This window comes from Rhipicephalus sanguineus, chromosome 3, assembly GCF_013339695.2.
Source record: "Rhipicephalus sanguineus isolate Rsan-2018 chromosome 3, BIME_Rsan_1.4, whole genome shotgun sequence".
In the NCBI taxonomy this organism is placed as follows: domain Eukaryota; kingdom Metazoa; phylum Arthropoda; class Arachnida; order Ixodida; family Ixodidae; genus Rhipicephalus; species Rhipicephalus sanguineus.
The window spans coordinates 195,393,514-196,546,946 of NC_051178.1; the positions used below are offsets into that span (position 1 = coordinate 195,393,514).

General features: G+C 46.1%; 27 protein-coding genes across 45 annotated transcripts; 17 read left to right on the forward strand and 10 right to left on the reverse strand.

The window, feature by feature from the left end:
* The first annotated feature begins 64,548 nt into the window (after positions 1-64,548).
* Positions 64,549-94,195, forward strand: LOC119387978 (ATP-dependent RNA helicase DDX42). The gene is made up of 19 exons (XM_037655572.2): positions 64,549-64,649; positions 64,790-65,118; positions 65,636-65,795; positions 67,788-67,870; positions 68,049-68,202; positions 68,513-68,773; positions 70,027-70,134; positions 72,891-72,959; positions 73,394-73,522; positions 74,009-74,108; positions 74,595-74,642; positions 76,475-76,672; positions 77,448-77,528; positions 78,000-78,101; positions 83,531-83,632; positions 84,619-84,743; positions 86,079-86,195; positions 92,346-92,555; positions 93,558-94,195. The coding sequence occupies exons 2-19, from the start codon at positions 64,883-64,885 to the stop codon at positions 93,885-93,887; spliced, it is 2,613 nt and encodes an 870-aa protein (XP_037511500.1). The 5' UTR covers positions 64,549-64,649; positions 64,790-64,882; the 3' UTR covers positions 93,888-94,195.
* Positions 94,196-97,126: 2,931 nt separating this feature from the next.
* LOC119387979 (glutamyl-tRNA(Gln) amidotransferase subunit A, mitochondrial) lies at positions 97,127-98,810 on the forward strand. Its single transcript, XM_037655573.2, has one exon. The coding sequence runs from the start codon at positions 97,182-97,184 to the stop codon at positions 98,715-98,717; it is 1,536 nt and encodes a 511-aa protein (XP_037511501.1). The 5' UTR covers positions 97,127-97,181; the 3' UTR covers positions 98,718-98,810.
* Positions 98,811-102,875: 4,065 nt separating this feature from the next.
* LOC119386227 (phosphate-regulating neutral endopeptidase PHEX) lies at positions 102,876-107,455 on the reverse strand. The gene is made up of 3 exons (XM_037653559.1): positions 107,251-107,455; positions 106,632-106,696; positions 102,876-104,936 (listed from the first exon to the last, which is right to left on the reverse strand). The coding sequence occupies exons 1-3, from the start codon at positions 107,453-107,455 to the stop codon at positions 102,876-102,878; spliced, it is 2,331 nt and encodes a 776-aa protein (XP_037509487.1).
* A 10,585-nt stretch (positions 107,456-118,040) lies between these two features.
* LOC119387980 (integrin alpha-11) lies at positions 118,041-174,999 on the forward strand. 2 transcript variants are annotated; one of them, XM_037655574.2, is made up of 27 exons: positions 118,041-118,566; positions 129,864-129,997; positions 131,197-131,303; positions 133,541-133,661; positions 136,239-136,345; positions 137,623-137,668; positions 137,940-138,023; positions 138,202-138,290; positions 139,294-139,368; positions 140,156-140,299; positions 146,154-146,256; positions 146,858-146,952; positions 149,854-149,956; positions 150,405-150,450; positions 150,612-150,772; positions 151,629-151,789; positions 152,574-152,705; positions 152,843-152,922; positions 153,399-153,621; positions 157,015-157,169; positions 158,232-158,301; positions 158,803-158,910; positions 164,405-164,638; positions 168,031-168,153; positions 168,284-168,382; positions 169,331-169,453; positions 173,248-174,999. In XM_037655574.2, exons 1-27 carry the CDS (start codon positions 118,385-118,387, stop codon positions 173,458-173,460), a joined length of 3,318 nt encoding a protein of 1,105 aa, XP_037511502.1. In that variant the 5' UTR covers positions 118,041-118,384; the 3' UTR covers positions 173,461-174,999. The 2 variants fall into 2 exon arrangements, with proteins under 2 accessions (XP_037511502.1, XP_037511503.1); XM_037655575.2 differs by having other exon boundaries at positions 118,042-118,566; positions 136,275-136,345.
* A 3,846-nt stretch (positions 175,000-178,845) lies between these two features.
* On the reverse strand, positions 178,846-259,004 carry LOC119387982 (integrin alpha-9). Its single transcript, XM_037655576.2, has 27 exons — positions 258,458-259,004; positions 212,901-213,031; positions 211,395-211,510; positions 210,412-210,535; positions 209,241-209,329; positions 206,858-206,903; positions 205,328-205,435; positions 205,107-205,198; positions 203,114-203,185; positions 202,131-202,277; positions 201,562-201,667; positions 199,059-199,150; positions 197,871-197,961; positions 197,607-197,652; positions 197,310-197,467; positions 196,171-196,331; positions 194,717-194,860; positions 193,858-193,937; positions 191,718-191,925; positions 190,782-190,936; positions 190,545-190,614; positions 190,064-190,171; positions 188,846-189,022; positions 187,573-187,695; positions 186,596-186,697; positions 185,958-186,080; positions 178,846-184,121 (listed from the first exon to the last, which is right to left on the reverse strand). Exons 1-27 carry the CDS (start codon positions 258,691-258,693, stop codon positions 183,957-183,959), a joined length of 3,270 nt encoding a protein of 1,089 aa, XP_037511504.1. The 5' UTR covers positions 258,694-259,004; the 3' UTR covers positions 178,846-183,956.
* Positions 259,005-268,124: 9,120 nt separating this feature from the next.
* LOC119387983 (histidine protein methyltransferase 1 homolog) lies at positions 268,125-277,031 on the reverse strand. Its single transcript, XM_037655577.2, has 7 exons — positions 276,652-277,031; positions 276,439-276,586; positions 276,274-276,362; positions 275,798-275,869; positions 272,998-273,125; positions 270,510-270,608; positions 268,125-268,332 (listed from the first exon to the last, which is right to left on the reverse strand). Exons 1-7 carry the CDS (start codon positions 276,793-276,795, stop codon positions 268,170-268,172), a joined length of 843 nt encoding a protein of 280 aa, XP_037511505.1. The 5' UTR covers positions 276,796-277,031; the 3' UTR covers positions 268,125-268,169.
* Positions 277,032-277,658: 627 nt separating this feature from the next.
* On the forward strand, positions 277,659-281,840 carry LOC119387984 ((3R)-3-hydroxyacyl-CoA dehydrogenase). Its single transcript, XM_037655579.2, has 3 exons — positions 277,659-278,088; positions 280,337-280,530; positions 281,394-281,840. The coding sequence occupies exons 1-3, from the start codon at positions 277,941-277,943 to the stop codon at positions 281,802-281,804; spliced, it is 753 nt and encodes a 250-aa protein (XP_037511507.1). The 5' UTR covers positions 277,659-277,940; the 3' UTR covers positions 281,805-281,840.
* Positions 281,841-284,619: 2,779 nt separating this feature from the next.
* Positions 284,620-453,905, forward strand: LOC119387985 (estradiol 17-beta-dehydrogenase 8). 2 transcript variants are annotated; one of them, XM_049413784.1, is made up of 4 exons: positions 284,620-285,024; positions 286,398-286,591; positions 289,398-289,814; positions 453,895-453,905. In XM_049413784.1, exons 1-3 carry the CDS (start codon positions 284,862-284,864, stop codon positions 289,797-289,799), a joined length of 759 nt encoding a protein of 252 aa, XP_049269741.1. In that variant the 5' UTR covers positions 284,620-284,861; the 3' UTR covers positions 289,800-289,814; positions 453,895-453,905. The 2 variants fall into 2 exon arrangements, with proteins under 2 accessions (XP_049269741.1, XP_037511508.1); XM_037655580.2 differs by lacking the exon at positions 453,895-453,905 and having other exon boundaries at positions 289,398-292,167.
* Positions 308,519-310,651, reverse strand: LOC119386228 (ice-structuring glycoprotein). Its single transcript, XM_037653560.1, has one exon. It carries the CDS (start codon positions 310,649-310,651, stop codon positions 308,519-308,521), a length of 2,133 nt encoding a protein of 710 aa, XP_037509488.1.
* On the forward strand, positions 321,552-327,008 carry LOC119387986 ((3R)-3-hydroxyacyl-CoA dehydrogenase). The gene is given in 4 exon segments (XM_037655581.2): positions 321,552-321,647; positions 324,463-324,676; positions 325,514-325,710; positions 326,403-327,008. Coding segments are annotated over 4 exon segments (819 nt in total). The 5' UTR covers positions 321,552-321,644; the 3' UTR covers positions 326,808-327,008.
* Positions 338,259-351,549, forward strand: LOC119387987 ((3R)-3-hydroxyacyl-CoA dehydrogenase). Its single transcript, XM_037655582.2, has 5 exons — positions 338,259-338,416; positions 340,700-340,893; positions 341,800-342,199; positions 349,867-350,063; positions 351,119-351,549. The coding sequence occupies exons 1-5, from the start codon at positions 338,266-338,268 to the stop codon at positions 351,518-351,520; spliced, it is 1,344 nt and encodes a 447-aa protein (XP_037511510.2). The 5' UTR covers positions 338,259-338,265; the 3' UTR covers positions 351,521-351,549.
* Positions 354,004-363,604, forward strand: LOC119386230 (estradiol 17-beta-dehydrogenase 8). Its single transcript, XM_037653562.2, has 4 exons — positions 354,004-354,073; positions 360,082-360,268; positions 360,970-361,163; positions 363,179-363,604. The coding sequence occupies exons 2-4, from the start codon at positions 360,118-360,120 to the stop codon at positions 363,578-363,580; spliced, it is 747 nt and encodes a 248-aa protein (XP_037509490.2). The 5' UTR covers positions 354,004-354,073; positions 360,082-360,117; the 3' UTR covers positions 363,581-363,604.
* Positions 367,448-371,042, forward strand: LOC119387988 (estradiol 17-beta-dehydrogenase 8). The gene is made up of 3 exons (XM_037655583.2): positions 367,448-367,669; positions 368,837-369,030; positions 370,625-371,042. The coding sequence occupies exons 1-3, from the start codon at positions 367,519-367,521 to the stop codon at positions 371,024-371,026; spliced, it is 747 nt and encodes a 248-aa protein (XP_037511511.1). The 5' UTR covers positions 367,448-367,518; the 3' UTR covers positions 371,027-371,042.
* On the forward strand, positions 379,870-417,273 carry LOC119387989 (histone acetyltransferase KAT2A). The gene is made up of 20 exons (XM_037655584.2): positions 379,870-380,132; positions 380,246-380,443; positions 381,587-381,710; positions 382,592-382,737; positions 383,758-383,847; positions 383,957-384,147; positions 385,733-385,924; positions 386,650-386,759; positions 389,520-389,681; positions 390,276-390,335; positions 391,996-392,069; positions 392,450-392,658; positions 398,113-398,239; positions 404,329-404,439; positions 405,656-405,799; positions 406,610-406,724; positions 410,117-410,147; positions 414,133-414,202; positions 414,321-414,405; positions 416,087-417,273. The coding sequence occupies exons 2-20, from the start codon at positions 380,261-380,263 to the stop codon at positions 416,278-416,280; spliced, it is 2,418 nt and encodes an 805-aa protein (XP_037511512.1). The 5' UTR covers positions 379,870-380,132; positions 380,246-380,260; the 3' UTR covers positions 416,281-417,273.
* LOC119387990 (RING finger protein nhl-1-like) lies at positions 419,736-544,315 on the forward strand. Its single transcript, XM_049413778.1, is given in 8 exon segments — positions 419,736-419,928; positions 518,361-520,471; positions 524,878-524,944; positions 524,947-525,675; positions 525,677-526,324; positions 539,086-539,367; positions 540,795-541,237; positions 542,954-544,315. Coding segments are annotated over 6 exon segments (4,134 nt in total). The 5' UTR covers positions 419,736-419,928; positions 518,361-518,495; the 3' UTR covers positions 541,227-541,237; positions 542,954-544,315.
* A 10,471-nt stretch (positions 544,316-554,786) lies between these two features.
* On the reverse strand, positions 554,787-821,601 carry LOC119386231 (corticotropin-releasing factor receptor 1). Its single transcript, XM_049413785.1, has 11 exons — positions 821,230-821,601; positions 713,642-713,833; positions 648,455-648,540; positions 644,368-644,474; positions 625,108-625,237; positions 603,749-603,905; positions 599,347-599,477; positions 578,363-578,448; positions 575,144-575,279; positions 564,579-564,620; positions 554,787-558,769 (listed from the first exon to the last, which is right to left on the reverse strand). The coding sequence occupies exons 1-11, from the start codon at positions 821,342-821,344 to the stop codon at positions 558,482-558,484; spliced, it is 1,470 nt and encodes a 489-aa protein (XP_049269742.1). The 5' UTR covers positions 821,345-821,601; the 3' UTR covers positions 554,787-558,481.
* A 32,568-nt stretch (positions 821,602-854,169) lies between these two features.
* LOC119387993 (TM2 domain-containing protein 3) lies at positions 854,170-870,685 on the forward strand. 3 transcript variants are annotated; one of them, XR_007415492.1, is made up of 8 exons: positions 854,170-854,286; positions 854,445-854,592; positions 854,671-854,845; positions 855,538-855,700; positions 858,006-858,081; positions 861,522-862,593; positions 868,572-868,779; positions 868,845-870,685. XR_007415492.1 is itself a non-coding variant. In XM_049413783.1 (6 exons), the coding sequence occupies exons 1-6, from the start codon at positions 854,178-854,180 to the stop codon at positions 861,688-861,690; spliced, it is 840 nt and encodes a 279-aa protein (XP_049269740.1). In that variant the 5' UTR covers positions 854,170-854,177; the 3' UTR covers positions 861,691-862,726. The 3 variants fall into 3 exon arrangements, 1 of the variants encoding a protein (XP_049269740.1); XR_007415493.1 differs by having other exon boundaries at positions 868,575-868,779; XM_049413783.1 differs by lacking the exons at positions 868,572-868,779; positions 868,845-870,685 and having other exon boundaries at positions 861,522-862,726.
* Positions 870,686-871,099: 414 nt separating this feature from the next.
* Positions 871,100-876,669, reverse strand: LOC119387994 (tRNA modification GTPase GTPBP3, mitochondrial). Its single transcript, XM_037655588.2, has 8 exons — positions 876,355-876,669; positions 874,974-875,109; positions 874,740-874,893; positions 874,053-874,125; positions 873,850-873,993; positions 872,946-873,111; positions 871,883-872,170; positions 871,100-871,404 (listed from the first exon to the last, which is right to left on the reverse strand). Exons 1-8 carry the CDS (start codon positions 876,647-876,649, stop codon positions 871,173-871,175), a joined length of 1,488 nt encoding a protein of 495 aa, XP_037511516.1. The 5' UTR covers positions 876,650-876,669; the 3' UTR covers positions 871,100-871,172.
* Positions 876,670-876,912: 243 nt separating this feature from the next.
* Positions 876,913-911,759, forward strand: LOC119387995 (myelin expression factor 2). Of its 5 annotated transcripts, none has more exons than XM_037655590.2 (12): positions 876,913-877,101; positions 879,404-879,597; positions 886,205-886,265; positions 886,760-886,853; positions 887,111-887,335; positions 892,866-893,019; positions 895,425-895,526; positions 901,822-901,881; positions 902,839-903,263; positions 904,324-904,375; positions 906,260-906,343; positions 910,676-911,759. In XM_037655590.2, the coding sequence occupies exons 1-12, from the start codon at positions 877,067-877,069 to the stop codon at positions 910,729-910,731; spliced, it is 1,542 nt and encodes a 513-aa protein (XP_037511518.1). In that variant the 5' UTR covers positions 876,913-877,066; the 3' UTR covers positions 910,732-911,759. The 5 variants fall into 5 exon arrangements, 4 of the variants coding, with proteins under 4 accessions (XP_037511518.1, XP_037511520.1, XP_037511517.1 ...); XM_037655592.2 differs by having other exon boundaries at positions 879,407-879,597; XR_005182600.2 differs by lacking the exon at positions 876,913-877,101 and adding an exon at positions 877,495-877,589 and having other exon boundaries at positions 906,208-906,343.
* Positions 911,760-915,293: 3,534 nt separating this feature from the next.
* LOC119387997 (eukaryotic translation initiation factor 1) lies at positions 915,294-916,973 on the reverse strand. The gene is made up of 3 exons (XM_037655594.2): positions 916,680-916,973; positions 915,700-915,857; positions 915,294-915,612 (listed from the first exon to the last, which is right to left on the reverse strand). The coding sequence occupies exons 1-3, from the start codon at positions 916,711-916,713 to the stop codon at positions 915,466-915,468; spliced, it is 339 nt and encodes a 112-aa protein (XP_037511522.1). The 5' UTR covers positions 916,714-916,973; the 3' UTR covers positions 915,294-915,465.
* A 643-nt stretch (positions 916,974-917,616) lies between these two features.
* On the forward strand, positions 917,617-1,004,762 carry LOC119387998 (la-related protein 4B). 11 transcript variants are annotated; one of them, XM_037655598.2, is made up of 17 exons: positions 917,617-917,939; positions 923,556-923,628; positions 935,481-935,531; positions 948,959-949,052; positions 973,007-973,181; positions 973,582-973,718; positions 974,741-974,844; positions 974,923-975,090; positions 977,931-978,206; positions 978,373-978,507; positions 979,059-979,489; positions 982,561-982,609; positions 982,705-982,803; positions 992,169-992,578; positions 993,696-993,885; positions 998,196-998,343; positions 1,001,867-1,004,762. In XM_037655598.2, the coding sequence occupies exons 2-17, from the start codon at positions 923,575-923,577 to the stop codon at positions 1,002,016-1,002,018; spliced, it is 2,673 nt and encodes an 890-aa protein (XP_037511526.1). In that variant the 5' UTR covers positions 917,617-917,939; positions 923,556-923,574; the 3' UTR covers positions 1,002,019-1,004,762. The 11 variants fall into 11 exon arrangements, with proteins under 11 accessions (XP_037511526.1, XP_037511527.1, XP_037511528.1 ...); XM_037655599.2 differs by having other exon boundaries at positions 948,962-949,052; XM_037655600.2 differs by lacking the exon at positions 935,481-935,531 and having other exon boundaries at positions 917,618-917,939.
* A 4,425-nt stretch (positions 1,004,763-1,009,187) lies between these two features.
* On the reverse strand, positions 1,009,188-1,011,920 carry LOC119388001 (NADH dehydrogenase [ubiquinone] 1 beta subcomplex subunit 3). The gene is made up of 2 exons (XM_037655605.2): positions 1,011,662-1,011,920; positions 1,009,188-1,009,440 (listed from the first exon to the last, which is right to left on the reverse strand). The coding sequence occupies exons 1-2, from the start codon at positions 1,011,811-1,011,813 to the stop codon at positions 1,009,248-1,009,250; spliced, it is 345 nt and encodes a 114-aa protein (XP_037511533.1). The 5' UTR covers positions 1,011,814-1,011,920; the 3' UTR covers positions 1,009,188-1,009,247.
* A 163-nt stretch (positions 1,011,921-1,012,083) lies between these two features.
* Positions 1,012,084-1,027,732, forward strand: LOC119388000 (maspardin). The gene is made up of 8 exons (XM_037655604.2): positions 1,012,084-1,012,302; positions 1,012,584-1,012,671; positions 1,016,711-1,016,872; positions 1,017,674-1,017,900; positions 1,019,615-1,019,723; positions 1,021,605-1,021,712; positions 1,024,541-1,024,681; positions 1,027,496-1,027,732. The coding sequence occupies exons 1-8, from the start codon at positions 1,012,286-1,012,288 to the stop codon at positions 1,027,580-1,027,582; spliced, it is 939 nt and encodes a 312-aa protein (XP_037511532.1). The 5' UTR covers positions 1,012,084-1,012,285; the 3' UTR covers positions 1,027,583-1,027,732.
* Positions 1,027,733-1,034,095: 6,363 nt separating this feature from the next.
* Positions 1,034,096-1,041,785, forward strand: LOC119388003 (translation elongation factor 2). The gene is made up of 9 exons (XM_037655606.2): positions 1,034,096-1,034,293; positions 1,035,709-1,035,923; positions 1,036,291-1,036,484; positions 1,036,688-1,036,896; positions 1,037,331-1,037,661; positions 1,037,984-1,038,335; positions 1,039,338-1,039,848; positions 1,040,464-1,040,989; positions 1,041,369-1,041,785. The coding sequence occupies exons 1-9, from the start codon at positions 1,034,291-1,034,293 to the stop codon at positions 1,041,560-1,041,562; spliced, it is 2,535 nt and encodes an 844-aa protein (XP_037511534.1). The 5' UTR covers positions 1,034,096-1,034,290; the 3' UTR covers positions 1,041,563-1,041,785.
* A 261-nt stretch (positions 1,041,786-1,042,046) lies between these two features.
* Positions 1,042,047-1,063,050, forward strand: LOC119388004 (protein lin-10-like). The gene is given in 11 exon segments (XM_037655607.2): positions 1,042,047-1,042,291; positions 1,042,947-1,043,821; positions 1,043,823-1,043,956; positions 1,046,271-1,046,311; positions 1,047,775-1,047,851; positions 1,047,942-1,047,984; positions 1,051,340-1,051,482; positions 1,052,634-1,052,720; positions 1,053,190-1,053,393; positions 1,059,800-1,060,417; positions 1,061,672-1,063,050. Coding segments are annotated over 10 exon segments (2,271 nt in total). The 5' UTR covers positions 1,042,047-1,042,291; positions 1,042,947-1,042,969; the 3' UTR covers positions 1,061,744-1,063,050.
* Positions 1,063,051-1,076,484: 13,434 nt separating this feature from the next.
* LOC119388005 (alpha- and gamma-adaptin-binding protein p34) lies at positions 1,076,485-1,091,488 on the reverse strand. Its single transcript, XM_037655608.2, has 9 exons — positions 1,091,254-1,091,488; positions 1,090,968-1,091,155; positions 1,089,271-1,089,370; positions 1,086,469-1,086,558; positions 1,084,609-1,084,677; positions 1,083,367-1,083,435; positions 1,082,008-1,082,103; positions 1,079,501-1,079,550; positions 1,076,485-1,076,623 (listed from the first exon to the last, which is right to left on the reverse strand). Exons 1-9 carry the CDS (start codon positions 1,091,321-1,091,323, stop codon positions 1,076,540-1,076,542), a joined length of 816 nt encoding a protein of 271 aa, XP_037511536.1. The 5' UTR covers positions 1,091,324-1,091,488; the 3' UTR covers positions 1,076,485-1,076,539.
* A 15,903-nt stretch (positions 1,091,489-1,107,391) lies between these two features.
* On the reverse strand, positions 1,107,392-1,123,284 carry LOC119386232 (homeobox protein orthopedia B-like). The gene is made up of 4 exons (XM_037653564.2): positions 1,123,088-1,123,284; positions 1,121,571-1,121,816; positions 1,108,463-1,108,738; positions 1,107,392-1,107,509 (listed from the first exon to the last, which is right to left on the reverse strand). Exons 1-4 carry the CDS (start codon positions 1,123,148-1,123,150, stop codon positions 1,107,417-1,107,419), a joined length of 678 nt encoding a protein of 225 aa, XP_037509492.1. The 5' UTR covers positions 1,123,151-1,123,284; the 3' UTR covers positions 1,107,392-1,107,416.
* Positions 1,123,285-1,153,433: the final 30,149 nt, after the last annotated feature.

Below are 1,153,433 nucleotides of genomic sequence, written 5' to 3' on the forward strand. Positions count from 1 at the left end.
CGACGAGTGAACACTGGGGGGCGAGAGTACGAGGAGGATAGGTAGGACGCTATCATGGTTCGCTTCACCTAAGCTGTAGTCCCCGGCCAAAGATGGCTGCCCCATACAAGTGCTGAAAATTTAGTTTTTCATAGTTGGTAAATTGCTGAGCGCGTGTACACATACGTTCGAGTGATACAGTTGTGCCCGCTTGTCACGAAGCACAAATTCTTCGATATCATGTATAACCACCCGTCTCACTTTCGACGGGACTCGAGCTGATAACTGCGGCATATTCTGGGCCCATGGCCAAGCCCCACCTAGCTGTGCGTTACGGGCAGCAAAAGCACTGTTGACGTTCGTGCGGGCCACAAGCCTTCACGATACTTTGTAAACAGTGTAATCTCTCTCTCTCTCTCTCTCTCTCTCTATATATATATATATATATATATATATATATATATATATATATATATATATATATATATATATATATATATATATATATATATATATATATATATATATGTGTGTGTGTGTGTGTGTGTGTGTGTGTGTGTGTGTCTGTGTGTGTGGCTGTACGTGTTGTTAAGTGTTTATCAGGGTATATATCATTATAATCTCCCAGCACCTGGAGTAGCAGGACAGGCGAATAGCCAGGCTGACATTTCCAGCAGTGCGTTAAAGAAGTCCTCTCTCTCCTGGAACACGCACAGCACCCAAAGTATCCGACTAGTAGTCTTTATGTCGATGACACGCGCGTCGCTGATAAAATAATGAGTGCGCACACTGTTTTGCAACATCCGTCGCTCCCGCCTGAGCAGTCTGACACGTCGTTATCTCATGCCTCGGCGCCTCCTTCAATGTGACACCTGGCGTAGGTCCTGTAGAAATGCTGGGGCGTGTTTACGGCAGGCGTGTTTTTTCCGGTCTCAGTCGGCGCTCGCTTACACCGAAGCGTAATATTCCGAGCAACTCGACGATGCATCAGTCGCACTTTATGTTGCATCTTTTCCTTATTGTATGCGTTTTCCCCCGTTCAACGACAATGCATACGTTATACCGAAGCTTCCATCGACAATTCTACCAGAAGCTCGCGGCTCCGAGCATCGAGACTTCGAGAAAAGCCGCGCCAAATCCGGTGCACTCAGCATTTTGGCGAGATAACGTTTTCTGAATGCCTCCGTTGTTTCCTGCCGCCACCGCATTGTGGCTTGCGCCGCTCAAATATCGGGATTTCACCTGTCCCGACAGAACGGATTTTCACTTCAGCCGCTGAAAAATGAACGAAGAAAACGTACTGCCGCCAGATATCCTCTACGTGCGTATGTATACATATATTGTCACACTTATGACGAGAACCTTGTGCTGTTCTGCACGTTGGGCTGGTTAGGCCAAGAAGCGGCTCAGAGCGAACTTCTTTGTCCTCTTCTACCCGTTGGTGCTCACACAACCATGCGGCAATATTCCGTGTATGCGTCATTTTGATGCTCACGCAAGTACACACACACACTCACGTGGTGCACGTCTTGGTGCTTGCACGCGTTGACATGTGGTGTGCGTGTGTATTTATGTACGTATATGTTTGTGGCACGTGTCTCTGTGTCTTTCTGTCTTTCAGAGTGTTCCCACTTACTACAATGTGTCTGTGTGCGTTTTCGTTTATTATTCGCGTGTTTTTCGGGAAAGTTCGCAGTACGTCATGATATCAAGCAGACATGCATACAAAGGGGGGCGGGGTGAGGGGGAGCGGCAAGATTGTTTGGCACATGCAAGAAAAAAAAAAGCCGATATCCTTTGCCGAAAAAAAAAAGGGCGAAAGAGGCGTTCGGAAGTACTATTGTGAGCGCTATGCGAACAGGCAGCTCAGCGCATGCGTTACTCTCAGTCCCCTGCATTTTTCATGCCATGAAGTTTCAGGAAACGGTACGGAAACAGGCTGCCAGCGAGAGCGTTTCGTCTAGAGTTTGCTAGTGAAGCCCTGTGCACCCTTCGCGACCGCGAGCCATCACACTGACGGTGGCCGGGCTTACGCGAGCCTTCGGCAGCCGATGCGCTGCGCCAAGCGCAAATATCGGGGCGACGGGCGAGCGAAAGCGCGTTTGCGAAGGAAGCGAAATATAAATAAGTGAACTATATCGCGGAAGCTTTTATCCGTCGACCGAGGCGAATTGAGATGATCAACAATAGAAAGGGAGAAGAGAAGGACGACGGGAAGAAAGAAAAAAATGAATGAGCAAATTTGAACGAAAAAAAAAAAACATGAAGGAGAAGCGCTGGCAACGCTTTTATTTATATACCTTTTACTTCGGTTTTCCATGATCTCGAGAAATAAGCCATCAAAGTGGCACGATGGGCCAGAGTACGCAGCCCGGCGTGCCCTGCACTTCGCGGTTCAGATTCTGCGTGCTCCCCGTCCTTATTGTGTTTGCTTCTTCGCGCTTGCACACATATCGGGCTCCTTAAACGCCTTTTCCTTTGTTTGCCTTCGCGTTCCGCTTTCTTTTGTGTGCGTCTCTTTGCCGCTACTTTATCTTCGAATTCCACGGGCTAATACGCTCCTCGAAACCACCGCCGCGCTGGAAATGGGTATTATCTCACTTTCGACCGTATATACGGTGCCTTTATTCTGAACGTTTTCGTTCGAGCCGAAGAGGTTCGCTGAAGAGCGCGGATAAAGGCTTCGCGCCATTGGAGGAACGAGTACTGTCAGAGGAAAACAGGTAGCATCTCTCGAGATAAGAGAGTGTTCGCTTGTTTCGTTACTGTTTTGTGGAGTTTTGTGCGCTGCGTGCCAGTGAGAGCGATTACAGCTTTAGCTTCCCGCCCTTCGCAGAGACTCGCGATTTGTGGCGAGCATTCCTCGCGATCGCCGATGGAGCCACTGTCGTTCATGAGAAAAAAAAACAAACAAGAAAAGTGCCCCGAATGAGGATTGCTAACACTCAACGTCATTTCAACAGGCGGGCGTCATAGTTTTTGCAGTTAAAGAGGCACTGAAATGGAAGATCATTTTTGTTAGTAATACTATTATTGAGTTATTCTTTCAGAGTACCAAGGGCACCACTCTGGCACGCGAGAATACGCTTGGTAAGCGAGGAAAGTAACGCCATGACATGACCAAGGAGGCTTTTCTTTTCCTGTTCTCGTTTTAAATCGTCTTGGGTGTGACGGTCGAGAGCCTGTATAACCAAGAGGACGCGGAGGAGCGCGCTACGATGTTGAACCTTTCCATGTTTTTGTCACTGCGGAAATGTCATCCTCCTCGTGTTACGTCACTTCTTCTAGCACAAAGGCGTCGCTTTATTTCGCTGGAGATGTAGGATGTACACGCCTCTTCTTGTAAATATTGCTCCGCAACGAAGGCCAATCTCAGTCATATCATGTGGGGCTGCCCTAAGCACCCCCCTCCCCCGTCCCTCCGAAACATATTAAATATTGAGGAGCAGTGGGAGGCTGCCTTGCGCAGCTCGAAATCCGACGTCCAGGAGGCCATCCTGGGTTGGGCAGAGAGGGTTGCGGAGGACTACCGTGTGTAGCAACCTCCCCCTATCTCTATCCCTTTGCCTCTTTCCTTTCAAAAGGAGAAATAAAGTTTTTACCTACCTACACGACAGTCGAACAGCGCATGCGTTAGATGAATACTAAAGCGTTACAAAACACGGCCCTTACCACATGCAAATGATGTCAAGGGGTCTAAAGGCTAAAATCAAATATAATTGAACCCAAGCGTCGTCACAGCTTATCGCGATAGTTTCTGGAGACTCTACCCACCGCGGTAGTCTGGTGGTCACGGCGCTCGACTGCTGACCCGAAGGTCGCGGGATTGAATCCCGGCCGCGGCGGCCGCATTTCGATGGAGGCGAAATGCTGGAGGCCCGGGTGCTTAGATTTAGGTGCACGTTAAACAACACCAGATGGTTCCGGAGCCCTTCAGTGCGGCGTCCCTCATAATCATATCGTGGTTTTGGGACGTAAAATACCAGCAATTATTATTACTAGTTTCCGGAGACTCCCAACTATACATCCAATTGTGCGTTTCAAAGTGAGAAATACTTGGTCATGCGAAACCCCTTCTTAGCTGGCTCATCGTATATTCGGCTATATTTGGCGATAAGCGACCACTTATTATCAGCACATCGAGACGAACTCGAGGCCAACGTACCCAAACTTGCGCAAGTGTTGGCGCCTTTGCACGAATCCACAAACAATCCTGTATTGTTACAGACTTCAGCTTCCCTTTTGCAGGAGAAGCATACGGGAATAGCAAGGTTAGACTGTCTTAATTTGTAGTTTGCATAATCACATATCTCACATAAAAAGAAAATGCGCAGCTGCAATGTTGACCGTACGTTGCCACAAAATGCGATTGCACGCGAAGGTAGTCCCAGAAATTGATCGTGACGTCACCATTCGTGATTTTCACTTGCTTTCCTGCGCTAGGATATAAGGCACCTGTTTGCGAAACGGCTTGACGTTGGAATGCGAATCGTTACCCCAGAACATCAATTCTCCCCTTTTGAAGGCATCATCTCCAACATGGCAGTGCGAGACCTGCCTTGCTGGCAGTGATCGGGAGAGCCAGCTGGCTCTGTTCGACCAAGCCCAGCGAGCCGCAAAGGTCAGAGGAGCCCTGCACTGAGGACCCCACCCACTTGCCCAGAAACCTTACAATAAATAAAAGTCTTCACTACTACTGGCTGTTTGAGAAGTGTTATGCATCAATCTAAAGCTGTGCACAACAGCTTCGACTGTCGCCGTGTTCAACTTTGTCAGCCACGAACTGGGATTACAAACTCGACAACCCTGCCAAAGGACACACAGGACGTCATCTCAGAGCGGGACTACCTGATAAATGCAGGACGAGGAGGATGAAAGGAAAAAAAAAAGCAGAGTTCAACCAGACGCGTCCGGTTTGCTCTACCCTACTCTGTGAGATGGGGATTAAGGGGTGAAAAAAAGTTGGAGGGAAGCAACGCGTTGTGTCCTACACGCAGGCCAACTTCATCAACGGCTGTCGACTGTAGGTCTTGGCCGCGCTCTTAACGCGCCTATTTTAACCTACAGTGTCCCACCGTTGCTTTAACTGAAGTTTGTTTTTGTTACGTTTTGCTGCCAGAAACGCTTCTCTCCAATATTGTTGTTTTTCCAATGCTAACTCTGGACTTATAAGCAAAGACAAGAGCGCCACGCACCCCGCTTCTTCTGAATTCACGTTTGCACAGCTGGATCTGCTTCACGTCAAAGCTACGACGTTCGGAAAGCTTTGACAAGCACCGGAGCTGTTTGCAAACTTCCACCGCCCCCCCTCCCTTCTTCCGCACTCTTTGCTTCTTGCCGCCTCGTTGTTTTCGCTCGATCGCTGAGTCGGCGCGGTTCTTATCCAAGCACGTTTTGTATTTTTCTCTTCCGCCTCGCCAAACACGTCAGAGTGTAGAAGAGCAGCTGTTCTCGAGTTGGCTCCAAACACTGGATGCGTCTGCTATATGTATATGCGCTTCGCACGCGGTATAAGAGCTGTTCCAGAAACAACGACTGAGTCAGCGCGTTCGGCATGGGCTGTTTATGCAAACACGTGTTGTACGGCACGTGACGACCAGCGAAATGCGTGTACCATGTACGTAGCACGAGAATCAGGAGCTGAAGAGAGAGAGACATAAATGGTTCATTTCGTTTTGGAATGTACAAGAAGCAAGAAAAAAAGATTAAGGCAGCTTCGCACTAGTGGTGACAAGCCTGAAGGAAGTGCGGAGCCGGGCGGCCTTCTTTGTTTCTCTTTATTTTTCTCTTTCCTTTTAGCTCTCGCTCTTTCATTTTCCTTCCTCTCTCAGTTTTTCTATGTATATTTTGTGTGTGTGTTTATTTCTATCTCTTTCTTTCTCTCTCTCTCTCGACCTATTTCTTTCTCTTCCTATTTTTATTTCTTCTCTCTCTCTCTCCTCCTTTCTTTCTGTGCTATGCTTTACCCTCCCCCATTATCTCCTCCTCACTCTCACTTCCCTTTCTTATCCCCTTATCCCTTCCCTTTCCCTTCCCTTTCTTATCCCCTTATCCCTTCCCTTTCCCTTCCCTTTCTTATCCCCTTTCCCTTCCCTTTCTTATCCCCTTATCCCTTCCCTTTCCCTTTCCTTTCTTATCCCCTTATCCCTTCCCTTTCCCTTCCCTTTCTTATCTCCGACGCTCGCCTTCTAATTGTGGGTACGCGGGTTCGAATGCCGCCTCGCGAAGAATTTTTCCGTTTATCTTTCTACATATCATGGTTTTGGGACGTTAAACCCCCGCAATTATTACTCTTTATCCTTTCTTCTCTCTCTATGTACTCGTTCTCTCGCCCATCAGAGCTACTGCATTCCACGTTGGTCAAATCGGCGCACATGTGCTGGCAGCGAAGCAGAAGAGGACGAAGAGAGCGCGTGCGCTGGTTCATGATGGTGACCATTTCTGTTCACGCGTCACGGAGCAATGCACGGCTTAAACAGATCCGCTGTTAACACTTAAAACTCACAGGGACCTTTATGCATTCGCCTAAGACGACTCAAAGGTGACGGCCATCTTTTTCTTGCCAGTCGATGTATTGCTGCTCCCCCGCGACCCTCTGAAAGCTCTCTGCACACCACTTGGTTCTCCACTGCCCCCGTGATCGGCCCACCTTTGCCCAAGTGGCGACATAATGCAATGACGTCATCACGTGACGTCATTAGGACATGATGACGTCACACCATTTGACATATGTGACGTCATGATGACGTCAATTTGGTGACGCGCCATCACGTGGTAATGATTTTTCCCATCACTCCTGTTGACGCGTTTTTGCGTTTGACGAGACATCTAAGGCTTTTGCCTTAAAAGCGGACTTATTTATGTAAGACTCCTGTATCAGCCAAACTTTAGTCCTTGGCCATTCATACACCGTCACTCTTCCTCGCAACAAACCTTGTAGTGTAGAGACGTTAAATCTCGAATTTTAAAAAAAAACGCCAGTTGCGCGTGATCAAGCACGAAGTTTGAGCAAACTAGCGATAAATTTTGTCCCACCGGCCATAGCATACATAAACCAGAAAAGTTACGCATAGTGAGACAGGCTGCGTCGCTCAGGAAGCCAGAATTTATTTTCCGTGACAAGGTATGCTGAAACCGCCGCCTTGCCTGCTTCAACCGCAAAAGACGTTGTCTCGTTTATTCTACACAACTTCATTCTTCGCCATGGCGCACCTCGTGAACTCCGGAGTGATCGGGGACGTGTATTCTTCTCGGACGTGCTTCAATCACTCCTATCTGAATGCCAAATTATTCACCGCTCTACTAGCGCTTATCACCCACAGACCAATGGCTTAACTGAACGATACCTGAATCGTTATCATCAGAACACATCCGCTCACAATACTCGAATCGCCTAAGTAGCGTACAATGTAATGACATGAACTTGCTAACGTTATTAATAACTAGACTGCGAAAGTCGTTTTACAATAATTCTAATTAAAACGGTTTTGTTCATTGACTCATAAGCTATCCGATCACTTTTCAATTCGACTCTGGCACTGTTCGATCTGGGTTTGATTCGATCCCAGAAGTTGCTCCTGGCATATACCTAAAGTTTAACAAAATTTAAAATGTGTAAGCGTATGTGTCGCTCAATGCGTCATCATTCGCACAGCACGAGAAGGGCGAACAAGACGTGCACCACGATGCGGTGTAAGATGCAAGCCATTTGCATGTGAGTCATCAGGCGCATGACACCGGAGGCACTGTGAAACGCGTGGGTCCGACTACCCTGATGTCTGCATTGTCAATAAAAAAGTTCACCGAGATGCACGCCGTGAAAACCTTCGGACAGCAAAGCTGTAAGCGCACAAGTGTGTGTGATTGGCTAGCGATAGATCACGTGCACTATCATCATCATTTAGCATCATCATCGTTACCATTGAGCGTTATCGAATCATATTTATCAGTTTATTCATTTCTTCATTCACTGCCCCCCACCCCCCGCTGGTCAAGTGACCTGCGTGACTACTACTACTACTACTACTGCTACTACTACTACTACTACTGCTACTGCTACTGCTACTACTACGACGCCGCGGCGGTCGCATTTCGATGGAGGCGAAATGGTAGAGGCCCGTGTACTTATATTTAGGTGCACGTTAAAGAACACCAGATGGTCGAAATTTCCGGAGCCCTCCACTACGGCGTCTCTCATAATCATATCTTGGTTTTGGGACGTTAAACCCCAGATATTATTATTATGCTACTACTACGACAACGACGATGACGATGACGGCGGCACAGGGCAGCAGGGGCGTAGTCAGAAATTTTTTTCGGGGGGGGGGGGGGTTCAACCATACTTTATGTATGTTCGTGCGTGCGTTTGTATGTGTGCGTGTATATATGCGCAAGCAAAACTGAAAAATTTCGGGGGGGGGGGGGTTTGAACCCCCCCCCCAACGCCCCCCCCCCCCTTGGCTACGCCCCTGCAGGGCAGACTAAGAGGGCTTCGGTGTAAAGTACATAGTGGTATGATATGAAATTACGGTCGTGTTAAAGTCGTTTCAGGACCTGTGACGTTATATGGCTCTCGGGTGAGTGTTTCTTCGCTACGAAGTAAAGACAGGTGAACGAGGAAGGTTCAACCTTTCCGAAGGAGGCCGTTGTTGCTCCCGTGTCAACACAGCGTCTCCTCCTTCTTCGTCAGTTGGCTCTTCGAGGCTTCGCTTTCGGAGCGGAACGAGTTCTATTGCCTTTCACGGCGACGAGGGGCGTCTTTGATTAGTTTTCAACCGTCCCCGTGCCTTGCCGTTCACCGCAGGCAATTTTCAACCTCTAGACTGCAGTACTTTTCCGGCTCTTCTCAGAATTGTCTGGCTGTAGTGTTAGCTATTCTTTCTCAGGAGCGAAAACATTGTTCTTTGCAACGCATACTCTAAATGCTTAACCTCGCGGTAGTAACGAAGCTCCCGTCGTTGTTATTTTGTAGTAACGAAGAAGAATTCCTCTTTGAAACACGGCTAACAAGCTTAATCATAGTTATCACGCCTTTCCGCTCTAGCAAGGAATGTCAGTGTGGCACTGCCTAATTAGCGTTCCACCAGGCGTCTAAGAATACAATGTTCTGTCTAGCAGTAGATGTTATAGCGCTATATATGACAGTGGAGATAAAAAAATAGAGCGAGAAAATAAACAAAGATATTGCAGTGGTTGGGAGGGAAACAGCGCAGAAAACTGACGAGGACGATGATCAGCACACAAAGTAGACAACCACAGCGCTGTCTGCATTGCATGCCTCTTTTAGTTCCCGTCAGTCTTCCGTGTTGTTGCCCTCCGCTATGTTCAGTCAACAAGCCCGACTGGTTACACCGACAGTGGTGCAGCTAAAGAGAGCGCACGTAAGTTGGTTCTGGAACCACATCATACGGCGCTTCCGTATGTGCGCTTCCGCTTCCTCTGCTGATACGGAGGTGGCGCGCGCGCATATTACCGCTCTTGTGCGCTCTGTGGTGCATAAAATGGTCTGAATGAAATGAACAGCACACATCAACCTAAATTTGTTTACCTTTTCTTAAATTCGAAGCATTTCTTGGCGAACCACAGGCACTTTGAGCGTTTCTATCTATCTATCTATCTATCTATCTATCTATCTATCTATCTATCTATCTATCTATCTATCTATCTATCTATCTATCTATCTATCTATCTATCTATCTATCTATCTATCTATCTATCTATCTATCTATCTATCTATCTATCTATCTATCTATCTATCTATCTATCTATCTATCTATCTATCTATATATCTATCTATCTATCTATCTATCTATCTATCTATGTAGCCGCCTATGTCTGGGCGCTGTCGTGGTCGTCTCCTCAGCTTGGTATACACAAAAAAATTTGCAGTGGCTTAGCTCGGCTATGCCAGGATATACCTAGCGTTAGCCAAAGGTTCAGATGATTATTCTGAGCTTTCCAGATTTCCGCAGCACGTTTAGCTTTCCGCAGCACGTTTAGCGTTCCTCTCTTCATTCTTCTTACGATGAAGCGCTAATTGCCAGGCAAGTACTTCCGGATCCGATGACATAAGCTTCTCGGCTCTTCTGCGCCGTTGAGCAGCATTTGCGCTCTCCTTCTCCATGGCGTTACCCACCTGCAAACGCCAGTCAGAGGCGCTATCAAGCGGCACCAGCGCACTGTCAGACGGCGACTGCACAGCGAAGGCGAATACACCATCTCCCGTTAAAGAGGACCATGAGTAGATGCGAAGCCAGAGCACTTGCACGATCGCGTTCCGTTGGCGTTCGTTGGGCATGCTACCGAGCTCGCGTCGTGGAACGCGAAGAGTGACGCTACGGGCGTCGTATCTTCCATCTAGCCTGGCTGTTAATTCCCACAGGGCGAGCGGGGAACGCGGTCGACAGGCGGGCGAGAGGGGGCAGCGTAGGAGAGGAGAGAGAAGGGGAGGGGACGCGCATGCGCTCGAGCTCATCGCGGCGTTGCGCAGGAGAGAATTTCAGCATGTCTAACCCGCGTTTCAGAGGAAGAGTGGAACGGCGGAGGGGAGAGGGGAAGTGGAGAGGGTAATGGGAGAGGGAGGGGAGAGAGGAAATGACAGGGGGAATGGTGAGGGGGAGTGGAGAGGAGGTGTGTGGAGAGGGTATGCGCATGCGCAGTAAGGGTGGTCACGCCGCACTCCACCACCGGATTGAGCTCCGCCTTAAGATACTTCGCATCTAATATCTGCGCGCCACCATGGCTACGACGTCACCCCTCTCGAATGCGCAGAGCAGCAGCGGCGAGTCGCGCGAGCATGCGCAGCACGGCTCATGATGACCCCCGCGAAACCTGCTATGGCTAGGCAAGTGTAGCTAACGCTACAAAAATGGCATAGAAGGACACGAGTGTATGTCGAACCTGATTCACAGGTCATGGCATGAATAACGTGACTCGCCTGTCGCGTACGTCGTGAACCCTTTCCACCACACTCACGATAGAGTGGCACATACCTGCATAATATGGCCCGTGGTATACGGGTATGCGCCACAGGTGACTGACAGTCTATGCCCGTATTCACGAACGAAACTTATCCTTAACTTATGACTTATGGCGCAGGTTTTCATTTGGAATGGCTGGCAGCGCGCGTCCGTAGAGCTGCTGCGGGCGCCCAACCTATTGACAGCCTGCGCCTGGAGAACTGCTGCGGGCGCCCAACCACATCTATTGGCAGCCTGCGTCTGCAGAACAGCCGTGGACGCCCAAATAAACTGTGTAACCGGTGTAACGGAGCAAGTGAAAGACGCTCACCTGTCAAATTTCTTTTATTATTATTGGTTCCTTCCACATGGTAACACTCCCCTTATTAGAGAAAAGGGAACGCACATGGGTGCTCTGAAAATAAAAGAAGTTAGCAAAATGCACCAAAAGCTGAAAAGCAGAAAATGAATCCAAGGAGCGAAATGCACGTAAGGTGACAAAAGAACTGCTCGTTTTGCACGTGTTATCTCACCACAGTAACACACTTGTAGACGACAAAATAACCGCGAGTTGTGACGGCCACGTTATAGTGACGGCCGCTGAGCAGCGGCTACGGCGGCTGCTTGTTGAAAACACTGACCTCCATTGGTTGAAAACCGACGAAGGCTGAAAAACCGACAAAAGCGAGAAATCTTTATTTCGCCTTTTAAGAAATGTACCATGGTAAATACTAGAACATTTACGGCCAGTGTTCCGCGAAAGTTACACTCATTTATTTGTGCTTTATTTAATGAAAAAAGGTATGAAAGCTTCTATAGCCTCGTTCCCAGGAGACTTACTTACCCAGAAAAGTGGTACTTTCATAAGAGAGCTTTAAGTGCAGTTTTTGAAACTTTCCCTGAACTTATCTCGAACTTATACCTTTCTCGTACTTTAATTCATAAGTCAACTTTTCGCGAAACTTAAGTTTTGTTCTTGAATACGGGCCAAGAATACGGTGAACCTCGAGCATAACAGCTCTGTTGTAAAAACTGTTGGCGCGTATGTGCCACAGAAATTGAGCGAGCTCCGTTACTCACCACTTGTCAACTAATGAAGTTCAATAAGGTTGAGAGCTGGGCTAGTTGGTGACTGATCATTATACCTATATGGTTAGGTAGCGCACTTTGGACGGGACAAAAGCAACAGGAAGGACACGACACTCGCTACACTCGTTCTTTTGTCCCTGTCCAAAGTAACCATATTGGTATAATGACTTGTCAACTAAAATTACACCATTTCCCGCTAAAGGGGACCATGAGGCGATGCGAAGCCGGAGCACTTGCACGATCGCGTTCCGTTGGCGTTCGTTTGGCATGCTACCGACCTCGCGTCGTGGAACGCGAAGAGGAACGCTACGCGCGTCTTGTCTTCCCTCTAGCCTGACCGTTAATTCCCACAGGGCGAGCGGGGAACGCGGTCGACAGGCGTGCGAGAGGGAGGCAGCGTAGGAGAGGAGAGAGAGAGTGGGGGAGGGGACGCGCATGCGCTGGTACTCATCGCGGCGTTGCGCAGGAGAGAATTTCGGCATGTCTATCCGTCTAGCCCGCGTTTCAGAGGAAGAGTGGAAAGTGGGAAGGGAGAGGGGTATGGGAGAGGGGGAGGGGAGAGGGAAAGTGGAGAGGGGGAGTGGATAGGGGAAAGGACAGGAGGAATGGCGAGGAGGAGTGGAGAGGAGGTGTGTGGAGAGGGTATGCGCAGTAAGGGTGGTCACGCCGCACACCACCACCACCGGATTGAACTCCGCCATAAGATACTTCGCATCTAAAAACGAGGAAGCCGTCCGCGGGCGAGAACGCATGTGCCACCGAAATTGGTCGAATCCTACCGCGCCGGAGAAATGTGTTCCGGGAGCAAAGCAGAAGAGGAAGCAGAGGACGACAATGAAGAAAATTTTCTATCTACGGCACACGGGCAACCTTGAGCATAACAGCTGTGCTGTAAAAGAGCTTATGCATGCCTGATGTCGGGGCAACTCCAGCTGTGGTTGCAGTGTTCGCTATCCGCTTTCACACCAATGTAATATACATTGACTCCGCAAGCTATGGCCATGCGTTGTTCGAATACGCCGAATACCGCTACTTATGATACGCACATCATTGCACCGTAGCGTGCACGTTGTTGCGACAATATTCGCGAGATATATTCTCGCCCCAATTTACTTTTGATGTCTTTGCGCTTAATCATTCACAATGCGAAGAACATCCATATATTATAAATTATCTGAGAGCCAGCGGAAAATTAGAGAAGGTTAGACGTATATATAGAGAAGACGACGTGCTCGGCTTGTCTTACCTTTTCTTGAAAAAACAAAGAAGGGCTAAAACCGAGTCGACGAAAGAAAAATAGGAGCCAACACGATCGCTTCCTGACAACTCTCTCATGTCCTTGTAATTTCCATGAATTACCAAGTAGACCAGCAATCCATCCTCTGTCTGCGCCCCCTTTGAGACTTGTCCGCTGACACAACATGTTTCCCAAGTTCTAATACCAGTTAACAAGCTCCAGCATACAGCTGCCCTCCATTAACTATGATCTTTATTTTTTATTCCCTTCCAGCACACTGTGGAATGACCAATGGATCCTACTCGACCAAGCTCGGCGTGCCGCAATCGCCAGTGGGTCCCTGGACTGAGGGACCAACCCGTTCCACCTAGATGTCATCACCAATAAAATATTTTATACCACTACTGCAGTCTTTTGTATTACATCGCCAGCAAATCCACGATATCGCAGCTTTGTCGCGAGAGCTGCAACTGACGCAAGCCGTGAAAATGTCGCGGCAGTCGGAATGCAGATGCACACAATGGACGGCAAGTCCTCGTCGCTATAAGAGCCCGAAGCCACGCGGTAAGCCATGTTGGAGACAACGATGTGTTTGTCCGTCTTGGCGGTACAGTGGTTACGGTGCTTGGCCGCTGACCCGATGGTCGCGGGTTCGATCCCGGTCGGGTCGGTCGCATTTCGGTGTAGGCGAAATGCTAGAGGCCCGTGTAGAGTGCGGTGTCAGTGCACGTTAAAGAATACCAAATGGTCCAAATTTCCGGAGCCCTCCACTACGGCGTGCCTCGTAATCATATCGTAGTTTTGGCACGTGAAACACCACACATTATTATTACAACGATGTGTTCGCATACGTATAGCCCTCATATTGTGCGTAATGAGCGAGATGATTAACCTAAACTTCCGACGTATTTCAGTAGCATTATTCTTGGTAAATTACTGAACACTGCAAGAAGCGTAACTGCGGACCCTTGCTTGCTGATTGTGCAGCGTTAGGCTGATAGGTAGAACAACGCCAGCGTGAGATCCTCGAAGCATTTCCGTGTTACAAAAGAAGGAGATAACTGTATCAACGTGCCGTCACTATCATTACACCAAAAAATGAAATCTTGTACCTATGCAGCATGCCACAGAATAGAATTTTATATCGCGTATCCCTACCTCTTAATTGTAATTCAGAGCTTTCGCGTATCGAAACTGCGATGTGGTTTTGAGGCGCGACGTAGTGGGGCACTGTGGATTGATTATGACCACCTAGGGTTCCTTAGCGGGCACCTAAATAAAAATGCCCGCGTGTTCTGGCATTTCGCCCCAATCGAAATGCAGCCGCCGTGGCCGGGAATAGAACCCGAGTCGATGAGCTAAGCAGTCGCTGCTTTTTTTTTTTTTTTTTAGTGGTTGTTCTCTAGTGAGTATTGATATGAAAACTCAATAAAAATTCGTTGTTAGTCAGCGCCTCTATTTGTTTCTCGCTTACTAGCGTTGTTATTTTCTTCGAGTTCGTTAGCGTACTTAGATTTATGCTCACAAAATCTATCCGGACCCAGCCACTGCTGGCGTGTCTCATAAGAGGATCGTGGCAGGTACAAGATTCATAATTTAATTAATTCGGAACGTGTGGCAACGCTCGTGGCCAGAGCGCCATCGCAAATGCGAAGGCGGCCTTGAAGCAATACATTCCACAATGTATTCTCTTTCTCAGATATCAGAAGCACACGTTTTGCGCGTAAGTGCTGATAATAGAGGTAACGTACAGATTGTATTTTTAAAATCATGCGTTAATGTAGCGTTTTCGCGAACGTTCGCGTTTTAAATCGCCAAAACGTAGGCGACAGCGCTAACTGCGCAGTTGCTGTCAAAGAATACGGGAGCGGCTGCTAGGACATTCCATTCTCGGCAGCAGCCTGCTGGCGGAACCTTTTTTATTTAGATTTTCTTTTCTGCATCGCCAGTCGCGCTGATCGCGGTGATAACAACCCCATCGTGGCGGCGTGCGACCCAGTGACGTAAGACGAGATTAACCAATGCGCGAATAACGAAAAATTTCTGGGCATGTTGACGCATGCGCCAAGCAGCATCGGATCGAGATCGTCGTGGTCAGGGAGCGTCTTTTCGGGCTTCAGGACCGCCATTTCGCTTTGTTCTCTCGACGTTTGTGTTTGCTGTGTCTTCTCTGCTGTGCTCTGTGTCGCACTGCTGTCGTACTCATGCACTGACAGGCTGCGCTTGACGAGATGCGTCTTCTATACGAACTCTAGAACTGGCTTCAACCTCCGGACGTTGAAAATATGAGGAACGTTTCGAGAAACTTGCGTGATGGGCAAGTCGACACCGCCGCGGATTCTCTGTTCCGCTTTCTACAAGAGACTGCTTACTGCTCGACAGGTGCAAGGCTGGCTACCTACTCGATACGGACATTTTATTTCTGCCCTCAAGTTCCTCCTGCACGACAGTTCTCGCCCCCCATGCGAGCTCCTGGAATACGTGCGACACTTAGCGAATTCCTCCAAATCTCGGCTCGTTAAACGACGTTACCATAGGCCTAACGCTAATGGCTCTCCGGTGAAGCCGGAGTGCGCGAACTTAAGTTGCAAGTCATGCCTGCCGTGGACTCTTTTTTTCGTTGTGCGCGTTCACCAACCGTCGGCGTCGCCTGGACAAAGGACTCAAATTCATGGTGGACTACTCTCAGAGGACCAGTGGAGCCATCCCTCTTCACGGAGTGCTTGGTCATCGGTCAACAAGTAAGACAGGGAGTCCCCGAGCTCGCGAGGGTGGTACGCAGCTTAGAGTATCTGTCAGCTGAATTTCTCGAGTCGGCACTCGTTAGGCGTCTTGGTTACGCTCGAAAAAATTGCGTGAGGTTAGTTGCGTTGCAAAATTAAGCCCAGCTCTTTTTCTGGGCGTGCTGCGGCCACATATCGGGTGTTCGCCGTGACGGAATTTGAGAGGACTGGCCGCGTCGCTCGTGTGGCGATGCATATAGCTTCAGGCATAGCTCACAGTTAGGCAGGGTAGCTGACACTAGGCAGGGTAGCTTGATAGCAGTCCTCTTTCAATTTCGTCAGGGACATTCACCTGTTCCGAATGACGTTGCGACCTCGACCACTATTTCGTGACGAGGTGGTTCGCGTGCGATAGTCCTAGTAAGCGAAATGTGGTTTTGAGGAAGCAAACTGCATGCGGAATTGCCTCGTTAGCTCGTTAGCTTTGTTAGTGCTGCACGTCTTCGGGCTGCAGGTCAGCGCTTCCTGCTGCAGCCAATGTGAGTGGTGCTGCACTTCATATGCGTGTGTGGGCAGTCTGTTTGCCCATTACTGTGGTACCACTTCGTTGTACGCGCCGTCCGCTTTGGTCGAGTTCTTGGAACACGGCCCGCGTACGCGTGCGAACGTCGTTCACGGTGAGTACACCAGTTTTTCCTACGTTCGTATTTTCTAAAGAAAGTTTGTTAAACGTTTCAGATGCCTTGTCCCTGCGGGCTCCCATACGTCGACGTCTGACCACGGCAATCATCCGAGCACTATCACGTGAATCCATCGTTGCGGCAAGTTTCGTCGTAACATTGCAAGTGAGATCACAGTGGCATTCCAGGCTGGCGAGGTTGGAGTCAGTTTTGGCGTCTATTCAGAGCCCCCAATTTTGTTGGACGGCTGTTGCAGCCATATCGCGTCTTCTCCGTGACTTAATCGAAGAGGACGGGATGTGGGTTGGGGGCGCGCCGCATAGCTACAGGCTTAGCGAATACTGTAGGCAGGATATGACAAGTGTCCTCTTTCTATTTCGTCAGGGACATTGCACCCGTTCCGAATGACTTTGTGAAGCGACCACTATTTCGTGTCGAGTAGCCCGCGCACGATAGTGCGCTCGAGCGAAATGTGCTTTCGCGGAAGCAAGCAGCATTCGGAATTGCCTCGCCAGCTCGCCAGCATTAAATAAAGTGCTGGATAACGTATACGGTTGCCCTAAAGCCTGATTTCATGGCAGTTATTGCTGCGCTTCCTGTTTTCTGCGTTTCTCGGAATCCATTTTATTCACGGTGCTATGCTTACCATGCAGTTTTGAGGTTTACTTCCAGGCTTTCTTTATAGGAGTCTCGCCGACTTTCTACGTGTCCATGTGTGAAGTGCAGCACACTACATGGTAAGCAGACATGTCTTTTTCATTTCCATTGTTTAACAAGCTGCTTTTGCGCATATTCAAATACACCAAGGCCTGCAGGTGCCTCATTCCTGAACGAGCTGTGCATCGAAGACTCTCCAGCCCGAGTCCACGGTGGAGATTGCTTTGAACACTCGTCCTGTGGCTGTGTCGGCAGCACTTCCATATTCAATCGCCGATTCTCCTGCCTGCAGGAGGGACTTCAATAAGCGCCATACTACTCTTCGTAAACATCATGTAAGCACAACTCGTACTACAGCTGTACTTACACGTACTCAACGATTCCGTCGTTTATCGTTGATGATTACCTGTGTCTGTCTCCGACTGCTGCTCGTGACAAGGGCCCGTAGCCGGCTACGGGCCCTTGTCACGGGTAGCAGTCGTTAACACATACGTTCCTGAGGTCCCATGGGCATCACTCGTCGCATGACCAAACTTATTGCCACCCTTGCACTGATTTGCTGATGGCGTCATCCAAGGAGACTGCACACTGCTGCTACTATTGGAATTTTGTTGGTAGGTGTCACATTCACTCACTGCGGCTGTGTTTACCTGTGCTTGACAATTCTTCCGTGTGTTGTTGCAGCCTCCCCGCGTCTGTCTTCCATCGTTACCCGTGACAAGGACATGGAGCTGGCTCCTGCAGATCTCTTCTAACGCCTACGTCGCTGACGTCCCCTTGGGCATCACTCGTCGCATTGCCCAACGTACTGCCCCCTTTTCACTGCTTCGCTGATCGCGTCACCAGGCCAGACGACACATTGCTGCTGCTCTTGGAAATCGGTTGGTAGGTGTCATATTCACATAACTATTACTGCGGTTTTGTTAACTTGTGCTTAATGATTCTGTCGTGCTTCTTTGCAGCTTTCCCACGTCTGTCTTCCATCACTACCCGTGTCAAGGACATGGAGCTGCCTCCTGCAGATTGGCTCCTGACGTCCCCGTGGTCATGGCCGAACTTATTGCAACCTTTCCACTGTTTCGCTGGTGGCGTCATCCATGCGGACGGGACATTGCTGCTACCTTTGCAAAAGGTGGAAAAAGCCTTTATTTTTATCGTCCTACGCCATTGAGACGCGAGCCTCGTAACTTTGCCCTCCTCCTTGCCTTGGAGTCCACATACAGCAGCCAATGTCGATGAAATTCAAGTGCGAAGACTAGCAGCTCCGTTTGTACATACATATTTAATGTAAACGCCTTGATTCCACAGTCTATGCTCTCATTGCCAAATGTTGAGCGTTTGTCGGACTGTTGTTGCAAGGCTGCCAGGTTAAATTCTTTGATTTAATTCATTTTTCAAAATTAGGCACTCGTCCGGAGGATTGTACCATTAACTAGGGCCATGGAGGAAGGAAAACTAAGGAGAGGCCCTCGCTATCCGAGCTGCAGCGCAAAAAGTGTGGCGGAAGTCACGTGGTTTTTTTTCGCAACGGCTGCTGGGATTCCACGGGCACGCCGCCGGCTCGTGTACTCTGCTCCACCACCACGGAGCCTGCCACAGAGTTGCGAATATGCATTTTTATGCGATCGTTTCGTTTTGCGGATGACGCACGGTTTTGGAAGCCTACAGTGAGCGTCGGTTTTCACGATTGCGTGTTCAGTTCATTCAGCATGCAGACGCAAGTGGTTGTTTTCGAAGCCCGCTACAGCTTCTCCGCAAAGGCTTCGCGCCGCAGCTTCCTTGTTAGCCTTTGGCACCGTGCTGTTGTGTCCCTTAGCGGTGAAATGCTACATTTCCGAGAAAAACGAAACGACACCTCTTAATGTGGGAGACGGCGGTCACCCGTTCCCGCGCACGACGGTGAAAATGATTGGAAATCATTGGCCCGGAGCGCTCCGCGAAGGTTCCAGCGTCAAGGGTAAAAAAGACGTGCCTGACCCAATATTGTTTCACTCAGTCAGGTGGTTTGTAAAGCAACTTGGAGCGCTCAGATTTTTTACCTTTTGTGCGCGGTAAGTTTATGTGCGCCAAAGTTATCTTCTATGCGGTCGTAGACGACCTACCCGTGCCACTGTAGGCTCGAGTGCCACGACGTTCGTGCAAACGTTAAGACACACACAGGCCGGGGATAATCTGGAGGCGCCGCATGCCCCTACGTAAGAAGACCAATTCAGATGTTGCTGTTAGATTACGTCGCGTAGAGTTACTGTATATGCTACCTTTAGGTAGCATATAGTGACTCTAAAATGTCGCGTGCCTTGAACTTACCGTTTCTCCTGGAAAAAAAAAGCGATCGAGCTGTCAGCGGCGACCATCCTGCCGAATTGCACCATTGCTTTCTTGCATTCAGCTGAATAAACATGAAGCACAAAGTTGGAAATTTATTGGAAAATCTCCAGGGCGCAGTTATTGCGGTCTCTCACCGGGGCAGGGACGGCATCCTCGTGGAGGCGAACTACCAGCGGCGACGCCCGATTGAAGTGTTCAAGTGCAAAGTGTTTTGAGCACACACAAGCAGACTTCGCCGGTTCCCAGTCGCGTTGACCGGGTCTTATGGCTTCGATCTATAGCCTCCGACGACGGGGATCTTTGGGAAAGCTGTTTGAAAGCATGCAACAATACATACGCGCATTCGCATACATTAATAACAAATGGACAAACAGCCACGAATGAATTGAAACACCGCGCAACCACGACGTGCACAAAGAAGACGAAAAGACAAACACCAGCGCAATGATCGTGTCGTCTGCGTCGTCGTTGCGCTGTGTTTTAATAGTCAAGGAGAGTCACCAACTGGCCAGCTTTCCATTCCTCTACAGCACGTTCTACAGCCATGAATAAACCAGAGGAACACTACGCTCACGCATGCAGTATCGTGCATTATATTCTGAGAGCTAGCGCATGCGTTTACTTTCGATCATGCGTCAAATACAAGGCAAATGCAATACGCTTACGCGTGGAAGGTGACGCCCGGTTCCTTTCTTATCGCGCGCGAGCGGCACCCGGGCACACTGCAAGAAGGCATTGCCGCTCCTTTGTTCTTCCTTCGATACAATCACATGCTTCGTTCTTCGGCTCGTCTGTCAGCTGACGGCGCCCCGACGCTCTGCAGGCGCGACGTGATAGTCTGCTAGCCGCTAACGACGCATGCGTCAGCGAGTTAGCGTGCCCAACCTTGCAAGAAGGAGCCTTCTCTACCCTTCCCTACTTCCGGCTTCAAGAAATGTGACGTAACTGCCTCTCCTTATTTTATTCCTTCCTCCATGACTAGGGCGTTCCGCCATGACCACAGTCCGAGCGTTAAACCTACCTTTGTACACACAACTCTGTGTGTGTGTGGGGGGGGGGGGGGGTTGTGTGCGTGTGTGTGGGTGGGTCTGTGTGCGTGTTTGGCAAACTGTGTCCACAGAATTCAACACCCCTCAGTCCTGCTACTTAGCCATTCCACCTAAATTCATTCCGTGTATTGTTTATTACAGGTCTTTATTTTGCTAATGGAATTAGATATGTGCTGTACTATCTGACTGTGTGTATGAATTCTATGTACAGCCGTGGGCAGTATGACGTAAAATAATGAAACTGCGTTTTACACGTCATTAAACCGCATTTTGTGTATGTTCGTGCGCGTGTTTGCAAGTGCGCAGGTATGCATACGGATGCAAAATTTTAATTCCGGTAGGTGATCACAAAGACAGTAAAAAAGCGAATACCCCCCCTCCCTCCCCCTAAAAAAAGAGAAAACCGACCAGCGACTGCAAAATCTTACAAACGACTCGGTGAAAAAAAGCCTAAATCCGCTTCTTATAAGCGGAACTGGGAACTCTGACAGGGTATGTAGCTGGTGCCGACGTTTCGACACGTGAACTTGTCTGTCTATTTGCCGCCTTGACGAGGCCACGTCACCTTGCAGAAACGTTGTGTCCAGCGACATTCCCTGTTAAGACACTTCTTCTTTTTCATCTGTATACAGGAATCAGAGTGCTGCTATGTTTTCGGATTCTTCGAAATATACTAACACGGATCTTGTATGTCGTTTCAGGCTCCCGTATGTCATGTTCTGGCTTGTGGCGCGCCACAGAAGATTGGTCCCGCCCACTCCCGACATCGGTAACATGCGTGCCATCACCTCAAGAGCGACTACGTCCAGCCTGACGTTCTACCGGGGACTCTGGACCAGGGAAGTCTTCGTACGTTCCTAAGACTTTGTTGGTGTCCTGCGCTGCCTTCGCTGCGTGTGGGTGTTCTCCCGAAAGACTGCAGTCGCCTTCGCTCGATCATCTACCGAATATTGTGCTGCACTTCTTTCTGCGGTAGCCCATGCAGGGAAGAATGTCCATAGTTCAGCGTAGCAAGCTGCTTTACGTTGAGAGTTGCGTTTTGCTTCAGCTCATAGACGGTGCATCTAGCCGAAAAGTAAAAAAAAAATTCAGCAAGTTACGAACTCCACAACCCTGTCATAAGCACCTGTCAATCATGAGCTGATCTGTTAATGTTTGGCGGAGAGAGTAAGGACATTTATTTGCATTGTGCGCTTTTGTAGCAGTACATTAATGGTGCTAGTGCTTGTTCGCACGCAGCACTTTAGTTTTCTCGCATCGACCAAGTTCGCAGCTAATTTCTGGTAACCTTGTTCCTGTGAATAGATCGAACTTACGTTTCACTGCAGTTCGTTCCACATTGTGATTTTCATACTTGGTGCCCCTGGTAACGACCATAACTCGTTTATAGTTCAGTGGCAAATCGTGGAGAATCCTCGATAACTAGTATTGACTTTGTAGATAGAGCGCCGAAGTGATTGCTCGCTACCGCTAACAATTGAAGCACCTGTTTGGCTTTAGCCCTAAGGTTGATCTCGGGTTGCTTTCATTGAACTGATTTGTTCAAAATTCTTCGTAGATTTCCATCGGTAGAAGCCCGTTTGGCTTTGTCCCGAGGGCTTATCTCGAGGTGCTACATTCATTGAATAAATTTGCACTGAATTCATGCATCGGTAAAAGCCAGTTTGGCTTTTTCCTGGGGTTTGAACTCGGGGTGTTTCATTCACTGAACTAATTTGCACATAATTCGTCGTGTCGTATCAGTTGAAGTCAGTTTGGCTTCCTCCCGAGGTTTGAACTCGGGGTGTTTCATTCACTGAACTAATTGGCACATAACTCGTCGTGTCTTATCGGTAGAAGCCAGTTTGGCTTTTTCCCGAGGTTTGAACTCGGGGTGTTTCATTAACTGAACTAATTTGCACATAACTCGTCGTGTCGTGTCGGTAGAAGCCAGTTTGGCTTTTTCCCGAGGTTTGAACTCGGGGTGTTTCATTGACTGAACTAATTTGCACATAATTCGTCATGTCGTATCGATTGAAGCCAGTTTGGCTTTTTCCAGAGGTTTGAACTCGGGGTGTTTCATTCACTGAAATCATTTGCACATAATTCGTCTTGTCCTATTGGTAGAAGCCAGTCTGGCTTTTTCCCGAGGTTTGAACTTGGGGTGTTTCATTCACTGAAATAATTTGCACATAATTCGTCTTGTCCTATTGGTAGAAGCCAGTTTGGCTTTTTCCCGAGGTTTGAACTCAGTGTTTCATTCACTGAACTAATTTGAACTGATTTGCACATAATTCGTCGTGTCGTATCGGTTGAAGCCAGTTTGGCTTCCTCCCGAGGTTTGAACTCGGGGTGTTTCATTGACTGAACTAATTGGCACAACTTGTCGTGTCTTATCGGTAGAAGCCAGTTTGGCTTTTTCCCGAGGTTTGAACTCGGGGTGTTTCATTCACTGAACTAATTTGCAAATAACTCGTCGTGTACTATCGGTAGAAGCCAGTTTGGCTTTTTCCCGAGGACTCGGGGTGTTTAATTCACTGAACCAATTTGCACATAATTCGTCTTGTCCTATTGGTAGAAGCCAGTTTGGCTTTTTCCCGAGGACTCGGGGTGTTTCATTCACTGAACCGATTTGCACATAATTCGTAGTGTCATGTATCGGTAGAAGCCAGTCTGGCGTTTTCCCGAGGTTCGAACTCGGGGTGTTTCATTCACTGAAATAATTTGCACATAATTCTTCGGAGAATCATCATCTCTGCACTCATTTCACAAAATTGTTCTCTCTCCCTCTCTCTAATAATTCGTCGTGTCGTATCGGTAGAAACCAGTTTGACTTTTTCCCGAGGTTTGAACTCGGGGTGTTTCATTCATTGATCTAATTTGCTCAAAATTCGCCATGTCGTACGGTTGAAGCCAGTTCCATTTTCTTCCCGAGGTTTTAACGCGGGGAGTTTCATTCGTTGAACTTCTGTGCACACAATTCGTCGTATCGGCAGAAGCCCGTTTGGCTATTTCCCGAGCTTTGAACTCGGAGTGGTTATTTCAACCATTGAACTGATTTATTATAAAATGTCATTGTATGAAAACGTTCGAAGCACCTACTTGGGTTTGGGTTAAGTTTCCTACAGTACGGTTCTTTCGTTCATTTAAGGAAATTGTTCTAAAACCATTTTCTTGTCACAAACAAGGGTTTCATACAAGTTCTCTCCCACAATTTCTGACTGTCCGCAAACACGTTGATATTTCAAGTGGCAAGTCGTGACGACTCTCCGTGAAGCTCCCACATTTCTCTGCGGGTCACAGCGGTGGCATGGCGCCCCGAGTGATCGCTACTTTTGATTGGCATCCGCTTTTGGAATCTGTTAAAGAACTTGTTTATTCGGCTTTGACCGGTGGGCTGATCTCGGGATGTTTGCTTGACCCATTGATCGCATTTGTTGTATAATCATCCTTGTATGGGAAAGGTTGAAGTGCTCGTTTGGAATTACCTTTGGCTTAATCTCGGGGATGTTTCATTCATGCAATCATTCTCTTGTTGGAAGCGAGGGTTGGTCTCTGTTTCTTTTCATGTCGCTTATCACAAATTTAGAACCTCAACACACCACTGCAATAGTGCACAGTGTAAATAAGCGGAAAAGGGGTGGGTGCTCACCTTCGCCAAGAAGCTTTCTGGCCTTCACAAAGACACCCATTTTTTACATTCGCAGTCGTACCCTTTTGTGTGTGTGTGTTTTTTTTTTATTGATATGATATATAAGGAGATGTTGGCGCACAATTATGGCGCCGGCTACTCCTTAGCCCTTGAGTGAAACTTGAACACATATCTTAAAGTAAAACATACAAGGCAGTTCATGTAAAATAGAACCTTTCCCGTCATAGCACTCATGATCAGTCATTGCCATGATTTTAATGTTTATACACCACGTGGTTTTAGCGACAATATTTAGGTCATTTTACAGCCATGCTACATCTAGTGCCAGCAATTCATCCAGCTATTGGCAACTCATTATCACTTGTAGGCGCTCTTTGGCCATCTCTGGTCCTTGAGCGCCACTAGCCCCCGTTAATCATCATTCTTTACATTAACAATAAAGCTAGTTCGTGGTGCAAACCACCGTGCTCGTAATTTATCCGGTGTACCAGTTCATCCAGTGTGCACAAGGATCCACTTTGAAGTGCCGTGCTGTCCTTGCTGTGTATTTTCTCTTTACATCTACACTGTTTGTTACTGTTAAATACATGAACTGCTAAAGGCAACGTCGTTGGACCATAGAACCTCCGTCAGACATGGGTCAGCATAGTATTGTTTTGTCAAGGTGAGGCAGCGTGGATCTTGACTTAGTGTAGCTCGTTGTGTCAGCTGTTTGTACATCGGACTATTCCTCCGCCGAGGCTGTCTGTTAATCACCTCCATTGTCCCAAGAGTGCCACGGTTGATTCAGCCATTTATACCTTTTTTTAGATTTATATTCATTGCGTGGACTGCAGTAGCCGATAATGTTTTCATGACTAAGCTCAAATATATATTCGCACGTTGCTTGAAAAGTGAATAAAAATGTTGTCAACATTGTCCTTGGTAAATATTTGGTCTGCTCTTTCCTGCGCACATCCATTTTCTTTCACCTTGGCGTATATTTTCAACCACAAACACAATGGTACGTATACTTATTTGTTCTTACGTTCTTATCATGGGCACGGGGTATACTTATGTAATAAACCTTTTTTTTTGCTCTACAGACCTAGTAATTCATACCGATATATATCTAGAGAAGAGCGGATATAGTGATAGATTGGATGGAGGGAAATTTGCCTCGCTAGATAAATACGTACAGATAAGAGCTCAACATACAGAGATCGCAACATGGATATTAATCTGCTTGATAAGTTAAGGAAACCTGTCTTCTCTAGAAAGTAATCCACAAAGCTCGAGCATCGCTATTGCTCTCAGTCATCAAGCGCTGGGAGTCTGCATTACTCGGCTCGGACCTGGAGCACCAACTCTGGGCCATCCAGCGAGCCGAGGAAGCCGCCAAGGGCCGGCAACCCTTGACCGAAGCCTAGGCGGGGTCCAGGTCCATCCGACCAATTTTCAGGGCACACAAAGTTATTCGATCTGATATAATCAACCGCTTGTACTGCAGATGTTGTATGCAGCTGCCTACGCCTGGGTGCTCCCGTTATTGCCTCCTTAACTTAGTGTAGGCCAAAATTGACATGGGAGGGTAAGACGGTTTGACGAATATCACTGTCTGGTCATGACATGAATAACGTGAAAACTATGTCGCGTACGTCGTCAAACCCTTTCGTCCAGACACGTGTGGCACATGCCCGAATACCACGGGACGTGGTATACGGGTATGCGCCACAGGTGATTCAGCCAAGACAGTTGATATCTAGTCAGGAACGGCGAGAACAGATATTGGTCATTTAAATGCGAAAGCGTCAAGGAAAACCGAAATCGACAACGTTGACCTGACGAATGCAAAGAAAACAATAATGAGGATCCCTGCAGGAATCGAACCTAAGCAGTCTGCGTGGCAGTCACGTATTCTACCACAGAGCCATACCAGGTCTAGAAACTGTTTTGGAAAAAGAACCTATGCAGGCGTAATGACGGTGCAACGTCACTTGTGGTTGTAGTGCGGACTAATTTGATAACAAAGTAGTAAACAGTACATATGTACTCCTATGATACAGGTGTCATGTCGGGTGAACGTCAATCGTGGTTCCAGTGTTGGCTCATTTGTATTCCTATGATTCAGCAAGCTATATTCAAGCGTTGCTCGACCCCGGAGGAATATACGCTAACGAAAGTTACGTATGATATTCACATAATCGCACCGTAGCGTGCACTTCGTTTCGACAACACAGACGTCTGTGCTCTAACGTGAGTGCTGATACTACGTCATGTAGACCATAAGGTACCATAAGGTACCATAAGGTACTAAAGAGGTGCCTCAGAATAATGGAATACAATTTCTAGACATTTCCTTAACGTTCCAGAAGAACCACGTGTGCTGGCAGTATTCTCCTAGATCTTCCAAACCGCTGTTAAATTTTTCGTCGAAGCACTCCAAGGTTGTAAAAAACGGCATCGCCATGTCTTGCCTTAAAGGGACACTAAAGGCAAATATTAAGTCGACGTTGATTGTTGAAATAGCGGTCCAGAAACCTCGTAGCGCTGCTTTTGTGCCAAGGAAGTGCTTATTTTGAAATAAAATCACGTTTTTAGTGGTCCGCATCGCGTTAGCGCGCTTCAAATCTCCCGCCTGAAAATACGACTCTCATACGTCACTGCTACCATGCCCAAAGTTGCCCGCTTTTACTGCGCGGCCGCCGACACTAGTAGCAGCCGAGCGGAAGTAGCGGGACTCACAGTAGCAACAACGGCGCTGCGGCAAAGACTTGCTCGGATGGGCACATTCAAAGCCGTCACCAAGTTGCGGTTGGTCTCGTAATCCTCAGTACGAAAGTGCAGCGAGCACACACGCAGAGGTTTTGACTGTTTAGCACACTGGCGCAATGGCATGTCACTAAGCCACTTCGAGCGTAAGGGTTCATTCCGCGGCACAAGACACACCGGTTTCCTTGCTGCAGCACTGGCGTTGTGCACCATTCGGGCATCCGGCAATATCACACGCATGCGGCATTTTGTCGAACTTTCTGTCAGAGCGACCTTCACGAGCGCGCAAAACACGCACGGCAGTACGCGATCCCGAAACTACCACTGAGACGGGCGAGGCGCAGTTCGGCGAAAACGGAACCTTTGAACCACGCGCGCCGTTCCCCATGGCAACGCCACGGAGGTTTTGTTTTCCATGAATCAAGCGGAAACGAACAAACAGCATTTTATTACGTCTTTTGATGCTCGGAATGTTCTTTTTTCACTGCTGCTAGTTTGATTACTAGTGATTTATTGCAGGCCGACTTCCCTACGTCATCGGGATCACTTCGAAAATGTCCCACTCGTGGCGCTCGTCATGTGATACATTTAGCTTAATTGCTCGGTAAGTAGGGCACTGCTGGTGATAATATTGCCGTTTTAGAAGTTGTCATACATTGGGCTTTCACTCTGACATAAATTGTTATTTGCCTTTAGTGTCCCTTTAAGTCAGCCCTCACCAAGTCATGTGAGCACAAAATGAGTGATAGCTTTAGCGCACAGGTTACGCGTCTTTTAGATGTACGGTATCCTCGTGATGCAGTGGCCACGGTCGCTGAGCGTTTAAAGAAGTCTATTGTGTTAAGTCCGAGCATGGTTGCAGAAAGCGATAGGAAGAAACGTGTCGTAGGTATTCCGTACATCCATTGCATATCTCACAGGCTAAAGAAAGTAGGAAGTAGATACGGCGTTAATGTTGTTTTCACGGCTGCCAATAAGCTAGGTAAGATTTGTGCCGCTGTGCAGAGGAAGAATGAGCGAGTAAAAGACAAGAAGCGGACCGATAATTGTTTCGTAAAACACACCAACAAATTCACTGATTGCCGTACGAGTGTGGTGTATAAGGTCCCTTTCAGCTGCGGCCGCTTCTACGTAGGACAGACGGGCAGATGCATTAACCAGAGATTGTTGGAACATAAGAGATCGCTAACAGGAGGCTCACCTTCTAATCTATCTTTACATTGTCGAGATTGTAAGTGCACGCCAAAATTCGATGAATGCGCAGTGTTGTACCGGCATAGAAATGAAGAAACGCGCCTGATGATTGAAGCATGGCATATCGAGAATAGTGGTAGCGCATGCGTGGGCCAACCGTCGATTAACTTGCATAAAGATGAACTCAAATGCCTTAACAGTTATCTTCTACGTAGACCGCCACGCGTGCCGGATTGATAGGTTCGCCGGTTGCATGGGCATGCGCAGATAAGTTTTCGTGCCTTCTTTCTTTTCAGCCGTTGTGCGTCTCTTCAGTTGTTAGTCGGCGTTTGTGGTGTCCTGATCTCTTTCTTGTGTCCGTGTTTGCATGCCCTGTCTCTTTTTAGAATGAATACGTACCAACTAGCTCAGCTCTGTTATTCTAAGCACCATTTAAACGTCAGCGTAATCGGCGTGCCTGGTAAGTCCACGGTTTGCAGACAACTCTTCCATTTACAAGGACACGTCGATCCACCTCGTAACGCTTGGCTGAAAGCCAAAGAATGCAGCATAGAACTACTGGCTGCCTGCTTCGCATGAAACCGATTCCCACAAAGCGTAGGATCTGCCAAATTGTTTTTTTTTTTTTGGACTCTGACAAGTGCCGACAGTATTCCTTCGGTCTCATCCGTGTACCGTGGAGGCACGACGCCTGTAACGCCACGGGTGGTGATTTTCATCACACCAGCATCCTGGGGTGCCTTCGCCTTCTGATGTTCGCCTTCAACCAGAACAGGCTTCTTTTTTCTCTATTTTTCTGTGGTCATCCTGCTGAGGTTCTGGGGGTTACTAATTAGAGTACTTTACCTCTCCGAGGTTTATGCATCTTGCTTCTCAAGAATGCGCTGCCTACATCATACAACCCGCGTTCATTCAAGATAAGCCGCTATAGATGTATCTTCATCCTTCGGCTTAAGTCTCACGGCGGCATTGCGCTTTTCTGAGCATGAAGGCGCTGTTCGGCTTTGTGTACTGATAAAGCCACACAACGCTCAGAAGTGCTCATTAATTCAGAATTTATGCAGAAATGACTGCGTCTATTTCATCGACGCAATTACTGAATACATCTACCGCGCATACTCGGCCCCTTCTGCTGATAGAGCTTTTCCGGCAACACGCGCGTATGATCGCCCTGAGACTTACGAACGCGGAAACGTTCTGAAAACAGTGCGGTAGCGCATTTCGCGGTTTCGGGGAGACGTAATGAAACCGCGCGCATGCGATTTCTGTCCCACTTCTGAGGTGTCACCGAAGCGGGCGGGTTTGAAAGTAATCCCGATACAGTGGACGTTGCACCTTCGGCCCAGAGACCATATCTTGGAGAGGATTATTGGTACTCGCGGCTTTGAAAACCGGCGATCGATCTTGTTCCAGATTATTATACGGTATGCGCGCCCCCGTATACACAAGGCCCTCATGCCTGGATATACCATTACCGGGAGCTTGCACACGGAAGTCTCGCGCTATGCTGTACTCTAAGCCCCCACTACGCGATCGTCCAAAGCTCGGCTTAATTTGTGAATGGAAACCACGGATGGTGCGCATTAAATGCTACTGAATGTGTTGTACCTGCGCGTGCAGATCGGCGTATTTGCGTTCCCCGAAAGCTGTCTCTTGACAAAATTATTCTCGCCATATATCCGGTTTCTAGTCTATAGCTCTGGCACTGCATTTGCGCTCTCGTAAAACATGTTCGTTGTTCTGAAACAGCAGGCTACGAGCATCGCCAGGCAGCATTCATTACATGGAGTATCTATCTATCTATCTATCTATCTATCTATCTATCTATCTATCTATCTATCTATCTATCTATCTATCTATCTATCTATCTATCTATCTATCTATCTATCTATCTATCTGTCTGTCTGTCTGTCTGTCTGTCTGTCTGTCTGTCTGTCTGTCTGTCTGTCTGTCTGTCTGTCTGTCTGTCTGTCTATCTATCTATCTATCTATCTATCTATCTATCTATCTATCTATCTATCTATCTATCTATCTATCTATCTATCTATCTATCTATCTATCTATCTATCTATCTATCTATCTATCTATCTATCTATCTATCTATCTATCTATCTATCTGTCTGTCTGTCTGTCTGTCTGTCTGTCTGTCTGTCTGTCTGTCTGTCTGTCTGTCTGTCTGTCTGTCTGTCTGTCTGTCTGTCTGTCTGTCTATCTATCTATCTATCTATCTATCTATCTATCTATCTATCTATCTATCTATCTATCTATCTATCTATCTATCTATCTATCTATCTATCTATCTATCTATCTATCTGTCTATCTGTCTATCTGTCTGTCTGTCTGTCTGTCTGTCTGTCTGTCTGTCTGTCTATCTATCTATCTATCTATCTATCTATCTATCTATCTATCTGTCTGTCTGTCTGTCTGTCTGTCTGTCTGTCTGTCTGTTTCTTTCTCTCTCTCTCTTTGCCACACACGCACACTGTCGCTCGCATCAACGTCCCCCTTTCCTCTTAAGTTCAGTATAAGCCGCATTGGTATACAATCGTTCGCGCTTGCAACACTATACCTCGATGTGCGCATTTCTAATCACGCGCTAATTCCAGCGTGAAAATGCTTGAAGCTTAGCTCAGCAGTAAACAAGGACACATGAAGAGACACCAAACGGACGCAAACTCACATGCCCCGTTTGTCGTCGCCTCTTCTTGTGCTTTAGTTTCCTGATGAGCTATCCTGCAAGTTGTTCCATGGCCACGATGACAAATCAAGAAACGGCGAATGCCAAACTTGAAATGTGAATAATCGCTGCTGTCTCAGCTCGTAAGGCGGCAGTTTCCAGTTCAAAACGTCCGACTTCAAGCCAACCGCTTTCGTGTGTGTCGAGTGATTTCCTCGAATTGTTCTCGGCCTATACAAATATATCCCGACAAACACTGAAGTTATATGAAGGCGGGTTTGTTTGTCAGGGCATACACTGGTAGACTTCACATCATCGTCCATCTATGGATGGCTTATGTACACCCGTTAAATTCTAATATTTAATCAGTCGAGGAATAAACAGTCAATCGCTTTTAATTATAGTGTTTGGTTTGGATACCCCTCTGCGCAGTGTAGTGAAAGCTACAACCCACGTTCTCAACGGTGCGTGAAGAATTTGCTGCGTATAACCACGGTTCTTATTTGCTGCTCTTTCCTGTCGTTTCTTTTATTAATTTCTGTTGACATCACTCCTCCTTAAGAGCGATTTATTAATGTTGTTATTGTATGTAGTAATATCTCGCACCCGCGAGCGCCCCCATTATTCATTGCCTCCAGAGCCAATTCTGCTCTTTGCGCTCGTAATTCATCCATATCCTATATATCCGTACAGGTAAAAAAAAAAGCAGAAGTCAGGGGGTAGATGGAAGCTTGCCATGAAAAATTCGTAAACAGGTTTGTGCGCTGGAGCCGATGTTTCGACAAGCGGACTTGTCTTGAGTTGCAGCCTTGACGAAGACAAGTTCGCTTGTCGGAACGTCGGCTGCAGCACACAGACCCTGTTTACGAATTTTTCAAGTACGTACAGCTGCATCTTTCATATCGTAACCAGCTAAGAGGCCTTCTTTTTTTCGCCTTTTTACTGCGACCAGCATTTATGAAATGGGAAACGGTATCAACTTGCCTGCGCGCCCGTCCCACCGTAACACTTGCTACCTGCGACACCGAGGAAAGGCTCCCGAAGTTGACGTCCTCGCTTCAACGAGCATTGCTGTGTAATTCGTTTCCGCTGCATTATGAGTTGTTATGACACGTTGTGCAGTGAAGACAAATTGAAGCGAGGAGCCGCCAAAGTGTTGTGCGTTCGATGCTCCAAAGAGCTTCACCACAATGCAAATGTGTATTGCGGTGCAAGAGTGCACACATTGTGTAGCTCTGTGGCGCATACTGACATGGCCGAAACACTAGCGCGCCGAGCACACGACGCAGTGTATTGCGGTGAAGCATATTAATATTAAATGCGAAGCATTTCTTAGCGAACCTCTGGCACTTTGAGCGTTTCTATCTACGTATCTATCTATCTATCTATCTATCTATCTATCTATCTATCTATCTATCTATCTATCTATCTATCTATCTATCTATCTATCTATCTATCTATCTATCTATCTAGACGCCTACGTCTGGGTGCTCTCATGATCGCCTCCTTAACTTGGTGTAGACCAAAATTTGCATGGGAGAGTAAGAGGATTTGACGAATATGATTGCCGGGTCATGACATGAATAACGTTAAAATCCTGTCGCGTACGTCGTCAAACCCTTTCCACTAGACACGTGTGGCACATACCCGTTTACCATGGGCCGCAGTGTACGGTTATGCGCCACAGGTGAGTGACAGTTTATATCTACCCAGGAACGGCGAGAACAGACATTGGTTACTTAAATGCTAAAGCGTTAAGGAAAACCAACATCGGCAGCATTGACTCAACGAATAGAAAGAATGAAAATTAGGATCCCAGCAGGAATCGAACCCAAGCATTCTGCGTGGCTATCACGTATTCTACCACTGAGCCACGCCAGGTCTATAAACTGGTTTGAAAAAACAGCCTACACTCTAAATATTTTCACGCGTAGTAAGCGTGAAACGCGCCCCTCGACCTCCTAAAATTCATTTTATGTACCACGTGACTCAAAATACGCGTTGTTTTCCTCCACCCAAGCGTGACGCCCGTCGAGGACACGCACATTCGCTGTATTTTACGCGTGATGCGGGATTCTACGCGTGAGAACCGGAAAACTCACGCTGAGGAAAAGTTTGCGACGCCGATCGCGCTTCTCCTCATCACGCATATATATATCCTGATACAATCGCCAAGACAGCCGGGCGACGTCGCCGTTACTCGCCTCTGATTTGCTGCTGCGATTTGCGCCTGCTTTCATTTATTTTTGTTTTTCACGCGAATGCCTTGAAAGGTGGCGCTTGCTTCGATATATGCTTTTGGCGGGAAAACGGGGTTAGAGTCGTTGGAGTCATTGACTTAGCAAGCTCTTTGTGCATCGTCTCTGCCTGCCCTTCGAGCGTGTACTGTGCGGAGGGTTCGCTTTGTGGTGCTGAAAAGTGATGAAGTCATGAGTAACTTGACATCGATTGACCTGCGTGGTGTGCCGCGCGGTAGATGCAAGAACACCGAATGCGACTGCCCGGAGTTCTCGCGCGACACGGCGCCACTCACTGCGAACTCTGCTATTCCGGCCGGATGGTGTGCTACTGCGGGCACTCGCCTGCCATTCACGGCCGCTTGGAATACCTGGGTAAGCAAATATTTCGAAATGTGTTTGCTCATTATATATTTTACAACTATTTTCGCAACAGTGACGTTTGTTCCTATTGACCTCTGAACTTGACATTAGTATCAGGCCAAGTTCTCTGTGTACAGTATGACGGACAGAAACGCGAAAATTTAGGGTTATGTAATTCACGTACTTTCATTTTGAACATCTCCATTTCGTGTCATAGCGGCGTAGTTTTGGCTCGAACACTTACATCAGAGCCAACATTAACTTTAGATGCCGGATTCGTAGCGACGTGACGTGGTTATCTTGAGTAATTGCTCATGAAAGTATTTGTAGTAAAGAAAGTGATGTCGCATTCAGTCCGAGAGTTTCTGTTTCACTCGGGTCGTGCGATCGACCGGGAAGGATGACAAGAAAGAAGGAAGGAGTGTTGCTCTCGGTGCCGTGGCTGTGAGCCGTTTCTCCTTCGCCGTCGGATATCCACCGGTCCCCGCGTCTATCGCTCGTTAGCTTTGGCCATAGCTTTGGCTAGTCGGCGCCAAATTTCGTGGCCGCGTCGCGGTTCGCGGCGGTGGCCATTTTCGGGCCAGGAGGCGGAACGCCGGTAAAGGGGCCGCCTGGCGCCTCATGCGGTGAATAAACAGCGCCTGCTTCCTCCGTCCTCAGCAGAGCGCCTCGAAAATGACCAAAAATATATTGTATGCCGTAAATTCATGTAGTCGATGAGTACATTACGAAGCGTTAAAATTGTGCCATATGCCGAAAAACAAGCGCGTTAAGGCCACAGTAAAATTGTGTTTTTGCTGCACATCAAGGCTGAAGTTCGCTTTTTTATGTGAGTGCGCAACGCATGAGTCCTTATATATTATTTGAAGCCGCTATTACCAAGAGACCGCTCTGGTTACAGGCGAACTATTTATGCCGCAACCTCGCCTTTTATAGTAAGATACGATTGCGTCACCTTCAGGAATTTCAGGCTACTGGGTGAAGTCGCACTTGTGTGCATGTAATAGGGAGTTTTCGAATAGTGGCCCCAAACGTTCGGGGCCCCAAGGCCTCTTGCGTGGGCTCGCTTTGGGTCAAGCCGGAGTTATAAAGTTTTCGTATAGGGTCTGCGGCGATTTGGGCACTCCCTCTATTCTCGGTCACTGTGGTCTTGGCCGAGAGCCGTCGATTCGAAGTGAGTGCCGTCATGTTTGTTTGACGCAAAGCTTTTGGGGCAGGCTTTGGGGTTCCCGCTAAATTGGCGAAATAGCGTGCCCAACGCAAAACCCGAAGCTGTTCCGGTCTCGCGCATGCGCAGCGGCCTTGGCGTTATTTCTTTGGGGCCCCTATTCGAAAACTCCCTAATATTTGCGTTACCGTAAGGTAGCATAAACAGTTTACCTTACGGTCCACTACGTGGAGCCAGTGCCTCGGCGGTCGGTAATGCTAGCTGTCGCGGCAGCAAGAAGGGAGCTCTGTGGCAGTCATGTTGTGATCTTATAGCAAAATTATACGGAATTACAGAAAAGCTGTTTTTGTAAGCGCCTCAGGTAGAGCATACGTGTCAAAACAGTCAATTCGAGCTTGCACCTTTTACTGTAAAAGCCCAAAATTGTCGCGAGTACAAAAAATGAAGTGCTTCGTATGGTACTCAGTGGTGTAACTAATAGCGGATCTTTTGAATGCCGTTTCTGAAATTCGCAGTGAATTGTGGTCAGTATACGATCCCCAGGTTAACGGTTTTCTTTCTAATGGATGAATATGTCTGAGATACCACGCTGAGTGCACGTGTTCACAGTCGAGTTGAGTTCTACTTTCACAAACACTATAATTGCGGAAGAGTGCTTAGCTCACCCGGCTGCCAACCGACAAGACAGCGGTTCGATTCCCACCGCGGGCACAAATCTTTTTTTTTTTCCTGCAGCTGTTCCTCTCTATGGACGAACGGTTGCACCACAATGTTCCTTCTTTGGGGCTTACAGTTGCGTCATACGGGATGTCAAACATACGGTTAACCTCTCTGCATTTAGTCTCGAGAAGGACTAACGGTTCTGCCAACGCAGTTCGTTTGTCAAGGGAACAACTTTTCATTGAAAAGCTCGCAAGATCTTTTGGAGTGTACGGGGTTCAGAAAGAGACACTCGTCTTACTTCCGCAATTATATTTATCGCTGTGAAATTTATATTTGTTGATCTGTGCAGACAATAGATGAAGAAGGACATTCTGAAAGCGGAATAGATGCACCCCGCGTGAAGGCACTTTTAAAAGCATCCTTTATCCTGGGGACCACGTCACCAGTGGCGGTATTACCGGCTTATCTCCTAAACGAAGAACTGGTAAGACAGTCCTGTACCTTCTTATGTCCCTCTTTATTTCTTCAGATTGCCATATTTCAGAAGATTTTATTGGCGCCCAGTGTAATCTGGAGCACTCACGTTTTTTTTTTTTTTTTTTTTATTCGTGCTCAAACAGATTGCCGGTGTACGAACTATACTTGACTTTACGACATCAAAACCCCTTTGTACTGTTCTTGCTGACCCCCAATGCCACTATAATTAAATCAACAAAGAGCCACGAAGTTTTGCTGATTGTGCGCTGTATTCTGACTCCACTTTTTCTCTTTCAGCTTGCCTTTGAAAGTGAACTGATATTTTTAAGCACTATGGAGGAGAATGTCAAGAGCCTCAGCAAAATTCTGCCTGCAGTGGCGACAGTGTCATCCTTAGCGGACCCATCGTACACAGAGGTGGATGCGTACCTGAGGCCAAGGCTCGCGAAAATGGCCCTAATTTCAGCGGTGAGTAAAATGGTTTTTTAAGAGCCAAAGTTTCAGAAGCAATTCATAACGTCATCATTCTTCTGACACTATACTCAGTTTTCAGCAGTGTATCAGAAGATTTAACGCCGCAGTCGCAATGTGAGCTTTGTCGACAAAATCATTTTCATGAATTTGTAGTTCTGTAGCAAGTGAAATTGGACAACGCTTCATTCCATCAGGTACCAATTTAATTTCTCCTTTTTATCTTTGCCAGGTTTCACCCGTAGACATTATTGGCCCGTGCATTGTGTGGGGCGACGTGAAGGAGCTTGTATGCGGCAAAGAGCCCAGCGAAACCATGAAGCTACAGCCGAACACGTCGCTGGAAAAAGCACTGGTGCTTTGTTTGTGTGTGTACTACGTCATGGACCTTGCGTATCCGGCTGCTTTTGGCCAGTTGCTTGGCTTCGTTCAAGCAGTCGTTAAACGTGCCGGCATCGACGAAATTCCATGGGCGCAGAAAAGGCTACGGTATTTGTTCACGAAACTACACTTCGTTTGAGTTAAGTACACATCAAAGTTTATGTGCTGCTTAAAGAGGCATCCAAAATTCATCTAGCGCCTATTTTACAGTTCCTGTGTGTTTTTTTCTTGGATTGCTCTTCCATAAAAAGAAGCGTTTTTGTAAGTTATGGTCAATAAAAGTTTTACTCAAATTTAAATTCTTGTAAATATTTCGTTCTAATTAACCCCTTATCTTTGATTCAAAATGTAAAGTGTCAGAGCACTCCGCGCAAAATTCCTCACTCAAATTTCTGGACTACCGTATATATAAGTAATCGCCTCGAAATAATGCATGCACATCAGAGGCTTAATTGTAGGATTCGCCAGATGCACCTGTGGAAGATGCTTTATGAAAGTTTGAGACAATCGAGAACGCCTTCATTCTGCTAACACTACAAAATTCTGAACGGTGTATAACGAAGATCTAATGCCGCAATCGCGGTGTGAGGCTTGTCGATCCGTGACGGGAGGCCTTCCTAATGCTTAGTTAAGGTGTAAGAGAGGATTTTTATTTACTTGATGCGGGATTCTCCTGCTCTATAAAATGTGTTTCTGACTGTCAGAAAGTGTTTAAAAATAAATTTGAGAGAAGATAATATTTGTTGTGCTGTATTTGTTGATGCTTGGCGGCTCTTTGGCGGGTATATATGCTGGTTGCCCGGCATTAAATGGCTAATTACAAAAATCAAGTTTCAATTTTCATATTGGGCACAAGAACATTCTATTGGCTCTGCAGAACACGAGCTTGCTAGCTGCTCCGTAAATACAGACCGCACTGCCGATGTTGAGCTGTACGTATATATGTGCCGTTGGGTACAACATGGAAAGAGTAGCCAGTGAAATAATGAAAGCTTGTCTCTTATTTCTAGCCTACTCCCTGTACTATAAACCGAAATCCATATTTATGTTTCAGCCAGCAAGCTCATTTTACCCTCTCGCAGTGTCGCGTTCTACAGTTTGCACATGTGCAAGATGAAAAGGGAAAATTAATTTTTGTAATGCGCTAAATAATGCCAGGCATCAGTATGTATACTCTTCAAGAAGCCGCCAAGCCCATACAGCACAACAAATATTATCTTCTTTCAGCTTTCTTTTTGGATGATTTCTGACAGTCAGAAAGGCATTTCAAGGAGCGGGAGAACGCCGCATTAAGTGAGTAAAACTCCTCTCTAACACCTTCTCTAAGCGTTAAAAAGGTTGGCAGTCACGGTTGGCAAGCGTGGTGCGCTTAGCGTGAAAGCGCGCCACGCTTAGTACAAGCGTGCAAAAAATCGCCCCCACTCACGCTTTGCAAGCGTTATGCATCCCGCAAGTCACGCTCAGGAAGCGTGATTTTTTCAGCGTGAAAGCACACCACGCATAGAACAAGCGTGCAAAAACACGCCCCCCTCTCACGCTTGCTACGCGTGAAAATATTTAGAGTGTACGCAGGCGTAATATCGGTGCAACGTCAATTGTGGTTGTGCTGCTGGCTATTTAATTTTACAAGAAAGCAATAAACGCTACATGATACTCCTACGATATGTACTCCTACGATACAGGCGTCATATCAGATTAACGTCTGTAGTTCCAGTGTCTGCTCCGCTTTTATAGCAGTCTAATGAACATTACGTTTGTATTTCTATGATTCAGCAAGCTATATTGAAGCATTGCTCGACCCCGGAGGAATACATTAACGTTACATATGACATCCACATCAACGCACCGTAATGTGCACTTCGTCCACCAGAACGATGCAGTGTCCTCTTCATTTCTTACGAGGCTGGGCGATGGCCTCGCGCTGACCGAGGATGATGCCAGATTGATTGACAGCCGCTTTGTAGACTAGGCTACGTAGGCCACATACGCCCAGGTAGTCTACAAATACGACAAACACCATCCACTGATGTTGGTCTTGTTAAGCTGTTTATTGGACGGCACTCGGCGACAATGCACTATGGCGACAGTCAAGGCAAAAGCACGGGCTCCGAGCGCGAGAGGCGTTTAGAAGAGGACGACCCACTAGGAGCCGCTGGAGAGCGCAACCGTTGAACAGTACCAATTGCTTCGCCACAACTACCCCGGGTACGAAAAGGGAGCCGTCCGGCGACCTAACAGCTCGTTACTATGAGTGGGTCATAGTAGGCCTTGAGGCGCTCCACGTTGACTATGTCGCGCCCTCGACGGCGCATGTCTAAAGCTGGTTCGATGGGTTCGATCAGGTAGTTGACCGGGGATGTGCGCTCGACGACCCGGTAGGGTCCTTCGTATTTCGGCAGTAGTTTTGAAGAGAGGCCGGTTGCAGTGGTAGGGACCGAGAGCCATACGAGCGCTCCGGGGAGGAACGTGGACTCAGAAGTGGTGGTGCCACCGCGAAGGCTCTCCTGCCGCTCTTGTTCGTGCGTTGTAAAGGCCTTTGCAAGCTCGCGACACTCTTCAGCAAGCCTGGCTGTGTCAGAAATAGGCGCACAATCAGATGGATCCGGCTTGTAGGGTAGTATCGTGTCAATGGTGTGCAACGGGTGCCTTCCGTACAACAGGAAGAAGGGTGAAAAACCAGTAGTGCTCTGAGGGGCGGTATTATAGGCGTAGGTGACGAAGGGCAGAATGGCATCCCAATTTGTGTGATCGGCGGCGACGTACATTGAGAGCATGTCGCCGAGCGTGCGGTTGAAGCGTTCGGTTAGGCCATTCGTCTGCGGGTGGTAAGCAGTAGTTTTGCGATGAACAGCATGGCACTCTTTGAGAATGGCTTCGACGACTTCCGACAAGAAGACACGGCCTCGATCGCTGAGAAGCTCCTGGGGTGGACCGTGACGCAGCATGAATCGGTGTAGCAGGAAGGAGGCAACATCACGCGCTGTAGCCGCTGGGAGGGCAGCGGTTTCGGCGTATCGCGTTAGATGGTCAACGGCGACGATTGCCCAACGGTTACCAGCCGACGTCAGAGGAAGTGGTCCGTACAAATCGATGCCCACGCGCCCAAACGGACGGTTAGGGCAAGGTAATGGTTGTAGACCGACTGGTGACACGTGCGTTGAAGGTTTTCGGCGTTGGCAACCGAGGCAGGAGCGGACGAACTTCTGCACGTAGCGGTACATCCCTCGCCAGAAGTATCGTTGTCGAATGCGGTGGTAAGTTTTGGATACCCCAGAGTGCGCGCATTGCGGATCAGAGTGGAAGGACTCGCATATTTCAGCACGCAGACTTCGGGGTATCACAAGAAGCCACTGGCGGCCGTCGGCGTTGTAATTGCGTCGGTGCAGTAGGTCGTCACGAATGGCGAAATGGTGGGCTTGACGACGCAACGCGCGAGTGGTTGGTGTTGTCGACGGATCAGTGAGCAAGTCTATTAGCGAAGCGATCCATTTATCCTTGCGCTGCTCGGTAGCGATGGTGTGAACATCGATAGAAGAAACAGCAGTGTGAGATACTGAGCAGGAGGCATTGTCGTCAGGCAAGGGGGAGCGCGAGAGGGCGTCGGCGTCAGCATGCTGGCGTCCGTTGCGGTACAGCACGCGGATGTCGTAGTCTTGCAGGCGAAGTGCCCAGCGGGCGAGACGGCCCGAGGGATCCTTCAATGACGACAGCCAACATAGTGCGTGGTGATCGGTGACGACATCAAATGGGCGACCATACAAATAAGGTCGAAATTTTGTAAGGGCCCAGATGATCGCCAGGCACTCTTTTTCCGTGACAGTGCAATTGGTCTCGGCTCTAGTAAGCGTACGACTTGCGTAGGCGACGACATATTCGGGGAACCCTGGTTTGCGTTGCGCAAGAACAGCACCGAGGCCTACACCGCTGGCGTCCGTGTGTACCTCGGTTGGGGCCGTAGGGTCGTAGTGGCGTAGTATGGGAGGAGACGTCAACAAACGACGGAGCTGTGCGAACGCGTCGTCGCATTCGGACGACCACGAATGTAGGGGCCCGTTACTTCCAAGGAGCTTCGTCAGCGGCGATATGATGGTGGCAAAGTTGCGTATGAAACGTCGAAAATAGGAGCACAGTCCTACGAAACTGCGCAGTTCTTTGACGGACGTAGGTTTGGGAAATTCGGCCACGGCTCGAAGCTTGGCCGGATCGGGAAGGATTCCGTCCTTAGACACGACGTAGCCTAGGATTGTCAGCTGCCGTGCTGCAAATCGGCACTTCTTCAGGTTCAGTTGGAGGCCGGCGTTGGTCAAACGCGTCAAGACATGCCGCAGACGTTGAAGATGCGTGGAGAAGTCCGGAGCGAAAACGACGACGTCGTCCAGGTAACACAAGCACGTGTGCCATTTCAAGTTGCGCAGAACGGTGTCCATCATGCGCTCGAAGGTCGCGGGCGCATTGCACAGACCAAACGGCATGACGTTGAACTCGTACAAGCCGTCGGGCGTGACAAAGGCTGTCTTCGGTCGAGCGTCATCAGCCATGGGTACTTGCCAGTACCCCGAGCGCAAATCGAGAGATGAAAAGTATTCTGCTCCTTGGAGGCTGTCAATCGCGTCGTCGATTCGCGGCAGCGGATAAACATCCTTCCGAGTGATCTTGTTGAGCCTTCGGTAGTCCACACAGAAGCGCACAGAACCGTCCTTCTTGGCAATGAGAACAACAGGAGACGCCCACGGGCTGTCCGAGGGTCGAATAACGTCGTGTCGAAGCATATCGTCGACTTGCTCATTAATTACCCGACGTTCTGTGGGAGACACGCGATATGGACGTTGCCGCAGTGGTGGTACCACCACTTCTGCGAGAGGTACTGGGATCGATACCCAGCACCTCCACCAATTTGTTAAGCTGTTTATTGGACGGCACTCGGCGACAATGCACTATGGCGACAGTCAAGGCAAAAGCACGGGATCCGAGCGCGAGAGGCGTTTAGAAGAGGACGACCCACTAGGAGCCGCTGGAGAGCGCAACCGTTGAAGAGTACCAATTGCTTCGCCATAGTCTATGTATCACTATCCAGGCCTACCAGCCTCGGCGGCCTATACCTCACCCACGCGAAGGGTGGCTTCAGGTTCCGAGATGTCGCCGGTTCTGTCGACAGACAGTTTGTCGACGAAATGACCGAGGCATCCACAAATTCCAACAGCTCTACTATACCACATACTTCACTACACATGGACCCCTCGTCACCACGATCACGACCGGATCCTATAACAAGTCATGACCAGCTGCTGGTGCTCACTGATCACGGTGATGATGCCCTTGTTCAAGAACTGTCAAGAACTTCTTGCACACATGCACACGGGTTCGTGAAACGTGCGTGCGTTCTCGGGACACGTATAAGCACTACATATCAGCTTACCGCTTCTGGTTTTGGTAATACCCACGTTTCCATTGGCAGCGTTACCCAACCGTAAACAATTGGTTATACAGTGAACTCTCAATTGAGTGAACTTCAAGGGACCCAAGGAAATAGTTCACTTAACTGAAAGTTCACTAAACTGAATATTCACTAGAATATGGAACAGCATTGGGCACAGCAGACATTAGATTCAAAAGTGTGAAATGCAATTTATTTTGAAAAGAAATCTGTAATTTTCATTTGGACTGGTGCCCTTAGAGCGCAAGAAGAGAAAGTTTCCAGAGAGTCTACGTTTCTGTGCACTGCCTCTGGCACAGCTTGTTGCTGAGACACGAAGTCTCGCAACTTTCTAGCATACTCTACCGTCTTGGCTAGAGTTACAGGATTTGAACCGGCCTCAGCCGTTACGACTTCCTCGTCGCACTCTTCTTCTTCTGGTTGATGTTACAAAAGCGCACGGCGCGTGAAATGCGCTGTTGTTTCCCGAAATGAAGATGGCCGCACAGTACTGATGATGCCGATGAGACAGACAAAAAAAGAAGGGGCGAACTGATGCGCACGTGGCTCGTTTTCGTCACCCGCACGGCCGCTTTGCCTCGGCGGCGCTGCATGCCCAAGCGATGTCGCGCCGCCGCCGATGGATGGGCGATTTAGTGGCGGCTCGCATCGGCTATGCCAGTGCTGCAGTGCACAAAACTTCGTTGAATTGATTTAAAAAATGAGCCTGGGTCCGCGGATCAAGTTCGTTCAACTGAAAAATTCACTATTCTGAAATTCGTTTAACTGAAAGATTTTTGCATAGAATGCATAAGAAAATCGCCGGGGATTTTCTAAAAGTTCGTTATTCTGAAATATTCGTTAAACCGACGTTCGTACAAGTGAGAGTTTACTGTACAACGCATATGCGGCTCTTCAACATATATATATATATATATATATATATATATATATATATATATATATATATATATATATATATATATATATATATATATGTGTGTGTGTGTGTGTGTGTGTGTGTGTGTGTGTGTGTGTGTGTGTGTGTGTGTGTGTGTGTGTGTGTGTGTGTGTAAAATTTATACAAATCTTTAGCGTCATTTTGTAACGTGTCGTTAATTAAGTAAAAAAAGTTACGCCACAGTCACCTACCCGCCGCATGCTTCGCATAACATCGACTTCCACGGTTCGTGGGATCTGCCGAATTTTTGTAAGGAACTAAACGTCGTACAGTGAAGCGCACTGAAAGAGCAAAGGATGACACGTAGGGTTACGTTGGGTCCTTTCGTCGTCGAGGCAGGAGAGGGGGACGGTGAGTGAGAGATACAAGGCCACCTTCTCGATATGAATACGTGCGCCATGCACCGAGCACCAGGTTAGGGCGCCTCTCCCCGCATTAGAAAAACCTGGGAGTACCCGGAGGCACTGGGAATGGAACCCAGTGTTTCCTGCAGTGGAGGCGAATGCTCTACCACCGAACTACCGCTGCGGTTATCCTCCCTGTGTTTCACCACTCACTCTCTCTCTCATCGGCACTCCAAATCTCATTTACATAAATATGTGCATAGCGCAGCGCGAAGTATACCCGAGTGAATGTTTTTGACGATAAAGGAAATTAAGGTACACGGCTTTCCATCACACCGCATTAAACGGCCGACGAGAAAAAGCAGCGAAAGCGGTGCCCTGCCGCGGCGGGGCTGTTAATCATTCCCGATTTCCTTTCGGCTTCGGGAAGGACCACTTAGGGCGGCTATTCATCAGGCCCTCCATACGACGGGCCGAAGCCACCCGATTGTCGGTTTTGTATAACGTGGTAGCCGCGATAAGGCTAGTCCAATTATTCGCGCACTCGCTGAAATATTCCGTCAGGCCTCGCTAATTACCAAATACGGCAAAGCCAACTGTTTCTTGTGCTGCGATTACTTTTAGCGCGTTTCTTTTCTATTTATGTCTAGAGTTTACGAGTATAGTTCGGAATTCCGCAAATTGTTCTCTACGTGGTCCCTATTCTCTCGTCCTGCCAGCGCGGTAATTTGTTCGCAGCGTTCGACATAGCTCGGCTTACGTGGTGCACAATAATCGATCACACTCATTAGATTACGGAGAAAACTTCGTTCAAGCTTTTTAAAAAAAGAAAACTTTTGGCACGACATTACAGAAAGTGTGACGTGTCGTAACTTTCGTAGTTGTCGGTACTTCGGTCAAGTAACTACAGCGTTAACCATTAACTTCGTATTTTTATTCGTGGAACGTTCTTAGAAAGAGAAAAAGCGAGAAAGAGCGAGAGAGATGGATAAAAGTGAAAGCCTAACATAAAGGGGAAATTAGGTTTGCTACCCTACATTTGCGAGCGGGGTAGGGGAAACTCGACGGTTGAGGGAGATGGAGAGAGCGTAGACACACGAACACAGCACGTTATCAGCACTTCACACTATCACAGCAAATAATCGTATGCTCAGTGAACACCAGCTGGGGCTGCAGGCACTCATTCTTGTTTAAATTGTGCTTATAAACTGAATCGCAACAGTGCTTTACGATGTTACGATGGTTTATAAGGTCGGTATTCAAAAGCCCTTTGCTGTATTCATAATCTGTGGCCAAAACGAGCTAGCGTGCACGCGAATGATCATCTCACCATACCCTAGAGGGGAGAGCCATGCGAAACTTCTTCATGCATATCAGGAACAAAAACAAAATGCACGCGGGAACAGGGGCTGCTATAGGGTATCCGCACCAAGGGAATGAGTGCACCTCTCCCCACCCCCCTTCCCTTGGCTAATGGTCCACCTGCATCTCCACAACCTTCTCAGTCTTAGCAAGATATAGAGAATGTGAGTAGGGCAGAGTAACGTGATCGACTGAGAAAACGTCCGGTTTAACTATACTGCCCAAGAAAACGAAGATAGGAAGGATTCTCGCAGTAAATATTTCACAAACGATCTGCCGAGCGTATCGTTGTCGACTCATTTCCTGTCTTACTAGCTCTCGATCCGTGGTTCCATTTTTCGATCTTTGGACAGACGAGAATACAACATTAAAAAAGAAATACAAACGAAGCGAGCGTGATCAGCAGAACTTTTAACCGCGCACGTCAAAGAACTCGGAAGAGAAGACAAACTTTCTTCAAATTTGTACGATGTGCCAACTGTTCTCCCCTTTTTTTTTTCTTTCCGCGAAGCGCACGCGCCATCCGCTGTGATCTATCGCGTTAAAAATAGTTAGTCTCAAACAATACCTGGTGAAGTTTCAGACTACTTAATCTGACGGCAGGAATTCATCTAATGGAGTCCCTCGGGCTCCACGTCTTGGCGTGTATACGCTCAAATCATTTTATTGCCGTAAGTAGCTTCACAGCAACCGCTCAGGAGCTTCGGTTCTCACTACACGTGCTTATATTCGTAACCTAATACCCCTCAGTAGGGCCCGTCATGACAGACTTCGAACTATATTTAGCTGCGAAATGGGTTACTTGCTTTTAGCTCTTCAAGCTAATGACTACGTCGTGTAAAGCTTCTCTATTTTCGTTTTTTCATGCCTGCCGGTCAAATTGTGTAGTTAAGCTTCCATTTTAGCAAGAGCTTATTATCTACGAATGGAAGAGCTGGCACATTTGTTCAACTTTTATATTAGCCGTGGCGGGCTCTATAAAGCTCCTCTTGAAGACGGCTGGGCTCTTGGACCGCTTTTAAGTACGCTGTGAATGCTGTTGTGTGTGCGTGCGCGTAACTTCTCAATCTCTCTTTTTTCTTCTTTTTTTTTATGGTGAACTGGATACGGCATTGAATATTGTGTGTGCAGTGTCAGCGTTCGGCACGTGGCAAATTAAGTCCTTCTTCCCAGCGGTTACTGTGTTTTTATGGCTGTTTCTGGGACGCTAATAAATTTGTTATCATAAAGCTATTGATCATATACATCCGTGCGTTCTTCATCATTATCAATCACCACCTCAAAATCAAAGCACTACCACCTCTCCATGCAGGATTCAGGAACACATGAATTTGCGCCTGGCTGGCGAGGCTTTTAGTAAGACAAAACTACATGCACTATAATGCTCTTGAAGAGGTCCCATCCGCTTCCTTCCCTCTGCCTGCTTTGTTTCTTTTTTTTATTTTTTATTTTCATTTTTATTTTTATTATTATTATTTTTTTTTGCTTGAAACGTTCTTTGAGAACCTCCACACAGGACCTCGCAAAACGTCGCTAGGTCTCGCCATATTATCAGTTCACCGTTTGAAAAAAAAAAAGTAAATCAAATACTAGAATGGGTGTATACGTATACGCAGCTCCAGCTAATCATTTCGATACGGGTGCTCGTTGCTGACTCTGTTCTCTGGGGAACTTCGCAGTAAAACAAAGAAAACGGTCGCTGAATAGAATCATTGCAACAATTAAGTGTGGTAAGCACAATTGTTTTAATAAAGCAAGCCCTTGTATGACTCATTTACCGTTGCGTATAGTGCGTCTGCTTGGTCGGTCTTTCAGCACTCAAGGGCCAGTATTACGCCATCCCTAGAAGTGGCCCACTTTTGAGGCCAAGTGCATCAAATAACCATTCCGCGACCCGATCAAAGAGATTTAAGAGCGCCTTTGGACTCTATAAAGGTCAGTCCACACGTGCGACCACACATCTCTGTTCTGTTCTGTTCTGTTCTGTTCTGGTCTGCTCTGCTCTGCTCTGCTCTGCTCTGTTCTGGTCTTGTCTGGTCTGGTCTGGTCTGGTCTGGTCTGGTCTGGTCTGGTCTGGTCTGGTCTGGTCCTGTCCGGTCTGTACTAACTGGCTTGCTGTGGAGAGGCTGAGGTTTTTATCGCCTCGGCTACACCAAATCTGTAAGTATTGCGGGCAAAAATAAAATGGTTACCCAAGAACAAAAATGAACAAGTAAAGAAAATACATATAGCAGACTGAAACAAATAAGTAAAATAATATGGCAATGGACAGTTCGCTTAGAGGAGTTCTCGTTGCACTAGAACGTTCCCACGTGACTGTAGAAAGCTAACGCCAAAAGTTTCACTCCGTCTACTTACTAAACAATTTCACCACAGACACTTGCACCCCGCTAACTGAGCACGTGTCGTTGCCTCAAGCTACCTTTTTATAAACCTGGTACCCCGTACACAGGCTCAAAATTAATAAAATTATTCTTCTTCTACCTACAACGATTGGCGCAAATGCCTCGCACCCGTAAATTTCGCAAAATTTCGTCCGCCTTTCAGGTGCTGCTTTCTTAAAATGCATTATAAATTAAATTTTTTTTCTGCGACATACGTATCGCTCTATTATGACGAGCTGAAGCGATCATTTTATTGCCCAATACTGGCACCAGCAACAGCGACCTTAAGATATTATCGAAAAAAAATTAACTTGAGAATTGATCGGTTTCAGATGCGCATTATACAAGCCCATCCGGTGGAAAGTACGCCAGAGTTTTCCATATATTTAGCCCCTGGGTTTCCTTAGCGAGTTCAACCGCATCAGTGATTTAGCTAATCAATCACAACATGACACTCGCGGTTCTCGAGTATTTGCGTAATTGTCTAAGAACTTCTACAACGAATTTCCTAGAAAAGCGATTCGTTGGGACCTAGAACATGTCTCCCTATTGCCTCCGTTGCTTGCACAATCGTGAAAGCGCTGTGAGAAGCTCGACGGCTTCGGATGTCCTGGCCACGGTGCTCCTGGCTTTCTATAGTGGGGTCACACTGGACGACCTGTGCGAAAACTGATCAGTCTCAAAGCTGCAACGCCCACTTAAGTGTGACAGCTGAGCTTCTGAAGTATGTTTAATTATATTCACGTGCCAGAAATATACTTGGGCAAAGAGGTGTAGTTTTCCCAACTTTCCGGGAGAGAAAGTACACCTCTTAGCTACCCGTACATGCGCACACACTTGCCACAAATATATATTTTACAAAGAGAAGTAAATGTAAACAACAACAACAAAAAGACGTTGGTCTGTAGGTGGCTGTGGTAGGATTTTGCAATTCATGCACTTTTAACGCTCTGTATAGATCAGTAATGCGACGCTGTCATTCTCTCATTGTGCACTAATCAAAAAGTGGTCTTTTTTTTTCTTTTTTTCTGTATTGATGATTGGTTAATATGATGAGTAGTCATAGTATCTGTACATAGCGCCCACCTGCTATGGTCTCAGTAGAGACTGGCAGTATTGTAAGTCAATAAATCAATGTAAACAACAACACAAAGACGTTGGTCTGTAGGTGGTTGTGGTATGATTTTGCCATTCATGCACTTTTAACGCTTTGTATAGATCAGTAATGCGACGCTGTCATTCTCTTATTGTGCACTAATCAAAAAATGGTCTCCCAAGTCGAGAAAACGAAATCTGGGGTTTTGCGTGCCATAACCACAACCTTATTACGATGGACACCGCGTCACGAGACTCCGGAAAAATTGATGGCGTGGGGTTTTTGACATGAGCTTAGATCTAAGAACATTGGTGTTTTTGTTTTGTTTTGTTTTGTTTTGTTTTGTTTTGTTTTGTTTTGTTTTGTTTTGTTTTGTTTTGTTCTGTTCTGTTCTGTTTTCACACGGATGCACCTAAATCTAAGTACACGGCCCCCATGGAAATGCGACCACTGTGGGCGGGAATAGCTCGAGAAAAGGAGTCGCGACCTTATGGTTAACAACCAAACGACGAACTGAAGCGGGTCTTTATCAAATGCGCATAGTATAAATATATATTCGAGTCAAGTTTCACCGGCCATCGTCCGTGAAAGGACAAATTTCCTTTAGTGCACAAAACGAACAATGAAAGAAAGAAACTACGCGTTAACTATATTTTATCAGATCAAATCTTTCTTCATGTTACTTTATCAGCCACACTTCAGTGGGATCACGTCGTAAGGTCAAAAACGTACGAAAGAAAGAAGAGCACGAATTGGTCGCTGCTACACATTGGTATAAGAACTAGCGCTCCAACGACATTCCGTGAGCTTTCTAAAAACTTCGCATCAATGTCGTTCCTTCTCTAAGGTCATTTACATCACGGCACCGTGCAAGCCAGAATCACTCCTTTCGCGTGGAAGACTAATATATCTCACGTTTTGATCTCGAAACTATCTTTGTTCCTTTTCAACCAATCCTCGCTCAGGACTTCAGTCTGATGCCGGACACTATTCTCTGTCTAAATAACCTTTTCCATGCAAGTCATTCCTCTTTCAGTTGGGATTATCAAGGCACCTTAACCTAAACGGAATGCACGTAAGCTAATTACTGCTCTTCCAACTTGTGAAGCCTTCCATAGAAGAACCTCTCTGAGTTACTTTATGACCGGTGTTTTGTTTTGTTTGTCTATAGCTAGCGTTTAAAGGCTTCGCTTACTTCTTTTGCTACAGGGAATGTAGAAATGTGGTGTCGCAACGACCTGCTAAAGGTCGGGTTGTTGACTCGGTGGTTTAAAGTCTTCACGCGATGTCATAAATACCGTCTATCGCTCTCGTCCCCGTCAGATGATGCGGGTCACGTGAGGTCATTTATACATTGGATAGGACGATGCTTTCTTGCAGAAAACACTACTTAAATTAGACATCTCCTATCACGGCGATTAAAGCGAAACTTGGACGGCATTGCTACGTAATGAACGGCAGCCTGACTTTGGTTCCAGATGAAATATGTGAAGCGATACGGTCCAAGTCAGTATTTTTCGGAGCTTGAAGTTCAAAGATTACATAAGCAGCTTCGCCTCGCTATCCATTCTGGAGCACTCATTCAATCATCTAAATCCCAGCCCGTAGTTAGTTGCCTTCTAATTGGTTTGCCCTTCAGCTGCTGTGTAAGGCGGATAAGCTCAGGATAAGAAGAATCCCCGAGGGCTTAAACGTGAATAAGAGATAGGACGGTCAGAATTTGTTTTGATCTCCGCTGTACTACAGCGTCTGTCTTTATCTTGGATCGCACGTTTTTCGATATAGTCGGTCAGCGCCCTCGCACAAGAATCAACGCAATAATTCATGAAGCTCATGCATAGGTATATACATAATGCATCCATTCTTACACGCAGGCGTGTATTCATAGAGTTGTCACAGAAGAATGCGTTCCGAAATGTAGGGACAAATGTATGCGCGTCCGCATATAACGGACCGTATGCAGACATGCATATATTATAAACAGGGATGACGTCTGACTGAGTCTGGATATATGCTTTCAGTTTCCCAAGGCTTACACCAATCAACTTCCTGCAATATTTCTCTATTCCATTGCGCGGGATGTTGTTGCTGCTCTTGTCATATAGAATGCATATACGTGATGTTGCCAGCGTCGTTGTTTGAACTCGCCGACTTCGCTCTTCTCTATTATTTTTTTTTATTTTTACTGAAAAAGGCCATCATCCGTGATCCGCATGAGACACGCGAACAACGAGATGAAATATAGAGACGCGAAAACAATAGCAGGAACCTCGTAAAGGGAATATTCAAAAGCGAAACAAAGGTCAATGGTGGCCTGCGCTTCGCTAACAGAAAGCCTCCGCGGGAGACGGCTTTTGCGACTATGCCCGCTCGCATCTGACTTCGCCCCGCTATTTTGTTTCGCCTCGCCTAGTTCGGGAAGGCAACTGCCATGAGTAAAGCAACCTGTTATACTAACGGGGCTCGTATCTTGGATATTAACGAGAATAGCATCTTTGGCATCATCAGAGAAGCTTTATTTCCAGATGATAACTTTCGTCGCAAAGCAGGCATGCAGGACGCTCAAGAGCCTCAATTTAAGAATGCTGTAGTGCTATCAAGAGCTCCTACAGATCTAAGTTGGGGCTTAAACTTTTTACTAAGCAAGAAGAAACAGAGCACACGATCCGTAATCTCAAACGAATGTTTTTCGCGCATTTGGAAAGTCATCGCAGGTCAGTTATTTCCGAATTTGATATGACATCTTCCTTGACACTATTGGCTATTGAAGGACTTCGTCGATCTGTTTTTAAACAACCAACCTACTACATGAGATTGATCTCAAAACGCTTTGCTCATGCTTCAGCCGCTAAAGGCGGCTCTGACACCTCTTGAGCAGAAATAATTTTCCACTATAGCTTCATCACTTTGTACACGGAACACCTGAAAGCGGTCCTGGTGGTGAGCTTTCTTTGAGAGAGAGAGAGAGGGGGGGGGTGAAAGAAGAGAACGGTAGTATGGTTAACCAGATCAAATATTTGGTTCCTACACTAGGAAGGGTAGGAAGTGTCTAGAAAGATAAGAGGGAATGCAAGAGACAGGTAGAAACATAGTGCATGCTCACAATCACTACTGTACAGCGCATGATTTCACTTGTCAGGGATACGGTCGTTTATGTGGAAGTCGGAGAGGCGCTATTGGAGACTTCTTGCGTTCCGCTGTGCGAACGATTACGCACTTCAACTTGCTCTCCAAATTCGTGCATCCTGTTTTAATTGAGCCAATCTTGGGTCCGAGGGTATTGCTAAGGTTCCCTTCCAGGAGGAAGACAGGTAGCCCATTCAATCCACTTGAGAGTGCGCACCGTTGAAGGTGTTGCTCACAGTAGTAGTGAACGTGTCACATATCAACGCGATAGCGTTAAAGAGCTCGTTTCGCAGAAATTCCTGTGTCGGCGTCGGCGTCGGCGTCGTTGGTTGTGAGCGAAAAATCATCTTGTCCGTGACCGAAAAATCGAGGAAGATGCAAATAAAATAAATAATAAAAATCTTCGGTTAGAGCGAGAATCGATCCCAGGCCTTCTGCGCGGTAAGCAGGTGTTCTGCCACGGAGCCACGCCATTGCTTGAAACTGCTTCAGAAAAAACGCTCTATGAATGTCATGTAGTGAAAGGAGTATCCTTGTCGCATGTAGGTAATATTGCGTGGCAGAAGCGTAGAATCGCGCCAGGCGTCAAAACATGGGAATTGCGCAACGAGTGGGTGTTTTAAAGGTTCACCCATTACAAAGCGGTCAGGGATACTTAATCATCAGCAGCAGCAAAAGCATCAACACCGTGAACAGCTCCGTAGGTTCGCGTGTTGCCTTACGGACGCGTAGTGGACCTTTCGCCGATTCGCAAAAGGAAGAATTATGACGTAGTGAGCACTTAACAACTGTACTTACCGTAGGCATTCTTGGCTATTTTGAAACGGCCAATGTGACGCGCACAGCCGTTCGTTTCCTTACTGCACGGTTGAGGCATGCACCGAGAGCGTCCTCCAATTTTGTATTGTATTGTATTGTATTCTATTGTACTGTATTGTAGTGTAGTGTAGTGTATTGTATTATACTGTATTGTATTGTATCGTGTCGTACCGCATCGCATCGTGTCGCATCGTACTGTACCATATCGTATCGTATTGTATTGTACTGTATCGTAACGTTTCGTATCGTATCGCATCGCATTGTATCGCATCGTATTGTATCGTATCGTACTGTATCATATCGTATCGTATCGCATTGTACTGTATCTCATATTGTATCGTATCGTATTGTATTGTACTGGGTTGTATATTATTGTATTGTAACCATGCGGTATGTTTATGTACATACTGCATTTGGTATACAGTTTCGCGCAGTGGTGCGTTGGTGCACAGTGGCACTCTGCTGCTTGGCAAGAGGTTGCGGATTCAATTCCTGACCTTGGTAGCTGCATTCCAGCACGAGTACAATGCAAAAGTTTTTTTTTGTCTGCCTATATTCAGTTGCACGTTGAACAGCCCCGCTTGTCTGAATTAACCGGGGGCCCTCGATCACCATCTCATCGCTCATAACCATGAATGTTCTTCGGTCATTAAAGTATGACCAGTCAATGATATCAGGCTCAGCTAGGTGCTCCGTGTTTCCATCCTGTAAATTCTACACGAAGAGTCATTGTAAAACAATTATTCGATATCATGTTGATCTCATATTCCACACAATAATTAGCTACAAGAATTTAAAAATCCCACTCATTCGGAAAATGTAGCGTATGGCGTGAGCCATTTATAGCTTCGTTCAGTGCTGGGCAGTATCGAAGATACATGTATCTTTGATACTACCTTAGATACTCTATGGGTATCTTGTATCTGTATCGCGATACGTCTCGAAAGACGAGTATCTGTATCTGTATTTCCGATACATTCGATAATGTATCGTGTATCTTAAGGTACAAGATACTTCTATCGCAACACAACCATACGAAACAATAATCGCTGGCCAAGCTCCGCTTCTCAAGCTGGTACTGGTGCCACTAAGCCATCTGAATAAGTCTCAGGGCAGTCACGCAATTTTATTTTTCCGCTAGAGTCCTCCAGTGAGGGCAGAAGATGAGGAAGACAAGCGCGCGGACGTCTACGCCCAGCCCACGTACCTTTTGTTTTCTCGATTTCTTTTCTTATTTGCGCCAATGCCGCGACACTTGCTCTTAGCCACTGTCCTGCGTCGCGTACTCCACTGCGTGCAGCGTGTATCGTGCGAATATTGATGTTGCTACAGTGTCGTTATATAAGATTCTCTTGCTTCTTGCGTCTTGCTCCGTAACAAAATGTGATGAGTGCAAGAAGGAGTTGCTTTGTGTCTCGTGGATTTTACATATCAGCGATTTGAAGGATCTCGTGGATGTAAGTTTGACTTGCATGCAATGAATTACCTTATATGCGAATAAGATTGTAACAACTTTAGCACCACTGGTACTGATGCTAGATCTAATAGAGCAAGCGTTTATCTAACAGAAAAGATCTTAGCGTACCGTATTTTTCACTTCTTGCTATATTTATTCAAAGAATTTGTGAAATCATAAATTGATTATTTGTACAAGTGCTTTCTTAGCAGCCATTTTGCATCCCACACATTACCTAGGTATCTGTACTCTTTTTCCGGTCTGGTCACTGCAGTATGTCTTTTGTAACGCGCTCCCAAAATAAGATCTCTGCTTTATTCTTCTGTCTGCTTTTTAACTGTCTGCTACTGTTTACACATTTACACGTTGCGACGGCGATTTTGAAAACAAATATATAATTATGTGGGCGTCACTTGAGCTACAGTACAAAACATTCTGCTTACCGCGTAGGAAAATAGCGAAATTGAGTTTGCACTGTAATAATGGAAATCATTGGAGCCATCTTAAAGATGTTAGGAAGGGGATTCGAGAAACGTTATTTTATAGAATACTCCATTTGACTCATGAGCGTCCCAACGAGCCGTTTCAGGCAATTTTCCACAGGCACTGAATTTTCGATTGTCTCAACAGGTAAGTTGACGATACTTCATGCTCATAGCATTTAAGGGCGCCGTCTGTATTGTGTTTCTTTTCTCATTCATTGTGAACGTTTGATACAGAACCACCTCTTTATTAGATGCGAAGCAGCTCTTTGACTAGCCTGTGTAACGCTGTCCCTCCGTCCACACGAACGCGAGGCAACGCGCTTCCCTCGGCGCAGGTGTTGGAGCGGTGCCAAGTAGGTCACGCCGCAGCTGGGCGTTGACGTCACGCTCCCTTCGCACGCTTCTCTCGCAGGTGCGCGCGTACGTCACTCTCTCCCTCACCCGCCTGAGCGCCCGCAGCTGCCGGCTCCAACGCCCGCTCGCTTCCCGTGTCTGCGTTTCAAACAAACGTTTACACCAGTAAACGCAACACCGAGTTTCGCTTCAAACGAATCTTCCAGCGCGCATCACAGTACCCGCGTTAGCGCCGTTCAACCCGTGACGCCACCCGTGCGCAACGCTGCTGCTTCGCATCCCATCAGGGTTCCCTTCGGGGAGATGGTCCAATTTTTTACTTATATTTGTTTTCCACTTTTAGTCCTTCCTAAATGTTTTTCGTATTATTAATCGCCACCGAATGGGAGCTATAAGTGGCAATAGTGCGAATAGCGGCGGTGTCCTGCGACGCTTTGTGCAACTATACAATACGTCTGAGACGTTTCTGTGTTGCACATGTTCTCTCGTTGAAGAAAAATTGCTAAAATATTGCACGTTAATGAGTATATCAACAAAGAATCCTTTACGCCAGCAGATAAGTAGAATATGAAAATTAATTGCAGTTTTACGTCATCTACGTATACACCAGGGGTCTCAAACTCCGCTTATAGCCAGCGGGCCCCGGTCGCAAAATATAATTCCAGGGGCCGGGACAGTGAAGATGGTGGGAGAGAGTTTGAACAAAATGACGTTGCTATTCGAAAGGAAGCCTTTCCTATGTCTCATATATAGGTCATTTCTGAAGGGGATTTGGGGTCAGGATTCGAGAAACATCGATATCGATGTACACAACGAGTGAATTCTGGACGCGGATTCTGAAATATGGAGTTTTTGTTCCACGGTTATGTTTCAGCACATGGTGACCACATGTTCCTCACGAAAGGAATGCTTGAGACCTGTCATGTCTGTGTAGATCACGAACGTACTTATTTAGAAAATAAAAAAACGCCAGGCCTGCGCGGATAGCGCAGCACAGTCACAGCGAAAGCTGAAAGAGCGGCATTTCTAGAGTCCGTTATAAACTCTCTTGTGGCTACTAACACAAGTACACTAGCAACGTCCCCACTAAGCCACAACTCATAATTTTTGGGAAGTTGGGAAGCACCCACCAAGACATTATTCGTCATTCTGCGGAGAAGCGAGGTAGCATATGTAAAGCACTCTGTGCACTTTGTTGATGCGATGGTTGATGAAAATGAAGAATTATGGCTGAGCCCTTTGTAATGGGTTGGAAGCTTTAAAAAAACACACTAGTTTCGTAATTCGCATTGTGTGATGCCCAGTCGTTAATGAACTCTCCCACCACGCTTTATAACATACATTAACGAGAGAAAGATTCAGAGAGAGGGAATTAACTTTATTGAGATCTTGAGGAAATGGATCATGGGAGCCTTATATGTGCTCCCTTGGCAACCAAACAGAAGTGCACTTGCGAGGAACCCACTACGCTATAAATCATGATAATTTTTTGAAGAAGGGAAGCAGCCACTATGCAATTTTTCGTCATTCTGCGGAGAACCGTGGTACCCGCTAAATACCTGTAAGACATTATGTGCCCTTTGTTGATGTTGTGGCTGATGACGATGAATAATTAATGGTAGATTCCTTTGTAATGGGTTGGAAGCATTCAATAACCCTCTCGTTGCGCAATTCGCGTTGTGTGACGCCTGGTTACAGAATTCGCGTTGTGTGACTCCTGGTTGTTATTTTACTCTTCTACCACACTACATTACATATGTTAATGGGGTTTCTTCCCGACATGAAGCCTGTAAAGGCTCTTTTTGCAACGCATTTTCAAGCACCGGCAGGGCTCCGCGGTAGAACATTGAGTTCCCACACAGAGGGCCTAGGTTCGAACCTCGTTCCGTCCCGGATATTTTTTCTTACTTCGGTTTTTTTTTTTTTTTTTCTTATTTCGAGCGATAGCGGTTACGGACACCGACGGTGGCGGCGGCGGACAACTACGGCGCCAAAAACGGCCCTTGTTGCGATCTCATAACAGCTTTCGCTGTAAAACAAATGGGACGAAGATGGTCATGTGTGCGGGCTGGGCCGCTAGCGAAAGGTCTCAAACCCCTAGAATACACCATGCCCCCTCCCCCCCCCCCCAAAAAAAAATGTCGCTGCTGTACACTTGTCCGGATATATGGTATTGCGCAAACGGTCTTTTCCGGACAAGGTAAAAGTCAACACCGGTATTTGCATCGTCGTGCGAAGGCTTCTTATTGAAGTTATTGTGATTACATGGCAACCCGCTAGCTGGCCGGCAAGCTGAGCAGCGACTCCCATCAACTGCAAAAATGACAAGCAAGAACAGCTGTCGGCGAGGTGTATAAAGAATTGTCCTGTGAAGGAGCTAAAACAAAGCCGAATAAGTTGTTTTGGAAGGAAACTAATGTACCTTGAACAGGAAGGACAAAACTTTTGAGATACTAACAGACATTTCGTTCAAGTGGGACAAAATAGGTCACAGTTAAGAAATTTTCAAGAAGACATTTTCGTACATAGGCGTTTGCTGCTACTTTATATGGATCTATAAAAATTATACCATCTCCCGCTAAAGAGGACCATGAGGCGATGCGCAGCAGCGTTTCGGCATGAATAGACCTCGTTTCAGAGGAGGAGTGGAAAGGGGGAGAGTGGAAGAGGGGAGAGGAAAGGGGGAGTGGAGAGGAGGTGCGTGGAGAGGGTTTGCGAATGCGCAGTAAGGGTGGTCACGCCGCGCACCACCACCACCACCGGATTGAACTCCGCCATAAGATGCTTCGCATCTAATAACATATCTGAGAATGTATCGAAGTATCGTAAGATACAATTGTCAAGTATCGTATCGGATACAATAATTGCGGCAGTATCTTGTACCTGTATCGCCAATACTTCTTGCCTGAGTATCTTGTATTGTATCGCGATACAGTTTCAAAGTATCTTTGCCCAGCCCTGGCTTTGTTCATCTCATGATTCTATGTTCTCCATTTGTATTAGCACGTCTCAAGCTAATTAAGGATCGCACTTTCAAGTAACTCGACGTCGTCAAGTACTGAACTGCTGCTCTTCGGAAACGACAAGTTCCTGTAAACTAGAGATAACAATGGCTATTATACGGAAATGAAGGTTTTTCTGATCTTTGCACATACCCTTTGTTAGGATACGTCTTAACTCCAAGCTGCTCCTCTGCCATCGTCATTGTAAGTCAGATCTCACACAGTCGTTTGATCTCATTAGCAAATCTAATTTAATCGATGGCTTCATTGCGCCCTGAAGACAAGCTTAAGTCAGAAAAGACACTATTTTCGGAATTTTCACACGTATCAACCGAAAGATTTATGCAAACACTCGAATGGGACGAAGCCTGCTTCCGCCGAAGACGGCGCATGCATTCCTTAAGAGGGCAGCTTGTCTTATCAATTTCTCGCAGACAGTCGGTTCGCGGAAGTTGCATTGTGATGCCACTTAAACCCGAAGCAATGCTTTCAGCGTTAACGCCTCGTGGAGATAATATCGTCCTCATTCTAAATGCTCCATCGCGTCTTTGAGACTTCGCACGCGTTTATGGCTGATAGTTTAATTTGATGACTCTATACACGCATTTTTTTTGTGCGTGTGTACGAGCGCTTTGTGCTTTAAGAAAAAATGTTACTCATCACGCCTCACGCTAAAGACTGCGCGAAAGATTTCACAATGCCAAGAATACGAGATGACGAATATAAAACGTGTGCATGTGACTTTCTCGGGGACACAAAATTACCGCGTTAACTTTCATGAATTGCAACACTGTAGATCTCTAACTATATATATATATATGTGTGTGATTCTAAACGAGACCACTTTACTGTCCACAGATTTGATTTGATTTTGTATGTCGTGGGGATTTACTTTTCACTACTGACAGGCTTTCATATAGTGAGCGCGTTTTAGTGTCACCTGTTTACTTTCGTTTTTTTTTTCTCTCTTTTTTACTTGATTCAGTCTTTTTCGCCATTTTCTCTCAATTTTGCTACGGGCTCCTCTTCCGATCACCTTTGTATAGTCAGTACCGTAGACTTACGATAAAATTTTGAATTGTTTACCACAAAAATGCCACTACTGCAGATGACAGATATGGCGTGAAACACAAACTTTTTAGATGCATGCTATATATGTAAATGGGGCTGCTGTCCGTTGTTAGGTTGTGTTGTATGATCGTCTTTTGGTTTTCATTGAGGTTGTGTCAAACAGAAAAAACGAGCCCTTAGATTCTCTTCTGTCGTTCACTAGATGCTATGTAGTCTGCGTATGTTACGAAAGCGCCCGTACTTACGTTCGTCCAATTTTATTTGAAAAACTGAACATATCTGCATGCATCTCCAAGAAGTTCATGTACTCGTATTTATTGTTTATTCGCAACCTTGTATGTACGTGTGTGTTCGTGGCAGTGGTGGAATGAGGGGGGTTTTTTCGAGGACTACCACCTCCCCTCCCTGCCCCATAACGTCGACTTCCCTCCCCTCCTTCCCTCATAACTACCCGCTGTCCTTTTCACAGAGGAGATGGCTTGAGGTCGAATTTTTCCTATTGACTCTAGAAATGTCTTGCAATCATTCATTCATTCCTAAAACTCAAGGAGCGCAAACCACATTCTCTGTGGGTCTGCCTTCAATTTCACTGAAGCAGCTTTAGGCGGAAAAGAAAACATGCCAGTTTCGCCTTGCACGGGTTGAATTTCAACGTAGCTTTTTGGGCTAGTTGGTTATTTGCATCAGAATGGGGCATAGCGCTGACACACACCTGTTGTCTCTTCCTCGTCCGTGTGTGTTAGCGCTATGCCCCAATCTGAATTTCAACCCCTTTCCTTTCACTAAGGTCTGGGCTTGTTGGTGCAACGTGACAAAAGATAAATAAATGCGCAGAAGACGAGGACAGAGGTTTGACACACACGAGCGCTGACTTACAAAAATGTTTTATTTGGAACCAAGCAACCACATATATGGCAAACACGTCGTGACACATCACGCGTGGACCGTCCGCACGAAATTCCTACCACGACGCAAAGAAACCTACCCCTTTCATAGAAAGAGCAACCGACGATTTTGACACACAGGCGTAGCCTAACCTGTAATAGCTCAATCAATTCCGCCTCAATAATCACGCGGGTTAACTGATTTCCACTTCTGCTCCCTACTGGACACGCGTTGTAAACCGCATCACACGTGGTCATATTAGTACAACATCCACATGCAGGGTGCATCTAAGTGTGCATGTTTCTTGCGTAGTAATATAGGAATTTTGTGCGGACAGCGCACACGTGATGTGTGACGTTGTTTTTTTTTTTTTGCCATATATGTGGTTGCTTGGTTCCAAATAAGCTACCCGCCACAGTGGTCTAGTGGTTAAGGTACTCTACTGCTGACCCGCAGGTCACGGGATCGAATCCCGGCCGTGGTGGCCGCATTTTCGACGGAGGCGAAAATGCTGGAGGTCCTTGTACTTAAATTTAGGTGAACGTTAGAGAACCCCAGGTTTCCGGAGCCCTCAACTGCGGCGTCTCTCATAATCATAGCGTGATTTTAGGACTATAAAGCCCAACAATTATTATCATAAGTTCCAAATAAATGTTGCAAGTCAGCGCTCGTATGCACCAAGTATCTTCTCTGTCCTCATCTTCTGCGCCTTTACCCTGTGCCCTCTCCCTGCGCTTTTGATTATTGTAACGGAGCGCTTCTGAAACGCGCAGTTGTCTGCACATTCGCAAACATCCGGAAATAGCGCATTTCTTCTGAACAATTTTGCTTCTAAGAAAATCTAAATTAGAGCAGTGTAGATGGTATCGGCGAACTAAGGCTTACTGTTTCACATGAAAGTTTGTTTGGATTCACTTATAATCGGGATAGATGGCACGGAGATAGAAAGTTAATTCCAAACAAGCTATTGCTTCCTCTTTACCATTTATTAGGTTCCGAGAGGAAGTGTAGGCTTGACGTCGCTCCTTTTCCCTGAAATCCGATAACCTTGTCAAAATTTCAACCATCCCCCCCCCAGCAGAAATCCTGGGCGCGCTACTGGTTCGCACTGTCCGACTACATCTCGTGCTTATCGGTACATTTTGCGATTACATTTTGCTTGCCATGAGACGAGGAGTATCCGGTGTCACGTAAAGATGCCAACATCTTTTATATTGCCGCTGTAAAATGTAAATATTGCTATATGGAGAAATAAAGAGGAGGAAGCAGGAAGGTTAACCCGAAGAAAAATTTTCTGATTTGCTATACATTACGCCGCTAAAAGCGTTACGGAAAAAGAAAACACCAAAATAGAAAGAAGATAAGGGAGAAAGATCAGCCCTGAGAGTGTACGTTAGCGATTGCCGCTCTCGACAACGGAAGTGACATGTGGGAGATGCGTCTTTGTTTAGCGTGTTTTCCACGTATCTGACGCCTCCGCTAAAAAAAAGAACGAAAAGAGGAAAGGAAAAGAAGAAAGAGAAAAATGTTTTCAAGGTTTTCTGCTACGCTGTGAGCAGCGATGCTCAACACTTTCAAAACTGATAATGATCATTCGCGTTCACAAATATTCAAAATAAAAATTGACGGGAGAATGGCCCCACCGGAAGCATAATTAGTACACAAGGCGCCATAGGCGCGCGAGGCGCCAATTCCCCCCCATACCTTCACTCAGTCCGATCTTTCACGTCATTTTAATGCACATTTCTTTAATATCTATCAATTGCTCGTTTTTTTGTTTTTTTAGCGTTCAAATTCACCATGATTCATTATTTTCCATATTATTTCTCCGGCTTCTGTGTTGTTTTCTTAGTGTTATTTCTCTTTCATACTTCGCCGAGCGCCTGGAAAGCGAACTGAGCTTGGGTCTTTCATGCCTTTTCTACAGGCTCCTCTTACTACACGAAGCCGGATGGGGGAGGTTAACCCACTGACCCACTTCGCTATTTCGCAGAGATATGGCCCCGATCCGCATTTACATTTCCGGACATCAATGCAGGCTTCACTTCTTGAGGTCAAAATTGGTGCAACTCTGCCGATAGAGATAAGTCGCAGTGTCATCTATACCGCTTCCCGCGAAGCCGCGCGAAATAATGGAATATTATCTGCGTTCGCTCGACGACGAATTTTTCAGGGTCACGAGCTTGAAGAGTTTGGTCGAACTCTCATCTAAGCGTGATTGGTAATTGACGAAGCCTTTTTGAGACGCGCGGTATCTGATAGGCGGCTTTCTAAGTTTGGCCGGATCTGAGTTAATTTCCCCAGCTTCTTTATGGCTTCGCGAGCATTGACGGTGAATGAGAGACCTTGATGACGATGATCGGACAAACTTTATATGAGATGCTGCTCGGTTCGCAGAAATCCACGCTGGCCCGGTATCTCGGTGACCTCCCCGAAGCCAATAAAGTGCTATAAGTGAAAAAAAAAAAAAAGAGTCGTCTCCTAGCTCTTTCATTTCAATACTGTTTCGTAGAAAAGCTTATTTGCAAGGTCGCCCATTGCTCCACGAGACACGCATCTTAATTTTGATCGCCGTGTCTCGTGCAGATTCGTCGAAAGTTTTTTTTTTTTTTTTCCCCTCGTGAAATGACGATTATGTCTCCGCACTGCGGATAAAAAGCTGACGTATATAGGATCACAAAAATCGAGAAAGCTAAAGATGCATATCATCGCGATCGAGGTAGTCGTTTTTCGTTTTTCTGTGCGCTAAGCATTAAATCGAGATATTTTTATAGCCCCGTCACGGTGGTCTAGTGGTTATGGAGCTCGACTGCTGAACCGAAGGTCACGGGATCGAATCCCGGCCGCGGCGGCTGCATTTTCGATGGAGGCGAAAATGTTTGAGGCCCGTGTACTTAGATTTAAGTGCACGTTAGAGAACCCCAGGGGGTCGTAATTTCCGGAGCCCTCCACTATGGCGTCTCTTATAATCATATTGTGGTTTTGGGACGTTAAACCCCAGATATTATTAGAGATATTCTTATAATATCAGCATTATTTGATTTCGTAGCTATAAACTACAGTACAGATTCCAGCCACTGTAAAACTGGGTTACCGCAGAAGCTGCAGCTGCTGTGTGCCCTATATGAACGCTTACAGCAGTCACGAACATATTTGCAGTTATACGGCGTTGAAATGTGTATTATCTATAGAGGAAAAGAAGATCATCTTGGGTAAATTCAGCGCCTTCTTAAAATAGTAAAGACGGTAAAAAGGGGCGCAGGACACGAGCTGAACCTCAGTTATGGCTTGTAAAAAAATCTTCGCTGATAAATATGCCTCATCATGCCTCATGAGACGCGAAAAGTGACCGCCAAGGTCAACATAAATGGTTGAAAAAAATCAAACAAAGCAAAAAATTACCGCAGCTTGCACTAAGTCGCGCATGGCTGGGTCACGGCAGAGCTGGTGGGCACCTAGCTGGTCTTGGCTTGGCTAGGCTTTTACCCTCTCACCTCTCTCTTTCCCACCCTTTGCTATACTATGCTATACATATGGCTATCCTTGCTGTCTTTTTCTTCTATCTTTTTTTTTTTTTGTGTGTGTCTCTGTGTCTTTCTATCTCCCTCTCTCTGTCTATTTCTTTCTCTGTCTTTCTATTTCTTTCTCTCTTTCTTCCCTTTCTTTCTCTCTTTTTTCTCTTTCCTTCTATGTCTTTCTCTCTTATTCTCTCTCTCTTTACTCGTTCTCTTGCCCATCATAGTTATTGAATCGCACCAGGGGCGTAGCCAAGGGGGGGTTGAGGGGGTTCAACTCCACCCCCCCCCCCCGAAAATTTTCAATTTCGCTTGCGTATATATACACTCACACGTACATACGCATGCACGAACATACATAAAGTATGGTTGAACCTTCCCCCGCCCCCCCCCCCCCCGACCGAAAAACGTTTCTGGCTACGCCCCTGAATCCCAAGCTGGACAAATCGGCGCAGGTGTTCTGGGAGCGAAGCAGAAGATAGTGCGTGCCGGTTCTTGATGATGATAATTTCCTATCTACGGCGCACGGCAAACCTCGAGCATAACAGCTCTGCTGTAAAAAGCAACCGGCGCGCTTCGTGGCTTCATGCGTCATACAACAACACGCCTAACATCCACTAAAGCGCTACAAAGTGAAGTGATTGAGAGTAATTATCAAGTAAAAGCGATCGAAAGTAATTAGGAAGTAATGGAGGGCAATAAAAATGGCTTGACATTAATTAAGAAGTAATTAAAAGTAACTGGAAATAATTTAGAGTAATTGAGAGCATTCAAGGTAATTGCGAGTAATTGAAAATGTCGTCGAAAAATACAGACGCTAAAATAGTGCACGCCTAACAGCTTTCGCCGTCAAGTCGTCTTAGCATGCGATAAGGGACCTCACGAATTTTTGTGAAAAAATATAAGTGGAGGCCAAAAATAAGATTTCTGCCGTGGCATGCATTGTCCTCATCCATTGAAGCGCTGCACTTAACCAAAGATGAATACCCATGAATACGTTTCAACGCACTCACTTTTCTATCCTATCATTAGCTATGGTATGGTTCAGGGGTTGCGCTCCAGAACCATACCATGGCTAACTAAGCAAATTTGCTCTAACATTGCAGAACAATGCATGATGAGAAAAGCGGCTATTTTGTGAAATATCAGGTTACACTGCTTTTGGACGGTTAGTAATCTAAATGTACGCATATTAGTGACTGTGTTTGTCACAGAAAGCGAGATACTCTAGTTAACCAGCGTTAACATCAATGCCAGCCTTATTTATTTTTTGTTTCGGACTCTCCAATCAACGCTGGCTGTGTCGCCAAACACTATCTCAGAGGGAGAAGAATGGGGGGGGGGGGGGGGAGACAACGCGCACTAGAATTATTCTAGTATACACTATAACTACGCCTATGGCCGAAACCATCCGAGTTCAAAAAAAAAAAAATGCAAGCGGGTGCAACAGTCCTATCGGCATCGCAGCAAGTCTGGCTGACCGATTCAATCCAACTCGAACCAAAACAATCCGTAAACTTTTCGGCGTTGGGAGCTGTTGAAACTCGAGAGTAGTACACTGTACTCGAGAGGTTTGCCGACAGTTTTCGATGTCTGGGCAAGATTCGCATTTTTGCTTTTGATATCACTTCGCATGATGCGGAATAACTCTACGACATTGTAGGTAATACATTACGCTATTTTGCTGTGAGCAGCTTGTTCCCCCGCGTGCTAAAACGAAAACACAGGGGCAGATGTTTGTCATTTGTGTTTTGGTCACGTACTACTTCTCTTGCTAGCCGCTGGCTTTGTTCTCACTCCCAGGTGACGTACCTTTCCTGCAGTCCTCATAGCTGGGAAACTAAAATCTTGATATAATCGACTGCTCGTGGTCTTCGGCTGCGTCAACTGAGCAGCATGTTCCACAAAGGCGGCGAAGGGCGCCCTAGAGGTTTTGGCTTCGGAAGCTTCGAGGTTTCTTCAAAGAAATCCGATTCGCAGCTTGGTCGCAGTGCTTTGCAACCAGAAACGACACCTGTTCCCGCCTTACCGGTTGTAAATCGACGTGGCTACACTGGCTTGAGCACCATAACACAAAACGCTTTGGACATCAACTATGGAAACCTTCGCAAGCGGCCTAAGACCGAAGATGAGTAAGTGTTCATCTCATGCTGGCGCTTTAGAGAAGTGCTTTATCGATCATCTGCTTTTAAGATTAACTCGATTGTTTCTTTATGCTGTAGAAATATGTTGATATAGTACGCAGATTTTGACATCCGGGAGCGCGCCACAAAAACGTTTAAATTTAGCTATGCGTAAGCTAGATTGTCAGAAAACTGCAGGCAATAAGTTGCAATGGGTCTTAGTGTGTAGCGGCCATGTTGGTCACCTGATCTAACATGTGAGTTGTGGGTTCATGTCGAAGCTACTCATTTTGTGCTGCCATTTGTTCGACTTGTCTATCTTAACGTAACTAGCTAGTAAGAGGTGAAATATATATGTGTACGCTCGGTATCTTGATTATACGCATCATCTACGGTCCGTCATCCACTTTTACTCATCAAAGCAGACCACCACCACAAACGCAGCATTAAGAGTGATAGAAATGTTCGGGCCTGGTTTTGTTTATTTGGTTGTCTTCAGTGACTAAAGATGCGTCTATTCTTTCAGGTACTTTGAACAGGATGATGAGGATGGGCGTGGAGGGCAGTTGGCATACATACCTGCCCCGGGAAGTCCTTCGTGGGATGAGCAGCAGCATCGAGAGAAACAACAGAATTCCTCTGATAGTGAAGAAGACCCTCTAGACGCCTACATGGCTGATATTCAGGTGAGCGCTGTAAATGTATTTTCTGAAATCAAACTAACTCTGTGTTTAAACAGTGCCTTTTTCTTTGGTTGTAGAACTTGTAAATACCCCAAGCCAGGCTAACCAAGCTTGGACACCCGGGTATTATTATATGTCAATGTCATGACTAAGTCCTTTAAGAAGTGTATTACGGGAAAAAGGCCCAATATAACTGAGAAGAGTTTCTCTGCACTGTAGACAGCAGAAACAAAGTTTCACATTGGACTTGTTGGCACGTCATATGAGAATACTTTGGTGTGGCGTAAGTGCATGTGTTCGCATTGCATTCATGTCCTGTAATGGGTGGGCTATTTCAAAACCTTCTTATACAGTGAGAACAGCAATATGAAGGGCCGAACCATGTCAAATGATAGCATGATTGAATGCGGTATCGAAGAGTTCAGTAATAGCAAGCCTAACTTACATAGCCGACCGCTACATATTCCCTGTGAATAAACTCTGCTACATCCCCTGCTAATAAACCTGTTAACATTACATTTAAGATGACCTGTGGTTCGTGGAAATGAGATTTGAGAAAATTGTCTGTGTAGTGACTTTCACTTGGCCAGTTTATACTGGACTTAGAAGAGCAAATTTATTTTGGCATATGTAAGTGTCATTTTGGTGCCCTGTTTGACAAGAAGTGAATTTATCTTTTGGAATTGATGGCAATGTCAATTTGTAAACTAGCCAGCGCATTTTATACTTACTTGAAGCAAAATGTAACCAAAGTGACAAAATGGTGTTGATGCAGTCAGCTGTCATGAGTGAAGAACAGGCGACGTTATGTCCAACACCGAAGATGCACTGCTTGTTTGGAAGTCTTCACAGTGGCAAGGTGTTGGCACCTAAAACACGGCAATAATTTTCTTGGCAAAGGAGTAATGACTGTTTTCATAAGCTAGGACGCTTAGAGCATTTTAATTTGCACACGAACTACTGCTTTCAGTGCTAGCATGAACTGCCCACTAAGTAAAATTTTATTTATAAATTCAAAGCACAGCCATTGAGGCTACACACTTTGACGCAGCGAACTCAGTTTGACAATTCCACTTGTAGGCTAGTGCATTTTACATCAAATGTAGTTAAATCTTTCTGTGTGACTGCTTGCAGATGACACGGCACTGCGCACTTGCTTACAGCAACATTAAATTTGGTTGTCTGATGGTTACATAAGATTAGTGTGTAACATCTAGCCTCCAACTTTATTATGCTGACTGTGATCATTGGTGCAGCTGTTGAACATACAATTTTAATAACATACTTGAAGGTTTAAAAAAGTTGTGTGTGGACTTTTGTTGGCGTTCTTCATTTGGTTAAATGATAGTTTACTACTTCACACAGTTGAGTAACACAGCCAGAAATAACTTTCAGGATGACAGTTGTAAAGGATAATCAAAGTCCATCTTCACTACACCTCATGCTGCTGTCTATGTTGGCATATGCCACAAACTGCAGGCACTGACCAACCAGAGTTGCTAGAACCATGTTTGAATCTCTCAGAGTGTGGTGTTGGGGCTGTGTTATCTTATCTGTGAATGTGTGGAAGACTCTTCTTTCTTCACAAAGTCTTCACTAGTTATCTGCAGCCTGTTTCATTTTAGATTGCGCAAAAGCACACCAAATCATTTTGCGTGCAGATCTGTTCACATAAGAACCCGTGACTCCTCTGTTACTCTTTTACTTCATTAAAAAAAATCATATTTCCAAGTTCAGAGCTTCATTGCCTGTCGGTTGATTGTATGTAATGTCTTCATTTGGGTAACTATTCAGTAAACTTTATGTGAGTGCTTATTAAGGTGCCATGCCACTGGATGTCTTATTATAAATGAAAATGAAAGTGAGCGCATATAGCAAGGACTCAGCAGATTATTCATGTCTTTTCAGGCTGTTGGGTTCTTAGATTGCCCAAAATGTTGAGGATAGTTTGGTGCAGGCTGTGACAATCGCTCCTCGGGTGTTTTCCATTCACAGAAAAAGCTGGAAAAAGATAAACCTTCCATTTCCAAGAATAGCAAGATGCCCGAGAAGGAAACCAAATCAAAGGATGAACTGAAGTAAGCATCATTGGATCTGTTGCATGCCCTCCCCCCCTTTTAATAATTTTTAATAAGTCAGGCTAATAATTAGAGCTTGATTTCTTATGTTATGAAGACGAAATATGGCCATGTGTGTTCCTGTAGTGCAGTTCTCTTCTAACAAGTTTTCATTTATTCTTGCCATTTTTTTCTTTAGGGGCGTTCGTGATGATATAGAGAATGAAGACGATGAAGAATCCTATTATCGTTACATTGAAGAGAACCCTAACGCAGGAGCAGACAAAGATGACAGTGACGTTGAGCTGGAATATGATGAGGATGGCAATCCGATTGCCCCAGTCAAGTCAAAGGTACAGCTTCCTGAAGCCACATGCATTAATTCTAATGTAATGCAGCTGATGCTGCACTTCTTTGCCTTGAGTAGTTCTTATCTTATTGAGTCAATTTTAAGTCTGATGTGCAGTTTTCTGAAACTTTTTCTCTTTTTCTTACTCTCATGATTCTTGTATTTACATAAAAGCTTACCAGTAATCTTTAGTAACCCTCATCTGGACCAGTATTTGTAACAACAGTGACAAAAAAAAGTAATTAACCAGCATTCACTTTGTATGCAGACAGTTTGCTCTTTCTAAGGTGCACATTTTCTTTTTCCGTCATCAGTACATCGATCCACTGCCACCTATAGACCACTCAACCATTGAGTACAAGGAATTCACCAAGAACTTCTATGTGGAGCATGAAGAAATAGCTGCACTCAGTGATGCCGAGGTGGATCAGTTGCGTGCTACATTGGGTGTCAAAGTGACAGGAGCTATTCCACCAAAACCTGTGACAAGCTTCGGCCATCTGGGATTTGACGAATCGATGCTCAAGGCTATTCGCAAAGCAGAGTACACACAACCCTCGCCCATTCAAGCGCAGGTATGCTGTCGTATAGCAGCACCATATTTATGCATCGTTGCCGTTGTGTGGTTTTAATGAAACGCCTTCACTAGAACCCCTGGAAATGTGCATGCTTATTTTTCAGTGAGTTACTAATCTTTGTCTATTCATACCAGGGCACGGCTGGAGTCACATTAACGGAAAACATTCCATGTGAAGTGCTTGACTTCAAAGAGCATTACATAGCTTTTTAGAGGTAGCAGACGCCATCAAGCACATGTATTGGAGGTTGTTAGAAAATGCCATTATCAGGGGTAGAATGCTACCTTCTGCTTTTGTGCTAGTAATTGTAAGAGAAAAACACTGAAATTTTTATTTCACTATGACCTTAACTTGAACCTCTTATTTTTCTGCAGTCTCGAGGTTGTTAATATGATGGAGATTATTTTGCTTGCTTTTAGAAATATTTAATAAAGTTTAGATGTAGGGTTGTGTCTGTGCACATTATTCAGCAAACTTATATTCCTTTCCTAGCACAATTAATTGCATTTCCACTAAATTTGTTTAGAGCGATGTTAAAGCAGCAGCACATATTTCTTTTTTTTAAAGCAGTTGCATAAGTTTAAATGAAAGAAGGGGGGAATTTCAGGGGCTTGTTTCTTTGTTTGACACAACCTTAATAAAAACCAGCGTCTCTCATAATGATATTGTCGTTTTGGGACGTTAAACCCCGGATATTATTATTATTAATAAAAGCCAGCAGATAATGAAGCCAAGCAAGATATAAGGCACGTTAATTGTACTGTTTAAAGTCTATTGTAGTAATTGTGATATAGCTGTGAAGAAAGTACTAAAGTGGACGAAAAGACAACTTGCAGCTGCCAGGGACCAAACCTGCAACCTTTGGATACCGAGCCCGATGTTCTACCATTTGAGCACCAATTGCACGTTCGGTCCTTGCTGATGGCAAGTTGTCTTTTTGTCCACTTTATTTTCTTCACATCTATATCAGAATTACTACAGTGCACTTAAAACAGTGCAATTAACGTCCCCTATACTTTCTTTGTCTTCATTATCTGCTGGTTTTCATTAAGGTTGCATAAGTTTAGTTGTTTGTACTAATGGGCACTTGTGGGGATGATGAATATTAGCGGATTTTATTATGTGCATAAGAAAGACAATTTGCTGTTCTTCTGATGCTTCTGTTGAAGTAATGCTTTAAGGTTTTCAGCATATGATTCTTAGTAATGATTGGCTCTCCAATGGCGACCAAATGATTGCACTTATTATAGGGAGTCCCAGTGGCACTGAGCGGCAGAGACATGATTGGCATTGCCAAGACTGGCTCAGGAAAGACTGCCGCCTTCATCTGGCCCCTCTTGACACACATCATGGATCAGGTGGGTGATGCTTGGTAGGGATATGCAGGTGAAAAAAACTTTTGCATGAATTTAACTGACTTAACGTCGTAAATACCAAGGGACAGCGGAGCTGAGGGGAAGCCTCAGCGATGGAGGGCAAAGTAATGCAAAGCTAAGACGTCATCGCTGACATCACACCACCTGCGTTCGGCGTGGCTGCACATTGCCTTCTCCCACGCCTGACTCCACCCTACCACCTGTACCACTGCTCATCATCTCCACTCACCCTCTGCTCCTTTCCGCTGGACCGCCTGCGACTTCCAACTCGCCTCCCTCCTCAAATTGCCTCCGCTAAACTATGCTGTATGCTTCCCCCCCTTTCCCTGATCCTCTTCCTCACATCATTCCTCCTCATCCTCCTCACCCTCACATCCTTTTCCCACTCCTTGCTATACTATCTATACTATACTGCACATGGCTATGCTTTACCCTCTCCCCTCCTTTCTCTCTCGTTTTCCTCCTCACCCTCGCACCACTCCTCGCTCTTGTTCCCTTTACCACCCTCTTGCTATAGGTGGCTGGGCCAAGCTTTACCCTCTCCCGTACTCCTCACATCACTCCTCACCCTCACTTCCCTTTCCCACCCCTTGCTATACTATACATGGCTGTGCTATGATTTATCATCTCTCCCTTTCCCTCCTCACCCTCACTTCTCTTTCCCACCTCCATTCCATACCATACATGGCTACGCTATGGAAGTGTGAACTGTTGGGCTAGTTGGTGAGACGTGTGATTTTGAAGAGCGAAAACTTGATGAAAACATCGACGAAAGCGAGTACAGGCAGGAAAGACGCTCATTGAGCGTTTTTCCTGTTTGTACTCTTTTTCATCGATGTAGTTTCATTGGTAAGCTTTTGCCCTTCAAAACCACACATGGCTATGCTATGCTTCCACTTCGCTTTGCCCAGCTGCTCCGAGTTTTGAGTGGTCACTGGCCACGGCTGGAACTCAAGCTTAAACAGCTCCGCTGTAAAAAATCACGAGGTTAAGTGATTGCATGGCACCATTTTGCTACACCTCTTTCTGATTCTTCTACTGGCCATTCTATTGAAGCCTGGTAGTTTGCAAACCCAGTGTGCTGTATATGTCATGAAAGGCTGGTGCAAGTTTGATTGAAAGTAGACAGAGATAAAAATGAGGGGGAAAAAACAAAAAAACAGTTATGACATAGTTAGGCATAAGCTATAATACAATATGGAATAGCATTAAAAACTTGTATAACCTGTTGTTTCTTTTTTGCAAGCCACATAACCGACACGCTACATTTTGTTATTTTGTTTATGGATGTGGGCAGTGCACAAAGTAGCTCTAACATTCATGATATGACATCCTGCTTACTATGTGCGATGATTTCATGTGGGAGGTTCGGAGACCTCGTTCCAGTTTCTCTTACAGTGTTTAAAAATTTATACTCCCTTGTAGTTTACCACTATATGAATGTCAACCATTTCAGCCGTTGTACTTGACTGGCGTGCTGTTTGCCTTTATAGATGACGTCATGCCGCTTTAGATGCAGGCCTGAAAGTTATCTAGGCATTGTTGTATTATAACATCATTACCGCAGACTAGTATCTTGTCTAAGTGATATGGGCAGGTTTTTTCATTGTACCAATACTTGTGTGTGTTTCAGATTTAAGCATTGAGTTACAAAGGCTGTTCACAGCTGAAAGCACGCTCTACAATGTCACTGATGCTTTGTTTGAAATCTGCACACACAAATAAGAAAAAACTTGGAGCACGCTTGAGCTTCACCTTCAAGAGTAGAATGGGATACCGTAATCGGGCCCCGTGTGCGTCGCCTTCTCAATTGCTAGCCTGGCTTCGATTCTCGGTACATGCCTCAATTGTACCTTAAGGAAACGAACGACTGTGCGCATAACATTAGCCATTTCAAACTATCCTAGAATGCTTAATGCAAGTACAGTTGCTAAGTGCCCACTACGCCATAATTTTTCTTTTTGCGAATCAGTGAAGGGCCCACGATGCGTCTGTGAGGCAACACGCGAACCTACGCAGCTGCTCACTTCATTTATGGTTTTGCAGCTGATGATAATTAAATATGTCTGAGTGCTTTGTAATGGGTGAGCCTTTAAAATACCAACTCGTTACACAATTCACATGTTTTGACGCCAGGCGCGATTCTACGCTTCTGCCATGCAATATTACATGCGTTAAGTAGACTCCTTCCACTACATGACATTCATATAGTGTTTTTTTTTTCCCGAAGCTGTTTCAAGCAATAGCGTGGCTCTGCGGTAGAACACCTGCTTGCCACGCAGATGGCCTGGGCTTGATTCTCACGTGAACCGAAGATTTTTTATTTATTTTATTTGCACCTTTCTCGATTTTTCAGTCACGGACACAATGATGATTTTTCAACCACAACCAGCGACGCCGACACCGGAATTTATACGAAACGAGCTCTTTAACGCTATTGCATTAATAATAAAGCACAGAACATTCATATGCTGTATCATCTTAAGAGTGACACCCTCAGATGTTTAGCTTTTTTATTTTTTTACATTGAATACCATTTTTGTTTTACCATTGAAAAACAGTTTTTAGCTACTGTCAATTAAGTACTTTTCTTGTTTGGAATGTCAGTGCTGAAAATGGGAGAGGGGGTGCCTGAACTGGATACTCCATATTAGGGAATCTTGGAGGTATGCATAATTTATATGAATAACATAAACCTCTCGGTGCATATCCGGCCATTTGTTTCTCTTTCTAAACAGAGAGAGCTCGCACCAGGGGAAGGTCCTATTGGCCTGATTTTGGCACCAACCAGGGAGCTCGCTCAACAGGTGAGGATTTTTTTTTTTTTTTTTTTCAGAATGTGTGAGTACAGTATGAAAACAGTGGGATAGCAGCAAACTATGGACAAGATGATGAACGTGAGTGACGTCCATAGCTTCCATAGTCATTTGTCATTCGTTCATATATCTTCAGTACGTGTATAACAAATTATTGCGTATGTGTATACACGGCCGTCCTGCATTGAAGATTCTCATACACTGTGAGCACGTTACTGCAGACATGGACAAAAAGGACACTGCACAAATGTCAACTTCAAGAATGCATTTAGTATAAAACCAGTATCCGTATATAATACATAAAGGACGCAATATAATTGAGGTTTCACACTGTAAGCCTCTGCAAGTGTCCGACATATCAAGTGCGAACCTCTCTTTGGGAACCTTTGACTCATTTGACCTGCTTGTATGTTTCGCACTTGCAGATCTATCTCGAAGCCAAGCGCTTCGGCAAGGTGTATGGTGTAGCTGCTGCCTGCTGTTTTGGTGGTGGCAGTAAGTGGGAGCAGTCCAAGGCACTCCAGGAAGGAGCCGAGATTGTCGTCGCCACCCCTGTAAGCCTCTTGATCTTGTTCTGCACTTCCTCGGTTTTTGTCTTTTTTTCGTACCATGCAAGAAATATTTAGAGAAGGAGGAGGAGAGATTAGTTGTCGGTGTTAGTGCTGCTCAGCAAGTAGATACTTCGCATAAAGTGGAGAAAAAATGGCATGGAGTAGGAAGTAGCACCATGTGGATACGAAGTCGTTGGTGGCATATACCAGATGCCTGAAGAATTGGGCTCCATAGTCGCTGCAACTGCAGTGATGGGACAGTCACACTGTTCCCCATAAGCCAAAACCAGTTGGTAGCACACTTTGAGTTGCGTGATGGTTATCTGACAATTTACCTGTGCCAGAGTTTTGAACACTCATGTAGCATTTATGTTCACACTGATCCAGGTGTCACTTCACCATTACATGTACAACACTGTTTGTTCTGTATACAGTTTCTTGTCTATTTAGCTGGTGACACGAGTTCATGGGAGCCTTTTTCCATTACAGGGTCGCATGATTGACATGATCAAAATGAAAGCCACTAACCTGGAGCGTGTTACATTTTTGGTGCTGGATGAAGCGGATCGCATGTTCGACATGGGCTTTGGTCAGTGGCTGAATATAATAGCTTAAGTTTCTTAAACAAGAGAGTCAGAAAACAAGCAGGCAACAAGGCGTTTAATGGTATCCTCAGCTACTCATTCTTAAGTACTGTTGGACACTCTTCTCACACTGCTATGGCCTTGTTTCTGTTTTTCTTGTACTGTTCTCGCAGATGTGAAAATTTAACCTGTGCATTTTAAGTGTCTTCTTTTCCTCTATATTTCCTGTTTAAGCATTTCCATTAGTGATATGCTGTCCAAAAGTATTGCTATCAGAGTATACTGATACTGTAGGTTACTGTCATACTGCTTACTGTGGGTTAGCACCAGCTGTTGTAAGGGGGTGCTTGCAAAGAAAATTTTTTGTGTTGCACTTGTATGCAGCTTTTGTTGCTGGTTGTTAGCGTTTTGCCCATGCGATGATCACAGCATACACTTGCAATTTTTTTCCCGCCATCTTGTGAACTGTGCCGCCTGTGAATTCCTTGCAGAACCCCAGGTGCGGTCCATCTGTGACCATGTTCGCCCTGACAGGCAGAGTGAGTAGCCTTGCCTTGTCTTTGGACTTTTACTGTCAACGCTACAGAGGCTCGTTAATATCTTTAAAGCATACAAAAGTTCGGCAAGTCTGATGACATCAAGGCATTCGGTGCTATCTAGAGATTGTGGCAAAACTATCATAAAGTGGACGTGATAGTAAATGTTCATTGGACGACTAGTGAAAATGTCAAGTTGAAGTGCAAAAGGTAGGTGGTAGACACTCAATAAACTTTTTAGAAAGGTGCCTCTTGAAATTGATGTTTTGCCGCTCATGAAAAAAGATTTCATAGCCCTATGCATTGCAGTGTGGAATGCCTTTGGCTTCTGTTGACGTACGATCATTCTAGAATGAGCGACAATGCATGAGTCGGGCTCGAAGCACTCTCTTAGTAAAGGTGGCTGTGTTACCATAGAAACCTTGAGACAAGAGTTTAACCAGATTTCACCAATCCAGTCATGCACATACTCCATGTTTTTCGTTGTCTGTATTTATTGCGAAGGGACTAGCACACCAAGAGGCAGGATGTTCTTAGATCTTGGCACAATGTGCTTTGTCATGACTGCACCACATCCCTAGCTTCATACCAATCCTTTGTAATTGACAGTGGCATTTAAGCAAGATAATGAGTGACTGTCATGATGGTTGCTAATGCCACAGAATGTGCCTTAGGTGGTTTATTGTTCTATTAAGAAAGACAACAGAAAGTACAGTAAAAACTAGTTAATTTGGATTTCACGGGACCGGAAAAACTGTCCAAATTAACTGAATGCTGAATTATCAAAAGTATCAAGAAAACAATTTCCAAATGTCTATTTCATCAATGCACGTTCATTTTCTTGAGGAATACGTGAATCCAGTAATTATTCTGCATAACTGCAGTGCAAAAGCCGCAATTTTCATCATTTGCGACTTCGTTCATGATGTGAACGCAACTCAAGATCCTGTGTCTTAAGCCAAAATGTGCTCTCAACCCATTCCTTATTACATACCAACAACGTGAATGTGGATGGCAACCACGCCTTTCTGAAAGCCCTCAGCCATTTCTGCTGGCCGCGAACGCCGTTCTCGCTGCTTTGCGCTCATATTTGCGGCGCTTCATGCTTGGCGCGCTCCGAGGATCGTCCGAATTAACCGGGTTGCGTCCAAATATGACTGAATTAATGAGCGTTTGATGCCATTGAACATAGTACATGCTGGCCGGGACCAGAGAACACATCCGAATTATCCGATTTTCTAAACTAACGAATGTCGAATTAACGATCTTTCATTGTACAAGGACATGCTCATTGCTAGAATGAAACCCTTTCCACTTTCTTTTTTTTTTTTCATGGTATTATCTTTGTACATTTTTTGTTGGTTATGGCGTTCTCAGTTTCTCATGTGTGTTTATATCATTTGTCATCTCGATTGTTTATGTTGATTGTCAAGAGATGCGGCAACCTACGTAGGCCTTCAATGTGCCGTGTTTGAAGTTTCACACTACATTTCCACATGATTCTTTGTTGCAGTTAGAAATGAATGAAATGATGTGGCTTTCTTTTTTCATTTTATTCAGTCTTGAAATAATATTTCCTCTTGCCATTAAATAGTGCAGCAGTGCAGCATCCATCAGTCCTAAAAGCGATACTGTGTAATATCACCTTGGCACATTCAGTAGCCATTACTACTACTTAGGTCCTATGCTGAGACAGACTGCCATGGTGACCAGCTGTCCTTCAAATGAAGGGCCCAATGTTTGCAGTTCACTTAATTTACATTCACTTATCTCTTGGCGTGCACGAGTGAACCACTGAATGTAAAGCAAGCCACCTTTCTTTTCTGTATGTGTAGCCCTCATGTTCAGCGCTACATTCAAGCGCAAAGTGGAGCGGCTGGCTCGCGATGTGCTTACGGACCCTATCAAGGTGGTTCAGGGTGATGTGGGAGAAGCTAACGAAGATGTGACACAAATTGTACTCGTGATGCCCAGCATCCCACCGACATCCAAATGGAACTGGCTCACTACACACTTGGTGGAATTCACCTCAGGTGAGAATAAATCTTACCTTGCTGTCCATGAACTTTTTGTTGCCTATATTGGTAAGCTTACTTCACATAACTAAGTGAAAAAGTTTTTTTTTAACTGTAGAGCTTCGGTGTTCATGGTCTTTACAGCTTCTGACATAATGCCGCTTGAGTCCTCATTCAGTGTACTTAGGTTGTGATGAAGTGTACAAACTTCTACAGAGTGTGGTATTTATTAAAGTTTGTTAAAATATCATAGACACTGCCCTGCTTTTACTGTGAAATGTGAACACTTGCAAATAAGTCTTGTTAATGAATGAATTGCAAGTGTTACTCCTAATCTCACTAGTGACCTCCCAAGTTCCCTGCAAGTAACTTATTTCTTGTTTTTCTTGTAGCATTTCTCAATAGCATATGCAAAGTCAGATGAACTCAAAATCAAGTTTTTATGCAAAATCTTGTCATCAGCAACAGTGTACCTATGCTTTGGGATGGTGTGTTTAATTTTGTGTGCCTTCTCTGGTGCTTTTCTTCGTTCTGATGCATTTTTTACGTGTACATATAGACAAGTATGAAAGGGGCATTACATTTGGGGATACGGTCCGTGCTTTCGTGCCGGAACAAGGAAAGTATTGCAGTTTGCAGATCAATATGAGAGAGATCTCCGCTTTTAAAATCATGCATCAGAAATGAATAGATGTTTCCTTTGATGTTGGATTCCCTTGTCTGTGCATGCCTTCATTGTAATTTTTTCCTTTTTCTTCATCCTCCTCCTTTTTTTACTTGGACTCTGGCATAGTGGGCAGTGTTCTCATCTTCGTCACCAAGAAGGCTAATGCAGAGGAGCTGGCAAACAATCTAAAAGCCCATGACCACAATGGTAAGTGCTGTTGATAACCAAGCTGTCAGCTTTCTTCCAGGAACCTTGGGTTTCATACATCACTGGTTTCTGCATGAAACAACAGATGAAGTACAAGTGGAAGTGGTAGAAATGTATTACTACCAACTACACCAAAACCAGGCACTGTTGAGGTTGGGATATATTTGGCAACATGCTTGTTGGCCAGTTAAAAAAAAAAAGACAAAAAATTTTATGAGGTTGTTCTTCGTCTGCTTTTTGTGCGTGCTTGTTTCCGTGTGTAAACCACATACTGTTGCAGAAAACAAGATTAGTTGAGCATTTTGCTGATTTTATAAGTTAAGTTGGCCCTTCAGTACTTCCACGCTTTTCATAGTTCCAACTTCCTTCCAGGCTATACAGCAACTCTTCTTTGTGTATTCGTAAGAACGTGAATGTGGCATCGAACTGCTCTCAGAATTCAGAGACTCATTTCTTTTTTCTGCGTTTCAGTCGGTCTTTTACATGGAGACATGGAGCAGAATGACAGAACAAAAGTGATTGCTTCTTTCAAGAAAAAGGATTTCCCTATTCTCGTGGCCACAGACGTTGCTGGTAAGTTATAACATTGTGGTGGAAACTCAATCTGCCCTGCACTGGATTGAGGGCAGCTTTCATACCCCGGTCACACTGGCAAGTTTAGTGTCATTTTGAGCGAGTGCACTTACGCCCCCAGAATGGCACTTTGGCAGTGCGCTGCTACACGAGAAAGGGAAGTGCACTTTGGAAATGATTGTAATGGTGATGGGTACTTAAGTAGCACAACAGGTATTTGTTATTTCAGGCAATGTTTCTTAAGTAATACTGTGTTACAGCTATAACCAGCCCTTAAAATATACGTACAAACGCGGCGGCTGCAGCCATTGCACGGCATGCGCTGGGCATGCCCCTGGCGGTCGGGGCTGTAAACTGCCCGAGAACGAGAATAGCAAAGTAGTGTCTTGTATTATAGTATGTTTTAATGCATAAAAATATTCCTAATGAAGAAAAGGATAGTTCAAAAATGCTATGAACTCGGCTTCGGATAATAATTTATTTATTTTCGAGCCACTGCTATCGAGGCTAGACACTCCGTCTCGGCGAAGTGAGTTTGGCGAACGCACTCGCCGGCAAGTGCGCTTCGCAGCGAGTGTCACTAAACGTTCCCGTGTGACAGCGTGCGAATGGCACTAGCGGCAAAGTGCACTCCCTCAAAGTGCACTTAAGTTGCCTCGTGTGACAGGGGTATCAGTCTTCATTGCTCGCATGAACATTGTGTGCATGCACGCTAGCGTTCTTCCTTACCAGCTTCACGCAGATTCTTACAACACAGCACTCTGAATGGAGAGACCTTAAGGGGCAATGACACAAAAGTTTTGGATTGGCTTTTTTTTTCTGCAATATGTTGCTGGGGCCCTATGGGTTATAACATCGAACGTTGCTTGCTGCAGCACGTGACAAATTATTAATCCTTTCATTGCCGGGTTTTTTTGTCACTGCTGCAGACCAGTGTTGCCATCCAATTTTAGGAAATTACCCTGCATCACAGTCAGAATTACCCTACTTTACCCTACGCAATTTTTTTATTACTTTAGATTTTGCCATATGCCTAAAATAATGCAGTTAAATAATAATGAACTACTGACTATACTTCACTGTACCACATGTAGATGTGTGGTGGCACTGAAGTCGGTAGCAACTTTAGTGGTTTAAAAATTGGCTTTGGAGAGAGGCTAAGGAACATGAAAGTGAGCAAATGGGAAGACAAATCGTTCTTGTTGTTGAATGGAAAGAGTGTTCAGTCACATTTGAGAAAAGGAACTAGGAGACTCATCAGCAAGTATATGGCTGGCGGCATATAAGCGATATGGCAACAAAGAGCGTTAAGAAAAAAGTCAGACAAGCGGAAAATATTTATTGAATATCAGCGATGGAAAGAAAACCGGCTCTGAGTAACTACCGAAAGGGTAAAGACGAAGCAAATATGTATGCATTTTATGATAATTCAAGGGGAAGCGATTTGCTGTTTGAAGCAAGGTTGTGTTGTCTGAGAATGCATAGTTATAAAGAGAGATTCAGTAAAGAAGAAGAAATACAGTAAAACCTCAGAGATACGATCACGGCTCATACGAATTTCGGGGTGATATGAATTTTTCTGTGGCCCCGGCCAAGGCCCGTTAGCCTGCAATGTATTGGAGTATGGTTGTTGTGAACCGGTTTGCACTCGGCGACGTTTGATACGAACGTACGCTGGCGCACAGGTACGAACAGGTGCGGCCCGCGCTGTCGCGGAAGACGCGGTAGTCACGCGCGGGCGCGGACATGCACGCGGCGTGACCATCAGTGGTGCGCCATTGCCTCCGAGATAGCGCGTGCGAATTTTGAAGGCGTTTATGCGCCTTAGCGTTTAGATTACAGATGACGTTGACGTCGCGCTTTTTTTTTTCGTCGCGTTGACACGTGCTCCAGTGCTCGAGGCAGCAGTGTCTTTGTACTGTGTTAACACGTGCCTGCCACGTTGATGCAAGAAGACTGAAACTTGGGCTGCGGGTCCGTCATGAAGTCCCATGAAACGTGGACGAAGACCCCAAGAGACGAAGCGGACGGTCTGGCGAAGGAGCTTGGCCTCTATCTATCGTGTGCAAAGCTTCCTAAGTCACTTGTGCCGCAGTACTCTGTTGTCATGCAGAAAAGCGTGGGGCCACAAGCGGTCATGGGGCACAACACATCTGGTTCATTAATTACACACACGCGCATGCACCGTATATTTACGAGTACAAGTATGATCGTTGACGTCTAAAAACTTTACTGGCAATCATTCAGAGCTGTTCATGATGTCGCTGCGGCCCTTAGACACACTAAATCAAAACGTATGCCAACTTTCTTTTGTCGCGTAAGAAATTGCCATAATTTCTGGTGATATGAATTTCGGATGATACGAATATTTTTCGTAACCCCGCGAGATTCGTATCACCGAGGTTTTACTGTATGTACAGTACGGTGCACTGTTAAAGGGAACACTCGAACGAGCAACTTTCATTTTGTTGGCCCCCTAACGCTAGTGGATGTGGAAAGATTGCTCGTGCACGTTACTAGTCTATCATAAGGGTTCGGAACTGTCAACCACCAGTAGTGTTATGCAAATCTAAGCCACTATGCTTCTGTAGGAGAGCGAAATCCGGATATACCCGAAACGCAAGTGTTCCCTTTAACAGTCTGTACATCCTATGTGGAAGCTAAGGAAACGACGGAGCATGTGCTAATTAAATGTAAAGATATCCACCCGGGTGTATGTTTGGACACAACTCTGCATGGAGCCTTGGCTTTTAGAGACAACATTCGAAAGATAAACAGGTCAGCGATAGAAATATTTACAAGAGGATTGGTGGCCAAAAAGTAGGCAGACAGCGAGAAATAGCAGGAAAACTAAGGTTAATCTTCGGTCAGGCGCGGAAAGTTGCACTGTGAATTTAAAGGGGTTTTTAGAGGAAGACAACCTTAATTCACCTAGAATAGACTCGGCTGGGACGGTCTTGGCGTCCATCCATACACTGTCATCGAAAACAACTTGCATACATTCACCTAAGCTGGCTAGAAGGCGAAAGCTATCTTCTTTTTCTTTTGCTCCCCAGTAGATTGTAGGGTGATTCCACGTAAGATCAAACAATCGATGGCTGGTCGACCTCTTAAGTTTATTTCAAAATTTTATATATTATTGCCTGATGAGTGGAACGAAGACATCCGCAATTTGTCTTGCCGCCAAACATTTTTTCGCAGCACAGGGAATCAATAATGACGAAGAGGTAGTGGAGCGCTCATCCACTCTGCTGTTCTGGCCAACTTTCGTTATGAATTGCACAAAATATATATAAAAGTTAGGTAGCTGAAATTTCTTTAACTAAGTATGTGCATGTTCTTGCTTCTGCTCAGGTATTTTTAGTTTTTATGTATAGTGTAGATGTTTTTATAAAACACCTCAAAATTGGCACAGGAAACATTATTTTCTTTACTTTGAAGGTCTTTATCTCAAGAAAGCCTTGTAGCAGACCGACAAAAATTCTGCATTACGTTCTTCGCACACTTATCTACCTAATTGCCGAATCATATATTTATATAACTTTTCAATAAAGAGATATGATCAGGCTAAGTTCAAGAAAACACTGAACAATGGAAACTTCTGAGGACAATTTAAAAAAAAAAACATTTTTTATACTTCTTAAACTTTGTCCACTTATTCTCCTCCACATCAGCTTCCACAATCATTGAAAACATATTGCATAACTTCTTTGCACTAATAGTTACGGCCCCTCCAATGAGACCCTTAGGCAAGGCTTAGCGCACCATGCAGGTCTGAAGGTCCGATGCTTCCATGCTTAAGAAATAAGCTTCTTAATCTAATTTTTTGCTAGTGTGGATGGCAGGAGACTGAGGAGTTGACAGCGTTCCCGGGGTCCCGTCGTTGCTGCATGAACTTGCGGAAAGTTCTCGGTCCAATGCGCTCAGAACCAGCACTTTCCTTCGGCTGAATTTCCCGATGCATCACCTTAACTTTACGCCGACGGTCACTTTTAGTGTTTGATGAGGCATCTAAGGCATTCACCTTAACTGGATCTGATCGCTATCGCAAAACTTCAAAGCCCCTCCACGCAGCAAACGAATAGGAGACGGCGGAGAGGGAAAAAACCATTCATGGCAAAAAAAATGCAATGCTAGCGCTGCAGGGTTGTGTGACGTATTTTCTTTCATCTCTGCCCTATGCTGGTGACATGTGAATTGAAAGAGTTCCAATTTTATTCAAATAAAGATGTAGTTTTTGGACCTTTTTAGGAATGTCACCGTCGGAGATGTCGCGTTGATTGTCTACATTTTTCACTGATCGATCACGAGCGGAAAGTGGAAATTACCCTGCACCTGATAGGAAAATCATATTATCACCTTACTACCCAACGCTGCCTGAAAAATTCTGAAAATACCCTACAATAAGGTAATTAGTTACCCTACGGTTGGCAACACTGCTGCAGACTCCATGCCGGCTTTTTTTTTTCTGCACATTATGCAGAAATCTTCTGTTAGCAATGCAGTAGAATGCTGTTAAGGACATATAAACATTTTTATAGGGGAATATCTCATCAAAATAAAAGTAGCACTTATTAGAAGCAATGAATTAATCAACGAAAAAAAAATTTAATAAATAAAACCATTTAATTCACAGTCACTGAGACACTAATTATTCATTTTGTTCAGAGGCAGAATTAGGCAAGAGCTCCTGAATTTCTTCTTCTGTCAGATAGCGCGCACATGGCACGCTGGCTCGATGATGAGACGCGGGCAAAGAAACGCGAGCGATGGTGTAGCTAATGGTGATGAGACGCGAGAGATGGTGCAACTAACACCATCTAGCATGTGAAACGGCACACAAAACTGTGACGCACTTCCACACAGCCTGCATCGTCTGCTGGCGTTCTTTCCCCGGCCACATGTTCAGCACCCCCCAAGCTATATTTGCTGTTGAGATTTGATGGATGATATGTGCATATTCAAGAGAATCGATCCCACAGGCTGTCTCAGTCGTGAAATTTTTTGTCAGTACCCCTTTAAACATTTAGCTTAAACTTTCTACTTTGCTTACAAGCCAAATTTTGTGGTTTTGTCAGACAGCAGCAACAACCTCGAACGTTAACATCAGTGATGGGATGCTCAATGAAAGACATCTGTGTCTTTCACATTAACACTTCTGTTACCCAGTTGTACTTGCCACTGTGTCAATTTGTATGTGTATTATTTACACCGTTAGCAAAAGCGCCATGGAAGCGTTATTGCAAATAAAGCCTGCTCTGGGTCTGCCTTTTATGCATGCCTGGTGATTTTTTTTTTGTGACTTAAGCCAGGCTTGAAGAGCATTAGCCACCTGAGTAGTAGTTTTTATCCTACAGGCATTGCAAGCTGGTGCTAAATTTTATTGGAAGTGTATTTCTTCAAGGTGCCATTTCCTTTGTCTTGTGCAGCACGTGGTCTGGACATCCCCCACGTAAAGACTGTCGTGAACTATGACATTGCTCGTGACATTGACACCCACACACACAGGGTTGGCAGGACTGGCCGTGCAGGTGACAACATTATATATTTGTGATTCAATTATATTCTCATTATACTGCACTTTCTGGCATCTGTTTACTGCATCTGCCTACCTATGCAGATCTGTTATCATATCAATTTGGGGCATATGGGTAGGTAACTGTTTGGTAGGTGGTAGGTAATTGTTTGAGCACTGGGTTGCAGTGCTGAGGAAACTGGGTTCGAAACCAGCCATCAAACCAGCTTGGTTCACTGGATATATGCCATTCTTTGGTGGCAAAAAATGTACAATTTTTATGGCGCTGGCCAGATTCGAAACTGTGGCATATAATCGGATGCACTTTTGGGCTTCTATATGTTCAAGCTTAAAGGGGCCCTGCAACACTTATTCAGCATGGTCAGAAAATGCTGCCGATCAGTAGTCGAGGCTCCTGAGAGCATGCGAGCCAATCATTACAGTGCAGCACACGGCCTGAAATATACAATTAATTCTCAGTCAGCTAGAAATCATTCCCTCTTCTTTCTACAAATGATGCCATACACCGAAATGACCGTGCCATATACCCAAATTCACGGTTATTGGCTAATTTGAGCATCGTGAGCTGCATAGTTACTGGGAGGCCGCCACGTGCCCACGCTCGCGTTCGTGATCACACTGAAAGTAAGGCGTGCGTTCAAAGATAAAGGAAGAAAAAGTGCTCAAGGTCATGACGCGTGCGTGACGTTTATTCTTTCCCCCATGACATCCCTCCCTGCTTAGCTTCCAGCGCTCTCGTCGAGAAGAGAGAAAGCAATTAAATTACAGCATGTGACAAATCTCTAACTCCGCTTGTAGTTGATGGATTCAAAAAATTTTTTGCGGCGGTTGATTCGTGAGGCAATAAGCTCTTCCAATGAAGCCATTCAGTGATTACTTCAAAAGTGTTGCAGGGCCTCTTTAAAGAGCTTTTTGATAGCATTATAAAGCTCTTCTCTGCATGTTCTGAACACTGTTCGTTGTCGTGTTCTTTCACCTTAGGTGAGAAGGGTGTGGCGTACACACTGATCACGGACAAGGAGAAGGAATTTGCTGGCCACCTTGTGCGTAACTTGGAAGGGGCTAGCCAACACGTGCCTCAAGAACTGATGGACCTTGCCATGCAGGTGAGAGCTGACAACAGTGACAGCCTTGCACACTTCATAACTGTTAACACCTTAATAACTAAACTTCCATGGCCCTTACTGTGGCTGTGCAAGCATCGAGAAAACAGAGTGAGAGATTTTGTACTAGGAAATGAGGGTAAAAGGAACTACAAGCAGCAAACGCAGTTAACTTTATCTGGCCAGTTTTCGGAATTTCGTAATGTGTTGTTTCAAAGAAAACTTGTCGCTAATGTGATATATACTGAGGAGCTTGTCATATTATAACATACATGTGTTTTCTTATGTCTCATAGTGATATTCAGACGGGTACCTCTAGTCGCATACAGGATGCCTAAGGGAGAAAAAGCCAGGTTGCAATGTCGCGTGCTATTGTTTGACAAGAACTCAAAGGAACATTGCCATAAATCTTAGAAAACTGCAATTCAGTTGTCTTCAGTGGGGTTCATCTCCATTTCTTGGTGGCATTGTCCAGAACTTGTGAATTAGGAAACAACTGCGATTCCATTCACTTGCAAAACTTTACAGGGCTGAAGTTAGGGGTGTGATTATTATGAGTAGTGAACCAAAAACACTAATTTTGAAGAGCATAGTTTGGGGTGCAATTGTTATGCATGTTCATCATGCACATAAATATACCACAATTCTTTTGTCAGAGCAAGACATCTGCTGCGTCTTTTCCTTGCCAACCGAGTAAAATGGGCTGATTGTAGAGAAATTACGATATTGCACTGTTGTGAAGCTGATGTAAAAAAAAAATTGGCTTATCCCAAAGATGGCATAATCCATAAACGCGTGGGTTACTTGTTGAGAGTCTCAAATCTTTCCAGCCAGGCAAGTAAACGCTTTTCTGCAAATCACGGTGCAGATTGAAGATAAACAGTCTCATAGCAATAATTAACTGCTTACAAAAGCTTCACTTTCATTAAATAATTCATTTATAGATTAATTACTATAAAATTTAGTAAAAAATAAGCTAGAGCTGTGAGACTAAAGGTATTCTGAATTGCCTGATGAATGCATCATGCTTGTGAGACGCATTCAACCAGTCAGAATAAACAATACGAATTTTACATTAGCATAATTTAGAAAATGAGCACTGTTACACACTAGATAGGAAGTAAGGTTTACTAATTGGATTGGATAAGCAGTTTTTATCTACTACTGCACACCTCACCAAATTGAATAACAGTCACGCGACCTCCAGTTGCGTTTAGAGGTACTCTTAGTATTTGCTTTGTACTGTGGATTCACCGGTAGGAGTTATTTCCAAGTAATAAGCTTTGTATGCATAGAGCACTAATTTCTGCAGTGTAATAATAATTGTTTTTCTTACAGAGCCAATGGTTCAAGAAATCGCGCTTCAAACAAGGCAGTGGCAAGAGACTCAACGTGGGAGGCCATGGACTTGGTTTCAGAATAAGGGAGCGGCCAGGCCTCGGCTGCTCTGATAGTGTGAGTGTGCTTAGCACTGAGACAGATGGCTCTATTCTTTTAATTCCAGTGTAAGCTGTTATGAGCTCACAACAGCAGCCGATTTTGGTGGCATAGTTGTTTGCTGCTGCCACCGGCGGCGCTGGCGTCTATCACAACTATCACGCACACTAAAAAAAAAAGACTGGGTTCGAGCCAGATTTGAACTCTGCTCTCTGCATGGCAAGCAAGGGTTCTACCACAGAGCCATGCCAATGCTTAAAACTTTTTCAAAAAAAGACCTTATATGAGCTTCATGCGCAGTGAGGAAACGCGTTAACAGGTGCAGTATTGCGTGGTAGAAGAGGAGAACTGCACCAGGCATCACACCATGTGAATGGCATAACGAATGGGTGGTTTAAAGCTTCCCACCCATTACAAAGGGCTCCAGGGGGACGGGCTGGTCTCAAATGCAGCCCCACGAAGAAAATTTATTTTGTTTTATTCATTTAATTATTTATGGTGATAGTTGTGTTACGTGACAGAGGGATGGACAGGCAGTTTTCTCATTGAGTCAGCATAGAAATGCTTACACATTTAAAATTTTTATGTAGAACCAACCAAGGCATGAATATTTCACTATGTGTCATGTAATTTTTCTTAACTCTAGGAATATTTAGCTATAGTTCTTTAATTAAATATTGCCAAGTATTCTTGCAACAATCTCTTGATTTGAAAATTTTGATTTAAAACTTTTTGCCGGAGATGTCGCTTCCTATTCAAATTTTTTTATTTTGTTGTTTACGATTTTTTTATGGACCAACTTTTTATGTATCATATTAAAGGGGCACTGACCCAAATTTCATGGCTGAGAAGATAGCCTGCAGGATCTATTCCCGTGGAAATCGTGTCTCATCTTCCAGATGTCAGCAGTGAATACAGGGTGATTTTTTTTAGAGAATACAAATTTTTTATAAAAATCCTGTGACTGTAAGACTCCTGTCATTTTCTCGCACGAACTCTATGTCGAGGCAGAAATACATTGCCGCAGATGAAATGACGCTGTTGCGACTAATTAACAAACACTCGTCAGTTAGCATTAAAATTATTGACTTGAGGGCAGTTGTTTATATTAGAAAGTTGTAGTCCATGACAATTTATTGTGATTCGAGATATTCATCATCGAATTTTAAGGGCGATATCAAAACTGATTTCGCCCAGTGCGCACAACATGCGACAACTGTGTTACGTCAGACCGGAACTACCCGTGACAAGAAAGTGATGAATTTTTAATCAAGGTGCATCATGGATGTATCTTGCGGAGATAGGTTTGCGAGAAGCTTACCCTACGAGGCGACCAGAAAGGGACTCGACGTTCTCCACTGCCGCAGCGCACAAAGATGCTACGGCCGGGTTCGTCAACTCTCCAACGTGGCACAGAAAAGGCACCCGAGGCACGTTGTCAACAAACATGGGTTTATCAACCCAAAATGCAGCACAGTGCAACAATCACGGGCTTGCAGGCCATATAGGGAAACTCCACAAGACCGGTCGAGGGCGCTTGCCAACGGCACTACAACTGTCACACAAAGGGCAGCAGTCGAGCGCACGGATGAGCAGCCGCCTGCCAGAGCAGTGCGTCAACCTCTCATGCAGGCCTTAGAGCATCTCACACGGCAAGCCAGCGCCAGACAGAAGCAAGCTCGTGGGAGAGGGGGTTGTCACTGGTGGCCAAAGAGGACAGGTCAAGCGCAGTGACGTGTTCTAGCACAGTGTGTGGTGAGTGTTGTCCGAACATGTCCGGGCGCATGTCTCCGTGCAGAGAAGACTGACTTGCACCATGGCTACCGTGGTCGCAGCCACGGTAGCCATGCAGCCGTTCAACAGCGGTTCCTGACGCTCTAGCCACGTGTGGCTGGCACAAGCACTAGCTGGGAAACGAGGCACCAGAGGGGAGGGTGCTCTCGATTCCCACAATCTGTTCGTGAAAAGCGGCCAGTCATCGCACTTGTGCCAGTGGATTGCCTTACCTTTGCGTTTGTTGTTCGGTGCTTGTCTGTTTCTCTCAAGCTGTGTACAAGAAAACTGTAATATCAATCTTTTCTTTCTCTGTGAAGCATAAAACTCGGAGCCAGCCCCTGCGGGGCTTCTTCTTGCAGCAGGTAGAATAGTTTTTCACGCCTGTTTATAGTTTAAGAAAGAAAGAGATAAGCATCACACATGGCACCCAAAGAATAAGTTGTCTACTTGCATATTTCAGAACACTTGCTGATTTCCTGACCAGATTCTGCTTTGGCTCGCCTTGATTCAGATTTCGTCACTTCCTCATCACGTGTAGTTCCAGTCTTGCGTGACAGAGAGGCCGCGCTTCCTGTGTGCCAGGCGCCGGCAGTTTCGATATTGCCCTTAAAATTCGATGATGAATATCTTGAATTACGTGCAACTTTTGTTACTTTTAAAAAATGGGTATGCCATAAATTGGCATGCAATACAACCTTGTAATATAAATGACTGCCCTGAAGTGAATAATGAAAGAGTTAATTATTGAGTCTGTCAATTTGTCGCATCAGTGTCATATTAGTTGCGGCAAAGCATTTCTGCCTCGACATAGAGTTCGTGTGCGAAAATGGCAGGAGCCTGACTGTCATAGAGATTTTATAAAAAAACTTGTGGGGTCTGAGCGATATTACCGCCGCCGCCCTCGGAACACACAGACACAGTTCACGCGGTCGGGCAACAAACACGCAGGTTTATTAACACTTCTTTACATTATATAGCGAGCTCGCCAGCCGAATTAGTGAACACGTAACACGCTAACAATGAATAATGGGGAACAACACGCACATTCAAGGGAATGTAAGACATGCAGTACAATATAACATAAGATATACATAAGACATAAAATAAGACAACATAATACAATACAAATGCGGCGGCGCAGATGCACGACTCACCACGAGGGCCCGAGGGCAGCGAGCCGCGGTACCGTCCCCGGACCCACCGCGATGAGACGTCCATCCGCGCGCGCTGCCACGCCCCAAAAGAGAGATTCACTCCTGTTTCTATGCGCCGGCCTAAATTCGCGGCGGCGATGCCGGCGCCACCGCGCTAAACTCGGGTTACAGCGCCGGCGCATTCCTGACCTTGGACGAACGTGTTCACTTACGCCAAGCACGTGCGTTCCAAACACAGCGGCCGCGCCCAAGTTACGGCAATCGCCTTTACAGTGTGATATAGCACCCCCACATCCCCCCAACCTTAAATCAAACACATATCCCGGGAAAAGACTTAAAAAACAAAACAGCTACACAAGCTCTACAAAAGAACAAGTGGCGTAACAGTCCTAAAGAATGCCCGCGCACCGCGACACAGCCGCTGGTCGACACCGCTGCACTGGCTTGACCTCAGTCCCGGAACCGCAAAGGCAACGTGGCCGTCGGCACGAGAGAACATCGCTCGCGCAGACACGTCTTCTGGTTGCGGGCAGCACTCAACGAGGGCGCCGATTTGAAGGCAGCCGCGCAGGTCACGGAATGTCAGCCATCGGTGAAGACGATGTGCAGCACACAGTCAGCCGTGGGTTACAACTCCCACTACGTACACGTTCGAAAGAACGGTGCAGTCCGGCTAGCAATGACATCGGCGGTGACTGAGACGACAAATGCAAGTGAACGGTTGCATTTCTTAGTTCAATCGTGCCACGCAAGCTAAAATAAGGGAAGCTGAGTGCAGCAACTCGACGCCACGATCCGACGGGTTGTGTCTCACATGCAACAGGCAGCTAAGCAGAGCCTTAGACCTAACGACTCGCTCGACACAACCGGCATCCAAAACAAGCATTCGCACAGGCGCAGAAGAGGCAGCCGCGAGGAGACATCAGCTCTGTGAGGTGGCCCTAAGCGCTCGATGCACACAACAGCTTACCGAGCGATCGGCGCCCACCGTGCCGGACGATGTCACGACGCCCCGGCGTCGAGCCGCAATGCAAGCAGCAACGACACCCGTGACCCCTGGCCACCCGGCTACACAAGCCGCGACTCCCAGAGTCATAGAGACAGAAGAAAACTATTTACAGAAAAAAAAAACTCGGACCACCTACGAGGCTTCTGTACTCACTCGCTTCGGGCTTGCCTACCATCCACGTTTCCTGTGCTTCGCTCTCCCAGGATGCGGACCATGTGACTCTCGTACCGACACTCAACGACCTTCTTAAAAATAAAAATGAACCGCCTGCGAACAGATAAAACTTAGCGTGCCGACAAATTAAGTTCCTACACGCCACAGCAACCAATCTCATCGCTCTCAGAAAAGCACGCCACCGACGCTGGCGATGAAAATCCCCCCTTAGGCTTACTTTAACCCGGCTACACAAATGCTGCTCCGAACCGCGAAAACTGTCGTCCGATGCTCCAAGAGCGCCACGTTGGGCAGCCAGTGTGGGGTCTGAGCGATATTACCGCCGCCGCCCTCGGAACACACGGACACAGTTCACGCGGTCGGGCAACAAACACGCAGGTTTATTAACACTTCATTACATTATATAGCGAGCTCGCCGGCCGAATTAGTGAACACGTAACACGTAACACGCTAACAATGAATAATGGGGAACAACACGCACATTCAAGGGAATGTAAGACATGCAGTACAATATAACATAAGATATACATAAGACATAAAATAAGACAACATAATACAATACAAATGCGGCGCCGCAGATGCACGACTCATCACGAGGGCCCGAGGGCAGCGAGCCGCGGTACCGTCCCCGGACCCACCGCGATGAGACGTCCATCCGCGCGCGCTGCCACGCCCCAAAAGAGAGATTCACTCCTGTTTCTATGCGCCGGCCTAAATTCGCGGCGGCGATGCCGGCGCCACCGCGCTAAACTCGGGTTACAGCGCCGGCGCATTCCTGACCTTGGACGAACGTGTTTACTTACGCCAAGCACGTGCGTTCCAAACACAGCGGCCGCGTCCAAGTTACGGCAATCGCCTTTACAGTGTGATATAGCACCCCCACAAACTGTATTGTCTAAAAAAAAGACACCTTGTATAACTTTGAAGCTAATTTACAAAATTTTGAAGTTCGCGAGCGCAATCCAGCACTACACACCACACCTCACGACGTTGACATCATTTAGGCTGACCTGAAGGTGAGCCCCAACTTCTGCAACGTCGCCACTACAGTCGAGCTGGTACATCTAGTAATGATGAGGTCATAGTCGCCATTGCCCTTTTGCCACCTTTGTGCCAGCGGATGCTCGCAAGTTTGTGCCTGCGGCAGACTTATAGAAAGTGTGTAAGCCTCAAGAAAGTCATTGCCACCAGACAACAACGATGATGATGACAGCACCGACATCGCGCAGCACATGCAGCGGGCTGAAAGAACGCAAGCAGACAATGCAGGCAGTGTGGAAGTGCATCACTGTTCGGTGTGCTCACATAGTCGAGTTTGTTTACCGTGTTTCACATGCTGAATGGCGCTAGTTGCACCTGGCGGCCTGTCGTTCTGGGGGTTCTCCCAAACTAAAACTGAGACTGGTCAGTAATAAACAGACTGTAATTAATTATCTGTCACACACTGCAGCAAACGATGTGCCGTGCATGCTATGACTAATAGGGCCCCAACAACATATAAACACCGTTTTTGAAATAAACACCGTTTGAATGTACATTTATTTACCTTTTATTTGGATATTTACTCAGCACTGTAAGCTCAGTAGCTGTTGCACATGGAATTCCTAACTCAAACATGAAAAAAATGGCCACTTTCTCAATGATAAGGAAAAAGTTGAAGCCATGTATAAAAAGAAATGCTTCATGCCAACTACTGCTAAACGTTGATAAGTGTGCCTGGTCTTTGTTCTTTTTTTTTTTTTTTCACCACTAGAATACCTGAGCAATTTGCACGCGATAGAATTAACCCTTTGCAGTCCGGAACTTTTACCCACTTTTCAGCCGTTCTGGTCCGAAAATATTTTGCCAGTTTCGAGCACTGCAAAAGAAAAACGAGTGTGCAAGAAAAATTCTTCAGGTGTTTATCTTTGTTTTTGATATTGTGCCTAAGTCTTTCAGCAATATTTGGGCAGCATGTGATACCCGACAACGGACCGCAAAGGGTTAAGTTATAGATTGTGAATTCAGCCTTTTCCTTTTCAGCCTCTGTGTAAAACTGCCAATTCTATTTCGCAGAGTGGTGGTTCCCAGAGGCATGCTCCTGCGGCTGGACCCATGTCTGGGATGGGCAGCTATACCGCTAGCGTGCTCTCGGGGCCGAGGTTTGTGGCTGCTTCTGGAAATAAGGCAGATGCCGGAAGCAACATAGCCTCTCCTGCCTCCACACCTCGCCTTGGAGCAGGTCCTCAGACAGACAGGCTGTCGTCCATGCGGGCAGCTTTCCAGGTGAGTGTATCTGTCTCCTACTTTGCTTTTATTACGAGGCATTAAAATGCCACAACGCACATACAGTTCATGTTAAAAGACTGGGCGTGCAAACACTGACGGAAGAGAGAAGTCAAGACACCACAAACACTTTGACTCCGTGTTTCTTGTGTACGTGTTTGCACGCCCATTAACATGAATACGTACCAACTAGCTCAGCTCTCTGTTCTAAACACATACAGTGCTCTATGAACTGCACAATCGCTGCAGTTCATAATGTAGCAGAGGAAGGATAGCTTCTTATCACAGTCTTCACTTTTTACTTACTTTTTTCTCACTGCAAAGTAGGTGTGTTCATAACACTGATTCAGTCAAGATTTCACGCAGAAGGTAAATTAAATAGCCGAGTTCTTTCATGCCGGCACGGTACAGAGCCAACATAATTTGTTAAGGTCTGTAACGCTTAGAGAAACTGATTTTCATTTTCAGTCTAACTTTCATTCCACAGCCACAGTTGAATTTTCTCACTCTTTGTACAACTGGCAGCAAAAGTTTACGGGACATGGGCCCCATATCAAATGCCAATTTGTGCTCTATTAGTGCGTGACTCTTCTGATCTGGTAGCTTTTGCGCAGATCGCAAGAACTGCTACGGGCTGGAACATTTACCCTATTACCCTAATAATTGGAGCTCCAAATTGTAATCTCTTTTTAAGTAGTACTATACTAGTGCTTAGCAGTGTTTGCACCAGTTTATAATAAACTTTTTAACCATAAGCAAGACTTAGGTTGGCGCAGCCAAAATAGTTACTGCATGGGCCATACATTTGTAGATCCAGTGTAAGTACAGGACTCTTGATGGAGCAAAACATATCTACATTTCATCAGACAATTTACCCTATCAATCGCCTGTTGTTATGCCTGTCCATGTTGTCAAACCCAGAAATTTTACGTACAGACTACCGTATTTCTTGCCTCCTGATGAAGCTGAATTCAGTAACGCTTTGTGCATTCTGTTTTGCAGGCTCAGTACAAGTCTCAGTTCACAGCAGCTACGGACACTTCATGGAAGCTCGGGCTGCCGCGTTCACCACCCCGTCGACCACCCTCACCGCCGCGACACACAGCGTTCACCCCTGTTCCATTTGCAGTACCTGCTCCTGTGCAGTTCACATCACCAACCCTCAGTACAGATGCACGTCGAGATTCGCAAGGGAACGATTCCAGCAGTCGTTCAGCTTCTCAGGACAGTTCAAGCCAGAACAGATCTTTCAGCTCCAACTCTGGGCAGCAGCCGAGTGGCACATCTAAAGAGGAAAGGCGGAGAAACAGAAAGTCACGCTGGGATTGTTAGCTTGATGCATTTTTTAATGGGTATGATGTACTACTTCGAAGACCATTTTAATTAAAAACCCTACCGCATGTATTCCTTGATAGTTACTGTTCACGCATGCCTGATATACAGAGACAGGAAAGCAGAAGCCAAGGACTGCATTGCTGTTATGGGTTTTCACTCTTCAGTGTGGCTCAACTTGGCTCCAACATGTCGCATTTCTAGTGTCATAACTTCATGTTACCTTTTTTTTTTGTAGATTCTCTCATCGTGCATTGATCAGTTGTTGCTTTACCCCAAAAATAAATATCTTTCAAAAACATGAAGCTGCTTGCTCAGAAGTTTCATTATTTCTTGTTTCTGCCTCAATGTTCATGAACCAACTAGCCCACCTAAGAACCATCGTTCATTGTTTCCTCTTTATGCTGAGTATTGGTAGAAAAAATCACAAGCAATTTAGCCCGGTCGCATCTTGAGGTGAATAAAGCTTCCACAATACATAGGTATACTGGGTCGAAGTGCTGGTCAAAAACTTATGACGGCGACTCAGATACCTATAATTTCATGTGCGTTTTGTATTGTACAGCTCAGTGTTGCACTTGTAGACATCTACTTATAGTTGTGCTCGTAGCCTGAAACATGGAGTTTCAATTCATCTGTGTTTTTGTGTCTTGGCAGTGCATACAAGTATGGTGGGTTCCCATAAGTTTTCTTAGGAGCTAAGGTACAGTGAAAGCACATTTAAATATTATAATTTTCTTACCAAAAGCTGTTTGTTTTAAGCAATGTACTAACATGAAAGCAAACTGAACTAATGCAGGAGTCCAATAGGAGATCCAGAGTAGCTCACAAGCTCTGCTACAGAGCGTGTAATCTGGTAGAGAGCACTTGTTCTAAATCTGTGCATGGAACACTTGCTCCTGCAAGAGCAGTGACGGGTGCGCAACTGCACACAGAAGCATCAGCATTCCTGATGCTAAAACGACGCTTGTCTAGGCATTTTCATGTTTTGGACACATAAATGTGACTATTGGTTGTTCCTCTGTGTACCAGCATCTTGTCACATTCCTGTGGCATGATTGTATGCCGAACTTTGGTACATACCAGCCTTACATAAGACTTCTTGGAAAGTTTGTGCTGATTGAGATAGGGAGGTATGTTTTACCATTCTGTGTAAGCAGCAGCCTCCATTACAATGCTCGCAACTTCGAAGTTCTCAGTTTGGTGAAAGGACCAGACTTTCAAACAGTGGTTTGAAAGCGCTGAATGCTTTCATCATATAATCTTAGTCTTTGCACTTTGCTTGAACCTGACGTTCCTTTGCCAGTCTTGTGTTGCTCAAGAAAAACTATTGCAATAGTATAGCGTGAATCTTTCTTTCTTGAGCAGCTAGCAGAAAAAAGAGTCGATTGCATGCTGCCTGTTCTTGTTTAATTTGTGTATACTTCTGCTAAACACAATCCAAAGGTGTGGGAGGAATTGCATAATGCCGGCTTCCAATGAATTCCACCGATTCCTGTTGCTTAACGAAGCGATTTCAGCATGAGATCCGTCCTTGATCTGTCGTTCGAACGCACACTCTGAAAAGCATGGTACATTTTGTCCAAATGCATGTACAGCATATATATATATATATATACAGCATATGTTTCAAATTGCAGAAGCAGTTTTAGCATCTTACACTGTGGGTGACAGTAGTGACTTGATAAGGAAGGGGCATGCCTATTTTTAGTTAGAAATTTATTTGTGTATGAGTGTAGCCCTTTGCAACACGCATTATGATTGGCTGTCTATAAATGCATGAAATTTACATAATTTGATGCCATGGTTCTGGAGACCAATTTTAAAGCAAGCAGGAGTGTTAGAATGTCTATTTTGCAGCAGTTAATTGTAATTACAGCATAAATATCTGATTATTGTACAATCAGTCATGCTGTATTTCTTAGTAAACCGAATTCAGTGACCCACTCAAATTACATGCGATAGTTATCTGCCGGCAGCTAGCATACATAAATAGGTGAAAAAATGTTTCGAGCTAAAAAGGTGAAAAAATGTTCCGAAATTCCTGCCGAAACGCCCCACATCCAACATCTTGTTAAGCACGGTATTGCCTTCACCAGAGTGGTCGTGCATAGCAAAATATTTCACCGAGAAGTGATATAAAGGAACTTTAGTTAACAAGAATGCTTAATTTAGCATTATCTCAGTCTTTGTGCTCTCTTCGTTGCCAATAGTGAACAGAAATTAACTTAATAAACTTAAGTCCCGTCTCCAAATGAGGATGCTGTGTCATGAAAGGACTGTTTTGTGCTTCTCTTTCCAGGTTTCTTTTTTTTTTTTTTAATTTCGAGAGTTTGCCCAACGGCATCCAGAGTTCGATATATACATGGAGGCCGGTTTCTGCTATGCACCTCGACAGTGCTCTATGGTGGGGCCCATAGAGCCACAAATTATAGTCCGGTGTTCTCGTCGGATGAAGGCCCACTGTTCTCAGGTAGCGCCGTCGTGTTTTAATATGCCGATGTCGGCAAAATGTGGAGCCTCAATTTTTTTTTTTTTTTTTTTTTGGAATCACAGGCTAGGCTACTGTCATAAAAGTGAGTGTGGCATCGTGAAAGCTCCATGTTTTATCGTTGGCGGTTCTTGCGTCGCCGGCACGTGGCTAACGTGGCGGCACCCCGTGGGCGGCCGCGGCTTCCAAGGTCGAATGCAGCTGGTCCGCCGTTCATTATTGCTCCAGCCTGCTGCTGTGCTGGAGCTTGTTTACCGAAAGGGTTATCTGTTCGGACAAACACGGCGTCGTCTCTGACACGAAATTGTAAAATTCATGCCGTACGCAGTGGAATCAATAACACTTGTTCCTTGGTTTATGTGTTCACAGGACCCTCGACAACAAATCAGCAGCGTTTCTTTTTTTATTATATCTTTTACTATGTTCAAGAAGTGTTTCGTGGCTGCAAAAACGCGAAAATTGACCTGGAACTCAAGCGATAGCTTTCGGTAATAGCATCTAAGTATTTACATTCGCGAGATGTGGCGTAAGTGATCACATCCACGAAAATGATCGCCCGAGAATTGCGCATCGCTACAGCAATGTGGCCATGTTTATCAGCATTGGTTATTTTCATACTTCATGGTGATAAGCGTAGTCTAAGCAAAACACATAACCGCCGATTCTTCAGTTTCGGTTTCCGTTTTCTTGTGGCGCTTCCTGTTTGACAGGAATAGGTGGCGCGAGCGTTGCATTCAACATCCGCTGCTGCACATGGAAGGAGGTAGCGTTGAGGACTTTCGCTCGTTATTTGTGCGTTTATAATGCTTTCTCTAACCATAAGAGAGCTTGCAGCTCATTTTAGAAGCAAGAGATATTCTCCTTTGGAAGTATGTTCAGCCTGTTTAAGAGATATCAAACAAACCAGCTGTCTAAACGCGTTTGTAACGGTGTTGTCAGAGCAGGCACAAGAGCAAGCGAAGGAAAGCCACGAGCGGTTGGCCAAAGATGCACCGTTGGGGCCTTTGGACGGCGTTCCGATTGCTGTGAAAGATAATTTCTGCATATCTGGTGTAAGAACGACATGTGGATCGCGAATGCTCGCCGATTTTTACCCACCTTACACAGCGACTGTCGTCGAGAAGCTTCGAAAACAAGGCGCGGTCATCCTTGGCAAGACGAACATGGACGAGTTCGGAATGGGCTCCGGTGCCACCGATTCCACTTTTGGACCGTCCAGAAATCCGTGGAAGTATCTGGGTAAGGACGCGACGGACGAGTGGCATATTGCTGGTGGAAGTTCCGGTGGCAGTGCCGTCTCAGTGGCGACTGGTTGTGCTTTCGGTGCTTTGGGCTCCGACACAGGTGGCTCCACGCGAAACCCAGCATCACGGTGCGGCGTCGTCGGTCTTAAACCTACGTACGGAGCACTTTCTCGGCACGGGCTCATCCCGCTAACAAACTCCATGGACGTTCCCGGCATATTAGCGAAAACGGTCGACGATGCCGCCTTGTTGTTTAACGTTATGGCTAATGTCGACGAAAACGACTCCACGAGTGTGTCTCTTCCCGAGCACGCGCGGAATCTGGAGTTGGACGATGAGCCCTCGCTTGCCGGCATTCGTGTTGGCGTTCCGAGGGAGTACCACTGTCCTGGTATGGCACCTGAAGTAGTAGACACCTGGCGCTACGTGGCCGATAAGTTAGACTCCCTGGGCGCCATCGTATCCTCAGTGTCATTACCTCACTCGCAGTATTCAACGGAGTGTTATTCGGTACTCAACTGTTGTGAGGTGGCATCGAACTTCGCTCGCTACGACGGTCTCGAGTACGGGCACCGCGCTGACAGCGACTCTTCGACGGAAGCCCTGTACGCATCTTCGAGACACGAAGGGTTTAACGAAGTCGTTAGAGGACGAATATTGGCTGGAAACTTTTTTCTGCTGCGCAAAAACTATGACAAGTACTTTATGAAGGCTCTTCAAGTGCGCCGTTTAATATGCGACGACTTCAACAGGGTGTTCGAATCGGGTGTACAATTGATTTTGACGCCAGTAACTCTCACCGAAGCGCCAAAGTATTCAGACTGGGCGCTTAAGGATAACAGGGAGAGGGTGTCTGTTGAAGACTTTTGCACCCAACCAGTCAATATGGCTGGGCTTCCTGCGGTCAGCCTGCCCTGTCGTCTCTCGCATAATGGTCTCCCATTGAGTCTGCAGCTCGTTGCCCCTAGGTTCGCAGAACGGGACCTGCTGTCTGTTGCAAAGAGGCTAGAGCTAGAGCTTCAGTTTCCACGGCTGGACGTGCATCTACACTCGTGCAGCCAGAGTAGGAACGCTGTATTCACTTCAATTTCGTGATTGAAACTTTTCTTATGTAGCTATATTCTGTGAATTTTAGAGAAACGATTGCTGGAGGTGTCATAGTGACACCAATAAAGATGCAGTCCATACTCATCATTGTTTTCTACTGTCTCCTGTGTCATGAATTTCCATGTGTTACGTGATGCACAAGGCCGTTGGCTAATTACAAGAGGATCATTGGCACAGCCAGTTTGGGGGGGGGGGGGGTCAAAACCCCCACAATTTTTCAATTTTGCATGTGTATATACGCGCACACATACAAACACACGCACGAACTTAAAGTATGGTTGAACACACCCCCAAAAAAGTTTTCTGGCTACGTCTCTGGAGAGGATGCTTTAGCATTTGATGCACCTTTACAATTATATTAAACTTGTACAATTACAATTATTGTATCGTACAATTACAGTTATATTGAACTACACTTTTGTTAGAAATCTATGTGGAAGAGTTCAAACTTGTGAGTTGTGTAAAGCCTTACCGAATTGGTAAAATTAATATTTAGGCACCTCTCAGACAGCTACAGACAGCTGTGTCATGACAGACCATCAAATTTTCGCACATGTGCACGGTTTGCTTTCTAGTCAATGTCATGACTGCTAGTGAAAATTGGCCTATGTGAGCATACCACTGGATCTAACTGCATACGTTAACTGAATTTCTGTATCAGATCTTACACTTGCTTTCATTTGCCCATATGTATCCCTCTAGTTCTTATACAAAAAATGCTGCAGTGCGTTATAGGTCATTCATCTATGTGAAGTTGTAATGTGCTGCTTTGTGTGTAACTATGGTTTGTCAGCTCATGCATCCACTTTCTGAAATGTTGCTCATTACTGCTGCTAGACCATCGGTTAACATTTTTTTCGCTTCATGCTACCAACACCTGTAGTTTTAATAGCCTTAACCAGCAAGGCCTGTTCTTTCTTTTTTTCATATTTAGGAGAGGGACGCAGCATAACCAACCACTAATGATGCAACATGCACAGTTCTATGGAGGGATGTCGAACCCTCCTCCCCCCCCCCCCCCGCCTTTTATTTTTAAAGGTCGTGTGCGCAGTGTCATGCAGCATACAGATCACGATAAACTTACAGTACAGTCCATATTCTCATCTGTGAGTGCGTCGTTGGAACATTCACTGGAACCATGGGTGTCGGCAGGGGGATGCTAAAAAAGCATTTGCCACCCCCCATGTCCGCACCAGCTCTACCCCGCTGCCCAAACCTGCCGCGATGCAACAAGTGTTTGCCCCCCCCCCTCCCTCCCTTGGACAAATTCCTGCTGACACCCATGACTGGAACGTGAATTTGTTGTCGTTGTTGTTATTATTATTATTATTATTATTATTATTATTATTATTATTATTATTATTATTATTATTATTATTATTATTATTATTATTATTATTATTATTATTATTATTATTATTATTATTATTATTATTATTATCTGCTCAATAGATATTGTTATGTAGCCGTAAATGGCCAAACGTCTTCTTTGTATAAAGTGACTAGTGGGGTCCCTCAAGGGTCGGTATTAGGCCCACTCCTATTTTTAATTTACGTTAATGATGTTTCTTTTGCCATTCGTAATTCTTCTTTCCTCTTGTATGCCGATGACATCAAGATTTTTAAGGAAATTCATTCAGTTAACGACTGTCGCTTGCTGCAGTCAGACTTGCGCTCTTTTTCCGAATGGTGCAACGGTAATAACCTTTCTCTGAATACCTCGAAGACAAAATTCATGTCTATCACTCGCAAAACATCTAGCGTGTCATTCAAATACTCTGTCAATTCTGTGCCCTTATGCAAGGTTTATGAAATCAGTGATCTTGGTGTTGTTGTTGACAGCGCGTTAAACTTTTCTTCTCACGTTAAGCGTGCTGCTATGCGGGGCCTTCGTTCTCTCGGATGTGTTTGTAGAATATCTCGAGAATTCAGGTCTCCCATGGCCCTACACAAATTGTACACGGCAATATGTCTTCCGCAACTTGAGTATGCGTCCGTGATATGGAATGGCATTGCTCAATCCAGCGGTAACACCATTGAACGAGTCCAGAAAAAATTCCTCAGCATATATAACCATCGCTTTGCTAAAAGTGACTCTGGATCTCGTTCAAATACTGCTGAATTAATATCACTGCCATCACTTCACTGCCGACGAAATCGCTCTGATCTCTTATTTCTTTACAAGCTAGTCCACGGTATCATATCCTGCCCTGTACTTCTCAATTTTGTAAATTTTCGAATTCCGCGTAAGTTAACCAGAAAGCAGACCGTTTCATGTACCCGCCTGCTTCTTCCAACACTCTACCGTTCACAGAATACAAAGTCTCTATAATGTTAATTTTCTTGGTCTTGACGTTTTTCATAGCCCACAATCATTGTTTTTATCCGAGCTTTGCACTGTTTTGACATAGTGTGGCACAATGTACAAAGTCTTCCCTTCTCAGTCTTTCCACATAGTTGTATATATGCAATCTAATTTTTTATTCCCCGTCAATATTTCTCGTGTTGTCTTATTTTACTCCTCCCCTTTTGTGTTCATTTCTCCTTGTCTACGTGTTTTTGCTCTTTTTATTTCTGAAAACTGTCTGTATTGTATTGTTTATTTGTATTGTTTTTTTTGCGTGCGCCAGCACAAAGACCTTACGGTTGTTCCTGGGCACGTTAAATAAATGATTGATTGATTGAGCATATGCTCTGGGAATGCGAGGCTAAAGCCAAACGTATTAATCCCGATGCTCTCTCGGCGAGGTGGGAAGCCGCTCTGCGCAGCTCCAAGCTCGCCGACCAACTCTGGGCAGTCCAGCAGGCCCGTGAAGCGGCGGAGAGGCAAGGCCTTCACGTCCCGACATGGGAGACCTGAGCCCGGGCCGTTAATCTGCCGGACAAACAATTAAGTTCTTTCATCCATTGATTGATTGATTGATTGATTGATTGATTGATTGATTGATTGATTGATTGATTGATTGATTGATTGATTGATTGATTGATTGATTATCCGGAGGTCTGCGTGCCCAAACTTCTAGCTCACAAAAAAGTAAGACCGCAGTAGCAGTCTTACACAAGTTATTCTGAAAATATGGTTCAGACCCACTTGACAGGTTTGGCCAAGAATAGAACTAATTAAAATTATTCTATGTAAGGAAGCCTGTCGCATACTGGAGGGCAAAAGCATCACCACCCACACTCTCACGTGGTTCCCCGCTCACATGGGATCCATCAGGGGAGGCCCCACAAACCTGAACGTGCTGGCCCACTCCAAGGCGCGAGGTCTCGCTTTCCGCGACCACGGAGAACTCCCTCGCCGGCCCTCAGTTGTGGAGAACAGAGATCATCCGACCACTTACAACGAAATTACGCAGCACTTCTATCTCGGCAAAAGAGACTTTCCCCTTCCTAACAAGAAATTAAATCGAGCGCAGGCATTGATTCTCAGGTTACTGCAGACGGGTTCGTATCCCAGCCCGGCTTTATTACATAAAATTTATCCCGACATTTATCCCAATAGCTCCTGCAGGCACTGCAAAGAATTCGCTAGCCTATACCACATGCTGTGGCGTTGCCCCTCGTTACACGGCACGGACCAATCCAATGAAGACAAGTGGCTATCCGCTATGAAGAGCCCCGATGTCGGGTCACAATTATGGGCTGTCCAGAGGGCCCACGATGCGGCGGTCGGGCTTGGCCATGACTGTCCCAACGTGGGAGCGGCCCGCTGCGCGTTGAGTATAGTGCACCTCAGGACTTACAAAAGTTTCTCATCCATCCATCCATCCATCCATGTAAACTATCACTACTGAGAAATCTAGGATTAGTGGAAATAAATTTACCATAATCATTTTCGAGGTCTTCATCATTACAAAATTGCTTCCCTCTTCCCCCAGATTGTACAAGTAGAAGAATTGGAGAAGCGCTAATATGCTTCGCCGGGGAGTGCTTGCGAATTATATCCGTTTGCTGTTTACTGCAGTATTTGCCTGAGAAAAAGAAAGTATAACGCAATACAAAAAAATCGCAAGCCCATAACAATTTATTGAAGTAGTAATCTACCTAGGTACCTTCATAAATGCGCACGATATAAGCGAAAAACATCATGTTTGCTTCGGTGCGAAGGTGCCACGTGGCATACAAAGTAATATACGCATCGTATTAGTCGAAGTAGGAGCATTTCGTTTTAGGGTTCATCCTCGAATTTGGCGGACATTTGAAGGCCGCCGCGAAAGGAGCAAAGTTCCTCAATGCCTTGTTGCAGTCCGCGCGAAAGCGTCTCAACGTGTTCGGTAAGTTGCACATCGTGAAGCAGGCCGTGACGAAGAACACTCGTTCGGCGCTCCACTGCCTGGAAATCGCCGCGCCGTCGGTGGATGACGCCAGGAAAGCTGCGTGCGCAACTTCCAGAGCGGGAATCTCGGGAAAGACCGCATCGAACTCGGGTCGCAGACACGACGCCTTATCGGCCGAGGCTTCCTTCCAAATCTCCGTAGGCCACGTGTCGAGAAACTTACCGTCGCGGTCGAACGCAGGCGCGTCAAAAGCCTTGACCATTTCTCGCGCGAACGTGAAGCCAATGCCGCCGTATAAAGCGGCTCTACTGCCCGCAGCCTGGTACCAAGGGGAGAAGAGAGCCGACGCTGACACCCGAACCACGTTCGACAAGGGGTCGTACTCGAAGTGCGGAAAGGCGTACGACCGTGGAGAGTCGTTGCTGCGCTTGTAGGTGGGACTTCTGCGCATCTGACGCCACTTCGTGACCGATCTGATCCAATGCTGCGTAAATGTTGCGTTCTTGTAGAACCAGGAGTCGAAAGTCTTGGAGAGAACATCGTCGTCCAGAGGCTCGTTCGGCGGCCAGATGATAGCTCGCTGATTCCTCAGCTTGTTGGCAACCATTTCCACCGACCCATTGTCGGCCCACAAGACTCCGTTCACTTTCGCGATGGCAGCTTCAGTGATGTTCGTCAGCTGCTCGTCCAGAAACGCCCTCGCCGAGGCGTCAAACTGCGGCAGCAGTGCTACGGCCGTGACAAGCCAGCGATACGCTCTTTCGATTTGGGTGGAGCAGAAGTTGCTCCCCTCCATCTGGGCCCGTCTCTCGCTGCCGTACTTAGCCAAGAGCAACTCGGTGCCGGCGAGCGGAGCGATTAGCTGTACGAGTTCCCACGAGACGTGGTCGAGAAGTTGCTCGCGGCTGAAGTTGGCAAACATCCTGTCCACGACAGCGAGAAGTTCTGCATCCATGGCCGTCACGCCGTCCGACGATACGAACTTTCCGTGGCCGACCAAGTTATCGTTTAGGGCGTCAGTCCATTGACGGACAGAAATATGAGTTGTGTAACTGCGGATGTCTCCGAGTAAAGTGTGCGTAGGATGCTTTAACTCGCCGTTTTCAACGTGGATGAAGTCCCTGTAGATCGTTTTTTGCATTCTGCTGATGTTCAGAATGGCACCGAGGGGTCGCATCGTTTCATCGGACGCAAATGCTCGGTGAAAACCGGACCAATACTCTACGAACTTGTCCGTGTGCAAGATGCCTGCCACGTTATGCCATCGCGCACTAAGGACCATTGCCGGCTGCAGGAGCAGGTTTCTTCTATCCGCAATGTCGGTGGTGTGTCGCGACAAATCGACTCGGAACCAGATATCGATGTCCCAGTTGAACACCAGATCGAGCATGACGCCCAACGGTTCGACTCCTGGCAAAGGTGGCTCTGGCCAGGGAATCTTGAGGTCCCGCATGAATTCTCGAATCTCGGAAACTTCTCTTCTGGCCTCTTCCGTGGTCCGCTTCTTCATGCAAGAGTCGAAGAGTATCGCTAATCGTTTCGCGATGGGCAAGCTGTTCGCGCCTTCATCGAGTCGCTGTCGAAACTCCCGAATCCAGTAATGATCGGCATGACACATCATGGCCGAGCCGGCCCATGCACCTTCGATTTTTGGCGTCCAACGCGTACAGGCGTACGCCTCGAAATCGTCGCACGGATCGACGCTATCGTTCACCCAGGCGGCGATGGTGTCGGCTTGGTCGCGGCAACTCGGCGTGACACATGGCCTGCTGCCTCTCAATGCACTGGTGATCGCCGAGCGCGGCATTAGGTAGAGGAGGAGCGCGCACGTGATCGCCATGATGGCCGCAGCTTCGGCTGCGACCCACTTGCACGTGGTCTTACTCCGCCTTCGAACGCCACGTCGTCCCTGCAGTACTGATGAATCCTGAAACGCAAAGCACCGGCTTTTATAAGTCATGAGTGCGAAAGACTGCTGCCTAAACTATACTTGGAAACTCTGTCCAAGTGCACCCACTAAAAAAGTTCTTATCCGCAGCTGCCAGCCATGCGTGTTCGAAGTCGTTCGTTTTATTAGCAAACACGGCCAACCGATGATAAACAGCATACTTACGAAGGAAAATACGTGCCAATGGCCACAACCGTATTCGCAAAAAGCTTTTATGCTGGAATTACTCGTTATTAAACATTGAAGTCAGCCCAGCTGTTCGATATAAGCAGCGGAGGTGACGGGCTAATGGCAGATAGCACTTACGAACGACAAGCTTTGCGATTTCAGTACTTGAAAAACATACAGACTTTCTTATTTGTATATCCAAGATGGCCGTGCGCACGTCTTTATATGTGATATATACGGGCGATTTCGCCGATTATCCTGTTCCTATCTTCCATCTGTGCCCTGTCATATAGTTCGAAGACAGCTTCTGGAAGTGCCGTGCTAGAATATGCAGGAGCCGCGCTCCGCTAACCAGGGGGCGCAGCCAGGGGGTTGGAATCTTTCAAAATTTCAAGTGTATATACACACGCATACATACAAACGCACGCACGAACATACATAAAGTATGGTTGAAACCTCCCCCCCCCTCCCCCCGAAAAGAAATTCTGGCATCCTTACTGCCGCTAACCAAGTATAGTAACTCTTATAAATGCGCATACGAATTCTTATTTTAACGTATGTCAGCCTGTCGTGTATTTACTTTAATAACAGGCACACTCTACTTGTCGTCCTTGTTCAAACAAAAATACAAACCGGAGCCATATAAACAGTGGCGATATGGCAATGGCCATAAACGTCGCTTTAAGTACGCATCTATGATTACGTTTCGACTATATAGTGCTCTTGTAAATTTTCTATCGACCAATATGTCGTATGTTTTAGGACATAAGACAATGAGTTCTCTACAATTGAGTGCGAAAATCAGAGCCCATATCACGAAAAAGGTTTTACGCTAAAACTGTTCGAAAGCCGGGATCCACACACTCCACATGTTCGTCATGTGATGATGATCACCATGTGACGACGTCGCTCAATGACGGCGTCATTAGTTCACAGAACGCCGACATTTGTGACGTTATCATGACGTCATCGCGTGATGTCGCTTGTCAAAGGTGAGTCGATCCCGGAGGCACTGCAAAACAACGTGAAGTGCAGAAAGTGTCCGATCCTGGAGGCAGTACATAATCACGCTATAGGTGCAGAAAGTTAGCATAGGAGGAGGGGGTATCGATACATTCGATTGAGAAGAAAAATAAGATGACTTTCGCCTTCGAGTCGTCTTAGGCAAATGCATAAGGGACTGAGTGACTTTTGTTATATCATCAGCTGCTTATGACATACCGCTAAACTATAAATGTCGAACGTGCAAACCTTCATCGCGGTCACGGTTGTTTGTCGTCGAGACAGTTGCGAAGAGAATTCGCTGGGTGACATAGCTGCCGAACCACTTCGCTGCATCGCACCCAAGTTCATCCCGGTCAGGCTCCTCCTCCCGAGCGGAGTTCTACCTCTGGTTTCACGAGAGGTCTGCAAGTGCGGCTTGGTCATCGACTGGATAGTATTGACCGGTCGAGTGGAGACGCTGGTTCCACTGCAGTCTGCTAACGAGCTGCCCCCTGCGCTCACTTTGATACCCGAAGCGCGTGGATGGATCGGGCCAGACCCGAGGTTGTCGGCTGCAATATTTGATCCTGCGAGAGTAACACAAAAGTGAGAGAACAGTTTGCGCGCATCGCCCCTGACATCTCCCACATTTCCTCAACGTATATAAACCTTGTGCATGACACATAGATACTTTTTTAAAAGGCGAAAGCCTTAGATGCCTAACCAAAGGCGAAAATTGACCGTCGGCGTCAACCGTCGTCTCGCGGCGTCGGCAACATCACGAGCGATGTAAAAAAAACACCATCACGTCAGGACGTCATCATGACGTCACATAACGCTAAAATTTGTGACGTCACATAACGTGACATTACATGATGTCATCGCATGTCGTCTCTCGGTCGAAGGTGGGCCGGTCATGGAGGCAGTGCAAAACCAGGTGAATTGCAGAAATCTTGCAACGTCTCCGATCGTGGAAGCAGTGCAAAACCGCGTTAGGTGCAGAAAGCTTTCGGAGCGCAGTAAGAAAAAGATGGCTTTCGCCTTCTAGTCGTCTTAGGCGAATTCATGAGAAACCCTGCTAGTTTTGTTCATACAACCCCCTATTCGCAATAACAGCGTCGTTGCAGGATGGTACGCTCACCAGAATCGGAGCCTTCCGCTAGACTGGCTTTGGCCAGCCTCTGCTGCGACGCCTTCTTACGGGAGCTAGTGCTGCGAGGCTCCTTGGACTCGGTTCCCGCACTGCTGTCATCGCTTAGGCTCACCGAGGCACCCTTCGATTTCGGTGTGCGAGACCTGGCCTTGAGAGAAGGCGATGGCTTGGCGCCCCTGCTTTGCTCGTCCATCCTCCTTGTATTCGGTAGTCTTCCTCAACTATCGAAGCGGCTCGTGGTTAAGAAAGGGCACGCGCCCCGCGTCCTCTTCTTTCTGCGTTGCGTGCGCTTGAGGCTAACTTCGATATTATCGTCAATTTCGTTATTATTATTATTATTATTATTATTATTATTATTATTATTAAATGCCAAGCATTTCTTAGCGAACCCAATCCACTTTGAGCGTTTCTATCTACGTATCTGTCTGTCTATCTCACCTCCTTAGCTGGGTGTAGATCAGAATTGGCATTAGAGGGTAAGAGGGTTTGACGAATGTGACTGTCTGGTAACGGCATGAATAACGTGAAGATCCTGTCGCGTACGTCGTCAAACCCTTTCCTCCAAGCACATGTGGCACATACTCGTATACCACGGGACACGGTATAAGCGGGTATGCGCCACAGGTGATTGACAGTTTATATCTTCCCAGGAACGGCGAGAACATACTTTTTGTGATTTAAATGCGAGAGCGTACAGAAAAACCGACATCGATAGCGTTGACCCGTCGAATGCGAAGAATAAAAGTCATGATTTCAGCAGGAATCGAACCCAAGCATTCTGCGTGGCAGTCGGATATTCTACCACAAAGCCACGCCACGTCTTGAAACTGCTTCTGAAAGAGACCCTATGCAGGCGTAATGTCGGTGCAATGTCAATTGTGGTTGCAGTGCTGGCTATATAATTTTATAACAAAGTAATAAAAACGCCAGGCCTGCGCGGAAAGCGCAGCACAGTTGCAGCGAAAGCTGGAAGAGCGGCATTTCTAGAGCCCGTTATAAACTCTATTGTGGCTACTAATACAAGTACACTATCAGCGAACCCACTACGCCACAAATCATAATTTTTGTGACGTTGGGAAGCACCCACCACAACATTGCTCGTCATTCTGCGGAGAAGCGAGGCACCATCTCTAAGGCATCATGTGCAGTTTCTTGATGCGACGGCTGATGACGATGAAGAATTATGACTGAGCTTTTGTAATGGGTTGGAAGCTTTGGTGGACCCACTACTTACGTAATCCGCATTGTGTGACGCCCGGTCGTTATTTCACTCTCCCACCACACTTTATAACATACGTTAACGTGAGAAAGAGAAAGAGAGAGGGAATTAACTTTATTGGGACCCTGAGGAAGAGAGATAAACATTTTAATGAAGCTGGAGATGTTTGCCTGGCTGTTCGCCTGACATGCTACTTCAGGTGCTGGGTGACTATTATGATATATACAGTGATAAACGCATGACACATACAGCCACACAAATTTATGAAGTTTCGTTCAGGCTCGTGGGCCGCAAGAACGTCAACAGCGCTTTCGTGGCACGTAGCGCACAGGTGCTGCTTTGCCATGGGCCCAGAACATGTCGCAACTCCGATCACGAGCCCCGTTGAAGATGCAAGGCCGCCTTCAGAAACTGTCTCTCTGATGCGTATCGCTTGTATTCACAAAGAACATGATGCAGATCTTCTTGGACGTTACATTGGACGCACATTGGTGAGTCCGACAGCTTAATCTTGCTCCTGAAGTAGTTGGTGTATGCGACGCTTAGTCTGATGCGGTGGAAGCATATGGATCACAGGAGCCTTATGGGCTTCCTTGGCAACCAACAGAAGTGCACTTGCGAGGAACGCACTATGCTATAAATCATCATAATTTTTGTGAAGTTGGGAAGTAGCCACTATGCAATTTTTCGTAATTCTGCGGAGAACCGTGATACCCACTAAACACCTGTAAATCATTACGTGCACTTTGTTGATGCTGTAGCTGATGACGATGAAGAATTATGGCAGGGCCCTTTGTAATGGGTTGGAAGCATTCAACAACCCACTCGTTGCGCAATTCGCATTGTGTGACGCTTGGTTGTTATTTTACTCTTCTACCACACTAGATTACATATGTTAATGCGGTTTCTTCCGTATATGAAGCCTGTATATAGGGTCTTTTCGCAAGGAAGTTTCAAGCACCGGCATGGCTCTGAGGTAGAATACTGGGCTCCCACGCAGAGGGCTCAGGTTCGAACCTCGTTCCATCCGGGATATTTTTTCTTATTTCGCGTGATAGTGGTTACGGACACCGTCGGCGGCGGCGGACTGCTACGGCGCCAAAAATGGCGCCGTAGTTATATGTTTTACAGCTTTCGCTGTAAAACATTATATATGTTCTCCTATATGTATATGATACCGGCGTCGTGCCGGGTAAACGTCAGTTGTGGTTCCAGTGTTGGCTCCGCTTTTGTAGAAGTCATTACATTTTTATTTTTATGATTCAGCAAGCTATATTCAAGCGTTGCCCGACCCCGGAGGAATACGCTAACGAAAATTACGTACGATATTCACATCATCGCACCATAAAGTGCACTTCGTTTCGATAATACTGACGTCTGTGCTCTAATGTGAGCGCTGACGTTACGTCAGACCATAACTTACCCTTTAAACGCCAGTGTAGTGGACGTGCCTGAAGCCACGATGTGCACTCAACTACTACGCTTACGAAAACACGCCGATCCACCTCGTAACGCTTGGCTTAAAGCCATAAAATGCAGCATAGACAACTACTTGCTCGTTGCTTCGCATGAAACCGATTCCCACAAGGCGTGGGATCTGCGGAATATATTATTATTATTATTATTATTATTATTATTATTATTATTATTATTATTATTATTATTATATTGTTCTCCATCCAGCGAGTGGAAGGAAGAGTTCAGCTTTTTTCGAACTCTCTCTAAACGCCTATATAAACGGGATCATAGTTCGTACATTCAATTCTTAGAAAAAAGCGCCTCTGACAGGCCGGCTGAGTTTTGGAAGTATGTACGTAAACGGTCTAGCAAAAGCGGAGAGTCCTTCAGACTACTGGACTCAAATGGGGTAGAAGTGCATGCCGTCGCTGACTGTTTTGCCACACATTTCTCATCCGTTTATAAGGCCTCAGACTCCAGCACTGATATCAGACAACAGCCCAAGGCAGTTAGCTCATCCAGTGCTTTGTCGCTGGATGAAAATCTTATCAGCGAATGCATTAAGCGCTTAAAACCATCCTTATCATGTGGCCCAGATGGCATCCCCTCCGCCATACTAAAAGCATATGGTACTATATTTGTCGCAGTACTGACTACGATATTTAATAACTGCCTGGACACTTCCACATTTCCTAGCATGTGGAAAACTGCTCGTGTTTTCCCAGTATTTAAGTCGGGCTCTAAGACAGATGTTTCTAATTATCGCCCGATTTCTCTACTATGTGCCACATCAAAGATCTTCGAACTGGCTCTTCACAAAATATTGTCTTTTAGTGTGAAAAACGCACTGATTCCAAATCAACGTGGTTTTCTTGCTGGCCGCTCAACTACCACAAATCTTGCTAGTTTCATGACGCAGATCTCCACACCTATTTCTCAGAGAGGACAGGTTGACGTAATCTACTGTGACCTGAGCAAGGCTTTTGACGTAGTCAGCCACACACTGATTATGGTTAAACTTGCGAACTTTGACGTTGACTTGTCGATTGTGAATCTCTTGCACAGCTATCTGCTCAATAGATCTTGTTATGTTGCCGTAAATGGCCAAACCTCTTCTTTGTATAAAGTGACTAGTGGGGTCCCTCAAGGGTCGGTATTAGGCCCACTCCTATTTTTAATTTACGTTAATGATGTTTCTTTTGCCATTCGTAATTCTTCTTTCCTCTTGTATGCCGATGACATCAAGATATTTAAGGAAATTCATTCAGTTAACGACTGTCGCTTGTTGCAGTCAGATTTGTGTTCTTTTTCCGAATGGTGCAACGGCAATAACCTTTCTCTAAATACCTCAAAGACAAAATTCATGTCTATCACTCGCAAAACATCTAGCGTGTCATTTCAATACTTTGTCAATTCTGTGCCGTTATGCAAGGTTTATGAAATCAGTGATCTTGGTGTTGTTGTTGACAGCGCGTTAAACTTTTCTTCTCACGTTAAGCGTGCTGCTATGCGGGGCCTTCGTTCTCTCGGATGTGTTTGTAGAATATCTCGAGAATTCAGGTCTCCCGTGGCCCTACACAAATTGTACACGGCAATATGTCTTCCGCAACTTGAGTATGCGTCCGTGATATGGAATGGCATTGCTCAATCCAGCGGTAACACCATTGAACGAGTCCAGAAAAAATTCCTCAGCATATATAACCATCGCTTTGCTAAAAATGACTCTGGATCTCGTTCAAATACTGCTAAGTCATTATCACTGCCATCACTTCACTGCCGACGAAATCGTTCTGATCTCTTAATTCTCTACAAGCTAGTCCACGGTTTCATATCCTGCCCTGTACTTCTCAATTGTGTTAATTTTCGAATTCCGCGTAAGTTAACCAGAGAGAACAGACCGTTTCATGTACCCGCCTGCTTCTTCCAACACTCTACCGTTCACAGAATACAAAGTCTTTATAATATTAATTTTCTTGATCTTGACGTTTTTCATAGTCACAATCACTGTTTTTATCCGAGCTTTGCACTGTTTTGACATAGTATGGCACAGTGTACAAAGTCTTCCCTTCTCCGTCTTTCCGCATAGTTGTATATGTGCAATCTAATTTTTTATTCCCCTTCAATATTTCTAATATTGTCTTATTTTACTCCTCCCCTTTAGTGTTCATTTCTCTTTGTCTACGTGTTTTTGCTCTTTTTATTTCTGAAGACTGTCTGTATTGTATTGTTTATTTTTATTGATTTTATTTTTGCGTGCGCCTGCACAAAGACCTCACGGTTGTTCCTGGGCACGTTAAATAATTGATTGATTGATTGATTGATTGATTGATTGATTGATTGATTGATTGATTGATTGATTGATTGATTGATTGATTGATTGATTGATTGATTGATTGATTGATTGATTGATTGATTGATTGATTGATTGATTGATTGATTGATTATTACGTAAGAACTCCTAGGCGACTTCCCTAGAGAGAGAGAGAGAGAAAGAAAGATCTTTACCCGCGTGCCCCTGTCACCGATGCCTCTGCTTCTGACCGAACTCACCCGGAAACGAGCACCTGATAATTTCACTTGGGCGGAATGTTACCGGCCAGCTTTTAAGACGCTCCGACATCGCCTCATCGCATGCATCACTCATGGCCATAAATGAAACTTGGTCAGTGGTAAAATTGAGACTTGAAGCTGCCATCATCCAGAGCGATTTACTGGTTGAGCACCGCACGCTGCGCACACAAAGACAGCGCGGGCTCATTGGCAATTCAACATGACGTAAGGCAGTGCTCACTGCATATGTTCGCGCAGGAACTTCGCTATTTAATATCGAGGTTATCTTGTGACTCCGAGAGGCAAATAAAAGGCAGTCGTTCCGTCTAATATGCACTAAAATCCATCATACACTTTTTTTTATTTTTTGACCGCGTTCCGGTTCCGCTATATTTACGGCGTGCGACTTCTTGTTTGGTAGCCTATGACACTTACGGTAAAACAATACCTGTGGAAGGTCTCACTAGCTTCAAAACCCAGTAATGCAACGCAAATTTTATGTGTAACGAAATATAAAAAAGGAAGACAGTCGTACTCCTAATTGCTGTAAGTTGTGTAACTGTACAAAGAACAAAGGCATCTTCCAAAAGCCCCTTGGCTCAATTCTGGTTCAATCGAAGCTACAGCGCACAAATAAAATAATGATAATAAAGAGCTCCAGTATATTCAAAACGTTAGAGGACCAGGCAAACGGAGCTGTTCGGGCTCAATTCGGATTCCTAATCTGCATATCATGTATACACAAATAATTCTCGTCTTTGCGTGAGTTTTCTTTTATCCTTATTCGTATACCTTTCCCGTGGAACGCACTCGCAGACGGGGACACGTTGCTTTTAGCAGTAGGATACTATAGATATTTCCATTTACATAATTATAGCCCAGAGCTACTCGTAGTGAGCGGAACTTATTTTATGCGTTTCTTTTTTTTTTTCAAACCAAGGGAAAAAACAGCTACAAAAGCAATGGGACACAACTACTGCGAGCGGCATAGGAAGAGCTACTCGGGGCCATCGGATACCGTATATAGATTATGTTGATAAAATGCAAAACGACATTTAAAACTACCAAGCAACGGAGAGGCCATGCCGGCTATGCGCATGTTTCCATCGGCGGTGCGCTAACAACAGATGGCTGCTGCTTCTTTCTTTTGCGTCAATGCATATAGCAGGCTATAATTATGTATCAAAGTTAGGCCTACATACGATAGCGTGTCAGACTTGCACAGAATACACTCCTTGGATCGTGTGAATGCACTCTGAGCTTGAACTATTCCGAAAAGTAGATATCAAGCAATCGTTATATATAAGATAATATATTATATAAACGTTCTTATTGCCACTGTCCGGCCGCCTTTTATTATGAATAAATGTTAGTTACCGCGAATGCAAGATAAACGGAAGGGGGGAGGGTAGCGTAAGACCATTTTGTGAATAATAGTCCAGTCTCAAAGGCTACACTTCTTTCGTTTATTGCCTACATTTTTTAAAAACATTTTGAAGAATTCTTACCCGTGTTCTACAAAACGTAATAAATTTATTCGCATTTAACGTTCTTGGCACCACCTACGAAGTAAGGTCGTGTCACCTTAAGGTAAAAGAAAAAAAACTTGTGACCCCCATTTCGTTCCCACCCAGCTTGATGTATAATTTCACCTTCCTTCACCAATCTTCAGTCCTCATAAATTATTATTGATTAATAATAAAAGTTGCTAATTAATGATCATTTGACTGCTTCTTCATGTTACTCAATTAACGCTTCCGGGATCTATGTGCTCGCGCCGCCTATCTGTAGGCGAAATAACTTACGTTTTATTAAGTACGTTGATTAGTTTCTCCCTGACCCTCCTCGCACACATCAGCGACAAGTACGATCGAATATCATCCACACATTCAAACATTTGCCTCTTATTCGTTGCGTATACGCTGTACGTCGCATTGCTCCCTCTGCTCCAGGCGCAGCTATTGTCAAGCATCGCTGCGCGGTTCTGAGTCATTCGCACTCACGTGCGCACCGGCCTGGAAAACTGCGACGAAAAATGCACGCGCGCGTCACTGCGACAACAGACTGGATTGAGGTTTTCAGCATTTCGCTGCTTCCGTACTTCTGACGGGGCGACGCGTTGGCATTGTTTGCTGCTGCAGCAGGTCTGTCCTTCGCATTCCGTCAAACTCCGTCAGGCTCCGCTTTCTTTCTTTCTTTCTTTCTTTCTTTCTTTCTTTCTTTCTTTCTTTCTTTCTTTCTTTCTTTCTTTCTTTCTTTCTTTCTTTCTTTCTTTCTTTCTTTCTCTCTTTCTTTCTTTCCTTCTTTCTTTCTTTCTTTCTTTCTTTAAAGAGATTGAGGCACAACAATGCTCTTTCAATACTGAGTGTCACTGAACAACATCCTGAATAACAGTCAAGAGAACTGTTATATGCACAGTCAACTGTATAGTGTCAACGTCTTAACTTCGATAACGAGGTCTTTCAGGAGGTATTGCCATGTATGCTGGTGAGAGCCGGCTATTCTCGCCTATATATTACTGAAGATCACACCGTGTCGGAGTAGACTAAAAAACGCCCTGCTCAAACTTGTAACATATTTGGAGCAGAGTTATTGATGCTGACGTTGACTGTAGGATTTGTTTGGTCGGTATAGTCTTAGCTGTTTAGATAACTGGTGTTATGCGTGGCGACTGTCTGAAGAGACATCACTGCCCCATGCAATTCCTGCAAAATTTGAATGTCAATTAATGAATGCTTATAAGGGTACTTGCTTGGACGTCAGTTGGTGTCTATTCATTGCCACGCTAATGCGCACCGCTTAGAAGACGAAGACTGAACCACACGAACACAAGCGCTTGTGTTCGTGTGGTTCAGTCTTTGTCTTCTAAGCGGTGCGCAATAACGTAACAATAATGAATGCTGTGCTTCGTTAAATGAGCACACCCACAGGCATGCTCACGATGGAGGCAGGGAACCCCCACCCCCACCCCCACCCCCACCCCTTTCCCCCCGGGGCATGCTCACGAGGCAAGCTCACGATGGCGGCAGGGGGAACCCCCGCCCCCCCTGCCCCATTGTAACAGAGTTGTACGCAACGCGTTACAAGTAATCGATTTCTTGTAATCAATTACGTTTTCTTGTAACTTTGTAATATAATCGATTACTTTTTCGAAACTGTAACGTTCTAGGTAATTCAATTACATTTTCTTGTAATTGATTACCTGTAATCAATTACTTGTTTTCTTCCAAAATCAAGTTTTGTTACCAGTCTTCAACGGCAGTTCTCGTCCCGAAAAATATGCGCCGCTCTCTAGGGACCCCCCATCCTATAAGACGGGAAGTCCCAACAAAGCCCATTTTTTCACCTTTTCCTTGGCGTTACCTGCAACGGCTTTCCCGAGCGCCAGCAACAGCGAAGCGCGACGCTTCCTAGAGGACATGGACAGTATAGTATGGAAGCATTGCGCAACTACGAGCTGGCGTGCAAGGTGCTCCTACGTTATAATACCGCCCTTCCCTCCAGCGCATGCATTGAGAGAGTGTTCAGTGTACAGCAACTGACCTCTTAAAGGGGTAACGCGGAAGAATCAGCAACTACAACGTTGAAAAACAACTCCCGTTGAAAGTTAACGACGTATAAGACTATATCACGGAAGTCGCAGTAAGCCTCCCAGCCTCCACGCAAGCTTCCAGCCTTCTCTCTACCATGCAAGCCACAGTAGTTCGTTGTAGTTTGAGTAAACCTGCGCTATTGTGTGTTACGGCAATAAAATTTTCAAGGAAAGTAGCGCAAGATTAATCGATTACATTTCTTTAATTGCTCAGCTACTTTGCTGGGGCTGTAATTGACCACTGTGATCAATTACATTTTGAAAAAAAAGAGTCATTGTAATTGTATTCGATTACTTATTTTCTGCAACGTGTACAAGTCTGCCCCCCTATCACCCCCCACCCCTCCGATCTCCTATGCGTGTGTGGGGGGTGGGGGGGGGGGGGGCAGCTCAATTCGTTTACTCAGTTACGGCCACGAAGGTTCTTGACGATAATGGCGGCCGAAAACCCCTGATGATGCATTCCAAGAACTGCTTACTTCCCATCTTGAAGAAAGCCAGGGTGCCCATTATGAGAAGCACGTCATCTCTTCATTTTATTTTGGGACGTTAAATCCCAGATAGCATCATCATCATCATCATCTCTTCATTTTCATTTTTTTCTTCAATCGTGAAGCATGTTGTCCTTTGGACTCGACCAACATGGGGAACCTTGCGCACGCCTATGAGCACACCTATTGCCGCACCACAGTCTCTCACAAAGCAGCACTGTTACTGTTAACTACACAATATGTAACGCGTAATTTAATAAACAAGCACATGCGTCAGGTTTAGTCGTCAGGTTCAGTCGTCAAAGCACACGGAGAAGCAGGAAAATTCCCAGTACATGTGTTTGGTCAACTTCATATCGTCGAAAGATGTCACATTGCCGTCAAAATGCACGTGACACTTCGGCTAACGACAGCGATCTGATCGCAGTAAGATTCGATGTCGTTCGCAAGATTTACCCTGTTAACATCCTCCAGTATTTTTTTTTTCTTTTTTTGTTTTCTCGTCGGCTGAATACTAAGTCTATTACACGTAATCCAGCAAACGTGCGTCAGGCAGCGAGACTAAGACAGAAAGCGAAAGTAATCGATTCGTTTCGCTTGCGCAATGCACATGCAACGGCCGCCTCTCAAGGCACGCGCCTAGTTCATTAGATATCTTCGTATACCCGTTGAACCAGCTCCTGTATAATGTCTCGCAAATTACAAGGAAAACACGATTACACTGGTATAAGATGCGAAAGCCGCAGACGACGGCCAGCACAGTTGCGCAACGGGCGGAGAGGCGCCAAGCTCATTCACTCCTGCGGGCGGAGTCGCGAACAACTCATTTCCAATCCCGTTGCCGCCTCGATAGGCCCCTGAGTAAGAACCGGCGTGTGGGCGCCTTGGATGACGTCACATCGGGTTAAGCGATGAGCCGTCGCGGCACACTTTACTGCCGGCCGCCGGGAAAGCCCGTCTTAAATCTGTGGGGACACTCGGTGTACCAGGAGACGGCGGAGTAAACACTGGTCCCTCCGCTCTTTACTCGTTCAGGTGTAAGTAGCACAGACTCGCGTGGCAAGGCGGGGACCGGCACGGCTTCGCGCTTGCTCGCACCTGTTTGAATCAGCGGTGGCTTTCGCCTCCTCGGTACCCTCCCCCAAGGACACCGGTCGTACGCCGGCGTGGCCGTCACCGGGAAGTTGACTCAAGCTACCCGATTCCGTGGTACGCGGCGGCACAATTGAGACGCGTGCGTGACTTCGGCGCGCCTGAAACGCGAGCAGCGCATTTGAAGAATGTCCAGCGAGCCGCAAATGAGACGACGAGCGACTCCCTTACATCAGAGCTGCCAGAGCTGCCGGTGCGACAGCGCTTTGCATTTGCAGTGATCGCGCGTCGCGCAGTGAAACTAGAGGGGAGAAAGAGAGTCGCGTGCGGGGCGTCGTCTCAGTGCAGTGGTGTTGGGGCTGTCACACACGGCTTCAGCGACGACGCGACGAGCTTTGCGGTTTTCCGAGGCGCCCCGAGTGGCGCGCACGTGCGCGACAGGGGAAGGAACGTATCACCGCTGCTGCCACCGCCACTCCGTCGCCGGATGCCGGCGAGCGACGGATGTTTGCCCCAAGGAAGCGCGTTTTATTATCGCGCCCTTTGTTTCTTTTATTCGCGAAGCGATCGGCAGTCGAGTAACAGCGGGGGGTTGCCGCCGCACGACGCCGAGGTGGTCCGACGTTGAGAGCGGCGCATCGTGTCTGGAGCCACCGCGGTTTCACAGCCGGAGCTGGCACTTCTGGCCCACGAGAGGCAACGATCCAACTAACTCCGATCATGGCGGGATATTCTACGTCACCGGCTCTATTCCCGTTGTTCCTGGTGTTCCTCTGGATGATGAGGACGCCCGCGTTCAACCTGGACACTCAATATCCTGTGGTGCTACCCGGACCAGGACCTGCGGGAAGTCACTTTGGATACTCCGTGGCTTTGCATGAGGGCGGCAAGCTTGGAATGCAGTGAGTACATGCGCCAGTAGAAAGTACTTTATCGGGCCTTCACAGTTGTATAAGCATGTATGCCACTGCATGTATGCATTGGAGCATGCATTGGAGCATTGCATGTATGCATTGCTGATGAATAGTTCACAGGGCAACGTCAGCAATGCTGTCAGCACAGTTTGAAGGGCGCTGTGCATGTTTTGCCGAGAAACATGCTCGAAAAGACGTCGGAACACTTTAGTTATTGAAACTTTTCTGCGGTTTACTTCACTTTGAGTTTTGTCGACGCAACCTTTCTTCTAAGGTTGACTTTCGTACTTGCCGAATTAAGTTTAGTTATTGTAACCGCGGTTAATTTTTTAATGCTTTCAGTCTGCGCCACTTGTGAAGAGAACCGGTATTAGGCTAACATCAAACTGGTCGTCGTTTTACATACTTGAAGTTATAAGAATCACGTTCGTAGATTGAAACTTCTGTACGCATATACATTTATTCCCCAATTAACTTGAGACCAAATGCGCTGCTAAACTGCAAGGGTTGTGAAGAAATTCACAGTAGCTTCTGGCATAAACGTACATGTTTCGACGATGGTTGTATTGTTTCGGAGTCGATGTCATCTGAAGCACACGATACACCTATTTGTGCTGTGCACTAAGAGATATAAACAAAAACTTTATTTCAGAATTTATGAAAGCATTGATAAGCGAACATAGTGTTGTGCAGCTGCATGGTAAGTCCTAGAACTCCCAGTTGTTCCTTTTGTACCAAGCCGCTCGCGGTGCCTGTGTTAAGCTGCGATCAGAAACAATTGTGATGAAAGCTTATTGCTTTGTTGGTTCAAAACTGTTTAATACACGTGCATTAGGCCATTGTACTATTCGTTAATCAAAGAAGGACATTATTTATTGGTTTCTGCGTACTGGCCCTGCATGCCTTTCTTTCTCTCCCCTCCCTCCCCCTACCAAGCACACATAATCACCGCTTATACAACTTCATCTCCTGTGTACCCGGGCGGAAATATGATAGTGCTCTTCCGAAGAGTTGAGCGCTGGTTTATTCTGTACGGCAGTTTAAAGAGGCAGTGGCGCAAAATAACATCGTACAACAATACAGATTCACAGAGGACGTTCTTATCAGCGACCGAGACCGCTTCCTTACATCGTTCTGGTCGGAAGCTCGAAGTCCACGCCATGTTTCATTTCCCTTTTTATTTCTTTCAGGACGTTCCTCTAGAGGATTGCATAATACTTGGGTTCAGAAATTATAAACATGCATTAAACAGAATGTTGAATATCATTTGATACTCTGTGCAGAACTTACCAAGGCCCCCGGCAGTATTCACAAAAAGTCCGCTACTCATTTATTATGACCGCTGAAAGCGAGATGATCGTGGTCGCCACTTCAAGAAAAGCTTCTGGGAATACCGGCTCAGAACGTGAAAAGGGTGATACTGTGGCAATCTTAGTGTTCTAAGAATTGAAAAAAAAAACTACAAAGGAAACAATATAGTAACGACGCGGGGTTGAGAAACTCGCGTCCCGTGCGATGAGATATGCAGGTTGATAGGGTGAAGCAAGGCGTGTGATTAAGCTCAGGATGCGACATTTTATTTAAAGAAGCAGAAAGCGTTCCCCCGGAGACGAGAAGGGAGATGCGATAAGTTAGGATTTGATTTCACGGAAGAAACACATGCCATATGAATGTCAGGAGTGAATGAACTTGGTTCATTGCGATGTCCTCATGGGTATAGTATAGTATAGTATAGTATAGTATAGTATAGTATAGTATAGTATAGTACAGTACAGTACAGTACAGTACAGTACAGTACAGTACAGTACAGTACAGTACAGTACAGTACAGTACAGTACAGTACGTTACAGCGTTCCGCTGCTGAACCCGACGTCATGGGGTTGATTCCCGCCCATAGTAGCCGCGTTCTGGTGCAGATAGGACGCAAGAACACAACCGCTACGAATGCACAACTGCTCTTGTGAATAGCACAGAGACCATCAAGTATGCAGATAACGTAAAACGTTATTACGCGATTGAGGTGATACTGCGAACAGAATGAACAGAGCAGGTTGTTGACAAATGGGCTGATAACTAATTATTAACTAACGTCGATCGAGAGCTGTTTATTTGAAAAGTGCTTAGTAGTAGATCGCTTTTTCACAAACCAAGCTGTGTAACAATTACAACTTTAAATACGTTGTTAACATGCTTGATCGAAAAGTTTCATTGCCAGTCTAATGACATATGGGTTCAGAAGTCATGTCACCACTAGGCCAAACTCGCTCGCTCGCTCGCTCGCTCGCTCACTCACTCACTCACTCACTCACTCACTCACTCACTCACTCACTCACTCACTCACTCACTCACTCACTCACTCACTCACTCACTCACTCACTCACTCAATCAATCAATCAATCAATCAATCAATCAATCAATCAATCAATCAATCAATCAATCAATCAATCAATCAATTAGTCAATCAGTCTAGCCAAGTAAAGCACTGAATACATAAAAGAAAGCATACATACTGTCATAAGGTGTTATTTGAACAATCGAACAACTAACAGATAAAAGCTGGATTGGCTGGAAAACGGTGGTAGGGGGGGAGGGGGCGTTGAAAGAGGACTGCCTTTCAGCTAAGTGCCGGTCAAGTTCAAGTGAAGGTTACGCGCAAGGGCAGCTGGGTTTCTAGAGAGATGCGCTTACGACACTTTCTGCCGGCGAAGTGAATGAAGCTGTATAAGCGTATGGAAGTTGAGAAGACTGTAGGAGGCCGCAGGAAAGGAGCCAGGAAAGTTTGGACATCAGAGTAAAGTGCTTCTCCTATGTGCTGGCTAGAAGGCGTTAGCAAGGGGACAAGTCCGATTTCATGTATCCGGGGTACGCGAAACGGGAAAATGCTTATATTAGGCAACCGCTGGACCTACATAAACAAAATGTGTGGCATTCAGAAAAAAAAAAGAAAGAAAGTGACAGTGTGCCGACTGTTCGAAGCATATTAGTTTATTTGGGTTTTCAGATTGCAGCAAATATTGCCAAACATTCTGAAATTTTAAGAAGTTTAAAAGCATCATTTATATCATACACACATTTATACAGGATTCTAGTTTTGGACTGGGGCGAGGGCGACGTGTGTTACCAAATCGTGGGGAGTTGCCCACTATTAGCCGGGTAATTCTTAGTCCCTCTAAGTGCGCGCAAGTTCCGATATTTTCCCGCCTATAAGTTGTAAGGTACAATGTATAGGGAGAGGTCTCTCTCTCTTTCTCTTGGCATCATGGGAAATATTGAGGGAGTTGGAGGGGATGGTATAAAGCTCCAGTACAAAGCACTGTCCTGTCGTACTGCTAGTAATTGTAAACATATGTCGCGATTCTGTAAAGTGCACGTACCATAGCTTCAAAGATATTTAACTAAAACAAAATAAAGTGGAGCTTGCTGATAGATAATCACACCAGAAAAAAATATGTATATGGGCGTACAGCTACAGACACAAGAGGAGACGAACTGTGGAAATTTGCTGTTTGATTTTAGTTTACTGCGTTCTCATATAGGTAATGCATCAACGACTAGCTCCCTCTCACATCACCTCTTCATTTTCAATCCTGCTCATAAAATGTTTCCCACCCCATTCACCAGAACAGCCATGAAACAATGGTCAGTCTGATATATGGGTCATTCCATATCAAGTGGACTCGGTGGATTTTTGACCATCTACGATGATGCTGAAAAAAATCGTGCTAGTATATGTGAGTGTGAGAACCAGTTATTGAGGCGTTATATTTCGGGAAAAAATGTAGTGTCGCCTAGCGAGCGCTTCGAACTTTGCGAATGGAAGTAAAGTAATTTATACAAAGTTACTGGTTTAAGCCATTACTACGCAAGAATTTTTTTCTCAATCTGAAGGCGCTGATCTTTCATGACTATCACTCACAGCGGCAAGAGAGTGCTAGCAACTCTCTTTGCGAGAGTAAACGCTTGTCCCATATTTCACTCCATTTTCAGGAGTGCTGGGAACTCTCTGCTGCACAGAGTAGGCATGCTCTCTCGACAGAGTTCTGGTACTCTGGCTGAACCAGAGTGAACAAGCTCCCTCGCCAGAGTAAAGTCACGCTTTTGAAATGGAGTACATAGACTCTCGGCTGGAATTGCGCTACTCCCTCGCAGAGATTTACAATGCTGGTTGGGCTAGAGTGCATGAACTCCCTCCAAGAGTAGAATCGCTCTTGCTGCTAGGACTAACGTTTAAAAAAAAGGGAAAAAAAAGAAATCCTTCGTACGTTTTCTACAATGTAACAGTGAACCTGGCTGAAATGCCTCAAACTTACCTCTAACATACACAGAACTCACACCCGCACACTCATTCATACACAACACAGCAACACTGAACATATGCACTACTGGCGCTGCACACAACCATACACCCGGTAACCGGTATATATATCCATGATGTCTGGCCCCCCTTCCAGTGCCAGTGGCAAAAGCTCTGCTGTGCGTATTTACACAGCAAATGTACATGGAACACGTGTAAATATCTAATGATCTATTGTGATACTGTTGGCACATCGATCTTTTACTATAAAACAGCATAATATTCAACACTGTTTTCATTCGTAAATTCCAAATATCAGCTGGGACTCTATGATATCGGCTCAATACCGTACAGCCGCTCATGCCCAAATCTGAGAGTTGTAGTCACGCGCTTACAAATACACTTGCGGCGATCTTTTACCAGGGATGGCTGATGAATACTTTACGACGTTACGATCTGGCGTCCGCTCGGACATGCGGTGCCGCGGCAGGCGCGGCACGTACGCCAGAAAATCAACGACGGTCAACATCACCACAATGCAAGCGCATCTCTGGCGATTCTCGCACTTTCGCTCAACCTCGGTTGCATTTTAATGCATTCAAAGCTTTCGACGATAAAATGCGCATTCTTCAACCTTCGTCAGCCACTTGCGCCGAGATCGGTCGCACTCAATATGACCCGTACGACTCCCAGCGAAGGTAGGCCTAGCGCACCTGCCGAGTCCGTGTGTACATGCTGTCGGCACTTCTGGGTTTAAGGATACGCAATTCCGACGTGTAAAAATGAGTGTACAGTAGAGCTTTAGTATCGGTTAACCTGAATGAACCATTTTTTCTTGCGTGCGGTGTTCGTAAAAGAAGCGATGGGCATCGTTACGACGCCGCTTTCAGCAAACGCACCCCGGCAGCCACCGAAAGCCGCCGGGCGCACTCGCCGGCACTTCGCAGACACAGACTTGTCAATTAGTACGCCTTGTTGAACTAACATGATGGCATACTTTCTTGCACGTTCAATTTGGTGTTTGGCGATCGGTTATGTATGTAGTTGCACCTATCGATTCAGATGCAAATCAGTACATTGACACGGGCGCTGTGCGGGTGTATCGTCGATAGCGCGAGAAAATACAGGTTATTGAATGTCATTCGTGGTCATCAGCTGTTTTGTGTGTTATGAAGACGCGAATTTTATTTGAAAAGGAAGATCGCGTCTATCTTCAGTATGCGACCCGTAAAGATGAAGTCGAGCGGTGAACTCTGTCTTGACTAGTCTTTTTACGGCAAGAGTGCTGCGTTGGGGCGTGGCGTAGTGGTAGAGACCTCGGCCTGAGAACCTTATGGTGGCAGGTTCGATTCCTCCTGCCGGACGTTTTTTTTTTTTTTTTTTCTCACGACTCTTCTTTTATTGCAATAATGCTTTAGTGTCTACCTTATTCCAGTGGCAATTAGTTTGTGTCGTAAACTAAGTTGGCGATGCGTTAGAATTTTCCGATGTTCGAGGCTTCGAAGCATGCCTCTGTTGGCGTTTCAGAAACCAAAGGTTTACGATCACAAACACTTTCTTTTGTTATTACTGAAAGCTATCCTATTAACTTGTGCTTGTGTCGTCCGTTTCTCCCTTTGTCCACGTTTTTCGCGCAGTTTTTACAGAATGCATTACCAACTCGCCCAACAGTCTGTTCTCCTATTAACTTGCACAATAAAGTGACATCTGTGGCGTCTACGCTCGGAGGATTATGGTTAAGAGACAGTTATATATCGCTGTGCGGCGTCGGCCAGAAGCTAGCGCTAGTTTGTACTCCGTCTGCTTAGGAGGGAGTTCCCGACCCTGTTCACGCTACGTCGGGGCGGGAGTTCCGTGGATTGGGAACTCTATCTGAGTAGCAGAGAGTTCGCGGTCTCTTTTACTCTGCCTTCAAGGAAAGAGCAAGTTCCGCGGCTAACTCTCCACTACTCCCCCACGGCGTTAAAGAACTCTGGCGAGAGTAACACAGTCGCTCTACCCTCGCAGTACTCCCTCTACATCTGTGAGTGATATGATAGTTTATTCATATTTGTTTTAACTTTCACTATTTTTGGCCTTGACGAAAAATGGCAGAATGCTGCAAGTTTAGCGTTTTTTAGAAAAAAACACATATATTTCTCGCGAGTAATATATTCGCATTTTGGGCTTCATACGTTCATATAATAAATGATAAAAATACCGCGGGAGTGAATGAAGCAGAAACATTGCCACAATATTGTGAAAAAGTTGGAAAAAATAGCATTTTGACCTATTTTGCGGTTTCATTTTCGCAATGTAGCGGTCCAAGTAAAAATATGGCTTATGCATCGTTGTGTAGTATGTTTTGTTGGTATAATATACAGAAAGTTTGAATAGAGTTATTTTTGTTTTAAGCGAGAAAAGAATTTTCGAAGTGAACAACAAGGTTTTGCGAAGTTTGCCTTTGCCTTGCCTTCATTGCTTAGAACGTTAGCGCAGGATTTCAGTGGGTGCCTTTTCGCAGCATCTAATGTAAGTCATATAACTCCTTGTTAGTTATTTAGGTAATACTGCTGTATACAACGTCAAAAATGCCAATTGTGCTAAAACGAAGGAACGGTATCTTTCCCATTGGACGATCAAAGGGCAGGTAATATACAACCGTTTCATAGTCCAAAGGGTCAGAATTATAATGCAGTCTACGGCCTGCAGGACAATTTTAGGGCATCTTGTTTGACTTCTGATAATTAAGTTACATGAACTTACGTAATAATCAACGCCATAATTAAACTATAGTTTGTTAAGTACGCAAGAAAACACCACATTCATGAACTATAGAGCGAAGATCGACCGTCAAGCAGTTTGTTCGCTGGAGTGGAGCTTGACATTTACTCAGCGTATCACATCCGGTCGTTTCACGTACTTTGACAGCTGACCTTGGGGCTGCATGAAATCGCTCGCCGAATCGCGGATGGGCTCTTATATAGGACAGGCAGCCATGACTCAACGACTGGAGCTCGTATCAGTAACGTTCGCTTATCTGAATGTCGTTGCTTCGTCAGATTCCCATTTATACACTGGGATGCAATTCTACGGAGTCAAAGCTTAGCCGCTACTGCCTAAATGCGACAATAATTGTGTTGGTTCCATAAAAGTAAGCTGAAATTGAATAAAGGTGGGACATTCGCTATGATCAATCTAGAGTTGTATGATCATTCTTTTTCGCATTTAACAGCCGAAGTGGCTTAGTGGTTATGGTGCTCGGCTTCTGACCGGAAAGACGCGGGTTCGATCGCGGCCGCGGCGTACTCATTCCGATGGAGGCGAAATGCCAGAGGTCCACGTACTGTGCGATGTCAATGCACTGTAAAGAACCCCAGATGGTCTAAATTGCCCGAAGAGCTCCACTACGACGTCACTCGTAGCCTGAGTCGCTGTGAGACGTTAAACCCCATTAACCAACCAATGTTTTTCAGCTTCAGTGTATATATATCTGGTATGGTTTTATAAACGCGGATAACGAGGCGGACGCCACCTTTTGAAGTCAACCGTGCGTTAATTCTTTTTTTTTTTCAGAAAGGCAACTCACACATTAATGACGCTGCTGTAGTGACTATAACGACTGCGTTGACTATAATGGGAGACGGAAAGAGCGGTCACACTTGACAAATCGAATACGAAATGAAGTTGCTGCATTCGGTGTATGAGAGAGAGAGAGAGAGAGAGAGAGAGAGAAAGAAAGGGAAAGGGGAAGACAGGAACATTATGGCATTAACCAAGCACGTGCCCGGTTGGCTACGCTATGCAATGGTGAAAAACACGTAGACAGTATAGACAAGAAAGAAATTAAAAAGAAGCAAAACAGAGAAATAAGACACACAGAATACCCGCTAACAGTTAACAAGCGTTCGTAACGTACAGTAGATTCTAAGAGGCACAATATGGTCTTTGTGGCCGTATTCGGCTTACAAGTCTGCATAGGGTATAGGACATCTTGTGGAGAAACTTGACTGCCGCCCTTCAGTGTTGCTTAAGCGTGTGGGCTAGGCGAAAAAGGAGGGATGGGGGAAGGGGGCGTATAGGAGGTGAACGGGTTGTCCGTCATGTTGGGCTAACGGGCGTTGACTGAGAGTTCAGTTACAGCTTCTAAACACATCACGACGCGCGTTTGACCTAATGACAGCTTGAGATACATCGCTTCAGTGTGAGCAGCGGCAGGCCGCCCTTTCAGTGTACGTTTACTCCGCGCTTGCCTGATAAGGATGTGTGAAAGAAGTGCGGCTCGGAAGGAGCAAAAGGGGAGAGTGTGTGGGGGTTGGTGTCGTCTTTGGTTGATACCAGCGCACAGAGTTGAGCACGGGCCCGCCCTGAATGCAGAGGCGAGGCCCCACGCAAGAAACGTTCGCGCACCCGAGTCGGTTAGTCGTCGCCGTCGTCCTGCTGTCTGACGCCTCCGCCCTGCGTGTATCATACACGCAGTGAGCACGGAAAGGAAGCGCCCCACCCTGGGCCGCGATTTCAAAAGCCGTGCGAGCTACAGCGACACACGCTACATCGGCGGGGAAGGAGAGTCGTGTTTGCTTCTAACCTCCTCCTTTTTTTTTTTTTTTTTTACCGGATTTCAGAGCGGAAGGCCGTTTTCCAGCCCTCATGAATCCTCAGCGGATGTAACTGCGGCAACGTACGGTTGCTGTTGTGGGTCGGCGGCTTTCGTCGTGGACGGAACGTCTCGCAGTACTTCCTTAATGGCAGGGAGTTGATAACTAAACTGTAGTACACTTGGAAAACCAGCGCGAACACGACGGAGACACAAGAAGACAAGACACTCGTCCTGCGTCCTTCTCGTCTTGTTTCTTCGTCGTGTTCGCGCTAGTTTTCCAAGTATGCATCGTTTCCGACTCGCTCACCTCTCTACCCTATACCGCTACAGTTTACTTGTACATCGTCGTCATAATAATAATCATCATCAGCTGATTATGCCCACTGTAGGACAAAGGCGTCTCCCACGTGTCGCCAATCGATGCGGTCCTGTGCTTGCTCCGGCCACTTTATCCCCGCAAACTTCTTAATCTCATCTGCCCACTTATAGCTCCCTGCCTCCCCATCGCCCACTTGCCTTCTTTCGTAACCCAGTCTGCTACTCTCAATGACCAGCGGTTATCCTGCCTTCACGCTACATGCCCGTTTCTTCTTCTTGAATTCGGCTTGTACATCGCATCCCCACAATTCCGGGATTTGACTGATTCGTGCGGCTTTAACATCATACACTGTTAAATGACCGAGTCCACTTGTCATAGCGTTGACTCCAGCCACCTTCCCTGTTCAACGAAGCAGAGTAGATGGCTGTCTGCAGCCATCTACTCTGTTTACCTTTTATTTTTGTTCGCTCTGTTGCCCATTACACAACAGCCGCTGTGCACATGCTCATTATCACTATATTTTGCTCGTTCGGCAGCCTGAAGTAAATAATCGCATGCTCGTACGCTATAGTGCATGCATCAGTGAAAGTCTCCCAAGCGTAACACTGTTACATTATTCCCTCTAAGGCCAGCCTTAAATTTCTTGGAAGCAAATGAGTCATCACCCATGCCCTATTTCTGCACATAAAAGGTCATTAAGGCACACTTAAACAGAGCGCCCAAGGGTTCGGACGACGGTCTCTACAGCGTGTTCGCGAACGCGCCCTGTCGAAAATGAATAACGATATTTTAAAGAAAGGTGATTTGCGTTGAGCCGTACACATTGGGCTCGAGGGCGTGCACAGAACGGGCAGAAACGAGGGCAGGGATGGCGCTTTCCACTGGGGCAGGAAACCAAGCCGCCCACTAAGTAAAACATAAGAGTAAGAGTTTGCAACGCGCCCTGAACATATACTGCATAACTGCTTTAGGCTCAGCCTCGAGAATAACGCGGGCCACTGACGAAGTCAGTCATGCATGCGCTCTCGCAAAAGAAGGTGCCTGAAAGTGCAACGCACCTCCGTCTCGGAGCCGAGGAGCGATTTCGACAACCGCACTGCTCGCCTCAAAAATCGATGCGCTTGTGCCAGGACACCATAGCGGCAAAAGTTAAGCTCCTCTTCCCACCTCTTTCGCATGCCCGCTGAGCGCGGTCGGTTTCCTTGACACTAAGAATTTATTCTGTATACGGTGTGTACACGTCGACTACGCTGTCACACCCTTCCTTTTATATGAGATCCATCGTTTCCTGTGTAAGTGGATGTGTTCCACATATATCATGGAGAAATTAGAACACTGTGACTCTATAGTATACATATGGTGTCCTCGGCTATATAGTGTCCTCCGCGATCGGCTTCGAAATGTGTCAGCGTTGCTATCGTGCGCGCCAAAGTTCACTCAGGCGTTCTATTCTCGACATTGTGAAATTTAAGCAAATTGTCAAGGTCTGCAATGGCGGCGTTTTGAGCTATAATCATAGAGACCGTAGCTTCCGTGTGGGCCAATAAACGATAACAAGATGAAGAATTCGACAATGTAGCGGCATTTGACCATGTAGACCAAGTTACTCTTCGACTTCGCAACGACCTACGCTGGATGCCCATCGCAGAGGCTCATCCGAAAATGGATGTGGTGATCACGTGTCATTATGAGTGTCGTCTCTTTTCCATTAGAACGATGAGGCCGTAAACTTACACCTGGTCTGCCTGTTGCTTCACAGCAGTATGCACACAACGTTTTCGTTCGTTCGTTCGTTCGTTCGTTCGTTCGTTCGTTCGTTCGTTCGTTCGTTTGTTTGTTTGTTTGTTTGTTTGTTTGTTTGTTTGTTTGTTTGTTTGTTTGTTTGTTGCATTTTTGTCTTCCGCGTTTTTCTACTCTCTTTGATTTGAACCTTATTTTTACCTCTCACAGACCGCAAATAAGCCATGAGCATTTTGCTGATTGTTTTCAAGTTAAGAAAGAGGATTGTACTGCCATTGTTTCTTGCCTTTTTTGTTGTAATACCAAATTGCTTATTGTGCCCTTGAAACTAAGTGTGCACTGCGGTTGCGCAGGGCCCTCGTCGGTGCCATCCGGGCAAACTCGTCGCACCCAAAGTGGCAGGGAATTTACGAACCCGGCGTGCTGTATCGCTGTCCGCTGCTCGAGGAAGGCCGGCCCTGCGTCGAGCTCGTTGTCGACGCTACGGGTGAGGGTGCATGGCACTGTACACGCTGCGGCAGCAGGAAACCTAGTACATGAATGCGTGCCTGTCGGCAGCTGAGCAGGAACTGGGTATACATCGCATCACGGGACCATTAACCGGGTGTTTGCGTTCATATGTGATATAACGCAAACCTGCCTTGCTCTACTTATCCCTGCTTAAGCGTGGCATGTAATTTTGATCATGATGAATTGTGAGCTCTCCAAAGTGCTTTCTGAAACTTTGACCTTGTGATGTTAGCACAAAATTTTCATCATTTGACTCATTGCAGTTGTATTGCAGTACGCATTTATATTTTTTTACGTACTGTACCGATTTTTGTTTATTTCTGCAAACAAGAAAGCAAGTATTCGTTTGTATTCACTTTAGTGCCGTCCCACCGCCAACCCTATGTAGTGCCTTTCGGTTTTTTAGGATTATCCAAATAAATACTGACATTCTGAAAACAGAGAGAGAAAAGACTCTGTATGTGTGTGTGTGTGTGTGTGTGTGTGTGTGTGTGTGTGTGTGTGTGTGTGTGTGTGTGTGTGTGTGTGTGTGTGTGTGTGTGTGTGTGTGTGTGTGTGTGTGTGTGTGTGTGTGTGTGTGTGTGTGTGTGTGTGTGTGTGTGTGTGTGTGTGTGTGTGTGTGTGTGCGTGCGCGCGTGCGCGTGCGTGTGTGTGTGTGTGTGCGTGCGTGCGTGCGTGCGTGCACGCCTGATTTGCTGCCACTACAGCAGGGACTAGTGGGCAGAAAACGAAGAGTTAAAGGAAATAGAGAATAGGTGATGTTCGCGCACATAAAAACAGTGTTCATCGGGCAATCACGGACGTTAACAGGCATCCGTTGTCTTGACAAAGTGCAGCAGTGCCCTTACGGCCCACAGCGCAGATGATGGTCAAGGTCATGGTCCCAGGTAGATAACAATGCTGTGAGGACGCTGTACGCGCGGGACCCACAACACGTGGCATGCTGCATGTGTACACGTCTGGTCTCAAATCTCACTGACGGTCTCTTGTGCAAAACAACGCGTTTGATTCATTTCATTAAGCAAGACTACGTAAAACAGCGCACTGTGCAGAGCGATACTCGAGTTCGTCGTGATAATAAAACAGCAAAGCGAGCGCTCTGCAACGGTTTTCGAGGGCTTAAGCACACCACCGCCTTCATTCGTGGTCAAATAATCAAGCTACGAATCGTTTCAGGTAACGAACTCCACGATGATCACATCGAAACTATGCGCTACCATGACCTGAAGGACAACATGACCCTAGGCATGTCCCTCGACGTTTCACCCGACGGGAGCGTTGTGGTAAGTGTTTTCAGAGCAGATCTTTTATGTTTCACGATTATATAATAATTGTTGGAGTTTAGCGTCCCAAAATCATGATATGATTATGAGGCACGCCGTACTGGAGGGCTGCGGAAGTTTCGACCACCTGGGGTTCTTTAACGTGCGCATAAATCTAAGTACACGGGCCTCAAGCATTTTCGCCTTCATCGAAAATGCGGCCGCCGCGGCCGGGATTCGATCCCTTCATTTCACGATTCAAACGCTTGTGAAGTCAAATGAAGTCTACGTTTGGTAGACCTCATTTGACCTCACTCCTTCTCCCGTTCTTAATTTATTCTTTAAGGGGAACAGGTCAGCATAGGCGTGCGCAGCGGTCTCCATCGGGGAAGGAAGGGGGGGGGGGGGATTTCACTGCAGCGCTTCTCCCTTCCTCTTCCCGACCCCCTCCCACTGAGGCCCTTACGATCAGAACGCAATGCAACGGCGAGGTATTAGCCACCACCCCCTCGCCCACTTGCGCACGCCTATGCACGTCAGTTAAGGTCAACTTACCGGAGAGGAGAGATTAGGGCGGTGATCGAGGACGATTCTGTTGCATGCGCTTCGACACGAGGTGCCAGGCAATGTCAAGATGATGCATCAGCATAAACAACCCGAGAAATCTTTACTGGTTTCGTATATGCGCACGTTTGCAAATCACTTCGACAAAAACGAGAAGGAGGTCGAGGTTACGAGAAGTCGAGGGAGATCTCGACCAGTCGGGTTCTTGCTGTCACTTGAGCAACGGCCTCTGCGGTGGATGAACTGGTCAAACTTAATTATGGCAACGAATGATCGTGTCTCCGGCAGTCTTTTTTTGTTTCTGCACATCTTGTCGGAACTCCGTACCCCCTTCTTATTACAAAGTCACGCTTTATTTGTGTTATAAAAACAACTACGCTCTCTCTTAATTGCTGCATAGTCTTCATTCCTGCATGTTATAGGCTGCTATATGAAAACTCTGTCGTTATGGGTGCAACTACAGTACATTGCAGACACTAGCGTAGCCAGGGTGTGGGACAACCGTTCCCCTCCCCCCCCCTCCTTGAAAAAAATTTCTTGCTACGTCACTGATTGCAGAGTATGGTCTTCAGTAACGTATTACGTTTAAACGTCAACGAAATTAATGAACCGACATCCAACCGGATATGTTCAGAGGCATTCAGCAGTTACGGCGCAAAACGTTAATATCCAAGGCCAAAACGCACTTTTCAGGCGACACATCAAGTAACGGAAGTGCGTCAAGCGTGTTGTGCGACGCAAAGTAAACCGGAATCGGCGCATCCTTTAGGTTCTCCACTGTGCTCGAACAGCCCTGCGTTATCTGAGACCTTAACGACGAGGTATCCTGCGGAGAACGGAAAGCCCGTGAACTTACACGTTTGGAGTCACGAATACATTGTCGTCAATAGCCTCGGGAATATCCCGAACTGAAGACAGGCTTCCGCTGTGATATTTTAGATTTCGTCGGAAGCCGGGCGAACTTGCAACGAATGATCGTAATATCAACGTACTTCGCTGTGGAGGGGAAAATTTCAAGCTTTCTGAAGCATTGGACTGTTGGGAATGTTTGTACATGTGTTTGTACGTTTCCTTTGCATGTGTACATGTGTCAATGTGACATATACAAACACATGTTTGTATCTATGTCATTTTCAAGTTTTTGAAATATGCGTGGATGAATTTATGGCGGAACATTGTATTGCTCTTTCCGTGTTGCTTATAACAATAATAATAGTAGTTTTCCTGGCAATGATAAAGGAATCTGCGGGTAAAACCTGCACGTCATTATAAACACCACATCTCGTGCTTAGCGCGTAGAAATTGCTACACACATAACTTGCCCTGCGGGCGTTTGTTCTTGTTTTTTTTTTTTCACAACTGAAAGCTAAAATTGCGTATAGTCTCGAACAACATTTAACTTTCGATCCAAAGCGTCGCCAGCGATGTTGCCTAACAAAGCGTAACCAAATGCTAAATGCAATTAACCATGGCTGCGACACAAGCATCAAACGCACATTTATCTTATTCTTTTCTTTCTTTAGCTTTATTTTTGTCCGCGTCTTCATACGGAGACTGCCCTGACTTGAAGGACACTTTAAATCAAATGTGTTTCTATTGCTTCTGAAGTTTATTCCGTGACGTTTGTTAGTGCAATGTATACAACGAACGCATTTGCAAGACATGAAAGAAATTTGTTCCGTCTTCCTTTTCAGGCCTGTGCACCCCTGTGGAAAAACAAGAAGTGGTCCGGAGTCTACCTAGCTAATGGCGCATGTTACGTGCTCGATCGAAACCTCAGGCAACCTAAGAAACTAGTCCCTCTAGTCAAAAGAAGTGAGTATTCTTTTTTTCATGCTAGCTGCACGTTTTCAATGATATTGGAACTGGCTGCATGCACATCGTCTTTCGGATGTGATTCGGCCGATCTTTTCTCCATACACGTTTGGTCTTCCTGGCTTCCATAGGCCTCTACTAAGAAGTAAGGCAGAAACTCTTTACTGGGGAGTTGTCGTATAGTGCGGAGCATTCTTATAAGAGCTGCTTATTTCGCTTACTAGGTCTATTTTGGCTAGAAGCAACAATGTAAATACGGATGCGATAGCATACAGTGATAATGAGAGACACCTCCAATAATATACCGCGTACGCAGTGACGCTCTCCCAATGAGCACGTTTTGCCACGAGTGGCATGTTTGATAGCATTAAAGACAGTACAAGAGCTGTGTTGTTTTAGCGCTTCCTACAGCGCATAACTTGCCCGCTAAAGAGCCCGTTCTAACTGCGCATCTGCAAAGGCTGTCAGCTTTTGCAACTTTTTTGTTTATATATTTAGTTTTTGCATTTTTGCATGCCCTACACGCTCGAGCGGTCGCCTGCGCCATCGCCTCCTCGACCAGTGTAGTCTGTCTGTTGTAGTTTTGATTTATTTATTTTTTGTTAGCATAGCCCGCTCACGAGCTCGCTTTCGTTCTAACTGCGAAACCGCAAGCAGCTGTCTGTTGTTGCAGATTTTATTTTTTCTCGCATTTTATTTTTTCTCACTTTTTCTCACTTTTATTTTTGCCCGCGCTGCGCCAGCTGCCATGGACTCCTTGTGGCTGTATGTTGTTGCGGCTTTACTATTCGCATAACTTGGCCGTGCAAGCGCTTTGTTTTAGCTCCAATGGCTCTTCAATGGGTATTCTCAGTTGCGGTAGATTCGTCGCTGTTTTTTTTCTTTTTTTGCATGACGTATACGCGCCACCGATTTTCTGCGCGTCAATAGCTCCCCCGTAGGATCTGTCTGTCGCAGCTTTTTTTTTTTTTTTTTTGCGCATAACATGCCCGCGCTTTTGCATTGCGGGTTTTTCACTACACGACCCAGCACGAATGGATCAGAACTCGGTCGCATACCTCGACAAAGATTGCTTCTTATTAGAACAGACGAATAAGAAAGGAGCCTATCACATCCAATAATATGCCTAAGTTCTGCGTGATTCATCTGTCTCTCTGCGTATCATTTTACTTGCATGCAAAACACGAATGCATGCTCGCATGTTCTTGTAAGAGATGCATTGAACAGGTCTGCCCAGAACATGGCATGCACGAATGTGCTTAGAGAGCGGAAAGAATCTGAGAACTATCCGTGGCCCGTCGCATGACGGTCAGCGGTCTGTTCTGTTGGTGTTCAGATTATATCACAGCTCCCCTTCCCCATCCACTTATTGAATACCACTACGTTGCTTTCGGGAACACCGATAACTTTCGCGAAATGCCCGTTTCTCTTTTTGCCAAAAAAAAAAAAAAACAGTGCGTGTAACAAAGAACTTACTTCTGCGCACGTATATACTACGCATGTAGCGCCTGGCGTCTTAATTTCCGTTAACGAGCGCCAACTGAATGTGCCTGAGACCTCTGCATGCTGCATGCCTGTACTTTTGTGTAAGCAAGTCACGCCGACATATCCCTGCGTCCTGTTGCTAATATAGGCTTAAGGCCACTTGATAAGGCCCGGCGCCCATTCGACAGGGTCGCCGCCTTGTGCGAAAGCAGGTCACGCCGACACGTATACATACGGCGCCCTGTTACTAATAAAGCCTGCCCTCCGTTGAATGCGCCTGCGACGAGCATTTGCCGCAGACATTTACGTCCCTCCGTTCCTAGAATGCCTGTCGGCCATTCGCTGTATACCACTGCACGGTTGCATGCCGAGTACGAACGTTAAATGCCTACGTGGCGCGCGTTCTTACTCGCTTGTTCTTCTCTCGTTCGCTGCATGGTGTGGCTTCAGCGAGCTGTTTCAATTATGTCACCGGCATCCAAACTACAGCTGTACTCGCTGTTTGCCCATGCATTGAAGATCTTGCAAAAAATCATGACACTTGATCGCGGAGGCAAATATACCGTGGCTGAGGCCTTAAAAAAAAAAAAAAAGATCCCGCTCTTTTCTCAGATAACAATGCAAGGTAGCAACAGGGAACATTCCGAGGGCAACAACGCTGCAATAGGACCGCTGAGAGATGAAACAACACGGCGCTTCTGTTGCTTCGTCTTTCAGCGGTCCGGTTGGCTGGGTTGTTTTTCTCGGTGCCTTGCTCAACCAACTGGCTCAACATCGCACACTGGTGCATTAACAAGAGATGATGCATCAGCATTTCGGTCAGGGTAAAACGTTGTCTAGCGTTAATCTTTCTTTAATACGTCAGATGCACCTATCTTGGTATCTTTAATATGCAGAAAAGCGATTTCGCAAGCTGCAAGTATATGCTATCTCGAGCATCGGGCGACGAAAGTGCTTGAAATAGATATAATTAATCAAGATAAGCTTAGCGCGAAAGACGTGCAGGGGGTGCAGTGAATGCCCCGAGCGTGGCGTATTCTAGCGAGCGGAGTGGTGGTGGTAGTCGGTGTGTCGGCGTGACTTGTGTCCCAGATGACCAACTAGACCAAAACCAAAGTACCTCAACAGCCCAGCAGTCGGTGAACTACGACTACTACTACTACGCTGCGGAGCTGGGATTCTCGGCGGCCTTCACGGAGGTGAGAGCGCGAATATTTCTTTCTTTCTTTCTTTCTTTCTTTCTTTCTTTCTTTCTTTCTTTCTTTCTTTCTTTCTTTCTTTCTTTCTTCCTTTCTTTCTTTCTTTCTTTCTTTCTTTCTTTCTTTCTTTCTTTCTTTCTTTCTTTGGATAAGCTGCATCTCATTGCACATAAATATGTCGTAGCGTATGCAGCATTTTGACGCAAAAAATATGGAATTCTCATATTCATGATGATTAGTGGGTTTTATTGGCGCAAGAGCCATGTGTGGCCAAAGAGCATTCTCATAAGACATGCTTAAATGTGTGTTAGCCAGATTTTGTCAGAAAGCTTGCCAAATCTAATGATTTCGCTGAAGTCGACCTTATAGCAACCTCTGAGGCGCGATTTCATAATGTCATGTATACGTCCAATTGCGCTGGATTCGTAATTATCCGTCGCTATGTGATAACAGTCCGCATGAATGATGCTCAATTTTCTACATTGTAAACTCACTCAGGTTTTGTAACTTCAAGTCGCATTAGCCAGAGCGAATTTACATAAATACTTAACATTTCTTCAGACGGATCAGGTTCTGTCATTCCCCCAACGCGCTGCATATCTGAGTCAAGATGTGCGTCGTGGCAGGCCCGTAGCCATGGGGCGGGGAGGACGGGGGGGCTAGGGGCCCGGATTCCGCCCGAAATTTTGGTGAAGTACGTGTTTCCACCAAAAATAAATAATGAAAACAGGTGTTTTTCTCAAATACTCAAGGTTTTCAGCAAGTGCCCCCACCCCCCACCCCCGAAAAAATTCCTGGCTATGCGCCTGCGTCATGGTGCCAATTAAACTTACGACTGCAATCGAGGTCCGCCGTACGTACCAGAATGTGGCGCTTAAAGAACAAATATCGAAGGGATTGCTACGCAATCAGCCTAGCGTTATATCCCTAATTCATTAGATGCAGCCTACTTGCGTTCTGCCCCTAAGCTGGTTGGTAAAAGCGATGTTCATCTTCCGCACGTAGATCATGGAAAATGTCGGTTTGAAATTACTTTAATTTTCTGGTTAGCAAGATCCTTTTATCGGCCATCATAATACATTAATTAATGAGCGTTGTCATTTGTATGACAACATATAAACTAAAGTGGACATTCGTTCGTTCCCGGATACATGTGCAACTGCATGCTGACTTAACCATGAGAGTACGGTGTTGTAGCGCTCCGCCTTTGTTTTCTCGCATCCCTCGTGAGCTTGGTGTTTATTTTATTGTCGTTGTTCTGCTTATTCCTCTGCCAGGACGGCAGGCTAGTCCTCGGAATACCAGGCTTCTACAACTGGGAAGGTGCGTCGAATACCTTTTTTTTTTGACAGAATCAGGGCAGATAGAAAAATGCAAATAGAAAAAAAGTCAAGGGCCGTATTTTGGAAGGGTTGTTTTTTTTTTCGCCACTGTGGTTGTGTGAAATTTATAGTGCATATAGTGGCGGCTAATGAAGCTGGTGTACAAAAACAACTATAAATTCCTTACAGAATGCCACCACACAAATTGACTTTCTTTTTCCCCCTTGGCAGTGAAACCATGTGCAATATATGTCTGATGTTCTTTCGTGCAGGTTCAATAACGCGCTACAACCAAAACCATGAACTCACGAGCCATCACATGCTTCTGGGTAGAAAAGAAAAAGATTCGTACAAAGGTATCCTAAAAATCTCCTTCAGTTCACTCCTTTTTTTCGCGCATAATAGATATGACAACTATTTCAACATTTTAATCGTTACAATGGTTGCATCATGCGTTATAAGAAAGGCGAAAGACTTTTATTAAATTCATAGTGTGTACGGGACATGACACGTTTACGTTCTCTCTGTACGCAGGCTACTCCGTCACAACGGGAAGGTTGTTCCACGGGCGCGAACTGACCGTCGCAGCTGGGTCACCGCGAGGCGCCGACTACAAAGGACAGGTGAGCACAGAACCCGTGCGGTGGCGAGAGGTTCGCGAACACGCGCGGAGGGAATAAGTCACACGGTCCAAAGACGACGCCAAGGCGAAAGTCATCCCCCCGAAAGCTTTCTGCAACCAACGTGGTTTTGCAGTGCCTTCGGAATCGGACCACCTTTGACCAAGCGACGATGACGTCATCATGTGACGACACAGATTTCGGCGACCTGTGACGTCATGATGCCGCCATAGGGTGACGTCATCACATGATGACGGTTTTTTTTTTTTTCATCGCTCGTGTTGACGCCGACGGACACTTTTCGCGTTTGATGAGACATCTGAGGCTTTCGCCTTAAAAAATGCAAACGTCATCCAAATGACAGTATATCTCTGAGAATTAGGTGCGTTTAGGGGAGGTCTTACTCGCTAAATAAGAACGCGCAAATCGGTGACGCGCGCGAACTCCCAGGAAGAGCTTTCACGGGCAGCAATGCATCCACAATGATAAGTACTGCACGCAGTATGAATCTCCCGAGCGTTGCTCGCGTGAACTTGCAAGCACCACGCGACTTCATAAAATGCCAGGTTTACGAGCATACCGGCAAAGCACGTACACGGAAACTGCGACTCGATTACGCGAGGGATAAAGGTCTGGGTAAAGGAAATCTGCGCACAGTTTGTAGTTGCATTTTATCCACGTGCAACCTTCAAGTTGTTCCTCGCCTTAGCTTTCAGTTTCATGTGAAACCAGATTTACAGTTTCCACTCCAAACATGCATGCTGCCCGCTCGGTTGCCTGGTTGTTTTCTTTGCTTTCTTTTGTACATGCTACTTCCAATGCACGCTAACGAAACAGCTTTACTGTTTAATGCACTCGCTTCATCTCAGGGAATTCTTAACTAATAATTAAGTCTTTTTACCAGATAGGTTGTGCATGGGTGTATCGGACACCCAAAATGTGCTCGTCCGTCTTGCTTTTGTGAATATACTCGCGCGTACAAAGAGCACGGTTTTCGATTTGGCAGGTGTTCCTCTTTGGTATCGATGGTCCGGGCAATGACAGGGGTGTCGTGATCAGGAGCCTCCTTTCCGGATCTCAGGTGAGCTTCTTCATCGCACCCACGACTTACCAACGCTGCGGGATGAAGTGCACGTCCGCAACAGGGTGTGCGTGCGTGCGCGCGCGCGCGCGCTTGTGTGTGTGCGTGTGTGTGCGTCTGTGTGTGCGCGTGAGTGCGTGTGCGTCTGTGTGTGTGCGTGCGTGTGTGTGTGCGTGCGTGCGTGCGTGTGTGTGTGTGCGTGTGTTTTAGCAGTGGTGGTTAGGGCACTACAGTACCGTCATAGTACGCACTGTAAGGTCTGCATTAGCCGACTCTCATCGTCTCATCACGTTACCGTGCGCAACGAGCAACCGACGCAGCGAAAGCGTTTTCGGGTCACGGTACAAGTTAACTCGAAACTGAAAACCGTAGCGTAAACAGTACCGTCACAATTTCTTGTGTCACCTAGCAGATGCAACAAATTTTATCGCGCCAGCGCGTACTGCAGCAGCTCTGCTGGAATGAATACTCCACTGAGTGTAAACTGTGTATTGCTTGCTATGTGGCGGGGAGGAGGCTGGCTGCCTTTCTGTTTCGGCACCGGCATTCGCTCGCTGGCGCGTTGCTTCCTTCCCAAGCACGGATACAGCCCAATTCTGCCTAGATTTCGATGTCCGAAAACATTACAGTACAGCTTTTTCGGCGCTTCTGTTGTCCAGGTTTTCTGTGCGTTTCCCAAACTAAATTATTTGTTCGTGCTTCTGTTGTTGTTCACGAGGATGATTATGACAGTGATGATCTGATTACCATAACACCGTGGCTTGCTTGTCTCTCCCTGCATGCATAGATGTGCGAGTATTTCGGTTCTTCGCTGTTGGCCACCGATCTGGATGGCGACGGCATTGACGATCTGCTCGTGGGCGCTCCCATGCACAGCATACCGGACGGGCAGGACGAAGGGCGCGTCTACGTTTATCGAAGCAACGGTGTGGTAAGTGTGGCCAGGAGTCGGGTTATATTACGCAAGACAAGATGTCATTAAAGGGACTCGAACATAGTAGCTATTTTATTCAAATCATTAGGTGACAGCGGCTCAATCGCCGTTTCGATTAGTCCACTCAATGCTGGACCTCGATTTTTTTTCTTCCAATTTGATGTTTTCAAGGTACACCGTCAATTTTGTATATGTGTTAGTTTGGCATCCATTCGACAATCTCTTCTGTGATCCTTGCGGTCGTCGGGCGCCGCCCATATTGCTAGGGACAACGCAGTCAACTGAGAACGTTCACACGTACTGCAGCTCGTTACGTCTCACAAGAAGTCTAGTCTCCGATTGTGTAACTTAATGCATTACCAAGTGCGCAGCAGGCTTTCGCCTTCGAGTGTTACAGGGAGTGTTACATGGTGCCGAACTTTTCTTACCTTCTGATGTAAGATTAGTTACCGTTCGTTAATTGAAGGAATACTGAAAGTAAAGTAGAACTACCGTCATCCTCCTACCTTAGTCCACTTTAGCACAGTACACCTCCAATACAGATCTCAGATTATGTCTGTCCTACGCCACCAGAGCCAGTCCATTACCTGAAAATGTCCTCTGCAGCCGCTGCCGTTCCCAAATGCGCTTTCGTTTCCTATACGCCAATTTTACCAGGCTAATAGACCGCCGTTTCATAACGTTTTTCCACCACCACCATCCTGCGGATTACTTTACCTGCCCTACCCCACTGATTCCTTAACTTCACTGCTGTCATGTTTATACTTACCTATATCCCTCTCTCAAGTTTACTTTTCTGTCTCCCCTCCCCCAGTGCAGGGTAGCAAACTGGACATTTATTTTCCGGTCAACCTCCCCGGATTTCCGTATCACATGTCCCTCTCTCTTTCTCTATCCATAATGCTCTGTCGTATCTGTGTTGGGTAGGACAGACGTAGGACACTATTTTCAAGTTTCTTCTCAGTGTTGAAGTTGTAGGGAAAGCGACGTGATGGCAGCCTAAGAGGCCGTGCCGTCGTCGCTATTTATTTGAGACCGGGCGAAGGCGAGAGGCCAAAGCGAAGTGTCCAGCGCGACCAAGGCCAAAGCGTTCCCTTCCTTGCTCAGGGCTCCCGCGTCTCGAGCCACGCGGGAGTGCGCAGTGTTCCAAATTTTCATCACAGCGCACCCCCTCCCCCCAACCCCACCCGTTGGTCGAGTCCACTGGACAACATGCTTCACAATAGATGAAAAAAGAAAAGAAAATGAAGCGGTGACGTGCTTTTCACAATGGCCTTCAGTTCAGTTCAGTTTATTTTCCTTAAAGGCCCCATTTATAGGGATGTTACATAAGGGATAGGGTACATCATGCAATTGGTAATTCCAAATAAAAACCAATGGAACTTTGAAAAAAAGAGGGAAAAAATGTCAATACACTGTGCAAAAGAAAACACGCGTTAAATAAGGAGTTTGTACAAGAAAGGTTCATTAATGTAGCAACAATAGAAGAAACAACAGCATGTGGCAATTCAACGCATTAACTACTGAACCCTCACAGCAAAGTTCACAGCTTGTAAGACGGGAGTCGTCTACACACTTCCACTTGCTTGTGGCAAGGTGTATATTGGCCAGACGGGCAGATGCGTCAATGAAAGGCTCAGGGAGCATCGCACGGCTGTTCGATCGCTTGCAGGGGGTGGTTTATTGGCGATGCACTGCAAGAAGTGCGAGGGTTGTACCCCAGCATATGACGCCACTTCTGTGATGTACGTTGGCGGGGAACAGAGAAAGAGGGAAATAGTAGAGGCTGTCGAAATTCACAAGGCGGGTGACACATGTGTCAGCACTCCGTCCATCGCGTTGTCGAAAAGAGAACTGGACTTCTGTGTAAGAAGAAACCACGTGCGAACTGGCGGTATCGATAGGCGGCGGAGAATTTCTTTTCTTTTTGCTAGGTGGATAAACTTTGTCTGTGACGTGGCACCTGCGCGTGCGCAAAGAAATGTATTGTGTCCTTCATGTCGATTTAAAAATCAGTTGAAGTCCAGCGGTGGTCCTGTCTCCTTCTATGTCGTCCTTTGTGTGTGTTCGCTAGCAATATGGAAGCATATAACTACTGAACATCTTGGACAAAAATAACACTGTACAAATAAATAAAACAATAACAAACAATGAGCACTGTAGAAATAAATACACGCGTTAAGTGATGAATTTGTACAATCAGTGCCAATTAATTTGGCAAATCAGAAGACACAGCAGCATTGAACATATGATGGTTATTTGTAGATACAACATGGTGGGGAAGGGCATTCCAATGTCACACTGTTCGAGAGAAAAATGAAGCAGAGAAAGTAGTCGTGTGTGAACGCGGTTTGAAAACTTGTAGGGGGTGACCAGTGCGCTGCGATATTCTTGCTGGTGGGGTGATGTATGGCATGCGGTTAAGTGAACTGTAGAAAAACTTATGAAAAAAAACGCCAGGCCTGCGCGGAAAGCGCAGCACAGTCACAGCGAAAGCTGGAAGAGCGGCATTTCTATAGTCCGTTATAAACTCTCTTGTGGCTACTAATACAAGTACATTAGCAACGTACCCATACGACACAAATCACAATTTTTGGAAAGTTGGGAAGCACCCACCACGACATTATTCGTTATTCTGCGGAGAAGCGAGGTACCATCTGTGAGGCATTATGTGCACTTTGTTATTGCGGTGGTTGATGACGATGAAAAATTATGGCTGATCCCTTTGTAATGGGTTGGAAGCTTTAAACGACCCACTAGTTACGTAATTCATATTGTGTGACGCCCGGTCGTTATTTAACTGTCCCTCCACACTTTATAACATACGTTAACCGGAGAAACGGAGAGCGAGAGAGAGAAGGAATTAACTTAATTAGAGCCTGAGGAAATGGATCAAGGGAGTCTGATGAGCTTCCTTGGCAACCAATAGAAGCGCACTTGCCAGGAACCCACTACGCTATAAATCATCATAATTTTTTTGAAGTAGGGAAGCAGCCACTATGCAATTTTTCGTCATTCTGGCAACCTTCTACAACCAATACAAGTGCACTTGCGAGGAACCCACTACGCTATAAATCATTGTAATTTTACTGACACCACGAGGAAATGGATCCTGCGCTTATGGGCTTCCTTGGCAACCAATACAAGTGCACTTGCGAGGAACCCACTACGCTATAAATCATTGTAATTTTTGAGAAGTAGGGCAGCAGGCACTGTGCCATTTTTCGTCATTCTACGGAAATTCCTGCTAAACGCATGTAAGGCATTATGCGCACTTTGTTGATGCTGTGCCTGTTGACGATGAAGAATTATGGCACAGCCCTTTCTAATGGGTTGGAAGCATTCAACAACTCCTCGTTGCGCAATTCGCATTGTGTGACGCCTGGTTACAGAATTCGCGTTGTGCGACGCTTGGTGCTTATTTTACTCTTCTACCACGCTATATTGCATATGCTCATGTGGTTCCTTCCCGACATGAAGCCTGTATAGGACATTTTTGCAAAGCAGTTTCAAGCACCGGCATGGCTCAGAGGTTGAATACTGGGCTCCCACGCAGAGGGCCCAGGTTCGAACCTCGTTCCATCCCGGAATTTTTTTCTTATTTCGTTTTTTTTTTTCGAGCGATACTGGTTACGGACACCGGCGGCGGCGGCGGCGGACAACTACGGCGCCAAAAACGGCCTGTGAAATGATCTCATAACAGCTTTCGCTGTAAAAGACCAAGGATGGCTATCGTACGACGGTGCAAGAGTGAATGTAACTTAGATTTTTTACAGCGAAAGCTGTTATGAGATCATTTCACCGGCCGTTTTTGGCACCGTAGTTGTCCGCCGCCGCCGCCGCCGCCACCGCCGCCGCCGCCGGTGTCCGTAACCAGTATCGCTCGAAATAAGAAAAAAAATGAAATAAGAAAAAAATTTCAGGATGGAACGAGGTTCGAACCCGTGCCCTCTGCGTGCGAGCCCAGTATTGAACCTCTGAGCCATGCCGGTGCTTGAAACTGCTTTGCAAAAAGGTCCTATACAGGCTTCATGTCGGGAAGGAACCACATTAGCATATGCAATATAGCGTGGTAGAAGAGTAAAATGAGCACCAAGCGTCGCACAACGCGAATTCTGTAACCAGGCGTCACACAATGCGAATTGCGCAACGTGTGGGTTGTTGAATGCTTCCAACCCATTACAAAGGGCTCTGCCATAATTCTTCATCGTCATCACGCACAGCATCAACAAAGTGCGCATAATGCCTTACATGCGTTTAGCAGGTACCAACGCTCTCCGTAAATGACGAAAAGTGGCACAGTGCCTGGTGCCCTACTTCTCAAAAATTACAATTATTTATAGCGTAGTGGGTTCCTCGCAAGTGCACTTGTATTGGTTGCCAAGGAAGCCCATAAGCGCATGATCCATTTCCTCGGGGTCTCAGTAAAGTTCTTCGCCCCCCCCCCCCGTCTCTCTCCCACGTCAGCGTATGTTATACAGCATGGCGGGAGAGGGAAATAGCGACCGGGCGTCACCCAATGCAAATTACATAACTGGTGAGCCGTTTAAAGATTCCAACCCATTACAAAGGGCTGATCCATAATTCTTCATCGTCATCAGTCGTCGCGTCAACAAAGTGCACATAATGCCTTAAAGACGTGTAGCGGGTGCCTCGCTTCTTTGCAGAATGAAGAATAATGGCTTAGTAGGGGCTTCCCAACTTCACAAAAATTGCGATTTATGGCGTAGTGGGTACCTTTCTAGTGTACTTGTATTGTAGCACCAAGAGAGCTTAACGGGCTCTAGAAACGCCGCTCTTCCAGCTTTCGCTGTGACTGTGCTGCGGTTTAAGCGCAGGCCTGGCGGTTTTTTTTTTTTTTTTTTTTTTTTTAAAGGCGGATATACTTGAATAGCATGAATGAATGTATCTTGCTACGCTATTTTGAAAATACTCAAGTGCGTTGATGAGGCATTTTTGATATGAGTCCCAGATTGGTGAAGTATATTCAACTTTAGGCCTGCTTAGTGATATGTACGCTAGTGTAGTCTCACGTCCTGTTGGGCATGACGTAAGTGGCGCCTCAAAAAAAAATCACACCATCTCCCGCTAAAGGGGACCATGAGGCGATGTGAAGCAGCGTTTCGGCATGTCGAGTCCGCGTTTCAGAGGGGGAGTGGAGAGGCGAAGTGGAGAGGGAGAGTGGGAGAAAGATAAAGGGGGCGGGGGAGAGGGGAGTGGAGAGGAGGTGTGTGGAGATGGTTTGCGCATGCGCAGTAAGGGTGGTCACGGCGTACACCACCACCATCAACCCCACCCCCACCACCGGTTTGAACTCCGCCATGAGATGCTTCGCATCTTAAAGCCGAGTGATTGGTTCGCCGATGATAGTACGCTGTTGATATGTGTTCCCCAGTTAACATCAAAAGAAATTAAGACTCCTAAGTACTTGAATGATGGGACTGTTTCGACGGCATCCATTCATGGCATCCTTTGGTCCCTGGCTCTCCCGAAGTAAAGATGGGAAGTAAACAGTTCTTGCAGTGCAACGTCAGGGTCCTTGGGCCGTCACTATCGTCAAAAACCTGCGTGGCTATAACTGAGTAAACGTATAGGGCAGACATTGCGCCCTCCGCCCCCTCTTAAATGACTAGGAGGATGGGGGGGGGGGGCTGAATGCTATAAAGCACTGCTGCTACTTTTGCTGTAAAGGAAAAGTAACGGCATTTTTGAAAAGTAATTGTAGTCTACACTGAAGCTATTTAAGGAGCAAGATGGTCGTTGAAGTGCCATGTTCGCGTCAGTATAATCGGAAAACATGGTCTGAAAGCGGGACTACATTGACCGCCCGTGGTTTGGTTCCTCTTCGAAGGGACTGTATGCTTCCGGCTATTTGGAGGGACTCCGAGCAACGGCCGCCCGCTTCGGGACCAGCATCACCAAAGTTGGCGACCTCAATATGGACGGAATACAAGGTGGGTCGACGAAGAGCTACATTACGATGCGCACGATATATCTTTATAAAACAGCGAGTCCAACTACTAAAATTTCGCGATATCGTTTCGAATTCGCGTCTTGTCAGTTCTGATTGAATCACTGAAATCATACAGCCTGTAGCTGATTGGCGTAAACCGCAAACGTGGCACAATCCAACCAGAACAGCACTGCGGCATCGGTCGCACAATCTTTCAGTGTGTAGCTTGGACGCATTATGAGAACGTTGTGAGAACGTTATGGTCCTTGTAGAAAGAGGCAATGCCGTTGTAGTGATATCTGGTTGTTTTTTATTCGCTTGCATTTCGCCAATATTTCGAAAGTCCAGGGGAAGAGCGAGCCACGCCGACTTAGCCAACACTTTGGCGCCGAGCGGAAACGGGTATAGCAAATGCGTAAAGCAAGTTGATATCATGAAGGAAGCGGTGATCGCATGCGCGTGACCTTTCTTCGCGGCTGTCTCTGCAGGCGCGAGTGTTTCGTAGCGCGCGCGTGATTCACGGATTCCGGTATATAGTATATTGGCATCGCGAGATGTGTCACCGAGGGGTACTAACCTCTTTTTATCGCTCATGCCTGCAGACGTGGCTGTAGGCGCGCCCTACGAGAACGACGTGGGAGCCGTGTACATTTACCATGGCTCGCCCACGCTCGGCGACAGGACCGTCTACGCACAGGTGAGCTAAGAAGCAAGTGCGCATCATCGACGAGTGACTCCGTATACGGTACACACCTTGCAAACGTTCCCATCGAAATTCAATAGACTCTGAAAAACCTGTATACGTGTTCTAGCTACAGAAAGACGATGTATTCACAAGATGTAAATTCACAGCGATCCGAGCATATTGCATAGTCATTTCGGAAGTGAAAACGCAGACAATGAAGGAACACCAAATAGAAAAACTATATATGTTTAGAACACCAAGAAAAGCTTTGAAAACTCTATTTTCCTTAATTAGGTGATAATGCGTTGATTGTTAGAAAAAATATTCATGGTTGCTTGAGCTTCACGCCGAAGCACCAGCACACTATGTCAGTGTTACATCACGGATTTGAAGGTCTTTTTAATTTAAGTAATTGCGTCATATTTTCTTGCTTTTTTTTTTGGGGGGGGGGGGGGTACAACTTTATTGACAGCTCTCGATTTCAGCCAGGACAACATTTTTGTCCATTTTTACCAATAAGCAATGAACCTAGTAGACTCGAATGAACCTAGCAGACTCCAATTTCCTTAACATTTCTTTGGCGTCTCCTAGCGCTAGTATTTTTTTCTATTACCGGAAGACTGGAATATACTGCATGAAATTTCGCCGCTCGGAAAGACAACACAGAAGAAAGACACGGATCACGACGACATGGGCGGAATATAGAATCTCACTTGGCCCTGTAGTGCTTGCTTTTTTTTTGTTTATTTTGTCGTTGTGTATGCACAAACCACGTTGAGCGCTCGTATTTTATCAGTGCCACCCGTAGTTTGCGTAACTGGTGGCGCGCTATCCACGGCAATTATTACATCACTGCGGATGTAAATGGCCTCACGCGTCACTGAGCAGCATATCTGCGCACTTAGCTCGACGGACACAGGTAGTGACCATGAAAAAAAGAAATTAAAATGAAGTTTCCTTTTCTCTTATCGCAAAAACATATATGCAACCTTGGCGAGCGTATATAAGAGAGACTTTGGGATAAAGTACGCTCGTTAAACATGCGGACACAGAGGACGAACAATCGCGCGCGGCTCTTGCCGGTACCGCATAGTTTGCGCGGTGATTGCGTTTAAACGTGGACAGGAGGTATAGCAAAACCGCAGTGCTGTGTTGTTCGATATATACGCAGTTTATATGCGTGTCCCATCCGCTATGAATGAATGAATGGATTCATTCATTCATTCATTCATTCATTCATTCATTCATTCATTCATTCATTCACTGTCAATAAGTCGGGTGACAAGTGAAAGAAGTACCGAAATGAACGTATTGAAAAGATTAATGGAGGGCTCGCATGGTTAGATATCTCACATAATCGGTGCTTGTTGTCCACTTTTATGCTACATATGTGTTTTTGGTATTGGTATAGCTTATAACGTTCTAATTAACCAACTAAATGTATAATTAATTAATTAATTAGTACCCCTCCGAAACGTAAAAAAATAAAAGCAGCGACGGATAAAAAGAGAGACAAGACACCACTTATACATGGTGAGCGCTATCACCAAATGACTGAAGCAGTATACAAATGCCATCTTGTATGAATGTTTGAATTGGCGCAAACTATCCACGGACTTTTTTCCTGTTACTATGTCATTCTACTCGCTAATTACGACAACTTTCCCGGGAGAAAATATGGCACAGTCTATAAATCGAATTACCTTCGCTCGCAGCAACCGTATTACTTGCACCGTTACTATCCGTGGCGTTCACGCGCACTGGGAAACGAATACGTGGATTGTATTGATAGGTCGGCAAACTCACTCATGAGTCGACTCACTCAGACTCAGTTCGGGCCGTGAGTCTGAGTCTGAGTCTTAGTGAGTCCGGGTTAGTAATATTTGGTGAGTTTGAGTCTGAGTGAGTCCGGTTGAGGAAAATTTGACGAACCGGAGTGAGTCCGGTTCAGGAAAATATTGGTCAGTCAGAGTCCGAGTGAGCCCTAAGCGCAAAATATATTTCTTGAGTGAGTCTGAGTAAGCTCCACCTGTTATTGCCGACCTATGGTCCTATCTACTCATCACCAGCATTACTATTTGTCTTATATCGGCTTAAGTTTATACTCAAACCTATTCACACATATCTCAACGCACAAGCGTTCATGCGCCACCTCAATATTTGTTGATCAGAGGCGTGAATCAGGAGAGGGGGAGGGGGGTTGCCTTGACCTCCCCCCGCAAACTTTTTCACGGGAAGTTCTTGAAAAAAAATACCTCGTGTGAGTCGCGTATTTCATAGAAATGTCCTTACTGGGTTGAAGTAACTCGTATTTGAAGGTACAAGATCACAAGGCATATCGTAGAGCACCGATTATGTGAGGTATTGTCTCTAAAGAGCATTGACACCATGATACAGAAAGCAAATTTTAGGCTAACGGACTCATGAGTCGACTCACTCATGCTCACTTAGACTCAGATCAAGCCGTGAGTCTGAGATTGAGTGAGTCCGGTTGAGTAATATGCTGGTGAGTTTGAGTCCGAGTGAGTCCGCTTCAGAAAAAGTTTAGTGAGTCTGGGTCCGAGTGAGTCCAGATGAGGAACATTTTGGTGAGTCTGAGTGCGAGTGAGCCCTCAGAGCAACATATATTTCTTGAGTGAGTCTGAGAGAGCTCCAATTATTTTACCGACCTATGATTGTCTTATTACTTAGGCGCTCGTTATTTCTTTAATTTACCCTGACGTTTGTATTGCTTGTCTACCGCATATACAATGAAAACGAGCAATGATATGCAATTTTGGCAAGGATCGTGGCTCTAAGTATGTCTGAGTACATGAAGCTCTGGTGGTTTCAGGTCTGAATGTGAAACTTCGCCGTTACCTTGAAAGAACAATTTTTCCGCCTCATTCTTTTGTTTCCGTTCTGCGTGCACAGAGGATAGACGCGAGCACCGTGTCGGCACGCATCGGGAAGCCCTTGAAAGGGTTCGGCATCAGCATCTCCAAGGGAATGGACGTCGACTCGAACCACTACTATGGTAAGTGACCTCCCGAGACTTTTTGCGCACCGTATATATATAGGGTATGTTGTAGCGATGATTTCAAGCATCTTTGCGGCCTCTTTAATATATGCAATCCTCACTTCTGTGGAAAGCGGCAAACGTTTGTTGACGCCCGTATCTTAATCGTCATTGTAGTTATTCTGAGTTTCAGAAAAAAAGCTCACAGGGTCCCTTATGCAATCGCCTAAGACGACTCGAAGGCGAAAGCCATCTTTTTTTTCTACTCAGTCGATGTATTGATCCTCCCCCGGTGTTGCATGAGTTCCCGGTGTTGCATAATTCCCGGTGTTGCATAATTCCCGGTGTTGCCTGAGTTCCTTCACTTGGATAACTTGAAAGATTAAGTTGTTGAACTGACTAGTTGCCAACTAGTCCAGCAGTCAGCCTGCCAACTTATCTTTGCGTTCGCTTTCATCTTCCACAGACGTTCTCGTCGGGTCTTACGTGACGGACAACGCCGTACTCTTTAGGTGAGTGCACAGTTCTCGTAGTTGACGACATCACGTTAACAAGCAAAAGAGTATCTCTTCATTGCTCACCTATAACATGATAGAGGCTTCCTATTTATTGGTACACAGAAAGTGCGTTTCTTTTTTTTTTTGTTTTGTTCAAATGATAATTTTGTTTTCAGATCCCGTCCGGTTGCGCAGTTGAGAGGTGTCATCAGGCCCGAGGTCGGAATGATCACCTCCGACATGAACAAATGCGAAGTCTCCGACAAATCGAAATTCGCGTGCTTCAAGCTCACGACCTGCATCGAATACTCCGGAAAATTTGTCCCCAATACGACAGGCGAGTATATAATCTTCAGCATCTTGATTACACTATAGGCACATTCGAGCTTCCATTATGTATTTAAGTAGCTTCAAAACACTTAAGGATAATCCTTCTATGCGTATATGGTCTACTGCTTCAAAGCAATGCGGTTAACACGATCTTGAAATCCCACCAAGTGCACATGCAGCAGCGAAAGAAAAGACAATCCGATTACTGTATAGCAGTGGCTTAGGTTGGAGTGTGGTGTTTATTGTCGATTTAGGCTACGCGTCGTCGCAGCTCTGCTGCTAATGTGTCGCACTGCTAATCCCGAGGACATGGGTTCCTTTCCTTGGTACGGCGGCCGCAATTTCAGTGAAGGCAAAAGACAAGAACACCCGTATACTTTCACTTAGATGCACATTAAAGAATGCCAGGTAATCAAAATTATGTCGAAGTGCACCACCACGGCGTGCCTCATAATCATGTGGTTGTGGCATGTGAAAAGCACATAATTTAATAGAAAAACGTCGTGCGTATACGAGAAAAGTACGGAGACGCATGCGCGCTTGGCGGTCTTTCCTAAATCAGCTGCATGAAAACAAAACAAGGGACCGCAAGAGTGGTGGATCAAAGAGACTACACGCGTAACAGTATAATATCGTGGAGCACTTGTTTCATAGAAATGACTAAAGGGTAAAATTTTAAAGCACCAATAAGGATTACAAAGTATATGGCACGTCGTGATAATTGTATATAGTAAGATAGACTACAAAGGGAAGGCTAACCATAGAAGCACCTGGTGTTAATATTACTGTGACGATAGCGCGGACACGTGACCTTGATAGATATTGCTTTCAATTCTGGCTTGGTTTATTTTGCTCTCTCGCAGACGTGGAGACAGAGTTGACGCTGGACGTGAACCGCAAGGCAGATAACCGTCCCGCGCGGGGATTCATGTTCCGCGACCAAAACCGAGTCGACAATTACAGCTCGCTTGTAAAAGCGAGGAGAGGGCACACGACGTGCGAAAGCCGCCTCGTCTACCTAGATGTAAGTTTCGCTTTCCGCATACAGACATGACAAAGTGTATCTGCCAGGCCCGTAGCCGGGGGGGGGGGGGGGGGGGCGCCTTCTCCCCCGCCCGAAATTTTGATGACACATGGTGTTTTATCGAAAATAAATAATGAAAATAGGCAATTTCTCAAATAGTCAAGGTTTCCAGCAAGTGCCCCCCCCCCCCCCGAAAAAAATTCCTCGCTACGGGCCTGGCAAAGGCACAGTATGAATTCGAACCAAAGGTAATCATTCGGCAGATACCTGCCTCGTTGGGGGTCACAGAAACTTAAAGGAAACAGAGAAAACTCCAACCAAGGTTTATTTTAAAATACCCGACGTTTCTAAGCTTGACCGCCATATTCTTCAAGGGTGAGAAGGTCCGAGGTGTACAGCGCTTCTTGGCGTATACGTGCGAGATTTACCGTTACTTGTCGTGAGCCTGTTGTATGTGCTAGTATTCCAGAAGGAGCAGCCGTCGGCTTCTCCTGGAATCCTGGCACATTCAAGAGACAGCGGAAAACATCAACCCTTTCACTAGGACACTGCCGAGGCTTACGACAAGTCTCGACAAACCTCGCACGTACGTCAAGAAGGCATATGTAAGCGCTGTACCACTCGGGCCTTCTCACCCCTGAGGAAGAAGCCGGTCGGGCTTCGAAACGTCGGGCATTTTAAAATAAATCTTGGTCTGAGTCTTCTCTCTTTCCTTAAGTACGGATTCGGGACGACTTGCACCTGACGTCATGATTCGTTTGAATTCTTTTTCGTGGTTTCACAGGAGACCTTCGTCGATCCTCTGATACCGTTCGCCGTGCGGATGGAGTACCGGCTGCGAGACACCAGTGACCAGCGCTGGTGCCCCACTTGCCCGGTTCCCGACACGGGGTTCCCGCTTGCTCTCACGAAAGCGGTTAGTCCTCGGTCCTTTCATTCCTTTCATTCCTTTCCACCTTGGCAAAACGACGCAATCAGACAAACGAACGGACTCAACACTTTGCATCGTATACCTTTTCAAAATCGTGCTGTTGTCGCGTCTTTTCCTCACAGATTCCATACCAGCATGGCTGCGGTTCGGATGATGTTTGTCGGGCGGACCTGAAACTCGACGTTAACATCATCAGCTACGAGTAAGTACCGTTGAATCGTGAAAGCAGGGGGAGATTGAAGGCTGATGTATAAGATGTTTAACGTGCACTTATAACCATAATGCTAAGAGTGTGATTGTCGTTTTCCCTTCACCAGCAGCAGCGTTTTGGATACATTAAAGAAAGTATATGCAATATCTCGGAGTAGTTTTGTTTGTTTGCTTTTCTTTCGCGCCACTCGGTATCATCAAACTTCAAAAGTGTTCCGCTGCTTAGATATGACTTCTCTTAATTTTTGTCTCTTGCGTCTCTTGGCAATCATCGGTGTAATTCACACCGTTCCTTTTCACTGGGGGACAATTGTTTCAGGGACGTGGGAGCTGTCCGGCGTTTTCCCGCCTTTTCGCCGGTTTCCTAAAGTTTGCTTTCTCTTCGTGCAAATAAACTTGTCGTGTCGTAGGCATATCGCTGCTGCTTAAGTGACCGCACGTTTCCTTTTACCGCTTTCCCCCGCGCAGTGGATCCCCGCTAGTGGTCGGCGAGCGCCGGGATCTCTCGGTGTCACTATTCGTCGAAAACGCTGGCGCCACGGACCCTGCATACCTGGCTCGCGTGCTGGTTACCCTGCCAGACCGCGTGCGAGTGGTCAACAAGGATCACTGCAGTGTCCAGCAGGACCCGGCTCACGGCCGGTCGCTCATCGTATGCGACGCTGGGAACCCGCTGCGACCTTCGAGAAACGTAAGTATTGCAGACACACAAGAACTCGCAAGGTCCCTTATGCATTCGCCTAAGACAACTCGAGGGCGAAAGCCACCTTCTTCTTTTCCTTCTCAGTCTATGTATTGATCCTCCCCCGCGCCCCTCTGAAAGCTTTCTGCGCTTAACGTGGTTTTGCACTGCCTCCAGGATCAGAGGCATTGTGAGCTTTCTGCACTTCACCTGGTTTTGCACAGCTTCCGGGATCGGCCCACGTTTTACCAAGAGACGGTGTCATGTGATGGCGTCATCATGTGACGTCACGTTATGTGATGTCATGATGACGTCAGAAACTTTGGCAATCTGTAATGCCATGATGACGTCATTAATTAATGATTAGTTTTTGCATCACTCGTGTTCATGCCGACACCGCGGGACGCCGACAGTCAATTTTCGCGTTTGATGAGGCACCTGAGGCTTTCGCATTAATACAATATAGGAAAGGTGTCCCCGCAGCCACACGGCTCGGAGGGCCTATTAAGTTCCTGTAACCACCATCGATTAAACTTTGACGTATTTTCCACGTTGCCTCTTTGTCGGTGGATCCTTTTTACGTTAGGTATTGTGTCATCGCGGTCAAGATACCTTCCACGTGGTTAGTGGCAAACCCTTTGACACATATCTGGGGCAGGAAAACAACATGGTTCACCAGCGGTAGCTAGAGTACGAAATTGGTAAGCCGACACGGTATAAGTGGTGTGATGTTTAATTGGTATAGCATGACGCGCTCTTTCGTAAGACGCTAGTATGATGCGCCGCGAGATATGTTTCGTAAGATTGCGTTGCTTGAAATTTCGGGATAAATCTTAGGATTCGCGATGGTGATGCTTTGCCAATGTGCGACGTGGAAGTGTGTCGCACGCACGTCTTCCTACCCGTTTTTGCACCGTTATTGAATGCTTACATTTGTTGAAAAGCTGCCATATCTTTCAACTTCACTGCCGTTGATTAAGCTTGGCCTACTGCCAATTTACTGGTGAAGGGTATATCTTACTCCACTGCACTTTTCTGCGCGTTTAAGTTGTGGAGACAATATAAACTAATATCTTGCGACAGTTCTATTGGGTGTGTCCAGATAAGATCGAACACGAGGTCCCGGTCACCATTCCCGATTGTGATGAAATTTACTGTAGGTCTAGGCATTACACCCAGAACAATGGTTTCGCAGTTAGTTTTGCGAAAAAAAATTTTGTTCGCCTGAAAAAAATATATAAATTTTGGCCACAAAAAACGCTTTTCCGCCAATTTCGCGATTTCTGAATTTTGAGCGCACCTAGGAAAAAATCGGTGCACTTCTTCGTCACAATATTTATTCCCCTTAAAGAACAAGTGAAATACAATCTTATGAGTCTATTATTTCCCTTGCTTGTCGAGGCACTTTTGAAGAAAAAAATCACAAACTTGTCAAATCGCACAAAATACCTCCATTTCAGGAATTTATTGCTGCAAGCAAGTTCAAGTGAGGGAGAGTTTTCTTTGCATATTATGACATTTGTTGGCACTTAACGGCCTTTACATTTCACAGTGATGCATTCCTTCTCTCGTTTGTCCTCTGAGCGTAGTTTGGCGAGCAAGCGGAGCTCATCCGCAGTCGAAGCGGTTCTCATGTAATGTGAGTGCCCGCAGCATCGAGCGGCCGCTGCTGCGGGTTTGTCAAGCGGCTGATCCCAAGACAAAGCTTGCTTAACCATGACACCGGGCTGCGCATTTGTTGGTGTGGTGCTGCTGATCTGTGATTATGTCTCGTACAAGTATTTTTAGCAACTTATATCCGAGTTTCAGCCCGTAAGGAACGACGCGGCCGCTAGGCTGGCATGGTGACATTTGACGCACTATAACTTGTTAGCAACCAAAATAATGCAACGTTTTTTTCTGCACAATGGTAGATGACGTCCTTGACTTCCATCAGAGGGATTTTTAAAAAAATTAAAAATGGCCTTTTTGAGAAAATCATTTTCAAAGTTCGGCGTTTTTGGTAAATTACTTACGTTTCAGCCCAATAGACCCTTTTCATAATTGTAAAGCTAGCTTTCCTGCCATGCAGTTTGCCCAACTAATGGCGGCTAGTCACTTACTGCGAACAGCGTGTTCACGCGCATTTTGCTTACGCTATGACGTGGAAAATGTAGACTCGGCTCTCTTGACATAAATACGCATAATAGACAAGCCTCAGCACGTGCGACTAGGACCTCGTCTCCACTCTAAGGAAGAGAGATGCCGCCATTAGTTGTTCAAATATGTAGCGCAGAGAAGCGCACTTGCGGATTATGAAAAGGGTCTATTATCGAGTGAAACCGAGCGCGATAAAACCACGCGAATTATTTTAAAAGAGAGCGAAAGTATCAAAGTTAATATGTACCCATTTTCATTAAGCTCACTTTAACTTGCTTGCAGCAATAAATTCCTGAAATAGAGGTATTTTGTGCGATTTGCCAAGTTTGTGATTTTTTTCTTCAAAAGTGCTTCGACAAGGAAGGGAAATAATAGACTCATAAGATTGTATTTCACTTGTTCTTTAACGGGAATAAATATTGTGACGAAGAAGTGCACCGTTTTTTTCCTAGGTGCGCTCAAAATACAGAAATCGCGAAATTGGCGGAAAAGCGTTTTTTGTGGCCAAAATTTATATATATTTTTTTCAGGCGAACAAAATTTTTTTTCGCAAAACTAACTCCGAAACCATTGTTCTGGGTGTAATGCCTAGACCTACAGTAAATTTCATCACAATCGGGAATGGCGACCGGGACCTCGTGTTCGATCTTATCTGGACACACCCTATTCCTCTAAGTTACGCTTGTGTGGTCTGGGGCCATACGCGGAGACATCTTGCTAAACTTCACAGGCCATTGAACATGATTTCTAGCATCAACAGTTGGAGTGTGCAGCTATCCCGCATTAAGCATATAACGTGCAAAAAAAAAAAAGTCCATTAGGCCATTCTTTTTTCAGAATTTCATGAAACTGAATCGCAAGGAGGGCCGTATTAGCGTAATCGTGTGGCAAGGTTCTCAAGCCAGTGGCGTAGCCAGGGGGTGGCACACCGGGCCCGTGCCCCTCCCCCCCTCCCCCCCCCCCGAAATTTTTTTTGCCATGGCATACGCAGCACAAGATGACAGTAACACTTTGACTTGGGCAAGTTGGTACATACTCGGATACATACAGCGCGACTTGGACGATGTGTCTCCTGTCTTCGTCCAAGTCGCGCTACAAGATGACACTCGACCGCATCTGCCTGCCCGGCCCCCACTTCAGATCAACGAGGTGCCCCCCCCTTAAAAAATTTCTGGCTACACCCCTGTCTCAAGCTGAAATGCGAACCTACTGCTAGTTTAGCTATGCGTTTTCTGTTTATGTACGTACGTACACTTTCTTCAGGCGTTCTTCCTTCTGAAACTGGACATGAGCCAAGTCCAGGACACATTCAACATGACCGCTGAAGCTACGTCGACCAGTGAGGAAGCAACGCCGAACGACAACAAGGTCGTGATCACGTTGCCCTTCGTACACCAGGCAGACATCTCCATGCTTGGGTGAGTCGGCTATATAGCGAGCAAGTTGCTTTCATGTCAGTTAATACAGCTAGTCCAACGTGGGGCGCTCGGTGAAGCTGCTAAGACGTCTTCAAGACGTCCTGCACTCGACGTCTACATGATGTGTAATTCAATATATTTAGTGGATGCTTAGTTTGACATACGACCTCCGTTAACAATTTAGAAGATATTGCACCCGTGACATGTGCTGTTGCGGGGTCGCGAGCCACGACACCTGTCAATTTGCACCGCACTAAAGCTGACAAGCGCTCGCAGCGTGCCTGCTTATTTTATGTTATCAGACAAGTTCTACGCCGAAACCTACCACAGTGCGCTTCGGTGTTCCATGCAGGACATAACAAAGGTGCTTTGGGAAAATGACATCGGGAACATCACATTTCGTCGTGAGCTTGGACATGGATACTGATTCGTATATCAAGATTAGTTCTCCCTAGTGATTCCTACTAGTTGTACGCGCTCCGAACGCCAGGTGGCTTTATCCAGCAGTTGAGACATGTAGCCGAGATAATTAAAGGGTTATTTACCTGATTATTTGCGCTGATGTTCAAATGTATATGTTAGAATTACCGGTTTAAGATTTTCATGACATTCTTGCTGGAAACCTTGATACACGCACAACAGTGTGTAGACATGTTTGGCATAAATTTGATTTGTCTGATCATTATGCCTATATGGTTAGGTAGCGCACTTTCGACGGGGACAAAAGAAACAGAAAGGACACGACACTTTCTTTTGTCCCCGTCGAAAGTGCGCTACCTATTCATATAGGCATAATGATCAGTCACCAACTAGCCCAACTCTCAACCTTATTGAACTTGATTTGTCTGTTTGTTGATTTGCTCTTGCAAAGAAATAATACTGTCTAAAACACAAGTTGTAAACCATACCGTCATGCTGCAACAATACAACGTAAGCAAACAAAAATAATTCATCCCTCTTATGTAGTATCATCTCAGATCTCAATATTTTTGTACAATATGAAGCGCTATCTCAGATCGGCAGTTTGAACTGCTAAAACGAATTTGCGTTGCATGTTTACAGGAAAGCCAAGCCCGAAGTGGTCACTTTCAATGCAGCGACAAAGAACATTCAACTCGAACATGGATTTGTCGTAAGTGTCTTTTGGATTATTTTGAGTACGAGTTAAGCTTATGAAATTTAGCGTCTTGTGCTGCTTGCTCAAGTAGCTGTGAAATGAAAAAAAAAATATACTCATTTCAATTATAGTCATAAATCTGAGTGAAATCTCGTGCGAACGTGACAAACGAAAAGCCGGCGTGAACGTTTATATATATATATATATATATATATATATATATATGTATATATATATATATATATATATATATATATATATATATATATATATATATATATATATATATATATAATAAATAAATAATAATATATATATATATATATATATATATATATATATATATATATATATATATATATATATGTATATATATATATATATATATATACACGGGACATGACGGCGACGGCAAAAATCCGCAGAGAGTGTCAATATAATCGCAATAAAAAAATACTGACGCAGAAATCTGACCGATTCTAATGGGTTTTTTTTTGTTTGTTTTTTTTTTTGCAGCTCGCCAAGCTGTACGCCAGCCCAATACAGCAAGTTCAGCTGTCTGTCCGTGTGCCCTACGTTTTCAGCGAGACGGAGAAACCCATCGCCTACGTCCGACAAATTAGGGTATTTAGAACTATCTTATTTTGATATATGCCATGAATTCTCGCATATACATGGCCAATTCGGCTGAATTTCGTACAAATTGATATTTCGGAACGGTTGTATAGCAAAACAATAGAGCAATCTGCACACAATGTGACTAAGCAACACTTAATAAGGCAACACTTAAATGTAAATTAGAGAAGCTATACTGAAGTTTTAAAATTCAGGGAAAGGAAGCTCTCATTATGTGTTGCACTCTACGATGCATTGTGTTAAAGAGTCGATCTATTCAATCTATCATTCCTTCATACAACAGCAGAGAAAACCTTGGTAACGACAGGTCCAACCTTGTCGATGTTCTTTTTAATGCAATTAACAAATTTAAATTTTGCTCACTCTTTCTCTTATTTTTGGTACCTTAAGCGTGCACGAGCTTTATCATGATCTAATAATGCTTGAGCTTCTAACAAGTCTGTGCGTATATGAAAGATGCAGCCGTTCCTAAATGGTTGCTGCACAGTCCAGTGAGGTACAAATGCTTAATTCAACTCAACTTCGCGCATTGCCCAGAAGGCGTGGCAGCTTACAAGCTTGAAATCCGCACAGAGTTTTACCTTACTGGAAAGCAGCAGTTTAGTAAGCTATAAAGAAAACTAAAGAAACAAAGGCCACTGGGGACGTATACGCCCCCTTATCTGCATCTCAAGAATTCCGCCCCAGATTTTCTATGTCTGTTTAGGGCTAGTTAGCATGTATATTTGTATATCACTGCCTAATAATTTCAATAGAAAGTAAGCAAATACTCAGCCTGGAAGAATTTTGAAATTTTTCATGGGCCAAGAACTGGCCTAAATAAGATCAAAAAGGGGAAAAAAAATGACCCGAGAAAACCACCGCGTAATGCCTGACGTTTATGTTACAGATATCTTTGGGTAAACATCACCCTCTTAACGCGATAGCTGCCTCATGAAAATAAGCCCGGCGTTTTGTGCCCAGTCATCCAATGTTGTGAAGGTTTGGTCTTTGCTCCTTATCATTAGTGATGGACGCCATCGCGACAACCGATGTAGGCTTGCAAATGACGAGATTGTACTGCTGCGTTCCGGCACGCAGGTTCGATTATCGGCCACACCAGTCGCATTTCGGTGAGGACGTATCGCAAGAACCCCCCACTACGGCGCGCCTCATAATCACATCGCGGTTCTAGCATCTAAAACCATGGAATTTGATTTCTAACAGCAAAGCTGTTCTTAGTGGAGGCGTCCCCATCCGTCGATGGCGTAGCGCTAGTCACATTGCCTTGCGGCAGGCCCGTAGCCAGGGGACGGGGGGGTCTAGGGGTTTGCCCCCCCCCCCCCCCCACCCCGAAATTTTGGTGAAGTAGGTGTTTTTACCAAAAATAAATAATAAAAGTAGGAGTTTTTCTCAAAAAGTCAAGGTTTTCAGCAGGTGCCCCCCCCCCAAGAGAAATTCCTGGCTACGGGCCTGCCTTGCGGTGCAGTGAAAGTGGGACTCGGTAGAAGGGGAAGGGCTGCACCACGCCGAGATAGTTGAGGGCAAGGCTCAGCGGAAAGGTGCACCAATGAGAGGCGCGCAAAGATGGGCGAGGATGAGGCTAGGTGGAAAGGTTGAACCAATGAGAGGCGCGTTAATAGGTGGCGTGTCGAGGCTCGGCGGAAGAGGTGAACCAATGAGAGGTGCGTAAAGATGTGTGGGGGTGTCTGACGAAGGGGGGCTTCAGCTTCGCTGTTTCGACAGTGTTCGCGAAGTGCAGCTGGCTGCATTTTTTAAAACATTATAACGACGAGGAAAAGCAAGCACACCTTCATAGGCGTATCTACCGGGGGGGCAAGGGGGGCGCTGGCCCCCCCACTCCCAGAAGTCGGGGGGGCTGAGCCCCCCCACTTTTGTGAGCGTTCACTGCCGGCAGCGCAGCGGCAAACCAACTATGACGAACTTTTCGTTCGACACAACTGTCAAAAAATTAGATTATGAGATTTAGAAGTATCCCCAGCTTCTGCAGTGAAGATCGTCTTCCGTGCCTCACCACGACGCACCGTAGATTCTGTGCAACGCTTTGATACCTTGCGCTCTTGCATTGCGGAGGGGGCTACAGCTGAGCAGGGGCTCGCAGGCGTCAGAGTCTTCCGTCCTTTATTTATTCTGTTCTACCTGAAATCAAATTTGCATCACCGCCGACGCAAGCTAGGGCGGGAACCAGCAGCATTTATGAAGATTTCAGTCAATAAATGTTACTGCAGTTCACATGAAATGCATCTGTTTTTTCTTCGAAAACGTACAGCATTGCCTGCCATATCCCCTTGGCGGAAGTGAGTCGATGAGCGCGCAGATGCGCGAGTGTTACTTGGGCAGAGCTGACGCGGAGCGGCGGTGGATGAAGATTCCGCCTGTGTTTCCGAATTAATAATATTCGCCTGTCTGATCGTACCGTAGCTTCCAACAACCTTAGTAGCTTAGATTTGGGCGATAAAAAAAACGCATCCTCAGCAAAATGAGTTTACAGAGTGATGCCGTATGCGCTCACGAACGGTTCAACACCGGTATACAAGCCCTGCAATTATTTATTTCGCGCAAATAAATCCATTCTCGCCGCCTGCTACGACTATAGCCTCTGCTAAACCATCGTCGCGATGTCATCTTCACTTTCGTTCGGAACAAGACGAAATAAATCAAGTTTTGCTCGACATATTAACACTTACTATGACTGCCGGTTGGGGATGTTGGTAACGGTTAATCATGAAAGAAGCGCAATAAGCACGAAGACTCAGAAAAGAGACTAGACGGAGCGCTTCTTTTCCTTTTTTTATCACATGAATGCACGTCACCACAAACCTCTTATTATCAGAAACAGCGTCAATCAGCTAAATACCGCTATGATAACCGATGGCATACAGCAGGTAAGCACGTGTTAACCACCAAAAAAAAAAAAAACAAGAAAAGAAATGACCGAGTCATGTTACGTCCAAGAAGGCAAATTCAGAATCTGTTAGCAGAGTAGGCGCCTGGCTGGCGCACTTATCGCCTCCTTTCTCAATTCGAAACGCTTCAATTATTTCTCTTGTTGTTCGCTTCTTGTGCTTGTCGATTATTTCTGTGTCACAAACTTGTCGATTATTTCCGTTTCTGCGCTCCGTCTTGTGTCCTTTCTGAGTCTTCGTGCTTATTGCACTTTTATCATCATGAATATAAACACTAATGCGCGGTTTAGTGCGTACTAGTAATTCTGACGTCGCCAGTTTCGCGGTTTTGTGGCGTTGCGTGACAGGCAAGCTATTTTAGCGCCGACCAACGATGAATACCCAAGAGCGAAGAAGTAATGGCGAGGAAAGGCAGTATCAGAAATAATTCTACCAAACAATACGTGGGGAGTCATTTAGAGATGGGACGTTTTACCGCCTTTGGCTGCATCGCGTTACGAACAGGCGCTGTGGGCATGACGCAGAAGACACAGACCGATCATAAACAGCTATTGCCTTATACGAGACAGAAAAAGAAAGAACGGACAGCTTTGTTGTTATGCCAGTCCAGATCTAGTCGATGCAAGTGTGAGGTTCTGACGCTTGCATAGCCATGTTTACTGAGAGGAAGAGTTGTAAGGGCACACTTGCCCTCCTTGCCCCCGCTCTCAGAAATAAAAGGTCAAAGTGTGACGCCGAAGGTACCATTCGTTGACCTTTATAATCTTTTAGTTCCCATTCAATACTTTTTCAGTAAAATGATATAGACGAAGCTTGCTCGTCTTGCTCATGAGGTTAATTACAAAACTCAATGTCACAAAGTGGCACACGGCCTATTTTTAGACTTCTCCAAAGCCGTTCACTTCGTCAACCACAACGTTTTGTTAAGAATGTTGGAATTTTATGGTAATGGATGCATAGCAAGTTTCTGAACCTTATCGTATTTACAACGTGGAACTCAGATTGTAATATTTGCAGGTGAATTCTCAGATGCAGTACCTCACAGGGAAGCGCTTTGTGACCTTTCCGTTTACACTCACTGTTTACCATGTCCTAAACATTGATAGCAAAGCTAGATTTGTAATCTATGCAGATGGCGCGACTTTATCTTTTCTCAGAAATTAAGGTTCAGGGCTAGTATCACGGGTTAACACACCCAAACTGGTTATAATCTGCCTTGACGAACACATGATATGTGATAAACACATCACGAGTATGATGAGTAAACTCTGTAAAAGAATTGTTATTTTACGCAAAAAAATTTTCTGTGCCCTACATCAGTCGGCGCGCTTCTGCACAAGGCACGTTTTTACAAAATAAATGTTTCGCATTGCTCGTTCGAGCAATAACCGCCAATAAAAATATTACCAAGTGGCGCTGTTTCAAAACCGCATAGTTTATGCAATATGAAATGCGTCGTACATACCCTTTTCAGTGGCCTTTTTTATAATAAACCCTGCACCATTTAGGTTAATGCCATGTACACTGATAATGTTCCAGAAAATACAAAGTTGGGCTAGTTGATAATATTACTGAATATATTAACAATAATTATAACATGGCAGAATCACTAGCTGGACTGAAAGCAAACAAAACAAAATGTACAGGCAAACCTCTAGAATGGCAAGTAAAGTATGTAAGTACTAATTGAGGAAAACCTAGGCTGCAGTTTTTGCTACCTCTGTTACTAAACACAATTAAATGTAACAACTTATTGATAGAAAAGAAATGTCACCAATTTATCTACGAAATGTACTACTGCGAGCGACACAAGTAACATATGCCCATATGTAACCATTCTTGCAGCGACTTTAAAATGCGTTGCTGGGCTAGCTGGTGCATGGATAAATTCTAGGAAAGCGGCGCATCAAAAGACAAGTAGAAGAGAGGACGATCAAGTGCACTTGTTGCCCGATCTCCCGTGCTAGTCTTTTCCTGCGCTTCTCTCCATGTATTTATCACTTTTTGAAAATTCTTAATAGTTAATGTTTAAACAGTCATGGCTGCAAATACTAAATACTGCTTATATTTGCTTATAAGACGCAAAGGAACACAATCACAAGAAAGGACATGGGACAGAGCGCCCACCGTGTCCTTTCTTGTGATCGTACACCAACTCGCCCAACAAAAATTTCTCTAAAAAATACTCCTTACTTGTATGATACGGATGTGTATGCTTGTTCTGAGGCATTACATGTAAAATGTATTGTCCTTTTTTATCATGTTGCTGCCGTCTGCATATATATAAATGTGTGTGTGTGTGTGTGTGTGTGTGTGTGTGTGTGTGTGTGTGTGTGTGTGTGTGTGTGTGTGTGTGTGTGTGTGTGTGTGTGTGTGTGTGTGTGTGTGTGTGTGTGTGTGTGTGTGTGTGTGTGTGTGTGTGTGTGTGTGCGCGCTTCGAGGGCCCCCCCCCCCCCCACTCGTGAACAAGTTGGTACGCCACTGCACACCTTTGAAAGAATGTTGCAATTTCGAATAGATATATACTAATTGTAACATATGTGTGATTGCGCAAGTTCATTTCTTCTGGCGTGCAGGTGTTGCAGGGCGATTTGTTCGTTCCTGGTAGTTGCCGCAACATGGAGGGAGTGGTCAAGAGCATCGAAGGCCAAGACCAGGCCGGACGGAACAGCGACGAAGATTCGCGGCCCGACGTGCTCGGCACGCGGAATGGCGGCCTGGGTGGCCGGGTCCAGCGGTCGGTACCAGAGCACGAACCACCGCGCTCCGAGAGACTCACCGCTCTGCTCTACCAGAACGTGCCACCTCTGGTGAGGATCGTAGACTATATTACGGGTGGGTTTCGGTGCCGTCATATGGGGCTGTTAACCTTGCCGCTCTGTATCTTTAACAACTAAACGGACAGTGATACGGTGGACGTATGCACGTGAAAACATTTGGGTTTGGGGCTTTCGTCGTTTTCGAACCTTATCAATTCACGTCGCGATATGCAAGAATAAAGAAAACGTTCGTCTAACAGCCCAAGGCGGCAGCGCCCATTTACCTTACGTAAAATCGTCGATAGTTTAGCTAGGCACGGGCAAAATGGGCCTGCTGGCCTATTTAAGTCATTTCTAGATTGCAGGCTACCTGCAATATTGTTGAGCGCTAGATAGCACACGACACGAATGAATTTTTTTTTGTATTTTGATGTTTATCAAAACTGCTTTAGTTGTAAGCGAAGTTCTATACGTGGCGTGCGCAAGGATGCTTCATTCCTGCATGTGAGCCATGTACAGTGCACTCTATATGCGTAAATCTTATTTTTTTTTTCTTGTTGCAACCACCGTTGTGATGACGTATACGTGTAGGATGGCCAGGACACTCTCAAGCTGTTTAATCAGTTTTTCTTCCCTGGGATGTTATCCTGGTCACTGTCAAATTCCACCATCTTGTCAAATTTCGTAATGGCGGCATTTTAAGCCATTCGGAGGGGCCGTAGCAGCCCTCCGAGCCAATCAGACTTGACGAATGGCGCAATTCGACAACATGGCGTAATTTTACAATGTCCAGAATAGCATCCCCGGTCTCTCGCAACATTGTTTATATAATTGCAAATAACGTCAATTCAACTTAACGTTGGACACGGAACGAGCGGCCTTTGTCATTCATGCACCGACTAGGCCCTGAAAAAGTCATTTTAAGAACACATTCATGTCGACATACTCGCTGTCAACCCAAGGAGCTAGTACAAGCGTCGCCCACAAAACGTGAAAACGCTCTGCACCTGTTATCATGCGCTTGCAGGATCAAAAAGCTTATCTCCGACATGACCTCATAGAAATAATCGCCGTGTCCCGCCGTTTTGTTGTCATACCTGCGTGTTTTACTGTGCGGCCCTGTACACGATGTCATGCCAACTAGCCCACCAGTCTGTCCGTTTCAACATGAAGTGCTGGCGCAAACGCTGGCGTTAGAAGGCGGTGTATTTCGCGTTGCATCCTTCGCTTGTCACCGTATGCATACAACCTCAACTTTGTTAAAGGGGTCATGAACCACTTTTCCAAGTAATGATCTAAAGGCCTCAGTATCGGAGTGTACTGCCTCCCGAATCGATTGCCACAAAAATTTCTCGAATCCGTCAAGAATCAGCGGAGTTACGGGGGTTTGGCGCACGCTCCCAGCGCTTTCTCTCTTTTCTCGTGCCGACGAGCGCACTGGAAGCTAGACAGGGAGGGATGGCATGGGGGAAAGAAGTTACGCCAGCGCGCGTCATGAAACGCGATCGCTCTCCCGCTGTGATTCGCTTGCGCGAGTGCGGCTACCGTGTACTGAGGAGTGCGGCGCCGGCAAGTGGCGGCACCCCGCGGCAAGAAGCGCATCTGATCCGAACGCCGCTCTCGATTTACGTCGGCTATCGGCCAATAAGCATGCTATGTCTCTTGCGACGTACAGCGGACAGACGCCCCGCCCACCGACGAGAGTGAGAACCGGCCTCTGTTTGAAAAGAGGGTGCCTGGGGAAACGGCAACTTCGCGCTCCGCTTGTGGCCATTACGCGGCGCGCATGACTGTAATATTTGGCAGAGCAGTTCATAGCCGTGTCAGCTTTCCGCAGGATGTGTTTTTTCAATCAGCCCAAGGGGTGCTTCATGACCCCTTTAACTCCCACCGCACAGGGGCGTAGGCAGAAATTTTTTTCGGGGGGGGGGGGCACCTCCTTGTCATTTTCTGTTCTGTATGCTATGGCAAAAAAAAAATTTCGGGGGGGGGGGGGGGGCACGGGCCCGGTGTGCCCTAACGTGGCTACGCCCCTGCCACCGCATAGCAAAACGATATTATTGTTATGGCGATAGCAACTAACTGGACACCTCAGGCGCATTTTTGAAGTTACCCTGAGGTTCCGTATTAAGTCCAAATCGATAACATCGCCCAGCGCGTCGTATGTTCTGTGTGCGAGTGAAAGCGTGCGAGGGCTTGCCGACGATCGCTGCTCAAGAGGAGAGGAAACGTGCGGCCGTCTCCGGCGCGCGAAAGGTGCATGGAAGGGTCGTGGAGGGGGTTGGGGGTGCTTCGCTCTTTGCGGCGAAACTGCGACATTTATGTTGTTTATAGCTTACAGGGGAAATTAAGCAATGCAGTAACTGGAAAATGAAACTCTGGCCTTTAACGGATTTCAACAGCGAGGCTGTTAAAGCTCGCAGAAAAACGTCCCTGCTCCGCAAAAAAAACTATCATCGTCATGAATGGGTATGTGCCACAGAATTTGGGCAGATCCCACTAATCACCGCTCCAGCGCGGCCTGTAATAACCCTGATGGGTGAGAGAACGAGTATATAGAGAGAAAGAAAGAAAGAAAGAAAGAAAGAAAGAAAGAAAAAGAAAGAAGAAAGAAAGAAAGAAAGAAAGAAAGAAAGAAAGAAAGAAAGAAAGAAAGAAAGAAAGAAAAGAAAAGAGAAAGAGAGATCAGCGAGAGACAGAGAAAATAAGATATCGCGTCGCCTAGCGACCAGATACCGCACCACCTGGCCAAGCCGCGCATGCGCAGTAGCTAAGCCACGTACGCCCATTGACGGAGACATCGCGCGCAACCTCCGCTCTAGTGCATAGCCTGGCTGCACCCGATCGTGCCGGGACAGTCATGGGGCGTTCTAAGAAAGTGCGTACTCCTGAGGAGGAAGCCGCGCATCTCGAAGCTATAGACGTGTTGGTCGACGGGGAGTATACGAGCGGCGACGGGCCCGTGCTTCACTGTGCCAAGCATTGCGCGACTTGGTGCGAACTTCCCGCAATTTTTTTTTTTTCGTGAAAATGTTTAAATGTTTCTCCTGCAGTTATTCGACGGTGCTTCTATACAGAGCTTCAGTTTTTTGTGTGTATTTAATAAGATACAATAAATTGACCAGTATCAAAATTTACTTTAGTTGGGCTGTTGGTGAGCTGCAGCTGAATAAAGCAGCTCCTTAATTATTTAATTCTAAATAAATAAAGAAGTTAGTCAGTGACATATTCTTTACTACAGCGTTTGCTTCTTCGAATGTCGCATAAATTTCGAGGATCCACCACTGCTATATAAAGAACACAGCCAGTAAAATTCTGAATTTCTCAAAATCTGAAGTTCCAACCATTTGACATATTCTTCAAGCAGAAACCCACGCTTTTTTATGTAGTATGCATGTGTGAAGCATCCTGCACGGTTGAACATTAAATTTCTGTCTTTGCAGAACTGCAAGACTTCACTGTGTCACGAAGTAAGATGCAACTTCGGGCCGTTTCTGAACAGGCAAAAGATTGCTCAGATCATACTGACCGTCGTGGTCAACATGGAAGAGTTCATAAGACAAGCTGTAAGTACCAGGAGTTTACGTCACGTGCCTCGCCTGCAATATGCGAAAAATATCACCGTTTGCTATTGCCTGCTGGTGATTTTCCCATGCGCTACTAATTAGGCACGCTCCTTTCATTTGCCACTTAAAGGGCTCCTGGTACGCGTTCAGCGTTGGCTCTGAAGGTTACCTGAAGATTCTGGACAACACCACGTTCCTGACTGACCCGCAATCCCGCAAGGAGATTCGTGTAAGACACAATGTTTGCTATACCGCGATTATTAATTTCATTTCACGCATGTCTGCAGGCAAACATAATGGCAGCTTCCAGCGTTTTAATACTTATCACTGCTATACTTTCTTCGTCAGCCTGTATTTCAAGTTATGAATCGATTTGATCAATTGTTTGATCTGGTGAAGGTCAAGGTCATGCTTCTGAGGTAATGTTACATTCGTTGAGCCGCTCGGTAAAGAGGAAAGCATCGATAAACTGGTGGATGGGCAATCATGCTACTTTCGCGTTTGGAATGTCGTCGAAAGCCAGTCGGCGCGCATGCGCATTTGATCACAGAGTGAATCGACATCAGCACTTGCATATCGTTGGTGATAGAGTTACTGTACACCGGGTAGCACATACAGTAATTCTAGTAAATGAAGCAACCTGCTGACATTTTGCGCGAACGGTGTGGTCGACTCGATTATAAGCAGAAATGTGGTCCACCGTGCCACACCGGGAATTTCGCTAGTGATGTAGTGGCTAGCTGTACTGGTTATTGCAGTTACGCAGCAGCTACCGAGTTAGCTTCACACTCTAAGAACAAAAAGAGTATGTATTACTCTTTGTGGAGAGTCCTGACTTGACACGAGGGACACGTTAACTCCCTTTTGGGTCCCACGACTCTCCGACGAGAGTGTAACGATCTTCAAAGAGAGCTCACGTGTCTCTTTAAAGAGAGTCATATACGTGGCAAGTCAGGACTCACAAATAAGAGTCAAATAACTCTTCTTTATTTTTTTCTGAGAGTACATGGTTAAAAGTCCGCAGCCCAGGCTGTAACCGCTAGTTTGGGTGCTGCCCGCGGCACGATTTTTCGCGCGTGCAGAAATGTTACCGCGTTACAGGCCTTTTGAGTGGTTTAAGTAGCAGTTAGCTGAAAAAAAAAATGTCACTCACACTTTCTTCCTTCATTTGTCTCAGGTGGCAACTGTCTTCCAGAAGGAAGGTCCTCCACCAGCGCAGAAGGTGGCCACTTGGATCATCGCAGCAAGCGCCTTCTCTGGCCTCATCCTCTTCTCACTGATTATCGCTGGATTAGTTCACGTATGTACACACCTTAAATAAATATAGCAATCTGAATGTGCTGAACGAGTAACCACGCAGTTAAGTCGTAGCTGTATGGATAAATTTCACTACAAGAGACCGAATAACGGCTGAGTTTGTGAGTCCAAAGGACGACATTTATTTCTTTTAAATTAATCGTGTTTGAACGTAAGACAAAGTTCTCAATTTTCTTATTCTTCTGGTTAATACAGGCGCTAAACACATGCAACCGAAAACTTCCCGAGGTTCCTAAAGCCGATCTTGCCGTACGGTAATGTAATGCAGTAACGCATACTAAATGTTCAGCTAATATGATGCCCAATTACGGCGTCAGACGCTTACATTGCCGCGGCCATGTCGTAATCAGCTGTGGCGACTTTTATTTATTTTTTTTATTTATGAGTACCTTACAGCGCCCTCGTGGGGCATTGTGTAAGGGGGGCAATACAGCGTGTACAAAAAAGATATAAATATACATAGGTGAAGTACAGATTATTACAGATGTAACTGAACACACGAACATAGTAATGCAAAATATACTAAAACAGCGAAATGTAGTGTCTAAAGGCGTTACACAAAAGATAATATAAAGTAACTATTTAAACACGAACAGTTTAACAAGATATGATAACTGCCGAAAGAGTTTTTCGCAAATAACTGAATACAGAAAATAAAATAAAAACAGGGGGAAAAAAAGAAAAAGAAAACGTACCGGTTACAGCATTGCAACGCCATACATCAAATTTCGATGCATAAATATTTTTTAAGGTTGTTTAAAAACTTTGCGTGATCTCGCTGTGATGCGAGATCATCTGGTAGGTCATTCCACAATCGAATCGCTCGTGGAAGAGCCGAAAGGTTGAACGCGTCAGTTTCACCGTACATGCGTGATAAGCTATGGTTGTTATGTAATCGGCGTGAAGTTCGATGAGCTAGATTAAGGTGAACAGATGGCATCATGCTAGTGTGGATGAGTTTGTGGAATAGTGATAAAAGGGAAATGTCACGGCGGATTTTTAGTGGCTCGAGTGCAAGGCCTTGTTTAATCTGTGTTATGCTAGATGGGTAGCTGTAATTACGCGTAATGAATCGACTGGCTCGGTTCTGGATAGATTCTAACATATTAATTAGGTATTGTTGATGCGGTGACCAAATGGAGGAGGCGTACTCTAGCTGCGGACGGATTAAAGCAAGATACGCGAGTTTCCGTACATCGGAAGGAGAACTGTATAAATTACGGCGTAGAAAACCTAATGATTTTGATGCGTTAGCACAGATGGAAGTGATATGTGTGGACCAGGAAAGATTTGGAGTTAGGTTTATGCCTAAGTACTTATAATGCTGAGCGCGTTCCACAATGCTGTTACCAATTATGTATAGGCCACTAAAGTTATGATGTTTTCGACTAAAAGTGATTAGTTTGCACTTGGAAACGTTTAATGTCATCTGCCAGGTATTGCGCACCACTCACCAATACGCTCAAGGTCTTGTTGAAGGGCAAGATGATCACTACTGCTGCGGATGGGACGGTAAATAATGCTGTCATCGGCGAATATGCGCATACAAGATGATAAACTGTCCGGCAGGTCATTAATGTAGATGAGGAAAAGTAAGGGGCCGAGAACACTTCCTTGCGGAACACCAGAGGAAACGTAACAAAGTGATGAAGAGGAATTGTTTGCGATAGTGAATTGCTGCCGGTTTGTTAGGAAGTTGCGGAGCCATGTTAGCGTAAGCGAATCTAGTTTTAGCGATGATAGTTTTAAAATCAAGCGGCAGTGAGCAACACGATCGAAAGCCTTTGCAAAGTCAAGGAATATGCAGTCTGTCTGTAGATTATTGTTCATGTTAGAATGTAAGTCGGTAGTAAATTCGAAAAGTTGAGTCTCACAAGAAAGACCCTTTCGAAACCCATGCTGGTTAGAAAAGAAGAATTTGTTAGATTCTAAATGAGTGTAAATGTTAGAAGCTAAGATATGCTCAAGCATCTTACAAGAGATGCATGTTAAGGAAATGGGTCGATAATTACCAGGTGAACTTTTACTCCCACTTTTATGGACTGGCACTACTTTGGCTATCTTCCAGTCGGTAGGCAACAATCCTGTAGTTAGTGACTGCCGAAAAATGTGGAATAGAATTATACTAGAGACTGATATAGTGTTCCTTAAAATTTTAGAATTTATATCGTCAATACCAGAAGACGAAGACAGTTTCAGATTTTCTATGATTTTAGAGATACCTTCAATTGTAATATCGATGGGTGCCATGTATGAGTAGTCCCGTTCGAGAATTTCGGGAAGATGGTCGTTTTCACTAGTAAAGACAGATGAAAAGAATGAGTTAAAAATATATGGACAATCAGTGTCGGCAAGAGGAGTGTTATTTTCATCATGCAAAGAAATGAAGTTATCGTCGCAGTCAGGATTTATTACTTTCCAGAACTTCTTCGGATTAGATTTAAGGAGTGATGGTAAGTCCTGGGAATAGTATTTATTTTTGGCAGTTGCTATTTCGTGGCAATATGTTTCTAGGCATTCTTCGTACCTATCCCAAGAAGACGGCGAACGTGAATTTTTCGCTGACCTATAGAGCCGCTTCTTTCTGTTTTTGAGTCTGCGCAGAGACTTGTTGAACCATGGATTCGTTTTATCGTTAGTAATCGTTATCAAAGGCACGTGTTTTTCTATTAGCGCCGAAATCTTATTTCTGAAAAGAACCCAGTTTTCTTCTACTGAGCGACTGTAAAAAGAGGGTAGTAACACGTTATCAGAAAAGGAAGCAAGTTCCATGTTAATGGCATGGTAGTTGGCTTTATTGTAATCCCTAATTTTCTTAGTTTCTGTTCCTGCAAAAGGCGGCTGGATAGCAAGAGCTACTTGTAGTAATTTGTGATCACTAAATCCATTCAAATAGTCAATGTGGCTAATTGTTTCAGGTGCAGTTGTCAGAATGAGGTCTAGCGTATTCGAACCGCGTGTTGGGTGAGTAATAACCTGAGCAAAATTAAAGTCTAAAGTTAAGTTAATGAAGTCAGCTGAGTGTTTACAAGAAGACGACAACTGCTCCCAGTCAATAAAGGGTAGATTAAAATCGCCGAAGAGATATACAGTGCGAGCCTGGCAAACTTCGATGGCAGTACTAATGCTGCTGCGCAACTCATCTAAGAAGGAATGATGACAATCAGGAGCACGATAACAGCTGCCGAGCAACACTTTTCTGGAATGAATAGTGCAACCTACCCAGACAATTTCAATCTTAGAATTTGAAGTGATGGCGTATGACGTGATGGATCTTTTAATGGCCAGAAGAACACCACCACCCCTTCTGTCAACACGATCACATCGATAGATGTTATATCTGTTGGTACAAGAAAAAATTTCACTGTCATTGATGTCAGCGTTCAGCCACGTCTCGGTGAAGACAAGAATATCAGAAAGGCTATCATCGATGTAAGATGAGACCGTGTCACGTTTGGAAAGGATACTTCTAATATTAGTGAATGATACTGTTAGTGATAGAGGAGTGCAAGGCTGATGCCGCTTTTGCTGCCTAGATGTTCGTGTGTTTACTTCTAGCTATGCCTGTAAACCTATGGTTGTCAGCGTGCTCGCAGTGTGATCAGAGAAGTTACGTGCACGTGTGTATCTATAATCTCATCAGGGTCGACGAAATGATGATTTAAGGTCACTACAGCCCCGTTCTTATTTTTATTTTATTTTACTTTTAGCGTTATACATCGCTTTTTGCCAGCAATTAAATGCTTAAGGTATTCCGCACATCTTGTCTTTCGGCAGTTGGGCTTCTTCCGTCGGCGACAGCGAGAAGCACTGGAGAAGCTACTACAGGAGGAGAACGACAACGAGTGGAACGAGTTCACCGTCACGAAAGCCGACGTGGAAGCCGAGAAGGAGTTCTTCCGCAAGAGCATGATGATGGGTGCTGTCGACCTGAAAATGCTTCAGGAACAGCTAGAAGGCAGCAGTGAAGATGTCAAGGAACTAGGCTGAACAACTGCTCGAAAAGGGGAACGTCGGGGCCTTGAATATTTTCAGCACGTTACGTATTACTTATGCCGAAAAGTGAAGTGCAAAGTGTGGAATCTGAACTCTTCGTCGTTCATCGGCAACGGCGCCGTAACAGCTTGCTTCTCTCTTTTGAGACTTCTTTGTGAGCCACACTGGAGACTGCACCTTACCTCGGTGATGCCTTACCTGTACGATACGTGCTAGCAACGTTGTGTTGTTACAACTTTTATTGTTGTTGTGTGGTCATACTTTACGATAGCAAGAACATGCCATAAAGTATTTAGCATATAGGTCGCAGAGTGCGTGACATCTTACGGATTTTTTGTATCAAGCACCAGATTAACTGTACAGATGCGAGTTCAGCAGCACGAATGAGTAAAAGGCACATTGCAGTATATGAGCTTGCAGATTGAACAGTGTCTTCCATTACGCAACATAGCACAAAGTGATTATTGCTGACATGTCATGTGTTGCCTCAAGCCTGTGGATCCACAATATACAAGAATGTGTTCATAACACGCGTGCCGCCAGAAGTCGAATCTTTGTAGAAATCTTTTCAGAAATGGCTTGAAACCGCTATTCAACGTGTTTGTAAACGCTACAATAACTTTACGCGGCCTTTGGCTTAACTCTTTGCCGGTGCGCCATCATGTGGCTTTCACTTAGATGTTGCAATAGTACGAGCATGGTGCAAAATGAGACTTGGTGGGGCACTAGCATGTATACACACTTTGTAGGGCTCAGCCTTGTTATACCAGTGCAATGACATATTAGTAAACTTTCTGCAGAGTTATTCACATAGTTTAGCTATATACGCCGAGCTTACTATCACATATATAGAAGGCACAACGCAAAACGCCACAGCCAAAACCTTTTTGTGCCTGTCAGCAGCGATTGCACCTGTCCACAAGCGCTTTAGTAAGAAGCACTCCAAGACTTTGGCTAACATGTCTCCTCTTCTTTTGCCTGAAATTGGCATGCTTGTGCACATATGCAGTAGCTAAGAGAGATGGGAACATGCTATGCATGCTAAAGAAGGTCAAAATATTTTTCAAGACAATTCCTGGAATTTTCTTTTTGCTTTTATTTCATGTGTCCCATGTGGGAAATTATTCCGATTCATATTTTTTTTAAGTCATTCTCTTTAGTGTTTTATACTGAAAGTAATATTTCAATTTATATCCTAAATTCGTACCACTTGTGTGTGCGTATGTTTTTAACCCTAACGAAGAAGCTGTTGTGCATGGTAGCTGAGCAATGGCGAAATTGTCTTGCTTTTGGAAACCAACATGCCGTGCCTATTTTCATCATTGTGTGGTGAATTATGAAGTAAAATAAATTAACTTACGAGGTTTCATCAATATCAAAACAATAACTCATCAACAGAGCCCTCACATACTGCAGTTCATTACTTGCGAATTCGAGTGTATGACAACTAGGACAAGACAGTGTTTTCATATAGTAATTTCATAATAAATCCTTGGGGTTCTTATTATTATTATACGCTTGGCGTTCCACAATTAATGAGTTTATGATTGCACTTGCTGAGATAGTACACGATGGATGATGATTGATGATGCTGCATATTGTTGTCTATATTACTGCAATGGTCTCATTTTTCCAAGGATTTATTTAATTATAGTAATACTTATTCATATGATATATATCTTTAAAAGACCATGCTCACGTACACTGCATGTACTGGTCACAACAATTGAACTGGACTTGCTCATTCTAAATGCAGAGCCTAGTTGGATATGACCTGCTGTTACCAGTCCTGCCATAATTCTACACTATCAGTAGTTTAATTAGCAATGGGGAAAACCCAAGATACGTTGTCCTTGAATGCCTACCATTGATTCACACAACACTGATAGAAATATTTCATTCGGGGAAAAAAAAGTATAATTTATGGCAGAATATTTCATGTCTCATATAGCGCAAACCAAACCTCACCATAACAGATTCACATGAATTAATATGTGCTTAGTGCCAATTTAGTCACAAGTGAAGACATCGTCATATCGCCTTTTGCGGCAAGACACAGTGAAAGCAGTAGAGCTATTTACAGTTTTAAGACATCACGGGTGTTTGTAGTTATTTCTTTCCTTCCAAAAGTGTCTATTTAACACCAAGAGATGCTTTTAAAATATCCATACTCCAAGCTACACACCGTTAGCAACCCTTGGGAGCATTCCACGCTTTGTTTTCCATTGACACTGCGAATTTCAATCAGTGGTAGTCATAATGGATCCTTATGCTTTCACATTTTCTTCCAACTAATGCAATGACATGCTGACCATGTTTGCACTGTATCTGTGATGAGTGCGCGCATTTTTATTCAAGAGGAATGCCTTCTTTTTTTTATTGGTGACTTCGTGGTTCGTATATCAGAATTTTTTTTCAACAATGTCAACATGTTATGTGTCTGTTCTGTGATGTCTTGTGACCTTATTTATGCTGTTCATGTATTGAGTCATTCATGTCTAGAAAGCAATCGTTTAGACCACCAATGTGGACATTGCATTGTATTTTGCATTATGATTATAGATATTTATCGCCTTGTTCTAGTGCTACCTTCACGTGACCCACAGCATGTATGTCGAGTCCACGTTATGACTGATCGTGTGATATAAGTTACAGTGGAACGATGGGAACTTGAGATTACCCTGGATTACTCAAGCAGTTTTGATTTGCCACTGGTTAATACACTCATGATGCTATGTTAACAACAACTGTTCAATGGATGGAACATTTCAAACTCATGTTGCTCGAAAGGGTGGATCAACTGACATGTAAATAAAGTTACAAATTGCTTCATTAAACCTCCTACGTTTTGCAACACTTGCTTCTTCAGGAAAAAGGACTGAGGCACGTGGCGACACAAATTCCAGTTTAACCTAAAGTGAATTTCGAATAAGAGTGATGAATCGTAACTAACAAGATTTCCGAAAGCTATAGGCTTACTATGTTGGTCGGAAATGCACCCACAATCAGTTTTGTTATAATGGGATGAAACTTTCACACATTGGTAAATACAACCTACAAGTACGCATCTTCGGCCGTCGCTCAGGTAGAAATTGCGTACTGTTATCCGCCGGGTGCGGTCACGCGCGCCCTGTCTTGACAGGGATCAGCAGGCGGCTCATACCTTTGCATATACGTGCTCTCCCCGCTATGCGTTGACGAGAAAGACAGCAGGAAGGTCGCTTCGCTCGCTGCAGCGGCCGTGCTTCCTTTCGCCGGCGTTTTGTTTAGTAAAGGTCTCAACAGGCGCTGTCTAAACACACAGCGGAAAAACGCGCGCGGCGCGGCGCCGGCGGCAAGAAACGAGCCTCCAAAGCTGCCGCACGGCAGGATTTTCGTGCCGCGAGAGAAATGGTTCCGTGCGCCATTTTTTGCGGCAAACCGCGCGGCGCTTTCTGAGGAGGCCAATCAGAGCGGCTCTCACGCCCTTTTAATGACAAACGCGCTCGGTGTAAAACTGAAGGAGGGGGGGGGGGACCCGTTAGGACGCTGATTGATGGGGGTACTCGTTTAGCGCTGGCTTGGCTTGCTCGGGAGGCCGACATAATCATCTCCAGTTTGCTGTAAATTGGCCTGACCCCCCAAAAATGCACGTTTCAGTAGTCGTCACAGGCGTGCGCAGGCGGGGGGGGGGGCGCTAATATGAAACTTTGCCCCCACCTCTCTAATGTGGAACCCTGCACACGCTTATCCCAACACCCTCTCAGTTGTACCAACGCATCCTCTGGTTGGACCGACGATCATGTGACCAGAGGGAAAGGAGGAGCTTTGTGAGATGTGAAAGGAAAGGACGTTACGTGAATGACCGCGAAGCGGAGATGTGACAGTAGAGGGTACGAGAGTTGCGGCCGCGGTGGAACGCTACCAGCGCGTCGTGCATGTCATGCGCAGTGGCAGCGACTGTAACGCTGCTTGCGTTCCAGCGCAGCCGTGTTTGTAATTACGCGTTTTGCGCGAGTGTGTGGGTGGATTGGGCCACGGCCGCACTGGAACGCTACCGTAGCCGGCCATGGATGAGCATGTCGTTCTGCGGAATCCACATGGCTTAAACCTGAAGAACAAAGAAACCCTTAGCGAAAACTTTGCCGAAACTAAGTGCTAAATGTAATGCCTGACGAAAGGGGCGACAGCTTTGCTGTCCGACGGTTTTCACGACATGGAACTGCCTGGAATTTTTCTTTTTAATGAGCGTCCATTAGCGGCTTAACAATCACAAACGGTGGAATCGACGACGTTTTCGGAGTAGGCTGGTGCGAACTGCGGAGTGCGGGGTAGGCCACGGTAACTGGCGCACTAACACTGCTAGCGAGCAGTGTTAGTGCACCAGTTACCGTGGCATACTTTCTTCTTTTATATTTGCGCTTTTTCTGTGTGGACCTCGGAGGCGAGGAGGGCTCGACAGAAAAATGCATGAGAAAATGCGATACATTGGGCTTTCGAATGAAATAAAGATGGCGGCGGGAAAGACGAGACGCACCTCCGTGAACACCGCTCTGCCCCCCACTATCCCCCAATGACTCGCAAGGCCCGCACATTTCTGCAAGCAATGCACACTAGAATCGTTCACTGAGAAAGGCAGACGCAAACGCTGCTGCGTTTATTATCGCCGATTATTAGTGTGCAGTACGCCAGGGGCGTAGCCAGGAATTTTTTTCGGGGGGGGGGGGTTCAACCATACTTTATGTATGTTCGTGCGTGCGTTTGTATGTGTGCGTGTTATATACGCAAGCAAAACTGAAAAATTTCGGGGGGGGGGGTTTGAACCCCCCAACCCCCCCCCCCCCCCCTTGGCTACGCCCCTGCAGTACGCTTCCAACCGCACTACTGCACGGGTACCGTATAAAAGTTAGCTTATCGCGATAGGGTTGGCAGCCATAGCTGCGAATGCGATGTGTGTAACGGCCGGCGCGGTGGTTAGCTACTGCAGGTAGAGAGCGCGCAAGCGTTTTCTCGTGATGCCTGCTAAGTGCTCCAACTCGTTCGGCACTAATTCAATGTCAAGGCTTCTGTGCGATATTCATCTGGCCTTTGATTTCTCCATTGAGGCCTTTGTGCAAGTTAGGAGTGTCTCATGACTTCGAAATACTACAGTCATCATTTTCACATCTTTGATTCTCTCTATTCCAAGACTAGCTCTGTCTGTCTTCCTGTTCGATCATGACAACCACTTGGCTTGGCCCCCACCAACGTTTTGTTTTTTTACATATGTTATTTACAGACCAACCTTATTTTTTAAAACTTAACTTCCTACAACGGTAAAGTTACCTCACTGTAATAAACCCAACTCTAAAAGCAAATTAAGTTTATTAATACGGTGCAGTCAAAAGAAACATCACAAAATTTTCTTAATAAAACAGTAGACTTTATTCTGGCTCTTTAATACTCCTACAAAAGAGATGTGTGAATATAAAAACACTGTAGAAAGACCTAACAGAAATATTTTCGTGTTGAACTTTTCTATGTGATATCTACGCATGAAGGTGAATTTAAGAAGCATAATACAGCACTCTCAAGGCAGTATGGTCTGGTTGTAATGAGAATGTAATCGATACATGATGAGCAATGAACACAAGAAACACTCTGAAAAATCACATGAATCATCATAAATAGCATGATTAACCACCCTGTACACTTGTCCCCACATAGCATGATCTAGAAATTTTAAATCGCACCACAGCAGCATGATGGCTACATGCATGGCCTTGTATACACACACAATTACACAATATGAGGCATAATTCGCCGATACAGTAGACCCTTTATCCAAGAATTTAAAGAGAAAACAGCAATCACAAAATGCAGACAGCAATACCTCTACCTACTTCTACATGAGCTATTAAAACAAGGAAAAGGAACAACATTAGCCTCTAAAACCTCCTGAGATACATAAATTGATCTCTGAAGGCGAAAATTCAAGACAAAACTTGGTCATCTGTCTCAAAAGCTTACTAAAGCCCTAAAGATTTTATGAAAACAACTACCGATACCACACGGGTCTTTTCCACTACTACGGTTTACAAAGAATCAAACCACATTACTATCAGCACAAAAAAGTTTGTGGCTGTTGAAAAATTACAATTACTATTTTAAAAAGATAAAACATGAGGGGGAGTTGGACACAGGCACAGCCATGTTCATACTTCTGCCAGACGCAGTCTACAGGTTTGCGTGACAGTGAAGTGAAATCAGCATAAGCAACATTTAATTACTAATTCTTGAGTGAATACTGTAGCTGCAGAAATGGAGCCCCTGATAGATGCACACTAATCATATCCATTGCTCTAAGAAAAAAAGACGAAGTTTTTATCCTTCATTTAACATGACAATTGAAATGGAATACTGGATAGTCACTGAAAATTGTGCACCTTGACACAATGCCTTTATAACCTTTTTGCTACTGATCTCCTTTTACTCATATCTGAAAACTGTTGGCCTGCCTGATATTTGCATATAAAATTCTGACTCCTTTGTGGAACATCCGTTCACCCTCAAATCAAATCAAATAAAAATTTGATTTGATCTGATTTGATTTGATCCGTTCACCCTATACATTCCGCACCTAATAATTTCTTATGATCATATAGGGAAATGCACAAGCTTTTATATGAAATCCCACACATTCATATGGCACTAGCGTGGATGAGTTTTTTGGGACTCATTAACATTAATGTACAGCCTACAGAGTACCCAGTGCACAACCTTACACGTTTGCTTGTGTGACGATGTCTAACTTTAATACGGCTCACTTCTCTCATCACTACTATTTGCTACAGTAAACCAACAGTGTTCAGACCATGATTACTGCTGCCATAGCAACATTGTCAATCAGACGTACAGTCAGTTTAAAAAGTTTATGGAATGTGAGATATAAGAAAGTGTTGCATATTTTCACAGCCCGAGTGCACAGCTTGCTATTTGACTTCTAACTTGATCAAATATAAATCTGAACAACACAGTATTCTATGGTTTTTCTGGCTACATTCACAAACTGCTCAGAAATGTGATGTTTTTTTTTTTTTTCAGATTCCACAGTCCCTAAATTTTTGATACCAGCTGTACTTAAAGCCACTTCTAAAATAGCCACTTCTTTCCTTCCTAACAATGAAAAAAATGTATTACCAGAAGCAGGTTTCTCTATGCTAACCTCTTACAGCAGTGGAAGGTAATGTCAGTGTCTTAATGAACTATGCATAGAAGCACAGAGGATTGCATATGTGGATAGCCATGTAAAATATTGCATTGATGTGTGAAGTAGCGCATCATTAAGTGATCACATTCTGGGTTTTCGGGATACTTTTGCATGACGTAGTGCCTGACACACAGGATAACACACAAAGAACAGGAATTCAGCCTAGTAGCATAACTGATTAGCCTTCATTAAAAGCAACATTACCAAAAGAATATGTTCTCAGATTCAGCATCTACGTATCTTATCCTAAAGCTTATAGAACATGCTTACATTTTGAAAGGACTTCAAAACAGTCATTGGTGAAAGCAGTGGGCATCAGACGTCATGTAATAAGGAAGCTACAGTGAGTATGGCAGCTAAGTTACACTAGGAGAAGAGCCTGCCCTGACCTAAATAGATGCAATTTTGCTCTTAGAAGTGCCACTGTTGAACATATCAGGTTATATATAGCACAATAATTATGTAAGTCATGCCCTTCTTACATATAATGCACTCTTTGTTTCTACTATTGCAACAGTGACCAACACTTAACCATGAAGAACTCTAAAAGAGCTTTCACTAAGTATTTTTCAAATTAAGCCTATCTCTTAAAGGGGCCCTGCAACACTTTTCAGCATGGTCAAAAAACACTGCCGTTCGGTAGTCGAGGCTTCTGAGTACACACTAGCCAAACATTATAGCGCAGAACGCGGCCTGGAATTTTCAATTTATTTTCAGTCAGCTAGAAATTATTCCCTCTTCTTTCTACAAATGGTGCAATATACCCAAATGACCGCGCCATATACCCAAATTCACGGCCATTGGCTGATTTAAGCATCATGTGCTGCATAGTTACAGAGGCCACCGCGGGAGGATGCCACGTGCCAGCGCACGCGCTCGCGATCACACCGAAAGTAAGCCGCGCGTTCAAAAAAAGAAAAAAAAAGCTCAAGGTCATGATGCACGTTTGACGTAATTTGTTTCCCCTGTGACATCCCTCCCTGCTTAGCTCCCAGTGTGCTCGTCAGGACAAGAGAAGAAAAAAAGCAATTACAGCATGCGACAAATCTCTGTAACTCCGCTCGTACTTGACGGATTCTAAAAATTTTTGCAATGGTCGATTCGTGAGCCAATAAGCTGCTTTATTAAAGCTATTCGATGGTTACTTGAAAAAGTGCTTCTGGACCCCTTTACAATGTCTGGAGTGCACCAACATGGCTGTGGCATTGTTAATCACCCATAAGGTTTCTTTTTTCTTTTGTATTATTTACAACACCTTCTTCTAAACCATCTATATATATCTTTTTATCCGCTTAAATGTAGAAGGACACAAGACTGAATAAAAATATTCATCCAAAGCTTTATCAAATGACAAAGCATGGCGCCCTTTTCAAGGAACTTATTTCACAGCAATGATGGATGGACACAAAAACGTGGCAGCTCCAAGTATGCTTGCCACGTTAACATAGTGTTTTTAAGAAACAGCGTCATAATTTTCATGATAAAAATATTCTGTAAAATATTAGCCAAAACATGCAGTTCACTGTGTGTGAAGGCTATTCCGCAGGTTGAAGTAAACAAAAAGAATACAATGATAGAAACCAGGGCAGGAATAAGAAGTTTCTTTCAAAGAAACACAAGTTTTTCATTACAGTAATCTGCCATGACAAGTTTTGCATATGTTAACAGCTCTGCATGGATATACACAACAGCAGGTCAGCAGAAAACAAGATAAATCAGCTCTGTAATTTGTAAAATGGAACTGTTTAAAAAAAATTGTCAGCCAATATCCCAAATACGGCCAGAATCTACGAGCACTTGTGCTCGTCAAGAAGCTTTCCATAAGGCACAAACATGGCATCAGCTATTTAAGTAGAGATCACAGGATATCATCACATCACTCACAGGCCACCTTTACAACCATACACAACCTTATTCTAGCAATAAGCCGTAGCTTTGCATACAGTCAATGCTTCAGCTCAATGTCGGCAGTGATAGACTTCATTCTAAAAGAAACTGCTGAAGCGATACCCACATCATGAAACTATGCTAATCGATGATGCAACACAGGTGTGCCTCTATTTAAGACAATGCTGATCAAAAGCCTTGGATGCACTTATGCTAGACCACACAGAACCAGACTTGGCACTTCATGTATCCATACATTATGTACACTGCACTGCAAGTAAACCTACTGAAGTAGTTTTGTCATTGAAACAAAATAAAAATGTCCCCATTAAACAACAGAAATACCTAAAAACAACAACATACAACCGTCTTTCTCATAGAACAAGAAGTGGAAATACAACTTAAGTACAATCCCTGCAAAACGAAGCTATACAATGTACTACGTAAACCATGTCTTGACGCATATCTGTGACCATGAGCGGCTACGTGCACAAAGTACTTCGTTGCATCCATATTCATCTAAGAAAGTTAGGCATTATAACCAACTGCAGCAACTATGGATGGATGGCAGAACTACACAGCGGCAGATTTAGGGCATCAGCCAGCTCACGGATTTTTGTTCAACTATTCTACAAGCAAGGGTTAAAAAGTATGCACAGACCAGCAGTGCACCTACGCTCTTCTTTGAATTTCTACCTCTTCATAAAGGTCACATAAGATGTATATCTGGACACACGTAGACTTAATTATAAAATGTTCTATAAAATATTAAAATGCCCTGAGCCACCCTGATAAAATTTTATCTTTCGCTGCTCCAATTACCTTGCCACTCAATACCAAAGGGCCTCCAGATGCTATCTTCAGTCTCTATAATGATGTGACAACAGGAGGACTCGGCAGTGTTTCAAGTACTCTGGAGCACTCCACAACTGTTGCCTTATAATCAAAACAGCGTGTACATTCTCAACCAACACCAACACGAAGAGCTAAGAAGTTGTTCAAAGCATAGCCCTTTGTGTTGTATCTTTACTCCTTTGTTACTAATTTTTCATCATCTCCAGCCTTCCACAACCAACAAAACCCTAAGATAACCATGTACAACTACCTGGAATGTTAGAAGTGTTCTATTGCTGTAGATTCCAAGGGCCCTAATTTTATGCATAGTAGTCAGCTTCGCCCAAGATCCTATAACAGGCCTGTACAATGTGCCAAGGGCAATCTGTCAGTGCAGAGACACAAAACAGTGCCTTTCAAGGCGGATAACAAGGCAATATATCAAAAGTGAAGTGCCCCAGGCAACACGACGACAATGTGACTAGCGCAGATGCAATGCTTGAGCATGCTTAGGATTGGCAGGCCACCAGATCGGCTCGCCTCAGGGGTTCTCCGAGCTGAGAAGGCTCCTCCTGACTTCTGGATCATCTGAAGGTATGCTGGGCAGAGCCTCTGTTGTGGGTGAATTTGGTGCGCTGCTGGCTGCTAAGGACTCCCGTTTTGAGCGCTCCAAATCTTCCTTGGCTTGTCTCTTGAAGAATCCCCACTGCAGAAAAAGTTACATGCATAGAAAAGAAAGTTAATGCGAGGCTGCTAGTGACATCCCACAGTGGCCACAACAATATTTCGTCACACTGACTTCATACAGGCGAGTGAAGTCAATACATAGTTCCTGTCATCAAACAAGGAAAGCGTCATGTAAAGAGAAATTAGCACTATAAAATGGACAGGCCTTTATTTCCTCGTTTTTGTTATTGATTAGCCCACACAATCCATAGCTTTCGCTAGTGATGAGATGAAGTACAGATAGGCATTCCAGTGTACTTTGGCTGAGTGATTTCCTCACAGGGTCACCACAGAAGCAAAAGGTTGAATGATACATTGAAAAAGGTGTTAAGTACACTCATTGAATTGAAGAAAACAAAGATTCAAAAAAGCCAAAGGATACTTATTTTCCTTTTCCTTATTATTCAGGTGCTCTGCACCCAACATAACTTATTAAACGATACGACAAATGTCACTAAACCAGAGGCACACTAGCAATACTTGTACCATACTGTTACATGAGCAACAGTGGCATAATCATCACGGAAGGTGTGACCTCAGTTCCATGTCACTGGTAGCAAAAAGCATCCATAATTGTCCTTACATTTTATTCAAAAATTTAGTTTTCAGGCACTGTGGAAATCGGTTTAGACAAAATATTCACTGGAATTAGATAGGAAATGCTGTTCTTGTTTAATGACCACTCATAAGTACATATAGACCACATGATGAAGTTGGGCAGGTTTCCACTAGAATTAGCCTCACTCACTGTAAACTTATACTGCTCCAACAACTGCCGGTTACTAATGATCAAGACCTTCTGTTCCCCTGTCTCTTCTGACAAAAAAAATGCCACTAGGTGACAAATCAAGGCAGGAAATGTCACTCAAATCCCGCGCTAAAAGTGGTTCAAATCCAGCGCTAATGTCATTCTTGTGTAGCGATTGGCGTAGTTCTAAATCCTGTACTAATGCTCCAGTACTGTGGAACCTGAGAAAGTGCTTATCACGGGCACCCAGCGATTCCAGTTCCTAGAGTTCCCACTGCTCCATTTAGCAAACCATCGATGACGTCAGACTCAGTGTTTAAGGTAAGCATGTAGGGTTTCTCCGGCCAAGTAGAATATTGTTAGGGAGATTTGCAAACTCAGTGTGCGACATGTGTGCTACCTTTTTGCTGCGCTTTAACGACCTCCTGCTCGTTATGGCAGTTGAGATATGTGTTGTCTGCAGCGAGTTCCGTCAGGTTGTTTCCCCCTTCAGATGCAGCGACGAAGGCGCTGGTGGGAGGAGCAATCGCGCGTTTCCAAGGCAGTGGCACCCTCTCTTGCGCAGCACCGGTATCAGCCGCATGTTTTCGAAGCGTTTTTAGCGATTTTAAGTTAATTATTGCAATTACTTCTTGGTTATTTCTGTTAATCATATTGTTTTAGACCTTGTTAGTTCATTTTAACCAGATTTTGAGCACTTCTAGCTTTGTTTTAGGCCTGTATTAACCACCTGATTTTGAGCATGATCACGCCAGGTGAGATCTACGAATGGATGACAAGTCGGGCCCCTAAAGTGCTACGCACTTAAAAACACTCTGCACTGGGCAGAATGGGGAACACGTCCTCCAGAAGTAGCCTCATTGCACAATACCGTTTCATGACAGAGGTCGATGCTGTGACAGTGACACGATGAAGCGTATTACAACTCTGTGAACCTGGCCTAACGCTTTTATCACTCAAACAAACAATTTAACAAGTCGCGTGAACATCGAGATAGGCGTGGCTTTTGAGAAACTTTCTACGTACTTTATTTTGTGTTTGCAAGAGACGAAAATGGCATTTACTGACCTTGTAGAGAACAAGAATGATGACCAAGAGCACAAGCAAGCCGCCCAGAACTATGAGAAGATAGATCCACCATGCCAAGGAGGGTGTTGCAGGTGGGCCTTCTTTGACGAGCGAGGTGACAATCTGCACAAACAATAATTAGAAAAAAAAAGCCACAAGCAGTTAGCCGGCAGCAGTTATAACAAGGGGTACGTAAAGACTAAGTTCTTTAGCACTGGATCTGCGTGATGTTATAGACACATAACCTAAGCTCATAAATTAAAGCTATACTGTAGTGCGCCAGCCGGTATAGCCACCACTGAAACACTGTTGCGTTATTTTCATCGCCCTTCAATCAATTAAGCCAAGTAGTGTTGAGAAAAGACACAACTTTAATTAAAACTCCCAGCAGTCTCCATGTCATTCAGTAGCATTACTGAATATTATACTATAGGCTGTTCTTTTTAAGATATAGTAGAACACTAATTAGATGCAAAAAAAAAAAAGACTAATTTTTAGAGTGCGAAGACTTTCATGCATGATACTATGAAAGAAGTTTTCACATCTACACAAATCATGTGGCAACAGTCATCGGAAAGAGATGTCCTAAATGTCTCACACAAGTTTTTGTGTTGGATGACAGTGAATGTTTAGCATACCATTGCCTGCTTGGGTTGCTGCTTGACGTAGTGTGTAAACTCCGTTTCATCCAAGATTGTGAGGGAACCTTCTGAGATGATGTCTACAGTGTCTGGTATTCCCTGTTATAAGTATGAACAAAGGAAAAAGAAAAAAATGAAATATAACAGTTAAAGCCGCTCTAAACAGGTTGATTTGAAGAGTAAAAGAATTAAGCCACAAGTCAATTTTCAATGCAATTTAGTCTGCAACATATATAAAATGTTGTGGGCCAGATGAAACCAAGGAAATCTGGTAAAGATGCATGGTACTTATACTATATGGCTGCTGTTCTTCAAATCCAAATAAACATAATTTATGCAACGATAGTAACACGCTAAAAAAATCCCTAGCAGCGTCTCATCAAGATCAACTGAACCACCATTAATCACCTTGATTTATATAGGCTGTTTCAAAAAATATGTCCGAAAGTCTCCCTGAAAACTTAATTTCATGTAATACATTCATACTGCAAAGTAATCCTTCCTCGTAGTCAGCTCTAGGAGCTTGCATCAAGCATCTAGTTGCAAATTTCGTCATTTGAAATCAAATGCTTGCGACGCATTCATCTGGTCCATTTAGAACTCCACACTGCAGCCCAGTATTTTCAAAGGTGCTCTCTCTTGCAAACATGACTGCAATCTAAAAATTACAGTTGCATCACTCTTCTGATTGCCCTATTAGAATCAGTAGACATTGTTTTTCTGGCTGCAATCTAAACAGAACAGGGATCAGTAACATGGCAAAAAGAGTTGGCACACGGTAGTAAACTGCTAAAATGTACCACAGGAAGCCCAGAAATTTCAATCTTGCTCTTGCAGTTTTTGTTTTAGCGGACGTGGTCAGCATTAGTAAGGCAGATAATTAATACATGCACACACACGTGTGCATACGCAAAGTTATCCCGTGAAAGACATGAGACAACAAGACGAGGACGAAACAGTCTAGTGATACTAACCACTTGCTCCATGATAAGGGTGACATTGATGATCATGTTAAGCTCGATTTTAGCCACCTTGTTCTTGTCAGCAAATGGGCCCATCTGGCAGGTGAAGCTCATGCACTCGGCACCTGAGCAGTCCTGCAAGAAAGTGCGAAGCCACCTGACTCGACTGTTTTCTATACAAATCATGGACAGCAAACAGCTGCCAGTGTTGCTTCTTTTATCTCCTTATTGGTTTAAAGCTACCCAATTCACTTTGGCACAAAGCATAAATTCATAGAGGACTGCACTGCACTTCCTTATCTTCAGTAAAGAAGCAAGCCCTTTGTGAACATGATGAAAAATAAGGTGAAGGAGGCAGGGTTCCGAGGCAATCAGAACATATCGCTCTGAGTGCAACAACATTTTGTGCTACAGATGCAGTCATTTTGTGCTACAGATGCAGTCATGCGCAAACCAAACAGTCATTCTGATGACTGTTTGGTTTGCGCATGCTTTATTGTGCAGGTGGTACCCAATGCTGGTCACGTGATATATACATACAAATTTCGTATTTGTTCAATAAAAAACAGATGAAAGTTAAAACCAGTCCTGTGTTCCCGTCACATCTTCGTTTTTTTTCTTTTGCCGTTTTCTTTCATTCTCAAGTTATGAACCGACTTGCCCGACAAAATAATTGACTCAGTGTAATAGTTGCTATGATAGTGAAGTGATCTTACCCTGAACCACTGAAATATGTAAATACATTGTGTAAACATTATCGTTCCAACAGAAATACCATTAATGGCACTGTAGCTACTCGCCACAGTTGTCCAGTGGCTATGGTGCTCGACTGCTGACCTGAAGGTCACGGGATGGAATCCTGGCCACAGCAGCCGCATTTCGTTGGGAGGCAAAATGCTTGAGGCCCGTGTGCTTAGATTTAGGTGCACATTAAAGAACCCCATGTGGTCGAAACTCATAATCATGTCGTAGTTTTGGGATGTAAAACCCCAACAATTACTAATGGCACTGCAGCTGTCTAAGTGAATGCATGAATGCAGTCTGAAAATGACGCTCGAGTTTATTTAGTTGCATTACGCTTTAATGGTTCTGTAGGCCTGTGTTCACTGAATGCAATGTTCCTGATGGTAATACTAATAATTATATCTGGGGTTTAACGTCCCAAAGCCATGTTCCTGATGGTGATCTACGAGACATTTTATAAGTGAACCTCATTAAAATACTCCGACATGAGACCCCAAGATATGAAATTGCCTTAAAAATAGGCTCAACATAATATGCTCACCAGCGTCAGTGATTTGATTTGGGCTGCAGGAAAGTGGCCCTCTAGAATTGCAAGAGGGTTTGCTTCCCTGCGCTGCCTTGTGATAGGTGGAGATGTGGTTGATGAAGAGCGTTTGCGTAGGCTTGCAACTGAGCTGTTGCAGCTGCCACCAACTTTAGTTCGACTCCCGTCATCAGCCTAGAATAAAGTAGAACACACACCGAACTCAACTGGCAGGTCATGTCAAATGAAATGGTGACGTGCAACAGTCATGACACATTTGGGATGACAACCTCTTGAAAATGGTACTTGCACATTTTCAAATATTGGGGAGGTGCAAAACTATTAACTGCACTATTGCATCTCTATGCAACTCCTCACCTTTTACTCCACTTCCATCTATGCAGAATGTGTACAGCACTGATAAGCCTATCGTTTACAATAAATGCAAACAAATGCTTCAGTTATGCTGGCTTTATTACTGGCTGTGTGTTCACTTTACAGGAATACTGACACAAAATTATGAAGGCAAGATAACTTGTGAGATAGCTTTGTGTGGACACGCACACATCATCTACAAAATCTCGGCTAATATAGCCGAGAACATAATTAAAATCGATTTTCTAGTGTGCGCCACTCAACTGCATGCAAAACAGAGCACCTTGTGACATCAACATCAACTTGGTTTGCATGTAAACCAACAACCACCAAAGTCATGAGTATGTGCTGGCTGCTGAGCTCCATGTGTGTGCTCTCTCCCAAAGTTACTGAGGTGCTCACGTGCATGCGATGCTGTGCACAGCTCATGTGGCGGGTGCATCACTGTTTTGTATCCTGAAATGGCCAGCTGTATTTAATGTCGGATCCTGCCTCCCTTGGCGCTCTCTGAAACCAAAACTGCGACTGGGCGCTATAAGAACATCTCCAAATAATTAATCGCATGCTCGGGCAAACTAGGTTTATAGCCATGATAACTGGATCGATAGCCGATTTTCGCAACACAAAAAACAAGATGTGAAATTTTTGTGTCAGCACACCTTTAAAAGAAGGCTGCAGCATACTGGCCAGCTCCTTTATAGCACACTATACTCAGCTACCACAATACTACAACATTTATCATCATGCAAGGCATTGCTTTGCAAACAAAGCTAGTACACAATTAAACATGAATGTAACAAACAATTAGGACACATAGTGACCAACAGCTATTTCACAGGTAGGCAAGCATGTAATACTTACTATCACACTCAGAAGGGTCATAAAATTGGCCTTATGCCCCACAATCCTGAGCGGCACAGATATCGTAACAGCAACTTTGTTAATGGGGCTGTCGTAGTACTTCACCATCTATAGGGAGAAAAAAATCAAACGTGAGTAAATATATGCGCTTCCAAAAATAAACAGCCACCACAAAGTTAAGTCTTAGGAGTGACACTTGTGCAGTTAAATCAGATGCTAGTTTGTGGTGACACAGTAAAGGAAATAAGCTAACGTATTCAATTAAGGCAGCCACATTGTAGCATAAACAAGTACAAATAACAAGATAGCTGTAGGTTCGCTTAATTTTTCCGAAAGATGATGTTAATTTAAATATTAATAAACCTTACAAGGTAGAGAGACAGTGATTGTCTATCTGAAGAGGTTAGCCTTCGTACAATCAAGCTTTACATTGTAACAATGGGTTTCACTGTTATGAGAAAGTTGATATTCATTTACTCACCGTAAAAGTGTGAACCACAGGAACAATATCTGTAGACTTGTTGTAGATTAGCTGGCTTATAGATGCAGACCTGCACATAATCACAATGTATCAATGACATTGTAAAGCAAAGCATTGAAGAATATTAGATAGGTATGGTGATACGGACTCATTTAGGCACTTCGTGTACATACATTTGAGAATAAAAGTAATACATACTGTGGTAAATTTAAAGGAGAGAAAAAGTTCTAAACTAACCCCTGAAGTGCTATGTCAGCATGGTGGATGAGTGGCAAGGCAATAAGAACATGGTCGTTGCTGCGGTCGACATCCAAACTGAGTGTTCTTGCAAAGACTTTGACCTCAAGTTTCTTCTTGAGCTTTGTAAGGCCCAGCTTCACAGCAAGCTTCGTCTGAAAACCGACAGGTGAACATAACCATCAATATTTTTATCAATAAATTCATGGGTTCTTCTAGAAATGGCAACCTTCAGGTTTTGTTATCGTTGTACAGGACAGGCTCTACACTACCACCAATCTACACAGTAACCCTATGTGTTCTCTCATCACCTAGACAGCTGCTGCATGTCAGCCGTTAACAAGTATAAGTTCTTTATATTCAATAACAATATATAATCCTGGAAATCATGTTCCCAGGAGGATCCCTTTTTTGTTCCTGAACAGCATCTACTAGTAAGACCATATGTTTTATTTTCTGCTCTACTACTGTATTAAACTTACTAAGTTTTATTGCATGTTGTTTTTAGGCATAGTGTGCTGTTAGTGTGGTCGATGACATGCAACCTTGCATGCTCAAGGGAAGCTTACCAAAACTCATGCATCCACAAATGTACTGAGTCTTCCCCCGCTCGCACCCTCCCTGACCCCCTTTTTTGATGGACACTATCAAAACCTCTAAAGAAGCATTGCTATTAGGCTTTATTTCCACGCATAGTATAAAACGGTAAACCTCTCCCACTATGCGATGTGATGCAGATAGGATGTCACCAATGGATTAGGAAGCAAACTGCATTTTTTGGCACTAAGGTCCTCTTTTGCCACCGTGTTGCATCTGACTAGACCACATAATTCTATTTCATGTTATCTAGTAATGCTTTCGTATCAGTGAAACATAGATTTGCGAAAATGTCAAGACAAGAAATATAGTCTTTTGATTCTCAATACACATGCTTACCTCCACATTACTGTTCAGAGGATTTCCGATGTCACATGTCAGGGTTGAGCTGTTCTTTTTCTCACAACTGCCAATGTTCACGATGTCCACATTTTCAGGAAGGTTAATTTCAACTTCGGCGAGGTAGGCCGGCTCTTCCTCACGGTTTTTCACGGTGACATTGAGCGTGACAGTGCTGTCTTTGCCTACGACCAATGGCGAGTTGTTCCTGTAAGAAGAATAAATGTTCTAAAGAATCTGTATACAGCCAAACAATAAAGCCTTGGTTGGACCTCAACCAATCAAATCAACCTTGGACATAAATGGTTTAAACACAAAGCTGCACAACATTTCACCATAGTTTCTACCATGGCCTTTCAGACTTTTAACATGTTTATAAGCCTATCTGAGGGTTTTACCACAAAACAAGCTTTATAACAAGATCTCTGCCAATGCTTCTGCTATCTGCCATAAAAGTTGTCTAAATGTTTCTAAGCTCCAAGTCTAATAGCAGAAATAAACAAAATTGTAGTGCAGAGCTATTTCTTTTAAATAGTTGATATCATCAACATTACGTTAGATTATAGCTGTCACGTTTTATGCAGTATCATTGTAAAAGTGGCCCAAATAGGATACTTAAAGGAACCTCCAAGGTGATAGTACTTGTAAGCATAGGTCGGCAAGAAATGTGGAACTCACTCAGACTCACTCACGAAACATATCTTACCCTTAGAGCCCACTCGGACTCAGACTCACCAAACGTTTCCTCATCCGGACTCACTCGAACTCAGACTCACTATAATTTTTCTCAACCGGACTCACTCGGACTCAGACTCACCAAAATATAATTCATTCAAACTCACTCAGACTCAGACTGACGGCTCGATCTAAGTCTGAGTGAGTCTGAGTGAGTCTGAGTGAGTCGACTCATGAGTCCGCTAGCCTTTTTCTACCATAATGTCAATGCTCTTTAACGCCAATATCTCGCATAATCGGTGCGCTACTTAGCACCTTTTGATCTCGTACCTTCAAATACGAGTTATCTGACTTTGTAGTTCAATAAGGACCGTTTTATTGAAAGAGATGACTCACATGAGATATTTTTATCAGAAACTTCCCATGAAGAAGTTTGCGGGGGGAGGTCAAGGCACCTCCTCCCCCTCTCCCTCCTCATCTCACGCCTCTGATCAATAAATATTGAGCTGACGTATGAACGGTAGCGCGTTGACGTATGCGGGACTACACGGGAGTATAAATGTGAGCCGACATAAGGCTGATAGTAATGCTGAAGTTGAGTAGACAGGACCATAGGTCGGCAAAAAATGTGAAGCTCACTCAGGCTCACTCATGCAATATATTTTGCCCTTAAGGCTCACTCGGACTCAGACTCACCAAAATTTTCCTCAACCGGACTCACTGGGACTCAGACCCACCAAAATTTTTCCTAACCGAACTCACTCGGACTCAGACTCACGAAAACTTAACTCACCCGGACTCACTCAGACTCAGACTCACGTCTCGATATGAGTCTGAGTGAGTCTGAGTGAGCGACTCATGAGTGAGTTTGCCGACCTATGCTTGTAAGTGATCTTAATGAATATGAATTCATCTGATTATAAATTTATTGGTTTGTTTTGTAAACAATGCAACAATAATACTATGAAGTAGAAGTGCTTGCTAACCATAAGAAACACAAGAGGCACCACTTATAGAAGGGCAGTGGTGAATTTGTGCCCCTAACTCCCATAGGAAAAAAATGAAAATCAAAGGTCCACTTTAAAATTTCACACCTAAACCACACCACGAATACATCAGTGTGACATCAGAGATATCGAAATACATATTTTATCGTATTTAGCCAGTCGTAGCTATGCAAGAGTCCACAAAACTAGCCAAGTTCAGTCCATGGTTACTTTAGAATATAATGTCCATTTTCACTAATCGAAAATTAAATGAACACAAGCATTCACTGCTGAAACACACGACATCACGGCAAACTGGTGCAGGAACATTAGTGTGAGCTCACCAAGAGTCTTTTGCGTTTGTACCTTTTCTGGCTCACTCTCTTCCCATGGTAAGAGTAGCTTTGTTAGTATTGCAGAAGACTAATTTGCTAATAAAGTGCCCCTTATTTTTCCGTTAGCATAATTATAAGACTCACTCGTGTCCTTCAATGCTAGCCTTCAGCTCCAAGTCGGCGTTGCACACGTTGTCGGCACCACATGCCACTTGGAAAGCAGTCTGAAAATTTCAAAAGGGTTTACCATTGTTCATCATGTCCCAATTAAGCACAAGCACAACACTAAAGCATATTTCGGAAATATTCAATAAAACAAATTCAATCATGAAATGAAATGCTGAACTAATTTGCCAAATTCAATGTTTCTGTGCTTCAAACAGCAGTGTAATTTCGCCTTCTACTGCTATCTGCCAGCCACCTCGTTAGCTTAGAGGACAAAGAGGACCACCGCAAAAAGGCGCTTGTCTCAGTTAATCACCAGACAAGTACAAATTGCCAACCACAATGCCATTTATTTGGGAAACCCATTTGCATTTTATCTGTATCATTATATTCATAATATACTTCCCATAATGGGTAATTCTTTTCCATTCAGTAAGCTCTCTCCACCTTTCGAATTTTTGCAGAATTCCATTGCTCTAATCAGAAAGCTTGTGCCAGAGATGGCAGTGAAGCATGGTTATAAGTTTCAAAACACAGATCACATCTTAAAACATACACTTCCATAAGTCAGCAATAATAAATGTGTTACAGCAAGACAATTTCAGCTATAGCAGTGTGATGTACATCTGTAAATTACTTTTCAAATTATAATTTCATTTTTCACATTACATCACTGCAATACAACCTTCATAATGCGGTACAAATAATCATCTCAAGATAACAACTGCATACTGCACTAAATGACTATGGTGATGAAATGGCTACGACTCTGCATAGCTTTGTTGCCCTTTGATATACCGACATCTTGCTAGAGGCAAAGAGTTCAAAACTGACTTACCCGATTAGTGACGACTTTAACTGTACTTTGGTCCAAGATGGGACACTCCTTACAAAAGGAATCGCGCTTCCCCCTCTTCAGATTATCCGCCAAGTCGAACGACAAACGAAACTCAAATGGTGTCACTAAATCAGTGACGTTCCCCTGCCCGGAGAAAGGAAAAACAGAAAATTGCAAGTGACATTTCTGCCTGAAGTGTAAGGCACTTTCAACAATGACAAAGCTCATGAAAAAGAAAGCATGCCATAGCACTGATACGTTCACTGTTGTATTCAATTACTATTCTGTTACCAACACGGAATGAGAACAGCTTTAATTATTGTATCACATCCACTTACAGTATAAATTTTCCGAAAATGTGGTAAGGCAATCAATTTCTGACCTACAAAGCAAGAAAAATGTCAAAACGACACACATGTCACCTGCCTTCTCTATGTGGTATGCTTCTGCTATCTCACGGGCCACCCTGTCCCTGTATATTGATACTAACTTGGTGTTTGAAGGCCCCAGAGCACAACTGCACTCTTTACAATGTAAATACAAATGTGATCATGGCTGACCCTTCAAGGAAGCCCTATATTCCTTCTGACGAACATGCTTGCACCATGCTGCGTGGCCAGTATAGTGCTGCAAGATGGTAAGTTGGGCCAGTTGGATTACGTTCATAATTGAAAATTTGTTGAAGCGCACCAAAAAACAGACGGACAGCCTCTCCTTGTCCTTGTCAGCCTCTTCTGTCCGTCTGTTTTTTGGTGCACTTCAACAAATTTTCAATCAATATAGTGCTCATCACGAGAGGGGAATTTTCCAAACAATTCTCTCATTATGTGGGTCAAATTTGTCATGGTGCTTTATGACACACCCTCATTGTTCCTGTGCAGCATCCTCAGCCTTACTTGCCTAGCTTGGAAACTGATTACCTCGTCACTTATCTTTAAAAAAATTACAATTTCATTTTTTGTCACATGTACCTTTTTGTGTGTATTTATGCATGTGCTTTCCATAACTAAAATACAGCACTCATTCATCGTATTTTTATTTTCATCCAGCATATTTTTGTCCTGCCATTTCACGTACCTTGCATTAGGCTGCCACCCTAGGCACTGTATTATACTGGCTTTAGCTATCAGCAGTACTTCATATTGCATGTATTTCATGTTTATATTATCTACAAAAATGTCTCCAGGTCAAGAAGATTTAATAGTCTGTTGCAGCATCTAAGCAGTAAGCATCTAAGCAATAAGAAATGTAACACTGCCGACTCAAGTCATAACCACAAAAGCAAATTGACAAAACTTTTAATAAACACCTGAAATTCTGTCACATCAACCAAATTGACCTGAAACAACACACAATTGGTTTCTATGACATATGCAATGGGAAACTGGCAATACCACATAGCCTTACGGCCTGCAATCTTTGCATAGATTAAGTGTGGTTACACAAACACTTACGTCTATAAGGGCCACCTCTGAGAAGCAGTTTTCAACACCCATCCGTATAGTCTTTTCAGCTGAGACACTTGCAGCAATTATTCCATTAGGCAGCTCAAAGCCACCCCTCGGTGACTGTTTATCTGCCCTCTTGCTGTCGATTTCCAACTCGTAGAAAAACCCTGTGCAGCACAAAGTTCAATTTATGAATAAATGACATGACAATTTACAATATGTGCTGTCCTGAACATCAAATCACAGTTTTCATAGAAAAGCTGATTTTAGACACTGAAGTATTTTGTGCTCTAATGCAATACAAAGCTGTAAATACGTTATAAAAGTTATTATTGTTCTACTATAGTCGGATACAACTTAAGAAATCCGGAGAGGCACCGACAAGACGACCGAAGTGCAGCAGCCGATTGCCTATGCGACTATAGAGAAATAGTCCTGCTCATGCACACGCTGATGTTCTCCAAAGGCGAAGCCACTGGCCGTCCAGCTCGTGACGTCAGTCCGGAGTGCACGCCCATTGATGCAGGCTTGTGTGCATCTGTTTTTGAGGAGGAAATGCCATGGACTTCTAATGTTGTATCCAAGTGTAGTCATGAATAGATGTCACTGAGAGACACAAAAGCCTCAAGTAAAATTTTATTCTGGGTTCTCTGTCGGATGCAAACACTTTACCCAGGTTTATAAGAACAGCACTATCCTTTTCGCAAGCATTGGACTTGGCTTCAGAGATGCTGCAACTTGGTCGATCCCAATACTATATATGGTGTCATATTTCTTTATCTTCAAAATCATCAATCTGTCCATCTCTTATACACCTCAGCAGGCTCGGGCATGCAAGCTACTGCTCAGGATGACCCTCCATCCTGAGCAAAAAATTATTGCCCTAAGCGAGCCAAAATTAACAGTGCAAAGAAGCACTTTTTCAGTACCACAAAATAAAACTAGATGAAATGTTATATAAGCAATAAGGCTATTGCTTATATAACATTTCTATTTACGCAATTCTATTTCTATATAAGCAATTCTATTTATGTAACGTTTGGTCCTACTGTGATTCAGCAACTAACAAAAACAAAAAAAAAGTTTTAAGCACCTCAGTACATACGAGCTCATACATATGGTCAGTGCATGAATTCAAAACTGACCTAGTTCTTCGTTGAGAAATTTTCCAGAGTAGGTCATGCAGGCCAACACTTCAATGCAGTAATAGTAGACGTTGTTCCTGTTGCATTTTGGGGTTTTGCTGGACATCCGCCCTGTGGGTATTTCAATCCAGGCCTTTGCATATGCAATAGGAGAAGCCCTGAAAGAGTGAGATGTTAACATTGTACTTAGTGCATTCTGTGAGCCTATCAAGAGATCCTTTAGGTGCAATTCACTGCCACTTAAGATATCAGCATTATAAGGAGACTAATATGCACTCTTGTACATTACAGACATACCTAAAGAGGTAAGCCATGTCTGACTTGTAAGCTCCTATCATGATATCTGTAATAAAAGAAGCAATCAGTTTAACCACATTCAAATCATAGACAAACCTGTTTTAAGCTAAGGGTTAAAATGAAACAATGCCTGTCAAATAAAATTTGCAACAGAAACAACGATGACTGCATAAAAAGCAGCAAAAGCTCCTGCAATACAATGCCAGTTTCGCCGTAGTAGTGCAGTTATAACCTACACACTTCCAGCGTATATAACATGCTTACCTGGGTATTCATTGTCATCAATATCCAATGCCTTGGAAATGCTGATCCCAAAACCCTGTGGTTGAGATATCTGCGACCTGGCCTCAATGCGCTATCAAACGAGAAACGAGAGAAATCAACAAAGTGCTGATGAACAGATGCTTGCAAGCAATCAGGTTGGTGCTAAAGCAATATATATATATATATATATATATATATATATATATATATATATATATATATATATATATATATATATATATATATATATATATATATATATATATATATAAACTAGAAAGATTAAGCAAAGCTGATTTCACTCAGCCTGTGCTACACAAAGTTGCGCAGAAGCCACTAAAAGCAGTAAATTGTGATGACCGAGCAAGCGATAAAATAAAGGAACGTGTTAAAAAGCCCACTGTCATCCCCACATACACAAAATGTCCCAGGCCTAATAACCTTACAAATAAGTATCACGTCGGGGTAGTATTTTCGACCCCAAACAAATTAAACACGTTATGTTGCCGAATTGACAGAGAACTGTCTCAAAACACAAAAGGTCCAAAACGACGAGGATGCGGCATGAACCACAAGCCATCCTATGTAGAGTGTGCAACAGGTGTTGTATACTTAATACCGTTGTATTGTGGTCAAATCTACATAGGTCAGACAGGAAGATGTGTTAATACTAGGTTGCAAGAGCACAGAAGATCATTAGAACAAAAATACTGTTCACACGTGTTGCAACATTGTAGAACGTGCGGTTGCATTCCCATTTTTTGTGATGCAACTATTTTATCGAAACACTCTGATCAAACTACCAGAGAACTGATAGAGCCCTTTCACATTAGGAGCTGTGGGGATAAATGTGTAAGCACCACTTCCATCACATTAACAGAACTTAGAATTTTCATATGTCATCAGCACTCTGAGGCTGTGACCTTAGACACTTGTTTTCTAGCCCCTTGTCTATCTTCTCATATTTTGCTTTTTGACTCTGCCCTGGGCGAGAGTAGCCAGATCATGTGACAGTTGTGATTGTAGTTGCGAGTCAGTGCCTGTGTTGTTTGCGTCTTTCTTCTAGTGTCCGTGTTCGTGTGCGCACTTTATCCTGTCAAAATGAACAAGTACCAACTAGCCCAATTAGCCATGCTACTGAAAACAAATGTTGCACATATAATAAAGAGGGCCTATGCATCATCTTACCTGGCTATAAGTGGTTTTTAGACCATTCTTCCCACCATTATATATGTACACAGCACCATGGTCATTTTCATATGGAGCACCAATAGCTACATCTGAAAAAACAATTATTGCACCTCATTTTATTGGTTATAGGTACTGCTGTTAATGTCACCAAATTAAGTAAACATTGCAAGAAGCAAACATGGACTCCACATTATCAAAAACAATTCCAGCCTCTATGTAGGGACACGTCATTCTGATACTCTTAGTTTATTACCCACTACCAAAGTGGACTAATATCGAAATATTGATTATCGAGATAAGACTGAGGGAACGTCTATACCAAGTTTATGCTCCCAATTACTGTGCCAGGGTAGTCATACAATGCAGCCTCTTTCATTTGCGTTGGAAAATACTCAGTACCAATCAGGCACAACTTTCTTCAACAGACCCCAGACGAGTAGAGGAGTGAACATGGCAGCACAATACCTGGTAATATTTTTCCAGATTAGTGTGCCACTAAATTGCAACCCCAATCATAATAATGACATGTCTACATCAATACAGTAAAATCTCGTTAATTCGACCCCCGTTAATTCGGAATTTCGGTTAATTCGGACGCGGCGTCTGGTCCCGGCCAAAATGTGCATTGTTCTATGGCTGAGAACTCTCATTAATTCGGACAGATTCGACCGCGCTTCGGTTAATTCGAACTCCCGACCGAGGTCGGGTCGAGACGGGGAAGCAGCAGCGGATACCGCCACGGCCGCGGTTCGGATATAATTCGGATTCGCAGCCGAAATCGACGGCGCATCTGAACAATTTCGAGATCGGATCATGGCCTCCGAGATTTAAAACGAGGTAACGAGATCAGATTATGGCCTCCGAGATTTAAAACGAGCTTTGCATCTCGGAGGCACATACACAATGAAAGGCAGTGCATCGCTACTGTCATCAGCAACAGGCAACATGGCGACGGTCCGTCCGCGTTATCAACGCTACAGTTACGGTCCCTAGAATATCGGACCGTACTAGCCACTGTATCAACGCGATCAGCCAGCCATGAGTGGTGGATGATAAGAATAGCATAGAATATGGCATAAGGCGTCGTTCCGCGATAGCACCCCTGGTGTTCCGCAACGTGCGCGGTGAAGCGTTGTGCAGGCCTGGCGTTCCGGACTTTCCGCACTCCTTTCTACGTACGAGCCGTGCAACATTTTCAACACTGACGAGACAGCGCCTGAAAAGACGATCGTGTTTAAGGGGGACCCGTGCGTCGGCGGGAAACGGAGAAAAGAGCGGGTGACGGTTCTTCTGGCTACGAGCATGACCGGCACAGAGTAGTTGCCGCTGCTGGTGATAGGAAAGGCTGCGAAGCCAAGATGTTTGAAGAACATTAAGCAGCTGCCTGTCGACTACCGCTTTAATAGAAAGGCTTGGATGACCTGGCTGCGTCAGCTAGACCGCCGCTTTGCGGCACAGTGTGCGCGGACCTTCAGGAACTTAGCAAAATTGTGATTTCCTTGCACGTTGCCTCCGAGAAGCAAACCGCGATCACCGACTTCTTTAAGAAATAAAAGTCTGGTGGTGGCGGAAACATTTTTCTAGTGTTTTGATCGTACTCGCGATAATTCGAACCCTCGGTTAATTCGGACATTCTCTCTAGTCCCGTGAAGTCCGAATTAACGGGGTTTTACTGTATATGCCTCCTAGCTTCTGGTTCTACACAGCTGGTCCTGTGAGTAAATATTTGCCACAACAGCTATGCATCAAAACAAATGAATTTTATTGCCTAATATATAATGATTGAATTTTTATTATGTTTGTTACATAAGGAGCCACAATTTGCTGAATGTTGCAAGGAGATTATTGGTGCATTCAACTTTTTACAGAAATCACTACAAATCAGAAAATAAAAAAGCATCACACTCACAACTCTGCAATGAAAACAGACATCAAATTATTTTTAAAACTGCATCATACAGATCATCCAATTTTACAAAGCTACAAACTAACATGCCAAATTTGTCCACTTGAAATGTTTGCTGGATAAACTTTGCATTATCTAATTATCCGCTCTTAATGCAAAGTTATAGAGTTGGAAACTTGATCCTTCTGTATTCTTCAAATTTTCTGTTTCAGTGGAATGTTTCTTCTTTGTTTTGCACATGTGATACCCTAAATCAATATTCTGCTTCCAAAAGCCAATATCTTTATTAAATGCAGAAAATCTTCTTGTAATCGGTTTAGCACTTGCCTTACATGAGCATATCAGCATTTTGCAAGTGTTCTTACAAGTTCTCGCAGTCTTTCAGAAGTGTACTGGGTTCTCTCACAATCACTTAGGAATGTTTAAGCATGTCAGGGAGTTGGGTATCATCATTATTCTGTGTGCAGTAATTAAGGGAATGAAAAAGCCATCATGGTTGGCGATTTTTTCATGATTGTATTCAACCTTCATCACCATTTATCACTTGTGAGAGTAACATTGAAGCTATCGTAAGAATGAGGATAAGCCTATTACCTGGATATCCATCGAGGTTGAGGTCACCTATGTTGACGATAGTAATACCAAATCGAGCTCCAGGCACAGATGAACCCATGAGTTGACCATGTTGCAGGGACAGACTCTGAAGTTGTATAGAGACGAAGTACGTAATGGAATTCATTTTGATGCAAGATTGTGCATATGATTTGGTTCTGGCTGAAATATATATGTGTTCCAAACAACCTTTTTGTTTAGTTGTTACATGATATACGACACTGACATACCTTCGCAGAAAGGACTCAGGTGCAATTTCTACCAAGATGCATAAGTCACTCATTTATGCATCAATCACTCACTGTTGTGAGTGAGTGACGCAAAAGTCACTAACTCACAACAACTCGCTTAAATGTCAGCTTAAATGATCATTCGCTTCAGCCAGCCTAACCTTGCTAGGGGCTTGGGTGGTCACACAATGAATTCACGGCATTACATACTATATGTTTGATGTTGGAATAACTGAGCATCAGGTATGATTCCTAGTAAGTAGATCACTTTTGAAACAAGAAAAGGTAACACATAAATATCTAGTGTTCTCACATACTTACCGCTCCATTGCTAATGTAGACATATGCCTTTCCCTCATCCCCAGTAGTTTCTTTAAGAGAGTAGAAGGGAGCACCAACAATCAAGTCGGAGTAGTTGTCATTGTTTAAGTCAATTCCCAGCACTGCAGCACCAAAGTATGAGCCCATCTGAAAAAGAGAAAAGATGCATTTGTCACATTTGTGCATAGCTTGAATCTTAAGTATATACCAGTGGACTACTTGACCGGTCAAAAATATAAACGCATTCACAAACCAGTGTACTCTAACTAAATGCCTTCACCTGGATGATAATTTGCACTTTCCTCTCGGTAACCTTACTGCAACACACTTGTTCTGACCCACACTCAAGGAGCAAACACAAGGAACACAAGCACTTGACGAACATATTTCCATGTAATAGCAGATGTTCAAGCAGCCCTGAATGCTTCCCCATTCCCTTAAGCATTGCAAACAGACTGTGCATAGTTAAAATGGCAGGAGAAAAATTCACTGTGTGGTTCTTATTGGAACACTCACTGCAGAAAAATGAAGTGACTTGCAGGCATACTGTTTTTGTCATATGTTTCCAAGCTGCATAACTACGTCAAAACAATGCTTGTAAAATAACTTTCCTTGACCTCTGACATCATAGTTGTTGTCCCTACAACACATGAAGCCGCGTGATCCCCAGAGGCTGCCATTTTGGTATACCACTGGCATTATTGTTTCCCACCAGAGAAGTGCAATGTTTTATTAATGAGCTATGATGCATCACAAAAACTGACGTTGTTCTGCCGTATACTATAACCCTTTCAGCACTAAGGTCATGTGTGTGCTCAAGCAAACCCCAAACACTCAATGCAGGCTCTGACCAAGAAATTATATTTTTACAGGGCTTATGTGGCGAGAACATAAGATAGTTATGCAAACTTGCTTTCAAAAAGAAATTCCTCTCTTTAATCTTGTAGCAAAAAGCATGTGACAATATGTCAACAAAAACTGACCTGTTCACCTTCTTTCTTCATCTGCACGCGAAGGCTATTTGACGATGCGGTTTCTTGGGTGAAGAAATACACCTGAAGGAAAGAAAACGGGCCAGAATGAAATGCATAGTTTATACAAAGTTTATAGATTGCAAACGTTACGTAATTCATGAAAGACTCACAAATGTAATGTTGAGGTGGCCGTGACAGGAAGCATTTAGAATGACAGAAATTTTCTTGCATGCAATGAGCTACGTATTACACACACATGTAGCAATGCACACCACTATGTAACTTCTAAGCTTCGATCTTATCTGATATGCAGTGCAAGATGGCAGCTCAAGGTTTAACCACGGACAAGTTGCATATATTTGCAGCCAAAGAGACTGCTGTAAAGTATTATGGAGAAAAGTGCGTATACTGTAGCTAAGGATTAAACCTTGACAAGTTCCATATTATTAGCAACCAAAAAGGTTGCTGTTAAGCATTATGGAGAAAAGTGTGTATACTGTAGTTAGGAAGAACAGGCATGCAGGCTAAAAAGCCAGCTACTAGTCACTTCGTCATTTTGAACTAGGATAACATTTAGGAAAAAATGTTTCACATCCAAGCCATGTCTTCGGAATTTTAGTTCCACTCCATATCCAAGCACAATGCAAGTAAATGAAACTTTTTTCATTGAAATGCTTAGCCCCAATCGTCATTAGAGAGCTTTAAAATTGGGTAACCACACCTCGGATTTTTTGAGTATGCACATTACTTCCAAAAAATAGGGGCCAAAGTGCTGACCATGCATTAACCCAAAGAGTGGCTTGCATCTGAGTGACTTGCATTTCAGTGGCTTGAATTATGCACACTAATGACCACCCAAGGCAAAACTCTGTGTACCCAATTCTAAAACTCTCCAATTTTTGCCTTCCAAGAAAATTCAAGTGGACCCTCTTGCAATTGTGCTAATGAAGCTGTGAGTGAGGACAGTTACCGCCTGTGCCTCAACTGAAACTTACAGCACCAAGTATAATTATTGACACAAAGCTCAATGAATTAGTGCTCTACAGATTGTATATGTGACAGCTGGTATATTACATAAAACAAGCTTAGTCTAAAGTGCAAAAAAAAAAAAAAAACGTGGAGGATGCTTGCGCTTCACCTTCAAGAGCAGAACACAATAGCGTAATTGGGCCCTGTGCGCATCGCCTTCTCAACTGATAGCCTAGCTTCGGTTCTCGGAAAACGCCTCAACCATGCCGCAAGAAAACAAACATCTATGCGCGTAACATTGACCGTTTCAAACTATTCTAGAATGTCTACTGCAAGTAAAGCTGCGCAGTGCCCACTACGTCATAATTCTTCCTTTTGCGATTCAGCGAAGGGCCCATTATGCGTTCATAAGGCAACACGCGAACCAATACAGCTGCTCACTTTTGTTGATGCTTTTGCTGATGATGATTATTGAATATGTCTGAGCACTTTGTAATGGGTAGGCCTTTAAAACACCCACTTCTTGCGCAATTCACATGCTATGACGCCTGGTGCGATGCTACGCTTCTGCCACGCAATATTACATGCGTTAAGGAGACTCCTCCCACTACATGACATTCATATAGAGTTTTTTTTTCCAAAGCAACTTCAAGCAATGGCGTGGCTCTGTGGTAGAACACCTGCTTGCCATGCATTAAATTGCACTGTAGGTTTAATGTCTCAAGTGCTACTATACAATGAAAGGAGAAAAAAAAATGGGGGCAGACTAACTTCAGACAACTGTGGTTGTTTTATGTGCAGTCATAGGTTGTGGAATGCAAGTAATTTTTGCATTCCACAACCACTGGAACGCAGACACCACAGCCAGGAATCTGCAACCTTACTTTTAGCAGCAGAATTTAAATGGTGTCCCTCTAAGACCACACTTGGCTCCTCACATTTTTCCATTTTCTTAGCCATGCATCACATTCTGTCACTTTTTTTTTTAATGCCTCATGTCTTGTGGCACATTTATTGTTTTAACTGCACTCACAGCTCCTTTACGGTCCTCGGTTTCTCTTGGAGCTCCAGCGACCATAGAAGGGCCCATGCTTTCAAAGAAGCGGCCTGACGTTACACTGTAACCTGAAACAACAGCAGGTGTGCAATTCAGTGACTTGGAGAAGCAAACCCAACAGCAAAGGCGCAAGATGCCAAATGTTACTGATCATGCGAAACTATAGCTCGTTTCCCCAAGAAATTGTCGGTACTCACCGATGTATTGTTGAATTCTCGGAATCTTGCCAGCATCCAAAAGGCCCCGGACTTTGAGATTCAAGGTCTCAGATGTATCATTAGGTATCGTGTATTTGATGACTGAGCCTACAGGTTGCACAAGGGAACACAAATGTATAAGTTCCTTTGAAGACATCGACAGAACACGTTGCACAAATGCCTTGGTATGACTGTGCATACTGTGCTTCTGTTGTCTGGTTATGTCCCACTTTCTTAATGCATTTTCAAGCTAATCACATAATAATTGTGGTGCCTTTCTTCTCTTTGTGTATGTTATTAGCACACTGACTTCTTACGATGCAATCAAACTGCCTAGCTTACCGTTTTTCCACGTAATCAAGTATTAACTAGGTCAGTCATCTACACTTTTACAAATGCTAGCCCCCAAAATGGAAAAGTAGGTGTACTGAAACTTAAAAATTTAATGTTAAAAATTAATTGTTTATTGGTACTTAGTAATGTGCACTTTGCCTACTCTGCTCATCACACGGGGAAAAGAAAGAAAAAATAAACAACTTCTTAATGTAGACTTTATCCCTACTAAACACTATACTTAAAGGGGCCCTGCAACACTTTTTCAGCTCGGTCAGAAAATGCTGCCGAACAGCAGTCGAGGCTCCCGAGAACATGCGAGTCAAACATTATAACGCAGCACGCGGCCTGGAATTTACAATAAATTCTCAAAGTCAGCTAAAAATCGCTTCCTTTTCTCTCGACAAATGATGTTATACGTACTCAAAATCAATGCGTCATTGATACAAGTTTTACGCCATTGGCTGATTTGCACACGGCACGCTCAGTAGTTGCTGCGGCCGCCGCAGGAAGGCTGCCACTTGCCCATGTGCGCGATTGCACTGAAAGTACGCGGCGCGTTCGAAGTAAAAAAAGAAAAGGTGCTCAAGGTCACAAGGCACTCGTGTTGTACCTTCTTCTCCTGTGCCATCCCTCCCTGCTTAGCTTCCAGCGCTTTCGTCGGGACAAAAGAAGAGAGAAAGCAATTACAGCGTGCGACAAATCTTTCCAACTCCGCTGGTACTGGACGAATACCAAAAAATTTTTTGCGGCAGTCGATTTGTGAGGCAATAAGCTCCTCTAATGAAGCCATTCTATGGCTACTCGGAAAAGTGTTGCAGGGCCCCTTTAAAGTAAGCTAACCAAATTAAACTTGTTGGTATCACTATTAAATATAAATGAAATACATTACTGGTGCTTGACTTTCTAGTGTATCCGAACGAATCACTAGCAGTTTTACCACAAACAGGCCAAGCTGTACTCAAAAACTAATTCCACTTGATTTCTTTCTGAAGATTTGCATATCATAAGAACATACAACAGGCATAAAAAAAAAGCATAGCCTAAAAAGGGAGAATATGGTACAAACATTTTTTTTTTGTGGTAAGCACATAATAAAGCTCCAGGATGAATCATATATGTAGGACGTTAAAACTGACTTATTGATTCAAATGTGCAGCAGGAAAGCATACTGTGAGAAGCCAGTAAGAACTTTACCTGTCCAGTCAATGAGTCCTGGGGCACCTACAAGGAGTTCATTACTCTGCAGTAAGAAAGAGCAAACAATGAGTCAGGTCACAAACAGTCACAGATTGATTATTACAAAACTTATAACAGTAGATATAGCTGGTATTGTAGCTCATTTTCTTGAAATGGAGCCTAAGATAGTCTGCAGAGACACTTTTGAGTTGCCATACAATTCACCTAGTCAGAGAAATGTGAAATAATCATAGATCTATGACACCATCATGGGCGTCCGGAGGGGGGAGCCGGGGGGGGGGGGCCTCTGGAAATTCGGATAACATTTTTCATTGCAGCAGCAGTAAGCTACACAGCTCGATTAGCACACTCAGGTCCCACATATCCACACGAAATGGCCAGCCAACTTTTCATGTTACACACTATTGAATAATCTTGCTGGCCATGACACGGCAGTGAAAGAAAGGCAGCCTGTGCTGGACACAGCCCCCCTCTTGCGGAGGCACCCCCCTTGCAAAATGTTCTGCTGACGCCCTTGGACACCATGCAGCAATACCTATAGCATGGGATTGCAGCATTAGGTGTATAGTGTACTAGAATGTCCTAGTGGTGAGGAAGAGGGAGGGACTATGGAAAATTCAATTCAACTGAATCAAACACAAGTAGCTGCTTTTAGTGGCGCTGCTGCTTCTTTTTCTAGCTGCCGGAGCACGATCAGACTGGCTCATACCTGCTCTGCAGCTGCTTCTTGCTGTGTGTGTTTGCCAAGTTGTGCAACCCTCAACACAGTCATTCTTATGAAAAACTGTGGAGTATTTTGAAGTAAATATCCCAGTTCATCTACTATAGCATAGGATGTACAATTTGATCAGCAATACCGACAATACGATGCCAAAAAGAAAGATGAACTCGTGTTGCTACACTCCGAGTTGCCGTTGCTGTTATCCCAGCACTCTGAAACTGCAGTTGTTCACCGCGCCACAACAGTATATTACATGTTTCAATTGTTGTCCAGGCAAGACAGCAATGCAGAGCTCACCGCCCTGATCATTATACAACCACTGAACTTGCTTGTGACAGGTTTCAAGATACATTAAACTATGTTAGTGCACCTAGATATCTGTGATGTAAGACATTTTTCATTTTTACTGCAGTAAGATTTTTACTACAGTAGCTAGCATACGACATTGTTGATACTAAGGCAGGGGTTTCAAATACATGGCCCATACGGCCCGGCCCGCACACTTTTCGCTGGCGGCCCGGCCCGCACATGACTGCCTTTGTCCCATATATATGTTTTTTTTTAAGCATGTTAATGAGCTACGCAGGCATGACTGGTGAAAAGAAGTTTTTCTCGTCAGGCACCCCCTGCGGTCACCATGTGTTGATACATAACTATGAAACAAAACTCTATATTTCAAAATTGGCGTCAAGATTTTAGCCATTTTGGAGATCGGTATTGATATGTTGTTGGAATCCTGGCGCCAAATCCACTTCAAAAATGACCAATATATGAGATATGGGAAAGGGCTTTTTTCAAATGGCAACGTTAGATGACATTTTGCAAATCACATGTGCCCCCGCCCTCCCCTTCCCCTCCTACCTTCCTTCCTCACTGTCCTGGCCCTTGCGGGACTAAATTTTCGTGACTGCGGCCCCCTAGCTGAGGCAAGTTTGAGACCCCTGTACTAAGGTATCAAGTTAGTCCTCATGGGCATTCTGACACCCTACTTTGTTAAACACAATCCTCTTCTGTAATAATTAATACATTTTCTGCGTAAAGAATGCATAGAGCATGGATTGTCTCGAAAGCAGATGTTATAGCAGCAGCCAGGCTGCTAGAAAAGGTCACAGCGGAGACAGCTGGTGACATCAAAAAAAAATTATAATAATAATAATAAATAAATAAAAAAAACAGGGGGTGCATGTGCCCTTTTCCATTCATGTCACTAGGACATAACTTCAGTACATTATATAATTATGGGTGACATGAGAGTGCTTAACGAGAGAACCATATACTGTTACAGCTTTTAAAACAGCCAGTTCATTTGGTCTAGAATTTGAAAACAATATAAAAGGTTACATACACTCAGACCTCATTATAACGAAGTCACATCTGCCACGAAAATAACTTCGTTATATCCGAAAATTCGTTATAAACGTTTATTTTTAGCACTGTATATGACAAGACTATTCTTCATTTACTTCGTTATAACCGATAATTCGTTATATCCGTGTTCACTACATCGAGGTTTGAGTGTACAATATTGACCTTATATATTGCCCTTACTTCATTTCTGGGCAGCATTTTATTGCAGCCAGTGAAGGCTCGAAATTTTCCAGTAACTTGGGATTTTTACTTCATCACAAGTCATCATGGTATATAACAAATGATACTTACAGTGGAGACGTCTGCTGAAAATCCAAACTCTGCTACGGCATAGTAGTAGCCATCTGGTTGGTCAGCGTTTGGTGGCACAACTTGTTGTACTGCAAGTTCAGATTCAGAAAAGGATAACATGAAATGAAGTAAATATTGGCCGCATACCATGGTCTACGTATGCTAGCCAACCAAGTGGCAATAAGGAACGAATTACAAACACCAATACCAGAGACCTAAACCTTGAACACAGATGACACGATTGTCAGTTTATAAAAATAAAGTGCTTACTGATACTTGGATTCTATAATATTGAATTGGTGGTTCCTAAGGCAACATAAAATCAGTGCAATGCCAAAATTAAAATTGTATTGCATCAAGCTTGGTTAATTTGTTCACAACCTAATCTCCTAAGGAGTCCGGTACCCATACGTTTTAATTAGCCATGACCTTGATTATATTGATCTAAAATAGATTCAAGCTTGACTGGTCAGAACACGTACTGACCATTCTTGCCGTGCTTATAAACTGAAAAATTCATGCCCTCTAAATGAACTGAACAGTTTTTTTTTCATCTTTAAATTGTTTATTTTGTATTATCAAATCAGTATATAACTAGCTTTTTATCACTTTTTTGCTACCTTAGACAGCCACTACATGTTTGGACAATTCCTCAGCCTTTTCGTTTATCTGAGTCCACATATAATTTGACCGGTTCTATGGATTTCGTCCAGGTCAAATTAATGGATGTTAACCACAGCCATAAAAGTGATTTCACCTACGTAGGCAGTACTTTTTTATCTTGAGACGGTAATACTGCGATTGGAAGTGAACTACTGGACTGGAAGAATGCCTGATGCTGAAAATAAAATTTTTTAACGTTCACCACAGAAGTTCATTGGGTGTCTGGCAAAAAATGTCCCATCGGAGTCATGTTTATTCCTTCTGCTTCCATTTTATCTATGCTGCTCAATGATACTCTTATTTTTTGTCATTATATCTCACAGATGCTATAGGTAAACCTAAAATAAAAATAACGACCCAACATTCGTGGGCTCAATTTTGTTTATTAACGAGGAACATTTCCATCAATGGCATTGCCCCATTATTACACTTTGTTGCGTACAAAACAGACCACCCTTCCTTCATTATGATGTATCAGTTACAGACATAGTAACAAGAGGTCACTTACTTCTTCTGAGAAGTGGACGCAGTGCATCACTGTGGGCCAGGTCATGGTCGAGGACATAGCAGATTCCATTAAGCATGTACATTGTCTTCTTATATAGCTGATTTTTCCACTTTGGGGCACATACCTAAAGGAAAAAAATGAAAGATCTTGTAGCACCAAAATTGTTCAGTACAATTTCATGTGGTAAAACGTAACTTATGCTGTATGCTCCTTTTGTTCAATGTTGCTTTCTTAGTCTCTTTTACGCTTAAAAAAATTTTAAAAATCATAATCTTTCTCATACAAACAAACTTAAGTGTACCTGAAAAAGGTAACATAGGTTATGGGGGTGCTATCACCCCCTGTAAAGGCGACTGCCGTAACTTGGGCGCGGCCGCTGTGTTTGCAACACACGTGCTTGGCACGTAAACAGAGACTATCGGCCAAGGTCAGGGATGCGCTGGCTGTAACTTGAGTTTAGCGCGGTGGCGCCGGCAGTGCCGCCACGGAGAAGTGAGGCCGGTGCATAGAAAACAGCAACGAGTCTCTTTTGGGGTGTGGCGGCATGCGTGGATGGACGTCTGCCACGGTGGGTCCGGGGGGGATGATACCGCGGCTCGCTTCCCTCGGGCCCTCGTGGTGAGTCGTGCATCGGCGGTGCCGCATTCGTGGTGTATTGTATTGTATGTCTTATGTTGTCTTATGTTATGGTGTATTGTATGTCTTATGTTGTCTTGAGTGTGTTTTATGTTTTCCCAGTATTCATTGTCAGCGTATAAGGTTTAGCGTGTTGCTAGTTTATAGGATTCGGCCGGCGAGCTCGCCGTATGTAAAGAAGTGTTTAATAAACGTCCACGTTTGTTGCACGACCGCGTGAACTAGATCCGTGTGTTCCGAGAGCGGCGGTTTTATCGCTCAGACCCCACAAGGTGCAACAGTAACTGAAGTCTCGTATAAAATCTTTACACAGTAAATGTGAGCAAAAAACTCAAAACAAAACTCACAATAACTCTGCCATCAGGTCCAGGCTGAACAAGCATCGACATCCCAAGGTGCATGTTGTCATGGAGGTCATGAAAGGGTTCTCCATCAGCTTCATTCTCAGCATCTTCCCCTTTGTCTGTTGCGACAAAAACATATGCACATGTTCGATTCAATACGCACCGATTCTTATGTCAAGCATAAAGTTACCCGAATGCCAAAAGTTACTGAGTCAGTTTCTTCATGAACACTACGCCTTTTCTGAGAACAGCATTCTGTCATTCAGCAATCTGCCATTTGCCAAGTTGGATATTGCTTGCAAGCTTTACGAGGTTTAAATATTGAGATACAATGAAGTTCCCATAGTTAGCAAGGTTTTGACGTAGTGGTAGCAGCAGGATATTATTTGTGGCATAACAAACCTACAAGCATATTGAGGCACAGTGACATGATGCACATTCAGCTCACGTAAAACCATTGGTTGACATATCAAACAATGGCACTAACTAGCACATTGCCAGTGTTCACTTGCCAGGCTCAAAAATATTGTCTGGCTGGCCTACCATTGTGTTATGCTGATGACAACCGCTGTTGTCACCAACATCAGTTTGTTGTCATAAGACCACATCATCATACAAAGTGCACTGTACTGTGGAGTGATGAAAAGTATGACTTTGTCCACAACAGCTGGGATTCAAACTTATGTTGCTGCAGGGATGCACAGTTGAGAGCCAGATGCACTGGGCAAGTTTTGTGTTCAGCTCAAACTCTTGACAGTGGTGGTGGTGTGGCGTGTATTTCAGAAGCCACAAGTAGCAATATTGTAGAGGACAAGGATGACAGTGTATTATAGCACGCGATTCTCCATGAATGTGCTAGATTCTAGTCATGCTATAATCACATTTATGAAAGTGGGGTTAGTGGCACAAACAAGGCATACATGACAATGGTGTTGATGAGCCTCAAACATGGCACACACTTGCAATGACAACTGTGTCAAGAATCAGGTTTTAGGTAAAAAAAACAATGTCAAAAGCAATGATGGCATCACTGCCGTCCACAATGTTGCAACTGTAATGCGCAGGTGAAAAAAAGTTTTTGCTCAAGTCTTGTAAGTGGCACTGCAACGCATTTCACTGGTAGCTTCAGCTTTAAATGAAGCAACAAGCCTTCAACACAGCATCATTCGTGACCTACAAATTGATTTACACAAAAATTTATTTGCAAGAATGGTGAAAAGAAACTTTCTTTCAAATTTTTCATCAGGAAATTTTTTTTCAATCTTGATTTCTACTTCACGTATTTCTTTCGTTAGTGTTCATTTCGCCTTGCAGTGTTGCTTTTACCATGACATACACATGCAGTGCATAAAATAATGCATGTACACACATGGAGATCTCCACAGAAGCAGTAAAGGTGTTGGCATGCTACAACTGAGGCTACAACTACAATTGAGGCTACAATTGAGGCCACCAGGCCACTAAGTGAAGGTGACGTACTATATGAATTATAAATGTCTGTTTGCTCACCTGAAGTGTCAACGCGCACTTCGGTGCACTGGTTCCTTTCTATTTGTGGTCTGCACTTGAACAGGGCACCAGGCTGGTGAACATCATCTCCCAAAGTGGTTGAGTTGCCTTTAATAGCTGACACCAGGGCTCTGTAAGTAAGGAGAAAGTTTTTCACTGAGGATATGTGTAGCTTATTCAAGCAATACTGGTATCATGTTGTTCTCTCGACTGCACGCATGATTCGAGAAGGACTAAGCCTAACTGGAGCAGTATAGTGTGCAGCTCAAAGGGATAATAACGTTGTCTAAAAACTCCATTTTCATTAACTTCACCGTAACGTGACTTATGAGGACAAAATAAAGATAAAACTCCCATGTTTTAAGCTTTTTGCCAAAACTCATGCACCTTCCAAATTTTGTTCATAACAGTGCATGAATTTACTTTGTGTGCCTCACTGAATGCACAGTTTAGTCTCGCATAACCCCCACCCCTCCAAGCCATATGGGAAACCTGCAACTCTAAATACATAAATGATATAGTTGAAATGAAAACAGTTTCAGAACAATATTATATATATTCAATAAGCATGTATCAATACAGATTTACATACAGACTTTTAATGTAACATGGAAAACTAAATCAATATTATACTTAAGCTGCAGTGAAAATAACTTATGAAAACTGGCATAAATAACAAGCATCAAGTATGAGTAATAATTAATTACTGTGCACTTTGAATGCATCACGGAAGATAGTGAAATCAATCCTATAAACTTATATTTTCAATGTTTTGTCAGATCTATATTCCCAAAATGGACTATGACCGATCACACAGTGTTGTGTAGAGCGCTGTGTTCAACTAAATCAGAACGTTAAAGAATGATTTGAGGTGTGCGTGGTGGCGTCAAGAGGCATTTGTTATGGAAGGGGTGGTAGGAACAAGGGGGCACTAGCCCTTTTTTCCCTCTCCCCTTGTAGCCCTGTAAGTGTTATTACACTGCTGTAAAGCATGTGCAAATACAGTTCCAAATGTTAACCACAACAATGACAGACTTATTTTCTGCACGTCCCTGAATGTGCATAATTAGTGTTTGCAACCCCTCCCCCCCCCCCTTCCCCATTGGTGCCCTCTCGAGCAAACGCACAGGTCGCCCACCCCTAAAGCCAGCCCTGCCTGGAAGCATTCAAAGCATGCGACATTAAAACAAAGAAAGGAACGCAAGACAAATTATCATCGTTGTGCGGCAACAATATATGTCCCAAGTCAAGCAACTATTTTTTTTTAGCATAACTGTAGTAACTACCAGTCTTGCGATCAACAATCTTGACGTAAAGGACGTAAAGATTACCAACTTTGAAACTCCGTTCCCTCAGTCATAGCATAGAGCAGCAGGTATAAAATAGTGTACTAAAAATAATTATTCCAGAAATTTCAGTTCACTATAGAAGCAAGTGCTCAAGTGCTTGTATCACTTATCCTTACCTAAATCAGGGTGTCGGAACGAAATGTTTTTCGTTTCGGTTTTAGTTTCGTTCCACCGCAAAAAGTTCCGTTCCGTTTCTGTTCCGGAACGAAAAAGAAATGTTCCGTAACGGTTCGTAACGTTTTTTTTTTTTTTTATGGAAGAATTTGAAGCTAAAGTAATCATAAAAAAAAAAGCATTTGATTTGTGATGTAGTTATTTGCCTTCCTCCTAAGAAAGCGGGACAAGGGTAAAACACGTTCTTCAGACGAGCGGAAGTAACTGTACGACGAATTCCTACCAACTAGCACAAACCAGTATATCCTTCAAAGTCATGGTATTTATTTTTTTCCAAATTCAATCCCGATTTTTAATGGGCTCAGTGCTTTGTGTCAAGGGAGTGAGCACGATCTCAGAAGCAGCACGTCACTGAGTGCACTCTGTGATGTGCGAGACAGCTGTTTTGATAAAAAGATTGCCAAGCCTGCGCGGAATGCGCAGCACAGCCACAGCGAAAGCTGGAAGAGCGGACTTTGTAGAGCCCGTTGTACAGTCTCTTGGGGCAGCTGATACTACACATGCAGGGTACCCACTACGCCATAAATCATCGTAATTTTTCTGAAGTACCGAAGTTCCCACTTTGTCATTTTTCGTGATTCTTCAGAGAATCGTGGTAGCCGCTACACATCTGTAAGGCATTATGTGCGCTTTGTGCTGTGGCTGATGACGATGAATTATGGTTGGGCACTTTGCAGTGGGTGGGAAGCATTAAACCACACACTCTTTGCGGAATTAGCATTGTGTGATGGCTGGTTGTCGTTTTACTCTTCTGCCACGCTGTATTACATATGTTAACACAATTCCTTGCCCGACATGACGCCCGTATAGAGTATTTTTGCGAAGGAGTTATAAGCACCAGCGTGGCACTGTGGTGGAAGACTCGATTGCCACGCAGGGGGCGCGGGTTAAAATCCCATCCGATCCTATAAATTTGTTTCTCATTTTATTTTTTCTTACTTCACGCGATAGTGGTCACGGACACGAGCGGCGGCGGACAACTATGGTGCCAAAATCAGCTATTGTGATCTCATAAGAGCCTTCGCTGTAACAAACTTCAGCGCCGACAATGCCCTCTCCACTTTGGCCTGCGTGACAGGCCCTCAAAAGTCCACTTGCATTAATATAAACATCTCTGGTTGCCACTGTTTTCGTTTTTCGCACAAATTCAACATATCTTTGCTTTGGAATTGCTGCCTGAGGTACGCGTTAATACTGTACCCTGAGATATGCTCACATTGCATGAGCTCAGTTGTTCCGGAGTGCGAAGTTTTCTCGTGAACCGAAAAACGATTGAAAAAATCTCGGTTTCACTCCGGAACGAAATAATACATAAAGATTCGGTTACGTTTTCGTTCCGGTCAAAAATATCGCTTTTTTCGTTTTTCGTTTTCGGTTTTCGTTCCGTTCCGACACCCTGACCTAAATTAACTTCATTCTGTAAGTTTCGTTTAATTTATACTTCCGTAGTCTCTTCACATCAACGAATAACATGAAATATATCAAGATGAAAAGACGAAGATTACAAATAAACAAACATTTAAAGAAAAAGAATGCATAATATGGTAAATCAGAAATTCCTCCTCTTCATCGGTGCAGAGCAACATCAGTGTACTGCGCACTGCATTTTCTCCTCAAAAGCGGACGCACACAAGCGTGCACCAATGGGCGCGCGCTCCAGACTGACGTCATGAGCCGTAGTATCACTGACCCCTCCTTCGGAGAACATTACCGAGTGTATGGCCCGGACTATTTCTTTAGTCGCGGAGGCGATCGGCTGCAGCGCTTCAGCTGTCTGGGCTGGGCCTCTCCGGACTTCTTATGCGTGCAATTTTACGGAAGAATGTAGCAAAATAAAGCCTAATCTGAATTGCATTTATGTTTACCTCATCTAAGGTTTAATTAAGTTATCCCCATGTATGCTTCGGCCACGCCTTTGCGGCTTTCTACGGCATCCTCAGGATACCAACAGTTCCCGTAACGTGTGCACTTGCCGCGTCTGGCAATACGGCAGAAATTAAGCCGAGGTAAGCGTCTTCACACCGGCACGTGCGGCTCACGTATTCCGCTGGACTGTTCATGAAGACCGTCGCAGACCCGCCGCCTAGAAGCAGCCCGTACTTCCGCCGTGGACTCAAATCTTCAGCATCAGCACATCCGCAGCGCAGCGTGCGCTTGAAAGCACAGTAGCTGCGACGCGATTTCTGGGCCCGCCGGCGGGCCGGCCGGTGTTGAACGCGCTGGCGTCGGGGTTTCTTCAGCATGAGGAAGGATAGGTACGAGTCTGCGGCGGCAAACTGTTCATATTAGAAGTACTTGTTGCTGGGCTAGTTGGTTCATCACAATGAGGAAAAATCCAGACGCCTAAATCACCGCAAGAAGAACGAAGAAGCACAGGGAAAGAGCGTCACTCGCAACTGATTTATTTTCAGAAGAAATGCAAAAAAATATATATGCCGCACGGCATCAGCTAATCACTACACATCAAAAAACATGACGTCAATGGAAAGGCATATCTAATCAAGCAACTACGAGCAAAATTGGAACTCAGACATGCGCAAAACCACTGACGTGTCACTTACACACAAGTCGCCCTTTCGTCTTTATCCAAAAAGCTTCCATTAATTCCCAGGCCTGAGCATCTGAGCTTTTGGCAAGAACAGAAACGCTTGAAAACCATAGATTTTCTGCGTTTCTTCTGAGAATAAATCAGTTGCGAGTGACGCTCTTTACCTGTGCTTCTTCGTTCTTCTTGCGGTGTTTTAGGCGTCTAGATTTTCCCTAAAAAAACTGTTTATAGTTAAGGCAGAGCGTAGGTTTTGTATTACGTGCGTTCTTGTTGCAGAACGCGTACCGACTTTATGCGCCCATTGGCTGGACGCCCGGATGCATCACCCCTAGACCAGTGTCGGAGTTCTGCCACCGGATGAAAGAAGATTATTGTTAAGTACAGGAACATCATAGACGGGGCGAACGGGTAGCGCTGATTACACACGAAGCGCTGCATAAGCCATACACGAACGAAGCAATATTTATCGTCTATCCAGGGGCCTAGTCTCAAGGGCTCGCCGATTCGTGGCGGCATCGCGCGCAACTCCACATCCACCGGTCGGACGTAAGCCAGTTCGGAAGCGATATCCTTCCGCATCTCTCGGGGAAGCGAACGTGGAAAGACCTACCCCATTGTTCGCCAGTAATCCTTGCGTGATCCGTCTCATTCAACCGAGCGGCCGCGCACGAGGACACGGCGACGAACAATGGACGAGGCACGCATCCTGTTCTACTTCGCTGCACGTATATAGTTTCCCCTGCTTGATTAAATGGGTTTCTCAACCCAAACAAGCAAACAAGGATATTTGGATGTCTTCCGCCTTAAAACGCTTTAGAATCTATATTGACGCGATGTCTCGGCTTTGCACGTTTCAACGCAATAACGATACAGTGTTTGGTACCTCGGCTATCCCTCGAAGAAGCATGCGACCAAGTATCGCCTAGGTCTTACACGACCGCCTCACATCTCTGCAGAAATGTGATTGTAAACTGTGTAAATTCTGAGGGAGCAGCCACGCATGTGCCGTAGCTGCCTAAGGCCTACTTTCCGTTCTGTGTATATCAGCCTGTGCAGCGTTCCAAAAGATAGCAGAAACCACGAGACCTTTTGCAGAGAAACTAAGGAGAAAAGCCACGCAACTTTATTAGGTTCTCCACAAGCTATAAGGAGAACAAAAAGCACAAAAAAGCCCCCTCCCTTCTCTACGCACACATCAACACTAAAATTATGCATTCTTAGAACATTTACAATCTCGTGGGAGCGGCCCGCGGCGTTGCTCTAAGAGTAGCGTTTCTCAGGACCCAATAAAGTTCTATGTCTGTCTGTCTGTCAGAACAAGGGGGGAGGGGGGGTTCACTTCCTTGATCCGAAGTGGGGGCCAGCAAGTGTGGTCGAGTGTCGTTTAGTGGTCTTCATGGCATGACAGAAAGAAATTTCGGGAGGGGCACGTGCCCGGTGTGCCACCTCCTTGATACACCCCTGGTTCTCGCAGAAACTTCTGGCATTTATAAAGGCGCATGGGCAATCGTGCAGCGTCACACATTTTATGCAAATCGTAACAGCGCTCCTGGGAGAATTCCATAGCTAGCGTGGCCTAAAATATATCTTGATCACTGTAGTATTCAACCAATGATAGCATCCGCAGTGAGCCCGTGGCCGCGTGGCGCTCAGACTCTGGAAAACGAAACTGGGTGTAAGGCCATTTTCCGGCGCTCTGGGACGAACGTGATCAGAACTGTGGTCGGGATGATCGCGTCCAGTCACGTCTTCATCTCCGTACGGACAAGTGCGAGACTCGAATTCCTGCCCAGCGTAGTCACCATCGCCGCACGGCCGGACGGCGTGCGCGTCGCAGCCGGCCATGATTCACGCCAAGACATCGCCCACGAGGAAAGGCGGAGGACACACGACGGAGTAGCGGACGTGCGCCACGCTACAGGGCAGGCCGACGAGCTGCCCTCGCCGCGAATGAGGTCACCGCGCTCGACCGCACCGCTGGACAAGAGAAGCGAGCAGAAGAAAAAAAAATTAGGCCCGCCCGGTCAAGTTTTTTACCTCGAAGACGCACCACCGCCTGTCACGCATCGTTCACGACTTTTGGGCAGCCATCTGCTTTCTCTCTCTCCATCTGAGAGGCCTTACCTGGCCTTACAATTCCTTCCGCGATGTTTGCTCGGGGTTGTGCAATCCCGCCGCTCGGCTCCTACACCGATAAAAGTGCGCCCGGCCGCTGCAGCTGACCGCAGCGAGATTGCTTTTGTATCGGCCACAACCTCCTACGTACCGGCCCTCCTCAAACTACTTACGATGCAACATCACGCTGGCATACCGCCTTTTCAGACGAGCCAGAATGCCTGCGCTATCAGTTTTCATATATATTTAACTTCTTGGGGCATTTGTTGGGTAGGCAACTAAATGGCAGCCGAGCGCTTCCGTTACCGGCATCGTATGCAATAAGTGACCAGACACGGGGAAATGCCGAAAGTGAAACAAATAGAAAGAGGAATGGCTTGCCCCGATACACCTCCCCGCGGTGCCACCCATGTGATGGCCACCCAGAAATAAGTAGGTGCCTCCGCTCTACCCGGCCGGAAACGTCGGTCGATCGTTAGTTCGACTAAGCTCCCGGTATTTCACCTGACCACGGAAATGCCAGACGCACTTCAAAAACCGATGAAGCTGCACAGCGAAGTTAGTCATGGCCGAAGGAGAACTTGCGACTTGCTTGATGACACGTTTACTCGCTCGTTCGCAAAGGCGCCCCCTCAATATTCATAATATCGACATTCTCTATTTCTTCGATTACAAATAAAATAAATGCAAGCCGCCTGGGAGTGAATATAAAACATGTACTATTTAAGCTTTATATATGCAAATCGCAGGTCGAATCCAACGTAAGGGACAAAGCAGCATATTTCCACGTCATCTTACCAAGCATCAAAAAGGTTATATTACCGCATTACAGGGAGCGAGCGGATGGGGATGGGGGTAGGGGGCAGATAAATGAGAAACTAGTGAAAACAACGGCTTTTCTAGGGAATTACGAACGTACTTCCAATAAAAGCTTCGGCTGTGAGTCAGCGCTCGTCCTATATGTCGTCTACGTTTGCATACCTTTTTAGACTGTCAACAATAACGCATCAACGCGCCGAACCACTGATCCTGCAGTTTGAAAAAAGTTACAGGAGAGTACTGAGTTCCGCAATATGAAGGCTATTGCAGGGCCCTTACGCGATTTTTTCCTTCTTCACAACTTATCCAGTACACAGGCCGAAGATCCGCGTAGATAACCTCCGCGCATTCTGCCGGTCGCATCGTGAAGTGGACGAGCTTATCGAACGTCAACTTGACGTATCGCTGCGCTGAAAATGACCTCCATGTAGAGCTGAGGACTTCGTCCGAGCACGCACCGTATCACGGCAAGTGTGAGCGCGGCTGAAGGGAGCAGTCGTAGGATTCCTGCGCGCTATCTTCACAATCGCTGGCTCTGTCAAGCCGCCTGAGGAACGAGGATAAAGAAGGACGAAAGAAGTCGACGATGGTTTTATCACTGCCACGGCGCCAAGGGAATGACACGGAGCCAAGACAAGGAACTTTCACAAACGGCCATGGCTGCATGGTGGCACCCGTCCGCGCTCCTCTGTGTGCTGATCCATCTTGGAATATCTTGAATCTCTGGGCAAGAGCTTCGCCCGATTTAGTCACGCCGCAAGGAGAGCTACAGCTGCGAAAGGCAGCCAAGCGTGGTCGTATCACCCCGTCTCGAGTTATTAGAGAGGAAATGGAACAGAGTAATAATAATTGCTGGGGCTGTACGTCCCAAAACCAAGATATGATTATGAGAGAGATGCCGTAGTGGAGGGCTCCGGAAATTTCGAGCACGGGGTTCTTTAACGTGCACCTAAATCTAAACACACGGGCCTCTAGCATTTCCCCTCCATCGAAATGCCGTCGTTTCGACCGGGATTCGATCCCGCGACCTTCGGGTCAGCAGTCAAGCACCATGAGACATAGTGCTAAAGCTGCTTCCCTCGCAGAAATAACAGCACCGCCATTAAAGCATGAAGAATTTCACAACGCAAGTTTACTTATGTTTCAACATAGAAACCCCTTAGCGCATCACGATTTATTTTAACCAACTACTTCTTCCGAGCAGTAAGTGTCGCTCTAATGAAATCCCATTTTTATTTGCCTAACCCGCCAGACACTTCGCCGGAGAAGGTCTCGCGTTTGTGTACTTGGTAAAATCTATCGTAACGATCACACTTAAAGCGACTCTAATTTTGTCGCCACCAATGTATATTTCTTCTAGAAACAATGGTGAGTTCGAAATTGGTGAGTTTAAAATTGGCGTGTCATGTTGCCGCACATTCCTTCAAAAACACCTACAGGAGTTAGTTACCTTCCCGCTTTCATCATGGATACCACGCAATTTAAGGAAGCCCTTGCTTAGAATTTATTGTAAAATGTACTTTGTGTGTGTTTCCGACCACCCCGTTCCTTTTCGTAATGTCCAGCCCTGAGAGTAAATAAACGAAATTAAATATTTCCTATACCGAAGCAATGCCATTGTTGTATTTTGGAATAGCGTTCTGCACGCTACAGCAAATGTACGAGGTGTTGTTACAGTTAGCAGACTGCTTGATACGCGAATAGGTATTGAAGCTTATGCGGAATTATGTAACATTACGCGTCGTCCTTAACATTGTATATACTATTTTATTCATATGTCCTCTCTAAAAATCGATTGTCATTGTTACATTATTTGATTTTTTTTCCTCTATCTGCATAACCTTGGCTGGTTCCTAGTAACACATAATAAGAATTGCTGGGGTTTAACGTCCCAAAACCACGATATGATTATGAGGGTCGCCGTAGTGTAAGGCTCCGGAAATTTCGACCATGTCGGGGTTCTTTAACGTGCACCTAAATCTAAGTACACAGGCGTCAAGCATTTTCGCCTCCATCAAAAATGCGGCCGCCGCGGACGGGATTCGATACCGCGACCTTCGGGTCAGCAGTCCAACGCCATAACCACTGGAGCACCGTGGCGGGTTGTTCCTAGCAATACAAATGTAACATTCCCCCCACCCCCCTCCACATCACGCAATTTTCCCACGTCGAAATCAGTGAGGTCCCAGGTTCCTTTTTAAGTTCTCGGGCTTTGCGGGTCAGAACGACGACCTCATCACGAGGCACGTTTCTGCATTTCGCGCACATCTGAATGCGTTGGGTATACTATACAGCTAGCACTCCTAACGACCAAGCATGGGTCATGAAGAGTAAAATGAAGTTAATTTTGGCACATTACGTGCCGGCACCAGAACATATAAGGCATGTCGCGGTCAGGGGCGTAGCCAGAAATTTTTTTCGGGGGGGGGGGGTTCAGCCATACTTTTTGTATGTTCGTGCGTGCGTTTGTATGTGTACACTGTCAATTTTTATGAAAGGGAACACGCGAGCGCGTGGCCCGCGAGCTCCGGCGGCTGCTTGCAGCGCCTTCAGGCGTGCGCGAGAGCAACCACGGTTTCTTTTCGCGTCATCTAGTGGCGAATAAAACAACCAGTCATGGGTAATATGCAACCAGGTGCAAGATTGCAACCCCCTCCCCCTTCAAGGCGATTGCGCAAGAGGCCGGGCCAGCGGCGTGTCGTCTGCTGCTTGTAAACTGCGTTTGGCACGCGGGCGCAATCGAAACGCGGAAGCTCTGTCGCTTGGCTTCCGCGCGTTTCACTTCGGCCGATTTTTAGATTTAAGCGACAGCGGTTCAGTCAGGTAAATTTTCGTTGCTGGTTTCCGGTTTTCAAATCTCGCATGGAATGCTGTCGAAAACATTTTTCTGAGTAGAATCCCACTTAGCCGAGAACGTGTCACCTGTCGTTACAAAATGTACTGGCAAGTCTGCGCTTTGTGATGAGAGCGCGAAATGGCGCTGCATAGCAAACAGAAGGAGAAAATGCTTTGTCATGGTTGTAAAGATTTCGATCAATAATTGTCGCTAACATAAATGACGTGAGCACGAAACAAGAAAAAAAATTCAATGAGTGTATTGAAACTGGAAAAACGTCGTCTTGCTTTTGACGTCCACATAAAAAGTAAAAACGTATTATGACAATTGTTAATACCTGGTGGCGTCACCATTTGTGGCCATAACAGCTGCCATTCTAGCTGGTAGGGATTGATAAAGAGCGGCCGTTAGGGACGTGTCCCTTCTCAGCTTCTCCCACTCCTCCTTAATGACAACCCAGAGGTCGCCCGCCGAGAGTCCATGCAGGGACCGGCCCGCCAGCGCGCTTTTTAAAAGTCGCCAGACGTTCTCGATGATGTTAAGATCTGGAGTCCGCGGAGGCCACTTCAAAGCGTTTGAACTCTCATCGGAGAACACCACCCGCTCCCACTCGATGGCTGTCCAGCTCTCGTAGTCCTTGGCAAACTGAGTTCCCGAAGCAGCGGTTTTCGACACGCGACTCTCTTCTTGAGACCAGCTGCGGCGAGACACAGGTTTACAGTTGTTGGACTGACCTCAAGGTGCTGTATGATTTTTGGCACTGGGGTCCGAAGATTTAGAGCCGCTGCAGCCCTGTCTTCGTCCTCCGTAGTCGACCGGGGTCTACGCCTATGTGGAGCGTCTTTCGCACGACCCTCCTTTTTGTAGGCTTGAACATTCCTATTGTCTTAAGCGGCCTTTTTATAAGTGATGCAATATACCGCTGGCTGTAGCCAGCAATGCTCAAAGCAATAATTTTTTGTCGTTCTTCTATAGGAACACTAGCCATTTTCACAGCTTTCGCCTCACACACACAAAAAAAAATGAACGAAGCTGCGCTTGCCCGCGTGATTTCTTATCAAGTCAACCGTTCAGAATTATCCCTATTCCTCTCGCAGCGTATTCAAACCCGAGATCAGTAGGCATGTTACAGGAAAGAAAGTTCGGTGATTTGATGGACTGAAGTTATAGCAGTTAGAGTGTCAGTCCAGCATCAGAGAATATTTTCTGCATTTGCAGAAAACAGTAGTTCCAGCAGCGGCAGCTGCAAGTAGCCGTTTTGCAAGTGACTCGAGAGCTTTCTGTGGCCTTCTAACCAAAGACGGGCTTGATCCACTGCTACGCACTAAGGATGGATAGATTGAACAAAGGAACCCCAACAAATGAAATTAGCGAATGAAACAGTTATAACATTCTTTTTACTCTCATAAATAAAAAACAATGTTTTCAGTCCTACTAGGGCCCTTGATCAGGGGTGAGGGGGCGCCAAAAAGAATCAGCTGCAGAAGAAGTGAACGAACATGAAAATCTGCTTGCGGCCCACATTAATCTCCCGTTCGACAATTTTATTCGTTGGTGTTCCTTTGTTTCATCCATAAGTTCCTTCTCAACCTGACTGACCTTTGTGTGAAATGTTCACCTTTAAACTGAAGACAGATTCACGCCTTCCTCGTACTGCTCTACCCTATATCACGTGGTGACGCCCTACATAGAAAACTCCCCTATCCACACATCGAGAAAGGTGACAACCTTCCTGGAAGAGCGTGGAATCAACGCTTTGCAGTGGCCTCCCGAGAGCGTCTGTGGACTTTCGAGAACGTCTGGGGACTTTTGAAAAGCGCGCTGGCGGGCCGGTCCCTGCATGGACTCTCGGCGGGCGATCTGTGGGTTGTCATTAAGGAGGAGTGGGAGAAGCTGAGAAGGGACACGTCCCTAACGGCCGCTCTTTATCACTCCCTACCAGCTAGAATGGCAGCTGTTATGGCCACAAATGGTGACGCCACCAGGTATTAGCAATTGTCATAATGCGTTTTTACTTTTTATGTGGACGTCAAAAGCAAGACGACGTTTTTCCAGTTTCAATACACTCATTGAATTTTTTTTCTTGTTTCGTGCTCACGTCATTTATGTTAGTGACAATTATTGATCGAAATCTTTACAACCATGACAAAGCATTTTCTCCTTCTGTTTGCTATGCAGCGCCATTTCGCGCTCTCATCACAAAGCGCAGACTTGCCAGTACATTTTGTAACGACAGGTGACACGTTCTCGGCTAAGTGGGATTCTACTCAGAAAAATGTTTTCGACAGCATTCGATGCGAGATTTGAAAACCGGAAACCAGCAACGAAAATTTACCTGACTGAACCGCTGTCGCTTAAATCTAAAAATCGGCCGAAGTGAAACGCGCGGAAGCCAAGCGACAGAGCTTCCGCGTTTCGATTGCGCCCGCGTGCCAAACGCAGTTTACAAGCAGCAGACGACACGCCGCTGGCCCGGCCTCTTGCGCAATCGCCTTGAAGGGGGAGGGGGTTGCAATCTTGCACCTGGTTGCATATTACCCATGACTGGTTGTTTTATTCGCCACTAGATGACGCGAAAAGAAACCGTGGTTGCTCTCGCGCACGCCTGAAGGCGCTGCAAGCAGCCGCCGGAGCTCGCGGGCCATGCGCTCGCGTGTTCCCTTTCATAAAAATTGACAGTGTACGTGTATATATAGGCAAGCAAAAGTGAAAAATTTCGGAGGGGGGGAGGGCTTGACCCCCCCCCCCCCTGGCTATGCCCCTGGTCGCGGTGGAGGAACCTGCGTCCTCTGGCTTAGTACTCGCGGCACCATGTTGCTAAGCTATACACGGCGGGCCAGAAGAGAACTTGCATTCGACGAAAGAAAGTTTGTCACGCGTTTGGTTTATCGACTCGTAGCTTCGAACAGACGACGTCGGGTCGGGTGTACAGGGGTGAGTCAAAGCAACGAGACCACTGACGTGAGGAAGTTTGCAGGGCCACTCTTCTTATCACCCTCATGCTCTTTGTCGGTCATATGCCGACGTTTGCGAGTCCGATAAAGCCGCCATAAAGATATGAACGAGTGCCGCCTGGTTTGGTTTTGTTTCGTTATCAAGGAGCGTCAAGATTCCGTTCTTGTTTTTGCAGCAGGAACTCAAGAGCGACGACCAGTCCACAAAGGTCATCCTCTAAACTCAGCAAGGGTTGTGTGCTCTGCGCAAATAAGACCCAGCACTGGCAAAACAAAGGGGAGTTCAAGGGGTGTCACACAAGATAGTGGAGCTTGAAGCGGGGGAGACGGCTCGACGAAATACCGAACTTCGTGCATCCTCCTACCCGCCGCTATCGTGCTGCGCTAATAAGCATGGGGACGCGGGTTCGACTCCCAACAGTAACGGTTCCTTTTCAATAGGGGAATGGCGGGTTGGGATGCTAGTGTCGCATACAGCAGCACTATACGTGATGTGGTTCGTCTGATTGTTTAAAATGTACTTGTGGGCTAGTTGGTTCACTCTTAGAAAAAAAAAGGTCGGCATATACTAACAGTTTACTAACAGTTTACTTGTCACAATATACACTAGCCTCTCAGTAAATGAAGGTAGTAAAATGCAGGTTTGCTACCTCGTTAGTGAGTGAATAGTGCTGGCTCGAATGGCTAGTCAATTACTAAATTGTTAGTAACCGCGCTAGCAACTTAGTAACCGTGTTAACTCTAGTGGACTAGCCAATTAGAGGTTTACGTCTATATTTTGTTTATATGTGCGTATGCATGCCATATCAAGATGATTCTATTACAAAAGTATCTATGGGATAAAAGAAACGAAGTGGCATTGCCCTCGTACATTAACTAATGGCCGCTAATTACTTCATGTAATTACCATGGTAAGTACGCATCACAGCAACATACATAGAGGCATGAATGGATCACAAACTAGAACACACGCGCAAACGCACAAACAGAATATCAAGACTACTACGTAGCCGATATCTACTGTTGCCGATATCTAAGTAGTTACTTAGTTAAAAACACCAAGACAGCTTCCCTGGTTAGTAACGGCAAAAGTTACGACTTTAATAGCTGCTGGCTAGTAAAGGGATGCCGCGAAGGTAGTAAAATACGCTCGAAACTAGTAAATACATCCGTTTACTAACTGTTTACTAACTTTTTTTTCTAAGAGTGTTGATCATTACGGCGTATGGCAACGCACACCGAAACAAAAAGACAACACAACAACTTGTGCTGTCCTTTTTTTCTTTTTTTTTCGTGTTCGTCTTTTCATCCGGTGTGTGCTGCCATATACGCCGTAATCGTCTGGATTGCGCCTGCCACGCGACACACAGGCTTGCCCAAAATGCGTCAAGAGGACGCTGTTTTAATTTCTCTTCCCAGAAAAGAAAACGGACGCGTGTGAGCCACACTATCATCAGTCAGTGCAACTCCTGTGCATTTCATCCTCCCGACCTGCGGGCGCCACGGAGTCGGGAAATCCTTTGCCGGCTCTCGCACATACACCACGCTTCCGGGCGCGACAGTTTTCTTCTCGGCAGCCACGAAGGGAAGCGCATATATGCTATGCATACGTGTGTGCTCGCTGGCCTGCTTCGATTACACAGGGTGCCTCGGTTACGCGTGCCGGCTCAGGCGTGCCGGCGGTGAGTGAGTGAGCTCATGACGCTCGAACCGCGAGTGTCGCGCGTTTCGGGAAGCCCCCATTTGCGAAACCGGCGTGTCATGTGGCAGTTAATTTGTCAATGTCTCTCCTGCTCCGAGCAGTGAACACTCACTCGTCACACTGGCCCCTGCTGAGCTGCTCATTTCTCTTCTGCCATCATTCCCGTGTTTATTTTTCTTGTTCATCGCGTGTTATTCGTTTACTGCCGCTATCCTATACTACTGTGACTCAGTTTGGCCGCGCCTTCAAGATGTGATACTCAGGACATAGTCAAATTTCGTAATGGCGGCATTTACCGCCAATAAGGGGGGCAGGGTTGACCAATGGTGGAATTTGACGGTGTCCAGAGTACAACCCCAAGTCTCACGAAGGACGTCCAAACAAATAATCATTAGAAGACCCGTTGTGGCCAAGAAGGTTGAAATAAATATTTATTTAAACCTTCTGGGTTGTAGCTATCGGCGAGGACACGAAGATTCCCGACTGCTCGAACCTCACTCAAAGCCGAGGCGCTGTCGGCCTCGCGATGCGGATGTCACAGTGAACTGCACGAAGCCCATTTGTTAAGTACCAAGCTGCAGCGTCCCAACATAGTTAAGTGCTTCTTCTTCAAACTCCTGCATGCTACAGTCCAAAACTATTCACCCGCCACTGTGGTCTAGTGGTTATGGTGATCGACTGCTGACCCGGAGGTCGTGCGATCGAATCCCGGCCGCATTTTCGATGGAGGCGAAAATGCTGGAGGCCCGTGTAATTAGATTTAGGTGCACGTTAAGGAACCCCAGGTGGTCGAAATTACCACAGCACTCCGCTAGGACGTCCCTCATAACCATATCGTGGTTTTGGGACCTTAAACCACAACAATCATATTATCCAAAAATATTCGTTTTAACCCTCACAGCGTCTCAGCGAGTTGAAATTAGCGAATTCTCCACGGCGAGATACCAAGGTCAAAGCAAGGGTAAAGAGGAGGCGAACCTGACACGTCTGAGCAACAGTAATACGATATCGTTATCAAGATCGATATTTACCCAGGAGCCGCCGTGATATGACTTAACAGCTAAAAGTGTTGCGCTGCATGCTAAACTCGAGGATGTGGGTTCGATTCCTGGGCAAGGTGCTCGCATTTCGGTGCGGCGGTAGAATACCGCAGAAACACACGAGTGCTTGCGCAAATTCAGGTGCTCATTCAAGAAGCCCACATGGTACGAAATCAATTCGGAGTCCCCTATTATCGCTACAACGTGGCTAATAATCATAATCGTGACTATGGCACGTAAAACCCCCAGAATGTGATCTAATCTATGAATTCGATATCCACCCACGCGTTCGATTGTCCTGCCTCCAGAAACGGCCCGCGTTATAAACCACATTAATATCCTTGCAAGGAAACGTGTGCGTTAATGTCACGATCTAGGCTTACACACGAAGTCACCGCAATTGACTTCGATATTGGTCCAGCTTTAATTAAACCACCTACGGGGTAGGTATACTCATTGGGAAACCGCGTGTCATGGCAACGCCTGCCGCAAGAGCGCGTTTCTTTCATCTTAAGTATCGTGAATAAATAAAAAACGCCAGGCCTGCGCGGAAAGCGCAGCACAGTCGCAGCGAAAGCTGGAAGAGCGGCATTTCTAGATCCCGTTTTAACTCTCTTGGGGCTAATACAAGTACAATTGCGAGGTGCCCACTACGCCATAAATCATAATTTTTATGAAGTTGGGAAGCACCCACTACGCCATTATTCATCATTCTGCGGAGAAGCGAGCTATACCATCTGTAAGGCATTATGTGCACTTTGTTGATGCGACGGCTGATGACGATGAAGAATTATGGCTGATCCCTTTGTAATGGTTTGGAAGCTTTACACGACCCACTAGTTACGTAATTCGCATTGTGTGACGCCCGGTCGCTACTTCACTCTCCTACCACGTTATATAAGATATGTTAACGTGAGAAAGAGAGAGAGAGAGAGAGGGAAAGAACTTTATTGAGGCCCTGATGAAATGGATCATGGGGGCGCTTCCTTGGCAACGAATACAAGTGCACTTGCGAGGTACCCACTACGCTATAAATAATAATTTTGGTGAACTAGGAAATCATGCAATATGCCGTTTTCCGTCATTGCGCGGGGAACCGTGGCATCCGCTAACCATCTGTAAGGCATTAAGTCCACTTTGTTGATGCTGTGCCTGATGACGATGAAGAATTATGGCTGAGCCCTTTGTAATGGGTTGGAAGCATTCAACGACCCACTCGTTGCGCAATTCGCATTGTGTGAGGCCTGGTTACAAAATTCGCGTTGTGTGACGCCTGGTTGTTATTTTACTCTTCTACCACGCTATATTACATACGTTAATGTGGTTCCTTCCCGACATGAAGCCCGTATAGGGTTGTTTTCCAAAGGAGATTCAAGCACCGACATGGCATCAGAAATTTTAATCTCGTGTTGGCCAAAGCGTGGCCGACGCATTTTATGTATGTAACCAGTGACTTCAAGTGTGAAAGTCGGGAATAAAGAAAAAAAGAAAAGAGACATGGCTCGGTGGTGGAATATTGAACTCCCACGAAGAGGGCCCAGGTTCGAACCCCGTTCCATCCTGGATGTTACATATTTCGTTTTTTTTTTCTTATTTCGTGCTATAGCGGTTACGGACACCGCCGGCGGACTACTACGGCGCCAAAAACGGCTGTTGTTGTGATCTCATCACAACTTTCGCTGAAAGATAAAGAGCCTCTCGCGTGCAGGAAGTTAGTGACGATCGGATGGAACGCGCAGCCAAAACCAACACGAGCGCGTCAAGCCGCTAGAGTGTATACATATAGTGTGAACGTTACGTAAGCGAGGCGGCGCGTTCAGAGCTGCAGGGAGACTGACAGCGCGCAGACCCAAACATAGGGTCAGCTACTGCGTGAACTTGACGATGAACGAAAAACATGTTGCGCAACATAACCGTCTGCGCCAGACGCTTTGTGTTTTGCACAGTACGCTCGCAGTCAGCGTACTTTCAACGCAGGGACGAGCAAATAAAGAAGCCGGCGCACGGTCCAGACCTGCGCTCCAGACGCTCACGCCCTTCGCGGTGCGTATATTTTCACCCCTATATTTAGCACGCGCGAACGAGTCTACCAGCCGAGGAAAGATTGCACATCACTGAGACAAGCGCCGGAAGTCCGAAAACGCGTACAAGTGTCGCAAGTTGCGTTTGACCTTCGCCAGAGATCGGAACAGGTTACTTCCTCCGCCGTCGAGACGAAGAAGTGTAACCGAACCGGAAGTGGCAAGAACGAAGGCACTTCGATCAGATTTGACAAAATTTTATCACTTCATGTCACCATTTCATCACAACTCGATATCAGCATGACTGGTACGACGTGACATACCACTACCAATAAGAAATGCTTCCATACAAAAAGTCGCTTACCACTGCAATAGTAAAGCATACCGTATTACAATGGTTCCGCAATAGTTAATTCTGAAGTTAGCATCGTAAGATGTCGCGTGTTTACAAACAGTACAGCTATAATAATATAATACCTGGGGTTTAACAACCCAAAACCACGATATAATTATGAGGGACGCTGTAGTGGAGGGCTCCGGAAATTTCGACCACCTAGGATTCTTTAACGTGCACCTAAATCTGAGCACACGAACCTCAAACATTCTCGCCTCCATCGAAAATGCAGCCGCGGCGGCCGGGATTCGATCCCGCGACCTTCGGGTCAGCACTCGAGCACCATAACCACTTAAGCACCGTGGCGGGGCAAAAACAATATCTCTAACCATAGGAAGGCAAACTCATTCATGAGTCGACTCACTCAGACTCAGATAGGGCCGCGAGTCTGAGTGAGCCGTGAGTAATATTTGGTTGAGTTTGAGTCCGAATGACGAAAACTTTAGTGAGTCTGAGTGAGTCCGGTTGAGTAAAATGTTCGTGAGTCTTGGTTCGACCGAGCCCTAAGCATAAAATGTACTTCTTGAGTGAGTCTGAGTGAGCTCCACCTTCTATTGCCTACCTATTGTCCTATCTAGTCATCTACAGCATTACTATCAGTCTCATATCGGCTTACGTTTTTACTCGTCTATTCACGCATATGTCAACGCACGAGCGTTCATGCGCCACTTCAGCATTTATTGATCAGAGGCCTGAGTTTGGGGAGAGTGGCGGGGTGCCGTGTACTAGTCGCGCAAACATCTTAAAAGGACTGAGCGTTGGGCGAGTTGGTACTCCATTACTACGAAAAACTGCGCAAAATAAACAGGGACAGGTAAGACAAACAGGGACAGGTAAGGTGTGTCTTACTTGTCCCTGTTTATTTTGCGCAGTTTTTCGTAGCAAACTCTTTCACGGGAAGGTCTTGATGAAATATCTCGTGACTCGGGTATTTCTTAAAAATGTCCTTACTCGATTGAAACCACTGATTACACGTATTTGAAGGTATAAGATTAAAAGGCGTATCGTAGAGCACCGATTATGAGAGATATTGGCGTTAAAGAGCATTGGCACCATGATCGAAAAAGCTAATTTACGCTAACGACTCATGAGTCCAATCATTCAGACTCAGGTCAAGCCGTGAGTCTGAGTGAGTCCGGCTGAGTAATATGTTGGTGAGTCTGAGTGAGTGCGGTTGAGGAAAATTTTGGCGAGTCTTGAGTCCAAGCCCTCAGAGCAAAATATATTTCTTGAGTGAGTCTGAGTGAGCTCCAATTCTTTTGCCGACCTATGCCTCTAACGCTTCTTCTTCTTTTTCTTTTTTTTTTTTAATACGACTCTTGCAGCTATAATGTCTGGTTACGCGACCACAGTGTAAAGCCCCACTGTGGTCGCGTCATCTTTCATTGTACCAATACCAGAAAGTAAAAGAAACGTAAATAACAAAGGAGACGAACACCAAAAGCCCATGAACTGAACTGGCCGCATCGATGACGAAGGGAAAAAACGCCAGGCCTGCGCTGAAACCGCAGCACAGTCACAGCGAAAGCTGGAAGAGCGGCGTTTCAAGAGCCCGTTGTAAGCTCTCTTGGGGCTACAATACAAGTACACTAGAAAGGTACCCACTACGCCATAAATCAAATTTTCGTGAAGTTGGGAAGCGCCTACTAAGCCATTATTCGTCATTCTGCGGAGAAGCGAGGCACCAGCTACACGTCTGCAAGGGATTATGTGCACTTTTGTTGACGCGACGACTGATGACGATGAAGAATTACGGCTCAGGCCTTTGTAATGGGTTGGAAGCTTTAAACGGCCCACCAGTTATGTAATTTGCACTGGGTGACGCCCGGTCGCTATTTCCCTCTGCCGTCATGCTGTATAACATACGCTGACGTGGGAGAGAGACGGGGGAGGGGTGCGAAAAACTTTACTGAGACCCCGAGGAAATGGATCATGCGCTTATGGGCTTCCTTGGCAACCAATACAAGTGCACTTGCGAGGAACCCACTACGCTATAAATCATTGTAATTTTTGAGAAGTAGGGCAGCAGGCACTGTGCCATTTTTCGTCATTCTACGGAGAGCCGTGCTATCTGCTAAACGCATGCAAGGCATTATGCGCACTTTGTTGATGCTGTGCCTGATGACGACGAAGAATTATGGCAGAGACCTTTGTAATGGGTTGGAAGCAATCAACAACCTACTCGTTGCGCAATTCGCATTGTGTGACGCCTGGTTATAGAATTCGCGTTGTGCGACGCTTGGTGCTTATTCTACTCTTCTACCACGCTATATTGCATATGCTAATGTGGTTCGTTCCCGACACGAAGCCTGTATAGGACCTTTTTGCAAAGCAGTTTCAACCACCGGCATGGCTCAGAGGTTGAATACTGGGCTCACACGCAGAGGGCCCAGGTTCGAACCTCGTTCCATCCTGGAATTTTTTCTTATTTCGTTTTTTTTCTTATTTCGAGCGATACTGGTTACGGACACCGGCGGCGGCGGCGGCGGCGGCGGACAACTACGGCGCCAAAAACGGCCGGTGAAATGATCTCATAACAGCTTTCGCTGTAAAAAAAAACGGTCAACGAAACACAAATAATGTCTCGAACAAAGTACGGAATGTTTGCATTCCACCCGCCCTCTCCACAGTATAGTTTGCTCTCCCCGCTTACGAGCCTTTTCCAAGGCTACAGAGATTCCTCGGTGAGGCCAAACGAAAGCGTAAGGGGGCAGAGGAAAGCATCCTCGATCAGCTATGGAGTGACAAATGCGTGATAGGCGGCTCAAAAGACGCAACATTATGCTTGGGCAGCCCACAGCATCGCTCTTCCGAAAGCAGCCACGAAAAGCGATCGGTGCCGCCGAAGGACGACTAAGCAGCTCCATGCATTTCACCGAGAGTGCGAAAAAGATGAGGGACATTCACGGTCGCAACATAAATCGCGGCAGAGACCCCAGCCCCGACGGGTGACGCAGCGCGGTGCCGGTAGCGAGTCGAGGCGCCGCTACAGAGTCGCCGCGTCGAAAGAAGTAAATGCGAGGTCGTTTGCGCTGATGCGCCCTGGAAGCAAGCTGCCACCTCTCTCCGCACCCCCCTTTTATGGGAATGAGCTCACATCCGCTTTATACGACGGTGTTCGAAGCATGCTAGCAGGCTACTACGCCCACTCGTGTCGGCGACAACTCCACGGCGCGTGCTGGAAGAGAAGAAGGGGAGAGCGGTCGCGTGAAGGCACGCACGCAGACTGTCGGGGGGGGGATCCGCGTTTCGGCTCGCCTCGCCAAATGAGTCACTTCGCCGTCGGCGGCACCGCCGTGTACTCCTGCATTGTTTACGACGCGGGCAGGCGCGTGTCAGCACAGCGATACCGACAGACCGACGAGGACGAGGAAACGGCAACAATTAGGAAACATGGCGTGCTACACGACGCGGTGCACGAGGAAGCCTCGTGGTCGCTGCCAAAGGCGGCGGCGTCGGCTGCGTTCTGAAGAACGCCGCGGGGGAGGACGCCTGTCACAGAGGGCGGCTTCACGTGCGCGGTCTATTCCATGCCAAGAAGTTGAGCTCGCGCAGACGTCTGGCTTTCGGGGCGTGAGACGAGTAGCGAATAACGCACGGCATATGGGGAAGCAGGCTTGTCCTCTTTACCCCTCCCCCTATACGATCAAAATAATGTTCTCTTTCTCTCTCTCTCTCTAGCTAGGGCTGCACTATAGCTGCACGCCGGATTCGCTGGTTCTTGTGCTTTCTGCAATAAGCACGAAGTGACACCGTCCTGTGATTTGTTCTTAACAGCGAAGCTGTTGTAGCTCGCCGTAGTTTGTGCAGTGTCCCCAGAAAACTCCTCTAGTGGGTGTGTGCAACAGGAATCGGGCAAGCCCCACTACCGTGTACAGCAGGTTCGAGAGTCAAACGAAAACGAACACGTGAAAAAGAGAGAGAGAGAGAGAAAGCTATAGAAAATAGACAGAAAGAGAGAGAGAGAGCGAATGCGATAGAAAGAGGAAGAGAAAAAAATGAGAGAAATAAAGATAATAAAGAAATGAAAACATAGAGAGACAGAGAAAACAACGACAGAAGGAAATAGAAAGGAACAGACACGAAAAAGAGATAGAAAAAACAGAGGGCAAGACAGAAAGAGAAAGAAGCAGAGAGAGAAAGAAAGAAACAATAAATAAAGAGAAACAAGGAGCTGCGCTCTTCCTTCAGGCTTGGCACCACTAGTGCCAAGCTGCCATAATGCTTTCTCTCCCTCAACGATCCCCCCTCCCCCTTCTTTTGTTTTTGTCTCGGGAAATACACGGGAATACACTGTAAACGTCAGTGGGGACGCTTTCGAGACCAAAACGCGGTCCTCTCATTATATGCATATTACCTCAGTGAAACTGCAACCGCTCCTGAAGCTCAAGTCGACAGCGGCCTGCGAAAGAATGGGTTCATTGTAGCCACATGCAGGCCACAGAGCTCTCGGAAACAGCGCATGCCCACTTCGCGCATGCATGCTGGATAGATTCTTTGGAGTCTGTGAGGTCGAGAGCTCTGCACAAGTTCTGCACAAACCCATTTCTCAGTAAAGAACTTATTAGCTAGCTATGTAGTGCCGGTAGGAGGCCTAGGGAGGAGCCGCAATAGATGAACATGGACGTCATCAGGGCTACAACACTACATAAATTTAATTTCAATCCATTCAATGTCAACTGTATATAACGAGGAGCGACGCTGCTCGCTGAGGGCGAGGCATAATAGGGGCTGTTGGCACGGCGACGAACAGGAGGACGGCACGCGAGTCCGCTGAGCGGAAGTGAGCCGCGAACAGGACGCGGGAAGGGGGTCCCCTCCGTCAGCTTTGACAGCGCAATAACTTGGCCTCGCCCAAGATCGCGGCCGATGGATGTAGCCGGGTCTTTCATCCACCGCTGCCCGCTCAGTTATCGAGGGCTGCCGGCGCTAACGCCACTGTGACCAACAAGACCCTCCCTTCCCAGCACTTCGGCGCGCCGAAACGGTGCTCAGCGAGCAGTGATTTGATGCAGGATGATTGCGGCAACGAACGCGAAGTCAATGCAGACAGGGAGACATGGGATAGTGAGAATGAAAGGCTGACCATAAGCTATCAAGTTAAAAGGTCACTGCCCTTCATGACGGGAAAGGAACGGAAGGAAAGACATAGGCAAAATACAACGCATTCGCGCATTTTTGAATTGTGGGGAATATAAAGCGTATGTACAGGTTGCCATTCGATTTTCTTTTTGCTCTCGCGTTAGTTTAAATCTATACTATACAGCGTTGAAAGCATTGCAACACATCCTCCGAACGGATGAAGATAGCAGTCGTCATCGTCTTACATAATTGATGGAGCCGGCGTTGCAAATGCTAAAGCTACGCGGAGCACACAGCTGCCTTACCCAGCGCGGTGTTCTAGTGGTATATGGTGCTCGACCGCTGATTCGAAGGTAATGATCCGAAGATCTGTGTAATGGTGGTGCAATGCCTGCAACAGGCAGACGTCACATCAATACAGAACGGTGTCGATGGAAATGACCAGTATATATTTTTCGCCAACACTAGCTATGCGACAACAAAACGGCGACTCCACGACCACAAGCGTCCAGTTCTGAAAGTACTTCCGGAGGAAAGCCGTAACGGAAGGCCAGACATGGGAAGGATAAAAATGACGCGACATATTTTATATTATACGAATAGGGACCGGGAAATAGGTGTCAAAACTCAACACCACTATAAACAAGTGCGGCGGAAGCTCTCGAGCTTGTACATGGTACTGTTATACGCATATTAACTTCCTTGCCAGTTTAAACGTTGCACAATAAGGTGCCTTTCGTTTCTGTATTTAGGCAACACAACACCAATTCCTACAGACCGAAGCGGAGGCATACAAAGCAGCACTTGAAGTCTTGAGTAGCCGCCCACGTCAGTTGTACGCCGTGGCTTCCAATGTTCGATCTTCTTTACAGGCTAAATGTTCAGCTGGTTAACGCACTGCACCTGTCCACGGCGCGCCTGTACCAGCCTACGAGAACACAATCGTAACAGAACGCACTGCTCGGAACAGTTCAAGAGCCGACCTACGAAGTTCACGCTAGAGTGACCTTCTGAAGTTCTGCTATTTCTTGCGCGAAGAACGAAATACTACTACTATTTCTTGCTCGAACCCACACCTTCTGAAGTTCGTCGGGTTCGTTGTTGACAGCTGGCTTACCGGGAGGATCTGTGGTATCGTTGAGGCATCGGTTGAAAGACGCAGACTCGAATCTCGTGAACTGCCTGCGCCACCACGTGGCGAGAATACCGCGGAGCATGCGCAGTGGACTCCACACCGCCGGTCCCTGTGCCCTATTCTTCTTGCGCGGGCTGCGAGCACAGAATTCTTTATAGAAGCATGCGCTGACCTCGTGTAAGACTCTTGGGCTATCTTGTGGAACTGCGCGAATCTCAGACGTTGTTCAGCGATGTCGTCGCAGACGTGATAACAACGGCCATCACCCAAGGGATCGTTCGGCCTAAGCGTTGGCTCAAAGGTCCGCTCTGTACGAGAGGAAGTTGCCAGGACTTCGAATGAAGTTGGGCGCCGCTGGCCGTCGTGCGCGAACACGCAGCGGTCCCCTTGGCGACTTTCTCTGTTCCACTTGATTCTGCCTTCCACGAGGCAGCTGACGATTCAGAAAGGACAGGTCAGCCTACCGCCCGCACCCATTGTTTGTTTGTTTGTTTGTTTGTTTGTTTGTTTGTTTGTTTGTTTCCTCAAAATTATGGCACATACACACTCTGGGGGATTGGCCAATCGTTGGCTGACGTCTTCTTCTAAGCACGAGCCACAACACGCTCGGCGATTCTGCTTGCTTGCTTGCTGCTTGCTTGCTTGTGCCTGATTCTTTGCTCCTACCCACAACGGACGATTGGTCATAAAACATGCGGTTAATATAAGGGGAAATTTTGAATTGAATTGAGACTCAACGTACATTGTCATATACGTTTCGTTTTCTTTTCCCCGTTTTGCACTTCGAAACAGGGCTGCAATCTCAACACATGCACAACCAGCACGAAAGACCTCGTAGCCGTTATATGTGTGTCAACCGACAGAGTCATGACTCGATGGATTTGCCCCTGTGCGACGCCGCCGTATATACGAAGCAATAATTAAACAGCGAGGCACGCCGCGGGGTTCTTTCCGGGGTTACAGGAGTTCATCGGCCTACTAACGGCATCCGCATGACATCATACACTAGACGATGAGCTCGTTTCCATCGGAAATGAACAATCCAGAACTTTACCTCAACGATATATGTGAGGCTGCGCTCTGCCAGCATATGTATACGTATGAGGCCGACATTGTTGTGAAACCTGCGAAGCGTACATTTACGCGTTATAGAGTTTACGAAAGCTCTGCAGCCGCTTTCATGACCTCAGAGAAGCTTTGTAATATTCAGCAGTTTATTATTATTATCACTATCGTTGACTATGCTGTTGCTGCGATAGCAATTCTACGGACGCTTGAGTTGATACCTGGTGATGTAACACGTCTGCGATGTTTCAATGATATCGCACGAGCGTCGACCCCAGGACACGTTATCTACTAAAATCAGCGAAAAGCATGGAGATCAGCGATAAGACGATCAGCTTCACACCGGCTTTTTGAACACACGATCGCACAGGTAACACTGGCAGGCGTATCAACATTTACAAGTAAACAGTGTAGCAGGCTGCGTACACACATGAGTGGCTTCGTGCGCGTCTACAGCATATCTCAATACTTATCGCCGATATTAAGCGCTGTCACGTCCTGGGTTCAACGCTCGCGCGATATTATAATAAAAAAAAAAAAACATTTCACCCCTAGTCCTGCCTATGATCGCCGGTGTTCCGCAGATACGGTTCGCCATTTTCACGATCTTATTCGGAAAAACACTCAGGTATGCTGTAAGGTGGGCGAGTTGGATGTATGCTCTGTCGTCGGCGGCAACGTTGGTTGGGCCATTGAAACCGTGCCCGTCACCCACCATCACTGCGACGGCCCCTCCCCTCTCCCTCCTTCCGAAATTTCTAAACAGGGCAGTCACTACCCGAGCTTATAGACACTTGGCCTATACACGAAGGTACGAGCGCCAGGACTGGCGAATTCAAATCCGGCAAAGGTCATCCACTGTTTTCAGACCCACCGGGAACGGCAGAAATATCGTTGCGAACGTCTGCATGTATACGTTCACCCACATGTGTGCGTGCACTTAGCGAGCGCGAGAGGCGTGCGCGGCGATTTGAATTGATAGCATTTTCCTGCACCGCGTGCGGAAACAAGATGCGATAACCCCCGCGACGTGTACTGCCGTGCATACGAATTATACCTGCATGCATGCCCTTTCGCTCAACCCAAGACGCTAGCAGTAAGAGCTGACAAGAGAGAAAATGAAGATGCGTCCGCTCGTCAAATGTCGATGGTTTCCCATCTTATGTTATTACATTGCGGTAGAACGAAACGTGTTCATTCTTTAGTACGCGCACCAACAATGGACCGCTCGCGCAATCATCTGCCATCAATACCGTGTTTACATTTACTGAAGTAGCATTTGTACAGTCTACATTTACCTTCATGCCACGTAATTCATGTCAATTATATCTATTGTGCAGTCATGACTTGTGTACGTACGCGCCTGATCGAAGTCCTTCAAGCGTCTATAAATACAGGTGCACGTATGTCAGGGAGCACGACACAGGGACATCGGGCTCAGCTAAATATTTTCTGGACAGAATGCCCGTCGTTTCGCTCAATATAACGATCGGCAAGCCATGGTTTCAGCCGTTTCCAAAGCCAATTTCATCGAAGTAGCATGTACCAACTGGCCCTTCAAGATACCCTTCTGTGTTTCCAATAGTATTGAAGTGCGCGAAATCGTGCGCCATTGCTGCCGGCAGGCGCATCATCTAAGTTGCATGTATGTTCTAATGTGACTTAAGTACCCAAGACAAACAACATGCCGGCGTACGGTGTCGGGCGTATATTTAGCCCGCCAGCAAGTACCCCCATCGCCGACCGCAAACTTCGTTGGCACGTACTAAATGAAAACCGGAGTTCACAGTTTGCAGCAACTCACGCCAGCAGAAAAAGAGCTTCGGATAGACGATAGTGGTACGCGACTGACAAGGGTAAGAGAAACCATTAGCATGCGTTGCTGACAGGTGCTGCTCCACCGCTTGCACGGAGAAAGAAGTACCGCTTGTCGCTACTCGCTGAATAAGTTGAAATTCAATAAAAGTCTTGTTGCGACAGCGATACCAATGGTTCACCGGTTCTACAAAATCTCATTAGAAATTAACGAGAACGAACAGACAACAATGCCAAGGAAAGCATAGGGGACGTTATTTACGTCTAACGTTAGAAATTAACGTCAGGCATAACGTAAGGAGGTGGAAGGAGGAGGACAGGTTCGTTCATAATTACAGAGATTATACAACTTTAGCCATATTTATATTCTAGTAGTGATAGGACCACTGCACAATCATTACGACGACTAGAGTCGCTAGGGTCGCAAGCGCGGCCATTGTACCCGGCCCTATTCGGACAAGTCGCGAAATTCACGAGGAAGCAGAGATGCTCTCCTAGCTCATACGATACAAGTCGTCTAGTCACGAAGAGCCACGCATGACGTGGCAGCCAGCTTTGGAAATGCAGATGTGCCCGGTAGCCTTCCACAGCGACGTTTCGGTCATTACTACGCCCTGCCCCACCGGTTCTAGCAGAGGATAAAGTCAAGAGCACGCACACAGTAGCCACCCGTCGTCGTCGCCGTGTCGACGCGACACGTCGCTTCCCCTTTTGTCCGGCGGTCAATGCCAGGGAGAGTGGGCAAGGCCGCGCGCTCACGCAACCTGCACGCAACAAGCCCGCAGCCTCGGCTGTTTGCCACGCGCAGGATGACGAAACGAGGTCTGTGACCGCGGCCACACTCTCTCTGAAGGCGCAGCTGCTACCGTATACGCCTTCCCGCTGTTCCATCTCACGACGTGTGCAGTCCCAGCCGCCGTCCCTGTCACCACGGCACGCCTTGAAAGGAGAGCTTACCGCGTGTGCCAACGTTACCAGATTGGACCGTGCGAACGACGACTCAGCTGGCAGAAATACACGGCACCAGCGTTGCCTTCTTTTTTTCTTTTTCGAACGCACAAGCAAATGATGCTGCAGCCGCCAGCTCAGCCATCGGTCTCTCTGCGCTATTTTCCTCAAAAACTACTTTTACATGCACTGGAGGCCAGCGGGTTGAGTCAGGAGTCGAGCTGCCCTGGCCTCGGTTTTGGCCACTAGCTTGTGCACGAACCCGACATCCACTGTGTGTGTGTGTGTGTGTGTGCGTGTGTGTGTGTGTGTGTGTGTGTGTGTGTGTGTGTGTGTGTGTGTGTGTGTGTGTGTGTGTGTGTGTGTGTGTGTGTGTGTGTGTGTGTGTGTGTGTGTGTGTGTGTGTGTGTGTGTGTGTGTGTGTGTGTGTGTAAGTGCTCTTTGCATAGGGGGATGTGTTGTTGGGCGAGTTTGTACGTCATTCTAAAAATAAAATAAAGTAAGGAAAGAGAGACAGAGAGAACTAAGAACAAGGACACGAGAGACACGAAGGCGATAACACGAGCGCTCTGTTGCAATTGCTCTTGGCAATCGGCTGGCTGTCCTCTTCAATATGTCCATGCGTCGTGATTAACTGAAATTTTCTCTTACGAACAATACTATGCGTAAGATGTTATTGTGAATACAGCCCCCGTAGCCGTGCACGGTTCAGCCGCAGTGCTACAGTGGCTAGAATAGTAGCAGTGCGATGCACTCGCGCGATGGTACACGCGCCATTGTGTACGCAAAAGTAGCGAGTGAGAGCCAGGAGATTACAGCCATAAAGAAATAATCCTGAGGTAGCCTGAAGCGCACGCAAAGAAAGAAAGAAAATTCGAAGCGAAGAAAAAAAAAAAGGAATGGGTCGTCGTTGGCTACAAGGACAGACATTACTGTCGCCCTCAGAGATAAGACCAGTGGTGGGAATGCCTTCCAGCATTTTGGAGCAGCCATTGGAGCAGACAAAATCTGCTTTTGGAGCAGCTCCCCATGTGTTTGGAGCAGGCACGGACTTTTCATGAAACACATAGAGGAAGAAAATTTAGCCTAGAATTTAGCCAAGCTGCCTAGAATTAGCCAATTTAGCCTAGAACTTTAGCCAAGCTGCAAAGAAAGCCCGCGAAATAGAAAAAAAAAAGTTCCACGTGACTACCGTACTCGCGCGCCGTGATCGTGCTGCTCTCAGCCGTGGTAGCCGCCATAGCGGTGGTTTGACCGAACGAAATCAGCCGCGGCCGCGACTCGCCGGCTCCGTTGCAGCGGTAGGCCGATAAGTTGGCGGTTGTTGCTTGGCCCGCGCCGGCTAAAACTTGCACCGTCACGAGCGCCAACTGGCTGACACGGGCCAAGACACGACCGCCAACTTATCGGCCTACCGCTGCAACTAGATGTGACGAAGCCGGCGAGTCGCAGCCGCAGCTGATTTCGTTCGCTCAAACCACGGCTGACAGCAGCACAATCGCGGCGCGCGAAAGCGCTAGTCACGTGTTTTTTTTTTTTTCGTATTTCTCGGGCTTTTTTGCAGCTCGGAATAAATGGTACACGTGAGACTTTCTTTCTCGCAAATAATGCAATGGGGGTTTGTGAAGACGCTCTCGAACTTTGCAAATCCCACTTCTTGCCTAAAGTCAATGTTTAGCAATTGAGTTAAATTATCCTAATTAACAAATTATTTACAAAAATATATATGTAGTGCGCAAGGTGGCTGTCAGCAATATGTAAATGATTGCACTCAACTGCCTCTAATATTGCATTTTTTAACCCTTGGCCCAAGTTACCTGGGACACACACACACACACACACACACACACACACACACACACACACACACACACACACACATATATATATATATATTGTAGCGAAGCGTTGGAAGCCTCTAATGGGTCGCCCTCTCGAGCGCTTACTAGTGGGTCGTCCTCTTCCGCTCTTCTGGGACAGCACGCTCCTCGCGCTCAGAGTCGGCACCCCGCCTTGACTGTCGCAGTCGTTTATCGTCGCCGAGTGCCCGCTAATAAACGTCTTTATAATTTGGTGGAGGGTGCTGGGCTTTCACAACAACTTCGCCCCTCATTCGATGCCCCTGGCTCTTCGATCCCGTACCCTGCCGCCTACGATGCCTCAAGACGCCTCCCAGCAAACGGCCCCGCCTACACCGACCTCCTGCCCAGGTGTGCCTCGTATCCGCGACCCTCCGGTCTTCACTGGCGCAGATGGCACCGACGTGGAGGACTGGCTCGCGATTTACGAGCGCGTGAGTGTCCCCAATAAATGGGACGAGGCAGGAAAGCTGACTAACCTCGTTTTCTACGTCGCGGGTGTGGCGGGCTTGTGGTACAACAACCACGCATCAGATTTTACAACGTGGTCCGACTTCAAGACCGCCATTATCAATGTGTTTGGCCGCCCTGCCGTTCGTAAGCTGCAGGCCGAACAGCGCTTACGTGAACGCGCTCAGCAGGCCGGTGAATCATTCACCAGTTACATTGAAGACGTCCTCGATTTCTGTAAGAAAGCCGACGCCACCATGTCCGAATCAGACAAGATCCGGCACATCATGAAAGGCATCGACGACGACGCCTTCACCATGCTGCTCGCCAAGAACCCCAGCACAGTGGCTGAGGTCATAACGCTCTGCCAAAGCTATGAGGAGCTGCGCCGGCAGCGATCGATGACCCGTCGCTCTCCATCACGCGACGCCGAGCTCGCTGGCTTGTCGACCATATCCGACCACTCCGCGTTGCTCGCAGAGATGAAGACATTCGTGCGCGAGGAAATCGCGCGCCAATTCTCTCTGCTGGACTTTGCTCGCCCGCAGTACGTCCAACAGCCGTCGACCACCCTTCTGCCTCCGCTCCGTCGAGCAATTGAGCAAGAAATCGCAGAGGTCATGCCCGAGTACCACCAGCACCATACGGCTCCTGCACCCTTGAGTTACGCCCAAGTGGTCGCAAGAACGCCCCCAGCAATCCCTACGGCTGCCCCACACATTTACGCCGAAGCCTCCGCTCGACCTCATTCTTTCGAAGCGGATGTGCCGGTAACCTGCGCCGACGTCACGCACAGGCCACGACTGCAGCCCACCGTCCAGTCCTATCAGTTGCCGCCCCGTCAATCCCGTCCTGCACCATGGGCGGGCCCTGCCCCAGCGAACCGATGGCGCACACCTGACAACCGCCCCATATGCTTCGCATGCGGTTACGCCGGCCACGTGGCGCGGTATTGCAATCGCGTGCAGCCGCCTAGAGTCGCGTCGCCTGCCACCAGCCCGGCGAACCGCCCATATTACGACCCACCTACGCCACTGTCGCCGACGTCTCGCCTCGCTCCATCTACCCGCCGTTCCCCGTCACCACGACGCCGCTCGCTGTCACCGATGCGGCCACGTCTGGTCCCACGAGACCAGGAAAACTAGTCGTCGCAGTCCACGAGGCAAGGGCTGCGATGCTGTCGAACTGCGAAAGCCCTCAGCGAAGCCCATCGAACGTGATAGACGTGTTTGTGGACGGTGTTCGTGCATCTGCCCTTATCGACACTGGAGCCGCCGTATCCGTTATGGACGCAAAGCTCAGCCGAATACTGCGAAAAGTGACGACGCCACTTTCTGGGCTCTCCCTCCGTACAGCCAGCGCCCAAAGCATTCACCCTACAGCGGTATGCACAGCCCGCGTCATGATTAAGGACGCTATGTACGCCGTCGAATTGATCATAATTCCTGCATGCTCTCACGACGTCATCCTCGGATGGGATTTTCTCTCCCGCCACGACGCCGTAATTCATTGCGCACCCGCCGAAATAGAGCTCTCACCATTCTCTAATTTGACGCCGGCAGACAGTCCATCGGCTGCGAGCAAGATACTCGTCAAAGACGACATAAAAGTGCCTGCAAACTCGTCAACGGCGGTGTCAGTCTACTGCGCCAGCCTATCCGACACCGTTGCACTCCTCTCGCCATATGACCGTGTTTGCACGAGGAAAGGCTTGCTGGTGCCTTTCGCGACCGTTCAACTCACCCAGGGCAGCACCTCTATTTATGTAATCAACCCCTCCCCGTACAGTGTTACCTTGGTGCGAGGGGAATGTCTGGGCAGCGTAGAACCCCTCGAAGACGCACAAGTTATGGACGAGCCCGATGATTCGCACGGCCGAAGTTCGAGCACGCTCAGTGCTGTTTCGACGTCTGGTTCATCACACGCTGACGTATTTGGTTCCTCCATAGCTGACAACCTTACGCAGGTCCAGCGTTCCCAGCTTTTGGACCTGTTGGAAGAATTTCGCCCTTCTTTCGATGTCGCTCAAACTTTTCTCGGCCGCACGTCGGCCGTTACGCATGGCATCGACACTGGCGACCACCTGCCACTGCGGCAACGTCCATATCGCGTATCTCCTGCCGAACGCCGTGTAATCACCGAGCAAGTCGACGACATGCTTCGACGTGATGTCATTCGACCCTCTAACAGCCCCTGGGCGTCTCCTGTCGTTCTTGTTGCGAAGAAGGACGGTTCTGTGCGGTTCTGTGTGGACTACCGACGACTCAACAAGATCACTCGTAAGGACGTGTATCCACTGCCGCGAATAGACGACGCGATTGACAGCTTGCAAGGCGCCGAATTCTTTTCATCTCTCGATTTGCGCTCAGGGTACTGGCAAGTACCTATGGCTGATGACGCTCGACCGAAGACCGCCTTTATCACGCCCGACGGCCTGTACGAATTTAACGTCATGCCGTTTGGGCTGTGTAATGCGCCCGCCACCTTTGAGCGCATGATGGATACCGTTCTGCGCAACCTGAAATGGCACACGTGCTTGTGCTACCTCGACGACGTCGTCGTGTTTGCTCCGGACTTCTCCACGCATCTTCAACGCCTACGGCATGTTTTGACGCGTTTGAGCGACGCCGGTCTGCAACTGAATCTAAAGAAGTGCCGGTTTGCAGCACGGCAGCTGACAATCCTCGGCTACGTCGTGTCCAAGGACGGAATTCTTCCTGATCCCGCCAAGCTTCGGGCCGTGACTGAGTTCCCCAAACCTACGTCCGTCAAAGAACTGCGCAGTTTCGTAGGACTGTGTTCCTACTTTCGGCGCTTCATTCGAAATTTCGCGACTATCATATCGCCACTGACGAAGCTTCTCGGAAGTAACGGGCCCCTCCATTCGTGGTCGTTGGAGTGCGACGACGCTTTCGCAAAGCTCCGTCGTTTGTTGACGTCGCCTCCCATACTACGCCACTACGACCCTGCGGCCCCTACAGAGGTACACACAGACGCTAGCGGTGTTGGCCTTGGCGCTGTCCTTGCGCAGCGCAAACCAGGGTTCCCTGAATATGTCGTGGCATATGCAAGTCGTACGCTTACTAAAGCCGAGACCAATTACACCGTCACCGAAAAGGAATGCCTGGCGATCATCTGGGCCCTTACGAAATTCCGACCTTATTTGTATGGTCGCCCATTTGATGTCATCACCGACCATCATGCACTATGCTGGTTGTCGTCATTGAAGGATCCCTCAGGCCGCCTCGCCCGCTGGGCACTTCGCCTACAGGACTACGATATCCGCGTGCTGTACCGCAACGGACGCCAGCATGCTGACGCCGACGCACTCTCGCGCTCCCCCTTGCCTGACGACAATACTTCCAGCTCATTGTCTCACAATGCCGTTTCGTCTATCGACATTCAAACCATCGCCACTGAACAGCGCAAGGATCACTGGATTGCCTCACTGATAGCCTTGCTGAGTGATCCATCGGCGACACCATCCACTCGCGCATTGCGTCGTCAAGCGCACCATTTCGCCGTTCGCGACGACCTCCTCCACCGACGCAATTACGGCGACGGCCGCCAGTGGCTACTCGTAATACCCCGCAGTCTGCGTTCTGACATATGCGAGTCGTTCCACTCTGACCCGCAGTGTGCACACTCTGGGGTATCGAAAACCTACCACCGCATTCGCCAACGGTACTTTTGGCGAGGGATGTACCGCTACGTGCAGAAGTTCGTTCGCTCCTGCATCGATTGTCAGCGCCGCAAAACTTCAACGCACCTGTCGCCGGCAGGTCTGCAACCTCTACCTTGCCCTGACCGGCCGTTTGGGCGCGTTGGCATCGATTTGTATGGACCACTTCCTCTAACGTCGGCTGGTAACCGCTGGGTCATCGTCGCTGTTGACCACCTTACGCGATACGCCGAAACTGCCGCCCTCCCAGCGGCTACAGCGCGCGATGTTGCCTCCTTCCTGCTGCACCGATTCATGCTGCGCCACGGTCCACCCCAGGAGCTGCTCAGCGATCGAGGTCGTGTCTTCTTGTCCGAAGTCGTCGAAGCCATTCTCAAAGAGTGCAACGTTGTTCACCGGAAAACTACTGCTTACCACCCGCAGACGAATGGCCTCACCGAACGCTTTAACCGCACGCTCGGCGACATGCTCTCGATGTACGTCGCCGCCGATCACACAAATTGGGATGCCATTCTGCCTTTTGTCACCTACGCCTATAATACCGCCCCGCAGAGCACTACTGGTTTCTCGCCCTTTTTCTTATTGTACGGCAGGCACCCGTCGCACACGATCGACACAATCCTTCCCTACAAGCCGGACCCGTCTGAGTGTGCGCCTATTTCTGCCACAGCAAGACTCGCTGAGGAGTGTCGGGAGCTTGCCAAGACATTTACTACGAATGACCAAGAGCGGCAGAAGAGCATTCGCGGGGACACCACCACTTCTGCGCCCACGTTCCTCCCTGGAGCACTCGTGTGGCTCTCGGTCCCTACCACTGCACCTGGCCTCTCTTCAAAACTACTGCCGAAATACGACGGCCCCTACCGTGTCGTCGAACGCACGTCCCCGGTCAACTACGTGATCGAACCCCTTGAACCATCTTCGGACATGCGTCGTCGAGGGCGCGACATTGTCAACGTGGAGCGCCTGAAACCCTACCATGACCCGCTCATAGTGACAAGCAGTTAGGTCGCCAGGCGGCTCCCTTTTCGTACCCGGGGTAATTGTAGCGAAGCGTTGGAAGCCTCTAATGGGTCGCCCTCTCGAGCGCTTACTAGTGGGTCGTCCTCTTCCGCTCTTCTGGGACAGCACGCTCCTCGCGCTCAGAGTCGGCACCCCGCCTTGACTGTCGCAGTCGTTTATCGTCGCCGAGTGCCCGCTAATAAACGTCTTTATAATATATATATATATATATATATATATATATATATATATATATATATATATATATATATATATATATATATATATATATATATATATATATATATATATAGTTACACTGCGTGCCACGGTAACGTTTTACGCAATAAAAGTTTACTGCGCTGCTAAACTTGCTGACGCCACAGTGTCTTCCGCCTTTTCGAGAAGTGCGGAAATAGGTTGATAAATGATTCCTACTTCCGCGCGATTGCAGCGATGCAAGCATAGGGAAAGAACGAATGTGAGGTGGCGGCCACCGACGACCGCGCCAGTGTGACGTATCGCTGACAACCCTGTCGCAATAAGTATATTCACCTAAATTCTCGGGCATGCCTGGCATTTAGCCGCCGATCTTTGCTGCTCGTTGCGCCGGACCGCGTTCACACGGGCACCGCTTTGTAGAAACGAAAGCAGCTCGCTGTTGCGGAGTTGATCGTTGCGGATCGTGCACACAGAAACCACGCTACACTCACGCCATTACGATAAACGCACGCGTACTGCATATCAAGCGTAGCTCTGTCGTAACCATAATGCACGCTTTTATTGGGCGACAACACAAACGCACCTCCGTCCGCTGCCAGGACCGCTAGAGCATCAGCATCGAGGAGTGCGCATCGCTTGCAGAAAGCGAAGGTTGTGGCGCGGTTGCAGTGCTGCTAGGGTTGCTAGGGTAGCTAGGGTGCCAGTGCTGCTGTACCGTTGCCACTGATACCACTGATATTGAATTGGATTGCGTCGGCTGTCACGACGGCTGGAACGCTAGTGGCACCATTAACAAATGCAGCAGCTCAAGATGGCGACCACGACGTACATCCATTCACGACGCAGCGCTGTCCACGTAACATTAGTTTCGGTTCCTAAAACCACGTTCTGGCGCAGCAATGGCGCAAATTAGGCAAAAAAGACCCTTTTGGAGCAGTGTGGAGCAGAAATTGCCAGTTGGCGCAGATTGGCGCAATTGGCGCAGGTTTCCCACCACTGTAAGACGGACACGGCGTAAGTCTTGGTATCTCCTTCTCCAGGGGCTACTACGTCTTTAAAAAAAAAAAAAAAAGAACTTGTGTGTCGATATATCGGTCCATCGTGAAGCGCCGCTTGCGGCCTGAATGTCCAACGAGACGGAATGTACAACGAGACTGAATGTCCAATAGTGGACATTCAGTCTCGTTGGACATTTCGTCTCGTTGGACATTCCGTCTCGGTTGGACATTCAGTCTCGTTGGACATACAGTCTCTTTGGACATTCCGTCTCGGTGGACATTCAGTCTCGGTCGGACATTCCGTCTCGTTGGACATTCCGTCCCGGTCACAAATTTCACTTTTCCGTTTTCGTTCCACACATCCCAATATTCGCTGTGAAAATTTTCCGAATGTGCCCTAACATTTGCGACGTGCGTGAAAATTCGTTTCGTGATAGGACGTGGCGCTGAGACTGCGTATTACGCACGGCAAGGATATATATATATATATATATATATATATATATATATATATATATATATATATATATATATATATATATAGAGAGAGAGAGAGAGAGAGAGAGAGAGAGAGAGAGAGAGAGAGAGAGACAGACAGAGAAAGCGCAAAGACACGAGGGAATAAAATAGGAAACAAGACGCAAAAAAGAAGTATTTAAAAAAAAAGAATATTTAAAGAGCTCCCTTTTGCACCCGTTTGCTCGTGTTCATATAACTTGATGCCTTCTCAACAAATCGAGTTGTAAGTTTGCGCTTTTCATGCTTTTGTTATGTGCGTCCTCCCTAAAAATATGCACCTGTAACTTTACCACAGTTTAACAATTATGCAAAACCAAATAGCCCGGTACTTCACCTTGTTGAGTAATCGATTAGCTTTCAGTTTTTTCTCGGTAATCCGTTAGTTTTTTTAAAAAGGTAATTGTAATCGCTGACGCTCTTTCACTGTAATGCGTACAAGTCTGTTCCCGACCCAGCTTTTTTTTTTTTCACTTGAGCTTCACAGCACTAATATCGACGTTAGAAGAGTAATAGAAAAGCTCGTGTTCAGGCCGGTTCTGAAAAGTCCTCAAATTATTTTAAACATCATAAAAACGGTTTTATTGTCGCCAGCGATTACCTGTATGCTATGTGTTGTAATGAAACATTATTCACGCGAAGCACTTTGCAAAATGCGAGCAAGATTGGCTACTTCGGCAATAAGCTCAGAAAAAATGAGCAGTTCGCAGCGGATGGCCTGATGCTCTCTTGACTGCCCGGTGCAGCGGAGGTGTAGGTCACCGCTCATTGCACGTCACTCTAATGTGGTGTGACGCCACTAAAACTTTCGTTACGCTTCCTACACAGTGGCGTCGGTGTCAGTCGCGCTAGCGATGGGTCTCGATCGCGAGAATGAGCATTTATACAGACTTTGGAAGTGAATTAAAATATATTCTAAACGTTTCCTGCGTGCAATACTTCGTGCTGAGCGTCCTTGCTTACAGAGAAAGCCTACAGCAGGCTTTTTATAGCCTCAAAATTTGGTGACACCCCCTCTTTAACGGCATGGTCTTTCCTAGACCGGCCTGCAGTTCTCTTGTAGCCGAAATGCCATGACATGTTTCCATCAAGGTAGTCAAAACTAAAACTGATATCCCACACTCAGCATGCTTCATAATGATTTCGTTGTTCTGGCGCGTGAAACCCAAGAATTTAATTTTAAAGGAAAATTTCCTCCCTAGCTTCTTCAACCCGCATTCTTTAAGAGGAAAGAAGAATTGTTCTAGGGGCTCGTAGAAAGCCAACAATCAAGCCAAGGAAAGCATAGGTACGTTATTTGTTGATCTTTCTAACTGTAGTGTAATGAATATGACCTAAATTGAAAGGACTTAAATGGGACGAAAAAGCACACTTTCTTTCGGTGGGTTTCGAACCCACAACTTTCGCATTACGCGTCTGATGCTCTAACAATTAAGCTACGACGGAGGGCGCTCCCTCGTCCACTTTGTTGGGTATTTACGTGAGCTTGATCCCTGGGAGTGTTAGCAAGCGCAAATCGCCGCCGTAATTATAAGGTTGCGGGTTCGGATCCCACAGATGGAAAGGGTGTTTCTTCGTCTACTTGGATTCCTTTGCATATGGGTTATAATTATTACATCGAAGTTAAAAAAAGCAACAAATAATGTCCACAATGTTTTATTTGGCTTAATTGGCTGTTGGTTTTCTAACAAATAACTGAGTCTCTCGAACTATTCTTCTTTCGCACTTTCAAGCAAGGGATTCGTCCTGCCTCGTGACGCTTTCTGGCAAAAATAGTGTTTCACACTCGCCGCCTTAGCTACGAGTGGCGCTGGTAACACTCTCAGGGATTAAACGCAGATAGATACCGCACAGAGTGGACGAGGGAGCGCCCTCTCTCGTAATCCTTTAAGGGGCTGTGATGTCCGATTTATGACAGAGATAAACAGGAACAGCAAAGTATGCAAACAAACAAACTAAAGCAATAAAGTAACATATTCAACATACATATGAAAACTAAAAATACAAAATATAAATAAAACTAACAAAACTTGAAATTATGGTAAATGCAGGAAAGCGAATACGGAAACAAAAATACGACGCCCGACGCCACAGGCAGTCAATATTTGGAAAACACACAAAAAAAAAACGCGATCTTCCGTTAGGCTATCTTAACCCAATGAATCAGTTGTCTGAGAAATTTCAAACGAGGACACGTTTATCTCTTCTAAATTGGACATTCCGTCTCGTTGGACATTCAGTCTCGTTGGACATTCCGTCTCGGTTGTACATTCCGTCTCGTTGGACATTCCGTCTCGTTGTACATTCCGTCTCGGTTGGACATTCAGTCTCGTTGGACATTCAGTCTCGTTGGACATTCAGTCTATAAACGACGGAGCCGGAAACATCCGGGCGTTTAATCTGCATATAGTATACACAATGCCTCAACGCACCGACAAACATGGGCTATGATATTGCAGTCGTCTTCATTTCTCTGAGCAATGCACGTCCTCGGCGGTATTGATGCGGCGGTCCTCGACGCTCGGGACCTGCAAGCGTCCGAATGCGCTTGCTCGAGAGGGTGATGAGACGATAGTTCATATACTTTAAATGGTCAATCCTTCTTGAAACTGTTTGAAATCGACTTTAAACGACTATAAAGCCCCATGTGCTGTATAGAACGTTCAGTAATCCTGCATGTAGGCGCATATAATTGCTTTGCTTCCAAAGTTCGAGAGGCAATAGTGACTGTTCCCCAAGAAGAAGATTTCATTCCGGAAGTTCAACAGGGCTCTGAACTGCTCACTCCGAGCCCTTCGTTTGGCGCGCGAATGACCGTTCGAACCGTGTGTTATTTCCATATGCCGCGCGTATGGCACGCAGAGTCGCGCCCACACAGTAACCACGAGTGGGCGATCGCTACTATTCTCGTCAATGAGGCAGACGACGACCCGCTCTGTGGACCTTCACTCCGGCCCTCGAAGAGATAAGGCGGCCGCGATACGCTCTCCAAATAGCCGCGCGGCGTACGCCTTCGATCCAACCGGACCGCAAATGGCTTGCGCGCCGACGGCGGTCCCTTCCAACTTCGCCGGCGCACAGCAAGTGTCATTCGATGGGGAGAGACGCCGGGCATCTGTTCTCAATCTCGGGTCGTCGTCGCCTGCTAGCCGGTCTATGGCAACGGCCGTCTCACAGCAGTAGTCACTTCCAAAGCAATGTTGAGCCTTGATTGATCCCGATCCTCGCCACTACTGGTGGGCAGCCGGGGCACAGCAGCGTGGGGTGTGCCGCAGATGGCGGATATAGCGCCATAGGGGGTAAATAAGACCAACAATGAAAAACAGGCAACGAACTCGTCGTAATGGCCGCTTCGTGAGGTCTACGCTCACGTTCCGGGGTTGCCAATGCGGAGGGAATCACTCAGGGTTACTTCGTCATGTATATACCATGTTACCACCATAGGCGTAGCCAGGGGAGTGCGAACCCCACCCTAGATTTTTCAATTTTGCATGAATATACATACACACAAAAAAAACTCCCTCACGGACGTGCATAAAATATAGATAACCTGAAATTCTTTAACGCTGAGATAGGCCACGACTGGCACGAAACATTTGAGAATAGCGAAAAACGAAAATGAAACGCTGGCAAATATGAACGGGCCCTTCATACCAACGTCTATAGATATTTTGCTGCACACGGCGTATGTGTTAGCCTTGAATTCCCTCGACGACTGCGGATCGTTGACCGCGCCGTCCCCTTCGCGCATAAAAAAAAAGCAAGAAAAAAAGAAAGAAAGAAAGAAAGAAAGAAAGAAAGAAAGAAAGAAAGAAAGAAAAGGGAAGCGTAACACCTCTAGCGGCGCTGCATGTTCCGATCGCATGGCGAGGCGAGAACGACGTAACGCCAATCGCACGACAGGCAGACAACGGTGCCAGCACGTCGCACGCATACCGCGCCGCCGGAGGTCGACCTCTGGACCCAGTCAAGACCCCCTCGCGCAAAGAGGCCGGATGGCGCGCCATAGCGACAAAGAGAACGAAAAGACGAGCGTTATCGCCCAACACCTTTCCTTTCTCCTTCTCTCTCTCTCTTTGTTTTATATATATATTATTGTGAAGAGCCCGCCGCTAGCACACCCACGCTTTTTCCGTTGGAGCCACGCCTGTTTTTATCGCCGTCCTGGTGTTGGATTACGTCCCGCCTGCAGGCTCTAGCGTGTTCGCCGTCCTCCGAGCAAAGGGTGATTTTTAGGACCAATACGGGAGGAGAAAGCGAAGCTGTAATCAAAGCGACAACGGGTCAGTACAAAGCTTTTAAAATGACTGCCGCTGTGCTCCGCACAGCGCTGAAACCTCAGCGTATTCTCATTATTTGCCTGCCTGTCCTTCGCCTTCTCAGAAATGTGCTCGATATGTATACGCCATGAAGGCCACTAAAAGGCACCGTAACCTAATACAGAGTTTTAGTGCCTGTGCCCCAAAGCTACTTGCGTACTCTGGCCCTTCTGTGTATTCGGCTTGGCTGGCGAACAGAAAAAAGCTGGGGGAGTACATCAGAACGCAAGAACGAGGGGACGCAATGACTACAGCATATGCCCAGAGAGAGAGAGAGAGAGAAGGGAGGATAGACAGGGAGGTGCGGTTTGCTACCCTGCACAGTAGGGAACGGGTAAACAAGCGAAATGAGATAGAAGGAGCGAGAGAGTGAGCAGTAATCGAGCAGAACAGAGAGCTAGTTCGCTCGCATCAGTCAGTATGCCTCGACGTGCGCGAGGGTAAACGAGGACCACAACACCCGCGTCTCAAGGAAGACTCGTCGTCGCCGTAGAATGAGAAGCCAAGCGAAGGAAAGCGAGGTCATCCGGCTGCGCCCGTACAGCCAAACACAACAGGTTTCCCTCGAACCGCACGGAACGCCGCCTGCACACCCGCCGCTTGATTTGCTGTCGTTTGCTTTCGCGAGGTTCGGGCAGAAGCGGCTCCCCACCGCCTCACCTGCGCCTGGTCGACTGCTGGCAAGGCCCCCTCGACATTTCTTTTTTTTTTTTTTTCAGCGTCCGCCCTTCCCGACCGTTTAGCCACGGTCGCAGACTCTACATTCCTCAGGTGTTTCTTTTTCTGTGATTTTTTCGCAAAAGGAAGCCTTGAAACGTGCTTTTAAAAACACGTCTCGACAGGGAAAGCGACGAGGACGTAGCTCAGCTTTTCTCGGCCTGGGAGATATTCAGATCATCCGACGGACAGCTGAATCATAATCAGGCTTGACCGTTTTCGTCGCTTGACCGGTTTCGTCGGCTTATCGCGTAAAAGCGATTGCGGTGACTACGGCTCCTTACGAGCTTCTCTCGGGCGCGTGCGTGCACAAAATGTCAGCCTCACTGCGGAAAAGCCTTCGAATAGTTTTGATCCAAATCGCATCCACAGCGGCGATTGCCTTGTCTTGTTCTTGCAACGTGAGCCTAGTAACTAATTTCCTGTGATACTCGACTACTTATAATCAAATTGTGATCACCGTGCACCCATAACCTCTCTCCAGTGAAAGTTTGCTACGCACAGTCCCGAATGGAATGGGGATTAGGCGGTAGAACCTGCAATCTTTTTCTGGACAGAAGAACGCCAACAAGTAATGGATTATCTCGTCCATCAGACACTTCGAAAGCCGCTTGTCAAACCTGAATTTTCGCGCAGTGCCGAGACCACGGCACTGTTGCTCGACCCTACGCAAGAAGGATTAGCAATCTGCCCTGTGTCGTGCCAGTACACTTCAAAGTTTCGGCCGCCCGATGTGCATTGCCGCTTTGCCACATTGACTTTTTTCTTAACTAATAACAATTACTTGTTCATTTACCATGGGGGTCACTAGTTTCCCATTTGTTACGTTTTCCGCGACAATTGTTTTCTGCTTCGTCCGCAGCGCTGCAGCGAACGGTAGCCAGTGTTACGTTCTCCCGGATCACGCGATCGTTTTTTCTTGGTCCCGTTAGAAAAATGTCTAACGGTGCTGTACCGTAAGTTTACACTTACATTATAACTACCATTGTGATTCGTTTACGCCTTCATTCGCATTTGTGACTGTCCGGGATGAGCGCCCACCAGGACAAGAAATGCCCGTCCTGGAAACAGAAATCGTTAGAGCGGTAACTGCACAAGAAGGGGCAGTAAACAAAGAAGCTTCCGTAATACCAACCCACCCGTGGAATCGAAGTGGTGCTACACACAAGCGCAAAGCGGAAATGCCCGAAGCAAAGTGATACGACGGCTCGTACGCGCAACCCTGCATACATTTAGCGAATTCTATCCGCGACCTGGGAACGTCTTCTGACGCACGGGAAAAGAAGAACGCCAAAAGGCCAGGAAACTGTTCACACAGACGCCGACGGGTATGCGTCAGCCGTGGCGAACACGTGGAAGAATGCGGCGGCACGCACCGCACTGAAGAGAAGACTGTAAATCTGAATACATGCATACAAAATGACGCACGCGGGGCGCAGTCTTGAGCGTAGCCAAGCGTGTCCTCGCGAACCCACTCTTCAACCGCAGAATCTTCCGTCACGCTCGCAGACAGTGGGCCCCGGCAGGCAAGCTTGACTCGTGACGTGGAGATCTGGATCGTCGTGACGCGAAGACAGTCCCGCTCGAAATGGCTAGGCATGCTATAAACGGCAAATCTGCGGGCTGTCTCTCAAGGAAGTGGAAGCAAAACAAGCTAAGAAGAAACGCAGGCGCCGTGTGCGATTTTAGACCCTCTCTCTTAGTGCGACACGAAGGTTATTTCTTAACGGCTCTTAGCCTGAGTCGTCGCTGTCCGAATCCAGCTGAGTAACCGGCCTTCGGGACGTGAGAGACTAAAAGATGCTAATTCGAGTACGGTGCAAGAGCGGGTAAACTGTTTCGTCCAGCTGCCGAGTTGAGCTGGCTTGCGGAATAGCTAATCTAAGAGCACGACAGAAGTTCGAGGGAAGATGAAGGCTTGAAGTGATGCCGCATCTGTGACGACTGTTTTCGGTATATAAGCGGCACATCAAAGAAAAAAAAAAGAAAATAAAGAAAGAAAGACGCAGGCAAAGAACACTTATGCACCCCTTGTCGGGCGCCAATATCAAGATGACTTTATTCAGGAAGAAAAAGATTAATGAACTAGGTTGAAGTGCAGCTAACAGTAAACACGACCATCCTCCGTCCTGTAGTATGTTCCTTGTAAATTGTAATTACACGCATTGCGCCATTAATTTTCTTCAGTACGACTCACCAACCAGCTCAAGCCTAGAATCTGAGAGCAGCTTAGAACAGGCCTAATTGAAGGCTTGAAAGATTGAAGGCGCCGTAAATAAGCGTAAAGATTTTCTTTGGCTTGGCATATTCGAATAGCGTTCTGTTACGCTCTTCAAGTGTCTGCCAGCCTGTTTCATTCATCCTGCAATTCGACGCGGCGGCGCACACACGTGCTTCGAGTGTAAGCACGTCTTCGAGGTTATTTTTCATATAGTCCCGAATGTTTGATGGCACGCACCTGTCTTGACACGAGGCAATGACCTCCGCTAAAGCCTCCGCTTTGCTTTCACGCATGTCACGGGAGAGAGCTGTAAGTCGAGGAGGAGAGTGAACGGCGGCTGATCTGAATACGAGGACTGTGACGTGGACCCGAGAGGGGTGTGGCTGACATGGTTACGGCTCAAATCGACGACCGTAATTACAGATCCTCAGAGCACGTCTCGATTTCTTTCTCTTTTATTTTTTTCGTTGAACACGCGGCGTTTTTCCTGCGCAGAATTGCCGGAACGGGCAGGTGCACGTAAGGGGGCACGCCACACGATACCGTGGTGCATAACAACGCAGGGTTTTATTTTGTTTTATACACTACAACGAGGCGGAACACCTCAGAGACGCGTGACGAGGATTTCGCGCATGTCGAATAGTGCTTCGCAAAGCTTTTCAACTGAAGAAGTAACTGGAAACAAAAGCGTCTCTTCAAAAGTCAGCAATGAATCAGTAAACACGGCGCGGTACGTTAGAGGCTCATAAACAAAACTTTCCGACGCAGTGGCCCTTTGATTACTGTTATCATGGCGGCTAATCTATTTCTGACATGTTCAGTACACGAAGTCCTCAAAACGATTCGGACTTCACACAAAGAATGCTGCGGAAATGTCAAAAGAAGATATATCACGCAAAACAAACGTGGTCCTTCTAGGAGCAGATTGACTCACATTGAATACATGGACGACTAACACGGGAACGTAAAGAGCGCCAAAAATTAGGCAACGTACAGCTAGGAGGCATTAGTTCTCGAAGTTACAGGACATGCGTGCGCTCACACAACGGTTGTAAGTACATATTCTCCTTGGGCGCGCGCGTGCCGACGGCAAGGTCATCTCGAGAAAAAAGTTTTTCGCGCGGCGCCTTCGCGTGCCTCATCGATTTGAGTGTTTCTGCGTTCTTCTGATACCCTGCGTAAATACGCACGATCTCATAAAATCGGCAGTACGATGGATGGTGGTTCGATCGCACAGTCAGCGAAACACATCTGTTGAGCACCTGTCGGGTTATATACGGTGAATGGCAGATAAACACGACACAACTGCGCTCTCGAAGCTAGACGAGCCTCAGCATAGTTTTCCATGTTTGCTGTTGCACTTTACATGCGCAGAGCATTTACCAACATTCCGTCTGTTTTTGTCCCAATCTATCATATCAGCGCACGCGCAAACCGAATTCAGTATCAGTGCGACGAAAAAACTGCGCAAAGCTTGCCGCAACTCAAATGCGACCACGTCAAGCATCAAAAACTCTAGCGAGCGATACTTCGCGTTAAACAATGAATAAAAATGAACGCCGTATATTACTTACAATTTTCCGTCCCGGTTAATGATGAGCTCCACGGTGTAGCCGAAGTGCGAACCGGGCTGGCCTACGAACGTGGTCGCATGCCCCGTATCCAAATTGCTCGCCGAAACTGCACTCAAACAACAAGCACACAAGAGTAGCAGGCTTGCCGTCCATCGCCACGCTGCCATCGTGAACACAGCCGAAGAAGGTATGACCTGTTTTTGCCCGCACACTCGTCGGCCGCCGAAGCCGGTCATGAAAAGGCAGCGTCGGCTTCGCCGATCCGTAAATTCTCCCAGGTCGCACAAGAGTTTGTTGCGCCGACGACCAACTGTTGACAACCACTTGTTGAGCTACGCGTTAACACGCTACGTTGTTGGACGGCGCGCGCAAGGTCTGTTCTACTGACGCTGTCCCAGCAAGCGAGCCGATCCTCGTGCGAAACAACGCGCCTACGCCCGGCAAAACCGACGGACAGCGCGGACAGTGGTGGTGAGTGAGTCGGCCCAACACGGGAACTCCGGCGGCAGCGGCAAGCGGCGGCGCCGTCTCTCTCCTCTACTCGACCAGTCAGCCCGCAGCTTTTTGCACGCTCAAACGCGCACTCACCTCTCGATCTTTTTTTCTTTTCTCTCTCTCTCTTTCTCCGCGTGTACAAGTGACTCGAGAACGCGGGAGAAGCGAGGAGGAGACTGCGAAGAGAGCTGCTCCCTACGTCACCTTTTATGATGACGTCCCGGGTGACGCACGTACGCGCATGCGCCGTTGCGTTACGCGCAGAGATGCCGACGGCCGGATTCGCGCGCGCGCGCGCGCATGCCGATGACTACATCCCATGCTGCGGACGGCGTGCGTGAAACAACGGATGCCGGTAGTATTCCAGTAAACCGTAGTCGTAGCTAGCACCACAGAGGCTGCGGCTACAACTACATAGGAAAATGATATACGCTTCTAAAAAAGGTTTATTCGTCAACGTTTCGATCGGATAACGATCTTTATTATCGATATATATATATATATATATATATATATATATATATATATATATATATATATATATATATATATATATATATATATATATATATATATATATATGTGTGTGTGTGTGTGTGTGTGTGTGTGTGTGTGTGTGTGTGTGTGTGTGTGTGTGTGTGTGTGTGTGTGTGTGTGTGTGTGGTGGGCACATCTCCAACTCTGGTGACGCTGCTAAGATCTGGCGCTTCTTATTTGTCATTCCGTCTTCCCTGCGTTTCACTAAAGTACTTCCGCAGGCTGCCATACAGGAAAGAGGGCTAGCCGCATTGCCAGTTCCTTCCCAGTGTTTATGGAAATCGTTATGTTGCTCATCCATTCACCTCTGTTAGTCACTTTACTTTCGCAGCTCGTTCCTTCAGGATGAAACATCCCAAACTCGGCCGTCCTGCGTTTAGTCATCGGGATACCCCACGTTACGACACCAAAATAGCGCCATGCCATTTCTTCTCCTGCTTCACTTCGGATGGGCGCCATCGTTTATCGCCCCGAATTGGGCCGATGCTTCTAGAGACGAACTAGAGAGGACTAAAAAAAAAGGAGTGAGAAGGTTTTAATGACATGAAAGGTGGAGGGAGCCTGATAAGCTAGCCTGCTGCTCTACAATGAGGATAACGAGTTAAGAGGAGACAATCAGATAAGAGGAGAAGATAAGACATTGTCTTCATGAGGGAGAGACCATGTTTTCGAGGTCTTCAGTTAATACTGCATAGCGAGTTCACTAAGTTTCACTTTTAATTTTACACCAGTATACCATGATAATTTCATTCAAAACTCCACCTGCTCCCGAATTCGTCAAGTGGGGGTGGGGGTCGGAGAAGCTCCCCCCTCTCCATGGCCGCAAACCTTAGCAGCTGAATTTATTATACGCACGTAGTATGCTGCTGGAATTCTGCACAAGCTTCCAAATCTTGATCGCAAATTAACAATTACAGATTTATTTGGCGTGCACTTCACTCCAAGCACAGTTTTATTTATTCATTCATTTATACGAGTACCGGCATTACAAGGGGGGGGGGGGGACATTACATAGTGCGGCTTGACCTTCCCACACCCCCGGGCAAATAGGAAACCTGAAACTCTGGACGTTAATAACTGCCCATTGTTGGGACGAAGTTTATAGCTTTACCGCATGCTAAAGCTTCACTTCTGACATTCTCAGAATGTGCGTAACCGCGCTTAAGAATCGAAGCAAGCGGCTTTCTTGGAAATATAGCTGGTAGCCATGCCCGGTTGCTCTCTGAGGCCGACCGTAACGACTCTGAAACGCGGGGACTGCTAAGAAAAGGAAATAAATACAAATGATGATATTGAAGAAATGTGTTGTTTCGTAAAGTTCATTCGATGTTGTATGGGTGGTAGCAACCGCACTGCTAACACCAATTGGGTCGTGTTTCTAATATTCAAAAGAATAATAACTATTTGGCGAAGATGAAACCATATTCATGCCAAAAGGGTATATCTAATGTAAGCGCACGCACGAGCGGTTTTGAATTTTGCCCTCATGTCGCACGCCGACGTGGGGGGAGGGTGTATATTTAAACGTTCTTGCATTCCGCCCCATCGCAATGTGGCCGCCATGACCATTCGAGCTTAATAGACTACGGTGTCAGGGCCATAATATTAGGGCCACTAATAAACGTGTGTGTTGTGCTGATGACTGACACATTACGCAATGCCCTCGGTGCGAACCGCCAGCGCCTCGAATGACGTGTCTCGCAACTCTGAACCAGCTGTGAACATCCTGCGCGTACCGGCACACGATTAAGGTGGAGCCCTCTGTCGCAATAGTTGTGCAACGCTTTTGTTTCCTTTGCGTAGGTGTGTCGTGGAGGCTGCAGCGCGGCCGAGTTCGCAATGCTAACAAAGCGGTGAAGTTATCATATCGACTCGCAAGCGGAGTCGTAAATGGAGTAACGAGGTCACGTTGCACAATAGGCCCGTACATTTATGCCATTGTGAGATACAATGTGGCTGCTATGCATACACTCCCCCCCCCCCTCAGTGCTCATAGCTTCGGGACGTATCGCAAATCGTCTCGCTTTTTTTCTTTCTTGCATCCGATCCTCCTTATACATAACAAATCTATTACTCAAGCGTGAAATGCTATCGCTACATTTTATGTATCGTACGTACGATGCATTGTTATGTACACAGCCTTTCCATATGAATGCTATGTATAAATCATTTTGCGAAATCTGTCATGTGTATGTTATTGCTATGTAAGGGACCCTGGGCCATCGTCAAGGCGCTGCGACAGCTTTCTGCCCAGGTGTCGCTCCAGATTGTTTTTCTGGTAAACAAAATTTATTGAATGAACGAAAAAAAAAATAAGTTCCCATGTTGCGGTGATTTTTTTTTTTTCCGTTTTAATCCGAGGGATTCACACCAATGCATGTTCATTAACATCACGAAAGAAGGTGGGCGGACAAAGCAGAAGAGATCTAAAGAGACAACTTCTGCGGTGTCCGTGTTTGCACTTACCTCTTTCGTGATTAATACTTATCAACTAGCTTGACTTGATGTCGTTCTGAAGTTCGTTAACACTTTATAACGGCATCAAATAAATACCCACACACCTGTTTGATTGAAGTACAACAGTCGTGAACCAGCCAACTTTTTTTATTCAGCGGTTGAAGTGATACGGAATGTTTGGCTTTAGTGTGGCATGTCTTCATCCCAGCTGTACTTACCGTCCTCAGTACCTGCACAAGCAGACCTTTCGGGCTGACGAATGTCCGTCCCAGACACAAGTGCCAGGCTCAAACATGCAGCGTTCTAACACTTGGATAAAGCTTGTGTTGCCTATTGATGATGGCCTTGCACTTACAAGTCACACTATTTCGCTGCTGCTGGTAAGAAAACGTGGAAGACATCATGAGGCCAAGAGACCAGCACCATGTCAGCTCAAAGCGACCGTACCTTTCGAAACTCTTTCCCTCTGCGGATCAATCAATCAATCGCTGTCGTTTCGAAACAAAGGGTGCGGTTGAACAGCTGTGACACCACATATGTGCTTCCCGCGGGGCGTGTCCGTTGACACAAAGCCCAGTCGGTCCGGATGACGGGTACGAAACGAGCGGACGCGCCGCAGTGGGCGGCCGATATGCTGTAAGCTGAGCAACTGCGTGCGCCACCTTGAACAAACAGGCGCGAAGCGTGTTGTAGGCGCCGTGTGCACAGTAGATAATTGTATGGCCCACGGACATCGAAGGCCGCTGAACCCCGCCAGTTCACAGATGACAGTCGACCCGAGGGTGCGATATCTCCCGCACACAGCACGCACCGCCAGCGGTAGACTACGAAAAACTCTTGATAATCTAAAGATATAATAGAAATTCTGAAAGAAAACATTTATACGACATGAAAAACACTGAGACATCGTAACGCCGTTGATTTTCTATTTGCTGCACTGCGCGGTATTCCGTGGTGCACATGCACTAGTGCCTGTGCACACACAACCCAGGTATTTATTCCAAGGGAAAAATCAAAGCACCGGTTCCGGTTTTGTGTTAAGCGTTACGGTAAAGAGAACGGAACAAAAGATAAACGAGAAAGTAACGATATTCACAAACGCGGAACGCGACCTGCAGCATTACGCTGACAGCTTAATTTGACTACCACGTAAAGGAGCATGCCACATGAAAGAGCACGTTATTTTGTGCAATAAAAGTAGGTTTTGTGGTCTTTGGCGAAGATGGGAAATGGCGCCATTTTCTACAACAAGGGCGTCCGCAGAACTTACGGCAGGGGGATGCATCCAGCACTGACAGGCTTTCTTTCACTGCTGCGACATGACCGGCAAGATTAGCCAATAGTGTGTAATGTGCGAAATTGGCTGGGAATAGAGAAGGCCGAGACCTGAGTGTGCTAATCAAGCAGCGTAGCTCATTGCTCTGCATAGAAAAATATTATTCGAAATTCCAGGAGGGGAGGGGGGCAGCTTTGCGCCCCCTCCGGACGCCTGTAGCGGTTGCATGTCTGCAAGCCCTGCGGGAGTACGGCTTGCTTGCTTGCTCCTCAGTTCGTACTGCTCTGCGTCATATCCTATCCGCTTTCACGCAGCTTGTATCCCACCACCTTCGTCAGGTCACTCGTGTTGATCGGCTCGGGATTAATTTTGATCCCACGCATCACTTTTATTCTGAGCATCGGCTTTTCGAAAACACGCTCAATACCCAGCGACGCATGAGCATTCTTGGCATGACGCCCCAAATCGAAACGCGGCCGTCGCTGTAAAGTGTCAAGCCTGTGACTTCGAACTCAGCGGGTGAAAACTACCGCGCCGCTTGCAAGCGCAAAAATCAGAAACGCAGCTCGAGCCTAGATGGCTATCGACGGTGTGCAATCCCCACCGATGGGACATCGACGGGCACGGGGAACGGAAGGCCGTTGACTCTCGCCAATCTGTCCCCTCTTTACGTCGATCGCCAAGGCGCTTGCTCTCCCTTTCACTTTATGTTCTCCCCGCTTCCTTTTGGAAGGCAAGTCGGGGCCGCCCACTGCTGTGTGACCGATGGCAGCGCAAGGCGACTCCACAAACAGGGTGCGGGGACGAGCTTCCGGAAGTGACCGGAGCTGCCCACTGTTCGACCTCGGCGACCCGACCCTGACCAAGAAAATGAAAGTTGCACGAACTGCGAGCTGTCCACCCCACCTCTCCCCATTTTCACAAAGGCGGCCGAGGTTCGAGGAAAAGTACAATAGAACATCGTCAGGCCAGTCCCTTCTCCCAGCGGATGTGGACAAGCAGCCACCGTGGGGATGAGGAGGGCAACTGGGACAGGTTTAGTCCGCAACACGTGGAGTGGCAAGCCAGGCAATAAATCGTGCTAAGTGGTAGCTCTAGGGGGCAGGCAGTACGAAAGAAGTGCAATGCATGCAGCGTAAGTATTCAATGGGTCACAGAGTCTCCCATCGACCCAATGTCAGCCGGTGCTCTTCAGGAAAGGCAACTAATTTGTCTAGAGATATGAAAAATAAATAGTGCGACATGCGTTTGCCCAACTTACACTTTGAAATGGTGATAACTCTCGTATATGCTACAGGAAGTGATCAGAGTTTCACAAGCATATTGGGAGAAGCTGTGCACAGAGAGGTTGGCCTAGGCAATATTTGTGCATCAGTTAAAGGCAGGGCTTAAAGTCTCCCTTCATTGGAGGGGGGGCCCTCATAAAGCGGACATATATATATATATATATATATATATATATATATATATATATATATATATATATATATATATATATATGTATATATAATACAAACGCGGTGCACGCTGGCATACCGAATAATAAACGCAGGATTTCTAGATATATCGGTCAAGATCCACTTTCGCGGTCGTATTATCCAATTTTGGGCAAAACTGTGATCGTATTAAACGCATGAAAATGCATTATTTCTGAGGGATGTTGGCCGGGAATAAAACAAAAAATATATTAGGCTGAAAAACGTATTATGCAGAAACGTATCGACGAGATTCCACTGTATGTAATAATATAAGCTATAGATTAAGCGTTAAGAGAAGTGCTTGCGATGATCAGAGTGCAGTGAAGCCAACTGTCTCTCCAACTTAACAAATGCTTATGAATGCTACACAAATATATTTCGGGCATTTTTTCAAGGTGTCAATCCAATTAAGCATCAAATGAAATTATTTTGGGAACGATTCTTCAAAAATAACACGTGATATACAGGCTCAATGATATGTCAACTCAAAGTAAGTAACATTAGTTGTCTCACTGGATTCAGAACTTCAGGCACGGCAATGCTATATTTTATTTTCGCTACCCCTTGCCTAATAAAGTGGCCAAATAACATACGTCTGTAATTACAGACCTGGGATGCACAACTAGAAGAATGAAAATTGAGTGGCAAGCTAAACAGACCATAGTGAACTATTACTGATGCACGAGCAGGTAGCTTCACTCTCAGTTGCCTTGTGAAACAGTATGCTGCGCCAAGACACTCTATCGAACAGGGTGGTGACCCGTGGTTTCAGGAGGCGTTGCCCGTGCTGTTCAGTGTCTCAGCGAATTGCATTGAGCAGTACGACGATACCTGTTTTCTTCTGTTTTGCTAACACTCCTTCAACCAAAGATTCGCGATAAATAAATCATTATTCGGTAAATGGCAGAGTATAATTTCCCCGCACAAAGCACTAATCCCAAAAAATTCAACTCCAGCACTTGTCAAATGGGTGCCGCATTGCCACCGTCGGACTGCCGAGGGGGGGCCGGGCCCCTCCTTAAAATATGGAGGGGGAGCCGGGCCCCCCCGGGCACCCCCCGACTTTAAGCCCTGGTTAAAGGAGTACTGACACAAAATTTCGCGGCCGAGATAGCCTACTGGATCGATTCCCGTGTACGTGCGTGTACCATCTGCAAAATATCGACAGCGAATAAAGCTTGGAATGTATTTTATATGAATTTTGAAGTTCGCGAGCGCGATCCAGCATTATAGGCCGCACCTGGTGCATTGACACCCTCGGAGGTGACCCGAGGTGACCCCCTACTTCCCTTACGTAACCGTTGCAGACGGTACAAGTTATGATGACGTCGTAGCCGCCATTTCTGTTTTGACGCGCTTCCCGACGAATCGCTCCTCGCCAGCGGTTCAGACCTGAAGTGATTCGCCACGTCGAAAATTCCTTCCATCCCCGCCGCGAGAAAATCGTCGCCATCAGACGACGTTGAGCCCGACGACGACAGACCGCGCGGAAATGCGTCACTGTTCTGTGTGCTCACGTGACTGAGCGTTTCACTCGCTAGGTGGTGATAGTTGCACCCGGCGGCTTGTCGTTTTTGGAGCTCTGTCAAACCGAAACTGAGGCTGTGTCGGTAATGAGGAGCTTGTAATTAATTATATGTCGCGCGCTGCAGCAAACGATGGGCCGTGTTATGACTAACAGGCGCCCAGCAACACATTGCAGCAAAAAAACGCGGGGCGAAAATTTTTATGTCAGGACTCCTTTTTAAAGCCTACTGGAAACCAAACACACTGGGCTGAACCGACTGAGTACAGGGTCACGACTTGGACTGAGTTCACAATGATTTTCTCTGCATAAGCTAGTTGCCTAATGTCGGGCTCTTTGTAAATTTCTTTAATTTCCATTTGACTACACAAACAATTTTGCGCCCTATGAGTGAACTTGGTGACACCAATGCTGCTGTTGCCGTTTACATGTCCAGTTGTTGTAGGTCTCAGCAGAAGTGCTGGCCTCCACGATATTGGGACACTGAGTTAAACCACACAAGTGAGATCACAAGTAAGGTTTAGGTGCTACTCCACCAGAGGGTGATCAAATAATTGAAGCAGTGCTAACACGACCCAATATAGTGATGCCCACTTCACCTCTTATTTATTTATTGATATTCATTGGCCCTGCAGGAGCATCTTCTCAGATGGATTCTGAGCAATAGTAAATGTAAGGTACTGCACTTCACAGAGGACCATCGTGTCATCGTGACGTATCGTGCCAACACAACCACAATCTTGTACACAAGATGCTTGTATACGTTACAACACAGCCCTTTCCCTCGTGTTACATAGAAACTAGTTTTTCAATATTGCTTTCTCCCATTTCAGTTTTTGTGAGCCATTTTTCAGTTGTTATAATCTTGATGGAATGGATATACATGGCACATTGGATACGGCTGCCCTTTGTATCCTCCATCCCAGCAATATTTTTTTTTCTGTGCCTTTATTTAGCAGACATTTCATGCTACATAGAAACTGATTCTTCACAGATTTCTTATGATTCAATATTCATTCACAGTCCATAAATTTTCTTATCTGTTGAAGTGCACATGGATCTGCCACATTAGTTTACTGTGGATGCTTTGCGGAAATGAGCAACACAGCACTGAGACATTCGCTGCACTTGCCATTGGAAATTTAACTTGTGTTTTTTGTGTGTTTATATGACCTACCTCTTCACAGATGTCTTGATAGTATGTACACAATGTTCTTTTTTGCATAGGTTCCTGCTGAAAAAATAGTGAGCATGCTGAAGACAAAACAGGCAAACCCCAGAGCAGCGGGGTGATGCATGGGTGTCTAGGCAAGTTATCTTAAGTATGGTAGTCAAAGGGCAAGAAGCATTCGAGTGAACATTAAGATGTCATGTACCACCTCAAGACAGTGAGGCTGCCAATGAAATATAACAGGGTTTCAAGAGAAGATTCATCTTCCAGACATTACTTCGAGGGCTCATTTTGCCCACTAACTCAAATTTGTGAAATACTGACTCTTACATGAGGACATGTCTTGCCATTTTTGGCTGAGATAGCCACAGGTGTTCTAGTCACGTACAGTCGTACTCAATACGACTTGCAAACACTGAAGTGCATGGCCTCACAAGCTCAAAGACTGCACAAGGCTTCCACTATCCCTTACTTCTACACCTAAATGATGATACCTCACTTGGGGATGACCCCAAACAAGAAAATATCATTTACTTTCGGAAATGATGGGAAGTTGATGCTATGCTCAATGATGCAGCTCGCGAGGCCTTGTGCTCCTGTGTTGCAAGTCATATCGAGTGCGACTGTACTACTACGCAAGGTGGTACACCGCTCATATATGCCTTGAATAATGTGCATGAAAGCCTGCAAGTGGTGTAAAAACACACAAGCCACTGTCATACGTCAAGAGGCTGGTCTGTACAAAAGAGTTTATTGCATGCCTGCGGGCAATGTCAGGGCGGAGGCACAACACGCAATTCCAGAATTTCTCGTTGCACACCGGAGTCCGTGATGAAAACAACACGTGATGTGAAAAATCCGTCCACGGCCAAAGCATCTTCAAATAACCTCGTGCCACCTCCAACTCCAAAGTAGCAAGTTTTGGCAGCAACAAGGCTATGTGTTTTGTAAAGGATCACATTTTTCTCTAGTGTGATGGCGCTTGTCCTGTGTACTTATTCTTCGCCTGAGTCCGTGTTTCTTTTGCGCTACCTGCCTTAACATGAGTTCCCACAAACTAGCCCAGTTATCCGTTCTCATAAATTACAGGCTGTATTTCAGGCAAATGCCTTTATTTTTTGTCCTTATGCTGAGCAGTTATTTGATGGTGCTTACTAATGGCTTTTTAATTAAATGTGTCCTCTTCTGTTAGGGTACACTGCGTCTTCAAATATAGGCCCAGTTTAAGCCAGAACTGTCCAGCTTAAAGGGGCCATGACACCGCCCAATTTTCTACCATAATCTGCGTTATGGGTGTTAATCCTTGTGCATTCACAAACAAGCTGGCTAAATTTTAGCGCATTTGGTCGAGTGCTTAACTTATAATTGAATATTTTTATAAACAAGCAAGCAGCCTGAGAGTTGGGCAACAATGGTGCACTCATGAACTGTGGGGTTACAATTTGCTTACTGTGCGAGCGTCTGCATCCCTGTAAACGATTTTGTTCCGTGGTCAGCTGCATGTGAAATCGAGCTATTTCAGCTTTTTTTTCAGCTTGGCATTGAAAGTGAACGATTTGCAGCGGCCGACACTTTGGCAGAAGACGACATCTCCACTGCATGCAGCACATGATGTCATAAACACCATGGCAAAATGGCGGTGGCCGGCGGTGGGCGGGGTTTATAGCCGGCGACTTCTAGGGCTTACTTTGCACTGAAGTACTCTTGTATAGTGTATTTTTCATATATGTATAGGTACATTAGAGCCTCTACTTCTATATTTTGGTGAAAACTGCAAATTTTTGGGCAACCATGTCATGGCCCCTTTAATCTAAGGCACAGTTAAGCCAGCTTAAGTTCAGAATTGTGTCGAGCCAGAACACAGTCATGCTTTAAAACGTATTTTTATGCTAAGTTACCTGATGATGATGACTGTTTTCTGCTATTGTTTTATAATGCCCAATCAATTCTGAACAGACCACATTCTTCGCGAAGTCTCGGGATGTCGTCTTTAATTAAAAGTAAACAAGCTCTTTCACATAACAAAATATTATAAGAGTGAACAAAATTTAATAATCAGACATTTTTTTATGTCTGATGCAAGACAAAGCAGAGGGCAACAAAGACTAAAAAAAAAGCAATGTAACAAAGCATTACGTAAGCACAATGCTTGGCCAACTAATGGCAACAATTATGCAATACACATACGTAGCAGCACGCATCTGTATTAGCTATGCTTCCAGTTCAGTAAAACTATTCTTGTCACTTTTTAGTCACCCCTCGCTTGTTCTCCAATCCGCACCTTTGTTTAACGCTCACTCAACGTCATAATCAGCACATTAATCTACAGAGCTTATTGCACTTCCCCATGCGTCCTTTCAAATTTTGTTGTAAACCTCAAAATATTGGGATTGTAGCTGAGCACTGTAAGAACAGATCGACCACATTAAAGCCTTGTTGATATGTTTCTGTTACGTTTCCTTGATGCTTATGCTCCGTAACACCAGTCCTGTTTTAGGCAATTGTTATCGGATGTTACATTTTCCTGGATCGTGCATTCTTTTTCTGCTGCCCACTAGGAAACATAGCCATGGGGTTATACTGTATGTGCTATTCAAGGCTACCAATGTTCTTGCCAGGCAAAATATTTCACATTGGCTAGATCAGGGGTCTCAAACACACAGCCCGCGGACCTTTCGCTAGCGGCCCGCACATGACTGTCTTCGTCTCATATTTTTTTCCTTAATAAGTATGTTTATGAACTACAGATGAGACTGGTCTCGGGCATTTTTTTTCGTGAGGCACCCCATCCGCTCACCATGTGTTAAAACGTAACTGTGGAATAAAAACTATATTTCAGAATCAGCATTTAGATTTCAGTCATTCTGGAACTCAGTATCGACATGGTTCTCCAAACCTGACGTAAAATCCCCTTCAGAAATGGCCCTTATATGGGATATGGGAAAGTTCTGTCAAATGGCAACCTTAGCTCACATTGTATTCAACACCCCCCCCCTCCCCCACCCTTATCTTTCTCCACCATCCCGGCCCATCAGGAGACTAAATTTCATGATTGCAGCCTGCTAGCTGAGGTGATTTGAAACCCCTGGGCCAGACAAAGCAGTAAAGGATACACAATACCAGTGCGCTTGATTGCCTTCTTCAGAACTGCAATCAAGGACGGGTAACTGGTGGTGTTGTAAATGGTTTCACTTGTCAGGATGAAATCATATCTGGGAAATAAAAAAGGCGTTTGATACATTTCACTACCTCACATTCATAGAGGACTCCCAGAATAATACAGACAGGCTATAATTATTGAGTAAAACTTTGATTCGGAAGCATACTGCAAGCCTCGCAACCAGACTAAACATGAAAGGAAGTACCCTGAACCACACTGCACAAGAATACTGCCTCTCTGAACCTTGCAAACTTGAAATCAGAAGCATATTGTTGTTTACATGGCAAAATTATTGTCTTTCAGTGCCACAATCTACTTTGAGGCAGTAACTTGCAACCAAAAGATGCTGTGCCCTTCTATTTTAACAGATATAGCAGAAGTGCAATGCATGCAAAAAATGTTTGTCTGCTCATCATAAGATAAGACTCAACAGCTTTCAGGTCATGGGTTGTTGCCGACTTAAAGGCCAAGTGCAACGAAATCGAAGCCTGCAACTGCCAATTTTCTAAACATTAACAGCCCCTAACTAGCAAACGACCTGCAAAGGTGGCACTATTAAGCACCCAAGAACTCATCATTCACTACATGAGGAATGTAGCTGCACAGACAATGAAACCTGGCTAATCATTAGCACTTCACATTCCAATGCTTGAAATGCAAGGCTGTGTTGCAAGATGAGAGAAATGTGGACTTCTCCCACTCTATTTCTCTCCTTTTTCATCCTTGCCAATGTAGTGCTGCATCTTTAATTCACAGTAATGCCTTTTTTCCCATGCACACATGAAATTCTTGAATTCTATACATTAAAATAACTATATGATTACGTGAGCTGCAGCAGTGAGCTGCAGCAGTTAAGATGTGTCTTAACATGATGGTCAATTTTGACAACTTGGGATTCTCTAATGTGCACCCCCCCAACGCATGGTACACGGGTATTTCAGTATTTTAACACGATAGCGTTAGAGAGCTCGTGTCGCAGAAATTCCGGTGTCGGCGTCGCTGCCGACGCTTGTGAGCGAAAAATGGTCCGTGAGCGAAAAATCGAGAAAAATGCAAATAAAATAAACAATAAAAATCTTCGGTCCCATTGAGGATCGAACCCGGGCCGTTTGCGTGGCAAGCAGATGTCCTGCCACAAAGCCACGATGTTACTTGCAGCTGCTTCAGGAAAAAAAACACTACATAAATGCCATGTAGTGGAAGGAGTCTCCTTAACGCATTTTGTTCGGCAGGTGTCACGACGAAAATAAGCCCATTTGGCGATATGTAGGCGCATTGGCGAGGCCATCAAACTACGTTTTTTACGTGACACCACGCTTCGAAAAAGGCCGGGATAGTGCAGCCATCGCTGCTAAAAACCATGCTAAAGACACACACACACACAATATTACAAACAGCTCCAAGACGGACAACTATGTCCACCCAGCGGAAAACATATCAAACAAACAGCAAAAATTATGGCCTCCGAGATGGCAAACGCGCCGCACGACTGCCATCTCGGAGGCCATGCGACTGCAGCAGAGCCTTTGCTAATCGATGAGTGCCGGCGGGACATCCATGTCAAGTAGTCGCTGTCATGTCAGGGTTGTCATGGCGGCGCTGACGCTTGGCCTCCGCTTCTCGAGCTCGAAGTTCTGCGTCATTTTGGTGCCGCTGACGCCTGTGATCGGCTTCCCGCGCTTGTAGTTGGGGATCCACATCAAGGTGACGACACCTCATTTCGACTTCCCTGGCTCTCAGCAAGACATCTTCATGGTGTTGTTGGCGTTTGACCTCCGCTTCCTGGCCTGACCATGTCGCGTGCGCGCGTGTGTCTGTGTGCGCGTGCGTGTGTGTGTAACAACACATATTAATAAGTGTGCACTTAGTGGTTGAAGTGCGCACTAGGGGCCGGATTTTGCTATCGCGTTCAACTCTTAAAGGCGAATTTTACGGGTCCCCCAATTTTTGCCCTCACTCTACAGACAATGAAATCCAAGCAACTAACATCGGTGGCCTGTACTCTCAAGTGAGTGCTTGTTCCACTCCATAGCTCCCGTGACGACTTGCACAAGAATCCAACAATGGCACTCTAGGTCTCCAACATGTCGTAACCTCCTTTAGTCCTCGCTTTCTCCATTTGCTTTCGTGCGATACCAATGGCCCACTTGAAGATACATTTAAAAAAAATAAAATAAGTTTTTTTTAAATGGGACTGAACATATGTCCTAGAGCTCTGCAGCACAACGCGCATGTGCTGCAGTAAAAATTAATCACAAAAATTCACAATAATTCTCTCTGTCAACACATTGGGCCAGCTGTCCCGGTAAAAAGCTTCAGTAAATACACATTAACATTGGGAAGGTGTGTGGATACAACTGCACCTAAACAATATTCGTCGTGCATTTTAGTTCCAAACTAGTGAACTCAGTCAGCATAACAAAATCCATAAAAGCACTTACTGAGATGGCGCAATGTTGTCTGCTAATGCACTCCAATCGCCTGCAAAGAAATGACACCTTTTCTTCACCCGAGCACCAATATTGGAAAAGGCATTGGGTATGGTGATAAGCTCCAACACCTGCTTGTTCTGAAATAGGAGAAGGAATAGATGACACGTTACATAGCATCATGACAAAATTAGCAGTAGTACACCACACTTTCCTGTAATCTGTCGAACAACTCATGAGAAACGACATTGCTTTCGTATGTTGCTATCATAAACTTTGAAGGTAACAAAAAATGTTCTGTAGGACCGCTGTGGCCACATATCTTTCTGCTATATAAGCAGTGGACTGTATATGAGCCACTTGTATTTAAACAAGCTTAGTTTTTTTTTTTACTGGTGAAAGCCAAAAACTGAATGCCGTAATCAAAATAAGTTTATTAACTTTTGGCTGCCATTGTTAACAGCATATTTATGAAGATTAACATTTTTTTGTGCCATAATATTACGATAGGCCTTTGCAAATGTCAACAACAGCAGCTTTTCGTTCAGGACAGCAACTCTCACTTCTTCAAACTAAAATGTAATATTTATATCACACTAAAAGTAACAGATAATGACTTTTCACAATTATGTATAACACTGCATTACTGAAACTAAAGCTAGGTAACTTTACGTTTAGATTTTTGCTTGTTTTATACCACAGTCCCCATTTCTCACAATAATTTTTTTTTTTAATGATTGGGAAACTTGAAAAGAACCTCCAATATAACCTCGTTTAAAGGGACCCAGAAATAGTTTCGACAATTTCGTATAAACGTGAACATGTATAAACATGTGAAAAACATGTGAATTGCTACAGATCGCAGTGGCTCAGTCGAATGAGTTTTCAACTTCTCGCGCCTTTTACACGCAGAATTGTTCCAATACACGTAGCACCCGGCAACCGATCTGATTGGATATGCCCAGTCTACGTCACACCACCTTCTGTGGGCAGCGAGCATTGGCGTAAATCGCAAGGGGGTCAGGGGGGTCCGACCCCCCCCCTTGCGTTCAGGCTGGGGGGGAAACCCCTTGAATGTGTCCCCCCTTGAGATTTATCTTTCAAACATCATATGCTTGAATTGCTTGACAGTTAAATATAACACATTCAGCTTTTTCAAATGGCTATTTATGTTGTTGTGTGTACCTGTGTTCAGTACCCCTCAGGTGTGTGAGACTATTGAAATCGCAACTGCCACTCGACCGGTGCAGAGAAGACACAACAGAACAATGCAATTACACAAGCTGGGACCCCATGCTAGTTTTTAAAATTTTTACAAAGCATGATTTTATGCTTATATAAATAAAAATAAAACCTATATTTATAAAAACAAAATGGCCACCATGGCAAGATGTGTGTCCCCCCTTGAGATTCTTCCAGATGACGCTCAGCAGCGAGCGTCATCTGCCTGTGTTACAACGTCCTCCGTGTTTACGTGAGCTGAGCGACAGTGTTTATCTCTAGGTTTCTCTTCTTGGACACAATGAATTGCCCTAGCTGTGCTGTATAAGACATACCTAGCAATTAGTGACTTGTAAAGCTGTAATGTAATGTTTGTGAGGCATCTGGCGAGTGGAATCACTTCAGCTCGTTGTTGCAATGGGTGTCGTGCCACTTGCTCTCCAGCCAACGCCACGATCCACGTGCCTGCGGCTGTAACTTCACCCCTGAAGACACAACCACATTGCGCGAGTTTACGCTTATCGGTGATCGTTGTCAAATTCTTTTTGTTTGTCCGCATGCCTTTGCAGGTTGTCACCGTAGAGGAGAATAAAATAAGACCGGCTGGTAGCGTGGCAGCACCTGTCAGAGCAGGTATCAACCACTCCGCGAGCTTCATCTCTGTTGCCAGATGGCGTGCTGCCGGGCACACTGGGCCATGGCCTCTGAGATTGCGTGCAACCTGTCGGCGTGCAATCTCAGAGGCCATGACTGGGCGAAGCTCAAACTGTCGAGTGCACTCATGAGAGCGTTGCGACTGCCAGTGTGTCTCAGTTGAGGAGGCAAGGCAGTGGTGAGAAGGAGATCATAAATATAATCGTCCGCAAGCAGTAGGTTCTTGTAAGCCATAAAATGCAAACACACAATAGTTTCTCGATAAATATAGAAATGGTATTGTGAAGAATCAGCAGGCGGTACTGTCGAACCACCTATGCTGATGTGAGGCTGTTCTCACATAATATGCTTACCATAAAGCCAACCTTTGGTTGCCTATTGCCCCACATTGTTATGGGGCTGCTTGGTCAGTCTTTTTACTCAGTAAACAGCAGAGATGCTGGATAGTGTAAGAGTGAAATGGGCTGATACCAGAGATAGTGCAATCTGCAGGTCATATGGATAACTTTGTGTGATCTCGAAGGACATGCAGGCAAAGTGTGGTTAAGGCCAAGGAAGCAAAATGATGCATTGCGGAGGCCTGTGCTGTATGCACCAATGTCATAGGGCTGAAGGGTGCTCTCAAAATCAAGAAGTGCTTCAATCCCACACATATTCACTGTACTGCAAAGTGTGTTGTTTGACAGTCACTGGAACATTACTGAAAGTCAAACACGAAGCATCAGAAAGAGGAGGAAAGAAAGAAAGACGTCTTTTATACAAGGAATTAAACTGCCAGTATCCTGTGTCTGTCTGCATGGTAATTAACCGAACTGATCCAAGACAGTTTACCTTATTGGTGTAGTTTTGGACGGCTGCGTCAGATCTATATAAATTAGTTTACGAATGCATGAAAAAAAGGAATGTAATTCGAAGACTGCGCTCATGTCAAACTCACATAGTCTTGGAAGTCCACGAAAGCACCTTTGAGGCAGGCCACGAGACCTGGAAGGCCAGCACCGCACCCGAGCTGCAAAAATACCACACAAAGAGACAGTGAAATTTAAAGCTATTCTTATTCGTGATATAATAAGCACAGTGTCTTTCACACTTCACACACTTGAACGCTCATTTATTGTTGGTTATAAAACGAGGCATTTACTGTTATCCTTGATCTCACCACTGATCCTTCAGTAAGGAAACAAAACACCGTGAAAGCATTACAAAACTTGCAACAAGGAAAATGTTGCCTATCAAATATTTGTCCAGCATTACTAGAGCATTACTGTGGGTTGGGCCTGCTGATATATGAAATTGTGCGAGGGCGACGTAGACACTACGATAAGCAATTTATCGTGATTTTGCGTGTCTGCATTTTGGCCTTATCTGCATGAGATAAAAAAAAAAGTATAAGGGTAGATTTGAGAAACCTACCTCAAGTACTTTACTTTCGTCATCAATGCTCAGATGGTTTTCAATGTACTCCGCCAAATCAATGGAGCATTCCCAAACCTTCATACCACCTTAAACAAGGAAGAGTTGTTCTTAAGTAGAATGATGAATTCAGACAGAACTAATCAAAATTAATAACGAGCTTACCTTCGTAAACACTGGGAACTATGTCCAGATTCCCTTCAGTCGCCTCGAGAACATCACCCCTGAGGAGACTTTCCATTTGGCCGCCAACTAGGAATGTTACCTTGATAGATGTCAAGTCCAACATGCTTTTCTCCAGACTTTCATGTAGCTGAAATTTCAAAACATAAGTTAAACAACCTCAGGCAAGAGCACAGCGCAAGGTGTAGGTCTCACGTTTTCAAGCTCCTGTCTCGGCAGGACCTCCTCATAAGGTGCAACAGGCTTGGCCAAGTGTTTGCGCTCCGAACCAACAGGCTCGATCTGGTTCAAGTCCGCGTCCTCAGCATCCGGTATATCAAACTTAAATGAGAAAGACATGTCGAGTTGGGGTTTCCTTCGGTCTGCGACGTCGGGAGCTCACACGCAAACCAAGTTCCGAATCAGATATGTACAGTTGACAGCACTAGTATGCGACGCCTATAACATTTGCACGATAACTCTGTGTCTGTACGACAGCCTGAAAACGCATTATCATAGAATAAATAGCGGTAACGTAAACAGATATGTGTTCAAGAAAACGACATGCTGCCACTCGTGGAGCGCGCCATGTTCGTATTAGTTGTTAAATTAGCCACGTTGTGGCGCGACCAGTTACAAATTCCAGTTTCGGCTTCGTTGTAGCGGAAAAACAGTTTCGGTTTCTTCGAGATTCTGAAGTCACGCTAGCCTTATGATAAAAACGAATAGCTGCTGTGCTCAAGTAAGCTGTTCGAAAGAAACACGCCTAATATGGTCTCGAGGTCAGTGCCAACATACTGGAGTGAAATAATTCGTTTAAACTGCGCGCAAGGAAGGCAAACGTGGACTTCTCAGAAGCACGCATTCACCGTTCTCGCTTCATTCGCAGAAACGCAAGCTATAAAAGTGTAACTCATTTGAGATCTTTACGCCTTGCACTTTCTACGCCCGGTCATGTGTGTGCCACACATGTGCGCAGTGGGTATCCGTTGAGAGAGCGAAGTAAAAAAAAAAACACGATAACACATGGCTTGGAAAATGAGAGAGAGCGCGGAAGTCCGAGCATCTGCAAGAGAGCGCATAACACGTACGCCAGCTTGATCTGTTGCCAAGCGGCTTGTATTACGTAGTCCCGCGTCGCGCTCCTCTCGAACGTCCCCGTCCACTATACGACGACAATAAACAACAGGACAAGGAAGCTAGGCGGACGCCTCTCTCGGGCGTGCATACGCGTATTCACGTGCAGGTCCTGAAATACAGAGACCGACCCGACGTCAACACTGTATTTATTTTCAAAAGTGTTATCTGACGTTCGGGCGACGTGCTATCAGCTGCGGAGCAGAAAAAAGGACCGAAACCTCCTCGTTCAAGAGTCGGCGAGCACCGCTTGAAGGCACTTCTCGGACCTTCTATCCGCGGAGTCTGCGCGTTGCGAGCGTGCTGCCGAGCACGTGAAAACCGCGCGCTCGGTTCCTTAATTGCCGCGCATCTTGACGACTGACGCGATGCTGAGCGGACGGCTAGCGCTCGTGACTGGCGGGGGCAGCGGAATCGGCCGCGCCGTGTGCCTTGGTCTGGCCCAGGAAGGTTCTCGAGTTGTCATCGCTGACGTCAACAAAGATGCCGCGCGGGACACTCTCCGGATGATGCCCAGTGAGTACTTCGAAATTATCTGGCGCTGCAGGCCCTCGTCAAAACACCAGTCGCACTGCTTTCTCGTAATGTAATTACCTAACTGTACAGTTATTAAATGAAACATGACGCACTGATTCACAGCCAGAGTGATTTTAAGTACCGTAAAAAAAAAATTAAGCGTGTTCTTTGTGTAAGGAACTGTGATGCGGCTTTTATTGTCCCGGAGCTCTGACTTCGCTGTGCAGATGCATAAGGCCATAGTAATATATATGTATATTATGGCTGTAATGTAAGAAATTACAAAAACAAAAAAAATCTGCACTCATGTGTTTCTTTAATGTACGTATTATTCTTCACAGACGAAGCTGGGTCCCTTCACTGACACGGAAAAAAGGAAAACATATGAGAAGAAGAAACATATACGATTTATTTTCATTTTACTAATACGTTTCTTAAAAACATTTTACAAGAATTCAGATTACTTTGTGAGTGCATGTTTAACCAAAGCAAAACATAGGAAAAACATTCGGCCTATATTGAGGACACGTCGAGCGAGCGTTCAACTCTGGAAATGAAAGTGTGTGCGCGGAATTACAGATCTGAACGTTGAACGAGAAGGCGCACTATCCCTTTGAGTGACAGGTGCAATCAGTGTACAAATACGCGTCTACGCGTTTTAGATTCTGCACATTACCTCACCCGACAATCGGCTACAGCTGCAGTAGCACGTAAGCCGGAACGTGGGTCAGCTGAAGTACAGGATGGACCTGGCTCTTCCCAAGATAACCGTATATGACACTCCAGCATCACCGATCTGATTTCCTTTGTGTTGTTTGTTCAGGCAACAAAGGCTTCATATCGAACCGCACACCACGGATCTGGTATCTTCCTTTTTTGTTTTCTCAGTCATCAGCTCCGTTTCATGTTCTCTCCACTTCAGATAAACTGAGGTAGATAAGTCAGAAGATAAGCGATTAGCCATGATGACCATAGAGAGGGTATTGGGCGAGCACTCAAGCGCAATGGTGAAGAAGTAGCGTAAAGAAAAACCGACAACGAGAAAAAAGTCATGATACCGTCTTATAATATGCCGCTGCAAGCCACCGTGCATTTGTAAGTTAATTATCACAGTGCGATTGCACATACTTATCTGAAACACGTATTTGTCAATGATGGGCCCCATTCAGCAGCAAATGTCGAATGGCTTAGTCTAATAATATCAAGGGAATCAATCCATCCGATCTATGTAATCCTGTGTCGATCAGATTTGGTCAAGTTTCATTTAGGTTTTTTTTTTTTTCATGGAATAAAACAATAGTGCACGCGTTTTTATCTCGTGATCAACGCCAAAGCTTGCTACGTCTGAAATGACACGAAATTTAAACTTCGCGTAATACTGACTTTTCGTCCGTCATGTTCGACGACACCCACAAGGCTTGAAGGCAGGGGCGTAGCGAATGTCGAATGGGTTCAACCCCCCCCCCCCCGAAATTTTTCAGTTTTGCTTGCGTATATATACGCGCACACATACAACGCACGCACGAATATACACAAAGTATGGTTGAACCCCCCCCCCCCCCCCCGAAAAAAATTTCTGGCTAGGCCCCTGCTTGAAGGCGCAGAGGCGTGCGTTTTACTTGGTACAACTGCTAATATTTTCAACTACTAAGTATAGCAGAGCTTCGATGGGCCTGCTTGGTATAGCTCCATCGATGTAGCGGTGCGGATGTTGCGCTGGGGAAGGCATGCATTGCTACACATGATGTTAGTAGTAGAAGGAAACAAGGGGAACTCGACAAAAAAAAAAGGAAAAAAAAAACGAAGAGATAGAAAGAGAGAGAAAAGGAACCGTAGATACTCGACAAGTGAAGCGTCGCGGGATCGCAAATGCGGCCGCGGTGGCCGCATTTTCGATGGTGGCGAAGATGCTAGAGGCCCGTGTACTTAGGTTTAGGTGCACGTTGAAGAACCTCAGGTGGTCGAAATTTCCGGAGCCCTCCACTACGGCGTCTCTCATAATCATATCGTGGTTTTGGGACGTTAAACCCCAACAATTATTATTTATTATTATCAACAAGTGAAGCCTTCACTTGTCCGAAGGCTTCACTTATCGAGTGTCTGCTGTACTTTTTCTTCTTTTATTTCTTATGTTTATTCATTTAATTATTTTTGTTTGTTTGTTTTTGTATCTATATCTTCTAATTTTGCGTGTGCCTGCAAAAGGGCAACATAGAGATGCTATGTATATGTATGCCCATTGTTTCAGATGAGGCGGACCACCAAGCGCTGGAGGTGGACGTGGGCGAGGGCCGTTCGGTGCGCGACCTGTTCTCGGCCATCCGGCGGCTGTACAGCTGCGCTCCCACCGTGGTGGTCAACTCGGCCGGCTGCCTCACGCACAGCTTCCTCCTCAACACCGACGAGCGGGCCTTCGACGAGATGGTGCGCGTCAACCTCAAGGTATACAGTCATCAAGCAGCACTTCATCAGCTATAGAAGTGGCCAAGCGTGCACGACCGCATTGCTATAACGACCTTGCTAATGGCTTAATGTGCTCTTTGAGAGCCCCTGACCCTTGGGCGGGAAGGAAATGCTTTCGAATACACGCGAAATTACTGGCACGGACGATGTGGCCACGCCTTGAAAGAGATGCGATTACGGCCTTTTCAGGAAAATGGTTGTCCTTTTTCTTTTTTTTTTTGTTCGCTTTGAAAAGTAAACACGGAAATAGCTATAGTATCTGTAGATAGAAGCTGAGAACTTCCGCGAGTCACGACCGTTACGTTGCGCCGACTCTGAAAGCCGATGGTGGCGTACGGCGGCGTACTACTAATAGCGCAATCTGTATCGGACACCCAATTCTTTTGATTTCAAACGTAATTTTGAGTGATTTGAAGATGAATCCCTGTAAACTGGTTTCTGAGCTGTGACTGATCACCAACAACGCGCAAACTCTATTGACCGACATCCACACCAAACAAACAGAACTTCAGTTCGTTTTAGTTAGCTTCCGCAGAATAATGGAAACGGAAGACTAGGGCGCGGTTACCATTATTTGCCAAAGGTTTCAAATCCACCTCGTGAGTGCAATCTATGTTGCAGTGCCCTGCTGCGCTACTGAATGCTTGGCTCTATATTGTACTGTACATGATCTACAGAACGAATCACACTTTCTCATTTCGGCTTTGAAGTATTGAAAATCATGCTCGTGCTCATTTATGGAAGTCAAATGACAGACAAAAGTACGGGAAACGTATTTTGAATTTTGATTGGACGCCTTGTTGTATCACAAATCACCGCGTAACAAAGTGTCTCGTGCGCAGGGCACCTTCCTTATCACTCAAGAGGCTGCCCGGGAAATGATGGCGGACGACACGTCCAAGAAGCAGGACCGGTCGATCGTGAACATCTCGACCATTCTGGGCAGCACGGGCTTCCCCAAGATGTCTTGCTACGTGGCCGCCAAATCTGGTGTCATCGGCTTCAGCAAGTCAGCCGCGCTGGAGCTCGCCCCGTACGCGATCCGATGCAACACGGTTCTGCCGGGCGTGACGGACACGCCGCTGCTGTCTCCGCTGGACGAAGAGACGGTGCAGAAGTTGATCCGTCGCTCGGCCATGCGACGCGAAGGAAAACCCGAGGACATCGCGAGCGTTTGCGTGTTCCTCGCGTCGCCAAGGAGCTCCTACGTGACGGGCGCCGCCATCGAAGTCACCGGAGGTCTTTCGGCGTGACAGCCATATTGTCCTGTCAGATGCACTCATGGACGTGCCGCAGGCTACATGGGGGACGCAGATGTGCAAAACTATTTCATTTATGAGGATCCTCTTAGTGGAAACGAAGATAAGTTCTATTTATCTGAGCCATTAAGGAGTGAATTTGGGACAATGGGGCAAAAAGTAGTGTAACGTGACACAGGGCAGAAATCGCTGCTTGAACTGCACTTTTCATGGAAAACACACCGACAAAATTGGTGGCGAAACAGCTGATTCTGTGTGTTTCCTTTTTTTCGTTTTTTTTTTCAGCACGGCAATGCGCATATGTCTTGAATAGAGGGCGAAAGAAAAAAAAAGGGGGGGGGGTAATGGGGCTTATCGTGCCCCGTCCCCCTCTTGGATTTGCTTGCGGAGAGAATTGTCACGTCAGTGGCAAGACAGTTGTTTCGTCCTTAATCATTGCCGTGTAGTGCTTGAAGTTTTTATTGCGCTATGATAGTCATACTTCGTTTTTGATCAGGAATGCGCATCCAAGCGGCGACGTTTGAACATTCTCGCGCTTTCGCTGGACGGGACGCGAGCGCTGAAGTACGGTGGCAAATAATCGGTGCAAGTTTAACAGCGGTGACTGAAGGTATCAGGTGTAGTCATGAACTCTTCAGTCGACCTACACGTGCTTCAGAGTTAGCTATTTCTTTCTTCCTTTTTTTCAGGAAAATTGGTCTGAGCACATTTGTATGCATGTGTGAATTCGTCACTGCGAGCTATCGGTCAGATCCGTATGAAGAGATAATGCAAATGACGGATGCAGACCGGATGAGATACTATTGGAATTTCGCCATGGAAATTACGGTTGAGTCGCTCGATGCTGCAGAAATAAAACGAAGTTATTATGAAAACAAGATATCGATTACTGGTGACAGGCAAAACATTATACCTTACTTGGATGTATAAATCGAACGTACACGGTGTGGGATACGATGGCCGTTTATTCGGCATGCAGCGCGAACAATGCGAATAGTATAACACTTGTTCATTGGGAATAGAAGTACTTGACCTCTGTCCGGTCATCTGAGCTATTCACCATGCTAACAACGTAAACCACCTATAGCCTAGCTTAGAACTCTTGTGCTCGAGTTATAGTTTGCAGAGGTACATAGGCGTGCGCAAAGTCAGCCCCACACGTTGACATAATAGGGAGGGGGGACCAGGGGCGTAGCCAAGGGGGGGGGGGTTCAAACCCCCCGCAATTTTTCAATTTTGCTTGCGTATATATGCACGCACACAAACAAACGCACGCACGAACATACATAAAGTATGGTTGAACCCCCCCCCCCCGAAAAAAATTTGTGGCTACGCCCCTGGGGGGGACGCAATGTCAGCGCCATACATTGACATAATGGGGAGTGGGGAGGGCGCTGCGACGAACCTTCGCCCCCTCTGAAGGGGAACCTGCGCACGTCTATGCAGATGTCTATGTAGCCCAACGGTGCCTGAAAGGCAGCTAGGGGCGTAGCCAGAAATTTTTTTCGGGGGGGGGGGGGGGTTCAACCATACTTTATGTATGTTCGTGCGTGCGTTTGTATGTGCGCGTATATATATGCGCAAGCAAAACTGAAAAATTTCGCGGGGGTTTGAACCCCCCCAACCCCCCCCCCCCTCTGGCTACGCCCCTGCTGAAAGGACATTCGTGGACTTCGACCGTGGAAAGGTAAGAAGCGGGCGGATCAAAGCTGAACTAAGTACGTAGACGATATTGTGCGGATGAGCTAAGAGGGAGGATGTACTCTCTATCCCAGCTACGTTAGCAAAGCGTAATGGAAAAACGCAGAAAAAAATATCACGCCATATCCATGAAGTGAATGATGATTGAGGAGCTGGCTCGGAGATAATTGGGTAAACCGTGAATGCTCCGTACAGTTCCTCTACTGTCATATAAAGACGTCGCACGTTGTTATCGTAGCGATTGTGGTCAGGTTGTTGTCGAACCACCAGCGGTCGCAGACCTTGCAGCTGTGGCCGAACGTGTGGTCGAGGAAATCGAGGAAGTGTGGTTTTGCCTGCGTTAATGTCATCATCAAGGCGCTCGAAGAACAAGAGGAAGAAGACTTCTCTTTCGCGCGAGCTGCGCCTGTAGCGGTCGCCTCTGGAACTTAGGTTACGTTTACGGCGCGGGACATTGTCCCAGCTTAAGAACCTGGCGAGCCAGCTCCTAAAAATCTTGCATGAGGCTTAAGCTGTTGTGAGGCATAAACGGTAGTCATTCAGCTATCATGTTCTTCCACTAACACACTTATCGCGCCCTAAATGCTTGTACAATCAGAAAAAATAATCAAAAGAGTGTCAACATGGGTATCAAAACAATGAATGAATATGGCGTGGCAACTCATTCAAGAAAGAAGCAGAAAAAGGGAAGCGGTGGCTCCGATATTTACCTTATTTTGTTCTGTAAAGCAAGCATTTAGTTCTCCCGAATTTCACTGGAAGGGGAGGTGGAGTTAAACGTTAGACTGCCATAATCATTGCATAACAATTTACGCAGGACACGAAATGGCGCGTAACATGGCGCACTCGACACGTTTGAAGATCCACATTTTCCCGCTTCTAGTTCGAAACGGTATATTTCCTACTCTGGCGCTGCATATACAAATAGAAAGTAAATATATGATTGTAAAGTTGATATTTGTACAAATTGGCTGAAAACAATAACAAACAAGTCATTCGAGGACAGTACACAAACAAATGACGTCACACGTTCACTTTTGTGTTTTCTATTTTGGTCTTTTGGTGTTTTGGTTCTCATTTCTGTCGCACGGCGCTTGCTAGTGCTTGCTAGAGGTTGGAGGAGCCGCTGAAGCAAATTCAGAGAGAGCAAACTTATCAGACATCGAGCATGTGCTAGGTGCGTGAACGCCGCGCTGTACTACCTGCGTGTTTGCACAACTGTGTTTAATGTCCCTTTAAACTACCGGAAACCACTCTGCCACCTGTGGAAGCGAGTCCGTGTTTTGCGCCATACGTGCTTTCGGCATAGGGCTTCAGCAGGATCACAGGTTCATTTTACTATTCGCTGTGATGGCTGGTATCCAGCAACTAGCAGGACGCTTGGCCCTAGTCACAGGTGGTGGCAGCGGCATCGGTCGCGCTGTGTGCAAGGCCTTGTCAAACGAGGGAGCGCGCGTTGTAGCTGCCGACATAAACAAGGAAGGTGCAGCGACTACGGTCAACGATTTGCCAGGTAGGTACTACAGGGAAAAAGAACCATTCCCTGACATTTCCTGCTCAACATCTTAACCACATATCTTTGTTGCCCGTGTATCATTCGTCAATATGTGATCATGTCTGCCTCTGACCACTTGCAGGAAAGCTCCATAAGCTGATATTGCAAAACGTTAGATAAAGCCCGACGTTGGCATGTAGCAAAATGCGTACTTTTTATGGCCAAAGTGTTATCAGTGCGATAATCGCGGCATTTTGTTTTGAAAGAATATTATCGTGTAAATGTCCGTATCTGAATCATTTCTAAAAGACAGGGCGTGCAAACACGGACACAAGAAAGGAGCCAAGTCACCACAGACGCCGGAAAGATCCATAAGCAGACATTGCAAAATGTTGACATAAAGCCCGACGTTGGCATGTAGCAAAAGGCGTACTTTTTATGACCAAAGTGTAATCAGTGCGATAATCGCGGCATTTTGCTTTGCAAGAAAGTTTGTGGTGTCTTGACTTCTTTCTTCTGTCCGTGTTTGCACGCCCTGTCTTTTAGAATGAATACTTCCCAACTAACTCAGCTGTATGTTATTCCGAGTCACTTCGAAGGCTCTCTTTAACATTTATAAATAGCCGATGCAGCCTCGTAATTGCATAAGTTCTCATTTTTGATCTTGCACATCCCAATTTATGCATAGCTGAGATGACCACTGATACACTAATGGAATGAATACCCAATGAAATTATTTGGGCAGTTGAGTGTGGCAGATCTAGAGAATGTCTGATGCTTGCGTTTAGAGAGCGACAGCTTTTCACTGTTGTAGTTACATTGTCGAAGCTTGTTTGCCCTACTTGGAATTTTGGTAATTATGCTTGTAGTTGTTAACGGTGATGTGCAGCAAGCGTAAGAGCAACTGTCTCTTGTTTTATTCGCCTCTTTGCTAACAGCCGCATTTTTTCTAGTATTCGGTCTACCTGCATGAGTAGCATATTTAGCTCTGCCATGGTACGCTGCCTTGTACAGCGCTCCCTGAGTAAAATGCAATACTGCCAGCAGTTTTTATTTGTGGCACTGCTGAGCACTGTAAACAGTACACTCCCGGTTCCAACCCTGGGCTGTAACTCATTTTAGTTAATTTCATTGTCGTGTGTGTCATCAGTTTTTCAGTTGGTCATATATCTTTATTAGCCCACAGTATGCCCTAATTGGCCATTCAGTTACACCAGTCCACCTTTCTTGCTATCTTACTGCTACATTGTTAAACCTCGCAGTCATAAACGTCTATGGCACAGTCAAGTTCATCAAATGGTCGACATTTTATCCGTGTCATAAACATTGTCATGGCATTTAGATGGGAGTAGCCACTAAAGTGACTCAAAATGCCTCCTTTTGTTTTGAAGGCTCCCATGAACACCGTGCTCTACAAGTGGATGTTGGAAGCTCAGAATCTGTGTCGTCGATGTTCGCCGAAATCAAAAAGGCATACTCCGCCCCTGTGAGCATTGTAGTCAACTGTGCTGGTATTCTTCGGGACACCTTCCTTATGGACATGACTGAGGAAGCATTTGATGAAGTCATGAAGATAAACCTGAAGGTAATACTTAACTCCTCCACAACCATCCAGGCCATTGCAAAGACACTAGTGCATAAGTCCTTGTTTTTATCTGGCATGTCACATTTGATGCTTAGATTAAATAACCATTTGCCTCTTACAGTGAAAATGTACATCAAGCAAGGTGAGGTTAGTTGAAGTTACCAGAGGATCAGATATGGAACAGTGATACCCAAGTTTGCATTTAGAGAGGAACATTTTTCTGTTAGATGTACTTACACTGTCAGTTATTTATCTGACCCTCTACTAGTCGAATATTGGCTGATGTCATATGTAAGAAACTGCTGTTATTTTTAACCTGAATTGTAAAACAAAACCGTATTACATTTTGTTATTGCAAGAAGTGCTCTGCTACATTGTTCATTTATTGAAGTACACTTCCAACCTGCGTGCTACAACTATCTTGTGTATAGCTATCCAGTCATAGTACACTGCTTCAGTCAACCCAAAGAACAGGCTTGTTTCATAAAGGTATATGCAGTGCACATCTGTGGTACCACTTAGGTAATTAAGAAATGTGCAGGGTACAACCATCCCCTCTACACAACTTTTGTAGATCATGAAAAGGCCTTTCTTTGGGTGTAGGCATTGGCAGTCATAGTGGCATTGGGAAATCAAGGACTACAACTTTGCGAATGCCTATAAATGTTGCACAGCTGCCTTAATTCTTTCTGATCGAGAAAGGGGCTGCACATGATGAGATCTTTACTTCAATACTATGAATTCTTAAAGAAGCACTGACATGGTATTTGCTACTTTAATTTTGTTTGTTTGTTGAGTGATGGTTTAAGAGCTTGAAACCTTAGGAAAAATGCTGCCAACCTGGATGACCCTGAAAAACTTGTTACAACAGATCCCACAACTAACCTTGACTTCAGTTCTAGAGGTTTATAATGTATCTTGACATCATTACCCAGAAGGTGATTACATGGGAGCAGCACAATGGTGTTTTTGGACACTCGATTTGGCTTGCGCAGTCATCTGCTGCATAGTCCTCCCAATGAATAGTAGCATAAGAGGCGATTGAGTGAGCAGAATTGAGTGCCGAAACGCCACAGTGTGCTCCCATGTGATCACCTTCTGGTTCGTGACGTCATGATACAGTATAACCTCCAGAAATTAAGCAGAAGCTGAAAAGCTGTTTAAGTTCTTGGCAGTATGTTTTCCATTTTCTGTGGTTCCCAGGAGTTCAGATAATGTTTGACTAGTTGAAAAAAAAACACTTAAGTGCCACACTTCAGAACATTATACTGAGGATAAAGAAGGAGGATTGAAACGGCAAGCTGCAATACTAACACTGTCCTGCTCAGCAGCACTAGAGATGGCTTGCAACAAATGCCTGAGTTCATTAGCTGAGAGAGTGTAAGAGTAGGATTGAAAGTTAATGTGCCAGTTGTAGTGTCGGGAGTCGCCAAGCGCCATCTCTGACGCTCAACCGAAAGAGCGAACGGCCTCGAAGATGCCCTACGGTTGCTATGCGCCGGACGGTACGGTATGTGGAGAGAGCGACGCGGCTCAGGTCTCAGGTGGCACGCGGGCTTCTTTCAAGCCCTCGAGTACGTGACAGGATGCCCTTTGGAATCTCATCAGCTCCGGAGCATTACCAAAGGATGATGAGTCACGTACTTGAGGGCTTGAAAGAAGCCCGCGTGCCACCTGAGACCTGAGCTGCGTCGCTCTCTCCGCATACCGTACCGTCCGGCGCATAGCAACCGTAGGGCATCTTCGAGGCCGTTCGCTCTTTCGGTTGAGCGTCAGAGATGGCGCTTGGCGACTCCCGACACTAGCCCGACACTACACCGGTGACAACAGTTCTGTCGTTCAGTGGCCCAGCAAGAGAATCCACATCCATGGTTAACAGTGGGCCCCTAGAGTCCTTCGGATAGTATGCTTACCGTGGCTAATTAGTCTTTTGGGTGACCCTGATCTTCAGAAGGGAATTCACAAATAAAAGCAGGTTGAACTACTTATGGCGGGTACCATGAAGTCATAGTTTCTGTCACTCATTTTCTTGTGTTCTCCTGTTCCTGATATTCAAGGCAGAAACATGGAGGTTAACAATAAACCTTGAGATGAAGTTGAAAATTGCCCTAAGAGTGATGGAACAAAAAATTTTAGGCATATTTTTAAGAGACAGCGAGACAGCAGCGTGATTTAGATAGTAAACAGGGGTAGCTGATGTTCAAGCTGACATTAAGAGGATCGAATGAAATTGGGGGAATGTGTATTGCTCAGGAGAGACAACCAGTCACGGAAGGAGTACCAAAAGAAGAAAAGTGTAGACACGAACGGTGGAGAACTAGGTAGTGTGACAAAATTCAAAAATTTCTATGCATAACATGGGGTCAGCTGATGCAAGATATGGGTAAATGGTGATTTCTGGGAGAGACTTTCATCCAGCAGCAGTGAACATAGAGAGAGAGAACTTATTTACAGAAGGGAGAGAGGTCGGCCTAAGTGATAGTTTGCTCTGGCCTGCTGCTCTACACAGGGGAAGAGGGAAAGGGAAGCAAAAGAGTTATGAATGATGATGGTAAATTAGGGAGGTGAGAATATAGTCCCGTCGTGTTGGGGCAACTCCAAATACGTGCATCCAGTCTAGTGGCTTGCAGGAAGGCTAAAACCGCTCCTATAACCACATTTGCACTGTTGATAGCAGGCCAAGAGCAGTGAACATAAATGCTGCTTAAATCCTGCCTAAAAAAATGAAACAGTTGACAGCAGTACAGCATACCTGTTCATGAATGGCGCAAATGATGTGACTTGCCAATCTGTGTTCTTCTTTCAGGGGACATACCTTGTGACTCAAGCCGCTGCTCGGGAAATGGTGTCATCTAGTGTGCCAAATGGAGCAATAGTGAACATTTCCAGTATCGTAGGGAAGACTGGGAACATGGGTCAGTGCAACTATGCTGCTTCGAAGGCTGGTGTCGTGGGTTTCACGAAAACAGTTGCCTTGGAGCTGGCCAAGCATAATATCCGTTGCAACGCCATCATGCCTGGCTTCATAGAGACACCTATGGTCGCCAGTGTTCCAGAAAAGGTGCTGGTGAAGATAAAAGAAAGGATTCCCATGGGTCGCTTTGGGAAGCCGGAAGAGCTGGCCGATGCAGTGCTTTTCCTCTGTTCTCCGGCGAGCTCCTACGTGACTGGTTCGGTGCTCGAAGTCACTGGTGGCTTGTATATGTAGATGTTGCATGGTTTAGTTTTTCATGGCGTGCTTGGTGGTGGATTATGTGCAGGATTAAGTGCAATGATGTTATGACGCCTTTTTATTGTTTTATGGAAATGATGATTACTAAGACCTTGTGCACAAGCACACGAGCTGCAAGAGGTATTGGCAACAAATATTTAAGGATTCGTCCACTTGCATTTCGCATGCTGAGGAGCTGCAGAGAACTGTGTAGATTTTTGATTTTTGATTTGTGGCCTGAGTGATGCATAGTCAATTACTGCCAAATGACAAAGAAACTTCTATGATTTTGCTGCACAGCCATTTGGTGCTGTGCTCAAGTGGCTATGCAGCAGAGATAAAGCACTGTTCTGTCTTCCACTGCTGGCAGGCACGTTGTGCATGCACGCACTACTATTTTACCCAGCATTTGTGTGTCTATTGCTAGGATACACTGGTCTGAGGGGAGTGGAGTTAGGGGACCGTTCTCACTTAATTGAAATCTTTTGTTGAAAGTTTGCTTGACAAAACGTGTGAACAAACTTCTAACAAAATTTGTTGAGTTGCTGAGTCATAATATTGTACGTTAATGCTGACAACGGTGATACCGAGAGGGAGAAGAGATAATTACATTTATTAGTTGCAAAGAAACTATGCCCCCATCTAAGCCTCTTTGTAGGTTACATATTCTGACTTAACACATTCTTTATTTACCGCTCCATAGAGCTGGGTAACTAAGAGCCAGGGGCGTAGCCAGGGGGGGGTTGGGGGGTTCAACCCCCCCCCCCCCCGAACTTTTTCAGTTTTGCTTGCGTATATATACACGTGCACATACAAATGCACGCACAAACATACACAAAGTATGGTTGAACCCCCCCCCGAAAAAAATTTCTGGCTACGCCCCTGCTAAGAGCAGTGCCAACAGTACATTCATAGGCATGCACAGGGCTCTCCATCCGGGGGGGGGGGGTTGTTCAAAGCAGCCAACCCCCCTCCCTCCCCTACCCTTTCTGCCGTTGGCAGACTTTGAAAGAAAACAAGCTCCACAATGGATGCAAAAATGAAAATGAAGTGATGGCGGGCTTCTCACAAAGGCCTGACATTGGTTCCCAGCTTTCCGGGGTAAAGGTTGGAAGTAACCAGTTCTTTCAATGCAACATCAGGGGTCCTTGTCCGCAATTATCGGTAAAAACATGTATAGCCATAACTTTGCACATTGAAAAATGACATGAAAGGTCCTACTGAGTAAATGTATGGGGCAGAATTGGCACCCCCTTTAGATGACAGGCGGGGGGTGGAGCACCACCCTGCCCCCCTTGTGCGCATGCCTATGAGTACATTGTTATTGTAAAAAACTGAAAACTTCAAGACGAGCAGAGATTTGGCTGCAAGAAAGCTAGTAATTGTTGAACTATGCAATTTGTAGACAAATACTGTCACACGCATATGACGTGTAACAAGCTTATGCACAGTACGTATGCTAATGTGTAGAATTTATTAGCTCTTTTGCTGTGAAAACATTCTCGTGGATTATTGATATTTTCTAAGGAGACTGCAGAAACACTCACCAGAATGCAACAGTAGAGTCGTGATAGACTGACTGGGTGACAAAAAAAAGCTTGAAAGAGATACAAAATATAATGTAAGAAATGTGTTGGGAGTAATGGGCAATGAGCCATGAAAAGCAGGTGAGACAATGCAAGGAGTGTAGGCACAGCCCCTTTTTAAACTAAACTGTATGCATGTGATAAAAGTGGTAAACTGCAGGCTAAAAAGACAACTGCAACGAACAAACAATGATACAATTTTTTATTTGCATGCATGGTTGCAAGGTCTTTTCATGGTACTCGCAACATTTCTGAAGCAAAGCTCGTCTGAGCCAGCAGCTATTGGCTCACCATTTACATGGCCATGGCTGATGACCAGATTATCCTATCTTCAGAAGTGCTTCCCAATGTTCATTTGGTTTTCTGAGAGAGCTATGTATATATTGTCATATTTTCAAGACATGATACCTGTACCACTGGTTCTTTGGAAATCTTAACTGGACATGTTCAAAAAATGGGACTATCATATGACATTTGTGTCTAACCAAATGTCTGTAGCTTTTTGTATGAGGTCTTCTAAATGTAGTATCTTATTGTTGTTTACTGCCAGTTATTTGTAAGATATGCATCAGAATTCTTGCAAAGTGGGATCTTCGTTGTATTCTTGAAGTCTGGCAAGAATGAGTTGTTAGAGAAAAAAAACTTTGTCATTGTCTTTGGTGAAATATTACACCTGATATTCATCAAGTGTCTCATTGCAGAATTTCCTCCTCTTTGTGAAATCTAGAACAAAGTGATGCTTACTTGTGGTATGGAAATAAAATCGATATTACACTGCATTACAGTTTCTTGCTAATCTTTTATTTGGTCCTGTACCTTAGTGCAAATAAAAGCCATATTGGGCATTATCCTATGGATTTTTTAGCCAGCTGTTTGAAGTAATTGTGCTAAAGATGTTTTGATGACGTGAATTAGTGGCCATGCTTTGCGAACGCTTGTGTTTACTATCTGCTGCTTTTTCCCGGAAGTTTTTCACACTGGTTATATGAACTGCTAGCATTTTGGTGGGATGTCTAATAATAAGACCCTTAATATTCTTGCTGCAACCTTGTAAACTCGGTGTCGTTGAGCTTAAGCATCTTGTAGGGAGTTTTAGAAAGAGACCTAAAGTGGTGCATACAAAATATGTACTGAGGACATTCAGGTAGCCTTTACTACATAGTTACAGAGAATGAGTACGGTAACTGTCTAGCGAGGGGGCAACATTAAAGTATGAGAGAAAGCAACATAAACATTTTGTCGAGGAATGCTAGTGTCTGGAGCTCGGTTTCGTGGAGGCAAGAAATACAAGTGCTTACAGCTTTTAGAACAGAGTCTTGTTTCAGTGACAAGCAAGAACAGGTTTTCCGCGCGTTGTCGTCTCATTATATTGGTATCATTGTCTCCTCACCAAGTAAGAGCAGGGTCTAACGACCCCAAGGCGACAGGAACCAGTGGCGTAGCCGAAGGGGGGGGGGGGGGGAGGGGCCACACCGGGCCCGTGCCATCACCCTCCACCCCTCCCCAAATTTCTTTTCGCTATGGCATACAGTGCCCAAAATGACACTTGACCTCATCTGCCTGCCCGGTCCCGCTTCAAATCAAGGAGGTGCCCCCCCCCCCCACCCCCGAAAAAAATTTCTGCCTACGGCCCTGACGGGAACCAGTTTTCTCATGAGTAGGAAGGATTTCCTAAAAATCGCTACAAGAAAACACAGGTCGGTAGATCACTACATGTCGACTCTGGCTACGAGAGAAAGAAGTGACGGCATGCTAGCAGTCAGGGGCCTAGCCAAGGGGGGGGGGGTCCCAAAAATTATTTTCAGTTTTGCTTGCGTATGTATACACGCACACATATACATACGAACATACATAAAGTATGGTTGAACCCCCCCCCCCCCTCGAAAAAGATTTCTGTCTACGCCCCTGCTTGCATTCATATGTGTCGCCAGTAAATTATTTTTGAAACACACTACAGGTTTCCTAACCTTCGTTACGATGTGCCTCAACTTTCTTCGAGTATCGAGTATTAAGCATGGAATGCTTTTAGTCCCCGTGGTCGGCGACCTTAAAGTGACTTTGAGCGAAATGCCAGCGCCATTATCCTGGCACTTAAAAACAGACATCCGGGAAGATAAATGAGATCATCCGGGCATCGTTGCGAAAACAAAGCGAGAAATCCGGGCAGTTGACCCAAAGGTTTAAAAAACTGCGGTCTTAGGCAGTCAACCCTTTGTACAGGACCACATTAAGTACCCTAGCTACGGTCCAAATAAAATATACAGAAAAATTGCTCCCAAGTTTTCTTGGTGTTTGTTAACACTATCGCTGAAGCTGTAACTAGTATGCCGCAAGAATACCCGCATACTTAGATTTAGGTGGCCAAACTTAATCCGAAGCCCCCTTCCCACCCCCTTTTCCCACTACGGCGTGCCTCATAATTATATCGTGGTTTTTGTACGTAAAACAGCAGAAATTATTATTTTTATCCCGCGGCCGGTAATGACGGCACAGACGTACGTCAGAGGCGTTTTCGCTTTTGGGTGACTCACAGTGACTTCGCTTACTAATTTCGTGCGGCTCGCTAAACGAGCCTTGGTTGCTTGCTCCGCCGCGCGCCCGCATACATTGACTTGAGTACATTCAAGACACAACGAGAATAAGGTGCATTTAAATGTGAGCGACACGACAACTGCGGGACCGTTGCACTCGGCGGTTGAATTTCGATGATGTCATGGCTCACGAAGCAGGGGCGTAGGCGGAAATTTTTTTCGTGATGAGTTGGGGGGGGGGGGGGGGGCTTGATCTGAAGTGGGGGCCGGCCAGGAAGATGTGGTCGATTGTCATTTTGGGCTCTGTATGCCATGGCAAAAAAAAAAAAAAAAGCCGGGGGGGGGGGGGGGGGGGGCATGGGCCCGGTGTGTCGCACCCTGGCTACGCCACTGTCACGAAGCGGATGTAATCATAGCAACCACAACGCGCTGTTGGCGCGTGACCGAAAAAGTAATAAATTCGCGATGAGGCTGAAAAAATTGCATGCGTACGTCATTGAAAGCCAATGCCAACATGTCACCGACTGACGAAACCGCGGCTACCACGATATTTTTCAGTGAGCAAACTAACTGAAACACAATTTCTAGCAGAACAGAATTAACATATGCTGCGCAAGAGTACTGTACGATATGAATGCATGAAATAAGCTTTATTGCCGGATCCGTTGTTTCAATGCAATGCCGGCGTTGCTTCGCTAATACGTTGACGCTGACGTATATGGACGGCATCGCCAAGTGATAGGCCTAATAAATGCACACGCCGCGATATAACGTACGTACTGCATATGACTCACGTTAAGAGTGAGCTCGAAAACCGTTAATTGCCCCAAGGCGTAGGTGCGATCTGCTGGTATTTTGCGCAGTATTCTTCTAACATCTGCAGGTAAGTGCGATGACAATTTAATGAAATTCGCGTGTCACACCGTAGTCCGGCCAACGGCCGTCCTGCAAATGTCAGACCGTTGCAGCGAGACTCCATTTTGCAGCGCCGACTCAAAGCTTGCCAAAATATTTCAAGCTCAGCTAAGCTAGGCTAGCGCAACCGCGGTCTAGTGCAATTAATTTCACGAAACAATATTCTTCCAATTTCACACGGAAACTGTAAGGCACGCCAGAAGCCTCCCTTATTCCCCTCCCCATGTGTAGGCGAGCAAACTGGACGTATAGTCTAGTTAACCTCCCCGCCTTTCCTATATTCCTTCTCTCTCTCTCTCTCCTTAGCACACGAAATGTTCGAAAAATATGCACAGTGAAGCAATATGCTCTCAAAGTACCCCCCCCCCCCCAAACGATACGTTGCGAAACTTTGCTATTCAAAACAAACAACACGTTCCACAACAACACTCGATGACGCGCACGCGCACTAGCTGCGCGTTCAGCATGCATCTATTGCCGCATCGTAAAAACTCGCAGGGGCACTTATACATTTGCCTAAGTCGACTCGAAGGCGAAAGCCATCTTGTTCTTTTTCTTCTCAGTCGATGTATTGATCTTCCACCGCCCCCACCGCAGACTTTCTGCAACTAACATGGTTTCGCACTGCTTCCAGTATCGGAGGCATTGCAAGCTTTCTGCACCTCACCTGGTTTTGCACTGCCTCCGTGATCGTCCCACCTTTGACCAACCGACGATGCCATGTGATGACGTCAGCATGTGACTTCGTATGACGTCATGATGACGTCATGGCGACGCCACAAGTTTTTGGCGATCTGTGACGTCATGATGATGTTATCCCTCGTGTGTGAAGGCGTTACTTACGCAGATGACACGACACTGCTTTTCTCTGGCACATTATTATCTGACATTATCGATAGGGCGAACAGAACATTACTGCTGCTAGATATGTGGACTGATTACAATGCATTAAAGATTAATATTGCCAAAACAAACGTTATGCCCTTCCAGTAAAAAAAAAATAAGGATGTGGTCACCAATACAGTTTTAGCATACAACGGGGAAATATTAGATACAGTTAAAACATTTGTGGTATGTCGCCATCTTTTCAGAAATCTTTTGAATTTTGATCCTAAGTTGATTGCTATGTGTATACCTTCTAATGGGCAGTTTTAAAACACCTTTCAAATGTGTCGTGTAGAAAAAAAAACTAATCAAGAATTAATCACCGATATTATCCACAATAAGCCCATCACGTACGCCATCACGTACACCACACGAAAAGAAAATGGCTTGACAGCACTATAGTTGTATACAGGGTGTTTCAAGAAATGTGCCCGAAAATCCTAAAAAAAAAATAAGGGAAATGGAATGTTTCCTCGCTGCCTTCAAAATCACTTTTTTTTTCGGTAGCGGCAGGCATCTAAATATGATAGAAACATCAGTTACAGCAGTAATTCAAGAAATTAAATTCATCATCTTTTTAAATTAGTGGATACCGGTGATCTGGTCAAATGGGACATTTGAATTCCTTCCTGCGAGCCGCTTTTGAAATTTTGAAGAAACGGCCTGTGGTAATTATTGCGGGGGTAATGGAATTCAACCAAATTCACCGGCAAAACCAAAACCGATATAAGCAAATAGCAGACTACCAGAATGCTGATGTCACTGTTCACGACAGCGATGGCAGCGGTGTTAGTTCAGCATTCGTTAACGCACTAGCGCCATACACCCACGAAGTGAGGTTGATCGATGATTAACTTTACGGCTCTTATGCGTCCAGGATGAGTAACTATGACATAGTACGGCACAGTATGGCGTAGTAAGTATGGCATAGGGAAGAAGCATTTTACTCCCACCTGGGATTTTTTTTTTACGGTGTAGTATCGCTGTAACGTTAATGAGAACCAACACACAATGAAACCAAGGAAAGTATGGGACGTCATTTGTAGAAATTATGATATCAATGTGAATGAATTAAAGTGGACTAAAAGACAATTTTCCGCCAGCTGGGACCGAACCTGCAACCTTCGAATAACGCGTCCGACGCTCTACCAATTGAGCTACAGTGGCGGTCGTCCTTCCGCGTCCACTTTATCGGGTTTATCTGTGCATTTAACATGGGAGTGTTAGTCAGCGCCGCTTTCACATTTTTTTTTGCCTGCTGGCGTCACGTAGCACGTGATCTTCTACAGCGAAAGCTGTTATGAGAGCATTTCAACGGCCGTTTATGGCGCCGTAGTTGTCCGCCGCCGCCGCCGCCGCCGGTGTCCGTAACCACTATCGCACGAAATAAGAAAGAAAAGGAAATAATAAAAAATTTACAGGATGGAACGAGGTTCGAACATGGGCTCTCTGCGTGGGATCCCAGTGTTCTACCTCGGGGCCATGCCGGTGCTTGAAACTGCGTTGCAAAAATACCCTATACAGGCTTCATGTTGGGAAGGAACCACATTAACATATGTAATGTAGTGTGGTAGAAGAGTAAAATAACAACCAGGCGTCACACAAACGCGAATTCTGTAACCGGGCGTCACGCAATGCAAATTGCGCAACGAGTGGGTTGTTGAGTGCTTCCAGCCCATTACAAAGGTGTCTGCGATAATTCTTCATCGTCAGAAGCCACAGCATCAACAAAGTGCACATAATGCCTTACAGGTATTTAGCGAGCACCACGGTTCTCCGCAGACGAAAAATTGCATAGTGGCTGCTTCCCTACTTCACAAAAATTATGATGATTTATAGCGTAGTGGGTTCCTGGCAAGTGCACTTCTATTGGTTGCCAAGGAAGCCCATAAGGCTCCCATGATCCATTTCCTCAGGCTCTCAATAAAGTTAATTCCTTCTCCCTCTCGCTCTCCGTTTCTCCGGTTAACGTATATTATAAAGCGTGGTGGGACAGTTAAATAACGACCGGGCGTCACACAATATGAATTACGTAACTAGTGGGTCGTTTAAAGCTTCCAACCCATTACAAAGGGCTCAGCCATAATTCTTCATCGTCATCAACCACCGCAATAACAACGTGCACATAATGCCTCACAGATGGTACCTCGCTTCTCCGCAGAATAACAAATAATGTCGCGGTGAGTGCTTCCCAACTTCCCAAAAATTATGATTTGTGGCGTAGTGGGTACGTTGCTAATGTACTTGTATTAGTAGCCACAAGAGAGTTTATAACGGGCTCTAGAAATGCCGCTATTCCAGCTTTCGCTGTGACTGTGCTGCGCTTTCCGCGCAGGCCTGGCGTTTTTTTTTTTTTACGAGCTGGCACAAAACTTTAATTTCTTCAGATTTATATCATAATTACTAAAATTCCTTGGCTTGATTGTCTGTTGGGTCTCACCAAGGTTGTGTCTAACAAGAGAAAAAAAAAAGCCCTAAAGTTCTCATTCTTTCGTTCATTCGTAGTATGGCAGTAGCGCTCTTCCGCGTTTCGGTTTAGGTTTCGCTAGCGAAATTAATCAGATTTCACCCCTCTGCTAAAATTGCCAGAGTACGCTTTTTAGAAATCTCTAAGCGGCAATGGGCTCTTCGCAGGAAGGGCTCCAGTTCTCCCATCTGACACGAGCGCCTGTCTTCACTAATTAGAAAATTAACTAACTCAACTTCATCAATTACAACCGTAATTTATGTCTCTGGTAATGTTTAGATGTCTGCCGCCACAGAAAAAGTAGTTATGAAGGCAGCCAGCAAACGTATTTCCCTTCATTTTTGTGATGTCGGCGCACGTTCCTTGAGACATCCTGTATATGGACTGTGCAATGAACTAGGATATTTGCGCTATCATCAATATTAAGTATCTTACAGCCCAAAACCTAAAAAAAAGAAAAGGTTTTAGGGGCGAAGCTCCTTATAGCATCACCTGGTCGGTCGTCGCTCCATGCGGCGTCCCCCCACTGTCGTGTCTCCCGTATCATTCAATAGATGGCGCTGTCCCATAGAGATTCATGCAAACTGCAGTTGGGTGACGATATACTAGACGGCGCTGTCCCATAGATAGAAAAAAAAATAAGAAATAAAAAATAAAAATACATAAAAAATAAAAACCCATAAAATAAAAAAGTAAAAAAAGAAGAAAACAGGAAAAAAGGAAAAATAATCAAAGCGGCGTATCGCTTTCATTACTGCTGAGCGAAAGCACTGAACATTTCACGGTGTAACCATGATTGCTTCAGGAGCTTCGCCCAAGCTCTTCATCATTCACCCGTGAATATGCTGTAATTTTTCAGGTGGCTGCATTTCAATTGAAATGCCTTAGCATCAAAATATACTCACGGTCTTCACTTACGCTACTTCATCTTGGTTTCTAGTTCTCAGAAAAGAGCATTGGAAGTCTCAATCAGAATTGGTTTGTTCAAAAGTCACGAGCTTTTGCAAGACGTAAAACACGTGAAATTCAAGTTTAGAAAACGACGACAAAACAAGAATGAATATTTCAAAACGTGTCATTTGAGGTCTGAGGGCAGTTATGAAAGAGGCCACAACTCTTGAATGAAACCAGATAGAGAAGTAATTTTTTCTTCACCACAATTCCAAATGTCTCGAAATTCTTAAAATATTAAATATTAAAAGTTCCATGTAAAAAAAGAACATCATTTTAAAAGGTGGCGACATACCTTAAGACAGTTGGCGAAAGATTTTCGGAAACTATAGACGGTTTTAGCTGGGCGTCCGAAGCAACTGTGCGGACGGATTGGAAATGGCTGGGAGCCTGCGTCCGCAGGACTGCTACAGACGCCTCTCTATAATGTCTTGGGACAACCACGTTAGTTACGTCACACAAAAATTATCCGGCATCCTTTTGGATGCCGTGTACTTAGATTTAGGTGCACGTTAAAGAACCCCAGGTGGTCGAAATTTCCGGAGCCCTCCACTATACGGCGTCTCTCATAATCATATCGTGGTTTTGGGACGTTAAACCCCAGATATTATTTTTAATTCAAGCATTCCTCGAATACGCTGACGACCGCTATTATATGCACATCATCGCACCTTAGCGTACACTTGATTGCGATAAAACTGACGTCTATGCTCAGACGTGAGTGCCGACGTCACGTCGGACCATGAGCTTTCCTTTACAAGCCAGTTTAGTCGTCGTGCCTGGCAAGCCCACGATATGCGCACAACTACTCAATTTACACAAAGACGTCGATCTGCCTCTTAACGCTTGGGTCAAAGCAAAAAATTCGGCATATGCTGCTACTCGTGCTTCGCATGAAAGCGATTTCCGCAAGGTGTGGGATCTGCTGGATTTTTTCTGATTATGCCATCCACTGACCATTCGGTATTTTATAGTGTAAGCATACCAAGAAAGATAATCGACGTCTGAGTTAAAAAATTAATTCCTAGGGAATATACGGCAGTATTCCTGAATTTCTTCATGAGCACAGCTTATATCTCTTTGTAATATTTCCAGAGCCAAAATGTGTTGTTTTTATGTTGTGTCTGAAGGCGAACAAAAAAAAAAAAAAAGAAAGCTCGGCAGATCCCATGTACCGTGGAAATCGATGTTATGCGAAGCGCGCGGCGGGAACGTGGCTGTGGCTTAATATTTTACATTGAGCGAAACGTGCATGAAGAAATGACGCTAAAGATATGTGCAAATGGTATACGCAAACATATATATGTTGAGTCGCACGTGTGTTATATAAGCAGTTTACAGGTGCGTAACGATGCGAACAGCAACATGGGTATTAACAACACCAGACGCGGTAAGCTGATATGTAGTACTTATACTTGTCCGTTGTGATAGAGAACGCACGCACGTTTCACGAACCCGCGTACATGTATGGAAGGGATCCTTGAGAGTTCTCAGGTAGATGGCGGAAAGCGGATTCTTTTTGTTATTGTAATTGATGTGCGCAACGCAGACCTCGCCGTTTCCGCTGATTGTCTGTGTGTGTTCTGTGTCTGGCGACCGGCGAAGTGGGATGCGGCCTACGTTGAACTTGCGTGTCACCGTGTTTTTATGTGTCCGTGCCTCCGCACCTGCAATGAAGCCGCTTGCTGTGGACGACACAGTGGGCTCATCGCTCCAGGTTTCAGAAAGTGCTAACACGCCAGTTTCTGTTAACAGAGCGTCTTTTTCGAGGTCGTGTACGTGCGTGTGCACCGACTGTACGTTGACAGCGGCGAGCCTGAGGTGATTGCTGTGGTTGAGGCATCGAATGAAGGTGGTAGCCCGGTCCAAGACAATGTCTAGAGGCCCGTTTGCTAGCCGAGTCAGACTGTCTGTCGATAGAGCCGGCGACATGTCGGAACCTGACGTCACCTTTTGCGTTGGTGAGGTATAGGCCGTCGAGGCTGGTAGCCCTGGAAAGTGCTTCGACCAACTTCAGTGGTTGACGCTTATCGTATCCGTAGACTACCTGGGCGTATGTGGCCCTTAATAATAATATCTCGAGTTTAACGTCCCAAAACCACGATTTGATAATGAGAGACGCCGTAGTGGAGGGCTCCGGAAATTTTGACCATCTGGTGTCCTTTAAATCTAAGTACACGGGCCTCAAGCATTTTCGCCTCCATGTATGTGGCCCTTTGTGACTTATATATAGTTATAGCATTTGTTTGCGCAAGGGGAAACTGTGTCCTCTTACACAAGGTATTTTTCTGGCTCATATCGTGGTTGTGGTTCGCATTACCACGAGCAGCCATTTCAACTCTGTTGAGCGGCGTGCGGCAGTGATTTGCTTCGTCCTGGCTGGGACGACAATTCCTACCGTGGACGTTGGAAATTCAAGTTACAGTCGCACGAGGTTGCCTTGTACGTCACGTTCGATGTACCACAAGGTGGCCATGTTTTCATTAACCAGGCCGTCGCTTACATCGATGTTGGCCGTGATCATGCATGTACGGCTTGCCTATGCTCAGGCAAATTGAGGCCGGCAGGCCACCCGTGTAGCTTGCGTTCATCGTGGCCACATTGGTCAGGGCATTCCTGTGTACCTGCTCGTTCTTATAGCCAGATAGTTATCGCATGCGGAATGACGTAATGTTGTCCGCAGCGTGGAAGCAACGTCCGTTATAGCGGTCGACGTCCGCATTGGTGCGTATATGCCGTCAGGGCACTTAGCGGCGGCTTAGCATGTCACAAAGCGACTATCAATCAATCTGACGTCATACTCGGTCAGCATGAGGCCATCGCCCAGCCTCATAAGAAATGAAGAGAACACAGCGTCATTCTGGCGGACCACGTGGACGAGTGGATGGCAATCGAGCGTCTTCCAGGGGAGTTCTGCCTTCAGTTCCCTTACTTGCCTTGCGTTTCAATGTGTATGTTCGCGGTTACTGCGTTGATTGAGACTATGGATCACCTGTGGCACATGCCCGCATAACATAAACTGTGGTAAGCGGGTATGTGTCACACGTGACTGAGAAAAAGGGTTTCATGACGTACGCGACATTCGTTTTGCGTTATTCATGCCATGACCAGTGAATCGTGTTCGTCATATACTAATCCCCTGATCCCCTGCTATGCCAATTTTGGTATACTACAAGTTATGGAGGCGACCAGGAGAGCGCCCAGACACAGACAGACAGACAGACAGACAGACAGACAGACAGACGGACGGACGGGCGGGCGGGCGGGCGGGCGGGCGGGCAGGCAAGGCAAGGCAAGGCAAGGCAAGGCAAGGCAAGGCAAGGCAGGCAGGCAGGCAGGCAGGCAGGCAGGCAGGCAGGCAGGCAGGCAGGCAGGCAGATAGATAGATAGATAGATAGATAGATAGATAGATAGATAGATATAGATAGATAGATAGATAGATAGATAGATAGATAGAAACGGCCACAGTGCCTGAGGTTCGCTAAGATATGCTTCGCAATTAAAAACGCCGACATAGTTCTATTGTTATCACGACATGTAAATGGATATTGGTGAATCTCTGCTATTACAAGGCAACTGGCAGTCGCTCATATAGCTACCATACATATGCGTAATGATCTAGCCAAATACCGTATTTTCTCGCATATAACCCGCCCCTGCATACAAACCGCACCCCTAACTCTACAAAAAGAAAAAAAAGTATGCCTATAAGCCCTGCTTAAAACCCGCGCCCCCACTTTTTAAGCACATTTCTCCGTTTTTTTTTTTTTTTGGCACGGGTTATATGCGAGAAAATACTGTATATTTGAAGTCTGTTCCGACGCGGGGGAAAGGCCGTGTAGGATAGCAGCAGAGTATGCAATTCTTTGTCGTATTAAAGCATTGTGAACGGTGAGCATGGACGACACTGATCCGCCGTATGGTGTGCCTGCAAGTCTGCAAATAAGTACATTCACTATTGCACTGACCTCGATTTTGATATTTTTAATGTGTGTTATGCAGGATAGCTGCCGATTAAGTAATTTCTTGGAATAGTACTATTCGAAGAAATCGATGCTGTATCACTAAAGGTCGCTAACGGTCACTAACGATCATTAAAGGTTGCCCTTCTATATTGACTCACATTCTTTTAAGTTACTAGGGGTGAAGGGCAACACAGCTGGCTTCGCGTGCGACAGAACCATCCCTCTCTCTCTCTCCCTCCTAAAATTCAGTTAATGACGTTTATGCCCTCTTTTAATGTCATCTGAATGAATTAAACATTAGTCACAGATGTCCAAATACACACACCATCTGCATATAGTGTGAACCTTAATATAGATGGCAGTTTTCTTGCGAAATCCAGCCATGACGCTGTCTTCTTTTGTTCTATTTTTATACGTGGTTTTTCCTGCGCTACGCTAAGCGACGACAGCACAGGACAGGCTGGGCCCCTTAAGTGCTCCGCACTTAGAGGGCCCCTCACCAGGTCTGACCATTTTTAGCTGACGAGCGCAGTGCATACACTGGGCGTTCACAATCACGTCTGCCAAAGTTTGCAACGCTACGCGCCGCGAAAATAGGGCAAATTTCAAGCTGAACGCCGTTTGCCCTTCGTCTCGCGGGAGCGCGCCAAAAGAAGGAGGGGATGACGCACAGCAAGGAATGATCCTATACTTGGTTGTGAGTGCTTTGACGTCGCTCCTCTGCGTAGACATCTGTGCTCTGACGTCGCCCATGCAGTAGCACGTGGCACTGCAAAAATTATTTGACGCGACATGCTTAGTTTGTGTAATTTCTTGCTTGAATGGATGAATGAAATTTGAAAATAAAACACACAAATGGAATGTGTGTGTTTTTCTCTTTTTTTAGATGCAAAAGTACCTTATGCTCGGGGCAGTGTCCGTTCTGCGGCGTCCGCACCCATACTGCGAATGCGCCAACTCTCCCCCTCTCCTTGCGTGAGTGCGAGGAGAGGGGGAGAGTTGACAGGCGCGCACATCCGGTTTGACCGCACTGCGCATATGCGCGCCTGTCTATGGTGATAACTGGGCGGCGCGCACTATTGGCCGCGAGGGCCACCACAGGAGAGACCGGCGCTGCTATCGCTGTGACGTGGAAAACGCCATCACGTGACTCTCCTTTGCCGCCGAAAGCTTTGCCAACGCTGCTCGCTGCATCTCATGCCCGAGGTTGAAGCTTTGTTTTTTCTTCAGCATGGTGTATTGCTCTGTGCTACAGTGCCGGACGTATTCGACCGAGCCCGGTGTGAGTTTCCACGCGTATCCCAAAACCAAGAAGCCGCGAGATGCGTGGTTAATAAAGCTTCGAATGGGGAAGGAACCCAGCACCCATTATCGCGTGTGTAGCAAGCACTTTTGCGAAGATTTGTGTACTGCGTTGGAGCTAAAATGTTCGGTAAGTACTACGTGAGACTTTCCGTGACTGTACACATAGGAATTTACGGCGTTTATTCACGCCAAGCTGGAAAAGACGGTGCCTGCTTCCCGAAGCAGTGCCGTCGCAATACCTTCCTGTCCGGCCCTTGGACCGTCCCAAACAAGGCGGCGACGCTCGGCACAAGGGCTGCGAGAGTGATTTTGTCTCGGTGTTGTTCTAAATTTACGCTGCATATTCGGACGTGGTCGGCCTCATAGTCTGCCTCTCCCTCCGTTAGCAGCCGCAATGTGCTGAACTGCTGGCCAATGAACTCGTTGATGCCAGAAACCGGCAGAGTCACTGAAAACGAGATACGGTAATTGTAATTAGTAGTCGAACAAGCGATTCTCACGTGCTGGCATGATATCACATCAGTCGATGTACCCCTCGCAGTGAAGTACACGAAGCGGAAGCGTGGATAAAGAAGACAAAAATATATGCGGTTGAACTTCCACTTATTAAAATATATCTGTTATAAATCATCGTCCGGCAACAGTTCTGGCTAAAGGGGTAAGCCGCACTCACCACGAGCGTTGTGGACATTACTGTTATTGCGGCAAAATAACGTATGACTACCTTTACGAAAGATCTCACGAAGGTAATAACCAATGTCGAAGCATCGTTTGCACTCGGTCATTTGATTACGCGCTGAAAACTAGGGCAAGGCGTTGCCGTGAATTGTGCGCGGCAGTCCGCGCCGATCGAAACGGTACCTCTCGGCCGCGCAACTTCCACGCAAAAGCAAGAGATAGGTGCGCGATGTCGCGCTTGCCTCAGTAAACATAAATGTACACGAGATGCGAGGATGCTTCGAGTTACATATTATTAGGTAAATTACATAACTCACCTTTAACAAGAGTGGCCTCTTCACGTTCGGTGTCACGTACGGAGCGGTGCGCGCACTCGCTCCGTCGAGAGTGCACGACGCGACGATTACAACGCGTTGGCTCACGAAAAACCTTTGCTGGCAAACACACTGATTGCTTCACAGCTATACAGGTGCATTCAACGCTTGCAAAACGAGAAAAACCGCGGCTGAACACTGGCGACGTCGAACACTCCGCGCACTCGGTACCACGTGATGCCGTTTTATACGTCACGGAGAGATTCCGGCAGATGGAGCTACGGTATGTCCTCGCCGCCAATATAGTACATGCGGCACACCGCTAGTCTCGCGTCTGTAAATGTCGCGACTTTCGTGCTCAGTAATAGGTTTAAAGCCAAGTGATCGGCGAGGGCGCATTTGGCATAACTTGCAGAGATGAAGCACAAAGAACGTAGCCACGAAACTCATCTCGGGCTGGTTCGGGTACGTCATGCGCTCATGACATTGTGTGCGCATGACGTGTTCATACGTATGCGTCATGTGATCCTCCGGCTCCGATGCCGAAGAGGGCAGGGAAGGGATTTGCCTTGCGAAGGCTACGCGGGGCGAGTGGCAAGGGCTTACAAGCTTGCCTACTCGCATCATGGTTTCGCGCCGCTTCAAATTATTGTTTTTCTCAGCTCGCAATGAACCGATCTTAAAATTTCTTTCGGCATAATGCTCTTCATTCGGCACACAACAACTTACCAGCATCTAACTAAAATTTGCTATGTGACCTAGTGAGGGGCCCTTTAAAATTTGTCCTCGTTCGGAGATCGAAACCGGGACCAACGCCTTTCCGGGGTGGTCGATACACCAGTTGAGCTAACTTCGATGGTAGCTATTGTCAGCGCGAGGGCGAATTGATCAACAAGACGAAGCACGTGGAGACAGAATATAACTCTTCCGCAGAACTCATTTGCAATATTTAGCAAAAATTCAATTTAACGGAGTTTTAACATAACGAAGTAAATTGTTGATTTTACCGACTTCGCGATATATCGAAGTTTAACTACTGAGTCGAGGAAGCCACCACGATGTCGCATAACTGCCACTGTGTAGCAGTAGTTAATCCAGGAAATGGGATACCGACACCTACGTTAGGGTTCACTGCTCTGACTTCGACGGTGCACGTCCGTCCTTCAAAACGACAGCCGCACACGGTGTGCTGCACTTTGAGCCAGGTGCAGCACTTCCTCATGCGGACACATAGAACGAAGAGCCGGATACTTCCGCGAAACGTTACTAAGCTTTATTATTAAGTGTTGTAGGCGTTAAAAAAATGTAACTAAATACCTTAATGGTAAGGCTAACAAAAAAAAAAAAGAACGCGTTACCTCCCTGCGTAACTTACAAAAAAAGGTAACGCGTTAATGTTACCGTTACTGAAAAGAAGTAACGCACGTTACTTGTGCCGTTACTGCATGGTCAGAAATTTTAATTAGTGCTCCTTCGTTGCAGGGAGCCAGAATAACAATTTAATAAAGCTCATACTTATATTTAACATTAAAAAAACGAGCATACTATGCAAAAGTGTTCCGGACTTTAGCAGTATTATAGTGGCCTAAAGTTAATCGTAGAGTTGCATGTGATGGCTTATAATATTGTGACACATGGAAAAGCCATTTCTCAAACTGACATTAGACAGAAAATGATATTTCAGCCTCAACGCTCTCCGGAAAGAAAACGTCACTGATCTCTCAACAGATTTATAGTAATCTGACGGTGTGTTTCTACTAAAGTACAATACCTACGCGCAGATTTTGTAGCAATAAAAAAAATGCTTTATTGTATAGTTCCGGAAAAAAACATTTGCAGCATAAATAGTATTTGCACCTTTCACCTCTATCAGTACCATGAAAATTGCGAGTGTTTATGTGAAGGCATTCAGGGTCAGCCTCGCTCGCTCAACAATTAAACAACCAGAAACGTATAACCGCAGTTGCAGATAGATAGAAGCAAATTTTATTTTGACACCAATACTGATAAACAGCGTTTTGATACTGCAGGGAAAACTTGCTGACAGCTTATAGCTTGCAGAATTGAAGCAGTAACAGCTCTATTTCAAAGCTGTCGTCGGACAGCTTGCCGCGCTTCCTTAGTGAATACGTCCGCACCTACGGTAAATAGGCGCTCGACGGACGCACTAGACGATATGCTCCTATTGTCAATGCCTGGCAGGCCGATAGCAGCCCGCCACTGCAACAAAAAAGGTAATGTGGCGCCTACGAGACGAATGAGCTTTATGTAGAACTATACCTGGATAATTGGCACAAAAAGTAACTAGTAACGTGATACCTCACGTTACCGAAAAATATTAGCCTAAGCACGTTACACATTACAGTTCTGAAATGGTAACGAGTACCTTACTAAGAAGAAGAGAAGAGAAAGAGCAGAGGAAGGCAGGGAGGTTAACCAGAAGTTTGCATCCGGTATGCTACCCTGTTACCAAATAAAGTAACGCGTTACCGATAATGGCGTTACTTGTCACGCGTTACTGCCAACACGTACGTGGATATTTTAGTCCAGATTCCAACGCGAATGAGCTACCAATTCTTGTTCATATAGGAATACCTGACATTAAAGAAAGTAAGAAAAAAGACTCGCCAAGGCGGACCTGAGAAAGTGGGCATCCAACGAAGCCGGTAAAAACCACCAGTGTACAACTGCAGAGGGGTACGCAATGTATTATTGTTTTAGAGCGATGGTATAGTGACGACCGATTTGCGGTCGCCGTGGTACACCGTAATGTGTTCCGCGACCACTTTCGCTGCATTCGTGGCCAAGACCAAATCCAAACACGATCTGTACCTCGTGGTTGTGGTTGTTGTAGCATGAATGAATGAATGAATGTGTGATTAGAGGAAGGGAAAAAGGCACCTAATTTCTGCAGCCCTATAGGGAGCACGGCGCAGTGCCTTAGGGGGTAGGGGGAAGTGGGAGAAAAGAGTAGAAGTAGAAGAAAGTCGAAGTGATCAGTGCGCAGCAGGCGCGGTAGGTATAGCGTCGTTGCCGAGGCTGTAGCAGGTGTTCGCCGCAGCCGAGGTGGTCGGGGGGTCCTCAGGGGGCCTCCCGGGGGGGGGGGGGGGGGGGCGTCTCTACTCGCCCCCGGAAGCATCGGGCCGCGCGCCTATCGCCTGAAGGCAGGTGGCTCGCAGTGGGTGCTCCTCGGGGAGATCTCGTGCCACTGCCTGCAGAGTGGCCAGTAGGGACGCGATGAGGGCGTCCCTGGGATCCTCTGCAGGCGTGGTAGGTGGGTCAGCAGGCTCGGCCCCCGTGGCGGAGGTCGCTGCTGGCAGGCGGGAACGGCGCGGCGCAGGAGTAGGGCGCTGCAGGCTGCGGTCCGTGGTGGTATTCTCGAGCAGGGAGGTTTTGACGGCAGCAGCGTAAGAGCGCACCTCACGGGTCTCCTCGCGTACTGCCGCCGTTACCGCCCGTCTCGAGAGTGGCGTAGATGAAGTAGCCAGCAGCGTGGCCACTCGTCTCTCCTCCTGCCAGCGGGGACAGGTGGGATTGTTAGCTGCATGGGCTCCACCGCAGTTGATGCAGCGGGGCTTGCAGCTGTCGACCTCCGGGTGGCGGCGGCCGCAGCGAAGGCAGTCTCCGATGCGCGTGCAAGCCTCGGCGACGTGTCTGAAGCGGCCGCACTTCTGGCACTGGCTTGGTCGCGGGCGAACGTGCCGCACGCGTAACCGCAGTCCATGAAGCACGACCAGTTCCGGTGGGAGCGGCTCGGCGAAGCGTAACTTCACCGTCGATCCCTCCCTCGTCGCCGACAGCACGGGAACAGCCGAGGTGATGCCAGCGAGCAGCTCGGCGTTCGTAAAGTCGCCGTCCACGCCGTACACGTAGCCGGTGCTGGCGCGACGATCCGTAGGCTCCCTGGCAGTGACGGGAACGCCGCCGAGCTCCCTGATGGTAAGGAGCTCTGACAAACACGCCGGTGTCGACGCGTCCGCGGCCACGATGTTTCGACTGTGGTTGACTCGCACCGCCAACACACCGGGCCGCTTGGCGAGCGCCGACGCGAGTGTCAGGCGCGGCGATCTGATGAACGAACCACCAGGGACCGAGGGACGATACAAGACCGTCCCTACAACAGCAGGGTCGGTCGCGACAGCTGCGGCCTCAAGTGCCCTTGCTCTCCGCTGCGCTGCCTTGGAGACGACGGTGACGAAGTCGTCCGCGGCTGGCGGGGGGCTTGGGCACGGGCGCGGCACGGCGACCATGGTGTTGAGTTGCCTCGGAGCTGTCCGGGGCTCAGCAGCAGAATACACGAGCTCGCGCGGCCGCCGCCGTCGCTTGGGACGTGCCTTCCGCTTGTTTACCTTCCTCGTTCCTGCGGGAGCCGCAGGGGGCGCTGCCACATTGTCGGCGGAGGCCGCCTGCGCGAGGAGGACTGCGGGAGTTGCTGTCGAGCTCGCCGCGTCGTCCCGCATGGGGGGGGAGGGAGCAGGTGCTGCAGCAGCTGTTGTTGTGATTGCCGCTGTTGCGTGTGGGTTCGCTTGCTTCCGCGGGCCCTCCGCTGCGTCTTCCTCGCGTCCCCGCTTACGCGAGGTCGCCGTGGTGTCCATGGCCTCGTCAACTGACGTGTCGGCATGTGAAATAGACGAGGTGTCGTCTGTGTTGACTGGCATGATGGTTGCTGGTTCGGGAAGGGCAGCGGGAACTGGTGCTGCCTCCTTGGCTTTGTTAAGCAGCCAATCTCCAATGGCTGTCACCGCCTGCTGCTCCAAATGGTTGGGGCTCGCAGTCGGTGTTTGTGCCGAGCTCGTGCTTGCATGTGCCGCGTGGATTGCAGCACGCTGTGTGGCACGCTTACGAGCTAGCCAGGCCTCGAAGTTCTGGTACTCCTCGTCTTCCTGTTTCTTCAGTAGGGCCACAGTTTCTCGTGCCCATGGATCACTGTCAAGCTCGAATGCCGCGAGATTCACTCGAGTGCCCGAGCTCGAGCGCAGGCGAGGCTTCGCGGCATTGCGAGGAGCGGCGGGTGCGGTTGCAGCAGGGGCAGCAGGTGCCGAGGTGTTGCTGGCAGGCTTAGGGGGTGCCGCAGTGGTGGGGGGAGGCTTCGAAGTGGCCTGGGAGCGTGGTAGCGCTTCCTTGGCCTTCTCCAGAGGCCGGTCCTCGATGGCAGGAACGTTCTGGCGCTCGGAAATCTCCTCCTGATGTTGGAGGGATCTCTCGTCCTTGCCGGTCTTCTTCATGTGCTTGCCAGTGGCCTTCCGGGGCATGGTCCCGCTCGTCCACTCAGGAAACGTGAGGCCAAGCGGCCGGGCGGCCGCTGAGGGAAGCGTAGAGATCGCGTAGAGATCGCCGAGCACGAAGCAGACAACCTCTCACTTCGGCGGTCCAAACGGTTCTCGCATGTGAGAGTGCACGTGAACTGATAGGGGCGTATCATATAAGAAAGAAATGGCAAGTCTGAGTTGGTGATGCCTCCATAAGGCTGTTTCATTCGTATAGATAGGATAAGTGGTTGCCTAATTAGGCTCATGAGTGGACTTGTTATTGCGTTCTGCGCGTATCACATGTGTATATGTATCGTTACCTGTTTACAGGCGTGCGGAAGGGGGGAGGGGCGGGGGAGGGGAGCTTCCCCTCATGATCTAAGGGGCGCCAAGTCCGCTCTATACCTTTAGTTAGTCGTTAGTCGGCCCTGTCCCATTCTTGTTTAGTGTGCAGGGTCACGGCCATGCAACGTTCTGGCTATAATGGCGGCCGTGGACCATCGATTCTGAATTCCAAAAACAGTATAGTTCCCACCTCTACCCCCGGAAAGTCGAGGACAAGAGCCGCACTGTTGTGGGAAGCACTTCATGGCTTCATTTTTGTTTTAACATCCATTGGGAAGCTTGTTTCTTTTCTGATCGGCCAACAGTGAAGAAGGGGAGGGGGGGCTGCGGTGAGACTCTCCCCTCTTAAAAGGAGAACCCTGCGCACGCGTACGTACAAATCAGCTGAATGCTATCGCCCGTCTTGTCATTTTGTGTCTTTATCTCTGCTTTCGTAACTTAGCGGTCTACACGTCATGCGCTATAAACACCAAGGCCAAATAAAATAAAAGAGCCCTTTTCCTGTGCCACATGGAGTATTGTGGCAAAACATTCTTGCTCGAAGAAATTTTTGGCGATCGTGGCGCCCCTTCGAAGTTTGCTTGTATTTGTTAAACTGTGCCTAATAGAAAAATGTGTATAAAATCTACTTTTGTGTCTTGAGCTTTGAAACCGCGCTTGCGCTATTACAGATGTTCTGTTTAGTTGTTATATTTGTTAATTCCGAAATCTTTGTGCTTCACTGTCAGCTACATATTTTCAAAAACTGCAAAAATTTTCAAAGTTCGGGATTTTTTCTTGAGCTATCTTGAACTCTCCCTAACCAATCTTAATGATAGTATGATGTTCAGAAAAGTTTATTTTAGTACAAAAATGTTTGGAGGTAAAATAGAATTCAAATCTTCCCGAAAAAAATTGTGAAATTGGAGAAAGTGTGCGATTTGTCGCATGTTTGACCGTATTTTTCATACTGATGCGGTCCAAGTAAAATAAAAATCCTCGTCATGCGGCGTTTGATAGAAGATTTCATCATTAAGTAATGAAGAAAGTCTAATCATATCATTTTTTGTTTTAAGGAAGAAAGGAACTTGTTGAATTTGGCCCTCCGAACGCGCCCTGCATTTCTTTTTGTTGCCACTTTGCCACAAAGCACGTTGTCGCCCTTGCAGCTGAAAATCGTCACAGTTGGCGGCAATATGGGAGATGTATGTCAGTAGCTCGTGAGTGCTCGAAAGTCTTGTGGCGTGAATGTCATGGCGACGAGTAATGAATTCGCGTTACAATCTGAGCTTGCTTGGCGGGCCCAATGGGAAATATGGACGCCCGAGAGCAGCCTATGGTATCGTTGGCACATTGTGCTAAAGGGCCGTCTGCACAACTAGCGTACACATACTGAAAGAAATAATGCACATTGTATACACTTTTTTTTTTCTCGGTATGCGTGCTGTGCAGACGGCCTTGTAGTAGCTGGTTTCTGGAGAAGCAAAAGATATATCCAGACGCGATGACTGGCTTCCGGAAGGGAAGATCATCAATCGACAGTGTGATAGATTTAGTAACGACTTTTGAACACCAGAAACGGCGCCACCGATTGACGGCTGCTGTCTTCCTTGACATCAAAGGTGCATTCGACAATGTTCTGCATGACGCGATCCTGAATGCTCTCGAAGACTATGGTATTGGCGGCCGTATGCATCAGTGGATAGCCAGCTATCTTCAAGAAAGAGCAGTATTCATGACAACTGTAGACGGTGATACAAACAACCATCCCGTCTATCGCGGCGTGCCTCAGGGTGGAGTCCTGAGCCCAACGTTATTTAATATTGTACTTGTTGGCCTCGTTAAAAAGTTAGGATGCAAAATCTCGGTATCTGCGTACGCAGATGACATCTGTATTTGTACCACGAGTCTAACGCGTTTGCAAGTACAGACGAAGCTACAATATGCGGTATCGATGACGTCCAAATATCTACAACTCTCGCCGACAAAAAATGCAACCCTGGCATTCACGAGAAAGTCCATGGCTTGCTACCCTGTAGTGATTGATGGGAACGTCATACCTTCTGTAACTCACCACAAGTTTCTCGGAGTTATCATCGACCGTGATTTATCTTGGTCGAAGCACATCTCTGCACTAAGAAAAAAACTACACCGCTTGTCCATGTCATTCGCCATATGTCTGGAAAATCGTGGGGGCCATCGAAGTCATCTCTACTACAGCTATACCAGGCACTTTTTGTTGGATACCTCCGCTACAGTGCACCTGTTATTTCTCGTGTTTGCGCATCTGCTGTCCGTACACTCGAGGGTGCTCAGGCCCGCGCCCTCAGAATTTGTCTGAGTACCTCGACGTACTTCTACATAGGGTACTATTACAGAAGCACGTGCTTGTTCAGATCGCGTTTATCTTCAGCACGAGTCACGGCGAGTACATCTGAGGTTATTGACAAGGCACCGGGACCATCCACTGAGATACATTATTACCACACGGACCAATGCTGCATACTCGGAAGCTGCGATGTCGCAGCAAGATCTGCTGCCCTCGAATTATGCACCACAAGCGACTCCGGGAATACCTCTCTGGACGATGCCTAAGCCTATCGTGCGACTCTCGATTCCGGGGATAACAAAGAAGTCGAGAATACCAACCGCTGGACTTAAGCATTTCGCTTTATCGTACATTGCCTGTATGTACGGATACACGGTGCATATTTTTGCTGATGGGTCTGTCACGCAGACCTCCTGAGCAGTAGCTTTCACGGTACCTCACATGGGCATCATGAAACGCTTCAAGATAGCGCATCAGACATCATCTACTGCGGCTGAGCTGACCGGCGTCCGACAAGCTGCCCGCTACATTGTACAACAGAGTCCTGCGAAATGGACATTATATTGCGACTCCAAGCCGACACTTCAACTTATAAGCAATTACATGAAGCAAGGAACCGCATACATGCAGTCCTCTGGTGTGCGACATAATGAACGAGTTAACTGAGGCGTCTCAATGCGGGCATACCGTTGTATTGAAATGGATTCCCAGTCACTGTGGCATAGCTGGGAACGAGCAAGCTGACGCAGAAGCAAAAATGGCGCACACTAACGGCGAAGTCATATCAATTCAATTTTCCCGATATGACATCAACGGCTTGCTGTTTGAGTCTATGAAAACATCTATGACACGCTTATGGAATGACCCTAATTATCGCTAAGAGCGTCTTTACAGACTTGACTCTGGTCGTACTTTCCGGCTTCCATTCCGGTTAAGAAGAGACCAGGAAACATAACTACATAGATTGCGGCTGGGTGTGGCATATACACGAAGATACCTTTGCAAAATTGGGCAGGAGCGAAACCCTAACTGCAGTGTGTGTCACACGTCTGAGACTATTCACCACATCCTGTGCGTGTGCCCTCAATACGCGACCGAAAGACAATCACTTAAGTGCGTCGTAGATCGTCTGTACGGCATAAAGACTTTCGCGCGTGTCCTGTCCCCGCGCAAGACAGTGTGTACAGTGACTCATTGTGCCATACCATCGTCGCCTATCATCACACCTCCCTCTTTCTCTTTCTTTCCCCTTCCCCCTTACCCCCGTGAGGAGTAGCAGGCTAGGAACCCGCTTTCCAGGCCGACCTCTCCTCCTTCTTGTCATTAAACATCTCCGCTACGCCACTAGGTGGTTGGGAAATAGAGGTAAAAAACTTAAACGAGACGGTAATCTCGACAGCGTGGAACAATGGGCGAACTCAAGATTTTGTATGTCATGAAGAAGGCCTCGTTTAAAAGTTCTTGAAAACTATATTGTAGCAAGATCGACAGCTGGGCTAGTTGGTAAGGTTCCATAATATTTAAAGCAGCGCTAATGACGGGACAAGAGGACGGAAGTTGACACAACGAACGCTTACTCTCAACTGGAAGGTTTATTAGAAGAACCAAGAAAAAGAAAACGTACAGAGAGGTGACCCAGATGATCTGTGCAATCGCCGCCACGTGGGGTCATGCTAACATGCACAAAGACAAGAAAAAGCTAAATCACCTAGAAACAACGATCGGTAAACAGTCTTCCGTCTTAACACCATATAGGCAGCAACAAGGTTAGCCAACAAACACCAAAAAGAGCACCAAAAAACACCTATCTACCCCGCCTCCAAAAAACTAATTTCGGTTCGCGATAGCGCCACAGAAGGAGAGCTGATGCAACTCTCCCCAGCATTCTTAATGCAAAATGCTTCCATAACCTCACGCGCCGCATCATCCCTGTGCCTAAATATAACAGCAGTTTTATGAAAACGAGGCATGTATGTTTTCTTTTTCTTGGTTCTTCTAATAAACCTGCCAGTTGCGAGTAAGCTTTCGTTGTGTCAACTTCTGTCCTCTCGTCCCGTCATTAGCGCTGCTTTAAATATTATGGATTCTTGAGAACACTAATTAGGTGTCGGAAAAATAGACCCAAGGCCTGTCGGTATTTCGAAAGATAGAACAAAGACTTGAGATATCACGTAGCGTGAACGGAGAATCGCAAATGCCATTTACTTAAAATTAAAATCACGCCCATTTGGCGATCGGAACAAAGCCTCTCTTCGCGATACGCGAGACATTCAAGTAGTACGTGTTCCAGTATGAATCACACACAGTGCGCATCTCATTATTCGTATGCGCATTATGCGGTACAGATGATACGGTATATGCTACGCTGCCGTGGATGCCACGTCCAATCGGAGCCGATGGTATTCAAGGTTCTTGACTCATTAGTCGTGGAATTTTTCATCTTACTCTGGAGCCAACCGACTGCCGAAAGTTATTTTGGTAAAGCAGCAGACTACATAGGCGGTGATTTGCGCCATAGGCACTTTCTTTCTCCCTCTCTTTTCTGCCATAGTCGAAGCATGCGCTTTTGTAAAAATAGTTGTCTAGAATTTCTGTACTGAAGACCATTTCGGGCACCTTTGCCCGTTTATTTGTTTCCCGTAATGGCCACATAACCAATGGAAGGTGACGCACCGCCCAACAGTGTTGGCTTTGTGGAGAATGTATACAGACAATGTCACAAGCTGCGGTTTGGTTGTTACGGGACTCGTGAACGTCACACATACTTTGTAGACCTGCTTATGAAAGCATAAATATGACGCAGAGTTTTTGCGTTTGTCTTAATCACGTACGTAAGACGCTCCTTAATGAGACAGGTGACACCTCAGTTATTTTCTCTCACTATCATCTATGTCACTTGACGAGAGCCGTCCTCGTAAAATCAGTTGTCCACTTGACAATGCTTCTTCGCTCGCGCGCATGGGTGTATGTATGTGCTTGTTGCATGAAACACGAATAAGGTTGTCTTCAAAGTGGCATCTGCGAAGCAACGTAGCCTCATGATCACGCCGAGGTAGACGCAGGGGCGTAGCCTAAATGCAGTGGAAGTTCTATTATTCCATACTTCAACATGTGTTCTAGCGTGCATGTAATATATGCATACTGTGCCTGAAAGATGCTTTGTAAGGACGGGGGCGCTGAACTCTGGCTTCACCATTAATTTAAATAGCTCTGAGAGGGAAAGTACAGGAATTCAAAGTTTCACTTCAGAATAGGTACGCGGCTTTAACCGAGGAAACCGACCTTAGCGTTGACGCAATGAATGATAATCTGACTAGTATCATTAAGGAGTGTGCAGTGGAAGTCGGGGGTACAGTCGTTAGACAGGACACTGGTAAGCTATCCCAAGAGACGAAAAACCTCATTAAGAAACGTCAAGCCATGAAAGCCTCAAATGCAACAGACAAAATAGAGCTGGCGGAGCTTTCAAAGTTAATCAATAGACGTAAGGTAGCCGACATAAGAAAGTATAATATGGAGAGAATTGAGCATGCTCTAAAGAACGGAAGAAGCCTCAAAGCTATGAAGACAAAACTGTGCATAGGCAAAAATCAGATGTATGCATTAAGGGACAAGGAAGGCAAGGTCACAGCCAATAGGGATATAATAGTTGAGGTAGCGGATGAGTTCTACAGAGATCTGTACAGCAGCCGAGCCAGTCAGGATGATAACGTAAGAAGCAGTAATCCCAGAAGAATCTGACATCCCACCAGTATTGACAGGAGAAGTAAAGAAAGCCCTAAAGGGAATGCAAAGAGGCAAAGCCGCTGGTGAGGATCAGATAACATCAGACCTGTTGAAAGACGGTGGAGAGATTATGTTAGAAAAAAATGCCCCCACCTCCCCGAAGGGAATCGTGAGGAAATGCGAATGCATTTCTTGCAAAGAGGCAAAGAGGTGATTCTTAAAAGGAAGAAGGGAATGAAAATGGAAATTGGGTGTGGAGTGCACGATAACTGTCTCTCAAGTGAGGACACCTCAACCGATACACTCACGGGGGATTGGGGATTAAAGGGACAGTGAGAGTGAAAAGAGTATGGTAAAAGAAGAAAAAGAAAGGTATGAGTGGGAAAAAAAAAAACAGTGAGGGGGTGGGGGGGGGGGGGGGGCAGGAGAACGGGCGTCCGAGTCACCGTGGTGAGCGGCTAGAAAATTCGTTCTACTAGGCCGGCATCCTCGAGAAAAGCGAGTAGGGCCGCAAGGGCTGATCGGCGACGGTGCACGTGGCCGGTGGGATGGAGCAAGTCCTGTAGGGTCGCCCACGGCAGTCCGACGAGGCGGTACTTCATGGCGAGCCGCTTCCGCGCAGTGTTGAGAGAAGGATAGTCGAACAATAGGTGGCACAGGGTTTCGATCGCGCCGCAGTCGGTGCAGTTCGGTGCAGCGGCGCCGCGAAGACGATGCCTGCGTTCCGCGGGCCACACAGAACCGGTCCTCAGGGCAAGAAGAAGCGCGCGCTCGCGGCGAGTGAAACCAGTGGCTGGGATGGGAGGAGGGGGGTGTCCGGAGGCGACCCGTGCGTCAGGATGCTCGCGCACCAGCTCCCGGCGAAGGTTGTTGCGTGCCGAGTCGAACGAGCTGGCGTAATCCGTCAGCGAAGTCTCGGCGGAGTGTGCTCGTTTTGCGAGTTCGTCTGCAGCCTCGTTGCCCGCGATGCCGACGTGTGAAGGGAGCCACTGAAGGACCACATCACAGCCTCGTTCCTGGAGGGCCAGCAGGCTGAGAGCGGCACGCTGAGCAAGAAGGGGGCCTCGTTCCTCCCTCGTGAGCTGGCGGAGGGCAGGTTTCGAGTCGCAGAAGATTGCTGCGCTCGTGACGGCCGGCGAATTGCGCAGGAGGTCTGCAGCCAGCTGGAGCCCGACTAGCTCAGCTGTTGAGGATGCACAGTATCGCAAGCGGCACTGTCGTTCCGAGCTGAACTGAGGGGCTATGCAGGCGGCCGCGGCTGAGCGATCCTGCAGGACGGACCCATCGGTGAACACCTGCGTCCTCCCGGCCAGGTCCTCATACATCCGCGCCGCGGCCTCCTGAGCAATGGCACTGATGGGGGTGTGGCGTTTGGATCGAATGCCCGGCAGGTGCAAGTTCACTCGAAGGGGCACTCGACGGTGAGGGGGTGGCCAGCGCGAAATGCGTGCGGGGTCGTCAGCCACAACACCGTCGTACACGTCGATAAGTTGGCCGACACGTGAGTTTGGCACAGCACGTAACCGCGAGAGGAGGGGACCTGCATCAGGCGCACGGTGGAGACGCTGCAAGTGGCACAATGCGCGCAGGTCCGCCGTGAGCGACGCAGGCCACGCACGAGCCTCCGCGAGGGTGTCGGCCACACGAGAGCCACGAGGCATTCCGTGACACATGCGGATGACTCAGCGGTGGTCCTGGTCGATCAGTCGCCACTGTGGCGCCTGGACTCCAGCGGACGGGAGAGTGAGGCGCAGGGAGGAGAGAGAGCGAACGGCGAGAGAATGAGCGGCGAAGCACTGCACCTACCCTCTCCTACACTCTCTCCACACACGCGGGAGCTTCGCCGAGCTCCCGCGATGCGAGCGCCCTCACACGCCAGAGCGCGCTCCTCCTCTCCACTCACTCTCCGCTACTCCGCCCGCACCACATGCTCCGGTTGCTAGGGGCGAGCGCGCGCGCCCGCAGCTGTTGCTATGGGAGAGGGAGTGAGAGCGGAGAGATAACACCTGCTGGCGCGCGGACACCGACAGACGCCTGACATGCCCCGACTAAGAAATGCATTCGCATTTAGAACTAGCCACCCTGTATACGAAGTGTCTCTCGACGGGGAGGATACCAGAATCTTGGAAGAATGCCAACATCATCTTGATCCATAAGAAAGGGGACGTCAAAGACCTGAAAAATTACAGGCCCATCAGCTTACTGTCCGTTGTCTATAAGCTATTTACAAAAGTAATTGCTAACAGAATTAATACGACATTACAGTTCAATCAACCAAGGGACCAGGCAGGATTTCGTACAGGCTTCTCAACAACAGACCATATTCATACTATCAATCAGGTGATAGAGAAATGCACGGAATACAACCAACCCCTATACATAGCCTTCATAGATTACGAGAAGGTATTTGATTCGGTGGAGACATCAGCAGTCATGCAGGCACTGCGGAATCAGGGCGTCGACGAAGTCTATATAAACATAATGGAAGAAATCTACAGCGGATCCACAACCACTATAGTCCTCCATAAAGAAAGCGACAGAATCCCAATAAAGAAGCGCGTACGGCAGGGAGACACGATCTCTCCAATGCTATTCACCGCGTGTTTACAAGAGGTTTTCAGGGCCCTAGATTGGAAAGAATTAGGGATAAGAGTTAATGGAGAGTATCTCAGTAACCTGCGATTCGCTGATGACATTGCATTGATGAGTAACGCCGGAGACGAATTACAGCTCATGATTACTGAACTGGATACGGAAAGTAGAAGAGTAGGTCTGAAAATTAATATGCATAAAACTAAAGTAATGTGGAACAACCTTGGCAGAGAACAGCGCTTTGCGATAGGTGGCGAGACACTGGAAGTTGTAAAGGAGTACGTCTACTTAGGACAGGTAGTAATCGCGGAGCCGAACCATGAGAGTGAAATAACTAGAAGAATAAGGATGGGATGGGGCTCATTCGGCAAGCATTATCAAATCATGAATGGTAGTCTACCACTATCCCTCAAGAGGAAGGTATATAACAGCTGCATCTTACCGGTACTTACCTACGGAGTAGAAACCTGGAGACTTACAAAGAGGGTTCAACTTAAATTGAGGATGACGCAGCGAGCGATGGAAAGGAAAATGATAGGTGTAACCTTAAGAGACAGGAAGAGAGCACAGTGGGTCAGGGAACAAACGGGGGTTAAGGACATCATAGTTGAAATCAAGAAGAAGAAATGGATATGGGCCGGGCACGTAGCACGTCGGCAGGATAACCGGTGGTCATTAAGGGTAACTGACTGAATTCCAAGAGATGGCAAACGCGTGAGGGGGAGACAGAAAATTAGGTGGGTAGATGAGATTAAGAAGTTTATAGGTATAACGTGGCAGCAGAAAGCACATGACCAGGTTGATTGGCGGAACATAGGAGAGGCCTTTGCCCTGCAGTGGGCGTAGACAGGCTGATGATGATGATGGCATTCGAAATGCAAACAAAAAAAAAGGAAAAAGAAAAAAGAAGAAAAGGGAAGCAAACACACACACACACACGCACACACACGCAAGCACACACGCACACACACGCACGCACACACGCACGCACACATACAAACACGCATGCATAGAAAGAGAGAGAGAGAGAGAGAAAGAGACCATGTATTTTCTTTCGCGCCTTAGCGTTATTATTCAAAAATGTTCGTCATAGTTTGGCACATGACTCACAACGACATGAAAGATGGATGGTCGTATCACGCCTGTGGCTCTGCATAATATACAATTGTGTGACAATGGCACATATGACAAAAAAAAAGACAAAAAATAACAAAAAATGACATAACAATGACTGAATAAATTTGTGTGCCTCCTTGAATGCCAGTCAATAGATATTACACAGTTAAGTTACTAGGCGTAATATTGATAGCAAAAGCAAAATATTAGGCAACAACACGAAGTAATGTGCGTGGTAATATTGCAAGGAACATTTGCTTCCAAGAAACATTAGCCTATGTAGTCCCCATGGAGCATGAATACACCCGGTGGTCTAGTGGTTATGGCGCTCGACTGCTGACCCGAAAATGCTTGAGGCCCGTGTACTTAGATTTAATTGCACGTTCAAGAACACCAGATGATCAAAATTTCCGGAGCCCTTCACTACGGCGTCCCTCATAATCACATCGCAGTTTTGGGATGTAAAACTCCGACATTTACTATTGGGAGCATGAATACGGTAAATCTGTCTTGCATAAAGGCGTCAATATGTGGCGCAGGGGCAACGATGCGCTCAGCCATGCGGAGAGCACGTGCACCAACAGTAGCTATCGCGATGAAAACAGCAAAGGTTTAATTGGCAGGCGTCGTGAAGTTCATGCACGTTTAATAAGCACGGTAAAGGTAAGGAAATCCGTCTAACAAACTGGCTCGGTTGGGTGTAGACGCAGTTCTTGACGTGATGCTCGTGCCATTTAATGCCTTTTAACGGCGACGACATTTGCCTGCGCAGGAACTTGGTTTGAGCGCGCGTCACGTTCTGACGTCACTGACGCGGACATAACAGAGTGCACATGCATATAAAGGCAATCGACAATTCACGACACAGCTGGTGTTGCGATTCAGGATCGACGAGAAGTAAACGGAAATATGGTGAGTACACTGAGGCACGTGGGTTATTGTGCGATAGTTTAGTACTCAATGCACACACGACTGTTGCCTTGTTACCATCAGTTGCGTAAGCTACTTGGTCTGCACTGTACCTTCGCATTTCTTATTGTACTTGAAAAGACGCGGTATTACTGTGCCATTTTGATATACATTACCATGCTGTGTTATGATATATGGCTCTGCCGCACCTGATTTCAACACTGAAGTACTGACCATAGATAGATAGATAGATAGATAGATAGATAGATAGATAGATAGATAGATAGATAGATAGATAGATAGATAGATAGATAGATAGATAGATAGATAGATAGATAGATAGATAGATAGATAGATAGATAGATAGATAGATCACTTTATTGGCAGGCAAAGTGGACACGACGTTCGGAGCCCACCGCCCAAAGCCTCGCTTGCGGCGTTGTCCAGCGCATGGTCGATGAAAGCAAGGCGCTCCCTTTCTAAAAAAATACAAGCGCTATGTGGCCCGCGGCCGCCTGGCTGACACGGGATGTTTGTAGGAGTGGTTGTAACAGGCCCGTAGCCAGGGGAGGGGGGGGGGGATTTTGGTGAGGTAGGTGTTTTTACCAAAAATAAATAATGAAAATAGGTGTTTTTCTCAAATAGTCGAGGTTTTCAGCAAGTGCCCCCCACCCTCCCTCCCCGAAAAAAATTTCTGGCTGCGGGCCTGGGTTGCAATATGCCATGAGAGAGTGGAACTTTATTCAAGGGAAAGGGGGATCTTGGGGCTTCTATGGCTGGGGCCCTACGTCCAGGACTCCACTGGCCTTAGCTGCCCGCCGGACTTGATACGGGAGCGCGAGCTGCACTCCCGGGTCCGAGCTGGCGAGTTGTGCCTCCCACAGCTCGTACTAGGTATTAGAGGTTTGCCAGTTTTCCCGGCAAATATGCCATGAGTTGCAATGTTCTGGGGAATGCCAACTACTGTAGACACCACACACTGGCACACAGACACGTCTGGTGAAAGCGCGCCGAGTAGCCTGTACACGGACCAGGGGCGTAGCCAGAAATTTTTTTCGGGGGAGGGGGGGGGGGGTTCAAACCCTACTTTATGTACGTTCGTGCGTGCGTTTGTATGTGTGCATGCCTATATACGCAAGCAAAACTGAAAAATTTTGGGGGGGGGGGTGTTGAACCCCCCCCCCCCCCCCTCTCCCCTTGGCTCACTGACACGGACAACAACTGTGCCTTTCAGCTAGGTACGAAGTGGTTTGCGATCAGCCATTCGCCGGTGGGTTTAGCGATGAAAGATCGGGTGACGGGTAGGGGGTGTTGTATATCGGGACGCAGCGCCACAGAGTACGATGAATAAAGGGGTAGCCGATGCAGTGGCGGCCCAGACCGTTACCAAGTAAAAAGAAGGGATAGATTAATGCACAAAAATGTCAGTACTGTAATTGATTACAAAATATTCTCATTACAAGAAGCTCTGTATGGTCGAAGACTGCCCGGAATCCTACACTGCACAGTACCGCGCGTCTCTCATGGCTTGTACGTCTATTTGTGACATTAAAACCGACCACTCAGTAGATCGACTCGACCTGCAAAAAATACCCACAGAAAAACACCGTAGAAGTGCGAAATGAAGAGGCTGACGGGTGTTGTTTAACATTTTCCGGCTGCGCAGATTGAAATTTCGCAACGAATATTTAAATATTCAAGTGCTTTTCCACAGATCTGCGAAATATACTTCTGCAGCGCCAAGACCAGTTATACTAGCGGAAGATTTGGCCGGCACCTCTGCCTCTCTGTCTCTGTAGTTGAATAAATAGCGCAGCCGAATACGAAGTCGGACGTTCATCTTAAAGGTTTTTTAATTGCGCTGACAAACACAGACAAAGAACGTCGTCTTGGTCCATGTTTGTTAGCGCAGTTAAAAAAAATCTTTTCATTTTTTTAATTACGAGAAGTTTCCGCACAAATTATCCCTTGCCTTTAATTTCTCCGCAAGCTTATATAGCATCTATAGGGGATAATTGAGCTACAGGAGCCGTAAAAGCGAGCGGCCTGGTCGGTGGCCCCTCGTTGTGGCGCAGGGATCAGTCTAACGAAGATCTCTTGTTTCAGTAATTGAGTGGATTATACTTTACTGCTGGAAACAAATTTTGACTGCGTTGCAGTCACGAACACGCTGCCTTTCTATATGCTAATCCGCGAGAACAATGACGGAACATGAAACGCTAAAGAGGAAAACGATTTTTATATAATTGGTAAATTACTCCTCACAAATTCCAAAATCAGCACTCTTGCCGCGAGAAAACGCTTCGTAAGCGAAAAAATGCGCGAAAAGAAAATGCTTTTGGCGACGCCACCTTGAAAATCCCGCATTAAACGCAAGTGACGTCATAGGTTTCGACGGCGTATACTCGGGCCTACGTAGTTCCTATTCGGCAAATATGCAGGGGCCACAGACTTAACATACCAAGTTTCAGGAAATTTAGTTGAGCCAATGTCGCCAAAATGCGACAAGCACGCATTGAAATTCGTGACGTCACGGGCGGAGGTTTCGGCGCGAGATTTAAAAACGGAACTCTAACCTTGACTTTCTGCTCTGTTAATAAACCTATGATGGTGAAATTAGCGACATTATAATTCTCAGGGTACACTTCTCGATTAAATGTTTCACTTTTGTGCCCCTTCAAAGGCATTGATGGTCAGGCACAATGCGTATAAATCAACTACGAGTCCCGCAGTGTACGGTGAGAGCCGCGCCATTTTGACAGCTCCAAGCATACCGCTCGCCGTTTCATTACAAATTCCTGTCGTCATTTACTTTCAGAACACTTTGGCACGGAACATGTGTCCCGTTACCGCGGCGCTGCCCGAAGTGTTGCCGATATCGAAGCTGAAGAACCGGACTGCCCTGGTGACTGGCGCGGGCAGCGGCATCGGCCGCTGTGTGTGCGAAGCGCTGGCAGCCGATGGCGCTCGAGTGGTGGCTGCAGACTGCAACTTGGACTCCGCCGTCCAGACAGTGCTGCGCTTGCCCGCAGGTCAGTGTGCATGCTGCTTGGACGTTCGTGACGTGAAACGTAGCATGAAACATATTCGCATCTCCGCTGATGGGAAACCTGATGCAACTGCAGCGACAAGGGGCGGTTGCAATGACGAGAAGTTTTGAGCTCTTGCGTGGAAGAAGTTGGTTATTCGAAAGCAGCCCGCGAGACCAGAGTACTTGCCGAATCGCACGTGTCGCGAGTTGTGAGTTTAGAATATACCTATAGCATCAGCAACAGCATGTTATGTGCGGTTTGCAGATCATGGTGTCATATCCAGCAACGCTGGGGATGAATTGCAAGAAATAGTCGAGGACCTTATTAGCCGAGAATGTGTAATACCGGTGTCACACGGTCACTTCTGATCGCGATCGAGCCTGATCCTGTTTGATTTTCTTAATTGTGATTGGCTCCGTTACGCAAACTGCAAAAGGGAGCCAATCACTGTTGAGAAATTTGATCTCAATCGGGCTTAATCGCAACCAGCAAATCACCGTGTGACACCGGTATAAGAGTAAGCGTGAAGATTAATGTGCCGATAACATAGGTGACGTTCAACAGCTTGCCAAGAGAACACGAATTCGTGATTGGCAGTCAGCCTATAGATACAGAATCTGTGATAGGGGTAGGTTTTACATATATAGATGAATTACACGCATGAGAGTCTAATAATGAGAAGCTTAAAGATGATTAAAAATATGTCGGAGCGTATACGAAGTCGGGCAGTACATGAACCCCGTATAAGCTATAGTTTCATCAATACGATCTCGCAGTCTAAACTTGACACTCAGATAACAAAAGCTTGCCTGAAAGTTCTGTACATGGTGCTTACAGGAACCGCGCGCCACCATGCCTGGCATGTCGACGTCACTAGCAAAGCGTCGGTGACGTCTCTGTTCGATCACATTAGCAATTGTCCGGACCTGCCTCCAGTGAGTATCGTTGTATGCTGCGCCGGAATCCAAAGAAGGGGCAGAGTCGTCGACCTGAAGCTGGAGGTGTTCGACCAAGTCATCGACGTTAATTTAAAGGTAACGTCCGCCTTTTTGTTGGCCCTGTTGCTGTGACGTCACGTGGCATGCTTCGAGCAAACGTTTAGACGTGGCGACTGCTATCATGAATGTGATTAACATAAACAACAATTAGAAAATGATTGTAGAAAACTAAATAATTGAAATGAGATTGAATGTTTCTGTTATAACAGCGGATAGCCGTCATTAGCCGATATTAGTCCACAGTACCCAACTCTCTAGCCAGCATTAGCTACCATTTATACAACACTAGCCATCATTAGGACGTGTTAGCCGATATTGGCCAGTGCTGGCAGTATGCAAGTAATTACCGCAGCTAGCTAAGGAAGGCCTATACTTGAGATAAGATCAGTTCAGTCATAGCTTCTTAACTTCACCATGACACACCGTTCATGAGCCGAAAATGGGTGAAAGAGGCCCAGGAGGACATTGCCTTGAAGAAGACAGACAGGGATGTCATTCTGACGTCGCTCGTTAACAGTAGCGTAAACACCGCATGACAATGCAGTTTTTAGCATATGCGTTGCACAGAGATAGACATTAGATAAGGAATTGCACGTTTATAGGCCCGACGACGACAAAGATAGCTGTACAAAGGCCATTATAGCAAATGGTTAGTCTCTTCTTGCTCGAGATACATCCAGACCTGTGCATTGGATCTACATCTGTATTTCCGTGCGTCTATTCGGCAGGGCACGTTCTTGACGGTGCAAGCGGCAGTGAACGAGATGCTGGCGCGAGGCGTGGAACAAGGCTCCGTGGTGACGGTGTCCAGCATCGTGTCCCGGACGGGCCTGTAATACCACGGCGCCTACGCGGCTTCCAAGGCGGCCGTCGTCGCCTTCACCAAGACGGCGGCACTCGAGCTGGCGCCGCACGGCATCCGCTGCAACGTCGTGCTGCCGGGAATGGTGGACACCGCCATGACGGCCACCGTGAGCGAGAAGGACCGCGGTATTGTCAGCGCCCGCACCCCACTCGGTCGGCTGGGACGACCCGAGGAGATCGCCAGAACCATTCGGTACTTGTGCGACGAGGCGGACAGTTCTTTCGTCACGGGAGCCTCCTTCGAAGTCACCGGTGGCCTTCACATGTGACCGCCGCCGAAGACACAACGGCTGCGGTCGTGCGCGTAACTAACATCTCGTAGATGGTCGTCATCATCAGGGGGCATCCGCTGCGATTGCAGAGACGGAAGCAATGGCCTTCTTTCGATGCCGAACACCACGTCGAGGTCGATTGCGGGCCCGGTCATCAAGACTCATCGGGGCTTGAATGCACACACGCACGTCAGCTGATGTGCAACAGGCAAGATTGTAAAAAAAAAGTTAAAAAAATGCAGAGGGAAGATGGAAGCTTGAAGAGAAGCAAAAAAAATTGTGAACACCCGGTGTCGCAGGTGCTGACGTTTAGGCTTCAATGCTGCAACTGCCTTCAAGGTAGTTGCCGCCTTCAAGAAGACAAGTACGCTTGTCGAAACGTCGGCTCGTGAAAAATTCGTGTTCATGAATTTTTGATCTCTTCAAGCCAGATTGTGGTATCACGTACATATATACGCTACAATTCAAAATTGAGGCTTTCTGGCCTTACGTTTACTGGCTCGCATTTCGTGCTTGATCCGTACATTTAGTAAATGCCTCGTCATACCTCTCCGCGCGCTTGGACTGGCATGAGATCCCGCATTCAGAATAACGGATGGGCTTCAGGCCATAGAGCTCTTCTTTGGCTCGGCCGCCGGCCAAGCTCCTTCACATCGATGTCACAGGTTTTATAAAACACAACATCGTGACTTGTCAGGATGTGCGTGTACCACCGCGGATGTTCGCTGCAAGTGAGATTTAGTGAAACTCTGTGATCCCTGCTGCTCGTGGCAAAAGTGCGGGCACTATAGGAGTTATAAATATCTTTCGCTCCCATAAAGGAAGAGAACACGTGCTCAACGGGCGCGTAACATAAAAGGTGTAGATGGAGGAAGATGCATCAGCAAGCCCAACAACAAGTGCTACAAAAATTATATCTGTTCGTTTGCACTTGAACAAAGGTTATGTTATTCGCACGGTTTATATCTTTTATATATATATTTTTTATATCTATTATGACCTTATTGATATAATGATATTTTAGTCTTCTACAGACGCAGGACTGTATATGTACAACGAATCATTTCATTCAGTCATATGTACAACATCGTATTATCTGCGTTCTGACACGCCGGTGCCCAGTCAGGTCAGAAGTTTGACTTATGTGCCTCATGCGTAGATGAGCTAGCGATGAATTTGTCGATGCAAGATCACTGCATGTGCAGTTGAAAAACCTGAAACCTCTTTCTCCATGTACGTCGCTAGGCTAATCGTTAAGTAAGTCTGTTTCGTTACCCCACGACGTTTCAGTGCTGGATGCTCATGTTATGCAATAAAAACGGTAACAATTATATCCCAATGTTTCTGTCTTATTCGCTACTCTGTACTCTTGCATCACGTTTGAATAAATTATTCTCGGCATTATATAACAGGAGGCCGCCTTACGGATTCGCGCTTTGGGACCTCCATTTGTATATACTCGAATATTCACGTATTTGCATACATCGCATGAGCGAATGGCGATGACGATGGACAGGTTAATTGGCTCTGACTGCGTTGCCGCGAAAGCATAATAAAGCCACAAGCATTCTACAACAGTGATCGAATATACCGGTTAACATGACAGTTTGTGGGCGATCTTGATAATTTTCACAAGCAGGCAATGCACAATATATATATATATATATATATATATATATATATATATATATATATATATATATATATATATATATATATATATATATATATATATATATATGAAAAGCGTGCATCGCCGCGCTATGAATGGATAGATGCATTTGAGATAGTGTCGTACGCCAACACCGGGTCAGGATTCGAGGTGAACATGTTTTACGTAGAGCCGCCTCTAGCGCATCTGTCGGTACATTTCATTAGCAGCATAACATGCCGCGTTTGTACGCTGTCTAATAGCCGGACAAGGCGTACAGACAGCAAAATTGCACGCATATCAAGACGCAGAGACATCCTCACGTCTAGAATTACGACTTGGACGGCCATTGTTTTATCCAATGTGCAGCGTGAGTGCTCCTTGGAAATTCCATCAAGTCAATTAGATTTGCTCTTCTCATCTGAGAAACGACCTTAATCGGGCTTAGTCACACTTCTGCTTCGGGCGTCAATGCAGGCCTGTATAAGGTCATCATTATAGGCGTAGACTTCGTACTTGTTCGACATGCTTTGCGGCAAACTGTGTCCTATCAACACCTGCGTCCTGGCACAAGTTCGAAGGACATATTAACGGGGCCATGACACGGTCACCCAACAATTTGCGGTTTTCAGCGAAATGTAGAAGTAGAGGGTATACTGTACCGATACATATATGAGAAATGCACGGTACAAGAATATTTCAGTACAAAATAAGCCCTAGAAATCGCCGGCTGTAAACCCCGCCCACTAGCCATTGGCGACAGCAATTTTGCCATGGCGTGTGTGACGTCATGTGCTGCATGGAGCGGCACCAAAGCCTTTTACCAAAGTTTAGGCCCCTGCAAATCAATCGATTTCAATGCCAAGCTGAAGAAAGCTGAAGTGGCTCGGTTGCACGCGCAGCTGACCAGGGAACAAAATCGTTCGCAGGAATGCAGACGCTCGCCCAGCAAGCAGCTTGTTACGTCACGGCTCGCGAGCGCGCCAGTGTTGCCCGACTCTCAGGCCGCTCGCGTCGTTATAAAGTATTCAATTACAAATTACGTGCTCGACATTATGCGATAAAATTTCGCCAGCTTATTTGTGAAAACACAAAGATTAACCCAAATAACACGGGTTGTACTTGAAAATTGGGTGTCATGGCCCCTTTAACGCCGACGAAATTTATCCAAACCTTTTCGTATTGCACTTCCGCCTAGACGTGGTTCGCCCTGCAGAAGCCGAGCCCACGATCTTCCTCTTGTGCGTGTTGTGCGAGGATTCTTTTTCAAGTTTTAACTCTTTTCGCCCTTCGTCGTTGATTCGAACGAAGCCACGCCTTCTTTCACTCAGCGTAACGTAAAGGAATCAGTAGAACAGGACAAAAAGACGAAAAAAAAAGAAAGCCTTACAATATGAAATGTGTCCAAATGATTGTCGGGTCTTCACGAGCAATTCGAAGTGTTTTGCTTCAATTCTTGAGAATTTAGACGATAAACCTGCCCAGTGGATGCAAATAGATTTCAGGAGCATCCGAAATATAAGAGTTACGGACCAGGGGCGTAGCCAGGGGGTTTCAACCCCCCCCCCCCCCCCGAAATTTTTCAGTTTTGCTTGCGTATATAGGCACGCACACATACAAACGCATGCACGAACATACATAAAGTATGGTTGAACCCCCCCTCCCCCCACAAAAAAAAATTTCTGGCTATGCCCCTGTTACGGACGTACATAGGTCAACACACTTGTCTAGAACGCTCCGGACTGCAGTGACGACGTTTGCCGATTACACCTGGTTTGAAAGCACCGAAATATAGCTTGCATGGCCGCTAAGGATGAATGCTTAAACGTGGGCTATCTCAAACTACTTGTTATCGGTACACACGGCGCCGGAGTGTGCTCGAACGTGCCGGAGCATGTCGTTCCAGCGGTCTAGACAAATATATTGACCTCTGTACAATGAATATGTTAAAATATATGATCACCGAAGGGTTTCCCAACGAGGTTAATTAAATGCCAGGTAACTTAATTTGATGAGTACAGTCTTCGTTTTATTTCAGGGCAGACTACTGGGTATCTCATGCTGCGTTTATGCACCGTGAATGTCCCAGCTTTAATGTTATGGAATCTCCAGTTATATGCACTGCACCGTTCACTTGCTTTGCACAGTGCGATAAGTCTGCGAAGAAATTTCGCTAGAATGAATGCGACGGTTCATGTTTGTCGAGCGAGAGAAAAAAGGAAAGAAACAGTCTAAGTGTACAGTACGTCAGAAGCGAGAAAAAACACAAAAATACACTTGTATACGTTAAATGCATTTGCCACTAAGCGTGCAAAATAAATATAAGTACTTTAAGGATTCTATACTCTTTGCGTGTTGTGTCAAGGACCCAAGATCGCTTGAGGACGAGTTTAAGAAATGTACAAAAAAATCAGCGCAGCGTGCACTAAGACACTCAAGGCTGAGTCACAGAAGAGGTGGTCGGCACCGAGCTGGTCCTGGCTTGGCTAGGCTTTTATCTTCTCATTTATCTCTTTCCCACCCCTTGCTATACTATACTATACTATACTATACTATACTATACTATACTATACTATACTATACTATACTATACTATACTATACTATACTATACTATACTATACTATACTATACTATACTATACTATACTATACTATATATGGCTATGCTTGGTCTTGTTTTCTTTTTTGTCTGTGTTAAGGTGCGCTAAAACGGACGCCAATGACTGTCTTCAAAAGTCATATACCGGGACAGTCGCACAGGGTGTGGTGTAGCGTCTCCTCGCAACGACAGGCATCGCAGAGAACGTTTTCGGTCATTCCAATGCGAAAGGAATAGGATTTCGTGAATGCCAACCCTAGCCATAAGCGACAAGGCAGTGTGGCCTCTCTTCGTCAGAGTCCAGTTGGCATACAGAGATGAATCAAAGAGGACAGGTGGTGTTAACGATTGGTCCGGTTGATCTGGCTGCTTGGTGGACACCGTGGAGAAAGGAAGTAATATACAAATGTCTGTTGAAACTGTTCTTACATGCCGTCGACAGAAGACATCGCAGCTGAAGGCGACGAAGGCACTACTGAGGTTTTTAAGAGAAACGGACTTGGACAAGCGGCTGTGACCGTAATGTCGCGTACCACGCAAGAGTGACGGACTGTAGGGGTGCTGTATGATGTGCTGTCTTTCTTTCAGTCATCCCACACCCTGTTCCCATGTGTAGGGTAGCAAACCGGTTTCCCTAAACTGGTTAACCTCCCTGCCTTTCCTTCTCTGCTATTTCTTCTCTTTTCTCTATTTCTGTTTCTTTCTCTTTCTCGCTCTTTCTACCCTTTCTCTATTTCTTTATTTCTCTCTCTCTCTATTTCTCGCTTCCTTTTTCTTTCTGTCTCCTTCTCTTTCCGATAAACCGCGGTGGGCTGGCCCGCGGGAAGCTACTTTTAATACTCGTGCAGTATATACTCGTGCAGGATGAAGCTACAGAAGTTCATGCCAGATTCTGTATCAGCCGGTATAACATAGCGACTTCATTATTTCGATCGTATTGCTTCGTCATCACAAACCGCACGCTAACACCGCTCCCGTAGTGGCAGCGTAGCCGGAACGCCGTTAGGTCTACCAGAAAGGCGCGAAAAGACGAATGTTTGTAATGAACTGCTCACGCAGTCTCAGTCAGCACTTAACTCTCTTTTCAACAAGCACCGAAATCTTTCCACTAAAAAACTGCCGTAAACGGCTTGAAAATGGCTTGAAGCTCATTGTCAAACGTACCTTCTTTACAGTATTATAGCGTAGTCATTCATCACCATCATCTTATCACAACCACCTCAACCACCGCCGTCTAACAGTCCACTGCCAAGACGAAGGACTCTCTCAGTGACATCCGACCCACCCTGCCCTGTGCGAGCTGATTCCATTTTATGCCCGCAAATTTATTAATTTAGTCGCTACACCTAACCCTTCGTCGTCCACGGCCGCCCTTCCCATATCTTGGCATCCATTCCTATGTTTTAACGCGATAGCGTTAAAGAGCTCGTTTCGCAGAAATTCCAGTGTTGGCGTTCGGCGTCGGTGCCGGCGTCACTGGTTGTGAGCGAAAAATCGCCATCTTGTCCACCATTACAAAGGTCCACCCATTACAAAGCGGTCAGGCATACTTAATCATCATCATCAGAAAAAGCATCAGCACAATGAACAACTCCTTAGGTTCGCGTGTTGCCTGAAGGACGCGTATATTGGGCCATTCGCTGATTCACAAAAGGAAGAATTATGGCGTAGCGAGCCCTTAACCACTGTACTTGCCGTAGGCATTCTTGGATACTTTGAAACGGCCAATGTTACGCGCACAGCCGTTCGTTTCCTTACGGCACGGTTGAGACAGGCACCGAGAACCGAAGTCAGGCTAGCAATTGAGAAGGCGATGCGCACGAGGCCCGATTACGCTATCGGGTTCTACTCTTGAAGGCGAAGCTCAAGCGCCCTCCAAGTATTTAACTGACCATCTGTCCATCTGTGCGTCTCATGAGGTCACCTGTCCAGATCCATTTTTTCCCTTTTAATATCTAACAAGATATCGGCTACCCCCGTTTGTTCTCCGTTCCATTCTGCTGTCTTCCTATCTCTTAGGAAGACCGCTATCATTTTTCGTTCCATCGTGCGCTGGGTGGTCATAAAATTACTTTCGAGATTGTTATTCTCCAGGTTTCTGCTTCGTATGTTAGAAGTGGCGAAATACAATAGTTGTGTACAATGTAAATACAGCCCGAAACTCAACACAAACTTGTGATGTTCCTTTTTCTCAGCACGCGGCGGCGGGTTCGCCTATGGAAGTGGTGCCCGTGTTTAAATGGAGGCAGAATGCGAAACGCCTCCCGTACGTATCATCAGACGTGCGTCAAGGAAACCGATGATGTTGCTTTTTAAACGTTATGAGCAACTAATCACAGATCGCAAGGTAAATCTAATGATTTCTGAGGTAAATAAATACAATAAATAAAGAACGCGTCGTGTGATATACGCGCAAACAACAAAAAATAATGTAAAATTTACGCATAGCGTCACTGAGGATGATCGGCTATACGACGACGAGCAAGAAGTTCGTCAAAGTTTGTTTTGGAACAAAGGAATATAAGCATCCCAAAATTCCAAACTTGGTCTTTGTTATCAAGAAAACTGCGCGAAAAACGTGGACGAAGGGAGACAAGAACAGCACAAGCGCATGCTAACAACTGAAACTTTTATCGAAAACACGAAGAATATGAAGGAAGGAAACATACAAGATCTTGTCTCCCTTCGTCCACGTTTTTCGCGCAGTTTTCTTCATAACGGAATATCAACTCGCCCAACAGTCCACTCTTCTTGGTCTTTCTTGTAGCAATGGAAAATACCCCCTAAAATTGACGTCACGGAAAAACCGCCGCCGCGTTTCAGGGAGCGCCGAACACGTCATCAGACAGTGTAGGCATTCGTCAGCCTGTCATAAGCATGATCTTTAAAGGTCGGGAGGATCACTTTATACCTGTGCGAGACGCCATTTAGCCGCTGGCCTTCGGTTAAATGACGTTAGTAAACTTCCTCGAATTTTGCGTGTTACCCATTGTCATGATTTGACCCATTGATTTGATTCGATAGATTGGGTATAGATCTGAAGCAGAAGGAGCTTGATGTGGGCGAGTTGGTGAAGCATACTGGTAAATTTAACGTTGCGCAACGTACACGAGGACTAGAAAGGAACACTTAAACAGACAAGCGCTGTGTTGTGTTGAGTTGCGGGCTGTCTGTTTAAGTGTTCCTTTCTAGTCCTCGTGTACGTTGCGCAACGTTAAATTTACCAGTGTGGGCATAGATCGGATGTATAGGTTAAGTTCAAAGCAGAGCGAAGTGTGCTTGGGGAGAGCACGCCATTTCCTATTGTACGGTGCTGGGCTGCTGACCCGAAAGACGCCGCTTCGATCCAGACAGCGGCAGTCGCATTCCGATGGAGGCGAAACGTTTGACGTCGGTGTACTGTGCGATGTCTAGTACACGGACCTCACGATGTGCCCTCCACTACAGCGCCTCTCAGAGCCTGAGTCACTTTGAGACGTTAAACTCTATAAACCTACCAACATCTATGTGCATATATCAGGGGCCTCAAACTCGGCTCATCTATAGCGGGTCGCAGTCACGAAATTTTGTCCCGCAGGGGCCGGGACACTGCTGAGGAAGGTTGGAAGTAGGGGGAGGGGGGGGGGTTGCTTGAACAAGATGTCAACTAACGTTGCCATTTGAAAGAAGGGCTTTTCCATATCTCATATATGGGTCGTTCCTGAAGGGTATTTGGCGCGAGGATTCGAGAAACATGTCGATACCGATCTCCGGAATGACTGAAGTATAGAGTCTCTGTTACACGGTTGTTTCAACCCATGGTTACCACATGCGGTGCCTCACGAAAAACATTCTTGAGACCGGTCATGTCTGTGTAGCTCATAAACTTATTAAGCAAAAAAAAATATGGGAAGAAGACAGTCATGTGCGTGCCGGGCCCCTATCGAAAGGTCAGCGGGCTGCATGCGGCCCGCGGGCGGCGTGTTTGAGACCCCTGGCATATACGAACGTAGATCGTACTTAGATTTCCATGGAGAGAGGATTACAGGGCAAGCCCAATCGAAATTGACAAATGGTGAGGTTGCCTCTTGTAGTGAAGACAAAGAAGGATCACTTTAAGTGTTAGGACATTACTTTAAATAATACTTGAAAAATTGAAGCTTTCTAGAATGCACACGACGAACCCGCACTGCTTCGTACATTACTCTTATTATTTAATATTTTTGAAGCCGGCCTGCACTTGCCATATTTTTATTGAAAGGGCGACAAGGCATATAGCCAGAGCCCCAAATAATACAATGCAAGCTATCTCATAGCAAAACGCTTATTACAAAAGTGTAGGGACATTCAATCAATTTTGAGGAATAGCGTAGCTGAAGCCAAGGAGAAAGATAATATGCGCTTTACTGGTTTTTCGCGGCAATCTGAGAGATGCACTGGGGATTTTACTACGTTGTTCATTGGCGGAAACAGATGGAGGCGCAATTGCTGGTTGACCCGGGCGGCGAACCTTTGCCAGGCTAAATTACCGGATACGCTCTGACGTGCGCTGTTACAATGAACCATGGGCAAACAGCATGGCCATGAGTATTGAATGAAGCATGTGCAGGTATACTTCGAAATTTTGATCACAACAATAGTTTATTTTGTGTGCTTCGCAACAGGATGGAGCCTATATGGGTGCATCTCTCAATGCACAGTTAGTTCGGCCTCCACACTTCGAATTCCATGCAGAACGTTGCTGTATATTGTTGTTGTTACGTATACGACAGGGGGCCTGGACGTCTCTCCGTAGTCTCAGGTCTACCATCTCACCATCGTGCACACGTGCAGCCTTCTTTACTCCTCGTAAAAAAAGAGAGAGTGAGAGAGAAAGACAGAGTTTTAACCGAACGATTTTAGTATAGCCCGAGTCAAACCCTCCAGTGTTACATACGTTAATCTTTCATGTGATTGACTCCCGTCAGATTCATATGCATACTTCTGAGTTCCTTACATGTAGTATGTTGATGCTGTTGCTGCACTCCTATGATTAGAACCGACACGCTGTTTCTAAATGCATTAAAAGATAATACGCCTTTAACCAGCTCGAAGGGAGTCATTCGCGAGGTCATCCGTGCGACGAGCTATACGTGCGGTAACTGCTCTATAGATGATAAGTGAAATAACGCACGTGTGCGTCACTATTTTAAATATGTAGCACGATGGTTGCGCAAGTGTCACTGTCAAGGCTTCGTTGTTCGCACTCCGTGAACCCGGGCTGTCACGCGCGCCGACTGTCAGTGTTGCGTGCACGGTTACAAAGAACGTAAGCGACGTTCTTTAGTGGCAAACGGCGATTCTAAAGAAAGTAAGCAGTATATTCGCACGACAATACTTTACGATTGTTATCTGCTGTGTTCGTGATTCTGTACAGGTGCTCATATTGACGCCGTATTCACGTTCTATCAGCCGCGTAAGCAAAAACTGCCAGAACCATATCTTAAAAACAAGTTTTTTCCCTTCCTTTCTTCATAATTGGTACAGCTGAGCTGGTGGCCTTCCCATACTCCTTTCATGGCTGCCCTCTCGCCTCCTTCTTTCCCTCCTCCTTACTCGCACCTCTTCCCCACCCCTTTGCTATACTATATACAATGCTCCTGTCTTGGCTTTGAATACCTTGGCATAGCTAGGATGGGCTGCCCCTCTCTTAACGTGGCTCCTCCTTACTCAACGTAAGCACTTCTCACCGAAATAATCTGGACTTTTTAAAAGTACGATTCTGTAAACTTCATGGGTTTTGAATATAACTTTCCCGTTATGCGTTTTGCATCTTCGTTAAGTCATCATCGTCACCCACAGTGCTTCACTTTCGTTCCCTGTTACCCTCTTCTGCCAACCTTTCTGCCTCATCACTAACCTTTTCTCCCTTTCCTTCGCACGAGTAGCCACAGCGCTCAGACTGTGCTGCATGGAGCTAATGAAGTAGCGCGACATGTGAACTGTTTATTCGGCACTTTTTACACCTAATCCTAACCTGATTTCAGAGTGCGGTAACAAGGCGCGTTCCTCGCCACTAAGCTGGTTCTTAAATAGAAAAATAGAGTTAACTGCACTCGTCCTTGTCGCTTTTTGTTTGTCTGCTGTGTATGTTTTATGCTGAACCTTTTAAATGTGAACAGGCAAGAGTGTCTATTAGAGCAAGGCGTAAATAACCTTTGAATGCGATAAATCACCGACCGAAAGGCAGCATTTACTTGCGAAAAAACAACTGCGAATAACAATAATAGGGTGGCTGATAAACTCAGGCGTAAAGAAACAAACCAGGCTTTGTTTTGAAAGGTAGCTAGGTGACTGAAGGAAGCCAAACGAGATGCTCGCTTTTGTTATTATGTCTATCGCCTGTATCAAAAATGCATGCCAGGCAGCATTTTTCTTATATGATGCCAGACGTGTAACGGTACATGTAGTGTGTAAGTAGCGCGCATAAATGTAACACCATTGACATCATGCACGAAGATGTGGCTCGTTATCATTATTTTCCCGTAGGACGACAAGGGCAGGATAGAAAGAAGGGTACACATGAATGTTCGATTTCTCGACTTCGTCCTCGTGGCAACGGAGCACATTAAAACAAGAGGAAAACTAAGGAGCTGTCATGAATAGACACCTGACGCAGAACTTGGTTGTTGATGGCAATGTTTCATCAAGAGCATCTTAACTACAAGAGTACGTTAACATGGCATAACTGCTGCATAAAAGAACTGAATAATCCATGCTGGAAATGAAAGGCGCAAAAAACGAAGGACTAGAAGGAGTGAACGACACGGCGCGAACTGCTACACTTACGCGCACAAGTTCAATGTCCTTGCAACATTGTCCTCTGCAGGTTAACCTCCCTGCCTTCTGCCTTTCGGTTTCTTTCCTCGCTTCCATCAGCATTTGTTTCTGCACGATTAGGCAAAACAAAGCTAATTTCACATCTTGCATTCTCTTGAGCGTACAGGCATCATGCCATTGACCCAAAACGTCAGGAGAAACAACACGAGTCATAAGAATGTCACTGACTTCCACAAAGGAGGACACATATTTTTCACCAGTTACGGCGTTATAAAGGTCGGCCCAATGCGCCTTCTTTTATCGCACGATGCGTCGTTTTGTGGACTTCCACCTGATAAGCCCGACAGAGTGTATAATAAGCATCACCCCTGGACGCACACCTTGCAGACCTCGCATTAACCTAAGCATGTCGCTGCACGGTCGGCTAGCCCTGGTGACTGGAGGAGCCAGCGGCATAGGCAAGGCCACTTGCCACGCCTTGGCTGCCCAAGGGGTCAGAGTCGTCGTCGCAGATCTCAACGTGAATGCTGCTAAGGTCGTGGCATCGGAGCTACCTGGTGGGTCCCCATTCTCATTGCCGATTAAAAGCCGCATACGTTAGCAATGTTAGCAATAGGTTCCTTATTAGCAAGATATGACGAGGACAAAACATGCAAGCTTTGTTAAAGGGATACTAAAGTGAAACCATACTTTAGTTTACACTGATAAATTATGCTCTGAAAAGTGTTGACAATTCTACTACCATAGCTTTATTATTAGATGAGAAAATCAATGTCAAAAGTTTAACTTTTACTTTTCCCGCCAATAACTCCGACGGTGACGTCACGAATTTTGAAGTGTTTTTTTGTATTTTGGCTTCACTGGCTCCACGAAGTTTCCTGAAACTTCGCATGTTAAGTCTCTGGTTCCCATAGAAAACAACGTTTTTCATGTTTACCGTGAGGAACTACGTAGGCCCTGGTAGACGCCGTGAAAGTCTGTGAACTTCATGACGAGTGGTGCGGGAAATGAAATGTGGCGTCGCCACCCGCGCTTCTTTTTTGCGCGTTTTCTCGCTAACCGAGCGTCTTCGCGCGGCAAGCGTGGCGATTTTGGCATTCTAAATAAACGTAATTTTCTAATAAGTAAAAGCTCGTTAATTCGAACTCGGTTAATTCGAATTTACAGTTAATTTGAACTGACGCCCTGGTCCCGGCACAGCGCTGTGTATTTCTATGGGAGTAAACTCCCGATAATTCGAACGCGTCGGTATCCACAACGGTTAATTAGAACTGGCAGCCCCTGCTTTTCATTGCTCCTCGCAGAAGTCGGACCAAAGTGAACACAATATGTTGCAAAGCCAAACCAAACGAAATTTACTAGATATGCAAAGCAAAGAAACAGCAGAATTTCTCAGCACTCAGACGAGAATTCAGACGCTACGCTGGATCTCTTGGGCAAGCTGCAAACGATGACCATGAAGTCGCGACAGAAGAAACGCAAGCGAATTCAAAGTACTCATTACTCTTAATTTTGATTGATTTAACTCTGCCATGTAAATAAACGTGTTTTGGAGCACAAATAACGTCATATATTTCAAATTAAGGCTCACTGCTCACATGAATCCATGTCGGTGCTTGTTTCGGGCGTATCACAGACTGATCAATTAATTCTGTTCGCTGTTAGAGCTCCATGAACTTAATTTACGAAATAACCTGCCACAAACGTGTAGTAGTGCCTAGTTCGCGGTAACGAGTCCAGAGGTGGCTTCATTAGGAAGTTTTCGAATAGGGGCCCCAAACGTTTTGGGGCCCCTTAGAATTAGCGTCGACGCCACTGCGCATGCGCGAGACCCAAACAGCGTTTGGGTTTTGCGTTGGGAATGCTATTTCTCGAGTTTAGCGGGAGCCCCAATGCCTGTCCCAAAAGCTTTGCGTCAAACAAACATGACGGCACTCACTGAAGCGACGGCTTTTGGCCAAGACTAGAGTGACCTACAGAATAGGGGAAGTGGCCAAAACAACGTATAAAGTAAAAGAAATACATATATCTCGCTTGTGAGCGCTGCGTTCCGTCTCAGAAAGCTACATGTAGAAAATGAAGGAATATTTCATATATCTCACACAGAAAATACGGACGCAATTGTGGGACTACATTCATTAGCTGTAGGATACGTGCATTGCGGCTCTGCAGCCTTCGCCTCATTGCCAAGAAAAGTTGTCCGCGAGTACAGTTGCTGCCGGGGGGCAGATGTTTATGCAGCGTAGCAGCGCGTCCATCACGGGCCGCTTTTCTTGCTATCGCATTCATTGCTTCGCCCTTGCGGCGAAACTGTAACTTTTTTTTACATGATGTGAGGATTTTACATGAGTATACTTTTCGAAAATAAATTTGGAAGGCAGTTCGCTCCGCCTTCGTGACCTGACTGACTGAACAGCTTAACTCTATAAACGAACTCAATAAATGACCCTACTGTGCATGATGGATTTTCAGTTTTGGTTAACAAGAATTATTTAATGTTTACGTGTAGTCTTGAAAAGTCGAGGAAGGAAACGACCTTGGAACTAATAATTGAAAAGGGGACTCATTTCAACATACATTTCTTGTTAAATGCCTGAGATTGGGCTAACTTCTTTTTTTAATTGCAGCTTCACTATTCTGAGTCATTACTTTCTTGCATCAGAACATATTCTGTGTCTTTGCTACCAAAAGAGCGCGACAAAATAATCCACAGATAGTGGATCCACTATCAGCCGAACAACTCATTAAGGAACATTTTAAGGGCACAGATAACATAGCAAGATAAGAAAGGTAACAATATAGAAAATTATGTGCGTAATCTTCGTTAACCCCCTTTTCAGGTGCCGGGACCCACATAGCAGCTTTGCTGGACGTCAGTGACGCAAGCTCGGTCGACATACTATTTGCTGACATCAAGGAGACCGAATCTATTCCCATCAGCATAGTAGTGAACTGCGCTGGCATAACCAAGCGCTCGCCCCTTGTCGAGACGACTGATGAAGACTTTGACAAGATCATTCAGGTCAACCTCAAGGTTAGTGGTGAAGCTGCAGCGAAATATACACTTCAGTTCAACAAAATTAATGTTTTCGACCTCAGTAGATGATACACTGTATAATGACCGGCTCTAAAATTCTATCTTCTCGGACGAGTTTGACATCTCGTCCTCTACAATGAACATAAGTTCCTAAGCGAACGTTCGCATCTTTCGTCAAGCTTTTGGCTGTACGTTCTAAGCGTATAGCTAATCTGAGCGGGGCTTCGCACGCGCAGAGTAGGCCTCTTACATTAAATGCGGTTGTCGCGACCAGAAATTGGAAAAAATTATTGGTGACTGGAATTTCTCATTAGACTGCAGTGTTCCCGCATGTAATTTCCACTACAGTGTTCTGGCATCATTCTAGCATGCCACAGCGTTCTGCGATGCAAAAGAAAAGCTGTACGAAAACGAGCTATATGCGTAACAGCTGTTTTGTACAGCTTATACATATGGCAGCATACGAAAACGTGTTCGTCGTTACACCTCGAATGGTCGGACATGTATGAAGGCATAGCTAAACGACATGTAGCATACAAAAATGTTACATGAATACGTCGCTTCTGATAAGATGAATCAGAGAGTCTACATGTCACAACCAACACCACAACAGATCGAAAACTGCAGATGTGGATAGAGTTCACACAGAAGACTATGATCATAGAGCCGAAATCAGATCTATACCTACTTGCGTTATAGGCTTTCACAATCTTTCGTTCAGATTGAGCCTAATCCCCGGCGAAATGAAGGTAGAGGGGCGGAATTATGTGCCTCTCTGCCAGCTATGCGCATTCAGTGTTCCTCACGATAGCGACATGGCTCCGTTTGATGCCCTGACGATGCAGCTGCAGCTATTCTAAGTGAAAGCTAATTGATTATCATTAAGTTTGCTTTCTTTCGTAGGGCACGTTCCTGGTGACAAGAGCAGCTGCACGTGCCATGATCGCCTCCGGCGTGACGGAGGGAGTCGTCGTAAACGTTGCCAGCATCCTGGGCAAGAGCGGGCTCTCTGGTTTGGTAGCGTACACGGCTTCCAAGGGAGGCATCGTGGCTCTGACCAAGTCGGTCGCTCAAGAACTGGCACAGCAGGGCATCCGCTGTAACGCCGTGCTACCATCACTTACGCAGACTGCGATGATCGATCCGCTGCCCGAAGAGCCAAAAAGAGCGTGCATCGCACAGACGCCCCTTGCCCGAATGTGCCAGCCGGAGGAAGTGTCCGAGGCCATTGTGTTCCTCTGCTCTCCGAGGAGCTCGTTCGTGACAGGAGCCGCCCTGGAAGTAACGGGGGGATTCAAGATGTGAACGTTTTTATAAGTCTCGTTCAATATATTTTTATTGAGTACCTGTCTTTCTGTTCAAACACTAAAAGCTCACTTTAGCATGAATGATTGCGAGTGGCTCCGATTCCGCGCAGGTATACTGAGAATTGCCCCTAGTAGTGCTAACGAGCAGTTGACATGTGGTCGAATGGCTGACGACGATGAAATGTAGCCAGGTGACTGAAAGAAGCCGAACAAGATTCCCTCCACTCCTTCTTGCTTTTGTGTTCGTCGAAATGCAACCATATTATGTGTACGAAAAATGCATGCCAGGCAGCATTTTCCTTATATATGTGCCGGACGTGTAACGTGGTGCATGTATATACTATTGTGCGCTTATAAATAACACCCACGACTGAACATGGAGAAGTGAGTCGTGTCAATCAATCAATCAATCAATCAATCAATCAATCAATCAATCAATCAATCAATCAATCAATCAATCAATCAATCAATCAATCAATCAATCAATCAATCAATCAATCAATCAATCAATCAATCAATTTTAATTATTTTGCATATACGATTACAACGTCATGTATATACAGACGAGGGTCCCAAGCATAATCATTTTTCCGTGGAACGACCAAATGTTTAACACGTTAAGCAAAGACGATGACGAAGGGGCAGTGATGAGCTGCAGACACCTGGCGCGGGGCTTGGCTGTTTATGGCAATGTTTCAGCAAAAGTAAACGCATTCGTGCACGACTTAACTGACGTGTACAGGTTCAAACTCCTTACTACACAGTCCTTCCATTCGCACTTCCTCCTTTACAACAAGGCAAAGGAAAACCCATTTAACATCTTCTATTCTCTTGAGCGTACATTATCAAGCACTCCTCTTTACCGACCGAAAACGCTAGGAGAATAACACAAGTAATATCAATGTAACTCACGGGCGCAAGCGAGAACACATAAGCGAATGGGTGCGAGCCAATTGGTACGGATCAATCACTGTAAACAGCACCAACAGAAACGGGCAAGGAAGAGCACAGGGGTGCTATGCAGGATAGCCCGAGTTTGGCGAAACTCGGAATTTTTCCGAGCTCTGGCGCCACCCCCTTTTGAACGAGCTAACAGTACGAAAAGGTCAAATGCATCCCTCAGCGCGTGCTGCGTTCCGTTGGTTATGCTGGAACGCGGCGTCACGTCAAGGGCGGTCGACAAAGTTGGGTGTTGTCTTCAAACCAGAGGCATCTTCCTTCATTTATTTGTCGTTACACAGAGCGCAGAAGTGTACCCATGCAAGAAAAGTGTCAGAAACTTTTACTAGAGAGAGAAGAAACTTTATCAGCACTTGGCCGGCAGTTTGGTCTTGTTGGCCTCAGATGGCGGCGCTGAGTGCCTGAACAAACAGGGACTTTACCTGAACTCGGGCGGCATCTTCGGCCTGCCGGACGGCCCAGAGCTGGTCGTTGAGCTCCGAGCTCAGCGACCAGCTCTGGGCCTCCCAACGTCGCCTCCCAGCGGCGGCGCCGCCGACGGAGAAGGTCCCCCGCGGCTCCCGCAGCCGGGACGGCGGCGGGAACGAATGAGTTCGAGGTTTCCTGTTGCCTGGTATTGGCACGGCCGCTGGATGAGGTACTGACAACCGGCGGCCGTTTCTCGACCGTTGTTGCCGGCGCATTCCCAGAGCATGTGGCGCAGCGTTGCTCTGTGCCCGCATGCTTTATATAGATCGGTGGTGTATAAGTGCAGGTAGCAGTAAGACGACCGGGCTGGGGTAAGAGTGTGTTTGTAGTAAGCGATAGCTTACAGAATTGTGCCTGTTTAATTTGTCATGCGGTGGCAGGAACTTACGCCTTTTCAGTCTGTAGTGTTGGGTAATATCTCGGAACGTGATAAACATATTGTTTAGAGGTACGGGGTGTTTAAATTCCTTTTCAAGCGTTCAATGTCTGCACTAAGTATCATTTAGAATAATCAGCCCCGCGGCCTCTGAGATTAGCTCCGGCCGAGCGCCTTACAACACCGCGGCCGGAGCTAATCACCAGGGCGACGTGTGTAATCATCACGGTCGGCCTGTACATTCTAGCGCGTTGCTCGGCCGGCGCGTGCCCTTTTCGCTCCCCGAGCACGTGCGCCCGGCTGATTCGCTAGTTGGCTGGGCGGTATACCTGGGCTGGGCGGTATTAAGTCAGGACATGCTGTGATCAAGCTAATTAAGCCAAGCTATGCTAAGGCCGAGCTAATTAAACCACATTTTACTAAGACCATGCTAATGAAGCCGTGTAAAGCTAAGACCAGGCTAATTATGACCATCCTAAATAGCGCGGCACTAATTAGGGGTGCAATAATTAAAACCAAGCTAATTATGACCTTACTCACTAAGGTCGTGCTAATTAGGATTAGGAATTAGGATTAAGATCGTGAAGAAACTAGCTGATCACAAGCTCCTCCGATGGCTCCAGCCTTGCACAAGTAGTGCGAGCTGACCAATTTATGCAAAGAAGCTGCTGCATAGCGTCCACCGCATGAAACGCTTGGCAGGCATACCGGCGCTATAACAGTCACGAATTGAACTGGGGCCTTTTCAGAATCAACCAGTTTGAACCCGAGTTCGCCCGTCAATCAGTTTGATTGACAGACGCCCGCGGCGAAGGTCGGGTCCGCCCACCGCGTTTGCTCTTGCCGAGGAGCAGTGCTCGCGCCGCAACGCTAGCGAGCGGCACGATTCATTTATGAGCTTAATCGCATTGACTATGCACACACGCACGAAGTACTGAAGGTTATATCATCAAGCGCCGAAAGCTGGGCGAGTTGGTAAGGTTTCATCTTCTAGCAACTGCGCTCGTCTGTCCCTTTCGTTCCTTCTTTGTGTCCCGTCTGCTGGGCAGTTTGCTAGAAGGTTATATCATCATGTGGCTACGATGTCTCGCATTCAATTTCACCGCGATCACGAAGTACCACTCAGAGTCATGAAGCATGCGCCCCTGGTGGCATCTGCGGCGAGAAATGTTACTATTTACTTGTTTGTGGAGACATTGTTTCTACCGATTCGTTACTGCAGAAAAATCTTCAGACGTGTAATGTAAGTAGCAATAACCTGTCCATTTATTTATCTGTAATATTCGAGAGAAGCCAACCGACCTGCACGAGAGTGCTGCGTATGCACCCTTGTTGCCTTCGAGAGTGGAAATTTCTGCAGGTGGAACGAAAGAACTTGCCCGAAAGAGGAAAAACGCCCACGAACACGCCTGTGGGAGGCGCGATGTTCAGTTGGCAAAAAGAGCGCGGCAATCACGCTGACGTCTCTGCACTATGGAAATGTTGACTGAGTGGAGGCGCTGACGCGTTCGCACGCGGTGTTCCTTTAAAAACCGCCGCAAATGCCGCACATGCGTTTGCTACGCCATGCTCGTTCTTGTAGCCGTTTTTATCAACGCTCGGGCCATCCTGCATAGCACCCCAGGACTAGCATCGGCCGTCAACAATATGTTTATTGGGGCCAGCACAAACATATACTATTCGGAACAAGCGAAGTGAGATTCAGAGGGACGGCAGGTCATTGTCAAACAGGTCTTTCTGCGCACGCGTCACAGACGTGAAACTACACAATGAAACGTATTTATAAAAATGTACATTACAGACACTCATAGGAAACCGCACGGAGGGGGCAGGGGGGCAGACCCCCCCTCCCAATAACCTAGGAGTGGTGGTGGGGGGGGGACAAAATCTGCCCCATGCATTGACTTAGAAGGGGGGGGGGCTGCGATGAAACTTCGCCCTCCCTGATGGTGAGCCCTGCGCACGCCTATAGACACACTGCACACTGAATTGATTGACTTCTAAGGAGCTTAAATTCCCTATAACAGGGAGCATTAGATGAAGCACTTACGCACCAGGTTCCTTTCAGATACACTTAAATTACCTCGAAAATTTCTCTGGCTATCTCATCTCAGTACATTCCCATCAGACGTGTGTCTTCAATGAGTGATGAACAGCCACACTTCGCAGAATGGACAACTAGATGCTACTAGTGTTAGCCTAGACACTGCACGCATGCTCGCGCAAACGTTCGTTGAGAGACAGCGTCCTGTCTTCCCGATGTATGTGTTCCCGAAAGAACTCGGAATTGAATAAGCTACGTTGTTTTTTTTTTGTTTTTTTTTTCACTCGGTAAACTTAGAAGTACGTCGCTTGCTGCACAGTTCAAGTGTATGTCTTGCTGCCGTTGACCTTCTTGCACAAACTTCCCAACTTATTAGGTGCGGTAAACACCACCCTTACCAATGTGCATGTTTGGGGTAGTTGGTAGTCCACGATTTCTTTCCTTACCACCCTTACACAATCCCGGCCCTTAGCCAACCTCCAAAACTGTGTCTGATGCACCTTCCTTTATTGTACACTGTGCCATTCTAGGAAGCCCCACCTGATAAGCCCGACGCAGTAGATAAGACTGAGAAGGACGCACACCTTGCCAACCTCACATTAAAATAAGCATGTCGCTGCACGGTCGCCTAGCGCTGGTGACTGGAGGAGCAAGCGGCATTGGCAAGGCGACTTGCAACGCTCTGGCCTCTCAAGGAGTAAGGGTCGTAGTTATGTTCGGGGGACGATTTCCCCAGTACGGATCAACGGTGACTAATCGCGGACGGCGCGTGACGGAAAAGGGGCGCTCGGAAGGGCCATTAGGCCGTTCGCCTCTACCCGCGCCTTTGTAGCCGAACCCCGCGACCTTTTGTCGACCGCTCCTTTCGCGGCGGAGTCACCCGTACGGCGGAAGCGAGCTCACGGAGACTGACAATGTAAACAATGTGTCGCCGTCGCGACGGTCCTCACTGAAGGAGCACCGACGTGGTTTTGCAGTAATTGCAACAGGCGGCGGCATCTTGTCGCAGACAAGGTTCGAGACGGCATAGTAAACTGGGCACGTTGGTGTGGTTCATTTCAGTGTACGTTGACTGTGTATGTGATTGATGGCGTTTTAGTTGGCTTGCCGCATAGTGAGGGCAGCAAAGCGTGGGAACGTGGAGGCGGAGACACGTCTCTGAGAGAAACAAAGTTCTCTACTTCATTGGTGGAGTATCAAAAAGGGTTGGTCCCGTAAGGCGGTCTCAGACGAGACAGGGTGGATTTAAAGGAAGAAATAGGAGAGGAAGGGGAGAGCTTGGTGCTGGACGGAGAGATTGCGGAGGGGACAGAGGTCGTGCTTGGCGCCGACTCTGATCCAGGGACGAAGGACTTAGAGATATTCTCTTAAGGGCTTGAACGCTTGGTGCGGGCCCAGCCCAGTTGTTGTCGCGAGAGCTGTTCAGTGGCCGCCCCGGCCTTTGTTTTGTCATCAAGTGTGTAAATAAACTCAAGTTTGCCAGGATCTGAACAACCGAGCCTGTCCAGTCCTTCAACGTGTCGCCACGATCATCCGAACCATCGGGATCACCTCCATCGACCCAAACTTAACTGTCGTCGTCGCCGATCTCAACCTGGATGCTGCTAAGGTTGTGGCTGCAGAGCTGCCTGGTGGGTTCCCATTCTCGTTACCGATTAAAAGCCGCATATGTTTGCGATGTCAACAGTAATGTGTAATGAGCAAGACGCATTAAGGACCACAACTCTCAAGCTTTGTTAAGAGCCCTACTATAGCCCTCCTGACAGCATATTGCTTAAGACATGACGTGAGGATTTGCCAAGAGTCTACTTTTCGGAAATTACCCACCACGGTGGTCCAGTGGCTACGCTGCTCGACTGCTGACCCGAAAGTTGCGGGATCGAATCCCAGCCGTGGCGTCTGCATTGCGATGAAGGCGAAATGCTCGAGGCCCGTGTTCTTAGGTGCACGTTAAAGAACACCAGCTTGTCAAAATTTCCTAAGCCCTCCTCTACAGCGTCCCTCATAATCATATCATGCTTTTGGGACGTGATACCCCAACACTTATTATTATTACTTTTCGGAAATTATTTTGGAGGGGGTAGTTCGCTCCAGCTTCGTGACCTGACTGACTGAATGGCCTCTTCCAGCATTCGTTCGCTGTACCAGCTGCTCAAGTTCGTCTACTAACTCTACATGGCCGCTTTTCTGCTTGCATGATCTTTAGTTTGGGCTGAACATAATTCCGTAATACACACGTGTAGTTTTGAGAAGTCGTCGAATAAGGAGCGCCACTGGAGTCAATGTTTTCACAAGGCGACTCGATCATTTCAGCCAACACATTCCTTATTGGGCAACTTCGCATCCCGCCGTGAAGACCCCATTTTCACCAGAACTACTGTCTTATTAGTACGTTTTCGTAATTTTGCATTATATAATGTTTTTGCTTCTATTCTTGTGTACTAGTATTGCTTGCGCTGGACCATATAGTTTTTGCTAATGCTTACTTGAATTTCCTTACGTTGCCGCATACCTTATGTAATATTGCTTCGTGAGGTCTTTTTTGTAAACAAATGAAATGAGCATTTTCTCACTGCTAATTAACTCACGTAATAATGATGAGATGTTGGCATTAGGCTATTGCAGGCTATGTGTATTCTAACAGCGTTGTTTTTGTAACTGCAAAGAAAACAATAATGCTGCAGACAAAAGAGATTCATTGATCATATACAGTTTTGAAGAATGTTGTAATGTTGTTCTAAGATTGTTCCTCAACCGGAAGTCATTCATCCTGGTCCGTGGATCAGTGTAGCATCCCGCACCTGGTGATTATATCCACGTAAAAAAGAGAGAGAGGGAGAGACGTATTACACATATATATTGCATTTGTCCTGCAAACATTGTAATTGTAAAAAAGACTGTAACTATCCTATAGTAGACAGCATTCCGAATATGGCTCTCGATTTCCGTGGTGGACATTAAAAAGGAAAGGTGGACATGTTCTCTTCCTTAATTGCAGTTTGCATGACCTTAATTGCATGACAGTAAGAACTGTACCGAGTTCTTACTGTCATGACTTAAACATTTCCTCTATCTTGTACGCCTCGGTGGTAAAGTGGTTACGGGCTCGGATGCTGAACCGAAGATAGCGGGTTCAATCCCGGTCGTGGCGGTCGCAATTCGATGGAGGCGAAATGCTAGAGGCCCATGCACTATGCAATGTCAGTGTACATTAAGGAACACCAGATAGTCGAAATTTACGGAGCCCTCCACTACGGCGTGCCTCATAATCATATTGTGGTTTTGGCACGTAAAACCTCAGATATTAATTGCGGAGCTATTTACGCCAGCCGTTGGTTGTAATCCGCGAACAGAAAACTATCATCAAAGAGTAAAGCATAGCATGCAAAGAAAGAGAAAGAGAGAAGGAGAGAGAAATAGAAAGGAATAAATATAAAGAGAAAGAAATATAAATAAACAGAGACAAAGAAGACAGAAAAAATAGAGGGAAGAGAGAGAAAGGAAGAAACTTCAGGGGTTGAAGAAAGAAAGATAAAAATGAAGAGAAACAAAGAAGGCTACTCAGTTCCGCACTTCCTTCAGGCTTGGCTCCGCTAGTGCGGAGTTGACTTCATTTTGTTATCATTATTTCCTCCACCTTAGCTAAGCTAATAAGAGAGCACGACAAATTAATCCACGAATACGTGATGCGCTATAAGCCAAACAACCAACAGATGAACTTTCCAAGGGCACGGGAAGTACACCCAGATGCAAAGTACGAGAGGTAGCTATAGGTGACGCCGTTATGATTCTCGTCTTTACTACCCCTTTTACAGGCACCGGAACTCCACACAGATCAGCTTTGCTGGACGTCAGTGACACGAATTCGGTGGACAGGCTGTTCTCCGACATCAAGGAATCCGAATCTCTGCCACTGAGCGTAGCAGTGAATTGCGCTGGCATAGCCAAGATTTCGCCCCTTGTCGACACGAGTGATGAAGATTTCGACAAAATCATTCAGGTCAACCTGAGGGTCAGTGGTCACGCTGCCGCAAAGTATACATTTCACTTTAACAATATTACTGCATTAGACTTCAGAAGTTGTTAAGTACTCTGTATTCTGACCTGCTCATAATGTTATATCAGGCGTGTTTGACATCTCGTTTCATTATGAAAGATAGCTCCTTAAAGGCACACTAAAGGGCAATGTTAAATTGAGCTGGATTGAAATATTAGGCTTGTGTAATCACCAATTCACCGCTGCTGGCGAGAAAAGAGCGTTTATAAACGAGAAAACGACGAAATTGAGAAATTGAGAGGGCGCCCTCAGTCATGCTTTGTGGGTATACCTCATCAAATGACGTCACATGCTCTATTTTGATTATTCAATTACGGCTTACAGACGAAAAACAAATTTTTATACTAAATAAACGTGCACTAAGGGAGACTTGTTCGTACATGTTACTGCCATGGAGCTCTCGGACGCCCGCTGATTAAGAGCAACCGGTGACGTCAAGTCCTCCATTCGGCGAGGGCGCTTCAAATTGAGAAGATGCACCTGGGACTCTCGGTGGGTGTTTTCTAGGCAAAAAAAAAAAATGTTTACTGGCGTTACAAGAATCACTAAACTGAACACATGAAGGAAGGGAATTTCGAAGGCTCGTTTCTTTGTTTGACACAGCCTTAATGAAAACCAGCAGATAATGAAGCCAAGGATGGCACAGGGGACGTTAATTGTACTGTTTTAAGTGTATTGTAGTAATTGCGATATAAAAGTGAAGAAAGTAAAGTGGACGAAAAGACAACTTGCCGCCGGCAGGGGCCGAACCTGCCGGCGGCAAGTCATAGAGCTGACATCAGATCTGTCTACTTGTGTTATAGACTTTCATAATCTTTCGTTCAGATTGAGCCTATATAATCCCCGGCGAAATGAAGGTAGAGGGGAGGAATTATGTGCCTCTCTAGCCAGCTATGCGCATTCAGTGTTCCTCACGATACAGATGGCTCCGTTTGGTGCCCTAGCGATGCAGCAGCAGCTATTCTAAGCGAAAGTTGATAGATTATCATTGAGTTTGCTGTCTTTCGCAGGGCACGTTCCTGGTGACAAGAGCAGCTGCCCGTGCCATGATCGCCTCCGATGTGACGGAGGGAGTCATCGTAAACGTTGCGAGCATCCTGGGCAAGTGCGGTCTCTACGGCTTGGTGGCGTACACGGCTTCCAAGGGAGGCGTCGTGGCTCTGACCAAGTCGGTCGCTCAAGAACTGGCACAGCATGGCATCCGCTGTAATGCCGTGCTACCATCACTGACGCAGACTCCTATGATCGATGCGCTGAGTGACGAGCTGCAAAGGTTGGGCATCGCACTGACACCCCTGCGCAGAATGTGCCAGCCGGAGGAAGTGTCCGAGGCTATTGTGTTCCTCTGCTCTCCGAAAAGTTCCTTCGTGACGGGAGCCACCCTGGAAGTAACCGGAGGATTCAAAATGTGATTGCCTCTCTAAATCCCGTTCACTGTAAGGTTTTCTACGCCTGTGTGGTTCAAACAATAAAAGCTAACTTGAGCTTGATTTATTGTGAGTGGCTCTGGTTCCGCTTTATGACTGTACGTGGGCTCAGTATTGCACCTAGCAGAGTTAAGAGAACTCTGTCAAAGAGAACACTTGCTCCTGAACGTGCACTAGGCATGTCGTTGAGTTCACTTTCTTTTTATCCGGCTTCATAATCGTGTTTCTGGCTTTCCAAAGTTACACAGCCATGATTGCGCATTTAGATGAAATATCCTCTCAACAAGCCCAATGCTTGAGCTTGTTGAGAGGATATTGCCGTAGTGAGAAATCCAATGAGAGAAGCAAAAGCGAAGAGGACCAAGTTGAGTGTCATCGGCTAGTGGCTGCCATGTTCTAAGTTCAAAACATTTAGTACTGGTTGTGCTGGTTCTACCTGTGCACCGCAAAAATTCTGGTCCTTCACGGTGGATCAGCCCGCCACGGTGGTCCGCCACGGTGGTGGGCTGCTGACCCGAAGGTCGCGGGTTCGATCGCATTTCGGTGGAGGCGAAATGGTAGAGGTCCGCGTACTGTGCGGTGTCAGTGCACGTTAAAGAACACCAGACGTTGGAAATATCCGGATTCCTTCACTACGGCGCCCCTCATAACCACGTCGTGGTTTTGGGACGTAAAACCCCCTATATTATTATTATTATTATTATTATTATTATTATTATTATTATTATTATTATTATTATTATTATTATTATTATTATTATTATTATTATTATTATTATTATTATTATTATTATTATTAACTAGGTATAATTCACCGTAGAGTGCTGAAAACATTAAGCAAGGCAGTCTGCGGGGACAACACATAGAGCTTATCTGCAACGTAACGATGAAACTGCTTTGTTAAAATGCCCTTTTAGGATTATTAAGACGACCTGTAGAGAAAGTACGATTGCACTGTACCGGGGCAACCTATACCCGAAGGTAGTCACAGAAGAGATTCCTGGTCTTCTCTATACAGCCGCATTTGTCACAGGCAGCACTGTCATCCATTCCAATATCAGAATCAATAGCAGTTCGTGAATAGCACGCACAGCCACAGGCATCACATACTGTAAACCACTTTGCACCTTAAAGCGGTTTCAGGCAACCGAAACGCCCGTTTGTCTCACCATAATTTGCAATAAATGGGGGTGCAAGGGTGTTTTGCTTTCCGAAATAACCTTTTCGTTTGCGTAAAAATTATTGCTTTATTAAAACACCCTTTAAGAGGTAAGGGTGTTATAGGTTATCAAAGCACCTGTGGGTCATGCGACAGGAGTACCAGTTGATAATTGGAACAGGCTAATTTAGAAAGCGTTGAATATTAGGCGGGTTTAGAATAACAGATCTGTCTGTTTTTAGCGCTATCTACAAGCCCACCATAAATTAGGCCATATTTTTAAATGTTTTTTGTTTAATTATGTAAAACACAAATATCCCCACGGCACTGAACGGAGACTCACGATACCATGGCTATAAGTACCACATGGTTGGTGTATGGTTGTGTAGCCCGAGCGCTCTGCCCATTTGGTGCTTATGTGATATGTCTTTGTGCATACGGCTGGATGTGTATGTGCCATATTGCATCCTTGGATGACGATGATGCAGTTGCATTTTCTTTGACTGGCAGCTTTTATTCTTCTCTTTTTCTGAAATAAGAGCGTTTGGAGGATCGGTAACCCCCCCAGGTTATGGGTATTTTGATTCGTGAAAACACCTTTTTTCCTAGTATGTAAGGGTGGTAGTTATAGACACGGTAAAGCCCCCTGGAGGATGTGAAGTGGTTTGATGGTGCAAGTTCTTCAGCAGCTCCAGGAATCCCCGATGGAAGACGGAGACGCAAGTGCTGCTCCAAGCAGCTATAGATTGGGTAGACCTGGTCCAGTAGCTTTGGTGAAGATAATATCCTGAAGTTTTAGACGCCTTTACAGAGTACAGAGTAGACGTCTTTACAGGGCTGCTCAAATGTGATTTTGAGTTTATTCGCGCGCCTTTGGCTTTGATGTTATATTACGTTTATCGTGTAGCTATGCACAAGAGCGCGACAAGTGGCATGTAAAAACGTGTGATTGGATGAATATACGATGTTTTTGAGTTCCTTCTATGATGCTCGTTTTTGCTGTTAGAATACTTTCGTAGAATTAGATGCCACGTTCTGTTCTGCTGGAAGAGCGACGTTTGTTCGGTCACGATCCGTGCGGTGTCCTATGGCAGCTGCTATAAATGAGAGCTGGAATGATTTTCAACTTTTATAGCCCACAAAAAGAACAAGGACAAAAAGAAGCGACGCGGACAGAGAGCTGTAACTGTTTCGACACAACTTATCGTATTTTGATCGAGATGAGGTCGCTCAGGTATGTAATTTTCTGAACTCTATTAGGTTCAACGAAAACACCTGCTCCATCTCATGTCACTGCATTGGTTGTCAGTTTTGCTCGATCGTCTGCGAGGAACAGGCGCAGTGTTTCGTGCCTCAGTGGTGGTTTACGCCTCTACCGAGTAAGTATCCTCCGTAAGTCCATCGACTGCGATGTTCTCAGCTTTGGTCACAAATCTGCGGCCGAATTCGCAAAAAATTTCATTCCTGCTGCTTGCCATTGGCCGGTCGTGTTGGCTATAAAAAAAGTTGGCTAATATGCCCGCTTACATAGGATTCGCTGAAACTTTCTCTTACAAACAATTATACAGCATCATCGGTGTTCGTAAATACGGATACTGAAGTCGGAATGACAAGTCTTTTCATTCGCAAGTGCTCCTTCATACTGATAGGGCACATTCTGTAAGGGCATGTTCGATATCCCGATTGGCTGACATCGGCTTTTATACAAGTACTCCTAGCGTAATTTTTTGTTTTGTAAATACGGGAATCGTAGTCTGATATTTGTATGTTTCCATGGTACTCGCGTTTTGACTACAAGTGGGAGGGAATATGGAATATATGAATATATCGGGCTAGAGAAGAAAAGGGCTAGACGTGCACGTTCGGGTCACTCTTAAGGCTTTGACAAGAGCGGCGTTTTCGTAAATGAGATAACCACTATTTCCGCGCTGAAGCAGAATAAATATTTATAGGGTTTTGCGTACCAAAATTACGATATACGTATCAGGCATGCCCTAGTGGGGGATTCCGGATTAATTTTGACCGCTTGTGGTTCTTTAAATGTGCACATGCAGTTATGTACACCGGTATTTCTGCACATCGTCCCCCATCGAAACGCGCAGCTGAGACCGGCAATCGATTCCGCATCCTAGAGGTTAGCAGCCCGATACCTTAGGTAGAAAGCTATTACGGCGGGTACTAGAGCAGGCAAGTTCGATAGTCTAAGACTAAGCATTGGCGCTATACGCCGACGCTATATACCATAGCTCCATGGGCTTCTGTGACTCTGAATCATGTCATTAAGTTAACCATATGGAGTGATACGTCATAGCCAGGTCTTAATTTTGGATTATGTTTTCAAGCACGCACTTACATAGGATCCCCCCCTCCCCCCAATTATTAAAAAAAAGTTACACCATCTCCCGCTAAAGGGGACCATGAGGCGATGCGAAGCCGGAGCACTGCACTTGCACGATCGCGTTCCGTTGGCGTTCGCTGGGCATGCTACCGACCTCGCGTCGTGGAACGCGAAGAGGAACACTACGCGCGTCGTGTCTTCCCTCTAGCCTGACCGTTAATTCTCACAGGGCGTGAGGGGAGCGCGGTCGACAGGCGCGCGAGAGACAGCGTAGGAGAGGAGAGAGAGGAGGAGGGGACGCGCATGCGCTGGCCCTCATCGCGGCGCTGCGCAGGAGAGAATTTCGGCATGTCGAGTCCGCATTTCAGAGGAACCAACCGAGGCAAGCGCTGGACTGAACGCGCGCAGCGCTCTACCACTTGAAGGAGAGGAGACTAGAGGAGGAGAGTAGCGTATGCGCCGTGAGAGCAGAAACGAGAACGCAGGAGAACCGCAAGCAGGTGCTGGTAGATAAGTGGAGAGAGTAACGCGAAGCTGTAGGAGAGAGGGAAGGAGGAGAGTCGCGCATGCGTAGTGTGAGTGCGGACTACTACGCCGCATTACATACCCCCGAGCAAGAGATACTTCGCATCTAAAAGGCCTTGAGCTGTAACAGTTGGTCAGAGCAGATAACAGCCATGCTTTGGGAATGGCCTTGAAATTTGTGCGGCTCCTGTTCTTTATCGTTTATCGCAGAAATCAAAACAATTTAAGCCGCCCCATTGAAGCCAACAATTACTACCGTTCTCGCTTACAGCTCCGTGTAATTTTTTTTTACCTTGCAAAATTTTCTTTCTTCGGTGCAGAGGAACCGCTCTCTGACACCGACCCAATAAAGTGCAACAGTCATTGACCGTAGCAAGCGAGAACTTTTGACTTTGCCTTGGTAACGGCTTTCAAGTGCATACCTGAAGTGCTTTCAAATCCAGCTGCACCGATTTCTGTAATATTTCTCCTGATAAGCCACCGACAGGCATAGGCGTACGCAGGGTTCTTCGTTCTCCGAGTCCAAAACCTGCCATTGGTTCCCGGCTTTCCAGAGTAAAATTGGGAACTAAAAAATAGATCTTTGAATGTGACACCAGGGGTCCTCGGTCGCCATTATCGTCCAAAAACATGCGTAGCCATAACCCTGCGCATTAAAAAAAATTAAGGCGGCATCGCACTAGCGGTGCCAAGCGTGAAGGAAGTGCGGAGCTGGCAATTTTATCTTTCTTTCTTAATCTCTTGCTTTCTTCTTCTCTCTGTTTTTTAAATGCGAAGCATTTCTTAGCGAACCTCAGGCACTTTGGGCGTTTCTATTTACGTATCTATCTATCTATCTATCTATCTATCTATCTATCTATCTATCTATCTATCTATCTATCTATCTATCTATCTATCTATCTATCTATCTATCTATCTATCTATCTATCTATCTATCTATCTAGCCGCCTACGTCTGGGCGCTCTCCTGGTTGTCTCCGTAACTTGTAATATACCAAAATTGGCACAGCAGGGGATCAATATATGACGAACACGATTCACTGGTCATGACATGAATAACGCAAAATACCTGTCGCTTACGTCATGAAATCCTTTCTCTCAGTCACGTGTGGCACATACCCGCATACCGGAGTTCATGTTATGCGGGTATGTGCCACAGCTGATACAAAAGTCTCAACCAACACAGTAACCGCGAACACAGACATTCACACGCAAGGAAAGTGATAATAATAGAGAGTTTTAGTGGTGGGTTCCCGCGGGCTTGGGGGCGCGCGGGCCCTTGCGCTCTTTTGTATTCTCCGTGGATGCGGCTGGGAGTACAAAGGAACGCAAGAGCGTGCGTACGTAGGTGGCTTGGGGTCCCCAGTGCTAAAACTCTGTAATAGTTGTTGGGGTTTTCTGTCCCAAAACCACAATATGGTTATGAGACACGCCGTAGCGAGGGGCTCCAGAATGTTTTACCATCTGGTATTCTCTAGCGTGCACCGAGATCCCACAGTACACGGGCATCTAGCATTTTACCTCCATCCAAATGCGACCGCCCTGGCCGGAATCGAACCCGCGACCTTCGGGTCAGCAGCCGAGCACCGTAATCGCTACGCCACCGCGGCGGACGCAAGGATAGTGAGGAAGCTGAAGACAGAAGACCTCTGGAAGACGCTCAACTACCATGCACTCGTTCACGTGGTCCGCAACGTGGACCACATCGCATACGCAAAAACCGGGGTCAATGCTTCCTACAATAAATCTGCCGAGAGAACCAGGCCTCTCAACATTACCGGTGACTTCAACATTGATTTATCAAGAACCAACAACGCCTGGTCTTTATACTGCGTGAAAGAAGGCTTGAATATGGACAGGGCATCAAAAAACCTCGCTGCCACGTCCAGGACAGGAGGCATCATAGATCGTTTCATCGCAAGAGGAATCCAGGATTTCCACCAGCTGTGCTATACCTCTCACTTGACTACACTTAGAACCCTCGTAGCCGCGATCACGAACGGATCCGATTAACAAGCCTGGTCCAGCTGCTGGTGCTCACTGATGACGGTGATGATAACCTTGTTCAAGAACTGTCAAGAACCACTTCTACACATACACACGGGTTCCTGAAACGTGCGTGCGTTCTCCGTCATAACGGACAAGTATAAGCTTAACAACCGTAACGCAACTGTAACAACTGTGACTGTAACGTACGTGCAGTGCGCCTGCACGGGGCACTCGGCTGTGTGTATATCCGGGGAAACTTTCCTGAATGAAGCTTAGTTGCGAGTAACGCCTGTCCTGTGCATATGTTTCTTCTTTGTGCTGTTCGGATTCGCGCTATCCAGTATTGAAGAATGTATAAGCACTGCATGTCAGCTTACCGCGTCTGGTATTGTGAACGCCCATGTTGCTGTTGGCATGGTTACTAGTGATGCAGAACTATCGGTAAATTGACTATCAATAGTATCGATAGTTTTTTTGAAACTATCGATAGTGTAAACAAACTATCGATAGTGCTACTATCGACAAACTATCGATAGTGCAATCGGTAGTACCATCGTTAATATTACTATAGCGATATTACTATATTATTGCCACGCGTGTTTATTGCTTTGTTTTGACGTATTTGGGTTTCACCCACAAAGACTGTTAGCAACGTTTGACACAGACCGCGACGGTATGTGTGAGAAGCTTCACGATTGTTTGAGATCATTCTGTTAAGATTACGCGCCGGACGCGAATAGTCAAGTTTATTCGAGAGCTTATGCGATCACCAGCGATAACGCTGGAAGGTTTGATGACTGATGTATAAAGGACGACGCGTTGCACCGATGATCAGATTACTCAACGGCTGACGACTGCTTCCGCCGCTATCAGTGCGCAGCATGTATCGCTTGTATTTTGAGTTTTGATTTTCTGGACACAAGTTCACCCAAATAAAGAGCTCCGTATTTCTCAGTCTTGCTGCAGCATTCTTCACCGTCACAACCACGTGACAATACTATCGATAGTGGTGTGAATAATTATGCGGTTACTGGCCGGCCATATTGCCAAAATATTTGCGATAGCCCGCTACCAGTTTCGCTTAATTTATGAGCAATTTTTGGCAGAGAAATTAATTATTTCGGTAGTAAAAATGGCGGAATGTGTCCATCAATAAATTCGTATCCAAAAGCAACCAGTTACACCTTACAATTAACTTCTTGGTATTTTTTTATTTTGAAATAATAAAATGCAATATCAATTTGAAGCCGCGCAGTCCTACCACATGTAAAGGCTTCCTCTCCGCTACAGCTGAACAGTTTGGCTGTATGATCATGTGTCAGCAAAGCACTCTGGTGAAGAGCGCAGTGATGTCAACTTTCTTGCCCTTCAGCCTGCTCCTCCGGCAGCACTATGTACCACGCGCGCGGAAAACCAAGTTTATTCTGCACTGAGTCCGCGCTGTTGATTTTATACTATCGATAGTATCATCGAATTAGTTACTATCGATAGCGCTATCGATAGTATTTTTCACCATCGATAGTTCGATAGTGACTCAGCTATCGATAGTATCGATAGTACCATCGATAGTTCTGCATCACTAATGGTTACGCATCTGTAAACAACTGGTTATATAACACATATGGGACTCTTCAAGATATGAGTGTGCGTATACCACTTCCACATTTGTCTAGCGTCATTCCGTAACGTTTCGTTCAATGTAAAAAATTGCACCACAGTCCCCATCCCGCGCATGCTTCGCATAACGTCGATTCCCACGGTACGTGGGATCTGCCGAAGTTTCTGTCTTTCTTTCTCAGTTTATTTCTAATTTTCTTTCTCTCTCTCTCTCTGTCTATTTCTTCTTCTTTCTTGCTCTTTCCATCTTTCTATTTGGTCTCTTTCTTCCTCCCTCTCTGTTTCTCGCTTGCTTCCTCTTTCTTTCTATCTTTCTTTGATTATTTCTCTTTCTCTTTCTGCCTTTCTTTGTCTCTATTTCTATCTTTCACATTCTTTCTATGCTAATCTGTATTCTCTCCCTCCTTCCTTTCCCCCTCTTCCCCCTCACTTCCCTTTGCTGCGCTCTGCTAGCCTGTCTGGATAGCCGAGTGGTTGCGATGCTCGCCTTCGGATCGTGGCTACGAGGGTTCGAATCCCGCCTCGCCAAGAAAGTTTCTGTTTCTCGTTCTTTCGCTCTTTCTCTCCTTAATTCTTTCTCCCTCTCTGTACTCGTTCTCTCTCCCACCAGAGTTATTGCATACCCAGCCGGAAAAATCGGAGCACGTGTTCTGTGAGCGAAGCTGAAGATGAAGAAGACGACGAATGGGTCGAAGAGAGCGCGGGCCCGCTCATGATGATGATCATTTCTGTGCACCCGTCACGGACCAACTTAAATAGCTCCGCTGTTAAATATGACGTGAAATTCCCGACTGAGTAAAGGTATGGGGCAGAATTGGCGCCCCCCTTTAGATGACTAGGGGAGGGGGGTCTTCCTCTCGTGCGCACGCCTACGCCGACAGGTCTGATAATGGCTACAATGGATGTATATCTCTCGCAGATATCGCACCCAGCTCCCCCTGTTGGCAGAGTGAACATGTCACTGCGCGGTCGGCTAGCCGTGGTGACCGGAGGAGCAAGCGGCATAGGCAAGGCCACTTGCCACGTCCTGGCCGCCCAAGGAGCCAGCGTTGTCGTCGCCGATCTCAACTTGCGCGCTGCCCAGGCCGTGGCGGCGGAGCTACCTGGTGGGCGCCCGGTCTCCTTAACGATTTGAAGTCGTCCTACGCACACCTACTGTAATGACGACAGCGTGCTAAAAAATGAGTATTTGAGAGTCGTAGCGTGCAACAGAAGTATAAACAAATGGAGGAAGCAATGGAACAGTGTTTTTCCACGGTTTACTTTAACGGTTAATCGGAGTCTCAACTTTAAGCGATTATTCCTTGCGTGTAAAACGTTCCTTCACGAAGATACTGTCTGTCAAAGAGAGAAAGAGAGTGTAAGAGAATAAACATGTTTATTTTACCAGAAGAAGCTTAGGAGAGGCGTCTTTATTCCAAGGCTCCATGAGCTAGGGCCGTGTCCTGGGCCCCCGTGATCAGCATGGCTATTCCTCGCGATCGGAAATGGCCACGGCTCTCTCCTTAAAGACGATAATTTGTCTATAACATCGGAGAGAGCCCTATGTGCTATGTGTATGTGCGGTAGACGTCAATCAGCGCTTCAGTAGGTTACATTTCCTCTGTTTTCTTTTTTTTTTTTAATGGGAGCTTCAAGCGCATATATTCTTGGCGTCTTACCTCACATATCTGTGTGTCCATGTTGGCAGAGTAGGGTTATATCAGTAACTCATGGACCATTCACTACAACGCGAGAGTGCTTTAGTGCTAGGTTTCGGGTGTATCCGTGTGGGTATAGTTTGTACCGTTTTTTTTTCTTTTTACAGACACCGCTACCCACAGAGGAGTTTTCGTGGATGTCGGTGACACAACTTCGGTGGACAAACTGTTTGCCGAGATCAAGGACACTGAGTCGCTTCCCGTCAGCATCTTAGTGAACAGCGCTGGCATTGCCAAGCATTCGCGACTTGTTGACACGACGGACGAAGAACTCGACCACGTCATTGGGGTCAACCTGAAGGTTAGCATCAGAATGACAGCGAAGTAGCACAAGAAAGCAGTACTATAACGCAGATGTTCACAATGAATTGACAACTGCTGCATTCATCATTAGATAGATAGATAGATAGATAGATAGATAGATAGATAGATAGATAGATAGATAGATAGATAGATAGATAGATAGATAGATAGATAGATAGATAGATAGATAGATAGATAGATAGATAGATAGATAGATAGATAGATAGATAGATAGATAGATAGATAGATCTTGTTTAACGTGTATAGAATTCTGAAGCGAATATACTTGATATTCTGCACAGGGACAGGGATAGAAGGACCTGTAGGAGCAAGTGGACAGGAAAGGAAAATACAGTAAAAATAAAATATAAGGTCGCGGTATTCACAGCTAGATAAAGTTTCGATGTAGGTCGGTTTAGTGTTCATTAGGTAAGTTCATGTCTTCAGGGACATGAAAAGGAATTTTAAAACATAACGTTGCTGCGAAGAAGACATCGGACTAAGCATTTTGCCGAGATCTAGCGTCTCCTATAACGCAAGCTCCAGGGCGTTCTTGAAATATCCTAATAACAAGTTAACTCCCCTTTGTGAGTTTATACTTCTTAAAAAATTACTTGACCAAATTTCAAATCTGTTATCAGGCTTTTATCTGAAGGTATCTAGCATAATTGTTCTGCTGGTAATTATTCAACACAGAAAAAGAAAACGAGAAATATCAATGAAAAAGTAAAGGTGGTGTTGGGGGAGGTTAGTAACGGATATGCCAGCTATCCAATGTCGTCTATCGCATAGAAGGCTCTTGGGAGGATTAGGAGTGAGCATCAACTGGGAGCATCTTCAACGTGCAGTTTGTAGATTACATTGTCCTGTTGAGCAATTATGGAGATGACTTTCGACAAGTGATTGAGAACTTTTGCTGACAAAGTTCAACGGTATACGTTTGGAGATTATGCAGGTGACTAAGGTAATGTTCAGTAGCTTAGCTAGATTGATGAATCGCAGTGAGTGCCTCTCGAATCTTTGCCATGGTACGTTTATCTATAGGTCAATTAAGCACAGGGTACCTGGATCACGAGAAGGATATTTACATAAAAGTAGAAACTATCTAAAGTGGGCACGGTCACTATTTTAAGTAATGACGAAGCTTAGCGCTATCTTTAGTGATAAACCTGTACCTACATTCTGCCGGTACAAACATATGTGGAAGAAACTTTGAGGACAACATGCAGTAAAGAAGCCTTGGAAGTTAAAGAGCGCGCAACAAGTGATCGACAAAAAATGACAGACGACGTTAAGTCAAGAGCCGGGTAGATACATAACGTGCTGATACATACGTGCTCGTTCAGGTAAAGACGTAGCGAAGGTGGCCGATGTCTTACAAATGACATTGAGAGGCCGAATTGTAATTTAGATGGACACACAACGCATAAGCACATATCGAGAGTTGTATAATGAATGTCGAGAGAAAGGAAGTATAGTCGTGGATGGAAGCAGGCTAGGTCGTGTGACAAAGTTAGAAAATTTGGGTGCATATAAGACGGTGTCAGCTGGTACAAAACATGGATAATTTGCGCTCTATATCAAACTATTATATTTTTCATTTGAGCCTAACAAAAGAAAACCGCTTGCGGTAGATAGCACTACTCGATATTTCAAGGTCATTTACTGGAAGAGAGGAGGACGTCACCATTCGCATAATAAATTGAACGATTCGCTTAGTTTATTAAGAAAGCTTGACGTGTGTGTGTGTTGGATCAGTTGACTGAATGACTGAGTGATTTATTAAATTATTATTTTATTAACTGACATTTCAGCGGACGGGCTGGCTTTTCGCGAAGGACGGTGGCTGTTTGATCTGCTTTTTAGACAATTTGATTAGTGACAAGTTAGGCTGAATTTCAAAATGGGCACAGTAGAGAAACTGTTGTAACTGTTTAAAACTGTAACTGTGTAAACTGTTTATGAAGCCTTCACATATATTATAGCACGAATAACCATCACTATTTCCTTCAGGGTACATTTGTAGTGTCAAGAGCCGCCGCACGGTCCATGATCGCCTCCGGCGTCACCGATGGAGCCATCGTGAACCTCTCGAGCATCGCAGGCGTGACCGGTATAGCTGGCATGTCGGCGTACACTGCCTCCAAGGGGGGCGTCGTGGCTTTGACCAAGGCGGTGGCTCAAGAGTTGGCACCGCACGGCATCCGCTGCAACGTAGTGGTACCGTCGCTGACGGAGACCCCGATGATCGGCGCGCTGCCCCAAGAGGCCCAGAGAACGCTAATCGAGCTCACGCCTTTGCGCAGAGCGGGCAAGCCTGAGGAAGTGGCCGAGGCGATCCTGTTCCTGTGCTCCCCGAACAGTTCCTTCGTGACCGGAGCTGCGCTTGATGTCATGGGTGGAATCCTGCCATGAGGTCTCTGCCCGGCTATGATGGCATTTCCCTTTATCGAAACATTAAAGAATTCAGCCTGATGAGCTCGAACGGATATGTCATTCTTTTGCAGGATACGCCCATTGACGTCAAAGGCTTCTGTGAAGGCTTCTTTGTAGCGCAAACAAAAGACGGGGCAAATGTAAGAACACATACTGCATGTAATAATAGTAATTGTTGGGGTTTAAACCCCAACAGCACGATATGATAATGAGAGACGCCGTAGGGGAGGGCTCCGGAAATTTTGACCACCTGGGGTTCTTTAACGTGCACCTTAACCTAAGCACACGGGCCTCAATCATTTTCGCCTCCATCGGAAACGCGGCCGCCGCGGCCGGGATTCGATCCGGCGACTTGCGGGTCACCAGTCAAGCACCATACTATGGCAGGTCGGTCTTGGCATGAAAAACACCACAATGTTTTACGTTAAAGGGTTTGCAAAGGAGAACACATGAGATGAAATGGCTGTTAGTATGCATTTTATTCTAGCCGCAACTTCGCAATATTATTTTTGCCCGGCTTACCAATGTCACGCAGTCAGGCTTCATGATTGCCCAGTCTGATGAAACGCCAGTAGAAATATAGTTGTGCTAGGTGACGTCGCATAGAGTCACTGTAATATATATGTCACCAAATGTAGCTGAAGAATTCTTGAATAGTGGGTGTCGCTAGAACCAACGTTTAGATAAGTGTACTTTTCGAAACGTTCGCTCCAGCGACAGCCCCGGTTCAAGAATATTTCATCTCTTCAAACTTCCATCCTCCCCTGAACTTATACTTCGAATGCAGATCATCACAGGCGTATCTATCGGGGGGGTAGGGGGGGAGTCAAGGGGGGCGCTAGCCCTCCCCACACAGAAATGTTAGGGGGCGGAACCCTCCCCCCCCCCACTTTCTACAGTGGTCATTGTCGACTGCAGACTGGGAAACTAACAAGTGAGGCAACGTTTTACTTTAACGCAGCAATAACGTAATTATGTAATAAAATTTGTCCTACAATTCTGCTGTGACGACTGTCCTCCGCGTGTCATGACCACGCACTGTAGGCTACCTGCGGTGCGGGCTGCCTATTCCACGTTTGTGCGTCTTGCGCCCGAGCCTTGCAGAGTAGGCTAACACTCGGGGGGGGGGGGGGGGGGGGGCTCTATAACATTACAGCAATCTGTCATGATTTTATTTTGTTCCGCCTGGACTGAAATATAAGAAACCGGCGACGCAAATACCGCCGGCAACCAGTAAACGTTTTATAGCCCGAACAAACGCTATCCCTTTTCAGGAAATTTACTTTCTTCGAAAACGATCGAATAGCATCGCCACTGCTCCACATGCAAGCTGCTGTGAGTTGATGAGTGTGCAGAAGTGTCGAGTATTTTAGTTGTGCCGAGCCAGGAGAGCTGAAAAAGATTCCCACTTTAGTCTCCGATTAGCCTGCTTCGCCTTGCTTATCATATGGTATCCTGCAGCGATCGCGGCGGCTTGTAACAAGGCAGTGGAATCGAGCACATTGAGAAGCCCAGCTTTCAAGTTTGCCCCGTAACTTGATCTACCTCACCAGGGAGATGATCAGAGTCCACGGTTTTTTGGACTAATAAGGCTGCCCACATGCAAAGGTTCCTAAAAATCCTTTGCCTCTCTGTCAGCAACGATGAGTTCACAGAGATTTGTATACGCGAAAAAACAGTTCAACATCGTTATACTTCAACTGAAAGTATCGATTATACACATATGAATCCATCTCGCCTGCTGCTATAAGTAGCCGCTGCCAATGTGATTGGCGGACAGCCTTCTTAAATTACGTTCAGAATGACACACTGTCTGGCTATTCGAAAACAATTTAGTCATTGTTCAGCACAGTAATGCGCTGCTTATTGTGCACACTTCATTTTAACGTCGCGAGTTTTCGCAGACTCGGCACGTGATGTAACAAGGAGGCAATTTTATGACACACTAAAATTTTTTGAGGAATAGCGAAGAGCCAGTGACCAACAATACGCCGTATTGAAAATAGTTTATTATATTTTTTTACGCAGTCATGAGTAAGTGGTAATTACGCGGTGGATGACTTACGCGTCATTTGTTGCGTCGTGTCACGAGCAGCTGCTGTGAGCATGAGCGAGAAAGTTTCGACCAATCATTAACAGCTCGTGACCTATACGGAAGCAAAATATGCGGGGTAATTTAATGTTATAATCGCCCACATTTTTTCAAGAAAAATTTGAGCTTACACAGTTTACGTAGGCTATTTACTTCGGAGGAGCCGGATGGGAGGAGTAAAGGGCCAATTCACTGCTTTGCCGTCCACCCCCCACCCGGCTTAGCTGGGAAAAATAGGAGGGCAAGGAACGACACCTAGTATATAAGTTCGTAGTCATTTATAATCTTATAGTATACACAACCAGCTCAATGTGGCTTCCATAAATGTCAATCGACTGAACTTGGTCTTCTTCAGATATACTTTATATTAAGGGTTGTAACAGTAAAGAAATTAGCACTCGACTTATTCTAAAGACTTCTGCGAAGTACCTTGCTTTGTCAGCCACAGCAGGTTCTTCACACTCATCGTATTTACAACGCCAAAGTGAGACTGGGAAGTTTGCAGATGCAATGCTCAGATGAAGAACAGGTTAAATGTGGCTGTACTTTTTAAACTTGACAGTAATATTTCCACAATGTTATTAAACACTGCTGTGTTGTCGCGGTAAAGGGTGGCCCAGACTGAACAATCTGTTTGTGCAGATGCTTCCTTCACTTTAGACAACAGTTTTGAAAAGCAAATCATCTAATAATCTCTATGAACATAAAAAATCACGTCAAATTGAGGGCAAATGTAGTTCTCTCCCTCTCTCTCTCTCTACGCACACACACACACACACACACACACGGCGGACAGAGTGAGCGACGCCTGCCCCCCCCCCCCCTCACTCGCGAACTAGTTGATACGCCACTGTATAACATATACAGTAACTGTAGCGTCACACAATTCACCGTGCCGCGCAGAAAACACGGACCGAACAGACAGAGGGGTGATCCACAGTTCCGACTTTAAACGTAACGATGAAACATACCATCTTCGTCAAAATACATTTTCATGCTCAATAAAAAGGCCTGTGGTGCAAGTGTAAATATGAAATGTGGCTATAAGTGCCTTGGGCTACACGCGCAAGCTATTAGCGCGATAGCGTTAAAGAGCTCGTTTCGCAGAAATTCCGTTGTCGGCGTCGGCGGCGGCGGCGGCGGCATCTAGTTGTGAGCGAAAAACCAGCGTTGTCCGTGAGCGAAAATTCGAGGTAGATGCACAGAAAGAAATAATAAAAAAAATCTTCGGTTCGAGTGGGAGCGGGCATTCGAACCTGCGACCTCTCGCTCCGTGGCGCGAGGCGTTTAGTCGCTCTTTCAAGCGCGATGTCCAAAGGAAGTTTTCGTGCAGCCTGCGAATGTCCCCCTGCTTCTTTTCTTCACGGGTCCTCGAATTCCCACACCCAGCTTTACCCTTTATATATTATTAATCAGCTCTTCCTTCCAACAGTATGCTTCCAACACGTAGCCGCCCAACCAGCTCTATGTAAGGACTGGCGTTTCACGTTAACGGCGGTACCCAAACGACCTGCAGCGTTTGCTGATCTGATCAATAGTTTCGCATGTTCAGCAGCACTCGCACATAACGGTTATTTGGCACCGCACCAAAATGCGGAGTGAAGGGAGTAGGGTCACATAGATACATTTATCGAGTAGCGCGCGTACAACACTGAGCGCCGGTGATATCGTTCATGAGCCTCTGCGGGTAATCTTATCTGCGGAGTGTGCCCTTTAGGGCCACACCTGATAACTTACGAGAGAAAAAAAAGGCACGTGCTCGTGGTGAGGCAGGGCATTCTTCCGATAACGTTACGAGTCCACCAGAGTCAGTAGCGCAGTAAGCATGTCCCTGCAAGGTCGGCTAGCCGTGGTGACCGGAGGCGCCAGCGGCATTGGCAAGGCCACTTGCCACGCCCTGGCCTCTCAAGGAGCCAGAGTCATCGTCGCTGATCGCAACCTGGACGGTGCCAAAACAGTGGCAGAAGCGCTACCAGGTGTGTCTCTGCAGCCCTTCTCTCCCTTCGTTTAAGCATAGGCGTGCGCACGGGGGGCAGGGGGGGGGGCGCCCCCCCCCCCCCCCGCCAATCACCTAAAAAAGGGGCGCAAAGTCTACCACATACTTTTACTCAGTCTGACGAGAGGAGGGGGTGTGAAGGCCTGCGATGATCCTCAGCACCCGCCCCCTTAGTGGGAAACCCTGCGCACGCCTATGGGTATAAACCATCAAATGTCGCATAGACGGCAATTCTTTGGCACATAGCCATGTAATTCTTTGAATTGTGTTTAGGTTTATACGATAACACAGGTCTGCGTGGCATGTCCTCACTCTAGCCTTTAGTGTTTGAACGATGCAGCATGCCAACTATTGACATTGCTGGGGGGGGGGGGGGGGGAGAGACAACTAAATGATTGCATTGAGACTGTCTGTAGGTGATGTAGCCAATATCTGCAATAATTTAGCCATATATTTAGCCAATTTTAGTCGATATCAGCAATCATTCAGCCAATATTCCCAGTACTACGATGCGAGTGAAAGTTGAATTCGGTCGGGAGTATTCATCGTAACCTGTCACAGAATGTGGGTTGAAGCGGTCAAGGAACGTGTCAGTATTTGCGACGGACGTCGAAATGCTTACTTTTGAAACCAATGAATTCGGTCAGCGTATAGGCTTTGCGAGTTACGGATGGGATTTCGTAAAGCATATGAAAAACAAACAAACAAACAAACGCTATGTTAGCACCAGAGAAGACAATATGCTTAGCTTTGCATTGGTCTCACAAGATATACGTGTTTATGATTATACGACTTGTCGGAGTTACGCCGGGAAGAGTGGCTATCGTTCACATACTGTCCACTGGATCACCTCGTGTCTTCGGGGCATCGAAAGCTGTCGGCTTGCTTGTGATGAATAATTGTACGTAATGATGAGAAGTTGAGCAGGGGACAATAGAGCAGATGCAACATTGTAACAATTGAGCAGATATGTAACGCTGCGTCGCCCCATAAAGTAGAGGGCCCGCATTTCAACGGACGCTATTAGGCCTGAATAAATGGCGAGACGAAATAGCAGCCAATCGTGGTACTTTTTACGCATAGCTGTATTAATATTGTGTGCTTAACAAGCACAGCGACAATTGTTAATGAACCTCACTCGTTGCAGGCCCGGCAACCCACAAGGAAGCTTTCCTGGACGTCACCAAAACAGAATCGGTGGACAAACTGTTCGCCGACATCAAGGACACCGAGTCGACTCCAGTCAGCATCGTGGTGAATTGCGCTGGCATAGCAGGGATCTCGCTGCTCGTCGACACCACAGATGAGGCCTTTGACAAGATCATTCGGGTCAATCTCAAGGTTAGCGTACAAACGACTACAAGAGTTCACATCACTCTCTCCAGAAGTTTGCGGAGCTATACCTCAATATTGTCACGGTTTCGCTTATCTCATCAACAGGCGAGCTGCATTTCTGGGCGTTATTTTTGAACGTTGCATGGGAATTCGATAATTTATGCACTTCCCTTTCCACAAAATGATATCTTCGCGGTTAGAAATCACGGCTTTTGCGCTTTGTTGAGCAACGTCCTGGTACTAGTGCATATTTACGATAGTTACGTCGTTGTGCCTCGCTATTTCTTACCTATCTGGAGCTATCTCAACCATTTTTCTTCCATCTACATTTCAAGTTGCCAAGTTGTTCTATCTCACGGCTTGATGCCTGTATTGCGTTACGCCACATCGTTTATAATTTGCCATGAAAAGAAAAAAAAAACGATCGTATTTGCACGGTTCTAGCGTGCCCCCCAATTGTAACGCGCACGTAATTTTACATTAGGAAAGTAAAAAAAAAATAACTTGGTGCCGATTTCGTTTCTGAGCCCGATTATTACGCGTATACAAACGTGAGGGGTACATTTAGCGAAAAAAAAAATGTGCACGGTATAATCCTGCAAATACGGTCTTCCGCACCAATCTAAGTGGAAGACTTGGATCAATTGGACAACAATTGGTATTGCGTCCCTGAGACGGTGGCTTTTGAGGCAACGCGGCTCTGGACACAGCAACAGTGTGCACATTAGAGCTGTGCACGGGCCGTATTTCCGAGCCCGAGCCCGGCCCGGGCCCGCTGACTTTGTCGAAGGCCCGCCCGAGCCCGACGGCAAAGGGCTGCGAGCCCGCCCGGCCCGGCCCGACGTACGAAAACACAATCTCGGGCCCGGTCCGGCTCGGCCCGGCTTTTTGAAGGTTCGCAGCTGCGAAAACAAAACATCGTTTTCCGCGGTAATTAGGCATTTTATTGAGCATATCAAATATGATCAAACGACACACGACGAACAGTCTCTATTGCACAGATTACAAATTACAAGTAGACGGCCTCATGCCAGCAACAATGGAGTTCGCTCGCCAAAGCCGTCACGTGTATGGGGTATGCCCATGCAAGCGTCAACTTGCACGAAGGCGATCTACGTCGGGTCGCTCGTCGCTGTCGCGTGCATTTTCACTCATATGAGATTTGGCCTTAAATCTAACGCGAACAGTCGCGTGGCGCCGTCACTAGCTCAGGTGGTGTTACTTCTCTGTTTGTCGGAGCGCAACAGAGGCAGTGCTTTACCTGCTCCCCTTTTGTTTAAAGTAGCGAATGGAAAGGAAAAGCGGTAAAGGGCGGTCGCGGAAAAGGCGCTGTGTGCGTGCTGGAGAACGATTCCCGCTCATTCTCTATATTTCGGGCTTGAGTCGGGCTTTGTGCCGGGCCCGAGCCCGGCCCGAGCCCGAGGTGAAAATACGTCGGCCCGCCCAAGCCCGGCCCGCGGGCCGGGTCGGGCTCGGGCTTTCGGGCTACCCGGAGCCCGTGCACACAGTGCACATTGCCTGTAAAAGAAACATAATGAGTAAGCTGTGGTGCAAGCCAATGCTTTGACGCCCTCAATACTGTTGATGCTGCTTCTTACAGGGCACTTTCCTCGTTACAAGGGCAGCCGCGCGTGCCATGATTGCGTCCGGCGTCACCGAGGGTGTCATCGTGAATATCGCCAGCATCCTAGGCAAGACCGGGCTCTCTGGTTCGGTCCCGTACACCGCTTCCAAGGGGGGCGTGGTGTCTCTGACCAAGTCAGCGGCTCAGGAACTGGCATCGCACGGCATCCGCTGCAACGTCGTGCTGCCGGCGTTGACGCAGACTCCGATGATTGATCCGCTGCCCGAAGAGAGCCACAAGATGTTTCTTGCCCTCACGCCCATGCGGCGAGTGGGACAGCCCGAAGAAGTGGCCCAGGCCGTTCTCTACCTCTGCAGCCCGCAGAGCTCGTACATGACAGGTGCCGCCCTTGAAGTAACCGGTGGATTCGGAATGTGAAAGCCTTGGCGAGTGTCCATTAGGGGTGCATCCACCTCTCTTTGCTGTCTACAAGAGCTTATTAAACGCTGCAACTTTGTACTGACACAAAATTTCAGTGGTTCCTTTGTTGTTATTTCTGTATGACGTGAAGATATGAAATCGAATCTTCTGTAGTACTATCTACTACCGATGGCGACAGAGAGTCGTGCTGGTAGCAGTGGGACCGCCCCCATGAGGACTCTATTCCTGGGTCTTATACCAGGACCAGGAGAAGGCTGTATACAGTCTTCGAAATCGCAAACTATTCGAGAAATATTCGAATCGCATCTGACACAGTCCTCTATTCGCTTCTGGCACTATTTTTTGTGTATTTGATGAGGCTTCAAACACTACTATTCGCACACCCTTAAAAACTAAAAAAGACGTATTGCCGGCACTAAATGTGTACTCCGAGACGGTGCATTTGTGCTGTCGGCTGATCGTGTTGCTTGTGGTGGAAACGCGACTTCTATACTTCCTGACTTTTCACAATGCAGCATGTCCAGCAAACCCCATTGACGATCTGCAAAAAATGTTACTACGCATACTTCAACAAAATGATATCCAAACGAATAACCTCGACCACAGACTAGCAGAACGAACTATTGTTTCCATTCAACAGCTGCTTCCCGAATTTCGCGTTTGTTTTTCTTTCTCTATGCGCACTGCAAAGCTTACACAATGAGAGGTTCATCGGTCACCATACATATATGGTGTGCATGGGTAGCTAGAGGCGTGATGTTTCAGTGGTAATTTTTGAAAAGAAGCCTTCGTGGTGCTCGCGTACGTTCCCTCGTATAGTGAGGGGGGAACACACTCAGAGCAACAGGGGCGTAGCCAAGGGGGGGGGGGGGGGGTTGGGGGGTTCAACCCCCCCCGAAATTTTTTCAATTTTTTGCTTGCGTATATAGGCACGCACACATACAAACGCACGCACGAACATACATAAAGTATGGTTGAACCCCCCCCCTCCCCCCGAAAGAAATTTCTGGCTACGCCCCTGCAGAGCAAGAACAACAATGTCGCCTTTGCATACTACAATTCTCCCTCAGTCAACCAGCAGCTAGGGCATTGTGGTTTGTAGCGCAAGTATTGTTTTACTCTTTGTGTAACCCGCATGTTCACGCTTGATTGCGCTGTTATATACGCTATATGCGAATGAAGAGAAAATAGAGTCTTTTAGCAAGTTACGGAAATACGGTACGGAAATGCGGTAAGGCAGTACGGTAACGCTCCTCCTTTCCCGCTCGTTGTGTTTAACCCGCTCCCATGATGATGATGATGATGATGATGATGTGTGTGGCCAATTACCATTTGTACCGGGTGGACTCACTATAGGTGTCCTAGCCTAATAAAAATAAATAACAATAAATACATACGCAGTCAGGAGGCACACAACTCCAGTACCATGCGCTTCTCTCGCGTCCTTCCACCACGTCTTGCTTTCACAACACCCGATGAGTCCAGCCAAAATAGTCTAGGTGGTGTTGGTCCAGCACAGCAGCTACCGCCGCGTCTTGATCCACCATTTGCGCAGCCTCTCCTTGGTTGTTGACGTCACGCTCGCCGTGTCGCTGGTGGCATTACTGGCAGAGTCGGTGAACCCTAGGGCCGTCGAGAGGTCGGTGCCCTCGGTGTGACGGGGAGAGAGACTTGTTAAGCGCAGGACAAATCTTGCTGTACCCGAGCCTGTGTAGCTTCTTTCCACTTGCGCTCAGTATCTTCCTTGACAGGGTTCGCATAGAAGCCAAACATACGGCTCAGGGTTTGCAGGCGCGTGAACCACTTGGTTCTGATGCCCTCCAAGCTCACATATATCGAAAGAGGCGCCGGGCCCATCTTGCGTTGCCCAGTAAGCGAAATCGTCCTTCATAGGCATCAAATGACGACCAGCCGGCGTCTCCCTGTATGGCCTCCACGGCCACCCGTTCGTGACAACCGAGAGCAAGCCTGCCCACCTCCCGGTTGTCCGCGAAACAGCCATGCCCTGGTTTCAGCTGTCAGACATATATTACGGCATTCGCAAAGGTCAGTGCTGGCACGTGCACCCCCTACCATAGCTCTCGTCTCTCGAACCAGCAAGTACCTGTTGCAGCCCCACAAGCTTCGCCTACGAAGTACATTGGCTGCTCTCCGTGAGGCGTGGCAGATGTGGTCATCATGTGCCTGTAAGCTTTTTGACGCTGTGGTGAAAATAAAGCCCAATTAACCTTTTTTTTTGGCATTAGACCTGAGGCCTAGGCCCGACAGGTGCGACGCAGCTTCTGTGACCAGATGCTGCAGGTCCTCGTGTCGCTCTGCTACGAGATCTGCAAACACAAGCCCGGGCAGTGTCCATGTGATCGGCAATCCCTCCAGTTGATGATTGAGTGTAAAGCCTTTGTCACATTCCAGAATACGTCGCTCCAGCCCGGACGCAGGAGAAACCAGCCATGGGGAGGAGGGGGGCGTCCATCGGCGACCCGCTCGTCTGGGTGGTCGCGCTGCAATTCTCGCCGAAAATTACATCGCGCGGAATCGAAAGAGTAAGCGCATGGTGTCAATGGGGTCGCGGGAGAATGCGCCTGTTTAGCCAGATCGTCGGCAGCCTCATTTCCCGCGATGCCAACATGGGAGGGAAGCCACTGGAGTACAACATCACAGCCGTGCTCCTGAACCGACCGCAGGCTGTGCGCAACACGCTGTGAAAGTGGCGGGCCGCGTTCCTCCTTCATGAGCTGTCGCACAGCTGACCTTGAGTCACAATAAATCGCAGCGTTCTTGATGGTAGGCGACTCACGAAGGAGGTCAGCAGCCAGCTGCAAACCAACGAGTTCTGTGGTAGTCGAGGAGGCACAGAAGCTGAGGCGGCACTGCAGGGTTTTGCCGACCTCAGGGGCAATGCAGGCGGCCGCAGCTGAACGGTCTCGTAGCACAGAGCCATCTGAATAGACTTGTGTTCTGCCGGCTAGATCGTCGTGCATCCTGCCCGTAGCCTCCTGATTGATGGCACTGTGTGGTGTGTTGCGCTTTGAACGTATGCCCGGCAGTTCAAAGTAAATACAGAGGGGCGCTCGCCGGTGTGGTGGGGGCCAGCGCGCACACGGGGCAGGCTCGTCGACAACAAGACTGTCGTAAAGGTCGATGTTTCGACCGACTTGAGTGTTTGGGACAGCACGAAGTGTTGGGGTGCCTTCGCCGGCAAAAGCATAACGAGCGGGGAAGGAGGAGCGCTACCGTACGGCCTTACCGTATTTGCGTACCGTATTTCCGTAACTTGCTAAAAGACTCTAATAAGGGATATAATAAACGCTGTGAATGTGGTCCGTCAGCGAAGCTATGGTATCAGGTTCCTGGTCCGATAGACCAATGTGACGTTTATTTCTTTGTGGACACGCATGGAACCCGCTAAATGGGAGAGAGGAATCCGGCCTGGCGCTCACTAGTATGGGCACTAAGAGACAGTGGCGTGAGGATGGTGACTAATTTCAGCTGGTGACTAGCATTTTGCAGTAAACCCATTTTGCTGCTCTGAAGGGCCCTTTGCAGAAGGAAGTTGCACCGATGACACACGGCACGGCGCTAAGTTCTTTAGGTGGTTCGTGGACTCCGCGATTAGCTGTGGTTCCTCCTTGCTGCCAAAAAGAAGGAAAAAAAGAAACGCTCTGCTCGTTAAATCAGCGGGAGAGAAACATAATAAGAACCACGCTGCTTGTTGGGGCTTTTGTTGACGGCGCCCCTTGTGCAGACTCCAATGGACCACACTGCCGAAACGACGGTGCTAGCGTCGTGATGTGAGCGTACAAAGAGCGACGTCGTCGTCTCGACAGTGCACTTTTGTGGGGTCACGACAGTGGCGTAGCCAGAACTTGATGTACGTAAGTTCGTGCATGCGTTTGTATGTGTGCGTGTCCCCATGCAAAAATGAAAACATTCGGGGGGAGGGGGGTTTAACCACACCATCCCTGGCTACGTCAATGGCGCGTCGTCCTGAGTTTATCGCCTTTCTCTCGCGTCCGTTTTTCCGCGCATTTTCAAGCAATCAATCAGAACCAACTCGCCCTGTTTTCAATCCTGCTATACGTCAATGGGTCACGCATATTTACAACAGCCCCACAGGGGGTTATGGCCGCCCCCAAAGGAACCTTCTTCGGCACTAAAACTATCTAATAACTCTCGTCCCCGGCACTAAAACTCTTTAATAGAGAGTTTTAGTGCCGGGGACCCCAAGCGGCCCGCGTACGCACGCTCTTGCGTTCCTTTGTACTCCCAGCCGCATCCATGGAGAATACAAAGGAACGCAAGGGCTTACGTACGCAAGCCGCTTTGGGGCCCCGGCACTAAAACTCTCTATTGTTGAGCTGTGCACGCTGTATCTCTTTACCCTGCTTTTCCGCAGATAAACCTGGAAGGGAGGGATCGAGATACTCCTCTGTCATGTGCCACTTCGTATGAACGCCTTTCCGGAAGATGTCCCGGCTAAAATCCCTAGATTTCTTCCTCTTCCTTGCTAAGTACCGACAACCATTGAAACGCCACCGACGAATCTCAATGGTTAACGCTCGTTTTCGGTAGCCATCTTCTTCCTAACGCTTTTTCAGCACCTGGTGAAACGCGCCCCCGGTTCACTAATGACGGGGGAGTAGCGGGAAAAGAAAAGTGCGTCGCGTTCGCATATTGTCCGCTGAAAGGTGCGTGGCTAATGTACTTAGACGTACGTGGCTTTGTTAAATCTTCCAAGTCAGGAAGAACATGGCAGCAGGTGCCGGCTGCGCGTGAGGGAGGGTTGGGAGAGGAGGCAGTTGTCGGTACTTAGGCAGAAATGGAAAAATCTAAGGACTTTAGTCCCGGCCATTACTTGAAGGGCTTTAGAGTGCCCGTGAGTCATCGGCAGTCTCGTAATGGGAGGGGTAGGGAGTTCTCGAAATGTGGCTTTTCGTTTCCTCTACCTACTGTCTCTCACTCCCTCTCCCTCTACAACGCGGCGTCACGCCTTCCTAACTTCAAGCCACTCGTCTTTCATCGTGTGATCGCTCAAACCACGTGGTTCTCTGCACGTCACACTCCCAGCAGCCTCCACAACCCCTGTCCACCACCAACTGACAGTTGCACTGGTTGTGTACCCGTCAGCAGCGATGTCGGGGCGGATGAGATTCAGGACGACCTCCGCAAAAGCACACCACCAGAAGACGGCGCGAACTAAGCGAGCGACCGGAGGCTCGTCCTCATCTGAGCTGGATCTTGAGATGGAACCATTCTCGTCGACACCGTTCACGAGTGCTACGCTTCTGACTGCACGGCACAGTAAAAAACTGGTATGTAACCACAAACCTTCCCTTCTTTTACGGCGTTAGTGGTATGTTGAAGTAAGCATAAGGCAAAATCAAAGGTGCATATAAAACACGCAATCTTCCGCCATGCGATGCGGAATACACACAGTGTGTTCGCACAGATTACCGAAGCGAAAAGTAGATAGGCGTGCCAAGTTCCAGGCCGTAGAGACAGCTTTTCATACCACAGCAATTAGTACGTGTTAACCAGGGGCGTAAACACTGACACTGACTCGCCCAAGAAGTTATCCTGAAGACATTTTTCGAGTCGCCGTGAAGACGCGCTATCGAAGGTACGGGCATATCACAAGGTCCTTGGAGCTTGAGCCACCGGGAAAGACGGTGCAGTCAGTCAATCGGTCGGGCGCGAATGCCGGTTAACGTGAAGGGACTCAACACAGTCGCTTTCTGTGCTCGGTCAGTATCCGAGAATTCTTTCTTCTGGATAACTGCGATTATCATGAGTAACTAAGGCGGATGAAAGCCTTTTCTGGACGCACTGTTCTGTGTTTCTTTCTGTGTGTTCCGTCTTTTTTACGCTGTTTAATCTTTCTTGAGATATAGGCAATCGCCTCCTAGCCGATCTTTGGCGTAGCCAGAGGGGTTAGAAGGGTTCAAGCTCCCCCGATATTTTTGAACTTTGTATATATAAATGCATGTATACATGCACACATACAAACACACGAACAAACATAAAATGGGGTCGGACGCCCCCAGAAATGAATTTCTGGCTACGCCCCTGTCGCAGATACATACATTTATCAACAGACGTTCAGCAAGGAAATTTCATTCCCTTGCTGAACACAGGCCCGGTGTGCCACCACCTGGCTACGCCACCTGGCAGTAGTAGTAGTGTTCAATGAAGAAGCCACAGAAAGTATGGCTGTCTTGCGCAAAGAAATAACGAGGGAAGGGGTCAAGGGGAGCGCGAACTTTCAACTATTTATTCAACATTTTGTACATTGAATATATAGGCACAGACAGCCATAGTTTCTGTGGCTTTTTCATTCAACATGAACCGACTAGCCCAGCAACGTGTACTTCTAGCAGTAGTAGTGGTTGTTTGAGGAGGTTGTTGTGGTTCTGTGGAGGAAAAGACGCCTATTTCTGCAGCCCTATCGGGAGCACGGCGCAGCGTCTTGGGGGAGGGGGAAGGAGGAATGATAGAGGATAGAAGTGTGCAGGGTGTCGTTGAGGCTCGTTCACCATGGCCGGAGCAGCAAGCAAGCCGGTAGCAAGAGCAGGGGCAGCACGGTCCCAGCTCATTGGTAGATGGCTATTCTTGTCTCGTCCAGGAACTCCACCAGGCTCCGGAGGGCTGGCAGGTGGGGACGGGACGGGAAGAGCAGGTGTTCCAGCGTGTAGGCAGGCAGGCCTTGTCTCCGGTAGGCCGCAGTGACCCTAGCGGAGAGACAGGGCTAGGGTGGCTAGCATGGCGCTTCAGCCAACATGGGAATTAGGAACAGGGCCTGCCTGCCTCCACACTGGAACACGAAACTCGGCGCAGCATCTTTGGGGGAGGGGAAAGGGGAGTGAAAGGACAGAGCAGAAAGGGCAGGTCACTTTCTCGAGAAACCCACAACACCGAGCCCCATGAGAAAAACCGGTCGGTGCCTGGCGTCATTGGGAACCCAGTATCTCCTGCATTTGAGGCGGACGCCCTGCGACTTTACTAAGTGCCTTTTTCTCTTCTCCTCTAACCACAAACAACAACAACTTTACCAGCCTCTGCAGTGTTTGAAAGACCGTTTTGTAACAATGCATGGCTAAAATCCCATTTTTTGGAGGTGCGAAAGTTTACCCCCTCCCATGGATGGATGCTATGAGCGTCCCCTTTATAACGGGGCGGTGACATGTCTGCCACCAGGCTCGAAGGCGAAAAAAAAAAGAGAAAGAAGAAAAAAACTTCCTTGTTTCATGTTGTCCTAACGCCTTATCTACATTGATTAAATCTATGTTATTATACCAAAAAATATAAATTCACGGTCCATCTCTCTGCCTCTTAAGGCAGAATGACCTTTTTTTTTTCCCAATTATTTATTTTTGTACTTTATCTCTACTTTTCTGCCACCAATACTCTAACCGTCTCTTACTTATTTCTCTAACCGTCTCTTACTTAGCTTTCCATTGTTGTCCCTAAAACCCAAGGCTTCATGTAGACTCGTGCCCACACGTATACCTGGGTGAATATCGCCACATTCAATCAGTACATGTTCCATCGTTTCCTTAGTTCCCCCGCAGCATGTACATTGTTCTTCTTCGTTACTGAATCTCGCTTTATAACTACGCGTTCTAAGGCAGCCCGACCTTGCTTCAAACAGTAAAGCGCTTCCCCTTGAATTATCATAAAACCTTTCCCTCCTTATTTAGTTTTTTCCTTTTCGGTAGTTACTCAGAGCCGGCTTCTTTTCCATCGCTGTCATCCAATAAGTCCTCTCCGCCTCTCTGACCTTCCGCTTAATGCTCCTTGTTGCCATATCTCCCGCACTGCTAGCCGTATATTTACTGGTGAGCCTCCTAGTTCTTTTTCTCCACTGCGTGTCAACGCTTTTTCTATACAAATACCTGAAAACCTTCTCTGCCCATCTACTCTCCTTCATTTTCCTCAGCCTCTCTTCGAATCTCATTTTGTTCTGCGCTTCCCTCACTTCAAAGCCTGTCCATCCCATATCGCCCTTTACCGCCTCATTTGTCGTCTTCCCGTGAGCGCCCAACGCGAGGCGGCCCACCGTCCTTTGATTTACGTCCATTCCTGATTGCACCTCTGACTTCATGCACACCACTGAGTTCCCAAATGTAAGCCCCGGAACCATCACACCTTTCCACAGCCCTCGAAGCACCTCGTACCTATTGTATCCCCATAAAGCTCTGTGCTTCATAATTGCAGCATTCCTCTTTCCCTTTGCTACCGATGCTTTCTCTTGTACCTCCATATATCTATCCCCCTCATTTACCCATACTCCGAGGTACTTGTACTCGCTTACCCTCGGTATTTTTTGGAGCTGGCAGATCGTTCCTGCCAGCTCCCTCACAACAGACGTGGGAACAAAGAGAACAACGGATAAGAGCGCCCGATCAGAGACTACAGCCTTACTACAGAGAGTCCTCCTCACATGGGCTGAAAGGGCCGTTCCTCGTGAGGAGCCATCCTAGTTCTCGGGCCTGCCAGGCATTATTTCAGCAGAATGTATTTAATAAGGTCAGCACTGCTACTGCCGCTACAAACTACAATTACTACAATGTACACGAGCTTAAAACAAGTGCTTTTTTTCAGTTTAGTTTAACAGCGGCAGGTGACGCAACAAGCGCTATATTCATTTGAAGTTAGATAACGCACGTAATTTTCTTCCATGACGTTCCAGCATAAGCTAATACCAACGTATAATTCAATACTCTTGAAATAATGGTATTGTTTACACTGGAGACTTTTTTTTTCTTGGTGGAATTACACCGTTCAGCGGCGCCACGCTTTGTCTACGCTTTCGGCTTAACGGTCTCTGGCTTAACGTAAGCCAAGCCAGGTGCTTAGCGTAGCTTGCGAAGTTTGTAGCGGTACGTGTGGTGCTTGCACTTGCACTACTGTCCAACCAAATGTAAACATAAGACTCGTGCTTCTCCACGCCCTAGGCAATCGCGATGGTTTGTCCCCTTCGTGGATAGCGTATGTTACCAGGTGGAGTGCCGCACTCCTCCATGCTGGGCGGCTGTGAAAGCAGTTAGCCCTTCCCATGTTTTCCCAGCACTCGGCTGAAAATTGTGGGCCAAGCTGAGGAAACGTGAGTGTTTTCACTTTCTTGTCTGTTGTCACGGTTGTGGCTAGCCTTCAACGCAGCACATACATCGTACATACGGACGTAAGTGACTAATCGGGCACTTGCCTGTACTGTAGCGCACTCCGCAGGCGATGTCCACCGCGGCTGCAGCTGGCGCGGCCGCGGCGCCTGGCCAGAATAACCAGCAAGGATCATCTGGTGGTGAGCCCAATCGTCAAAACAACCTGCAGCGGATAGCGCAGAAAAAGGCACAGGTCAAGAGTTGGCCGCTCAACAAAAAGCTCGAGAAGCTTGCCATCTATTCCTCGTGCAAGGTTCGTTGTTTCGGTTACTGTTTTGCGTGCTGCCCGCGCAAGTTACAAAGTACTGTTTTGTTTCGTGGCGCGCATCCCTGTATTTTCATCATGTGAGCATGATTTACTGACGACAATGAAAGGATTAGGTGTTTACCTAGCTCATTTTTTAATGCCCGAGGTGCCTGCATTCTAAGCTCCAGAGGGTGACATTCGTAAGAGTACGTAGCAGGATTAAAAGACAACTGATAAGGTTGTACTAACACATGTTTATGAGCTAATAATACCGATTCTTGATTAAAACGTTCGGCGAGTATAAATTATGAGAGCGATCATGCAATCCCAGGACTTGTAAATCTCTTCACGCTACTGGTGCTGCAATTTCTAGTACTTAATATATCCGCTTAACGTAATTTGCAATGTCATTTTATTTGATTGAAAATAAAATTTTATTGGGGCTTGCCTGTTGCTTTGCGTTATGTATCTGCGTGATTCAGTACAAAAACATTCCTGTACGTTTAAGCGAAGTTGTTATGCATCACACTGCTCTACTTAAGGTTACCGTTGTTTGTTTGCGAATTAATATTTTGTGTGCCAAAGCCCATTAATTACTTCACATACACACCTAGGTAGGCAAAAAAAAAAAAGTGGAGCTCACTAGGACTCTCTCACTAGGACTCACTAAGGTCACATTCGGACTCAGACTCATTAACATTTTCCTCAAATGGACTCACTTGGACTCAGACTCCCTAATTTTTTTTCTCAACTGGGCTCATTCGGACTCCACCTCACCAAAATATTACTCACCTGGACTCGCCCAGGCTCAGACTTACGGCTTGATCTGAGTCTGAGTGAGTCGACTCATGAGCGAGTTTGCTAACCATTGCATACACATAGCATGTATTTTCAACCATATCGTGTACCCAAATATCTTCACGCTGCTGTTGCTGCAATTTCTAGTATAATATATCCGCTTAAGGTAATTTGCAATTACCTTTACGGGCACATCTTTTATCTGCCATCTATTATGAATTTAATGTAAGACAGCTTGTGCAATCTTTGAGCTTTGGAGATTGATAATTTGATTTCATGCATTGAAACAAATGATTTCGTCATGGTTGGAACTTATCGATGAGCCAGTTTTTTTTTTTTTTTATGCAATAGGCTGATGATTGCAAGTGCAATGGTTGGAAGAATCCCAACCCCCCACAGACACCACAGCGCCCGGAAGGACCACAGCCCCTGGCTAATCTAAATGACCCATGTCGTAGCTGCAGTCACATATTGGGTAAGTGTAGCATCTGGTGCACAGCCGTTGTAGTTGTGTGTAAACCAGCTCGTGAGGATTTTTTGTATGACTAGTCATGGAACTCTTGCTGAAGGGTGGTCACATACATTTTGCCCACCATCCAGCACTGGCACATCCAGTTGCTGCTATGAGGCACTATTCAGAAGTTTTTGTGTGCATTGCAGGGGGTGCTGTTTTACAGCTAGGGTTTCGATCTAATAATCGTCTTCAGATTGCTCCAAGCATAGCAGACTTTTAAAGTCAGCATGTGGGATTCTACTTAAATGTGCCTCTTTTAATTCTTGTGCAACATTTTAACCCACGTAATCCCACCAGTAATCCCACGTACATTAAAGGGCTCCTAAACCACCCAGAGGTCGAAATTTAGTTATGGTGTTGCAGTTGTGCTCGAGTCTTCAACAAACATGCAGCCGCGAGAATTTATACCACGCTTTATGTTTATATATGCGTTAGAGTAATAAAAAAGTTGTAAGAAAAGTAACGTGGAAAGTAATCGATTACTCTGGTCTAATTTTTCGATTACTTTCCTGAGGCTGTAATTTGTAATTGTAATCGGTTACTTTTTTGCAGTAACGTGTACAAGTCTGGTTCATTGTAATGGCATTCTGAACTCGATGCGCGCACTTACTTGAAATTTAAAAAGAATGATCGGAGGTGGTTTAGAAGCCCTTTAAGAAACTGAATTTGATCAACATATTCGTTTGTGTACTCAGTTGACTTAAAGCTGTAAAAGATCTTTTAAATACTACTTCAAGTACGTTGGCGAGGATGTTCATTTGCTCAAAGATGGGCCTGGGTGACAAATATATGGCTAAAAATACCATGCATTGTCAATATATAATCATAAACTTTTCTTGCAGGAGCGCATGTATCTCACCTTGAAAATGCTCCTGACGAAGAGCTGAACAGGCTTCTTGGAATTGTCGTTGATGTTGAAAACATGTTCATGTGTGTCCATAGGGAAGAGGATGCAGACACAAAACAAGTATACTACTATTTATTCAAGGTCAGTGCTCCCGTTTGTTTAATAAATTATAACTTTAGCTCCGAGCTTACTGTTCACTTATGAGCTTTAAATTTGCTTTCTTACCTTGATACTAAAGAAGGCAGCCAATTGTGGTATCAGACGCATACATATTTTGTCTTGACAGCTGTCTTGTGTGTCATTCCAAGGCTCTACGATGTCTTGCAACATAGAGTTTCCTTTCATTTTGCTTTTGAATACTAAATTAATGTTGTACCTGACGTAGGAGACTGGTAATATGTAACGTATGTGTTCTTTAATGTTTATGGGGGGACTTACTAGGCTGCATTGCGCATACTTGCTTTTGGTCAAGTTAACCCCTTCAGACGCCAACTATGAAGAACTGTCTGTAAATGCGTCAAATCGATACAACGTTATTTCAAGGCACACGGTACTCCATTGCAACAAAAATAACGTCTTAGTACGTTTACATATGTGTGTTATAGTAATTAACCCCTATTAAATTGTAATTAAATATCTATTTATTTTGCAGTCATTCATGCTCTGTTTTTGCATAAACAGAAACTTCAGGCTAGAAATGTAGTCCAAATTCGTTTCCGGTTATGTCCATTTCGAGTAAAGAAAAATTACGCTTTTGACGGGGCTCGTGGGAAGCGGCACATCGAACAATTAATTGAACATGGCGGTGCCTTCAGCAAAGTGATCATATACAACAGTACATGACAAAGTGAATTTAAGTGTAGACAAATTTGTTATGCAGGAGGTTCAAGTCATCCAAAGCTCAATGTATCTTGCTCTTTCTTAGCCCCTAATCGATACAGTTAGCAAAAGCAAATAGTGTACACAATTGTGCACATAGCGTCTCAAAGGGTTAATGAAGCACCATAAATGAAGAGACAATAAACACACACTGCGAGATAGCATTCAGCATGGACTACAAACCGGAAGCTGTGTTGACTTCCTTATAATTTCAAGTATATCTGGCGTATGGGTGATATACTTTGGTACAGCTTGCATGAACAACCATTTCTTGTGTTGCAGCTTTTGCGGAAAAGCATCCTTCTAATGACACGGCCCACTGTGGAAGGCCCCTTGGGAAACCCACCTTTTGAGAAACCGAGCATCGCTAAGGTGACTATATTTCTTGTGGACACAAACATATGTACCTATTCTACCTCTGCCAGTTGCTCTCGTATCTAGCAACTGTGACCTGATGTACTTTAAAATATTCCTTGAACAGGCGGTGATAAACTTTGTGATGTACAAGTTTGGCCACCTGTCCCAGAAAGAGTGGCAAACCATGTACGACCTTGCCAAGATGTTTCTGCACTGCCTCAACCACTGGAAGCTGGAGACACCATCAGCTAGAAAGCAGCAGCGGCAGCACTCATCTAATGAGGATGCAGCTGCCTACAAGATAAATTATACTAGGTTAGTTCATGCAAAGTTTTTTGTCGAATGTCTTATTGGATTAGCAAAACTTCTTTTATTATTCTTTAACATTAAAAAAGAATGTGTTGGTAACAGCCTGCCATCACCGTTACATGGGTAGTTCTTGTAACTTAACCATTATGCACATGCACTGTTAACATTGTGTTAAGCATTGACTAAACTGCTTCTGAAAATCTGAGCTGTTCTGAAGATTTAGAGGGATACTGACCAAAGTTGTTGCCGCCAAGATTTTTCAGCCATACTGAGAGATTAGGTGCTGAAATCGATAGACACAACCTTCATTTCAGGCAGAAACTAGAGAAAAATAATGAATTTAATACGTTTTTCACAAACTGCCACATCTAGCGGCCGTGCCGTGGACTAGAGGAGGGGACGTTTGGGGACATTTTATGCACCAGAAACGGGCATGCCAACAATTCCAGCCGTTGTATGCGTCTCTTAACCCGCTCAGCTCCGACTACGGTTTCGAGAACCACTACGAACGGCACCGGCATTGAACAATACTCCTGGCTGGGGTAAAGCATCAGCACCTTTGTGGAAGGGGGAGAGTGAGATCAAAGGAGAGGTGGAGAAAGGGAAGAGAAGGACAGAAACATGTGCACCCTGCAGGCGCCTCGGTGAATGTGACGTCACGGCTTGCGCTGGCGTGCAGCTGCCACGCGCTGACAATCCACCAAAAATACGGCCAACTGTTCGAAAATACGTGAAATACACTCCGTTTATTGGAACAGTCGCGTCTTCCGAGTAAAATTTCGATGTTCTCGTCGGTTTTTCCAATTTTTGTTCAGTATCCCTTTAATCACTTGAGACTAAGGAATTTAGGTAGTACTTACCGTAAAATCCCGAGCAAGCGCCCCCTTTCCTTTTTCGGGAGACTTGAAATATGCGCCAATGGCCGAACAAGTGCCGTCCCCCCTCCTCCTCCTCCATTTATTTTCGACCTGTTCTCCGCTACAGAATCCTGCAGCAGCAGTTTCCAGGAACCCAAGTTCGGAAAGTCTTTAGATATGTGCATGATTTCTTAGTATTTTTACAGTGTGGTGTCTGGGGGGGTTGCATTCCGAATTGTCATAAATTGTCAGAACATTTGAAGAATGTATTTCTTTACCCCCTTGTCATAATGTGTGAAATTTCACACCAGGATTCCCTCCGGTTCAGTAAAAACAGTAAATGCATGCGTAATAAATAAAGTATTTCATTAGAAGCACTTCCTAGCGGCTCTTCCAACGCTACCTTGAATTTTGGTCCGCGATCGATCAAGGGCCCCCCTCCAAATCTTGTCCCATTATCTTTCACCATAGGGGGTGGGGGCGCTTGCTCAGCATTTTACGGTAGGTGAACTTCAATCGCATTTGCCATCTTGTCACTTTTGCTACATGTTGCTGCTTTGCTTTCGTTCTGTGATATGCCTCATTATCATGTGGACTTTCCTCACTTTGTGGCATCATAGAGAAGGTGCCACTGTTTTGTGCTGCACTGAACTCGTCACCAAAGTGTTGCCAAAGCCAGACCCAAAACTGGTCCGCTTATATGGGATAACCGTACGATCTTACTTGTGTTGCAGGTGGTTGTGCTTCTGCCATGTGCCAGCGTTCTGCGACAGCTTGCCTCATTCAGAGACAACCATCATCTTCGGTCGTACGCTACTGCGCTCCGTGTTCCAGACAATGCGGCGCCAACTGCTGGACAAGTTTCGAGCCGAAAAGGACAAGATGCCACCAGAGAAGAGAACTCTTGTGCTCACTCATTTTCCAAGGTATGTGTATTATATAGTGGTAAATAGCTCTGGGAAACAGCTTACTGACTGAGGTGGCTGGAGTTTTCCCTTGTGTAAAGTGAAGTCTTTGTCAACCTCGACTAGACAAATCGATAGATGGGCTTATGAGTGGCTCCTTTGAAAGCATGTGGCAAACGTAGCCACATTACACTTCTCTGTGTCTGTTTTTAGTCTGTATGATAAACGTGGTTCATGCTGACAATCCATTCATAGCGTGAGGTAGTTTTTTGTCCTAGTAAAGTAAAATTCCTATCATTTCATGCTTCCCTATATACCAATTTTCCATTCATGTTTTACTAGTTTCCACCGTGCTTTCACTTATCCATCCCTTCTGTTCATAGAAGCTAGGACCTCGAGCAGAATAACTGTGTTCTTGTTTAATTGTTGGTGTGTTCTTGTCACTGTCTTTTGACTACTCGATTTTGAGGTTGTCACGCTAGATGGGCAAACCTCTATATTACTTGTCCCTCCTGCAAGGACTGTATTCTCAGTCCTTGTGTGAGGTACTCTACATTTCCCTCTGATTTTTCATGCTGTTAAATGATGGATGTGCCCAACCCAATGTTTGATGTTTGTGCAGTTTATGAATCCCAGAATGTTTTAGGCGTCTGTTCGCACATGTATATAAGTGTTTCAAGTGGTGCATTGGGTATAATAAGGCACCCGTGTTGCAACTGAGGCTTCCTTTTTCTTATTACTCACAGGTTTCTGTCGGTGCTTGAGGAAGAAGTTTATGGAAACAATTCCCCCATATGGGATCCCGACTTCAAGCAAACCCCTCTGAACTCTGCTACTAACACATCCGTTGACAGGGGTGAGTGATTCTCACTTTCTACGTAAGCGTGATCCCAATTGTAGTAGAAGTAAATTTACGAAATGTGCTTGTGTGCATAATATTGTATAAGATTATGCATAATGATGGACATAAGATTATGTGCATATAATTTGACCATTGCAAGCATACTGAGCAAGAGTTCCATGGGCAAGCAAACACATGTGAACCGTTAAGTGTACTTTAACAAGACCAGGTCATCGAAATAAGCCTTGACATCTTCGCTATTGCATGTTTCATGAGCCAGGCCTTTCTTTGGATCATAAGTTACATTCATAAAACAGACAAACTAAATGGTGGATTATAAGAGTGACATAGAATCCAGGAAATGCAGAATTCAGGAGTGGTACAGTCGAGCCCGACTATATCGAACCCGTTTATATCAAATTATCCCGTATATCGAACAATTTCTAAACACGTTAAATTTACATTGAGAATATATAGCAAAAGTTACTGTTACATCGAACGAAAATAGCAACGACAACCGATATATCAAACTCCATGTGCCTAAAAAGTGCCCCAGCAAGTTGGCTTTCCCTCGCGGTGGCGGGGAAAACTGCCGGCGCCACCCTGGAGAAAGTGGTTTAGACCCGGTTGTGCACGGGCGAACACCCCCCTGCAAGAAATGATCCTGGCCCGCTCGCAGCGCTTACAGCCAATCAGAGGCCGTCGTGCTTTCTCCGAGGCGCGGAGGCAGTAGAAGTGAGCGCCATTTTTTCTTTCTTTATGCTTGTGTGCCTGCTGCTGCCTGTTTTCCTCGAGTCCTCATTCAGCGTGGTCCGTGCTGGTGTTGTTGCCTGTTGGTGCTCTGTGAACTTTATTGGCGCGCTGTCGTCATGGCTTGTGCAAAGAGGCAGACTTTGCCGTTCGCCGCGAAACTCGAAATCATAAATCGGGTCGAGCGCGGTGAAAAGAAGTCCGACGTCGCCGCCGCGTACAAAATTCCAAGGAGCACCTTGAGTACTATCCTGAAGAACAAGGCAGACATCAGGGCCAAGTCGGACAAAAGGCCAGGTGCCCGTGGCGCCCGACGTGTGCGCACTGCTGTGTACGAAGATGTTGAAGCGGCCGTTTACAAATGGTTTGTGGACGTTCGGTCGCGAAACATCCCGGTGTCCGGCCCTATGATCGAGCAGAAAGCCAAGGACCTTGCTTTCCTGCTTGGCAGGAACGATTTCCAAGGCGGTTCAGGCTGGCTCCAACGGTTCAAAGAACGGCACGACATCGTTGGCAAAGCTGTTACAGGTGAAAGCAGAGCGGCGGACCTGGACAGCGTAGACAAATGGCTCGAGGAAAACTGGCGAGATATCGCAGCAAGATATCAAGCCCAAGATATCTTCAATGCGGATGAAACCGCTCTATTTTGGCAAATGTTGCCAAACAAGACACTTGCGTGTCGTGGTGACAAGACTTGCGGAGGCAAGGCAAACAAAGCTCGTGTGTCCGTGCTGTTGGCAGCTAATTTAGACGGATCGAAAAAGCTTCGAGCTCTGGTTATCGGGAAAAGCACGGCACCGCGGTGTTTTCGAAATGCACTGTCGCTTCCAGTTACCTATCGAGCAAACTCAAAAGCGTGGATGACCGGGGAGCTTTTCGGCAGGTGGCTATCGTCGTGGAATGATGATTTGGTAGGCGAAAATCGCAAGGTGTGCCTGCTCGTGGACAATTGTTCATCGCACCACTGCAGTACGACCTTCAGCAACATCGAGCTGCGTTTTTTGCCCCCAAACACTACGTCTGTACTGCAACCACTGGATCAAGGCGTTATACGCGCACTGAAAGCCGGCTATCGGAAGCGCCTGGTGGAGAGGCTGCTGCAGAACCTTCGTGTCGGCAGGGAGCTTAAGATTGACTTGCTCGGAGCTCTTTCTATGTTGAGTAGATCGTGGGCAGATGTCACGAAGGAGACGATCCAGAACTGCTTTAGGCATGCCGGCTTCCGCATGCCTGGTGATGACACCCCAAATTCCGATGACAGCATTGAAGACACCGCAGGTGTTTCCGCCGAAGTTTGGAGCGAGCTGGCAGAGTTCCCGGGAGCTATCGACGGATCGACATTCGACGAGTTCGTCAGTGCGGACGATGATGTCGCCATCATGGGTGAGCTACAAGATGAGGACTACGTTGCAGACGTCGTGCCGACCACGAGCCAAAGCGACAGCAATAAGGAAATTGACGATGGCCCATTGCCTACATCCTCCGAAGTGATTAGTGCACTTGCGTTGGTCCGTCGCTATTGCCTGAATGTGGAAGGTTGCGGCCTCAGCTGCTCCGACTCGTTGGACAACGTGGAGGCGTGCGTGCTGTCCCAGGCAGCGAAGTCGTTGACACAGAAGAAAATCCAGGACTATTTTGTTCCAAAGTAGGGCACGCAAGTAAGCCACCATATTAATAAAGTACTTTTCTTATTGTTATGTGCCTTTGTGTCAAAATCCTATAGCGGGCCTATATCGAATTATGCCATATATCGAACTAATAAACGTTTTTTGGCGAGTTCGATATACCCGGGTTCGACTGTATAGCATCCAGTGAGCTGGATCCAGTTAGCACACTCTGTTATGTGAATGTAAACTTGATATGCTTAATTACTATTTCACCTTTGGTAATTCAAAGTAATGCTGCATATTCTGGTTGAAGTAATGGAAGCTAAGTACACAAACTACGATTCTGCTGTGATCTGAACTGTGAACATGGTGGTTGTGCATAGAATTTTATTAGCGTGGTATTACTGCATATCTGCAGCCATAACGAGCAATGGAACCACCCATGCCAGAGCCGTTGAAAAGCAGTCGGCTGCGAATTCGCCCAGCTCGGCTACTGAAAATGGTACCACCTTCAGCATGAGCCCTGGTGCGCATGCGGCCAATCGTTCGTCGAAGTCCATCAGCACTTCTGATGCTCAGGGTGAGATGTCTGTGTGGTGTGTTTCGATTTTTGTTATAATTGTTGGCACGGCTTGAGCTGCCAGCTCTGCTAGTGTGCAACACTTCTGCACCACACCTTTGGGGCAATTTCATTGGCTTCAACCGTTGTGTTTCAGCTCACGGCATGACATTCAAATGCAGTAAGGTTGCACCTCAGCATAGTGCGCAGCTGCGTAAATTTTGACGTACATTGAAACGAGAGTGTCGGACTTTAGGGCACCACAGAACGTCAAGAAGTGCTGCAAAAGCAGGCATTGTTTTGACGCACTATTCGAGATGCTTTTCTAATCACTGGTGTTGGTGTAGTGTGGATGAGGCCAATGGGCCAAGGATAAAATTCAAGAAGTTGTGTGGTTCAAATACACTAAAGCAAATCATTTTTGAGGGCTACAGTCAAGGGAGGGAGGGGAATGAAAGGGCACCAATGAGTGCAAAGGCAGTGCAAAAGTCCAAAACTAGCAAGCTGCAGAAATCTGCAAAAAGTAGGGAAGTCAGACAAACAGGGAGGCAAGGCAAGAGTCATATTAAGCAGGTCTAGCCAGCATTTATTTAAGCGAACATTTTTCATTTGCAGGTGAAAAACGGCTGAATGAGGACAACCGCGTTCCAGAGCCTAAGAGACGCAAGATAGAAGGTAAGCGTCTGTATTGTTGTGGTGACTTTACTTACCTCTATAATTGTATCGGTGAAAAGTATTTAATACTGGCTCCCACTCCTTGCCCCTCCTCACGTGAAGTCTTCTTGTGAATAGTCACTGTTTCTTTAAAATGTTACAATTAATCGCCTTTTCATACAGTCAACTGCTGATTTTTTGGATGCCCGATTTCCCAGACATGCTTGAAAATTCAGACGCTTTCGTGGCACTGTCACCAGCCCCATAGACGTCAATGTATGAGAACGTCCGAAATTTCGGACGCTGCAACTCTTTGGCATCCAATTTTTCGGACTTTCTGCCCAAATTGCAGGTCCGAAAGGCATTGATTGAAGCTTCCACCTCTGCCACGTCTATCATCTCGTAGGTTCGAACCAGCACTTTCGAGAGTTGATCTGTCTGCGACAGAAGCAGAGTCCGAAGGTCAGGTTTGCCGCAATGCCGAAGTGTTATGGGGGTGAAGCAGACCAGAAATTCAAAGGGGCCGCTATCACGGCGGCGTGCGGCGATGTCTTCATGGAGAAGTAGCGGAAATGCACGGAGCCGTGGTAAACGCACCAGTACGGCTTAATCGCTGAGAACCCTTACAATAAGCATCTTCAGTTGACTGCTTAGAGCACGTGGCCTAGTGCAGTTGCGTGCGTTTTGCACGCATTTAATAGGCAAGAACCCAAACGCGCCGCGCCGCCATTCATGCTGTGTCTTTGTGCGAGACTGCTAAATTCACCGCACGTACACGTTGCCTTCACGAACGTAACCAGCTTGCCATTGCCGCACCCGTGTGCGGCTAGGAAGGGAGTGGGCATCACGGCACAGCAACAGTACAGTGATGGCTTCAGCTTAGTTGGCGATATGCAGCACACAACTAGAAACGATCGGCTTCACAAGGCAGCAAATTCTGCGTATCGGCGGAGATTCGGCAATGTACGTGCGCATTGTTTACGTGAGCACACGCATCGGGGCAAGCCAGACTAGTCGTCCACTCTTACGCCAGAGTCTTTGTGTTTCGTGTCATCATTTCCAAACGCTCCATGCGAGAGAGCCATAATCTATTCTGCACTTTGCTAATATCAGTGGCGCTCACCATGAGATGAAAATTTGCAAGCGGCAGTTGGCAGGCAGTTAAGAGGGGTTTGCCGCCGGTACCAGATGTATTTGCGAGAGTCTGGGCGCTCACCAAAATGCCTGATAAGTGTACTGGGAGGCATTAAAGCTATTTTGGATGTGGTTGTGGCGATTTGACCGTTTGAATGGAATAAAAAAGCATGAATTCAAACTGCCCGATTTTTCGGACGATTTCGCGCTCCCTAGAGAGTTTGAAAAATCGGATGTTGACTGTACTGTGAAAGTGGTTTCACTTCCTTAGCATTGGCTTAGTGCTTAGTAGCTGCAGCATGAATTCATGTATGTTTAATTATTTTGTTCGAAGAGTCTCCTTTATTCTAATCTCTATAAATACACTATTTTTATGGCTGGTTACTGGTTCATACCAATGGCAGAACTTAAAATATTTAGTAATGCCAGTTTCCTGCTACGAGCTTTCATGCTGTAAACATTTTTGTACGTAACCATTCCACTACACACTTTAGTCATACCCTGTTTTTGTGAAGATGTTTTATTGTTCTTGTCTTCTTTGTGGCAGGAGACATTCCAGAGGACGTGCTGACCCAGTTGATTGCCACTATAACTGATCCAAAGGAAATGGTTGGCCCGGAGGTAAGCCTCAGTGTTTGCGCTTGGTCTTGATAACCATTTATAAGACATATTGTATGGTGTTTCTCATTGTCTGTACACATTTCACAGGTAAAAGCAATCGTAAGTTGTGTACGTTTCCGTCAAAGCCCTTGTTCACTTCACTTGTCCGCGGTGATTCACTTATGTATGGGGCTTTCCCATGCCCCTCGCATTAGAAAGTGAAGCTAGTCTTTTTTTTTGTAACTGCCATCGTGGAGTTGTGTGGCTTATACTAGTTAGCAATTTAAGGTAAAGCAATTTAATGATCCTCTTAGTCTTCAGGTTGTTGCAGTTTCAACTCCGCTATTGGATTGCTCCGCGGTGCCTCATGCCTTTGACCTCGCGAATATGTTCTTTTGCAGAACAATGCATTCTCGGAGCTGGCGGCACGGGATGAAGCAGCGCGGGCTGAGGAGCGGCGCGGGGTGATTGAGTTCCACCTGGTGGCCAACTCGCTGAGCCGGCGGGTGGACCAGCAGTCCCTGGTATGGCTGGTGGGGCTGCAGAATGTCTTCTCTCACCAGCTGCCAAGGATGCCCAAGGAGTACATCACCAGGCTCGTCTTTGACCCGTGAGCATTCCTCTCAACTCTGCTGGTGTTCTTTTGAGTCCACTTGCCTCTTTGAATGTTGTTTAGCCAATCATTTGGAGAGAAATAAAAGGGGAAATTGCTCTGTAACGTAACTACTGCTGTTAGACATAACCTTATTGAAAACCAACAGACAATATAGCGAAGGAAGGTATAGGGGGCGTTGTTTGTAGTTTTTTTAACTCTGTCGTAGCATACCATATACGTAGAATCTCGTTAATTCGGCCCCCGTTAATTCGGAAATTCGGATAATTCGTCATTCACACACCCTCCCTTCAAAAATGTTCATAGCCCTATGGCAACAAACATTCGCTAATTCGACGCAAAATTGCACGCGCACTGGTTAATTCGGACTGGAGGCAAGCCAAGGACGGCGAAACTGAAACTGAAATTGCGTCTCGGAGGCCATAATATTTATCGCATTGCATTTTCTTTGCCACACATGCGCAAACTTATGGTCTCCGAGATGGGCTCCGGCAGCAACGGTGCGCTGTCGATGCCGATCGCGGAGGCCAAGGAAAATCGCATTTTTTTTTCGAAAACTTATGAAAGGGGATGCAAGGTGGCGTTTTGGAGCACGCATGTCATTGGCGGAGAACGGATAACAAAGAAACGAGGCCTCCGACGGAAAGCGTGCGGTACGGACTTGCGGACGTCAGTCGTGCATTTTTGCCTCCTCTTCGGTGCATTGTTCGGCGTATGGGAAGTGTCGGTGCGCGAGGTCGGGCCATAGTGGTGGTGTGATAACCCTGCCGCGATGTCGGAACCGGCGAAACGCACGAAGTACGCGGCAAAGGACTTGGCAACTAAAGTGAAGATCCTAAAGGCACTCAAAGACGGCGCTTCCAGAGAAGAGGTGATGCGTCAGTTCGACGTAAAAAGAAGCACGTTGTCGACGTACGTGAAAAACGAGGCTCGAATAATGGAAGCGTTTGAAGGCGAGAAATTTCACGCCGGACGAAAGCGCTTGCGCACCGCAGCCCACCCACAACTGGAGGAAGCGCTGTTGCAGTGGATTGTTACTGCACGCGAGTCGAAGCTGCCGTTGAGTGGACCACTTATATGCGCGCAAGCAGAGAGGTACGCTCTACGAATGAACATAGATTCCTTCAAGGCATCGGAGGGTTGGCTTGCACGTTTAAAAGAGCGGCATGGCCTCGTGTTCAAGACCGTGTGCGGGGAGAGGGGTGAGGTGGACGAAGAAGTTGTGAAAGACTGGCAAAACGTGCAGCTTAAGGACCACGTGGCCGCCTACGACTCGAACGACGTTTTCAACGCCGACGAAACGGCACTCTTTTTTAAAGCGCTGCCAGATAAAACTGTCACTTTTAAAGGAGACCCGTGCACCGGCGGCAAACGAAGCAAGGAGCGGGTGACGGTGCTGTTAGCAGCAAATATGACTGGCACAGAGCGCCTTCCGCTTCTGGTTATCGGCAAGGCGCTGAAGCCGAGGTGCTTCTACAACATAAAACACCTCCCCGTCGAGTACCGTGCGAATCGGAAAGCGTGGATGACCTCTGAGATTTTCCGTGCCTGGCTGCAGGATCTAGATCGACGCTTCAGTGCCAAGAAACGCAAGGTGCTCTTCGTAGTGGACAATTGCAGCGCACACTGCAACGTTTCGAATCTGGAGGCAATACGGCTTGTGTTTCTTCCACCCAACACCACTGCAGCCCTTCAACCTATGGATCAAGGCATCATACAGTACGTAAAGAAAATGTACCGCACTCAAGTGTTGCAACGTATGCTCCTCTGCATGGATCGGAAGCAGCCATATAACATAACGCTTTTGAGTGCGATACATATTTTGGCGCATGTGTGGTCGAATACACCGGCACAAGTAGTGGCGAACTGTTTTCGTCACAGTGGATTTGTGCGGCCCGAGGCGTCAGAAAGCTCGGAACGCAGCCCAGAGCCTGCAGCGCCAGAAGAAGAAGAGGACGATATGGCGTTCCTTGGCCTGCTTCCCGCCGAAGTGGAGCTTGCAGAGTACGTTGCAATTGATAACGGCGTTGCCGTCGCCGGTCACTTAAATGATGACGAGATCATCAGTGCTGCCCTCGGTGAGACGGATGAGGTGTCCGACGAAGACCCGTGCGATGAACTACGCCCGGTGCGTCGTACCGCAAAAGAAGCCGCGGACGCGCTCGTCGTTCTAGAGGAGTTTTGTTTCGATGTTCCAGGCAATACTCTTGCGCTAGAAGGTTTGTCCCATGCCCGAAAACTAGTCCTTGCCGCCCAGCTGTCCACAAAAAAACAAACAAGCATCATGGACTACTTTTCAAAATAAAGGTATGCGATAAAGGAATTGAGAATGTGCGTTTTTGTTATGCATTCGTTAATTCGACATTCGGATAATTCGGACATTTTTTTCACTCCCTTGAGATCCGAATTAACGAGGTTTTACTGTATACTCATGTGATGGCTGCAGGTTTTTTCCGAGATTTGGGATGAAAATCATGGGTGCGGCCATTACACGGAGAAAAAAAGAGAACTTTTCTTTTTTGCACATATTTTTAGTGCTGCTTGCCTTCATTCAACTGCAGTACTCACTTTTACTGGAGAAGCGAAAAACTAACTCTGTCACTTTCACACAGTTGCAAGAATGTTGTTTCTCGCCCTTATCCCCCTCTCTTTACTTGTCGCATCCTCAACCTCGCCTCTGTCCCAGATTGGGTCATCCCCTGTTCCATTGAATTTGTTTGAGATTCCTGTGACCTTGAAGCTTTTCTCCATGGTCTTGAAGGAAACCCCACCCCACACTTTGAAAATACAGTGGCATACATCCACAAACAATGCCCTCTTCAGCCATCCAGTCAGTGTTGTTTGGTGGAGGGCAGTGCCTCGGAGGCAGCTGCTAATTCTCAGAGGCTGTGCTTTTGCCACGTAGAAGTGCTGAAAATTCGGCGCAGCTGCCTTGTTTTGACCTCCGGAAAAATGAAGCTTTGCAATTCTCACACCGCACAATAGATAGCACCGCTAACATTCTAAAAAAATTAAGGGTGTGGCTGATACATGGGTAGTTTTTAAATATGTTTCTTGTGGGGATTCTTTAACAAAAGTTCTCGGTGCGGCTATTACATGGGTGTGGCCATTGTATAAGTACTATAGACAGTATATGATATAAATGTGAGGAAATTAAAGAGGACGAAAAGGCAACTTGCCGCCAATAGGGACCGAACCTACAACCTTCGGATAACATGTCCGATGCTCTACCGATTGAGCTACAGTGGCGGTTGTCCTCCCGTCCCCTTTATTGGCGATTTCTGTGCATGTGAACCTGGGAGGGCTAGCCAGCGCTGCTCGTAGTCATGATGGCAACTGTGGAATGCTCTTTCCTGCAAGCTGGCGTCACATAGCACACATTATCCGAAGGTTGTAGGTTCAGTCCCTACTGGCGGCAAGTTGTCTTTTCGTCCACTTTGATTTCTTCACATTGGATATAACGAATTATCTAATATAACGATATAACACTGGATATAACGAATTATCTGTTACAACGAAGTAAATGAAGAATAGTCTTGTCATAGCTACAGTGTTACAAATAAACATTTATAACGAATTTTCGGATATAACGAAGTTATTTTCGTGGCAGATGTGACTTTGTTATAATGAGGTTTGAGTGTACTACAACACAGCTAAAAAACTATGAACGACGTTTCCTATACCTTCCTTGGCTTCATTGTCTCTTGGTTTTCATTAAGGTTGTGTCTAACAAGGAAAAATGAGCCCTTGATAAAATCCCCTTCTTTCGATCACTTCTGCTGGCAACACTGCTTATGTAAGTTATATTACGGTGGAAGTGTAGAATCATCAGTTTCTTCATTGCGTGAGTGCGGTACCAGTGTCTATGCAGTAACTTGTGCCATTTATGCCCCCTTAACTTTAGAACCTTCGATAGTAAACAATAAGTGACACCTGCAATGTTCTTTCATACAGGGAAAAACCACTCCGCATTCGACATCTGCAGTGTTCTTTCGTACAGGGAAAAACCACTCTGCATTCTCTCATTAAATGTTTTTTCTGGGGAACTCTATAGTGCTATCTTTTTACAGTTCTCTGTCGATGTTGTTTCCTGCTATAAAATCGTGTACCGTATTTACTCGATTCTACCGCGCCCTCGATTGTAACGCGCACCCGTTTTCTGCGACCAAAAAAAAAAAAAAGTAATACATCGATTGTAACGCGCACCCATTTTTCGTGAGAGAAAAGAACAAAAAAATGTCCGTAGGAGTCAAACTTCGCACATTCAGAAGAACAAGTATTTGGGTTTTAAAGGACTAAAGTTTCAAAAGAGTAAAACACAAAAGTCAAAAAGCGGGCCTTGCCGCTAAAACTGTCACCACTACGGCGGCGATACGAGTCGCGTAATGGATCAGTCCTCGTCGCTGTCGGACAACTCCTTGTCGCTGTCAACACTCTTCGATTTCGGGAAACCGGCCCTGCTTTTGTCCACAGAAACTTTTTCGTGAAGCTTTGCTGTAAAAAATATTCTGCTTCTGTTTGCGCCAGTCTAGCACGCACGTTTCGGGAACTCCGAACGACCGCGATGCGGCCCGATTTCCGTCCGTCTCTCTGCACATGTAATAACTATTCTTTTAAATGCGGCATCGTGGTACACTAGTCGAGTATTTGGAGTCGACACTTCCATGCCGTCGATGCGAACGCAGAACGGGATGACAATCTCCTCAGCACACGTACGAACTGAAAAAATGGCAGAAATGCCCAAGGCGCGTAGGAGGCGGCCATTTTGAAATGTCGACGGCAATAGGATAACCGAGTTTTTTTTTTTTTCGGTACTCGATTCTAACGCGCATGCGATTTTTGGACTCGTTTTCCCGGAAAAAAGGTGCGCGTTAGATTCGAGTAAATACGGTACTTTTAAATTACCATTATAGTGAACTTAACTTTAAAAAAGTTTAATGTGGGGCGAGTTGGTGCTTGGACATAAATACTATCGGAAGTAGCGCAACGAGACAGGACAACAGAAAGGAACACCACACAACAGAAGGACAACAGAAAGGAATTGTGACTGTGTTCGCCTGTTCCTGTCTGTTGTCCTGTCTCGTTGCACTACTTACGATGATATTTGAACTTAACCTTCCCCAAGAACCAAGTTGCGTGCACGTTTCATTTGACGGATGCGTTAGATTCAGGTAACCAGGGTACATTTCACCTAATGGATAATTAATTAAGGGAATTTTGTTGGTCCCTTAAAGTTGGAATAAATGAAAGTAATGATTACTGTGCTTTTCATTAGATGCCGTGCTTAGGAGAGTGCATCCTTGTTGCAGGAGAGTACATGCTTAGCTTTTCATAAAACTGTCTGTTTGAGAGATATGCTGTCTACATTTGCTGAATGTGTAAATAAGTTATCATGAACATGAAATTTGGTCACCTATTTTCCAACACATCTTTCATTTTCACTTTTTCTAGGAAGCATCGCACGCTTGCCTTGGTGAAGGAAGGCCGAGTCATTGGGGGTATTTGTTTTCGGATGTTTCCGGGGCAAGGCTTCACAGAAATCGTCTTCTGTGCTGTCACTTCCAATGAGCAAGTCAAGGTATTCTTTCCCAATTCATTTGCAGAAACTATGTACTGGCATATTGCATGTGAAGCAGAACAGCACAATGTGACAAACTGTGCCTAAAAGTAACTGTGCCATGGAAACAAGTTCAAAATTTGAAGTTTTAGGTAATGCAACTCTGTAATCACTGCAGGAGCTGCTAAATGTCTGCCGTCTGTACACGATGCTGCACATTGTCAAACACTCCGCAGTTGGTTGGTGGAGTCATCTGCACATTGTGTCGTGTCATGGCTTACTGCAGAACCAGCAGTGTGTGGGATTGTTCTTTCACACCCATCTTTTTGAGTACATCTTGTAGACATTGCAGACAAACTACAGGTCTTGTGCTATCGATCATATTGCACATGAAAATGTGATTTCATGAACAGCTACTAGCGCCATCATCAGATTTCTGTTTTTATCATTGCTTAGTTACTTTCCAGGCACTCTATTATATGCCGTTTGTTAGAGAAGGTCCGATCGCTTACTGTAGCTTACCTGTAGTGTGCATCTTGTGTGCCATTGGTTGCGCAATGTGTGACTGGTCGTTATAGTGAAAAAATTTAGGTGATGTGCATTTGTGTGTTTAATCACTGCTTTATTTAAACAAGCATAGGTGTCTTTTTAACTGCCTGGGTCACCAAGCCCAGAAAATTGCAGACTGTACAGCTTGGATTTTCATTGATACAATACTGCCATGAAAATATGAGTCTGGCTATATAAGTTTAAGAAAAATAAGAAAGGAGAATTACATTCGTAAGGTCTTGCATAGGCGTGTGCTCAGGGGGGGGGGGGGGGGCTCAAAGTCTGCCCCACTCTTTGACTTAATAGGGTGAGGGGAACTGCGATAAACCTTCGCCTCCCCCATGGGGAACCCTGCTCACGCCTATGGTCGATTGCACGAAAGGTAAAAAAACGGTGTATATTTGATGTTTCCGATTTTCCTGATAATTTTGTATGTTCTGCACATATGACTGCGCAGCACGAAATCGCAGTTCGTTTTCAAATAAAAGTTTTTTTGAACACAGGAAAATTCGACAAGTGTTGCCGGTTGACGACGACAATTTTACGAAGAGTGCGTTTTTGTAACTTCGGAACCATGCTGGCAGCTACTCAGGCTATATATTACAAATATCCTTCTTTTTAGCGGAAGTAGAAGTAAAGAGGAAATAGCTCTTATCATTTCATAGAATTCTGAGCAAATTATGTATTTCTAAAAATTCACGAAAAAACGCTGCATTTTTGAAAATCAGTCAAATTTGGGACGCTATGGCTACTTCTGTGAACATCTTAGCTTGTTCATATTTGCAGTATGAATAGGCCTTTATGTGAATAATGAACCTCTGCATTTGTATTTCTCTAATAATTTTCAAAGTAGTAAATTTTCATGCTCGAAACACCAAAAAGAAAAAAGTGCTCCTCGATTAAAAAATTTATAATAAAAAACCCCAATCTCAATTTTGTTCAAAGTCCCCCAAAATGTTCTCAAAGGACTGCAGAATGATATTATGAAAAAACATGTTGCATCATTTTTATTAGAACAAAAGCAGAAAATGTCAAACATTGTGTTTCCAGAGCGTGGTGGCTACTGCGTAAAGGACATCTCTAGTGAAAAAAAATACAGTAACACCTCTTTTTTCTTCTCTGAGCTTCGCTAAACAACAGTAATGATCCATGGTCGGAAAGTGGGAACTGTTTTGTAAAGAAAAAGACCGTTCCAATTAAATGCATTCGCGTGATTTGCGACTTCACGCCAGTGTTAGACATCCCTCAGTCTACAGCAGGCACTTTCAGTTGTGGCCTCTTTTTCTTTCATCAATTTCAGTTGAGCATAATTCATATCTTGAGTGCTAAAGAACTCATACCCTCCATGCGTCTCTTATGATGATGTGCTGTGCCAGAATTGAGAGGTTGGTATAAAAGCCAAGGTCTCTTCATGAATGGAAATGAATTTCTGGAGAGCGGTCGCCAAGAGGTGTGGTTTTTGTTGGCCCAAATGTGTACGTTCTCAAACCTTATGTGATCAATGCAGAGTTTAAAAAGAATCGATTGCGTGAAGATTGGTGGCAGCAGTTCTGGCCACGGACAGAACACGTTTTGTTTGCGTTGCATCTGCTTTGTTTTGCATCTCCTTGTATCTCTTGAAGCAGTGCTGCAGATCTGGTCTACCTCTTGAATTGAGCGCGCATCCTCCTTCATGACCTTCCGCAAAAGAGACTCGATCCAATATCTCCTACACCACTTTTTGTGCACCATGAGGCAGTCCGTACAAAATCTCGGTCATGGCTATAACGCCTACCCATAGCCACCTTCAGAGCGTAGGACAGTGATCGCATCAAAGTGAAGCACAATTTGGATGCTTAACTTCTATCTCAGGTGGTGTTTGGCTGACTGGCACAGCCGTGCTCGTTGCTGTCGTCTGCTCAGGCGGGCGTCTATCGCGCCGCCCTTTGCACCTGTCCGCCTAACGCATGCTACTCCGTTTACACGAGTGCTTGTAGCGCGGGCCACTCGACCCGCCACACGATCCGCACGGTGCGGATCCAGAGACCGGGCGGGAGAGCGACGAGCGGTGAAAAATGTATCTTGTAACCAACGCAATCGACACCCCAGCATTTTCTCGTGCAGAGCAACAAAACCTGGCAAAAAATGTGTGGCTGCTGTGCTTAGGTTGCACTGCGGCACTCGCCGTTCACCACTGTTGCCATTTGCGATTTCTCACATTCTTACAATGCATGATCGACTCAGCTACAGAAATTTTGCGTTTAGCTTCGTTGCTTTTATATAAGCGCATTTACTCAAAAAAAAATTATCCGGAGGAATGCAAATGTCCGTGCTGCCTGTCGACGAGGAATATAAGTGGTGTCGAAATGCATTTAATTGGAACGATCTTTTTTTCTTTACAAAACAGTTCCCACTTTCCGACAATAGATCATTACTGTTTTTTAGCGAAGCCCAGAGAAGAAAAAAGACGTGTTACTGTATTTTCTTGTTACTAGAGATGTCCTTTACGCAGTAGCCACCACGCTCTGGAAACACAATGTTTGACATTTTCTGCTTTTGTTGTAATAAAAATGATGCAACATGTTTTTTCATAATATCATTCTGCAGTCCTTTGAGAACATTTTGGGGGACTTTGAACAAAATTGAGATTGGGGTTTTTTTATTATAGATTTTTGAATCGAGGAGCACTTTTTTCTTTTTGCTGTTTCGAGCATGAAAATTTACTACTTTGAAAATTATTAGAGAAATACAAATGCAGAGGTTCATTATTCACATAAAGGCCTATTCATACTGCAAATCTGAACAAGCTAAGATGTCCACAGAAGCAGCCATAGCGTCCCAAATTTGACTGATTTTCAAAAACGCAGCGTTTTTTGTGAATTTTTAAAAATACATAATTTGCTCAGAATTCTATGAAATGATAAGAGCTATTTCCTCTTTACTTCTACTTCCGCTAAAAAGAAAGATATTTGTAATATATAGCCTGAGTAGCTGCCAGCATGGTACCGAAGTTACGAAAACGCACTCTTCGTAAAATGGTCGTTGTCAACCAGCGACACTTGTCAAATTTTCCTGCGTTGAAAAAAATGTTTATTTGAAAACAAACTGCGATTTCGTGCTGTGTAGTCATATGTGCACAACATACAAAATTATCAGGAAAATCGGAAACATCAAATATACGCCGTTTTTTTATCTTTCGTGGAATTGACCCTATGTGGTGTTGTACACACATTGCATATGAAAGGCAAAGTCAAGGGCTTAGAAAGGCACATGACTGACAAGCACATTGAGACTACAGAATTGAAGAGGTGTTTGTGTCTGCGTGATCTGTTTTGCCACATGTATTTCGATTAATCTGTCAATCAGTCAATCACTTTTTGTTATTACATGGTACTTTAATTACAATATCCAAGTATAGACCTTAAGCAAAATTGCTGCCATCTGTCAGAAGTTTGACGAAGTTTCCGATTCGGCGCCATGTTGGAGGCTTGTGTCCGAATTGTATTGCTGTCGCTGCTATAACTTCTTGCTTGTATCTGCTTTGATAGTGGACAATCGGGGCATAAAAACGTCAGACGAGTGTGTAAGGGTCTTTACATGTTACCGCCATTTCCTAGCTATTATGTTGACAATTATTACACGTAAAGAACTGCCTCACAACAAGAAGGTACAAGTTTGTCGCTAAGTCACATGTAAGCCTGTTGTCATTGAGAATGAAGCTTAGCGCTAGGTTATACATTTTTTCTGCTTTCAGGGTAGAGAATGAAGTGTTGTTAGCTATCTGAATATTATGCGTGTAGTGTATGATGGTGTGGAGGAGGCCTTAGGGCACGACACGGCTAGGCATAGCGATGACGGTAAGAAAGTGCTGTTGACCCATTTCAAAACGTATTTCATAAGGGACAGCCTACGTCCACCAGATGTATTGTACATTTAATTGTAAATAAAACATTGTCCTCATTTTTTATTTTTGAAGCAAGAAATATTTCGCTGCTGTAGCCACCGACGTACGCACAAGTAAAATGCAAAATATTTCCACTTCTCATGCATGTGAAAAGGGAACGTGAAATGTAAAAGTCTTAGTTGCTCTAATAAGAAGGTGCCGGTTGGCTGGTATTTTATTGAACATCCTTCCAACATGTGCTCGTAAATTAACACGACAGGCCGAGAATATTTGCGTTCACATCATCGCTTTCGGGGCCTACTGGCGCCTTAAAATTTCAACCTGTTTCTGAAAGGCAGTTTTGTGTCGCCGATTGAACGCTTGCGAAATTACCACAGCGCGTAACCAACGGTAGCACACCCATGGTCGAGTGTAACACATTTCCTGGAACAGCACTTTTTTTCTTTCTGTTTCATACGAAAAGTACCACACACAAGCTCCTGTTAACATTTCATGGCACACAAAGGTGGATGCAGGATTTTTCCTTGGGGGTATAAGCTTCTGGGAGAGCCTGTTATGTGCTCTTCTTTGGACATAAATTAAAAAAAAGTTAAGTGGGCGGTCAGGCCATCCGGACCACGCTCTGAATTTGGCAGTGATAGCACATGAAATGCTTGAAAAATACACATAGTGAATCAATACACACGTGAAGCATCCCACCAAACGCTACCTTGTTAAACTCCACCTAATTGAAAACAAACTACAAACAACACGCTCCAGCAAAATCGGTCCATTTGCTGGGAATCGATGACGCGCTTGAGCTACCTGTCTAACATGTAATTGTTATCATTATGTAATAAGCAAAGTAATGGTGTCAACAGCAGCGCAGGCATGCGTGAGTAGCCGCGATGCAGCTTTGAAGCTCGTACACGAAGCCGGTTTGTCTGTGCCTGGAAGCATATGGTGTGAAAACTGTCCGATTCCTGCATGACACGAAAGAGTGTTCTCTGATGAGTGCAGATGCTGTTACATATCGCATCTAGAACAGCGAACGTAAACGCGGCGTTAGTCGTAAGCAGTAGCTGGAGCAGCGGGACGATCTGCCACTTCTCGTTGGCCGCGAGTAAATCTAATAACATGGTGGTTAGTTACCGGTAAACCTTTTCTAAGCACCCCAATTTCCTCAATCTGAGCAACACAGCGCACGAAAATATGTCGGCATTGCAGTTCCCATCAGCCACCACATGCTGATACATACACTCTGTGCGTGCACATGCGTAGAGCATTTAGCCTTCAACATGGCGGAAATGCGCACGGTGGCCACTAGGTGGCAGCAGATTTTGCATAAAGTCTATACAGATGAGGGTCCAAAGTACAAGACTGCAATGGGACCCCAGATTTTCTTCATAGCATCTTAAAATGAGAATGTATACAAATTCTCTGTGCTTTGGCCATGGTACATGATTGCAAGAGAAGGCTCAAAATTTTATTTCATCACGTCTAGCACAGCAACTTCTCATGGCTGAAAGACACGTTACGTGCACTATGTAATGCAAGCTCTTGGGAATATTTCAGCATGTTTAACAGGGAGTTGGCACTGCTTTTTCGCGTGAAGCAGTAGATAGTGACTTCACTTCTAGCTCATCGTTAATGGCAGACATTGTTTACGATCATGTGCCACCCTTTCTTTTGTGTATAGGGTTATGGAACGCACCTGATGAACCACCTCAAGGATTACCACGTCAAGCAGAACATCCTCCACTTCTTGACATTTGCAGATGAATTTGCAATCGGCTATTTCAAGAAGCAGGTTAGTATACAAGCCATTGGGGCTAGAAATGCTTAGGAAAAATGGGCTACTTGTACAATACACAGTATATTTGATGTTGCATTATAGATCATCTGCTACTGTACATATTTTTCAAATTCCTTAAGGCGAGACCAAGCTTTAGATGCACATTTCTTTATTTTTGAGTTGATTTTTAGGAAACTTTCACAGCTTATGTAGTTTTATGTCCTGATTTCAAATGTGCAATTATTTTTCTAGTACAATATGCAGTTTTTAAGATATCAAACATTTCAAGTGCCTTAGTAGGAGTGAGATTTATTTCTAAGCTGCGAGAGTTTTAAAGCAAATCAGCATATTACAATGACTTGGAATGAACACTGTATGTAGTAAAACAAGAATAAATGTTCTAAAGCCATTTAAACAAAAGTTATGGTATGTTGAACTTTCGTTAGCAAAATTCCAGCTTGACATTGACTCACTCGCAAATGTTCAACGTGCCATGACTTTTGTTCAAATGGATTTAGAACATCCATTCTTGTTTTACTGGCATACAGTAGTATACATTGCACATTATTACGATATGCTGATTTGCTTTATGACTCTCACAATTTAGAAATAAATCTTGCTCCTAACCATACCAAAAACTATTCAATACTTTAAAAACTACATATTTTATTAGAACAATAAATGCATATTTGAAATCTGCACATAAAAATACATAAGCTGTGAAAGTTTCATAAAGATCAACTTAAAAACAAAAGACATGTTTCTGAACCAAAAATCTCAAAGTGGTGAGTTCTTACACGGAGCAGTAGTGTTTTCTCAATAATCAATGTGAAGTTGCATTCAAAGGATGAAACTTCATTGGCAGGTGATAGCGGCAACATCGTGGGGAAGACCATTCCAGTATTTTGCTTCTCTGCTAAAAAAATGAAGCAGGAAATTTTTTAGTATGGGGACGTGGGCTGGAAACTAGGAGTGCATGACCAGTGCAGTGAATTATGTGCCTCAGGTAGTTTGCAACAGTGCTTCGCACATAGATTGGCTTATTGTTTATGTTGCCTACATTTAAAGCAGGTATTTAACATTCTGTAGACACCAGCATTTATTGAACATAATTGTTAATTAATGTGATGTCCCACAAGAAGGCACTCCGTGCTTGTAAGATGGCTACGCTGGCTGCAGGAAGTCAGCTTTGGAGTTTATTGGCTCATATCCTTGCTTTCTTTTCTCTCAGGGTTTCTCCAAGGACATCAAGCTGCCCAAATCTGTGTACACGGGGTACATCAAGGACTATGAGGGGGCCACACTTATGGGTTGCGAGTTGGATGAGCGCATATCCTACACAGCCTTCAGCCATGTTATCCGCAAGCAGAAGGAGGTAGGACGCTTTCCAGTTAAACTGGTGCTGCCTTTGAAATGCTTTCATCGTTTTCCTCCGTCAAATAGTATCGTCACTTTCATTATAACTTTACCTACCCCGAAGTCTAAAATGCACCAGTGCATGTTACAAGTGAGTTTTAATAATAATCTAACCTGATCCAATTCTGCATCCCCAGTCTGGGCCAAATGAATGCCAGTCAAATAATAGCGTACAGTTATTCATCACTGTTAACTTATCAGTTTGTTGCCGTGATTTGTATGTTCATTTATGTGTAAGCTTCTGACATCATCTTTTTTTTTGTATTATGTGTTACTTGCATATTTAAACGGCTCCCCCCCCCCCCCCCCCCCGTGTATTGTATTATGGGTAGTGTTAAGACTTCTTTGTTGTAACATGCTTGCTTCATGTGTACTTTATGCAATTTTGGTACATTTTGCTTGTATAACTTCTACTAAGCGACCTTTACTCAATGCCCCACCGAGCCTACTAAGGCACGTTCAAATAAATAAGTAAGTAAACTGTAGCGGAGAGATGGGGCTGGAGACGTCATTTCGGCTCAAGTGCTTCCAAATTTAAACACATTCACAACATAGAAGAAGTGAATAGAATGTTTAACTTCTGTATGTACTATTCCTTTTGCTGACTTGAATTGAGCGTGGAAGTCTGGCAGATCTATGGACTAACAGACTTTTGTCTTCATGGCTACTGGTAATAGTAAACAATGTGAAGTGATGGGCTACTTTTTAGTCTTCCTCTATCCATTAGTAGTGTTTCATTCCTTCATCCTTCTGTCCCTGTGTACTGCAGATAGTGAAGAAGTTCATCGAGAAACAGCAGGAACACATGCAGAAAGTGTACCCTGGTGTGCCCTGCTTCAAGGAGGGCGTCAGGGAGATCCCTCTTGAGAGTATTCCAGGCCTCCGTAAGCATTGTTTCTTTTTCTTTCTTTTTTTAACCTCTTTCTCCTATATCTTACAGTTCCACTTTCCTGTCTTCAGCTTTGCAAAGTGTACTTGCATCATTAATGTATGCGAATGTTTTTTCAACGGCAAAACTTTCCCCTTTGATAAGTGGATGGTTGTTTGCTTATCAGTGTACACCAATTTTTATTGCAGGGTGTTAGCATGAATATGATCAAAGCTGTCAAAGTTAATTAAAACCTGTATGTAATACAAACAGAGATAGAATGTGGGAAACAGATCTTTTGCTGCAGAATTGAATCTATATAAAATATTATATATACAGTAAAAGCTCGTTCTTTCGGGTTTCACGGGACCAAAAAATATGTTTGAATTAGTGAATTCCGAATTATTGAAAGTATCAAAAGAGATGGTTGATCCCTCCGTCATAGGAATCGGAATAACACGAAAGTAAAACGTGCCCTTACAGAAGTAACTGAATGTTTACTGTACATTGATATAAGAGAGTTTGCACAATGTATATTGATGCCTGGCAGCTAATGGCACCTTTTAACGTGTATGCACCCACTTTGGTGATTGGTGGTACATCTCCATCCAACGACTAACGTTCCTGCTAAATGATTTAACAAACCCTTGTGGTAGCTGTAGTAGTTAACGGTGAAAGCGTACTCAGAGAACGAGGTGTGATAGCCAGAAGAGCGCCGCATATTGGACGCAGAACTTGGTCGCCATCCCGCGGCATGTTAAAATGTGATTGAACACCACGGCCGGACTAGAGGGAAACGCAAAGCGTGTCGTGCCGCCCCGGTAGCCCGGCCGTGATTTTTCTAGGGGCGAGCGCGTGAGCGGGGAACGCAGTGTTACAGCCAGGTGAAGCAGGCAAGCGTCGCGGAGCTATGAGCGAGGCCAACGCTTTTACGACGCTTAAGGCTCTGTTATACTCCGACGTCCGACACGAGCGCCCGCGAGGACGTTGCGTTTCGTCACGCCGAGCCGGCGACGCTACGCCAGGCACAAATCGATCTTTGCTACAGTCGAGCCGGCTCCAACGCGCCGGTGCGATCGCATCTAGAGGAGCGCATGCGCAGTAAAGCAAAGAACGCCCGCGCCACCTGTCGGGAACCGACGAAACAGCCCGCGAAGCGGGTTCCTGTGCATGCGAGTCCGGCGCGGCCGGCGCGAAATGCAGCAGGATCTATTCGCCGCCGAGCGACGCCCGAGCGCGCCAGCAGCCGTTGGCCGTGTCGGCGGTCAGCCGACGCCGGACTATAGAGGGCTGTTTTTTGCTGACGTAACGTCGCCATGACGCGTGCGCGTGCTCTTCGACGTTACATTGGAGTATATCAGAGCCTTTACAGTGACTTTAACGACGCTTGGCTAAGGTCGCCACCTCGCGGTGTGTTAAGGCATTGACAAAATTGAACTTCTATTGAAAACGCGCCGAATGGGAAGTCCGTGTAACGCGTTGCAGGTGCTAATTGTTGAGGCCACAGTAATGACGAATTACTTTACTTTACCGCTCCCAGAGGGCAACACCACCCCGCCGACCGGGAGAGTGGTAGATATAAAAGGCGCATTTGTAAAGCCTCTAGAGTCTGTGACCATGGCGCTGTGGATAGCGTGCCCGGCATCTGTTGTTGCGGACCGAGCAGTCGTGGGTTCGATGCCCGTTGACGGAATTTTTTTCTTTGTCATCTGATCGTGTATATTTTTTCAACGTCATTTCCAGGACGAAAATACGTCACTGAAGTCTTGGTGGATCCCGGCATCAAACACTTTCGTGTTAAAAAACAATGAACAAATGTCTATTACATCAATACACTTTCATTTTCTTGATGAATACGTAAATGCTGTACTTATTTTACATAAGAGCAGCGTAAAAGCTGCAATTTTCGTCATCCTGCGACTCCTTTCACAATGCCACCACGGTGCTAGACCCCCTTTTCTTAATTAGCCCGACACGTGCTCTGCACACCTCCTTAATTACTACTCCCACCACCACGCGCACGTGACAATACTTTTTTTTCACCGGTAAATGAAAGAAATTTGCCGTAGCAACTGAAGCCTTGGTTGCCAACAACACGATTGTTGATGGCAACCATGCCTTTTCGAACACCCACAGCTAACTATGTGTCACACACGGTAGTAAACGCCAATAGGCATGAAGTTTTCTGTCTTTCTGGCCATCACCGTGCAGTCCGCAATGACGATGACGGCGACGCGCACTGTACCGTCTCGTTTCGGTTGTCCACGAATGTCGTTTTCGCTCTTTTGCACTGCATGTTTGCGGCACTTTGTGCTGCAAATGTGCGGTGCAAAAGAGTGAGAGAATGCATGCCTCACTTGAACGTGAGGCATGCATTCTCTCGGCAGCTAATTTTAAATGGAAAGAAAAGCTACTAGCTGTTAACGGTACGAAGTTATACGTGACCTCGTCTTGCAGTGACTATGACTGTATAGGTTCATTTCTGTGACATATATATTTTTTCTCTGCTTACGTGCAAACATCTAATTGGAAAAAGGCTAAATGTTTCTTGTAAATAGGATGGTGGAAAGAGGAAGACTGGTGCTTGTAACTTCTGAATTTAATCACAGTATGAAAAACAGTCACAGTTTCACCGCAAGGGCGAAGCAATGAATGCGATAGCCACAAATTGTAGTGTTATACTAAGTGAGGCTGGCAGCTAACTGTTTTGTATCCGATCTCGCGTAACTACAAAATGCTCGTGTAAGAGAATACGGCTGCTCCAGGGAGAGATGCTCTCAGAAGTCACTTCCCGTTGAGAGCGCAGCACGTAGAAGGGTATACGAGCTGCCCGCTGTGATGGCTGTCAAGATAGCGCGCGCCAGCAATCGCGACCGCGCCCTTAGATTCAAAGTTTAATGTTGCTGCCCGTGCGACAACCCTCCGCCCCGTCCCCCCTCCAAGCGAATGCACCCTCCAAGCGACGGAGGGTGCATGCGTTTTTCATGCTCGTTAAACAAGAGCGTGGCGTTTCCTGTCTGCTTTGATGGCAGGCCTCCCGAGCGGGGTGATGTTATCGCATGCACCCTCCGAGCGACAGAAATGGGCCTGGCTTGTTTGATCTCTGCTTCGGCCGCGTTCGTCGCCCCCTCTCGCGCGCCTTTACCCGCGGTAGAACACTACAATGCGCGGGGGGATTTTATCAATTTGAACTTCATACCGGAACGACATGACGGCGACAGCGACGGCAAAAACCCGCCGAGACTGTCCATATAATTGCTACCGCAATAAAATCAGTATTTGCATTCCACATTTATTGTCGTATATTAAACAGACAAATTGAACATCTCAGTTTAGTTATTTTTCGGTTCATGGTTTCACTGCTGTTCATCACATTGGTGTTACAAGTCGATTTCTTTTTCTTTGTAGGAGAAGCAGGCTGGAAACCAGACAAGAAATAGTAAGTAATGTGACAACAATGCACTTATATGTTGATTATACGTATTATGTTGCCCTTTAGGCCGTAGCAATCATTGTGGGCACGAAAAATAATTGCGCTGTTGTTATTATATTCCCTTTAATGAGTGGAAACTCAACATTGGGCATAAAAGCTAATTGCTTTTAGGCCAAGTATTATTTCTGTACATGCAGCTGGGAGCTTGCACAGGGGTAAACATCGTCCTGTTTATTAAATCAAGAGGCCTTTCAAGCTTATGAAGCGGAATGACAATGTGCCGTTCATATGTCGCCAATGGTGAACGGCCACAGTATGCATGAGCCATTAGTGTGCGCAGCGTGCCAAATTGACACACACACCCATATGCCACTCATTTTTTATCCATAGCATCTATCACGCTTAGGATTCAGTGTACTGTTTGACAGAATCTGCGAAAACATTGCTGTTTTGAATTCTTCAGCACATATCACAAATGGGCTTATGTTAAACACAACCAATGAAGTCAACAGACAAGTAAGGCAGCGATAGCATAGGGGACATTATTTGTTGTTTTTAACTGTAGGTGTAATGACTGTGACTTGAAAGGATTTAAAGCGGACCAAAAAGAACATTTCTGTCGGTGGGATCCGAACCCACAACCTTCGAATTGCACTGTAGCGTAACCGCCGAAAATTGGCTTATGGGTAAGGCCACCTTCGCTACTTCTAGAGACATGCTGGTCACTGTGTCTGTTCTCTGTGAAACTTCTGAATGATACAACATGTACAGTAAAAGCTCATTAATTCGGATTTCACGGAGCCGGAAGAAATGTCCAAATTAACCGAATTCCAAATTATCGGAAGTATCAAGAAAATAATAAACAAGTAACTGTTACACCGATATACAGTGAACCCTCGTTAACCCGAACTCGCATATCTCGAAATCTCGGTTAAGTCGAAACTTTTTTTCGCCGTGCATTAACCTGCCATAGGTGCTATGTATTTGCCTCCTCTTATCTCGAAACGTTTTCCGGAGGGAACAGCGGATATCTCGAAATCTTGTCCGGGAGGGCAGAAGGCAAAGTCTACTCCCAACAGGAAACGAGGGCTCCGTGCGAATGCTTAGCTGTTTATACGTGCCGAACGCGGTCGTGAAGGGCGAATTTGAAATTCCCACGGACGCAGCCATTTCCTATCAGCCTTGTCAAGCAACTGTGGGGCTGATCACGTGTGCGCACCTGCGCGCGACTTATGCGCATGTGGGCGGCGTGTGCAGCGTGCGCCCGTCAGTACGCAACCTAGCCCTTGCATGGGCGAGCTGGTATTCTTTGTTTTCCTCGCGATCTGCACACGACGCATCTTCAGTTCAGTTTTGCTGAGTAGTGAGTGATCTGTGCAACGGACGCTTCCAAATATCGACCAAGATGTTCCGCCCAAAGCAGTGCAACTCTCTGACGTTGGAGGGAAAAGTCACGCTAATTAAAGAAGTCGAAAAAGCAGGTCGAAGCAAGTCGTGCATCACCAAAGAATTCGGCATCCCTTTGTCAACCCTCTTGATGGTGCTTAAGAACAAACAAAAGGTGTTGGAAGGCTTCGAGCAAAGCTTCTCGAGCAAGCGGAAGCGCATTCGAGCGTCCGAATTCCCGGACGTCGAAGCAGCACTTCTGTTATGGCTCCAAAACGTTTGAGCAGCCAATCTTCCCGTGACAACCCAAATGATGATGGAAAAGCAGATGCTTTGGCACTGCAGATGGGTCACGCGGACTTCGGCTGCAGCAATGGCTGGTTCGAGCGGTTTAAAAGTGAAATAACGTGTCATCGAAGGCTATCCACGGCGAAAACGGCATTGTCGACGAACAGGCTACAGACGCATGGCACAACCTACGCCTCGCCGAGCTTCAAAAGGAGTACGCGGACAAGGACATTGTTAACCTCGACGAAGCCGCTCTCTTTTACAAGATGCTGCCTAACCGCACATACACACCAAAAGGCGAAGCGTGCTCAGGCGCTAAGCAACGAAAAGACAGAATAACCATTCTTTTTGGTGCCAATGCTACCAGCGACGAAAAGCTGCTCCTCCTCATCATTGGCAAGTCGATGAATCCCAGGTGTTTCCGAAATGCACGGCGCCTGAAGGATGTGACCTATCGCGCAAATAAAACGGCCTGGATGACGGCGGCGCATGAAGAGCATGTCTATGCGCTTGACCAGAAGATGGCAAAGGACAGTCGGAAAGTGTTGTTTGTTTCCATGACCGGGGCAGTTGTAACTGCCCCGGTCATGGAAAAATCGACAACTTGGCGGCTGTTAGGCTGGAGTTCCTGCCGGCGAACATGACGTCCGTTCTCCAGCCAATGGATCAGGGAGTCATTGAGATGGCCCGCATGTATTATAGGAAGAACCTGCTGCACCGAATTCTGCTGTCATACGACAATGGGAAAAAGTATGAAATTGATCTGCTCGGTGCAGTCAATCTGATGGCCGAAGCCTGACGCCCGCTGGCGATTGCTCACTGCTTCGCACATGCAGGCTTTTCTCGCGTCCCAGAATCGATCGAAGAATACATTGGCGCAGATTTCAGCGGCTGTGATGAGCTGTGCAATGAAGTGCACAAGGCAACTGGCTGCGTGAGCGATACTGAAGATGGCGAGATCGCCTTTAAGAAGTATGCGCTCTACGAGGCGGACGTCCCCGTTACCGGAATGCTGTGGGACACCGATATCGTTGAGATGAACGATGCAGATGACCATGCAGACGAGGAAGAGCCTCGAGAAGTGCCTACGACGACAGAAACACGTAACGTGCTGCACTTGCTCCGCAACAAGGTCGAATGCAGCGGTGACGACCAACGGATCATGCGATGTGTTGAGCAACTGGAGAATGCCTTTCTTGGACCGAATGCCAACGCAAAACAGGCGAGCATCGCACAGTTTTTTGGTCCTCGGTAATAAATTTTTTTTCCCTCCGAATTCTTGTGCCTTTACTACGGTAGCTGTCTCATGCAGTGGAGCTTTTCCTGTCACCACTGGCTTTTCTTTTACAGTAACCTGGGCAAACATTTTCAGCGTTTTGCTTAACTCGAAATACCGCTTATCTCGAAATTTTCCCCGGATTTGACGGCTTCGAGTTGACGAAGGATTACTGTACTTTCATTCCCTTCATGAATGCTTAAATCCTGTACTTACTATTTTGCATGAGAGCAACGTGAAAGCTTCAATTTTTGTCATCCTGCGACTGTGTTCTCAATCACGGCGCCAGAATCACTTGTAATAATTAGCCTGCAACGTGCTCTGCGGCCCTCTCTTGTAACGTACTGCCACCACCACGGTCACCGCGGATGTGATGATAGTTTTTTTCACAGTTAAAGTGGCCGGCAACTTTAGTTCGTCGATCGTGATGTAGCAAACGAGGTTTATGCCAGCATACCGACCGTGGCTGAAAGCTCTTCATCTTCAAAAGTTTCCGCCATGTTCGAATTTTGTGACATTGTGTGCGCATGCATCAAGTTAAAACGAACCTCCTGGGTTCCGGATCCACATGTGGGCAAAATCGTGGTCACTAACTGATGAAGGTAGCGATGCGGACAGCACAGCCTCGTTTCACTTGTCTGTGAGTGCCGTTTTTGCTCGTTTGCGTTGCACATCTGCAGTGCTCGGCGCACTCCGGGGATCATCCGAGTTGCGGTCTGGGTTGCGGTCAAACATGACAAAATTAACGAGAGTTTGATGCCATTAAACAGTGTGTATACTGGCCGGGACCAGGGAACATGTCCGAATTATCAGATTTTCCAAATTAACGAGCTTTTACTGTGCTACCCAGATCTCTTCATTGTAGCTGACTTATGTTAACAAGCACATTATTAACAAAACTTTATAGAAGTGTCTCGCTAATAATTTACTTTGATAATTACTGTTGATGGTTTATTATGCCATTGCTTTTCTCATTGCGAATATGCTTTGATTGCGCAACTTCATTGCGAAACTCGCATTTTCTTATTTGTTTTTTTACAGTGTCAAGCAAGAGCAGATGGATCCCGATCAGGCATATCAAGCGATGAAGTCTGTGTTGATACAAGTTAAGGTAAAAATAAAGGTTTTTGGTTGAGACTTGTAAACAAAAATTGTTTTAGAAGTTCGAGAAACTGCGTCAGTTTTTCTATTTCCTTATTGATTTACTTATTGATTCCTTGTACTTTCAGAATCACAGTAGTGCATGGCCCTTTCTGAAGCCAGTGGAAAAATCCGAGGCACCTGACTACTATGATCACATCAAGTATCCGATGGGTAAGTGATGTCAAAGAAATACATAGGTATGCTATCAATCTTTGAACACACAATGTGAAATTGTTAATTAGCACACATGTATCATTTTACTACAATTTATAAAAGGGGATAGCCGACGTGAGACCAATAGTTGGCTGAGTTCTCGCCAACATGAGCAAATACTGGTAATACTTTTAAACCCCTTTATTAGAGACACTGAGGTAACAGACAAATGAGTATAAGAGACCCCAGTGTGTCTGCACTGAAATAGGGAAATGAGGGCATGGGACCCATGCTTATAAGAGACCCCTCATATTAGGGACAAGAACTGCTCCCAGTGCATGTCTCTTATAAAGGGTTTCAAATGTATTATGTGAGTAAATATGATAGGCTCTCAGCCTGTATTGTTTGTTTTCTGCATGTCAAATGCAGCCACAATTGATCTGTAACTGGTACAGTCAACTGCCGATTTTTTGGACGCCCGTCCCATAGATGTCAATGTATAAGAACGTCCGAAATTCAGTGTCTGATTTTTCGGACTTTCTGCCCAAATTGTGGGTCCGAAAGGCATTAATTGAAGACCCCACCTCTGCCTCATCTATCATCTCGTAGGTTAGAACCAGCGCTTTCGCGAGTCGATCTGTTTGCGACAGTAGCAGAGTCCGAAAGTCAGCTTTGCCGCAATGCCGAAGTGTGATGGGGGTGAAGCAGACCAGAAATTCAAAGGGGCCGCTATCATGGCGTCCTGCGGCGATGTCTTTACCGATAAGCAACGGAAATGCACGGAGGCATGATGGCGGCAGGTGGCAAGTACAGCTTAATGTGGCCAGTACAGCTTAATCGCTGACAACCCTTACGATAAGCATCTTCAATTAACTGCTCAGTAGTGCATGTGGCCTAGCGTAGTTGCATGCGTACTGCATGAATTTAATAGGCGACAACCCAAACACGCCGTGCCGCCTTCATGCTGCCTCTTTGTGAGAGACTGCTAAATGCACCGCACAGACGCGTTGCCTTCACAAACGAAACCAGCTCGCCATTGCCGCACCCGTGTGCAGTCAGGAAGGGAAGTGGGCATCACGGCACAGCAACAGTACAGTGACGGCGTCAGCTTAGTTGGCGATGTGCTGCCCACAACTAGAAACGATCGGCTTCACACGGCAGCAAATGCTGCTGTATCGGCGGAGATTCGGCGATGTGTGTGTGTGCGTTTACCATGTGCACACGCATCGGGGAAAGCCGGATGAGTCGTCCGCTCGTCCGCGACAGTCTTTTTGTTCCACATCATCGTTTCCAAACGCTCCCCGCGAGAGAGCCGTAATCTATTCCGTGCTTTGCTGGTGTCAGCGGCGCTCATCACGAGACGCAAATTTGCAAGTGGCGGTTGGCACGTAGTTAAGCTAGGTTCGCATCAGGTACCAAATGTATTTGCAAGAGCCTGGGCGCGCACCAAAATGTCTCATAACTGTACTTTCGAGGCATTAAAGCTATTTCGGATGTGGCTGTGGCGATTTGACCGCGCTCAAGCACAAACTTGTTTTTTCGGACTGCCCGATTTTTTGGACGATTTCGCGGTCCCCAGGGGGTCCGAAAAATCGGACATTGACTGTACACTAATATCTACAACGGCAGTTTATATACATAAATGTGTAGTACTAAATTCTCTAATGGCAGTTAACAGAAGCCTTCTTCTCATTTGCAGACTTAAAGACGATGGCAGAAAGACTGAAAAACCACTACTACGTGCACAAGCGGCTGTTTATCGCGGACATGCAGCGGATTTTCAGCAACTGTCGTGCCTACAATAGCCCCGACACAGAGTACTTCAAGTGCGCCAACATTTTGGACCGCTTCTTCCAGATCAAAATGAAGGAGACAGGTCTATGGGACAAGTGACAGCACGGCATGCTGCTTGACACAATGAGCTTTAGTTGCGTGCAGTCGCCGAAGCAGGGCTTTAAACGCACTCCATAGTAACTGACAGGGTACGGTAGCATAGCCTTGTGCAAACTGTGTAAAACTCCATGATGTTGTATATTGCTTTCTTTATGCTAATTTTAATGTGTTAGTAAAACTTAGTAGCCCCATGTGGCAACGGTTGGGGCATCATAGGTTGAGAATCCTCTAGCAGTAGATTCTTTGCTTGCTTATGGGTCTTCACTGCTTGACTTTTCGTTTGTTTAGATCTGACTGCAACTTCCAAGTCATATCTGCCATCCATTAATATGTATGGCTTTCATTGGTGCTTTTCAGGGGGCTGCGTGTGTAATATGCCCATGTATTTTAACACTGCTGTGCTTTGTATATAGCTTTGCACAGTGATTTTATTTGTCATTAGATGTATAGGTTACTGTTCATACCGATACCCCACTCATTGTTTCTGGCATGAAGCCTGTTGGCAAGAGGCAGGAAGCCTGTAAGCAAGAGTTTCATTGTCCAGTGAAGGTTTTTGTGTCATGCTGACATAATCATTGTAATTATTATTGACTACATGATTCCTGTATTAAGGTTTGCTTCTACTATTATGTAGCAAATGCCTGTTTTCTTTTGTATATGTATTGGCTATTCACCATCTCATTTCATTTGTATTTTTTTGTCATTGTATAAAAGCATGTTTGAGTGTACTTTTTCCTTTTGTCTTCATATGAATATGTAGCTATTCTTATACATTTATGCATTAGTTAGTTTGGCTATGCAGTTCTTTTATACTGTGCCCGTATTCCTCATGTTACTACCGAGTGAAAGAAAATGTATTTCCTTGATCTCTCCTCATTTTATGAAATGCCCTGAGCTCACTTGACTCTCACAATTTAATTTGCTCTCTCATGAAGTTGCAACATCTGAAAGTGGCTATTCCTTTGGCTAATAAATGTCCACTAAGTTGAATAATTGTTTTGTTTTTCTGACGGCATTTAGCTGCGAGCCTGTTCCGCTGTAGTCGGAACTATAGATAACTGACATCGCCTATGCCTAATTATAAAGCTGTAAAGACAGACTGCGATAAGCAGTGCAGATGCTTGTTATTAAGGTTGTAAAGAAGCTTTCATCAGGTGTTTTTGTGCCATAAATCTCGTTGATGTGTTGCCACTCTCCATACAGCAGCCAAGCCTGCAGTCTTTGTCAAGTTCCTTAGTGTCAGGTTATGCAGGGAACTTTTAATCAGATTTGACCACAGCTTTACTGCTGCCCATCTGTTCATGTGACATGTGGGCAGCCTAGTAATATTAATGCACTGGTGGTGGTCATTATTGAAGAAATCAGTGAAGGCAGCTTGACATATCACAGGCCATTGGTGTGATCTATCGAACTGCCAGTGTAAAGCTGAAGTTTTCAAAGACAAGCGATGGCATTTAGAATATCCTAGGTAGGTAGCCTTACAATCCCTTGCAATGCTTGTTATCCTCACACGAAATATCATCAGACAAAATTAAGGACTATTTAATTCTCTTCTTGCCAATCAGGAAGCTTTTTTTGCGATAAATTCACTTGGATTTCAATTGTACTTTCATGCTAGAGATGAGTGCATGGCAATTTTTAACAGCGGAGCTGATTTAGGTTTGCCAGTTTGTTCTTGACGGGAAAACAGAAATGATCAGCATCATGAACCAGCACGCACTCTCTTCATCCTCTTATTCATCATTGTTGTCTTCATCTTTTGCTTCGCTCTCACAACACGTGCAGCGATTTCTCCAGGCGCTAGATACAGTAGCCTGATGGGCAAGGGAATGAGTACAGAGAGAGAGAGAGAAAGAAAGGCAGAAAGAAAAAGAAACAAAACATTTTTGGGGGAGGCGGGATTCGAACCCTCGTTCCCACGATACGAAGGCAAGCATCGTAACAACTATGCTATCCAGGTATGCTAGCAGAGCATAGCGTACCCTTGCATAGTACAGTATAGCAAGGGGCTGAGAAAGGAAAGTGAGGGTGAGGAGGATAGATGTGGAGGTGAAGAGGAAGAAGAGAGTAAAGCATACCATAGAAAGAATGAGAGGGAGAAATATAGAACAAGAAAGAAATAATCAGAGAGAGAAATAAAAAAAGAACAAGAGAAAGAATAGAGAAAAAATGCAGGAACCGAGAAATAGGCAATGTGAGGGTGAAAAACAAAAAGTGAGAAAGAGAAGCGAGGGTGAGGAGAAGGAAAAGGAGGATGGGAGAGAGTTGAGCATAGCGTAGACAGAGAAATAGAAACAAATGTAGAGAGAACTGCAGAGAGAAAGGATAAAGAGGAAGCAAGCGAGAAATGGAGAGAGAAAGGGAAGGAACAGTAAGAAAGAAAGAAATAGAGAGAAACAAAGAAATTAATAGAAATAAACCAATAAAATAAGAGAAAAAGAAAGAGAAAACTGAAGAGAAACAAAGAAGGCCGCCCAGGTCCGCACTTCCTTCAGGCAATTTGCACCACTACTGCGAAGCTGCCTTAATTTCTTCCTTTTCAAAAACTAGTAGCATTTCACGTGCTTTACACAACGTTACAGGGACACGAAAGGGAAAAAGAAATATTGTAATCGCAAATTACGCTTTCCAATACCAAAGGCACAGCTCTTCCCGCGTGAAAGCGCGGCAAGGGTTGGTTAGCAAGAAAAAAAGAAAATGCAGGTGGCGACGCCACCTTCAAGTTCCCGCACTAACTTGCCGTGACGTCACAGATATCGACGGCTTCTGCGGGGTCAACACAGACCTTAAGCGGTAAAAGTGACGTATATTGTCCTCTGAGGGGGGCCAAGGACTTAATGTACAAAGTTTCAGGAAATACTGTTGAGCTAATTTTGCCTAAATATGAGAACACACTTTGAAATTCGTGCCGTCAAGCTAACGTGCACGTGCAGAGATTTCGGCGCGAAATTTCAAGATGAAACATTGACTCTCATTTCCTCTTTTTTTAGTAAACCTATGATGGTGAAGTTCATCACTGCAGAGTTTTCAAAGAATAAACTAACAAAATAATTACCCCTCGCGCAGACTGCGAAACGCCCTTGTCTTTACCTTTTGTTGCGTAAAACAATCTTTTATCAATATTAGATCACCGGGATTTTGGAAGTTTTTCAAAACTGTGATTGGCGAGATAGGGGAAGGGGAGCACACAACAGCTGGCAAGCGAAAGCGCTACTGAATAACTCCTACTACAAGCACTACAAGTAGCAGCGAGGAAGCGTATCCGAAAACGAAAGCAGACGAATTTTCTACCACGTGACTTGCGTTTTCGTTTTTCACCGCAAGAGGCGCCCTGCCGTTCCTTTTCGGATCATGTTGCAGGGCAGGCGCTCGAAGTCTCGGTGCCCAAATTTAGAACACGACGCGTGCCTTCGATGCCAGCGCCGACGGAAACACAGCAAAATAAAACCAAAGTCTAGCGGCCGCCCAGGGGCTGTCAGATTCCATGCGGGCCTGGTTTTGCTTGGTTTTTCACTGTTCGTGTGCTGGCCCGCTTCCCACATGCACAACGGGCTTGTATTAGTGGACCTGCGCTGAACAGGCCGCCGAACCACGAAGGCTGCCTGCTTTGGCTGAGGAACGTTATGAGTCTACGCGAGAACCGAACAGGTACGGATGCCGATTTGTACTAAGAAACAGATTTTGTCGCTAATTCGTAGCGAAATGGCCGTGGTTGCGAGCCGCGCGTTTGCACTGTATGTTCGCTGAAAAGAGATGATTTTGTGAAGCGGTTTTCGCTGTGCGCTTCTATAGTACTGATAGGTGCTGTCAACCGTCATCAAGGTTTCGGGCACTTTTGATTTTGACCAAATAGATGGCGCTTATTTTGAGGCTGTCTTAAGATTGGTCCTCTGTAAGTTACTGTAATTGCTTCAATACTCAAACGGTTTTTCTCGGGGTGGTTTTCTAGCTTTTATGCGCTTGTTTTTTCTTATCCTGGTGATATCACTTGCAAATGCGTTTTTGACAATCGTTCTGTTTGATTTGATCTACAACTTTGTAGATTTTTCACCTTTAGGGGAAAATTCTCCACAATAAACTTAGAATAGTTTGGTAAAAAGATGAGAACAACTGAATCGCAGTTTTTATTGGAATGTTATTTTTATTTTCATAGGCTACATGGCGTCACTCGGCGAACGGATGACACGAATGAATAAATTAATTACAGCTGGGTGTAATCACTAATATTTTGTGATCACCACACTCCTCGGCAGCCACAGCACTGTAGTGGCTTTTTGAATAATTCCTCATTGCATGCAGTTCTAATATGTGATCTATAAGGTGTACCTCCCTGCTTCGTCATCTGCACCCTACCTACATATTAAAATTTCGCGCTCTGGCCTCGCAGTCGATTTCTGTGTCAGTCGAGAATACGTTTACCTTCCGTAATGCATATTACGCATACTGTCAACCGACCAGCTGGCCGCCTCTGCACATTACATCACCTGCATAGCGTTGTAACTGCCATTTGGCACGCACATGATGTCCTTAATTAAAAATAAGAGTCATTTTATAAATAAGCGTCAACTGAACGAATTGTTGCGATGCAGGACGACCTTATTGTACAGTCTTCGAAAGATGAGAAGACGCAACCAGAACAAACCTATTGATGTTAACAAAATGGTGAGAATTGCAAGAGAGATGCGCTATCGGGGACGAAACGGCACAGGGCACGAGATTCTCAACAAAAAGCTGAATCCTTACTTATCCCGAGACCACGGCCTGTAATTAAAAGTTTCAGCCTTTAGTAGTTTTGGTCACCTGCGCATCATCAAGCGAACAGAAATACGCCTTTGCCATGGATTCCGTGTCCCAGAAACCTTTGTCCCCAGGAGTACGCGCAGAAGGAGGTCCCGTGTAGCTTGGAAATGAATTACGACCTCCTGTGCATGAGGACAAGAATTAATGAAACAAACAGCAATGACCACATATCAAAATTGCGATTAAAAAAAGCTGTTAAAACGCATGGCACAAATAAAAACTCACACGTTCCCCTATGCATTCTCCTAAGACAACTCGAAGGTGCAAGCACCTTAATCAAATCATCTTCGTCATCATCATCACCGATTATGATGATCGTCAATTAATTGTTGGGATGACGGTCATGATTTTTGGTGCCACTCATGTTGGAGACTGCCCCGACGGTCACTTTTCCCGCTTGATGAGGCACATAAGGCTTTCGACTTAATAATAATAATAAAAAAAAAACATTATTGATAGTGAAAAAAAAAGATAAATTCCCGAAAGGAATAAATAATTTTAAATATTTTGCACATTAAAGCGATCGCGCACGCACACGTACGCACAAATTTGCACAGACGTACAATGTTCAACCCTACATTCCGTGTTCGTGTCGGCCACGTTCTATCACGTCCATTTGTCCAGAAGACTGGAGTACCACAGGGTGGTGTGCTCAGTTATACACTTAAGAGTATACGTTGTTGGGCTAGTTGGTTCATAATCTTCAAAATTGGCTAGCGCGAAAATCGACGAGGACTAAGAAGGAACACTGATGTACAGGACAGGCGCCTGTCCTGTACATCAGTGTTCCTTCTTAGTCCTTGTCGATTTTCGCGCTAGCCAATTTTGAAGATCAGTTATACACGTTTTTTTATTATAGAAGTGAATTCCTTACGTCTGTGTATCCCTCGAAATATGTTCTATTCAGCTTATTTATTTATTTATTTATTTATTTATTTATTTATTTATTAAGTACCTGCTTCGCCATAAGGCATTACGGCAGGGAGGGTACAGTACATATAATCAAGCACACAAAAATGTAATCATAAAGCATGGAAAAAATCGTCATTTGAACCAATACAGACAATTTCCGGTGGCAGAGTGTTCCACTCTCTTATAGTGCGAACAAAGAAAGAGTAGCGAAAAGTGTCACCCCTAAAAGGAATCTCACGTATTTTTAAGTGGTGATCTCGCCCTTGAGAAACATAGTTGGGTGGCCGAAAATACAATTGCCTGATGATCCCTGTTCTCGAATGATAAATGCTATGAAGGAATTTTAATCGGAGGCTTCGACAACGGTTTTCAACAAGAAGCCAATTTAATGTTTTTTTGCTCTCTGTCATACTAAGCATCTTGTCATAATTTCCAAGGACAAATCGAATTGCTCTATTCTGCACTTTTTCAAGTTTATCTACAACTTCCTTAGTATATGGGTCCCAGCAGATGATGTTGATGTTGATGATGCACAGATTGGATTTAAATCTTGCAATCTCGCAATATGCGAACGGCAGGTTCAGCTTGGTCTTAATAAGGTGTCTACATGGGCCGACGAAATGGGTTCAGCCTCAATCCAGAAAAGAGCACCTGCGTCCTCTTTTTCTAGGAAGATAGGCCTGCACCTCGATCCAGATATTTATCTGCAGGGTCATCCGCTGCCTGAAAAACAGAGCACAAGTTCTTAGGTGTAATTCTAGACACTATCATAGTAGTAAACATAAACTAGCATAGTAGTAAACAGCGCGAAAACAACTAGAGACAAAAGGGAAGAACAACACGGGACGAGCGCTTTTGTCTCTTGTTTTTCGCGCTGTTTATTAATACATACCAACTAGCCCAGCTTACCACTCTCTTGAACGAAACTATCCTTTGTGCAACACATAAAATGCCTGAAAAACAAGTGCATGAAAACTATGATTATTCTGAAGGTTTTTGTCGCGTACATCACAGGGCAGTGATAAGAAATGCCTCATGAATCTGTACAAGAGCCTCATACCCACACGACTAGACTATGGGGCCATAGTTTTACAGTCTCTGGTACTGTGAGTACGAGGTTACAACGCAAATACGCACACGCGTGCACATACAAGCCCACGCAAACACGCACGCACACATATACATGGCACAAGACAAAAACAAGCTTGCGTGTGCTGTCTGCCTCACCGAGCACATTGAAGATCCTGGACCCCGTCCACCATCTATAGGCATTCACCTTAGCACGGATGCCTTTCGGACAAGCCTCATAGAAAGACTTTACGTGGAATCAAAGGAGTGATCACTTCATTTGCAGAGATGCTACATTTCCTTGTATATTTTCTAAAAGTCAATGCAAACAGGGAACATCCCACATACATTGCTATAAGTGATTTATCTAGTTCCCGTCTGTTCCATAACCGTCCTGCATTGAGAGCGCCCTACTCACTACTTGTACGAGGTCTTGCCGAGGAAATGGGAGTCCCACTCTCAGAATGCCACGCTCCTGCTCTACAACTGCCGCCATGGCAGCGGCAGCTCACAGACTGTGATGTATCTTTCGTAGAAGTTACGAAGCGCGCGCCTATTGCACACATCCATACGTACTTCCTAGAACTGCAGCACAAATACACCTGTCCGGAATTTTTCACCAATGCTTCGAAGTCTCATGCTGGTGCGTCCTACGCAGCGGTCGGCCCATGCATACTTTTCGTATTCCGATGTTCTTCGCCCCAACGCAAGCATTTTCACAGCAGAGGCTTATCCGATACTAACAGAAAAAATTCGGCAGATCCCACGCGTTGTGGGAATCGGTTTCATGCGAAGCAGTCAGCGAGTACTTCTATGATGTACTTTTTGGCTTTGAGCCAAGCGTTGCGAGGTCGATCGACGTGTTTTTGTCAGTGTAGTAGCTATGTGAACATAGGCGTGCGCACAGGGGGGGCAGGGGGGGGCGGCCGCCCCCCTAATCACCTAAGAGGGGGGGGGGCGCAAAATCTGCCCCATACATTGACCCTTCTAGTCACCCAAAGGGGGGGGGGCGAAAAATCTGCCCCATCCATTGACTTAGTAGAGTGGGGGGGGGCGCTGCGGCGGACCTTTGCCCCCCCTAATGGGGAACCATGCGCACGCCTATGTATGTGAACATCGTGGGCTTACCAGGCACGTCGACAAAACTGGTGTTTAAAGGGTAACTTATGGTGCGACGTAACGTCAGCCCTCACGTTAGAGTACGTACGTCAGTATTAACGAAACTAAGTGCACTTTACGGTGGAATCATGTGAACATCACGCGTAACTTTCGTTAATATATCCCTGCGGGGTCGAGCAATGCTTCAATATAGCTTGCTCAATCACAGGAATACAAATGTACTGTTTATTAGACTGCTATGAAAGCGGAGCCACTACTGGAACTACAGACGTTAATCTGATATGATGCCTGCATCGTAGGAGTAAATATGTAGCGTTTATTGCTTTATTGTGCAATTAGATAGCCAGCACTACAGCCACAGTTGACGTTGCACCGACATTACGCCTGCATAGGCTGTTTTTCCACACCAGTTTATAGACCGGGGGTGGTTATGTGGTAGAATACCTGATTGCCACCTAGAATGCTTGGGTTCGATTCCTGCTGGGATCCTAATTGTTACATTTTCCATTCGTCGGGTCAACGCTTCCGACGTCGATTTTTCTTAACACTCCCTCATTTAAATTACCAATGTCTGTTCTCGCCGTTCCTGGGTTGATATAAACTGTCAATCACCTGTGGCGCATACCCGTACACCGCGGCCCGTGGTAAACGGGTATGTGCCACACGTGTCTGGAGGAAAGCGCTTGTCCTGTGTAGTATTTCTTCTTTTGTCTCTCGTTTTTCGCGCTGTAAATTCACTATGAGAGTTTGACGACTTACGCGGCAGGATTTTCACGTTATTCATGTCATGACCAGACAGTAATATTCGTCAAATCCTCTTACCCTCCCATGCCAATTTTGGTTTACACCAAGTTAAGGAGGCGATCATGAGAGCACCCAGACGTAGGCGGCTAGATAGATAGATAGATAGATAGATAGATAGATAGATAGATAGATAGATAGATAGATAGATAGATAGATAGATAGATAGATAGATAGATAGATAGATAGATAGATAGATAGATAGATAGATAGATAGATAGATAGATAGATAGATAGATAGATAGATAGATAGAAACGCGCAAAGTGCCAAAGGTTCGCTAAGAAATGCTTCGCATTTAATAAAGAATTGAAATTATACCACGAAGTTACATACGCGGATTCCTTAAGCGTGGTAAAAGCTTGGAAAACTCTCTAAACGCACAAAAATCCCGTAATCGTCTCGCTGTACTCATCGCTACGCACAATTTAAGCATCTAAACAACATGTCGTGATACGCTGGGGGCCAGGGCATCGCGAGATCGAAGGAAACGCGTTGGCAGACCAGCTCGCTGCATCCGTCCACGAAAACGCTGTCGATACAGCCATAGCTTTCTCTGCACTAGACCTAAAACCCATTCCTAAAACGAAAACTCAGGGCTTATTGGCAGCGCTCATGGGATAGGCAAACACTACATGTTATCAAGCCGAATCTCGGAAACTGGCCTCCAGTAACGAGGTCACGACAAGTGACAATTACCAGGCTAAGAATAGGACACACTCACATACAGCACACATGCGTATACCTTCTGTCCATTGGTGATACACCAATGTGTGAGAGATGTGGAGAACCACTTACCGTGCTTCACATCCTGGTCCAGTGCAATGAATTAGATGCTATCAGAAAGAAGCACTTTTCATTACCCTATACCGGCAGCAATTTCCACTGCATCGTTAGATTTGATGTTCATCGGTAGGGATCCGCTTTTTAAATATGAATCATTGTTCGCATTTTAAAAAGATGTGCGTAGTTTTCACGCCATATTCCCCAGCATTCCGAAGCACGACCTCTGAACAGTGGTTGCTGCTGCTGTGGCTACATTAAAGAAAGCACCTGCCTCCCCGCTCAAAGGTCCTGAGGAGGCATTCGTGCTATTTGCCATCTCTCACTGATCATGCTCACTGATCATTCATCCCACACCCATAGATCACTTCACGTCTCACTGCCATAATTTTATACTCTATAAATATCTTACGCTCCTATATAGCGCGTGATTTTACGCCTCTTTACAGTCATAATACATCCTGTCATCGTAATCGTTGGCCATCGCTAATACCACATAAAAGATCCGGCGCTTGTTAGCCAACTCTGGCCCTTTCACCAAACAAATCCACTAATCATCAACTATACGAACACGCGCGCACGCACACACAGTTTTTACTTTCCCTTTGAGTCATCGGTATAAGACTACGTCCGGCGTTCAGCTTTACTACTACTGTTGATATAACTATATGACGCAAGAACAAATCATGCGCTCTCCAAAATACTTCGCTGGAACTTTCCCCTCCAAGGGCGCACGTTTTGTCGAACTATGGCCAGAACTTAGCCATAACTTTCGAAACACGAACCGGCTTTTCATTTCAATTCCTTTCGCAGTTTTTCTTTTTTTCCTTTTCTCGTCGATTCAGGTGGAACGTTCCACAGTTTACGCAACTCTCTCAACAAGGGAAGAGATGGAAGGGAAATATATGTTATTACATTCCCCGGTATGACGTTATTATTATTGTTTTTTTTTTTATAGCAGCAAAGAAGTGGCGGTACCGACAATACAATACCATTCCGTGCTCCCTTTTCGCTATCTACTCACGCGTGTTAGACTGTACGCTAATAGTTAGTCTCGCCTAGATAGTTTTTTCTTAGAAATGTTACCTTATAAACGCGTACGCATTGCACAAGTGCGGAAACCGTACCGCCGTTGCCGGCACATAGCTTTTTTTAAACGTTTCAGTCACGCGAGTTGCTCATTGCGTATGGTAACGTGATGAGATGATCAAGATGGCTTGATCAAAGAGGTTTTGCCGGTTGGAAAAAGCTGCGTGCCGACCACGACGGTACGGTATTATCGTACTTACCATGCGGTAAACCGGCGCTGCTAAAGCACTATATAGTATTTGCTGCGCCTGTCACGTATACAGTTTCTCTCCTAAAGTATTAAAAATTTTTTTAGATATATCACTCACTTCCTCATCGTCTTTTCTCGAAGCTTTCTAAGGCATCTTTTATAGTAGATATTTATATAGCTGACACATATATCACGTTTAAAACGTATTCATAATGAGAGAGAGCTGCGTTTGTCAGCGCACGCCGTGTACGTCATGCGATGGATGATATCGACTATGAACAAACTTTATTGAATAAAATAAAAGAACGCCAAGCACGATAACCCTTCTTCCGTATTGCGCCAGCAGAGGTGTGCGTGCAAGGGGGGTGGGCGTGGGGGGCGTCGTAAACTAGGACACCTAGGGGCACGCCTGATAATCAAGCACGTCTCGTGAGTGGAACGCCTTAAGTAGAGGGACGTATATAATTCACACCTCAGGTGCAATCACGTAAAAGTTCTGGAGCCGCGCACAGAGAACGTAAGTAGCCCGAGGATAAGTGCTAAGCTTTGCGCTTTCGGTGGAAGTACAGAGTCTGTGATTGCGACGAATCCTTATCGACGTGCCGCATACAGCAGTATTTCGCAATGGGCACTAAATTGCACAAAAACGCTAATGTGGGCCGGCTAGTGACTTGAACTTCGACATACTGAATAAACAGGAGAAGGCTATGTTAGAGTTTAATTGTCATGCATGTCAACGACAGCCTATGCGGCCCGCTCGCAACCGTTTATATTCCAGGTTTTCGTCTTGCTCCTGGGTGCAGCGACAATTTTCTGTGACGCCGGGAAAAACTAAGCGGTCGTTATTCTTCTCTCTCTCTTCGTCCTCTCTTTCGTATCCCGCGTCAACGAGCGTCATCGAGGAGGCGGCGGTGGCCAGACACGGCAGCGGAACCAAGATTAGACTTGCAAATGCCCGTTCCGCTCCAGTAACAGCGCGAGCGTCCCGAGAACACCCAAGGGGAAGAGCTGGACAAGAGTCGCACACTCCAAATGAGATTATCCCTACCTACATTCATTGCTAGAAGGAGTGCGCGTTGACTTGCGGCGTACGTCAGCCTTCTTTTCATTTCTGACGGGCCTTGCTTTGGGTCGTGAAAACAGTGGCTCAGAATGAGAGTGAGGGCGTTCTTCTTCTTCTTCTTCTTCTTCTTCTGCTTCTGTTGTTTTCTCTTTCCCTTTACTAGTGCTTGTAGTCAGTCCTTCCGAGTTCTTCTAGATGCCGGCGCATTCAAGAAAACGAACATCGAACGAATGTATACTCTATCTTTTCTTCTATTTTTATTTCTTTGGCAAATGACCTATGTAAACAAGAACAGAAGTTGCTTGCGAACTTAGAGAGATTTACGAGGACTTAAGGGAACATGTGTCACGGTCCCTCATGTTTATATTCATGTGGTCGCAGGCAGGCGCCCCTAGGGGGGGGGGGGGGGGAGCGGACATCCGATTGCGGCTGGCTGCGACAGCTTGCTGTGACAGCTGGTTGGGACGTTTGGAGAGCTGATTCACCTACGCGCCTTTCTTTTCCAGCCAACAACGCAAGAAGAAAACTAATAGTTGCACCGCGCGAAAATTTGTACGCCATACGCACAAAAAGTAAGAATTTCGGGGTGGGGGGTAGTAAGCCCAAACCACACCGCTGGCTCCGCCACTGGTTGTGGGGGAGATCACACCGTGACCAGGAGATTTAAAGTCTAGAATGAAATGAAAGCTTGTAGATCTGCATCGCGAAGGAACCGCAGGAACGTCTTTGCAAACATAGGCGTGCGCAGCATTCCCATTAGGGGCAGCAAAGTTTCATCTCAGACCCCCACCCCACCCCTCCCCTTCTCCCCTCCGTTGGTAGTGTCCTAAGGACAACATGTTTCGCAAAAGATGAAAAAAAAAAAAGAAAAAGAATGTGAAGCGATGACGCGCTTCTCACAATGGCCTGCCTTTGGTCCCTGGCTTTCCGGGAGTAAAGATGGGAAGTAAACAGTTCCTGAAATGCGCAACATCAGGGGCCTTCAGCCCCCCCCCCCCTTTCCATTATTGTCAAAAACCTGACGCTATAAACCTGCTCGTTAAACAATGACGCGACAGTTCCTACTGAGTGAAAGCATGGAGCAGACTTTGCACCACCCCCCACCCCTAGGTGATCAGGGGGGAAGAGGGGAAGAGGTGCGCACGCCTATGTTTGCAAACTTTTGACGAGGAACGTGGACTTTTCCTCTGTTTATATAAGCACTCGACAATAGACTCATCTGATCTGCACGTTACTCAACCACGGCCGTGCTTGAATGCTAGAAGTACTGTATGTGTTCTATGGGCCGGGATTCGACAGAAGGTAATCACCGCTGGCTGTTGTGATGCTGCGAAGGGGTGTCCTGCGGGGCAACTGAATGACGGTTAGCACTCTAACAAAGACGCGGCGGACGCAATCAACGGGCCTTGAGCGATATTAAAGCGCTCTTTTGTCCAGAGACGCAGCTCGCGTCTTTCCTTTATCGCGAATGTCATGCGGCCTCCCGCCGAGCGGTGTCGCACGTGTTCCTTGTCGACCGTTCCGGCACGAGGCGTTCCTGCGGCGCGTGTGTGCGTCTGTGTGGCCGCAGTGCCATCCACAATACGTGCACGCACTGGTGGATTTGACGTATCCATTGTTTGCCGCCACTATTGTCTCATTCGCCCCGAATTACCGCTGTCCCGCTGGTCGTCGATCCTGCACCGAGAAGTTCCGCACCTCTGACCAATGCATTGTGTGAGTCCATCTTCCATTGCTGTATAACCGCGGACGCCTTCGGTGCGCTGAACCGCGTTGCACTTATAGGCGGCCGGTCATCCGATGCGAACTTGTCATAAGGCCATACCAGATGGTTGTGCAGTACACGACTGATCCGACTTGCCGCCTGCAATCTCGCGTACATTTCTTTGTCACCTTTCATTTATGGGACACTTCAACCTTCTTAGAAACGCTGTAGTTGCAGCGGGTTTAGAGGTAAAACGTTCAGAGGAGCAGCTCATATACATATATAGATAAACCGCATCTTTCAACTCTTTCACCTCTTTTGCAGGGCTAATTTGGTAAGCTAGCATTCCCGCTAGATAGTTGGCAAAGGGATGGCGGTCTGGACAACCTTTAAATACGCGCGCGCATGCGCTTCTGTGCGCATATTTTATGAGACGGATTATGCGGACGGATGCTCACAGTGACGGCAAGAGCAAGAACAAGGTGCGGACTGGCAAACAACTTGCAATCAGTCTTCATTAAAGTAGCATTACCTAAGCCGGTTGTGCGAAGGCGCGTCTATTCACTGAAGGTTCAAATCTATCCTTTTGTTAGCAAGACGTGCACGAGAGCAAACGAAAACCTGAAGTTTGCTTCGAGTGCAAAACATGCATTTATGCTGCTTTTCGATATTTATAAGTGCGTGAAAGAAAATCCGCGCTGGAAAAATTAGCGAAACAGAGCGCTCGCTTGCTCTTTTTCCTCTTTGTCGCCGCGTCGAGGCGCCAGTGTCCGCAATTAATGGTGTTTCTTAAAATTTGTTTTGTTTTGATGCTTTCGTGTACTTCAAAAGAACACCGATGAGAACAATAAGCTTACAGCTGCAATAATGATACAAATCAGTCTTACTATGAGTGAAGGCTTAATTAGATAAATATTGTTACGACGCAAAATTAAGACACGCGTGGCTATATACGCCCTCGTGTTGCTCTCACAAAAGCTCGCCTTTACTTCGTGAATTATGGAAGTACATGCTTGGTAATTTTTTGTTCTTAATTTAGCATAGTGTAACGAAAGACAGAACTTGGCTAGAATCAATAATTTCTGCCGAAACACGGCGACTTCACACTGGCTTGTACCATGCGCAGCGGTTCCGTCGCAAAGTTCGAGAAACGGAACGTCGGAATTTCTGCCTTCTGATACTCCACCTTTCACCATGAAATTCATCTAAACCAAGCTCTGAAAGATCACACTATCATTCCAGATTGATTTAGTTAACGAGACACTATATATGCAGCTTTCCCAGTTGTCGGGGCGCGAACCGCAAAACAGGGCTGCATAACACATATCGGTATCCAAGTGAACATGGTTCGAAATGCGTAAGCGTATATCAAAAGCTAAAGAATGGCACAAGAATGACACAATACGTATACCCCGCCACGGTGGTCTAGTGGTTATGGCGCTCGACTGCTGACCCGAAGGTCGCGGGATCGAATCCCGGCCGCGGCGGCTGCATTTTCGATGGAGGCGAAAATGTTTGAGGCCCGTGTACTTAGATTTGGGTGCGCGTTAAAGAACCCCAGTTGGTCGAAATTTCCGGAGCCTTCCACTACGGCGTCCCTCATAATCATATCGTGGTTTTGGGAGGTTAAACCCTGTAGATATTATTATTAATGTAAGTATAACACAGATCTAGAGGCCGGGACAAGCGCAGCTTGAGGAACGCACATTGCTGGCTTCGGAAAGAAGACGGATCAAGTCAGTGGTGCTCCGAAAGCAGCGCCTAGCGCAGCGCAACGCGGACATTTCTACGAGAGACGAAAAGGCGCTGCAAGCGTACTTGCTCGGGTTGGGTGCGACGATGGTAGCGTAGGCATGGACTGGAATGTAAGCGTGAACCGAGAAAGCCAAATCACATGCATCCGGCACCCTTACAAGCAAATAAAAAAAGAAGCAGGGAGAGCAAGAACAAACCATCAAAGAAATTGACCATTGCTGATATTCGGGCTTGTTGGTGTGACATAATAGCAATAAAGCGCTTGAAGGACAGAGACACAGGAAGAACACAACACGTGGTGCTCGTGCTGCGTTTTCACGGTGTCCCTACATGTCCTTCAAGCGTTTTACTGCTATGCCACCAAAGAAAACCGCGCGCGCGCGTTTGTGTGTGTGTGTGTGTGTGTGTGTGTGTGTGTGCGCGCGTTACATGACGTGATTTATTTACAGGAGCAGTTTCCTAGAGTTAAGGAGGATTGAGGATCAGATGCACGAACGTAGTGATGTCACATCGCACTTTCAGTAATTAGAATGCTTGAAAGCATCGCTATTCTCAAGCATAACTGTTTAAAAGTGTGGTGTGATCTGCTATGTCACATATATAGGCAGATAAGTGGTTCATAATTTTAACTCATGAATATTTCACCAATGAATAAATCACGTTACAGTGTCACGCACATGTACGGACACAGATTTATCATATTAAGTTTTTTTTTCTGCGTTTCTTTTAGCAGCGCGAGCCACTTTCGCTTGCTCAAAAACCATGACAGATAGCGCGTAGCGACAACTCTTATAGATGCCACCGGGCACGCTAGAGCGGTTGCGTAGGCGGGCATTTGACCAATGCGCCCTGTTAACGTTTGCTTGGCCATTTATTAAACCTGCCTATACTCAAAATCTTTGCTTGTGTTCTGTTCTCACTGCAGAAGCGTAAAACGCGAACCAGGACTTGTCGTTTTTTTTTCTTTTGTTTCGCTTGTTCGTTCGTTTCCATGCTATATCCCGAATGACGAAATCTGAATCGAACTATCGCGTGTAGAGGAGGCCGTAAAAGGAATCGATCGTCATTGCGTGCGCTCGTGCGACCGACTTGTGAAGGGATTCTCATGCGGACGTCTTTGTTTATCGCACGCGAGTATTTCTCTTTCCTTATTTTTCTTTTTCAGGAAGAAGTTTCTTACAGGCGAGTGAGCGCAGACACGAACGTCTGATTGATCATTGCTTTGGTAAAAGAAAATAGACAACAAGACGCAAATGAAAGGAACTGAGAGAACGGGTTAGCGGGCTTCGTCGAAGCGGGTGACGCCTATTTTTGTGGCTCCTCTGGCGACGTTTCTTACCCAGGACGTGTTGTGTAAAGCCAGGCGAATGTTGCAAACAACACCGAAAGGCAGCGCGAACCGCTATTTTTGTTCCAGCTTTTTTACCCTTCTTTTTTTTTTGTTCATTTGCTTTCTGCGCTATGTACCATACAAACTCTTGTAGTAGCCTCAGCATAGTTTTGTTTTGCAACATTTTGCGATAAGGTTATCGTTGAGCTGCTATCTTTGGTTATCGTTATTATCGTTGGGCGATAAAGGTGCTAGTTTTTCTGCATCCCCTTCAGGTGGGGATGATAATGAAGCAAGACTGAAAGTTGGGCTACTCGGTGATACATAATGGGGCGCTTGTTCTGTGTTACTTTTTCTTCATCCCATCCGTCTGAGCGCTGTTTTTGCCCATTATGGGGATGATAATGATGATGATTATATCTAACCACATCCTCGTTGAAACGGGTACATTTATACTGCGGTCTGGTATTTTGCCTGGCATATTACACTGGCCCGTAATAACTCTGGTGCCATAAGCACTGCGCCCCCGGTGGCGCAGTGGTTACGGTGCTCGGCATGCTGACCCGAACGTCGCGGGTTCGATTCCGGCCGTGGCAGTGTCGTTTCTATGGAGGCGAAATGTCAGAGTCCTTTGTACTGTCAGTGCACGTTAAAGAATTCCAGGTCTGTTCCAGGAGGTGGAAATTCTCCGGAACCCTCCCCTATACTGTGTATCTCATAAACTCAGTCGCTTTGGGGCATTAACCCATATATGCCCAGTGTCCTACATGTAGGACGCTTCGTCGATCTGCTTTAAAATCGCTACTTCTTTAGGTGAAGACGAGCCATTTATAGCAAATGAAGCAGGTGTCTGCGAAACATGTGCTGTAACCTACACATTGCTTACCCATAAGCCAAGGGGGGGGGGGGGGGGGGGGCTAGCCCCCCCCCTCCCCCGAAATTTTGAAGTATGTGTTTTTACCAAAAATAAATAATAAAAATGGGTGTTTTTCTCAATCAAGCTTTTCAGCAAGTGCCCCCCCCCCCCCCCCCCGAAAAAAATTCCTGGCTACGGGCCTGATCTGAGCGAACGTGTACTCTGTATGGGAGAGGCCCTGGAGCGGAGAAAAGCCGAAGTTATGACGCTTTCTTTTTTTTCAAATTATTGCAAAAATCCCGCATTTCCACCATTCGTGCTAAAAGTAGTTTGGTAGCAGTGACCATACTATTGTCCGTAATTGCAAATACACAACTTGAGCTCAGTGCCACGAGAAAAAAATCTCCACGCAAAAAGCGCTGCAAAACTGTGTTGCACTTACCTGACAGTAAATAAATATTTTGTACGTTTTGTTGAGGGCACAAATCCCCTATTCGTGAATAAAAATATTTATTTGCTCAATTTTTCCGAGTATGGGCATATATGGGTTAAACCCTGAAAAACAACCAGTGTAACTGATTTTACTTTTTACACATATATTCGAAACATTTCTCGCTTACCTCGATCACTGGCTCGTGAGCTTTGATTCCCAGTTCTTCCGGAAGTTGGGCGCTCCTTACAGTTCTGACTGGGTGAGCGCTCCTTACAGTTCTGACTGGGTGAATTCCATATCAAGTTACTGCAAGGGCTTCAGATGCTGCAATGACTTAGCTTCAAAGCTAGGCAGTTATGCTGAACTAAGCAGTTATGCTGAACTGCAGAGCAGTCGGGTTTCTTCCCCGACTGTTCCAGCAGCTTCTGCATGCTGCCAGATTTTGCCGTATAAACTTGCGGCAGCACGCATCTCTCAATTCAAAGCAAGAATAATCAAAGCAAAAAAAAAAAAAAAAGGAATTCAATTTTCGTGCGCCACGCGGCGGCATCTTTGAGAATTATACACGAATATAGCGAGGAATTATGCACTTATGTCGCGATGGATATCGCGAGGTCGAGCAGCGCACGTGTGCAATCTCTAACTATAAAGGTGGAAGATCCCTAACCATAAACGTGGAATGATCCCTAACCATAAACGTGGAAGATTTCTTTGCATAAATTAATGTAATAATTTTTGGGGTCTTGCGTCCCAAAACTAGGAAACCACGATATGATTATGAGAGACGCCGTTGCGGAGGATTCCGGAAATTTCGACACCCTGGGGTTCTTAACGGATACCTAGATCTAAGCACTTGGGCCTCTAGCATTTCGACTCCATCGAAACGCGGCCGCCGTGGCCGGGATTCGATCCAGCGACCTTCTGGTCAGCAGTCAAGCACCGTAACTACAAGACCACCACGGCGGGTACTTTGCAAAAAAAATTACTCTCTTTACACAAAACCAAACTATAGCAAGAGCAAGGCTTAGGTGACTTGCTAAAAAAGAAAAAGAAAGCTCATTAGAGTCTTGTTCACCTCTTTAAGCGACACTGCTTTGAGAAAAGTGCGAGCGTCTCTCTCTCTCTTTCTCTCTTTTTTTGTTGCAGAACTGAATTCCAGGTCGAGGGTGCGGTATTGCACGTGTATTTGCGGTATTAATCAGATAAACAGCCGAGCCCTCCGGTTTCGGTGCGTGACGTCACGAGGTGTCATTCGCGGGCACGCTCTAGTTCATTTTTGAGGCTCTTTTTATAAACGACTCCCCTCGGTGGACTTTTTGGAAAAGAGAGATGAGGCAAACGGAAAACGTGGGCGTCTGTTTTCCTTCTTTTTTTATAGAGTTATATATAGCTTTCAAACGAGCAGATGCCACGAAAGCCTTCTGGAGCCATCGCAACAGAAATAAGAAAAATTCGAAGTGGAGGGCATGTTGGCCAGAAGCGGCATTCCGCGAAGTGTTGGACGGGCGTCACGCTTGTCGGTCGAGAACTTCGTCTTTCAGAAGAAAGAGTCAGCGAGGACTTGGATCCATGCGTTCCCTTAAGGCAGTCGGATTAAGGGTCAGCGAAGAAAAGCAATCCCGTAATTGTCAGACTGGCCGTCCTGGAAACCTCGGAGCGCTTGTTTGGTTTCGTTGCAGAAGGAAATCGTGGCTGGGAAGCCGCGAACGGAACAACTTACGTAGGCTGCTTCCATGATTCTCGGAGTCTCTGCTGTGCGTGTGTCCTGTAAAAATCATCCCAAGGCGAAAACCGTAGATGCCCCAGCAAACGCGAATATTGACTGCCGGCGTGAGCGGCGTCACACGAGCGATGCACAATATCATCATCACGCGATGACGTCATATTGTGACGTCATCGCGTGGTGATCAATAAAGGGTAAAAGGAAGACGGCTTTCGCCTTCGAGTCGTCGTAGGCAAATGCATAAAGGACGCATTCGCCTAAGACGACTAGAAAGGCGAAAGGACGCATGAAGGATGGATGCATGTTTCTTGCATCGCGATAAGAATTTCGTGCGGACTGCGCACACGTGATGCGTCACAGATTTTAGCCATATGTGGTTGCTTTGTTTCCAAATAAAATATTCTTGTAAGTCAGCGCTCGTGCGTGTCAAACCTCGTCTCTGTCTTCGTCTTCCGCGCATTTACCCCTATGGCGTAAAGGACGCTGTGAGTTTGAGAGAGCTGCTTGCCAGAAATTAGGGTCGGGGGCCACCGTGGGGCCGGATGAGCGGTTTTACGCAATGACGCCGGCAAGTTCTCCCGGCCCTGCGTGGCAGCTTAGCGGTTAAGGAGTTGTGCCGCCAATCTTTAGGACGCGGGTTCGATTTTCGGCCTTGTTGGCCTTGTTTCGATGAGGGCTAAATGCAGAAAAAGAAATGTTCGTGTACCATCTTATAAAACCTAGGTGGCCGAAATTAATTCGGAGGCCCTCACTTCGCCGTGCTTCAAAATCATATTGTTGTTCTCGTAAGACACCATAAAAATTAAAGAAAATGGTCCTGTTGGAATACCCGATCTGCATCATATTTCGAGTGGAAAGCAGCGCGTAGCTAACTTTTTGCTATCCGTAGCTGACTGCAGTTTACCAACTGTTACAAAAGATTGTATACGTCATAGGAGTCTACGCTTCGCTGTCGTAGTGGGTCATAAAGAAGATGTAAAAGAGCAGCGGCGAGAAAGGGCGCTGCGATGCAATTCGACAAAAGGTAGGAGGTCAGGGCCAGGATCTTGTATCCATTATATATATTCGAACGACCATTTTTGCCCTACACGTCCTCCGTTCTTGACGTACGCGCGAGCCTCAACCAATCGCGTGCGGCAAGAGTTTTAGTTTTAAAACGGGCACTATAGTTCCTGCTCTAGGTTAGGATGCAGACTCACAAGCGTTCGATGTTGAATAAATGCATTTCCGGGCAATAAGATATATTGTGCACTATTATAAAACGCCTGGCAACCGGCTTCGGGCACCAAAATTTGAAGTCGCGGTAAACAAGACAGAGGGCCTGCTCTAATAATAATAATAATAATAATAATAATAATAATAATAATAATAATAATAATAATAATAATAATAATAATAATAATATTAATAATAATAATAATAATAAAATCATACAGAATACATATTCTGAATACAAAAATATCTAGAAAATGTGTACACTTTCATACAAAAACAGTCACAGAAGTAAGAAAGAATGAAAAAAACATGGTTGATCCCTCTGTCATAGGTATCGGAATCACACCAAAGTAAAGCGTGCCCTTAGATAAGTAACTGAATGTTTACTGTACATTGATAAGAGAGTGTGCACGATGTATATTGATGTCTGGCAGCTATAGCACCGTTTAACGTGGATGCACCCACTTTGATGCTTGGTGGTACATCTCCATGCCGACGATTAACGTTCATGTTAAATGATTAAACAAACCCTTGTGGTAGCTGTAGTAGTTAGCAGTGAAAGCGTAATCAGAGAACGAGTTGTGATAGCCAGAAGAGCGTCGCAGATTGGACGCAGAACTTGGTCGCCATCCTGCGGCATGTTAAAATGTGATTGAACACCACGGCCGCACTAGAGGGAAACGCAAAGCGCGTCGTGCCGCCCCGGAGCCCGGCAGCAATTTTTCTCGGGGCGAGCGCGTAGGCGGGGAACGCGATGTTACAGCCAGGTGAGGCAGGCGCGCGTCGCAGAGCTATTTTTGGTTTGATTAGCGTGATGCTATGAGCGAGGCCGACGCTTTTACGACGCATTAGGGAGCCTACATGAACGGCCCCCTACGACGCTTGCGTTAAGGTCGCCACCTCGCGGTGTGTTAAGGCATTGACAAAATTGCACTTCTGTTGAAAACGCGCGGAATGGGACGAACGTGTAACGCGTTTAATCGCAGAAGCCACAGTAATGATGAATTACTTTGCCGCTCCCAGAGGGCGAAACCACCCCGCCGACCGGGAGAGTGGTAGATATAAAAGGCGCGTTTGTAAAGCCTCTAGAGTCTGTGACCGTGGCGCAATGGATAGCGTGCCCGGCATCTGTTGTTGCGGACCGAGCGGTAGTGGGTTCGATGCCCGTTGACGGGACTTTTTTTCTTTGCCATCTGATCGTGTACATTTTTTCGACGTCATTTCCGTGACGGAAATACGTCACTGAAGTCTTGGTGGACCCCGGCATAAAACACTTTCGTGTTAAAAAAACGTGGCTGATCCCTCTGTCATAGAAATCAGTATAACACGAAAGTGAAACATGACTTCACAGACGTAGTTGAGCGTTTGTTGTGCATTGTTTCGGCACAAGGGCGAGGGAATGAATGCAATAGCAACAAATTGTAATGTCACTCGAAGAACGGCAAGCAGCTCGAAACTCGCAACGCGCTGCTAGAGCAGAAAGGACGCACAGAAAGAACATACACATGATTGAGTTCGAACTAACAACTGTCACAGCTCGACAGTTAAAGCACGCTGCTCAAACACAAAGGAGGACGCACGAAACGAACGCACAAGTACACACATGATGAGCGCGAGCTGTCGCAGTTGTAACTTATTTGTGTGAGCAGCGCGCTCCTTCCGCGAAAGCGGCCGCTGCAGTGAGCGAAATGACCTTCATGCTCTCTGTGACTTCAATGCAAACTTGCGTTGAAGTCACAGAGAGCACGAATAACCCCCCCCCCCCCCCCCCCATCACGAGATAAGCGCGCGCACGAGCGACCACGCCCTGTGGAATCGCGTGCGCATCGCAACGCGCGGGGCGAATATCTTTAAAGCGCGCCCTTCGAGCCCTTCGCGCCATCTCGCCAGCGATAACGAAAATACGCTGAAGTGCCACCGATCTCTGAGTACCGCCAACGGCAAGTGGTGTATATAAAGAGTTCGCCGTTAGTATGCTCAAGAACGTGCCGTCTGTGACCGAGTCGGTTCGCGCTGCGGAGCGAGGGGTCGTAGGTTCGACTCCCGGCGACCGAATTTGTTCTTGTAGTTTTTTTCTCTGCCATCTGTTAGTGTATATTTTACAACGTCATATCCGTGACAGAAATGCGTCAGTAGCCCCGCCACGGTGGTCTAGTGGTTATGGCGCTCGACTGCTGACCCGAAGGTCGCGGGATCGAATCCCGGCCGCGGTGGCTGCATTTTCGATGGAGGCAAAAATGTTTGAGGACCGCGTACTTAGATTTAGGTGCACGTCAAAGAACCCCAGGTGGTCAAAATTTCCGGAGTCCTCCACTACGGCGTCTCTCATAATCATATCGTGGTTTTGGGACGTTAAACCTCCGATATTATTATTATTAAATGCGTCAGTAGAGCCGTGGTGAACCCCGGCGTAAAACAAATTCGTGTTAAAAAAGCAAGATATTACTCTTATGTATTATGCGACCATGGACTGACGAAATGTTTGCGCAGTGTTCGTGCATAAGTTATACGCAACGCAATAATTAATTTCAGTCGGATATATATATATATATATATATATATATATATATATATATATATATATATATATATAATATATGCTTTAACAGTATCTCTTTGAGGACGTTTATTCTTTATTTTCCTACATGGCGCGAGAAGTGCGCACAGCGGCCGTCCCCTGTCATTTATTCTCGCCTGCTCCCCGAACACGAATTTCCCCTGTTTTCGAACCAGCATGGTACGTTATATATAGGCTAAGATAATGCCTTCATTACTTAATCTTTCATCTGCGCATCCTGAGCTGTTTGCGTAATTAGACGACGCTTTAAGCGCTGTAAATCACCGGATATAGGGGTGTTTCTCGGTCGACTTCTCGAGAATCGCTGAGGCTAATCAAACTCCGCAGCGATCGAGGGTCGGCGCAACGGTCCTATTGAAGTGGGAGACGGAATTTAAATTTCTGTATGTGGTACCTCAGGACCGGACGGCATCTCAAACAGACTGTTAAGGAACCTGGATGATAGATCAATTGAGATGCTAACGAAAGAGGTCAACAAGACTTGGGAGAGTGGAAGCGTCCCGGTAGAGTGGAAAGCGGCCTCGATTGTGCTTATTCCGAAACCGGGTAAGCCTTTGAATCTTGACAACCTAAGGCCGATATCGCTAACCTCTTGTGTAGGCAAGGTAGCGGAGCATGCTATTTTCAATAGGATCTCGAACTACATAGAACGCAAGGAACTATTCCCGCACAACATGATCGGTTTCAGGCCCGGCCTTTCCACACAAGATGTAATGCTACTTCTTAAGAAGCACATTTTCGATAACACCACTCGGGATGTTAGGGGGATATTAGCCCTTGACCTCACCAAGGCCTTTGACACCGTATCTCATCGCTTTGTCTTGCAGGCCACGGCCAACCTAGGTCTGGGAGCGAAGTTTCAGGCCTTTGTTAGATCATTCCTGATGAATAGAACGGCTACCATAAGGATCGCTCAACACAAGTCAGATGAATTCGCCTTAGGAGCCACAGGCACTCCCCAAGGCGCGGTCATCTCCCCCTTGTTATTCAATATAGTCATGAAGGGCTTATCGGAGAGGCTCAGATCTCTGCCCAATATAGGCCACTCGCTTTACGCGGACGATATCACGATCTGGTGCCCGGGAGGATCACTCGCAGAAGTCGAAAACGCGCTGCAATCAGCCCTAGACGAAACGGAGTCCTACCTTGAAGGCACAGGCCTCCAACTCTCTCCAAAGAAATCAGAACTGTTACTGTACAGGCCGGCCAGGCAAGGCGTTAGGAGACTTCCACACCTGGATCAAATTCCCATCGCCCTTTTTGCAAGAAATGGACAGCGCATTCCACGAGTAGATTCAATTAGAATCCTAGGACTACTGATTGACGCGAGAGGATGTAACGCCAAAACCCTCACGCACATCACGGCCAAAACCGAAAGCATGCTGAGACTTGTTGCTAGAGTATCAGGACGCAGAAAGGGACTAGGTGAAGCCAATCTACTTCGGATCCATCATGCCTTCCTAATGAGCCACATTAATTATGTAGCATCGGCCCTTAACTGGACTAGAACGGAAAAAAATAAGCTAAACACTCTCATCCGTAAGAGCATCAAAAAGGTACTGGGGTTACCAGTAACCACATGCTCTGAGAAATTAAGACAACTCGGCATGCACAACGACATTGATGAAGTGATCGAAGCGCAGGTCACCGCCCAGGTGGTCAGGCTGTCGTCAACCAGGGCAGGGAACGCATCCTAGACGAGGCTGGCATGGCTCCCAGAATGCTTGCTGAACGGGAAATCACCTTATCCAGGGAGGTCCGGGAACCTTTGTGGTCAGCCCGTTCCCTCGGAATATGCACCCGCAATACAATGTAGGAAGGCGAAAAGCCCGAGCACGGGCGATATTACAGAACGCCGCCGAGAATCGAGAATCGACTGTCTTTGTCGATGCGGCTCAGTACGGCAAGTCTAGCACATTCGCGCTGGCAGTCATTGACGGCAACGGGGAATTACGCTCCTCAGCCTCAGTCAGGTTAGCTACGAGCGCAGTTGCAGAACAGGTCGCCATAGCCCTGGCCATGACCGACCGCTCGCGCACCAACGTGTTCACAGACTCACTAGCGGCCATCAAAGCTTTTGAATCGGATAACCTAGCGCGAGAGGCTGCCTCCATTCTAGAAAAAAGAACAGACCCTGGCACTCACTTCATCTCTTGGTTTCCCGCCCATATGGTTGCGGACGTTCATCAGCACGTACCTAACCTCAACGAGCTTGCCCACGACCGTGCGCGAGATCTAACGCGCCGCGGCGGCATGGATGCTTTATGGGGTCAGGATGAAATCCAGCATAACGATCCGCTTCTTACGTTTCATGAGATCACCTCTCACTATCGGCTTAGTAGAAGGGCCTATCCTCTTCCTCACCCGAAATTAGATAGGTCTCAGTCAATTACACTTAGAATGCTCCAGACGGGCTCGTTCCCCTCGCGCGGCTTTCTCAGTCGTATCTCCACAGACGTTGACTCAAGCTGTCCGGACTGTAATGAGAGTTATTGTTCCTTAGCGCACATGCTTTGGCAATGCCCCGCGTTACCTAACGGCCCTCTATCCAGCGAAGCCGACTGGGAAGAGGCACTCCGGAGCCCATCGCTCCAGGCACAAATCCAGGCAATCCAGAGGGCCCAAGAAAGGGCGGAACATCACGGTGTCCCAGCCCCGACTTGGACGCGGCCAGCGGCCTCCGCGGGTCCCCGATAGGGGTTCCCGCGAAAGCTCCTCAGGATCAAATAAAGTTCATTGTCTGTCTGTCTGTCTGGTAGGTAATGATGTGATTCTAAAAATACTTCTACATGTAAAGCTCGCAAGTTCAGGACTACTTAATACCCAGAAATAAGTATGAAATATCTGCAAGGTGAAGCTGGCTCACTGTTTCGAGCTAACTAAATAGACAATGTTAAACTTCAGCACGCACGGAATATTGATCTTTGTTATATAAGTTCTTCAACACTACCATTCTAATACTTCTGTCGTGCTATATGAAGCCAAGTGCAGTACATCAATCCTGCGGGTCCATTGAAGCACACTTTAGCCTACAAATATACTTATATTTCTGTTTCTATTGAAGTGTCGCTTAACTATAAAATTGATGGTTTCTGGACCCAACTGATGGGCGATTTAACTTGTTTAACGATAATTAGTTTTCTATTCTTCCTTTATGTAAGATGGCCTGAATAAAAAATGAGCAGAGATTATTTTTTCGGAGTGCTGGATGCGTTTCACTTAGATCGATTGACCCATTAGCTAATCAGAATTCTCCAGCTTTTATTTTGGGTGTAGTTGGGTTAGTAAATGGTCGTCGGGAAAAAGCTAAATCGTTCTATTACTGCTTGCGAAAGTGACTGTGAAGAAAGAGCATCGGGCCATGGTGATGGATGGATGGATGGATGGATGGATGGATGGATGGATGGTAGATGGATGAATGAATGATTGAATGAATGAATGAATGAATGAATGAATGAATGAATGAATAGATAGATAGATAGATAGATAGATAGATAGATAGATAGATAGATAGATAGATAGATAGATAGATAGATAGATAGATAGATAGATAGATAGATAGATAGATAGATAGATAGATAGATAGATAGATAGATAGATAGATAGATATATTTATTTCAGTCATCCATGCGCCGTACGACATATCGTACCTCTGAACGACGTCGCTGAGCATTAGGTGAAAGAAAAAAAAATATCGGCGAAAGCCTTGAAGGGCCCAGCCTGCGTGAACGGGGCTGTCAGGTGTGGGCTTATTTCGGGCCTCAACCGTGGTGAGGGAAGCGCTTGCACCACGCAAGGAACGTGTCTCCGACGACCTCGTTCGCTTCGCGGCCGTGGCCCCATATCCCGCCTCCCAGTGACTGAAGAGACACTCGCAGGCAAAGCAAAGCAATGCAAATGTAGCGGAAAACGAAGGTATAGTACCCATTCGCTATTAGTGGTTCATTGTACTACAACATGGTCACCTGTAATCTACCTCAACCGCCGTGATAGCGTAGCGGGTAACGAGTTGCACTGCTGAACTTGAGGACGCGAGTTGGGTTCCCGTCGACGGCGGTCGTGTTTAGACGGAGGCGGAATGCTCAACAGTCGTGTACTTGGATACAGGTGTGCGTTATAGAACCCTAAATGGTGAAAACTGACGATGAGATCGTGTTTTATTGTAATAGAAATTAAATGGACACTCGAGGCTTTTTTGCCGTCGCTGTCGCCGTCATATTCCGCATGAAGTCCAAACCGATAACATCGCCCCGCGCGTGCTATGTTCTATGTGCTAGCGAAAGCTGTTACAGTAAAGGCTGCAGACGGGCGCGGCTCAAGCATGCAAAGGTGAAGCGCGCCGGCCGGCTCCGTCGGGCGAATGAGCGTGAAGGGGTCCCGGTGGGGAGGGCTGCGTCGCTTGGGCAGCAACTGCGGACTTTGATCAAAAGGGCGCGGTCGCGCGCGCTATCTCGACTGAGATCAGGAGACGAGTCATATACTTACGTGCTATGCACTCGCCGCTTACTTCGCGTTGAAGTGAGAGACACCACGAAAACTGCTTCGCTCCATGGAACGGCCGTATTCCCTTATTCCAGCGTTTCGTAGAGTTACGCCAAATCGCATCCTAATGCAGTTAGCTGCTAGCCTTATTTCGTATCACATTCCAATTTGTTGCTATCGCATTCACTGTTTCACCCTTGCGGCGAAACTGTGCAGTGTTGGCACTATTGAGCACGTGAGAGACTCGAAGAATAACGGGAGAGTGTTTATTTGCGAAGCTATAAATCGTCTAGAATAAACGAGATTTATGAATCAGTTCTCTTTTGCTTCTTTTCCTTTTTATTGTACGCAGGGCCGACGGCGATTACTCTGATTACTCTAACATTTCGGCCTGCCATTTTGCAAGATTTCTATTGACAAGATATACACGCCGTTCCGGAGAGGTGTCACGTTATGTCGCGGCACATCTGGTGGCGTCACCGAAAGTTGTCCATCGAGAGAGGAGCCTTCAAATGATTCTACTCTCCTCTCTCATCTTATTGATTACCTGTGTAAACAAACAACCCAGGAGACAATTAACCTGCAAATTCTGTGTTTCAATGCATCGTGTTTGCTATTAGGACACAGGTCGTTCCATAATTCGACATTGAAGCGGGTAAGGCAAAGTTAAGCGAATGCCTCAAGTGGAGCACATAGTTGGCACGTAGTAGGGCACATTACCAGTGGCTATAGGGGGTATGCACTGAGCCTTGATCCGCAAGGTGGCAACATCATCGCCGCGCTATCTTGGATGTCCGTTCGTACACGCCGTTCGTGCTGTCCGGGCGTCGGTGTGCAGGTGTTGCGGAGGTCTCTAGTCATTTGTGCCGTACGGATCTCGGACACAGCACATGCAGCGAGTTTATTGCGAGTGCGCGGACCGTCAAAATGGCGGCCCCGCCGCTAGACTTCCTCGCGGATGACGTTAAGTGCATACTCCCTATAGTTGCAATGCTCGGTTACAGCATCTCAACGACAACGATGGCGAAATCACCGTGACGGCTTATAACGCGCGCACGAGGAACTTACTTCTGTATAAGTATCGAAACGAAGGGTGTCTTCGTTTCTTTTCTTTTTTTTTTAGCGGGCTCTGCTACGAAAAAAACATGGCGGCGAGGAGCATACTGTTAACATACGCGCGGTTATCTATATTCAATCGGCATGAACAATCTCATTGAAATTGAGCGAGAAATCAGAAGTAAAATATTCGATTCCTGGGTTTTACGTTCAGGATATCGCGATATGGTTAGGAGTCACGCGCTGTAGTGTGAAAGTATACAGGCAAAGTGTACAGGCTAAGTATATACGGTCAGGCATCCTTGGAAAGACAGTTAGTGCATGATTGTGCATGGACTCGTTCCTGCTGGTCGCAAAGAATTTGTCACCTTTGCAAACTGGATCATCTTCGACAAAATATTGACTCACATTTGCAACTATTCGTGATTGATATTCATGCGCGCATATTCCCAAATCGCTTGTCTCCGTTTAAAATCTTATGCGTGTTTGGAACTTTTTAGGCCCCGCCACGGCGGTCTAGTGGTTATGGCGCTCGACTGCTGACCCGAAGGTCGCGGGATCGAATCCCGACCGCGGCTGCTGCATTTTCGATGGAGGCGAAAATGTCTGAGGCCCGTGTAGCTAGATTTAGGTGCACGTTAAAGAACCCCAGGTGGTCGAAATTTCTGGAGCCCTCCACTACGGCGTCTCTCATAATCATATCGTGGTTTTGGGACGTTAAACCCCAGATATTATTATGGAACTTTTTAGAACGCGAAGCGTAATAAATAATACCGCAATGACGTCTGACGTCACATGTTCGAAGGTTATGACTCGAGATATTTATAAAGAGCGCTAAAAGTAGCTTGCGTGCGCACATACGAAATCCATCTGGGGTGACAACATAGGGCTGGCGAGGTGGATCGAATTAGTGTTACTGTGTGTGGCTCCCAAACTCTGCATCGAATGGTACGCGGCGTCCCTGTCGCAGCGGATTGCGTGCCCTGCTGATAATTGCCTCACTTCGTCTATTCCCATGCGTCCTAAAGACCGTCCCAAATCCGTAAGATCACCGTCCTAAATCGGTCGGTAATCTTACGGTTGCGATAAGGAGACTTGGGTACGTAGGGCTTGCGTTGCGTGGTTAAGTACGCTATTTTCTAAATATAACGTGCGTTCCCAAGAGGTTATCGTATTGCTCATGTGCAGTTGCGAGAAACGCTAACTTGAAGTTTTGGTGCAGAATTCTAAAACTGCTTAGTGTCGCAAGCCCGCTGATTAGCAGTCGTCGATGGGGAAATTGCCATGTGGGCATTGAAAGCGCCCTCGAGAACATGCATGTATCGCTGTATGGTGTATGTGATTGTTAAAGAATGCGGGCGCGACCGACTTTCAAATATAGTTTACTCCGGTAAGAAGCGGTAGGCACTATACATCAAGGAATTATACCAGCCGAAAACAGACGAACACAGGAAACGGTGTTCTAGCCGCTTTCCTGTCTCCTTCACCGTTTCCTGTGTTCGTCTGTTTTCGGCTGGTATAATTCCTTGATGCAATGCACCAACTAGCCCAACAACGAGTTCTACTAGAGCACTATACATATCACGCGGCTTCATTCCAATGCCGCGGTCGCCAATGCACGGTCGAGCTTTGTTTCTCGGAAAGGGTGCGACGTTTGTGCCCTCCATTGCTGGAGGGCACAAACGGTGCTTCACTTACGCAGGATTAGCCTCATTAGGGGCTCGGAGTTGGCCAACTTATATACGTGCAACAGTATGCCTGTTTATGTTTAATATACGAGTTCAGCGTGACAAAGGGTCCGTGGCAGCGGCATTTCGACAGAGGCGAATATGTTAGAGACCCGTGTAATTAGATCGAGGTGCACGTTAATGAACCCGCGGTGGTCGAAATTTCCTGAGCCCTCCACTACTGCGTCCGTCATAATCATATCGTGATTTAGGGACGTAAACAGAACCCCCCCCCCCCACGCAAAAAAAAGAGAGAAGCATTTACCGACGATTACGATACTCCCTAATCCGAATTGTGAGCACAGCTTCGTGTTAGGGCAACGCCAACTGTGTCTGAAGTTTTGCCTATCCGCAGTTGTAACAATGTAACATTCGTTACATATTGCCACAGAAGCTGCCAGCGCTTGAGTGCTACACACACACCACTCTGTGCACAGCGACACGCCGACAGCGCTCGAGTGCTAGCAGGGGCGTAGCCAGAAACTTTTTTTCGGGGGGGGGGGTTCAACCATACTTTATGCATGTTTGTGCATGCGTTTGTATGTGTGCGTGTATATATACGCAAGCAAAACTGAAAAATTTCGGGGAGGGGGTTGAACCCCCCACCCCCTCACCCCCTGGCTACGCCCCTGCTTGCATTGCAGGCGTCGCGAACTAAGCGAGACGCCGACAGTCCCGTTACGACAAGCGAAGCCAGCCGCAGTGCATGTGCCAGCCCTGCATGCGCACGAGAGAGAGAGAGAGAGAACTAATCTTATTGAAGGTCCTGAAGGGGCCTGGGCTCGTGTCATCCGTTTCTCGTCCTTTGTCTGTGCCGCGCTGCACGTTTACCCGAAGATGTTAATATACCAACTCGCCCAGATCTCCGTATTAGTCCTGAAGGGGCCTGGGCACACCTTACGGGGACCGGCCCGGTGGCTCCGCCCATGTGGGGACTGGCAGTAGGAGCTCGCCAGTCACCTTTTGGGCCTTCTGGACGGCCTGGTGTTGAAGGGCCCTGTCGGGGCTCCTGAGGTGGTTGATCGAGTCGTCCTCGGTGGCAGGAGACCCGAAGCTAGCGTTTAGCGCGGGGCACTGCCACAGCATGTAATTTAAGTCGCACCTTGGATTTTGGCATTTGGGGCATTCTGGCCTTATATCTAGCAGGTATTTGCTGCAGATATAAGGGCTGGTGTAACTGTGCGCTGCTCCGACCGAGGGGGCCAGCGCGCGTGACGGAGGAAGAAAGCGAGGTTACAGGCCAGTGGCTCGTGATATCGACACACTCCGCGTTCGCTCTCTTTCCTATACTCGTTCGCTCTATCGGTTACGCCGAGAAGGCCAACGCCAACGGCGACGCTGCTCAACGCAGGAACGGGCGTCTATGAGCTGCACTCTAAAATAACAGCGTGACAAAGGTTCACACACGAAAGATTACCCCCTTATTCTAGAACGTCCATCCACTAAACGGGTTATCTTGACTCGAAAATGTCACCCGCCGTGGTGGTCTAGTGGTTATGGTGCTCGACTGCTGACCCGCAGGTCGCGGGATCGAATCCCTGCCGCGGCGGCCGCATTTTCGATGGAGGCCCGTGTACTTAGATTTAGGTGCATGTTAAAGACCCCAGGTGGTAGAAATTACCGGAGCCCTCCACTGCGGCGTCTCTCATAATCATATCGTGGTTTTGGGACGTTAAACCTCAACGATTATTTAGATTCGAAAATGTCGACCGCGGCGCCGTCCCTAGAATGATGTGGACACTGGGTATGAGCGATATTCGGCAGCAGTGCTTGATAATCACCACGTCAATTTTAGTCGGGCGAGGGGCACTGTGATCACCTCGGTCGCATGAAGGACCAAGTTCAAGTCGAGGCTTGTTTTGAGAATATGGGGGTAGAGTGGAAGGCACGAAGAATTCCCGTTCCTCACCCACACCACCTGACTTGCTTCTGACCGTTGATGAATTTCGCGGTAGGTCCGATATACTTAGTCGCCTTTGCTTAACTCAGCGTTTTTTGAAGGGGTACTGACACCAATTTTCAAAGCTGAGGTTGCTCCGCTATACAAATATTTGTACAGAGACAGCTTTGAGCAAGTCTGAAGCTAACTAAATGCTGATAAGAAAACTCACAGGGTCCCTTATGCATTCGCCTAAGACAACTCGAAGGCGAAAGCCATCTTCTTCTTTTTCTTCTAAGTCCATGTGCTGATCCTCGCCCGCCCCCCCCTCCGAAAACTTTCTGCACCTAACGTGGTTTTGCGCTGCCTCCGAGATCGGAGGCATTCCAAGCTTTCTGCACCTCACCTGCATGGTTTTGCCCTGCCTTTGTGATCGGCCTACCTCTCAACAAGATGTCATGCGACGACGTGATCACGTAACGTAACAATGACGTCACAATTTTTTTTTCTGATCTGTGACGTCATGATGACGTCCTATGGGCGTCATCATGTGATGTGTTTTTCATCACTCGTTTTGACGCTGCCGACGCGGGATGCCGCCGACGTTGACGGTCAATTTTCGCGTTTGATGAGGGCATCTAAGCCTTTCGCCTTAATATTTATCTTCACATTTAAGTCAATTTTCGCATGGCGCACCGACTGACATCGCCAAAGGATCCACGGAGCGAAGCGGCCGAAAAAGCCTCTCGGTATGCCTTGCGCGAGCACATGGCGGGACGCTCATACCGTGTCGTAACGTCAGGTTACAGCAGGAACTGAAGCTAACATTTAAAAACATGTCATAATTAAAAATTTCAGGGTGCACCCACGCTCACCAGTACTGTTTTTAAGCTCCTCAGGGCTTGGCCTTTTATATGACGCAAGAAAACAACTGAAAATTTTCGTGTCAGATCCCCTTAACGCACATCGTGAATGTGGCAGTGTTTCACCAGCTAACGCAGCGAAGAACGTTGAAAGTCCCCCTTCCACCTTGTAGACAGAGCCCGTGGCTGATTGCATAAAGAAATCCCCATCAGCTGTCGTCGTGCTGCACGGAGTTGAGGTGCCTGATATTATAGGAGGTCGAAGACGGCGCGTGGCTCCGCTATAGTCGTGCATACATAGTAGTCGCGACGCTAATCACGTTTAACCTTTCGCTTTACGGCGCCGCTTCCGCCGAATCGGATTCCTTCGAGTGTATTGGTGTGTGTCCTGGTCGCGATTGGTTTTTAACAACCTGGTGAAACGGTTTTTTTTCCTTTTTTTTGACGTCCTGGTCAAGAATTGACGCTCTCTTAACTCACTTTGTGCACACAGATAGTGCTGTTTTTATAGAGGATGTTTTTATAGAGCAGGATGTCACCCTTTCTTGTCACTCCGCGCACTGTGTTATGGGATTACTTACGACTACACTGGCGTAGCCAGGGGTGGGGTGGGGAAAATTTTCAATTTTTGCATGTGTATGTATACACGCAAGCATAAAAACGCATCTTGTTTTAGGGCAAGGAAAAAACGAGGACGCAAAACAAGACACGAGGGCACAGCGATACTAAGAACTGGTGTTTATTGCGCATGGTAACAGCACGAATACGTACCAATGTACAAGAAGGAGGGAAAGGGCGTCAAAATGACCATCGCACCACATGTCCCTTCACGACAGCGCCACCGCTACCGCGACAAGAACACTGTCTCATTTTGAGACAACGAAATACACAACCTCAGCGCTAAAGCATGAGGTATACAGTAACAACTAGCCCACCAGTCGGTTTTATAAAAACACACTCAGAACATGCGCAAAATGTGGTTGATCCCCCCTCCCCTCTCCAGAATTTCTGGCTATGCTCCTGTGCGACTACGCCGTATATAGTCCACACTCTAAACAAAAAGGACAATCAATCAATCAATCAATCAATCAATCAATCAATCAATCAATCAATCAATCAATCAATCAATCAATCAATCAATCAATCAATCAATCAATCAATCAATCAATCAATCAATCAATCAATCAATTGTTTTTTAGGGGCGAAGCTCCTCTTAGTCTAACCTTGTCACGTCTCCGTTGTCCGGCGTAACCACCTTTGCAAACTGCCCACTGAGTCTTTGCAAACATCCGACTATAACCCATCACCGTTCCTTTGCAAACTGCCCACTACTTCGTCTTTGCAAACATCCCACTACGATCCATCACCGATCCATTACTTCACCGACCGTAAAGCCGTTATAATGAAGGGGGAACGGAATCCACCTTTGCAAACTGCCTACTACTTCGTCTTTGCGAACATCCCACTACGACCCATCACCGATCCATCACTTCACCGACCATAAAGCCGTTATAATGAAGGGGGAACGGAAGCCACGTCTAGCTACCACTTACGAATAATATAATTTTCTTGTATAAATATATACAGTGTTTGTCACGTCTTTGATGATGTACTGGGCTATCGCTTTGACTACTGCTGGGCGAAACCACTGAAGATTTCACGGTGTAACCATGATTGCTTCAGGAGCTTCGCCCAAGCTCTTCATCATTCACCCGTGGATATGCTGTGAATTTTTTTGAACGGGCCCAGGAACAAACGTAAGGTCTTTTGCAGGGGGACGCAAAAATAAAACAATAGAAAATAAACAATACAATACAGACAGTTTTCAGAAGAAAATACGAATAAAAAGAGCAAAAGCGGATAGACAAAAAGAAATCAACACACAAGGAGAAGAATATAATAAGACACTAGAAATATTGAATAATAATAATAATAATAATAATAATAATAATAATAATAATAATAATAATAATAATAAATTTCTGTAAATATGAGTGAGAAGAATAGAGAAAAACGCACGAGGGGCCGCTGACAAAAATATATTCATTTATTACTGCATCTTATATTTGGTGTGTTGAAAATACAGAGAGAATGTTTCAACCCTTGGTACATCCATCCACCTTATTCGTTTTCTGAAACCTCGACACCTGGTGCGTATGGAAGCATGCGGGTCATTCTCTCGCCTTGGCCGCCACCAGTAGATGTCCTCTCACTGCGCGGGGCCACCGACCCGGGGCGTGTGTGATATATGCATCGCAAACAACGTCGCATCACGTATGAGTACGTGAGATTGCAGCGCCTCGTGTTTGCTCCCGCGCGTCGGTGCATTGAACCAGCTATGCGCGTGCAATAACGAGAGAAGCTGATACGATTGAGCGGACGCGTGGGCGTTTCCCCCTTCTCTCAGGCAGGCGTGGATCGCCGCGCTATATCCGGCCTCGCCGTGCTGCGTCGCTTTGTTGGCGCTCGCTAAAAGCGTCGTACTGTTTACGGACTGGACACCCGGCGAAAGGAAAGAGCTCGGCCCCGAGTAAGCGAACTCTCGCCTTATTTTTTTACTTCGCCTTCTTTTTTGGTGCTTGTTACATAACCGCCTCTGGTGGGAGCCCCTATATGCCCTGAGGCTGACGGGGCTATTTCTCTTGGGTAAATTTCAAAACGGGGCAGCGTTGCATCAATCGCGGGCAGCCGAGGATTATCATTTTTCAGCGCCCTCGCGCTTGTTTCTCTACCTATTCTGCTCTATATATAATAAATGTGAGCGCATAGTGAGCAAATGCAATGTTTATCGTAATACCAACCAAAGTCACGCCGTTACGAAACCATCGAGATGGGCTCACAGCGAGCGAAGGCGAAGTTGAAGGGGCCGGTAGTGCATGTGTTATGCCGCGGACAAAGTTTGTCGCGATGTCTCGAGACAAATTTCGTCCTCTCCTCAGGGGTTGATGAAGCGGTTGAACCCGTGAGGAAGAGAACAAATCAGTCTCGAGAATATCGGGACTAGAATAAACGGTATCTAGTGGCACTTCAGCCTCGAGAATCATCCACCGCCAGCCAGATTTATGTCTAAGATGCGTTTGCATGTAATGTACGCCGTGCTAGAAATATGCGTATGCGAGGCCTTTAGGTAAATGGATGAGGCCTGGCGTTCCCTTTCGCAACTATACACATGTTTATTAATGATTTCGTCGAAAGCGCCCCCGCCACGTATTTAAATTACACCTGCTTCACGGCCCCGAAACACGTGCCGCTCTTGCCGCACATGCGCAGGCGCTAGCGTGCCACACGTAGTAGGCAAATGTTGGCCACTATATGAACTACACGAGCTACGTTACTAGGTCCTTTACCCTGCTTACGTTGGTAATGAGTTTACCTTCATTGTCCGCCTCACGGAACTCGCCTATACAATGCAGAAACTCGCCAGCGCTTCGTGCTCATTATGTTGTCAACCCACGCTCTTGTTCTCGAATTGCAGGAACATTTCCTTGGATTGAAAACCCCCGTGAACCACACGCGCTTGTCAAGCTGCTTTCGGTAGTGCTGAAAAGTTGCGACAGCATCGGGACACAATAGACTACCTATCCCGCGCTAATCCTGTGTAGGCTGCGCTACGTTTAGCTGTCTTTCGCTAGTTGCGCAATAACAGCAAACGAATAGAATTTAGAATAAGAGGTGCTAGAATAGACATTTGCAATCGGAAAACAGTTTACGATGGAACTGTGCGACCACACCATGAGGTTTCTTTAATCTACAGGTATACGTCGTGAATAGAACTCGTTTTGCGTGAATGTTAATAAGGAACGGCTCAGAGCGTCGAAGCTTCTCAGCTGGACGTTGTCGCAGAACGTGGCACAATCGTCTCGCATGAGGTGTATTCGGGATTCGGTAACAGTACCTGTGATAAAAAACGTTTCATGTCACTAACCACGTCAATAATAATAATTTCTGGCAGTTTACGCGCCAAAACCACGATTGCTTATGAGGTACGCCGTCGTGAGATGGGGGTCTATGGACACGCATGTTCTTTGCATTACGTCCCCGTTGAAATGAGCCCGCCGTGGCAGGGAGTTGAACCTGCGCCCGCCAGCTTAGCAGCGCGGCACTTGTTAAGTTCCAACGGCGGCGCGCTCAGCACGAAGTCCAGGGGGAGTGTTTGCTGCGCCGCTATTATTTACCTAACTACGCTTAGTGGTTATTCGTATGCAGTGTTGTGCCAGAGCACCTGACCGAACGGGGAAACAAATAAACACGTGCACTTCGTTGGAAGTCCACGGCATCGCGGTCAGCGTCTACCCTGCGACCAAGCTAACGGGCCCGCACCTGCCACCTGGAAGCAGGGACTTAGCCCTGCATGCATTGTCTGAAATCCAGTCGTTTCAGCCAGCCACGTCGATTGACGCCAGTCGTTCTTCGAAGCTACCCTGCTACGGAAAGCAGCATTCCTGAGGACGATGGAAAGGCTGCTCCACACCTGCGGCCGGCGGATGGTCAGGGGACTAGAAGAACGTCAACACCTGGGACCAAAGAGCCACCCTGTCAACAATGGACTGGTCCCCTATTTAAGACCGGCCTGGTCCGTTGTTAGAGAGACGCCCCAGCCGACTTGGTCGTGCTGGCAGGCTCTGTCCTGCTATAACCTGCTATAACCTGCTATTGCCTGCTATACCTGCTATAAACGTTGTTAAGTTTTGTAAACGTTTTGCCTCCCTGCTCTGCTCCTCAGCGATAAGTCCGATCTTCGGCATAATCGGCTCGCCAGCCTCCCGGCTTTCATCGTCACGCAACCCCCATTCGTAACAGTGGTGGCAGCGGTGGGATACCACGACCCCGTATCTCGAGCTGCGCACCCGAGGGCCTATACCCACTTCCTAACAGTGGTTGGCAGCGCTGGGATACGCTACCCTCATCTCATCGTTGGACCAGGTGAAATACGCTACCTCAACGTTTGGCTGCACGGGGATATCCTGATTCCTACGTTTGGAGAGCCGGATCGGATCCCTGCAGGCCCGAGGAGCGAGGACGCTCACGACACCGCTCGACGGCAGCCACGAGTTCGACCGGAGTCAGCTACTTTGGTTGGGTGAGTGCCCAACGTTTACTGGTCATTTCGCCAGACCTCTCTAGCACAGGCAGATGCTAGGAGAGAATTTTGTGTTTTTTGTTTGATTCATTTACTCACTTTAAACCACGATATTAGTTTTAAAGTAAGAGTAAATGTTGTAGAAAGGCATCACGAGAGACGAGATCGCGATGGAGAAATACTTAGTACAGGACCTCCTTGAAATTTGTGACGACTTGGGCATTTCCGCCGGGTCCGCAAAAACAAAGCAAGCGATTCTCGCGGTGATGCGGGCGGAGAATGTAACGATCGAGGAAGCTGACGAGACCTGGGAGGAAATTTGTGAGAAAAAGCAGCGCAAAAAGCGAGAGGCGGAAGAACGCGAAAGGCGCGAAGAGAGGCAGGCTCAGAGGCGTCGCGAAGAGCATGAACATGCTCTCAAAATGAAAACGCTTGATCGTGAAATTCAGGCGATTAAGTGGCAGCGAGCACAATACCAACTCAGGATCTTCGATATAGGCGGTGACATTATGTATTTTCTCGTTAAGTTTGAAAAGGTCTGCGAGGAGGTTGGTGTTAGCCGAGACCTTTTGGTGGAGAGGCTTCTCGAGTTGCTCCCGTGCCAGGTCGCAGCTGTTTTGGAGCGTTTAGCCGCTGAGGAAGCGCAGGACTTTGATAAGGCCAAAGAAGCCTTGTTGCGCCACTTCGCAGCTCCAGGTCCTGCTAACTGCAAAGGTCGAGACAGTAAAGCCCTAGCGCATGAGGCGCATCGAAAGGCGCAGGCGGTCGATTCGCGCCGCAGAGACCAAGAGGTCAAGAAACGTCGCGAGGCGCTGGAGGCCGAGGCCCGTCGTAAGGCGATAGAGGACGCCGAGGCGTGTCGCAAGGCGCTAGAGGACAAGGCGACTCGCAAGGCCAAGGAGAAAGAGGCGGTTCTTAAAGCGTTTGAGGATGACGCGAGCCGCAAGGCACTAGAGATTGAGGCCCATCGCGCGGCGCTACAGGCCGAGGCGCGCCGCGAAGACCACGAGGTCGAGAAACATCGCGACGTGCTAGAGGCTGAAGCTCATCGCGAGGCGCAGGACGCCGATGTGCGTCATAATGATCCGAAGGCCGACTTCGAAGGCCAGAGAAAAGGGGCTACCCACGACAGGGATAGATCACCCAAAACTGAGGAGGCTTCTCTAGGTGAGTGTATTAGCATTAAAGGCATCGGGACTACCGTTCTTTCAGAGACACAGACACCTAGCAGCAAGCCCGAGAATCAATTAGGTGAGCCGTCTCAAGCCTCGGCAAAGCAAATCGAATGCAGCGTACTGGCGAGTACGAGTGCCGATGCTGCGAGCATTCAAAGCAGCACCGAAAAGAAAAGGCGTCGGCGAAGACGCGTGAAGGCGAACGCGAGGGCGACGAGTGGCGTTAAGCGCACTAAAGTGGCTAGGCGCGATGACGTCATCTCTCGAGACGCCACGTTAAAGGCAAGGCCTCAGAAATCGAAAAGGCTCGCTAAGAAAAGATTGAAGTTTCGGCCGCTGCTGAGATCTAGATTAGGCGTAAAGCGCGACGCGAAGACTCGAATTTCAAGTAAATTCAAGCGCCGTAGTCATCGCCTAATCTCTTCTCATTCTATGCGGAGTAGCGCCAGGAGCGCAGTGAGGTGTCGCGTGCACCTGAACAACGACAATGGAAGTCCCCCACAGTGGCGAAAGGGTACCGGCTTAGCCCGGAGGGGTACAATAGGTAGACAAAACCGCTGGTATGCGTGTTTGTCTGAGTTCGGCGGACACGGTGCAAACGTCGCCGCTACTAAGTGTGTCGGACAGGTTTGTTCCCTGTCCCTTTGTCGAGATCGGACCCCTCGAAAAGTGTGGAATGCGCGGCTCCCAAGAGTTCGTCTGAAAGGGTGCGTTTGGAGACACCCTGGGATAACCGCAGCATAAAGATGAATTGACATCTTGAAAGAACTTAGGGTGTTAATGCGTACTAACGAATTGAGGAGTGAAATTTTGTAATTTGTCACTTCCTCCTCATTGTAGCAGACTTTGAGACATTTGTTTGGTTATTTGTTTCTTTTAATATTTAGAGCCATGACCGTCAGCGCTAGTGTAAAGAGCTCTGAATTGTTTTGAAGGAGATGTAGGCTGAGTTAAAAGCCTCCGTTTTAGATACTTTGTTTGTCTTTTTTTAGCTAGAAACATAACCGTTAGCGCTCGTGTAGAGAGCTGTGAATTATTTTAACGACGATGTAGGCTGAGCGTTAAGAGCCTCCGATTAAGATACCTTTGTTTTGGTATTTAGAAGCGCGACCGTTAGGACGTGTGAGAAGTGCTGTTCGTTGTGTTTACAGAGATGAAGGCTGAATGTGAAAAGCCTCTGTTTAACATGCCTTCTTACGTATCTTGCAGTACGTGTTAGGATGCGCGTCAGTGTAATTTTGGTTTCTCATTGTTTTGTGTTAAACGCGTGAGTTTAATTTTCAGTTTATTTCGATTTGTGTTAAACGCGTGAGTTTGATTTTCAGTTTTATTTCGTATTGAGTTTGAAGCGCTTTGTTTTCTTAGTGTAATATTCATTTGCCAAGTGCAATGAGCGAGAGTGTTTGAGCGAAAGGCTGGTATTGTTTATCTTGAGATGTTTGTTGATAAGCATTCAGAACGCTTGCGAGTGGTGCCAAGGCGCATGATTTAGGGAGCACTTGGTGAAGTGTTTGTAGTTTTGGGGCAAAATTGAGTTCCCCAGCTGCTTCGATCGTCCCTAATCCGCCGATGTCACCATTGAGAATCGCTCGCGAAGACATTCTGATTGGGTTTAGCAGTGTCACGTACTGACACTTAGCTAGAGGCACGTCCTCACTTTGGTATTCTTCCTGAGATACGTTGCTCGTGATGTTTTAATTTTAGCTTAGCGTAGTCTCTAGGAAATGTTTTGTTCTTTTATGCTGGTCTGGCGATTTGATCAGCATTTGGAGGGCGCTTGCTTTGGCCAGAGTGGTTTGGCTTTGTGTTGCTTCTTGGCAGTTCCAGTAAACTGCTGCTGAGCCATGGAGGTCACTCCTCAAGGAAAAGAGCTGTACGACCACAGTTGACAACGGTCAACCAGCATCGCATCATCCGAGCTGCGTTTGACAGCTCGAACTCTGGATGCATTGTCTTGTGGCGGGGGTGCTGTTGTGCCAGAGCACCTGACCGAACGGGGAAACAAATAAACACGTGCACTTCGTTGGAAGTCCACGGCATCGCGGTCAGCGTCTACCCTGCGACCAAGCTAACGGGCCCGCACCTGCCACCTGGAAGCAGGGACTTAGCCCTGCATGCATTGTCTGAAATCCAGTCGTTTCAGCCAGCCACGTCGATTGACGCCAGTCGTTCTTCGAAGCTACCCTGCTACGGAAAGCAGCATTCCTGAGGACGATGGAAAGGCTGCTCCACACCTGCGGCCGGCGGATGGTCAGGGGACTAGAAGAACGTCAACACCTGGGACCAAAGAGCCACCCTGTCAACAATGGACTGGTCCCCTATTTAAGACCGGCCTGGTCCGTTGTTAGAGAGACGCCCCAGCCGACTTGGTCGTGCTGGCAGGCTCTGTCCTGCTATAACCTGCTATAACCTGCTATTGCCTGCTATACCTGCTATAAACGTTGTTAAGTTTTGTAAACGTTTTGCCTCCCTGCTCTGCTCCTCAGCGATAAGTCCGATCTTCGGCATAATCGGCTCGCCAGCCTCCCGGCTTTCATCGTCACGCAACCCCCATTCGTAACAGTGGTGGCAGCGGTGGGATACCACGACCCCGTATCTCGAGCTGCGCACCCGAGGGCCTATACCCACTTCCTAACAGCAGGCTAAGTTAAGCAACTGTTATCGATAATGTAACAGGCCTACTTGACATTGCAGCACCATTTTTGGTGCACTGACGCTCGCAATACTAATGCGTCACTAACCATTTCCTGTTAGTATAGTTAAACGTCCATAATTCACAGCGCAAGACGACAACACAGTAAGGAACACAAGACACACCGAGCGCTTACTGTGTTGTCGTTCCTTACTGTGTTGTCGTCTTACGCTGTGAATTATGGAAGCTAGAAACCAACTCGCCCAACATATTACCTGATAGTTAAACGATTTAAGTGATCCACTTTACCTCAATTTACTTACACCCGCCGCGGTGGTCTAGTGGTTAAGGTGATTGACTGCTGACCCGCAGGTGGCGGGGTCGAATCCCGGCCGCATTTTTTGATGGAGGTGAAAATGCTGTTGCACATAGATTTATGTGCACGTTAAAAGAACCCCAGGTGGTCAAAATTTCCGGAGCCCTCCATCACGGCGTCTCTCATAATCATATCGTGGTTTTATGACGTTAAACCCCAACAATTATTATATATTACATCAATGTACTCAATTCAAGCAAAACATTGTCCAGTAGGGTGGAAAACTGGGCTTGTTGGTAGTGTAGCATACGCTGGTCCCGTGTTGTTCCTTTTGTATATTGATTTTCTTTTTTTTGGCTCTGTTCATTAAGAATTAAACATTGTCAGGGCAGGCCTGCATGAAACAGTTCAATGTTCGAGTCTTCTTTTTTTATTCATCTAAAGTTTGCCGAACGCGATGTTCCGAGTCTATCGTCGTCGATATGTACTGTAACGCCAACACGTTCTCGCTTTTGGCACCTTCGTTAAAGCGGCCCGTTTAAGCCTTCTGGCTTTGAACAGCAACTGCCCACGTCGCTATGGAAAGACGTCTACCTCTCACTATTGAGTGTTCCATGTTACAAAACAACAGGCTTCTCGGAATGTGGTACTTATTTCAACGCCTCCGTTCCTCCTTCACACCTATAGAGCGAGAGAGACAGAGAGAAGGGGAGGAAGAGAAGGAGGGGAGGCGACTGCACTTTATCGAATTCGCTCATTTATGCGTGGGGTGGAGTGGGAAGGAGACGACGCAAGCGCTGGCATTAAACATGCTCACAATAAGACAAGGCGCGCAGTCGGTTGCCTTCAGATACTGCAGACGTGCTGTAGTGGCTCTCTGGGCTGATGTCTATAGAGTCAGGTTGGGTGCCCAGTATCTTAGCTGCTGTAAACGGTCGATGGTCCAGTCTGCCCAAATCTATGCTCGGTCCTCGACATTGTTTGTCCAAGCAGCAGCGTGCACGAATAAAAAATTGATTCATCCGTAATGCGACGCATTTTAATTAAGCTTAACTGTTGCCTAAATCACGGCTTTGTCTAGTACTGTGCAGTAGGTCTACGAGCGCTGAATGTTGCGAGCTTAGCGCGACATGGAGGTACACTGTTCGTAATGTAGCTTTACGTATTGAAATTCGCTGACATCATGCGGGAGTGCAACAGCGGGGAACACCAGGACAGCAGCTGTTTCAACTGTCTTCACACGGTTACATCAGGCCAGAGGGAGTACATTTTGACTCGGCGAACACAAGCAACGCAGATGTACGTACACCCTCCCAATTTATTAACCTGAACGCGCGAGCGTCGACCGCCGAGTCGATTAGCGCCGTACGACGGAGCACAGCGGTGAAATGAGCGAGATTACGCGCATGCGCGCAGTGAACCGTCCGGTGCAGCTTTCGTCTGCCATGCTGTTATGCGAAACGGACCCAATCCCAGCTTATTTCTTGCCCTATTTTTAGCTTGCAGTGGCAGATCTCTTTTTGATTCAGGAAAGGGCTGCATGAGCCACAGGAAAAAGGGGACAAAATATGCTGATACGCACGTAGTACAATCATCGGTTTTGTATCACATCCCATGTGGCAGGTTTAAAATTGGTGTTTCGCACGTTATTACAGTTTTAAAAAATTGGTAGGGTATACTTTACTTGCATAGTCACTTTTGGCAGAAGCGAACGTTTAGACGGTCGTAACTACATATGTCGTGCAGGAGCGCAGGACTAATCCATACACCGAGTATGTTCTCCATGGCCACCGGTCTACTGACTAAAAGCGAACGCGTGCGTGAAGATAACAAACACATATCTCCCAATGCATCTGCTGTGTATCTGCTGTCCTAAGGCCGTGTTCTCCGGGCGGTGGTAGCTACCACCTGTTGCCCGCGTCGCTTTTGGTTAGAACACGGTCGCTGACCGCATACCAAGTTGGCGAAGTGAAGAACACGGCGTGAGAAGAATGCTTTGACCGTGAGGACGCTGCGAGGAAGCCTTGTAGTTTGCAAGAGTCTCGCGGCTTGCCGACAAGTATGACAACGTCGCGACGACGAGCCACATGTTCCATATCACGTTTCTGGTGCACGGACGAAGGCATCTGTTGTGTTTTGCTGCTCTTTCCGTTCAGGCTAGTGGAGTATGGGAAACTTGACCGGTAAAGGGATAGTCGTCCCGCTGTTACATCTAGGAAAGAATTAAAGGAAAGGGGACAAGCTAGCGAGACATCAATAATTTTAGAAGAAGACGACATAAGCTTTCCAAAACGGGAGCGGAATGCACCAAAGCTTTTCTTTCGTTCTGCTACTAGCTTTACGGTGCGCGAAAATGACCTAAGCCGCATGTGCTGCAAATAACGCCAGCCGCAGGGCAGCGAACCAGACGTCCGTCTCGTTAACGTCCCCGTCTATCATCGTTTCTCTCTCTGCCTCACTCCAGTGAAGACTAGAACCTAGGCTCTCCGTATAGAGCTAATTCATATGGAGTGCCACTCAAGTTTACTACACGCCCATCCGCGAGATTATTCCCGAAGTCCCCGGCCGCGCGAGACGCGTTGCTCTACATGCGAAAGACCTCGAGGCGACCTCCCATACATCCATGAGTCACACGTTACTTCGGGTGAACGTCACCGCGATCTTCGCGATAGCTATCGGAAATGATGCCATAGAAAACATGAAAAGACATCGCGCCATACATGTCCGAATAGCTGTTCGTTGCCTAATAGAAGGTTGCGCATGTACGGGAGTGTTTACTCCTTGGGACGTACGTGACGTGTGTACTTTAACCGGAAGTGATCGTTTAGTATGCGCGTCTCCTCTAGAAAACTTTGGGAAGTTTGTGCACGGAAGAGGCGTCCCCTGAGCCGCCGAAGAGACTTCTAGTTTCGCGTATACACAGCACTGAATTCGGTGAGAACGAGTTCTGAATTTCAATACTTTGCGTGCGCAGTCGCTGTTTGCGAATAGCCAGTGTAAAAATGGTGCAAATTTTGTGATGAAGTTAAACAATCCGGGTGTCTCCAGGGATCAGGTTCGTAAGGCTCAAAGCGCGAACGATGAATACCGGCTGCTCCGGTACACGATGGAGTATTCTCGTTCAGCGTTAGTCGACTTTCTTTGTTTGCTCCGATTGGCCACAAAATCTACCCATATCTAATAGGAAGTGGATTTATGAAAGAGATGAACAATTGAGGATAATTCTGAACGGTAGCGCAAAGAAGCACACGGACGGCGACAGATAAAGACGGGGAGTGTCGCCACCCGTGTGCTTCTTTGCGCTTCCGTTCAGAATTATGCACTGCCAACTAGCCCACCAGTCTGTCCTTTTGAAGAATTGAGGAGTTTTTAAAATGAAACAATAAACGTATTTTTGCGCGTTTTGACAAAGGAATCAATACAGCTATGCCACCGTAAAAGACCAGCTTTGCATGCTGATGTTCCACAGTTTTCGGCTAACGCCAGGTGACTTGCGAGGAATGATCGATTTACTATGTAGGACATGACCAATATTTTGCGGCGTAAGCTGTTATGAGCTCGCAACAACAGCCGATATTGCTGGCGTGGTTGTCCGCCGTCGCCGCCACCGTCAGTGTCCGTCACAGCTATCGTCCACAATGCGAAACAAAAAAAAATATAAATACGGGGCTTGAGCGGGAATCCAGTCATGTCACTCTGAGTAGTAGTCGAGTATTGTCACAGAGCTGTGCTAGTGCTTTAAGTTTCTTCGCAAGAAGATCACATTTGTCATGTCGGGCGAGGAATCACGTTAATAGATTTAATACTGCGTGCAAGAAGAGTAATAGCTCGCCAGGCGTCCCACTATGTCATGTGCGTAACGGGTGGGCGGTTGAAAGCCTCTCACCATTACAAAGGGCTCAACAATAATTATTCATCATCATCGGCCGCAGCATCCACAAAGTGTGCACTTACATAGGGTGCGCGCAGTGCGGACTGGTAGTGGGTACCTCGCTACTTCGCAAAATGATAAATGATGACGTAGTGGATACTCCCCTACTTTGCAAAGTAATGGCGATTGCGGCTTAGCGGGTACATCGCAACTGTACTCGCAGTTGTCGCCCCAACGGGCTCTGTAAAAGCCGCTACTCCATGGCTTACGTTGTGACTGCGCGGCGTGTTCCGCGCATGGCCTGGCGTTTTCTCCTGTTTTCTAGCTTGGTATAGGCTGAACGCGAAGCAAACTGCTTATAACGAGGGCATTTGATGAAAATCCATATTTTCTTCGGATTGCCGCAAACTTCAGACTGATTTCTAACCAGTGACTGTTTACAGTCTTGCTCCAAAGACATTTCAAATTTTTAAGTAGACGATTGGCAATATAAGTATATACCGTCAATAAAAACTGGGAAATAGTGTTCTCAATCCATTTTATGACGTGTCAAGACCAGACCTGCGGCAACAGCTTTGCAGTAGATCCGGAGGGGCCGTAGAAGGCCGTCGAAAACCGCCAGCAAACCGCTTCGCTATTGGAAATATATATTGAAGCTTTATTGATACAAAACAACATTCTTGGAAAGATTGGTTGGAGTCCTGGGCCCCACTGGCCTCGGCCGACCACTTGACCTGGTTTATAACGGACTCTTGTCCCTCCATGTCTGAGTTGGCTAACTCTGCCTATCAGTGCTATACATTACTGATACCTGTCTCGTTCGCTATTGTAGAAGTGAATTAGGCGACGAAATCAGGCCACATTGTTTTCACCGCTTGAACCATCAAGGTAAGATTGCACGTTCCATTCACGCGACTCGCACATTGGCCACTGCGTGATTTCCGCGTTTGAACGCCAGCGGTCAGAGCGACGCTCCGGCGCGCATGACCTCAGTCGGTCGTGAGCGGTGTGTGACGTACGAGCGGCGCAATATAGAGCGAAAGGCACTCGATAGAAAATTCCGACCTACTTTATATGTAGCACGTCATGTATACACAACTAGTTATAATAATACTAAGACACTTATACTTCTTCGGAATGCTGGTTTTGGTGAGGCCGACACGGGATATTAACCGGAAATATAGTGCGTTCCGCACGTGTGTGCTCATGTGTATATAGACGAGCTGAAAAAACTACAAGGCAGGTTACCCTGCAAAAAAAAAAAAAAAAAAAATCATGCACATTGAGGGGTGGGTAGACGCCCTTTAGCCCTGTCATGGCCAAACACGGAATACGCTACACTGCGCGTAACAATTGTAGCGAGGGCGGAAGGCACCGCCATTGTGCATGAATCTTTGTTGCGCGAGAAAGCTGTCTCGTAGAAAAGCAACTAGTGTGTTATCGATTTTTGCGAGTGTGTACCTCATGATAAACGTCTGAAGTGGCACGCCAAGACTAGCCTCTTCGGTTATTAATAAACGCTCTCCCTCTGTCTGAACGGGCGCGACGCCCGCGCCGTGCACTTGAAAGTTTCCTGGATCTCGTACTCATCAACAATTTTGTTCAATTAGAAGTGGCAGGCGCGCATCCAAACTGCCACCTTTTGAGCTTCGCGAATGCGTTATAGAGGCGCCTATATGTGCTGTCCTCCCACGTTCGATTGTCGCCTGGTTCTGGAAACCGGCGACAGAGCTCGAAACTGAGTGTAATGGGGCAAAAAAAAGGGGGGGGGGGAGCGCTGCGGAGACAAATGACGTTCGACGGACGCGTCGCTGTGTACGGGATGATTGGTCGGGACTCCGCAAAAAAGCTCGCCGCCTGCGCATCACGTGCTCTCGGCTACAAGCTTGGTCGCTGCGTTGCACCAAAGGCGAGACGGTGCGTGGGCGGCTTACGTTTGGTACCCGGTGTACACAGAGCCCGCCGTTCGCTTTTCTTGTTTTGAAAGGACACGTCGTCGCTTTGCACAAACGCTCTCCTTCCTGCACCACGGCATCTTTGCCGAGCGGGCGTCACGGTGTTTTCCATGTCCCGCGTAGATTGATGAGCTAGTAATCCGGCCAAAGCAAATCGCTTAATGCGGTGTCCGTTCTGAACTCTGTAAGACAGGAGCCGGCGCCGCTTCGGAGAAGAAGCGATTGCGACGAGGCTTAGAGGGAACTGCTATTGAGAGCAAGACGTGTATATAAGCGGCGAGAATGACAAAAAAAAAAAAAGAAATCTACGAACGGAGGAAGAGCAAGACCCAAGTCCCGTGCATGCTTGCGCGAAATATAGAGAGCCCAAGCACGGGACCGGATCGCGAATATCTTGGCCGCTGTCGCGTCGTTTCGTGGGAACGCGTTGGGAAACGACGTGATCATGAGTGTACGCGAGTGTGTCGTCGACTCGAGTGGCGAATTTGCGCGTAGCGAAATCTAGAAACACTGTATTGAGCTTACTTAGGTGGTGCTGGCGGGCTAGTTTGTTGTACATGATCTTGAGAACAGCAGCACAAAATTTAAGAAAACATGGACGGACATACGAAGATACACACGATTGCCTGTGTTTGCGCCTGTGTTGTGTGTATCTTTGTTTTTCTGTCCGTGTTTTCTTAAATTTTGCGTTGCTGTTCTCAAGAACTGTATTGAGATGCCTGCGAAGCTTCCAATGAAATTTGAATTCCTTGCTGTTGTTGTTTTAGGCACGTGACAGGATCGAGTGTGCTTTTCGCGTGTCGAGGCGAAATAACCCAAGTGAGCCGTTCTCGGTGAGACTGACACCATATGCATCCCACTTTTCTGCAGTTGGTTTCGCCTTCACCACAAATATTTGGCAGCGCTTTATGCTTGGCGCGTGGCCCGAGATTATGCATAGCATTATGTTTGACCTCGAGCACAAAACCGTGAAGCCCTGGCGCCCTGGCCTCCTCTTGGTTAGTTCAAAATGTGCTGCCTGCAAGCCTTTTTACGGATCAAATTATTACAAGAAAAATATAGAAGGTTCCAAACTTACACACTTGCAAAAAAGGGGACCACATGAGACTCAAACTGTCAGGAATTACACCGATAAATAATCAAGCTCAGTGTTCTCTGAACGCGATAATGCAGAGGTCGAATGCTATAGACTAGGCAGTCAGTATACGCCCACGGCGTGAGGACGAAATTTTATTCGTGCGAGCCAGCGAATTGTCTAACACCAACGTGGGCGCACTCCTCATTCCTGGAAGCCATGGACATCAGACGGCCTTCGAGCCCCATCCACCAGAGTATCCGCAGCAGACCCGTGTTTTCTCGAGTAGCGAGTGCCAGAGGTCAGCGACACGAAGGGATGTGTTGCACCATTCGTAGAAATTTGCAATATTCGTAGAAATTTCAGATGGCCTTTGGCCGTGAATTTAGTTGTATTGGATGTAGTGCTCGTTCTGTGAATATTGTGACAAGTGCTCATACTTGAGTATCCAGAAGTGCTCTCACGGCTGTCTTACGCGAATTCCGAACGCGTGCTCCCACACGCACTTACAACTGTTCTTTTTATATTTATGAAGGCCAAAGTCTTAGTGGCTTCATCAAACGCGAAAATTGACCGTCGGCGTCGTCAACGCGAGTGATAAAAAAAAACGCCATCAAGTGGTGACGTCACGATATGGCGTCATCAAGTCGTTATTATGACGTTGCATAACGGGAAGTTCATGATGACGTCATCACTTGACGTCGTCGCTTGGTCAAAGGTGGGCCGATCACGGAGGCAGTGCAAAACCAGGTGAGGTGCAGAAAGATATCGTAGGGAGGCGGGGGAGGATCAAAACATCGACTGAGAAGAAAAAAAAAAAAGATGGATATTTACTCCGAGTCGTCAGGCGAATGCATAAGGGACACTGCGAGTTTATTATTATTATTATTATTATTATTATTATTATTATTATTATTATTATTATTATTATTATTATTATTATTATTATTATTATTATTATTATTATTATTATCGGGTTGACTGTGGGTGCGAACGGTGACATGCTAAGGCTGGTTTCCGCGAATATGACGTTAGACAAAAGAGGGTGTGAAAGTGGGGTGGGTGTGGGAGAGGTGAGGGTAAGGGCCAGGGCGTTCTCCCTGCTGTTGTTGCACCGTTGGCAGTGGAAAGAAGGGATGCTGGAAATAGCGTACGCGGGAGGGCCGATCGAGCGCCGTCGTTTCATTTCCGCGCGAGCGCTCGGAGGAACGTCGTCGCGGTCGTCACGGTCGTCACGCCCGCCCGGCACGACTCCATGGGACCGGGGGCCGACCGCACACCTCTGGAAACACTGCCAAAAGGGCTTCAACTAGAAAAAGTGGGAGAGATTCAGAAAAGGGGTTGGCTCCGAGGGCGCTTTCACACGGCGCGTGCAACAGCTGCTAGCCTCTTGGCTGCGACACCGCGACTTCGAGGCTCTACCGGCAGCTCGCTGTCCTTCCCCGAGTCACGCTGGCAAAACGCGTGCGTCATTCATCACAGGGTGGGGAAGAGGGAGATTGCATCGTAGTGGGTGAGGATGAAATGACGCACTTAAACAAACCTGCGCGTTTCTTCAATTTTCTGACGTTCGTACACTGCGATAATATAGAGTAGGAATTATAGTCTGATGTCGGTGGAGACGTCGCAGTATTTACGCTCCTCTCCCCCAACCCCAGCCATTTTGTGAACGCGTTAGAAGTGTGGTTCTTGTGATAGTTATGACGAGTCAATTTCGCCAGATTGCCACTGTTATCAAGCTGTCGCTTGGACTATACGATAAACTTCGGGAGGGGGGGTCAACCCTTAATCGCCCCCTCTAAGTTTTCAGTATTGCCCGTGTATATCATATACACGCACACATACGAACGCACGCGCGAACATGCATAAGTATGGTTACACCCCCCCCCCCCCCCCCGCCCCCAACAAAATGCATTTCTGGCTACGCCACTGATACGCACCCACGGCCGAATTCAGAAGGCTTCTCACTTGTAGTTGCGCTTTGACATTGGCCGGCATGCTTCGCTAAATGTATGTCCAGTATTGAAACTGGCTAAATATTCTGTGTAATGAACTATCTAAGTTTGAGAAACTTTTGTGAATACTGGTTCTGAAGTACCCGCCCTAATTCGCTTATCTTGGCCATCGTTGTTAATGATTTGCGTAAAATGTTCTTTTTCGTAAGCACAGTTTCTGTTTCAGACGTAGGCGCACAAGACAGAGGTACAGAGTGAGATAGTATATAAACCTTAACACGACGGCAAAAGAGAGTAAGAACACCCAAATAAGAAGCGCTGCATTGTCTTAACGAGGAGCCTACATAGCAGCACTGTATGGGCCCCCTACTCTTCTGTATACAAAAGTGCATCCAGGAGGCATCGACTGCACTATACGTCTTAGAGGGACGCGTACGGTGGCACACAGGGCTAACTTAAAACACAAACATACTTTGTCCTACGAAAAGACAAAAACTCGCGCAAATACTAACAAGAATACGTTTTCTGCTGCTTTTTTTTCTTCACGTGTGCTATTAGGAATAGCAAAATGAGATGAAGGAAACAACGACTGAATGAAAGTCAAATACCGCGTTGAGGCCATTGGCGAGGACGAAACGAAAGGCAAACAGTGGTGCCCTTTGCTTAACGAGTTTGTAGGAGACTAAAAGTGCAGGAGGCGAGCTTTGCCCTTGTTTCCGCACTGACGCTGAGTGGGGCTTTGCCTTCGTTTATTCCAGTTTTTCTGATGTGCTCATACATAAAAGCGTACAGCTATGTCAGGTAATCGGGAGTTGCGCAGCATTTTGAGAAACATAGGTATAGAGACAGATGGCAACAATGGAATAGATAGACACAGAAACAATAGGACAAAGTAAACGAAGATTTAAGGACGGAATAAATCGGCAAGGTTGGGGATCGTGCCAGTTCGTCGGGGCTCCCGTGCAACCACGCTTTCCTCTTTCGTAAGGCCCTTGTTTGTCGAGTCGGCCTGCACCGAGGGACGATGCGTTTCTGAATAAGCTCTCCAAGCCACGTGCAGGCCCGAGGGTTCTCGTATGCAGTGCTGTCGATTCATTTCTGTTTTTTTAAGTTCGTCGTGAAATATCTTGCATCTCTCAGCAAACAAATAACTACGAAAAAGAAAGCAGGACTTTGCAATAGTTTCACCGGCGTGTTTCGTCAGGCTTACGACTGAAACACTGATTGGAACTACACCAGCCATAACGCACGCATACAAAAGAAAGAAAAATAAGTAGTGATCGGGATTCTGTCTGAACTCAGCGTTCACATTTCAAAGGGTAACTAATGCGTTACGTGTAGCGCTCTTTCTTTTTTTTTTTTATGAATGCCATGGCAGCACGAAAGTCGTACAGTTCTCTTTCTGAAGTTTTAAACAAAACATTGACTATAGTTGCGTCACACAGTTATACGACTGTTCTGGACAGCACAAAGTTTGCCGTTGTGCGAAAGTTTGTGAAAGAAACGTGAAACGTATAAGGCAGGCAGTTCTCGCTTCGAGGAACGGAACAACGAAGCATGCGACTGCGAGAGAAGCCGGCCGTTTTCAACATTCGGACGAATTACGCACAAGAGATTCTAGTTTTTCCTTTCACGCTCAGAAAAACGCAAAACAGAGAAAGAAAATCGAAAGAAAGCTCGTTGCTCGTGTGTGTACGACTCAGTTGCAAAGAATTCTCGGCATATATGCTTCTTTTTTTAACAGGAAGCAAAGGCGGTAACAAAAATAAAAAGAAGCGTGTGCAGTTACCCGGCTGTAAAAAAATAAGCGAAGTATAAGCTGCAGCGTTGCTATGCGATGAATTCATTTTCGCCGTGCAGTGTTCGGGCGGACCCTCACGGTGATTGCGCTTCCGGGATCGTTTATTTGATACACGGCGTATTCATATGTAGGGCGGAAGTATAACCCATGAGATCTCGCAGGGAAATGGTCGCGCAGTCCTGCCATCACGGCGCGGCAGCGAACTAGCAGGCGCGCCTCGATTCGAAGTCGACCGAACGCTGTTGAAATCCTCGACAGTATCACTTTTGACGGCTGTGCGTTCTATAGACGTAGCAGCGCGCCTGTGAGTAAAAAAAAAAAAAAGTAGGAAGGGTTTAGTACATCACGCCCGATTTCTCCTGAGACTTGAGAAGCTGCGCCCGACTTTATAAGACAACGAGCCGGCTGCTCGCCTGGTGACGACTTTGCTTATGGTCTCATTCTCTTACTGCGACGCCGGAAATGATCACACGCTCGCAAAAAAAAAAAAAAAATGTTTATGCTTCTCCGAGAAGTTATACGTGTGTCTAGTTCGGAGCTGGAGTTGCTTGGTGCTGTTCTGAGAGGTCCTGAGATAAGTGAATACTGCTTCCTCTGATACGAAGACATAACGTATAGCGGAGCCTGGTTCACGAAACGCATATATATATATATATATATATATATATAGAGAGAGAGAGAGAGAGAGAGAGAGATAACTTTCGCTCTCCGCTGTGGTGTTTTTTACATTTTGCGAGAGCTTCGGTCGTTGAGAAACTGTACATTTTTGCTTTCGGTCCCCGTTCAAGGACGTCGCCAGGAAACACCAAAGTTTTTCGAGGTAGCAAATGCATTGGTGAGAGTAAGCATTCGCCTCCGGGATCGCTCTTTTGGTTAAAGAAAGTGGAAGCTTAGAATATAATTGTAAAATATGTTTACAGAGAAAAAAATCTATAAAGGGATTGCTGGCGATGTCAAGGACCATGCGGTACATGTATACATGTAAGCATGGTACAGTAATCTTGATCTTTTTTTTCGTTTATAACTGAAGAGGGTCATTTGTGAAGCTAAAGTCAAGCTCACTCTAAAACTTACCGCAACCTCTGAGCATATTCAAGGAAATTAAAGATTGTTGTAAAGACAGGTGAAAGTGGGTTTTGTGTATACGAAGAGCAGCTCTACCTCGGAACCATGCCTCCGATTATTGTTTTCCAGTAGCTGCGGCACGCTAAAACGCTGTAGCTAGAAAATCGCTAACCAGATTTGAGCGTAGGTTGCAGGTAGAAAGTTCTACCGACTGTAGGAAGCACAATTTTGTATATAAGGCAACAACAACAACAACAACAACAACAACAACAACAACAACAACAACAACAACAACAACAACAACAACAACAACAACAACAACAACAACAACAACAACAACAACAACAACAACAACAACGACAACGACGACGACGACGACGACAGCGACGACCACGGAGGATGCAACCGGCGCGTCTTACGGCGGTCGATAGCACGTCAACTGTAATAACCGGTGAAAAACGATCACCGGCAAAGCACTGTATGCGCGTGAAAACATAAACGAGGTGGTGGGATTAGTTGCGCGATGCGGTAATGAAAATATATGCACGTGGGTAGAAGCGATTCACGCAGTTAGGAAGAAGTCGTGGCGAATATAATAACAGTCCGTATTACATAATATAACGCGTACACGTCAAACGGCGAGAAAACGCCAACAACGAAAGAAACGAGCATCGTGGTGAGTGGTGCCGAAAGGCTATAGCGTAAACAAGGAGAACAGACGAGGAAGCGTGCGGAGATTCTCGAGTGGCGTAACGGGTTTCTCTCGCTAAGGAAGGATGCGCCATATATCTTGCCGTGGCGTGAAATATGCAACGTCATATACCGCGTTGTACGCGGCACGGAGGTGGACCGTCCGACAGTGTGCCCATAGCTGGCTGTCGCGTGGCGATGATGAAGTGCTTTTCCGCGGATCTTCACTTTCCGATTTTTTTTTTAACCACTTAGAGCAGCGATACAAGTGGACCCGAATGCAGGTCCAAGTTCGCGCTTTACTTTCGCTCGAAGGTCAGCGACCCTGGGTCACGGAGCACGATCTACTTTCTTCGCCGAAGGCGGCAGCCAGCATAGCAGTTGCGTAATATAACACTTGTGACACGTCGCAAATGAGTATGACTCGCCAACAGCAAAGGTCACGGCCCGACAAGGGCTCGTAAAGGATCGGTTTCGATGTGGGGGTAGTCTTTTCCATCAGTGAGGTGCGGGTCATAACCTCCGGGCTTTTTAGCCTATGGTTCCACCTGACAACTTCGGAGTTTTGATGGAGAGGATATCGGGTTCTTTCTTGAGAAGACCATTAAGATGAAGGAGTCGGTACGACTGATATGTTGTCAAAACCAGCGTTTGAGCACACCGACCAAGAGAAGAGCACGGAAGTTTGCTGGGAAGGGGACTAAATTTGTTGAAACAACTCAGCTACATGCTCAATCCTGGCGCAAAAGGTGTAATGCACTGAGCGTTTGGTATGGAACGGGGGAGATGGAAAAACTGCGGAATGTCAAACGCTCATTCTTGGAATCTATGTGAACGAAGGAACCTGGTTCAACGAACTCGCGAAATTGGGCTCCCTCAGCGCGACGCAACGCTCGTTCAACGCATCCTGGCGGGTGTTATGAACTCCACATGGCGGATTGTATACCGCAGCGCTAGTCGACTGGTTAGAGCGTCCGCCTTCACGGCAGGTACGGGGTTTGATTCCCAGTGCCACCGGGCACCCACCGGTTTTTATAGTGCAGGGGTCTCAAACATGCGGCCCGCGCACCTTTCACTAGCGGCCCCGCCCGCACATGACTGCCTTCGTCCCATAGTTTACGTGAGGCACTCCATGCGGTCACCATGTGTTGAAACGTAACTGTGCAACAAAAACTCTATATTTCAGGGTCGGCGTACAGATTTTAGTCATTCTGGAGAGCGGTATCGATATTTTTCTCGATTCCTGGGGCCCAATTCCTTGCAAAAACGACCCATATATGAGATATGATGAAGGCCTTCTTGCAAAGAGCTACGTTAGCTGACATTTTGTTCAATCCACCTCAACCCTCTCCCCCCACCCCCCCCTCGATCCAACCTTCTTCGCCACTGTCCCGGCACTAGCGGGACTATCTTTCGGGACTGCGGCTCGCTAGCTTAGGTGACCTTGAGACCCCTGTTCTAATGTGCTGAGAGGTACCGCTGTGTCGTGGGTATGCTCAGTTCTCTAGAAGGTGGCCTCTACTTTCGTCTATACCTTCTTTCAAACCACTTTCCTTCCTCCACGACGACTCTGAGCCGTGCTCCCTTATTGGTTGAAGAAGTATGCGTCTTTCGTATGCTCAATACCACCACTGCTGGTCGTTTGCAAACCGACAAACTGACTCGTACCGCTTCAGTTGCGTTCGCTTTATTTAAGCGCTCTTAGCGTATTCCTTCAGCGTGTTTCAATTATTACGCAGACGAACGGGAAGCAGTAATTGAGAGAGAGAGAGAATAATCAAGGTTGTTCGTGGTCGGTTGTCTCTTACACGTAGCAAATGCAGAAAACAAAACAAAACAAAAACACCGTGAAAAGAGAGGCATCATTTCTTTTTTAAGCAGTCAGCGCCAGTTTCCTTTAAAAAAAAGTAAAGGATGTGCACTCCGTAAAGTTCTGCGTATGACGACCTCAAGGCACTTTTCCACTTGAGGCTTTACAGGTGGGATAGCTCTGGAAAAAGAAACACACCCAAAAAGGCAATAACGGCGTCGCCCATTGCGAAATATTTTGCGATGAATCCATCACAAAGCGTCAAAGCTATCGTTCTCGACGAACGTCTCCCGACTTCGCTCAAGGCAGGAAAAGTGTTCTGCTACGTCTGCAGATATTGTGCAAGGCACACGCACGTATCCCCTTGCATCTTCGCATTCCAGAATCTGGCGCCGTTGCAGAAGCACGAGAAAAAATGTGCGTGTACCGAGGTCTGGGAAATAGGCAAGGCGCATGGGGACCTCGCATCCCACGTTCCCATTCAGCGTGTTGCGACAGACGGAAAAGCTGAGAACGGCTGAGCCGTTTTCGTCGAACAGCGCATTGCTATTTAGCCTATGGCAGGTGTCCACTTTTCTTTACTTAACTCACGCAACCTTGCGTACAAGCTGTGTTTAATGAGCACAGATTCTGAAATATTGGTGTCACTTCACTGTTGTCACTTCACCGACGTCACTGGGTTTTCTGCGTACAGTACTCATGGATTGAAACGCGGAATGATAATATCTGGGGTTTAACGTCCCAAAACCGCGATATGATTACGAGAGACGCCGTAGGGGAGGGCTCCGGAAATTTCGATCACCCGGGGTTCTTTAACGGGCACCTAAATCTAAGTACACGGGCCTCAAACATTTTCGCCTCCATGGAAAATGCAGCCGCCGCGGCCGGGATTCGATCCCGCGACCTTCGGGTCAGTAGTCGAACGCCATAACCACTAGACCACCGTGGCGGGGCATTGAAACGTGGAAATCTAGGGCTAAGTAAGGCACGTACTATCGTTTCCAGCGTCTACAGTTCGTGTCGTATCGGGGAAATTTTGACTCGAACGCTTACGTCAGAGCCAATCTTACCTTCAGAGGAATTCAGAAGTCGGGTCAGAAGTCTCACTTCAGGAAGTGCGGCTTCTGACCCGAAAGTCGCGGGATCGAATCCCGGCCGCGGCGACTGCATTTCAATGGAGGCAAAATGCGTGAGGCCCGTGTGCTCTGATTTAATTAAGCGCGCGTTAAAGAACCCCAGGTAGTCGAAATTTCCGGAGCCCTCCACTACGGCGTCTCTCATAATTATCTCGTGGTTTTGGGACAAAAAAGAAAACACTTTAATATTATTATAAGCTTTATCGGCCGAGTTTGCAGCGACATGATGCGGTTATCACGAGCAATTGCTCATAGCACTCGTTATAATAAGCAAAAAAACAACGATGTCGCCTTTCAATCCGCGAGTGCTGTACCTACAACAGCGAATGGTTACGGTGTTACACGTACTCGAAATGCACTGTCGCGTGTTGCTAGGAGAAGGTGTCATTGAGCTTTCCGGGTAATGAAAGGCGTGTTCTCGTGAGTTTCGACTTCAGGTGTACGTGTAAGAGCAGATGAAAAGTGAACAATGAATCACGCCTTCCCGTGCTGATTCTTCCGTTCTGCCTTTACTGAGTACCGGCGATACTTCGAATGTTTTATAAAAGAAACAGCATAGAGCGGCGATGGTTCGCTTCTCCATATAACGTCCTCCTGAAAGTTTTCGTCGCCTCACACTCGGAGAAACGTTTCATTCTCCGTCGTGAAACAACGCTCGCAGAAAGAATCGTTTGAGCGCGTTAACATTGGGGAGCGAAGATTTTTGTCGATAGAGCTTACAGCTGTGTTTGTACGGCCGGTACTGGGTGCCAGCAGCAGCAGCAGCAGCCACAGAATAGATTTTGGCACGCCCTAATTGGTGATGAAAAACTTTTTCTTTAAACAGCGAAGCTGTTCTAGCTCGGCGTAAAATGTGATCACCCACAATTATCATCATCATCATGAACCGGCATGCGCTCTCTTCTTCATCTTCTGCTTCGCTCCCAGAACACGTGCGCCGATTTGTCCGGCGTGTAGCAAAGGGGAAGCACAAAGCGAAGGAGGGATGTGAGGGCGAGGAGGAGGGAAAGGAGGAAGGGAGAGAGAGTAAAGCATAGCATATAAAGAAGGAGAACTAGAGAGAAGGAAATGCAGAATGAAAGAGAGAGAGAGAGCATCAAAGAAAGAGAAAAAGAAATAGAGAGAGAGTGAGACATAGATAGGAAAGAAAGAGCAAGCAAAATAGAAAGAAAAAGAAATAAATCGAAATAAACTGAGACAGAAAAGACAGAATGTACAGAGAGAAGAGAGAAAAACAAAGAAAGGGAGAAAGAAAGAGAAGACTAAAGAGAAACAAAAAAGGCCGCCCAGCTGTATACAGAGATATAAAGAAATAGAGAAATAGGTTGCCCAGTGAGCGGCGACGGGCCCGTGCTTCGCTGTGCCAAGCTTTGCGCGACTTAGTGCAAACTTCCCGATTTTTTTTCTTTTACTTGACCAGCCTTTTCTGAAACTTTCTTGCTCAAAAAAAGGAATCTTGCTGTACCGGTCTACAGGCACCCTTGCAGCTGCGAACGATCAAACATGTATTGTTTTTTCAGAAGTCCCTCGTTCCTACGAGAATCACCTTAATTCTCAGTGAATTTCTTATCTGTAACGGTGTGATTCAGTTACTTTTTTTTTTCAGACGCAGTTTAGAACACTTGAGCGTATTATATCGTTTTAGTTCAAACGTTTTAAACCTCCTGGATGTTAATACTAAGAAACAAGTAAATATACCGAAGAAAAGCACAGTGTAATGACACATTGCAACATTTATTGGATTTCAGAGACTAAACGCAGAGAACAAAACGTTTTAACTTCGTGCGCTATAAAACTCGAGGCTTCGAATGACTGCAGTTTTGACAAAGACCACTGTATGTTCACGAGACATCAGCGTTTGAATTGAAACAGTCGATCCTTTATGTATACGAGCGCATATTGTCTCGTATTTGTGCGAACAGCAGATATTATATTAAGGTTCTGCGTGCTCATATTGTCAGCGCTAGACAACGAAGATGGGGCGCCGCCCCCGCTTTATCTTCTGCTTAATAAAACGTGTATATAGCAAACTTCAGTGCAGCATGCTCTGTTATATGTGAACGTATATATATAATAAAGGAACTGCGGAATAAATGGCCAAGAACAGAACACTTCGTACAGCAGGGTTTTCCCACGAAGGGCAGATATGTCCGGCTCGATGTAGACTGCAATATACGGAATGCGGCGCGTTGTTCTCGCACAGGCGTGACACAGTGATGATGCCGAGCGTCCTCTGAGGCAAGGAAATGTAAGAACGCGACACGCTTTATCGTGACTGCGCATAACTGTGGCATCACCTCACGAAAACTTCAATAAGCAACAAGCGTGGGACTGGCGTTGTTTACAGACTAAGACGTATCCTCACTTACACGAACTACACCTAATATATCCAGACAGATACACGGACGTATGTCCTTGCTTCGGAGGCGCTTCAACACTAACGCATATAACATACACCTGCGCGGAGAGACCAGCTAGTCTTGGTGGACTTTGGCAATGCCCAATAAACACGAACGTTGTCGTGGGAGGCGCGACCTGCCGATCTGACCCTGGAAAGCCAGCTGGTTCCAATGGAACAGGCCCGGCGAGCCGATGTGGTCAGTGGGGTCCTGGAAGAGGGGCCCTGCCCGCGGAAATCCACCTACTGCTTTGTTTTATTAAAGTTTATTCTACATGTTGCCACGGTAACGGATGCATGTTTTGTTCTGGGTGCCTCTGATTTGAGGTGAACACGTTAACTTCCTGAATTACTAATCGCCTTAAAGGGCCCCTCACCAGGTGACCTAACGAATTTTAGTTACACATTGCAAGTTGTTGCGAGCCCAATAAAGAGCATTATGCCGCAAGAATTTTTCTAATCGGTCGGTTAGAAGCTGAGAAAAACAATAATTTGTAGCGGCGCGAAACCATGATGCGAGGAGGCGAGCTGCAAACCCTCGTCGCTCGCCCCGCGTAGCCTTCGCAAGCCAAATCCCTTCCCCGCCCTCTTCGGCACGCGAGCGGAAGGATCACATAACGCATACGCATGAACACGTCATACGCACAGAATGTCACGAGCGCATGACGCGCCCGAACCAGCCCGAGCCCCCGAGACGCGAGCGGTGTTGTGGCGGCGTTCTTTGCGCTTCATCTCTGCAAGTTATGCCGAATGCGCCCTCGCCGATCACTTGGCTTTCAACCTATTACTGAGCACGAAAGCTGCAACATTTGTACGGACGCGAGACTAGCGGTGTGCCGCATGAACATCTAGTTTGACGCGGGAGGATAAATGAGCCTAATGAGCGCTGGAACGCAGTAGAAAATTAGTTTTGTTGTAAAGGGTGGCGTCTGCACGATGCGCAAAGCGCGAGAACACGAACGCGTGCGAAACGGAGGTAGATTAGTCTCGAATCTCGCTGCGATTCGCAGTAAAAATTAAAAAAAGAAAACGCACACATTCCGTTTGTGTGTTTTATTATTGCTCTCAAGTTTTATTCATCCATTCAAGCAACGAATTACAAAAACTACGCGTCGTGTCAAATAATTATCGCAGTGTCACGTGCTACTGTTGGCGACGTCAGAGCACACTCGTCTACGTAGAGGAGCGACGTCACAGCACTACCATCTACGTAGGGCCATTCTCTCATGCACGTCATCCCCTCATTCTCTGGGCGCGTGGACGCGAGAAGAAGGGCAAGCAGCGTTCAGCTTGAAATTTGACCCATTTACGCGGCGCGTAGCGTTGCAAATTTTGGCAGACGTAATGGTGAACACCTAGTGCATGGATTGCGCTCGTCAGCTCAAAATTGTCAAACCTGGTGAGGGGCCCTTTAAAGGTGTCATGGCCAGCAGTTTGGTGACCCACCCACCGCCGGCGACCGCCATTTTGCCATGGTGTGTTTGACGTCATGTGCTGCATAGAGCGGAGCCGTCGTCTTCTACCAAAATTTGAGCCGCTGCAAATCGTTCCACTTCAATACCAAGCTGAAGAAAACTGAAATGGCTCGATTGCACGCGCATCTGACCAGGGGTGCTATTCTGGACATTGTCAAATTCCGCCATGTTGTTAAATTCCGCCTTTATTCAATTCTGATTGGCCCAGAGGGCTGTTACGGTCTCTCTGATTTGCTTAAAATACCGCTATTTCGAAATTTGACAGTATGGCGAAATTTGACAATGTTCTTAATATCACCCCAGGGAACAAGACCGTTCGCCGGAATGCAGACACTGGCACAGGAAGCAGCTTGTTACGTCACGGCGCGCGAGAGCGCCACTGTTGCCCAACGCTCACGCTGCTGGCATATTTGTAAACATATTCAATATAAATGGACGCGAATTTAGAGTCACTCTAAGATGGCTATTGGGCACTTTACCAAGGGCTTTGTAACCAAAGGGCTGCCCAGCTGATCGTTGAGATGGACAGCCAAGAGATCGAAATCCGCTGGTTTCCTGCGCACATGGGGTCTGTCGATCCACCTCAGAAGAATTTAAACGAGATGGCTAATGCAGCTGCACGAGGACTCACTATCCGTGCACTACGCGACCAGGATCTCAATAATATGCAGGAAGAGGACAGGGATCGATTACATATATATAATGAATTCACGAACCATTACTACATGAACAAAAGGGAATTCCCAATGCCACACTCTGAGATTGTTACAGACAAGAACCTGTCCGAGTCCAAACTTTATTAGCAAGATATATCCAGAAAGAGAGGAACAAATCCATTGCGAGAAGTGTAATGGCATCATTACTTTGAATCATGTGCTTTGGCAGTGTCATGTGGCCTTCACAGACTGTGACATGGAAAGAGACTCGTCGCGACGAGTCCTTCACAATGGAGTTCTCTTAGATCAAGTACAGGCCGTCCAGAAGGCCCACGATGCGGTAGGGTTAAACCTCGCTGTCCCGACGTGGGAGCCGCCTACGTCAACCTGCGTCAAGTGATCGACGAAATGCGCTAACGTTTCACCAGATGGTTTGTGAGAACACACTAGGGTTAACCCACATAACACGGATTATGACCGTAAACTGGGTTTCATGGCCCCTTTAGGAAAATTCCCGATCGCGTGCGAAATAACTCTAATGTCGTCGACTTTAGTTCTGTATATAAATCGTACTTTATAAAGAAATCAATCTGTATATTTCGTCCTCTCCAGTATCATTCGTTGAAAGTTTCGCTTTGCAGTTTTATCTTCCCAGGCCTCACCGCTTAACGATCAGCTTCTTGGCCAATCCATGGAAGTAAGCAGCGAGAAGAGCAAGCCTTCTGATTAAACAAGCTTAGTTGAAAGTCAGCGCTTGTTCTTGTCATTCCTTCCTTTGTGCGTCGTCTTGCTTTTCGCGCTGCTTACTTCCATGGATCCATACCAACTGGCCCAGCTATCTACACTTCTTCTTGGCCAATCCTTTGTATAATGTGCGAAGCGCCATGCAATCAGCAGCGAGCGAGGAAGCACGGATATAGGGAATAAACGGACGCGAGGGGCGTTTTCTTGCGCAACGCTGGCCGAGCAGTGCGTTTCGCGAATCCTCAAGAGAAGACGAATGGTTTGCCGAATCATTGATCGTCCGAGAAACGGGAATCCCTCCCGACGACGAAGACGGAGCCAGCGCGCGCTCCTCCTAAATATGAAATGCGGCCGCGGCGTGATAAAAAGCGGGTTATATCACGCTTTTAAATGCGGAGCATTTCTTAGCGAACTTCTGCGAGTTTGAGCGTATCTATCTATCTATCTAGCCGCCTACGACTTTGTGCTCTCCTGGCCCTTTCGTTAATCGGATGTATACCAAAATTGGTATGGAATAACATGACCGTATTACGAACATAAATGACAGGTCATAACATGAAAATCATGACATGCGTGTCATGAACAGCATGATTTACATTCCACGGCCTTGGGGCTCTTGCGGCCATTCCGTTAATTTCATATATACCAAAACTGGTATGACGAGACAAGAGTTCGTGGCGAACATAATGACAGGTCCTAACGTGCAAATCATGACACGCATTTATTGTGCGGCATGATTTACATGACATGGTCTCGGGGCGCTCGCGGCCGTTTAAATGAATAGATATATACGAAAACTGGTATGACGAGACATTTCGACATGACGAACATAACTGACACGTGGTAACATGAAAATCATGACACGCGTGTCATGCACGTCATGATTTACATGCCACGCTCATGACGCACTCGCGGCGGTTCCGCTAGGTTGATATACACCAAAATTGGTATTGCGCGATGTGACTGTATGAAGAACGTGAATAACAGGTGGTAACGTGAGAACCATGACATGCATGTCATGTATGTCATGATTTACATGCCACGCTCATGGTGCATTCGCGGCCGTTTCGCTGGCTTGATATACACCAATATTGGTATTGCGCGACGCGACTATATGACGAACGTAAATTAGAGGTGGTAACATGAAAATCATGACACGCGTGTCATGCACGACATAATTTACATGCCACGCTCATGACGCATTCGCGGCTGTTTCGCTAGGTTGACATACACCAAAATTGGTATCGTGCGATGTGACTGTATGAAGAACATGAATAACAGGTGGTAACATGAAAACCATGACATGCATGTCATGTATGTCATGATTTACATGCCACGCTCATGGTGCGTTCGCGGCCGTTTCGCGGGCTTGATATACACCAAAATTGGTATTGCACGACGCGACTGTATGACGAACGTAAATTAGAGGTGGTAACATGAAAATCATGACATGCGTGTCATGTACGACACGATTTACATGGCACACTCATGGTGCGCTCGCGGCCGTTTCGCTAGATTGATATGCACCAAAATTGGTATTGCGCGATGTGACTGTATCAAGAACATGAATAACAGGTGGTAACATGAAAACCATGACATGCATGTCATGATTTATATGCCACGCTCATGGTGCATTCGCGGACGTTTCACTAGCTTCATATACGCCAAAAGTGGTATTGTGTGACGCGCCTGCATGACGAACGTAAATGAGAGGTGGTAACATGAAAATCGTGACAGGCAAGTCATGTGCGACATGATTTACATTCCACGCTCATGATGCGCTCGCGGCCGTTTCGCTCGTTTGATATACACCAAAATTGGTATTGTGCGATGTGACTGTATGACGAACATAAATGACAGGTCTTAACATGCGAATTATGTTATGCATGTCATGTACGGTATGATTTACATGACACTGTTATGGTGCGCTTCCGGCCGTTTAGATAACTGGATATATACCAAAATTGGTATGGCATGACAGGAGTGCGTGATGAACATAAATGACCGGTCATGCAGTGTATATACCAGAATATACGTTTCATTGGCATGGTATATACCACATTGTGCATGCACGCGTGCATGGCAAACATGCGATATATGGTGAACTAGATGCCATGGCATGAATGATTTTATTTGGCTCAAAAATAAGCAAAGCGATGTATGCAGCTGTTTGCTGGCTGCTTCGCGTTACATCGATTCCCACAGTGCGTGGGATCTGCCGGATTTTTTTTTCTTCCACTCTCTGCAGAGCTTCCGATGAGTTAAGCCCGAGCTGTTATACCACGTGGGTATAGATTTGAGAGCGATGGATATTTGAGAACGTCTGTCACGAAAAAAAAGAGCGATTAATTCTGAAAATTTTTATAGCCATCTTCAGAACGCCTGAAAGCGTATGAATAATCCAATGAATTTTAGAGTTTAACACGTAAGAGGGAAATTTGGTATCCAAGAACAATCTCGACATTAATTCTCCGTTATTGAGACAATATTTGGGGGTGAAAATTGCCCCGTTCGGCGCCGAAGGCAATCAATTATGCAGTCGGACACGCCTGCGCTTGCGCCCTAATTAATGCGACACAATAGGTCGACTTGAATGCGCTGTCATAAGCTTGGATTGGAGGAGGAGGAGGAGGGCTGCGATTTCTTCGGCGTCGATGAAAGGTAACAAAGAAAAAAAATAACCTATAAGCCTTGCCGTCTCAGAGATATCGAGCTAAGGTGTTCTTGCAGCACCTTGCTACCATTTCCTTGTTACACGAATGAGGAAGTGCTTTATTACAGCATCCGCTCGCGCGCTTCGTGTTGTTATCTCTCTATATATATTTGACTTTTATTAAGGCAAATTCCTCATATGCCAAATCAAATGGGGAAAGAGACCGTCGGCGTAGTCGTCGTCGTCGCCGTCGTCAACTCGAATGGCACCAAAAAACATCATCATCATCACAGTCTAATGTTGGTTGTTCCTCTAGGATGATCCGAAGGCGAGAAGCATCCGATGCGGTCATGGTCACTTTAATAATCATCATCGAAGAAGAAGACATTGATTATTATTATTATTATTATTATTATTATTATTATTATTATTATTATTATTATTATTATTATTATTATTATTATTATTATTATTATTATTATTATTATTATTATTATTATAACTTGCTACTCCACATGACAGGCGATGATTATAGTATATACAGTGATCGCACACGCACACGCACACGCGCACACACACACACACACACACACACACACACACACACACACACACACACACACACACACACACACACACACACACACACACACACACACACACGCACGCACACACACGCACACACACACACACACAAAAGAGCAATTCATCATGTTTCGTTCAGTCGTCTTAGGCGAATGCATAAGTGACACTGTGGTTTAATAAGAAACCCTATGTAAGTGTAGAACAATACAGATATGTGAATGTTATTATTATTCAGTTTCAAATTATATCTGATTTCTCATATCCTATATATCTGAAACAGATAGGAAAAGATGGCAAAGAGTAAGCTGGAAACCGCCACCTGAAGTAAAAAAAAACAAACAAGTGACACAGAGTCCGACTATATATGCTAAAGAAAGTAGGGGCCAATACATAATAAATATATGGGAAAGTACGCGGAATATAAAATAAAAATGACATTTCAAAGGCTCAAGTAAAGCAACCACAAAAGGAGGAGTAAAGGAATAACTTCGGCCGTAATATTTGCGCACGAATAAAAAGAAATAAACACACTAAAATATGAGTCTACAACCAAGACACTCATCTCGAAGCAAGACACGTAGGCGTGTTTCCGTAGCGTGATGTGAAATTACATGGATTCAGCTGAAGGTTGGCGGAAAGGAATTTGAAGGGAGCAGATTCTCATCTCTTGGTGTGTCGTATCCGCATTTTCATGAGTATACTAAAATACAAAAGCTTTCCTTTGTGCTTTATTACGAGCGCGGCGTTCGTTTGACTCGCCGCAGAAACTCGCGGGAAAATATCATCCAGCCACCGGCACAGCATGAAGAACTGACGCATGACCCGCAAGCAAATGAATTCGTTCAGCTGCATGCTCACTTTATACAGCCCCTGCCCTGACGCAAATAATCGATTATAACTTAAGGTGGATGGAAAAGATTTTTCGCATCACTGAGCGCGTGATGAGAAAAGTGCGCTCTTCGTTCCTATAATGGGGGGGGGGGGTGATTCTTAAAAGGAAGAAGGAAATGAAAATGAAAATTGGGCGTAGAGTGCACGATAACTGTCTCTCAAGTGAGGACACCTCAACCGATACACTCACGGGGGACTGGGGATTGAAGGGACAGTGCCAAGGTGTGGTGCTCGGTACTGCGTGCATGTATGGAGGAGGAGGAGGAGGAAGGAAATGAAGGAAAGGCAGGGAGGTTAACCAGACGCGCGTCCGGTTTGCTACCCTACGCTGGGGGGAAGGGATGAAGGGATTAAAGAAAGAAAGAAGAGGGAAGAAGGCACTGTCAGGGTACATATGCACCTGTCCATTGAATGCCTACAAGCGGTCGGTTAAGCCGGTCGATTTTAAAAACAGCAGTAATGCTCGCGTCGCTTTGCTGGCCTGCGATGCGTAGGGCCACGATCCGAGGATCTTCTCTTCGGAAAAACGGTCTGTCGTCTAACTTGTTCAGCGCATCGCGCAGAACGTTTCGGTTCGTTCACAAAACGTCCACAGAAACCAGTAGATGTTCTATCGTTTTCGTGTGCTATTGCACGAGTCACATTTTGAGGTGTCTGCCATTCCTATGCGAAAAGAGTACGCCTTCGTGAAAGCTACTCTAACCACAGGCGGCACAGTAAAGTTGCATCACGGCGGGAGAGGTGCGATGGAACTTGGAGCTTCCTCGATGGGTCTAGTTCATGCAGGCGACGGTTCCAGACACTGGGGTCACTCAACCAGTTGCGTCATGGAGTCAGCGAATGAGCGTAGACCCTTTGCAGCGTCCTGTCCTCGACAAGGGGTATTGGGGGTTGTCTGGGCATCCTCGTGAGCGGACCCGAGCAGCATCATCAGCGAGGTTGTTACCCACAATACACAATGTCCGGGCAGCCATTGGACACAACGTCATGTCCCTTCGATAAAGCTTGGTGAAGAGCTTCTCTCATTTCGTTCACTAACTGCTCGTGCACCCTTCGTCGTAATGCTGATTGCAGAACTCTGAAGGATGCCTTAGAGTCGCAAAAGACAGCCCACTTTGAGGCTGGGCTTCCGCGATATAAAGGATAGCAGCGCGTAAGGCGGCAAGCTCCGCTGCTGTTGATGTCGTCCCGTGTGACACCCTGAACTTGACAGTCACTTGGCAGGCCGGAATAACAACAGCACCTGTGGAGCTGTCGGCTAGGACTGATCCATCGGTATAAATGTGTGTCCTTTGGCCATACTCCTCGTTGAGTAGTGACAATGTCGCCTGTCGTAGAGCCACTGTCGAATGACGGCTCTTCTTCGTTATTCCCGGAATTGTGAGGCGTACCTGTGGTTGTTGTAGGGCACCACGGAGGCGACAGTGGTCTTGCTGCTGGAGTAAAGCCCGACGGAAGGCATTCTCTATGAGTACGACACAATCTTTTGAAAACATGGCTTGCGGTCTCTGAAGTGGCAACGCAGCAATATGGTGACCGGGAACTCGGCAGAGATGTCTAATGTGAGCTCTTAAATTGTCAGTAGTGACGTATGTTGGAATCGGATACTCTCTTGCGATCGTAATTGTCCCGTGCGTGGAGGTGCAGCGTGGTAATCCTAAGCACGTGCGTAGTGCCTGGCCTTGCAAACTTTGGAGGGTGCGGATGTTCGTCTTGCATGTATTGGCCAGCATCGGCAAGCTGTAACGTAAAAATCCCAGAAACAGTGCTCTGTAAAGCTGCATCATGGAACGTATCGATGTGCCCCAAGTTTTCCCGCAGAGGAAGCGCATTATGTGAACTATGGAAATTAGTCTTCTCTTCAAGTAAACGCAGTGGGCGCTCCACGAAAGATCCCTGTCAATAATCACACCTAGGAAGCGATGTGTTCTTCTGGTACGAGACATTTTGGCCGTTGATAATAACAGGATATGGTGTCATGGCCTTGCGTGTAAACGCGACCAACGCACATTTCTCGGTAGAGACAGAAAGACCCTGTTTGCGGAGATATGAGCAGGTTAAGGTGGCAGCCTGCTGGACTCTTGCGCGCACTTGAAGACGGGTCACAGCCGAAGACCAAAGGCAAATGTCGTCAGCATATATTGATATGTGAGCAGTACTGGTAAAGCTCACGAATGCCGACCATCACAAGATTAAACAAAGTGGGGCTCAATACCCCGCCCTGTGGGACGCCACGGGAAGTATAGTGGTTGGCAGTGGGACCATCTTCTGTCTGCACAAAGAAGGACCTCCTCGTCAAATAATCGCGGATCCACTGAGACATCCGACCGCCAATTCCGACAGCCTCCAAGGACTCGAGGATCGCGTCATGTGTTACGTTGTCGTACGCCCCTTCACATCGAGAAATAGCGCCAGTGATATGCGCTTGAGGCACTTTTGCTGCTGGACAAAGGTTGTGAGGTCAATGACGTTGTCAACGGATGACCTGCCTCGCCGAAAACCCGTCATGCAGTCTGGGTAGACATTGTAGCGCTCGAGATACCATTCTAGGCGTAGAAGTATCATCCTTTCCATGACTTTCCCGACGCAACTTGCCAGGGCAATAGGGCGAAAATGACGTCAAATCGAATGGAGACTTTCCTGGTTTGAGTAGTGGTACAAGCCGACTTATCTTCCATTGCTGGGGAACAATGCCAGCATGCCATGAGTGGTTGTAATATCTCAACAGCTTTCCTCTGGCCTCTTTTTCAAGGTTGGCTAAAGCGGCGTAGGTGACGCCATCAGGCCCTGGTGAAGATGATCGTCGGGAAGCCGCCAAGGATGCGTCCAGTTCTTCCATAGTGAAATCTTTGTCCATTTCTGGGATCCGGGGCTCAGGAAAACACTCTGAACGGCGGAAGCGGGCATGGCACACACACCGCGATTCGCGTACAAAAATCATTCGCCACTTCAAGTTGGGTGCGGCCTAGATGTAGGGCTAAAGCCATGAAAGGATGTCTTTGTTGGGGAGTCGAGCGCAAGCCACGAATAGTGCTCCAGATGCGTGACAATGGCTTGCGAGGATCCAATGACTCGCAGAATGATTTCCAGTGCTGCTCTTCAAGTTTGTCCAACGTCGTTGGACTTTTTTCTGTATGCGCCGTGCCAGCCTTAGTCACATATTGCCTTCGTGCGTCTGTATCTCCTTTCCGCCCTTCGGCGAAGCGTGCACAGTTTCTCCAGTTCAACGTCAAAGTCTGAACGCTTGCCGGCAAACGGGAGCATGCAGGAAGCTTCTCTCATTGCCTCTTTGATACATCTTCCAAGTTATGGCCAATGTCTTCTCGGCATGCATTTTCCATGAGACGCTGGAATTTTTGCCAATCGATTCTCCGTATTTATTCCTAGAGGAGGAGTTGGTAAGACCCTCTGATTCGCACATAAGTTGGAATGTGGTCACTACCATGTGTTTCAATGTCTGAAAACCACTGGACTTGCGACCGGAAGCTTCTGGATACCAGGGTCAAATCTAGGCAACTGCTGTACGTAAGCCCCCGCAGGTATGTAGGACTGCCATCATTTATAAAACACAGGTCGTGCTTAGAGGCGAATGACACGAGGTTTTCTTCCTTTAGCGTTGATCGTCGAACTACCCCAAAGTAAGTGATGTGCGTTGAAGTCACCAGTTATGACCCAAGGGCCACTAGTTGCTGACAATATGTCTCGTAGTCTGTCCTGTTCAAATCGTCCGGCTGGCGATATGTAGACACCATGAGTGTGAATGACACTTTCTCCTTTCTTACACGTAAACAGACATATTGATTGTCATCATGTGGTTGAACTGCGTGGTGAACATACGTAAAATCCGTGCGAATGTATACAACCACCTTGCTGCGTTTCCACGCACGTTGAAGAAACAAAAGCTTCGTACCCTGATAGTTTGAGAGGTTTTTCTATGTTTGGTTCGCAGATAACAATTACGGGAATCCGATTCGTGAATACATACGGTCGGAATGATGAGATGCGGGACCTCAGGCCTCTTAGCGTTCCACTGTAGAATCGACGCTTGTCTGACCTCGTTGCGGAATGACAGGATTGGACGAGCCATGGTTTCTACTGGAGGCTTGCAAATACTGGATTTAGAGCATCCAGTACTTGTAGTGCACTCTGAGCCAGCGTGCATGTATGGGCAGGCGAGCAGTCTACGGGGTGCGCATGGGCGATGCCGGGTTTAACATTGCAATAGAATTCAGTTTGACACGTGCTCGCAGATACCGCGATATTGTGTGTACCCCCTCCACATACCTCTGTACGTGAAGCTCAGGTACTCAGTTAATTGTTATTATTATTTGATGTGAAGACGAAGACACAGGCGCCTATTATTCAACGGACAAGGAAGGAATATGGAGGAAGCAGGCCGACAGCTGCTACGGAGACGACAAGAGCTCTCGCCTACTGTACACACGTGTTTCCTTTATTGGTGAACCACTCAGTGCATGACGCTCAATCAATCAATCATCAATCATCAATCATCAATCAATCAATTCATCAATCAATCAATCAATCAATCAATCAATCAATCATCATCAATCATCATCATCAATCAATCAATCAATCATCAATCATCATCAATCATCATCAATCAATCAATCAATCATCAACAGACCAGTCTTTTTTATTAACCTGTCCAGGAACATAAAAAAATGTTGATAATAGGAATGCAGGACGTCCGCAATAAACTTAGCATGTATGCATACGACAGCATCACCAATATTGGGTAACGCTCCCGCTGAACTATGCGAAGACGTTCGTTGCCAATGCTATAGCTGGAAAATTACCCATTCTTTATGATGCATTTTTATACAATAGAAGACTAGTTACGGAACAAGGTCCGGGTGCGTCAGGTTGCTGCATTAAGACATCTTATTGCTTTGCAAAATGTCCTCTCAAAAGTTTATCGACAGCGTTTTACGCGCTTTCTCTCTCTATATATGTACCACTCTTCGTTTGATCACGTTCGGCGTCCCCGCTTTAGTAACAATAGCCTCAGCTGCGGTTTAGATATTACTCGACGAAGCATACAAAAAGCACTCTACGTTTTACATTGCAAACAAAGCGGTCCTCTTACGTGGTGCATTGAATGAATTCGCGTGCCCTTCAGTTATTACCCGCCGGAGCGCTTTCATTACGAATGAATGCCTTGCATTCGCTTTGTCTGCAGCCCGGGCGTTCTCGAAAAATGTTTGCTGGCAAAAAATCCATTGTGTCGTCGTTGCAGTGTGCTCTGTCCCATCGTTTCAATGGCGTTGAACTTCAAGCCTATATGAACCCGGCATCTGGTTCCCAAAAACGCATGCGTTTATTCCCAAGCATAATGTCTCCTTCAAAATAACGGCATCCGTGTTTTACGGGCATTGGTCTCCGTTGTACAGTACACATAATTGAGGGTGGTCGACGGCATCGGCGATATGTGGTCAGTCAGGGGATCAAAACTTCGCATAATGCTGTAACTACCTTTCGTAACTAATGGAAACGTCTTTTTTATAGCGATGGCTCTACTAGGGGGTAGAATTTGGAAGCTGAACTGACTATGCATAGAGGGACCGCCAAATGAATCCAACAGACAGTTAAGGCAAGGAAGGCATATAGTATTAAAGTAGACGAAAAAGCACCCTTTCTGTCGGTGGGATCCGAACCCACTACCTTGGAATCCCACCGACGAAAAGGGTGCTTTTTCCTCCACTTCAATTCATTTCAATTTATGTCTTAAATATTACACGAGTTAAAACAACAAATAATGTTCACTATGCTTTCCTTGGCTTAATTGTCTGTTGGACTTGTTTGGTTGTGTCTGACAACGAAACGATTCCCTCGAAAAATTTCCTCTTCTTTCGTTAGTCGTAGAGCAGGGGTCTCAAACCTACCTCAGCTAGCGGGCCGCAGTCACGAAATTAAGGGCCAAACAACGAACGTTCCTTTCCTCAGTAAGGAAGCCTTCATTTTGGTGAGGCCGCCTTATGTCACTCTGAAAGCTTCCTCACTGAGGAGCCCTCGGCGAAGGCTTCCTTGGCGTTTCCTCAGCTTAAGGTTGCTTTGGGGCTACCTTCGTGCGCCCTTAGGTCCACTCCTGACCCTGAACGAGCGCTTCACCTCACAGCTAGTCCACGTGATGAGCTAGCCCACGTGATGCTTGTTTCCGAGCAGCGCCTGTTCCGAGGCAACCCTCCCACCCCACCTCTGCCGGGAGACGCGAGCGTGCGTGCACGGTGAAGCGCTAACTGAAAGTAGAGTGTACTAGAATATTCTAGTACACTCTACTGAAAGCGTTTAAAGGGGCGGGCTTTTCAGTGTTGCTAGAACGCACCACGTTTTGAGCTCGTCTACGGTGGCTCTTCACATTTAGTAATCGCAGTTGAAAAAAAGCGTACACGCGTCTCTATATTAACACTTCAATTTGGAAGTGATGTGGTGACCCAACTTTTTTTTACAGAATAAACGCTTGTGAGCAAAGGTTATATTCGATAATCTCGAACGCAGGAGTGCGGCAACCATTCCTCCCGCGAGGACGGGTGAAGGGAGCTTTCAGAGTACGCTTGCTTCCTCCGTCGGTTCTTGGCTGTAAGGAGGCCTCACGTAAGGTGAGGACGCGGTCGAAGGAAAGGAACGTTTCGTTGTTTGGCCCCTAATCACCAGCAAGAGTCGGGACAGTGAAAAAGGTTGCAGCGGGAAGGGAAGTGGGGTTGGAGGGGGGGAGGGGGAGGTGGTTGGGGGAGTTGAACAAAATGTCAGCTAACGTTGCTATTTGAAGAAGGCCTTTCCCATATATCACATACGAGTCATTTCTGAAGGAGATTTGACGTCAGATTTCGAGAAACTTACCGATACTGATCTCCGTGATGACTAATATCTGTACGCCGATTCTGAAATATAAAGCTTTTCTTCCACGGTTGAGTTTTATTACATGGTGGCTGCATGCGGTGCCAGAAGAAAAAGATGCTTGAGTCCAGTCACGTATGTGTAGCTCATGAACATGCATTTAAAGAATATTTTAAAAATATATATAGGACGAAGACAGTCATGTGCGGGCGGGGCCGCTAGCAGGGGGTCCGCGGGCCGCATGCGACCCGCGGGCCGCGTGTTTGAGACCCCTGGCATGGAAGGAGGCACACAAGATAATTCCGAAATAAGTAATCAAAATTTGTAAAGGTTTGCTTACACAAGTGGAATTCAAACAGTGCACTACATGTCTGAAACAAAATGCAGAGGGCCATCGGAGAAACTAACCGGTTGCTGCCACAGTGAGCAAAATGTGTAGACCGTGGCCATGCTCCGGTGAGCGGAGGCGTGCGGTCAGTGCCTTTTGCGATTCTTTTAGCGGACACTAACGTTTTTATATTTCTTATAATTGACATTGCTGCTTGTCTTCAATATATCTTGTTTCCTTATTTTACGGGCCGATTTCATGGCCTTCTTTGTCTTTGTACAAGCACACGAAGAAATACTAACGCGGACTTCAGCTGCTATGTGGTGGGTAAACGTCTTGCATGTTGTTTTGTAGGCTTTTGGGGATGATGCCTGCCGACACATTCATTCTGTGAGCGTTTGCGTTCGTATGCGTATGTAATGCTTTCTTTAATGTTCTTTCTTTTGTTAACTTTTCACTTCTTTGCCAGATGAGTGACGAATTCAGTAATTTCGTATAGCCGGCTGTGACGTAACTTACCTTCCCATGAAAGTTCCTTGTTGGCCGAGTTGTTGCGTGGTAACGCTAGAAGAAAGCCACTAAAAAACAGAGGCAGAAAAGCCACCTCTGTGTCACTGTCTCTGCTTTTGTGCCTCTCGTTTCCTTTTCTATTTCCCCGTTTCAGGGGCTTTCTTTTAGTGTTGCCTTCCCATGTATTCACCTGCACCCCCCCTCCCTTCAACAAAAAGAGATTAAGGGATTAAAAAAGAACCTATACCATCGCGGATGCGTTACGGTAAGAAAAGTCTGCACTGTACAGCGCAAAGTCGTTCTTAGAGTGCCCGAAGCCTAACGTGGCACCTGCAACGCCCACTTCAACGTTAAACACGACGATGGGCTCGGTGAACACGGTGAGCACACGTGCTCGGTGAGCACCATCTGGCTACGCCAGTCCTTGCCTTGGAAAGCCAGCGTTGCTATGCGGCTTGTCTAGAAGCCCACAGGGATGTTACTGCCATTCGCAAGCCTGTACTTGAGCTGAAAAGACCTTAGCGGAACCACTATTCGGGACAAGTTATTTCATTAGAATTGTCCTTAAGAGAAAATTTCAGCCAACCCTGATGCTGAATATAACGTTAGGGAATGTAACCGACCAATGAAAGTGAGAACTTACGAGTACGAAAGCTTTATTCGGCCTCGGACTCCTTATTTAAAAAAAGAGAGAAAACTTCTCGCTCTTTTTCGCAAATTTTTCGCAAGAAAAAAAAACTCAAGGATGACTTACGAAAACAAAAGAAAAAAAAGCTCCAGTTTCAGGGCTTATATTTTAAAAGGAACTTTTTACTCTATAACTGTTCCTAAAACAACAAAGATTCAATGGTAACTTAAGCAAAAAAAAAAAAAAAAAAAAAAGGCTTCGTGAATTCGGCTTCAGGCCCATATTTTCAGAGAAACTTCTCACTCTAGACCTCCCTGCCTTTCCATACTTCTCTCTGTCTTTCTCACTCTAGAATTGCCCGTAAGAGAAGAATTCAAAGGTAACTTACGAAAAATAAACAAAAAGAAAAAAAACAAGGCTTTGTGGATTCGGCCACGCGTTTACTGTGTGCGCATCGCTGTGAGGATTAAAAAGTAAGTGCAGGATCTATGGTGGTAGTCACAGCTCGCACGATCTCGATTTTTGTTAAAGTTAACGCCATAGCGCCCTCGTTCCGTACCGATAACCACGGGCTTCGTGCAAATGAGAAAACAATAGCTGAGAGTGATGCTAAGGTGAAAATGGCGATGCATGGGCGATGCATCCAGGAAGGAAGCCTGCACGCAATGCAGGTAAATCTACTACTCAGCTGGCCGCCAAGAATTCCACACAGTACGCTGTGCTGTCAACGCCTCAGATTACGAACGAGGGTGTCAATGCAGGCTAGTAGGTATTTCATTGCAGGTTTTGGGTGCAGCGCCGCGTACGAATTGGTAAGAAAGAGATGACAGGAAATAGGCGCACTTGCAACTGGGCTTTATTTTGCGTCGATTTCAAATATAAAGCCATGAAAAGCACCACATGTTGCCGATAACACTACCACATAGTAAAACCAGATAAAACCAAATAAAACGTCCTACCGCACTAATCGTCGAGATAGTCTATTTCACATGAAAATAGGTCAAGAGACGGCTTGCTGATGCATCTGCTCCCCAACTTGTTGATGACATACGCTTCAAATAACTCACGCTCTTGTTTTCTTCTATATCTTTTAAGTACTCGCGTCTTCTCCAGCTCAGGTGCGCAGTGGGCTGACGCGCACTGCTTGATGCAATGAACGGCCTGCCGCACTATCTCGAAGATTAGTGCAGTAGGCCGTTTTATCTGGTTTTATCTGGTTTTATCTGGTTTTATTATGTGCTAGTGTTTTCTGTAACACGTGGTGCTTTTCATGGCTTTATATTTGAAATCGACGCAAAATAAAGCTCAGTTGCGAGTGCGCCTCTTTCCTGTCATCTTCTTTCTTACCAAGTATACGCGGCGCTACACCCAAAACCTCAGATTACGCTTCGTGTGGTTGCTTTGAAGTGTAACACCAGTCGTTCACTTCAAAACCTTGTATCACGACGCTGACTGCTTGATCTGAGGAGACATCAGTTGCCGTCAGATTCACTAACGGGGTATATTTGCCGTCAGATACGCTACAGTTGCCGTCAGATACTACAGTGGTATATTTGTCGACGCGCTATCAAGTGACAAGAACCTACGTGGGGAGAGGGCGTATACGTTACATGGCAGAACTCGTTTATTTGCTTTAAGCCACATTGCATTGTGCATTGTGCACGTACCAGTAAATAAGGAGATACTTCATTCTCTGCTTCTACACCGTGTGCTGGCATTTAGCGGTGTTTGACAAGCTAGCGCATAGAATACCGAACAGGCAAGGGACGAACAAATAAGAGAAGACATGCGAGTGCCTTTGATTTGTTCGTCCCCTCGTTTACGCGCCGTTGTAGACGATCTTAGATAATTATGCAGCCCGAATTACCGCACTTGACGAGCTAGTACTTTGAAGAGAACAGGTATAAGCACATCTTATTAATTAGCGCGTGTACAATAAAAGCCGCTGAAGAATCCGAAAGGGGAATCTGCACTCTTGGGCACTCGACCCGCCACGGTGGTCTAGCGATTACGGTGTTCCACCGAATCCCGGCCGCGGCGGCCGCGTTTCGATGGAGGTCGAAATGCTAGAGGCCCGCGTACTTGGGTTAAGTACACGTTGAAGACACCAGATGGTCAAAATTATCGGAGCCCTCCTCTACAGCGTCCCTCATAATCAAATTGTGGTTCTGGGACGTAAAACCCAAACAGCTATTATTATTATTATTATTATTATTATTATTATTATTATTATTATTATTATTATTATTATTATTATTATTATTATTATCTTGGGTACTTTCATATTCCTCCATGTTACTGAATACCGACATGTCAGGCGTTTTCAGCCAATCACAGAGACCGTAATAACAGCGCGAGCCAATCATAGCTTCCAAGTTGGCGAACTCGACAGCATATGGCGCGCCGAGAACGTGGCGCAAGTAGAGGAATTCTATATGGTCCAGAAAAACACCACCGGACACCGAACCACGAGACTGTGGCGTGTCACCCGCAGCCCCGCTGAAAGATGCGCATCTTGTTTTGACGAGAATTTTCTGCGCCGTCACGCTGGCTTCGCCGACGAGGTACCTGTCAGCGCATCTTTCGCCACTTTGCGGTGATATGCATTCTAGGGGTACCCTGCTGTGCTTTGTTACGCTGAGGCCAACGTCCCGTGGTTCGCGGTCGGTTGCGACACCCTTCTTCTTCTTCGAGATCGCCATTTCGCGAGAGGCTGCCGCCTTTCTGCCCTCTCACTGCGGCCACCGGCGTTGTTGTGTCGAGGTGGAGGCACGTGCCCGGCGATTGCCGAACCCCGCTTTGCTGGAATCCCGCGCCGCTTCTCATTCCTCACCGAGTAGCGCGACGCCCCGGGACGCTTTTAGTTTCCTGGCTCCCGCCTCCCGCTTTCCTCTTTCGCGCTTTTTTTTTTGCTCTGTGTGTTTGTACGTATTTGTGTGGCTTTGAGTCTGTGTGTGGTGCGTGCGTTCCAGAGAGATAGAGAGGGTGCGTTACCGTGGAAATAAGACGGCGAGGCGACTGCACTGTGGTGGCATTTTCTATACGTTTTCTAATCCCGGGAAAGCACTCGACTTCGTAATCATAATTTGCTTACTTAAAGGGCCTGTTGCGGGATATTGCTTCAATGGGAGCGTAAAAACTCATATATGGGGTCCATCACAGCAAATAAACGCGCAGCTCACTGCGCAGACATTAAAAAAAAAAGTGAGAAAAAAAAAGAGAAAAAGCTAGATTCTCTAAGGCGGCCTGATAAGTGTAAACCCATCTGATGGTGTACTTAAAGGTTAGATTATGGCAGTAGTCGCTTTTGAAGTCATCGTAATGTCACACTAACAAAACAGCCAATCTGGCTGGGGATTCCGCTGCTCTATGAAAGCAGAAAGTTTAAATACTTGAAATTCTAGAAAAAAAAAAACCAGTTAGAGCGTTCTGGGAATGAAAATTACATCGCACGTGTGAACAAAAGTGTAGGACATCTTGCATAGTAACATGAGTTGGGACCTATTTTCGAAGTATATAGCGATAAGGGATGGAGGCGTAGTGATAACTTAATGTTGATACGACTTGCATGCTAGTTGTAATTGGACGTTCACCATAAGCTGCCTATTTCATGGTACACTGGCTATCTTAATGTTGACAGTCGGCCTGAGATATAACCTCAAAAGCGCTAACGAAATGCGCGCGCGCGTTTGTGTGTATGTGCGTGCAGGGAGACAAACACTCTTTGGTGAGTGTGCGTGTGTACTTTTGCTCTCCGAAGTGAATTTATCATGACCAGAAGTCATCAGTGACTGTGCGTTGTCGCGTAGGTAACACTTAAAACGAGGTGTTATTGCGATGTGCTTATAAGAGGAATAATGCAGCAGCAACGATAAGAAAGACTAAGTGGAAGTCAGGCGCTGTATTTGATATGAAAATTATTTTCAGACGGTTCGTTTGGTATCAACTCGGGAAATTGAGTCCTGACGCTACAGAATTCAGACCAATTTGCATCAGTATGTTTCTGCGTACATTCTGTTTTCCTATATGAAGTTCATCCGGCGTGGGTACTGCAATGTTTTGGTTCACTCCGAGCACCTCTTTGAAGCATAGCAAAGTATGCGTTGACTGCGCAAAACAAAAGATGAATGACACGGCGTGCGCTCGTCTTGTCGTTTTATTTCTTATTCGCATTTCGCTCTCATGGTTCAACTGTGCAGTATGCTGCGACATAGACAATATGATTGTTCTGGAACTTTGTCAGTGCATGCGAGAGGCTTTTGTGCGGAGATGCAGCTTCCATGCGATCCATTCTGTAGGAACGCGCTTCTCCGGCACGTATCTTTCGTAAATCTATATATACGGCCAGGGTCAAAAGATCAGCTTTGGCAGATAGATTGCATCTCAAGTACAGGCTGTTACTTACGTCTGTACCAAAGGCTGACTACTCGTGTAGTACTACCTCTCTTTCTAAGTACGCTTTTAAAGTTGCAGCGGGTTGACTTAATATAGTATTTTGCATGCTGCACGCTTTTCTGTCATTGTGCTGAGTCCTTCACCACATTTGCGTCATTTGAATTCATTCGCCACGGAGGCGAACATTAGGCCACATCAGCTCGCAAGGGCCTCCGCAGTCTTGGTGGAAATTTGAATGACACGTACTAGAAGCCGTGTACGCGGCCGTTTGTGTGAAATAATCGAAACGTATTTTCTCGCTATCATAGCGAAACTTCTGGCGCCTCTAGCGTGTTTCACGCGCGTATGCTTGACGTCGAATGTGAAAACTTCTCCCATCCCGCATAAAAGCCTACGCAGCTCAATGTATGACTCGAATAGACATGACGCAACTGCCGTTGACGCGTGCTCGCGACAGCGCTACGCTGTTAGAAAGAAAAAAATAAAGACAGCAGCGCCCACGTGGGCGCGTCGCTAATCTTGTTAACGAGGAGGGAAGAAAATGTCAACGGCGGACGTCCAGGGCATAAACTGTCTGGTAGAGCAACCGGAGAGCCAGCCGTGCACTCTTAGTGTCGCCAGAGGGATGCGCTTGCGTTGTTGAAAAACAGGAGCGACGCAGCCTTAACGGTAGCTTTTGTTGACGTCAAAAAGGACCGAAGGGAAAAGAAAAAAAGTCAGCAAGAAAGAAATTGGCTCTTTGCGCGTGTTGAAAGAGCCGCGCTGAAGCCGACAGTAGGGCGCCCTCAATCACTGGCTGCGCGCAGTCGCCGAAACATCGCTTCGAAAGTTGCCCGTCTGCCTAGCGTTCCGAAGTAACTGTACTACTGTGCGCGTGCGATGCGAAAAAACAGCAGCCTCCGCGCTTCGTGTCTTTTCGCGCACGCTGTTCTTAAGCTGTGCAGCCAATTTCCTCGCTTTTCGAAGGTGCGAAGGTATGCACGCGTACTGCGTCCTCCAAGGGTGTTAGCGTCCCACGCTCCCCTCGCAAAAAGGTGGTGACGAAACGGCCCCAAACAAATCTCGGGCGCAAAAAGAAACTCGCGACCTTGCGATTGTGGTGGCGGGCAGCACCCACCCCTTCCTCACACACCTTCTGGGGTGCCATTTCGGGCCGTTCTCTACGTCACGCGATGCGTGATCCCGTGACTTCCAACGTCACGAGATGCCCACCGTGTGCCCCATACCTCTGCCGCGCTCTCCTCTATCGCTACATTCCCCCCCCTCCCCCCCCCACCTCGACCCTCATTTTAGTTACGAGAAGGGTTTCCCCTTGCGCACTGCCCCCCTGCTTACGAGTTTGTTAGCTCAAACCGCCAAAAGTCCCGACGGTGCGAATCTCCGCCCAGCGCGCGAGCGGATGCTGCCGCTGCGTCGATGTTCTGCCTGTTTGTCTGTTTGTAGGTGCGGGGCTGCGGGGGAGGACGGTTTCGACACCAACCCCAAAGGCCTCGCCGCTGGCAAGCGCCACATGGACGCTTTCTGCTTTGGTCTCAGCGCGTCGATCAGTGCCAGATAGGCGAAACGCGTAATATTTGTCAGGGTTTCCGTTCTTGAAATTTCGATAAGCTTTCCCAATTTCTGTTTACGTATATGTGTTGCGAAAACACGATCTTGCTTCTTTCCTCTTGTCCCGTCTCCGCGCTGTTTCCATCGACGTTCGTCAGAGGCAGCCGTACGAACGTTTCCCTTATATGTAAGGTTGCCCGCCAGCGACAACAACGACCGATCACTGTGCAGACGCAGCCGAAATAGAGGAACCGAACAAACAACGAAGGACTCGAGACAGTTACGTATTTTCGTTCAACTTGACCAGACTGTCTCGTATAGCCCTAAAAAGAAATAAAAAAAGCAGAGGAGAGCGTTTGGATGGTCACTGCAAATGTCGAAAACGGGAGCGTCGTTGTCTCTCTGTCCTCGTCAGACCGGCTGTCTGGCGTGTCAACGCGCGTCTTCGGAAACGACACCGTCGTTATCCTGGCAGGAGTGGGCAACGACAGTTTGGCAAGCACGCGTTTTTCGGAAACGTGTCGATGCCCTCTCCTATTCTTCAATTCGATCTTGAAATCGCCTCGAAGGCGGATGCGACCACTGGAGTTGTGGGCCTGCGAATGTGGACCGGTGCTTTGTGTGGGTGGGTGCTCGCAAAATGTCGCCTTAGCACGGGAAAGCGTGCTCGATCTTCGGAACCACTCCAGCCGATAAAGCAATCTTCTTCAACAACGCCGGTGCCCAGGTCGCCTGCCGTCGCAGTTTCAGACGTTAGACCGTGAGCTCGAAGAGTGTTTCATGGAAGAGTGCTTCATGGAATACGAAGAAAAATGAGAGGGCTTAAGAATATGGAAGGAAGAAACTACAATGGGCATGATGGGCTCGCTTCTCTGAAAAGAAAGAAAGAAAGAAAGAAAGAAAGAAAGAAAGAAAGAAAGAAAGAAAGAAAGAAAGAAAGAAAGAAAGAAAGAAAGAAAGAAAGAAAGAAAGCCCAGGTGTTGCATTACCGGTGCCACACGGGAAATGTTTCGATCGTGGTCGAGGCCGATCGGGATCCGAATTTTCGATTGTGATCGACTCCTTTGCGAAAGCCGAAGGCAGGAGCCAATCGGGATCGATAATTTTCGTCGGGATCGGGCTTGAGCGCTATCATACGTGCAGTATTTCTGGGGGATCTGATGTACGATTAAGACCAGCTGGTCCGAAATACGGTCTTTCCCAAGTGTGGCGATATCATATAGCCGACGTGTGCAGTCAGGTTAATCAGGAAGATCTGCTGTTCTATCCTAAATTGGTGAACGGAGTAGGGGGAGGCTGACAGTTTGGAGAGTAAAGTGAGATAGATAGATAGATAGATAGATAGATAGATAGATAGATAGATAGATAGATAGATAGATAGATAGATAGATAGATAGATAGATAGATAGATAGATAGATAGATAGATAGATAGATAGATAGATAGATAGATAGATAGATAGATAGATAGGTGGTTAGGCGGATGGATGGACGGATGGACGGATGGATGGACGGACGGACGGACGGACACACGGACGGATGGATAAACGGATGTACGGATGGATGGATGGACGGACGGACGGACGGACGGACGGACGGATGGATGGATGGACGGACGGACGGACGGATAGGAAACACGAGCACACCATCGCCACCGGTCCTTATTGCCGCTGAGTGCCGCTGCGCTCTACCACTTCTCTGTCACAACAGACATCAACCCAGGCTACAGCCGCATGGGCAGGTCTGGTATTGTTGAAAACGGCGACAGGTGCCTTCATCGTGATATACGGAAGGAGGTATGTAGGCTGTACTTGTAACTGCCATATTTTTCAAGCAACGTTAAGCCCATTTCATGAGTGCTCCTCGCTGAAAAAAGAATATGTCCCCAAAAGCGACCACTCTGGCAAGGCTATATTAAGGACCGAGTGTCCTGCTACCGTCGCCGGTGTGGACGACGTGTCTGATGCGCATGCGTCATGGCAGCATGTTCAGGTCGCGGCAAATGGTCGAAAAGCCCTTGTGTACCTAGAACGGGCCACATTCGCACTCTCTTGCATGGTAGAATTATGTTTGTAGTATATCAGAATATCTAAAGCGTATGGCGTGGCCGAATAGGGCAGACAAGTAGGTGGTGTGCTGTAATTAAGAAACATGCTGGCACAACACAGGGGTAATTGGACGCCTCTGGGAGCGACCTTCGTCCTACAGAGGACATATTCATTTAGACTGATAATGAGCATGACGATGCCAGAATGTTTTTGCATCGCTTAGTTTTGTTGTGTTAAGACAAGAGAAAACATTAGACACCTCGAAAGCTACAATCGCTGACGGGTTGGAATGGCGAGACGAAGGAATATTTCAGCTCAGTGTGCAACGTCAATCCTTTTTGCTTCTTATTTAACAATTCGCTGAATAAACGATCGCTTTAATCTCGACCGTCACGATGCGTAGTGCACGAGTGTTTCTTAATGTCAAATTTCTGGCAAGCTCCCTTGCTTACGCACGCGGTCACGCTGGTTTCTTGGATGGAGGCCCAACTCTGAAGCATGGCGCACGTATGCACCTCTTGCACTCGGTAACATGCGTCTTGCGCACTGCAATTTGGGTCTGAAAAAAAAAAATATTGTGGTTCCTTGTTTTTCTTTCAGGACACCAGATGGCTGTAAAAAAACAAACAAATAAATATTTACAACAGCCAACGCGACAGGCAGCGTGCTCTGTGAGCGACAGTTCGTGCTTGTTGACGACGGCCGAAAGAGCGGAGATGAATTAGATTCCTAAATTCCTATAAGAGGGAACGTGGGCAGGGACTCCCTCCCCCCCCCCCTACTCGGGCTTGTCCAAGAAAAAAGAAAGGGGTGGGTAGCCAGCCCTTTGGACCCGGAGCCTTACAGCCAACCTATTGACCGGCTGCATTTTGTTCTTGTGCGTAGCATAGTATACTGAGGGAATGAACTTAAACAATGACCACGAGTATATAACTTCCTAATGATGGTCACGACAATTACTCAGTCAATATGTGTGCTTTTTTTCAATCCACTGTTTTTATTTATTCGACACTCTGACTCACAGCGTCATTTAGGCATTGCAGTGGAAAGCATCGGCGTGCGTATAGGGAGGTGAAGGGGGGGGGGGGGGCAGCCGCGCCTTACTGCCATGTCCTACCACGAATTCCTGAAATAGCTTGCTCGAATTTCTGGCGTTCTAAGTATCCTGCGATAATGCCGCCGCGGGACGGTTCCACGCTGGTAAAGTATGCGGTAATGTTTCGCAGCTAAATGAAGCTATAACAAGATTGCTAAATGTTTAACACTTTCGCTTCACGACAGTTCGACAGTTGCGACGGTGTATAGTAACGTGCGACCCTAAATTACGGTTGGCACTGCCAGGATGTGCGCTTCGATGGCACGCGGTTATGCTGGCCGACTGTGATGCCTCGTTCGGTGGTAAGGCTACGACGTCTAATCGATCGTGTCGTCGCTCACACCACGTCGTTCACAGTTGGCGAGGACGCGCACTGGATGAGCCGTGACGGGAATTACGGCGGTAAAAAGACGCGCAGACCCCCTACTATCGCTCGGCGAGCTAGCCATATACCCCTGCAACGTAGACACGAGGCAGCTTCGTCTGGTATATACGTGTCCAGAGCCGCACCCACTCATACATCATTGCCTACTCGTGTATTTGTCTCTAACGGGCCATTCTGTTTGTTAGCGGGGGTGTGCCGTCATCAGTGTTGCAGAGAGCGAGCGAGAGAGCATCTTAGAAGAACTTGCTGGGCGAGTTGGTACATGTCTTATTGTAGGATATGTTGCGCAAAGAACGGACACGTACAGGCAAAACGGTATGGAGAGAGATGGGTTGGGGATGCAGGGAAGGCAAGAAGGTTAACTATACTTACTAACAGCGAAGCTGTTCTTAGTCGAGTCTTTCGTGTGCGATGTTGGCGTAACGCAGATGGTCATTTCACGAGTATGTGCGAAAGAAATTGTGCAAATCCCACTACTCACCGCAGGTCCACTAAAAATGAAAAAGAAAACTTGTTGCGGGCCGGAAGCTGTTGAAACCCGTAGGATACAACAAGAGGAAGAAGAAGACTGCGGGCACCAAAGACGCGCGCAGTAGTAATAAACAGAATAACAAAAAAAGAAGAACCTTGCTTTCGTTCGCCTAGAACGCAGTTGTCTCGTCTCGTTTCTGCGACATTTGCGCTTTCAGAATGGTCAAGCTTCCTCGGTCTCCCGATGAAGAAGCCGCCCGACGTGAGCGTCAGCAAGAACTGACGCGGGAACTGGCTAACGTACGGCAATCGCCAGTATGGGATTAGCGGACAGGTGGTGAATGTGCCGATTGACGTTCAGACAAGTGTAGATTGCCTTTCCAGAAACATTCCTGATGACGTTGCCATTGACATGGCTTCTTTCTATATATATATATATATATATATATATAATATATATATATATATATATATATATATATATATATATATATATATATATATATATATATATAATATATATATATTATATATATATATATATATATATATATATATACAGTAAAACCTCGGTGATACGAATCTCGCGGGGTTACCAAAATTATTCGTATCATCCGAAATTCGTATCACCAGAAAACATGGAAAATTAGTATGTGACAAAAAGTTGGCATACGTTTTGATTTAGTGCTTCTCAGGGCCGCAGCGACGTCATGAGCAGCTATGAATGACTGCCAGCAAAGTTTTTAGACGTCAACTATCATACTTACACTTGTAAATATACGGTGCATGCGCTCGTGTGTAGTTATTCAACCAGATGTGTTGTGCCCCGTGACTGCTAGTAGCCCCTTCCTAACCTTACTACACTTTTCTGCATGACACCAAAGTGCTGCGGCGAAAGCAACTTAAGAAGCGCTTCGCACGCGATAGGTAGCGGCCAGGCGCCTCTGCTAAGACCGTCCGCTTTGTCTCTTGGGATCATCGTCCACGTTTCACGGGACTTCATGACGGACCCGCAGCCCAGGCTTCAGTCCTGTTTCATAGAACATCTGATTGCGGGGACATGGCTTGCATCGACGTGGCAGGCACGTGTTAACACAGTACAAAGACGCTGCTGCCTCGAGCACAGGAGCACGCGTCAACGCGTTGAACAACAACAACAAAAAAAAGCGCGATGTCAATGTCATCTGTAATCTAAACGCGAAGGCGCATAAAGGCCTCCAAGATTCGCGCGCACTATCTCGGAGGCAACGACGCACTGTTGAGAGTCGTGCAGCGCGCATGCCCGCGCCCGCGCGTGACTGCCGCATCTTCCGCGACAGCGCGGGCAGCACCTGTTCGTACCTGCGTGCTAGCGTACGTTCGTATCAAACATCGCGGGGTGCACATTGGTTCGCAACAACCGTACTCCAATACATTGCAGGCTAATGGGCCTTGGCCGGGACCACAGTAATAAACAGAATAACTGTATATTATATATATATATATATATATATATATATATATATTATATATATATTATATATATATATATATATATATATATATATATATATATATATGTGTGTGTGTGTGGAAAGAAAAAACCTTGCTTTCGTTCACCTAGAGCTGCAGTTGTCTCTAGTTGGTGCTCGACATCTTCTACGACGACGGGCGGCAATCTTTCAGCTCGTTTATTCAAAGAAAGACGTAGCGATATATAGAGACTTATGACATGCGCCTAGCGGGGCAGACACTGAAAAAAAACTTCGGATTGAAATAATCTAATGGATGTATCGCTTACGCAGTCATCCTTTCGCCTCCAACTGCTCTCGGGCTGTCTGATCTTGGCTTCTGCCAGAATCTTGAATGAAGAACAGTGACGCACCCGACGTGAGCGTCAGCAAGAACTGACGCGGGAACTGGCTAACGTACGGCAATCGCCAGTATGGGATCAGTGGACAGGTGGTGAATGTGCCGATTTACTGCTGACCGGAAGGTCGCGCGATCAAAGCCCGGCCGCGGCGGCCACATTTCGATGGAGGCGAAATGCTAGAGGCCCATGTACTTGGATTTAGGTGCGTGTCAAAGAACCTCAAGTGGTCGAAGTTTCCGGAGCCTTCCACTACAGCGTCCCTCATAATCATATCGTAGTTTTGGCACGTAAAGCTCCAACAGTTATTATTAAAACTGAAGACCTCTGAAAACCTTCTTTTCGAATTCCAGGGCTTTACAATCGTTATTACGCCAGCCTCTGTGTTTTTCACCAGCCTCGAAATGGCATAGGACGTTAAGTCAGAGAAGATATACCGAGTCAACGTTACTTGGCTGCCCCCTAACGCGAATGTTCAAGACGCAAAGTAAGGAAAACAGCCGTGGTATTTGAAAGAGCTATACCCTCGCTTGCAAAGTCTAAATTAAACCTTGTCACTGTTTAGTGATCGAATGACTCGTTCAAGCGTGCGCGTCCTCGCTTTGGTTGAAAGCTTGGCCGTCGCAGTGGTAAACGATTGTCACCTCCGCCTTTACCTTTGCTGATTTTCTGCACCGTTTAAAGATGCCCTTGGCGCCCATAGGCGTCGGGTCGCCGAAGGAGGGATTGGTGTCGAGGCTAAAGCTGGCACGGGCTTTGCTCGAACCCACTACGGCGGTTTAGCTGCTATGGTGTGGTACTTTTGCGCTCGAGGTCGCGGTTCGGATCTCGACCAAGGCGAGCATGTTTCGATGGGGGCGAATTGAAAGTAAAACGTGGACAGCCTACAGTGGTGGTGCAAGCCTGGACGAACAGCGAAGCTCATGGCCGACCTAGATTATTAGCAAGTTCGTAATTAGCGAGACATTAATTACCACGATATTGATGAGCATACCACTAATTACGAAGATTCTAATTAACAAGATATTAATTACACATGTCTTAATTAGTATGCTATTTATTGTTCCCACCCTAATTAGCATCACCTTAATTAGCAAGGTCCTCTCTGTTTCTGACGACGACGGCAGAGGGTAGACTAAGACAGCATCGCTGTAAAAAGAAAAACAAAAAAAAAACATTCGTGTGCTTAGGTTTCTGGGCAGGTTAAAGAACTCCATGTGATCAAATTTAATCGTGGTGTCTCCCACTATGGCATGTTTCGTATTTGCATCACTTTTTTTTGGAAGTTAGAACTCTTAAGATTTATTTTCTAAATTTGATTTATAGTCTTCGCCCGAGCATGACAACACACCAGCTCCTACGCACAGCCACTAACGCTCCCAGCTTTGCGCTGTCAACCGGTGGTTTCACATCGGCTACAATATATAAGGTTTCAGTACTAAGTTCCCCCGTATCGTCTACCTGACGATGTAAATTCTGTTGTAGGCTTTGACACACTCGAGAGCACCGTTCGATTGAACACGATTTGTTTTAGAGCCTCCGGTGCAGCTGTAGGTTGAATGATTCACAGTGTTTAACATTATAAAGCAACACACGGGCGGCAACATTTCGTAGAGGAGAACTCGTATAGTTTTTTATTTTACTTCCCTCTTACCCCACGGCTACCACAGGGCGGGAAATCGAATCCGTTGCTTTGTATTCAGCGGGCAAGTGTCACTCTTACTGGGCCGTCGAATCGTATGGACAACGAAGTGTGTGAAACTGTCGACAACATAAACTTTAGTAAATCTCGCTCTAAACTAGCAACGGCTTGTTTATTGACGAGGACGAGGTGACATCACGGGTAAGGGTCCATGCGCACATCTTTTCTCTTCCACACGCACAAAAAATGGTGGTTCCGGCTTCGCAGTTACGTCTTTACTTGCCAATATAGGACTCGCCGCTGTGGTTTAGTCGTTATGGTGCTCGACTGCTGACACGAAGCTCGCGGGATCGAATCTCGGCTGCGGCGGCCTCATTTCTACAGAGGCGAAATGCCGGAGGCCCGTGCTTAGATTTAGCCACACTTTAAAGAACACCATGAATGGTAAAAATCTCCGGAGCCCTCCACTACGACGTCCCCCATAATCATATCGTGGTTTTGGGACGTAAAACCTCAACAATTATGTTATATTTTGCCAATATAGGGCGGTGGACAGCCGGCCCACGTAATTCCATATTGCAGCAATGAAACAGCACTACAGAATCTGATGTCGCGGCCTTGACTCTCGCTGTGAACCCGAGGCCTGTGACCGCTCGATGCGTGAAGCGGATGTGCGCTTGGAGGCCCAAGAAAAAAACAACCGGGTACCCAGCCGGCTGTCGTCTTGCCCGCCGTGGGTCACATTGGCTGCGACGAAGCTGCTAAGCTGCGACGAGCGGCGCTGCTGCTGACGAAAGAGGCTGAAGCCTCGAGGCCGCGATTCGGGACTTGACCCGCATGGGCCGCTATTTTGAGCCCTTCCTGGCGAGCGCCCGAAGACCTGCGCAGCCTCGTGACGTCATGACGGCAAGGAATGAGCGCCCGAGGTCCGCTCCTCTCCCATCCTCGAAACCAGACACCGGAGTCTCGGGACAGCCGGTCGGTTCTTCGCTGGCGGTCCGTTCAGTAGAGGAGAGTCGCGAACACCGGCTTGACGCTCGTATAATAACGGCCTGTACATATACTTTCGTAAAACAGTTTTATTTTGTGAAGCAGGCGAAGGTTATCTGTGATTGTGTCGATTCTGTGATTGGTGACCGTGGTCACCGGTAGCTCTGTGCAGAGGTGCCCCTCTTCGAAGAGGTAGTGACCGGATTCGCGTGTACCATATTGTCTCCTTTTGTGCTGTCACAACGAACTTCGCTCTGCATACGGGAATAACGCTACACATCGACATCGTTTCAGCCTGGCTTTGGCCATGAGCGCGTCGTGCGACGCTACGTCGGCAGCGTGACCATTGGTAAGCGGCTCCGATTTGAGGTACACTTGTGTGTGCTTTTAAATGAGAAAAAAAGCTTTTCGAGTTTACTGTCATTCAGAGTTTGGGTTCATGAATGAGGTTTCTGCGGCTTGTTGAAAGCTGCAGGTCGTTCGACATTTAGGACGAGATATACGTAGACTTTTACGCATACGTGGAACATTACGCCCCATTGTGATGCATTATTATATATCGTATTCTAATAACCTCCATCCATATAGCCAGAAATTACCATCTTCCGGCATGGTGCGTGCAGGTGTACACAAGACGGTGCACTTAACGCAACAGCACAGGTGAAAGTAGCGATACGCATACATCTTAAATCTGTTCTGATTGGGGCTCTGCTGCGAGTTCTGATATTGCGTTTGTAATGCTTTAGTTCAACGAGTGTTTGCGCCCAGTGTCTATTTTTCGTCAATTAAGGGCTAACTTCCAAGCATTTCGGAATGTTTCACATCAGGCATATTTTTTAAAGTGTAATACACGTGTCCTCAATGTGGGATAAATACGAAATAAAGTTGATGTTCTCATACTGACGTTACTGTAGAGAGTTGTCGCATAGAGTCCCCATTCTCACTGAATGACGAAAAATATTGTTACGGTTCATCATGGACATGAGCTAGCAAAATGCTCTCTGCATATGAAGACGACGAGTGGGCGTCAAGTGCTTGCGCGTGGGGTTTCTCAGCCATGTTGTTTGGCTGCTGATTCACTGTTGTAAATATCTATTAACCGTCATATCGTCTCCGTCACATTATTAATCCGCTTTGTATATTCACATCTTGCCGTTCCAAGCAATTGAGGTTAAACTAATGAATGAACGTAGTTATAGGCCTTCTGAAGGGGCTAGTATAGTCAGTGTGGTCAGTATAGTCAGTATAGATAATGTGAAGAAAGCTGTGAATCAACGGCTAAGTCATGACGAGCAAACACTGTGACCACTGGGACATACGTAATGTGTAATAATTGAGCACACGTCCAGCTATCACCAAAATTACTAATAAACGCCAGTTTTAATCGATGTTTTACGTCTGTACACCAAATTGCTGCATAGTTGACATTGGGTTGAATGACATAATTGTCGCGGAGGGAGCACGGACTCGTTATTCGTTCACATGGTCATCACACACGCAACGTGCAAGGCGCCGCACGCTTTTGTGTCAAGATTAGAGAGGCAGTTGCCTGTTTAGTGTTTTCCTCTCCTCTTTGTTTATGTAACGCCTCCTCGAGGCACTAATTGCATTTTTTCACCTAGTACCGGCTGGGTCACGAGGTCCTTTCGTTTGAAAGCCTATCTCACACGTTCAATGCAGATGCGTTTCGCAGCAATACATGTGTAATGCATTTCCCAATCAAAATCTTTTGTTTGACAAAACTTCTCCATTAGCGGAACAAAAAATAAGATCGACGCTTTTCTGCATGTGTTTCTTTCGTTTTTTTTTAGTTTTGAATGTTCTATCTGAATTAAAGCATAGAATAATACAGAATGGATCAAAGTGTAAAGGTGTTACTGAAACTAGAAAAAAAAAGTTGTGCTAAGCGTTGCGCCTTGTGATATCCTTGTTTCCCCTGATCCATCGTGCACAAGTCGACTCTTTTGTCGTCGCGTTCTTCTCAAGTGCGAAGCTTCTATACTTGGACTACTTTCGAACCCATAATTGCTTTTTGGGCCTCGATGATACCAAGTTCTTGTCAAGACCGTTAGCGAATATACATAGCTGGAATCACATTTGAGTCAACGAATAAATATAAAAAAGGAAAAATAAAGGTTCTTTCATGCCGGTCTAAAAATTTCACCGCCGCGGCGGGCTGCCATGGTGCAACCAAAATTATCCCACCCGCGCGTTCGTCGCTTGCACACGCTCTCTTTATTTACTTTGCACCTGCCTCGCCCACGCGTAGCTTCACAGGTCCATTGTGCTTGTCCTTTTGTTTTAACGCCAAGGCATTTTACGGCCATAGGGGTACCAAAACTTCCTGCGGAACAGGGTTGCAATGAAACCTAAAGGGGCACAGAAGGGAGAGAGCAAAGCCTAATATTTGATTGGAAAACTGTACTGGTAAATTTCGCGTCCTAAAATAGCATTCGCCCTTACCGTTAAAAAAAGGCTTTGCAAACTAGAAGGGAAGCAACAACGAAATTCGCGACGTCACAGTGTAAGGTTTGCGATTCAGTTAGCTGTTGCAGGATTTTATCACGGTGGCATGCGCACATGTGTAGCCAGAAAGGGACAACACTCTAATGGAGACGAATGTTTGAGCTAACAATTTTGAGAGTGGTTACTCGCTCCAGAAGGGCTCGAAAGTCCATTTAAAATGGTAACCTCGGTTCGAGTAATACTGTTGTCATGTACTGAATTGTGAAAAAAAAAAGAAATATATGATTCGTGGATGGTTTTAATGTCCCGTACGTTGCACGTCTAGTTCGCCAATACGTTACGTTGCGACAGGTAATACTGATGTTCCCGGAAGACGCATTATTGCATGACGCGTAGCTTAACCTTGAGTGGGCAACTCCGTTGATCACCTATATTATAGTACCGTGCAAACCAAACCGTCAATCAGTGTCACATAAATGGTGTGTGAATCTACAAATAGCGATCCTAAAAACCTACAAATGCACCTACAAATAACTGAGTAGCGGTCTACTGAAGTAATGAGGCATATGCAAGAAGGCAGGCATAGGGGCCAGTTGGTTATACATGGTCTTGGGTGATCGTACTGTAACGTACTTAGAAGGACTGTTGCGTTGTGTCTGTGTTGGGCTGTGTCCAGTCCGTCAATTACGTTACACCGTGATTATCCAAGACCGAGGCATATGATTACACAATATTCGTTACAGACCGAGAGCTGAAGGCTTCCGTCGTGTATTTTCGATGGTATCATTACTTTAGCATGGTACAGGGAGCAGAGAAAGAGAATGAAGGATCCATGAATTTTGGATCCGCTCGTTCACCTTTATGGAATGTTGGATACGTTCGCCTTTCGGACATTGGTTTCGAACAGGCCGGTGCGGGATTGTCGGCTATGTTCAGGGTTGACCAGACCTAAGGCGAACACCTCATTTGTACTTAAAGGGACACTAAAGAGCAAAACGATTTTTCTCGCATTAGTAAAGTAGTCTTTCACGATACCAACAACACCACGCTTGCTGCGAGAAGACGCTTAATAAGCGAGAAAACGCGCAAGAAGAAAATACAGGTGGCGACGCCACCTTTGAATTCCCGCACCATTTGCCGTGACGTCACATATTTTTGACGGCGCCTGCTTGGGCCTACGTAGTTCCTAATCGGTTCAATCGAAGTACATTGTCCTCTGAGGGGGCCAGAGACTTGACATAACGAGTTTGTGGAAATTTCGTCGAGCCAGTGGCGCCAAAATACGTTAAATGCTCTTTTAAACCTTTTACGTCACGAATTACAAAGTTCGGCGCGAAATTTAAAAATGAAACTTTGAACTTGGTTTTCTCCTCTAAGAATAAACCTATGGTGGTTGAATAAACTACACAAGAGTTCTTCGAGCACACTTTATCAATCTAAACCAATTCATTGTTTCTCTTTAGTGTCCCTTTAAGCCGGTAAAACTAGAACGCGTATTCTACTTCATGAGAGAAATTTCCGTTGTATGACGTCTAATCATGATGTCGATAAACACAATAATTTTTTTCCGAATTATGCATTAACATTAGCTGCTATGAGGTCTTGAACACTAATGATGTGTGAAAGACACTGTACGTTGAGACGAAAACTGGTGACAGTCCTGCAGTAAGGTATCATTTAGACACATAGGTAAGGACGAACGTGAACTGCTGCTCAGAGAGAGACGAATCTTGGAAATGACCTACACGTGCCGTGGTATGAGTTTTACTCTCCCGCTAGGCTAATATTTTTCAGCGCCTCGCACTGCGCGTCTTGCTTCTCTTTCATTCATCGAGCAGTCCGTCAGTCGCAGTGCGTGCTGAGAATTTCTCCGATATTTCCAAAAAACCCATTTATGTGAGGGGCCACTCGCCTCACATTTAGACCACGCAGATGAACAATCCTCAGCATTGCACCACAGTGGCTTTCTTTCTTTCTTTCTTTCTTTCTTTCTTTCTTTCTTTCTTTCTTTCTTTCTTTCTTTCTTTCTTTCTTTCTTTCTTTCTTTCTTTCTTTCTTTCTTTCTTTCTTTCTTTCTTTCTTTCTTTCTTTCTTTCTTTCTTTCTTTCTTTCTTTCTTTCTTTCTTTCTTTCTTTCTTTCTTTCTTTCTTTCTTTCTTTCTTTCTTTCTTTCTTTCTTTCTTTCTTTCTTTCTTTCTTTCTTTCTTTCTTTCTTTCTTTCTTTCTTTCTTTCTAGCCGCTCCCTCGCATCGCAGCGAATTTGCGGTACATCACAAGTCTCGAATCGGAAGAATGATTTAACACTAGACCTATGGTTCAGACAGAGGAACACGCTTCCATCTCGCGATGGAGACAGTGATAAAGAAAACAGCAGTCTATTAGATTAGAAACAGAACACGGGTATGAATAAACTTATATACGAGTAGTTGAAACTGAGAGCAACAAACGCAGCTGTTGGAGATGACGTGAGATCTACAAAAGATAACAGGCTCTCCATCATAACAGTGGTTACCATGAAAAGGCTATTTGTCAGCGGCGGATGATAACCAGTTAGAATGATGGACTTAAGGAACTATTTCTGGCGTAGGAAAGGCTGAATCAAGTTAGATTTATGGAAGAGCGCTTTGTTTTTATTGGTCGAAATTGAGCTTGTGTCATTGACAGTAATTATGACAAAGATCAGGAAGCGGGTGTTTTTGAATGATATTGCAGTGCGATACTGTGATTATTTGACTGTGAGCTGAATGACGTTGTTTACAAGATTTTTGCCTGTGTAAAGGCAAAAAAAAACAACCCAAGAAATACCTACTTGCTATGTTACGTAGACAAGAGCGGAGAGACTGTGAGCTTTTAGTCATTTTTTACATGATTGTGTTAAATATGCGGCTCAGTCATTAGGTACGAAGTGGTCGCCCATTAAAGAACACTAGAAAGTTCTTATAAACGGTTTACGGGACGGCGCCTTCGTGTAGCGTACTGGTGTATTAATTACAGTTTCTTGTAACTTAAACAATTGGACTAATTTCGCTTGATCACTACACACAATCCGCAGAACACTATTTAGAAGGCAAATTGCAAGTACGTGTTTTATTTTCGCCCAAGGCTCGAAACGCTTACGTCATTATGAACACCACAGGGTCATTCATTCATCCATTTGTAAATAGGACTAGGAGTAAACGCTAGGACAGAACGAGCGCTGATGCCATTTTCAACGGGGGAACTTATCTGCTCTTTAATGTGGCAATCCAAAGCTATATATACAGGACAACGGATAATTAATGGTGTTAGAAACGGCGCATAAAGTTGGGACATGCATTTTGTAGCTTCTTGATATCATTTGTAGTGGCTTCAGCGCAGTGCTCTGTGGGAAGCGTGACAGCCTGTCCTCAACTATGTGCGGACTTCACGTTGTCCCCTTCTGTAGCTGGACCACGCACAGCTTCCAACGTGTATCGCAGGGCTATACACCACCAGACGTTCGTAATAGCCTGCCTTGACGCGGTAACAAGAGGGCACGTGTTCCACCGCTTTGTTGTATAAACGTAACTTCTCCGCTGCATTTCTTTGCCAGAATGAATGAATGAATGAATGAATGAATGAATGAATGAATGAATGAATGAATGAATGAATGAATGAATCGTCACGTTACTTTCCTAGAACACGAAATTGTGATTGTGAATACTAATAAGGCAGCTTTGCGATTGAAATTATTATCGCCAAACGAACAAAAGTGCGTTGCTACCAAGTGGACAGCGCAGGTTGAGGATACTAGCCAACCACGTGAATGAATTTTTAAATGCGAAGCATTTCTTAGCGAACCTCTGGCACTTTGAGCGTTTCTATCTATCTATCTATCTATCTATCTATCTATCTATCTATCTATCTATCTATCTATCTATCTATCTATCTATCTATCTATCTATCTATCTATCTATCTATCTATCTATCTATCTATCTATCTATCTATCTATCTATCTATCTATCTATCTATCTATCTATCTCGCCTCCTTAAGTTGGTGTAGACCAAAATTGGCATGCGAGGGTAAGAGGATTTGACGAATATGACTGCCGGGTCATGACATGAATAACATGAAAACACTGTCGCGTACGTCGTCAAACCGTTTCCTCCAGACAAGTGTGGCACATACCAGTTTCTCACGGGCTGCGGTGTACGGGTATGCGCCACAGGTGATTGACAGTTTATATCTACTTAGGAAGGGCGACAACAGACATTGGTAATTTAAATGCGAGAGCGTTAAGAAAAACCCACATCAGCAGCGTTGAGCCGACGAATGGAAAGAATAAAAATTAGGATCCCAGCAGGAATCGAACCCAAGCATTCTGCGTGGCAAGCAGGTATTTCACCACAAAGCCACGCCAGGTCTAAGAACTGGTTTGGTAAAACAGCCTATGCAGGCGTAATGTTGGTGGAACGTCAATTGTGGTTGTGGTGCTGGCTATCTAATTTTACAAGAACGCAATAAACACGACACATGTACTCCTATGGTACAGGCGTCATACCAGATTAACGTCTGTTCCAGTGTTTACTCCGCTTTTATAGCAGTCTAATAAACATTACATTTGTATTCGTATGATTCAGCAAGTTATATTGAAACATTGCTCGACCCCGGAGGAATACATTAACGAAAGTTACGTATGATATTCACATGGTTGCACCATAAAATGCACTTAGTTTCGAAGATATTGACGTATGCACTCTAACGTGAGGGCTGACTTGACGTCGCGCCATAAGTTACCTTTTAAACGCCAGTGTTGACGTGCCTGGTAAGCACACAATCTTCACACAGCTACTACACTTACGAAAACACGTCCATCCACCTCGTAACGCTTGGCTCAAAGCCACAAAATACTGCACAGAAGTACTCGTTGACTGCTTCGCATGAAACCGATTCTCACAACGCGTGGCATCTGCCGAATTTTTTTGAAATGACGTGATGATATAGAAGTTGGCGCCTTTAGGCGATACGGGCTACACCAAGCAAAAGAAGAAGAAAGAACTATGACAACATCTAGTACACACTATGGCACACTACAAACAGCCAGTGCGTGGACTACATATGCACCTGCGTACTTATTCACTGCCCTGCAGGTCTTCTGTGATTTACGGCAGTGCTGACATTAGTTTTACTCGACGCTTGCCTCACAGCTACTGTGTGCCTAAAGCGCGCCTACGTGCTTGTACTGTATGCTGCGATCGGGCCGACGTCCCCGAAAAAGAAATAATTTAAATAAAACCCATTCCGCTGCGATCAGAAATTCTCCTGCATGTTCAGTCGTCAAGGCGTAGGTCTTCGGACGAGTTGTTTTATAAACCATGCGCCTGAGGGAACGGAGAACTTCAGATGTCACCATGTCGCCGGTAACCCGAGCCGCAGTGCACAGTGACGTTCAAGTGAAAATACAATCTTGAGTACTGCTTACGTAAACATTCTTTGGGGTTGTGTGACTGGGTTTGCTAGGTTAGGCGAACTGTGTAGTGGATATACTTCGCGCAGAAGTTTACTCGTCGGTGCTGAGTCAATGAGCGTTGAGCCAGTGGCATTTTCGAGCCTTACGTCTTTTTTCTTTTATTTTGCTTGTTGACGAGCAATGAAATAGCTGTCCGAACGGATGCTACATCAAGATCAATGGCTTCGCAGGAAAGTGCTGCGAGGCAATTTCAAGTTGACCTCCCTAAACGCCCTTCGCTTTTGCATCCTTTCTCGCTGATGGATAACGGCAAGCCTAACTATATTTGGCGCTTCATTAGTTCAACGTATATTAAACTTAACTTGCGGGGATAGCGTGGCCGCAGCAAGCACAGGACCGGGTTGTTTGGCGAAACACAGGAGAGGCCTTTGCCCTGCAGTCGAGCGCAGTCAGGCTGATGATGATGACATTAAACTAGGCTTATTGAGTTACTTACCCTCACCTTTAAAAAGGGGCCCCCATCTCATTAGCGGTGAACACCATTTATACAGCAGCAAGAAAAGACCTGCAAACTTTCGAGACCATCAAGATTAGCAATCTCGGCGCGTCTCGTGCCGTTATCATTCGGTTCGCCTCCTCGGCGGAACGGAGACGAGCAATTAAAATTCTGTGTCGGGCAGTGCGCCGTTCCCGTTCCGTTCTCTGCGTCGGTGAAGGAGCATCGTGATACGTCTCCCTCACTGCCGGCGGCTGTCCTCTTCTCTCGAGTCGCGCGAGAAGATGTCGAGGATCGCGAGGCAAGTAAGAAGCAGCACGGACAGTTCGGGAAAGGCTTGGCATCTCCTCCTCCGGTGTCCCTGCGCATGGCTTGCCTCACTTCCGCCTAAAAAAAGACACGAGAATGAGCGCAACAGCGGCGAGGGGGCTGCGGGGCAAGCACGCGTGCTTCGTCCGATGGGAGCCCACCTTTGAAATAGACTGAATGACGCACCTTGTCGGGCTATAGCAACGAAAGGTGGGGACGTGAGAAGCGGGCGGATGCGCAGATGGAGACGCGGCGTAGACCGAAATCTGTTAGGATATAGCCGGCCGTAGAGCACTGCGTGCATTTCTTCTGCATTGTGCATGGTCCCGTGTATATACCTCCAGTCGGTTTGACTTATCTTGCCTAACCGCGTTGTCTGGGCGGGTATGATGCATTCTTGGTTATATCGCAGCAATTGTATGCCGCCATCAATGGAAGTCGATATGTCCTGCTAGACTCTAGAGAGTCTGCGGATATATATGTGGGGAGGTTATGTACCCGTCAAAACGGTATTGAGCGGAGCTAGTTGGTTCATAGCTAACACTGGTTGGAATAGCGGAACTGAAAACGAGGAAAAAAATAGAGGACAGACAAGGACGTTGCTGTCTGTCCTCCCTTTGTTCCTCGTTTCCAGTTCCGCTGCTCGAACCAGTGTCAGTTATGTAGACTCTTTTAGAGGACGTTTACAGCGTTTTTTCGGGATGGTTGTGCGCAAGAAGAAACATTGTGCACAGACGGGACTCTGAGGTGATCTCAACTGCCTGTACGCGCTTTTTTTCTTTCTTATGTACATTATCTCTATTTCATGTCCACTTTGACTCAACATTAACTCTCGTGAATACTGCTATATGCTAAGTTGCCATTGGTACCATTCTTATGGCTGTTGGGTGTCGAAGTTCTATAGGTATACTACGAAAATTCCATTCATGTATCCGATGTTTGTTCATACGGGACAACCTGTATAATTGCAGTTGTGTACTTCGGCAGCGTTTCCACTGGGAATAGAATGGTACTTGGTACACATCGGTACATGTTAGGTTTAATAGAACGCCTTGGATAGGAGAGCTGACCCGAAGGTCGCGGGATCGAATCTCGGCCGCGGCGGCCGCATTTCGATGAAGACGAAATGCTAGAGGCGCGTGTGCTTAGATTTAGGTGCACGTTAAAGAACCCCAGGTGGTCGTAATTATCGGAACCCTCTACTACGGCGTCTCTGATAATCATATTGTGGTTTTTGAACGTAAAATCATAACAATTATTATTATTATTATTATTATTATTATTATTATTATTATTATTATTATTATTATTATTATTATTATTATTATTATTATTATTGTACAAGAGAGAAATAGGAAATTTGTCTAAAATGCTTCATGGTGCCTGAGTGCAGATTTTAAAAAAAAAATCGAATAAGTATACTGTATATAAAAACCAATATTCGTGGTATGGATACGAGGTAGGTAGTTTGGTAATCTGGCGATTATACATGCTAATACGCAACACAAACATGTTTCCGCTTCTCGAAATGGTGATGGATCGTAGTACGACGTCTACGAATTCAAGTCGATTCTTTGAGAGTTTCTACAATAGGCTTTTTAATGCATTCAGACCATTCCAACGCACTTCTCCGCGCACTTGTCGTTCAGGCTCGCGTTCTTCCTAGTTCGCGTAACTTTTACCCACTCCGGCTATGAGTGCTTTGCTAGGTAAGGCCTTAACGCGCGGAGATATTAGGAGATCCGGAAGACACCGCCTCCACTGCATCACTCTTAATGCTTCGTTCAGCAGACAGGACTGCTGATACAGAGTTGGCGTAGAAAATTCTTCCTTAATTTTCACTCTTCCTTAATTCCCAATTTACCTCTATGCCCTTTGTAAGGGGCCTTCAAGAAATGAACATGCGGAATACTGTGCCGACGAAGAAAACGCTCTATACTGAAAGCTGCTTCTCGTTAGTGTTCTATTTAACTAATGTTGATTAACCTTAGTTAGACCTGCGATACTTTCAATTCTTTCAGAGTATTAAAAATGTAGACGGCTGTGCATTGTGTAGCGTCTGCATATAACGTATGCAAAGGTGCTAGTATGTTAGGACACGGGTCCGACTCAGTGGCCGCTCTAACTGTCTCTATATATATATGTTGAGAAAGTACGAACAGTCACCTAAAACGAAATAAAAATATAGTAGCGAAGCCAACACACGATGTCTGTACATAGCGGGGAAGGATGCGTTGTACGAAGATGAAGTAGCATTTAGAGATAGTTCGAGACATTAAGCTATCTAAAAAGAACGACTCTGTTTAAAAAGCTTCGCGAGGATATCTGTAATTAAGCATAAAACGTTATGGTAGTCGCTGATGGAAGTAGTTAATGTCAAATAGAAAAATCTTCGTAAGCATGTGCATTGCGGTCATTATGCATGCGTGAAATGGCTACCTTATGGCGATCAAGCATGAAGATCATTGTTACAGTGCAAGCTGTCATGCGTTGATTACAGTAGGCGATTTTGGTGGCGACGTTCCCACCGGAATCGAACCCGGGCATTCTTAGTAAAAGGTAAACTGTTCTACGACAGAGCCACGCCAGTGCTTGAAGCTGCATTGTCACGTCATGCTAATTGCGTAACGACTGGGTGCCTTGAAGCTGCCCGCCCATTACAAAGGGCTAAGCCACGATTCGTCGTCATCGTCATCATAAGCGGCATCACCAATAGCGTTACCTTGCATTTCGGTAGTATAATTCCATATGTCACGCCGTATCAATTGCGTAATTTGCGGACGCTTTAAAGCTGCCCAAACGGTACAAAAGACTGTGCCATAATTCATCATTGTAGCGACCCGGCCATAGCTTTGTCTACTGTCCGCGAACCCTTTAGAGCTACCCACCCATTACAGGCGATGCCACAATTCATCATCATCTACAGCCTAGCTACAGCTTTCTTTATGGCCCGGCTAGCGCGGGTAGTTTCATAGCTTCGATTGCAGTGAACAGCCCTTGTTTACGATGATCTTGACATGATATTATGTGGACTTTGGGTTAATAAACAACAGTGTCCGTAATGGCAAACCGCACGTCCTTCACAACGTCCTTTCTTAATCACAAAAGCACACCTCACAGTATTTACATACATGTGTGCAAATTGAAACGCTACTTTCGGTGCTTAGTACTTGCAATAAGCGCCTTAACAGTGTTGACGGCGCTACTGGTGGTACGGTTTGTAATCGGGAGTTTGTCTTCTTTTTCCAGATGCTGACCTCTCCGCGTCGCCTCGGCTGCAGCAGCCAGAATGAACGCAGGTCCCACGCAAGCCAGAGCAACGAACGACTACGCTTAAACAACCGAATTCTTTAAAACCGACTCGATTTGAGAGCATCGACCAGAATGACTTCAGCGTGGAGCCAGCTAGACCAGCTGCTAACGTGCGCAATCTGTCTAGACCGATACCGGAACCCGAAGCTGCTACCATGCCAGCACTCGTTCTGCGCCGACCCTTGCCTGGAAGGGTTGCAGGACTACGCGCGGCGGCAGATCAAGTGTCCCGAGTGTCGCGCCGAGCACCGCATCCCGTACAATGGCGTGCAGACGTTCCCCACCAACGTGACGCTCATGAGGTTCCTCGAGCTGCACCGCGACATCACGGGAGAAGAACCCGAGCCGCTGCCTTCGTCCATGGAACGTTGCCACGTGTGCAGCGAGAAGAGCCTCGTGAGTCGGTGTTCGCATTGCGAGAAGAAGATATGCGAGACGTGCAAGGAGGCGCACTTGGACATCATGCGCCGGGAGATCAGCCGCATCTGCAACCAAGTACGCAGATGCCTGAACCGGCTGAACGACCACCTCGCTCAGAACAACAAGAACCAGGACAAGCTATCTCAAAATTGCGCGCTTGTGAAAGAGGAGCTGGATGACCTCATCAACCGTTACATAAAAGACCTGCAGCTGGTGCACAATAAGCTTAAGAATGAGATAGACGTGTACTTACAGCAGGAACTCAAGCAGCTGTCGGCGCTTTCCGAGGATGTTGAGACAGAGGTCAACAACATTACGTCCAACTGCGACGTCGTTGAGAAATACGTCAACGACGACACTGAGTGGACGGACTCTGAGCTCGTCGAGTACAAGGAGATATTCTCGAAGACTCTCGAATTCCTGAGGAACTTTGATCCCGACACGTCTGATTTTACGAGGAGGGTTAAGCTCCAGATCCACACCGACCCTGACGCACTGCATCGCACGTTGGCCAACCTGGGAGAGCTCAAGTTCAACACCCCAATCACGCAGTCATCCTCGAATCTCAACATACCCCAGCTCAACCTCGGTTCGTCTGGAGGCGGCACGGCCAACGCTCTGATGCGCAGTCAGAGCGACCACCGCCTCGCAGTGCAATTCCAAAAGAAGCAGGACGCTACGCGGTCGATGCTAGACATTGGCCAGCGGTACGGCGGCCATCTCAGTGACTCTGACCGAGATGGCAGCTTTGAGGGTCCTTCTTCAATGTACTCTAGAAATCGCGGTAGGGACAACAGTGAGAACTCTATTCTAAGAAGGTACGGGCCTGATCGGGGCAGGGACAACGACAATGCGGACGGCCGACTCTCGAATCGCTATGGAAGTCGCTTCGAAGACAGGTCCTGGAGGGACGAAGGAACGGGTGGAAGTCATCATAGTTTCAGGTCTCGTTACGCACGTGAGCTTATGGATGATGATTCAGAAGGACTCAGTAGCCATACTCGGAACGTCCGCTTCGAGGAACCACCACCTCCACGGGAGAAAGTATTCGACACAGATGACGCCACTCGCGGTCCGCTCAGCGGTGTCGTTAAGTTAAGCGATTCGGCCAAATTCATGGAACGCCTCCACGAGAACCAGATCAGGCAGAAGCAGAAGCAGGCCGAAAAGGAGAGGCTGGAGAACGAACCGCCTCCTGCTCCCGTGGTTCCTGTGCCGCCACCTAGGAGGCCGCCGTCGAGGCAGCTCAGCGAGGACGAAGTCGAGAAGCAGAAGAAGGCGGCCAACCAAGCCGCGGCCGCGTCCACTTCTACGCCCGCCACGTCCCCTCCGCCGCCCCTGGACACGAGGCCATCGCAGCTCCGGCGACTCGCGCCCAAGGACGACGTTTCGTCGCGGGCGACGCCTCCCGACTCCCCCAGGACGCCAACGCCGCGCCAGAGTTCCATCGAGAGCACGCCCGCGCAGTCCCGGAGGAGTTCCACGGCTTCCGAAGACACGACGGCCAGCACGACGACGACGGCGACCAGTGACTCGATGCGGTCGCGACAGCGCCGTGCCATCGAGGAGGAGCCACTGACTAGGAGAGAGCTGTCCTCGCCTGCGCCCAAGCCTTCGACGCCCGCCAGGTCAGTGTTTTCGCCGCCTCGCGGCCTTGTCGACTCGACGGAGCAGGGCGAGGCTGATGGGGAGGAGCAGGAAATTCTGCCAGTGTCGCGTCCCCTGTCGCGCCACTGCCCTTACCGCCGATCGTGCACCGACTACGTGGTGCGGAGGCGCGACAAGTCGCCGCCGGCCGTGGTGGCTCGTCGCTGCTTCGACGACCTGAGTTGGAGTCCTCGCGCTGGTCGCAGCGGCGACGACCCGGCACCTTCGCGGTGGACGAGCCTGCACAGGCCAGGACTACTACCGCTACAGGACGTCTCGCTTCGGCTCGAGCGCCGGCCTGGAAGACCGGAGCCCAAGCTGGCGCTCGGCGCTCGTGGCCGACCCAAGTAGGCCTGCCTGCAATGATATCCCCTAGGCATGGGCGAGCAGATTCTAACACCGAGAGGTGCCGGGCCGTGGTCCGACAGGGAGAGTGAAACGCGACGCTGTTCGCCGCTGTTTTCTGAGCACAAGTTCGTGTCGCCGCCGAAGGCGCCTCGACTGCAGCGACGAACCGTTTTGTCCTGCGTCACTCGGTAGTGGTGGGGCTGGCGTCACTATAGCGACGAAATATTGTGCGCTGCGCCGTTGGGACTGATTATTGTTTTAGCGAATGTTTTCTTTTAATCGTTATGTGTTGAAGGCTGCGTCATGTTCATTTTCTCTCTGCTATCTGTTGGCAACCGTAAAACATTCGATACCCGACATATACTGGCGATTCCTGCAATTCTGCGATAGAAACGCGCTTCCGTAGTTCTAGAAAGTGTTGTTGGAGACGAGTTGGAACAATGCCTAAACGCTTGCTTTCTTCAAGCGATATGCAGGCTCGAGTGATTGAAGTATGTAAGCTGCGGACAGCACGACACTCATAGGTGCTGCCCCTGAGGCAAGTTGAGCGAACTTCTCTTGCGACCTTTTAAGTGGTGATCACAAACCACTAGTGTATAACAACGTGGAATCAGAAACAATGCGATAGTGCTCGCGTCAGCATTCTTACCTCTCTTTTTGAGTGTTTGTAAGATAAGGAAACGCAGAATACCTTTTATGCTTCGGGGTAATACGAGTAATCTGTGAAGTCATAGGCTCTAGACGTGCTGGCATACGCCCAAATTCATCTGCGCTTTATTTTGATATACTTAGTCGGAGATAAAGGTTATCGTAACGTCCTCGATACAATGGGAGCCAGTGGTTTATTTATGTATGGCATAGAAAGTGGTATTGTGCGTTATTATTCGCACTTTTCGATAATACGATTTGATTTCATTGCTTGGCTTTGCAAACAGCAGACAGCACAGAGAATGATTATGTCAACTTAGTTGTCACCTTCTTTTTTTTCCGCTCACACACATTTCAGATTGATATTCGCTTCCTCTATTGGTTAGCTGGTCAATATAAATCTATCTCTCTACATTTTTTATCGATGCACATGCTCTTCTCTTGTCCTGATTTGGGCATTTCAATCTAACCTAGCCGCCTTGGTAAGAAAGAAGAGATTGTTACGACTGATTTTGCGGCCGTGCGCTGGTATAATGTGAACGCATCGACAGCTGTCAAGCGTGTTCGCAGCGCGTGGAAATAGAAGGCTACACATGCCTTTTTGCATCATACCTTCGAACGTGTGCTCAGGATGCCATCTTCAGTCGTATATATCACGCGTAATATCGGGCAGTCTGGTTTCAAAACAGCCGCTCCTTCAAAACAACTACGAAATTCTTGTATCGAGGCTACCCCGATATGCATGAAACGTATTCTGCGTGCGATTGAGAGCGTTCGCGCGCTTGGGCATCGCGTACGATTTGGTAAGCTCCTCGTTCTGCTTATGCCGCAGCGCCAACTCGGCGACGGGCCTTCTCTTCGTCCTGCCATCGCTGTCGGCGGAGACGAAGAGAATGTAAAGCGCAGCGCCTGTCCACGGAACCGGCCACGTTCAAGACTTGGCAGCGCCCTCATATAGAAGCACCACAGGGACATTTTCTCAAGAGAAACGCAATAAAACCGAATAGAGTTATTTTTTAGGAAATTCCTCCCGTAGACTACGTTCTCTCTTCTTCGACCACTTCTTTCACAATCCATTCTCAACATACGTCACCGTTGTCCTTTGCCTTCTTATCCAGGGACACACCTGATGGCTTTGACGGCACACCGTATACGTATACCAGCATTCGTTCCGAGTGCTCTGTAAGAAAGCCACCACTCAGCGATAAACGTTAGCTATGTCGAACGGCGTCGAGTCCAGAATGAAAACATAATTCGGCGAGGCAATACACGCTCCATTGAATGTAGCGTGTGCATTATCTGGACGCATTGCAAGCAGTGACGACATCCTGCGAGGAAGACGCCGACGGAATGTCTTTGGTGGTCTTTCCCGTTTTCGTAGATGGAAGGTAAACTTCGGGCTCCATGGCGACAGTGGAAGTCTTCGTCAACTGGTGCTTCAGTATTCGTTAAGGAAAGCGAGAGGCGCATCCCACGAAAAGGTTAGAGACCCCCTGATGCTATCGAAAAGTTCTGCTTTCTCTTTGTTCGGGTTAACTCGCCACACAAATAACTAATCTGCCTCTCAATAACCATCCCATCAAAACGAGTGTGTGAAACCCTGCGCTATTCTGCGAAGCACTTAAAATTGTTTTACCTAATATAAAATTTGGTTGAAGAGAAGTTTCGTTTGATGCGACGAGGCACGCAAATGTTTGTCCCTCTTCACTTTTCCGAAAACATGACAATGAGAGAGAGACAGGGAGCGAAACAGGGTATAAATGTGAAAGCCGAACTTGCAACAGTTCATAGCTTCGTAATTACAGCGGTTCTGTGCGTTAAGCTCTTAGATTATGGCTACATGTTAGCCATCGTTTGATCTACGTTAGTTTGCCGTCAATAAAATCTCCAAAACATATAAACAAACGTTGTGCTGCTTCCCATAAAAATATCACTAACCTTTTCCGCATAGCAGCGAGTTTGGTTAGCTTAAACTACTAATGCGAATCAAATAATGACGCATATTCATATAATATTCCTGTTCAGCTTACGTGCCTCCGGAAAAAAAGATTGATTATACGAGTAAGCCAGCTCGTTCCACGTAAAACACCACAGCTTAGAATTTTACCGCGAGTATTTCCAATTGCTGTATTTTAGATAAGATCGCGCCAGCTTTTTAAGGGTGGCAGAGGTATAAACGATAATCATAAGGCAACTATCTTTTCTTTCCTGTTCTTGCAACATGATGCAAGCTTGATACATTGATTCAACATGAGCGTTACTGGTGCAGTTATGTAACGCGTTTTCGTGGTGCCGACGAGGAGTTAAACATCATTTGACTCATGGAGTGGCTGTGCCTAGTAAAAGTGAAAGTGGTTAGAGTACGAAAAGCGCTTCGATCTCAGTCCCCCCTCTGCGAGTGACGTCAGGCGAGTGACATCGCACTAACGCGGCTGTTTCACTCTCCTGTGGCCCCTGGCGCGCATGCGCATGAGTGGCATGCCTCCACACGCTCTCAGCCTCGGGTTTTTGGAAAGACAACGGACACTCGGCCATGAGCCACACGCCGCCCGTCGCGTATTGTATTGCTTTCACTAGATGAAACTAATAAACTATTTGCAAACCCCAAGAGTGTGAACAATTAATCAGCATGGCATGATGACAAGCGTCACTAGCAGCTGACAACCAGAAGAAATTATATAAAAAGAACAACACAGTAGTATTGTCCTCAATAGCCAAATGAATAGAATATAACTTGTCGATGCGCCGTCGCAGGCTAGGACACACTGTCATACTAAGTTCTTGATGGTCTTTTATGAAGGAAGTACCACTGTGTGCACAGTGCTGCACAGGGTGTTGACACGGTGCATGTAGTATTGTTCACCGTTAAACAAAGAGATCATCACGTAATACCTTAACTGTTACTGAAGTCTTAAGTACAAAATTAAGGTAATCACTTCCAATGAACAGTCAATGAGGTTTACTCTAAATAAACTAAAGCTGCGACTGTAAGAAGGTAACATATTTTTCCAGTGCATACGCGGTGCACAGAGCATTTTACCAAGATTATTTCCGCCACATTCCGCGACCCAGTATAACAGAAAAGTATAACAGGAAAGGTTGCCCGAAAGAGAAGGTTCGGATTTGCTACCCTAAACTAAGTGAAGAGTAAGGAAAATGAATGGCGCTTACGTCTTTCACTATTATATTGACACTGTTTAATATGACTTAACATAAGCAGGCGTTATAGGATAGACCTTAAGAACCATAATACAACTAATTATTTTTACACAGCTTGAAAGTGCAACCTGCATGCATGGGCACCAGTAGGGTCTTAGTTGCTTGCAGTACACGCGACAGACATGTAAGATGTCGACAAGTTTGGGTTCTGATTCGCATCTTCTGTTCGCAGGTCCACTCGCGCGCCGCTGGCCAAGGCCGTATCTCTAGACCACGACGATCGCCGCCGACCGACAGATGACAGAAGAAGGAGGAAGCGATGACGAGGGCCGGATCGCTGAGCAGCCCGTCTCCCGCCGCGCACCAGTCGTCGTTCTTCAGCCGCCTGAGGCCGCAGCAGGCGCAGATTGGCGAAGAAGAGGACACCGAGTCCGAGGCGTCCACCGAGGAAGAGGAGACCTCGGAGGAGGAAGAGGAGGACGAGGAAGAAGACGATGAAGAGGACGAGGAGGAAGAAGAGACGGTGGCGGCGCAGCCCGAAAGACCCAAGACACCCACGACGCCCACGCGCAAGATCTCGTCTACGCAGCAGGGTCCCAAGAAGGAAGAGGACATGACCTCCTCCGTGTCGGCGCTGCTCAACAGGAGCGCCCAGGCGCGGCGGGGTAGCCAGGACGTGCGCTCCTCTACGCCCACGTCGGGCAGGCACTCGCAGTACGCCAGGGATAAGGAGGAAGCGAGTACCAGGAGTCGCTTCCACTCCTGGAGGGACACGCCTTCGTCGTCGGTGGACGACCCCACCATGGTGTCCTCCTCCCGATATGGCGGTACCTCCTTCTTGGCCAGTCGAAGGCGCGCTGGGGAGGAAGACGTGCCTAGAGGGGAGGATAGCGCTCCCGGAAGCCGTTTTCTAAGCCGCAGCAGGAGTTCGGCGCTCATGGACCAGCCGGAACCACGAGCCGATCGGCGTAAGAATCAGCAGGAGAGTGCCACTACGACGGGGAGGTCTACGGCGGCGAATCCGACGTCGTCTTCAGGCGGCAGCGCTGCGTAGGAGCCGGCTGACTCGCAGCAAGAGCTCCAACGAGATGCTGCCCGGAGAAGGCGATAGCGGTGACGAAGCCAACCTGCCGTCGCCGTCGTACCGGAGTCGCTACGGCCAGCCGGAGAGCGCGCCTGCCCTCAGTGGCAGCGGCGCTCTGTCCCGCTCGAAAAGCAGTCACGTGGTCAAGGACAGCTCTCCGGACGCGGGAGACTACGGAGGCTCCGGCGGTGGGCCCGGGGCGTCGTCCAGCTGGGCGCAATACCTGCGCAACAAGTATGGCTCCCGCGGAACCAGCGGCCCCGGTGCCTCGTCGGGGTACGGTCCCAAGAGCGTGTCCCGGTCCCGCAGCTCGCATGCAGTCTACAGCCGCAGCGGCAGCGACGACAACAGCTCGGAGGACGAGGACGTTCCTGCCCGGGGACGTGGTCCGGATGCCGGCAGCGGCGCTTCGCGTCACGATGGACAGTACGGCAGCTACGGCTTCCCTCGAAGCATGTATCTTCAAAAGCGCCGTATGCAGCTCAAGATCGGCACGCGCGGAACTGAACCCGGCTGCTTCACGTGGCCAAGGGGTGTCGCTGTCGGACCGGACAACTCGATCGTGGTTGCCGACAGCAGCAACCATCGGGTCCAGGTGAGTTTGCAGTTCCGTGCTTCTCATTCTCGTGCCTCTTGCCACCTCCAAGGCTGAAGACGGCACTAATTGCGACTAGCGAACTGTCTGTGTTTTTGCGAACGCTTAAGCAATATGCACCAAGCTTTCCAAGAAAAGGTGCTGCATGTGACATCAGTTGTGTGTTTCCCGCAGTTGTCGCGGGCATTTATATAGAGTGCAGTTAATTTGTTAGATGGTAGCCTAAGTATAAGCCTAATCTTATTCCATATTTAGCCTAAGCCTTCATTACTCTAACCATTTAAGCTTAAGGCCTAATTTACGACAAGTACGAAACGTTCTTGTTAAACGTAGAGCGTTCTCGGCCAAGCGGTGGTCATTAACGAAAACGTGAGTGGCTTTCTTGATTATTGAGTTTTCTCAATTCAGTAGTTAAACAGCAATGCCGTTGTCATACACATTTGTCCCTAGTCCCTGAACTTACTGCTCATGTTCGTTTCTGTGTCATGTCAACTTACTGCGTCATGTTCGTCTATGTATGTTCAGTGAAATAATAATCGTTCTAGTATAGCGTTCCTGGCTCAACTAGAGTGCTAAAGTCATTAATCGCAACGCTACGTAGGTAAGTATATCTATAGTGTGAAAAAGCATGTATTAACGCTATTTAGCAGGGCAGTGGCCGACTCCTCTTGCAACCAAGGTTTCTGAAAAGAAATAAAAGGTGAGAACTTGCCTAAAAGCGACGACCTTTCGTGCTTGTACATCGATAATATAATGTAATCGTTTAGGGACAGATGAACTTCTGGATTAGACTGAACCTACAGATTCGCTGCTAACTTTACTACGAAAGCTATTGATTTTCTATTTTCCACACACTTCGAACCTTTAAAAGTTCAATGAAGAAAACGAGCAAGACGAAATAAAGTAACATGAAGTTAAATATAATTTTTATTTATTCAACTCTGCCTCTTCGAGGATGTTTCTCTATTCGTTGTGCGCAGCTTTCTCTTTTTCTGTTAGTGGAGTCGAAATAACCGATCATTTCCTATGTAAGTGTCCATCACCACTGACATGCTGCCGTCACTCATGACACGTCCCACATTAGGATTGGTTGAAATTTCTGTTGTGCACAATTCTAGCTTATTTTTTTTTCTGAATACGCACCCTAGTGCATATACGAGGCTGGATAGTATGTTTCCTACAGTACAGCCTGTTTCGATCAACACTGAGAATGAAGCTCTACTGATCAAGCGCTACGCGCAGAAGCCACGATCTGGTATGATTGACGGTTTTCAAACCGCGAAACTATACTGCCGCACTCCGTAGACTGTTCCTTCATGGTCATGCCAGTCCGCTCTGATTGAGGGACATTGTTTAAACACTAAGAATATTTCCAAAAAAGTGTTCTTATAAGCCTAGCGAAAGTAGCATATGCACTGGAAGCCGCGCAACATTTTACACCTGATAAAAAAGAAAAGCCCGCGTGCGAACAATGCACGAAGACATCACTTCGTGTTTTTTTAACACTATATGTGTATTATCGGAAGGAGTCAAGTCATTACGCTCTAATCACATGATATTTGAGTCTCGTGGGTATGTTATTTCTCGATCCCATAGCTTCTTCCTCGGACAGCGTTCGGCAGTCCGAAATTGAAAAGTTGCGAAGATGCTACTTTCTGGACAATCTGCTGCTAACATATGTTGTTATGCCTTTGACTCTACAAGTTATATCACGCATAAACGACGCTATAGGGAAAGGATAAATTTGGGTTAGATTCGTGGATTGTCATTGGAAACCGTATATGCGTTTCTTCGGAGAAAAAAATACGAAGAAGCTTCTTCTTTTTGAGATTATATCCTATGGAATTTCTTGTCCTTAACGACGCCACCCACGACGTCATTGTGATGTAATGGATGTTGTGACGCTTTAGCGTGGTAAACCGCTCCCCCCGCCCCCTCCCCAACCCTGACTTTGAAAAGCTCACGAAAACTAGCAATTCGAGCTGTTTCTCATTTTTATGGTGCAATGTGATCGGTTTTATTAACAGCAAATAAATTATACTCCTGATATTTATACCTTCGGTAGTGGGGAAAGAAAAAGCTCTTTAACGAAAAACAGAAAATTTTGAACACGTGCACTGCTTGAAGGACGGAAATGAAAAAAAAAAAGCCGTATGAGCTGACAGAGGAGGGTGAAAAAAAAAAGAAATAAGACAAAGTAAGGGCGAGAAAATACATTACCATGGGTATGTGTATTCGGTTTTTGTTCTGCGTTGTTTTCCTACTGACGTACCAAGCCTGTCCTTACAGAGGGACATAATACATATATTTGCAAATTCAGAAGTACAATATGCGTATCCTGTATTTAGTATTTATATTTAATATGCCAATTTAATAATGTTGCATTGTTAAAAATGTAAGCTATCTGAACACACACACACACACACACACACACACACACACACACACACACACACACACACACACACACACACACACACACACACACACACACACACACGCACGCACGCACACACGCACACACACACACACACACACACACACAAACACACACACACACAAACACACACACACACACACACACACACACACACCTGCTGCGTAAAAATGCACGTGTGTATACACTCCCTTCCATTTTGCTTTCTCGAAGTTCTGGAACTCAAAAGTTAGATGGTGTAACGTGACGTTACGAAATAAAGCACGAACATCAAGCTACACAGAATTGCGCGATGCGGCTTGAACTTCTAATCTGGACTCACGCCCATAAATTCTTCTCTACAACATCTGTTTTTTTCTTTGCTCACGTAGGGTTTCATGTCATTCAGCATGAACGCGGTAAGAGGTCAGACGGGACAAATGGTTGCGAAGTGGAGATTGCGAATTCGTTGCTTTTAATGTAAAATGGCGTCATTTCTTGTTTGTGGAGCTTATGCATTAAGAATTTTTTTATGTTCCTCGATACCATACCGAGAAACATTCTATGTGGAATTCCTTGAAGGTATCTCCGTGCATTTGTTGGAAGCCCACCAGTCGCTCGGATCGCACTTTGCTTGACAGCACTGTGCACTTTGCTTCGCACTTTGCTTGAATTTTACGCAAGGCCGCGCGGTGGCTCAGTGGTTACGTTGCCCGGCTGCTGACCCGAAAGACGCGCGTTAGATCCCTGCCGTAGCGGTTGCATCTCGATGAATGCGAAATGTTAGAGGTCCGTGTACTGTGCGATGGCAGTGCACGTTGAGGAGCCCCAGATGGTCGAAATTATCCGAAGCCCTCCACTACCACGACGGAGTCCCTCAAAGCCCAAGTCGCTTCGGGACGTTAAACCCCACAAACCAACCAACCAACGTTACGCAACTGAACACATTTCTAATAGAGCAACGTAAGAAGTGTGACTCGTGCTCGAGCATTGTTACACGTGTCGCAACATGGTTCGGCTTTGTTCGTAACTCGACGCCTTCTGTGCTTCTGCGGACTCGGCATTGCGCAAAGGCATTGAACGCCGAGACGCGAAAGATGTCACGCCGAGCGCTGTCGATTATGTTGCTCACGTGCGGGGCGTAGCGGGCCATGACGGAGCTAGTTCCTTTGGCAGATGACATTAACGTGTAATGTCAGGATGGCACTGCATCCGGGCCACAGACGTGAATGACTGAGTTGACAGCGCACGGTAGGGACGCGCGGTTAAAAAAAAAAAAACATGGCTGATCCCTCTGTCATAGGAATCGGTATAACACGAAAGTGAAACGTGTCTTCACAGACGTAGTTGAGCGTTTGTTGTGCATTCTTTCGCCCCAAACGCGAAGGCATGAATGCTACAGCATCAAATTGTAATGTTACGCGAAAAACGGCAAGCCGCTCGAAACTTGCAATGCGCTGCTCCAAGCAGAAAGGACGCGCGTAAGAAACATACACAGGATGAGCGCGAACTGTCACAGTTGTAACTTATTTATCTGTGAGCAGCGCGCTCCTTTCGCAAAAGCGGCCGCTGCAGTGAGCGACGTGACCTTCGTGCTCTCAACGGAAACTTGCAGGCAGAGCGCAAGATGTACAAATTACCGAGATCACGAGATAAGCGCCCCCACGAGCGACCACGCCCTGTCGAGGCGCGCGCTAATCCGCGTGGGGGACGACTTTTAAAGCGCGCTCTTCGAGCCCTTCGCGCCATCTCGCTAGTGATAACGAAAACACGTTGTACCGCCGATCTCTGAGTACCGCCACCGGCAAATGGTGTACATAAATAGCTCGCCGTTAGCATAGCACAGAACATGCCGTTTGTGGCGGAGTCGTTTCGCGCTGCGCGCTGCCGATCGAGAGGTCGTAAGTTCGACTCCCGGTGACGGAACTTTGCTTATAGTTTTTTCTTTGCCATATGTTAGTCCTTATATTTTACAACGTCATATCTGTGACGGAAATGCGTCAGTGGAGCCGTGGTGGACCCCGGCATAAAACACTTTCGTGTTAAAAAAGGAAACAGTCGTTTTTTGTTTAGCACACAGGCGTAGCGATTTCCATTGCAAGGACATCGCGGTGTTCGACCTTGTTGGGGGATGCAACACGTGGTGGCCTCATGTATGCAAATTCCGGCCTTTCTGAAATGCGCATAGAATCTCAACGTAACTGTAGCAGCGTTTCATGAAAGCTGTAGCTGCCGTCTGCAATCACTCACATACCGAATTTACGTAGTTGCGTGCGTGCAGAATATGTCGTATCGCAGACGGCAAATATTCGGCATCATATAAGGGTACACCTGCTACATACGAATCGCATTATATTACAAATTGTCGAGCGCGAAACGCGACCTACTCGTAGGTTTGAACGTTAACCGTTTTCGGTAAATTCTGCGGGCTGTAGGGTTTTCGTAATTGTTAGCATGCAAAAGAGGACGCGGTTGAAGAGCTCTGCCGATTCAACGTCTGACAGGCAACTGGCACCAAAGGTATGCTTTCGCGTTACTGCAGTGCTCTTTCCTAAACAAGGTATAGTGAAACGACCAGCACCTAGACAGCATAGGAGAAACTAACTGCTGCTGTTCAGTCAAAAGAAGTGGGGGAATTCATTGTGTATTTACTATATGTCGTTATTAAACACACACACACACACACACACACACACACACACACACACACACACACACACACACACACACACACACACACACACACACACACACACACACACACACACACACACACACACACACACACACACACACACACACACACACACACACACACACACACACACACACACACACACACACACACACACACACACACACACACACACACATCCTTGCCCGCGGTTACCCTTATTATTTCCATTAAAATCTGCCGTAATGACGTATCAGAGATCCACCTGTCTCACGCATGCCTCTGTGGAGTTTCTCCCAAGATTGCTGCTAGAGGGAATTCTGGCGCTGCATTCTGTTCACCATGGATAGGGGAGGAACGAAGAAGATGATGCTGACCATCATCACGCTTTTCGATGAAAAATTAGCTCTGAAGCTGAAGAATGTAAGGTAAAAATTTATCCGTCATTATCAGGCTGGCTTTACTGCGCGCACTGACAGAAATGCCCGGAGCCGACGTAATGCAACCATTCTATTTTTCTTCTTCAGGCTTCGTAAGTATACTCGGTTACAGCCTAAGAAAAAATGTCGGCTAACCCGATACCCATCACTGTCCCTCCTACAGAAAATTCGCATAAACCCTCCAGCCAATAGGGCTTACCCATTTTCGTGACGCCAAGCACTTCTCGTGTGTGTCAGATAGTTTGAATTTCTCATACAGACGCACGTTTGTGTCGCTGGTTTTAAGACTTGAAGCTCCTGGTAAATTTTGTCAGGGATTCGGACATCGCTGTTCAGCCAGCCGTAATATTTTAGGTAATAACGACGAATTTTTAACTCTTAATGTGCATAATATTTACATTAGCCGAGTAAAAGTACACACGGTTCGAGCGGAAACCAACTAGCACGACTGTCTTTCGCAGGGGAAGGACAGGTCCGCCGCGGTTCTGTGAGCCGAGCTTACGATTTTTTCCTACGTTGTAACCGAGTGCAGTCCGAGTGGCGATTTGCCTACGTTATAACCACGATTGGCCGGCTGTGTGCGAGAAATGATAAGAACGGAATCGAGATAAAGGAAAGGAATCGCTGCTTTATTCCGCAGGCCGCCAGGTTTCCCTCTAGCAGTAGGAAGCTCTATTGTAACCTCCCAACCTGATGGCCTGCCGTCGTTTTGCAAATTTCAGAGCCACCGGCACAGTTGAAGTTGGGCACGGCCGGGTCCCCCCCTCTCCCCCGAAGCGCTGGCAGCGATCGGCTTAACACCCGGACTGGCTCCCGCCCACCCCATAACCGAGTGGCCTGCCAGGGCTGCCCCAGTGACCACGGCACCTACTGCTGGCTTGAGTGCGCGCGCACCCGCCATGTGTGTGTGTGTGTGTGTGTCTAGCAACCCTGCCGCGCTGCTGCTGCTGCCGCCGCTGCGTGACAGACGTGACGCTCGAAAAAGGAACAATGCCGACAAGGCATATCGCTGGCCACCTCAGCCAGACTCTCCCCGTCCCACGCCTCCTCCGAATCTCGAATTTCATCCCCCGGGGAACGAAACGGAGCAATAGTGGTTTTTTCCCCTCTCTAGTCGGCTACAGCCTAAGAATAAATACAAACTCCACCCTCAAATCCGCGGCGCGCTTGTCAGTCACCCCTGTAAGAGATTCGTGCAAGCTGGTTTCCTTTCGTACCGCAAGTGCTTTTTCTGTGCTAATGTGAATATCGGGGATATCGAAAATTGAAGATTCGTAGTTTCCATAGGCACGCGCAGGAAGGGGGCGGGGGGGGGGGCGACCGCCTTCCCTAATCATCTAAAGGGGGGCGCCAATTCTGCCACATACCTTCACTCAGTCGGACCTTTCACGTTATGTTTTAATGCGCAGGCTTATGGCTACACATGTATTTGACGCTAATGGTGACCAAGGACCTCTAATGTTGCATTCCAAGAGCTGCTTGTTTCCCATTTTTACCCTGGAAAGCCGGGGAGCAACGACAGGCCTTTGTGAGAAGCATCGCTTCATTTTTTTTTTCATTTTTGCACCCATTGCGGACCTCGTTTTCTTTCGGACTCTACCAACGGGGAGGGGCCACGTTGAAAATTCGACCCCCTAACGGAGAACCCTGCGCGCGCCTATGGTCCTTCCTACCTAAAACATGACCTTTGGCTAAGCCGTGATCTCAGAACCTCTGCTTAAGTTTGCCAGAACGCTCAAGTTTTCGACTTAGAACCAGCGACGCGAACATGTGTCTGTATGGGAATACCGAGTACGTGAAACACGCGAGAAGTGGTCCACCTCACGGAAGTGAGCAAATGTGATTGGATGGTATTGTCTATGCATGATCTCTGTGGGTGGGACAGTGATGACAGTTGGTGGAGCTTATATTTATTCTTAGGCTGTAACCGACTATAGAAACTTTCCTATCACCTTGCGAGGGCAGACGACGAATACCGTTTTGTACGAACATGCGCTCTAGGGAATGTAGTTCCAAGGAAGCGAGCTTATTTTATTTATTTTTCAACTGTGTAACGTAAGCCGATCCACGTTGATGAATGAAACATTTGCGCTGATTTTCCAAGACGAAATTTCACTCAGTAATGCGTTCGGGAAACTTGGGGTCGTTCCCGAGTATAGCCTTTAGAAAAAGGACGCGCGGCTATTAGCGAAGGAAATCGAGAACGGCCTTCCGCTTCCGTGTTATTCAAGGTATGCGGCACTTCTCCTAGAAGAACGAGAAAAATCAACATCTCAATTTCTCCATCGTATTCAATTCGGCGATGTACGGTCGCTGAGAAAAACACGTGCGTGTGACCTCCTTTTGTCGAAGCAGTTTTCTTTTTGTGCTGACTTTTTTTGTTCCAATTTTAGCTAGTCTTCTATATCATTCGGACCTCGGAGCTGGCTTCCGAGGAGATGGAGCGATCAGTGCTGCAGGCCTGACGCTCTCAGTTACACGTCTCTTTTTTTGTACTTGCTCAATAAACGAACGTGGCCAGGCTACGGCTTAAACTCTGACATTTCTTGGTGCTTCAGTCACTGACCTGTAATCGCTTCAACATAACGTAGCGTGACAATGTGTGTTGTTTGAACCCACTGCATGCTGCGCTCATCACATGTAAGACGTGCTGGCGCGACTAATGCTGGCTCATTAACTCCTATGCAACTGCCGACACTCACAGCAGCAGAAAAAAGAAAGGCCTATAAGTCCCGAAGGGATATGTGATGCGGAACTATAAGTACGACGGGAATGCGGCTGTCTCTGGGCCATCCAGAAACCTGCCGTGTCGCCATGGCGACGCGCAAACTGAATTCTTATTTATTGCCTATGATCAGCAGTCTGCGCATATATCCGGATGTAATCCCACACCCTGTGGTTTCTTTTTTTATTCCAGTCAGAAGAGATGGCGGGTGAAGACCTTCACGGCGTTTTATGCGCACTGCAGTAGCGGGGCTGGTGGTCTTTTATAGTCATACTATGGGCCATGGTTAAACCATTCATTCGGAATGTATGTTTATCCGGTGAGCGTCCTTAAGAGGAAAGCGCGTCTTTGGTTATCATTGCGGTCTTTGAACGCGTATTTATTTCTGGAATAACTAATGTTATTCCAGAAATAACTAATGTTATTCCATTAGCAACAGTCTGTGCACGGTGTGTCGTACATATAAGCCTGGTATTTTTCCAGTTATCGGCAGGTATATTGTAGTTTGTTGTAAAGAAGTAGTAAAGCAACAATTCAGCGAAGCTTTCTGGTGGCTGGTTCAACTGAATTTTATTCGTAGTATTGCGCTACGGTTTTATATTTACTAAGCTTAGTGTATCTCTAAACATGCGTCAAACGCAGACGAGAGAAAGAAGTTGCTTGATACCTGAAAATATAGTGGTCCCTTTCTGTGAGGACAATAAACTCAAACTGCATACCCGTTTCTGTAAGCTACACATAGCGCAAAGCTAGATTGTCAAGGTGTTCAACTGCGTTTGTGCTGTTTAGGTTTCTGGTGAATGGCTGTTTTTGAAATGCGCTCTAATCAAAGAAATAATAACGGCATGGGACCGAAAAACAAATAAGAAAGTCTTCTTGTTCTCGCCCATTCCCTTGCGCTCTTAGCAAATAATTTTCTTCCTTTGAGAATTTTTCAGTTTGTCTGCATCCGCATCGAAGGTTTATTGGAAAACGTGAGACCAGGCTGCGTCAACGTATTTCGACCATTGTGGAGTCCCTGTGCGAATATTCAACAATGTTACTCCTAAAAGAAGTTATGTACATCGGGAAGCTCCTGAAGCGCTCCAAGTATGCATGGTCAGGTGTATAACGTGGCGAAATTAAATTGGACTCTAATATATTTCGTCATGATCGGTTAATTTCGTCACCTTTTCTTGCAGTAATTTACTTATTCCAACGGAACGTTTACTCAACAGAGTGGACACTGACGTTATGTTCATTGCTTTGGCGTAGTAAAATGTCCGTCGATGAATCAATACCATTGCAAAAGTAGCATCACAGCAGCTGGAAAGCGTTATTTGCGGGCAAGGTTTCAACCGGGCAAATCATAGGCGACAACGTTTAAGGTATGAATGTTCTTGAACATGGTCTGTCGCTGGAGCCGTCGTTTCGACAGGTAATCTCGTCTTCTTCAAGACAGCTTTAAAGGAGTTGCTGCCTCAAAAAGACAATACCACTTGAATATTCTTCAAGGCTCCATTTCTCCTGAACCCATGCCTTGTTCGAACGTCTTAAGGTATGCAATTTAATCACAGGCAAATGAAAGTCTTATAGCGACATCTCGAAAGAACCATCTTCACTGGAAGTTTGGTTGTCAGAAATCGGATTGCGATTCTTCGAAGTCTTTGAGAACTGCTATATCATTTTTCATAGTCACAGTGACTGACTTTTCACTTGCTAAATATATTCAACTGCCGAAAAGGGACATATAATTACAAGCATATTGTTCCCGGCTCCTGTCTGGAATTTTGAACGCGCGGTCACTCAACTTCCGTCGATAAGTGAAGTGCCTTTGGAAAAATCCCTAACTTCTCTTACGAGCAAGTCCTTCAGTTACAGTGGCAGTTCGCCCGCAAAGAACTATGTACATACATAAGGCGTGAAGCTACGTAAGTGTACCCTTCTAAGAACTCATGCGTTCGAGGACTCTTTCATCAGGTGAGACGTGCAAGACGGACTCCGCGCGGTCCGACTCGTTTTGTCGGTAAGTGCCTCACGAGGACTAGCGGTCTTTGTCCTGCAAGAACATCTTGTTTTTTTTAATGACTCGGACAGCATGAAATGTTTCGATGTAGAACAGCTGTCCATTCCAAAGTTGTATCGAGAGTTTGACCTTGGATTGAAAAGGGCAGCGTGCGTGCGTGTGCGTGTGTATGTGTTTGCTTGCGTGCGTGGTATGCTCCTACGAACAACAAGTGTCTCTTCATAAAGCGTGCGTTAAAGAAAGGAAGAACGGCAACAAGAAAAATAAATCAATCGTGGGCAGCGTGTTAAGTACGGCCTGCAAGAAAGTATTCAGATAGCTTCAGTATTCGGGGTATGCTTTGAAGGGGGGAATGGTTTCGTAACGACATCAAGAGGAGATAGAGAGAGAGAGATAGAGAGGGTGTCTTTACGTTTATTTTATTTCGTTAATTATTATTATTGTAAAGCTTTGCCTCACGCTTTTTCTCACTGAAAGAAGCAGAAAAGCAACGACGCACATTCTCTTGGAACTAAATTATGTTCGTGTACTTTGCAGCGAGGAAAGAAAAACCCTAAAAAGTCTTTGAAACCATTATAACCTTGTTAAAGCATGCAGTCTTATGCTCCAGAAAAACATGTTTGCAGCCAAAGGCGGTACTTTAAAATGGGTTGCCAGCTCTCTTCGCTTTTATTCTTTTCTCGACAGCAGTAATTATAACAGGGCTTGCTTTTTAATTTTTTTTCAGTGGAAACACAGGGAAAAACAAAGAAACTATAAGGAAGGGAAGCTAAATTTCGTAATGACAAAAAAAAATGTGAATATACAAATGGCTATAGCAGAGGAGGAGAAATGAGAGAAGTAATTAAGTTATGCGAGGATGAAAGAACACCTTCTGTACACTTGCCTTCGCTAGAGGTAACACAAAACAAAACAAATAGAGGAAGGGGGGGGGGTTACCCTGTGATAGACGATCACACGAGCGCATTGTGGTTAAGATATACGTATAATGCCTGTGAAGTTTTCTGCGTTGACGACCGATGAGCTCGGTAATCTGTAGTCTTCTGCGTATTACCAACGGCTGGCCCTCCGTTCACGCTAATGAGATGGAAGGCTATTGTCATCGTATGATGTAGGCTTGATGTTAGGTTAGGTTTCTGGCTCTTACAACACGTTGCTGCACCAAAGAGAAAGACTGTGAGGATAATGGAAATTGTATAGGCGTCAAGACTAAAGCGCAAAATAAATGTTTAGTACTCAAGAATAAAAAAAAAAGATTGTAGCCTTAGCAGATGTGATTGGTTTTCAGTGAGCGTATTAAATTTCTTTTATTCCCTTTACGAATCGCATTCGTGGTTCCTTCTTGTAGCCCATTTAATCATCGTATTTTAGTTATGGGCTCATTTGACGTCATTATTGCTGCGGGAAGATGCTGCCACCACTATAATTGATTTCACAGCTCATGAAACTGCTCGAATGTCTTTTCCTTCTCTTTAAAACAAAAATATTCAACGATATTAAAAGCTACAACAGGTTATCGTGATGATGTGTGCGGAATCGTAACGATATCATGTATAGAAGGCAGTCACGAAGAAGTGAACGGCGCTTTAGTCACAACTGCAGACATGTGCGTATTGAGCTCTTGCAGTAAGTTCTGAGGAACCACTGCGGAGGTGGTTGGTTCAGCAACCATGATCTAAAAAGTTTGTCTTGGGGCCTTCGCCTGATCTTTTCATCAACGTGGTATTGTGAAAGCTGTCGTCAAATCTTTACGCGGGAGTGTACTGAATGTAATACTTCGAAGGGTCTTTGACAGTTCGTAATTAGAACTAACAGACAAGAAAGCGAATGAAAGTATAGGACATATCTGTAGTAATTATGATGTAAATGAGAGGAAAATGAAGTGGACAAAAAGATAACTTGCCGCCGGCAGGGACCGAAGGTGGCAAGATATCTTTTCGTCCACCTTACGTTCTTCACATTTACATTGTATATACAACAGACAACATCTCCTCTACTTTCCTTGGCTTTCTTGTCTGTTAGTTCTAATTATTGTTGTGTCTAGCAAAGATACACGAGCCCTTCAAATTCCCCTTCTTTTGACCATTCGAGTTTTTTTTTCAGTACCACGTTCGCCCTAACAATTAATACTTTCTATCTCTCTCATTACATCAATTTCTCTTCCCAACGCTAAGTAGCAGGACAAAACCTTCATTCAGACTGACCTTTCAGCTTTCCTGCCATGTTAAAGAAATTTTATGACCGGCTAACGTCCTTATCAGTCATGCTTAGTTCCAAAATGACTTCTTGTTGGGCAAATTTGTGCTTAGATTGGTTAGGTACGCTTGATGAGCGAAAAATTTTATCATGGTCCTTTAGGGCGCGCGTTAGCGTGCAGCGGGCTGCTGTGTAGTTTTCACGAAATGTATTTTACACCACAATCAAGCATACCTAACCAATCTAATGCTTCGTTCCCCGATCTTCGTCCTTTCGATTTGGGAACCTTCGGTTGCGTGTCGCAGGTATTCGACGCGTCCGGCCGTTTTCAGCACGAGTTCGGCACGTACGGCAGCTCCGAGGGCGAGTTCGACTGCCTGGCCGGCGTGGCGGTGAACCGCATCGGCCAGTTCATCGTGTCCGACCGGTACAACCACCGCGTGCAGATCTTCGACCCGTCGGGCCGCTTCCTGAGGGCGTTCGGCTGCGAGGGGCGCACCGACGCTCGCTTCAACTACCCTTGGGGCATCACTACAGACTCGCTGGGATTCATCTACGTGTGCGACAAGGAGAACCACAGGGTCCAAGTGAGTACACCTGCTGTCTCCTCACTTCTACAACGGTTGCACTCTCTGGCTGTGTCTTCGTGTTTCACGATAACGATAATCACGATCAGGTCTGCTTGAGAGAGAGAGAGAGAGAGAAGCAGGGATCGGTAGGTAGGTTAACCAGAAGCACGTTCGGTTTGCTACCCTGCGCGGGGGAAGGAATAAAGAGGCAAAAAGAGAGGCAGAATAAAGGAGAGGGATGGGCAGAATCACGCGCACACTTGGGGGAGCACATCAAGTCTACAGGCGGTTGCACAGATGTGTTGACTTTAGGCATTTCAGTATATTGCTTTCATTGCCTTCTGTGCCTGCGAGGCACATGTCCATAGTCCTAGAATCATTGCAGAAAATGCCTCCTAGTGCAGTTGATTCAGAAGCATTGGGAGCGGGCCTCGCTGAGAGTCGTAGAGAGGGCAGCTGCAACAGGACGTGTTCAACTGTCTAATTCCGCAGGAACCACAGAGACAGTTGCCTGCGTTCCTCTTCTTAAAAGAACCCGATTACAGCGACGGTGCCAGTTACTTTAAGGACAGCACTACAATGACGGGGCAACAGTTTTCATACAAGTGCGTCGGCTGAACCGTCTGTTACGTGCGTCTGTTACAAGTGAAAGGGGCAGACCGCTCAAGCCTGAAAACATGCTGCATCACCATACGGTTAGACCACCGTGCGTTTATGAGAAGTGTTGACCTGTCACTATAGTCCACTTGTTAAAGTGACGGGCTTCCTCACCGTAGTGAGTGACCTCCAAATATGAAAGCAGGAAGAACAGAAAGAACGACGAATGAAATGACATCGTAGCGGACTAAAATGATGCCTAATGATGAGTAGGAACGAAAATAATATTGCGAAAGCTGCCAGAAAGAAAACTTAAGCAACACGATAGAGCAACTCTTGTACAATAAAAGACAAGAAAATTAGAGCCTTTCTTGTCTAATAGAGTGCGTCTTTTAGGTAAAAGCGACATTGCTCATAGTGTGAAGTTGTATGTCCCGACGTGATCTTCGTTCTGGGTGTGGCCATACACCTTTACAGACTGTCGAAAACGGAAATAAATGGTGCAGCGAAACATGAGAGGCGACCTTTTTGAAGTTGGCACGCATGCTCGACGTGACATCATGTGTGTTGTTCCGAGTTCTCTCTTGTGTTCGTATTTGCACGCTTACCATGTTTTATCATGTGACATCATCGTCGATTTTAGGGACCTCTGCTCGGACCTGCTTGAATTTTCATAGGTAAGCATGAGCTGCGTTGTGTTTAAGGAGGCTGAAAGTCCGAAAGTAACTAGACAATCTCGAGAATTTTGGTTCATTCTGTGCTACGCGCACGACGCGCAAGTTAATATTTGCTTTAGAACAGTGAGCTTTGTTCCTATAACGACTGCCACCCTGTATGCCCTCGTACAGGTATTCCAGTCGGACGGCACATTCGTGGGCAAGTTCGGCTCGCTGGGTTCGCGGCCGGGCCACCTGGAGCACCCGCACTACGTGGCGGTGTCGAACACGAACCGCGTGATCGTGAGCGACTCGAACAACCACCGCATCCAGATCTTCGACGTGAACGGGCGCAGCCTCTCCACCTTCGGCTCCGAAGGGTCGGACGAAGGCCAGTTCAAGTTCCCGCGTGGCGTCGCCGTGGACGACCAGGGCTACATCATGGTGGGCGACTCGGGCAACAACCGCATACAGATCTTCCAGCCGGACGGCTCCTTCCTGCGCGCCTTTGGCCAGTGGGGCTCCGGCGACGGCGAGTTCAAGGGACTCGAAGGCATCGCTGTCATGCCCAGCGGGAACATCGTCGTTTGCGACCGCGAGAACCACCGCATACAGGTCTTCTGAGCAAAATGCAGGTGAGTGACAGAGCTCGTACACTACCACTCGGCGCACTGACTTGGCACAGAGCAAAGCCCCATAGAGCTAATCATGTCCCTGCGTTGCTTTAGCGCAACTCGGTTTGAGCGCGAAGGAAAAGGGACATAAGTAAGGAAGGCCAAAGACAGGTGACTGGATGAGCTCTAATACAAGAAATATAGAATGTGATGCACCAACTCGCCCAGTCAGCAACATTTGCCTTATAGCGACTGAAGGGACATTGTCGATGGTTTAAATAACAAACGTGTTCGTTTACCGCTTTCTTCTGGGAAAGCCTGCCACATTTACTTCCAAGTCATAGCAAGTCCATGAGGGGAAACTCGTTTCGAAAAATAACGGCCAGTAACAGCACAATACTCGCGCAAATATTTGCAAGAAATACGGCGCTTGCTTTAGGCGCGCCTTTCTTTTTTTTTTTTTTGATTCCGCTTCTGTCCCGTTTTACGCGCCCTGTTAATAATAATTTAACCATTCAGCCTAGTTGAACAAATGTCGACTCATGTTAGCGCAAGAGGTTTTCGCACCCGTTTATATATTTGTTTCGTGTGTGCCCTCACAAGTGCGCGCACCTAATGTTAACACTGTTTTCATCATTTTCTTTCTTTTAGTCAATCTTTACCCTTCCGCCAGTGTAGGGTAACAAACCGCGTACGTAATTCAACCTCCATCGCTTTCCCTCTTTTTTTATTAGAAAATAATTTTTTTTCGGCGAGTTATTGGGCCATTCGCTCCACCCACGTTTCCGTATTCCCCCAGTTTCTTTGTTATGCCAACAAGACTAGGGTGGCTGCTTATAACAGACCGCTTCCTTACTTTGCTGCTTAAGGTTGTTATGTTTTCTGTTGAACATGTGGACACTCGTGCACGATAGAAGTAATAGTGTGCATGGGAAGCCAATATTTATTTAATGGTACGTTTCCACACTGGCTGTGAAAGCAGCCCAAATAAAGGCTATCGTTTTATGAGTGAAGTTAAACAGAGCGTACGAAATAATGCATAGCATGCACGCTATTTGCGCATTCAAAGGTCAGTATGCATCCTCGTGATATATAAACACCTGTGTTCTGTAGACAAGCGGCGCGTGCAAGTTTAACCAAAGCATGGGCTAGTTACTTTCTTTTCAGAACCTATGCTTGAATTGCCCGATAGCTTAAAGAATGGTGTAGCCTCAATAGCACCCTGTAAAGACGTGAATTCGTCGTTGCTTTGAAGGACAGACGCGCCGTGAATGATAGTACTGGCTACTGCTGTGCAGGCGTGTTTGCAGAAGCGCCGTTATATGTCAGTAGCAGAAGAGACGAATGAGACTGTAACTCGCGAGAACAAGAAATTGCCTTCTTTTTCGGTTGTCATACTACAACATGGATAACTCCGATGATTTCCACCTAAAGTAAACACACGAGTCATAGAAGGAAGTGGAAAACTAAAACTGTGTGCCTGTCTTTTGCAGTCTGAGTGTAGCATAACTATTGCTATCGAAGGCGAAAGACGCGAACAGAACGCTACGAGATAGTCGGGTACACGCCTCCTAAACTACACAGCAGAACTCACGCCTGCCTCTGAGATGACGAAATAGGAGGGTCACAGAGGAAAATAGATGAGAAAGAAAGGACAAACGTATAAGGTTCAGTCAAGTTGCCTCGGAGACGAATGAATCACGCCTCGAACCAATCGTTGCCTGTCTCCACCAACAGATCGGAAGACGGATCTACGCGCGGACTCAATGCCGCGCAATCGTCGCACTTCGGGGTGGCTGACGCTGGTCCACTTTCGGCGCCAGGACCGGACCTGTTTCCGGAAGGGAGGAGAGACCGGAAGGGGGCCTCGCAAGGAGCAAACACGGAACTAGGGGAAGTGGAAGTCGGTGTCTCTCAACCTGGCCTCCATATTCTGGCCGGAGAAGAATTCGTTTCACCCTTTTTTTTTCTTTTTCTAACCTCCTCTTGTTGTTGTTTTTTTGGTGATGAAAGCGAAGGCTGTGATCAAGGACGTGAGTTGTCTCGAGTGTTCGTGGCGTCGCCGTATTATGTAGCATCGAGTTCCAGCAAAAGAAACGTGTTATAATACCAAACGAAAGAGAAATCGCACGGGAGAATGTTGTACGGGTGACAGGGAATTGTCTCAGTCGTATCTCGATATATACTTCGTATGCTCCCCGATAAACTCTCGTTGACAAAACTCCAAGAAGTCTTTGGGCGCAGGAATTGGAAAGCGAAAGAATGGAGTGTTGCTTCGTAAAGAAAAGCGTTTATATATGCTCCTGAAACTTCAATTCACATTCGATTGGGGCATAGATAACGAATTACAATACGTGGATTGCCTCTATATTGTTAGCAACGATCGTCGCTATGTCATTCATACGTACCTGTCTTTCGGGAGTTCGGGGATAACGAAAATGACATGAATAATGAGTTTACTAATTAGAGATTGGTTTTAGGCTATCTGGTACAACGTATTCTTGAATTAGCTGTGAAGGTACATAGTTGCTTATGACATAGTGTACGATACTTACCGTGTTGAGTCGTTGAATCTTGTAACGTTGAATTTGATTTGTTATGGAACGTTTTTTTTTTTCGGTATTGTGTTTCCTTTCGGTGTGATGGTTGTACACAGATTGTCATAACAGAGCATTAATTCTTTTTTTTGTGCTGAATTTACGGTATACCAACAGTGACGCCATTCGTGTTTTGTGACGTGGCCACTTTTAGAGGCTGAAATGTTCGATTTGTGTGAGCGATCTTCCTTTTCGACTTTCTTCACACCTGTTTTCCTCCTTGCATTTACAACGAAACGTGCTGTCTCCTCCAGTTTCGAAATGTCACGATGTTCCCAGAATCGTGCGCCGAAAGTGATGACGTGGCTGTATCGCAGTTGTTCCCACGTGGGTTCGCAACAGAGTGTCTGGGTCTGGCCGTGTGTGTTGTTGTTTCCTTAAGAGTGGAGTGGAGTGAGTTTTGTTTTGATCAGTTCACGACCTACGCTGTCGCCGCTTGCCCTATTAAGCACTGCAGCAGTATTAACGATAAGGCATCACTACATTATATACGCGAGCGTTTCCTCTGTAAATTTAAACTGAAAAAAAAAAATCCCCAGCGCGGACACACATCTACATGAAACAGCGAGTCTATTTTACCTTCCTCACAGATATACTATTTGCGGAAAGTCATAGCCCGGCACTGTGTATCTTGGAGCTAACTTGTTCTTGAGAATCGCAAGCCGAACATGTTGCTCACGAGGCACTGAATGCAGTGCCGCGTTTAAGCTTCAGGTTCACTTTCTGTTTCTTTCTGTTTTTGTTCGTCGGTCGGCGGCCCCTGTGGTTTTCCGTTGTTTTTTTTCTGCACAGCATTAACGCATGTAACCATCTCCTCGTCACAAACGCACAGATATATTCTCGTTCTTTTTTGTTTTTGTTTTGTTTTGTACGTGTCGTTTCAGTTTCTTTTCTTTCTTTACACAGCAACCGAGTTTGGTCGTCGGCTAGGCTTTGCCGTGCCACATCTCTTCGTCGCTGTTGTAAACCGTACCGAGCCCGATTTATCGAAGTAACGGTTGCGAAATCGTGCCGAACAAATTCGCGATTTTTATTTTTTTTTTGCCCGAGGAGGTAATAAAAAGAACTTCTGACTGAAGTGCCCATCTTTGTAGCCGTCAGAAGTGAAAAGAAATGGGACAAGTTGAAGGGAAGTTATTTGCAGACGTATGCCGTAATCGAGGAGGAGAGAGAAGGAACAAAAAATGCGCAGCGCACAGTTGGACATTTCGTGACAGCCGCCACAACCGGACGGGTCTCTCGTACATAGCTTGGTTGATGGATGCCGAGGACGTGCCGACGCACGCTGCGCACGTTGGTTCAAATATCTCCTCTCTCTTTCATTCTTGCGGTCTCCTATTCCGTTCCCTGTGGCACTAAGCCGTGCTCCCTTAAGAGCTGAAGAAGATAGCGCCAACTTTCTTTTCCTGATAACTTCTCCTGTAAACGTCCCACGTGACACTGCTCTTTAACGATACGTTCTAAAGTAAAAAGGGGCACGAAATGTCGCTGCTGGTAACTCGGCTTAATCACTTAAGCGGTTATGACGCAAGAGAGTCAGTTAGGCGTGAAGCGCACGGGCTTGCCTATCCAGTACGCTAAGGGTTACGCAGCGAGTCGTGCCTACCGCTGACAGCTACCACGGCGTTCAGGGTAAGATTGCGTCCGTAACTTCACTCGCTTCAGAAGCCTTTTTGTTGACCTCCTCGGGTTTCCATTGATCCCCTCCGGGTGTAATAATAGTGATAGTAATAAAAAAAATGACGGTGTAAGACACGTCACCAACCACTTCCTGGCATCTCACGTCGCTAGGTTAGCGTAGTGCTCGCCTTATCTAGTGCAGGCCGCGCCTTTCGCAACTGACGAATGCTGAAGTACCTCGTCCCGTTATTTTTTTGAGCTAGAGAGTAGGGCTAGCGACGTCAGACGCCAGGAAGTCAGCTAGCTTTTTTTTCTCTCTCCCGCAGCGTCCCTCTCCTCTAGCTCGTAGAAAAGACGGGTATCTCGGCGTTCGTCATTTGTGAAAGGCACCAAAGAGAACGTACGCGTGTGCGAGTGTATATTCTGGAAGAGCTCTCTCTCTCGCGAAGGAAGAGAGCTCTCTGTATTTATGCATGAGTGTTTGGAAAGGAGTGGGGCGAGTCTGCCTTTTGTGCGCGGAAAATCTTTCGGGATGCTTTGAAATCCGTGGCAGAGCTCGTCCCCACGTTCTATTTCTCTCTTTCTTTCTCTTTCTTGCCCTCGGTTTCTAGCGCGACGCGCAGAATCAGCGACCTGTTGTGGCGCTGGCAGGTTTTATTAATGAGACTATTGCCTGCAGATTCGGACGAAACTCGACAAACTTTCTTGCTTTGAAAAAAGAAACAAAAAAACAAAGGAATAGGAATGAAGAATATGAAAAAAAAGTAGCACAATCTTTTCGTGATTTGGTTCTCGGAATACCTATTCTTTAATGGTTCCTTGATGTCTTTCACGACGACTACTGTGTTGTGAGTGAGAAAATAAATATATTTCCTTCCTTCTTACTGACACTGCGTTGTTTTTATTGGGCTGAAGCTGATGACGTAAGTTGTGCTTGGGAATCGGCTGAAGTATAATTAGAATGAAGGGAGAACGAAATGTCCGTAGATGGATGCCTACTTCGTGCTCCATGCGACATCGACCCAAGGGCACAGCCTTCGAGCAGGACGGCATATTCCTTTCGGTGTTCTAGCCTATGACCTTCACTTCATCTCACTATTATCTCTTTCATTATTTACTTGTTTTCTTTGTTATGTTATTTTTTGGAAGTAGATTGACATGATGACATAGCACTAGAAAAATAGCAGTATGATGTCATTGAGTCATGAATAATGGCTCCCATAAAATATGGCTACAGACTCGGCAGCAGTCGTACATTAGAAGTCAGCCACAGGTTCTTCTTAGGCGTGCATTTCTTTACTTAACATACACGACGAATGCAGATGCGATCGTCGTCAGCTATTCAATAGGATCGAATAAAATTTCTTGCACTTAAAGGATAAAAAAATATGCGTCATCTCTTTTATAGTCATGCGATTCCTGGTCACGGCAGGCAGAATTTGACGAGAGCAAAATGCAAGAAATTCCCTTGTGCTTTAGGTCTTTGTGCACATTGAAAAAAATCTGACGTGGTCAAAATCAATGAGGCGTCCCCCACGACGGCGTGCCTCATAATGGTATCCTAGCTTGTAAAACTACAGTTTTTAATTTATTAGCCGCATTGAAAACAACGAACGTTGTGTTTGAACCACAATGCCTGGTTAAAATTATCATTACGGTAAAGTCGCAAAGCGCAAAACGCCATGATAATATCTAAAGGACTTGATGTCTACACACGACAATTCTGTCAGACAAACGCTGTCCGCTTCACGCCTCCTTGTAAATCAATTTCATCAGCGTAGTTGGAGCAGGTTCGATTGCAGCCAGAGATCGATGAGACACGCTCTCATCGAAAACAAGCTATTTGTTCTCGTCGGCATCGAGTTTCAGAGACCTTCAGCGAGAGCTCTCAATGAAGATCCCGGCAGGAGTTGTACGCACTTTTAGAAGGAGGCTTTTGTGATATCGATCGCAATTTGGTTTCCACGAAACAATGAGCCCCTTAAACAGGACGGAAGAAATTAGAGGGGAATCACTGAGAAGGACTACGGCGTGATTAGTGTTTATCCCAGCTACTTCGATGCAAAGTCGTATGTGCCTCCAGGGTGACAAGTAACGCATGCAGACGAAGACGCGCGTAACCTATAGACGCAAATATTTGGCAACAGGCCGGCATATATTCTTTCCAAACATGCGCAGTTAGGTTAAGCACATTTCATGTTAACGTTATTACAGGTTAATCTATAGCTGTTATCTTTAAACGTACAGTGATGTGCTTTTAAAGATTAAAGAGAAGAAAAAGAAAAGAGCCTCAGTGACGAAGATTGCAGTCCAATCATTGATGTATAGTGGAGAGAGAGAGAGAGAGAGAGAGAAAACTTTTATTTGTGAAGGCCTCAAGGATTATCCTCGTTGGGTGGAGCCCTTAGTTCAGGGCCCCATTGGCTCGCGCCACACAACGTGCCCGCTGGATCAGCCGACGCTGCTCCTGCGGCTCTGAGCTGGTCAGCGCAGTCTCCCAAGAGGATTGTGAGGGTGAAGGAATAGGGCGGCAGCCCGGTGGTTGTGGACATTCCCAGGTGCAGTGATACACCGTGGGCTTCGCTCCACAATAGGGACAGTATGAGTGGAACCTTTTTCTTAAAACCAGCAGTATTGTTCAGTATAAACGATTGTCTAATGAGAGCTTTCGATCGTGTGTTCACCCCTGTAAAGAAACACGAATAAGGTAAGAGAAGTTGGTGTCGCTCGTAAGCCTTCTTGTTCATGGTTCAAGATAACGGCCGCCGGAGAAAAGTATTTTTTCCACGTGCTCAGGTAGATGTTGATGAGATACCTCTGCAAATGAACACTCGTAACGTCGCAGTATTCTACACTGTCTTTATTTTTACATCGAAATAGTTGGTTTTACAATACATACACAATTCACAACACTTTATGCGTTGGTAGTTAGAACGAGGGCTCTTAGATCACACGAATTGCGGAACTCGCCATAGGTTTCATGTATCAGAATGAGAACGAGACAATCAATGGGCAAAATAACGGAGTATTGATGATTGCGACGCCACCTGTCGGCGGAGAAACAAACTAATAAATGGCTTTTTGTGTGTTTTTGCATTGCACAGGAATGCTAGCTAGATGAAGCAAGCGGTGTGTTTGCGTTTGTAGCTCACTTTTTTTGCACATAATGCAGAGGTCGCAGCACTCTACGACCTTTATTGAAAGTGTTTCTAATTTTCGCCGCGGTGACTCTGGCAATGAGGACGAAGACTGCCGCGATGCGGTGTTTTTTTTTTTTTGTCGTTTCTCCCAGGTGGCGCGTCGGTTTGCTGACCTCGGGATTTCGTAATAAAGTTTCGCAATTGTTATGATCGAGGAACTCCGGTTCGAACTGCACGACAAATGACGGGTATGGTTTAACCAGTGGGAATGAACAGCGATAAGCATGAGACAAAACAGTAACGACAAATATACTCTTCAGCATGCATACGTATGCTTCAGTGGCACGACCTGAGTTGAGCATGTTGTCTTTACACAAAACACTATCGTATATCTCTGCAATATGTACAAGTGACATCAACGTAATACTACATATCTGCGGTATAGACAAAGTAGTGCAATCACATGCGGCCGTCAGCACACTTGGAGTGACGGACGTTTGGAGGCGATAATGTAACAACTGTGCAGTGAGAAAAAAATGTGCGACATTTGCGATCGAAGGAGAAACTGTTACACATTTTGTTTTACATTTATGGTACAGGTAGTCCCTTCCATTGCGACGTACGATACAACACACCAAACTCTTTTACACAACTGGGAATCAGCTTTCTGGACGGTGAGGTAAAGGGGTCGATCGTACCGAACAATTAGAATTGATTCACCTACGAGGTATTTTCTTTAACCACCAAGAACACGCACAGCAGAAAGATAATTATATGTAAATCAGCGACAACTACTAACGAAGTGAGCAGTCAAAATGGAGGCGATTGCATGCCACTGTCGCAATCAGCTATACTCGTAATTTGTTTAGCTCGCCTTAGAGTACAAGATGCCGTGTATATGTAATTTTTAAAAGAGAGAAAGAACTTTTATCTGTTCGTTTTCATTAAGTTCTAAACACAAAAAATATCGGTGTACATAATGCTACAATAGCCAGACATTCTATTTGGTCGCACGTGGTTAAAAAACAACTACAACAACAACAACAACAACAAAAAAAAAAAACAATACGTCATATCTTGCGCGCTTTTACGAAGAAGTGTAAGTGTAATACACGTGTGCTCCTATACACCGATCGATGGGCATTCTCGGGTGACAACTTTCGGGGACACTCTCGCGAAATCTCGCGTGACTAGCTGACTCTAGCACTGAACGCGATGTTGTTTACAGGCGACAATCTTTTCTGGCTGAATGCCAAGCAAGCTGTTTTGTAGCACAATGCCAGTAACACATCCTCTCGTGCATGCCAATTCATTTAGCGCTGTAGTAACGCGAAACCTCGTCCCGAAATGTGAGTATATATGTAAAAAATGGTCGCCCGACAATATCTTCAACAACAACGAGCGCAGAGCTTCCCAGAAACCTTGTAAGTATTCCAACCAGTTTCAAATAACTATTTTCTTACTGTTTTCCCTCAATGTTCTTATTATTCTCTTCTACAACGTTCATACGCTCTTCACCTTGTAACTTCATTCATGGCTGCGCTAAAAACACGGACAACAGAAGAGACGTACACACTACGGGCGCAATGAATGAAGTTACAAGCTTGCACCCACTGGCCCAAGTGAAAGCGTTACTGCTCTTTACCTTTTTGGCCTTTGACCTCAGCTAACCGACTGGATGATCTGGTGACAGCCCTTCCCAACAGAACACTACTCTCTCACTTATTTCTTCAGATAACTGCAAAGTATTCTTATCATCTGAAGGTATCGCATATAAAGAGTTGCCCGACAGGCGGTAATGTACACGAGTGCTTGTGTGAAAAAAGTAACACGTATAAACTGGCATAGACATGGCCCCAACAAACTACAGTGGCCACCAGCTACGAAGTACGCCTCTGCCGTATCCTCCAGATTTCGGACCCTTCGTGTTTATAGCTATTGTTTCAAGGCCAGCAACCAACGGGACATAATGTATGTACGGTCGATGTTACTGTTTATAGTTTACGCATGTACAGAACATTTCCGGTCACTTAATGGTGGGCATAATGACTAACCTTTAGCCGCTTATTTTCAATAGGATAGCGCGTGCTAGCGAGATAACAGGGAGCTTGTCTAAGGCAATCGATCAATAGTTAACACTATACATCGCCCGTTTCGCTTCGCGTGAAAGAGCAGTCTATAGAATCTTTTCAAACTGCTGCAGCGCTAAAAATAGACGAGACGACAAGGACGAGCGCTGAACTTCCAACAAAATTTATTTGGAATTTGCACACATATGTACGGTGTCCGGTACAGTACGTCATTCTCTGCGCATGCGTAAAAGCGCCAGGTCTTTATCGGAAAGCATAATGGCGGCAACAGTTACGAAACCCTCCCCGAGATTGGAAATGCTCTCAGCTGCAACTATTTCTGGCGTCAAGAGCATTCTGTTTTTCTTGATTACGGAAGGGTTAGCGTGTTCTGTTTCCCGATTACGGAAGTGCTGCAGCAGTTTGAAAAGATGTACCAACACGCCCAACTCGCGACCTTAATCTACATCTATACAATCCCTGTCTTGTTCACAAGAAAATCGATGCTTTCCTCTTTTGGCGTCGCTACTTCTTATTACTTTTTAATCAACAGGCGGTCTTTCTTTTTTTTTTTTTCGCTACACCCCTGCCCGGTGCTCATTTGCTCCGAAGACCGGCCGAGGCACCCTTTTGTCTTCCGACGGAGCCGGCACTTCCTTTCCCTTGAGAGAGTTGCCGTTCGGCCTCTAATGTTCGGTAATGAACAAAATCAATCTCTAACGCGAGTATATCGCAAAACACCCGCAAGTAACTGACAGGAACGGGTCAATAGCGATCTGTCTCGGCTCCGTTCGGCTCGATAACGCAGCCTGTGTCGGCGTGAGCACTTATCGAACATCGGCGCGCCGGCTGCGAGCGACCTATACGTTTCGTATATTTTTAAACATTTTTTTTTCGTTTTATTGAGCACGAGCGTTGGAGTGGAGCGGCGTATTATCGACGAGGATGGTGTGTCGATAATTTGCCAGAACTGCTCGTAGCTGATCAGATCGGTTTGGAACGGGCAGGAAGAAAGCACTCCGTAACAAGGTGCCAAGGTCTGATCGCTCAGACAGTAGTGCGCATTGAGACACACTGTTTATTCTTCCGAAGAACTTGTCCTTCCTCGGTGTTTGCGCTCTTAATGCGGTACTTGTTCTTGTGATGGAAAACTAAACGAGGCGGCTGTTACGGTGAGTGCGAGCTTGAGCGAAAAGAAAACGAAACCAAAACGATTCTTACTTGGAAGTACAACGGCTCCTATGACAACCATTGAAAGGCAACGACTACGCTCCGTTTACCGGTATGATCGTCACGTGAGCAAAAGAGGACATCTAGATGTCGCATCCATCGGCCATGGCTGAAAGCGGAGAACGATCCTGCGGTTGTCACTGCCGGCCGTTACAAGCGCCGTTTAGCCAGCCGAGAGAAGGCCTCATATTCGAGCGAAGATTAAGGACGAGAGAGAAAAAGAGTTGCAGTTTTCTAGTATATGGAAGCGCTCACTGAAGCTTCTTCGAAACAAAAAAAAAACTTGAAGCTCAAACCACGGCCAACCGAAGTGTAAGTCCTTTTCAGAGTGGCTAAACTCCTAGTTAATAAAATGAATATACAATAATTTGCCTACCGATATCAAATGCATTCTGAAAATGGTTAAAATGTGATATACATTGCTTGTATCTTTTAAAAGAAGAAAAAAAGTGTTTTTTCGCTCCGCGAAGGTAATAGGACACTCGCGATAGCCTCTTACGGTACTGTGCAGTATTTGCTCAATAAAGAGTGGGCTTAACAGCCAGTTTGTGTTTACTGTTGTCCATTCATCTACCTCAACCATTTCCTTACAAAAGGAGAGTAGCAAACAGAGGCTACCTTGGTTTGTTTACCTGCATAGTCACACATGCTCCGATTCTGCAACAAAAGTATTCGTGTGAGAGAGAGAGAGAGAGAGAGAGGGCGGTTAAGTGTTTGACACCTAAAACTTCCTAGGGAAACCTGTTGTTTTGTATGCCCCTTCTCAAACTGCTTATGTCGGAAGAAAAAAGAAAGCGCGAATGCGTTCACATCGCGAGTGCCCCACTCTTTTTCTTTTCTAAACGAACACTTGCGTAAACAAGCAAGCCGCACATAACAAAACACACGCAGACACCATGGATTCAAGTATTTGTGAGCCTGCGTAACTCCAATGACGATGGCGTTCTCAGCCACAAAATAAGACTATCGTCTATGAAAGACACTGTCGGTTCTTACGCAAACCCACTTTTCGACTCCTCACCATTGCACCATCTTCGCAAGACCCTACACGTTGGTAGTCGGCGCCAGTTACGTAAATAGGAACTAACTTACGTAATACAACAATCAAGTTTCCTTAGAAAACTTCGCTGTTGTCTCGACTCTTTAAGTGCGCACTGCTTTTACGAAACAACCCTAAGATCCAACAACGCGAGTTCGTCTCTTATTACGAAAACGTTCTCGCCGCCCGCGCAAATCTCCCAACTACAGCATTCGAGTTCTGACACAGCTCATGATGAGTCTGCTTTCTTAACTGGTAAAGCTGCTTTCCTAACTAGTAAAGGAGTGGTTATGGACGCTTAAGAAGCGTGCTGTCATCATTACAGTACGGAACGCTTTCTGGTGCGTGAAAATAAAAAAAAAGAGCAGCAACGGGAAATTTGCTGTCAACTGTTGTAGTCGCACTTGTGCCCTCAAGACTGTCCAGTAAATCTGAAGTAATTGCCTTCCTTGTTTTACTTCTACATATAAATTAATCAGATAAAAAGCCCGTCTTGTTTAAAGAACAAAGGGGGAGGGGGGGCAGGGCAGGAAACACGCATACAGAAATAGCGATATGCCCGCCACGGTGGTCTAGTGGTTATGAGTGGCTCGACTGCTGACCCGAAGGTCGCGGGATCAAGTCCCGGCCGCGGCGGCCGCATTTTCAATGGAGGTGAAAATGCTTGAGGCCCGTATACTAGATTTAGGTGCACGTTAAAGAACCCCAGGTGGTCGCATTTTCCAAAGCCCTCCACTACGGCATCCCTCAAACTCATATCGTGGTTTTGAGACGTCAAACCCCAACAATTATTATTACTATAGAAATAGCGATATGGGAGAAGCACTACCCGGATAGGTAAATTAATGCATTGTGTTTTTCAAAACTAGCTTTAGCGAAATACGCATCAACAACAACATCGCCATTTTCAAACTACAGCTATTACAAAGAGTGTTGCTCTTGAGCGGTGTATTTTGTAGCCTAATTGTATGTATTCATTTGCAGGAACAAGACTGAAAACAAGCGCTGTATTTTTGTTGGAGTGTAGTTGCGCAGGTGAGATAAATGGGAAGAATATATAATGATCTCATCATCTACTCAGGCAATGTAGTTAACAAGTGCTAACTGAATACGTATTACGTCAATGCCACCTCACGTAACAAGCAGGGGACAAATTCCTCGCCTTGTAACTCACGTTCAACACAGACGGCGAACAATGCAACGGTCAGAAGGGTTAAGGAATGGAAGGTAATATAAACAAGACAATTTCATTCTGAGACACTGCAACACTTTCACACATTTTACGAATGACTTTGAGTTATATGTATCTTGGCACGGTGCTCTGTGGAGAGTTTGTTCTCACTTACGTGTGCGTAACAGTTAGGACTGACAAAAAGGTATTCAGAGAATTGCGAAATATTTACACGTGGTTTAATGGACGTAGCTGTCGCGATGCGGAGAAAAAGGGGTGAGCGCTATATTTACAAATCGCCGCTTCACGAGCCGTGAGAATTGAACAAGTGTTTCTTAGGATCTGTACAGCATGGGTATTCGGCCAGTTGCACGCGAAGAAATCGGTAAGCATAACAGCACGAGGCCGCAGTTCGCCTTGAAATGATTTCATTGCTACAGCACGAAAAATCGTACATTAAGTTCACACAAGAAGGTTCTCGACTCTATAGATGTCTAATGAGTAAAAAATAACGGCCTATGTACTACATTCTTTCTGAGTCCGAATGGAAAGTTCCCATCTTTCACTGGAGATATTCTGCGTTATTACAGGTCACAACTTGGCCATATGAAGCGGAAAAAATTGAAGGACGCTTTGTAAATTCCAAAGTGTGTTCGGCGAAAGCCTGTGGCCATTCGACTGACTATACCATAGTATTAGGGGACTCCACATTCTCGGGGCGCTTCTCCGAACCGCTTGCCGCGGAATAATCACCGGGTCGCTTGGGAGCCATCCGACTAACTCGACCGTTGCAACGAGAAGTCTGACAAAGGAGCATCGCCGCGAGCGCCGCTGTGCCATCACGTGATTGCTGAGAGAGTGTGAGAGGGCACGGACGGACGCCGCCGCTGGATGCCGCCGCCACGTTGCGCAACAGCTGCGCAACGAGCGTTGGAAGGAGCAATGCGCAACTGTTGCTATGCGCCGCTGTGTCATCACGTGATTGCTGAGTGGGTGTGAGGGGGAGAGGCCCCAGCTGGCACCGTTCTAGGGCACAGACGGACGACGAACGCCGCGAGTATGAGACATTAAAGGCTTGCGCCTTAACAATGGAGTTGTATAATGGAGTAGAGACTTCTGCGCATTGTTCAAGAGCGGCTGATCGTACGGCACGGGTGCACGAAGGAAGGAAAGAAGGCTGGAAATATGCTAAGATGAGAGATGTGGAAAAATGCGCTGTCACGGGCTAAGAACGATGTTGCGCAAGCGCGGCTACTTTCCCTCACTCTCTTAAAGAGTGGTGGCACTTGGAGATGAAACAGAGGAAGGGCAATCGGCGATCTTCCTTACTATACAGCGCGTTCCTGGCCTGTAGAGCCGTTCGCACTGATTAGGATATCTTCGTACATGAAAGATGGCGCAAGTGCTCAGGAGGAAATGTGCTGCACAGGTACACGCCGCCTGGTGCCACGTGAACAAAGCCTCGGGCGTGGTCTTGTGTTTTAAGGAACTGGGAGAATAACCGCGAAGCGCATGAAGCACAGCGCAGTGGTGTTGCTCAGTAAAACAACTAACCAAGTAAATGTAGAAGTCTATTTTCTATTCCTTTGGTAAATAAGAAATAACTGCAGGCTTCATCCGAGCATTCTAGCAAACGTTGCCAATAGCCCAATCGAAAGCTTTCTGCTCTGAAATCTAAGAGGTTGCGCCGTTTCGTGTCTAAGCCGTGTGTCGCTTTCCAAAGATTAATGACCAGGTAGATTCTCTTTAAGTTGCCCAGGTAAGATCCCCTTGGGTACACTCGAGGCGACAATGTGAGTGGGACTTCTTAGAGCGAAGAGCTGCTTATAAGCTTCCTCGTTGCAAGCGCACGTTCGCGGTGGGTTGGTGGGACGCGTCTTTGAATTGATCGGCCTGCCGTTAGCAGCGGCGGTTCGTGACTCGAGCCGGGTATTTTAGACGTCTTTCGGCAGCACATTACGATCAGCGCGCCAGCATTGCGAAGCTCTCGGCGCCAGTGCCGATATTGGCTGCGCCATCTGTAGCAGATGTACAACCATTCACATCATTCATCTGTTTTATAATATGCCTCACAAAAACAGGAGAACGTTGTGCAAGATTAACATTCTAGGCATAAGGGGAACTAAACGAGAAAATAATAGGCCAGAAGCTGTTCGGGCCATAAAGTCAAGATTTGCGCAGTAGACTACATAACCGTCCCCACGAATTCGAATGGCTGTCAGCTTGCGGCGTAGAACCAGAATAACGAGGCTAAATACATAGAAGGTCTGCAATACAAGAAAGCATGCGATTTCACAAATGTAGCCTAATCAAAGTTCATTTTATGTGGCCGATAGCATCAGTTACGGCACAAGAAAATGTTGAGTCCAAGGAGGTGGAAAGTCAACGCACCTCAAGTACTTCTTGCGAAACGAATCCCTTGCGCCATTGAGCGATCGATTCATTCCAATTACACTAAGGGGACCATTTGGGCCGTTTCATTCGCAATTTGCTGCCGCTTCAGAACCTGTTCTTACACTATCGTTGCACACAGTACATAACCAAGAAATGCAACACAAACAAGATCGATTATGCACATATTTCAGGAAGTACACACTCCTCTTTCGCGCAACTATGAAAACCTCGAGCTACGTTCGTCAAGCGTTAGAACTTCATCAACACAGCTTCTCTTCTAAAGTGGAGTGGGTTTAGTGACATGGTTAGACAAATTAGACAAACAGAGCTTAGTAAATAAAAAAAATCAAGGTGATGCAATGTTCAATGTGTTGAAATGTTTTAAGAAATAGGGATAATGGGACATACAGCGTGTGCTAAGAGCAGGGGAGATCACGAGGTGCGAAAGCGAGAGTTTAAGATTGTTTCTACAAGAGGTTTAAGGGGTACACTATGTATAGGCATGCTACATAGCCAGAAATCATCTGGCGCAAAAAGATTTCCCCGAGACGATTTTGTTTAAATGCTATGAAGTTGTGTTCTGTACACTACAACCGGTTTATCCACAGCTATCTGACGTCCTGTCATCCATAGGCAACCGCATACGTAAAGCAACAAGAAATCCTCGCCGGTCACAAAAGACAAAATTATTACAACACCGCTTCCTTCTTGTTATACGATACATCCGAGCAGTAAAGGATACCTGCCCTCCCTCCGGTGATCGCCTTTCGCAACTGTGACATCGCATAGCGCAACCGCCATTGCACACAGCTTGTCTCGTGCACGAGTATGCAAAGCCAACAGCGAAGGCTTTCGCAGAACAAAGTTGCTAAAGGCTAATTATCTCAAAGCCGAAATTCCAGGTGTGCGCTGTGTTCATGAGGATATGTCCCTCTGCCTGCACTTTGTGTAAATGTTTAGTGTCGTTATGTGACTCGGCTTAATGTGTAGCGTTATTTGTTAACATATTGGTGTCCTCATGACTACCGTTTACGTGAACTCTAGCGTTATGTGCCTGGAGTGTATTTTGTGTCGTCTTTGGTGTCACTCTGAAAATAGACATCGTGCTTATGTGAACTGCTATGCCTTGACTGACAAGCTGTCTCTAGTTGCGATTTTAAATAGTTTCGTTTTCATGAAAGTGATTTGTAATAATCCTACTATCTGTGAAAAGGAGTAGCCAGAGCTATATAAAAGCGCCAACATCTCCTAACCAACATATAGTAATAAAAATATACGCTGCACCTTTGCTCGGCATCATGTCAAGCAGGAACCATTGTCTACTCCGGGGCAAATAGACAAATCTTCTTTGACAACTTGCGAATGCGGACAAAAATATTCAGCGTCCTTCAGACAACCTGTCCTTAACATAGGGCCGGAGCGGTTGGCTGTTCAGTATCAGCCGTGTAATGTGAGAGAATCTCGTGATCCGTGAGATCCTGCAGGCCCGAAACACTTGAGAAAGGGTTCGGTACGGTAGTACAACACAAGCCGTACACACCACGCACTGTATCGCGCACATCTGTCTGCTGAAGGAAAATAGGCGTTTCTCCGAAAGACGCGTCCGCGAGTTCCTTTTCTTTCTTTTACTTTGGGAGCAAAAAAATGTCTCGTTGGTCTTGCGTGGGTGTGGTCTTGCCGGGTGAGTGTGACAATCGCTGCTCTTCCGGGCGCGCTGAACTGATTGAAGGAAAGGACGAACGGATGTGTCCTCAGTGGGAGCCACCCACGTCACTACCTCAACTTCAGACACACTTACAGAGGCGGACAGATCTGTTCCGTCCACATCTGTGTCTGTAAGAGCTTTCCTGGTCTGGTCTGAATTTGATAGAAACGGTGCTTCAATTGGTCTCTCGATGACCGAAACGGGACCTGGTGAGGCGGATGGAGTACCGGTCCAGGTTCGGTCGCATTGGCGTAGGAGAGAGTGAAGACTTGAACGCTGACTCTCTGGGTGTTGGTCGCTTCAGAAGTAACAGTTGCGCTCCCACTTGATGGTGGGCTGCGCGTGCGACGGTGCGACGATGGAGGCCAGCGTCTCGACCTCGACCTCCGAGTAGCGGCGAGCGGGTCCCAACGCCTTGCGCATGGGCGCCACCTTGTGTCCCACCATGTGCGGGTGAAGGTCCGGCGCCAGCGAGCTGGCCTCGCAGTAGGTCGAGTAGCTCTGCGACAGGCCTCGGCCGCGGGAGTAGCGGTTAGGGTTGCGCCTGATCATCGCCTGCATGTAAGCGTTGCGCACCGCAGTCTGTACCTGCAAGCCAAGAAGATAACGAGAAGGCGACGTAAGTAGTCTATTAAAGGTACTGTTCAAGCTGAACAAGGCATTCGCTATGCGGCGTGAGCTGGTTTCTAGTTTTACAAGAGTTCGTGCTCATAAAACGTTGTTAGAATAATATGTTCGCGACAATGGAATAAAGAAAGGCGCATTTTGAGCCATATAAGCGAAGGCGGATGATAGGAAACCCACTTACGAACACTAATATTTGCATATTTTGCCCCCCTAGTTATTGCGGACAGAATACTAATAATAATTCTTGCAAGACGCACTGCTTGCGCCACCTAAAAAAATAAAAATAAAAAAAATAATTCCTCCGCAGTCGCGTGCAGCTGTACACGTACAAAAAGAAGGAGGAAAGCAAAACAAACCTTCGTAAGATCGTGCTCTGCTTTCTTTGTAGGTAACCTGCAACAATTTCTTCCTCCGTCCCACTTTATTCATATATGTAAAGTTCCAACACATGCAAAGCGATTGCGTCAGTTAGTATTGCTTCATACTCAAAGGCTCCGAACATTGAGAAGCTTTGCATATTTCCTTGTCCCATCCCAAAACGCAAGGTAGCCAACAGGTACATGAACTGTCGACATCATCCTCCTTCACCCCCCCCCCCTCTTCCCCTCGTTTCCTACATCGACGGCGTCCTTGTGTAACCTCTATGTCTCAGAAAGTGATTGACTTCGCGTTTTCTGCCCAAGCGGTCCTTCACCCAATAAGAGAAAATAAAGATAGGGAAAGGCCTGTCGATAATAAAAGGCGCAGTCAAAGTCAAAGTCACATCAATGACAATGGCACGCTCTGCGACATGTGCAAATAAGAAGCACCGCCGAATCCGATGGGGTCGAGTTTCTCGAAGGCGTCCTGCCAGCATGCTCAGCGACATCGGCGGCACAATGAAGCGCCATCAAGTGTGCTTCGGTTTACGTAAGTATAGCTGACGTCTATAGGAATCGAATGATCGATGCAATGCTGAACGAACAAAAAGAGTGTTGCAAAAAGGGGTGACTCGTCTTACGCGGCACCCCTTCGAACGTCGATGTCACTGCCGTCTCTTTTGCCTATATGACGATCGGGTCTCTCTTATGTAGATCGCAAGGAAAAGAAAGGAATTGCAGGGGGGCATTCTACCCGACAATGACCTGTGGCTCTTGACACCCTACAATAGGACTTCTTCAGACGCGGCACGCAGCCTTTCGGGACCTAGCCGTGTAAACAGGTCCCGAGTGCCGCGTTCGACCGCTTTCGCATTTGAAGGAATAAAAAGGAGCCGCGACCGAGCGTGAGCAAAAGCGAAGGAGCAGTCACCGGGCGTCTTAACGGGAACGCTGAGATGCGACGGCTTACGATGGCGCGGATGCTGCTGCTTTCTAGGATTTCGGGGTCTTCGACCAGCAGCAGCGCGGAGCGCTTGCATGTCGTTTGATCTTTGCTGCTTGGCGAGTATGCAGAGGTGCACTGGAATCATTCGAGGAGGCCGGGGCAACGGTAGCGGGATTAGCGACATTCCGGCGGGGTTAGCGAACTGACGCCTAGCGTCACGGCTTGCAGTTCGGCATCCAGCGTGCCCTTCTTTTTATATATATATATATTTTTGCTGCATCAGTTTTCTTCTTTCTTTTTCATTTATACCTAATGGGATTAACATGTCACGCGGGAGTTCCGGACAGCGTTAAATATTCATGGATACAGCGGCGGTGAAAGCTAATGAAAGAAACGATATCGCGCAGGGTTAAGGCCCGTGCCACCTGTCACCTCTTGCTCTGTTCCGAGAAGCATTAGCGCTGGATGACAATGCCCTTGCAAAGCGTTGTTGTTATCCTGCATGAAACACTTAGATTGCGTTTATGTATAACGCAGGGATGGTGTGGGGAATATGTATAAATGATGAAGGCCCAGCGACATTCAGAATGCAGTGTCGCGTCTATTCGTCTTCCATGAACCGCCAACTCTAGCGACATATTCGGGAACCTCGAATATTTATATAGGGCTTTTGGTAGGCTACGCTGGTGCGTGTGGCAACAGTGGATGCTTAACGAGTAAACGAGATAGGTTCACAGTTTCCAGTAACAATCGCGAGTTGTTTGAGAGGAAGACACGTTTATTACAAAGTAAATTTAGGCCTCACGGTTTCGTGTATTAGTAAAGAAAGAGCCCTTAGTTCAAGAACTCATAACTCCACGCGAACGAAGAAAAAGTGATCTTATTCAGTAACCACCGCACAGATTTTGATCATTTGTCGCATTTAAAAGAAAAGAAAAGCTAGAAACTGTAGAAATCATATATATTATTCAATCTGCTATTCTTTCTTGAAATAGCCAGTCAAGTTGCGAAATAAAAGAAAAATCAGCACCCAGTTTTCAGCTCTGCAACACGATATTAAGCCATGATATCACATGTCTGTAAACTGCATCAATTGAGGTATCTATAATGAACACTTTTGATATTTTAACACGAAAGTGTTTTATGCCGGGGTCCACCAAGAGTTCAGTGAGGTATTTCCGTCACGGAAATGACGTCGAAAAAATTTACACGATCAGATGGCAAAGAAAAAAACGTTCCGTCAGCGGGCATCCAACCCATGACCGCTCGGTCCGCATCAAGAGATGCCGGGCACGCTATCCACTGCGTCACGGTCACAGACTCTAGAGGCTTTACAAACGCGCTTTTTGTATCTACCACTCTACCGGTCCGCGGGGTGGTGTTGCCCTCTGGGAGTGGTAAGGAAGCTTTCTTTTTTTTTCTTCGAGCCTGGTGGCAGACATGCCACCGCCCCGTTTTAAAGGGGACGCTCATAGCATCCATCCATCCGGTAAGGTAAATTATTTCGTCATTACTGTGTCCTCCGCGATTAGCACCTGCAACGCGTTACACGTCCGTCCGATTCGACGCGGTTTGAATAGAAGTCCAATTTTGTCAGTGCCTTAACACACCGCGAGGTGGCGACCTTCGCCCAAGCGTCGTAAAAGCGTCGGCCTCGCTCATATCATCACGCTAATCCAAACCAAAAATAGCTCTGCGACGCGCGCCTGCCTCACCTGGCTGTATTACCGCGTTCCCCGCTCACGCGCTCGCCCCGAGAAAAATCGCGGCCGGGCTACTGGGGCGGCACGACGCGCTTTGCGTTCCTCTCTAGTCCGGCCGTGGTGTTCAATCAAATTTTAACATGCCACGGGATGGCGACCAAGTTCTGCGTCCAATATGCGACGCTCTTCTGACTATCAGACCTCGTTCTCTAATTGCGCTTTCACCGTTAACTACTGCAGCTACCACAAGGGTTTGTTTATATATTTAACATGGACGGTAGTCGCCGGGATGAAGATGTACCACCAATCATCAAATTTGGTGCATACACGTTAAACGGTGCCATTAGCTGCCAGACATCAATATATATATACATTGTGCAAACTCTCTTATATCAATGTACAGTAAACATTCAGTTACTGTAAGGGCACGATTTACTTTCGTGTTATTCCGATTCCTATGACGGAGGGATCAACCATGTTTTTTATACACCGCTTTGAAATTGTCCCTTATTCGTGAGTGAAACTATAGCTAAACCGCAATAAACACTATAATGACTTCATAGAACCTAAAAATTTATATATAAATTGTGTTAAATGCGCGCGTCGGCGTCGCCAAGATGCGCGTAGGGCAGGTCCACCTGGTGGCATCAAAACAAACGGAAATGTCACACCACGTGACTGCGTTTTGTATTATGACTGGCAGACACGCGCGCGAGGCGTTCCTTCTCACGCTTTCATCTTTCGCTGTGCTTGTTCGCTCGGTTACGACGAGGGACGAGACACGCCGACGCTCAATGCAGCTACTGGCGGCCAAGAGCTGCCTTCTAAAATATATTTTGCGAGTCAGAGAGAGATGTGTTTAATTTTGCCGACGTAAAGGAAAACTGCTATAATGTAGCGGAGACGGCCGAAAAAGGATGTGGTCATCGCACGAGTGTACAGAAAAAGACGCGAAAACGGGAGTGCACGGGCGTCGTTCACGTTGTGGTCCGATTCCGTGGCCACCAATTGCAACCCTCAGTGCTCATTCACACCTGCGCCTACCACTCGTTGCGTGGCCATTTGCGACTGGCGACGAAACAGCCATACAAGGCGACCGATGTTCACACCTGCGTGTGACTTATATACCCGTCGGCACACAGAATTCACGTCTGCTCACATATGGCTCGCATTGTCATTCCCCCGTAGAACGAGCCGATGCCCAGTTCCTGCGCACGTGACTGATTCAGAAGTCTGTGACTGCAGTCGCGCGACTGAAAAATTTAGCGGCGAGCGACTGAGCCAAAGCAGTCCTTTGCCACCAAAGCGGCCATTTGCGACCCGTCGCTTTGCGTCTAACTTGGTCGCGCAACCAGTGCTAGTCTCAGGTGTGAACGAGCCTTCATAGTCCCTCCACTCGAGCAAGAGGGACCACTTTTTGCAAGCGTCCTTATCACAGCAGAAACGACAACGCAGGTTGGCTGGAACTCGCTCAAGACTAAACAGTCACGGCGCTGCGCCTCAAATACCCCCTCATCTCTGCTTGCGCAGCGCGCTGCACGCAGGTTTGAAAGCCTGAGAAGCGTGAAAGGCTCGCTCTGCAGTGCGAAACATCCTGGTATATACCGGTAGTGTCCTCTGCTTACCCTTTCACACTTGCAGTCGAAAGCAGACAATGCCAGAATCTATGCCGCGAGGACTGTGACGTTGTAAGAAGCGAGAGATCGACGCCGGTGATAACGCCGCGGGAATTTCTTTATTTGGGTGGATTTCGGTAGTTCGCTCAGTTTCCGTTCCTGCTCGGCATTCGATAGACCACCGCCAAGCATTGTGTCGGCGCTCTGCTTTCGTGCGGCAGGCAGCTACGCAAGCTCGCATTTTTCGCGACTGATGAATACAGAATAGCATCTTCGTGGCATACGACACTCGTGCTGCACGTCAGTGCGCGCTTGTGGAAATTTGTGTGACCGGTGCTCATCTTACTTCTGCGGGACGGGCGGACCTTCGGAATTCTCAGTGTCCAGCACCACCTTTCGGAACACCGAGGTAAGCACATGCCAAAGTTTTACCGACGCTCTCTCGAACTGTAGTTAAATTGAAATCTTTCAAACGCACGATGTATAGTGCCATGGAGGTTGAGGAAAAAGTAATCTAGGAGAGAGCATGGTGCCAAGCAGCTATAGCTTCGGTCAGCCAGCCTCCTCTGACGCTGCCCCGTGATGGTCAAGGCAGTTGCCGCCTTGACAAACGCAAGTCTGCCTATCGAAACTTTGCCTTCAGCGACACTCCATGTTCATAGATTTTTCACCTCTTCCAGCTTCCATATTCCCGTGGCCTTCCGCCCAGTGATGTCCCGGATGCCCCGTGATGGGCACTTATTTGGGAAATGGCTCGTAGGAAACGTGCCCTGCACAGTTTACACACCTTTTCAAGATACTGTTTGGTATCAGGTAGCTCTCGGAGGCCGCCTCGCGACAACCCCAGCCACAATCGCCCGGCAGCGTGCCATAGTTTCCTCTTTCGCGTATACGCTACGTGCGTATAACGCTTACGCATAACGTGATGAGAGTCTATTTCCCAGAAGCACCTCCTTCATTCGCAACTATCACAGTTGCGGCTGCGATACGGCAGTCATTGAGATGACTGCGAATCTAGAGTGACCTAGAATAACCTGTTTTAGTGCACACACCCTAGCGACGCTGGCAGTACAGGCACACCCGTGAGCAAAAGTATGCTGACCACAGGAGCGCGTGCCAAAAAGCATCGACGGAAGGTTAACTTACCTCCGAGTTGACGAAGCAGTAGAGGATCGAGACGGAGAGGCCCTGCAGAAGAAGAAAGGAAAATAAAATAAAACAGAGATATAAAGCAGCAACGAATTGCCACTCGTAAAAGAAACGCGGCTCGCACTGTGTAATAGGCTGGGCTGCGGGGCGTGGGGGGGGGGGGGGGGGTCACACACCCCCCCCCCAAAAATTGTCAGTTTTGTTTGCGTATACATAGACGCACACATACAAACGCACGCACGAACCTACATAAAGTACGGCTGAACACCCCCCCCCCCCAAAAAAAAAAAAAATGGCTACGCCTCTGGCTGGGCTGATATTCCATCGCCATGATTCTTGCTCGATTCTGTGCTATTTTATGATCCACCCGCTCACGGCGGGCTAGTCACGCTGACAGCGCAGGCCGACCGTCGTTGACGAAGCGCAAAAGCGCGAAAAGGTATTAGCATTGGAAAGCGCGTCGTTACAAAATTGTGGCCCTGATACTATACTTGCTACACTCCTTCTAGCACGTGTGACAGCGAAGATACGCTCATTGTTATTCTAGCTGCAGCACTGCAGCTATCCCGCTTGAAGCTCGTCTTAAAAAGAGAGAGAGAGAGAAAAAAAACAAAAAAAAACCTCGCAAAGTCAAATCACGAGGCTCTCCCTTACAAGTCGCAATAAAGGCAGACGAAGCATATGAAGTACGCTTCTGTTGAATGATTATATCTGATGATAAATCATAGCTGCGTGTGTGATCAAACTCACACGAAAACAAAAAAAAAACTAAAAAAAAAACTAATTTCTAGTAAGCTCCACTAGGGTCCAGCGCTACTTTTCTCTCTTAAACAGGATACTGGCAATTTCTAGTGAGGGCGCCGGAAGCTTCAAGGAAAGGAGGAAGATGCATGCGGTTTTAATGGTTCACAAGCTGTTGAAATGGTTTGCCTTGCTGTCTAACCAACACCAGGGTCGTTATTTCTACAACATTAAACCTAGTTGAGAAGCGATTAGGAAGCTTAAAATGGCATTTAACGCACCAGACCATGAAATGAGCTTTCCTTTTCTTTTTTTATGCGGAAGCTCTTGCATACTTTTTATTGTGTAAAAGTTTTGTGCAGTCGCGTTTATTTCGCAGGAAAGTGTGGCGGGCTTGTTGGTTATGCATGTCTATATGAAGGTAAAGAACAGGAGAGAATAGAACGTAGAGAACTGGACTAGCCGAATGGGTATAGGTCAACCTATCCTCAGTAATCGCTGTTTCACAGATCATATTAGAACGAAAACGCGTTCAGGATACTGCTTTTCCGAGATAACCCTTTATAAAGCCATCATTAAGGTATGAGGATGTCCACTTGCAGGTAATAAAAAAATTTAAAAATGATCAGATTGCTGTTTTACCATTTCTTTTGTGAATACCGGTGTGGAAAGTTATGTTCAAGACTAGCTTCCTTCCGCTAACCTCAGTGGGTGATGGTTTCATGGAGACGTCATCAGCTTCTTGCCCATGTTATATCGAAATTGGAATACTGCTCGCTTACTTAAACCAACGACAAAAAAAAAAGAAAAAAGACAAGCCAAGGTGTATTTATATTCTCAAAACGGCAGCTGTGCGTTTTCCGAATATCATACCAACACAGATTGGTATCATGATTGCGTTATGTTTATTGGCGAGCACTGTGCTGCAAACAGTGATCGGTGAGAGATTTGCTCGTGTGAGCAGATATTGAAATGTAAAACCGACGTGTTAGCTTAGCAGGCCTAGGTGTCGCGCTGCTAGGCTCGAGGACGCGGGTTCGACTCGCGGGACGCATTTCGATGGAGGCGAAATACGGTACCATCCGTGTACTTCGATCAGGCGGCCAAAATTTATCCTTAGTCCCCCCCTCCCCCCCGTACTGCAAGAATCATAATCATAACATGGTTTTGCAACGCTGAACCTCACCAAAATAAATTATATCGAATAACTCAATGTAGAAGTGCGATCTTCGCTCTCTTTATCCACTTTCTTTAAAAAAAAAACAGGAAGCGCCCTTGTTTTGCCCTTAAGTTTACAATTAATCACGTTAGAGCCATTGTTCACAAATTGCTCAATTTTCCTGCCTTTACTCACTACAATTACCGGCCATAATAAGAGAAGACTCTCTACTGAAGTTTCATGTCAGCTTTAAGTACATTGTAAAAAGACATCAGAGCTCGTTTGCGATAATCCTTGCCCTCATGGCCACTGTTAATAATGTGACGCAATACTTGAACACCAATTGTGTCTTCTTTCTTAGATCCATACTCCTCGTTTTCAATCCTTGAAACGTAGCGAAAGCTTCAACTGTTTTCGACAATCGCGCAAGAAAAAGCCCGTACGCTTCGCCGATGCCCCTGATCTTCATCCTGCTGCGCGTAAGCCGATTTATTGGAGGCGGAAGAATTAGTGGCAGGAAATGCCGAACCCTTGTTTGCTCCACTTAACACGTGACTTGCTGTCGTTATTGGCTGGCTCGCTTGATGGCGTAACTTTTGCAGGGATGAGACCCAGTACGAGGTTTACTTCTAGAATTTTTTTTATCGAGGTTATCAGCTGCTCCATTATTTCTGCTTTGCGAAAATAGAAAAGGAAACTTTCGTTCGGGAACAACCGCGGTTTTTTTCCGTTCGTTGTCATGTGAAACACTAATATCGCTGTTCTCGTGATAAGGTGACAAAGTTGATTAACGAAAGTCGCACGTAAAGCGAAAAACAATATTAGATCGTTTAAGCTGCTGGAAATACAAGATGTGGCCGCGCGCTAGATGCTTAAATGATAGTTTCGAGGAAAACAGTGATAAAAACGGGCGCAAAATTCGAGGACGGTCTTCTTGCCACTCCCTTGCAGCAAGTGCAAATGCCAGCCACAGTATTGAGAAGCTGATGTGATACGCAAGAGTAAATAAAAACCAGTAATCAAGATAACTGAGTCCCAGGTGATAGACCTGCAGGATGGGCACGCGATGCGTAAGCACGCCATGTGTCGTGTTATCTGGGGAAGCACTTGCGTGTTTCCGTGCCGACCTTAGACGGTTGTGTAGGCATGGCCGTGGGGCGTGCCCCTTCCTTTATTCCCATTTGCCTACCTTCCATCCATTTGCCTTTTCCATCCATGCTCACTTACTATAAATTTATGCGTCTATTACCCCTTCAAACGATTGTTGAAAGTTGCGTTGCCTTGCCGCATGTGTCCCTATATCGTAAATTTGCGATATTGCTCTGCATTCAGAACGACACATCTATGAAAAAAAGGGGGCGTAATCTTTAACGCAGCAATTGATGACAGAGTGCATGCTTATCGAACACGCGAAGTGGAGGAATACTAATGCATTCAGGTGGGAGAAGATTTTAACCTCTGAGATAGCAAACACACGCAGACAAGATAATCCACAGCCATGACTCGCCAAGGCTGGAAAACGAGAAGCCTTTACGAAATAGTTATTTCAAGGATGCGGCGGTGTAATGTCAACGTCAGGCGCCAGACGACGGCATCAGTGGGGCTTAAAAAAGAAAAAAAGAAAACGACCTTAAGAATATCACGAACCGACCATAGCGATGTTGTCTTTCCCTCACTACGGGAGAGTTCTGTTGCCGAACTGAAGGAGATTGGAGCCGAAGAAATTGACCAAGGCCGGTGTCTTGCAATTCTTTATTTCTTTCTGCACTGGACAGCTTCGCAACTTCTTATTGGCAGAAATGGGAATCCCTTCGTATCGCCTTTCAAGATAAAACTGTGCCTTCAGGAACGCTTCCGGGATCGCATCCTACGCGAGCGATATGCGAAGCGCTTCATGCGATACTATACCTTTTTGGCATGTATAATATTCACGGCTCCGTGAGGTATACCTATAACGACGCGACCCGCTAGCACGTGCAACTTGGAAGTCATCTATCAATCTGGCAGATAAAAGAATTTTCCGCGCAGTAGATTTCGCAGTAAAAGTAAGATAAGACATTGAGAAGTTCGTCTTACACAGTCCGTGCTTTGCAAGTATAAAGAGATCCTTAAGAGCGATCGGAGTACCGCCTGAAAGCGTATGGCTATAACGGCATCAATGGGCACTCTTGCGTCAGCACGTCAGCGCGGCGTGTCACCTAGCCGTCAGCGGCCAAGCCAGCGGCGTCTGTTGAAACCTTCCCAGAAACGCGTTTGAATGGCGTTGATTTTGGTATTTGGCAACAGTGTGGCAAAAAAACATCACTGTTGCTACGCTATACGCCGGGCGTGCAGAAAAGCGCTTTCCTATGTTGCTGTGTACAGACAAGGTCACGCTTTCACGAAAAGCAAATAACATGCGGTGGCTGCCTTTCAAGTTGCTTATTTCTTTCAACTTTTGCGTCTTTCTCATTGTAAACGCTATACCACAGCCGAAGTATACTACACGGCTTAGAACAGCTTGATCTTCGCAAACTATCGTTTCTTGTTGGATGGAACTAGAGAAAAAAGAATAATAACAATAATTGTTGGGGTTTTACGTCCCAAAGTTACGATATCGTTATGAGGGACACCGTAGTGGAGGGCTTCGAAAATTTCGACCACCTGGGGTTCCTTAAAGGGGTCATGAAGCACCCCTTGGGCTGATTGAAAAAACACATCCTGCGGAAAGCTGACACGGCTATGAACTGCTCTGCCAAATATTACAGTCGTGCGCGCCGCGTAAAGGCCACAAGCGGAGCGCGAAGTTGCCGTTTCCCCAGGCACCCTCTTTTCAAACAGAGGCCGGTTCTCACTCTCGTCGGTGGGCGGGGCGTCTGTCCGCTGTACGTCGCAAGAGACATAGCATGCTTATTGGCCGAAAGCCGACGTAAATCGAGAGCGGCGTTCGGATCAGATGCGCTTCTTGCCGCGGGGTGCCGCCACTTGCCGGCGCCGCACTCCTCAGTACACGGTAGCCGCACTCGCGCAAGCGAATCACAGCGGGAGAGCGATCGCGTTTCATGACGCGCGCTGGCGTAACTTCTTTCCCCCATGCCATCCCTCCCTGTCTAGCTTCCAGTGCGCTCGCCGGCACGAGAAAAGAGAGAAAGCGCTGGGAGCGTGCGCCAAACCCCCGTAACTCCGCTGATTCTTGACGGATTCGAGAAATTTTTGCGGCAATCGATTCGGGAGGCAGTACACTCCGATACTGAGGCCATTAGATAATTACTTGGAAAAGTGGTTCATGACCCCTTTAACGTGCACTTAAGTCTAAGTACACGGGCCTCTGGTATTTCGCCTCCATCGAAATGCAGTCGCCGCTGCCAGTATTCCGTCCCGCACCCTTCGGTTTAGCAGTCGAGCACCATAACCACAAGACCACCGTCGCGGGTAGAAAAAACAAAAAGCTTTGAAATAAAACGTGCTTTCGGACACCGCGGTGGTACAGTGGTTACGGTGCTCGGCTGGTGATCCGAAGGACGCGGATTCAATCACGGTCACGGCGGCGGCAATTTCAGCGGAGACAAAAAATGCTTGAGGGCCGTGTACTTAGGTTTAAATAGACGTTAGAAGACCCCCGGTTGTCCAAATTACCGCAGCCTTTCGCAACGGCGTGCCTCATAATTTTTTAGTGGTTTTGGCACGTAACACCCCAGAAATCAATGTTATTAATAAAACGTGTTTGTCGGTCATTTTTTTTCTTTGAACCACATAAGCACTGGCACGCTGCTTAAATCAAATCCGTGCCGCAATCTGCAAACGTGGCCTCAGATAAGGCAATGATGCAAGCGCGCATGTGCCTGTACAGACTAGACGAACTTTCCCCGCCTTGAGAACTGATGAGCGAGGCGCGCAGCAAAAGATTCCTGCGTGCACTTGCAAAAAGAAAAAAAGAAAGAAAAAAGAAAAGTCGAGGCAAGAAAAGACCTTAGCGTAGCGGTGAAGTATCTTAAGGCAATGCGCAATCTATCTTCAATAATTCCGCAGCAGCAGTGTACGGCCTAAGAAATCTTTCTGGCATTAAGAAAGACTCAATTCCTAAAAATATTATTGCGAAGATATAGCTAGTTGCAGAAAACGCGCTAGGTCGTTGCTCTTAGTAGTCTTTGTATAATTTGCAACCGGAGGAAAATTTCGTTTGTGTAAGCAATCCGCGCGAAGGACTTAAACATCGAAGATCGCACTATGCCGTGATCTTTATAAACATTTTTAATTTATTTTAATTAGTCGTACCCACTAGTGGCTGATCCAATGGATATTGTGAGGTCATGACTTCGCGCGTGTCAATGACAAACGGCCAGAAAAACAGAAAATGAAAAGAGGCGTTGCGGAATACGGGCGCTAATCGCTGTGCGAGAGCCGCCCTGCCGCTAATGTGCAGCAGCGACTCTTGCTGACTAATGCTTAATGAGGAGCTTCGCTTAATGTGTTCGCTCTGGTTATCGCTGTCTGGATTGTATACGCTAGACCAAGCGATTCTTGTGCGCAAATTATGACTCACTTACGCAGGCAATTTTAACCCCTAACTTCGACAACAGTTGGAAAAGTCCGGAGCTAAGTGCGTCTGAGCAAGACGTTGGATGGCGAGAGGATCTTTTCGAAGGCGTCAAAGTTTTCTCAACTTTTTGCGGCAACTTCTTTAATTTCAGCGAGCCTTAACTTTTAAACAACGTGCTTAATTTTTGTCACAAGGTTATCGTCCCTTTGTGAGTAAGCAGTTCTCGGCCAAGTAGGCGACGAGACAGTTTTGAACGTTTGTCAATTAAACGAGTAAACGGATGAATTGGCAAAACGACTGTATTCGTTTAGTATTGATTGACAATATTCTGCCTGCATCTGCTGAAAGATCTCGCGCTAGAACTGTTCACAAAACGCGAATGTTTGTAAGTCGGGACGAGTGACGTATCATTACTAATGAGAAATCGCCCAGCTAGTAAACATCATTAGCGGATGGTAAACAGCCTTATAGGGGAGGAAATGTTTTGTGAATCCAGCACGTGCTCGTTTTCATGTCACGAGGACGTCACGTATGTATAAGAACGGGAGGGAATAAGCGCGTTCACTAACCTTTTCTAAATCCGCAAACCACGGCGACCTTAATTTCAAAGCGTCAGCAAAACGTGACGTATACAGACAACATGCGGGTTTACATGGGAATACTGCATGCGTTGTATGCACAGGTCTCACGCGACGTATAGTTGACGCAGCCGAGGATCTCGTTTCGCAACCACGGGATTGGGAGTATTTGCATAAGAAATCCGCGCGCTTTAGCTATCTACGTGAATGCGACCTAGAGAGGCTTTGATGCGGACGAGCGTCGTGCGTCTCCCGCATTCTTGGTTTGCCTCGCAATCTCTTATACTGCGCCAGTCGAGATCCTGCTCAGTAAACAGTCTGTGTGGGGGCGAGGGCTGGAACGGGAGGCAATCTTGTTCCAGTTTCACGTCATCTTCATCTGAGCCGCATGAGCGGCGATAATCGGCTTTCACCCCAAAACATTCTTCGCTGTGCGACACTGCCCGTGTGTGTGTGTGTGTGTGTGTGTGTGTGTGTGTGTGTGTGTGTGTGTGTGTGTGTGTGTGTGTGTGTGTGTGTGTGTGTGTGTGTGTGTGTGTGTGTGTGTGTGTGTGTGTGTGTGTGTGTGTGTGTGTGTGTGTGTGTGTGTGTGTGTGTGTGTGTGTGTGTGTGTGTGTGTGTGTGTGTGTGTGTGTTTGTGTGTGTGTGTGTGTGTGTGTGTGTGAGCATGCGTGCTGCTCATGTTTAGCGCATGTTAACGAGAAAAACTTTTGTTCGGTAATCCGTGTTATCTGGTACGCACCAGCTGATGCTTAATGAGGCCGAAATAGATACAGATTATTACGGGCTCTTTCGCTTTTATTACAATTCAGCGCCGCAGAAACAAACATTGCACGTGGATTGTGCCGCGCAGGAGTACAGATTATATGGTCACAGACGCCAGGCGGTAACTGCCGCTTATACGACTTAATGAAAAACGATTTATGTACTGCATAGAGGTCTGAACATGCAAAGGCGCGACATAGCAAAGGAAAAGTGAAAAAAAAGAAAATTGCTCATAGCTACTGCAAGTTTAGCAAGAAGGGTAAAACGACGACAACGACAACAACAACAACAACAACAACAACAACAACAACAACAACAACAGCAACAACAACAACAATAATAATCTTAGCTTGATGCGTCTTGAAACTGACTACACCTTCTTCGTAATTATACGTGACAATCAGTGATGTAGGGTAATAGTTTAAAATGGAAAGATAAAAATACCAAATTTTTTAAGGCAATACAATTTTTAATGAAAATCATACGACAGTCAGGTTCCTGTCGTTTTCGCGCCCGAACTCTACCTGTAGGAAGAAAAGCTTTGCTGCAGTTAAAGTGACGTTGATGTATTTAATTAGGAAGAACACGCTAATTGACTTTCCTAGTATTGACTTCAGGACAGTTATTTGTATTAAGGAATTGCAGTCTGTACAATTTATTTTATGGCACACCCACATTCTTTTTAAATCGCAATAGTCGACGTATCACACGTAATTTGATATACTCATCAAATTTTAATAGCTTTGTCTGAACTGACCGCGCCTGGCACGACAGAAGCACGGTTACTCCACGCAATCACGTTGGACCGAAACATACGGTATAAAGGAAGCATATAACTCAAATGAGCCCATGCAGTGTTGGATATGCTTCCTTAAGCCATTTTGAGACGCCTGGAACCGTACTTTTTATTCCACTTCCCCTTCCATGACACACCAAAAAGAGACAGGGAATATAAGTGTGTTTGCGTCTTTGTCTGAATCTTAAGTTGGGGTTAAATGGTGGCAGGAATTTAGTTCTAAGGCCAATGAAAGCCCGCTTAACAATGCAGGGGGACTTACAAAGTTGTCCCGATCGATCTGAAACCTAGACGATGCGCTTCTTCACGAATATTCTGTGTGCGGGAGCTACTGCCTACACCTTTTGTTTGCTCTGCAACAAACTACGCAGCTCGCGTACTGTTTGCTCCACTCCTAACGGTGTCCAGAGTAATGGCCTTAAAATGGCAGATGAAACTTGTTTACCCGACGGTGCTCCCTGCTTCGTTGCGAGATCCTTAAAACCTCCCTTGAATCTTCGCATACCGAGCGTTCAGCAACCCGGATGTTGAGACGGCTTTGTGTGTGCCTGGAATACCTTGGAAAACCGCGGGGTTCAAGTATAGGACTGTGGACCAGTTCGCCGCCGGCGACTAAGGCTGTCACGAGGCACCTAGAGCGCAAGCTTGGACTCATGAATAATTAAAGCCGGCGCTTTCTACAAAGAATACACTGAGACTGAGGGTTAAGTTCCTACGTGTGCGATCCGTTATATTCCTCGCTGTGTTTTCGGGAAGCAGATCGGGAAACTGCAGTCATATTAAGATAACGCCGTACGTCCCTCACAAAGAATTCTGAAATCTCTATAGCGCAAGCACCCCGTGAAATGTATTTGGAATGGCTTGTGCCAAATCAGGTGCGTTAGGTGGTTTGGGAGGTCAATCCGCAGATGATATGCAATCCTACTAGACACTAATCGCAGTCAGAGGCTCAAATGCCCAGATTGGATGCGGAACGTTACTTGATTAGTGCCGAGGAAAGAATTCACTTGTCATGCATAGAGCTAAACTCAGTACAAATAAAGCAACGTGAAAGCGGCGAATCGACTCCGCTTTACCGAGTTCGAGATAAGCGTACCAGAGGGTGTTACTGGCAAAGATAGAACGTCGTGAGGGGCCGTCGAAGCTGTAGAACTAAAGATGTGTAATAAAATTATGCGACACGAGTGTGTCAAATAATTTGGATTTTGCCTTTAGAAAACCCTCGCTTGGATTCGCACTTGATTCAACTTAACAACATGGTTCCAGGTTTTACGCGATAACCTAACTTCTCGTTGAGTTTTAGCGTAACTCGTTTCTAACGAAACGCAACATGTATTCTTCAAGTGACTGTTCGTAAACACTGAGGTGACGGATACAAAGACACCTGCTCGAATGCGCATCCTGAATTGTGCTAACGCAGTGAAATTCCGTAAACTAAAAGGTGGATGGAGATGCACAGAGATTACGCTTAGAACCATAGAAAGTTGACTTAGTTGGTAGCATTGAATCGAGGAAAAAATTACGGCGTGGAAACACGGACGGAAGAGAACCGGGCGCTTGCGTCGTGTGGTTCTCCTCTCTTGTGTCCGCGTTTGCACGCCTTATTTTCTTCCCTAAAGATACGTAGAACCTCACATTACTTGTCTATGGCGCAAGATGCAATACATCTGAATAGCTCCGCTGCTTACGGTCGCGTTTTCCTACCATATTTACGAAGAAGCTGGTCAGAAAAATGAATAACTGTTGCCCACCAGTTTTCGGAGTTTAAGAAAACTCCCCTGTGTACGACTATATTTGTATAGTCGCAATTCGCGGGAGTGCTAAGAGCAGCGATTGTTACGAAGAAACGCAAATAAGTTGAGGTAAGCTTAAGAAACTCAAATAAATCTGTCAATAATGGAGCGGCGGAGATCTGTCTGGCGGAAAGCTTCGACCTTCACAAGCGGCCGAGTTGCATCGCCGTAGGAGATAAAGAGTGGAGTGAGTGAATGCGGCGAATCTTACTTGCGACGACTGCAGCAGGGCGTTGCAGATGACGTAGGCGCTCTCAAAGTGGGCGTCATCCCGAGGGTTGATGCAGAAGAAGAGGTGCGTGATTCCTAACAGAGGGAACAGCAGAGCTGTAGCCTTGGACACCTTCCTGCGAATGAAACAGACGCATTGGCAGCGCACTCAACAGACCGCCTATGTATATATATATATATATATATATATATATATATATATATATATATATATATATATATATATATAATATATAGAGAGAGAGAGAGAGAGAGAGAGAGAGAGAGACGAGGAAGGCAGGGAGATTAACCAGACGCTAGTATCCGGTATGTTACACTACACATGGGTGTTGCAACAGGAGAATAGAAGGAAAATAGAGAGAGAGGGCGAAAAGAAAACACAATCACGCACACCAACCCATAGAGCGTTCCAATTAAGAGTCGTTCGACAGGCGAGTGGATCGCAGGAAGCCTATCGCTCGTACGGTCTTCGTCTGCGACGTTATAAGTCTGGACGATGGCGTAGTCCGCATGCTCGCTTCCCAATGCACCAGGTCACATTGGAACCACCCGCATTTTTCGAGAGGCACATCTTTTTTTTTAGTCTTAACCTACGTGAAGTAACCGAACAGTAAAACCAAAGAAAGTGCAGGGAAGGTTACCTCCAAGTTTAGCTGAATTGTAGGAATGTAAATGCAGCGGGAAGTGAAAGTGGTCGAAAAGAGAAGTTGCCGACCCGTGCGGTGCTGTTGGAATGAATCGACGTAAGCAGCCATTAGCCACCCAATAGCTTCGGTCCACCAACGTTAACGTTTGCGCTTTTAGCGAACACTGTTGCCTGAAGCCTCTGATGTGTCGTGTATGTACCTTCCACATCACAAAAAAATTTACCTGCATTAACGAGCTTATTAACGAGCTGTTTACATTGGTTGGTGCCATTTTGTCTGAAGGCTCGCCTGTGTTGGTCCTGCCCACGCAAAGAAAGAAAGAAAGAAAGAAAGAAAGAAAGAAAGAAAGAAAGAAAGAAAGAAAGAAAGAAAAAGAAAGAAAGAAAGAAAGAAAGAAAGAAGGAAAGAAAGAAAGAGAGAAAGAAAGAAAGAAAGAAAGAAAGAAAGAAAGAAGGAAAGAAAGAAAGGAAGAAAGAAAGAAAGAAGGAAAGAAAGAAAGAAAGAAAGAAAGAGACAAAAAATTCACCGCCTAAGCGCTCCGTACCAGAGTTGCCAGATGCTACTGAGCTAACAAGCAAATAATCATCACAAGAGAAGCCCTAAAAAGGCGGCGCGACTTTTGCGAAGAAGCACAAAAGAAGCGGTAATTTATTATGCTTCTCTATTCTTCAAAATATTTTTAATTGTAATAAAAAAATGTCATGCATTAATTCCCTCACCCTTGTGCCAAGAATGCACAACAAACGCTCAACTACATCTGTGAAGACACGTTTCACTTTCGTGTTATACCGATTCCTATGGCAGAGGGATCAGCCATGTTTTTTTTTTTTTTTGAAAAATCCGCCGTTTCGCCGGTATGGAGAAGAAATTAATGTGATAGCAACACACTGGAATACTGTACGAAGTGATACCGGTGTCAGCACAGTGTATTGCTGATCACGATTAAGCGCGATCGAGATAAAATTTCTGAGTTTGATTGGATACATCGTGCACCTTGCGTAATGGAGCCAATCCCGACTAAGAAATTCGATCCGGGTTACTCGAGATCCCGATCAGAAGTGCTCTTGTGACACCAGTATAAGACTAGCAGCCTCAGGGGCGATGTGCTTCCCCTTTGAGCTCCTAAACTGCCATATCCTGTCGACAAGCCTCTCGCGTTGAGCTGCAGCATGCCTCTCGCGCAGCTACACGTTGTTCCTGCTCGCGGACACGCATACGAGCGCGCTTCTTCCTCAGTGTGACTAGCGCCTAACTGAATCTCAATGGCCAGCGTTGCGACGACACGCGAGGCGCGTGGAATGAGGCACGTGATCAACGCGCTGTGATATTCTGGAGAAACGTCGGCGCGAACTCGTCGGCGAAAACGTCGTGCCATCTCGCGGGCAATGTGTGAACAATTATCTGCGGCGCTGACGCAGCTCGGAGACGCTGGCATGACCTTGGCTGAGCTTGAAGGTCAGATTCACGGAACCAAGCGTTTTCTGGAATTGTACTTAAAGGAGTAGGGATATCGCTCTAAAACGTTCATGACTAGTATTGAACAGCCACAGCACCTCATGTTAAAAATAAAATTTGCGCGTTTTGTTTTATGGAATCAAGCGCGTGAATTATAATGAATCACGCACACAAAAGAAGGAAGAAATAGAACAAAAGCAGGGGTGATCGGATATCACGGTGGCCTCCAACTGGTCTTAGAGACAGACTCTAAGTAGTGCCATATTCTCGTTTTCTTTTTTTCCCCTCTCTTTTTCTTTTTCCTTTTCTTGCTCTCCTTTTTTTTTGTAACATCTCTCTTCTATCATCGTTTATCCCCCTTACCCCTTCCCCCAGCACAGGGTAGCCATCCGGTCTAAGAACTGGCTAACCTCCCTGCCTTTCCGCTTGTTTCTTCCTTCATTCCTTCCTTCCTTCCTTCCTTCCTTCCTTCCTTCCTTCCTTCCTTCCTTCCTTCCTTCCTTCCTTCCTTCAAGGGCCTCCATAACAAAAAGTTATGACGATAATTAAGTTCTAAACAACAACGTTAGGATAACAGAGACGGTAAACATTTGACCAGTCAACGAAAATTCAGAAATTTATTAGGAATGCAAAGCTTTGTGAATTTGGGCTTAGATTATAAATGTTGATGCCACGTCCTTATCTACGAGGACTTATTTGCCCCACTGTAGCCCAAGTTAACGTATAAAATCAATCATTAAATCAATCCATCCGTCAATCAACCAATCCGTCAAGCAACCAATTGATGATCTCGCACCTGGACTACTACTGATATGACAAAGCATATTGTTTGACGAGTGTCAGCATAACCTTCAAAGAGAAATCCTGGACATCACACCACGCCTATCACCATGCTGGGTGAACGACCTGTAATTACGACGAAGTGTTTTCAACTGCGCACATATGCGCATGTGCTTTTTTCTTTCTCATTATGTTGAGGAAGGGTTACTGTGTTGACTACGAAATGGTGATAAAAGACATTGGATCTGTGTTGTGGTCAGATCACTGCAGTTTGCTCTAAGAATAGATCCCTATAGCTAAAGAAACGAAAAGCTCACCTCAGTTGCATGGTCTCGATGGAAGTGTTTGACTGGAGCTTGGTGAGTAGAATGCGGATGATGTTTATGAGAAACACCGTGTTCACCTGCAAAAGACAAAAAATGCAGCAATTCTGGCTTTAATATAGCGCTGAAATAGAAGACAAAAATAAATACAGTTCTGTAGAACAGAAGAAAAGAAGGCATATTTATGGCCTACGCAATGTGAGCATTGTCTATTCCTAATTCTATTCGATGTGCTACTCATTTCAAATAAATATATTAACGTTCATAATCATCATAATATTCATCATCAGCCTATTTTATGCCCATCGCAGACTGCAATGAGCTCAACTTTACATTATCTTGCACGAGATTATTCCATTTTATGCCTGCAATCAGTTTGACTATTACATAATTTAAAAAAAAGACACACGCGCTTGCGAAACAGTCCTTTTGGTGGATCCACCGTAGAGTCCATTGTGTGGAAAGAAAAATGAAACAAAATGCTAGTGTTTTTGAAATTTGGCTGTTTTCAACTGGTTGAAAGTGCCCTTTCGGTCCAGGTCGGCAAAAAATCTGGAGGTCACTCAAATTCACTAATGAAATATATTTTGCCCTTAGGGCTCACTCGGACTCACCAAAATTTTCCTCAAGCGTACTCACTCGGACTCAGGCTCACTAAAATTGATCTCAGCCGGACTCACTCAAACTCACCAAAGCATTACTCATCCGGACTCACTCAGACTCAGACTCACAGCTCGATCTGAGTCTGAGTGAGTCGACTCATGAGTGAGTTTGCCGACCTATGCCTGTTGCAGGTGTCATGTTCATCCCTGCGGCAGCGCGCAGCTTTACTGCCCTGCAAATGGAACGTGTGGCAGTGTGCGGACAGCAGAAACGAGTTTTGACGAATGACGTGGGCTGTACAGAAGTGTCGGGAAGGAGACGAGCCGGGGCGCTTGGCAGGCATTACGGCCGCGGAAACTGAGCTTCTTGACATATGAACCGATAAATGCATTTGTTATTCGCTATACATTTTCATTCGTGGCCCCCGAAATCCATAATCTTATTTTATCAGCCATACCGCGAAGCCCGTGTTTAACAAGGCAGGCTTTGCGAACCTCGTGTGAATTTGAAATGCATGAACGCATCTAATGACGGGCGCACGTGTGGCCATTTGTAGCCTTTTTTTCTGTGTGTGTGTGTGTGTGTGTGTGTGTGTGTGTGTGTGTGTGTGTGTGTGTGTGTGTGTGTGTGTGTGTGTGTGCGTGCGTGCGTGCGTGCGTGCGTGCGTGCGTGCGTGTTTCTTTGGGCACTCTTCGAACAAAATAGCTTAGCAGATATTCTGTGACAACTTTCAAACGAAATAAGGCCTTACAACAGCATCCGGGGAAGTCGCATCGCCATAAACAGCTTAGCTTCAAGAGGCAAACGCACATCAGAACTGCTACACTAGCGTCGGAGCTAAAAGGGCCAGCAGCCAAAGGCGCGCAGCACACGACAGAGTATACAGGGCTTCATCATTCGACATGTCACAGTGGCAATACGGTAGCTGTCTTGCGTAAGATGCAATATTTTCCTTTATAGTGAGCTTGGAAGATGGCGTGACGCTAAACTTGTAGACATCAGTGGCGTAGTCAGGAGCTGGTACGCCGGGTACGTACCCCTCCCGAAGTTTCTTTTTACTGTAGGACACAAAGCTCAAAATGACACTCGACCGCACTTGCCCGTCCGGCGCCCACTACAGATCAAGGACGTCCCCCCCCCCCCAGCCTCTCTTAAAACAAATTTCTGCCTACGCCACTGGTAGAGATACGGCTTCGGTAGCTATGTGCACTGAGTAGTGTTTCGAGAAATGTGTTCAATAAACCCACATAACGACATGAAAGGCGCTTGGACTCGTTCTCGTCTCATCCAGGAAATATTTTTACTGTAATAAAACGGAAACTTGGTCCAGTTGGTTGTACTTCATATTTACCGGCAGCGCAACCACACACACGGACAGAGAGTGTTTCCGTTTCGCTTCTTCTCTCTGTCCGTGTGTGTGGTTGCGCTGCCGGTAAATATGAATATTTTTACTGGTGTGAAATTTCTTCTTCCTCGTTTGTTAAGCCGTTTGCTTTCTCCGCTTCTTATATCGGCGTATGCTGAAAGTGCTATACTTATTTTTTTTTATAGAAATGATGAAATAGGAGAGGTTGGTGCCATTATAGTGGCACCGGCTACTCCTTCTCGCTTAGCAGACAAAATATGTAGTAAAAAAAATAATAAGGGCACAAAATGCAATGCAGCAGAACACACTTATTTTCCTATACTTATTTTTCTTGTGTACATACATACATACATACATACATACATGCATACATACATACATACATACATACATACATACATACATACATACATACATACATACATACATACATACATACATACATACATACATACATACATACATACATACATACATACATACATACATACATACATACATACATACATACAAACACACGCCCACACACCCGTCACGCAAATAAGGCCCCTGTCAAAACCGACGAACGATGCCGACGAAGGATAACAAAGCTAACTCGAATGATGTATTATACGCGTAAATTCAAGCAACAAGGATCTTGCACAGCCTAGTCGCCATGTGTGGGTATATGTACAGTGCAGACCGAGCCCAATAGAGTGAGAACAGGACTAAACAACGCGACAGTAACGCGAAAGGAGGACAACTGCTTGTACAGGGCGTTATCCCTTTTATACAGACAACGATGCCCGTCCATAGAGTGGCCGAGTGGCAGCTCAAGGTCGGCACTCTCTTAACAGCTCAGGCAGCCGGGGAATACAAAGCAGTATTTGTGTGCTGTGCAAGCACTCGGACGGACACGAAGCAATAGGAAAGGGGCAATAAGCAAGCGGATGAAAATGATCTCTCCAATAAACCTTTAGCAAATGATAAGATCCGCCCAAGAGACAGGAAAGGAAAACGCGTTTTTTTTTTCTTTCCTACCATGTTTCGCCAGAGAGCGCCATTCTAGCAGGTCTAGGGCTGTAGTTATTCCGACCAATACGGCGTTGCGCAATCAGCCACTGCGCCGTTCTTTTCCTCTTTCGCTTGTTATACACCGCCAGAGTTAGATATTTCGACGGGTCGGAACGTAAAGAAGGGCTGAAATGATTTTTTATGCTAACTGGCGCAACTCTTTACAGATTGCATTCGGCGTGTTCGGCTTTACGTGTTTCACGCCTCTGAGGCCAAAAGGTGAGAAGAGCGTTTCATAGCAATGCCCAGGCTTTCACATATTCCGTATAATGAGTCAAAATCGATACGCCGACTTACAGCAATCATATTTTATGCCTAACGAAAGCTGTACTAGATGCCTTAAAAAAAGAAAGGTTTCAAGACATAGCGAGGTGGACTAAAGGGCTCAAGATATATGCCTGGATATATACCGTTTTAATCCTAACTGGAGTCAAGAGACGTCCGCGAGGTCACCTTGTAGCTGCGCGATAGCGCACTTAGTAGCCTTTGTAGTTATAATCCCCATTCCTCTACTTCTGTTCGGCCGTTTCGGCTTAACGAAGCACTTCAAGTAAGATTATTCCTGAACGAGGATACATGACGGACCTTCTCTAAAGACGTTCCCGTCATTCTTTTTTATTAAAGCGAAAGTGAAACTGCTTATACTTCGATTCTCACTTAGCTAGTTATGGGATTTTTTAAAGTTACATTGTTTGGGATAACGATGTGCAGACAAAATAAGTATGACTTGGTACTGAAATAGAAAAAGCTAGTATTTTCTACCGGGAGAGTCAGCAGTCAAGTCAGCAGTCAGAAGTCAGTCAGTCATTCAGTCAGTCAGTCAGTCAGTCAGTCAGTCAGTCAGTCAGTCAGTCAGTCAGTCAGTCAGTCAGTCAGTCAGTCAGTCAGTCAGTCAGTCAGTCAGTCAGTCAGTCAGTCAGTCAGTCAGTCAGTCAGTCAGTCAGTCAGTCAGTCAGTCAGTCAGTCAGTCAGTCAGTCAGTCAGTCAGTCAGTCAGTCAGTCAGTCAGTCAGTCAGTCAGTCAGTCAGTCAGTCAGTCAGTCAGTCAGTCAGTCAGTCAGTCAGTCAGTCAGTCAGTCAGTCAGTCAGTCAGTCAGTCAGTCAGTCAGTCAGTCAGTCAGTCAGTCAGTCAGTCAGTCAGTCAGTCAGTCAGTCAGTCAGTCAGTCAGTCAGTCAGTCAGTCAGTCAGTCAGTCAGTCAGTCAGTCAGTCAGTCAGTCAGTCAGTCAGTCAGTCAGTCAGTCAGTCAGTCAGTCAGTCAGTCAGTCAGTCAGTCAGTCAGTCAGTCAGTCAGTCAGTCAGTCAGTCAGTCAGTCAGTCAGTCAGTCAGTCAGTCAGTCAGTCAGTCAGTCAGTCAGTCAGTCAGTCAGTCAGTCAGTCAGTCAGTCAGTCAGTCAGTCAGTCAGTCAGTCAGTCAGTCAGTCAGTCAGTCAGTCAGTCAGTCAGTCAGTCAGTCAGTCAGTCAGTCAGTCAGTCAGTCAGTCAGTCAGTCAGTCAGTCAGTCAGTCAGTCAGTCAGTCAGTCAGTCAGTCAGTCAGTCAGTCAGTCAGTCAGTCAGTCAGTCAGTCAGTCAGTCAGTCAGTCAGTCAGTCAGTCAGTCAGTCAGTCAGTCAGTCAGTCAGTCAGTCAGTCAGTCAGTCAGTCAGTCAGTCAGTCAGTCAGTCAGTCAGTCAGTCAGTCAGTCAGTCAGTCAGTCAGTCAGTCAGTCAGTCAGTCAGTCAGTCAGTCAGTCAGTCAGTCAGTCAGTCAGTCAGTCAGTCAGTCAGTCAGTCAGTCAGTCAGTCAGTCAGTCAGTCAGTCAGTCAGTCAGTCAGTCAGTCAGTCAGTCAGTCAGTCAGTCAGTCAGTCAGTCAGTCAGTCAGTCAGTCAGTCAGTCAGTCAGTCAGTCAGTCAGTCAGTCAGTCAGTCAGTCAGTCAGTCAGTCAGTCAGTCAGTCAGTCAGTCAGTCAGTCAGTCAGTCAGTCAGTCAGTCAGTCAGTCAGTCAGTCAGTCAGTCAGTCAGTCAGTCAGTCAGTCAGTCAGTCAGTCAGTCAGTCAGTCAGTCAGTCAGTCAGTCAGTCAGTCAGTCAGTCAGTCAGTCAGTCGTCAGTCAGTCAGTCAGTCAGTCAGTCAGTCAGTCAGTCAGTCAGTCAGTCAGTCAGTCAGTCAGTCAGTCAGTCAGTCAGTCAGTCAGTCAGTCAGTCAGTCAGTCAGTCAGTCAGTCAGTCAGTCAGTCAGTCAGTCAGTCAGTCAGTCAGTCAGTCAGTCAGTCAGTCAGTCAGTCAGTCAGTCAGTCAGTCAGTCAGTCAGTCAGTCAGTCAGTCAGTCAGTCAGTCAGTCAGTCAGTCAGTCAGTCAGTCAGTCAGTCAGTCAGTCAGTCAGTCAGTCAGTCAGTCAGTCAGTCAGTCAGTCAGTCAGTCAGTCAGTCAGTCAGTCAGTCAGTCAGTCAGTCAGTCAGTCAGTCAGTCAGTCAGTCAGTCAGTCAGTCAGTCAGTCAGTCAGTCAGTCAGTCAGTCAGTCAGTCAGTCAGTCAGTCAGTCAGTCAGTCAGTCAGTCAGTCAGTCAGTCAGTCAGTCAGTCAGTCAGTCAGTCAGTCAGTCAGTCAGTCAGTCAGTCAGTCAGTCAGTCAGTCAGTCAGTCAGTCAGTCAGTCAGTCAGTCAGTCAGTCAGCTTTCGTTAACATTGTCACGTTGCCACAGGAGGATGAGGGGAGGTTGAGGACAGGAAAAGATTAAACTTATGCAGCCCTAGTTGGGAGCACGGCTCAGCGACGCTGCTACAGCCACCACTACCCCCCGTCAACCTCCGGCTTTCCCTTTGACGTACACGAACGCATGCTTTTCCTTGGATACCTACGTTAATAAGAGCAAAGATACAGCTCGCGCAAAAAGAAAGAAGAACGAAGTACAGTGACTTATTATTATTCTAGAGGTGGAAAACATTTATTCAGTTATATAGAGTGAGAGGTGTGGACGGGATGAGCCGGACGGGCCCGCCCTTCACAAACACTAGGAGGGATCCCTAGTATTCTAGTACACTATAGACGTGGCGCAGAGTGTTCTTCGCCTTCTTGCTGGAATAAATGGCAGGGTTGGGACACGCTGATCTGAGCTCTACAGACGTTTTCTCCTTCACCATAGGCGTGCGCACGGAAAGGGGGGCGGGGGCGCCCCCTGCCCCACCGTGTTTATGGGTAAAGTATTTCGTGGGAATTTTCTTAGGTGAGTAGACGGAAGAGCCAGGATGAGATGGAGGCTCACCTGAAGACGCCGACGCCATTAGCGTTTTAGGTACGTGTGAAAGACACGACATTATCACGCGTGCAAGAACGCGAAGTGACAACGTATAAATTAAAAGAAATACAAATATCTCACTGGTTCTTACTGCGCCCTGTCTACAAAAGCTTCCCGTAGAAAATGAAGAATTTTATTTTTTTTTTTTGCCAAGAAAGGTTGTCCACAAGTACGGCTTTTCCCTCAGGACACCAGAACAAGTTGTTATTATAAGCTGAAGGTGCAAACATATAGAGCTGTAAAGAAAAATCGCTGCAGCAGAAATTGTGAGATGTGTCCTATCACGAGCAGATGACGGCGAAATTCAAGAAGCCATGTTTTCTCTTGCTTTCTTTTGTTTTCGTGAGCGCTGACACAGTATCGTAATACTGAACAAAAATACCGTGCCAACAAAGGCTAACCGCACGAGGAGAAGCGTTGACAAAGGCTTTAAAGGTTTCAGTAACTCTCATGCACGACGCGTACGACGAACATCACATTTAATTTCCCTACTCCTGAAAATACTATGATATGGCAGGGTGAGCTAAAGGCTCTACGCTACAAATTATACTGGCTGCTAGTTTCCGAGAATAGAAGCGACCCAAGCTCAGTGGCGTCAGTTTTTCTAAAGGAAGACTTTTGAGAGGCACAACACGCGCTTGATGTGAGACGAGGTGAAAGAGAGAGAGAGAGAAAAAAATGACGTCTCCAACGTCTGACAGCTCCTAGAAAGTCGGGAAAAAGGGTATGCCTGCAGAAATAAAGAAAATAGAATGTTTATTATTTCTGCAAAATTCGCGAGACTTCGGCTATAACTCCGCACGCTAAGACTTCCATTTGTAGGATCGAGAGGGGATCGCATGGTTGCCTACAAAGAAATTACTAACCATTATCGATTGGAAAGGCCGCGGTATCCTCCCGCGCACCACACGCTTAACAAGCAGCAAACGGTGGCCTGGCGCCTCCTTCAAACAAACACGCACTCGAACTCGGTGGTCTATAGCCACCATTACCCAGGTCAGTATTCCAATAGGTGTAATTTATGTAAGGAAAGCGCGGACCTACCTCACATCCTGTGGGTCTGCCCAAAAGCGCTCCGACAGGCTCGCGCAATAACTAATGATGAGAAGTGGAAGACTGTACTGCACAGAACAGATCCAGAGGAACAGCTGTGGGCAATCCGACGGGTCGCAGACGCCGCCAGAGCCCAAGGGCTCCTGTCTGACGCCTACAGGCGTCACCGAGGCCGCCGGATTCTTACAATAACGTTTCATCCCCCTCCTGTCGAACGGCTTCGTACGACAGCCTGCTTATCTTTTTGAAGTGCTTAAACGATTAAAAGAAAAGTAACTCGAGGCAAATGTTTTGCCGTGGGCAACTGCAAGCTTTATCTCGAAGAAACGAGAGAACTTCTATAAGGGCTGCTGTGCATTTGCCATCAAGCCTCTCACGAGGCGAACTGAAGAGGGCCCATCCATGGCTGATATTTGTTCTTTTGCTCACGAGGTATGCCGAGGGCCGAGTTACAAGCCACTTATGATAGGCGCACTTTTCACTTTCGTCACTTCAACGCTTGAATTTTGGGACGGAGAAAGGCAAGAAGTTTCGCCGTAGTGCAAGCCGTTCGGCATAGTCCTCCGCCCTTCTTTCTGCCTGTGCCTTGCTTTCCCCTCCCGCTTAGCTGTTGCTAGACTGACGCTAACGTGAACCCGGGTTTGCTAAAAGCCATTAGTGCCACGCAGCCTGACGAGGCACTTTGTTTTTTTTTTTTCGCTTACTAACCTGCACAAGCTGGTAAGGCGAGACTTTAGCTTAGGCCAAACGTGAGCGGAATGCTGAGCGAGTGTCAGTCATCGCGAAGTTTGCAAAACCACGGCCGATAGAACTGCCGCAAAATTAATGAGTAGTGCGAGGGACGATGTTGGTGAACGGGCGTTCGTTCGGGAATAAACGCCAAGAGTTCGCGAAATTCCGGAGCTCGTGTAACCGCTATTGAAGTAGCGTGGTTTTTCTGGTTACTCAGGGATGTTGAGCTGTTCCTGACGTAAAAACATTCTCCCCAATTTTTTTATCGCTGCGGCGCCCGTACAATGTGTGTCTTCCATCTTTCCGGTCATCGTTAATTTGCAGGCTGTTCCATCATTAAATGTTGCTGAAAGAGAGAGTGAAGTGCACTGGCCCGACTCTAACCCTTTCAGTCACGGTGTGTACATTTGTACACATCAACTTCGGAGTAGCATCACGCACTGCGTGCTTCTTCAAATGGCCTGAAACTTAGCGTGCACATTCGTCCAGGCTTTCTGAGTGGATAAATAGCGGTCATTAAACTTCATTAAGCAGCTTATTGCTGCAGATGATCACTTTGCTAGAGACAGTGCCATGTTCGACGATCGTTCGACGCGCGACGTTCCAGGACCTACGTCAAGAGTATTTTTTTTTCTTCGCTCGAAAAGCATACGACCAAAAAAGAAACTGTGCATGCATTTTAGGCATAATAGGTGATTCATTTTATGCAAGAATTCAAGCCGACTGATTGCAGAATAATAAGATATTTAATTACACGCTAATTAACATTAATTGCTGACACTCGCACAAAACAACACATTCCTTCATTTTATTTCTTGGAACGTATTACTGAGTGCCTTGAAACCATGCCATGCAAATTTGATGCATTTGCAGACAGTGCATCATAATTCATGACTGAAAGGGCTAAACATGCTGACAGTGCTTCCGTTTTATTTGAGTTGGCTGAAAACTTCCCTCTTTTTCATTTGTACGTCAACAGTTTTTTTTTTCTTTTAAAGCTGAATAGTGACAAAATCAGCTCGTGATTGTTCCTGCATCGCTGCTTGTTGCCAAGTCGTATTTGTAACGGTACCAGTGGCCCCAGCAAAGTAATTATGAACATTGCAATGTATCTATAGTTTCAACAGAAGTGAGCCCTGCTGGGTGTCCTACACATTGCGAAAATACGCAATGGGAAATAGAGGTACAAAACAAGAAACATGACATAGACAAGGTGGGTAATTATAAAACTGGAGCGTTGGTTCTGGCGTGCACAATTTTGAAGACAAGATCTTCTGTGGTGACCTCAGATAGATTTGCAGTTCGTCGGATCTGGGTTCAGGGCTGTAACCCTGTGACCGCATTCGTAAAAAAGTACGAGTATGCTCACAAAGTGGCATCTCTGCATGAATGACGATCATGCAGCGACAAACCATATGACTAATATGACTCTAATGCGCCGTAGGGTTGGTCTTCGATGTCAAACACTGTTTATTCGTCTTTTAGGCTTCAGAAGCTGAATGGACCCTCATATGGCTTTCCGCTCATTCCTATGATTTCAATCAGACATTGTCCCCGCGGAAAAATTACAGTGTAAAGCAATTTCCTTGTCGCAACGAATGGCGTCAGCTTCGTGTAAGCTCTCCCACTATTAAAGATTGATTGCACAACAGAAAAATATCTGTAAAAAAACTCGGTATAGAGTCATCCGCAAGATCACTGCAATACGTATCAAGTTTCTTGACGCAAAAAGCTTAACCACATCGCAAGGCTACAACTGACAATGAAACACTTCTCCTCATTACATTGCGAGAGTGAGCCTGGAATTTATTTTTTACTGTAGTCAGATACAGCTTGAGAACTCTCGAAAGGCCCCGCCCAAATGACTGAACGGCGACCGCCGATTGCCCTCGTGAGTAAAGAAATAGTCCCACTTATAAGCCAGACGGTGGAATAACAAGTCGTTCGGTTCGTGACATCAGACTAACGTGAGCGCCCATTGGTGCAGATTTATATTAATCCGCCTTTGAGGAGGAAATCGGTATATTTCTAAAGCTGTACCCGACTATAGTATCTATCTCTTCCACTTCTATAAGATATAATTCTCTTTATCTCCTTATCATTACATACAATTGCTAGTATAGGTATTTACACTCGCTAATGACGCTTTTATCCTTTCCTTTGGCTTGCAGTACTCTTGCAGCGAAGAACGCAAACCACCCTCCAAGACAAGCGCTCAACAAAGTCGTTTATTAGACCTATAGGCCTTTCGCGGGAAGCTTTTGGCACAAAAGACATAAACGCCAATAGCTAGCTTTGCGTTCGATGAGCCAAACTTATGCATATGCACGTATTATTCAGCACGATCCAAGTAAGAGAAGACCGTGAAAATTGTGTTAGGCTTAGAGAAGCATGATAATGTGATTAGGTCTCCATATGCGCACATAGGAGTCTCGTGAAGCCGGAAGCCTATATATGAGCCCATTGATGTCGATGATATCTGTGTCTCCACTAATGCCGAAAAAATTAGATTATAGCCGATTCATCGACTTGAAAAGACCGCGGAGAGGGTGGGCTTACATCGCATTGCGCCACTGCAAGAAGCCCTTTGAGAACGCTGGCATAGTTTCGCAAAGCTTTTCTTTCTTCGAGGGCAGTTGCGACTCACTGTCGACTGCGGCTTATCGGAGGATAACTTTTTCGTCGCGTAAAGCCCTCATGGGCGAGGGTGTTAACCGGCTTTTAAACGCATGCTCTTGTATAGGATCCTGTCGTGTTTCGTATGGTATACGTGTATCGCTATAGATGTCGTAAGGACTTGTACCGTCGCAGCGCTCTTTCGCAAAGCCTGTACCGCAATCTCTCTTGGTCGTCGGTTTTCAGCCAACGAGGCGTAGCGAAGATCATCAGGCAGCAGCAAACTCAGCAGCACTCGTGGAATCGATTGCGACAACTACGCTCTGTCGACTACACGCTCTTAAGCTCTGCAGCGTCAGCTTATATTCAAACGAGTTGCTCCTACTGCTACTGCTGCTGCTACTGCCGCTGCTTTTAAAATGTGCGGCTCGTAACAGAGAGATAAAGAGGTAGTTGAAGGTAAGAGCAAGACACTACTTCTGCAGCCGCATATGGGAGAGCACGGCTCTAAGGCACTTCAACAGAAATGACTAAGCGTGAGGCGATGAATTATAAGCGTTATCAATGAAAGGAAAGCAAATTACAGCGAAAGCGGAGGAAACTAACAAAATTCAGAGCCCTTCCAACGGTGAGAAGATGGAAGCCAGCGGCTGCATGGGGCTGCGTAATCTGCAGCAGCGAATTCACGTCGCTTTCGCTCTCATTCGCGCTTCTGTGTGCGTTGGCACTCCTTGAATTCGCGCTGTTCTTCTTCCGAGCGAACGACACGCGTCCGTCTCATAGCGAGCCCAAAGGGCAGCTGCTGATAACAGGGCTAGCGCGACCTCTACGTCACGAGACAGGGAGGCACAACGATTGGCGGGAAATTCCGCCGCCGGGTATCTTGTGAAAGAGGCATCGGCGATGGCGAGGGGGCAAGGGGCACCGAGGAGGCCACAGGCGCCAGAACGATCCGCCAGAACGACCCATATACATCTTAACTTAAGGCACAGATTGCGAACTCAACGGCAGGGTGTGTAAATGACCTGGAGCCTGTTAGAGTTAAAGGGGTCATGAAGCACCTCTTGGGCTTGTTGAAAAAACACATCCTGTGGAAAGCTGACACGGCTATGAACTGCTCTGCCAAATATTACAGTCGTGCGCGCCGCGTAAGGCCACAAGCGGAGCGCGAAGTTGCCGTTTCCCCAGGCACCCTCTTTTCAAACAAAGGCCGGTACTCACTCTCGTCGGTGGGCGGCGCGTCTTCACGTTGGCGCCGCGGATCTGCCAGTTTACGTCGCAAGAGACATAGCATGCTTATTGGCCGATAGCCGACGTAAATCGAGAGCGGCGTTCGGATCAGATGCGCTTCTTGCCTCGGGGTGCCGCCACTTGCCGGCACCGCACTCCTCAGTACACGGTAGCCGCACTCGCGCACGCGAATCACAGCGGGAGAGCGATCGCGTTTCATGACGCGCGCTGACGTAACTTCTTTCCCCCGTGCCATCCCTCCCTATGTAGCTTCCAGTGCGCTCGTCGGCATGAGAAAAGAGAGAAAGCGCCGAGAGCGTGCGCCAAACCCCCCGTAACTCCGCTCATTCTTGACGGATTCGAGAAATTTTTGCGGCAATCGATTCGGGAGGCAGTAAACTACGACACTGAGGTCATTAGATCATTACTTGGATAAGTGGTTCATGACCCCTTTAACGATGTAGCAGCGGTGTATATCTGTCCTCGCCACAGGTGCCAGAACGATCCGCCAAAACGAGCCATATATATCTTAACTTAAGGCACACATTGCGAACTCAACCTCAGGGTGTGTAAATGACTCGGAGCCTGTTAGAGTGAGCGATGTAGCAGCGGTGTGTATCTGATGACACGAACGTGACCTCGCTGCACGTCACCTCACAGTGTCATGAGAAATAAGAATCATGCTTGTCGGGCGAAGAATGTCGTTGATGAGATGCGTTGCTATATGCACAGGAACACATCAGACAGACAGACAAAGAACTTTATTTGGTCCTGAGAAGACGAATGCCCCGTCAGGGAGTAACGTCCGCGGGCCGCGCCCACGATGGAGCCGGGAGGTTGAGATTCTCGGCGACTTCTCGGGCTCTCTAGACAGCCCTGAGCTGCTCTTAGAACGCATATGTAAACCTCTTATATCACAGCGCAAGCAAACAAGTGGTGTATTAAAGGGGGAAAATATCCACTGCGTCGATAAAATTTAAGAGTATAGCAGAAATATATGGAGCTATAGAATAATACATCGTGTTTTATGAAGAAGTCTGAGTGCTATGAGTATACTGATGAGCCGACATTGCATGCACATGTGCTGTCGGGAAGGCGATGCGGGTGTTTGGAGAACGGTGTAAAAAGATGTCGCGTTCAACTGACATGCGCGGTTTGCGGCAGCGTCTTCTTGGATTTTCGCTCCTCTTGATAATCATTTTTATTATAAGTATCACTCACGTAAACGTGTAAAAACCCTACGAAGAATAAAAAAAGAGTGGGCTATCAATTGTCTCCTAAAGGAGACACCATGACCACACGCTTGAATGTGAGAGGTAAAAAAAAGGAAAGACAAGCAAAAAGAAGAGGGAGATAGAAAAAAAAAAGAAAGACAGCAAGGCACACCACAAAAGAAGCACGCTTATGTACCACGATTATCACCTTGTCAAGAATCGCGCTGAGTTTTCAAGAAGTATGTATATATTTGGAGTTCGGACCGATAGGCACGTGCGGCCACTAGTGGCATCAAAGCCGACACAATAACCCTAGACAGACGTATATAAAATATCAAATGTGTAACATGCATATCATATAAAATCATGTCTACGAAGCTCGTGCCTGTACACTGCCTGCCCACCAATAGCATTATCCTAACAGTCATTTCTTTGTTTTTTCAACTTGTTTTTCTTGGCAAAGACTTGCGGCTGGTGAAGCTAGAGGCAACTTCTGGTACTTCTCCTTTCACGTTAATTCATAGCACATAACAAAAAGAATTCAGCAAATGCGCACAAGCGTTGAAGCGTCAGTGCATTGTTGGTAACGGTTCGGAGCTCCAAATGCGCTCTTTCTCGTGTTCAAATTGATCGTCTTGGCTCGCAGAAGCAATCATCTCGAGTATTTGGGTCGAGACCAAACACAACACTGAGCAGAGTTTACAACACACGCGCGACACGTGTGCACAAAAGGTAAAAAAAAAGAAAGGTCTTAAAGATAACACACGGTGCCGATATACTTCCTGTTGAAGCGTCTTTTCCTCGAGGACGACCATGCGGTGGCTAGCGGGTATTTGCATTCCGCTCGCTCAGCCAAATTGAACGGGGATCAATCTATACCAAAAGCAATTCCACCAGCCGAGACCCGCCAGAGTGGTCACCTGCCGGCCCACCCTTGCGCACCGTTCCCGAGGCCTGCGGCAGTGTCGAGAGCAGCGACGAACATTTTAAAGCGATGCGTCAGCAGGGCTTCTGCGTTTCTCGCCCCAGGGAAAATGACCTCTCTTCCGCATCGTCGAATCGATTTCACGGCCACGACTTGAACGGGTGGTGACGACGCAGGCCATTACCTTTGTGTTCCCAACTGTTTAATCTCCTTCTTCTTCGTCCGTCTCTCGCCCCTGTGGTCCTTTATTTATTATTATTATTATTATTACTATCTACATTTGCTTCTATCTCAGCGTGGCTACCTTCCGACCTGGATGAGAAGGTAGCGCCACATTAAATTTCCCCCAAAAGCGAAGGCAAAGGTGGTGGCCCCGTTTTTATGTTCGTGTCGTCAGCGCTAGAACAGGGATGAGAACTCGAAAGAAATTTTGCCTCGAGAACGACCGCAGCAGCGCATTCCTTCTTGCTCGTGTTAGCTCGAGCACATTTCCTATTATTATCTCTTCTTTGAGAAGCCCCGAATGGACTTTCGGAAGAACAAAGGAAGACGAAAGAAATAGGTAGAACGTCTAGCTTCTTAATTTTTTTTATGGTATCGAAAGCTGCCAGGTTGGACAAACAAGTTAACGTGGTTTGGAGCAAGTTTTCGCTGGTGGTGGACGCTTTGTCAGCATTCAGGGCAGGAAAAACATGTTGTTCGTAGCAGTGAAAGCAATTCACTTCGGCCTCCTTCATTTGTTCTTCTTCCTCTTCTTTTTCATCTTTTTGTTTGTCTTGCAGTCGTTCATGCATTGTACCAATGGCGAGGTCGAGTGAAAAGCACAGTAAAAGCATGCGTGGTCTGCACGCACGCTGCAGGCACGGAAGGACACACGAATCCGATTGAAAGTGCGTATGTAAACTGCGCTATAGAAAGCAGAGGCAATACGAGGACGCCAGGACGGGTAATTCTATTTAGGCATTCCATTTGGAGAATTTCTCGAATGCGCAAAGAAAGAAAGAAAGAAAGAAAGAAAGAAAGAAAGAAAGAAAGAAAGAAAGAAAGAAAGAAAGAAAGAAAGAAAGAAAGAAAGAAAGAAAGAAAGAAAGAAAGAAAGAAAGAAAGAAAGAAAGAAAGAAAGAAGGTAAGTAAGTTTGTGATATTGAGAATAGCAGCGCAAAATTTAAAAGACATGGACAAACCAACAATGATACTCACAACACACTCATTGTTTGTTTGTCCATATTTTCTTAAAGAGGTACTGACACGAAAATTTTCAGTTGTCGTATTTTTTTGCGTCAAACGAAAGGACAAGCCCTCAAGAGCCTAGAAAAGGTAGTGCTAAGCACGAATGCACCCTGAAAAAGCAAGTACAGTATGTTTTTAAAAGCTAGTTTCGGTTCCTACTGTACCCTGACGTCACTACGCGGTATGCGCTTCTCGTAACGTGCTCGCACAATATTTATTGACGTCTCCACGGCCGCTCCGCACCGTGGCTCCGTTGGTGACGCACACGCAGCCATATTGTATGTTTTGGTGACGCGCAAGCGGCCTTCTTGGAAGCTTTGGTACCTGACGTCATCACAACTGGCCAGACTGCTGCGTGAAGTCACCAGAATTAGTACCGTAGCGTGACGTCAAGCTAGTGTCGATGTAAGTGGGTGTGCCATAGAAAAATTGACTTTAATATCAAAATAAAATATCTTATCGGCATTTTCTGACCTTCACACTTGCTCATCAGAGCCGTCTCTGCATGCAGGAGAGTTGTATGGCAGAGTAAACTCGCCTTCGAAAAAAGGTCATGTACAGGGTCATGTACAACCAACTAGCCCGCCGTTACCACCTAAGCAAAGGAAGTTTTCAAAGAACAGGTGATAAGGCCGAAGCACGTATAGAGAAAAACAATCTTTTTTCTTTCTGTCCGTTTGTAGGTGTGTTCGCGCTGAACGATAACGAACTAAAATAAGTTAAGAAAAATTGCTTTTCACCCGACTTATTAGGCTAAAAGCGCGCGAGCAGGTAACCTTTGCAATAACCGGCTTAATTCTCTGCCTTTTGTAACTAGCTGACAAGCTAGTACTTGCTAGCTGACAACAACTTTGTAGGCAGACACAGTGTCGTTGATTCGAAACACGTAAAATATCGACGAGGGTGGCGATGCGGGCTTGTTGGTTGGTCATACTTGAATGAGTTGAGCGCATACGAGGACACGGACCGAAGGAAGAGACGTACACGCACTGGCGCTACTAACAACAATGGTTTATTTCATTCTCCTGCCGATTCGTATACCAGTTTTGCGCACGACAGTCACGTGAACACTCCTTCATAAAAAACAACAATTTGATAACAACCAGGGAATTCACCTCACGAGAAGATAAACAGGGTGCACAGGCAATGACAAGCAAATTTAATGATTCATGCGCAGAAAGTGTAATTCTTTAGCACTCAGGGACATTGAGGGATTGCTAACGCAAGCGTCTCCAAGATAATCGATTTGTTCGGCTTCAATGATCAGCCTAGTAATTTCGGACCGGTTCCTGCTGACCACAATGGTTCCCTGAAAGTTCGGTTTGCACGGACAAGCATGGCAGTGTTGCGCCAGGAAGCCGTCAGGTGGGAAGTTGCCCACTTTATTACAGTGCTCTCCAAGCCGGACATTTAGGCAGCGGCCAGTCTGCCCAATGTAAGCACGGCCACAAGACAGAGGAATGCGGTATACAACGTTAGTCACACACTGCACAAAAGGTTTTCTGTGCTTAATGGAGCATTCAGACTGAGCTGTCTTATCTGGATTAGTTTTCTTGCACAACTTACTGAGTTTAAACGGGGCGGAAAAAAGGCAACACGGGTGTTAACTCTGGCGGCTATTTTTTTTTAGATTGTGCGATACTTGATGGATATACGGAACCACTGCCACGTTTCTATTTTCAGGCGTGGGGCGATCATTGGTGCTGGCATTACAGTGCATACCTTTAGATTCTTTAAGCAAACACTCGGCTACTGCAACTATGAGGTAGGTCGGGTACCCTGCTGTTTGTAAACGTGAAGCTTGCTGCCTAAAGCTCTCGTCAAGCATGTGCGCACAGGACTTACTGAGGGCATTTTTGAGACACATTTTTACGATGCCCCTTTTAACGAGCTTAGAGTGACTCGAGTTAAACGCCAATAACGACTTATTTGCCCTGGGCTCGTAACACCAGCAAATTAGATCATCTGCAAGGGTGAGCGATACGTCAAGGAATCTGATGACACCATCTGCAGGCTGCTCCACAGTCACAACCAAGGGACAAAGACAGTTACGTATCAATGACACAAGGTCATTACACTGATCATTGAAATGATTAGTCGTACATTTAAAAAACACAATAAAATCGTCAACGAACCTAAAAACTGTTACACTGCTACCCCTTGAGTCAAGCTGCGTGTACATCTGTCGGTCAATTCTAGCTAAAAACAGATCGCTTAAAATAGGTGCTAGGCAGGAGCCGATACATACTCCTGCTTTCTGTAGGAAGGAAACTTCCTTCCTTTGGATGAAAGTGGAAGTTAGATAAAATTGGAGCAGCTCCAAGAAAGCACCCACCGAAACACCGGCTTCACCGGAAAACTTAACGGCGCCAAATTCGTCAATAGATTCTTCAATGCACAGCAAAAGCTTGTCATGGGGCAGAGAATAGTAGAGGTCTTTTACGTCGACAGAAAAGGTTTTCAAGCCTTCCTTAGCATGAGTGGCTAAAAACTCTAAAACCTGGTTGGAATTTTTGATAAGAAATGGATCCCGGACTTCGAGAAGCCTAAGCTTATCGAGTAGATACACAGCAATCTCCTTCTGCCACGTCCCTTTTTCGGATATGATAACCCTGAAGGGAACGTTCAATTTGTGGGTCTTCGCGCTGAAGAACACATCTAAGGATAATTTGTCACTTTTTTCAACACACAGAAGGAGATTGCTGTGTATCTACTCGATAAGCTTAGGCTTCTCGAAGTCCGGGATCCATTTCTTATCAAAAATTCCAACCAGGTTTTAGAGTTTTTAGCCACTCATGCTAAGGAAGGCTTGAAAACCTTTTCTGTCGACGTAAAAGACCTCTACTATTCTCTGCCCCATGACAAGCTTTTGCTGTGCATTGAAGAATCTATTGACGAATTTGGCGCCGTTAAGTTTTCCGGTGAAGCCGGTGTTTCGGTGGGTGCTTTCTTGGAGCTGCTCCAATTTTATCTAACTTCCACTTTCATCCAAAGGAAGGAAGTTTCCTTCCTACAGAAAGCAGGAGTATGTATCGGCTCCTGCCTAGCACCTATTTTAAGCGATCTGTTTTTAGCTAGAATTGACCGACAGATGTACACGCAGCTTGACTCAAGGGGTAGCAGTGTAACAGTTTTTAGGTTCGTTGACGATTTTATTGTGTTTTTTAAATGTACGACTAATCATTTCAATGATCAGTGTAATGACCTTGTGTCATTGATACGTAACTGTCTTTGTCCCTTGGTTGTGACTGTGGAGCAGCCTGCAGATGGTGTCATCAGATTCCTTGACGTATCGCTCACCCTTGCAGATGATCTAATTTGCTGGTGTTACGAGCCCAGGGCAAATAAGTCGTTATTGGCGTTTAACTCGAGTCACTCTAAGCTCGTTAAAAGGGGCATCGTAAAAATGTGTCTCAAAAATGCCCTCAGTAAGTCCTGTGCGCACATGCTTGACGAGAGCTTTAGGCAGCAAGCTTCACGTTTACAAACAGCAGGGTACCCGACCTACCTCATAGTTGCAGTAGCCGAGTGTTTGCTTAAAGAATCTAAAGGTATGCACTGTAATGCCAGCACCAATGATCGCCCCACGCCTGAAAATAGAAACGTGGCAGTGGTTCCGTATATCCATCAAGTATCGCACAATCTAAAAAAAAATAGCCGCCAGAGTTAACACCCGTGTTGCCTTTTTTCCGCCCCGTTTAAACTCAGTAAGTTGTGCAAGAAAACTAATCCAGATAAGACAGCTCAGTCTGAATGCTCCATTAAGCACAGAAAACCTTTTGTGCAGTGTGTGACTAACGTTGTATACCGCATTCCTCTGTCTTGTGGCCGTGCTTACATTGGGCAGACTGGCCGCTGCCTAAATGTCCGGCTTGGAGAGCACTGTAATAAAGTGGGCAACTTCCCACCTGACGGCTTCCTGGCGCAACACTGCCATGCTTGTGCGTGCAAACCGAACTTTCAGGGAACCATTGTGGTCAGCAGGAACCGGTCCGAAATTACTAGGCTGATCATTGAAGCCGAACAAATCGATTATCTTGGAGACGCTTGCGTTAGCAATCCCTCAATGTCCCTGAGTGCTAAAGAATTACACTTTCTGCGCATGAATCATTAAATTTGCTTGTCATTGCCTGTGCACCCTGTTTATCTTCTCGTGAGGTGAATTCCCTGGTTGTTATCAAATTGTTGTTTTTTATGAAGGAGTGTTCACGTGACTGTCGTGCGCAAAACTGGTATACGAATCGGCAGGAGAATGAAATAAACCATTGTTGTTAGTAGCGCCAGTGCGTGTACGTCTCTTCCTTCGTTCCGTGTCCTCGTATGCGCTCAACTCATTCAAGTACGTAAAATATCACTTGCTGGTCAAATTCTGGGACTGATTTCATTACTCAAACGGCTTCCACAGTATCTGTTTTATTGTGTCTAGTGTAAGCGCATAAAGTAACACCCCTGGCACACAAACAAACTTAGCGTCATTTTGAGCGAGCGTACCCTGGCAGCGCACTGCTGCTTGAGACAGGGATAGGGTCATTTGAAAATAATGGTAATGGGAATGGATGGATCGGCCGCCACAACGTATATTTCTTCGTTTAGGCAGTGTTTGCAAAATAAGGGAGCGCTGTAATCAAAACCGGTTAACCTCCCTGCCTTCCTGCGTAACATTTCTCTCTCTTTTTAAAAATAAACCTAAGTAGAAGGGAGGTCATTGCAATCGTGTTAACATCATCAATCATAACGGCCCGCGATAAAAATGACAGCTGTTACTGATGCGTAAACAACGTGGAAAATTCACGACACGGATTTTGGCAGGCATCGAACTAGGCAGGAACAGCCTGACAGCGAAACATTATTTTTTTCCAGTGTATTACACATATTACGTGCTATTATATTACATAATTACAGATTAAGAAAAGGTGGTTTACAACTAGTACCGACTCAACTTTAAGTATTAGCTTACGTATTCTTTAACCACTGCTGCCCGATCTACGCGCTTCTACTCAGCGCCGAACGCACTCGCTTGACAGTGCATCTCTGGTGAAACGTTTGAAATGTTTCGGAGTGCACTGCCTAATAAAGAAAAGTGGCAATTCAATGAATGCCCAGACAACCTTCCAGGGAATGTGATGATAAACTGTGTTACCGCGTTTGAACACATTTTATCTTCTGTCTTTGTGTATTTGTTAGAACCAGTGTATGTTTTCTGTGTACTGTGTATCATTTTCTTGTTGTCGTGCTTTAAGCCGTGCTATCTCCCTCATGTTTTCTAAGAGAGAACGAGTAGCCGAGGGCATCACCGATAATGTCAACTTCTCGTAAACACACATGCATTTCACATATCATAACTTAATTATTAGTATATAATGACTTCATAATACATAACGACATATCGCGCCTCAGACATCGGCGTCCATTGTGACAACTGTTTCAGTATATATCGCCAGAGCTGCAAGTATCGACGATTTCACGTAAAGCACATGGCCACCTTGGACATATATCGCGACATTAATTGATAAGGTCATGAAACGTCGAATGCACCAGCGCCACCATTTTTATGAGTATACGTCTACCGCAGCACTGTTCGTTTAGTTGTTAACGATACAAAATAGCAAGGTCAATAGCCCTACATGGCGGTATCGAAACTCATCCGTAAATTAGTCTATAACACTATAAAGGACTTTAAGCTTACCAGGAGGGCGACCATCATGGGACCGCTGATGATCCAGACGAAGACAGAGTTCCCGTAGCCGCGCCAGCAGTGACTGCGCATGCGTGATTCCATGAACAAGCTCCACGCTAGAACGCACAGGGCTGGCAGGCCTGCGCATGGGGAGAAAACACGAGAGTTCTACATCTCTCTATGAATATATACTCTACAAGAAAAAAAAAAGAGTCCACCTGCGCGATAACTCCTAAAAAAGGCATGAAATAAAATTGGTTTTAAAAAGCAACGCGCAATGGTAAAATGCTCTTCCAGTAATTCAGTCCGCCTTTTTCGTGCCCTTATAGAGGAAGGGGAGGGGGAAAAAAGGGGCTTGCCATCCCAGCCCTCCACGTCAGCCCAGCTGGGGGAAACGACCACAACAACTGCTGAATGAGGCGAGTGGGGTATTTATAAATGCAAAAACATTACATGGTCCATAAAGCGAAAAATACGGCGTTTACATAAGGTGACTCGAAAACCCATGCCTAGAAGAGGTGACGTCACGCTTGACATGATGATGTAACGTGATCACGTCATCACGCCAAAGGACGCGCGATGGCATCATCACGTCAATGCGGTATGCTCACTCGTCGTGGTAGCTCTGCGGCTAATTAACTCAGGTGTTCAATATTATACCGAATTTTCCCACTATGGCTAGCCTCATAATCCTATCGTAGTTTCGGCTCGGAAGACCCCAGTTTTTTTTTTTTTTTTTAAGGTAGTATCGCTATGTCTATAATGTGTGGCTAACAAATGGCAGGGAATCCCCAAGCGTATTCTTATGAGAGGACAACATGAAAGCGTTTCTCACTTTCTTTTTACAGAGAAGCTCTCTTAGCCTACCCTGTGTCATCGTCGTCGTCGTCGTCGTAGTAGTAGTAGTAGTAGTAGTAGTAGTAGTAGTAGTAGTAGTAGTAGTAGTAGTAGTAGTAGTAGTCGTAACGCAGGTCACGTTACCAGAAGTGGAGTGAAAAAGTAAATAAATAAATAAATAAATAAATAAATAAATAAAAGGAAATGATGATGATGCTAAAGTGATGATGATAACTTTTTGTACCGAGCATCATCATCATCACTACAGCCTCGCTGTTCGATGGTTTTCACGACGTGGAACTGGCTGACAGAGAGACAGTGAGCTTTGATTTTCCGAGGAGGAGGAGGGGAGGTGCTAGATTGTCGTTACTTAGGGGTGCTGCAAAAGTACGCTGCGGGGATTCGCCTCTAGTACGTCAAAGCTGCAGGCAGCTGCTGTGACTATGTCGCAGCAGCCACATGCAGTCGCCTTTATTTACACATGCATGGCGTTTACTAATTTTAGGGGCGAAGCTCCTTAAGGCGGCACCCGTTCGTCCCTCGTCGTGCTCGTAGTAGTGAGTAACAAGTCTTACCCTTTGACCTCCAAGGTGGTGCCGGTGGGAGATTTCTCCTGTGCGTTGTTGAACAATAAAAAATTCGCAGCGTGCGCGTTAACTAAAAGCCGAATTCTTCTGTCTCTGTAGAAGTGTAAGTGTTAGCTAAAAGCCGACTTCTTCTGTCTCTCATTCCCATTAGCAGCCATTGTTTACCTCCAAGGTAGTGCCTGGTGAGATTTCTCCTGTGCGTGATTAAACAATAAAAATTTTGTTCAAAACGCCGTTGATTGATGAAATAAACCAACGAAAGACGCCAGATGTTTTGTAAAAACAAAACGAAAGAACGCCAGATGTTTCTAAAGCAAAACGAAAAAGACGCCAGCTGCTTAACGAAAGACGCAAGGTGTTTTCTAAAGCAATGGTTTTCTAAACAATGAAAATTCACAGCGTACATGTAAAATTAAAGTGAGCTGCAAGTCGTCATAACTCATCGAACCTTTAGTATAAACGCGCCCGATCTCACGTCGGTGATGATGTACTGGGCAGAATTCACGGAAGATTCACGGTTTACCGATGAACCTCCGCAGCTTCGCCCACTCATCATCATTCACTCCGTGGATATGCTGTGATTTTTTCATTGCGACAGCAATTATATGGACACTTTCGACGGGTTTTCGCCGTCGCCGTCATGTTCCGGAGAAACTCCAAATCGATAAAATCTCCCCGCGCATCGTATGTTCTACTCGTGGGTAAAAGCGCGAGAGCGGAGGCGACGTACGCAGCTGAAGCAGAGATGAAACGAGCCGGCCCATCTCCGTATCACGGAGTGCGCGTGCGATAACATCACCCCATGTGCGAGGTGTGCCGTCGATTGCTGCTCCAGCAGAGAGGAAACGCCCCGCCCATCTTGAAGGAGCGCGAAAGGACGCTGGAGGAGGGGGGGGGCTGTATTGCTAGAGCAGTGGCTGTGAACTTTGGATATAAGGGTGCGGCCGCGACCGCTGACACGCGCGCTATCTTGGCAAGCATCAGCAAATTGCTCGTGTACCCTTGTACGTGCTGTGCTCTCAACGCGAAGAGACTGGACGAAAAGTGCTTCTCTCCCTGGAGCGGCCGTATTATCTTACAGCAGCGTTTTGTAGAGTTAACGCGAGATTTGGTCCGACAGATCTAGCTGCTAGCCTTCCTTCATACAGCATTACAATTTGTTGCTATCGCATTCACTCCTTTGCCCTTGCGGTGAAACTGTCATTTTTTTTTCAGTACAAGGTTGTTTTTTTCGCGAATACCTAAACTCGCTGTCGGGCAGAGAATATCTTCTTAAAAAGACGAAAGAAAAAAAAGAAGCAAGAGCAGTGGTTGGCGTTACGCGAGGCACCTGCTCAAATAATGCTGACGGGTTTGATCCTCAACTGTAATGAGCGCATTTAGGAACATCGTGCGTCCATCAGCGCCAGGGTAGAACATCCACGAAGCATTATTTTCGTGGAGAGAAAAAGAAATGCTGCGAAGACGACGCAGCCTGCTCGGTAACTTCGGCGTCACATTAGCCCGGAGCGCCGTATGCCCTTAGATTAATGCTCGTTTGCCCTAATGTGTATGTTGGCTCCTCGTGGTGGCGAAAAACCGCTGGCGGCGGGATAAACAGATGAGGGGGCGTCATCTGCTTCGAAATGAATCAGGGACCGCTCACGCCGCAATATGTTTCTCCAGCACGCAAAGTCGATGCGCTGCAGACCATGCTCGGAAACGCTGACGTTGGTAATGGCATTGTTACATCGTCAGGGCGAAGGCGTATGTATGCTGCGATAAGCCGCCTCCTTATTGGGAGTTCGGGTAATCACTTTGTGATAAACCATCCGTAAAGCCTTATGGTAATACAGATTGAATATATAATGTAATAATTGTTCGGTTTAACGTCCCGAAACCACGATATGATTATGAGAGACGCCGTAGTGGAGGCCTCCAGAAATGTCGACCACCTGGGGTTCGTTAACGTGCACCTAAATCTAAGCAGACGGGCCTCTAGCATTTAATACAAATTGAACATATATCTTGTGAGGCAACGTTTAGGACTCTCAAGACTCTTCTTTATTGTCCCGAGTATGAGCCCCACAACCCAAACTCACTTGGTGATGATTACGATGTACGTACATATGAGATGAAGGGCATGAACAATGCTCACAATATATATATATATATATATATATATATATATATATATATATATATATATATATATATATATATATATATATATATATATATATCTTGATTCATTCGATTGTAATATCGAGTAAGGTTGATACAGAAGAAGTTACCGCCACCTCTCTCTTCTATGGTTTCGCATATATTTACTGACATAGCAATAGGATTCTTTATAAATGGTAGGCCTTTGCGATTCTACTTTGTTGTTCCGTCATGTATCATTCTAGAATTTCTAAGCGTTATAATTTACCCGTACTTCATTCCGTCACATAACGTTTCGAAACATTGGTAAATTACCGTCCTTAAGATAATGTCTGTTTTTTTATTCTTTTTTTTGTGGGTGTGTTTTCCGTCTCATCTGTTTTTTTAATATTTATTTTACTCCTTTATCGGTCTGAGGTAGCAAACTGGTGGTTCCTACTTCCGCTAAGTCTCTCTCTTTTTGCGCACATTAATTATCTGCCTCTCGTGTGAGTGAAGAAGCATGCCTTGTCAACCTGATGCCTCGTACGTAATCTCTGTACCAGCAAATAAACACTTAGATATATGAGCATGAAGAATGTTAACGTAAGGATTCACAAGGTTGTATGAAACAACAACGTCGAAAATTTGTTAAAAGCCACGCTCTGCGCAAGATTAGTTTGGTGGACGGATAGTGTGGTGGAGGTGCACTCCGATACTAGAACCATGCAGGTTATCCTTTGTGTGCATTCTTTGCGTGTAACTGGCAAGTTGTTGTGCTACGAAAAAAAAATTGCGCTCTCAGACGTATGCAAAGTGCCGACGCAAATACAGACATCGCCGTAAGGTGTTGTTATAATACTCACCCCATCCGATGAGATAGTAGAGCTTGAAAGGTGCGTCTTGCTGGAACACGGAAACGGCGATGCGAGAGTGAAGCAGAAGGCCCTCGACAAACATCCAGTTGATGGACGCCATGGCCGCGTACAGCTTCAGCGACAGCACGCTTTTGCAAAGCCAGTCCTGCATAAAATGTAGAGCACTTTCACGGTTAGGTTTTTTTTGCCTAGTGCTTTGCAATGTGGGACTTGTTTACCCAGACAACATCGTGACGCATGCATCCACCCCCTAGTTTTTGAATCTATAACGTAGAAGGATATTTTCAAAAATGCACGCAGAATCTCCTTTGGAAGTTGTCTAAGTGATACGTAAGTGCAGAGTTTTATTGCATAGTTGCATCTTTCCCAAGAACGACGTCTTCGGGTGGCATCGGCATGGCGTCTTTCGTCTTCTTTCTAGCGTTCGTCAGCGTCTGGAATGGCTCTCCGGAAGGCGCATGCCGCGACCACCGAAACGTGAATTTCGCATTAAATTTTTGCTAGGTCTAAATTTTGCTGACCTGAACAGTCCTCCATGTCGTCCTAACATGTTGTCATAGAGAGGGCTTTTATCACACAACTATAAAATTCAAAGAAGTCGTCATAGTCTGTTTTTACACTTGTTTTGCACCGCATGTGCAACGCATTCATACGGTTCTGTTATATTCACATTCTTCCAGCATGGGTGTTTAGCCCAGTGGTCAAGACACTCGCCTTCCGAGCGTGGGGACCGGGTTCAAACCCACGACCCAACAATGAAAATTTGTCTAATTAATTCTCGTCGTGGCGATGATTGCGTCACGTGACAGGGTTTCTCGTTGGGTTGGTATAGAAATGCTCACGGATTTCATAAATTTTTTTTCCGCTATAATGCTAGTAAGGTTTAGACGGTCTGAACTTTTTTTCGAACGCAAAACAGTACGCTACATTTGTCAATGACAAATGTAGCGTACTACATTTGTCATTTCCCCAGCAGCTGAAAGCGAACGAAAGGTTATGTGCAGGGCGCGCGGACCGACAATATGCCCTATATAGGAAGGGCGGCCGTAGCCAGGAACCTGAACCGGGTCCCTCTAAACTTATATTAATGAATGATCCAGGAGCTACGTAGCTGTACCCGCTCATCAATAGAAACGAGAAGCTGTAGGGATTAAGGAATAAGAAAGGGAGGAGCTTATCTTCTCGGTAATGCTAATAATCATGCATATCTTGAGGACGCCTGCTATCTATATATAGGCACAGTTTGTGATTTTGTGCCGACAGAGAACAATACATTGGGAGCCACGCTACGGTCGCGATGATCATCCACGCGTAAATACCTGCACTCGCGCTTAATTTGAAGCATTTATGCACAAGGACATCAAACAACGCGCTCAGCCGAGTAATTGTTCGACACGATCGGTGTAACGATTCCACGTGTGATTCCATTGAAATTACGAAAACGCTGAGTTAAAAAGAGAACGACCACATCAGAAAGGTGTGGTTATTGCAAGAAAAAGCACCATTCAGAAATTAGGAGTAGCTGTGTGCTCCCTCCGCTTTCCCAATATAGAGGCGCTTGAACTGTATATAGAAAAGCTTGGCCAGCACAAAGAAAAGCTCTTTGTGCAAGCTCTTTTGGCTGTTAAGCGATGCCGCAATGATCATTTCGTTACCACACCGAGCGAATGGCAGGCGCCCCGTAAGGCGGCCCATCACGGTAACGCCCTGGCGTTAACGAAGTTTTATGAATGCGGCCACAGGTCTGTGGTAGAGTGCTTCGTCTGAGGACACGGGCAGGTCGATCAGAAAAGCCGCTTAGAGAAAAGCGCGCTAATGTGTGTGCGAACAACAGCAAAACCACAGCGGACCAATGAACGACGAATCCGTTCTGTTGCCGCGTCAAAAAAAAAAAAAAAAAAAAGAAGAAGAAAAAGAAACGGTGCTCTGTGGCATCTTTGCCGTTAGTGACCTTACAACTCTCTACTGCAAATTCTTCATTAATTCAGAGTGAGTGAGTGAGTGAGAAAAAGAAATTAGGAGGAGGAGGAGGAGGCACGTCAACTAGTCAGGAGTCCGGTTTATTACCCTACGCTGGCGGTGAGAGAAGGGAAAAGAAAAAGGGACATGGAACGGAGTGCGAACACAATAGCAAGCACAGCAGAACTAAAATCGGTTAATATATATATATATATATATATATATATATATATATATATATATATATATATATATATATATATATATATATATATATATATATATATATATATTTATATATATATATATATATATATATATATATATATATATATATATATATATATATATATATATATATATATATCTGCCTAAAATTTTCAGTTTTCAGATGTTCTCTAGACTGAAGCCGGCTTAGTTCAGTCTGCACAGAGGTGCGCTGATCGCCATGTCGCGAAGACACGGAGACAGACAAGCCACGTCTTTGTATTTGCGTCTTCGCGCTACTCTTATGACGACCAGCAAACGTCAACTAGCCCAACAACAAGTGCTCCTACAAAGGTGCGCCGAACATTATTATCGGAAGCAAGTGCACAAAAGCGGTTCTATTGTTTGTTCGGACCCCACAAGTATCGCGCACCACTCAACTATAACGCTATACACCTACGCAGCGCTTCAGTCGAGCAAAGCCGGTTGCATGCCGCTCACAGCGACGAGCGGAAAACACACCAAGTAAAAACAACGTACGTTAAACGCACCGCGATGGTTAACTGGTGGGGACATTGTGTTGGTGAGCGCGGCTTTGAAGTATCGATTTATGTCGCAGCGTCGACATTCCGATAAAGGCGAACTAGAACAACTATGCGTGCTTATAGTTGGACTATTGGACGCTCTGACTGACATTCCAACGAACACTGACATCGGCCTGTATATTCTGCATGGACAAAGCTCGCGATTGGAAGCCCAAAGTAAGAAGGAGAGGGAGAGAAAGAGTTGGAAAATATAAGAGAAACACAATAATGTTAGCCAGGCTGTGCTCGATGGGATACCCTGCCCTGTGGGAAGTTGATAGCATGTACGGGAATTCATGAAAATAATAGTATCATCGTGTCGTAAGGGCAGCTTATTAGGACACTACACTCAGCAACGCATCTCCGATGAGAAAGTTATTCTGATATGAGAAAGTTCGCTCAAGTCTTCGCTAAACCGATAGCGCAACAACGGTAAACTAAGAAAACAATGCATGATGGCTAACCCAACATAACGCCCATCCCTTTCCCTAGAGTATGGGGTAGGATACCGGTCATTAAAAACTGGTTAACGTCCTTGCCTTTTCTCTCTCTCTCTCTTTCCTGTATTCCTTCTTTCACGATAGCCACACATGTCCCACCCTGGCAGTGTTTCTTCCCTCTTTCTGTTAATCCCTTCCCCCCAGTGTATGGTCGCAAACCGGACGCGCGTCTGGTTCACCTTCCTTTCCTATCTCCTCGTGACGAGCACCGCGTGGCAACCAGCAGCGCCGGCTTCAGAGCCACTTACGTTCCAAACTCTCTGCTGAACCATGCGCTCGACTTTTTGGGTGATGAATAAAATAACAGAAGTATAAAGCGGATTATTGCTCGGCTTGTTCAAATACCGTGTTAAGTTTTTACGCACTGCTGAGTTGCCTCTCTGGTCCAACCTCTTCAAATGGATCCCAGGGGAGATGCTAGGATTCTACACTGATAAAAACGCACGCTTCGCGTATGCACCGAGATAAATATCACGTAGAAAACGGTAACGCAAGGTAGCGATCGCAGAATTTCGTTCGAGCGAAACGAAAGGAAAAAAGTGATTTGCGCTGGGGCACGGGGGGGTGTAGTTCCAATCTGACTCTACCTAGGGCACATTAGTAATCTTGCTCGCGGCGTCGCCGTCCGGATTAGCTTCTTAAAACACAGACCACCGTGTCAACGCCCGGCATTCAAAGTAAGTAAATAGAACCTGCGAGGAGATTTGCTGGGAAAGTGAATGCGACCGCGGAGATAGAGTTGATCGTAATCTGACTGCTGACATCGGAAATGTACAGAAACAATATAGAAAAATGGCAACTCCATTACCGTTACGCCCGAGGAAACTGAAAAGGCCCCCATCTTTTCCAAGCGGACGATGCATAAGCGCTCCCGGGGATTTACATACAAACGTGAATTGACTCATCGCATGTTTATTCGCGTTCTGCGGATTGCTCACTCATCGCGTAAGTTCGTATGCACTTTATGAAAGAAAGTGCGTAGCGCTCGATGCTTGATACACAACACGAAGCCAGAGCTGGGTGATTCCACGTAAGATCGAACAAACGATGGCTGGTCGACCTCTCAAATTTATTTCAAAATTTTATATATTATTGCCTGATGAGTGGAAAGAAGAGATCCGCAATTTGTTTTGCCGCCAAAAATTTTTTCGAAGCACAGGAAATCAATAATGACGAAGAGGTGGAGTGGAACGCTCATCCGCTCTGCTGTTTTTGCCAACTTTCTTTATGATTTGCACAAAATATATTAATGTTAGGTAGCTGAAATTTCTTTAACTGAATATATGCATGTTTTTGCATCTGCTCAGGTATTTTTAGTTTTTATGTGTAGTGTAGATGTTTTTATAAAAAGCCTCAAAATTGGCGCGGGAAACGTTATCTTTTTTACTTTGAAGGTATTTATCACAAAAAGGCCTTGTAGCAGAGCGACAAAAATTCCGCATTACGTTCTTCGCATGCTTATCTACAAAATTGCCGAATGTTATATTTATATAACGTTTCAGAAAGGAGATATGATCGGGCAAAGTTCAAGAAAACACCGAACAATGGAAACTTCCGACGACAATTTAAAAAAAAAAACATTTTTTACATTTCTTAAACTTTGTCCACTTACTCTCCTCCACATCAGCTTTCACAATCATTAAAACATGTTGCATAATGTCGTTGCACTAATAGTTACGGCCCCTCCAATGAGACCCTTAGGCAAGGACTGGCAATTCCGACTTCTTGCCCAGCAAGTGTATAAAATGCAGGCAGGATTGAATTTCTTTTTATTAAAAGGCCAGCAGGTACCGAAAAAGGTGCCGCCGGCACTGAAGACGTTAATTTCAAATTGTTTGGTCGCTGCAGCAGCCACGAGCGCGGGGCTACCGAGCAGGCGCGCGCGCACCCGAGATGCTCGTTGTAAGAGACGCCGCAGTGAGAGCTCGTTTTCGCGGCCTCAGACCGATTGAGTTCGAAACAGCAACACCTCTCAGGTGACTTCAACGCACGTGCACTGGAGCTTCGCTATTCTATCCGCCCTCTGTTCGCATCACAGCTAGGCGCTGATAACACGGTGGAGATGGAAGCAAGATGAAAACGCTATGAGCGCTCGCTTCACGCACGCTGCTGCCAGAGAAACTGCGCTGCGCCAGTTGTGATCAGTGGAAAGCATGAGCGTGGCGCTCCAGTGGCAAAGCAAAAAAATATGGAATGTCAAAGGAAAGAAAAGCAAAACTATCGGTAACCGGATGCGCTTGCCTATCTTAGGTGTCGGCAGCAGACGCTCTGAACTGGCCGCGCGTTCGGTGCGCTGTTCACACTTCATTCGGCGCGGATAATTCTTGTGCTTTGATCTTGCTCTACTTCTCCTGTGCGTCTCATGGCGAGAAAGTAGAGCTCTGAATGAGTCTATTGTGGAGACTACCTTTCGAAGCACAAGAAGCTTAAAGGAGTGCTGACACGAATTTTAAATAGTTTCGGATTGTTGCTCTAAGTAAAAATACTGGTGTCGAGAAACCTAAAACGACTATTGTTGTGCCTGGGAATGCATCGTATATATTTTAATTAGCGCCACCTTAAAAAGACACTCTCGGTTTCGATGTCGAGCGGGTGGCTTCTCAGTGTCGTTTCATAGCAGTGTGACGTCACGGAGATACAGAAACTCGCGACGTACTAGCGGCAAATCCGTGATCTGCTCGTGGTGCACATAAACAATGATGAGTGAACTGTCGTCCAGTGACCATGACAGTCCTTGCAGTAGAGCTGGCTTGCAGATGCTCAGCGACGAAAACTTCAAAGTCAAATTAATATATTTTATACGTGTTCTCCGACTCCAGCGTGTGGACAGCGTTGACACTGCACACCAACGAAGCAAAAAATGTCCCTTTTGCGATGTCTCAAAATCGTGTCAGTACTCCTTTAATTATTGCAAAGAAGCCAAAATTTCGCAGAGTTACCGACCTAGACATAAATGCTTTGAAGGAACGTTTAACGCCCGAAAGATCAGTGACTGTCAGTGAGACGGACTACTTGTGCTACGCGTGCTTTTGCTACCGCTGCAATGAAATATCTTCACGGAACGCATAATTTAACGATGACATTCTTATGCCCCCTGAAAAAGAAATCGACGTCATTAACCAGATCACTGCGACTACCGGTGCACGTGCGTTCAAGTCACCCGAGAGGTGTTGCTGTTTCGAACTCAATTGGTCTGAGGACGCGAAAACGAGCGCTCACTGCGCCGTCTCTTACAACGAGCATCTCGGGTGCGCGCGCGCCTGCTCGGTAGCCCCGCGCTCGTGGCCGCTGCAGTGACCAAATAATTTCAAAATTAACGTCTTCAGTGCCGGCGACACCTTTTTCGGTACCTGCTGGCCTTTTAATAAAAAGAAATTCAATCCGTCCTGCATTTTATACACTTGCTGGGCAAGAAGTCGGAATTGCCAATCCTTGCCTAAGCGTCTTATTGGAGGGGCCGTAACTATTAGTGAAACGCCATTATGCAACATGTTTTCAATGATTGTGAAAGCTGATGTGGAGGAGAATAAGTGAACAAAGTTTAAGAAATATAAAAAATGGTTTTTTTTTAATTATCGTCAGAAATTTTCATTGTTCGGTGTTTTCTTGAACTTTGCCCGATCATATCTTTTTACTGAAAAGATATAAAAGTATAAGATTCGGTAGGTTGGTAGATAAGCATGCGAAAAATGTAATGCGGAATTTTTGTCGCTGTGTTACAAGGCTTTCTTGAGATAAAGACGTTCAAAGTAAAGAAAATAACGTTTCCTGGGCCAATTTTGAAGTTTTTTATAAAAACATCTACACTACACATAAAAACTAAAAATACCTGAGCAGAAGCACGAACACGCATATATTTAGTTAAAGAAATTTCAGCTACCTAGCTTTAATATAATTTGTGCAATTCATAACGAAAGTTGACCGAAACAGCTGAGCGGATGAGCGCTCCACTCCACCTCTTCGTCAATATTGATTTCCTGTGCTTCGAAAAAAATTTTTGACGGCAAAATAAATTGCGGATCTCTTCTTTCCACTCATCAGGCAATGATATATAAAATTTTGAAATAAATTTGAGAGGTCGACCAGCCATCGTTTGTTCGATCTTACGTGGAATCACCCAGCTGTACGTTGTACGCGAGGATTACATATATTTCGGTACGTTCCTCTTCTGTAACACAACGAGTTGTTCCAAAAAGTCGAACTCAATTTTGAAAAGGCCACCTGGCACGCATTCTGTGTGAGCAAATATTTCGGGCTGCATACTCTTGCCCGAGGGGTTTTTCTCAGCGTTTTCTATACGCATTTCTCTATAGTTCACTGCTTCAGAAACAGCCCGCAAAGCTTGCTCCGAGGCAATTACTTTTGCTGCTGATTCCGAGGTAGCACGTATATCTTATTTGTTGGCTCGATGATCCTGCTCAGGTGGGCTCGGAATAAAAAAAAATGGCCGCGTATCTGCGTGCTTCGCTGCAAATGTTGTCGAAAGACGATAGTCTTTTGCCATTTATGCTTTGCCTTGCCTCAGACAGCGCCTCCGCTATGTTGAATCGGCCGCATCTGGCTGGCATTGATAAAATAGAGGAGGAGGAGGAATAAACATTATTGATAAGAAATGGGAGTGGGAATGGGGGAGCCAGGCTGTACGGCGGGCTAGATCTGAACCCATAGAGGAGGTGCTGCGTTTGCTGCGTGAAATATGGACGCCATCTGGCGGTGGCGTCGGGAAACATGAGCTTGTGCAGAACCCAGGGCCACTGCCAGGTGGCAGCACCATATCGTCGGCCGAGGGCTTTTCCGTGCATAGCGTCGCATTTTCAGCGCAGCCTAAGAAACACTAGGGTCTTTAGAATTACATATCTATGTATTTTCTAGTGAAGGAACACACCACCTAATACTTACATATTGATGTTGCGCCTCAGATATGCGTAATATTTGCTTTTTGATCGACAATGTTCCCAAGTATGAACGCAGCTACCAGTTCAAGATGGCTGGGCGTTCAGGAAGTGCTTAAACTTTGGCCGGGAGGCTGAATCGTGTGACACAGACAGACAGACAGACAGACAGACAGACAGACAGACAGACAGACAGACCAAAATTTTTGCGTTCAAGTATCCCAAGAAACACTATTGTCTTTCATAAAAAAGAAACAGAGAGGTCGCTTGTGTGCCGTACGTCTTGATTTGGGTGCACGTTAAAGAAACCCAGGTGTTCGAAGTTTATTGTGAGCCCGCCGCTACCGTGTCTGCCTTGTTGCTTTTGGACGTCACTCTTTGTCCGGCCGTCCAAAAATAACGTACAAATCATACGCAGCAAAACAACTGCACGTATAGGGAGGAATCTTGTCCGCGTGAAAGAGGCCGGTGTCGTCGATAATAATGGTAACCTGACTAAAGTTAATGGCTTCCACGATGTCAAGAACGAAATGGATGATGATGAGCCAGCTAGTGCTTGGGTGCGAAAGAATAAGCAACAGGCAACAGGAGCGTAGCCGAATTTTTCTTCCGTGAAAGGTGGGGGGAAGGGGTTCAACAATCCTTTATCTATGTTCGTGTGTTTGTGTCTATGCGTGCGCGTATATATACACATGTGATACGTAAACATACAGGGGGTGGTGGTGTTAACCCCCCCCCCCCAACCCCCCCTCCTTCCCTGGCCACCAAGCAAGGTGTGTGTGTGTGTGTGTGTGTGTGTGTGTGTGTGTGTGTGTGTGTGTGTGTGTGTGTGTGTGTGTGTGTGTGTGTGTGTGTGTGTGTGAACATATACAACAGCAGCTATGAACATATACAACAGATACATATACAACAACAGCTATGAAATATACAACAGCAGCTCAGTTAGTGCTTGCCTTCGACTTGTTGACAACCACTTCTTTGTTTTTGGATTCTTGCGCTGCACGTGCGAGTTATTAGCCATTCTAACCGCGCAGAACACGGCTCCCGTGAAGGACCGCAAGCAGGAGTGTTTTTCGAGAGGGAGTGGCGGAGGGATAATGAAGGTGAGCAGTAGTGGGACGAGAGAAACAGGGATGACCGAAAAGAACGCTTGACCTGGTATTTGTATTCACGCAGGTCCAGAACTCAGTGGAATAGGGGCCAATGCCGCATGCGTGCACACCCCGGTAATTGCTCGCTGTAGCGCGCTCGCTGGTTTGCAGCCGCAGAGGATAACGGCGCTGGAAGAGAAAAAACGAAAAGAAGAAAAAAAAAACAAGCAGGCTGCTTCACGATGTAGGTCGCGCCTGTAACCCATCAGTGAAAACCGAGCACTTACGGCACGCGGCGTTTTCATTAAACGAGGATCGACGGACGCTCTTCTGGATTGTCGAGCATGCGCTGTACCGGTGACCGCTCGGGCAAGCGAAATAGTTATTCAAGCATGTTGGTATTGGTGTCATTTTCTCTTTCGTGCGAGGTCGAGCTTTTGTTCTTTTTCTTCTGTTAGCGTCGCGCGTACGAAAGGATACGCATGCGATGTGTTCCCGGAACAGCAACAACATCAGTGTACCACCTGCCAGTGGCCGCAGATGAATGGCCGTGCCCGCTCATGCCCGAGTTAAGTTACGCTGCTTGCGTGAGATTGGGCAGGGAGACGGCGAACAAACGCGAACACGCTAACGGGCAATAGCGAGAACAAGCACCGCAGAGCCCGTTGACAGCATGCGCGAGCATCGGCGACTCGCCAGGGACGGAACGAATAACAGGCGACCTAGTTTTCGACGTGCCCTATTAGTGAATGCAACGCGAACCGTGTCCTTCATTCGTTGCCAGTTTTCTACATGTGCGAGCACGGCCTTTTTTTGTGTTTGTTTATGAGTGCACGCGTGCGAGTTATCGTCACACTCGGCTGTCCTGCGGAATGACTATTTTGTGCTGAGCGCAAAATTTATTAAAACTGCAGAACACGCTATGGGAACGAGGCACCACCGACCGCTTTCGTATAGAAGACAAGCAGAGTGCACGCGGCAGCTGTGGCCATCTATGAAAGTTTACATTGTATTTGAACTTTGTGAGTAGGGTGAAATAGTGGAATAATTTCTATTCCCCGTGTGGTGTTTGCGTCGGTGCTGTTTTCGTGGATGGTGAGAGGCTTGCCAAACGTCTCGCGCCCTATGACGCTAAGCGCATCAAGAGCCCCGTGAGTCGCTACATGCTTCTAGCATCGATGTCCCGTTGCTATAATCGTTATGGGAACTTGGCCCATGTTTGTATTTTCTGTTCGCGTTCCTACTCATGTTTTCGTTCTTTCGTTTGTTTATAGTTTTTCATTCTTTATTTCTTCCTTTCTTCATTTCCTGTATCCTTTATTTATTCCGTTCTCTTAAAAGAGTAGGCAGGCGCAGCGCCCCTATCGGTGGCAGCTTTCAACCCCTCCCCCATTTCCTTTGTGTCCTTGCGTATTTTATATGTTGTCTTCAATATAGGACAATTAGAGAACAGAAAGTTTCGTTCAAAGATACGTTATTGCAATTCAGGGACTAAAATTAAGGAGGAAAGTACCTAAACAAATAAAGGACGTTCGTATGGTATATGACAGTACAAAGTCAAAAACGAAGAAACAAACCGTAGCGCAAAAGGAACAACGACAAAACGAGAACATACAACTGGCACTCGCGTCATCCTTGTTCCTTTAGCGCTACAGTTTCTCCTTTGTCAAGTCATGAACCAACTCGCCTAACAAAACGTCTTACTGAGGTAAGGCAGTTATCTTTTGCATGATTCAGAACAAGAAGTCAGGTTGCACATTATAGTTATCCCGCTTTCTTCACCCAGAAAATAGAGGCGAAAGAGATAGCCGCGATTGCCCTAGTCTCATCCGAGTTGCGTGCGGTTAGCGTCTGTCCTTGGATGGGAAATAAAAGGTGGACGCGGACTCGGATACGACTCCACACACACTCACAAACGCGTCCGCTCGCTCGCTCGCTCGCACGCACGCACGCACGCACGCACGCACGCACACACGCACACACGCACGCACACACGCACACACGCAACGGGTCGAATGTGCACACTGCCTCTTTTCTCATGTGCATCCGCCATCTTTGAGAGCGATTATCCGTTGTAGCGAGCCTGCAGATTGCTTAGGCAGACCGCTTCGGGGCAACGGCATGGCCTCATGAAGACCGATGTTTTCACAGCACTTCACGGGTGCGCCCCATGGCGAAAACAAAAGTGCTCAGTAATCACCTCCTTAAAAAAAACAATCAAGTAGTACTAGATCTAATTTTCATTTTCGTGTTAACAACGAAAACAAAATTCATCTCTCAAAGATACGCCTTCATGCCATTTGTGAGCGAAATATTTTCAAGAGAACAGCATCATAACCAGGTTTACGAGAATATAAGTAATGCCTGTTTTTAAATATTATGTGATAGTAACTGTAGCGTAGCAGTTGATAATTTGATTGATTGATTGATTGATTGATTGATTGATTGATTGATTGATTGATTGATTGATTGATTGATTGATTGATTGATTGATTGATTGATTGATTGATTGATTGATTGATTGATTGATTGATTGATTGATTGAACATCTGAGAGCAGCGTATCTGGACTGTATAAAATATTTTATATTAGGGAGACAATGAATATTTCCACTATGGTCTTTTGTGGTACGTTTAACGATCGATCGTTGTACCCCGATTCCTTGCTACAAAATTAATCGCCGTATTCCAAGTGAAATCTCTGCGCGGGCTTGGTTGACTGTTCTAAAAATAGCAAGGCAGAAATCAGTGTATAATGAGAATCTGGGCTAAGTCGATAGGAATAACCGCAACAGAACCATACTAATACAATAGATTTTTGTCCCGTGGCGAAACACCCGAGCTTGGTTGACCACCCTGCCTTTTCTTCATCCTTTTTTTCTCCATTGTATGCGATTAAGTCGTTTCGAAGGATATAACTCACGCTGTGTAATTTTCCGTTGGTAGATCACCGCTATTTAATTATTCCCTTGTTATTCTTAGGCAAGTCTCACGACTGCAAACACAGAATGCACGGTTCAGAGCAGCACTTAGGCTGAAACAGGGCGTGTGCTCCACGAAGCGTGACATGCGCGTATTGGCATTTGTAATCAATATAGTGCAGCGCGTGGTCGATTTTATGACCCGTAATTTTAACGAGTGGGGCACAGACGACGCTGTGTTCAGATTTTGTTTTTTTTCTTCGCTGTCACGCGAGCGGTTCATTAGACGCACCCTTAAAGTCACGTCAGTCCAAAGGGATTGCGCAGGACATAATCACCGACTGCCATAAATGAACGCAAATTTTTTTCTTTGCAACATTATTGCCCCCTTTTAAGGCGAAAGCCTTAAAGCCTTAAGCTACTCATCAGACGCTGACCTACAAAAACCCACGTAGCTTAAGTGAGTTTAATAAAAATCGATGAAAGTCAGAGTTTTAGTGCTGGACTCAAACCCAGGTATTCTGCGTGGTAGCCAAGTAGTCCACCACGAAGCTGCGCCAGTTATACAAACGGCTTTGGGAGAAGACCCCATACCGTCGTCACGCCGGGCAAGAGATAGAGAAATGCTTTGATGAAATGCTGGAGATGTTAGCCTGGCTCGCCTGACATGCTACTCCAGGTGCTGGGTGACGATTATGATATGTACACCGATAAACACATAACCACGCGCGCGCGTGCACACACACACACACACACACACACACACACACACACACACACACACACACACACACACACACACACACACACACACACACACACACACACACACACACACACACACACACACACACACACACACACACACACACACACACACACACACACACACACACACACACACACACACACACACACACTATGTAATATATGTTATATTTCGTGGCTGAAGCGTAGAATCGCATCAGCCGTCACACCGTGTGACTTGCGTAACGACTAAGTAGTTGAAAGCACTGAACACATTACATAGGGCTGAGCTATAATTCATCATCATCGTCATCAGTAGCAGCAGCAGCATCGTCAAGAACAAAGTGTGGAGCTACTCACGTGACCTCTCAATCTCGGATAATGATTGTGATAAAAATAGCCACATCGGACGACTTTCGCTTTCGAGTCGTCTTAAGCGAATGCGTAAGGGACCCTGTGAGATTCCCCCCCCCCCTTGTTTTTCTTGCTTTTCGCTATGACCGTCACGCAACTAAGGCTCTATGCAACGTTCTTAATTTGCCTTGGAGGCATGGCAAATTAAGCTGCTTTGCCTCCAAGACAAGGCAGCTATATCGAGCAGCCTTATGCTTGAGAATCACGAAGAAAAAAAAAAATCACAGCATATCCACGGAGTGAATGATGATGAGTGGGCGAAGCTGCGGAGGTTCATCGGTAAACCGTGAATCTTCCGTGAATTCTGCCCAGTACATCATCACCGACGTGAGATCCGGCGCGTTTATACTAAAAGTTCGATGAGAGTTATGACGACTTGCAGCTCACTTTAATTTTACATGTACGCTGTGAATTTTCATTGTTTAGAAAACCATTGCTTTAGAAAACTTCTGGCGTCTTTCGCTAAGCAGCTGGCGTCTTTTCGTTTTGCTTTAGAAACATCTGGCGTTCTTTCGTTTTGCTTTTAGAAAACATCTGGCGTCTTTCGTTGGTTTATTTCATCAATCAACGGCGTTTTGAACAAAATTTTTATTGTTTAATCACGCACAGGAGAAATCTCACCAGGCACTACCTTGGAGGTAAACAATGGCTGCTAATGGGAATGAGAGACAGAAGAAGTCGGCCTTTAGCTAACACTTACACTTCTACTTCCACTAACGTTTCCTACTGGAACATGCCAATGGCTGCTAATGGGGAATGAGAGACAGAAGAATTCGGCTTTTAGTTAACGCGCACGCTGCGAATTTTTTATTGTTCAACAACGCACAGGAAAAATCTCCCACCGGCACCACCTTGGAGGTCAAGATCTGGTACTAGCATTACGACTGGTTACGCACTACGATTACTACGACTACGAGGGACGAACGGGTGCCACCTTAAGGAGCTTCGCCCCTAAAAAAAGACAAATAACGTAATCATATAAAAAAAGAACTATTATAGATAGCGTACACTTGAACCCGAAGAAACCGTCCCGTATGCACGAGCACTTGTCGAGCTTTTAATGTTGATTTTAACATTATTAGTTCTTTTGTTTCTTTTCAACCGTGAAACCAAGAGCCACGGAGTGGCAGACATCGGTCACGATAACTACGTCCCTTGATATAAAGTTTGTTAAATCAACAATGGATGTTTAATGAAAGTTTCGATCCGACAAAATCACCAGCCGCAGCTCTATATATATCCTATAGGCCCAATATTGATTTAACAATAGGCTTTGCATCTTACGATGTGCCTCTATAATTGCTAGGATTTATAAGCTGAGGCGCAGGAAAAACATAAATAAATAAGCGCCAGAACTTCGAGCTGGATAGCAATTTTACTCGTTATTATATACCTCCCGGCAGGTAAAGCTGCATTAATGTCGAGAGTTATAAGCTGGAGAAAGGAACAGACCATACACGTGTCTGTGCGGTAATGAGTGTTTTCCGATTAGGACGCAGTAAAGGCTCAAGTGCAAATAGCTTCTTTTTAATTCCGTATACTGCGGGTTTCGGTGCTGTCAACCATGGTGGAAAAACGAATTGGAGCAAGGTATTTATTAAAGCAAAGATGTGAGTGCTGCTCTCAATAAACGCTAGCGACTTCTAGCCAATTTTAAATGTACAGACTCTAACATGATGTTTGCGTCTATGGAGCACATATGAGCTAATTAGGTAAAGAAGGAAGAAGGAGCTGAAACTTCTGCTTACAAAAGACTTTTAAAGGTGCCTTCATTAGCGTAGGTGAGTTCAATACACCGTGCAGTTCGAGCGAAAATATGTGGCTCCGGCGTGGGCTCTGCTATAGTTCATCAGGAAGGCTATGGCTCCAAGTAAAGCCCTGAAATCTGTTGCCTAATTTGATGTAGATGTAGGTTAATCCCAGCGACTGCGTACGCTTTCGTGGGTGCGCACATAACTTCATCATTCAATGCGCAACACGAAGGACTAAGAAGAGGCCCAAATAACACGAGCACGTTTCGGTCTCTTCTTTGTCCTTCTCTAGTGTTGCACACCGTATAGTGAATCGGTACCCACGTGTCAGTTCTTTTGCGCATAACTTAACGAGGGCTCGTCGTCACTGTTCTTGCCTCCCTCGGATTCTGTTCGCAATCCCACAAAATGTGAGCCGCAGTAGCTCTTTCCGATCGCGATGATCCCGCCCTCGCCGGGCTAGGATAGTCGTCCACCGGATAAACAAATAAAGTCTTTTAACTAACTAACTAACTAACTAACTAACTAACTAACTAACTAACTAACTAACTAACTAACTAACTAACTAACTAACTAACTAACTAACTAACTAACTAACTAACTAACTAACTAACTAACTAACTAACTAACTAACTAACTAACTAACTAACTAACTAACTAACTTATAATAACGAGGGCCGCCACTTGCATTCAGAAATAATTATCCAGAAAGACGAGCCGTGCAATGTTTCTTTACTACCTCATATTTTTCAACCTGCGAACCGACAGAAAAATTCTTAGTCAATAAAAATGAAATGAAAATTAGTACCATCAATCTGTTTTTGAGCAGTGTGTCATCTTTGTGGGATGAAGAGGGCGGGGATTTTAGTAGAGAAATTATTTTTATCATTAATATTATTATTTGATTTCCATACACAAGTACACAAGGACACAGGGGAAAGAGGGAAAGAGCAGGCTGACAACTGCCACCTATAGAGGGGCACGACGCCTGCCTGCTCTTTCGAGAGGAGGGAAGAGAGAGAGGAAAGGAAGATAGGAGGAGAGAAAGCATTCCTTTAAATAATGCACTGAACACGCCTCCCTTTGAGGGGTACATACAAACTGCATTATGAGGATTGCCTTTATGGATGGCTCACACACACTCTCCGGGCTTGTATACCCCTTCTTCTTCCTTTTCTTCGTCATCATTATTATTGGTATCATTATTATTATTAATGTTAACCATTGGAGACAGCACGAAGTCGTAGCAAACTAGGAACAGTGAGGAAAGGCAAAATAAACATCAATTTAGGTCACGCCGACTTTTCCGGCGACATTTTTGCTTCCAATGTGATCAAGGAACATAGTCTGTACAAGCTTACATTAAGCAAGGATTCCTCTTGCGTCGTTCCCACCTTGGAAGACTTACAAATGAAAGTCCTCATACTGCCATGTTCGCCTTTTTCACGAACAGAAATGATTTTTTAGCTAATGTTGACACGACGTTAGCAAAACGTTTTAAAACAAGTCCGACTCCGCAAAATTCAGAAAAAAAATGGGGCGGAGTTGCCGACACGCCATTGCTTCGCCTTTGCGAGCAACAGCGTCAGGAAAGCTGTGAAGTGTAATCTTGGAACGAACAAAGAGCACGAATGCGGGAATGCGCGCGCCTGGTATGACTGGGAGTACCATAATGAGGTTTTGCAGGGAAGCTGTATACTTCTCCTTGGTCTGAAAATTTTGTGGCGTCCGCACAGAACTCCTATAGCGCGCATGTGCCACAGAGATTGGGCATATCCCACTACTCCCCAGAGACGCTCGCCTGCTCCTCTGCTCCGCTTTGCTCGCGTCCGATGCTCTACCACTGAGCTACTGCGGCGGTCATCCTCCCGTCCACTTCATAGGGTATATATATATATATATATATATATATATATATATATATATATATATATATATATATATATATATATATATATATATATATATATATATATATGTTGAATTTCCCGCGTTCAGTCCGCAAGACGAAGAAGACGAGTTTTGGGCAGTAGTAGTAGTAAACATTTATTAAGCTGTTATATACAGAGAGGTTGTTCGGGAAACCAGCCCCTAGTGGGTGAGCTCCCTTACAATACCAGGTGGAGTCCCTAGTCAGGGACCCCATTGGTCGTGACCGCTGTCCTGACACGCCGGGCCATGGCTTTTTGGGCCGGAAGGTCCTGGCAGCCGAGCAGGGCCGCCTCCCAGTCCTCTCGGGTTGGGTTGGGGTTGGGGGGTAAAGAAGGATTGAGCTGGCATGCCCATACTATGTGGTAGGTGTCAGCCACCTCCGCACAGTACAGGCAGAGGCCGGAATAAGAAGAATCAAAATGTTTAAGCACTGCCGGGCACAGTAACGTATTCGTGAATAGTCGGAGAAGAATTCTCTCGTCCGCCTTCCTGAGCCCTTTGCAAAGCGCAGGAAAGCGGCGGTGGGAGTCCCGATAATGAGCAGTTATAGCTTTAAAAGTTAGAAGAGAGTACTCTTCTGGATCAGAGTGGTCATCGGTGGGCGAGGCAGTGGCCCGGGGAATGAGTGCGCGGGCGGCAGCGTGCGCTGCCTCATTGCCTACGAGGCCCTGATGTCCAGGAGTCCAGATTATTGAGCGGGGAGAGGGGTAACCTACCCGCGGACAGGATTTAAGAATTTTGGCAGCTAGGGGTGAGATCCATCCCAGTTCAAAATTTCGGCAGGCTCCTCTGGAGTCTGATATTACGGTTTTAGAAGTGTCATGTGAGATGGCTAGGGCTATGACCACCTCTTCAGCATGAGTAGCATTGGGTGCGCGGAAGGAGAGACCATCCACATGCCTGTCTTGGTGGACTACGGCTGCCGTATACCAACCCCCGTGGTAAGGGCCGGCGACGTCCGTGTAAAATACGTTTTGTTTAGAGCCGTATCGGCGCCGGAGGGCAAGAGCCCGCGCCTCCCGGCGGCCAGCGTGTGACTCATGGGACACATTGGTGGGGAGGGGTCGAACATGGATCGCGTATTTCCAATGTTCGGGCACTCGTACCCGCTCCTCTGTGTGGAATTCATGCCTGATGTGTAGGCGATCTAGGAGTCGTCTGCCTGACGGTGTCTCTGCCAGGCGGGTGTATTGGCTTATTAGGTGAGCCTCCCGGAGCTCCCGGTAAGTGTTGACCACCCCCAAGGCAAGAAGCCTTGCGTTGGAAGTAGAAATGGGGAGATCTAGGGCTCGCTTGATGATTTTTCGGAGGATGACCTCCAAAGAATCTTCATCATGCTTCCGTAAGTGCAGGTACGGAGTCGCATACAAGATGCGACTTGTGACAAAAGCATGTGCGAGACGAAGCGCAGCGACGCACGCGTCCTCCGCCGTAGCGGACGGAGGGATGACCGCCGCCGTAGCTCAGTGGTAGAGCATCGGACACGTTATTCGAAGGTCGCAGGTTCGGTCCCTGCCTGCGGCAAGTTATCTTTTCGTCCACTTTACTTTCTTGACATTTATATCCTAATTATTACCAATAACGTCCCCTATACTTTCTTTGGCATTATTGTCTGTTAGTTCTCAATAATATTGTGTCTAACAAAAAAAAAAGAAAACGAGCCCTTAAAAGTAATCTTCTTTCCTTCATTCATAGCGAGAGTCTCGTTCTGGCAGACTTGACGCCTTCAGGTAGTATGCGAGTGATTATTGGCCAGCTGTCAGCTCGTAAAAAGATCACGTGCTACGTGACGCCAAAAGGCAGAAAAAGTGTTCCACACTCGCCGCCATAGTTGCGATCGGTGCTGACTAACACTCCTAGGTTTAAATGCACATATATACGCTATAAAGTGGAGGGGGGGATGACCGCCGCCGTAGCTCAGTGGTAGAGCATCGGACGCGTTAATCGACGGTCGCAAGTTCGGTCCCCGCCGGCGGCAAGTTAATTTTCGTCCACTTAACTTTCTTCACAATTATATCCAAATTATTACAGATAACATTCCCTATACTTTCTTTGGCATTATTGTCTGTTAGTTTTCATTAATATCTCTCGCCAAGGTCTGTCGGAATAATGAAGCAAGAGGGAGCCAAGCGAGAGGTCGCTTGTATGTGCGCTGTCGCGTAAATCCCTCTGAGGAAAGGTTTTCCATTTATAAATAAATCCTTCCTTGTTTTCAATGAAATTGCAATGAATGTGTTAAGCCGCTGGTCGAATTATTTCACACTTTTGTGGCCGGTATGTACCCTAAAGTCGCGGTAACCCGCGACTTTAGGGTCAGCAGTAGGGGTGTGCGAATATCAAATTTTTCGAATACGAATCGAATACGAATATCCACCTTCGAATATCGAATCGAATATCGAATATCAAAGGAAAAATGCCTCCACAGTAACAATATTTTATTTAACATGTAGCTATTTGAAGAAAAAAAAACATTAACAGCCTGACTGGCAACACAACATACACTGCTATCTCCAGAATACAATGTCCAGGCTAGCACAATACACATCACAACACAAGCAAATATCACGGCACAATGAAAGTAATAACTACATGTTATCATGAAGAAATATGAGTTGCTCCACTGATCAGGCAGCAGGCGCTCCCTTGTAACAGAAACAACCCCCCCCCCCCCCCTCTGCCACTGAAAAGGCACGCTCGCTTGGAACAGAAGTGGCTTGTATAGGGAGGTACATGGGGCAAACCTGTGCCAGACTGGGTATCTGAGGGTGCCTACAGTCCGCCACCAGTCACATGGGTCACTGTCTTTCTTCAGAAGTGGTCCCGCATAGTGAACGAGTGGTAGTGCGGCACGTTACGGCCGCATTATATTGAAAATGTACGGTTACATGATCGCCAACAGCGCTGCACGTCGGAGATGCACCAGCAATAAATCATACGTATTGGGGCGCTCGCCGCAGGCAGATATCGTGTCTCCGTCTACTTACGATGTTTATCGCTCCTCTCGGCAACGTTTTCAGCGATACGAACGCAGCAGAAATGTGGAAGCCGAGTTATTTTATGCATGATAATCGAATCGCATATTCGCATTTTTCGAATATTCGAAGTTATCGAATATTCGAAACTTTTCGAATTCACGATTTTCGAATCGAATGCGAATATTTCGAATGTAATATTCGACGAATATTCGAAACTTTCGAATATTCGCACACCCCTAGTCAGCAGCCGAGCACCGCGACCACTCTATCACCGCTGTTGCTCACGGCAAAGAATGAATGGTCAAGGAATGACGTTCAGCAGGTCGAAATGGCATCTCTCAACACTAAATCTTGCTTTAGGGCGGGAATATTTAGTAATTAATAGGTGATCGATTTCAAAGAGAAAAAAATTCTATATCTAGCGATTAATGTAGCGCTAATTATGCTCTAATCCAGGGCCAATTCTGCCGTTAATGAAGCGCTAATTTTGTTCTTGTGTAGGTCCTGGTGTAGTTCTAAATCCTGCGCTTAATGTAACTCCACTACCGTGAAATCTGAGGAAGTGCGTAGCACAGGCAACCCAGCGATTCCCTTGGCAATCGCGTGCTTGCTGAGGCGGTGGCGCCCTCTTTTGCGCGTCGTGGGTATCAGCCGGATGCTTCAGAAGCGTTTATCGCGATTTTAGGTAAATAATTGCGCTTAATTCTTGGTTATTTCTGCAGTTTATATTATTTTCGACCTTGTTAGCTTATTTTGAACTAGTTTTGAGAATTGATAGCCTTGTTTTCTGCCTGTATTGACCACTGCGTGACCATGCGACATGAGACAGTGGACGGACGACAAGCCGGGCCCCTAAAGTGCTACGCACTTCAAACACGTTAAGAGGTTTTTGACTTTCAATCTACTCGCGCCGGCATACCGAAAAATGTCAATCCTTTGCTTGCCAGTGCTGTAGATTGTGAGCTTACACATACGCCACGAAGCTTTTTGATAGCTTTCAATAGTCCTGCCAAGCAAAGAATTGGCTAGTCACGGACTGCTGGCGCCTCCCGACTGAATAGTTAAAAACGTCTTAACGTGTTTCGTTAGTCATGCAGGGTGTATAGCATCTCATCGGAGTCACGAAGTAATACACCCGTTGGAAGTTAGCCCTCACGCTGTCGTCCCGTCCTCCCTTCTACTCCTACCTTTGTTTCCTTTTACTCTGTCTTGAGTTGCGCTAAACACTCAGAACTTCATGGTATACCAACTCGCCTAAACTGCTACTCTTGTGAACCTCATAATGAGGACAACGAAATCAATGGAATGCACTCCAACGAGAAGCGGCAGCATAAGAAAGGTCAACTATGGTAAACTGTGTAACGAAATATCGTACCACATCGCTGTAGGTTGTCCAATGTGGTCCTAGGACGTTCGGGAACGAGATGACGGCCAGCAGGATCGAGTGAACAATCAAGGATGCCACGAGGTTCTTGTGCACCCGAAGCCTGGAACACTGCAGGGACCTGCGAAGACAGAGGAACACCGTGCGGATCACTGAGCCAGTGTACAAATATTAATCAAATAGCCAGTGGACATACCGACCACGTCTCGGCGAAGACTTGAGAGAGATTTGCGAGAAGGCTTCGAGAAACAAAAGAAATCAGGACGAGGCGTTGAGTTTAGCTGTCCAGTGTGCATGCGATGTCATTTCGCTGTTGTATGGTGTTAGTGCGGTTTACTCACTGAAATAAGTCGCCGACTAGTTTGCATGCAAATTATGCTGTGGTTATCTAAGGATGAGTTTAGTTAACGTTTTCAGTGGGAAGGGGTGAAAGATAGGGAATAAATGCGCTACAAAAGAAAAGATCTTATGAATGCTAGATTTATTTGCGAGAACGCGACTAAACTTTCTTTAAGAAAACAAGAATTACGTGGTTAGTCCCTGATTAAAAGTTATTACTAGCTGTATGAAAGATGTAAAAGCGATGTATGCCATTGCGAAAGTGGAGGCAGAGCGTACGAAATGCCTACTCGCTGTCTGTACATGTCCTGTACACATAGCATTGAATATCAACAACACGCACGCACGCACGCACGCACGCAAGCACGTTGCTTTTACCGCTATCGTAACGAGAGGAAGCCATGCACAAACACACAACATACGCCTGTCTACAAGAGACAGACACGTATTTAAATTATCAACAGGAAGTCGTCTGTCCGCAAGAATCAGTGCTTGAATATGCCGCGCCGAAGCCTATTAATGACACGGAAGTGAAAACGATGGGATGTTTGTTGCCTCCTTGCGGTATTCAAACCCGACTATACTGCGTGATTCTGCAAGCCTGTCTAATTTCCGATTTACATGCAAGCAAAGGGTATACTGCATAGCCCTTTTCGCATGGATTGCGGTAGTAGGCGTTTTGGTCGTCGAACACGTTTCCTCTTTCAGTTATTCCCGCATCTTCTGTATTTATTCTTCGTTTTACTCTGCCACGAGACTACACAGCCTGATAGAATCGCGCTTTCCGCATTTGCGCAAGCACGCAAATAAGAAGCTTGCTTGGCCTGCCGCAGTGCGACGCCCCCAATTTTAATTCACACGTTACGATGCGCGCCCCTTGAAGACTGCTAGCTAGAGCTTTTTTCTTGTTTTGCCTCGTGACACAACCTTGGCAATAGGCACTGCAAAGAATTTGTCTCTTCTCCTTTAGACTCAATTCGATCAATAAAGAACAACATATTTGTTGACACTCTACGAAGAGGGTATAGCTTAGCAACAAGACTGAAACTTGGGCTAGTTGTTCTACTTGAGTTGTAGTTAGTTGTGGTTGTTTCAACAGAAACAGCAACTAATTAGTAGACTATTGGTACTAATAACGAACACACTGACATAAAATAAAGCGCCCACTGCATGCGTCTACTGTGCCACTAACAAGAGCGGGCACACCCGCGAGATGGAGCCTCATCAAATAAATTTTCCTCACTTCCAGAGGATAATTCCGGATTAAAATGCAGGTACTTAACTAAAATGGTGGCAAGGATAAGCGCGCACAATTAAGATAGCGTGACAGTCCGGTCAGCAGTATCATTATTCGTATATATCCTCTAGGTACCCAGCCATACGAGTAAATTGCACCCAAGCTGCAAGCAATGATCATTTCGGCACTGCGGTCTGTCATAAGCACTTCCCGCAACCTGCCCACTCCCAGGAGGTAATAACCTGTGCAGTGCAGTGTTATTATGCTTAATTTCTTGTTCCCTAATGCGAACCAGTAGTTTGCGACTATTAGCGCATGCGTCACGTCGCACAGCAGCCATTCGCTTAATATTACCCAGCGCACGCGCGCCGTTTTCTGTTAGGCCAGATGCGCACGAATGGAACGCCCTAATAAGTGCTAATCTTATACCGCAATACGAGGGCGCACCAGCTTACCCCATCCTTCATTGCTGACAACTTGCGCGTGTGATATTTTTTTACCTCCTTTTGGGATGGACTCGAAGCGCAATGCAACAGGTAATAACATTTCGTCAGTCGAGTGCAATGAATCACACGTTATGTCGTTGCCTTCGTCTGGCCGTTACGGGTACGCTGGCACCTCACACACTGCGCAGCGCAATCATGGTGGTTCTTCTGGCAACGCTTTGCAGAACCCAAAATGATGCTGGGCCAGCCTGATAGTTGTGAAAGGATTCCAATGGCATCGTCTCCCACTGTAAGTGGGATCTGTATGATCGCTCTTAGTTAAGAGTACGGCAACGCAAGCTTAGATAAAACGTTAATAATCTATCGAAACCAGGAGAATCTGATAGCCATCATCCTGCCGTTTCTATTCGAACAGATTCTGAAGCGCACCAACGCAGAGGCAAAATCTTATAGAGGAGCTAACAGAGCAGCTAACTAGCCGGGATTGCAATATCGTTGCCTTTTCTGCGCTTACATTTGCTATAGCACTCCCGTATCTGTATGTGCCTCTTTTTGTCTCTGAGCTAATACCTTCGAACAAAGAATGTTGGAGCAAACATTTCGGCAAAGTGACTCGTCTTATAGCACTGACGAAGATGAGTCCCATTGCCGAAACGTCACTTGTCCTGGCGAAGACAATTTTTTTTTTTGTCCAAACGTTAGCTCCTTCAAGATTTCTTGTTCGGTGATTTCTCATCACATCGAGAATGCATCTCCTGAACGTCTGTCTTCTTCGTATCTCTTCGTCTTTGTTTCTTAAGAGCGACCTAGTATATGTCGTGCTGTTCAGGGAAACCAGACATTGCGACCACCAGAAAAAGGAGGTGCAAGACTATCATAATTTGAGTTTCAGGTAAACATTGGTGTGAACGCTCACCATCTGTTGGCAATCAACGCTGGCCAGAATGCAGCCTTAGCGATGATTACCGCGGAAACGAATTGTGATTGCCAGCGTCGTTGATAACGAACATACGTAAACATTACACGTACATCTACTATTTCCGCTGATAACGAACGTTACCGCCGCATATGTAAGCCGAAGAAACTTGATAGTGCGCGGGGGCGTTTTGGATTGAGCCAATCAGCAGCGCACTCAAGCAACAACATGTTTCCCTGAGCCATCCCTACTTCTGAATCGAAGCATCGCCTTAACGGGCTCGTGACCCAAGGCTCGCGGTTTCGTAACACGAAGCCGCACCAATATATGAGCGAAGATCAACTTTCACGTAGATGTCCGAGGAGGGCATCGCGAATAACGTGGCTTGTGGAAGCCAAAACAAACACTCATTATTCCATTCTCATCCAACGTATGCACAAACGAGGACACATGTACATACATGTGCCCGGACAAACGCCAGGCACAGATCGCTACAGAGCGATGGTGTACGAAAACACATCAATTAATTATAATGATTGTTGGGGTTTCACATCCCAAAACCGCAATATGATTATGAGGGACGCCGTAGTGGATGGCTCCGGAAACTTCGTGCACCTGGGGTGTATTAAAATGCACCTAAATCTAAGTACACGGGCCTCTAGCATTTCGCCGCCATCGAAGTATGGCCGCCGCGGCCAGGATGACAACACCTCAAGGACGAATTGGGCGAAGCAGCTTTGACATATATTTGGTAGTATAGTTCAACGCGTTGCATACTTCTCAGGTATTATCGTTCAGATGACGGAGAGGTTGAACCACAGAGATCTTGTGCAAGAGTGTGAAATCGCACGAACAAGAAAGTTGTCACTTTTTTTATCGTCCTTGAAAAACAAGCGAAGGCTTCAGATAGAGAAACAGGGCTACTAAATGTGACAGCCTAGTTGCAGAAGTATTCTGAGGAAAATGGTTAACGGAACACCACATTGTAGAGGAAAGCATGAATCCAGCGTTTTTTGGAATGCTTGAATTCAAGAAATCGACCGTGAGTGCTGACCTGATTATCTAAAGGCCATTTAATGGTAAATGCTGCCCGAAAGAAGCATATGGCCGACTATTGTTATGTACTCGCTGTCTCTTGATAAAGAGTTACATTTTCCGATGGAGCTACTCTGCTCTAACCGAGAAAAAGACTAAAGTGCGCTTGGCAAAAAACAAAAACAAAACAAATATATATATATATATATATATATATATATATATATATATATATATATATATATATATATATATATATATATATATGAGAGGTGGCACTTCAAGAAAACTTCATTTATTACGTCGACGTTTCGGTCAGAGCCTGACCTTTCTCAAGGTCAGGCTCTGACCGGAACGTCGACGTAATAAATGTTTTCTCGAAGTGCCACCTCTCATACTTATACTTATATGGCAACCAAAGGCAATCACTCCTTCAACTATATATATATATATATATATATATATATATATATATATATATATATATATATATATATATATATATATATATATATCTGTGTGTGTGTGTGTGTGTGTGTGTGTGTGTGTGTGTGTGTGTGTGTGTGTGTGTGTGTGTGTGTGTGTGTGTGTGTGGTTTCAGTGCACATCAGCCCGACTTGAAGAAGCAAACAAAAAAGGAATAATCACAATTATTTAATACAATTAATTGTAGTGTTGGTGCTCTGACACAACGGTCAGAACACAATAGACTGAAAGCCACTGGTCCCACTCATCAAAATGAACAAGCATCGCGATTTTGGGATGCCACGATGGATCTCGTCTCGTTAGTGCGGTGGCACGTGCGTTGTTGCACTGCTCGAGAAATAAGAAGCTACTTCGCCATTTTGGATGCGCGAGAAAGAATAAGCGGAGTTTGGGAGTGTGGAGGAGAAATTATTAAGGAAGGACCATGCAAGGATAGTCAAAAGCGTGCCGCATCCCCAAAAGATTGTTTTTTTTCCCTTTGTTGTTGTTACTTCGACTATAATAAGCTTCTAGTCCATCTTGTACCTTTCTACCTATTCGTCGTGATTTTCAACAAAGGTGGTTCAGTAGATTTAGCAACAGCATAAACGCAAGACGTTATATATCCTTTTCAATAGGACGGTATTTTGACAAATTCTACCATTGTGAAGGTCCTCTGTGTGGGGCAAGGATAGCAGAATTCGTTTTATTCAACCAGCCTGGTCCGCATCTTTCTAAAGAACTGCTGCTCCCGAGGGTGCTTCGGAATTCGATATCTACGTGTGGACCTACCGAACGAATACGCGACTGGCTGTAGCGCAAGACGCCGAAAGTAATGGAAGGGATAATTTTCTGTTTGTTTAGAAGTAGGACGAATGGTAAAACGATCTTACACGCTAAAACTGTACGCCCTAAATGATGCACTGAAAGCGAAAAGGTAAAGAGAGGCCATCCTATGGCACCGTTTTTTTTTGCAGCACATAATCCTATTGAAGCGCTTGGTATATGCAATTTTGTGAGCTTGAGAATATAGGTCAGAACCGGCACCGTGACACAAAGGATGTGCTAAGGCTTTGTGTTTCTCTCGCTATTGAAGCCGAGAATTATGGAAAGGATGTCTAATGAAATCTAGAGAAAAGTAGAAAGCGTACCTAATGAGAACTCCGGGTGAATGCAATGATAAATTAAACCATACATGCAGCACAAACGATTATCTTTGTGCACGTAGTACAACAAACAGAATTAACTTATCCCGTTGAAACCGGTGTCTCGTGGTATAACTTGAAGGTGCTGTTATATGTAGATAAGGGCGCACTGGCGACACTATATATAATACCTTGTTCGAGTGCACTTCATATACGTAGGCCAGCATCGTAATATGAAAATACAGATCCGCAATAACCTATTTGTGCGAAGAAGCACGATACACGCGTTCTCTCACAGTTGTGTGTTAAACAAAAAAAAAAAAAAACTTCTTCCCGTAGCCATTACTAAATGCTGGCGTATATTTTCGCGAAAGTCAACACGTATCCCTCGCGCACTCACATATCGTTAGTGTTCTAATGATGAGATCCGTTCACTATAAGAGGGTAGGAAGATTAGATACAATGAACTTATTATATTCGTCGACAAAGCAGAGGTTTTGTTCGAACCTTTCTCCCCTCAGATTTCCATATCATCTCATCCAAATCTCCGGAGATATCCCTTGGAACCGTGAGGACCCGTTGATTATAGATACGAGTAGGCAATGTATTAAGAATGAGACTATTCACAAGCAGCGTGCTGTTGGGCACATTCATATGGTGATATTCTTCGCACATATACAGAGTACAGAAGTTTTGGTGAGCTGTCGTGACTTCCCAGGTAATCGATTAACTTTACTTCAAAGAACCCACTTATTCACGTCAACGCTAAACCCGCCAGCTCTATGGAGCCTTCGACAGTGCGTCGGATAGCTAAAGCTGCCCGACGCTGATGGATCGCCCGATAAGCTCGACGTATATAAGTAACAGGAACACCAAGGTTGCGTAAGTGATAGGAATAATCGTGAGGCACCCTTTGATGTTTCGGTGTTCTTTCGAGCTTATTAGAATACCGAGTTACTATATTCTTTAGACGCACCTCGATAACTTGAGGTTTGTTGCTTTCTTTTTTCGAACTACAATATGGGTGAGTAGGTTCTTCACAAGCCTAACTTCCTCATGCTGTCGTAGTTAATAAACAGCAATAAGCGGTAGTTTGCATTTCGGAAGCGGGGACATTTCTGCACACAGGAAATCAACGGCTTCTAAAATACCAGCACCGAAAGGAATGTCGCAGGCTTCTTTTATTTCGCAGGTTTCGACATTTCTAACTCCAACAGTCAGCATGCCCTCGCGATTTGTGCGCAGTTGATGTTGATTAGGCAACGAAAATGCAATATTGTACAATATTTTTTTTTTACTGTCATGGCAACCTATGGCTAGACGCTCGGCGCACACTCGTTATGACGTAGGTAGTAGGTGATACGACACCACGGAAGTGAAATACTACAGGGGGTAATAGAGAGCGTTCGAACCGGGATAAAGGAGATCCCACGCACGTATACAAGACTCCCCTCTTAGCTGCAAGCGGGTCAGGCTTGAACAAAGGCAGGCCAGTAATTGCTTCGACTCAGTGCAATCATTAAGCGCAGTGCAGGCGCAGTCGAGCTCCTTCCTTGTGGCCTGCATTGCCGTCCTAATGTGATGGCGATCCTCTTCGGATTGCGCAAGAAATGGGACACGCGCGACGATAAATAACAGAAGCGCGACGTCTTTTCTACTTTCAGTCCGCCACTACAGGACACTCTTTGTGCTCCGAAATGTGACTCCTCTTGAAGATAAGGGGAACAGGGAAGCGATTGCAGAATGTGCCCGTCCGTGTCAGTAAGCCGCGCGCGGGGTCACGGATGCCACAACGACAAATGTGACAATATAAGTAGTATGCGTGTAAGGTACGGTGTAAATAAATCTTTCGATTACTTACTGAAGTTCTCGATTACTATTGCAGTCTATGGTGGACGCTATGAGCGCTCGGCTCAGCACCTTGATTATAGTGGGAAACGCCGATCGGCCGCTGCTAAACGGAACAATTGCCAGTAATAAAGCCAATACGGTTGGAACATTCCCTAGCTTTATCATAAAGCGACTCACACAAGGGACTCGACGCCCATCTGTAGCTCGAAAGTTCTTGTCGTCTATCGTGACGTAAATCAATGGCAGGATACTAACTACGCGTTATCTTTAAATGTGGAGGTACTGTACATCGCCACAAGCGACGTGAAGGTTGAATTCAATGTAATTCAAAATTGGCTTCGATGAATTGAGATACATGTAGCTTTTAGTGGATGAGTGCATATTTTGACGGAGACGAAGTATGAGCCTACTCAGTGGGTTGATAGCGGCAAGACTTATTAATATTTTATTCACCCTCTGAAAACAATCTCATTATTAAGATACGTTTGTGGCCTTGCATGATGAGGCTTGCGTGAAGAGGCAAAAAATTAAGTGCTAAATTTTATTCAACCGCCCACTTTCACGTTTTCATTTCTATTGTTTTGAACTACCGTGATGCTCCCCCTGCCTCTTAATTCACCTTACTAAATGGTCAAACAATCTCTCATCTGATTAGTCGCGGCAGTATTTGAGGCTCGTGCAGTTTCTTGAACGAATTAGTTCCGAGTCAAGTTTTGTCACCACATATAATAACATGTATACGTTATCCTGAACCTCTGGGAGAGCTTCCTGTACTCACACTTCTTGTTCAGATGTAGCTAGTACCCGATCACCTCGACACCTGTTCTCGCGGAAAACTTGACAATTTGGGTATATCTGAAACAAACGCGCTTTGGAAGAAATTAGCGTACCGACAGACACCAGTTAGCTTTTAAATGCTTCCCTGGGCATACTTGCCACCATACGTGCCGATATCTTATGTTCAATATAATACTGCAATGTCAAAACTGCCGATAACCATCCTCAGCATTTCCTACTGCAAACGAAAAAAAATGAAACTTCGGTATCGTTGCCCTGAAGCTTTGCAAAATGCTAATCGATAAGAGGCTGCTGCTTCAGTGAATCAATATTTTGATAAGTTATTGCAGGCGTACCTTCACCAACGGTCATTTCGCGTTCCGTCCATTCCTGCACTCCTGTCATTTCCCGTAACCGAAATTTCTCGATGTAAGAGCTAAATTGCAGCTATTGCAACTATAATCAAGACTATAGTCTGACAATTAGTCTGAAAAAAAAAAGAAAGCTGCTCTCTTGTATTCATATTTTTTCATTTCCTGTGGATACAGCAATGTTTGACGCAAAGGTCATTTACAGACCTAATCTTGGTGCACGCGCGAACGCGTTCAAGCATACAAGCACACGCACACACAAAAACACGCACGTACTACACTAGAAATGATGACCGTAACAAACACGCACGCACGCACGCACACGCGCGCTCGCACACACGAACACGCACATTGTGCCGCGATTATGCTGGTAAAGTCAGTGCAATAAAACCGCGAAGAGCTACAAATGTAGTGTCCATCGTGTAACGTTCTTGCACAACATACAAACAAACATTCACGGCATATTTGAGGCTGCTTTTTCTTCTCATCAAGCTATATACTTTCCAAGGGTATTGCGTTCTCCATCTCCAACAACAAATCCCACAAAATATACGGGCGCGAACAAAGGCAGGAACTTTTTTCTGCTCATGCTTTCGTGATCTCCTGGCACTCTGGCTCCTATGCATGCAACGCGAAAGAAAAGTGTCACCACTGAGGGTGATTGACTACGGTGGAAACAATGTAAACAGGGGTGCCTATGCAGAGCGGGCGGTATGTGAAACATTTCCTGCTTTTAATTCTGCCGCGCCCTACGAGAATGTGCGGAGTATGCGATAGCATAACGCAGATTTGAAAGTCATGAAGCAATGTCCAGGCGAGTAACAATGAAGTCACGACCAGCGACAATCGATCACTGCTTCGTCAATATAATAAAAAAAGGCCCCGCTCGGTCTTGAGTGTAGGGATAATCCTGTACCGCGTGCAGGGTTTTAGAGTGAGCCGTTCTTCTACCTAACCTTTCTTTCACCTCACAAGTTACTGCCGAAATGTGAGAACTGTACTTGAGTTAGGAGCATGTTGAAAAACAAGTAAAGCTCTGGCCTTGAGTTCAAAAAAGTACAACTCTAGCCTTGAGTGCATTTTGTAGGCGCTAGAATTTGCTCAGCACAATAGAGGTGTTGTTTTCGGGACTTCCGCACGTCAGCGCTTCGAAAATTGATGTTAGCTATTGTTACTCGGACAAGCGCACGCTCTGGCAGGTTGTGAGGACGCTAGAACTTGTACGTGCACAACGCTTTTCAAGTTCGTTTTTTTTTAAGTTGTTATGTGGACAGACTATGTCACCGCTTGAGGCGTGATGACAAATTGAACGCTGTTCCAGCCGACGCTCCTAGGATACTGTGTAGTTGCTGCCTCCGCTACGGCGTCCCTCATAATCATATCGTGGTTTTGGGACGTTAAATTTCAGATATTGTTATTATATTTGATTAGCTTCTCCAACAACGTCAGCGTACCACATACATGAAGCACGGCTGTTGAAGCAGCGACAGCAGTCACATGTTTATAATGCGATAGCGTTATGGGCACCCGGCTGCGCATTTGCGGGTATCCGATCGATGCGATATATATGGGCCGATACTAAAGGAAGTAGGTTTAAAGGGAGCATAAAGAGCCTCTGAGAATACAGTGAGCGAGCGCGTTATTCTCTCCTGGCGTTTCCCGTCTTTTTGGCACAATTTGTGACGCCAGCAGTCTGTCAACGCGTCGTCATAATGAAATAGGCTCTCGATTGGTCCACATATGAGGAATATCGAATGGTCTCCTAAGCTGCTTTGCCATGCAGTCAGACACCCGTTCTGCTTTGTTTCGCGTGATTATAGTGCGCGATCAACTGATTTCACTTCGTTTAGTGCGTTTTCGACTGCGCAAGCGGAGATAACAGCTTGAAGCAAAAAATCGTGAAATCCTGATAGGCTGCGCGCTTAGTGCTGATACTGTCAACGTGGTTTATGAAAAATAAGTGGCGAGTAAGAGGTAGCGCCTGCAGTAAGTGTAGTGGAGCTTACAAAGAAACCACTCTCTCGTCTTTGAACTCGGAGTGGTTTAGGGACGCTTTAACAGAGCGTCTGAAAAGAATGAGCTGTTACGAATAAATAATCCGGAAAAGCAGCGCGTCACGCACGTGCCAGATGTTTTGGACAATGGTTTTCCCACGAAAGAAGCACGCCTACGGTCGTTGCTTATACAAGTTGAATTATGGTCTGCTGCGCAAGGAGAAAGCTCAAGTTCAATCGTCGGCGCCGCATTTCTTTATTGCACTGCGAGTGAGCTTTAGAGGTGCGCAGATGAATTATCATATAGACATCTTACGCAACAGCCAACACAACGTAGTCAACAATCACATACGAGTACACTGCGACAAAAAATAAAGAAAAATTAAATGCGGTAATAACGGCCAACAATGCAGCTGTCTTTAAAAATGCATTAATGCTTTTAGAGCTATACTTCGGCAAGGCTTTTGTTGGCCACCGGCCCAAAAGTTTCTTCAAACTAAATGGCCTGTATACAGCCTAATGTATTTAGATAGAGTACTGGTCGGCCATAAGGGTGGTTTCTGACGTAACTGCGGTGATTGAAGCCGCAGTTACGGCTTCTTGTGCGCTCTGTATACAAGACCGTGAAGGGACCTAGTGCACTTATTTGGCGCTTTAGTTTACCTTTTGCAGACATATACAGTTTTCCGCTGACGATAAAGCATAGAGTGACGACGTCGATCAGTTTGTACTATCTTTAACGTCGTCATGTCGAGGTCGTGTTTCTGCCAGGAAGTTTATGTGACGGCATCTATGTTGTATGTGTTACATACCAACGGAGTTGTGCCGACAACCGTCTGCGTAAACGCATCCACTTATCAATGCTTGCCGCCAGTCGTTGCCATTCTCTTCCTCTGCTTGTGTTCCCCTTCCACTTTGCTCCTACTTCAATTATAAAGCTATATAGTGATCAGACACCTTAACTGAACTATCACTGTCCTAGTTAGCTCACTGCTGTTCCAATGCTTGTGTCTTCCACAAGATAGCAAACCGGGTGCGCACTTTTTTTTTAACGGCGAAGCCGTTTAAGCTGTCTGTAACTTGTTCTCCGTCGGGCAAAACTTCTCAGGTGGGTATATGCGCCACAGGAACTGGTTAGGTCCTACTACCGTGTACAGCAGGTGCGAGTGTTAAACGAAAACGAACGCGTGAAAAGAGAGAGAGAAAGAAGAAGAGAAAAATAGAGAGAGAAATAAAGGGAATAAAGACATAAAAAGATAGAAAGACAGAGGGAGACATAGGAAGAGAAAGAAACGGACACGAAAAAGAGATAGAATGAAGAGAGAGCAAGACAAAAAGAGAAAGAAAGAGAGAAATACAGGGAGACAAAGAAAGAGGGAAAGAAAGGGAAGGAACAGAAATGATGTTGGAAAGAGCGAAAACGAGAAAGAAATAGATAGAGAGAGAAAGAAAGAAATAGAAAGAAACAGGTACGAAAAAAGAGATACAAGAAACAGAGAGAAAGACAGAGCAAGAAAATAAAGAGAAACAAGGAAGGCCCACCAGCTGCGCTGTTCCTTCAGGCTTAGCACCAGTATTGCGAAGCCGCCATAATTTTTTTTTAAATTGTTATGTACAGGGTGTCCCACATATCACGCAGCACGATTTAAAAAAAAAAGACGAACATTTACGCGAAGCACACCTAGTGCATATTGTTCCCAGTATACTGTAGCAGCCACTACTAATTTTTTTCGTTGATGAGGTTTAGTTAATTAGTCCTAATTATGTTTCCAACTCGACAAATACTTCGCTAATCATTAAAATATCAATGAGGCATATGTAGGGACGTTCAGACCTAACTGCGCTGTTTTCAACAACGTAGTAATTGCGTGCTCGCTTTTAATGGCTAATAAAAAAAGCCCGCGAAATCTGAAAAATGACACGTGACTAGACTGCAGCGCGCATGCGCGCATCGCTAAGTTGCGCCCTCAAACAGGATCACTGTGAGGTAGCAGGACTACGCTCCCACCTTTTGCAGGTGGGAGCGTAGTCACGTGTTATTTTTCATATTTCGCGTGCTTTCTTTATCAGCCGGGAAAAATGAGCACGTAATTAGTACGTTGCTGAAAATAGCGCAGTTAGATGTCACTTCAGCATGACTACATATGGCTCATTGACATTTTAATGATCGGATGAGGACTTGTCGAGTGAAAAACATAACTAGGACTAAGTAACTAAGCCTAATTAACGAAAAAATAGTAGTGGCTACTACAGTATACTGGGAACAACATGCGCTATAGGTGTGCTTGGCGTGACGACGTTCCTCTTTTTTTTTTAATCATGCCGCGAGATACTTGGGACACCCTGTAGACTTGCCCTTAAGGTTTAATACTTCATTATTGTTAAAACTGTAATAGATGTGGGCTGCAAAACCGGTGTTGTGGATGAAGCGAAGCAGTGTCTTGTGGAATATGCTATCATCAGCGGTTAGAGCTGGTCGCGTCACCGTAGCGAAGGCTGGCTTGTAATAGGAGACGGGAGCATTCCCATTGTAAGCCTTGACATGCCCATATAAGGTGGTGCCCATCACATATATCACTTGAATAGAGCAGTAAGGACACGTACTACTCCAGGGGCTTAGACATTTTTTCAGGGGGGGGGGGAGTTACCTCCTTGATCTGAAGTGGAGGCCAGGTGAGCAGATGTGGTGGAGTTCCATTTCGTGATCTGTATGTCATCGCAAAAAAAAAATATTGGGGAAGGGGGGGGGGGGAGGGTGGACGTGCACGTGTCACGGGCCCGCTGTGCCACCTCCTGGCTACGCCAATGAACTACCCAGTGCTAAATGTAGTTCCACGTTGAGATGACAGCCGGTGTAAGCGCCACCCTGTCCCGAAGCCTTCGAAGCAAGACTCCCTCCGCCCTAGTAATGTGATGGGGAAGGGAGCTGACACACGGTGGGATAAGAGCGCGTGTGTCTTGCCGGGAAAATTTTGAAGGACCTCTTTCGACCTCGAGCAATGACTTGTCACATGCAAGGACGCTGCCACTTCTCACGCGCATAGAGTGACACGTGGCTTGATTACCACAACGTCACGTTCCCACAATGCCAGAGTTGGCCAACCGGCCATTTATGGCGCCGTAAACACTGAAGAAGGTCGTTAAACGCTGACGCGGTCTTTGCAGTGATGTCAGCTGGAATGCTGCTTAGCGCCGGCGTCGAGGCGCTTGAAAAGGAGCGATAAACAATGCCAAGTAGGCTGACGGCGCAAGCGTCACCAGAAGTTTTTACGCCGCAATCGGTCCGCTCTCAACTTTATAGCAGGAGCTGCTTCTTCGAAGACGTCGGCGCAAGAAAATGACTCGGGGGGTTGCTGGCCTATGCGGGAAGAGCACAGAAGCCTACCCACACCAGTCAAGTCGTTCGAGGCAGTTCACTCTCAGTCGTTGGGCCACATGGCGCTGGAAAAGTTGCTGCAATCTAAGTTGACTGTGTAATTCTCAACGTCTCTGACAGCCACTCTTGCGGGCCTAGCTGCACTGGCTGAATATCACGGTGTGTGGTAAGGATCTTGGTGTAGGCGAATTTTTCATCTCTCACATATGAAGAAGAGACAAGGCTCCGAGGTGGCTCTGGAGGAACTCAATGTTATTTAAAAACATGGTTATGATTAATTAGATGGAAAGATTCGCTACGAGCGCCCTGAAACCCGTTTCTTGTGTACCTGTTTTAAATCTTGGGGAATTTCTTCACTAAACATGACTAGGGCAGCTTAACGTTCAGCCGGCAGGGTATTCAAGTTACACGCGTTGTAAATCGTCTGAAATGCTCAAATCAAGCAGGCGTCCAGTCTTTGTCAAAAATACACGGGTTGCATTGCCTGCTATTTTTCAGCCACAACTTTCGACGATTAAAAAGGTTGTGACACTCGCTACAATGCGGACTTCGGGAGTGTTAGATGTATCACGCCAGCTGTACCCCAAACCTGAGAAAAATAATGGCACACGCACATTTGTTTTAATTTTCACTGTAACCGAGTTTCGCCGACAAAAACTTTTAGACACGTTATCTCTCGGCGAGAGCCGCATCTTAATGTATCAGAACGCTCTGTAGTGCTTTAGATTGTTCTAATTACATTTCATACACGACGCGTAGGGTGGAGTACAGTTGACAACGTGCTTGAGCATAACCGGTTGCGCTGCAATGCGCGGTTACTTATTCATAAACAACAACAAAAATATAAAATAAGGCAGCCTCGCACTAATGGCGCCAAGCCTGAAGGAACAGCGTTTCTGAGCGGCGTTCCTTGTTTTTCTTTATTTTTTCTCTTTCTTTCTCTCTGTTTATCTCTTTGATGTTTCTGTTTATTTCTATTTCTTTCTTTCTCTCTCTATTGCTTTCTCGCTCTCTCTATTGATCTTTCTCTTTCTTCCCTTTCACTCTCTCTATTTCCATAGCTCTCTTTCCGTGATTCTCTCTTCTTCTTCTCTCTCTCCCTCTTTCTGTCTTGCTGACTGTTTTTTCTATCTCTTTTTTGTGTCTATTCCTTTCTCTGTCTTTCTTCTCTTTCTTTCTCTCTATTTATCCCTTTCTATTTCTTTCTCTCTCTCTGTACTCGAAAGAGAAGTCGCCTTAATGCAATGCTCTGCTAGCGTGCCTGGGTAGCTGAGTAGTTACGACGCTCGCCTTCGCATTGTGGGTACGCGGGTGCGAATCCCGTCTCACCTAGATTTTTTTCCGCCAAGAATTCCTCTCTTTCTCTTTATCTTTTCTTTTCCTATCACCCCGCCACGGTGGTCTACTGGTTACGATGCTCGGTCGGCTCTTGACCCGAAGGTCGCGGGATTGATTCCCTGACGCGGCAGCTGCGTTTTCGATGGAGGCGAAAATGTTTGAGGCCCGCGTACTTAGATTTAGGCGCACGTTAAAGAACCCCAGGGGGTCGAAATTTCCGGAGCCTTCCGCTACAGCGTCTCTCACAATCATATCGTGGTTTTGGGACGCTAAGCCCCAGCAATTAATATTAAGGCGAAAGCCTTAGATGTCTCATCAATCGCGGAAATTGACTGGCGTGCCACGACGGCGTCTCCCGTCGGCGTCCGCACGAGTGATGCAAAAAATCATCATCATGTGATGACGTGTCCATTCGACATCATTATGACGTCATCACAGGCATCTTAGCTTGGTCAACGGTGGGCCCATCACGGAGGCACTGCAAAACCGAGCGAGGTACCTCCGATCCTGAAGGCAATGCAAAACCACATAAGGTGCAGAAAGCTTTCGTAGTGTGGCGGCGCAGGAACAATTCATCGACAGAGAAGAAAAAGTAGACGGCTTTCGCCTTCTAGTCCTCCTAGGTGTGTGCATAAGGGACCCTGTGAGTTTTTTTTTTTTTCTGTCAATTTCTTTCTCTGTCTCTGTACTCGTCCTCTCGCCCATCAGAGTTATTGCATCCCACGCCGGACAAACCGGCTCACACGGCTGACGGACTTTCTTGGGGCTTGAACAGCTCTGCTATTAAAATCCAGCGCGTTAGATCTGTAGATGAAATTCTCGACAACCGACGGCCGTGCTCGTCGCTATCATTGTACTATGAGTGCTTTGCTCCGTTGGGCATTGGTTCGCCCATTAAAGAGTTAAGTTTTAATTTGCCGCCTTGGCTGCGAAAGCTTTCACCTCCACAGCAATGTGACTATAAAATGCGAAGAGGGGGAGTAGCTGGTATAGTGCTGAAAATAACTTTACGTGTTATGTATCTTATTTGCATCTTACACGTTTTAAGAGCCCACGTTTTAGCAATCACATAATAAATTAAGTAAATGTGGCCACAAACCCGATCCCCGAGGGGGATCTTCAGAATTGTGGTATTGAATTTTGCTACGAATTATGATTATGGCGACAAGAAAACACTTTTATTCAGCCTGTGTTTCATATATACAAAAAGAACACTCCGCTCAGTTGCCCACCATACTGACAGATTCCAACCCCTTCAGAATGATAGCAATTTCTATCTAAAGGGATTGCAGGTTAAACTGCAATGACATACAGGACCAGTTTACTTCTCAAGAGAGACATAAAAATCTCACCGGCACCTTGTATAACCTTGGACTACTTTTGCCCTTTATGCGCGTTGAAAGTTCTACAAGAACTCGTGCCTGCGCTAAACTGTTTCGATGAAACCTTAAGAATCTTAGAAAATAACGAAAATTGTCCTCGGTCTTGTTTCCTTTTTTTTTTAACATGTAGAAACGACATTCCCGCAGTCCTTACCTCCTCCAGCTGTTAGGTGGTAGTCTCTTCTCATCAAAGTAAAGTCGTACAGCCCACAAAGCTAATTGCTACAGGGGGGGGGGTATTCAAAAAGTGCCAGATAATATGCTAATCCGTCCTGTCACCTCTTGCAGATACGAATTCTTTTTTCAATAGAGCGCGGCGATAGCAGAAAACAAGAAAAAAATCACGGACGAAACCAATCTGTTGATTCCTAACAGGCGAATTCTTCCGTCAGTGCACGTGGCAGCCAAAACGATATGCTCTAAGTTCAAGATCTTCGTGCTCATTGTGCAATGTCGGTGAAGCAAGAAAAGGCGTGGGCAGGATATCGCTTATCTTTCTTTTGCTTCTTACTCGATACGTTCTGCCTCTGCAGCATATTTTAACACCTTCTAGAGCTATCGCCCCTTCTGTCATTATTCTGTTGTAGCGCTAGTCTTATCTGACTCTCCATATTGGGACATCAACGAAGCGCGCCCAGACCGTAGCTTCGTGACACTCTGTGCGACGCATTGTCGCAATCCGTGTTAATCAGCTGTTCGAGCTAGGAAGGCAGGTAATCACCTAGTTGATATATATGTAGCTTACTACTTATCGCGTTTGGAAAGACAGCTCATTTTCACGTAGTTCCTCCTTTTTTTTGTCCTCGTCTTTCTTAACCTAACCAGCGCCCTTCAATAATTATGAGTTGCGGAACTCTCCATATAGGTCCCATGTATCGGAATCCGGACGCGCACGCTGTTGGCCGAAATGGCGGAGGTGTTTTGATTATATCCTCACTAGTGGGCGCGGAATGAAACTAATATATGGCGTTTTCCCGCGTCCCGAGTTACGCAGTACAGCAAGTTCGAAGAAGCGAGCACAGTTGCGCCAACGTTTGTGATTTACCTTTTTGCAGACGGCATAGTGGCCACAGTAATATTCACTCTTCCTTGAAAATACAGCAATTACGCTAGCGCCGGACAGTAGAAAGAACCGAAGAGGTGGCCGTCAGGCACCGCATGAACGCTTGTTGAAGGAAGTTAGTGCAACACTGCAAGTGCTGCACTGTAGCAGCAGCTCTTTCTTTGTCTCTCTCTGTTTTTCTCTCTCTAACGCTGCGACAGCCGCAATTGCTGAGAACACATTTATGCACGTGAGTATCGAACATACGCGCTTACTAGAAGGTGTTAGCATATCTGAACTTTTGTGAATTCAAATCTCATAGTATCAGATCCGTAAATGAACTATTCGAAGTCATTGCATATCCTTTTATGTTGCGTTATTGGGGATACGGGAACGCATCACGAGCCTCAACTGAGACAAATAAAATAAAACGGGGACTGCTGTATTTCCCCATTTGCGTTTAATATGCGGACTTTGGGAAATGATTCTGCGGTAGGGTACAGCTGTGGTTGTTGAAGGTAGGCGAACACGTGAACAAACGCACTCTACGGATAACCTCCGCCTTACGCTAACTAGTTGTGATGCATCGCATAAAAATGCTTTCTTATGGCATTTCGGTGGTCGTTTGAGATCGCTCTGACCGTGTTATAAATTCGTCTATTCAAAGCTTTAAGTCTCTAAAACGAGAACAAGCTGGTACGCAAGTCATGATTCTCCTTCCTTATCATGCATTGACCCGCTTATTTTAGTAGTATTGCTTACTTCCTCTTTAACATCATTTTTTTTTTCAGAGCCATCGGAGAGCTCTGAAACAACCACCCGAATGTACCGTTAGACAGCTATAATAATTTACGTATAGATAGAAAAAAACTGCTGTTTTTAGGCGGCAACTTGTTTTAATCCCTTTAAAACATGCACTGCTGCTGTGTTACACCAACTTCCTTCAAAAAACGTAATATGCTTTAAGCGCATCCAGTGTATTGCGGCTACTTCCTGCCATCATTGTATTGCGACGGGCCTCCGGAAATTAAAATCACTTCCTATTTCACTTCATTTGGTAATGAGGAAATATTAAGGTTTCAGTTCGATATCCGGAAGTTCTTTTCCTCTCGAATACAGAGTCAATTCCACTCGGGAATTTTCCCTGTATGTCCTACCACCGCTATCCCTATTATGCCAACAAATTGGTGTCTTTTTCCACCGAAGTCAGGCGCATTAGCATTACTGAGCGCACAAGTTCTGATGTGTCATTAATTTATTTAAGTATTTATATTTCAGGCCATCCTTGACGTCCCCACGCTCGCTACCACATCACGTGCCAAGTTCACCCAAATTAAGCTTCCATCGCACACGCGTGCTGTCTACACCTTCCAGGAAAGCGTTCTGCAATATACACCGTTTGCTGCAAATCACATCATGGGGAAAAACAAGAAGAGACAGATAGAGAAATTCGATATTCGTCTCTATTTCTACGTGCGTGTGTGCTCCGGGCTACAGCCGCTGTACCCAAAAGATCAAGTGAAAGTTGCGCACTTACTTGAAGTACGTGAAGATGAACAGTGTCACACAAAGCGCCACCAGGCTGACAAGCGAGAAGACCAGAAGAATGTAGCTCGCTATGGCAGGAATGTTGCTGGGCCCCGACTGCGACGGAAGGAAAAGTGTGAACGCATACCGTTCGATATTAGTAATTGCCTCTACGCATGCAAAGCTCATCGAGAAAGAGACTATAGCAAAGAAAGAAAAAATAAAATAACCATCCTTCGTATCACGCAGGGAGGAGTTATTCGCGCGAGAGAGAGGACAGATAACGATTGCAGTCGAGATACATTAAGGTGATAAGAGAAAAAAAAAAGTGGTATCGTGTTCTTAACAACGTGACACAGTGTGAGGCGCATGTTTCCGCAATGAATTGAAAACTAGAAGAGAATTTGCATAGATATTGACACCTGCGTTTACCACCCCCTATTTTTATACGCAAGTGGGTCGATATGTAAATGCTTGAAAGGCGTTCCAGAAAAGGGAGATTTCCGCAAGTGGAGAAATTCTAAACGAAGCCGATATCGTTCTCAAACGTCAACACTGTAATCCTCGTTTTTTTTTTTGCTCCTTATTTTTCTGTTCGTATCGATTTTTCGGAATTTCTAGGTGTTTCAAAGCACTGGAAAAGCGAGAACTCAGGAAATAGGTGCAACAGTTAGATTGCATGTGAGGACTAGGTGTTGTTGTTGATGTCGTTTCCTTTGTATTTAACGGAAGACTGAAACGAAAAGCTATGCTTCTAATAGGCCAAAAGCGAAGTATAAGAGCAAAAATATCTCGGAATTAAAAAAAAAGTATATTCTGATGAATTTTATATAGCTCTTCAGAAGCCTTATTTGTAACAAAATATGAACCTTTGAAGTGAGAGGTAGCTGCGCTATTGCGTTGGTGGGGAACAGTATCAGATTATTTCATGTCCTGACGTACCCGATCCGAGGGTCGCCTTTCCAACAGTCGCTTAGCGCGATCGAGGGCTAAGCGACGTATGCGCCACAGTGACATCAGAGATAGTAGGCGCGCGATAAAAAAGAACCTACCGCCTGCTCTTCTCTCCGCCTTCCTTTCCATCTTTCTTTCCCTTTCCCCCTCCCCTTACTGTGGGATAGCAAACCGGATGCTACAATTCTGGTTGACCTCCCTGCCTTTCTCTCGTTTTATTATCTTTCTCTCTCTCTCTCAGAGATAGTAGCACGAATTTGCTCGTGCGGATGAACGCTATTAACAAACCGAACAATTTAACACCAGGCTCAGACCACATTTGATTGTTCTAACGCGACAACGTTAAAGAGACCGTGTCGCAGAAAATGCGGCGGCGTCTTCCGTGAGCGAAAAATCGTGATCAATGCAAATAATAAAAAGATGGTTGATCCCTCTTTCATAGGAATCGGAATAACACGAAAGCAAAGCGTGCCCTTACAGAAATAACTGAATGTTTACTGTACATTGATATAAGAAAGTTTGCACAATGTTACTAGTCATTACGATAAGCTAAGGCGCTAATAGCCTTGCATGCATGAAGGACACATGTGAGATTAGAGGTCATAATACAGATTACGTTAGCGTTTTCTTTGCTTACCAGTACTATTAACAAAGGTTAACGAAAGATCAGAAAGGCGATCAAAAAAAGCAGGAAGAGAAAGAGAAGACAATACCACGCGTAGGCTGCACATGCTGTACGAAGTAATCACTAGTCATCACGATAAACTAAGGAGCTAATAGTGTTGCATGTACACATAGCACATCTGAGTTTAAATGGCAGAATACTAATAAATGGCAGAATACTAAGCCTTTTTTTTCCTTGCCAGTACTTTTATTTAGCTAAAGGTTAACGAAAGATCAGCAGAACGATCTAAAAAGAAGTGAGAGAGAAGCGAACACTGTGCACACGCTGTACATTCTATACGAATAAAAAAAAGCCGGCAGATCCCACGCATTGTGGGAATCGATGTAATGCGAAGCAGCCAGCAAAGAGCTGCATACATCGTCTTGTATGTCATTGAGGAAAACGCGTGTCATGGTTTTCATGTTAACTCCTATTATTTATGTTCGTCACACAGTAACGTCGCGCAATACCAACTTCGGGGTCGATCAAGCTAGAGAAATGGCCGCCAGCGCTCCATGAGCGTGGCACGTATGTCATGCTGTACATGACATGCGTGTCATGATTTTCATGTTAACTCGTGTTATTTATGTTCGTTACACAGTCACGTCGCGCAACACGAATTTCGGGGTAGATCAAGCTAGCGAAACGGCCGCCAGCGCCCCCTGAGCGTGGCACGTAAGTCATGCTGTACGTGACATGCGTGTCATGATTTTCATGTTAACTCGTGTTTTTATGTTCGCCACACAGTCACGTCGCGCAATACCAATTTCGGGGTAGATCAAGCTAGCGAAGCCGCCGCCAGCGCCCCATGAGCGTGGCACGTAAGTCATGCTGTGCATGACATGCGTGTCATGATTTTCATGTTAACTCGTTTTATTTATGTTCGTCACACAGTCACGTCGCAAGATACCAATTTTGGTGTATATCAAACTAGCGAAACGGCCGCCAGCGCACCATGAGTGTAGCATGTAAATCATGCTGTACATGACATTCGTGTCATGATTTTCATGTTATGACTTGTCATTTATGTTCGTCATACTGTCATGTTACGCCATACCAATTTTGGTGCACATTCGGTGAACCAAGCGACCAGGAGAGCACAAAGTCGTAGGCGGCTAGATAGATAGATAGATAGATAGATAGATAGATAGATAGATAGATAGATAGATAGATAGATAGATAGATAGATAGATAGATAGATAGATAGATAGATAGATAGATAGATAGATAGATAGATAGATAGATAGATAGATAGATAGATAGATAGATAGATAGATAGATAGATAGATAGATAGATAGATGATAGATAATAGATAGATAGATAGATAAATAGATAGATAGATGACGATAAGATAGATAGATAGATAGATAGATAGATACGCTCAAAGTCGCAGAAGTTCGCTAAGAAATGCTTCGCATTTAAAAATTAGGGGCCACTTCAGCTTCTCATTTAAGAGCTGCTCCGATAGCGTTTGGGACCCCGTTCGCATCGCCGTCTCATTCGCTTAGCACGCGTCGCTTCTCAGCGGACACCTCAACCGCTCCGTGAGGACAGGATATATACGTCTGTGCGCGTGACATTTTCCGTTGTAAACTCTCCCAGGGCACCTACTGCAAGCGCAGTTGCGAAGTGCCTATATACTACGCCGTAATTCGCCATTTTGCGAAGTATCAAAGTATACTCACTGCGCGTCTTTGGGGCAATATGCGCACCTACGTAGCTGCATACTTTGTTGATGCTGTGGGTGGAGGTGGTGTTGATGATGGCGGTGATGAATTATGGCTGAGCCATTTGTAATGGTTTGGCAGCTTTAAACCACTCGCTATAGTCACGCAGATCACACAGCAAGTGATTTTTTTCCTCCACTGTAATTCCTTTCCATTTATGTCGTAATCACTAGACAACAGTTCAAAACCACAAATATTGTCCCCTATGGATCCTTCGCCTTATCTCTGTTGGCTTCGATAGGTTGTGTATAACGAAAAAACGAGCCCCACGATCCATTCCCCTTCTTTCGCTATAACAGAAAGTGACGATACATTCCTTTTTTTTTCAATTCTGGCATCGAAACACAACGTTAAGAGATTCCTCGTAGGGCGAAGAATGGCTGTTATTGAATTTTCGCATTTTCCAGTTTCCTTGTATAGAAAGTATATGGAAATTTTGCGGATGATTTTTCTTCTCCTTTCTTCCGTCCAATGAAAGCCACAATGCACTTTTTAATATGGTCGCGCCCGTCCACGTTTGTACGTACTGATTATGCTTCCCTACTTTACGAGATAGGATTGTTCATCTCCGACGAAAGAAAGACGCTTTCCATTTGACATTTTAGAACGTTTCCCTGTCGTCAGAACTTTACTAGGATAGAAAGTTTATCGTCAAGTTTTCTTTGGCGTATTGTTCGGGCTCAAGAGAGCTTGCGGAGCGACAACGCACTTGCATTCAAGTTGCGACTCAGTGAGTCGGAATGTAACTGACCTGGGGCAGCAACTCCAAGCACTCGGTGTAGTTGGTCCAGTTTCCGTGCAGCCAGGTTCCATTGCTTCCGCATTCTCGGTGAGCCTCTGCAAAGGAACGCACACTTCTTAGTTGCGGAGGACGGGAGACTTCGATGACGTAAAGAAGCTCCCCCAGGAATGTAACGCTCGTCTTCAAGAAAGATCGCTTGTTTCCACAACATTGAACATTGTCAGCTTTTTAAATGCGAAGCATTTCTTAGCGAACTTCTGCGACTTTGAGCGTATCTATCTATCTATCTATCTATCTATCTATCTATCTATCTATCTATCTATCTATCTATCTATCTAATCTATCTATCTATCTATCTATCTATCTATCTATCTTCTATCTATCTATCTATCTATCTATCTATCTACTATCTATCTATCTATCTATCTATCTATCTATCTATCTATCTATCTATCTCTATCTATCTATCTATCTAGCCGCCTACGACTTTGTGCTCTCCTGGCCGTTTCTTTTTTATATGCGAGTGTAAGCCTTACTTTACCCCCCCCCCCCCCGCCTTTCCCACTTGCGCGCTTTGGGGTTCCGTACTCGCCGTACTTACCCGCCTACAATAGGCACTGGTTGGCTCCGGCTGCTGTTGGCTATATCACAATATCAGCTTGTGCGATATAAAGGGGAATTTTTTCGTGGAGCTCGTCTCTTTCTTAGACACAGACAAATGAATCTAACGGAAAATTGGGCCAGGGAAATCATAGGGGCTATTAATGGTTGTCGTTTAACTGTAGTTTAGTAATGTTGACGTAAATTGAAATGAATTAATGTGGACCAAAAATCACCCTTTCCGCCAGTGGGATCTGAACCCAAAAGCTTCGAATTACGTGTCCGATGCTCTACCAATTGAGCTACGACGGAAGGCTCTTTCCCATCCACTTTGTTGGGAATTTCTGTATGTGTAATCCCTGGGAGTGTTAGCCGGCGCCGCTCGTAGGCAAGGCGGTGAGTGTGGAACGCTCGTTTTGCCGGAGGATTTCAATTTCCCTGGCCTAATTGTCTGTCAGATTCATTTGATTGTGTCTAACAATGTCAGCTTGCGTTGTCTAAGGTCGGATATGGCTACATGATGGCTGATGAGTAAAAACAACGCCTCCTCTAGAAAGATGCCTGCCGCGTGAGCCAAAAACCTCCTGCCCTACCCTTTCCCTCCTTCACCGTTTCTAATGAGGGCAGTAGCTGATGATCTTTGCGGTGGCCGCTTGCAACACACATTTGCGCATGCGCACATTACCCCCCTCGACGTCACACCACGCCAGCCCCATTGAAAACAATAGGGGAGAACGTGGCGCCATCTCTCGATGAGCGACCACAACTTAAGGCAGCGCGGCTACAATGGGATAGCCAGCGACTCCGCAGGCATCTTTCTAGAGGAGGCGTTGGTAAAAATTACACAATCTCCCGCTAAATGGGACCATGAGACGATGCGAAGCCGGAGCACTTGCACGATCGCATTCCGTTGGCGTTCGTTGGGCATGCTACCGACCTCGCGTCGTGGAACGCGGAGAAGAACGCTACGCGCGTCGTGTCTTCCCTCTAGCCTTGCCGTTAATTCTCACAGGGCGAGCGGGGAACGCGGTCGTCAGGCGCGCCAGGGGGGGGAGCGTAGGAGAGGAGAGAGAGGGGGGGAGGGGACGCGCATGCGCTGGCGCTCATCATGGCGTTGCGCACGAGAGGGGCACACCATCTCCCGCTAAAGGGGACCATGAGGCGATGCGAAGCAGCGTTTCGGCATGTCGAGCCCGCGTCACCCGCGTTTCAGAGGGGGAGTGGAGAGTGGGAGAGGGAGATGGGGAGGGGAGTGGGGAGGAGGTGTGTGAAGGGGAGGTATGGGGAGAGGGTTTGCGCGTGCGCAGTAAGGGTGGTCACGCCGCACATCACCACTACCACCACCGGTTTGAGCTCCGGTTTAAGATGCTTCGCATCTAATATGGCTAAATGATATGTAACGGTGGCTCGCTTGGCGTAGGCCTTCATACATAACAAGATATACTGGAGAAACTTGAGCAGCTTGAGGTGGTGAAGCTCTGTTTGCATGTAAACTCAGCGAGTACTCCGATAAGCCTACACGAAGGCGGTTTACTTCCTTCGCGGACGTATGAGATCACCATAAATTGAAACGCGACGCATCAAAATCAACTAGGTCGCGCGTTGCTGCATTTCCGCGTTCACTGCGACGCTTATAATGTTGGAGAGGTAGTACGTATAGGCACCGTACACTGGCCAGAGGGAGCTGCGTTCCTCGCACTGGCCCGTCCCAAGTCCGCTGACATTGGCCGTTAGGGGCACGCAGAAAGCAGACGCGCTCACGCGTCCCCCGTGTAGCCCGGCCACAATCCGTGCACTCGCGCAGGGAGGGAGACGCGCGCATCGCGTTCAATTTTGACGGACCCCGTCTCATTAATGCTTTTTTTATCCGCTAGGCTTTGCGCTCTGGCGCTGCAGTCGCACTGGAAAACTCGACTGTACGGTGCCTATTCCCACGAGGTATTTTGATGTTTGGAAGCGCACACATCACACTCTGTTGTAATCATAGATGGATGAGTTTTGCGTGTCTCTTCATTTTATACCAGCGTTGCCTTCTGAGGTTTGGAACTGCTACTCGTTATTAAAAAAGTTTTACGAATCTTTCTTTTCCTGTTTTTTTTTGCCTTCTTTTAGGGTGGCAAGGCAACTGCTGCGGTATAACACTTTGAGGTCGTCGGTACTGAGAGACGCGCAAAGTTGCAAAAATGGCATAATGCTCGTGAGAGATGCATGCTCGTGCGTATGCGCATAACGAAAAGGCAACGGTGCTAGCATGGCTCATATAAGAACCCGCAAAACAGTAAAATACAACGTGAGCTTATCTCGTTAGCGAGGACTGCTTCAAACAACGGCAAACGCGTCGAGCGTCTATACGAGCGCTGCGTGGCTCACGTCGCGCTCCACATTTTTCATGTGTTTTCGCTGGAAAAGTGCCTCTAACCATCGGAAAAGTGACACCAAACGATCCGTGAAGTTCAGGGGAGCATTTGGACACCAAACAAGTGGACCTCGGACAAACGCACGGACCGCAGACTTCGGAAAAGAGTGACCTTCGAAAAGGACGAGCTGCACGAAACGCCATCTCGGCGCGGCAGCTCCGACGCCGCCGGCGTCTAGGGAGCCACATCGACCACTACGCAGCTGCCTGAACGAGAAATGGAGCCACAAGCCATTGCTTCCACACGACCACCAGCAGCAGGCACCTCGACTACCACCTTGGTTGAGGACATGGACCTCGCCGGACCTTCGACAAGCAAGGCCCAGGGCAACATGCCAACGGCAAGTCAACCCGAAGCCTTTGAGCGAACGACATCAGAGGACGACTGGCACACCGTTCTCACCTTACGACAGAAAAAACAGCAAGCAAGAGCAAAGAAACAGGGGCAGAAGAGACCCGAAGAAGAGAAGACAAAAGAAGCTCAACCAAGACCACGACGAAGAAAGGGGGTCAAGCTCCCGCCGCTTCCAAAGGACGACTTTAAGATTGTAATTAGGCCTCACCAGGGCCTACCACTACGCTCAATCACTACCCCGGAGATGGCAGCGGCAGTCACCGCAGCTTGCCAACACACCGTAACAGGTGAGCACTTTCTGTTACGCATAAAACCGGGATCGAACATAGCCATCATTTCCACCTCGAAGCAAGAAGTGGCGGAGCGGCTTCGTCGCATAACCGCGCTCACAATAAACGGTCGCACACATGCCGTAAACGTGTACGCGGCGACTGGTGAAGAAGCCCTCATGGGAGTGATACACGGCATACCATCCCGCACCCCAGCTGAAACGCTAATGGCCAACTTGCGAGTGCGAACGCAAGGTGTGGAAATAATACAAGCACGCATGATGGGAGAAACGAAGAGTGCAAAGATCACCTTCTGTGGCCCGACTCTCCCGCGCTTTGTGTATTACTGCGGAGGTGAACTGGCCTGCCACCCGTATAGAGCCACAGTGCAAGTGTGCAAGACCTGCTGCAGCAAGGGCCATCGTACAGATGTGTGTCCTCAACCGGACGCTCGCGTCTGCCGCATATGCGGAACGAGAGACCCGACCGACGGACATGCGTGTGTGCCAAAGTGTGCCTCGTGCGGAGGAGAACACGTCACAGGTGACCGCAGCTGTACACAGCGACTGAAGCAGCCGAGAGCGCCCGCCAGGCAACCGCGAAAGCGCCCGCCTAGCCCTAAGCGTAAGGAATTACGCTGGTTTTCATCAGATGAAGAGGAATCGGAGCTTAGCGACGACGGAAAGCCGCGATCGGCGAGCCGACACAGTACTCCTACACGCCACGATCGAAACGCAGCCCGAGCCTGCTCCAAGTCTCCACCACCACGCAAACCAAGATCGAGGTCAAAATCCAAGAAGAGAACAACAAACAGTCCGAGACGAAAAGCAGAGGAATCGCAGACTCCCATTACAGCCACCACGGAACCTGTGGGACAGCAGAAGCAAGCTCCACCTGCAATTGTGCCGGTAAGATGGGTTGACGTCGCATCTCACACGACCACCCCAATAACACAACACGAGGAATATCAAAGAATAATCGCAGAAAACAAGCAACTTAAATCCAGTCTTGCCGCACTACAGGCAGAGGTAGCAGCACTCAAACAACTTTTGGCTAGTAGGACGATCAGCCAGAACACACAAAGCCAACAAACACAAATACAAACAGGTGCAACAGAACCAGCTCCCCCCAAAGCGCAAAATGTGGAGGGACAGCTGCACAGCATAGGAACCCAACTCCAACTTTTGTTTGCGGAGCTGGGAAATCTTAAGAGATACGTGGACGACTCCATCAAAGGGGTCAAAAAATCAAGAAAACGGGGAAGCTCAAGCCCTGGAGGCCGCAGTCCTAAGGTATTGGCAACGACTGACACGGATACATTTGAGAGCCCCTATGATGGCTAGACACATCACACGTCGCCAAGAGAATCTCGAGTTATGGCAGTGGAACTGCCGTTCCCTGCGCAACAAAGAATCTGCGCTAGCACAATTTGTGCAAGCCGCCGCAATTGCGCCAGATCTCATATGTTTGCAAGAAGCAGGCACACCAAAACGCTCAGTATTGGGATACACACTTCACACAAGCACCAACACGGGGACGGCTATTTTGGTTCGGAAGGATCTCGATGTAAGCGTAGAAACTGTACCAGGAATTGACATAGCACACCAAATAGCAACAGTATGGCCTGTTAAGCGAGGTCGTCCGAAGAACATCGTCGCGAATGTCTACAGTTCTCCTCGAGAGCGCAAGGCGGACTTTACACCCATTATCTCACACGCTATGAACAGCGCGAGACGAGGTGACAGAGTAATACTGCTAGGGGATTTCAACGCCTGGCATACAGAGTGGGGCTACAAAAGGGATTCGGCAAAACGAACCAGCTTACTGAAGGCAACACAGGCTCATGATCTCATTCTCGTCACGCAACCAGACTCTCCCACAAGACTGGGAAACAGCGTGGCTAGAGACACGGCTCCTGACCTATGTTTCGTAAGTGATGAACGAGGCGTCACTTGGACTAACCTAGACGAGACACTCGGGAGCGACCATTACATCCTCAGCATCTCTATACAAACAGCAAAAATAAGGCAGCCGACCGGTACAGCACGCCTCACGGATTGGAGGAAATTCAGGGAATGCCAGACTGATGTTCAGGACCTCAACACAATAAAAGACTGGACGACGTATTTACGGAAGGTGGCGGACCAAGCCACTAAACGAATTCAAACAACGCCGAAAAACCCAGCCATCGACAACCATCTTCTTCACTTATGGGAGGCAAGACGCAGCCTCACCAAAAGATGGAAGAAGCAGCGCCACAACCGAAAGCTCAGAGAGCGCATAGCGCAACTCACGGAGGCAGCCAATGCGTATTCGCAAGAGCTGTGCACTGCTAACTGGAGGAGCTTGTGCGACTCTCTTCGGGGAAATCTAAGCACGAAGAAAACTTGGGCACTCCTTCGTAATATGCTTACTCCTGCTAACACACGAAGAGACACCACGCTCGCCCTCCGCCGTATACTTAATCACTACACAGGCTCAGACGCGGACCTTCTTCGCGAGCTCCAAGAGACGTACCTGGGAGAAAGGCCAACACGGACAACCATGACAACCTATATGGGTCCGGCAAACCCTGCCCTTGATGAGCCGATATCACTCGCAGAAGTGTACACTGCAGCGCAATCGTTTAAGAAGAACACTGCGCCCGGACCGGATCGTATCACGAACGCCATGATTAGAAACTTAGCTAGCGAAACCCTAGAGCAGCTAACAAAGTTCTTCAATGACACGATTTGGAAGACAGGAGGATCTATACCACCTGAATGGAAGGAGGCAGAAATAATCCTAATACCCAAGCCAGGAAAACCAAAATCGCTCCAGAATCTCCGACCAATATCGTTAACCTCTTGCCTGGGTAAACTTTTCGAGAAGGTCATCCATGTACGACTTGGGAGGTACCTAGAGGACAACAATCTCCTACCAAATTCCATGTTTGGCTTCCGACAGGGGATTTCTACGCAGGACGTCTTCCTACTCCTCCGGGACGAAGTTTTAAACCCACCACCTGGAAGCATGAATAGAATCCTGCTTGCATTGGACCTGCGGAAAGCCTTCGACAATATATCTCATGACACTATATTGACCGGCCTACAAGAGATAGGCTGTGGGAGAGAACCTACAGCTACGTGCAAAGCTTTCTAAACAACAGAACGGCGTCCATAGGCCTGGGCCATCTAAGAGGCGACAGTGCTCGCATAGCGAATAAGGGCACTCCACAGGGCTCCATACTGTCCCCCCTACTATTCAACATAGGGATGCGGAAATTGGCTCTAATGTTGGAGGAAGACACAGAACTTGGATTAGCCATCTACGCCGACGACATCACCCTTTGGGCGACGAAAGGATCCTATGGAGACCGGCAAGAAACTCTACAAAGAGCAGTCGACACAATTGACGAATACGCCAAGAGGGCAGGCATGACATGCGCTCCGGAAAAATCTGAATTCATACAAATCAGGCCCAAAAACACCCGCCGCACGCGCTCCCCAACTTTCGACCTGGAGCTGAACGGAAACCAGATAAAACAAGTGTCGGAGCTCAGGGTGCTGGGAATGCTGATAGAGGAGACGGGCAGCGTGTCGTCAACGATAAAAAAACTTAAATGCACAACCAGGAGCGTAGCGAGACTCATAAGGAGAGTAACCTGCAGTAATGAGAGCATGACGGAAGGAGACACCAGGAGGCTGGTACATGCCTTCATCATTAGCCGCATTACATATGCTCTCCCGTACCAACTCACACGCAGATGGGAAGCAGAGCAGGTCAACATACTCATACGCATTGCCTACAAAGCCGCATTGGGCCTCCCCGACTGCACTGACACAGAGCGTTTGGAAAGCTTGGGAAATTATAATACATACGACGAACACGCTGCAGCCGTATTGATCGCGCAGAGAGAAAGACTCAACTCGACGATGCAAGGCAGAGCATTGCTAAAGAGGCTTCACTACCCCTTGGCACCACAGTTCTGCGGTGAGGAGACACGTCAAATACCCAGAGAAGTTAGGGAACACATACACGTCGCCCCGATCCCGAAAAACATGCACCCGACGGTTAATGCCGGCCGCAGACGAGCAAGAGCGGTGGCGCTGGAACGGTTACGAAATAACCCAGACACCTATTATACAGATTCCAGCCCATACCCAACGAGGCAAAAAGCATTTGCAGCGATCGTCACCAATGGAAACCAAGCGATCACGTCGGCGACAATACGCACGAAGAGCATCGCCGTAGCAGAAGCGGCGGCCATAGCACTAGCCATCCGGGCAGCAGAGGGCAACGAACAATCTGCGCACGTTATCACAGATTCACAAGAGGCTTGTCGACTGTTTCTCAGAGGCGTCCTTCCCCAGAGCGTCCTACGCATACTAGGATCCAACCTCCAAGAAGACCACGGCATCACATGGTGCCCCGCTCACGAAGGTGTAGGTGGAAACGAACGGGCGGACCGCTTGGCTCGAGCATTAACTTTCCGAGCCGCAGACATGCCGACCCGGGCGGATTACTTCGTACCTACGCTGCCGCGAGATATCCTCGAGAGCCAAAGAAGGGCGCGGCAGACAATGGCGCCACCCCACCCTAAACTCACAAGCTGGCAATCCAGGGACTGGAGACGCCTACAGACAAACACATATCCGAACATACACACACTCAGTAAAATGCGGCCGTCCCAATACGCTGACCGCTGCCCTTGGTGTGGCGACACACCAACACTCATTCACATCACTTGGAATTGCCGACAAAGACCAGCAGAGGGCAACTCGCCACTCATCACACGCAACGAATTCGATAGGTCGTGGGAGGTGCGACTCACCCGGCAGGACTTGGGAAGCCAGCAGGCAACCTTGGACCAGGCCAAGCGAGCCGCTCGGGCCAGTGGGGCCCTGGAATAGGGGCTCCAACCACGGGAACCTTAGTTTGCCATTTGAATAAAATGTTTTTCCTCCTCCTCCTTCAAACAACGTGTCAGCATGCCGGTTGCCCTGTTCACGTAAAAATAAAGTACCCAGGACTTCCTTTACGTATACGCTTGAACTTTATTAAGTGTGATAGACTCCTCACTGCAGACGTATAACGGACTTACGATGAATGCGTCGCAGTTAATTTTATTCCAAAGGCGGCATTTTTGTCTGAGGGAAAGAACACAGACAGCGGCAGCATGATGTGCATATTCGAATTCCTGCTCCTAATAAAGAAGAACTTGTGTGTTCAACAAGCGGGCCTCTTCCGTACCGCGTGATACCTGTCAGAAATAGTAAAAAGCTATTCACCTGCGTAAATATTTACACCGAGTCTAAAGGAGAAAACAAGAGAGAGAGAATGAAAAAAGGAAGGCCGGGAGGTTAACCAGATATTAGCATCTGGTTCTCTTTTTTCTCCTCTCTCTCTCTAGACCCTCTTTCTTGCCCCTATTTCCCCTCCCCAGTGCTGGGTAGCAAAGAAGAAAACAAAATGTATGTTTCAGTTATGCGAAGGGCATTCCCGGCGTGTATAAGCCGCCGCTTTTTTCTTTTTTATAATATACTACTCATGGTACAGTGTTCACGTTATGGCGAACAGTAGTTGTCAACAACATACTAGAAAAGTTCTAATGATGTCCTTTGTTAGACTTTCCCTTTGGGACACGTTTAATTTTTCTTGACCACTTGCTTATGGCGAGCTCCAAGGGCTTCGCTGTTGCTTCCATGTAACAAAATGTTATTGGTGACTTTTGCAATTTTCTACTTTTTTTGAGCAGTTAGATTGTCGATACGGTGAGATAATGAGCCCCGCAGGTTTTATTTTCTGCTTTTTGTCTTGTTTATTATTACATATTCTTTGCACTCATGTCTTATTCATTGTTCGGCTGCACGCATGTTATTCGAGAATCCTGTTTTCTCTTTAATTACGAAGTTATTGCTACCAACCGCGCACTTCTAAAGTTAGCACGTTCACGTTCTTGCGCTAAGCACCAGCTCGTTTAATGATGTGAAACAAGGCAAAAGAAAAGCCATTAATTACATACGATCATTAATCTTCATGTCATTGGCAAAGCAGTGAAACTTCTTTCTTCTACCGATATTTAATGGCGCGAAAGTCATTCCTTTAAACTACAGGTAGAGGTATACCACTGCTTCTTTGGAATATTTTAATTATATCTTATAAAATCATCGTCAGTAGAGCGTTCGAATGTTCCCCACCGCAATCTCCTCATTTGCATTTATTTCACTTAGGTAAGTTTTCTTATCTTCTACAAAAGATTTATCATTACCTAGCCGGCACCTTCTTTCTAAGCTTCCATATTTCTACGAAACGATTTGTCATTGTCACTGAATACTGCGGACACACGCGGAACAAGGAACGTACAAAAACATGTCCCGCGACTCCACGTCTTGTGTGCACTAAGCAAGGAACGCAATTAAGGTATGGAACCTTCCCGAAACTGGCTGTGTTATTAAGGTTGACGCCTTAGATGCCTCATCAAACACGAAAATTGACCGTCGGAGTCGGCGTCCGCGGCCTTCGCATGAGCGATGCAAAAAAATTATCACGACGTGGTGACGTCACCATGACGTCACAGAACACCAAATGTGTGACGTCACCATGAAGCGACGTCACATGATGAGGCCATCATATGACATTGTGTCTTGGTCAAAGGGGGGCGGATCACAGAGTCGGTGCAAAACCATGTGAGGTGCAGAAAGCTTGCAATGCCTCCAATCCCGGAGGCAGTGCAAACCCACGTTAGGTGCAAAAAGCTTCCGGAGGGAGGCGGAGGAAGATCAATACATCGACTGAGAAGAAAAAGAAGATGGCTTTCGTCTTCGAGTCGCCTTAGGCGAATGCATAAGGGACTCCGTGAGTTCCTTCTTTCCTTGTAACTCGTCTGCGCACGAGTGAGCGGGTAAAGTTGGTACGATTTCTGATAAAGTGGCGTAAAAGAGAAATGGTTTTCGTATCGGTGCGCTTCTGCCAAGGACGCTCAGCAACATCTACGAAGTACGGACGTCGTTCCGCGATCGAACGCTATTAAGAAGAACCGTATTATAATCTCTCTCCTCTGAGAATTTACCACGGAGGAGAGGTGTATACAACGAAACAGCATCGCTCTAGAACTCGTTAATCTTATTTGCTGTTTGTACGGGGCTGCTCGCGAAGCCCTTTTAACTCCTGTGAACTGCGCAACCATCCTCCCTGCTTTTTTTTTTTCACCACAAGATACAACAGTTGGGAAGAGTCAATCGAACCCAGCAAATCGATTAACTACATTAATAAAACCGCAAAAAGTAATTAAATACGCTTAAGTAACCTGTAAACTATCTTGAGGCGAATACTACAAATACTGTAGCAAAGTACCCACTACGCCATACGTCATCATAATTTTTCGAAGTAGAAAAATACCCACTATGCCATTATTCACCATTCTACGGAGAAGCGAGGTACCCGCTACACCTCTGTAAGGCATTATGTGCACTCTGTTGATACCATCCATTGCATTCTCTCGACCCGTCTCTACGACTGCGTCTACTACGTGGTCTTTCCTGGGAGGAATTGGTACAGTGTTGTGTCGTCTGCGTCTGGAGTAGCATTCACCAACGTCTACTCATTTAAGATTGAGATGGCGGACAACGCCGAGTGCAACGACTGTGCTGTCGGTGAAACTATTGAGCACCTCTTGTGTTACTTTCCGACTGACTCAAACGAGAGGTTTCACCTCCGCGCTGCTCTAAATCAATTGGACGGAAGCGCTTTCACTGTCGCGAAAATATTGGGACCATGGGGCTGCCCATCACAGTTCCGAAAGGCAACGAAAGCGCTGTTGCGTTTTCTCAAGGATACCGGACTAATTAGCCGTTTGTGATGTCAAACACGGAGCTGTGACGTCGGCTGAGACAGCGACTTTTCTCTACTCCTCTATAAGTGCTCGTTCACACAGCCGTCAAACCACCCGTCGCGTCACCGTCACGTCAAAAAAATGTACAGCAGACGCGACGTAGCAGTGTACGAACAGACGACGGCGGTTGCAGCGTCGACAGCAGCACGTTTTTGTGCAGTGTTGACCGACTGATGCACCAAAATAGGAATTGTCCACGCAGCTCAAGTGGTTCGCTGGCGCTCTCCCGACTCCGCTGGGCTCTCCTCCTCGCACCGCACACACACACATACACACAAAAACAACCACTTGTCCCCCCGTTTTATGGCCCATTCAGTCAGGCGCGCGTTCAGTGTTCCAAGGCCACGTACCCGAGGGCCTACAGTGTTGTACGAGGGCCGTATGCTAGACGCGTGGCTCTTCTCAGAACTCGGAACTCCAAACGTAAACTTCTGATTGGTCCGTTTTCTAGGGGCGGGGCTCCGTCCCCGTGCCAGCGACGGAAACGTAGAGCACTGCTCTACGACGCCGTCAACCGTTTTTTCCGGAGAAAACGTCTCGGAAACCCTCTGCCCTGACGGAAATCAGAGCCGTGACGTTGACGTGACGGAGCGTTTGACGGCTGTGTGAACGAGCCCTAACTTTCCTTCCCCCTCCCTCCTTCCCCAGTGCAAAGTAGCATACCGGGCTGCCCTGGTTAACCTCCATGCCTTTCTTATATTCTTATTCTCTCTCTGTGGCTGAATACGATGAAGAATTATTGCTGAGCCATTTGTAATAGGTGGGAAACTTTAAACTACACACTCGTTACGCGCTTCGCATTGTGCTATGCCTGGTTGTTATTCTGCACTTCTGCCATGCACATCTGTTCATGCGATTCCTTGCCCGACATAAAGCCCGTATAGGGTCTTTTTGCGACAGAGTTTCGAGCTCCAGTGTGGCTCTATGGTAGAATACTCAACTGCCACGCTGAGGGCCTGGGTTCGAATCTCGCTCGATCCTACATATTTTTTAACACGAAAGAGTTTTTTGCCAGGGTCCACCACGGCTCCACTGACGTATTTCTGTCACGGATATGACGTTGTAAAATATAAAGACTAACAGTCGGCAAAGAAAATAGAGTCTTTTAGCAAGTTACGGAAATACGGTACGCAAATACGGTACCGCTCCTCCTTTCCCGGTCGTTGAGCGGCCAAAGCACAACCAGCGGGAAAGGAGGAACGCTACCGTACGTCCTTACCGTATCTGCGTACCGTATTTCCATAACTTGCTAAAACTCTCTAAAAACTGAAGAAAAAGTTCCGTCACCGGGAATCGAACTCACGACCCCTCGCTCGGCAGCGCGCAGCGCGAAACGATTCGGCCACAGACGGTACGTTCTTCGCAATGCTAACGGCGAGCTTTTTATATACGCCATTTGCCGGTGGCGTGACTCGGAGATCGGTGTTACAGCGTGTTTTCGTTATTACTAGCGAGAAGGCGCGAAGGGCTCGAAGAGCGCGCTTTAAAGGTCGTCGCCGTTGCGACGAGCGCCCGCCTCTACAGGGCGTGGACGCTCGTGCGCGCGCTTATATCGAAATCGCGGTGGTTCGTACGTCCCTCGTTGACAGCACGAAGGTCACTTGGCTCACTGCAGCGGCCACTTTTGCGAAAGGAGCGCGGTGCTCACGCAGAAATAAGTTATAAGTGTAACAGTTAGTTCGCTCTCATCCTGTCTATGTTCGTTCCGTGCGTCCTTTCTGCTTGAGCAGCGCGTTGCAAGTTTCGAGCTGCTTGCCGTTCTTCGCGTGACATTACAATTTGTTGCTATAGCATTCATTCCCTCGCCCTTGTGCCGAAATAATGCCCAACAAACGTTCAACTACGTCTGTGAAGACACGTTTCACTTTCATGTTATACCGATTCCTATGACAGAGGGATCAGCCATGTTTTTTTCTCACTGTGCGCGGGAGCGGTTGCGGACACCGGCTATGGCGGCGTCCGCAGCGGACAGCTACGCCACCAAAATCGGCGGTTGTTGTGATCTCATGACAGCTTTCGCTCTAAAATATTTCTTTTCAGCATTTATTTTCGAAAATTTCGACCTATCATAGTTTAGGGTGTGCGCAATAGGCTATAATAGCCTAATTCGCAGGCGTCGGTTGCCGTGCAATCACCCGATTCGCATGCAATCAATATAGAAAGTTATCGTACGTATATCCGAATGCACGTTGAATTACTGTAGAGCTGTTTGCAATGAAACATGAGAGAAAGCGCCGCGAAAAAAAAAAAAGTCACAGGGAAGTCACAGGGACCCTTAGCATTCGCCTGTGACGACTCAAAGGCGAAATCCATCTAGTTAGGCTACATCATCATCATCATCATTATCATCATCATTATCATCATCATCCAACCTTGTGAGGTCATGTCAGTAGCTACACACTGTTGATGCTGTTGTTGTTGATGACAATGATAATGCTGATTAACTATAGCTTAGCCCCTTGTACGGGGCTGACAGCTTTGAACGACCCACTAGCTACTTAATCCACATGGTGCGACGACTGGTGCGATTTTACGATTCCGGAACGAAATAATATGACTGTTAACGTGACTCCTTACGCGACATGACGACTGTACAGGGTCTTTTCCCGGATGAATTTAAAGCACTGGTTAAGCTTTGTGGTGGAGTTTTTGACTGCCACGCAGAATATTTGGATTTGATTTCGTCTCAAACCCTAATTTATATCTGATTTTTATTAAGCTCACTAAGGCCACGTGGGTTTTTGTACCACACACAGTCTTTGTTTTTTTCAAGGACAGCGTCTGATGATGATTTGACCTTTTTTGGAGATCTTGTGTTTAGTAGCCGAAGCTGAGCTTTTAACTGACCACTTTGGCAATGTCGGTTCGTTGTTACGAAATCTATCTGACGCCCGAAAAAAATATCACTGCAATGTAGATCTATATGCAAACTTTCGTAAGTCACCAAATATACGCGTTGTAATCATGGTCGAATGTAGCTATTTTGTCTTGGTGTGATTCGGCATAGCTTTCTAGGTTCAATAAATTACTGGCCTGGAAACTAGCTGGGGGAAATGAATTGAGATGCTAAATTTAGACTAGGGCACACGTTTTGAGCAGCCCAACTTGCACAATGCATGTGTCGGCATTTGTCCGGTCTTTTAAAAATCGCTCGTGCTTTGTCCTCCTGTCGCCCTTAAAGAAAGAGAGAAGGGGGTAATAATACTTTGCCCTATTTTATAAACTCTTCTTTTTTCTGTCGTCCTTCGTTTTCGTCCCCTTGCTGAGGCTGTTCATTACACACGTTTCCAACTCCGACACGATCTAACGAGCCCTACTTTTCTGTAAGGACGTAGAGCCGTCTAAGAAAGACAACTCAAAAGCGTACTGTTGAATGGCTCAGGATGGTGTGGTTCTGTGGGCGATAGGGGAAGGGGTGATTTCACCAACGTGGTGAAGGCGCTGCTGCATGATGCTAGAGGCGCGACCTTCCCTCTCTTTCACGTGAACAAAAAGAGGTCCCTTTGTTCACAATGACTTTTGGGTACACAACGACGTGTTATTCGCTGCACTTAAAAATAACAGGGAAAGGGAGAAAGAAGCACCGTCTTCTTGTACAACAGCAGTGTTGTGCTGCTTTTAAAGTCTACAATGGCGCGTCTGAGTTTGTACATTAGGTACCAGTTCAACGGGCTCTCGTCCCCAGTTCACGAGTTTAATGTGTGTCTTGATAGCAGTAGAATTGGGACACGTCTTCGGTAGGACAAAGATATATATATATATATATATATATATATATATATATATAAACAACCCTTATACTTTCCTTGGCATTATTGTCTGTTAGTGCTTATTAATATTGTGTATAACAAAGAAAAACGAGCCCTTGAAATTAACACTTTTCTTTCCTTCATATATATATATATAGACTGCACCGGAGAGTCGCTTTCTGATAGCTTCAAGCTTTCGACGATTGGCGCGACGTCATCGCTTTTGAAATTGATACGAAACTTCACGGCGAAGACGACGGCGACGGCAAAAGTGCGCCTGGAGTGTCCATATAATTGCTATCGCAATAAAACACCCACCTGTAGATACAGTGACCTCATAACAATAACATATCACATGTGAGGCGCCTACACGCAAAAGTGCATCGAACAAAGAACTGCACCCATGTAGCGAGTCTTGGAAACTGGAATCTTATTGAACCATATAAAATTACTAGACTTCTCCGTGCGGAGACGGAGGAGACGGATATAGCAAGGAGGCATCTGGTCTGCTTAGTCCCTTTGCCATACAGGACTTAAAAGATTGCGACCATATAGGTAGGAGACGAGAGCTTTTTTCGTGTTTTATTTATCTTGCGTTAAAGCATTTCCTCAACTGGTCGATGCTTACTGTCCCTAGTTTCTCTAAGTAAAACGTGTTAGTAGATGCCGCCAGTGATGACGAAGTACAGTGCAAAGTTATATGGAAAAAGAATTTTTCAATTCAAAGCGCAATTTGTCCGTCTAGACGCATTTGATGTTTTAAGGAGTTGCGATAAAATGCAGCCGTCACGAAGCCACCGCGCATATTTCGTACGCCCCCTCACGTCATAGATTGGGTCACCGCACCGTAATAACGAAAAAAATAACAAAAGAAAAACATCGAATAGTACTCGACAGCGTTAGACGTCGCGCGGCCGCAGAAAGACGACATTTTTCGCGAGAGTGGATCGCCTCCATTTTGAAGCACTTTAGAGACGTATATGCGAGGAAACCAGGATTTCATTTTACTCAAAAATGTTCAAAAAAGGCACGAAATCAGCCTGTGTTGGTCTTCCCTCGCCACGAAAATTAGCCTTCAGTGGAGCATGATGCAATGCACAGCATAACTGCACACTTTAAGCGCAGCTCACGCAAGACTCTTTCGTGCGCAACGCAGTTTGAAGCTACCCGTGGAAGCTAACAAACCATTCCAGCTACGGCCATTATCCATCGAACTTTCACTCACGCAGAGGATGTTACGTACTATCCGTTAAACACGCAGATTGTCAAAGATGTTTGTTTGCCTACTTCTGTACACCTACTACGGGGGCATTGACCTTAAATCGGGTTGTTATAGAAAACGTGAGGAAAGTTAAGAATAAGGTCATTTACAGATTAGATATTGGGAATTATAAATTACAAATGGGCGCCCATCAGGGGGCCACATGTCGAATGCCTAAATAAAAGCTGAGGAAATCAGGTCATCCGTTGAAAGCAATGCGTTGTTCCATTGACAAGTGAGTGTATTTTAACCAGTGAGCCATACATGTATTCAGATGTTGCGTAGGGATTTATTAACAGAATTAAGCCAGGGAGGATAGGGTATTGAAGTATACGTTTTACAGTCAAACTACTTCGGCGTTTCGTTCCGCACTGAGCTCCTTATCGTAACAGCAGAGTGATATCACAGCAACGCCATCTTCTCTGAGGTCGCATCTGCTGCACTGCAGTGCGCGCAACTTCTACTTCGTTCACCAAGAGTAGTGCCGGCTGCAGTCTCGAACATCACTGCCCAGACGCCACTGCTACGGTGAAGGAATCACCGAATAAGTGTTCAGGCGCGAATCTATCGCGATCGCCTGTTGGTTAGGGCTGCGCTTGCGTCTATATAAACTGCGCATTGCCGCCCCAAGTGGCTCGAATTCGGCAACCATCTACAAGGAAGCCGCGTACTTTACTTTTTAAGATGAAGCTGAGGACGGGTATGTAGGCTCTGAACGAAAGCGTGTGGAAATGGACGGGCTGACTGAGTGAACATAGTTTCGAGCTTGTAAGTAGCTGCCATAGCAATAAATACTTTGGTGGTGTGTGCGAGAGAATCAACGCCAAAGCTAGGCGAAACAAAGATAATACGATAAAGCACGCCGAGAAGAGACGAGGCAATGGAAGTAGTGAGGAGAATCAGAAGTAGAAAGGCAACGTAAAAAGTAAACAAGAGAGTGGGTATACACGCGAAACATGTGGCCACGCAAAGGTAATAAGATATGTCAGGTAGGACGACGCAGCATAGCGCGCAGACTACTGGCGAAAGGTAGATGCGCGCAAACTTCCCACTTACGGCTTAGGCAACCACTCCTTCGTTTATACTTTTCTTTCTTGCTTTGCAGGCAGTACAGGAAGATTGTACTCTGTTTTTCTATACATAGGCTGCATACCGAGAATGTGCTTCGAGCAACATCAATGAAAAAGTATGTAGACTTCGTACACTTAGCGATACGAAACGGAGTTGGCCTCGTAGACTGAGGCACCAGTACTGACGCGAGAAAGGAACACACGCACACCCACATACACGTAAAAACGCACGGGCCCGCACACGCACACGCGCACACACACGCACGCACACGGGCGCGCACATGTCACACACGCGCACGCACGCTAAAGCGACTTCTGGGGATGTTCTGGTATAGTACAGTGACAGCTACATTATTTCACATGCGCAGTCCGCAACCTGATTGATATTTATCAAAAAGGTCTTTTCGCAAATCAGTGTTAATTTTTTTCTTTATGTCAGACACTTTACTTTCTGCGCAACGTGAAGAAACCAAGCGCGAAGAACAAACCAGCGTGTCAGTGATTAAATCCATGTATTTGTTAGTGGGTGTGATGCAATAAACAAACAAAAAAACAAAAAAAAAAGAATGAAGGGAGATAACTGAGTCGGTAAACGGGCTCAATTCTCTGCCTTCCCTTTTTTTTTGAAAAGTGATTCAAAAAAGAAGCAATGACTGTTTACGGAATCGATAGTTGTTTTAGTTGAAAAACAAGATTGGTTTATGTAGGGGAGTAAGAGTTTGTCACTGAAGTTCATTTAGAGACTGCCACAGCTGCGATGAAATCGGAAAACAGGACCAAATAAAGAGAATCTAAAAAGAAAATGCACATTCTATAGGGCGAAGGTTATATGTTGCGCGTGAATCGTCTCGCTCGCGTTGCTAGCTCCACTTCAATTAACCCGTTACCAACCCTTCCAACAAGTAACTTTTTCAGGACAACCCTCTCTACTTGATATAGCGTCGACGTCCTGAAATGGCTGCTCTGAAAGCACCTCTCCGTGCTTAACGCTTCCAGCCCCGTATTACCGCCTAAGTGCTCGAGAACAGGGGAGGTAAGCTTCGTGAGGCGCGAATTGAAAGAAAAGAATGAAGTTGCGCAGAGGAAGAAAAGGCTGAAGCAACAAACACGAGGGTTAGCTGCCAGAAAAATTATGAAACAGCGGTAAGCTGCGCGCAAGCGGGAAGAAGCGAAACATACAAAGAAAGAAAAAAAAAAACTTGTAAAATATCGTTCATCCGGTCGGCGAAGCAGGAGCAACTGGTGTGCAAAGAGAAAAAATAAAGAGGCTGTAAAGTGAAATTTTCAGCAGCGGGTGGCTTGAAAATTTTCGGGGGAAATAAAGAGAGACTGTTTTCACTTCTGCGTGCGCGGTCGTTTAAACGCGGCCCCAGTCCCTGAGCGGCGCTCGGTTGTACGTGCTAAGCGGATTCCTCCATGTACGAGGGCCTGTAAGATGGCGGTGGAAAATGGAGACTTCTCACGCAAAACACTATGCGTTTCCTGCGCGCGCAGAGCCAATAGAGCCATCGGCACGGAGCGTACCGAATGAGCCACATTACTGCCAGTTCTCGAGGGAACTGAGATGGCCCGTGTGCGCTAGATGGCGCTGAGCATGGTTCACGCTAGGTGACTCTGCCACCGACGCCTTTGCAGCTCCAGCCACATTACTTCTAGCCGGCACTGGAATGGGTAACGTAACAGAAGAAATGAATGTCCTATTGGTCCGTAGCACGTTTATTTCAATACATACCACCGCATTTCCACTGTTCACCACTGTAGCATATATATATATATATATATATATATATATATATATATATATATATATATATATATATATATATGGGTCATCCCATAGCAACTGTACCAGGTAAATTTTCGACCATCTCCGACCATGCTGAAATAAATTGGGCTGCTATGTAGGAATGCCAGACGTAGTTATTGAGGCGTTATATTTCGGAAAATAAAAGATTGTGTTGCCTAGAGGGCGCTTCGAACTTGGGGCACGGATATTGAAGGAAGTGGGCATAGGTGACGACTGTGTACAGCTTTTGAGGGAAATATACCGAGAAAATACAGTTTGTATAGAATGGGAAGGAATAAGTTGCAAGGACAGCGTTGAAATTAGCAAGGGGCTGAGACAGGGATGCCCTCTGTCCCCGCTGTTATTCATGCTGTACATGGCGAGGATGGAAAAAGCGCTAGAAGGTAGCAACATTGGATTTAATTTGTCACACAAACAGGTCGGAGCGATGGTTGAGCAGAAGCTTCCTGGTCTATTTTATGCTGATGATATTGTCTTATTTGCGGACAGTCAAGATGATATACAGCGACTGGCAGATATATGCGGAAGGGAGTGTGAGGCTCTAGGACTAGGATTTAGTGCAACAAAATGTGGATTGATGGTATTCAATGATCACGGAGACCATACGGTCTTAATACAGGGCCAAAAAATACCGAGGGTAAGCGAGTACAAGTACCTCGGAGTATGGGTAAATGAGGGGGATAGATATATGGAAGTACAAGAGAAAGCATCGGTAGCAAAGGGAAAGAGGAATGCTGCAATTATGAAGCACAGAGCTTTATGGGGATACAATAGGTACGAGGTGCTTCGAGGGCTGTGGAAGGGTGTGATGGTTCCGGGGCTTACATTTGGGAACTCAGTGGTGTGCATGAAGTCAGAGGTGCAATCAGGAATGGATGTAAATCAAAGGACGGTGGGCCGCCTCGCGTTGGGCGCTCACGGGAAGACGACAAATGAGGCGGTAAAGGGTGATATGGGATGGACAGGCTTTGAAGTGAGGGAAGCGCAGAGCAAAATGAGATTCGAAGAGAGGCTGAGGAAAATGAAGGAGAGTAGATGGGCAGAGAAGGTTTTCAGGTATTTGTATAGAAAAAGCGTTGACACGCAGTGGAGAAAAAGAACTAGGAGGCTCACCAGTAAATATACGGCTGGCAGTGCGGGCGATATGACAACAAGGAGCATTAAGCGGAAGGTCAGAGAGGCGGAGAGGACTCATTGGATGACAGCGATGGAAAAGAAGCCGGCTCTGAGTAACTACCGAAAAGGAAAAAACGAAATAAGGAGGGAAAGGTTTTATGATAATTCAAGGGGAAGCGCTTTACTGTTTGAAGCAAGGTCGGGCTGCCTTAGAACGCGTAGTTATAAAGCGAAATTCAGTAACGAAGAAGAACAATGTACATGCTGCGGGGGAACTAAGGAAACGATGGAACATGTACTGATTGAATGTGGCGATATTCACCCAGGTATACGTGTGGGCACGAGTCTACATGAAGCCTTGGGTTTTAGGGACAACAATGGAAAGCTGAACACGTCCGCGATAGAAATAAGTAAGAGACGGTTAGAGTACTGGTGGCAGAAAAGTAGAGATAAAGTACAAAAATAAATAACTGGAAAAAAAAAAAGGTCATTCTGCCTTAAGAGGCAGAGAGATGGACCGTGAATTTATATTCTTTGGTATAATAACGTAGATTTAATCAATGTAGATAAGGCATTAGGACAACATGAAACAAGGAAGTTTATTTTTTTTTTCTTTCTTTTTTTTCGCCTTCGAGCCTGGTGGCAGACATGTCACCGCCCCGTTATAAAGGGGACGCTCATAGCATCCATCCATCCATCCACGGAAGTGAAAATGTGTCGTACATAACAATTTATATAAAATTACTGGTTTGAGCCATTACTACGAAACAATTTTTTTTCTTAATTTCAAGACGCTGTTCTTTCATGACTGTGATAGTTTATTCCTTTTTGTTTCAACCTTCATTATTTTTGGCCTTGACGGAAAGTCAGAAGACGCTGCATGTTTATCGTTTCTTAGAAAAAGCACCGATTTTTGCGCGAGTAATATATTCACATTGAGGGCTTTGTAGGTTCCTATCGTAAGTGATAAGAATACTGCGGGATCCACAGAAGAAGAAACGTTGCCACAATATTCTGACAAATTTGGGAAAAAGAGCGTTTTGATCCATATTGCGGCTTCAATTTCACAATGTAGCGGTCCAAGTAAAAAAAATTACACCATCTCCCGCTAAAGGGGACCATGAGCCGATGCGAAGCCGGAGTACTTGCACCATCGCGTTCCGTTGGCGTTCGTTGGGCATGCTACGACCTCGCGTCGTGGAACGCGAAGAGGGACGCTACGCGCGTCGTATCTTCCATCTAGCCCGGCCGTTAATTCTCACAGGGCGAGCGGGGAACACGGTCGACAGGCGGGCGATAGGGGGGCAGCGTAGGAGAGAAGAGAGAAGGGGAGGGGACGCGCATGCGCTCGAGCTCATCGCGGCGTTGCGCAGGAGAGAGTTCCGGCATGTCTAGCTCGCGTTTCAGAGGAAGTGTGGAAAGGGGGAGGGGAAGTGGAGAGGGTTAAGGGAGAGGGGAAGGGGGAGAGGGAGAGGGGAAGGGGAGAGGGTGAGTGGAGAGAGGAAAGGGGAGAGGGTGGAAGACGGGGAATGGCGAGGGGGGTGGAGAGGAGGTGTGTGGGGAGGGTATGCGCATGCGCAGTAAGGGTGGTCACGCCGCACACCACCACCACCACCGAATTGAGCTCCGCCTTAAGATACTTCGCATCTAATATGACTATTACATCGCTGTGTAGTATGCTTTGTGGTTATGATGTACATGAAGTTTTAAAAGAGTAGTTTTTGTTTTGAGCGAGAAAAGAGATATTGAACTGAACAACCACAAGGCAGTACGAAGTTTTCCTTTGCCTGGCCTTCACTGCATAGCACGTCAGCGCAGGGTTCCAGCGGAGGCCTTTTCGCAGCAAATAATGCAAGTCATACAACTGCTTGCCGCTTCTTTAAGTAATACTGCTCTATATAACGACCAAATTGGCAATAGTGCGAAAATTATGGAATGGTACTACACCCTTGGACCATCAAAGGGCAGGTAATATTAAAGCGCTTCACACACACACACACACACACACACACACACACACACACATATATATATATATATATATATATATATATATATATATATATATATATATATATATATATATATATATATATATATATATATATATCTGAGTCAGTTTCTAAGTTGCTGAAGTAGGTCTGTATTGCACAATGACAACGACAGCAGCAACATAAGCACCCTTCCTTCACCCGTTGAGTTTGATAAACTCGATCTCTCGCCTTCAATAAGCGCAATAGAGAACGTGCTTACGGGCTTTTTTTTTTTTCACCACCGCAAGGGTTTTTCAGATTTCACGTTCAGGTTTCGTTTATATGGCGCCAATTACGTTTGTGCTGTATAGCGGCGGGGAACATTTGCACTTTTGCTGAGTTTATAGGCACTGTCAGGTAGGTGACACCTGCGTTTGTGCTCCCGTAATCTGTCGTTTAGGCAGCTTCCGATCTGCCCGACATACATTTTCCCGCATGTCAGGGGCATGTGGTGAACCGCGACACTAGATCTTGCAATATCCTTTATTTCAACCATCCTCCCCACCTCCTTAACCATGTCTATAAGCGTGTTCACTAACAGTACGAAGCGTGTAAGCGTGTTGACTAACACTACAAGTAAGTTATGCCTTTACGACACGTCCGTCCAAATTTTGTTGTTGTTCCGTCAGTGATCACTAAGTACAGTACAATCATGAGCATTCACCAACTAGTCCCGTAGGTCGCTTTAATAACCGCTTACTGCAATCCCCACTGTGTATAGGCGTGCTTGAGTCTTCCAAGCGAAGTCGTACGTTCTTCCGCACATACGATGAAGCTGTCTATTAGAGCTGTGCACGGGCCGGGCTCGGACTCGGAAATACGGAAATACAGCGAGCCCGCCCGGCCCGGCCCGACGTACGAAAACACAATCCCGGGCCCGGCCCGGCCCGGCCCGGCTTTTTGAAGGTTCGCTGCGAAAACAAAAGATCGTTTTCCGGCAATTTGGCGTTTTATTGAGCATATAGAATATGATCAAAGGACACACGACGAACAGTCTAATAGAGACTGTTCGCGGCACTTTTGTTATACAAGTAGACGGCCTCATGCCAGCAACAATTGAGTTCGCTCGCCAAAGCCGTCACGTGTATGGGGTATGCCCATGCAAGCGTCAGCTTGCACGAAGGAGATCTACGTCGGGTCGCTCGTCGCTGTCGCGTGCATTTTCACTCATATGGGATTTGGCCTTAAATCTAACGCGGAACAGTCGCGTGGCGCCGTCACCGCCTCAGGTGGTGCTACTTCTCTGTCTGTCGGAGTGCAACACAGGCAGTGCTTTACCTGCTCCCCTTTTTAAAGTGGCGAATGGAAAGGAAAAGCGGTAAAGGGCGGTCGCGGAAAAGGCGCTGTATGCGTGCTGGAAAATAGTTCCCGCTCATTCTCTATATTTCGGACTTGAATCGGGCTTTGCGTCGGGCCCGAGCCCGGCCCGATAAAGCTCCAAGTAGCCCGAGCCCGGCCCGGGCCCGAGGTGAAAGTACGTCGGCCCGCCCGAGCCCGGCCCGCGGGCCGGGTCGGGCTCGGGCTTTCAGGCTACCCGGAGCCCGTGCACACCTCTACTGTCTATACTGGAACACTGCCATACGAGTTTTCTGGCACATGTCAATTTGCTGGATAAGGCGTGCCCGAAATAGACCTAATGGTAGCACATTCTGGTAACGTAAAAAAAAAAAATACCGATAAAAGGGTGAAGAAGGAATGAAGGTCCAACAACACCCACTCGAGATAATCATCGCAGTTCGTTGCTTTTCTCGGTGTGCGCACTTTTTCTCACAGCCGCATACGAAGGTCTCGTTCACAAGAGCGGCCTACAAGACCAATCTAACGCAAGACGTATTGCGGGGCTCGAGGTTCGAGTAGTGACGCAGACGCGGAGCGCCTGCGTGTCTGAGCAGAATCCTCGCCTAGGCGTAATGGTGGGCCCGGAATGCTCAACCATTTTTCACGCTAGCGCCTTCTTCGGAGATGCACCCGCTTGCTGTAAGTATACGGGTTTGGCTAATGGATTCGGCTCAGTGGACCCTGGCACCGAAGCGCTGATGCTGAACGAGGAAAAAGGATAAGGTACGGGTTGGAGAGAAGTTTTGACAGAACGAACGGGATATGTTGTACGGTTAAGTTTGTGGTTAAGAAGGCAAAACATGTCGGTAACTGTAACGAAAACATATGGTTTGTGAATTTATATTTCCGTTATTTCGGCAGATTCTTTTGAAATGACGTCTAGACATACTGCGTGGGAAGATTTACGTGGTCTAAAAGAAGCGCCAACATATTCTATCAGCGAAGGAATACAGGCTGATTGGTAATGCGAACATGCGTGCTTAACGGCAGCGCGAAATATTCAGCACGAAACAACACCATGGTCCCCTGTCTAATTTTAGGGGCGAAGCACCTTAAGACCAAGACTTGTCCGTCCATCCGTTTGGCGTCCGTGTAAAATCGAAACATCAGGTTTAACAATAGACTAATATCAATCATAATTGTGACAAAACAATATAAAACACCTACAAGCACAAACCCTTTTACTAGTCGGCGGCTTCAACGCACACATTATGAACCTTAGGACCTAGCTTTGCCGTCGACTCTCACTGTCCGCTGTCACGGTATATAGAAAACCGTTGCTATAGTCTAAACATATATGTGTGTATGTGAATAAAAAAAAGGTTTACAATAGATGAACATCAATCATAATTGTGACAGAACAATATAAAACACCTACAAGCACAAACCCTTTATACTAGTCGGCGACTTCAACGTAGACACTATGGACCTTAGGACCTAGCTTTGTCGTGGACTCCTTATGTCACTTTATGTCCCTCATTTTACATTATATGGGGCAACGCTCAGGTAACGTACGGTTACTCACCCATACGATACGCAGAGCTTCGCCCACTCGTCATGATTCACTTCGTGGAGATGCATGGTTTTTTTCGCACTGCTTTGAATGTTCGAATGCATGTTCGCCCTACATGAATATTCGAATATTGAAGCTGTTTTTGTCTGTGTAAAACACTCTTTTTTCACCTACTTTAACCATCCTCTCTTCTTTTTTTTCCTTCTTTTTTCATGTTATGTAGATGCGTGTTCACGCGCGACAGTAGGTACGAGGCCTCAAGTAGTCACGCGAGACTTCGTTCGCGTGACTAAATAAAAAGAAAATAGACAAAAGTGGCGTTCTTTTCAAGTGCGGCTCGAGGCGCGCGTTCACTTTGTCTTTTCGCCGTTCGCATGATTAAAAAGAATTTAAAACCAGTGTTTGCTTGATGTAAAGCTCGCGGTAAAATATCCAAACGAGGTGGCTTTCGCTTTCGTTTTTCTTCAAATTTATTTTTTTCCGCCCATTTTCTTTGTAGGTCTTTGTTTGCATCTGTCCTCTATGTACATACGGGCGGAATTCCTCTTTTTCTCTTTCATTTGATTTCCATTGGTAATTTCTATTAGAGATCTACAGTGCAAATATTTGGACAAGGTTCAATTAGGGTGAAGTTGTTTGCTCTCTCTCTCTCTCTTTCTCCCTTTTCTTGAACGCAGTGTCCGATAGAAGTTCACAAAGCGCTTCACGGAGCTACAGAGAAAAAACTTCACCGAGTTTGCGGTAAGCCATATTTCAAAAGCGATAGCGCTAAAATGACTACGACAAATCAAGACGAGGATTACAGCATGAGCGCCGTACGATCAACCTTGTATTGATCAGGATCAATACGTCTGCTGAGAAGAAAAAGAAGAAGATGGTTATTGCCTTCCACTTGTGCTAGGTAAAAGTATAGTCTTAGGCACAAATGACTGCGTGAGTTTTTGTCCCGCTGGCAAATAAACATGCTTGCTGCGAGGCTGAAAAATTTATTAAACTAAATTCTGGTATTCTACGTGCCAGAACGACAATATAACTATGAGACACGCCGTAGCGGTATTCTCTTGGTCAACTTCCACCTTAAGGAGTTCTTTAAGGTACACCTGAATCGAAGCACACGGGTGTTCTTGCATTTCGTGCCCATCAAAATGCGGCCACCGTGGTCGGGAGTAGAACCCACGTCCACGAAGTTCGCAAAGCTAATATCACCGTAGCCGTTAAACTACACGGCGCGTAGGAGCGTTGGAGGAGTAATGACAGGAATATTGGCGAGCGACGCCGTATGTATGTCTCCGTATCCATTTCAGCAGCTTTAGCGGTGGTTCGCATTCCACTGGCTCCTTTCCAATTCGCCATTCTTCGAATTCTCCGCTCCGTTTCTCGTCATACGAAGCGAGGCGTAGAAACATTTCAGCGAGCCTACATCTCCTACTGGGAGCTTATTGGGAGCTCACTTATTGCATTGTTTACGCACACCGGAGGCGGCGGCGCCGGACAACTACGCCACAAAATAGGCTGTTTGTGATCTCATAACAGCTGTAAAACAATGCATATTACCAGACAGACAAATTCTACTTTAACCAAAATCTGCTGCCTGCAACCATCCAAATAAGGATGCGAAAAATAGCTTGGCATATCCCGTCCGCGTGTCGCGGACGACGGAGGAATGCGTGAATACGCGGCGCGTTGCCACATGTGTGACAACGCGCCGTGGGTTGCAGCGATGTGGGTTGCAGCGATGGCGTAGTGGGTAGAACATCAGCTTCGCATGCAAGAGGTCCGTGGTTCGAATCCCGGTGCCGGACAATTCCCAACCGGATAAAAAAAAAATCCGCGTGATGATGGAATTGTGTAAAAGGCCTGGGGTGCAGCCTCACTGGCGACCACAGCCAGCAATGCACTCCCTCACCAGAGCAGGATTGGCCACCCTGGTGTAGTACTTGGCCACTACCTCCCACATGAATACACCAATTAACCCTCGGCCCTCAGTCCCCAGCGGCTGCGAAGCAACTGACCAAGGCGGCGGTCAGACCTGCGACGCAGCAGAGGGTGCTAAGAATCTCTGGGTCCGGACAGGCCGCCATTGGAATCTGAACTTGGCTACATATAACGCTAGAACTTTATCTAGTGAGGCGAGTCTAGCTGTACTATTCGAGGAATTAGAGGGTGTTAAAACACAAGACATATACGCGTACAGATTGCTCCGTGAATATCGAATACATTGCGAGCACCAGGATTCTCTTTTCATGGGATTAGTAAAGTTGCGTCCGAAAGAAACATCATATAATATACGAACAACCGGGACATGGGATGTTCCACATTGTCGAACTGGTTACGGTCGGCAAATGGCTCGTAATAAGCTTCCGCGTTTATTAAATGATTACAAGAATAAACAAATTGATATTCGCGATGTAAAATTGTCTGAATTGTATGATTTTTTCTTAACTTAAGCCCTTCGTCTAAAATTGTTTGACTTTATATAAATAAACACTTAAGCTGTCACTAATGCAATACTATACACTCTTAAAAAAAAGGGTGTCTGTACTGACTACCTTTGGGTGGTAATCGCCTCGCTACACATATGATGACCTTTTGGGGTGTCAAACGACTCCCTTCGTTCTTCAGACCAACGACTCCCTTCTTCACAATTTGGGGTGTCAAACGACTCCCTTCGTTCTTCAGACCAACGACTCCCTTCTTCACAAGCAGAGAGTCTACGTTACTCCCAACGCAGGAGTCTACGTGACTACCTTTTATTTCCCGCTAGTACCTCTAGGTAGTCAGGGTGACCCCTTTGCCATGGTAACGCTGACCCCCACTGGAGCGTTCCTTTGACTCCGTTGTCCTTAAGGACAGTGGTGTACATGACTCCCCTGGCAAGAGTCAGTGTGACCACTTCGTGGTACTCAATGAGACACTCTGCAACAAATAATGCGTTTATTTTTCTTCTTGGTCGATACTGATGAAACTTGCTGAGTTTAGGTTTACTTATGTGGCGATTTCAAATATGCAATTATCTGGAAGAAAATGCAGTTTTTACACATAAAAATTTCATGTGTCTTGATGAGCAAGCCTTTCCAAACTTGGAGTTACAAAGTAAATCGACATATCGCTATAGTTAGGGGATAAAAACTGTATGCAATAGTTTTAAAGGAGTTTACTGCGCTGTTCTGGCATAATGTTCATGAACCCACTAGCCCACATACGAACTCGCGTTTTAAACCCATTTGAGTTAAAAGTTACGTAATATTGAACTCTCGTGAGCGAATCACCAGCTAGAAATACACTTACTGGTCAATGTTCAGCATACTATGACTATTGTTAAGTGGGTTTAGGACATGCATTCTGGTTATGTTGCATACAGTTCCCATTTCATATTATTGTGATATGCTTACTTTGTAACTCGTGCAGGCCTAACATGGCACATGAAATGTTTGATATACTTAACACGACATATAATAGTAGAAAAATATTTGCATTTTCAAAATCAGCGTACAAATACACATAAACTAAACAAGTTTTATAGAGATTGATCAAGAATTTCAAAAGAACTTCAAATCAGAGGGAACACCATTAGGGTTTTTATCTGACAATCGACGAAAGTTGGTGCCGCTACCTCTTGTTACTCAACAAGGCACTTCCACCGGGTTTACTCAAACAGGAACACTGTGGTGGATGCATGACAGCCGCAACAAGTTTTTGTAGCAACTTTACAGTGCTGCACTCGATTCCTCTGGGGGAAATAAAATACTACTCGAAGTTTATATAGATGAGTCTCAGAACAGTTTCCGCTCGCGTAAAACAACAAAAAATGTTGATTCTAGAAGAAAGTAAGCCATGCAACACGGAAACAGAAGAGATGCGGACAGCTCAAACGCTAGCGTTTGGTTTGTCTGTGTCTTCTCTTTCACGTCTGCATGCCTTCATCCTATAAACAAACTGAAATTTCTGCGATTCGTAAAATTATTCTTTGAATCGGTTTTAAACACTTCATGCCATTTCATACATGTTCACATTGTAATGACAACCTACTGTTTTATCAGTAAGCACCTAAACTATAGGCACAACATCCTGCGAATAATGCGTAGTCCTTAGCCACGTCACCACAATTGTTAAGCATTTTATATATATATATATATATATATATATATATATATATTTGTGTGTGTGTGTGTGTTTGACATTTTTGAGCGCGCAAAAGAACAGGGACGAAAAACGACGTGGACACAGCGCTGACTTCCAACATATGCTTTATTTTCTACAGTGGTACATATATATATATAGACAACAAAAAGCAACGCACGCAGGTGCATTGTACAGGAAGGCTTCATGTAAAACCACAAATAAGTATGCATGATAAGCAATCAAACAACCTGATACCAGATTTTTTTCTTCTTTAAGAGATCAAGCGGTCATTCCTGACTACCACTATCGTCTAGTCAGCCTGTGGGCCTTGCTTAGAAAGTCTAGTTCTTTTTGGATAGGTCAATTGAAGGTGCACTAATGCACATGTCTCCCAAACTTGCAATCTTCGCCACTTCCATTATCTCGCGTGTTGTTTGTGCCTGGCTCCTTCCTGTCGCAGTGCACTGCGAATACATGTGATCGCACCCACACTTCCTGCAGTGGAAAGCCACATGTCCCACACCTCCAGTTCGCACGTTATTTGCGTGCTCATGCAGCCTGTCATTGGCACACCGTCCCGTCTGCCCTATGTATTTCTTGCCACAGGACAGCAGTAACTCATAAACGATGTTGTTCTCACATTTAACAAAGCTTTCTTTGTGCTTTTTTTGGCACCTGGGTTTTTCAGAACCACTGTAGGAGGCCTTGCACAGATTATAAAGCTTGTTTGGTGCTGAAAGGACGACTCTTACGTTAGCGTTGTTTCCTATCTTTTTCAGCCTATGTGAGACATCGTGAAGGTACGGTATGACGGCGCATTTCTGCTTGACAGGCTCCGTTTCTGGTGAAGTCTGCTCCTCACCCTCGCGAGCATGTTTGACAGTCTTGAGAAGACCCTCCGCCACAGATGTGACGACATACTGAGGAAACCCCGCCTTTTTCAGGCAGTCAGCTTGCGCCTGGAAACTACACGAACACTTGTGAGGACATGAGCGGTGAAGCGCATTCATTAGGGTTAATTTTGCAATACCCCTTTTAACTAGCTTGGAGTGGCCCGAAGAAAACGGCAGAAGCGGCTTATTGGCCCTAGGCTCGTACGACCAGCAGACCTGGTCTCGCTCGAAGAACATTCGAAAGTCAAGAAAACGCAAGGCGTTGTTTTGCGGCATTTCATGCGTGACTGCGAGCGGTTGCAGGAAACGCGTGAACAGATCAAGTACATTTGAAGAATCATTGCCAAATTCGCCTGGACTTGATTCTAGAAAGACAACGTAGTCGTCTACATATCTAAACACCTTCTTTACATTTGTGCCTGTTAGCTCTGTTTCTAGTTTCTAGTAACAGGCACAAATGTAAAGAAGGTGTTTAGATATGTAGACGACTACGTTGTCTTTCTAGAATCAAGTCCAGGCGAATTTGGCAATGATTCTTCAAACGTACTTGATCTGTTCACGCGTTTCCTGCAACCGCTCGCAGTCACGCATGAAATGCCGCAAAACAACGCCTTGCGTTTTCTTGACTTTCGAATGTTCTTCGAGCGAGACCAGGTCTGCTGGTCGTACGAGCCTAGGGCCAATAAGCCGCTTCTGCCGTTTTCTTCGGGCCACTCCAAGCTAGTTAAAAGGGGTATTGCAAAATTAACCCTAATGAATGCGCTTCGCCGCTCATGTCCTCACAAGTGTTCGTGTAGTTTCCAGGCGCAAGCTGACTGCCTGAAAAAGGCGGGGTTTCCTCAGTATGTCGTCACATCTGTGGCGGAGGGTCTTCTCAAGACTGTCAAACATGCTCGCGAGGGTGAGGAGCAGGCTTCACCAGAAACGGAGCCTGTCAAGCAGAAATGCGCCGTCATACCGTACCTTCACGATGTCTCACATAGGCTGAAAAAGATAGGAAACAACGCCAACGTAAGAGTCGTCCTTTCAGCACCAAACAAGCTTTATAATCTGTGCAAGGCCTCCTACAGTGGTTCTGAAAAACCCAGGTGCCAAAAAAAGCACAAAGAAAGCTTTGTTAAATGTGAGAACAACATCGTTTATGAGTTACTGCTGTCCTGTGGCAAGAAATACATAGGGCAGACGGGACGGTGTGCCAATGACAGGCTGCGTGAGCACGCAAATAACGTGCGAACTGGAGGTGTGGGACATTTGGCTTTCCACTGCAGGAAGTAGTGGGTGCGATCCCATGTATTCGCAGTGCACTGCGACAGGAAGGAGCCAGGCACAAACAACACGTGAGATAATTGAAGCGGCGAAGATTGCAAGTTTGGGAGACATGTGCATTAGTGCACCTTCAATTGACCTATCCAAAAAGAACTAGACTTTCTAAGCAAGGCCCACAGGGTGACTAGACGATAGTGGTAGTCAGGAATGACCGCTTGATCTCTTAAAGAAGAAAAAAATCCGGTATCAGGTTGTTTGATTGCTTATCATGCATACTTTTTTGTGGTTTTACATGAAGCCTTCCTGTACAATGCGCCTGCGTGCGTTGCTTTTTGTTGTCTATATATATATGTACCACTGTAGAAAATAAAGCATATGTTGGAAGTCAGCGCTGTGTCTGCGTCGTTTTTCGTCCCTGTTCTTTTGCGCGCTCAAAAAGTCAAACATGAATTACCAACTTGCCGATGCCTACGCTCTCTCAATATATATGTGTGTGTGTGTGTGTGTGTGTGTGTGTGTGTGTGTGTGTGTGTGTGTGTGTGTGTGTGTGTGTGTCATTCCATGCCAAGTGTCCCAGACGTGGCGCTCGCACATCACAGATTTTGCTCATAAAATTTGTGCCTTTTTCCTGTGCCACATGGAGTATTGTGGCAAAACACTTTTGGTCGAAAAAAATTTTGACAATCATGGCACCCCCTCGAAATTCGCTTCTATTTATTAAACTGTACCTAATAGAAAAATGTGTATAAAATCTATTTTTGTGTGTTGAGCTGCGAAACCGCGCTTGCGCTATCACAGAGGTTCTGTTTAGTTGTCCCATTCATTATTTCCGATTTTTTTTGTGTTTCACTACCAGCTACGTAGCTTCAAAAACTACGAAAATCTTCAATGTTCGTGAATTTTTCTTGAGCTATTTGCAACTCACCCTAACCAATATTAATCATAGCCTGATTTCCAGGAAAGTGTATTTTAGTACAGAAATGTTTAGGGGTAAAATAGACTTCAAATCTTTCCGAAAAAATTGTGATATTTGAGAAAATGTACGATTTGTCACATGTTTGACCGTATTTTTCATATTGATGCGGTCAAAGTAAAAATCCTCGTCATGTGGCGTTTGATAGAAGACTTCATCGTTAAGTAACGAAGAAAGTCTAATCAAATCATTTTTTTTTGTTTTAAGGAAGAAAATAATTTTTGAATTTGGCCCTCCGATCGCGCAGTGCATTTCATTTTGCTGCCACTTCGCCGCAAAGCACGTGGTCGCCCTTACAGCTGACACTCGTCACAGGCAGCGGCCAGATGCGAGATGTATGTCAGCGGCTCGTGAGTGGTCGAAAGTCTTGTCGCGCTGTCAGGGCGACGAGTAATGAATTTGCGTTACAATGAGCATTTGCTAGGCGGGCCCAATGGGAAATATGGACGCCCGAGAGCAGCATGTGGAGTCGTTGGCACTATGTCCTAGAGGGACGTCTGCACAACTAGCATACACATACTGAAAGAAATAATGCACACTGTACACACTTCTTTCTCAGGGTATACATGTTGTACAGACGGCCTCTAGCACAATGTGCCAACGACGCCATAGGCTGCTCTCGGGCGTCCATACTTCCCATTGGGCCCGCCAAGCAAGCTCACATAGTAACGCGAATTCATTACTCGTCGCCTTGACATCAACGTGACAAGACTTTCAACCACTCACGAGCCACTGACATACATCTCGCATCTGGCCGTTGCCTGTGACGAGTGTCAGCTGCAAGGGCTACCACGTGCTTTGCGGCGAAGTGGCAACAAAATGAAATGCATTGCGCGTTCGGAGGGCCAAATTCAAAAATTATTTTCTTCCTTAAAAGAAAAAAATGATTTGATAAGACTTTTTTCATTACTTAACGATGAAGTCTTTTATCAAACGCCGCATGACGAGGATTTTTACTTTGACCGCATCAGTATGAAAAATATGGTCAAACATGCAACAAATCGTACATTTTCTCTAATTTCACAATTTTTTTTCGGAAAGATCTGAAGTCTATTTTACCCCTAAACATTTCTGTACTAAAATACACTTTCCTGGAAATCGGGCTATTATTAATATTGGTTAGGGTGAGTTCCAGATAGCTCAAGAAAAATTCACGAACTTTGAAGATTTCTGTAGTTTTTGAAGCTACGTAGCTGGTAGTGAAACACAAAAATTAGGAAATAATGAATGGGACAACTAAACAGAACCTCTGCGATAGCACAAGCGCAGTTTAGAAGCTCAACACACAAAAGTAGATTTTATACACATTTTTCTATTAGGTACAGTTTAATAAATAGAAGCGAAATTCGAGGGGGTGCCAGGACCGTCAAAATTTTTTTCGAGCAAGAATGTTTTGCCACAATACTCCATGTGGCACAGGAAAAAGGCACAAATTTTATCAGCAAAAGCTGCGATGTGCGAGCGCCACGTCTGGGACACTTCGCATGGAATGACCCTTAAATATAAGAGCTACAGAAAGATCACGAAGGTCCTGATACTGTAGGAAGGCATTTGACACACGACGTACGTTTTAGCACTATGCTAATGCTAAAACGTACGTCATGTGTCAAGTACCTTATATATATAAGGTATGATATATATAAATATATATTTAGCGGTGGTATGGAGAGTTCTGTACAGAACTGAAATACAGAAACACCGTCCAGAAATACAGCGAGACACATTACTGTCAGAATGAGTGAGATATGAAAAGCAATAGTTTCGCTAACATCGTTCATTACTGTCAAATGCGGCAATATACTAGACCTGGCATAAACATTAGCATAGCCAGCAGTCAGTTTTTATGAATAGGAATCAATGGCCAGCCATCAAGCACTTCTTTGCGACATCCATTACATATTTTATGTGGCATACAGCGCAAAACATGCAACATGTGTAGTTCTCATGTAGTACAGGATTCTCATGAAGTCATCTGAGATACAGGACCCCAATGGGTGACACAGCTTGCGTGCATGAGCTTGGCAGTGTCGTGTTCCCAGACCATGTCAGGGTCAGGTGGCATTCTGGCGAAAAGGACAGCAGGTTGCACTGATTCGACACCACTCACGGCCAGACCTTAAGCGTGGCTATTCCGAATTCTTGGACACGTCTTGACTACCTCGAGACACGAAGTTTCCAAGGAGGCTTCCTGGTCAAATGCAGCTGTAGAGCTTCAATGTGCAGTCTTGAAGCAACCTGAAATAGTCAAGTGCACAAAAATAAACACATGATGACAGACAGATCGATCACCTTTTAATCTGACAAGGGCAGCGCTCACACACCAGATTCCATGAAGTGTCATGGCAATGAACAAAACCAGGGATACTCATTAACTTTGCTGTACTTTGAGGGTCTGTTACTCCCTTAGCCAGCTGCAACTGTTTCCGCTGCATGACCTCCGTACAATTAGAAGGATGTTTTTTTAGAGAACGCATATTTCTTATCAAAATTGTATAATAGTCACGCTCAAGAAGTTTTCGCGCACACACTCTATGTCAAGAAGGAAATAGTTTGCTGCAACTAAAATGGCAATGAAGAGATTAATTAACAAAAACTCATTAATTAACTTTTAATTCCTGACCTGGAGGTAGTTGTTTATATTAGAAAGTTGTATCGCGTGCCAATTTATGGCATACACATTTTTTTTAGTCGCGAAAGTTACACGTAATTCGTGATATTCATCCTTGAATTTCAAGGACGAAATCGAAACTGATAGCGCCTGACGTGCAGGAAACGTCGCTTCTCTGTTACGTAAGCTCGGAGCTACACGTGAAAAGAAGGTGATGATAGTTTAATGAAGGTGGGCCGAAGCAGAATGTGATCAGGAAAATCTGCAAGCATTCAGAAATACACAAGTAAACAGCTTATTATTTGGGTGCGATGTGTGGTACTTATCTGTAAACATAGAAAGAAAAGGTTGATATTACTGCCGTTTCGGATGCGCGCAACTCGAAAGAAACAAATGAGCACGAAACGCCACATGCAAAGGTAAGGCGATCCGCTGACGCAAGTTAGATGACTTGCCAGTTTTCACGAAAAGGTACGACCACGACGCGCCTTCATTCAAGTTTCGTCACTCCCTTGTCGCGGGCAGCTCCAGTCTGACGTAACAGAAAAACCACGTTTTCTGTGTGCCGGACACGATCAGTTTTGATTTAGCCCTTAAAATTTCACAATAAATATCTCGAGTTACGTAAAACTTTCATGATTTCTGAAAAATGGGTATACCATAAAGCGGCACGCACTACAAATTTCTAATATAAACAACTGCCCTCAAGTCAATAAATAAAAATTAGTTAACGGGTTTTTGTTAATTAGTCCCGTCAACGCATTTTTTGTTGCGGCAGAATATTTCCGCCTCGAACTAGAGTACTACTGGAGCGTGACTGTCATAGAGTTTTTTTTATAAAAGATATGTACTGTCTGAAAAAAAATCACCCTGTATAGCATGGCAGCAGTATTTTAATAATAATAATAATTGTTGGGGTTTGACGTCCCAAAACCACGATAAGATTATGAGAGACGCCGTAGTGGAGGGCTTCGGAAGTTTCGACCACCTGGAGTTCTTTAACGTGCACCTAAATCTAAGCACACGGGTCTAAACCATTTTTGCCTCCATCGAAAATGCGGCCGCGGCGGCCAGGATTCGATCCCGCAACCTGCGGGTCAGCAGTAGAGCACCATAACCACTAGACTAGCAGTATTTTAACGAATACCTGTAGGTCGCGGGATCGAGTCCCGGCCTCGGCGGCTGCATTTTCGTTGGAGGCGAAAATGTCTGAGGCCCGTGTACTTAGATTTAGCTGCACGTTAAAGAACCCCAGGTAGTCGAAATTTCCAGAGCCCTCTACTACGGCGTCTCTCAATCATATCGTGGTTTTGGGATGTTAAACGCCAAATGTTATTATTAGTTTAACGAAGAAAACGGCAAAATGTGTATACAGCTACACGAAATATGGCGAATGTACGACAAGACTAGGCTTGCCTTCACTGCCTTCTTTCTGTCGCATCATTGTGAGCGTGCCCTTCTAGTGCCTGGCTTCAGAACAGCTGCACGAAGGTGCAGCTATTCTAAAGGCCTAATGTGCCATTTTTTCTTCAGATCTATATCAACAGGCAAAGGTCCCGTTTTTCCGTTTGTCTGGAAGGACAACCCACCAGCCAACGTTGACCAGTATAGAGGGTTGGGAGCAAACTCGGGCAAACTGTGCAGCACAAACATCACCTCAAACCTCAAACAATCGAGGTGATGAGAAGCGGTCAAACAAAAAGGAACAGTGCTGAAGTGACTTATATACATATTAAAAACAACAGCTGATTATGGCACGAAATTGGGACAATTAAGGTGCATTGTAAAAGAATGTCAAATGAGGTACCCTGCTGTAAAAAGTGCTAAATATTCATTGCAGACTATGGCGAATAGAATTCAAATAGGATACAGCGAGTGTTTCGAGGTATAATGACGAAGCAATAATTGCTAGAGATTTATGAGCGAAAAGCACAATGCGATTAAGCGGTGCTACATAGTGGGAGATCACGGATTAATTTCAACTACCTGGAGTTCTTCAACGTGCACAAATCAGAGGGCATGGGAGTTTCTGTATCTCGCCCCCTTCTAAATGCAGCTGCCGGGGTCAGGAATAGAACCCGCGTCCTTGGGCTTCGCAGCGTAACGCTTCCAAGTCCATTTTAAAGGATTTTTGTCCACTGCCCACAACATCACTGTAGACTGTATCTTTGTGTTGAAAATAATAACGAACTGAACCACGGCTGGTATAACAAAGGCATCCAATATCCACGAAACACAGCGTTTGAGCAGTATGTTTATACCCCTGTCACACGGCAAGTCTAATGTCATTTACAACAAATGACATTAGGTGAACTTAGTGTCATTTTACCTGCCTGCTGTCACACGACGAAAACAAATGACATTTTAAAATGATGACCATGACCTTAGCACTCCGGAGCCGTGACGTTGGGAGAAATAAAAATCTATTAAAACTTGCATCTCACATGCGTGTATCCTAGAAAATAATTTTCTATCACTAAAAAGCTGCTCGAAGAATATAAACGCAGCCGTTTTACACAACTTGCCACAGCTGTACGACACAAACGAAGTCAAGCCAAGAACCAATCGAAAACCAACATGGCCGACGATATGACCGGGCGTGCGTACAGTGAACTAAAGCGTGCGAGCACGACTGACACTCCGGCTGCAGAAATGAGACGACGGCAGCTAATTCGTGTAGTCATCACCTTGATCACCAAAACACGTGCAATCGGACGATCAACACCCGCGATACGGGCAACAGCAAGAGAGCACAAATGAAACATGGCCGGCGTCCAGCCGCTGTAGTTGAGAGTAGCTTTCTTTTAGAAACTTTCGCGCGTGCTGTTACATGATCAAACCAGTAATAAGTTAATCTAGTAAAAAATAAGATATTTACGAATTACAAAAGCTATGCATACATAAGTCAACAGTTATCTCCCTAAAAGGTCCCTGGTGTCGAGACTACGCATTCGGTCCGAAATCGAATGCGAATGTGTTTCGGGAACTCATTCGACTGGAAATGTCATTTTCATCGAATGGCATTAGTTTCCCCGTGTGACAGCAAACAAATGACATTAGCTGTAAATGACATTAGATTTGCCGTGTGACAGGGGTATTACTGCCATTATTACTAGCCGGTGTTGTTTACTATTAGGTACTAGCACCACACCACATTAGACAAAGCAAGTATCAGAGGAGGATGAGGTTATGCTCGTATGCAGTTTGTGGACAAAAAAAAAAAAAAAAACTACAACTTTGAAGTGAACTCACATTTACCTTTGTTGCATGATAATTTTTAGCATCATAAGATCAAGTCACCACTGTTTCAATTAAATGAAACCGTGCTACAAAAGCTATTGCATCAAAGTTTTATAGCAGTTACGCACGCACGCACGCACGGACGCGCGCGCACGCACGCGCACGCACGCACGCACGCGCGCGCACGCACACACACACACACACACACACACACACACAAACAAACAAGCAAACACGGCGAGAAGTTCGAATATGCAGCGAATAAATACGTATTAAACGTGTTTCAACGTCTGGGTAGCAAAGGAAAGAAACACTAAATTCTAGAGTTTCACGAGCCAAAATCATGATCTGGATATCAGGCATGTTCGGGCCGGGTGCATTAGATTGATTTTGATCAGCTGATCTTACTTACCCTTCAAATATATATCGGTGCAACGTTGCTCTACGTATCACCACACTCGACTTGCAACCGAGATTTCAACTCGCAATTTCATGTTTTTCTGGCATGTATGGAATAAGGAAACACGATATTGGCGCGCACCACTCCGTTTTACCCGCTACTGGATAGTCCAGTGCGGTTTTCGTCGTTGCCAAGCCACTGAAACACGATAGCAAAATCCGTGCAACTGGAACATCAGAAAGACAAGTGGCAAAGCTACGTGTGAAGCGAATAAAAGAGTTGTAGGCAGAAGCCGGCAGAACTCACCTGAAATCTATAACGACCGTAGGAGCGTCGTCCACAGGCTTCGTCTGTCGGTGCCACTGGGATCCGTCATGCGCTGCCATCTTGCTCAGGCAAGTTCACGACGAAACGAAGCTTACTGCAGGGACTTCTCCGTCCGGAGGCTGCTTTTCCCAAACACTGAGTGACACTGCTTCAGCCAGTCACGGCAAGCGTGAGCCGACGACACGATACTACGCCACGAATGCATAGCACGGAAGGAAAGTCACGCAAAACGATCAGCCAGACACGGCGAGAGCGAGCCGACGATACGATACTACGCCACGAATGCATAGCACGAAGAAAGTCACGCAAAACAATCACTTGCAATCACGCCTGACGACACAGGTTATTCTGGCGGACTAAAGAACGACCACAACGAGACGGATCACGAACAATGCCGTCGAACGACGCCAAAATGGCTGTCTCGTATTGATGGCTTCGGCTTTGGATTAAAGTAGCCTCCACGAACGCCTAAATGGTTTCGGTTTTGTTTTGGTGCTATAGAACACACATCCATGCATAGTTAAAGCTTTATTGAATAATATCAGGGTGGAGGAGGCGAAGCGTGCCCTGTGTGTGTCTGTAAGGGCTGTACGGTGGGAGGGGGCGCAGGTGAACGTACATCCCCTGCTCTAGGGGCTAGGGAGAGTGCGGTGAGGCCGTGTGTGCGTGCCTAGCTGTGCTCAACGTTTGCTGAGCGATTTGGTGGCCCGCGCGGATTATCGTGAAGATATAGTTTAGCTGTGGCGGGCAGAAATGATGACCACGCGAGCTATAATTCTGGTAGTATTGTCGCTCTTTAGGAGACGCGTTAAAGCGTCGCCTTGATAACCGGTCTGCGCGGTTATCATGCCAGCTTTGCGGCACATGTTTTTACGGCCGTCGAGTTAGATGTGTTCCCGATCGCCAGTGCGTTCAACACCATGCACGTCCATTTCACTAATAAATGTGTATGTTTTCTGCCATACATGCTGTCGTAGGAATCTACAAACCTCGCTTGCAAACGTGCGAAGATTCGCAAATTTGTCAGCGCTGCCATTGTTAAACGTTGTCATAACTCTGAATGTTTCGCTTGGGGGCAAGATTTTTTAAGAACCCTGTTTACTTGTAGACGTTTTCGAAGCGCCGTTTCAGCAATATCGTAACTGAAGCCATAACACAATACGTGCGTAATTCCACATTTTACCAATCCATGTTATATATTCTCAACCAAAATTTTTCGGTATACCACAAGCCAAAGCAGCGAACTGTATCTTGGTCGCAGCCAGTGAAGCTTTCTTTTTTAAAAAAACCCACCCTGTATATGCAGAACCATCACTGACTCCCTTGGAGCAAGGGAGTCATCTATTTCATTCAGGAGCGTCGACCAGAGCATTGTGACTCCCCTTAGAAAAAAAGGTGGTCATCGGCTGCCACAAAGAGAGTCAAGCAGACGTGACTCCCTTTTGACTCTCTTTTTTTTAAGAGTGTAGTAGTGATGAAGTGTTGTGTTGGTCCATCACGCAGATCTAAACAGGATGTATGAAAATGCAGGACGTTCTGTAAAGGGTAATTAACAATCGATGTATATTTTGGTGGTTCGTTTCCATTCATATTTTGCTGAACATGACTCATTACAAATTTTTGTGTTAACAGTGTCAAGAACATGCTTGTAACTGAGCTGCTGTCTTTGTACGGGGGCGAAGGACTCCCTCAAGCCATTCAAATGGCTTTTCCCTTCGCCTCCGATCACATGTATTGTGATGAATCAATAAAATCAAATCAAATCAAATGGGATGTAATAGGGCTCAGTGAGGTTAGGAGACCACAGGAGGCTTATACAGTGCTGAAGAACGGACACGTCCTATGCTATCGTGGCTTAGCTGACAGAAGAGAACTAGGAGTGGGTTTCCTTATTCATAAAAATATAGCTGGCAATATAGAGGAATATTATAGCATTAATGAGAGGGTTTTATGTATCGTGATTAAGTTTAATAAGAGGTACAGGATGAAGGTGATACAGGCCTACGCGCCTACATCGAGCCATGATGATCAACTGGTTGAACGCTTCTACGAAGACGTAGAATCAGCAATGAGTAGGGTAAAGACACAGTATACTGTACTGATGGGCGACTTTAATGCAAAAGTAGGCAAGAAGCAGGCTGGAGATCATGCAGTTGGGGAATATGGCATCGGCTCTAGAAATGCCAGAGGGGAGTTACTAGTAGAGTTCGCAGAACGCAATAATTTACGGATCTTGAATACCTTCTACAGAAAACGGACTACTCGTAAGTGGACGTGGAGGAGTCCTAATGGCGAAACTAAAAATGAAATAGACTTCATAATGTGCGACCACCCGGGCATTATACAGGATGTGGAAGTAGTTAACAAGATCCGATGCAGTGACCATAGAATGGTAAGATCTAGAATTCAACTAGACGTGAGGAAGGAACGGCAGAAACTGATACGCAAGAAGAAGCCGATTAATGAACTAGCTCTGCGAGGGAAAGTACAAGAATTCAGAGTTTCACTTCAGAATAGGTACGCGGCTTTAACCGAGGAAACCGACCTTAGCGTTGACGCAATGAATGATAATCTGACTAGTATCATTAAGGAGTGTGCAGTGGAAGTCGGGGGTACAGTCGTTAGACAGGACACTGGTAAGCTATCCCAAGAGACGAAAAACCTCATTAAGAAACGTCAAGCTATGAAAGCCTCAAATGCAACAGACAAAATAGAGCTGGCGGAGCTTTCGAAGTTGATCAATAGGCGTAAAGTAGCCGACATAAGAAAGTATAATATGGAGAGAATTGAGCATGCTCTAAAGAACGGAAGAAGCCTCAAAGCTACGAAGACAAAACTGTGCATAGGCAAAAATCAGATGTATGCATTAAGGGACAAGGATGGCAAGGTCACAACCAATATGGATAGAATAGTTGAGGTAGCGGAAGAGTTCTACAGAGATCTGTACAGCAGCCGAGACAGTCAGGATGATAATGTAAGAAGCAGTAATATCCCAGAGGAATCTGACATCCCACCAGTATTAACAGGAGAAGTAAAGAAAGCCCTAAAGGGAATGCAAAGAGGCAAAGCCGCTGGTGAGGATCAGGTAACATCAGACCTGCTGAAAGACGGTGGAGAGATTATGTTAGAGAAACTGGCCACCCTGTATACGAAGTGTCTCTCAACAGGGAGGATACCAGAATCTTGGAGGAATGCCAACATCATCTTGATCCATAAGAAAGGGGACGTCAAGGACCTGAAAAATTACAGGCCCATCAGCTTACTGTCCGTTGTCTACAAGCTATTCACAAAAGTAATTGCTAACAGAATTAATAGGACATTAGAGTTTAATCAACCAAGGGACCAGGCAGGATTTCGTACAGGCTTCTCAACAATAGACCATATTCATACTATTAATCAGGTGATAGAGAAATGCGCGGAATACAACCAACCCCTATACATAGCCTTCATAGATTACGAGAAGGCATTTGATTCGGTGGAGACATCAGCAGTCATGCAAGCACTGCGGAATCAGGGCATCGACGAAGCCTATATAAACATAATGGAAGACATCTACAGCGCATCCACAGCCACTATAGTCCTTCATAAAGAAAGCGACAGAATCCCAATAAAGAAGGGCGTACGACAGGGAGACACGATCTCTCCAATGCTATTCACCGCGTGTTTACAGGAGGTTTTCAGGGCCCTAGATTGGGGAGAATTAGGGATAAGAGTTAATGGAGAGTATCTCAGTAACCTGCGATTCGCTGATGACATTGCATTGATGAGTAACGCGGGAGACGAATTACAGCTCATGATTACTGAACTGGATACGGAAAGTAGAAGAGTAGGTCTGAAAATTAATATGCATAAAACTAAAGTAATGTGGAACAATCTTGGCAGAGAACAGCGCTTTGCGATAGGTGGCGAGACGCTGGAAGTTGTAAAGGAGTACGTCTACTTAGGACAGGTAGTAACCGCGGAGCCGAACCATGAGAGTGAAATAACTAGGAGAATAAGGATGGGATGGGGCTCATTCGGCAAGCACTATCAAATCATGAATGGTAGTCTACCACTATCTCTCAAGAGGAAGGTATATAACAGCTGCATCTTACCGGTACTTACCTACGGAGCAGAAACTTGGAGACTTACAAAGAGGGTTCAACTTAAATTGAGGACGACGCAGCGAGCGATGGAAAGGAAAATGATAGGTGTAACCTTAAGAGACAGGAAGAGAGCAGAGTGGGTCAGGGAACAAACGGGGGTTAAGGATATCATAGTTGAAATTAAGAAGAAGAAATGGATATGGGCCGGCCACGTAGCACGTCGGCAGGATAACCGGTGGTCATTAAGGGTAACTGACTGGATTCCAAGAGATGGCAAACGCGTGAAGGGGAGACAAAAAAATTAGGTGGGTAGATGAGATTAAGAAGTTTGCAGGTATAACGTGGCAGCAGAAAGCACAGGACCGAGTTGATTGGCGGAACATGGGAGAGGCCTTTGCCCTGCAGTGGGCGTAGACAGGCTGATGATGATGATGATGATGATGATGATGATGTCACATGTGCCGTTCGTTGCGGAATACTTAGATGAACTTCGTTTGAATCCGCTACAAATGACCACGCTCACGCCTCCTTTCTCCGGTTTCTATGAACTTTGAGACTTAACTTATTTTGACGCCAATTGATTCTCAGAGCCGCATGCAATAAGTAACGCGATTCATAATTGGGGAATTTCGGCATCTAAGCCAATGGTATTGTTATATTTTTACCTCTGTTTATCATCTCCTTGATATGTAATATACATTATAAAGCACTAACAAAAGGAGCTGAAAACCATGTGCTACAAATACACTACCTCTTTTCTTTATTCAGTAAATTCAGTCGGTTTGTACTGCCTCCATAGCAAAATAATGCATGGTGGGACTAAACTTCAAAAATTTTTTTCTTGACTAAAACAAAAACTACTTCGATTAAACTTTCTGTGGGCAAAGGTGTTATGATTCTCAAACGTATGCGCTCTTCTGCTTATTTTTTCTTGGACCACCTTAGGGTGCTACAGACGTCTGAACATAGGCCAATGTAGCGTTTTTTCCAAGTTCAGGACTTTATTTTAGAGGCTGTGCGCCGCACACGGGCAAAACAAAAACTTTAGGAGATAGTACGTTTTATGGAGAGTTCTCTAAAAATAATTGATGTATTTGGTCTACAATCGTCTTTTGTAAAAAAAATTCCCGAAAACGCTGCAATTTACTGAATTTCACCTACGCGCTAAGGACTGAAAAATAGAAAGTTACTCTAAGCAACTTCCGAGTTACTCTAAGCAACTTCTAAGCAAGTTCTGAATGACTGCGTTAAACGGTCCATTTATAGCGAATTTTTCTTTCGTACCTGGTTTCTCACCATATCGAGAAGTTCAAATGGCGCTCACGTGCCCGAAAAATTTTTGCCGCTCAAAATATTTTGGGAAAATACTGTAGAACTAATGCCTATATGTGTGTGATTTTCTTAGATTTTTTCAGAGAAATTTATTTTTGTGGAGTGCCCAGACTGGGACAGTTGGCATGGAATGACCCTATTTCTAATTGTATAGTTTCGGGATGGTCCACAACTTTACGACGATAACTATAATGCAAAAGAATAGGACTAACTGGCGCCACACATGGCGCCAACCTCTCCTTAAATACATTTAATAAAAAATAATTTAATAAACAATCAAAGCCAAGTCCCGGTGGAAATGTTAGCAAAGAATCTTCGCACGTGCAAAGAAGGAAGGCTTAAGTAGCACATTGTTCTAGTTCTTATGTTTAGAAACTGAATCACTTGCTCCATTACTTAAAGAGGGTTTCTTGGGTACCCTCTGTATCAGTGACTACACGATGTTGCCAAACTGCCTTGAAGAGCAGTCCGCTCGTTGTCAAAGATGCAAGGAAACGCTGCTTAGAAATTTGGCTTGCCATCGCTTACGAACAGCCTTTCAAAAAGTCTGAGTAGAGCAACATATAACACAATTTCCGACCTCTATACTAATTACCCACCACCGAAGCGATGAAAACGAAAGCTATAGAAACCGCGCAGCGAAACTTCATTGTGAAGCTCTTCACTAATTACATGCCCAGAGCTGCCGAACAGTACATTCTTCTCGTTAGCCGTCTACCCGTGTTTTTCTTCTTTGTAGTGGTTCCTGCACCCAAGCTACTTACCGTTAATGAAGTGTCGTTGTGACACTTCTCTTGCTACAAAGGAAGGGAGACACCTTCGCAGTCACACGGTCTTTGATGTTTCTGAGGCGTCGACTACGCTTTTTTTTTTCTAAAGATGTATTTGTGTTGACTAACTCCACGATTTAAGTGAACACAAAAATGAAGCACATTTATTACAGGACTGGCCTAAAAGTTCGCTCAAGCGATGAGGGGGTATCGCCCCCTGTTCAAGGATTTTTCATCTCTTCAGGACTGGCTGAAGAACTGTGGCCATTGAAAAGGGGGGAGGGTGGCGCGAAATAAGTCATGCACAAACGTGACATACGCAGCCATTACACAGGCGCTCAATCAGCCTTCTTCATCTGTTTCGTCTTAATTTGCACCCATCATTTTAACAACGTAAATGAGGTTACACCGGCGTTGTCCAAGCAAGCAAGAACATCTAGGCCCTAATGCGACGTCATTCACGCGAATACGAGCTACACAAACAGCACACCTGAGCTCAATACCACTGCGTAATATGGCTTCAGTAAAAGGGAGAGTTGGGCTAGCTGGTTGGGGTTCATATTAAACAGTCTCTTCTTTGTGTCTCGTTTTTTGCGCTGTTAAATATGGCTTAACTTAAAAGAACACGTGCTGTCGAACTGACGACTTCGCTTTCAAACATCGCCGGTTGATGCGCTTGCTCGCCTTAGAACATTTCGAAGCCAGGCATTTTTAAAAAAAGCAGCCGCAGCGGATGAGAGCTACGATATCATTATCTCTTTCCTTTAGGGCAACAGACATGTACACTTACGACTAGTGATAGCACTAATGTGGTATTATCTTCGCTCTCTCTCTTTCTCGTTCTCTCTCTCTCTCATTTCCTATCGTTCCTCGCCTACAGCTTTTATTATACCACCTCAGGGCACAAAAGACACGAGGCGCTGTCATAAAAAGACGGGTGCTTGCTTGGTATTTCGTGACATAAACAAAAAGGAAGATGAATAAATTGGACGACCTTAGAATTGATTGATTGACACAAATGTCCTGCTTCTCGTCCCTCTCTTTCAGGACCATGCATGTCCGGCAACTGTCTCGTTATATGTCACGGCAAGAGTCCCATTAGGGCGCATCAGCGCTGCGGGTGACCCGAACTCCTCAGAGGGTTCGGCAGAACAACAGTATCAATCCAACTGCATCGATGTGGGGAGGTGCTTTCCTTTTTAGCGTCGTACAGTTTCAGCCGGCCGTCAAGGTTGGCATAGTATCCACCTCAATAGTGCAGAACACGCGAGTTCTCTGAGCGTTTCCCTCGCCGGATCCATTGCTCGGCTATCGAACATAGGCACATTGTTAGCACAGAAAGGTTCGTTTACGGTTGCGTCCATGGTCCATAGCTAACGGGAGAGACGTCGGCCACTGAAAGATTCTCGATCTTTGTGGAATACATCGTCCTTGTTGCTAATGAGCTCAAAACACGAGAAGCAACGGCAGGCCTCGCTGGTTAGACTAAGAAAAACACGGATCACGCGTGTGCTCGCAAACGCCAATGGCCTCGGGCTTTCATCACGTAAAGGACTGCGCAGGAAAGCGTCGCATGACGCGTACGGAACGCCCCTATTAACGAGAGTGAGAAATGGACCGCTGGAAGGCCACCGGGAACACTGCTGTTTGCGTCAAGAGACAGAAAAAGGGAAGACGGATGTGCGATAGAAACTAAACTGGTCACTGTTGGTAGTCTGAAAGCGAAAGTGACACAAGAGAGCAAAAACAGGAAGCGGAGACCGCGGTATTGTCCCGAGTAGTTATATGGTTGGCCGGAACCCAGTGCACCCTTGAAACAGCAAAAGTTCCTGTACTGGTTGATTTCTGTGCCGGAAATCGTCGCTTCCTGCTGTTCCGCGGCACGTTCGAACACGCGGAAGCACCATAAGCAAACGTGCCACATAGTAACGAGTTAGACATAGATAAACCAAACAGAAAGAAAAGACAGGTAGTGCAAATTTGTCGAACATCTAGGACACCTTTTTGGTGATGCGATTGTCCTATAGTGCACAAACAATAAAGAAGATTTACCAGGAAAGAGGGCTTCTGCTTGGCCGAAGGACAATTCGTCTTTGTTAAGTAAAAGAGAAAAAAAAATAAAGATAGGTTTACTCTTTACCTATTCTTTTTTTTTACTTTTTTGTATCGTGGTGCCATCATTTTGGTATAGTGATTGTTATAAAGCTAGTCTCAAAGGAAGATACACTTATACTCGAGAAAGCCTTAGTAAAACCAGAACGGAATAAAATGCGCATAGCAACATGGAAGAAATGACAAATACAAAAGAGTCATGTCTTTTTTGAAGCTTCGAGCCTTGTTGCTAGTCTTTTAGGCCACCGGACAAGCCAGTACAACCTGTCTATTCGTGCACTCAGGACCTCTTAATGCGCACAGGAAGCTCACGTTGCTAGATTAACTCGTTAGCAAAACAAGTAATAAGCACGAAAGTGGGTGACGAAACAAAGAAAAATAGATTCTCTACTCAAACTGCATTCTTTTCTTTTGACTTTCGAGTCACTTTCAGCAGGCATGAACAAACACAGCGGCTGCTTTGTGTGCTTAAGCCTTGTCCAATCAGAGAGACAAGCTGACTGGCAGGACTGTTTCACTTTTTGCTTGTTTCCAGTCACTGGCGCAACCCTTGCGTGATTTTCTTTCTTCTTCTTTCTTTCTTTTTTCTTTAATGCTTTCGTACTGGGACAGACGTTGGCGTGCCACAGTTCCCGGCTCCATTTATTTTTAAGTGACAGCAATAGGAAATTATCGCGACAACTGAAATTGTTTTAGAGATTGCGGCGCCATACCTAGCGGACGCGCACACTTCTCTGGCGGCTTCTGCTGAGGCGCCTTGGTTGTTTCGCTACTCTATATGCATATACCGTTTTTCACCGCCTAATGCGCTCACTGCAAATAGAGTGGCGCTTGATCACCATAAAATTATGTTGCCTCAGCGCCTGCCGATTCGCCGTCAAGGCGGTATCATTAACGATCGCTGTGAGCGCATTCAAAGAAGTGCAGAAAGCCGACACGATTCTGTACATCGGTTACAAATTTAGGTGCTCGTTAAAGAGCATCAGACTGCATGGTACTAAAAGCCTCGAATGTCGATGTTGAAGGTATTAAGCAACATATATACTGGCTATTAAGTGTCCCTAGAGTACCATGCACACGTGTCTGCTTTTATAAAGAAGCTTTCAAAGCAATGAATGCAGCCCTTTTGAGGCATGCAACGAGTCGTAGTCACATTATAAGATAGAATGACCATTAATGATTTTCCAAAGCCCACAGTTCGTAGTACAACTACCAATGTCACTGAACATATAAAACGGTACAATAGAGCAACACGTGGACTACCTCCGCGTCCACGCACCATGCACTCGCAGTACATAATTTGTACGAGAAATATAAGAACACATTTATTGTCACACAAATAATCTCTAGACCCTACATTACCACGAATTCAGTCTCTTCTGTATCTGTGCGAACGTAGAAGCTAAAACAACTATATGAAAACTTCATCATTTGACGGGAGATTATTAGCTGGCCATTCGTTGATGAAACGTCCGGTGTACATCGTTCGGACGCTGATTATAACATAGCAAAAATTGCAGATACCACTCGCTGCTGAAGGTTATCGGCTTATGTTCGAGTAGAATATTTAAAAAAAAACATATATTGTTACACAACAGAACATAGAACCTTGTCAAACGCCCAAATTAAAGCATGGACAATCCGCGAAAGCAAAGGGAACAAGGAAGGATTGCAAGTCTATCGAATACGCATCTTGTGCGCATCCGAGGCCGGAGTGAAAGGGACAAAGGCTGGATGTTTGAGGCTTAGGTGACAGTGAGGAGTGCGTGTTTTTAACAGCGAAACTGTTTAGGCTAACCGTAAGTTGTATACCGTATCACGATTCATAAATGCGAATGTGCCACAGAAATTGTGTAAGTCCCACCCCTCACCACTGGTCCACTAAAAAGGAAGAAGGCAACAGTTAGCCCCAGCTTAGGTTTCCGAGGTATAGCTCATGGTGTGGCACAAGACAGTTAGAAGTTACGTTAACTAAACTGCGATGCAGAATTCCGTCTCTAAATTTTTATTTGCACAGGCTTGGCTTTGTTCCTTCCACTCAAGGCTTTTATTGTACACAAGGAGAAACCATAGAGCATTTTTTTCAGAGAATGTCACAGCCCACAGGTATCAAAATCGCAGGCAAAGATTTCTCTAACCACCTCTCCGGAAACGTGGGTTTTAGCTTTCAGTAACAGTATTACTCTCCCTTGGGGCGTCGGCGCTGGGTCACTGCAACAGGGACATATATGATGCGGTATTGAACTATATAAAAGAATCAAAGAGACTGTCATGCTAATATTTCAAGTACATACTTATTTTATTTCCTCATTTATTTATTTCATTTATCTTTACTTACTTATTTAATTCCTTTATTTAACTCTCTCTCTTTCTCTTTTTCTTTAGTATTCAATACAGAAACCACACACAGAACTAATATTTTCGCTTGCCTAAAGATTCTATTTTTAGGATTTTTCTTTTTTAAATGCGAAGCATTTCTTAGCGAACTTCTGCGACTTTGACCGTATCTATCTATCTATCTATCTATCTATCTATCTATCTATCTATCTATCTATCTATCTATCTATCTATCTATCTATCTATCTATCTATCTATCTATCTATCTATCTATCTATCTATCTATCTATCTATCTATCTATCTATCTATCTATCTATCTATCTATCTATCTATCTATCTATCTATCTATCTATCTATCTATCTATCTATCTATCTATCTATCTATCTATCTATCTATCTATCTATCTATCTATCTATCTAGCCGCCTACGACTTTGTGCTCTCCTGGTCGCTTGGTTAATCGAATGTGCACCAAAATTGGTATGGCGTAACATGACTGTATGACGAACATAAATGACAAGTCATAACATGAAAATCATGACACGAATGTCATGTACAGCATGATTTACATGCTACGCTCATGGTGCGCTGGCGGCCGTTTCGCTAGCTTGATATACACCAAAATTGGTATCTTGCGACGTGACCGTGTGACGAACATAAATAACACAAGTTATCATGAAAATCATGACACGCATGTCATGTACAGCATGACTTACGTGCCACGCTCATGGCGCGCTGGTAGCCGTTTCGCTAGCTTGATCTACCCCGGAATTGGTCTTTCGCGACGTCACTGTGTGACGAACATAAATAATAGGAGTTAACATGAAAACCATGACACGCATTTTCCTCAATGACATACAAGACGATGTATGCAGCTCTTTGCTGGCTGCTTCGCATTACATCGATTCCCACAATGCGTGGGATCTGCCGGCTTTTTTTTTTTCTTCTTTTTTCTCCGCTTTCGCAAGTCCTACTGTCGCACGATTCATGGACGATCCTCCGTGGTGGGTTGAGCCATTCCTCTAGGAACCAACCAACCAACTAGGGAACGGGAAAGGCAAATGAGGCAGCGAGAAGACCCCGAAGCGATGGAAAGCCTACGCCAACGAGGACCTGCCCACAAAGACGACCTGCCCGCAGATCTATGAGAGGTAAGAACTCTTGGTTTCAGCGCGAGTTTGTCTCTAATTGGACATCCATGTCGTGTCTGTGACTGTATGAAAGGTGCGAACGCTTGGTTTCAGCGCGAGTTTCTGTCTCTGATGTTTGGACATCCGTGTCGTTTCTGTGACTGTGTGTGGTTTAATTCGAACCTCTCTGCGCTGAGAATCAACGTAGAAACAACCTCGCATCACCTAGCTAAAGCCTAGCAACGACCTAGAAGCAACCTACAAACAACCCTAATCACCTAACTAAGGCCTAGAAACAACCTAGAAGCAACCAAATCAGTCTTCAGAATCGCCCCGTTTCACTGTTTCAAGGCTTTCGCGGCTTAGTGCTTAATGCAAGCTTCGCCAATTTTCATGATGTTATCGCTTTTGGCAGGCTCCATTTCTCGGTATCGGTGTTAAACTTTACGCAACTAAGAGCCCCGTGTGTCGCAAGTGGGTACTCTTTCGTCAGATATTTGCGTTCTTGCGGAACAGTTTAGCACTTAATCCGGATATTACGGTTCGCGTAACTTAGACCGATAGCAAGTGGACAGAAAGGCCAACGAGGGGATTTGCAGCTGGAATTCATCGAACCGTACGTCTCATTTTTGGATTGAGACAAACGACTCTAATGTACAGGTATACCACCCGGGACGTACTATACAGTGCTAGTGACCCAGCTTAATAATGTCTCAAAGTCTGCAATCGATGGCGTCTAAGTACTCAAAGTGTTGCAACGGCGCTCACTTCACCGCTAGCTGGCCTGCAAACTAAAACCGTGGATTCCGGGAATGGAACTTCGCTTAAGCGTGTTGGTCTACCACTCCCAACTCCTCACTGCCGTCTAACTCAAAACTTTTCGAGAAGCGAGAACTTTGTCGAGAGAAACGCGAACTTCTCTGTTTCTCGAGCACTTCTTCCTCTCTCTCTCTCTCTCTCTTTCTCTCTGTCTTTTTTTTTTTTTAGTGCCTTTAGCTCTCCGGCTGCCTTGAAGAAGACAATATCACTTGCCGAAGCGTTGGCTTTAGCAGCATATTCTGCTCAAAGGTTTTGCATCTCTTCAAGAGAGAGGGAAAGAGAAAGAGAGAAAGTGAGGAAGAGATAGATGGACTCTTTATTGGAAAATATGCCGCGTAACGGTAACGGATCGCGGCAAATCATGTCCATTTGTAGTGAAGAAAATTCTCTCGTCGCGGCACGCGGGGCATTGAGGTAATATGTTCTACTGTCTCTATGCTGCCACAGTCATCATAAATAGGGATCAGCTGTACGCCCTATGCGATACAAGTAACTGTTCGTGTATGTCAGGTTCAGTCGAAGACGACGGTACAGTGGCTTTAATGGCGCATTCGCACTCGAGAAGCGAAGAGAAAGTGAAAACGACAGAGTGGCCGAAAGACCGTGTTCGCGAGCTTAGAAAATGTACACATTCGTTCTGCCTCTCCTGCATGCCGTCGCCGCCGCCGCCTTCGTCACTTCGAGAATTCATTCTATTTTGCCCGATTCCTGAAGATTTTATTTGTTGCCGAATTCAAGTTATGCGTGCGAAACACGGAAAAGGTATAGCTTTCACCTTTTCAAACAGTTGTTTCGGGATATACGCTAGCAGAAACTACATAAGCGGGCACGCCAGCAGCGGCGGCGGCAGATTCACCCGGCTCTGCAAAAGCGATATACGTTGGGCACGCCGATTCGCTGCTGCTTCACCTTCTGCGAATTCCAGTTTTCTCGGCAATCTTAATCCAAACCAGGCTCTCCAGGAACGCGTCCTTGTCGAGGCTGTGAGTTTTGTCGTGCTGCACGGGTAGTTTGCAATTGCGCCGATGCGAGCCACCGCCGACGCCCTGGCCACCGTGTTGAATTTGCGGCTGGCCGTTGTTTACATCACGTGGTTTAAGCTAGTGCATCCAAAGCACGACTTCCCCTGAAGCGGAAAGGCGATCCGCTATCGCGTGGCGGAAAAATCGGTATCGGACCGATTTTTTCGCGTCGGGCTCGGCGCCTGGTTTTCCGGCCGCTTAGGCGGCGAAGCGAGTGAATTTCCGGTGAGTTTTGCTGGTTTCGCTCCATTCGAGGCCCAGTGTGAACGCGCATTAAGTGTCGAGAAAGTGTTCGTGAAACTTCCTCTCTCGCTTCTGTGTCTCTTCAAGTCTCCGTCTCCTCCTGAACTTGTGACTTTTATTTTTATTAGATGTACTTAAGGAGAGGTTGATGCCTCTGTGGGGCTCCGATTGCTCCTCTTGCATAATAGTTGCCGTCGCAAAGTAGAGAACAAACACGAAATTATGAAAAGGCACATAGTTAAACACTCACGCAGCCTGCCCCAGTTCTTCAATACAAAAAAGTGCCCACTCAACACAGAAGTTTACAAAACACAAGTATTCACACAAATAAAATGTCCATACGTAACATAAAAGTTCGCTAACATGTGGTAACAGCCGATCATAAGTCACTTGGAAATTGTCTCTTAAGTGCCTCTCTCGAACTGCAACAGTTATTTTTGCACAAAAAATCCTGAACAAACACGAAATTACAAGATATATGATGTAGCCAAAAATATCGGTTGATGCTTGTTCAGTGAATAAGTTTCTTGCCGATTTCCTCGTACCGTCAAGGCGAGATGGACACTCGAAAGAAATAACGCATGAATGAATATAGCTGGTTGCGAAATGCTGTCGTTCGGCGAAGTCGACGCTAGATGGCCAGACCCTAGGTAAGATGACGTCAGGCAGAGAAGCCTATCTGCAGGCATCTGGCGAGCCCCCTTAATTGAAGAAATGATGGGCCCACCAGTCACAGCGGTAGTAGACGAGCTGGTTAATAATGTTAGCAGCAAGCTCTCGATGTTATGAATTTACTGACAAATGGCTGCGCCAGCCTCTCCCTTCAACGTCGCGCGCAGTAACGTAGTTCGCTGAGCTGTCCGCAGTGAACACTGCCACGAATTCATCTTTCAAATACTCGGCCGGCATCATTCGTTCTCTATCTTCTTCGCTTGCTTGCTCCTCGGTTATTGGCACATACCCACCACAAGAGACAAATAAGGCGACGGTTACCGTAGACGAAAACTTAGAAACAGAAAATCATCATCATCATCATCATCATCATCATCAGCCTGTCTACGCCCACTGCAGGGCAAAGGCCTCTCCCATGTTCCGCCAATCAACCCGGTCCTGTGCTTTCTGCTGCCACGTTATACCTAGAATCTTCTTAATCTCATCTACCCACCTAATTTTCTGTCTCCCCCTCACGCGTTTGCCATCTCTTGGAATCCAGTCAGTTACCCTTAATGACCACCGGTTATCCTGTCGACGTGCTACGTGCCCGGCCCATATCCATTTCTTCTTCTTGATTTCAACTATGATGTCCTTAACCCCCGTTTGTTCCCTGACCCACTCTACTCTCTTCCTGTCTCTTAAGGTTTCACCTGTCATTTTCCTTTCCATCGCTCGCTGCGTCGTCCTCAATTTAAGTTGAACCCTCTTTGTAAGCCTCCAGGTTTCTGCTCCGTAGGTAAGTACCGGTAAGATGCAGCTGTTATATACCTTCCTCTTGAGGGATAGTGAGGGACAGAAAATGCAGGTCGATAAAATAATTGCTGGCGTTTAACGTCCCAAAACCACGATATGATTGTGAGAGACGCCGTAGTGGAAGGTTCCGGAAATTTCGATCACCTGGTGTTCTTTAACGTGCAGTTAAATCTAAGTACACTGGCCTCAAGCATTTCCGCCTCCAAGGAGAACGCGGCCGCCACGGCCGGGAATCGATCCCGCGACCTTCGGGTCAGCAGTCGAGCACCATAACCACTATAGTGGTTATGGCGCTATAGACCACCGTGGCGGGTAAAATAAAGGGCGAGATAAAAAGTTTCTTTAGTTTATTCAGACATAGAATAATTATTGAGGTTAAAGGTTTTACAAATAGTTTAGTTCGCAGTAAGAAAATTTAGCAATAATTTGGAATGCTAATTGACAAATTGTTGGCTCTCCGGTATAAATTATTGATTTTCCTTAATTAACAAGCCGTCCTTCTTGTGTCACGTGGGAATTCTGGTCATGCGGACATTCCTTTTGCTGAAGCCAAGCGAAGAAATCCCGAAGGAAGGAATATGTTGAGCGTCTAGTGTAATCCCTAATTTTCTTAACAGAATACCTTTTTTTTTATTTCAACTTTCTGTGACACTTCGTTCTCGTCGCGAGAGTGGTATACACTCAACCCATGCTCTGTTGCGCCATCTAGCTTGCGCCAGCTGTTTCCCAGAGGGCGAGAAGATTAAGCGACTCATCCGACGGCTTCACTGCATTGCACAACGGCTCATTCGCCGCAGAGAGGAGACAACAGTAATTGGCTCTCGTGCGTTGCTGCTGGCGATGTCATGCCACGCGTTTTACTTAACTAAGGTCACTACAGCGCTGCGACTGACGCTAATTACGTCGATCGCGCTGTAACGAGAGGTGTCACGCTGTCGTCGAGTGCTAACAAGCGTTCGAATTCGATAAAAGGTAATACTTGGAGACAAGTGGACAAATCTTACCGTGGTTAAGAAAGAAACAAAGCGAACAAATGAAGGATAAACGAAAGGTAAGGAGACTAACTAGGTCTCAGCCCGGCCGGTTAAAGTGCAATGGAAGAAGAAAAGAAAGAAGGTATAAAGACTATAAGACAAGGAACAGAACTGTTGACGTGTACTGGATTGGCGACGTAATAAAACGCGGCGTCACATGCGGCCATGTTTTAAGTATGGCACGTCGTATAGAAAAAAAATTGACAACACAGAACATGATGCAGAAAGTAACGATAACAGAGAGCTTCTACATTTACCATATTTGATACGGGCGAAAAAGAACCCTCGACAAAAGACCCTCTCCTTGTCGAAAGTCACACGCGCACAGATGAGGAAACACAGGACGTGCATGCAGGGCAATGTGACATCTGGTTTCACGTAGTAACATGAGGCATCGTGGTTTGGACATCCCTACTGTCACCATTAAGAAGCTTACTTTATTGCTTTTAGAGGGCAACGGCCTCTGTCGTCGATTTCCAATTAACCAGCTTCTTGCACAACTTGAGACCATCCTATGCCTGCTAGTTCCCAACCTTTATTACATCACCGTGCACACTGTCGTCCTCGACTACGCTTTGCTTATATCGGCATGCATTCGGTGACTCCAACAGACCATCGGTTGTCTGCCTACGCTGTATACATGACCTTTCCCGATACATTTTCCCCCTCCTAATAAGAACTGGAATGCTGCTTTCTCACGCTAACTCGCTAGTTTACACCACTGTCTTCCTAACAAGAGAAATTGTTCGAGGGACTCCTTTCTTTGTTAGACACAACTAATGAAACCAACGTGCAGTTAAGCCAGGTAAAGCATAGGGGTCATTATGTGTTGCATTTTTGAGCTGTAATGTAATGATTTTGACGTAAATTGAAAGGAATTAAAGTGAACGAGAAATCACCCTTTCCGTCGGTGGGATATGAACCCACAACCTTCGAATCACTCCCAGGAACTAAGCGCACATAAATACTCTACAAAGTGGACGAGGGAGTGCCCGCCGCCGCAGCTTAATTGGTACAGCATCGGGCGCGTAAATCGAAGGTTGTGGGTTCAGATCCTGCAAACGCAAAGAGTGATTTTTGGTCCACTTTAATTCCTTTCAAGTTAGGTCAAAATCATTATTACACTACAGTTAAAAAAAAGCAAGAAATATCGACCGCTATGCTTTCCCTGGCTTAATTGCATGTTAGTTTCATTACCACTGTCGCCCAGTCATTTGACGTTACACTAAAGATTTCTCGTTTCGGGGCTTGCTGCACGGTGCTTAGCTTTTTCTCAACACGTAATGGCATCTTACAAGCCGAGTACGAATTGATAGCGAGGAGCTCCGCGTGAGATTTCTTCCCGGTGCTCACTTTCTTTCTTCCTAACACCGCTACGGCGGGTCGACCTCGTCAAAGTCAAGGCCGCACGTCCACGCGAAGCCGACGGCAGCTCGTAGCGTACACTCTGGGAAGCTCCTCGGCCTATAGAGAGCCCCATCTCGATCGTGGACCCGCAATTCCCACGGAGGGAATGGCCAATGAAGCCGGCTTGAGGACCGATCGCTCTGTTGGCCGAATGACCACCCGTGCGAGAACTACGATTGATGTACGGCTCTGCGACGAGCGATCTCGTTGCCTTATTTCTTTTCCCCTCGCGGTGTAATGTTACGCCACTTGCCTCGCTATTCTCCGCGCACGTACGCTTCGACGCACTCTGACTCCCCCTATATCGGCTCCTTCGGCCCCGCAGATATTGCGACCGAGTCACAGTCACTGCTCTGGATGTCTCGGAGCGAGCGACGAGTGCTTCTATCGCTCCTTAACCTCTGGTCTACTTGTGTGAGCGTGCTATTCCTACCGTGTATACTTTATCTTCGATGACCACGCGCGTTGATCCTCGTAGACACGTGGGACACGGGGACGCTTGGATTACGCTGCCAAGCCCAATCATGGACGTGCTCATGAACATTCGACGTAAGCATGCCTGCAATACCAGTAGAAACGGTAAAACATAAAGAAAAAGAAAAAAAAATCAAATAGGAACTCTCTACAGGAAACTTATCAGACAGTGTGTAAGCGTGCCTTGGGATTCCGTCATTTATTCACTATAAAGGAATGTTTTTCTACATTATTCATCATTTAGAGTCACCAGCCAACACTGGCGATCGCTTAGCCAAAACTAGCGCATTCGCGAATAGTGTCGGTAATACGCGAGACGATACGGTATGCCAGGATACCCGTATTGCGGAAACTGCAGCGGCCTACTTTCTTTCTGCGATGGCTGTTTTTTGTTACGTTGCGACACACACACACACACACACACACACACACACACACACACACACGCACGCACACACACACACACACACACACACACACACACACACACACACACACACACACACACACACACACACACACACACACACACACACACACACACACACACACACACACACACACACACACACACACACACACACACACACACACACACACACACACACACACCTGGAGATATAGCCAAAGAATGTTTAAGCAGTAATAGAAAAAGTGTTGTCACACCTTTTAACAGGACCCGATTGAGAACAGCGGCCCAGTCGAGTAGTCCTGCCTGTCGCCTATTTTTAATGCATGTCAACATGCTCTGGTGTGAGTGGGAGAGAGAGAGAGAGAAGGAGTATAGGAAAGGTAGGGATGTTAACTAGACTATACGTCCAGTTTGCTACCCTACACATGGGGAGGGGGAATAAGGGAGTAACAGAGAGAGAGAGAAGGAGAGACACATTTCACATCACACACACAGTGTCGAGCTTCACAGGCGGTCGCTCAATGAAGTTGCTTTCAAGTACTGCAGGAGGGCTCGTGTGGCTTTCTGGGCTGATGTGCTATACGACCAGGCTCCCAAGATCTTTCCTTAATTAAAGAGCCGATCGTCGTGTCTATTCAAGGCACACTGGAGAGCCCGGCGATCTTTATCAAACTGGGGACAGTGGCACAAGATATGTTCAATAGTCTCTACACAGTTGCAGCTTTCGCACATGGAAGAATCTGACATGCCAGTGCGATGGCTGAATGAGTTAGTAAACGCTACACCGATCCACAACCGGCGCAACATTGTAGCGTCACGTAGAGAAATCTTGGAGGGCAGTTGTAGCTGGAGTAATGATTCAAGGTTCGGTGGGCGACGATTGGAGCTAAGCGGAGAACTCCAGTGCGCAAGCGTGGCATTATGCGCGATGTGACGAAGTTCTCTAGCAGCGTCTACTCTTGACAAGGGTATGAACAGTGTGAGTGCTCCATCGTGGGCACATCGGGCAGCGTCGTCGGCGAGGTGGTTACCACTGATGCCACAGTGACTCGGCAGTCATTGTAAAGCAATGTCGTGTCCTTGATTAGCGGCGCGATGACAAATTTCAGTGGGAAGCCAAGTTTAAAAAAGCAACGTGCGAAGAGGAGAGGTATCGTGTACAGTTTTCGTTCACTGCAAGAGCACGCGGACAGTAGACAATCGGTCTATCCATTCCTCTACACCACGCAGGCTTTACTGGATAAAGAACGTCGTGTAGCGAGCTCTGATAGCTATATACTATGCAGGAACGACACCATACGCCGGCTTTCCTTGTGTGAGCGGAAGCATGAGAGGTAAGCGATTCTACGCTCCATTGCTGATGCTTCGCTAGACCTGATGCTGATGCTTCGCTAGAAAAAAAAAAAGAGCCAATGTCTCCGGAAAGGCTTCAATATGTTCATGTGTGATCTGTATTTTCTGGCCGAAATAAACAGTGAGTCACAGTTTCACCGCAAAGGTGAAGCATGAATGCGATAGTAACAAATTGTAGTGTTACACGAAGTGAGGCTGACAGCTAACTATTTTGTATCCGATCTCGCATAACTATAAAACGCTGGTGTAAGAGGATACGGCCGCTCCAGGGAGCGATGCTCTCCGCATAGTCACTTCGCGTTGAGAGCGCAGCACGCAGAACGGTATACGAACCGCCCGCTGCGATGGCTTTCGAGATAGCGATCGCGACCGCGCCCTTAGATTCAAAGTTCAAGAGGACAGACTTCTGGGCTAGTTGGTTTGTTACGTTCATTGAAGCCATAGCGCTGATAAGACAGGGACCACAGAAAGAGGACAGGACGTTCATTGAAGCCATAGCGCACGTCCTGTCCTCTTTCTGTGGTCTCTGTCTTATCAGCGCTATCGCTTCAATCAAAGTTCAAAGTTGCTCCTCGCGCGACGCTCCCCCCCCCCCCCTCGCGTCTTCGCGTCGTTTTTCATGCTCGTTAAAGATGGGTGGGGCGTTTCCTGTCTGCTTCGACGGCAGGCCTCTCGAGCGGGGTGATGTTATCGCATGCACCCTTCGAGCGACGGAAACGAGACGGCTCGTTTCATCTCTGCTTCGGCCGCGTTCGTCGCCCCCGCTCGTGCGCTTTTAGCCGCGGTACAACATACGATGCACGGGGGGATTTTATCGATTTGGACTTCATACCGGAAGGACATGACGGCGACGGCGACGGCAACGGCAACGCCGACGGCAAAAAACCCGTCGAGACTGTCCATAAAATTGCTATCGCAATAATAAGTAAACAAAGAAAACACAAATAAGTAATAAATAACAAAACCCTGATTGCTGACGGTGCTGCTAACACAACTCACTTCCTGTGTTACTTCACTTTGGTTTCTACTTCGGGGCCCATTATTCCCTTCCGGTTTCTACTTCCGTTCTCTTAATTCACTTTTATTGCCTACATATAAAACGTATATAGACAGCTTCCGATTTACATTTCCGGTCGCAACTCGAAATACGACACGGCAACTTCACGAAGACTAAAAACGCAATATTTGCTTTGTTCCATCCCAATCCAATGACTGAGTTGCCTGACTTTCTTTTTTCAATGTTTGTTTGTTTGCTTGCTCGGAGGGCCGCGCTAAATCCCGGTGTTTTTCGCAGTGGCATAAACCTCTAGGCAGTAGCTGTCCAACTGATGCCGCTGGCTGCATTCCCACGCTTCTATGGCGTACAACGATCGCGCAAAAATTGCCTCGAAGTTCGTGCAGGATCAACAATCGACAATAGTTATGAATCTCCGAGTGTTCCTGCGCACAGCAGAAACGCGCCAGCGATCGATAAACCCTGCATATGCACGTAAACAATTTCGAAACCCCAACGTTATTCATAGGCTTAATGTGTCTGCTTCTTGCAACGATGTACAGTTCGGTGGTCCTACATGTTTCTGGAAGTGTGAATACTTTCAACCGTGCATCTACCTCGTATTCTTGTTTTATTCATAAGCGGAGCTCAACACTGCGTCGCTTATACGACGTTCTGTGGTTGTATACGTAACAACGATTCCGCTGACGGAAACGCGCGCTTTTTGGGAATAATACCCGTGTGAAATGGGGACTGCACGCTTTCTCAATAAGGCTGATCTAAAAAGGATCCGTAACTATGCGGTGATTGCGACAGTTCGTGTACCGGTGACATCACAGCGCATGCTCATTTATGATATGTTCATTATGTTCAATTTTGTCGATGCTGAGCTCGGAAGTTTTCTATGCTTCATTTCGTAGCACTGTTTTGACCACCACATTTTCCAGTGCGAGGAGATAAACGTAAAGAGGGGGCAGAGAAGAAGAAATAACAGGACAGTAAGCACGCTGGTCTTCAACTGAAGACCCGCGTCCTTACTGTCCTGTCATTTTTTCTTATTCTGGAAAATGCCGGGTTCGAAGTTCCAACTAGCCCTACCTGCCGGTTTAAACACTGTTTAAACGTTGACACGTTCGCTACCACACTGGGAACTCCTAGCGAGAGATGATTAAAACTATCGTGTTTTTCCAATGACATCAAATTAAAACGAGGTGGTAAAACGCGAGAGCTGAAACTCTTTAACGAGAGTCTCGTCGTAAGCAAAGCATTCCGCGACAAGAACTTTTGAGCGCGCTTCTACGTAGACAGCTGAGACTATGTTGTCTGAACATGTAACCGTAGATAAAGACGAAGTCAAATATCAAGACGAGTGCCTGCGAGCGGCAGCTTCGAGAAATCATGCCAGCGGGGTAGGCGAAATCGAAAGCGCAGGCTCATTTGTACTCGCTCACTCACATCGCCAGGAGCTCTCAAACACGGCTCGCATGGGTAATCCGTGTAGAACTCGGAACCTGTTCACGAGCACTTCTCTTGATGGGCCAAGAGTTTCTCAGTAGAAGCGCTATAACTCCTACGAATGGTTTATTGAGAAATTCCGGTTTTTGAAGCTTATGGAGAATACGTATTAACATGAAAGTGCTCTTGTATATTGTGCGTGAGTCAAGCATTCTGACGTGAAAGACAGCGCCATGACCTTCATCGATGATGAGTTATAATAGTCAGCATGTATACAGAGTCAAGAGTGAAACGATAAGGGTAACATCCTGATAAGAGTAACGTCTCCTGATAAGGGTAACATCTCCCTCTCACCCACAAGGTGAATACTACTCATGCGAGTTCACGATAACAGTGAATCAAGATACATGACCAATTTTGTATACGTGCGCACAGCCGGTAAACTCGCTCGCAACTTGCGCAGCTAATTATTCGTGACATCCACAAGACTGGTTTATTAATTATCGTCACGGACTTATAAATAAAAGTAGTCTCACTCACGGCAATGTCCATTTAAAAGGAATGTTCGCACGTCATGCATAATGTCTACGTGATGACAACAATGTTCACACACAAGACACACAAGAATAGTTCGCAATTTGCCGAAGAGTTCATCTCACAGTCTCTTGTAGAATGCAATCACATCACACAAAAGTCACTGGGCATTGCCCACGCTTTAAACACAGCTGTCTTGAATCACAAGAGGCAACGCGAAACATGTGACCAGAAGTATCTCAATGAGAAGAATAATTACAAATGTGAATCAATATTTTTTTTATATTCCCGACTCTAGTCTAAAAACTGTACTAGGGCGCGTGCAGCAATGTTTTAAAGAGGAGTCGCCGGAGCCATGTATAGGCACCAACCTCTCATTAAACACATTTAATAAAAAAAAAAAGACTGGTTAAACCGGGAAATCGCGTGTCGCCCAGCCAGAATTAATATGCACCCGTCAAGGCATTTTTTTCACACGTCGATGAAAGAAAGGCCTGCAGTTCACTTTACGGTGCGCGTAAGTCGGCCGTACGAAGGAGCGAGCTAGAAGAATCTTCATATTGGTATAGAAATTCTAATAAACGGGCAACGATGATCCAAGCCGATTATTCGAGCGCTCAAGTACAACAAGTCCTTGCTTTAGTTCTTGTAACAGAATAAGAGAACGCGCTGAAGGACAAGAGAAAAGCATTCCATGAGCAGCAGCGGTTTTCACCTAACCATAAAAGAGTGTGCGTAGCCAGCAGTTCATCGCATGTGCAAGTCCTTAATGCGACAACCCTGAACGACAGTCATGTTAGTGCGAAATTTACGGCAAGCCGCTAAGACTCCACGCGTAAGTAGTTAAGGACTGGTAGAGAGAAGTGCCGCCTGAGAGACCCATACACAAACAAGCCGGTATCGCTGGTTAACTAACTTCACAAGGGGTCCACGTGATCAAGGTCATTGACATTGCTCCCACCGTCGACCAATGGGGCATAGCCGACACTTCCTTTAGATAATTAACTGCCGTGCGCCTGAAAGCAAGTAGCTACGCGACATCCTAACCGAAGTAAATTCCCGCGAAAATTTATGCCGTGGACTTCTCCTGGGCCGGCACTTGAGGGGTTGTGGGCCGGAGAATATTGGACTCCCGCAAGCAGATATCGCTCACGGATTCTGTGGCAATGTCCGCACCTCTGTCATGGCGAAACGTCGAGGGATATGTCGATCGACGAGCAGACATCGCATTTGCATCACTATCGTCTCGCCTTTCCTGCAAATACGAAGCTCGCGGGTTCGTTAACGCCGTGCGTAGGACACGCTTATTTGCGATATGTCTGACTCTGTACTTCCTTTCTCGGCAAACATATAGGGCGTCGTTTCTTTTTCTCCGTGAAAGGCCCTCTTTTACTGCTATGTCTTTCCTGTCTACAACCGTCTCTTTGAGGACTGAGAAGAAATCATAGGGACTAGTATATTGCCTTCAGTGGTTCATTAGACGCTCAAGTCAAGCAGCAGCAGGAGCAGACAAAGATGCGTGACTTCCTGTTCTCCGGAGTTTCGACCCACAAGCTCTTTCTGACACTCCTAGCCAGCTAATTAAGCATTCCCAGCTAGAATCGTGATGGCGGGCGCGGGATCTTAAATTGTGCATTCAGAAGACGTGCTATTTATCTCATACGCTTACCAGAAACTAGCGCGAGTTGCATCGAGAGTATAGCGTCGAAGATTTCTTCCACGTGAATGAAGGGAAAAAAAAGAGCATATCATTATACGTAAAATTCCTTGTCGTAGCATCCCAGACCAATCGATGGGTAGTAATTCGTCTGCTGGAATACATGCTTCGTTTCATATCTTCCTATAAGTGCACGTAAATCTGATTACACGAGTGTTATTATTGCAAAACATTCTTACAACAAATGCGAGTAGTCTGAATTTTGGTCACTCTGAAAGAGATACGGATAAAATATGGATAACATAACACCTAAAAATCAAAATAACTCAAACCATTGAAAAGGCTGAAATAATGGGAATGCTGTACAGCACTCGGTGGCGTATTAAATGCTCTTTTTCCTACGTGTCCATTTTCCTGTTTGTTTTCAACATGAAAAATAGCTTGTTATTATTATTATTAATTGTGTATGTAAGAGAGGTCATCTGTTCCTCCTTTCTTGGACACAGCGATGCGCAAAGCGAAGACAATTGTCCTTCTTGCAACATGTGCCTATACCGTTGTCCACACGATACCTGACGCGCTCTCCGTTATAATGCTTTTTTTAATATGTGTCATGCGAGTAAGCATCCTGCCGGTGTATATCGGATCTAGATCTTCGGCTAACGAGGCACCGTTATTGTGGTTCACAGACTTGAGGTTCTTGACGAAGTGGCTACAAAAAAAAAAAAAAAAAAGATATCCCCCTACGCATTTAGAGGACCCTTGACGGTTTTCGCTGTAAAACTCACGAAGGCGAAAGCAATCTTCTTCTTTTTTTTTTTTTTTTCTTCTCAGTTAATGTACTCATCTTCACCCACCCCCCTCCGAAAGCTATCTCCACCTAACGTGGTATTGCGCTCCCTCCGTGATCGGCCCACCTTTGACCAAACGACGATGTCACGAGATGACGCCATCATGTGACGTCATGCTGCGTGACGTCACAGACACTGCCGATCTGTGACGTCAATATGACGTCATGTTGGAACGTCATCACGTGATGACAATTTCTTGAATCATTCATGTTGACGCCGACGGTAAATTTTCGCATTTGCTGAGACATTTAAGGCTTTCGCTTTAATAGTCTTAAATACCGGATAGCGCGGATTCGACACAGGTCGACACACTGAAGCACAGAACAAGCGCTGGTTCTTTGCTTCAGTGTTCTTTCTTTCTTTGTCCTGTATTGAATCCGCGCTATCCAGTATTTAAGACTATGAATAACCTAGCCCAGCAACGAAATTTGTTACGCCTCAATAAGGTTTGCTTGACTACGTACGCCGTTCTGACTCACCTGCTCCCCAGCGTACATCGTGCTGCGTGTAGTTGAGCCGGCCGAACACCTCCCGGCAGGGTAGAGTGAGGATCTTGCCGGCCTCTACGGGTGGCCAGCAGTGGATTGAGTCCCAGACTGGAGGGCAACGCGGAGCTGACGTCACAGCAGCGGAAGCACTCGAAGACACCAACGCCTGAGCACCGGACGCTCCTGAGAACAGCAGAAAGGTGAGCGGACGCCATTAGTGCAACGTCGATGCTCTTACAGAAGACACATTGATTGATTGATTGATTGATTGATTGATTGATTGATTGATTGATTGATTGATTGATTGATTGATTGATTGATTGATTGATTGATTGATTGATTGATTGATTGATTGATTTGAATGCGTAGATACCAAATGTTGTGCGCCCCCCACGTGAATCAAACGGCAGGTCTTTTGTACCAGGAAACATAGGAGCATTGTGCCACATGAGGACACATTTTCCAATACGTGTCCGATGCTTTTATTGGTGTTCTTTGCTTTCGCGAAATATTGAAGCTGTGTGAAGCTATTTTAAATATTGCATCCGGTCTGCTACAGCCCAGCAGCTGCAACCTGATGGCCATTTTTTTTAATTGTTACTGAAATGGTGTATAAGAGTCGGTTGGCTCCATAGGGCGGCACCAGCTGCTCCTTGTCGCTACGCAAAAATGCGAGAAAAAGATAGCACATCAATGTCGAAAACTAAGACACCCCATATAAAATCCAAGAGTACATGAATCGCAAAGTTTTTTCGCTTACTTCGGTTGAGAAAAACAAGCAGAAATGTGCATGTATACAAATTTCGGTTATTATATAAGAGGGGACTAGGGAAATTGGGTTTCATTATTATGACCATTGCATGTTGTCCTTGTTCACTTTCTTTTTTTTTAATTTGCTTTTTTTTCGTGCTGCCTACTGATTCACGGCCAGCCTACTTCTTGCTGGTTGAGCCACGCCACCAGGCAGCAACCAACTAACCAATTAATCAGAAAGAACGGCCAAACTGTCGTTGCCTCTGGAATAGATTTGAGCGCGGAAAGACGGGACACAAGAAGTCAAGACGACTGCGCAAGCGCTCACTACCAACTGTTTTTATTACGAAAAATCATGGAGATAAAAAGCTCAGTACACCACATGTGCACATCAACAAGTGAAATACAAGGCAAAAGTTCAGCACAGATTTCGCTCAGTCAACTGATACTCACTGCCCCGCAAACTGAAGTTTGGCTAACACAATATGTGCCCTTCTTTACTATGAAAGAAGCCTTCAAAAGTTCACGTGCCACGGTGTTCCTGCCGCGGACCGGTGTCTTCAGTTCGGAAAACAAGCGCACAGTCGCACTCCGCACAGTGCGCAGGGAAGATGCGCGCGCCGATCATTTGTGAGCGACACGTGCCCGGTCGTTGACACATCGGCTCGTTTGTCCTGTGTAGGACTTCCCGCAGCTCAGTGGCAATTCACACACGACCACCTCCGCAAAATCCCTGTAGGGCCGGCCGGACGTGCTTTTTTTCCACAGGAACTGTCGGCAAACTGTCGCGAGGTGTGCGTGCGTGCGCTACGTGTGGTCCGCCGGGGCCAGGGTTAGTGGGACCGGTGCGGAAGTTGTGCGTGGAAACTGTTCACAAGTTTGCTCTGATGTTTCGCCCTTTCGTCGTAATGTTTTAAGGTTGTCTTTTTACTAAAAAAATTGTTTTTTTTTAGTTATCCCGACGTCGACGAGCGGCCCATTCCCAGAAGTATAGGCACCGAATCCCACAACATGTACTTTAATATGCCGCTTGCGCATCTGAGCTCTGCCGCACGAGCAAGCGATTACTGGGATGTCATATTCGGCTCAATGGGGCTTTTCGTAGAACGAATAAATAGACCTATTATCATTGTAAATTCGCTCCACCCCAAAATAGCACGCATGTCATCAACTAGCGCCACTATACCCCCTATCCCCACGGGAGAAGAGACTCGAAGAATTTCCGGGCGGCCCGCCGTCGAGTAATTAGACAGAGTGACTCGAAAGATTTACGATCTACAAGTGCAAAAGCTCGCGCGAATGGCCTCCTCCTGATCTCTGACGGGAGTTCAAAAAAATGAATACAGAGAAAAGCACAAGAAAGCGGTCGCTTGAGCAGAGCTAGTTAACGCGGCTCGTTTAATTAGCAAACTGAACGCGATAACGGAGTAGGCTTAAGGTTACCGCGCAACCAAGCAACCGCTGCGTGTTCCGGCCACGGCCTGCAAAGCGTTCTGGAGGTTGGAGATAGCGCGGTGATTCTATTTTCACGTTAACCAGTTAATTACTTCAGCGTAAAGTTAATAAACGGCGTCACGTTCATCCTAAATTAGATGGCGCTGTTTTGTATGATAAATTTCCGTTTTATCGTAACTAAGATCATCTATATAAAAACAGTGTCTGAACACGCCCGTCAGGTTTGACACCATCTAATTACTTTTATAGCGCCTTTTTGCGGCTATTGGATCTTTCTTTAATGTTTAGACATACATAAGCCTTTTTTATTTTTAATCAAAGGGCTAATCTTGGAAATAACGTATTTCGCAACGAAGTACAAAAGATGCATCACACGTAAAGAGACACGTTTAAAGACTAGTAAGGATCGGTGAAACGATCCATGAATCCAACTTAGCAAGGCAAGAGGGCGACCCGGATGATGTGAGGTTGCTCCGAGATGGCAAAGTCTTGCCCGAGGCTACATCAAGCGCGTCTTCGCCATCTCATAAGGTTCTCATTACTTTCACAATCCGGTTTCTGATTACAACGTGCGCCTGGTTTGTACTATTTGTCAATTACCAGTATGTCCTATAATTTCATCATATGGTATTTTCTTTTTCTCCTTTCAAACTGTTCGCCTGATTCTCAACGTCACGCCGAATGTGGCATTGTCGGGCTGGGCTTGGGAAGAGTTGTCAACGGAGAATGAGAAAGAAAATAATGATTCAGATCACATTTATGACAAAGCAGAGGTTATTGAAAATGAGTTCTTTAGTTCGAATACATCATGATGATGACGATGATGATGATGTGTGGCTTTGCCCTTTGTAGCGGGTGAGCACACATTGAAGCTCGGGTCAGCGCCCTCTGTGCCTTCTTTCATCCATTACTTCCCTTTTTCCCCATCCGCCTTTTTTCTCTTTCCTCAGCACACAGAAACCAGCCATCACGCCTCTTCTCGTAATAATCCAGTTCTTATTAATTGTTATTACTAATATTATTTATTCCTTTTCTGTTTATCGTGTGTGGTAATTTATAGTTGGTGATATCGTCCGTGTTTGTTCTATATAGCTGTATAGGAATGAGGCTCGTGACCTTGTTGTACTGCCTGCACCAAACATGGCGAAATTTGCCTAAGATGCATGACGTCTTCATGAAAATGCCACTGAACTCCTATTCAAAACGCAGTCGGTCTCGTAAACAAATCCGAGTAGCCGAGTCGAGAACGAAGTCAAAACGGGTGCCAAAAACCACCGTAAGCTAAGTTAGTAGTAAACCATTTCAGTGCTGTCACACGAAGTAGCTTTCACCGAGGAAGTTCTTATATGTCATCGCTTTTCATTATTTCGTGCGTTTCACTTAGACTTACGCCAGTGCTGGGCAGTATCGAAGATACATGTATCTTAGATACTATCTTACATACTATTTGGGTATCTTGTATCTGTATCGCGATACGTCTGGCAATACGTGTATCAGTATCTGTATTTCCGATACATTGAAGAATGTATCGTGTATCTTAAGATACAAGATACTGCGATCGCAACCCCACGATGCGAAGCAATAAACGTTGGTTGAACTCCGCTTCTCAAGCTGATACTGCTCCCACTAAGCCACCAGATTAAAACTGAAGACAGTGACATTATTTTATCTTTCCGCCAGAGTTTTCCAGCGAGGGCGGACAATGAGCTCTGAGCTTCCCTAGTGAGGGAGCAGAGTCACGTGGTGGCGCTCGCGTCTTCTCAACAGACAAACACGCGAACTTCTACGCCCAGACCACCTTTGTTTTCACGGTTTCTTTTTTCTTTTCACTTTTGTCAGCACTATGACACTTGGCTCTTTGCCACTGTCCTGTGCCGCGTACTCCAATGCGTGCGGTGTCTTTTGCACAAATTCTTATGCCGCTGTAGCGTCGTTATCGAAGTTTCTCTTGCGTTGTGCTTACTTACGAAGTTTGGATTTCACACATCGGCGATTTGAAGGACCTCGTCATTGCAAGTTTGTCTTACATGGAATGAGACTGACTTATACACAAACATTCTAACAGCTATAGCCCCACCGGTACCGATGCTGGATCTAACAGAACAAGCATTCACTTAACAGAAGCTGTCTTCGCGCACATCTCTTTTTCTTTTATTCAACGAGTCCTCAAAATCATAATTTGATTGTTAGCACAAGTTCTTTCTTAACTGTCATTTTCCATCCCATACATTACCTATGTCTCTGTATTGCTTTTTTCGGGTATGCTTACGGCAATACTTCTTTAGCGTGCTGGCAAGGTAAGCTCTCTGCTTTATTCTTACTTTTAGCTGTCTGCATAATTCCTGCTACTGTTTACAGACTTATATTCCACTCAAGTTTACTGTTATATCGAGGCAACGTTGAGAGCAAATATATAATAATCTGCGCGTGCTTGGAGTACGGTGACAAAGATTGAGCTTACTGCTTAGTAAAATAGCGAGACTGAGTTTTCATGATAACAACGTAAATTATTGGGAGCCATCTCAAACATGTTAGCAAAGGGATTGGAAAAACATTGTATACAAAATGCTCCGTTTTTCTAATGAGCGTGCCAAAGAGCCGGTTTGCGCTATTATACATAGGCACTGAATTTTCTGTGGTCCTAACTTAAATGCTTCATTGTCATAGCTATTAGGGTTTACCCGCCGCGGTGGTAGTTATGGTGCTTGAATGCTGAACCGTAGGTCGCGGCGGCCGCATTTCGACGCCCGTGTGCTTATATTTAAGCTTTAGAACACCACGTGGTCGAAATTTCCGGAGCCCTCTGCTTCGGCGTCCCTCATAATCATATCGTGGTTCTGGGACATAAAACGCCACAATTATTATCTCTTCGGAGTGCTTCCTGTATCGCGCTTCTATACTTATTCACTGTGTTAGATACGGAACCGCTTTTTTATTTTACGTAGTTACATTTGTTTTCGTTTTTTACTCTATCACCAAGTAATTCGAGCTCTAAATGGCACTATAGTGTGAATAGCGGCGGTGTCCTGCGGCGCTTTGTGCAACTATAGAATACGTCTGACACGTGACACGTTTCCTGGGCTGCAGATGTCTTCTCATAGAAGAAAAATCGTTAAAAGATCGCGCATTACTGAGTACGTCGCTAACGAAAGTTTTTCGCAAGCAGATATGTAGAATATAAAAATCTGCAGTTTTATGTCCTCTACGTAAACACGATGAGTCGCAAAGAATGTCGCTACTAGCGTTGTTGCTGATGTTACATCTCCGGTGATCGGGTATCGCGAAAACCGTGATACGTTTACGGGCAAGGTAGAACTCCACAGCGCTATTTGCGCCTATGTGCGGAAGCTCCTTATTGAAGTTCTTATGATTAGATGGCAACCCGCTAGCTGGTCGGCAAGCAGAGCAGCGACTTCACCCTATTACGAAAGCGACAAGCAAAAACCGCTATAAGCTAAGTGTACAAAAAGCTGTCATGTTAAGCAGCTAAAGAAGCCCAAATAAGTTGTTCCGGGATGAATTATATACTTTGAGCAAGAAATAGAAAACTTTTGAAGTACTAACAGACATTTCATTCAAATGAAACAAGGCTGGCCGCAGTTAATAAATTCTCAAGCGAACATTTTTGTGCACCGGCGTTAACTGTACATTACCGTATATACAGATATATAATAACAAACTTCCGAATGAATCGAAGTATCTTAAGATACAATTGGAATGTATCGTATCAGACACAATCAGAGTTTTGGTATCTTGTATCTGTATCTCAAATACCTCTTGTCTGAATATCTTGTATCGTATCGCGATACAATTTGAAAGTATCTTTGCCCACCGCTGACTTACGCTATCGTCACAGCGGAAGTATGTTAAATTCAAATTCTTTATTTATGGCTTGTAAAGTTACGGACAGTGGAGGCGCAGAAAAAGGTGTCATGAACAGCTTGGCAGAACTAGGGGCCCGTTTCACTTGGCAGTGGCTTCACAGTAAGGCTTATAAAACAAAGGTACTGACACATGTGCAACAACCGACAGATAGAAAAGAGAAACAGAAACAGGTTATGCAATAAATAGATGATGTTCGCATCGGATACACGTGAGTATGGCTGCAAACGAAAGGAAACAAACAAAAGTGAACAGCAAAAACGGAACTTCTGTCAGCGTTATCTGATGAACTGCTGTAGAAGAGAAGGTAGGTGATGCGGAGTGATAGAATAAGGAATGTGTGCTGACACTCGCGACAGGAACTTTAGTTGTATGTACATCGATGTCCCATCCCCGCCGCCTTTTCCTTCAATCGCGAGTCGACAGCGCTTCCAGCGCGCAGGAACCCAATCACAGCCCGTTTTCGCTCCGTCGGCACGCCGATAGACGTTTGTATGGGGCACTCAAGATAGCTTCACCCGAGAACCAACTTATCGTTAGGACGGAAGAGAGAAAATCAACCGGTATGCATAGCCGACGCGTGAGCAGGAATCGCAAGCAAGCGACGTAGTGTATTCAGCGCAGCCTCCTCGGCAGCGCGTTTGTCACAATTCCGCCTGTCTGAACCAATCCTCAGTAGGGTGGAAACCTACCACACCATGCATACGCTGCTACAAATATGAGCCAGAGCAGCAACCCACGGTTGTTTGGAAGAAGTACGGGCCCGGTCTGAGTCGAAGTCCAGGTTTGTGAGACCTTTAAGTGTAGCTAGGTTTGTGAGATCGTTATTGTAGAGTACAAACCAATACGGGTGAGAAGAGAGACGGAGAAAATGCTGGTTATGCAATAGTATAAACCCAGTAACAAGAGTGCAAACGGCGAGCAAAATATCAATGCAAAAGCGCATAGTAAAAAGAAAACAAAAACGAAAGGGTAACACGATTGCCAAGAAGACGAGAAAGAGTGTAAGTGGCAACAAAATCGCGTCAACCGCAGCGTTCATGTGGGCTCCCAGGGGAAGCCTTATTCCGCAAAGTGGTGACAATGATTCCCCCGTCATTGCTCGGAGCTGTCCTCGCCGTCTCCATCACCATTCTCTCGATTTGCGGCCACACAAAAGCCAGCGCAAGCACAACAATAGCTATACAAGAACATTAACGCCACGAGATTAGGAAAAAAAAGAGAAAGACAGTGACCGAGCCACCCTAGCTCTCTCCTCGTCGTTGTTTTTTTCTTTTTTTGTTGTTCGTATCTCGCTTTTGTGTAAGCAGTGTCGATGATTGTTTGGAGGCGACACAGCGCACAAAAGGGGGCCCGCCGCCTCTCAGGGGGCGCCACGATGGCGCGGGCACACAGTGGCCCAAGTAAAGGATTGCTCGGCTCTCAGCGTCACTTTGACCGGACCCTGCGTCCACGGTTCGGTGCAGCCCAGTGGAAATGACGGTTCCCGGTTGACCTAGTAAAGAGCAGCACGGCCGAAAAGCGGCATTGTCGGGCCGCGACCAGCTCCACATGTCCGCAGACTTTCGTCGTGCTTCCATATAAAGAAACCGATCAAAGCGCGTTGCTTCTGTCCAACCCTAACCTAACTGTTCGTGTACGTTTGTGGCTGTGGACGATATTTCGAGACCGTATGAGTGAGCGATCGTTGAAAGATTGTCATCGGTGAAAATGCATCGGAAGAAAAAAAAGTACAGTAAGGGGCTGCTCCCCGTGGCCATTGGGGGTAAAAACTGAAGCTTAGTGAGGAACAAAGAGAAGCCATTGGACTACTTATGTCGTTACCAAAAAAAGGACATTCTTGAAGTGGTTCTGTATTATTCCTAGGATCGCCGAAGCATGAACTTGGAGGTCTCAGACAACGACAGTCTGGTGTAGCCCATATATATATATATATATATATATATATATATATATATATATATATATATGTATGTATATATATATATATATATATATATATATATATATATATATATATATATATATATATATATATATATATATATATATATATATCGACATGTACGCATTTTTTTTTCTATCGTAGACGTGTCGCAATTTTACTGCCACCAAGACTCACGTTTAATATTAAACTCGTGAATTGGGGACACGAACACGTTGAACAGGTGCCTAACGTACAAACGCAGAGGCGCCATTGTCGACTTAAAAGCAGCCCAAAACAGCTGCTGTACAAAAAGCTGGTGTTCCTTTCTCTCTTTCCTCCTTACTTTTTTGTTAACTTTATCGTCTTTGTTTACTCTTTTTTAAGTAGCGATCCCATTGGAGCAAGCTGTCGGGAGCAAGTCACCGGCTTTCATTTTTAAGTGCAGCGAATAACCCGTAGTCGTGTAGCCAAAGGCTATTCTGAACAAAGGGACCTCTTTTTGTTCACGTGAAAGAGAGGGAAAATCTTGCCTCCAACATCGTGCTACAGCGCCTTCATCGTGTTGGCGAAATCACCCCATCCCCTATCGCCCACAGAACCACACCATCTCGAGCTATTCAACCCTACCCTATAGAGTTGTCTTTCTTACACGACTCTGCGTCCTTACAGAAATGTAGGGCTCGTTAGATCGTGTCGGTGTTGGAAGCGCGTGTAATGAAAAGCGTCGGCAAGGGGACGAAAAAGAAGGGCGAAAAAAGAAAGTGAGGAGTTTCCGAAATATGCCAAAGGATTATTACCCCTTTCTCTTTCTTTAAGGGCGACAGGACGACACAGCGAAAGCAATTTTAAAGAGACCGGACAAAGGCCGACACTGTATTGTGCAAGTTGCGGCTGTTCGAAACGTGTGTCCCAGTCTAAATTTAGTCTCGCAATTCATTTCACCCGGATAGTTTCAAGGCCAGTAATTTATTGCCTCTAGAAAGCTATGCCTGCCCACGCTATAGCTATATTATGAATACGACACGCATACTTGGGGACTTACGAAAGTTTTGCGCGTAAATATACGTCACAGTGCTTTATCTTTTTTTTTTTTGGCCGTCAGAGAGTTTTTGATGCTACCGCTCTGGCGTAATAATGAACCGACGTCGCCAAAGCGGTCGGCCGAGAACCCAACTTTGGCTCCTAAACAAAAAGTTCTCCAAAATAGTTTAGAATATTGGATACATATATTTTTTCAAGTGTAGGGCGGGGGCGGGAGGGAGGGTTAGGGGGGGTGGGGGTGGAGAGACGTGGATCACTATCGTCTGAAAAGGAAGTGGCTAGGTTGGGTTCTTAATAACGCTGCAGCAGGTCAAACTTCTTACATTTTTTAATAAAGTTCGTTTTGCAAAAATCTGCAATATTTTTATCGCATCATGTTTTTCTCGGGTCGTAACTTGATGAAATAATTCTTTTTCTGCCCCGCGTTTTCCTTCGCCTACGTTCTTATTAGGTAGACAATGCTCATCGTTATTCTGCCCCACGTCTATTGCCCAAAGACCAAGTTTTGCAGTTTAATCATCGCTTGTCCCTGTTTAAGTATTAGGCAGTGACGAGGCCCTGAACGGATAGGATCCTGTGCCTATATACTACGCTAACCAGTATGGTAGTGTTATACTCCAACCTTCAATTAGTCTAAAATTCAAAGCGAACGAACGTTTGCTGACCAACTGCATTTGTCAGAATAACTTCAAACTGGAAAGGGAGAACACGGGCTCAGAAACCGATATTATTTAAACAGACAAATATATTTTACCACCATCATTCTACTACACTCAAGCAACAGAAGAAAATAAAAACGAAGTACTCACTGTCGAAGAGGATGACAGGAGATTCTAATCAAATGGTACAGCTCGTAAAACAGTGATTCCGGCGAATCGCCTCAAACAAAAGGACAGACAGCCGATCAAACAGCAGAGCAAGGCGCGCATTCAGCACTTATTTGATACGGCATGTCTTAACCACAATTATTCATAATAATAATTATTATTATTGGGGTTTAACGTCCCAAAAACCACAATATGATTATTAGGGACGCCGTAGCGGAGGGCTCCGGAAATTTCGACCACCTGAGGTTCTTTGACGTACACCTAAATCTAAGCACACGGGCCTCGAGCGTTTTCGTCTCCATCGAAAATGCGGCCTCCGCGGCCGAGATGCCATCCCGCGACCTTTGGGCCAGAAGTCGAGCATCATAAACGCTAGACCGCCGTGGCGGGTAAGAATTATTGAAGGCACCATCCCGCTGTTCCCCGTATCGTACTTGAATTCGATGGTGAATTCTTAAATAGCTTGGACATTGCCAACTGCACAAAATTTTCGAACACATCATAGTCTCCGAAGTTTGCCCCCAGCGGCATGAATGATTGAAATTTTCAAATTCCAGGAACCGTCTTCGGCAATGTACATAACTAAGGTTCGGAGATATCCATTCGTAGTTATTCGTCCCTCGCGCGCCATAAAGAAAGGGTGCCGTGGAGATGAGCTTAAAGATGAGAATTCGTTAAAGGCTTTATTTCTGTATTATACCGGCCGTTCGTCGGGCACGTGGAGTTTGGAGCAGAAAGAACTAAAACATCAATAAAACATTCCCATTATCGTAGCAGATACGATTCAACGTATTTTTCGTCGCTTCACTGCCAACGTTATGTATTGCCCTATCGACGATACCGCAGGACAGGTATCCTTTATCCTTAACCCTACGATATAAGTGGGATATATGTGTTTTTATGCCGGTCAACGTTTTTCACGCTGCTGCATTACGATGGTATGGGTGAAGAGCCTAGACGGTTGTTTTAGACATTGAAAAACAAGGAATATGTGCCACCAGTATCTATTATACAGCACGTGTAGTGGGAGGAACCTGACGAACAATTCTGCAGTTATCGTTTCGCAACGTTGCAAACGGCCTTGCACAGAGTACGTAGTTTGCAGGGACGGAATGGCTGAGTTTTTTTATGCGCTCCTAAAACTCGCCGTCAACGGCCGCTTTCACGAACGCATTACCGATGCCGAAACCGACGAAAGAGATCGCAGCACCTATAACGGTGTCTGAAAGAGCTTCCTGCATACGCGCTTTCTTTTTTTTACTTTTTTTTCGACATTCTTCGCACTCAATCACTCTCTCTCTCTCTCCTTCTCTCTCTCTCTCGTTGGCTTTCTCGTCCACTCCTTCATGCCTTTGGTCTCAAGAAATTCCTTTCGCGCTTCAGTCGTTTCACGAATTTCGTAGGGCATTACCGGTGCCTCTGTACTACACTCGATGACGTGACGAAAAGGCGGTGACGTACGACTCGAAAGAGCGAATGCATCGAGGATCGAGCGCAGGAAGGAGAGTATCGCCGTATACGAAACGGAACATCGGTAAACGAAACACAAACCGGAAAAAACTGGAGGATACGACGCACGCGCCGAAGACAGAGTGAAGAAGGAGGAGGGAGAGGAGAAACTGATCTGCATTGAATGGGGCGCCTGAGCGTGACGCCGCAGCCTTACGCGTGCCATCAAGGTTGGGCAATCGATGCGCGCTAGCGACCGCAAGAGCTGGGAAGCCTTATCGTTTATACTGCCGGGCGAGTATACAAAAAAAAAAGCCTTGTTATCTCTTTGTGACACTGTGCATGTGGTCGTATTTGACTGTCATTTACTTGGCCCCCACTTATCTTTCCTTTTCTAACGGTATTCCGCAAGCCCGCTTTCTTCGATGCCTTAGCTCCCTCACGTAACCCGACGAAGTTCTGTGCGCAATGTTTGCGTTGCAAGGGGGAGTGTGTCTCTGGAAAATAAAATAAAAAAAGACCGGAGTATATTTTCTTTCGGGCTTCTTCGCAAGTGGGCGGGGCGCCAATCAGCGAGCAGATAGGAAAAATGCATTCAGCGCCCCTAGAATAAGCTTCCGCTATTGGACGTTGGCGCAAAACGTCGCCTCTCTCTTTCTCTGTCGGAATGCGAGTATACCAACGAAGGATAAGAAAAATGAACGAACGAGTCGGCCAGTGGAAAGACGAAAGTTTCACCATTTGTTCAAGATGGCTGCAAGAGGCTTGTCGAGATTTCACGCACAAGGCATATTGTACAAATCAAGACTTTTGAATTCGCGGAGAAAAATAAACAAAATCGAAATAATTTTCTTAACGAGAAGAAACAGAGTCTGTATAACGAGCATGTTCGTTAGGCGCTCTTCCGCTGTGCAGCGTACGAATCCGTACACGGAAAAGCAATTAGTGGCAGTAAGAACTTCGCTGAAGAACAAAAATTTAAGGCAGGTATTTTGAAATGGGCATTTCGTATTGGGCAGAACACGAGTTTTTGCCTTAGATTGAAGCATACGCTGTTTAATATTGGATTGGATTGGATAATATTGGATTGAAGCATAGGCTGTTTAATATTGTTATTCTAGTGCCAAATATTTATTTATTTATTTATTTATTTATTTATTTATTTATATTTATTTATTTATTTATTTATTTGTTTATTTATTTATTTATTTATTTATTTATTTATTTATTTATTTATTTATTTATTCACGTAAGTACGCCGTTGGATGTCATTACGGCTACTCACTTTTTTCTATCATTTTGCATCTGCCAGCACCGTGTCCTCGGAAAGCTTCTTGATGTCCTACGAAACACAACGCCTCATAGCCCTAGTCGTCACCGAGTAGATATGTATCTTCTACCAAAAAAAAATCTAATCAGGCAACGCTGCAGGGCAGATAGCAAATACTGTGAAACTAATTCGAACACCTGAATATTGGCCACCTTCGATGCTTTTTTTTTTTCTAGGAAGACGAGACGAAGTACAGAGCGAAGCGCTTTAAGTTCCGAAGCCGTCTATGTCATCTGGTGACAGCTGTCCAAGAGAAAGCTACGGCAGCGAAGAACTTAAAGAAGCGCGCAATGCGGCATACTTTTGCATTATTTCAAAAGAAACCGATACAACTGCCGCCACGCTGTTGACTCTTCATCTCTCAGACTAACTTGAGTACTGCGAATACCAGATGCACTAAAAGAACGACGCTCGCCTTGGCTGTCTTTAACCTAAGGCGTTCGTTTCGATTCATTGCGCACCTTCATCTTATATTTCCCTTCGTCATTCGTGATCGCGTTTGTCGCGTGTGACCCTCAAAAGTGCGTGAGTGATAAGTATTACCAGGAAGCGTACCGGTTCGGTTGAACGAGAGCTGCGTAACGGCTTTCACTGAGCGGCTGGCCAATTCGCAAACACCGATGAGTCGAAATAATGTGTGCCTATCGATTATGGCTCGCCCTCGTTCTTTGCCTCTTATCTCTCTGATGGGGGCAAGAGAGCGGAAAAGTAAGATGGGGGTGAAATGAGAGCACGCGAGGAGACGTTCACGAAAAGAAAATGCGAATGCGAGTGAAATCAACTTTCTTTTTTATCTCTGTTTTCCCTCTGACACGAGGCCCTCATTATCAGCGCTCTTTATCCCGTCAGATCACTGTACTTAGCGGGTGCGTAGATGTAGCGAAAATGGCGTTTAATGACTCTTTAATGGCACTCCTTCGCGGGAGCGCTTCGGGCGGTATTGACGCGCTCCGAATGTTCGCCAAAAAGGGGCGTTCGTGCGAACGGGATGGTTACCGCCGACGCGGAAACGGTATGAACCGAGTTGGCGGGTCGTCTTCCTCATGACATCGCCGAATTTGTTCGCGACCGCTTTGAAAGCATTTGTGGTTGCACGCTGCCCTCACTGGAGTATTACGAAATGATTCTTGAACTGCGCCCCGCCACGGTGGTCTAGTGGTTATGGCGCTCGACTGCTGACCCGAAGGTCGCGGGATCAAATCCCGGCCGCGGAGGCTGCATTTTCGATGGAGGCGAAAATGTTTGAGGCCCGTGTACATAGGCGTGCGCAGGGGGGGGGGGGGCAAAGGGGGCGAGAAGGGGGGGCGCAAAGTCAGCCCTATACATTGTAGGGGGGGCGATAGGGGGGGCGCAAAGGCAGCCGCATACATTGACATAATAGGGAGGGGGGGCGCTGCGACGAACCTTCGCCCCCCCTGAAGGGCAACCCTGCGCACGCTTATGCCCGTGTACTTAGCTTTAGGTGCACGTTAAAGAACCCCAGGTGGTCGAAATTTCCGGAGCCCTCCACTACGGCGTCTCTCATAATCATATCGTGGTTTTGGGACATTAAACCCCAGATATTATTATTATTAGATTCTTGAACTGCGTATTAGTGCTTTCCAGTTCAAAACTGCCAACCAATGGGATCCTTACAGTGATTAAGAACAATATGGCAAATATTGTTGACATAGGCATAAGAAGCAACAACTCACAGGGTCCCTTAAGCATTCGCCTAAGACGACTCGAAGGCGAAAATCATCTTTTTCTCCTCAGTCGATATACCGATCCTCCCCCGCCCTTCTACCAAAAGCTTTCAGCATCCAACGTGGCTTTGCACTGTGTACCTCCAGGATCGGAGCCACTGCAAGCTTTCTGCACGTCACCTAGTTTTTCAGTCACTCCGTGATTGGCCCTACTTTGACCAAGCGACAATTTCATGTGATGACGTCATCGTGTGACGTCACGTCATGCGACATCATAATGGCGTCACTAATATTGGCTATCTGTGACATCATGTTCGTGTCATATGGTGAGGACATCACGCGGTGGTTATTATTTTTTTGCCTCACTCGTGTTGAGGCTGACGCTGACGCCGCGCGACGCCGACGTTCAATTTTTGTGTTTGATGATGTATCTGAGGATTTCTCCTTAATAGCTACGAGTAAGCAGCTGCACATCGGCACGCGTGGTTACAAGCTTTCACAGTGCAATCAGACAGGCAGACTTATTTGAACAGAAATATTTCAGGCGAAGACGGCTTCCATACTGAGTTTCTTTACGATGCTGTCAGATATTGTTATAATTGCATAAGTATGGTATCGCTCAGCCTAGCCTCCTATACAACCACACGTGTGCTTTTTTCTGTCCTCGTCTTTTGCGTTGTTCACTCTTTAGTAAAGTTTAGTAAGCCGGCAAGTCCGCCCCTTGGTTAGGTTAGCACTTCTGTTATTTGTCTCGAGTAATTTAAGTTGACATGACCGTAGAAAAGCATATTTTGTGGAAACTTTGGAAACACTCTGACGGAATTCTTTTATTGCTTCTTTTATCGTTGCCATCGCCTGTCCACAGCGTTTTTGTGTGGTAAGTTCCAAAGAAGTGGATAGGAAAACAAGACGCAAGTGCAGTGGGTATCGGAGTTGCAAGCGACAGAGAGAAAAATTGGGATATGGACGTTTTGTTCTTCTTTTCTGTCCAAGTACACGGGCGTTTATTATTAGAGAAAGAAAGAAAGAAAGAAAGAAAGAAAGAAAGAAAGAAAGAAAGAAAGAAAGAAAGAAAGAAAGAAAGAAAGAAAGAAAGAAAGAAAGAAAGAAAGAAAGAAAGAAAGAAAGAAAGAAAGAAAGAAAGAAAGAAAGAAAGAAAGAAAGAGTAGGACTAAGACATTCTTTATGTTTGGCTGCTGAAGCAACCTTCTTACGAAAAAAAATGATTGGAGAATGATAGGCGACAAACACGAGAGCTGCACAAAGTTGAAGTCGGATAGAAAAAGATCAACGAAACAGAACAAAAACTGACAGCATTCAATATACACAACAAGGAAGGAAAGATGGGGACGGCGGTTGAGGGAGTAGACTATTTCTTTCACCGTCCATGGCACTTCCTTCTCATTCGGCCACTCGAATTCACTGCGCTGCTACCGCGGCTATCATAAATCTCGTTGTCCAGTCCGCAGTTTCCTTCATATTTTGAGTTGTTCGCAGCGACATTTTATAGGATGACTGAAAGATTGCTGTCGGGCCGCGTCGTAAGTCATGCGACGACCTTATCGCCGCAGTGCTTTCTACACAAATCAAGCAAACTTTCGGGGATAATCTGGTTTTCAGTGTGTCTACTTGTTCTCGCGAAGTTGACGAAAGTCTCACTGCTGGTGCTGTCCTCGACATATTTTGCGGTTGCCGTATTTAAAAAAAAAGATGAGTCAGAGAGATTTTTCTTTGCTGTCTCACGCACGATAAGGATGAGAAAACGCTGTGCATTGCCCCTGGCTTGAAACGCGAGCGAAGAATCAATGAGCAAGCGTGGGAAGGACGCTGTGGTCTTTCACCTCTGGACTCTGGCATCAATCTGGGCATTTCTTATAGCGAGAAAATGTGGATAAAAGAAAGCTTGCAACATCGACGAGCTATTTGGCGGAGTACTGCATAATGAAGGAAGTCTGCGGCTTCAAAATTCGATGTATGACGTCGCTGCGTGTGAATGAACTTATCGGATGAAACATAATGTAGCTGTACAATCGACGGGTAGTGCGCATATGAATTGAAGCAAGCTGCTTGAAGGCGATAGCGAGCCTCGAAGTCAATGACTTACTCGCCAGTGCAATGGGCACTCGGTAGCCTGTTGTGCCAGAGATTGTGAGTTCTCCAGAGCTTTATGGTTAAATCCCGGCACTTCCAGTGGCGCGTTTTAATCGTTCGCAACACGTATTCGTCTGTGTTGAATCAGGAGGCTTCTTCGTTCAGTACCGTTTATGAAAACAGCTAAACGTTGGTTTCCTATGTGTACTAGCTTAAAAGGAAATAATGAAATAACAAGAAAGACTCAAAATTCAGCCGATTACACAAAACACAATTAAATCACGGTTCAAGAACTGAATGCTAATATTGGTTTTGAACATCTGCCAATTGATTATATTTCTATTGTCTCAACAGTGTTTGGAATGATGAGCTCAGAAACATTGCATGGCGTAACAGTTCTTGCAACTGATAATCGTACAATAATTACCTACACTCAGAAAGCATTCTTACGAAAGCTTTGTGAATACGGCCTCTGATCTCTCTCATGTTACAGTAGAACTTGTTTAATGCGAGCTTTTATTTGTTGCGAGTGAGACTCCTGCATTTACCGACCCTTAGTGGTTTCCCAAAGCATCCATCGTAAGTCAAGTACACTGACCAGAAGATAAACAACCTTTATACGCACGCTTTTATGATTGTAATGTTCTTGGTTATCGCATAGCGAAGACAACGTAAGCCGCTGGGGTTCCTCTCAAGAAACTGCATGGTGTGTCATTGTGAATGTTCAGTGTATATCATGCATACCTACGTTTTACTACTGAGCACGTAGCCACGGTTCTTGTTATATTGCCGCGTTCGTACCAGGGGCGTAGCCAGAAATTTTTTTCGGGGGGGGGGGGGGTTCAACTATACTTCATGTAAGATCGTGCGTGTGTTTGTATGTGTGCGTGTATATATACGCAAGCAAAACTGAAAAATTTCGGGGGGGGGGGGGTTGAACCCCCCCCCCAACCCCCCCTTGGCTACGCCCGTGGTTCGTACGTATCAGTTTGCATCGACCAGTCAGAAAAGCTGATCCGTTATCACATCTTTGTTGCGGTTTTTACGTAGCCTTACTGATGCCAATACAGCTACCAGGAACGCTTGTCACTTAAGGGTACATGAGTGGTTTAGGAGGAATACGGCATTTCTCACACATAAATATTCTACATAGTTCATCAGCCGCATCGACAAACTTGAACTTCTACAAATGTACACCAGACATTCAGCTAGAATAGTACAAAGGTTACTGCTTCGTGAACGTTCCAGAAAACTTGCATAAGAAATGTATACATAAGGCAAACAATACCTCCACCTTGACTGGCCGTCCGCCATTCAAGGCGTATCTTCAACCGCCCACATCTCCAGCCTGTCGTTAGGATTAACATTTATCACGTTTCTCGCACCGGTGACGTTTATGGTTGATAACAGCTCGACGTAATCTTTAGAAGGACAAAGCGAGTTTATGCAAATCTGTGACGTCGACTGCACTTTCGCTATACGAAGGCGCTGCTGTAGGCACGAAGAAGCATGACCGCGCACAAGCGCGCAAGACGTGTTGGCCACACGGCGGCTTGAAATTCGGTCGATGCAGCTAATGCAGATAAACGGCCGCAGCGCGAAAACCCGCGTCAATGAGTAAACAAAAGCAATAACCACGCAAACGAAAAGTCTCTCTCCATTGCCATTCTTGTGCTTGTTACGTAAGGCCATGGGACGCTGCACCACGCCCGCATTAATTAATGTGACGTGCTATAGCTTTTAATTAAAAGCCCGAACATTGTGCAGGCACTAGCGGCGCATTTGTGCGGGACGGATTAGTGGGGACCCTCTTGTCAGCGCTCTTACGAGACACCGAGGTGAGAACCCCCTTCATTGGCAATAGCGCTGTAATCCGACGACGTTACCGTTGCTTTACTGCAAACCCCGAAGCTCCCGCACTGCTGCACATTCGCAACGCGAGCGATGGTTTTGCAAGAGCTGATTCAAGCATTTCCAGAAGACGAATCACCGCGGGTTTGAAGACAGTTGTTTACGTTACTTGCGGCAACATTGACAAAAGATCGGAAAATGTTCTCTCTTTCTTTAGTTCTCAGCTAATGCACTTCGCATCTGCTCAATGTGAGGCGGATTAATGCTATATATAGTAAATATAAGCTCGCCGACTCGGGTTAAAACGAATGTTCCTTTCGCAAATAAAGCTGCTTGCACTTGCGAGTGGTTACGAAAGAGATTTGCCCTCAAAAACTGTCCCCGCTTTTTTTTTCTTGTTTTTTAGTATACTTGGAATTCCCGATACGCGCTGAGAGAAGTCGTTATCTGCAAAAAAAAAAAGGGAAAGTGCATGATTCACTGGTTTTGTGCGCCAATGATAGCGGGTAACCGGCGCGCCAGATCATATTTGCGGCAAAAGAAAAACATGCAGTGGGACGAGTCAATCAGATGCAACAGTTTTACCGTTTATGAAGCAGTAGTCGGCCGACTTCATTGTAAGCGCTTCGAAATTGATGATCTGTCCTCTAGAATTTGTCAAATTAGCACGTGGCGGGCAGGTGCACAATTTTCGTTACTAATTGAATATAATTTTCGCAGAGAACAATTTCTTTCTCTACTGTTGGCTCTTCTTGCACACAACTTGTGTCATCACTGGTTATAATTCAGGTCGAGTGTATAGGATGGCGCAGAACAGCACTTAGCGAAGAAAGACTAACGAGGAGTAATTGTTTTATTATGTTTCGCAACCTTTTCTCACAAGCGCTGATAAACGTGACGTAGCGCTAGAAGAGAAAACGAGTAAGTCGTGTGGGGGGAAAATCAATGTACTAGCCATCCATCTTCTTTGCTTTAACACACACGCCTATATTGATTTAGTATATTGATCCACACGATGCGTACGCATCGGCTAGTCATTTGCTGACCACGAATTGTCAGTCATCAAAAGCCCAGAGGCACGATTCCATGCCGAGATGTAACACTTCTTTCTTAATCATTAAACGCAGGCATCCCTTGACAATGTCCAACGTTATTTAGGGTAGTGCGTCCTCCTACAGGCGTTATAGTGCTCGGCATTTCGTTTGTCGCAGTTGCGTGCGCAGGCACTTATGTACCGCATTAACTTGCACGAAATTCTCCATACTGAGCTCCTAACGCCAAGCACAATGTCGTGTATTGGTTGTGTGCTCAAGAGTTCCATAGCAAGACATTTCACAATTCCTCCGAGTGAGCTTCGCAGCGTTCTAAGTAGACACGAATTTAGTCTTAGCTGAGGTTCACAGCAGTGGCAAAGCAGCTCAACTAATTATTAAAAGCAGATATCATTTTTTTAAATATATCTCCTTGCCATTTGGACCAACCGGCTGACTAACCGACCAACCGGTTGGAAAGGGAACGCTTCGCATTTAAAAGGGCACCGCCTTTCCTTCCAAGACCCCATCTATTGAACGTATCTCTCTAAAATTTGTAATCATAGATTTACACTTTTGCTATCATCGCTTCCAAGACCTGCGTTTCTGTCAACCGGAAAATCACAGACAGTAGACACCCTTAAATAGAACGTCCACCAGTGACTACACTCGCTGATGGTCACTACGAAGCAGTCGTCTACACTGCCTGTGTTTCGAAGCTGCGAGCTTCCCGGAAAATAGCGCGACCTTCGAGGAACCCTGTTAAATGTTCCCAATTGGGCTCCGACGAAGCGAACGACAACGACTTTTTCACAGCTACGGTTCCTGGCACCCATTCTGCGGCGCCCACACAACCCTTCTCGATGTTTCCGCCGTCCGCGCAGAAGTGGACACTCGACGCGTTCAAGCGGTATTGCCGGGCGCGTTGAACTGCGGAAAACGCGGCGCTGCAGAAAAGGGGGATGATGACACTCGGGAAACGCGAGATCTCGAATGGGTGTTTCGTCACGACGAAATGGGAAGTGTCGTCGAAAGCTGCAGCTGGCTGCAGCCCCGAGAAAGCGTCGCTGATCCATCGCCTCGCGTATCAATTTTCCGCTTTATCTATCAGGGACGCACTTCTGTGTTACCACGGACGAGAAAGCCAGTAAGGACCCATACCTGCCGGTTACACCCGGCCAACTGCTTCCAACACGCGACCATCCCGCTGAACAGATGAAAGTCATTTTTCAAATGCTTAAAGATGTTCACACCTGCTCTCTGGAAAGTTCGAAGGTGCAGACTGAATTAGCAGCTGATGTTAAAACAATTAAATCTGGGCAGAAATCGATCGAATCCAAAATCACTGCTATTCAGAACCGCCTTGAGATATTAGAGGAAAATTATAAAAAGCTAGAAGAAGTCAGCCAGGAAGTTATCAGTATCCATACTCAGACAGATGAACTTTCCGCACAGGTCTCCTCAATACAAACACGCGTACAGGATCACGATGACAGACTCCGACGCAACAACTTAATTTTCTATGGTATTCCGGATGCGGAGGAAACCTGGCAAACGACAGAGGAAAAAGTTCTTTCCACTCTCAACTGCCACCTTTCTTCTCCCCTTCTTTCTGATGCCATTGAACGTGCGCATCGTCTGGGCGCCTTCCGCCACGGCAAATGTCGGCCCGTCATTGTTAAATTGCTATCCTATAAAACAAAAGATGCATTACTTGCGACACGTATAAACCTGAAGAAAGACAACATCACTGTAGCAGAGGATTTCTCACCTGCTACACGTGCAGCTCGGAAAAAACTACTTGATTTCGCCAAGAGCCAACCAGGGCCCCCCAAACATAAATTGAGCTACAACAAGCTACATTTAAACCAGAAATGCTACATGTATGATCCAGACACTGACGCAATCATAAACATTCAAAAGCATAGTGCACGGACCAATTCCCCTTCCGCAACTTTCAGAACCTAGGAATGCGCGAGGGGCAGTGGTAATGTGCCTGAAGCTTCCGTATCATGCCTTTTTACTAATATCAGAAGCGTCCTTAATAAGTACAACTCCCTATCATCAGCTATCGACTCGTGTTCCGCTAAAATCATCGCGTTGACAGAAACTTGGCTCAACGCGCATGTGTGCGACACTGAGATATTTCTAAACGCTGATCGCTTCTCTTTTTTTCGCTGTGACCGTGGTACACAGAGAGGCGGTGGCGTGCTTCTGGGTATTTCCAACGATATCCCATCATCATCTGTGCACGTTCAAACTAATCTAGAGATGGTATGGGCTGTGATAACGCTTAGTCACCAGAACGTAGTTATTGGAGTGTGTTACCGCCCACCCTCGCCCTCGTCTACATTCAGTAGCGATCTTCAAGATGCTATTAACATTGTTACTGCACGTTTTCCTACCTCTCCGCTGCTGTTGTTAGGCGACTTCAATTTTCCTAATATAGCTTGGAATTCCCATTCCGCTTCAATTTTTCCACTCTTGTCCCAAGCTTGCGAATTCTTAAACGTTTGCTCGGTATTATTGCGATAGCAATTATATGGACAGTCTCGGCTGGATTCTGCCGTCGCCGTCGCCGCCGTCATGCACCGTATATGTATAAGTATGTATATACATAAAAAAGCCACAAAGAAAAATCATTCAGAAAAATGCTTCCGAGGCGCGGAATCGAACCAGGGACGTCTTTCTCCGCAGCGAGTGGCGCTAGCCACTACGCCACGAAACGCAGATCCGCCACGTAGGTAACGGCGAGCGTTATATACACACCCTTTACCGCTTGACGGACTCAGAGACGGCTGCGCTTATAAGCGTTTCTTCATTACCAGCGAGATGGCGTTAGGAGCACGACAGGCGCATTTAAAAGTCGTCAGCTCGCTCGCTCGCTCGCTTCATGTTATGTTTGCGCAGGGAGAACCTTGCCCTTGCGCTGTCTGCTCGCGCGGTTTTCTCGTGCTGAGGGGAAGAGGGATGTTTCACGCTTTCATCGTAATGTCCGCGCTCATGTTACGGAGCGTACGAAAGTCACTCGAACTCAAGGGGCGCCGCTAAACGAACAAACAGAAGATGAGCGCGAACTATCAAGTGTCACAGCTCGACACTTGAAGCATGCTAGTTTCCTTCGCTGCTTCGGCCGCCTTTGCAACAGGAGCGCTGTTCAGACTGAGAGTATTCATTGGCGAGCCTCACTTCGTATAGCATTAATTTCTTGCTATCGCATTCATTGCTTCGCCCTTGCGGCGAAACTGTGACTTTTTTTCATTACAGCAAATGTGTACTCAAGCAACAAGAATAGCAGCACACGCTTCAAACACATTAGACTTAATACTAACAAACAGTGCGGATATAATTTCACCCATAACGTACCTTCCAGGTCTTAGCGATAATTTGCTCCTATATTTTGACATTAAATTAGTCCGCCCGAGAACAAACAAAAAGAAAAAAATGATACGTGACTACAACAGGGGTAACTTTGAGGCGATCAACAATGAACTTTCTAACTTCACCGATCTTTTTCTTGACGGTTTCGACGATCGGAGTGTCGAAACTAACTGGAACATGTTTTCAGATAAAATCACGCAGCTCACTGATCAATACATTCCACACCGTATCGTAACCAACAGCTCAAATGCTCCCTGGTACAATAGCCATATCAGGCGTTTATCAAACAGAAAAAAGCGTTTCTTTCGCGCCGCAAAGCTTTCGCCTACTAGTGATCGCTGGGCTTTGTACACAACAGCGTCTGCGTTGTACATTCAAGCCCTTCGAGATGCAAAAAAACATTTTCATTCACATGTACTGCCCTCTATGTTGACCACTAATGTTAAAAAATTCTGGCGAACAATTAATCCCTCAACCAATGACATTATCACGCTGACCGATTCCTCTGGTGACCCCATTTCATCGGATGTTTGTGCCACAGTTTTTAACCGTACATTTGCTGAGAACTTCTCAGCTATCTCGGTTACTCATACTCCGACAACTGTCAACCATACTTTTGAAGCTATGCCACCTATACTAATCAGTACATTCGGTCTTCTTAAGCTCATTAATAAACTTGGCCTTCATTCAGCACCCGGATGTGATAATATTGGTGCGAAGTTTTTGAAAAACACTTCTACCTATACTGCGTTAATCCTGTGTAAACTTTTTCAGCAATCACTTGATCATTCCGTTCTTCCAAAAGTGTGGAAAATTGGGAAGGTCATTCCAATTCACAAGTCTGGCAGCAAAACATCTCCTCTTAACTATCGCCCCATTTCTTTAACCAGCACATGTTGTAAAATGTTTGAGCACATTATATTCACCAACCTTGTCAGTTTCCTTGAATCAAACTCTTTCTTCTCTTCAGCACAACATGGTTTTAGAAAACATTCATGTGAAACTCAGCTCATATCATTTACTCATGTACTACATCAAGTTCTAGACCGATCATCAATCATCGATTGCATATTTTTAGATTTTTGTAAGGCATTTGACAAGGTATGTCATAAATTACTACTGCTTAAACTAAACAAGCTTAATATTGATAATAATTTACTGAAATGGATTGAGCGTTTTCTTTTAAACCGCTCACAATTTGTTTCATTTAATGGCTCTAAGTCTAAATTTACAGATGTGTATTCAGGCGTTCCTCAAGGCTCAGTCCTTGAGCCTTTATTATTTCTAATCTATATTAATGATCTTCCTTCCGTTGTAAACTCTAACATTCTTCTATTCGCGGACGACTGTGTCATTTTCAGAGAGATAACGAATACTAACGATTCTTCCTTACTCCAATCTGATCTTGGTGCAGTTGCTAATTGGTGTAACGAATGGTTAATGAAGCTAAATATTAATAAATGCAAAGTCATGCGCGTTTCTAGAAAATCTTCCTGCCCACCACCATACTACATTGATAACATTAATTTAGAATCACTCACTTCATATAAGTACCTCGGCGTGTACATTACAGCAAACCTGAACTGGTCTACTCATATCGAGCACTTAATTAACAAAGCTAATCGCATGTTAGGCTACCTTCGTCGAAACTTTTACCATGTTCCTCCTTCCGTGAAACTCCTCCTTTATAAAACACTAATTAGATCGAAATTGGAATACGCTACACCGGTCTGGGATCCCACCCAAGCAAACTTAATTTATGCTCTAGAAATGGTTCAGAATAACTCCGCACGTTTCATTCACTCTAATTACAGCCGCACCGCCAGTATAACTTCCATGAAATCAAACCTTTCCCTCCCATCATTATCGTCGCGCAGAAAAGTGTCACGCATTGCCTTGTTTCATAAGACGTATCATCACCCTGCACTACGCGATCGCCTCATCCCTGAGCCATCTTATGTATCCCATCGCACAGATCATCTTCATAAAGTCGGACTCCCTTCATGTAATACTGCGCACTTTTATCATTCATTTCTACCACGAACCTCTCGCGATTGGAATGGCCTTCCCGCGGACGTCGTGAACATTATTCATCATGAAGAGTTCCGTAATTCCATAGCTAACATTGCATACTCAGGCTCTTTGTAAACTCACTGTAAATTAACATTTTGCTCTATTGTTTCATGTGCGTTTTCTATTACTTTTTTTGTTTTTTTCTTTTTTTGTTCCTTTGTTTCTTGTTTTTTGTGTCAAAGTGTTGTTACCACTCCCCCTCTGTAATGCCTCTGGCCCTGAGGGGTATAATAAAATGAAATAAAATGAAATGAAATGAAATTTCAGCCTCGGCTCAGTGGCAACGGGGCAGGGCGCCCTTGTAAGATCCGTCATACCTTGGCAGACGGCATTGAGAGCTGCTTGCGCAGTCGTATACCGCCTCCTAACGTGCTTCGGCGTGGCTGTCGACGCTATACAGGGCACACAACCTTGAAGAAAAACATGACAATCTTCCTCAATCTATTAGGACCTTTTAATTACTTTTACTTGGGAGAACGGGCTTGTCAAGCTGCCTTAACGCGGTTTTCTTGTTTTTGCAACTGTCCTCAACGCTCTTGTAGCTGTCTTGTGTTGTGAGAGAGAAAGAGAGAAAACGTTTTTAAAGCGCTAGTTAATGAACGTCAAGAGAGAAGTCCATTTCACCCACCATCCCTTGTTTTCGCTGAATCACTCCTTCTTTCTCTCTGTCACTCTATCATCTTCATAGTAGTAGTAGTAGTAGTAGTAGTAGTAGTAGTAGTAGTAGTAGTAGTAGTAGTAGTAGTAGTAGTAGTAGTAGTAGTAGTGGCAGCAGTAGCAACAGTCGTCACGTCGAACCCTCGCACAGAGAAAGAGAAAGGGGTTAGCACTAGTCTTTTAAAAGAAACTCCACGTGCACTCACCTGAAGTGGAAATTACAAACGGAAAGGAACAAAGGAAGATGAGGAAACGAGAAAAGGCGAGAGAGAGAAAGAGAGAGAAAGAGTTATTCGAAAAAAGCCGGCAGATCCCACGCATTGTGGGAATCGATGTAATGCGAAGCAGCCAGCAAAGAGCTGCATACATCGTCTTGTATGTCATTGAGGAAAATGCGTGTCATGGTTTTCATGTTAACTCCTAGTATTTATGTTCGTCACACAGTAACGTCGCCCAGTACCAACTTGGGGGTCGATGAACTTAGAGAAACGGCCGCCAGGGCACCATGAGCGTGGCACGTAAGTCATGCTGTACATGACATGCGTGTCATGATTTTCATGATAACTCGTGGTATTTATGTTTGTCACACGGTCACGTCACAAGATACCAATTTCGGTGCATATCAATCTAGCGAAACGGCCGCCAGCGCCTCATGAGCGTGGCACGTAAGTCATGCTGTACATGACATGCGTGTCATGATTTTCATGATAACTCGTGTTATTTATGTTCTTCACACGGTCACGTCGCAAGATACCAATTTCGGTGCATATCAATCTAGCGAAACGGCCGCCAGGGCACCATGAGCGTGGCACGTAAGTCATGCTGTACATGACATGCGTGTCATGATTTTCATGATAACTCGTGGTATTTATGTTCGTCACACGGTCACGTCACAAGATACCAATTTCGGTGCATATCAATCTAGCGAAACGGCCGCCAGCGCCCCATGAGCGTGGCACGTAAGTCATGCTGTACATGACATGCGTGTCATGATTTTCATGATAACTCGTGTTATTTATGTTCGTCACACGGTCACGTCGCAAGATACCAATTTCGGTGCATATCAATCTAGCGAAACGGCCGCCAGCGCCCCATGAGCGTGGCACGTAAGTCATGCTGTACATGACATGCGTGTCATGATTTTCATGATAACTCGTGTTATTTATGTTCGTCACGCGGTCACGTCGCAAGATACCAATTTTGGTGTATATAAAGCTAGCGAAACGGCCGCCAGCGCCTCATGAGCGTGGCACGTAAGTCATGCTGTACATGACATGCGTGTCATGATTTTCATGATAACTCGTGTTATTTATGTTCTTCACACGGTCACGTCGCAAGATACCAATTTCGGTGCATATCAATCTAGCGAAACGGCCGCCAGCGCCCCATGAGCGTGGCACGTAAGTCATGCTGTACATGACATGCGTGTCATGATTTTCATGATAACTCGTGTTATTTATGTTCGTCACACGGTCACGTCGCAAGATACCAATTTTGGTGTATATAAAGTTAGCGAAACGGCCGCCAGTGCACCATGAGCGTGGCACGTAAGTCATGCTGTACATGACATGCGTGTCATGATGTTCATGTTAACTCGCGTTATTTATGTTCGTCACACAGTCACGTCACAAGATGTCAATTTTGGTGTATATCAAGCTAGCGAAACGGCCGCCAGCGCACCATGAGCGTAGCATGTAAATCATGCTGTACATGACATTCGTGTCATGATTTTCATGTTATGACTTGTCATTTATGTTCGTCAAACAGTCATGTTACGCCATACCAGTTTTGGTGCACATTCGATTAACCAAGCGACCAGGAGAGCACAAAGTCGTAGGCGGATAGATAGATAGATAGATAGATAGATAGATAGATAGATAGATAGATAGATAGATAGATAGATAGATAGATAGATAGATAGATAGATAGATAGATAGATAGATAGATAGATAGATAGATAGATAGATAGATAGATAGATAGATAGATAGATAGATAGATAGATAGATAGATAGATACGGTCAAAGTCGCAGAAGTTCGCTAAGAAATGCTTCGCATTTAAAAAAGTGGAGAAGAGACGGAGAAAATGAGGTGGAAGCGCACCACATGGCAAGACAAGCAGTGTACAAATATTACGGTCGACAGACTGGACCCACTGGCTGACAATAATTCCGGCGCAATTTGTAAGCCTCATCTGTAGTATATGCACGACCTTTCGAAGAAATGAAAAATACCTCGGAGGCAGTTTCGGGAAGATTAAGTTCCAGAAATTCCCGCATTGACAACTGCGGAAAATTCAACTTTCCAACAAGTTCTCAATCACGGCGATATGTAAAGGCGACACTGGATTACAAAAGTCGCGAGTCCGCAAATCTCTGACTCTTCGCGCATACAAAGCTTACGCTATCTGGAAACAAGCTGGAAGTTAACCTTCCCACTGTCGCGACGCGCTCGCGACACGTTCATCACAAAGGAACAAGATGCAAGCAAAACTCTTGCACTGGTCCCATGACGGGAACAATATTGCCAACGCGCGTACCGCCACGAGGCGGCAATACATCCTCGCTACGACGCATCATTACGCGCGTGCGCGTGTGGGCAGGACCCATGGGTCACCACGCCACGCGTTTCAAAGGGCTTTTCATGTCAGCTGCAGAGGCGTCACGAGGACCGGCCGAGATGAAGCACTGCACCGCGCAGTCATTCATAGCGAAGACTTCGCGGTGCCGGCCGCCTCAATTAGCGCTGACGTCAAAGACGTAACCCGAGGTGTGGCCGACGCCGGGTCCCTGCGCTCGTCCGGCCGGGAAAGAGAAGTCTCTGTTATGCGCTACGCGATGAACGTGTTGTGTGGCGGGCTTTATTCGTGGCCGTTTCCGGCACCAAGATTGGTGACCGGTCGGCTTTCGGTGGAGTCACAGTGCGCTCACTGCGGGTGGCAAGTTGTTGCGCAGGAAAACAAAGAAAGCAAGAAAATAAAGCTACAACCTGTAACCACGACCATTCGTAGCATCAAGCGTAACTTGAAGCTACGAATGGTGTTGGTTACGGTTTGTAGCTCTATTTGAAAGTGGCTTGTAGCCCAAGGTCGCTTAGCATAGCCAGCAGCTAACAGCTATATACGTAGATACACAACGTATGAGGAAATGAGGGAGGAATGCACATAGCACGGTAGGTCATTTTGCTGTCTGTAATCGTTCTGCATATCTGGCATCTCTTCCCCCCCCCCCCCTCTTTCTCTCTCTGATGCTCTTTCACCAAATAAATCCGAGAATGTAAACTATGAACTCAAACGCTCGGTGACATTTGTTCGCGGTGACTTTCATATTCAACAGCAATAAGGATCATCCACGCTGTTTCGAAAGAGAGTATGCAATTTCACAAAGTTAAAATGCGGGAAAGCATAAACCGTGACATTGAATGACGCCTTCTTCGTCGTATTTATACCCTTTTACATTTTCTAGCTCATCATTAAAGCCCTAAGCTCCATGCACTTCCCTTTCTCACACTTGCGCAACTCAGGAATTCTCACTACAGTCACCGTGACCTTTACCGCAGGCCTTCAATAAAAATTCCTGATGGAACTTGAAGCTATGAACCATAATGCATTTCGGCTGGTCATGCGCTAGTAAGAGAAGAATCTCACACTTTGGATTTCTTCACCTTCTTAAAGAGCTCCTTTCTAATGCGTGAAGCCACGACGACGCCTATATGCTAATGATCATTTCGCGCGCAGCCTTAAACTGGGTGAGTGGGGAGGCTATTTGGGCTCTACCATGAGCGACACTCAACTAATCCAAATGACCTAAAGGTTAAGCCGATAATGGAGTGGGCCTGCGCTTATTGGCAATGACTGATAGGTCAATGACGTCACGGGAAGCGTCAGTAAGTGCAGCAGTGAATTTTAGGAAGGCCCATCAACAAAAGGGTGATTAAATGTGCTTACGCTTGATGCCCTAACTTTATCCACATCGCACCGCAAAGATTGCGACTTGTATAGAGAGAGAGTGAGGACACTTCAATGAAAATTGTGAGGATTTACCTGACGGTGTGTTTAAAGGTAGTAGTGGGAGGGATGAAGGAAGAGCAAGAAATTTGGTATGGTACACCAGATGCGAACAATGAGATGTGTCTTTGGCGTGTACTTAATTGAGTTGATTATCAGCGCGGTATCGTACGAGCATAAAGGCCCTATGCCGCTAACACTACAGATCGCCTTTCTCCTGCTGTACGGCAGCTACTGAGCTGCCGTTTCAAGTGTCATACGTCATTCCCGTGATAGGCTTTACAACCTCCCCGGTAATCTTGCCTTGGTGGTTAGCGAACATAAAAATTATTCAATCCCGTACATAATAGCATCTTTATTTTTTCCTTCCCTGCCCTCCTCCTCCTAGGGCATTTCTGTTCCCAATCCCCTTCCCCTATACAGAGTAGCACGTAGGCGCCTTTATACACGCCGGCAGAATTCTTTGTTTTTCATTAAAGAGCTTTCTCTCTCTCAATCCCGCATCTAGACGTTTACTGTCTGCTACGCACAGACCTGTGCGTACACACAGTAACTCAGCTGAAACGCTAGTGAGCTTGTAGTACGCGTGCGCAAGAGGCTCATGGTAGGAGTGAAAAGCGAACCACTAACCTCGTTCCGCTACCAAAACAATTACGGCGCATCCAATTTACTGCGTTCTTTTTGCAGCCAACTGCGCTCTGCGTCTCTGAGGACCCTTAAACACCCGTGGGCGCGCTGTGCGTGCGCTGTCGATACGTAACGCGTGGCAACGCTCACGCAAACAGCAAGGGCACGAAAGCCCCTTGAGTGACTGTTTAATTGTTATTGAAAAGCAAAATTTTTGGCACGTGGAGACCTATCTTTTGCTCTGTAAAAACGAATGAAGAAAATTGAAGTTGTCGCTAAGTAGATTCACTACTCGCGTTCCATGTTAGATTCTTATTTTATTCTTACGTCTCTTCTATATATATCTCGCTCTTTAACGGAGCATCTTTGTAGTTGAACGTTAATCTTGGGTCTCAAAGGGTGCTCACTTCCTGGTTCTCTTTCTGTCTTTTTTTTATTTTTTTACTCGCAAGCCCCCTGGCTATTACACTGAGTGAGGAATTGTTGCTTTCATGCAGTGGCTGTTGGCAGAAGACAAGTCTTTTTCATTTTCCGCGTGTGCTTTTGAAACAGAGTTCATCTATCTTTTAGGACTGTGAAACCAACTGCCCCGTCGCTTCTGCAGAAAGATTGCTGCGTAAAACCCTTGAAAGCGCGGCTCTCTGCAGATATATCTCTAATGCGGCAAAGCCGCCTTTACGAAAAAAAAAAATGAAAGAGAAATATATATACGAAGTACCTCTTGAAGCTTTCACGTCGTGTGAGAAAAAGATATATATATATATATATATATATATATATATATATATATATATATATATATATATATATATATATATATATATATCAGAAAAACAAACGCGCATGTTGGCGTCCGATGGGCGCGAAAGGCGCAAGTTTCACGCCCATCGTGCAACTTGGCAAAGGTACTTCGTTTACAGCAGAAAAAGCAAATTTTTCTTCTGCGTCAGAGCGGAATGCAGACACACATCTGAGGTGATCTCATCACTGTCAATAGAGCCGTATGTTATGCGAAACTTCACAAGCGCCTCGCCACGTACTGAAGGCGCTTGAAAGTGCGCACACCCACAAACAGGAACATGCGTAAACAGGGGCACACAGGCATGTACACACAACCCACACACACATGCGCAAACACTCGCGCGCGCGGACACACACGGGCGCTTACACACGCCAACCGCGCATACAAATCAAGAGCTCCAGCTGGATGGACACTCATCCGTGCCCACACGCACAGGCGCACTCGTAGCTGGGACACTGCTTTCGAGTGGTCAGTCGGGCAAGTTATAGTAAACAAGGTTTTCGAAGGGGATAGCGTAATGAGCCCCGTTGCCACCATTGCCCACCCAGAACTCAACGCCCGAGGGTGGGAGTGCGCTCACAGTCGCCATCTCCGGCTCGGCCCATGAACTTTACGGCCCTTTACGACCATCTGGGTGAGCACCGTCTGTTTTCTTTCCCGAGGAGAGGTCTGGGAAAGATGGCGCTACTTCGGAGAAGATGGAAACGTCGTTAGATAACGGTGGGATAAAAAGGAAGCACACGCAAAGGCATAGGGAAAGAGACGCACGTGTGTGCAAGTGTGCTTTTCTTTTTTCTTCAAGGTCATCGAAACGCTTCGAGACAAGAATAGCTTTCTCGATCTGTACGCATAGGCCATGTACTCTTAGAGTAAAAAAAAAGAACAAAGAAAAAACAAACAAATGAGTCATGTACCGAAACAAAAACCACTAGTAACATTGCAATATGACAGAAAGAAGGTTGAACCACTTAAATTTATTAGAAGGCTCTCGTATTCATTCGGGCTGCTTTCTTGGAAAAGCAGGAAATATCATAGTTCCCACATGACGTGTATTCAAATTGAGCAATAAATAAATAAATAAATTCAACAGCTAAAAGGATAAATTACTGAAATCCCTGCCCTACAGAAGGAGTGCGCTCGGACTCATGGAAATTTTGAACTTTCGTGCGCACGCTTTTGAGGAATCGTACAAGGAGCAGGGGCGCCGCGAAAGAATTGAATAGTGTATCGGTTAATGTCGAGTTATAAATATGACAACTGGATAATTAATTTGGTGTAACATATAGTGGCACGTCGCCAGAGGAATACAGGCACGAACAACTTGAATAATAAAACAGACACACACATTGTTTGGGATGAAACATTTTTATTCTTACACTCACCGCCTATCATGTATTTGGTATTTAAAACAGCACAAACAATTTACATCTTCTGCGCTTCCGTTAATTCAACGTGTACTTCTAGACCTCGCGAACATTTCCCATATGACTGTGTACTGTTGCAGAGAAGTACTCAAGCATACCGTTATTCTTTTATTTTTTATGCCTTTAATTTTTTACGCTTTTTCTATCTGCAGTGCAACAAAAACGCACCGGAAAGTGAAACTTCAGGTGTACTGAAGTGGCTTATCTATATACGTAGGTGAGGTAAGGGAACGGATGACAAATCCACACTAGTAAATATTTCAGTGTTACAGAGATATCTCTCATGCCTGCGAAAAGATGTTTTAAACGTTAGGGAAGAAAATCACACGACCCACCACTACTTACAATTGTAGGCGCACCATAAGGAACAAAATACGCAGAATGGTCGAACGGTGACCGGATCACATCGTTCTGCTATCTGCCAGGACCGGTCGCGTCGTAAATTGGTTTGGAAACAGCTGAAAAGCGCATGCACGTCTCACACTACCCGAAATTTATGGCTGGGTCAATTGCCCTAAATGTGCTAGCTTAATGGATCTTTCTTCGCAAAGAATTCAATGTTCTCTTACTATTACAAACAGCGTCTCCTAAAATTAAACTTTAAGAGACGCCTCGCCATTGTTCAGGTCAAGTTGTGCGGCGGCTGTACTCTTGTCAACCCAAGAAATATCGTGTCGCACGGCTTGTAGGATCACAAGGAACAAACCTCATCGAAGCAGAGGACCACTCCGCTGAAATATATTGCGAAAACAGATGCTTTCTCTACAACCTGACTAACCGAGGGTAAAATGTGCCCACAGTGACCGTTTCATCTGTCTTCAGCTCGAGGAGGCAAGTATTCTTGCTGCACTGTATTCTTTGTGGTCTAGATTTTGATAGCTTCTTGCGAAGTCCTCAGTTGGCAGTACGTCTTCGTAGGAGGTCTTCCTAGGAGGTGTCGAAACGATTCGACCGGCGATTTCTTCGGCGCTCTTCTATTCTATTATCAAAGCTCTCGCTGACGACGCTGCGTCTAGTACAGAAACTTAGAAGCTCTTCTCGGCCGCATTTAAAGCCTCAGTCTCGGCTCAGCTCGACGACCGCCACAGCGAGGACCGACCGCTCCTAGGTGGGAGCGTGTAATTGAGGTTTTACGCCTCGACAGCTGCGAAGTTGCCAGAGGAGTCGCCCTCGAAATCCCCGGCTTATTTCAGACCACCTGAGGTTCGCTTCCCCGCACTGAAATTGGCTATCACGTTCGTCCCTTCAGTTGAGCGCTTCAAATTCACCCTGCAAGCTGCGTACATCTTGAATGATTGCAATATGTAAATTTCCTGTCATCAACGTATTGCGAAACTAAAGGTTCATTTTGAAATCGCGTTCGGACAAATGTCTAAAAGTACGCACGAGCTTTTAGGTGTGTGTGTGTGTGTGTGTGTATAGTATATATATATATATATATATATATATATATGTGTGTGTGTGTGTGTGTGTATATGTGTGTGTGTGTGTGTGTGTGTGTGTGTGTGTGTGTGTGTGTGTGTGTGTGTGTGTGTGTGTGTGTGTGTGTGTGTGTGTGTGTGTGTGTGTGTGTGTGTGTGTGTGTGTGTGCGAGCGCGCGAAGCACTCTGCGCCGAAGTGTTCACTTCGGTTAAATAACAAACATCGGTCAGGAAGCCGACTTCGGCGCCACGTGAGAACAGATCGGTATAAACAACTTCAGCACACCGGCATGTCAGCTAAAGTTCGCTCAAGCTAAAGGGGCTCTCGCTATTTCGCTGTTTGTCGGAGCGGAGCAAGAGAATCTCATTATACCGTCTTGGTGTCGACGGCGTAACCGAGCAAGCTCTCTTCTTCCACCTAACTTCGCGCGTGAGCGCCGTCCTGGGGCACCTCGGCGACATTCGAGACGAGTGCCAGTGCAATGAGGCGGAATGCGAGTTTCACCAACCGTAGCACGGAACAAGCACGCCCGCTATGCTCGTCTTGGCACAAGCGCGTGCGTATGCCGTTATCTAGTTAAGCAGGGCACGTCAATTGAGTGCAACAACGCGAGTCCATTAGGGCAGATGGGACTGATGGGAAGAAAGAGGGTCGATGGCCCATGGTGTCTAGTCGTTATGGATGTCTTAAGTGTGCCTCGTAGTGAAAATACTTTTTTTTTCGCTCTCTACTGTTTGAAAATTCGTGAATACACGTAAATGCCATGGGCGCTGAGCCATAAGGCGTCTACAGGAGACACATTAATGGGCCCCTAGCACCACGACCTGTATGCAGTGTGACCTTTGCGCAAAACTGCGACATAGGAGACGCTTCTGTGCCGCCTGTGGCTTGGCGTGGCCTTCACGAATGCCTACTCCTGTCTGATTGGAATGGCCAACTCCACATGCAATTACTGCAGCTGCGAAGAAACGATCTCCCATCTTCTGTGTGAGTGTCCCCGTTTCAGTGCGCCAAGACAAGAACTTTCCAATGTGCTAGATAAACTTGATAATCGCCCTTTGTCGGAACAAAGCGTTTTGGAACCCTGGCCGAGTCCATCGTCAGCACAGAAGGCTTTAAAAGCATTATTGCGCTTATTGCGGACAACTGGTCTCAGAGACAGACTCTAAGTAGTGACATATTCTCGTTTCCTTTTTTCCCCTCTCTTTTTCTTTTTCCTTTTCTTGCTCTTCTTTTTTTCTAACATCTCTCTTCGATCATCTTTTATCCCCCTTACCCCTTCCCCCAGCACAGGGTAGCCAGCCGGTCTAAGAACTGGCTAACCTCCCTGTCTTTCCGCTTGTTTCTTCCTTCCTTCCTTCCTTGCGCAAAACTGCTCAAAACAAACAACTCTATAAATGCGCACGTGCAGGGTAAATGTAACGTATATGGAATGTCTAGTGGATTTCCATTCTAGTGGATTCTAGTGGATTCCATTCAAAGAAAGTAGGTTTGGTGCTTGACTCCATCGTCCTTTTCTTCCGCACATCATCTCTTCACTCGCACAGGATGACAGTTTGACGTGGCGTCACAAAAGTTTTGAAGCTGTTAAGTAGTACTGCAATGCTGTCTGGCTTGCGTGATGCTCGTTGCGTTCACGGTGTGCTGTCTCACAGCTTCAACGTACTTTTATATGTGTTAAAGTTACTCAGTTTCTGTTCTTTCTTTTTTTTTTACTTCGTCCTTATTTGTGGTGGTGACAGTCAGCACAGTATCCTATCTTCGATAACTACTTCCTCTTTCGTTCTCCTTCTCCTAACAGATGATGGACAAGTTTTTCAAAAGATTTTTACGTGTTGGTAACCCCAGCTAGTAAAAGATAAGCATGTCTTAGCAATGCTCAGCGCGCTCGCTAAAGTTTAACCTCGTGCGCAATAGTCTCCACGAGAAATAGCGAAGTCGCTGTTCCTAACCTTGAAGCAATCGCATTCATGCCTCTTGTTCGCCAGCTGATGCCATTCGTCGATGCCGTTATGTGAAGCAGCTGGTGATCAGTATTCGGAAATAAATGTACCAGTAAGATAAAAATGACACGAAAGGAAATGAGGAAGCTCCTGGCGCAATATTAGGACGGACAAAGTTTCTGATATTCGAAACCTACATACGGAGACCTTCCCGCATAACCCGACCTTACAGGCTTCAGCTCAAGGTCTGTGAGAAAATGAAAGCGCGCATAGAGCCCGCTGATGTCACAAAAAAAAGAAGAAAGAAAAGCAAGAAACACTGAAGCTGACCAGTACCGGTTTTTCAGAGGTCGCATTTCAACTACACAGAGACAGGCATGTCGCTTTCAGTGGGGCCTGTTCAGATGTAGCTGAGCACGTCGACGGATTATATATATATTTTTTCGCTTCTCCGCTGCTCGGTGACAAACCGACGAATGTCAGACCGTTGCTCCACAAAAGCTTCCATTTCCATTTTCGCTCTCTCCGTTCTTTGCGCGTCGCCAAACGTTCAGTGGTTGTCGCATTTGTCTGCTAAAACCTTGAATATAAATCAGGAAGCTTTTTTTTTTCTACAGCAACTGCGCTTCCCGAACAGCATTCCTTGGAAGTGGCGTGTCGTGTTCTATTTATTTTTTGTTGTTGTTGTTATCGTCCTCTAAAAACCATTACGGCGTCTCAGCACTGGGTATGCGTCATTTGTTACTCTCGGCGCCCTTGTGGGGAACTCCTTTGCGTGTGCGTACCGTAAATCAAAAGACGCAACGCTTCATTGATATGTACAAGAAGTCGTTATGTCGTTTATTTACTTAGTGACAGAACTTAAGACCTTGTTATACAATACCCTCGTATTCTCGAATTCCGCAGTATCAAATTGTACGCTTGGTAAGGTTTGCGGTGTGGTTTTGTGCGAAGGCATATACATTAGCAGGCTGAATTACTGACTTGGTGATCTTGGTTGAAAAAACAAAAAACAAAACAGAAAGATGACGAAACCTTCACTGGTGCATGCTGAGCTTATAAATAAAGGGAAAAAGGCTGTTTGGTTGGAATAACCGAAACTCTAGCTATAGTTCGCGAGACCTGGCGAGATATGGCGACATTTCGTGAGGCCTTGTGTAGAGGTTTGCCGAAGAATGTTTCTTATTAATACAAAAGGGGGCGAAGAAGACTTTGGCTTAGTTAGTCAACCCAACAAGCATAGACATCTACACCAAACGGGAGCATAGTCGTGCAGTTTCCAATATTAAGTAAGCATGCCTAGATCGCCTTGAACAGCCTGTAAGTAACTTTTTTTTTTTCAATTAGACAAAGCGATTTACTGTTTAGTGAATCTCAACTTGCCTATACTCTTCTTTTGTCTTTTTTTTTCAAAGCGGCACGTTTACTGTAGCACCTGACTTGGCTCCTTCAACGAGCACAAAGACAAGTTTCTTTCTGTTGTCACTATCGTTATCGTAACTTCACTGAATGATCACAGTTCAGCTTGCATTTGCAATATTCTTGTTTAGCTGGCGTACAAATGATGTAGAAAAAAAAGGACAAGTGACCCAAATAAATATAAATTACCAAACTGGCTTGTCGCAATCTTCATTTAGCTTTGATTAAAATGAGAAATATTTGGTATTTGATTATTATTAAACGGTCTCTTTCTCGGATATTCATCGTCAATTTGATTTTAAAACAGAGTTTAACACTTTTACTACGAGATGAAGGATGCATTTCGTCCTAGCTGTTTTTTTTTTTAGTTTTACGGTGCGCGACATTTCCAACGCAGTTATCTAACAACCAATTATATTTTGAAAGACCCGAGCTGTTTGTTTTGAACACGTTTTAGAGCGTTTGTGTTCGAATGCCCCTACTTCCGTGATTCTGAAATGGAATGAAAGCAGTAGACAGCAGGAATTCCTTTCTTACAGTGAAATGAAAACGGCGTATGTTATTAAAGCATGCACTTCGGGATCATTGTTGTAGTCCCGTCTTCTACGGCATGGACGCATGCAAAACCTGAGTCAACATAGCTTCCGTAAAGAGGGATGTTGCAGGATATGCTATAACTAACAAAGTAATCTATTTACTTTAATTAGGAATAAGTACGGAACCTTAATCGTATGCCACGACGCTGGAGCAGAAATGAGTTTTCGCACTGGCATACAGACGAAATAGGCCATCCCTGCTGCGAGAAAGTGGCTGCTGTTTAATTTACTCGCGACGTGGGAATGAAGACGCATGGTAATGGCGTTTCCGCTCACTCTGTGTGCTCCTCAGTGCGGCGGCCATCTTTGTGGTAGGTGAAAGCAGACTGCATGCGTAGAAAAGCTAAGATTAAACTTATGGCATTGCGATAGGCGTGATAAAATTACTTGTAAGTAAAACACAGAACAACGAGACGTACACAGCAAACTGAAAATGTGCAATGTGGTTGTCAAAATTAGCCAAATCGTATTATGCCTCCGAGGACACTGCGCAACCTTCACGAAAAGTTTTTATGTCGTTGTACTTTGCACTATGCACATTTGCATAGGTTCTATGTACACTATTCAAAACGAAACAGACAAAAAAATTACAAGCCTCATATCAGTTGATTTTTTTGCGGTTTTTGACGTAATCGAACCCGTGTCGTGCATGTCCAGAATATATGTTAAGACGTGTGTCGTGCGCGGACTTAGTGCTACGCGGCGCTGCAAGTCAAGAAAGTTGCTTGACAGTGGTGCCGCGTGCCATACACGCCTTAAACATGACGGGCTTCAGCAGTAGCAGCATGGATGTCGTCGTAATTGCTTCAACGCTAGTCACATTGATGTCGACAATGGTCGTGAACTGGGTTGGGCCGAAATTTTCTTGTCATGCTAGCTATGTAATATCAACAGCAACGAAAAAAAAGGTGGGAAGAAAGAAAAAGCGGAACAAAATAAAATACATGCGCTTGTAATGTGAGGTTAAATTGGATAAAGTACAGACAAAAATCGAATGCATGGAATTACCTAACCGTACAATTTTATATTCACTGCCGGCGATTCAAGTCTTGCGCTGTATAACAATCCAAATATGACACAGATGGCCGAAGTTTCGATATAGAGTCAGGCGAGCAGTTTCGTATGGCGCTGCTTTCAGACGGCAGCTGTTTGTCATAACTTGCCGAGGAAACGCGTAAAAGGACGGGAAAACGCATAAAGTATGGATACATCAATGTTCCGGTCTGTTATAGATACGACATAGGTACCACGTCGAATGGAATTTCCTTTCGGTTTATCGCTACTATGTTCTACTTTTCCCTCGGCTTTCTGAACGTCAAGGGCGACCTCTCTACGAGCTCCATGCACACAATCAAGTTACGGTTGTAACAGCGAAACTCAGAAGAGTAATTTGTTTTTGTTTGCCGGATGAAGGGAGCATCGTAATCTACTTCATGCTGTACGCGTGCTATACGTGCTAGATGTAACGCCGCGTTTCTGTTTCTGTGGCAACCGGGCAGCCCGTGTGTCCTCCACGTCTCCCTTTACGGCGATGTTTTTCTTGCGCACTAACGTATCTTTTCTGACCATTTTCTAGTGCCCCAGCAGCTACATCACATTTCTCTCTCTCCCTCTCTCTCCAACAGCTACATCGCATCTTGCTTTCCTTTCCGGCGGCATCACCAGCGACATCGAGAGCGGTGCTTCACTGCGCTGATTCCTGAAGAAGCAAACAGACCCATCTCGTGTTTTAACGCGATAGCGTTAAAGAGCTCGTATCGCAGAAATTCCGCCGTCGGCGTCGGCACCGTTGGTTGTGAGCGAAAAATCATCATCTTGTCCGTGACCGAAAAATCGAAAAATCTGCAAATAAAATAAATAATAAAAATGTCGGGTCCGAGTGAGAATCGAACGCAGGCCGTCTGCGTGGCAAGCAGGTGTTCTACCACACAGCCACGCCTCTGGTTGGAGCAGCACTGAAAGTAACTTCCATGCTTCCTAAAAATACGCGTCCTGTATACAGGTGTCACGGTACGAGATGTAATATCGCAGTAATATTGCGTGGTACAAGCGTACATTGCCATCGGGCGTCACACCATGCCAGTATCCTAACGACTTGGTGGTTTAAAGACAGCCACCCATTACAAAAGGCACACACATTACTGCGCGTATTCCCTTAAGACCACGTAGTGGGTGCATCGCAACTTCGAAAAAGTTTCTGGTTTAAAGCATGCTACTCATTACATAAGGCACACACCTTAGTGTGCGCATTCTGTTAAACACTCGTAGTGTTCGAAGTGCGCACTAGGGGCAGGATATCGCTATCGCGTTCAACTCTTAAACCGAAGCTTAAGCGTCCCCCAATTTTTGTCGCCGGCATCTTGTTTCGCTTTCTGATTACTTGCTGTTTATTATTTATTCATTCATACCACGTACGCCTTACACTGCTTTTTCTTACTATACATAAGAAAAGCCGGCGCAACAACTGCACACGATATTTTCCCGGCAAACAAAGCACAACGTTCGCGTCGACTGTGTTATGCTGACGTCATAGAACAGAGATCCTAATGTAGTGGCTGATCGAAACCATGTCACGTATACAGCAAAGATGCAGAGAGGGAGAAAAAGGGAAGGGACCTGACTACTCATTTATTTCCTTTGGCCATGCCTTCTATTATTCGCAAGTACTGAAGAAAACCTGAAGCATTCCTGACATTCGTGGTTTCAATAATTCGCAGTACGTCGTCCATTTTGTTCTTTCGTCTCTTTCTGTTGGTTTCTAGATAGGAAACTGAACAAGCGGATGGAAAATTGCGTTTGGCCAGCTTTTTTTTTTCATTTGGCCCGTTTTCTTGCTTGCAAGCCAGATCTCACGACGGCGTGGACGGAAGGAAACAAAAAAAAAACAGAAAGAAAGAAAGAAAGAAAGAAAGAAAGAAAGAAAGAAAGAAAGAAAGAAAGAAAGAAAGAAAGAAAGAAAGAAAGAAAGAAAGAAAGAAAGAAAGAAAGAAAGAAAGAAAGAAAGAAAGAAAGAAAGAAAGAAAACTTGTTGTGCAACGCTGGCCGGGCATCGCAGGTATAACCCACACAGGGCGTGACCTGGTCTCTGTACAAGGCATCGTTTTTGCAATGACACGCTGACGTGGAGATGTTGGGCACAATTGAAGCGCAGTTGCGAAATTCGGCACGGGAAGCGTGCCTTGTGGTCGAAGCAGAAAAGAAAAACAGGATGACATAGAATGAGGTGGAGGTGAGGGAGGTTTCAGCAGCTGCCCGAGGGCTTGCATAACGCTATTACCATAGGTGCTGCATAGCAAGAGTGAAGAAATGGGGCGTAAAATCCTTTCTCATATAATCAACGTTGAAGTCAGTCAGTTAGGATAAAGTGTTTTCTTTTTTTTTCCTTTTCTCGCTCGTTGCAAGCCGTGTCGTAAAAAGGATTACCTCCGACTCTTAGTGCTACAGGTTCGTTGCCCGAATTTCCTGTTGCGTGAGGTTTAATACTATCTTGTTTCTTCTTCCTCCGTTCCGTGTGGGGGTGCATATTTTTTTTTTCTTCGTTTACTCAAAAGGTCGTGAACGTGTCCATTATCTGCATTTCACTCGTTTAATTTTCAGCCGAAATCGAAATTGCGTGAATATAAACAGACAGCGGCTTGCCTCTGTACTGCGCAAACATACTCACGAAGGCCGTTTAGTCAGACCGCCAGAATAAACTAAGTCTTCTTCAGTTATAGAAAACGAGTAGCTTTAAACAAATCCTCACTGCGTAAAGATCGTTTGCATCTTTTACTTAACGCATAACTCAGCCTCGGCGGGCAAACATACGACGTTGAGGTTACAGCATACAGGCACGGAATGAATGTGAACTTGCTGCTTCTAGGCGCTCGTACTCCTTAAGTGTCCTTAAGCAAATGTACATGTGTACGCGTAAGCTTTAAGTGAAATTCACAGTCAACAATGAAAGGAAGATCCGTCGAATAAATTTACGCAGGACAAGAAAGGGCAGCTGAATGGTTAAAACCAAAACCATATAAGCTTCCTCCTTCCACTGTAAGTTGAAAGAGTACAGTAGTTAAAGACGTAAACACGCGTTTGTGTTTGTGAAACGCGCAGTTCCGTGCACATCGCTGCGCTACGTCCCTGCCTTCTCCCTCATCTCGCTTTTGATAACCATAATTATATCTTATAAGGCTACTGGTTGAAACGCCACGCGTCATGAACTAAAGTAAACGCACGCAACTAAGCAGTGTCCGTAGGAAAACAACTCGCGAGACGCACTTCCGTTTGCCCTTGGGACGCTTATATCACGGAGCGACGGCGAAGAGAGGAGAAGAGGAGGCGGGGGAGAGGAGGGATGTAGTCCTTGAAGATTTTCAATCACTCTGATTCGGTCAGAGTCTCTTGGCAGTTTATGTACACCACCCAGTGGCGTGGTTCCCAGAACTATGAACCGGCAGTCGTACGATACCCTCTACCAGAAGTATAGAGCAAGAAGTGTAAACAAGAACAACAACAACATGATGACGCGTCTCATTCTCTTCGCAGTGACCGGAATAACGGTCAGATGCGGTGCAGGGGCAATTGGATGTCAACAGGAGGGAGGGAAGCAATGGCAAGTGCGAGGCAACGTACCTACGAGCTGGAGATTAAAATAAAGAGAGAAAACGGAAAGAGCGGAGTGAGTGACAACGAGACCCTCATTTCCGATCCGTCCGAGCGAGACCAGATGTCCTTCTGGCTAGTCCAGTGTACTGACAGCATCTTGGGCTTTTCTTTCTCAGTTTTGTGAGATTTGGGATGGCGAGATGATCACGTAAGCAAGCAAGCAACAAAGCGGACAGTGTCCGGCACTACGCCTTACAAACGAGGGACAAAAATAGATTAAGAGGTTCCGATAAAGCTACGCAACGCGCTATACGTCTGGACCTTCTCAGAAATAGACCGCTCGAAGTCAATGGAAGAGTTGCGGAGAGAGAAAAACGGCTTTGTAAAGAGAAAATACAGGGTCTGACCCGAATGTGTGCGCATACACTCTCCTGTCGGTTGCGTCGTGACCGTGAGTTCGTTGGCGTCGAAAACAGGTACGGGCGGCCGTCCTTGCCCTAACTGCGCCAGTTCGGACTTCCGCATCGACATAAATTACCCAAATGGACCGTTAGAAAAAGTGGCGGACATTGAATACGCTCGCGCGTGGCACACACACGCACACACGTTCGCGTGGTAGATTAAAGCAATGAGGCAACTTCGCACACACACCCTTGCCTAACTTTCTGACGCCCCTTCCTTTGCTTAGTGTGTACACGGGACGGTGTGTCATCGTCGGAACTCTCGTTGCTGTAAACGAACCGTTCAGTCCGACAGGAAGATTGGGTCGCCGCGTGCAGGGAAAGACACGACAGTGGGGAAAACGAATGGCGGAGCGCTGACTTCGTTCGCAAGGGAAGAATGACCGTCTTCACACTTCCCCTCGTTTGGCGGCTATAGACGCTGGAAGCGGCCTTTAGAAACGGAAGAGGCGAGCCTTCCCGTTCGGTAGTTTGATCAGCCGACTTGTCGTCAGCCAAGCGACGTTGCGTTCGTGGGCTGTATTGGCATCGCATATTGCAAAACGCAGTTTTCTTTCACACCGAAGCTGTCTTAGCGTACCCTGTGCCGTCGCCGTTGTAGTCGTCATATCAGTAGTAGTAGTAGTAGTAGTAGTAGTAGTAGTAGTAGTAGTAGTAGTAGTAGTAGTAGTAGTAGTAGTAGTAGTAGTAGTAGCGGTAGCAGTAGTAGTAGTAGTAGTAGTAGTAGTAGTAGTAGTAGTAGGAAGAGGAGGAGGAGGCGTCACGTTACTAAATGAGAAAGTGAGCGAACAAAGAAATTAAACGAAATGATTTTGATTATGATCATGATGATGATGATGATGATGATGATCGTGATGCACGTGATCTCACTATCTAATCATATACAATCGCGCACTTAGAGCTTCGCTGTTCAACGGTTTGCACGGCATGGGACTGGCTGAATTTTCTCGCTTTTTCTTTGTTATCTTTTATTGCTTCTTTTTCAGTAGAATCACAGTATGCTAACGAGTCTGTGCAATCTTATTGCGCGATATATGAGGAAATAGGCAGTTAAAATTGTTCTGACTCCCTATTGAGACAGCCAGAGCGCGAATACGGGCACAAAGATAGTATTCACGAGAGTGCACTGTGTACGTAAAACAGCAATGTTCATAGGTTCATTTAGTACTGAGAGAGAGAGAGAGAAAAGACGTGATCAACGTTGAGGCTCAATCTAGCAGTCGATACTGACGTGCTGCTAAATTTTTGGATAATCTTTACTGGTTCTTTCATGCGAGAACTTTTTTGTCGTCTACACTGCTACGCTAATACCATGCTACAACGTTGGTTTTCCACGAACAGCTTAACAAGTTGATTTACTGAATTGGTGAGGCGATAAGAGGCCGTAGCGCGTCAGTCCTAGCGGAAACATTATAAGAGCACGCGGCAAGCTTTATACGAACAAACCTCGTTGCCGTCGTTTAACTCTTTAAAATAACTCCAGCAACTGAACGACGAAGTCTTTTTGTAAAAACGACAAAGAGAGAAGGGGAAGTGAAGCGAAGGGGACGATAAGACAACAACTTGTTAGAATGCCAATAGATTTAATACTCCCTTCAGTTTCACTGTTTTTCTTTTTTCCTATCGCTCGCTTCTCCCGGTCTTTGATCATCGTCCCAGCCTCTGCGATGAACAAGAAACTTTGTTTCACTCGTGCCTGCGGACTTGTTTGCGTTAAATAGTGCGGGTGGCCTTGCACGCGGAAAAACTGCTTCACGGTTCCTGACAACGGACTGGCTGAGCTTATCTTCCCCGAAAGTAGCAGCGCATTTGTTTACGCAAGGCGAAGGAAATTAGAATCGATGAAGCAAACGAACGCCTTCCCTCCGTAGCATGCCTATATCTCGACGCGGCAGATGTAAAGGACTGCGCGTTGCTTTCCTTTTTTTTCTCTCTCTCTCTCTCTCTCTCTTGCGATCCCTTCTTGCGTGCCAGAGAAACTCGCTCGAAGGAATGCCAGCGTGGGTATTGCGCCTGCGAGCTCAAGTCCGCAACTTAGTTACTTTGCGCGCCAATACATTTCCGTTCACCGCTACGTCTTCTCTTTTTTTGCCGATGAGTTCTTTTCATTTACTACCTTTTTGTTGTGCGCGCATCTTTATTTGTCTTTCACGGCGTGTGCTCACGTATGGGCGTCCTTCACCGTTTCGCTTTCTTTAATAGGCGTGGCTTCGAAAAGAGAATGCAAACGAGAAAGCCCCGACGCTGTTATTTGTATTTATAGAGGAGAGCGAGAAAAGAAAGAGAGAGAGAGACTAAGTACTAGCGTATTTTTCCCGCCAAAAAAGCCTAGACCATTCTAAAGCCTTTTTAAAGAAAACCTTTCCCAACAAGCAAGTTAGAACAGAACATAACAAAACAGAACGTAAAGACAACGACAGAACCGTCGTCTATTGTGAGCAAGTTGAAGTATTGTGGCACCATGGTAAGGCTGGACATCGGCTGATGGGAATAAGTGCAGATAAAAAAGACAGTTTTACGCATAGAACAGAGTTCAGTTTAAAAATGTATACTCTACACCGGGCTTCTCAATGATTAGAAATGGTACAGCCGGTGAGCGTTCTGTGCCATGCGAAGAACAACATGCAATGAGAAAATTTACAATGCGGAACGAAGGGAAAAAAGCAAGTGTCCTGCTTTTATTGTTATACACACACGCACGCAGGCACAACGGAAAAGGTGAGGAACGAGAGCAGTATAGTCTGTCAAATAGGCTGCGTAAGAGACGACGACGAAGTGCCTCTCTGGCAGAACGCTGAGTCTTTCAGTTCTGATCTTTTTTGTGAATAACTTTGATTGCACCACTCAAGTGGGGTTTCCTGCCGGAGTGCGATGGAGGTGGAGTCCCACACGCGACCGCCGGATGCCGCAGATCCCGCGGCAGCTGCCTCCAGGAAGCGCAACGGCACCGAAAGCGACACTGACAGCGACGACACGTCACGTTGCGTGAAGGTTATATTCAAGGGTGAATCCCTCCCACCACACGTGAAGGTGGGACACTTTCGGCACGCTGTTCGTCCCTTCGTACCGAGGCCGCTTCAGTGCTGGAAGTGCATCAAGTTGGGTCACGTGAGCAGCGTCTGCAAGAACACTACCGTTTGTGCCCGATGCACTGGACCCCACACCACGAACACGTGCCAGGCCAGTGTGCTGAAGTGTTCGAATTGCGACGGGCCGCATGATGCCTCTTCGAAGGACTGTCCCATTATTCGAAAGGAAATGGCAGTGCTGAAGAAAATGGTTCGAGATCACTCATCTCACCGGGAAGCGGCCGCATCCATCAGACGACGATCCCGTCGCCGACGGTGCTCCAAGACCTCCAAGGCCTCGCCGCCACGTGAAACGCGCCCAAAGTCTCTTCTCCTTCTGCCGCCCAGAACAAACGCAGTCGGGTCAAAGGATAAAGTAGCTTCTAACAGCAACACAGGAGACGCCTGGCCGGAACTCCCTAGATGACACGCAACTGATGAGCGTCATCAGACTCCCACAGTAAGGCACCCTTCGTCTGTTCCTTCTAAAGCAACAGATGAAGATAAACAACTCGTCGCCATGATCTGTACTATAGTGAGTACTATTCGCGTATTCGTGGAGAAGATGCAGACACCAATAGCACGAAGCGCATTGCAGCTGCTCGATACCATCAGTCCAGTTCTTGCAAGCCTTCAGAAGACCATTGCTTAATAAGACAAACAGCAGCACCATGGCTTGTCAACGGCAACAGCAATCGTTTATAGAGGATGTCCGAAACGCCTCCATATTTCAATGGAATGTGAGAGGCCTGAGGTCACGCATATCGAATTTCCGGCAGTTCGTATTTAAAAACCGTTTCCCCATAATGGTAATCTGTGAGCCGAACTCATCTACCATAAACATATCGGGGTATGAGCCTTTCGTTTCAACCACGAATGGAAGGAGCAGCAAGGTTATCGTTTACATTCGCAAGGACCTTACTTATTTTGCCCATGCTATACCGCCAGATGACGAGAACCAGTACGTGTGCATTACTGTGAAGAAGAAGGGGTTATCCTTTACACTTATTGGCGTCTACATTTCCCCTACAAGTCAACTTGATTGTAAGAGACTAACGGACATTATGACAGCTATACCAGGCCCTTGTATTATAACAGGCGACTTTAATGCCCATCATCCGATATGGGGAAGCTTGAAGATGAACTCAAAGGGACGCTCACTGATATCATTTGCGTCAGACCACAACCTGCGCCTTCTGAGTGATGGTAGCCCGACATTTCTGCGAGGGACTACGTATAGCAGCTGTCTCGACCTGACACTGGTGTCATGTTCCCTAAGTTCAAAAGTGCGGTGGTTCACGGGCATTGAAACCCATGGTAGCGATCACATTCCGACCTATGTGAGAATTGATGGCCTAGGGGCTTCGCCCTCGCTGGTCTCTCGAAATATTGACTGGGCGCTTTATGAAGACCAAGTGGAGGACGCATGCAAGAATGACTGCTCGCGCAGGTTAGAAGAAGTAATTGCGGACGCAATGCAAGATTGTACGCGCAGCTTCACGCATTCACGGAAGCGTACCGAGGCTGACATCGAATTAGAAAGGCTTCGTGCGTTACGTCGACGTGCTGAAAGAAGGTACAGGCGTACCAAGTCAATTCCTGATCTTAGAGTAGCAAGGCGTATGCAAAAAAAGATACAGCGCAGAATAGACAAGCTACAGGATCAAAGATGGAAAAGCTTTTGCGAGTCATTAGACCCACGCAAGCCACTGTCTCGTGTATGGAGAACTCTACAGGGTCTTCGCTCATGCGCCCAGCAACGTCATCCTTTCAAGGCCCTTGCACTCTGTCAAAACCGCCGTGAGATCGAAGTTGCAGAGGATTTTTGTACGAACATCACCGGCGGTACAGTCCTATTCACCGACATGCTTTTATGCGATATCCCAGGTCCACGGGAAGTAAGTATGGATGCTCCATTCTCTATGGAAGAGCTAGAAGCTGCCATGACACTCTGCAGGCGTTCCTCTTCACCAGGGCCCGATGGAATAACGTATAGTGCTCTGCGTCACCTAGGCCAAGCAGCAAGACGATAACTGTTAAACTTATTTAATCGGTCATGGGAAGATGGCGTCGTACCTCAAGAATGGAAACGCAGCCGTCTGGTGCCACTGCTCAAAGCAGGAAAATCGCCTCTGGTGCTGACATCTTACCGGCCTATAGCTCTCGCCAGTTGTGTTGGGAAACTCATGGAGCGCATGATTCTCACGCGCCTGGAATGGTTCCTTGAACGGCACAACGTTTGCCCCGACTCCATGGCGGGATTTCGACGAGGCCGTTCATCGATTGACAACGTCATCGATCTGGCGTCATCAGTAGAGCAGCAAAAATACAGGAAACGAATAGCAGTTGCGCTCTTTCTTGATGTGAAAGGTGCTTATGACAACGTTCCCCATCAAGCTATATTAGACACGCTTCTGTTAATTGAACTTGGAGGGCGAATATTTCGTTGGATCCGAAGTTACCTGACACGAAGGTCCTTTTTTGTAGATACTGAAGATGGCCCGACCTCCGACCACTACACGTGCCGTGGCGTCCCACAAGGCGGTGTTTTAAGCCCGGTTCTATTCAACCTTGCTCTGCTTGGCCTGGCGGAGGCGCTCCCGGCAACAGTCAGTGCTTCGCTATACGCTGATGACATCTGCGTCTGGGCATCAGCAGTGACACGCCTGCAGGTTCGTGCAAGGCTACAGAGGGCAGCGTCACAAGCATCTGACTACCTTCGCACGCAAGGCTTAACAATCTCAACAGAGAAATGTGCGCTGGTGGCCTTCACGCGAAAAGCGATGACCAGTTACCCGGCCAGTCTATCTCCTACAAGCGAAGTCATCGTTTTTTGGGTGTCATTGTTGACCGAGACCTCTCCTGGAGCCCTCACGTCTCGTACTTGAAAGCGAAACTCGTATTTGTTGTCCTCGTCCTGAAATTCATCGCCGGAAAAAGATGATGTCCGTCACTGAGTTCCATGCTACAGCTATAACAAGCACTTTTTATTGGACTACTGCGCTATAGCTCTCCTCTGCTTTCTAAAGCTTCCGTGTCGAATATGCGAGTACTTCAGAGCGTGCAAGCACAGGCACTACGTGTTTGCCTCGGTCTACCACGAAGCACCTCAACAGCCGGAACAGTTATATTGGCTCGGGACCATCCGGTTACGACCTACGTCACAACCGACGCTCTGAGAGCGCATGTTCGGCATATTTCACGGATGGTGTCGAGCCATCTGCCGTACCTGCCAGAACAACGACCACAGGCGTCGTTCTCCAACCTCGTCAGCTCTCACCGCACTTTGCTACCATCGGGTTTCACACCCTCGGCGCGTTCGCCATCCGCCTTGTGGTGCTTACGTCATCCCGAAGTGCGCCTTTCCGTCCCAGGAATCAGAAGAAAGACCTTTCTACTTTGGCCTTGAAACAAGCAGCTCTGGACTGTTTGCATACCTTTTATGCTGACAGAATTCACGTATTCACGGATGGCTCTACCACCCAGGCCAGCTCCACCGGCGCCACCGTCATCCCATCACGACACATCAACCTCGCTTACAAACTTTGTCACGTGAGCACATCGACTGGTTCCGAGCTCGTTGCCCTGCGAGGTGCCGTCGATTATATCAAGCAACAACCGGCTGAGCGATGGGCAATATTCTGCGACTCAAAGGCGGCTCTACAATGTGTTTCGTCGGCACTTCGTCGCGGATCGTACGAACAACTTGTGTGGGAGATACGAGAAATGCTGCACTATGCGACTGAAAGAGGACACAACGTTGTGTTTCAGTGGATACCGAGTCATTGCGGTATCACCGGCAACGACCTCGCCGATGAAGCTGCCAGAAAAGCACATGTAGAGACGAACCTTGTTTCTATACCGTTATCTAGGATTGATGCGGCTCGATACCTAAGTAAGCTGGCGCAGAACATGACACTGCAAAAGTGGCAAACATCACAGTTCACACACCATCGACTGTATTCTCTCGACCCATCTCTACGACTGCGGCTACTACCTGGTCTTTCCCGGGAAGAAGATACAGTGTTGTGCCGTCTGCGTCTGGGTGTAGCGTTCACCAACGCCTACTCATTTAAGATAGAGATGGCCGACAACGCCGAGTGCAACGACTGTGCCGTTGAGGAAACTATTGAGCACCTTCTGTATTACTGCCCGACATACGCAACCGAGAGGCTTCACCTCAGCACTGCACTAAATCAAATGGACGGAAGCGCTTTCACTGTCGCGAAAATATTGGGACCATGGGGCTGCCCATCACAGTTCCGAAAGGCAACGAAAGCGCTGTTGCGTTTTCTCAAGGATACCGGACTGATTCGCCGTTTGTGATGTCAAACGCGGAACTCTTACGTCGACTGAAAGAGTGACTTTTCTCTCCTCCTCTCTCTAACTTTTCTTCCCCCTCCGCCCTTCCCCAATGCAGGGTAGCTTACCGGGCTCAGCCCTGGTTAACCTCCCCGCCTTTCTTTTATTCTTATTCTCTCTCTCTCTCACTACTGCGTAAAAAGTTCAATAAAGCCTCGATGGCCATAATATGGAGCCAAGAAAAGGAGAGGACTGTGACGCGTATATAAGTGAGCTATAAAGGTTCAAAAGTTTTAAAATTCCATGCATAGACCTATCGGGCATGAAACCGTTCTCACCAGCCAATGGACGTGGTTCAAGGAAACGAGCAACATGTGCATGGTCGTAAATGAACGAGAAGACTTCGGCCCTCTATCTCGGGAAACGACTCAACTCATGGACATGAGTATTCGTGCTTTGCAATGAGATCACGTATCGAAACAAAGCAAATCGGAACACTTTAGTTACCTCTGACGCAGTAAGGGGATGGCCGTAAAAATAAGCCACCCTATCGCAATTTAGCCTCTTAGACAACGCTTCTACAAGCAAGAGAAAACAAATGCGGTGTGGCAATTCAAATACAGTCTGACGATATGAGGAGGAGGAGGAGAAGAAAAACGGAAAGACAGGGAGGTTAGCCAGTTCTCAGAACATTAAGAATATAGGCGCAACTGGTTCATACAAAATGGTTTATCAGGAATAGTCACAGCGAACTGAGGTAGACGTACGACATGAACAAATGATTAAAAGGCCTCGAAACAACAGACACAGAAATATAGATACGAAATCGACTCTTATGTAACACATTTTACTCCTTAGTATAGTAACATATTATGGAGTACTATCGTATCCCTTGTGAGACTGCACACCATCAGAAAACCACTGCCAGAGAGAGAGAAATAAACGTTTATTTGCGAAGCATTGTTTCGAGCGATGCTCGGTATCACCCTAAGGTGGGAGGGCTCCCTAGTCCAGGAACCATCTGGCTTCGACTGCCCTCTTGGCCCTGATGACGAGTCGTCGCTGGTCTTCCAGGTCCTCGAGGGCGAACTTGGCCTCCCACGTTTCGGTTAGGAGGTCGTCGCTCGTATTTGGTGCTTGATTCAAGTCCGTCTCCGGTTGCATATCATGGTTTGCATGACACGGGCATTCCAGGAGCAAGTGTGCCATGCCAGGGTATCCGGTACGTTGCAAAGCGGGCACATGAAGCTATGTTTCGTTGCATAGAAGCGGTGCATTATTATTCCATGTATGTGCGTGTTGCTTTGTAGGCGTTTGATGGTCACGCCTTCTTCTTTAGTCAGTTTTGGATGTGGTGGAGGGTACACCCGTCGCTCCGGTCTGTAGTGTTGAAGTAACACCGAATATGTGTTCTATACAGCCTCCACCTCTTCAACCACGGGTCGGGTATCCTGTGGGTTCAGGACAGCCCGGCTGACGTGCTCGCGGGCAGCGGCATGGGCCGCTTCATTTCCCTGTAGACCCTCGTGTCCTGGCACCCATATTACGCAGGTGTATGAGAGTGGAGTGCTTCGCCGTTTTATGATGTTACGTGCATCGGCTGAGATGCGGCCCTTTACATAATTCCTGCAAGCTGCTTGCGAGTCGGTGAAGATCACCGCGGTGTCTTTACATGTGGTTGTGGCGAGAGCGATTGCCGCTTCTTCCGCGGCTTCTGAGTTGCGTGCCCTGACCGTGGCCGACGCTAACTCTCGGCCTCGAGAGTCTACGACGCTGACAACGTATGCGTTTCTACGCGAATACTTGCCGCGTCGGTGTAGCGGGCGTCCGGGTCTTGCCTGAACTTTCGTTGTCACTTCCACATTTTTTTTTAGATGCGAAGTATCTTATGGCGGAGTTCAATACGGTGGTGGTGGTGTGCGGCGTGACCACCCTTACTGCGCATGCGCATACCCTCTCCACTCACCCTCTCCCCTCCCCTCTCCACTTTCCCTCTCCCATCTCCATCACCCATCCTCCTTTCCCCTCTCCACTTCCCCTCTCCCCCCCTTTCCACTCTTCCTCTGAAACGCGGGCTAGACATGCCGAAATTCTCTCCTGCGCAACGCCGCGATGAGCACCAGCGCATGCACGTCCCCTCCCCGTCTCTCTCCTCTCCTCTCCTATGCTGCCCCCCTCTCGCACGCCTGCCGACTGCGTTGCCCGCTCGCCCTGTGAGAATTAACAGCCAGGCTAGAGGGAAGACGCGCGTAGCGTTCCTCTTCGCGTTCCACGACGCGAGGTCGGTAGCATGCCCAACGAACGCCAACGGAACGCGATCGTGCAAGTGCTCCGGCTTCGCATCGCCTCATGGTCCCCTTTAGCGGGAAATGGTGTAATTTGTTTATCGAAGCCACCTTGTTTCTCTTCCTTTTATACACGTTGAGCCCACATTCACGAATCAGTTCGCAAGCTGCACCAGCTTGAAGGAACAAGCACTGGTCAATCGTGAAACCGAGAACGAAATCAGGCTGAAGCGAACAGCCAATGAAGAACTGTTCACACGAAAAAAAAAAGGAAAGGTTTGTTATTTTGTTCCACGGGGCCACCAAATGGTTTTTACGTAAGAACAATATGCTGTTTTTCCATCGCAGTGGCGTTGACATTGTTACCCCTCCCACGTCCGTCCCGTACGCTGTCCAGCAACCAGACACCCTTACCAAAAGGAAGCCTTGTCAATATGAGCCGTGTGACGTAATCTGTCGAACATTATTCGACCCTCACCCATTAAGTAGAAAGCATAGAGTTACCGCATTGTTTTTAGTGGCTTGTACAGGCAAGGCTGTTTAACGGGCTAGTTGTCTGCCGTACGTCTTTTATTCATGTTAGCAGCATATTGTAAATAGGACGTCAAGAGAAGACGCAGAAAACGAGAACGCCCTGCGTTGAGGTCAAGCCGAATCTCGACCCAGCGAGTAATTGGATGTGGTAATCACTGCAACGCCCCTACATTCGAATAGAGAGAGCAGTAAAGAGTAAGAAAGCAACGACATGGAGGTTAAAGGAAAGGGTCGACAATGGGAAGCCCTACTAAGCAGGCGCGAACAAAAGCTCGAGACTGCACAGAGGAACCGAGACGACAACGAGGCGTGCAGCTGTTCATGCGAGGCTCTCTAATGCTTCTCCCAACCCCTAGGCGCCACTTCGACCAAAGAAGCTAATCAGGTGACAAAGCAAGCAAAGTCGCCTCGTTTCCTTGTGCTCTCGCTTGCGTCACAAACTCACGAGACGCACTGTTTTGTTATCGACGCCTGCACTGCTAACTCTGCTCACCATTCGTTTAGGGTTACTGCAGTTCAAGCGTGCACGTACAGACACCGATGTCGACAGCGAATGCGCGCAGCTGCGCTTCGGTCAGCCTTTGTGTCGCGCTCAATGCTTCTTTAGACGTATAAGGCTGCAACGAGGACTAATTACAGCAAGTTGGCGAGTTGGGCTAGTTGGTAGACGTTCGTGTTTAAAAATTATTTTGAAGCACACCGAAGACGTGCACAATGGGAACAGGAGAGCGCTTACACTAACAAAGTGAATCTATAAAGCAGACACATGAAACTTCGCACGTGCCTATAGCAGAGCAGGATGCAACAAGAAGACATCGTTGCCAGGATTACCACAAGTGTCTTACGTTACATATCATTAGGGCTCCGTGTTTTCGGTGTTTACATTTCTTGAAAATCAGCGGGTGTTTATCGGAGTTTATATTTTTGGTAGAAATTCGGCGTTTATCGGAGCTTATTTCTCGTAAATCCCCAATTCTCCGAAATTCGGAGTTTTGTATTATTCTCAGAACTCCAAAATTTTTGATCAATTCATATCTGAATACTAAAACATCAAAACACACGAAGCACATTTTATTTCTTCTAGAAAGTTTGAACGCATAAAAACATATATGCACAAGCGAAATACTTGAACCCAAAACACCTGTATTTGTGCGTAGAACAACCTTAGCTTAAAGCTTATTGTAAAACACGCCAGCATACTTTGCGAGGTTCCTCTCAGTGAACGAAGCGCGCTCTTTTCGATTGACGACTCTCAGCTTTGAAAATGCCCTTTCAACGTTAGCGCTAGAAACAGGAAGCGCCAGAAGACGTAGCGCGCCGCGAGAAAGCACTGGCCACTGGACATCGTGAAGTCTCCATAACGACAGGGGTTCAACAGTGTTACATATTTCATAGCACTGATAGAGAGAGAGAGAGAGATACGAAAAAGAAAGGCAGGGAGGTTAACCAAGCTTTGGCTCGGTTGGCTACCCTGCACTTGGGGTGGGGGAAGGGGAAATAAAAGAAAAGAAAGGGTAAAGAAGAAAGAAGAAGAGTAAGAAAGGGATGGATGAACTACACAACACGAACCCGCGCTGTTAGTTCACAGGCGCTCGTGAAGTCCGGTGGTCCCCAAGAAGCACAAGAGGGCTTTCGTGGCCTTGCGCGTATGCGAGACCGTAGGCCAAGGTCCCAAGATCTTCTTTTCTGTCAGCGGGCTTGAGTCCAGGTGACGGAGTTTGACTTCCATACTACGTCGTTGAGCTTGGTATGATGGGCAGTGTCATAGAATGTGTTCAAGCGTCTCCTCGCAGGCGCAAATGTTGCATGCCGCACTGCTGGCCATTCCAATGAGACACGAATACGCATTCGTAAATGCCACGCCCAACCACATGCGGCACAGTAAAGTTGCATCGCGTCTTGAGAGCCCTGACGGCAAACGAAGTTGCAAATTTGGGTCAATCGAATACAGGCGCGCGTTGGAAAAACCCGGCGTATTCCATTGCAGAAGAGTGATACGGCGAGCAAGTGATTGTAGTCGCCACGCGGCGTCTGTTCTCAAGAGTGGTATGGGTGTCCGCAGATCTTGGTCATGAGCCGATCGTGCAGCTTCATCCGCGCGATCATTGCCGGCAATAGCACTGATAGTTCGCAAAAACACTCGGGAGCTGGGTCATGTCGTCGGTTTCAAGAATCACTAATTGAAAAATAGGCGCATAGGCTTGGAACGCACAGGGCAGCTCATGCTTGATATTTGGATTCATAATTTGAACACAGTACCAAATGATTCTTTGGTGTGCTGCAGTTGATCGCACAGGTTCCTCTCAGATGTCTGTCTCCACTTTTCGGCGACAGCAGCGTAGTATCCGTGAATGCCTCCGACAGTCGTTAAGCGGTCATTTTCGTCAAGGAGGTCCAACAGACTTGTGACATCTGATGCAAAGACCTCGGTCGGATAACGCCACTGACTGATGAGTGCGTGCAAACGAACCGCCATTACGGGATAAACTTGGTGTGCCAGGGTACTCTCTGCCTCAAGTTCCTTAATGATGCAGAGCACGGCACACGAATTGATCTTCAGAAACCTCATCCTAACGAGCAAGTCGTGTACACCTTCAGGCGATGAAACAAGAGTCTTGAGCTTCTCACACTTCGTTCTCTTGGCTTCGTCGCTTCTCAAGAAAGACAAAATGGTGCGCCAGTAGTCCAAAATATCTGCTAGAGATTCATAAAAAGAGAACCACCTCGACGGACATACGGCTTTCAGCGATTTGATGCACATGCCTATATGGCCAAGCACACAAGACCAAACTTACGGCGCAGCTCCCGCGACGACTTCAACAGGGCAAGAAAGTGCACAACAAAATCATGAACTACGTTAAACGAGCTCGTCTTGATTCCATCATCCAGAGCGTTGCTGAGTAGTTGACACGGATCTTTCAAGTGAAGCGCCTTGAATTCGGCGTTGGAGAGCTGCAAGTCCTTGTGAAGCTTTTGCATGTTGGAAGCTGAGTCGGAGCACAATACAGCTACGTCGCCTAATACAGCTACGCGTGGTAACTTTAAATCGGTCAAACCAGAAGGTGTATCAATGAGCGCTTAGAACTTGCCCTTTCGATAAAGAACGGAACCAGTATAATAAAAAGTTGGTCGAGCTGGTGTTGGTCCAGGTCATATTGGCCCTTGAAATCGGAGTTTATCGGATAAATCCGAATTGTCAAAAATTTTACCAGCGAATGTTTATCTGACCTTTTCGGATAAAACCGAAAACACGGAGCCCTACATATAATTTATTAGTTATCACTACCTGTCTATAAGCGCTTACATCTTATCATGCAGCACAATTGTGGCTTGACTAACGCAGTCAAAACTATTGGTGTGACATCATCTTTTAACGCGCTGCCGGGTATCGACTAGCGTCACAGGAACAAAGGACACACGTATATAGAACCCTGCGTTTGCTTTTTGTTCCGTGATCCTATTCGACACGTGGCAGCGCGTTAAAAGATGAAATCTTTAATGCGATACTTGTCATGTTTTCAGGGAAACAGCTTTCTTGAGCAACGAATGTCGAAATGCTCACTCGTGGGCGAAATAGTTGGCATTCTCTCCTCCTTATTGTATCTTGAATAAGAGCGTTGAGCAAGTAAGGATCTGGTTAAAGCATTTCTGAGGGAATGTTTTTTTATATTTTATTCGGCTAAGTTTGACACAAACGTGTGTTCATCATGCATCGAAATACTTACGTTATTGCAACAGCTCTCGCGTTCTCAGCTTCTCAGTATATGACATGGCTGCTGTAGCACTACCGTAATCAGAATTATCGTGCCTTTGTGACAACAATAAAATCAAGACGTCAGTCGGTTTTAACGCGCCCTCCCTATGTGCTGTACTTGCTACAATGCGACACTTTCCACGAGTCAGGATGCCTTCAAGAAAACCGAGCACAAGAGAACTAGCTTATAATCGCTTTTTTTTCTTTGTTTTTTTTATGTACTATCATAAGATCATGTTTCAGTTATAAGCCAACGGAGACGAAAATCTGCGTGATTACTTCCATCGCAGCGCTGTTTGGATGTTTGTTTCTTTTTTGTTTTGTTTTTTTGCGAACCTATTATGTTTCAAAAGAAGTCGTGGTTCGTAACAGTATGGCCAAAATTGCCTGTTTGGCACATGTTGAAGGGCATCAAATATTAAAAAATGGGAAATGTTCGGTCACACTTTCTCGTGTTTTCAGCACTCTTCGGTGGCCTTCAATATATGAGCTTTATACATTCTCTATACGACGATATTTACGGTGTTTCAATAAGACATGATATCGCACAACTACACACGAAGCGTCAATCGACGCTAGACAACAACTTTACATATGTTTTCTACTCGAATAAGAATGATGTGCTGTAAACGATATTTTCTAGGTACTCAATTACAAACACAAGTCTCTGCGACACTCTCGAGCTTAGTGCCACAAATAGGAATTTGTCGTACCACATTGACAAAGGCTGCGGAAGTTACTTCGAGAAAGTCACGCGTGGCTGTACCTAAACTAGCACTGTAATAAAGTTTGGAATGTCCCCATTCTGACTTTTACCCGTCAGTGAAAAAACGTATATATGAAATTTAATATCGAGCGATCCGTATGTTCTCACTGAGGCCGACGTCAAAAGGCGAAAACATTGCTCTAAATAACAGAACGCATAGCTTGGGAATTATTGGGCGCAAAGGGTTAGGAGTAATTCATAAGAGAGATGCACTAGCTTTGATTTGGCGAAGCTTGCGCGTCCTCGGTTAACTCGCGTTATTTGGTACAAGTTATACCGAGACAGAGAGGCTTTCACGAATGAACGAGAACTGATGACTAGCTGTAACTTGCGTACGGCGTCGTTTGTCTGACGGTGAAATGAACTCTTCTCGCCCTGTAAGTTTTGAGAGCGTCAAGTTTTCTGTACTAGCGTTATAAACCCCTTGAAGTATGCCGATGTGGCTGAGTTAAGCTTTGCGCGAAAAATTCGGGCAGGAAATATATATCTGCAGCTGGTTAAGGCAGCAAACTTCATAAAAGTGTCTGCAACAGCTCTCCCCCCCCCCCCCCAATCCCCCTTTCTCATCTTCCCCCAACACATCGCGAAAAGACTTGCCTGTTCTCGTGCAATGGAGGCCTTGACAGTTCTCGATTATTTTTTTTCTCTTGCTGTCTTTTTGTACTTCAAAAATAATGGCCGGATTGCGCACTTCACATTCGCGTGGCGAAACCAAAACCGGGTCTCTCCAAATTTACGGCGATGCAATTATACGAGGGTTCATGACCTCGAATGGTCCAAAAACTTCCAAGTTTCAGATGTGGGTGGTCGGAATCTTCTCCTGCCAAAATTGCCAAAAAAAAATATCGTTTTCGTTTGTTACTAACCGTTCGCTGGGTAACAGGCGAGACAGATAAGCGCTGCTGCATGTTTTAGCAACGCTGACGGCTCATTCGACCCGCGACAACAACGGGGGCAGTCTGTTGACGGCGAAGTGTGGTATCGAATAACATAAGCAAAACTAAGTGACGCATCAAGGTCACCATCGAGAGTTATGTGAAGCTCGCGGAGTAATAATTCTTGGTGTATATGTTTAGGCTCCTGCCACGTCTTGTAGTAATAAAATAAGAAAATAGGAGGTAGAAATTGCTCAATAAATTTGTCGTCATTACTGCAACTATTTCGGGCTTGCCACCATTTGAATAATAAGTTTAACAAAAACAAAATAGGAAAGAAGCGTTGGTCATAATGCGTAAAAACATAGCGTGCACTTGTGAACCAACAGCAAGCGAATCGCAATATAATGAGATGCAAGTATGACACTCTTATTACGATTTTTTTTTTAGGAAGCCACCAGAAGATACGAAGTTCCCGAATGTGCAGGCGCCGAGTGCGATAGAAGCTGTTAGTTTCCAGCAGCCTACGGAAAATATTTTGATTCTAAGCAGTGATCACACGAGGAAATGTAGAAATGAATAGATATTAGTGCTCTTTTGTTGTGAAAGTCAGAACAATATAACACCACAAAAATCAAACTTAATGATAATGCTTCCAGATTGACGACGCATTCAAAAAGGGTATGTAACATTCCAAACTGAGCTGCTCAGAACACAACCGCTATTTCTTCTTCTTCTTCTTCTTCTTCTTCTTCCATTCCCACCAGACCTCTCCTTTGTCATCTATGACTCCCTACAAGTAACAGTAAAAACAAGTATCCTGTGGTAAATATAAGACGCCCCACCCAAGCACCATTATCTTGGGTTGGGCGTCGAGGAAACACCCGAGGCGGAGCTATGCAGGCGCCGTGGTTCTGCTGCGGTTGAGGCAGGAGAACGGCAGGCAGGGGACGTGACATAGATATATTACGTAGGTTCACAGTATCGAGGGCGGGTCTATTCTTCCGTCTTTGCAATATTTATCAAGTTCTCTCATAATTCTTGCGCTACAATACCATCCACGTGCGCACAACGTCAAAAAGAGGAATCTGAGATATCAAGAAACCTTTTTCTTTTATTATTTCGAGCGAATTCCATAAGACCGCAATACAACGCCCCTGACTCGCTGCTCTAAAAAGGCGGTCTTAAGGAAGAACGAACAGAATTGTTCGTACTGACTGCATTGCGCCGTTGAGCCGTTTATACCGGCATAGTCGCAGCGAATTTCAACGTAGCATCTTACAACATTCATGGCGTTACGAGAATACGCTTGGTACATTAACCAAAGCTCCTTAGCTTTGGTTAACGTACCGAGCGTGATAACGCGCACTGAAAGTTCTGGATACCTTAGAGCCATTCCTTGGAAGCCTTCATCAACATCATGGATTGCATTCTAATCGCAGAGGAACCGGAACCTGAAACAGTTCTCAGTCGGTGACGCGCAGTGAACGCTAATGTGTGTGTTCGCGCATCAGTTGTTCTCTCTTTCCTTCTTGCCTTCTTTACTCCTTTCCTGGCCCTGCTCCCTCCCCTCGTGTAGGGTAGCAAATCGGCTGAGACCTAGTTAACCTACGTTCCTTTCTTTTGCCCTTCTCGCTCTCTCACCAAATGTTCTGAACTGAACGCTGCAAGAAACGAGGCACAGGATCACCAATAAGCCCGAAACAGCACATTGTCCACAGGAAAGCCATGATTATGCCGTAAAAGGGTTGCGTCTCATCGTTATTCAGGCTAAAATGAATCAAGACCGCAACGGTGGCTTTCCTTTTAGGCAGAGCTTTGACCTGTTACCCGAGCCGGTAAACTAATCCTTTAGGGCATCCTTTAGGGTCGCAAAATGGGCATAACCATCCTAGCTAGTCTTACGCGCGACTATTATCAAGCTGCAATTTGAATTAATGAGTTGCTAGTGTTCGGACGACTCTGCTTAATGTAGCTATGCATAATCCTCTCACATATGCCATTTTTTATGCCAAACAAACCAAAAGAAACCTTAACCTCGCGACATTAAACAAGGTATTCATCCATAATCCATTGTTGTTAAAGTGTCTTCGTAGGTTACGAAAAACTAAAGTAGAACGAAAAGAAGCTTTATATGCTTAGTCCCTTCCGCGTTGCATGTAAAATGTTTTCTACTTGTTTTTCACTTTAAGACGACGTAAATTATTGCGAATGCCCTTAGGGCGCCCTTAGAATAAAACTAAAGAATGGAGTTCACGGGAGCATGTTTTCGAGTCTATTTTAACGTTATTCTTTCTTGCACAGATTTAATTTTTTTTTTCTGACGCTAGAAAGGAGCCGCCCCATCGTGCGCAGGAACTATGAAGCCATTCTACCGGGCTACATAACACTATCTCATAATTCGGGTCGTTGGTTTCGCTGGAACGAAGCATTAAGAATAATAATAATTTCAAAGGCTAAACACAGTGGCCGTGTCACTTCTTATCTTCATTAGGGCATACATCGAACTTATGTACATTTTTTTCTTCGCGCTTCGAAGCTCACTCTTACACGTACTCAATGGCAAACAACGTGTCGTGCGTGCTGACGCATAATTCGGTCTCCGCTTTCACCGTGGCAAGCTCATTAGACAAGAGGTGGCTTCGCATTCTCTTAGAGATGAAGGCCCCTGACGCTCCCACTGCTGCCGCTGCCTTCCCGCAGCACGTTGTTAGACTTTATTTACAAGCACAAACACCGCCCGGTGCTCGTGTTTTCGGCGGGAGTGATAAGAATTGCGCGACGAGCGCGACTCTGTCAACAATTTAACGAGCTTACTTTCCCAATATAAACAACCGTAGATCGTTCTTTTTATGACATCGTTGTTTTAACGAGCCCACTTGTTTCATATAAGAACGCGATTTTCTTTTCAAGATTTTTTGTTCTCCTCTGCGACTGTCAACAAACAGAACAGTGTGCTTTCATTTTCGTTCCTGCCTCAGCACTTCAAGCTGTGAACACACGTGGCGCAACGAGACCTTGTTCATTGCAAGCCAAACGATGTGAAACGCCTTCTGCGGCTCTAAATTCTTAAATTTATATTCGTAATTACACGACATGATCCATGCGGATATATCTAATGCAAGCTATAGTGACCACCACTGCTTGAGTCCGTCCATTTGTCAGACCCCAATTTCACGCTTCAGCTGCCTCGCGTCTTTGTATCCTGTGAGAATGGGCGCTCGAAGCTCGTCCATGCAAAGCAAATAATTTATTTAAAGGCTTCAACGTGTTTCTTCAAATGTACGGTCTTCATGCAAAGCAGAAATGAACAATATCAATGTCATTAATGATCACAGCCGTTATAGTACACTCTGTATACTACCTACAGCAGCGGTGGTCGCACGTAAAGTGTGTGTGTGTGTGTGTGTGTGTGTGTGTGTGTGTGTGTGTGTGTGTGTGTGTGTGTGTGTGTGTGTGTGTGTGTGTGTGTGTGTGTGTGTGTGTGTGTGTGTGTGTGTGTGTGTGTGTGTGTGTGTGTGTGTGTGTGTGTGTGTGTGTGTGTGTGTGTGTGTGTGTGTGTGTGTGTGTGTGTTTTCACGACAACGCGCACGTTATTCTTCGACTCGTGTTTAACGACTCATTGATGTTGCCGCGATTGTTTGTTTGTTCAGCAGACACGAAACATCACACTGAGATTTGAATGTTTCAGATTCTGAAACGCAATACTTGATTTTCAAGCAGAAATATCCGAGTCGTATTTAGAGTTTATTCTTTACTTCAACGTCTTGCTTATCTTTAAGGACTTTTCCTGCTTATACCCTGCCCATAGCGTTGTGAATCGTAATATACCTTATTTTTCGTGAGTCGATTCTCCTCGCTACTACAGCGCAATTTCTGGTGATGGTTCCTGACACGAACTCTCTCTATCCGTGCCCACCTCGAGGAAACGTGCCGAGTGTACGGTACGAGAAATCGCAATACGTGGAGTGCGGATTGTGAATATATAAGACCCGCCCCTGTAGGTAGGGCCATAGAAAAAGGAGTATTACAGGGATGTACCGATATAAAGTGCTGTAGGTATCTCCGGCGTAGTGCGGACACCAGTGGAATAGGAAAGTCACTGCGAAGATTTTCCATCACAATGCAGCTCCTGATTTCGTAGCCACTGTCGGCTTTGCCACATCGTCTTTCTTCTCTCTCCGTACAGCGAGATACGTGATCTGGCGAACGAATCGAGAAGCTGAGAGTGGTTCTAAAAATCGGCCGGACATTAAACAGTCGAGCCAACGTGAGTTTAGTGCGATGCTGATGCATAAGGGATGAAGGAATGTTTAATTTAATATTCACCTACTTGATACCTAGTGGCGGAGTACCTAGGCGAAGTACCTAGTGGTGAAATTCCGGACACCACGACAGACAACCGTTACGGCAGACATAATGTGTCCGCATGTCGGCCAACAAACGAGCATTATTTGTATGAAGCAACATGCCCACATTTGCTTGGCCTGCATTCTTTCCCTGAGCTCTGAAAACAAACAAAAATTCTGTAAACAAAAATATGTGTTCGCTTCCCCACGTTCCGGCGCAATAATAGACAAAATAAGAGCAGAAGCGAATGTACTGTGTGTGAAATAACCTGAAGTGATCGAAAAAAAAATTTTTAAACTTCGAATGTTCCTAATAAAGTTTATTCCTTAATAAACTTTATTCCTTAATAAAGTTTATTCCTCCTCCTTTGAACGTTCCAGAAGCTACCAGAAAGTGTTCGCCCTACCATGGTGTTAGTTGGGGCAATTCCAAAAACAAACTGTAGTGTAGAATTCGCTATTTTCACGTCTCTCATTCGCTGATGGAGTGACTGAATCAGAGTCCATCAAAGACGATAACCCGGAGCTTACGAACTCAAGCGCGCACTGCTGTGAAGATAGCTTCACGACAGTGCTACCCCTATTGCCGTGAAACTAGTTTTACAGGTGGAACTGTTTGTTCTGCTCCCAGCTTCTCGTGTAGCGTTTCCAAAACAGCATGGAATACCGACAAGCTCAGTGTCGCAACCTTTTGTAGTGACTTTTGTAGTGACTTGTAGGAAAACCAGACGTAAGTCCAGTTTGCTACCCTACTCCAGCAAGGAAAAGGGATCTACCTATGAAAAGAACGAAAGAGGGAGGAACGTGCTATCAGGGCGGAGAACGTGCGACTTTCCATTACTCCTACAATCGATCACAAAGCCCGGTCTATCTTACAAGCAGTAAGAATACCCCCCATTCTTCGCAAATATGTGACACGTAGGACCGTGGTCGAAACATATTTTGTTCTGAAAGTGGTCTATGGCGTAACTCGTTTAACAATAGATCGAAGAACACCACGTTCGGCAACAATACGATCACGAAAACGCGATATGGGCTCTATCGTCTCCTTACATCACGAACAACAAACTAACCCAATAGCATAACGTTCCGAGCTGTTCAAATGTATGAAGGGAAAAATACAGCTGTACTATTCGGGTAGAAGAAGACCGAGTTACCACCCGTGAGAATCACGTGAAGCACGAAAGACGCCAATAACGCACCGATGACGACGACGAGTTCAACACCAAGGAGCCCCTGATTCCAGACACGTCTATCCAACCCATGTTTTGAAGGCACGCCCGCCCATCGACCACACTGAGGTTTCTCAACGGGGCCGGTCTCTTCACACATAGCCACGCGCGCACGCATGAGCTGAGCGCTCATCCTTTCCTACCACACCCCTTTATTTCCAGAGTTTCCTAACCGGACTGTCGGTCTGGCGCCGCTTGGCCTGCAGTGTGCGTCACTCGAAAACCTCGTAATATTACGAGGGCAAGTCCGGGCACTTGCTTGAAAGAGACGACTTATTAAATCGAAAGCCTTATATGGTTCATTATTTTAAAAAGCCGGTATCCGGTGGCGTGAACACGAACGGTACGAAAAGTCACGTGGGTCGATCCCAGAGGTTGCGCAACACTGGATGAGGTCCAGAAAGCTTAGGAGGGGGGAGGGGGTCTTTGCTAACAAAGGTTATGCCAAATGATTAGAAATGATAACTAGTGCACGACGTAAATTAATTGTGAACCATGACGAATTAAACTGAATATAAGGTGAATTTAGAGGTGAATTACGTGTGAATTTAAGTTAATTAGACATGAATCAAATGGGAATTAGCAGTGAATTAAATGTTAAAGCGAAAAATTGGGGGACGCTTAAGCTTCGCCTTTAAGAGTTGAACGCGATTGCGATATCCTGCCCCTAGTGCGTACTTCGACCAGTTAGCGTATACTTCTTATTGTATGTTTTTACTCGAGCAGTTCAGACTGTGCATTGCTGCACAGCTACTGACGAAGTACAAATGTTCGCATAGCCGCAGCACGCCGAGCTTTGGTGTCTGCCTTCTCTGCCTCCGTCTTGCGTGGCCGCCCTCGTCGTGTGCCACTTGACACTGAACAGAATGAGCGCACTAAGGTGTGTGCCTTATGTAATGGGTAGCATGCTTTAAACCAGGAGCAATTATGCGCGAGACACATTTACGAAGTTGCGATGCACCCACTACGTGGTCTTAAGGGAATACGCGCAGTAATGTGAGTGCCTTTTATAATGGATGGATGGTTCTAAACCACGAAGTCGTTATGGTATTCACGTGGTGTGACGCCCGATGGCAATGTACGGTTGTAACACGCAATATTACTGCAATATTGTGACACCTGTATACAGGACGCGTATGTTTGTGAAGCATGAAAGTACTTTTAGTGCAGTTCCAAGCAGAGGCGTGTCTGTGTGGTAGAACACCTGCTTGCCACGCAGATGGCCTGGATTCGATTCTCACTCGGACCCAACATTTTTATTAATTATTTTATTTGCAGCTTTCTTAATTTTTCGGTCACGGACAAGATGATGATTTTTCGCTCACAACCGATGACGCCGACACCGACGCCGATGGCAGAATTTCTGCGAAACGAGCTCTTTAACGCTATCGCATTAATAAACTGAATCAAATAAAGCGCAATAAAGTATGTGCGTGTGAACGTTATATTGCAATGGGAACTCCTTCAAGCGAACTGTTCATTACTATGTTATTTTCTTTACTTGTTTCAGTTTGCTATGTGTTTTTTCTTTACTCGCTCGTTTTTGTTTTTGGTAACCACTTTTTCGCTGCAGAAGTTATCGAAATGTAGTAGCCGAGGTGAGATAAACGTCAACCTTTGCACAGCAAGCCAGTTGGAACCGAACAGAACAAACGTGATATAAAAGTGAAACATATGTCCGAGTGAATTAAAGTGAATTGAAGATGAATTCAGCGTGGAGCAACAACTCGGCGACCAACACTCATCATGTAAACCAAGTAGTGATGTCTATGCTAACGAATAAGAACAAGTATAACAAGTAACAATGCAATCAAATGAGAATGACAAAGTAATTTAATGAGTGTTGTGCCAGAGCATAAGTTTTCACGTGTCCTCTCCTTAGCGTTCGCTACGGGGACCGTAATTTTTTTCGCAAAACTCTTCGGAAGTGCACTGTCGCTTGCTGCATCAGCGAACAAGGGCCAATTTAATTGTCTTTCACTCTTCACTTGCGAACAGCAATGCGAGATAAACCGCCTCATTTGTTTCATTGGAACACAACGAGAAAGAAAAGAACGAAAAGAAATGCAGGCCTTGACTGCATTAGGCTCTTATCTTTGCCCTAACCTAACCAGATAGGTTTACTTATACACGTAGAGGACAGCTATGTCTTAAGTGCAATTAGTGTCTCTTTCATTAGCGAATTCTGTGGTACCAAGCCAAAGGTTTTTGTCTGGTCCTCCTATCCTCAAGAGACTGAAAGGAATGAAAAGAAAGGAAATGGCAAGGGCAGGGATTGGTAACGGTAATATTCCACGGACAATAAAATTGTGTGAGATTACGAGTCCGTACTTGTTCGAGGTGTATAATAAATCACGTTGGACGAGGTAGGTTATGCGCATGTGCAGAGTCGAAGTTCATAAAAAAACCAGCTTGCTTCATTAGTGCTAGATGGCACTGGAACAGTTAATTAGGTACTTCTTGGAATTAATGATAATGAACAGTGCAAGTGAGACGGAAAAAATACGAGAAAAAAGACAGAGCGCAAAGTGCGAACAATCTGTATTCGTGAGAAGCAGCGACTAATATATCAACATTAGCACATGACATACAACATCATCATTTTCTCTTTTTCTTCTCCTCACTTACTTGCGCTATTCGAGATCTTTATTCCCACTGGCATACCTCGTAGCATTGATCCTCCTCTTGCAATTCTTGTGCATAATGGTAGCATAATCAAATTACCTTTGATGGCCCGTTCCTTTTTCGACCTTCGAACACTTAATTTAACTGTTAAAGTTAATTTTAACAGTTGTATTCCTTCGCACTAATTTGCCAGCGGAGCGATCACACCCGCCGCCCGCATTTCTGTCCTTCCTTTTTTAATTTCTTTTTTAATTTAGTTCGCGGAGGATGCGCGCCATCCGCGACTATTGCGCGCCGATCAGTGCAGCCTCCACCTCCTCAGAAACCGTGTAAAACAATTGCTCGCTACGCAATACACGTGAGTCGCACGAAGCGCCCCCCACCGATGATGCCCCTCCCACTCACCCGGCGCATCCCATTTACCCGACTACGTCTTATCGCACGACTTTCCCAGCTAAGTTTTCCGACGTCTACACGCTGTGCAGATGAAAGTATGTGCACACATTGTATACATCGCTGAAAAAAAAAACGTTCTTCTATATACTTAAACACACGCCACTGCACCGATTTCGCGAATCAGCGTATATATAAAGCTGACTACGTGCGTGAGAACCGAGGTCTCCTTCAGCTTGAAGGATATATGGGTCTTCATGGCCGGCATTCCTCTTTCACCCCTTCGCTTCCCAACAATATAAAAAATGAACAGAATAGAAGGGGATGTCGGCGGAACAACCGTTTTCTTATAGCGCCGCCAGGACGCGAGAAAAACCGCAGCGGCGGCTGCTATATGGCTAACTGGCGCAACAAGGGCGGGCTGAAATTGCAGCCGCTTTCGGGCCGTCGTCTTGGGAGGCTCAAATGATCGCCACGAGCTGCGGTGCAGGCGACGGCCGGCTTGCGCCAATGCCATAAATCGAGCGCGTAACCGACAGCCAACGCGGGGCTATTGGACGTGTTCGCTCACACGACAGGCGAAAAGCACGAGTGGCCGTGGAAGAAAGTTACCGTTGTGCTATAATGAAGAGAAAAAAAACAAAAGGGAACGGCGCGTCAGGGTCAGGTTCTAGCCGCCATATAGTCCAGCTCACCGGTGCAAAACAATATCGGGGCGCTGAGCCACGCTCGCCGAAAGGAAGCAGAAATAGCGCATGCATCTATCTATCTATCTATCTATCTATCTATCTATCTATCTATCTATCTATCTATCTATCTATCTATCTATCTATCTATCTATCTATCTATCTATCTATCTATCTATCTATCTATCTATCTATCTATCTATCTATCTATCTATCTATCTATCTATCTATCTATCTATCTATCTATCTATCTATCTATCTATCTATCTATCTAATGTCTCTCGCTCTCGTTCTTTCAACTATTTATTTGTTTTGTACTGAATGCGAATGACAGACGCTCTGCTGTTGTGAAAGAGAAAGACGACAATCGGTGGCTGTGGTTGTCGCTCGCGCTCGCGCTCGCTGGTAACCTGACCTGACTTGCAAGAAGCCTTCCGCGACGCAACGTGTAGACCTGCTTGAAGCAAAACACCCCCATTTGAAGTGGTGGAGGTGCTGGGGTTCCCATCATCCTGGAACTTCGCAATCGGACACTACCATCACCTTTCAACATGACTGCTCCTGGCCCTTCGCAAGCTGCTGCCACCACAACGACAGTCTTCTGTACTGGTGTGCCACGGCAACGCGACCCGCCCGTATTTCACGGCAACGACGAGCACGACGTCGAGGATTGGATCGTTGAGTATGAACTCGTAAGCGCTTCCAACAAATGGGACGACTGCGATAAGCTCACCAACGTGCGCTTTTACCTAGCTGATGTGGCCAGCCTGTGGTTTAAAAACCATGAGGCTGACATCACCAACTGGTCGACCTTTAAGGCAACCATCACAGAGGTCTTCGGTCGTCCCGCCGTGCGCCGGCTTCGCGCGGAACAGCGTTTGCGTAGCCGAGTCCAGCGCCGGGACGAGACGTTTACGAGCTATATCGAAGATGTCTTGTCCCTCTGCAAGCGCGTCGACCCGTCTCTCGCCGAAATGGACAAGATAAAGCACATCATGAAAGGAGTCGACGACGACACGTTTCAGATGCTTGTCGCTCGCAACCCTCAGACTGTCGCCGATGTGGTCCAACTCTGTCAGTCGTACGACGAGTTGCGAAAACAGCGTGTCTCGACGCGCCATGCTGCCGAGGCTACAGCTGAGGTTTCCGCCCTTGTCGATGACGTCGCTGCTGATCACACCGTTTTACTGCCACAGATCAAGCAGTTCATCCGTGAGGAAGTTGCCCGTCAACTTTCCCTTGTCGCCCAAATACCTGAACCAGCGACACCATTGGAACCACGTCTTCGTCAGGTCATTCAGGCGCAAGTCGCGCATGCACTACCACCATCACCGCCTGCCACTACACCGCTGACCTACGCGGCCGTCGCTGCCAGACCACAGGCTCCATCTGTTTCTGGCGCCTACCGGGCCACCGGATCCTTCTACACGACGCCGCCGCCCACACGCACTGTGGTACCCCATCCTACTTCGCCGTCCGGACCTTCTGTCGTCAGCCCATGGCGCACCTTTGATAATCGGCCGATATGTTTCGCGTGCGGTTTTGCGGGGCATATAGCCCGCTACTGTCGACGTCGCAGCTTCCAGTCTCAAGACGGTGTGGCTTCCGCCAATTATCATGCTGCCCAGCATTCCCAACGACTTTCTTCGGCTGTCGCTGACTCGTTTTCCCCTCGACGCCCTTTCGACTCACGCCGTTCGTCTTCGCCCCGTCGCCGATCCATCTCCCCGATGCTTCGCCGACCTAGCCCCGCACGAGAGGAAAACTGACAGCCGCAGTTCCGGAGGCAAGAACTGCGCTGTCGTCGAACTCTTCAAGACCTCTTCATCCGCCCAACGAAATTGATATAGTAGTCGAAGGTATCGCCGTACGTGCACTTGTCGACACAGGAGCCGTCGTTTCTGTCATTAGTGAGAAATTGTGCCGCAGTTTGAGAAAGGTGACCACGCCGCTTACGAATCTTGCCCTGCGTACAGCGACATCGCATTACATCACGCCTTCGGCTCAGTGCACAGCTCGTGTTGTGATTCAAGATGTTCGGTATGCCGTCAAGTTTGTCGTTCTTCCGCGATCATCCTACGACGTCATTCTAGGATGGGATTTTCTTTCAACCCATCAGGCCCTCGTAGACTGCGCTCGTGCTGAACTGACGTTGTCGAATCCGTGCCCTGACCTCGACGACCGCAGTCCCCCTAAAGTGTTTGCCGCAGCTGACGTCCACATCGCGCCTTTGTCCGCCGTCCTAGTGCCTGTGTTTTCGCCTGCTGCCACTAACTCTACTGTTTTGTTTCAACCATCTGTAACGAGTGCGCGTCACCGAACCTTCGTCCTCCCGTTTGCCGTCATCAAATTTTGCAATGGTTCTGCGGCACTTTACGCATGCAACGTCTCTGCTTGCCCGTCGCTCCTACTACGCGGCGAATGTCTGGGGAGCCTCACTACTTTTGCTGACATTTTCGACGATACAACGCTTGGAGACCGCCAAGCAGCTCTATCCCAAGCAGCTACATATGCTGAAGAATGCCGCCAACTCGCACGCACATTCACAACACAAGACCAGGGGCGCCAGAAGCACCACCACGACGCGTCCACTAGTACTACTACCTACGCTCCTGGCTCGCTCGTTTGGCTGCGTGTGCCGTGTACTACTACTGGCCTTTCCTCCAAGCTGGTCCCCAAGTTCCACGGTCCATATCGTGTACTTCAGCAGACTTCGCCGGTGAACTACCTCATCGAGCCACTGGAACCATCTTCTGACCATCGCCGCCGTGGCCAGGAAATCGTTCACGTGTCCAGACTCAAACAGTGCTATGATCCTCCTGTGTTTTCTGGCCCCTAGGTCGCCAGGATGGCTCCTTATTGCGCGGGGAATAATTGTACTGAATGCGAATGACAGACGCTCTGCTGTTGTGAAAGAGAAAGACGACAATCGGTGGCTGTGGTTGTCGCTCGCGCTCGCGCTCGCTGGTAACCTGACCTGACTTGCAAGAAGCCTTCCGCGACGCAACGTGTAGACCTGCTTGAAGCAAAACACCCCCATTTGAGTTTATTTATTTGTTTATACAAGATTTCGGCAGCGTGGCGCATATGTAAGTACATAAAAAAGAAAAAAAGTAACAAGGGGAAACAACAGTCGATGAGTATACAGTCAACAACAATATCCAGATTAATGACCGTGGCCCAAGAACGACCGTCTGCATTTCAATTCAAGTTTCACCCGCTCCGACTGGACGCTCGAGCTGACCGTCTCAAGAGAGCAGGAAACAAGAAGAGAAAAAAAACAGAAGAAATTCGAGTGAAGAGAGAACTGGAGCGTGCTAAACCGACGAGACGGCTAAAGTGGCAGAAAGCGAGAGTGCAACCATAGATCCCCATATATGCCGTTTTTCGCCGTCAAACTCTCTTTTACTCTCAAAATCGCCCGCGCAGAGGCGCCGCTGCATGTCTGGCCCGACAAAGTGCCGCTATTTAGGCTCCAGACGGAGCATTCGCGCGGGAAAAACGAAATGTGTTTGTGCAGGCAGACGGTGTGGAGCCTCGGATTCGACAGAAACAGCCAGCGAAGCGGAGGCGAAATGAGTCGAAAGGCAAGGTTTTGGAAAGACCACATGCCAGCGAGAGAGAGAAAAGAAATGTTATAAAGAAACTACCGAAACAATGTATTTCGACGTAAACGAATAGCCCGCGGGCTGATGGAACGTTATTATTTATCTTACTAAATGAATTGTGCGCTTGAAAGCAGTGAACAAGTTTAGATAGCGTTTCTTGTTCCAGAGCCACCAACCATCTCGTATGGTAGCAGTAGCCTAGCTGTCCATACGTATAGGCCGATCCGTTATATAGATGTCGTTTGCAACGGCGCCAGAGCCGGCGTAAGAATGCTTTTCGTGCATTCGCCGCATGCGGAGTGGGCGGAGCCAGTAGACTGCCGCCCTCACTGCAGCTTTGTAAGCCGTGTTCCCAACTAGGGCTGCGGAAATAGCGTCTTTTCCTCACCTTCTCCTCCTCCTGTAAACCTTCAGACGGCCAGAAGCTATCGCGCACCAGCACGTGCGTTTCAACAGCCATGATGGAGGTAACAATGCAATCGACTGAAAATCGAGATAATTTAATGCGTACCTCTCACACTGCGGCTCGTTACTTCTTGCAAGTACAATCCCCGACTGTGTAACTTAATGCATCACAATGACAAGTGTGCAACATGTTTTCGCCTTTAAGCGTTACAGAGAATGTGACATGCTGCCGAACTTCTAATTTATTCTCTATGACTGTTTCTCCGCTACTGCACTGTAGTGGAGGCGACCTCAACAAGAATCACAGACACAAAGTCTGATCGCCGCCTACAACAACGAGTATCGGAGAAAGAGCCAAAGAAAGCTGCTCACTTTAACTAAAAATTATTCCATTTAACAAAAGAAACGATAAATTGACCGGAGTTTGAAAGCGCTTGCGAGGGTCTTAAATGCGCAGCCGCCTGCCACCCGATCCGGAGCTCTGACAGTTATTCACTGCCTCGGGTGTTTCCATCACGCTTAACCCGCGGGAAACTGGCCCTTCCGGTATATTCATGGCGGTACGCCGCGTTGTTGTTTAGGGTAAGCGGATTACCGGCTTCCCCGGAGATTACACTATATGAACGTGGCTACACCAGCAAACCGAACTTTGCCGTGCGGGGGCTCTTTTGTATTCAACCGTCAAAAGAGCCTGCTCCCATCGAACAGAGGAAAGAATTTTGCAGTCGCTGGTTTTCACATTGTGCTTCATTCTTTCTTTTGTCTCTCGGAACATTGCTTCATCCACTTCGCAGCGGAAGCACGCACAACCGCTGCGTTTTCATTATCCCATGCTCGTGATCAAAAAGCTTCGTCACTTCGCCGTTGTCCGTTTAGTGTTCATAACTGTTCGGGCTTCTACGTCCCAAATTCCCGGTATGATTACGAGAGACGCCGTCATTGAGGGCTCTGGAAATTGGGACCGCCTGGGGTTTTTAATAACATGCACCTTAGTCTAAGCACAAGGGCCTCTATAGCATTTCGCGGGATCGAATCCCGCGGCCGGGATTTGATCCCGCGACCTTCGGGGCAGCAGTCGAGCATCATAGCCACTAGATCACCGCGGCGAGTGCCTGTCTAGTGTCAGCATCATTATCATCATCAGCCCGACTACGTCCACTGCAGGGCTAAGGCCTCTCCCATGTTCCGCCAATCAACCCAGTCCTGTGATTTCTGCGGCCACGTTGTAACCGCAAACTTCTTAATCTCATCTGCCCACCTAACTTCCTGCCTCCCCCTCGCGCGCTTGTCTTACCTTGGTATCCTGTCTTTATTCTTAATGACCTGCGGTTACCTTGCCGACGCGCTACATGCCCCGCCCATGTCCCTTTCTTCTCCTTCATTTCGACCAAGATGTCCTTAACACCCGTTTGTTCCCCAACCCACCCTGCTCTCTTCTTGTCCCTTATGGTTACACCTATCATTTCCCTTTCCATAGCTCGCTGCGTCGGCCTCAATTTAAGTTGAACCCGCTTTGTAAGCCTCCAGGTTTCTGCTCCGTAAGTAAGTACCGCACTATCTAGTGTGACAATACTTAAGCTTGGATAGACGTTGTATAAACGCGACTTGAGTAAACTTTCAGTTAAATGCGAATGGCTGATATATGAACTGTGCAAACGGCCAGAATTCCATTTTACTTTCTTTTATTCGTAGCACAAGCCGCGATAGTCGCAGGAAAAGCGAGCCTACGCTCGTACACGTTGTTGTGCCAGAGCACCTGACCGAACGTGGAAGCAGGGATCAACCCCTGCATGCTTTGTCTGCAATCCCGGGAAAACGGCGTCTTCGTCCAGCCGGCCCCGTCAACTCACGACAGTCGTTCTTCAAAGCTGCCCAGCTATGGAAAGGCTGCTCAACTCCTGCGGTGTAAAGGAGGTTCAGCACCTGCGGCCTAAAGGAGCATTGCTATCAGGCAACCAGTAGAGGAGTCAACAGCTGCGTGCTGTTGTGCCTGGGCATCTGCTTTCGGGCAACCAGGAGAGGAGTCAGCACCTGTGTGCTGTGTGCCAGAGCATTGTTATCAGGCCACCAGGAGAGGAGTCAACACCTGGACTTCGGTCAACACCTGCGTGTTGCTCATGCCGGCGCATCCCAGTTCGGAGAAAGGTCGACACCTACGTGCCGGCGGACGGTCAACAGGACAATGGACGGCTAGAGGATTTAAGGCCGTGCCGGTCCGTCGATCGAGGGAAGAAGAACGGAACAGACTTGAACGGAGTCGGACCAGCCGACGTGGTCGGGCTGGCAGTCATGTTGATTGAGTCTTGCATCATGTAATTAGTCTGTACATAAAATCTTTTCCTTCTTCACCTTGCCCTTACTGACTACTGCGAGCACGATGCACACCCGTGTTCGCACCGGCCACGCAACCCGAGTCCCAACAGCGGTTCCAGAGGTGGGGTACAACGACGCGTATTCCCAGCAACGAGCCTGAGGGACGCATCGGACCACAACGGTGGCGGTAGCGATGGGCCACGCTACCTCATTCATAACAGTGGTGGCAGCGGTGGGATGCCTTGACACCCGAGGGGCCCTACACCAGTCATAACAACGTATGTATTGCACTTGTGACGGTCGGTGGGAGCGAGTTAACGCAACCACGATGAACCAGAGGTTCGGACACAGTGATATAGTGATGCTCTACATGCTCCTCGTTTAATTACGCCCACATCGGCGTGGACGTTAAAGGTTAGCACACGTCGGCCTGTGTCTTTGTTTCGTCGTTCGGCTATAGCCCCCACTTTGTTTCTGCTATAACGAGAGCTTCCTGTCTCTATCTTTTCATTGCGTGTGTATATGTGTGTGCAATTAGTCCAATCTACAGCAGCAAGACCTGTCATTGCCAGACGTACCTCTTGGAGTGACACAAAGCACTCTTACTGAAATTACCCGCCAAGCCATCTCGTTAATCAGGTCTATAAAGAGGATGGAAGAGATAGTTACGTCAACAAAACGAAGATAAGCCTACCTTCTACCTCCGAGTCTGCAATTGACGTAATTATTGAAATGCTGTCGCAAAAGAGGTAAAATAAGACAAGTGCGAAACAAGATAATTTTCTTCCTTTTAGTCGTGGGCATCAACTGTTACTCGGTGACCTGTTCTGAGGAACAGGGCCCGAAATCCGACAATATAGGCAACGAAAGATTAGGTTGGGATCTGTGGTTTTACGCGCCAAAGTCACTGCATGATTAGAGAGTTTAGTGCCTGGGCCACAAAGCGGCTTGCGTACGTAAGCCCTTGCGTTCCTTTGTATTCTTCTTGGGTGCGGCTGGGAGTACAAAGGAACGCAAGAGCGTGAGTACGTAAGCCGCTTGGGATTCCCGGAACTAAAACTCCCTGTTAATAGGCAGGCTATAGTGGGGGACTGTGGATATTTTCCACATGTGGCTCCAAACGTGCACCTAAATCTAAATACACAGGTTTTCTTGCATTTCGCCACAGTCGAAGCGTGGCCGCCGTGATCGCGAATCGAACCCGCATATATACTCTCAGCACAATTTCTTAGCCGATTACATAATTTCTGGGGTTTTACGAGCTAAAACCAGGATATGATTATGAGGCACGCTGCTGTGGAGGGCTCCGAAAATTTCGACCATCTCTTGTTCTTTAACGCGCATAGACATCGCAGAGTATACACAGGCCTCTAGCATTCCGCTTCCATTGAAATGCGACCGCCGCGGCCGGGATCTAACCGACGACTTTCGGTTTAGCGGCGAACGCCTTAGCCACTAAGCTCCTCCGGGTGTTTAGTGAAATTGGACTACAATGGATTTACATTAAAAGAAATGAGACGAAAAATTCGTGTATGTTGGTTAGTGGTAACGATAAAGAAACTGAAAAGTAGCGAATGATTTTTAAGGCGATAGCCTTAGATGCCTCATGAAAAGCTAACATTGACCGGCGTGCCGCGTCGGCGTTTCACGTCGGCGGCGTCAATACGAGTGACGCAAAAAATCATCACGTGATTACGTCACAGATCGTCAAAGTTTGTGACGCCATCATGATGTCACTGTGACGTCATCACATGACCTCATTGCTTGGTCAAAGGTGTGCAAAGGCATCGCGAAACCACGTTAGTTGCAGAAAGCTTTCGGAGGGGGGCGCGGTAGGTTCAATATATCTACTTAGAAGAAAAAGAATGAGCTGGCTTTCGCCTTCGAGTGGACTGAGGTGGATACATAAGGGACCCTGTGAGCTTTATTCTTCGCGCGATGGTATCTTTTTATTTTTCTCACGCACGCCGAATAGTATACACCGCGTTTGGTGAACGTGTTGAATTACGGTGCATTAATTCTTGTCTCACACGCAATCGCCTATATCGGTTTGTTTATACGCCTATACAACAGTCTTGTCCCACAGATGCATCATCGTTACGTCTTTTTCTTCCTCAATCGTGTACGCCTACGCTCATCCTTATTTCGCTCGATCGCTGCAGCGTTCCCAACAGCGTTGATCTCCACGCTTCTGTTCTTCCTCAATCACGTTCCTCGCACCGTCTGGCCAAACGCCCACCACGCGGTGACTTAAGTGCGGGGCGAGATCTCTGATAACCACTCCAGCTGTCATCACCGGATGCGGCCATCAGGGAGCGAAGGGCGGGGTTGGTGCGAAACAACAGCGCGCGGCGCTCCTTGTATCGCCGAGCGCATCTTCATCCTATTGCTCGCCACCCTCCTCCTCGTAGTTTCGTTGGCAATGAAGTGCCGCGCTTGCAACGTCAGCCACGGAGAAAGGAGCGCTAATGCCCAAGTGGGTCATTTGCGGGAATCCGCCGTTCTGACGGGCAGCGGCAGGCAGTCGCAGAGGGACACTAGCTGGCGAACGATACAAAGATAGAAAGAAAGAAAGCTCTTAGCCGTCCGCTACCGCTGGCTTCCAATTTTTACTCTCGCGTATACGTAGGCGCTTCACCGTGAATGCATGCAGCAGCGGCAGCGCCGCCGAAGGCTCAGAATAACGCGGCGCCCAATGCCGGACACTCTTCTTCTTCTTGCTGTTCTGCTACGTAGTCGGAAGCGGCCTCCGCTCGATCCAAGGACAACAATTCGGAAGCCGAGGGCCGCGCAGGCAAGCGTCCTCCAGGAAGTGTGGCGGGGAGTCTACATCTGGCTCCTCAGCAAAGGCATACAGAGCCCTAGAAGTGGCTATAACAAACGAGGGCTCTGGAAAACCACAGTAGCTGCGTACGCACTCGCGTGTTTTGCAAACAGCCGGCCAAGTAGTTTACGCTTGGAACAAAAAACCCGGAAGAGGCTTGAAACAAGGCAAGGGCAAGCGATTACGCGGTGGTATAGCGTGCTGGACGAGGTGGAGGGCGGCGTGTTACCTGTACATGTTTTATTGCTTTTTTTTTCTGGGGGGGGGGGGGGGGCGCTAGATTGCGCCTTGCAGCTTGTTCTCGTGGCAGCCATTTCATTCTCATGCACCGGCTTAGTGATACAAAGTTAGAAACTCTTGAGTGTTCTAACTTTCGAGGCGGAACACCCGTCTCCCGTCCGTCAGTGGCCAGCGCGATCACACAGAGCTTCCGCCTTGAACGGGTGCACTCAAATCTCGCGAGAAAACAGCCCTCAGCGTGTACAGAAAAGCTCTTTCGTGAAAGGTTGGTGGGTGTCAAGTACTTGACACTATGCGACAGTATACGTCTTGGTCCTGCCTCCAGCCGACCACTAAAGCAAGCTGCAAATGCAGGTGAGTAGGAGCCAGGTTTTGTGAGGTTTTTTTTTCCTCACTTTGGGAGCCGTGTTCTCAAAGGAATTCTTTGTAAGTCATCTCTACCATTGGACAGCTACCGTAACTAGTAGCTTGTCTAGCACCACGATTGGTTAGAACGACAGGAAGTTGATTTAGTTAGTAAGGATTCGTCATGCCAACACGGACACGAGAGAAGAGAACCAGGCAACACAAACCAAACGCCGGTATTTTTATTATCCAGTTTCTCCACACACACACACACACACACACACACACACACACACACAACACACACACACACACACACACACACACACACACACACATATATATATATATATATATATATATATATATATATATATATATATATATATATATATATATATATATATATATATATATATATATATATTAGTCACATGATTCAACATAGTTTAACGTACCATAATTTCTACTGAACCCTTTTTAACAATTCCAACAGGCATATACGGCGCTGCTGTGGAAAGCCTTCCTCTTCAATCCTTTATTGATTGAACCTTTGATAGCTTCAACCGCAAAAGATTCATTCGTGCTGTAGAAGGTTGACGAGCGATACATATCTTCCGTAACGTTAGCGCGCACGCTGATATTATCTTAACACGCTGTTCTATTTTACAGTGGCGAAGAAAAGGGAAGAAAATACGTAAACGTATACTCGCAGCTTCGCGAAAAATACAAGACTGAGGTTCGCGAAAGACCGAAATCGACGTGCACACAGCCTGATTCCCTTTCTATATATCCATAACTATGTTCCTTTAGTTATTTTCACGTTATGTCCAGTATAACACACCGCGCCTCACTGGCTTCAGCTAATCGGAAAATGTGAGCCTCTCTGGATGCAAGCCTCTCTGACAAAGCGCTCGCGATAACTCATTGCGCTTGATTGCACAAAGGAGGCAAAATCTTTTCACGCTCGGCGGGACCTTTGGTACTTCCTATAAAGGTTCTTTTATTGCTACCGCACGTCTGGCGTAACTTCAATAATTCACGTTCCTATAGCGCAACACAACCTGTATTCATCTCATTCTTGTGCACAGACGCTGTCATGCGTGCTCGAAAGGTGCATGCACGATAAGATAACATACAACTCTAAACTTTGTCGCATTTAGAGAAGCTCTACCTTGAGGTGGTTCGCCGCAAGGTATCGTTAATAGGCACAAAGCTTATCATCGCGTTTTCGAGCTCAACAACACCCCTGAATGAGTATTCACAACGGGTCCTTTTTCCCGAGCCCTGCGATATTTCATTACGGGGACAGGCCATTCCTGCATGTACCCATCAGAAGGAACAATGCACAATGATGATTCAAGATAAGGCACTGGCAATGAATTTTTTTTTTAACCTAGAACTACCTCTGCAGCTTTTCTCCTTACTAACGTAACCATGTGTATCATTCTCTGTTTCTATCACACATTGTCCTGTCCCAAGATGACTGTAATCGATGGCCGATCATGTGGCGCCAAATAAGCTCTCAGAGAAATGACTAGTTAATTCTCTGCCTTCGTTGCGACCATTGATTGATTGATTGATTGATTGATTGATTGATTGATTGATTGATTGATTGATTGATTGATTGATTGATTGATTGATTGATTGATTGATTGATTGATCAGGATCCGGTTCGTCATTTGCGTTCTTCCATGTCTACCTGCAAACGTTTTAATTGTGTAGCACTTTAGGGGCTCGGCTTGTCATCCGTGGATCTCATGAGGCGTGATCACGCTCACAATCAAGTGCTCTATACAGGCCTAAAACAAAGCTAGCAATGCTTAAAGCTAAGTTAAAATAAACGAACAAGGTCTAGAATAATATAATTAAGAGAAATAACCAAGTAATTGCAATATTTAACTTAACTTAGCTATAAACGCTTCAGAAACGTGCGGCTGACAACCGCGCCACGCAAGGTAGGACGCCACCGCCTCGCCAATCACGCGACCGCTCCTTCACCAGCGCTTCTCCGGCGCTTCTTCGCTACATCTGAATGGGGAAACAACCTGACGGAACTCGCTGCAGACGACACGTATCTCAACTGCTGTAACGCGCAGGAACTCGATAAAGCGCAGCAAAAAGTAGCGCGCATGACCCACACCAAGTTTGCGAATCTCCCCAACAAAGTTCTACTCGTGCCGGGGAACCGTAGATGCTCACCTCAAACACTCACGCCATAGGCGGTTTGGTAAACGGAGCAGTTGGAACTCTACGAACGGGAACCGCTGGGTGCCCGTGCTCTATAAGAACTTCCTCCGGTTTCACAGTAGCAGAGCTGCATTTAGCGCAGGATTTAGAACTACACCAATCGCTCCACAAGTTTTGTTTTCGCATTCCATAGCTTATCGCAGTTTAGGCATTACCCATGCTGGTCATGTATGTAAACGCGTTCTGTTGAAGGCGCATACTAAACGAGAAAAAACAATCATCCTTACATCAGGTGACCGATAGCTCTTTCTGTCGAAATCGTAAGACGTATGAGATGGAGAAGTGAAGGGCGGTTGCGCAATAACCGAGGCGGGTTATATTTGCGCAAATACGGTGTACCGGTGTGGCTGTTCGAGTATTTTTCCTTTCATTGCTTTCACTATTTTTCGTTATTGTTTCCTTCCAGCTCTTCGCATGTTTTCTTCCTTCTTTTTCGGAACACTTATGTTATACCATTGTGCAACGTCATAACGAAGTTGCTCCTCTAGCTTCAGCTGCTTTTCTTTAAGGGCCTTCTTCAATTAACCTTGTTCCTTTCGGAGACAAAAGTGGCTGTCACTTCCGCATTACTTTAACTTCCTTTTTTCTCCTCCACCAACGAATTTACTTCCGGTGCCTCTGTCACCTGCAGAGAACTCAGTGGGCTCTTATCGCTACAGCTCTTCACGTAGCCGGCTTCTTTCGCTTAGCTTCACAATGAGTGGGCTCGAAATATATCGCCACTAAAATAGGGCTACAAAGCAAGCGCCGTTAAGGACAGCTATTCGTTCAAACTTTAATTACAAACTCACAACGTGTCACCTGCATAGCTCGACGCACCGGTAACGTTCACCCTCCCAAGTGCCTTAGTCGCTGTCACGACCGCGTCATCTCGGTTTAAAGCACAGCAAGAATGCTTCATTTTTCTCCTGGCTAAATAAACTGGCAAAAAAAGGAAACGCCGGCTGTTATCATAACCTTGGCGTTATGGTTGTAAGAACAACAAGATTTCTAAAAAAATCTGTTTTGATCATCGTGACTTTCATGCGCGAAATATAAGAGAAAAGCTTCTGTCGTCACTAAAGCACTACACGCTCATATTCATTCATTTTCGCGACCCGCTGACAGCTAATGAAAGAGCATATTGAATCTTATAAATATTTCATGTCACGGCAGCGTAGCTGACTGCTCTGTGCATTACTGGGAAAAAAGTGGTAAGTTTCTTTGCAGCGTCAAAAAAAAGCTAATACTTCACGTATACATGAGCTATGTTTTACGATGGCCCCGCTCAGCACTTGCCTGACGGCGCATAATGTTCACTGGCACAGTGCCCCCCTTCTCCCCCTGCTCACGCACCCCGTTACAACAAATATTAGTTTTTCCATCGTCTCGCATCAAATTTCGTTTGACCAACGTTTGCATGCCCGATGAACGACCCGAAACTCTGATCAAGACAAAAAATGTAATGACGTTAGTTGGTTAGAACATTCTTTAACGGCTAAGCGGAGATCGTTATAACACGCGACAAGAAATGAAACGACATTCCTTTCGTTTTCTATTAATAAAATTTGAGGGAAAAAAAAGACAGGAAACAGCTGCGTGACCGACATTTTTCGATGTTTAAATTTACGAAATTTGTTGGTGTCAACGAATATGTTCAAGCCGAGTAGCGGTACATCGAAATTTGACGAAACTCTCTGCGCTGTCAATACAGTTGTCAGTTGAATCAACGCCGTTCCATTAATAAAATAAAAAGGGGGACCACGCTTTGAGATAGATAAGGCTACTTCAATCTTTACTGTCGTGTTTTAGTCTGCACAATTCACTCTATGCGCAACACCGTCCTTCAAGTGCACAAGTTGGTACTTTGCTTAAGAAGTTAAAAAGTGCTCCGCAAGCGATGAAACTAGAAAAGGCAATGTCAACGAAACTGAACAAGCGTAATGTTAAAAGGCAGGAATATACGGTGTTGCGGATGATAGAATATATCATATCCGAGGAAGTTGGTATTCTTGTTTAAATCACGAGGGGAAAAAAATGGAGCAATGCAGGCCATAGGCCATGAGACATCTAGCCCATTAATAAAAAATAACTGTTGGGGTTTAACGTCCCAAAAGCACGATATGATTATGAGGGACGCCGTAGTGGAGGGCTCCGGAAATTTCGACCACCGGGGGTTCTTTAACGTGCACCTAAATGTAAGTATACACGGGCCTCAAACACTTTTCGCATCCATTAAAAATGCGACCGCCACATTTTCGATGGAAGCGAAATTGTGATATAATTGTGACTTAATTGTGATACATCGAAAATGCGGCCGCCGCGGCCGGGATTCGATCCCGCGGCCTTCGGGTCAGCAGTCGAGGACGTCTAGTCTATTGAATTCACAGAACTGGATGAATAGGAAAGGAAAGCGCAGTCAAGGACGGCAGAGAATGGCGAGGGGTAATGAAATAGGAAAATTTTCGGTAGCAAGATGGAATCAGCTGGCGCAAAAGAGGAGTAAGCGAAGATCGTTCAATAAGGCCTACGGCGTGCTGAAGACATGATGATTATGATGACGATGGTGGTGGTGGTGGTAACGATTTGTCACAAGAATGAACGAGCGTAAGTAGACTAGCTTCACATAAGTTAGTCGTAACACTCGGTGAGCAATGTGGCACGATATTGGAAGTAATCACGTGACGACAACGTCCGCCATTGTCAGTCATGCGATTAGCAGCTCGAGCTGTGCTTCCGGATACAAGCAGATTAAGATCACGGGTGACTGTAGAAAAAAAACGGCGGCCTATATTACGTCAGTGCATGACACCACCCACCTTGCGCATATTGACGCGTTGCTCAGGAGCTCCTTCGTGTCAAGAAGAGACGCTCGTTAGAAACTTTTTATTGAATCACTCCGTCCAAACTAAATGTAAGGGTCATTTGCAGAACCGCGTGACTTCGGAGAGGCGCCATCTTGACAGACCACTCGAGAGGATGCCAGAAGAAGCACGAGGGCGGTGCACCTTTAACAACGCCTTCACCGGCAGGTTATATTCTCGCTCCGAAGTCTTTATGGCCGAACGGTCAAGAAAAAACGCCGCCAGAATCTTCTGTAACGCTTCTCTGCCGCCGCGTTCTTCATGCTTCGGAACCGTTCAGCAAGGCGGAAGAAGTTTTTTCCCGCTTCACCCAATTCCGCCGCCAAACTTCCTTTTTCCTCTCTTGAAGAGAGAGCGAGCTATGGGGTAATGTAATCATTATTCCTCAAAGGCAGCGACTTAAGAGGCCCGCCTTTTAGCCGCCCTGCGTGCGGCACACTTCAGAGGCCTGTTGCACTTGCGGTGCGCCCGCTTTTAGCGTGCAACAAGAGGCTGCATTGTCGATGGGAGAGCGGCAAATGTTCCTCAGACCCGTTGACGGGATCGCAAAGAAAGCAGTCTGCCCGTGTTTGTTTCTTGAAGCACACCCCACGCACTTAAGAAAATAAGCGCGATTCAGCGGTCGCTTTGACGCATCTTTTATAAGGGTTCCTTAAACAAAAAAAGAAGTGAGGTGCCGCAACGCTGTTGCGACAAATCTGCGACACGTATTTACTGAGTTCGAAGAAAAAGCGTATCGTAGTTTATGCGTGACTGACAAACCATGGCTGGCTTTCATGTTCACTTGATTTCTTTACTTTTGCCTCTGCTATTGCGTTTCTGACTTTGTAGAGTTAAAACTAGAAAAAAAGTGCACAGAATGAAGACTTTGTTCTCTAGGTTCAGTTTCCCCGGGAGAAAAAGCATTTTTGTTCGGTTACTTATTTTTTTTTAGTGTTAAGTGTTTTGCTTAGCCTGTTAAGTATACCAGAGAACAGTTGCACCGCCTGTTGCGGAACTTTCAAGACGGATTTCAAGATATTGAGTAAAACAATTAAAACGTGCTGCCACTTCTTGGAATATAGCCCGTATTGCATCGCAACTACGGGGCGCCTTCATAGTATTAAGAAGCTGGAAGCGAATTCGCAAAACTTCTCGTTGCTATGTGCTGCTTGCCTGCCGCCTTCATTAGTCCTTTGTTTCTTCTCTCACGCCATAATGTTTCAGCAAATATTGCCAGCTATTCTTCCTCGGTGTATGTGCGGAACCGCGCCTGGGTTTCATATTGTGGGTGTTGGCTCCGAAAACGGACCCTGAGGCTAATATTTGAATAAAGACGTGCGAGGTACAATCTGCAAAGTGATACATTGGGATTAGGTATAGCGTCACGCAGTCCGAGACAAAGATTGCGAATTCAAACGACTGGACACACAGTGAATTGCACAATTGTACGAAATAACTTACACAATAATATAATATACGCAATTGACGGGCTTGTAGAATGACTGGATTGTGACTATAAATAGCAGCATGTCCCCCTGCGCCGTGCATGTGTGTGGGGGGGAAGGGGGGGGGGGGACGCGCGCGTGTGTGTATGAATACCTGGAATTGCAATCAAGAAAATCTATCTATCTATCTATCTATCTATCTATCTATCTATCTATCTATCTATCTATCTATCTATCTATCTATCTATCTATCTATCTATCTATCTATCTATCTATCTATCTATCTATCTATCTATCTATCTATCTATCTATCTATCTATCTATCTATCTTACCTAACTACATTGCAACTGCAGTGATCGCTGTCGATGCTCTAATCTAAGTTCACTCCTGTAAACAGCTCTTTTTCGCAGAATATGGGCCGAGGCTGCCAAAGATTGCTGTTAGCAAGCGCCGTTTTACCATTGGCAGAATGCGTTTTCAAATACACATTTAGTGTTATGATTGGTTCGCACTTGTTCTTACGAGCGCTTTTAAAGTAGGCCCATTTTTTTCCTTCAACACGAGCTTGTTTGGGAAGCCAGTTTGCACGTTTCTGCTATAATAGCCTGTGGTTTGCCCGTGAGCCCTCGCTGGACACAGCTTAACAAGTTATGGACAAGTGGTAGAGAGTCACGTGGAGGGCAGTTGCACAACAAAGTTCATAGTTTGTCATAGTATAGTTAAGAATCTGAGCAAGATCTTCACGGTAATCGACGTTTTCTCCGTGCCACATTCAATTGTCCCATTACTTGCAAAACGCGAAAAAAGAAGAAAAGGAACTCTTTTGATGAGAGAACAGCTTGTGTGATATGAGGGAAATTTGTCGGGTTGAAAGATTGAAGTTCTAGCGACTCGACAAAGCAGAATTATTCTTTCTGCCGCGACATTCTATGCCCTACTTGCTGAAAAACAAGACATTTGTAAAGAGCCAATAAAGCTCGAACTTTGGGAACGCGCAACTATCAGATATCGTAGCTTTATAAACTGCATCTATGAGAACATATAAAGGAGGCAAGTAGGATTAGCTAACGTAGAATCGTTACAAAGTTTACGAAAATTTCGCGAAATTCGTGTTGAGAAATTTTCGGTATATTTATGAGCAATAACTATAACTCTAGCATTAGTTTGAAAAGTTATGTCCCATCCAATTATATTTTCAATCTCGACTCGCTCGATCTCGAGATGTGATTGCCTTTTCTGGTAAGAACAAAAAATTGTCAATGGTGCAGCGCCGAAGCTCATTATCTCAGGAGTGCTCTACAGGAAGGCGAGGTCTTGTAGTATATTGCCTCTTGAAAATGTCCATTCGAAATAGCATGATTAAGCTGATCCACTTCCTTTTTCTCTTGTTTTTATGTTCTTTTTTGGTGCTATGCAGTTTCAATCAGATAGTTATCTGGACTTCAGCAATGAGCTGAACGCAGAATAATCAAAACTAACTTTCTCTGTCTATCTCGCGAAATTCAAGAATGACGGTGCAGGTGCAGAGAAGGCCGTTGTTTTACTGTTATATTGTGTGTGCTTATAATATATATATATATATATATATATATATATATATATATATATATATATATATATATATATATATATAGATAGATAGATAGATAGATAGATAGATAGATAGATAGATAGATAGATAGATAGATAGATAGATAGATAGATAGATAGATAGATAGATAGATAGATAGATAGATAGATAGATAGATAGATAGATAGATAGATAGATAGATAGATAGATAGATAGATAGATAGATAGATAGATAGATAGATAGATAGATAGATAGATAGATAGATAGATAGATAGATAGATACTCTTGGCCAAGTGAAATAGGGTAACTGTCGCCAGCACTCGGCGACAGTAAGTACTCGATTGATTTTTACCTCAATGAAAAATACAAAACGTACTCACTTTTAAACCAAGTGCTGCGACGGTAGCCGTCCTAACGTAATGTGCCCTGAGAGAGCGCCGCTTGAAACTGGCCTGGCAGGCTCGCACTTAGACTCAGGCACTCCACAATCATCGAGGAAATGACAATTTTAGTTATCCTCTTCTCGACAAAGCTTTCGACTATCGGGTTAAGCTGTCGACCTAACTGAGGAAATATATCTCAGCCCTGAGATTCTGTCACTGTTTCTTTGTATTATTGTTTCTATAGAGCTTCGTGTCAGACGCATCCGCCACCAAAGAAAACACCGAAGTGGTTTCGTTCTTTCTTTATGTATATGTATACGTCTGCTTTCCTTTGAGGACAGAGGCCGAACGTTATTAACCGTTTTAAGTCCCCGATCCCAAACCTACGTTCTTCTCGTTGTGCGGTTAACCAAGTGCGAAGCCATCTTCGGCAGTCCTCGAAAAACCAGTAACGTTCTGAGGGCTGCCTCTATCGTTTCTTTTTCTTTGGTTAGGTTCCTGTAACTTATATTTTCAAATAGCTGGCATTCTTTTTCAACCTCATTCCGGAAATGCCTTCTTTTTCATCAATGTCACAGTCTCGGTAAGGCAACGTACGAAACATAGAGTTTCCCACAATACTTACTAGAGGGAACTCTGGCGCTAGTGTCTGTGAGAGTGTCTACTAGCGTCTACCCATCATTCCCACGCATGGCGCTTCAGCCAGCGTGGGAATGATGGGTAGTACACGGATTTGTCTAAACTTCGTTCTTTCGGCTCCGTTCGGCTCCGCGTCGCCTGCATCCGCTTTGTCGCAAAACGAAATTCAGCAAAGTACAGCAGTTCCACTTCACCACTTTAACCTTTTTAGGCTCACCAATCCAAATCTGGTCACGAAGTTCACAACGATCCATTCTTTCATCCGAAAGAAAACCAAAACACAGCAATAAACAAAGCCACAAGTGCGTTCGAAGCCCGCAAGTACGAAGACTAGGCAAATCCGTGTACTACCCATCATTCCCAAGGTGGCTGACGATTGCAGCGCCAGAGCCCCCTCTAGTTAATTTTTGGAAACTATATGGTGCGAAGCTTTCGAGTCGCGATTCCTGAAGTTGTACAAACGGATGATCCCGAGGGGGCGCCGGGCATTCCGTAAAATTTGGTGCGGGTCGAGATTCCTCGCCGCATTAAATGAGGATAGCTCAGCTCGCTTAACCCGCCGCTGTAGCTGCCGGACGCTGCACGGTACTTGGTAGCCTTCCGAGACCTTGACACCAGGAATCGATTTCTGAGACGTAACAACATTAAATTCCCACGCTCGGCAAACGAATCGAGCCCGAATGCACAAAGAGTGGGGTTCCAATGTCGGTTCATCGAAGAAGAACTATTTTCAGCATTAGCCTCGCCACTGTGATTATCTGATTTCTGGGGACAGCGAGAAACCCAGGATTCTTAGATGGTGAACACGAACAATGTCCTAACAGCGCAGTTTATCGATGTCCATTCTCGGGAAATAAAATCGAAGGAATTCGCATTCATCGGTTCACCATTTAATGAGGGACATTGCGGGTTCACTCGCTACCTGACCTATACTATATTAGACCCTCTCTCAGGGCTTACACAACCAGGAACCGATATTCTTTAGCACTCAGGATACTATATGAGTTTCATTGTAGTTGTCACGGTTGTCGTCGTTGTTATTCTTTATTCCCACGTTGGCTTTATTAGCAAACCGGAAACTAGTGACAACCAGCAAACAATTTGGTTATAATAGTTGAGGTATTAATTAAAGGAAACGTCAAAATCAAGATTACAAAATGCCTTATAGAGACGAGGTATTGGTTGTTAAAACATTTATGGTGCTCATGGGCATTGAATTTTTATTTATTTATTTATTTATTTATTTATTTATTTATTTATTTATTTATTTATTTATTTATTTATTTATTTAAAATGTCATTTATGATGACCTCATCATTATGACGTCATAGGACCTTTTGCCCAGCAAGGTCTCGCGAAATCTCGCAGTGCCTCAGCAGGTCACGTGAAGCGTCGTCAGGTATCGCCAAATTTTGCAGTCTCTTGACTCATGATCCATATGAGGTTTACGCATTAAAAATAAAAAGAGAGAATAAAACTACAAATTACACTTTCTTTAGTGCAGCGCGAAAAATACAGGACGCAGACGAGTAAGCGGGTCGGCGTCCTGTGTCTTTTTCGCTCTGTAGCTTGTGCCTTAACAAGCTATAGCGTACCGTATGCAAAAATTTTGTCAGCCCTTACAGGAAGCCCCGCAGATATAAACGAGGGCAGCTAAGCTGATTAAAAAGCCATAATGAAAGAAAACGTAAAACGTAAAGATCTCCAGACATAAATGCGAGGAATCTTTGCATGACCACATCTATAGGCACTGTATCGATGTCACAGGTCACACTGTTAAGAATTTCATCTATATTGTTTTTTCAGAAACATACTGTCGCATTGTGTAGCAGGCGAGCTCAAGAAAATTTTTCTAGACTCATTCAACAGCGTACACTATTCGTAGCTCGAATGACAAACGTAACAATCAGGGTGAATAAAAATAAATTGCGTCGACGCTCACGCGTAACAAGTAAGCTCCTACGAAAAGATGTCTCGTTTCCCAATCACGTATGTTTAGCGCTGTCCTATATAATTAGCTTCCTCTTATCCTAGCGAGACCCTGTAATTAATATTACTCCGAAAAGGGCCTTCCCGCGAGTTCCCCTTTCATATTTTCTGTACAGTGAAATGAAGTATTGAAACGCAGTATTTGTTACAGAAGTTCAACCCCTTCTTGCGTCACCACAGTCGGAGCTGGTTTTGCAGCCATTGAAAGACAAGGCCAGCCCACTTTGCGCACCCTCTTCACTCATCTCCACCTCACGATATTATCGCGGTGCACTGAACTAATGGCGACAATGAGCGAAGAGCGCAACACCGCTAAGATATTCACGATCACTTTCTGCTATTTCTGTATGAGTGTCTATTCACGATTTTATGTAAATAAATATTCAGGAGCCCTTGTTGCCCTATCGGGAAAAGGGGGACAAGCGAAGCTGGGCTGACGTACTACTTTTCTTTCTTTCTTTCTTTCTTTCTTTCTTTCTTTCTTTCTTTCTTTCTTTCTTTCTTTCTTTCTTTCTTTCTTTCTTTCTTTCTTTCTTTCTCTCTCTCTCTTTCTTTCTTTCTTTCTTTCCTTCTTTCTTTCTTTCTCTCTCTCTCTCTTTCTCTCTCTCTTTCTTTCTTTCTCTCTTTCTATCGCATTGCGCAATGTCGCTCCTAACCGTTTCAACCCACCATGCCGAGAATCGGACCTTCACCCACGTTCTTAGCAGCGCAATACTTCAGTTGCTACAGGCAACAACGACAGTCATGCGTTCATATCCAGACAACAATAAAATGTTGCAACGTGAAATTACTAGTGGCCCCGATAAAGGAACAGACTTCCATATCAGAAATGGCTCATCGCCGACAAGCCTACGATCGGGAGGGCACCAATTATTCGAAAACGGCGCTTACAATACGCATGCGACCGGCGCACGTTCGAGGGCCGCATGTCTGTGCGCTCGCGGGCGCCGCGTTTTTTGTTTGTTTGTTTGTTTGTTTTGGTCACACAATATTGCTACATGTAGGCTGCCGGAATCCATATTGTCGACGCGCGTGTGCGCCCGACGAAGAGGACGAAGGTCGTTAGCTGCTCGAGCTCGGAGCCGGATTGCTCAGCGCTGCAGCCGTTCTTGAAAATATATCTTGTGAATAGCGACTTGTAAAAGCGACTGTCACTCACGTAACATATTTGGTGGAGGTGGAACGTTCCCCGTCCTCATCACGCAGCTCCGCAGTGGCCGCGTCATCCAGCCTCTCGCCATGGCTTCCAATGACAACCCGTCCCCATCTCCATCTGCGGCTCCTACGACAACCTTTGTTGCGGTCCCCACCCCCCGCGATCCTGGGACATTCTCTGCGCAACCTGGCCTCGACGTCGACTACTGGCTTCGCCTGTATGAACGGGTCAGTCAAACTCACCGGTGGGACCCTACCATGATGCTCGCTAATGTTCTCTTCTACTTGGACGGAACCCCGCGCATCTGGTACGAAACACATGAGACCGAGCTCACCAGCTGGGACACGTTCAAGGAGAAGCTACGTGACATCTTTGGGAACCCGACCGGTCGCCACGCAGCTGCACGACAAGAGCTCGCTACCCGTGTCCAGTCACCTACTGAGTCGTATGTCTCATACATACAAGAAGTACTTGCTCTTTGCCGGAAAGTGGACGAGGCAATGCCCGAAGCTGACAAAGTGGGTCACGTTTTGAAAGGCATCGCGGACGACGCTTTCCATTTGCTGGTCTACACCAACGTCTCGACTATCGACCGCATCATTCAAGAATGCCGCCGTTTCGAAACGGCCAAAAGCCGTCGTGTGCACCCTCAATTTTCTCGGTTGCCAAACACGGCTGCCACGTCCACCTGCTCCGATTCCGCCGCTACACCGCCCTTTGAGCAGAGTGTAACGCGTATCGTTCGACGGGAACTTGAAGCGGCAAGTCCAGCGCCGTTCCAGCCCTCTCCATTCGACCATGCCACTATACAACCAACCCCCGCGGTCTCCGTTATTCAGGCGGTCGTACGACAAGAATTCGCCAACCTCGGGTTCCCTGTCGCCTGCCCCGTCTCTCGCCCCTCGTCCCGACCAATGCCCATGAATGCACCTCGAAGTGACCCATTCGTTCCTCCACGATCTCGCAGCCCAGCGGAACGGCGTACTCCCGACGACAGACCCATCTGCTTCCGGTGCCACCGCGTTGGTCATGTATCCCGCTACTGCCGCGCCACTTGGACGCCGCCATATAGGACCCAATTTTTCTCGCCTTCCCGCCCATATGAAGATCTTCGCCGGTATTCGCCCAGCCGTACAGACCCTACTGGTGACACACCTAACAGCCGCCCTCCTGCTCGTTCACCGTCCCCTCAACGCCGTCGTTCCCCGTCGCCCCAACCCCGCCGCCACCCCTCGCCGCCCAACTTTGCATCGTACCCGACGGAAAACTAGATCGTGCAGCTCCTGGAGGTAGTGCTGCATCATCTCCTTCTGAACCAAATCCTCCGTTGACGCTTCCTACGAACAAGAACCTCATCGATGTGCATGTGGACGGTATTTCTTTGACGGCTCTAGTCGATACTGGAGCTCACGTGTCCATAATCAGTGCTCGTCTTTGTCGCCGACTGAAAAAAGTCCTCACACCTGCTACTACAAAAGCTGTACGCGTCGCCGATGGCGGAACTGTTCCTGTCACTGGAATGTGTACAGCTCGCATAAGCATAGCCGACCGTTACGTTCCTGTCCTCTTCACGGTGCTCCATAATTGTCCTCATGACCTCATCCTAGGGATGGACTTCCTGTCGACCCATTCTGCCCTGATAGACTGTTCCGCTGGTACTCTTTGCTTGGACCTTCCTCTTCAGCCAGATATTCACCCCGACCTCCCACACAGCCTCTGCACCTCAGATTTCATCCGCCTACCGCCTAAAGCCCTAACATTCGCCGAATTCACAACGACTTCATCCGTGTTGGATGGGCACTACGTCGTCACGCCGATTACTGATGTACTTCTGGCACGTGACATCACTGTGCCTCACTGCGTCATAACTATAGCCGCTAACCGGGTACATCTCCCCGTCATAAATTTCGGCTTCACGAAGCAAGTCCTCCCTCAAGGCATCTTAATCGCCACGTTGCGGTCCTTAGCCGATGACCACGTCACCTCTTTTGCAGCAGACGTATGCTCCAATATTCCTTGTCACCCACCCGATACCACAAGCCTCGACATGGCATTACGCCCCATGATTGCCCCAGACCTCCCCCCAGCGCAATCAGCCGCCCTCATCCGCCTTTTGGCTTCTTACCGCGAGATCTTTGACCTTGACAATCGACCACTCGGCCAAACTTCTCTTGTGCAGCACCGTATCAACACAGGTGATGCTGTTCCCATTCACCGTCGACCGTATCGGGTGTCCGTATCGGAGCGCCAGATTATTCAAGAAGAAGTAAACAAGATGTTAGCTAAAGGCATTATTGAGCCCTCATCGAGCCCTTGGGCGTCACCCGTCGTCCTGGTTAAAAAGAAAGACAACACGTGGCGTTTCTGCATCGATTACCGGCATCTAAATCGAATTACGAAAAAGGACGTGTATCCTTTGCCCCGCATTGATGACGCTCTCGATTGTCTCCATGGCGCACGCTACTTTTCATCCATAGACCTTCGCTCCGGTTATTGGCAGATTGCCGTGGACGAGAAAGACCAAGAAAAGACCGCCTTCGTCACTCCCGATGGCCTGTACCAATTCAAGGTTATGCCCTTCGGTCTATGCAACGCCCCAGCCACGTTCGAGCGCATGATGGACTCTCTGCTACAAGGGTTCAAATGGTCAACATGCCTTTGTTACCTAGACGACGTCCTCGTATTTTCACCTACATTTGAGACCCACCTTGAGCGTCTGTCGGCTATTCTCGACGTCTTCCGCAATGCTGGCCTCCAGTTGAACTCGTCGAAGTGTCACTTCGGCCGCCAACAGATTACAGTGTTGGGCCACCTCGTTGATGCTTCTGGTGTGCGGCCGGACCCTGAGAAAATTCGTGCCGTCACCAGTTTCCCAGTACCCAAATCCGCCAAAGATGTTCGGAGTTTTGTGGGACTCTGTTCCTATTTCCGGCGGTTCGTGAAGGACTTTGCAGCAATCGCTCGACCACTTACTGATCTTCTAAAGAAAGACGTCCCATTTTCGTGGGGGTCCACTCAAGCTGCCGCCTTCTCTCACCTCATCACAATTTTGACGACGCCACCTATATTGGCCCACTTTGACCCATCCGCCCCGACTGAGGTCCGAACTGATGCCAGTGGTCACGGGATCGGAGCCGTCCTCGCCCAACGTCAGCAGGGACACGACCGCGTTATCGCCTACGCTAGTCGCCTCCTTACACCTGCGGAGCGCAACTATTCGATCACCGAAAGAGAATGCCTTGCTCTTGTCTGGGCGGTCTCCAAGTTCCGTCCATATTTATATGGCACTCACTTCTCCGTAGTCACCGACCACCACGCGCTCTGCTGGCTTTCATCATTAAGGGATCCCACAGGTCGACTTGGTCGCTGGGCTCTGCGACTGCAAGAGTACACTTTTGCAGTGACGTACAAGTCTGGACGCCTGCATCAGGACGCCGACTGCCTATCTCGCTATCCGGTTGGCGAGTCGCGCACCGTCCCTGACACCGACGCTTGCGTGTGCACCGTTTCCCAACTGACCCACATAGCCGACGAGCAACGCCGTGATGCATCCTTACGGGCTATCATCGAGTGCCTCGAAGCCTCACCTTCGGACCGATCTCATCGCTCGTTCGTACTCAAGAATGGTACGCTATACCGCCACAACTTTCATCCAGACGGACCATCCCTGCTGCTTGTTGTACCCAAACACCTCCGCTCCGCTGTACTCCACGAACTTCACGACGTTCCAACTGCCGGTCACCTTGGTGTGTCCCGCACATACGACCGAATCCGCCGTCGCTTCTATTGGCCAGGTCTCGCACGCTCCGTCAGACGATACGTCGCGGCGTGTGAGAAATGTCAACGCCGCAAAACACCATCGACGCTTCCGGCTGGGTGCCTTCAACCCCTCGACATTTCGTCCGAACCCTTCTTTCGCGTCGGCTTGGACCTACTCGGCCCTTTTCCCCTGTCTTCTGCTGGCAACAGGTGGATAGCTGTGGCCACAGACTACGCCACACGCTACGCCATCACACGAGCTCTTCCAACAAGCTGCGCCACAGATGTCGCCGATTTTCTTCTGCGCGACGTGATCTTGCAACACGGTGCTCCACGCCAGCTGCTCACGGACCGTGGCCGCACATTTCTATCGAGAGTCATAGCGGACATCCTGCGTTCATGTGAAACGCGGCATAAGCTCACTACGTCGTACCATCCGCAAACGAATGGCCTCACGGAGCGTCTGAACCGAACCCTAACCGACATGCTTTCAAAGTATGTTTCCTCAGACCACTCCGACTGGGACCTTGCTCTACCGTACGTGACATTTGCCTACAATTCCTCGCGCCATGACACGGCTGGTTACTCCCCATTTTTCCTGCTGTTCGGCCGCGAACCCACATTGCCCCTTGATACAGTCATTCCGTTGCCAGCAGCTCCGACCACTGAATACGCCCTGGACGCTATCAGCCGGGCCGCTCATGCACGCGAAGCCGCTCGTACTCGCCTTCTGACCTCCCAAGAGAACCAACGCCGTCGGTATGATCAACGACACCGCGACGTACACTTTTCGCCCGGTTCTTTGGTTCTGCTGTGGTCTCCGACCCGGCACGTTGGCTTGTCCGACAAACTGCTCTCTCGGTACACAGGGCCATACCGAGTGCTTCGTGCGGTGACTCCCGTCACCTATGAAATCGCTCCTGCTGACTCGTCGTCTTCATCCACCCCGCATGCCAGCGACATCGTACACGTCGCACGCCTGAAGCAGTACCATTCGCCCAATGACGTTGACGCCTAGATGCGCCGAGACGGCGCCTTTGCGCCGGGGGTTATGCTACATGTAGGCTGCCGGAATCCATATTGTCGACGCGCGTGTGCGCCCGACGAAGAGGACGAAGGTCGTTAGCTGCTCGAGCTCGGAGCCGGATTGCTCAGCGCTGCAGCCGTTCTTGAAAATATATCTTGTGAATAGCGACTTGTAAAAGCGACTGTCACTCACGTAACAATATAGACAATACAAGCTACCCTTGAATACCTACACTGTCACAAAAATGTCGTTGTACTTATACAGAACAGCGAAAGATGGCCGACATATGCGCTGCTTTCGCAACCCATTCCGCGTTTATGGTTAACACATGGCTTTCTGTTTTGCATCATTACATATGCGTTTCTATCTATCTATCTATCTGTCTGTCTGTCTGTCTGTCTGTCTGTCTGTCTGTCTGTCTGTCTGTCTGTCTGTCTGTCTGTCTGTCTGTCTGTCTGTCTCTCTATCTATCTATCTATCTATCTATCTATCTATCTATCTATCTATCTATCTATCTATCTATCTATCTATCTATCTATCTATCTATCTATCTATCTATCTATCTATCTATCTATCCCTGTTTCCTTTTGCCGCCTCACAAATGTCGCTGACGCCTAGAGAAATGCTTAGACCGAGTTTCGAGCCTTCAGACGTACTTCCACCAGGATTTTTCTATTCCATTCTCGCGGCACACTTCAGGCCGTATGCTTTCGAAGGCGCGTGCGAGACGACAAAAGATCCTAGCGAAGCCAACGACGAACGCGCGCATCCGGCGGCCTTAGCAGCTTTCGCGAAGATTTCCACGAATCCGCGCCTCGCCAGTTTTACTGCTTGTTTTGCTTGTCCGCGCGTGCATGCTGGCGTATTGCATGTTTTGCGTTCTCACCAATCTCAGGTCGAGCCGCCACGAAAGAATTCATCCTGACGGTGCCGCTCTCGAGATCTTCCCGATCCTACTTCTTCTCACCTTCCTTAAAAGGACGACTCCAAACATTTTTTTCTGTATTTCTGTATATCTGTCGCGATGGCTAACCCAACGCGGAGACCCTACATATCCCTCTGTCAGGTCAAAATTAATTCATCTTTTTTCCGCTATCGAATTTTTTATATTCAAACTTACAAACTGCGCACAAGTGCACCAGTTAACCAGTAAACATTCCAGAAATTCCCGATAGATCTCAGGGGAGACGAGAAGTCATAAGGGCAAGACACGATGTTAACCAGGTTGAGCCCAGTTCCCTGCAATAAGGAAGTAGAGTACTGAAAAATGAAAGGAGAGATGGTGGCGCTTTGCACGCATGCGTACACAGGTGCATTCATGGCCCAGTTCATCACAAGCCTCTGTAAATGCGGGCGCAGCAGTTGGTCGTGACAAGAACGGTGTGACTTTCGCAGTATGAAAGACTTGGTCGAGAAACGTAGCCTGTTAGAGTGTGAAGGGCAGCTTCTGCTTGTTTACGCCAAGGCACACATACCGCTTGCCATCATACGGAGGCCCGCTCTGGCTCCTTGCGAACGTGAAGGAAGGTCGTGCTGCTCTTGTCACACGTGCATGCACTGGCGTCGGAAGGGGGGCGCAAAAACGTCACTTGACCCCGGCCCCCACCATCCCTCCAACTGCGCCGCATCCCCCAAAACAAAATCCTGCCGACGCTCATGCGTGCTTGTCTTGGTCTGTGGCCTGGTCCAACCTTCGAATGAGTTTCAATACGTTTATGCCGCATTCTAACAGTACCTTCTATGAAATTGAACCTAATGTGATTGAATAGTGTGAGTAGAATCGCGTCGAGTCGAATAACGAATATTGTTATACTCTTTACGAAGTTCGCAAGTTTTAGTCGTTGTATTGCACGTTATCATGAACTATTTGCTGAAATGTTGTTTAAATTGAGCATTATAACGGCAAATTAGCAGTTTATTTGTATATGGTTAACTGATCTGTGCTCAAAAATTATAACTGCGTAGCCGGCAAAGCCTGCCTCCCGCAGCAATGTAGCATATTATACACTAGCACTATGCAACATCCGAGTCTTGTTAACTTGTATGTCTACTATTGCCGGAAGGAAGAAAATTCTCGCAAGTCTGCTCAAATTGTATACTTGATCGTGAGAAATTTGCAGTTGCTAACTTTACTTGACGCTTTCAAGTACTCAAAAACTAGATTCGCAATTTTCGATAGCCCCCATTTGGCTGTAGACATACTCGAAGCGAGTAATATATCTGCTTCAAAAGTTTTAAATATTCACTCGCACTCAAAATGTTCGAGAGAAAGAGAGACATTTGCCTCAATGTTCCAACTCTTCATGCTTCTCTAAGTTTCAACAGCTATTGCCTTCTTTATCTGTATATCCATAAAATACGGTCTTTGAGCCAAAATAAGCGGTACATTCTTCTCATATACTCTGAATATAATAACGTGTTCTAGTAACTACCTGAAGTGGAAGAGTTTTACTGCGATTGTTTCCGCATCGCCTCTCGTTGTTGTAATAATCATGTCCGGATTCGCGTTTTCCTTTCGGCCAGAAGATATCGTAATACGCATGCGTCGCGGTAACAAAGGGCTTTCATAACGGGATCGTTTTCAATAGAGCGAAAAAAGAAACCGCTTCCTTTCTTTTGTGCACCCAGATGCCAGGCCATCAGAATGCAATGCGCTGGCTTGTCACTGGTGCCCTCTGATCGATATGCTCTTCTTCAACGCGACACAAAGTAGAATAAAATTGCGTAGCTGTAAGCGTCAGGCAAGATGTCCCTCAAGCTACGGAAAATAACATTTCGTCGTTATTTTTTTATAATCGCAGCAACCCGAGTTTTTTGTCCAACTCTTCGGATAAACTCGCCCCGTAACGATATGTTGTATGCATTTGCGAGTTCGCGTAGAGTGTTTCGCGAGATCTCGCTTTGTGCGCGTTTCTGCGTACAACGGCTCAGAATAGGCAGACATCACGAATAGCTTGTATCGCAGCGACCTTTACGTAGTGACAACTGTAACTTGGCACCGATGTTTGCCGACATTTCCATTTTTACGCTATGACAAACAATGAATTAAGGTCCGTACCCAAATTGTCATCGCGCCTGTGATTCTAGGGGAGGTGCTGTTGTAGCGTCGGTATTCGTTAAAAGGAAACATCACGAGAATATCTGGCGATGCCACAGGCCGCTGGCATACGCATACGTAATTACTACAACACAATAACATAAGATTCGCTTCCCGTATTAGCACGGTCGCTGCTTTAGCAACTCCCTGAAGCGCGCGAATTTAGAAAATTAATCCTCTCGTCAACGCGCTTGTTTAAGTTCGGGACGGTGTCTTAATCGGCTTTGTTCTCGGCGTGTTTCGTTCATTAGGACCTTTCAAGCTGGCTCTATTTTCTTCCCCTCTTTATTAATCATACTTCCCGGTGGGAGCCGGAATATCCGCCTATGCTACATCCACCACGCCGCACAAAAATGTCTCGTTCTTGCGCCCGAAGCAAAACTTGAGCGTTCTCTAAGGTATGCCCGACTGCACCCATCTCCTGGCAACGTCCAAAGAGAAGCATAAGCACCAATTCATACCGCGCTGATCGGATCGCGGAGCGCACGGCGTGTACGGCTCTTTTGTGTTTTACTGGCGATCACAAGCGCTCGCCTTTCGAGCAAGCAAATTTATTTCCGAGCTCAAGCTTTACGACGGACCCCCTCACTTTCTAGTCTGCCGAAAAAGATAAAAAAAAACAATATGACACACGCACGCGCGCGCGCAGTTATCGTCGATCGTATATAGGATATATCCGGGACGTCCCGTTGTATCCCTCGATAGCCTAGTTTTGACGTGTGCGCTATCAGTGCTGCCTCCTGGCGTCGTCTTCCTTCTTTCGCTAAGGCGTTGCGTAAGAGACAGTTTGGGACAGCGCCTTTACGGGTAAGACGAAAAGATACATTTGTGCCGTGTTGTTGGCAAACGCATTCGCCAGAATGCGGGAGGAAAGAGCAGCTGTTACGGCAACCAGTCCGAGACCCGTCGTCTTCTCGGTGTTCGTAGTGTTTGGTTTTTGTTCTCTTCTCTACATCTTCCCTTAGTTAAGCCGCTGCAAGACGGTGCCGCATCAATTTGCTATATTACGTCGAGTTTCCTGCACTCCAGGTTCAGCTGTGCGAAATGGTGCGCCCGCGCTATGTGCCGAGAAAAACCACATCAGTTATCTTTACAGTTTCTATGTATGTATGTATGTATGTATGTATGTATGTATGTATGTATGTATGTATGTGTGTATGTATGTATGTATGTATGTATGTATGTATGTATGTATGTATGCATGCATGCATGCATGTATGTGCGTGCGTGCGTGCGTGCGTGCGTGCGTGTGTGTGTGTGTGTGTGTGTGTGTGTGTGTGTGTGTGTGTGTGTGTAAGCTCTGCGAGTGATAAAAGCGCTGTTGGCGTTCTTGAGGAACACTCGGCTTAACCAAAGCTTGTGAATGACTCTTTCTATATATATATGGGCGTTTGTGACTGTACGTACTATATGTGTGTACATAGTGTATATGTGATCATTGTACATACCATAGTCATCACCCCAAACCTGGAGTAGCAACCCAGGCGGCAAACCAGGCTAACCACTCCGGGAATTTCATTAAAGAATATTATCTCTCTCTCTCTCTCTCTCTCTCTCTCTCGCACAACATATTTTAACACGAAAGTGTTTTATGCCGGGGTCCACCAAGTACATCCGTCACGGATATGACGTTGATAAAATGGACGCCAACGGGTGAGAAAGAAAAAAACCAAGAAAAAGATAGCCCCCGCTGGGAATCGAACCCACGACGTTGCGGCCGCGACGGCAAGCGCCCGACGCTCTACCGACTAAGCCAACTCGGGAGATGCTAGGCACGGCGCGAACGCGCCTTATATCTTTCACACCTCTTTCGCGGCGGGCGGAGCGGGGCGGTGCCGCCGTCTGTGAGAGGTGAAAAGAAGTAATGCTTCACGATCGACACTTACTAGCGCTTACTCCGAGATTGCACGTGATATCGGAGGTCATGGTTAAAGCGTCTCGATACCAGAGAGGTAGACTGGCCGCGCTGGCGTCGCCGAGGCACCCTTGACGCAGTTACGTTCTTTGCCTTTGGATTCGTGTTAGCGTGCGTCGCCTCATCGGAGTAGTGCAGCTGCCACGTGCACGAACGGGATTTCTCTGCCGCCGACTGCTTCAATTGCGAGAGCACCGACTAACAAAACTGCTGCAATATGCGTTGCAGAAATGACGCTATTTCGACAGGCGAATGTCGTGCTTTGGTGGAGCGAGAGCAGGGCCTGCGAGACAGATGCCAGCGCGACGCACGCGTTTGCGGCTCAGGCTACGAACCTTTACCTCCCGCGTTGCTGAAGTGCAGTGTGTGTTATGTATGCATGAGCACAGGCGTCGGCTACCCATTACTAGAAAGCGCACACCGTGCCGTTTCTCTCCTTAATTGACGACACTTTGGAGAAGCGCATACCGGGTACCAGTGTTGATTATGAGCTTGTTGATATCATCCTTACGCGGGATTCACGATTCGCTGTGTCCAAATATATGTTCGCACCGTCAGCTACCACAATGGTTTAATCATGATCATGGGCGTTAGTCGTCGCGATAGAGACATGCTGTCAACATGGGTGCATCCACGTCAAACGGTGCTATAGCTGCCAAACACGAATAGACATTGTACAAGCTCTCATATGTCATAAGCACTACTTCTGTGAAGACACGTTTCACTTTCGTGTTATACCGATTCCTATGACGGAGGGATCAGCCATGTTTTTTTCATGATCTGACACCACACGTCATGCGTTCTTTTTTTTTAGGCATTAATATATTCATGACATCTTGGCCTCTGTAGCGGCAGCAAAAGAAGAACTCATAAGAACTCAGAAGAAAAAAAAAGACACGCAAAATATCACACAATAAAGCAGCTAAAAAAATAAGTAGATAAATAAATATTAAGATTACAGCACTTGTTAACACCTTCAGGCCTAGTTAGTTCTACCAAAATTCAGGGTGCCCAGGGCTGCATTAATACCTCTTTAGAAAAAGTTCACCATGCGTGCCTTTCTTTGTGGTTTTTGCGACCTTTTTTTTTTTTTTCAGGCGGCATACTAATCAACTGCCAAGTATATTCGCTGTCCCTAGAACTATACAGCTTGCCATGTGAGCGATCGCCTTAAGTCTTTTTTTTCTCTATTTCTTTCGTTCGTCGTCAGAGCCTGTCTTATGGCGAGAAATAATAAACCCAAGTTTATCCGCTCCATCCCCGTCACTGCGCCTCGGGACCTTAGCGCTGGACGTTCGCGGTGCTAAGCCCCGGACGTAGACGGTGGAGAACCCTTACGCTGGCATCTCGAGGGATCCGACGGGCAGTGCTCTTTATTAGCCCATCTTCTTTCAAAGGGGAGATCGCAAACTTGATTCCCCGGCTCTCGCTTTAGAGCGACCATCCTTAGCGAAGTCCCCGAGCGTAGCTGTTCGTATCGTAATCGTAGTTCAGGAAACTTCGCTATCCTTTAGAACATCTAATAATACCATCCTGAAACCAACCGTTAGACAGCCGATGAAACGTGCCTAAAGATGACGAAAAATTATGCAATATTTCTCCGCATAAGTTATGGGGATCGTGAGCCGCTCGACGCTTGTTCACACACCCGTACAAGTCCTTTTCTTCTCATTTGTCTCTTCAACTTCTCTCTCTCTCTTTCTTCCTTTCTTTCTCTCTCTCTTTCTCTCTTTCTTTCTTTCTTTTTGCTTAGTTACATGTGAACGGCTCAAGAACAGTTCAATAACTATAGTTATTGTGTTGTGTTTATGTATTTTACCATGTCGTTGTAACTTCTTGTTTTTGTTGTTTCCCTCTTTTTTTTCCGTATTTTCTCCTTTATGCTCTCTTTATGCCTTTCTTCGTTATTCTTTTTTTAACTTGGTGTGTGCATCAGCTCTAAGTCTTTAGGATTGTTGCAACGCACGTTCTTCCCCTCCTTCTCCTCGTTTCTCTCTCTCTGTCTTTTTCTGCGCACATTAAATAAATTATTACGTTTTTTTTTCTTGCTTGCACTAACACTATAGACTTAGAGTTGCTCCTAGGCTCATTGATTGATTGATTGATTGATTGATTGATTGATTGATTGATTGATTGATTGATTGATTGATTGATTGATTGATTGATTGATTGATTGATTGATTGATTGATTGATTGATTGATTGATTGATTGTACGTAGGAGACAGTTGGACCCGATAGGCCAAGGATTGTGTGACGCTTACGAAGTGCAGTTGAAATCGCAAAAGCAGGAAAACTAATTTTAAGAAGAACAGGAAACTCATTAGACTGTCTGTCGAGCATCAGATAAGCTGAAATAACTGCAGCTAAGCGGTCACACGGTCGGCGTAACATATTCCCGTAGGTCCTGCATAATCATGTCGTGAAATTGACTAATTTGAGTGATGCTTTATTTCGGAAGCAGTGACTTTAATTTACATATGCCTTTAACTTTTAAAAAATGGACCATTTGTTTTGTTTGTTCGCGTGTTTGCTTTGTTTATTTGTTTGCTTGTTTTACCTTCTTTATAGCGATTAAAATTTTGCTTCTTAATAGAGATTATAGAACAGATCACAGAAAATTATAAAAACAGTACATTTTTACACAACTTGTGTGCCCGCGGAGAAGTCGTGACAGGAGCAGTGTTTTTCCTGCATTGTGTGTTTCATGCCACCATAATTTTTCCGTTCAGATACCGCTCAACGTCAGGCACGATTTTTGCGAGGAACATGTCAGTTCGCGCTGCTAAGCTCGAGGGCGCGGGTTAACTTAGACAGTATTTCGGCGCGTGCAAAATGCAAAATAACCCGTGCACTTAGACTTAGGTTCACCTGAAAGAACCTCAGCTCGTCGAAACTAACCCGGAGTCCTCTCCTACGGCGTGCCACGGGATGATATCGGGGTTTTGGCACGCAAAGCACCAGATATTATTTATTATTAAGGCGAAAGCCTCAGATGCCTCATGAAACGTGAAAATTGACCGGCGTTCCGCGTCGGTGGATCAACACGAATGATGCAAGAAATCATCATCGCGTGATGGCGTCACCGTATGACGTCATCACGATGTCACAGATCATCGAAATGTGTGACGTCATTATGGCGTAATCGTGACGTCACGTGATGACGTCATCACATGAAATCGTAACTTGGTCAAATATGGGCCGATCACGGAGGCAGTGCAAAACCAGGTGAGGCGCCTCCAATCCTGGAGGCAGTGCAAAACTACGTTAAGTGCAGAAAACTTTCGGGGGGGTGGTGGGCTAGGATCAGTACATCGACTGAAAAGAAGAAGAAGGAGATGGCTTTCGGTTTCCAGTCTTCGGCTTAGGTGGGTGCATATAATGGACCCTGTTAGTTTTCTTTAACCTATCAAAGCCCTAGCCGCCTTCAGGCTGTAGTGAACAGCTCATTTGATGCGAATGAATTCGAGTCAATAATTTTCTTAAACAGAGAGAGAGAGAAATAATGGGCAGAGAAGTCAATCAACCTAGCGTATGGTTTGCTACCCTACACTGGGTAAACAGTAAATGCGGTCTAGGCACAGAGAAAGCGAGATAGGGTGACCACTGCACGCGCACGCGAGGACTATGTACTAGTGATGCAGAACTATCGATGGTACTATCGATACTATCGATAGCTGAGTCAATATCAATAGCGCTATCGATAGTAAATTCGATGGTACTATCGATAGTATAAAATCACCAGTGCGAACTCATTGCAGCATAAACTTGGTTCCCCGCGCGCGTGGTACATGGTGGAGCCGGAGGAGTAGGCTGAAGGGCAAGAAAGTTGACGTGCTTGTGTTCTTCACCAGAGTGCTTTCCTGACACATGATCACAAGGTCAAACTGTTCAGCCGTAGCGGAGGGGAAGCCGTTACATGTGGTGGAACTGCAAGGCTTCAAATTTATATTGCATTTTATGATTTCAAAGTAAAAAAATATATATATCAAGAACGAAGTTGGTAATTGTAAGGTGTGACTGGTTACTTTTGGATATGAATTTATTGATGGACATATTCCGCCTTTATCACTGCAGAATAATTTATTTCACTCGCCAAAATTGCTCATAAACTGAGCGAAGCTGATAGTCCGCTATCGCAAATATTTTGGCAATATGGCCGGCCAGCAAAAGCATCATTATTGACACCATTATCGATAGTATTGTCACGTGGTTGTGACTGTGAAGAATGCTGCAGCAAGACTGGTAAATACGGAGCTCTTTATTTGGGCGAACTTGTGTGCAGAAAATCAAAACACAAAATATAAGCGATACAGGCTGCGCACTGATAGTGGCGAGAACAGTCGTCGGCCGTCGAGTAATCTGATCATCGGTGGAACGCGTTGTCTTTTATACATCAATTATCGAACCTTCCAGCGTTACCGCTGGTGCTCGCGTAAGCTCTCGAGTAAACTTGACTATTGACGTCCGGCGCGTAATCTTAACAGAATGGTCTCAAACAATCGGGAAGCTTCTCAAATATTACGGCGCGGTCTGCGTCAAACGTTGCTAACAGTCTTTGAGGCTGAAATACGAATACATCAAAACAAAGCAATAAACACGCGTGGCCGTAACAGCGCTAGTAATATTAACGTCGGTACTACCGATGGCACTATCGATAGTTTGTCGATAGTAGTACTATCGATAGTTTGTTTACACTGTCGATAGTTTCAGAAAAACTATCGATGCTATCGATAGTCAATTTACCGATACGTTACTGAGTCCAGCGATGCGACACTGCTATGCCACCTGTGGCTCGGTGTGGCATTTGGGAACGCGACTTCTCCCCGTCTAGGGATGAGCGCGTGGCACATGTTAGTCTGACAAAACTATCGAACGTATGTTGTACACTCGCCCACGACACGACGTTCAGAGTACCTGTTTGCACACGGCCCTACGCGGACTCCGTGAGAACGTTTTCTTCTTGCTACAAGAACTTTTGCTGGGTGCGCTTTACCCTCGCTCTTTTACTCCTTCGGCCGTTTTATTTATTCATTTATTTATCTATTTATTTTACCAGCTCGTACAATCTTCAACACCGAGGCGAAGCTTATTGGACCCTGACCACATCTGTCGAGGGCGCGGAAAGCTATTCATGCCGTACGGCAGTTTTTTAGAGACAGCGAGGCTACAGCGTTTTTAAGTAAATGCCAAAGACACTTATGAGGATTTTGTGAAATCCCGCCATGTCACCGAATTCTACGACGGTTTGCCTCCATCGCGCTGGCGTTCCGAAATAGTAACCGCGCTGTGAGACGATCAGAATAGACAAGAAGGCAAATTCGACAGTTAGCCTGAATTCGAAACACTTTGGGGTAGCCTTCCCGAACTCGGCTTTGCGGGTTACGTGGGTATTTCGTCGGTCACGCTTGCCACCACTCAATGGTTCGCTTTTTCTTTCTTTTTGTGACTTGATATGCTATATATGGGTGCAATGCAGTTGTTGCCTGTAGGGCACTAAAGATGCATTCGCTGCTAAGGACTTTCGATTTCCATTTGAGTACATTTGCAGCTTAGTATACTGCGTATGTAAACCTACAATATATGAATGTGTAAACACATGTTATAAGTCATACAATGCTGACCGGCCCTCGTATATTCTCACAGCCTTAGGTATTCAGCGTCTTTCGGTGGGTACACGGGGTCGACTGAAAACGCTTCGCTTCGATCTACCACCGCGCCGCAACTCCTCAACCCAACAGGTGTGCAAAGCGCCTTCGCAGAGTAGCAAAAAGGCGGTACCCGCACTTCGTTATAATGAAATCCACAACACGCCAGCGTACTGACGTTCCTAAAACCCGCATATCCAATAGGGTGCTACATTACGAACGCAGGAAGCAACCTCCCAAGTTTTCATGTAGTAGCTGCGTTAAATGCCAACTACTCCGACCAATGCTTTTGAAACTGTTATTCCCGTTCAGTTATGGAGGATCTGCGCGCTTCTGTGTGTGGTGCATGAAACGAGAGGAGACTTTAGTGCTATCTGAAAAGCTAGCCTACCAATAATACCATGGTATAGCGCTATCACACTGATCGTTAGAATGAAGCCAACAGACAGTGAAGCTAATTATGACATAAAATGGGAAGGGGTGAAAGTTGTCGAAAGAACAACTTGCCGTCCTTGGGGAACGAACCCACAACCTTCGAATTAAGCATCCAGTTCTCTACCAAGCTGGCTACGGCGGCGTTCGTTAACTCGCTTGGTAGAACATCGGACGCAAAATTCAAAGGTTTTGGGTCCATTCCTCACTAACGGCAAGTTGTTCTTTCGTCCGCTTTAATTTCTTTCTATTTCAAGTAATAATTACTACACCACAGTTAAAAACTACCAATAACGTCCTCTATGCCCTCCTTTTATTCATTGCGTGTTAGCTTCACTAGGTTGTGTCTAACAACCCCTCGAAACATTCTCCTTCTGTTGATCAGAATGAGAAAAAGTGGACTATGTGCGTTCTCGAAAAAAAATTACAGTGAAATAATTTTTTTCTTTACACGGTGCACAAGGACAAAAAGGTAATTGCTGTAAAGAATGGATTTATAACCCACGCAAACACACGCACGCGCTTCAAGAAGAAAACGCCGTGACAGCAAACACGGATGCGTGTACTGAATGAACTGCATACGGAACTTCGTTAACGTATACGCGAGTATTAAGTTAATTAACAAGCATCTCCGTGTATATCATTTTAAAAAAATTATGTCTCTAAGTTAATAAGGCCGCCCGGAACTCAGTGCTCTGGCGGAAACATGAGGATACCGAGCGCAATAGCCTTCCTAAAAAAAACAAAAAGTTTCTAAAAATTTTGACATCGGCTTCTCTTTCTTTTTCTTTTTTTTTTTTACAACGCACTCGATAAGCTTGGTTTCTTTGTGTATTCTGACAGTGCGTTTCAACATGTTGACAGCACTTTCGAAAAATCAGCAGTGTCGAAATTGTTCACGCAGTAAATTTGCCGCTGAAAACGAGGCAAACACGACAGGAGAACAGGCGACGAAAGACGAGCAAATCACGAACTCAAATTCTCATCGTCGATCAGTACCAACTTCCTCAGTTCACGCTTCTTGTTAACTTGAGTCCGATTCATTACGAACGACTTCACTTTGACAAATATGTGCTGCTCTAATAAATAATTTCACTCACTCATTCTACCAGCTGCCACTGGTAGGACGGCAAACTTTATTTGAGCAAATCAAATCTGAATGCTTGCATTTGGAACAGACCTTCCCAGCTACACTCACAGTCCTCCACTTTGCGAACACATAGTTCAAAAGCGCCCAGCGTCACAAAACAATGTCCTTTTTCACCACCTATCATATACAGTCGTGTTCAGCTTCTTGTGGCACTTTAAGTGAACAAAGTGGCAACATTTCTTATAATAAATGGATAAGGTAAACCTATCGGGATGGTCGATGAGACGCTTGCCCTATGTAAAAATAAAAAAAGGAAAGGCCACGCGAAACACTGCGTGGTTCTCGGTAAAGGTAAACGCGCTCCTCTGCAAGTATGATTGTATACATAAGCGAATAGTGAATAAATGCGTGCAATGTCGTAACTATCCGTTTTAGAATCAGGCCATCTCAACAGATTTGTATGGAGATGGAATGAGAGAGATGAAGGCAAAGAGTCTCAGAACCATCAACCTGGCGACTTTAGAGTGCAGTGTTCTCCATAATTCTATGGGTGAAGTAGCACTCTGTTATTGCTCTTAAAATCATTTTAACTCTCGCTGATGTGAGTCAATGTTATTTATTCAACTTTGAAGAGACTCACGGCAAGAATATGCTTACAACGCTTTTAAACTAAATATTGCATAGGCTGTTTCTCCTGTGTAGCTGGCTTTTACAGACAGAAATATTTTCTACTCATATTTTAAAAACTCAGAGACAGCCTAGGAGTAAGGTACGAACTCTGCGCTTAAAACCGCGGTGGATATGCCCTACACCTCCTAAAAACGTCCGTTCTTGCCATTTACAGCTTAGGCGCATTTGGTCTGCTCATATAAATGACAGGCTAATTGGAAGACAAATATTCCATTAATTTTGTGAGATATCATGTTGAGCACTGATCTGATATATTAAGTTTTTAAATAAATAAATAAATAAATAAATAAATAAATAAATAAATAAATAAATAAATAAATAAATAAATAAAAATCCACCTACCTGAATTGGTGTTGACAACGTCCCTGTACAAGTCTCTACAGCGTTCGTGTTCATCCAAGACCGACGCAATTGTCGAGGAAGTGTTCGCATCCGCCAGCGACACTGACGGATGCATGATTCGATCGGTGCCGCGCACACGCACGAAGTATCTCACCGTCCCGCTTGTATTTTGAGGTGTCGGCACTACGGTAAGACAGCGGAAAAGCTTGCTTCGGCCTACGTCAGGAACAGCTGGAAAGGTGCTCACAAGGAGAAGGAGAAAGCACTGCAGAAAGAAGTGAGTGAGTGCCAGCAGAAGGGCTCAAGTTCGTCGATGAACACAGTTCGCAGGCAATTTCTGTATAATTCGTAGAAGATTAGCCGCACAAACTAACAGTTATCAGTTGGGTCGACACCCTTCACTGACAGGCAGCTCAAGACGCAATGCGGTGCGCGGAACTGCGGCAGGCAACGAAGTCAGAGAAAACGCCCCGCCGAAGTTCTTTTCAAGTTCAGGTCCTCGGTACGGTGCAGTTTTACCGGCACAGTTTCCTCTTGGTCCCGCACGTGACAGGAAGAGGACACAGGACAGAGTTGAAAACAGTGGCAACACTACTTCAAGAAGAGGTTAACAAAGTTTGCTTAGCGGCGGAGGAGGTGACAGCGCAGCGCAGATTGTGCGCAAAGCGACGGCGGGAGCGCGCGAACGGCAACTTCAGCCAAGAGCGGCCGGTGCGTGGCCCAATCAAAACGCGGACTGAGAAACTCACGCGCCCGGCCCGGGTATCCGAACCGGGGGCGAGGAGAGGCACACGAGCGTCCAGGCTTCTTCGGGAGTGAGGCGCTGCGATCGCTTCCCTTCTCCGTTCCCGACGCCGCTCAACGCGGCGCGCGCGCCTCAAAGCAAGCGCTCAGACGGACGGAGCCTATTCATTCATCCCTTTCTTCTCGCGTCCCTTCCCCAAAGACAGGAAGAAAGCTGCTGCGCAACTCTCGGGAAAGAGGGCAGCGCGGTACGGCCCAAGTTGACAAAAAGGGATGCCGTGGCCGACGAAAGGAAGGTGGTGCGGGGCGAGAACTTTTTCTCGCGCGCCTCTGTGGAACGAGAGGGTGTAGTCAGACTGAACACTGGTGCTCGCAAGAGAAGCCCCATTCATCCCAAATCTCGGACCAGATCTGCGAGCAGCTCGGGCCAAAACTAGCTCTCGTTCGTTTTACTTTAATAACAGTATCTGCCTTGGACAGGAAAGGCCAATTTTTCTCTCTCTCTCTCTCTTTATTTCTCTCTCTCTTTTCCACTATATTATTTCGCTCTCTTGTGCAATCACGACCTCGCTTCCTTTCTATAGGTGAGTTAAGAAATCGTGACGTTAGAAATCCATATCTGGAAGTGAAGATGTGATTCGGAATAAGGAGCCAGAAAAGCAAGTGAGGTAAACGGTTCGAACTGGACTGCTATTGGTGAGAAATAGAACGCACAAAGCTGCACGCATCAAGTGCTCATACGTGCGTTCGAGCGTGCGTGCAACTCCAACTCGCGAAAGAGCTTCATTCCTTTAAGGGTAGGCTACGCCACATTGCTACTGTATGTCAGGCAAAGCCAGATTTAAAGGCCTACAAATGGCACTCCATAGCAGATGCCCGCCTCTGTCTGATTCTATCTATCTATCTATCTATCTATCTATCTATCTATCTATCTATCTATCTATCTATCTATCTATCTATCTATCTATCTATCTATCTATCTATCTATCTATCTATCTATCTATCTATCTATCTATCTACAAGGCGTGGTCAAGAACACAACCATGGTGCTTTACACACAAACCGAAATGTTATCAAATTATTATTAAACCTTTCTTTTATTGTTTTCATTGTAAATTTTTGTCATATCCTCCAACTCGTCATCTTGACAGTTCAGATTGGCTCAGAGGGTGCGACTTCTCCGATGAACTAGAAATAACAGAATTTGGCAATGTGGTGGAACTTTACAATGTCCACAACTGAAAATCAGACGGCATCTTAGGGACACTATAACTTTTCGGACCAGCTCAAACAGAATGATGAAAAGTTTAACGATGAAGTATATCAAGCTGAGGGACTCTTGCAGACAATAAAAATTGTTTTTTATCCATGATTAACACATTACCTAATTACTTTGTCGTTAACTTCTAAAGATAATGAAGGGAATGCGCGTTGTAACACAGTAGGTTTCTGAATACAATATTAATGTTTCTTTTTGAAACCTAAACTGCGAAGAAATAATGAAAAAAAGTCCCTTCATTAAAGTATATGTTCTTGAAAAGCTCGTTTTGACTCATTACAAGCAAGATTGCGACAATGGGACACTTCCTTGCTAAAATATTCCGCGTATAAATGCATGCGAATCGCGTAATTAATACCAGAGTCCAGAATCGTTCATTACGCTATGTTTTTCAGAAACTCCGGTCAGTTTAAATTACAAAGTAGCCGGAAACCAATGATTTAGAAACATTGAAAAGGCATCAATTAAACATACTGGGACCCCATCGTGTTTCGATGCATTAATTTCGAATAGCAAGCTAAGTACCGGGCGATTCATGAATGATTCTTTGCGCGGAGACAGCGAATACAGAGGTTATTTAAAAATGTAAACGTCATTTCTGCTATAAGGAATGCGTATGCACTTGTTTCGGAATGAAGTAATAATTTTAGCGAGCGTTCCAGATTAATGTTATTTCAAATTTAATGATGCACTCGGGATATCACGGCCCCTCACCGCCAAGAAACATCGCAAGGCTGATAAGAATGAAATTGCACAGGACTAAAAAAAATCGTATTGCATCCTAAAGGCAATCAGTGTTCGTGCTTTGTCAGCACTGCGCGGAATAGATGCAACCTTATATCGTTTTTTTTTTTTTCATATTGTTACAACGACGAAGCTACTTGACGTCAATACAATGCACCGCTACCAGGGATATCTCGTATCATGGGCACGCCCGATCATTATTTTTTAAACGTTCTTTGGCTTCCAAAGGGGCGCCTCTAGCCGTTGAAGCCGTAGGCTCATTTCTTTTCTCCTAGACTCACTCCTTGTGGTTGCCCGACAGTTAACGCGCATCGCAGCGAGCTGGAGGGTTCCATTGGCGAAAAATACGGGGAAGGAAAGGTTTGCAACAGAAATAAAACAGCCTTCTCTAAGCTCTCCCTTTTCTGCATTCCATAATCAGCGATATTTTAATCCCTATTTCACGCGGCGCGGCTTTTCGTCTTTTATTCATCGAATTACTCTGTTACGTTGTGTTCCTCGGCAAGGAATAAAAAGCCCCCTGACTGATATTCATAAGTTACGTAGCCTGCGTCAATAGGCCATACTTGTATTCCTTGTTGGTCTTTTAATTTTTATTCTTCTATGAAAGCATACTATATTTTGTTTCGGATTTCGTGTTAAAAATTGCGATGGATTCACTCGAACGTATGGATTATTTCCGGCTCCGACTTCTTCCCTTTAATAACACCACTGCGGCATCAGCCAATATGGTCAACTCTTATTGCCGAATCAATTTCGTGATATCTTTTTCCTTTCTACTTCCCGTACCTTCACCCCATCTACCCCTTTTTTTTCTTCTTCTTCTTATTCGCTGTGACCCGTCACGATCTGCTGTAATCATTTTCTTTTCTTCACTGCGGTCTTTCTTGTATAAGCAACTCGCATTGAGAACGAGAAATAACCGATGTTTAGATCTGCTGCCTAGTTCTTGTTGTTGTTGTTGTTGTTGTTGTTGTTGTTGTTGTTGTTGTTGTTGTTGTTGTTGTTGTTGTTGTTGTTGTTGTTGTTGTGTTGTTGTTGTTGTTGTTGTTGTTGTTGTTGTTGTTGTTGTTGTTGTTGTTGTTGTTGTTGTTGTTGTTGTTGTTGTTGTTGTTGTTGTCACCATTTTGTTTGTCATTACAAACAACTATTGCCACATGAAGTGATGGAACAGCGACAAGTACACGCAGTACTGATCACGGATTGTTTGTCCAGGATCGTGTCCGTGATCGTCTCCGTGATCGTCTCCGTGATCGCCTCCGTTGCTGTGATACATGCGCTGGTGGTCTGTCGCATTAACGCTGACTACACGAGGAGGGAGTAGGAAAGACCGTGCAACTTCTTTATTGCGATTTACGGGCACTCCAGGCAATGTTTAGTCGTCGGTATCGTAGTCATCGCGATGTTTCGCGTACACACGTACATATGAGTACCGTACATGCTAATCATGCGCTATATATTGCACAGACGAGGTTATATAGTCCACTGAGCTTTCGCTCAGAATTTTACACAATTACAGCGTGTAAATTACGCTCATGCAATATTTCCCACACGGCCTTTTACTTGTAATGCTCTTATACAACACACAACTGCAACGCAGTATTACGGCCCACAGTCTAAACGAGATCTAATGTCACTGACGTGTGCGCAAGTTCTCTCCATCTGCAGGTGCTATAAAGCCCTAGGGTACCATAAATTGCGGTACGCCTCGTACGCGTAGAGTTGGGCTCCTGAATGGTTAAATTTTACTTTGCCGCTCAGGCAAGAATTTTTGTCTCAACTGCAAAGCGTAGTTTGGAAAGGCCATTAATGGCATCGCCACCGATAGGTGCCCCAGCTTAGTACACCGCCAGTCGAGCCAACAAACTAGCGTGTACATCTACGCAGACTGCAATCACCTACACGTCCATTTTGCGATCAGACGTGCCGGCACGGTGCCCAGAGGGATATCTTGATAAAAATAGCTCGGTCGATGATTGGGCGCGATCTTGTTGGCCCTGTCTCCCGGCTGCAATTCTTGAATCGACCGTTCGGGCCTATGAATCACGTACTCTTCTCCCAACACCTTTAAGTTAAGCCCGAACGCCGTTTTGCGACGACCGTCCCTCGCCTACAGCGATTGGAGCAATAAAGCAGCCACACGGCACGCCGGTTCTTTTTTCGTCATCTTCCTTTCCTGAATTGTGCGATCGAATAAGGCATTGCTACGGGCGAGACGAAATGTTTCATTAACGAATTCCGCGAACGCCTTCACGGAGGGGGCAGGTGACGACTTCATACGAGCGAAGCCCGTGGGTGGAATCGCAGCGCGTCCCGTTACCGAGCTCTGTCCGTCACTATATGAGCGGCGGTGCCCTTTCGTTATGTGCATGCCACTATCCACGGTGTCTTTACTATTACCGCGTTCTTATCATGATCGATGGACGTGAGTCCATCCAGTTGGGAACGGGGATTTCCCTTCTCCTTAACACACGGGATTCTCAAGGTATATGCGAGTGGCTACAGCCCGTCTATTTCTGGAATCGGTCGGCAATTCTGGCTTTCGTAAGAGGGACTGATACTGACGAACTACCATGATTTGAACCGGGTGAACACAATGCGCCAGGTAACGCCAAAATGAGTTGTTCTTGTTCTTTTTTTTTCGTTTGCGTTTACACACGCACAAATTCTTTTCAAAGTACGTACTTAGGAATTTTACACTGTGCTTACGTCTGACGCGCGCAGGGCCTCGTGCGGTCTACCCAAAACGATCTACCATGCGTAGTTTTCAACGGAGCGATGTTCATGTTTACTGAAAAACCAAAAAGACGCGTACCTTCAAGGAAAAAAGTAAGGACAGGACAGAAAGGGCGTCACTCGCAACTAACTTTATTCCCAGAACATCAGCATCATATATAACCACAGCAATCCTGCGCGCGCACATCGCCTCACAAGCTCGTCAAAAAACCCGCGATAACAAGATTAACTAATCGAAAAATGAATCGATGAAACTAAATTCACCCCCACGCAGAGCAACAGATGTGTCACTAACACAGCATTCTTTTTTCTTTCTAATATAGTAAGCTTCCATAATTTCACGCGCTAAGACATCGTTACTCTTTCCAAGAACGGAAACACTGGAAAACCCAGGCTCACACTTGCAGGAACCACAATGCACAGGCAAATGTGCTGATAGCTTATTTTTCACCGAAAGTTCATGCTCCCTCATTCTGTCGTTTATGCACCGGCCTGTTTGGCCGATATATACCCTACCGCAACTAAGCGGGATCTCGTACACCACGCCAACCGAGCAGGCGACAAAGGGCCTTGCGTGCCTCTTCCCACACGGGGAGGGCCTCGGTGCAGAAGAAATTCGTGGGCACAGGCTAGCCAACTTGCGGGGCGCCGAGAACACCAAGGGTACCTTGTACCTGTTGGCCACATTCTTAAGGTTGTGAGCAACCTTGTGCACATATGGCATAACCATGGGCCTTTTTTCCATCGGCTGCCTATTTCTTCTCGATCCCTTCAGTTTCTGAAGGAGGGTTTCCGAGACTGCAACAACGACAGAACCAGGGTAGCCGGCTGAATACAGCCTCGTGACCTGATTATTGAAACTTTCCTGCATTCGATGAGGACAAGATTTCACCAGCGCTCCTTCCAGGCACATGGAAGCAACGGCCCTCTTGACAAGTTTCGAATGCGAGGCATCATAAGGAAGAAGTGCCTTGCGTGAACGTGGGCAATATGCCCAACATATGTGCGTCTCCGAGAAAGTGAGACTCAGGTCTAAAAACTGCAGCACACCACCAACAGGAAGCTCATGCGTGAATAAAAGACCCTTGGCGTGTTGTCTAAAAACAGCTAAAACCTCATCCACTGAGTTAGGGATCGAGAAGAAATAGGCAGCCGATGGAAAAAAGGCCCATGGTTATGCCATATGTGCACAAGGTTGCTCACAACCTTAAGAATGTGGCCAACAGGTACAAGGTACCCTTGGTGTTCTCGGCGCCCCGCAAGTTGGCTAGCCTGTGCCCACGAATTTCTTCTGCACCGAGGCCCTCCCCGTGTGGGAAGAGGCACGCAAGGCCCTTTGTCGCCTGCTCGGTTGGCGTGGTGTACGAGATCCCGCTTAGTTGCGGTAGGGTATATATCGGCCAAACAGGCCGGTGCATAAACGACAGAATGAGGGAGCATGAACTTTCGGTGAAAAATAAGCTATCAGCACATTTGCCTGTGCATTGTGGTTCCTGCAAGTGTGAGCCTGGGTTTTCCAGTGTTTCCGTTCTTGGAAAGAGTAACGATGTCTTAGCGCGTGAAATTATGGAAGCTTACTATATTAGAAAGAAAAAAGAATGCTGTGTTAGTGACACATCTGTTGCTCTGCGTGGGGGTGAATTTAGTTTCATCGATTCATTTTTCGATTAGTTAATCTTGTTATCGCGGGTTTTTTGACGAGCTTGTGAGGCGATGTGCGCGCGCAGGATTGCTGTGGTTATATATGATGCTGATGTTCTGGGAATAAAGTTAGTTGCGAGTGACGCCCTTTCTGTCCTGTCCTTACTTTTTTCCTTGAAGGTACGCGTCTTTTTGGTTTTTCAGTAAGCATGTACCAACTAGCCCAACAAAAAGTTCTATGATGTTCATGTTGTCACTTGTTTGTTTGTTTGTTTGTTTGTTTGTTTGTTTGTTTGTTTGTTTCATTTACGAAAAAAATGTAGATTGATGTACTTAACCGTTGCGATGTTCTAGTATGGACCATTGCTTTTGGTACACAATTACAAATCCTGTAAATTACGCGCGCGACGCTTATTCCACGTACGCTTAGACATGTGTAAAGAAAAACGCACGCCAGGTTGCGTCAATCGTTTGTGTACATTCAGTGTAAAACCACATATTATTGCCGCATTTCCGCGTTTCCATGGCGTCGCAACTCTGCTTTCCGAACTGTCGATGAAATGCCCGGCGCTAGAACACGTTGGCTATGCATATCTGAGCGCGTTCTTTTGTTTGCTTTATAGAAGGCATACAGTGAACGGAAAAGAAAAAGCAGATGGTTAGGATTCACAAGCTGAGGTTTTTAAAATGACCTCTCGTGAGGACAGCACATCCTCCCTGAAATAAGTCCGTCTTTTTCATTACGTTCTTGTAGGTAAAGAAGAAGGATGGCAGCATGACATCACAAATATTTGCCTCTGGTCGTCTTATCCCTATCTTTAGAGACCACCAAACGTACGGAACGTCGCTTTTAAATGTTGGCCTTACACAGACGTACTATCGAAAGCACGTGTAGTGCAACAAGCAAGCTTAGTTTTATTTATTTATTTATTTATTTATTTATTTATTTATTTATTTATTTATTAAATGCGAAGCATTTCTTAGCGAACCTTTGGCACTTTGAGCGTATATATCTACGTATCTATCTATCTATCTATCTATCTATCTAGCCGCCTACGTCTGGGTGCTCTCATCATCGCCTCCTTTACTTGGTGTAGACCAAAATTGGCATGGGAGGGTAAGAGGATTTGACGAACATGAGTGCCGGGTCATGACATGAATAACGTGAAAATCCTGTCGCTTACGTCGTCAAACCCTTTCCACTAGACACGTGTGGCACATACCCGTTTACCACGGGCCGCGGTGTACGGGTATGTGCCACAGGTGACTGACAGTTTATATCTACCCAGGAACGGCGAGAACAGACATTGGTAACTTAAATGCTAGAGCGTTAAGGAAAACCAACATCGGCAGCGTTGACTCGACGAATGGAAAGAATGAAAATTAGGATCCCAGCAGGAATCGAACTCAAGCATTCTGCGTGGCAATCAGGTATTCTACCACTGAGCCACACCAGGTCTCTAAACTGGTTTGGAAAAACAGCCTACGCAGGCGTAATATCGGTGCAACGTCAATTGTGGTTGTGGTGCTTGCTATCACATTTCACAAGAAAGCAATAAACACTACATGATACTCCTACGACACAGGCGTCATATCAGATTAACGTCTGTGGTTCCAGTGATGGCTCCGCTTTTATAGCAGTCTAATAAACATTACGTTTGTATGCCTGTGATTCAGCAAGCTATATTGAAGCATTGCTCGACCCCGGAGGAATACATTAACGAAAGTTACAAATGATATCCACATCACTGCACCGTAAAGTGCACTTCGTCCGCCAGAACGACGCAGTGTCCCCTTCATTTCTTACGAGGCTGGGCGATGGCCTTGTGCTGACCGAGGATGATGCCAGAATGATTTACAGCCGCTTTGTAGACTAGGCTACGTAGGCCACATACGCCCAGGTAGTCTACGAATATGACAGGCACCATCCACTGATGTTGGTCTACGTAGCACTATCCAGGCCTACAAGCCTCGATGGCCTATACCTCACCAACGCGAAGGGTGGCTTCAGGTTCCGACATGTCGCCGGCTCTATCGACAGATAATTTGTCGACGAAATGACCGAGGCATCCATGAATTCCAACAGCTCTACTATACGACATACTTCACTACACATGGATCCCTCGTCACCACGATAACGAATCGATCCTATAACAAGTCATGACCAGCTGCTGGTGCTCACTGATCACGGTGATGATGCCCTTGTTCAAGAACTGTCAAGAACTTCCTGCACACATGCACACGGGTTCGTGAAACGTGCGTGCGTTCTCGGGACACGTATAAGCACTACATATCAGCTTACCGCCTCTGGTGTTGGTAATACCCACGTTGCCATTGGCAGCGTTACCCAACCGTAAACAACTGGTTATATAACACATATGCGGCTCTTCAACATATATGTGTGCGTATAAAATTCATGCAAATCTTTAGCGTCATTTTGTAACGTGTCGGTCAGTAAAAAAAAATTACGCTTCAGTCACCTTCCCGCCGCATGCTTCGCATAACATCAACTCCCACGGTACATGGGATCTGCCGATATTTTTTACTTATTTATTTATTTATTTATTTATTTATTTATTCATTTATTTATTTATTTATTTATTTATTTATTTATTTATTTATTTATTTATTTATTTATTTATTTATTTATTTATTTATTTATTTATTTATTTATTTAACAATACTGCCGATCCCATTCGAGATCATTGCAGGAGGAACACATAATAAAATGTCACATACAAAAAGTCATAAAAGAGAGAACAAAGCAAAAATTGAATAGTACACTGAAAATCGATTAGTACAGGACAACCTAGAGACTGCTGCACTAACTATGCAATAGCGTCCGTAGAAAACCACAGCAGCTCGAAGAACAGTAAAAATTAAAGCATTTCACGCGTATAATCGCACGACATACTTTACGTTAATTACGAAATGCTGTACGTTACGCTCTACGCGAGACGATTATCTAAAGTTCACCCAATGCGTGAAGGAGCGCGTGCCAACGAGAGAGCCCGAACCTATACAAGGCTGCTTCTGTAAATCCAGCTTCTCCGTTATGTAAGTTGTTATAGGGAGAAGCTCGCTTCTCCGCGTAACAGCAGTGTTTATGTGTCGCAAATAATCGCGCAAAAAAATGAGATGAGGCACGTAGAAAGGGGGGACAAGAACAAGCGCTATTTATTCAAGCATGTTTATTCATGCCAATCGCTAAACGACAGTGTTACCATGACAACGGTGGTTTAATAATTAATTGTCGGGATTTAACGTCCCAAAATTACGATATGATTATGAGAGACGCCGTAGTGGAGGACTCCGGAAATTTCGACCACCTGAGGTTCTTTAACGGGGTTCTTTAAGCACACGGGCCTCAAGCATTTTCGCCTCCATCGAAAATGCGGCCGCCGCGGCCAGGATTCGATCTCGCGACCTGCGGGTCAGCAGTCGAGCGCCATAACCACTAGACCCCCGTGGCGGATAGCGGTGGTTTCGTTTGTGAAGAAATTTACCGTCTCACCCGAAATGCCAAGTCGTAAAGAGAGAGAAAGAGCAGAGGAAGGCAGGGAGGTTAACCAGAAGTTTGTATCCGGTATGCTACCCTGCACTGGGGTTGGGGAATAGGGGGTTGAAAGCGAGAGAGAGAGAAAATAAATAATAAGGGAAAAAAACAATCACAACCATACACACACGCGAGCGCGTTCCGCTCAGAGGCGCTCCGACAGGCCAGTGGATCGCAGGAAGGCTAGTAGTGCTTGTAAAGCCTTCTTCTGCGACGTTATGTCCGGACGATGGCGTAGTAGTCTTTCTTCTGATAAGGGCTGGTCGTCCAACTTGTTGAAAGCATGGCAAAGAGATTGTCTCTGTGTGCTATACTCCGGACAGTCACACAGAACCAAACACCCAACAACATCGATGGCAGCAGAGCTCACAGCGCTTCGCGCCGCGCTGCTTTTCATTAACGACCAAATGAGAAAAATGTGGACGATTTTCTGCGACTCCAAGGCGGCGCTGCAGTCTCTACTGTCGACTTTACGCCGCGGTCCACACGAACATTTGGTATTTGAGACTGCCGAGATGTTTCACCACGTCACCGAGAAAGGACACTGCATTACATTTCACTGGCTACCAAGTCACTGTGGGATTATCGGCAATGAACGGGCCGATCAAGCTCCCCGTTCAGCCCATACAGAGGACCGCGACCTGTCGATACCTCTTTCTAGGACAGACGCTGCTCGGAAGCTCCGCATGCTCGCTCGCCAATGCACCATGTCAAATTGGAATGAGCCACATTTCATGCATGCACGACTACACTCCTTCGATCCCACGTTAAGCCTTCGACTGCCCTCAAGACTTCGCCGAGGTGACGCTACCGTTCTGTGTAGATTATGGCTGGGCGTCGCGTTTACCCATGCGTACGCATTCCGCATAGGGACGGCCGACACCACCGCATGTGAACACTGCGGCGACGAAGAAACAATTCGACATGCCAAGTCGTAAAAGTTATAGCATGGCTCATTGCAATGTATTCCTTTATTAATAATATGCGCATTAGTAGCACACGTTGCTACTAAGGGAATATAGTCTGTCCAGTCTAAGGAGTACGATCCTCGACGACTGGACCAGGCTCATAGTAGTTTGCTCAATTTCCTTCAAGAAAGTGAGCTCACCCACCTTAGAGTATTTCTTTTGTGTGTTTTAATTTTCTGTTCATAGGTGTCTCTTCTATCCCTACTGGCTAACATTACTTTTGGCTTCGTGGCCTGTCATGTGGTTATTTCACCAGCTTCACCGGTCAATCAATACAAGCCTCGCTTGAAAATAATAAGAGCATGGGAGTACGACACGCTGGCGGAGCGCAGCACTCAAGTTAACTAATGTTGGGCAGAATAAACAGCCCCTCGATAACTGCCGGTCATCGCACAACAATAAAGTAAGGAACAGCGTCGGCAGTGACGCTGTTTCTTACTTATTACTTACTGAAGCGAAAGAATTGCGCTTCAGTGGTACACTAGACGAGACCTACGGAAAACTTCTGCCGGTGGCCTGCACCCACTGAAGTGTCGCCTAAGGGTAGCTTGACGTGCACTGCGCTTTTTATACACGCAAGAACTCAAAAAAAAAAAATGGCGAAGCTCACAATAAGCCGGGCAAAGCTTGAAACAGCAAAACTGGACGAAGTCTGAAGACTAATCTGGTTGCCTCTAGAGAGAAGAAATAATAGAGAAGGAAAGGCAGGGAGGTTAACCAGTATAGGACAACCGGTTTGCTACCCTACACATGGGGACAGGGTGGGGGAGATTAGGTTGTTTCTAGGCCTTAGCTAGGTGATGCAAGTTATCTCTAGGTTATGTATAGGTCGTTGATAGGCTTTAGCTTGGTGATGCTAGGTTGTTCCTACGTTGATGAGCTGGGAGGGGAGGGGGGTGCTGTGATATATGCACCCCCTCCCCCGACCCCAAATGGACAACCCCGCGCACGTCCGTGTTCGTGCGCGTTCACTCGCGTGGGAAAGAAGAGATTGGACTCGTCAGTGAGCCTACACGCACACGTGTCTCCAAGTGATGCTCGGGGCCCGGTCGTCTATAGACGTCCTGTGATTCGTGGAAAAGAGGCGCCATCTCACGCGGAAAGCAGGTACCAGACCAACGATCGCGCAAGGATCGGATTTTTCTCGCCCCATTCGCTGTTGTTGTTTCTTTTAGAACGCCTAATTAAGGCCACTTTGGGGTCTCTGCATTCACGTCAAAAAGATCCCATAATGATATTTCCTTCGCACGCATCTACGGCAAAACAGACATCTTCAACTCATGTTCCCTACCACGCGTCATCCGCATGTGAAACGACCTGCCAGATGACATAGTAGCTGAACGCAACACAGATAAAATTCGACACCACCCCGATACTGCTTCGGCCAGGTGGGAGGTGGCGGCCCTCAGCAGCTCCCTCCTGGCTGACCAGCTCTGGGCCGTCCAGCAGGCCCGCGGAGCGGCCGGCAGGCTTGGTCTGACGGTCTCGACGTGGGAGTCGCCCGCTGCGCGCTGACGCGCGCCTTGCAGGACCCAAATAAAGTTTTTCAACCAACCAACCAACCAACCAACCACCTCAACACGCCTTTCCAGAATTAACTTTTTCGCTTTTTTTTTTCACATCTAGTTTGGTATTTATGTATTTAACTATCAGTGTTTTCTTGTTTCATTTTATTAGTGATTTTAATTATGCTTGACTACTAACATGCACTTCATATTTAATGTATAATCTTGAGCAATGCTTTTGGCGTTTATGACTTGTGTAACTCCACGCCTTTTTAGAATTTGTATTTATTTTTTGTAGCCTGTTGTTGTATAGTCACTATCTCGCATGTTTCATCTTCTGTATTTAGTTTCCATTGCATTTTCTTTACCGTTGTAACCGTTGTACATTATATAATCATCGACAATTTTTTATTATTACTATTTAAGTTTTGTATAGCCATGTACATAATCTTTTGATGCTCTCCTTACGCAATGCCGGGCCTGTAAGGTATTTTGAACAAATCAATAAATGAATCAGCTAGTTAGGTTAATCACGCACTTTTCCTCTGCCTCGCTTACTTATGTATACTGAGAATCGACACCTATAATGAGTTTACTCACTGTGGCAAACGTGCATTCATTCGCACGACAGCGCCCTCAGCGAAAACGATGCATTGATGATTATTTGGGATTACAGGGTACCAAGCTGGGAAATTTGTGGGGAAAAAATAAGGTACCGCAGACGCATTTCACTGTAATAAGCCATGCTGTGCTTCTTGCTTACGTTTAGTAGTTACCAGCATGAAGGCACGTAGTCTACATTATTACAATTATTACAATTACGATTATCACAACCCACGCTTAAGAAGTTTCAGCAGCCGGTTTCTCCATAAATACGTTATGCACATCGCGCCAACAAACAATGCACTAAGTCATAGCGTAGTTCAGCGCAAAAAACAGGCAACAGACGAGTGAGAGGACAAGGACACAGCGCATTCTTCCAACTAAAGTTTATTGGATTGGGACGCATGTATATATACACGCAGGGAAAGCAAGAAAAGAAAAAAAAGCAGGAAGTAAAAACCGAAAGGTGAAAAGAAGAAAAGTGCCGATAAGTCACACACGTGTGCCAACACCGCCCCCCTTCCCATGTCTCGCCAAAAACAAAAGCTCTTTGTCAGAAAGATGCAAGGAAGGCGTGCTTACGCATGCGTCCCCAGACCGTTTAATTTCCTCAGCCTCGATGATTTCCCTCACCCTTTGGTCCAAACGACAGCGTCCAAACGACAGTATCGGGGCACCTCGGCATCCACGTGCGGGATTGTGAGTGTAGGCCCCTCTTTGATAACACTGCGGTCCTTGCACGCATTCGGGACCAAAGGGTGAGGGAAATCATCGAGGTTGAGGAAATTAAACGGTCTGGGGACGCATGCGTAAGCACGCCTTCCTTGCATCTTTCTGACAAAGAGCTTTTGTTTTTGGCGAGACATGGGAAAGGGGGCGGTGTTGGCACACGTGTGTGACTTATCGGCACTTTTCTTCTTTTCACCTTTCTGTTTTTACTTCCTGGTTTTTTTTTTCTTTTCTTGCTTTCCCTGCGTGTATATATACATGCGTCCCAATCCAATAAACTTTAGTTGGAAGAATGCGCTGTGTCCTTGTCCTCTCACTCGTCTGTTGCCTGTTTTTTGCGCTGAACTACGCTATGACTGACTCGTTCCAACTCGCCCAACAAGCAACGTTGCTAATGCACTAAGCCTGCAAAAATATAAATATGAACAAGAAGAAACACAAGAGAATGGCCAAGGAAGTTCCCTTCATGTCGTATTTGTTTCGGAAACCCGAGGTGACAGTACAGAGGGTGAAAAGGAATAACAGTTTAGGACGTGTCGTTCAAGAAGTACCTAATTCTGCAACTCAAGGACTTGCGTTTGAATCTTCGCCTCAGCCTTGACTACGGTGTTTGGAAGCTGTGTTTGAAGCATGACACAGGAAACGCTTCAGCTTAGTTCGTTAGAAGCAATGTCGCGATTCCGTAACGTTTGTCTCTGGCTGCATGGCATCGCTTGTCTGATTTCGCACTGCAACTTAGCAATCTCAGTAGGCGTACATGCCAAACACTTTGTTTGTTTGTTTCTTTGTTTGTTTGTTTGTTTGTTTGTTTGTTTGTTTGTTTGTTTGTTTGTTTGTTTGTTTGTTTGTTTGTTTGTTTTTTTGTTTGTTTGTTTGTTTGTTTGTTTGTTTGTTTGTTTGTTTGTTTGTTTGTTTGTTTGTTTGTCTGGCACAAGTTACAAGTGTATCTTTCTCTTCTCGTGCAGTCTTCCCTCAACAGCTAGAAGCGCTGCGCCAGAAAAGAAACGCTGTCGTATCTCTCTCTCTATATATATATATATATATACAGATACGTCCGTCGACAACTCGCTGCGACATTATGTCAGTTAAATCCGCGCTGCCTAACCCACTCGAAAAGCGACGTTACTCATTTCCTGTAGCTGTAATCGCCAGCATTCGGGGTTGTCGCCACAACGGCAGTGTCGACTACGCAGGGAGGGGAGAGAAAAAAAAAATAAATCGAGTAGGAGTTGTACGAGCTGACTCGTTCGGCGCAGCGACGTGTAATGCCGGCGGCTTAGTGGGCGCGCAGCGCGCTCTTTTTTCGAGAAGTTCAACGTCGCGGCTCAGGCGGATTCGCGTTAAGTGTATACGCTAACTAAAGCCGGCAAGACTGAGACAAAAAAAGTTTGGGAGAAGGAGGGGGAGGGAGCTGAGTTCGGTGGTCTTAAGTCTCTTACACGGCGCGTGCCTATAAAAACCCCCAGCGGAGCAAAACCACACCGCCATGCAGCACACGCTATAGCTCTGACGCTGAACGAAAACAAAAGCCATCATCACAGTCCGTGGAGAACCGCGCTGTCCAAATCCACGGTGCCGGCAGCAGCCACTCTCGAAACATCGATTTCCGGATGATTTCTGGCGGCCGAGAGATTTTCTCTTCCGCTAAGTGGCTGCTATACAGCGTCGCTCTCAGCGCGGGCGAAACCCTCCGCGAAGCGGAGGTGCGCAATTATCCCGAGCCGTGCTTTTTTTGCTCGCGCGTGAGCGCTTCCCTTCGTAACGGCGCGAGGCAAAACAAGTCGTATAACGACTCTAAGAGGTCGTTCACTGCCCCGCAAATCTCTTGTGGTATAGGCGTGGGAGTGCGCTGCCCCCCCCCCCCCCCCGCCTCCTGCCCGCTCCATTCCACTTGTGTGGACTTAGGCCGCAGACGCGGCAACGACGTTCAAATGGAAAATTGATTCTTGAGACTCTCTGTTACTGCCCCTCTCGACCCCCAGCCACCGTCTCTTTCATTTATCCGTTTGTATTCCCGTTTTTTTGCGTGTCTCATTGCATCCTTACTTCCAATCTCCATTCCGAAGGCAACCGCGGGTTCGTTCGCTCCGGGGCGTGTTACTTTTCTTTCTCGCAACCCGATGGGCCATGAACCCTGGCACGCACTACAATACAGGCGAAAAAAAAAAAACCTTGTGTCAGCGTATAATTCGTTCTTGTCCTTAACCCCCACCCCCCACCCCTCCATTCGCATCTTCCGTTCTTTCTCCTTATCGTTTTATCTTTCTTACTGCACACTTACAGAAACCCGGGGCCCTGCAAGGGCTCCTCTCTGCTCTGGGATTGACAATACGGCGCTAAACCCATTTTTATGGATGTAGTAAACGTTAGTCACGCTTAGCGGCTCGATTCAATTACGAGCGTTGAGATGAACTTGTGGAGAGGGGGAAAAGAAACGGAGGCCGCGTCGTGAAGAGATTCGGACGAGGGCTCCCTCGGGGCTGACGTTAGACGACGAGTGGAAAGGGTGAGGGCCGGCATAGATGGTGTTGTACATGTTGCTTAGTGCGAAACAACCGACGGCGTACAGATGCGAACATTTGCCGTATGCAATGGACAAACAGGCGAACCGTTAAAAATTGTTAGGAACACGCGGTCTTTCGATGTCCGGGTCAACGCAACAGTGTGTTGGTGCTCAGTGGACGAGGAAGTTCAGTGTGCCTTTTGTAAACACGACGCGCACTAACGCAGACTGCATGAGACTGAAAGAAAGAAAGAAAGAAAGAAAGAAAGAAAGAAAGAAAGAAAGAAAGAAAGAAAGAAAGAAAGAAAGAAAGAAAGAAGAAAGAAAGAAAGAAAGAAAGAAAGAAAGAAAGAAAGAAAGAAAGAAAGAAAGAAAGAAAGAAAGAAAGAAAGAAAGAAAGAAAGAAAGAAAGAAAGTGCTCTGTATTTAGAGCGTGGACATACATAAATGCGTATCTTGCAGTCGAGGATTACAAAAACATTTGCACAGACTAACAACGCCACGAATAGCACAATATATTTATCGAACTTATGGGATCTCTTTGGCGGAGATAAACAAAACTGGCATTGCATATCTGTTAGTATAAGGGTAGTAATACTATAAGGTTACCAAGGAGATACAAAATTAGCTTTAGTTTCTGCGTTCACCCTCGTGGCGCTAGGCGCAGTTTAAAATTCTCTCTTGCCCCGTCCAAGTTGACCGCGCAATTTACACTTCCCACAAAAGGAAGCCCAAGCGTTATTGTCTCCTCTGCTTGACTTAGAAGCTGCATCGACATCATTTCAGAAGAGTGTGACAAAAAAGGGTCAAACTATAACGCAGAATTTGTTTTAGGTTTCTGCCTATATTCGAAACACTTGGCAACACATTATTATTGTATAGCAACGAAATCTTGCCAAGCGGGCTCACGAAATTTGCTCCAGTTCTTTTTTTTTCTTTTTTTTTTGCGAGATCTCTCGGAAATTCCTTACCATGGCAACTGAGTGATGATGCTGTTTGCCAAATCTTCAGATCTAAAGAAAGAACTGATATACATTTATGATCGGGGTCAACCCACGGCCCCGCATTGCAGCAGCCCGACTGCCTAACCACTACGCCACAAATGCACTTTATTTTCCTTTACTGAATAAAGAAAATGAAACATTAGCTCACTGCAACAGGCAAGGCTTAGGTAACACGTAATCATGCCTGTATGGGGACGAACACGTTAATGTAACAAAGCCATTCATTCATGCTGTGACACTTGAGCTGCGTACTTTTTACGCGCATATGACCGTGCCACCGCCCTCCACCCCATTAGAAAAAAATCGATTTCTATGACTTTTGCGTTTATGTATATACATATTACGCGTCCTGCTTTTTAAGGGACTATGTACGGCATTACTACAACCATGTCATAATTTGGGATCCTTGGCATTTTCAAAGGCAGAAGCTGGGTATGGAATTGTCTTACGTTACCATCTTTCCTCGGGATTTCTTGAGGAACGTCCCCGAAAAGTATAGCATCCCTGCAGTTCATAATGTACAAAGTATTGTGGTATAGTATCTTCATCTCATTTCCTAAAATTCCAACGTTGGCTTTGTAGCCACTGAAAACAGACCTTATGACTAGCAAGAAATTCTACGGTCAATGTTTCCATAACCTAATATATAGTGGAGTCATCGACATGAAAATAATATTTTTATAGCGTCTCAGCTTACTTTAAAGTCGTTGCATATACCGTCCGGTGAATATCGGCAATAAATCTCGCCGCTTGTAATATTCCAAAGAGCTTTACTACTGCATACGATGCAGTTCTCCTCAGGCCAGTAAATTGACCACGCATTCTGTACTTTATACTTCCCTGCTTTACGTTTAGACTATAGAATATGCACGCCACATTTAATTTTATCGCACCAAGAGAAGAACAATCTCCAGACAGTAGTTTATTTGTCAATCCCGACGCTTCGGTGGCAGCGTATTATTTTAGAACGGCCTGAGTATGACCTGCTGGAGCGCGTTGGCCTGAGTGACCAAACCGGACATTCTTGACATGACGTCCTCTCACACTAATCAAAGTGTGGCTGGCCATAGCTTGGAAGAAGAGACGTGCCGTCGGTGCCCTTTGATATTATCATTGGGCACTAATCCGGTCGATTTATTATGATTGATGGGTACCTGAATGTGTCTGTTCTGCATTTATATATAGGGTTCCTGAACGTATATACTGATCGCTGTATTGTTCAATCCCTCGCAGTGAGGTTGATATGCGGACATGGTTGCGACCTATGTGTCCACACATGAAAAGGCTCGTGCGCGCAACACCACTCCTGCCTAAGGTTCTCGACTATGTTGTCGGTGCTAAAAATTGTGTGATTATGTATTGTGATTTGCGCCTAGCGCGTGCTGAGATTTTTTCTTTTTTATAGGCATATTACAGCCTTACTAGTGTACTTGAGATATTGACACAGCCGGCTCTGAATGGGCCTACCGTCGCAACCGCTTACGAAACTAATAAATCGCCTTTTCTGCGCTATAGCTTTCGTTTTTAGACGATGTTTGTTGCGTTAATTCGTAACGAACCTCGAAAGCGTTAATTAACAAGGAAGCAGAGGCACCAGTTGCGAAGAGATCGCTTTTAGGAGATTTAAAGGGGGGCAACATCTTCGACGCAAATCTGTCCTGCTGGGTCAAACAAATTATAGTGTAACAGACCACACTAAGATTCCACTACAGGGCAACACAATGACCTCGACCGCGACAGTGATAATTAGTGGTAGGGACGAAGCACGAACACTTAATAACGCTACCCTTGTGTCGTTTGGAACATCAACCCCTGAAGAAGAGGCTCAATTGGCCTTTGTAAAGTTGGGTTTTCTTATTTAAACAAATCATGGCTGGAGAGCCGTCGGAATCCTTAGATTCCTCATCAAAAAGCGTAAATTGACCGTCGGCGGCGTCAGCACGAGTGATGCAAAAAATCATCATCACGTGATGACCTTACTGATCGCCGAAATGTGTGACGTCATCACGTGACGTCGTTTGGTCAAAAGAGGGCCGATCCCCGAGGCAGTGCAAAACCAGGTCAGACGCAGAAAGCCTTCGGATGTGAGAGGGGAGGGTCAGTACATCGACTGGGAAGAAAAAAAGAGATGGCTTCGAGACGTCTTAGGCGAATACCTGTGAGTTTTGCTGCGACTAATGGGAGATGTACGCGACACCCAGCTCAGTTTTCACTTGTACTACGCGTATCGGTCTCTCGGGCTGCTTGGTGAACATCCTTGTTTCTTTCTTGGCTTTTGTTTTTCTGGTTCCGCGCTGTTCCATCTTCGAAAGCTTTCTGTAAGTTTGTTTCTCCTCATGCGCTCTTGATGTTTCTCTTCGGAAGAAAAGTCCGATTGCCTCAACTGCAGGGTGACACAGATTAGGTCGCAAACCACAGTTTCGACACTTGGTCGCAGAGGGAAGTGATCGCAGCCGATGACCCGCCATCTGTCGCAGACAGTCGTCACTTTTTTATACTTCGTCCTCTTGTTACAGAGGCGCTTGGACCCATGCCAGGAATGTATATTATACTACTCTATGCGAGACAGTTTGGAAATCTCATTCTCCGCGAACTGCATCGCCGAGCCGAACGGGCGCTCGATGTTCGTCCTATGTCCCACAGGCAGTCAAAATCTCGGCCTCGTAGACGTCTCGATTTCATCTGATGAAGTTCGGAGAAGCACTTGCCGTATATATACTTCGATCCTTCGATCCTTCGATCCTCCTGTGTCAACTCTGTTCAATCACTTCAAATTTGCTCCGGAAGCGACTCCGTTTCCATTTCCCTTCAAAACAAGTGTGGCAATGGAGAACGCTGCGCGCACCTTCTTTTGTTTTATAAGACAGTTGATCTTTTCTCTTTCCTTTGCACAAGTGTTCGAAAATTTCGAGAGATGCGAGTGTCTCAGATACGAAGTAACGCTGCAGAAATGCTTCCACACGTGTTTCTGCAGACACTGCCGCTGTATATAGGCGTCACTCAAAACTGAACTTTGACAGCCGTGGAACAGTCGTCTTCGTCATTTTTTTACAACAAAACCTGACAGCCAACATTACACATTCCTCTATCTTTCTCTCTCTTACCCCCCGCTCCCCCCTCTCCCCACTTCCTCTGGAGAAGTTGAGGCTACAAGTTTGCAGGGGTAAAACGTCAGACACGAGTTGCATGAGGTCTCCGTAAAGTCAAGGCTCTTCTTGTTGTTTGTAGAAAGGTCACAGCTGACTTGAACAGCCAGCTGTACTCTCTTTCTATGCTTCTTTTTTATACGAATAATGCTACCCTAAAGAGGCCAGAGACAATAAGAATATCGGACAGAAGTTCGGAGACCCTCAAAACATTTGAGGAGGCGCGAGTTTTGGCTAGCTTCCCTGTAGCATGCGAGTTCGCATCTCATCGACCACTTATAAACAGTGCTCTATTCCTGGAAACAGAGCGAAGTAAACCACAGTAAGATTAAGAGAGAGAGAGAGAGAGAGAGAGAGAAGTTTATTGTGACAGAAAAGCTTAGAGGTCGGCTTGAATGAATTTTCTGACCTGCTACTCAGCGTTAGGAAAAAGGAGGGTGTGGGAAGTGAGAAGGTACTGATGATGATGAGGAGGAAGGTGGCGATGAAAGAAAACCTTGAATGTCCAAAAACTATTTACAGTCTCTTGGCTAGTTCCGTCTCGCGCAAAAAAAAATAAATAAATAAACTTGTTCAGCATTTTCAGAATATTGCGCTGATGACGAGGTGGAGGTCCCAACAGAACTTTTTTCCGGTACTTGTTGCTTCATAGATTTCAACAAGAAGATTAAAAATTTTCAGGCAGGTGAAGCGCAAAAACGCGAACAGTGAAATGACCGAAACACACAAAGCGTTACTTCCGACTGGCTTTATTGCGCAAGAAGACACGTATGTAAACACTCACATTTCAAGCCATTCCCCATGCGCGAAAAGGTGTGATTGCATAATCACGAAGCGGTATCACGATAGCGTTTGTCGGCATCTGCTATCCTTGACGAGAGTGTATAGGGTAGCCAGAAAAGCTGTATAGCCATAATAGAAGAACCCACACGCCCCGCGCAACGTCCGTTTGTCTCGATATTGTTTGCGACTCCACTTTTCTGCATGCACGACCGTGTGCCCGTGACGTGTGACCCTTGGTGGCGTCTTCGAAGCGCTGTCGCCGGTCATTTCCACCCGTGTCGCATTTTCTCGCATCGTTATTGTCGACGCCGTTCCAGACGTCATCGTTTTCGTTCTTCTCGTATATCGAGTCAGCTGTGGATTTATTTTTTTTTAACTTGCACATCTTGGCTTTTTCTTTCTTCCGTTGCATTCGAAATGGCAGGTCCAGCAAGCGACATCTCGTCATCGGAATGGCATACAGCCTCTGCGAAACACAGACGGCTATAAGGCGTATGAGCTATACTAGGTTTCGTACAAAACGTTACAATGAACTAGAAGTTCGCTGTAATAGCGTGCAACGTTGCAACGTTGAGGAATCTAAGTAAGACGTTCTACTATGAAAACTTGCACCTCTGCGCATTTCATCGTCAACTTGCGTTGTTGCGAGAGCTCGCGCGAGCCCGCGCGTGAGGTGCCGTGGCGAGCGGCAACTGAAAAACCCAAAATAAAAGCGACCAAACACACATTTGTACAAAACGACGCATTAGCAACCGTTCGCCACAGTTTCCTCATCTTCACACTACAAAAAAAAATAAAATACTTTACATTTGTTACTCATTCTAAAATCAACCCTATGCTTCCCTGACCAACAATTATGCCAGGGAAAGCATAGGGGCCATTATTTGTATTTAGCTGTAGTGCAGTAATAATGACGTACATTGAAACGAATTGAAGTGGACTAAAGAGCAGGCATTCCGCCGGTGGGATCCGAACTCACAACCTTCCAATTACGCGTCCGTTGCTCTACCAATTGAGCTACGACGGAAGATGCTTCCCCGTCCACTTTGTTGGGGGTATTTCTGTATCTGCGATCCCTGGGAGTGTAATTCGAAGGTTGTGGGTTCGGATCCCACCGACGGAGAGGATGATTTTTCGTCCACTTTAATTCATCTAAATTTACGTCATTATTACTACACCACAGTTAAAAGGCAACTACTAATAGCCCCTATGCTTTCCCTGGCCTAATTGTCTGTTCGATTCATTTGGTTTTGTCTAACAAAGGAACGAGCACCTCGAAAAAATTCCTAACCTTTTCATTCAATCTAAAAGCAAATGAACAATCTTCAGTAATGACAGCTAAAAACCTCGTACTTTTTCTCGGTGCGAACGGATCTATACTGCAACAAGGCACGCTATAGCCTCCACAACGCTGCACGCTTATACATGCACCTACTCGCTTGTGCAAGGAGCGCGCGCGTGAAACGGGAAGCAGCGGATCAGATGACGTCATGTCTCACGCGCTGTCAGCGCCGCCCACGGAGTCCAACAAGAGACTTCTTTTGCCATGCCAGTTTGTCCAAGTCGCAATATAAGTTAGTATTTGTGCCAAGAGAAGTGAGGTGACATCGTATGCACAGTATGTAGCAATCGTAGTACACTGAATAGTGCGTGCAGTGTCCCCTCTCGTTTCTTCTGCGTCAGTGCACTCTAGAAATCTAGTATACAGACGAAACACACTCGCTTTGCGAGGGAGCCGATATTTTTGTGCGTGTTCTGTGTTTCCTCATCAGCTTCGAGTATTAAGAACACGTGCCAATCAGGCATAAGAAAAAAAAAAGGACTTTCCATCGTTCAAAGACCGTCGTTCATAAGCTTATGAGCATTCTTCAGGACTGCACGTTGTCGCAGCTAGCAGTTGCAACATATTTTATATCAACTTTTGATTAGGGAGTTTTTTAGGTGGAATATTGCACCCACACCAAGAGCAACGACTAAGGTGCAACCACGAGAGCAGCAAAATACCACGTCAACGGCTGGTTTTACGAGAAGGCGGCAACATTTAGAACCCTGTCACTTACGCAACTATGAAAGCTCGCCACCGGTCCAATAAATTCGGCCCCACTATTCAAGCTCGAATATCTGTGCTATGTTTCAATCGTAGTGAAGGCCCGGTATATTTGATCTAGCCCTGCACGCACGGACATCATTTTATACGCTATTTCAATGTCACCGAAGCACGGTTATAACGTAAAAGTGTCAGCCAGTTCAACTCCAATGGACGGCGCATCATCCGGAAGGCGAATAACCTATATAGTCGCTTAAAACCTAAGAAATAGCTCCGCGCGCAGCCGTCGCTGACCCACCCAGGGAAAACGAGGCAAACGTGCCCCATCCAATTGCATTAGCTCATTTTCGTGACGTCAGGTCGGGGATTTTCTCATACATACACATGTTCGTGTCGCTTGTACTTCCTGGCAAATTTCAGCGTACATTCCGCATCACTGCTCGGGGAAACCTAGTATTTTAAGTATATACGGACGACGAACTTTTACTTATTAGTATGCGTAGTGTTTACATTAGTAGTAGAAAAGTACTAACGGATACAGTGGAAACCACCTAATACAACTCTCTTTCACATGTCAATGTGAAATGCGAGCCGCAGTTCTGGGCTCGACGCTAGCATTTTTTCGTAGGTTGAAAACGAAACGGCAACATTAGTTGTTAGCCTCTGTGACATGTGCTCTTGGTACCTTAACCCTTTGTATATGTCATCTCTCTTTCCCACTCCCTGAATTGCACGACTGGGCAGTGTACGTCTGCATTTCATCGATCAACCTGTTTCTAAGTTACGTTATAGCCATAGAAAACGTTGCATAAGCCTTGCATATATAAGTATAGCACACAATACTACGAAAACGAACTGTGGTCGGATACAACTTACAACGCGCCACTCGCACGTGTATCTCGCACGCGCAGCTTGCACCGTCAGTTCGAGGGAGGCCGCAGCGCCGCATATTAAAATTCCTCCGCGCGCGAATATGACCCTGCAGTCGTCGCCAACTCGGGTTGCGTCGTCACGCTCGAAAAGCGCCCTTCAAAACTGCACAGCGTGTAATGGATTACGTGGGCGGAGTGGTGCACGGAGGAGAGGAACGGAGGATTTTGAGAACGGAAAAAGTTTTGCGCGCCCCTTCACAAGCTTTATACAGTTTGCGCAAGTTCTAAAACTGCGGCACATTGTCGACGTGTTTTGGATATATATATATATGGCGATGAAGAAGAGGACGAAGAAGAGAGCGCGTGCCGGTTCGTAATGATGATAATTTTCTATCCACACGGCGAACCTCGGCCGTAACTCTGCCGTAAACGGACAGAGCGCCATTCTAGGACCGTGTATTATTCTTCGCGTTTGAGGGCACCGGCGCCTTGAAATGCGTCGCGTAAATTTGCACATTTGCCAACCGCTTGACAGCGATCATAACACCCGTAACAGTTCATAACGTACGAGAGAGACGTCCTCGAATTCGCGCAAGTATCGAGTTGGTGTGTGTGGCTCCCTTCGAGATAAATTTACGTCCAAGTGTGGTCAATACGTGTACGCAGCACTTGAGTAGCGGCGCGCGAGCTCGCGTCTGTTTCATATTTGGCCCGTTTCGCGCGCTTTTTTTTTATTTTTCTCGGAAAAAAAAAACAACAACCAGCCAGATTTCAGCACAAAATAAATGCTTAATTCTGCGGTTATTTGGGGCGGCCTACAAATAAAGGTAGTATTTTACGGATTCGAGCAAGAATAAGGAAGTTGGCTAATTACAGTGAAATAATTACTTAATGCTTAGTAATGAAAACAATACAGGTCGTATGTATATATACACACGCCTACCACTAATATACAGCAAGTAAAATTTTCCTAAAGCGCGCGCGTGCGTGCGTGCGTGCGTGCGTGTGTGTGTGTGTGTGTGTGTGTGTGTGTGTGTGTGTGTGTGTGCGTGTGTGCGTGCGTGTGCGTGCGTGTGCGTGCGTGTGCGTGTGTGTGTGTGTGTGTGTGTGTGTGTGTGTGTGTGTGTGTGTGTGTGTGTGTGTGTGTGTGTGTGTGTGTGTGTGTGTGTGTGTGTGTGTGTGTGTGTGTGTGTGTGTGTGTGTGTGTGTGTGTGTGTGTGTGTGTGTGTGTGTGTGTGTGCTGGGACAGCCGGTATAAATCGACGCCCACTCCTGTAGATGGTCTCGCCATACTTTTAGCTCCTTCTGAAGCGCTTCTAGTACACATGTATATTATTTTAACAAGGGCACCATCCTTCACGTTGTGTCGTACCTACAACCTGTAAAGTACTATAAATAAATAAATAAATAAATAAATAAATAAATAATAAATAAATAATAAATAAATAAATAAATAAATAAATAAATAAATAAATAAGATCTCTCTTCTCTGTGTTCTCGGTGGGCGGCGGTCCTCGTTCTGGTTTTAGTGATTGCGTCTAGATATATTATATTAAGGTGCACGAGGTGCGGGCGGTATCTATTCTAAGCAACGTCTTGAGTTTGCCCTGCGCGTCACCCCGGCGTTTAATTTGTCTGCTCGGGTTTCACAACTCTGTGAGCTAACACCAAGTTTTCAAGTGCGCCGTCAAACGTCGGCCAGATCCGGCCGTGACCACACTTAAAACTCGAAGATTTAATTCATTATGCAAAACGTCACCACCCCGGCCGCGGTCTCCAATTTAGTATTCGGTTTGAAAGTGACGAGGAATATCGATGTGCTATATACAGAGAGTGAGGACGAAATACAGTTCAGGGGGACGCAAGATATATATCATAAAGGAGCCTGTTCCATAAAGAAGTTCGCAAGAACATGGGCGTTGGATACTTATGATAATTTCGGAAAGGTTTTAGATGTTAAAAAAAAAACATTTTAAGAAACGGAACTGTGAGCTTTTCCCCAAGGATAGACAGGCCTGTGCCCGTGTACTCACGAAAATATTTTACGACAGAATTACATTCGCAATAGAAATTTTCATTCTATCCTCGTGTTGGGCTTATCTTTAGCGGAGGCGGCTGGCCAATGGTATACAAAGCACCCACGAAAGAAAATATTTCTGAATTCGGCCCCTGAGCTCCATACGTCTTCGTTGTTAGGAATCTGTAGGAAAATTGTAGCGTAAAACAACACAAGGACCGACAAAGAACACGTGACTGGCGCTAACTTCCAACTGTTTATTGAAGAAAGTTACGGGAATATATGCATAGCTCAACAGCAGCAGAGGGCATGATTCTCGCAGTAATCAAGAGCCAGTGGAAAATCATATCTAGAAAGAGCACATCACACCAATTCTACATAGTTATGGTGGTTGTGCACATGTTCAACAGATTGCAGTCCTGTCAAAGAGATACTGCATCAGCAAAGGCATGAGCATGAGAAAATCCGAAAGATAGATCATTATAGAAGACAAGAGTCGTATTGCTGAGCAAGGCCAACTTAAAAAAACGATAAAAAAACAATAAAGAACAAGATGGGAGAGGCTTTGCGTCTAAAAAGACTGAAAGTTGTAACAAAAAAAAACCCGCAACAAAACTAAAAGGTCCAAGGGGCGCGTCAAAAACAATAAATTTAAAGTGTAACAAAAAAAAATAAGGGCAACAAGACTTCGAGGGAACAAGAGGTGCGTCAATAAAACAGCAATTTAAAAACACGAAAAACATGGCTAAATGGTCAGTGCATAAAGTCAAAGAAGAGGAAATTAAACTTGTCCTTCTAAGAAGGTCACTCCTCTGTTCAATTAAGAGTGTTAACCCTCTTCAGGAAACTTGTGCGCGCAAACTCAGGTGTGTGCACCCGCATCTTTTGCAATGCTCGGCCAAATGCCCTCCCGAGTTGTTTTTAACAGGACAACGCGTGCTCTCTGGCACTTTCATTGAAACACCGACCCGTCTGCCCTATACGTATACTTTATCGCAGCTGAGGGGGATCTTGTATACGACATTAGTGGCACATGCGGTGAAAATAGTGCCGTGCCTCTTGTCACAATTCTTGCTATTTATTTGTGACGTCAGGGAGCAAACCTTTTACAGCTTGCACGGAGCCGTGAACACAACATTGACGTTGTACTTTGAGAGTATCTTTTTCAAGTTGTGCGAGATACGGTGCACGTACGGAATAGCTATCGTAGGTTGCTGCGCAGGCCCCTTTGCTGCTCTTGTGCTATGCATATATAATCCCGTAAGTTTCTTCAATAAACAGGTGGAAGTTAGCGCCAGTCCCGTGTTCTTTGTCGGTCCTTGTGCTGTTCTGCCCTATACTGTTGCCCTACTGAAGTCATGAACCAACAAGGCCAAGAAAACGTTTTGTTAGGAATATCTTGTTAAGTATAACGCGAAGATATATACAAAGAATTGGAATAAAAGATCCCTGACAAATGAAGACTCTGTCCTTCGTTTATTTTTGCGTTGCTTAACAAGATGGAATCACATAACCCGAACGCACACCCTACCGTATAGCTTATTAAACATAACCAGGAAGCCATTCATATAATAGGGGAACACTTTTGGAACGCTTCGATTTTTCGAGAGTTCAGTCAGTACCCTTCGAAAATGTTAGGATTGACGTAACCGACGTCCCCAGTGCTGCTGAACACCTCAAATCGCAGTAATACCATCTTGAAAGACCGCTCGAAGAGTAACAATTTGATATTTCACGGCATTCCCTGCAGGCAGCCGCGATTCCTGTAAACAAACCGAGGGAAATATACGTTAGCTGGAATTTCTCCCGCTCTGACAAACTGCAGCTATGGCCTAGTGGTAAGGCGTACGCCTCTAGTGCACGAAGTACTGGGTTCGATTGCCTGGGCGCCAGGAACCAATAGAGATTTTCTTTCTCATAACTCGGTGGTGTGGGTATTCGTCTTGAGATGATGGGGGCATCTCTTCGCTTATATCTTTTATTCTCCCTCTCCAAACCGAAAGGGAGCGCTGTGAAGCGTATACGCTGCACCGTGTTCGCTTTCGGTTTGGTGCTCTCTTTCAATTGGCGTGCGCAGGGTTCCCCATAAGGGTGGGAAGAAGAACCCGCTATTTTCGGGTCAGCAGCCGAGCACCGCAACCGCTACGCCACCGCGCTGGACCTTTCCAAACGTAAAATGGGAAGTGAACAGTTCTTGAAATGAAAAATCAGTGGTCCTCGGCTGCCATGATCGTCAAAACCTGCATGGCCATAACCTTGCACCTTAAACAATGACGGGGCAGGTCCGTCTGAGTAACGCCTGTAAAGGTATGGGGCAGACTCGGCGTCCCCCTCAGATGATTAGGGAGGCGGCCGCCCCCTCTGACCCCCCCCCCCCCCTGGACGCACGCCCATGCCTCTTTTTTTTCGGTGTGGTCAGAAAACGCTGCCGACCGGTAGTCGAGGCTCATGAGAACACGCGAGCCAAACACTAGCGCAGCACGTGGCCCATGGAATTTACTATCAATTCTCAGAGTCAGCTAGAATTCGCTCTCTCTTCTCTCTACAAATGACGCTGTATACCCAAATTACTGCGCCATATACCCAAAGTCCACGGCCGTTGGCTGATTTTGAGCATCGTGAGCTGCCATGTTACTGTGGCCGCTGCGGGATGCCGCCGCGTGCACGCGCGCGCGATCACACTGCAAGCAAGCCGCGCGTCCGAAGAAAAAAGGGAAAATAAAGTGCTCAAGGTCATGACGCGCGCTGACGCACATCCTTGCCCCTTGTCATCCCCATCCCTCCGTAGCTTTCAGCGCGCTCGCTGGTACGAAAGGAGAGAGAAAGCGCTTGCAGCGTGCGACAAATCCCTGTAACTCCGCTCGTGCTTGACGGATTCTAAACATTTTTGAGGCAGTCGATTCGTGGCGCAAATGAGCTCTTTTAATGAGACCATTCAATGATTACTTGGAAAAGTGTTGCAGGGCCCCTCTAACAATGCTTCCTGCTTCGCAATTCAGTGTTGTGACTCTGTATATTCATGTCAATTCCCATACTGAGTCTGCATGGACATGCGAAGAATCGAGACATTGTAAATTGAAGTTTGTCGTGTAGTATGATCGGTCCAGTAGCCGTCCGTGAGGCTGTTGCGGCTCCGACCAGAGGCGCGGTTCAATGCGATGCCTCGAGCAACCATCTCGAGGAAAACCGAGTCATTTTTCTACAAATACTGTATCTGTTTTGTAAGCATAATGTATATGTTTTCTAAATAGAGAAAAGGGGGAGGGCAGGGAGTGAAAGTAACACAATGCAGACAGTCATCCGAATACGATGACGTCAGCAGAGCTCGTATATGCAGCATGCATGGCCTGAAAGAATGCTCGATTTCAGTCTTTCTTGTGCAAACACATCGTCGTTTAGTTGAATTCTCGTTCAAACGTGACTACGGATCGCACGTGCTTCGTTGCCTGGGACAGAAACAGGCTTACGTATATACCAAACCTTTCATCACCATCTCGAAGCAGGCTGAAGCCAGGGCGGAGTGCCGCAAACTGCGGCGTTTGCGCAGTTCTCTCGACTCCTTTCTCTTTCCTCAACTCACGTTGGCGACGGTGGTGGCTAAAACAACACTACCTTCAAAACATTACCCGGGTATCGGACCAGCATACAGACAAGATTGTCCTTAACCTTTCTCTTCCACACGTGCCGGCCCCGGCTGTCTCGATCGCATGCTCCGTAAACAACGGCTGGAGACCCGCACAGCGGGAAGAAAACTTCGCTATAAACCGATTAGCATTTTATTGCCTGCCGTATGCGACAACAAAATTAATTTTAGATCGGCTTCGTCGAGCTAGACGCCGCTGCGCTGGTCTGTTTGTCGTTCAACGAAACGCGAGACTTGTCTGAACAAAAAGGAGGGATTGTCTGAACAAAAAGGAGAGACGAGGCACAAAAAGAAAAAAAAAAACGAAAAAAAGGGAGTAGCTTGTCTACAGCTGCGCCAATAAACCAGCTTGAATAGCTTTGTTCAGTTAGACAACGAAACCCTCGCGTTATTACTTTCTCTGTGATTTCGTTCTCGCCGGTCGTAATACGGAATCGCAAGCGGCACGTAGAACTTAAAATTACAGAATATAAATCCAGGAATTCTTTTTTAAAGCAGTACGGGTGTGTTCCGAGAGAACCCCACGGTTTGCTCGCGCGCATTGGGGTTCTCGGAACGGCTGGCTGGCGCTTCCGTTGGCTGCACCATTTTCCGAGCGTCCCTGCAGTTTGTTCGAAGGCTGTTCAGAATATGAAGTTCCATTTAGTTTATGGCCCGTCAGCTTCGCAGCTCTCTTTGATATATGCGCACAGCTGCGCGAAAATAATGGAGGGAAATGGCGGGCTCGGTTTTTTTTTTTTTAGCTGTCATGCAAATAGCAAACGAAGAATTTGACGGCCACTCGAAGCAAGGTAGTCAAGTAGAGTTGTATAAAGGAAGCGAAGTTTCATTTTCAGTCCTTGGTATTTTTGTAATGGAAGAAGCGAAAGCAAAATATTAGAAAGCATCCTCCATGTCATTTTTCTTTCTTCGTCTACTTTTCGAAAGCTGGCTTATCATTGCTATATTTTGCTCATTGTCAGCTTTATTTGCATTTTCACGAGTACTTTTCTTTGCTTTCTGTACAAACATCAGATTAATGTACTACGCAACAAAGCGTGTTAACGCTCTTTTGTAGAACGATATCTTCATCAACAACAACAAAAGATCACATATAATTATTAATTAACCAATTTTACTCTGTCATCAGCTTACATCACAGTGGTGGGATACCGGAACCTTTCACTAACATCAAGGTGACTTGTAGTGTTGATTACAAGGTGGCAGGGTTGCGTTTTCGAAGTCATACGAGATACCACAAAGTAACACACACAGAACAACAAACGGGGCCGCTCCAGTTTGTTTTATCGTGCGCGCAAGGGCGTCCGCAGAACGTTTTGCAGGGTGGTGCATACGCAAGGGGGGGGGGGGGGGTTCAGCACTGGCATGCCTTTATTTCACGTACTGCCGTGACATGACAGGCAAGATTAGTCAGTAGTTTGTAACGCGCGAAATTGAATGGCAAACCTGAAGGCCAGGACCTGAGTGTGCTAATCAAGCTGTGTAGCTTATCGCAACTGCATAGAAAAATATTATCCGCAATTCCAAGGGGGGGGGCAGCCCCCCCCCCCCCTTTGGACCCCCCTCCGGACGCCCATGCGTGCGCGCCTACAAATTGTCCCTGTTTTGCCCGTGTGAGTTGGCCCGTGTCACAGGGAGGCCATGGTATATATAACCAGACGTCATGCCGCTTCGCGGTTCTCAATATTTTGCTAGCATCACTACCGCCAGAACCAGGGTCGGCAGAGACGTGCTGTAATGGCCGACGTCATACGTGCAGGTTACGTGACCCCGAGCTGTTGACGGGCTGATTGACTTGATAAACGGTTGTGCCAGTCCTTCATTCCCGCCATGAACCATCAGCTTTCGCCACATAAGTGTTCCGACAGCACCAACATTACAGCGGATATATTAACAGTTGTAGCGAAAATGGCACCGCACGTGCGTTTTCAATGTTCGCCTTTCATCTGTTGCTCACACACATCGATCGAAGTGTGGTAAATGCAGTGCACTTTCAATGTTACGCCAACCATTAAAAAAAATGGCTTTGTGCAACTTGGCTTAGCAGCCTCCTGCACGTACAAGCTGCACTCGATCGCGTTGCCCAGGTAAAAGGCCCAAACATAACACGTGGGAAAAATGAAAGAGAAGTGCGAAATTTAATTGATTCCGTCGCAGCATTGTGCGCGGAAAGCACCGAAACAACACGAAGAACATTCAACACATTCAGTGCCTCAGTTCCTCTACATCTCGCGTGATAATAACGAAACCGAAAATGAAAAAAAATGCAAGTAGTCACTCTGCGGTTCGTTGCTGACACAAATTATTGAATAAAAATTTAAAGTATTGGCAAGTAAGACTATATTATGTGTTTATTTCTAAATAACAAATGTTTCGGTTATTTAGAGAACTTGTAATCGAGCTCTGGCAACGCTGTGTGGCAACAATAATGGTGGCGTTGGATTTCGCGAAACTTTTACATCGGTTACCTGAAACTACACTCGCTTTCTCTTTCGTTATTCTGTCCTTCTGTGTCTGCAGTGGATCTGTACACAAAGGTAAGAAGGCGTAATTGCACACATTTGTCGAGCACGCCTACACTGAGCTACTCTAATCACCACCTTAGCATTTTTGTAGCGGAGCTATGACACGTTACAGGCGCCGTGTTGAGATTGTCTTAGTCAAGACTGCTCTCTCGCTCCCTTCTTGACTGCAGAGGCGGAGCTGTCCAGCGATGATTCACACGTCCTGAGGCACCCTTCAAGTGGAAACGCTCATTATCCGATTTTTGCGAACGAAACCGCGGTTTCTCGTGTCCACCGAAGCAAGGCGGACTTGATTTACAACGTCGGAGATATTCCACAGTAACTTTCTTTTTCTTGCTTATTACCTTGGCACGCTGTCACGTTCAGTGGTGATTCCGCAGTGTTTTTATACAACAGGCAGGATCTCCAGGCCAGGCCTTTGTTTCGAGATGCTGGTCACGAGAGCTGTCCGTCGGACGTGCCTTGCAACAGACTCAACGCCGAGTGCCTTAAGTGCGAGTTCAACTACTCTTGCGTCTATGGCGAGGAAGTTACGGTTATGTGTCAGCCCAAGCAGGGAATCAAGTGCATTGTGAGTGGCACTAAGAGTGCGAAGCCGGTTTCGCTTTTCTTTTTATCCTCATCTCATTTTCTTCTTAGCGATATATCCGTCCTAATGGTGTGGACCCCAACGCTGCGCTCTTTCATTTGCTAAAACGCAGTTGGACATCACTTGTATAAATATCTACCGTTAATAGTCAAACATCCTCTCGTGGAATCGTGGAAACAGCGGCATCTTTACTGTGTAATGCAACAACTGAAGTGAGAACTGGACTGGACTTTGTTACTTGTTTGCATGACAATTTACGTAGGCGCGTTACCATTACTGTAAAGTTTCATCTAAGACTTAGCACCTGCGTGTGTATGCCTCTTTTCCGTCCGTATTAATGCTTAACTATACCTGTTTTTGCAGAGTACCAACTGGCGTAAACAAGCACACAACGCTCACACGTTGTTTCATTTATAAATCTGTCTAAAAAAACAAAAACAATGCATGCTGTCGTTCTTTTTTATTTGGTTGGCGTAGTGTTATCAGAGGGGTCACTAATGAAATCTGACGTTTAATATAGAAAGCAAAAAAAGGTTCTAAACCTGTTTACCATCTTGATGCTAGTTAGAAACTGTTCCTTTGAGCTCTCTTGCTACTATATTCGCAGGAGAAAGTTCTGTGCCTAACATATTACCTGCGACAACCTCAGTGCAACTGATTGTAATAACACGCAGGACAAGTCTGGTGCCTTTGAGCGCAAGATGATCTGCCGCTACTGCTATCAGACGGCAAACAGCGACCACACTTGTGACCACAATAGCACTTGCCAGGTGAACAGTGCTCCTCGTCAGCGCTACATTGCAACATGCAGCGTCCGACCTGATGTTCTCTGTTTGGGTAAGGATGAATGCAAAATGCTTTGCATTTAAAGTGTCCCTCTCCCCGAGTTTGAACATCGTAAACAAACAAGCAATCATGCTACATAGTCAACACAATGGCGACAGTGTCTGTAAAGTATGAAATGGCTGCATGGCGTGAAATTTTAAACAGAAAAATGTGCATCCTTCTCAGTGAAGTCACATTTCGAGCAGGAATGAATGTCCCACACAGCACTGCTTGCTACATCACTGCCCTTGACAAAAACTTTGTGTTGTGGAGTGTGGAGTGCACAACACTGTACTAGAAGTGTGGCTGCAGTGGAAAAATTCCATCATGTGGCACTTTTCTTCTCTTGGATGCCATTGACGAGTGGAAGGCATGATTTATTTTTTTAAAGGAGGGGTGAACAGCAGAAAGCAGGCCATTTTGAAAGCTGGCATTCGAATGCCAGTCGCAATGGTGCTGCTCCTGTCATCGGTCACTTCTGCTAATCTTTTTCTACGGCAGCTGTATGATGTGACGCAAAATAGAAAGAAAAGAAAACAAAGAAAAATGATGGGCTCGAATTTCGGAATGTGATGTGGTCCCTCTGCTCCAGTACGTGGGAAAATACTGGGAAGGAATGGTAGCCGGAGGGAAAAAGAAATACTAGTCTCTGTTGGACAAATATGCTCGCCGTCTATACTCGCGGACAACTTTTCTTGGCAATGAAGGGAAGGCTACAGAGCCGAACTACGCGTGTGCTACCGCTGAAGAATATAGCCCCACAATCGCGTCGGTGTTTTCTGCGTGAGAATAAAATCCACGCATCTCCACGAAGTGAATCATGATGAGTGGGTGAAGCTCTGGGTATCGTATGGGTGAGTAACTGTACGTTACCTACCTGAGCGTTGCCCCATATAATGTAAATTGAATGACATAAAGTGACATAAAGAGTCGACGATAAAGCTAGGTCCTAAGGTCCATAATGTCTACATTGAAGTGGCCGACTATTATAAAGGGCTTGTGCTTGTAGGTGTTTTATATTGTTCCGTCACAATTATGATTGATGTGCATCTATTGTAAGCCTTTTTTTTTTATTCACATACACACATATATGTTTTGACTATAGCAACGGTTTTCTATATACCGTGACAGCCGACAGTGAGAGTCAACGACAAAGCTAGGTCCTAATGTCCATAATGTGTACGTTAAAGTCGCTGACTAGTATTAAAGGTTTGTGCTTGCAGGTGTTTTATATTGTTTCGTCACAAGTATGATTGATATTAGTCTATTGTTAAACCTATTGTTAAAACCACGCATCTCCACGATGTGAGTCATGACGAGTGGTCGATTAGGTGCGTAAGCATGGATAGACAACGTGGACGAACAAGCCTCGGCCTTAAGGAGCTTCGCTCCTAAAAAAACCTTACTTTATTTTCTACGGGATGCTGTTCGAAAAGAGGGTCAGCACACACCAAGGAGATATTTATATTAGTCTTGCTTTATGCTGTTTCCTTTCACGTTTTTGCATGTGTGAAAACGTCACACCTTTTATGTGCACCTCACAGTCAAAATGGCGTCTTCGTCTTCAGGTAAGCTCTCGTCACCCTCCAGCTTTTTCGACAACTCGGCGAAGGAGCTTGTGACTTGTGAATGGCTGTCTAAGCCTGTGATGGCCGTTCAAATAATCAAACGGCCGTCGCAGGAGATATGGAAAGTTCATAAACCAAAACTAAACTCGAAACGCACGCCAAACTGGACTATTTCGCCGAGCAGTACATGTGCAGTAGCTCCACCCCCGTAGCCTTTCCTTCATTGCCAAAAAAAGTTGTCCGCAAGTATAGGCAAATGGTAAAGCCCTGTCTGCGTTAGCAGCACGGTAGCTACCCGTGCGCCATTCGCGGCACCCTTGGTCGAAGGGGCACCAAGCCTGTAGAGTAGCACCAGCATATGATAAATTGATTTGAATATTCCCAGAAATCAGAACAGTGTTTAGTTCACCAACCTTTTGTGTGTTGGCACAGTCATGCTCTGTTGGCACCACTTCAACTGCGGCACCCTGTCGCAGCTCATACCTGTTTAGTGTGACTGTGCAGGTAGAATATATCAAATGTACACATATCGAAGCAAATCATGTCTGTAAGGTCTGTACCTGTTCATTGCCTGCACACTACTTGCACTGCCTTCGTTTCTCATCGAGATGGGTTCTGTCACCATTTCTAGGAAAAAATTTTGCGTCTGATTCGAAAAAATTTCTTCCTAGTGCGAAACTTACCATTCATTACGTGGTGATCGATACATGACAGACTGATGTGATAAAAAAAACTTTTCTCATTTTCAGGTAGGAGACAGTTTCATAAGAATTTGCTATGCAATTGGACCAGGGGCTACAGTTGGTGCACAGCCCTAGTGCTCAGGTGTGTACATGTTTCTAATGCACCTTTTGCCTAATGAGATACTAAAGGCAACTTGATGTGCATTCATAAAATACCATTTTGGAAACCTCGCAGCACTTGATTCATGCCAAGAAAACCCATTATTTAACAGAAAGTCACGTTTCAAGGTATCACGTGTCCCTAATGCAATCCGTATTGCCAGCCCTTATTGTGTAGATGTGCAGTCGCGTGCACTGTCACCGCCCTCTGCTGCCGGACAGGTGGGGCTACAGTTTCTTGCTTAAACTGCAAAAGTACAGCCATTAAAGGCCAACTCCGGCGATTTTTCGAGGTCGATGGATCTCAGTGAAATTCGCTGGGCACGTTCCTTTGCACGTTTCTGTCATTTATGCCAAATTACAGGCTTGATACATGCGCAGATTGTTTGCAAATGAATTTTAAAGATTGTCTGCAAACGCCCTCCTGGCTTCCCACAATTATTGGCAACATTGCGTCTGTGACGTCAGTGTTGGCAAGGTGGCGGAAGTGACGCAGCCGAGGGCACCGCTAACTTCGGCGCTTAGGCCGCTACAGCGAGCGTCTGCTGTGCACAAGGCGACAGACAGCGTTGGTTTGGCCGGCGCTTCGCTGGTCGTCCCGGCTGTCACAGTTTTCATACTCCGCGCCGGCGTGACCGGCATGCCTTGCACGACTTCCGGTTCGTTCGTAACAACGTCTACGTCATACGTAGACAGCACACTCGGTTGGGTTTCGGTTTCGGTGTTGCGCTTTTTTGCTTATTTAAAATTATTCTCCAACTTGCCGATTATTTCTGCTATCGGGCCCGTAACAGGAGCGTCTCAGGAACATAAAAGCACCATTACTTTGACATGACCAAAAAATCGCCGGAGTTGGCCTTTAAGCAAGCCAACAACATCGCATGGACACAGCATTTTATCTTACTTGCAGTTTGAGTAGGTTTCGCAGTTGAGAAAAGCCAGCGAAGCACTACATTTTGCTTAAACTGTGCCAGCCTGAGCGCATGGGCATCAGAATTTTTTGGCAACCCACATCGTCGACAAAAGATTGCATCTTAAAGGGGCCCTCCAACACTCTCGACGCCCCATTTTTTACTTGTGGGTTGCGTAGACTGCAGTACGGACAGGTTAGTGCAGCAAGAAGGGCAGTGTTAGTGGCACGCAGTCCGAAGTTATTCGATCTAGAAAATTCAAAATACAAGAAAAAAAATGCCTCCCCTCAACTTGATTTTCGCGGAGTCACATGACCACATTTCATTCGCCCTGTGACTTTTCAGAGAGCCCCAATAAAATGAGCTGAAAGCTCCTACGTAGGGGTAGCTTGCACACCATTGTTGCTTGTCGTTTCCAACATATTGTTGTCGTTGCCATAGCAACAAATGTGGTGCCCGATGCCTGACTTGTCAGAACTTGAGCGAGCGCTACTGCTTCGAAGCGAGGCTGGCGAGGCTTTGTCTCCTGTTCTTAACAACGACATCCCATGTCATTCCCTCCTCTCATTCTGAGAAGAGAATTTGGGGAGCGGCAAGGGCGGTGAAACAAGGTCGCCCCCACGCGGATTGTTCGGTGAGCCGCCCGATAAACTACAAGGTCATTCAACAAAGAGGATTACTTGCACCGCTTCAACAAGAGCCAACCGCAGGTGCGGAAAGAGGCAGCTCGCAAACGTGCAGAAGCAGGGAAGAGAGAGAAGCGTTTCGTATGGACATTCGATCCGTGCAGGCAAGAAAACCAGAGGCAAAATGGCAGCCAGCGCCTCTGTCGTGCTTTGTAGTTGCAGTGAGCTTTTTTGTTGCGACAGCGTCTATTTGGAGTTCATTGAAAAAGCACAGAAAAGAAAAACGAAACCCAATAGTAATCTTAACTTTGATGCGCGACTGCTTCTAACGTTACGTTTATCCAGTCATAGGCTGGCGCGCGCCACTACACACTGATGCGGTCAGAAGCTATGTAGTGACTTTATTGCGTGATTAAACTACTCAATCATTTGGTATCAGTGCTTAGACCTATGCTAAAATTATCCCCAGCCATCATTCTACGCAGAACAAAAATAAAAGAATAGGCGCTTCAAAAGTGTTGGAGGGCCCAAAAGTGTTGGCAGCCATGATGTACTCTCGGCTTTTAATACCCAAACGCATAGCCTTTCAGAGTGGTAGCTGTTACTTGGATAAAATCGCCACTGGGATGAGAGTTTGTGCTCTATGTAGGCTACGCCGTAAAGATATTTGCAATATGCTTGTGCGATATGCTTATGCAACTTGGCTTGTAACACATACATTACATATGTTAGTGACAAAAGATCGTTGAACATGGAATGTTGCTGAAATCAATGTTTCGACAAGTGGACAACAAGTGGTCGCTGAAGTCAGTGTTTCAACAAGTCAGCAAAGGTGAGCCTATGACAAAGACAAGTCCACTTGTCAAAACAATGGCTCCATTACCACTCATATATGTTCAATGATTTTTCATGACTTCAAGCTTCTGTCTTTTCCTGAACTTTTGTCTTGTTTGAGTTGCACACGCTAATCGCTCAAGGTGAACAAAATCTGGACATATACTGTACTGTGTTGCGTGTTAAAGGGACACTAAAGGCAAATATCAATTTATGTCAGAGTGAAAGCTCAATGTATGACAACGTCTAAAACGGCAATATTATCAACAGCAGTGCCCTACTTACCGAGAAATTAAGCTAAATGTATCACACGATGAGCGCCACGAGCGGCAAATTTTGGAAAAGATCCCCATGGCGTGAGAGAGTTCGACCACAATTAATCATTTGAATCAAACTAGCTGCAATAAAAAAAGAAGCTTCCGTGCATCAAGAGACATAATAAAATGCTGCTTGTTCGTTTATGTTTGATTCATGGAAAAAAGAACCTCTTTGGCGTTGCCATGGGGAACGGCATGTGTGGTTCAAAGGTTCCGTTTTCGCTGAGAACTGCGCTTCACCCGGCACCCTGCTTCGCTCACGTGGTCGCGTCCCAGTGGTGGTTTCGGTATCACGTACTGCCGCGTGTGTTTTGCGCGCTCGTGAAAGTTGCTCTGACAGAAAGTTCGACAAAATGCCGCATGCATGTGATGTTGCCAGATGCCCGAATGGTGCACGCCGCCAGTGCACGCCGCCGCGCAGTAAAGGCGGGCAGCGTTGGGCACGGCAGCAGTGACGTGAGAAACACCGCTTTCAGGCGGTTGATTTGAAGTGCGCTAACGTGATGCGCACCACTAAAACGTTATTTTATTTCAAAATAAGCGCTTCCTTGGCACAAAAGTAGCACTATGAGATTTCTGGACCATTATTTCAACAATCAACGTCAACTTAATATTTGCCTTTAGTGTTCCTTTAAGGAGGGCCGAGACAGTTGTGAATGAGTATTTTGCTGTGCTGGTAAGGCTGCTTGCGTAGTCATACATGTGGGATCTGATCAGTTTGCTTTGACATTGCAGCATTGTGCTTGGTGGTTTTGGAGCCGACCGGTTCTACCTGGGCATGTGGCAAGAGGGCATTGGCAAGCTCTTCAGCTTTGGTGGACTCGGTGTCTGGACGCTGGTTGATGTCGTACTTGTGGCTGCAGGCTATTTGGGGCCAGCCGATGGTTCCCTCTACATTTCCTAATAAGGGCACTCTAGTCAGTTGTGGAATTCATTAACAGTGCACTTGGAAGGGCCAATACGTTTACGCAAGCTGTAGGTGCGCCAAAAAGCTCAGAGTAGGGTCACAGCGTGAAAATTTCTACCCACCCCCTTACTCCCACATCTCCATGAACCTCACTTATAGCGATATCACGAGAAAAGCCAAGGTAGGGGCCAGTTGGTTGTACCTAGTTTAAACTTTTAGTGTGCTACAGGGAAACGAAAGCAACGTAAATAGATTCTCTGTAGCGTGCTAAAAGTTTACACATCACAAGAAACACAACGCGTGATCCCTGGGTGCCCACATTACGGCCCAGTTCCTTGAAAAAGCTCGTGCGACAAGATCTGTGGCAAAAAGGCCAGGCTTGCTTCTCTGTCCCGAGTCAGCAGATGATACTGGTTCATTTCCCGAAACCCACAACATTGTACCTGAACCATCTTCATTTCACAACACTCATGTTCATTATGAGACTTTTTTTTTTTCGTTAAGACTGAATGTAAGCTCCGATTTCTTTGCTAGGCGAATACAGACTGACAGTTTCTGTCCTGCTTTCAAAAGTGCGGTGGGATGCAAGGACCCTACAGCGTAGCTTAGAAGAGGAGCAAATCCTGAAGAGGAAGTACTGTCACATTTGTGTTTCTATTGGACAGGTGTTGTAGAAGCTCAAAGTTGAGTGCTGCAGTGCATCGAGGAGTTTATAGCATTTTTGAAAGCGGTGTCATTGTGGCTTGCATTTGGATATTCCCTCTGGCTGTGTTCCGGTGCTCCATCACTTTCTGTGTGTGCTGATTCATCAAACTGACCAATGCGATCGGGGAGCAAGAAACAGGTGGCCAGGACATCCAGTTTGCCTTGAGCACATGGCCTGTGGGACCTGAGAAAAAGGTGATCATTTCCTCAGCATGGATGGGCGCACTTGTACTCTATTCTGATTTTGAGCCTGTTGGAATACGTTATATGCAAGCGAGATAGTGCTGAGAAACAGTGTGAAAGTTTCTTTCATACATGCTGTTCTGTTCTTTCTTTAAGGGGAGACACTGGTCTGAAAATTGCTTGTCTCAATTTTTAGTATTTCTGGCTGAAATTTACGCACAATATGTATTTTCGACTGCTGAAAACAAATATGCAATTACTTTTTGTCTATCATGCACGGATTGTAAGATATTGACTGTTCTGTACACTTGCATTCTGCCCAGACTTTTGACAGCTTTCTCACAAAATACCTTTATGAATTTGATATCACTGCATCCTATAAAGACCAGAGAGTGCAACACAACCATAACTTAATTTTTAGCTGTATCCATTCAAAAGGTATGGCCTTAACAAGTACACTAATGAGAAATCAGAAATTGTTGCTTAATTTTACTGCTACCTAAATCACAGTTATTAAGAAAAACGTAATTTCTTGGTTTTCTTGCACTAATCAATGCATAAGCTTTCAAATACCGCAAAAATTATCAAAATCTGACCGCTACATCAAAAGATATTGTGGGCAACAGCCTATAATGTGATGAAAAATATGGTTTTGAGAAAATGAGAGAAGAAGTTTAGAAACATGGTGGGCACTTATTTTGAACTGGAAAAGGCCTGAATTGGTGTTCCTAGGATAGTAGAAGCCACCAGGAACATAGTCATCATTATTCTTCTTAGTATGGTTTCTTTTGACACTGGTCTCGCTGGTGATATGCTGCATTCTTGCAGCTGCCGATATCACTTCCTCCCGAATGCATGAGCAATTCTGAACTTCTAACGACTGCCTGCCATTGCACTGTCATCAATTAGGCATCTCCGCAAAATGGCGGACAATGCGACGATGCACCACTGTCTAGCAGAAGCATCCTCAAGCATCCAAGATGGAAGGAATAATTTACCCCGTGTGATAGAAATGCACCAATGCTGTGCGAGCACTTTTTTTTTTTAAGCGCAATGGCTTCGCCTCTGCTAGATGAAAAGCGTTCTTGTGCTAAGAACAGCTAATAGAAAAGTGTGTGTTTCAAATGAGACCAAAATGGCTGTGCTACTTAATGTGGTTCCTGCACAATGCGCTATTGAATGGGACTTTTTGAGGTGCTTTGGTGAGCAAAAATGGTCATGAAACTGACTTCAAGACCAAATAAGTCGACAAGTATGCATTACATGTCTGTAATATTTTGGAAATGACTTTTTTAGACCTTCTAGATTATAAAAAAAAATAGTTGAGAAAATTGTTTTTTTTTTCAAAATTTTTCTACCTCCCAGACCAGTGTCTCCCCTTAATGTGTCGTATCGTTTTACTAACTGTTATCGCAAACTTCTGGGAAATTCGCCATTATCGCAGAATCAATGCGCTTTGATACTGGCTGTCCGTATTTCCTGCCAGGTGTAATAATCTCTTGAGGGTGTGGTCCCTTGGCTGCTACTTTCTGAGCCACAGGGATAGCGCGATAAGATCAATTCAGGAAACAAATAAATTGGTGTCTCAAGACATGTCAATATATGCGGTGGTGTAGACATTGATGTTACACATACTTCACAATGCAGTTTTTCTTTGAGTAATGTGAACCAAGGTGTAAATGTAGTTTAGGTGAGGGCATAGAGTTTCATATAATAACCTAGAGAGGAAGCTGGCACTGCGATCGTTGAGCCACCATGGGAATGATGGGAAGTACAGGCTTTGGATTGGATTGTGTTAGCTAGCGAACAGTCTACGGATCTTTTTCTAGTTTGTTTCGTTCTTCGCGCAGCATGGGTATGGTGGTGCGTTGCAAAGCACTCAAGCAGTGCCTTTGTTGTTCAAAGAGGCTGAAGACCACTAGGTCTCTTGGTTTGCTGTGACGTTGCAGCTTTACAGGTTGTATTTGACAGTTTTAGCAAAATGTTGTGCACTCACCGCTGCGCAGAGATGTAGCGTCCCATACCAGTGCGGAAAATTGCATAGAGTTCAAGTTTTTTTATAAGCGCTACTTATCAAAACTCTTTCTAATCGACCGAAAAACGACGGCGAAGCTAAGTAGACTCACCGTGACACTCCTCTGACTCGACTTCACAACAAAATGAGAGATTCGTTGGGGGCAGGCCACTTGGACAGATGCACCTGGCGTCGCAGCAGACGATATGTTAAGTGTTTCTCACTCAGTACAGTACTGTTATTTCCATAAATAGATAATGCGTACTTTCGAGGGAAAAACAAGCATGTTTTCTTTTTAAGTGTTGTAAATAAATAATTCATTATATCGTGATGCCAAATCTGGAACACAATTGTAGAGCAATGCATACCCTGGTGCTTGAACTTGTCCAAGTTTCACTTCCATCTTACGATCTCGCATACCTTTTATAATAGGTTTTATGTACAAAAGAATGAAGCAAGTTTTACAGTCGAACCCGGGTATATCGAACTCGCCAAAAAACGTTTATTAGTTCGATATATGGCATAATTCGATACAGGCCCGCTATAGGATTTTGACACAAAGGCACATAACAATAAGAAAAGTACTTTATTAATATGGTGGCTTACTTGCGTGCCCTACTTTGGAACAAAATAGTCCTGGATTTTCTTCTGTGTCAACGACTTCGCTGCCTGCGACAGCACACACGCCACCACGTTGTCCAACGAGTCGGAGCAGCTGAGGCTGCAACCTTCCACATTCACGCAATAGCGCCGGACCAACGCAAGTGCACTAATCACTTCGGAGGATGTAGGCAATGGGCCATCGTCAATTTCCTTATTGTTGTCGCTTTGGCTCGTGGTCAGCACGACGTCTGCAACGTAGTCCTCATCTTGTAGCTCACCCATGATGGCGACATCATCGTCCGCACTGACGAACTCGTCGAATGTCGATCCGTCGATAGCTCCCGGGAACTCTGCCAGCTCGCTCCAAACTTCGGCGGAAACACCTGCGGTGTTTTCAGTGCTGTCATCGGAATTTGGGGTGTCATCACCAGGCATGCGGATGCCGGCACGCCTAAAGCAGTTCTGGATCGTCTCCTTCGTGACATCTGCCCACGATCTACTCAACATAGAAAGAGCTCCGAGCAAGTCGATCTTAAGCTCCCTGCCGACACGAAGGTTCACAGAGCACCAACAGGCAACACCACCAGCACGGACCACGCTGAATGAGGACTCGAGGAAAACAGGCAGCAGCAGGCACACAAGCATAAAGAAAGAAAAAATGGCGCTCACTTCTACCGCCTCTGTACCTCTGTACCTCGGAGAAAGCACGACGGCCTCTGATTGGCTGTAAGCGCTGCAAGCGGGCCAGGATCATTTCTTGCAGGGGGGTGTTCGCCCGTGCACAACCGGGTCTAAACCACTTTTTCTAGGGTGGCGCCGGCAGTTTTCCCCGCCACCGCGAGGGAAAGCCAACTTGCTGGGGCACTTTTGAGGCACATGGAGTTTGATATATCGGTTGTCGTTGCTATTTTCGTTCGATGTAACAGTAACTTTTGCTATATATTCTCAATGTAAATTTACCGTGTTTAGAAATTGTTCGATATACGGGATAATTTGATATAAACGGGTTCGGTATAGTCGGGCTCGACTGTAATTTGCAAACAATCGTCGCAAATCTCAAGAACGAAAGCCATCCGAAGCAGATCTGAAGCCCGTACTTCCCATCATTCCCATGTTGGCTCAAGTGCTGCTAAAGGAGCCCGCATAGACACTAGCGCCAGATTCCCCTCTAGGTATTATAGTAAGAAACTCTGTGGGTGAGAGGATAGCACCACTCTCTGCTTTGCAACAACGCTCTGCTTCTCAAGTGCCCCAACAGATCATGCCACCAAATTAGTGCGAGTAAATAGAGTGTACTAGATTAGAAGTAGTGAGGCTGGGGCGAGCTTCCCACTGAGCCTGTTTGCATCGACGCTGGCAGATGACGTCACTATGATTTTCACCTGGCCGCGGTGCATTGGGCGAGCCGTCTCGCCAACCTATTAGTGCACTTGCATTCTTTACCCTTTTTCAGTTAAACTGATGCACCTTAGTTACAACTCAGTGCATCGGAACTCCTTATTGCATTTGAAAACAAGCAGAAGCATATCATTTACAACAGGATACATAGACAAAAAATGTGCATGAGGAAGTTGAAGGAACGTGAATTTGCACTTTCATCTAAGGAGTCCTGCTCAGCTCAACATGCTTGCTACTCTGACGCTTAATGCTGTTAGCACAGTTCATGGCCTTTAACCAAAAAGTGCAGGTGCGTCCGAAATTACATGTGGCCTTTTCTCAGCGTCAACGGGGTGATTCACTTCACACATACCACTTTTAGCAGATGCAGACACACCTCCATGTCTCCACATCTTGCAGTTCCATGAAGCACCGTTGCATGTGATGTCAACGAAAAGACTAGCCTTCATGACAATAATGACAGCCTCAATCAATATTTTTAACAAAATGTCCCGTTTTACATTTCATATAGTAGCGAAAACTCAGATTTGTCTCCACTTTCTGATTAATCACACAAACATTATTACTATTCTGTGACTGCATTACTTGTCTTTTGGTTTCATAATTTCCCCAAGATAAACAAAGTGTTGTAGTACCTCGACCAATAAAGTTACACAGAAATGATTAGATATCTTAATTTCATCAACTAGTCGTCCACCACGCCACTGAAAAAGTGACATATTCGAAGCTGTCCTTAGATTGTTTGTTGGGCACATGTTGAACCCAAATGATGACTGATATCTGACCATGTACATTAAAGTTGCCCTGCTTGGCAGCATCAGTATCTCATGCTTTCCTAATGTGGTCGTACACACAGGGGCTTTTAAGCTCCATCAGGATGCATTAAAAAATCCACCCTTTCTTATAGTGCGTGCCTTTAGTGCTGGCTCTTTTTGAAGCTTCAAAACACTGCCTTACATAAGCCTGCTGATTTCATGGCAGACTGAGAATGCTCTTTTCGAGTATTTTCTCTTCAGTTGCTGTATTTCTCATCCTCACTTCCTCAACGCATGTTCTCAGACTTAGTAGCTTGCTTGTCATTCGTTGATTCTTCTGTCTGAGAAGCTGCACTCTTACAGTGCGTGTCTTCTTCACATGACTTCAAATAACTCCTTCACATAACTTTTTCTCTTTAAAAGGGCCTCCCGCAGGTACTTGCACAAAATGCACATCGACCCTGCAGACAATGTTATTAAGTAACACATAACTTAGTAAAAATGCAACACCGTTTCACAGTAACAAGTAATTTGGAAAACTAGCAACAATACGTGCTTATATGTGCTATAGAAATGTTTTTAAATCAATGCATACACTTACCTTTCATTTTTGCCGGACCAGAAAGATAGCCTTACATGCTTTTGCAGTTGTCGCTGTTAGGTCGAGCAGATTACCGGTCAGCATAGACTCTGAGTGTATCGGGCAGACTACTGCATGCGCAACATATATTTCTCCAGGTAACAGCAGTGGACATATTTTATGCCTCCATTTACTCTGGCAGTCAGTAAAAGCACAATCAGGGGTCATATAAGTGAAGCCTCCGCTGCAAATATGTAAGTTGTCAATGGTCAGAACATCCTCAACTTGGGACATCAACGCTGCAAAACTATTTATACTTACAGCACTGCATTCAACTAGTTTGCCGAATATGTGCACTTGTACAGCCACGCCACTTTTCACATGCACAAATTTTCTCCTAAAAAACACACACGCTTCATCGGTTGTGCCCAGCAGCAGAGTGGCGTCATGGAACGTGAGGTCACATAACTCTTCTGCATTGACGTGATTAACAGCCCAGGATGGAGTCGGAAAGCACAGAATTAATGATGTGTGAAACATTTCTTCGTATGGTGGTGAAGTGCAGGGGTCACTTGCCCTGGTGATTTTGCTGCTCTCATTTGCTTCACCATCTGCATTCTGAGCTGTTGCCTGTTTCCAGCAGGGTTTGAAGCCCTGTACCTCCAGTGCTGGTCCCAAGTGAACATGCAGAGGAAGCTACGCTGCAAGCCTGCGACCTTGACTGTTCATGAGGACTTTGCACCTTCTTTGACGAGTAACTCGGTGCTCCTTCGAAAATAGTTGGCAGAGCATCCTTGGCAAGTCCCACTCTCCTTTTGCCTGACATCAACAGCTGTAGACCACGTAAAGTGTCTTTACCTCTGTTGTCTCGTCCCTTCCTAATCATTCTATTATATGCTGTTAACATTTTGAGATGTGAAGCGATGTTTTTCACAACATGGTCTGTTTACTGGAGTACCCGCTCTTTGTGAAAGATTGCCCATCTCCATGCATCAAGCCTTGCTTGGTCGTGTGGTAGGGGCATGAGAGGTGATAACTTCTCTTTACACAACTTAAAGCTTGCATTGAAGTATGGTAGAAAGTATTTTCCCATCATGAAGTGCACCACTCCATCAAACAGCGAAAGAAATCGAAGTGCAAGCACACGTGCACGAGATCAGAAAAGCAGGCGCAGCCACGAAGGTGGGAACTATGTAGTTTCTTCTGCTATCTCTCAAGGAGTCTCCCAACCAGAACTTTATTCACCTTCCCATGAAGCATTGCTATGTGCTGTTCTCTCACCTGAACTATTTTAAACCGTGGCATAAAATAGTGGGAGGCAACATAAAAAAAAAAAGGCTGAATGAATGTAGGAACACTTCCGTATTGTATCATGGCTTGCTCACTGCAGTAAGGCCGTAGGGTGTACAAACCTTACTATGCGCACTGCAACTTCACAAGAGTGCGACAAAACTCTGCAAGCACATCACAAATGCTGCATTCCGCTGCTGCAAACGTGCAGCACGCCATTGCCAAAGCCTTCTGTGATGTTATCACTTGCAGTTGGGCAAGTAGAATGCGCTTCACACAACCTAGAATGCGCTTTGAAAGGCAAGTTCAAACTATTGAATTGAAGTTCTAGCATCAAGTGCAGAGGTAGTCAAAGGACAACTTAAAAACGTGTTATTGTCGGTTTACTAGGGTGTCGGCACGAAGCAGCGGGCAGTGAAAATTGGTGACAAAATTTTTTGTGTATTGAACACCACCTTATAGCCAAAAACAACAGCGTATTTTATTGAAACAAAAGGTCTAAAAATACTTATTCGCGGAGTTGGTAATGCCTCTCGTACGAAGAACGTCCCTTTGTACATTGAAAGGCCTCCAAATTCTTTCAAGTTTTGCGAAGAAATGGTCAAGGACTGACAGGCATCATTGATTTATGAAATATTCTGATTAAAAGTGGTATTGTTAGCTTTTAAGCTTGCATTCCAGTTTTGATCAGAATGAAGTTGATATGTGATAATACGATGCAGTTAAATACAGCGTGATTTTGTGACCTTACAGCCGATAGCATAATACGTCGTCAGTGTTAAAGTTTTCTTTTTCTGTTAGGAATTCAGTTGCTGCTTGTTTTGCTTATTCGTGCAAAAACTGTCATGTTTTTTTCCTCTATGTTCTTGAGAATATTCCAAGAGAAAGAGAATGCAGAGAATGGGGTGGTTCATGCATTGAAGTGTTTTGGGAAAATGTGTGTAAGTTTTCTTGTGGCCTGAATGAAGAGATGGCGTTAACACAATTGCTGTAAGCATACAAAGACCACCAAACTTCTGGGGTGCTACAATAGCCATCACTACTATGTTATTTGCTGTAGTTAAGAAGTGATTAAATTGAATCTACGTGCATTAGTAAAATTCCAACTGCAGACATACAGCAAGGGCTGCTGGATACTGTGTAACAAATGCTCTTAGCAGGTCGGTATTTGCCCACAGCAGAGAATATGTCGTCGGGCAGTGCCTGTGCTGGTTGAAATCTTAATTGAAATCTTAAGCCATCTCTTTAAGTACGTAGTGTCATTACTATGTTGTGTTACTGAGAGATATTGTTTGCACGTCTTTCTGCACTATCACGTATGTGCAAAGAGTTGTGGGTGAATTGCTGGGATTGCAGTGAGACAACTGCTTTGTGGAGGTGGGCATGTGGCAAAGCAGTTATTGTAAATATACTAGTGTATACAAAGTCTTGTATGATTGTTTGGAAAATAAATTCTTTAAGTGCTGCATATTTTGTGTATCACCTTTCTCAAACATTGTGGAAACCCATTCCTGGGAATGGGAATGAGAAACCCATTCCCATTTCTTTGACCCTGCCTTCATTTGCAAGACTTCACCCGTTAGCAACACAGACGTGGATTTCTGGCAGTGGAGAAAATTATTCACTCAATATCCCGAAGTGGTGAATTGAAAATCCTCGGTTCTGTATTATGACGTGACTCATTGGCATGCTGCATTTGTGGTGTACGTAATTCGACTGGCTAGCTGACTGTGCAGAAGGTGCAGTGAATTTCCGTTTATCTAAAATATGCTGTGACCACTCATAACCTTTAGGAAGATAATGTCCTGTGGTTATATGTATCTTGGACGCAGTAGACGGCACCTCAGTGACTACAGGTGCAGAGGTAAATACAGCACCTTGCCATCATAAATATTCCATTTAATGTACTACTCCTGTTCACCGCAGCTCAGGCACACACTGTCATAAAACCTTACTTTCCTATGCAGAAATCTCTGAATATAACATCAAGTATTTCCTCTGTGAAGACTCGGCCTGTTATTCTCCCCAGGTGAGTGAGTGCAATCCTCAAGTGCTCGGCGCCTATGACGGAATCATGCCGCACTTCTGTGCTGAACAGCTTCAAATGTTTCAGGCACTGTTCCAGATGCCTTCTGTGCCTTTCTTGAGTCAGAACGGGGCTCGAGTCTACTGGCCTACCACACCTGCAACACAGGGAACGGAGAGAGACTGTTTAAATAGCAACCTTAGGGGTTTCTCGTTTTTTTTTCCTTTGGAAAGAGACCTTCGCTTCATGATAATGATTATATGCAGGAAACAGTGCTATAAGACTGCATGAAACAAAAGAACACACAACACTACGCTGTGGTCTGTCTTTTCTTTCATCCCATCACGGAGCGCTGTTTCCTGCATATAATCATTAATCATGAACAAACCAACCCAAATGTTCACCCTTCTGCACTTTGCTTCATCTTACTAATGACAAACAGGGAAGTCATACACACAAGATACAGCACTGCTATCAAACTGTGTGACAAAAGTAAAAATTTAAATGTACAACACACCGAGAAGCACAGCACTGGTGTAACAGACATACACAAACTTAAATTGCACTTCAGATTACCACATGCTCAAGCTGCCATACGAGCCCGTGATTACAATAAGAAAAAAAAACATGCTCACATGTCTTCAAGATGTGTGCCAAGGATCTTCACCAGGTCACCGATGCCTTGCTGATTGGTACACGAGGTGAAGCAACTGTCGATGCGCATACTCCTTGCATGCTCCTCAACCATGACCTTCTCATCCTCGGACAAAAGATCCAGTTTGTTGAAGATGATGAGGCGGTGCGCTGTGCACGACTTTATTCCTAATTCCTTCAGGTGATCGTCAACAAAATCTGTTGCAGGATTGAATCGGAGCAATTCTCGTGCTTCCACCACTATGAGTGCCAAGTCTGCATTAGCTGCCCTGTAATAAATGTTGTATGGCATTTCATTCGTACCACGTGGAGAATTCATATAGAAGGTTTAGCATTTGTTCCAAGCATTTTTTGTCACTACATTCTAGGTTTACATCAACAACGTTGAATTAGTCTAAAGCAGCTCACCATAGTTAACATACCTAAAGGAGCTCCATTTCTATGCATGATTCCTTTTTAAACTTTGCATGCAACATCCGTTTGAAGATATATGATGAAGTGGCCATTACGGTTAAACAGGTATGGAAGCCAAGGAAAAGAGAGAGGAATTTTTATTTTCCATGTCTCCATGCTTTTCTTGGATTCAATGGTCTGACTTGTATGTTTTATGTGGTACAACAGTCAACGTACTTTGTTTTTTAATAATGCAAAAATGTTACAAAAGCTGGGTGAATTCATGATTGTGAAAGGTTTACCTCGACTTAACAATGTTTAGTTACTGAGTTCAGTCTCTAAACATTGGTCTGCTTAGAATAACAGAGAGCTGAACTAGTTGGTAAGTATTCATTCTAAAAAGACAGGGCGTGCAAACACGGACACGAGAAAGAAGTCGGGACACCAGTGGTGTCCAGACTTCTTTCTCGTGTCCATGTTTGCACGCCCTGTCTTTTTAGGATGAACATTGGTCTGCGTGCATGTTTTTCAAAAACAACAATAAACCACGTAGATGATTGCATGACCAAATTAAGCTAACGCAGACGTCGCAGCACCTATAGCTATAAAGCTCCGAGCCACCAACAGCAGGAGATTGTTATCTGTTCGCACCAGCGCTGGGCACGCAGAATTCCTTCACGTTCCACGAGGTCATCACTGTGCCGAAGGCCTGCCGTGTCGGAGAATACAGCAGGGTAGCCACCAATGTCCAAAGTGCTCTCAACGACATCTCTGGTTGTTCCAGCAATGGGTGATACTATGGCTGCATCCCTCTGGCCTGTTCATTGTGATAAGTAAAGCACACTCTTCAGTGTTTTAGACATATTTTACAGGCAAGCAATAAGCAGCATTGCTTATTTATATCTGTGTATCCTGTGCCAGGTGTATGCGCAACAGTCAAAATCTTGGCTGTCACTAACAAAATTTGCATACATGAACTAATTCAATGTCATTTGCTGCTCATTGCCCGCTGCGGTGGTCATGAAGTCGTGGTGCTTGACTGCTGACCCAAAGGACGCAGGATCAAGTACTGGTCGTGGCGGCCACAATTTGATGGAAGTGAAATGCTAGAGGCCCATGTACTTATGCACCAATCCCACTTCTGACATACATTTTTTTTTTCTCCTTGCGTATTTTTTTCTTTTTTTAAACCTCGTCTCCTCTGTGTCGGTTTGTTACAAAAGCAATTAAAGAAACCCAGGTGGTCGAAATTTACAGAGCCCTCCACTACAGCGTCCCTCATAATCATATTCTGGTTTTAGAACATAAAACCCCAACAATTACTATAATTATTTATTACTCGTTAACAAATTGTATACAACAACACATCATGCCTGATGTAATGAGGCCTATTTTGTGGCTTTCCACATCGTCCCAATGTTCATTTCAACCTACTGCCCATAGATATGACAATTTAGTAATGGAAACATGTAACGTAACAGAAATGAAGGAAAAATCGGCCTATTGACAGAGTTTGATTTCACTCACATAAGTGACAGAGTTTGACTTCACTCACATAAGGCATTGAACAAGCTGCTCTTTCCAACGTTGGTCCGGCCAACAATTGCGACCTTTACGCCGCTTCGTAGCCTCTCACCACGTCGCCCGTCCAGCAAGTGAATCTGGATCTCTGCAGCAAGTCTCTCGGCCTGCACTGCAGCTGGAATGACCTTTTGATTTAGATATAAATCCCCGCATGTAGTCAGCCACGTGTAATACCAGAATCCAGTATGGTTTCTTCGATTCCCTGGTCCTCGCTGAAGTCGATAAAAGCTTCGACGTTCGCGAGGCACTGAAAGGTGTGAAAAACGAAGAAGAAATTAAGTGGAGCAAAAAAGTATGAACCATTCAACATTAAATGGCACTCGCAATACACCGACAGAACATCGCATGCGTGAGCAGGTAGAGCCTCAAATTTTCCACCTACAAGATCAATGCAATTCTGGAGCTAAAACTGGTCTAAGAACATGTTTCTGTTAACTTCTAGAGTGTTTCCTTTTATGTTGTTATTACTATTAGCATCATTTTTATTATTGCATACGTGGACTAAAGTGGAAGCTGTGGCTCTTCACAACAAGAACAATGTTCTGATTACAGGCCATCGAGCCCTATTTTGCTTATCTTTAGCACTGAAGCCAGTGACAATTAACTGCTCTTTCTTGACCTGTTTTCTTTCAAAGCAGTGTTTCTTCTATATTCACTTTGATGATGTTCACGCATAGCGCTGCCTTTAGAACTGCTGTCACAATAAAATTGGGGTGAGATGGCAAGTAAAAGGCCATTTGGACTACCGAACACCAATATGAGCACCCGCCCAAAAGCACCAAAAGCGACAACAAGCCCACTCCATATCCAGGCACAACAGTCCAAAAAAGACATTTTCTCACACCACGATCACATCATTACCATCTTGAGGTCATTTGTCCACTGCCTGTAGAGCATGCTAAGGCTTCCTTCCATCTGCGCCAATGCCTGCACCCTCTGAGCTTCCGTCTCAGCCTTTAGCAAATCTGACAAGCCTTCGACTTCTGCTAGGTCCATTTTGCCGTTCATGAATGCCCTGAAAATAAAGACCGTAACATTGAGAAGTGCACGGCCTCCACCGTCTTTTAAGCACAGTGTGGTGTTAATTTGTACTACCTCTTGGTGAACTCTCCTGGCTCTGCTTGTCTCACACCATCGACATGCGACAAGGCACCCAATACTGCACTTACAACTCCTATGCCTCCGTGGACGTTAAGCTCGCAACAGTCTTCACCGGTGTAACTGCCAGGTGCTGCACAGGAATATGAAGTAAAAATTTACTGCACATGCTATCGGGTGAAACAAGTGCCCAGGACACGAGACTTACGAAAAAGCCAGAGAGCATAACCTTTAATTAAAAGTCATGGCCTGCAGTAGTTCTTGTGACCTACACAGTTATCGAATAAATTAAAAGGGACATGCATTACAACAGCAGAAATTCACGCTTGCTTTTGTCGCTTGAAGTACACAATACATATGCAAAGAATAACAGAGTGCTGAGCTAGTTGGTAAGTATTCACTCTAAAAAGACAGGGTGTGCAAACACGGCGTTTGTGGTGTCGTGTCTTCTTTCTTGTGTCCGTGTTTGCATGCAGTCTTTTTAGAATGAACACATGCAAACTTGTACGTATTTAAGTGCCCTGATCAGGATTCTGTAATTTCAATACTTTTGTTAACATCTTCAGATTTTGTAGACATTACTTTGTCCTGCAACTTAACTACATTGTAGTTTTTGTATGATACTTTTTTGGATACTTTAACTATGGCTGATTGGTAAAAGGTGCAGGAGTGAATTTCCTTGAGAAGTATTTGATTATTAACACATTACCGACATTAAACGAACCATTGTAATGACATCTGCAACATGACCAAGGCTCCCAGCTACTGCCACATTGTCATAAAATCACTGCACAGAAAGCAGCTGCACCAGTTTTAATATTTTGATATCTCGAGCTAGCCAGCACCACCCGACAACAGCAACGCAGTCTTGCTCATGAGGTCTATTCCTTCTACACCTTGGCGGTAGACAATAAAAATGCAATTGCCTAAGAACCATGCATCACAATGACATCAGAATTGAAAGGCATCTATCTTTCAGAGCTTCTTTTTTATCAAGCATGGCACAGCTTTGCTGTTTAGTGTATTCAAAGTGCAGCTTTTCAGCATAAACAGTGATATTTCCAAAAGAACACCTTTCGTGTTCTGTGTTCCCGTCTCGTCCTTGTTGCTTTCGCGCATGCGCCCTTCCCCTAGCGAAAAGGTAGCGAAACGCTTCACGATCTCGGAGGCTTTCGTTTGGTCATACCGGTTGTCCCGGCCCCTACCAAAACCCTATCAAAGCGGCAGAGAGCACCATGGGAAAATGTAAAACGCGGACTGCCAGTAACATGGCCAGTAAAGAACAGGGCAAGTACAAAGCGACATAAAATAGCCAGGCCAGATCATTATATTTACTGAATAGTTCAACGGCGACAACGTGCATTAATTACGGGCATACATGGAAACCACAAGACAATAGCAGTGTCGAGATGAATGCCCGAGCAAGGGTGCACGAGTTTGCGCAGAAGAGCTTTCCGTGGCGTCGGCTGCTCCAGTTTGGCGATGCGACGAAGCACAGCTGCCGTATGCGGACCGGAGACCCTGATTGTAGCTATGGCACTCCTTACTGAACCTGATGCAAGCGCGAAAATAGTCGATGTCGAACTTCTCCTCAAGAATTGCGAAAATTTACAGGCCTGGAAGTGTGTCTCCATCGCAAAGAGCCCGCGCGCAAATGCTTTCAAGTTGGGCATTTTGCAATTTTGCGGCGAAGTTCGGCCATTCGGCTATGGCTAGCAACGATTTGACTAGTCTCGGCTGTTGCAAACACCCGAGCGTGAGAACAAAATAATTTTAGGTGAAATATAACAAATTTTTATTGCATTAAACTGCATCCTGCAACGTAAGTGTTGTTAAAAAAGCATGATGTTATGTTAATTTTCTTGTTTTCTTTACGTTACTGGCATTTTTTTTTTATTTATTGGGTGCGCAACTGTGCAGCTGTGTCTTCTCACTTCCACGGCTTTCACCGCCAGTTGCCACATTTGTAGATTGGTGAAATCGGTAGATTCGCACTTGCTCTTCGTCATCGAAGTCTTGTTCAATTATACGCGCTGCGCTGCAATATTTAATACTTGGTCGTTAGGGAAGATAGTGAAGTGACGCGCAACATGAATCAGAACGGCGCTGGTGAAAATGGCAAAGGGTGAGTGTGTGTGTCAACGTACGATTTGTACTGCGCGCCACTGTTCGGAGCAGCATCGTTTGCGTTCGCCTCCCTTGTCGCTTGTTTCTCTCGCAAACTCGCCGCTCGAGAAGATTGTTTCTGAACGCGCACCATTTCTCGTTGCGTTAGCGGAGTGGTACGTTATATATGTCAGTACAAATGCCGCACATTGCTCCGAGACCGCACTTGCACTTTCTTTGAATGCTAAGAATCGTAACAACCTTGCTGCGACTAAAACTCATGCACGCTTCCGTGATTGCTCTAATAGTTACGGCTGCTTCTCGTATGCGTAGGTTTTATTTAGGCGTCTTCTAACCGATAAATTCTCACGTGAATCGAGCGAGCATCGCTCTCTGGTCTTGGCGCCTCACACGCGCGACCCCTTGTGCGCACGCGCAGTTGTCTTTTTATCGTTAGTCCTACCCGCTTATGCCGGCTCCCAGCGAAGCTGCACCGAAAATGAACCGGTATTTATTGAATATGCCGCATTTTCCCCGTTCCATTGTTCCAGCCGAGCAACTTTACTAAGCTTGTCACGCAGTCTTGCGTTTGAGTTGTGTATTTAAGACCGTTCGAATTTTCTTTTTGTTGCTTCGGACCGGTTCTGCCGGCGCTCGTGTTGAAGGATTTCCGATGAACAATGGAAAAACGTGGCGCCATTTTAACGCCATCTGTGTGCGCTGGAACCCTGCTGTTTTTCTTGCGCTGACGTCGCGGTGAACGAAATACGAGCATTTAAATTATTGGCCGCTCGAATCGAGCACATGTTAACAGCGCTGACGTGTCGCTTCCGCCAGGTTTCTTGAGAAGTTAGGAAGGCTCCTCGAAGCTTTTTGAAAACGTGGCTCGTTAGCTTTTTTAAAGTGTTCAGGGGTGTTTGTAGCGCTCGCCCTATTCGCGCGCACCTGCATCGCCGACAGTTGGGTTGCCTTTGATGAGAAAAACCGACAAAATAAAACGATGTTGCGAAGTTTTTTTGTTACGCGCGAAGTGCGAGGTTTTGCCTTGCCGCTCTAATATCGCACCGATGACGCCTTGAATGCAACCATGGTTGCCATGCACAGATTTTAGCGAACTGGATGGAAAGCTTGCGTTTTGCGTCGCTCGTCTCGTGCTCGAACGTTTCAAGGTCGAAATTTACCGACATGAGTATTACGTTGGCCGAGTTGGTTAATAGCTTAACCACGCTGTGGCCTAACGAACGATTAAAAAATATATAAACAGCACCCTATCCTGTCATTTCCCCCCTTGATTCTCAGTTTGCGCCACAAATCTTTCGTTAAACCGACATAGCATAATTCGAGATCACGCTAGATTGCCGGCATCAGATTCGATGCCTGCAGTAAGCTCAGATTACGTGTTTTGTGTTTGACTTCGGCATTTCTGAGCTGTTGCCGGAAAGTCGAGTAAATCGATGACTATTAACTCGTTGGCAATAACGCTAATGGCTGAAGCGCAACCGCTATGTCGCACGTTTTTTTATCAGATGCACCTACCTGCGTTCTTGTTGCGTAAATGTAGGGCCACAGTACTTTTTTCTGTTTCATACAAGACATAAGCGGCTCTTTATTTAGTCCTGCAGGCTAGCTCCCTCTGCTTTACGTTTTCCTGTGTTGGTGAACAGCTTAACCACGCTGTAGCTTGATCGGATTGATCTTTGTGCTGTTCTCTTCATACCTGCATGTGTTCCATATAGCTTCATTCTTTTTTTTCATTTTTTTTTTCATTAAACTTCACAAGTTCACATTGGTCTGTCAGCCTAGTGAGTAAGCTTATGAGGTTAAATTGTCAATTTCTTGTATTCTAATAGTAATTGTGCTGATTTTCACAATTTCATGAAGTGCTTTAGTTTCATTTTTTTTCCATTTTGATATGAACTTTGAAAGCGCTTGGCGGACTGGGCTATTTTGCTGGTCGAGATAAATTTCAGTATCAATACAAAATATTCATGAAGATAGTTTTGAATTGGATAAGGGAGGCACTTGACTTTAATCAACCTGGTGAGCAAGCTGGCTTCAGAAAAGGGTATTCAACAATGGGTCACAGTTGTTAGCTCAATTGGGTAATAGAGAAATCAGTAGAGTACAACACAGGCCTCTCTATATGGCACTCATGGGACTGCAAAAAGGCATTCGCTGCAGTTGATATCAACACTTTGGAGGCGGACTGTGTCAAGAGGTGCCTAAAATAGGAAATAGAAAAGCAAGAAGCAAATATGCATAGTGTTTGCTTCAGGTAAGGTAGTTTAATGGGATTTGTGCTTTTTTTTTTTTTTTTTCAGCAGTTACTACAGGTCACGGTCTCGGTCTCCGGTAGACTACGACAGGGACCGTGATTCAAGCCGCAACCGCAGGAGGTCCGACTCGCGCCCCGACAGGCAGAGGTCTCGTGCACCCTCTGATCGGCGTGTGTACGTTGCCAACGTGCCTTTTGATTGCAAATGGACTGACATCAAGGACCTGTTCCGGGATAAAGGTGCGGCCATTACGTGTATTAACCTGCTGCATTGAAATATGGCGCATATTTTTGTTATTACATTGGTGGCAGCCATATGCAAAAGCACATTGAACTGACTTAACCCTTTAATGCCTGAATTATGAAAGCGCCGAAGAAAAGAGTTTTTTCATTTTTCAGATTTAAATAGCAACCTCAACATAAATCAGCAGTTGTATTATCCAAAATGCAACGTTAATGCATACTTTGAGGTATGTCGCGAATTCGCGACAACCGGCACTTAAGCCAATAGTAGCTCAATATGTTCAATGCAACGCAAATATGGCATCGCCGCATCAATGAAGCGGATCTCTTCAGGGCGACGCAACTTGGCGTCGTCATCGTTGTTAAATGCAAGTTTGACTTTATTGCCTCCTACCAATCACGTGACGTGTCGGCCACCCTGTGTGCCCTAGACTCCGCTGCCCAGTACAGCCGACTTGTTGGGAGCCGACAGAATGACATGAACGTGACGGCACCGAGAAATAGATCTAGCTCACCACGAGACAGAGCCACTCCTTTGTACGGATTTTTCTGCGCCGCAAACAGATTGCTCTGCTCAACGATGTGTTCCGTGAATGTGTCATAAAAAATTCCTTGAAATATTCAATAGGAGCTCGGACAGTGTCACATTGAGGATGAGCGGTTTTCCAGTGTGGCATTTCCCGCTGTTCTTTACAGTCTTTTTTTTTCCACCGCACTGCATGTTTTAGAGAGGCACTAGCTTGGCTGGTCTACCACATCTTCATTTTCATCCTCACTGCTCGATGAAAACACTCGTGCTTGTGCATGAGGATCGACATCGTCGTCTTCGCTGTCATTGAGAGAGCTGTCGTCACTTTTATCTTCAGGTGGCAAGCGCAGGCGAAGCTTTTTTTCCCGTAAAATGAGCGGAAGTCCATCATGAACTTCTCATACCGGCAGTCATAACTGACTGACTCAAGTGCCGGATGTCGCGAATTCGCGACATACCACAGAAGCGAGGATCGCGCAGGAAATAACGTACTTCAAAACAACGTGACATGTCGTGTGCAACCTCTTGTATGCGTGCACATCGAAAAAATTTATAGAAGATGGAACTTGCGTCCCTCGCGCAGAAAACAACGAAGTAGTGAGAGCTGCTGCACGTGCCTTGCGCTCTCTGGCAACTGATACAGAACACTGGGTTCCAGCTTGCAATACCTTACATGCAATGGCGCTAAATGTCTCGTGCTGAAAGCTACGTTCGCCGCAAATACGTGACAGCCGCCGGTGAAGGCATCAACGCGTTTCGTGTGTTACTTAATCGGCGTCTTTCGGTATGTCGTGAATTCGCGACAACCGGCAGTAAAGGGTTAAGGAGTGTGTGTTGCCTTGAGCCGACCAGTGCTGGTTCACTACATTTCTAAACCTAGCATTACATCAGTTAAAATTTGTCCAGTTGATTGTCAGCTATACCAAAATTTGGCGTCATTGCATGTAGCACAAAGCTACTCATCTAGCTAGATTAACCCTTTCCTTACCGAAGGTGAGCTGAACTCGTCCAGACTGGAATAAGTGTTTCTGAGTGCCGCACTCAAGCTACCCTGATCCATTTTGCTGAGTTGTCTTTAGCTTCGACAAATGGCTCCGTAAAAAAATTCGAAAACTTGCCCAAAGCGTGCGTTTCAGTCAAGAAACTACTTACCAAAAAATCCCGAGCAAGCGCACCCCCCACCTCCCTGCGGTGATGGTAATTGGACAAGATTTTGTGGGTGGGCCCTTGCTTGATCAGGGACAAAATTAAAGATGGCGGCGGAAGAGCCTCTAAGAAGAATGTACACCCGTGCTTCAAACGAAATTCTTTATTGAATACGCATGCATTTACTGTTTTTAGTGAACCGGAGGGAATCCTCGTGTGAAATTTTGTGTTATGACAAGGGGCAAAGGCGTTCTTCAAACGTACCGACAAATTGTGACACCACACTGTAAAAGCATTAAGAAATAGTGCACATATCTAAAGACTCTCAGAACTTGGTTTCCTAGGAACTGCTGCTGCAGGATTCTGTAGCAGAGAAGAGGTTGAAGAGAATGACGGGAGGGGAGGGGTTGTGCTTGCTTGGTCATTGGCATATACAGTGAACTCCCGTTAAGACGAACTCGGTTAAGACGAATTCTCGCTTATACCGAACAACACGGGACCATTTGTTTGGTTTCCCATAGACTCAATGCAAAAAAAATTCGCTTAAGACGAACCGCCCAACTGTACTCTTCTGTTAAGACGAACTTTCGCGGTGATCAACAACGCTAGCGATTCTGCGAAACGAACACTGCAGTCTTTGGTTGATCACCGCGAAAGTTCGTCTTAACAGAAGAGTACAGTTGGGCGGTTCGTCTTAAGCGAATTTTTTTTGCATTGAGTCTATGGGAAACCAAACAAATGGTCCCGTGTTGTTCGGTATGAGCGAGAATTCGTCTTAACCGAGTTCGTCTTAACGGGAGTTCACTGTATATGCCAATGACCAAGCAAGCACAACCCCTCCCCTCCCGTCACCGAGAAAAAGCAAAAAAGATGGAAAAAAAGCGCTTCCAGGAGCCAAGACTCTCGCGACGCGATAAATGAAAAAGAACCATCGGCGGATAAAGCCGGTATCCCCTCTCACCCCCAGCCTGTGGGTGGGGGAGGTGTGGGCTTTATCAGCAAAGAAAGCAACAAAAAGAGTAGGGGGATTTACAACTTGGACCCCCAAGCCATTGCGTCCTTTTGTATTCCCCCCCCCCCCCCCCCCCCCCCCCCCCCCCCCCCCCCGTTCTTCGGTTTCCCAGCTGGAGTACAAAGGAGAACAGAGAGCTGGGGCCTCTCCGCCAGACGCAAGGGGAGTGGGGAAAAAAAAAAGAAAGCGACATCAGGAACAAAAATGGTCTGTGCATTGCAATCGAGTACGAAACCGAGACCTGTCAGAGGGGTCAGGTGCATTGTCATCGCCATAACACAATGGCGGCCGAGCACATGTATTTTGTGGTCAATTCGCGTTGGTTCGCCCTGTGCGCGTTCAATCTGTTCCCAGTGAAGTGCAAATTGTGATGAGCCATTTTGTTATGGAAGCGCATGACGAAGGAAGGCTATTTTGCACAGTGAATATAGCTGCGTCGTGTCTTTTTAGTGGCGAGGCTTCTGACCGTGAGTAGCCCGATGGGATATCTTCAGCTGCACGTCGATCAGGAAAAGTTACTACGGGCCAAAAACGGGAAAATATCCGGACCTCGAAGAAAACCTTGCAGACTTTCTTAAGCAACTCAGCGTATAATGACTTCGTCAAGGCAACAGCACGCGACCGAGGTGTATCCAGAAGTGATCTTAGAGCCAGCAAAACAGGCTCACAGAAGAAAACGAACTGCCAGGACAATAAATTTTACATTCTTTGAAGGAAAGTTGTGCTTGTCTCTTAATTTTTTTTCTAATCGTCAACATAGGAGCGTGTTACAGTTTTATCATTAAAATGTGGTAGCAAATATCTTCACGAGCATTTTTATTTTTGAACACGCGAAATCGGGTGCTCGTAAGATTCGTGTAAATACTCTGCTTGAAGGCATAGTCTTTATCTAGATGAGCCAAATAAATGCTTTTTCTTGTCTTTTTGCCCCCCATTGTAAGTCTACTCCATTCAGTGTTTTCAAGTAACATATTTGGATGCACTTGGCATGTTAGCATGTCTCTTTTTGGGGGCACTTCTGATAAGTCGAACTCCTGATAAGACGAACAGATGACCGCGGTCCCTTCGAGTTCGTCTTAACGGGAGTCTACTGTATTTCAAATCTCCCGAAAAGGGGAAGGGGCGCCTGCTCTGGGCTTGGGATTTTACGGTAATTCTGTCAATTGTAATTAAAATGGCGTCCTCCTGAGTCTGTGTGTGCGCATGTACCGGCAACAGCTGTGCTTGGAAAAAAAGAAAGGACTGTTGTTTGCTCTAGTTTTGTCATGTGTAGAGAGAATTTCTGTTCTCCTCTGAGTGAGGCCGGACGACACAGAGCACTATAATCTTCTCTGAAGCATCAGGTTCGCATGACCACGTCTCGACTTAGTGGCAGTGGACGCTGATAGAGGTAAACAAAACGTCACCAACGTCGAAGGTTTCTTTGCACGGTCACACTTGCCACATGCCACATTTTTTATTTTGACAAGGCATTTTCTGCACCGAGGACTAGAGTGAGTCCAACACTCAGTGGTGCAGTGCAGAGAAACCAATCATGAGCATATTTTCAAGGAACATATTTTTTCGATGTACCTTGCGAATAAAGCGCCTTTCATTATTTTCTTTTTTCAGTTGTTCGGCCATACGTGCAATCATTTCTGGCGAAAAAGACCTTGCACAAGAATTTAAAATGCATTGTTGATAACATGTCACTTCTCTACTTCATAATTACTTTGCTTTATGCGAGTAAGCCATTAATGCCACTAGCCACCAATAACTAAATATGAATGGTGAAACTAGCATCACTGCTGTTGCATTCGCAGTAATATGTACTTTTGTTCCACCTACTTTGATTTTTAAAATATTGGTGAATTAAAGGGACACTAAAGTGCAATATTAGGTTGACATTAATTGTTGAAATAGCGTTCCAGAAACCTTGTAGTGCTTGTTTCATACCAAGGAAATGTTCATTTTGAAAGAAAATTACATTTTAGTGGTCCGCATGGCGGCGCACTTCAAATTGCCTGCCTGAACAGGCCTTCTGACATGGCAGTTGCCGCGCCCAGCGCTTCCTGCCTTTGCTGCCCGGCCGTCGACGCTACGGTTTCTTGTGCAACAGCGGCCATCAGCCTTGCCAAGACGCAGCCACGGGCCACTCCGAAACTCTATAGTTCACTGTAAAGGAACTTGGTTTGGCCAGCAGCAGCAGTAGAGTATCAACAGTGTGAAAATAGCGAGAGCCAAGCACATGCAGCAGTACACGATACCAAAACTACCACTGAGACGACACTGCCTGGGGGAAGCGCAGCTCAGCGAAAACTGAACTTTTGAACCACTTGTGCCGTTTCCCATGGTAACGCCAAGAGGTTCTTTTTTTTCATGAATCAAATGGAAACGAACAAGCAGCGCTCTATTAGGTCTTGTGACGCACAGAAGGTTCTTTTTTTTATTGCAACCATTTTGATTAGTGGTTCATTTTAGGCTTGTGCGAATAGTGCATTTAAATTCAAAGCGAATAGTGATATGGCCTAATAATTTCGAATCTAATTCGAATAGTATGTATCACATGTTATAAAGAAAAAGAACCATATTTGTCATCACCCAACTGACTTGCACAATAACTTTTTTAATTGAAACAAGGCATGTGCAAATGTCATTCTTCTTGGTTCATAGGAAGTGGAAGTAACTTAGAAAGGAGCAGGATTTGACTTTCGGTAGAATGCTAGTGATAACCTGTAAAATATGTTACATTTTAAAATTTACTATACTTAGAGCATATAAGCAGGTATAACAAGCTTTTAAACTTACAAAATCGATGTGAGAGTAATATGTTCATTTAATCTTGGAAGTGGAGCTTCGTGGCAGTGCGGATTTTCCCTGGAAAGGTGTATTCACGGTGTAGCACCCCTTCACAGCAGTGAAACCACCCTTACAGTGGGGATTACATGCGGTATGCACCTATTCATTCGTTTCAAATACTTTGAAATTTTCAATAATTTAAATTTGAATTGAAGCGAATTCGAATACTGTAATATTCATTAGAATATTTGAACTGCTCGAATATTCGCACAAGCCTAGTTAATTGTACTTGGGATTCTTGACGTCATCGGTATCATTTCCAAAATGTCCCACTCGTGGCGCACAGCGTGTCCTACATTTACCTTACTTTCTCGATTGGTAGAAAATATTCCAAAAGTCAGGGGAATTCATCTTAAACTTTTTCAATCACTGGCTTTACTTAACGTACAAACATAACAAAAGATCTTTCGTTATGTTTGTATGTTGAGTAAAGCCAGTGATTGAAAAGGTTTAAGATTGATGTTTTAGACGTTCTCACACATTGACCCTTCCCTCTGACATAAATTGTTTGCTTTTAGTGTCCCTTTAAAGCTGAGCAGTTACTTGAGCGCTGTTTCAAGAACATGCATACTTTGAAATTGGTGTCATCCTCAGAAATATTTTTACGTGAGTAATTTTAAGTAAAAACATACCTACCGTACTTTAATTTTGCGCGGCCAAGGCACTCTGGTTTACTTTTCAAGGTTGGATTTAGATTGAATGAAAGATTGTTCTGATCTGCTATGAGGGAAGGATGAATGTGTTGGTTAAGAGTATTGCTTAGGCTGTTGAAGTAGAAGCCACTTATACCAAGCACAGTGTACCTCTAGCTCGGGGTACTTGCTCATGAGTACGCTCACTCATTTGAAAGGCGTGAGTATGAGTTAGTGACGATGGGTATGAGTAGATGCGAGCATGATCGTGAGTGAGTGCCCGTGTGTGTGTCCGCTGTGGTGGTACAAAGGTTATGGTGCTCGGCTGCTGAACCCAAAGTTGCGGGTTCTTGTGTATTCCCTTGCAGTTCTGACATATGTACCGCTATCATTTGAAAACAAATCGTTTGAAAAGTTGGTGACATCTCTCTCTCTCTTTTTTCCCAGTTGGTGACGTGTCCTACGTAGAGCTGTTTGAAGATGAGAATGGCAAGTTCCGGGGATGTGGGTGAGTATTCCAAGGCAACTTGTTGCAGTGCAGTGCTTTTTGTTCCAACCCACCACGGTGGTCTAGGGGTTATGGTGCTCGACTGCCGACCCGAAGGTCACAGGATCGAATCCTAGCTGCGGCAGTTGCATTTTAGATGAAGGCGAAAATGCTTGAGGCCCGTGTGCTTAGATTTAGATGCATGTTAAAGAACCCCGGGAGGTCAAAAATTTTTAGCCCTCCACTACTGCATTCTTTATAGCCATATCATGGTTTTGGGACATTAAACCCCAACGATTATTATGCTTTGTGTTCCAGAACATTAAGAAAACAAAAGTGATCTAATGCATTCTGCCCTTAATGTTCTGCTGCTTTGTTGCTGTTGGCCTCCTCCCGCAAAAAATAAATTCAGTGGGCAGGACATTGCTAAAGTCATTGCACTTGTTCCACATGTGCACTTGTACTGCCCCCGATCTTCCTTCGATGCCAACATGTTTGTTGCTTTCTTTATGCAGGATTGTGGAACTCAAGGACAAAGCGTCAGTGCCTAAGGCAATCGAGGTGCTTCACAGATACGAGATGAAGGGCCGATTCCTCGTTGTCAAGGAGGTGAGAGGCGCACATGACATACTTCGTATTTAATGATCGTTAGTGTTTGGCAAACTGTCTTAAAATCTTGAAGAACCATACCAAGTTGCTGAAAAAGCTAATGTATGATTGTACTGTGACATGCGGGCAGTCTATCGTAGGCTTTGTCTATGAGTGATATATTGTTGCCTCTCATCACGCCCACCCATCATTTAGCATTGCACTTTGCTGAGTGTTTCCTGTCTTTTCCTAACTGCTACTTGCCATTCATCGTGCAGGATTTCGATGTGGAACGTGACCGCTTTGGGCGCCCGATTCCTCGAGGACGGTCCGGTGGCGATCGCATGATGGATGACCGTGGCCGTGATGGCGATCGAGACGGCTATGGCCGTGGCGGTGGTGGTGGTGGCGGCGTAGGCTTCAACACATATGGATTGAGTCCCCAGTTCCTCGACTCTCTCGGAATTGTGGGACCCCTCTCAAACAGAGTGTTTGTGGCCAATGTAAGTGTCCCCTAGTAACACTAAAGAAGGGGAATTTAAGGGCTCGTTTTTTCTTGTTAGACAAAACAGTAATGAAAACCAACAGACAATCAAGCCAGGGAGAGTATAGGGGTCGTTATTTGTGGAGCTGTGCGAATAGCAAAATTTTGGGTGCGAAGTGAATTCGAATATTGAAGTGTTAGTGCGAATCGAATCTAATATTTTTCGAATATTTCAAGAATATTTTTCGAATACTTCGAAGCGAAATTGCAGAAAAAAAAGTTAAGAGGATTCCTAAGCATATTCTTATGAGATAGCAACATGAAAGTGTTTTTTTTTTCCGCTAGATTGATGAAGCACTGGCAGGGTGGTGTTTCGTAGTTGTCTTATCAAGAATGGGGCAATGTAAAGGCCAAATTGTATTTATGTGCATGATTTGGTGCAACCAAAGTGTTGCCGACAACACTTTACACGTGATAGGCAAAGATGCCATTTCCTCGACCTCTCCTCTTTCAACTTCTGTGGAGGCCCAACTGATGTGGCGGACAACGGTGTGCCCCTTTTAAGTCTGGAGTTCCAAATCTGCCTCGTATACGTCTAAGAACATCCGAAATTTTGGATGCTAAAAAGCTTCGGCTTCCGATTTTTCAGACTTCCTGCCCAAATTTCAGGTTCAAAACAGCATTGATTGAGCCCCCACCTCTGCCACATCTTTCATCTCCATGTTGGAACCAGTGTTTTCTTGAGTTAATGCATTTGGGACCGTAACGGGGCTTGAGAGGCAGCTTTGCCGCAATACCGGGGTGTAATGAAGTGAAGCATATTGAAAATCTAGGGACCATTTCCAATCTTTACACTCCCCTTTCCTTTCCCCCGGCGTAGGGTAGCCAACCGGACTGCTGTCGGGTTAACCTCCCTGCCTTCTCCCTTTTGCATTCCCACTTCCAGTCGGACGTTGACTGTGTCTTGACTAAGCTCGACAGTAACAGAGCTTGAAAGGCAGCTTTGCTGCAATACCGGGGTGTGATGAGGTGAAGCATATTGAAAATCTAATTAAGTCAAACCTCGATATATCGAACATGGACATATCGAATTATTGCCTATATCGAACGGTTCCTATATCACGTGGGAAATCGCATGCATTTTAAATTTTTTATTTCGAACGAAGTTTGACGTATAATGGATATATCGAACTCAGCCACCCCAAACCGCCCGCGCTCCGTTGACAGGCGGCGAGCTTTCCCGCCGTGCTCCGTTGACAGGCCTAAATAGCGGTAGCGCGGTGGGCGTTTACGACTGCTGCACCCATCGATGGCGCCGAGTGCGCCACTTGAACGTAGCGGCATACGCACGCCGCAGCCTTGCAGCAACGACGCACTGCACTTGTTGCACCAGCTCCTCCTTGATAGTATCGCCAGACATCCGTCGCATCGGTCATTGTTGTGCTCGTGTGTTAGGCCTGCCATGCGTTGTGGTGTGTGTAGCGATGGCTGCAGACGCGAAGAAACGGACGACCCTGACTTTTGCAGCAAAACTAGAAGCAATCCAGCGCGTTGAGAATGGTGAGAAGAAGTCGAGCGTCGCGGACGGGTTAGGCATACCAAGGAGCACATTGAGTACTCTGCTCAAAAACAAAGCCGACATAAAGGCCAAGGCCGAGAAGAGTCAGCACTCGGGCGCGCGGCGTGTACGCAAAGCTGCTTTTGAAGATGTTGAAAAGTCTCTCCACAAGTGGTTCATGGACGCAAGGGCCCGAAATATTCCTGTATCGGGGCCGATGTTGCAACAGAAGGCAAAGAACTTTGCATTCATTCTCGGCGTCAGTGCGAGTAGCGGTTGGCTACAACGTTTTAAGACTCGTTTCAACATTGTCGGGAAGACTGTGTCGGGAGAGAGTGAGGACGCCAATGATGAAGAAATTCAGAAGTGGCTTGATCATGAGTGGCCCAAAGTTCTCGCCAAGTATGAGCCGAGCCAAATCTTTAATGCTGACGAGACGGGCCTGTTCTGGCAAATGCTTCCGCGGCAAACGCTGGACACTCGCGGGGACAAGTGCCACGGGGGCAAGCAAGGCAAGGCCCGTGTGACGGTCCTATTGGCTGCCAATATGGATGGGAGCACGAAGCTGCGGCCACTTGTAATTGGCAAATTTAAAACCCCGAGGTGCATGCGGAACTGCCCCAATATTCCGGTGACTTATGCCTGGAATAAGAAGTCGTGGATGACGAGGGATATTTTCCTCAAGTGGCTGAAGGCGTGGGATTCGGACCTGGTGCGTCAGGGACGGAAGGTATGCCTTATCGTCGATAACTGCACGGCACACCACACCGATGCCCAGCTGAGCAACATTGAAGTGGTATTTCTGCCGCCCAACACCACTTCGAAGCTCCAACCGTTGGACCAGGGCATTATCCGCACATTTAAGTCTATCTACAAGCATCGGCTGATCGACATTTTGCTTGTAAGACTCCGGATGGGCCAAGATCTGAAGATCGATCTTTTGGGCGCCATCCAAATGCTCAAGGCGTCGTGGGAAAACGTCAAGCAGTCGACGATAGCCAACTGCTTTCGGCATGCGGTCTTCGGTGGATGCACTGACGAAGCATCAGTGGAAGAATCCGAGGAAGCTGGGTTGGCATGCGCAGATGAAGAAAGCGAGCTCGCCGAAACGTGGAGCAAGCTGGAGAGCTTTGTTGGTGCAGAGCCGCAAAGCATGTGCATCGAAGACTTCTTTGGAGGTGACGACAGCACTGCTACAACGGCGGAGCTAACGGATGTAGAGATCGTCGCCGAAGCTACCGCTGAGCAGCCGAATGAAGACGCTGCCGAGGTGGATCCCGTAAGCGCTGATGGTGCCCCGCTCCCGACACCAGCTGAGGTCGTAGCCGCTTTGGCCCTTGCGCGCCGCCACTGCAGCGCAATTGAAGGCACCGGCCTTTCACTTGTGGATCGCCTGGACTATGTTGAGGACGCAGTCGTCAAACACGCCATTGCCAACAAAAAGCAGGCTACTCTTTTTCAGTATTTTAAGGGGGGAAGAGGCACTTTGACATGAATTATCTTTTTATTTAAGTTAGGATAATGAAAACTTCGGTGATCATGTATTTACATGTGTAAATATCAAATATGAACTCGGTTTTTATGTAGCCCTTACGACAATTTTTTTAATTATTCATTAAAATTTCGTTTAATCACTTTTTCAATAAATTGGCTACTCGGATCCTGCTGAATTGAATGTCATTGCATTCTACAGTTATCAAAGAGTGCAAAAAGCAAATTTCATGGTTCTAGCTTTCCTACAACAAAAGTTATGAAGCTTCAAAATCCGCCATTCGATTACCGAGAAAATGTATTTTTGTTATTTTCTCTCTTGTAAAAACTTACGCTTTTCTATAGTAACATATGACACTTTGTTGCACTCACTAAACATCCAGCTTTTCAGTAATACAAAAATGATCAAAATCGAGTGTACCAAAGCTGAGAAACGCTCGCTAAAAGAATGAAAGGTGGCCAAAAAATTGAAACTGAGAAAAAAGCAAAAAACAAAACTCTGTATCTTCAAGGAGCGCTACACAAGTAAAAATGCTTTACTTTGCAAATAAATGCCTTAGAAGACACCAGGAGAGTAGCCTATCACATTTTCCAATCGAAACGGCCCCAGTGCATGTCATTTCAAGCAGTTGTTGATTGCGGAGAAGTCGACGATGCCGTAGTTAGCCGCCGACGGGTCAGAGCCCTCGCACGCTGTAGCGAGCGTGCGCAGCTTGCGCTCGCTAGCGGAAGTTGCCGATAAGCCGGAGATCTTATCTTCAGTCTTTTTCTGCTGTTGCGCACGATCGTGCTAGTCAAGAACGTCGTGTCGATCCTTCTACCACGCTTCCTATCACTGACGTCGTCGAGGCGGCCGCCGACACAGGTGAAGTCGGCATTTCGACCGATGAATCGCGTTCCGCCACCACGCCGTCCTCCGCTGGATGCGCTTCTGATGCACCCGAGCCGTGATCTCGCTTCCTTTTTTTTTTCGAATTTATGAGCGCTGCGCAACTTTCGATACGGCTTCGCCACGATCAAAGTTCCAAAACGCGGCCGAGAGCGTAGGCCTAATTCACTCCCGGCGGCTGCGGCGCACTTCGTCTAGCTCACTTGGCGCCGTGCCAGTAAGCCGCCGCAACGTGCAGTCTTTGTTGAGGATGATAAAAACGCCTGCTCCAGTTTCTTGCCAGCTTGCGCGGGTTGGAACTTTACGGACGTAAATCGACGAGAACAACACAGTTATACTACGGCGACATCAACTTGCCGCTTTACGTGCACTGTAGCAGACAGCGCGGGAGGCCCGACGAATCGGAAGGCGTTATTTAGTCACGTGGGCTCACTGTGCCAATAGGCTCACGCGGAGGGACCTTTTTTTGGCGCGGATTTTCTACGTGAATTCTGAGTGGACGGAAACAAGGGCGGCGGGATATTCAAGAAAAAGCGCGGCTCTTTCGAATGCGACCAAGATGGCTGCCGTAGGTAACGTAGAACGGCAACAGCGCGGCGCTGAATAAGCCCGTTTTTTACGCGTTCATCGCTAAAAATTTAGCTCGCTGACGGCACATAAAATGCTGTCACGGCTAAAATACTGATCTAAGACGCATGAAACTTGGCGAGGTTATGCATCAGTAGCGGCAGAATCCAAATAAAACATTTTCAAAAATTCGATTTTTTTTCTGATTTTCGGTCTCAAAGACCCGCTTCCCCCCTTAAGCCAACACAATAAATACTTCGTTTGAATCTTCAAGTGAGTATTTACTGCACCACGATTGGTTCGTTGGTTGTTTTCCACAAGTTCTTGACGCATTTTTTACGTGATTTTTTATATCGAATTCTGGATATATCGAACTATTTCGCGATCGCCGTGCCGTTCGATATATCGAGGTTCGACTGTATCACTTCCATTCGGACGTTGACTGTGTCTAGGCTAAGTTCAACCGTAACGGAGCTTGAAAGGCAGCTTTGCCACAATACGCGAGTGTAATGAGGTGAAGCATATTGAAAATCTGAAGGGGTCACTTTCAATCGGACGTTGACTGTATTTGTTTTTGGGAAGTTTGAATAGTAAAATTACAGTGCGAATCGAATAGCAAACACTATTCGAAAAATATTCGAAATTTCGAATATTCGCACACCCCTAGTTATTTTAGTAATCACTACAAATAACAACCCCTATACTCTCCTTGGCTTGATTATCTGCTGGTTCTCATTAACCCTGGTAACTCTTGTGTCTTAAAAAGCATGCTTGGTGGAGGCTAGTTGAAAAAAAGGTCCGAAAAAAAAAACTTGGAACAAAAAGTAGTTTGAGTGCACATCGGCGTCATTACAATTCTGCGAAGGTGCATAGCCACCATAGTTCAACTCTAGAAAGTCTATTCATTTGTGTATGTAGTGTCCTGCGTGGAAAGTATTGCAGAAGACCAGTTGGTAGGATTTACTGCTCTGTCAGGTACATTCATCTGCCTGTTACAAGTGTTTGCGACCAATTAATTGAAAATTTTTTTTCCCATTTTTCCAGCTTGATTATAAGGTGACTGCGAAAAAGCTCCAGGAGGTGTTCAGGATTGCAGGCCGTGTTTCAAACGTAGACCTCCGGACTGATAAGGAAGGGAACAGCAAGGGCCACGGAATTGTCGAGTTTGAGCACCCCATTGAAGCTGTCCAAGCCATCTGTATCCTTCTCTTGCAGTGCATCTCTTCTTCTTCTTTTTTCTTTTTTTTTTCGGGTTTGCATTTGATAACCTCTTGCTGGTTCTGAATACTTTAGCTACTGGTGAAATTCATTGTTCTGCTAGTTTTGAGAAGATTCTATCTGCATGGGATGCAGCTGTATGATTGTTGCAATGTGACCGAAGATTATTCAGATGACGCCCGATAGGCTATCGCATTCTACTCTTGAAGGCAAACCTCAACCGTCCTCCAAGTTTTTCCTATTGGTGGTTGCCACGGGGACAGCCGCGGAGTCTACCAGCGGAGTGTTCGTTGGTTAGGCCTTCTTTGGCGACATCGTCTCTGCTGCTTGTATGGTGATCACACCGTAACAGTAAGCACGCGAATCGGTGCTGTTCGAAAGGTGACACGTGCACGGGAGGCAAAGTGCCATTCTATTTATCTTCTCACGTAGGGAAACGGAGGATGCTATCGCATGGATCCCGCAAGCGGGTGCAACTGGGTTGTTGGCACATCATGTCATCCCTTTCCAGGACGGTAATAAAGCGACAGCGATGCAAACTACTGTGCTTTATCATCGAAATGCTTACTACAGTAGAACCCCGCTGTTACGTTCCTCACTGCTGCGTTTTCCCGGCTGTTACGTAGTTTTCCGCCGGTCCCGGCCTAGCTCCCATAGGATACAATGTATTGGGATCCCCGCTGTTACGTCGTAACTGTCGGACCGTTCCCGTATGATACGTCGCGAAGTGCGCTCGGAGCTGACCGAGTGACTACCGAAGAGAGCGGCCATGGTGCATTTTCACGCAGCTTGACCTGGTTTGACAGTAATATTAGCCGCATGAGAGACACAAGCAACAGGATCTTTCAATTGATGCAAACAAAAGCATGGCCTTCGAGATTCGCATTGCAAAGATGGCGTCTATGATGCAAATGCTCGCAAAAGCAAGGCCTTCGAGATTGGCATTTACCATTGACAAAAGCAAAACCTTTGAGATTTGTATTGCACAAACATGGCGTCTATGACGTAATCGCTTGCAAAAGCAAGGCCTTCGAGATTGGCATTCACTTCTGCCATTGCGTTGGCGTACTCATCATCGTTATTTGCCGGAGGACGGGAGGAGTTCTAGCTGGTTGGAGCTCGCATGGTCGTGCACGCAGTTCGCGGTCGGACTCGCCGCGCTGGTCGTGATTGCGTGTGCTTAGTTCTTTCATGCCTACAGCTGTTGGTGTTAAAAAAATCACATACGTTGATTACATTTCTGTGGATGAGGCCGTCCCCAGCTCCGCGTTTCTATCCATCGACTAGATCGCGGCAGAGCGCGCCAATTTTCGTGCTGCTCGTGAGCATTGAAATAAAATTCTGTGCCACTACATATTTTGTCGTTTTTCCTGTTTTTCGGCTCTTACGTTTCCAGTCTCTTACGTTTGTTTCCTACGGTCCCTTCAAAAACGTATAAGCGGGGTTCTACTGTACTTATTAGATGACGCGTGAGTGCCGCTTTACCGGCTTTATTTCGGAGACTGGAGATGATCTGCTGATGCTTGCTCTCACGCTGCTTCGCCAACACCAGAGCTTCACGCACGCGCGTTCTTGGTCCCGTTTTGATGAAACAGTCTAATGGCCCCTCTAGTGGGAGAGCGTTCTCGTTTCACTTTAAAAAGCTAATAGTGTGAGAAAATGTATCTGCGGTGTAGTTCGGTACGACGTTGGCATCAGCTTTGGACTGCTGAGAAGGCGTCAGCTCTGCGGCGTAGGTGTGGTTTTTTCAACGTGAAAATTAAGTTGACAGAGATGGTCGCAAAATTTCATCGAACCAATACACCACTAATTTAGGCAGCCTCGTGGGACATTTCGCAGCCGCTAAAGTACTGATACAGACCAGCATAAAGCCCGGAGCGCTTTCACTCCAGGAGGCTGCATAAAAGCATCTGCAGCAAATAAGAGGCTGATAAACTTACCAAACCCTGCCAAATCTGTCCTTTTCACGATGCCCTGGCGCATGCGCACTTCCCTTAGCGGAAGTCTCGAAGCATCTTTTCATCTCTGAGGCTTTCCTTCTACCATGCCGGTTGTCCTGGCCCGTACCAGAATCCTAACAAAGTGGCAGAGGGCAGCACAGGAAAATGAAAGGGGGGATTAAAAAGTATTAGCCCAAAAGGTTGCCTGCTGGCAAGAACACCAAATATTACTGTGCTGGTGATGAAGGTGAACCTGTTTAGCAGGGTTGCATTGCCAATGTGACGATTGCTGGGACGATGTGCCATTTAATCAGTGTCATTTAATCGGCTTATGAAGAGTGCTTGTGCAAAGTTGTCGTTTATTAAATGTAGGGAGGCACATCAGTCCTCGTCTTGCCATTTGAATTTGCCTGTGAGGTACTGTTTCCTGACTGTCGACTTTCAGCGATGTTGAATGGCCAGAAGTTGTACAACCGAGCAATGAGTGTCCGCATGGACAAGTACAATGAAGATCTCGACGGAGGAGGTCTCCCGTCAAAGCTTCCACGTAAGTTTCTGCATCTTGCTATGGATTTGTGTTCTAGTGGGGGGCAACCGGCAGATCCCGTTTGTGCACCCTGCAGAAACGGAAGTGGAAGCCATGTCTTCAGTCAGCTTGTTTGATAAATTATCGTTTTAGAACCACAATAATTGACTTGGGTCTTTCTCGGCTTGTCAGCCCTTTCTCACTCCATACCTATACTCTGCAACATCCCAACATTTTAGTTTTACACCCCCCAGTTAAGGGGGGACGCGGCTTTCGTATCGTGAAAAATGGCAAAAAAATCGATTTTCTGAAAATCAAATTTTCAGTTTCTGGAACCCTTTTTCTATCTGATTCCAAAATATCTACACTGAAAACCACCGAGAAGTGCTTCGAAAAATTTGTTTTGCCCTCCGAGGTGGCGAAAATTATTGTGGAAATCGCAAAAAAACAGGGATTTTCGAAGAATTGTAGCTCCGCGATGGCGCGACCGCGAACCAAGTTCTTGGGCTTGTCGGAAAGGTCATTTCTCCGTGTTCAAATTCCCCACTTCAGTGGTCTCCTCCATTCAGAAAGGAGCGCACAAAAAGCAAACACTTGAGAGTCGTTCCGAGGCCTCCGATTGGCCGCGTCCGCCATGTTGCCCCAGCTCGCCTCACCATTGGTCCGATGCTCGCTCCGGGAGATCGTCGTCTGCCGATTGCACGTCAGAAGTTCACGGCTGTCGAGAATCGCGCTACTTCGTGACACGTTCGCAATTGTTCTGTGTTCACGGCTCGACGATCACTTAGAATATAATTACGCTTTAGTTTGGAGCTGCAAGAGGAAGTTCGATCTGATTACGATGGTGCGCCGCGCTCCTAGCGAACATCGCAAACGCGCGTCTCAGACAGACTCTCTAGCGTTAACTTCAGCGTCGGATTCACGGTTAGATGTTCTGATTTCTGCTTGTCAGCACTTCTGACATCGTGACGAAGGCCATCGCGGAACGACTCTTTGTACTCACGACCACGCATTACGCACTTCGAAGCAACGGACACCACGGCCTGCGCATCTACTGCTCGGAGTCGTCACTAGGCCTAACTCTGCTCATAGCGCCATTTAGAGAGACGAACCTCGAACCTTGCGGGCGAGAACAACTTGCTATCGTACCCGCGGCTATGTACTTCTTCACAAGCGAAGACGCACATCGCTCGCTGGCACTTCGGAACCGCGGGTGGGCATTTTACGCATCGGCAGTGAACTCCACAGCCAAGCTCGTCAGACCCCACGGCCACGAACTACTCGGAGCAGCGGTAGCAATTTCGCGCGTTGGCACCCGAAAATGCGAGACCAAGTATACTGCGCACAGATTTTTCGTCATCGTTGCTTCACATTCACGCATCGTCACTGAACACCGCCACCAAGCACGTCACGCGCCGGCTCCACGGACCCCGCGGCCGAGCACCTCGCGGTCAGAGTGCTGTCAATAAGCACTAGTGATGTAATTTAGACGTGCTTGGAGCCGTCCTTGGTATCGCTGCAGGCGTTTATGAATGTTCTGAAACAATGAAAGCCTCGTAGACTAGCGTTGCCGCGGTTGGCCGAATGATAATACGCTTCATACGCGAGAATGGCAAAAGAACGTGTATGAAGCAGGGGGACGAATTTTTATCTGCCCGACTCGCATCGTTGAATAAACTGCTTAAAAATCGCTGTGCCACTAACGTCTTGGCCATAACTGTTTATTTCGAACGAAGGCATAGGCTATCATGGTGTGAGCCATTTTCTGTCACAACGAACCTCTCTCTCTTTATAAAAATTATTCAATGATTAATTGTAATCAATAAGCAAGACTTGATTATGCTAATGACAACATAAATACAAGAAATATGTGTAATTATTTCAGTATATGGCCTTATTAGATTGCAATATCTTCTGTCATGTCTATCACACCACTCCTTAAATACAGAGGACTTGGTTTCAAGTCCATACTGGTTTTTTGTAGATCAAAAAAAGGAGATTATGAAAATAGAACAAAGGCACACTGGAGAAAGGCCACATGTCCAAGAAGTGAAACATCATAAAAAAAAACCAAAGATCACAATCTTTAGGTGTTTTAGAGAAGGCCAAACTTTAAACTCGGTTTTCTCAATACTGTTTTTTTGGCATGTTGCTCAGCTCGTGGAGCAGATACCTTGGCAACTACTACACAAATTTTGATTCCATCTTTTTTTTTTTTTCTTTTAATCCTTGAAGTCTTGTTGACAGGATGACATTATTTTTTACCTTGCTTAGGGCATGGTTTTTTTTTTTTGTATGTGATAATTAGTGCATGAGAAGTTTTGATTCAATACATGAAGCTGATGGGGATGTTATTTGTAAAAAAACTAAAAGGAATAAACAATTTTTAAAGGGGCCCTGCAACACTTTTCGAGCATGCTCAAAAAGCGCTGCCGATCGGTAGTCGAGGCTCCCGAGAACACGCGAGCCAAATATTACAGCGATGCGCACGGCCTGGAATTTACAATAAATTCTCAAAGTCAGCTGAAAATCGCTCCCTCTTCTCTCGACAAATGATGTATTAGTCCGCAAAATATGACGCGATTGTCGGCAGTTCCACCATTGGCTGATGTTATAATCACGATAACACCCTCATTATTGCTTTCGTTGTTAATTTTGAGTTCAATAAGTAGATAATATTATGTTTATATTCTGTTATCGCGTTAAAAACACCGAACAAACATTAATATTAGCACTTCCGGTCTCACCGACAGCTCGTCTGCTCGTAGTTACGTGGTTCCGTTTTCTTCGCCATGCGCAGTGCCGAAAACGTGAATATTTCTGTGCTTTTGACCATCGCCGGTTGCCGTCAGAAGTGGCAGCCGTTCGAGTGTTGCCTCGTCAGCTGGGAACTGCATCGTCGGCACGTTCTCACGACCGACCGAGGCAGCCGTGCAGCATGTCTCCGATAACAATGCTGGCGTCCGGTAATGGCGGCGCTTCGGGGTCGTCTGCCAGTGCCGTCTTACGAGGCGGTGTATTGGAGTACGGGCCGAAACCGATCTCAGCTGTCATTCGTTCCAAACGAGCGCGCAGGTTTGCTTCCATGGTTGGCAGAGCGATGAAAATACTACGGCGTTCGAGGTGCACACCCAACATTACCAAACCGACGCGCAGTTTTCAAGCACGCGCGATACACATCGGCTCCGCTCGACGAGAACGACGCAAGCCGACCGGAAGTGGCGGCACAGACCACGTGGTTGCGCCCAGACGTCGGAGAGAAAAAAATGAAGAAAAAATTTCCGCCGGCGCTCTTGGGCGGAGCCTCGCTCGTCTGCGCTCCCTCCCTCGAGTCGCTGCCTAGCTCTCCGCGCGCTCGCGGCGTTGAGTTGAGGGAGAAAGCTGCGGAACGTGATCTCTATAATTTGGTAACACCACTTAGACTTGACGGATTCGAAAAATTTTTGCGGCATATGACTCGTGAAGAGTCATACGTCAATAATGAGACTATGCCAATATAACTAAGAAAGGTATTGCAGGGCCCCTTTAATAATGTCATGCTCTGTAGTGGTCTTTTGAGTAAAGATCAAAACCACTTGGACCTTCCTGGCATGTTTTGCTACAATGCTAGGCTTTTCACCAGCAGAGCCTGTCATCAGATTATGTAACATAGTGTAATTTGAAAACTACTTGAGATATCGCAATGAAACTTCATATATAGCTATTCGAGACTCTTCAGTGTGCCTGCCAAATTTCATTACTTTAGGTCAACAAACAAAAAAGTTTTTCGATCGCCACCTCCCCCCTTAACTTCATGGGTATTCTGGACTTCATAAATGCACCAACCGTTTTTGTGACTTATTTTTGGACAAATTTAAGCCCCATAGATTGATTTCCCAGACGAAATCGCTCGTTACGAGTCACGCTGTTCAATATTGAAAGCCGCCACGTTGGAATTTTTGCTGGCTTGGCTTCCACTGGCCAGCTGTGTAGGCTCCAAAATTAGGAGGCACACACTACCGAAAAACGCCACGCACCGTCCTCGACATTTGTAGGCCATGCCCACTTTTCCTTGGCTGACAAAACATTTTGGGGGATGCCTCTCTCTCTCTTTCTTTTTTTTTCTAAGCCATTCTTATTGTCATCATAACTGTGTGGGTAAGCCGCTGCATTGGTCTAGTGGTTACAGTGCTCTGCTGCTGACCCAAAAGACACGGGTTCAATCCCGGCTGCAGGTGGTCTCATTTTAATGGAGACTAAATGCTAGAGGCCCATGTGCTGTGCAATGTCTGTGCACGTTAAGAGTCCCCAGGTGGTTGAAATTATCCAGAGCTTTCCACTACAGCGTCTCTGATAGCCCAAGTTGCTTTGGGGTGTTAAACATTCCAAACCAACCTACTGACCTGATGTGTACACCTATGCATTTGAATGTTGCGTGCTTGATGCCAACCTCCCGTGCCACCCGTAACCATTGGCGGCTGAGATAGCCCATGTGGTGACAGTCTTGTCAAGTGTCGCTCTAGCCCAAATGGTACTAGGAAGTCTGGTGTGCCTCTAAGCATAGCGTGAGACAGCTCGTTAGTAGACGTTCATTAACTCTTTCATTGCTATGGGGAAAATGGGTGTTTTTTTAATGTTACACTAGATCTTTTTCGCTGAAGGAACTACTGCACCTAATATTTTATGTAATACATCAATGAAAATCAGAATGAATTAATTTTTCACTCATACAAGTTTTATTAACGAGATATATGTTATGCAAGCGACGTAAATTGCCAAATTAAGGGGAGATGCGGGTCTTTTTTAAATTTCTTTTATTAGTTGGGTTAACTGAATGAAATTGAACAAACTTGTGCTTTTTTTTTTTTTTTGCGGATTCCAAATCTCTAATTAGATCTTGGTAGATGCATTAGAACAAAAGATGTGCAATTTCTAAAAGCATATTTCTTACTGGGATTTTTGGCAACTTTGCTTTGTCAAACATAAAAACAAAGTATGTGGCAAGACTGCCAGAGAGCTGGTCTGGTTTCTAAGAAAAACATATCGCATGAATTGTGAGGTATAAAAAAGGTACTGTCAGCTAATGGGCACCGTTGCCTGCAAAAGTCAAACTTTTTCATTGAACAGAACTTTTCTGACAAAAATTGTGCTGTAAACAGTATAGTCGGTCCTGTCATGTGGCAAAGTAGTTCCTCGATGTAAAGCATAGTGTAACATCACATGCCTTGCATTAAACTCTTTTTTTCTGCTTGGTTTTCTAGTCACACTTGGATTTCGTACAGCTTCCAATAAGTTCCTGGCAGGCTGGTGCTGAAACGCGAAATGCTTCAAAAATACACATAGTGAAGCTATACGTGCACGAAGAATCCAACTAAACAGTAGCTTCTTAAACTTCACAATCGAAAACAAACTGCAAACACGCTCCGGCACAATCAGTTCGTTCAGTGAGAATCAATGAGGTGCACGAGCTATCTGTCTAGCATGCAGTTGTTATCGCAATGTAATCTACAGTAATGGCGTCAGCCGCAGTGCAGCTTTGAAGCTTGTATGCTAAGCTGGTTTGTCTGTGCCTGCAAAATCACACGGCAGTGAAAACGGTCTCCTTCCAGTGTGACATGAAACAATGTCCTCTGATGAGTGCCGATGCTGTCACATACCGCATCTACTGAGAATGGCGAATGTAAACACTGCATAAGTAAGCGGTACGGCTAGACCGTGGGAACGCTCTGCTGCTACTATGTTGTGCGGGTCATAGCAGATTTTCTTCTGCGCATGTGCGCTATAATTACGAGCACCAGTATGATTGCTGGCATGGAAAAGCTTTACTGCAATCATTCAGAGCTGTGTATAATTTTACTGCGGCCCTGGGAAACAATAAAAACCTGTGCGTTTTATTGTCATCCCTTCCCCCTCTCGTTTTTCGAATCTCCCTATTTTCGAGGCCTCTAGGATGGCAGGTGTGTAAATTAGTATAGGAGTCTGCGTGGCAGTCAAATCCATAATATATTGCATTGCAAGCCTTGTTTGTATTTACATGGCTTCATTCATGTAATTTAGTTGTAATTTATTTCTCGTGAGAAAATGCAAGCTTAATTTTTTTAGTAATCGAGAACATAATTGGATTCACCTTATTTAGTATTTTCTAGCTTTCATTTTAGTTTTTTCTATCAGCTCCAGGTTGACAGGTCTCTCTTGAACTTTTTGTATCTGCTCTCCGCGATGTCGTGCATTTCTAGACATCAGCTTGGACTTAGTTTGAGAAGTATACAGAAACTTGGGAACAGTTCTTTGCTTGAGTCAAACAAGTTCACGAAATAGCTTTGTTGTCATTTTGCAGCTGGCCTTCAGGGAATAGGAAAGGGCCTTGGTGCTGGTGGAAACCCTCTTCAAATGACTGGTGAGAGCACTCTTCTTTATTCTAAATAACTTGTAGTACTGTATCTGCTCCCATAGAATGTATCCCTGAACTTTCACCGAAATTTGATTTTGTAATCTTTCGTCCGTGCATAATGATCGCACCCTGAACTTCCTGTCTCGGTGTACCATCGTTGTGATGGCAGTGATGATGCCACACGTTGGCAGTTTCGTGAGGTGGCCACACACAGAATGCAAAGAATACACGGCGCACTTGTGTGTTTCAGACAGCTTTCAGTTTTTCCTGACCAGCTTCTGCTGCGGCGTGCCTTTTTTTCAAAGTTCAAGTGAACTTCCGGCCTGACGTAACACAGCTGCCGCATTTCCTGCGTGCCCGGTGCGCTCGTTTTCTATATGGCCTGGATCGGGGCCTTCAACTTCTATTATTATCTGAAATTACGCGAGTTCCTTGGTATTTTTAAAAAATGGGTCTGTCATAAATTCTCACATTGTACAATTTTTCCATGTAAATAATTGTCCTCAAGTTAATAAGTAAGAAGTTAATTAACAAGTTTTTGTTGATTATCCGTTTCAGTGTAACTTTTAGGTGCGGCAAAGTTTTCCCGCCTCAGCGCAGAGTTCATTTGCGAAAATGACAGGCATGTGACTGTCGTAGCATTTTTATTAAAAAATCTTTACTGTCTAAGAAAACCACCCTGTATAACCATTTGAGATTGTTTTTATTATTATTTTTTGCCACTTAGCTAATGCTGCAAATTTTCTGTGATTTCGGTGGCCTGATATTCTTTGGTTATGGTCCGAGTAGTAATAACAGTCCCAACGTCGAAGTCAGTGAAGAGCCCTGACAACGAGGGACAGTGAAAGAAAACAAGACCTGTTCCTTGTTGTCTATTCTGTTTACTTTCTTCATAGGTGCACCAACAGGTCGCACAAGTGGCTATCTTATGTCACTTGGATGCTTTTCTCCAAACTTGTGCAGCTGCCCAGCTGGCCCAGATGAACATGACTGGCCCAGTGGGTGGAATGCCCATGGGCGGTGGAGTGAACCCTGTGGCAGCAGCTGGCATGGGGCTGGGTGGCCTGGGAGGCATGGGCCTGGGTGCTGGTGGCCTGGGTGCAGCAGGAACCGGAGGCCTAGGTGCAGCAGGTGCAGGACTGGGTGGCATGGGTTCGGCTGGAGGCTTGGGTGGGCTATCGGACCGCTCTATGTTGGGCACGGGCAACCTCATGGGTGGTGCCATGGCTTCACCCACAGGGCTAATGGGTGGCCTATCGGGGGGCTTGGGCGGAGGGTCCTCGGCCTTGGGTGCTGGCAACGGTGGCGGTCTGGACTACGACCGACATCTTGGCGGTGGCGATGGCTACCGAAGTCCCCGCTCTTCAGATGCCATCATGGTGCAGAATGTAAGAATTGTGTGCAGTTCTACACTGTGCAAGTTTTATACTGAACAGTGCGAGTATAGCTAGCAATAAGGCAGTTAAAATGCACAGGATGTATGCCAGGTTATTTTTTATTAGCTTACAAATGTGTGTGCATGTCCTGTTAGTACCGCTTATCGGTGTGTAAAGACCACTTGCTGCACACTAAAGTGTAACTAAACAGCTTGTTTTGTCACTGTTCATATTAGCACATAAAGTTTACTTCAAAACATATGCATTGGAGCAATGTGCATTTCAAACCTTCCAAGTTCCAAGTTCAAAGCGGAATTGGCTTCTGCAGTAGGCTCTCGGTAATTCAAACTCTGATAATTCAAACTTTTGGTTAATTCAAACAAATCTTAAATTCTTGGTTGACCCATTATGTTTTCAATGTATTCTAAAACCCCACGGCACAAATTCCATTGATTCAAACTTTTTACTTGCCCATGCATAGAAATATCTGCTGCATTTGTTGCTTCTATCTGAACATTCACATTTTTATGTCACTAACAGCCTCAAATAAAACCATGTGCACCAACGATTGCATATGCTGACTGAGGAAGAAAAAAAAATAACAGAACGGTGTGGCCTTGGTCTATCGCATAAACGCTTCTCTAAGTCATTTTTTGCTGCATTACACTGGTGTCATGGGGGAAAGCATCCTATGAATGGGAAGGGGCCATCAACTGTCGTGGGACACAACACATTCGTCCCTTAATTGTACACACATGCATGCGTTATGTAATAACGAGTACCAGTATGATTGTCAACATCTAAAGACTTTACTGGCAATTATGCAGAGCTGTCTGTGATGTTGCTGTGGTGCTTGAAACGATAAACATTGCAACGCTAGTTGGTATATTGCCCTAAGTCGTATTTATGAGAACTTCTGATAATTCAAATGAAATTCTAGGTCCCCTTGAGTTTGAATTGTTCAGAGTATACTGCATTTTTTTCTGTAACATTTTTTTTCTTCACTGCAGCAGAATTGCATAAAAGTTTCTAGGCCACAATTTGCCACTAATTGCTCCTTCGGTCTTTGCAGCTTCCCATGGGCTACAGCTGGCAGAACCTGCGTGATCGCTTCCGGGAAGCTGGTGAGTTCCTCCCACCTTTGCCCTAGAAAGTTCCAGTTGCTCTGAAATACTGAAAACTTGTCTCATTGTGAACCCTGCTGCTTTAAATTAAAACTGGGCAGGTCTGGTCCCATCCTTTGTAAGCATTGATCCAACCATTTGTGTGTGGGCCTAACTTCGTTCACTTTAGATTGAGACATCCATTGCATAATGAATGGTTTGTCTAGTTCAATGCAGTACAAAGCATAACTGCACAGGCAACCATTCAAAGCTGTTTCTGTTGCCATCTCTGGCCTAGACGAAACGGCAAGAATTTTTTTTGCATTTTGTTGTCCGAAGTGAATATAGGAGCCATCATAGGCAATGAAAGTAGAGCTCTTAGCTTTGTAGCACATTTTGTACTTGCAATAGGTGAAGAAGTTATGTTGGCACAATGTGTCTGCTAATTGTGTGGAGTACACAAAGATTGTTCACCTGTTTTCTGTCGCGATTTGCCTCAAAGGGGGTCCACTACATGACTGCTATATTTCAGAGACCTGTATCTGGTTATCATTAGTAGGAGCTTGTTACGGTCTCCACTGAAGTTCGGCACTGCTTTGCCAAAGGATTTCCTGGTGTATCAGTTAATTTATTGACTTTTTTTAGTTAATTGTGCTTGATTGAAAAACTGGTGGCAAAGTGTCGTCAGTGCATATGCGGAAGTGATACTATGACTCTGGCATGGTTGAATTTTCATGACAGTTCTTATATAAAGTGACGCAGTAGGTGCAGCTGCACACAAAATTTCACTGAAGCATGGTGTTGTGTGTGCTTGGCTGGTAATCATTTGAGCTATGCACTTTGCTTGCCTGTGTCCTTCTCCAAGAGATCGCTAGAGCACTGTATGCGATAACAGAAAAAAAAGTTTGTGGAAAACTTGAGACCACATTGGAGATTGTGTGCTATACGTCGCTGGGTGCAGGACACAATGCTGGTCAAGTGTGTGGGCAACCTCATTAGTTTTCTGATGTTGTGTGGACACCTTGAAAGGGATACAGGCACAAAAATTTGGATTGTGTTGTAACTGTATTTTGGCAGTTGCTCATCGCAATTCAGGGCTCACAAATTTGTGAAAAGCTCGTTTTGCAATGTAGTTTTGTATTTCTGATTCATTTGGGAAATCGCGACTTCAAACAGTTGAACTTAGCATGTTTGACACATTGTGACATTGCATGGGAGTCGTAAGTTTGTTTGGGCTCTCGATATTTGTTGCCATAGTTCGATAAGCTACAAGGAAATTGCTCCACTGTGCTACAGAATTCTAAAGTAACCCGCCATGCTAGTGTAATAAAGAGAGGTGGAGAGGTAAAGGCAAGGAGGTTAACCAAGGATGTGCCTGATTGGCTGTCCTACACTTAAAATTAAGTCTCTGATGCCTATTATGGGTTTGCAAGGTAAATTTTTTGCTGCGTTTTTCACAGTGGCAGAATACAGGGGTGGTTAGGTGAAGTAAATCTGTGGCTTCCCACGACAGCTTCTCGTTACTCGCTTGTGCAGTTTCTGGACCTTAAATGCCCTACTTTTTCACTATTTATCTAAACAAGTTATTAATGAAAAGAGAAAGAATAAAATAAAAGTAAATAACCTTAGCAGCATTGAGAAATGTGGCTTTGTGATTCACACTGAATGCAAAGATTTCTGGAATTCCAAGTAAGAGAATCAAAGTTTTTGGTGCCAGTACCCTTTAAAGGTTGGCGGGGAAGTTTACAGCCCCGGAGCTGTGCTCTTCGCAAATCCACAAGGCGGTCCTGCACAATAGCAGCCCCAGAAACTGCATTCTGAGGTCGCGTCTTGGTTTTTTTTTTTTCTTCAAGCTCCTCGCAGCAAGCAGCCCAGTTCGAGGTCCTCCTTTGGTTTTTGATGCAGGGAGCGTGCGGTACACCGACATGAAGGGACGTGGTACCGCAATTGTGCGCTTCAACTCCGAGCGGGACGCCCAGCGGGCTGTTGGTATCCTTTGTGACTGATGTGTGGACGCATCGTTTTCTTTACTCATTTAGTGTTGCCATTTTGGTGTACACCCGTGAGCAAAAATGTACGGACCTTTGCCGTCTGCACAGTCTAGTGGCAAGCCATCTGCTGTCAAGAGCATATCTCTTGACAAATTCTGTCAGAGTAATGCTCTCGACAGCTATATCGTCCAAGCAGTGCTCTCAACAGCAGACGGCTCGCGGCTAGACGGCATAGACAGCGATTTTGGCTCTCGCTTCCGTGGTCGTATACTTTTGCTCATGGGTGTAGTCGAACCTTGTTCATTCGAACTCCGAGGGAATAGAAAATTTATTAGAATGAACAGTTGAGTTTGAACTAGTGGAGGTCCCTTTGATCAACGGTACAGTGCATATTACAGTGGAACACTGTTATGTTCCAGGGTGCTAAGTTTTCCGCAGCTGCTAACTTGTTTTCGGCCAGTCCCGGCATAGCTGTAGGGCCGCAACTGTAGGGCTGTTCCCATACATGTTGCAAACTGGCACTCCAAGCAGGCACTGGTGGCCATGGGTAACAGGCAGTGTTAAATTTACACGCAGATTGACTATGGGATTGGCCACACAATGTGGTGTAGACATTGCGCATGACGAGTTTTCGATTCCTGCCAGCAAAAATGTAGACGCCGAGACCTGAATTAGTTATTTTAAACATGGTTCAGTCCCAATTTTGCAAATTTGCATCTTTTTGTTGTTTTTGAATAACCGATGCACATGTCAAAAGTGTCTAAAGGCCGAACCATATGGAGCGTTTTTGCCGGCGTTTTCCCGGCGTTTCGTACGTCGGCGTCCCTCGACTTCGACGCTACCGGTGACGGTGGCCGAAACGTCCATCTCTGGACGGTCCAGACATCATGGGCGGCAGCGTCAACGCCGGAAGCAGTTCGATGGACACAGAACCAATCAGCGTGCGGTTGGCAGGGACTTCCGCTACGTAACGGCGGCGTCGCTGCTGCAAAAATGGCTGCCGCCCGCCTCGGATCTAATTAGTCGTCGCTGTGCGCTGTGTGGCCCTTAAGTTCTCAACTGATGCTTGTATTTGACTTCACTTGTTCCCTAGAAGCTTCGACAGCAAAGCGCACGTGATATCTTTGAACTCTTTCTGAGAGCCATACTCAAGTTCATCGGTAGGCTTAGCAGGAATGAGTGTATTGGCCGAATACCTGGCCTCAAAGATGTGCGGCAGCTTCAAGCTCAGAGGCCATATATTACGAGTTTGTGGTTCTTCTCAATGCCAATAGCTGGCGCTACAAGTCAAATAAAAAAAAAAAAGACTTTGCGGCGGCACTGTGGCTCGTTTTTTGCACCACAGAACTGCAAATGAGACATAAAAGCTATAATCAGGAATATATCTTAGTCCATTGACGGAAACTGTATACTGCTTTACGAGGTGTCAGGTTCATTCCCTCTGGTCACACTGTGTGACGCTGAGTTAACGCTCCTCATATGGTTTGCCGCCCTCTCTGACAGCGTTGATGCGGCGACGCCGAAGGACGCAACGTCAGAAAACGCCGGCCAAAACACTATATGGTTCGGCCTTAAATGTGTAACTGTAGATCTGGGGTCTCAAACATGCAGCCCGCAAACCTCTTGCTTGCAACGCGTGGCCCGCACATGCCTGTGTTGGTTCCCCCTTTTTTTTTTTTCCTTGAAGTGTGTTTGTAAATGGCGTAAAGCATTGTTTGCATGAGACACTCCCTGCAGTCACCATGTGTTGATACATAGTCGTGAAACAAATCTATTTCAGAATCTGCCTCCAGGTTTGTTTTAGTCATATTGGAGGTCAGGGCCCGTATTCTCAAACGATCGCAAAAGGCGATAGTGTCGCGTTTGGTGACGTAGAATTTGATGCTTTCAATAAGTAAAAAAAACGCTCTCCTGCGACGTCATTGTTGCAACTGGCCGTTGGTAGTACGAATGTCTCACAACACAGGAGTGAGCGCACCGTACGAGCGCAGAGCAACCTAAGTGCGGCGTTTTCGAGCGTGTGCTGCTGCTTCTACGCAGTGGCCAGGCTTGGCCTGCTTGGCTGTGGCTACTTGAAATATAAGACGTGTTGAAAGTGCTTTCAACGTTTTTTTGTTCAATTATTTAATGCACAGTATAATATTTAAAGTATGCAACATTGCGTGAAACGTATTTTCGTTGAGAGTTTAACACGGCGTACTCGGAGAGTTCAGCTGTAGCGTGCCGCCGCAGCGACATCGTCTCAAGATCTCAACATGTTGCTGGCTCGCGATAAGCCATGCGAGCAACGCACGGTTCATGTTCCTGGAACGTTCAAAGCACGGAAAAACACGCACTGGCAAAGAACGAGTGCTGATAACACCCCAAGGTAATGCTCGATGAAAGCTTCAGCGTAAAAAATGCTGCGTATATCCACCAAGGATTGAATACTAGAAGCTACCGCCTACGTCACTGAAATGCTAGACTTCACCACAAGCTGATGGTTAATGGTGCCTTCGTTTATTGCAAATATGTCGAGAGCACCGTCGAGCACCATGACGCAAAATTGACGTCGGCGGAATTATCAGATGGAGGCCTAACTTTTCCGGTTTGCTCAATAGCCGAGAATACGGGCCCAGTATCGACACATTGTTGGAATCCTGCTGCCACACCTTCAGTAATGACCAGTACAGTCGAACCTCGTTAAAACGTACCCGCTTTAAGCGTACTAACGGTTAAAACGTAGTTGCGACGAATCCCCGACGGAGTCTCATAGAGCCTAATGCATTCGCTGACCGCTTAAGCTGTAGTGCTTCGCCCTACGCCTACCGGTTAGTGCGCACCCTGCGTACCGCGATAACATTTTGTGCCATAAAATTTTACTGCACCGCTGAACTTCCTGACGCCACAATGTGCCGCCAAAGGTTTTCAGTCTTTTCAAAGAAGTGCGTGGATCGGTCGATCACTGATTCCGACTTCCGCGCGATTGCGGCAACGCCTTTGCGGGTAAGCATCGGGAAAGAACGAAGGTGAGGCGGCGGCCACCGACGAACGCACCAGCATGACTTATCGCCGACAACCTTATCACAATAAGTATCTTCAGATATCTGCTCGGGCACACGTGCGGCGCAGCACTGCTTTAAGCCTACTGCACGCTTTTAATAGGCGACAACCTGAACGTGCTGGGCCGCCGATCTCTGCCGCCTCGTTGTGCGGGGCCGTGTTCAAGCGCGCGTCGCTTTGTAGAAACGAAAGCACCTCGCCGTTGCGGAGTTGAGCGTTGCTAGTCGTGGGCGACGAGAAACCTCTTTGCATAGACGCTACCACGCTAAACGCATGCGTACGGTACAGCAAGCATAGCGCTGTTGTAACCATACTGCACGCTTTTATTGGGCGACCACCCAAATGCGCTTCCGTCCGCTGCCAGGACCGCTTGAGCGTCGCGGAGTGCGCATCGCTTGCAGGAAGTTCGTCATCGCCGTATTAACCGAGCAAGCTCATCTGCGCTCATCACCGCATCTGTGCACGGTCTGGAGCGAAGTGGGTACGAAGAACACTCCCACGACAAATGCGCGCGTGCGATACGGCAAGCGGCGCGGCAGTGACGGCGTGAGCCGAGAAGGCGACACGCTGCACGCAACTAGCCAGGAGACGATCGGCTCCACGCAGCCGTACCGCGTTTCAATGGAACTGCGTCAGTTTTTGTTTATGAGCAGATCGCGGTACAGACGCACGCACATATATCGCGGAAAGCCGACAATGTCCGTTCTGTCGCTATGTTGGTCACTGCGTATACCGGAGCCTGTAATAGTTCCGAAATGCTGCTTGGCGTCGCCACCGCGAGCTATCGGCACTATCGGACGGTCGTACGAGAGTACCAGAATCTTTTCTCCAGTTTGGCAAAAAGAAAGAAAAGGCTTTGCAGTGGGTACTTTAGGCAATATTTGCTGTGGCACTGTATTTATTTCTTTGCTGGTGGCGATGGCGTACGTGAGGAGATGCAAATTTTTACTTGGTGGTTAATGCGTACTACCGTTTAGTGCGTAGTTATGCGGCGTTCCCGGCAGGTACGCATTAACGAGGTTCCACTGTATATGAGATATTATGGGAAAGGTTTGCCTTCAAATGCCAATGTGTGCTGACAGTTCATACAAACTTGCCCCCCTCCCCTTCTCTACCCCTCTCCTACTTTCTTCACTGTCGCTGGCTCAGTTGAGTTTGAGACCCCTGCTGTAGATGAAAGGAGCGTTTAGCAATGCTTTGATACCATAGTTCAAAAATGCTGCTCCGCAATCGTGTGCGCGTGATTGACATTGCCATCTTGTTCATCCTTGACCCCTTTTCCCTGCAGACATGATGAATGGCATCCGCCTCGAGAATCGTCAGATTGATGTGCGCCTCTACTGAGCACCGTGGGTCGTCATGTCCTTTGTCATCGTCAATCCCTCTGGTCTCCCTTCTCTCTCTCTTTTCCATGGGCTCCTCTCTTTCTCTTTTTTTTTTCCATGTCCTCACTGTCGACATTTGATGTCTTCATCCAATGTACCGCCGTCATCCAAGAGGAAAAAAAAAAGCCTCCCACCGCTCATGGATAGTTCCATTTCCTCCGTTCCAAGCTGTCCATCGAAGCAAGGTGGCTGGCTCCAATTAACCTGAAGCGGCTGGCCACACGTGCATTGTATGGAGGGGGAATGGTCCTGTCACTTTTTTTTTAGTACTCTCTCTTGCTTGTATAGTCCAAGAACATCATTTTCAGTGCAGGATGTGTAAAGATACTGGTTTTAGATTTGGTCATGTTTTTGTGAGCATCCTCACTTCGCAAGTATTGATTTGTCTAGCATTGTGCTTGTTTAAATTTGTTTTCTCTTTGCCATTGGTCGCGGGCTCTGTTTTCGTTATTTCAGTCGCCATACCGAGACAGTCAACAATTTGTGCATTAGGCGTTTAAATTGCACAAGCCTTTGTGACGTTGCAGCACCACATCGTTCATTTGAATCATCCATAATGTAACTTTTTTTTTTTTTTCCTTTTATCTGATGGGCAGATGACATGTGGGCATTGTCAATTTTTTTTTTTTACCGATATTCGGTTTCAAATCACTGAGTAAAATTGCCATAACGGTCGCATGGTGGCAAAATGTCAAGTTTTTATCCTTGTTCGTCATTCTTTTTCTTCCTTTTGTTCAGCGTCCGAGCAGTGGCGTTGATGGATGCATCCTCATATGTACATTTGCACATGCACCAGGCTGCAACTTCAGTCAGGAAAAGCCTTCAGTTCATGCCACAGTTGAGTAGTCGCACGTAGCAAGTTGCCATTTGTTTCTCGATGATGTGGGCTGCAGCGTGGGCTCAACAAGCTATAACGAGGCAGGTGGTCACACTTGCCGCGAAACCACCCTTGTTGCTTCTAGAATAAAGCTTCCTTTGTCTTCGTGTCCTACTACTCTTGTTTGAGCTGTGTCGTTGCCTCTTAATGCGGTGCCCGTGTCCACTGTTCGCAACACATCGGACTAACCCTGCTGGTCATTTCGTGCATTCTCGGAAGTCTGGCAGCGGTTGAACCGGCGTGCTGGCCAAACTGGTCGCTCCTGCCTGCAACTTGTCGCGTCTTGCTGGCATGTTGGTGGTGTTCATAGACAATTGCCTGTGCTCAAAGCTCGGCATGCTAGAGTGGTCTGCATATTTCAGCTAAATTTGTTAAATTGCGCGTTAGTCTTTTCCTACCTGCTTTTTCAATGCAAGCAATTCTAGCTCAGTCAGACTCATTGAAATAGCTGTTAATTGCAAGGCGACACTTCTAAAATTGTTTATTCCCTTGAACTATGTTCCATTATGGTCCTTAGTAGTCACCCCCATAGGACATTCATTTTCTTTGAAAAACATGTTTGCTGAAAAGGCGCTGCTAAGCCAAATTACTGAACACACTATGCCAGTGCGTCATGCAAACTCTTCATGGTATGCTTGTACGAGGGCAAAATGCATTCAATTTTCATGCAAGACTTCATTTGGAACTAAAAAAAAAAAAACTTAATATCCTTGGGAGGTCTGGCCTGTGTCGCTTGCAGACGTTACTACAGAGTGCTTTCAGCTGCGGTATTTCTATCGTGTGTGTGTGTGTGTGGCCAGCATGGAGTTTCCTTGAAAGCAGCAAGTGAAAATGCGAATCAAGTTGCCTCAGATTAGCTCTGTGCACCCTGGCTTCTCGTGCCCTCTGTTGGCACTTCTGGAAGTTGGCAGCATCCGTCCAACTCCCAACGAAATGTAGGTCCTTTCCACTTCTCACATTGCTGTTCTACCTGTGATTGCGTATTGTTGGTATGCCCATCAATACGAGAGCTGGGCAAACATGTCATGTTTTTTACATGGCCAACTGTTTGCTTTCACAACTATGCAGCCATGTAATGATCCTGTAATGGGAGGTTCACATAAATCATCGGTCATGGGTTCCTGCTGTCACTGGCAAAGATGTCTGTTCACCGCCTGTTAAACTTTTAGACTACATTGCTACAAGTTGACAGCAAATGAACTTCTTTTCTTTTCTTTTTTTACAGCCACCGATTATGTTTTTGCCAGTGACAGCATGTGCATTTTCACAGCTCTGCCTTTGTCTGATGTTCTAAAGATATCAGCAGTATTCACAATTTTGCCTTGCAAGCATATCTGGATATTCTGTGTTGGCTTGAGTCTCTGGATACTAAAGCTGAGCTGAGAAATATATAAACTGTTAGTTGCTTTTCACTCAAAGGCTGGTAGGTGTGAAGTGCAAGTCAGCACAAGCAGGATTTGCCTTTCAATAGTCTGCCGGATTTCCAAATTGCACCCCTTGCAGTGGGCTGTGTTCACTATGCATTGTAATGAAGGCTAGCCGAGTACATCGCTGCATAAGCAAGGCTCCAGGAGTTTAGCTATCTGCTTAACATAATGCTGAAATGTACTAGTAGGGTGAAATCTGAGTTATGAATGGTTTTTGTGGCGAGGGTTTCAACTCTGTATGTTTTAATACGGTAACAGTTAAAACATGTTATCCAAAGCTTTTTCAGGGGTCTTATGATGTCACTATAGATAAGCAGGCTTTTCTAAACTGCCAGAAAGGCAATAGTTGCACCATGCTTCCCTCCCCTCCATTTCTGAACTGTTACTTGCTCCACTTGCAGCCAAAATTGTTCCTGGTGTCACTTAACCTCGTTGCACACTGCAATGTGCAAACTGGACGCTACACTGATGTGCACACGGGTTTATCCAGGAAGGTTCCTGTACCCCCTTAAACAAGTCTGACATAGCAGTCTCGCTAGAAGGTTTATCACGAAATACATCTCCACGGTTCTCTTGGGCTGGTGATTGTCCAAATGAGGAATCGTTCACTGATGCATGAAACGGCTGTTCATTCCGTGGGGCTGCCTCTGTGTACAACAGGGAATACATTAACAGGATAATTATTTCTCTAAAGAAATGGAGTGGGGATAGCTTATTAGTCCAGTTGCCTTCCTGTAGCTATGAATCTCTTGGTTATTCATGACCTTTGAGGTAAAGTACATCTGAAAAGCATTAGAGTGCATATTGGTGTACCCAAGGTCTGCAGCCGAGCGAACGGGATTAGTAGATTGGCTCTTTCGCTCTTCCACTTCTCGATGGAAGCATTTGTCCAATCTTTCCATGGCTTCCGTAGTCCACTGGACAATAAGTGCTGTGTGGTGTGTGCTGGTGGGTATGTGTGGTTGGAAGATGACTCCTTGCGACGTGGAGCTGCAAAACCGTTTGAACTTGACAGTTCCAAGAAAATCGTGCTTTGGTTGTGAAAGGCAAGTTCCTTGGTAAGTATGTGGTAAGTTCTTTTCAAAATGTGGCTCCCTTGATATTGCATTCCAGTGAATTGAGCTAACTTCAAAATAAGTGTGCGCTAGTCTTTCTTGACAGCACAGCCATGATTTCATGTTTGCATAAGAGTAAATGGCTCATTCCGGAAGCTGCTGGACTGGCTGGTGTGTGCTAGACAGACCTTGTGTATGACACTGGGGGCTGGTTGTGCTGGAGCAAGCCCGAGTGGTATGGTAAATCGAAGGTGGTTGTAGAGGGTGGGTGGGGTTCCGTGGAGAAAGATGAAATGGGTGTGGTGGATGTCCGCCAATTCCCCATAATGGGTAGGAGCTAGTTCTAAGGAACGAGGAAGCAAGCAAACGTAGCCACCAGTTGTCGGCGTCAAAGCATTTGTGAAGTGCATGCTAGTAGGTGTGAACATGTTCTACAAACTTGGAGCATCAAATAAATTTATTTGAATATTCATACAGCTGTGTGACTCGTGGCGTTGCATATGGTCGGTAGTTGCTACGTTTTAACAACGTGAAACAATACCGGAAAAGTGCTTCACTAAATTCGGAAGTCCAACGGTGGACCTGCCTGACCACAGCCGCCGGATGAAAAAGCACACCTGTTTGGTGTCTGTAGCGGACTGAAAGAGATGGTAAGTGGAGATTAGACTGACGTAAGAACAAGACGTAGTGGACTGGATAGTCTACAGCCGGTTGTCTTGTGTCCGTAGTCCCAAGGATTTGAACGACAGCCTTCAAGGCATGGGTGTGGTTGCAGCGGGTCCTTTTGTGTAGCCGCGGGTAGAACCTGGTGATTTGAGTATGCGACGATGGCGGCTCGTGCTACAAGTGGCGGGGCATAAGGAGGTCCTCTAGCGTTTCCCCTGCCTCGCACGCAGTTCTACAGGTGACATTTGAGGAGGGAGGTGTTGCCATGCGAGCGTTGCACGGTGCAGTGAAGGTCGCTGCACATTCAAATCATCTGCACCGTAAGACTACGGATGCGCAATACCAATGGCACTGCACACCCGATTGTACGAAGGTGTCGATACGTAGACTACGCTGGTGATGAGAGCTGACCTAAAATAGTTATTTTTGAAATGCCCCCATTTTTCAATGCGCACTTCGTACAACAGGCACACAATGAGGCACAAGTGCGCAGGTGTTAGCAGCAACCCATTTTGTACAATTTTATTCACGACAGAAAGAACAGAGAACAGAAAAAAAATCTCCCAGCGACATCCTCGCGCAGAGGTCTGTCTGGGCGTCAATGTGGTGGTGCTGATTTTTGTTGGTGGAAGTGGTCCACGAGCAGGAGGTACATGCTGGTGTGCTGCTCAGAAGCCGTGGACCTTGAGCTGCTCGGGCTTGGCAATGCCAATGCGCGTCAGGAACTGGCAGATGTTGTTGCGCTGGTCTCCCTGCAGCTGCATGACTTCGCCATACTCTGGGTGCTCCACCACTGTGCCATTGCAGGCAAACTCCTGCAAAAGAAGCGCACGACTTCGCATCACGGCGCACTCAAAAGAGGAAGAAACCAGTGTGGTGAATCCACCAGTTGCAAAACTTACCTTTTTGCAGGCCCTCACGATTTTCTTCTTGTCATAGTCGTCCGATATGCCCTGCACTGTCGTGAGGGTCTTTCGACCGTTGCGCTGCTGAATACGAACGTGGATTAGACCGTCCTGGACACCTTGCTCATCACCCCTGATGGCATCAGCAAAGGGGTCTGCAATAAAACGTAGGCACTTGTGTATGCATCTTTTTGTCCACACGTCTGCGCACTGCGCACAACTAAAACAGTTGCGAATTACACGCGACCACACTCGTTTCCGCATACTAGCTCAGGGCGAGTCTCTGTCCAACTAAGAGTAGTCTACGAGGTTTCTACGCCTGCCTACGGAATACTTGCTACAACAAATCGCCAATGGACCTCGGTATCCGGCATGGCTGAAGCAGGTAAAAACGTAGTTAGCCACGACGCATGACTCAGCTGGTGGTGCTTTGACATGGCGGAACTGCTCGCAACTGCAAGAAGCTACACGGTATCGCAGCAGTATTCAGCGGCACAAAGCCTGACACAACACGGTTGTACCCTATTAAGTAAGCCGATTCTTTAACTAAGCGCCCTATCGCGAGAAGGCCTTAGGCGGACAAAAGTTAGGCCTATCTTCCAACTTGCACGTTTCGCGGCCACCACCTTGAAACTCGTCAAGCAAGTATACGCAGCACTAAATGCGGAAATTGGCAAAACACGCAAAGTCTGTAAGAAGTGCAACTAAAGCTTGATTGACCCGAACTCCATGGAGTCCGACAAATAGTAAAGCAACCGCAAAGGAATCTGAAACGCTATCGCAAACACCGCAGACGCGCAACGTTACCAAACAACGAGGTGTCTGGGCTGCTTAACTATAGCACAAGTATTCCTGCCACAAAGGTCCCGTTCCGCCCTCAAATACGACCCTCAATAGATACGAACGTTACGACGCAAATGCTTTGGCCTGACCTTGTGTCAACAATGCGCACAGAACAGGATGCAAGGCCTACTCACCAAAAGTTTTGAGGTTCTGAATGCCGGCAGACATACAGCAATCCTTTAAAACCTTGTAATAGAGGTAAGGAGTATCCCCTGTACGAATTTTTTCCAACGTTCCTCACGGGTTGGAACACCGCAGAGAACGCGCACGTTTAGAAATCGTAGGAGGCGACGACCAGAAAGGTGGTGACGAAACGCCGTTGAGATTTGGGAGCGAGACTTGCCCGGATGTGGAATAGACCAGCCCAGTGCGAGGGTAGGCCGGCAGGTTGGCATCCAATCAAATGCTTCCCCACCACGACCAACGTCAACAATGACCTCCAAGCAGCTAAAAATTAACGCAACATTAAACCAAAAATTTTTATTTCGCCTACTGCACTGTCATCTCGTCACATCTTGCTACTTAGAAACCCAAAAATATTTGCACTTTGTTGTGCAAAAATAATTTTTAATTTGTTGATAGATGTCGCTAAAATCTGGAAAATATATTTTTGGGTTGTAATTTTTTTGCGCGATGAACTACTGGGTGTTATTACTACACTATTGTTAGGACTAACGTAATCGCTTCTGATTGTTTCCGTTAGTTAAATTGCATAATATTTGCTGATTATATACATTCGTATATTGCAGTAACATAATCAATAACACCTAGTATAAAAGTTTCTTGTGCACTTTTTTTTTTAATTTAGAGAGCTTTGTTCCTAGGCCAGTTTCGATTCTCCCCAAGCATGCGAGAGTTTTGATTGTTGTGTATAAGCATGCACGTGACGTTTGACAAAAGTCAGTGTTTGATTTTTCATTTCTCTACACGGCGTGCGTGTCCGCAGCTTCCTCGGCTTTTCGCTAAAAATATTTCTTTTTCGGCGTAAGCGCCCGCCAGTGCCGCGTTTTGAAAAATGGGACGCTTATCGGCTTGAGTTATCGTGCAAGTAGACGGGCTGTTTTATGTGCCGCTGTGAACCGCTCCGGTTGCCCGAAGTGACAAATACGCCGACGAGACGTACGTGAAGGCGTATTTCGCGACTGTGGACTGCGCTACAGCCTTGGGCGGTGTTGTCGGTCAGTTAGTTGTGAACAACGTTCTGTTTTCGAACGCTACCACGGCTACGATCCCAACGCCGCTGGTCCAAGTCGCCGCCCGAGTCGTGCTGGTGTCGAGGCTATGCTAGCGGTCTGCATAGTCGGACTGTCGACGTGAACTAGGAAGTTCAGAAGAAAACCTGTTAATTTTTTTGGCATCCTACTCGGCTAGGATTTGGACTCGTCTACAAATTCGTGAGTACCCGAGTTTCATTTCTCGCGATCATGGCTGTTGGAGTTGTTGAGAGTTTGCTTTGGGCATGACATTGGCGCGGGCCAGTGGGACATACTTGGGACCAGTAGGCCTAAAACCACGAGGTCCTTTGAAATTGACTTTGCTTTGAATTAGATTCGTTAAACACGCCGTACGATACTTAGTTCCTCGTGGTGTGTAGTCGCGGGCGCGTGCAACGGAGCTCGTATTTGCCCAGACGTGACTAAGCGAGCGCCGGACGCAGCTTGTTTGCGAGGACGGGAGAAGTGGCTATCGCTTCATTGAAAGCGGGCAGTGGCGGAAGGGGGGGTGCTAGGAGGGAAGCCAACCATTCTCAGTTGCCCGGCACTGACATTATGTTTCAGCTCGGTAACACATTTGCGGCTCGTTGGCTTTTGACACGTGTCCAAAACAGCGAGCGGGTCTCGCAGTATAAAATGCAGTATGGAACGCCGCAGCCGTGTTCGCGTCGGCGGGGCGCCCTTCGCTCTTTCTTCCCTCCTTCCCCATATTCTTTTGAGGCATGTTTCACGGCGGCCGCAAATTGGGTTATTATAAATTGGCCTCGCCTGCTGCGCTTGCTAAACAGGATGCGCCTGTACCGTTGAGAACCCAGAGAAACTGTCGTCGCGACCAAGTCTGGCTATAGCTCTGCGGGAAGTCTCGAAGCGTTTTTTCAAGATGTCAAAAACATGGCACTCGCCGGTGGGGTGGAATCAGTTCGGCCGGGCGTCCCGGTAGGCAGCAACTGTTAACACCGGTTTCGATTGTCGTAACTTTTTGTTCCCGTAGTTACAACAAGCTTTAAGCAATCTCCCCGGCGATTCGCTCCCAGTTTTCGTCGCTAAAGAAGCGAAAAATGTTCGAAGGCTTAGCGGATGCAAAAAGAAAAAAAAATGTGGCCTTTACCCTGCGGCCAGCCAGCATACCGACCTTGCAGTGATCACGTGCGCGGTATTTCCCTTGCGAACTGCCGGCCCGATCGCTTTTATGTTGATTGTTTAATTGTATTGCCATGTTAATATGCCAAGTTAGTATGAAATGTTGGTGTCGTGCTAGTTTACGCCGTAATTGTTTCGTGTCTTTAACTTTCGCTGTCTGCAGCCGTACTTGGTGGTCGGGTTTTAGACGCCGGCGGGCGTTATCTGCCAGAATCGCGTCTGCGGTCGCTGTGGCCAAGCCGCACGCACACTTGGCGGGGGAAGTGGTTGTGTAAACCCGGCATTTGCTTATGTATCACGATATTTGTCTTCCCTAGCACAGCGTGCCTGAATTGCGAAGATAAGTCGCCACATATTTGTCGGCCTACTAATTAAAAAATGAATTTTTTAAACTATCAGAATAGTCAGTGTCGATTACGAACCACTTCACTTAGCTCACGATGTGTTCCGTAAGAGCATTGCTAGGTAAACGTGCTCTACAGATTACACAATGTTTGTGTAGTGTTGGCAGTGAGTCTTACGATTTCACTTTCATGTCAAGGGTGATGCAATCTTTGAGCTGTTGCACATTTTTTTTCAGTTCTTTGTGCAGTGATGTCACACATACTCATGGAAACGCCGAACGCATCCATAAAACCACTTTTATGCATATGAATAGGCAACATTGGTCATTACAGTTAGGAAATGGCAGCATTGATATTAGTTGAAGACTGTGGCACTACGTATTAGCCTGTAATGAGAACTGAACAGCAGGATGCATGATGGTTTCCGTATATTTTGTGGTTATATACAGGTGTCCCATTAGGTGATGGATGCCTTTGGCATTCTGTGTCTGTTCATTTTTTAAATTTTAATGTCTGAATAGTAATGTTCAAGCCAAACTTAATACAAATCAAGTGTTACCAAAAGCAGGCCAAATAGAGTATAAAGTAAAAGCAAAATAGATTTTGCTTAATTAACCACCCTTTCTTACCATTATTACAAAACAGTATTTCCTACAACAGCTAAATTGTCGTTACATGCACACTATAACTCTGCTTCATTAAAAATTCGAATTTCGCATTGTAAGTAAACAACCTACTTCCTTTGAAGTATGCAGTTTGTTCAATATTTATGTTCATTGATATGATCTATGTTCAATGTTCAATATATATTTCTCACTGACTGCAGCAGTGGCAGAGCAAACACAGAACTTATCGTGTTGTCATAACAGTAGCTGCAGATGCGGCCACTATTGTATCAATAACGTTGCAGTTGTGCGTCTTCAGAAGTCAAGAGAAAATGGTGGAGGCATTTAATAAATCATGATTAACAATACCCATTGCCAAGCTTCAGCCTCGGCTGTTGACCAATAGGACACGGGTTTGATCCCAGCCACTAGTGGTCGCATTGCAATGGAGGAGAAATGGAGCATTTCGCCTCCATTTTAATGGAGGTGAAATGGAGTTGGCAGTACAATGTACACAGAAAATATTGTTTAAAGTTTTGTATTTGCACGTAGGGACCATTTGCTCAACAAAATTGGAAGGGATAATGTTCAAGTTATCTGTAAACTCTGAGTACTCTTGTATGCCTAGAACCAAATGTATGTGGTTAACCTACCGAAGCAAAGTTACTTCTCTTTAACGAGCTTTTACACCAAAGTAAATCATATCAGGCTAGTGGAATGTTCTTGTTAAAATTTTTTTCATTACTTTTGTCAAAAAAAGTCAGTCATATCAGTTATGAGAATGATGAGCTTTACACGAGGAGACCATTTGAACTATATATTTACAACAAAGTTAGCAATTATGACCATAGCTCACAGTTCGAGTAAGGTCAGTTCTTCGTATTCATAAAGTGCAGGCATGCATTTGGTAGGGGGGCTGGGACAATTGGTATCGCCAGAACGAAAGCCTCCGAGATCAACAGGAGCATCGTGACTTCTCCGCTAGAGGAAGGGCGCATGAGCCGTGGCATTGTGAAAAAGGTAGATTCATAGAGAGCAGCTGAGTGGAGGTGTTAAAATGACGAATGGGGCAGGACCATCAGGGTGAATGTTTTTGTGCTAGAGCAACCATCTCGGATGATTCAATGAGGGAAGGGATGTATAGGAAGGTGCAGATTAGAGGCAGTGGAAAATGGTGCCCAGGGAGGCATCGTGGCTTTGTTTGTCGCCTACCTGGAGCAGTTCATAAAGAAAAAGCTGGCATCGTTACTGGTGTCAGCAGTGGTGGATGGTTCACCTACGGTAATGAAATAGTCTCTGCATCTTTGTGTAAGCAAGCAGCTAGACTTGTTCAGTGCTTATGGAATGAAACGCAACATTAAAACATTTACTATAACTGATATTCACACTTACTCGAGATAACCAGTCGTGCCGCTAGGAGTCTGGTCACTAAAGGTGATGGGAGCTATGATGAAAGTGTATCAGCCAGCATTATGCCAGTATGACATGAACTGCAAAAGGTGAAAAGGAAGGAATTAATTAGTCCTAATCTTAAGTGTTTTGTTCCATTAGCACCATATGTCGCTATTTAGGTATATTTTTTAGCCCTAAAGCCCAGCGATGCGTAGGATCCTATAGTCATGAAAATGAATGGAAAGAGTGAATCTATGACTACAGAGAAGTGATGCCATATAAATGTAGGTGTAACATAAAGGTGTACTGACGCAAAAATTTTCAGTTGTCGATTTTTTTTTTCTTGCGTCAAACGCAAGTCGATCTCTCAAGAGCCTAGAAAATGTACTGGTAAGCGTAAGCACTCTGAAAAATTAATTACAATCTGTTTTTAAAAGCTCGTATCCATTCCTATTGCTGCACCCTGACATTACGACACGGTATGAGCTTCTCGTCGTGTGCTTGCACAAGATATTGTGATGTTTGCACGGCTGCTCCTCTTCATGACTCCGATGATGACGTACAAGCGGCCATTTTAAATGTTTCGGTGCTTGACTTCATCACAATCAGCCATACTGGCACTTGAAGTCACCAGGATTGATACTGAAGCGTGAAGTCATGATAGTGCCGATGTCAGTAGGTGTGCCATGAGAAAATAGACGTCATTGTCAAAATAAAATATCAGCATTCACTGAGCTTCACACTTGCCCAGAGCTGTTTCAGAGTAAGCTTAGCTTCGAAAATTGTCAGCACCCTTTAAAGGGGTACTGACACCTTTTCTTGAAGGCGAGTTTACTCTGCCATAGAAATCTCCAGTATGCAGAGACGGCTTCTGAGTAAGTGTGAAGCTCAGCAAATGCTGATTTTTTATTTTGATATTAAAGTAAATTTTTTCAGGGCGCACCTACCGACATTGACACTAGCTTGATGTCAGGCTACAATACTGATTCTGGTTGGTCACTTCATGCGGTAGTCTGGCTAGTTGTGATGACGTTAGGTACCAAAACTTCCAAGATGGGCCACTTGTGCGTCACCAAAACATTCAAAATGGCTGCTTGTGTGTCACCACTGGAGCCACGATGCAGAGCGGCTGTGGAACATGTCACTGTATATTGTGCGAGCACGTGACGAGAAGCTCATACCATGTTGCGGCGTGAGGGTACAGTAGGAACTGAAACTAGCTTCTAAAAATGTACTGTAATTACTTTTTCAGGTTGCACTCGCGCTTAGCCTTACCTTTTTTTAGGCTCTTGAGGGCTTGGTGTTTCATTTAGTGCAAAAAAAAAAATTAACTTAAAATTTTCGTCTCAGTACCCCTTTAACAACTGCCCAGGCGCTAGCGTGGAATTTGCGCTCATGAAGCTCTAAGGAGGTGACTAACTTGGACAGTAACACAGCCGTGTCAATGTTGGCATGGTGCCGAGACAGCTATGATCCCGTGACCACTTGTACGGATTCAGATCTCTGTAGCAGCAGGCAGGTCCGTGCAGACCAGTACAAGTGGAGCTTTTAGCATTGTCATGAGATGTGAAAAATAGCAGCTTGAGTTGGACTTCAATTGCTTGTCTGTCTTAAGAAGTTCAGTTAGCGACCAAGCAATTTCTGCACTACCGCAAAGCTACAGGCATCTTTGGCAGACTGAAGGGCAGGGTGTCTAGGCCCAGTGGTATACCAGAATCACGGGCAAGATGGCCTAGCTCAGTAATCTGTCGTGAGCTGAGGTGACAGTTTGATGAATTCGGTTAAACCTTGGCCTTATAGAAGGCTTCAAGAACAGCTGAGAGATGCTCTAGATTTGTCTCAAATGTAATTGAAATATATGAGGGCGTCGTCTAGGTAACAAAGCCGTGTCCATTTGAATGAACCTTTGAAGGAGAGAGCCCATCATATGTTGGATCGTGGCTGGCTTGCTCTACTCCATCGGGAGCGTGAAGCACAGTGATTTGTCATACACCGAAATCTGCCAATAGCCAAGGACCAAAGGTTCATTCAAGCATTGTACTACATGTCTAGAACAAATTGCTGCCTTAATAAGGGCTGCTATGGTATGTCACTCTGGAACCAGTACGGTCTGGGTGAGGGGGACTAGTGTCCTAGTTGCCCCCCCTCTTCCCTCCCTTTGTAACTGGAGCCTGTGGTTCAACTAAAAATGAAACCGCGTATGCCAGGTATTTAAAGAATAAAAAGAAAGCGAAAACACTTCAACACTTAGCTCTCCTTATGCATGTGCGTGCTGTTTCAGTAACCAATAAGTCTTTCTGCTTTATCTCTTTCAGCAAACATCTGGCTTATCCCATGACCTCTGACCTTGGAGACGGACAGGATATTTGTTCCGACCTGCAGCAGACAGTAAGTTTTTATTTACTGCAACATTCAAGTCAATCTTAGGTTTGCACGGCAGTACAAGAAAGGCACATGGGGGCAAGCATATGGCAGCACAACTACTGCAGGACCACTGAAGAGAAACAATAAATATGTTCAGATTGATCACATATTCCTTCACAAGCACTATTTTATTTCTTTTCACTGTTATATTTGTGCCATTGTTGCACAATAAAAGATATTGAAACTTGCAAAGTTCACCATTCGACTATTTTAGAAATAAAATTTAGTTCATTATAATCAGTAAACTTACTACACCCAAGCTGCCGCAAGAACCTTAATGGCAGTGGCACCACTGTTGTTTCATTTTTGCATCCTTTCTGGTTACCCTCGGCCATTTTGGTACAACCAACTCGGAACCTAGTTTGAGAGATGCCGGTGCCACGTATTAAAACACTGTATACAATCGACAGTTTCGACCATCTTTTGAGAAGTGAGTGACGCCACGCACATGCAAGTGACGTCAGCACAGCACAGTGCATACACAGGATGAACATAAACGTGTTACGAGTTTTCTGAAATCCGGATTTGAACTCGGGGCCCATAACATTGAAGCCCGTGCTTTAACCACCAAGTCAGATGCACATGCAAGCAAGCCATTCTCTCCGCGATGCTGATGACTGCTTGAAAGATTTCCAGTAAAAAAAATTTTTCTGTTGGGAAAGAATGCCAGACGGGTGCCTACTTCGAGCAAATTATTACAGGAAGGCTGCCAAAAAAAGTAGGTGTGGTCTAAGAACAATGTGCTGTTGCTAGCTTGTTACTGCTTCTAGCTGAAAATCTTAGATAATGAAGTGTTCATGCTTCTCAACAGGAGTCTGTCGAGGGTAAGTAACTTCTGTGAAGTCACGTCGCCACCTTTTTGGACATCATTTTAGATCTTGACCCTAAATTGATTGCCCTGTAACATCAAAACTTATTCTTGGTTTTCAGTTATCGTAGTTTATTGCTTGGCTAAAGGGACTGACAATCAATTTATATGGTACCTGTTTCGTTTAGTGCAATGGAATTCTTATCACTGGGGGCCGTCTTATCACAGAGCAGTATTGTGTAGAATGCCTCGAAACATATTCTGTCAAAATTTTACGATATGCACAGTCAACAAAGTCGTACACGCAGCACATGCTGCAAACAGTGGTAGGTTAGTGTCATAGTGAATATATACTAGCAAACAAGCGAGGTCCTGTCAGTGTAGCCGTCTGTTGCAGCAGCTCATGCTCTTGTTCTGCGGTGTGCTGCACATTCCATGCACATTTACCGTGGCTTGAGGCAGGTCTTGCGGTCCCCTTGGGTGCTGCGAAGGCAGCACCGCTTCTGAGTGTCAACTCCTTTTACTTGCACAATAAGCACTGAATAAGTGGGGATGCCTAATAATATACAAGATGTAATTTTAAGCTAAGAATTGTGATGCGTCTAGAACAACAGCAGTCTATGTACAACCATCCGAGTGGCTCGTTCGGGTAGTCTTGTTCGCCGGTGACATGACGTGCCGGTTTTTCTTTTTCTCTTTTTATTAATTAATTTATTTATTTATTTTTTTTACTTTCAGTATCGCGAAAAGAATGCTCGATTTCATCGCAATAATGCATGGGCTCTCCACTTCCACCAGTGTATTGTGACACTTTCTGGCTGGTTGTCAATCCCTTTGACGTCGAAGAAATGAACATTGAAGGTTTTAAAAAAATGTCACTTTTGCGGAGTGAAACACAGCTGAGGACGAACATTTTAGAAAAACAAGAAGTAAGCCTATTATTTGATATACATGAATGCGAAGTTGGGGGAGGCTAAAGTCCGCCATGCTCATGGTGGGTCCTCTTTAGCTGCCACGAGTTGTTATTGAGATTTTCTTGTTTTCATCATTTCTTTCACTGCGATAACTGTTAAAGAGCTCGTTCGGCAGAAATTCAGGTGTCGGCATTGTGGTAAGCGAAAATTCGCGATGCAAATAAATAAAAAAAACTTCAGTTTGAGTGGGAATCGTGCCGAGGCCTTCTGCGTGGCAAGCAAGTGCTCTACCATAGAGAGACGCCATTGCTTGGAACTGCTTCCAAAAAAAAAAAAATCCTATACGAATGTCATGTAATGCGAGAAGTCTCCTTAACACATTTAATGTTGCATGGCGGAAGCGGGGAATCGTGCCGGGCATCAAGACTTGTGAATTGCGCGACGAGTGAGGGGACTAGAGGCCCACCCATTAAAAAGCGCTCACATGTTTGATCGTCATCAGCAGCAAAAGCATCAACAAAGCGAGCAGCTGTGTAGGTTCGCGTATTGCCTTACGAATGCGTAGTGGGTACTTCACTGATTTGCAAAAGAAAGAATTATGGCGTATTGGGCACTTGGCAACTGTACTGCATTCTAGGATAGTTTTAAAGGGACACTAAAGAGCAAAACGATTTTTCTCGCGTTTAGTCTTCCACGATACCAAAAACACCACGCTTTCTGCGCGAAGATGCTTAATAAGCGAGAAAACGCACAAAAAGAAAATACAGGTGGCGACGCCACCTTGGAATTCCCGCACCATTTGCCGTGACGTCACATATTTTTGACGGCGCCTGCTTGGGCCTACTTAGTTCCTAATCGGTTAAATCGAAGTACATTGTCCTCTGAGGGGGCCAGAGACTTGACATAACGAGTTTGTGGAAGTTTCGTCGAGCCAGTGGCGCCAAAATACGTTAAAGGCTCTTTGAAGTCTTTTACATCACGAATTACAAAGTTCGGCGCGAAATTTAAAAATGAAACTTTGAACTTGGTTTTCTCCTCTAATAATAAACCTATGGTGGTGAAATAAACTACACAAGAGTTCTCCGAGCACACTTTATCAATCTAAACCAATTCATTGTTTCTCTTTAGTGTCCCTTTAAACTACCATGTTACTCGCACAGACGCTCCTTTCCTTGCGCCATGGTTGAGTTGTCCACCGAGAAGAGAAGCGAGGCTGCCGATTGAGAAGGCGACGTGAATGGTACCCGATTACGCTATTGCGTAATACTCTTAAGGTGAAGCTCAAGTGTCCTCCAATTTCTGGACATGCTTTTGCTCAATAGGCAACACAGAGTCGGCATTCTTTGTGCTTGTGCTGTTCTTGCTGAGGCATGCTACTGTGGTGTAGTGGCCTGGATCAACGCCAGCCCGCCTCAAGATATTCAGTGTACCACTATTTGCATTGTTGAATTGACGTACACATTTGTGAAACTCCAAGTGTAACTGCATGTGAGCTCACAGAGATAGGAAAATTCGTGAACGTGGGGTGTCGCTGGAGCTGACGTTTCGACAAGCGTACTTGTCTTCTTCAAGGCTGCAACTTGTGGTGCAGCCTTGAAGATATCTTTCACAACATGTTGCCAAAGCAGCCCATTAAAACTCTTATTGACATCTTGTGTTTTGCCATGCAGACACTACATCGAAAGGCTGTCTGAGCAGGACTCAGTGTAAACTGGCTTCACTTTGCTCAGTAGGTCATTGGAAAGACCTTCGTTTATGCTTGTACTAGTATCCTGTACCAGGAGCTCTTGTGAACTTGAATGCGCGCACTTTTGACATTTAGAGGGCACAGGCCACGATTCCAAGCAGTTGAATTGCAGTGTGACCTGCCTCATGGCTTGTAGGTGCCCCACATTTGCCCTGATTGCGATACTGTGGTAATGTTGTAATCAGTGTATCAAAACATCCATCAACTACCCTTTTCCTTACAGTCCACAGGCTGTATTTTTCTAGTTTCCTCAAACAGCACTCAACACTCGTTTGTATGCACCCAATACGCTTGAGCTGTCTTACTCCGTACATATCCTTAGCTGCCACATGGCTATTTGATTCGCAGTCTCCGTAAAAATCTACATACTTCGTCGCACATTGTTCCAGACTGCTTGAACATATGGTGCAGTCTTGCCGCCTTCATACTGCCTGCGCTATGAGTTTGGTTGCCTTGGTACTGAGTGTGGTTCATCACCCATTCTTGGGACTCTCAGTTCGTGGAACACTTTGAGTGTTCAAGTGACCTACACTCAGACATTGCTTTTACATCGCTCACCTTTCTTGTGTCCACTGGTATCAAAAACGCAAAACTATTCAAAGAGCAGTGTACATGCTTGCCATGTACACTACTTGCCATCGCTTGACATCCTACATACTCCGCTGCCGACAACCTGACACACTTAAAGCGGCTTTGACATAAAATATTCAAGCTCGAGATGGGTCCTTCATTCGATTGTTCGGTATCCATAAGTATTTTTGACAAAGTTTGAATGGCGTTCGTAACCTGAAAGTTATTTTATTTCGAGGGCAAAGAGCGTACGAAAGCTTAAAGGGGCTTTCATCATCCTGCGACATTGACACTACTGTGACGTGTTCGGTGTGGCGCATACCATCCTGAGTGACGATGCACTAGTAGCGATGACGTCGACGATTCGAATGTTTTTATCGTGGCGCCGATGCCTGGAAACGCTCTCACTCTTCATGCCTGATCTTCGTCGCGCCACTTTGAACGATTTCATGAAATTACAGGACGCAAACCACCAAGAAAAGACAGGCGAAAGGAAACAGCATGATTCGACGCGTTTTCTTCAGTCAGCATGTCAGAGAATTGCGTTGTTGGAAGCGTGGAAAAAGCGGAATGAGTGTGTCGTTTCATTACACGTGAGGTACACGCCAACACAATGACAAGCTATCTAAGTGGAGTAGCATATAGATAAATATCATCGCTAACAAGTAACGCAGGTAGCGTTAATAGTGAATTTTAGTTCTTCCGTAGACTTCGTTGCGCTAGCGTAATACCTGGTTACTGCAGCCCTAACCGTGAGAGGCCGATAGGTGGGGCCGTCTGGCGGCGCAAAGAAGAACTTTGCAAGCACAGAATTGGTATTGTAGAAACCTAACGTATTCTATTTCTCCGCTGGTGTGCATTCGCTATACCGATATTCCATAGATCCCTTTGCGTATACCGGAATATGCCGTGCAGGTTAAAATTCTCTAATGTAGCTAATTGAGACACACCAGCGAGCATGGCCCAAGTGTGCGTCCCCGGGCACCTCCTCGTTGCTGCTTGGAACGGCGTTCATTTTTAATCGCCTATTTGCAAAGCGTCGAAGCGAAAATAATTCGCGACGTCGCGAATCGTGGCGATTCAAAGTTCCTGAATGTCGTCTTCAACACTAGTCAACAGTTCTGACAGCGATGCTGGTGACAAGGCAAGGCTGAACGTGCGCGTCTAGCAGACGAAATGTTAGCTGAGCAGCTGAGCCCCACATCACTCCTTTCTGTAAACAAGTGGTCAGCTGGGGCGCTGTCTGGAGGTGGCGCTGCCGGCATTAGAAAATGGCGGGCTTGCCGGCTGTTTTGAATCGTGCTATATACCGGTGAACTAAATCAATGAAACAGATAGTTATTCATCCCTCAGTGGCATTTTGGGTCGCGAATCGCTACTAGGGGGTCGATAACTAGTTGTGGATGCAAAAATCTTGACATGCGTAAATTTGATGTCAGTGCTCCTTTAACTCTTTCGCTACCGCGCCTATTCAAATCGTTCAATTTGAACGATACCTTTCAAGTTCGAATTCTCGCGCTGTCGCGCAGTTTACGGGCGCCTAACGCCATCTAGGTAAGAAAGTGGGAAACACACGAAGGGACCTGCGATGTTTTGCTTGTTTTTTGCTACGGGGAAGTTTTCTCTCGCCGCGATAAGTTTCGGGTTGCTGCGCGAGCGCGTCGATCATGGCGTCATCATCGCGCGTAGACGCTCCCAAAAGACGACGCGTTTCTCGCGAATCCAGCGCATCAACAGTGGATTTTGAGGATATAATTAGCAGCAGTGAGTCTGGAGAAGATGTTGACTCATCAGATTTTAGCACCGATGACGAGGATGCTTCAAGTCAAGCCGCAACTTCCGACAGGTGAGTGTTTGCTGTATGCGAGGCGCACACTTTCTGGACTAATTAGTGGTTACGAGTGGCGGAGCGTGTACTCACAGCAATTTTACTTATTTTCAGGGTCTCAACGTCCTACGGACATGATTCCTTGCCGGCATCTGTCAAGCGTGTGCAGTTTCTGCCGAGACGAAACCCGGGGGTCGAAGTCGGCGGCGCGCTCCGGAGTAACGCACGGCGCTTCGTCCGGGCCGTCGATTTCTTCCAGTTGTTTTTTACCACGCAGCTGATCAGCATGATCTGCGATTACACGAACAAATATGCGTGGATGCATATTTTAGAGAGGCAGACATACGCGGAAAGAGACGGTTCGTGGAGGAACTTCAGTCCCGATGAAGTGATGAAGTGCATTGGAATCCTCATTTACATGGGAATTGTTGAGTTGCCTCGCCTTCATCTGTATTGGAACACCTCAGAGCTATTTTCGGGCCTCATTCCTCCGAAGATTATGCCGAGGAGCCGTTTCTTTGCGTTCCTTGCCTTTCTAAGGGTCATGGACTCGGAGCAGACAGACCCCGTCCGCGATGGCAAGCTGCACAGGATAGCAAACCTACTGCAGCACATCAATGTCGTGTCTTCTCAGCTTTTTCAGCCGTACCGAAACTTGTGTGTGGACGAGAGAATGGTGAAGTCTAAGGGAAGATCGGGAATCCGTCAGTATATGCGTGACAAGGGGGTCAAATGGGGGTACAAACTCTGGGTCCTTGCAGACTCAAGGACCGGCTACACTGTCCAATTCAGTGTTTACACCGGGAAGAGGGAAGCGCCCAGCTCAAAGGGACTCGCCTATGATGTTGTAACGCGCCTATGCGAGTCTTACTTAGATCAAGGATACATCATCTACCTGGATAACTTCTACACTTCCACGTCTCTGTTTGTACACCTACTTGAGCGGAAAACTCTGTCTTGCGGAACAACGCACAAAGATCGCCGCGGATTCCCCTCCCAGCTGAAAGATACCACCTGGGAGAAAAGAGCAGCTCGAGGAGACGTTCGCTGGATGCGCTGCAGTGACGTGCTGTACCTACAGTGGAAAGACAAGCGCGCTGTAAACTTGATGAGCACAGCACACACAGCTAACAAACACGTAATTGCAACGCGAAAAGTGAAGAGGGCAGACAGATGGACCAAGATTCCCGTCAGGAAGCCGCTCTTGATAGAAGAGTACAACAAGGGCATGCTTGGTGTTGATAAGTCGGATCAACTCATTGCTTCCTATAACGTGTTGATGAAATGTGTGAGATGGTGGAAGACGCTGTTTTTTCACTGCATCGACATTGCCATCGTGAATAGTTTTATTCTTTTTGAGACACACCGGAGGGATCACCCTGAAATAGATGAACTGTCAAGAAAGACCGGCTTTGACCAGCTCGCATTTCGAATTGAGCTGATCAACCAGATTCTGGGCACGGGCGAAAGACATGTCCCCCCTCCTCCACCTCCACAAAAGTCGGAACACAAGCCCCAGGTGCAACAAAAACGCCGAAATTGCAAGCTGTGCTACGAGAAGCAAAAGACACAGATGAAAACAGCAGTTTTGTGTCAGCCATGCGGGGTCTATCTTTGTTTCATCCCGACGAGGGACTGCTTTCGAGAATGGCACGAGACGCACCCTCACTAACTTTCTTTTTTGTGGGAAGAACAGTTTTCAACACTAACTTTTGAAACTTGTACAACCTTTTTGCAAGATAAGAATCTACAAATTGTATATCTTGAATTTCTTTTAACCTTATTATTTTGTAAGTTATCCTCCTTTTTAAAGTGTTAAACGTATAATCACTGTGTAAACTTTTCTTTATAAACATTTTTTCATTAATATGTGTATTAAATATATGTACAACATTTACGTTATTGGGTAGAGCGTTCTTTTAGCTACATTTTGGTACCAAACAATGTAAATAAGGCGTTAGTATCTAGCCGGGAAAAAATTTTTTTCACACCTATTGAAAACGGCCCCTTTTCCCGCGGTAGCGAAAGAGTTAAGCAGTAGTGTCCATTATTTACTTTGATACAATATTTCTGGCAGCCTTAAGAGTTCAGAAGATGCTTTGTCGTAGGCAGAATGCCAAAACGGCGGCAGCATGTTCATAACCTTCTAAAATGTCTCTGCACCTGTATGTCCTTTGCCTACTGGGTACATAGCGTAGACATGCCTAACGTTTTCTGCTCTGGGTACTCCTTTGTTTTTATAGGCAAAACAAATATTCATAGCCACGTACGTAACATACAGCAACGTATGCGAAACTTACCCCTTATTGCGAATGCTCCTCCAGCTTCTGTGAAATGTTTTTGCATTCTGGGCACGCAGCCCACCATGGTAGCTTAGTACGTAAGGTGTCATGCAGCTAAGCTCGAAGGTGAGGGTTCAATCCTCTGCACTTGAATGGGAGTGAAAGGCAAAGAACACCCATGTGCTTAGATTTAGGTGCACATTAAAGAACCCCAGGTGGTGAAAATTAATCCGGAGTACCCACTACGGCATGCCTCGTAATCATGTCATGGTTTTGGCACCTAAAACCCCAGGAATTATTATTCTGGACATGCCAGCAAAGGAAAGACTGGGGACAGAATCTCGACATCTAGGTTCCTCTTCCCATGTATTCAGATCCTTCCTGTGAAACTTGCGTTCTCCAAATGGGCCCACTTGTTCAAACAGCCATATCCACTTAACCTTGTGGTAGATTTATTTGTTGTGTGCCGACTGCCAAAGAACTTGCATTTCAGCTATCGTTTCGCTCTGTAGTTAGCCATAGCTTCTTGCCAAGTGCAAAAATGCCCATGCACTTGATTTAGTTTCACCTTAACAAATTCATGTTAAAGAGATAGAGCGTGCAAACACGGACACGAGAGAAGTCAAGACACCAAAATGTCTTAACTAATCTCTTGTCAGTGTTTGCACGCCCTGTCTCTTTAACATGAATACTTACCAACTAGCTTAGTTCTGTTATTTTTTAACAAATTCCTAGGTGGTTACAAGTAATCCAGTCTCTCATGTTCTGGCTTATAGTAGTCATGTCTTAGATTTTGTTTTATGCTTGTGTACATGTTTTATTAGAGCAGTGCCAGAAATCTGCATGATATGGAATACTAATTTTTGAGTATTGAACAGTAGGTTTTTACATTATATATAGTTGGTACGCAAAAGTCGTTGTGGTTTAGCTTGTAGTGTGGCTACCTAAGGAACATAACCTGCTCCACAATGCAACTTCTTGTTTTTATGCTTGTTATCACATGAGGATGGAATATATTTTGAATTTGAGTGCAGTTCACTAGTCAGTCTATTGGTTGACTAAACCAAATGGGGCAGCATTCATTGGCGAATTTTTGAATATTTGCGCACCCCTAGAGCTTAAAGTAGGGGTTGTGTGGCCAAGCAAAAGACCACTAGTTTGCATCAGTTTCACGTTTTTGTGAAGGCATTGGCATTTCTTTGTTGTAAAGGTGGTGCACATATGACTGTGGTACCTCATCAGTTGTTTGCAACATGGGCCGAGAAAGCTAACCAGCAGGCGTACTGTATAACCATCCGTTTAATTTTAACTATTTCTTGGCATTGGATGTTGGGTTATTCAATGATACCATTGTCTCCTTATACAGTTGCATAGAATGGACCTTCATACTTGGCGTGTCAGTTTGAGGGCTGAAACTCGTCACACTATTTCAGATTTTCTTGCTTGTTTATTTACAGTACTTCAAAGGCCCCAGTGAAGGGAGTTTTACATGAGGGGGTGGACTGTTACAACAGGGTTAAATGTGAAGAGACTTGATCGCTGCTTTGAAGTATGCGATACTGGAGCGGTGCTCAACATCAGGAGGGAGGGCAAAGATAGTGTTCATGCTAGCCTTTTCCTACTCTAACATCGCCAGTTTAGCCTGCGTTGATGAACAGCTTCTCGTGCTATACACGCTCTCATCGCCTCGGCCCAATCACGTGCCGTCATGTTCGGGCAAGGCGCGACATTTGCATCTGTCGAGCGTTTGGCGCAAAGACGTCTGTCAGCCGCATATGTAACGTGCGGGGTTTTTTCTGCACTATAAATACTCGCGCGTGCCAGCTTGTTTCCGCTCTTCACTGGCAGCGTTTCCGGGCCGTACCGATAATGACCTTGGAGGTCGCCGCGGGCGGCCCGAGAGCAAGGTGTGCGCCGGAGGCGTTCTTCCTTCGCCTCGGGGGGAGGCACGCGGGGCTTCGGGGGGCACCTCTGGCCGGACGAACGCGTGGCGGCGGCGCACGAAAGCGGGACGCGACACCTCTCCTTCCTTTGGCGAAGAGCGGTTTCCGTCTCGACCTCGCACGGGGCTGCCGTCCCCTAAGTTTCGGTTTTCGCGCCCAAGTTTGACTGGCCTTCGATGGGAGCGCTTGTGCCGCTCTGTGGTCTCTCGTCGCATGGGGCTTACGAGTGGCGCAAGTGTGTGTGGCCCGCACGCTAGCTGGCGACCCTGTTGCGCCTATACCTCGTGGCGGTGTCTCGAAGCCCTCTCGTGTGGTGGGCATAGCGCGTTTTGTCGGTCAGCCGTTTGTTGCGGAAGTGCGACGGAGGAGCAGCTCGCTCGTCCCGCGGACGAGGCGGAGGGCTGCCGCCGCGGCGTTGGGAGCGGGCGCAGCGGGAGAAGGGGTCGTCGCGAGGAGGAGGAGGAGGCGTTGCCAGGGGCGACGTCAGCGCCGCGGTCCGTCCGTGCCGCAGCGGCGGCCGTCGGGAGAGCCGTGGCTCCGGAGTCCGCCGCGGTCCCGGGCCATGGTCGAGCCCTACGTCGGAGGCGCCCTGCACCCCGCAGCCTGGGACTGGCCGCCGGGGGCCCCGCTCTGCTGTGCCGCGTACAGCCCGCGCTGCTTCATCATCCAGAAGGTGCGCAGTCAGCCCCGTTCTCTCGGCGCGGCCCCCGCGGCCGGCGGGCCGCGCTACCAGATGGTTCGCCAGCGCCGGCCTCCAGCCGACGCTGGATGGCGTGGAAACGCGGTCGCCGCGTTGTGCCCCACGATCGGTTCATGCCGCCGGAATCCGCTCGTGCCGCGTGCACTAGGGCCACGGAGGGACTGCCGCCGCGGCTGGGGGGTCCCACATTAAACCCCCCTTCCGTCCCCTTCCTCCCCCCCTCTGCCATGCAGCCGACAGTGCTCCCGTATGTGCCCGCATAGCGCGACTCCGGCCCGATCAACAGGTGGTGTTCTCGCGCTGCGCGACGTGTGGCTTGTGCGTCTTTTTCCTCGGGCCAGTTTGGTTTATTTTGGTGCTACACGCTCGGTCGCCCCGAGCGGCCCGTATACTGTGTGCGTATGTGCGTGCTCTTGGGGTAGCGTCACCATCGTGGTCGCCGGCGCAGATTGTCGTGGGCGTGTGTGTGTATTTATTTCGTGAAGCGTGGATGCGGCTGTTGTTTGCTGTGTTGTCCTGTAACGCGTACACATCGTGATCTCGTAAAGCGCGCGGCCCTGCAGTAAGCGGCGAGCTTTCTCCACCTTACGTCTCTCCTCTCGTGTTTCGATTCTTTACTTTTAGCGCCGCGCGCTCGTAGCGTCGAGAAACCGTAGACGTGGCGGCGACCGTGTCGCCTCCATAGTCTGTTGCATTTCGCCCGCGTGCTTCGCGCATGCTACTCCTGGCGGTGTCCATGTTGACCTATTCCACTCCCTCATGCCTGACTATTTCTGTTGACTGCCTGACCACCAGTTCATTCTTCGCGCCGCAACCGATCATTTTCCTTCCCACCTGTCTGGCGTTCGCGCTGCTGGAGTATTTGTGATATTTTGTTTGTGTCCTTGGTGAGGGGGGGCGGTTACCCGACGATCATTCTCGGCTCGGCTCGCTGCCCTATCGCGCGCACCTTGATCCGCGTTATAGTCTGTCGTTTTCCCTCTGTTTTGATTTCTCCCTTTGTTTTTTCTTCGCATTTTTACAGAATTCCGGCAGTGCCGCATCGGATCGCATGTATTTGGACAAGTACATTGACGTAAGTTTGGCAGCTGTCAGTTAGAGACTTACCATTTTGTCACGTTTAACGCGGCTTCCGATATACGTTTTCGTGGGCGCGATTTTTTTTTTTTTTAGGCGAGTTCGAACCCTTGTTACTGGTGTTTGTTGATACTTTCGCGGCGGGACGCCGTTTCGATGCCATGTAGTCGACGTCTTTGTCATTTTGATTCAGCGCAGCCGGCTTCGTTTTAAAAATGGCGCATAGCCAGCCCGCTCTTGTTCTGGTCATTCTTCCTCGTTGGGGAACGGTTCGCTGTTGGCGCCGACCTCTATCACTGCGCTATACTATTTGCAGCTTGGTTCGTGTTGTTCGTCAGCCGTTGGAGCAGCTGGCAGCGCTCTGAATGGTCAATGCGGGACGCAGTGCGTTGACCGAGCCACAATGGGACGACCGAATTCTGCAGGCTGTCGCGAAGGTTTGGCTCTCGAAGCGACGCGTGACCGGGTCCACTTTAAACTTGAGTTGACAAAGAGCACTAGGCCAAGGGCTTTATTTCTGAAACGATCTTGTTCTAAACATCGTTAAAGAACCTAAACGTGTTTGAAATTATTCTTGTTTATTTCGTTCTACGATGTCCACAGTAGCCCAGGCATTTGTTTGCCTTAGGGATCGCCTCAGTTATGAAACACGTTGCGGTCTTTGCCTTTGTAATGAGACGCGAAATATTGCCGTTGCGAATTTCGTGACGACAAATTTGGATGGCCTATTTCTCTGTCTGATTCGCCTACCGTATTTGTGCAGAGAAAGCTGTCGCATGCCTCGTAATTTGCGTCGTTGAACTGGCTGTCTCTGCACAAGCAAAAAAAAAAAAAAAAAGTTGAATACCCGTTCTTTCTGAAACGCCGTGATATTGCCACTTCGCCATCGTGACGCTGCGCGACGAGAGACCGATTATGTAGGCAGGAACAGCAGCGTTGGCGACATCACCTCGCGACGCCGTATTCGACTGTTGCGTTTTAACGGAGCCTCATTGCTTGCCTCCACTCTTTGCTGCCGTTTCATGTGCGCGAAGAACTCAACGTGGCCGATACATTTACAGTGACAAATGCGAACGTTGTCGCTCATTGTAGAAAACTTAGCCGTGATCTCAAAACCACCATCGTTATGTTTGTGTGCGTTCCTTATTGAATTGACTCGCAGCAGTATAAAAAATGTTGCGGGAGTCCAGGGGAAGAAAGGCTTGGTTAAGACAGCTTTATAGTGTCTTGGACACCCTACACAAACGTCAGCATAATGGTGGTTACAACAAAAAAAAAATAACAAATTTACATACGCAGTGCATTATATCGTGGGGATTAAGGGTTTTAGCTCGCTAGTAGATCGATATAAAATTTTGGTATACATTTGACACCTTGTCAAGTTGAGTGTTCTTTGTAGATATATTTGGCGCTTTGTAAAGTTTCTGGTTGTTTTGTGGATACATAGACGTTTCGGCTTGCGACGACAGCGCGTGTTCTGCGGGTGACCGTCGGCGCGTCCCTGCTGAAAGGTGGAGTCCGGCTAAAGAAACACGAGGAAGTTTTAGTATTCCGTGTACAGGCGAGCCTAGCCAGCCTGCGCGATGCATGACCAACTTGCATGCGACCGTTGGTGACGCATGCGCAGTTGACGCCTCGTGCGGGCGCCCCACTGTTGCTGCGCTTCTGCCCTGGCCCGAGGCGGCGATCCGCACGAGCTTCCGGCGGACAGCCCGTACTAGTTTTGTTATTTTTTTTTTTTCCTGGACAAGAAGCGACGCGTCGGGAACGTCTCAAGATGTTAAGAGTCGTAGTACTAAAAGCGAAGAGAAATAGAGAGGAGGGGGGTAATACGAGCGACCTCATTTTCCCCGAGATTGCGAGTTAAGGAGAGCGCAGTTTAATTGTCAAGATTCTGGCCTCATCGGTGTAGTCGCGGGTGCGGAAATAACCGGGCACGTTTTTCTTTCCGTTCTGTTTGGCGCAGCGAGAGAAAATCCAGTCCAGCCCGAAACGAGCACGAATCTTGGGGAGTGCGGCTTATAAGGATTTCCGATTACTCGTTCGCCCGCCTCGCTTTCGCCGCTCGAGGCAGTGTCGCCGGCTCGAGCCTGTTGGCGTCACTTTCATATTTCTTTTGTCCCGACATGTGCGCCGCGCGTTAAGCGAGCAAAGAAAGAACAAAAGACCAGAGCCGCACTTCGGCCAGCCGGCCCGGCAGTGTACTTGTGGTCACTTTGTAAGTCGTGACGGGAATCTGCCGCGGTAGCTCAATGGCTACGGACCGCTAGGTCGTGCGTTAGATACCAGTGTTATCAGAATGTAGAGCAAAAGTTCGTCTACCGTGCACCTGTATGGTAAGTGCACTTGAAGGACCAGTTAGTCATCAGAGGAAAAAACTTTTTCTCGGGTATTAGTAACGTCGAAATACCATGCCGCACGAAGACGCTTTTTAGACAGCGAGAAAACGGGCAAAGGGAAAGTACAGGAGGCGACGCCGCCGCGCCAGCTCGCCGTGACGTCATTGATTTTGACGGTGTCCGTTAAGTCCTGTACATTGTCCCGGGCGCATGTCTTGCGGCCGGCGCTTGGATGACGTCGATGATGTCGGAGAGCACTCGCCCTTCGCCGGCGTTCTTTGTCGGTAAAAATGAATTACGTTGTGTTTAAGTCTTAATATAGCATATTTCAGGAGATCGTATTATAACTAGTGTGGCCGAAACTACATATACGAAAAAAAAAAAACATTGAAATCCATAATGTAACAGGCATTCATGTGCTGAAGTTTCGCCGCGATATTACAAAAAAAAAAATATTTGACCTTCATTGATGGATAAGGTAACGACAATGCAGTTTCCAAAGCGTAACATCAGTTCAAACCGATGTCGTGCTTCACTTTGGGGTTCACCTAATTTTAAAACTCCAGGTGTCTGACTAGGGTAAAACCGCAACCCTCGTCCGTCTACGGCGTCTCGCTTTCGTAAACCGCCGCATTGTTTCGGGACGTTGAAAACCTCAACAGTTTCAAAAAGCGCGAGCGATGGCGCGATTCCGGAGGGAGCCTGCCTCGGCGATGGTGTGTGTGTGTGTGTGTACACGCATTGCGCGCGCCTGACGCAAATGCGGAAGTGACGTTGCAGCTGATCAAACGCTCGGCTGTCCGCGCACGCGATGAAGGCCGTTACACATGCATTGCGTTTCCTCGTTTTTTCCTCCTGCTTACCTTCTCTCGTTTCAGTGAAGCCGTGTAATGCAAAATCCCTTTCATTCATGGTTGTCTCATTATCATCATCATCGTCACCCTGTTTGCGTCTGCTGCTGGGGAAAGCCTACCCCAACGATCTCGATTTCACCGTGTCTTACGCGAGCATATTCCACTTCATGTCCGCAAACCTTTTTTTTCTTTTTGTAATTTTATCTTCTCGACAGCGCTTCCCGGCCCTTGGAAGCCACGTCCGTCGCTCAAACTGACCACCGGTCATCTGTCCTCTTTCTTTTTCTCCTATTGTCAACCCGAATATCGGCTACCCCTGTTCGTTCTGCGGCCCGTTCCGCTGTCTTCCCGTCTCCTAATGCTGCCTCTGTCGTTTTTCATTCCATCATACGCTCCTGCAGTCGTTACTTGCTTCTCGAGTTTCTGCCTCAGATGTTAGTGCCGGCATATGGGACCGCAACTTGCTTTTCAGAGACCCGGCCGTAGGCGATGAGCTGACAAACAAATCTTAAACGTAGGGCAGAATGTTAAACGTAACACTGCTCAGCCACAAATGATGTCGTACGTCGCCTTGGTACACAGAGTAATGCTATAAAGAAACTATAACGCTATAGCGAAAATAGAGGTACGCTACCAGGCTCTGCGATCGGTTGGGTATGTTGCTCTGGTTCGCTGCTCCTAAACGTTCCTCGATGTATCACTAGGCCATCTGTAGTCGCCGTGGAGCGCACTTTCAACATTTTCGTAATATAGCGTGTCATCGATAGATCAATACCAGTAATTGGCTCATGTTGAAGGTATGTCATCCCATGGTATTCTTTCGACCACTTTGTGTGGCTGGCTACGATGTCGACAAGCGCAGACCTATTTCAGCGTGTCTCGAGTTGAGTTTTTTTTTTTCTCAGCTACCGCATTTACTCGCTAACTGCCCGCGCTGCCTAATGTTGCCTATCCACTGTTATATCAACATTGTATTCATTCAGTATCAATCCAGTGATGGCATACATGCCACGTTATTTGGAAATGAACGTACACAAGATTAACGAACAAAGCAATTCGTTTAATCGTGTGTACGCTCATTTTCAGCTATGTCTTCGGGTTCCGCATGCAACTTTTTCATATATATTTATAATATACAGTGAAACCTCGGTGATACGATCACGGCTCATACGAATTTCTGGGTGATGCGAATTTTTCTTTCGTCCCGGCCAAGGCCCATTGGCCTGCAGTGTAATGGAGTACGGTTGTTGCGAACAGATTTTCACCCCGCGACGTTTGATACGAACGTACGCTACCGCGCAGTTGCGAAGAGCTGCTGTCCGCTCTGTCGCGGAAGACGCGCCAAGCACGTGCGGGCGCAGAAACGCAAGCACGGGCATGCGCGCCGCGCCGCCAATTCGCCAAAATCACGATGTAAGAAAAATACTTTTCTTACACAATGATCACAATAAAATATTCAGTAACGCGTCGTAGCCTCCGAGATTGTGTGCGCGAATCTTGGAGACCCTAATGTGCCGCCGTGTATTTTCGCGTTTAGATTACAAGTCATGTCCTCCATGCAAGCAATGTCCTTGTGCATATGAAAGGCGGACGAGAACCGAAAGAAGAATCTCTGGAAAAACATCCGAAAAACATTTCGACGATCACTCGCGAAACGTCCCCAACACCACCGCGATAAGAAAATAACAACATAGGACTGCAGTTATGGAATTTTCTGGCCTTCATCTATCGCGTCAAAGCGCTCCTTAAGCCACTTTCGCCGCACTACGCTGGTGTCACGCGGAAAAGCATACTGAGATTTGGAAGGGGCCACTAGCTGTCGCGGGTCGCAACACACCTGTTTCAATAATTACACATGCGTGCACGGGCCGTATATTTACGAGTGCAGGTATGATCGTCGACGTCTAAAAAATTCAGTGGTAATCATTCAGAGCTGTTCGCGACTTTGCTGCGGCCCTGAAAAACAATAACTGAAAATGTGCGCCAGGTTTCTTTTGTCGCATGCTAATTTTCCATACTTGCTGGTGATACGAATTTCGGATGATACGAATATTTTTGGTGACCCCGCGAAATTCGTATCACCGAGGTTTTACTGTATAATATACGTAAACGTTTGGCAGTGCGTTCAATACGCCCGGTTTGAATAAGGACATCGCAGAATGTGAGCGATGTATCAGGTTTTGTATTCATTCGCAGTAATCGTTGATGACCGCCTTCGTTCAGTAGCTTTTTTTTTTTTTTTTTCGCCAATCGCGACAGCGTTGGCGCATACCATGCGTGTAACCCGGTCTACATTTACACAGTTCGGAGAACCGGGTTTTCCTGGTTGATGTCGTGCTTCCTCGTGGATTAATTTCTCCCCCGTTTAGACGAAAGCAAGCGCATACGAATGGCCAGGCTTCCATTTGGGCAAAATACGATTTCCCTTAGGGAAGCTCGTTTGATTGCTAGCTTGCTTTTTTTTTTTTCTTGTTGTCCTCCTTAGGTTGGTATCGCGTTTGTAATGGTATTTGCATATTAGTGATCGCCAACGCGTGCTCTGTAGCCGTATTTGAAATCCTTGGAAACTTCATGGCCTTGACGCTACTTAGTTTGTGTGTGTGTGTATGAGTTTTAATAGTATAAATTATATAGTTGTTTGCTCAGCTGGCGGACTTTGAAGCTTCTTGCCGCGAAAGTTGGCGCCAGTGCCAAATTATAGGCCGCGGTGTCTAGGCAAAACAGTCCCGTAATAGGAGCTTTTGCGGTTGTTATCAATGCCCCCCCCCCTCTTTTTTTTTTTTTTTTTGCGCGCGTCCTTGTTTGTGGCCAATCAAGGATATTACTCAAGCGTCCATTTTAAAAGAGCTTTTGACAGCCAGTGTTTCCTTTGTGACTGTTGTGTTTTATTAAGTAGGCAGGTGAAGGTCGCGGGATCGAATCCCTACCGCGGCAGCCGCATTTTCGATGGAGGCGAAAATGCGTGAGGCCCATGTACTTAGATTTACGTGCACGTTAAACAACCGCAGGTGGTCGAAATTTCCGGAGCCCTCCACTACGGCGTCCCTCATTATCATATTGTGGTTTTGGGACGTTAAACCCCAGCAATTATTATTATTATTATTATTATTATTATTATTATTATTATTATTATTATTATTATTATTATTATTATTAACATCATCATCAGCTGTGTGATAATTGTAGAGTTGAACCGTAACCGGAATTGATGGCTTATTAACGTGCGTGTTTCTCGATTTGTATGTGTGTGTGGTGTGTGTGGTGCGTGCGTGCGTGCGCGCGCGCGTTCGGCTGTTTTGGGCTGTTGTTATGCGTCAGGTAGGGCTACTAGTGGTCTACTATTCTGCCGAAGTCTTTCACTTGCACCTGACAACTACGCTTGGCTCCCTGTCGTGGGTGGGATTACTGCCAGCGGCGGCATTATTCCAGTGTTGCACGGTCTGCATAAACGTGCGGTAACACCGGGTAGTAAAATCATTAATCCGGAGCCCCCCCCCCCCCCCCCCCTTTACTGCGGCGCTGTTGTAGAGCTGCGCTCAAAGAACAATGAGTAAATAGCTTTGGCACGGTGAGCGCCATCACTTATTTTACCTCCTCGGGCAACCAACCCCAACGTCCGTAATGCGATTATAGCAAAGCTTCCTTCGTTGGAGAAGCGAAGTAAGCGTGTACTGATTCCACGCCGTGTTCTCCCTGTTCCCACTGCAATCCCTCGGTCTAAGCGCGGACAGTGTGTGAGATGCGGTTCGCATCCGTAACTCGGGGCAAACGCTAAGCTCGTTCATTAAACGGTCTGTCACTCACTCGCCCGTCTGCAGCAGCCGTTCCTTGCTTATGCGTCGTTTCACGCATCTCACGGAACCTAGGAGGACTTCCCGCACTTGCTGCGCGCGTTGTTTATTTTTTGGCGATTATGCGGAGCTGTTGTTTACTTAGGCCCACTAACGAATGAATGAAGTTCTGCGGTTACATATAAACAAACTGTGTGGTGCGGCATCCGATAGACCTTTGCAACGGAGGGAAGGGGCGCCTCTTTTCTGGACCTTTGCACAGGAGTGCATCACAGCCTCAGCACTGCATTTTTGGTGGATCGCGCATATTTACAACAACCCAGAGGGGATTATGGCAGCACCTAAAGGTGCATAGGTTCTTTCCATCGCAACACGCGACACGTGCGTAGTGATACTTTTTGTGGAGCGAACTTCTTGCGCAACTTGCGCAGCGTTGCACGCCACGTATGGAACGGTGCGGTGCTCTGGCTCGTTTGTAGACGGCCGTTCTATTCAGGTGACTCGTTCTAAGTAAGGTGCGTGTTTCTACGGTTCTGGTGAAACGAGTCTTCGCGTGATAGCTGGCCATTCGTTATTCTACAGAGCGCGCTGCTGCTGATCAAACAACACCGCTGATTGGTGTTCGCGGTCGCGTCGCAGTATAATGATTTACGGAAGCAACGTCTGATGGCGTGAGGAAGGGTAGTTGTAGCTATATGCAGATAAAGAGAAGGGTCTTCGTCCTGCGTTATTACATCACTATTGAACAACAATGTGTAGAGAAAAAAAAAAGGTTTCTTTTTTTTTTTTTTTCAGCTCGCGGACGGTATTTACCGCAGTCCAAACTTTATTACCGCGGGAACACGTCTCATATGAAAGTAGTCTGTGTCAGTCGCGACCAGTGTAATGCGCTTCCGATTAGTTACTTGTACGGGGCGTCGACCCGGAGAGGGGTTGGCGGGTCAGATGCTGTGGGCGTAATATCGCAGAAGCCGCTTCGCATCCGCCTCGCGTGCAAAGCCGCCGGCGAGGAATAGACCCTAATTCGGAGGGAGGCTGCAGCTCAATCCGCCGTCCCCCTGTCGTCATGGTTACTCGGTGATCGCTGCGGGAAGCATCGTCGGGTTCCTACCCCTCCTCCTCCCCTCCCCTGAGATCTCACCGTGCCGTTTCCGGCGTCGGTGAGCCCTTCCGGCGCATCGCCTTGATCAGAGCGCATTACAAGGTGTTCCTCCGCTCAAAGGCGGCGCGTGAATGACGCGGGAAATACGCTCCGTGTGGTTCGATGCGCTTAAACGCTTTATTGTTTCCTGTTCCGAGCTCGCGTTAGAAGTTGAGGCAGCCGAGATCGGCATGATCTTTGCACGTTCATCGCAAGGGCGTTCATTCCTCGGTTTTTGTTCAGCTTGAAAGACGCCCGTTAGCATTCTTTTCTTCTCTACTCGTGTTAGCTGTTACCGGGCTCCTAACTCACTTGCGTTTGACATGGCTTCGAAAAATCATTAGTTCTGTCGATCGCTCCCGTACCAACTTGACACATTAAAGGGGTGGTGCCATCAAATTTCGAGGCTATAACAAGCCTGTTGTGGGTTTCCTCTGTATGCAAGGACACTCCACACGAAGGGTCGGACAGAGCAAACGTTTAGAATATATTTTAATTCACTTACAAAGTGTACCTAAATGCCCATTCTCCCGATTGAAACCAATCGCTAGCGCGCCAACACTGACGTAGATCTGTAGGATGGGCAACGAAAGTTGTAGTGACGTCACACCAAATCTACCGTAGTAATCTGAGTGACCTCCGGACCTCCGCCACTTCCGCAACGTACGTACCGTCTGTAGTGAACTGAAATCTATTCTAGTTCACTATAGTACCGGCAAAGCATCGGTTGCTACATCACTCACTGAGTTTCGATCGCTTCCTGGCTTGTGCGTCACAGCCTTGTGTGGTCATGTGACCACGCCTCCTGCACTTCTACGTCACTGCCCAACCTCGGCGCCCAGAAACCGAAACCGAAAGTTGTCCACATCAAAAGGCGATATTAAATTATTTAGCGAGAATACATGAATCTTGGTGCGTGCATCATGCTTCCTGGAGCTATAGGAAACGCTTGCAGCAAAGAACGCGCAAGCCACAAATTTGGTGGCACCACCCCTTTAACAATGCTAAAGTAACGAGCAGACCACACGAAAAAGACACGACGGGGGGAGTGCAGGCCGCGGCCTAGCGTACTAGAAAGAGCCGACAGCTGGGCTAGTTGGTTTGGTTGAGTTTGCATATTAGCAGCCCGCCCCAACTTCTTCGGATGATCTGTTTGTCTTAATCGATAATTGTCTACGTATTATCGCGGGGACGTAAGTGGCTTGTGCACCTAAAGAACTCAACGTGTGCTTGATTTTTGCTGGTACTCAAGCAGGTTGCCTGCACAAGCGTGATGTATGCCTCTCGCGTACTCTGTATTAAAACAGTCAACCAAAGCGACCGACCCAACTTTCTGCGTTCCCGCGCCGATATTTGTTTTGAACGGGTGTGTCGGGCGAGTGCCAGCCTTCAACGTCTGCGGACAGGCCGCGCTCAAGCTTCAGTCATTTGGTACATATAGAATCTAAACAAAAATAAGTGCCCTCTTGAAATGGACCCGACCCTCTGGACGGATCGAATCGCCGATTCGATCCACCTGCCCAGCGTGGCGTGCCTCATCGGCACCGAATCACGCAGCTACCTCGACGGGTCTCGCACCGTCAGCGGAACGGATGAGCCACGCGGTCCGCCGTGTGAATCCGCTTCAAACGACCTTCAGTCATTCGTCGCTTATACTCTGTGAGCAGCGCTTCCTCAGTTACGCCGGTTTGGTACTTGACCCATATTGGAAGTTCGGAGCTGTCAGCGCGGACCGGCGAGTCATAATACGAGCTCGGAATACTCTGAAAGACAAGGGTGTTGGTCTCAAAACTAAAGTTCGCCTGCCTGAGAGAGAGAGAGAGAGAGAGAGAGAGAGAAAACTTTTATTTTCGAAACCAAAGTCCGGGTCTGGGCTAGGGTGAGGCTGTACTGACCTCCCCTAAGATGGTTAGTATGTGGTTAAGGAGAGTTGCCCACGAGGAGGTGGTTTCGCCCAGATTCGCAACCCAGGCCTCCCATGTAAGTATGTTAGAGCAGAGTGAATGGCGTTGTGGCGTGTTGGCTCTGGGGCAGTGCCAGTATGTGTGGGATAGAGTCGGTATGGAACCGAGGTGTTGGGAAAAATAGGTATGGCGCTAAAAGGAAGAAGTGAAGACGCGAGCCAACAAACACGGGCGTTCCTCAAGTAATGAACCAACTAGCTCAGCAACGTTTAAGGAAAAGAAAATGGGCGCCCGTGCTCTACCACAGTCCTTTTCACCGCTACTTGTAATGCAGACGTGCAGTTTTCCGGCGCATGGAGCACTTGGTGGGTTACTGTGGTACCTGCACAATGCGGTACACAGCTTCCGAGGTGTATGGGCGCGTGAGTCGGGGACCTTGCGAAAATATGAAGTACCATTCTTGTTAGCTATGTGCTGGCGTAGAGCTTTGAGAAGCCCTTACGTATCAGTCATAAGAGGGCCTATGTTCATTATATGCAAAGGTCATAAAGCAGAGACTGTATTTCGATCAGGTCATGAGCGCTGTCGGCTCAGCAAAGCGAACATTGATGTTAGCCAAAGTGTAAGGTAACGGAAAAAGAGGTTTCCCGTACGCGAGACGATTTGATGATGTCCAGTCGGGCCAAAGGGAAACACATAATCAATGGCGCTCGTGTACTAAGTGTCATTGGGAGTCTTCACCGACTCGATGACAACTTACACGAGAACGAAGTAATAATAATTATGAACGGAAGGAACAACAGGTCCTGTAGTTTACCGATAGAATGTTATTTCTTTTCTTTTTTCCGAAAGCAAAATCAATTCTTCTTAGAACAGGACAAGATACGGTAAGCAGATATGTTCGTATCAGCTCACTGAACTGTATAATAAAACAAAGTAATATACCTCCATGCGCAAATGGAGGTATATTACTTAAGCAAATAACTGTTTCCTGAAAATTTGTATTTTAGCGCATGAATCGATTTTTGGGATTACTTGCTCTTTCCATGCTCTGTTTTAAACCCTACCGTGTTAAAAAACATACAGGTCTTCTAATAGTATCCAAAACGTGTCTTGTCCGTTATTATTTTTCCATGGCGGTGATGTTGTGCTTATTCTTCAAATTATTGTGTTCAGCTGTGCGTTCTTTCTTACCAGTGATGCGCATGGTTGTTTGTTTTTTGTACATTGAGCGAAGTTTAACGTTCCTTCTATTGCAAAAGTTTGTTCATGTTTACCGAGTTCCCGGAAACGCGGGCACAACGACCTCTGTCAGGAAATGTCACTGCTTATGCGCGAGCAAAAATATTTTCTAACCAAATAATTTCTTCCGTAGTGCAGAGCGAATTGTTTCCTTTCAGCACTCGTCCCCCCATTTCTTTACTTTCTCCCATACACCTCATTACCAGGTGGTCAAGTGGTTCAGCGGGACATGTTGCCGAGCTAATCGGTTCATTACTTGAGGAAATTGGGTGTGGCGCTAGAAGGATGGGGACGTAGTGAAGACAGGCGCCCGTGTCGTCGTCACTTCGTCCCTGTCCTGTTAGCGTCACCCCTATTTTCCTCAAGTAGTCGAGTTCGATTTCCAGTGCCACCGGGCAGGCACCGGTCTTCTTCTTTTTTTTTTCTTTTTTTCAATGGGGAGGGTTGTACACCGGCCTGGTGCTCGTTGTTGTGGGTACCCATTTCTGGAGAAGTTGACCTCGCCTTTCTGCTCCCTAAGGACGCTGCGCCGTGCTCCCAACTCGTGTGTTGCTAGACGCTCGGAGGGGCTCATTAAAGATCACTTCCCCCCCACCCCCTCATGGGTTGCGGAAACAAACGTCTCTCCTCAAACCACTGCTATTTCTCCTTTGACCATGTGTAGTGTGCGGGAGCACCACGAACACATTTGTGGTGCTCCTGCCCCTTCGCTAAAATGGGCAAGGAGGGCGCATCTGAAAGGCTGTTTCGTTCGCATGCTGCGATTGCAGACAGAAAAAAATGATTCAGTTCGCTCTGATCGTAACCGCCGCTAATGGCGGTTTCGTTTGGCATGGGCTGCGATTCTTGCTTTGCGACTGCCGCGGCGCGCAAGGTTGCTTGCTGCCGTTCTTTGTGGCAGACACTGCAGAATTTGTCAAATGCAATGTAACAATCTGTGCCTTATGATATTAAGTTTTCGTGACCGATAGCGAAGAGCACGCGTGTTTTTTCGTTTAAAGGGACACTAAAGAGCAAAACGACTTTTCTCATGTTAGTAAAGTACTCTTTCACGATACCAGAAACACCACGCTTGTTGCGAGAAGACGCTTAGTAAGCGAGAAAACGCGCAAAAACAAAATGTGGGTGGCGACGCCACCTTAAGTTTCCGCACCATTCGCCGTGACCTCGCATGACGGCGCCTACTAGGGACTACGTAGTATAATCGGTAAAAATGAAGTAAAATGTCCTCTGAGGGGTCCATAGACTTAACATACCAAGTTTGGGCTAATTTTGTTGAGGCAATGGCGCCAAAATACGATAAATACACTTTGAAGTCCGTGACGTCACGCGGGGAGATTTCAGCGCGAAATTTAAAAATGAAACTTTGAACTTTATTTTCTCCTGTATTAATAAACCTATGATGGCGAAATTAACGACATTCGAGTTCTCAGAGCACAATTTATCGATGTAAACCGATTCGTTGTTTCTCTTTAGTGTCGCTTTAAGAACACTTTCCTATCTAAACTCGTTTCAAAGTTCGAAACAGCGGCCATAACTAAAACAAATTCGTTTGGGGGTGGGGGGGGGGGGGGGGGAAGGTTGAATGATAGAAGTATAGGGAGATGCCATCTTCTCGGAGAAATGAGTAGTCACAACTTTCTTTTGCATTTTTCGTAGCATGCGCGCAATGTAGCTTGTAAAAAGGGTGCGTTCGAAAAGGAAAGGGGGCTTCCATTTTGTAGCTTGAGTTGACTGATCGTTCACGGCGGCTACTGTTGAGGTTGGTTCATGCTCTTCTCCAGAAATACATTAGACGGGAGGAGCACCAGTCACTGCACACATGGAGAAAGGCGCGAGAAAACGCGTACGCATCGAGTGCTCTGCGCGCATTACCGGCCTAGTCGGTCAGAAAGTCCATCTGACCCTGGAAGCGTCCGTCGCCAGTGTCACCCGCTCTTGTTTGTAGCTGTGTTCGGTGTTCTGGCGAACGTAGTAGCGCTGCCTGGTCGCGCGTCTCTGCTGCTTCTGCGGTATTTGCAGCGTTGCTTGCCGTACCATTCTTTGTGCTTGACTGTTCCGGTTTTTTTTCTCTCTCTCTCTCTTCTCTTTTCCCCTTCCTTCCCATCTCTGTGCGTGGTGTCCGTGCCCTGTCGCCTCCGGATGTACGCCCAGCAGACGAAACCAGCAACCACCACGCAAAGCCTGAACCCGAACGCCGACATATTCTACAGCAAGAATGCGCTGGCCAAGTCCGAAGACGACGACGGTGAGTCCATGCCCTTTTGCTGTATTGCGATCTTGAGTGCGCGATATATTCAGTGTTTGTGTGCCGCTTAGGTTGCCGCGGTAACTGCGTGCTCAGGACTGGCGAGCCGATGAACGCGCGTAGCGCTACTTATGTTCTCATGGATTTCCTGTCCGTGTGAACATTGAGTTTTTCACATAAACAGTGTGGTCAGTTGCCTCACCGCGTCGTTTCGCTGCGAAGCACGAGGTCGAGTGGGCGAAATTCAAGGAGAGGACGTAAACTCCAAGTGGTGAAAAACCAATCGGGGTTTCCGAACTGTATCGCGTCTTTTCATTTAAAACGCCGATTTTTTTTCCCCTGCCATCTTGTGACCTGTAGTAGTAAAGTGGTTGTTTGTTTGAGGAAATATGTACAACGCAGAGAAAGAAAATCATACTGGTGGCCGCGCTGCGACTGTCTAGCTCTAGCCGCTTAAACCTGAACGGCGGTCGTAAGTGAATGTGGGAGTAGTAAAGGGCAGGGGGAGAGGAGATAGCAGAGGGGTACTTTTTTGCATAAGCACGCAGGACATAATGTCTTCCAGGTAGCTTGTGCAGAGAGTTTGTCAACTGGCCTCGCACACAATGGCACAGTTATGTCACGCAGAGCAGCCAGCGGGCAAGGCCGGACTAGTCGAGGAAGATGCATACGGTTCTATGAACAGCCCTTTTGCGCGTCTGCTGCGACGGCACTTCGGGGTTGATGCTGGTTGCATAGAACAAAGGAAGCTTGTCGTAACCCCGCGCGCGTATTTGTATGCCCCCCCCCCCCCTTTTTTTTTTGCCACCTTGAATTTGCGTCGAAAAGCTGGCTCGGAGTCGCGACGGCTTGACCAAGCGGTGGTATGCCGTCGCTGGAAGCCCCGCGCTGCAGTAGCTCCCATGGCGACGACGGTAGCGACGGCGGCACCTGCCTGACCAAATCTTGCTGCGGCCACTCACGGAAAGGGTGGTTGCTCTGCCGGGGCGCATTTCCATGGGCGCCGAAACAGGCCGGCCTCTCGGCGGAGGCCATTTGTCGGTCTGGGCGCAAAGCTTGTTCGCTTGGTTGGCTGCTGCTCCCGCCAATCTTTTCCCATTGAAGGCCGCCACAAGCGCGCGGGCGGGAGGTTCGCCGGTAGTAGTCTGAGCGGGGGCCTGCTCGCTTTCTGTTACCCTTTCCCGTATCTCTTACTGTCCCTCTCACCCAACTGCTCGTCCCTGCGATGTTGTGTGCTCTTGTTTCGGCCTCCCGTCTCGATAGAAGCCGACTGCGGTCTGTTCATACCGCGAGCAGTATCGGTTTTGGGGATCAATTTAGCCGCACGATGACTTTCTCCGCGTGATTGCGCTGCCTGCCTCGCGAAACTCGCCGCACTCGGCCGGGTCGTCACCGCGAAGTTGGATAGGACAGAACAGCGACGTGGTGCCTGCGGAGGTGCAGAGCACGGTAAAGGAAGCACCTTACTCACGGCACACGGGAGATTAACTTTTCAGGTTCGTATCTGGCAATGTGCAAAATTGCGGGAGTTTAAGCTGCCTGTTCGCACATGCTCCTGAAGGGTCTGTACCATGTCTACGTTGATAGCTAGGCGAATAGGTACCGATCCATGTTTTTTTAATCTCCGCAACAGGGCAGCAGGTCAGACGAGGGACAGACGAAAGCAGATTTGCAACCGCGTTTGCTGGATATACGTGAAAGCATTTAAATCGCCCTACCGTCGCACGCGGAACTTTGCGAGAACATGCCAGAGCAGTCGTGACTCGAAAAAAAATTCCCCCTAATTTCGTTCAGTTCATTCATAGCGAGGGCTTCGCCCCGGCAGACTTAATGCCTTAGGTTAGCATGCGAGGGTTTATGGGTCAGCTGTCGGCTGGTGCAAAGATCACGTGATCCTTCTGGCAAAAAGAGTGTTCCACACTCTCCGCTTCGGCCACGATCGGCGATGCCTAGCACTCCCAGGGATCACACATACAGCATTACCCAACGAAGTGGACGGGGAAGCGCCTTCCATTGTAGCTCAATTGGTAGAGCATCGGACGCGTAATTCGAAGGTTTTTGGTTCGGATCCCACCGACGAAAAGTGGGATTTTTCGTCCACATTAATTAATTTCACGGCACGTCATTATTACCACTCACCAATTAATATCCCCTATGCCCGATTGTCTGTTGGATTCATTTTGGTTGTGTCTAACAAAGAAACGAGCTCCTCGAAAAAACTCCCGTTACTACCGAATAAAACCGAATGTCGCTTTTGCTCATCGTGCGGTCCACCACACACAACCACATGGTTCAGTTCCGCGAGTACAAAAAGCCCGCATATGCTTGTATTTCAGCTACACACGGGTGTCCTCTGCCACGTCATGCAACTAATCTTGCTGCCGACATGATTGTACGGGTTGGCGGGTCAGAACACTGCGCTACACCGAGAGCTTGTGGCGGCGGTGTTTCGAGGTCGGCAAAGTAATTGAAAGAGATAGGATGCTGGAGCGCAACAGAGTAAACAGCGCATGATTGGCGACCAGTAACGGTGGTTCCTCGCGGCCACTCCATGACAAAGGGTATGCCGGTACAGATAACCACCGAGTGTCGTCGTTGAAAATGCCTCTTTTCCCACAGATTCGTTTTAACAGCGAAGCGGTTTAAGCCGGAGGTTATGCAGTTCGATGTGCGCAGAAAAAACCCTCGCCGTGTCATGACGTCACCATGCGTCGCCTAGCAACGCGTTGGAGGAAAGAAATGAGGAGGATAGAAGTGGAGAGGAGGAGAACAAATAAACAAAGTCCAAATAGTTCGTTAGCGAGGCGGGAATCGAACCCTGGGCCCGTATTCCCAAAAGGCGACAATCGCAAAAGTATCGCCTTTGGTGCGCGATGATTGGCTATTGGGCAAACCGGAAAAGTTAGGGCGCCATCTGGTAATTCCGCCGACGTCAATTTTGCGTCATGCTGCTCGACGGTGCTCTCGACATATTTGCAATAAACGAAGGCACCGTTAACCGTCGGTTCGTGGTGAAGTCTAGCATTTCAGTGACGTAGGCGGTAGCTTCTAGTATTCAATCCTCGGTGGATATACGCAGCATTTTTTACGCTGAAGCTTTCATCGAGCATTACCTTGGGGTGTTATCAGCACTCGTTCTTTGCCAGCGCGTCTTTTTTCGTGGTTTGAACGTCCCAGGAACATGAACCGTGCGTTGCTCGCGTGGCTTATCGCGAGCCGGCAACATGTTGAGATCTTGAGACGATGTCGCTGCGGCGGCACGCTACAGCTGAACTCTCCGAGTACGCCGTGTTAAACTCTCAACGAAAATACGCTTCACGCAAAGTTGCATTCTTTAAATATTATACTGTGCATTAAATAATCGAGCAAAAAAACGTTGAAAGCACTTTCAACACGTCTTATACTTCAAGTAGCCACAGCCAAGCCAGCCAAGCCTGGCCACTGCGTAGAAGCAGCAGCACACGCTCGAAAACGCCGCACTCGGGTTGCTTTGCGCTTTTACAGTGCGCTCACTCCTGTGTTGTGAGACATTCGTAATACCAACGGCCAGTTGCAACAATGACGTCACAGGCAAGTCTTTTTTTTACTTATTGAACGCATCAAATTCTACGTCACCAAACGCGATACTATCGCCTTTTGCGATCGTTTGAGAATACGGGCCCTGGTACCCACGGGCCGAAGGCGAGCGTCGGAACCACACGGTTATATCCAGGCATGGTAGCAGAACAAGCATTTATGGGAACCATATGATTGCGTTGCTGTGGCTGAGAGAAAGAGAACGAAAGAAAGCATAGCATAGCCATGTATAGTATAGTATAGCAAGGGGGAAGGAAAGAGAAGTGAGGGTGGGGAGGAGGGGAGGGCCACCATCTCCGCTGCTTCCTCAGTCTTTGCACCAGTAGTGCGTAGCTGCTTCTTTCTTCTTTTTTTTTTTTTACAAATGCTCAATTCATTCACTTCGAGTGCAGGTTGTCAAGTACCGCCAAGTATTAAATGGCTTTTTACCGTTTCCCCATTTCCGTAAAGTATTGTCACCCGCTATTAAAAAAAAAAAAATGCCAGAGCCTGTTGCCGGTAACGGCCCGCATTGATTTTCGCAACACGGACAGCTAGTGAACTGAGGCGTATTATTGCTTCCCGAGTGCATATACTGTAATTATTTTTTTTTATCTGATATGGGTGCAATATGCTTGCTCTTTTGCCATTGCGTTTTTTTTTTTTTCCCTTGTTTCCGTAATACACCAGGTTAACGGTGCTTTTGGATCCCACAAAACTGCCGGAGCCACGCAACTGCGGTCGTAACTGTTTCTCCGCGCGTAGTGCACTTCTTGGTCTGCGACGCACCCTACGGAACAACTATTTTACTACAACTATACTTTGTACATTGCAATCACGCAATAAGGAAAAAAAGACTATAGGAGGGGAAGCTTCAGGTGGTAAGCGTGAAGCCTAGCCATCCAAAAGGGCCTAAGGGGGAAATAGACTCCGGTCACGTGATAGGCAAGCAGTAATATCGTTCGGCACGGTTTGCACGGATCTCGCTCGTTCGCTGGTAGGCAGATACGCTCTTGCACCGCATTCTGTGTAATAATTACGTCGTTTTCTGGGGCATGTAAGTGTGAGACTTAACATTAGATTGAATTACATGACACACACCTTTATCTTTCATGTCCTAGCAAAAAGGAAAAAAAAAAGACGTCTCATATGCCACGTATTTAGGCCTCTCGTGTGATCGTATGAGAACAGACATGATTCATGTGTGTTTTCGTTATCGGATGTGTCATATGAGGTTTGTCGATAAGAATACACGTGACGCGCTATTTCGTAATCGCGAATGCGATTGGAAGAGAAACAAACGAGTGTCACTCGGAACTAGTGCCACTATAAAAAAAAGCATTAAAAAAGAACATCCAGCTTGCGTCATTGTTGTCTTCCGCACCTACCGAGAAAATGTGCACTGGGTAGTCTCCTCTTTGCTCATTAGGGCATCGGTAAAGGCTGTAATTTCGGCGCATGACAGAGCTGTGTTCGGGGGAAGTCGCGGCTGTGCGCGAAGTTGCCCGGCCGTCGCAATTCTCGGCGAACTGCCTTGGGGAGAATGCGAAAGAGTCGAAGGGCCAAGAACGGAACATGTGTACGCCCTCCAGACCGATTGAGTTTCCCCGCTGGTTGTTCAAAATTTTGGCTTGAGGTCGTTCGTGCGGCGAACCGCGAAGCGCTCCTTTGCCACGGGACGGCGCCACGAGACCACGCGTCGTCTTGGCCGCAGGCTTTTTTCCGCATCGTTTGTGTTTTCGTTTTTCCCTGTGCGAAAAACTCGTCGCCGGAACGTATTCTCGTTCGCTACATGCGGCAGGGCGACCGCCTACGCGGCAACCAGGTCGCTCCAGAAATCCCTCGGAATTGTCTCAGCGTCGCCTTGCTACTGCTGGGACGCCAGCAACAAAAACAATAAGCCCGGTCCCGTTGTTGGGGTAGCGACGCGATACACTGCTCGAGCGCCGTCGCCTCCGCCGTTGTTGTGTTCCGAATTCTTTGACGCGCCTCCGCCCGCCTTGCTGCTCGTAGCCGTCATTCATTGTGACTCATTCGCGGAGGACGAGTCGCTTCAGACGTATCTGAGAAGGGTTCGTGTGCCGAGTTGTGAAAGATGAGATTCGACGTTGGCACGTGCAGTCGGTGCGAAGTGTCCGGCTTCTCCCAGACTGTGCACGCGTGGCTGTCGTGTACTGCGTAGCACTTGTCGCCCACCCACAGTCTCGTGTCGCTTGGTCACGCAGTGGTCAATACTGCCCTAAAACAGGGCTAACAAGGCTCAAAACCAGTGCAAAATAAACCAACAAGGTCTAAAATGATATAAACTACAGAAATAACAAGGAATATGAATCGCAATACTTTACCTAAAATTGCGAAAAACGCTTCTGAAAAAACCGGCTGATACCCGCGCCGCGCAAGAGAGGGCGCCACCGCCTCGGCAAGCGCGCGATTGCCATGGGATTCGCCGGGTTACCCGTGCTACGCACTTCCCCAGGTTTCGCGGTAGTGGAGCTGCATTAGGCGCAGGATTTAGACTTACACAAGAACGACATTCGCGTGGGATTTAGAACTACACCAGAGCCTACACACGAGTGATATAGGCGCTACATTAAGCGCCGGATTTAGAGTTTTTTTTTTTTTTATCCAAGTTCGCAACATGTGTGCCAAGTACTCCTGCTGACACACGGGCACACCGAAAAGCGGTTATTGCATGGAGAAAATAAAACGCGGCGCTATCATCCGCGACTCATTACGGTTACAGCTTGGCTTAGCGACACAGAGATGGAAATACGAAAATAAAGGCAAAGAAGGGAGATAAGAATCAACATGTAGAGCGGGCGTCTACACGTGTGCGACCTCCATTAACCGATCCACGAAGGCTTTTGAAAAGGCCCGAGGGAAAGGGAAATAAAATTAATAACATCGTTGTGCTTTTAGAGAGTATCGGCCCAAGACACAGCTGGCGAATTACGATGTGGTGGCTTGAGTCAGGGTGTACGCGCGCTGAAATTTCCTTGCATAAACGGAGATATCTAAACTCAGTTATGTCCGGAAGGAGGTACGCCTGATGCGCACTTCTTAAACAGATGATGTTAAAGAACTCTGACATTTTGATAAACAAAGTGGCCGAACTCCACTGGGGGCGGTGTGCCTTCTGTGGTGGGTTGCTCGACGATTTGCTGGTCGGGCGTTATAATTGTTCGGCCTGCATTAGAACGACGGGTTATACTCGAGGAATTTCAAGTTGCTCAAGAGCGTAAAATGTAAGACAGATGGTGACACCTCAGTAACGTTCGCGCGCAATCTTGCCGTTACTATATGATCTTTGGCAACTCTGATAAAAATACGTCGAACTGCTATAAGAAAATTATCCTGCCATTATAAAGGCCACTTTGCTTTAGTTATAAGACGTGCGCCTTTTTCATTTACCGCGCAACGTTAGGCTGCCGACTGACCTCCCTTATTTATGGTTGATTGGTACAGGAGCAGTGAAGGCTCTGCATCAATTTCGACTAGAGGTGTGCACGGGCTCCGGGTAGCCCGAAAGCCCGAGCCCGACCCGGCCCGCGGGCCGGGCTCGGGCGGGCCGACGTATTTTCAACTCGGGCCCGGGCCGGGCTCGGGCTCCTTGGAGTTTTATCGGGCCGGGCTCGGGCCCGGCGCAAAGCCCGACTCAAGCCCGAAACATAGATAATGAGCAGGAATTGTTTTCCAGCACGCATACAGCGCCTTTTCCGCGACCGCCCTTTACCGCTTTTCCTTTCCATTCGCTACTTTAAACAAAAGGGGAGCAGGTAAAGCACTGCCTCTGTTGCACTCCGACAAACAGAGAAGTAACATAACCTGAGCTAGTGACGGCGCCACGCGACTGTTCGCGTTAGATTTAAGGCCAAATCCCATATGAGTGAAAATGCACGCGACAGTGACGAGGGATCCGACGTAGATCGCCTTCGTGCAAGCTGAAACTTGCATGGGCAAAAGCGCCGCACTTCGTTGAAGCTTAAATCGTTGGACTGCTTGCTGTTTTTGCACGACAATTTGTAATCTGTGTAATCACATTTGATATTCTCAATAAAATGCCAAATTACCGGAAAACGATGTTTTGTTTTCGCAGCGAACCTTGAAAAAGCCGGGCCGGGCCGGGCCGGGCCGGGCCCGGGATTGTGTTTTCGTACGTCGGGCCGGGCCGGGCGGGCTCGCAGCCCTATGCCGTCGGGCTCGGGCGGGCCTTCGACAAAGTCAGCGGGCCCGGGCCGGGCTCGGGCACGGAAATACGGCCCGTGCACAGCTCTAATTTCGACCACCTCGACTTCACTTTTCTGGCTGCGTGCGCGTATTTGCATTGATTACACGCGGGCGAAGCTTAGGCATACCGGCAGCCGTGCTCTGGAGTGCATCGATACCCAAAGACATAGGCGATAATACTTCTGCGCACGTATTTTATGTTACACATACCACTTGACCCAATGTTACCTTTTGGGCACTATTCACGATACTCGCGGACAACTTTTCTTGGCAATGGAGGAAAGGCTACGGGGGCGGAGCTACTGCGCACGTACTGCTCCACGAAGTAGTCCTGTTCGGCGCGCATTTCGAATTTAGTTTTGGTTTGTGAACCTACCGTATCTCCTGTGACGGCCGTTTGTTTATTCGAGTTGCCGTCACGAGCTCCTTCGGTGAGTAGTCGAAAAAGCTGGAAGTGACGAGCGCTCACCTGAAGACGAAGACGCCACTTTGACTGTGATGTGCACGTAAAAGGTGCGACGGTTTCACACGCGCAAAAACGCGAAATGAAACCGCATAAAGTAAAACAAATACGAATATCTCCTTGGTGCGTGCTCACCCTCTTTTCAAAGAGCGAGCCGTAGAAAATAGTGTTTTTTTTTTCCTCACGCAGAAAACACGGACACAATTGTGGGACTATATTCTTCAGCGGTAGCACACGCGTAGTTTGGCTCTGTAGCCTTCCCTTCATTGCCAAGAAAAGTTGTCCGCGAGTATAGTACGTCAGGCGGACGTGCTCAGGTTTTCAGATGAAACATACTTTTGTTAATAATGCAAGTACTGCAGTGTACACTGTACTTAAAAAATTTTGTCACCCTGTCGCTCGCGCAGCATAGCCTTAGTCGCTTTTGCGCCGTTAAACTCGGCCTACGATACTGCTGTTTTAAAGATCTCTTCTATCGGTTTTTGATATCAACGCTGTGCTTTAGTGCAAGTTCACTGTTTCACGTGGGTCGCTGTATCAGAACGACATGGTAAGTTCACTGACTGAGTGAGTAGTATCTGAAGCAATCATTACGAAGTTCCAACTTCGCGCGAGCCAAGTCATGCGTCACTTCCGGCTAGCGGAAATTGTGGCTGTTGGCCAGTTTGGGTTTTCAAAACTCGTACTTCAAGCCGCTCGTGGTCCATTCACTTGTTTTTCGAAAGTAAAATTTCGTGCGGGGGCTGTTTTGTATTTGCGCTGTCTGAATTTATGAATTCTTTTTACGTGGTCCAAAACTTCGTTGCAGTTGACCTTTAAGGGTATTTCACTGTCTGCACTGTCAATGTAAGATGCGAAAGTTTCCGTGTTGTCATAAGCGGAGTCCTCGCTCCCTGTGCTGGCGTGAAATTCTCTTGCACCTTGTTGAAAAGCGCTTTCGCTTTCGTCTGCAGCAGTGTAATGAGTTTCTCTTGATGTGCGCTGAGCCTCCCTCCTTCCCTTGCCTCAGTTAAACTTCTAACTTGAAGTAGAATATTTGGCGCGAGGCTTTTGCGATTCTTGCCACGCACCGTCACTACACACTGTCTCTCGAATAGTCGTGCGATCTTATCGCTTGAGAATGCACTAAAGTGCAAGTTCTCTGCGGCTGCGGCCCTCGAGGACCAGGGCGGTATAGCGGGTTGGTCGACAGAGCTGGCGGAGTAGCGATTTGTTAAATGCCTTTCACAAACTGGTTCCTCTCGTCGATTTGTTGTTGCCTACCGTCTGAACGGGAAAAAAACAAAAAAAAAACTTATCGGTAAGAGTGTGTCGACCTCCTTCCGGAGAGGAGCGCATTGCCTGACGTCAAGGCCACCGAGATGCACTCGGGAAAACGTCCCCAGTCCGATTCGGTCTACTCGCAGCTGTGCCTGGGTCCTGTACCCGCATTTTTCTGTTAGCCCTCACGGCTTGTGCTGCGCGTGGCGTATGGGGTCGTTGCGTTCTTCAAACTCGTCGTGTTCCGTGCAAATAGACTGCTTATGTCACGGGAGGCAAAAACAGACAGCGAAAATTTGTCCAACTCATTATCTGCTCGCTCAACCTGTCCGACTTGATGGGGCGGTTGACGTAATGCCATTTTTAGAGCAGCCCGAACCGTTGGCCGCGAGCAATACGAGTTTGTGGCTGTTGCGCGTGTTCGCGGGAGGCATATTCCCGTGTCGCGGCTCGCGCTCTCTCCAGCGCGGATTCGGTCGCTTGAAGCCGTGCTTGAAGCCCGCTCTATGAGATGGCGCCACTAGGCCCAGAAGGAGAAGGCTGCGGCGGCAGCGGCGGTCGGTGTCTGGCTCTTTTTTTCGCTTGTTTAGTTTCTGGTCGAGTCGGAGTAGGAATTTTTGTTCGTTTTCGGCGCCTTTTTCCTTCTCTCCGGGGCGTTTGTGGCTATCGTCGATCAACTCGGGAGCCGTGTGCCACGTCGGACGGCGGCGGCCCGGACACCGGCAGCGTCGTTTCCTTCCTAATCGGCGGACGCCGGCGGCGGCCTAGGCTCGACCGCGGCGCGTGTGTTGGAGCCCCGCCGATTGTTCGGGCGATGCTGCTGCCACGTTCAGGCTACTCGACACGCATCCAGATCCACGAAGACGCAGCAAAGGTCGCGCTTCGGTCGTCGTCGTCAGTCGCGCCAGCACCGACCGCGCGCTTCACCACCCATCGGCGTTTGTGTGCTGCCCGGAGGAGGCCCGCCGCCTACCGCCGCGCGACGACGATGTGCCGGTGATCGGCGTGAGGCACCGTCGTCCTCTCGTGTCAGGATCATCGGACGCTGCGAGTGTTTTCCGCGCCATCGCCGGCCGTCGACGTGGAGGCGCACGGCCGCACCACCGCGCCGCCGCCCCACCACCGCCGTGAAGGTGATTTTTGCCGCTGGCCAGCAGCCGGCTACTCGCTTGTTTTCCCTGTTTATTACCGCCGAAGGTCTCTCTCGGTCGAGCGACGCTCGGGCCACGTCTGGTAGGGGTAGGCTTCATGTGCGGGCGCCCGCCGTGGCAGGCCACCGCGTCGGGATAACAGATTTTAGCGGCCCCGAGGATTTGTGGCGGATTTGCGAACATCGGCCAGGTTGCGTTTAATCTGTCCCCGCGGTCGTTTCTCGGGTTTCGCCCCGCGATAAGCCGCTCGTCCTTGAGTATTCGCATTCCTTTTCCTCGTCGCCGTCTGGCGTTCTCTTTTTTCTTTTTTTCTTTCTTTCGCCTCGCGGCTCCCTGGTGCCGTTCGGTGTCGTTGGCCCCTTTATAAGTGTCTGTTTTTGCGTCAGCTCACCTCATTTCGCACATTGCGCGCCCGTATATCGGTTTCAATCGGTGTTGTGGGAGGGTGTACGAAGCCTGCGCGTATTACGTAACATGCAGCAACTCTGCTCCGGCGCAAGCTGCACTGTCGGCTTTCCGGTGGCGAAGGAAACGTCACACTAGTGCGTGAAGTCGCAAATGTGCTATTCATCCTGTTCGCTCTGCAAATATAGGCAATTTGCTGAGCTGTTTACATGGGGCTATGCGGACGTCCGGCCATTAAGCGATCGGAGCAGTGCACGGGCAGGCTTTATAGGCTTCCTTCGAATCTGAAACTAAACTCGCGCGGCGAATATGTGCCCGTTTCACCCGTGCTTCTAATCGGTGCTCCAATTACTTGGTTTGCTCAAGTATATCGCGTGTTTAACGCATATTTCCTTATTAAGTAGTCGAGTGAAAAGAGGTTTGTTGTTGAGGTGACTTTGGAGGACGCGAATTCTGAGACGATCACGTTTGGAGGTAGCTTTCATTGCGTGCCGATTGGCTGGTTGAGGAGCGGCAGGCAAGTGCTTGTTTCAGTCATTGGACACGCGTGATTGTACGTCACTCAAAGCGACACTGTTGCTGAAACGAATCGTCACAGAATACGGCCCCTTTGCCTTGCTTATCACATGGGCGCTGTTGTATGTCCAAATCGTGCTTATTTCGTCACACGAGTTCACACATTGTCGTCTTACATGTGTTAGTATGTGCAACTTTTGCAGCCCAAAGAAGTCTGCCTGTAAACAAAATCCACTTCAGCGACATTTTTTGCTAAACCAATTTTGCGGCGTTCTTAAATTGAAATATCATAGGTATTATGTCACGAGAACCAAAAAGTAAAATGTGTCATATAAAATGGTATTTTTCAAAGCAAGCTCCAAAAAGTATAAAAATAGGCATAGTCCGATACTCTGTAGCAATCGTTTGTGTGGCGTCAAGTTATGCTGCTCTACATAATACATTATGCAGAGCAGCATTACACGATGCCACAAGAACTGTAGCCAATGCACAGTGTGAATCAACATTGAAACAGCTTTTCAGTTTGCACTCAACTTAAGTCTTTTTAATATCTGTAAAGGTTCCTTACGGAAGATAAAAATACAGTTTCATGACTTAAACATTTGCGATGAAGCCCAACCACATATAATGTTGTATTATTGAATTTTGGATGGAAGTGCAATCCTATTAAGTTTATGAGAATACATTGCTCCTATGGGTCGTTCACCGAGAAAAGCAAAGAAAAAGACGTAAAATTGTGCGAGTGAGATTCCACTGTAATGTATTTCACTGTGCCATACTGTTTTGCCAGTAATGATTACCGCTACTCCACCACATGTTATTGGCAGCAACTTTACAGTCGACATAAAATGTAGAAAATTGCTAACATCGTTTCTTGCTCTCACAATTGTCAAATGTATTCATAGATACAGAGGAGCCAGTGTTGGGTTACACATAGCTTTGAAATTGCAAGCATTATAATATAAATATTGGACCTTGTTATTACCAACTGTTATCACCTTTCTACACCAAACTAAGTTGCTTTTCACATGTGTGAAAGCCTCAAAGCAGCATTTTAAGATGTCTAAGCCTTCAACAATATAGACTGGAACCTCTAGGCCTGAGGCCATTAGGGTAATAGATCTGGGGCATTTTATAGTGCGAATGAAACATATTTCTATGCAGTTGTTTACCTGCCTTGCACTGCTTGAATCCAATCAATCGACAGTTTGGGCAGTTCGGTATTTTATTGGCTAGGATAAGAACAAGGATAGCTTTCAGCAATGGTTTACAGACAGCATGTGCAACTTTCTCTCGGACTTGCTTACCTTCATGTTCTGTGATAAAATGTTTTGTTGCCTCATTATTTTTAAGCTGCTGCTCATAGCACACATTACAAAAGTTTTTGCTGTAGCTGCGGAATGTAATTCTCGTCACCTTATCGTGTTCCTAGAAAGCCTTCAAACTGTGGTGGTCTTCTGCAGTATTTTCTTTTGTAGGTGTGATATGTACCACTAGCTGGTAGTTTAGTGAGAAAGCTTTTCAGTACTTTTAAACAAATGAGACAATGTTCGTTGTGCCAACAAGCTCTGTAGTGTAGCTCCTGGCATCGCTAGTTCTGTGCATTAAATTGGTGTCTTAAGATACCATTTTGCTAGAAAATGTTTAGTGAGATAGTAGTGGAATTGTACACTGTCATCTGAATTGGTGCTACTGCACCCAACTTCCTTCGAATATAGGCATCCACATTTGCTTGCCGGGCCAGAAGGGGGGACGCGTGCGAGAGTCTGTTTATGCCTGCCCATAGCGGCCAATGTCAGCCAACTTGAGACGGCCCACAGCGAGCAACGCAGCTCCCTCTGGTCAGTGGCCGGTGCCTATCGTCGATCAACTCGGGAGCCGTGTGCCACGTCGGACGGCGGCGGCCCGGCACCGGCAGCGTCGTTTTCCTTCCTAATCGGCGGACGCCGGCGGCGGCCTAGGCTCGACCGCGGCGCGTGTGTTGGAGCCCCGCCGATTGTTCGAGCGATGCTGCTGCCACGTTCAGGCTACTCGACACGCATCCAGATCCACGAAGGACGCAGCAAAGGTCGCGCTTCGGTCGTCGTCGTCAGTCGCGCCAGCACCGACGCGCGCTTCACCACCCATCGGCGTTTGTGTGCTGCCCGGAGGAGGCCCGCGCCTACCGCCGCGCGACGACGATGTGCCGGTGATCGGCGTGAGGCACCGTCGTCCTCTCGTGTCAGGATCATCGGACGCTGCGAGTGTTTTCCGCGCCATCGCAGGCCGTCGACGTGGAGGCGCACGGCCCGCACCACCGCGCCGCCGCCCCCACCACCGCCGTGAAGGTGATTTTTGCCGCTGGCCAGCAGCCGGCTACTCGCTTGTTTGCCCTGTTTATTGCCGCCGAAGGTCTCTCTCGGTCGAGCGACGCTCGGGCCACGTCTGGTAGGGGTAGGCTTCATGTGCGGGCGCCCGCCGTGGCAGGCCACCGCGTCGGGATAACAGATTTTAGCGGCCCCGAGGATTTGTGGCGGATTTGCGAACATCGGCCAGGTTGCGTTTAATCTGTCCCCGCGGTCGTTTCTCGGTTTTCACCCCGCGATAAGCCGCTCGTCCTTGAGTATTCGCATTCCTTTTCCTCGTCGCCGTCTGGCGTTCTTTTTTTTTCTTTTTCTTTCTTTCGCCTCGCGGCTCCCTGGTGCCGTTCGGTGTCGTTGGCCCCTTTATAAGTGTCTGTTTTTGCGTCAGCTCACCTCATTTCGCACATTGCGCGCCCGTATATCGGTTTCAATCGGTGTTGTGGGAGGGTGTACGAAGCCTGCGCGTATTACGTAACATGCAGCAACTCTGCTGCGTGCGGCGCAAGCTGCACTGTCGGCTTTCCGGTGGCGAAGGAAACGTCACACTAGTGCGTGAAGTCGCAAATGTGCTATTCATCCTGTTCGCTCTGCAAATATAGGCAATTTGCTGAGCTGTTTACATGGGGCTATGCGGACGTCCGGCCATTAAGCGATCGGAGCAGTGCACGGGCAGGCTTTATAGGCTTCCTTCGAATCTGAAACTAAACTCGCGCGGCGAATATGTGCCCGTTTCACCCGTGCTTCTAATCGGTGCTCCAGTTACTTGGTTTGCTCAAGTATATCGCCTGTTTAGCGCATATTTCCTTATTAAGTAGTCGAGTGAAAAGAGTTTTGTTGTTGAGGTGACGTTGGAGGACGCGAATTCTGAGACGATCACGTTTGGAGGTAGCTTTCATTGCGTGCCGATTGGCTGGTTGAGGAGCGGCAGGCAAGAGCTTGTTTCAGTCATTGGACACGCGTGATTGTACGTCACTCAAAGCGACACTGTTGCTGAAACGAATCGTCACAGAATACGACCCCTTTGCCTTGCTTATCACATGGGCGCTGTTGTATGTCCAAATCTTGCTTATTTCGTCACACGAGTTCACACATTGTCGTCTTACATGTGCAACTTTTGCAGCCCAAAGAAGTCTGCCTGTAAACAAAATCCACTTCAGCGACATTTTTTGCTAAACAATTTTGCGGCGTTCTTAAATTGAAATATCATAGGTATTAGTCACGAGAACCAAAAAGTAAAATGTGTCATATGAAATGGTATCTTTCAAAGCAAGCTCCAAAAAGTATAAAAGTAGGCATAGTCCGATACTCTGTAGCAATCGTTTGTGTGGTGTCAAGTTATGCTGCTCTACATAATACATTATGCAGAGCATCATTACATGATGTCACAAGAACTGTAGCCAATGCACAGTGTGAATCAACATTGAAACAGCTTTTCAGTTTGCACTCAACTTAAGTCTTTTTAATATCTGTAAAGGTTCCTTATGGAAGATAAAAATACAGTTTCATGACTTAAACATTTGCAATGAAGCCCAACCACATATAATGTTATATTATTGAATTTTGGATGGAAGTGCAATCCTATTAAGTTTATGAGAATACATTGCTCCTATGGGTCGTTCACCGAGAAAAACAAAGAAAAAGACTTAAAATTGTGCGAGTGAGATTCCACTGTAATGTATTTCACTGTGCCATACTGTTCTGCCAGTAATGATTACCGCTACTCCACCACATGTTATTGGCAGCAACTTTACAGTCTACATAAAATGTAGAAAATTGCTAACATCGTTTCTTGCTCTCACAATCGTCAAATGTATTCATAGACACCGAGGAGCCAGTGTTGGGTTACACATAGCTTTGAAATTGCAAGCATTATAATATAAATATTGGACCTTGTTATTACCAACTGTTATCACCTTTCTACACCGAACTATGTCGCTTTTCACATGTGTGAAAGCCACTGCAACGGAGTCCCATTTTAATGCAATGAGCACAGCCACGTGCCGTTCAATCATACCTGGAGCAGGATCGGAGAATGCACTCAAAGCAGCATTTTAAGACGTCTAAGCCTTCAACAATATAGACTGGAATCTCTAGGCCTGAGGCCATTAGGGTAATAGATCTGGGCCATTTTATAGTGCGAATGAAACATATTTCTATGCAGTTGTTTACCTGCCTTGCACTGCTTGAATCCAATCAATCGACAGTTTGGGCAGTTCGGTATTTTATTGGCTAGGATAAGAACAAGGATAGCTTTCAGCAATGGTTTACAGACAGCATGTGCAACTTTTTCTCGGACTTGATTACCTTCATGTTCTGTGATAAAATGTTTTGTTGCCTCATTATTTTTAAGCTGCTGTTCATAGCACACATTACAAAAGGTTTTGCTGTAGCTGCAGAATGTAATTCTCTTCACCTTATCGTGTTCCTAGAAAGCCTTCAAACTGTGGTGGTCTTCTGCAGTATTTTCTTTTGTAGGTGTGATATGTACCACTAGCTGGTAATTTAGTGAGAAAGCTTTTCAGCACTTTTAAACAAATGAGACAATGTTCGTTGTGCAACAAGCTCTGTAGTGTAGCTCCTGGCATCGCTAGTTCTGTGCATTAAATTGGTGTCTTAAGATACCATTTTGCTAGAAAATGTTTAGTGAGATAGTAGTGGAATTGTACACTGTCATCTGAATTGGTGCTACTGCACCCAACTTCCTTCGAATATAGGCATCCACACTTGCGCTGTGGAATATTGCCTCACTTTTGCATTGTTTGCTTTTCCTGATGGTCTAGTTTCTTGCCTTAGCATCCAAAATGAAACACTAGGAACAGTACCGTTTTAGTCACAGCATCCAATTCATTCTAAGCATGAAGTTGACTAAATGTAGAATTGAGGGGAAATCTTTTGCGTTAACTGCCTCTAGTTTTTAACATGTGAAACGTCATATTTGCACAAAGATCTCCAACAATATTCTTGTTCCCATGATGAACTTAACGCTTTTGGCAAAGTCATAGATGAGCTTAGTAGTTGCGCTTGTTTAGGTTTTGAGCTTGAACTCTGAAATTTAGCTGCTTATCTAAAATGTTCTATGTTTTACCTGTAAGCTTTTTCTTTTTACATTGGTGAATGCGCTCACTTGAATCTGCAACAGCTGCCATGTGTTCGTCCATAAAGCTTTTTCTTGGAACCCTTTGTTATGCTGGTGTACTTGATGTGGCTTCAGCTTTCAGGCCATTGTCTATGAGCACTCCACAAAACAAAAGGTGCTCCTTCTTGATGGACCAATAATGTTATTGCATCGTGCGTGATGATTATAGTTTTAAATGCGAAGCATTTCTTAGCGAACTTCTGCGACTTTGAGCGTATCTATCTATCTATCTATCTATCTATCTATCTAGCCGCCTACGACTTTGTGCTCTCCTGGTCGCTTGGTTCATCGAATGTGCTCCAAAATTGGTATGGCGTAACATGACTGTATGACGAACATAAATGACAAGTCATAACATGAAAATCATGACACGCATGTCATGTACCACATGATTTACATGCTACGCTCACAGAGCGCTGGCGGCCGTTTCGCTAGTTTGATATGCACCAAAATTGGTATCTTGCGACGTGACTGTGTGACGAAGATAAATAACACGAGTTAACATGAAAATCATGACACGCATGTCATGCACAGCATGACTTACGTGCCACGCTCATGGTGCGCTGGCGGCCGTTTCGCTAGCCTTATATACACCAAAATTGGTATCTTGCGACGTGACCGTGTAACGAACATAAATAACACGAGTTAACATGAAAATCATGACACGCATGTCATGTACAGCATGACTTACGTGCCACGCTCATGGGGCGCCGGCGGCTGTTTCGCTAGATTTATATACACCAAAATTGGTATCTTGTGACGTGACTGTGTAATGAACATAAATAACACGAGTTAACATGAAAATCATGACACGCATGTCATGTACAGCATGACTTATGTGCCATGCTCATGGAGCGCTGGCGGCAGTTTCGCTAGCTTGATCTACCCCGAAATTGGTATTGCGCGACGTGACTGTGTGACGAACATAAAAACTCGAGTTAACATGAAAATCATGACTCGCATGTCATTTACAGCATGACTTACGTGCCACGCTCATGGGGCGCTGGCGGCGGTTTCGCTAGATTTATATACACCAAAATTGGTATCTTGTGATGTGCCTGTGTGACGAACATAAAAACACGAGTTAACATGACATTCATGACTCGCATGTCATGTACAGCATGACTTACGTGCCACGCTCATGGGGCGCTGGCGGCGGTTTCGCTAGCTTGATCTACCCCGAAATTGGTATTGCGCGACGTGACTGTGTAACGAACATAAATAACACGAGTTAACATGAAAATCATGACATGCATGTCATGTACAGCATGACTTACGTGCCACGCTCATGGGGCGCTGGCGGCCGTTTCGCTAGATTTATATACACCAAAATTGGTATCTTGTGACGTGACTGTGTAACGAACATAAATAACACGAGGTAACATGAAAATCATGACACGCATGTCATGTACATTATGACTTACGTGCCACGCTCATGGAGCGCTGGCGGCTATTATGCTAGCTTGATCTACCCCGAAATTGGTATTGCGCGACGTGACTGTGTGGCGAACATAAAAACACGAGTTAACATGAAAATCTTGACACGCATGTCTTTTACAGCATGACTTACGTGCCACGCTCATGGTGCGCTGGCGGCTGTTTCGCTAGCTTGATCTACTCCGAAATTGGTATTGCGTGACGTGACTGTGTAACGAACATAAATAACACAAGTTAACATGACAATCATGACATGCACGTCATGTACAGCATGACTTACGTGCCACGCTCATGGGGCGCTGGCGGCCGTTTCGCTAGCTTGATCTACCCCGAAATTGTTATTGTGCGACGTGACTGTGTGACGAACATAAATAACACGAGTTAACATGAAAGTCATGACACGTATGTCATGTACAGCATGACTTACGTGCCACACTCATGCGGCGCTGGCGGCCGTTTCTCTAGCTTGATCGACCCCGAAGTTGGTATTGCGCGACGTTACTGTGTGACGAACATAAATAATAGGAGTTAACATGAAAACCATGACACGCATTTTCCTCAATGACATACAAGACGATGTATGCAGCTCTTTGCTGGCTGCTTCGCATTACATCGATTCCCACAATGCGTGGGATCTGCCGGCTGGGTGATTCCACGAGAGATCGAACATGCCTGTCCGGTCGCATTTTTTGTTTTTCCTGGGTTTTTTATATGTTGTGTGGGCACATTCAAAGTGCACGGAACCGAAAATTTTATTTCCAAGAAACGCTCCCAGCGCGCCAAAAAAATATTTGAAGGTGGCGGCGCGTGCCTCCTGTTTTTGCTCACTGCAATGTTTTCGGATTTCACGGCCGAATTTAGCGCGAACTATAAATGATGTGTCGAAAATTTTTTTTGCTGGTTTTAATACGCATTACTGTGAATTACATCCATGCTTTTTTTATGCCGTCCTCAAAAAGAAGAAAATGTGAAAAAATGGCAAACACGGCCGAAATCAAAAAAGGGTCCTAAGTTTGAGGCGCCTTGGCGCCTTTACTATTTCAAACAGAAACTTGAAAACAGTGTCACCTATAGAAAAGAGCCTTTGCAACATTTATACGGAAGATCATTTTTCCTACGGCCAGCGCAAAAAAAGAAAAAAATAGTTAAAGAACCGAGTTTTTTCAAAAAAGTACATTTTCAAAAAATAAAATAAAAAAAACTCCGGTCTCAATTTTGACGGCAATTTTTTATCGAAGAGAGCCTATGTCAATGAACACACGGTTTTAATATCATATGTCCTCATTTGCTTTGTTTACGAGATATAACTGGCCAAAGTGACCCTTGCTGTGAGTGCTCACTTCAGTGCGACTGATGGTTGTTAATAGCTTGCATTGTGCGTAAATCGCAGTTTTATTTATTCTGCTGCAGCAAAACCTTGCTCTGGTGGCTTTTCGTCATGAAAAATGTGTTCTCAGATTTTATTTGTGTCTAGCGTGTGCAAAAGTGGGCTGCTGCCGCCCTCTAAATGGCTCACGTGTAAACAGTTTGCAGCCTACAACCTCGCCTACAATCATCAGAGGAAAGATGTGCGCGCCTGTTCAAGATATCAACCGCTTCTTCTTCCTGAAGGAATGCCTGGTCTACCTCATCGCGGTTAGATGTAGACAGGTTTTCCTTGAGGAGCCTAAAGCAATGCAAGAAGACCTCGCAGGTGTCGCGAAGATCCTCAGCCTATGACAGTAGCTTCTAGAGGTAGGCAACAACAAAAAGAGCACAGAAGAAATATTTGTGCAACGAAAACGTTTTCCTCAGCAATCTTCTTTTTGTGAACGCGTAAATAATCGGCCTAGAATAATAGGACCTAGCCATGGGCCGCGGGCATCGCGTGTAGTCAACAGCTAGACCTAGAGCAAGTCGAAGCGTTTATACTGAACGGCGCCGCACAAATTATCTCACATCTGCGCAGCTGTCATGAATGCCTTTCCAGAACTGCTCACGGTTTAACATTTTAAGTCTAAGGGTGTCTAAGCGCTTTGGGCTGTAATATTTAATTTGTAGGCCGCACTCATTGTCAAAACTAAGGGTAATGTCCGTCTGGTGCCACCAATGACCTCTGCTGTCCTCGATGTGGGAAAGCACTTTAGTAAAGTGGCAACAAAACATCATAAATTGGGCAGCTTCGGACACTCATGGCTTAATCATACCGCACCGCACGTTTTCTGGCTGCTGAAACGCTAAGGTAAAGGTCGAGATGATACAGGAAGACATTATCTGCGACGCCGAAAACATGTGACAGCGGGAAGTGAAATAAACGGCTCGGAAATCATTGAGATAACGTTTTACAAATGTTGTTTAGGCACAGTGTGCGTCGAATGGGGAAGATGGTTAGAGCGTACAATGCACGTAATGGAAGGGAAGCAAGCAGGCAGTGAGAAAACAACTGCATAACAGCGCGCCTGCTGATTGTGGCATTTAGTTACAGATTAAGTTGGCCTTCGCTGCATACAGATGCTTTATTCTGTGTGCAAGGAGAGTTTTGACAAAGTGACCTAAACCATGTGTTCGCGGTGTCTCGCGTGCTTCTGATTAACGAATACTGGCGGGGTAAGTTGAGGTTGTAAGCTGCAAACTGCGTACGCGTTCGGCATTTAGAGAGCGGCAGCAGCCCACCCCCACACACGCTAGACACTATTAAAGTTTGAGAATGCATTTTTCTTGACGACAACACACCAGAGCAAGGGTTTACTGCAGGAAAATATTTAAAACTAGACTTAAGTGCAATGCAAGCTGATGACAACTATCGATCGCACTGAAGTGAGCACACACAGCAAGGGTCATTCTGGCCCGTTAAATCTCGTGAACAAGAAAAATGAGGACATACATATTAACACGGTGTTTTCACTGACATACAGGGGCGTAGCCAAGGGGGGGTTGGGGGGGTTCAAACCCCCCCCCCCCCCCCGAAATTTTTCAGTTTTGCTTGCGTATATATACACGCACACATACAAACGCACGCACGATCATACATAAAGTATGGTTGAACCCCCCCCCCCCCCCCCCGCCCCGAAAAAAATTTCTGGCTACGCCCCTGCTGACATAAGCACTTTTCGACAAAAAGATGTCAAAATTGAGGCCTGAGTTGTTTTATTTTTTGAAAATGTACTTTTTTGAAAAAAACTCGCTTCTTTAACTATTTTCTTCTTATTTCGCGCTGCCTGTAGGAAAACGATCTTCCGCATAAATGTTGCAAAGGCTCCTTGAAATACTTGGAAAAAAGCATGGATGTAATTCACAGTAATGCGTATTAAAACCAACAAGAAAATTTTCGACACATCGCTTATAGTTCGCGTTAAATTCGGCCGTGAAATCCCAAAACATTGCAGTGAACAAAAACAGGAGGTCTGCGCCGCCACCTTCAAATACTTTTTTGGCACGCTGGGAGCATTTCTTGGAAATATAATTTTCGGTTCCGTGCACTTTGAATGTGCCCACATAACATATAAAAAAACCCAGGCAAAACAAAAATATCGACCGGACAGGCATGTTCGATCTCTCGTGGAATCACGCTTTAGAGGGCGGCAGCAGCCCACTTTCGCACACGGTAGAACCAAATAAAATCTGAGAACACATTTTTCTTGACGAAAAGCCACCAGAGCAAGGTTTTGCTGCAGCAGAATAATTAAAACTGCTATTTACGCACAATGCAAGCTATTAACAACCATCAGTCGCACTGAAGTGAGCACTCACAGCAAGGGTCACTTTGGCCAGTTATATCTCGTAAACAAAGCAAATGAGGACATATGATATCAAAACCGTGTGTTCACTGACATAAGCGCTCTTCGATAAAAAATTGCCGTCAAAATTGAGACCGGAGTTTTTTTATTTTATTTTTTGAAAATGTACTTTTTTGAAAAAACTCGGTTCTTTAACTATTTTTTTCTTTTTTTTGCGCTGGCCGTAGGAAAATGATCTTCCGTATAAATGTTGCAAAGGCTCTTTTCTATAGGTGACACTGTTTTCAAGTTTCTGTTTGAAATAGTAAAGGCGCCAAGGCGCCTCAAACTTAGGACCCTTTTTTGATTTCGGCCGTGTTTGCCATTTTTTCACATTTTCTTCTTTTTGAGGACGGCATAAAAAAAGCATGGATGTAATTCACAGTAATGCGTATTAAAACCAGCAAAAGAAATTTTCGACACATCATTTATAGTTCGCGCTAAATTGGGCCGTGAAATCCGAAAACATTGCAGTGAGCAAAAACAGGAGGCACGCGCCGCCACCTTCAAATATTTTTTTGGCGCGCTGGGAGCGTTTCTTGGAAATAAAATTTTCGGTTCCGTGCACTTTGAATGTGCCCACACAACATATAAAAAACCCAGGCAAAACAAAAAATGCGACCGGACAGGCATGTTCGATCTCTCGTGGAATCACCCGGCTTTTTTTTTTTTTTTTAGTGCATTGTTACACCGTTTTTGGAATCCACATCCTCCTGTGGATCTTCCTGCTTTATTGCATAGCCACTAACAACTCACGACTTAAAGCAAAAGTTGTTCAGTTGGCAGCATGCTGCTTGTGCGTTTGTTTCATTCACGGAAATAAGGACTTGGCATTACGAAGGGGAACGACGCGGGTGGTTTAAAATTTTCGTTTCCGCCGCGCTGCTCTCCGCTCATGCAGTCGCGTCTCAGGGGTAGTTTTGTATCGCGTACGCTCATGAAAGTCGCTCTGACGGAAAGTTCATCAAAATACCGCGTCCCTGTTATGTTGTCGGGTACCTGAATGGCGTGCACCGCTTGAGCAACAGCAGCTGCGGCAAAGAAGCCAACGTGACTTTCTAATGGGTGCCACAAATAAACCCCTACGCCTAAGTGGCCGGGTGCCGTGCCTCTGCGACAGTGTGCTAAACAACCAAGAAATTTGTGTGTGTGCTCGTTGCACTTTCAAGCAGAGGATTACGTGATCAACCGCAACTTGGTCAAGGCTTGTAATGTGCCCTTCAGAGCAGAAACCGCAGCGTCGGCTGCTGGGCAGCAAAGGTGGTTGAGCGAAGCAAACTCTACGTCGGAGGCCCTTTTCAGCCGGGTGATTTGACATGTGCTAACATTGTGTGGACCACTAAAATGTGATTTTCTTTTAAAATAAGCATTTCCTTGGCACGAAACAAGCCCCACGAGGTTTCTGGAACGCTATTTCAGCAATGCACGTCGACTTAACATTTGCCTTTAGTGTCCCTTTAAGAGACGACAACAAGGGGGGGAAACTCTGACCTCGCAACAATCTCTCATTCAGTTCCAATGCTTTTGAAAAATATTCTAGCACTTTTGGAGCAGTCCGAGCTCTTGCAGTGTCTCAGCATGCAATGCATGTGCAACCAATGCCGAAGCTAAGCTGAGGTTCTATTTTTAGTTGGTGTTCTGTGGTTGAAGTGGCAGTGTTGATGGTTGTCGTATTGTGATCTCATTCTGGTGTGGTGTTACGCACAGGAGGAGGAGGTGGAGGAGTTTGCTGTGATGGGTCGGAGGTAGCACCGGAGGGGGGCACGGCCATGGCGCCCCCACCGCCCCACGGCCTGGGGCCCCCCCACTTCAACCCTGATGAGCTGCCCCTGGCGGATCTGCGTCGCATGCTCATGCAGCAGCTTGAGTACTACTTCTCCAGGTACATCCTTCACGGCACATTCACTCCAACACCCGTCTATAACTACGCTGGGCTGTTTGCAAGGTTGAATAGCACTACATTTTTGGACAACTTTGTGTGGACAAATTTGGTAAAATTAAAACCTAGCTACAATAGCTCTCTTGACGATGCATAATGATAAGCAGAGAAAGGTTGCGCTGCATTCAGTGGGTGATTGATGTTAGTGCTTTTCATTAGAGGCCAACTCTAGCAATTTTCAGAGTTCAATGGATCCTAATAAAGTTTGTTACGTAGATTGAATTGACAAGGCTAAAAAAAGTGGAGTAGTCGACATTTTTTCCAGTGCTGTAGCAATAGTCAACTGGTTGTAGAGAAGTCGTGCATGTGTTCAATTTTATAATGTTCTGACTTGATTTTTCAGGGAAAATCTTGCCAATGACACATACCTGCTATCTCAAATGGACAGTGACCAGTATGTGCCCATTGGTACAGTGGCCAACTTCAATCAGATCAAAAAGCTAACCAAGGATCTTAGTCTCATCGTCGACGTCCTACGAGGCAAGTGTAGCAGCAGTGGTTTTTTCACCATTGTATATTTGGCTGTTCTAAGAGTAACACCACTCAAATTTTGATGGTTGCATGTATGATGTGAGCCTCAAGCAGTTGCGTGCGGGGAGGATAAATGTTTTAATGTAGAACACCTACAAGATAGTACGCCTTCATATGCGCCCTAGGTATCTGCAGTGAGTACACCATTGCACTCACTGCTCGTAAGTGGGTGCAACAGTGAAAACCACGGTCAAGCATCGTTGGTGTTCCATTCGGCCATCTCTGCCCGGAACACCTGGTTTACCGCTGCTGGGACATGGAAACAACTGCAGTTTTTTTTGTGCTGTGGCAATATGTAGTTGGACCGCGATATAACAAAGTCAGCCCAAAACTTTGGTGCATCTCCAATAGAGTAAAGTCTAGGCTTATCTCTCAACAGTAAAATTAACATCACAGGTTTTAAGAGATCTGCATCTAATTCGCAAGCATACCAAAGTTCAGCAACCAAAATGAAAAGTGGATTCACAACATGGGATGGCTATCTATGGAGTCGTGATTGGGAAACGAAAATGGGTCATTGCGCACTGTGGGCTTTATTAAATGAAGATTCATTATATCAAGGTTTGATGGTGGGGCTGGGGGGGTGTGGGGTGTGTGTGGTACGGAAAACAATACTGTGCATATTATTTTAATATATTTTGTGTAAGCTTACCTTGGCACAGAATACCACTGCACACTTTGTGCACTCTGACAGGCATATGTACCTGAAATTCTTTCTCTTTCATTCATTCCTGTTATTGAGATTCCTAAGAAATGTCGCTGCTCAAAAAAAAAAGACTCCATGATGCTTTGACCAATCCATCACCTTTTAATTTTTTATTGATGCCACAGCTTCTTTGACTGCTTCACACTTTCAGTGTCATTTGCTTCACGCTCCTGCGCTCACACCTGTTGTTAGAGCCTCCTTTGGGAGGTTAGCTCAGAGGCTGCAACCAGTTGTACTGATCTTTCACGGTATTTTCTTTCGCTAGAATCCCCCAACGTGCAAGTAGACGAGGCTGGCGAAAAAGTGCGCCCCAACCACAAACGCTGTGTCCTGATTCTTAGAGAAATACCAGAGAGCACTCCTGTCAAAGTAAGTCCGCTTGGCCTACTCTTACTGTAGCAGTCTCTGTGAGGAAATACTTCATTCATCACCATTGTGTCGTCACAGGACATCGAGGCGCTATTCAAGGCCAGTGACAAGTGCCCGCAGTTCATGAGCTGCGAATTTGCCCACAATAGCAGCTGGTATGTGACCTTTGAGTCGGATGAGGATGCACAGCAGGCGTACAGGTACCTGCGTGAAGAAGTGCGCTCTTTCCAAGGGAAGCCCATTATGGTATGTCTCATTTCTTGCTCTCTTTAGTTTGCTACTGATGCTAAATCGATTTGAAGACATTTTATTCAATTCCAGTACAATTTTTTTTCGTTAATTACATAGTTGACAGGGTCATGTATTTCAGTAATCTGACAAACTTTATTTACGAAATTTGCTTTTTCTTGGTATACAACCTTGGTTCATCAGCATTGCATGCACCAGCAGTGCTCCCAGCAGTGGTAATCTGGTTGATATTGATACCTTGACAAGGTTGGAGTGGGATGCAACCTATTTGACAACTACAGTCAAACCTCGATATATCGAACACGGACATATCGAATTATTGCCTATATCGAACGGTTCCTATATCACGTGGGAAATCGCATGCATTTTTAATTTTTTATTTCGAACGAAGTTTGACGTATAATGGATATATCGAACTCGGCCACCCCAAACCGCCCGCGCTCCGTTGACAGGCGGCGAGCTTTCCCGCCGCGCTCCGTTGACAGGCGGCGAGCTTTCCCGCAACTCTCGAAAATAGCGGTAACGCGGTGGGCGTTTACGACTGCTGCACACATCGATGGCGCCGAGTGCGCCACTTGAACGTAGCGGCATACGCACGCCGCAGCCTTGCAGCAACGACGCACTGCACTTGTTGCACCAGCTCCTCCTTGATAGTATCGCCAGGCATCCGTCGCATCGGTCGTTGTTGTGCTCGTGTGTTAGGCCTGCCGCGCGTTGTGGTGTGTGTAGCGATGGCTGCAGACGCGAAGAAACGGACGACCCTGACTTTTGCAGCAAAACTGGAAGCAATCCAGCGCGTTTAGAATGGTGAGAAGTCGAGCGTCGCGGACAGGTTAGGCATACCAAGGAGCACATTGAGTACTCTGTTTAAAAACAAAGCCGACATAAAGGCCAAGGCCGAGAAGAGTCAGCACTCGGGCGCGCGGCGTGTACGCAAAGCTGCTTTTGAAGATGTTGAGAAGTCTCTCCACAAGTGGTTCATGGACGCAAGGGCCCGAAATATTCCTGTATCGGGGCCGATGTTGCAACAGAAGGCAAAGAACTTTGCATTCATTCTCGGCGTCAGTGCGAGTAGCGGTTGGCTACAACGTTTTAAGACTCGTTTCAACATTGTCGGGAAGACTGTGTCGGGAGAGAGTGAGGACGCCAATGATGAAGAAATTCAGAAGTGGCTTGATCATGAGTGGCCCAAAGTTCTTGCCAAGTATGAGCCGAGCCAAATCTTTAATGCTGACGAGACGGGCCTGTTCTGGCAAATGCTTCCGCGGCAAACGCTGGACACTCGCGGGGACAAGTGCCACGGGGGCAAGCAAGGCAAGGCCCGTGTGACGGTCCTATTGGCTGCCAATATGGATGGGAGCACGAAGCTGCGGCCACTTGTAATTGGCAAATTTAAAACCCCGAGGTGCATGCGGAACTGCCCCAATATTCCGGTGACTTATGCCTGGAATAAGAAGTCGTGGATGACGAGGGATATTTTCCTCAAGTGGCTGAAGGCGTGGGATTCGGACCTGGTGCGTCAGGGACGGAAGGTATGCCTTATCGTCGATAACTGCACGGCACACCACACCGATGCCCAGCTGAGCAACATCGAAGTGGTATTTCTGCCGCCCAACACCACTTCGAAGCTCCAACCGTTGGACCAGGGCATTATCCGCACATTTAAGTCTATCTACAAGCGTCGGCTGATCGACATTTTGCTTGTAAGACTCCGGATGGGCCAAGATCTGAAGATCGATCTTTTGGGCGCCATCCAAATGCTCAAGGCGTCGTGGGAAAACGTCAAGCAGTCGACGATAGCCAACTGCTTTCGGCATGCGGGCTTCGGTGGACGCACTGACGAAGCATCAGTGGAAGAATCCGAGGAAGCTGGGTTGGCATGCGCAGATGGAGCAAGCTGGAGAGCTTTGTTGGTGCGGAGCCGCAGAGCATGTGCATCGAAGACTTCGTTGGAGGTGACGACAGCACTGGTACAACGGCGGAGCTAACGGATGTAGAGATCGTCGCCGAAGCTACCGCTGAGCAGCCGAATGAAGACGCTGCCGAGGTGGATCCCGCAAGCGCTGATGGTGCCCCGCTCCCGACATCAGCTGAGGTCGTAGCCGCTTTGGCCCTTGCGCGCCGCCACTGCAGCGCGATTGAAGGCACCGGCCTTTCACTTGTGGATCGCCTGGACTATGTTGAGGACGCAGTCGTCAAACACGCCATTGCCAACAAAAAGCAGGCTACTCTTTTTCAGTATTTTAAGCCAACACAATAAATACTTTGTTTGAATCTTCAAGTGAGTATTTACTGCACCACGATTGGTTCGTTGGTTGTTTTCCACAAGTTCTTGACGCATTTTTTACGTGATTTTTTATATCGAATTCTGGATATATCGAACTATTTCGCGATCGCCGTGCCGTTCGATATATCGAGGTTCGACTGTATATGCTCCACAGACACAAGCTTATCGTTTTCTCGTTAGCCCCCCCCCCCCCCCTGCTCAGTTTCTCTTGGATCTATTTCAAGAGAATGAGGAAACACATGCATTTGCCTACTTCAGATACTGGCAGGCAGGAATAGAAGGGAATGCGCGGTTGCGCGGTTACCACAGGCCTGTACGCATATTGTACTTAATCGTGCAGTGGTTTTAGCCATTAGTATGTTTTAAATGGGTACATATTAATGAGGTTTTGCTCTATTTTAAGTTTACGTGCACGTTACAGAACCCAGAGTTTTCAGAATTAATACTTCGCCCCTCTGTGGTGTGCCTCGTTGTACAGTGGTTTTGGCTTGCAAAATCTAGTTTAATTGTTTATTTCTCCTGTTATAGAGTGGTTCTATGTTGTTTTCAGGCCCGCATTAAAGCCAAGCCCATCTCGCGAGCCTCGTTCCTGCCACCATACAAGAATGGTTTGCGGCACCAGCCTCCCCACCTCATGGCTGGAGGGGAGGGGCTGGTCAATGCCCCTGCAACAGCAACTGTTCCGGCTGCTGCTGCTGCCAGTGGGCCTGCCCCAGGGGGGGTCTCGGCGCAGCCGCTCAGCACCAGCCAACCAGCAGCCGCCACCACACCTGTGGCACCTCAGCAGACCACACAGGCGTCCACCTTCTATCAGGGGCCACTGCAGGTGTGTTGGCACCTTTGATACTGTTGCAGGCCTTGCCAGCATGATTGCTGCTAGTGGTGGTTGACAAAAACTAGAACAAACGATATGTAAGGTATTGAAAATGTCTGTGCAAATACGCCTTAGCGACTTCCAAGCGTCCCGAGGCTTATGTTATTGTTGCTTGCAGGTGAACTATGGTCCGGCCAGTGCAAGCAGTAACAGTGCAGGACCGGGTACTGCCCAGTTGTACCCACCCTTCTACCCTCCAGCTATGCTGCAGACCTGGACACCAGCCACTCCTACGTGTTTTGACCTGGGAACGGTGAGCCTTCCCTCAGCACATGGCAGCGTGAGATCCCTTGGTTTTGCCCCTCCTGCCTGCCACCCCTGTGCATGCCTTGCTTGCTTGTTGATGCTCTCTTTGTAAGTGGCTGCAAGAAAAAGAATGCAACTTCTCTGTTCCCCTAAACCTCTTTCCTGCGTGGTTGGCAGGTCTTCATTTTAGCATTTAACATATCTTTCAAATGTGTGGCTCGTTACTTCGAAGCAATTTTTTGCTTCCGTGTGTTTACGGGCGCACGTGTGTATAAGGCATGGCACTAAGCTGCTGCCACACCGTATATCATTAGTCGAACCACAGTAAACGCCTTCCTTTATGGATAATTTCTGTGACTTTGTAAGTTACTATTGTAGGGACAGTGTGAGGAGTTTGCTGTATGTTTGTAGGGCAGATGCCATGTTAGGCATCGCTTGGCAGGCAGGAAAAGGGACAGCTGCGTTTCGAAAAATGAAACCATAGCAGTAATAGAACAACACTCTTGCCACTGTTTGTGTCTCCGAGACCTCAATATCTGATGCTTTGCTGGCACACAGGTGTTCTCGATGAACGGCCTGGCACCCCAGGCAACCTACAAGCCGCTGAATGGGACGGGTGGCACGGGTCGTCACGGCTTCCCTGTTCTGTGGCCGGGGGGTGGTGGCCGTTCGTCCAAGTCTTACCTGCGGACAGGTGGTGCCTCCTACGACGGCGACTCACGGGGCTTCTATGAGCGGCACGGTGGCAGCCTCCTAGGCCCTGGCTACCCGTCAACTTACCTGGCCGGCCCACCCGCCTTCCCTCTTTCCCGGGGCGGTGGTGGAGGACCCCCGCCTGCATACATTCAGGAGTTCCTGCCCACGTCTGGTGGCAGCTCCAAACGGGATTCCGGCAACTCTCTCTACTCCCTTTACTCTAGGGGAAGTCCTAAGGGGGACATGGGCAAGGACTCTGGAGGCGGCAGTGGCTCTTCACAAAAGTACCAAGAGTAAGTCTTTGCATAGATATCAGCTACAGTAAAATGGAATTACCATATTTACTATAATTCAACAGGGACCCAAATTTCGTGGCCTCTAAAAATGGGTGCTCCTGTATGTATTCTTGCCAGATCTTTAAAATTAGCTAGGGCGTAGCTGTATGTTGATGATCAGAAAGAGAGAGAGGCAAGCACAGTTTGCCTTTATAGAAATGGGAAATTTATTCTTGACTATTGCTTTTCTCCTCTAATTGAGTTTTTCTGGCTTTGTCATTTATGGGTCAGGTGAGCCCAGTCTCCACAGGGTTGTTTTGAAGAGGAAGGCTAGGCATGAAAGACAACTTTCTTATTTATGAATTGATCTGAAAGAAATTTCCACAGTTTTGGTGTGCAAATTCTAAAAATGCGATTACTTTTCTGATAGGGCAAGTACTTTTCAGTGTACTCATAAAGCCATTGTACAAGCTGTGTTGTTTGTTTGGACCGAAATTAGCAACTGAACAAAGAAGCAACACAGTGGTTAGAGTATTCAAATAATCTAGAATGTTCAAGGAGTCCAAGGTGCTATAAATCAATGTACACACCCAATCCTAATAAGTGTTAGAGGCCATCACTGCCAATAGAAACTTCAAATGTAGTGCATGTGACCCATTTCATAAAGTTTGGGGAACGAATATTGCCTTGGTAATGGGCATATTGCTTACAGCATGTATTTATCTTTCTGGCAAAAGAAAGGTTCATGCTGCTAGCTGAAATAGGACAGACGCTATTTTTCCTCAGATATAGCATGTGTGTCAAAGTAATTGTTTTGAAAAATCAACGAAAAGAAAGTTTCAAGACATCTGTATTGGAAAAATACCATTAAAAACTCAACAAGGTATTCCAGGGGGTTGATCTGGATGTCAGTCAAGTTCACTGCGAGGCCGTAGTCGTGATCGTCCCTCACTTTGGCTCGTTAGCTATTTCATGTCGCAGAAGTGGAAGAAGTGAGTTCATAATCCAGGTTAACGATCATGTGAGAAGGGGTACGTTGATTTGACACTGGCGTCATTGCCTTTACGCTTGGCTCTACGAAAGGTTCAAACTTCCGTGTGTTTTCTGATAGTACAGTAAAAGCTCGTTAATTCGGATTTCTAGGGACCGGAAAAAATGTCCGAATTAACCGAATGTCCGAATTATCGAATGGTCAAAATAAACGCAATAAATGCACGAGTTTTTTCAACATACCTTTACTTAACAAAGTAATCGCGGATGCTTGTCTGTTTTCGAGCAGAAATTCGCGCGGACACAATTTTTCTGAGCCCTTCAAGGTGCTCAGCAGCTCGCATGATGTCTGCAGTACCGCAAAAGTTTCACCCGTCATCTACGCTTTTCGGTTGGCACGGTAATCCACGGGAGGATTGTTGATGTTCTTAAAGCAGCGTGGCTTTTGAACCTTTCCGATAACGAGAAGCGGCAAGCGCTCTGTTCCCGTCACATTGGCGGCTAAAAGTACGGTTACTCGTTCCTTGCTTCTTGCCGCCGATTGAAGGATCCCCTTTCATCACTCTTCATCACTTCTTGTCGGGAGAGCCCGTTATTCAGAGCACGCAAAATTTCAACTTTGGTGGTGAAGTCCTTGGCCTCGTACTTGGGCCGCTTCGCCGGCGTTGCCATCGGCGGAGAGTGCGGTCGCACGAGAAGTCAGCACAAAAGCACCAGCAACGATCAAGCTAAAGGAGCCGTACTGAAACGTTCCTCGATAAATCGGCGATCAACGATGCAGCACACCAACGGGAACAAAGCAACAAAACCCACACGCGAAAAAAAGACGTTCGACCAGTCTCAATCCAAGCCAAGTCGATAATTGATGTCCATGGCGATGCTGCGTTTGAGCTTCACTTTTGTTCCGAATTGTTCTTTTTTCGTTTTCGAGCCTCGCCAGCGGCCCGAAAGTCGCCGAATTATCCGATTTGCGGTCAAATCTGTCCGAAATAACGAGCGCCCAGTCTCATAGAGTGATGCGTATATTTACAGGGACCAGATGACGTGTCCGAATTAACCGATTTTCCGAATTAACGAGAGTCGAATTAACGAGCTTTTACTGTATCAGTGTTTATCCTGCGGCGGTTGTAGTCCCTGTTAGGGGAAGCATTCTCACGCTTTCCTCTGTCGCAGACAACATCGGTGATCATGCGGCTGGAGTCCACACTGTGCAGTGTCCTCGTTGACAGTGAGGCAATGTTAGAGCTCAATCCGCCTCTTTCACAATGCCACGACGTATGCACCTTTCCTGTAGTGGAAAAGTTTCAAAACACCGCTTGATCGATCTCGGAGGCTTTTGTTGTTCTGGCAATACCCGGCCCTTACCAAAACAGTAGAGGGCAGTATAGCGAAGTGGAAAAGTGGAAAAGGTGGATTGTTGATCACATGCTCCCGTGACACAGCAGCACCATTAGGTTTTCGGCCCCTGCGTACTTTCGTGCACGGCCAAGTGAAGCAGGGATCAGAACTTAGTCGAAGCTTGTTAATTCAATGTCTTATAATTTGAATGAACAGTTCCGCAAATTTGGGGCTTGTTTTATCAAAAAAAAGAAAGGTCGGTATGAAATTCGAGCAGACAAGATAATTCAGTTCCAAGATGTAAGGGAGGATGTTCCTGCTGGCCACACTGCTACTGTTCAGTATTGTCTTCCGACAACCAACCATCATCCTTCAAAGTGTCTGCAGTGTAAAAAACGGGGACGGCACTGAAGTGCAGACTTTCAAGTGTATAATGCACCCTTGGTATCTGCGGTGAGGACACCATTGCGTTCACTGCTCGTAAATGGGTGCAACAGTGAAAACCATGGTCAAGCATCGTTGGTGTTCCATCCGGCCATCTCTGCCCGGAGCACCTGGTTTACCGCTGCTGGGACACTACAGCGATAACAAACAGTATAAGAAGGGAATACTATTGCATTTACGAGATTATTGAGCCATAAAACACTGCCATTCAGAATACTACCTGTAAAAGTGCGCGACATGTGTGTGTGCCCATAAGATTTTAAAAATAGTTCTCTGTTAACTTATTACCGCTTGTCTTTATTTTTCTCTCTCTTTAGCAGCCGGATGCGACGGAGGAAAAAAGAAGAAAATGGTTCTAACAAGACAGTGAGCATTTGTTCAGTTAAATTTTTTTTTTTATCCACCTTATGTACTTAATTTTTTTTTTGCAGACATAATTACACTTTGTTATTTCTTAACAGGACGGTAGCAATGCAGACAGTGGCAAATCGAGGGAAGAAGTTGAAGCTCCCAAGTTCGATCTGGAGGAAGCTGCTTTTCCACCTTTGCCAGGCTTCCTGGTAAGTTGCAATGGTTGTTAACCGCCGCTATATTTCATTAGACTTTACTTCTTCTCTACCTAGTGGTCCTGGGGCTTTATCGTTTTTAAAAAATACAGTAGAATCTTGGTGGTAAAATGACAGCTCAGGCATACTTCAGGGGTGATACTAATTTTTCTTTGGTCCTGGCCAAGGCCCATTAGCTTAAAATGTGATAGAGTAAGGTTATTGCGAAATGATTTTCACCCGGCGACGTTTGATATGAACGCACGCCACCCTACAGAGCAGGTGCTGCCCGTGGGGCCGCGGGAGTTGGGGCAATGAAGCATGGCCGTGTGCACCCCGCTGCCAGATTGGCTGGTTGTCGGCATCATCCATCAGCTACAAGTCATAACCTCGAAGATCATGTGCGCGAATCTTGGAGGCCCTAATGCACCTTCGTGTGCCTTCACTTTTAGATGACAGATTGTGTTGACCTTTTCTTTTTCCCGAGGCACCGATGCGTGCTGCTGCACTTCAGGCCGCTTTGTTCTACGTTTACACCTGCGTGCCACGTCGAAGCAAGCCATGTCTTGCAATTGGACATCCTACGAAATGTGCACGAGGACCTAAAGAGGAAGTGGATGGTCTTGACAAATGACTTAGGCCTCGAAATGTCAACATGCAAAGCTTAGAGTTTATTTAAAATACTGCTCTCCTTCGAGAGCGTGGCAGTTAGGCAGTGCAATGATTACTTGTCGAAAGAATAAAAATTAACATTGGTGAAGCAGACATCTACTAGCATAGTGTAATAACGGGATGTGAAGAGCAATAATGCAATACAAGATTATTGCAAGTAGTAGTCGTAAAAGTTGGCCTGCCATGTCCTGTAGGATGTGGTTCCAAGGGTCGCGTTTTCCAGCAATTTCCAGTCCCGATTTTGCCACAAACCCGGAGAAATGGTGGCCCTTCGAAGCCATAAGGCAATGCCATGTAGTGATGTTAAATATTTATAGGTGAAGTACCTCAGCCTGCCTGCTGCTTGCTCAAAAAAAAAAAAGCATAGTCCGTGATGCATAATGATGCGACCATTCGCCCATTTCTAACGGAAAAAAAAAAAATCAAGGCTGAAAAGAAATACGGCACGACAGAAATTCTTCAAATCGAGGAGATTCTACTGTATGGGTATTCTCAGTTTCAGTAAGTGAGGCACTATACAGGCAAACCTTGATACTTGATGCATCATCACCTTGATACATCAGCAAAATGCATGTTTCCATGTTATTTCAATGCACCCTTGGTATCTGCGGTGAGGACGCCATTGCACTCACTGCTCGTAAATGGGTGCAACAGTGAAAACCACGGTCAAGCATCGTTGGTGTTCCATCCGGCCATCTCTGCCCGGAGCACCTGGTTTACCGCTGCTGGGACACCGAAGCAACTGCAAGGAGGAGTACCGTATTTACTCGAATCTAACGCGCACATTTTTTCCGGTAAAACGAGTCCAAAAATCGCATGCGCGTTAGAATCAAGTACCAAAAAAAAAAACTGTTATCGTATTGCCATCGGCATTTCAAAATGGCCGCCTTGGCCATTTCCTGCCATTATTGTTTCAGTTCGTACGTGTACTGAGGAGATTGTCATCCCGTTCTGCGTTCGCATCAACGGCATGGAAGTGCCGACTCCAAATACTCGACGAGTGCACCACGTTGCAGCATTTAAAAGAATAGTTATTACATGTGCTGAGATGGCTGGAAATCGGGCCGCATCGCGGTCGTTCAGAGTTCCCGCAACGTGCATGCGAGACTGGTGCAAATAGAAGCAGAAGATTTTTTACAGCAAAGCTTCACGAAAAGGTTTCAGTGGTCCAAGGCAGGGCCGGTTTCCCGAAATCGAAGAGCGTTGACAGCAACAAGGAGTTGTCCGACAGCGACGAGGATTGATCCATTACGCGACTCGTATCGCCGCCGTAGTGGTGACAGTTTTAGCGGCAAGGCCCGCTTTTTGTCATTGTGTTTTAGTTTTTTGAAACTTTAGTTCTTTAAAACCCAAATAATTTTCTTCTGAATGTGCAAAGTTTGACTCCTATGGACTTTTTTGTTCTTTTCTCTCACGAAAAAGTGGGTGCGCGTTACAATCGGTGTACAGTGAAACGTCGTTAAACCGTACCCGCTTAAACAATAGTTCCGTTTTAAAAGTAGTAAAGTCAAATCCCCGACTCGGCGGACATTGAACATAATGCATTTTGTATCCGCATAAACCGTACCAGCTTATCGCGTATGTATCGGTTAATAAGTAGCTTTTCCAATTTTCGTTGCGCACTCGCCGCGGCTTGTAGTCCCCCACTGGGCGTCCCGACAGAACAGCAAGCCCCAGAGATCGAAACACGCCTCGCTCGTTTCTGTTGATGATGATGGCGGCTGTGTTGGTGAGCGCCATCTCTTGGATTTTTCTGCAACAAGAAGCACTCGGCCGGCTAGGCTTCTGGTGTTGTCGACGCGATGGCACTTTGCACAAACACGCAAACACGGTGTGCGCTTGCTTTGCTTTCTTTGTTCCTTTGGCGCCGTGCATACGTGTTCTCCGTACAGCTCTCGCGTCATTTTTCACGTGTTGTGTATGTGTGCTTTTGCTCTTCGTACTTGCCGTCATGCCGAAGCTGGGACAAAAGCATCGAGTGCTGAAAATAGAGGACAAATTGGACATAATTCGTGCTATTGAAAGTGACACGAAAAAATCGGCGCTGGCACGCGAAAAGGACCTGCCGTTAACCACGGTGTGTGGAATTTGGAATTCCAGAGAGAAGTTGCTCGTCAGTGCTGCTGCAACTGCGAAAAGGTGCCGGCTACGCGGTTCGGCGTTTTCGGATGTAGAGGAGGCGCTGGTGAAGTGGCTAAAAGCTGCACGGTCGAAAAATCTGCCCATCAGCGGACCCCTGCTCGTGGAGAAGGCCCTGGTTTTTGCCTCGCAGCTCAACCATGACAACTTCGTGTGCAACAATGGCTGGCTGGCCAGATTTAAGGCGAGGCACGGCATTACCACGAGGACTTTTTCGGCAGAAGGTGCTGCTGCTGACGTGGATGGCGCGGAGCAGTGGCAAAATGGTCAGCTCAAGAACATCTTGGAAGACTACGCACCTGATGACATCTTTAATATGGATGAATCGGCGCTATTCTTTAAGCTGCTACCAGACAAAACGCTCGCGTTCAAAGGCGAGACGTGCACCGGCGGCAAGCATGCAAAAGACAGAATATCAGTGGCGTTTTGCGTAAACATGACTGGAACCGACAAAACTCCGCTCCTCGTGATTGGAAAGTCGGCGAAGCCTAGATGTTTTAAAGGCGCCCGATTGCCATCAGGGGTCGTCTATCGCAGCAACACCAAAGCATGGATGACGGCAAAACTCTTTGAGGAGTACGTGCGCCTCATCGATCGTCGTTTTGCGGCTAAGAACAGAAGAGTTGTTCTTATTTTAGACAACGCTTCGGCGCACGTCGCCCTGGACAACCTGACGGCTGTGAAGTTGGCGTTTCTGCCACCAAACACAACAGCGATTGCACAGCCCTTGGACCAAGGCATCATTCGAGCTGTAAAACAGCTCTACAAGAAGAATCTGCTGCGCAGATTTCTTCTCGCCATTGAATGTGGCAAATTATTCTCCATCGACCTGATTGGCGCGATTCACCTGCTCGAATACTCGTGGCGGCAGGTTGAAGCAACGACAGTTCAAAATTGCTTCAAGCGTGCTGGCTTCTGTGTGTGTGCGGGCGACGCAGATGACTCTAGTGACACCATCGACCAGACTTCGGACATCGTAGACGACGCTTGCGAAACTCTGCTAGCTGAAGTTCTGGAGCGGCAGGGCATTACGGAAGGCATTTCCTTCCCCGACTTCAGAGACGCAGACAGCGATGTGCAGACATCTCCTGACATGTCCGACGAAGCTATTGTTGCCTCAGTTGTCGAAGTGTCGCCAAATGATAGTGATGAGGACGACATGGAAAGCGACAACACGGGTGATCCAGGTCCGACAGTGGCCAAAGCTGCGCACTGCGTCAGCGTCATGCGGGTATTTGCCAAGAAGAGGGGGCTGGCGGAAAAGCTGGCTCGCAGCATAAGTGAGTTTGAGGCCGCTGTCGTTGCTGCTAGGCCGCCGCGTCGTCAAATGAAGATTACAGACTTTGTCACGCGAAGTTAATAAATTACAGCACATTTTTTGTTCTTTCATCGCACTCCCTGAAGGTTTCTTTTTTTAACAGGTAAGTGGGCGACCTGACGCTATTTCGGTTAAGCAGTACTACCGTTTAGTACGTACTTTTTCCGAGCTCCGCCCAACTACGGTTTAACGAGGTTTCACTGTATTACTCTTTTTTTTTTTGTTCGCGGAAAACGGGTGCGCGTTACAATCGAGGGCGCGGTAGAATCGAGTAAATACGGTAGGCTATCTGCTAAATTTTTCTGCCTTACAACTGCTCTCACCATATGCTGTCAGGCCTAGAGCACTGCACGGGCTCGGGCCGACCCGAAAACCCGGGCCCGGCCCGGCTGGGTAAAATAGTTTTCACGGCGGGCCCGGGCCGGGCTTGGGCCTGAAGCTCCGGGCTTAGGGCCGGGCCCGGGTTTGAGGTGGCGGGCTCAGGTCGGGCCGGGCTTTGACTTTGCTCCGTTCTTAAAGGTTCACTAAAGTGAAACACTCAATCGGTTTAGACTTATAAAGTGTACTCTGAGAACCCGAACGTCATTAATTTCACCATCAATGAGTTTATTAATAATGGAGAAAATCAAGGTCAAAGTTCAATTCTGAAATTTCACGCTGAAATCTCCGCACGTGACGTCAAGGATTTCAAACTATATTCGTCGTATTTTGGGGACATTGGCTCGACGAAATTTCCAGAAACTTAGTATGTTAAGTCTATGACCCCCTCAGAGGTCAATGTACTTCATCTTTACCCACTATAAACTACGTAGGGCCCAGTAGATGCCGTCAGAATCTATGACGTAACAGCGTGTGCTGCGTGAATTTCAAGTTGGCGTCGTTACCTGCATTTTCCTGCGGGTTTTCATTCTTACCAAGTGTCTTGTCGCGGCGAGCGTGGTGCTTTTGGAATGGTAAAAGAGTAATTTACTGATAATAGAAAAATCGTTTTTCTCTTTAATGTGCCTTGTTCCGCTTACGCTGTGCATACATATATGTCCTGCATTTTATCTCGAAAAAACGCTTTTTTATTGCGATAGCAATTATATGGACAGTCTCGGCTGGAAAATGTCCGTCCCCGTCGCCGTCATGCACCGTATATGTATAAGTATGTATATATATACAAAAGCCCCAAAGAAAATTCAGAAAAATGCTTCCGAAGCGCGGAATCGAACCAGGGACCTCTTGCTCCGCAGCGAGTGGCGCCAGCCACTACGCCACGGAATGCAGGTCCTCCGCATAGCTAACGGCGAGCGTCATATACACACCCTTTGCCGCTGGACGGACTCAGAGATGGCCGGCGCTCATAAGCGTTTCTTCATTACCAGCGAGATGGCGCTAGGAGCGCGACGAGCGCATTTAAAAGTCATCGGCGAGCTCGCTCGCTTCTTCTTATATTTGCGCAAGGAGAACCTTGGCCTTCCGCTGTCTGCTCGCGCGGTTTTCTCGTGGTGACGGCAAGAGGGATGTTTCAAGCTTTAACCGTGATGTCCACGCTCATGTTACGGAGCGCCGCTAAACGACGCCGCTAAACGAACAAACAGAAGACGAGCGCGAACTATCAAGTGTCACAGCTCGACACTTGAAGCACGCTAGTTTCCTTCGCTGCTTCGGTCGCCTTTGTAACAGGAGCGCTGTTCAAACTGAGAGTATCCATTGGCGAGCCTCACTTCGTATAGCATTAGTTTCTTGCTATCGCATTCATTGCTTCACCCTTGCGGCGAAACTGTGATTTTTTTTTTATGTGGGGTAAGCTATTTGGAGAAGTTTTATGAGGGATAAGTACTGAACTTCTTTTGCTTCTTGCATATCTGAAACGGGCGAGCTAAAAGTAAATAGACCAGGCGCATATATGTAACATCTCGCTATTCCGTGCTTTATTTTCTTTCGTTATTATTTTATATCCCAAATGCTACTCTGTAATCGCAGTAATAAATGTAATATAATAAAATTATACCTATGAGATATCATCGCAATAGCGATCACAGAGCTCCAAAGCGGGAAAACGTTCTTGAAAGTTAGAGCCCCCCTCTAAAACGAAAGGACCGCACGGAGTTTTGATACATACTCGTAGAGTCCCTATAAAGGCACATTCTTTTTCTGTGACTCTGTGACGGCTCCCAGTGGTTATGTGGCGCGAGACGGACATGCACAGCCTGCTTTGTGTGCCTACATTGTTAATGTCTGAGCTTTCGTCTTGTTCCACCATATCAGGAGTCTAAAACTCACCTCAGCTAACGGGCCCCATTCACAAAAATTTACTCCCGCAAAGGCTAGGGCAATGGCGAAGGTAGGAGCGTGGGATGGGGGAACAGGTTTTAAAACTACCATCATTTAACAGCAGACCTTTCCTATATGTCATATACGGGATCACTTCTGAAGGAGATTTGGCGGCAGGATTCCCACAACATATCGATACCCATTGTTGCAATATAGTGCGGAACGGAGCAACTTGGAGCGTGCCAGACTCTATCGAAGAAGAGGAAACCGAGGGACATCGAGGGCACGTGCACGTGGCCGGAGCAGCAGTTCGCCTTTAGTATTGCCATTAAACGGACGTCTCTCTTTCACGTCTGGGGAACCAGTCATTTCGTATCAGCCATAATGACTAAAATCTGGACGCCGATTCTGAAATATAGCTTTGTTTCACGGTTATGTGACAACACACGGTGACCGTAGGGGGTGCCTCACGAAAAATATGCTTTCGGTCTGTCATGCCTGTGTATCTCAAGAACATACTTATACAGAAAAAAAATGGGATGAAGACAGTCATGTGCGGGCGGAGGGCCGCTAGCGAGAGGTCCGCGAGCCGTGCGTTTGAGGCCCTATATAGTACGCTATATAGTGCGAGAGCTACATGATACTGCCGCAACAGCGTTGGAATGTGCAGGAATAGAATAGGCCCATTAAACAAGGCGTGGGGTGAAGTATATTCGCTTGACGAAATATCTGGCTTCAAAAATGACAATGACAGATTCCGTGCCAGGTGATGTCCCCTTACCTCGAACCATGTGCATCCAATGAGTAAGCTTCGAGAAGCTTTGTCGCGCCTTGATTACCAATTTAAAACTCGAAGGAACCCCGAAAATATATCGAAATCGCGTCGTCCACCTCCTGCCAGTCCTAACAGCGTTGTCCAATGGCCACCTTCTACCGGTACAACATCGCTGGGAAGGCATAAACCATTATAATATGGAAAAAACGAGCACGGTGCAAACCGTGCATAACATACACTGCTGAAAACTGCAAGGAGAAGCCCTCAAAGTTGAGTTTTATAGATCACATTGAAGAGTGGCACGACGTTCGGGAACGAGAGGAGTGAATGGATGAGCTGGACAGCTATGGTCATTCTGCAGAGGTCCACAAAGACATCCTAGATTTGCTGCAGTGGTGGAAGTTAAGAAAAACGACTGCCGACGCCTTCGCAATTGGCAAGGCAGATGTGGTGCGCCCGTGCGGCTAGCGCGAGCAGTGCAAAAAGCTTTAGCGCGGCAGGATATGTGATGCAACAGCGCATGGCATGCGTAAAGCAGGAACCTCTTGATACTTTGATTTTTCGCACAATAACATGTGAAGAAGTAAACTATAAACTATGCCATAAGAAACTTATAGACTGTATATACCAGCAGTGGTGTGGTATATGAAAATAATGCTATGACAAATAGTTTTCTTCTTCCTTTCGGCTGACTATACGCATACACGTGGTGCACGCGGTTCCATACCTTTACATAGATTAGTGTATTTGCAACAACGGCCACAAATTTGTTTTTTTTTTTTTTTTTCCCTCTGTTTCTCTTGCTGTGGTAAGGTACTATACAATGGTGCAGACAGGTGCTACATATCGAGAAGGGTGCACGGTTGACTTTGTGTTTAGAGCATGTTATAAATTTCAATAGGCTATAGAGTGCAATAAAAACAAAGTGAAGTGAGCGTTTTGTTCTCTGCCAAGCCAATCCATAACACATGCTCTGGCAGTGCTCCGTGTTACACGGCGGCGAAGTCGTCACGCTGTCCAAATGGGAGGCTGCTATTACCAGATCCGCACTATAAGAACAGCTATATGGGTAGTCCAACGGGCCCGCGACGCAGAAGAGAGACTTGGTCTTTCTGTTCCGATGTCGGAGCGGCCCGCAACGTGCTAGAGCACGTTCCAATGGACCATAATAAAGTTTATCCATTCATAAATCCATCCTTTGTTGTTATTGCGCTCCCTATCGAAACTGAACTTGTGCTGCAAATCACTCTTCTTGCGACAATGTCTGCTACAAAAGGCCCTTCATGATCCGCTGTGCATTTGCAGAAAAAATGGGTACGCTATACCACTGCCGAACAAACATTCATTGTATCCAGTATGTCCGCTCAACTGTTTGCACCGTGAGTCCCTTTTACAAGAAATTACCGTAACTACGTTAAAGTATAATAGTTAGCGAAACATGTGCCAAGAAAGCGTAGATATGTGCTACTTAAAAACACCTTGCTGTCGATTCCATGTTCGGGCAACACCACCTAGATTACTGGGTCGGGCCTCAGTCGGTCCTGATCTGTGGTCGGGCCGGGCTGGGTAGGCGAAATTTTTTGTCTGGTTCGGGCCGGGCCCGGGTCTCGTTTCGAGTCACCGGGCCGGGTTCGGGCGGGTAAATTTGAACGAGTCCCGGGCCCGGGCCGGGCCGAGAATCGCGGCCCGTGCAGTGCTCTAGTCAGGCCTCAATGTAACAGTAATACTTGCAACAGTAAACCTTGTTATATAGCATATTTTGTAAAGTTGGGGCTGCTGTGGTTCAACTGTGAAATGCCCTCACAGATTTCTAGAGCAGCTGTCCATCACGATTAGCATACTGAAGCGCGGCATACGAAGAAAAGTGCAGAGTTGTACTGCTCTTCACCATGAAAGCAGTGAGGCAATTCAAAGCGTCGAAACAATTTCATCTCTGTCGCACAGACAGCACATGGTGATGACAGAGCAGCATTACAAAACCATAACTGAAAGAAAATGGTGGCAAAATAGACTGGTTCGGCTTTTCTCAGTGCATCAGTGCACATTGCTAGCGAACAAAAATAAATGCCACATCCTATGAACGCGGCACCTGCTGTGAAGTGCTTCACACTAGTAACATTGTGTTAATGGATGAACTGTTGCTGCGTGGGTGAACTGTTCTGGAATTCATACAGTGACTTGGGGTTCATGACATCTTTCATTTGGAACAACTTTCAGGAGGAGGAATCGTTGGGCCAGGGAGCTGTGTCAGATGACAGCTCTTCGGCTCTAACGACGCCCGCTGCAGCGACAGCCAACAGCAGGCTCTCGGACATAGTTCGTGGTGCTGCCCCTAGCCGCGCTCTAAGTAACAGTGCCGCTGTCAGTCCATGCTTACCGGCTGCCACACCTGTTTCCACGTTGGCCACAAATGCAGCAGCCACAGCAGCATCTTCGACCAAACCTCCCATGCGTGACAGTAAAACGCAAACCGCAGAATCTGCCCTGAGTCCTGCAGCAGCTGCCAGCACTGCCAATTCGACATCAACCCTCGTCACCAAAGACAGTGCCACCCTGACCAATGGCAGCGACTTCCCAGCAACTATGCTGACTCCACCTGCATCTCCTGTGTCTCCAAACACTGCCACGTGAGTGCCTGAGATTGTGTGAAGGTGACTGCTTGATTAGTGCAGTAGAGTTTGCTTGCACCCTTACATTTCCTCGTGCTCAAATGTTCTCATCATTGGTAACCTGAAGTTGGCCTTTGCCAGATTACTCACACGTCAAGCCAGGATTTTTGTCAAGAATGTTCAGCATGCCATAACTTCTGTTCAAATGTGTTTGGAACATCCATTCTTGTTTTATTGCATAAAGTTTTCATTGCAGATTATTGTGATGTGCTGATTTGCTTTGTAACTCTCTGTTTAAGGAAAATCTTGCTCATAGAAAGACGCGTGAAACATTCGATATTTGAAATCGGCAAACAAATATGCATAAAACCAGCAAGTTTCATCCAAATGTAAAGATTTTAAAAAGTTCGAATGTGCAGCATAGGGCCCCCAAACCACATCCGATAACTTTTTTAACCTTTCAAGTAAACACGCATCGAGTTCAGAATGCCATCACGATCGACAATGCCAAACGTGGCAGCACTATGAGCCGTGGGCGCCCCACAAATTTCAAGAAACAATCCCTTCTCTCCATGCCTTTTGGCATTTCTCATCCCTTCAGCATTTGCCGTGATGTCAACATGTCGTCTGCTTGTCGTCTACAACACCTGTTTGCCTGCTCACGGGTATGCGCACTTGCTGCTCTGTCAAGAGGAGAGATGAAGCCGACATACGGAGCATAGCGAAGAAAAGAGGGAAACGAGCGAGGGTGTCTTTTGTATCGTCATGCGTGTGTAACTCCGCTGTTACAGCACTGTTTCTAAAAATTCTCACGGCTATGTGTTTGCTGAAGACTCATGCACAATTGCAACACCACAATAAATTTCGACCTCTGGGTAGTTCAGGGGCCCTAAACCACCCCATTGCACCTGTAACGTGTATAACCCTTAGTATCTCTGCATAGTTTACAATCTACAAATAAGCCAGTCCCTCAACAAACATACTGAAGTTGTTCATTTGGCTCCTGTTTGGTGGTATATCTGGAAGAGCGCTCGTTTTCATTTCTCAGTCTCCCAGTAAAATGTCACTGGGCACTATGCAGAGTATTCTTTCCAGGATACATGGTGTAAAGAGATGCAACCCTTTCCTATTGCAGGCGTGAAGGTGCTCCTCAGGAAGTGGAGGCCCCTGCAAGGGTGCAAAGCCCAGTGCCCACCGAAGAGGCAGCTACTGCTGCTGCTGTCCCTGTTGTGAATTCAACTCCTGCTGCTCCCACTGCAACACCACCCGTGCCAGCAGTACCAACGCCAGCTGCAACAGCAACCACACAGCCTGTGTCCAATGCTGTAGGTGTCGTACGGCCAGCAACAGCTCAGTCTCTGATACAGTCAAACCCGTTTATAATGAATTCGAAATTGCTGCAAAATCTAGTCATTATATCAGTAGTTAGTTGTAAATAGACTCGCCCTCAAGAACATGCACTTAGGGACCAGGACTGTTTTTTTTTTCTGCACATTTTTATGGAAAAGTGCTAACACCCCCCCGATGACAAGCTAAGCCTTTTCGCATTATGAAGCAACGCCTGTTGCATGCACGAGTGAATTAAACCGCCTTTGCAGTGAACTGACACTGTTTCACTGAACCGCAGTACTGCCATGTGGAGCCGATCATCCCTGGCTAGTTGCGTGAAGCGCGCTGCCTATTCAGCTCGCGCCATCACTGATGGGCCGCTTGCTGTATTACGCGCATTTGTGCATTCTTCGTGCCCGCTTCACTTCGGACCGTGCACGGGTGTGTGTCGACATTTCTCGGTGCCCGTGCCACTCAACACCAGCGAGCTACTTTCGTTTCCACGAAGTGATTCGCACTTTATCTGCCGCACGGCGCGGCAGCGACGTACTTGCAAACGGCAGCATCGCGCACTCGTACTGCTTGTACCGCCATCAGTCTGAACAGTTTATGCCATACGTGCAGCCAAGCAGATAGCTGCAGATGACTGTGATAATTAAGTTGTCGGCAATAAGTCACAATGGCATGTTCATTGCTGGCCGCCACATTGCCTTCACACCCTTCCGATGCTTATCTGTGAAGGCATCACCGCAATCGCGTGGAAGTTGTAATCATATTGATCAACTGGTCTCTGCCATTACCGAAAAGATTACAGATAGAGCTGTGCGAAAAGCAAAATTTTGGGCGCGAAGCGAATTCGAATATTGAAGTGTGAGTGCGAATCGAATCGAAAAATTTTCGAAGATGTCTCGAATATTTCTAGAGTGTTTTTCGAATACTTCGAAGCGAAATTGCAGGAAAAAAAAGTTGAGAGGATTCCTAAGCATATTCTTATGAGATAGCAACATGAAAGTGTTTCTTTTCGCTAGTTTGATGAAGCACTGGCGGGGTGGTGATTCATAGTTGTCTTATCAAGAATGAGGCAATGTAGAGGCCGAATTCTATTTATGTACATGATTTGGTGCAACCAAAGTGTTGCCGACAACTAGAGCTGTGCGAATAGCAAAATTCTGGGTGCGAAGCGAATTCGAATAATAAAGATTGAGTGCGAATCGAATCGAATAATTTCGAATAATTTTCGAATATTTCTCAAACATTTTTCGAATAATTTGAAGTGAAATTACAGAAAAAGTTGCAGAGAATCCCTAAGTATGTTCTTGTGAGATAGCAACATGAAAGTGTTTCTTTTCGCTAGGTTGATGAAGTGCTGGCGGGGTGGTGTTTCATAGTTTTCTTATCAACAATGAGGCAATGTAGAGGCCGAATTGTATTTATGTACAGGATTTTGCGCAACCAAAGTGTTGCCGACAACACTTTACACGTGATAGGCAAAGATGCCATTTCCTCAGCCTCTCCTCCTCTTTCAACTTCTGTGGAAGCCCAACTGATGTGGTGGACAAGGGTGTGCTCCCTTCAAGTCCGGAGTTCCAAATCTGCCTCGTAGACGTCAATATATAAGAACATCTGAAATTTTGGATGCTAAAAAGCTTCGGCGTCCGATTTTTTGGACATCCTGCCCAAATTTCAGGTCCAAAACGGCATTAATTGAGCCCCCAACTCTGCCACATCTTTCATCTCCATATTGGAACCAGCGTTTTCTTGAGTTAATACATTTGCGACCGTGGCGGAGCTTGAAAGACAGCTGTGCCGCAATACGGGGGTGTGATGAGGTGAAGCATATTGAAAATCTATGAACCACTTCCAAACGGACGTTGACTGTCTCTTGGCTAAGTTCGACCGTAACGGACCTTGAAAGGCAGCTTTGCCGCAATACGGGGGTGTGACGAGGTGAAGCATATTGAAAATCTAGGGACCACTTTCAATCAGGCGTTGACTGTCTCTTGGCTAAGTTCGACCGTAACGTAGCTTGAAAGGCAGCTTTGCCGCAATACGAGAGTGTAATGAGGTGAAGCATACTGAAAATCTGAAGGGGTCACTTTCAACCGGACGTTGACTGCATTTGTCTTTGGGAAGTTCGAATAGTTCGAATAGTAAAATTTCAGTGCGAATCGAATCGAATAGCAAACACTATTCGAAAAATATTCGAAATTTCGAATATTCGCACACCCCTACCGACAACACGTTACACGTGATAGGCAAAGATGCCATTTGCTCAGCCTCTCCTCCTTTTTCAACTTCTGTGGAAGCCCAACTGATGTGGCGGACAAGGGTATGCTCCCTTCAAGTCCGGAGTTCCAAATCTGCCTCGTAGACGTCAATATATAAGAACATTTGAAATTTTGGATGCTAAAAAGCTTCGGCTTCCAATTTTTCGGACTTCCTGCCCAAATTTCAGGTCCCAAACAGCATTAATTGAGCCCCCACCTCTACCACATCTTTCATCTCCATGTTGGAACCAGCGTTCTCTTGAGTTAATACATTTGCGACCGTAGCGGAGCTTGAAAGGCACCTTTGCCGCATTACGGGGGTGTGATGAGGTGAAGCATATTGAAAATCTAGGGACCACTTCCAACCGGACGTTGACTGTGTCTTGGCAAAATTGGACCGTAACGGAGCTTGAAAGGCAGCTTTGCCGCAATACCGAGGTGTGATGAGGTGAAGCATATTGAAAATCTAGGGACCACTTCCAATCTGACGTTGACTGTCTCTTGGCAAAGTTAGACCGTAACGGAGCTTGAAAGGCAGCTTTGCCGCAATACCGGGGTGTGATGAGGTGAAGCATATTAACAATCTAGGGACCACTTTCAATCGGGCGTTGACTCTTGGCAAAGTTTGACCGTAACGGAGCTTGAAAGGCAGCTTTGCCGCAATACCGGAGTGTGATGACGTGAGGCATATTAAAAATCTGAAGGGGTCACTTCCCATCGGACGTTGACTGTATTTGTTTTTGGGAAGTTCGAATAGCGAAATTCCAGTGTGAATCGAATTGAATCGAATAGCAAACAGTATTTGAAAAATATTCGAAATTTCGAATATTCGCACACCCCTACTGTAAAGTTATCGCGGTCATCACTTATTGCATTTTATGGCTTCTTGCATTCCAAGGCATAGGTTCACTGTAGGCGGTCGTAGCTACAGAGAACAGTGCCAGAAAAGGTTGCCGTGCGAAAGCCGACCGCAAGGCTTCATGCTGCTTCCTATTTCTTTCTTTTTTTTTTTTATTCCTCACTGCCATTCTGCCACTGAAGAAACGCCTGGATAGTGAGCGACCTCGTTCGCAGTGTTTGAAGTCAGCATGCAGTGCTCACCGATTTAGGGTAAACTGGAGCGGGGCACGCACAAGCGCGCCTTTCTCATTCTTTAGAAGGCCTGTTTTAACTTTTTTTTTATCACCTAATATGCACCATATCTTTACCGTGGCCGTGTCTGAAGTGTTCGTTGTAAAAGTAGGAGGCTTCGAAAAATGTTCACTGCATGTGGACACAATTTCAATGGGTAGCATAGGAAAATCGTAAGTGCACCGAAATATGGTTGTTATAACCGATAGATGGTTATACTTGCGATCGTTATAAGTGGATTCGACTGTACTTATCTTGTTCGAGGTTTTACGCAGTGACTGCCTTGTACCAGTTTACTCTCAATATGACCATATCGAGATAATGATTGCCCCTGAATATTGTCAACAGAATTGCATGGGTTTTTTATTATTATTATTATTATTATTATTATTAATTTTTGTTTTTGTTTTTCCTCCTTCCCCATTTGTTGCGCCACATGCTCATTATTTTGTGCGGTGGCCACTGTGCCCCTTGATTTGACCTTGCTTTGTGCCATTTTGTAGCTGCAGAGTAGTATTGCAGTATGCGCTCATGCAAATTTTACTTGTCGCTCTCCCTTTCTCTCTTTTTAATCATGAACATAAGGGCATGTCAGTTTCCTGTTAAAAAAGCTGGTATCATTACATTCATATTTATTTTTGTTTTGAACCTGCGAAAGTTGGGCACACGTTAGTCGTTTGAGGTGGTGTCCTCTTGAAATTGACTTGTGTAATCGAGGTTTTCAGCGGATTATTGCTATGGCAGTTTTGCTGGGACCAAACTAATTTTTCATAAAATGCGGGCTGTCATGTGACCTGGGGACGTATAATGTAGCTTCTTTAACAGCCCTTAGGTGCAAACACTCAGTTACACTAGTGCTTTATGCTAGTGGCTGGTGAAGTGCTAATGAGAACGAATTATGTTGACAGGTACCGCAGAAGGCTGCAGCAGTTGCTGAAGAGGGAGGTCGCAAGCTGACCTATTCGGAAGTGGCGGCCATGGCCAAAAGCCGAGCAGCAACACAAGCTGCACCTGAGCAGCCCAAGGAGGCCACAAAGCCAAGCCTTCGAAACTCTGGTGAGCATTTTACTGCAGTTTTACTGCAGCTTTACTGCATGAAAAATATTGCAGGGATCAATTGATGCAGCCTTCCTTGCAGAGGGAGAGGATCTCACTGCATTGTACAAGCTTCCTTTCAGCACTTGTGTAATGCTGCTGTTGTGCGCTGTAATGCATGATGCCATTGTGCACTGAAATAACTTACTTGCTACACTTTCACTGCATAATAGCCCTGTGTTGTCAAAAACACACTTAGCCATTGTCATGTTTCTCATTAGCCAGGCCTGTCCCCAGTATTTATTTCATGTCCCATAGCTCCTGACATTTATTTAGGTATTTGTGTTGTCACAACGTGCACTTATTCACACATTGCCGTGCACAGATTATAGGTTTGTTTATGCACAGATTATAGGTTTGTTTGTTTGCTAACTGAGAGCTGCACCTCTAGGGTTTTATTTAAGGGGGGAAGCCTTTGAGACCGAAAATCAGAAAAAAAAAAAAATCGAATTTTTGAAAATGTTTTATTTGGATTCTGCCACTACTAATGCATAACCTCGCCAATTTTCATGCGTCTTAGATCAGTATTTTATCCGTGACAGCATTTTATGTGCCATCAGCGAGCTAAATTTTTAGCGATGAACGCGTAAAAACGGGCTTATTCAGCGCCGCGCTGTTGCCGTTCTACGTTACCTACGGCAGCCATCTTGGTCGCATTCGAAAGAGCCGCGCTTTTTCTTGAATATCCCGCCGCCCTTGTTTCCGTCCACTCAGAATTCACGTAGAAAATCTGCGCCAAAAAAAGGTCCCTCCGCGTGAGCCTATTGGCACAGTGAGCCCACGTGACTAAATAACGCCTTCCGATTCGTCGGGCCTCCCACGCTGTCTGCTACAGTGCACGCAAAGCGGCAAGTTGATGTCGCCGTAGTATAACTGTGTTGTTCTCGTCGATTTACGTCCGTAAAGTTCCAACCCGTGCAAGCTGGTAAGAAACTGGAGCAGGCGTTTTTATCATCCTCAACAAAGACTGCACGTTGCGGCGGCTTACTGGCACGGCGCCAAGCGAGCTAGACGAAGTGCGCCGCAGCCGCCGGGAGTGAATTAGGCCTACGCTCTCAGCCGCGTTTTGTAACTTTGATCGTGGCGAAGCCATATCGAAAGTTGCGCAGCGCTCATAAATTCGAAAAAAAAAAAAAAAAAAAGAAGCGAGATCACGGCTCGGGTGCATCAGAAGCGCATCCAGCGGAGGACGGCGTGGTGGCAAAACGCGATTCATCGGTCGAAATGCCAACTTCACCTGTGTCGGCGTCCGCCTCGACGACGTCAGTGATAGGAAGTGTGTTAGAAGGATCGACACGACGTTCTTGACTAGCGCCGATCGTGCGCAACAGCAGGAAAAGACTGAAGATAAGATCTCCGGCTTATCGGCAACTTCCGCTAGTGAGCGCAAGCTGCGCACGCTCGCAACAGCATGCGAGGGCTCTGACCCGTCGGCGGCTAACTACGGCATCGTCGACTTCTCCGCACTCAACAAACTGCTTGAAATGACACGCACTGGGGCCGTTTCGATTGGAAAATGTGATAAGGTACTCTCCTGGTGTCTTCTAAGGCATTTATTTGCAAAGTAAAGCATTTTTACTTGTGTACTGCTCCTTGAAGATACAGAGTTCTGTTTTTTTGATTTTTTCTCAGTTTCAATTTTTTGGCCACCTTTCATTCTTTTAGCGAGCGTTTCTCAGCTTTGGTACACTCGATTTTGATCATTTTTGTATTACTGAAAAGCTGGATGTTTAGTGAGTGCAACAAAGTATCATATGTTACTATAGAAAAGCGTAAGTTTTTACAAGAGAGAAAATAAGAATACATTTTCTCTGTAATCGAATGGCGGATTTTGAAGCTTCATAACTTTTGTTGTAGGAAAGCTAGAACCATAAAATTTGCTTTTTGCACTCTTTGATAACTGTAGAATGCAATGACATTTAATTCAGCAGTATCCGAGTAGCCAATTTATTAAAAAGGTGATTAAACGAAATTTTAATGAATACAGTAGACTCCCGTTAAGACGAACTGGAAGGGACCGCGGTCATCTGTTCGTCTTATCAGGAGTTCGTCTTATCAGAAGTCCCCCAAAAAGAGACATGCTAACATGCCAAGTGCATCCAAATATGTTACTGAAAACACTGAATGGAGTAGATTTACAATGGTGGGCAAAAAGACAAGAAAAAGCATTTATTTGGCTCATCTAGATAAAGACTATGCCTTCAAGCAGAATATTTACACGAATCTTACGAGCACCCGATTTCGCGTGTTCAAAAATAAGAATGCTCGTGAAGATATTTGCTACCACATTTTAATGATAAAACTGTGACACGCTCCTATGTTGACGATTAGAAAACAAAATTAACAGACAAGCACAACTTTCCTTCAAAGAATGTAAAATTTACTGTCCTGGCAGTTCGTTTTCTTCTGTGAGCCTGTTTTGCTGGCTCTAAGATCACTTCTGGATACGCCTCGGTCGCGTGCTGTTGCCTTGACAAAGTCATTATACACTGAGTTGCTCAAGAAAGTCTGCAAGGTTTTCTTCGAGGTCCGGATATTTTCCCGTTTTCGGCCCGTAGTAACTTTTCCTGATCGATGTGCAGCTGAAGACATCCCATCGGGCTACTCACGGTCACAAGCCTCGCCACGAAAAAGACACGATGCAGCTATATTCACTGTGCAAAATAGCCTTCCTTTGTCGTGCGCTTCCATAATCAAAATGGCTCATCACAATTTGCACTTCACTGGGAACAGATAGAACGCGAACCAACGCTAATTGACCACAAAATACATGTGCTCGGCCGCCATTGTGTGATGGGGATGACAATGCACCTGACCCCTCTGACTGGATCCTGGTTTTGGTTTCATACTGTACTCGATTGTAATGCACAGACCATTTTTGTTCCTGTTGTCGCTTTCTTTTTTTTTTTTTCCCACTCCCCTTGCAGAGGGGGCCCCAAGCTCTTGTGTTGTTCTGTTCTCCTTTGTACTCCAGCTGGGAAGCTGAAGAAGGGGGGGAATACAAAAGGACACAATGGCTTGGGGGTTCAAGTTGTAAATCCCCCACTCTTTCTGTTGCTTTCTTTGCTGATCTTTTTTTTCCTTTTTCTTGGTCGCCTGAATGCCCCACCAAGACTGCAGTGTTCATTTCGCAGAATCGCTAGCGTCGTCGCGAAAGTTCGTCTTAACAGAAGAGTACAGTTGGGCGGTTCATCTTAAGCGAATTTTTTTTTGCATTGAGTCTATGGGAAACCAAACAAATGGTCCCGTGTTGTTCGGTATAAGCGAGAATTCGTCTTAACGGGAGTTCACTGTAATTAATTTAAAAAATTGCCGTAAGGGCTACATAAAAACGGAGTTCATATTTGATATTTACACATGTAAATACATGATCACCGAAGTTTTCATCATCCTAACTTAAATAAAAAGATGCTTCATGTCAAAGTGCCTCTTCCCCCCTTAACAATCCAGGTGTCAAAGGTGAATGAACGACCCTTCTCTGCAGGTCATGGCCAGCGGCCAGAGCAAGCACCGGTGAGTCAGCCACAGAGGGGCCCTGGCCGGAGGATGGAGCCACGTGCGCACTCGCGCGACCGCCGATCTGCAGCCGCTGGCTCCCACAGGCACCGCAGCCCACCAAGTGAAGATGCTCACTAAGGGCACAACCTGTGCAAGGCTTGGTTGTGGCCCACGCAGCCACGACGCTTGTCCCCGCCACCACGCGAGGTGCCGAGGACATCTTTTGCCAAAACGGCCTCAGCAGGAGGTGGTGACCCCCGTAGGGATACTGTGCTGTGCAAGTGACGACAGTATTTGTTGGTTTTACGACTCTTGTCTCTCCATTCACGTCGCGTGCACACACACTGCCTGCCTCCTGCCAATCACCTCCCGGTCGGTCCGGATGACAGAACATTGCTCCTCGCTGCGAGACCCTCGGTGTCCGCTAGGGAGGAACACTTTTGTTCCTGTTGCAAAATGTTGCTGATGGTGTGCTTGGAAGCCATGTGTGGCAGCACCACTAGGCTTTTCCCAAGAGGAAGGCACTAACGGCCTTGCTTGCTGCTGGCCAATATGCAAGGGTGGTGGGTGACAGACCACAGCACCTTCCACCCACCCGACAAGGGCTCCGCCGCAACCACCATGAAAACAACATACGTGCTACAAGACTTGACGCGTGCTTGGCAGTGGCCTATCGGCAAAGGACTGCCTGAAGCCATGGCCGATTTCTCAAAAGGGGCTGCCCAGGGTAGGGCTAGTGATGAGACAACACTGGCACTTCATGGAAGGCCTGCCCTGCCCTCTTGGGGCATTTTTTTTTTCTTTCTTTCCTTTTTTTTTATTTGTGATCACAGAAGAGACCCGAAATGGTGGCAGGTAGGCCATCGATGTTCTCCGGCACTGTTCTTGTAGGAGTGTTACTACCATTCAAAACAAAGGAGTGGATAGCTTTTTTTTTTTCTTTATATGTTATTGTCTGTGTTTGTATAATCTCCGAAAGCCAATTGTTACGAACAACATCCAGAGGCACCTAGATGTTCCAAAATGGTGGTGCCCACCGGCACAGCAGAGCGGGCTGTGCCACACCTTTGCGGCGTGCTGCCCATTGAGTGTGCATCTCGCATGCTTCCCGTTTGTTTTCCTGGCGGTCTTCCGTCTCTTGTGTGAGCTTGTCCGTGGGAGATTTTTGTCGTCAAAGCTGTGTTTACTGGCAACCATGGTGCGAGGTGCCAGCCTCGTTATTTTTTTTTTTTTTTTTGCCTTTTTGTAAAAGAAAAAAAGAACTGTTGGCTCCCAAAGTTCTTTGTAACGCGGTGTTTGCCATGGCTGGCGTCGCAGTGCATATTGTCTCTCGCATTGGTACCCCTGGTTTCTCGACGCATGCATGTTTAGCTTGCACCATGTTGCCCAGTGTTGCAGGTACTGATGCACTAAAGCTGGCTATGAAAATAAAAAAGTAAAAAGCCAGCCAAAGAAAAAAAAAAACGCCTGCCATGTAGGATTTTGATTTTTGCTACAGCTTATGGTGACAAGTTTGCACAAGCAGGCTTCAATGTGTATTGAGACCAGGGTGTGAGCAAAGACTAGTGCTGAGAGAAAGTGTGCAGTGCAATTCTCAGAACAAGTGGAGTGTGCTATGCCAGCAGGGCGTTTTGGGAAGCTTGCACATACACAGTTAGCCAGGCCTCCGGGCTTGCTTTTTCTTTTTCTATCTCCTATCTTATTGCAGTTTTTCTTTTCCTTGCGGGTATGAATGTGTTTGTCTATCACCTTAAATTTGTGAGGAGGTCCACAAAAACAGGATAAAGCAAGCGCACTGCAAGTTTTTCTTTATAAATTCTGTTCTCTCATTTTGGTGTGCCTAGTGCAGCAACCAATGCGGGGTTGCTGCCATTCATCTGCAGATTTTATTTTCCTTCCCTCTCCCATGTTCTCAGTGTGTTTATTGTGCTCATTTGATTTAGTAATGTTTGGATGGTCTTGCTATTTTATTTATTTTTTTTTTTCCTAATATGGGAGATGGTGTTTTTGACGTTTGCAAGGGCCTAGTCAGGACAGAGTTAGGGAAAGGCAGAAGACAGCCATTAGGGCCTTATTATTTTTTTTTTTCATTTGTGTGTGACAAAAGCAAGAAGCGTTTTGGCAAATGGCCCTAAAGGCAACATGTAACTTCGTCTTGACCGGCCTCCACTGAAGCCTAGACGGGAGGATGGCAACTGACGAATGAGACGTTCAGATTGTTTGTAAATAGCGGCTTTTTCTTCTCACCCCCTCCTCCCCCCTTTTTTTTCTCCTCCTTAAGCCTTTTCTGACATTGAAAGAGGGAGGGGGTATTCAGTGCTGATAAGGGCAGTAGGCTCGCCACTAGGGGCAGAGTTGAGCGTAGCTGCACAGGCACAGGTGGGTACAGGCAAGGGAGTCCGAGATTTTTGGGCGCTTAACTACTTCTGTTGTCTGCAGAGGGATCGAGGGAGAGAGAGCTTGGTGGGCATGTTATTATTGGAGGATATATTTTTGCGATGACAGCACTGGGCGTACAAGAGACCTCACTCTCTCTCTCAGCGCATTTTTTGTCAGTCCAAGTGCCTTAAGTTTTTTTCTCGGAACCTCCCCGGGCCACCTCCTGCCGTCACGGGGGTTATATTCTGCTGTTTCTTCCGTGTCATTATTCAGCGCCCATGCCATGGAAGACTAGTTTCTCTCGTGCATACCTCCTCAACTGCCCCCTCTCCAACTTTATTTGCCTCAATTATTTTTCTTCCCCAGTTTAGTGCCCAAGATTGTGTATGTTTTGCAGCGACACATACTCTGCCTTTCCCTCATTATTCAATATTTTTGGTAACCTGCAAAGTATGATTTGGATTGCTGGGTGTATAAATTAATAAATGCAAGCACTAGGTCTACTTGAGTGTACTGTTTTCAAAGAAAAGCTCTGCCTTGTACTTGTGAACTTGTCTCTCTCCCATTGGAAGCAGTGCTGTTGAAAACTTCACTAGGACAGCAGAGCGTGGCAGCCGAGGTGCTGCTGCATTCACCGAGCGTGCAAGGAAACTTCTTCCACTAGCATCATGCAGCAATACGCCACACATTCGCTATGGATCAGAACACTGTTTAAATGGGCCCAGTAATATTTCTTTTAAGGCTGCCATTTCTGCTCTGACTTTCTTAACACATTTAAGAGCTAGCAACAATAAAAGCATATATATATATATATATATATATATATATATATATAGATGCCCTTCAGCAGCGGTGTGTACAATTGTACACATTAACTACGGAGGCATGTCACGCACCGCGTGTTTCTTCAAGTGGCCTGAAACGCAGTGTGCACATTTGTATACGCTTCCAGAGTGGACAACTGGCACTCATTTTCCTGCATCGTGCTGCGTATTCCTGCGGAGGATCACTTTGCTGGAGACGCTACCACGTTCGAGGATTGTTCAACGTGCTGATTCCAGGACGAACGTCAAGAGTACTATTTTTCTTTGCTCCAAACGAATACAATCAAAAACAAATTGGGCATGCATATGTAGGCCAAGATTATCTTATTTTTTTTGTTCAGAAATGGAACATGATTGATTGCATAATAATTAGATGTTCAGTTATGCACTAAATTCAACTAGTATTATATTGGCACTTGTTACTAGAAGTGATGAAACTGCTGCATTGCAGTGCTCCTATGGACTTTCCTGGCAATCTTTAAAAGTGTGGCAGGGGCCATTTTAGCAACTGTCAGTTTAGTTCACACAGACTTTTCAATTTTACCAATGTTTGAGTCAAAATGTGGCATGACACCTCTCCCATTAAGTTTAAAGGTCAAGCATGGCTGAAGCTTCGGTTTTGCTTTTTTTGCACCAGTACAGAAAATACTGAGATGTTTTCTCATGTTTTGTGATAATTAAAACCTAGCAATGGCACTTGTTGCCTTCAGGATGAGTACACTGTGGTCAGATATGAAATAAGAGACCAAATATCCAGGCCTAGGGTTATGTTTATTTTTGCACATGCAGCAGAGGGTGCTTACTATATCATTGGTGGTATGCAGCATTTTTATTGTTTGCATTAACTCTGCAGAAACTTGTTCATTGTGATTTATTGGGGCTGTTTTGTGATCACTGTAAATGGCAGTACATCAAATAACCTACATTATGGACACTATTTGCAATGCCTAAATGCAGTCCCATATTAGGAAAACTAGAATAACTTGTTCAATATTTCTGGCCCAGAGTGCATTTGCACAACTAGCTTGTTATAAATATTACTACAGGATATGTTTCCTGTACTTGGGAATTCTAATGTACGCAAGTCCTAGTCTGTGTAGCATGTGCTAAATGCTTGATGTTCAAGGTTAAAGAGACCTTACAACACCATACTTCTGCAAAAAATTTTTTAAACATCAGGTAAGTTCATTTTCTTCATTTTACGACTTGTTTCCTCTTAGCTTGGGTAGCACTCGTAACAATCTGCTGCCTACTGAAGATGCCAGAGAACGTAATTGTGAGCCATTCCACCATATGAATGTGGATGACCAGGGAAGCTGCTTAGCACAGGACAAAGTGGTGATGGCGAATTTCGAACCATAGCCGATTGTGCGCCCTGCAACCAAATATGAAATGTGTGTACAGAAAGTCCCTTTTCGAATTGAGTTTTTCATTTCAGCAGCAGTGGTACTTGCATCTTTTTGCACATATTCATGGATATTGTGCGCTATCTTGATTGGTGTTTGCCACCCATGTGTTACTATCATTTTTAGTGGGCCCATGGTGAAAAGTGGGAGTTTGAATGGTTTGTGTGGCACATGGGTTTTAGATGATGCACTGGAAATAATACCTGGAACCTCTAGCCATAAACAGCTTCACTGTATTAATGAGTGCTGACAGAACTGTTAAGATGTGATGTTAAGTGTTGCTTCCTCATTGGCTAGAAGACTAGAGAGGTGGGCATGTGCGGGCAAGCTTGCACTCTCCAGTTGGCTGACATTTGAGCCATCCCACAGGTCTTCGGCATCATAGGTGGCACAGAAGAGAGGGCCACTCAACGTCTGTGTGCATGTCCATGTCAACACTTCGTCGGCATTCAGAAGGCCATTGTGCAGTGTTGTGTCGAAAAAGATTTGCTCTTTGGTCGGTTGCACTACAAGGGATAAATTCTAGCTGCTGCTATTGACAACGAATGCCAAGCGACTCATGTCAGTAAAATGCTTGTATAGTAGCCCTCAACAGTTCAATAGTGCTAAAGTAGAGAAATGTTACCAAGTGTGAGCTAGGTTAGTAAAAACTGCATGGCATTGCTAATTTATTGGTCTTCCTGACAGTGGATGTAGGGTACCAAAGATGTGTGGTGGTGCACCCTTTGAATTTCCTTGCAAGCTTTCTCTGGGACTACGAAACGGTTCTGTGACACAGGTTTTGTATGGAAACTTGCAAAAATTTTATGCTGATACAGAAATCGATAATGGAAATTAAATGGTACTGGATGTTTCATGGCACAAGAGTTGGGAGAACCTAAAGAGAATCTATTGAGGTAATGCAACATGGCAATCTGAGGACATTTTCTTTATAGAGAGGGTGAAAATATTCATGCAAGTGCCATCTATGTAGCAGCTTTGTTTTAAACTATTTAAGAAGTCTGGCCATCTTCAGCAGTAATACAAGGTTCCTTGTGCAGGTGCATTTTAACATTAACGCTGTGCATAGGTGTAATATCGTATCCTGAGCATTGCTTTGGCCTTATCCCCCATTATTATGTTGAAAGCATGTCCTCATAGGCTTGCATTAAGAAAGTAAATGGCCCAATCATTGCTAGAATTTACTGGTGCTTAACAAAAAATTTAGTGTTTCATCGAGGCTTTCCTTTAAAGACTATTTTTCACCATGATGAGAGTTTAATGCTCCCGGATGTGCTTTCTGTGGTCAGTTATGAAATTTTCAATGAGTAATTAGGGTTCTTGCATCGATTGCGTTGCTACACACAAAGCTGGTCCTGTGGACTCTGTGGGGAGAGTTGGGCGTTTTACAATTAAAATAAAATACCCACCATCCATGTGACAGTCTGGGCATACTTGTAATCCATTTCAAGAATTGTAAAGGCACATAGCACGCACAAAAAAATGCATGCACGCACAAAAGATTCAAGAGTGTCTTAGTGTCTGTGCCTCTTTTTATCATGTGTTCTCTCTGCACTCTTACAGTACATATAAAAGATGCCACCATGTTAACTTGCATCATTCTTGGCTTTGAATGTTCTCTTTGCCTCATCAACAGTGGCCGTATGAACATGGTTAGCTACTTTAAATTTAGGCGCTATGCTACAAATCCTAATATTTTCCACGCTTCGAGAATGAGTTATCATGCTTATGAAAACCATGGAGGTTCAAAAACCGCAGTAGCTGCGGAAGATAGCCTGCGGGTAGCGAGCTAGCCGTAACTACGTACACTGCATTGAAGCTGTGGTCTCTTCTGTACGAATTCAATCTGAGCCGAGAGCCCATTCCTGTGCCCTACTGCAGGTGAAGCTCTGGCCATTAGTGTGCCTTGTGAGGTTCACGGCGCATTCTCTAGAGGTGTTGCTGATACCTCTAGAGTATACACTGACCTCGGTAACACTAGGATACAGAAGGTTCATTTTGCCTTAAATGGCTTGGCCATGACTGTGGTTGTGCCTAATAAAGCTTGCTTTGCATTTAGTTGTCACAACCAGTCGTGATTTTCTCGTAATACATATTGCATGTACGTTTGCATTTATGAGCAAATGTAAACAGAGGCGTACAACCAAACCTGATGACCTGCCAATGATGTTCACATTTTATATGGTTATATCATGTAGGGTCAGTATTTATACTGTGATATCAGATTTTTGCACTATAACGTAGTAGTAAAAATGCCATCTTGCACAAAATAGCAGTTACGAGACATTAAGGCATCCTGGCTTTCTCAAACTATGACTTACCAATATTCCCTTGCATACACCAGCATAATCGCAAGAGGAATTCTGTTACAAAAAAAAAGGGACATTGGCTTTTTCTGCAGGGGAAAAGAGTAGAGAAGTTGGTTGCATCGCACTACTCAAAGTTCCACAGTGCGAGAATCGTTTAGCTGTCCCCTTCTAAACAAATTCACCTACATAGTGTGTTTCCACTTCCATTGTACAGTATTTCTTCACGGCCCTTTCAACTCATTTGAGGTGTCTTTCAGAGAAACATATTTTTAAAGCACAGTTGGAACCATTCCAGCTATGTCGGGTGCATGAAGTCTGTTTCTGACGCTTCTGTAGCTGGCATTTGGCTTGTAGAAGTTCCCAGCTTTAAGACAACGAAGCAAAATGTCAATCTCTGCAACTGAACTTGTTTATTCACTAGCATTACTTGTCAAATATTTCTGTGCTAATTAGTGGTGGCCCTCGTCCTTGTCGTAGTAGCCATGATGGTGCTTCTTTGGGAAAGCATAGTCGTATGCTTTCTCTAAAACAACCGTGGCTACAGCCAGTGCTAGGCCAGGCTTCAGTCCACGCATAAGAGCATTCTTGAGAAGGGTCCTACTGTTGTTCTTTGTGTACTCTTTGTAACGCCATACTTCATTCCTGAAATGCACAAAAGAGAAGTTTTGTTGCACTTGCAGCTACTGAAACAGTTACATCATGGACGAAAGACAGATAAACATTCCTAGGTTTAATGTTGCATTGTGGAAAGATTTGGGGGGAGAACATACGTCTCTGTCACACTCATGTAGAGTTGTTGAGCTGTAGCCGCTACCTCACAGTGGCTGCAACATTCCATTTATGGGCATGGACCTTGCACAACCCTTTCAGTGGTGGTATGTACAATTGTACGCATCAACTTCAGAGGCACATCACACACCGCCTGTTTCTTCAAATGGCTTGAAACTCTGTGTGTACATTCGTGCAGGCTTCCTGAGTGGACAACTAGCGGTCATTTAACTTCATTTTGCTGCATATTGCTGCAGAGGATCACTTTGCTGGAGACACTACCATGTTTGACAATCGTTCGACGTGGCGTGTTCCAGGACTAACGTCAAGAGTATTTTATTTCTTTGCTCTAAACAAATACAACCAAAAACAAATGGCGAAGCTTGCACTAAGCCGCGCAAGGCTTGAAACAGCGAAACTGGATGATTCTGAAGACTAATCTGGTTGCTTCTAGGTTTCTAGGCTTTAGCTAGGTACTGCAGATTGTTTCTAGGTCGTTGCTAGGCTTCAGGTAGGTGATGCTAGGTTGTTTCTACGTTGATTCTGAACGCAGAGTGGTTCGAGTTAAACCACAGACAGTCACAGACACGACACGGATGTACAAACTCCAGAGACAGAACCTCGTGCTGAAATCAAGCGTTCACACCTTTCGTAGATCTATACGGGCAGGACGTCATTGCTTCCATCACTTCGGCTCGCTGCCGTCGCTTCGCAGCCATTTGTTGGGCTAACTGTTGCCTTCTTCATTTTTAGTGGACCAGTGGTGAGTAGTTGGATTTACCCTGACACATACCCATTTATAACGATGATGGTTTTTTGGTTCGCCGGACAAGGAACGATTTGCATGCACAGTTAAAACAAACTGTGCATGCCTTTCGGGCCTAACATTTTATTCTTGTTATGCAAAGATGGAAGCTGACTGATTGCAGAATAATTAGATATTTAATTGTACGCTAATAATATTAATTACTGAAACTCACTCAGAACAGCACATTTTTTTCATTTTCTTTCTTGGAATGTAATACTGAGTGCCTTGGAATCATGCCATGCGAATTCGACGCATTGGGCGACAGTGCATCACAATTAGCGTCTGAGGGGGATAAGCTATGAACATGTGCTAATGTCATTACAACATCGGACATTGCATGTCTTTGTAAGAGAAGGCAGTCGAAGCTGTTTATTGGCCACTATAAACAAATGTGCTTCAGACTATACTGTTAGGAATAGAACATTAAATGATGATGTAAAGGGGAAGAAACAGCCCAGTATTCCTATTCTTTCATGCGCCCTTCCCTGAAGGATCGTGCAGCATGAAATCTACCTTACTTTCATGACATTTACAAAGCTAAACCAATAACGATTTTGATTTATGCGCAGCGTCCTCAATAAATTGCGAAGCCGCTTGATTTCAGACAAGAAGTTGGATGCCTCCCTGGCTTCCCAGGTAGAAAATGAAACAAACCACTTAGCAGGCATGGATGTAGTTATGACAGACACCTTTGTGTGGAACTTCCAGACAATTTTTTTTTTCTTTTTTTACCATACAGGGTTCTTAACGTGCACACAATGCTATGTCAATGAACATGCCACTGATGTGCTTCGACATGGGAGGATACAACTCTCGCGCTAAGCATTACGAAGCAACAGCTATATTGTGGCGCACTGCACACTACAGTTCCCAAGTCAATAACACACTATTGATGAGGTGAAAAAGCTAAGCAAATGGCAAAATAACCTTAGATAACTCAAGCGCGCTGTTAAGTAAACCTCGCCGTGCAAGAAGCAACTAATAAGACACGTTATTAAACTTATTTCCAACCTTCACATTGAAAGCAGCTCAGTTCTCTTACTGCCGTAATTTACTTTGCGCGTTTTCAGTGGTTTCATTTCGGTGTTTCGATTAGCGCACTATGTTGCACTACCGTCGTTGCTTCGGAGATGCACTGCGCTTCTTCACGTTCTTCAAGGGACACTTTTTATCGACTATGCTCCAATAATTATTGGTAAACTCTCTTATGTACTTCAGACGCAGTGAGACGCCTTTAACGCAAGAATACATAGCAGAACCGACGAGTCCCCAACGTGCACTACATACCTCATCCATGGGTCTTTGAGGCCCTCTCGGGCTAGGGCATCCCTCATTTTCACCAGCCTCGGGACGTCCTCGACTTTGTAGACCCTGTAATCTGGAACGGCCGGAGGTTTCGGACCGTGATGATGGCCGTGTTCAGCGAGTTCGCCACCCATAACTATTTGTAAAGTAGCTTAACTAGCGTAACCTTGTCCGAGACGACCGAAGCTGCCGAGGCGCTCAGAATCAGAAAGTGAGCATACTGAATTCATGCAGAGCCGCGCAAATGTATTCATTAATAAAGTAAAAAATTAGATTGCAATATTTGTTTCAACATAAAAAGCAATTAAAAATAGATATAAATAGCTTCTGCAATTGCAGATGCTTATATAATATTTCCCGACGATACTAAGGAAGAGTAAAACTGCGGCGATGGACATGTTGACATGTCAGTGACAGCTGTTTGTCTGCTGCTGCCGAAGCTCACGTAACGGAGGCAGAACTGGAGGCAGAACGGTGTATCTGTGTGTGGTGAATGTGCGCGGTTACGCGAGTTTGTACTTTGCAACCTGCGTACTCCTGTTCGTACCAGGTTCCCACGACTGCATTCAAGAAGCTTCCCCTTCGCATTGATGCTGCCTGCTTACTATGAGCGCTGAAAGAGTGTAAGTGCTGCATAATACACATAGCGGCGTTAAAGCGGCCCCTCGACCCTTTAGATAAGCACGGCGTCAGGGTGGGTTTGCTGGATTTACGACAAGCTGGGGGATGTGCCGCCCGGTGCGGCTTTACACGAGCGTTCGCAGTTACCGGTGTTTACTTTCTTTCTTCTCGTCGACTTGCTAAAGCGTTGACTGCTTCATGTCACATGATGTGCGTTAACTGACTCACTCGTGAGCGGAGTTCCTTGCCAAGCAACGATAAGCGGACTGTGCTCTCATTTCAGGTTCAGCTTGCTGAGCAGCAAACCTTCAAGCGAAATCTCCCAGTCGCCGGAATATGCTAGCTTTAGAGCCACCATCCCCCAGAGGAAGGTTCGTTCTGACGATGCTTTTTTTTTTCTTTTACACTTACCTTTCACGCCCTATTCGCATGCAAGGGGGCCTTTACTATTATGTACTTCGATTCCGCGTGAACTGCGCGAGTTTTCTCAAAAGATTCACCTGCTGGCAGGGCACATGTGCGCTGAGCACACAGCGCAACTTCGAAAATTAAGACGCGACTGTTGCATATTTGCCAGCCGCGGTATGCATGCGTAATCGAAACACGCCTTAACGGCACTGAGCAGGTGACACGAATGTACTGACTTGTTTTCGACATTTCTGTTGAAAACATTCAGTTTGTTTACATTTTTTCCATATGTGGTGACAAACTGCTTCAAGCATTCCTGTATCACTGTGTCAACATTATAGTGGGCAAACTTATTTGTTTTGTTTATACTGCTTTGTGTATGAGTAGCACACTTAGCTTTTGCCAAGGTAATGCTTTAAGGAGCATCCATTGAGTGAGGTGCTTAGCCATATCATGTTTTTCACGTTAACTACATACAACCTTGTGTCACTGACTAGTGACATCTGCAAACTTCCAGTTCATAGTACTCATAGTTTGGCCAATATGTTGTCTTTTCTGCTTAACTGTGAGCTTTAATTTTTAATGTGGAATCAGCGGCCCAATTTTTCAGATTATAATGACCAAGGAACATTTTGAATTGCATCAGTTGGTTGCTCTGTTATAAATATTTATAAGATGTTGTTCCTGTAAAAGTCATCTCAGGTATGTAGAGTGAAGTTAGAGGGATCCCGGTTTCTGAGCCGTTACCTATTATGTTTAGGGACCTTTCCTCGGAAAAAAAACTGGCACTTCGGTAGGGGGGGGGGGTTACAAGCGATGAAATTAGTGTTGAATAACATACGCCATGTTAACTCTTTGGCATGCAGTGCCATTTAATGTAACATTGCTTTCCTTGAGCGAAATAAACTTAAAGGAGTACTGACACAAAATTTTGAAGGCGAGATAACTTGCGAGATATATTTGTGTTGACGGATAATATAGCCTAGAGCATATTTAAAATCAGTGTACGCAAATTAATGTATGCCAATGTACGCAAATAAATGTACGCCACTGCACGCAAAACGTAGCCAGTGTTTTTCATGTAAACAACCAACCGCCCCCTCCGTCACGAGTTTGTGTTGGCTGCCACAATCCTTGCGAGAGCTCTCTCCTAGCAGACCTTTTGAACAGAAAGAGGGGGCAGACTTGCACGGGAGTACAAAGGTTGATGTCCTTGCCTTGGCAGTGCATTTTTGGGGGGTCACGCATATTTTCAATGCCTCAGAGGGGATTATAGCAGCACCCAGGAAGCCTTCATTGAAAAGAGTTAATGCGGTGCTCATGTGCACATGGTTTTGTGTGCCCATGTAGCCAGCTATGTTTACACGAAAACCACTCTGGGCCCCGCCTCACTCGGCGCTCTCTGAAACCGAAACTGCGACTGAGTGCTATAAAATCATCTCCAAATAACTGACCATCGTGCGCTCTAGCAAACGAGCTAACCAGCCGTGATAAGTGGGTCATTAGCAACCCATTGCAACAAAAAAAACAAGATCCAAAATTTTTGTGTCAGCACAACACTGAGCAAACCAACTAGTCTAATGGCTGGCACAAAAATACCCGCGTTTGGAATTGTACTAAAAAAAATGAGCTTTTAGTTATTGCTCTGTATGTGCTGCACTGAAAAGGAACAACGCATACATCGTCCATGAAAAGCTCTTCTTTACGTCTGTATCCACCAGACCAGTGACATTACAGACTCAAACGAACGTTAAAATGCATGCAGTCAATATATGCCACAAAAATATAGGATATCCATATATACTTATAGACGTGCAATAATTTGCTCTATTCCAATGATCGCTATAGTTGAAAGGAACATAAAAAGTGGTTGACTAACAGCGTAAGAGTTTTGGTGATTGACAATAAATATTTACCGTTGTAGTTGTTGAACCGGCGCTTATAAAACACCCTAGAAAATAAAGAACTGCGATATTACGATAAAGAAAAACTGGCCAATGGCGGCCAATCTTAGGTGCGGACCGGCAACCAGCCTGTTATCTAAAAAACCGGTTGTGCCGGTCCAAAACTGGACAGGTGGCAACCCTAATTATGTTTTGCACTTCTTTATTTTTTTTTTTACTGTGCAATGCGTTAGCTTGGGAATAGTCAATAGATTGTTAAAACACGAGTAGTGTACTTGCTTATGATATTTCTGAATGCTCTGAGTATCCGTAATTCCTGTCTAAATAAAATACTTCTCGGTACCCATTGTATCTGCAGACATTTCATACTGCCCATCTTACACAGTTTGTTTTAGCACCAACATGGAACTACAGCGAACACCCCTTAAGGTGAACCCTGTTCAATTTCATTATAAGATACACCAAGGAACCCGAGGATGCTTTGGTTTACCATTGATTCAATGAGGATTCTGCTTAGATAAAAAGCTGATAAGGCAGATTATACATTTCCTTCCCGTTTGTTTTGAAGCGAATCTGCTTTTACTTAAAGGGGTCATGCAATCACTTTGTGAACATGGTCCGAAAATGCTGCCGATCAGTAGGCAAGGCTCCTGTGAACATGCGAGCCAAATATTTTTGCACTGCACACTGCAAGGAACTTACAATTCAAAGAGAGCGAGGACTCGCTCACTCTTCTCTCAGCAAAGTCCGTGAGACACAGGCCCCACTACGTCATAGGCGGGAGGACACAGCCATTGCCTGATTTGAACATTCGTGTGCTGCATAGTCACCGCGGCTGTCACTGGGTGCTGCCATGAACCTGCGTTGTGTACGCGCTCTATAGTGCCAGAATTACACGTTATAGAATTACACTAGCAGCACTCTTGGTCGTGCCGAAAGTGAGCCAACTCGTTCAGAAAAAAAAAAAGAAAGAAGATTAAGTGCTCGAGGTCATGACCCGTGCTGACGTACCTTCTTGCCCCATTGTCATTCCCCAATGTGTTACCTTCAGCACGTACATTGGGAGGAAGGGTGAGAGAAAGTGCTTTAAAGCGCGTGACAAATTGCTGTAACTGCGCTTCGTACTTGACAGATTCGAAAATATTTTGTGGCAATCAATTCATGAGGCAATGAACTCTGATAGTGAGGTCATTTTCGATGATCACTTGGAAAAGCGTTGCAGGGCCCCTTAAAAACAACATGCTTGGTGAAACTTATTTTACTGCAAGTTCTGAGAGGAAGACAGCTTGTATATATAACAGAGCTTGTTTGCATTATATGTATCAGAAACAAGAATGATTGATTGATCGATTGATTGATTCTATGCTCAAGCTGCATATAGTATGCTTAAAATAGTCGCGTATACCACAAACTGTCCAATTGTTCATATCGACTGCCTTCCCCACTGCAGCTGTGCTACTAAAGTAAGATAACTGTCATTTATGGTTCAGCTTGACGTTTACACACATGCCTTGTGTGACACCAATCCTTATCCTGTGGCACACAGGTTGTACTCAACAGAATTTGGCATGCTACTATGCAAGCAGGACTTTTGTGCAAGCTTAGAAGATTTGTTTGCAATATTAAGAAAGCAAATACTCATAAGTAGCCGCAACTCTTTATAATGAAGTGGGTTATAATGAAATAACAGATATAACGAAGGGATAACAAAGTGACTTATGATTTTCATAAGAGCAGATACATCATCTTGTTTAGCAAAGTATAAGTTTTCCTAATATAGCTGTAACAAACAGCGTTATTGTTCATCATGGCGGTTTGCTAATCATCCATATATGTTTAGCACTTCTAGCTAATTCTGTTGACAGTTAGAGGACCACGCTAGTTTGAAGGATGAAAATGGTTAAAATGAGGCAATTTCGGCTCCAAATTCAACTTTGTTACGGTGCAGTATTACATTACAAACCTAAGGAAGCGTACCTTCTGCCTGTTTTTCATATTTTGTGATCAAAGATGCCATAGTAGCAGCAGTGGTAGTGCTAGAGTTTACACTACTATAATAAATTGTTCAAAAGTTCAGTGTTGCGTATGCTCGTTTCAGGTGATAGTTGATGAAGGTGGCTCCAAAGTGTGGACGTACTATGACCATGGTCCACGTAGCATCAGTTGCCCACTTGTTTGCCTGCCACCAATCAGTGGTACAGCTGACGTTTTCTTTAGGCAAATTATGGCTCTCACGGCAAGAGGATACCGGGTGATATCGGTAAGTTCAGTGACTGAGAAACTTGCATGCATTGAATTGGAGCCCAGGTACACATACAGTTGTAATGGCTTCCTCACTAAATGTGGAAAAAAATCAAAGGACAACATTCGTGGCACTTATAGTTTACTTGCATAACTTTTTTTTTTACTGAGGCTTGGATTCTGTGCCCAGTAAAGTAAGATTTTCTATACTTTTACTTGTTTATCTACATCGCATATCAGAAAATACATAGGATATGCAAAAAGGAATTTTAGATATTGAAGAAATTGATCAGGGCTCTTTTTTTTTTTTTCAGCTTGCTTCTCGAGTTGAAAAAAATACAACTAAAAAGTGTTTGCTGTCTTCTAAACTCTAATACCGACATGATATTGTCCACTCTTCACTTTTTTGTGTTAAATGAATCTCTTAGACCCCAAAACTTGAGAAAAAATGCTGGCAAGTGCTCTTCTTTTCATATACTGTCGCTGTGATATGAAGCAGTTTTCTCACTACATGATAATATTGCCACTTGCATGCTATCTCTTCAGCCTAAGATAGCGAAAACGAAGGGGTGAAAGACTGATAACACTCATTTATGGTGCCACACAAAGCATTTTGCTGACAGCTGCTGTTTTTATATGGATCCATTAGAGAGGAGAGACTAATTAAAACTGGTTGGCCAACAAGTTTTGGAACGCTTGAACATTTTAAGTCTGCAGAGAGAGGAGTTGGATTGGCAATAAATGAATAACAAGAAAAGAGAACCACATCGTGCAGAACGGTAAGCGTAATGAGCCCACCAATTTACTCAACTGTTTGCAGTTGGAGTACCCCGTGTACTGGACGATGCGCGAGTGGGTGGCTGGCTTCCGGAAACTCTTGGACCATCTGCAGCTCGACAAGGTTCATGTGCTCGGGGCTTCCTTGGGTGGCTTTCTGGCCCAGAAGTTTGCAGAGGCCACCCACACGTGCCCCAGGGTCCACTCTCTCGTGCTCTGCAATAGTTTCTCGGACACCTCTATCTTCTCTTACACTGACACTGCTGTGCTGTGAGAATCTGATTCACCCTTCTTTTGCTGATACACATGTTTTCGAAATATCTTGGTTCCTAGCACATGGCTCTTAGGCGCCCATTCCTGCGTTGAGTGTTGGCATGCCTCGTCTGTTGTAACCGAGAGTTCGAACGCAGCAAAGGATGAAAGCGAACATTGAGCGCGGAGAGGATGCCAAAAGGTTGAGAACGAAAGCAGAGTGCCTCATGAAACCATGAGATGGGGCCATAGAATTTGCAATCTACACTGCCGAAGTAGATGTTCACACTGCTGAAGCTGAGGGATCTGCAAAATGAAAACGCGTACAGCTGCACTCAAATTTCACATTAGGGAGCATCGTAATTGCTGATAATTTTTTGCACAAGGCTTACATATCTGGACTCGTTTTATGCTTTTAATAATGTTGCATCAGGTTTTGCAGAAAGTAAATTCTGTACACCTTAAAGCTCGGGTGGGGGTGGGGGGGGAGGGGGAATGCACCCTTACCTCTCATAACTGATGCCTCTGTTTGACCGCTGTGGCGTACAGTGAGCTGGGCTAGTTGACACTGGTTCATTATGTTACAGCGTGGCAAGAACGAGAAAAAAGTCAAGACACATACACGACGGGACACAGTGATTAACATTACCGTTAATCACATGTGGTGATTAACCGTAATGGCGGGCCAGAGGAGCTGCATGCTGTCATTTTGGCTTGGTAGCCTGAGCATTCATTTTTCTACCTCATGTTTCACAGATCATCATCTTATTTGGCAGCCATCAGAAGTGTCTGTTACTAACATTACTGAAGCATACCTTCAGCATACCTTCAGACCTGGCGGCCTGGTGCTGCCTTTTTCTTCCCTAGCACCTGCCTGGTTGGTCGTCTTCTTTCGCAGCCATCATCAGTGTCCTTTACAAGCACTGCTACAGATTCGTTTAAACAAGAGACTATTAACGGCAGGCAGCAGAGGTGTAATTAACTGCAACAGATGTGCAGCACATTAGTCTGTTTTAGAATGTACAATGCAAGAATGCTGAGCAAATTGATATCCTGGCAGCTATGCATGTACCATTTTTTAAATCACTGCCATACAATCACTGCATACTGCCATTTCTAACATATGGGGCTGAAACACGGAGGATAACAAAGCAACTGAGAAGAAAAGTTGAGTATCACACAGTGTGCAATGGAACAAAAGATGATAGGAGTAACATTAAGAGATCAGAGGACGGCAGAATGGGTCGGGGAACAAATAGGGGTCATGGATATCCTAGTTGAGATCAAGCAAAAGAAATAAATAGACCTGGGCTGGCCACGTAATGGATAGGACTGACAACCGGTGGACAGTAAGAGCAACAAAATGGTTACCAAGGGATGGGAAACGCAGTCGAGGAAGGCAGAGAGTTAGATGGAGTGACGAAATTAAGAAGTTCGCAGGGATAAAATGGAATCAGCTCGCACAGGATAGGGTAAACTGAAGATCTTTGGGAGAGGCCTCAGTCATGCAGTGGACATAAACAGGCTGAGAATGAATGATGTCTCATAGAAGTAACATGCTATGTAAAATGCAGCATGCAACTTTTTTTTTCACCATTCCTTCCTGTACTTCCATTACCATTCTTTATCATTAATTTCCTTTACATGTCATACTTCTTGTACAGCTTGTCAATGTTTTTTGTTTGTTTTTTAAATAAGAACATTTTCTCTTTTCCTTTTGAAATGGTTACAGGTTCTGGCTTTTTCCAGCAGTGGTGCTCAAAAGGATGGTAATGGGCAGCTACAGCCTTCACCCTGTACAAAGCGACATAGCTGACTCAATTGATTTTATGGTTGAAAAGGTAAGAACGTTTCTTTTTGAACATTGCACAGGCATACAGGATGATTCCAAACATGTTTACATTTGCAACCCAAATTTTTTAATGCCTGATTCTCGGGCCTCCTTTACTCCCTCCACTCCTCAATTATGTGGATTTCCCTGTGGCACTATCACACTGTCCACAAAAACAACATACTACTATAACAGAAAATTAAAATTGCAGCTCTATACAATGTCTCACTCAACCTCTCTGGTGTGATCCATCTTCTACATTAAAGCTAACTGTAGCTTTGGTTGCCAACACTTGAAGAAATAGTACTGGTTAGGCCTAATGGCTAAGGCATCAGACAGTGTAACTGCTAACTTCACTGGTCGTCAGGGTTTCGTACGATGAAATTTTGCAGCAAAGCAGCAAGCTTTTCTGGAAAAGTAGACAGAATGTAACTGGTGCTCGATATTAGGGGCCTGCGAATATTAGAAAATTCCGAAAAATGAATCGAATAGCTTTTATTCGATTTGGTACTCGAATCGGACAGTGTATATTAGAAATACCGAATATTTTTCAAATAATAGGCACTGTAGACGTTTATTAGACGTTTATTGGCGGGCACTCGGCGATGATACACGACTGCGACAGTCAAGGCGGGGTGCCGACTCTGAGCGCGAGGAGCGTGCTGTCCGAGAAGAGCGGAAGAGGATGACCCACTAGTAAGCGCTCGAGAGGGCGACCCATTACAGGCTTGCAACCAAGGGCGTCCGCAGAAATTTTTCCAGGGGGGTGCATCCATGGGGGGGGGGGGTTCACTACCGTGACTTGACCGGCAAGGTTAGTCAATAAATATGTAATAACGTGCAAAGTTGGCTGGAAATCCTGAAGGCCGTTTCACACGGATATGCGGACCTTTTGTGTGCTAACAAACGTGTGCAGCTTATTGCTACTGCATAGAAAGATATTATCCGAAATTCCAGGGGGGGCAGCCGCCCCCCCTTGCACCCCCCTGCGGACGCCCATGCTTGCAACGCTTCGCTACAGCACCAATAAAAAAACCTCAAAGGAACGAGACGATCGAACAAAGAGGGGTAACGTTTCTTGTTTTAATCATCGAATTACGAAGATACGTGCAGCCCAAGATTTTACGGAACTATCGATGCTAATATACTATATTAATTACAGGATGAGGGCGTCACTATATATTGATTACAGGATGAAGGAGTCACTATATAGTATTGATTGCAGGATGAAAACTCTAGTGTCGCCGAAGTTGCAGAGTCATCAATCCACTATCTTCATCATGACATTCATGATGTTGACTCATGAATACTGTTTAATATTCATATATCAGTTTTATTCAAAAGCTGTTGACAATGTGCCACCTTGAATACTAAAGTCACTGCTGTATTTCAACCTGCAGTGACAAAATATTTCTAAGGCTCTAGTTGCTGCTTTATACGAGCTTATTCTTTTTGGTGTCATCACTATACGATTCGTATTCAGTTTGGTTCTAAAATTTACTATTTGCACAGCCCTATCTGAAATGTTTATTGCGTTATAGAAAGGTGGTCACTAATATGTAAAGGATGTTATGTGTCTCAGTTAACATCCATTTCTTACTGCAACAGAGGTTAGCACTTAATGGGTGAGGCATAAGTATATTGCAAGGACTTTTTTCTTTCAAGACATGCAAAACATAAGAATAACGATATTCAGTAAAAGGGGTAAATATTTTGCAGAAGGTTTTCGAGCGAGAGGTTTGTTACCTTTGAGTAACACCACTTCAGCATGAATGGATCTTGGTTTAATTGCGAAAAATGAATGTCCACTTTCAACATTGTCATAGTGTTTGCACTTGGTATTCTCATTTCATTCCCAGTGCATGTGACTAATTGTTCCTTGCTTTTCCAGCTGGAAAGTTTAACTCAGTCTGAGCTTGCATCACGACTCACGTTAAATTGCATGAACTCCTATGTGGAACCCCAATACTTGGATGGTATTCCTATCACAATTATCGACGTGAGTCTTTTTTTTAATGACCTTTCACTCTACAGTGTGTTTTAGTTTTTGTTGATCTCCAAGTGTCTCAGGCTTATACATCAGTTCGATACTCCATTCTTCAACTTCTTAGGTGTCCTGCTCGTGTGCGTTGAAAGAAAGGCTGCAATTCAAAATTTAGTTTCATATATGCCATGCATTACAGTCACAAAAGTGAACACTCAAGCACTAGGTGACTGTAATGTATGTGTCACTCTGTGCATACATCCTCCGATATAGCTACAACTCCATTGCAAATTTAGAAGCAAGTTATCAAAGTTACAAATGCATTATTATTGTAATTGTTATGAATTCTGCTGAATTACCCATGCACACATGTCTTTACGTTATTCCTTAAATGTGTAAAAACTGTTTGATAAGCATGCAGATGAGGTTGCATTTATTGCAGAAAAACGTAAGTAATGCAAACATTGACACAGGAGAGGAGATAAGAGGCAACGCAAACTCTGGCATTTGTATTATCCGTCTCTCTTCTCTTGTATCCCCCCTTACTTACTTCCACGATGAAGCTCTATCAACTATCTCAACTTTCTACTCCGCTAAAGTTACATTTGTTCTTATCTTTCTATTACTGTAATCGGAGAGTAAAAGACCAGTTTTGTGGTTGCACATTTCATAAGGCAGCATACCAGTTGGCAAATGAAATGTATCTGTTTCTACTGTGTAGGGTAGTGATATAGCTCCTAATGGCATCTTCATATGGTCTCTCCGATTCCACGAACCTGAGCTGATTGATCCCGGAAGCACTCTAGGTCCCAAGCAGGGGGTATCCTTTGTAAATAGATTAGCTGGAACTTTTTCAGAGTCATGAGAGCGAAGTAAGCAATAGCTGAGGAAAACTTCCAGTTGCACAGACACTGTTGCCAGTGCCAGCTTTGTTTGGATGTGAGACATGTTGGCGATGACATGAGCTGATGATAATCATTGTCATTGTGAACAGAGGCAGAGTTCCCATTTGCCAGCGCCACCATGACCCTAACAACAGCTGGGGTCATGTGACCGAAAACTGACCAGATTCCTCTGTTTTAGAGCCAGGCACTTAGTAAAGAGTGTTCACATGTTGCCAGAGCACTTTTTTTCAACCATCCAAACAAGCTAGACCTTTTGGGAACACTTCATAGTGTTTAAAGATGACCATTTCAAGAAAAAATAACTTTATAAGACCTTCATGACCACCAGTTTTAGTGAATGGGCTGCACAGAAAAAGCACCACACTCATGAGAATACTGACCCCAATGAAAAGGTAGCTTAACTGAGCTCTTGGAAGAAAGTTGTGTGAATTGCATTTTTGTTTCATGTTAAAAAGGAAGGCAGTTAACTTTTGCAAGCTATAAGAAGAATATGGCACATCACTGTGGGCTTGTACCACATTTTTGGTGGCTACACTAGTCTTGATCTACAGCTTACATGACTTTTCGGTAGGGGTGTGTGAATATTCGAAATTTCGAATATTTTTCGAATAGTGTTTGCTATTCGATTCGATTCGCACTGGAATTTTATTATTCGAACTATTCGAACTTCCCAAACACAAATACAGTCACCGTTCGGTTGAAGTGACCCCTTCAGCTTTTCAATATGCTTCACCTCATTACACACTCGTATTGAGGCAAAGCTGCCTTTCAAGCTCTGCTACGGTCGAACATTGTTAAGATACGTCAACCATGGGCGTCGGCAGGATTTTGCCTTGGGGGGTGCAAACCCATGTGTTACGTCGCGGCTGGGTGAGGGGAGGGGGGGGGGAGAGAGAGAGCTGGCATAGCTGGGGTGGGGGGCAAGTGCCGGTGTGGGGGCAAGTGCCCTTTTTGCACCCCCCCTGCCTACGCCCATGCAGTCAACGTCCAGTTGGAAGTGGTCCCTAGATTTTCAGTATGCTCATCACACCCCGGTATTGCGGCAAAGCTGTCGTTCAAGCTCTGCTATGGTCGCAAATGTATTAACTCAAGAAAACGCTGGTTCCAACATGGAGATGAAAGATGTGGCAGAGGTGGGGGCTCAATTAATGCTGTTTGGGACCTGAAATTTGGGCAGGAAGTCCGAAAAATAAGAAGCCAAAGCTTTTTAGTATCCAAAATTTCAGATGTTCTCATAAATCGACATCTACGAGGCAGATTTGGAACTCCGGACTTGAAGGGAGCACACCCTTGTCCGCCACATCAGTTGGGCTTCTCCAGAAGTTGAAAGAGGAGGAGAGGCTGAGGAAATTGCCTATCACGTGTAAAGTGTTGTCGGCAACACTTTGGTTGCACCAAATCATGTACATAAATACAATTCGGCCTCTACATTGCCTCATTCTTGATAAGACAACTATGAAATACCACCCCGCCAGTAATTCATCAACCTAGCGAAAAGAAACACTTTCATGTTGCTATCTCATAACGATATGCTTAGGAATCCTCTCTAACTTTTTTTCTGCAATTTCGCTTCGAAGTATTCGAAAAATATTCTAGAAATATTCGAGAAATATTCGAAAAATATTCGATTCGATTCGCACTTGCACTTCAATATTCGAATTCGCTTCGCACCCGAAATTTTACTATTCGCACAGCTCTACTTTTCGGTTATGAAAGCTCTATACTTTGTAAAAGTGACTTTATGAATTCCTAAGAGTGGATAACAGTATCTGTGGCTGTCTTGTTTGTTTTGTGTCATTATACCTTGCTCAGGCTGTACTTAATCCAGTCTCTTTCTCTAGTTATGCAGCTGAACATAACTTCTTCTATACAATGCATTCTGTACCATTGAAAAAGCTATGTAATAGTGATTCGTGTTTTTTTTTTTTTTGTGCCCAGGTTTTCGACAGCAGTGCACTAAAACAAGAAGTGAAGGAAGAGCTGTACAAACTCTATCCACATGCCAAACGGGCCCACCTGAAACGAGGTGGCAACTTTCCTTTTCTGAGCCGCAGCGATGAGTTCTCCATGCACCTTCAGGTGATTACCAGATGCACAGTGTCTCAATTGCTCATAGTGTGGCTGTGGCTAAAGGCGAGCTTCCAGTTCAGCCACATACTACTGTCATTCTGTGCAGTCGTTCCTAACTGCACATTGTGACAGAAACATAGATTTGAAGTACTGGCAGTGATGAAGACGTTATTTTTCTTCGTCTTGTGGTGATGGCTGTCATCTTAACGGTGACTTATCTTATCGGCAAGTAAGGACAAATTTCTGTGTGGATTGACGAGCATAGAAGACTCGGCTTTGAACTGATAGCTGCTGTTAGCATGTTACAGCAGACTGCCTTCAAGAAACTCGCACATCAAGACATTCCTATCTCTGCCAGTTTTGTACCAATGAACATCTTGCACTGTGTATGTTCCAACAAAAATATTGGAAAAAATCTCATTATTTTACTTCAAGGTCTTTCAAGGTCTTTTCTTGCGTTGTACAAGACCACTTGTAAGGGCTGGTGCTCTTTGACATACAGGGATAGCTATTCAGGGACCATACAGGGATAGCTATTCATGGGAAACAGACCATGTCCTTTTATAGTTGCTTTGGATACATGGCATTGGCTGAAAAATATGTTATGGTACTGTGAAGGTGTGTTATGGTACTCCAAGTTTTGGGAAATTAATACTAGTATTTATTTTGCCGATGTAGCAAGGGTATCACTGTGGCTACGTGTTACACAGAACTTTCATTAATGAAAACCAGCAGATAATGAAGCCAAGGATGATATAGGGGACGTTAATTGTACTGTTTATTATAACAATTGTGATATAGACGTGAAGAAAGTGATGTGGATGAAAAGACAACTTGCTGCTGGCAGGGACCGAGCCTGCTACCTTAGGATTATGCGCCCGATGCTCTTACCAACTGAGATACAGTGGCAGTTGTCCCCCCGTCCACTTATCGGGTATTTATGCGCATACAAACCCTAGGAAGGTTAGTCAGCACCTGTCTTAGCCATGACGGCGAGTGTGGAACACTCTTTCATTTTGACAGATGGCATCACGTAGCACATGAACCTTTAAGGAATGGACAGGTGAAACAAAAAAGCGAGCCCTCAAATATTCCCTTCCTTCATTCATTCATAGCAAGGTTCTCGTTCCGGCAGAGTTGATGCCTTCAGGTAGTGTGCGAAAGCTTATTGCTCAGCTGTCCACTCGTTAAAAGTTCACGTGCTACGTGATGCCATCTGTCAAAATGAAAGAGTGTACCACACTCGCCGTCATGGCTAAGAGCAGTGCTGACTAACACTTTCAGAGTTTCCATGCACATAAATACCCTATAAGTGGACAGGGGGACGACCGCCGCTGTAGCTCAGTTGGTAAGAGCATCGGGCGCGTAATCAGAAGGTCGCAGGTTCGGTCCCTGCCGGCGGCAAGTTGTCTTTTCATCCACTCTCTTCACATCTATGTCACAATTGTTACAATACACTTAAACTAGAGCTGTGTGAATAGCAAAATTTTGAGTGCGAATCGAATCGAATATTTTTCGAATATTTCTCGAATATTTTTAGAATATTTATTTAATACTTCGAAGCAAAATTGCAGAAAAAAAGTTGGAGAGGATTCCTAAGCATATTCTTGTGAGATAGCAACGTGAAAGTGTTTCTTTTCGCTAGGTTGATGAAGCGCTGGCGGGGTGGTGTTTCATAGTTGTCTGATCAAGAATGAGGCAATGCGAGGCCGAATTATATTTATGTAGCTGATTTGGTGCAGCCAAAGTGTTGCCGACAACACTTTACACATGATAGGCAAAGATGCCATTTCCTCAGCCTCTCTACCTCTTTCAACTTCTGTGGAAGCCCAACTGATGTGGCGGACAAGGGTGTGCTCCCTCAAGTCCGGAGTTCCAAATCTGCCTCGTAGACGTCGATATAAAAGAACATCTGAAATTTTGTATGCTAAAAAGCTTTGGCGTCCGATTTTTCGGACTTCCTGCCCAAATTTCAGGTCCAAAACGGCATTAATTGAGCCCCCACCTCTGCCACATCTTTCTTCTCCATGTTGGAACCAGCGTTTTCTCAAGTTATTAATTTGCAACCGCAGTGGAGCTTGAAAGGTAGCTTTGCCACAATACGGGGGTGTGATGAGGTGAAGCATATTGAAAATCTAGAGACCACTTCCAATCGGACGTTGACTGTGTCTTGGCTAAGTTCGACCATAACGGAGCTTGAAAGGCAGCTTTGCCGCAATGCGAGAGTGTGATGAGGTGAAGCATATTGAAAATCTGAAGGGGTCACTTTCATTCGGACGTTGACTGTATTTGTCTTTAGGAAGTTCGAATTGCTCGAATAGTAAAATTCCAGAGCGAATTAAGTCGAATAGCAAACACTATTAGAAAAATATATGAAATTTCGAATATGCGCACACCCCTGCTTAAAACAGTACAATTAACGTTCCCTATATCTTCTTTGGCTTCACTATCTGCTGGTTTTCATTAAGGTTGTGTCAAACGAACAAGTGAGCCCTCAAATATTCCCTTCCTTCATTCACATAACCTTCATGGCTTTCTAAATGTACAGTTGAGCCTGGTCATTGAACAGGATCTTTCATGTTCAGTTCAGTGCTCTTAATGGACCAGTGTTGCATAATTTTATGAGATCACATATTTTGCCTACTTTGAATGGTTAGAATTTTCCAAGCTTTGAAGCAATGAACTGCCTGCAAAAGCAGTGAATAATACAAGTGTGCACACATCTATATGTGCTCACACGCACGCTTTCTTGTTAATGTGTATGTGTGTATGCTACCTTTCAGTATGAGGTAAAGTGTTCTTCTCACTGGGAACCTGTTTCAGATCCACCTACGGCAGTTTGATGGCACACGTTACGCTGCGCGAGATGGTGTCGAGCCAGTTCCAAGGAGCACGTCCACTCACTCCTGATGAGGCCAGCACACCTCGTCAAACCAGTGCCTTGAATTATTTTACTGGTCTCTGTACAAATACCGCTTTACTACAGTTTGTTTTTAATACACAGGCACAGGACTGTATTGTGAACTGTTTATGCCAAGAAATACAAGAATTACTTTTTTTTTCTGCGCCACTCTTTTCGACACTCTCCTTGCAACATATACGTAGATGTGGAACTATCTCTGGTAGTATGTTTCAAGCCCTAAACAAAGATTCGCAAGGTACAAATGTGTTGAACTGTGCTCGCATGCTGTTTAGCAAACGGTCACAGCAACCACTGCTTTGGTTTTCATTCACATTAGCTGGTGGTTTCAGAGCAAGTGATGCATTGAACATCTGCAGCCTCTTCACGATAGAGCCACAAGATTAGCTAGTCTTCTTTTGCAGATACGTTGATTTGTGCCCTTTCCCATGAACCATGTTAACTACCAGCTTGCCAACAGTACACGGGCATTCAGGTAATGGAAGAGAAGAGCTTCGTCCTACTCAAAGGTGAACAAAGACCATACTAAGTGCTGTTTACACAGTGACGTCTACCTTTCACCCAGGGCACAGGCATGTGCAGGAACAAAAAGTGCCAACATCTACACCATACTTTTTCATGACTGTGCGAGAGAATTGAAGTGGTTGTCACATGATGTTTATTATAAATGTGCAAAGGTGCTTTAAAACCGCTTTAGTTGAAATGTGAAAACATTGGTGCAAACAACACATTTCTGAGGTTTTCTGTCCCTGTTAGTCTTCTAAGAAATTATGGTAGACTCCCTTTGAAGACAAAGTTAATTATGTGTACACAGTTCATCGATCTAAATAAAAGATATGGTTCAAAGTACCAGATTACCAAGCTCCTGCATGCACAAATTTCCGTCTTCAGCTCGTGTTTTGTCTTCACTTAGATGAACATCATTGATAGATGGTGCAGACATCTTGCACTGGTTTGGCATTGTGAAAAGAATCTTTACATATATATATCAAATTAGCACTCTTTCCACGTCCGAGATGGACTTGAAGGACCATGCATTGAGCCAATACTTGGTGCATGATTTTTTTCTCGCCTTAAAAATGTCAGCAACTGCTAAATGACTACCTCTGGAACAGTGTGAAAACATAGGCAGAAGTTCTTAAAAGATTACAGAGTCTCCCTTCTGTATGCATATAAAGAAAATTGTGCCAACTTAATATTGAGCAACTGTGCTTGCATGATTAGGCACAGGTAAAGGCAGGACTGGCCCTTTCCTTGCTGCGATTAGCAAAGATCCACAGCCTCCATAGATAATGCCAGTGAAAAATCTCTGCAGTGGTTTCCTAATTGCAGTGCCACACATAGAAGACCCTTGTATATTTGTACTGCTACTGGTGTATGCCCTTAGTCGCGGTGTATACCCTTGGCTTGCAGAAACCATCTTCACATTTGCACAGTGTTCCGCTGTGCTCTGATCGTATTGTGTGGTTTGACTAATATATATATATATATATATACAGGGACTATGCAGCCTACATATTTTGGTTTGATGCAAGCATCACTCTGAGTTCATGGAAAAGCAGAATAAATGAAATTGCATGGTAAACATTGTGGGTGAATACAGGCAATCGACATGTAACCTCCACCTTTCTGCCATCAAATAGATGATCCTATGGACATGTAGCGCATGGTTAGGACTTGGCCAGCTACAGTGAATATATTACATTGCTCTACTGCCAACATGCAAGGTCATTACTACTGGGTGCCTCATGATGTAGTACTTTGATACTACCATGCAGAAGAAATGACAGTAGGCCTTAGTATAACACACTAACATTTTAAAAAATAGACAATGTACTTGTATACGACGATGGATAAGTATTATAGAAAATATGATGAGATGACAATACAAAATTGCAGTTTAACTTGAATTGTTCGCTCCCAAAGTGACCGTCTGGTCTTAAAGGGGTCCTGCAACACTTTTCCAAGTCAGTGTCGAATGACTTGGCTATCGGAGTTTATTGCCTTTCAAATCGATTGCCACAAAATGTTTTCAAATGCGGAGTTGCAGGGATTCGTCGCATGCGTTAAGTGCTTTATTTCTCCTTTCGTTACGAAGATCGCACTGAAAGCTACACAGGGGGGAATGACAGAGGCAAGAAGCTACGTGTGCACATATCATTACCTTCGGCATTTTTCTCTTCTTTTTCATTGAGCAAATCTGCTCCCTTTCGGTGTGATCACGAGCACACTAGTGTCGCTACCGTGTAATTCTAGCGCGCTACAGAGCGTAGCGCCGGCATGTGGCAGCCGTAATAACTATACTGCACAAGAACGCTCAAGTCAGCCAATGGCCGTGTCCTTCCCTCCGTTGATGGAGCTGGTCTCGTCAATGATGTAATTTGTTGAGAGAAGAGCGAGTGGTTTCTAGCTGCCTTTGAAATGTTATTGTAAATTCCTTGCCGCATGCAGTGCTATAATATTTTGCTCGCACGTTCACTGGAGCCTTGACTACGAATTGGCAGCATTTTCTGACCTGGCTCAAAAAGTGTTGAAGGGCCCCTTTAAAGGGACACTAAAGGCGGATATTAAGTCAATGTGGATTGTTCATATAGTGTTCCAGAAAGCTCGTGGTGCTTATTTTGTGCCAAAGAAATGCTTAGTTTGAAAGAAAATCATGCTTTAGTGATCCGCATATCATTAGCACAATCCAAACCGTCCGCTTCCAAGAGTGGCCTTATGACATAGCATTCATCATGCCCACCCTTTACTGCCCAGCAAGCAACACTGCAGAGCAAGGTGCTTTAGCGAAGCACAGCCCGGTGAAAGCTGAACTTGCATCATTCTCAAGTGTAATGCCAAGAAGTTCTTTTAGGGGCGAAGCTCCTTTGGGTGTGGGTCTGTCCCTCCTCTGTAGTATGCAGTAGTAGTAGTAGTAGTAGTAAGTAGCCACCTCTAGTTCTTGGAGTGTTCACTAGATGGCGCTGTCGTAGCCGCCTCTAGTTCTCAGAAAGATCCCTAGACAGCGCGTACGCGCCCGCTGCGTTGCAGATGCGTGCTCTAGTCCCCCCCCCCCCTCTCTCGCCTCGCGAGGCCGAGGCAGGCAGCGTCTGCTAGCGAGTTTCTTGATTAAAAAAACCGACTGCTCACGCTGCACAACTGTTCAGTGACCACCCCGTATATATAGGCACTGGATTTTGACCTCCAAGGTAGTGCCCGTGTGAGATTTCTCCTGTGCGTGATAAAACAATAAAAATTCACAGCGTACATGTAAAATTAAAGTGAGCTGGAAGTCGCCATGACTCTCATCGACTCTTTCGTATAAACGTGCCCGATCTCGCATCGTTCATGATGTACTGGGCAGAATTCACGGAAGATTCACATATGGCGCGTGTCATTGGTGGAAGGCAATCGTTCGATTTAGTGCGGCTACGTACGCTAGGGGGACCGTTGTAATGAAGGGACCACGTAAACCAACAGTACAATAAAAGTTTGATGTTTAATATATACACGGTGTTTTTCACGTGTTTACTTGATCATATACTGGGCGAATTACTCGGAGTATTCACGGTTTACCAATGATTTCCTCCGGAGATTCGCCCCACTCATCATCATTCACCCCGTGGATATGGTGCGATTTTTTTTTTGTATAAATTAGACTGAAATCCACAAGTTGCATTTTATTCCATCTTGTAATGCACTGAAACATTCTTTCTTGTCATGGGTAGATTGAGTACTTGTGATAAATTGTACTGAGGCCCCACTACATTATCGGGCTTGTGTTCCAGTATGTCCCACTGTTGACGCAAATCGTGTCCTACATCCACCTTAATTTCTTGATTACTAAAGTGATGCAGTGTATAATACTGACATTTCAGACGTTCTCAAGCATTGACCTTTCACTCCGACATAAAATGTCGTTTGCCTTTAGTGTCCCTTTAAATCGCCTTTTCTCATCTGCGAGAAATGTACACCGCTGTAACTTTCCTTCGTCATAAGTACACCTCAAAAAGCAGTGTACAGGGAAGGGTATGGGGGCTTAAAGGGGCCCTGCAACACTTTTTCAACATGATCAGAAAATGCTGCTGATCGGTAGTCAAGGGTCCTGAGAACACGCGAGCCACACATTACAGTGCAGCACGCAGCCTTGAATTTACAATTAATTCTCTCTTCTCTCAACAAATGATGCCATATGCCCAAATGACCGTGCCATATACCAAATTTCACGGCCATCGGCTGATTTGAGCACTGTCAACTGCATAGTTACCGTGGCCGCCGCAGGAGGCCGCCACGTGCCCGCACTCGCCGTCAAATTGAAAGTAAGCCACGCATTTGAAGAAAAAGAAAACGAAAAAGTGCTCAAGGCCATAACACGCATGTAACGCAGCTTCTTTCCTCTGTGCCATCCCTCCCTGCTTAGCTTTCAGCGCGTTTGTCAGGAGAGAAGGAAGCAGTTACAGCGTGCGACAAATCTCTGTAACTCCACTCGTACTTGACGGATTCTAAAAATTTTTGTAGTGGTCCATTCGTGAGCCAATAAGCTCCTTTAATAAAGCTATTCCATGGTTACTTGGAAAAGTGTTGCAGGGCTCCTTTAAATTAATTGTGTCGGAGGTGAGTCAAGATAATGTTGATAAGAAGGCTGAGGACTCCGTCCAGCCAACCTATCTTGTTCAACAGGCCATCTTGACAACAAAAGCTTTGGATCATGTACAAATACCATTGGAGAAATGGAATATAAAGAAGGCAGTACATGTACACAATCTCCAGGAGATGAAGACAGAGTCCTCTTTAGGACTGGACAATGCCTCTTCTTTTCAACCCTTTTTTTGAACTTGTACGCCATGACCTTACCTCAAGACAACAAAGCTTTTCGCACCTCCTCCGCATATTGAAAATTAATGTTCAATGCTGATGATTCTCCTCTACAGTCCATTGATATTAAGCACCTTCCAATGTCACAAATAGCTTTGAAAGGCAAACTTCACAGTTAGGAAGACATTTTCTCAAAATCTCAAATGTACTTTGGATGTACCGGAAATTCATATCAGGAACAGCAGCAGACAAAGCAGAAATTGTCAGGCAAGTGGACTCCCTTCTAAAGCAAGGTGTAGCAAAACGCTCTGTTTCAACTTGTGCAGAAAGGCAAAAGGTATACTAGTTATGATTTGATTACTGAAGTATAAACTGTACCCAAATGCCCACTCAACCTGAACACCGGCAATGTGCTGGACTATTTCAGAACATTAAAATATGTTTCACCATTCAGCCACTAAGAGTAGATAATGTGGGAACATGTAGAGTGCATGGAGAAACAGTTTATTTGTGACAAATACTATAGTGGTCTAATGTGTGGTGACATTAGTGTTAATGGGACAGGACGTGCCTTCCTTTAAGCATACGACGAAAAAGAACTCTTCTTCCACTCTTCGTAGAGATGCGTTTCTTGAAGCCATGCTTGGCGATTCTCTTGTGCTCGCTTGGACGTGGAAAGAAACGATGCACCAGGTTTCTCACTTGCTGCAACTCTGATGATACAGTTATCGGTTGCAGCAGTTGGCCGGGTTGTGCCGATAGGCCCTTGCATCTGGAAGATAAATGTTTATAAATGGACAAGTGTATGCTTTGCACAACACATTGACACAGTTGAAAGCAACAGCAAGGTTGCAAGCACTACGAAAATATGAATGCGAAAATATAATTGCGTCAGTGAAACACGCACTAGGCATTTAATTTATTGTCACGTTTTATGTTTTGCGGCAACTGAAATTAGAAGGCAAGGAGAATCTGAAAAAAAAAAAAATAGTTGTTTCTTTACTCTTTCCAGATTACAACACCTGTCATTAGTTCGCATCCCTGGCGATAATGAGCTTGTTTACGTATTGAATTGATAACCCATAGCCTATGACTGCGATTGCTATAGTTAGTTAAACTTATCGGGTATTTATGCGCATACAAACCCTAGGAAGGTTAGTCAGCACCGGTCTTAGCCATGACGGCGAGTGTGGAACACTCTTTCATTTTGACAGATGGCATCACGTAGCACGTGAACAGGCCGAGAGAACTCGCTGAAACTCCTTAAACGAAAGCAGTGAAGTAAATGGTCGGACAAAATTCGTTGGCTACATTAGCAACTCCACTCACATCACGTTGAGGCACCTGCCGGCAGCTCCAAATAAGCTTCTTAAACTTGACATAATACTTCCCACAGCAGGAGTAGTCAAGCGAAGCGTCGAAAATGTCGATTCCTGGGCAGGATTTAGGAAAATTCCACGATTTATTAGACTGAATCCGAAGGTATACAGATTGTAAGTACAAGTGTACCCAAACAGCAACAAACTTCGGTGGCACGAGCTAGCACGAGTTTCGTTATTGCACTGCGGACGCCGCCATTTTGTGCGATCGGCCAGCGATCGCACAAAATCCTTCTCTAGTAAACAACGCCGTTACTGAACACGCGTGATAGCATATATAACTCTACTTAAAATTAAAAAAAAATTTTGAATTGATATTGATAAATACAAAAAAATTTTGAAGCCACATATTGGACGTTTCTTTAAAATTTGGGGGCGCACAAGCAGCGCCACAACAATAAAATCTGGCCACACAGTCGTTAACCTCGCCACCAGCATTGCCATCCCTCAGTCCTTTTCCCTCGTATCCGCCATAGTGGTACGACCGAAGTTCTATCCATTGGAAGAAAACTCTAAAAACTCAAGATGGTATGTGGCATCCTTTTCCAATCTTACTCAATCCTCATTTGCAGCATATCCGCGAATATAGGTAGCCCCGAATTTTTCTCAGTAGACATAATTTTGTCATATGCTGGCCGTTCACTTCACCCGACGCAGTCTGGCCGGCATTATGTCTTTCGGGACACGGAAAAAAAAAGAGCCCCATTCTTCTCTGCATATCATGGATGACGATCGCTTGTTTCGAAAAGATTTTATTGAACGCGTCATCCAGCGTACAGACCTAATTGACCTTTAGCTGCCGGAAGTAAAGGATAGTTGACGTTCAGCTGATGGTGCGGGTGTCATCCGACGTTCCGTTGCCTCAGGCGCTGACAATGATGTAGGCGCGTTGTCACATGTTTTGTTTACTTTTATTTGCTCACCTGACCATCTGCCGGCCTCTGTGCAAGTGACCGTGCAGATATCTGACATGAGTCGATCCCTAGCGGAGTAGTAGTGTACAGAAGACACAAATTAGTAATCAATGAAACACTCGTTGCGAACAGACACAGGGCACGTTTGCGAGTCCTGCGGCCCTCCGTAGCGCCCAGAAACACACTTTTCAGGCGCAAAAGTTAGCATACGTTGTCTCTTCTCAGGGGAGTGCGAATGGAAAGTAGGTCGACTTTTTTTTTTAGCTTGGCCCACCGACACGTGGCGAGCTGATCTTGACATTGCTATGTCGACCATGATTGCAGCGGAGAGAGAAAGCGCTTTTACGTGGTTGGTAGCTCTGTTTCATGTACGGCATTGACGTATGGGAGCCATGTGGCGTCCTAAAAACGGTGGCGTGTTTGCGCTATGCGGCAGCGACACGGGGTGTGTCGTTCCAGACCTAGCCTGGACCTCTCTTCGCCGTGTAGCATATTGCGTCGATTTTTCAAGCTTGAGTCGTGCTACGTCACCTCGTTTGACTATGGCGATATCTGTTGTGCTGATCATCGGTAATGCGAGTTAAGTGGTCCGGTGGAAGTTCTGAAAGTACCGACAGGCTTTGAGAGATAAGATCAGACACGTACTGGGGAAGCTGGGAAGAGATAAACGAAACTGGACATACGTTTGAGCATGCACTGTCGAAGCCAGACTTGAAAATTGTCAGTGGCAGCTTTTGTAGCCTATTTGGCTTATCATATTCATGATGCAAGCTAGTTGCGAGTCGACATGACTAAGGGTACGTTGCTGTGATAGAGAAAATCAGGGCTGTCAAAAGTCCCTTTTTTCCCGTTCCCTTTCGCAAGTCTTAGTTTGTGCTTAAATTTGAATTATTCAAATCCTGTTGTGGATAGTATCTTTTTTTCCTTTGTTGGGGGTGGTTTCATAATCCTAATGTAAATCATTTTCATTCATTGTTCATTAACCTGTTTCTTTGCAACCCTTGTGCTGACAATCGTTCTGGCCTGCAGGTGAACTTCACGGTGGACGAGATCCGTGGGCTCATGAACAAGAAAAAAAATATCCGGAATATGTCCGTGATAGCCCACGTTGATCATGGCAAATCAACACTCACAGACTCTCTTGTGTCCAAGGCTGGCATTATCGCCGCTGCCAAAGCTGGCGAAATGCGATTCACAGATACCCGCAAGGACGAGCAGGAGCGCTGCATCACCATCAAGTCTACGTGAGTGGCGGCACGTTTCCGGGGAAAAGTTTCGGTCCGTGTTGCAAGAGTCCACTTTAGACGGCCATGTGGTGCAGGATATCTGAGGCTCTGAAAGGGCATGGGGGAGTGTACAAAGCTGTAAGCAGGTTGGTCTGTATGTTTGAGCTAGTCAGGGAAGAGCATGCGGGGGTGTGTTCACATGCACAAGTGGCTCTTGATGCACATGTTTGGAAACCTTTATGCGGTAAAAGAAAGGCACCTCGAGGCTTCTGCAACACTGGTCTGAACGTCAGTTTTCAGAGCCAGTGCATGGTTAGCATAGTCACATCTTGACCCGTGTGTTTGTAAAATGGTTCTTTTATCTGTGGTTCTTTCCTTTTGCCAGGGCGGTGTCCATGTACTTCGAGTTGGCCGACAAGGATCTGATTTTTATTAAGGAGGATAACCAGCGTGAGAAGGGCGAGAGGGGTTTCCTCATCAACCTGATCGACTCCCCAGGCCACGTTGACTTCTCCTCTGAAGTGACTGCAGCCCTCCGTGTCACCGATGGTGCCCTTGTTGTCGTGGATTGTGTCAGTGGTGCGTATTGCGAAATGTTACATGGGTTTGGCAGCTAGGTTAGGGCACACTATGTATTTGCTTTGACATACCAAGTGATGGGGCACCATCCAATGCATTCAACACCTATTTTCGGCTGTTACTTATTACTTAAAGAGGGACTTGTTTCATCTGTAAGGGGCCTTGCTTTGTGTGCATGTCGTAACCTCTGCCATTTTTTGCAGGTGTCTGCGTCCAGACTGAGACAGTGCTCCGACAGGCCATTGCTGAGCGTATAAAGCCTGTGCTCTTCATGAACAAGATGGATCTTGCACTGCTGACTCTGCAGTTGCAGCCCGAGGACCTGTACCAGACTTTCCAGCGGACGGTCGAGAACACCAACGTAATCATTGCCACCTATGGTGACGAGACTGGCCCAATGGGAGACATCAAGGTGTGTTGAAATTGCCATTTTGCAAACACAAGTTTTCTTGTGTTTTTGTGGTTGTACATTGGCTGAATGAGCCAACAGTAATGATAACTTACTCATCCAGCAACATTTCGCAGGCTTTGTAGGCCAACACTCATTCACTCACATTCGTAATGACATCAATGTTTGCTTTAGCCATTCATTCGTACTCTCATTAAATAGCACATGCATTTCACTCAGTATCATCATTGTGTTCTCTCCCGTATCTGAGTGCAGTGAGGAGCAGAAGCGAGTTAACATTCTAATATGTCGCAGCGTGCTGTTTGCGATTCTTTTTATATGGCTTGACATCTGTCGCCAGTGCTATGAAACTGACATTTCTTTCGCAGGTAGTTTTCCTCTAAATTTTTAGCTTTGTAGTAGAGTTGACAAAATTGTTGCATGTTTGTATTCAACAGGTGGAACCGTCCAAGGGCAACGTTGGCTTTGGCTCTGGTCTGCACGGCTGGGCTTTCACGCTGAAGCAGTTTGCCGAGATCTATGCAGAGAAGTTCAAGATTGATGTAGACAAGCTGATGAGCCGTCTGTGGGGCGAGAACTTCTACAACCCAAAGACCAAGAAGTGGGCCAAGAAGCCCGATGAGGACTACAAGCGTGCTTTCACCATGTTCATCTTGGACCCAATCTACAAGATCTTTGATGCCATCATGAACTACAAGAAGGAAGAAACTGCCCGCCTCCTGGAGAAGCTGAACATCGTTCTCAAGGGCGACGACAAGGACAAGGATGGTGAGTGCATTGTTTGTTTTGAAGTAGCGTGGGATGCAGAAGCAATGTCATGCTCAATACCAAGCATAAAATTCAAGGCTTAAATCGCTGCTGCCTCGCAGATGTGAGACGCGGATATGTATTTACTATTACAGAGCACCACCTGCTTTAAACATGTAAGGACTACCGTAAGGTCAGCCTGGCATGTTTGGCCCACATGTTATCACTATGTGGGATCAGAGCCATGGCATTTGATTGACCTCTTCACTTACGAGGGGTCACATTTCTACCTGCTTCGGTATAGGAATGCGTGGTTATGAATTGTCATCTTGCATCCATGCAGGCAAGAACTTGCTGAAGGTGGTCATGAGGACATGGCTTCCTGCCGGAGATGCGCTCTTCGAGATGATCACAATCCACCTGCCATCTCCAGTGACGGCACAGCGCTACCGAATGGAGATCCTCTACGAGGGTCCTCAGGACGATGAGGCTGCTGTCGCTGTGAAGGCGTGTGACCCAGAGGGCCCACTGATGATGTACGTCTCAAAGATGGTACCCACATCTGACAAGGGCCGCTTCTATGCATTCGGACGAGTCTTCTCCGGCGTCGTGTCATCGGGACAGAAGGTCCGCATCATGGGCCCAAACTACACTCCTGGCAAGAAAGAGGACTTGGCTGAGAAGGCCATTCAGAGGTGAGTAGTCTCAACCTAACAGAAGTGAGAAATTCTGTTCCAGAAATAGTCATTAGCAGTATGAGCGGGAACGCGGAATTAATGCTTATTCGAGTACTTGCAGTGTGATATGAATGTGACGTATTGGATTCCAAGAGATACTGTTCCACTGGAGCGTTTAGTGTTATGAAAACTTGCACTTGTCAACTGCATTAAGCTGCCATGACTGCAAGAGGTAATTTCAGTGTTCCCTCTCACGACTGTACCGCAGGCTTTCTCTTAGCATTAGAGCTAAACAGTGCAGTTTACTGTACAGGTACGGTGAGAGCCTTTGTAGATAATGATCTAATAGGTGTTGCCAGAATTCTTCACATTGCTGCACTGTTCACTAACACATCTTTCTTTGGCACTTGCAGCAATCGCCATTTCATAAGGAAACTGTGTTCTATCAGTGGACAACACTTTTGATATGTCAGATATTGAATGTTGGCCATGTCAAATCTGTGGCAGCTTGATAACACCTAGGGTGTGCGTGCTGCTGTCATTGGCTTTGTTTGTACAGTTCACCGCAATGCAGTAGTGGGAAATCTTGTTGTGAAGGTCTCTCTGCACTGGGCAAAATGTTTTTCATCCACCTCGTTCTTGGCGGGTCTTCTTGTCATCACACAGAAGTTCCGAATGCTTACAGAGGTGACATAAAAAGATGCGTTGGGTCTAATGCCTTCGGTGCCTGCTCCCCATTAGCCCCCTTGGGAATGGACTGAGCAGGTCCCATCCTCAATGGGCCCTACAACTACCTGTTGCACTGGCTTCAGTGATTTTTTTAATGTGCTTGATACATTGTCATGCGATTGCTAATATCATGTGCTTTGCTTTTGCTGGGAAGCATTATAGGACAGAATGTGTAGAAAATTTGTTGAATTTCCAATTTTATGAAGGCTGGTGTGCCCGTTATATATTCTTGCTGAGTGCTTTTGGGTTAAAATTTTTCACTGTATTGCTTGTCCAATTTTCCTCATTCAGGACTGTTCTGATGATGGGTCGGTACGTGGAGCCCATTGAAGATGTGCCCTGCGGTAACATCTGTGGTCTGGTGGGTGTCGACCAGTTCCTGGTGAAGACTGGCACCATCAGTACCTTCAAGGATGCCCACAACATGAGAGTCATGAAGTTCTCTGTGAGCCCTGTGGTGCGTGTAGCAGTGGAGCCGCAGAATGCCTCCGACCTGCCCAAGCTTGTGGAAGGCCTGAAGCGCCTAGCCAAGTCAGACCCTATGGTGCAGTGTATCATTGAGGAGTCTGGAGAGCACATTGTGGCCGGTGCTGGTGAGCTGCACCTGGAAATCTGCCTCAAGGACTTGGAGGAAGATCACGCTGGTATCCCGCTCAAGAAAACCGACCCTGTCGTCTCGTACAGGGAGTCTGTCCAGGACGAATCTAGCATCATGTGCCTCTCCAAGTCGCCCAACAAGCACAACCGTCTCTTCATGAAAGCTTGCCCACTACCCGATGGCCTTCCCGAGGACATTGACAAGGCATGTACCTTGTTGATCTGAACTGCAGCAATGCAGTCATTCTATATTTTGCGTTAATGCAGGCAACATGTCTTTACTTGATTAGATGCTTGCTGACTTTTAATAACATAAACTGAAAAGCATAAATGACTCAAAGGGGCTACGGTTACTTTCTTTAACAAAGCCTCTGTCTTGGCAATCTTCTCTTCTAACTGGAGAAGATCGAATGTTTACAGAGGTACATTGATCAGGGTTCTGCCTTCGGTGCCTGTTTCTCGTTTAACCCCCTTGGGAACGAAATGAACAGGTCCCATCCTCGAAGGACCCTACAAGGCAGTACATTACACCTGTTCCCTTGTCATTTTGATAAAATGGGTTGTCTGCAAAATTGTGCATGTGATTTAATTGTGGGGTAATGTTGCTGTTCACCAACAGGTCATCCTTGATTTGCAAGTTTGCGTTATTGCCTTCTGAGCTAAATTGCTACATTTTATCTGTGTGCATTAAGAATGGTAAAATTTCCAGGTGTTGCCTTCAAAAAGCTTTATGAACACGTTTATAGAACTGCCTAGCATTCACTGGCTGAGCTAAGTATGCCAGTACTTGCATTGATGTTTTGTTTTTTTATTCTGGCAGGGTCAAGTGAACCCACGTGATGATTTCAAGATCCGTGCCCGCTACCTGTCCGACAAGTACGAATGGGATGCCACAGAAGCCCGTAAGATCTGGGCATTTGGACCCGAAGGCACAGGCCCCAACCTTCTTGTGGATGTCACTAAGGGTGTGCAGTATCTGAATGAAATCAAGGACTCTGTTGTTGCTGGTTTCCAGTGGGCCACGAAGGAGTCTGTACTCTGTGAAGAAAACATGCGAGGTGTGCGGTTCAACATTCACGATGTCACCTTGCACGCTGATGCTATCCACAGGGGTGGCGGTCAGATCATCCCAACGGCTCGACGGTGCCTGTATGCCTGCATGTTGACTGCGTCGCCGAGACTTATGGAGCCGGTGTACCTGGTGGAGATTCAGTGCCCTGAAAATGCCGTGGGTGGCATCTATGGAGTGCTGAACAGGCGTCGAGGTCACGTTTTTGAGGAGTCCCAGGTTGCTGGTACACCCATGTTCGTGGTCAAGGCCTACCTGCCCGTCAACGAGTCATTTGGTACGTCCCTTAAAGTTGTCTCTGGTGCAGTGTTTCAAGTGCATTTACCCTGGCAAAGCAGCTGTTTATGAAATGGCATTCAAGAATGATTCCTCCATTATTAAAGCATGCCTTTTACGGAGTTTATCATACCAGTGCTCTGGCTGGAAGTAAAGTTGCCAGCAAAACAGATAGGTGTTTGACACTTGTAATAGAGATGTACTGCAGCTTTCGTTATTTAATTCTTGTCATGTTGAATTGCTTAATGTTGAAGGCATTGACAATGTGCATAAAATGCAAAATAGCATTGCATTCAAAGTGGATTGTGGATGAGATTGCACAATTTCTGTGGGGGGCTTATTATTTGAAAGGAAATTTAATGTATGTGTTATTGTTGCAGGATTCACGGCTGACCTGCGTTCCAACACTGGAGGCCAGGCCTTCCCACAGTGCGTGTTCGACCATTGGCAGATCCTGCCCGGTGACCCCCTGGACGGCAAGTCCCGCCCCTACAACGTTGTCATGGAGACCCGCAAGCGCAAAGGACTCAAGGACTCTCTGCCAGACCTGGATCAGTACTTCGACAAGTTATAATCGTCAACAAGCCTAACAACAACACGCTTGTTACTGACCAGTTCTCGTCGCTCCGTTGGTCTGCCTATGTAAAGAATACTGGAAGAACCGACGGTCTATCCTGCACTGTGCGGACGACCTCATTTTATTGTTAATTTTGTTCCCTGTCCCGCCGTGTCTTGTCAGAACGTTGGTTACGGGCGCACCACAGAGCTACACCACAATAAAAAGATTTGTGGGTCTTCATCTTCGTGCTTGTGTGTCTCATTCAGGTGAATTTATCGGTGTGTGGTATTCTCGTGCGAATGTGCTGCCTGCAATTTGCGGTCCAAAGAAAAAGTGCGGAATGGACGCACGCAAGTCTGGCGAAACGCCATGTGGGTATGTAGAATCGATTGTTAATAAGCCGTGCGCAAGGAAGCACTGCGGTGCGCGAATGCTAGAAAGTAACGAGATACTTGGCAAGTGTAGAAAACGCGGTTACAGAATTGCTTGCGCGTCTTCGGCCACGTGACCGCCGTGGCGCTGTGCTCGAGGGTGCGACGTCGAGCGCTTCGCAGTTATGGGTGTCCGTGGGCGCTGTGTGTGTCCGCCTGCACGGCGACGGCCAGCGTCGTGGGATCTGCCCTGGCAGCCGTTGTGAAACATCAGCGAGGCCATACGCGGCCCGGGGACCAGGTCTGACCGCTCGTGTGTATCCATGCCTTCCGCCATACCCCTGCTTTCAGGGGCTGTCTACCTCGGTACTGGGTAAGCCTAACTCCTCAGCTGACGCTATTTTCCGTTTTTAATTGATATTTGACCCTACAAGGCTCGCACACGTAATGTTCAAGCTGTAAAATTACATCGCTGATCCGTACGAATATAAAATTCGGTTTGCAACCTTTCAAATACGACTCGACGAGTGTGCACGAAACTTGACCGTAACCACCGGCTCCGCAGCTCACTGATCTCGCGAATGTATCGTTTTGCACGATTAATGCATGACCTGGTACTTAAAAAGCTCGACTTTGTCACGCGTTCACGGGTTATAAGAAGTACGCGTCGTCGGTAGCATGCACGAAGGTGTGGTATCTCCTCAAGCATGAATCATCTGCTTACGCCGATCGATCCTGAACTGATCTAGCCAGGGTTCAACGCTACCAGCGTGGGGTTGGGTCATCGCGACCACCGCCTGTCTCGTCCGCAGCCTTTTCCACCTGTCTCTCGCAACGCGATGGGTAAAAATATGTGGAGCGTTGAGTCTTCCAATCGTTTCGACTTTATGCGAGGCGTAGGCGTGCATGGTTCCGAGTAGTTCGATCTACCGTTATTCCTCGAGTGTTCATGGCAGGCGTTGTGTGTTGCCGGCACCCTCGTATTGGTTATGTAACCTGCGTGTTCGGGCATCTCTGTCGGGGTCCAGGAGGCTGAGGGGCCATCGGCAGCATGCACCCGTCGAGCGAGGCGAGCAGCGACACGGACGAAGTGGCGCGGCTCTTCCCAAAGTGCCGAGGTCGTCACGACGGCCACTCCCAAGACGACGACGATGAGGCGGACAGCCTGAACAACAACCACCACCCGATGGAGGACGGTTCCGTGGTGAGCGCCTACGACACGCCGTCGCGAATCGAGATCGCCGGCGGACGGGAGATTTTCTGTAAGAGTCGAAGTCGACCCAAGCGGCGCCAGCGCGATGCCGCCGAGGCATGGGAGGACGAACCGCTCGTGTACGAGGCGCCGGTCTGCGGTGCAGAAGTGTACGACGATATCGACGAGCGTACTACCAACGCACCGGCACGTCTCATCGGTAACGTGCCCATCGCTCAGTACGAGGGTTCACCGCGCCGCTACGGACCGCGGCCCGGTTACCCACAACGCGTGGCCGCCGATGCTCAGCCAGAAGCGGACGAAAATACGGTGTGCGGAAGCTCGTACGTCGGGCAGCGACTGGCGGGAGCCACGCCGAGCCCCCGCACCCCTCCGAGTCCGCGGCCTCCTAGCCCGCGCCTCGGTGGCACGCCGGTGGCAGCGAGTCCCGACCCAGGGAGTACGGGTGGTGGCAGCCCCCGCAGGCTGAGCCCGCGGCCGCGAAGTAACAGCAGTACCGAGACCGGCGAACAGATGGACGAACAGACGAGGAATCTGACGCTTTCGCCCGACGGCACAGATTGCGAGTCGGCCAGCGAGGCCATGTCACTAGCGGGCTCTGCCGATGCACCGCTGGCCATGCCTGTGCTCGAGGACGGCCTCTCGAGTGGCCACCTGTCGGACACGGAGGGCTCCGTTGGGGGAGGCACAGCAGCCACCTTCCGACGATGTGGTGTCCGATGCGATCCGCGAGATCCAACAGGCCATCCAACACAGCAAGCGCCTGGCACTCAAGAGCTGTGGCCCTGCCGAAAGAGGGGATGCCCCACCTGTCTGGGTGCCCAGGTAAAGGTCACGGTTTGCTGGTATTTAGAGAGTATGCGAGTAATTTAAGAGCATACTGCGAAAGGGGTATGCCTCGGGAAATGGTAAATCTCTGGTGCAAGTTGCTTACTTGTACCGTCGGCTGTGACAAGGTGAGGGGCGGCGCCAGCGGGGGGTACGGGGAAGGGGCACTTGACCCCTCCAGGATTCTCGCCTGCCCTTGCCCCCCCCCCCCCAAAAAAATCAAACATAATCATAATGCGATGCATAAGTTTCCTGCCTCCCTCGAATGGACTCACTTGTTGTGGCTGCCTGCCCAGCCAAAAAATCCTGCCGCCGTCCCTGGACAAGGGCATGTGCAGTGATGCTACGTGCATACTAGCTGTGTAGCGTATGATGGCCGCATTCTCAATTTGCTGTAACTCTTGGGTAATGCACGTGCAACTCTGCTCTTGTTGCTCCTATACAATCAACATGCTTCTTGTATTTTGCCGTGTCTGTACTTACCTTATTCAGTAGTTCAACACCACTGGACCGGGAATGCATTGCCTCACTTCATGATAGTAATAAAGAAAGCCACATTGTTAACCCTTTGCAGTTCGAAACATTTTCGCACCTTCCATTCATTCTGGTCTGTAACTAAAAGACACAAGCTCAAGTAAGAGAAGTTTACTTACTCTTTTACAGATGGCACAAAATGTAGTGAGAAAACACATGTCAGTCAACCGTGAAATAACTTGTCCAGCAGTGCCAGACGACGGCCCGCTGCGGCCATGTTGCGTTGTTGGGCAGGGGCCATCAATGGACTGTGAAGGGTTAATACCACCTTGGCGCCTTCATTGAACAGTGTAATGCTGTGATACCTATTAGTTCGGAAAAATTACAGTGCAAACAGATGGGATGGAAAAGAAGAAACAGCACAAACGCTGCTCCATCCCATCCATTTGCACGCTGTAATTTTTCCTAAAACGTTTTACCAACTCGCACAACTTTCACTGTTGTTTACTTACTTCTTGTTCATTTTAAATGTTTTGTAAGCTAGTCTTCATAATTCATTTATAATCATTTTTAAAGCCCTGACGCAAGTGACATGTAAATATTTTATGTAATATATCTGGTTTTGGTTAGCTTCTAGTGATGCAGAACTATTGATGGTACTGTCAATACTATCAACAGTTCAATCACTGTCGAACTATTGATGGTAAAGTAGCATTATCGTAGCATTATCAGTAGCATTATCAGTAGCATTATCGATAATAACTTTGATAGTAGTACCGATAGTATAAAATCAACCGTGCGGACTCATTGCAGCATAAACATGGTTCTTCAAGTGTGTAGAGCAGGCTGAAGGGCAAGAAAGTTGACATGCGCTCCTTCACCAGAATTCTTAGCTGACACATGAATTATCCAGGTGTACAGGAAACGAGATTGTTACATTTGATGGCAGTGTGTGGCTTCACATTTATATTCCATTTTGTGATTTCAAAATAAAAATATCAACGTTAATTGTGATTTGCATTTTGTGATTTCAAAATAAAAATATCAATGTTAATTGTAAGGTGTAAGTGGTTGCTTTCAAATATGAATTTATTGATGGACATATTGCTGCAATATCACTGCTGAAGTAATTTTTATTTTGCCAGAAAATTGCTCATAAATTGAGTAAACGGAATATTGCTGATATTAGGCTATTGCAAATGTTTATTGGCAATAGCGCTGGCCAGTAACAGCATAATTATTCACAGCACAATTTATAGTAATGTCAGTAGTAGTACTACCGGTGGTACTATTGATTGCACTATTGACAATACTATCAATAGTTTATTGATAGTAGTACTATCGATGCTATCGATAGTCGGTTTGCCAATAGTCCTGCATCACTATTGGCTTGACAAGGAAGTATGAGCATACCACCCTAATTGTGGAATAGTTTCCCACATCTCCTACTAACCCCTGCCTGTATAAGTTTTGAACACAGATCGACGCTAGAACATTAAAAATTTTTAATTAGCATCATAACTGCATCTAAACGGCATAGGTTTGTACGAACTCGGGTTATTGTTCGTAACTATAACTATGCAAAAGTCATTGTGCAGTGCAGCCAGGCATTTTTATTCTTATGCAGTTCTGGTTTCGCGTTGCCCTTGCAAGCAAAAATTCATGCGTTTGGGCTGTCGCAATTATTCTTAATTTTTAGAGCAATATTGGAACTGTTAAGTGCAAGCACACGGTCGTTTCAATCGAGACACTGGTCAATCACTGCTGTAGCAATAGCAGTATGAATGGAAAATGAATTGCCTGTAAAGCCTGCTTTAAAGTACTATATACTTTTCAGACTGTCTCAGTCTACCCGAGAAGACCAGGCCCCTGATGATGGTGAGCGAGTTGTCTGATTTCTTGCATTTGCATGATGTGCATGCAGATTACCTCAAGAGTGGATCCTAGACTAATGACCATTTTGGGCTGTGTGAATACTCGTATTTTTGAATGCTGACGACATTTGAGAGCCACAGACTTCCCTTTGTTTGTTGGGCTGTGCTTCAGAGATAGTGTAAGCATTAGGTGAAATTAGTGCACCACACCACTGTGGCGGCCTAACATCTTAAGCCCTCGACGCAGTTGCAAGTATAATTGAAGTGCTTTCCGGCCATCTACTGTTACACTCTTTCAAGAGATCGCCAAACGCTGAGCTGGGATCTTACAACTGAAGCAATTTACAATATTTCCCTCTGTCAAGATCATTTCTTGGTGGTATTGTGCAGACATGGAGAAGGCTATGTTGCATGCTGAAAATCAGTAGTGCTTTTTTTTGAAAACATAGGCAGTTCTGTTCTGTGGGCTTCTGCAGAACTGGTTTGCCACTTGTGCTGCAGTATGCTAGCCTCCTGGTCAAATCAGACGGTGAAGTGATTGCCCCGGAAAGGAGAAACCAGAACAAATCTTTATTTAACAATGAAGCTTCGTGTCTGAGAAACCTGTGTGTGGGAGTTTATTTTGTAACTTCGTGCAACTAACATGACAATTTTCATAAGAGTGGTGGATAATTTCTTCTTTTTTTCTTTTTTATGTGCTGCAATGAGACGTGTAAGGCTGTGTATTTGGCTTGGTGTTTTTGGTTTTAGCCTCAATCGACATAGAGAATGAAGCTCTGTATAGATAAAGCTACTGCAGATGCTTTGGCATGTTGATCACTCACTTTTGCAAAAGACATCAGTGGCATGCCTGCCTATGTGGTCCTTGTGAGGTTCTTGTGGCTTGTCTTGAGGAACCTTGGACATTGACATAGCACTGTTAGACTAACCTAACTGTGTTTGAAGTGGCAGGAGAACGCCTGAGGGGTCCATGTGAATAAAATTAGATGGTTGGCATGCAGTACTGGGCATTGGTAACACTGTTCCATAGCCTTGCGTCATTTTTCATGGTACAAGTTAAGCCTTAATTGGTGAATGCGGGGGGTCTCTTGTTTGATAAATTACAGAGAGAGCTAACAAAAACAATCAGAAGTAGGAAATAGCAATCTTCTTTATGCTTGTGATTCAGTGCACTTGAGGAACCATCTTTTGCAGTGTCCGAATAATGTTTTGTAATGCATTTATTATCCAATGTATTGTTATATTTTGTAGATTTAGACTGATGCTATGTAACCATCAACTCATAAAAAAGAAGGTTTAACTGTGATTGCATTGAAGCGTATACGTAAAAGTGTGGTATTGTCATTGTCGAAATTCTTTGGTGTTCATGCAGCCCAAAGACTCAGTTTGTATACCCTAATGTATTCCTGACATGTGTGGTTTGCTGTGAACTAACACCACATGCATATGTGCATGTCTGTACCCCAGATTGTGACACAGATCAGGAAACCGACCGACTTCTAGGGGCGCAGAGGTCGGATGACCGGGGCTTCTTTGACGACAAGGTAATCTGACTACTTGGAAACACCTCTATTTCTCTTCTTTCCTACTGCTTGCTCTTGAGCATTGCTTTGTGTCCATTGTGGTTCACACAGGCCCAGAATTCTGTGGGAAAAAAGAAAAACACTTCGAAGGAAGGTAAGTGATGCAGTTCAATTCTCAGTCGTTCAATGGAGTCGAAAAGGTGCAGCAAGGTTACCAATAAAGGGATCTCTGAACAAAGCACGATTCCTCCACTGTGCAATCTATTAAAATGAAAAAGGCAGAACAATAGTGAAGGCACACGTGGCTACCTAACAACTGAAATCTTTATTCGGTGCTTCTAACTACCCATGTGCGAAGCTTTTTAAATATATTATTATGCTATTGCTTCTAAAACATGCCAACAGGTCGTCGTTTTTGTTCATAGACACATATTATTTGGCTAATTGGTTCATTGATTTGGAACATATTTTGGGACCACTGCAAAGGAACACATTTCTCATTGTGCCTTTCCTTTTTCCTTGACCTAGGTTTTCTTAATGTGGCTCATAAGGTGCATTCCAAGGTTTTCTGTATTTTCCTCTACCTTTGCTGCATGTGTTTTTGTTTTCAACTAATGAACGTTTCACTTGCTAGTTAGCCATGCAGCATGTTGCTTTTCTCTCCGCGTTTTTCAATAATTTAGACCGTGTGGTGCAGCTGTGATCGTGCACCAACTATCTCTGAAGAAACCCATTGTTGAGAACGAGCTTTTAGACCAGCATCGGAACTCGTTTAAATTGGTGGGGAAGGCACAACCTATGCTAAGACTTGTGTGATATAATGCTCTAGCGCTTTTGATGATTCCAATCTCCGTGAGTATGGTGCCGAGCCTTTTTTTTTTCTTTTTTCTTTGTGTGTGTGTGGGTGGGCTTACATTGTGCAACATTAGGCACTTTCTTGGCTGGACATATGTTGCTTTCTTTTTTCTTTTCCTTTTCCCCCAAGCCGCTATTTCGCGAGCTATGTGCAACTAGTGCCAGTGCAAGCAGAGGTGGATGTTTCTTGCAGAATAGCAGTGCTGGCAGCTCGTTGGTGTCTCATGTGGCCTCGGGCGCATTTCTTTCATTCCATTTCCTCTGCACTGTCTTCATCTGCTTTTCTTGCCTTCACTTGCTCACTGCTCTCTCTGTGTGCCTGGATCACCAACACTGTCACCCATTTTGGTGAGTTCTACGAGTGCACTTGCCACTTTTCTTTTTGCATTTTGACAACACAAGCTTAACTCGCACGGCGGCTTTGAATGTTTTAGTGCATGAGGTTTTGAATAGAAGCCCTTGAATTGCCAAGTTCATTCTCTCGCTGTACAGGGGTGAGCTGCACAGATGGACTTTGCTTGCATTTCAAATGTTTGTTCATTTTGCTGAACCTGGAACTATTGCAGTGTTATTGTGTTTGACAACGAGTGACATAGTGATAACAAATAGAATTTCCGCAGTGAAAAGTGAGCATCGTTATCTGTGTTTGTGGCCTTAGGTGCATATCGCTTGTGATATCCATCTACTCTGGGAGTATTCTCAGGAAATTGCACATGGCATAGTGCCCCTACTTCCACTGTGCTGTCTGTACAAAGCCTCAGTGATATCGGTGGACATACCCACAACACTGATTATGCACTTTAGTTGCAATAAACATCAGTAACGGAGCTACTTAAATAGTGTGGTCATGTGAGAAAGGCCTGGGAGTTTTATTAATTAAGGTTTTTAGCTTGATTTGTTATTTTGTTTTGATTTCTTTGTTGAAATAAAGCTAAACTCTAAAAGGCATGTGTACTTATCTGTAGTGTGCTGTTTCCGGTTTGGATGTCTTCAAAGTCTTTAGTACATATAAGACACATGCAATAAGTGAAGACACATGTAATATCCTTGACGTAGCATTTGCTCAATACATATTCTTTAAAGCTAGCAAACTGCTTTTTTTATAATATTCACTTGCATGGCATTGGCAGCTAGCATGCTGCACTTTTGCACTTTTGTGGGAAGGGTTAATAAGTCAGTAGCATTTATTACAGCTGTAGGCTCAGTCCTCTTAGACATGACTGATTTGTGTTGTTATGAGCTATTTCCTTTTCTAGAGTAAAATACAGAGTTTATATGAAGCTGTAAGCTGGGTTTGTTTTTGTTCATTTTGTGATGTATTGAGTGAAACTGAATACGAATGTTTACAAATACAAATGACGAGTACGAAGGGTGCTACCATCCTAGACCTTTGTATTTCCTTGCGTCGTGGTAACTTCGTGTCTAGATTCACCGTGTGCAGTGCACAATAAATTAAGGTTTTAGTGCTTACATCTATGCGTCACTGCGCAAGATTTAATTTGTTGTGATGGTGTGTGCACCTAACCCTCGTATTCACGAACAGTCCTCAACTTGTAGCTATTTCTTGACTACACAGTGACTCCTCAACCCAAGGAGGCACTGCTAATGCTTCTTCCCCTTTTCTGTGGGAAAGGGTTGAGAAATGCAGCTTACACCAGTGCATTTGACCAGATGTTGGTGTTGCCTGGTCGCAAACATTTTGCTAAGGTTGATGAGTGTTATTAAAGTATGATCACCACTTCAGTCAAAGGGGGCACTGTTTTCACTTCGTGGAGCTTATGTGGAGTGACGAGTGGAGGGACATTACTGGGATTCACTCTCTTCTAGGTTGTCAGCACTGATTAAGAAAGTTCACAACTCTGAATTGTAATAAAATTACGTAGAAGGCTTCATTTATGCACTTGAACTAATTGAGCAGAAATTAATTTTGTTACTGCTCGGTGTGCAGAATAAGAATAATTTTGAAAGGATGTGGCTGCCAACTTTAATTAGTAATGCCTCATACAACTACATACTAGGGTGATTTCTTTGTGTTAGATTGGGTTTTAAAAGAGCATTGGCATTTACTTAAGGAGGTTTAAAAACTGCACCAACACTTTATGAAAGAATAATACTGGACAAACATGAAGGTTGGAAACGCAAATATTTAAAGTTGATACAAAAGTGTCTGAAGATGAAAGACTTGTCGATATTATCATGACATTATTTGATAAAATGGAGTAAAAAATTTCGTGACATCTTGTGGCTGGATGACTTGTCATGACGACATTCATAAGAAGTGATGAAGAGTGCTTTACCTATTTTCTCTGCTGAGATGCAGCCACTGTGCAGATAGCGGGTAATCAGGAAGCCCAAGATATTATGGCATCATTGTGTGCCCACCCATTTGATAGTGAAACCAGAACTGGTTTGTAATTTCAGTAAATTTCTTATTGTTCTCAGGCGAGTTTTTTTTCTCCCCAGAGATTCTAGAGAGTTTATATCTTCATTTAACACACGAAAGAAAAGAGAAGTTAAATATATCTCAATACTCCTTCTAAGGCTTGGCCGGTGCAGCACTCGCAGACATGCTTGCAATCATCTTTAGCTGTTTATTGTGTATTATTGTACCAGCCTTCTGCTTGACGTAAGTGTTTTGTTTTGCTTCTCTGCAGTCCTGGTACATGAACCTGCAGTGCTGATTGAAGGGGTGCTCTTCCGAGCCCGCTACTTGGGGTCGACGCAGCTTGTGTGTGAGGGGCAGCCCACCAAAGCCACCCGTATGATCCAGGCAGAGGAGGCCGTGTCGCGCATCAAGGTCTGTTGAAACACTTTTCCCCTGCTTGTTTCTACAGATAATTGATTGCTCACATGGAGCTTTCTCAGCTTCTTACAGTGGCAACCGACAAACCACAGCAGCTTGTAATCTTGACCTGAAGAACTTTGTTGTGAGGTACATGGTTAAACTGCATTTTGTGGTTTAAAGCTTCGTTTTGAATCTTTAAATGATCTTAAAAGCTTTTGCAGTCATTAGTAAGAGTTCTGCATATGTAATGCACATTAGTCAGCAAATATTCTCAATAGAGGATTTCACATGTTTAACTGTCATTTATGCAATATATTCATGTATGTATATGGGTCAGTCACAGATCCTGAAGAACCCCCAAGATCACCTTGGTAATATGAGACTGCTGGCCTTCTATAATTACTTGTCATCTCTCATGCAGCCATATTTTAATATATTTCATCATCTGCGGCCAGCGGTGGCCTGCCATTCGTTGTTCTGTGTTTTTTCTTCGATTTTGTTCATTGAGTCCAACACTGATGACATCGTAAGCGGTTTGTGGCCATTCATGCTCATGTGGAATTATATATTACTCTATATTGTGGTTCACTAGTTAACACTGCATCTGTTTGTGTAGTCTTACTATGGCGAGCAAGCCATAAAACCTGAAATTTTGTTGGCCTTATTCAAGCACTATAAATTTAGCTTGCTTTGTTTTTTTCTTCTACCACTGCTTCGTGGAATAAGTCCCTGGTGAGTACCTCTGTTAAAGAAATTACGGTCATAAGCTGTGCATCATTCATTATGGCATGTCTAGTGGCTTTATGCATTTAGCTTTTACTTTGGTTATCATTCTTTCTTTCTTTTTTTTATGCCTGCTGCTCACCTTTCTTGAAAGTGGAATTTAATATTCCACTTTCAAGATGCCCAGCCAAGGAGAAGTTAATGGAGGTTGACGGTGTGTCATTCAAAGAAACTTACTCTGTACCTGCACTACATAAATATAATCGACTGTATAAGTAAAGAAAAATATTTGGAAATTTTGCACTGTTAGCTTGAGAAGACTATACTATACGCAAGTGTGGCATGTTGTTCAGTCATTGAAGTCATGCATGCAGTCTGTTCATGTACTGGGATAGGTATAAAGTGAGTGTCATGTATAAATATCTTGATGCTTTGCACAGGCACCCGAAGGAGAAGCGCAACCTAGTACAGAAGTGGACCTGTTCATCTCCACTGAGAAAATCATGGTGCTGAATACGGACCTCAAGGTGACAGCTCCAGTTGCGTTTCTGTTGTTCTGTTGTTAATTATTCCGTGTAGGTACCCACCATGGTGGCTTTGTGGCTGTTGTGTTGCATTGACGAGCTTCAGGTTGTGCGTTAAATCGTGGCCTCGACAGCTGCATTTCGATGTGGATGAAATGTAAAAATAGTCATTTGTTTCAGTTTAAGTGCACGCTAAACAACAACGTGTCGCCGAAATCAATCTGGAGTCCCTCACTTTAGCACGCCTCATAATCAGGTTGTTGTTTTGACATTTAAAACACCAGAATTATTTTTTTATTTGTCAAAGCAGCTTTGTCAATGCATATGCACTTTCTTTCTGACACAGAAAATCACTGCAATTGTTTTAGATTGTAAATGTGCTTGCATCATTTAGGTATGGGGAGATGTGTACTGTTAGACGTGGTGGTATCTTGGAAGCATTTTGGCATCGCCTGTGTGTTCTTATTTGCAGGAGATCATGATGGACCATGCACTACGAAGCATCTCCTACATAGCGGACATTGGGGACCTGGTGGTGCTGATGGCACGGAGGCGAACTCTGGAGGATGATGCGGGAGGCGGGAGTAAGCTGCGACGCACTCCGAAGATGGTCTGCCACGTGTTTGAGTCGGAAGAGGCCCAGTTCATTGCACAGTCTATTGGTCAGGCCTTCCAGGTAAGGCTCGGTTCTGACAAATGCTTTCTAACACTGCTGTTCAGTGAACGATGAGATTATGGTAAAGCTTGTTCTTACATGCTTCTGGTTTTACTCTCTATCATGCATTATTTACTATTCATACAAGTCTGTTCACTGTTGCAGTTACAGTTGAACCCCTTTATAAGAAAGAGGTACTGGGGAGCAGTTTTCGTCCTTGATATGAGGGGACTCCTCTCAACAGGGTACCATGCTTTTGTTATTTGATCAACCCTTATTTCAAAGTAGGCACACTAAAACAAAAATACCGGATTTACTCGCGTAATGAACGCACTCGCATAACCCTTTAATGCCTGAATTATGAAAGCGCCGAAGAAAAAATTTTGTTTTTCATTTTTCTGCTTTAAATAGCAACCTTAACTTAAGGGGGGACGCGGCTTTCGTATCGCGAAAAATGGCAAAAAAATCGATTTTTTGAAAATCACATTTTCAGTTTCTGTAGCCCTTTTTATATCCGATTCCAAAATATCTTCACCGAAAACCGCGTAGAAGTGCTATAAAAAAATTGTTGCGCCTGCCGATGTGGCGAAAATTATTGGGGAAATCGCAAAAAAAACCTGATTTTCAAAAATCTAAGCCTCCGCAACGACGCCACCGGGCCGCCGATATCTTTGGGCTCATCGGAAAGCGCATTTCTCCGTCTTCAAATTCCCCGCCGCAGCTGGCTCCTCCCTTTGAAAACAAGCGCACAAAAAGCAATGTTCGAAGGTCGTTTCGAGCCCTCCGATTGGCCGCGTCCGCCATGTTGCCCCAGCGCGCCTCGCCATTGGTCCGATGCTCGCTTCGGGAGATCGTCGTCTGCAGTTCGTGCGTCTCGAGCTCACGGCTGTCGAAAGAAGTCGCGCTACTTCGTTGCGTGTTTCGCAATCGCTCTGTGTTCACGGCTCGACGATAACTTTGAACAAGAACTACGTTTTAGTTTGGAGCTACTAGCGGAAGCTCGGTGGGGATTACGATGGCGCGCCGCACTCGTAGCGAACATCGCAAACGCGCGTCTCGGACCGACTTTCTAGCGTTGACTCGTCGGATCCGTGGTTGGAGGTTCTGCTTATGCGCACTTCGGACGTCGTGACGAAGATGATCGCAGGACGACTAGTTGTACTCGCGACCACGCATACGTACTTTGAAACATCGGGCACCGCGGCCGGCGCGTCTACTGCTCGGAGTCGTCACTAGGCCTAACTCCGCTCACGGCGTCGGCACGCGAGACGAACCTCGAACTTTGCGGGCAAGAGCAACGCGTTAGCGGATTCGCGGCAGTGTGCTTCTTCGCAAGGAACGAAGCGCTTCCCCCGCCGGCTTCTCGGTACAGCGGATGGTCATTTTACGCATCGGCAGCGGACCCCACGGCCAAGCTCGTCGCGCAGCGGGCACGCGTCGGCGTCCCGAAATGCGAGGCCAAACACGTTGCGCGCCTATTTTTCGTCGCCGCACCTAGGCATATTGCGCATCGTCACCGAATGCCGCCACCCAGCACATCGCGTGCCGACTTCCCGGACTATGCGGCCGAGCACTTAGAGGTGAAATAAAGCACTGTTGATGCAATTTAGGCGCGCTTGGAGCCGTGCGTGGTATCGCCGTAAGCGCTCATGAATCATCTGAAAAAATAAAAGCCTCGCAGAAAACCGTGTCCGCGACCGGGTGAATGATGAAGCGCATCGCAGGCGAGGTTTACAAATTAGCTTGACGAGTGAAACAGGGAGATGAATTCATATCTGCCCAGTTCGCGTCTTGAATAAACTGCTAAGGAATTCCTATTCCACCAATGTCTTGGCATAACTGCGTGTTATTTAGGAGGAAGTGATAGGTTGCCATGATGAGAGCCGCTTTTACTATCCTATAAAAATATTCAATGATCAATTGCAATCAAGACTGTTAATTATGTTAATGAGAGCATGAATACAAGAAAGCTGGCAAATCATCATAGTACATGACCTACTTGAATTACAATATCTTGTTTTTGTCATGTCTATTACACCACTTCATAACTTCATTTAAAATTCATGCTACATGTTCTTTGTATATCAGAAAAGGATTTTACGAAAAAAGCAAGAAAACAAAGGCACAACCGATGAAAGGCCACATGTGCAGGAGGTCCAACCTTATAAAACACCTTAAAGATCACAATCTTCTTGTGTTTTAGAGAAGCAAGGCACCTCAAACTAAAGACAGGGCACTCAAGAAAGTGCACATTACGAAGGACTCAAAAGATTACGACCCCAGTGCTTTTGATGAAGTAATATCGTTGGTACAACTTTAAAAGCCGTTTTCTCAAAACGACTTTTCTTGCTTCCTGCTTCGCTTGTTCCGCTGATTTCTCACTGACCGCTGGGTCTATTTCAGTTCCGTTTTTTGTTCTATATTCCTTGAAGCACAGTTCAGGGCGTGACATTCTTGCTTTTTCAGTATGGCATTTTGATAATTAGCTATTTGACGAGTTGCACAAAGCCTCGATGCCTGTTGCGCAGTCACCTCATGAAAAATGAAAACTAAAAAAAATTTTGTTGCAAATAAAAAAATCTAAGAATGTCACGCCCGCAATCAGACATCTTGGAATGCATAGCACTTTGAACGAGTTTCCTATCGCATTTTTTAAGCGAGTCAGACTCGGAACAAGAGCAGAAGGTGAAATATATTGTAAATCAAAAAGCTGTAAAGATATATTTATGAAATTTCTACAGTAGCATTAAAACAACATTTCAAATAAGTGTGCCAATTTTCATCAAAATCCATGAAGAAATAAGAAAGTTGGTACCGAAAGCCACGTCCCCCCTTAAATCAGCAGTTGTATTATTCAAAATACAACTTTAATGCATACTTCGCGGTATGTCGCGAATTCGCGACAACCGGCACTTAAGCCAATAGTAGTTCAATATAGGGATATGTTCAATGCAACGCAATTATGGCATCCCCGCATCAATGAAGCGGATCTTTCAGGCTCACGTAACTTGGCGTCGTCATTGTTGTTAAATGCAAGTCTGACTTTATTGCCTCCTACCAATCACGTGACATCGTGTCGGCCACTGTGTGGACCCTAAACTCCACCGCCCAGTATAGCCAACTTCTTGGGAGTCGACAGAATGACATGAAGGTGACGGCACCGAGAAATAGATCTAGCTCGCCACGAGACAATCCTTTGTTCGGATTTTTTTTTTTTCTTGCGTCGCAAGCAGATTGCTCTGCTGAACCATGTGATCCATGAAGGTGTCATAAAAAATTCCTTGAAATATTCAATAGGAGCTCGGACAGTGTCCCATTGAGGAAGAGCGGTTTTTCACTGTGGCAGTTTCCGCTGTTCTTGGCAGTATTTTATTTTCCACCACACTGCATGTTTTAGAGAGGCACAAGCTTGGTTGGTCTACCACATCTTCGTCTTCATCCTCACTGCTCGATGCAGACACTCGTGCTTGTGCACGAGGATCGGGATCGACGTCGTCGTCTTTGCTGTCACTGAGACAGCTCTCGTCACTTTTATCTTCAGGTGGCAAGCGCGTGCGAAGCCTTTTTTCCCATAAAATGAGCTGAAGTTCATCATGAACTTGTCATACCGGCTGTCCTCACTGACTGACTCAAATGCCGGATGTCACAAATTCGCAACATACCACAGAAGCGAGGATCGTGCAGGAAATAACGTACTTGAAAACAACGTGGCATGTCGTATGCAACCTCTTGTACGCGTGCACACCGAAAAATTTTTATAGGAGATGGAACTTACGTCCATCGGGTAGAAAACAACAAAGAAGTGAGAGCTGTTGCACGTGCTTCGCGCTCTCCGGCAACTGGTACACAACACTGGGTTCCAGCTTGCAATATCTTACATGCAATGGCACTGGATGTCTCGTGCTGAAAGCTACGTTCGCCGCAAATACGTGACAGCCGCCGTTGAAGGCAGCAATGCGTTTCGTGTGTTACTTGGTCGGCGTCTTTCGGTATGTCGCGAATTCGCGACAACCGGCAGTAAAGGGTTAAAAAACGCATCCCCAACGTTAGTTGCCGAAATTTGGATTTTCTTTTCTTCCGTGTAATAAACGCACCCCCTACTTTCATCCGCTGCAGTCCTGCAAACCGATGCATGGCACCTCCTCACCTGTAGATCTTTTCTTTCTTTTTTATTATTGATATCGTGGTTTTGGGACGTTAAACCCCAGATATTATTATATTTTTTATTTATTGCTGACCCCCCTTGGATCGCTCCCCCCACCCCATCCTCTCCGCCTGCTCCTGCGCACCGTTCTTTGTTTTTGTTTCTATCTGCGCGTGGCACGTCCCTCTCTTTTTGTACTTGTTTTTGAGGTATCCGTCCGCCACAGCAGGATTCACGAACGGTGCAAGTGTAGAGACATCGCCGCTCACAAGCACACAGTGAGCGAAGGTCACGAAACTGCCCACGCCAGCCAACGGTCACTTTCTGCAAATACGAAACTTTAAGGAGCCGGCGGCAACCGGTGGCGGGAGTGCGCAGAGAGCTTGCAGAAGTTGCCCCATCTACCACCAAAGCGGCGGAGTTTCAGAGGCCGGGTGGAACAGCCAATTAAAAAAAACGCTAGACAGTGATGCGTGTTCTAGCATTCTAGCCCTACTTTTTTTATCCCCGCCAGCCTTTCCCACTCCATTGTGAGTTAATTTAGTCTGTTTAGCGTTTTGCCGTGGACAGTGGGCCGAAATGTGAGCTACACGGCCGGTTTCAAGCTACAGGCTGTGGAGTACGCTCTTGAGCACGGGAATCGTGTTGCTGGTAGGCGTTTCAGAATTAACGAAGTTTGTGTACGTTACTGGTGGAAGCAGTGCGACAAGCTGTGCTCTACTAAAAGGGAGCGGCGTGCCTTTAGGGGACCGAAGACCGGAAAGTTTCCTGCCGTGGAAGAAGAGGTCTTAGAATATGTCCGGGACCTGTGAAAGGAACGCTGTGTCGTTTTGCACTAAACGATCAGGACGCACGTGCGAGCCACAGCCAGGAAGCATGGCCTCGCGACCACCCCTTGAGGAGGCGCACATCACTTTGTCAGCGACTGCCTTGTTGCTATGAAGAAAAGTTAGTGGACTTTCACAAGTTTGTGATACGCTTGCGGCGGGACCGAGAATTTCTTCTCTCGCAAATCGGGAACGCAGACCAGACGCCCATCAGTTTCGACATGCCGATGAGCAGGATGGTCAATGAGAAGAGCACGCAGCGTGCTCATTAAAACAACAGGCGCCGAGAAGCAGCGTTTCATGGTAATGCTGGCTGTCATGGCAGGCGGCAGGAAGTGGCCACCATACGTTATCTTCAAACGAAAAACCATGCCGAAGGCCAACTTCCCAGCCGGCATACAGTACGAGCCCGAGAGAAAGGACGGATGTCAGCCGATCTAATGGCTGATTGGGTCCGGACAGTCTGGGGACGGTGCCCTGGCGCCCTACTTCTCCCGTCTCTCCTGGTGCTCGACAGTTTCCGCGACCGCAAGAACGTACGCCGGGAGCTGAAAGGGCTGCGCACCGAGATCGCCTGTATTCCAGATGGACTCACTTCGGTGCTGCAGCTCCTTGATGTTTGTGTGAACAAGCCGTTCAAAGACGGTGTGCGTCACTTGTATACAGACTGAATGGCCCATGTAGGGGCAAGATTAAAAGGCCGTTCATCGAGCTGATGTGCTCCTGGATCTTGGACGCATGGCTCACACTGCCAGCTGATTTGATCGCAAGGACTTTTAAGAAGACTGGAATTGCAAATGCGCTGGACAGCAGCGAGGACAATCAGTTGTGGGAGCAAGATGACGAAGTGGCAAGTGACCTGGACGACGGGTCTAGCGATTCTGACGAAGAGTGAAGGGCAATAAAAAAGCTGTTTTCAAATAGTGTACGCATATGTTTACTGCGAAAGGTAACCTGCCTAACTTTTTTTACTGCATTTTTTGCTCCTCCTGAAAAAGTTTTCGTATAATTTACCCCGCATAATAAACACACCACCCAACTTTGCTTTGGTTTTTCGGAAAAAAAAAACTGTGTTCATTACGCGAGTATATACGGTAAGTGCAAAAGGAGGCTTCAGCCTGTTGCAAAAGTATTGTTGTATACCATTTGTTCTGATGATATGCAATTTCCTGGGTGGACTGCTACACAATGAACACAATCTGGGTTTTCTCCTGCACAATTTTCTTGCACTACTTTAATGGAAGATATAGAGCAGACTACCATGCAGGACAATGATGTCTATTACAGTAGTGCCTCTTATAACAGGATTCAACCGTGCGAGCAAGCAAAATGGCATTTTGAGGCTTGTGTTGGTTGGTGCTAGTATTGCAAGGTCTTATTTTCGGACACTAACTTATTCGTGTCAATCTTTGAGTCAATGTAGGACACTGTGTAACCATAGCATGGTGTACTGCAGGTGGCGTACATGGAGTTTCTAAAGGCAAATGGAATTGAGGACTCATCTTTTGTCAAAGAAATGGACTACCAGGAAGTGCTCAACTCTCAGGAGATCTTTGGAAATGAGCTGGAGATGTTTGCCAAAAAGGAACGTCAGAAGGAGGTGGTTGTGCCTAAGCACAAGGGCGAGATCCTGGGCATGGTCATCGTCGAGAGTGGCTGGGGCTCTATGCTGCCAACCGTGGTCGTGGCCAACATGGCGCACAACGGTCCAGCCGCCCGCTGCTCACAGCTGAACATAGGCGACCAGATCATTGCTATCAATGGAGTCAGCCTTGTGGGCCTGCCCCTTTCAACCTGTCAGGCATACGTCAAGAACACCAAACACCAGAGTGTGGTCAAGCTGACGGTAGTGCCTTGTGCACCTGTTGTTGAAGTCAAGATTAAGCGGCCTGACACCAAGTACCAGCTGGGCTTCAGTGTGCAAAATGGCGTCATCTGCAGCCTACTCCGCGGTGGCATTGCAGAACGTGGCGGTGTCCGGGTTGGTCATCGCATCATCGAGATTAACGGACAGAGTGTTGTGGCTGTGCCCCATGAGAAGATTGTGAACCTGTTGGCCACATCAGTTGGAGAGGTGAGCAGACAGATGCCTTTAAAGGCATGTTTCTTTGGCATCCTGCAGTGACAATCATTTTCATGTGCTGTCAGCAGCATGTAGATACCAAAATTTAGCAACCAGTTGGCATACGCTACTACGTGTACTCCTACCCTTCATCAACACCATGCAATTCATTGATTGATCGATTGAAGCAACTGTATTGAACACTGTGATGCTCATCACTTTTGATAGTGCTGCTGATTTTAAGAAAGATGCTTTGGGGCATTGCGACATTGCAGTCAGGCCACTGCATCATTGTTATTTAGTTATTAGCTCCTCATATTACAGAGAAAAACAGCTGCAGCAGTGAAGCTTTGAAGACTGTCAGTTGTATACATTTCATTGTATAGAAATGCAGGTGTTAAAAAATGCAGACAAAGGAGCAATAACGGCATTGCAAGCTATACTCAGGCAATCGAAATGTTAGAGTAAAGTTGCTTTTTCACTTCATCCTTTAATTATACTGTTTGTGTGTAATGTTCTGTTATACCCGTGCCATTCTTCTCCTAATGCCATCGCCAGAGCTCATTCGACTGAGAAATGCATACCTTGACAGCACAGCTGACGGAAGTGCAATATACCTAAATTATATGAAACGACATCCTATTCGGTTGAAAATAAGCTTTTGACGTCTTTTATTTACACTAATCACTTAAACAAGCGCTTCAAATGCTGTATTTTGGATACGACAGGCGCCATTTTCTTTTTACGCTGTGGATCTGACTAGCGTTAGCTTAGGTTGCCACGGTCGGCTGCAATCTCGTGAAACAAAGCAACGAACTAAAGCTTACGGCAGCATAATATGCTTATTTCTACATTTGATTATTCTCGGAGGTATATGAAGCTTGTAAACGCACGTTTATTTTTTTATTACTACTCTACAATTGCTCACTACAGAAGATGCTGCGAACGACATCATCAAGTCAAATGTCATTCAGTTTGGATGTGTAGCAGCTCTGCCGAAAATAATGTCATTCGGGAACTGAATGCCTTCACTACCGAATGCCATTTTCTGTGCCTGTATGGCACGGGTATTAAGAACAAGCTTTTTCCCAGCACTAAAATTTTGAAACCACTGTAGATGTGCTCCAATTGATGCTTTGGCAAATACTAATTACAACCGTGGCACCTTCTTAAAAGTAACCACTTCGACAAACACGCAACTATATAGGTCATAAAGTTTTCTTACTACAACAAGACTTAATGTCTGCTTTCTTTGTTTCCTTGCAGATTCACATGAAGACAATGCCAACATCCATGTTCAGGCTGTTGACTGGTCAGGAAACGCCCATGTACATCTGAGCAGTGTTGTGAGGATGCAGTGGCCACATGTCTGTTATAGTCCCTCATCTAGTCATGGTATTTTCTCTTGCTGCAAGAGGTTTGGTGCGCATGGACATGAAAGAGCACAAATTCGACGTTTGGATAGTGAACACCAGGCTGCCAAGTGTGCGCCGCTTCATATTGCTGTGGATCTACTCTACTTTTGTCTGCGAAGAGTCGTTACGAACTTTGCGGGTAGTTCAGCACAAAATTGCATGGGCTTCTCTGCACCTTAGCTTTTGCGACAGCACTGTACAAGGTGTGGTCAAGATGCTGCCATTACTTCACTCAGGCACAACTGTATCTTCTCCCACTCCCCCAATTTCGGGTACTGCGTGGACAGTGGTAAGCCATCAAGACGTCTCGTGATGACATGAAGGAGGAAGTGCAAGCCGTCTTATCACGGGCAGGTGGAAGTGATGCTTTATGGTCTCAGTATGGTACCACTTGCCTGTTGGGACCACACAAGAAGTGCCAAGGGTACCTCATAGGATTGCACTGAACGAAGTCTCCTTCATGAGAAAGTATCAGATGGAGTGATAACCGTACTTAATGCATGGAATGGTTTTAGCTGTGGCAAGTCTCCGAGCTTGCGGAAAAGGACTCCCTTTGAGAAGGAACTGCTCCAGCACTGCTGTGCTCATTAGTGGTGGTCTGGTATTGCACACGCAGCACAGCTAGATGTGCTGATTTGCTGCCATGACTGGCCTTTGAACTGATAAAGGATGCTGTTTTGATCAGGGCAGCTCTGTAAGAGCTCACACCTTTCCAACTGACATTTCTTTTTTTTCTACCAAGCAAGTCACATTGTGCCATGGCATCATCGTGTTGTTTAGCAACCAACTCATCTGCTAAGCCTGAGATGCGTCGAGAGAGTGGTTTATGCAACTTCTGCATGATTCTTCCAGGGCATGTGTCTGCTAGAATAAATGCTCTCTTATATGTGATGCATGCCAATTTGAAAGTCTAGTACGGCATGCGTCCAATGTGTGAACAGATGTTTCGGTGTTTGTTGAGACAAAAAATGAAGAGTACTATACTGGAATGTGTGTGCTTTTGTGAAGAAATTATGGAAATTGATCTTATTTATAGGTGGAGACAAAGTCGGCAGCCCTATACATTTTTGTCAAGTCAGTCATAGTTCCTAAGAGCTTGGCATGGGCTGCGAATATAAAACAAAATAACAGAGTTTTTTTGTCTGTTCACAGTCTGTAAAGACTTACGAAGCGTTTCTGCTCGTAAAATGGAATCTCTCGTCAACAATAAAGAAATGCTCGTGCTGTCTACTTATGTTTGTTGTTATATTTAGCTCCACTATCTAAAATAGTGGGGGTTGACAGCTTCTGCTGCCTAGGTCCTTTGACCAAGCTGAACTTCTGCCTAGCCTGTAAACACCTAGAAATTGAGTTGCTCTCGGCTGTAGCACATGATATAGTATGACAAAGATGTAAATGTACACTGTTGTCCTTTATGAAAGGGAACACGCGAGCACGTGGCCTGCATTCCGCGGTGGCTGCCTACAGCACCATCAACTGACAGCTAAAGAAAGCATGTCCGCTTTTGGCATCGTCTATTGGCAAACAAAATAACGAGTCATGGCCAGTGGACAAGCGCTGCTAGATTACGTTCCCGCTTCGGTCTCGCAACGGGCGATGCTGCCAAAAGCGGATGTGATTTCTTTAGCTGTCGGTAGAGCTGTGCGAATAGCAAAATTTTGGGTGCGAAGCGAATTCGAATATCAGTGTGAGTGCGAATCGAATATTTCTAGAATATTTTTCAAATACTTTGAAGCGAAATTGCAGAGAAAAAAGTTTGAGGATTCCTAAGCATATTCTTATCAGATAGCAACATCAAAGCGTGTCTTTTCACTAGGTTGATGAAGCACTGGCGGGGTGGTATTTCATAGTTGTCGTATCAAGAATGAGGCAATGTAGAGGCCGAATTCTTTTGATGTACATGATTTGGTGCAACCAAGGTGTTGCCGACAACACTTTACACGTGATAGGCAAAGTTGCCGTTTCCTGAGCCTCCTCTCCTCTCTCAACTTCTGTGAAAGCCCAACTGATGTGGCGGACAAGGGCACGCTCCCTTAGAGTCCGGAGTTCCAAATCTGCCTCGTAGACGTCGATGTACAAGAACATCTGAAATTTTGGACGCTAAAAAGCTTCGGCTTCCGATTTTTCGGACTTCCTGCCCAAATTTCAGCTCCAAAACAGCATAACTGAGCCCCCACCTCTGCCACATCTTTCATTTCCATGTTGGAATCAGTGTTTTCTCGAGTTAGTACATTTGCGACCGTAGCAGAACTTGAAAGGCAGCTTTGCCGCAATACCAGGGTGTGATGAGGTGAAGCATATCGAAAATCTAGGGACCACTTCCAATCGGACGTTGACTGTCTCTTGGCAAAGTTCGACCGTAACGGAGCTTGAAAGGCAGCTTTGCCGCAATACCAGGGTGTGATGAGGTGAAGCATATCGAAAATCTAGGGACCATTTCCAATCGGACGTTGACTGTCTCTTGGCAAAGTTCAAACGTAACGGAGCTTGAAAGACAGCTTTGCCGCAATACGAGAGTGTAATCAGGTGAAGCATATTAAAAATCTGAAGGGGTCGCTTTCAATCGGACGTTGACTGTATTTGTTTTTGGAAAGTTCGAATAGTAAAATTCCAGTGCGAATCGAATCGAATAGCAAACACTATTCGAAAAATATTCGAAATTTCGAATATTCGCCCCTAGCTGTTGGTTGATGGCGCTGTATGCAGCCGCCGCAGAACGCAGGTCACGCACTTGCGTGTTCCCTTTTATAGAGGATGACAGTGTACGTAACAATATTACTAAGTTATACATTGAATGGTCCTTCATTATTTGGATGGTAGGGGCTTTCATATATTTAAACTGTTTTAAAAATGAATATACTGTGCTATTCGATTCGGTTCTCATTCAAATAGTCGATAGTCCCCACCTTCTTGACATTTCTCCACTGACTAGAAAGCAAGAGCAGCACTAGTCAGCTGGAGCGGTAGCACTTCATTAATTCACCACTGCTATTAAAACAGTTTGATAAAGCACACACTGCATCTATGGAGCTTTGTTGCTTTTGGGTAGAGTGGCAGCACTGTGCTACACTTTAGATTCACAGAAAGTCCGCCGAAGTGGTAAGGCTGGTTCACACCGGCGACTAGCACCGGTCGCGCGACCGTTTGTGACTGGCGGTCAAAAAGCGACCTGCGTGCAACCTATATGCGTCGCCACATAGAATTCATGCCTGCTCGTATACAGCTCGCATTGCCGTTGCCCCGTAAAATAGGCTGACGTCCTGTTCCTGCGCATCTGATTGGTTCAGAGGTTTGCGACTGCAGCCGCGCGACTGAAAAATCGAGCAGCGAGCGACTGAGCCAAAGCAGTCGCTCTGCGACCAAAACGGCCATTTGCGACCGTTTGCAACCAACTTAGTCGCGCGACCGTTGCTAGTCGCCGGTGTGAAAGAGTCTGTACAGTTGTTACGGTGCTTGGCTGCTTAACCAAAAGTTGCAGGCTCGATCCCGGTCGCAGGAGTCACATTACAGTGGAGGCGAAAAGCCAGAGGATTGTGTACTGTGCGATGTTAGAGCATGTTAAAAAACACCAGGCAATCGGGATTTCCAGAGCCCTTCACTGCACCGTGCCCCATAATCGTATCGTGGTTTTGGCACATAAAACCCCACATATTACTATTATTGGAATCGCAGAAAGGATTCCAGTTCAGGTAAGTGTGCACAAATCGAGTAAATTGTAATTGAGCTGCGGTTCCAGGTTACTCCCAAAAAATGCTACATAGGTTGAATAGGCCGAAGTTCCTTAAAATAATGTGCCAAGGCCACAATGCTAGCGAGCACCTTGATTTTGAAGTATTCAGGAATTTGGCGGGATGTTTCATTTAGTTGTAAGTGCAGTGTTGCCTTTCAGTGCAAGAACATTACCTTGGAGAGACACCCTGGAAAGCTGGTGTACAAAATTAGCAGTGCAAATGTCACAATCTTGTGCCATAACAAAACCTGCGGGAGAGGCCTGCTCGCTGTTCTTGCTATCTTTGATTTCCCTGCACCACTGTGACCCTGCGAATTGTGGAGGTACACAAGAAGTTCAGAAATTGTGCAGCTGAAGTTCTGTTGTGTGGGCACTGCGCGAAATTAAAAATGAATGATGAGGTGCAGGCCATGTGTGTTGTCCGCTTAATGTACTCCATCCACATATGTTTCAGATGTTGCGAGCTGTACATATAAGTTGGTTTCCGAGGAGTAAACACTTCAGTGAACTGTAATTCACATAATCGACATAACTGGGCTATCAAGGAATATTCACGAGTGAATCGGCCATCTCGTTTACAAATATACCGCGATGCTCTGGCACCCGTAGCAAGTGCACTAGACATATGCTTACATGAATTAATAATTGGAATGTATTACTACAGCTCTCTCTGAAGATGAAGCTTAGATGTTTGGTGTATGGAACAGCACCACGTAAGGCCCATCCCTCAATCTTGGAATGCTGTGTTTTGTATTAGGTTTTCGCATGCTTGAATTTTCCTGATATGTCCAAAGCTCCATGTCAGCTTTACATGTCGTTCAATATGGCTTTTCATCCATCTGGGGAGTGGCTTAACCAGGGGGTGGTTTGAGGGGTCCCCCCCTCTCCCCATCCAAAAAAATGTGATCACATTTTGTATGTGTATCGAAAATAAAAAAATAGATGATTTTCATAGCCGATAGGCTCACGTTTGCGATCAAAAATGCACTAACAATCGATTTTCCTAAAGTTAGACGAAACTTTCCAAAATCAAATATAAAAACTCACCAGCAATCGATTTTACTAACGTTGGACAGAACTTTAAAAAATCGATAAATATAAAATTTATTTACCTTGTCGATCAAAAACACACCAAAATAGATTTTATATAAGTTGGACAAAACTTTCAAAAATGGAAAAACGATTTCAAAGGCTCGCCTAGTCAATCGAAAACTCGCCAAAGTTGGATGAAGCTTTCGAAAATCTAAAAATTAGGGGTGTGCGAATATTCGAAATTTCAAATATTTTTCGAATAGTGTTTGCTATTCGATTCGATTCGCACTAGAATTTTACTATTCGAACTATTCGAACTTCCCAAAAACAAATACAGTCAACGTCCGATTGAAAGTGACCCCTTCAAATTTTTAATATGCTTCACCTGATTACACTCTCGTATTGCGGCAAAGCTGCCTTTCAAGCTCCGTTACGGTCGAACTTTGCCAAGAGACAGTCAACGTCCGATTGGAATGGTCCCTAGATTTTCAATATGCTTCACCTCATCACACGACGGTATTGCGGCAAAGCTGCCTTTCAAGCTCCGTTACGGTCGAACTTTGCCAAGACAGTCAACGTCCGATAGGAAGTGGTCCCTAAATTTTCAATATGCTTCACCTCATCAACCCCGGTATTGCGGCAAAGCTGCCTTTCAAGCTCCGTTACAGTCGAACTTTTCCAAGACACAGTCAACGTCCGATTGAAAGTAGGGGTGTGCGAATATCAAATTTTTCGAATACGAATCGAATACGAATATCCACCTTCGAATATCGAATCGAATATCGAATATCAAAGAAAAAATGCCTCCACAGTAACAATATTTTATTTAACATGTAGCTATTTGAAAAAAAAAAACATTAACAGCCTGACTGGCAACACAACATACACTGCTATCTCCAGAACAAAATGCCCAGGCTAGCACAATGCACATCACAACATCACAACACAAGCAAATATCACGGCACAATGAAAGTAATGACTAGATGTTATCATGAAGAAATATGAGTTGCTCCACATGATCAGGCAGCAGGCGCTCCCTTCTAACAGAGACCCCCCCCCCCTGCCTCTGAAAAGGCACGCTCGCTTGGAACAGAAGTAGCTGGCATAGGGAGGTACATGGGGCAAACCTTTGCCAGACTGGGGTATCTGAAGGTGCCTACAGTCCGCCACCAGTCACGTGGGTCACTGTCTTCAGAAGGTGTCCCGCATAGTGAACGAGTGGTAGTGCGGCACGTTACGGCCGCATAATATTGAAAATGTACGGTTACATGATCGCCAACAGCGCTGCACGCCGGAGATGCACCAGCAATAAATCATACGTATTGGGGCGCTCGTCGCAGGCAGATATCGTGCCTCCGTGTACTTACGATGTTTGTTTATCGCTCCTCTCGGCAACGTTTTTAGCTATACGAACGCAGCAGAAATGTGGAATACGAGTTATTTTATGCATGATAATCGAATCGCATATTCGAATTTTTCGATTATTCGAAGTTATCGAATATTCGAAACTTTTCGAATACACGATTTTCGAATCGAATACGAATATTTTGAATGTAATATTCGACGAATATTCGAAACTTTCGAATATTCGCACACCCCTAATTGAAAGTGGTCCCTAGATTTTCAATATGCTTCACCTCATCACACCCCGGTGCTGTGGCAAAGCTGCCTTACAAGCTCTGTTTCGGTCGCAAATGTACTAACTCAAGAAAACGCTGGTTCCAACAGGGAGATGAAAGATGTGGCAGAGGTGGGGGCTCAATTAATGCTGTTTTTGGACCTGAAATTCGGGCAGGAAGTCCGAAAAATCGGAAGCCGAAGCTTTTTAGCATCCAAAAATTTCAGATGTTCTTATATATCGACGTCTACGAGGCAGATTTGGAACTCCGGACTTGAAGGGAGCACACCCTTGTCCACCACATCAGTTGGGCTTCCACAGAAGTTGAAAGAGAAGGAGAGGCTGAGGAAATGGCATCTCTGCCTATCACGTGTAAAGTGTTGTCGGCAATACTTTGGTTGCACCAAATCATGTACATAAATAGAATTCGGCCTCTACATTGCCTCATTCTTGATAAGACAACTGTGAAACACCACCCAGCCAGTGCTTCATCAACCTAGCGAAAAGAAACACTTTCATGTTGCTATCTCATAATAATATGCTTAGGAATCCTCTCTAACTTTTTTTTCTGCAATTTCGCTTCGAAGTATTCGAGAAACATTCTAGAAATATTCGAGAAATATTCGAAAAATATTCGATTCGCACTCACACTTCAATATTCGAATTCGCTTCGCACCCAAAATTTTGCTATTCGCACAGCTCTACTAAAAATATAAGATTTCCGAAGGCTATAGTAGGCTTACCTTTTCAATTGAAAACTCGCCAACAATCGATTTAGTAAAGTTGGATGAAGCTTTCGAAAATCTAAAAATACAAGATTTCCGAAGGCTATAGGCTTGCCTTTTCAATCGAAAGCTCGCCAACAATCGATTTTAATAAAGTTGGATGAAACTTTCAAAAGTAAAAAAAATACAAGATTGCCTTTTCAATCGAAAACTCACCAACAATTGATTTTATTAAAGTTGGATGAAACTTTCAAAAATCTAAGAATACAAGATTTCGAAAGGATGTTTCTCTTGACTGATCAGTGCAAAGCAGTTGACCACTTTCTTAACCTTTCTGAACCTCTCTGCGCTTCTCGTTTTCTCTCTCTTTCAAGTCCGTCTGTCCAGTGAATGAGTAGCACAGATATTTTACAAAATACTGCTATGTGGTCCATGCTAAGTCAGCTAGCATTAAAAGGGCCCTGCAACACTTCGCCAAATGGCCATGGAATGGCTTGACTAGCCACAAAAATGTTTCAAATCCGTCGAGTATGAGTGGAGTTGCAAAGATTTGTCGCATGCTGTGACTGCTTTCTCCCTTCTCTCGTCTCGACGAAAGCGCGCTGGAAGCCAAGCAGGGAGGGCTGGCACAGGAGAAAAAGGTACATCACTCCAGTCTCGTGACATTGAGCACTTTTTTTTTTTCCCTCTTCGAACGCATGCCAATACTTTCAGTGTGATCGCATGTGGGCAAGTGGCGGCCTCCCACGGCGTCCGCAGTAACTACCGAGCGCACCATGTTAATATTGGCCAATGGCATAGAACTTCAGTCAATGACGCAGCGATTTTGAGTTAACTAGCATCATTCGTCGAGAGAAGAGGAATTGACGTTTATCTGACTTTGAGAATGTATTGTAAATCCCAGGCCACGTGCTGCGCTATAATGTTTGGTTTGCGTGTTCTCGGGAGCCTCATCTACTGATCGGCAGCGTTTCCTGACCATGCTGAAAAGTGTTGCAGGGCCCCTTTAAAATGGCATCCACACCAACCCTGACAGAAGTCCGCGGCTGAGGAACTGCTCACGGTGGCTGATGTTCACACCAGCATCAGTGACGTGCCCTTCATCACACCTGCCGATGCTTCTGTTCACATGTTTCATTGCTAGCACAACCATGGCCACGTAGAACACTACTGCCACAGGTATTCGGATGTCAGGATACTAAGCTGCTGATAGGTTCAGTAGCTTCGAGACACCAGTCGCAGAGCTGGAGAATTGGCCAGCGAGCGACTTCACCAAAACGGTCACCTTTCGACCAAGATGCCTATTAGCGACCGTCACTTTGTGACCAACTTAGTCACGCAACCTCTGTTCACTGGCAATGTGAATGCACCCCATGTGGATTGTGCTGTGGGTTAAAGGGTGTGGGGTTGCACACGCAACCCGTTGTCTTCAACGCGGCTGCACCTCGGCTTCCCTCTACGTTTGTACGCGCAGTGGCGAGAGGGGTTGCGTGGGAGAGGGCACTGTGCCGCTCCCGCAGCCTTTCGCGCCCTGCTCCCTGGCCGAAGTCGAGATGCCCCGTTTTCCCTCCTTGCCCTTTTCTGGAGAGACTCCTCTCCAGACCCCAAGAGACGCGCGCGGCTTTCTTGGGGACCGCCTTGTCTTTCGACTCGAGCAGCGGTGACGACCACAGCTTGATCGAGTCGGGAGCCACCCAGACGCCATCACCCCCTGCGCAACGCCCGGTCTATGGGCACCGTGCATACGTTAGGAGCCGCCACAGTCGCGCGCTGCCTCCAGCGCCAAAGCGGCCACGGCAGCAGATCTGGCGGGATAAGAGAGCAGACAACGCAGGCGGCGGCAAGCCACTGCGCCGTGCTTCGGTGCTTCGCTTGAGGCGTTTCCTTTCCCGTTTGCTTCCAAAAGACGTCAAATTGTTAGCAGCTGTCCGAGAACGTAGCGTTAGCGCGGGTGCTTCTTTTCGCCAGACCTCGTGTATCCTCAGGCGAACGCGGCAACATTAAATGCATGAGCTGGCGGAAGACAACGGAGGTGACGAGCCCGTTGAGCGAAACTGCGCACGTATAACGCGGGCCGCCTCGCTCACTAAACAATCACAGCTTATCACGCTCGGGCTAACGCGGCAGCGAACTCAGCGGCAGCTTGAAACTGGCGATACCAGCAATTGCACTGTCACGGCCACTGAATGAAAAAACGCTTTCCATCGAACGGCCATGGCGCTGCATTCACTGCGCCGACTTAATCAGTGCAGCCGAGTTCGTCGTCGTGGCTCGTGTTTTCCTGCCATGGCACTGCAAAGCGTGCCAATTATTATTACGTTTGGATTCAGAGAGCTTCGTGAGAGTTTCCTCCGAGGAGCTAATCTGAAGAAGGGCAGGGACCTCCTCGAAGCGGGGCACGTTCACGGCGTCGTGGAAGAGGTGTTGCTCGGCAGATCAACAATCACGGGCAAATGCAACCCCAGAAAAAAAAAAAGAACATCTATTTACAAAACTCACTTATGTCTTCGAACGAGTGCGATCCACCGTTCACGCCGATTCCGTTCATATTCTCTAAATGGAAACCGGTAAAAACGCGTGCCCAGAGAATTCCTGAAGGGGTTATTGCACCCAACAACGCAGCAATTATTCCTGGAGTTCGGCATTCCTACGAACAGCGGAACCGGCCCGCCGAACTGCCCGCCAAAATACATTGCGCCGTCACAGCGGGAGCGTGGAGGGAGAAGGGGTGCAATCGCGGAGCGATGTTGTATGCTATATTATTCTTATCGTCCACCACCTGCGGCTGACTGATCGCGTTGATAACGCGGACGTACCGTCGCTCTGGTCACTAGCCTAGCGCGAGAAGCACGAAAAGTGTAGTCATCGTTAAAGGCATAGTTCCTCGACTTCACCCCGTTGCGATTGCGTCAGAGCATCCCGCCAAATCTGCGCTTCTTGCCGCTAGGGACGCCGAGCGGAGTTACGTAACTTACTGCCTCAGGGCCGGACTGCGAAGCCACGAGAGGTGAGTTGAACCTTATCGCTCTAAATCTCGTGTGCTTCCCATTTTGTTGTTGTTTTCACGTTGTCGTGCGGAACTTACTCCGCCGCTTCGTTTTACCTTGTATTTTGTTGCGTTGGTGGCGCTTTTGGCACAATAAACTGTGTCAGGCAAAGAACTCGTCTCTGTTACCACTGGCCTGAAACCCACCGCGGTCGCAACTTACGCGAACCGCGGGATAGGGGGTCACAGCTCTGACTGTTAGGGCTGCTGCGTAGCACTAGTAGCGAGTAACTACACTCCTCTAGTGCGCTGTGTGATCCAAAGACGGGGCAGATTCGCACGCGCGGATCTGTTCGTTACTAAGTAACCCCTATATTTGGCGCCCAACGTGGGGCCAGTGGTACGACAGAGCGAGTCAGTTTGTGTGAGTGACTGCCACTACACGAACAACCATGGCAGCAGACAGGGCTGACCTCCAGCCGTTGCAATTGGTGTCATGGATGCTGCCAATAAGCAACAGTTCGAAGATGCGGTAACGGCTACCGCACCCTTCGATTCCTGCGGCGAACTTTAGCCAAAGGAAGTAGAAGTAGCACAGAGCAGGGGTATGAGCGGCTGGCTGGCGCGATGGGCACCCCTCCTGCAGCGATACGACTTACTGTTCGCTGCAGAGGGAGAACGAACAGCGTGTAGCGGACGCACTTACGCGTACGCTCGTTGTCTGTGAGAAGAGTAACATTACTACTCAACTCCTCTTGCCCGACGCCGAGCCTGAGAGCGACGTAACTGCTGCGACGCTCAATGTTGTCAGGAGGGGTAACATTACTACTCATTCTGATAATTTGAAACTCAGCCTGAGAGCAGAGTAACTGCTACAATGCTCGACGGCGACGGTCCGAAACGAAGGGCGGACACCCACCTTCGCAGGACGAGAGCGCTAACCACTAGGACTGCGTCAGTTTAGTGGAAAGCTTGCTTAGCCGAAGGGAGTTGTCAGAGGCACAGCGGCAGGATCTGTATTGTAAATACTTTTGTAAGTCGGCTCCGGGAGCCCGGCGGCGCGGCCGCGGCGCACGTTGATGCAGCTGGTATTGCTGTTAGTGCGCGGCGCTCTGAAGCAGCTAGTAACGCTGCGAGCGCGTTTCCTCCTACTTTCGATTCCTGCCCGCTGAGAACTGACCACTCCTTGCTAAGATAAATCCCCACGGAGAAGGATACACATGAGTCCTTCAATGCGGTGGTTTCCCGCACGTTGGCACGCATACTCGTGCATAAGCTCATCGAGGTGTTCACGTGATTCGAATATCCAAAGCAGTTGATAACGGACAATTCGTCTTGATTATCTGTCGAAATCGTCGTGCACTCCTGCGTAGCCTTCGGCATTAAGCGCAGGAGAACGACCACGTAATGTGCCCAGGCAAATATCATTGAACGTGGGAACCGCAACATCAAGCACATGCTCGTTGAAATTGCGGGGACGCACAATTGCTCTCAGGGCTACTGTAAACACGCTCGACTAGCTTCACCCTCAATCTTTGAAGGGAACTGCCAAGTACCGTAGAACATACTCTACAGGAATGCAGCATGGCACTGGTTGCTTCGTCAGCACGCGCTGATTATGCAGCTGGGCTGCGCGCGAAGGTGACGAAGGCTTTGTGCAAAGCACGACGGAACCTGAGCACTGCTCGTGCGGAGCAGAAAGCGCAGTATGACCGCTCTCATCAGGACGTCAGTAAAAAGTGGGCGACCTGGTGTTGAAGCACAATCCTGTCCTAAGCGATGCCAGTAAGAAATTCTCAGCTTCTCTGGCACCGAAGTGGAGGACCGTACCGGGTAGGAGAGACTGTCTCTTCTCTCGTGTACAAGCTGACGGACTTAACGCTAAGACCGATCGGCGGAGCGGTGCATGTCTGTGATCTCAAACCCTACTATGACAGAGGGAACGAGTGGCCCGAGGGAAACGCTTCCCCGCGCCCGCAGGCAGTGGCATCCGAAGGCACGGCTCGACGTACGAGCTCAGTGCGACGTTACAACTTGCGATCTCGGCAGAACTAACTCTGTCCGGTTCGTAGGGGCTTTATTGTGCGCGATATCGGATGGGACGCTCCTCTGATATCTAGCATGCAACCTTCGAGAGCGAGCACGCGCTTGCTTTTTCGGAGAGAGGGGCTAACTTATTGTTCGAGTCGCAGATCACCCATCGGCAGCATTTCAACAACAGCCAAGCCAAAACGATTGTTTTCGCCGGCAGTCGCCCCAAAAGCCGTTACTTTCAACTGTACTTTCAACGCACGCATTCCAGAGCAGGGAGCGGCGACACCAAAGCTACAGCGTTCTACCAAAGCCTATAGCAGCAGCCAGAGTCAAGGCGAAAGAAAAACAGCAAAACAGCTTCCGGTCCCGAATGGCCGCGGTGGAGAAGTCGCGTAACCACTGCACAGCCCGGCGAAGAGTTGCAGACCCGGCGACCGAACTACGGAGGGCACCCGCGGTACGAGCGTGGTATCCCGCTGCGTAGACCGGGGGTTGCAGCCGGCCAGCCGCAAGCGTCGGGAGAATTTCGACTCCAAACGCCTTAGAAGAAAAGAGGAAGAGAGAGGACGAGGCCGCAGGAGCAGAGCAGAGCAGAGCTACTGAGCAACAAGTGGCGAGCCGCTAAGGACGGGTCGGCGCCTTCTTTGCTGCTTTGCGTGCCGATAGTCCCAGAGCAGCGGAGGCGCGCGACACGGAGAAATCTTCAAAAGAAAAAGAAAGAACCAAGAGCGGGAGGAGCAGCAAAGACTATAGGAGAAACGAGGAAAAGGAGGGGAACGATTTCTACCCCCACCAAAGGGCAACGACCGATGAGCGCCCAAGCCAACTCTCCTGCGTCGACACGACTAGACACGACGCTCTCCTGGCGATGCGACCAACGCAAATCGAGGTGGCCTGCAGTCTGGCGCTGAGACCAATCCAGCCGTGTGCCCCTTTCGACACCATGGGCCGCAAAATCCGAGCGAACGAGCGACGCCAGAAGCAAGCCGAGCCGATTCCGACCGAGCTGCCTGGGTTCCTGACAAATGTCAAGTTCCCGACAACTGTTCCCGACTGTCCCGACGACCGCCCTGATGGCTGTCCTGACAACTGTCTTCAACTGTCAAGCTGCCCTGCATTATCACTCACCGACACCTTCTTCCGGCAACGCCCGGTCTATTGTGAGGTAACTTACTGCCTCAGGGCCGGACTGCGAAGCCACGAGAGGTGAGTTGAACCTTATCGCTCTAAATCTCGTGTGCTTCCCATTTTGTTGTTGTTTTCACGTTGTCGTGCGGAACTTACTCCGCCGCTTCGTTTTACCTTGTATTTTGTTGCGTTGGTGGCGCTTTTGGCACAATAAACTGTGTCAGGCAAAGAACTCGTCTCTGTTACCACTGGCCTGAAATCCACCGCGGTCGCAACTTACGCGAACCGCGGGATAGGGGGTCACAGCTCTGACTGTTAGGGCTGCTGCGTAGCACCTAGTAGCGAGTAACTACACTCCTCTAGTGCGCTGTGTGATCCAAAGACGGGGCAGTTTCGCACGCGCGGATCTGTTCGTTACTAAGTAACCCCTATAAGGGACACTGAACAAAAATATGAAAAAACGACGAAAGCATCGAAATTTGACTCAGATGGTGCAACTGTTCCAGAAAACAGTGTTTTTTTTTTTTCACATATTTCTGAACAGAGGGCAGTAATGTTGGAGGACTGAGTGCACGGCAGCTGCATGCTAGCATGTGCGGAGCTGTGCACCAACAGACGCGACATTAAGCATGCCAGTGGCGGAAGCAGTAGCAACAGAGGCAGGCAGCCAATGCACACTTTTCTGTCCTGCTACTTCCCTTTCTCTGCCTTTCCTTTATATCCCACTCTCCACCTTCCATAAAGGCACTAAGACTGGTTCGAGGGACTGCAGTACTGGTTTGTATGGCTGGACCAGAGCGGGCTGCAAGACGTGGGTGATGGCTGGCGATGCCAATATGATGGATAGGGAGCACGATTAGCATGCCAGTTTCCAGCGAGCTAAACATCACCTCTTCTAGTTCAAGCCGTGACCGCTGCACATGGCAGTTCGTGAAAAACGCATTAAATTCAATATTTTTGGTTAGTTTCTTCCTGATAACAAGGTTGTGTCAACCAATTTCAGCACCAAAGCTTTCAACTGGGCTGAAAATCTTAGCAGCAGGAGTTTTGTTCAGTACGCATTCAAGGATCATGCAAACTGTGCCACACAACAGTGCTGTGGTTGTGGTGAGTATACAGCTCCGGAGCACACGGAGTCCTTCATCGCAAAAACCTAGCTTTACATACAGCATGCTAGAGACACAAACACGAAGAGAAAACACAAGCGCTGTTTTATTTTAACTGAGCTTCGACAGTATGTGATACGTATACACACAACTACATATATATAAAAAAAACAGAAATTAACCAAAACAAGCAGGAAAATCCCGAAGTGCAAAACGCAAGTCTATTCCCGCCTTATCTGTGTCCTGTCATTGCACCACCCAATATATGAACACGTTCCAACTCACCCCAGTTACCAATTCCCACAAAAAATGTTTATTTTTTCTTCTAAGCTTTGAATACTTATATACATCACTGGCTTGCTACTTCTCTGCTTCATCTTCAGAGCTAAGGCCACATACTTCATCTTCTTCACCTCCAAATGCCCTCCAGAACTGGATGGCAACCTGTTTAAAAGTTTGAAGTTTATTTCCATGAGAAGGTAAATTCAAAATATGTGCAAACATTGTATGGCCCCTTAGCCAAAGCCTAGTTATGGGGCCACTTACAAATACGTAAAAACATATACAAATGTGTAATAGGCAGTAACAGGCAAGTCAAGGTACAAAGTTACTACTATAACTGTAGCCACTAATTGGTTATTATGAAGAGCGCTGTTTATAGCCTGTGTTAATGAAAGTTCCGTCGTTGATGTTAAATGTTTAGGTCGATAACCATGTTGTTCTGTACCAAGTACTTCATACTTTTCAAAGAAAGAGTGAATACGCTTCGAAATAAGTTTTTCAATGACGGTACTAAGAACACTAAGAGGTGGAAATAGGTTGATAGCAAGATGGTTCACTCTCTTTAAAGATCAGGGTGACCTTAGCAATCTTTAATGCTGTTGGATAAATTCCCAAGTGCAGAGGTTGAATAAACGAAGCAGTATTGAACCCAATATAGCACTGTTTTCTGTAATTAACCTCACAGTTATTCCATCGGGCCCTGCTACTTTCTCAGTATTTAAATTGTTTTGTTTACGGCTCGCACATAACAAATGAATTAACAACAGGAGTAATAGAATATGTGGGCAGGTTATTATCGGGAAGCATTTCTGCTAGGCTGGGGCCTATGTTCGTGAAATATGCATTAAAGGAGTACTGACGCAAATTTTAAATATTTTCGGATTGTCGCTCCAAGCAAAAACACTGGTGTCGAGAACCCTAAAAAGATTATTGTGGTGCCTGGGAATGCATCGAATATACGTTTAACAGTGCTACCTTAAAAAAGACACTTTCAGTTTTGATATTGAGGGACGGCTTCTCAGTGATGTGCCATGGCAGTGTGACGTCACGGGCAGACAGTAACTTGCAAAATACTAGCGGTAGATCCGTCATCTGCTCATGGTGCACGTAAACAACGATTAGTTCATTGGCGTACAGTGACCCTGACAGTTCGCAAACTTAGTGGAACTGTGTGACTCGTCGTGATAATGTCCATTGTGGTGGGGCTGGCTTGCTGATGTTAAAACGTTAAAATGAAAACGATGAAAACATTAAACTCAAAGTAGAATATTTTATACGTGTTGTCTGACTCCGGTGTTTGGAGAGCATTAACACTGCACAAGGAAACGAAAAATGTCCCTTTTACAATGTCTCAAAATCGTATCAGTACTCCTTTAAAGTTTTCAACAGTATCTTCTGCCATATTATCAGAAAGAATGCTCCCCTTGCTAGATTGGGAGATAACTTCTTTAACAATCTGCCATATCCTTTAATAGTTGCCTGCAGGTTGCTAATAAGACTTGAGTAATAGTCTCTTTTTCGTTTATGCAGCACCGACACTGTAATATTATGGGCTCTTTTAAACTAACTCAAGTTGTGTGTCCATTTATGGTGCCAGTAGTCTTTTGCCTTAAGTAAGTCTAGTATGTGATTAGCCATCCATGGGCAAACAGGTTTATCATATTGTTTCAAAAATTCATGATGGCTATTCTTTAATATGTCTTTTAAAATTTTTATTAAGTTTAAAAATTCAGTGTCGACATCATCACGATTAATTGTAGCTGTTTTGCACGCCAATAGGAGGCTCCGTGCATAAGTAAAATCAATTTTAGTGAATGTCTTCCTAATATTTGATTTTTCTGTTGCAGAGATTCTTATATTAACAAATATTGGCATATGGTCTGAAATAAGTTGTTGCAGAACGCGGGTGTCTACATTTGTTGGTGGCAATGCAGGCAATGTGCAAGATTGCTCAGCACTACGGTGATGTTACAGCCATTGGACATGAATATACCGTATTTTCTTGCATACAACCCACCTCTGCATATAACCCACACCCCCAACTTTAACTCTACAAAAAGAAAAAAAAAAACTGTGCATATAACCAGCACCCTCACTTTTTAGGCACATTTTTCTGTTTTTTGGTGTGGGTTATACATGAGAAAATACGATATTTTCTACCTTAAAGGAGTACTGACATGATTTTGAAGTGCAGCAAAAGAGACATTTTTGGTTTCCTTGGCATGTAGTGTTAACGCTCTCCCCATACTGCATCCGGGAAACACGTATAAATATTTAAGTTTGATTTTAAAGTTTTCATCTCCCAGCATCTGCAAGGCAGCTTCACCGCATGGAGAGCCCTATGACGCTTCAAGTCAGCTCACTTGGTTTGCGAAGTCTGGGTTCTGCATGCAGCCTAAATCACAGAAATCGCTGTCGGAGGCACTGGACGACAGTTCACTCATCATGAACCACGTTCGACTGACAGCAAAGGACAGCAGGTGCATATTTCGTGGGTTGCAGTCTGCCCGTGACGTCACGGGCAGACTTGACACGTCACTATGAAGCCGCCCTCTCGAAACCGAAACCGAAACTGCTCGTTGAAAGAAGCGGTATTAAAAATATATGCAATGCATCCCCAGGCATCACGACACTCTTTTTAGGGTTCTCGACACCCGTGCTTTCATTTAGAGCAACAACCCGAAAAATTTTAAAATTCATGTCAGTACTCCTTTAAAGCCACTAATGTGGGAGCCAGTAAGCCTGCTCTATCTTGCTTTATCAATGCTCTGCTCTGTCAAGGTTGCTGCAAGATCAGTTTGTGGAGACTTCCAAAAAAATTTTTGTGCAGAACTGTGCTTCCGCTAATTCAAGGTGGCTCAAGAAGGGTACTTCACCAACGAGCAATAGTCATCTCAGACAGCAGCTGCAATGAGCCACTTTACCTTGTAAGGAAAGTCTATCTGCAATGGGTGCTTCCATTTCGGTGGGAGGTAGAACATTTTAACAAGCATCAGAAGTTCCAGAGAAAAAAATGTGCTGCATAAAAGCAACTCTTACTTTTTCTGCAAACTTCTTCCGCTCCTCTCCTGAAAGCTTATCAGCTTGAACTGTGGGGAAAAAAAGGTTTTTATAAAGCTCATTAACAGCGTCCCTTTTATGCATAAAAAATGGAAGTAACAGGCGTGGAGAATTAACACTGCGCTGCTTAGATGTCACACAGTGACATTGCATATGTCGCACATGCACCAGATACAGCACTAAAAAAAAACTTCTTTGGGAAGTTGAGCATGATAAAATTAGAGTTAAATATAATACACTTCAGCTGGAATGTCATGACATTACAGCTTCCTTGCTCTACCATGAAGGAAAGAAGATGATTTTTTAAAGGCTCGTTTTTCTTTGTTAAACACAATATTATTGACAACTAACAGATAATAATGACCAGGAAAGTATAGGGGATGTTATTTTTAGTAATTAGGATATAATAGTGAAGAAAGTAAAGTGGATGAAAAGATAACTTGCCGCCGGCAGGGACCGAACCTGCGACCTTCGAATAACGCACCCGATGCTCTACCACTGAGCCACGGCGGCGGTCATCCACCCGTCCACTTTATGGGGTATATACGTGCATTTAAACCTGGGAGTGTTAGCGCCGATCGCAGCCATGGCGGCGAGTGTGGAACACTCTTTTTCTACCTGTTGGCGTCACATAGCAAAGTGGTCTCTGTACGAGCTCGCAGCTGACCAATAATCCCTCGCATACTACCTGAAGGCATCAAGTCTGCCAGAAAGAGACCCTCGCTATGAATGAAGGAAAGAAGATCATTTTTAAGTGCTCGTTTTCTTTGTTAAACACAATTGTCTAGTGTGTTGAACATATTATTGTCTGTTAGTTCTCAATATATTGTGTTTAAAGAAAAATGAGCCTTTAAAATCACCTTCTTTCCTTCATTCATAGCAAGGGTCTCGTTCTGGCAGACTTGATGCCTACAGGTAGTATGCGAGGGATTACTGGTCAGCTGCCAGCTCGTACAGAGACCACATTGCAATGTGACGCCAACAGGTAGAAAAAGTGTTCCACACTCGCTGCCATCGCTGCGATCGGCGCTGACTAACACTCCCAGGTTTAAATGCACATATATACCCCATAAAGTGGACGGGAGGATGACCGCCGCCATAGCTCAGTGGTAGAGCATCGGACGCATTATTCAAAGGTCGCAGGTTCGGTCCCTGCCGGCGGCAAGTTATCTTTTCATCCACTTTACTTTCTTCACATTTATATCCCAATTACTAAAAATAACATCCCCTATACTTACCTTGGCATTATTATCTGTTAGTTCTCAATAATATTGCTCTACCATGTGCTTTAAGTGGCTGCACAGAAAAGCAAGAGTGGTGAAGCAACTATCAGGCACAGAATCTTACCAAGAAGTGCTAAGGTAAGAGAGACAAGACACTGACACACTAGTGCATTGCTGAGTTGTTGTCAGGCGCTATTGTGAGTGTGTAGTTCTTCAAAAACACATAGAATGCTCGCACTTGCACACTGAGAATAAATTTCACGGCTAACCTTTTTAGTCAGTCTAAGTAAAGTAGAAGTCACAAGACATACAACATTACCTTTCCAGATACAATATCTAATTATATACTGCTTCCAGGGATATCACCCTCAGCGATTGGTACGTTATTGGAAGCATACTGAAGTGCTAGTGTGATTTTTGCTTGATGATAACATTATTTTGTGTATACAGCATGTTTTATGTCATGTGCATGTTACTGCAACAGGTGCAGATCCAGGATTTTTCCGAGGGGAGGGGGGGTTAGCTTATGGGAAGTGGTGGTCAGCTTCTGGGATAACCTTCTGGCTTATTGTCAGGACCTCCGTACTCCGACTCTGGGTCCACCAGTGCAAGTTAGCGCAATTTAGTTATGCATTTGTCGAAGCAAACTTGCAGGATGTATCAGAAGACAAGAAGCAAAACAGAAAGGCGAGCTAGTTGGTACTGATTCATTCTTGTATAACAGAAGCGCAAAAAAGACAAGGACAAGAAAGTGCACAACACGAGCGCACGAGAAGACAACTCTGAGAACAGGAATAAGCTTTTAAAGCAGCACATTTGCAGTCTAGAAGAGGGACTGAGAAATGGAAAACACAGAGAGCAACAGCACTTAAGGATTTAATAATGTGAAACACTGAAAAAGCTGAAGAGATAGCACCCTGTTCGTGATGAACACAACATTGTTATTGAGATTCTCAGTACAGCTTTGGTTTGCAGAAACATCAGACACTCGGTGACATGTTTAACAAAAGTGTGTCACATGGAATAGAAATTATCTCTGATAACTACTGATAGTAATACCTCTCTCAGGTCTTAAACGCTGCACCTTGCACGTGTGCCTCTGCTTTTTTTTGTCTAGGCGTGCTGGGACAATGATTTTCTGAGAGCAAATGTGCCAAATAATTCAGGCACAAGTACTTAAAAATTAAAATAGCAAGACAATCTATCTCGATGGCACAATGGCTCATATTCATGCTCACACAGATAGATGAAGAGTTGCTGTACCTTTCATATCCTTAAATTTTGCAAACAGCTCCTCAAAGCTCACATCATCACCGTCTGTGGCCATGGCTTCTGAAAACAGTTTGAGATCTGTGCTGGCTGCAATGGAAAAAATTTCTCAGTCACATTTATTCGCAAAGGTTTCTAAAGAATTCAAGAAGTACTGGGACAAAAATTTTATATCTTGTTTTTTAAGATGCAGTAAGTAGCTAACGCCCCACTTATCACAGCTAGGAACATCGCTTGCTCGAGTGCATGATAGTTAAGTATTTGTGGCCATTTTTATAGCACCCAGTCGCAGTTTCAGTTCGAGAGAGTGCTGAGAGAGACAGGACTCAGTGGGGTGTGTTGGTAAACACAGCCGGCCATCGTGAGCCCGCGCTCGCTATGACTTGTACCGTCACACGCGCCAACTGGCTGACGCGGGCCAAGAAAGCACCTCCCACTTATCGGCCTATCGCTGCAACGGAGCCAGCAAGTCCCGGCCGCAGCTGATTTCGTTCGCTCAAACCACGGCTGAGGGCAGCACTTTCACTGCGCGCGAATGCGCTAGTCGTGTGGTTCTTTTTGTATTTCGTGGCCTTGCTTTGCAGCTTGGAAAAAATGGTATACGTGAGACTTTCTTTATCACAAATAATGAAGTTGGGGTTTCTGAAGATGCTCTCGAACTTTGCAAGTCGCATTTCTTGCCTAAAGTCAATATTTAGCAATTTAGTTAAATAATCCTAATTAAAAAATTAGTTAATTACCAAACAAACAATTGTCTGTAGTGCGCAAGGTGACTGTCAGTAATTTGCAACTGATTTCACTCGCCTACCTCTAATATTGTATTTTTTAACTCGGTGGCTAAAGATAGCTGGGACACCCGGTATAGATCTATTACAACAAATTCGCAAATGTATTGAAGTATCTTAAGATACAATTGGGAAATATCGTATCAGATACAATTATTGCCATAGTATCTTGTATCTCATCGTGATACAATTTCAAAGTATTTTTGTCCCAGCCCTGTTCAGTTCTAAGCTATATTAGCCATTGATATTTTGTATATTAATAATTGTCGTGGTTTTATGTCCGAAAACCATGATATGATTATGAGAGACGCCGTATTGGAGGGCTCTAAAAATTTGGCCATCTGGTGCTCTTTAACATGCACCTAAATCTAAGTACACGGACCTTAAGCATTTTGCCTCCATCAAAATGTGGCTGCCACGGCCGGGATTCGATCCCACGGCGTTTGAGTCAGCAGTCGAGCACCGTAACCACTGTACCACTGTGGCAGGTTCTTGATATTTTGTAGTTGATGTCTGTGTGTCCACAAAAGTCTACCTCGCCAGTACTCCTTTAAAGAAAGTGGCGCACCTTCTCCACTGTCCCCTGAAGATAATCTTGAATGCTGGTTCCCTGCTCTGCTTGGCCCTGGAACTTCACCTGAGCAGCAAGGTAAGTCACTGAGCAACAAGTAGAAACTGCATAGTAGAATTTCCTCTGAACAGCCACAATAGAGTTATGAACAAAAGCAGCACATAAACAATTATTCCTTACATTAATGTAATCTAAAGCCAAAGGGAATGAACAGCCCAACCTGTCCACTTACATCAGTATTTGTGCAAGTAACACATTGCTTGAGTCTATAACTTCTAAAAAAAAATAACGATGCTTGCTCCAGTAATCCAGTTCCCTGTAGGGACATAATGAGATAGGGGCAGACTGAGCACATTAAGAACAAAAGGTCAAGCTAACACTTTGTGGTCAAACCAAGATAAGCATTAAGTGGGAAGTGGAGAATTTAACCTACAGAAATGACCTTATCAATGCAAATTGGGTTGGCTCTTTCTTTGAAGTGCATTATTTTAATTTAGACTTAGCATATGAATGAATCTACCACTATCCCTCAAGAGGAAGGTATATAACAGCTGCATCTTACCGGTACTTACCTACGGAGCAGAAACCTGGAGACTTACAAAGAGGGTTCAACTTAAATTGAGGACGACGCAGCGAGCGATGGAAAGGAAAATGATAGGTAGTGGGTCAGGGAACAAACGGGGGTTAAGGACATCATAGTTGAAATCAAGAAGAAGAAATGGATATGGGCCGGGCACGTAGCACGTCGGCAGGATAACCGGTGGTCATTAAGGGTAACTGACTGGATTCCAAGAGATGGCAAACGCGTGAGGGGGAGACAGAAAATTAGGTGGGTAGATGAGATTAAGAAGTTTGCAGGTATTACGTGGCAGCAGAAAGCACAGGACCGGGTTGATTGGCGGAACATGGGAGAGGCCTTTGCCCTGCAGTGGGCGTAGACAGGCTGATGATGATGATGATGATGATATGAATGTAGAAGTAGAAGTGAGAGCACAGCAAGTTCAATGTAGAGACAATCTTCCTGCATTTACTAGTACATAATACATTGCTGAAATTATATATGTAAAGTGAAAACTTTAGCATCAATAAAAAGTTTTGCTGCTAGACAAATCACTGTATATTATAGCTATGCTTTAAGTAACATGTTTTGAGATGCAATCTCAACAGTGCTGCTATGTTGAACACTGCAACAGACACCACCAGCACATAACAGACATCATCATTTATGATTCTCCTTGCCTTTCATTTCGAGCTGAGGCCACGGATGTGCATGAAGTGCTTCAACAATCCTTCGAACCCCTGTTGCATCTGAAATTGAGGTAGAAAACATCTTTGTTGTCTTCATTCGTTTAACAAAACTGCAGAGTGTTTGCATACGAAAACACCAGCAGAAAAAAACAAAAAAGAAAAACAGAAACATTTACAAGACTGCATTCAACACTGTTGAATGAAAGCAAAATTATTTGAGTGGTAAAATTAACGCAGTGCAAATGGCCGAGATGAACATGTGGAGAGATGAGGAGAGAAAGAGAGATCACAATGCCATGTGTGAGGGGTGTTTAGACATGTTCAAAAGCTAGCTGCTTTAGGGTAGATGGCGCATTACAGTAGATGGCGATGGTGCTTCTCGAGCAATGGCACATACCAGTCACTAGACAAAAACTTTTGATGTCGCATTTCAATCCATGAGCACTGTACACTCTAAAGCAAAATTTTCTAGGAGACAAAATTTTCTAGAAAGCTATATTCCCACTTTGTCTGGGACATAGCCTACAATTAAATGTTCCGGCATGTGATAGTTCATGCGACATGTACAGTCACCCATCAGATTAGAAGCGTCATGCACTCACAGCAGAAATTAGCATTTGCAGTAGAGCCCATGTCCTGTAAACTACCGCTGCCACATGTAGCTCCTCACAATACTAGCCATTTTGTGTCCTGCTGATGTAATTAAGGAATGTAATTTTGTCAGTTCGAACACTCAACTTTATAAAATTTTCATGCAGTCTGCAAGTATAAATACACTTGAAAATTTACAGTTCAAATTAAATTTGATCTGAAGCAGTGTCTTAGCACTGCTGAATGCTATGTTTCACTCTTAGTCAAAGCAGCTATATATCAGTAGAGGCACCCATCTACTGATGTTTTAGAAACATTAAAAATGCCCTGCACAGTATCATTTTTCATTGCCTTTGGTGACAAATGTTTTGGTTCAATTATATTCTTATGCATCATGACAAGTGACTGCAACTGAAAACAGGTTTCTATACAAGTTCATGAGGCAATTACAAAGGGCAAGAATGAACAAAGAACCATTATGTAACATGAACCCAGATGCAGCCTTCGTGCACAGGAGGGAACTAGTCTGGTTGTCTTAAACTTGACAACCTTAAATGAGCAGATATTAATTGCAACTAAAATTACTTGGACGACCTCATCCTTAGCTGTCTATCCACTTTAAATAAACCACTCAAATTTTTATATCCTCTTCCAAACTGAACAATAAAGTTCATTTATCTGCATCCAGTATGCAGTCTTAGAGTTAGGACGTTTTAAAGGAGAACTAACAGAAAAACTCTGCATGTTATTCTTTCTGTTGCAATAAGTACATAATGACCCACTTATAATGGCTGGAAATGTCATTTGCTAGAGTGTGTGATGGTTAATCATTTCAAGATGTTCTTAAAGCACCCAGTCACAGTTTCAATTTCAGGGAGCACCGAGAGAGGTGGAGCCCAGATTGTTTTACTGTAAAAATAGCTAGCTACGTGACCACACAAAACAGTAATGCATGTTGCATATGGCAATGCATGCACACATGCACCTTTTGGACAACAAGAAGCATGCAGCCAACACAATTTCACGACGTAGGTGGTCGTTGGTTGTTTACATTAAAACCAAGCTGATTTTGATGTCATAAGGTGGTCTGTATCACGCTCAGTTGCATGGCATTGACTTTAAAATTGATTTAAATATTGATAAAATATTGATATTTTGTAGATGATCTGTGTGTGTCCACAGAAGTCTATCTCACAAACTATCGCGTCATTAAAATTTTGAATCAGTACTCCTTTAAAATTATCTTAAAATGGGAGTTACCTTCTTCATCATCCTCATCATTTGGCTGAGTTTCAATCAACTCACAGCTTCGTTCAACACACCACTCCAACACCTGCTGCCTTGAGAGCCCTGAAATGAATTCACATGTCTCAGAATAAAGATTTGCTTCACAAGACCTTAAGCTAGTCAAGATTAAAAGAAATGTTAAAGAAGCCTGCACTGCTTTAAAATGTTGATGCCAGTACTATAGTGAACTAGAATATTGTGGTTCACTATACCAGGAGGAGGAATAAACTTTTATGGAAACCAGCAATTTGGTTGGCTGGGCCTAGGCCTCCCACATAGGGACCTCGAGGTCTTGCCTCTCCGCCGCCTCGCAGGCCTGCTGGGTCGCCCAAAGCTGGTCGTCGAAGTGGGAGCTGCATAGGCGGCATGCCATCTCGACGAGAGGGTCTCGGTGTTAATGGACGGGTATTGGTGTTTACATTCCCACAGCATATGCGGGAGCGAGACGACCTGGGTCTTGTAGATCTTACAAGTGTGGTTAAGATAAATGTCTGGGTAAATCTTGTGGTATCGATGCAGTGACGGGTACGTGTTTGTCTGTAAGCTCTGTTTAGCTTGTGATGAGTGGGGAAGGTGGTTCTTTCGTGGTAAAAATGCTTTGGTGATGTCGTTGTAGCTGGTGAGGCGATCGCGTTCCGCGGGCACACCTGCGCTGTCTCCGGCACGGTTGTCCGGGCCTCGTGCTACGGAGTGTGCGACCTCGTTGAGGTTGGTGAGGTGCAGATGAACGTCGCCGGCATGTGCTGGAATCCAGATGAGCGTGATTTGGTTATCTCCTGAGTGAGGGGCATGGTGTAGGATGTGTAATGCTTGCTGTGAGATGCGGCCTTTTATATAGTTGTTGATTGCCGTGCGGGAGTTGCTCACGATGGTGTCGCAGTCTGGGTCGAGGACAGCCAGGGCGATGGCCACCTCTTCGGCCGTCTCACCGTTCTGGGTTACAATGCTGGCAGCGTGTCTGAGTGAGCCGCCTTGGGTGGTAGCCGCTGCGAAGCGGTGCCCGTCTTGATATTCAGCTGCATCGACGAAGGTGACGCCTGTGGTGTCGCCGTAAGCTTTGATGGGGGAGGCGGCCCGTGCCTTCCGCCGTTCCTTGTTGTATTCAGGGTGAATGTTTTTGGAGATGGGGTCGGCATGTAGCCAAGCCCGGATACGTCCTGGGATTGGGTGTTTGTCTCCGTGCTGGCGGTGGTAGGTGAGGCTGTGCTTCGATTAATTCGTCGAGGGTGTTATGGAGTCCTAATTGGAGAAGTTCTGTGCTGGTGTTCTTTGGTAGTCCGAAGGCAAGCTTGTAGGCTCCGCGAATGATGATGTCCAGCTTAGTGTTTTCTGCTTTGTACCAGGTATTGAAGGCGGCAACGTACGTGATGTGGTAGATAACGAACGAGTGAACGAGGCGGATGAGGCTTTCTTCCTTCATGCCCTGCCTTCGGTTTGTCACCCGTTTTAACAGCCGCGACGTGTTGGCAGTCTGTCGGAGGATCTTGGAGATAGTCGTTGAGTTTGCACCGTTGGCTTCGATGGTCATGCCAAGGACCCGGATGGTGGAAACCACGGTATGGTGCCACCGTTCCCTATGTGAAGCTGGATTTCTTTGTAGTAGCGTTTGTGCGTAAAGCGCAGCAGTGGGCGTCCACGGAGCGTTGGGCGATAAAAGAGAAGCTCCGATTTGCTGGGCGAGCATCAGAGTCCTGTGCCTTGGAGATAAGTTTCGACGGTATCGATCGTGTTTTACAGAGCAGTTTCGATTTGGCCATCGCTGCCCTTCACGGCCCAAATCATAATGTCGTCGGCATAAATGGTGTGTTCAACATCGTCGATATTCTGGAGTTCCTGTGCTAAACCGATCATGACTAGATTAAACAACATTGGGAAGATAACGGAACCTTGCGGGGTGCCCGAGGCACCAACAGCGAGTTCTTCCGACTGAATGTCCCCTACCGAGAGGAACGCCCTTCTGTTGGATAGAAAGTCTCGAACGTAGTTATAGGTGTGCTCGCCAAGGCTGAGTAGTGATATGCGTTCGAGGATGGTGGAGTGCGCGACGTTATCAAAGGTGCGCTCAAGGTTGAGTCCCAAGATCACCTTCGTGTGTCGAAATTTGCCATCGACGATTTGGTGTTTGAGTAGAAGCATGGCATCTTGGGTTGAGAGGTGCGCCCTGAAGCCGATGATCGAGTGGGGGTAGGCGGTAGTGCCTTCAAGATAGGAGTTTATACGGGTAAGGAGGGCGTGCTCCATAACTGTGCCTACTCCCGATGTTAACGAAATGGGACGGAGATTGGCCAGGCTGGACGGCTTGCCGGGTTTTGGAATGAGGATTACCTTGGCCGTTTTCCATGATTGGGGAATGGATCCTTGGTGCCAGCAGTTGCTGATGTACGCAGTGAGCTGTTTCACCGAAGGGTCGTCTAGGTTTCGTAGGGTTTTGTTGGTGATGCCATCCAAGCCGGGGGCTGAACGGTTGTTCAGCTTGCGCAGAGAAGCATGTATCTCGGCCACACTGAAGTCCTCATCGAGGGTCGCGTTCGAGGACCCCGCATACAGACCTTGAGCCCTTGCGGGACCAGAAGTGATTTTATAGGTGCTCATAGGGTTAACATGAACTAACATTAGGACTAGATGAAAATATACTGCTAGCATGAAATTCATTCTAACTGAATTGTTTTACATGTTGTATTAGAAAATAAATATTAGTTTTGATATTTTGATGTCAATTATAATGAAAACAAACCAATTAAAAAGAATCACAATCAAGCTGTTATCACTGCTTGCCTTGAGGTTCTGCAGTAGAGGGGCAGCGACCACAAACCAGAAGCACGACATCACAGCGACATTTGTCTATCCACTTGTCTGCTTGTTCCAAGGTGTCTTTCTGAAGTAACAGAAAGAGAAAGTTGCTTGTCTGGTACTACTACTGACTTTTCTTCTTGCCTAAAGTGTTCCTGAATTCATTCGTGAAACATACCACAAGTATGAACAATACACATAATATGAAGTGCTACACAGGTGCACTGCTGGACACTGTCCATACAGCTTACAACAACTAGATTTAGCAATCAAGGCATGAATTTCCATGGCACACAAGGGCAACCAGTAGTGCTTGTTCTAGTCACCATGGCACTATCACATACTACATTCGTTATGTTGTTTTAATACGCATGCATTATTTGGTTATGTCTAAAAAAAGAAGTATCTACGTGTGTGTCTATGCAACAGTGTAACAAAAAACAAGGAGATGTCTACCCAGGTCCCATAAAGAATTTCATTTGGTTTACTTATAAAACCCTATAAAACAGCTACAGTTGCCTCAATAGATAGCATGAAAAGAAATCAGGGCAGTACAGCTGCCACAACAAGTAGCCATAACATACAGACAGTGCAGAAAAAGAGTAGGCCACTATAGTTTTGCAGCAACAAGTAATCACACCACATATTCGACACTGAACGAAAGTAGGCTAACACAGTTGCCGCGACAAGTATAATATTATGCAGTTGGTCCAAAAACAAAGCAGGGCAGCACAGTTGCCACAACAGTCTTGCCACAAGAAGTAACCAGACCATACAGAGGGCGCAGAAAGAAAGTGGGCCATTACAGATTTGCAGGTCTAGTAATTCCAAATGACTCATATACACTATCTCACAATTCCTACATAAGAAGCTCTTGCTTCAATTTTTCCATTTTGTTTCTTTAGCTTCAAGTTGAACAATGTTCGGCTGTAATACTGACACGTTTCCTGTCCCGTACGGTCAACTAGCTCACCTTTCAAAATTAAAAACCTTCACAGTGTTAACGGGCAGTTTATGTGACTCATGAGGGCATACTGAAGTACGAAAGAAAAAGAAAACGCAGACCATATCACCTTTCAGAAAAATTTGGCAGGTGTTACACTCCCTGGCCTCATACACTTATGTTACACTCATATAAGACAAATGACCCGCAACGAGACATAGGCTTTGCGTAAACCGACCCTCTGAATGCCTCGTGCGAGCACTTTAGTTTTGTACGTCTGTTTCAAAGGTGTGCAGATTTTAACAAAGTACCCACTACATGTATGTAAGCCAGCGTGTTTGTAAGCCACATATGTAAGCCAGTCTGGCTGTGTTAATTCGCAAAACTGATGCAGCTGTAATTAAGCACTCTCCATTTTCTATCCTGTGCTTATCGTTTTTTTTTAATACATCCTGGCAGCGTTCGGACACGCTTTCACGTTACTTCCATTTGCCTCTGCTCATTTTTTTCTTAGATGATCTGCAAGTTTTCGCAATGCGCCGTCGCTTGTTTCGCGATTTGTGTCAAAAACTGCCAGTGTCTTGTGTCTTGGTCGGTGGTTGCCGTAGAAACGTGTTAACACTACTTCCGATGGGCACTATCCTAACGCAGTTACGCCGAGCTACAAGTTTGTCGGGCTAATTACAACTACAATTCAGTCCAATCAAGCCCCGGCACAGCTAGATGCAAAGACACCCACCTGGTTTGGGTTGAAGAGTACTATAAGACCATGAATATTATCAGCACTGTCGTCGTAATCAACTACTGACGCCGACGTTGTGTGGAGGTAGATGGTTGCAGTGTAGTATTTAGTTTCAACTGCCCATGGGAAAGCTCTGACGCCCTCAGAAACATCGACAGGCGAAACCGATGGCGAGTCTACGATTTCTGAAACCGAATAATGCAATGATTAGGCATGCAGCTCCAGTAATATTTCAGCGGTCCACAGACAATTTCCTTAAAAAAAAACTGCTGGCATAACTAACCTTTTACAAGACCATCCGTGCTGTCATCACAGCAGCTAACGATTAGACATCCGTCCAGCCTTCCGTTCATTGTTACGCCTTAAAGTTGGCTTTTACAACATTACTAAACTACAAGAACACGTTTCAATGAACTTTCTGATTTAATCGTAGAGCGCCAGCAATAGTCACAGGAGTTGGATAAAGCAACGACAAACACTTCGCTGGCTTCGCGGCGACGGTAACGACGACGCAGCAACAAGCTTGACTTGCCTTGGCTTGCCATGGTTGCGCGCATGCCAGGCAAACGCATTGGCAATAAGAATCGAATTTCAATGCATATATTTAATTCTTGTTGCGCTTATAATTATAATACATAATTTGTTAAAAATGGCTCAAGTTTAAATTTGTAATGAATAATTTTAGTGGTGCTGGAAGTGCGATAACAGTAGCGGCCATCTTTGCAGGGCTGAAAAAAGAAAATAAACGAAAAAGAAGATGGCTTCTGAAGTTCAGGTGGTGGTAATGCCTGGCAGGCCCGAGCACAAAGATGATCTCACGAGGAGCGACACGTTCGGCCCAGACGACGAGGGCTTGCTGCATTCTCTGGTCAAGCGCACCGAGCAGCCTTTCCCACGTCAGTATGTGGTAGTAGCAACAGCATGCAGTACGGAACTTGGTGCAACTGTTCCAAAGTACAGTGTCCGTAGATAATTGAGCAATCCCTCAGGGTGGGTGTGAGTCTACAGAAAATCAACTGAGCGCTGTGCCACATTTCTGTTGAAGCAACGAAAGTGCTTCAACATTTTTTTCTTGTTTTTTTAAGGCACTAATATTTGGGATGAATATTGAGCGAAGTGCATTAAAAGTGTACACTGCGGTTGTATGTGTTTTCTGTTAAAACGAGAACTTTTGAACTTAACAAAATGCAGGACTGTAGATATGTATACATATTAACGCGATAGCGTTAAAGAGCTCATTTCGCAGAAATTCCGGTGTCGGCGTCGGTGTCGTTGGTTGTGAGCGAAGAATAATCGTCTTGTCCGAGACCGAAAAATCGAGAAAGATGCAAATAAAATAAATAATAAAAATCTCAAGACCTAGTGAGAATCGAACCCAGGCCATCTGCGTGGCAAGCAGGTGCTCTATCACAGAGCCACACAGTTGCTTGAACCTGCTTAAAGGCCCGCCCATTACAAGGCGCTCAGACATATTTAATTATCAGCTGCAAAAGCAACAACAAAGTGAGCAGCTGCGTAGGTTCGCGTGTTGCCTTACGGACGCGTAGTGGGCCCTTGGCTGATTCGCAAAAGGAAGAATTATGGCGCAGCAGGCACTTGACAACTGTACTTGCAGTAGGCATTAATTCTAGGATAGTTTGAAACGGCTGATGTTACGAGCACAGTCGTTCGTTTCCTTACGGCACGGTTAGGCATGCACTGAGAACCTAAGCCGGGCTATCAATTGAGAAGGCTATGCGCACGGGGCCCGATTACGGTATCGCGTTCTACTCTTGAAGGCGAAGCTCAAGCGTCGTCCTAGTTTTTTATTTTGTTTGCAATTATTTATTTATTTTGTATCTTGACAACCAAGTGGAAAGGGGTAGCCGTCGCCAAGAAATGGCGACAACAACTCCTTCATTTATTTTTTATTTCATTAAAAGAAAAGGCAGGCCGCTAGTGGAGTTGCGTGCGTAACTCCACTAGCGTTCGCCGTAGACTCGTGCACAACTGCAACGCCGCAAACCATGCCTGGTCACGTTGCACCGCAGCGTTTCGGCTCTGCGCGTAAACCGAACGAGCGCAACTGCCACGCCTCTCCATGGCGTGACGTCAGGCCTGCCACACACGCGCTCCAGCGGCTCAAAATCATTGAGACGCGATAAATGTTGTGAGACAGGTAGTCTTACGCTCTAAAAATGAAGGGAGGAGGTAGTTTAACGAGGTTGCAGCTGGTGTGCTGCGCTTAATTCGTCGTATTGGCAGTCTATATCGCAGTGGTTCTCAGCCACGGATGTTTCAGGGACCCCTTGTGTACCAGTGTAAGTGATGAGGGACCCCTTGCAGTGAGAGAAAATGGGGAAGGGAGGGGAGGGTCATTAATTAACGTGACTTGCAGCGTGAAATAGCTGCCTTTTATTTCTCCCTGGCAAAGAATGGTCAAACAAAAGTGTCACGCCAATTCGATATCAACAGCTTGTCAAAAGGTTGTTGCAGCCACATTCAACCTGTTTCTAGTTATGTTTGTTCTTCAAATATGCAAGCCTAGAAAAACAATGCTCGCGTGCATATTGCATAGAAAACTGCAACAACAGCTTTATAGCCAGAAGGGGAATCGTAAGTCAGCTCCGTCGCAGTACAAAAAGGTTGTGCGGTGAAGCCAACTAAAAATTGGAAGGGGCCGCTGTCATGGCACATAGTGCGCTTCCAAAAAACGCTTTTCTTTGTTTCAGGGATGGGTTTCGCGGACCCCCCAAAATGGCTTCGCTGACCTCCTGGGGTCCGCGGACCGCCATTTGAGAACCACCGCTATATTGTATCCATTTCCGTGTCCGTCATCGCCACGTCCATTGATACACAGCCAATCAGACTTGGCACCAAGAACAAGGAAGCTGCGGAGGGTGTGGCCGCCGATCCTTGACCTCATTATCCCAGGGCACAAGATGACTTCGAAGGGCTCATTTTTCTTTGTTAGACACAATATTAAGTAGAACTAACAGACAATAATGCCAAGGACGTTATCCACCTTCCGAGTCGCAACGAAAGAGTGGGACAGCATGCCCATCAGCTTTGAAGGAATAGTCGGAGCAAAGGCCGACAGGTCGTCATCATGATGCAGTAATGGTTGATGCTCTTTGCTGAGCTGCAGACACCGCGGTGTTCAACCCCCCCCCCCCCCCCGAAAGTTTTCATTTTTCCATATATACATGCACACATATAAACACACGCACGAACATTTATAAAGGGTGGTTACAGTGATGCAAGCAGATGCATACCATCTTATATGGACATGCCAAGGGTTGCAGTCTGAACGCTCCCGTCACCTCCTGCAAGCCTGTCTTCGCTACTGTGACACGACCAGTTATGACGTCTGCATACATGATACCAGATTCCACAAGACTCTGCTTCACTTCATACACAACACCAGCCTTTTAATGGCACACATCTAATACACACGAAATATTATGCCTTAAGGGCAACTCTATGTTGCAATAACACCTCCCCCTCCCCTCCCTCCCCTTCCGAAAAAGTTTTTTGGCTATGCCCCGTTAACCAGTACTTGCATGCCTTGGCATCATATGGCTACTCGATGAACAAATACTTTTGAATTGGTGCCATGCTCACCGCTGGCGAAAGAAACAAACAAAGCTTACTGGGTTTATTCATGTGCCAATCAACAAGTGGGGTTTATCTACTTTCGCCTTTCTCATATTTCGTCGCTTTATCCTCTTTCCCGACTGCAAGGCATCATGTGCAGGACAGGCATATCTGGTCTTACGATCTCGTTGACCTCTCTGCCTTTGACCTGCCTCTCCGACAATTCCCTCTGCCATTTCTTTTACAGCGAACCTGCTTGTAGATCTGGGGAAGGTGATATCAATCAAACAGTTCAATAACCATTGCAGGATAACTGCAAACCACCCTGTCCTTTTCTAAGCGACACAATATCGATACAGCTCCCCTCTACGTTTATGTACTATTTCGAATTCTGTACCAGTAGCTTTGAACTAAAAAGATAGCTAGTTGGGCAAGTTGGTGCGTATTCATATTTGAAGAAAATCAGCGCACAGAAAAACGAAGACAAAGAAACACACACAGCGCTGCTCACAACTGAAAGTTTATGTGTGTGTGTGTTTCATCTCTTCGTCGTCGTCGTTTCTCTGTGCGCTGATTTTCTTCAAATATGAAGCTTTGAACTAACGTGTGTAGGTCAACCGCAGCCCCCCCCCCCCCCCCCCAGAAAAAAAAAATATAGTGCCTTGCTTGTACGTGTATACTCACCGATAACTATACACCTTTAGGCACGGCTTAATACTTCTATCACACATGCGATGTGGAATTTCGGTGGAGGTGGATGACAAATCTGTTCGTTTTCGTGCGTCTTTATATAACTTTGCGCACACACGTACTCTACTGATGCATTCGTAGCTGTACGTACGGACAGGTGTACCGCGTGAGTCCTCAGCCCACTTATTTGTAGCAGTGCTTGTTTTGTTAGCATTTTTTTTTTCGTTTTATTCGCGACATAACAGCGACATTCCACTCCGTACCGCATCGTACACCCGCATACAGCTTTGCTTCATCCCCGTTCCTTTCTTTCTTTTTTTTTTTGTCTTCTTTTTCCTCGTGTAGGTGCATAAATACGAGAGAACGCGCGCGTTACTCAGCCGGCGCATCACGGCAGGCGAGGCGCTAAAAAATAAAGCCCGCGTACATCGGTCGCAAATTGCCGTATCATGCTCCATTAGCCATACGGGTACGCACTCCCGGAGCAGAGGCAGCAGCGGAGGCGGGCGCGGGCCCTCCGCCGCGTGGGATTCACTCGCTACCTTTTGCCGCCACTCATCTACAGTACACCTCCCCCCCCCCCCCCCCCCCCCCACACACACACACACACTCTCGCACTCGATATCCACCAGGCTTCCACACGGGGCATCGTGTATGTAGGTGGCGCCAGTTCCCTCGGGAGATGAGATTCATACCGACTCGCTTTTCCTCTCTCCGCGCGCGCGCGTGTGTAGCCGTATATGCGTATGTACACCCACACGGACTCTCGTATCTCATCTGCCACTGGCAGCAAGGACACTCCCGTGTAGCCCCAGTGAGACCACTACTGAAAGCAGCGCGCACTCACCTCCTCTCTCTTTCGCGACCCGCGCAAGCCGGAAACCTGTGCGAAGCTTAGATGAAGCCGAGGCCCGCTTATTGTACGCGCTAGAATGTCCCGCGCAGCGGCCTTGTTTCGTCCTCGTCATATGGCTACGTATACCTCCGTCCCACTTCAGCTGTTGTCGCCTTTACATGGCGTGTTCGCTTGTTATATAGCGCGACAAGAGACAAAGAAAAGAAGTAAAGGGTATACGTTCTCTATTATGGAAGTAGAGTGCATTGTGTATATACTCTGCGTCATTCTACCCACCAATCGCACACACCGTCCTCTTACTCCCCGATCCAATCCTTGTTTCATCCCAGGAGAATCGGCCTCTGCCCCGCGTAAAACTCGCGCGCCTTCTTCACACGAACTGAGCCGTGTTTGAGCAGTCTTGGTGGCAATGGTTTGGGACGATATATCGTGATCACCCTCCTTTGTACACGTAGTAGATCGTATACTTTGCCTCTGCAAGGATGTGTCTATGGGCCTATAGGCCATAACGCTATGCCGTAGTCGCGACGATTGCAGTGTGCCGTAAGTATACAACCGATTTGATCGTCTTCAAAGCTCAAATAAATCGTTTGTTGCAACATATTGCGGCTGCACAGCGTTGCTCCATGTTAGCGAACACGAAAGCTCGCATGCCCTCAGGCTGCGAGTTGTTAGCTGTCATCTTTCTTGCCTCTGAGACAAAAAAAGGAACAAAATAATTTAACCAGTCGGTGGCAGAACGGATCACTACGAAAGCAGATAAAGTGAAAGCCGAGCTTACCATTCTTAAAACTCGCTCTGAAACAGCAGTTTCAAAACTATATTTTACGCGACATTACAAGTTTCAACAGTATCTTATCGTATTTCGTCGGTTTTGGGCTTGGAAATGACTGCATACAATATTTAAGGGCGTATAGGTTCCAAAAGTGACAGAAGAACCCAACAACCGCATTCAAACACATGACGTAATGGTTTGCAATTTATACTATTCTGAACATCGTCGAATTTCGTCCCGTTGACGAATCCGCCATGTTTTCACTTTCCGCGATTGGCTCAGAGCGCTGCTGACACGTCTTCGATAGGCTGAAAATACCGTTACTGCCAAATCTTACAATATAGCGGTATTCGACGACGTCCAGAACTCTATCGAGAACGGCACTGTCGTTAATTTTGCGATCGTGGGTTCACAAATAAAGCGGAAATGAAGGACAAAGTTTCGTATTTTTTAATTTCGCGCCGAAAATTCAACAGCTGGCAGACAACGTGGCCTTCGTCGATTTCAAAACATTGCTTCTCATTTTGACCACATTGCGCAACTATAATTTCCTTAAACTTATGGTAGCCCTATAAGTCTTTGGCTTGCGTAGGACACGATGCAATTCATTTTTAGCAACGAAGGATTATGTAGTGAACTCGAAATAATCGTCATGCAGCGCTAAACTGTCATTATAGGTATACCCGTGCACCTTCTCTACACTTCTCGCAACGCCGCCCCGGTGGTTATATGCACTGAAACTCACACGTTGCCCGCGAAACATCGGCATACTTACGCCTCGCAAATGGCTTTTGTTTTGGACAACGTCAGTGCCAGGTCCCTTCGCATGTCCTCTTGAGCCGTAAAAAAAACAAAAACAAAGAAAAGAAAATTTGGCGCAGCTTGCACTAGTGGCGCAAGGCTGGAACATCGGATTTGGACGGCCTTCTTAGTTTTCTTTTAGTTTTCTCTTACTTTCTCCCCCCTCTCTCTCTTTCTGTTTTTTTTCTACTCTTTTCTTTTGTCCCTGTATTTTTCTTTCTCTATATATCGATTTCATTCTTTTCCGTTCTACGTTTTTCCTCTTTTTCCTTTCTCTCTCTCTATTTCTCCCTTCCTCTTTCTTTCTTGGTCTCTGTTCCTTCCCTCTTTTTTGTTTGTTTCTTTATTCCCTTTCTTCCTCTGCCTTTCTATCCTTTTTTCTCTTTGTTTCATTTCTCCCTATCTCTTTCTCTCTGCCTGTACTCGTTCTCTCGCAAATCCGAGTTACTGCATCCCACGCCGGACACATCGGTGCAGTGGGAGAGCACGCGCAGGACGTACGTGTTTGAGGAGCGAAGCAGAAGATGAAGAGGATGAAGAGAGCGCACGCCGGCCGAGTTGTCGCGTTGCACGCGCTAGAAAAGTAGACGCCGTTTTGTGCACTGAAGAACGAAAGTAACTAGAATGCCCATGTATGTTGTCGTACGCTTTGGAATAGAATATTTCGAATCACCATCAATGTTCGCTCAAAGTGGATACACCTTGCGAATTCACGGGTTACAATTAGTAAATTGCAATTTGTGGCTTAAAGTAATTAATTAAAAACTCCCTAGCCATTTTAATTAATCGAGTATGTATTCGGATTGCTCGCTCAAGTAATGTCCGCCACTTAATAGTCAACGACTACACTTATGTTATTTGTCATGGGCGATTTTTGAATACGCTGCTTTGTCGTAAAGAAACAAACAAAAAATACGAAGGCTCAAGGAACGTTCGTTCTGAGCAAAATACCTCAATCTTCTATAGTGACAAACGAAAAATTCTAAAAGATAACTACTTCGAGTATGCTGGCCGAAACAAAGCGAAACGCTATTTGCTGCAAAAAATATCTCGACAGGTGCATGCTCCGGTCTTTATTGCTGCATTTAATAAGCGAATGATCGCCTACGTCGATTGCGCGGCGATATAAAAGTGACAAATATCAAAGTAGTAAAAACGTCATGTTCATTGTCTTGGTGTTTACCGTTCAATTCCCCAGATTTTCACATTTACTTTGCACGGTTCCCATTTTTTCTACGTATAAGGTATTCGCAGCGATTTCGTCAAATATCGTCACATTTGGTCGCGTTCCGAAATAATCTTTGTGCACGTGTCAATGTACGCACTGTCCCTCGTTGTGGCAGTCGTCACATCCCGGCTTATTGCTTGTCATCTGACGACGTCGCGCGTTAACGGTCGCTCATGGGCTCTAACAAATGTCTTGTCTCCAAATTTTGGGACAGCACTTCACACTGCTGCAAAGAAGCGTTCACAGTTGCGCTGGCGAGTCCATCGCTAATTCCGCGTGTACAAAGTGAGCGTCGTGAGGGCCAGTGACATACAATGTCGAAAAGAAGTGTGTAGAAAAGACAATTTTGGTAAGGATTGCTTAGGTGGATACGTTTATATATCACGCGATCTTGTTCAGTTTTATCAGAGACGTGGTAGACTATATGCTGCCACTAAAAGATTTCCTCGTGACATTGTCTTCTACTTCTCGTTAACATCGGTTGTGAACCTGAAAGTTTGGAACCATAAAGTGTGAATTACTAGAAAGTGTGTCGTGTAAAGCAAATTTGGCGGTGATTCATCACAATGCAGCATAGGCCGCCCCAAATGAGGTTCTGGTCGGACATAGCACGCCTGATAAGTTCCTCTTCCAAACGACGGCCGAGATTAGGCAACTCACCTTTCGGAACGCATAGAAGCATTTTCTTCAGATCTGTAAGAGCAGATTCTTCAGAGTGGTAAGCGTATGGTGTCACTTAAAACAGCAGCGTCCCATACCACCATTGTGATAGTTTTTCTGATACCACGTGAAACCAACCCGGGCATCCTATCGGGCGCAGCCTGGCGCACGTATCCTTCCAAATACACTGGTGGGCTGATACACCGCACCAACAGATCCCGCTCGTAATTCTTTCCGCAAGATTTTTCTTTTTACTTTTTTTTTTGGTGCGTCGAGCTCGCGTGACGTCGCAGGTTCCTCTTTTACCCATTTTACGCGCCAGACATTTCTTGTCTCTCTATACTTTTTTTTCCTTCTTCACCTACAGCTCCCGGCAGGGGAACGCCTGCAGTCATTGTTTTTCACCGAGTCGTTCGGTCCCGCAGTGCTGGCCATATCGGAGCGGGTATTCCCCAGCCGGCTCCGGTAGAGAAAAGAAATCTCCGCTGTTGCGTCTAGGTGCCAAAAGCCCGGTCAACGAAATCATTATTTATGAGCCCCGTTTCATTCATGATGTGCTGCACTCTCGGTGCGCCTCTTTCAGCGCCGCCCCACAATGGTTTCGGTCGGGCGTGACTGCGGGGGAAGGAGGTTAACGTAGCGTAAAACCAGGCTGGCCTGTGACGTCAGCTATCTGTCGCGTGCCCCGCGGGTATTCCCCGGCGCCAATGCGTCTTCCGGATTCACAGCTCGTGTCTGTTTTATTCATGCGCTGCCACATTTTTCCTGCAACGCTCCGGGTCCCAACTACATGATGTGAAAGCAAACAAGCAGAGTTATTACGATATTTAGTGAGCGTGGCTTAAAAGCGCGAGGGGAAGGTTACACCGCGGTATTTGCTGACTGTGCAGCTCACATATGGTCGCATGAATATTTACGGATGCATTCGGTGCGCAAGATCACGCCAGTGTTGCGCTCGCTCAACGGTGAATTTTAAGTATGCAGCGTGCTTTTTCACTTCATTTAAACTGCTTGTTACCGCAATGTGGTTCTGGGTGGTGGCACGTTTTTGGTCGGGAACAGATGACGCAGGCGCGTTACGCTCACTGTGTTACATGAATATTATTCGCATTTAACTCCTGAAAATCGGCGACGTTTATTGGGCTCGCTGTAGTTGTCCGGTGCTCGCGAGCTCGCTGCGCAATTTCTACTATACTTCCGAAAGATTTACGAAATAAATATGCGCTAAAGATTCTTTCGAAACTTGTAGCTGTGCTCAGTGCGTGGTAGCAAAGTTATCAAATGGATATGTTTTCATTTTTCATTTATTTAAAGAAATGTACGAAAATTTGACTTTTCCTTCTCTAGGTTGTCGCCACTGTTTGAGACATAAAGTCCGCAGACAGGACTTAAAGGTACACTAAAGAGCAAAACGATCTTTCTTGCATTAGTAAAGTAGTCTTCCACGATACCAAAAACACCACGCTTGGTGCGAGAAGACGCTTAATAAGTGAGAAAACGCGCAAAAAGAAAATACAGGTGGCGACGCCACCTTGGAATTCCCGGACCATTTGCCGTGACGTCACATATTTCTGACGGCGCCTGCTTGGGCCTACGTAGTTTCTAATTGGTTAAATCGAAGTACATTGTCCTCTGAGGGGGCCAGAGACTTTACATAACGAGTTTGTGGAAATTTCGTCGAGCCAGTGGCGCCAAAATACGTTAAATGCTCTTGGAAATCTTTTACGTCACGAATTACAAAAGTTCGGCGCGAAATTTTAAAATGACACTTTGAACTTGGTTTTCTCCTCTAATAATAAACCTATGGTGGTGAAATAAACTACACAAGAGTTCTCCGAGCACACTTTATCAATCTAAACCAATTCATTGTTTCTCTTTAGTGTCCCTTTAACATACGTGAGCGTTATTAAGCCGCCATAAATTACGATCGCAGCCAAATATGAAAAGACAAAAAAAAAAAAAAAACTCCCACGGCTCCTCATGCATTTGCCTAAGGCGACTGGAATCCATCGTCTTTTTCTTTTCATTCGAAGAGCACGAGCAGTTTTGCATTTCACCTATATCGGGAATTGAGCCCGCTACCTCGTGTTCAGTCACGCAACGTCATAGCCGCTGGGCCACAGCAGCAGGTTCCATAGCGTTTGCTCGAAGAAAACTAAGCTAAACGGGCAGCAGCCATATCTTATCCGCCGCCATTGGATGACGCAACTTTACGGATGGCAGAAATTGCGCAAGACGGCGGGAACGCATTAAAGTCGACTGCGCATGCTTCACGACAACCGGGGGTTGGTACACCCTCGGCGGTCAGGATGAATGCAAACACTTCTGTTTCCCGCATGTTTTTCTTTTTGGGTCACACTCTTTGCTTTTATTGTCGGCTCGTGGCGAGGAACTTTTAACCCTAAGAAAGACGTCCAGGGCACGCTTGTGTTTCCCGCGTCACCGTGCACGCATACCTCGAATGCCGAGGAATGTCGCAGTCTCTTGTCTGCTGCTGCAGGCTTAAACCAGTGGCGGAGTGTCGCTCCGCGGAGAATCGCCGCACGTTTCTTTTCCGCTTCGTTTGTCGCAGGTCCACGCGAGCGACGAGCAAGAAAAAGTGCGCAGCGATGTCACTTTCCTTTCAAGCTGACCATTATGTACAATCATGAAGGCTGCATGCACTCCCACATTCATCACGTGATTGCAAGTCATACACCTCATCTGCTAATAAAGGTAATTAAGCACACTCGTGAACTCAGAATGAAATATACTGCTAAGAAAGCGAACTGAATAAAGGTGTTCCCCATGTGGGAATAACAAAGAACAAGCGAACAAAGAACAAGATACAAATAACAGTAAATGCATAAAGTATAATACACGTTGAACTGTTCCCCATCAGTGTTCACCATGACAACTAGTCGTACGCGTTTATAGCGGTATCTATATCGCCGTGTTTACACGCTGGGTTCCCGAGCTCAGTGACAAATCACACAGTTGTAAGGCGTATCGAATTCGCATACATTGTACCATCGTGCTTTGGTATTTGTAACACAGGCGGAGTCACATAAGATAGGTTTCGAAACCCGCAGTGATGAAATAAGAATTAACATTGCACACTTCCGGCCAGCTGTACGTCATGGCGACACAGCAAACATTTAAACAAAGAAACACGGAGAACAGAATGCATTTTTGAGGTTACGAAAAAAAAAAGGCTCACAACACAAAAAAATTCAAAACGAAAGATATATAGAATGGTGCATAACGGGCAAGCATACGCTAATGTGGCAAGGTGCATAAAATGGGAACTTCGGTAATTCAAATGCATTAATTTAATAATAAAAGAAGTGCATGAGCTGTTTAGTCATACTAGCATTCACAGCCAACACATTAAATTAGCTTTCAACTATGCTATATCGTCATTATGTTAAGACCTTTCGAAATTCCCTTCCTCGAATGTTATACATCTGTGACTTATTACTTTTCCCGTGAATAATGTTGGCAGACTGAGTTTTAGGACTAATGAATATAAAACACAGCAAGAACTTATGCAAGACCGTAAATAAGAACTAGGTATAAATACGAAGAGGGGGGGGGGGGGGGGGCTTGCTTCAAATATGGGTTTCTAAAACAACCGCAAAAGAGCTTGAATAATGCACTCATTCCTACGTACATTATGGACCAATACGATGGCCGAGGAAGATTACATATATAAAATGAATAAAACAAAAAGAGCGAAAAAGACAACAACAAACACTTAATATTGGAAAACTTCTGTCGCACAACAATACTGCATTTAAAAAAAAGTTTGCATCCAGAAAAACTGAACATAACAAAAGAGAGAAGCCAAAAAGCAGTTCACATAAGCACAGCAACCCGTTTACAGTGCACTTATTGCTAAATACATCAGTGGAACATTGTGATATGAAATAAAAGCAAAGCTTGTTGATCAGCATGAAATTGCACACAATGAAAGGGGTAAACAAAAGGACTGACATCACCAACACGACCCCGTCTTTTCAACAACGACCCAAACAGCATGGAGTATTAAATGCATGCAAAGAAACCCTGTTTGTCCGTTCACTGATCATTGTCCTCGCGAGCAGTGTAAGAAAGCGTGCTTTACAAAGTATGACATTGGCATAAAAAAGAATTAGCCGCTTCATAAAGGATCAATAAATAAGATAACAAAAACAGAACAGATCTAGAGCAATAATAAAAAGGGTCAGTGCAAATAATCGTACACAAGCAAGCAAAGTGGGAACTTCAACAGGGAACACGTGACACGCTGATAGCTGACAGCTTGTGAGGTACGGCATGCGTTATTAGACGTCTCCTCATATATAGCCTCAATGTGCCATGAAAACGCGTTTGCGGCGGCTCGTATTTTTCATTTAGTCATTCTTGCTGCCTAACCTTCACAATGCGTTTCCTTTCTTTTCAAACTCACCTAACAGTAAGAAACCACAGCTTTTACGAGACCCTTACTTCAGAGTTCATAACAAATGCGGTCGTGTCTGCAAAATTAAGTGATTTTATGTTTAGTTTCTTCAAAACTAAGATGTTTCAAAAAGATAAACTCAAAACGTGTGAAGAGTGTTCTATATTGGTGCAGAGTCAAAACGTAGAAAACCAAGCCAGTCTGAGCATGTTAGAGGCTTTCAGTCTTTTGGCCAACACTGTATTTCTACGTATGCTGGGGGTTCCGGAAAAAATGACCAAGAAAAAAAAAGGGGGCCCGGAAAATACGTCCCTGCGTGCGCAGTAGGAAAAAAATGTCCCCATCGGTCAGACTGAGATAATCAAGTACCATGTAACAAAAATATAATCCAGCGCATCGTCATAGGAAGGACACTGATGACGGTTTAATAATAATAAAAAGAACAGGTTTCACTTTTTGTAAAGTGTGTCATTTGAATGTAGTCAAGAGTCTGTTCCTAAAGCATTTCACTTTGAAAACACACCTTGCTACTCAGGTCAGTGAAAATTATACCAGAAATGAACCATTTGAGGCTTATAGTTACATGCTAACCTCACTTTAGACTTTCGTCTATGCTTATTCGTTTCTGTGAATAAGATTCGTTTCTCAGAAGGAATGCACATGCGGTACAGTTCAGCGATGAGAATTTACATGCAGTTTCGAGCCGCCAAGGGCTTTGCTTAACACATTTTTAAAATGTTTTTTTCAAACAATTCACTTGTACGCACACACATGTATTTGACAAGTGCGGTAAGTTGGGCGGGTTGGTGGGTGTAACTTCCTTCACTGTCCTTGTCTTTTTGTGTTATTCAACGAGTCACCATGTACACATGTAGTGCTAGTAACCTAAGCCAGTCACTTACGAATGCACTACCGTCGACTTATGCACGGGATGATCTATTACTTGTTCCAAGTAACAACAATTACTTCACGTCTAGCGTTGTCCTGTATTCCTTTTTCTCGTCCAAGTCTTTTTCGCTAGTAAACATGTCATATTATTCACGTCCCTTTAACAACCCTGCATGAAAGCAACAAAGAAATGAGTATGAAATCTGACGTTTAGGCTGAGGAACATTTTTTTTTTTCCAAAAACGAAAGAAAGAAAAAGAAAGAAAGAAAGAAAGAAAGAAAGAAAGAAAGAAAGAAAGAAAGAAAGAAAGAAAGAAAGAAAGAAAGAAAGAAAGAAAGAAAGAAAGAAAGAAAGAAAGAAAGACTGCACAGGGGCACTCGTTTCTCGTAAGTTCCTGAGGACGACATTAAACAGAAAGTAAACATCGATAGAAGCGAGACGGCGGTGCGAGATTGCAGGAAGCGCGCGCAGAAAGAAAGGCGCATCACGACAACACAGTCACTTCAGATGTTTGCTACGCATGCGCCTGGAGCTAATAGCTTGTCCTCTCTCTCCTCCTCCCCGCACTCTGAGTTTCTTTATATTTTTATTTCGCGTTCCCGTTCGTCGCTGTGAATTGCGAGGTGGCACTGCCTAGTGGCACCGATACAAAAAATAAACAAGCAAACAACAAACACAGTAATGAAACAAATAAGCAACATTGGCACGAACGATACAGCAGCGCTAGAAATAAAGAAAGAGCGAAAGACCACGCGCTGTCTGGATACGGCCTCTTAGGTTGCCATGACGACAGGCCCGCGGCGCCCGGGAGCAGCACAAGATTGGGAAGAGAAGAGGGGAAAAAACGACGATCCTACGACAAAAAAAAATAAGAAAAGAAAAACAGTGTGTGTGGTGCAGTGTATTTACACAGAGCTGTCAGATTGGTGTCGTCGTGTTCCATCGGCGTTTGCGATAGCTGTGTCAGGACAATCCTATCACAATCGATGATATCCCTTCCACTCTGAAAAAAAGTTGTCTGCAGCCACCTCCCGACGATGCGCGCACAACTTGTTTGTCCGTCGACTGACGGGAAAGAAGTCACTTCTCGCCTTGTTATCTTCTCATGGCTTCGCTTTCGTCCTTTTTTTTTTTATCGCACGTGAGAGCAACACGGTCACACCACACTCACGCAGACTCACACACACGCACACACGACGACGTCAGGCTCGGAGTTTCTGGTCCGTACCTCTGCGTCTCCATTCCCGAATCACCATGGACGAAAAAACAAAATGGCACACCGATGACACGCTTTACGTGAGGTACGGCTGTTTCCCCAGTTGTAGTTCGTTTGCCTGCAGGAACCTTTGACAAGGCAAATAAGGAATCGAGTGTAAATAGCATGACATGACGGGGCGGGAAGAACTACGGGACACCTCTCAGGCCCGCTCTGCGAATAGAATAGAATCATCACAAAAAGCTACGCCCGTTTTCCCGCATCTCCTGAACGAATGCTAGTGGTAAAGCCGGTAAACGCTATGCAGTGGCATAACATCTACGACTATGCACGGCGCACCGCACCTTTATATGACGGTGCGAGAGTATAGGCAATGGCCCAAATTCACTACGACGTAAGTAAGGGCACATATCAATACCACATCCAATACGAAGTTTTGAGGAGAGGGGGCAGGCACAGCAAGCACATCGGTACGCAATGCCCTGATTTCGGGAGTGTGAAATATGCGGAAAAGGTAGCCAGAGAGAGAGGGGGGGGGGAGTAATATAGCTATAGCAAAATGGCATCTTTTCTTCTCCAGAATAACTTTCACTCTCTCCAATGCTGCCCTTCGCATGCATCCCACATGCTCAAAACAAGAGTACTGCGTAGAAATGTAACACCCCCTGGACACAAGAACACGGGCCTCTCCCCTCCCCCTTGCCGCTGCACTTTTCGAGGGTTTCGCTATAAATGACAGGTCTGTCCCAGAGTAAGTAAAAATATCGTTAGAATGATACCGACAACGCCTATTAAAAAATGCAGCTGTTTGTAAATTGTACTTTGCCGCAAGCATAGTCTTACTGAGGTGAAGACAACTTTAAAAATTAGGATGGGAACTTTCATTTTAGCTTTCTTTTTTTTTTTGCGAGGGCAAAATTGTGTTTAGATTACTTTTGCATTCACATGGCTTGCAACCGAAAAGTCACTCTGACAAAGGTGCCCTTAGCGAGCACTTAGCAGCTGTATCTCAGATTCGGCGTTTATGATAAAAAGCTTTTAGTTTTGTGCACATATCCATGCATTCAAACCAAAACCAGCAAATAAGAAAAGACTGAAAGCACGTGTACTGTATTTCGCTGAATGCGCCTTAAAAGAGATATTGACTGTTTCGTTAACCCTAATTAAAAAAAAGAAAAAGAAAAACGCATTGCTACTGCTTTTAGCATACTTCATCTTAACTTAGTCGCTTCTACGAGTTGAGCATTGCAGCAGTGTGCAAAAGCGCGCAATAAACATTCTTCGCTTAAAACAAATGAAGTAACGTACTCACTTATAAATGTAGTTCGGCATGCCCTAATTCCATAGCATGTTGGAGTCGAGCATGCTCCAAGATTGTAATGAGTTGTAGCAGTTTCCGAAGTCTGGTGGACTGCACGAATTTGCAGCCTGCAATCAAAAAGTTGCATGCTTCTGAATAAGCATCTCTGAAACGATATATATGTAATATATATATCCGGCACCGTCCACCACTTATGAGGAACCGCTTTATTTCAGTCGAGCTCGAGCTATCGCACACTGATTATGATATATACAGATGAGGAAGTTGCACAAATGATGAATATATATCGACCACCTTAAGATTAAAAGCGTCCCTTTTCTATCTTCGGCCGTGCTTTAAAAAATGATGAACTTATTGTAAAACGTCTCCGACTTAGCAAAAGAAAAGCTTTCCGGTTTCGTAATCAAAACATCGAACACGAAAAATGCACAGAGAGTGTGCTAAGACGTATGAAGAAATCATTGCGCAAATCCACGGCCGAGACATCGTGTACATAATCGCGCATTTATAATTGTTCATTCGGTGAGTGGTCTCTGCGTAACGTTATAACGTCGCTGCATCTGGGCACCAGTTAATCTGCACCAGTGATCTACATGTTTTTGTCCCTTGCCTATATTACACCATTTCAGGTACGTTTGCAACATACAGCGTACTTATATCGTGACCATGGAACTACAATAGCTACAAGCAAGACTCCTTTCCCACTTCTTCTGTGCAGTCTATAAGCCAATTGGGCTCAGTCTTGGTAAATGTCGTTGCCTTTCCTTTACCTTTCCCCGGCACCCTCACCAGACACATATATGTTTTCTGTGCCCCCGTATTCCGCTGTGTGCTTATAGATACTGCCACGCGCCCTTACTTCTTTACTTTCAAGTGATCGCATTTCATCCAAAAAAACCTGTTAGCAGCGCTCGACGCAGGCCACGCAGTAATGCGTGCGAAGCTTCGCGGTTGTTTCAGATGTACATCGTGTATTGCTTGTACTTTGAAGAGTTTAGTCTTTAATAACACGACTGCCGTCTTCTTCACCATCACGGCCACGTGACAATTACAAACTTACCTGCGCGATGGTCGGCACGGACGTGGGGGGACCGAGCGGCGGCTGCCTGGCAAGAGCCGGCCCCAGGTGTCCCATCTGAGGCATGCTGGCGTGCGGCGCCCAGCGCGGGGGTCCTCCGGGATCCGAGGCCGAGCCGAAGGTGAGCCCCGCCGCGGCATCGCCCACCGAGCCGAAGGGCGGCAGGCTGTGCGAAGGAAGCAGCGCCCCGGGGTTGCGGAACACGCTGCTTGTCTTCTTGCGCTTCTTCCACTTGGCACGACGGTTTTGGAACCACACCTGCAGTCGGCAGAGACGGAGGGACTATCGAGTTGATCCGAGGAGAGCATGCTAACATGCGAGCACGGAGCTCGCATTATACGTCGCTATACGTATACGTATATTGCGCCATCTATAGCGCTCTTCTTTTTCTACTTCTTCTTTTTTTTTTTTTGGAATGTGGGGGATGGCAGCTTAATAACTAGGGCATGGGATATGCTACACAAAAGCGTTAAAAGCACTCTTTTCATCTTTTTATCGCTCTTTACGCTTTCTTCAGCAAAGCGTAAGGAACTGGATGTTGCTCATTTGACTACCTTTCCTAGTTATGGCGTCACACCTTTCTCTCACTTTCATTAAAACGCCGTAGAATAGAAGAAAAAAATTCGGTAGATCCCACGCGTTGTGGGAATCGGTTTCATGCGAAGCAGTTAGCGAGTACTTGTATGCCGTGTTTTATGGCTTAGAGCCGAGCGCTACGAGGTAGATCGACGTGTTTTTGTAAGTGTAGCAGCTGTGTGCATGCATATCGTGGGCTTACGAGGCACGTCGACAAAACTGGCGTTTAAAGGGTAACTTACGGTGCGACGTAACGATCAGCCCTCACGTTAGAGTAGTACATACGTCAGTATTATCGAAACTAAGTGCACTTTATGTGCAATCATGTGAATATCATGGTGACTTTCGTTAATGTATTTCTCCGGGGTCAAGCAATGCTTGAATATTTTAGAATGAATACTTATGAACTAGCTCAACTCTCTGTTATTCTAAGCTTCAATATAGCTTGCTGAATCATAGGAATACAAATGTAATGTTTATTAGACTGCTATAAAAGCGGAGCCAACACTGGAACTACGGACGTTAATCTGATATGACGCCTGTATCGTAGGAATACATATGTAGTGTTTATTGCTTTCTTAGAAAACTAGATAGCCAGCACCACAACCACAATTGACGTTGCACCGACATTACGCCTACATAGGCTGTTTTTCCAAACCAGTGTATAGACCTGGCGTGGCTCTGTGGTAGAATACCTGATTGCCACGCAGAATGCTTGGATTCGATTCCTGCTGGGATCCTGATTTTTATTCTTTCCATTCGTCGGGTCAACGCTGCCGGTGTCTGTTTTCCTTAACATTCTCGCATTTAAATTACCAATGTCTGTTCTCGCCGTTCCTGCAGGTAGATATAAACTGTCAATCACCTGTGGCGCATACCCGTACACCGCTGCCCGTGGTAAACGGGTATGTGCCAGACGTGTCTGGAGGAAGAGGTTTGACGACGTACGCTACAGGATTTTCACGTTATTCATGTCATGACCAGACAGTCATATTCGTCAAATCCTCTCACCTTCCCATGCCAATTTTGGTCTACACCAAGTTAAGGAGGCGATTATGAGAGCACCCAGACGTAGGCGGATAGATAGATAGATAGATAGATAGGTGCTGTCGCGTTTCTTTCGGTGCATATAATGATAAGATTAGACAAACGGCTGTCCTTGCCTATATAGAAACGATGCCTTGCAGCACTGAGTTTTGCGTTATTTAAAACACAATAAATCGATATACCCAACCCGCGTGATACTTCCACAAGAGAAAAAACCTTTTTAGTGTCGCCTGTATGTGAACCCGGAATTTTTTAGCACGCCTCTGCAAGCAAGACAAATGCGGGCATTGCTTGGTGTACTATTGAGCTGACAAGCCCCATTTTATTACTGTTTTTTTTTTGCAAAGGTTACTTTATTTCACATACACGATAAGAAGAAAACGTTGGCGTGCGAATGCTGACGCTCTGGCAGCATTCGCGCCAGAGCGACTTTTCGCATTTTTTTTTTCTTTAGAAGAGCATATCAAGTCGGCGAAACTGATCACGTAGCGCAAGATTTGACACTGGAGAAGGGACGAAGTCGGCGACCACATACGCCGACAAGGAAACCTTCTTTCAATAAACAGCTATACTTATATATACGCGTACATCTCTGTTTATTCCAAGAACTGTGCGAGCATGAGCGGTTACACGCACACACATATACTAAAAAAAAGCGAGCGTCAAGGGTGTGTGGTCATCATGCGTGCTATCCTCGAATTCAGCAGAATGTTCGAATGCCTGAACGTCTAACAGACACGCTAAATGAAAACGTGAAAACGAGTTTAGAGGATAAAAGTGATGATACAAACTAACGAACTTAATGGTAGCAAAAAGTCTGGCTTTCCTGCGCACCTATACAAACGCTAAAACGACGTAAGAAAGTTCGGTACGCGATCGTACGTTACAGAAGCGAATGTGTCTCGGATTTCCTTCTGTTTATTTTATTTTATTTTTTGTTTTCACCGAGAAGAGACGAAATTAAACAAGAAAGTGGTGTTATCGGCCAAAAGAATGCGCTGGTCGCGGCGCCCAACGTGATAAGACTGCGGGCTTAAGCCTCCGCTCGACACGATACAGAAGTTCGAGCCAGAACAGATCAAGAGAGAACTCTTTTGCGGCAAGTTCAGTGCCCTGTCGCCGTACTTAATGAGAAGGCTGTTGTCCGTCCGGCGCCTACAAATTCCTTCCGTTCCGCGAAACAGGCCAGTGGCTTGCGCCCGTCTATAAGGCAGCGCCGGCGTGTACACCCCAAATAAATGAAACTTTGCGACCGCGACAAAGACACACAAAGAACCGCACGCGGTCGAGACAGCTCGGCCGGGAGTGAGTGGGCAGCGAAAAAAAAAAACAAAAAAAAACGTTGCCACAGGAAGAGAACGACTACGGACCGGCGACACCACTCGCGCTCACTTTTTCTCTCCGCGACGGCAACCTAAACCCCTAGCACGATAGCCGAAGGGAACCCGACCAATAAACAGTCTAAGCAATCCTCGGCAAGCCCCCCGCAGGACAGCGAGGAAAAGACAGTGGACACAAGACGACGCTGGCACGAGGGAGAGGGAGAAAGCGGCGAAACTGGAGCGCCGCGGGATATATACGATCGAGCACGATGCCCGACCAGAGAGTGGCGCTGGCGCGGAAGCAGGAGAAGCAAACGAAGGGAGAAACCGATAACCGTGGCTGCAAATACCGAGAGGGAAAAGGGCAACAAGGAAAGGAAGCAACAGTGACCATCGCACGACGGGGGAGAGAGTAGAACGCTCCACGTGGCGGCAGCGTTCTCAAGAGACGCCAGAAAACGAACACCGGCTAGCGTTCTTGACGGCGCCAAGAACAACCACGCGCCGCTCTCTCGGCCACCGCAACTCTCACCAACGGTGGCACTCGGCAAGAAGATACGACTGCTTTCCTTTCTTTTTTCTTTCTCCCCTTTCTCCTTTCGCCCAGCCTCCCTTTCTACCTTAGCCTTCTCTTTTTCTTTCTTTATTCTCTAACGCCTTCTGCTTCTAGCAGCTCCTGGCGACCGCAAAGCAGCAGACTGGGCAGAAGCCAAAGTCGTATCCAGAGCCGCGGCGGCCGCCTAGTATAAATTACCAAAAAGGGCAGGCCGGAATGACGGTGACAACCGTCAGCAGGAAAGCGGAGGAGGCAGACGGCGGGGGAGAAGCCTGCCACCCTGAGCCTCCCGCCCAGACTTGTCTCCCCTGCCCGCTCCTCCAAGTATGCCCGGGAGAACCGTTAGGGGGCGCATCGCGGCCAAGTCTCTCTCCCGACCAAGCCGAGTCGAGCTCGAATCCCGAGTCCGAAGCCTGCCGCGTCCTCTGGGGACGCGGCGCCGGAGCGTGGGTCGGGCCCGCGACAGGGAACTTGCATTTGATATTAATGTGGTTTTGCTGTTCCATTAAAAAGTAATCTCTGCTCCTCTCGCTCTTGCTGCCACGCTGCCTCCCTCCCCCCTTTTTTTTCCTTTTCTTTCAACACTGAAGGCGGGCGGCTCCGATGAGTGCGCGCTGCCTGCTGCCAACCAACACTGCGCGGTTCCTCTTCTGAAGCACTTTACTCGCCTCCGATGCGTGTGTCTGTCCGTGTGTGTGTGTGAGTGAAGCTGAGCGCATCGCCTGATGAGCAGTGTTCTGCTCACTTATTGTTTCTGCCTCTTGGCGGCGATGGAGGATCGATACGCACCTGAGACGAGGCTGTCAGTAACACGTAAGCACCCGTACATCGACGTGGCTGCGCAACTACGGTACCATAACTACGGCGTTGTATAGTACACATTCCGAAGGAAGTCAAGTGCTGTAACGGCCATGAATTTAGATATTGGTAAAGGCAAAGTCGTGGCTGTTAATAATCAAGCCTTACCACGCATTTGAAGCGACGCTTATCTCTCGATCATGCACGCGCTGCAGAATAAAAAAATTCGTGCTACAAAAAAAAAAAAGGAAAAAAGAAAGAAACGAAGCTCCGGGAATAGTGCCACAGTGAAATGTTTACCATTCCTAACAGTGTCAGTGCCTTTCATTTTTTTTAATTGAGTCATAACAGAGAAAACGGAAGTCAGGTACTTAATTAGGCGTAAGTCGAAAACCTTATGCCTAATTGATATATACATATGAGAAGAATGCATATTTTACGACAGTCTCACGTGAAGCTTTGAGTTTCATTGCTTCAGATCAAATATCACTCGACAAACGTATTGCATTTTTAAAGGTTTAACTTCACCGGTGTGTATACGCTTACGTTATGTATAGGGAACGTGCACTGAGCTGGTGGCGTCGCTGTGCGGGAGCGAACGAAACGAATTGGCGTGTTACTTGCAGCAGGCGCTCCACGAGCCGAGCCAGATGTTCTCTGCCCGAGCCGTGTCACGCCGTTGGAGGAGTTTTGCAATGTCGCGCATGAGTTGCTGGGTCGTCAACTGCGCTAATAGATATAAGGAATGCCATCCTGGAACAAAGTTCTCTCGCTTTGCGGGGCGAGAAAGCCTCCTAGACCAGCGGGAACGGTGGATTCGCAGCGTACGCCATGTGAAGTAATTGATCCTGTGCATGGTTATGAAGTACATGTTGTAGCTAGTTCGCTGTGAATTCACGCTTCACGCAAGTGAACCGGTATTTTTACAGTGCGAACGGAACCGAGTGGCAGCCGGCAAAGTGGTCTCGGGTCTGCAGAGTACATTTTGTGTGCGGAAAGTCATCGACAGATACAGCTTCTCCCTCGTACGCTCCTGCTGTTTTTCCGCCGACGTACCGCAAAACTGCGGCGATAGCTGAAGTTTAGCAGACTCTTCACTGTTGACAAAAGCTACAACTGCTGCTGCATGCTTGCAGTGGTCTTCACACCACCCCTACAGTTGTAGTGAGCTCTGGTGATCAGCCTAGTTGCATAAAGCTGAAAAGTTACACCCGGCCTCCGGGCGGTACGATTGAAAAAGACGCGTTTTTGGTGTTAATAGTCTAAAGTAATTAATGCTGAAAAGTACACATGCATACTACAGAGCGCGAGCACTTAAAGTTACGTACATCAGCCAACAGTTATCTCGCAGTTCACGGCGATGACCATATTGTCAAATTACTTGACGCCATCGAGCTATATGTGCGTTGTAGTTCAGACAATTTGATAGGTACATAAAGGCGAGCATCATTCAGTCATACTGATTTGCAGGGAAAAATGTTACTCGTACGCCCTATACGTATAAGCAGATAGCGCAGTTCGGAAACGGGAACAGTGAGAAACAAGAGCCGGATGCGTGGCACAATGCATCGGGGACCGCGCGAATTTTAATCTTTATTACACCTGTATTGTATTTGTCCCTTGACAGCGCTGCGCATGCAAGAGGTGCTGCGCCACGCTGTTTTTATGCTACGTGACGGCTAAGATATCGCTTGCAAAGATGACAGGTAACTGATTTACCCAAGCACTCATGCAGCCCGAGCAACATCCACAAACGGAGCTGCAGCATCGAAAGCTTCGCACAGTTGTTACGGCATCACTAAATGCAACACGGGAGGCGATCATGCGTACTAATTGCGCCGATCGCACTCGGTTACCCTCAAGACAACATCTTGCTACAGCACATGTTTGACGTTAATGTAATCGTTTACTCAGTAATGAGCAGGTAAAATGATGAAAAAGCCGCGTGCGCACAAACTTCGATGATGACGGCGTATGCTTCCTGGTTCACGTTGGCCTGTCGCACGCATCTCCCTTTCAGATTACTCTATCTGACCGTGCTCTCTTCCGTCACGTCGAAAACGTGCCTGCTGCTGCATAATTTGTGTCCCTTCTCTTCGTTGGAGGCTCTAAAAAACCCTGCGCTATTTACGCCCTTGAAGCCGGCGCGCTTTGTAACACCAGTCGCCGTCGCGCGCACGCACGTCCACAAAACGCGGGCGCAGCAGAAGGAGAGACGAGATTTCGTAGCACGACACTTGACAACTGAATGGCCACTCGCGGCGCTGACGGCGCGCTGGCGCACTGCATTGTCGCGCCACCTGTAGGTGCCGCACGTTTCCCATACATGCCATTTCATTAACTTGAAGGAGAGAGGGCGTGGATTTACAGTAGTGATGTCATTTAAAAAATCTGTAGTTTTTACGAGCACTCATATACGCCATGTTTCAGCACGTTCTAGTGTAACAAAACTATTGAGAAAAAAAGAAAAAGTCCCAGGCATGTTCGTAATCAATCGACTCTTTTACGAGAATCAACCACTAAGGACTTGGTCTCAACGTCACCACAAATTTCATCGTACACCACGCGGATTCCCGTCCACAACAGAAGCGCACGCGAAACACGAACGCATAATAATTCCGAGCATGTCCTCACCAAAAACGCCGCACTTTGTCAACCGAAGCTGAGTTCTCAAAGATTGGATGGCTCGGCGTTTAAAAATGCATTCGGCGCAAACACCCGCTATATTTTTTCTCGCTAAAGAAGATGGCGAAAATAGCAACATCAGTGGATAGAAACGAAAGAAGCGGCATAACACGTTCGTCGACGCAATTTCTCTGATCTGGGCTTTTCGCGCTCTCGGTGCATCTAGGCGAAACGGCGCTCGAATAAAAACCAGAGCGGCGCGGCGGCGGCCGCGCAAGGTGAAGAGCAAGAAGTGCCGGAGTATGGTTGCGAGGTGTGTATATGCAGTCTGTACGTCGGTGCGCGAACATGGCTGCGCGAGTTGCGGACCCCGCGGCAGTCTCCTTTTCTCCGGCTCATTTCAGCGCCCTTCAACGGGCTGCACTTGAAAACACGGCCGGGTGATATCAGGCGCGCGCGCGTTTTCGTTCGGCTCCAGCGCGCGCTTAATGGAGCACGTCGCCCCTCCCACTCAAGCTCGCTCGACGCGAAGCAACCCGCTGCTCGCCGTACAACCTCTAGTCCCCCCCTCTCTCTTTCTTCGCAATCCTTTCTCTTTGGTCGCAGTCGAGAATTCTCCAGGTCAGCCGGTCGCTGTGCATTTTTGTACATCTTGAAAAAAGAAAGAAGGAAAGAAACGAAGAAAGGATGTTCAATAAACGGGTAGCGTGCGTGTTTCCCTCTCCTACCGCTCCACCACAAAAAAGAAAAGGAAAGAAGAATTTGTGCTGAAATTTTTGGTTAAGAGCAACCTCGATGATCGTCATTTTACTATTTTAACGCACTTGTTAAAAACAGAGGACAGAAGAAGGACACGGAAACAGCGCTAACTTCCAACATTTCATTTGCTTCTGTAGGCGTCACACCAATAAATAGGCTGAAAAGCAGCGCACGAAGGCGTATCTTTAGGGAATAAAATATGAAAACAGCAAAGGCTCGCAAACAGGTGTACATAGGTTACAGCATATTGACAATGGATTTCGATAACATCAACAGTCTGCAGGATGATGAGGTCTGAAGATATGTCATCGCCGTCGGGTCACTGTCTGCGTTTTCAGAACTGGAAGCGCAGGCCACTTGGCCATCCACTGCAGTAACTGTGGGTGCAAGCCCCAGTACACGCAGTGCAGTGTAATAGGAAGACGCCCAGTGCAAACGACACGGGAGATTATCGAAGCATCGGAGATAGCTGGGTTGCGGGACATGTTAGCACGTCATCAATTGAATTACCAAAGAGAGAATCTGAGTTTCTTAATAAATCGCGGACAGTGACGTGACAGCGATGACATATCTTCATACCTCATCATACTGCAGACTGTTGATGTTATCGAAATCCATTGTCAATATGCTGTAACCTAAGATGTACACATGTTTGCAAGTCTTTGCTGTTTTCATATGTTATTCCTTACAAGTACGCCTGCGTGCACTGCTTTTCAGCCTATGTATTGGTGTGACGCCTTCAAAAATAAATGAAATGTTGGAAGTTAGCGCTGTGTCCGTGGCGTTCTTCGGTCCTCCGTTTTTGTTTAACAAGTGCGCTAAAATAGTAAAATGGATTGCCTAAATGCCCAAGCCTATATTGGAGAATTCAGCCAGCCAACGGTAAACGGATGAAAGCTTTTGTGAAAATACCTCAAAATAGTTCTCAGCGAGAAAAAACAATGACGGCGTATTTTTTTAGTTTTTTTTTTTTATCAATCTGTTTCAGATTGTCCAGCTATATAGCAGTCGTTTTGACAGTGCACCTTATACTCGTTCGAATATTTCACCCATCCTCGTGACCCACCGTGAGTCTGCGGCCTCATGAAAGTTATACGCGAGAATAATATGTGGCGACTCGATATACAGCACTAACGGGAAAAGCGTGTTTCAGTGTCTCCCAGTGCTTTTCAGCGCACTGGGAAGCATCCATATGACTCGCCTTGCTCGTCCTTGCAGCAATACGCCAGCGAAAGCTGCTTACGGTTCGTTTAGCTAAAAGTAACATCTGTGATGTAACATGAGTGCCGGCGTCACGTCGGAGCTACCCCTTACAAGCCAGTGCAGTCTATAAGTGCTTATATGGAAGTAAGCCGACGATATGCCGACAACTGAATAGTACTGTAACGAAAACGATACAGCATGCCGACGATATACACAACAACTGAATTTACACGGAGACGTCGATCCACATCGTAAGACTTGGCACAACTCCCCCCCCCCCCCCCCCCCCCCCCCCCCCCCCCCAAAAAAAGCAGCCTACGCAGCTACTCTCTGACTGCTTCGCGTGAAATCGAATCTCACAATGCGTTAGATCTGCCGCTTTGATTTGGATGCACAGCTCGGCTGCTCGCGCGCACCCGGTACATCGAAATTTATCTGGAACTCTTGAATATAAGATATTCACCATGACAACTTGTTTCGTTGGAACGTTAACATCCATTAACAAAACAAAATGCCAAATTTCGTGTAGGTTATCGGCACCCGGCCAGAAATTTACAAGCGCGCCTTAGTCCACGCAGTGCCAAGCTTTAGATTTACTTGGGACTGTTTATAACGTGGAAATCGATTTAATTTTCTCGCGATTCACTAAGATCGCTAAGGTCGCGAGAGCCCAATGGCAGTCGCATCATATATCGTGAACACTTTTCCGGGTTGGATGTCCGGCGTTTCTTCGAAGACACTGCTCACGAATGCAAGGCAATGGAGCAACATGTATCAGGAGGAAAGGAATGAGGGAGGGAAATTGGCGTAACCTATGGATGCTGCAGAGCTGCGACGCTGTCGACGCTCGCGTGGTGGGCGCACACGAGCCTGACAGCTCCGCGACAACTGTCAATCACTCGCGGTGGTCGATAAGAAGAGGAGGCCACGCCCCGACTCCCCGATCGATGGAGGCCGCCCTCTCGCGCTCCACAGCGGACGACGAAGCCCCCGCTTGGTTTCTGGCTGTGCGTCGTCTATTTGCCCTCGCAAGGCGCCTCGATTACACGCCGCTTGCCTCTGCGCTTGATTTGGAAACACAACTCGCGCGCATGCGTAAACCGAGAGTATAGTATGCGCTGCTTCGGCTCGCGCCTTCGCGTGTGAGGACGCCGAGCACGCATTCCCGTTTGAGGGCTCAGTTCACTACTGAGCTACCTGAAGGTGGCCGGAGTTCACAAGCGTCTGTGAACTACTAGCGCGAGTTCGTGTTGAGTGTGTTCATTTCTTCTTTTTTTTCTTTATCTTGTTATTGCTTCTATATCTTGTGCTCCCCCACCCCACGTGTAGGGTAGCGAACCGATCAGTGCTTGGTTAACCTCCGTATACCTTTCCCCTTCGTTTCTCGCGCTCTCTCTTTCTCTCTCGACTGAGGTGCGTCGCATGTCGTTGCCAGTGCTCTATCACGCTTATATCACAAATAATAATAATTGTTGGGGTTTTACGTTCTAAAACCACGATATGATTATGAGGGACGCCGTGGTGGAGGGCTCCGAAAATTTCGACCCCCTGGGGTTCCTTAACGTGCACCTAAACAAAGTACACGGGCCTCTAGCATTTTGCCTCCACCGAAAATGTGGCAGCCGCGGCCGGGATTCAATCCCGCGACCTTCGGGTCAGCAGTCAGTGATATCACAAAGCGACCGGTGAGAAGTATATATAGTCGTGAAGTGTCGATTTTTGTTTGGTAGAAAAGCGGCTGTATATGGTATCGATGCTAGAAGGTTGCAGTCGCTGAAATGCAAAGTCGGGCAGAGAGTGACTAATCAAGAACAGTCGTTTTTCGATCAAAAGCAGCCATTTGCGACCGATCGCTTCGAAATATTAGTGCGATAGAATATTTGCGACCACATAACGACCGTAAATATTCTTCCTCGGCGTTAATTTGACTCGACTATGCAGGTGCTATGCGAAATATATACGAAAGTGAAAACACGAGAAATTACATTAGGACGAAAGAGTAAAAACAAGTAAACCATGGCAGAACGGTAAGATAAACAAAGCATGCGCTTCCATTTTCAAATGCAAAACTTTTGCACTTGCGCACTAATCAATATTAATCATTCTAATTTGTTGTGTCGCAACGTATGCTGGTCTGAAAGTGAAAGGCTGGCAGACAAATTACGTTTCCGACAATCATTCGTAAGGACATAAACATAAAACGTCTAAATGCACAAACACACGGACAACAAAATCACGCAGGCTGTAAGGTCCGGCGTGTCGAGAACGGGGGGGATAGTTGTGTCTTTTCCCCAGAAGGCGGCTTCCAAGAAGCCAGCCTCGGAGCCGAGGGTCGAAGCGCAGCGACGCTCGGTTCGAGTGTAGGAACCGAGGGGACAAAAGAACACTTCCCAGCTGCCCATAACCGTTCGCACAAAAAGACGCACCCTATTGACCATCGGTTTAACGACCAACGCAGCGGCCTGCAGCCCCGCGGGGGGTCCGCGAAGCGGTGCGAAGGAAGCTAAGACTGGGACGTCAATAAATCTCGCATAGGATCCGTGAACGCCTGTCGACAGAGACGAGATGTCGCCGAGTACGGTGCACGTGGCCCAGTAAATCTCGCAAAGTGTCTGTTAAAAGCCTGTCAACGGATACGAGATGTTTCCGAGGAGGGATGGCATGGCTCCGCTAGTTAACCGGCCGCACAGTGTATGAACACGGTCAGGGTAGTTGAACGACGCCACCATCGTGTATGTTTTTCTGAGTGCACTTCTGAGAATGTCGTTTGCCGGACGTCTTCCACGTCTCTCTCTCAGGCTGGTGGCTCAAAAGGCTTCAGAGAGAGAGAGGGGGTGGAGGCCTCCGGCAGACCAGTTTACGGTTGGCCCAATAAGCGGGCTGATTTGTTTTGATTCGCCGTGGGGAGAATTGGGAGGAGCAATCAGGGGGTTAAAACCTGGCTCCCGGCTCCTCACGAGGGTTCTTGTCGCAGGAGCAGTGCTATGCACTTGTCGGCTCTGCCGAGTTATATTGCGAAAGTTCCAATGTACATAGCTGCCATGTAACCTTGTATATATACCCTGTATATAAATATCGAGTTGTTTTGCAAAGAAAGGAGTCGTCTCCATCCTTGAGAAGTTTGAACAACCACGATACGAGGCAAGGCAGTTACGGCCCACCTTCCACTCCCTTCTGCAACTGACAGCGGCTACGCAGCTGAGAGAGCTCTGCTCTGGAATCAAGAGGGAGTGGGGAGAAGGTGTGGGAATTTTCTCAGGCATTCGTAAATCTGCGAAAAGCATGTGCTATCGATACTTCTCACTGGCGCCTAATTGTACTTCACCACATTGTAACTCACCATGCAGAGAAGCACCCTTAAAAATATTTTTAGGAAGTTATTTGAACTGATTTTATACATATAACAACCTGACGCCGTACTCTCTAAAAAGTTTTTTTTTGTAAATTCTTATTCTGTTATCATTTTTCACACCGAATCAACAACTATACGCTTGATAAGGCCGGTACGGCGGCCTTCGATTTGGCGCGGGAAAGCATAAATCGCGTGATGTGAAATTGGCATTGTTGCAGATTTTGGCCAAAGAATTTTAATTGCAAAAACGAAGAAGGGCAAATACAAAACGGGGTTTGAGCGGAAGGTAACTAAACTGAGCTACAAATACACAGAGGCTGCTTCTGACTTAGAAATTGACAATACGTTTGCCTTCGACTGGTAGCGTATAAGCAGGCTTAAATCACTAAACTGAAGAAAATGAAGAAAACAGAACGATAGATTAAACAATACGGCGGAAAGTCATCAGACGTAAAGATTAAAACGAATAATGCTCTTTTGTGCGACCCAGTGAGCCAGTGAAGGAAATATCTCTGGCATCATTATGCGCAGCAAAACTAACTTAGTTTGGAGCGTCAGGTTGGCATTCACCACACTTGGGGATGCTATAGAGCATATCTACGTGCAGGAGTAACTGTCCATCTATACAGTCGAGGTTCGCAAGTGTATACCCTTCATTTCGTAAATGACAATTATATCTCTCGGTATTTTAGTTATTTATTTTATTTATTTAGTATTATTATTCATTATTACTAACTTATTATTATTTTTTGCAATTAAGGTACATTTTTCGAACGATAACTCGTCAGTAAATTATTCGGGGGCAGATGAACACCAACGTATAGATGTACCCCGCTCTGAACATAGGCTCACCTGAACGCGGGATTCCGTCAGTCCGATCCTCATGGCCAGTTCCTCGCGCATGAAGATGTCCGGATAATGGGTCTTGGAGAAGGAGCGCTCCAGTTCCTGCAGTTGTGCCGGTGTGAAGCGGGTTCGGTGGCGCTTCTGCTTGGCGGGCTTGTCACTGCCGCCTCCGTGCTGCGATCCACCGTGCGGAGGGTGCTGCTGCTGAGGCTGCGGAGGAGGCTGCTGGCCGGCCAGGGGTCCCGACGAACTCTGCCAAAGCGCACGACCTATCCATGTTGTACCAGCGCTCTTGCGTCGCTGATCGCGTCGTGTTTAAGGTATACAGCATTCATTGTAAAAACACTTGCGAAGTTGTCACTACGCCATAATTCTTCCTTTTGCGAATCGGCGAAGTATACCCACTACGCGTCCGTACGGCAACACGTACAGCTGCACACTTTGTTGATGCTGTTGCTGCTGATGATAATAATTAATTACGCCTGAGCGCTTTGTAATTGGTGAGCCTTTAGACCAACCATTAGGTCCGCAATTCACATGTTTTGACGCCCGGTACGATTCTACGCTTCTGCCACGCATATATAACATGCGTTAAGGAGGCTCTTCGCACTAAACGACATTCGTATAGGGCTTTTTTCCACGACAGTTTCAAGCACTGGCGTGGTTTTGTGGTTCGATTCGTAATCTAAACGAAAATTTTTATTTATTTATTTATTTATTTATTTATTTATTTATTTATTTATTTATTTATTTATTTATTTATTTATTTATTTGCATCAATCTCGAATTCTCATCAGTCTCAAAGCTCATGGACAACGCTAATTTTTCGCTCACAAGCGCCGACGCCAGAATTTCTGCGAAACGAGATCTTAACTCTGTCGCGTGAAAATTACCGAAGCTCTGCTGTTGCGTATATCCGCGCGCACCTGCATACTCTGCATTCCGATAACCCAAGAAATCTATGGAGCGGAAAGTGCCTTCCATTGTCTCCGTGCAGAACTAACATATTTAAAGGTTCATTTTTCCCGCGTACGGATTTCAAGTGGAATGCGTTACCTGTTAACATTTTCAGTTACCAAACACTGTCAACGTTTCTCTGCGAACTTACGCATAAATCATGATTCCTATGTATTGCAATTGCCCTTGAAATATTATCATTTAAGTACTAAAAGAAAGCATTGAAGGACTATGGTACTATTAATACTATTATTGAAAATAATTGAAATAAGCGAGAATAAGTGAAGAATTATTAATTCAACTTCGTTCCTCTCACTCTTTTACGGTAACACAATTATAGATTGTCTGGTATCTTGCTCGTGCTTGTTCATAATTCCCACTCCCGCCTAAAGCTTGATAACAAGGCTGGCGCAGTACTCGTAAAATAAGTAATTAGATAATCAAATAAGTAAGCAATAAAGATAAGTAAACAAATAAACATGTAAATAAATAGTTAAATAAATAAATAGGACTGCACCCAAATCACATGCGTCTGCACAATAAAACAACTCGCAAGCTTCGCTCACCGTGTGCTGCTGTGGTTGCTGGTGGTGGTGTGGCTGCGGCTGTAACTGTCCCGGCAGTCCCATGGAGTGCGCGTTCGCCTGCACGGGAGCCACGGCCGATCCCAAGGGTCTAGAGGCGGCCTCCAGAACCTGCAGAGTAGGTGTGGCCCTGCGAGGGTGGCTCCACCGAGGGCCTCAGGGTCTCCAGGTCGGCTGCCTTGACGGCTGCGCCACACCAATAAAACCCGTGTATAAGCTATCCGGATAGGCATCTTTATACTCGCGCAGCATATAAATTGCGAACGCGTCTTGCACACACTTGAGCACGTTTTGTTTACCGTTATTTAAGCTGCCTATAGCATTAAATGTGACTATGCGCAGGACACCGTTATTCAAGCGAAATAATATATGCTTTGGACTAATGCTGTAAATCTTCAGAGAGGACGCGTAGGTTATGCTATAAATGATATACAGAGCTGTTGCGTGTCGATATGGGATGCTTAATTTAAGTATGAAATCTAAGGATATGTAGCTTTGAGAATTAAGAGTTCACTTTTCGATAAATGATTACATTCTGAAGGGGCGACGAAAAATCACCGCTCAGACGCTCCGTACAAATATGGTTAACCATGCTAAGCTGAAACATGTGGCCCCGGTGTTTATCAGGGGGTTAATTTCGACGTTTCATTCAAGTCTTACTAAATCGGTAGTTATGCCTGTCCAGAAAACTTAATTGGTGTTCTCCGCCACCGTGTGTACGCTTCTTCATTTTTAGTTGACCAGTGGTGAGTATAGTTGAGCTTGCCCGATTTCTGTTGCCTATGATGGCGAAATTAACGACAATAGTTATTCAGTTTTCAAAACTTACCAATTATTTGCTGTTCAGTTTTGACTTACTTATTGTTTCACGTTAATGTTCCGCCGGTTGTTACATTCCATGTATCAGATTGTCGCTTTACAGCGCCCTCCTTTGTTTGGTTATATAGGCAACCTATACTTTACGTGATTGGTATACTTGTTGATGGTAAGAGGGTATTGAATACCGCTATACATTGATATCTTTGTGATGTATAGTTTCCTAAGTATTCAATATCTTCGCATTCAAAACACTTGTTGTAGGAATCCTGGCTGTAAAGCCGACGGAGGAGGACAATAAGAGGAGGAAGAAGTCACGAATATGGAAGGCCGCAATGGCTTTATGCTCGGAAAATCAAAGCAGTAAACGCTCATGGCGTGTGTCGGAACTTTTTGTCTGTGTCTCTGACCATTAAGACTTTACACATCTCAAGTTAAAAAAAATCACAGGGTCCCTATGCATTTGCCTAAGATGACTCGAAGGCGAAAGCCATCTTGTTCTTTTTCTTCTCAGTCGATGTATTGACCCATGCCCCGCCCCGATCCGAAAGCTTTCTACACTAGCCATCGTTTTGCACTGCCACAGCCGCTGGATGAAAAAGCCAGCGGCCGTGGCACTGCCTCCAGGATCGGAGGCATTGCAAACTTTGTGCACCTCAAATGGTTTTGCACAGCCTCCGTGATCGACCCAACTCTGACTATGCGACGACGTGGTTTGATGACGTTGTCATGTGACATCATGTTCTGTGACAGCATGATGACGTCACAACTTTTGGTGATTTGTGACGTCATGATGACAGCATATGGTGACGTCATCGCGTGATGATGATTTCTTGCATCGCTCGTGTTGACGACGACGCCGCGGGACGTCGACGGTCAATTTTCGTGTTTGATGATGCATCGAAGGCTTTCGCCTTAATAGAATAAACGCTCTGAAGGTGTAACGCTAGTACGCTTTATGGACCGAGGCAGGTTCTAAAGACGTGGAGATTTCTCACCTGACGTAAATTGATTTTCCGAACGTATTCTCATCTACTTAAGCGCACCTGCTCGTCGCAAGCCCTTCGAAGAGACCCACATAAACGCGTCCCACATGGCCACCTGAAAGCGTTGGCTGCCGGCAATTGACACTAACTGTCTCAGATTCCAAGGCGTTCAAAGAAAACCCCTCTGCCACTCTCATAGGCCCTGAAACAGTATTATGCTTCAGACGATGCCGGGCGTCGGGACATAATGAGCTTTGCCGGGCACTTCTTTTTTTGCTGGGTCGATTCTTCTTTCTTTCTTTTTCAAAGCTGGGAGGAAAACGCTCCGAAAGTGGGGAAGGGGCCTTCCAGCGACCAATCGTGCCCGGAGAGGGAACCGTTGCCAGGGCGACGTTGGCTCTGTCGCCTCGACAACGAGCGCAGCGAGGAAGAGGACGGTGGGAAAGGAAAACGCTGACGTCACCACTGAGGACTCCACCCACGAAACCGCGATGCGGCGGTATTCGGGAGCAGTGGCGTCGCGGTGGGCGCCCCTCACCAGCCGAGGGCGCCCTAACTTGTTGGCGGTTGCAGTTGCACTGGTAGGGGCCTAGGAAAATACGACCAGAGTGCTTACTGCACCGGCGAATGCGGAGAGCGGAACATTTAAAGAGTATTGGAAGATAAAACTGGGTTACCCAACACGAAGCATCCTTTCTTTTACAGCTGAGTTGTTAAGCTTTTCATTATGCCGTTAGTCGTCGATAGAAAACTATAATCGTTATGAACCGGCACGCGCTCTCTTCTTCCTCTTCGTCGCCTTCATATTCTGCTTCGCTTCCAGGACACGTGTGCCGATTTGTCCGGTGTGGAATACAATAAATCTGATGAGCGGGAGAACAAGTGCAGAGAGAGAGAGAAAAATAAAGAGATGAAAAAAGTAAGAGAAATTCTTGGCGAGGCGAGCTTCGAATCCGCGTACCCGCGATCTGAAGGCGAACGTCTTAACCACTCGGCTATCAGGGCACGCTAGCAGAGCATAACATAGCCTTGTATAGTATAGTATAGAAAGGGGGTAGGAAAGGGAAGTGAGGAGGAGAGACGACAGGTTGAGGAGGAGGGAAATGAGGACGGGAGAGAGTAAAGCACAGCATAGAAAGAAAGAAGGAGAAAGGAAGGGAAGAAAGACAGAGACACATAAATAAAGAGAGAGAAAGAAATAGAAAAAGATATATATATATATATATATATATATATATATATATATATATATATATATATATATATATAATTCAAAAGAAAGTTCTGAAGGTCCGGTGCATATGTAGTTGAAGAAATGAAGGAGCACACTTACGAAAATTGCATATTTTTACTCATTTACGTTTCGGCCGTGGCTATGTATGTCTGTATATATATATATATATATATATATATATATATATATATATATATATATATATATATATATATGCAAAAATAGAAACAAAGATAGAAAGAGCATGACACATAAAAACTAAGACATGAGAGAAAAAGAAAGAAAGAGAAAAATAAACAGAAACAAAGAATGCAGCCCAGCTCCGCACTTCCTTCAGGTTGGCACAAGTAGTTCGAAGCTGCATTAATTTTGTGTGTGTGTGTGTGTGTGTGTGTGTGTGTGTGTGTGCGCGTGCGTGCGTGCGTGCGTGTGTGCGTGCGTGCGTGCGTGCGTGCGGGCGTGAAAGATATCATGGTCTAACTAAGCAGGCTTAGCAAACTTTTCCGCCAAATTAATTGATTGAACCGGGTTAGGCTGACGTCATTTTTACTCGACAGCGCCCTCGCAATGTTTCTCACTCTTGTATTGGAGCGTTTACACATCATCCACTATATATATTCATATACTGGCAAACGAGCAACACGGTTTCTACGTAATTAATATCGTACTCCCATTAATTTGTAATATTACTGAATCCACTATTAATGTGGTAATTATTTCGTACATGTGTGTGCAATTGAAAATATGATTCGCGATTTTCTTACTCTATAGTAGCTTTGTACTAACCAATTATTACTGTATACTTACACAAGCAAAGGATCCCCAACTAACCATCTCGGCTGTGGATCCAGATGCAGTCTCATTTATTTTGTCTATCACTTTAGTTAAATGAAGTGTTCTTCTACAAGTTGTGCACGAAACGGGTTGCATCGCTATGAGAGAATAAGTCTCGCGCAAGAAAGATGTATATGTATACAGTCGCGCTCAATATGAGTTGCAACACGGTGGCCGTGGTTGAAGGGGCCCCATGCTTGACACTGGCAAATGTTAAATTGATTTAGGAAATACCAGTAACTAAAACAGTGTTTACTTAAATGATTTTCGTATGCCTTGAAGTGCTGCCGCCACGTTAAGCACGGACAACATGTTGCTAATCTTATTGGGCGTGACTGTACTATAATAGGTGTATATATATACCTTCGTGCGGCTGTTGCTGCAAGCCGGCGTTGTACGAGTAAGTCTTGAGCAGGTGAAGGCTGAGCTCGAGGGCCCGTTGCCGGGGCCCGTGGAGGTCGGCCATGGGGCTGCGCATCTGCAGCGACTCTGCTGCTGCTGCTGCTATGGCGGCCGGCGGCTGGTGGTGGTGAACGGCTCTCCTCACGTCCATCGGACGAAAGCCGCTGTGGTAGCAAGGGAATAAGAATGACATCCATGCACCGACGAGGCCGAGGAATACTATCCGGCAGGCGCTAAAAAATCCACAGTGTCGCCGGAATGGCGAAGCAATCAATGTTATAGCAACACACTGGAATAATAAAAACTAACAGGGTCCCTTATGCATGCGCCTATAAGACGACTCGAAGGTGAAAGCCATCTTCTTTTGCTTCTCAGTCAATGTATTGATACTCCACCGCCCCTTTCCGCACCTAACGCGGTTTTGCACTGCCTCCGGGATCGGCGCACCTTTGACCATGCGACGACGTCATGCGATAACGTCATCACGTGACAGCACTTCATGTGACATCAGAGCGACGTCACAAATTTTGGCGATCTGTGACGTTGTTATGACGTCGTATGGTAACGTCCTCACGGGACGACGACTTTTTGCATCCCTCGTGTTGACGCCGACGGCCGATTTTCGCGTTTGATGAGGCATCCAAGGCTTTCGCCTCAATATGCGAAGTAGGACTACCAGCTTTAAAGAAGTACTGACACGATTTTGAGACATTGCAAAAGGGACATTTTTCGTTTCCTTGGTATGCATGTGTCAACGCGGTCCACACTCCGGAGTCGGAGAACACGTATAAAATATTTTAATTTGACTTTGAAGTTTTCGTCGCTGAGCATCTGCAAGCCAGCCCCACTGCAATGGACATTATCCGTCAAGACAGTTCCCCCGAGTTTGCGAGTTCTGCGTCCTGCATGCAGCCTAAATCGTAGAAATCACTGTCAGGGTCACTGGACGACAATTCACATATCGTTGTTTATGTGCACCACGGGCAGATGACGCATTTGCCGCTAGTACGTCGCGAGTTTCTGTATCCCCGTGGCCGTGACGTCACACTGCTATGAAACGTCACTGAGAAGCCACCCCCTCGATATCGAAACCGAAAGTGTCTTCTTAAGGTAGCGGTAATTAAAATATATACGATGCATTCCCAGGCCCCACAATACTCGCTTTAGGCTTCTCGGCACCAGTATTTTTATTTGGAGCAAGAATCCGAAAATTTTTAAGGGCGATGTGCTTCCGCTTTGTACTCCCGAACTGCGAGAACCTGTCGACAGGCCTCCGGCGTTGAGCTGCAGCAGGCCTCGCGCCCAGCTGCACGTTGTCCCATGCTTACGGACATGCATGCGCGACAAGCGTTTCAATGAAGCTCTTTGGCCGGCGATGCGACGACTCGCGAGGCGCGTGTAACGAAGCACGTGATCAATGGGCTCATACGCTGAAGGAACGCCGCCGCAAACTCGTCGGTGAGAACTCTGTGCTATCCAAGGAGGATAAAAAAAAAAAAAAATTGCTGGAGTGGCGATTATTGCGCAAGAGTGAAGCCGTGCCCACCAAAAGATGGCGGCTGCGGCCGCCATCTTAGTAGGGGCACGATAAATCATCGGCGTTTGGCGAAGGAAAGTGAGCGCTTTCCACGTACGCCAGCCGAGTTTAATATGGCAACTTTTACGGGTCAGATACTGATCCAAGTGTGTCTTTGTGTTACTAATTTTCATCAGTAAGCCTCAAAGTCATGGCAAATTTTATTGAAGATCAATCGCCAATACTCCACTCGACGGGTTACTTTTGTTGGCAACAACTATCTTTTATTTTATAATTAACGTAGTATTTATACTAACAGATAAAAGCCATTTGATCTCCTAGTAGGCACCACCAGAAAACAGCATGTTTCCGAGCTCTTTGGTGGGCAAAAGCTGGCTTCACTTGTGCTGGCAAGGCGTTGCGAGAGCTTCCACTCCAGAATTTTGCTATCTCGCGGGGCAACGAATAAACAATTTTCTGCGGCGCTCACGCAGGTCAGAGACGCTCATGTCCTTGGCTGATCGTGAAGGTGAAATTTACGGAAAAAAGCGTTATCTGGATTTGTACTTAAGAGGAACATACAGTAAAAACGGCCAGACCTCATAAAGACACTATACCTGACGGACGCTTCGCGTGATTTGTCCCGTTTTCTAGCGTTGCTATAAACTGCCGAAATGAACAAACTCGCCTGCAGTTTTATGTTTCAAGGAGGTCGACAAGTTGTGCACTGGTAAAGTGCTACTTAATTAAATCAGCGAAGTTGAATAAATGTGGATAAATGCAAAATAAGGACTGAGATCGAAACCATGCAAGCAGCTTAAACTATACGCGCTTATTGTTATTTCGCGTGTTCATGTTTCCGCTTTTTTTTACTCAAGTAAAAATAAATAATGGCGTTATTGTCGCCCTTTTTTGGCGACGCCTTTCGCTTTTCACTTGGTGAGTAGGATAAATATAAACCTACACAAGCGATGCAGTTAATTCAGTACTCATCACAAATAACAGGGTCTTCAGAGAACCGTTGAAGGACTTTCATTGCTCTATGGTGAAACTGATGACCACGGGCCTGTGTACTATTTTGGCTAGTGAAAAAGTTAGCTCTTGTTGGTCCTCTGAAGTGGTGCTAAAATGAATAGCCAATAAGCACCCGGCACTCATCACAGAATTGCATTGTGTTTATACTGCCGTTGACGCGACATCGTTAACGGTACCTGCGTCAACCACCTTCCTTTTTTTTCTTATTTTTGGTGTTAAGAGCCTATATCAACGCAGGAAGTTGAAACGGTTAGAATTCAAGTGACTGAATACTGAATGCGACGCTCTTTGGAAAATATAGAGAAAAGAAAGTACGGGACGGCAGCTAATACAGTTCTCCTCTTGCCTATACCAGCTTTTAAAATAGTATTCCTGTGCCGCAAGTCTCGTAAGGAGGTTGTGGTCGGCTCCTTTCGAGGAGTGAATGTATTTTCTTGAACTCTTCATTTCGTCTCGCTACATTATAGATGTAAAGCGGAACATAAACACAAAGTTACGGTGTAATTATCCGACAGTTGAGTGCAAAATGAGAAGAAGTTGAAATGTGCCCACTTGGTGCGTTTTGTAGTTGAAAGCCGTCTTTCTCGAAGACGACAAACAAATCATGCAAGCTTTGCCTAAAGGAATTCTCACAGTGACTAGGGAATCAGCGTATATTTTTCAATGTAGATTAGTCAGTCCATGTACCGAGTATACAAAGACAGGCAAACGATGCCACCGACGTGCCCACTTCACTTGCTCAACAGTAAAGATGAAAACTATATGCACGGACCGACGAGAATGTGCCATAGCATGACTTAGAACTGGTTCTGAAAGGCTAATGGTCGAATGAGCCGGTACCTCCACTGCAGCGAAACTTACGAATGCTGTTGCGCTACTTGACAGGCTTAACATTTATATACCCGCTATATATTAAAGCTACCTCGACGCAACATCAAGTGCAATTGTCCACTGAAGCAGCGTGCTCTGTTTTTTATTTCTTCGAAGTTTCGGCAAGAAAATAGCAGTGAGTAACCACAATGATATATAACTCACTTATTTAAATCCACGAATCTAAGAATTCATTAATAATAGTTACTTTACAACTTGGATGTTATTCTCTGGCCTAATGATAATTAAGAGAGGAATTTTTCAGGGAGTCCAGTTTTCATCAAGGGGCCCTGACACCAAAATGTTTTTGTTAAATTCATTTGCATACTACATACACATGAGCGCGTATTAGCGGCGAACCCTTGCACATGTCTTAATGTGATTTTAAATTAAATGCGAAATCCTATCTCAGTTGGCAGCATCTCGTGACATCGTCATCAACGACGCATTTAGCGGCTGCTCGGGCATGTCTCGCCCATTCGCCGGCTTCAACGACAGACAAGTCGGCGAGGCGCACGGAGTGCCCGCTTGTGCACACGTGCCTTTGACGGGAAAATGCCGCGGCATTTCTAAAGTTGTACGACGGGGGCCATTATCCTTCGCCTCCTTGGCACTTTTGTCGGGCCGCACTCTAGCCGGTTCTGGTTGCTGCATTTCAAGTAACGTCGCAAGGGTTCCTTTATTTCGTTGATTTGATTTCTTTTTTTTTGTCTGAAGTTGTGGACTTTTGACTGTGAAGTGGGTACTGGCCAGCGGATTGTGTTGCGAGTGCTCATTTGGCGCCGCCTTGTCGCCCTATGAACTGTTGTAAGTATGCGTGACACCTACCCCCCGTCCCCCCATCCTCCTCGCTCAAGAAAAAAAAATAAAGAAAGCCCTCTAGAGGCGACTGGCTTTGTGCTCCTGTAGAAAGGTAGTAAAAAAGGAGGTCCTTTCCATCGGAGAGAGGGATTCCGGCAGGAGAGCGTGCCTGGTGCGATACACCGTGGCTGAAAGCGCAGGCTGGACCTGCCGGTCCCCACCAGTGGAGGTCAGGGGAGAAGCCGGGTGACGCGGCCAAACCCGCGTCCTTAGCTGACCACAGTAAAGTTGTTCTCTCTCTGTCTCGTCCTTTTTACCGCGCGCACGGCAACGGTTCAAAAGGCGCTCTCTCAACGTCACCAAGGTTAGAGTACAGTGGCTAGAGTTAGAGTGCACGTGATGTTATGGCGCTCTACCGCGGTGGGGAATAAAAGAAAAAATTAAAAAGTTGGTCGGGCGTTTTGAAGTGACGCCAGAATTCATATTAATTAACGACACCAGCATTAACTACAATCTAAGTTAGGTACTTTACGATACAACTTCGTGGTTACCAGATACCGTGATTACCAGATACACACTTACTCATTAAAGCATAAAGCACATAAATTTGGCTGTCATGGGTTTAAGTGATGGTGAGCTTGGAAAAGAGGCATTCTAGAATACGGCACGCCAACAGGAAGGAAGGATTAAGAGCGTTATAAATCCTTTCATAAATAAAAAAATTACACCATTTCCCGCTAAAGGGGACCATGAGGCGATGCGAAGCCGGAGCACTTGCACGATCTTTGGGCATGCTACCGTTCTTTGGGCATGTTCTTTGGGCATGCTACCGACCTCGCGTCGTGGAACGCGAAGAGGAACGCTACGCGCGTCTTGTCTTCCCTATAGCCTGGCCGTTAATTCTCACAGGGCGAGCGGGGTACGCAGTCGGCAGCGTGCGAGTGGGGGGCAGCGTAGGAGAGGAGAGAGAGGGGGAGAGGACGCGCATGCGCTGGTGCTCATCGCGGCGTTGCCCAGGAGAGAATTTCGGCATGTCTAGCCCGCGTTTCAGAGGAAGAGTGGAAAGGGGGAGGGGAGAGGGGGAAATGAGTTAGAGTAAGTGGAGAGGGGGAGATTGAGAGGGGAAGTGGAGAGGAGTAGGGGAGAGGGGAAGTGGAGAGAGTATGCGCATGCCCAGTAAGGGTGGTCACGCCGGACACCACCACCGGATTGAACTCCGCCATAAGATACTTCGCATCTAATAAATTAATTAATTATTAAGCGCAGCGAATTCTTATACCGCGTATGTGCCACAGAATTGGGCAAATCTCACTTACGTTTCAGGTTCATTTTTGTCAACCAACTGCACAGAGCGCTTGGGCGGCCATTGAGCCTGTGCCGATTCATGATGATAATAATTTTTCTGTCCACTCCACACGGCGAACCCCGAGCATAACAGCTCTGCTGTATTAAATAAATAAAGCAGAGGCTTAACAAAATTTGCCGTATTTAGCCGGATGCGTAGGCGAACACATTTCGCTGTGTAGTGCGGTACCATAAAAATATCGAGGGTCGGCTCAGTGTATACGATGGCATTTAGTTGCAGCCACCACACACGGCTGATCCACAGGAAAGTCAATAGCACTAGTTATGGAAATCATCACCGTCATCGTTTTCAGCCTGTTTATGTCCACTGCATGACTGAGGCCTCTCCCAAAGATCTTCAGTTTACCCTATCCTGTGCGAGCCGGTTCCATTTTATCCCTGCGAACTTCTTAATTTCGTCACTCCATCTAACCCTCTGCCTTCCTCGACTGCATTTCCCATCCCTTGGTAACCATTTTGTTGCTCTTACTGTCCACCGGTGGTCTGTCCTATCCATCCAGCCCAGGTCAATTTTTTCGCTTGTTGTCAACTAGAATACCCACTACCCCTTTTTGTTCCCTAACCCATTCTGCCGCTCTCCGACCTCGCCTATCATTTTCCGTTTCATTGCACGCTGCATGATACTTCACTTTTTTCGAGTCTCTTTGTTATCATCCATGTTTCAGCTCCATATGTTGAACTGGTATGCAGTGATTGTGTACTTTACGCTTTAATGACAACGGCAGATTTCCTGTCATTATTTGGAAGTGCCTGACGAATGCGCTCTAGCCCCTTCCTATTCTTCGGCGAATTTCCTTTTCGTGATTAGGCTGTCCTGTTAGTAATGGTCCTAGGTATACATATACTTGTACACACTCCAATTTTTTGTTTACAATCATGAATCCTTTCTCTTTCGCGACGTAACTCAGAATGACATTTGACTTCATCATATTAATTTTAGGCCTGCTTTAATACTTTCTCGGTTTAATCCCTCGATCATTTTTGAAGTCGTTGCCATCGCTACCGAAGAGCACTATGCCATCTGCAAACCGTAGGTTGCTGGGATATTACCTGTTAACTACACCTGCTTCTTCCCAGTTAGTTGTTGAAATATACTTCTAAGCATGGCGTGGAAATATGCGGTTGTACTCATCGGGACGCAAACCTTCGGTGAGCATTAAAAATATATCTTGAATATTCACATGAATATTATTCAATCTCCCATAGTGAGTACGATCCATCCACTGATAAAAACCAGCCGACCAACAACCAACTTATACTTAATTTGTAGTAAAAGACGTCTATCTAGCCAGGATTTCTTAAAAATCAAAACCCAACGTCTCGAAGTGAACTCGGCCTATCACTTTAGGGGTGCGTGTTTCGAGTGACACCGAGATCGTGTGTTGTCATTTCCACCAGCGCTTTTTCCACCGCCGCTGTCGAGGTCTTTGTGTGGGCTTTTTCGACAGTGGCCCGCGGTGCATTCAGAGGCCGCGCACATGCTGCGCTCCAAAGCGGCGTGGTTTGTATGTGCCACGATTCTGAGATACAAACCCCTTGTGTGATGAGCTTCAGTGTCAGTGACACGGGTGTCGTAGAAGTTGATGCGATCGTCATGCATCCCACAATGTTGTGTGAGAGCATTGCGCTCTGCAATAAAATGTTTTACTGAGTTGTTTACACAGTGAAACAGCAATGTGAACGTATTATGATAACATGGATCATGATCTCTATAATCATCGTCAACAAAAACAATGGCGGGAATGCTTGTAACGATGAATATCATGCAGATGAATACGCAATAGTTCGAGGCGTCGAAGAAGTATGCAACCCGAACAAGCTACTTGCTTACTTCAAATATATATATATATACTGGGCCCCGCCTGCATGGGATGATATTCCGGCGGGTATGGTAATAAAAGCTCCAAAATCGAACATGTCAGCGATGCCGAATGGTCTCGACGTTGTTGCATGTGTTTGACAGACAAATGTGTCAGTTGAGCAATCAATTAAATGCTTTGTTTTTCTGACGCCCCGATATGCGGGGGTTCGGCTACAAGCCGACCTATATAGAATTGAAGAGATATGTTGAAGAAATGAAAGCTGGAGCAGAAGTTTAACGCATTTGCATAAGAACGCTCTACGTATACATGCTTCTATAATGTACTTCATTCAAAACCTTTAGTTAAATACTTGTAATCAATTATATATTTGCCGCGGTTTTGTAATTAATAAATTATCTTACCTTATCGGTAACGAGCAATGCAGTTCAATTCCCTTTTTAGTAATCAAATGCACGAAATCAGTTCCATTACTGGGGGAACGTATATAACACGCGACGCAACCTTGAGAGCTTCAATTTGGCGGGGAGCGCTGTGTCCTGCGGGGCATTCTCTGTTCGTTTCATCATCCTAACGCTTCACCAGATGCCATACGCGACTAAGTGGCTGCGGCTCGATCCAGCGATGGCACCTTCTCCAAGCCGTAAACGTGAATCGCCCCACTCCGTAGAGGACACAGACGCGAGTTATGGGTTCATGGGTTGTTAGTAAACATTACAATACACGCATTTCCCTCCCTGGATTACACAAGTGAGCGTTCTGTGTCGCTGCTGATGTTTACACAATGAAATGGAGGAAAATAACCAGAGAAATTTTTTAAAACAAGCGCGTATTAGGGAAAATAACCTGCGAAGGAGACCAGCACGTCTTATGTACTGCATTCGTACAATGTAAATATACGTTGGGGGGGGGGGGGGGGGGGGGCAATTACAACGTAAGAATAATCGACTGAACTTAGTACTTTCTTTATTTCTCGGGGCACTACATGGTAAATGTAATCAGTTACATTGTTGATGCAATTGCATCAACAGAACAAATCGATTGTAACCTATTATAAACAAAATCGATTGTAATAACAAATACTTAAGTATTTGTTATAAGAATCGATTACTTTTTTGTAGCGTGTATACAAGTTTAATTCAAAACCCTGCATATTTCCCTTTAGTTCCAGATTATTTGCAATACAAGAACGCGACCGAAACTTCTGCGAGTATATAGGGCCCTGTATTTCAGTAAAATGAATAATGTTGGAAATATAGCCTCACCGGTTCCATCAGAAACAATCATATGTTTATCGATCATAAGATGATTTGATTTATAGGACGTTTCCGGGGTACAGTGCGTTAAAGAAGATCAAATTCTGCGGATTTACAAACCACATTAATATGACACATATAAATGATTTCGTAGAGGGGAAATCCGGATAAATTTCGATAAACTGGTGTTCATTAACGTGCACGGGTGTTCTTGCGTTTCGGCCCCATCCAAATGCGACCGCCATGACCGGGAATGGAAGCCGCGTCATCGAGATAAGCAGCGCAGCACTTTAGCCGCTAAAATACTAAGGCGGGTAAAGCGCATTTCGCAAAACCGCTTAAACAGAGAATAGAGGAGGAGGAGGAATAAACTTTATTATCAACCAGCAATTTAAGGAGGCCTAGGCCAAGGAACAGAGAATAGAGAAAAAATTTTTAGAAAACAACAACAAAATGAGACGTTCTGCAGCTTTTTAAATCAAACATGCTTATATAGATCAGTTTCACTCGGTAAAAAGTAAATTGTAAAAATGACAAACAAACGAGTAAGCAAACAAACGAAGTATGAAATCGCATTTTAAAAGCCTCACCCACTCACGGCCTCTGAGAACAATTCGTGAGACTCATCGCTGGATATCTTGTCGGGAAAAAAAAGGAGGAGCGTTAGCGTCTTGAGTTAGGCTGGTTTGTACACTCCGAACTTGAACGAGGAAAGAGCGCAGGACAAAATGAAGACGAGAGAAAGAGTGTAACTCGGCATTCGTGCACGTGCCTCCCAGCAGTGGTGGGTGGCTCCATTCAGTCGGCGCCACAGGTCTTCAAGGCGCCAGCAAGTTTTGTCATTTTCCGCCGTTCAGCGGATAATGGATGTACGACGTGCCGTGGCCGGTCCCCTTCAAGCAGTAGTAAAAGACGCCGCTCTTTCATTCATCAACTGCATCTCCCGTGCTGAGAGGGAAACTTCCCGTTTGTTGTCGTATAGGGGTCAACGACTTCGAAGTAATGCTCATTGCCGATGGTTAAAGAAAATCATCAAAAAAAAAGGGGGGGGGGGAGAGAGAGCGAAGGGAAGGTAGGCCAGAATAACGCGAAGTTTTAAAGAGGTATATTGCTTTGCTTGACCAAGCTGAATGTAAAGATGCGAATTGAACGTAATTTAACAAACGAAGCAGTAAAAAAGCCAACGAATGTTCGGTTACTTAATTTGGCCGAAAATGAAGTGCTCTGTTTCCATTTCTTATCACTCTATATGTAAAATAAAAAATACAACTGGCACTGTCACAAGACTGCGAAACCCAGGTAATAAGTATTTCACTTATTTCCTCGAATTATCACTAACTTGACAACTGTAGGTCAGTAGGAATACATACGCACGCGCAAACCTTAATGAAAGCCAACAGACAGTGAGCATGGAAGGAAGGTGTAGAGGACGTCATTTGTACTCTTTTAACTGCATTGTAGCAATTAAGATATAAATGCGAATAAAGTAAAGTGGACGAAAAGACAACCTGCCGCCGGCAGGGACCGAACCCGCAACCTTCGGACAACTCGCACGATGCTCTAGAAAATGAGCTACGGCGGCGATCGTCCTCCCGTTCACTTTTATCAGGTATATTGCCGGCGCGTTATCCGAAGGTTGCAGGCTCGGTCCCTGCCGGCGGCAAGTTGTCTTTTCGTCCACTTTACTTTCTTCGCATTTATATCTTAATTACTACAATGCATCGCAACTTTCACGGCCTATAGGTGGCGCGACTGTACATCCAATATGGCGGTCGTTGAGATTATCGGCCCGCTGCAGACGATTTAGGAACGTACATGTTTGGCGAAGAGTTCAGTTCTTTGCGCTTCGGCTGCACTCCGATTTATGTTTTAGTGAAAGCAGGGTTGCGGTGACATATTATAATAAGTAAACTAATGTCGAGTACGCGATTGGAACCTCATTAGGAAGATAAATATGCACACAATTGTAAATAAAGCAAACACGCTAGTCGCGTTGCTTGCGGCGCTTAATCGCGCGTTGCAACCCCCGCTGTGTTGTTAGCACGATATGTATAGTAGGAGACTCAGTAAGGATGTCTCAGTAATATCAGAGACATTCTCGGAGACATGCTTTCTCTCATTTTTGCTTGCATTGCATTCTGCCGCGTAGCTAGCTCAGCTCCCTTCAAAGCACGAAGTAATGTAAGTAAACGAAAAAAAAAAATGTGTTGCCCTTCGAGACCGAAGCACAAGAACCACTTGAGGCATGTGCGATTATCGGAAATACGATTTTATTGCGCTTTCTTGGTAAAAAAGAGAAAAAAAAAACAGCGCAATGCCACAATAGGTCGACGAGCAGCGAATGAAACCAGCGCAAGACGCAATTTTCACGTTTAAGAAGGGACGTTTCTGTTATCATCCTACGCTTCCGGTGTTTATGAGAAGTGCAATAAGTAACATCGTACGGGACAGGGACGAAAAAACAGCGCCATCAGCAAGTAATACAGAACAAAAAGAGCTGGAGATGTGAAGGTCACGGAGGCACTTCACAGCCACTTCAGACGTGGAATGGTGCAATGGACGCTTTGAAAGCGGACTTTTCATTATATTCCAGAGGCGGAATGTAATCCTTATCAGTTCTGGTACTGTCTGCACAGCGACTGTGTCGAGCGGAGGAACGAAGCGCGAGAAAGGTGATATGAGGTAGTAGACATATACTCAAACACAAAATGGGATTCTGCATACATTCATGGGCCTTACTTATTTGCTTGCGAAGTTTAACCCGCTTAACCACTCACGGCTTTTCGAGGCGCTAATCTGAAGGGGAGGCTTTTGCTTTGCCTCCCGCTGTACGCTGTGAGCACCGAGGCCCGCAGTAAAATCAGTTGCCTTTTTCTTTATTTTCCGTTGACATTGAGGAACCGAAAAGTGTCACGTATCGAGACCGTGCACACCGTCGCAAAACGACCCCAAACGAGACAAAACAAGTGGCAACATTCGCTGACTCAAGCGGGTCCAACATTTCAATAATCTCAACAGAGCTTCCGGCGGCCACCACTCGGGGGCGCCACGGTACCTGGAAGTTGCGAATACCTCCTTTGGCCTCAATGTTTATTAATTTTCATTAAAGTTGTGTGAACAAAGAAACGATCCCTTAAATTCTCTTCTTTCGTTTATGCAGAGAAAGGATAATAATAATAATATCTGGGGTTTGTATACGTGCCAAAACCGCGATATGATATTTAGGCACGCCGCAATGCAGGGCCTCGAAAAATTCGACCATCTGGTGTTCTTTATCGTGCACTGACGTCACACAGTACACGGGCCTCTACCATTTAGCCTCCATCGAAATGCGGCCGCCGCGGCCGGTATCGAACCCGCGACTTTCGGGTCAACAGCCGAGCACCGTAACCACTGTACCACCGAGGCGGACCGAAAGAAAGAACGTATACCCTACACTGGGCATAATTTGACAGGAAGCAACCATTCTTGGGATACCCTCACGATAGCGTACACGGCTGAAACATTACACTTCCGGCGTAGTGTATATCGATGACCTTTTTGATTCGGTGAGTCGCAAGCTAGCCTATTTTCAGTAACAGCTTCATAACAGAATATAGCTTCAGACGAAAACTGCGTAGTGTACACAAAAAGAAAGAACGAGGACTGCCCAGTAGTATACATATATATCATGCTTGGAAGTCTGTCTCCTTAATCTATAGGTATGACACCGAATGAATTTCGGTTCTGAACTTGCGTCATTAAATAAATATTCTCGATGTCGTCTCTGATTGGACACCACGAGTGCACATTCACGGGTTGCGAGGGTGACGTGGAAAAGTACACAAGTTGCGGTTCAGGCAAATAATGAGTCCAGTTGCTATTTAGCCCGTGTCCTCTGTTTTTTCGCTTGTCCCTGCCAAAAGTGGGGATGTTAAAGATATATGGATAAGATGTACGAAATTTTTGTGTCGATGACAGGCCCAATGGTTTTTATGGAAGAAATCCCGAGACCATCATTGAAACGCAATATGCAAGCTATAGACTGATTATATTTTGACTACGCTTGAAGCAAAAGTATGATATTCGTTTGTCATGTTAAAAATAAATAACAGCTTTAAAATTCTACAACGTCGCGGTAAAAGCAACTGCGAAAACAGCATTTTTTTTTCTTCAGACAAGAAGAAACAATGCTGAAGAACGTAACCGCGGACATATTACAACCACAGAAGTGATTTTGGGGCTAAGCCTCTGTGTATACATACATGTATGTGTATATATACAAACGCATACCAACAGACGCACGCACATACATATAGGGTGTCCGACATCTACCCCTAAATAATATACGGCTACTTATATGCCATTGCTCACAACTTATTCGTGTTTACCTGCATTGTTCATTTTACCTTCGTCAGTCTTTCATAAACCTTGACTGAATTGCACTTTCCAGTTGTAATCTTTATTTTCGCTTAGTTAATCTCGCTGCATGAGCTATCATAAAAATATTTCTTTTATGTATGTTGAAACTGACGCATTAGGCTGGCTCTAAAAAGTATATTCGAGGCTATATAAAAGTAAAGCGAACTATAGGGAAGCTGGTATTTCCATTATTTCGATCTGTTCCTCAAACTAAGCTATACCCACACATATATCGAGCAAGATGCTTTTTATTTCTCCCTAGCTATTACGAAGCAGCATTCGTGCAGCTGCACAATGTGGCTTTATAGAGCTACATAATGTTAGCGACGTGCACATTATGGCAGGAACATTGTTCAAAACGAGCATCTCTGCTTGCATGTTTTTCTGCGCTTTGCTGCGCATTTCTCTTCCTTTCTCAAAGCTAATAAGAATACTTGATGTAGCAGAGGGACAAATTTTTATTTTTACCTCGCTCGCTAAGATCTATCTATCTATCTATCTATCTATCTATCTATCTATCTATCTATCTATCTATCTATCTATCTATCTATCTATCTATCTATCTATCTATCTATCTATCTATCTATCTATCTATCTATCTATCTATCTATCTATCTATCTATCTATCTATCTATCTATCTATCTATCTATCTATCTATCTATCTATCTATCTATCACACACACACACACACACACACACACACACACACACATATATATATATATATATATATATATATATATATATATATATATATATATATATATATATATATATATTGTTGCGAATATATTTATAACTTATTTACAGTGTAGGATGGTCCAGCAGTCAAGATGGCGGTTGTTACTTCCAGCACACCGACACGTCGTCTGCCTCTTCTTTGCACACCTCACCATAGTCATAGCTGCAACCCCGCTACATCGACCTCCGGCGGCGAAAGCGCCCACTCGGCGCCTGTTAGCAGGCGCCGAGTCGCGGCATATATATATATATATATATATATATATATATATATATATATATATATATATATATATATATATATATATATATATATATATATATATATATATATATATATATATATATATATATATATATATGCACGAAGATGACATGTGATGTTGCTTTCCGTGAACAAAAACAAGATGCAGAAAACGAAAAGATGCGAAGCTGTGTTGATAGTAATATTACAGACTGTATATATACCTATGTTCGGATCAAAATTAGTGACGCTAACATTTATAAAGGAAATAAATCGGAGAACATTTCATCCTTTCGTGCGCCCCAATCACGGTGATCCCGACGCGCCGACAGATCGCCATATATCAAAGCACGCCTCCGCTGGTCCTGTCGCCTGACGGATTCGTCTTCTATCTTTATTGCACCCAGCCGAGCAAACGAGTTGCCGCGTGGCCATTCAAAGAGGTTCCCGGCGAACATGACGAGACTATTGTGCTTTAATGGCCCGAAACATCGACCGCCACTTCCTTCCGAGCCCCTCAAGCACCGTGCACTCGATGGGCCTGAGCTTCTTTTCGGAAAGCCACACGAGGATGGCGGCTGCCTGTTTCGCCTTCTTCGACACTCACGTCACACTCGCTACTTCTCGGTGGAGTAGGCGAGAGCCATACGACCGGTCTGACTGACCATCACGTAGCTGCCGTGCCGGTCCGCGGTAAAATACAAACGGAGAGCAGACAATAGCCTAAACGGTCGGTTCCTTCTAAAGATGGCTCCAGACGGGCGGCAGACTGAAGCCGCTCGGAGGACGCGGAACTAACCTCGAAGAAAGACGGCGCCACTGTTTCCCGCCTGGGGACACGCAGGAGAAAGGGCATCGACACGGCGCAGATGACAAGCCTTTGACACGCGTATAAGTTCGTATAGATAGGGTTTTCGGAACCGCGCCCCCCACGCAGTGTACACGTGGGATACTTTGTACGGCATGGGACTTTCGAAATTTTCCGCCGTCTGCCTCTCGCTTTTTAAATAAAAGCTGACGAAATATTTATTGCCTTGCTCGTTTGTGAAACGAAATAAAAAAAGACAACTCCGTGCAGATTTTTTTCTATGGGAGTTGCCTAAGTTACGCGTAAGCGCTTGCTGCTTAAAAAAAAAAAAAAAAAAATAGACGTGCTTTTTTGCCGCCGTATAATGCTGTGCTGGGGCGAGTAGTGCTGCAGACTGCCGCTACGCATACATTCCTTTACTCCTATCGAGGGGCCGTGGTTATGCGCTTTTTCTTTTTTTCAGATGACATCCATTATGACGCGTTTGTATTTTCTGCGCTTGCTCTGCGTTGCGCCCTTTTCCTTTCATGCGTTCGTCAGCGTCTGCTGGAACGAACCTTAACGAAATTTTGTAAATATTGTAATATATATGTGCGTGTGTAGCTGTATGTGCTGTTATGCGTTTAACGGTGTATATATCATAACCATCACCCAGCACCTGGAGTAGCCTGCCAGGCGAACGGCCAGGCTTATATCTCCAGCATTTGCTTAAAGTATCTCTCTCTATATATATCGTCTTTAAATGTTTTCTATATAAAGAGGGTTTTTATTCTACCACCCCGATATATTTCAACAGAGGCTTCTTAGAAACTGCTCTACTTTCACATATATACCACCGCTATAACGCATTTATATGGCTTAGGTTATAGGATAGCAAAGAAGACTATAGGTGTCAGTGAAATAAAAATTCCAGAACTTTGCGTTTTGTATAAATGATACACCCTAAAGGACAGTATCAGGATTACCAAGCAAAAAATTGCATATATACACAGTTACACACACGGTACAAATAAATATGGTCGGAAAATTGCATGAATATATGGCTCCGTGGTATTCAGCTCAATTGGAAGAATCGCACGAATATAGAAAAAACACTCGAGTCTGGATCAAATATTAAGGCAATTGCTTTTGCGTCCATTTAGCTTCACCTTAGGTGACCATTTTCATTTTTTGAAACAAACAAATGAAATAACTCCCCGTATACATGTTGATTGTTTTTCGTTGTCCGATGACTTCATATATATGTGTGTGTGTGTGTTCTATAGATACTGAACTGTCACCATGGAGCCAGAGCTTTCTTGGGATACCATCTTGATAAGCGTGTATATTTCTTTCACCCATGCAGACAGATCTCTATCGAATAGGTTTACATTTAAGTGCGCGTGTGTATCGTTTCGTTGAACTTTATTTTAAATTAGCACTGTGCACCTAAAGCGAAACTATATAGCGTCAGTAGCTTTTGCTCATAGTTTTATTTAGCCCACTTAAACAATGACAAGGCAATCGAACGTTCGTGTTTGAAATCTATCCTGTCCCCATTCCCATCCGTCGCTAGAACCTCAAGCAAATGGGATGGAAATAAAAAGAAAATAACTAAATAAATTATCGTGCCAAAACAGATTTCGTTATGAGGCAGGCCTTTCAGTTTTTCCGTGCTTGGTGTAGCGTGTTTTTTTTCCCCCTTGATGTCGTAAGTATACCAACAAGCCAAACAAGTTTTACTAAGGTTTACTTACTCACTGCCGCGTCCTGTCCAGCGCGTTATATATATATATATATATATATATATATGTATATATATATATATATATATATATATATATATATATATATATATATATATATATATATATATATATATATATATATATATATATATATATATATATATATATACACACACACGAGCTCAAGCCTCAAAGGAAAGGTATACGACAAAGCGTTGCTGTTGAAGTCTGTCAGGATATTTCGTGACGCATGCCTGTAAACTGCATGGGTTGACATCGCTGCCCTTTGTGTGCATTTTACTTTCGCGGTCAAGTGCAGTCAAAAGCTAACCTGGACAGCATTTCTAATGACATAATTCTTTTCTCATAAATTTCACCCTTCTAAGTGGGATCAAACACCAATATTATACGTGGTCCAAGTGGTATATGCAATAAACGAGGCATGAATTATTTGATTAAATCAGCAAAAGAAAGGTCATCGAAGGTCCACCACCATAAAGCGATGAAATCCTTTAATGCGTCTTTAAACTTAATTACATCGCGTATGCGCACTGTGCTTGTGTGCGCGAAGAATTAGCAGTCAGTCTTAACACAAGAACTTTTGAACTCCCGGAAGCCAATACTACATATTTTTTTATTAAAATTTATTTTATTCCTAATAAGCAAATGAAAAAGGATAACGATTGCCAAGAATGATGGCGACAACTCCTTCGTTTATATTGATTTCAATAAAAGAAAAAAAAAAGCAAGTGCTGAACGAAGGGATCGTTTCTTTGCTGAAAGGTTGTGGGTTCGGTCCCAAACGTCGGCAAGTGGCTATCTTGCCCGTTTTAATTCATTTGCTCTTATGCCATAATTACTAACCTTCAACTAAAGACTACAAATATAATACGCTCCACTATCTCTTGGTTTCTTGTGAAATCGGGAAATACTTGGCCCGGTGACTCTCGTATATAGCAGGCAGATGCATAATGAAAATCTCGATGTATGCCTATATAAAACGATATGCGCACGCTAAGTGCGTCGCATGCAGCCTCAGTTCCAAAATCCAGCAAATAAAAGGAAAGTTGAGTGCTGTTCTTTAGAAGAAACCTTGCAACGGCTATGGAAAGAAGCCACGGCAGCATTTTCGACAGGAAACGAGCAAGTCGTCGCTATTGAACTTTCCGACAAAAAGGCCCGGCCCTGTTGTTCTCAGAATTGGCGCGATGATTACAGGCGGAAGGGTGTCCCCAAAGACGAGAATAGAGAGAGACCGGAAAGGACGAAACCCTCCAGTGAGTGTGGGAAGAGACGTTCGTGTCGGTGGCATGTGCCAGCGTTTGGCTGCCGCCTTCGAATGGCGCCGCCGATCTTGCGAGACAGCTGCAACGTCGCCGAAACGTCGTTTGCTGCGAGCCCTTCCGTGCCAAGGCGCAGCTTTTCCATTTGCCCGGAAAGGGGGATGAGGGGGTCAAGCTGACCAGCTGTGCATTGATAGTGAGGGTCACCGCCGCGGTGGTCCAGTGGTTATGGTGCTTGACTGCTGACCCGCAGGTGGCGGGATCGAATTCCGGCCGCGGCGGCCGCATTTTCGATAAAGGCGAAAATGCTTGAGGCACGCGTGTGCTTAATTTAGGTGCACGTTAACGAACCCCAGGTGGTCGAAATTTCCGCAGCCCTCCACTACGGCGTCTCTCGAGTCGTGGTCTCATGTCGTGGTTTTGGGACGTTAAACAACAACAGTTATTAGATAGTGAGGTTCACAAATAAGTCCGTAATTGTTGTGATTAAAATTTTGAATGTTTCTTGTGTAAGGTTTATTGCCACGCGCCTTTATTTCTTGACGTTGATGTGATCTGGTTTTCACCCATGGAAACTGTGGGGGAAACCACAGATCGCGCCGCAATGTTTGGGAAGCTTCACGATTATTTCAGATTGTTCTGTTGCGACTACGCGCAGGACAAGAATAACCTCGTTTATTTCAGAACTAGCGCAAGCACCAGCGATGACGCTATAGGTTCGACAAGGCAGTATAAAAGCAGACGCATTTCACAGACGAGCAGATTAGTCGACGCCGGGCGTCCGTGCCCGCCGCTATCACTGTACAGAGAGTATTGCTTGTAATTTGAGTTTATCTTTTAGTGGGCACAAGTTCGCTCAATAAAGAGTTTTTCATCTGTATACCAGCTTGTGTTCTCTGTGCTTCAACGTCGCCACTACGTCACAGTATGCTCGTATGGAACAAAATGCCGCCGCTAATAATGGCGGCTGTAAGGTGAGCGACATCAGTCGGAAGCGAGCGCCCCCTGCCCCTCCCCCCCCCCCCCTATAATTGACGCCTCTGCACAGAGATTGTAACTGGAATATGCCCGATACATTGAAACGCGCATGTTCCTTCAATGTGTCCTTTCAAATTTCCCGATGGGTGAAAGCGTGTCATTGAAATTTAATGGAATGTTCAAATAGCTAGTTTTGTCTTGCTATTACCTCCTTCTCTTGTAGCCACGTCACAAGAACGGCACGAGCAATAAGGAAGAACGAGTTTTGTGGTGCTTCCTTTCTTCACGCAACGTCTATAATCTATAACACATTGGCAATGAGGTGGAAATAAAGATTCTGCAAATATAGGAATTACGTTGCCTGTAACGTATCAGTTACGACGTTACATCCCAGGCATGCTGCAGGCTTGCAAAGAAGATGGAGAAGACCTTTCCATTCGGGACATCATGGCCATCATCCAAGGAGCATCATCATCATCATCATGTCCACGAAAGGTATTCGGACGCATGAGCAGTTGTACGTGTATATAAGAGCACATGCCGCAAGTCACACACGTCATCTTTCATCGCCTTTGTGACGTTTTGCTGCGCTTCAATGCACGCTGAAGGTTCGAGCAGTTCTCGTTGTGAGAAACACGTTCATTGAATGTTTTATACATTCTGCCGTTTCACTGCATACACAGTCGCGCGGAGTTGCTCATTCCGAATGACCTCATCCGATTGTGAGTGCGGGTAAGGCTTAAAGCCGGGATGGGCTCCACTAATATACAAGGGGGGGAGGGGGCGTCCTGGCACCGCTTGCCTGGTGATCAGCAATGCATGCATATACACACGCTCTCAATCTCACACATACATATGCATGCGTACAAGCAACCATAGACATGCGCAAGGGGGGGGGGGAGGGGAGGGGGTACGGCGCCCCCCTAGTAATTGAAACATTCTGCCCCAAACCATTACTCGGTCGGACCTTTCCCGTCATTCTTTTAATGTGCAGGGTTATGGCCACGCATGTTTTTTTACCAAAATAGCGACCAAGGGCACCTGATGTTACATTCAAAGAAGTGGTTATTTTTCCATCTTTACCTCCGAAAATCTGGGGACCAATGGCAGGCCTTCGTGAGAACCACGTCATCGCTTCGTTTTCATTTTTGCATCCATTGCGGAGTTTGTTTTCTTTCGAACTCGAACAACGGGAAGGGCTGCGGATACATGCATGCAGGTATACCCATGCGATCTGCCTCTCTCACCTTTTTCCATCTAGAGCGAAAATTGGGGCCTTCCTCGAACAAATGGAGACATTAAGCGCTGTGTGCGCGTCGCGGTTATCGAAGCCATGGTTCGAGAGCCAAGGCTATATAGGATTGTTTGGTCACGGCGACGTCGGCGACACGATAAGCTTCTGCATATTTTCGAAACAGGAAACGAAGTCGCCGTGAAAACTGTTCGCAAGACACTTCTCGTGGAAAATCTTAACACCAAGAAAGTGAGAAATGGGTGCGTGACTGGCATCGCCGATGTCGAAGAGCTAAAGGGAAAAAAAACGGACGATATACGACGTCCTACAACATTAAGATAATGGGATGAATTGAGAAAGATGAATTCACGTGAAATGACAGCACAGTGAAAACAACGGAAGATATAACTGCAAGGAAATCGTTGCGGAAATTAAGTTTTAATTGGTACACATCGAGAAAATAAATAAGTACATAAATCATCTACACTCTTAGAAAAAAAATTTAGTAACTGGTTAGTAAATGCTTGCATTTACTAGTTTCGAGCGTATTTTACTACCTAGGATATCTGTTTACTAGCCAGCAGTTAGTAAAGGTCGAAAAGTGCTCCCTTCAATAACGAGAAAGTTTACTTGGTGTTTTTAACTAAGTAACTACTAGCCACCCACGTTACCAGATCTTTCACAGATGCGCAGTATACTTTGCCGTAATCGTGACGGTCTTTAGCAAAATTTAAACAAACTTTAATTTTATTGATTACCTTGGAATAAAAGTTTCGTGCTTCGTGATGGCACGCATATAAGCAAATATAAGGGCACACGATAATGTGTAGAAAACATCAATTATTCTTCTAAATTCTATGGTTGTTAACCAGTACACGGTGTGCTATCCCAAAGTAGGAGCATAAATAGTCTTCAAGCCGCTGCTAGAGTAGATATCGGCCACGTAAAAGTCTTGTTATTCTGTGTGTGCGCTTGCGTGTGTGTTCTCATTCGTGATCAGTTCATGCCTCTATGTATGTTGCTGTGATGTGTCTTGCTATGTTAATTACATGAAGTAATTAGCGGTCATTAGTTAATGTACGAGGACAGTGCCAATTCGTTTTTTTTAATCCTTTAGGTACTTTTGTAATAGAATCATCTTGATATGGCAATGCACATGCACATGTAAATAAAATAAGCGTAAACCTCTAATTGGCTTAATGTAGTAGAGTTAATGCGGTTAGTAAGTTGCTAGCGCTGTTACTAACAACTTAGTAATGGACTAGACATTCGAGCTATTGCTATTCACTCACTAACTAGGTAGCAAGTTCCACTAACCTGCATTTTACTACCTTCACTTACTAAGAGGCTAGTGTATTTTGTGACAAGTAAACGGCTAGTATTTAGTTAGTGAATATGCCGACCTTTTTTTCTAAGAGTGTACCTCTCCAACTCCTTATACAATGTCCACAACTCTCGTCGCTTACTTTTCCGCAGCTCTTGGTTGCTATTAGCCCCGAGAACGAACACTGGCGGCGCGGCGGTCGCGGCGATGCGACGTCACGGCAAGGACTTGCTTGCTCCGCGGCCGAGGATCGCCTTTTTCTGCGCCCACCGCGTACCCGCTCTTTCGCGATACGGTGGTGATTACTGCTCATTCTTGCGATGCAAAATGTTTACACTACTAGCGAAAGTTTAGTAAGCTGTAGAAAGTTTGGATAATATAGCTTATAATGGGCTAATTTCACGGAAGCTTCACCGTGAAAATGGTGATGCACGAGAGCAAGACATTCGTTGTTTTCACCGCGTACTCGAAGACATCGGTGCTAATAAAATTTACGCTAATGGTTCTAACTTCATTACAACGTGGCGTAGACTCCACGGTTAGAACACGAGTCCCGAAGATTACACATTAAATTAAAACGTTTTCAATTCACTAAATACATTGCTTATCGTACAAGTTATGTATGCCTTTGCAGATGATCTAGGTGATTTGACAGAATTGCGCTTGCTGACAGAAGACTTCAGATGAATCTGTCTATCGTGAAGAATCACTCAATACATCCGGGAAATTAAGCAAAATAATACTGCCACGCGCACAATGGTTCCGGAAATTCTGAGGTGTTAGTATACTTGGATTATGGAAACATTTCTTCTCAACACCCGTCTGGGATTATGTGGCCGTATACCCTGATTTGCATGAACTGGTGGTACGATCAACCGCCGGGTCACGAGCGGTAATGTTAAATTCTCGTGGGAGCACTGTTGATAACAATCGTCTGCAAAACAAACGTCTGAAAGTCGAAATGAGCCTTTTTAACTGTTTCGATGGCACTCTCAGTGACGTGGCCCAAGTATTATTTGAACGTCCTTCGCCTTAATGAGTCAATTAATGGTCTCGCACGTCATGTCCACATAAAGGTTCGTGATGCTCAGGGGTATATCAAATGCAAAACGAAATAATTTATGAGCTGACTATCTAAACTAGTACCTATACAAGTGTAATGGCGCCGTTGCTACAATGCTGCATGAAGATACAATCTGACAGCAATAAGGAGTTTCCGCAATTAACCTCAACTTTTTTATGTTCTGAAATGAAGCCCCGAAATTATTGCGAGAAAAACGTGAAACTAAGCAACATGATGAGTGAGCGAGTACACAAGAAAAACAAACACAACTGCGGCAGTATTCTCGGGCGAGCGCTTTCGAGATATTTTGCGAAGCTCAATACTGCATGTGCTTTCGAAATCGTGCGCGGGGCTCGGCACACCGGCAAGAACGCTGTCCGCTGATCGCGGATGCGTCCGATGCAAATAACACTCGTGGAGGCGAAGCCATCATATTTTTTAAAGGAATCGCCCGTGAACAACACAACCTAATAATGTGAATAAGGTGTCTTGCGTGTCAAGACCGCGACATGATTGTGAGACACGCTGCAGCTTAATTTTGACCGCCTCGAATTCTTTAACGTGCTCCTGTATCTATAGCAGAGGAATGTTGCTTTTCACACCCGTCGGAATGCGGCTGCTGTGGTCGGGAATCAGACCCATCTCCGAAGTTAGCAGCGCGACACAACAACAAACCTGATCACCCCTTTCAAACGACGGCGCGTGGGCATCGTTAGGGACTGTGAAGAAAAAATGCATATAACTTCTTCCCGTTTTACTAAGAACATTATCGATGCTGTTTTCGTCGTTCATCTGAAGCTTGAGACAGGCAAAAAGCGAACGTAAACAGCGGAACAGCGCACGAAGCAAGCGCGTGATATGCCGGCGCGTCACGGCGGGCGTAGAAGAGTCCTTGCCGTGACGTCATTCACGCCTCCCGCCAGGCGGCGCCACCCCAACTTCTCGGGGCTAATATAGACATACAGAAAAATAATACATGGAATAGCTAAGTGCATCGACAGACACGCATACACACGCCTTTGTACTGCCAAATGCACCTGTTACGTCTTCGTTGCCAGAGATTTAGGTAATTTCACATATGGTACAGATATATTTTAACTGGTCCACCTTGACTCGCATATGTGTTACACCTAAAACATCTGCTATTGTTGTCGTTTAGGTATCTCTTTAAATAACGTTCAGTGTTTCATTACTGTATACGTCACTCTTCGCACGTGCCAATGTGTTGCTACTCTTTTTGCATATAAACTAACAGGAACGAGGACTGGGCAAGCACCTGACACACATTTTGAACTGTTTGCTTTTGGCAAGGTTTGATTGTCTTGTACAAGACACTTTTCTTCCCCTGTATTGTTGTACATCATTCATGTTCACTACATTTTGTCGTGCATATCCATGTTGCACTACTGCAAAAACTATTGATAATTAAAAAAGCACAATGTGATATAGCGGCGTGGGGAGCACTATGCCTGTTTACATAGCCATATGCCTGTTATAACAGGTATAACTTAAAATACGGAAGTAGTGGTGCACGCTGATATACTTTCAACAATGAGTTAAGTTTAATAATTGCTGGGGTTTAACGTCGAAAAACCACGATATGATTAAAAGAATTAAGTTTGGTTAAGAAGGAAGGAAAACGGGAGAGAGCAAAGACAGGGATGTTAACCAGTTTGGCATAACCGGTATGCTACCCTGTACAGGGGGAAGGGATGGGGGAGATCGAAAGAAGAGTAAAGAAAGAGAGAAAGAGAGGGGAACACACACGCACACACATAACGTCACAGCGCAGAGCGGCAGTCTTGTGCGGTATGCGTTAAAGTATCAAAACAATAGCAGAGTGCTGAAGTGTTCACAAGAGACGGGTTTTAATAATATGGTGGTGAGTGTTCATTCACCGAAACTGAAAACGACCTTTTAGAACAAGCTGAAGAGTCAATTGCGGGTGCTGAGAGAGTATTTTTAAACGTAACACATTATACTGCCCCAACATAAACCTGAGTAAATTTCAGGTATTATTCGTTGAATATTAGCCGACACTAATAACCGCCGATACCTTAATCGTGAAACAGAATGAAGCCTTCGCCATTAAATACAACCAGTGAACATCAATGGCAAGAAAGGGCTCCAATCCAAGGCAAGTATACATGACATATTTCGTTTTTGAAAGGTGATTATGATTATCTAATGTTAAAAACAGGAGTGATTTCTGCGTAGTCATTTGCAGTTTTTTTTAGAGTTCTACAGGTAACAAATGCACATTGCAAGGAGACACCTAAAGATATTTTTTTCATCCCATTTCAAAGTGAGATTGCGAAGTTATCTATATATCTAATTGACCTTTGAATATCTTACTTGTGGGGCAAGAAGCACATGTCAGTGACGTCGCAAAGTTGGCGCACAGTGGACGCTGTATGAAAACGTGCTCTGTGGCAGGATTCACGCTTATTTACAGAGCAAAGTAGTACATGATGGATAACACAGACCTTGTTACACTTTAAACAAACGCGCTTCTTAAGTACGCGTTCGATTAAGCCTTAGATGCCACTTGCTTCGCAATGAAGATGAGGGTGCTAAGGGGCGGAGAAAAATGTACCCTTTTAAGTGAGGAACGTCGTCAGCAGCGGTACTTCGAAAGTAAGGAAAAGAAAACAGAGGACACCCATTTACGATGAGACGCAGCAACGGAAGCGGAGCAAATAGGCACATTTACGGTGCGCGAATGCGTTAATCCAGCAAATTTAATCAGCTCCCCCCCCCCCTCCCCTCCAGCTATCAAACCTAATCAGCAATTAGCGAAGCGCCCCCTGCCGCCTTCTTTCCCGTCTCTCCCCCACTTTCCTGCTCGCCCCATGCAGCTGCAAGAGTGTACGCGCCGATGCAAGTTCTAAGCGCGGTATAACCGAAGCGACTTCTCTCTCCGACCTGGAGAAGTGCAAGAACGACGTCGCTTTCATCGCTCACCTGATTTCCGGCGTTGGCGACCCGCGCCGCGTCGCATCGTGAAGGCGTTTGGGTGTTTCACGTGATGTCTGGACGGGCCGATTGCCGGACGCAGAAGCCCCTTCTCGAGACCTGCTGGTGGCAGCCGAGCACCACGACCGATGGGGATATGCTGTGTGGCGAGGCGTACGTCCAAAAACAAACACCACTCCACACGCTTGGTGTCGCGGTGGCGGCAGCGGGCAGAGGCCGGTGTGCGGGAGTGCCAACGATCGGTCAGGTTCGCTATCCGGGCGATTGCACGTAAAGGGGAAACTGTTAGCGTTTTAGGGATCGAGCTGCTCAAGCTCTTCCTTCCATACCGGTCCCGATGGCTGGTGTTGATGGAGGGGAGAGGGGGCGAGGGGGAGCACGCGCCCTCCTTCGTCCTCCCGAATGGGACCAATCGAGAGCAGCGCGCCGCCTCGCTCCGCCCACCGTTGTCCTCGCCACGCGGCTCGTTTCCTTTTCGGCAGCCATCGCGCTGTCCTCTCGCTCTCGGGCCACCCTCGCACTCTCTCGGAGGCGCCGACGAGGATTTGAGCGCGGGCGAGGAATGCGCGGGAGACATCCGGACGCTGAAGGGAGAACGTTTCAAGATGGCGTC

Bases quoted from the DNA above. Each gene is read 5' to 3' on its own strand.
- LOC119387994 (XM_037655588.2), bottom strand. From the start codon at position 876,649: ATGCCCAACTTGAAAGCATTTGCGCGCGGGCTCTTTGCGATGGAGACA. The intron at 874,894-874,973 runs GTAGTACAAATT...CTTTATTTTCAG, and splicing joins CCAGGAGAGTTCACCAAGAG to GGCATTCATGAACGGCAAAA. The intron at 874,126-874,739 runs GTAATGATGTGA...CACACCTTTCAG, and splicing joins GGACAAATGACCTCAAGATG to TGCCTCGCGAACGTCGAAGC.
- LOC119387985 (XM_049413784.1), top strand. From the start codon at position 284,862: ATGGCTGGTATCCAGCAACTAGCAGGACGCTTGGCCCTAGTCACAGGT. The intron at 285,025-286,397 runs GTAGGTACTACA...TTTGTTTTGAAG, and splicing joins TACGGTCAACGATTTGCCAG to GCTCCCATGAACACCGTGCT. The intron at 286,592-289,397 runs GTAATACTTAAC...TTCTTCTTTCAG, and splicing joins TCATGAAGATAAACCTGAAG to GGGACATACCTTGTGACTCA.
- LOC119387987 (XM_037655582.2), top strand. From the start codon at position 338,266: ATGTCGCTGCACGGTCGGCTAGCCCTGGTGACTGGAGGAGCCAGCGGC. The intron at 338,417-340,699 runs GTGGGTCCCCAT...CCCCCTTTTCAG, and splicing joins CGTGGCATCGGAGCTACCTG to GTGCCGGGACCCACATAGCA. The intron at 342,200-349,866 runs GAACGTTTTTAT...CCCCTTTTACAG, and splicing joins AACGGGGGGATTCAAGATGT to GCACCGGAACTCCACACAGA.
- LOC119386228 (XM_037653560.1), bottom strand. From the start codon at position 310,651: ATGCCCCGGAAGGCCACTGGCAAGCACATGAAGAAGACCGGCAAGGAC.
- LOC119387982 (XM_037655576.2), bottom strand. From the start codon at position 258,693: ATGACCGGCTTCGGCGGCCGACGAGTGTGCGGGCAAAAACAGGTCATA. The intron at 213,032-258,457 runs GTAAGTAATATA...CCTTACTTACAG, and splicing joins ATTAACCGGGACGGAAAATT to AGCCCTGGTGTCAGCTATTA. The intron at 190,937-191,717 runs GTAAGCATGTGT...GTCGGTTTTCAG, and splicing joins CTCTGAACAGTAATGTGGAG to ACGAAGCTTGCTGTGAAGCT.
- LOC119387993 (XM_049413783.1), top strand. From the start codon at position 854,178: ATGGTGGCGTTGGATTTCGCGAAACTTTTACATCGGTTACCTGAAACT. The intron at 854,287-854,444 runs GTAAGAAGGCGT...TCTTGACTGCAG, and splicing joins CAGTGGATCTGTACACAAAG to AGGCGGAGCTGTCCAGCGAT. The intron at 854,593-854,670 runs GTAACTTTCTTT...TTTATACAACAG, and splicing joins AACGTCGGAGATATTCCACA to GCAGGATCTCCAGGCCAGGC.
- LOC119388000 (XM_037655604.2), top strand. The intron at 1,012,672-1,016,710 runs GTTCGTTCTGAC...TGCTCGTTTCAG, and splicing joins CCACCATCCCCCAGAGGAAG to GTGATAGTTGATGAAGGTGG. The intron at 1,017,901-1,019,614 runs GTGAGAATCTGA...AAATGGTTACAG, and splicing joins TACACTGACACTGCTGTGCT to GTTCTGGCTTTTTCCAGCAG.
- LOC119387988 (XM_037655583.2), top strand. From the start codon at position 367,519: ATGTCCCTGCAAGGTCGGCTAGCCGTGGTGACCGGAGGCGCCAGCGGC. The intron at 367,670-368,836 runs GTGTGTCTCTGC...CACTCGTTGCAG, and splicing joins AGTGGCAGAAGCGCTACCAG to GCCCGGCAACCCACAAGGAA. The intron at 369,031-370,624 runs GTTAGCGTACAA...TGCTTCTTACAG, and splicing joins TCATTCGGGTCAATCTCAAG to GGCACTTTCCTCGTTACAAG.
- LOC119388005 (XM_037655608.2), bottom strand. From the start codon at position 1,091,323: ATGAACGGAAGGCTGGACGGATGTCTAATCGTTAGCTGCTGTGATGAC. The intron at 1,086,559-1,089,270 runs GCAAGCAGTGAT...AATTCATTTCAG, and splicing joins CTCTACTGCAGAACCTCAAG to GGCTCTCAAGGCAGCAGGTG. The intron at 1,082,104-1,083,366 runs GTGCGCCACTTT...TTTCCATTGCAG, and splicing joins TTCAGGGGACAGTGGAGAAG to CCAGCACAGATCTCAAACTG.
- LOC119387995 (XM_037655589.2), top strand. From the start codon at position 877,552: ATGCCGGCTCCCAGCGAAGCTGCACCGAAAATGAACCG. The intron at 886,854-887,110 runs GTGAGAGGCGCA...TTCATCGTGCAG, and splicing joins GATTCCTCGTTGTCAAGGAG to GATTTCGATGTGGAACGTGA. The intron at 895,527-901,821 runs GTAAGTTTCTGC...GTCATTTTGCAG, and splicing joins TCTCCCGTCAAAGCTTCCAC to CTGGCCTTCAGGGAATAGGA.
- LOC119387983 (XM_037655577.2), bottom strand. From the start codon at position 276,795: ATGTCTTTCTCATTTAAGTTTGATATACCGGATGCTGAGGACGCGGAC. The intron at 276,363-276,438 runs GTAAGCTCGTTA...TCCTTGTTTAAG, and splicing joins AGTTCCCAGTGTTTACGAAG to GTGGTATGAAGGTTTGGGAA. The intron at 268,333-270,509 runs GTATCCTTTACT...CAAAACACATAG, and splicing joins ATCAAGCGCACTGGTATTGT to CCTTGTTGCTGCCAAAACTT.
- LOC119387998 (XM_037655595.2), top strand. From the start codon at position 934,319: ATGGTCGAGCCCTACGTCGGAGGCGCCCTGCACCCCGCAGCCTGGGAC. The intron at 934,430-935,480 runs GTGCGCAGTCAG...GCATTTTTACAG, and splicing joins GCTGCTTCATCATCCAGAAG to AATTCCGGCAGTGCCGCATC. The intron at 982,804-992,168 runs GTAAGTTGCAAT...AACAACTTTCAG, and splicing joins CACCTTTGCCAGGCTTCCTG to GAGGAGGAATCGTTGGGCCA.
- LOC119386231 (XM_049413785.1), bottom strand. From the start codon at position 821,344: ATGCATCCGTCAGTGTCGCTGGCGGATGCGAACACTTCCTCGACAATT. The intron at 644,475-648,454 runs GTCAGTTACATT...CTTCCGTCGCAG, and splicing joins GCTTGGAGTTGCTGCCCCAG to TCGGGGCCCAGCAACATTCC. The intron at 599,478-603,748 runs GTGAGTATTATA...CCCCATGCGCAG, and splicing joins CTACTATCTCATCGGATGGG to GCCTGCCAGCCCTGTGCGTT.
- LOC119387997 (XM_037655594.2), bottom strand. From the start codon at position 916,713: ATGTCTGCCGGCATTCAGAACCTCAAAACTTTTG. The intron at 915,858-916,679 runs GTGAGTAGGCCT...GTTTTATTGCAG, and splicing joins TCAGAACCTCAAAACTTTTG to ACCCCTTTGCTGATGCCATC. The intron at 915,613-915,699 runs GTAAGTTTTGCA...CTTCTTTTGCAG, and splicing joins TCGTGAGGGCCTGCAAAAAG to GAGTTTGCCTGCAATGGCAC.
- LOC119388001 (XM_037655605.2), bottom strand. From the start codon at position 1,011,813: ATGGGTGGCGAACTCGCTGAACACGGCCATCATCACGGTCCGAAACCT. The intron at 1,009,441-1,011,661 runs GTATGTAGTGCA...TGTGCATTTCAG, and splicing joins CTCAAAGACCCATGGATGAG to GAATGAAGTATGGCGTTACA.
- LOC119387980 (XM_037655574.2), top strand. From the start codon at position 118,385: ATGGCGGGATATTCTACGTCACCGGCTCTATTCCCGTTGTTCCTGGTG. The intron at 146,953-149,853 runs GTGAGCTAAGAA...CTGCGTGCACAG, and splicing joins ACAGGACCGTCTACGCACAG to AGGATAGACGCGAGCACCGT. The intron at 158,302-158,802 runs GTAAGTGTCTTT...TTTTTTTTGCAG, and splicing joins AACTCGAACATGGATTTGTC to CTCGCCAAGCTGTACGCCAG.
- LOC119386232 (XM_037653564.2), bottom strand. From the start codon at position 1,123,150: ATGGGACTGCCGGGACAGTTACAGCCGCAGCCACACCACCACCAGCAA. The intron at 1,121,817-1,123,087 runs GTGAGCGAAGCT...GCGCTTTGGCAG, and splicing joins AGCAACCACAGCAGCACACG to AGTTCGTCGGGACCCCTGGC. The intron at 1,108,739-1,121,570 runs GTGAGCCTATGT...TGCCGACTGCAG, and splicing joins TGACGGAATCCCGCGTTCAG to GTGTGGTTCCAAAACCGTCG.
- LOC119386227 (XM_037653559.1), bottom strand. From the start codon at position 107,455: ATGGACGAGCAAAGCAGGGGCGCCAAGCCATCGCCTTCTCTCAAGGCC. The intron at 106,697-107,250 runs GTGAGCGTACCA...TTACTCTCGCAG, and splicing joins AGCGGAAGGCTCCGATTCTG to GATCAAATATTGCAGCCGAC. The intron at 104,937-106,631 runs GTGAGCGCAGGG...TTTGCGTTTCAG, and splicing joins CACGCGCTTCGGGTATCAAA to GATTCATCAGTACTGCAGGG.
- LOC119387979 (XM_037655573.2), top strand. From the start codon at position 97,182: ATGCTTTCTCTAACCATAAGAGAGCTTGCAGCTCATTTTAGAAGCAAG.
- LOC119388003 (XM_037655606.2), top strand. The intron at 1,036,485-1,036,687 runs GTGCGTATTGCG...CATTTTTTGCAG, and splicing joins TGTCGTGGATTGTGTCAGTG to GTGTCTGCGTCCAGACTGAG. The intron at 1,037,662-1,037,983 runs GTGAGTGCATTG...GCATCCATGCAG, and splicing joins CGACGACAAGGACAAGGATG to GCAAGAACTTGCTGAAGGTG.
- LOC119386230 (XM_037653562.2), top strand. From the start codon at position 360,118: ATGTCACTGCGCGGTCGGCTAGCCGTGGTGACCGGAGGAGCAAGCGGC. The intron at 360,269-360,969 runs GTGGGCGCCCGG...TTCTTTTTACAG, and splicing joins CGTGGCGGCGGAGCTACCTG to ACACCGCTACCCACAGAGGA. The intron at 361,164-363,178 runs GTTAGCATCAGA...TATTTCCTTCAG, and splicing joins TCATTGGGGTCAACCTGAAG to GGTACATTTGTAGTGTCAAG.
- LOC119387989 (XM_037655584.2), top strand. From the start codon at position 380,261: ATGTCCACCGCGGCTGCAGCTGGCGCGGCCGCGGCGCCTGGCCAGAAT. The intron at 381,711-382,591 runs GTAAGTGTAGCA...CTTTTCTTGCAG, and splicing joins TAGCTGCAGTCACATATTGG to GAGCGCATGTATCTCACCTT. The intron at 382,738-383,757 runs GTCAGTGCTCCC...CTTGTGTTGCAG, and splicing joins TATACTACTATTTATTCAAG to CTTTTGCGGAAAAGCATCCT.
- LOC119387984 (XM_037655579.2), top strand. From the start codon at position 277,941: ATGCTGAGCGGACGGCTAGCGCTCGTGACTGGCGGGGGCAGCGGAATC. The intron at 278,089-280,336 runs GTGAGTACTTCG...CCATTGTTTCAG, and splicing joins CACTCTCCGGATGATGCCCA to ATGAGGCGGACCACCAAGCG. The intron at 280,531-281,393 runs GTATACAGTCAT...TCTCGTGCGCAG, and splicing joins TGGTGCGCGTCAACCTCAAG to GGCACCTTCCTTATCACTCA.
- LOC119387978 (XM_037655572.2), top strand. From the start codon at position 64,883: ATGTTCCACAAAGGCGGCGAAGGGCGCCCTAGAGGTTTTGGCTTCGGA. The intron at 76,673-77,447 runs GTGAGAATAAAT...ACTCTGGCATAG, and splicing joins CTTGGTGGAATTCACCTCAG to TGGGCAGTGTTCTCATCTTC. The intron at 86,196-92,345 runs GTGAGTGTGCTT...TCTATTTCGCAG, and splicing joins GCCTCGGCTGCTCTGATAGT to AGTGGTGGTTCCCAGAGGCA.